The sequence below is a fragment of the Pseudopipra pipra genome, chromosome W (assembly GCF_036250125.1).
Source record: "Pseudopipra pipra isolate bDixPip1 chromosome W, bDixPip1.hap1, whole genome shotgun sequence".
NCBI lineage: Eukaryota > Metazoa > Chordata > Aves > Passeriformes > Pipridae > Pseudopipra > Pseudopipra pipra.
The window spans coordinates 36,965,293-38,092,507 of NC_087580.1; the positions used below are offsets into that span (position 1 = coordinate 36,965,293).

Here is a 1,127,215-nt window from a genome sequence, read left to right on the forward strand (position 1 = left end):
AAATGTCACTCAACGGGGCCCCTTGTGGTGCAAGAGGTCACCCAGAGGGAGTCAGGATCAGCCCATGGCTTTGTGTTCCAGGGAACAGCCAGAGCTGGTGCAGAGACATCAGGGAGGGTCTAGAAATGCTGCTGGGAGGGGGTGGGAAAGCAGGAGGGGTCTGTGCAGCCTGCAAGGCCAGAGCAGCAGCAGGGCCAGGGCAGGACAGCCTGCAGGAGAGATGGCCAAGGGCTCTGGCAGGGCTGCAAGGCCCAAAGGCACCCAGGCCTTTGTCCCCTTGCCTCTGGCAGCTGCCTCTGCCACTCAGGCCACCACAACCAACTTGCCTGGCAGGTTCTGCCCTTGGTTTCTGCCTCGCCCCTCCCTCAGGAGCCTGGCAGGGGTTGCCCAGTTTTGGGCCTTTGTTGTTCCTCCCCCTCCCATCCCAGTGCCCCCCAAACAGCCCTGAGCCAGCCGGGAGGGACAGGATCTGCTGGGCCAGGGCCTGGGGCTCAGGCCTTGGCCTTTGTGCTCCACAAAACCAAGGCAGGCTTTGCTCAGCATTCCAGGGGCCTGCCCAGAGCCTTTGTCTGCCTGCACTCCTGGCCTCCAAGGAGCTGCTCCAAGGAGTCCCTGGGGAGGCTTTGTCAGTGCCTGCCCTCAGTGGGGCCCAGCAATGCTTCATGGCACTTGCAGTTTGGCTTCTGACTTCTTCAGCAGCTGCTTCAATCTTCTCTCAGTACCTCAGGATCATGGGCTGGGCTGCAAACACACCGTGGGGCTCATTAAATTCCAGAAATCCCTCAGGATCTCTTTGTCTTCCTTTAATTGTCTTCAAGGCAATTTCAAAACAAGTCTTCAAAATTTGTACTTTTTTTGTTTTAATTCAATTATGGCTATTTTTTGCGTTCAGAGAAGAGGTGATAAAGGTGTTCTCCAAGTGATCTTGATCCTGAGTGTCTTCTCAGGAGATCCATACTGACCCTGGATGATCAACCTTGCTCCTCACCCCCAGCCTCACCAGTTCTGACATGGCCCATCTTGGACTGACAGCTGATGCAACTCCAAACACACTTTGGGACCATTAAAACACAGGAAAACAAATTATTTGCCTTTATTTTAATTGTCTTCAAGTCATCAAGACTTCTAGAGCTAATTGGAGTTGTTTTGTAGTTTAGCTAAGCAGGAAGATTTTAAAGTGGAAGTCACGAAAAAAATATATTTTTTAATGAAAAAGAATGATTTACACAGAGCCTTGGGCTAGGGCACAAAGGATTTTGATCCAAAGACAATGAGGCAAAAGACATTAGTAGCACTTAATCATTGACCAATTGAACAGTTTTCAAGTGATTCAATAGCATTTGCCACAATTTTAACAGTGACTGAATTATAGATTCACAACAATTATAGATTCACCCCACAGTCAATTCACACCCACATCCAGGCAGAGATGTGTGGGCCTCCTTCAGCCCCGCTGCTTGTGGGCTCCCAAGGTGACTGGCTTTAGTTATCTGCTGAATTTCCATCCTGTTGTCATGAATGACTGGAGTTTCCAAACTATTTGGGAATTGTATCCAAACTTTTCCATTTGGGCTGTGATTCAGGCACGTAATGTTCCAAGGCTTTCATGGGATGACTGATTATCCTGTGTTCCCCAGATGTTCCACTCTGGATTGTTCCCACCTTTATCATCCAGGAGCAGCTGGTCCAGTCCAGGGACACTTCACCACACCCTGGTCCAGTCCAGGGGCTCTTCATTGCTCAGCTGGTTTGGTCAGGGCTTGTCAGGAGCTCCTGAGATCATACCTATAAGAAGTATGGGGACAAACTTAGTTGTAATAAGACAAGTGATAATGGTTTTCAACTAAAAAAGAGCAGATTGGAACTAGATATAAGGAAGAACTTTTTTACACTGAAGGTGATAAAACACTGGCACAGGTTGCCCAGAGAGGTCATAGAAGCCCCACCCTTGGAAACATTCAAGGTCAGGTTAGAAAGGGCTCTGAGCAACCTGATCTAGTTGAACGTGAACCTGTTCATTGTGGGGAGATTGGACTAGATGTCTTATAAAGGTCCCATCTGATTCAAACTATTTAGGATTCTATAGTTCTTTCCTACAGAGCCAAGGCTTACAAGGATCATCAAGGTTTCAGACCCAGATGTACACTCCCTTTGATGGCCCATCTGGCAGCTCTGCTAAAAAGCTGCTGCAAAGAACCTCCAGACCTAAAGGAGCTTTTGTGCTGGGCTGAGCTGTGGCTCTCAGGGCTGGGGGGTTGGCTTTTGGCTGCCAGGTGCCCACCAAGGCTCTCTCTCACTCCTCCTTCTCCACTCCCCTTGGTGTCTGCAGGGTTGTTTCTCCCATGTTTCTCTCACTCCTCTCTGGGTTCCAGCACCCTGGATTTTATCCTTTCTCCAAAGGGTGATCACAGAGGTGCCTCTGGAATTGCTTTTTGGCTCAGCTTTGGGCACTGGCTGGTCCATTTTGGAGCCACCTGAAACTGGCTCTCTCTGACACAGAGTCAACTCTTGATCTTCTCTTCCCTAAGGGAAACCTGCAGCCCCCTCCCTGCTACCAAACCTGATCCACAGGGTCATTGAAATGCCCAGGAATAGAGGAGGTCTTTGATCCCATTATTCCTCAGGCTGGTCAAACAAGACTTTGTCCTCTTCCTGTCCCTGACTGCAGGTTCTTTCTGTCAGAGTAGAGCTGGGCTGGACCTCAGCTGTGCTTTGCTCCAGAGCCTGCTGGGGTGGGGGCAGATGGCAGTGGAAGAGTTGGTTGGACTGGATGATCCTTGTGGGTCCCTTCCACCTCCACATATTCTGTCATTCTGTGTTTGTTTGGATTTGGTTTGGTTGTGTTTGGTCTTTTTCTCCCCTTTTGAATTGCCCTTCCTCTGACCCATGACTTTTTCCTTCATTGTCTTGGGCCTTGCTGGGCACCTGATGGCAAGACAAGTTTATCCAACTCAGTCATCTTGACCACATTTTTTGTACAAGTCACCATTGACTGGACGAGGTTTCTCACAGACTCGCTGCAACTTGGCATCATCCACAAAGGAGTGGAAAGTGCATTTCACCCCATTATCCAGAGACATAATAAAGATGTTCCATAGGAATGGTCAAGGGCTGATCCCTGATGGATGTCACCTGGGAGTTGCTGCCAAGAGGAATTTGTGCCATGACTTTTGACCCTCATCAGTCATTCAACTTCCCACCCATCACATGTTTCACTTGTCCAGTCCAGCTGTCACCCGTCTGGCTCTAAGGAGACCACAGGACACCATGTCAAAGGCCTTGAAAAAGTCTGGGCACACAACATTCCCTTCTTTTCCCTCCCACAGGGGTTCTGCAATCCATGCCTTGTCCTTCCCATGCCTGGCAATGGCTGCAGGAGGACTTGCCCTATCCCCTTCCCTGCTGAACCTGAGCAGTCTGGAACTCTCCCAACCCTCCTTGCTGCCCTGTTTGCAGACTGGTTCCATGTCTGCCTTTGCCAAGGCCCCAGGAAGCTCTGGGATGGCTCTGGCCTTTCCAAGTGTTTGGGAGAGGTCTCCCAGTGACACTGTCCAGCCTTCTCAGTATCCCTGACTCCAAAACCTTTTCTGTTATCCCACAGTTCCAGATTAGTTCTCAGGACACAACACATATTCTCATGGTTCTTCAGGAGAAAATTAGAAGTGATATCATTATAGAGGTCAACGGGTGGAGCAGCCCAGTCTGGTCTGGCCCCACAGCAGTGCCCAGCCCAGGGTGCTGCAGAGCTCTGGGCACTCCCCACACAGCCCCAGCCCCTCTGAAGGGCACAGCAGCTCCTGGGGCACAGAGAGGAGTCTCAGCATCCCCATCAGCTCAGGGGCTGGACACTCAGCATGGCAGGAGGAAATGGAGGTCAGGGAAACTGCAGGAGCCCTGGTGTCACCTCCAGGAGATGCCCAGCACAGCCTGACTGTGCCCCTCAGTGCCAGCCCCTCTGCCCAGCCCAGCCCAGAGTCCTGGCCCAGGGACAGAGCAGCCTGTCCCCAGGGGGGGCTGCAGAAAGAGGTTTCCCTGTGTCAGGGATTCCTCTCTGCAGGCCCAGAAATGCTGCCTTGCTCTTCTCCAGGGACATCCCTTTGCCCAGGTCAGTGTGTCCAGGCTGCCTTGGCCAGTTGCAGATCCCAGCCTGGGATCCCTGCAGGGCCCTGAGCTGGAGGTACTGCTCTGCACAGGGAGGGGCTGTGGCACCCTGGGCTGACCCTGCACTGGCCATGCTGGTCAGGGTGGGGAGCAGACCCAGCAGGATGGGGATCACTCCTCTCCACCCTCTGCCTTAGTCCTGGAAGGCTCAGTAGCCAAGAACAGGCTGGCAGGACCATGGGCTGTTTCCAATGGCACAAAGGGCAGGGCAGGGCTCCACTCCATCCAGCCTGGGGGCTGGAGAGTTCTTCAGGACACCCTCCTGGAAAGCCCACCCCTGGCTCTGGTACAGCCCCCCCTGAACTGGGGAGGCACAAGGGGAGTTCACTGTGGGTGAGACGAGTCACTGGCCAGAGTCCTTTCTCTGTTCCTGCTGCGTCCCTTGGGGTTGCAGAACTCTCCTTTACCAGTTCACAGGCAGATTTAGTACTTGATCTCTTGTAACTCCACCCTGGGCAGGATTCTGCTCCAGGGTTCCATTCACTGCTGACTGGATGGGACGGGCTGTCCCTGCAGATCCTCTGTGCTCTCCTGCACTTCCTGAGTTCCTACAGACAAGTCCTCACCTGCCATCAGAGCCCTCACAAGCTGCAGAGCCCCAGGCAGGTGACTTGGAGACCATTTGCCACTGGCCACCAGCACACAACATCTGACCCAGCCCTCAGTCCCTCAAGTACCCCAGTGAGTCGCTTCTCTCACTGCAGGGACTGAATGGGGAAAGAAGCAAAGCAGTGAGACTTTGCACAGTCTATTCCTTGGCCTTGTTCTTTACACCAACCTTTCAAAAAGAACAAAGTCTTCAGGAACTGCCCAGGGGGATCCCCTTCCCTGATGGAAATGATGTTAAGGAGCCCAGCTCTGTCCCAGTAGTGCCCAGGGCCTGTCCCTGCCCATGGTCACAGGAGTGACACACAGCAGGGACTGAGCTGCCAGAGCACTGAAGCCTTGGGCGAGGACCACAAAGGAGAGGGAGGCAGTGGAAAACCAGCATCTCTGAAAAGCCCAAGAGCTGCTGCTCCCTGGCAGTGCTCCTGTACCAGGACTCTTTACCCCTTCTCCTCTGCACACAGGCACTGCCCTCCAGCTTCAGGGAAGTTCTTGCAGCGAGAATCTGCATTCAAAGAAAAAGAATTCAAGTCCTTTATTCTACTCAGAGATTGTGATTCCTCATGTACAGAATAACAAAGACAGAATGTTTGACAAAGAAGACAAAGGAATATTTATTTTGTTTAAATGCACACAGAGAATGATTCCTCATTTACACAATTGTGGGTCAAAACAAAGAGGTAAAGAGTGAATTAGGTATGAGATGAAGAATAAATTTCTGTGTTAACAACATCAAAAGATTAAAAAAAAAAATGTAGGAAATCCCCACCACCACCACTCTCAAAAGCTTTAGAAGACGGGCTGGGCCAGTAAAGGGTTCACAATGAGTGCTCTGCAGAAGGAAGGAGGCAGGTTGTTGCTCCTGAAAAGCATCTAGTCATCATTTTCCTTATGGCATCCTTGAGCTCCTGGCTCCTGAGGCTGTAGATGAGGGGGTTCAGTGATGGAGGAACCACCGAGTACAGAACTGCCACCACAAGGTCCAGGGATGTGGAGGAGATGGAGGGAGGTTTCAGCTGAGAAAAAATACCAGTGCTGACAAAGACTGAGACCACGGCCAGGTGAGGGAGGCAGGTGGAAAAGGCTTTGTGCCGTCCCTGCTGAGAGGGGATCCTCAGCACAGCCCTGAAGATCTGCACATAGGAGAAAACAATGAAAATGAAACAACCAAACACTAAACAGACAGTAACCCAAATAAGCCCAATTTCCCTGAGGTAGCCTGAGTGTGAGCAGGAGAGCTTGAGGACGTGTGGGATTTCACAGAAGAACTGGCCCAGGGCATTGCCCTGGCACAGGGGCAGGGAAAATGTACTGGCTGTGTGCAGCAGAGCATTGAGAAAGCCAGTGGCCCAGGCAGCTGCTGCCATGTGGGCACAAGCTCTGCTGCCCAGGAGGGTCCCGTAGTGCAGGGGTTTGCAGATGGCAACGTAGCGGTCGTAGCACATGATGGTGAGGAGGGAAAACTCTGCTGATATGAAGAAATAAAAGAAAAAGAGCTGTGCAGCACATCCCATGTAGGAGATGGTTGTGGTGTCCCATAGGGAATTGTGCATGGCTTTGGGGACAGTGGTGCAGATGCAGCCCAGGTCTGTGAGGGAGAGGTTGAGCAGGAAGAAGCCCATGGGGGTGTGCAGGTGGTGGTCACAGGCTACAGCGCTGAGGATGAGGCCGTTGGCCAGGAGGGCAGCCAGGGAGATGGCCAGGAAGAGCCAGAAGTGCAGGAGCTGCAGCTCCCGCCTGTCTGCGAATGCCAGGAGGAGGAACTGGGCCATGGAGCTGCTGTTGGACATTTGCTTTTTCTTAGGACAGGGTCTGTTCAGAAAAGGAAAGCACAGGGAACAATTAAGACAGCCCCCTCTTGGCAAAGCCAGTGCAGTTTTCAGGGAAATCCCCTCCAAGTAAAGGCATTTTCTCTTCTCTGGTTTGTGCTCTCTGAGGGTGCTGTGAGGAGCAGGAGCTCTGCCCATGTGCTGCCAAGGACTCAGCTTTGCTCTGCTGCAGTGCAGACATGGAGCTGGTTTGGGACAGCTCTCATGGTCACAGGGGATGTCACATGGAACCCAGCTTTGATGGAAAAGTTCAATTCCTGTGTTGTTGTCTTGGAGCAATTTGGGCTGCAGAAAAGAGGCACAGTGTACCCTTAAAATATTTTTTACTGAGTTTTTTATTTACAATCATAAAACTTGAGGGGTGTTTTCTTAGGGAAAATTTTTCTGATGACAAATCTGAAGAGTGTTGAGCCAGGACAGGCAGAAGGGCTGAACTCTCCATTGCTTATTGCAGAGCCAGGAGAGCTGCAATGCCTCTCAGTCTGTTTCCCATCTGCCCTGCACTTTCCCTTGGGCTGCCTTGAAGATGACTTCACACACAGATTCATCTTTAAAAACCCCATCAAGATCTGTGCTGAGAGCAGGGCAGCACTGCTTGAAAGGGCAGCTCTGTGAAGTGTCCCCTGTGCCAGCCCAGAGGTGCAGCTGTGCTGGACAGAGCAGGACAGGAACCCAGAGAAGCCAAGGGCTGGGACAGGAGAGTGCCCACCCCCAAGGGAAGGCTCAGCACTGCCCCGGATCCTGTGCTCATTTCTGATCCTGCCTGAAATATTCATGTCTGAGAGTAAAAGAGTTTGAATTTCAGTGCAGCCTCCTGAACTCAGAGAACAATATTAATGCTACAATGTCTAAGCAGGAAACACACCTCAGGACTAATTCTTTTCCTGTAGCCCCTGTCTTTTCTGAGCTTTGCAAAAAATTCTCCATTCAATATGGTGTAGTGGTCTGGAGATGTGAGCTGGTCTGACCCTGCAACAGCAAGACATGGAAAAGATCCTCCCTCAGCTGCCAGGTTTGCTCCTTGCCCACAGCCCTTGTGCCCCAGCCCTGGCAGCAGCTCCCCGGGTCGGTTGAGAGCTGCCCCTGGCAGGCAGCAGAGTCCCTGCCCAGCACAGCACCCTGGGCTGCAGGACCCTGCTCTGCCCCACAGCCCTGGGCACCCCTGACTGCACCCCCGGCTTCACAGCTCTTCCAAAGTGCCCCAAAACAGCCCCTGCTCACCCATCCCATCAGCTGGGGCTGGGCCATCTTTAGGAGATGCCTCCAGGAGCTGCCCCTGCACTGCCCTGCAGCCACAGACTCACCTTGTGCAGCCCTGCCAAGATTCCTCCTGCAGAAAGCTCTCAGCCATCCTGCCAGTGCTGAGCCCCTTGAAGCTGTGTCTGTGCCCTGCTGGTGCCCCTGAGCTGCCCTGGCTGTGCCCTCAGCCCTGCTGGGATGTGCAGAGGAGCTGCTCCTGGGCAGAGCTGTCTCTTTGAAGCTCTTCTGGGTTGCCAGGAGCTCCCTGTGTGCCAGGAGCCTGGCCCAGCTCAGCAGCACAGCAACAGCCCCAGGCATTTCATGACCCTCCAGGGGGTTTGGCGTTGTTTACAAGAGACTCAGTCCCTGAGGGTAAGTTCAAACAACTTTTCAAGAAGTCAAAGTGAGATTGAAACACTGAAGTTTCTTGTAGTGCTAATGAGTCTCACTGAGGGACACAACTGAGAACATGTCTCTGGGTTCCAAATAGAGCAGAAAACTTCAGACAGTGATGGCAAAAATAGATAAGCAAGGGGCCCCTGACCCCCAGCCTCTGGGAAGGCACATCCTGTCCTTGCCTCATTCCTCAGGGCACTGGGATGTGGGATGTGCAATGCCAAGGGCAGGACCATGGGGTTGCACCTGCCAGGCTGCTGAGCAGGGACAAGGAGGCCATGAGGCCCCAGGGCTGCAAGGGGCACTCCCCTCCTCCTGGCATCAGGGGCACAGACAGCAGCCATGGCCAAAGGCCTGCAGAAGGTGGCTCTGGCAGGGCCTTTCAGCTTCTCCCCATCCCTGTCTCCTCTCCAGCCCAGGCTGTCCTACGGTGTCCATGCCCTGCCCCTTTCCCTGCAGGCTGTCGTCATCCCCCCGGCTGCCCCACCTGGCTGGCACCTTCCTGCACTGACATCTCTGCATCCTCCCTGGCTCTTCCTGCACACACAAAGCCTTGGGCTCACCCAGACTCATTTCTGACATATTGCACCACAACACTGACCTTGGAGGGAAAGTTCTTGCTTCTTGTCACCAGTCTAGGCCACCCCAGCTGCCCTTGGTGGCACTAGTTCTTTCTTAGGCTGTTTTCTGACAGGAAGAAAAGCTCCACCAGCTCTGACACCCCCCTTCCAGACCTCTCAGGCTACTCCTCTACTTGTCCTCAATCTTCACACCCCTGACCCCTGAGTCCTCAGCCTCTATAAATGGGTCCTGTGCTTGAGGCCCCAAATTCCTTCCTGGGAGATCTCTGGGAGCTCTCCAAAGTTTTGGAAGATGACAATAAAGTGCTCTTATCCCAGGAAACAGAGAGGGACACTTTTTTCCAAGGGTTGTTTTGGCAGAATGAGGCACAATATCTTTAAACTTCCTGGCACAAGGGAGCTCTGAGCTCTGGGTATGGAGGGAGGTCCAAGTGCCAACCACTGGAGTGGGAGCTACAAATCATCAGGGCTTGTGTTCTTTGGAGGGCCAGACACTGGTGAGAGTGGTGGGTGTGTGTGTGCACATGGAAGGACTTGAAGGGCACAGTGAACTGTCTCAAAACACTGTCAAAGCAGGAAAATCCCATAAGGCGCCACAACACACAAGCACTGGTGGCAAACAGGAAGGCCTTTAATTCCAAGGCCTAAAGGGAGGTGAAGCTCTGGAAGTAGCCCCCAGGACAGAATTGCACTGTGCAGACTGGGGGAAAGAGCAGACAGCCCCAACAGGAAGCCAGGGCTGGTAAGGCAGGTCTGGGGAACCCATCCAGACAAAGATTCCCACCTGCAGACTGGAAGCACACCAGGCAAAATTCCCACTGTGGCAAGCTGTGGGAAAGGAAGCAAGTCCTTGTAGATGTGCCAGCCCAAGCTGTGGGAACAGCATCTACCCCCCTGAATACCCGGGGCTTGGGCTGTATAAAAGTGATAGTCCCCCCCAACTTGGGGACCCTCCACCGAGCAGAGCAGGGTGAAGAAGGACCGGTGGGAGCCTCAGGGATCTCCATGGTGTGATACATTTACTTCATCTCTGTCTCTCTCTCACTGGCTTCCCACCACCCCTTCTTCTCTCTCTTTCTATTTCTTTCTCTCTCCCTCCTCTTTACTGTTAAATCAAAGCTGGACTGCTGACTTTGGCATATGGTCTCCTTTGCAGCTGAATTTGGGCAGAGGTGTCTCTTAATAACGGGAACCTGAGAGTATCCATGAGGTTTTACAGTGTGGGAATGGCCACTGGATTCCATGAGGTTCCACAGAGTCTCAGGGTCCATTTGGCTTCGTAAGGCTCTGCAGTGTGATAATGGACCCTTGATTCCATGGGTTTGCAAAATGTCTCAGGACTCCTTTGGTTCTAGGAGGCCCCACATATCACAGTGTCCCCTTGGTTCCATGAGATTCCACAGTGTCCCAGGAATCCTTTGGTTCCATGGGCCCCTCAGTGTCACAATGGCCCATTGCTTCCATGAGGTTCCACAATGTCACAGGGATTCCTTTGCTTCCATGGGACCCTGCAGTGTGACAATGGACCCTTGATTCCATGAGGTTCCACAGTGCCAATATTGGCCTTGGATTTCTTGAGGTCCACAGTGTCCCTTGGTCCCTTTGTCTCCATGATGCTCTGCAGTGTCACAGTGGCCCCTTGATTCCATGAGGTTCTGAAAAGTCTCAGGGTTCCTTTGGTTCCATGAGGCCCTGCAGTGTCACAGTGGCCTCTGAGTCCCCGAGGTTCCTCAGTGTCACAATTGCCCCTTGATTCTATGAGGGCTCAAAATGTCTCAGGGCTCCCTTGGTTCCATGAGGCCCTTCATGGCACAATGAATCCTTGGTTCCATGAGGTTCCGCAGTGTCCCAGGATTCCTTTGATTTCATGAGGCCCTGGAGTGTCACAGTAGCCCCTTGATTCCATGAGTTTCATCAGTCTCCCAGGGTTCTTTTGGTTTCATGAGGCCTTGCAGTGTCAAAATGGCCTCTTAATTCCATGAGTTTTCACATTGTCACAATGTTCCCTTGATTCTATGAGATTCCACAGTGTCCCAGGGTTCCTTTGGCTCCAGAAGGCCCTACAGTGTCACAATGGCCCCTTTACTCCAGGAGGTTCCACAGTGTCCTTGCTGGAACACACAGGGCTGCAATGTTGTCACCCCTGCAGAGCTGCCTCCAGCTCTGGGCTCCAGCACAGGAAGGACATGAACCTGTTGGAGAGAGTCCAGTGGAGATCAGCAAGAGGATCAGAGGGATGGAGCAGCTCTGCTGTGAGGAAAGGCTGAGAGAATTAGGATTGTCCTGCCTGGAGAAAAGAAGGCTTTGAGGTGACCTAATTGTGGCCTTCCAGTGCCTGAAGGGAACCAACAGGAAAGATGGGGAGAGACTATTTACAAGGGCCTGGAGTGACAGGACAAGGGGCAGTGGCTTCACACTGAGAAAGGGAAGGGTTAGATGGGATATTAGGAAGAATTTCTGGACTGTGATGGTAGTGAGATCCTGGCACAGGTTGCTCAGAGAAGTTCTGGCTGCCCCATCCCTGGAAGTGTTCACGACCAGGTTGGATGGGGCTCTGAGCTCTGGGTCTAGTGGAAGGTGTCCCTGCCCATGGCAGGGGGTTGGACTGAGATGCTCTTTAAGGTCCCTTCCAACCCAAACCATTCCATGATTCTGTGACTGGTGGGGGATGTGGTGGTCGGAACCGATGGGCACAGAGACCCCAAAATGATGGAGTTTTCCATTCTGGGTGGAGGAAGGAGGGGGCAGCAGGACTGACACCCTGGACTGCTGGTGGTCAGACTTTGTCCTGTTTGGGAGACTGGGTATGAGTGTGGATGTGCTGGAGGGCAGGAAGGCTCTGCAGAGGGATCTGGACAGCCTGGATCAATAATGCCAAGTGTCAGGGCCTGCCCTTGGCTCCCAACAACCCCCTGGAAGGCTCCAGGCTGGGGGCAGAGGGGCTGGAGAGCTGCTCAGCAGGAAGGGACTTGGAGGTGCTGCTTGACAGGGACTGGATATGAGGCAGAGTGTGCCCAGGGGGGCAAGAAGGCCAAGGGCATCGTGGCCTTTGTGGAGAAGAGTGTGGCCAGCAGGAGCAGAGAACTGATTGCCCCTCTGTGCTGGGCCCTGGGGAGGCCCCACCTGGAGTGCTGTGTCCAGTTCTGGCCCCTCAGTGCCAAAAGGCCCTTGAGGGGCTGGAGTGTGTCCAGAGAAGGGAACGGAGCTGGGGAAGGCTCTGGAAAACATGTCTGCTGAGGGACAGCTGAGGGAACTGGGCTTGTTAAATCTGGTGAAGGGGAGGCTCAGGGGGGACCTCATTGCTCTCTGCAATGACCTGAAAGGAGGTTTTAGTGGGTGTGGGGGTAGGTCTCTTCTGCAAAGCTTTTAGTGACAGGAAGAGATGAAATGGCCTTAAATTGCATCAGGCAAGGTTCATATTAGGTATTCAAAAACCCTTTTTCCCCTGAGAGAGTGTTCAGGCATTGGAACAAGTAGCCCAGGGAGGTGGTGGAGTCTCTGGAAGCATTCAGGTGGCATCTGGATGTAGCACTTTGGGATGGGGTTTAGGGGTGATTCTGGTGGTGCTGGGTTGACAGTTGGACTAGAAGATCTGGAAGGTCTCTTCCAACCTTGATGATTCTGTGATTCTCTGACCTGTCATCCCTGTTTGCAGGTTTGTGCTCTAACAAGACCCTGGGGATGTTTTCTCTGTTGGGTGGGTCCACAGAGATTGTGTTGTGTGAGCTTTTTTCCTCTACCATCAAAACAAGGAGTAATTAATGCTAAATCCAGCAGGTGGCTTTCAAGTAATAACTTGCTCCAGTTTGTCCAACTGTGTACAAACGGGTCAGGAAAATCTGGAACTTTAGAAGGGTTAGTTTTTTACCTCATTAGCAGGATATCCAGGGGTGCACCAAGTGCCTTCCAGTGAGGAGCACAAGAGATGATTAGACAGTGACGATATTGTTCTAATGTTAATCTCACTGGAGCACAGAGTGAGATCACTTCTGAGTTATGATTCTTTAATTAGTGATTGGGAATAAAGTGAAAATCACATTGTTGATGACACTTTAGTATTTATTTCACACTCTTAACACTAAGGTATTTTGCAGCTGGACTTTGAATAAGGTTCCATGGTATATTGCAAATTTCTATCTCAAGGTAACAGTCTACTTCTTCCCAAAGAAATTCTCAGCAGCTAACACCCTTCCATCATCTTGCTCTTTCACTGGTGGCTTGAGCTTGTTGCTCCTTTGGGTAAATACCCATTTGACACAATGCACTGGGCAGCTTCTGCCAAGTGCCACTGAATCTCACTTCTTCCCTTGCCTTGAGGTAGCTGTACTTTAAGAATCTGGCTGTTCAGATGCCCTGAAATGTCTATAGTATTTCAATGGGATGAAGCTTCAAGATGTGCTGTTTGGCACACATGAGAAATGACCTGCCCAGAGAGCCATGGAAATGTAGGTGCTGCTCAGTAATGCCCCTTGACTGGGACAGGCACTGCTGAGGATTTTTTCCTTCCCCTCTCTGATTCCATTCCCACTGTTTTGTACAGACTCCTTGGGGTCAGATTTTGCACTGTACAGTTTGATAAGTTAGTGCAGATGTGCGTTTGCAGGCATGTTCTTTTTCTGTATTCCCAGATCAAAGTCACTAAACTGATACCTGGCTTGAGCTTTTTTTTCCCCTCATAGTACTACTTTTATTTATTTCTACAGAACAGTTTGAGAAAATGAAGGTACACTTAGCCCCAGGTTACTTGCTGCTGTAATCTCTTGACTTTTTTTCTTTTCCCCTCTCCCAAACTGATGGGTAACTGTGAAACCCAAGGTCAGGAATGTGGTTGGAATTCCAGGCCCCAGCCTGGGGGAGGTGACACTTTCAGTCCCCAGGGGAAGAAGCCACTGCTTTGTTTATCGACAGGCAAAGGGCAGCACTGTGGGAAATAGGGCCTAGAAAAAAATGTACCTTTGTAGAGAATGGAGCGGCTCATTACAGGGGTGAGCTGCAACTCCTAAAACCGCCATTTCAACTCCTGTTTCAACTGCCATGGCAGCTGGCAGCCAATCAAATGCTGTGGTCACAGGTTTTACCTTATAAGGTATGATTATCTGTTGGTGATGGGTTATAAAAGGAGGGCTGCAACTCCAATAACCTTGTCTCTGCTTCACCCCCCTGAGTCCGTGCCTCAATACGCCACAAATGGCACCCCATGTTGGGGCATGAAAGAAACTAAGCTGTTTCTCCGGTGGTGTAGCTCAGCTGAACACAAGGAAGGAAAAAGCGCTGAAAGGAAGCGACAAGAGAGCTCTGAATTACCTTATGCTGGATGATAAGGGAAGCAGCTGAGAATGAAATGGGAACCCCTTTAACGAAAAAGCATAAGGCAGTCTCACGAGCCTTTGCTGAAATCCTTAAAAAATATGAGAAAACAGTACAGGAAGAAAATTTAGCATGTCTCCTTTTGTGGGCATCCAAAGCTAATCCCACATTAAACAGTGACTTAGTATATGACTGGAGAGTTTGGGATGATATCGGTGCCAGACTCTGGGACAGCACCACGCTGGACGATAAGATAGCAACCTTTTTATTAACAACATGGAGAGCAGTTCATGAAGCTTTGCAAGCTCACTCCAGCTCCACAGACAACCGTGTAGAAACAGCAACTGATTCTGAGCCACTATCACAGCAGGAGCTGAAATTTTGTGTGCAGACCCTGCCCCATGCCCTGCCCCGACTGCAATCTCCCGCGTTGCCTTCCACGCCGCCAGAGCCGCCTTCATTGCCAGCATCACTGCGGCCACCTAACGCACAGCCTGCAGCGTGGCCAGAAACAAAGGCCTCCTCCTCCACACCCCATTTGTGTGGACTTTGCTTCTGTGGTGCCGCTGCCACAGCACCAGTTTCTCGGTCAGATGACTCCGAGGAGGACCCAGAACTCACAGATAAGGAAAAAGATTTAACCTTTCACTCTCCTGACTTGCCTGACAAATGGGCGCGAGTGCGGGGGGAGGCGAGACTCGCAGGGGACACAACAGTCTTAAAAGATTTCCCAGTCCTGGTCTTGCCTGACCAGGACCCTTACTGGGAGAGTCTGTCACATGCTCTTATTAAAGATGTAAGGTGAACAGTAACAGACCACGGTTTGGGGGCTTTGCACCCAGTCTGTCCCCTCGCAGCCTTCTGCCACCCACCCCCTCCCAGATTCCCCTCAAGACTTCCCTCTCCCTTGTCCCATCAGGGCCTCCACAGCACCTCAGCCCTTCCTGGCCTCCCAGTGCCCCCTCCCCTGCGGGTCTCCCCCAGCCCCGCCAACCTGCCCGGCAGCGGCGCAGCCCTGAAGGAGCTCCAGAGGAGCTGCTCCAGAGGCACTTGGGAGCCCGGAGCAATCCAGCCAGTAACACACAGGCAGGACACAGACGCTGCTTCCTGGCTGGGGGAGGGCTTGTGGCCATCTCCAAGGACAAGGTGCTCAGGGTTCCCCACAGCTCCAGCCTCTGCCCCTCCATTTTGCTGGAAACGTTGAGGCTCCAGCAGAGCCACCAAAGGCCAAGGGGCTTCTGCTCACTTTTGCTGGCACGCTGCACAGCGGGGCAAGTGTTGCTGAGCACAAGGAGCCCTTTTCCCCTCTTCCCCAAGGCCCTGTGCACACTGGGCACCAAAAAAACCTCCTGGGCTTCTGTATGTGATAACATGGATGTAATATTTCCATGCTGGGCTCAAAGGAGGTGCTTGCAGGGAAGAGGCATCTTCCCCACAGGCTCAGGTGGCCCCAGGAGATGGAGCTTCCTGCATCAGTTCTCCACAGAGCTGCAGCAGCACAGGCAGACACTGCCCTGCGGAAAAGGCCGGGTCTGCCATGCTCTGCACAGCCAGTCTTGGAGCTGCTGGAATCTGCAGTAAGGAGCCATCTGTACAGCTCTTGGCACGTAGCAGTGTTGAATTGCCAGGCCTGCCATGGCGAGTCTGATGTCATCTGTCACACCACTACGGGCTGGAAGAGGCAGCAACGGAGACTACCAGAATGGGAAGAATGAAGTTCTCCGTACAGCTCTGATGATGTGGAGCGTTTCCTGGGCCAGGTTTGAGACGGCAGGGCTGTCATCAGTGATGTCTTGAAGGGCTGGAAGAGAAAGGAAGAGAGCCAAGGTGAGAGGTCAGGGGTGTGGGGACGTGAGGAGCCCCTCCTGCCAGGGCCATCCCAGCCAGCTCTTACCATGGCCAGGAGGGAGCAGGGCCCAAGGGGATCAGCTGGAAGGTGCCCTCGCTCACCTTGGCAGATGAGCTGCAGCTCTGGCTGCTCCTGCTTCATGGACCTGGCGGCGATCCCTGGGAACACAGAGCCTGTCAGGCCCCAGAGGCACAGGTCCCCCGCAGTGGCCCTGCCAGCCCGGCCACACGGCCTCCTGCCCTGGCAGGGCTGAGCCCGGGGCCTTCCCGCATGGGGACGCCCCAGGGCTGGGCTGGCACAGGGCGGCAGCAGGCGCTCGGGGCCACTCGGGGCTCCACATGCCCTGGGCCGCATCCTGCTGCCGCTGCAGCAGCCGGGGCTGGGGCCGAGCTGCAGCGGGGTGGGGAGGGACCCCGGCCTTGTGGCTCACCCAGAAACTTGATGGCCAGCTTTCGCAGGGGCTCCTCTGGGCTCTCCAGGAACGGCAGGGCCTGGCGCACGTACTGGCCCACTCGGCTCCTGTCCTTTTCCAGCTGCAAAGAGCGCCAGGGCATGGAGGGAAGGCTGGGCTCAGGCTCTGCCCCTTGGTCGGGCACTCCCTGCCCCCAGCACGGGGCTCCCCTGCCCACAGAGCCCTGAGGCCTGGCCAGCAGCTGCTGGGGCCAGGCTTTGGGGGGAGCGGAGGGCTGGGTGCTCCTGGGAGCCAGGGGCTGGGGCTTTGGGGCCGTCCTTACCAGGCACTCGGGAAACCTCCATGGCTGCTCCATGGTCACCAAGTTCTCAAGATCCCTCCACTTCAGGAACCTGGCTGCACCAAACAGTGCTCTCCGAGAGGCCTGCACAGCAACAGAGAGCGGGCCATGGCACCGCAGCCCAGGGCACAGCACCCGCATCCCTGCACCAAGGCCAGGAGGAGGCTGCAGGCAACCATGGGCCAGGGCAGGAGGCACAGCAGCCTCCTGACATGGGGACAACAGAGCCCACGAGTCCTCACCTCTGCCACACGCTGGTTCTCATCGTGCCAGTTGAAGTAGAATGGCACCAGACTCAGGTACACGTGTGGCTTTAGGCTCTTGCTCCTCTCTGTCGCTTCCATCAGCTCCCGGAAGAGGAGCATGGAGAGCTGCTGCAGCTGGCTGTGCTCCTGGTGCAAAGGAAGAGGAAAAGACCTCAGCACTGGCTTCTCCAGGCCCACCGGGGCACAGGCCTGAAAAGACACTGGGCCCAAAGTTTCCTGGCAGCACTCAGTGCCCACGATGAGGGGCACAGAGCCTTACGTTGTCAAAGAGTGGCCGCAGCGCCTCTAGCAACTTCAGGGCTATTGGGCTGGATATTTGGATGATTTTCAAGCCCAGCACATTGATGAACACAGTGAGAGTCATCTCAACCGCGTCCGTGTCTGCATCCTGCAGTAGCTCCAGGAGGCTTTCATTCAGGCTCCGGATGCTCTTAGCCTGTGTGGAACACAATGCTGTGGTGCAGCCCCACGCTGCTGCCGCGGGGCCCAGAGGCCAAAGGTGCATCCTAAAGGAGTTGGGCAGCTGAACGGGGAGGAGGAGAGCTGGGAGCAGCTGCCACAGCTGCCAAAGGCCAGCCAAGGCCAAGCTACTGCCTTGCACAGCCGCACGCTGCCGGCCCGGCTTCAGCCCCTGCCCCCTGCTCACCATTGAGGGAGCCTTGCTGAGCACCACCAGGCCTCGGAGCGCCAGGCGACGCCTCTCCGGGCACTGACTGCGCAGGTGCCTGGAAATAATCTGCAGGATGCTGGGCCCATATTGTCTGGGGATCAGGCAGTGCAGGACCTGAAAGGCAGGGAGCAGTGACAGGGTGCCCGGCCGGCAGGAGCCCGGACCCGCCCGGGGCTGGGCCCAGGCAGCAGCACAGGGTGCAGGCACCGTCCCGGGCAGCTGCGGCTGTGAGAGGGCAGAGAGGGGGAGGCAGCTGGGCCAGGCAGCGCTCGCCATCAGGCTCACCTCCACCAGGAACGCCAGGGCAGGCAGTTCCCACAGGGGCTCTCCCCTGCTGAGCCGCGGGAGCAGGCTGACGGCGATGCTGCGACCGAAGGAGCAGGAGACATGGCACAGCTCCCTGCAAGGGGGAATAAAGGTGCCAGAGACCCTGAGCCAGGTGGGCAAAGCTCTCCTGGGACTGACTCACACAGGCCTGGTCTTTGACTACCAGCCCAGGAGAGGACATGGGCACTTTGGGAGGTGGCTCCTCCTGTGCAGCCGCCTCTCTCCACCTTTTCCACTCTGCTCAGCCATCCCTGGCTGCCAAGGCCCTCTGGCCCAGCAGCACGGGCACTGTGAGGGGTGGCCTGTGCACAGGGCAGAAATGACCTGTGGGGGTGTGGGGCAGTGGGGAGAAAGGGCTCTCACCTGGCCAGCAGACCCACTGCATAGTGGTGGCTGTCAGCCTTGAGGAGCATGTCCCAGCCACACTTGCGACCGATCGCCATCAACACGTCCTCATCCAGCAGCTGGCGCAGCAGGGCTTTAACAGTCTGCACTGCAAACCTGTGTGCAGAGCACAGCCCAGGTCAGGCACAGAGCCCTGGCCCCAGCCCCGAGGGCGTGGCAGGGAGAGGGGACTGGGATGGAGCACCTGTTGGGGTTGGGGGGAAGGCTGCGCTGCTCCCGGCATCGCCTCCAGAAGGTCTCGACCTCCTCTGACATCTCCTCTGTGCTGATGAAAACTTGGAAGAGCAGAGTCAGAAGGAGGCGCGGGAAATTGTCCTTCAATGCACTTGGGCACCAGGAGTGGGACAGCTGGATGATCTCCCAGAGTGCCACAGTTGCCTGCCAAAGACAAAGCACCCAGAGACAGCTCTCAGGGCCCAGAGGTCCATGTGGCAGGGCCCAAGCGTGGCAGGGACAGGCCAGAGGAGACACAGGGGGATCCCCCAGCCTGGTGTCCCTGAACCTGCCCCTAAGGCAGGCTTGCAGCCCAGTGCCTGGGGCAGGGAGAAGCAGTGGTGAGGGAGGATGGAAAGGCATCCCAGAGGCAACCTGGGGGCGAGCAGAGGCCAGCTCAAGAAACTCACAGCCAGGGCAAAGACATCTCTCTCATCCCCATCAGAGGTGCGTCTCCTGTGCGCTGGCCAGTATTCCAGCACACAGAAGAGGATCTGCAGCACCGGCTCCTTAGTCCATCTGGAGGAGATGAGCGTCTTCCACATGGTGCGAGCAGCTCTGTGGAGTCACAACTCTGGCTCAGGGGGGTCTGGGACACAGCTCTGTGGCCTGGGCAGCTGCGGGGCCCAGGTGACAGAGCCACGGTGCCTTGTGGGGTAGGGAGGCAGGTTGGCCTCAGGATTGGAGGCTGACATGGCAAAGCTGGCAAAGAGAGGAGCTGGAGTGTCCTGGAAGTCTCCATGTCTCTGGCACACCCTTTGGGACAGGCTGTCCAGGGGGATGGGGTCTAAAGGCAGGTGAGCCCTCAAGGCAGGTGGGCCCCATACCTGTCACAGGCTGGGGCAGAGCGCAGCAGGGTCACTGCGACATCCGTGGGGTGTGCCTTGGTCAGCAGGACCAGAGTCTTGTCCAGCCTGTGCTCATCAGATACATTGGACGTGAGCCACTGATGGATGCACCTGACTATGGCCGGCACCTGGAGGGGACACGGGGGACAGTTGGAGAGCTGCCAGAGCCAGTAACTTGCCCAGCTTCCCCCAAGAAGTGCTCCCCTTGCCACCACACTCTGCTGGTCTCAAAGGCTGAGGGGACCCAGAGCAGCCGACGTGAGGGGCCACAGCATCCCTGGGGGACTGGAGCCCTGGCCACAGGCTGCTTACTTGCTTTGCTTTGTAGACACCGTTCTCCACAAGCAAATCCAGCAGGGCAGCGCTGGTCTGGGCATTGAAGAGGTTTGCCATGTCCCCAGTGGCCATGAAAGTGGCCTCTTCATGCCAAATGCACCTGATGAATCTGCAAACCAGCTACAGGAGAAAGGTAAGGAAGAGAGAGGGATGTCCCCTGGAGGGCTGCGACAGCGGTGCTGGGCTGAGCAGTGAGAGCAGGCCCAGCCCAGGCGGGGATGGCTGCAGGTACCTGTGCTGCCCTGCGGAAGCGGCCACGGGCACGGAGCTGCTCTTCTGTCTGCTCCTGGCCTGCATCTGGCAAAGAGCGAGCGTGCTCAGAGCTGAGGGTGTGCGGGAGAGGCCGGAGAACACAGCCCAGGCCTGAGCTCCAGGAGCAGGCAGGGCCAGCCCCGGGTGCCCAGTGGATGGAGCACGGCTGCCGGGAGATCAGCCCCGGCCCCTCTGCCCCCCTCCCTTTCTCTGGGCATGTCCAGAGGGGATGGGCAGGATGAGGCCAAGGGGGCTGCAGCCACCAGCCCTGTGGCCCAGCTCCAGCACTCACCCTCCTGCGGGGGCTGCACCTGCTGCACCTCTTCAGGCTGCTGTGTTGGAGCAGCCCTAGGGCTTTCCTCCTTCTCCTCCTCCTTCACCCAGGCCAGCTTGGGCACCGTAGGGGGTCTCCGCTGCATGTCTCCGTCTGGTGTTATGGCTACCTGCAGCAGAGATGCCATGGAAAAGCTTTGGCTCCCCAAGTCCTGCAGTCGTGCCTTGAAGGCAGCTGCAAGAGAGAAGCCTGGGAAATAGGTCGCCTCATCCCATCCCACTGTCTGGCCTCAAGGGCACCTGACCCAGGGACTGGAGATGCCTTGAGCAGCCCCAGGTCCCCAGGTCCCACAGTCTGGCCTGGAGGATGCACAGGGGAGAGGTGGAGAGCTGCCAGAGTGAGCAACTTGCCCAGCTTCCCCCGAGAAATGCTTCACTTCCCAGCACACTGTGCCAGCCTCAAAGGCTGAGGGGGCCCAGCGCACCCAGCTTGGGGGGCCACAGGCTACTTACTTCAGCAGAGACAGCTCTCTCCTCAAGAAACTCCAGGCTGGGGGTATCGGCCAGGCGCTGAACAGGCGCGGCGTCAGTGCTCGCCACGCCCTCCATCGTTGTGGCGTCGGCCTCCTCCGTGAGACCAGGCAGCACAGAGTCACAGTTTGACTCATCATCGGTGGACGTGGTGTCCCAGTGGGTTGTGTGATCACTGGTTGTGGTGTCACACTTTGCTGGGACAGCAGTCGACGCGGTGCTGACATCAGGATTTGTCAGCTGGGTCGGGATGGTGTCAGGCTGGGCCTGGACATCAGCTGGTGTGATCCTGGCCTTTCTACGCCGACTGCCCATGAATTTCATAAATGTCTGCAGGAGAAAGAAGGGCAGGGAAGGGAGGGATTTCCCCTGGAGGGCTGCGACAGCAGTGCTGGGCTGAGCAGTGAGAGCAGGCCCAGCCCAGGCGGGGATGGCTGCAGGTACCTGTGCTGCCCTGCGGAAGCGGCCACGGGCACGGAGCTGCTCTTCTGTCCGCTCCTGGCCTGCATCTGGCAAAGAGCGAGCGTGCTCAGAGCTGAGGGTGTGCGGGAGAGGCCGGAGAACACAGCCCAGGCCTGGGCTCCAGGAGCAGGCAGGGCCAGCCCCGGGATGCCCAGTGGATGGAGCACGGCTGCCAGGAGTTCAGCCCCTCTGCCCCCCTCCCTTTCCCTGAGCATGTCCAGAGGGGATGGGACAGGATGAGGCCAAGGGGACTGCAGCCACCAGCCCTGTGGCCCAGCTCCAGCACTCACCCTCCTGCGGGGGCTGCACCTGCTGCACCTCTTCAGGCTGCTGTGCTGGAGCAGCCCCAGGGCTTTCCTCCTCCTTCTTCCTCCGGAACAGCCTGAGCAGGCTGAAGCGTCTCCCTGCCATGCCACAGTCTGGTGTCCAGGGCACCTGCAAGAGAGAAAGAGAACCTCGGAGAAACTCCGGGCCCTAAGTCCTGCAGAATGGCCTTGAGGCCACCTGCCGCAGGGATTGGAGACACCTCGGAGAAGCTCCGGGTCTCCAAGTCCTGCAAAAGGGTCTTAAGATCACCTGCCGCAGGGCTTAGAGACACCTCGGAGAAGCTCCGGGTCTCCAAGTCCTGCAAAAGGGTCTCAAGGGCACCTGCCACAGGAATTAGAGACACCTCGGAGAAACTCCGGGTCTCCAAATCCTGTGGAAATGCCTCGAGGTCACCTGGAAATGAGAAAATCCTCCAAAATGCTCCGGGTCAGCAAGGCACGAGTTGGCTGCGCGGGGGCTCCGCACAGCACCGCTCTGTCCCGTCCTGTCCCGTCGCCTGCTCCGAGGAGCACTGTTGACACCGTGGCCGTGTCACCAGCAGCACCTCTGTCACCGCGGGTCATAAAGGGCCCTTGGACACCCTGCCCCCTTCCATCCCACCGGCCGTGCCCAGCGTGTCACAAAGGGCCCTGGGACACAGTGCCACGTGGCCTGGGGCCTCCCCCAGCCCCGCCAACCTGCCCCACCTTGGAGGGAATCCACTCTCTGAAGTATCTGATCTGGCTGGACCTGAACTGTAGGAACGGCTCAAGAAATGAGCAAACACTCCCCTCCTGTGCCTGCTCACGGCAGCACAAGGAGCCCCCTCGGCCGCCGACTCAGTCGCAGCAGGAAGGGCACGGGGCCTTCCACACAAGCTGGCACGGCCTCCTTGGGAGAAGTGCTGGCTGGTGGCCATCCTAAACAGGGGGGCTGACACCGAGAAGGAAGGTGTGGGCAAGGGCACCAATGCTGTTGGGAGCCCTTTGGCCAGGGCTGCACCCAAATCAGAAGGTCTGGCAAGTCCTGGCCCAAGGAGACCTGCCACCACCCAGAGTCCTGGCAAGGGTGCTGCTCGTCTCCTGCCCCAAAGAGCTGTGCCCCTGTGTATTAGTTCATTTGAATACATGCCCGGAATAAAGACAAGTACAACAGGCATTCAAACAGTACAAAAAATCTTTTATTGCAGTAAGAATAAAAAACTAGCAAAGAGAATCAAAAGCTAAAACAGAATACAAAATAACTGCTTTATCATTTGGCATTCATACAATACTATGAATGGCTTTTATTATAGTATTAACTAGTAATAAGGGAATAAAAGGAACATTTAAAGGATATTAAAACAATACTACGAGTGGCTTTTAATACAATATTAACTAGTAAAAAGGGAATTAAAAGGATATTAAAAAAGGATATAAAACAGTGGCTTTCTCAGTTGCTTCCTGTCAATAAACTGTGCTTACCCACACAGACAGGCCAGGGCTGCCAGGATCTGCAGCAGCTGGTCGGTGCCCGTGCTTAGCGGGCGTCCCGGCGGAACAACACAGTCTCCATGGCAGGATGAGGATCGCTCACCCCAGCAGTCCTGACACCCCATTTTATCAGCTCTACATTGCACCACGTAGGGCCAGTACCCAGTATAAGGTGATGCCTGAGTGGCAGCCAAACCCTGCCTGATCATCACCTGATAGCAACAGTCTGTGCGTGCCCTGCTGTAGGGCAAGGGGCCAGCGACCCCTGCCCACAGAATCTTCCTCTCACCATCATCTTTCTCACCCCTATGTATGACCTCTACCATTGTGTTTCAAGGGTAGATGTATCTATCTTGCAATATGTAGCAAAACCAAGGAAGAACTCAGCTCTGATAATAGGGGATATCAAGCTGACTTGCTAAAAAGCACAATGGACCTTACAATTCGCTTGTGCCATGAAGTTACATTGTACCATACTCTGGCTGGTTTCACATCCTAATATGATTCCTTTCTCACGCCTCTATGCTCCATTGATCATCTAATTCAAAAGTACCCCCCTTACAGACATGAAACAGTTTAAAGTCCTGTAGATGTAGAGATGAAAAAGTCATATCTAAAATGTTCCTAATGCTTGTTCCTAAGCATTTCCAAAATTCCTTCCCAGCAGGTGCCAGGATGGGTGGGCAGGAGGTGACTTGCTTTATTCAGACCATTCTTGTACCTGTGACTGCTGCTCTTTCACCCCTCTCCCCCTATTTCTGGGTTGGTTTCTAGAGCTGTTTTTGAAAGAAACACTTCTTTCAATCTCACACGTGAATATTTTCAAAGAAATACAAGACACGAAAATCTAGTAAAACCAATATTTAACAAAATAGTGAAATCACACTCCTTTATGTACTCTGAGCACTCTGCTACTGGCAGTTTGTGTAGTTCTCCATATACTGGAAATGTAACTAAGGATCAAGAAATTTTCTGTGTATTCTTTATTCCAAATTTTTTTTCTGTCGTCAAATTGGCTGCAGGATTTGGCCCTGTCTTTGTGGAGGATGAATGCCACTGTCCTTTTATGTTTGATATTTTATTGCTTAGGGGGACTGTCAGTGGGAGAAGTGGTGGGAAGGATCCTCCACTCAGGGGCTGGAGCTTCAGCTTCTAAAGAAGGCTGTACTTAATCAAAGAGCTGCAACTCAGGATTCCTCCCTGCCTTCCAGAACTTTTCATTTAGCCAGCTGAGAGTGCCCAGGGCACAGCCAGGTTAATGTTTAACTCTTCCAACACTGTGCTCATCCCGAGGATATCCTGTCATCCTGAGAAGAAGGAAGGGAGATGCTGTGCCTATTCCCTAGGGCTGGGCAGGAAGCAAAACCTTAAAAGCCGTGGCCCTTCTGAAGGAGTTGATCTTGTGTTATTCCTCAGTAGTCAGCACTGAAAATTCTGTATCTGAGACACTGAATGAAAAGGAGAGTTGCCAAGAGGCTTGTTTGGGAGAGAGTGTTTTTTTGGTTTGTTTTTGTGGGGGTCTTTTAGTGCCAAATGAAGGTTGGGTCATGAAAATCAGTCTTGTTACAGACAAAAACTGTAAAGGCATTTAAACGCTTTCAGATGCTGTAACCATTTTCCTTTCTTTCACTTTCTCACCCCTTGCAAATCAGAGACAGTTCCTAGAGGACAGGAGAATAAAATAAACAAAACAAGAAAATATTTTTCTACTCTTGAGGCCTGTGTCAGGTCTGTTTTGAATGCATTTGAACCCTACTGCTTCCATGCTCTTTTTCAAGTAGCACCAGATAAATACCTATGAACTACTGAGATGAGAGTGATCATTCTTACTTCACAAAATGTGTCCCTTTTTCTTTTCCTATCCTGTGTCCCTTTTGTGTTCAGTGCTATGGAGTGACTGTATTTTTGTTCTAAGCTAATTCACTGCTGCTGTTTTGGGTACAACTAATGTCAAACAGCAAACCTGTAACATGCCAGAAACAGGCTACAGTGGGTTGAAGACACAGCTTATGTTTGATTGTGTGTAAAGACAGAGAGTTAGTTGGGTTTATCTGATAGCCTGGCAGAAGGAGAGAGGAGCAGGACAAACTGTTTTCAGTAACTGTGCTGTTCAGACACCTGATAAGGTGGAGAGTGCTTTGGAACTACTGATGTGCTTTGAATAAGAAAAGAATAATCACATCCATTGGCACTGGCTTATCAGGAAGGAAGTAAAATGCCAGCACTTTTACATGAGCAAAAGGAAATGTTTTAGGCACTTTGGGCCATTTTTCCACTGACATTAAATAGCAGGGTGCTTTTGAGTGTGCTGTAAGGAGTGGAAGGGTTTATTACCTTGACAGAATTACAAGTGAATGTGTTCAGAGAGGAGTTCTCAGCAACAAGAACAGCTCTTTGGATATGTGGCCACATCTATTCATGCTTTTTTTGGTAGAGACTCGATAATTCTCTCCTTTCTTTCTCCCTGAAGTGCAGTGGCTCACTTACAATGTGCAGTTTTTCAGAGTGTAACACACTTGTGCATTTTGTAATATCCTGGCAGCATGTTTGATATTGGGCGTGTAACAGGCTGTACATAAAATAATGCTGGATCATTGACTGGTGTGTCCTCTGCCTTCAGTCACTGGGTATTTTCATGTTCCAAAAAGAATATATCTCAGCCTGTGCTGGGAAGGGAAGGTGTGATTCACCATTAACTTACCCCAGCAGGCATGAAACATGCTCAGATGCACTATTATCTTCCCAAAGTTGACTGATTTTTATTTTTGTACCTTTTCAAAATTTATTTCTAGGTTCTTTCACATGCTTACAATTAATTTGGGGATATTCAAATTCGATGAATGACAGTGCATGAACATATTTGATTGATTTTGGATTCTAATTGATTCCTGTCAATGAGATCCCTGTGACACTCTGAAATCAATGATATGTGATTCAGCCAAGGCACCACTGTTCTGTACATTAGGTAGCAGTCGGGAATTTAGGAACTAAATGTTCACAAGCTATAAATGGAGAAAATGTTTAGATTTCAATAGCCCTTTGTTTGGCATTTATTCACCCAAATATTTTTCTTGGGAAAGTTAGTTTTTTAGAGTGCAGGCTTTCAGTAAAAGAAAGGTCATTGATTTAAGGTTTATTAAATTTTAACTAAAAACAACAGGCTCCATTTGGATGTAAAATAATTTAAGTATTTCCTGCAGGCAACTTTCATGCTTTAGAGCTGTTGCTCAACGGTTTCATTCTTCTCTGAAGATGTCAACTGTAAATATAAAAATGCCTCACTGAAAATGGAATGGTTCAAAGATTCTAACTGAAATAAAAATTCTTGCCTGGGGAAAGCACTATAATCAAAAGAAAGTGGTCTTCACTTTTTTTCCTCTGGAGGCTGCACTTGAAAAGAGTGCTTCAAGGCAGCAGGGTTGGTAGGGAATGCCAATTTGTATTTATTTATTTATTTATCTACTCTCCCCCACAGATGATGATAGTCCAGCTTTCGAATCAGCAACACACTTCAGCCACTAATACAAGGCAATATGTGAGCTGCTGCCACTTCCAAAATGCAGTATCCTGGCATTTCAGTCAACTTTATAATCTGGCAAAAACCCACTTGGCAATCTTAAAATCTAGCTTCTGAAGCACTTTTATTTCTGAAAGCTTTTGATGTCTTTTTATATCTCTTTAGCATATATTAATTTTCTTGGGAGCAATGGCCAGGATGTACACTTGATGGATCACTGGGGTGGGGAGTTTCCCCCTAGGCCCTTGTTTGGTTTTTTTTTCCTCCCCTTTAATTTTAAAACGAGGTGTGATAATTGTGCATTAGGTAATGCTGGAACATGAATCCTGCAGATGCAGCTGTTTGACACCATTAACGTGGGGGGTTTGTACCATTGTTAGGTAAGTTAGCAGAGATTTTCCAAGCTGAGAAGGACAGCCTGCTGCCAAACTCTGGCATCTGTCTTAGCAAATCTTTTGCTTCAAAGATGCCCTGAGGGAAATGATGACTGGATGCTTTTCTGAAGGCACAAAGGGCCTGTTTTCTCTTCCATAGCATTCAGAATGGGACTCCTTGTTCCAGCCTGCCTGCTCAGGTTTTTGTGGTGCTGGGTTAAGGGTTTCATGTGGTTTTTCTCCTGGGATAAAGTTGTGTACAGTGAATATTGATTATTCATCCCATGTCTGGGTCACTGTCTACATCTTGAATTTGACCCAGAATCTGTGTAAATGAGGAATGCATTGAAACAAAGTCAAGGATCCTTCAGTGACTTGTTTTTGTGAGTTCAATCTTCTGAGACCTCTGATGAGTCTGGCAGGGCAGTGCCTGTGTGCAGAGGGGCAGGGAAAGAGAGTCCCAGCACAGCAGCAGTGCCAGGGAGCAGCAGCATTTGGCCTGTTGAGAGCTGCTCTTTTTCTCCTGCCCCCCTCCCCTTCTGGGCCTCGGCTGAGGCCTCAGTGCTCTGGGCCTTGGTCCCTGGGCTGGGCTGGGTCAGTCCTGTGGCCATGGCACTGCTGCCATGAGCTGGGCTCCACTGCACTCTTTCCACCACACAAGGGGCTCCATTTGCTCCGGGCACAGCCTGAAGCCTCAGCTCTTCTTCTCAAGGGCTCCGAAAAAGAAGCCCAAGGAGCAGACTCTCCAGAGGGTCCCTGCCTTGCTGGTTTCTCCCTGGAGTCCGTGTGCTGCCCTCAGGGTCCCACTGTGGGGGTTGAGGGGCTGAGGCTGCTGCAGCTGGTGCTGGTGGTGGCCAGTGCCCCTGGAGATGGCAAATGGGGCCTGAGGAGCCCGGGGCCGATTCTCTGCTGCTGTGCTGGGGAGTGGGGCTGGCCCTGGGGCTGCAGGAGCTGCCTGAGCTGAGGATGTGCTGAGCATTGCAGACCCAGAGGGCCTGTCCCTGAGCTCCATGGCCTCCATGTCCTGCTGCAGGGCCAGACCTGAGTGTGCTGCTCTGCTGGGCTGGGGCAGGGGCAGGGAGATGGAGGGACCAGGGAGGGGCTGGACTGGGCAGTGCCAGGGAGGGGAAAACCCCAATGTTGAGCTGAAGTGTGTGAGTGGGCAGGGTGGGGGCTCTGCCCCACCTAGGGCACCTCTGGAGTCAGCGTTTCCTTTGGCAGCACAACTTATCTCAGACCAAATAGTTTTGCAGAGTTGGCTTTTCCCCCTCTTTCCCAAGGTTTTCTCTTTTGTTTTCTCATCCCCTGAGGGGAAAAGGGGGAAGGGAAGCACATGTTGATCCCTGATTTTATCTGTATACAAAAGGGAGTTGGGGCGGGGGAGACAAAGCGATTTCTCCCTCTATTCTCTCTCTTTTATCCCATTCCCGCCTCCCTCGCCACACCCCGGGCGACTGTTTCACCGCCGCCCCTCTTCGCCCGTCCCGCGGGGCAGCTCTTTTAGCTCCGGGGCGGCGGAGACTCCCCCGGCGCGGCCCTTTGGTTTCCCTTGGTTTATTCTCCGGAGCTGATTCCGTTCCGAGCTCGCCCCCCCTCTCTGGCGACCCCCGCCAGGGCCCGTCCCGGGGCGGCTCCTTCAGTGCCACGGGCGGCGGGGACCCCTCGGGGCGGCTCCCCCAGGGCCCCGCCCGCCGCCGCCGCTCCCCGGGGCCCTCCCCGCTTCCTGCCGGGATCGGACACCGCCGGCGGCCCCGGCCCTGCCGGGCTCCATCAGCCTGAGCAATTGCTGCCAAGGAGGGGCCGGGGGCTTCCTCTTGGCCTTCGTCTCCCTGGCGCTGGGGCTCGGCTTCTACCTGCGCCAGAAGGTGAGGGGGGTCCCAGGGGGTCGTGTGTCCCCCCAGAGCGTCTGTGCCCCCCCGGGGACCCCCCACCCCGGTGTCACCCCCTTTTCTCTCCCCACAGAGCTCCTGAGCCGGCGGCGGCCGCAGGCTGCTGGATCCAATCTCAGCCTTGGATTATGCCAACACTTTCAGTTTAGAGGAATTACAGAGGTGTGACTGAACTACTTTTGTCCCCAAGGTTTTAATAATGGCAAATCAGATCTATTGATAGAAATGAGTCATTTAGGGTTACAAATGATCAGACAAAAGATCTTCATCAGAATTATTTACTGCACAAAAGAAACACTAAAATTAACAGGAGTACAGGACAAAATAGGACAGTGCTCTACACTAAAGCAATTGTTGAAGCAATTCTACTCAAGCTGCCACAAAAGCAATGATTATTAATTAGAGATGATGGAACTCCCCCAGACCAACGCTCAGGGGGAGATCTCTGCTGTCAATCTCCAGAACTGACCTTGGGGGGTCCCCAGCCAAGGCAGGAATCTCCACACACCCCCCAAGAAAGGTTCTCTTGGAAGAAGCTGCCCCTGGGAAAGGGGACTGGCCCTTTGTAGTCAAAAGGGATGGACTGAAAGTCACTGGACTCCAGGGGTTGCCTCATCATCAGGGGATTCAATCGAAGTGGAAGCAGCAGCGCAGCGGCTAAAGCTCTTCCCGAAGTTGGGGCACTCGAGGGCTTCTCTTACTGGTGAGTTCGTTGGTGTTGGGTCAAGGTAGAGCTGTCAGTGAAGCTCCTCCCACACTCCCCACACTTGTAGGGCCTCTCCCCGGTGTGGATGCACCGATGGGTGACAAGGTGGGAGTTCTGCTTGAAGCCCTTCCCGCAGTCAGTGCAGCGGAAGGGCCTCTCATCCGTGTGTGTCCGCTCATGCAGGAGGAGATTGGAGCTGGTCTGAAACCTCTTCCCACATTCTCCACACTCGTAGGGCCGTTCCCCGGTGTGGATGACCTTGTGGGTGCGGAGGTGGGAGCTCTGCCTGAAGCTCTTCCCACATTCCCCACACAGGTAGGGCCGTTCCTCAGTGTGGATGCGCTGGTGGGTTTGGAGGGTGGAGTTTTGGCTGAAGCTCTTCCCACATTCCCCACATGTGTAGGGCCTTTTCCCACTGTGGATGCGCTGGTGGGTGTAGAGGGTGGAGTTTTGGCTGAAACTCTTCCCACACTCCCCACACATGTAGGGCAGTTCCCCAGTGTGAATACGGTGGTGGGTGCGAAGGGTGGAGCTGTGCCTGAAGCTCTTCCCACATTCCCTACACGTGTAGGGCCGTTCCCCAGAGTGGATTCACTGGTGAGTGCGGAGGTTGGAGCTGTCACTGAAGCTCTTCCCACATTCCAAGCATCTGAAGGGTTTCTCCCTGCTGGGAGGCTGCTCAGGGACCACCAGCTCAGAGCTCCCCCTCAAGCTCTGGCCGCCTTCCTGGCACAGGCTGGCTCTTTCCTCCTCAGAGCACCCTGGGCTGGCTTTGGAGCCCCTCCTGCGGGGGGATCTCCGGCCCTTTTCCTCCCCGCTGCCTTCCTGCGCCGGGGAGCCCTTCAAAACGGCCTCTCCCACCAGGGTCTCACGGGGGGATTTGTCCTCCGGGCTCTCCGTCCTCAGCTCGGGGCCTGGGGCAGGAAGCAAGAAGGACAGGCAGAGGATTTGCCTCCGGCCCACAGGGAAGGCCAAGGACATCCCCCCAACTCCGGCCCCGGCAGGACGGCGGCGCCAGCGGGGTTGTCCTGCAGCCGGGGCCATGCTCGGCTGACAGAGCCAGCACAACACCCGCCCAAAGGGACACTGACTTCCTCCTCACCTGCCTGGGGGGCCCAAGGCATCTTCCTCTTCCTCGCAGCCTCCTCCTCCATCCGCCCAAGCTTTGGGAAGGACAAATCCTGATGGGGGAGAAAACAAGGGCTGACTGTGTTGGCTTGGGGGTTCCTCCTGCCCAAGTCCATCTCTAGAACTCACTGGGCCTCCTGTGACCATAAAAACCTCCAAACCACCAAGATTCAGCCCAGAAAAACCCAAACCACTGAGATTCAGGAAGAAAAAGTCTCAGAAATAGCAAGAAGACCCTCGTCCCCCAAACTGCAAAGACGTGAGATTCAGCTAAAAAATACTCCAAAACATGAATATTCAGCCCAAAAAAAGGTCATGGCGACTGCATTTTACCCTCCAGCAGGAAAGTCATTTGATTTCAAGCTCATCTTCAAGGGGCGCCCTGGGATTGGAGCCTGGGCTCTAATTAACCTCTCCTGTGCTGCCAAACAGCAGGAGCTGTATGGCCAAGGGACAAACTCTGTGACCCCTGTCAGTGTCCATGGCCCCTGTCAGTGTCCTTCAGGGAAATCGGGAGGAGGAAATGAAGAAACTGGTTTGGAACTAAACTGATGTTAAAGTGGGAAAAACCTCCTTCCATGGAAATAAAACTTAGACAGTTTTTCCTGGGCTGAACAAGCTCATCCAGGGATGAAGGACTGGGACTTCTGTGGACACTTGTGCTGGTTTCTTTGGACACTCGTGTTCCTTCAGAGAGCCCCTGGAAACACTCTGCTGTTCACTCCCAGTGCCACCAGTGCCTGGGTCCTGTCTGCAGCAGCAGATTGCAGTGGAACAGGAGAAATGCTTTTCTGAGCCTCTGGGGTGGCCACAGGCACAGCCTGACCCTGAACCCAAGGGAAACAAAGACAAATTCCACGGCTTTAGCTGGACCAAGGTTGGAGGGGGTTCCTGAGGGCAGCACTACACCAGACTTTTGTGTATGTGTGTGAGACAGGCAGAACCACAAATGCCTGCACAGCCCAGAGCAGTCAGTGTGGGGCTGTGCTTGCTGCTGCAGAGACCCCCAGGGAACAAACCCAGGCAATACTTTGGGTTTATTCCTTGCTCTGTGTCAGTGGAATAGAATGTTCCACAGGAGCTCTGTCCCCCTCTGTGGCACCGGGTGGCTCGAAGCTGAAGAGAGGGGGTGTCAAGTGCAAGTTCCCTTCTGAAGTGTGTGTCCCTAAGGAGGACACTTGCCTTATTACTGCACCAAGAACAGGTGAGTCCTGATACCCCCCTGGTGTCCCCAAGACCCTCTTGGTGTCCCCAGTTCCTCCCTTGACACCCCGAGGCCTCCCTGGTGTCTCCAATGTTCCCAGGGACTTCCCATAGCCCTAATTCCCCCCTAGGCACCCCAATTCCACTGTCCACAAACCCCTCCTCACTGTCCCCAAGGCCCATTCCTGATGGCCCCAACTCTCCATCTCACCCCAGGAGCCCCCCCTGGACCCTCTGACCACAAAAACGCCTCCCACACACTCACAGAAAGGCCAAGGGCATCTGGGGACACGTTGGGGACAGTCGGGGGGCTTTGTGGGGCACTGGGGGATTACTGGGGGATACTGGGACACACTGGGGGGAAACAGGGGGCACTGGGAGGGACTGGGGGGTTACTGGGAAATTACCAGGACACACGGGGAGACACTGGCAGGTTACTGGGCCATACTGGGGGTTACTGGGTGCTCACTGCAGGATCACTGGGCCATCCTGGAGGGCAGTGGGAGGTCACTGGGACACACTGGGTGGTCACTGAAGGGGTCACTGGAAAGTCACTGGCATATACTGGGGTCTAGGGATCCCCTTACCCAGATGTGGTACATTCCCCCCCCCGGATTTTGTGGGTCGTCCCTAGGACCTCTTCTTTTTGGGGCTGGGGGACCCCCTGGACCCACTGCTGGGCTTTAGGGGACCCCCCAAAATGCCCTCAAAACCCCTGAAAGCCCCCCCTCGACACATCAAAACCTTCTCAAGGTCCCCTCAAATGCCCTCAGAGACTTCATCCCTCCCCAGCACCCTCTAAACCCTCTCAGTGACCCGCAAAACCCACCTGGGACCCCCCAGTCCCCTTTAGGGAGCCCCCAATCCCCCTCAGAAACCCTCAAAACCGTCTAAGACCCCGTAAACCCCCTAGAGCCCCCCAAACTGTCTAAATGGTCCCGCCAGGACCCCTAAACCCCCTCAGAGACCCCCAAACCCCACCTGGCACCCCCCAAATCTCCTCAGAAACCAAAACCCCCTCAGAGACCCCCAAACCCCTTCAGGAACCTCCAACCACCCCCTGAGTCCCCTCAGGACACCGAACTCCCTCAGGGACTCCTCAAAACCTCCTCGGTTATCCCGAACCCCCCCGCTAAACCCTCCCGAGCCCCCCCGGGGGGACTCACAGCACTCAGAGCGAACCGCAGGCCCCGCCGCCATCACCGAGTCCCGGCTGCGCGCGCACCGCGTTCAGAGAACGCCGCCGCAGCCAATCAGCGCGCGGCCACGCCCCCGCAGCCCCGCCCCCGCCCCTGCCGCGTTGGCTGCCGGGAATCGGTGATGGCGGCGGGTCGGTCGGTGAGCTCTGAGTGCAGGCGGGGGGTGCGGGAGAGCGGGGTCTGGGGATCCCCTCGGGGGCTGCGGGGAGCGCGGGTGAGGGTGGAAAGGCTGGAGGGCTCGGGAGGGTTTAGCGCGGGGAGTTCGAAGGTTCGGAGGACCCTCTCGGGGGCCGCGGGGCCCGGAGGCCTCCCAAGAACCCGGAAGGGTGATTCGATTGCCGGGAAAGTCCCTCGGAAAAAAAATTCAAAACCACCCAACCGAAAAAAGGACCCTAAAAAAAGGAAAAGTGAGAAAAAGGTCAGGAAAAAACTGCAAGGGCCAGGATGATTTGATTGCTTTGCTTCAGTTTTTCCTTGGTCTCGTCCTTCTCAGATTCTTTGCTCCCTTCCTTTACAGAAAACTCTTCTGCTGTTGTGTGGTTTTGGGGTCCCTTAGGGGCTTTTAGGGGTCCCTGAGGAGGTTTTGGGGGGCTCTGAGGAGCTTTGGTGTCACGAAGGGACTTAGGGGGGAGGTTAAAGGTCCCTGAAGGGGTTTGGGAATCCCTGAGGGAGTTTTGGAGTCTCCGAGGGAATTGGGAGGTCCTGGGGGCTTTGAGGGGGGGGGTGTCTTTGAAGCAGTTTTGTGGGTTTCTAGGGGGATTTAGGGAGTTACAGACGGTTTTGAGGGTCCCTGAGGGGGTTTTTGAGGTCTCTGAAGGGGCTTGGGGATCCCAGGTGGGTTTTGCAGGTCACTGAGAGGGTTTAGGGTGTTCTGGGTGGGAGATGAGGTCTCTGAGGGGATTTGGGGTGTTTTTGAGGAGGTTTTGATGGGTCCAGAGGTGGATTTCTGAGGGGGTTTCAGGGGTTTTGCCTGGATTTTGGGGGGTCTCCGTGTCAGTCCTGTCTGGCCACGGCCAACTAAAACTCCTATGATGCCATTTCCCATCCCACTACAGCACCTCTGCCAGCCCAGCGGACCAACCCCAAGGAAAGGGGATCCCAATTCCCCCCTCGAACCCCAGAGACCCCCAAAACTCAGCACACAGAGACCCCAAAGGAAGGGGGGCCCATGTGTCCCCTAAAGCCCAGCAGTGGGGTTCAGGGGATCTCCCAGACCCCGGGGGAGGGGTCCTGGGGGTGCCCCCAAAAATCCAGGGGGAGCAGAACTGATGAAGGGGATCCCAGTGCCCCCAGTATAGCCCAGTGACCTCCCAGTGACCCTCAGTACAGCCCAGTAACCCCCTCAGTGACCACCCAGTGTGTCCCAGTGACCTCCCACTGCCCTCCAGGATGACCCAGTGATCCTGCAGTGAGCACCCAGTAACCCCCAGTATGGCCCAGTAACCTCCCAGTGTCCCCCTGTGTGTCCTGGTAATCTCCCAGTAACTCCCCAGTCCCTCCCAGTGCTCCCTGGTTCCCCCCAGTGTGTCCCAGTATCCCCCAGTAATCCCCCAGTGCCCCACAAAGCCCCCCAGTTTTCCCAAACATATCCCCAGATGCCCTTGACCTTTCTGTGAGCAGGGTGGTGGGGTGTTTTTGTGGTCATTTTTGTGGTCAGAGGGTCCAGGGGGGCTCCTGGGGTGAGATGGAGGGTTGGGGACATCAGGGATGGGGTTTGGGGACAGTGGGGTTAAGTTTGGGGACAGTGGAATTGGGGGTGTCAAGGGGGGAGTTGGGGCTGGGGAGGCCCTGGGGACATTGGAGACACGAGGGGGGTCTTGGGGTGTCAAGGAAAGAACTGGGGACACCAAGAAGGTCTTGGGGACACCAGGAGGGGGTCTCAGGACTCACCTGCTCTTGGTGCAGCTCCTCCTCTCCCCCCCAGGCCTCTTTAACCCCCCCAAAATGTCCCTTAACCTCCATTTTCCCTTTAATCCCCTCCTCTCACAGATCCCTTTGATGCTCCAATGCCACAAAAAATCATTTTTAACTCCCCCAAATACACCCAAAGACCCCCAACTCCCCCCAAATCCTCATCCAACCCCCCCAGATCCCTTCAAATCTCCCCCAGCCCTCCCCTCCTCCCCTCACATCCATTCCAATCCCCCCAAAGAGGGATCACCCGGCACCCTGGGACCGGAACACAGTGGGCTGTACTGGGGGCACTGGGCTGTACTGGGAGGGCACTGGGGGGGGCTCAGGTGTCCCAGGACAACGTGGCCCAGCTCCAGGAGAGATGTGGGGAGCAGTGAGGAGGTACTGGTCAGTCCTGGTCTGTCCTGGTCTGTGCTGGTTTGTACCCCCAATCCCCAAAGCCCCTCCCCAGCTCCCCCAGGACCCTCCCAGAACGAAAAGACCCCCAGGCCCCTGACTTGGTCCTGCTGCCCCTTGAGTGTTTCCAGCTCCTGCAGAACCAGGCATTTCATCAGCAAATGTGCAGGTGACACCAAGCTGGGGGTGTGTTGATGTGCTGGAAGGCAGGAGGGCTCTGCAGAGGGACCTGTCTGAGGAAGAGTGTGTCAGCAGGAGCAGGGCAGTGATTGTTGGGCTGGACTAAACACTGGTGAGGCCACCCCTGGAGTGCTGTGTCCAGCTCTGGGCCCCTGAGTTGAGGAAGGCCCTGGAGGGGCTGGAGCAGGTGCAGAGAAGAGCAGCGAGGCTGGGGAAGGGAGTGGAGCCCAAGTGGTGTGAGGAGAGGCTGAGGGAGCTGGGGGTGTTGAGGCTGGAGAAGAGGAGGCTCAGGGGAGACCTCCTGACTGTCTGCAAGTCCCTGCCAGGAGGTTGGAGCCAGGTGGGGCTGTTGTGCCAGGAAGCAGCAGTAGGAGAAGAGGGCTGGGTCTTGAGCTGTGCCAGGGGAGGTTTAGGTTGGATATTGGGAAGCAATTTTTTGCTGAGAGAGTATTCAAGCCTTGGAATGGGCTGGGCAGGGAGGGGGTGGAGTCAGCGTCCCTGGAGGTGTTGAAGGTGAGAGTGGATGTGGCCTCAGTGCCATGGTCTGGGAAGCACGGCGGGGTTGGATCCAGGGTTGGACTTGATGATCTCGGAGGTCTTTTCCAACCCAGCTGATTCTGTGATTCTGTGATTGCCATTCCTATGGCAGCACATGTTTGAGGCTCTATCCCCAGGGTGATAGAGATGTCTGTCCATATCTATCTCCAAGGTTAGTCTGTAAATGTGTGGTGTTAGAAAAGCAGGCTGAGTTCTGGGATGGTTGTAGAAGGAGAAAAAAGCCCAGGGACCAGTGCAAGCAGGCAGCCCTGAGCTTGCACATGATGTCCCCTCCCTGCAGGTTCCTGTCCTTGAGCCCAGGCCCTGAGGTGAGGCTGAGAAGTGGCGTGGAGGTGAGCCCAGAGCTGTCCCTGAGGGGAGGCTGAGAATAAGTGCAAGGCAGAGGTGCTGCTGAGGAAGGAGAGCCCAGTGGTGGGGAAGAAGACAAAGCTGTGAGTGCCCATCCCCGAGCAGGTTCTGTGTCCATCCCCTGTGTGCCAGGTGAGCTGGGGCTTTGCTGCAGAGCTGCGGGCGCTGATTTGAGGGTCTCCAAGTGCTGAGATGGTGGGCACCCAGGAACACAAACTGTGCCTGGCCACGGAGCCTGCAAGGAGGAGCAGAGACAGCGGTGTCAGTGTGGGGGTCCAGGTTGTCCCTGTGCCTTCCCCTGCAGGCCCTGTCTGTCCCTGCTGGGCCCCTGTCCATCCCCATCAGGTCCCTGCCCGTCCCCCCCGGGCTGAGCTCCCCCCAGGAAGTGCCGTGGAGCTGAAGCTGCTGCCATCCCCCCCCTGCAGCCGCTGCCCCAGGCAAGGGAGCAGCAAAGGCAGGGCCAGGAGCAGAGGCAGCAGCAGGGGAGCCCTGGGGGCCCGGGAAGGTCTTGTGTGGGTCAGGAAAGAGGCGCTGGGCACGAGGCCGGGGCTGTGCTGAGCAGGCCCAGCCCTCACATCCCCCCAGCCAACGCCGGCTGCCCGGGGGGCTTGGGAGGGACCCCCAGCCCGTGTGCCCCACACTGAGCTGGCAGAGAGAGAGCCAAGGGACAGGGCCACGGGCAGGGCCACGGGTGAGGGACAGGCAGGGCCATTGCAGGGCCACGGTGAGGGCACAGCCTGTGGCAGCAGAGCTGCCCAGGGCCGGGGGCAGCCGGGGGTGTTGGTACCAGGCACTGGTAGGGCCGAGCAGAGCACGAGGCCTCTTGCAGACACCTGGAGCAGCCTCCCACTTGCCAGCCCCGCCCTGGTGTGGTGACACTGTCCCCTCCCTACAGGACACTTTCTCTGAAATCTTTGTGGGCGCCTTTTGTGTCTATTCCTTGTTGCTGATTCCTGCTGGGGACCTGAGGGAGCCTCTGCAATCCCATCCATGGGGCACAATCTCCTCTGCAGAGCTTGACTCACTGCTGACTTTGCAGGGAAATCTGTGCTGGCAGCCCGAGTATGTCATGACCCCCTACGCTACACCCAGGATATTTGGGACGAGTTCCCCCTTCCTGGGCACCTGTGGGATGGGGGGGTGATTGTTCTCCTCCTGTTGCTGTTTTGCTCCACCCATGGGGGCTCTTGGGGGTGGGCGGGAGGTGTTTTTTGGGGGTGCTGTGCTGGGTTGGAAGCAGAGCCCCGGCGGTGGGTGGGGGGATGCGGGTCCCCCCCATGGTGGGGGTTGGTGTTGCTGGGTCAGGCCCCGCCGGCTCCATTGTCAGCCCGGTGCCAGCGGGGGGGACACAGCGGGTTTGGGGCCCCCGGGAGTGCCGGGGGTGGGTGTGGAGCCCGGGAGCTGCCGAGTGTGGAGGGCGGAGCGGGGAGATGCTGGAGCTGGGGGACCCCCGGCAGCCTGGAGGGGGGAGCCCCGGGACCCCCGGGAGCCTGAAATGGGGAGCGTGGAGAAGGGGAAGCCTGGACAGTGGGGACCCCTGGGATCCCTGGGACAACAAAGTGGAGAACCTGGAGAAGGGGAATGTCTGGGAACTTGGCATCCTGAAAGCGAGAGTCAGAGGAGAAGGGAACCTTGGGACCCCCAACACTCCCAGCATCCCTGAGAGGGACCCCCAGCATCTCAGAAAGGGAAGCTGTTCCCAACCCCAGAGGGGACAGACCAGAGAGGGGTAACTCCTGGGAGAATTTCTTTGGGTTAACCTTCATATTTTGGAGTAGTTTTTTAGCTGAATCTCAACTTTTTGCAATTTGGGTGGGCGAGGATCTTCTTGCTATTTTTGAGAGGGTTTTTGCCTGAATCTCGGAAGTTTGAGTTTTTCTGGGCTGAATCTTGGTGTTTTGGAGGTTTTTATGACCACAGGATGCCCGGTGAGTTCTAGAGATGGACTTGGGCAGGAAGAACCCCCAAACCAACGCGCTCACCCCTTGTTTTCCCCCCCATCAGGATTTGTCCTTTTCAGAGCTTGGGCGGATGGAGGAGGAGGCTGCGAGGAAGAGGAAGATGCCTTGGGCCCCCCAGGCAGGTGAGGAGGAAGTCAGTGTCCCTTTGGGTGGGTGTTGTGCTGGCTCTGTCAGCCGAGCATGGCCCCGGCTGCAGGACAACCCCGCTGGCGCCGCCGTCCTGCCGGGGCCGGAGTTGGGGGGATGTCCTTGGCCTTCCCTGTGGGCCGGAGGCAAATCCCCTCCCTGTCCTTCTTGCTTCCTGCCCCAGGCCCCGAGCTGAGGACGGAGAGCCCGGAGGACAAATCCCCCCGTGAGACCCTGGTGGGAGAGGCCGTTTTGAAGGGCTCCCCGGCGCAGGAAGGCAGCGGGGAGGAAAAGGGCCGGAGATCCCCCCGCAGGAGGGGCTCCAAAGCCATCCCAGAGTGCTCTGAGGAGGAAAGAGCCAGCCTGTGCCGGGAAGGCGGCTGCAGCTTGAGGGGGAGCCCTGACCTGGTGGTCCCTGAGCAGCCTCCCAGCAGGGAGAAGCCCTTCATGTGCTTGGAATGTGGGAAGAGCTTCACCCACAGCTCTAGCCTCATCCGCCACCAGCACATCCACTTTGGGGAATGGCCCTACTCATGTGGGGAATGTGGGAAAAGCTTCAGGGACAGCTTCAACCTGATCCAGCACCAGCACATCCACACTGGGGAACGACCATACACATGTGGGGAATGTGGGAAGAACTTTAGCCAGAGGTCCACCCTCTGCACCCACAAGCGCATCCACACTGGGAAACAGCCCTATGCATGTGGGGAATGTGGGAAGGGCTTCTGGCACAGCTCCAGCCTCCACATCCACCAGCTCATCCACACTGGAGAACGACCCTACAAGTGCTCAGAATGTGGGAAGGGGTTTCAGACCAGCTTCCGTCTCCTCGTGCACCAGCGGACGCACACGGATGAGAGGCCCTTCCGCTGCACCGACTGCGGGAAGGGCTTCAAGCAGAACTGCCACCTCATCACCCACCAGCGCATCCACACTGGGGAGAAACCCTACAAGTGTGGGGAGTGTGGGAAGAGCTTTACCCAGAGCTCTACCTTGACCCAACACCAGCGGACCCACCAGTAAGAGAAGCCCTACCAGTGCCCCGACTGCGGGAAGAGCTTCGGCCGCTGCTTCCACCCCGAATGAAGCCCCTGATGGTGAGGCAACCCCTGGAGTCCAGTGACTGTCAGTCCATCCCTTTTGACCACAAAGGGCCAGTCCCCTTTCACAGTGGCACGTTCTTCCAGCAGAACCCTTCTTGACGGGTATGTGCAGATTCCTGCTTTGGCTGGGAACACCCAAGGTCACTCCTGGAGGTTGAGAGCAGAGATCTCCCCATGAGCATTGGTCTGGGGGAGTTCCATCCATCTCTAATTAAGAATTATTGCTTTTGTGCCAGCTTGAGTAGAATTGCTTCAGCAATTGCTTTAGTGTAGTGCACTGTCCTATCTTATCCTGTACTCCTGGTAGTTTTAGTGTGTATATTATGCACTAATTTTGATGAAGATGTTTTGTCTGATCATTTGTATCTCTAAATAAATTCACTTCTAGCAATAGATCTGATTTGCCATCATTAAAACCTGGGGGACCAAAGTGATTCAGTCACACCTCTGTAATTCCTCTAAACTGAAACTGTTGGCATGATCCAAGGCTGAGATTGGATCCAGCAGCCCCCAGCACACCAGAGGAAGTTGGAAGCTCAAGGCCTGCCCCCCCTTTCCTAGCCCCCTTGTGCCCAAAGACCCCCATGGGACTGTGGGACCTGCCAGACTATCCCTCCTTTTCCACCCTTTTCCCTGTTCCTCCCACTTTCCCATTGTCCCCTCAATCTCCAGTTTTCCCCCAAAACAGTTTTGGGGTCCCAGCCAATACTTTTTGCCCCCTCTCCTGTGGGCACTGAAGGAGAAAATGAGGCTGCACACACAGAGTTCCATTGCAGGACTTGTCCGCCCATCTTTCCGCCGTCCCCCTTTCATTGGGGTTCCTTTGGAAACAGCACCTGGGCTTTGTCTTTTAGTCCACCAGAATTCCCAGCATGGCCCAAAAGCAGTGCCCTGATCCCACACATTCCCCTCCCCTCATGTGCTGGCTGTGTTCAACCACCAGAGAAAAACACAGGCTGCCATGCAGAGCGTTCCAAGTGGTTTCCACTTTGGCAAACAGCACTCTCTGGATGGAGAACACCAGTCAAGGCCAAAACACTCCTTTTGGATCCTCATTAACTGAATGCAGTTGTTGCTGCCTTAACTTTTTCCCACAAAAAATCTCAGGGTTCCTTTGCTTCCAGGAGGCCCCACATGTCACAATGGCCCCTGGATTCCATGAGCTTCCCCAGTCTCGAAAGGTTCCTTTAGTTCCACGAGACCCTGCAGTCCCAAAATGCCCTTTGGATTCTCGGAGATTTCCCACTGTCCCAGGGTCCCTTGTGCTGCAGAAGCAGCTGCAGTGGGACAGTGGCCCCTTGGCTCTGTGAGCTCTGCAGTGTTCCAGGCATCTTTGGGTTCCAGGAGAGCCTGCAGTTTCACAAGGAGCACTTGAATGCAGGAGGTTCTGCAGGGTCCCAATGGCCCCTGGATTCTGGGAGGTTCAGAAATATCTCAGGCCTGAGAAAACTGGGATTGTTCAGGCTGGAGAAGAGAAGGCTCTGGGGTGATCTAATTGTGGCCTTCCAGTGCCTGAAGGGAGCCAACAAGAAAGATGGAGAGAGTTTGGACAAGGGCCTGGAGTGACAGGACAAGGGGCAGTGGCTTCACACGGATTGAGGGAAGGGTTGGAGGAAATAGTAGGAAGGAATTCTTTTCTATGAGAATGTTGAGATGCTCTTGAAGGCCCCTCCCAAGCCAAAGCATTCCATGATTGTGGGACTGGGGGGTGAGGTGGTGGTCGGAGCCGTCTGGGGCACAGGGACCCAAAATGAGGGAGCTTTCCATTGTGGGGAAGGAAGGAGGGGGCAGCAGAACTGACCCCTTGGACACCTGGCAGGCAGGCTTTGGCTGGAAGCTGGTGATGGGGAGCTGAGTGAAGCCCCCACAATGCAGGAGGAAATGGTCAGTGACCTGCTCTGCCAGTGAGACCCCCCCAAGTGCCTGGGCCCACATGGGATGCAGCCAAGAGTCCTGAGGGAGCTGGAGAAAGAGCTGGCCAAGCCACTCTCACTCATTCCCCAGCAGTGCTGCACAACTGCACAAGTCCCAGCTGACTGGCAACAAGCACATGGGATGCCCATCCCCAGGAAGGGCCAAAAGGGGGATCTGGGGAACTCCTGGCCTGTCCCATTGACCTCAGGACCAGGGAAGTCCATGCAGCAGATCCTCCTCAGTGCCATCCCATGGCAGGGGCAGGACAACCAGGGGATCAGGCCCAGCCAGTGTGGGGTTGGGAAAGGCAGGTCCTGCCTGACCAACCTCATCTCCTTCTCTGACAAAGGACCCACTCAGCAGCTGAGGGAAAGGCTGGGGATGTGTCTCTGTGGAATTCCAGAAAGCCTTTGGCACCATCTCCCCCAGCATCTCCTGCACAAACTGGCTGCTCATGGCTTGCCCAGGGAACTGTTTGCTGGGTGACAAAGTGTCTGATGGCCCAGGGAGTGTTGGGGAATGGAAGGAAATCCAGTTGGGGCCAGTCACTAGTGGGGTTCCCAAGGGCTCAGGGTTGGGGCTGCTCCTTTTTAACATCATTATGGGTGATCTGGATGAGGGGATCGAGTGCCCCTTCAGTACATTTGTTGATACCATGAAGTTGGGTGTGATTGTGGATGTGCTGGGGGGCAGGAAGGCTCTGCAGAGGGATCTGGACAGGCTGGATCAAGAAGGCCAAGTGTCAGGGCCTAACCTTGGGTCCCAACAACCCCCTGGAAGGCTCCAGGCTGGGGGCAGAGGGGCTGGAGAGCTGCTCAGCAGGAAGGGACTTGGGGGTGCTGCTTGACAGGGGCTGGATATGAGGCAGAGTGTGCCCAGGGGGGCAAGAAGGCCAAGGGCATCGTGGCCTTTGTGGAGAAGAGTGTGGCCAGCAGGAGCCGAGAACTGATTGCCCCTCTGTGCTGGGCACTGGGGAGGCCCCACCTGGAGTGCTGTGTCCAGTTCTGGCCCCTCAGTGCCAAAAGGCCCTTGAGGGGCTGGAGCGTGTCCAGAGAAGGGAACGGAGCTGGGGAAGGCTCTGGAAAACATGTCTGCTGAGGGACGGCTGAGGGAACTGGGCTTGTTGAGTCTGGAGAAGGGGAGGCTCAGGGGGGACCTCATTGCTCTCTGCAATGACCTGAAAGGAGGTTTTAGTGGGTGTGGGGCTTGGTCTCTTCTGCCAAGGCTATAGTGAAAGGTTGTGAGGGAATGGCCTTAAATTGCTTTGGGCAAGGTTCATATTAGTTATGAAAACATCCTTTTTCCACTGAGAGACTTTTGAGGCATTGGAACAAGTAGCCCGGGGAGGTGGTGGAGTCTCTGGAAGTGTTCAGGTGGCATCTGGATCTGGCACTTTGGTATGGGATTGTATTAGGGAGGGGGTCGAACATGCTGAAGCTTGAAAACCAAGACACCGTTGCAAGCTCAAAAAACAATATTTATTACCACGAGGTGGCCAACAAAATGAACAAACCCAAAAGGGAGGAAGGAGGAGAGAAATAAGCCCCCAGCACGATCTCCCCAGTTACCCAGCTGTTGCCTATAAAGTTATCTAACCGACCTAGCATGCCTCTAATTACCCATAGCAGAAGCTGCATCCTTGGAGAGTCAGTAAGTTCTCAAAAGCTATCTGCTTTTTCTACAATTAATTGAGTGGCCACAACCTCCCAGGTGTGGCCAGCACTGCCCAGTCCGAGGCCCTCAGTCCCACCCCCCGGTTCTGTCAGTGCATCTCTTCTGTGCACGCGTGAGAACTTCGGAAATCCCCTCACGCACGCGCAGTGTGCTTTGGGGGTCTTTCTTAACTGAGTCTGGGGGTGCTACTTCATCCTTCTCCTCCTCAACTTCTCCTTCAAGCAACCTTGGAGGACAACTAGCCAATCACACAACACCAATTAAAACAGTTTATACAAGAAGCTCTCTTCAAGGACAACTTTCCCATTTATCAGTGCTTGTTTTCCCATAACTTGGCAGGGAAAGAGCAAAACTTTCACACGTGGCAGGGCCAAACACAGACCAAAAGTATAAGCATAAATTCACCCTGGTACACTCACCAAAAGGCCTGAGCTACCCTTAACTCATCTCTAGACATCCATGGAAATAAAACAGCCTGACCTTGAACCCAAGGGAAACAAAGACAAATTCCACAGCTTTAGCTGGAGCAAGGTTGGGGGGGGAATGTGTCACTCCTCTATGACATCACATGCTCCCCACGACATCACATCCTTCCTGTGACATCACACCTCCCCTACGACATCAAATCTCTCCTGTGATGTCACATCCATCATATGACATCACATCTCTCCTGTGATACCATATCAACCCTGTGACTTCACGTCCTCCTTTGTGACATCACATCTCTCCTAAGGCGTCACATCCATAATATGACATCACATCTTTCCTGTGTTATCATGTCATCCCGGTGACATCACGTCCTCCCCTGAGACATCACATTCTTCCCTGTGACATCAAAGCTCCGCTGTGACATCACATCCATCCTATGACATCACATTTCTCCTGTGATACAATATAATCCCTATGACGTCACATACTCCCCTGTCATCACATCACCCCTGTGACATTACATCTCTCCTATGACATCACATCTCTCCTATGACATCACATCCATAATATGACATCACATCTCTCCTGTAATACCATATCATCCCTGTGACATCACGTCCTCCCCTGTGACGTCACGTCCTCCCCTGTGACATCACATCCTTCCTGTGACATTGCACCTCCCTGTGACATCACACCTGCCCAGTGACATCACAGCTCCACTATGACACCACATCCACTATGACATCACATCCTCCTCTGTGACATCACAGCTCTCCTGTGACATCACATCCTTCCTGTGACATCACAGCTCCCCTGTCACATCACACCCTTTCTGTGACATTACATCTCCCCTATGACATCACATCCATCATATGACATCACATCCTTCCTGTGACATCACATCTCCTCTATGATGTCACATCAATCATATGACATCACACCTCTCCTGTGATATCATATAATCCCTGTGACTTCATGTCCTCCCCTCCGTCATGATGCCTATTGGTGCTGAGGAAAGAAAACTCCGGAGCAGTTAATTGCGGGTGAGATAAGGAAAGGGTTTAATTTGTGCCCAGGCACAGATGTTACAAGATGCGTGCAGGCCGTGCCTGAGATGTTACTGCCTGACCAATCCAAGTTTTGTCCATTCCGTTGCTTTTGCCCTGGTCCACCCCTTGGCCCACCCCCTGGGAATTGGGTCTGGGGTGTATTTTGGGACCCCTTCTTCATCATCTTCATCATTTTCAGAGCACAGAGGGTACATGGTCACCCAGTTCTTGACTGTGTTCTGTGGTTCAGGCTAAGATATGAGTGTTCTCTAAACAGCATAGGCCTGCCTCGACAAAAGACTAAACATTTTCTACTGAATTCAGGGGTAGAATTGATATGGGGAACATAGAATGGGGTGATGGGGTAGGGAGTGTGTAAACTGCTTGTGCTAAAGGGTGAGGGATAAGGGCTGCAGCTTCTAAAACCTACTTCTATTACTTAACTACTTATAAAACTTATAAAATTAGGAAAATAAGAAAAAAACAGATGGACCTTACGGCATCAGTCTCCCCTTTAGAAATTGAACAAGACTCAAAGATCTTGTTCAATCTCTACTACTTATACTTAACACGATATCAGTAAGATGACTAATATTTATAACATTAATCACATAACAAGCTATTATGTAGATTTAACACTATATTCTATTAACATGAATGGCTGTTCTATTCAGGTTTAGTTTGGTAACTATGAAGTAAGTCTGTGGAAGCAAATTTAATGAAATATTTCTAAGAATTACCCAATATATATATAATTTAAACTTGTTGCTAAATTTCAGCCAAATTCATAGTGCAAATTCAGCACTCACTTTCATGAAGAATGGTAGATGTATTTTGTCAAAGCCAAATGTAAATTTAGGTTTTAAACTCAATTCATAGTTACTAGTAGTACTAAGCAATACAGACAAGAGAAAAAAACTTAAATATTATTTTAACAATCTTTGTAATAGTTTCTGTTGCTCTACTCATCTTAAGAACAGAGGTTTTCTTGGGTGAAATTTAGGGTTCTTGATAATAACTCTGACCATGATGGAGATGGTTCGCTGGATTTGAAAACAGTTCTTTCCATTTGGCTTGCAGGAGTTTCAGTCTCATTGTTTAATACAGACTCAGTCCTTGGGCTGGAACAGATGAGCAGGAGTGTCCAGTTTCATAGGCTTAGATGATACGATTAATCTCTGCAGTTCCTGCAAAGCAGATCTTAAAACATTAAACAATTTCACAAATAAACTTTTTTATGCAACCAGGGAGTCGATAAAGTGTGACTCTCTATTTGATGACAATTTTACAGGAACTTTGAATCTTGGAATTCCTGCATTTTGATCATTTGAGAGAGGAGCTTGTGCTTTTATCACACAAAGTGATTAACTGCCAGTCACAGATTTAATAGGCCAGTCAAGAGCTAACTTGAAGCAGACTGCATCTGGATGCAAACAGCACCCTGGCAGTGCCAGTAGCTCACCACAGAGAGCTTGTACTCTCTGGACAGATTCTAGGCCTTATCGGGGCAGGCTGTCCTGTTCCAGCCTGTCCCAGACTGCAGTGGATTATCTTTACCTCATGAAGTGGTAATACAGGTACCTCTTGCCTCCATGGATAAAAGCACCCTCATTTATTGAATTAGGTGAATTTATATATTGTGAGTACTAACAAAACAATAAAGCTAAAAAGCGATTCTAAGCAAAGCATTTAAATGATCTAAACAAATTATCTTAACAACTATGTTACCAGTTTGTTTCAAAATTGCAGGCAATGGTGCAAATTAGGTCTCAAGGTCCCATGGGAGAGTCTACAGAACCAGTGCTGTTGCAGTGCTGCCTCAGCACTGAAGCTACTTCCTTATTTGTCCTTTGGTCTCAGTGCAGGACTTCTTATGCAATTCAGCATTCATATATTCCTAGATGACACTAGATAAGAAAGCATCTTAAAAGTATAAGTATATAAACATGATTTCACAATCACATGAAAATCTATACAGACTTTTCATTTAACTACTCTTTCAGGAGGAATTCTTCCACAAGCTGCAGTAACTAAAGAGACAGAGATGTTTACAAATTGCTGCTGGAACAAGATACGTGCAAGTACAAACATTACAAACCTTAAAACAATTCATGTAGCAAAAGCAAAAGCAATGTAAGCTTTTAATTTTTTGCACTTAAGCTAACAACAAGAGAAGCTCAAAAGTAAAATAGAATAGAAAATAATACAATAGATACAATAATTATAACACATACATATGTACCACCTTTAGAAGTTACACATTGATCTTACAACAGTTCTCAATCGTGTCAGAAGGCTTTTATGTTAGCTTCTTGTTTACTCACTCTTGATTTTATTGCAGTTCAAAACTCTTTGTCCTGGTGTATTTCACTTGTAGTTGTCAAGACATTTGTGTACTTCTGCACAAAAGTTGTTTCCATGACTCTTAGTTTGAGTTCTGGTGGCACAGCTTTTAGGTCTGTCTGCTGGAACAGACTATCTGCAAACAGTCAACTTCTGACACATTGTTAGTTCATGTTAAGAGCAAAACAATGGCCCCCCTTTTGATTTTGCCACAGCTCCCCGAGCTCAATCAGGGCACAGAGGGCAGAAATATTTACAGCCTGTGAGACTGAAACAGGCTTAGAGTACAGAGGATATAGAGGTCAATAGACAGTTTTTATTCTTCTAGTTTTGCTTGTTGGGGACAAATTAGTTGCTTTCCCTTCAGACCTAGACAATTTCTTTTTTAGTGTCCTCTCTCTTTGTGGAAAGAACACTCACCATTTGCTTCATCATGTTGGTAATAGTATTCCTAATTTTTGTGGTGTACACTGTGTTTGTAGCATTCCTGGTAATTATTGGTTTTGGTCTGAGCGTGATGCTGGCCAATACCATTGGGATGACAGCACTCTCAGCTTTTGCAGGGATTTCTTCATGGTTCTCCTGTATGAAAAAGATAGTTGCTTCGACACAATTAGTATCAAAAATCATAACTTTTATCTCCCCTTTGCAGAATTTGATTTCAACTTTTAAGTTCTCTAATGAACTCCTACTCAACAAAGGATTAGGAGAGTTTAACATACAAAAGAATCGATGAATTACCCAATATTTACTCAATTTAAATCCTAAAAGTTCAAAGAGCGGCTTGGTTTCAGTTATTCCTGTAATTTCAATTACAGTTATGGTATAATAACTAAATTTTTCTTTCAAAGTATTACCTATTACATATATTGCACTGGTAAGCTTTAGCTTTTATGTTTGTTGGAAATGCACACTGATATTGCCCCCCCCTTTTGGCCTGGTGGGAGGGTATGGATTGTGAAGGCTTAGGAGAGCTGGAGGGGGAGTGACAGCTCCATCTCCACCCCTAATGGTGGAGCCAGAGGGTCCCATGTTAGGCTGGGCTGGGACTCTAATTACAGACATTGCTTTAGCTTTTTCTGCAGCTTCTGTAGTTTTAGCTGGTCTTTTGTCTGTAGTTGCACCCGTGGCAGCTGCTTGTGTGGGATCAGCAGCTCCAGGGGAAAGGGCTACTCCCTCTACGTTAGTTAGTACAGGCAGGGGAGGTTTTACATGCTTATTCATTCTCTTTGGCCTTGCTTTCCTCGCAGCTCCCGGTGCCTTTGTTACGACTCTATCTACAGTCCTGTTTGTTATGCCTGGGGCAGTCCTTGGAACAGCAGGGGTAGGGCTGGGTCCCGTCACCTCCGCAAAGTCAGTGGCCTCAGCACCCCCTCGTGCCACCGCGCCTAATGGTCTTAGAGCTTTCACAGCACTTGCATCTGCCACCCTTGCTTGGGTCACACTATCAGGGACTAAAGCCTCCTCGTCAGCCAAAGCAACAACTGGGACCAGCTCTGCCTGTCTCTGCCCCACTCCCTCTGTCCCCCTCCTTTCTCGCTTGCTAGTATAGTTGGGACAAACTTCGTTTGTTTTTGTCTGGTTATGCGCACTCCTACAGCACTAGGAACAGGCAGCAACTTTCTTTTCCCTGCGCCAGCTGGCTCTGTCACCGTGGTAATGGCCGTTCCAGAAACCTCCCCTGCGCTCTGAGCTGGGAGTTCGGTTGCTGCAGCAACGTCTGTTCTTAAAATTGCTCCACCGCCCACTGTACTCACCTTCTGTTCTCTATTGCAATATACTGTCCAAGCTATATCCAATAACTCATCAATATCCTTTTCATTACCACCTGCTCTTTGCAGTTTTTTCTTTATATCATTTGTGGACTGTCCTACAAACAAATACACTAGGTGTTTTTTCCCCAGGTCTGACTCTATATCAATATCAGTGGATTTCCCTATGACATCCTTCAGCCTATTCAGAAAATATGTGGGCGACTCATTCGTATCCTGTCTAACTTCATACATTTTAGACCAGTTTATCGCCTTTGTATTCGCCACTACAGTAGCACAGTGCTGTGTTCGCAGCAGTCAGCCCTGGGGTCTCTCCTGCAATCGGGGCACGCAGCCCCGTTTTTACAACTCTCACGCCGCTATCACCACTGACAGAATCAACGGCCTCAGCACCTGTCTGCGGCTGCTCGGTTCCACAAACACCCCTGGGGCTCTTGTCATTTCTGGGGCCGACACTTTCACTTCACTGCCACCGTCAGAGCCAGCAACTCCTACGCCTGTCGCCGTCACTACACTGGCCGGTCTCGGCGCATTTCTCGCCGCGATTTCTAAAGTCTCCCTTGCCTCTACAACAGATGCTGCATCTATAGTAACTTTTCCTGGTGTCACCACACCAAAAGCAACTCTAGTAAAAGCCGACCTTTTAGACTTCACAGTTCTTGTCACATCACTGGTAGAACAACTTTAGTTCTCAGTCGCTCTGCTGTGCCTGCGCTCACCTCTGTTGTTACCATGACAACCCTGTCTGCTCTGGTAAAGCCGCCATCAGTTGCAAGGGAACGGGCTGCTCTCCCCACACTCATTGGAACAGGCGGGGAGGGTCCCGCTTCCATTGCCCCTGTGGGGCCAGGAGCCGCTCCTGCTGTTATCCCTGTTGCGATCAAACTAGACACTACCTCTGAGTTGGCTCCGCAGCGTCTGTGTTACCCCCGCCCGGCTCTGCCGCGCCGAAAGCCGTTCTAACAAAAGCCGATCTTACAGATCTTATCTGTGCTGCTGTGCCTCCTCCAGCCAAACCGACAGCCTCTGCTCTACCATCTACACCAGCAGGACTTGCTCCCGCCGCCCCCGAGCCAACTCCTCCAGAGGCCCCGATTTGTCCAACTCCAGCAGCCCCCGTCTGCCCATCCCCTGCCTGTCCAGCAGGAGCTGGTCCAGAGGCTGCCACCCTGCAGCTCCAGTTCCCCCCCGCCACCGCAGCAGCGGGGAGTCCTCTCTCAATCCAGGGCATGTTAATAGAAACATAAACAACTCTGCATACCGGATTTTTTCCCTTTTCTGTTCTACATTAAAAAGCGAAATTAATTGCAACACTGTGTCTAGTTCAAAAGAACCAAATTCCGGCCAAGTCACTCCTCTCATTTGTCCAAACAGAGGCCAAGCACCTACAGACAGCCTACAAAGTTCTTCCTTTGTTAAAATTGTCTCAGGACTGGTCAAAGTTCTTCAGTGCTTCAAAATCAAACTCAGAGGAGACCCCTTAGGAATCTTAAACTTTGAATCCACACAACCCATGACTACAAAACACAAACAAACCACACCAGGATTCCAACTCGTTACCTTAGGATTATAAAGCTGTTGCTGTAACCACTTAACTACAGAGCCCACCTGGTTCCTTGCAGCAACAGAGCACTCTGGAAGGGCGTCCCCCTCCGACCTAAAGGAAACCCAGCCCTAGGCTGACAAATCCACTCTGATCTGCTCCCGGAGAAAAACCCCTTTCGCCTACTGGAAATCGACTCTCGTGACTATTCTGGGCCCAAGTCTAAGCCTTTCCAGTCTTCCCGTGTTCCCTATCTCCCCGGAAACACAAAAACTCTTTCGCAGCTGCTAACAAAAGAAGGTACCTTTTCCCCTTCTTTTGCCTTTTCTTATCTCACCTCTGTGCTCCGTGCTTGGTTTCGTGGGTTCTGTGGAGCTGGCTTTCTCAGACCAGGGCGGGAATTATCTCAGATAAAATGCTGGCTTGATGAGCAATTCCTGCACGATGAAATATCCGATCTGAGGAAGTCCAAGTCCAAGTTTCCCCGTGCGGGCCAACAGCTGATGCCTAATGGTGCTGAGAAAAGAAAACTCCAGAGCAGTTAATGGAGGGTGAGATAAGGAAAGGGTTTAATTTGTGCCTAGGCATAGATGTTACAAGATGCGTGCAGGCTGTGCCTGAGAAGTTACTGCCTGACCAATCCAAGTCTTGTCCATCCCACTGCTTTTGCCCTGGTCCACGCCTTTATCCACCCCCTGGGAATTGGGTCTGGGGTGTATTTCGGGACCACCTCTTCATCATCTTCATCATCTTCAGAGCACAAAGAGTACAAGGTCACCCAGTTCTTGACTGTACTTTTGTGATTCAGGCCGGGATTAGATGTCCTCAAACAGAAGAGGCCTGCCTGCCTTGACAAAAGACTAAAGATTTTCTACTGAATTCAAGGGTAGAATTGATATGGGGAGCATGGAATGGGGTGAGAGGGTTGAGGAATGTGTAAACTAAAGGGTGCTAAAGGGTGAGGGAATAAGGGCTGCTGCTTCTAAAACCTACTTTTGCTACTTAACTACTTATAAAGCTTATAAAATTAAGAAAATAATAAAAATCCAGATGAACCTTACGGCATCACTCCCCACACTTGTAGGGCCTCTCCCCGGTGTGGATGCGCCGGTGGGTGACGAGAGTGGAGTTCTGGTTGAAGCCCTTCCCACAGTGGGGGCAGCGGAAGGGCCTCTCATCCGTGTGTGTCCGCTGGTGCAGGAGGAGACTGGAGCTGGTCTGAAACCTCTTCCCACATTCCAAGCAATTGTAGGGCCGTTCTCCAGTGTGGATGCGCTGGTGGATGCGGAGGGTGGAGCTCCGGTTGAAGCTCTTCCCACATTCCCCACACGTGTAGGGCCGTTCCCCAGAGTGGATGAGCCGGTGGGTGAATAGGGTGGAGCGATGGTTGAAGCTCTTCCCACACTCCCCACATGTGTAGGGCCGTTCCCCAGTGTGGATCATCTGGTGGCGGCAGAGGGTGGAGCTCTGCTTGAAGCTCTTCCCCACATTCCCCACATGTGTAGGGACACTCCCCAGTGTGGATGAGCTGGTGGGAGAGGAGGCAGGAGCTCTTCCTGAAGCCCTTCCCACATTCCCCACATGTGTATGGCCATTCCCCAGTGTGGATATGGTGGTGTCAGATCAGGTCGGAGCTGTCCCTGAAGCTCTTCCCACATTCTCCACATGTGTAGCGCCGTTCCCCAGTGTGGATATGCTGGTGTCGGATCACGCTGGAGCTGTGCCTGAAGCTCTTTCCACATTCCCCACACATGTAGGGATGTTCTCCAGTGTGGATGTGCTGGTGTTGGATTAGTTCAGTGCTTGTCCTGAAGCTCTTCCCACATTCCAAGCACCTGAAGGGCTTCTGCCTGCTGGGAGGCTGCTCAGGGACCACCAGCTCAGAGCTCCCCCTCAAGCTCTGGCCGCCTTCCCGGCACAGGCTGGCTCTTTCCTCCTCAGAGCACCCTGGGATGGCTTTGGAGCCCCTCCTGCGGGGGGATCTCCGGCCCTTTTCCTCCCCGCTGCCTTCCTGCGCCGGGGAGCCCTTCAAAACGGCCTCTCCCACCAGGGTCTCACGGGGGGATTTGTCCTCCGGGCTCTCCGTCCTCAGCTCGGGGCCTGGGGCAGGAAGCAAGAAGGACAGGGAGGGGATTTGCCTCCGGCCCACAGGGAAGGCCAAGGACATCCCCCCAACTCCGGCCCCGGCAGGACGGCGGCGCCAGCGGGGTTGTCCTGCAGCCGGGGCCATGCTCGGCTGACAGAGCCAGCACAACACCCGCCCAAAGGGACACTGACTGCCTCCTCACCTGCCTGGGGGGCCCAAGGCATCTTCCTCTTCCTCGCAGCCTCCTCCTCCATCCGCCCAAGCTTTGGGAAGGACAAATCCTGATGGGGGGAAAACAAGGGCTGAGTGTGTTGGCTTGGGGGTTCCTCGGTTCCTCCTGCCCAAGTCCATCTCTAGAACTCACCGGGCATCCTGTGACCATAAAAACCTCCAAAACACCAAGACTCTGCCCAGAAAAACCCAAACCATCGAGATTCAGGAAAAAACCCTCTTAGAAATAGTGAGACGAACCCCCCACATACTGCAAAAATTTTAGACTCAGCTAAAAAATACTCTAAAATACCAAGATTAAGCCATAAAAACTCTCACAGGAGTTCCCCCTCTCTGGTCTCTCCCCTCTGGGGTTCAGAGGGTCTCCCCTGTCTGGGATGCTGGGAGTCCCACTTAGGGATGCTGAGAGTGTTGGGGGTCCCAAGGACCACTTCTCCTGTGACTCTCGCCTTTGGGGTGCCACGTTCCCAGACATTCCCCCTCTCCAGGTTCTCCACTTCGTTGTCCCGGGAATCTCAGAGGTCCCCACTTTCCAGGTTTCCCCTTCTCCACAGCCCCTTCTCCAGGCTCTCGGGGCTCTCACAGCTCCCCCCTCTCTCCAGCCCTCCCCGCTCTCCAGGGATCAAGGCATGGGGACACCAAGGCAACCACACAGCAACTCCACTCCTGCTCTCCCCCCTCTCCCACCCTTTCCCACTGGCCCCCCAAATCCTCGCTCCCCCCAGCTCCCTTTGGGGGTTACCCACCGCCCCTCACGCTCCCTTTGGGGGTCCCACCCGCTCTTTTCGCTTCTCTCGCCCCTTTCCCATCGTGGCCGCTCCGCTCACCCGACAGCGGCAGGAAGGGCAGGGACAGGGGTGGAGCAGCAACAGAAACAGCAGGAGAACAATCGCCCCCCCATCCCACGGGTGTCCAGAAAGGGGGAACTCGTCCAGAATATCCTGGGGGGAGCGTGGGGGGTCATGACATACGTGGGCTGCCAGCACAGATTTTCCTGCAAAGTCTGCAGGGAGTCAAGCTCTAGAGAGGAGATTGTGCCCCATGCAAGGGATTGCAGAGGGGCCCTCAGGTCCCCAGAAGCAATCAGCAACCAGGAATATAGAAAAAAGGGGAGTGTCCTATAGGGAGGGGACAGTGTCACCCCACCAGGGCGGGGCTGGCAAGTGGGAGGCTGCTCCAGGGGTCTGCAAGAGGCCTCGTGCTCTGCTCGGCCCCACCACTGCCTGGTACCAACACCCCCGGCTGCCCCCGACCCTGGGCAGCTCTGCTGCCACAGGCTGTGCCCTCACCGTGGCCCTGCAATGGCCCTGCCTGTCCCTCACCCGTGGCCCTGCCCGTGGCCCTGTCCCTTGGCTCTCTCTCTGCCAGCTCAGTGTGGGGCACACGGGCTGGGGGTCCCTCCCAAGCCCCCCGGGCAGCCGGCGTTGGCTGGGGGGATGTGAGGGCTGGGCCTGCTCAGCACAGCCCCGGCCTCGTGCCCAGCGCCTCTTTCCTGACCCACACAAGACCTTCCCGGCCCCCCCAGGGCTCCCCTGCTGCTGCCTCTGCTCCTGGCCCTGCCTTTGCTGCTCCCTTGGCTGGGGCAGCGGCTGCAGGGGGGGGATGGCAGCAGCTTCAGCTCCACGGCACTTCCTGGGGGGAGCTCAGCCCGGGGGGACGGGCAGAGACCTGATGGGGATGGACAGGGGCCCAGCAGGGACAGCCAGGGCCTGCAGGGGAAGGCACAGGGACAACCTGGACCCCCACACTGACACCGCTGTCTCTGCTCCTCCTTGCAGGCTCCGTGGCCAGGCACAGTTTGTGTTCCTGGGTGCCCACCATCTCAGCACTTGGAGACGCTCAAATCAGCGCCCGCAGCTCTGCAGCAAAGCCCCAGCTCACCTGGCACACAGGGGATGGACACAGCACCTGCTCAGGGATGGGCACCTTCGTCTCTTCCCCACCACGGGGCTGTCCTTCCTCAGCAGCACCTCTGCCTTGCACTTATTCTCAGCCTCACCTCAGGGACAGTTCTGGGCTCACCTCCGCGCCACTTCTCAGCCTCACCTCAGGGCCTGGGCTCAAGGACAGGAACCTGCAGGGAGGGGACATCATGTGCAAGCTGAGGGCTGCCTGCTTGCACTGGCCTCTGGGCTTCTTTCTCCTTCTACAACCAGCCCAGAACTCAGCCTGCTTTGCTAACACCACACATTTACAGACTAACCTTGGAGATAGATATGGACAGACATCTCTATCACCCTGGGGATAGAGCCTCAAGCATGTGCTGCCATAGGAATAGGAATCACAGAATCACAGAATCAGCCACGTTGGAAAAGAGCTCCAAGATCATCAAGTCCAACCCTGGATCCAACCCCGCCGTGCTTCCCAGACCATGGCACTGAGGCCACATCCACTCTCACCTTCAACACCTCCAGGGACGCTGACTCCACCCCCTCCCTGCCCAGACCATTCCAAGGCCTGATTACTCTCTCTGTAAAAAATTGCTTCCCAATATCCAACCTAAACCTCCCCTGGCACAGCTCAAGACCCAGCCCTCTTGTCCTACTGCTGCTTCCTGGCACAACAGCCCCACCCCCACCTGGCTCCAACCTCCTGGCAGGGACTTGCAGACAGTCGGGAGGTCTCCCCTGAGCCTCCTCTTCTCCAGCCTCAACACCCCCAGCTCCCTCAGCCTCTCCTCACACCACTTGTGCTCCAAAGCCCTCCTGCCTTCCAGCACATCAACACACCCCCAGCTTGGTGTCACCTGCACATTTGCTGATGAAATGCCTGGTTCTGCAGGAGCTGCAGATGCTCAAGGGGCAGCAGGACCAAGTCAGGGGCCTGGGGGGCTTTGGGGTCCAGGAGGGTCCTGGGGGAGCTGGGGAGGGGCTTTGGGGATTGGGGGTACAGACCAGTACTGACCAGTACAGACCAGTACAGACCAGTACCTCTGCACTGCTCCCCAGATCTCTCCTGGAGCTGGGCCACATTGTCATGGGACACCTGAGACCCCCCAGTGCCCTCCCAGTACAGCCCAGTGCCCCCAGTACAGCCCACTGTGTTCCTGTCCCAGGGTGCCGGGTGATCCCTTTCGGGGGGGGGTTGGAAGTGATTTGAGGGTGGGCTGGGAAAGATTTGGGGGGTCTGGGGGGACTTGGATGGGGATGGGTGGCTTTGGTTGCATTTGTGGGAGTTAAAAGGGTCTTGGGGGCATTGGGAGGTCGGAGTTATCCGGGGGGGAGGGGATTAAAAGGAAAAATGGGGGGGTTGGGGGACATTTCAGGGGGGTTAATAGGGCCTAGAGGGGGAGAGGAGGGGCTTCCCTATGAGCAGATGAGTCCTGAGACCCCCCTCGTGTCCCCAAGACCCTTTTGGTGTCCCCAATTTCCCCCTTGACACCCCCAATTCCACTGTCCCCAAACCCCCCCCACTGTCCTCAAACCTCATCCCTAATGTCCCCAACCCTCCATCTCACCCCAGGAGACCCCCTTGGACCCTCTGACCCCAAAAACGCCCCCCCCCCCACATGCTCACAGAAAGGCCAAGGGCACCTGGGGACAACCTGGGGACACTTAAGGGGATTTGGGGGGCACTGGGTGATTACTGGGGGATACTGGGACACACTGGGGGGAACCAGGGGGCACTGGGAGGGACTGGGAGGTTACTGAGGGACGCCGGGAGGGCACTGGGAGAGACTGGGAGGTTATTGGGGGATTAAGAGGACACAAGAGGAGACACTGACAGGTTACTGGGCCATACTGGGGGTTACTGGGTGCTCACTGGGGGATCACTGGGCCATACTGGGGGGCAGTGGGAGGTCACTGGGACACACTGGCTGGTCACTGAGGGGGTTACTGGGCCATACTGAGAGTCACTGGGAGGTCACTGGGCAATACTGGGGGCACTGGGATCCCCTTACTTGGTTCTGCTACATCTCCCCCCTGCATTTCGGGGGGCACCCCCAGGACCCCTCCCCTGAGGGCTGGGAGATCCCCTGAACTCCACTGCTGGGATTTAGGGGACCTCCAGGCCCCCCTCCCTGTGGGGTCTCTGTCTGCTGAGTTTTGGGAGTCTCTGGGGTTCGGGGGGGAATTGGGATCCCCTTTCCCTGGGGTCGGTCCGCTGACACAGAGACCCCATAAAATCCTCTCAAACCCCCTGAAATCCCCTCAGAAATCCACCTCTGGACCCATCAAAACCTCCTTAAAGACCCCACAAATCCCCTTAGAGACCTCATCCCCCCCCCGGACCCCTTAAACCCTCTCAGTGACCTGCAAAACCCACTTGGGACCCCCCAGGCCCTTTCAGGGACCCCAAAAACCCCCTCAGGGACCCTCAAAACCGTCTGGGACTTCTGAAATCCCCCTAGAAACCCAGGAAACTCCTTCAAAGACACCCCCCCCCGCAAGCCCCCCAGGACCTCTCAATTTCTCTCGGAGACTCCAAAACTCCCTCAGGGATTCCCAAATTCCTTCAAAGACCTTCAACCTCCCCCTAAGTCCCCCACGGAAACCAAACCCCCTCAGAGACCCTCAAAACCTCCTCAGGGACCCCTAAAAGCCCCTAAGGGACCCCAAAACCACAGAACAGCAGAACTTTCTGTAAAGGAAGGGAGCAAAGAATCTGAGAAGGAGGAGACCAAGGAAAAACTGAAGCAAAGCAATAAAATCATCCTGGCCCTTCCAGTTTTTCCTTCATCTTTTTCTCACTTTTCCTTTTTTTAGGGTTATTTTTTTGTTTGGGTGGTTTTGATTTTTTTTTCCGAAGGCCTTTCTCGGCAATCGAATCACCCATTCGGGTTCTTGGGAGGTCTCCCGGGCCCCGCGGCCCCCGAGACGGTTCCAAGGCCCTGCGCTCTGACCCTCGGGAACCCTCGAACCCCCCCGCTAAACCCTCCCGAGCCCTCCAGCCTTTCCACCCCCAGCCGCGCTCCCCGCAGCCCCCGAGGGGATCCCCAGACCCCGCTCCCCCGCACCCCCCGCCAGCTCACACAGACAAAGGCCCCGCCGCCATCACCGATTCCCGCTCTGCGCGCGCACCGCCTACAGAGAACACCGCCGCAGCCAATCAGCGCGCGGGCCCTGTCCAAACGCCCAACCCCGCGCCTGCGCGTCGCGCCAGGCACCACGGGAGTTGTAGTCTTTGCGGTGGGTCATAGCGGCCCTTTGCACGTGGGCGGAGTGAGGATAATACTTTCTTGGTTTTACTGTTTTTCTGTCTTCTTTTTTTCTTCTCTTTTCTCTTTCTTTCTTCGTCTCCTTTTTTCTTTCTGCTTCGTTTTTTCCCTTTTTTCTTTCTCTTTTTCTTTTTTCTCTTTTTTTCTTTGTTACTTTCTTTTTTATTATTTGTCTAATTATTCCTGTTTCTCTTTTTTCTCCTTTTTCTTTTTCCTCCCTTTTTTTCTACGTATTGCCTTTTCCTCTTTTTTTTTTTCTTTTTCCTTTTTTTTTACATTGTTTTCTATCAGTTGTATTTTCAAGGAAGATTTAAACAGATCAAAACAATCTTCACCTACATATCTCACAACAGCAGATAATCTGGCATTGTTCCCGGTTCATGAGGATTCCCAAGATCACAAACACTGAGACACAAAGGGTGCTCACACAAAAAACAGCTTTCCCTGCTTTTTTCCACAGGTAAAGCAAGTGTGGAAGGGGCACTTGGCCCCAGGCAAGATGCTTTTACAGCCACTTTAAGCAGCCCAGAGTGGATCTGGATGGAAAATGGGATTATGCCCATGCTTTCAAGGAGGATTTGCAGAGTACATTTCGGGGCAACAGGGCCATTTCTTCATGTCCTGAAGGGATGAGAAGAGGGGGGAGCAGGTGCTGTGGCCCCAGAGCTTCTCTCTGCTTTGGGGACACTTCTGTGTTTTCCTCTGTCCATTGAATTCCCAACAAGAAGGAAAAAGCTACAGGAACTCCAGTCTGGAGTGCTCAGGACATGTGGAAGCAGGGGAATTTTTCTTCCCAGCTGGGATTGAGAGTGCAATTTCACACTCCTTGGGAGAGCATCGACTAAAACATCCCACACACACCCACAGCCACTCAGACACAGCCAAACACACCCACTCACACCCACACAAGCAGCTCATCCTGCACTTCAGCAGGATGGCCCTGACCAAGCAGAGGGACCAAAATCACCTGGAAACACACCCCAAGGGCCCCAAAACACACTCAAAACACACCCAGATCACCCCAAAACACACCCCAGGGAACCCAAAACACACCTGGGGGGCCCCCAAAACACACCCAAACACACCCAAACACAGCAGCTCATCCTGCATTTCAGCAGGATGAGCCCTGACCGAGCAGAGGGACCCAAAATGCACCCAGATCACCCCAAAACACACCCCGGGGACCCCAAAATACACTCCGGGGATCCCAAATCTCCGGGAGACCCCAAAACACACCAGATGGCCCTGACTGAGCAGAGGGACCCAAAATGCACCCAGATCACCCCAAATCCCACCAGGGGGACCCCAAAACCCCAAATCCCACAAAATAGCACTGGGGGAGTGGGGACACCCAAAACCTGGGTGGGGACCCCAGAATCCCCCTCAGGGTGTGTGCTGGGGGTAACCCCAACCCCTGGGGCCCCTCCTGGGGGGCTGTGGGGGGTCCCTGCCCCCCCCAACCTGTGCCCCCCCCCCAAATCCCACAGGCAGCTGGAGCAGAATCACCTGTACACGGCCTACACTGGCATCATGGCCAAGGTGGGACCCCCAAAAATGGGGTCGAGGGGTTTGAGGGGGGCCCTGGGGGTTGGGGGATCCCTGGGAATTCGGGCGAGGTGATATTGGGACTGGGGGGGGAGGGTCCCCAGAATTTGGAGGGGGAACCTGGAGATTGGCGAGGGGGTTCCCAGGGGTTTTGGGGGTCCCTGGAGGTGGGGGGTCCCCAGAGATATTTTGGGAAGGATCCAGAGACTGGAGAGTTCCCTAGAAGTTTGGGGAGGGGCAGTGATTGGGGGGGTCCCCAGGAACTGGGGTGGGGTCCCCAAGGGTGGGGCTCTCAAAGATGAGGGGACTGTGGGTGGGGGACAGGAACTTTGGGGGTCCCCAGGAATTGGGGGGTTTCTATGGTTATTTTAGGCATCCCCAGAGATTTGAGGGCCCCCCCAAAAGGCTGGTTGGGGGGGCTAATTTGGGGAGCCCCCCTTTAAATTCCCCCCCCCCAGAGCTGTCACACGGGGGAAGGGGAGGAGGAAGAGAAGGAAGAAGAGGGGAAGGAAGAGGCCGAGGACTCGTGCAAGGTGAGGGGGGGGACACAAAACCACCCTTGACCCAACCTGACCCTTGTGACCCCCCTGACACCCCCGTGTCCCCCCAGGAGAAGGAGATGGAGAAGCAGAAGCTGCTGAACCTGCCCCTGTGACCCCCCCTGTGATCCCTCAACCCCCAACCCCTGACACCCCCCGACCCCTCCTGACCCCTGTGACTCCCCCATGCCCCCCCCAGGAGAAGGAGATGGAGAAGCAGAACCTGCTGAACCTCCCCCTGTGACCCCTGACCCCCAACCCCTGACCCCCCCAAAACCCTTTTGACCCCCCCTGTGCCCCCCAGGAGAAGGAGAAGCAGAAGCTGCTGTCCCAGCAGGCCCGGTTGCACACACAGGGGGCGGCCGAGATGGTGCTGCAGATGATCAGTGCCTGCAAGGGTGAGACCCCCAAGGAGAGACCCCTGAGAGACCCCCCTGTGTGAGAGAGACCCCTAGGAGACCTCTGGGAGAGATCCCTGTGAGGGTGAGACCCCCGGGAGAGACCCCTGAGAGATCCCTGTGTGAGACCCCTGTGTAAGAGAGAACCCTGGGAGACCACTGAGATTTCCTCTTGGACGTGACCCTCGTGTGACACACACGTGTTGTCCCCAGGTGAGCAGTGGGGCCGTGGGGGGGCTGTGACACACACATGATACACACATGACACACGTGTGTCCCCAGGTGAGCAGGGGGGCCATGAGGGGGCTGTGACACACACACACACACACACACACACACACACACACACACACAGAGGGATGTTCCAGGGGTAACTCAATCCGGGCTGTGGGCAGGTCCCTGCAGGGGCAGCAGCTTCCTCTGCACACTTGAGGTGATAAAGCTGCTCTAAACCTGCACTCCAACTACTCCACAGCTCTGGGCTTACCTCCACACCACTTCTCAGCCTCACCTCAGGGACAGCTCTGGGCTCACCTCCACACCACTTCTCAGCCTCACCTCAGGGCCTGGGCTCAAGGACAGGAACCTGCAGGGAGGGGACATCAGGTGCAAGCTGAGGGCTGCCTGCTTGCACTGGCCTCTGGGCTTCTTTCTCCTTCTACAACCATCCCACAACTTAGCCTGCTTTTCTAACATCACACTGGCCACAATTTGCCTCATCTTCAGCTTCCTGGCAATCCACACTCCCAGCTCCCTTTCTGCCTGCCTGCTCTCCAGACACTCTGGCCCCAGCCCAGGGGGCTGACGGGGCTTCTTGTGGCCAAAGGGCAGGACCCGGCCCTTGGCCTGCTGGAACCTCATCCCCTTGCAATCAGCCCATGGATCCAGCTGGGCCAGGTCCCTCTGCAGAGCCCTCCTGCCTTCCAGCACATCAACACACCCCCAGCTTGGTGTCACCTGCACATTTGCTGATGAAATGCCTGGTTCTGCAGCAGCTGCAGATGCTCAAGGGGCAGCAGGACCAAGTCAGGGGCCTGGGGGGACCTGGGGGGCTTTGGGGTGTGGGAGGGTCCTGAGGGACCTGAGGAGTGGCTTTGGGGATTGGGGGTACAGACCAGGACAGACCAGTACAAACCAGTACAGACCAGGACAGACCAGTACCTCTGCACTGCTCCCTAGATCTCTCCTGGAGCTGGGCCACGTTGTCATGGGACACCTGAGCCCCCCCAGTGCCCTCCCAGTACAGCCCAGTGCCCCCAGTACAGCCCACTGTGTTCCTGTCCCAGGGTGCTGGGTGATCCCTCTTTGGGGAGGTTGGAAGTGATTTGGGGGGGGTGCTGGGAGAGATTTGAAGAGATCTGGGAAGGGGTGGATGGGGATTTTGGGGGGTTTGGGGGTCTTTGGGAGCATTTGGGGTGTTAAAATGGGGTTTGGGGGCATTGGGGCATCAAGGGGATCTGTGCGTGGAGGGGATTAAAGAAAAAATGGAGGTTAAGAGACATTTGGCAGGGTTAATGGGGCTTTGGGGGGGGAAGGGTGGGGCAGCTCCATGAACAGGTGAGTCCTGAGACCCCCCCTGGTGTCCCCAAGACCCTCTTGGTGTCCCCAGTTCCCCCCTTGACACCCCGAGACCCCCCTGGAGTCTCCAATGTCCCCAGGACCTCCCCATGGCCCCAGTTCTCTCCTTGACACCCCCAATTCCACTGTCCCTAAACCCCTCCCCACTGTCCTCAAATCCCATCCTTGATGTCTCCAACCCTCCATCTCACCCCAGGAGCCCCCCCTGGACCCTCTGACACCAAAAACGCTCCTCCCCCCCCCACGCTCACAGAAAGGCCAAGAGCATCTGGGGACACATTGGGGGGCTTTGGGGGGCACTGGGTCATTACTGGGGGATACTGGGACACACTGGGGGAAACCAGGGGGCACTGGGAGGGACTGGGGGGTTACTGAAGGACACGGGGAGGGCACTGGGAGGGACTGGAGGTGAACTGGGGCACACTGGGGGGCACTGGCAGAGAACTGGGGAGTTACTGGGGGATTATCAGGACACACCAGGGAACACTGGGAGGTTACCGGGCCATACTGGGGGTTACTGGCTGCTCCCTGGGATACACTATGTGGTTACTGGGGGGTTACTGGGCCATCCTGAGGGTCATTGGGAGATCATTAGGATATACTGGGGGCATTGGGATCAGCTTTACCCTCATGTAATATATCCACCTCCTCCGATTTTGGGGGGCATCCCTAGGACCCCTCCCCTGAGGCTGGGGGACCCCACAAAGCCACTGCTGGGCTTTAGGGGACTCCACAAAATCCCCTCAAAACCCCTAAAATCTCTCTCTCGACCTACTGAAACTTCCTCAATGTCCCCTCAAATCCCCTCAGAGACCTCATCCCTCCTCAGCACCCCCTAAACCCTCTCAGTGACCCACAAAACCCACCTGGGATCCCCCCAGCCCATTCAGGGACCCCCCAATCCCCCTCTCAGGGACCCTCAAAACCGTCTGCGACCCCTTAAACCCCCTAGAGACCCCAAAACTAGCTAAAAGGTCCCTGTAAAGCCCCCCCGGACGCCCAAACCTCCTTAAAAACCCCTAAAGCGCATCTGGGACACCCCAAATCTCCTCAGAAACCAAAACCCCCTTCAGAGACTCCCAAACCCCCTCAGGGACCTTCAAACTCCTCCCTGAGTCCCCTCAGGACACCGAACCCCCTCAGGGGCCCCTCACAACGTCCCCGGGAACCCCCGAACCCCCCCGCTAAACCCTCCCGAGCCCTCCAGCCTTTCCACCCACAGCCGCGCTCCCCGCAGCCCCCGAGGGGATCCCCAGACCCCGCTCTCGCCGCCCCCCCCGCCCGCACTCACAACAAAGGACAGACCCCGCCGCCATCACGGATTCCCGACAGCCAACATGGCGCTCGCTCTGCGCACGCACCGCCTTTACCGACCCGCCCCGCAGCCAATCAGCGCGCGGCCACGGCCCCCGCCCGCCCTCTGCCACGCCCCCACCCGCGCGGGGCGGGTCTCTGAAGGCGGAGGGCGGGCGGAGCGGGCGCCATGTTGGCCGCGTGGGAGCGGCAGGGGAGGGGGTGGCGGTCGCTGCGCTCGCTGTGTGCGCTGGCGGGGGTTTCGGTGAGAGCGGATCTCTGGGGATCCCCTCGGGGGCTGCGGGGAGCGCGGCTGTGGGTGGAAGGGCTGGAGGTCTCGTGGAGGCTTAGCGGAGGAGTTCGGGGGTTCCCGAGGAGGTTTTGAGGGGTCCCTGAAGGGATTCAGGGGGGAGGTTGAAGGTCCCTGAAGAGGTTTGGGCGTCTCTGAGGGGGTTTTGTTTTCTGAGTAGATTTGGGGGGGTCCCAGGTGGGCTTTGGGGGTCTGTGAGGAGGTTTGGGGTTCCTGGGGGGCTTTGAGGGGACTTTTTCGGCACTTTTGGGGTCTCTAGGGGGTTTAAGGGGTCCCAGACGTTTTTGAGGGGCCCTGAGGGGGCTTGGGGGGTCCCTGAATGGGCTTGGGGGATCCCGGATGGGTTTTTCGGGTCACTGAGAAAGTTTAGGGGGTGCTGGGGAGGGATGAGGTCTCTGAGGGATTTGAGGGGACCTTGAGGAGGTTTCGACGGGTCGAGGGATGGATTTCGGAGGGTATTTCAGGGGTTTTGAGGGGATTGTGGGGGGTCCCCTAAAGCCCAGCAGTGGGGTGCAGGGGATCCCCAGCCCCCAAGAGAAGGGGCCTTGGGGTGCCCCCCAAAATCCGGGGGGGGGAGATGTACCGCATCTGGGTAAGGGGATCCCAGTGCCCCCAGTATATCCCAGTGACCTCCAAATGACCCTCAGTATGGCCCAGTTACTTGCCAGTGTCCCCCCATGTGTCCTGGTAATCCCCCAGTAACTTCCCAGTTCTCTGCCAGTGACCCCCAGTGTGCCCCAGTTCCCCTGCAGTCCCTCCCAGTGTCCTTCAGTAACCCCCCAGTCCCTCCCAGTGCCCCCTGGTTCCCTCCAGTGTGTCCCAGTATCCCCCAGTAATCACCCAGTTCCCCTCAAAGCCCCCGAACTGTCCCCAATGTGTCCCCAGATGCCCTTGGCCTTTCGGGGGGGGGGGGGGGGGTGGAGGGGGGCGTTTTTGGGGTCAAAGGGTCCAGGGGGGGCTCCTGGGGTGAGATGGAGGGTTGGGGACATCAGGGATGGGGTTTGGGGAACTGGGATGGGGTTTGTGGACAGTGGAATTGGGGGTGTCAAAGGGGGGAACTGGGGTCATGGAGAGGCCCTGGGGATGCTGGAGACACCAGGGGGGTTTCGGGGTGTCAAGGGGGAAATTAGGGACACCAAGAAGGTCTGGGGGACACCAAGGGGGATCTCAGGGTTCACCTGCTCATATTGCAGCCCCTCCTCTACCCCCCAGGCCCCATTAACCCTTCCCAAATGTCCCCTAACCCTCATTTTCCCTTTAATCCCCTCCCCCCACAGATCCCTTTTACCCCCTGATTGCCCCCAAGACCTCTTTTAACTTCCCTAAATGCACCTAAAGCCCCCCCAAAATCCTGAAATCCCCATCCAAACTCCCCAGATCCCTTCAAATCTCCTCCAGCCCCCCCTCAAATCCCTCCCAACGCCCCCCAAAGAGGGATCACCCGGCACCCTGGGACAGGAACACAGTGGGCTGTACTGGGAAGGCACTGGGGGGGCTCAGGTGTCCCAGGACAAGGTGGCCCAGCTCCAGGAAAGATCTGGGGAGCAGTGAGGAGGTACTGCTCTGTCCTGGTCTGTCCTGGTCTGTCCTGATCTGTACCCCCAATCCCCAAAGCCCCTCCCCAGCTCCCCCAGGACCCTCCCGCACCCCAAAGCCCCCCAGGTCCCCCCCAGGCCCCTGACTTGGTCCTGCTGCCCCTTGAGCATCTGCAGCTCCTGCAGAACCAGGCATTTCATCAGCAAATGTGCAGGTGACACCAAGCTGGGGGTGTGTTGATGTGCTGGAAGGCAGGAGGGCTCTGCAGAGGGACCTGTCTGAGGAAGAGTGTGGCAGCAGGAGCAGGGAAGTGATTGTTGGGCTGGAGTGAGCACTGGTGAGGCCACCCCTGGAGTGCTGTGTCCAGCTCTGGGCCCCTGAGTTGAGGAAGGCCCTGGAGGGGCTGGAGCAGGTGCAGAGAAGAGCAGCGAGGCTGGGGAAGGGAGTGAAGCACAAGTGGTGTGAGGAGAGGCTGAGGGAGCTGGGGGTGTTGAGGCTGGAGAAGAGGAGGCTCAGGGGAGACCTCCTGACTGTCTGCAAGTCCCTGCCAGGAGGGTGTAGCCAGGTGGGGGTGGGGCTGTTCTGCCAGGAAGCAGCAGTAGGACAAGAGGGCTGGGTCTTGAGCTGTGCCAGGGGAGGTTTAGGTTGGATATTGGGAAGCAATTTTTTCGGGGGAGAGTAATCAGGCCTTGGAATGGGCTGGGCAGGGAGGGGGTGGAGTCAGCGTCCCTGGAGGTGTTGAAGGTGAGAGTGGATGTGGCCTCAGTGCCATGGTCTGGGAAGCACGGCGGGGTTGGATCCAGGGTTGGACTTGATGATCTCAGAGGTCTTTTCCAACCTGGCTGATTCTGTGATTCTGTGATTGCCATTCCTATGGCAGCACATGCTTGAGGCTCTATCCCCAGGGGGATAGAGATGTCTGTCCATATCTATCTCCAAGGTTAGTCTGTAAATGTGTGGTGTTAGAAAAGCAGGCTGAGTTCTGGGCTGGTTGTAGAAGGAGAAGGAAGCCCAGAGGCCAGTGCAAGCAGGCAGCCCTGAGCTTGCACCTGATGTCCCCTCCCTGCAGGTTCCTGTCCTTGAGCCCAGGCCCTGAGGTGAGGCTGAGAAGTGGCGCGGAGGTGAGCCCAGAGCTGTCCCTGAGGTGAGGCTGAGAATAAGTGCAAGGCAGAGGTGCTGCTGAGGAAGGAGAGCCCTGTGGTGGGGAAGAAGACAAAGCTGTGAATGCCCATCCCCGAGCAGGTGCTGTGTCCATCCCCTGTGTGCCAGGTGAGCTGGGGCTTTGCTGCAGAGCTGCGGGCGCTGATTTGAGTGTCTCCAAGTGCTGAGATGGTGGGCACCCAGGAACACAAACTGTGCCTGGCCACGGAGCCTGCAAAGAGGAGCAGAGACAGCGGTGTCAGTGTGGGGGTTCAGGTTGTTCCTGTGCCTTCCCCTGCAGGCCCTGGCTGTCCCTGCTGGGCCCCTGTCCATCCCCATCAGGTCCCTGCCCGTCCCCCCAGGCTGAGCTCCCCCCAGGAAGTGCCGTGGAGCTGAAGCTGCTGCCATCCCCCCCTGCAGCCGCTGCCCCAGCCAAGGGAGCAGCAAAGGCAGGGCCAGGAGCAGAGGCAGCAGCAGGGGAGCCCTGGGGGGGCCGGGAAGCTCTTGTGTGGGTCAGGAAAGAGGCGCTGGGCACGAGGCCGGGGCTGTGCTGAGCAGGCCCAGCCCTCACATCCCCCCAGCCAACGCCGGCTGCCCGGGGGGCTTGGGAGGGACCCCCAGCCCGTGTGCCCCACACTGAGCTGGCAGAGAGAGAGCCAAGGGACAGGGCCACGGGCAGGGCCACGGGTGAGGGACAGGCAGGGCCATTGCAGGGCCACGGTGAGGGCACAGCCTGTGGCAGCAGAGCTGCCCAGGGCCGGGGGCAGCCGGGGGTGTTGGTACCAGCCAGTGGTGGGGCCGAGCAGAGCACAAGGCCTCTTGCAGAGCCCTGGAGCAGCCTCCCACTTGCCAGCCCTGCCCTGGTGGTGTGACACTGTCCCCTCCCTACAGGACATTCCCCCAGAAATCTTCAGGGGGGCCTTTTGTGTTTATTCCTGGTTGCTGATTCCTGCAGGGGACCTGAGGGCCCCTCTGCAATCCCATCCATATGGCACAATCTCCTCTCCAGAGCTTGACTCACTGCAGACTTTGCAGGTGAATCTGTGCTGGCAGCTGCATCCTGAGCCTAAGGGCAGTTTCTATCCTTGAGTTCTGATCCATCCTGGGGACCCAAGGGATCCTCTGCCATTCCATCCATGCAGCAGGAGTCACCCTCCTGCCCTTGACTCCCTGCAGAGGAACAAGTGCCATGTCTCTGTTTGGGAGAAACCAAATGCTGCCCCTGGGCCATCAGAAGTGGTGCTGAACTTCTTTCAGCCCAGCCCTGGGTGCAGTTTTCTCATCCCCTCACCGAGTGCCCGCTCCCCCAGCCGGCACTGACCAACCAGGGCGTTTGGCCCACGTGGTTTGGTGGTTTGGAGAAACAGCCCCGGGCTGGCAGGGGGCCAGATAACCTCCTGGAACAGCACTGGCGAGTTTGAAGTGACACTACATTAATACAGCTTTTGATTACTATGTAGCAACTGAATCAAGTGCTCATGAAATGACCTCAATCCCCTCATCCTCCTAATTAAGCACTATTTTTTTGGGATGAATCTTCATATTTTGCAGTATTTTTGGCTGAATTTTAACTTTTTGCACTTTGTGGGGGGGGTTCATCTTTCTGTTTCTGAAGGGTTTTTTGCCTGAATCTGGGTGGTTTGGGTTTTTCTGGGCTGAATCTTGGTGGTTTGGGGGTTTTTATGGACACAGGATGCCCAGTGAGTTCTAGAGATGGACTTGGGCAGGAGGAACCCCCAAGCCAACACGCTCAGCCCTTGTTTTCCCCCCATCAGGATTTGTCCTTCCCAAAGCTTGGGCGGATGGAGGAGGAGGCTGCGAGGAAGAGGAAGATGCCTTGGGCCCCCCAGGCAGGTGAGGAGGCAGTCAGTGTCCCTTTGGGCGGGTGTTGTGCTGGCTCTGTCAGCCGAGCATGGCCCCGGCTGCAGGACAACCCCGCTGGCGCCGCCGTCCTGCCGGGGCCGGAGTTGGGGGGATGTCCTTGGCCTTCCCTGTGGGCCGGAGGCAAATCCCCTGCCTGTCCTTCTTGCTTCCTGCCCCAGGCCCCGAGCTGAGGACGGAGAGCCCGGAGGACAAATCCCCCCGTGAGACCCTGGTGGGAGAGGCCGTTTTGAAGGGCTCCCCGGCGCAGGAAGGCAGCGGGGAGGAAAAGGGCCGGAGATCCCCCCGCAGGAGGGGCTCCAAAGCCATCCCAGGGTGCTCTGAGAAAGAAGGACCCAGCCTGTGCCGGGAAGGCAGCTGGAGCTTGAGGGGGAGTTCTGAGCTGGTGGTCCCTGATCAGCCTCCCAGCAGAGAGAAGCCCTTCAGGTGCTTGGAATGTGAGAAGAGCTTCAGCTGGAGCTCCCACCTGATCCGACACCAGCACATCCACACTGGGGAACGGCCCTACACGTGTTGGGAATGTGGGAAGAACTTCAGCCAGAGCTCCACCCTTCGCACCCACAAGCGCATCCACACTGGGGAATGGCCCTACAAGTGCTTGGAATGTGGGAAGAGGTTTCAGACCAGCTCACATCTCCTCATGCACCAGCGGACACACACGGATGAGAGGCCCTTCCGCTGCACCGACTGTGGGAAGGGCTTCAACCGGAACTCCAACCTCGTCACCCACCGGCGCATCCACAGCGGGGAGAGGCCCTACAAGTGTGAGGAGTGTGGGAAGAGCTTCACCCACAGCTCTAACTTTACCAGACACCAACGGACCCACCAGTAAGAGAAGCCCTACCAGTGCTCCGGCTGTGGGAAGAGCTTCAACCACTGCTTCACTGCTTCCACCCCGAATGAACCCCCTGATGTTGAGGCAACCCCTGGAGTCCAGTGACTGTCAGTCCATCTCTTTCAACCACAAAGGGCCAGTCCCCTTTTCCAGGGGCAGGTTCTTTCAACAGAATCCTTCCTGGAGGATGTTTGGAGATTCCTGCCTTGGCTGGGGACCCCCCAAGGTCACTGCTGGAGGCTGAGAGCAGAGATCTCCCCACGAGTGTTGGTCTGGGGGAGTTCCATCCATCCCTAATTAAGAATTACTGCTTTTGTGCCAGGTTGAGTAGAATTGCTTCAACAATTGCTTTAGTGTAGAGCCCTGTCCTATCTTATCCTGTACTCCTGGTAGTTTTAGTGTTTGTATTGTGCAGTAAATAATTCTGATGAAGATCTTTTGTCTGTTCATTTGGAACCCTAAATAAATTGATTTCTGTCAATAGATCTGATTTGCCATCATTAAAACCTGCGGGACAAAAGTTCAGTCACACCTCTCCCATTCCTCTAAACTTAAAATGTTTGCAAGATTCAAGGCTGATAGTGGATCCAGGAGCCCCCAGCACCCCACAGTAAATTGGGAACTCAGATGAACCACTATGTTTTTCAAAACCTGGTGCCAAAAAACCTCCATGGGATTGTCAGACCCACCACATTCCCCCCCCTTTTCCACCCTTCTCCCTCTTCCTTCTACTTTTCCATGGTCCCCTCAATCCCCAGACCAATCAGGATCACTTTTGGGGTCCCAATCCCTTCTTTTTTCCCCCCTCTTTTACCCCTTCCATATCATCCCCCACTCCCCAGCCCCCTCATGCTCAGTTTGGGGGTCCCACCCTCCCCTCTCCCCACTCTTCTGACCTCTCTTACCCTTTTCCCATCATCCCCCAAACCTCGAGCCCCTCCTCCCTCCACCTTTGGGAGGTCCCACTCCCCTCCCACTCAGTTTCAGGTCCCACCACCCCTTTATCCCCTCTGACCCCCCTTTTCCCACTGACCGCCCCCTTCCCACCCCCCACTCACCCGAGAGCTCCTCGCCCGCAGCCAGGAGGGCTCCCAGCACCACCAGTGCCCAGAGAAGTCCCCCCAGGGAAGGGGTTGGGTGGGGTCCTGGGTGGGCTTTGAGTATGTTTGGGGGTCCTTGAGGGGCTTTGGGGAAGTGTAGGGTTCCCAACACCTTTTGGGGTGAGCTGGGTGCCCATTGAGGGGCAGGTGCCCTCCTAAACCCCTCCAGAGTGGGGTGATATGGAGAAACACAGGGGGGTCTCCATTCCCGATCCATCCCAAGGCCAGTTCTGCCCCCCCAAACTCGGCTCCACCCCTTGGGATTCCCCCAAGCCCCTCCCCCACTGCCCCCCAATAACCAGGACTGGGGAGAACTGGGAAGCTTTACTGGGATCACTGGGAGCAGCTGGGTGGTGTCAGGATAAAAGCAGGTGAGGGGGGGACACACGACCTTCCCAAAATCCTCACAGGGATGAGGGAGGTCCAGGCTGGGCCTGAGGCCCCGGGGAGGGCCTTTGTTTCCATCAGGCCCTGCCACGTCCCAGACTCCCTTTGGTTCCATGAGGTGCTGCAGGGTCACAATGTCCCCTTTATTCCATGAGGTTCCGCCATGTCCCAGGGTTCCTTTGGTTCCACGGGATTCCACAGGGCCAAAACTCCCTCGTTGTTATCCTTCCAAAATTTGTGGGCCCATTCTATCCCTGCCTGGGATGGAGCCCCATTGTGTTTGTGCAGGAATGGATCCATGGCCATCCTGCCACTGCACCAATTTAATGCTGCACAAACGTCACTGCAGGCCCGACACTGGATGCAGGAACAGTCTGGGAACTACAGGCCTGCTCCCATTCAGCAGAGCCAGTCGGGGTCCCAAAGAGCACAAGTGATTGACTGCAACCCCTGCAGTTCTCTGGCATTGCTGGGGACAAATGCAGGAACTGCCAGGAGCTCTGCAGAGCCCTGACAGTGCCACTGCAATCCCAAGCTGCATTGCCCGGGTCAACCCTCAGCACAGCCAAGGCCACAACCCTTCCTGAAAGGTGTCCCTTCTGGGCAGGGCCAGGGGGACAAACCCCTCCATCTGTCCCTGCACATGTTGTGTCCAATTCTCATCCCCACTTAGGGACAAAGTCAGGCTACATTGGGTGTTTAGCTTTGCATTTGCTTCACTCTTTTGTGCTTCCAACACACACACACCCCCCAGTCTGGGCAGAGTCTGGCCCCCCAGAGAACACCAGACCTGACTATTTGTGGCTCCTGCTGCAGTGTCTGCAACTTGGGCCACAATCTGTGTCAGGAGCAGAGAGGTCCCTGGACAGAGAAACTTCTTGGCAATGGAGTTCTTAAGAAAATGGGACAGGGTGTGGGGATCACTTGCAGGGCACAGCCAAGGATGTGTCTTGACCAGCCTCCTGTTTAACATGACCAGCTTCTTCAGCCTCTTTTCTCTCTGTTTTCTCATGCTTGTTCCTCCAGAAACCACTGTGATCCTACCCTTGCTTTGGTTCTTTCCTAGACATCCCATGACAAGTCTTGCCCACTCCCCAAATCCCTTTTCTGGCTGCCCATCATGAGTCTCAGAGCCCAAGGCCGAATCCCCCCTCCTCAGCTGCAAGGTCACCCTCAGAGGTTCTGCCATTGACCCACTTGCTCAAAGTTTCATACAGATACCTTGGAACTTCCTTGGAATTAATTTGTCACCTTTTGGGCTTAGAATGGTTTCTCCAAGACTTGGCAATTCATGTCCTAGAAATGGAAATTCTTTGGAGAAGGAGTTTGGGACTCAAAGAATCACAGAATGGTTTGGGTTGGAAGGGAGCTAAAAGGTCATCTGGTCCAAATCCCTGGAGTTGGGCAGTGACATCTTTTACTCATTGAGGTTACTCACACACCGTGACCTTGGACAAATGCAGGGATGGGACATCTACTTCTCTGAAAACCTCTTCCAGTTCTTGCTGCCCTTATTGTTAAATCTTTCCTCCTGTTATCCAGTATAAAACTCTTCTCTTTCAGTTCAAAGCCACTGCCCCATGTTCTGCCACTACAGGCCTTGGTAAAAAGTATCACTGAGATTTCCTTAGACTAGGAGCATGACATTTTCATCTGCAAAAACATCTGTGAGTGCCCAGAGATCTCCCAAGATGGGCTTTAAAGGTCTCAAGCACATGAGCACTAGAGAGGGGCTAAGGAGCTGTGGCCTCAATGGTGTGCAGACTGAGGACAGTACAGGACAGCCCTGAGAGGGCTTGAAGGGAGGATTTAGAAATGGTGGATTCTTTTGTCGGAGAAGAAAAGAGCATGAGAAAGAAAAAATTAATGCCAAGTGCAGCTGGGGAGGTCCTGAGTGGACATCAGGAAAAAGGAATTTCACTCCATGGAAAACACTGGGCTGGAACACGTCACCCTGGAGGAGTCTGGATGAGCCCCAGGCTTTGTGTGTGCAGGAAGAGCCAGGGAGGACGCAGAGATGTCAGTGCAGGAAGGTGCCAGCCAGGTGGGGCAGCCGGGGGGATGACGACAGCCTGCAGGGAAAGGGGCAGGGCATGGACACCGTAGGACAGCCTGGGCTGGAGAGGAGACAGGGATGGGGAGAAGCTGAAAGGCCCTGACAGAGCCACCTTCTGCAGGCCTTTGGCCAGGGCTGCTGTCTGTGCCCCTGAGGCCAGGAGGAGGGGAGTGCCCCTTGCAGCCCTGGGGCCTCATGGCCTCCTTGTCCCTGCTCAGCAGCCTGGCAGGTGCCACCCCATGGTCCTGCCCTTGGCATTGCACATCCCACATCCCAGTGCCCCAGGAAGAGCCCTGAGGAATGAGGCAGGGACAGCATCTGCCTTCCTGGGGGCTGGGTGTCAGGGTTTGGCCCTCTGGATAAAATAAACATATCAACGTTTATTCGGCATCAGAGCCACCTTTCCCTTGCTTGTCCATCCTTGTCATCACTGTCTGCACTTTTCTGCTCTAACTGGAACCCAGGGAGACATTCTCAGTTGTGTCCCTCAGTGAGACTCATTAAGCACTACAAGAAACTTCAGTGTTTCAATCTCATTTTGACTTCTTGAGAAGTTGTTTGAAGTTCCTCTCAGGGACTGAGTCTCATGTAAACAACACCAAACCCCCCTGAGGGTCATGAAATGCCTGGGGCTGTTGCTGTGCTGCTGAGCTGGGCTGGGCTCCTGGCACACAGGGAGCTCCTGGCAAGCAAGAAGAGCTTCAAAGAGACAGCTCTGCTGGTGAGCAGCTCCTCTGCACAGCCCAGCAGGGCTGAGGGCACTGCCAGGGCAGCTCAGGGACACCAGCAGGGCACACACAGAGCTTCAAGGGGCTCAGCACTGGCAGGAGGGCTGAGAGCTCCCTGCAGGAGGAATCTTGACAGGGCTGCACATGGTGAGTCTGTGGCTGCAGGGCAGTGCAGGGGCAGCTCCTGGAGGCATCTCCTAAAGCTGGCCCAGCCCCAGCTGATGGGATGGGTGAGCAGGGGGCTGTTTGGAGGCCCTTTGGAAGAGCTGTGAAGCTGGGAGTGCAGGCAGGGGTGCCCAGGGCTGTGGGGCAGAGCAGGGTCCTGCAGCCCAGGGCACTCTGCTGGGCAGGGACTCTGCTGCCTGCCAGGGGCAGCTCTCAGCCCGGCCTGGGGAGCTGCTCCCAGGTCTGGGGCAGAAGGGCTGTGGGCAAGGAGCAAACCTGGCAGGGGAGGGAGGTTCTTTTCCATGTCTTGCTGTTGCAGGGTCAGACCTGCTCAGAGCTCCGGATCACTGCACCATATTGAATGGAGAATGTTTTGCAAAGCTCAGAAAAGACAGGGGCTACAGGAAAGGAATTAGTCCTGAGGTGTGTTTCCTGCTTGGGCATTGTAGCATAGACATTGTTCTCTCAGTTCAGGAGGCTGCACTGAAATTCCAACTCTTTTACTCTCTAAGGTGAATATTTCAGGCAGGATCAGAGATGAGCACAGGATCCTGGGCAGTGCTGAGCCTTCCCTTGGGGGTGGGCACTCTCCTGTCCCAGCCCTTGCCTTCTCTGCGGGAGGGCTCCTGTCCTGCTCTGTCCAGCACAGCTGCACCTCTGGGCTGGCACAGGGGACACTTCACAGAGCTGCCCTTTCAAGCAGCACTGCCCTGCTCTCAGCACAGATCTTGGTGGGGTTTTTAAAGATGAATCTGTGTGTGAAGTCATCCTCAAGGCAGCACAACAGAAACTTCAGGGCAGAAGGGAAACAGACTGAGAGGCACTGCAGCTCTCCTGGCCCTGCAATAAGCCATGCAGAGCACAGCCCTTCTGCCTGTCCTGTCTCAAGACTCTTCAGATTTGTCACCAGAAAAATTTGCCCCTAAAAAAACATCCCCAGGTGTTATGATTGTAACCAAAAAACTGAGTCAAAATTATTTTAAGGATACTCTGTGCCTCTCTCCTGCAGCCCAAATTACTCCAAGACAGCAGCACAGGATTTTAACTTTTCCATCAAAGCTGGGTTCCATGTGACATCCCCTGTGATCATGAGAGCTGTCCCAAACCAGCTCCATGTCTGCACTGCAGCAGAGCAAAGCTGAGTCCTTGGCAGCACATGGGCAGAGCTCCTGCTACTCACAGCACCCTCAGAGAGCACAAACCAGAGAAAAGAAATGCCTTGACTTGGAGGAGATTTCCCTGAAAACTGAGATGGCTTTGCTGAGAGGGGGCTGTCTTAATTGTTTCCTGTGCTTTCCTTTTCTGAACAGACCCTGTCTTATAGAGCAGCAAATGTCCAACAGCAGCTCCCTCACCCAGTTCCTCCTCCTGGCATTCGCAGACAGGCGGGAGCTGCAGCTCCTGCACTTCTGGCTCTTCCTGGCCATCTCCCTGGCTGCCCTCCTGGCCAATGGCCTCATCCTCAGCGCCGTAGCCTGTGACCACCACCTGCACACCCCCATGGGCTCCTTCCTGCTCAACCTCTCCCTCACAGACCTGGGCTGCATCTGCACCACTGTCCCCAAAGCCATGCACAATTTTCTCTGGGACACCACAACCATCTCTTACATGGGATGTGCTGCACAGGCCTTTCTGCTTGTCTTCTTCATTGGAGCAGAGTTTTCCCTCCTCACCATCATGTGCTACGACCGCTACGTTGCCATCTGCAAACCCCTGCACTACGGGACCCTCCTGGGCAGCAGAGCTTGTGCCCACATGGCAGCAGCTGCCTGGGCCACTGCCTTTCTCAATGCTCTGCTGCACACAGCCAATACATTTTCCCTGCCCCTGTGCCAGGGCAATGCCCTGGGCCAGTTCTTCTGTGAAATCCCACACATCCTCAAGCTCTCCTGCTCACACTCAGGCTACTTCAGGGAAATTGGGCTCACTGTGGTTACTGCCTGTTTAATGTTCGGTTGTTTTGTTTTCATTGTGTTCTCCTATGTGCAGATCTTCAAGGCTGTGCTGAGGATCCCCTCTCAGCAGGGACGGCACAAAGCCTTTTCCACCTGCCTCCCTCACCTGTCCGTGGTCTCCCTGTTTATCAGCACCTCATTCTTTGTCTACTTGAAGCCCCTCTTTTTCTCCTTACCATCCCTGGATCTGACCCTGTCAGTTCTGTACTCAGTGGTGCCCCTAGCTCTGAACCCCCTCATCTACAGCCTGAGGAATCAGGAGATCAAGGATGCCTTAAGGAAACTGATAACTGGGTGTTTTTCAGAAGCAATAAACTCTCCTTCTTCTGCTTGTTATGTACCTCATTAAAGGCCAATCCTTTTATGGACTTCATTGAAGGCCCACCATATCTTCTTTGATTTTTTGCTCCTGATAGGAGTGTTATTTTTGTGAGAATTTGTTCACACCAAAAAATCTGTATATCTGTAAATATATCTATAAGGATATATATTTATATCTTTATATATATACACCATTTTCAATTCAGTGTTTGCCTTTCTAGCCTGGCCCACAGGCTGTACAAGTTGAGACTTGTACTCACTGTGTGCTCAGACCAAATAAAGAACTCTGCATTGACTCATTTGCCTGACATCTTTCCTCTCTGACTTCTCTGCAGCTGCAGGGTCGGGGCCTCTGTGCAGAGCTGGGCCAGAAAAGAGTCCCAGCAGAGCAGCACTGCCAGGGAGCAGCAGCCCTTCTCCTGCCTGGCCTCCTCTCCCTTCCCTTCCACACTGTCCTGCAGAGCCCTGTGTTGTTGGAGGCCTCAGTGCTCTGGCAGTGGGTCCCAGTCCTGCTGCAGGACTGTCCAGGGACTGCAGGCAGGGACAGCCACGGGCACTGCTGGCACAGAGCTGACCTCTGCAGCAGCACTGCCATCCTGCAGGGGCATCTCCTCAGGCCAGGGCCTCAAAGCTTCCATCTGCTTTCCACTTTGCTCTCCAGGATGTGCCCAACACAACGCCCTGCAGAGGAAAACAGCAGTGACCAGCACAAGGGGGGGAGTGCTCAGGGTGGGGGCACCCAGCAGTGCCCTGGCACAGCCAGCGCCGCTCCCAGCACTGGCCTCTCACCCCAGGCATTGGGCTTGTTCTTCCCTCCAAGGAGGGACAGCAAATGACCAGCTCAGGGGTCCATGTTTACACTGCATGGACAAGACATGCCCATGTGTCACGGCTTGGGGCTGGGGGGGTGGAAGGCTTAGACAAAGTTGATGGCAGAAGCCGTCTCGTTGAGCTACGAGGGGCACAAAGGACCCCCTTGCTTTCTAAATTCCTTCTAAGAGAGGAGCCTGGCTGCGGCTGGACCCAATCTCAGGCTCAGATTTTGGTTTTAATTGAAGGAATTATAGAGGTGTGATTCAATTACTTTGTCCTGCAAGTTTTAGTGATGGCAAATCAGAAATATTTTTTTAAAATGAATTATTTATTATGTCAAATGAACAGAAAATTTACCAGACAAGTGAACAGACAAAAGACCTCAATCAGAATTATTTACTGCCCAGTATAAAAGCCAAAAAACTCCTAGCAGTATAGTGTAAGATAGGATATTGTAGTCTATCAAAGTCATTCTATTAAAGCAGTTGGATCAAAGCCAGCAAAAAGAAACAATCCTGAAGCAGAGATTGAGGTAACTCACCCCACAACGATAGGGAGTAGTTCTATCTCTTTCACTTAACCCCTGGGCAGTGACCATGAAGAGCTGACCCTGCTTCATGGCACAAGCTCCACACACTTCAAGGAAGTCTGGGGAAGAATCTGCCCCATGACAGTTGGACGGGGTTTTTGTAGTTATCAAGGGTTTGACTGCCAGACATATTTGCAGGCCAGGGAGCAGCTTGTCTGTCAAATCCTGCTTCAAAAAGCAGGATCTGTGTTTGAAATTTCATGAAACATTTTGGGTTTAGCATAATTCAGCATTAAAAACAGCGTCTTGACACCAGCAGTAACTCATCACAGAGAGTGTGCATTGTTTGCATTCTCTGACCATTGTTTAGGTATTATCAGAGCATCCTGCCAGAAACGGTCCCTTGATTCCACGAGGTACCAAATACTGTCAGGGTTCCTTTGGTTCCATGAGGCCCTGCAGTGTCACAAAGGCTCCTTGATTCCAGGATGTTCCAAAACATCCCTGGGTTCCCTTGGCTCCAAGAGGCTCCCCCGTGTCCCACTGGCCCCTGGACTCCAGGAGGTCCTGCAGTGTCCCAATGGCCACTCGGTTCCAGGAGCCACAGCGGCTGCCGCCGGTGTCTGTGCCCTACCTGAATCCTAACCCAAAGAGAAGAGTTTGGATACAATTCCCAAATAGTTTGCAAACTCCAGTCATTCCTGACACCAGGATGGAAATTCAGCAGATCACTAAAGCCAGTCCCCTTGGGAGCCCACAACCAGCGGGGCTGAGGGAGGCCCTGGCAGCTCCCCAGCACCTCCCTCTCAGTGGGACACCTCTGGCAGCCTCTCCCAGCTTGGGAACCCTCCAGTTTCCAACACTCCAAAGACCCTCCCTGGTGCCCAGGACAATTCTGATCCCCCTCCACAAACACTCCTCCAGCTGTGACCCTTGTCTGTTTGGAAACACAAAGGGATTGGTGGGAGTGTTTCCCTGACAAGGAGGAGAATTTGGGAGAGGGACCTTTGCACACCCAGCTATTGATGTGTCCACACATCTCTGCCTGGCTGTGGGTGTGAATTGACTGTGGTGGGAATGTTGTTATTGTGAATCTATAATTCAGTCACTGTTAAAATTGTGGCAAATGCTATTGAATCACTTGATAACTGTCAAACTGGTCAATAATTAAATGCTAGTAATCTCTTTTGCCCCCTTATATTTGTGTCCAAATCCTTTGCATCCTGACCCTCTTGCATCCCAAGGCTCTGTGTAAATCATTCTCTTTCATCAAAAAATATATTTCTCATGACTTCCACTTCGAAATCTTCCTGCTTAGCTAAACTACAAAACAACTCTAATTAGTTGTTGATGTCTTGAAGACAATTAAAGAAAGAAAAATAATTTGTTTTTCAATGTTTTAATGGGTCCCACAGTGTGTTTGGAGTTGCATCAGCTGTCAGTCCAAGATGGGCCATGTCAGAACTGGTGAGGTTGGGGGGTGAGGAGCAAGGTTGATCATCCAGGGTCAGTGTGGATCTCCTGAGGAGACACTCAGCATCAAGATCACTTGGAGAACACCTCTGTCACCTCTTGTCTGAACTTAAAAATATCCATCCTTGAATTAAAAAAAAAAAAGTACAAATTTTGAAGACTTGTTTTGAAATTGCCTTGAAGACAATTAAAGGAAGACAAAGAGATCCTGAGGGATTTCTGGAATTTAATGAGCCCCACGGTGTGTTTGCAGCCCAGCCCATGATCCTGAGGTACTGAGAGAAGATTGAAGCAGCTGCTGAAGAAGTCAGAAGCCAAACTCCAAGTGCCTTGAAGCATTGCTGGGCCCCACTGAGGGCAGGCACTGACAAAGCCTCCCCAGGGACTCCTTGGAGCAGCTCCTTGGAGGCCAGGAGTGCAGGCAGACAAAGGCTCTGGGCAGGCCCCTGCAATGCTGAGCAAAGCCTGCCTTGGTTTTGTGGAGCACAAAGGCCAAGGCCTGAGCCCCAGGCCCTGGCCCAGCAGATCCTGTCCCTCCCGGCTGGCTCAGGGCTGTTTGGGGGGCACTGGGATGGGAGGGGGAGGAACGACCAAGGCCCAAAACTGGGCAACCCCTGCCAGGCTCCTGAGGGAGGGGCGAGGCAGAACCCAAGGGCAGAACCTGCCAGGCAAGTTGGTTGTGGTGACCTGAGTGGCAGAGGCAGCTGCCAGAGGCAAGGGGACAAAGGCCTGGGTGCCTTTGGGCCTTGCAGCCCTGCCAGAGCCCTTGGCCATCTCTCCTGCAGGCTGTCCTGCCCTGGCCCTGCTGCTGCTCTGGCCTTGCAGGCTGCACACACCCCTCCTGCTTTCCCACCCCCCTCCCAGCAGCATTTCTAGACCCTCCCTGATGTCTCTGCACCAGCTCTGGCTGTTCCCTGGAACACAAAGCCATGGGCTGATCCTGACTCCCTCTGGGTGGCCTCTTGCACCACAAGGGTCCCTGTTGAGTGATATTTCTTATTCTTCACCTTCAGTCTGAACCTTCAGTGCTACTCTTTGTGGAGATTTCATTCTATTTCCAATATGGAGAAAAGCTCCATCCTGTCAGATCTGCTCTAGACCCTCTCCAGTTCTTCCTCATTCCTCCAGAATGGGGAACCTCACAGACAGACAGACCAGTCCAGATGTGGTGGCCCCAGGGCTGACTCCAGGGGGGTGACAACTCCCTTGTCTGGGTGCCCACACTCCCCCCAAGGCAGCCCCATGTGCAGTTGGCCTTAAATCAAGGGGCCATTCTGATTCTTTGTAACATCACGGAATCAAGTGGCACCGTGACACTGCAGGGCCTCATGGAACCAAAGGAATGCAGGGACACTGTGGAATCTCATGGAACCAAGTGGCCAAAGTGACACTGAAGAGTCTCATGGCACTCACTGTGCCTCCCCAGAACTCCATGGAATCAAGCAGAGCCGCTGCCTCCCCCCCGCCGCCGCACGGACCGGAGTCGCCGGCTCTGCCCCGCTTGGACACCTCTGGAGTCAGCGTGTTCTTGGGCAGCACAACTGATCTCAGACCAGAGAGTTTTCCAGATTTTGCTTTTCCCCCTCTCTCCTCTGGTTTTGTTTTTTGTTCTTTGTTCATTCAGGGGGAAAAATGGGAAGGGAGGCACGTGTTGATCCCTGTTTGTATTTCTTTACAAAAGGGAGTTGGGTCGGGGGGGGAGAGAGGAGGCAATTTCTCTCTCTGCTGTTGCTTTGAATAGTTCTATTGGTATTGCTGGTTTTGCTGCTCTATTTCTTGTCAGTAAACTCTTATTGTTTTCACCACTACCTCCTTATATTTTGTCTCCTTGTACTGGTGGGGAATAAAAGAGGAGTGAATTCATTTTATTGGAGTTCCCGCCCCAATATGTGTCTTTAAACCAGGGCAGGTTGCTCAAGGGCTCCCTGAAATTTGGCATCATCCACAAAGGACTTGAAAATACATTTTGTCCCATTGCACAGAGAGATAATAAAGATGTTCTCCAGTGGTGTTCAAGGGCTGGTCACTGAGGGATTTCACCAGGAAGTTGCTGCCAAGAGGACTTTGTACCATGGATTTTATTGGACACTCTGCATTCAACCAACTTCCCACCATCTTCGACGTCTTCAGTCCAGCTCTCACCAGTCTGGCCATAAGGAGACCACAGGAAACCATGTCAAGGGCCTTGATAAAGTCTGGGCACACAACATCCTCTATTCCCTCCCACAGGGGTTCTGCAATCCCTGCCTTGTCCTTCCCATGCCTGAGAATGGCTGCAGCAGGACTTGCCCTATCCCCTTCCCTGCTGAGCCTGACCAGACTGGAACTCTCCCAACCCTCCTTGCTGCCCTGTTTGCAGACTGGTTCCATGTCTGCCTTTCCCACGGCCCCAGGAAGCTCTGGGATGGCTCTGGCCTTTCCAAGGGTTTGGGAGAGGTCTCCCAGTGACACTGCCCAGCCTTCTCAATAGCCCTGACACCAAAACCTTTTCCATAGCCCACACTTCCAGAGGAGTGCCCAGGACACAACACAGGTTGTCCTGGTGGTTCTGGAGAATGAGAAGGGATTTCTTCCTCGAGACCAACCCCTCCAATTGGATTTGAGTGCAGCTGAAAAATTTCCTCAGCATTTTCCCGGTGCCTCCCATCCCTGAAGGTTTCTGGCCCTCAGGCTGGAGCTGAGGGGGTTGGGCAGGTGCCTGAGGAGGGGGTAGAACAAGGGCTGTGTCCAACTGTGCCAGGAGGGCTGTGCTGGGCAAGGAGGAGGGGGCTGCAGAAAACAGTGGCACTGGGGAGGGGAGAGGAGCAGCTGGAGAGACCTTGTGCCTGCCCACGCTGGGCAGGAGCTGCCCCAGGATGGCAGCTCTGAAGCACTCCCAGGATGTCCATGTGAACAGGAGGGGAAGAGTGGATCTAAAAATGAAACCTGGAAAGGAGAGAGCAGGAGTGTCATGGGGACACTGCAGGAGAGTTCCAGCCCTGGAGCAAGGTCACAGAAGAAGTGATCCAGTACATGCAGTGGCCTCAGAAGATCCCACAGCATCCTGGAGATGCTGGAAGGGAGCCCAGCTCTGCTTCACAAGTTCCCAGGGCCTGTCCCTGCCTGTGCTCCAAGGGCTTCCAGCCCACAGGACTGTGCTCAGAGAGCACTCAGGCCTTACAGCGAGAAAGGGGCTCAGGAGGACAGTGTGGAAGTGGCAAGAGAGTAGCTCTGCAAAGACCAAGTACTGCTGATCCCTGGCAGTGCTGCTGGGCTGGGATTATTGTCCCCTTCCTGTTTGCAAATACATCCTGTCCTGCAGTGTGCTGTCCTTTAGGAACATCAGAGCAGAAGAGTCTTGGACAAAGAAGACACTGCAGGGTCTTTTATTTTGTTTATATATTTAGAGAGAACAATTCATCATTTATACATCTCTGGGTCAAATTCAATGGGTAGACACTAAATTAGAAGGCAGATGTATAATAATATTTAATTGCAGAGAAAAATATTACAAGGATAACCCAATGACCTTCACGAAAAACCTGAGCAAGAAGGCTGGTCCATTAAGGAGTCCCATTCTGAATGCTATGCATCAGAACACAGGCACTTTATTGCTCCTGAAAAGCATCCAGTCATCGTTTTCCTCAGGGCATCCTTGAGTTCCTGGTTCCTCAGACTGAAGATGAAGGGGTTCAGTGCTTGAGGCACCACAGAGTATAGAACTGACAGGGCCACATCAAGGGATAGGGAGGAGATGAAGGGGGTCTTGAGATTGGAAAATATGCCAGTGCTGACAAACAAGGAGACCACGACCAGGTGAGGGAGGCACGTGGAAAAGGCTTTGTGCCGTCCCTGCTAAGAGGGGATCCTCAGCACAGCCCTGAAGATCTGCACATAGGAGAACACAATGAAAATGAAACAACCAAACACTAAACAGGCAGTAACCCCAATGAGCCCAATTTCCCTGAGGTAGCCTGAGTGTGAGCAGGAGAGCTTGAGGATGTGTGGGATTTCACAGAAGAACTGGCCCAGGGCATTGCCCTGGCACAGGGGCAGGGAAAATGTACTGGCTGTGTGCAGCAGAGCATTGAGAAACGCAGTGGCCCAGGCAACTGCTGCCATGTGGGCACAAGCTCTGCTGCCCAGGAGGGTCCCGTAGTGCAGGGGTTTGCAGATGGCAACGTAGCGGTCGTAGCACATGATGGTGAGGAGAAAATACTCTGCTAACATGAAGAACAGAAAGAAAAAGAGCTGTGCAGCACATCCCATGTAGGAAATGGTTGTGGTGTCCCAGAGGGAATTGTCCATGGCTTTGGGGACAGTGGTGCAGATGCAGCCCACGTCTGTGAGGGAGAGGTTGAGCAGGAGGAAGTACATGGGGGTGTGCAGGTGGTGGTCACAGGCTACAGCGCTGAGGATGAGGCCGTTGGCCAGGAGGGCAGCCAGGGAGATGGCCAGGAAGAGCCAGAAGTGCAGGAGCTGCAGCTCCCGCCTGTCTGCAAATGCCAGGAGGAGGAACTGGGAAATGGAGCTGCTGTTGGACATTTGCTCCTTCCCCAGGGTATTTTGATCTGTTGAGGAGGAAAAGTCACTGCTGAGTTACACCAGGCTTCTGCAGCCTAACATTACCCATCTCAGCCACCCCACTCTCAGGCTCTCTCTCTTCACTCAGACCTCCCTGCAGCTCCCTCCCCTGAGCTCTGGCCTTTGCGGGCTGAGGGGACCACTGGAATCAGTAACTCTATGATGGGCTCCCAAAGACTCCTTCTTGCTCTGCTCAGAGAGGGAACTTGGAATGCAGGGTGATCTCAAATCAAATGTACTCGTGATACATCAAAGAGCTTCTCAGCTTTGCTGTTTGCAATTTGCCCAAATGAAGGACTGAGCTGAGGGAATTCTTTGTATTTGTTCACCCAGTTGCACCTGCCACGCTTAGGAGTGGTTGTGGAGGTCTGAAATCCCTGACATTTCTATGGCACTGCAGGTCAAGTCTTGTGGGTTCTGAGGAGCACGGAGACAGTCCCTTAGTGCAGAGAAAAGAGCTGCTCTGCCCTTCAGTCCTGTGCTCAGCTGCCCTGTGCTGGCAGCTTGGAGCTGGAGGAGCATCACACTCAACTGTTCCCCTCCAAAGAAACTGCACAGAGATCCAGGAATCCATGTCCAAAGAACAGACTGACACACTCCTCACCTTTTCATCTCTCCCCTCCCAGACTCAGACACAAAACACTCATTGCAGCTGCCCAGAGCATTTGCATGGATTTAGCACTGAGGAGTTTTCTCCATGGGGATCCTCTGCAGCACAGAGATACTATGGCAGAGCTGTGCCCTTCTGGAGGGCACCTGCAGCCCTGCAGGACACCCAGGCAAACAGCTGAAGACCCTGAAGGTGCCTGGAGGGCACTTGGGCACTTGGCTCCCACAGACACATCCCCACAGCAGCACCCAAAGGGTTTGTGTCTGGACAGGAATCTGCCCCCCCAAACTCCACACTGGCTCAGGAAAGCCACTGGTGAGAACAAGGAGAGCCCAGGCAGCAGGGGATGGCAGTGAAATGCCACAGGGCTGCTGCCAAGGGAGGAGGGACACAGAGAGACAGCTGGAAATCAGGGCCCTGTCCTAGCCTGGGCTCTGGCTGCTGCAGGGCAATGCACAGCCCAGCCCCCGTGGGCCTGAGGGCACAGGCTCTGCTTAGGCTGGGAAAGGAGCCCAGGCAGGAGCTGCTCAGGGAAGGGGTCTGTGCCACAGGGACAGCAGGGAGGGGCCCCCATCCCCCTGCCCAGCCCTTGTGGCAGCAGTTGCCTCTCCCTGCCTGCCTGTCTCTGGGTGAGGAGCTGTTCCTGCCAGCAGCCCCTGCCTGTGCCCAGCTCAGCTCCCTGCCAGTGCTGCCAGAGCCATCCCCAGCCCAGTGCCCAGGGGCAGCTGTGCCTGGGCAGGGGCTGCAGAGCAGATCCCAGACAGCCTGTGGTGGCTGGGAAGGGGGAGGTGTTCTGGGGGGATGTGCTTCCTGAGAAGGGCCCCTGGAAATGGAGGAGGTGGAGCTGAAGCTGTGAGGAGCCCTGAGCTGGCAGCTGGAGGGCCCTGCCCAGCCCTGCTCTGCCATGAGGGGTCACTCCTTCCACCCCCCCCTTCTCCCTGCAGGGCCGTGGCAGCTCCTTGGCCGGGCTGAGAGCTGACCCTGGCAGGCAGCAGAGTCCCTGCCCCAGCACACAGAGCCCTGGGGGCAGGACCCTGCTCTGCACCACAGCCCTGGGCACCCCTGGCTGCACCCCCACCTTCCCACCCCACAGCCAGCCCTGCCACAGGGAACCTTCTGGCCCTGGGCCTCTGATGGGGCAGCAGCAAGTCCTGCTCTGCAGCAGCTTCTCCTGCTGCACCCCAGCAAATCCAGCAGAGCCATCCTGACAGCTCCTGCCACTGGGGGCATTTGGCAGCTGGGAGAGGCACTTGCAGGAACTCACCTGCACTGCTCTGCAGCCACAGCCTGACCGTGGCAAAGGGCTGGCAAGGTTCCTGCCCTGAGCAGCTCTGCCCTGTCCTCCCAGCCCAGGATCCCTTGAACCTCCTGCTCCCTTCTCCTCTCTGCCCTTGCTGCCTGCAGCTCCTGCCCTGCTCTGCCATATGGCCACTTCCTCTGCACTGCAGCAACTGGGAGAGTCCTGCTGAAAGATCCTGGAAGCTGTAGGATGTGCCAGCTTTAGGAGATGCCTCCAGGAAGGCAAGTTGAACTTTCCCACAGCCAGAGAATTCTTCCTTCAAATCCTGGAAAGTTTTCTCCTGTAGTGAGAGCTCAGTCACCTCCCAGCCCAGGCTGCCTCTCATCTCTCTGCCTTCTCTCCTGTGCCCTGGGTGCTGCAGGCAGTGCCCTCAGCCCTGCTGGGCTGTGCAGAGGAGCTGCTCACCAGCAGAGCTGACTCTTTGAAACTCTTCTTGCTTGCCAGGATCTCCCTGTGTGCCAGGAGCCCGGCCCAGCTCAGCAGCACAGCAACAGCTCCAGGCATTTCATGACCCTCCAGGGGGTTTGATGTTGTTTACATGAGACTCAGTCCCTGAGAGGAAGTTCAAACAACTTTTCAACAAGTCAAAGTGAGATTCAAACATTAAGTTTCTCCTAGTGCTAATGAGTCTCAATGACGGACACAACTGAGAATTTGTCCCCAGATTCCAGTTAGAGCAGAAAACTGCAGACAGTGGTGACAAGGATAGACAAGCAAGGGAAAGGTGGCTCTGATGTTGAATAAACATTGACTTGTTTTCTTAATCCAAAGGGCCAAGCCCTGACCCCCAGCCTCAGGGAAGGGACATCCTGTCCCTGCCTCATTCCTCAGGGCTCTTCCTGGGGCACTGGGATGTGGGATGTACAATGCCAAGGGCAGGACCATGGGGTGGCACCTGCCAGGCTGCTGAGCAGGGACAAGGAGGCCATGAGGCCCCAGGGCTGCAAGGGCCACTCCCCTCCTCCTGGCATCAGGGGCACAGACAGCAGCCCTGGCCAAAGGCCTGCAGAAGGCGGCTCTGTCAGGGCCTTTCAGCTTCTCCCCATCCCTGTCTCCTCTCCAGCCCAGGCTGTCCTACAGTGTCCATGCCCTGCCCCTTTCCCTGCAGGCTGTCGTCATCCCCCCGGCTGCCCCACCTGGCTGGCACCTTCCTGCACTGACATCTCTGCGTCCTCCCTGGCTCTTCCTGCACACACAAAGCCTTGGGCTCATCCAGACTCCTTCTTTGTGACATATTGCACCATAACACTGACCTCAGAGGGAAAGTTCTTGCTTCTTGTCACCAGTCTAGGTCACCCCAGCTGCCCTTGGTGGCACTAGTTCTTTCTTAGGCTGTTTTCTGACAGGAAGAAAAGCTCCACCAGCTCTGACACCCCCCTTCCAGAACTCTCAGGCTACTCCTCTGTAAGGGGGGTATTTTTGAATTAGATGATCAATGGAGCATAGAGGCGTGAGAAAGAAATCATATTAGGATGTGAAACCAGCCAGAGTATGGTACAATGTAACTTCATGGCACAAGCGAATTGTAAGGTCCATTGTGCTTTTTAGCAAGTCAGCTTGATATCCCCTATTATCAGAGCTGAGTTCTTCCTTGGTTTTGCTACATATTGCAAGATAGATACATCTACCCTTGAAACACAGTGGTAGAGGTCATACATAGGGGTGAGAAAGATGATGATGGGAGGAAGATTCTGTGGGCAGGGGTCGCTGGCCCCTTGCCCTACAGCAGGGCACGCACAGACTGTTGCTATCAGGTGATGAACAGGTGGGGTTTGGCTGCCACTCAGGCATCACCTTATACTGGGTACTGGCCCTACGTGGTGCAATGTAGAGCTGATAAAATGGGGTGTCAGGACTGCTGGGGTGAGCGATCCTCATCCTGCCATGGAGACTGTGTTGTTCCACCGGGACGCCCGCTAAGCACGGGCACCGACCAGCTGCTGCAGATACTGGCAGCCCTGGCCTGTCTGTGTGGGTAAGCACAGTTTATTGACAGGAAGCAACTGAGAAAGCCACTGTTTTATATCCTTTTTTAATATCCTTGTAATTCCCTTTTTACTAGTTAATACTGTATTAAAAGCCACTCGTAGTATTGTTTTAATATCCTTTAAATGTTCCTTTAATTCCCTTATTACAAGTTAATACTATAATAAAAGCCGTTCATAGTATTGTATGAATGCCAACTGATAAAGCAGTTTTTTTGTATTCTTTTTTAGCTTTTGATTCTCTTTGCTAGTTTTTATTCTCACTGCAATAAAAGATTTTTTGTAGTGTTTGAATGTCTGTTGCACTTGTTTTATTCCGGGCATGTATTCAAATGAACTAATACACAGGGGCACAGCTCTTTGGGGCAGGAGACGGGCAGCAGCCTGGCCAGGACTCGGGGCAGTGGCAGGTCTCCTTGGGCCAGGACTTGCCAGAGCTGCTGATTTGGGTGCAGCCCTGGCCAAAGGGCTCCCAACAGCATTGGTGCCCTTGCCCACACCTTCCTTCTCGGTGTCAGCCCCCCTGTTTAGGATGGCCACCAGCCAGCACTTCTCCCAAGGAGGCCGTGCCAGCTTGTGTGGAAGGCCCCGTGCCCTTCCCGCTGCGACTGAGTCGGCGGCCGAGGGGGCTCCTTGTGCTGCCGTGAGCAGGCACAGGAGGGGAGTGTTTGCTCATTTCTTGAGCCGTTCCTACAGTTCAGGTCCAGCCAGATTAGATACTTCAGAGAGCGGATTCCCTCCAAGGTGGGGCAGGTTGGCGGGGCTGGGGGAGGCCCCAGGCCACGTGGCACTGTGTCCCAGGGCCCTTTGTGACACGCTGGGCACGGCCGGTGGGATGGAAGGGGGCAGGGTGTCCAAGGGCCCTTTATGACCCGTGGTGACAGAGGTGCTGCTGGTGACACGGCCACAGTGTCAACAGTGCTCCTCGGAGCAGGCGACGGGACAGGACGGGACAGAGCGGTGCTGTGCGGAGCCCCCGCGCAGCCAACTCGTGCCTTGCTGACCCGGAGCGTTTTAGAGGATTTTCTCTCTTTCAGGTGACCTCGAGGCATTTCCACAGGATTTGGAGACCCGGAGTTTCTCCGAGGTGTCTCTAATTCCTGTGGCAGGTGCCCTTGAGACCCTTTGCAGGACTTGGAGACCCGGAGTTTCTCCGAGGTGTCTCTAAGCCCTGTGGCAGGTGATCTTAAGACCCTTTTGCAGGACTTGGAGACCCGGAGCTTCTCCGAGGTGTCTCCAGTCCCTGCGGCAGGTGGCCTCAAGGCCATTCTGCAGGACTTAGGGCCCGGAGTTTCTCCGAGGTTCTCTTTCTCTCTTGCAGGTGCCCTGGACACCAGACTGTGGCATGGCAGGGAGACGCTTCAGCCTGCTCAGGCTGTTCCGGAGGAAGAAGGAGGAGGAAAGCCCTGGGGCTGCTCCAGCACAGCAGCCTGAAGAGGTGCAGCAGGTGCAGCCCCCGCAGGAGGGTGAGTGCTGAAACTGGGCCACAGGGCTGGTGGCTGCAGTCCCCTTGGCCTCATCCTGTCCCATCCCCTCTGGACATGCCCAGGGAAAGGGAGGGGGGCAGAGGGGCTGAACTCCTGGCAGCCGTGCTCCATCCACTGGGCATCCCGGGGCTGGCCCTGCCTGCTCCTGGAGCCCAGGCCTGGGCTGTGTTCTCCGGCCTCTCCCGCACACCCTCAGCTCTGAGCACGCTTGCTCTTTGCCAGATGCAGGCCAGGAGCGGACAGAAGAGCAGCTCCGTGCCCGTGGCCGCTTCCGCAGGGCAGCACAGGTACCTGCAGCCATCCCCGCCTGGGCTGGGCCTGCTCTCACTGCTCAGCCCAGCACCGCTGTCGCGGCCCTCCAGGGGACATCCCTCCCTTCCCTGCCCTTCTTTCTCCTGCAGACATTTATGAAATTCATGGGCAGTCGGCGTAGAAAGGCCAGGATCACACCAGCTGATGTCCAGGCCCAGCCTGACACCATCCCGACCCAGGTGACAAATCCTGATGTCAGCACCGCGTCGACTGCTGCCCCAGCAAAGTGTGACACCGCAACCAGTGATCACACAACCCACTGGGACACCACGTCCACCGATGATGTGTCACACTGTGACTCTGTGCTGCCTGGTCTCACGGAGGAGGCCGACGCCACAACGACGGAGGGCGTGGCGAGCACTGACGCCGCGCCTGTTCAGCGCCTGGCCGATACCCCCAGCCTGGAGTTTCTTGAGGAGAGAGCTGTCTCTGCTGAAGTAAGCAGCCTGTGGTCCCCCCAAGCTGGGTGCGCTGGGCCCCCTCAGCCTTTGAGGCTGGCACAGTGTGCTGGGAAGGGAAGCATTTCTCCGTGGAAGCTGGGCAAGTTGCTCACTCTGGCAGCTCTCCACTTCTCCCCTGTGCATCCTCCAGGCCAGACTGTGGGACCTGGGGACCTGGGGCTGCTCAAGGCATCTCCAGTCCCTGGGGCAGGTGCCCTTGAGGCCAGACAGTGGGACTGGATAAGGCGAGGCATTTCCCAGGCTTCTCTCTTGCAGCTGCCTTCAAGGCACGACTGCAGGACTTGGAAAGCCAAAGCTTTTTTAATGGCATCTCTGCTGCAGGTAGCCATAACACCAGACGGAGACATGCAGCAGAGACCCCCCACGGTGCCCAAGCTGGCCTGGGTGAAGGAGGAGGAGAAGGAGGAAAGCCCTAGGGCTGCTCCAACACAGCAGCCTGAAGAGGTGCAGCAGGTGCAGCCCCCGCAGGAGGGTGAGTGCTGGAGCTGGGCCACAGGGCTGGTGGCTGCAGCCCCCTTGGCCTCATCCTGCCCATCCCCTCTGGACATGCCCAGGGAAAGGGAGGGGGGCAGAGGGGCCGGGGCTGATCTCCCGGCAGCCGTGCTCCATCCACTGGGCATCCCGGGGCTGGCCCTGCCTGCTCCTGGAGCCCAGGCCTGGGCTGTGTTCTCCGGCCTCTCCCGCACACCCTCAGCTCTGAGCACGCTCGCTCTTTGCCAGATGCAGGTCAGGAGCAGACAGAAGAGCAGCTCCGTGCCCGTGGCCGCTTCCGCAGGGCAGCACAGGTACCTGCAGCCATCCCCGCCTGGGCTGGGCCTGCTCTCACTGCTCAGCCCAGCACCGCTGTCGCAGCCCTCCAGGGGACATCCCTCTCTCTTCCTTGCCTTTCTCCTGTAGCTGGTTTGCAGATTCATCAGGTGCATTTGGCATGAAGAGGCCACTTTCATGGCCACTGGGGACATGGCAAACCTCTTCAATGCCCAGACCAGCGCTGCCCTGCTGGATTTGCTTGTGGAGAATGGTGTCTACAAAGCAAAGCAAGTAAGCAGCCTGTGGCCAGGGCTCCAGTCCCCCAGGGATGCTGTGGCCCCTCACGCTGGCTGCTCTGGGTCCCCTCAGCCTTTGAGACCAGCAGAGTGTGGTGGCAAGGGGACCACTTCTTGGGGGAAGCTGGGCAAGTTACTGGCTCTGGCAGCTCTCCAACTGTCCCCCATGTCCCCTCCAGGTGCCGGCCATAGTCAGGTGCATCCATCAGTGGCTCACATCCAATGTGTCTGCTGAGCACAGGCTGGACAAGACTCTGGTCCTGCTGACCGAGGCACACCCCACGGATGTTGCAGTGACCCTGCTGCGCTCTGCCCCAGCCTGTGACAGGTATGGGGCCCACCTGCCTTGAGGGCTCACCTGCGTTTAGACTCCATCTCCCTGGACAGTCGTTCCCAAATGGGGTGCCAGAGACATGGAGACTTCCAGGACATTCCAGCTCCTGTCTTTGCCAGCTTTGGCATGTCAGCCTCCAATCCTGAGGCCAACCTGCCTCCCTGCCCCACAAGGCACCGTGGCTCTGTCACCTGGGCCCTGCAGCTGCCCAGGCCACAGAGCTGTGTCCCAGACCCCCCTGAACCAGAGTTGTGACTCCACAGAGCTGCTCGCACCATGTGGAAGACACTCATCTCCTCCAGATGGACTAAGGAGCCGGTGCTGCAGATCCTCTTCCATGTGCTGGAATACTGGCCAGCACACAGGAGACGCACCTCTGATGGGGATGAGAGGGATGTCTTTGCCCTGGCTGTGAGTTTCTTGAGCTGGCCTCTGCTCGCCCCCAGGTTGCCTCTGGGATGCCTTTCCATCCTCCCTCACCACTGCTTCTCCCTGCCCCAGGCACTGGGCTGCAAGCCTGGCTTAGGGGCATGTTCAGGGACACCAGGCTGGGGGATCCCCCTGTGTCTCCTCTGGCCTGTCCCTGCCACGCTTGGGCCCTGCCACATGGACATCTGGGCCCTGAGAGCTGTCTCTGGGTGCTTTGTCTTTGGCAGGCAACTGTGGCACTCTGGGAGATCATCCAGCTGTCCCACTCCTGGTGCCCAGGGGGAGTGAAGGACAATTTCCCGCGCCTCCTTCTGACTCTGCTCTTCCAAGTTTTCATCAGCACAGAGGAGATGTCAGAGGAGGTCGAGACCTTCTGGAGGCGATGCCGGGAGCAGCGCAGCCTTCCCCCCAACCCCAACAGGTGCTCCATCCCAGTCCCCTCTCCCTGCCACGCCCTTGGGGCTGAGGCCAGGGCTCTGTGCCTGACCTGGGCTGTACTCTGCACACAGGTTTGCAGTGCAGACCGTTAAAGCCCTGCTGCGCCAGCTGCTGGATGAGGACGTGTTGATGGCGATCGGTCGCAAGTGTGGCTGGGACATGCTCCTCAAGGCTGACAGCCACCACTATGCAGTGGGTCTGCTGGCCAGGTGAGAGCCCTTTCTCCCCACTGCCCCACACCCCCACAGGTCATTTCTGCCCTGTGCAGAGGCCACCCCACACAGTGCCCGTGCTGCTGGGCCAGAGGGCCTTGGCAGCCAGGGATGGCTGAGCAGAGTGGAAAAGGCGGAGAGGGGCGGCTGCACAGGAGGAGCCACCTCCCAAAGTGCCCATGTCCTCTCCTGGGCTGGTGGTCAAAGACCAGGCCTGTGTGAGTCAGTCCCAGGAGAGCTTTGCCCACCTAGCTCAGGGTCTCTGGCACCTTTATTCCCCCTTGCAGGGAGCTGTGCCGTGTCTCCCTCCCCTTCGGTCACCGCATCGCCGTCAGCCTGCTCCCGCGGCTCAGCAGGGGAGACCCCCTGTGGGAACTGCCTGCCCTGGCGTTCCTGGTGGAGGTGAGCCTGATGGCGAGCGCTGCCTGGCCCAGCTGCCTCCCCCTCTCTGCCCTCTCACAGCCGCAGCCGCCCGGGACGGTGCCTGCACCCTGTGCTGCTGCCTGGGCCCAGCCCCAGGCGGGTCCGGGCTCCTGCCGGCCGGGCACCCTGTCACTGCTCCCTGCCTTTCAGGTCCTGCACTGCCTGAACCCCAGACAATATGGGCCCAGCGTCCTGCAGATTTTTTCCAGGCACCTGCGCAGTCAGTGCCCGGAGAGGCGTCGCCTGGCGCTCCGAGGCCTGGTGGTGCTCAGCAGGGATCCCTCAATGGTGAGCAGGGGGCAGGGGCTGAAACCGGGCCGGCAGCGTGCGGCTGTGCAAGGCAGTAGCTTGGTCTTGGCTGGCCTTTGGCAGCTGTGGCAGCTGCTCCCAGCTCTCCTCCTCCCCGTTCAGCTGCCTGACTCCTTTGGGACGCGCCTTTGGCCTCTGGGCCCCGCGGCAGCAGCGCGGGGCTGCACCACAGCATTGTGTTCCACACAGGCTATGAGCATGCGGAGCCTGAGTGAAAGCCTCCTGGAGCTACTGCAGGATGCAGACACGGACGCAGTTCAGATGACCCTCTCCGCGTTCATCAACATTCTGCGCTTCCAAATTGTCAAAATATCCAGCCCAATAGCCCTGAAGTTGCTTGAGGCGCTGCGGCCACTCTTTGACAACGTAAGGCTCTGTGCCCCTCATCGTGGGCACTGAGTGCTGCCAGGAAACTTTGGGCCCAGTGTCTTTTCAGGCCTGTGCCCCGGTGGGCCTGGAGAAGCCAGTGCTGAGGTCTTTTCCTCTTCCTTTGCACCAGGAGCACAGCCAGCTGCAGCAGCTCTCCATGCTCCTCTTCCAGGAGCTGATGGAGGCGACAGAGAGGAGCAGGAGCCTAAAGCCACACGTGTACCTGAGTCTGGTGCCATTCTACTTCAACTGGCACAATGAGAACAAGCGTGTGGCAGAGGTGAGGACTCGTGGGCTCTGTTGTCCCCATGGCAGGAGGCTGCTGTGCCTCCTGCCCTGGCCCATGGTCGCCTGCAGCCTCCTCCTGGCCTTGGTGCAGGGATGCGGGTGCTGTGCCCTGGGCTGCGGTGCCATGGCCCGTTCTCTGTTGCTGTGCAGGCCTCTTGGAGAGCACTGTTTGGTGCAGCCAGGTTCCTGAAGTGGTGGGATCTTGAGGACTTGGTGACCATGGAGGAGCCATGGAGGTTTCCCGAGTGCCTGGTAAGGACGGCCCCAAAGCCCCAGCCCCTGGCTCCCAGGAGCACCCAGCCCTCCGCTCCCCCCAAAGCCCGGCCCCAGCAGCTGCTGGCCAGGCCTCAGGGCTCTGTGGGCAGGGGAGCCCCGTGCTGGGGGCAGGGAGCGCCTGGCCAAGGGGCAGAGCCTGAGCCCAGCCTTCCCTCCATGCCCTGGCGCTCTTTGCAGCTGGAAAAGGACAGGAGCCGAGTGGGCCAGTACGTGCGCCAGGCCCTGCCGTTCCTGGAGAGCCCAGAGGAGCCCCTGCGAAAGCTGGCCATCAAGTTTCTGGGTGAGCCACAAGGCCGGGGTCCCTCCCCACCCCGCTGCAGCTCGGCCCCAGCCCCGGCTGCTGCAGCGGCAGCAGGATGCAGCCCAGGGCATGTGGAGCCCCGAGTGGCCCCGAGCGCCTGCTGCCGCCCTGTGCCAGCCCTGCCCTGGGGCGTCCCCATGCGGGAAGGCCCCGGGCTCAGCCCTGCCAGGGCAGGAGGCCGTGTGGCCGGGCTGGCAGCACCGCTGCGGGGGACCTGTGCCTCTGGGGCCTGACAGGCTCTGTGTTCCCAGGGATCGCCGCCAGGTCCATGAAGCAGGAGCAGCCAGAGCTGCAGCTCATCTGCCAAGGTGAGTGAGGGCACCTTCCAGCTGATCCCCTTGGGCCCTGCTCCCTCCTGGCCATGGCAAGAGCTGGCTGGGATGGCCCTGGCAGGAGGGGCTCCTCGCGTCCCCACACCCCTGGCCTCTCACCTTGGCTCTCTTCCTTTCTCTTCCAGCCCTTCAAGACATGACTGATGACAGCCCTGCCGTCTCAAACCTGGCCATTGAAACGCTCCACATCATCAGAGCTGTACGGAGGACTTCATTCTTCTCATTCTGGTAGTCTCCGTTGCTGCCTCTTCCAGCCCGTAGAGGCGAGACAGAAAACATCAGACTCACCATGGCAGGCCTGGCAATTCAACACTTGCTCGCCGGCTCCTCAGAAAATCAACACTTTTATACAATTTTCAGATATGATTAAATGCATATTCAAGTGATTACAACATCTATCAATGCATATTAATAATAGGCGGAGTATAGGTGGAGCTCAGGCAGGGCTTGGGGTGGTGCTTCTCTTGGCTCCCCATTTCGGAGGGTAGTTCCCATCTTCATCCATAGGGCAGGGGTCTCTAACTCCTCTTCCTCAGCTTGATCCTTCTTCCTTTCCATTGTTCTTGACCCGCTCACTGAAGCTTGGAAAAGGCCCTGGCTCCAGGCCTATTTCTCCTATTCAAATGTCTACCTGATCCTGTTATACTTCTAATTTATTGCTTCTAAGCCTATTACATGTTCTTGTACTATTCTCTTAAGCTTTGGTCCAGTAAGTAGAACAGAACGGGTACAGATCGTTTTAATATTGGTAACTTGTTTGCAGACCCAAATCTCTTAGTTAACTCTTTGGGGCCTAGCCTCCTATATCATTCCCCCCTTTCTGTTTAGAATTTACAAATTCCTTCGTCAAGCTCTAATGGATTTTGGTAGGTGTGCATCACAGCCCACATTATCTGCATCTTTCTAACCATGATGCTTGATTTGTACCATAGCCAAATAATTAGGATCAGCAGTATAATCATGCTAGCTCCTAAAACCAATATTGAATGTATCAAATAGTGGAACACTTGTGATGCCGTGGGGGAGTATCCAGTAAAGATATCCAACCAGTGATGTTCTCCCACTTTTTCCACTTTGGTTAAGACAGTTTTTATATTCTCAGTGTTGTGTTCCACTTGCAGAGCATTCGTTTAGTCGTTCTGTTTACTTCCTGGACCAGTTCTTCTATATCAGGATGTTTAAGCACTGCTTTAGAAGATTAATGTTCATTCCTGTCTGCAATTTTAGCACATCGTGATACGTTGTATAATCAGCTTCAATCAGTTGTCTAGTAGTCACTAGAATGATATAATCAAAGTCACAGCCTATTATTTTAGTAAAACAAAAAAATTAGTACCACTCACTACTTCATGACAAGTATCTACGGTAAAATAAACACAAAAGATTCTAACACATGCACAACCATTTCCTACATAATAGACTTGTGATTGGGTTTTAGCATGGGGAAGCATTTCAAAGGTACACACACTATCTTCAGCATCTAAGCATAAATCTTCATTTCTTACGACAGCATTTTCACAGATATATCCTAATTGTCCTTTAGGAATACATGCCTCAGGACTGACTGATTGTCACTTTTTCTTGGTGTGGTCATAACTTGCCCAAACACTATGGTCTATGGGTCTGACAATTACATTTTGGTGTATGGCTCCTAATGTCAGGATAGGAAAGATGGTCTTTTCTTTAGCTGCACTGATAGTGAGTACATAAGCTTCAATTTGTTCATGTTGAGGGTTGTAAGTGAAGTTCACTAACTGCCACCACGCCTGGTAATTTTTCTCAAACTGTGTAGTAGAACTGTTTCTAGCTATTATTTCTCTTACTTCTTGAGGTAATATTCCTGAGGTTCCTTCCCTTAATATTCTTGCAGCTACAGATTGTACCCACTGTTGAGTTTGGAGACATTGTATTGCAAGTGCCAACCTTTTATGGATGACACCAGCATAGTGAATAATTTTGGTGAAATCTTTTGCAGTGTGGTTAGCTACTAATGTTAACAATTTAACTGCCAATGATTGTGTTTCTGCCAAAGTGAGCAAAGATGATCTTAAATGGATTTTGAATTTTCCTAGATCAGATGTGACAGCACTTAGTTTATTCACTAATACTTCTTGATCTATGGTGTTTAATACACTTAATCCTGTGCCAAACCATCCAGTTACATCTCTTTGAATTCTGGTACGAGGGGATCTGGCCATCATCTATGCATGCCAGCCTTTAAGGCTTTGTTGAATACAGGGCTGACAATCTTTTTGTATGTTTGATATGTTTACTTGAAGGTTTATTCGAACTCTCTTCAGTGAATATGTGGGATCTAACCACAGCTTCTGCTCATTTGAGTGTCTAATCATGTAAGGTCCAGCATAAGTTAAATTGTGGACACTCTCACAGGCTAAAGAAGGAGTTGTAGAACTGGTGGTGGTCTTAGTCAATGGGGTGGTAGGAGATTTGCTGGTTGGAAATCTCCTGGTTATATTTCCTTCCCTGAATGTCCACTGACACATCACAGAAACTGATTTATCTAGAGTGAAGGTGTGCCAACACTGATCAGCCACTAATTACATTTCACAGTAACGTCAATTTTGGGTGACCATCTGATCTGTGCCTATTAAAACACTTGCATCGTATGGGGTACCAGGATTTTACCAATTATTCAGTACCCTTGTTCCTTGGAGGACTATAACAGATGCATTGTATTGGTTCAGTTCAGATGAATTCAGAATATCTGTATTTATAGCAAATCATAGACTAGAATTCCCATTATAGGCCTGAGACCATAATAATTTTTGGGCAGGAGTTTGATTCAACACTAATGTACTTATCAGTCCAAAGATCAGCATTGAGGAGGCTTGATAGTAGATGATTCCTCTCCCGAGGTCCATGCTTCCTCTGGAACCCTCTTGACTCGAGAGCAGTGGATCCACGTGGGTTTCTCTTTCACCCAGATCACTGTGAAGGTGGTCATCAGCACCTGCTGGGGTCCATCCCACTTCTCTCGTGGTGGATCTCCTGAAAGATTCTTAACATATACCTGATCACCAGGGTTGAATGGATGTAACTCACAATCAGGCTGCTTGGGTTGGTGTTCTAACACCACTGTAGCATTTTTCTGCAATTGTTTTCCTACAGCCATAACATGATCGTACACATTGATTACTGATTTGATCTACAGCTTCACTATTCACAGCTTGCATCATGTAGGGTCTGCCCAATAGAATTTCAAATGGACTCAGTTTCCCTTTTGATCTTGGCTTGACCCTTAGCCTGATTAAAGCAATAGGTAAAGCTTGATACCAATGAAAATTTGTTTCTTGACATATTTTAGATTCATCTTTTCTACTTGCCCATTTGCTTGGAGTCTGTAGGGCATATGCAGTTGCCAATTGATTTTTAGTGCTTTACTTATTGCTTGTACAATTCATGCACAAAAGTGTGAACCTCTATCTAAAGAGATGCTCTTAGGCATTCCAAACTGTGGTATAATCTCATTCAACAAGACTTTAATCACTCCTTTTGATTCATTTTTTTCTACATGGGAAAGCTTCGGGCCATCCAGAAAATGTGTCAGTCAAAACTAAGAGATAACAGGACCCCCTCCTTTTCTTGGGAGCTCAGAGAAATTAATTTGCCAAATTTCACCTGGGAAATGCCCTTTACTTATTGCCCTTTGGTGTATTTTTTGTTCCAGTATTAAAGACAAAGTTCACATTGGGATGTGACTGGCTCTATTGTGATAAATAAATTTGGTCCTGCTACTCTAGTCCTTAAATGCTAATAGAGTGAGTCTAAGCCCCAATAGTTTTATCATGTTTTACTTTTACAAATTGCCACACTAATTTTTCTAACAGTATTAACTGACCTGTTTTTAGTTAACCTCATCTATTGTCTAACACCTTACCTTCATTTTCATGTATCCACTTATCATCTGTTTCTTGATATTCTACCTGTTGATCTGTATCTAGTTCTTCTAGCACTAAAGCTGCTACTGATAGTTCTTTACTTCTTGCAGCAGCTAATTCAGCTTCTGCATCAGCTTTTCTGTTTCTTATTTCCAGGACAGTGTTACCTTTCAGGTGTCCTTGGCAGTGCATAATTGCCACCTGAGAGGGGAGTTGTACAGCTTCTAATAATCATAGAGTTTCTTCAGTATATTCCACAACTTTTCCTCGAAGAGTTAAAAGTCCTCTTTTTCCAAATTGCTCCATGAGCGTGAACTATGCCAAAGGCATATTTGTTACTGTCCATTGAACACAGTCTCCTTGTTTTTCAGTAACAATCAATAGATCATTCACATGTTATAAAAGTACACCCTTTCCCGGTGGTGACTGCCATTGTTCCAATTCTTTAGCTAATTAATTCCCAAAATTGTGGGAATATTTTCTAACCCTTAAGGTAACTGTCCAAATGAGATGAGTTTTCCTTCCTGTGGTGGGATTTTCCCACTTGAAGGCAAATATCCTTTGACTTTCCTGTGTTAAGGGAAGGCAGAAAAAGGCATCTCTTAAGTCTAATACTGTGAACCAAATTACACTTCCTTTTAATATTGTTAATAAGGTATATAGGTTTGCAACAGCTGCATGTATTTTTTAGCTATTTTATTTACTGCTCTTAAATTCTGAGCCAACCTATGTGTTCCATTTGTCTTTTTGACTGGTAAAATTGGGGTGTTGCAATCTGATTCACACTCTGCAAAACCTTAATTTCAAAAAGTTGTCTATTATTGGCTCAATTCCTCTTCTGTCTTCCAGCTTCAGTGCATATTGCTTCCTAACTACTGGGTTTGCTCCTGTCTGTAATTCTATTTCAATGGGAGCTGCTCTTTTTGACTTTCCTGGTGTTTCAGTAGCCCAAACTCCTGGGTATACCTGATCTAAAATTTGATTGACATCTGAATTACCCTGGCTTGGCTCCACATATCTCATTGCTAAACTTAAAGCTGCTATTAATTGTTCTTCCTTTACCTTAAGTTCAATTTTACCTTGTTTGAATTCTATTACAGCTCCCAGATTTTCTAGTAGGTCTCTGCCCAATACCAGTTTGGATAAATTTGGTAAATACAAAAACTGATGCACTCCCATTTGTTTTCCAATTTTGAACTTTAGGGGTTTCAAAAGAAAGCTTTTCTGATTGGCCAGTGGCACCCACAACTTAAACATATTTATCACTTTTAGGTATTATTAATTCAAAACAGAAAATGTAGCCCTGGTATCAATTAGAAAATCTAATTCTTCTTTTTCTTCCCCTAGCTTAATTTTTACCAGCAGGTCCCCTAGCACTGGCCTGCTGGCCCCCCCTTCACTCAGTACTCTGTAAGCAACAACAGCCTCTCCTGTGCCTGTATTTCCACCTGTTAATTCAGGGCATTCTTGCTTCCAGTGTCCCTCTTTTCTGCAATATGCACACTGGTTCTACCCAACCTTGTCTGTCAGGGAGGCAAACCTTACATCTGTTACACAAGGCTCATACATATAACTAACAGTTGCAAAACTGACAAATCTTAATTCTAGGTCTTATCCAAAGTGATGTGCTTATAGTTAACTCTTCAGCACTACCTCTCATATAGCAACTCTTAGCATGATAATACCTTTAACTATGTGCTCCTGGATGTTTCAAGGTAAGCAAGATATATCAGGTACACAATAACAATACTTGGCCAAATACAAACAAAACCAGACCAGACCAGACCAGAGGGGATATTCCCCCGGGAGAGCGTCCTCTCCCATGTCCCCTGCGAGATGGCGTCCCGCCTCGACTCACGGGTATCCAGAACCAGAACAAACAAAACCAGAAACCAGATACAAATACCTTTTATCAATAGGCAGTGTTCTTGTCCAGCCCCCGCAAGAAGCCACCGAAGAAGGGAGCCCCTTCGGGTAGAAAGACTTACCCGAGGGCGCCCAAGGGGGTCCCGTCCTCCGGGGGATTCCGCAGCCGGGTGGAGAAGGTGTGCTGCTGCAGGTCGCCAAGTGAATCCGAAAAATCGGTCCGAGAAACTGCTCAGAGACTTTTTTTCTCTTTAAGCAGCAAGGTATTTGTTTATTCAATGTTGGGAGTAAGCCAGCTCGTTCTGGACAAACTTGCTCAAAGGCTTCACACAAAATCAGCATTTTTATACAATCTTCAGATGTGATTAAATGCATATTCAACTGATTACAACATCTATCAATGCATATTAATAATAGGCGGAGTATAGGTGGAGCTCAGGGAAGGCTTGAGGCGGTGCTTCTCTTGGCCCTCAATTTTGGTGGGCCTGGGGGCTTAAACTCATCTTCTTCAGCCTGACCCTTCTTCTCTTCCATTGTTCTTGACCTGCTCACTGAAGCTTGGGAAAAGCCCTGGCTCCCGGCCTATTTCTCCTATTCAAATGTCTACCTGATCCTGTTATATTTCTAATTTATTGCTTCTAGGCCTATTACATGTTCTTGTAATATTCTCTGAAGCTTTGGTCCAGTAAGTAGAACAGAACGGGTACAGATCGTCTTGGATGTTGGTAGCTTGTTAGCAGGACCAAATTTCTTAGTTAACTCTTTTGGGCCTGGCCTCCTGTTTCAGTGAGATGGGGCATTGCAGCACAGGGCTGAAAAAAGGGAACAGCAGCTCTTTCCACCAGGAAAAAAAGTCTGGATTCTTTGGCTTTGAGGTGCAGTTGCTGGGGCAGCCTGGGCACTTCTTGGGCAGCAAGAGTTTTTTCTGGTGGCACCTTTTGTCTGGCATGAATCTACATTTAGAGCAAATTTTTTAAAAGGTGGGACCGGCCATTGCAGCGCAGGGCTGGAAAAACGGAACAGCAGCTCTTTCCACCAGGAAAAAAAGTCTGGAAGCTTTGGCTTCAGTTGTAGTTGTTGGGCAGCCTGGGCACTTTTTGGGCAAGAAGAACTTTCTGTGGTGGCACCTTTTGTCTGGCAGCAATCTTCATTTATATCCAATTTTCCAGGAGGTGGGACAGGCCATTGCAGCGCAGGGCTGAAAAAAGGGAACAGCAGCTCTTTCCACCAGGAAAAAAAGTCTGGAAGCTTTGGCTTCAGGTGTAGTTGTTGGGGCAGCCTGGGCACTTCTGGGGCAGCAAGAGTTTTCTCTGGTGGCACCTTTTGTCTAGGAGGAATCTTCATTTGGATTCAAAATTCCAGGAGGTGGGACCGACCATTGCAGAGCAGGGCAGAAAAAAGGGAACAGCAGCTCTTTCCACCAGGAAAAAACGTCTGGAACCTTTGGCTTTGAGGTGCAGTTGTTGGGGCAGCCTGGGCACTTCTTGGGCAGGAAGAACTTTCTGTGGTGGCACCTTTTTTCTGTCAGGAATCTCCATTTATATTCTATTTTCCAGGAGATGCGACAGGCCATTGCAGAGTAGGGCATAAAAATGGGAACAGCAGCTCTTTCCACCAGGAAAAAAAGTCTGGAACCATTGGCTTCACGTGTAGTTGTTGGGGCAGCCTGGGCACTTCTTGGGCAGCAAGAAATTTCTGTGGTGGCACCTTTTGTCTGGCAGCAATCTTCATTTACATTCTATTTTCCAGGAGGTGGGACCGGCCATTACAGCGCAGGGCAAAAAAAAGGGAACAGCAGCTCCTTCCACCAGGAAAAAAAGTCTGGAAGCTTTGGCTTCACGTGTAGTTGGTGAGGCAGCCTGGGCACTTCTTGGGCAGCAAGAAATTTCTGTGGTGGCACCTTTTTCTGGCAGGAATCTTCATTTAGAGTAAATTTTCCAGGAGGTGGGACCGGCCATTGCAGCGCAGGGCAGAAAAAAGGGAACAGCAGCTCTTTCCACCAGGAAAAAAAGTCTGGAGGCTTTGGCTTTGAGGTGCAGTTGTTGGGGTAGTCTGGGCACTTTTTGGGCAGCAAGAAATTTCTGTGGTGGCACCTTTTGTCTGGCAGGAATCTTCATTTACATTCTATTTTCCAGGAGGTGGGACCGGCCATTGCAGTGCTGGGCAGAAAAAAGGGAACAGCAGCTCTATCCACCAGGAAAAAAAGTCTGGAAGCTTTGGCTTCAGGTGTAGTTGTTGGGGCAGCCTGGGCACTTCTTGGGCAGCAAGAGTTTTCTGTGGTGGCACCTTTTGTCTGCAGGAATCTTTATTTACATTCTATTTTCCAGGAGGTGGGACCGGCCATTGCAGCACAGGGCAGAAAAAAAAGAACAGCAGCTCTATCCACCAGGAAAAAAAGTCTGAAAGCTATGGCTTTGAGGTGCAGTTGTTGGGGCAGCCTGGGCACTTCTGTGGCAACAAAGAGCCTTATGTGGTGGTACCTTCTGTCTGGCATTAATATTCATTTAGAATAAATTTTCCAGGTGATGGGACCGGCCATTGCAGCACAGGGCAGAAAAAAGGGAACAGCAGCTCTTTCCACCAGGAAAAAAAGTCTGGAAGCTTTGGCTTCAGGTGCAGTTGTTGGGGCAGCCTGGGCACTTCTTGGGCAGCAAGAGTTTTCTGTGGTGGCACCTTTTGTCTAGGACGAATCTTCATTTACATTCTATTTTCCAGGAGATGGGACCGGCCATTGCAGTGCAGGGCAGAAAAAAGGGAACAGCAGCTCTATCCACCAGGAAAAAAAGTCTGGAAGCTTTGGCTTCAGGTGCAGTTGTTGGGGCAGCCTGGGCACTTCTTGGGCATCAAAGAGTTTTCTGTGGTGGCACCTTTTGTCTGGCAGGAATCTTCAGTTGGATTCAATTTTCCAGGAGGTGGAACAAGTCATTGCAGCGCAGGGCTGAAAAAAGGGAACAGCAGCTCTTTCTACCAGGACAAAATGTCTGGAAGCTTTGCCTTCAGGTGTAGTTGGTGCAGCCTGGGCACTTCTTGGGCAGGAAGTGTTTTCTGTGGTGGCACCTTTTGTCTAGGAGGAATCATCATTTGGATTGAAGTTTTCAGGAGGTGGGACCAGCCATTGCAGCGCAGGGCAGAAAAAAGGGAACAGCAGCTCTTTCTGCCAGGAAAAAACGTCTGGAGGCTTTGGCTTTGAGGTGCAGTTGTTGGGGCAGCCTGGGCACTTCTTGGGCACCAAGAGTTTCCTGTGGTGGCACCTTTTGTCTGGAAGGAATCTTCATTTAGAGTATATTTTTCCAGGAGGTGGGACCGGCCATTGCAGCGCAGGGCAGAGAAAAAGGAACAGCAGCTCCTTCCACCAGGAAAAAAAGTCAGGAACCTTTGGCTTCAGGTGCAGTTTTTGGTCCAGCCTGGGCACTTCTGGGGCAGGAAGAGTTTTCTGTGGTGGCACATTTTGTCTGGCAGGAATCTTCAGTTGGATTCAATTTTCCAGGAGGTGGGACCGGCCATTGCAGTGCAGGGCTGAAAAAAGGGAACAGCAGCTCTTTCCCTAAAGAAAAAAAAGTCTGGAACCTTTGGCTTCAGGTGTAGTTGTTGGGGCAGCCTGGGCACTTCTAGGGCAGCAAGAGTTTTTTCTGGTGGCATCTTTTATCTAGGAGAAATCTTCATTTGGATTCAAAATTCCAGGAGGTGGGACCGGCCATTGCAGCGCAGGGCAGAAAAAAGGGAACAGCAGCTCTATCCACCAGGAAAAAAAGTCTGGAAGCTTTGGTTTCAGGTGTAGTTGTTGGGGCAGCCTGGGCACTTCTGGGGCAGCAAGAGTTTTCTGTGGTGGCACCTTTTGTCTAGGAGGAATCTTCATTTGGTTTCAAAATTCCAAGAGGTGGGACAGGCCATTGCAGTGCAGGGCAGAAAAAAGGGAACAGCAGCTCTTTCCACCAGGAAAAAAAGTCTCGAAGCTTTGGCTTTGAGGTGCAGTTGTTGGGGAAGCCTGGGCACTTCTGGGGCAGCAAAGAGTTTTCTGTGGTGGCACTTTTTGTCTGGCAGGAATCTTCATTTAGAGAAAATTTTCCAGGAGGTGGGACAGGCCATTGCAGCGCAGGGCTGAAAAAAGGGAACAGCAGCTCTTTCCACCAGGAAAAAAAGTCTGGAAGCTTTGGCTTTGATGTGCAGTTCTTGGGGCAGCCTGGGCACTTCTTGGGCAGTAAAGAGCTTCCTGTGGTGGCAACTTTTGTCTGGCAGGAATCTTTATCTGGAGTCTTTTTTGGATGTTACTTTGACCTATTCAGGAGTGGGCCAAAAAAAAGGGAATTAGCAGCTCTTTCCATCAGGAAAAAAAAGTCTGGAAGGTTTGACTTTGAGGTTCATTTGGTGGGGCAGCCTGGGCACTTCTTGGGCAGCAAGACTTTCTGTGGTGGCACCTTTTGTCTGGCAGGAATCTTCAGGTGGTTTCAATTTTCCAGGAGGTGGGATCGGCCATTGCAGCGCAGGGCTGAAAAAAGTGAACAGCAGCTCTTTCCACCAGGAAAAAATGTCTGGAAGCTTTGGCTTTGAGGTGCAGTTTTTGCGCAGCCTGGGCACTTCTTGGGCAGCAAGAGCTTTCTGTGGTGGCACCTTTTGTCTTGCAGCAATCTTCAGTTGGATTCAATTTTTCAGGAGGTGGGACCGGTCATTGCAGCGCAGGGCACAGAAAAGGGAACAGCATCTCCTTCCACCAGGAAAAAATAGATGGAAGCTTTGGCTTAAGGTGTAGTTCGTGCAGGCTGGGAACTTCTTGGGCAGGAAGAGCTTCCTGTGGTGGCACCTTTGGTCTGGCAGGAATCTTCAGGTGGATTCAATTTTCCAGGAGGTGGGACCGGTCATTGCAGAGCAGGCCTGAAAAAAGTGAACAGCAGCTCTTTCCACCAGGAAAAAAAGTCTGGAAGCTTTGGCTTCAGGTGTAGATGTTGGGGCAGCCTGGGCACTTCTTGGGCAGGAAGTGTTTTCTTTGGTGGCACCTTTTGTCTGGCAGGAATCTTCATTTGGAGTAAATTTTTCCAGGAGGTGGGACCGGCCATTGCAGCGCAGGCCTGAAAAAAGGGAACAGCAGCTCTTTCCACCAGGAAAAAAAGTCTGGATCCATTGGCTTTGAGGTGCAGTTCTTGGGGCAGCCTGGGCACTTCTTGGGCAGTAAAGAGCTTCCTGTGGTGGCAACTTTTGTCTGGCAGGAATCTTTATCTGGAGTCTATTTTGGATGTTACTTTGACCTATTCAGGAGTGGGCTAAAAAAAAGGGAATTAGCAGCCCTTTCCCTCAGGAAAAATAGTCTGGAAGGTTTGACTTTGAGGTTCAGTTGTTGGGGCAGCCTGGGCACTTCTTGGGCAGGAAGAGTTTTCTGTGGTGGCAACTTTTGTCTGGCAGGAATCTTCATTTGGATTCAATCTTCCAGAAGGTGGGACCGGCCATTGCAGCGCAGGGCATCCAAAAGTTAACAGCAGCTCTTTCCACCAGGAAAAAAAGGCTGGAAGCTTTGGATTTGAGGTGCAGTTGTTGAGCACCCTGGGCACTTCTTGGGCAGGAAGAACTTTCTGTGGTGGCACCTTTTGTCTAGCAGGAATCTTCATTTGGATTGAAGTTTTCAGGAGGTGGGACCGGCCATTGCAGCGCAGGGCAGAAAAAAAGGAACAGCAGCTCTTTCCACCGGGAAAAAAGTCTGGAAGCTTTGGCTTTGAGGTGCAGTTGTTGGGGCAGCCTGGGCACTTCTTGGGCAGCAAGAGCTTCCTGTGCTGGCACCTTTTGTCTGGCAGGAATCTTTATCTGGACTCTATTTTGGGTGTTACTTTGACTTATTCAGGAGTGGGCCAAAAAAAAGGGAACAGCAGCTCTTTCCATCAGGAAAAAAATGTCTGGAAGGTTTGACTTTGAGGTTCATTTGGTGGGGCAGCCTGGGCACTTCTTGGGCAGCAAGACTTTCTGTGGTGGCACTTTTTCTCTGGCAAGGATCTTCATTTAGATTCAGTTTTTCAGGAGGTGGGACCGGCCATTGGAGCACAGGGCAAAAAAAAAGGGAACAGCAGCTCCTTCAATCAGGAAAAAAACTCTGGAAGCTTTGGCTTTGAGGTGCAGTTGTTGGGGCAGCCTGGGCACTTCTTGGGCAGCAAGAGCTTCCTGTGGTGGCAACGTTTGTCTGGCAGGAATCTTCAGTTGGATTCAATTTTCCAGAAGGTGGGACAGGTCATTGCAGTACAGGGCTGAAAAAAGGGAACAGCAGTTTTTTCCACCAGGAAAAAAAGGCTGGAAGCTTTGGCTTCAGGTGTAGTTGTTGGGGCAGCCTGGGCACTTCTTGGGCAGGAAGACCTTTCTGTGCTGGCACCTTTTGTCTGGCAGGAATATTCAGTTGGATTCAATTTTTGAGGAGGTGGGACCGGCCATTGCAGCGCACGGCAGAAAAAAGGGAATAGCAGCTCTTTTCCTAAGGAAAAAATGTCTGGAAGCTTTGGCTTCAGGTGTAGTTGGTGGGGCAGCCTAGGCACTTCTTGGGCAGGAAGAGCTTCCTGTGGTGGCACCTTTTGTCTGGCAGGAATCTTCAGTTGGATTCAATTTTCCAGGAGGTGAGACAGGCTGTTGTAGCGTAGGGCTGAAAAAAGGCAACAGCAGCTCTTTCCACCAGGAAAATAAGTCTGGAAGCTTTGGCTTTGAGGTGCAGATGTTGGCGCAGCCTGGGCACTTCTTAGGCAGTTAGATTTTTCTGTGGTTGCACCTTTTGTCTTGCAGCAATCTTCAGCTGGATTCAATTTTTCAAAAGGTGGGACCGTCCATTGCAGCGCAGGGCTGAAAAAAGGGAATCAGCAGCCCTTTCCCCCAGGAAAGAAAGTCTGGATCCTTTGGCTTCAGGTGCAGTCGTTGTGGCAGCCTGGGCACTTCTTGGGCAGCAAGAGCTTCCTGTGGTGGCACCTTTTGTCTCAGAGGTGTTTGTTCCCTGTTAGCAAGTCCCTTATGGCGTCAATCACAGAACACTGGGACTGCTCACAGGGCATGATGAAGGAATACAGCAGCAGTGCGGAAAGAGGAGGTAGAAAAATACATTCCTGTATCTAATATAGTTCCTCAATTAGAGAAATCGCTAATCTTGTCACATGATTTGTACTGGACCCTTCTAAGGATGTACTTTTGCCCAGACCCTTTGCTCCAGATGTGCCAGCTACACCAAAGGAAACCAGAGAGAATCTCAGTGAAGTCAAAAATCAGCTCTTATGGCACTTGGCACTCTATGGGGTTTAGCACTGGAGCTCAATCTCTCTGGGATGGCTGGTCCAGAACAGTTCATTTAATCAATGATGCTCTTGCTGAACTTCCCTGGGCATGTTGCAATTGGCTACTGAGGCTGAAAGGTTTCCTGTAGGGATTTTTATCTTTTGAAACTACAGGCTGAATTTGAGGGATAAACTCCAGTATTCTGGAAGTGGAAAGTTGATCAAACAGAAAAGACTGTTTCTTCTACAACAGATTTGAAATAGTCCACTTGTAAAAATCACAAAGCTTGAAGCCTACTCTGCAGAGCTGATTCCTCATCTGCACTGATCATCAGCAACTGGACTCTCTCCTATTTCAGGGTCTCATCTGTGTACACTGGATTAAGGCCTCCTAACTTCTTAAGAAAAGTAGTGTTATAAGCTCACAGTTCTGGCAAGATTTCCTTAGCAGATGGGTTGAAAAGCAAAACTTTGTTGCCATGACCAACAAATGCAGAGCCCAAGGTTGTTTGTGGTGCTAGCTTTGCTCCACTCTCTAATAACTTCTGTCCAGATCAGTGCTGGCAACAAGAATTCCAGGTTAACGCTTGTTTCATTTTTCAGGCTTTGCATTTCAAGAATGGGGAGTTCTTATTGGAAACTCTGCCATGGCTGTCAGTAACAGCCTCGGAAAACAGTTTTTCTTATTTCTGAGGGAGAAGTTTCCAACCCAGCTTTGGAGTATGCAAATAGTTGAATGACTTGTTGTACAATTGGAAATAAAAATCAATACATTTGCTCTGATTAATGTCTTAACTTATATTTGGCTAAAGAGTTCTTTTCTTGTTACCTTCTTTAAAAAATAGAACCCACAAGCAGAAAGGTGATCTCCTAAAGTGTTGCGACCTTTGAAGTCCACTTGTTGCCACACAACAATAGCATGCCAATATCACATCCAAAGATACAGAATCTTACAGAGATACACAGAAATATATACCTATACATATCTATGTATGTATATCTATCTACCTATACATATCTATACATATCTATACAAATACACACAAGAAAGTTTGGGGTTCCTGATGAGAGTTCTACACGGGTAATGAACAGAGAGGACTGGTTGGATGTGTCATACAACTGTGGGGACCATGAATGTAAACTCTGAGCTTTGATTTATTGTCCTGGTTTGTAACTGCCTGCCTTCCCTTTGGGGGGAACACAGGCCTCTATTTTGCACGGTCTGTTTTGTTTTACTTGGCAGTGTAGACTAGGGGCAGAGGAGTTTTTGGAGCCAAACAGCTCGATGCAGATTCAGTTCCTTTAGTGGTGCCTAAAACTCAGGAGCTGGACTCCACGGTGCCAGTGGGACCCTCCCAACTCAGCACGTTCCATGATTCCATCAAGTCCAACTGTCAGCCCAGCACTGCCCCAGCAACCCCCAAACCACTAAAGCGTGTCAGCCATGGCCAGATGCAGGCGCCTCTGAAACACCTGCCGGGGTGCTGGCTCCGCCTGGGCAACCCATTGCAGTGCCCGAGCCCCCCCCGAAAAACACAGCCAGAAACCTTTCTCCAGGAGCTGACCTGAAGCTCCCCTGCCTCAGCCTCGGGCCACGTCCCCCGCTCCTCCCAGCGCAGGCTCCTTTCCAGCAGCCCCCTCGGCAGAAGGCGGCTCAGGGCTCCCCTCTGCCCCCCCGGCCGGCTCCGCTCCGGCCCCGCTCCCGCCACGGCCCCGCTCGGCTCTGCACGGGGAAGGAACGCGCCCAGCCCGGACAGACACCCCCGGGGGCCGCGCACCGGGGGACTGTCCCCGGGGCTCACTCACCGGGGGTCCCTCCTCGGGGGTGACTTACCGGGGCTCCCTCCCCGGGGGTCACTTGCCAGGGGTTGTTCACCGCGGGTCATTCACCGGGGGTCCCTCCCCAGGGGTCACTTACCGGGGCTTGTTCACCGTGGGTCGCTCACTGGGTGTCACTTACTGGGGGTCGCTCACCGGGGGTCGCTCACCAGCGGCCACTCGCCGGGGGGCCGCGCACGGGGGGTCCCTCCCCCGGGGCCGCGCACCGGGGACCACTCGCCGGGGGTCTCTCCCCCGGGGGTCGCTGCCCGGGGGTCGCTGCCCGGGGGTCGCTGCCCGGGGGTCGCTGCCCGGGGGCCGCTCAGCGGCAGCGCTCCCGCTCCCGGCCCCGCCCGCTCCCACCTAAACCCCACCAACCGCCCCTCTCGGCCCCGCCCCCGCCCCGCCCAATCCCCGCCTCGCCCCGCCCACTCCGCCGCCTCCCATTGGCTGCGCACGTTCGGCCCTGGAGCGAGGAGCGCGCGGGGAGCGTTGCCTGGAAACCGCCGAGGGAATCCCGGGAATCCTCGGGGCGCCGGCGCTGCCCCCCCACTCCTGGAGCGAGCGGCCGTGCCCGCCCGGGAGCGGGCACTCAGCGCCTGGCTGCGGCCGCCACAACGGGCAGGGAAGCAGGCGCGCGGAAGGCGGGCTTCGGGCCCCGGGCAGCGAGGAGCCCTGAAAAGAACAAAAGTGTTGAAAGAGAGGGAACTCATCGCACCATCACAGAACGTGCTGAGGTGGAAGGGACCCACGAGGAGCGTCGAGTCCAAGCCTTTGTCCGGCACAGCACCGACCCCAAGAGTCACACCGTGTGCCTGAACTCTGCCAGCCTTGGTGCTGTGACCACTGCCCTGGGGAGCCTGGTCCAGTGCCCAACCACCCTCGGAGGGAAGAACCTTTCCCAAATATCCACCCTAAACCCACGTGAAAAAAACCTATTTGCAACCAAAAAAAAAAAGTTTCTATTTTCTTCCTTCCCCTTCTCCTTATTTAGTGTTTACACACCAGTACTTCAGTGTCCTACTGGCTCAAAACTGAAATACTTGAAGTCCTTGCCGTATAGGCTGGATTTTGTCCCTTAGGCAGAGGCTAATCTGCCTGCAGTCCACCAGGACTGCCAGAGCTTGGGGAAGGGATGGAGGCTATCGCAGGACGGAACAGAGATGCGGAGATATTCCCTGATATTCTACTCTAGAGGCGGCTCAAGAGACAGCCCTGGAGTTGGAAGCACTTGCCTTCGTCACTGGACGATCTTGTCCAGCACCACCGGTCAGATGTGTGGGGTTTATGTCCCACAGCAAATTAAAAACACCACAGCCATTATGTAAATGTGTATTTGTTTGAGTATTCACCCTGATGGTGTTCAGGCAGTTAGGCTGAGGTACTTTGTGGAGTTTTGGAACAGAAATAACATCTTTTAATGGTGTCTGTGACCGGCTGAGGTGCAGGATGTGGCCTCTCTATTTTTAGCATCTGCTGGTACGCCCATCTGTAGTGAGAAAACATCCTGTGAGTGTTAATTTAGGTGATGCAACCTTTTAAGTCTGGAGAACTACTTCCTTCTTCAAAGCTTGCTAATTCTCATGAAAGAAATAAAGAGAATTTCATGACAGTGACCTATTTTTCACTTTGAATATCCCAACTATTGGTGAGCATTTACATTAAAATATTTGAAGTTTAATAAATTTTGCAAAATGTCCTGGATGTTGAGGGATGTAGTGATGAACTCAGAATTAGAAAGTGGAGATTGTCTTCTTTTTCTTTGAAGCTCACAGGCCTATGAAAAAAAAGCTTTCTAGAGAAACTTAAATTTTTTTATCTAATTTGTACACATTTCTACAATTAGGACAGCTGTAGGTTCACCCCTGGCAAAATCTCTCTGCTGGTAACCCAGCCACATGCTGATTAATCCTTATTTCATGTTCAAGTGACCAGGATATTTTGGTCAGCTGGCGACAGAGCGGTCCAGGTGGTAAAGGAACAAGGACTGAACAGTATGAGCAGCGTTTGCCTTTTTCTCTCCTCCATCCCCCTTTTCTATATATTATACTTTGCCACTTTCTCTGCTCAGCACACAGGAATTTGCTGGATGCATCCATGAAGGCAGAACCCACTGGAATCACAACATTTGTTCCAAAGGATCCAGCTAGTGCCAGGGAAGCAGAAGTTATGACTGTGTAACAACCACACTGTGAGGAGGAACAAGACTGAAAACCACTTTCCGTAAAGGGAAGGATTTGAACTGGTGTTGGAGATGTGCAAGGCTCTGTTATTCTCCCTCCTTAAGTTGTTGACAGGACACAGTCCCCTCTCTTACCTGTCATTGAAAGGTCCTTCTAGTTACACTTATGGCAGTGTAACTTTGTACCAACATCAGCCGTGCACTCTAAGGCTGCTGAGGTTTCCAAAATCCACCTTTTTTATTTCTGCTAGTTCTGCTTCGTATCCTTCAAGCCAGTACACAAGAACAAAGCTTCAGCAAAGCCTACCTAACATTTTCTTTTGTTTCTGACATCATTAGCCAACTTAAACCAAACCATTAACAGGCATCTAAAAATATTTCTGGAAGTTTTCACGTGCTCGGTGAGGATTCCAAAGTTTTCTTTGAGGGAGACTCAGGGAGAATCTAACAGAAGATTTTTGGTCCAGGAAAAAAAAAATAAATAACGCAGCTGAAGCCCAGGCACCGTTGTATGGAGCAGATTGATTAACCTCAGTGCTGCTGCGTTCCCACTGGAATACACACTGGAATGACACTGGAATGCCGCCGGATTTCCTCCTGGCCGCCCGGAAGCGGCTCCTCCCGTGACTCCCAGTGCGGCAGGACCGCCTCCCGCTTCCAGCCGGCACATCCTGCCTGGCCTCGCCTCCCCTGCCCGCCCCGATCCATCCCGGCCCGCCCCGATCCCACGCGATCCTCCCTCCTGCCCGGGTGAGTGCGGGGCCGCGGGACGGGAAGGGGCTGGATGGAGGCGGCGGGAGCCGGGAGGGGGGAGCGGGGACACCGCGTGTCCTCGGAGCCGCTGTGCCCGGCGGTATTCCCGCTGTGCCCGGCGGTATTCCCGCTGTGCCCGGCGCTATTCCCGCTGTGCCCGGCGGTATTCCCGCTGTGCCCGGCACTATTCCCGCTGTGCCCGGCGGTATTCCCGCTGTGCCCGGCGGTGTTCCCGCTGTGCCCGGCACTATTCCCGCTGTGCCCGGCGGTATTCCCGCTGTGCCTGGCGCTATTCCCGCTGTGCCCGGCGGTGTTCCCGCTGTGCCCGGCGGTATTCCCGCTGTGCCCGGCGGTATTCCCGCTGTGCCCGGCGCTATTCCCGCTGTGCCCGGCGCTATTCCCGCTGTGCCCGGCGCTATTCCCGCCGCTTCCCAGGGAGCTGCCGTGGTGTGGGAGGGAACAGCCCTGGCGGGGAGCAGCTGCTCCCGTGTGGGGTTCTGCGCTGGGGTTTGTCCTCCAGCCCGGCACGGAAGGAATTGGGGATGCTGGTGGATGGAAAGTTGGGGCTGAGCTGGCGCTGAGCTCCCAGCCCAGAAATCCGGGCGTATCCTGCATCCCATTCAGCGGGCCGTGGGTGAGGGAGGGGGTTCTGCCCCTCTGCCGCGCTCTGGTGATTCTCCACCTGGAGCGCTGCATCCAGCTCTGGAGCTCCCAGCGTGAGAAGGGCACAGACCTGTTGGATCAAGTCCAGGGAAGGCCAGGAAGATGATGAGAGGGATGGAGCAGCTGCGGAGACAGGCTGGGAGAGTTGGGATGGCTCAATCTGGAGAAGTCTCTGTGGAGACCTCCTTGCAGCCTGTCAGGACTTAAGTGGTGCAAGAAAGATGGAGAGGGACTTTTTATGAGGGCCTGTAGCTGCAGGACAAGGGGCAATGGGTTTAAGCTGAACGGTTTAGGTTTAGACTAAATGTAAGGGAGAATTTTTTTCTGCTGGAGGGTGGTGAGGCATTGGCTCAGGTTGCCCCGAGAAGCTGTGGATGCCCCATCCCTGGCAGTGCTCAAGGCATGGTTGGATCCTGTTGGATGGGGTTTTGAGCAACTAGATCTTGTGGAAGGTATCCCTGCCCATGGCAGGGGGCTTGGAACAGCTGTAATAACCAGCAGAACGCTACAGAACAGCACATGTTGTAAATGAAGCTGCGTTCTATGAATAGTAAATATCTGAATGTAACTTCTTTAAATCAGTGTGAATGAGCTGAGAGGTTGGTACAATGGATTTAGGTCTGGAATTCAAAACTATTAATCCAGGCTTGGTTGCATTTGTGTTGCTGTCATTTGGGGATGTCAGCTTTAGATTTTGGTGCCTTCAGCAGCATCTTCAGATCTTGCTGTCAGTCAGGGACTGATTTTCAGTCTTTAATTTTTTACGCATTCCCTTGCCTCGTGCTGCAGTTGGGAATGTTCATTCTCTCAGGAAGGAGGTGATGTGAATTCCCTCCTGCAGGGCTGAGGTGACCCTCGGTTACTGTTGAGGGACAGGCTGTGCAGGAGCTGCTGATGAAACACTGCCCAGGAGTTAGTGGGCCAGCAAGGGTGTCCTGCTGCACAGAAGAACTTAGTGCTGCATGTAAATACCAGAACTGGAGTTTAAGTTTCAAAATACGGGATCTGTGTAAATAAAAGTATCTCAACAAATTGATAGCATTTCCTATCAAATGGGTGTAGGGAGTAGAGCTGTCATTTTTACTTAGAAATTATGGCATCAGCACGTTCAAACTTCTCAGGTGTTGGCTTTCCAGACTTGCACAGTTACCTACCGTTACTTGATTTTCCCCTTAACTTTCCTGAGAATTTGGCAGCCAAACCATTTGTAGATCAACTTCTTTATTTTTGCATAATGGTACACAATCATACTCTCTGCCTGGGAAAAACAAAGTAAATGACTTCCAGCTTTAGAATGAAATGTCTGTGCTTGTATGAAAGAATTCTTTTTGTTCTACATAAACAAAGTTTGACAGCTCGACAGGACTGAAAGCAGAATCTTGGCCTTTTAGTTCTTAAACGGGTAAATTTTACAGGTTTTAAACTTGTAAATGTAGTAATTACAGAGCATCAACAGGAAGGCCTAACAATGTTCCCTGTCTTCTGTAAACTGTTAATGCTTTGGAGCAAATAGTGAGGCTCTGAAACCAGAGCTGTTCCCGGGATACTCTGATATCCCACTGGGTAGGGTAAGAGTTGTTGCTCTGGGCCCGTGAGCTCTTGAGGTTGTGTTGCTGGTTGATTGTTTTGGTCCTCTCTCCTCTTGAACAGGAACCATGCCCAAGAAAGGAGGGGAGCATGCTGAAATGGGAAAAGAAACACAGACACAGTGTAAACGAGCAAAGCTGGAAGCAGCTTGTTCTCCCCCAGTCCTGAGTTTTGAGAACCCAGACAGCCTCTTCAGGAGCTTGATCTCCCCCATCAAAGAAGAGGTGTTTTTCAAGGAGTACTGGGAGCAAAAGCCACTGCTCATCCAGAGCAGTGATCCCCTGGTGGCTGCTTACTGCCTGTCCCTGTTCCAGCTGTCAGACTTGGAGGAGCTGTGCAGCCAGGGCCTGTACTATGGGCGAGATGTGAATATCTGCAGTGTGTGAATGGAAAGAAGAAGGTTTTAAATAAAGAAGGCAAAGTGAATTACATGCAGCTGAAGAAGGATTTTGACCAGAAAAAGGCAACAATACAGTTTCATCAGCCTCAGAGATTTAAGGTGGGATTGTTTCACTGGATATAATTGATGCTGGCTTAATAATGTGGTGTGTTTTGCTTGAGTTGCACTAGACATGGCTTCATCTCTGTCCCCAGGGCAAGTGGTTGACATTGATGACCTGCTGAAATCTTTACATGAGCTGGATTAAAACACAGTTTATACTTTTGCACTGTCCATCATGTTTCACTGCTCTGCAGTAAGAACAAAATCTGATTCATGCTATAATATGTATAATAATATATTCTTTTTAAAATTTTGCTCTGTCACATAAAAGTTTGGAAACAAAAACAAATGCACAAAATTGATGATTAGGCATCTGTGCTTAAATTATCCCTTCTGCCCCACTGTTTCCTTGTGCAAACTTTGTGGCTTTTGAGCCACTTCCCTTTAATGGAGGGTAAGGTGTGAAACCATGTGAAATATTTCCAGTGTTCTTGCCAGTGAATTGCACCATGGAAAGGTACCAGCCCATTTTAGCTGAGTGTTCTCAGTCCTTGAGTTTGAGAAGGAGACAGTGGTGCTGCACAGTTGTGTAAAGGACTTGGATTCCTGGAGGTGCTTTGATTCAGGTAGTCTTGAAGGTGTCAACACAATTGAATTGTGAGGTGGACCCAAATAAGATCCCAAATACAAGCTGAGTCCCAGGTATAGTGTTCCTGGCTGCTGTCAGCTTTAATGGCCAAGCTGCACTTGTGTGGATCTGGTACTTGGCACGTTCTGCTGTTTCCCTTCGGTGCCTTGTCTGTCACATGTGGGGTGTGGATGAGTCAAGTTTGGTTTTGAATATTCCCAAATGATTGGAGTAACTGGTGAAAGGTCTCTAACCTTTGTATGTTCTCTCTGGTGAGAGAATGCAGGTCCTGCATGTGCTTATTGTCTTATGGTGTTTTGCTGTTTGTTGGATTATTTTCCTCTGTTCAGCCTTGTCTGTCTGGTTGTGCAGCCTAAAGATGGCACAGGGAAGAGAACAAACCCAGGTTGGGGCACCAGACTTTTTGGCTTAGCAATGACTCTCATGGCAGATCCCCTTTGCATCTCCAGTGCTCTCCTTCAGGAGAAACACTGGTACAGAGCACCTTCCTTCCCAGCCTCTGTGTCCCTGATGTGATCATTCTTCCCAAGCCGTGGGGAGGATGTGGGCTGGGCTTGGCTGAGCTCTTCAGCAAGTAACAGCATCTTTTTTTTTTACAGGAGGAGCTGTGGAAGATTCAGGAGAAGCTGGAGTGCTACTTTGGGTCTCTGGTGGGGTCCAATGTTTACGTCACTGCCCAGGGATCCCAGGGCCTTCCTCCTCACTATGATGATGTTGAGGTAGGACAGCACAACCTTGCCTGGGAAACTGTGCATGGGCTTTTGCTGATGGCAGTGTTTGCTGTTGTGTGTGTGCTTCTAACCCTCCCCCCACTAAACATTATAGGAAAATGGTTTTTTTTAATTTGTGTTTCCTTGTAGTCGTTTTTCTTACATATTTTTGCTGAAAATTTACTAATAGTAATATCTAATCATAATAGCATGTAAACTGGGTTTTCCAGACCTGGTATTTCCCTTAGATAAAAAGAGAAGTTTGTTTTCACAGCTGCAGAAGCTTTCTAGCACCTGTTTTTTCATTTTCACTTCATTCAGGCCCCAAGAATTTACAAGTCCTTTTTCCTTTACTAAGCACTTGCTCTTTCTTCAGCTGGACTGTAAGAGCAGACTGGTTGTGCTTGTTGGTCCTGCTTTTTTTAAGAAGTTTCTGATATGATGAATTCCTGTGGTCCAAATGCATTTTAAATCAGCTTCTAAAAGAAACATGCAAATATACACTGCGTTATAAAGAAAAAATTGGACTATCCCACTTAAACCAAATCAAAAAATCCAATCCTTATATGTATATTTGCTTTTTAATATTTTCATTTCCATTCAATACACCTGGAGTTTCATTTTCCTTATGCTTGTTATTCAGCAGCCTCACATTCAGCATTTCTAACTCATGCCATCTACCCCCATTGGGCACCCTAAGGAGGTTTCTGATGCTCTGTTGGGGATAAGCCTCTTTCACCTGAAATTTTGGATATTTGTGTGGCAGATGTTCCTTTTGGGTTAGTTCTCTAGCACTTACTTAAGTGACTGGAGAGAAACAGGGATTTCCAAATGCCTGCCTTAGGATAAAACAGATCCCACTTCACAACTCCCCTGTCTGTTGTCTCTAAATAGAGACAAAAAAATTAGTTCAAATTTAAATTTCTCTGAATTGCAGCTATCTAAAAATTAATGTGAAAGGAATTCCTTCCTTAAGGATTTGGATTTATGGTCTTTTGCAGGTGTTTATCCTTCAGCTGGAAGGCGAGAAACACTGGCGGCTCTATAAACCAAGGGTGCCTTTAGCTCGGGAATATGATGTGGAATCAGAAGATAGGATTGGGAATCCCACACATGAGTTCATATTAAAGGTATGAGAATTTCATTGCCTTAGGGGGTCTGGGCTGTGATTGCCAGAAAAGTTAAAAGTGGTCCATTTCTTGAAGGCAGTGATTGTGGCTGTGAAACTGAGGGGAGGGTTTGCACACTGCGAGCACGAGAAATTTGGGTGATAGTTGTCTGTATCCTTTTTTAAAGGTATCCTTTGCTTCTAGTATTTAAATAATGGGCCAAAAATCCCAGTTATTTCTGTAAATTGACTAGTACTCTCCAGGTTGGGCACCCTGACTCCTAGGTCATGTTTGTGGAGTTGTGTGCAGAAAAAACACTGGGTTTGTGTATGGTTCTAAAACATTTTTATGCTTTTACATGCTGCCTGTAATCCCTCAGGCTAATCCTTCTGTGCACTGAGACTTACTGCTGCACTGAACATTGTCACTGTTCTGGTGAGTGAGATTTAAATATTTATCCTTGGCTGATAAAGAGAAGCATGAACCAAGCCCCATATAAACTTGCTGTATTAATTGCTCTTCCTTTTTCCAAACCTGAAATTCAAGTGTTTGGTTGGTGGTTGATTTTTGGAATAAAAGGAACATTTCATGAAGATTACTGAGTGTCAGCAGGGAATCTGGTGCTTGTCCTGTTCTGTTTTACCTGCTTTTGAAGTGGTACTTGTCCAGCTGGTGGTGCTGCTCCATGTTGGAATCCTCAGGAGTTTCTCTGCCTTTTGGCCTGTTATGGAGCCTCTCTCTGCTCTTCTCAGTGTGCAGAGCTGCATTTGGGTGTAGGTGTTTTAGGAATAGTGTGACATGTTGGATGGTGTAGGTGTTTTAGGAATAGTGTGACCCATTGGATGGGATGCTGACATCATGAGCTGTGTTGTTTGACAGAGGGGAATATTCAATCGTCATCATGTACTGGGTGATGCAAAGTCTAGTAAATTACAGCTCCCTTTTTCATTTCTGGAATATTTTGGACCAGACTTCAGTGCCTTTCATTTTTATGGAATAATGATGGGCTTAAAAGTTATCCAAGTTTTTAATTTATTTTTCTTCTGTTTGCTGTTGTTCCCTTCCTGTGACCCATTTCTTCTGGGTGGCTGGTGTCAAAGTTTGGTTGTCTCTTTGTGGCTGCCTCTGAGGGGGGTGCTGTTGTTTGACTCTATTTCCTCCCTAAACATCTTTCTAGAATATTTCCTTTCTCCATCTTTCAAATGAAGAGAATTCAGAATACTCTTGGTTGGTGTAGTCCCCACTCTGGTAAGGAAGGCAGTTTTCTTTGACTGTGCTGTCCAACTCTATAGGTGTTTACAGGACAAGCCATAAGTAAACTTTTATTTCCTTCTTGGAGGCAATTTTATGTGCTTTACACCTTTCTTGTCTTGACTTTCCTTATCTAGTTTTTTTTCAGTGTGGAGTTTTAATTTACATAGGTGAGAAGAAAGATAGGGAGGAGGAGGAAGGTCGTACCTGTTTTTTAAGTGCTTTAACTGAAAATCTCAGACAACAGTATTGTAACAGATTACCATTTTTATAGAATATTTGGCTTTTTTCGTGGAATACTAGCCTTTTCTTTTGATGTGATCTGACCAAATCCCCATTTCACTGCTCCTCTGCCAGCCCACTGTGTTGCCAGCAGGTCCATCTCAGCTGCTTCTTTGTCCTCTTCCTGCAGCTCAGTGGGAGTCTGTGTGTTCTGTAATGTTAAAAAGCTTGTTTCACATTTTCAGCAAATATTGACAGCAGGTTGGAAAGTTTAAGGTTCTGAACTTCTGGCTTAGTGTTCTTTATGTTATTAAAGTGTACATTGCAGGACTGCTCCATTTTGTGATTCTAAAGGATATATATTGTCAGACTGTCTGCTCAGAGAGTATTTTCTCTGACTGCAGTAAGGTTTGACCTGGTGCCCTAAACATATCAATTTTCTTGCAGCCAGATGACTTCCTGTACTTCCCAAGAGGGACCATCCACCAAGCTGACACTCCTCTTGGGACCTCCCATTCCACACACATGACCATCAATACCTACCAAAACAAGTAATTGTTCTTTATCTTTTGTTTTGTGTGGTTTTCTTCTGCCAAGTGATGTGTGTGAGTAGTACAGACCTGGGATGTGGTGAAGTTTTGGGGCTTGGGGGAAGGAGGGGAGCAAGAAGACTGTTGTTGTTTGAAGCAGCCTGTTTGAGAGGTTTTCATGCAGCAAGCTTGATTGCTTTTTAATTGCTTATTTTATTATTTACCAGCTGTAGGCTTTAATGTGGAAAATGCTACAACTGCAAACTCACTTCTATATTTAAACAAATCTCTCATCAGTGGCTGAAGTCACTGTTCATTTCATAGCTCAGATAAAGAGTCATGAGTTACTCCTTTCATCATGTTTTCTCCTGTATTTGATAGTCACCTGCACTAATCTTCTGACAGATTTGCTGCCAATTCTTCCTTGCAAACATTTTCTGCTTATCTGTGTTTTTTTTTATCTCCTACCCCATGTATGCAAGTCAGATTTCTTATGACACACTCCCAGTCTTTGTGCCCACACTGTTATCACACAGGGAAATGTTCTTGCCAACCTAATCAGCCTCCCAGATGCTGGGTTTGGAGCCATTGGTCTGAGTTAGGAATTAGGAAGGGCAGAACAAGTTTGGGCATATTCTAGATAACTGTGAGATGAATCTCTAACCACCAGCTGTGCCATTCTGGAAGCCAGGATGGGCTGGTAACTCTTCATCTGGCCACTCCTCCAACATGGAGAGAGGGGTAAGAGGAAGCTGCTCAAAGGTGTCAGTCTTCTTAAAAGTTGGGTTCAGATTATTTCAATTTACACATGTGTTCTTTCATTCAGAAGGTAAAAAAAAACTAACCCCCAAAAACAGGAGAGGAAAAGGAAAAGCTGCTCTTCTTCCAAGGTTAAAAAGTGGAGTCATGCCCCGTTAAGGCTGTTGGTAATGAAGTGCTGACATCCTGCCTCTGCACCTCCTGTCAGCAAGTGCAGGGAAAACAAGCAGGAGTCCTGGTGCAGGCTGGTGTTCTGACTTGTAGATGGAAGTATGATCTGGAAGCATTTCCTTGGCAAATTGAAGAGAAATCCTTGAAAGCAGCTGTGGAGGAAGTGCTGGTGGAGGTGGCACTTCCAGGTATTTTCAGGTTTGTCTGGGCCAGATCCCAGCAGGAGAGAAGTGTGCACATGCGGGATAAGCAGGGCAGTTTGGAAAAGCAGTCCCTTCACAGCCCGGCTCCCCCCAGCCCCCTTTGGGGGTGACCCCCCGCCCCTCGCGCTCCCTTTGGGGTCCCCCCCGCTCTTTCCCCCCCGCCGCTTTCCCGCCGTGCCCGCCCCGCTCACCCGACAGGGCGGGGCCGGCAGGGACGGGGCGGGGACGGGCCGAGCGCTGATTGGCTGCGGCGGGGGCTCGAGAGGCGGGGCGTGCGCAGAGCGCCATGTTGTCTGCGGGGCAGCGGTAGCGGCGGAGGTGAGGCTGCGCTCGGAGAGCGCGATTCTGGGGATCCGCTCGGGGCTGCGGGGAGCGCGGCTGTGGGTGGAAAGGCTGGAGGGCTCGGGAGGGTTTAGCCGAGGGGTTCGGGGGTTCCCGAGGGTCAGAGCGCGGGGCCTGGAACCCGTGCGGGGGGGTGGGGCTGTCCCAGCGCCCTGGCTGCACTGCGCAGGCGCGCCGGCGTTACCCGCCGGCATGACCCGCGACCCGCCATTACCGCTCCCGCTACAGCGCCCCCTGCCGGCCCGGCGGACCGACCCCAGGGAAAGGGGATCCCAATGCCCCCCCGAACCCCAGAGACCCCCAACACGCAGCAGACAGAGACCCCAAAGGGACTGGGGCCCGGGGGTCCCCTAAAGCCCAGCATTGGGGTTCAGGGGATCTCCCAGCCTCCAGGGGAAGGAGTCCTGGGCGTGTCCCCCCCCATCTCCCAGGGGGGAGATGCACCGCATCCGGGTAAGGGGCTCCCAGTGCCCCTCAGTACGGCCCAGTAACCCCCTCAGTGACCAGCCAGTGTGTCCCAGTGACCTCCCACTGCCCCCCAGTATGGCCCAGTGATGTTCCAGTGAGCACCCAGTAACCCCCAGTATGGCCCAGTAACCTGCCAGTGTCTCTCCCTGTGTCCTGGTAATCCCCCAGTAACTCCCCAGTCCCTCCCAGTGCCCTCTGGTTCACCCCAGTGTGTCCCAGTATCCTCCAGTAATCACCCAGGGCCCTGCAAAGCCCCCCAGCTGTTCCCAACGTGTCCCCAGATGCCCTTGGCCTTTCTGTGAGCGTGTGGGGGGGCATTTTTGGGGTCAAAGTGTCCAGGGTTGGGGACATCAGGGATGGGCTTGGGGCCAGTGAAATTGGGGGTGTCAAGGTGGGAATAATGGCAATGGGGAGGCCCTGGGGACATTGGAGACACCAGGGTTGTCTTGGAGTGTCAAGGGGGGAATTAGGAACACCAAGAGGGTCTTGGGGACACCGGGGAGGTCTCAGGACTCACCTGCTCTTGGTGCAGCCTCTCATCTCCCTCCCAGACCTCTTTAACCTCCCCATATGTCCCTTAACCTCCATTTTCCCTTTAGTCCCCTCCCCCCACAGATCCCTTTGATGCCCCAATGCCCCCAAAACCTGTTTTATCTCCCCCAAATACACCCAAAGACCCCTAAACCCCCCCAAATCCCCATTCAAACCCCCAGATCCCTTCAAATTCCCCCAGCCCCCCCCCTCAAATCCATTCCAACTCCCCCCAAAGAGGGGGGTACCCTGGCACCCTGGGACAGGAACACAGTGGGCTGTACTGGGGGCTTTGGGCTGTACTGGGAGGGCACTGGGGGGGGATCAGGTGTCCCAGGACAACGTGGCCCAGCTCCAAGAGAGATCCAGGGAGCAGTGAGGAGGTACTGGTCTGTCCTAGTCTGTCCTGGTCTGTCCTGGTTTGTATCCCGAATCCCCAAAGCCCCTCCCCAGCTCCCCCAGGACCCTCCCGGACCCCAAAGCCCCCCAGGCCCCTGACTTGGTCCTGCTGCCCCTTGAGCATCTGCAGCTGCTGCAGAACCAGGCATTTCATCAGCAAATGTGCAGGTGACACCAAGCTGGGGGTGTGTTGATGTGCTGGAAGGCAGGAGGGCTCTGCAGAGGGACCTGTCTGTGGAAGAGTGTGTCAGCAGGAGCAGGGAAGTGATTGTTGGGCTGGACTGAGCGCTGGTGAGGCCACCCCTGGAGTGCTGTGTCCAGCTCTGGGCCCCTGAGTTGAGGAAGGCCCTGGAGGGGCTGGAGCAGGTGCAGAGAAGAGCAGCGAGGCTGGGGAAGGGAGTGGAGCACAAGTGGTGTGAGGAGAGGCTGAGGGAGCTGGGGGTGTTGAGGCTGGAGAAGAGGAGGCTCAGGGGAGACCTCCTGACTGTCTGCAAGTCCCTGCCAGGAGGCTGGAGCCAGGTGGGGGTGGGGCTGTTGTGCCAGGAAGCAGCAGTAGGACAAGAGGGCTGGGTCTTGATCTGTGCCAGGGGAGGTTTAGGTTGGATATTAGGAAGCAGTTTTTTACAGAGAGAGTAGTCAGGCCTTGGAATGGGCTGGGCAGGGAGGGGTTGGAGTCAGCGTCCCTGGAGGTGTTGAAGGTGAGAGTGGATGTGGCCTCAGTGCCATGGTCTGGGAAGCACGGCGGGGTTGGATCCAGGGTTGGACTTGATGATCTCAGAGGTCTTTTCCAACCTGGCTGATTCTGTGATTCTGTGATTGCCATTCCTATGGCAGCACATGCTTGAGGCTCTATCCCCAGGGTGGTAGAGATGTCTGTCCATATCTATTTCCAAGGTTAGTCTGTAAATGTGTGGTGTTAGAAAAGCAGGCTGAGTTCTGGGCTGGTTGTAGGAGGAGAAGGAAGCCCAGAGGCCAGTGCAAGCAGGCAGCCCTCAGCTTGCACCTGATGTCCCCTCCCTGCAGGTTCCTGTCCTTGAGCCCAGGCCCTGAGGTGAGGCTGAGAAGTGGCGCGGAGGTGAGCCCAGAGCTGTCCCTGAGGTGAGGCTGAGAATAAGTGCAAGGCAGAGGTGCTGCTGAGGAAGGAGAGCCCTGTGGTGGGGAAGAGAAGCAAAGCTGTGAATGCCCATCCCCGAGCAGGTGCTGTGTCCATCCCCTGTGTGCCAGGTGAGCTGGGGCTTTGCTGCAGAGCTGCGGGCGCTGATTTGAGCGTCTCCAAGTGCTGAGATGGTGGGCACCCAGGAACACAAACTGTGCCTGGCCACAGAGCCTGCAAGGAGGAGCAGAGACAGCGGTGGCAGTGTGGGGGGCCAGGTTGTCCCTGTGCCTTCCCCTGCAGGCCCTGGCTGTCTCTGCTGGGCCCCTGTCCATAATCCCCTTAGGTCCCTGCACACCTGCTCTCCAGAGCTTGACTCACTGCAGACTTTGCAGGGAAATCTGTGCTGGCAGCTGCATCCTGAGCTTAAGGGCAGTTTGTATCCCTGAGTGCTGATCCAGCCTTGGGACCCAAGGGATCCTCTGCCATTCCATCCATGCAGCAGGAGTCACCCTCCTGCCCTTGACTCCCTGCAGAGGAACTAGTGCCATCTCTCTGTTTGGGAGAAGCCAGATGCTGCCCCTGGGCCATCAGAAGTGGTGCTGAAGCCTCTTTCAGCCCAGCCCCGGGTGCAGTTTTCTCATCCCCTCACCGAGTGCCCGCTCCCCCAGCCGGCACTGACCAACCAGGGCGTTTGGCACACGTGGTTTGGTGGTTTGGAGAAACAGCCCCAGACTGGCAGGGGGCCAGATAACCTCGAGGAACAGCCCTGGTGAGTTTGAAGGGACACTACATTAATAGAGCTTTAGATTAATATATAGCAACTCAATCAAGTGCTCATGAAATGACCTCAATCCCCTCATCGTCCTTATTAAATAGTATTTTCTTGGGCCAAATCTTGATATTTTGGAGTATTTTTGGCTGAATCTTAACTTTTTACAGTTTGTGAGGGGGTTTGTCTTTCTGTTTCTGAGGGGTTTTTTGCCTGAGTCTTGGAGGTTTGAGTTTTTCTGGGCTGAATCTTGGTGTTTTGGAGGTTTTTATGGACACAGGAAGCCCGGTGAGTTCTAGAGATGGACTTGGGCAGGAGGAACCCCCAAGCCAACGCACTCAGCCCTTGTTTTCCCCCCATCAGGATTTGTCCTTCCCAAAGCTTGGGCGGATGGAGGAGGAGGCTGCGAGGAAGAGGAAGATGCCTTGGGCCCCCCAGGCAGGTGAGGAGGAAGTCAGTGTCCCTTTGGGCGGGTGTTGTGCTGGCTCTGTCAGCCGAGCATGGCCCCGGCTGCAGGACAACCCCGCTGGCGCCGCCGTCCTGCCGGGGCCGGAGTTGGGGGGATGTCCTTGGCCTTCCCTGTGGGCCGGAGGCAAATCCCCTGCCTGTCCTTCTTGCTTCCTGCCCCAGGCCCCGAGCTGAGGACGGAGAGCCCGGAGGACAAATCCCCCCGTGAGACCCTGGTGGGAGAGGCCGTTTTGAAGGGCTCCCCGGCGCAGGAAGGCAGCGGGGAGGAAAAGGGCCGGAGATCTCCCCGCAGGAGGGGCTCCAAAGCCAGCCCAGGGTGCTCTGAGGAGGAAAGAGCCAGCCTGTGCCAGGAAGGCGACCAGAGCTTGAGGGGGTGCTCTGACCTGGTGGTCCCTGAGCAGCCTCCCAGCAGAGAGAAGCCCTTCAGGTGCTTGGAATGTGGGAAGAGCTTCAGGCAGAGCTCCCACCTCCTCACCCACCAGCACATCCACACTGGGGAACGGCCCTACATGTGTGGGGAATGTGGGAAGAGCTTCAACCAAAGCTCCAACCTGATCCGACACCAGGCCATCCACACCGGGGAACAGCCCTACACGTGTGGGGAATGTGGGAAGAGCTTCAACTGCAGCTCCAACCTCCTCACCCACCAACGCATCCACACCGGGGAACGGCCCTACACGTGTGGGAAATGTGGGAAGAGGTTTCAGAGGAGCTCACATCTCCTCCTGCATGAGCGGACACACACGGATGAGAGGCCCTTCCGCTGCACCGACTGCGGGAAGGGCTTCAAGCAGAATGCTCACCTCGTCACCCACCAGCGCATGCACACCAGGGAGAGGCCCTACAAGTGTGGGGAGTGTGGGAAGAGCTTCACCCACAGCTCTACCTTGACCAAACACCAACGGACCCACTGCTAAGGGAAGCCCTGTGAGTGCCCCGACTGCGGGAAGAGCTTCGGCCGTAGGACTGACACACAAAAAAGGTTTCAAAAGGTCTTCAGGATTTTGAGTATCTGCACTCCAACATCAGTTTATTCTTTTGAATATGTGTAACTTTAACCTCATTTTAGTCTGAAAGCCAAATTCACCACTACCCTGTTCCTTGATAAATGACCAGTTACACTGAAGCAAAGAGCACTGGAACCAGTGCAACAAGCCCCAGTCTGACTTTCACACCTGCCCACGTGTCCTGTTTTCTGCTGCTCTACAGACTTCCTTGTTTAAAATACAATGGGAAAATGAACAGTTTTTGGGGTTGTTTTGGTTTGGGGCTCGGGTTTTTTTTTTCCCCTACTGTTCTCATTAACCTCATTTCAAATCTATTTCGGTGTTTGAAGATGAATTAAAATTTTGAATGATTTTTAATGTTAATGCCTTGACCAAAGTATCAAAACGTGAAAAATAATAATAATAAAAAAAAACACTACAAAGCTGTCCATTATTGTGACAATCAAACACTGAGAAGTACGAACTTAAGCACAGTGAAAACCCCATAAGACCATTAAAATAATTTTAATATTTATATATTAATATATTTTTACTAAGCTTAACATAAGGAAATTTAATTACTGACTTTAGCTTTCCCCACCTCTCAAAAAGGTAATTTAGTTACCCTTGTCACCCTTGAAAGGCTCTTTCCAGCTGGGTTGGCCTCTGCCTTAGACACTCATGAGATGTGCCAAATCAAATTTAAGGGCAAATTTCCCCACCAGATTCAACTCCATTGGTTTTACCAAAAACTTTGCAAGTAACCCCACAACTTTCATCTTAAACTCTTCTCTCAACCTTGTAAAATAATTAGCAGTAAACAGACCTGACAATGTGTTATAATTAAGAACACGTTCTTGTTCTCAGAGTTATTCACACACCAAAAAGATGCCACAGGAATGGCCAAAATATTAATAGCAACTTCTACACTTTGGAAATCTACATTTGGTTTTTAAAGATTTCACAGTGGTTGTTTCCTTAGGAATTCAGGCACATTTTACGAACAAGTTTCAATAAAGTTACAAAAACATCTTCCTCCACTAAGACACAGGCAGTCATCCCAACCTGAGGTAGGCACTGAAAAGCCCAATTTTTTTCTTAGCTGTCATGAGTCTTTCATTCCTTCTGTCACATCAATTAGGCATCAGCCCATTTTTCAAGCTGCTGTTACCTACCAGCTCCTGGTTTGGTTTCCAAGCCCAGTATTTTGGTCATGATAAAATCAGGGACCTGGGCAGTCATGTCAGAATGACAAAGAGTACTGACCTTCCCTGCCAAGGGAGACAAACCATTCCCAACCTCGACCAAAGGTTCAAGGCAACAATTCTGAAACAATTTTACAATGTTTTTCTCTTCAGTTTTTTGCTGCAATTCTCTGTTGCTCTATTAAAAGACCACAGCAGTGAAACACAAGGCCTGATGGCCAAACCCAGGGCTTCAGTCACTTGAGGTCTATTGAAACCTTTCTGTGAGGAAAAGCTGAGAGAATTGGGATTGTTGAGGCTGGAGAAGGGAAGGCTTTGGGGTGACCTAATTGTGGCCTTCCAGTCCCCTCAGTAAAGTCATGGACAATACCCAGCTGGGTGTGAGTGTGGATGTGCTGGAGGGCAGGAAGGCTCTGCAGAGGGATCTGGACAGAATGGATCAATAAGACCAAGTGTCAGGGCCTGCACTTGGGTCCCAACAACCCCCTGGAACACTCCAGGCTGGGGGCAGAGGGGCTGGAGAGCTGCTCATCAGGAAGGGACTTGGGGGTGCTGCTTGACAGGGGCTGGATATGAGGCAGAGTGTGCCCAGGGGGGCAAGAAGGCCAAGGGCATCGTGGCCTTTGTGGAGAAGAGTGTGGCCAGCAGGAGCAGAGAACTGATTGCCCCTCTGTGCTGGGCACTGGGGAGGCCCCACCTGGAGTGCTGTGTCCAGTTCTGGCCCCTCAGTGCCAAAAGGCCCTTGAGGGGCTGGAGCGTGTCCAGAGAAGGGAACGGAGCTGGGGAAGGCTCTGGAAAACATGTCTGCTGAGGGACGGCTGAGGGAACTGGGCTTGTTGAGTGTGGAGAAGGGGAGGCTCAGGGGGGACCTCACTGCTCTCTGCAATGACCTGAAAGGAGGTTTTAGTGGGTGTGGGGGTCGGTCTCTTCTGCCAAGGCTATAGTGAAACGTTGAGAGGAAATGGCCTTTAATTGCTTTGGGCAAGGTTCATACTAGATATTGAAGAACCCTTTTTCCCCTGAGAGAGTGCTCAGGCATTGGAACAAGTAGCCCAGGGAGGTGATGCAGTCTCTGGAAGTGTTCAGGTGTGTGGTGGGTTGACCTTGGCTGGACACCAGGTGCCCTCCCAGCTGCTCTATCACTCCCCTTCCCAACAGGACATGGGAGAAAGTAAGGTTGAAAAAACAAAATAGTGGGTTGGGATAAGGCAGTTTATTTAAAGCAAAAAGCAGAACAAAGCTTGTACACACAGAAGCCAAAGACAGCAGGGTTTGTTCTCTGCTTCCCATGAGCAGCCATGGTCGGCCACTCCCGAGGAGCAGGGTTTGGGTCCGTGGGACGGTTCCTGAATGCCCCCCTCCTGCTCCCTGCCTCAGCTTTTAGAGCTGAGCTGACCTCCCATGGTCTGCAATGTCCCTTGGGTCAGTTGGGCTCAGCTGGCCTACTTGGGTCCCCTGCCAGGCTCTTGCCCTCAGCTAAGGAAGGAATGTCCCAGTGTTGGTGCTGTGCTCAGCAGTGGCCCAAACACTGGGGTGTTCTCAACCCCCTTCCAGCTGCCAATGCCAAGCCCAGCCCTGGGAGGGCTGCTGTGGGGAACTGAACTGCAGCTCAACCAGACCCAACCCAAATATCTATGGCACATATTCTATAGAATCCATCCTTAGGTGTTGTATGAGAGATCTTTAAGATATTACAAATAATAAGCAATAATAAGGCAAGTGTCCTCCTTAGGGACACACACTTCAGAAGGGACCTTACACTTGACCCCCCCTCTCTTCAGCTTCAAGCCACCCAGTGCCACAGAGGGGGACAGAGCTCCTGTGGAACATTCTATTCCATTGGCACAGAGCAAGGAATAAACCCAACCTACTGCCTGGGTTTGTTCCCTGGGGGTGTCTGCAGCAGCAAGCACAGCCCCACACTGACTGCTCTGGGCTGTGCAGGCATTTGTGGTTCTGCCTGTCTCACACACCCCCCCAACCTTGGGATGGATCTGGATGTCACTGGATGTGATGTCATGAGGGAGATGTGATGACACAGGAAAGATGTGATGTCACAGGGGAGCTGTGATGTCGCAGGAGAGCTGTGATGTCACGGGGAGGATGTGATTTCACAGGGATGCTATGATGTGATGTCATATGATGGATGTGATGTCATAGAGAATCCTTGATGTCACAACAAAGATGTGATGTCACATGGGAGCTGTGATGTCACATGGGAAGTGTGATGTCACAGAAATGGTATGATGTCATATGATGGATGTGTCACCATAGGGGAGATGTGAAGTCACAGGGCAGCTGTGATGTCACAGTCGAGCACGGGATGTTACAGGGATGATATGAGATCACAGGAGAGATGTGATGTCACAGGAAGGATGTGATGTCACAGGGCAGCTGTGGTGTCATGGGGAGGTGACAACGGCCAAGAATGCACTCAGATTGGGTCTCAGCTGCATTACGTTTGTTCCATCCCCCATTGCAGTAAACATTTCCTTAGAGTTTTTTACATTCCTCTGCAACTTCAGAGCTGCAACTGCTCAAATTCAAGGCCTACCATCCAGTTGTTTCCCACAATTCCACAATTCCTCCTTTTTGTTTTTAAATTGAAAAATAAGGTTTGGGAGAAATTCTGACCAATCACTCGTTGAACACAAGATATCAAACAGGGGACACATAATAAAATACACAAAACTTATTCTGCAAACGAAACTTCATTTAACTCAGGGTTATGTGTCTCTTATTTTTTATCTAAAGGTGCTTATGCATATGTGAGGTAATATAGTTTATGCATTTGTGAGCAAAACCAGAATATATTAATAATCATATATTCACACATTCACATGCATACATTCACACAACTTTCATGCGTGATGGCCATCACTTCATGCTCTCACACAAACATACTTTTGAGTTGTATTTTACTGTGTTTTCTGGGTGTGAGCTGAGAAATTATCATTCTTGTGTTTTGCCCTCAGGTGAGTAAGATCTAATTATGTACTTCTTGTTTTTATGAAAGTATAACTTGGAAAACATAAACATATTTCTGCTTCACTTTCAATTCAAAACCCAAATACATACAAACATTCTTATAGTTTAAAGAGAAATATATACTCCTATTTTTAAAGCAAAACACGCACTTTTCTATGCAAATGGGCTTCTGGATCTCAAAGAGAACTTGTCAGTAGTTACTACAAAAACTTCAAAAGCTCTACTTCTCCACCACTTTCATGTATGCATCTTAAAACAATTTTGGCTGTTTAGATAAACAACTTCAAAAAAACAGTTAGTAGGACCATCTGATGAACCTGTGTTTCCTCACTCCCTCCCCATCCCTTTTTTTTTTTTTTTTGTACTGAAATTAAACTGTTAGGTTAGTTGTTACATGAATAAAAAGCCTTGCTTTGTTGACTTTGAGCTTAGTGTCCTGTGTAAGGACAGGTTTTTATATAAGTTGCCTATGACATGCTGTATCTCAGGGGTCTGTCTTAACATCATCTTCTTTTTCACTGTTTCTGTTAAATGTTTTTGGAGGGTTGTCAACTAGATTCAAAATACCAATTAATCTCAAGTTATACAAGATGATTGTGTCAGGGACAAAGTTCCCATCTATCAGCGCTTGCATCATCCAGTTAAGCACAAATACACTCCCCCCGCATGGTCTGTGGTTGGACCAGGCCATTGTTGAACAACTTAAGCAGTGTATTGATGAAAAACAAGGAAAACAACATAAAATATCCACAACAAAGGACTCATAGTAAAAGCGTAGACAATAATCTCTTTGTAATCATATCCATCTTTAGTGAAGAGATCGGAATAGGTTCCAGCTGTTCCTGCATCATTGGGTCAGCCAGGGTCACTTGCATGCTATGCTGTGGCTGTAAGTAATCATAATCTCTTTGCAGTCAGCATACAGGGGGTCAGCATCCTACTTTTGAACGTAGACTTAGTCTCCAAGTTGGAACAGATGAATAGGAGTGCTCAATCTCACGGGTCCGGAGCACAGAATGAACTTGTAGAATTTCTGCAAAGTAGAGCCTGGACTATTAAACAATTTTCACAAAAGAATTTCAAATTTCAGAATTTTTGTAACTTGGCTGTATGAGAGGAATTTAGGTTCTATAGCACGAAGTGGTTGGCTGTCAGTTACTAATAAAAGGCTGTAGAGAATCATGTAGGACAAAGCAGGTAGTGCAATACAATCAGGCACCAGGCACTGTCACTGCTTGTGTTAAATGGTCAAGGCTTGTGTGCTGTGAAGAACCCAAGAGCATGAAGAGCATGAAGAAAAATATCCAGGGCATGATCAAAATTCACTCAACGAAGGCATTCAGTAAAGCAATGCACAAGTTAGACAAAACATTCAAACAACTTAAACCAACCATCCTGCTATGAAGTTAGCAGTCTATTAAAAGATTGCAGGCATGATGCGAGCTGGGGCCTATGGGGGGACTGGACACTTTCTTTGCTTTTCAACACAGGGCCCTTCTTCCGTGAGGCCCAGCACCCCATGCACTGTTATTTATAATCTTGTGTGGACTCGTAAACTAAGAGGTTTCCTTCATATGTTGCAGTAGTTAGAGAGGAGAGAGAGAGATTCAAAACAATCCTTGCCACTTGCTATAAAACCACTGTGACAAAACATATATAAACAACACCCATCTTCATGAAAGACAATAAAAACATAATATCAATAACTATGGTATTGTCTGGCAACCTGACAGCACTATTCAAACTATACAAGCAATCCACCCTTTCAAAGCCTTTCCAGTCTGGATATGATACAGAATTTTGAGTTTGTTTTTCAAATTTTAGCTAATTCATAATACAAATTCAATTATATTATAACCCTCTATACTGGAGAAAAATGCAAGTTTTGACTCTAACTCTGATCCTCGCCCACCAGCAATACAACACCACATACAGAAAGAATAAGTTAAAACACATTGTTGGTGACAGAGACTTTCTTAACTCTGGAATAGTAGATTCAGGGATCCATTAGGGCAAGAGGCCTGCTATATAAGAAAGAAAAAACCAATGCATTTTGTTCTTCAAGATGCATGGCCTGCATTGAATGGCTAATGCATGGCTGTAGTTATTGTTCTGATTAATACGAAGATGACAAAAGCAATTAGAACAGTTTCTCTCATTTACTGTGTTCTGCATCATCTTCTCAGTCTCGGGCTTGGCTCACCAGAGCCACAGATTGGCTCCTCTTATTCATGAGAATTACTAATGATAGATTGAGAGTGAATACTTTTTGATTTGTGATATAACTAAACGAATAAGGATCACTTGAAGGCATATTAAAGGTATTGTTAGTCATATTAATTACAACATCGGGTGCATCTCAGGTCTTTTCAATACAGACTATACATTTTTTGCACTTGGGATCAAATTAAAGATTTAGTTTTGTTTTCTCTCTTTTTCCAAAATTCTAATCAAGGATGGAGAAGTCCAGATTCCAGCTTGCAGCTGGTTCTTTAGATGTGATCCATATTACCTGCTTGTATTTTTAGGGTTTTTTGTCTATGAAATTCTGGTAAGAGAACAAAATTCACAACATAAGCAGCACAAAGGAGAGCAAATAACTAGTTGTAAGATCATGTAAAAATCAGCTGAGTAAACTTTTTAAACACAATTCTAAAGATGTGATCAGCATAATGCCAACCTAGGGTAAGGCCTCTGGCTTTAACCACTTGTATTCACAGCACCAGCTGTGGGGGTGCTTCAAGAAGACAGTTCCCCCACTCCTGCAGACTGAGGGTCTAGAGAAACCCTGAGCAAAGTACACACAGAACCTGACAGGGTCACTCCACTGTCACGGTCACTTCTCAGTTTATAACAGGGAGATAGAAAGATGTTTTATCTAAGAGTTAAGGAAATCCTCAGCCTGCTGGCTTTCCATTTATCTTATTTGCAAAGTTGTAGTTTTTAGAAAGCAGGGGGGTTCTACACCCCACCCCCAGCCCCGAGACACTGGTAATTTAAACTTTTTTGAGTTCGGCCAGAGGAGGTTTAAGCCTCCCACTCGGTTCCTAGGCAACAAACTATCTCTATTGTGTGAGCTACTAACACCTTATCTCTTTGCTAAGGCAAAGGCAGAGGGCTTTTATCCTTTTTGTCAAAACCCTGTTTGTTTGTTTGGTTTTTTTCTGAATACAAAGTTTTGGCAGAAGGTTTTTATAGGGGTACAATACAATCAAGAAGGCGTTTCACTAAAGCTTTTGTACAAAGCCTCATTTCCCGGAAAACCTCCCTAAAACTGTCTGCATACTAGCTTGCAGTTAAACGCAATTCTTTGGTTTTAAGTTATCTCCAAGTGATTAGAAGGACTAAAGAGAGAGATTTTGCTTTCTTTTCTCAACCACTTACATGCTTGGTTTCTGCGGGGCAAATCCCCGGTCTCTCCCTAATTCCCAAATGGCAGGAGTTAAAGATGGAAACAAGAACTATGGAAAGGTGTGTACCTGTTTGTTTTAAATACTTATTCCCCAAGAGTAACAGAAAAGGGAAAGAAGACTCTTTGGTTTCTCTTTCTGACTGCAGCCTCTCCTGCCCTTCTTACTCACTCTCCCCCCCCTTCCCCGCGGGGCGGGGAGGAAGAGGGAAAAGGCTGGAGCTACTTTTCGTTTCTTTTCTTGCTGCCGCAGTCCCCGCCGAGCTCGCCGTCGCTCTGCTGTTCCCCGGGCCGCCCCGCACGCCGTGGAACTCCTGGGGACCCCCGCACAAGTCTGGCCGGCTCTGCAGAAGCAGCTCCCGGCGCTGCCGCCCGCTCCGCCGCCGCCTCTGTCGCTGGGGTCCCTCTGCCGCTCCGCCGCCTCCTGCCCTGGCTGCCGGCGCTGCCTTCCCCCGGCACGCCGGGCTCAGGCAGCACTTTGAATAACCCTAAAGTGAATTTCTGTGCTCTTGTGTTCACCTGAGACGCTCTAACGGGAGGAGAGTCTCCCGGACTCTCATCTCTGGGGTTTAACAGTGACTGACAAACTTATGGTCGCTTCTCCACACACACACAGCCCCCAACACACACACACGCCAGCACGGTACCGTCAGTAACACTGTGAGCTCACGGCGACATTGGACACACCACGCAATTAACAGGAGAGTTAACAGAGATACGGGAAGGCAGTTCTCTAGCCTGCCTCTCCTGTCAACGAGAAGTGGCACTTTTTCGGGGTTGCTCTGTTCTTGTTTCCCTCTGGGGCTGCTCCGTTCCTGGTTTTTCGTGCATTGCTGCTGCCGGGCTGTCCTCTCGCCGGCTCCCGGGCACTCCGGCCCTACCCGTGCGGCGCTGCCGGCTCTGCTCCGCCACGCCCTTAGGATTCTCCAGCAGCCGGAGTGGCTCTCTGGTGTTCGTCTGCACCACAACTCCGCGCGGGGTGGCAGCGGCCACGATTGGAACTCGCACTGTTCGATCGGTGCAGTGCACGCTGGGCAGCGATGTGCTACCCCTTCCAGCAGGGCGACTGCATGGCCGAAAAGTCTCCTATCAGCGGCGAGGAGGGGTGGCCTTTCTCTTCTTACTGTCTCTGAGGGTGATTTGCTAGGTTTTTCTTTATTTTCTGGCTTGAAGGGTGGTGATTTTTTAGAAGCATGATCTTTTGAAGTTTTAAAGACAGTTCGCCACAGTTTCAGGATGCTGGCAGCCTGCTTAAGAGACTCAGTGGCTGCATTAAAAAGCACTCTCCCTGCAGAGTCCCAAATGTCTGTACCAAATGCTGGCTGAGCATCTACCCCATTTCTTTTGCACCAACTATAGAAGGTGCAGAGTGCACATTTCTGATATTTCACACTGTGCTTCTCTAGTATCTCTGTTAGCACTATGCCAACAGATTCCTCCTCCACAGATATCTGTGCTTCCATTATTTATTCCCCAATGACTCACCTTCTTTCCAGGTGTCTATAAGTCTTGACTTATTTTTCGGCTCTGAGGTCCACCAACAAATGCTACATTGGGGTTCCATCCTCACTGCTCTGAGGTCCACAGTCACTGCTCTCAGGTCCACAGCGATAAATCCCCTCCCTACCACTCTAAGGTCTGCGACAAATCCTCTGCAATAAATCTTCTCTATCACCACTCTAAGGTCTGCAGTCTTATCCAAGGAATTCTCCTTGCAGTAAATGTTCTGTGCAATAAATCGCATCAATGTTCATCAATTGACGACGGCCAAGAATGCACTCAGATAGCAGGGAAAGGCACACGGCTACTTTATTGCTCTCAAATGCTTCTTTTATACTCTTTGTATACTATTGTGTTACAACATAATTGGTTAAAAGTCTCAAACATAAAACACTGTACATACTTTCATTGGTAACACAGAAGACACTGTACATACTTTCATTGGTGACACTACACACATTTGGATTGGTGACCTTTGGTCTCAGCTGCATTACGTTTGTTCTGTCTGGCATTGCAGTAAATATTTCCTTAGAGTTGTTTACATTCCTCTGCAACTTCAGAGCTGCAACTGCTCAAATTCAAGGCCTACCATCCAGTCGTTTCCCACAGGGAGGTGTGATGTCATAGGGGAGATGTGATGGCACAGGGACAATGTGATGTCACAGGAGAACAGGATGACACAGGGATTATATGATATCATGGGAGAGGTGTGATGTCATATGATGGATGTGACACCATAGGGCAGATGTGATGTCACAGGGGAGCTGTGATGTAGCTCTGTACAGCCCTGACAGTGCCACTGCAATCCCAAGCTGCATTGCCCGGGTCAACACTCAGCACAGCCAAGGCCACAACTCTTCCTGAAAGATGTCCCTTCTGGGCAGGGCCAGGTGAAATAGAAAATGAAATAAAATATTAGCTATTTAGCTATGTAGGTGTGACTTTGCAAAATGTAAAACTGCTTAAAGGTTTCTGCCCAAACCGTGGGCAATTAAGATAAAATAGCTTAGAGAATAGGGAAGGCTTTTTAGCAGGTAGAGAGGGGTGGGGAACCTGAAACTGCTTGAAATGATAAAACTTTATGTAACTACTCTATAATGGTAAGAATAGGAGGTAAAACTAAGTGTCTATTTAGATAAGGAAGACTGCAAAAAGAGTGTGTGTATAGATAATTTTAAACTTATTACTTTTGAACTGTATAAAAAGCTATGGTATTTCTTGCCTCAGTGGAGTGCACTGGGGAGAACACCTGCCCCTTTGCATTCCCCGGCCATAATAAAAGTGCTTTTCAGAATGTTCAAAGGTTTCTTTGAATCACAGGGGGACAAACCCCTCCATCTGTCCCTGCACATGTTGTGTCCAGTTCTCAGCCCCCACTTAGGGACAAAGTCAGGTTACATTGGGTGTTTAGCTTTGCATTTGCTTCACTCTTTTGTGCTTCCAACACACACACCCCCCAGTCTGGGCAGAGTCTGGCCCCCCAGAGAACACAAGACCTGACTATTTGTGGCTCCTGCTGCAGTGGCTGGAACTTGGGCCACAATCTGTGCCAGGAGCAGAGAGGTCCCTCCCCACAGAAAATTCTTGGCAATGGAGTTCTTAAGAAAATGGGACAGGCTGTGGGGATCACTTGCAGGGCACAGCCAGGGACATGTCTTGACCAGCCTCCTGTTTAACAGGATCAGCTTTTTCATCCTCTTTGCTCTCTGTTTTCTCATGCTTGTTCCTCCAGTGACAATTGTGATCCTCCCCTTGCTTTGGTTCTTTCCTAGACATCCCAGGACAAGTCTTGCCCAGTCCCCAAATCCCCTTTCTGGCTGCCCATCATGAGTCTCAGAGCCCAAGGCCGAATCCCCCATCCTCAGCTAAAGGGTCACCCTGAGAGGTTCTGCCATTGACCCACTTGCTTAAAGTTTCATACAGATACCTTGGAACTTCCTCGGAATTAATTTGTTACCTTTTGGGCTTAGAATGGCTTCTTCAAAAACATGGTAATTCATGTCCTCAACATGGACATACTTTGAAGAAGGAATTTGGGATATTAGACTCAAAGAATCACAGAATGGTTTGGCTTGGAAGGGATATTAAAGCTCATGTGGTCCAAACTCCTGCACATAGACAGTGACATCTTCACTAATTGAGGCTGCTCAAAGTTCCTGACCTTGGACAAATCCAGGGATGGGACATCCTCTTCTCTGGGAACCTGTTGCAGTTCTTGTCAGACACATTGGCAAATATTTCCTCCTATTATCCAATAGAAAGCTCCCCTATTCCAGTTTAAATCCATTGCCCCATATTCTGCCAATACTGGCCTTGGTAAAACATATGACTGGGACTATCTTAGACTATGAGCACAATGTTTTCATCTGCAAACACCTTGGAGACTGCTCAGGGATGTCCCTACAAAAAGTTTGTCCCCATCTTTGTTAGAAGCCTCTGTGGTGGTGCATCCTCCCCCCATTGTCCTCAGGCCTGGTTGATGATCTCAGGAGCTCCTGACAAGCCTTGACCAAACCAGCTGAGCAATGAAGAGCCCCTGGACTGTGCCAGGGGTGTGGGGAAGTGTCCCTGGACTGGACCAGGTGCTCCTGGATGATAAAGGTGGGAACAATCCAGAGTGGATCAGATGGGGAACACAGGATAATCAGTCATCCCATGAAAGCCTTGGAACATTTCCTGCCTGAATTGTAGCCCAAATGGACCAGATTGGATAGAATTCCCAAATATTTTGGAAACTCCAGTCATTCCTGACACCAGGATGGAAATTCAGCAGATAACTAAAGCCAGTCCCCTTGGGAGCCCACAACCAAGGGGGCCGAGGGAGGCCCTGGCAGCTCCCCAGCACCTTCCTCTCAGTGGGACACCTCTGGCAGCCTCTCCCAGCTCGGGAACCCTCCTGTTTGCAACACTTCAAAGACCCTCACTGATGCCCAGAACAATTCTGATCCCCTTCAACAAACACTCCTCCAGCTGTGACCCTTGTCTGTTGGGAAACACAAAGGGATTTGGGGGAGTGTTTCCCTGACAACAAGGAGGAGAATTTGGGAGAGGGACCTTTCCACAGCCAACTCTTGATGTGTCCACACATCTCTGCCTGGGTGTGGGTGTGAATTGACTGTGGGGTGAAGGTTGTTCTTGGGAATCTATAATTCAGTCACTGTTAAAATTGTAGCAAATGCTATTGAATCACTTCATAACTGTTAAACTGATCAATAATTAAATGCTACTAATCTCTCTTGCCCCTTTATATTTGTGTCCAAATCCTTTGCACCCTGACCCTCTTGCAACCCAAGGCTCTGTGTAAATCATTCCCTTTCATCAAAAAATATATATTTTTTTTGTCGTCCACTTTAAAATCTTCCTCCTTAGGTAAACTACAAAACAACTCCAATTAGTTGTTGACGTCTTGAGGACAATTAAAGAAAGAAAAATAATTTGGTTTTCAATGTTTTAATGGGTCCCACGGTGTGTTTGGAGTCTCATCAGCTGTCAGTCCAAGATGGGCCATGTCAGAACTGGTGAGGTTGGGGGGTGAGGAGCAAGGTTGATCATACAGGGTGAGTGTGGATCTCCTGAGGAGACACTCAGCATCAAGATCACTTGGAGAACACCTCTATCAACTCTTCTCTGTACTACAAAATATCCATAATTGAATTAAAACAAAAAAAAGTACAAACTTGGAAGACTTGTTTTGAAATTGCCTTGAAGACAATTAAAGGAAGACAAAGAGATCCTGAGGGATTTCTGCATTTTAATGAGCCCCATGGTGTGTTTGCAGCCCAGCCCATGATCCTGAGGTGCTGAGAGAAGATTGAAGCAGCTGCTGAAGAAGTCAGAAGCCAAACTCCAAGTGCCTTGAAGCATTGCTGGGCCCCACTGAGGGCAGGCACTGCCAAAGCCTCCCCAGGGACTCCTTGGAGCAGCTCCTTGGAGGCCAGGAGTGCAGGCAGACAAAGGCTCTGGGCAGGCCCCTGCAATGCTGAGCAAAGCCTGCCTTGGTTTTGTGGAGCACAAAGGCCAAGGCCTGAGCCCCAGGCCCTGGCCCAGCAGATCCTGTCCCTCCCGGCTGGCTCAGGGCTGTTTGGGGGGCACTGGGATGGGAGGGGGAGGAACAACAAAGGCCAAAACTGGGCAACCCCTGCCAGGCTCCTGAGGGAGGGGAGAGGCAGAAACCAAGTGCAGAACCTGCCAGGAAAGTGGCTTGTGGTGGCCTGAGTGGCAGAGGCAGCTGCCAGAGGCAAGGGGACAAAGGCCTGGGTGCCTTTGGGCCTTGCAGCCCTGCCAGAGCCCTTGGCCATCTCTCCTGCAGGCTGTCCTGCCCTGGCCCTGCTGCTGCTCTGGCCTTGCAGGCTGCACACACCCCTCCTGCTTTCCCACCCCCTCCCAGCAGCATTTCTAGACCCTCCCTGATGTCTCTGCACCAGCTCTGGCTGTTCCCTGGAACACAAAGCCATGGGCTGATCCTGACTCCGTCTGGGTGACCTCTTCCAGCACAAGGGTCCCTATTGAGTGATATTTCTTTTTCTTCACCTTCACTCTGAACTTTCAGTAATACTCTTTGTGGAGATTTCATTCTATTTCCAATATGGAGAAAAGCTCCATCCTGGCAGGTCTCCTCTAGACCCTCTCCTGTTCTTCCTCATTCCTCCAGAATGGGGAACCTCACAGACAGACAGACCAGTCCAGATGTGGTGACACCAGGGCTGAGTCCAGGGGGTGACAAGTCCCTTGTCTGGGTGCCCACACTCCCCCCAAGGCAGCCCCATGTGCAGTTGGCCTTAAATCAAGGGACCATTCTGATTCTTTGTAAAGTCAAGGAATCAAGTGGCACCGTGACACTGCAGGGCCTCATGGAACCAAAGGAATGCAGGGACACTGTGGAATCTTATGGAACCAAGGGACCATTGTGACATGTAGGGTCTCATGGAGCAAAAGGAACCCAGAGACATCTCAGAACCTCCTGGAACCAAGGGACCACTGTGCCTCCCCAGAACTCCATGGAATCAAGCAGAGTCGCTGCCTCCCCCCCGCCACCGCATGGACCGGAGTCGCCGGCTCTGCCCCGCTTGGACACCTCTGGAGTCAGCGTGTTCTTGGGCAGCACAACTGATCTCAGACCAGAGAGTTTCCCACATTTTGCTTTGCCCCCTCTTTCCCATGGTTTTGTTTTTTGTTCTTTGGTCATTCAGAGGGAAAAGGGGGAAGGGAGGCATGTATTGATCCCTGTTCTCACCTGTATACAAAAGGGAGTTGGGACAGGGGGAGACAGAGGAGGCAATTTCCCTCTCTGTTGTAGCTTTGAACTGTTCTGTTGGTATTGCTGTTTTTGCTGTTATATTTCTTGTCAGTCAACTGTTATTTTTTTCACTTTTGCCTCCTTGTATTTTGTCTCACTGTATTGATGGGGAATAAAAGAGGAGTGAATTCATTTTATTGGATTTCCCACCCCAATATGTGCCTTTAAACCAGGACAAGGGCTCCCTGAAATTTGGAATCATCCACAAAGGACTTGAAAACACATTTTATCTCATTGTACAGAGAGATAATAAAGATGTTCTACAGTGGTGTTCAAGGGCTGGTCACTGAGGGATTTCACCAGGAAGTTGCTGCCAAGAGGACTTTGTACCATGGATTTTATTTGACACTCTTCATTCAGCCAACTTCCCACCCACCACATCTTCCACTTCTTCAGTCCAGCTCTCACCAGTTTGGCCATAAGGAGACCACAACAGACCATGTCAAGGGCCTTGAAAAAGTCTGGGCACACAACATCCCCTTCTATTCCCTCCCACAGGGGGTCTGCAATCCCTTCCTTGTCCTTCCCATGCCTGGCAATGGCTGCAGGAGGACTTGCCCTATCCCCTTCCCAGCCTGAGCCTGACCAGTCTGGAACTCTCCCAACCCTCTTTGCTGCCCTGTTTGCAGACTGGTTCCATGTCTGCCTTTGCCAAGGCCCCAGGAAGCTCTGGGATGGCTCTGGCCTTTCCAAGGGTTTGGGAGAGGTCTCCCAGTGACACTGCCCAGCCTTCTCAATATCCCTGACACCAAACCCTTTTCCATAGCCCACAGTTCCAGAGGAGTGCCCAGGACACAACACAGGTTGTCCTGGTGGTTCTGGAGAATGAGAAGGGATTTCTCCCAGGAGGCCAACCCCTCTAATTGGATTTGAGTGCAGCTGAAAGGTTTCCTCAGATTTTTCCCTGGTGCCTCCCTGCCCTGAAGGTTTGTGGCCATCAGGCTGTGGATGAGGGGGTTGGGCAGGTGCCTGAGGAGGGGGTAGAACAAGGGCTGTGTCCAACTGTGCCAGGAGGGCTGTGCTGGGCAAGGATGAGGAAGCTGCAGAAAACAGTGGCACTGGGGAGGTGAGAGGAGCAGGTGGAGAGACCTTTTGCCTGCCCACGCTGGGCAGGAGCTGCCCCAGGATGGCAGCTCTGAAGCACTCCCAGGATGTCCCTGTGAACAGGAGGGGAAGACTGGATCTGAAAATGAAACCTGGAAAGCAGAGAGCAGGAGTGTCATGGTGACACTGCAGGAGAGTTCCAGCCCTGGAGCAAGGTCACAGAAGCAGTGACCCAGTCCATGCAGTGGCCTCAAAAGATCCCACAGCATCCTGGAGATGCTGTAAGGGAGCCCAGCTCTGCTTCACAAGTTCCCAGTGCCTGTCCCTGCCTGTGCTCCAAGGGCTTCCACCCCCCAGGACTGTGCTCAGAGAGCACTCAGGCCTCACACTGCGAAAGGGGCTCAGGAGGACAGTGTGGAAGTGAGAGAGCAGCGCTGGAAAGACCAAGCCCTGCTGCTCCCTGGCAGTGCTGCTGGGCTGGGAATATTGTCCCCTTCCCATTTGCAAATACACCCTGTCCTGCAGTGTGCTGTCCTTTAGAAACATCTGATAAGAAGTGTCTTGGACAAAGAAGGCACTGCAGGGTCTTTTATTTTATTTAAATACTCAACCAGTACAATTCATCATTTATACAGTCTCAGTGTCAAAATCAAAAGGTGGACACTAATTTAGAAAGCAGAGGCATAATAATATTTAATTGCACAGAAAATTATTTGAAGAAGAACCCAATGACCTCCACGAAAAAACTGAGCAGGAAGGCTGATCCATTAAGGAGTCCCATTCTGAATGCTACACATCAGAAACCTGGCACATAATTGCTCCTGAAAAGCATCCAGTCATCATTTTTCTCAGGGCATCCTTAAGCTCCTGGTTCCTCAGACTGTAGATGAGGGGGTTCAGTGCTGGAGGAACCACCGAATACAGAACTGACAGGGCCAGATCCAGGGATGGGGAGGAGATGGAGGGGGGCTTCAGGTAGGCAAATATGCCAGTGCTGACAAAGATCGAGACCACGGCCAGGTGAGGGAGACACGTGGAAAAGGTTTTGTGCCGTCCCTGCTGAGAGGGGATCCTCAGCACAGCCCTGAAGATCTGCACATAGGAGAAAACAATAAAAATTAAGCAACCCAGAAAAGGAAAAGCACTAAAAGCAAGAAGCGCAATTTCCCTCAGGGACACGCCTGAGCAGGAGAGCTTTAGGATCTGTGGAATTTCACAAAAGAACTGGCCCAGTGCATTGCCCTGGCACAGGGGCAGGGAAAATGTATTGGCTGTGTGCAGCAGAGAATAGAGAAAGCCAGTGGCCCAGGCAGCTGCTGCCATGTGGGCACAAGCTCTGCTGCCCAGGAGGGTCCCATAGTGCAGGGGTTTGCAGATGGCAACGTAGCGGTCGTAGCACATGATGGTGAGGAGGAAATACTCTGCTGTGATGAAGAACAGAAAGAAAAAGAGCTGTGAAGCACATCCCATGTAGGAGATGGTTGTGGTGTCCCAGAGGGAATTGTGCATGGCTTTGGGGACAGTGGTGCAGATGCAGCCCAGGTCTGTGAGGGAGAGGTTGAGCAGGAAGAAGCCCATGGGGGTGTGCAGGTGGTGGTCACAGGCTACGGCGCTGAGGATGAGGCCGTTGGCCAGGAGGGCAGCCAGGGAGATGGCCAGGAAGAGCCAGAAGTGCAGGAGCTGCAGCTCCCGCCTGTCTGCGAATGCCAGGAGGAGGAACTGGGTGGGGGAGCTGCTGTTGGGCATTTGCTGTTCATTAGGACAGGTCTGTTCAGAAAAGGAAAGCACAGAGAACAATTAAGGGCCCCCTCTCAGCAAAGCCAGTGCAGTTTTCAGGGAAATCCCCTCCAAGTCAAGGCATTTCTTTTCTCTGGTTTGTGCTCTCTGAGGGTGCTGTGAGGAGCAGGAGCTCTGCCCATGTGCTGCCAAGGACTCAGCTTTGCTCTGCTGCAGTGCAGACATGGAGCTGGTTTGTGACGGCTCTCATGATCACAGGGGATATCACATGGAACCCAGCTTTGATGGAAGAGTTCAATTCCTGTACTGTTGTCTTGGAGCAATTTGTACTGCAGAAGAGAGGCACAGTGTATCCTTAAAATAATTTTGACTGGGTTTTTTGGTTACAATCATAACACTTGGGGGTATTTTTTAGGGGCAAATTTTTCTGATGACAAATCTGACAAGTGTTGAGCCAAAACAGGCAGAAGGGCTGAGCTCTCCATTGCTTATTGCAGAGCCAGGAGACCTGCAGTGCCTCTTAGTCTGTTTCCCATCTGCTCTGCACTTTCTCTTGGGCTACCTTGAAAAGGACTTCACACACAGATTCATCTTTAAAAACCCCACCAAGATCTGTGCTGAGAGCAGGGCAGCGCTGCTTGAAAGGGCAGCTCTGGGAAGTGTCCCCTGTGCCACCCCAGAGGTGCAGCTGTGCTGGACAGAGCAGGACAGGAGCCCTCCTGCAGAGAAGCCAAGGGCTGGGACAGGAGAGTGCCCACCCCCAAGGGAAGGCTCAGCACTGCCCAGGATCCTGTGCTCATTTCTGTCACTGCCTGAAATATTCACCTCTGAGAGTAAAAGTTTGAATTTCAGTGCAGCCTCCTGAATGGAGAGAACAATGTCTCTGCTACGATGCCTGATCAGGAAACACACCTCAAGACTAATTCCTTTCCTGTAGCCCCTGTCTTTTCTGCAGCGATACATGGAAAAGATCCTCCTTCAGCTGCCAGGTTTGCTCCGTGCCCACAGCCCTTCTGCCCAAGCCCTGGCAGCAGCTCCCCAGGCCAGCTGAGAGCTGCCCCTGGCAGGCAGCAGAGTCCCTGCCCAGCACAGCGCCCTGGGCTGCAGGACCCTGCTCTGCCCCACAGCCCTGGGCACCCCTGCCTGCACCCCTGGCTTCACAGCTCTTCCAAACTGCCCCAAAACAGCCCCTGCTCACCCATCCCATCAGCTGGGGCTGGGCCAGCTTTAGGAGATGCCTCCAGGAGCTGCCCCTGCACTGCCCTGCAACCACAGACTCACCATGTGCAGCCCTGCCAAGATTCCTCCTGCAGGGAGCTCTGAACCATCCTGCCAGTGCTGAGCCCCTTGAAGCTCTGTCTGTGCCCTGCTGGTGTCCCTGAGCTGCCCTGGCAGTGCCCTCAGCCCTGCTGGGCTGTGCAGAGGAGCTGCTCACCAGCAGAGCTGTCTCTTTGAAGCTCTTCTTGCTTGCCAGGAGCTCCCTGTGTGCCAGGAGCCCAGCCCAGCTCAGCAGCACAGCAACAGCCCCAGACATTTAATGACCCTCAGGGGGTTTAATGTTGTTTACATGAGACTCAGTCCCTGAGAGGAAGTTCAAACAACTTCTCAAGAAGTCAAAATGAGATTGAAACACTGAAGTTTCTTGTAGTGCTAATGAGTCTCACTGAGGGACACAACTGAGAAAGTTTCCCCAGATTCCAGTGAGAGCAGAAAACTGCAGACAGTGATGACAAGGATGGAGAAGCAAGGGAAAGGTGGCTCTGATGCTGAAGAAACCTTGACTTGTTTTCCTAATCCAAAGGACCAAGCCCTGACCCGCAGCTCCTGGGAAGGCAGATCCTGTCCCTGCCTCATTCCTCAGGGCTCTTCCTGGGGCACTGGGATGTGGGATGTGCAATGCCAAGGGCAGGACCATGGGGTGGCACCTGCCAGGCTGCTGAGCAGGGACAAGGAGGCCATGAGGCCCCAGGGCTGCAAGGGCCACTCCCCTCCTCCTGGCATCAGGGGCACAGACAGCAGCCATGGCCAAAGGCCTGCAGAAGGTGGCTGTGTCAGGGCCTTTCAGCTTCTCCCCATCCCTGTCTCCTCTCCAGCCCAGGCTGTCCTACGGTGTCCATGCCCTGCCCCTTTCCCTGCAGGCTGTCGTCATCCCCCCGGCTGCCCCACCTGGCTGGCACCTTCCTGCACTGACATCTCTGCGTCCTCCCTGGCTCTTCCTGCACACACAAAGCCTTGGGCTCATCCAGACTCCTTCTTTGTGACATATTGCACCACAACACTGACCTCAGAGGGAAAGTTCTGACTTCTTGTCACCAGTCTCGGCCACCCCAGCTGCCCTTGGTGGCACCAGTTCTTTCTTAGGCTGTTTTCTGACAGGAAGAAAAGCTCCACCAGCTCTGACACCCCCCTTCCAGACCTCTCAGGCTACTCCTCTACTGTCCTCAGTCTTTGCACCACTGACCCCTGTGTCCTCAGCCTCTTCATATGGGTCATGTGCTTGAGGCCCCAAATTCCTTCCTGAGGGATCTCTGGGACCTCTCCAAGGTTTTGGAAGATGACAATAGAGTGCTCTTATCCCAGGAAACACAGAGGGACACTTTTTTCCAAGGGTTGTCTTGTCAGAATGAGGCACAATCTCTTTAAACTTTCTGGGACAAGAGAGCTCTGAGCTCTGGGTATGGAGGGAGGTCCAAGTGCCAACCACTGGAGTGGGAGCTACAAATCATCAGGTCTTGTGTTCTTTGGAGGGCCAGACACTGGTGAGAGTGGTGTGTGTGTGTGCACATGGAAGGACTTGAAGGGCACAATGAACTGTCTCAAAACACTGTCAAAGCAGGAAAATCCCATAAGGTGCCACAACACATAAGCCCTGGTGGTAAACAGGAAGACCTTTAATTCCAAGGCCTGAATGGAGGTGAAGCTTTGGAAGTAGCCCCCAGGACAGAATTGCACTGTGCAGACTGTGGGAAAGAGCAGACAGCCCCAACAGGAAGCCAGGGCTGGTAAGGCAGGTCTGGGGAACCCCTCCTGACAAAGATTCCCACCTGCAGACTGGAAGCACACAGGGCAAAACTCCCACCGTGGCAAGCTGTGGGAAAGGAAGCAAGTCCTTGTAGATGTGCCAGCCCAAGCTGTGGGAACAGCATCTACCCCCCTGAATACCCGGGGCTTGGGCTGTATAAAAGTGATAGCCCAGAAGCACAACTTGGGGACCCTCCACTGAGCAGAGCAGGGTGAAGAAGGACCGATGGGAGCCTCAGGGATCTGCATGGTGTGATACATTTACTTCATCTCTGTCTCTTTCTCACTGGTTTCCCACCACCCCCTTCTTCTCTCTCTTTCCATTTCTTTCTCTCTCTCTACCTCCTATTTATTGTTAAATCAAAGCTACAGGGTCCATTTGGCTTCTTAAGGCTCTGCAGTGTGATAATGGACCCTTGATTCCATGGGTTTGCAAAATGTCTCAGGACTCCTTTGGTTCTAGGAGGCCCCACATATCACAGTGTCCCCTTGGTTCCATGAGGTTCCACAGTGTCCCAGGAATCCTCTGTTTCCATGAGCCCTGCAGTGTCACAATGGCCCCTTGATTCCATGAGATTCCACAGTGTCCAAGGAATCCTTTGGTTCTATGAGCCCTGCAGTGTCACAATGGCCTATTGTTTCCATGAGGTTCCACAATGTCACAAGGATTCCTTTGGTTCCATGAGGCCCTGCATGACACAAAGGCCCCTTGATTCCATGAGGTTCCACAGTGCCAATATGGACCCTTGATTTCTTGAGGTCCACTGTGTCCCAGGGTCCCTTTGTCTCCATGATGCTCTGCAGTGTCACAGTGGCCCTTGATTCCATGAGGTTCTGAAAAATCTCAGGGTTCCTTTAGTTCCATGAGGCCCTGCAGTGTCAGAGGCCTAGTAATTCCATGTGGTTCCACATTGTCCCAGGCTTCCTTTGGTTCCATTGGCCCTGCAGTGTCACAGTGGCCTTTGAGTCCCTGAGGTTCCTCAGTGTCACAATAGCCCCTTGATTCTATGAGGTCCTGAAATGTCTCAGGGCTCTCTTGGTTCCATGAGGCCCGTCATGGTACAATGAATCCTTGGTTCCATGAGATTCCACAGTGTCCCAGGGTTCCTTTGGCTCCAGAAGGCCCTACAGTGTCACAATGGCCCCTTTACTCCTGGAGGTTCCACAGTGTCCTTGCTGGAACACACAGGGCTGTAATGTTGTCACCCCTGCAGAGCTGCCTCCAGCTCTGGGCTCCAGCACAGGAAGGACATGGACCTGTTGGAGCGAGTCCAGAGGGGACCATCAAGAGGATCAGAGGGATGGAGCAGCTCTGCTGTGAGTAAAGGCTGAGAGAATTGGGATTGTTCAGGCTGGAGAAAAGAAGGCTTTGGGGTGACCTAATTGTGGCCTTCCAGTGCCTGAAGGGAGCCAACAAGAAAGATGGAGAGAGACTTTGGACAAGGGCCTGGAGTGACAGGACAAGGGGAATGGCTTCACACTGAGAATAGGAAGGGTTAGATGGGATATTAGGAGGAATTTCTGGACTGTGATGGTAGTGAGATCCTGGCACAGGTTGCTCAGAGAAGTTCTGGCTGCCCCATCCCTGGAAGTGTTCACGACCAGGTTGGATGGGGCTCTGAGCTCTGAGTCTAGTGGAAGGTGTCCCTGCCCATGGCAGGGGGTTGGACTGAGATGCTCTTTAAGGTTCCTTCCAACCCAAACCATTCCATGATTCTGTGACTGGTGGGGGATGTGGTGGTTGGAGCTGATGGGCACAGAGACCCCAAAATGATGGAGTTTTCCATTCTGAGCGAAGAAAGGAAGGGGCAGCAGAACTGACACCCTGGACTGCTGGTGGTCAGACTTTGTTCTTTTTGGGAGACTGACTGATCTGGGTGTGAGTATGGATGTGCTGGAGGGCAGGAAGACTCTGTAGAGGGATCTGGACAGGCTGGATCAATAAGGCCAAGTGTCAGGGCCTGCACTTGGGTCCCAACAACCCAAGTTGGATATGAGCCAGAGTGTGCCCAGGGGGGCAAGAAGGCCAAGGGCATCGTGGCCTTTGTGGAGAAGAGTGTGGCCAGCAGGAGCAGAGAACTGATTGCCCCTCTGTGCTGGGCACTGGGGAGGCCCCACCTGGAGTGCTGTGTCCAGTTCTGGCCCCTCAGTGCCAAAAGGCCCTTGAGGGGCTGGAGCGTGTCCAGAGAAGGGAACGGAGCTGGGGAAGGCTCTGGAAAACATGTCTGCTGAGGGACGGCTGAGGGAACTGGGCTTGTTGAGTGTGGAGAAGGGGAGGCTCAGGGGGGACCTCATTGCTCTCTGTAATGACCTGAGAGGAGGTTTTAGTGGGTGTGGGGGGTGGTCTCTTCTGCAAAGCCTTTTTAGTGACAGGAAGAGAGGAAATGGCCTTAAACTGCATCAGCAAGGTTCATATTAGATATTCAAAAAACATTTTTCCCCTGAGAGAGTGCTCAGGCATTGGCACAAGTAGCCCAGGGAGGTGGTGGAGTCTCTGGAAGCATTCAGGTGGCATCTGGATGTAGCGCTTTGGGATGGGGTTTAGGGGTGATTCTGGTGGTGCTGGGTTGACAGTTGGACTAGAAGATCTGGAAGGTCTCTTCCAACCTTGATGATTCTGTGATTCTCTGACCTGTCATCCCTGTTTGCAGGTTTGTGCTCTAACAAGACCCTGGGGATGTTTTCTCTGTGGGATCTAGAGGTTTCTATCTGGTCCCTCTGCTTGGAAAACCTTTCAAATCCATTCTGGTGAGGGGAGGTGGTGATGCAGCAACAGTAGCTGCCTTGTGGGATGCCTGGACACCCCTGGGGAGGCAGAGCTGGGGCCACTCATTCTGTGCCCTGTCCTGGTTGGGTGCTGGGGGGACTGCCCTGAGGAGAGATCAATGAGGCTTCTCCTGGGGAAAGCCTCAGCCAAAGCTCAACTTCCCAAAAAAGGCTGGGGCTGGGGGTGTGCCGAGGGGGAAGTTGTCCTGCAGGCAGCAGGACAGGACAAGCAGGACACAGTCTGCTCAGGACACAGTGCATCTGAAAGTGTAAAGGTTTTGAGTCTAGGCCTTCCTTCCTGGCAACCAGGAAGGAAGGAAGGAAGTATTCCATCCTATTCCTTTATGTAATCGGGCGCCTTTATGTAATAGGCGGACAGGGAAGGCTCTTCCTCTTCCTCTCTCCCGGTGAGGTTTGGAGACAACAGACTCCCGTGGCTGGTCTCGCTTCTGTGGGGGAGCTGAGGCCTGGTCGGGCCTACGGGGCCGGTTGTTTCTGCCGAGCCGGGGTCCATTAGCATGGCGGTGGCGTTGGGCATGATTGGGCTTTCTCAAGGAAAGTATTATGGTTTTCCTTGGCTATTTCTTTATTGAGTGTGTATACCTGGTTTTTCTTGTTTGTTTGTTTTGTTCCATTTTCCTCTTCCCCTTTTCTGTTTTCAGGTGTTGGGGGTTTCTTTCTTATGTGTCTATAGTTTTTGTATATAAATGTAATATAAGTGTAAATATATTTATATATTGCTTTAGCTTTCTCTTATTTCTGTTCTCTTGGGTTTTTTTTCCTTTTCCCTTGGTTTTGGGGGGGGAGCTCTTGCGGTGGGGTTTGGAGACTTGGCAGGGAGCCAGCTCTAAACCACCACAGGAGGACACCATGTGTATGGGCCAATTGTTGATGCTTTATTAAATCACAGCCACCTACAACTGGCTCAGTGGCAACAGAAGAGCAGTGCTCCTAGTTTAAATTGTGGATTTTGCTGAAGATTTGAAGGCATCAGGATTCCAGTTTTCCTGCCTGTATAAAAGACAGAGTTTCTTTTTTGGGATAACATCTAAGACTGGAAAGATCCCCAGGCAACCACCAGGGATGATGTCACAGCGATGATGCGATATCAAAAGAGAGATGTGATGTCACAGGGGGGCTGTGATGTCATGGGGAGGATGTGATGTCACAGGAAGGATGTGATGTCACAGGGAGGATGTGATGTCATAGGAGACATGTGATGTCAAAGAGGATGTGATGTCATGGGAGAATGTGATGTCACAAGGGAGCTGTGATGTAACGGGAGATGTGATATCACAGGAGAGGATGTGATGTCACAGGAATGATGTGATGTCACAGGAAAGCTGTGATGTCATAGTAGACATGTGATGTCACAGAGGAGGATGTGATGTCACAGGGAGCTGTGATGTCAAAGAGAAGGATGTGATATCACAGGGGAGCTTTGATGTCAGAGAGGAGGATGTGATGTCATAGGAGACATGTGTTGTCACAGAGGATGATGTGATGTCACAGGGGAGGATGTGATGTCACAGGGAGCTGTGATGTCACTGGGGAGCTGTGATGTCATAGGTAACATGTCAAGTCACAGAGGAGGATGTGATGCCACAAAGGAGGATGTGATGTCACAGGGAGCTGTGATGCCACAGAGGAGGATGTGCTGTCACAGAGGAGGATGTGATGTCACAGAGGAGGATATGATGTCATAGGAGACATGTGATGTCACAGAAGAGGATGTGATGTCACAGAGGGGGATATGATGTCATAGGAGACGTGATGTCACACAGGAGGATGTTATGTCACAGATGAGAATGTGATGTCATACTAGAGCTGTGATGTCACTAAGGAGGATGTGATGTCACAGGTAGCATGTGATGTCACAGGAAAGATATGATGTCACAGGGACCTGTGATGTCACTGGGGAGCTGTGATGTCATAGGTAACATGGCACGTCACAGAGGAGGATGTGATATCACAGAGGAGGATGTGATGTCACAGGAGAGCTGTGATGTCACAGAGGAGGATGTGATGTCACAGATAGCATGTGATGTCATAGAGGAGGATGTGATGATACCGAGGAGGATGTGATGTCATAGGAGAGCTGAGCTGTCACAGAGGAGGATGTGATGTCACAGAGGAGGATGTGATGTCATAGGAGACATGTGATGTCGCAGAGGAGGATGTGATGTCACAGGGAGCTGTGATGTCACTGGGGAGCTGTGATGTCACAGGTAACATGCCACTTCAATGAGGAGCATGTGATGTCACAGAGGAGGATGTGATGTCATAGGAGACATGTGATGTCACAGAGGAGGATGTGATGTCACAGATAGCATGTGATGTCATAGAGGAGGATGTGATGTTACCGAGGAGGATGTGATGTCACAGGGAGCTGTGATGTCACAGAGTAAGATGTGATGTCACAGAGGAGGATGTGATGTCACAGGAAGGATGTGATGTCACAGGGAGCTGTGATGTCATAGAGGAGGATGTGATGTTACCGAGGATGATGTGCTGTCACAGGGAGATGTGATGTCACAGATGAGGATGTGATGTCATAGGAGACATGCAATGTCACAGAAGAGGATGTGATTTCAAAGGGGAGCTGTGATGTCATAGAGGAGGATGTGATGTCATAAGAGACATGCGATGTTACAGAGGAGAATGTGAAGTCACAGAGGAGGATGTGATATCACAGAGGAGGATGTGATGTCACAGATGAGGATGTGATGTCATAGGAGAGCTGTGATGTCACAGAGGAGGAATTGATGCCACAGAGGGGGATGTGATGTCACAGGGAGATGCGATGTCACAGAGGGGGATGTGATGTCATAGGAGAAATGTGATGTCACAGAGCAGGATGTGATGTCATACGAGAGTTGTGATGTCGCAGAGGAGGATATGACGTCATAGGAGACATGCAATGTCACAGAGGAGAGTTGTGATGTCACAGGGGAGCTGTGATGTCACAGAGGAGGATATGATGTCATAGGAGACATGCGATGTCACAGAGGAGGATATGAAGTCACAGGGGAGGATGTGATGTCATAGGAGACATGTGATGTCACAGAGGAGGATGTTATGTCACAGATGAGGATGTGATGTCATACGAGAGTTGTGATGTCACAGAGGAGGATATGATATCACAGAAGAGGATGTTATGTCACAGATGAGGATGTGATGTCACAGGGAGCTGTGATGTCACAGAGGAGGATGTGATGTCATAGGAGGATGTGATGTCACAGAGGAGGATGTGATGTCACAGGGAGTTGGGATGTCATAGAGGGGGATGTTTAAACAGGGGGGATGTGATGTCACAGGGAGCTGTGATGTCACAGAGGAGGATGTGATGTCATACGAGAGTTGTGATGTCGCAGAGGAGGATATGACGTCATAGGAGACATGCAATGTCACAGAGGAGAGTTGTGATGTCACAGGGGAGCTGTGATGTCACAGAGGAGGATATGATGTCATAGGAGACATGCGATGTCACAGAGGAGGATATGAAGTCACAGGGGAGGATGTGATGTCATAGGAGACATGTGATGTCACAGAGGAGGATGTTATGTCACAGATGAGGATGTGATGTCATACGAGAGTTGTGATGTCACAGAGGAGGATATGATATCACAGAAGAGGATGTTATGTCACAGATGAGGATGTGATGTCACAGGGAGCTGTGATGTCACAGAGGAGGATGTGATGTCATAGGAGGATGTGATGTCACAGAGGAGGATGTGATGTCACAGGGAGTTGGGATGTCATAGAGGGGGATGTTTAAACAGGGGGGATGTGATGTCACAGGGAGCTGTGATGTCACAGAGGAGGATGTGATGTCATACGAGAGTTGTGATGTCGCAGAGGAGGATATGATGTCATAGGAGACATGCAATGTCACAGAGGAGAGCTGTGATGTCACAGGGGAGCTGTGATGTCACAGATGAGGATATGATGTCATAGGAGACATGTGATGACACAGAGGATGTGATGTCATAGGAGACAAGCGATGTCACAGAGGAGGATATGAAGTCACAGAGGAGGATGTGATGTCATAGGAGACAAGCGATGTCACAGTGGAGGATGTGATGTCACAGAGGAGGATGTGACGTCACAGGGGGTCTGTGATGTCACAGAGGAGGATGTGATGTCACAGAGGAGGATGTGATGTCATATGAGACGTGATGTCACAGAGAAGGATGTGATGTCACAAGGGAGGATGCGATGTCACAGATAACGATGTGATGTCACAGGGAGATGTGATGTCACAGGAAGCATGTGATGTCACAGGAAGGATGTGATGTCACAGGAAAGCTGTGATGTCACAGAGGAGGATGTGATGTCACAGGAAAGCTGTGATGTCACAGAGGAGGATGCGACGTCACAGGGGAGCTGTGATATCACAGAGAAGGATGTGATGTCATAGGAGACATGTGATGTCACAGAGTATGATGTGATGTCATATGAGATATGTGATGTCACAGGAAGGATGTGATGTCACAGGGGGGTGTGATGTCATAGGGAGCTGTGATGTCACGGAGGAGGATGTGATGTCACAGAGGAGGATGTGATTGTCATATGATCGATGTGACACAGGGAGGAGCCGAGGTTGGGGAGGGCAAAACCGGCCCCAGAATGGATCAGGAATGGGGACCCCTCCTGCATTCCCCTGTGTCAACCTGCTCTGTGGGGCTTTGGGAGGGCACCTCCTCCTCAATGGGCATCCAACTCACCCTAAAGGTGCCAGGACCACTCCACAGACCCCCAAGGACCCCCTAAATCCATCCAGAGCCCACCCAGGACCCCCTCAATCCCCTTTTCTGGGGGACCTTTAGGGGCACTGGTGGCTGAGCTGGGCAGCAAAGTTCATACCTGTCTGCAGCCTGACTCACTGAAATGCTGATTTTTAAGCACAGAAAGGAGAAGCTTGAGACAGTTTGTTGAAGGCAGAAAGGATGATTTCTCATGTATTTTAATTACTTCTGACATGCTTCAAAGCCTGGTTTTCAGGGGTTTATTCAATTTGGCAAGTTCATGGGGTTTTCTTGGGCTGTTCTTTGTGTGTGGGGTGGGTGGGTTGGTTGTTTTTACAGTTACTTGTCTCATATACTTGGTGCTTTTCCCAGGAGAACATTGATTTGTGTAGAGACAAAATGCCAGGAGAATATCTTAATCTGGGGATAAAAATACTCCCCTGGGAAGGATGCAGGATGAGTTGGTATTATTTATTTAAGAGTTTCAGGCCCACAACGAGCAGTTTCAGCCAAATTTTCTAAGTGACTGAGGAACCCTTTTCTCCAAATGTGCTCCCCTGAGGCAGTTTCAAATCCCCAGTTGTGATTCAGTTTTCTGGAATGATTCTAAATGAATTAAATGCTTTTTTTGGCCATCATCTAGGCAACTGCTGCCACAGATAACTTCAATTGTAAGAAAGCAGAAGAGAAAGAAATGAAAGGGCCACCTGTGAGCAAAAGGTATTTTTCATTTTCAGTAGTCTCTGAATTTTTGTTACTAGTTTTCTGTTTCTGTGGAAGAGTTCAGTGTCCTCCCTCCTGGGAGGGATGGGAACAAATGATTAAATGTGGAAAATGTTCCGTTCCAACACTGCAACCTGTAAATTGTCCAGATGGTCTAAAGATGTCCAGATTATTGAAAACCTTCCATATTTTTGTTTTCAGGGAGAGAGAAATATTTGATGAAGAAATCCAGCAAAGGCAAAAGTGCAAGGCCAAGCCTCAGCCTGTGGAAAGCTGAGGGGTGGCACCGGCAGCCCCAGAATTACATCGGGAAAATAAGAAACAGGAATTTTGGGGTGAGATCGAGCTTTTTTCAGTGGGGTTGATCCACTTTGAGGTGACAGATTGATCCCTCTTGACTTTTGGGATGCAGAGCTGGGAGAGACTGGAATGTTAATGGTCCATGGCTCCAACACTCTCCAGTTGCAGAAGCAGTGGGGACTTTGCTGCCCAAGGGCAATGGAACCGCCTGGGGCAGAAGGGGGAACATCCACCCTTGGAGAGGACAGGCTGGGCTTGGAGCCAGAGAGGGGAAGTGTTATTTTTATGGTTTTATATCACTATAAACAGGAGCCAAAACTGTCCCAAATCTACTTTACACGGAAATAAAATTTTCCTAAACTAAACCCTATAGATAGATAGATAGATAGATAGATAGATAGATAGATAGATAGATAGATAGATAGATAGATAAACTATCCTCAGGGGGGAGTGGCCTCTGCATCTTTCTACTCTGATACTTTCTTTTCCCTTCTACATTTTCTTAAGTGTTATTTTTACGCTTTCATATCACTATATACTGGAACCAAAATGGCTCCAAACCTGCTTTACATGGCAACCCAACTGTTCTAAAATAAACACTACATATATATATCTATAAACACTGATTATTCACTGTCCTTTCACTCTAATCTGCCCAAGGGCTGGATTAACAAGACCCTGGGTCACCCTCACTGTCAGGGGGGTCAGGAGAGGGGCTGGACATGGAGGAAGCTTCTGGCAGCTGCTCACAGAACCCACCCCTGGAGCTCCCCTGCTACCAAAACATGGCCATCCAGACCCAAGACAGTGCCCAGCATGGATGACCTGGAACCAGGTCTGTCCTCAACGCGGGTCCCTGTGGATCATCCAATAAAGGTCCTCCAATAGCTGACGGAGTTGGAGCAGCGGCCGAAGCTCTTCCTGCAGTCGGGGCACTGGTAGAGCTTCCCTTACCGGTGGGTCCATTGGTGTCTGGTCAACTTAGAGCTCTCGGTGAAGCTCTTCCCACACTCCCCACACTTGTAGGGCCTCTCCCCTGTGTGGATGCGCCGGTGGGTGACAAGGTGGGATTTCCGGTTAAAGCCCTTCCCGCAGTCGGTGCAGCGGAAGGGCCTCTCATCTGTGTGTGTCTGCTCATGCCTGAGGAGATCTGAGCTGGTCCTGAACCTCTTCCCACATTCCAAGCACTTGTAAGGTCGTTCCCCAGTGTGGATGAGTCGGTGGATGTGGAGGGTGGAGCTGTAACTGAAGCTCTTCCCACATTCCCAACATGTGTAGGGCCGTTCCCCAGTGTGCACACCACGGTGTTGGAGGAGGGTGGATCTCTGGCTGAAGCTCTTCCCACATTCCCTACAGGTGTAGTGCCGTTCTCCGGTGTGGATGTGCTGGTGTTCGATCAGGTGGGAGCTGTCCCTGAAGCTCTTCCCACATTCCATACACGGGTAGGGCCGTTCTCCAGTGTGTATGCCCTGGTGGGTGCGGAGGTTGGAGCTCTGGTTGAAGCTCTTCCCACATTCCCTACACGTGTAGGGCCGTTCCCCAGTGTGGATGCGCTGGTGGGTGTGGAGGTTGGACCTCTGCCTGAAGCTCTTCCCACATTCCCCACACATGTAGGGACGTTCCCCGGTGTGGATGTGCTGGTGGGTGAGGAGGTTGAAGCTTTTCCTGAAGCTCTTCCCACATTCCAAGCACCTGAAGGGCTTCTGCCTGCTGGGAGGCTGCTCAGGGACCACCAGCTCAGAGCTCCCCCTCAACCTCCGGCCGCCTTCCCGGCACAGGCTGGCTCTTTCCTCCTCAGAGCACCCTGGGATGGCTTTGGAGCCCCTCCTGCGGGGGGATCTCCGGCCCTTTCCCTCCCCGCTGCCTTCCTGCGCCGGGGAGCCCTTCAAAACGGCCTCTCCCACCAGGGTCTCACGGGGGGATTTGTCCTCCGGGCTCTCCGTCCTCAGCTCGGGGCCTGGGGCAGGAAGCAAGAAGGACAGGCAGGGGATTTGCCTCCGGCCCACAGGGAAGGCCAAGGACATCCCCCCAACTCCGGCCCCGGCAGGACGGCGGCGCCAGCGGGGTTGTCCTGCAGCCGGGGCCATGCTGGGCTGACAGAGCCAGCACAACACCCGCCCAAAGGGACACTGACTTCCTCCTCACCTGCCTGGGGGGCCCAAGGCATCTTCCTCTTCCTCGCAGCCTCCTCCTCCATCCGCCCAAGCTTTGGGAAGGACAAATCCTGATGGGGGGAAAACAAAGGCTGAGCACGTTGGCTTGGGGGTTCCTCCTGCCCAAGTCCATCTCTAGAACTCACCGGGCCTCCTGTGTCCATAAAAACCTCCAAAACACCAAGATTCAGCCCACAAAAACCCAAACCACCAACATTCAGGCAAAAAGCCCCTCAGAAATAGTGAGATGAACCCCTCCCCAAACTGCAAAAAGTTAAGATTCAGCCAAAACATACTCCAAAATATGAAGATTCAGCCAAAAAAAAAAAGTTTAAGTGGGAGGATTAGGAGAGTGAGGACATTTCATGAGCACTTGATTTGATTGAGTTGCTATATATTAATCAAAAGCTGAATTAATGTAGTCTCACTTAAAACTCAATTTTTTTCTTCCTAGTTTCAGTGTAGAGAATAAATATGAAATCACTGGACTTCAGGCCTTCATCATTACCCCTGTGCTTTGGTGTGCAAATGCTTCCTCCTTCCACGCCTCCTCTGCCATCATTTCTGACAACTGGATTCCTCTGTTGTGCCAATATTCTGGGTGTGCAGTTTCCATATTTGCAAGGATTAAAAGCAACTTTTTGCCTACGAGTGTGAAGTTTAGTGTGAGAGAATCCTGGGCAGTCAGACACTGAAATTGTTGAGCTTCAATGGGCCATGCAAATGGAATGACAGAATCCATTCTGCTGGCCCAGACACAGAAGCCAATCTGTGGCTGTGGCTCTTTGCCTCACTGGCACCATCCTCTGTGGTTCCTGCTGCCCACCATGGCACTGGCAGCCCCAGGGGCACAGGTACGTCCATCCTGTACATGAAGTCAGAGTCAGACTGTCCACAAGTGTTAGCAGGAGTAAAACACTGCACTGCTGATCTTCTTGAATTTATCTCTATTAATGTCTGGCTTCACTTGGTCAATCTGTGTTCTCTTGCACAACATTACGTGGGTTTATGATTTTTATTATCACTGCACCAAATTAATCTGGAATGTGTGGTCAGAACAGTAATTACCTGTATTTGTGTATAACAGTGTGCTCTTCTATTTTTCATGCTTTCTGGCAAATTCACTGACAACTTCTTTCATGACTGCATGATGGGGACTGAATTTAAGGCTGGGGGGTTTTCCTGAGGGCAGCACTACACCAGACTTTTGTGTGTGTGTGAGACAGGCAGAAGCACAAATGCCTGCACAGCCCAGAGCAGTCAGTGTGGGGCTGTGCTTGCTGCTGCAGAGACCCCCAGGGAACAAACCCAGGCAATACTTTGGGTTTATTCCTTGCTCTGTGTCAGTGGAATAGAATGTTCCACAGGAGCTCTGTCCCCCTCTGTGGCACCGGGTGGCTCGAAGCTGAAGATGGGAGGGGGTCAAGTGCAAGTTCCCTTCTGAAGTGTCTCCCTAAGGAGGACACTTGTTCTATTACTGCTTATTGTTTGTAATATCTTATAGATCTATCATACAACACCTAAGGATGGACTCTATAGAATATGTGCCATATACATGATACAGAATATATCTGATTATTGCTTTATCTGCCTGTCCAGACAGATATTGTGTATGCAGAGAGATTGTATTTGAGGGATATGTTCCTCTCAATACCCTGTGAGCTCCACTCCCAAGGCCAGCAAATTCCTGAAGCTTCCCCTTCTGTGCCCTGCAGGTTTTGGCAGATTTGCAAGAGCAGGGGAATCATTCCCTGCAGCCCCTTTGCACTGTAGGAAATGGGAGCCCTGTGCACATCCTGCTGCCTCCAGATGCCATTCTGGGTGTGGGAAGGACCCTGTGGGGAGCAAAGAAATGCCTGGTTCTGCAGGAGCTGGAGATGCTCAAGGGGCAGCAGGACCAAATCAGGGGCCTGGGGGGACCTGGGGGGCTTTGGGGTGCGGGAGGGTCCTGGGGGAGCTGGGGAGGGGCTTTGGGGATTGGGGGTACAGACCAGGACAGACCAGGACAGAGCAGTACCTCCTCACTGCTTCCCAGATCTCTCCTGGAGCTTGGCCACGTTGTCCTGGGACACCTGAGCCCCCCCCAGTGCCCTCCCAGTACAGCCCAGTGCCCCCAGTACAGCCCACTGTGTTCCTGTCCCAGGGTGTGGGTGATCCCTCTTTGGGGGGGGTTGGAATGGATTTGAGGGGGGACTGGCTGTGGGAGATTTGGGGGGATCTGGGGGGGGTTGGATCGGGATTTGGGGGGGTCTTTGGGTGTATTTGGGGAAGTAAAACAGGTTTTGGGGGCATTGGGGCATCAAAGGGATCTGTGGGGGAAGGGGATTAAAAGGAAAATTGAGGTTAAGGGACATTTGGGGGGAGTTAAAGGGGCCTGGGGGGGAGAGAAGGGGCTGCATCACGAGCAGGTGATACCTGAAACCCCCCTGCTGTCTCCAAGACCCTCTTGCTGTCCCCAGTTCCCCCCTTGACACCCCAACACCCCCTGGTGTCTCCAATGTTCCCAGGGACTTCCCATAGCCCCAGTTCTCCCCTTGGCACCCCCAATTCCACTGTCCCCAATCCCCTCCCCACTGTCCCCAAGGCCCATCCCTGAGGTCCCCAACCCTCCATCTCACCCCAGGAGCCCCCCCTGGACCCTCCGACCACAAAAACACCCCCCACACACTCCCAGAAAGGCCAAGGGCATCTGGGGAAACATTGGGGACAGTTGGGGGGCTTTGCAGGGCCCTGGGTGATTACTGGGGGATACTGGGACACACTGGGGAGAACTGAGGGACACTGAGAGGGCACTGGGAGGGACTGGGGAGTTAATGGGGGATTACCAGGACACACGGGGAGACACTGGGAGGTTACAGGGACATACTGGGGGTTACTGGGTGCTCACTGGAGGATCACTGGGTCATCCTGGAGGGCAGTGGGAGGTCACTGGGACACACTGGCTGGTCACTGAAGGGGTCACTGGAAAGTCACTGGGATATACTGGGGTCTAGGGATCCCCTTACCCAGATGTGGTACATTTCCCCCCCCGGATTTTGGGGGCCATCCCTAGGACCCCTCCTCTTTGGGGCTGGGGGATCCCCTGGACCTACTGCTGGGCTTTAGGGAACCCCCCAAAATGCCCTCAAAACTCCTGAAATCCCCCCCTCGACACATCAAAACCTTCTCAAGGTCCCCTCAAATGCCCTCAGAGACCTCATCCCTCCCCAGCACCCTCTAAACCCTCTCAGTGACCCGCAAAACCACCTGGGACCCCCCAGTCCCCTTTAGGGACCCCCCAATCCCCCTCAGAGACCCTCAAAACCGTCTAAGACCCCGTAAACCCCCTAGAGACCCCAAAACTGCCTAAAAGGTCCCGCCAGGACCCCCAAACCTCCTCAGAGACCCCCAAACCCCACCTGGCACCCCCCAAATCTCCTCAGAAACCAAAACCCCCTCAGAGACCCCCAAACCCCTTCAGGAACCTCCAACCACCCCCTGAGTCCCCTCAGGACACCGAACTCCCTCAGGGACCCCTCAAAACCTCCTCGGTTATCCCCGAACCCCCCCGCTAAACCCTCCCGAGCCCCCCCGGGGGGACTCACAGCACTCAGAGCGAACCGCAGGCCCCGCCGCCATCACCGAGTCCCGGCTGCGCGCGCACCGCGTTCAGAGAACGCCGCCGCAGCCAATCAGCGCGCGGCCACGCCCCCGCAGCCCCGCCCCCGCCCCTGCCGCGTTGGCTGCCGGGAATCGGTGATGGCGGCGGGTCGGTCGGTGAGCTCTGAGTGCAGGCGGGGGGTGCGGGAGAGCGGGGTCTGGGGATCCCCTCGGGGGCTGCGGGGAGCGCGGCTGTGGGGGGAAAGGCTGGAGGGCTCGGGAGGGTTTAGCGCGGAGGGTTCGGAGGTTCGGAGGAGCCTTTCGGGGGCCGTGGGGCCCGGAGGCCTCCCAAGAACCCGGATGTTCGATTCGATTCCTGTGAAAGCCTCTCGGAAAAAAAATTCAAAACCACCCAACTAAAAAAAGAACCCTAAAAAAAGGAAAAGTGAGAAAAAGGTGAAGGAAAAACTGCAAGGGCCAGGATGATTTTATTGCTTTGCTTCAGTTTTTCCTTGGTCTCCTCCTTCTTTGCTCCCTTCCTTTACAGAAAGCTCTTCTGCTGTTCTGTGGCTTTGTGGTCTCTTAGGGGCTTTTAGGGGTCCCTGAGGAGGTTTTGGGGGGGTCTCTGAAGGGGTTTGGTGTCCTGAGGAGACTTAGGAGGGAGGTGGAAGGTCCCTGAAGGGATTTGTGAATCCCTGAGGGAGTTTTGGAGTCTCCAAAGGAATTGGGAGGTCCTGGGGGGCTTTGGGGGAGGGTCTTTGAAGCAGTTTTGAAGGTTTCTAGAGGGATTTCGAGAGTCCCAGGCGGTTTTGAGGGTCTCCGAAGGAGTTTTTTGGGGTCCCTGAAAGGGCTTGGGGGGTCCCAGGTGGGTTTTGCAGGTCACTGAGAGGGTTTAGGGGATCCTGGGGGGGAGATGAGGTCTCTGAGGGGATTTGGGGTGTCTTTGACGAGGTTTCGATGGGTCCAGGGGTGGATTTCTGAGAGGATTTCAGGGGTTTTGAGAGGATTTTGGGGTGTCTCCGTGTCAGTCCTGCCTGGCCACGGCCAACTAAAACTCCTATGATGCCATTTCCCATCCCACCATAGCACCTCTGCCAGCCCAGCGGACCAACCCCAAGGAAAGGGGATCCCAATTCTCCCCTTGAACCCCAGAGACCCCCAAAACTCAGCACACAGAGACCCCAAAGGAGGGGGGCCTGGGTGTCCCCTAGAGCCCAGCAGTGGGGTTCAGGGGATCTCCCAGCCCCCAGGGGAGGGGTCCTGGGGGTGCCCCCAAAAGTCCAGGGGGAAGATGTAGCAGAACCGACTAAGGGGATCCCAGTGCCCCCAGTATATCCCAATGACCTCCTACTGGCCCTCAGTATGGCCCAGTAACCCCCTCAGTGACCAGCTAGTGTGTCCCAGTGACCTCCCACTGCCCCCCAGTATGGCCCAGTGATCCTGCAGTGAGCACCCAGTAACCCCCAGTATGGCCCAGTAACCTGCCAGTGTCTCCCCGTGTGTCCTGGTAATCCCCCAGTAACCCCCTAGTCCCTCCCAGTGCCCCCCCAAAGCCCCCCAACTGTCCCCAGTGTGTCCCCAGATGCCCTTGGTCTTTCTGTTACTGTGGGGGGAGAGAGCATTTTTGTGGTCAGAGGGTCCAGGGGGGGCTCCTGGAGGGAGATGGAGGATTGGGGACATCAGGGATGGGGTTTGGGGACAGTGGGGACAATGAGGAGGGGTGTGGGGACAGTGGAATTGGGGGAATTATGGCCATGGGGAGGCCCTGGGGACATTGGAGACACCAGGGGGGTCTCAGGGTGTTAAGGGGGGAATTAGGGACACCAAGAACGTCTTGGGAACCCCAAGGGGGTACCAGGACTCACCTGCTCTTGGTGCAGCCCCTCCTCTTTCCCCCTAGACATCATTAACCCCTCCCAAATGTCTCCTAACCCCCCTTTTCCTTTTAATCCCCTCTCCCTACAGATCCTTTGACCTCCCAAGACCCCTTTTAACTCTCCTAAATGCACTCAAAGCACCCCAAAATCCCCCAAATTCCTATCCAACCACCCCCTCAAATCTCCCCTAGCCTCCTCTCAAATCCCTTCCAGCCCTCCCCAAAGAGGGATCACCTGGCACCCTGGGACAGGAACACAGTGGGCTGTACTGGGGGCACTGGGCTGTACTGGGAGGACACTGTGGGGGCTCAGGTGTCCCACGACAATGTGGCCCAGCTCCAGGAGAGCTCTGGGGAGCAGTGAGGAGGTACTGGTCTGTCTTGGTCTGTACTGATCTGTCCTGGTCTGTTCTGGTCTGTCCTGGTTTGTACCCCCAAGCCCCAAAGCCCCTCCCCAGCTCTCCCAGGACCCTCCTGAACTTCAAAGCCCCCCAGGCCCCCCCAGGCCCCTGACTTGGTCCTGCTGCCCCTTGAGCATCTGCAGCTGCTGCAGAACCAGGCATTTCATCAGCAAATGTGCAGGTGACACCAAGCTGGGGGTGTGTTGATGTGCTGGAAGGCAGGAGGGCTCTGCAGGGGGACCTGGCTGAGGAAGAGTGTGTCAGCAGGAGCAGGGAAGTGATTGTTGGGCTGGACTGAGTGCTGGTGAGGCCACCCCTGGAGTGCTGTGTCCAGCTCTGGGCCCCTGAGTTGAGGAAGGCCCTGGAGGGGCTGGAGCAGGAGCAGAGAAGAGCAGCGAGGCTGGGGAAGGGAGTGGAGCACAAGTGGTGTGAGGAGAGGCTGAGGGAGCTGGGGGTGTTGAGGCTGGAGAAGAGGAGGCTCAGGGGAGACCTCCTGACTGTCTGCAAGTCCCTGCCAGGAGGTTGGAGCCAGGTGGGGGTGGGGCTGTTGTGCCAGGAAGCAGCAGTAGGACAAGAGGGCTGGGTCTGGAGCTGTGCCAGGGGAGGTTTAGGTTGGATATTAGGAAGCAATTTTTTCCCCAGAGAGTAATCAGGCCTTGGAATGGGCTGGGCAGGGAGGGGGTGGAGTCAGCGTCCCTGGAGGTGTTGAAGGTGAGAGTGGATGTGGCCTCAGTGCCATGGTCTGGGAAGCACGGCGGGGTTGGATCCAGGGTTGGACTTGATGATCTCTGAGGTCTTTTCCAACGTGGCTGATTCTGTGATTCTCTTATTGCCATTCCTATGGCAGCACATGCTTGAGGCTCTATCCCCAGGGTGATAGAGATGTCTGTCCATATCTATCTCCAAGGTTAGTCTGTAAATGTGTGGTGTTAGAAAAGCAGGCTGAGTTGTGGGCTGATTGTAGGAGAAAGAAGCCCAGAGGCCAGTGCAAGCAGGCAGCCCTCAGCTTGCACCTGATGTCCCCTCCCTGCAGGTTCCTGTCCTTGAGCCCAGAGCTGTCCCTGAGGTGAGGCTGAGAATAAGTGCAAGGCAGAGGTGCTGCTGAAGAAGGAGAGCCCCGTGGTGGGGAAGAGACAAAGCTGTGAATGCCCATCCCCGAGCAGGTGCTGTGTCCATCCCCTGTGTGCCAGGTGAGCTGGGGCTTTGCTGCAGAGCTGCGGGCGCTGATTTGAGCGTCTCCAAGTGCTGAGATGGTGGGCACCCAGGAACACAAACTGTGCCTGGCCACGGAGCCTGCAAGGAGGAGCAGAGACAGCGGTGTCAGTGTGGGGGGCCAGGTTGTCCCTGTGCTTTCCCCTGCAGGCCCTGTCTGTCCCTGCTGGGCCCCTGTCCATCCCCATCAGGTCCCTGCCCATCCCCCCCGGGCTGAGCTCCCCCCAGGAAGTGCCGTGGAGCTGAAGCTGCTGCCATCCCCCCCCTGCAGCCGCTGCCCCAGCCAAGGGAGCAGCAAAGGCAGGGCCAGGAGCAGAGGCAGCAGCAGGGGAGCCCTGGGGGGCCGGGAAGGTCTTGTGTGGGTCAGGAAAGAGGCGCTGGGCACGAGGCCGGGGCTGTGCTGAGCAGGCCCAGCCCTCACATCCCCCCAGCCAACGCCGGCTGCCCGGGGGGCTTGGGAGGGACCCCCAGCCCGTGTGCCCCACACTGAGCTGGCAGAGAGAGAGCCAAGGGACAGGGCCACGGGCAGGGCCACGGGTGAGGGACAGGCAGGGCCATTGCAGGGCCACGGTGAGGGCACAGCCTGTGGCAGCAGAGCTGCCCAGGGCCGGGGGCAGCCGGGGGTGTTGGTACCAGGCAGTGCTGGGGCTGAGCAGAGCAGGAGGCCTCTTGCAGAGCCCTGGAGCAGCCTCCCACTTGCCAGCCCTGCCCTGGTGGGGTGACACTGTCCCCTCCCTACAGGACACTCCCCCCCGAACTCTTCAGGGGGGCCTTTTGTGTCTATTCCTGGTTGCTGATTCCTGCTGAGGACCTGAGGGAGCCTCTGCAATCCCATCCATGGTGCACAATCTCCTCTCCAGAGCTTGACTCACTGCAGCCTGTGCAGGGAAATCTGTGCTGGCAGCCCGAGTATGTCACGATCCCCCGTGTTCCCCCCAGGATATTTGGGACGAGTTCCACCTTCCCGTGGGATGGGGGGTGATTGTTCTCCTGCTGTTGCTGTTCCTGCTCCGCCCCTGTCCCTGCCCTTCCTGCCGCTGTCGGGTGAGCGGAGCGGCCACGATGGGAAAGGGGCGAGAGAAGCGAAAAGAGCGGGTGGGACCCCCAAAGGGAGCACGAGGGATGGTGGGTCACCCCCAAAGGGAATGGAGGGGAGCTGGGGTTTGGGGGGCGGGTGGGAAAGGGGTGTGAAAGGAGGGCTGAGAGGAGGGGAGAGAGCGGGAGCGGGGTTGCCATGGGGGTGTCCCCATGCCTTGATCTCTGGAGTGCAAGGAAGGCTGGGAGAGGTGGGAGCTGCTAGAACCCCAAGAGACTGGAGAGGGGAGCACCGAGAAGGGGAATCCTGGACAGTGGGGACCCCTGGGATCCCCGGGACAACAAAGTGGAGAACCTGGAAAGGGGGAATGTCTGGGAACGTGGCACCCCAAAGGCGTAAGGCAGAGGAGGAGGTACTCTTGGCACCCTCAACACTCCCAGCATCCCTAAGTGGGACCCCCAGTTTTGCAGAGAGGGGAGACCCTTTGAAACCCCGAGGGGGAGAGAGAGGGGGAACTTCTAGGAGAGTTTTGCGGGCTAATCTTCATATTTTGTAGTATATTTTAGCTGAATCTCAACTTTTTGCAGTTTATGGGGGGGGAACTTCATCTCACTATTTCTGAGGGTTTTTTTGCCTGAATCTTGGAGATTTAGGTTTTTCTGGGCTGAATCTTGGTGTTTTGGGTTTTTTTATGGACATGGGATGCCCAGTGAGCTCTAGATATGGACTTGGGCAGGAGGAACCCCCAAGCCAACGCGCTCAGCCCTTGTTTCCCCCCCATCAGGATTTGTCCTTCCCAAGGCTTGGGCGGATGGAGGAGGAGGCTGCGAGGAAGAGGAAGATGCCTTGGGCCCCCCAGGCAGGTGAGGAGGCAGTCAGTGTCCCTTTGGGCGGGTGTTGTGCTGGCTCTGTCAGCCCAGCATGGCCCCGGCTGCAGGACAACCCCGCTGGCGCCGCCGTCCTGCCGGGGCCGGAGTTGGGGGGATGTCCTTGGCCTTCCCTGTGGGCCGGAGGCAAATCCCCTGCCTGTCCTTCTTGCTTCCTGCCCCAGGCCCCGAGCTGAGGACGGAGAGCCCGGAGGACAAATCCCCCCGTGAGACCCTGGTGGGAGAGGCCGTTTTGAAGGGCTCCCCGGCGCAGGAAGGCAGCGGGGAGGAAAAGGGCCGGAGATCCCCCCGCAGGAGGGGCTCCAAAGCCATCCCAGGGTGCTCTGAGGAGGAAAGAGCCAGCCTGTGCCAGGAAGGCGGCCGGAGCTTGAGGGGGAGCTCTGACCTGGTGGTCCCTGATCAGCCTCCCAGCAGGGAGAAGCCCTTCAGGTGCTTGGAATGTGGGAAGAGCTTCAGTAGGAGCAGCACCCACCTCCTCACCCACCAGCACATCCACACTGGAGAATGTCCTTACACGTGTGGGGAATGTGGGAAGAGCTTCAGTGACAGGTCCACCCTCCTCAGCCACCAGCACATCCACACTGGGGAACGGCCCTACAAGTGTAGGGAATGTGGAAAGAGCTTCAGTAAAAGCTCTACCCTCCTAACCCACCAGCACATCCACACGGGGGGACGACCCTACACATGTAGGGAATGTGGGAAGAGCTTCAGCCAGAGCTCCACCCTCCGCACCCACCAACGCATTCACACTGGGGAACGGCCCTACAAGTGCTTGGAATGTGGGAAGAGGTTTCAGACCAGCTCATATCTCCTCCTGCATGAGCGGACACACACAGATGAGAGGCCCTTCTGCTGCACTGACTGCGGGAAGGGCTTCAACCGGAACTCCACCCTCGTCAGGCACCGGCGCATCCACACCGGGGAGAGGCCCTACAAGTGTGGGGAGTGTGGGAAGAGCTTCACCCAGAGCTCTAATTTGACTAAACACCAACGGACCCACCAGTAAGAGAAACTCTACCAGTGCCCCGACTGTGGGATAAGCTTCAGCCAGTGCTTCCACCCTGACTGTCACTCCATCACTTTTGACCAGAAAGGGCCAGTCCCCTTTCACAGGGGCAGGTTCTTTCAACAGAATCCTTCCTGGAGGATGTTTGGAGATTCCTGCCTTGGCTGGGGCCCCCCCAAAGTCACTGCTGGAGGTTGAGAGCAGAGATCTCCCCCCGAGCGTTGGTCTGGGGGAGTTCCATCTATTTCTAATAAAGAATTATTGCTTTTGTGGCAGCTTGAGTAGAATTGCTTCAACAATTGCTTTAGTGTAGAGCACTGTCCTATCTTATGCTGTACTCCTGTTAGTTTTAGTGTGTATTTTGTGCAGTAAATAATTCTGATGAAGATCTTTTGTCTGATCATTTGTAACCCTTAATAATTCATTTGTATCAATAGATCTGACTTGCCATCATTAAAACCTGGGAAACGAAAGTGGTTCAGTCACACCTCTGTAATTCCCCTAAACTTAAAAGTGTTGGCATGATCGAAGGCTGAGATTGGATCCAGCAGCCCCCAGCACACCACAGTCAGTTGGGAGCTCAGGGGGGCCACCCCCCTTTTGCCAACCCCCCTGTGCCCAAAGACCCCCATGGGACCGTCAGACCGGTCAAACCACCCCCCCTTTTCCACCCTTCTCCCTATTTCTCCCACTTTTTCATTGTCCCCTCAATCCCCCATTTCCCCCCTGAACACTTTTGGGGTCCCAACCCCCACGTTTTGCCCTCTCTCCTGTGAATGCGGAAGGATAAAATGAGGCTGCACACACAGAGTTCCATTTTGGGACTTGTCCTCCCATCTTTCCGCTGTCCCCCTTTCATTGGGGTTCCTTTGGAAACAGCACCTGGGCTTTGTCTTTTAGTCCACTGGAATTCCCAGCATGGCCCCAAAGCAGTGCCCTGATCCCACACATCCCCCTCCCCTCATGTGCTGGCTGTGTTCAGCCACCAGAGAAAAACACAGAGAAAAAACCATGCAGGGCATTCCAAGTGGTTTCCACTTTGGCAAACTGCACTTTCTGGATGGAAAACACCAGTCAAGGCCAAAACACTCTTTGGTGATCCTGATTAACTGAATGCAGCTGCTGCTGCCTTAACTTGTTCCCACAAAAATTCTCAGGGTTCCTTTGCTTCCAGGAGGCCCCACATGTCCCAATGGCCCCTGGATTCCATGAGCATCCCCAGTCTCCAAAGATTCCTTTAGTTCCATGAGGCCCTGCAGTCCCCAAATGCCCTTTGGATTCTCGGAGATTCCCCATTGTCCCAGGGTCCCTTGTGCTTCAGAAGGAGCTGCAGTGGGACAGTGGCCCCTTGGTTCCGTGAGCTGTGCAGTGTTCCAGGAATCCTTGGGTTCCCGGAGAGCCTGCAGTTTCACAAGGAGCACTTGAATGCAGGAGGTTCAGCAGGGTCCCAATGGCCCCTGGATTCTGGGAGGTTCAGAAATATCTCAGGGCTCCCTTGGTTCCAGGAGGACACACATGTCACCAGGAACCCTTGGTTCCAGGAGGCTCGACAGTGTCCCAGAATTCCTTTGATTTGATGAGGCCCTGGATTGTCCCAATGGACTCCTGATTCCATCAGCCCCCTCAATGTCACAATGGTCCCTTGGTTCCATGAGTTTCTGCAGCGTCCCAGGGTTCCTTTTGTTCCATGGGGAGCTGCAGTGTCACAATGGGCCCTGAATTCCAGGAGGTTTCCCAGGGTGAGAGTGCTGCCTTGATTCCATGAGATTCCATAGTGTCCCAGGGCTCCTTTGGCTCCAGAAGGCCCTGCAGTGTCACAATGGTCCTTGGTTCCAGGAGGTTCCACAGTGTCCTTGCTGGAACATGCGTGGCTGTAATGCTGCCCCACCTGCAGAGCTGCCTCCAGCTCTGGGCTCCAGCACAGGAAGGACATGGACCTGTTGGAGCGAGTGCAGAGGGGAGCAGCAAGAGGATCAGAGGGATGGAGCAGCTCTGCTGTGAGGAAAGGCTGAGAGAATTGGCATTGTTCAGGCTGGAGAAGAGAAGGCTTTGGGCTGACCTAATTGTGGCCTTGCAGTGCCCAAAGGGAGCCAACAAGAAAGATGGAGAAAGACTTTGGACAAGGGCCTGGAGTGACAGGACAAGGGGCAGTGGCTTCACACAGGTAGAGGGAAGGGTTGGAGGAGATAGGAAGGAAATCTTTCCTCTGAGAGTCCTGAGTTGCTCTTTGAGGCCCCTCCCAAGCCAAAGCATTCCATGATTGTGGGACTGGTGGGTGAGGTGGTGGTCAGAACTGTCTGGGGCACAGGGACCCAAAATGAGGGAGTTTTCCATTGTGGGGGAAGGAAGGAGGGGGCAGCAGAACTGACCCCTTGGACACCTGTCAGGAAGGCTTTGGCTGGAAGCTGGTGATGGGGAGCTGAGTGAAGCCCCCACAATGCAGGAGGAAATGGTCAGTGACCTGCTCTGCCAGTGAGACCCCCCCAAGTGCCTGGGCCCACATGGGATGCAGCCAAGAGTCCTGAGGGAGCTGGAGAAAGAGCTGGCCAAGCCACTCTCACTCATTCCCCAGCAGTGCTGCACAACTGCACAAGTCCCAGCTGACTGGCAACAAGCACATGGGATGCCCATGCACAGGAGGGGCCAAAAGGAGGATCTGGGGAACTCCTGGCCTGTCCCATTGACCTCAGGACCAGGGAAGTCCATGCAGCAGATCCTCCTCAGTGCCATCCCATGGCACGGGCAGGACAACCAGGGGATCAGGCCCAGCCAGTGTGGGGTTGGGAAAGGCAGGTCCTGCCTGACCAACCTCATCTCCTTCTCTGACAAAGGACCCGCTCAGCAGCTGAGGGAAAGGCTGGGGATGTGTCTCTGTGGAATTCCAGAAAGCCTTTGGCACCATCTCCCCCAGCATCTCCTGCACAAACTGGCTGCTCATGGCTTGCCTGGGGAACTGTTTGCTGGGTGACAAAGTGTCTGATGGCCCAGGGAGTGGTGGGGAATGGAAGGAAATCCAGGTGTGCATGGTCACTAGTGGGGTTCTCAAGGGCTCAGGGTTGGGGCTGCTCCTGTTTAACATCGTTCTGGGTGACCTGGGCCAGGGGATCCAGTGCCCCCTCAGGAAAGTCATGGACTACACCACGTTGGGTTTGAGTGTGGATGTGCTGGAGGGCAGGAAGGCTCTGCAGAGGGATCTGGGCAGGCTGGATCAAGAAGGCCAAGTGTCAGGGCCTGCCCTTGGGTCCCAACAACCCCCTGGAACGCTCCAGGCTGGGGACAGAGGGGCTGGAGAGCTGCTCAGCAGGAAGGGACTTGGGGGTGCTGCTTGACAGGGACTGGATATGAGGCAGAGTGTGCCCAGGGGGGCAAGAAGGCCAAGGGCATCGTGGCCTTTGTGGAGAAGAGTGTGGCCAGCAGGAGCAGAGAACTGATTGCCCCTCTGTGCTGGGCACTGGGGAGGCCCCACCTGGAGTGCTGTGTCCAGTTCTGGGCCCTCAGTGCCAAAAGGCCCTTGAGGGGCTGGAGCATGTCCAGAGAAGGGAACGGAGCTGGGGAAGGCTCTGGAAAACATGTCTGCTGAGGGACGGCTGAGGGAACTGGGCTGGTTGAGTGTGGAGAAGGGGAGGCTCAGGGGGGACCTCATTGCTCCCTACAATGACCTGAAAGGAGGTTTTAGTGGGTGTGGGAGTTGGTCTCTTCTGCAAAGCCTTTAGTGACAGGAAGAGAGGAAATGGCCTTAAATTGCATCAGGTGAGATTTAGATTAGATGTTAGAAAAACCTTTTTCCACTGAGAGAGTGTTCAGGCATTGGAAAAAGTAGCCCAGGGAGGTGGTGGAGTCTCTGGAAGTGTTCAGGTGTGTGGTGGGTTGACTTTGGCTGGACACCAGGTGCCCTCCCAGCCGCTCTATCACTCCCCTTCCCAACAGGACATGGGAGAGAGTAAGGTGGGAAAAACAAAATAGTGGGTTGGGATAAGGCAGTTTTTTTAAAGCAAAAAGCAGAACAAAGCTTGTGCACACAGAAGCCAAAGACAGCAGGGTTTGTTCTCTGCTTCCCATGAGCAGCCATGGTCGGCCACTCCCGAGGAGCAGGACTTGGGTCCGCGGGACGGTTCCTCAGCAGGCAGCCATCAGACAATGAATGCCCCCCTCCTGCTCTCTGCCTCAGCTTTTAGAGCTGAGCTGACCTCCCATGGTCTGCAATGTCCCTTGGGTCAGTTGGGCTCAGCTGGCCTACTTGGGTCCCCTGCCAGGCTCTTGCCCTCAGCTAAGGAAGGAATGTCCCAGTGTTGGTGCTGTGCTCAGCAGTGGCCAAAACACTGGGGTGTTCTCAACCCCCTTCCAGCTGCCAATGCCAAGCCCAGCCCTGGGAGGGCTGCTGTGGGGAACTGAACTGCAGCTCAGCCAGACCCAACCCAAATATCTATGGCACATATTCTATAGAATCCATCCTTAGGTGGTGTATGATAGATCTATAAGATATTACAAATAATAAGCAATAATAAGGCAAGTGTCCTCCTTAGGGACACACACCCAGTCCCCCAAACTCCTGCCTCAGTTTGTTCCCTGGGGGTCTGTGCAGCAGCAAGCACAGCCCCACACTGACTGCTCTGGGCTGTGCAGGCATTTGTGGTTCTGCCTGTCACAAACACCCCCAACCTTGGGATGGATCTGGATGTCACTGGATGTGATGTCACAGGGGAGCTGTGATATCATGGGGAGGTGTGATGTCACAGGGACGATGTGATGTCACAAGGGAGGATGTGATATCACAGGAGAGGTGTGATGTCATATGATGGATGTGAAGTCATGGAGCTGTGATGTCAAAGAAAGGATGTGATGTCATGTGATGGATGTGACATCATAGGGAGGATGTGACATCATAGGGAGGATGTGATGTCACAGGAAGGATGTGATGCCACAGGGAGGATACGATATCAAAGGAGAGGTGTGATGTCATATGATGGTTGTGATGTCATAGGGTAGTTGTGATGTCACAGTGGAGGTGTGATGTCAGAGGGGAGCTGTGATGTCACGGGAAAGATGTGATGTCATGGGGAGATGTGATGTCACATGAGAGCTGTGATGTCACAGGGGAGGATGTGACATCACAGGAATTATATGATATCACAGGAGAGCTGTGATGTCATATGATGACTGTGATGTCATGAGGGAGATGTGATGACACAGGAAAGATGTGATGTCACAGGGGAGCTGTGATGTTGCAGGAGAGCTGTGATGTCACGGGGAGGATGTGATTTCACAGGGATGATATGATGTGATGTCATATGATGGATGTGATGTCATAGAGAATCCTTGATGTCACAACAAAGATGTGATGTCACAGGGGAGCTGTGATGTCACATGGGAAGTGTGATGTCACAGAAATGGTATGATGTCATGAATCCAAAAAATCGGTCCAAGAAACTGCTCAGAGACTTTTTTTATCTTTAAGCAGCAAGGTATTTATTTATTCAACATTGGGAGCAAGCCAGCTCACGCTGGAAAAACTTGCTCAGCATTTTTATACAATCTTCAGATGTGATTAAATGCATATTCAAGTGATTACAACATCTATCTATGCATATTAATAATAGGTGGAGTATAGCTGGAGCTCAGGCGGGGCTTGGGGCGGTGCTTCTCTTGGCCCTCAATTTTGGGGGGTCTGGGGGCTTAAACTCATCTTCCTCAGCTTGACCCTTCTACTTTTCCATTGTTCTTGACCCGCTCACTGAAGCTTGGAAAAAGCCCTGGCTCCCGGCCTATTTCTCCTGTTCAAATGTCTACCTTATCCTACTGCATTTCTAATTTATCACCTCTAGGCCTATTACATGTTCTTGTACTATTCTCTTAAGCTTTGGTCCAGTAAGTAGAACAGAACGTGTACAGATCATTTTGGATGTTGGTAGCTTGTTAGCAGGCCCAAATTTCTTAGTTAACTCTTTTGGGCATAGCCTCCTGTTTCATTTCCCCCTTTTTGTTTAGAATTTATGAATTCTTTCCTCAAGTTCTAATGCATTTTGATAGGTATTCATCACAGCCCACATTATCTGCATCCTTCTAACCATGATGCTTGATTTGCACCATAGCCAAACAATTAGGACCAGCAGTAGAATCATGCTAGCTCCTAATACCAATATTGGATGTATCAAATAGTGGAACACTTGTGATGCTGTAGGGGAGTATCCTGTAAAGATGTCCCACCAGTGGTGCTCTCCCACTTTTTCTACTTTGGTTAGAACAGTTTTTATGCTTTCAGTGTCATGTTCTACTTGCCAGAGCATTCGTTTAGTCGTTCTGTTTACTTCCTGGACCAGTTTTTCTATATCAGGATGTTTAAGCATTGCTTTAGAAGATTAATGTTCATTCCTGTCTGCAATTTTGGCACATCATGATACATTGTATAATCAGCTTCAATCAGTTGTCTAGTAGTCACTAGAATGATATAATCAAAGTCACAGCCTATTATTTTAGTAAAACAAAAAAATTAGTACCACTCACTACTTCATGACAAATATCTATGGTAAAATTAACACAAAAGATTCTAACACATGCACAACTATTTCCTACATAATAGACTTGTGATTGGGTTTTAGCATGGGGAAGCATTTCAAAGGTACACACACTATCTTCAGCATCTAAGCATAAATCTTCATTTCCTACTACAGCATTTTCACAGATATATCCTAATTGTCCTTTAGGAATACATGCCTCAGGACTGACTGACTGTCACTTTTTCTTGGTGTGATTATAACTTGCCCAAACATTATGGTCTATGGGTCTGACAATTACATTTTGGTGTATGGCTCCTAATGTCAGGATAGGAAAGATGGTCTTTTCTTTAGCTGCACTGATAGTGAGTACATAAGCTTCAATTTGTTCATGTTGAGGGTTGTAAGTGAAGTTCACTAACTGCCACCACGCCTGGTAATTTGTCTCAAATTGTGTAGTAGAACTGTTTCTAGCTATTATTTCTCTTACTTCTTGTGGTAATATTCCTGAGGTTCCTTCCCTTAATATTCTTGCAGCTACAGATTGTACCCACTGTTGAGTTTGGAGACATTGTATTGCAAGTGCAAACCTTTTATGGATGACACCAGCATTGTCAATAATCTTGGTGAAATCCTTTGCAGTGTGGTTAGCTACTAATGTTAACAATTTAACTGCCAATGATTGTGTTTCTGCCAAAGTGAGCAAAGATGATCTTAAAGGGACTTTGAATTTTCCTAGATCAGATGTGACAGCACTTAGTTTATTCCCTAATACTTCTTGATCTATGGTGTTTAATACACTTAATCCTGTGCCAAACCATCCGGTTACATCTCTTTGAATTCTGGTACGAGGGGATCTGGCCATCATCTATGCATGCCAGCCTTTAAGGCTTTGTTGAATACAGGGCTGACAATCTTTTTGTATGTTTGATATGTTTACTTGAAGGTTTATTCGAACCCTCTTCAGTGAATATGTGGGATCTAACAACAGCTTCTGCTCATTTGAGTGTCTAATCATGTAAGGTCCAGCATAAGTTAAATTGTGGACACTCTCACAAGCTAAAGAAGGAGTTGTAGAACTGGTGGTGGTCTTAGTCAATGGGGTGGTAGGAGATTTGCTGGTTGGAAATCTCCTGGTTATATTTCCTTCCCTGAATGTCCACTGACACATCACAGAAACTGATTTATCTAGAGTGAAGGTGTGCCAACACTGATCAGCCACTAATTACATTTCACAGTAACGTCAATTTTGGGTGACCATCTGATCTGTGCCTATAAAACACTTGCATTGTATGGGGTACCAGGATTTTACCAATTATTCAGTACCCTTGTTCCTTGAAGGACTATAACAGATGCATTGTATTGGTTCAGTTCAGATGAATTCAGAATATCTATATTTATAGCAAATCATAGACTAGAATTCCCATTATAGGCCTGAGACCATAATAATTTTTGGGCAAGAGTTTGATTTAACACCAGTGTACTTATCAGTCCAAAGATCAGCATTGAGGAGGCTTGATAGTAGATGATTCCTCTCCCGAGGTCCATGCTTCCTCTGGAACCCTCTTGACTCGAGAGCAGTGGATCCACGTGGGTTTCTCTTTCACCCAGATCACTGTGAAGGTGGTCATCAGCACCTGCTGGGGTCCATCCCACTTCTCTCGTGGTGGATCTCCTGAAAGATTCTTAACATATACCTGATCACCAGGGTTGAATGGATGTAACTTACAATCAGGCTGCTTGGGTTGGTGTTCTAACACCACTGTAGCATTTTTCTGCAATTGTTTCCCTACAGCCATAACATGATCACACACATATTGATTACTGATTTGATCTACAGCTTCACTATTCACAGCTTGCATCATGTAGGGTCTGCCCAAGAGAATTTCAAATGGACTCAGTTTCCCTTTTGATCTTGGCTTGACCCTTAGCCTGATTAAAGCAATAGGTGAAGCTTGATACCAATGAAAATTTGTTTCTTGACATATTTTAGATTCATCTTTTCTACTTGCCCACTTGCTTGGAGTCTGTAGGGCATATGCAGTTGCCAATTGATTTTTAGTGCTTTACTTATTGCCTGTACAATTCATGCACAAAAGTGTGAACCTCTATCTGAAGAGATGCTCCTAGGCATTCCAAACCATGGTACAATCTCATTCAACAAGACTTTAACCACTCCTTTTGATTCAATTATTTTCTACATGGGAAAGCTTCAGGCCATCCAGAAAATGTGTCAGTCAAAACTAAGAGATAACAGGACCCCCCCCCTTTTCTTGGGAGCTCAGAGAAATTAATTTGCCAAATTTCACCTGGGAAATGCCCTTTGCTTATTGCCCTTTGGTGTATTTTTGTTCCAGTATTTCAGACAAAGTTCACATTGTGATGTGACTTGCTCTATTGTGGTAAATAAATTTGGTCCTGTTACTCTAGTAGCATTCTTCTTGTTTTTCAGTAACAATCAATTCACATATTATAAAAGTACACCCTTTCCCGGTGGTGACTGCCATTGTTCTAATTCTTTTGCTAATTAATTCCCAAAATTGTGGGAATATTTTCTAACCCTTAAGGTAACACTGTCCAAATGAGATGAGTTTTCCTTCCTGTGGTGGGATTTTCCCACTTGAAGGCAAATATCCTTTGACTTTCCTGTGTTAAGGGAAGGCAGAAAAGGGCATCTCTTAAGTCTAATACTGTGAACCAAATTACACTTTCTTTTAATATTGTTAATAAGGTATACAGGTTTGCAACAGCTGCATGTATGTTTTAGCTATTTTATTTACTGCTCTTAAATCCTGAGCCAACCTATGTGTTCCATTTGTCTTTTTGACTGGTAAAATTGGGGTGTTGCAATCTGATTCACACTCTACAAAATCTTAATTTCAAAAAGTTGTCTATTATTGGCTCAATTCCTCTTCTATCTTCCAGCTTCAGTGCATATTGCTTCCTAACTACTGGGCTTGCTCCTGTCTGTAATTCTATTTCAATGGGAGCTGCTCTTTTTGACTTTCCTGGTGTTTCAGTAGCCCAAATTCCTGGGTATACCTGATCTAAAACTTGATTGACATTTGAATTACCCTGGCTTGGCTCCACATAGCTCATTGCTAAACTCAGAGCTGCTATTAATTGTTCTTCCTTTACCTTAAGTTCAATTTTACCTTGTTTGAATTCTATTATAGCTCCCAGATTTTCTAGTAAGTCTCTGCCCAATACCAGTTTGGATAAATTTGGTAAATACCAAAACTGATGCACTCCCATTTGTTTTCCAGTTTTGAACTTTAGGGGTTTCAAAAGAAAGCTTTTCTGATTGGCCAGTGGCACCCACGACTTAAACATATTTATCACTTTTAGGTATTAATTCAAAACAGAAAATGTAGCTCCAGTATCAATTAGAAAATCTAATTCTTCTTTTTCTTCCCCTAGCTTAATTTTTACCAGCAGGTCCCCTAGCACTGGCCTGCCGGCCCCCCCTTCACTCAGTACTCTGTAAGCAACAACAGCCTCTCCCGTGCCTGTATTTCCACCTGTTAATTCAGGGCATTCTTGCTTCCAGTGTCCCTCTTTTCTGCAATATGCACACTGGTTCTACCCAACCTTGTCTGTCGGGGAGGCAAACCTTACATCTGTTACACAAGGCTCATACATATAACTAACAGTTGCAAAACTGACAAATCTTAATTCTAGGTCTTATCCAAAGTGATGTGCTTATAGTTAACTCTTCAGCACTACCTCTCATATAGCAACTCTTAGCATGATAATACCTTTAACTATGTGCTCCTGGATGTTTCAAGGTAAGCAAGATATATCAGGTACACAATAACAATATTGGGCCAAATACAAACAAAACCAGACCAGACCAGACCAGAGGGGATATTCCCCCGGGAGAGCGTCCTCTCCCGTGTCCCCTGCGAGACGGCGTCCCGCCTCGACTCACGGGTATCCAGAACCAGAACAAACAAAACCAGAAACCAGATACAAATACCTTTTATCAATAGGCAGTGTTCTTGTCCAGCCCCCGCAAGAAGCCACCAAAGAAGGGAGCCCCTTCGGGTAGAAAGACTTACCCGAGGGCGCCCAAGGGGGTCCCGTCCTCCGGGGGATTCCGCAGCCGGGTGGAGAAGGTGTGCTGCTGCAGGTCGCCAAATGAATCTGAAAAATTGGTCTGAGAAACTGCTCAGAGACTTTTTTATCTTTAAGCAGCAAGGTATTTGTTTATTCGATGCTGGGAGCAAGGCAGCTCGTGCTGGACAAACTTGCTCAAAGGCTTCACACAAAATCAGCATTTTTATACAATCTTCAGATGTGATTAAATGCATATTCAAGTGATTACAACAACTATCAATGCATATTAATAATAGGCAGAGTATAGCTGGAGCTCAGGCGGGGCTTGGGGCGGTGCTTGTCTTGGCCCTCAATTTTGGTTGGTCTGGGGGCTTAAACTCATCTTCTTCAGCCTGACCCTTCTTCTCTTCCATTGTTCTTGACCTGCTCACTGAAGCTTGGGAAAAGCCCTGGCTCCCGGCCTATTTCTCCTATTCAAATGTCTACCTGATCCTGTTATATTTCTAATTTATTGCTTCTAGTCCTATTACATGTTCTTGTAGTATTCTCTGAAGCTTTGGTCCAGTAAGTAGAACAGAACGAACACAGATCGTCTTGGATGTTGGTAGCTTGTTAGCAGGCCCAAATTTCTTACTTAACTCTTTTGGGCCTGGCCTCCTGTTTCAGTGAGATCGGCCATTGCAGAGCAGGGCAGAAAAAAGGGAACAGCAGCTCTTTCCACCAGGAAAAAAAGTCTGGAAGCTTTGGCTTTGAGGTGCAGTTGTTGGGGCAGCCTGGGCACTTCTTGTGCAGGAAGCGTTTTCTGTGTTGGCACCTTTTGTCTGGCAGGAATCTTCAGTTGGACTAAATTTTTCAGGAGGTGGGACCGGCCATTGCAGCGCAGGCCTGAAAAAAGGGAACAGCAGCACTTTCAACCAGGAAAAAAATAGATGGAAGCTTTGGCTTCAGGTGTAGTTGTTGGGGCAGCCTGGGCACTTCTTGGGCAGCAAGAACTTGCTGTGGTGGCACCTTTTGTCTGGCAGGAATCTTCATCTGCAGTCTATTTAAGGAGTTACTTTGGCCTATACAGGAAAGGGCTAAAAAAAAGGGAATTAGCAGCTCTTTCCACCAGGAAAAAAAGTCTGGAAGCTTTGGCTTCAGGTGCAGTTGTTGGGGCAGCCTGAGCACTTCTTGGGCAGGAAGACCTTTCCGTGGCAGCACATTTTGTCTGGCAAGGATCTTCATTTAGATTCAGTTTTCCAGGAGGTGGGAACGGCCATTGCAGTGCAGGCCTGAAAAAAGGGAACAGCAGCTCTTTCCACCAGGAAAAAAAGTCTGGATCCTTTGGCCTTGAGTTGCAGTTGTTGGGGCAGCCTGGGCACTTCTTGGGCAGCAAAGAGCTTTCTGTGGTAAGACATTTGTCTTGCAGGAATCTTCAGTTGGATTCAATTTTTCAGGAGGTGGGACAGGCCATTGCAGTACAGGGCATCAAAAAGGGAACAGCAGCTCTTTCCACCAAGAAAAAATGTCAGGAAGTTTTGGTTTTGAGGTGCAGTTGTTGGGGCAGCCTGGGCACTTCTTGGGCAGGAAGAGCTTTCTGTGGTGGCACCTTTTGTCTGGCAGGAATCTTCAGTTGGATTCAATTTTTCAGGAGTTTGGACTGGCCATTGCAGCACAGGGCAGAAAAAAGGGAACAGCAGCTCTTTCCACCAGGAAAAAATGTCTGGAAGCTTTGGCTTTGAGGTGCAGTTTTTGCGCAGCCTGGGCACTTCTTGGGCAGGAAGAACTTTCTGTGGTGGCACCTTTTGTCTGGCAGGAATCTTCATTTAGAGTAGATTTTTCAGGAGGTGGCACCGGCCATTGCAGCGCAGGGTTGAAAAAAGGGAACAGCAGCTCTTTCTGGCAGGAAAAAAAGTCTGAAAGCTTTGGTTTTGAGGTGCAGTTGTTGGGGCAGCCTGGGCACTTCTTGGACATCAAAGAGTTTTCTGTGGTGGCACCTTTTGTCTGGCAGGAATCTTTATTTACATTCTATTTTCCAGGAGGTGGGACCGGCCATTGCATCGCAGGGCTGAGAAAAGGGAACAGCAGCTCTTTCCACCAGGAAAAAAAGTCTCGAAGCTTTGGTTTTGAGGTGTAGTTGTTGGGGAAGCCTGGGCACTTCTTGGGCAGCAAGAGTTTCTTATGTGGTGGCACCTTTTGTCTGGCAGGAATCTTCAGTTGGATTCAAAATTGCAGGAGGTGGGACCGGCCATTGCAGCGCAGGGCAGAAAAAAGGGAACAGCAGCTCTTTCCACCAGGAAAAAAAGCCTGGAAGCTTTGGCTTTGAGGTGCAGTTGTTGGGGTAGTCTGGGCACTTCTTGGGCAGGAAGAACCTTCTGTGGTGGCACCTTTTGTCTGGCAGGAATCTTCATGTACATTCTATTTTCCAGGAGGTGGGACAGGCCATTGCAGAGTAGGGCAGAAAAAAGGGAACAGCAGCTCTTTCCACCAGGAAAAAAAGTCTGGAGGCTTTGGCTTTGAGGTGCAGTTGTTCGGGGAGTCTGGGCACTTTTTGGGCAGGAAGAACTTTCTGTGGTGGCACCTTTTGTCTGGCAGGAATCTTTATTTACATTCTATTTTCCAAGAGGTGGGACCGGCCATTGCAGCGCAGGGCAGAAAAAAGGGATCAGCAGCTCTTTCCACCAGGAAAAAAAGTCTCGAAGCTTTGGCTTTGAGGTGCAGTTGTTGGGGCAGCCTGGGCACTTCTGGGGCAGCAAAGAGTTTACTGTGGTGGCACTTTTTGTCTGGCAGGAATCTTCATTTAGAGAAAATTTTCCAGGAGCTGGGACAGGCCATTGCAGAGTAGGGCAGAGAAAAGGGAACAGCAGCTCTATCCACCAGGAAAAAAAGTCTCGAAGCTTTGGTTTCAGGTGTAGCTGTTGGGGCAGCCTGGGCACTTCTGGGGCAGCAAGAGTTTTCTGTGGTGGCACTTTTTGTCTGGCAGGAATCTTCATTTGGATTCAAAATTCTAGGAGGTGGGACAGGCCATTGCAGCGCAGGGCAGAAAAAAGGGAACAGCAGCTCTTTCCACCAGGAAAAAAAGTCTGGAAGCTTTGGTTTCAGGTGCAGTTGTTGGGGCAGCCTGGGCACTTCTGGGGCAGCAAGAGTTTTTTCTGTGGTGGCACCTTTTGTCTGGCAGGAATCTTCATTTGGATTCAAAATTCTAGGAGGTGGGACAGGCCATTGCAGCGCAGGGCAGAAAAAAGGGAACAGCAGCTCTTTCCACCCGGAAAAAAAGTCTGGATTCTTTGGTTTTGAGGTGTAGTTGTTGGGGAAGCCTGGGCACTTCTTCTGCAGCAAGAGTTTTTTCTGGTGGCACCTTTTGTCTAGGAGGAATCTTCATTTGGATTCAAAATTCCAGGAGGTGGGACCGGCCATTGCAGCGCAGGGCAGAAAAAAGGGAACAGCAGCTCTATCCAGCAGGAAAAAAAGTCTGGAGGCTTTGGCTTTGAGGTGCAGTTGTTCGGGGAGTCTGGGCACTTTTTGGGCAGGACGAACTTTCTGTGGTGGCACCTTTTGTCTGGCAGGAATCTTTATTTACATTCTATTTTCCAGGAGGTGGGACCGGCCATTGCAGTGCAGGGCAGAAAAAAGGGAACAGCATTTCTATCCACCAGGAAAAAAAGTCTGGAAGCTTTGGCTTTGAGGTGCAGTTGTTGGGGCAGCCTGGGCACTTCTTGGGCATCAAAGAGTTTTCAGTGGTGGCACCTTTTGTCTGGCAGGAATCTTCAGTTGGATTCAATTTTCCAGGAGGTGGGACCGGCCATTGCATCGCAGGGCTGAGAAAAGGGAACAGCAGTTCTTTCCACCAGGAAAAAAAGTCTGGAACCTTTGGCTTCACGTGTAGTTGGTGAAGCAGCCTGGGCACTTCTTGGGCAGCAAGAAATTTCTGTGGTGGCACCTTTTGTCTGGTAGCAATCTTCATTTAGATTAAATTTTCCAGGAAGTGGGGCCGGCCATTGCAGCGCAGGGCAGAAAAAAGGGAACAGCAGCTCTTTCCACCAGGAAAAAAAGTCTGGAAGCTTTGGCTTTGAGGTGCAGTTGTTCGGGTAGTCTGGGCACTTCTTGGGCAGGAAGAACTTTCTGTGGTGGCACCTTTTGTCTGGCACGAATCTTCATTTACATTCTATTTTCAGGAGGTACAACAGACCATTGCAGAGTAGGGCAGAAAAAAGGGAACAGCAGCCCTATCCACCAGGTAAAAAAGTCTGGATTCTTTGGTTTCAGGTGCAGTTGTTGAGGCAGCCTGGGAACTTCTTGGGCATCAAAGAGTTTTCTGTGGTGGCACCTTTTGTCTGGCAGGAATCTTCAGTTGGATTCAATTTTCCAGGAGGTGGGACCGGCCATTGCAGTGCAGGGCAGAAAAAAGGGAACAGCAGCTCTTTCCACCAGGAAAAAAAGTCTGAAAGCTTTGGGTTTGAGGTGCAGATGTTGGGGCAGCCTGGGCACTTCTTGGGCTGCAAGAGTTTTTTCTGTGGTGGCACCTTTTGTGTGGCAGGAATCCTCATTTGGATTCAATTTTCCAGGAGGTGGGACCGGCCATGGCAGCACACGGCAGAAAAAAAGGGAACAGCAGCACCTTCCACCAGGAAAAAAAGTCTGGATCCTTTGGCTTCAGGTGTAGTCATTGGGGCAGCCTGGGCTCTTCTTGGGCAGCAAGAGCTTTCTGTGGTGGCACCTTTTGTCTCAGAGGTGTTTGTTCCCTGTTAGCAAGTCCCTTCCTCAATTAGAGAAATCGCTAATCTTGTCACATGGTTTGTACTGGACCCTTCTAAGGATGTACTTTTGCCCAGACCCTTTGCTCCAGATGTGCCAGCTATGCCAAATGAAACCAGAGAGAATCTCAGCAAAGTCAAAAATCAGCTCTTATGGCACTTGGCACTCTATGGGGTTTAGCACTGGAGCTCAATCTCTCTGGGATGGCTGGGCCAGAACAGTTCATTTACTGAATGGTGCTGTTGCTGAACTTCCCTGGGCATGTTGCAATTGGCTACTGAGGCTGAAAGGTTTCCTGTAAGGATTTTTATCTTTTGAAACTACAGGCTGAATTTGAGGGATAAACTCCAGTATTCTGAAAGTGGAAAGTTGATCAAACAGAAAAGACTGTTTCTTCTACAACAGATTTGAAATAGTCCACTTGTAAAAATCACAAAGCTTGAAGCCTACTCAGCAGAGCTGATTCCTCATCTGCACTGATCATCAGCAACTGGCCTCTCTCCTACTTCAGGGTCTCATCTGTGTACACTGGATTAAGGCCTCCTAACTTCTTAAGAAAAGTAGTGTTATAAGCTCACAGTTCTGGCAAGGTTTCCTTAGCAGATGGGTTGAAAAGCAAAACTTTGTTGCCATGACAAACGAATGCAGAGCCCAAGGTTGTTTGTGGTGCTAGCTTTGTTCCACTCTCTGATAACTTCTGTCCAGATCAGTGCTGGCAACAAGAATTCCAGGTTAACGCTTGTTTCATTTTTCAGGCTTTGCATTTCAAGAATGGGGAGTTGTTATTGGAAACTCTGCCATGGCTGTCAGTAACAGCCTCGGAAAACAGTTTTTCTTATTTCTGAGGGAGAAGTTTCCAACCCAGCTTTGGAGTATGCAAATAGTTGAATGACTTGTTGTACAATTGGAAATAAAAATCAATACATTTGCTCTGATTAATGCCTTAACTTATATTTGGCTAAAGAGTTCTTTTCTTGTTACCTTCTTTAAAAAATAGGACCCACAAGCAGAAAGGTGATCTCCTAAAGTGTTATAACCTTTTAAGTCCACTTGTTGCCACACAACAATAGCATGCCAATATCACATCCAAAGATACAGAATCTTACAGAGATACACACAAATATATACCTATACATATCTATGTATGTATATCTATCTACCTATACATATCTATACATATCTATACAAATACACACAGGAAAGTTTGGGGCTCCTGATGAGAGTTCTACACGGGAAATGAACAGAGGACTGGTTTGATGTGTCATACAACTGTGGGGACCATGAATGTAAGCTCTGAGCTTTGATTTACTGTCCTGGTTTGTAACTGCCTGCCTTCCCTTTGGGGGGAACACAGGCCTCTATTTTGCACGGTCTGTTTGGTTTTACTTGGCAGTGTAGACTAGGGGCAGAAGAGTTTTTGGAGCCAAACAGCTCGATCCAGATTCAGTTCCTTTAGTGGTGCCTAAAACTCAGGAGCTGGACTCCACGGTGCCGGTGGGACCCTCCCAGCTCAGCACGTTCCATGATTCCATCAAGTCCAACTGTCAGCCCAGCACTGCCCCAGCAACCCCCAAACCACTAAAGCGTGTCAGCCATGGCCAGATGCAGGCGCCTCTGAAACACCTGCCGGGGTGCTGGCTCCGCCTGGGCAACCCATTGCAGTGCTCGAGCCCCCCCCGAAAAACACAGGGAGAAACCTTTCTCCAGGAGCTGACCTGAAGCTCCCCTGCCTCAGCCTCGGGCCACGTCCCCCGCTCCTCCCAGCGCAGGCTCCTTTCCAGCAGCCCCCTCGGCAGAAGGCGGCTCAGGGCTCCCCTCTGCCCCCCCGGCCGGCTCCGCTCCGGCCCCGCTCCCGCCACGGCCCCGCTCGGCTCTGCACGGGGAAGGAACGCGCCCAGCCCCGGACAGACACCCCCGGGGGCCGCACACCGCGGTCCTTCCCCGGGGGTCACTCACCGGGGGTCCCTCCTCGGGGGTGACTTACCGGGGCTCCCTCCCCGGGGGTCACTTGCCAGGGGTTGTTCACCGCGGGTCGCTCACCGGGGATCCCTCCCCAGAGGTCACTTACCGGGGCTTCTTCACCGCGGGTCGCTCACCAGTGTCACTTACGGGGGGTTGCTCACCGGGGGTCGCTCACCAGCGGCCACTCGCCGGGGGCCGCGCACGGGGGGTCCCTCCCCCGGGGCCGCGCACCGGGGACCACTCGCCGGGGGTCTCTTCCCCGGGGGTCGCTGCCCGGGGGCCGCTCAGCGGCAGCGCTCCCGCTCCCGGCCCCGCCCGCTCCCACCCAAACCCCACCAACCGCCCCTCTCGGCCCCGCCCCCGCCCCGCCCAATCCCCGCCTCGCCCCGCCCACTCCGCCGCCTCCCATTGGCTGCGCACGTTCGGCCCTGGAGCGAGGAGCGCGCGGGGAGCGTTGCCTGGAAACCGCCGAGGGAATCCCGGGAATCCTCGGGGCGCCGGCGCTGCCCCCCCACTCCTGGAGCGAGCGGCCGTGCCCGCCCGGGAGCGGGCACTCAGCGCCTGGCTGCGGCCGCCACAACGGGCAGGGAAGCAGGCGCGCGGAAGGCGGGCTTCGGGCCCCGGGCAGCGAGGAGCCCTAAAAATAACGAAAGTGTTGAAAGAGAGGGAACTCATCGCACCATCACAGAACGTGCTGAGGTGGAAGGGACCCACGAGGAGCGTCGAGTCCAAGCCTTTGCCCGGCACAGCACCGACCCCAAGAGTCACACCGTGTGCCTGAACTCTGCCAGCCTTGGTGCTGTGACCACTGCCCTGGGGAGCCTGGTCCAGTGCCCAACCACCCTCGGAGGGAAGAACCTTTCCCAAATAAACACCCTAAACCCACGTGAAAAAAACCTATTTGCAACCAAAAAAAAAAAGTTTCTATTTTCTTCCTTCCCCTTCTCCTTATTTAGTGTTTACACAACAGTACTGCAGTGCCCTACTGGCTCAGAACTGAAATACTTGAAGTCCTTGCCCTATAGGCTGGATTTTGTCCCTTAGGCAGAGGATAATCTGCCTGCAGTCCACCAGGACTGCCAGAGCTTGGGGAAGGGATGGAGGCTATCGCAGGACGGAACAGAGATGCGGAGATATTCCCTGATATTCTACTCTAGAGGCGGATCAAGAGACAGCCCTGGAGTTGGAAGCACTTGCCTTCGTCACTGGACGATCTTGTCCAGCACCACCGGTCAGATGTGTGGGGTTTATGTCCCACAGCAAATTAAAAACACCACAGCCATTATGTAAATGTGTATTTGTTTGAGTATTCACCCTGATGGTGTTCAGGCAGTTAGGCTGAGGTACTTTGTGGATTTTTGGAACAGAAATAACATCTTTTAATGGTGTCTGTGACCGGCTGAGGTGCAGGATGTGGCCTCTCTATTTTTAGCATCTGCTGGTACGCCCATCTGTAGTGAGAAAACATCCTGTGAGTGTTAATTTAGGTGATGCAACCTTTTAAGTCTGGAGAACTACTTCCTTCTTCAAAGCTTGCTAATTCTCATGAAAGAAATAAAGAGAATTTCATGACAGTGACCTATTTTTCACTTTGAATATCCCAACTAATTGATGAGCATTTACATTAAAATATTTGAAGTTTAATAAGTTTTGCAAAATGTCCTGGATGTTGAGGGATGTAGTGATGAACTCAGAATTAGAAAGTGGAGATTGTCTTCTTTTTCTTTGAAGCTCACAGGCCTATGAAAAAAAAAGCTTTCTAGAGAAACTTAATTTTTTTTATCTAATTTGTACACATTTCTACAATTAGGACAGCTGTAGGTTCACCCCTGGCAAAATCTCTCTGCTGGTAACCCAGCCACATGCTGATTAATCCTTATTTCATGTTCAAGTGACCAGGATATTTTGGTCAGCTGGCGACAGAGCGGTCCAGGTGGTAAAGGAACAAGGACTTTAGAGCAGCGTTTGCCTTTTTCTCTCCTCCATCCCCCTTTTCTACATATTATACTTTGCCACTTTCTCTGCTCAGCACACAGGAATTTGCTGGATGCATCCATGAATGCAGAACCCACTGGAATCAGGACATTTGTTCCAAAGGATCCAGCTAGTGCCAGGGAAGCAGAAGTTATGACTGTGTAACAACCACACTGTGAGGAGGAACAAGACTGAAAACCACTTTCCGTAAAGGGAAGGATTTGAACTGGTGTTGGAGATGTGCAAGGCTCTGTTATTCTCCCTCCTTAAGCTGTTGACAGGACACAGTCCCCTCTCTTACCTGTCATTGAAAGCTCCTTCTAGTTACACTTATGGCAGTGTAACTTTGTACCAACATCAGCCGTGCACTGTAAGGCTGCTGAGGTTTCCAAAATCCACCTTTTTTATTTCTGCCAGTTCTGCTTCGTATCCTTCAAGCCAGTACACAAGAACAAAGCTTCAGCAAAGCCTACCTAACATTTTCTTTTGTTTCTGACATCGTTAGCCAACGTAAACCAAACCATTAACAGGCATCTAAAAATATTTCTGGAAGTTTTCACGTGCTCGGTGAGGATTCCAAAGTTTTCTTTGAGGGAGACTCAGGGAGACTCTAGAAGAAGATTTTTGGTCCAGGAAAAAAAAAATAAATAACGCAGCTGAAGCCCAGGCACCGTTGTATGAAGCAGATTGATTAACCTTAGTGCTGCTGCGTTCCCACTGGAATACCCACTGGAATGACACTGGAATGCCGCCGGATTTCCTACTGGCCGCCCGGAAGCGGCTCCTCCCGTGACTCCCAGCGCGGCAGGACCGCCTCCCGCTTCCAGCCGGCACATCCTGCCTGGCCTCGCCTCCCCTGCCCGCCCCGATCCATCCCGGCCCGCCCCGATCCCACGCGATCCTCCCTCCTGCCCGGGTGAGTGCGGGGCCGCGGGACGGGAAGGGGCTGGATGGAGGCGGCGGGAGCCGGGAGGGGGGAGCGGGGACACCGCGTGTCCTCGGAGCCGCTGTGCCCGGCATTATTCCCGCTGTGCCCGGCGCTATTCCCGCTGTGCCCGGCGGTATTCCCGCTGTGCCCGGCACTATTCCCGCTGTGCCCGGCGGTATTCCCGTTGTGCCCGGCGGTATTCCCGCTGCGCCCGGCACTATTCCCGCTGTGCCCGGCGGTATTCCCGCTGTGCCCGGCGGTATTCCCGCTGTGCCCGGCGGTGTTCCCGCTGTGCCCGGCGGTATTCCCGCTGTGCCCGGCGGTGTTCCCGCTGTGCCCGGCGGTGTTCCCGCTGTGCCCGGCGCTATTCCCGCCGCTTCCCAGGGAGCTGCCGTGGTGTGGGAGGGAACAGCCCTGGTGGGGAGCAGCTGCTCCCGTGTGGGGTTCTGCGCTGGAGTTTGTCCTCCAGCCCGGCACGGAAGGAATTGGGGGTGCTGGTGGATGGAAAGTTGGGGCTGAGCTGGCGCTGAGCTCCCAGCCCAGAAATCCGGGCGTATCCTGCATCCCATTCAGCGGGCCGTGGGTGAGGGAGGGGGTTCTGCCCCTCTGCCGCGCTCTGGTGATTCTCCACCTGGAGCGCTGCATCCAGCTCTGGAGCTCCCAGCGTGAGAAGGGCACAGACCTGTTGGATCAAGTCCAGGGAAGGCCAGGAAGATGATGAGAGGGATGGAGCAGCTGCGGAGACAGGCTGGGAGAGTTGGGATGGCTCAATCTGGAGGAGTCTCTGTGGAGACCTCCTTGCAGCCTGTCAGGACTTAAGTGGTGCAAGAAAGATGGAGAGGGACTTTTTATGAGGGCCTGTAGCTGCAGGACAAGGGGCAATGGGTTTAAGCTGAACGGTTTAGGTTTAGACTAAATGTAAGGGAGAATTTTTTTCTGCTGGAGGGTGGTGAGGCATTGGCTCAGGTTGCCCCGAGAAGCTGTGGATGCCCCATCCCTGGCAGTGCTCAAGGCCTGGTTGGATCCTGTTGGATGGGGTTTTGAGCCACTAGATCTTGTGGAAGGTATCCCTGCCCATGGCAGGGGGCTTGGAACAGCTGTAATAACCAGCAGAACGCTACAGAACAGCACGAGTTATAAATGAAGCTGCGTTCTATGAATAGTAAATATCTGAATGTAACTTCTTTAAATCAGTGTGAATGAGCTGAGAGGTTGGTACAATGGATTTAGGTCTGGAATTCAAAACTATTAATCCAGGCTTGGCTGCATTTGTGTTGCTGTCATTTGGGGATGTCAGCTTTAGATCTTGGTGCCTTCAGCAGCATCTTCAGATCTTGCTGTCAGTCAGGGACTGATTTTCAGTCTTTAATTTTTTACGCATTCCCTTGCCTCATGCTGCAGTTGGGAATGTTCATTCTCTCAGGAAGGAGGTGATGTGAATTCCCTCCTGCAGGGCTGAGGTGACCCTCGGTTACTGTTGAGGGACAGGCTGTGCAGGAGCTGCTGATGAAACACTGCCCAGGAGTTAGTGGGCCAGCAAGGGTGTCCTGCTGCACAGAAGAACTTAGTGCTGCATGTAAATACCAGAACTGGAGTTTAAGTTTCAAAATACGGGATCTGTGTAAATAAAAGTATCTCAACAAATTGATAGCATTTCCTATCAAATGGGTGTAGGGAGAAGAGCTGTCATTTTTACTTAGAAATTATGGCATCAGCACGTTCAAACTTCTCAGGTGTTGGCTTTCCAGACTTGCACAGTTACCTACCGTTACTTGATTTTCCCCTTAACTTTCCTGTGAATTTGGCAGCCAAACCATTTGTAGATCAACTTCTTTATTTTTGCATAATGGTACACAATCATACTATCTGCCTGGGGAAAACAAAGTAAATGACTTCCAGCTTTAAAATGAAATGTCTGTGCTTGTATGAAAGAATTCTTTTTGTTCTACATAAACAAAGTTTGACAGCTCGACAGGACTGAAAGCAGAATCTTGGCCTTTCAGTTCTTAAACTGGTAAATTTTACAAGTTTTAAACTTGTAAATGTAGTAATTACAGAGCATCAACAGGAAGGCCTAACAATGTTCCCTGTCTTCTGTAAACTGTTGATGCTTTGGAGCAAATAGTGAGGCTCTGAAACCAGAGCTGTTCCCGGGATACTCTGATATCCCACTGGGTAGGGTAAGAGTTGTTGCTCTGGGCCCGTGAGCTCTTGAGGTTGTGTTGCTGGTTGATTGTTTTGGTCCTCTCTCCTCTTGAACAGGAACCATGCCCAAGAAAGGAGGGAAGCATGCTGAAATGGGAAAAGAAACACAGGCACAGTGTAAACGAGCAAAGCTGGAAGCAGCTTGTTCTCCCTCAGTCCTGAGTTTTGAGAACCCAGACAGCCTCTTTGGGAGCTTGATCTCCCCCATCAAAGAAGAGGTGTTTTTCAAGGAGTACTGGGAGCAAAAGCCACTACTCGTCCAGAGCAATGATCCCCTGGTGGCTGCTTACTGCCTGTCCCTGTTCCAGCTGTCAGACTTGAAGGAGCTGTGCAGCCAGGGCCTGCACTATGGGCGAGAGGTGAATATCTGCAGTGTGTGAATGGAAAGAAGAAGGTTTTAAATAAAGAAGGCAAAGTGAATTACATGCAGCTGAAGAAGGATTTTGACCAGAAAAAGGCAACAATACAGTTTCATCAGCCTCAGAGATTTAAGGTGAGATTGTTTCACTGGATATAATTGATGCTGGCTTTATAATGTGGTGTGTTTTGCTTGAGTTGCACTAGACATGGCTTCATCTCTGTCCCCAGGGGAAGTGGTTGACATTGATGACCTGCTGAAATCTTTACATGAGCTGTATTAAAACACAGTTTATACTTTTGCACTGTCCATCATGTTTCACTGCTCTGCAGTAAGAACAAAATCTGATTCATGCTATAATATGTGTAATAATATATTCTTTTTAAAATTTTGCTCTGTCACATAAAAGTTTGGAAACAAAACCAAATGCACAAAATTGATGATTAGGCATCTGTGCTTAAATTATCCCTTCTGCCCCACTGTTTCCTTGTGCAAACTTTGTGGCTTTTGAGCCACTTCCCTTTAATGGAGGGTAAGGTGTGAAACCATGTGAAATATTTCCAGTGTTCTTGCCAGTGAATTGCACCATGGAAAGGTACCAGCCCATTTTAGCTGAGTGTTCTCAGTCCTTGAGTTTGAGAACGAGGCAGTGGTGCTGCACAGTTGTGTAAAGGACTTGGATTCTTGGAGGTGCTTTGATTCAGGTAGTCTTGAAGGTGTCAACACAATTGAATTGTGAGGTGGACCCAAATAAGATCCCAAATACAAGCTGAGTCCCAGGTATAGTGTTCCTGGCTGATGTCAGCTTTAATGGCCAAGCTGCACTTGTGTGGATCTGGTACTTGGCACGTTCTGCTGTTTCCCTTCGGTGCCTTGTCTGTCACATGTGGGGTGTGGATGAGTCAAGTTTGGTTTTGAATATTCCCAAATGATTGGAGTAACTGGTGAAAGGTCTCTAACCTTTGTATGTTCTCTCTGGTGAGAGAATGCAGGTCCTGCATGTGCTTATTGTCTTATGGTGTTTTGCTGTTTGTGGGATTATTTTCCTCTGTTCAGCCTTGTCTGTCTGGTTGTGCAGCCTAAAGATGGCACAGGGAAGAGAACAAACCCAGGTTGGGGCACCAGACTTTTTGGCTTAGCAATGACTCTCATGGCAGATCCCCTTTGCATCTCCAGTGCTCTCCTTCAGGAGAAACACTGGTACAGAGCACCTTCCTTCCCAGCCTCTGTGTCCCTGATGTGATCATTCTTCCCAAGCCATGGGGAGGATGTGGGCTGGGCTTGGCTGAGCTCTTCAGCAAGTAACAGCATCTTTTTTTTTTACAGGAGGAGCTGTGGAAGATTCAGGAGAAGCTGGAGTGCTCCTTTGGGTCTCTGGTGGGGACCAATGTTTACATCCCTCCCCAGGGATCCCAGGGCCTTCCTCCTCACTATGATGATGTTGAGGTAGGACAGCACAACCTTGCCTGTGAAATTGTGCATGGGCTTTTGCTGATGGCAGTGTTTGCTGTTGTGTGTGTGCTTCTAACCCCCCCACCCCCACTAAACATTATAGGAAAATGTTTTTTTTTTTTAATTTGTGTTTCCTTGTAGTCATTTTTCTTACATATTTTTGCCGAAAAATTACTAATAGTAATATCTAATCATAATAGCATGTAAACTGGGTTTTCCAGACCTGGTATTTCCCTTAGATAAAAAGAGAAGTTTGTTTTCACAGCTGCAGAAGCTTTCTAGCACCTGTTTTTTCATTTGCACTTCATTCAGGCCCCAAGAATTTACAAGTCCTTTTTCCTTTACTAAGTACTTGCTCTTTCTTCAGCTGGACTGTAGCAGCAGACTGGTTGTGCTTGTTGGTCCTGCTGTTTTTAAGAAGTTACTGATATGATGAATTCCTGTGGTCCAAATGCATTTTAAATCAGCTTCTAAAAGAAACATACAAATATACACTGCGTTATAAAGAAAAAATTGGACTATCCCACTTAAACCAAATCAAAAAATCCAATCCTTATATGTATATTTTGCTTTTTAATATTTTCATTTCCATTCAATACACCTGGAGTTTCATTTTCCTTATGCTTGTTATTCAGCAGCCTCACATCCAGCATTTCTAACTCATGCCATCTACCCCCATTGGGCACCCTATAGAGGTTTCTGATGCTCTGTTGGGGATAAGCCTCTTTCACCTGAAATTTTGGCTATTTGTGTGGCAGATGTTCCTTTGGGGTTAGTTCTCTAGCACTTACTTAAGTGGCTGGAGAGAAACAGGATTTCCAAATGCCTGCCTTAGGATAAAACAGATCCCACTTCACAACTCCTCTGTCTGTTGTCTCTAAATAGAGACAAAAAAAAATTAGTTCAAATTGAAATTTCTCTGAATTGTAGCTATCTAAAAATTAATGTGAAAGGAATTACTTCCTTATGGATTTGGATTTATGGTCTTTTGCAGGTGTTTATCCTTCAGCTGGAAGGCGAGAAACACTGGTGGCTCTATAAACCAAGGGTGCCTTTAGCTCGGGAATATGATGTGGAATCAGAAGATAGGATTGGGAATCCCACACATGAGTTCATATTAAAGGTATGAGAATTTCATTGCCTTAGGTGGTCTGGGCTGTGATTGCCAGAAAAGTTAAAAGTGGTCCATTTCTTGAAGGCAGTGATTGTGGCTGTGAAACTGAGGGGAGGGTTTGCACACTGTGAGCACGAGAAATTTGGGTGATAGTTGTCTGTATCCTTTTTTAAAGGTATCCTTTGCTTCTAGTATTTAAATGATGGGCCAAAACCCCCAGTTATTTCTGTAAATTGACTAGTACTCTCCAGGTTGGGCACCCTGACTCCTAGGTCATGTTTGTGGAGTTGTGTGCAGAAAAAACACTGGGTTTGTGTATGGTTCTAAAACATTTTTATGCTTTTACATGCTGCCTGTAATCCCTCAGGCTAATCCTTCTGTGCACTGAGACTTACTGCTGCACTGAACATTGTCACTGTTCTGGTGAGTGAGATTTAAATATTTATCCTTGGCTGATAAAGAGAAGCATGAACCAAACCCCACATAAACTTGCTGTATTAATTGCTCTTCCTTTTTCCAAACGTGAAATTCAAGTGTTTGGTTGGTGGTTGATTTTTGGAATAAAAGGAACATTTCATGAAGATTACTGAGTGTCAGCAGGGAATCTGGTGCTTGTCCTGTTCTGTTTTACCTGCTTTTGAAGTGTTACTTGTCCAGCTGGTGGTGCTGCTCCATGTTGGAATCCTCAGGAGTTTCTCTGCCTTTTGGCCTGTTATGGAGCCTCTCTCTGCTCTTCTCAGTGTCCAGAGCTGCATTTGGGTGTAGGTGTTTTAGGAGTAGTGTGACATGTTGGATGGTGTAGGTGTTTTAGGAATAGTGTGACCCATTGGATGGGATGCTGACATCATGAGCTGTGTTGTTTGACAGAGGGGAATATTCAATCGTCATCGTGTACTGGGTGATGCAAAGTCTAGTAAATTACAGTTCCCTTTTTCATTTCTGGAATATTTTGGACCAGACTTCAGTGCCTTTCATTTTTATGGAATAATGATGGGCTTAAAAGTTATCCAAGTTTTTAATTTATTTTTCTTCTGTTTGCTGTTGTTCACTTCCTGTGACCCATTTCTTCTGGGTGGCTGGTGTCAAAGTTTGGTTGTCTCTTTGTGGCTGCCTCTGAGAGGGATGCTGTTGTTTGACTCTATTTCCTCCCTAAACATCTTTCTAGAATATTTCCTTTCTCCATCTTTCAAATGAAGAGAATTCAGAATACTCTTGGTTGGTGTAGTCCCCACTCTGGTAAGGAAGGCAGTTTTCTTTGACTGTGCTGTCCAACTCTATAGGTGTTTACAGGACAAGCCACAAGTAAACTTTTATTTCCTTCTTGGAGGCAATTTTATGTGCTTTACACCTTTCTTGCCTTGACTTTCCTTATCTAGTTTTTTTTCAGTGTGGAGTTTTAATTTACATAGGTGAGAAGAAAGATAGGGAGGAGGAGGAGGAAGGTCGTACCTGTTTTTTAAGTGCTTTAACTGAAAATCTCAGACAACAGTATTGTAACAGATTACCATTTTTATAGAATATTTGGCTTTTCTCGTGGAATACCAGCCTTTTCTTTTGATGTGATCTGACCAAATCCCCATTTCACTGCTCCCCTGCCAGCCCACTGTGTTGCCAGCAGGTCCATCTCAGCTGCTTCTTTGTCCTCTTCCTGCAGCTCAGTGGGAGTCTGTGTGTTCTGTAATGTTAAAAAGCTTCTTTCACGTTTTCAGCAAATATTGACAGCAGGTTGGAAAGTTTAAGGTTCTGAACTTCTGGCTTAGTGTTCTTTATGTTATTAAAGTGTACGTTGCAGGACTGCTCCATTTTGTGATTCTAAAGGATATATATTGTCAGACTGTCTGCTCAGAGAGTATTTTCTCTGACTGCAGTAAGGTTTGACCTGGTGCCCTAAATATATCAATTTTCTTGCAGCCAGGTGACTTACTGTACTTCCCAAGAGGGACCATCCACCAAGCTGACACTCCTCTTGGGACCTCCCATTCCACACACGTGACCATCAGCACCTACCAAAACAAGTAATTATTCTTTATCTTTTGTTTTGTGTGGCTTTCCTCTGCCAAGTGATGTGTGTGAGTAGTGCAGACCTGAGATGTGGTGAAGTTTTGGGGCTTGGGGGAAGGAGGGGAGCAAGAAGACTGTTGTTGTTTGAAGCAGCCTGTTTGAGAGGTTTTCATGCAGCAAGCTTGATTGCTTTTTAATTGCTTATTTTATTATTTACCAGCTGTAGGCTTTAATGTGGAAAATGCTGCAACTGCAAACTCACTTCTGTATTTAAAAAAATCTCTCATCAGTGGCTGAAGTTACTGTTCATTTCATAGCTCAGATAAAGAGTCATGAGTTACTCCTTTCATCATGTTTTCTCCTGTATTTGATAGTCACCTGCACTAATCTTCTGGCAGATTTGCTGCCAATTCTTCCTTGCAAACATTTTCTGCTTATCTGTGTTTTTTTTTTATCTCCTACTCCATGTATGCAAGTCAGATTTCTTATGACACACTCCCAGTCCTTGCGTGCCCACACTGTTATCACACAGGGAAATGTTCTTGCCAACCTGATCAGCCTCCCAGATGCTGGGTTTGGAGCCATTGGTCTGAGTTAGGAATTAGGAAGGGCAGAACAAGTTTGGGCATATTCTAGATAACTGTGAGATGAATCTCTAACCACCAGCTGTGCCATTCTGGAAGCCAGGATGGGCTGGTAACTCTTCATCTGGCCACTCCTCCAACATGGAGAGAGGGTTAAGAGGAAGCTGCTCAAAGGTGTCAGTCTTCTTAAAAGTTGGGTTCAGATTATTTCAATTTACACATGTGTTCTTTTATTCAGAAGGTAAAAAAAAAGGTAAAAAAACCCTAAACCCAAAAAACAGGAGAGGAAAAGGAAAAGCTGCTCTTCTTCCAAGGTTAAAAAGTGGAGTCATCCCCCGTTAAGGCTGTTGGTAATAAAGTGCTGACATCCTGCCTCTGCACCTCCTGTCAGCAAGGGAAAACAAGCAGGAGTCCTGGTGCAGGCTGGTGTTCTGACTTGTAGATGGAAGTATGATCTGGAAGCATTTCCTTGGCAAATTGAAGAGAAATCCTTGAAAGCAGCTGTGGAGGAAGTGCTGGTGGAGGCGGCACTTCCAGGTATTTTCAGGTTTGTCTGGGCCAGATCCCAGCAGGAGAGAAGTGTGCACATGCGGGATAAGCAGGGCAGTTTGGAAAAGCAGTCCCTTCACAGCCCGGCTCCCCCCAGCCCCCTTTGGGGGTGACCCCCCGCCCCTCGCGCTCCCTTTGGGGTCCCCCCCGCTCTTTCCCCCCCGCCGCTTTCCCGCCGTGCCCGCCCCGCTCACCCGACAGGGCGGGGCCGGCAGGGACGGGGCGGGGACGGGCCGAGCGCTGATTGGCTGCGGCGGGGGCTCGAGAGGCGGGGCGTGCGCAGAGCGCCATGTTGTCTGCGGGGCAGCGGTAGCGGTGGAGGTGAGGCTGCGCTCGGAGAGCGCGATTCTGGGGATCCGCTCGGGGCTGCGGGGAGCGCAGCTGTGGGTGGAAAGGCTGGAGGGCTCGGGAGGGATTAGCCGAGGGGTTCGGGGGTTCCCGAGGGTCAGAGCGCGGGGCCTGGAACCCGCGTGGGGAGGGTGGGGCTGTCCCAGCGCCCTGGCTGCACTGCGCAGGCGCGCCGGCGTTACCCGCCGGCATTGCCCGCGACCCGCCATTACCCTTCCCGCCACAGCGCCCCCTGCCGGCCCGGCGGACCGACCCCAGGGAAAGGGGATCCCAATGCCCCCCCGAACCCCAGAGACCCCCAACACGCATCACACAGAGACCTCAAAGGGACTGGGGCCCGGGGTCCCCTAAAGCCCAGCAGTGGGGTTCAGGGGATCTCCCAGCCCCCAGGGGAAGGAGTCGTGGGGGTGCCCCTCAAAGTCCGGGGGGGAGATGTACCACATCCGTGTAAGGGGCTCCCAGTGCCCCTCATTACGGCCCAGTAACCCCCTCAGTGACCAGCCAGTGTGTCCCAGTGACCTCCCACTGCCCCCCAGTATGGCCCAGTGATCCTCCAGTGAGCACCCAATAGCCCCCAGTATGGCCCAGTAACCTGCCAGTGTCTCTCCCTCTGTCCTGATAATCCCCCAGTAACTCTCCAGTCCCTCCCAGTGCCCTCCCAGAATCCCTCAGTAACCCTCTAGTCCCTCCCAGTGCCCTCTGGTTCCCCCCAGTGTGTCCCAGTATCCTCCAGTAATCACCCAGTGCCCTGCAAAGCCCCCCAACTGTCCCCAACGTGTCCCCAGATGCCCTTGTCCTTTCTGTGAGCGTGTGGGGGGGCATTTTTGGGGTCAAAGGGTCCAGGGGGGGCTCCTGGGGTGACATGGAGGGTTGGGGACATCAGGGATGGGGCTTGGGGCCAGTGGAATTGGGGGTGTCAAGAGGGGAATAATGGCAATGGGGAGGCCCTGGGGACACTGGAGACACCAGGCTTGTCTTGGAGTGTCAAGGGGGAATTAGGAACACCAAGAGGGTCTTGGGGACACCGGGGAGGTCTCAGGACTCAGCTGCTCTTGGTGCAGCCCCTCACCTCCCCCCCAAACCTCTTTAACCTCCCCATATGTCCCTTAACCTTCATTTTCCCTTTAGTCCCCTCCCCCCACAGACACCTTTGATGCCCCAATGCCCCCAAAACCTGTTTTAACTCCCCCAAATACACCCAAAAGACCCCTAAACCCCCCCAAATCCCCATCCAAACCCCCAGATCCCTTGAAATCTCCCCCACCCCCCCCCCTCAAATCCATTCCAACCCCCCCCCCAAAGAGGGGGGCACCCTGGCACCCTGGTACAGGAACACAGTGGGCTGTACTGGGGGCACTGGGCTGTACTGGGAGGGCACTAGGGGGGGCTCAGGTGTCCCAGGACAACGTGGCCCAGCTCCAGGAGAGATCTGGGGAGCAGTGAGAAGGTCCTGGTCTGTACTGGTCTGTACCCCCAATCCCCAAAGCCCCTCCCCAGCTCCCCCAGGACCCTCCCGCACCCCAAAGCCCCCCAGGCCCCTGACTTGGTCCTGCTGCCCCTTGAGCATCTGCAGCTGCTGCAGAACCAGGCATTTCATCAGCAAATGTGCAGGTGACACCAAGCTGGGGGTGTGTTGATGTGCTGGAAGGCAGGAGGGCTCTGCAGAGGGACCTGGCTGAGGAAAAGTGTGTCAGCAGGAGCAGGGAAGTGATTGTTGAGCTGGACTGAGCGCTGGTGAGGCCACCCCTGGAGTGCTGTGTCCAGCTCTGGGCCCCTGAGTTGAGGAAGGCCCTGGAGGGGCTGGAGCAGGTGCAGAGAAGAGCAGCGAGGCTGGGGAAGGGAGTGGAGCACAAGTGGTGTGAGGAGAGGCTGAGGGAGCTGGGGGTGTTGAGGCTGGAGAAGAGGAGGCTCAGGGGAGACCTCCTGACTGTCTGCAAGTCCCTGCCAGGAGGTTGGAGCCAGGTGGGGGTGGGGCTGTTCTGGCAGGAAGCAGCAGTAGGACAAGAGGGCTGGGTCTTGAGCTGTGCCAGGGGAGGTTTGGGTTGGATATTAGGAAGCAATTTTTTGCTGAGAGAGTAATCAGGCCTTGGAATGGGCTGGGCAGGGAGGGGGTGGAGTCAGCGTCCCTGGAGGTGTTGAAGGTGAGAGTGGATGTGGCCTCAGTGCCATGGTCTGGGAAGCACGGCGGGGTTGGATCCAGGGTTGGACTTGATGATCTCGGAGGTCTTTTCCAACCCAGCTGATTCTGTGATTCTGTAATTGCCATTCCTGTGGCAGCACATGCTTGAGGCTCCATCCCCAGGGTGATAGAGATGTCTGTCCATATCTATCTCCAAGGTTAGTCTGTAAATGTGTGGTGTTAGAAAAGCAGGCTGAGTTCTGGGCTGGTTGTAGAAGGAGACAGAAGCCCAAAGGCCAGTGCAAGCAGGCAACCCTGAGCTTGCACATGATGTCCCCTCCCTACAGGTTCCTGTCCTTGAGCCCAGGCCCTGAGGTGAGGCTGAGAAGTGGCGCGGAGGTGAGCCCAGAGCTGTCCCTGAGGTGAGGCTGAGAATAAGTGCAAGGCAGAGGTGCTGCTGAGGAAGGAGAGCCCCGTGGTGGGGAAGAGAGGCAAAGCTGTCAGTGCCCATCCCCGAGCAGATGCTGTGTCCATCCCCTGTGTGCCAGGTGAGCTGGGGCTTTGCTGCAGAGCTGCAGGCACTGATTTGAGCGTCTCCAAGTGCTGAGATGGTGGGCACCCAGGAACACAAACTGTGCCTGGCCACGGAGCCTGCAAGGAGGAGCAGAGACAGCGGTGTCAGTGTGGGGGTCCAGGTTGTCCCTGTGCCTTGCCCTGCAGGCCCTGTCTGTCCCTGCTGGGCCCCTGTCCATCCCCATCAGGTCCCTGCCCGTCCCCCCAGGCTGAGCTCCCCCCAGGAAGTGCCGTGGAGCTGAAGCTGCTGCCATCCCCCCCCTGCAGCCGCTGCCCCAGCCAAGGGAGCAGCAAAGGCAGGGCCAGGAGCAGAGGCAGCAGCAGGGGAGCCCTGGGGGGGCCGGGAAGCTCTTGTGTGGGTCAGGAAAGAGGCGCTGGGCACGAGGCCGGGGCTGTGCTGAGCAGGCCCAGCCCTCACATCCCCCCAACCAACACCGGCTGCCCGGGGGGCTTGGGAGGGACCCCCATCCCGTGTGCCCCACACTGAGCTGGCAGAGAGAGAGCCAAGGGACAGGGCCACGGGCAGGGCCACGGGTGAGGGACAGGCAGGGCCATTACAGGGCCATGGTGAGGGCACAGCCTGTGGCAGCAGAGCTGCCCAGGGCCGGGGGCAGCCGAGGGTGTTGGTACCAGGCAGTGGTGGGGCTGAGCAGAGCACGAGACCTCTTGCAGAGCCCTGGAGCAGCCTCCCACTTCCCAACCCCACCCTGGTGGGATGACACTGTCCCCTCCCTACAGGACGCTCCCCCAGAACTCTTCAGGGGTGCATTTTGTATCTATTTCTGGTTGCTGATTCCTGCTGGGGACGTGACGGAGCCTCTGCAATCCCATGCATGGGTCACAATCTCCTCTGCAGAGCTTGACCCACTGCAGAGAAGCCAGATGCTGCCCCTGGGCTGTCAGAAGTGGTGCTGAAGCCTCTTTCAGCCCAGCCCCAGGTGCAGTTTTCTCATCCCCTCACTGAGTGCCCGCTCCCCCAGCCGGCACTGACCAACCAGGGCGTTTGGCACACGTGGTTTGGTGGTTTGGAGAAACAGCCCCAGGCTGGCAGGGGGCCAGAGAACCTCGAGGAACAGCCCTGGAGAGTTTTAACTAAAACTACGTTAATGCAGTTTTTGATTAATATATAGTAAGTCAATCAAGTGCTCATGAAATGACATCACTCCCTTCATCCTCCTAAATAAACACCATTTTTTTTTTCTGAATCTTCATATTTTGGCGTATTTTTGGCTGAATCCTAACTTTTTGCAGTTTGTGAGCGGGTTCATCTTGCTATTTCTAAGAGGTTTTTGCCTGAATCTCGATGGTTTGGATTTTTCTGGGCTGAATCTTGGTGTTTTGGAGGTTTTTATGGTCACAGGATGCCTGGTGAGTTCCAGAGATGGAGTTGGGCAGGAGGAACCCCCAAGCCAACGCGCTCAGCCCTTGTTTTCCCCCCATCAGGATTTGTCCTTCCCAAAGCTTGGGCGGATGGAGGAGGAGGCTGCGAGGAAGAGGAAGATGCCTTGGGCCCCCCAGGCAGGTGAGGAGGAAGTCAGTGTCCCTTTGGGCGGGTGTTGTGCTGGCTCTGTCAGCCGAGCATGGCCCCGGCTGCAGGACAACCCCGCTGGCGCCGCCGTCCTGCCGGGGCCGGAGTTGGGGGGATGTCCTTGGCCTTCCCTGTGGGCCGGAGGCAAATCCCCTGCCTGTCCTTCTTGCTTCCTGCCCCAGGCCCCGAGCTGAGGACGGAGAGCCCGGAGGACAAATCCCCCCGTGAGACCCTGGTGGGAGAGGCCGTTTTGAAGGGCTCCCCGGCGCAGGAAGGCAGCGGGGAGGAAAAGGGCCGGAGATCCCCCCGCAGGAGGGGCTCCAAAGCCATCCCAGGGTTTTCTGAGGAGGAAAGAGCCAGCCTGTGCCGGGAAGGCGGCTGGAGCTTGAGGGGGAGCTCTGAGCTGGTGGTCCCTGAGCAGCTTCCCAGCAGAGAGAAGCCCTTCAGATGCCTGGAATGTGGGAAGAGCTTCAGGAAGAGCACCAACCTACTCCGACACCAACACATTCACACTGGGGAACGACCCTACACGTGTGGGGAATGCAGGAAGAGCTTCAGGAGCAGCTCTCACCTGATGCAGCACAAGCAAATTCACACCGGAGAACGACCCTACCTGTGTGGGGAATGTGGGAAGAGCTTCAACCGGAGCTCCCACCTGATCCGGCACCAACGCATCCACACTAGGGAACAGCCCAGGAAAGGGGTGTGAGAGGGGGGCTGAGGGAAGGGGTGAGAGTGTGAGCGAGTGTGAAGTGGGGGTGCCTTGGTATCCCCATGCCTTGATCCCTGGAGAGCAGGGGAGGCTGGAGAGAGGGGGGAGCTGCAAGAGCCCTGAGAGCCTGGAGAGGGGGGAGTTCGGGCCCCCTGTGCCGAGCCGGCAGTCAGGGCTTTGCTGTTGGTGCCAAATTGCCCCTGGTCAGGCTGAACCCAGAGCCTGCCCATGTGTCAGGGGGCTGGATCTGCTCATTGCTCTCGTTGCCCTGGGGAAGTTTCTGGTGTCCCCTGGCCTGTGGGGCTGTTTGGTTGCCTTGGGCACAGCAGGCCCTTGTGTGGGTCCCCCCCATGGTGGGGGTTGGTGTTGCTGGGTCAGGCCCCACCGGCTCCATTGTCAGCCCGGTGCCAGCGGGGGGGACACAGCGGGTTTGGGGCCCCCCGGGAGTGCCGGGGGTGGGTGTGGAGCCCGGGAGCTGCCGAGTGTGGGGTGCAGAGCGGGGCGACGGCGGAGCTGGGGGACCCCCGGCAGCCTGGAGGGGGAAGCACAGAGAGGGAGGAGCCCTGGGAGCCTGAAATGGGGGGCATGGGGAAGGGGAAACCTGGACAGTGGGTACCCCTGAGATCCCTGGGACAACAAAGTGGAGAACCTGGAGAGCGGGAATATCGGGGAATGTGGCACCCTGAAAGCGAGACAGAGGAGAAGGGACCCTTGGGACCCCCAACACTGCCAGCATCCCAGACAGGGGAGACACTCTGTATCCCAGAGGGGAGACGCCAGAGAGGGGGAACTCCTGGGAGAGATGTTTTGGGCTAATCTTCATATTTTGGAATATTTTTTAGCTGAGTCTCAACTTTTTGCAGTTTGGGCGGGTAAAAGTCATCTTGCTATTTCTGAGGGGTTTTGCCTGAATCTCGATGGTTTGGGTTTTTCTGGGCTGAATCTTGGTGTTTGAGGTTTTTATGGACACAGGATGCCCAGTGAGTTCTAGAGATGGACTTGGGCAGGAGGAACCCCCAAGCCAACACGCTCAGCCCTTGTTTTCCCCCCATCAGGATTTGTCCTTCCCAAAGCTTGGGCGGATGGAGGAGGAGGCTGCGAGGAAGAGGAAGATGCCTTGGGCCCCCCAGGCAGGTGAGGAGGAAGTCAGTGTCCCTTTGGGCGGGTGTTGTGCTGGCTCTGTCAGCCCAGCATGGCCCCGGCTGCAGGACAACCCCGCTGGCGCCGCCGTCCTGCCGGGGCCGGAGTTGGGGGGATGTCCTTGGCCTTCCCTGTGGGCCGGAGGCAAATCCCCTGCCTGTCCTTCTTGCTTCCTGCCCCAGGCCCCGAGCTGAGGACGGAGAGCCCGGAGGACAAATTCCCCCGTGAGACCCTGGTGGGAGAGGCCGTTTTGAAGGGCTCCCCGGCGCAGGAAGGCAGCGGGGAGGAAAAGGGCCGGAGATCCCCGTGCAGGAGGGGCTCCAAAGCCATCCCAGGGTGCTCTGAGGAGGAAAGAGCCAGCCTGTGCCCGGAAGGCGGCCGGAGCTTTAGGAGGAGCTCTGAGCTGGTGGTCCCTGAGCAGCCTCCCAGCAGGGAGAAACCCTTCAGGTGCTTGGAATGTGGGAAGAGCTTCAGGCTGAGCACCAAGCTGATCACACACCAGCACATCCACACTGGGGAACGTCCCTACATGTGTAGGGAATGTGGGAAGAGCTTCAATGACAGCTCCAACCTGATCCGGCACAAGTACATCCACACCGGAGAACGGTCCTATTCGTGTGGGGAATGTGGGAAGAGCTTCACTCAGAGCTCCAGCCTCCGCAGACACCAGCGCATCCACACCAGGGATTGGCCCTAGAAGTGTGGGGATTGTGGGAAGAGCTTCATCAACAGCTCTACCTTGACCAAACACCAACGGACCCACCAGTAAGGGAAGCCCTACCAGTGCCCCAACTGTGGGAAGAGATTCGGCCGCTGCTTCCACCCCAAATGAACCCCCTGATGGCGAGGCAACCCCTGGAGTCCAGTGACTGTCAGTCCATCCCTTTCAACCACAAAGGGCCAGTCCCCTTTCCCAGGGGCAGCTTCTTCCAACAGAACCCTTCCTTGTGGTGTGTGTGCAGATTCCTGCCTTGGGTGGGGGCGCCCCCAAGGTCACTGCTGGAGGCTGAGAGCAGAGATCTCCCCACGAGCATTGGTCTGGGGGAGTTCCATCCATCTCTAATTGAGAATTATTGCTTTTGTGCCAGCTTCAGTAGAATTGCTTCAACAATTGCTTTAGTGTAGAGCTTCAAGGTGCTTTAGTGTAGAGCCCTGTCCTGTCTTATCCTGTACTCCTGGTGGTTTTAGTGTCTCTATTGTACAGTAAATAATTCTGCTGAAGATCTTCTGTCTGATCATTTGTATCTCTAAATAATTCATTTTTATCAATAGATCTGTTTTGCCATCATTAAAATCACGGAGGACCAAAGTGATTCTGTCACACTTCTGTAATTCCTCTAAAGTGGTGGCATAATCCAAGGCTGATTGGATCCAGCAGCCCCCAGTACCCCACAGTAAGTTGGGAGCTCATGGGGCCAACCCCATGGTGCTCAAAGACTCCCATGGGACCATCAGACTTGCCAGACCACCCTCCCTTTTCCACCCTTCTCCCCGTTCCTCCCACTTTCCCACTGTCCCCTCAATCCCCAGTTTCTACCGTGAACATTTTTTGGGCCCAACCCCCACTTTTTGCCCTCTCTCCTGTGGGCACTGAAGGAGAAAATGAGGCTGCACACACAGAGTTCCATTGCAGGACTTGTCCGCCCATCTTTCCGGCGTCCCCCTTTCATTGGGGTTCCTTTGGAAACAGCACCTGGGGTTATGGCCGGCAGGAGTTCCGGAACACACGCAGACAATCAATATGATCAGGTGATGTTCAATTTAAATGAGTTAACTTTTATACAGTTTAGTTTTTTCCGGGTACGTGCTTACAACAAGGTGGTTGGATAGCTCAGTCTGTGCACGTGTACCACGCCGTCGGTTCATTGGTTCTGGTGCTCTGTCCATGCAGCCTGACATCATAGGGCCACCCAAAGTCCCTCCTGTTGATCCGCCCTTAGGGACTTTCCGAGATCTTACAGGTGTTCCTTTATCTCCAGTTTTCCCAAAACTTTCAGCTATAAACACAGGATTTTCTCATACCTACGACTATAAACATATAGCTAACAAGTATAAACATTGCATAGTTTCACAGAGTTTGTAAATATAAACACAGAGCTTTCACACAGTTTGCAACCTCCAAAGTCGTGTCAAGCAGGGCCTAGTGCTTCTTAAAAACTATCAGACGTTCACATTGAAATGGTCAGTTACCATGGAAACCATCATACAGCCATGTTGCTGCGTTCAGTTACCATGGCAACCATCATACATTCCCATTGCTATGTTCAGTTACCATGGCAACTGTCATACAGACCTGTTGCAATGGTCAGTTACCATGGCAACCATCATACATCCCCGTTGCCATGGTCAGTTACCATGGCAACCATCATACATTCTCATTGCCATGGTCAGTTACTATGGCAACCATCATACATTCCGATTGCTATGTTCAGTTACCATGGCAACCATCCTACATTCCCATTGCTACAGTCAGTTACCATGGCAAACATCGTAAATTCTTATTGCTGCAGTCGGTTACCATGGCAGCAATCATACAGTCCCATTGCTAGTGTCAGTTACCATGGCAACCATCATTCATTCACGTTGCTACAATCAGTTACCATAGCAACCATCATACATTCCCATTGCTACTGTCAGTTACCATGGCAACCATCACACATTCCCATTGCTACGGTCAGTCACCACGCTGTCCTGGTTAGAGAGCAGGAGGGGCAGTTTAGCTCTTTGTGGGTGTGACCAAGTTATGTATCCTGTACCATCCATGCCATCCCTAGGGCTGTGCTTTCAGCAGGAAAAGCCAGGGCTCTGCTCCGGAACTGCTCCATCCTGCCCCGCTCTCTGCAGGGCAGGGACTGTCAGCATCACTCCTGCACTCCCCATCCCCGATGCTGCCCCGTCATGTTTGCCCTGGATTGGGACGATGGACCTTTGGTGCTGAAAGGGGAAACCACGATGGGCCGTGGTGCTGAAACAAAGCCCTGAGCAGGACAGGGCAGTTGGGGGGCAGCCTCAGCCCCCTCAGCCATTGGGTTGGGAGGAGAAGAGAGGAGCCAGCGCGGGACTGAGCCCAGGGAGCGGCTGCACAACATGGCCAGGACGACCCAGCTCTCGGGGCTTGGATTGTCCTTGGTTCTCCTTGTTGTCGGGCTGAGGGGTTGGACATGTTACCCTTGGGAGCTCCCCCACCTTGGGTGCCTTTGTTCGGGGGCACTGTGCGGACACGTCGCATGGGGAGCACCCGGCATTTTGTCTGTGTGCCTGGTGGTGACCCCCTTTTGAGGGTGAAACACCTTCTCTTTCTGGATACTTTTACTGGTGACATTGCTGTTCTGACTGTGTCTTATTCCATTGCTCTGTGTTTTTAGTGAATTGTTATCTCCACCCAGAGTCTCTCAGTTTTTGTCCCTCCCTCACCGGAAGGGCCGTGGGAAGGGGAGTGACTTATCTGAATTTTAATTTCCTGCTGGTGCTAAAACCAGCAAACCAGCCATGCACCAGCCTCAGGAAAGATGGAATGATGCAGTGGGTGCTGGGACATGCAGACATTGGGATACACATTCAGCAAAGGCCACCTGGTCACTCAACACTGGGGGATGTGCCAATCGGGCTGGCCCTGTCCAATCCAAGTTATTACATGCCGTAGAAAGGGATAAAGTTCCTGTAGTGCACATTACAAACATGCTGGGAAAACAGTCTGGGTTATTCCCGCTTCAGGCAAAGGGAAATGCACCCGTGGGATTCACGTTGCTCAAGGACACGGATGCCCTTGGTGGGTAAGGAGGGAAAGATGGGAAATCCAGTGTGTGCCTCGAAGGGATTGGATTTTGGGTGAGAATAGCCAAGGAATTCAGTGGTAGTACAGTGGTAACTCTCTAACACTGCATTCTCACTGCTGTGGCAACTCTTTGCCGTGTCAGGGGTATTACAGTGAAAATCACTGAGAGAAATGAACAGTGAGCTTGGAGGAGACCAGACAAGCACAGCGGTGATGGAACAAGAACTGGCTGCAACAGGCAACAATCCCACGGTAGACAGCATTTTTCCTGCCCTGAAAGAGTATTTTGGCAGATGGAGCCTAAAATCCTGGACTAAGTGAACTCAACAGACTTTCATAGACTAAGCAATGAGATCTGTGGGTTTATATCAAATGATAGGAAAGGTGATGGTGGAATGTATTGGAAAGTGTGGGATCTGACATGGTGTAAATGGTGCGGAATAAGGGGTGGACATCATCCTTGTCTTGGCTGTTCTTCCTAGGAGATTGGGTTAATCTTCCTATAGATTAACTACAGATTAATTCTGAGATAGAGTTAATTTTCTTCCTAACTAGAGAGTTAATTTTCTTCCTAGTAGCTGGTGCAGGGCTGTGGTTTGGATTCCATGGGAGAACAATGTTCATCACACACTGATGGTTTAGTTCTGCTTACCCTAATCAAGGACTTTCCAGCTTCCCGTGCTCTGCCAGGGGCACAAGAGGCTGGAAGGGAGCAGGGCCAGGACAGCCGACCTGGACATTCCAAAGGGATATTCCACAACACAGAACATCATTCCCAGTGTATACATGAAGAGGGGTTGTGCAGGAGGGGCAGATCACTGCTTGGGGTGTGGGGCATTGGGCAGTGTGTGTGAGCAATCATGCTGAGCATCACTTGTTCCTCTGGGGTTTTATTCCTCTCTCTCTTTCGTCTCCCTTGTCAATACAGTTATTATTACAGTTACTACACTTATTATTATTTTCATACTTTGCTTTGTTTCAGTTATTAAATTTTTCTTATCTCAACCCACAGGTTTTGTCTTTTCTTGATTCTCCTCCCCATGTCAGTGCAGGGGGAGGTCGGAGACTGAGTGAGCAGTTCTGTGGTACTTGGCTGCTCACTGGGGTTAAACCTCACAAAAAGGGAATGCACAGGAGTGGAGACCCTGCTGGGATGTGCTTTGTATTCACCAACTACCCAGCACCAGCTGGATAGAGAAGGACCACACCTTATGTCCCTGCAGGGCTGGGATTCACTCTCTGCCCCAAAGGCCCCCAATGTGTCTGAGGAGCCCTGGGTGGTGCCTGTCCCACAGCTGCTGGGAATGGGGACGGGGTCCCTGCACAGGCCCTGTGCTGTCCATGGCAGCTGCTGCACTTGTGCTGCAGAGCCCTGGCACCTCCCCTGGCACTACAGGCCCCTCTTTGGCTGTTCAATCCAGGCTCAGCTGCCCTGAGTTAGGTTCAGCAGTGAAGGCATGTCCAGGAGAAAACTGCCATTGTACTCTGAGGACATGTAGAAAATACCCTGAGAAAGAACAGGAGAGAGACCTCTCTCCCTGTGCCACCTGACTCCATTTGGTCACCTGAACACCTCTAGGGGCTGCCCTGGACAGAAGGAACAGTGACAGGTTCCCTTGTCCTACATGTGGGTCCCTTCTGCCACTGAAGTTGGCCAAAGCAATGTCCCAGCAGCCTCCAAGAAGATCCCACAGCTGCTGCCCTGTCCCTAGGAACTGCTCCATTAGAGCCTGCAGTTCCCAGCAGGAATCTCGGTCACCTCTGGCCCCTCAGAAGGAACCAGGGGTTTGTGTCCCAGCAGGTCACTCCTGGCTTTGGTTTTCTTTCATTCCCAGGGGAGCTGGGACAAGGAGTCACCTGCAGGTGCCTGTTTTGTGCCCACTGAAGTGAGGCAGGAGGAATCCCAGCCCATGGGGGTTGTGGAGGGAGCTGAGTGTCCTTCTGGCCCCAGGTCTGCAGAGCCACAAGGAGACACCTCATGCCCTGAAAACCTTGGAACATTCCCTACCTGAATCATAACCCAAATGGAACAGTTTGGATACAGTTCCCAAATACTGTAGAAACTCCAGTCATTCCTGACACCAGGATGGAAATTCAGCAGATCACTAAAGCCAGTCACCACAACCAGCAGGGCTGAGGGAGGCCCTGGCAGCTCCCCAGCACCTCCCTCTCAGTGGGACACCTCTGGCAGCCTCTCCCAGCTCAGGAACCCTCCAGTTTCCAACACTCCAAAGACCATTGCTGATGCCCAGGACAATTCTGATCCCCATCAACAAACACTCCTCCAGCTGTGACCCTTGCCTGGTGGGAAACACAAAGGGATTTGGGGGAGTGTTTCCCTGACAACAAGGAGAATTTTGGAGAGGGACCTTTCCACACCCAGCTCTTGATGTGTCCACACATCTCTGCCTGGCTGTGGGTGTGAATTGACTGTAGTGTGACTGTTGTTGTGAATCTATAATTCAGTCACTCTTAAAGTTGTGGCAAATGCAATTGAATCACTTGATAATTGTTCAATTGGTCAATGATTAAGTGCTACTAATCTCTTTTGCCTCCTTGTGTTTGGATCCAAATCCTTTGTGCTCTGACCCTCTTGCATCCCAAGGCTCTGTGTAAATCATTCTTTTTCATCAAAAAATATATATTTTTCTTAACTTCCACTTTAAAATCTTCCTCCTTAGCTAAACTACAAAACAACTCCAATTAGCTGTAGAAGTCTTGATGACTTGAAGACAATTAAAAGAAAGGGAAATAATTTGTTTTCCTGTGTTTTAATGGTCCCAAAGTGTGTTTGGAGTTGCATCAGCTGTCAGTCCAAGATGGGCCATGTCAGAACTGGTGAGGCTGGAGGTGAGGAGCAAGGTTGATCATACAGGGTCAGTGTGGATCTCCTGAGGAGACACTCAGCATGAAGATCACTTGGAGAACACCTTTATCACCTCTTCTCTGAACTTAAAAATATCCATAATTGAATTATTACAAAAAAAGTACAAACTTTGAAGACTTGTTTTGAAATTGCCTTGAAGACAATTAAAGGAAGACAAAGAGATCCTGAGGGATTTCTGGAATTTAATGAGCCCCACAGTGTGTTTGCAGCCCAGCCCATGATCCTGAGGTACTGAGAGAAGATTGAAGAAGCTGCTGAAGAAGTCAGAAGCCAAAGTCCAAGTGCCTTGAAGCATTGCTGGGCCCCACTGAGGGCAGGCACTGCCAAAGCCTCCCCAGGGACTCCTTGGAGCAGCTCCTTGGAGGCCAGGAGTGCAGGCAGACAAAGGCTCTGGGCAGGTCCCTGCAGTGCTGAGCAAAGCCTGCCTTGGTTTTGTGGAGCACAAAGGCCAAGGCCTGAGCCCCAGGCCCTGGCCCAGCAGATCCTGTCCCTCCCGGCTGGCTCAGGGCTGTTTGGGGGGCACTGGGATGGGAGGGGGAGGAACAACAAAGGCCCAAAACTGGGCAACCCCTGCCAGGCTCCTGAGGGAGGGGCGAGGCAGAAACCAAGGGCAGAACCTGCCAGGCAAGTTGGTTGTGGTGGCCTGAGTGGCAGAGGCAGCTGCCAGAGGCAAGGGGACAAAGGCCTGGGTGCCTTTGGGCCTTGCAGCCCTGCCAGAGCCCTTGGCCATCTCTCCTGCAGGCTGTCCTGCCCTGGCCCTGCTGCTGCTCTGGCCTTGCAGGCTGCACACACCCCTCCTGCTTTCCCACCCCCTCCCAGCAGCATTTCTAGACCCTCCCTGATGTCTCTGCACCAGCTCTGGCTGTTCCCTGGAACACAAAGCCATGGGCTGATCCTGACTCCCTCTGGGTGACCTCTTGCAGCACAAGGGTCCCCATTGAGTGACATTTCTCTTTCCTCACCTTCAGTCTGAACCTTCCATGTTACTCTTTGTGGAGATTTCATTCTATTTCCAATATGGAGAAAAGCTCCATCCTGTCAGATCTCCTCTAGACCCTCTCCAGCTCTTCGTCATTCCTCCAGAATGGGGAACCTCACAGACAGACCGACCAGTCCAGATGTGGTGACCCCAGGGCTGAGTCCAGGGGGTGAAAACTCCCTTGTCTGGGTGCCCACACTCCCCCCAAGGCAGCCCCATGTGCAGTTGGCCTTAAATCAAGGGGCCATTCTGATTCTTTGTAAAGTCACGGAATCAAGTGGCACCGTGACACTGCAGGGCCTCATGGAACCAAAGGAATGCAGGGACACTGTGGAATCTCATGGAACTAAGAGACCATTGTGACATGCGGGGTCTCTTTGAAACAAAAGGAACTCTGAGACATCTCAGAATCTCATGGAACCAATAGGTCACCTTGCCTCCCCAGAACTCCATGGAATCAAGTAGAGCCGCTGCCTCCCCCCCCGCCGCCGCACGGACCGGAGTCACCGGCTTTGCCCTTCTTGGACACCTCTGGAGTCAGCGTGTTCTTGGGCAGCACAACTGATCTCAGACCAGAGAGTTGCCCAGATTTTGCTTTGCCCCCTCTTTCCCCTGGTTTTCTTTTTTGTTCTTTGTCCATTTGGGGTACAAGGGAGAAGAGAGGCACATGTTGATCCCTGTTTTTATCTGTTTTCAAAAGGGAGTTGGGGAAAGGGGGGGAGAGGAGACAATTTCTCTCTCTGCTGATGCTTTGAACTGTCTGTTGATATTACTGTTTTTGCTGATATATTTTCTGTCAGTAAACTCTTATTGTTTTCAATTATACCTCCTCGTATTTTGTCTCCCTGTAGAGGTGGGGAATAAAAGGGGAGTGAATTCATTTTATTGGAGTTCCTGCCCCAAAATGTGTCTTTAAACCAGGACAGGTTGCTCAAGGGCTCCCTGAAATTTGACATCATCCACAAAGGACTTGAAAACACATTTTGTCCCAATGTACAGAGAGATAATAAGGATGTTCTGTAGTGGTGTTCAAGGGCTCATCACTGAGGGATTTCACCAGGAAGTTGCTGCCAAGAGGACTTTGTACCATGGATTTTATTTGACCCTCTTCATTCAGTCATCTTCCCAACCACCACATCTTCCACTTCTTCAGTCCAGCTCTCACCAGTCTGGCCATAAGGAGACCACAGGAGACCACATCAAGGGCCTTGATAAAGTCTGAGCACACAACATCCCCTTCTTTTCCCTCCCACAGGGTTTCTGCAATTCCTGCCTTGTCCTTCCAATGTCTGAGAATGACTGCAGGAGGACTTGCCCTATCCCCTTCCCAGCCTGAGCAGTCTGGAAGTCTCCCAACCCTCTTTGCTGCTGAAAAACCTCAATATGATTAACTGCTCAGAGAATTTTTTGTCTTTAACCTGCAAAGTATTTGTTTATTCAACATTGCAAGCAAGCCAGCTCACGCTGGACAAGCTTGCTCGACCTGAATGTGCAAAAGGAAGCCATTTTATACACTTTATATACATGGTTAAATCATTTAACATACATATTAATAAGTAGGCTAGTCTCTGAGTGGAGTCTTTCCAGGCATGCACAGTCTTCTACTCTGGGGATGTTCTTCTCAAGCCTTCATCCCTCTGGTGGTCACCACGGATATCTTCCTTGATTTGACCTCTTCAATTTTCTTTGTCAGGTGACCTGAATTCTTCAAGCTTGCAAAACCCTGGCTTTGGGCCTTCTATATCTTATTCAAATGTCTTCTTTACCTAATTTATTACCATGTGTGTACTACTCCTTTCTATAATAAGTCCTTTGGTCCAGTGAGCAGGACAGACCATGATATTAACCAGTGCTCCTAAAATGTTCTTCTAGCAACACAGGTATTGGGGTTTCTTAGCAGCCCAAAATATCTCAGTTAACTCGTTTAGGCCTGGCTCCCGTTTCAGTGGCTGTGCTGGTTTCCAGAGGCTTCTGGCTTCCCAGGCAAAGCCAAGGCAAGAGCAGGTGGGAAGGGGCTGTGCTGCTGCTGCTCCTGCCCGAGAGCCCCGGCTGGGCCGGGGACGGAGCCCACGGCGCTGCAGCTCTGCCTCCTCCAGAGCCGGGGGGCTTTGGAACCAGGAATGACGGGGGGGAAACAAAGGGGGCTGGGGGGCTGCACTGATGGTCACACTCGGGCCACCGTCAGCAGAGAGCTTCAGCCCCCCCAAATTAAAGCAGAGGGAAATGGTGCAAAATGTTTCATTTCAACTTTCCTTTACTCATTGATATAAAATGACCCAACTGAAAGGAGGACAAGCAGGGCCTGGATCCCTTCTCCTTTGGGAGAACCCCCACATCTGGTGCTTTGAGGGGCTGTAAAGGGCCATGAGGGGCTGTGAGGGGCCATGAGGGCCTGTGAAGGGCTGTGAGAGCTATGAGGGGCTGTGAGGGACCATGAGAGGATGTGAGGGGCCATGAGGGGCTGTTAACACAGCACACACACAGACCTTGGAGTTTTAAGGAACTCCTTTACACACCCACATATGATAAGAATGCAAACAGAATAGCTGAGCTCGTTTCTGGGCAGTAAATCACAGCCTAGAGAAAACAACACAAGGTCATCTTAGACTTTTCTCAGGCCTTTCACTTCTTGATTCTCATGCTGGCTGTCACGTCTGCACACAGGGACAGTCCCTGCTACTTCAAAGGTCCCAGATGAAGGATTTCAACGAAAAATTTTCTGCAAGAGAATTAGGTTTTTTGAAATGCATAAATTACAATTCCTCATCTAGGTAGTATCAGAGTCAAATTCAATAGTAGACAATGAATTAGAAAGGGTATAAAGAATAACATTTTTTTTGTAGAAAACAATATTACAAGAAGAAAGAGAACAAATCCCACAAATTATTGCCATAAGAAACTTGAGAAGGAAGGCTGGGCCATCCATTCTGAATGCTATTGAGCAGAAAAGAGAAACATTTTTGCTTCCGAAAAACATCAAGTCATCATTTTCCTCAGAGCGTCCCTGAGCTCCTGGTTCCTCAGGCTGTAGATGAGGGGGTTCAGTGCTGGAGGCACCACCGAGTAGAGAACTGACACCACCAGGTCCAGGGATGGGGAGGAGATGGAGGGGGGCTTCAGGTAGGCAAATATGGCAGTACTGAGGAACAGGGAGACCACAGCCAGGTGAGGGAGGCACGTGGAAAAGGCTTTGTGCCGTCCCTGCTGAGAGGGGATCCTCAGCACAGCCCTGAAGATCTGCACATAGGAGAAAACAATGAAAATGAAACAACAAACTGATGAACTGGCAGTAACCACAAGAAGGCCAATTTCCCTGAGGTAGCCTGAGTGTGAGCAGGAGAGCTTGAGGATGTGTGGGATTTCACAGAAGAACTGGCCCAGGGCATTGCCCTGGCACAGGGGCAGGGAAAATGTATTGGCTGTGTGCAGCAGAGCAGTGAGAAACCCAGTGGCCCAGGCAGCTGCTGCCATGTGGGCACAAGCTCTGCTGCCCAGGAGGGTCCCGTAGTGCAGGGGTTTGCAGATGGCAACGTAGCGGTCGTAGCACATGGTGGTGAGGAGATAAAACTCTGTTGCCATGAAAAAGAAAAGTAAAAAGAGCTGTGCAGCACATCCTGTGTAGGAGATGGTTGTGGTGTTATGGAGGGAATTGTGCATGGCTTTGGGGACAGTGGTGCAGATGCAGCCCAGGTCTGTGAGGGAGAGGTTGAGCAGGAAGAAGCCCATGGGGGTGTGCAGGTGGTGGTCACAGGCTACGGCGCTGAGGATGAGGCCGTTGGCCAGGAGGGCAGCCAGGGAGATGGCCAGGAAGAGCCAGAAGTGCAGGAGCTGCAGCTCCCGCCTGTCTGCGAATGCCAGGAGGAGGAACTGGGGCATGGAGCTGCTGTTGGACATTTGTTATTTCTTAGCATAGGGCCTGTTCAGGAAAGGAAAGGACAGGGAACAGTAAAGACAGACGTCTGTGAAAAAGTCACTCCATTGCTACAAGAAATCAATGTGTCAAATGTCACCAAATTCACTGCAAAGGAATCAGTTTTCCTCTGCTGCAGTGGGATATGTAAATTTTTGGTAGAGCTCTCATACACACAGGGAATGTCAGATGTAACAGACCTTGAATACAAAAGTTACATCTCTACACCCATGACTCAGAAGAGCTGGAGCTGCAGAGCAGAAGCTTAATCTGAGTTTCAAATAATTGTAACTGTGTTTTCTATTTTTACCATCACATCTGGAAGGAATCCTCATTTCTATGGCCCAGCACACACTGCCCAGCAGAGCTGCAGGGAAGGGCCCCCAGAGCTGCCTGAACGCCCCCTCCCCAGGCCTTGGGGGCACTTGCCCCCCACTCCCTGCCCAGGGCTCTGCTGCCTGGAGCTGTCCCTGCCAGCAGCTGCTTCCCTGGGCCCAGGGCTTGGCCCTGGCAGTGCTGCCAGAGCCCATCCCAGTCCTGGGGGCTCAGCTCTGCCCTGCAGAGCCCTCCCAGCAGCACAGGGCACTGCCCAGGGGCATCTCTGCCTGGGCAGGCTCTGATGGCAATGTCAGAGCAACCCTGAGGAGGCTGGAAAAGTGACACTGATGCATCTATTAGACAGTTTTGATGTCTGATAATCTCAGGTTCAATCCCCTCTAATCTAACAGAGTTCAAGTTTCATTGTCTCCTCCTGTGCTCAGAGATTATTTTCCCTGTCGCAGTCACCACCCAGACAACCCAGAGTATAACACTGAAAGAACTGGTTCATTTGCTTGAAGGTACCCCCTGTCTGTCTGTGCCTCTTGCAAATACCTTCTGGGAAATTTCCAGCTTTGATCTGGAGCTGTGACCAGCCCTCATCCCTGCAGCCCACTTTGGAGATCAGAAGGACTCTGCCCTGCTCTGCCCTCCCAGGAGTTGTTCCTTCCCCACAGCCCTTCTCCCCCAGCCCTGTGGCAGCTCCTTGGCCGGGCTGAGAGCTGACCCTGGCAGGCAGCAGAGTCCCTGCCCCAGCACACAGAGCCCTGGGGGCAGGACCCTGCTCTGCCCCACAGCCCTGGGCACCCCTGGCTGCACCCCCAACTTCCCACCCCACAGTCAGCCCTGCCACAGGGAACCTTCTGGCCCTGGGCCTCTGATGGGGCAGCAGCAAGTCCTGCTCTGCAGCAGCTTCTCCTGCTGCACCCCAGCAAATCCAGCAGAGCCATCCTGACAGCTCCTGCCACTGGGGGCATTTGGCAGCTGGCAGAGGCACTTGCAGGAACTCACCTGCACTGCTCTGCAGCCACAGCCTGACCGTGGCAAAGGGCTGGCAAGGTTCCTGCCCTGAGCAGCTCTGCCCTGTCCTCCCAGCCCAGGATCCCTTGAACCTCCTGCTCCCTTCTCCTCTCTGCCCTTGCTGCCTGCAGCTCCTGCCCTGCTCTGCCATATGGCCACTTCCCCTGCACTGCAGCAACTGGGAGAGTCCTGCTGAAAGATCCTAGAAGCTGTGGGATGTGCCAGCTTTAGGAGATGCCTCCAGGAAGGCAAGTTGCACTTTCCTACAGCCAGAGAATTCTTCCTTCAAATCGTGGGAAGGTTTCTCCTGTAGTGAGAGCTCAGTCACCTCCCAGCCCAGGCTGCCTCTCATCTCTCTGCCTTCTCTCCTGTGCCCTGGGTGCTGCAGGCAGTGCCCTCAGCCCTGCTGGGCTGTGCAGAGGAGCTGCTCATCAGCAGAGCTGTCTCTTTGAAGCTCTTCTTGCTTGCCAGGAGCTCCCTGTGTGCCAGGAGCCCGGCCCAGCCCAGCAACACAGCAACAGCTCCAGGTCTTTAATGACCCCCAGAGGGGGTTTGCGTTGTTTACGTGAAACTCAGTCCCTGAGAGTAAGTTCAAACAACTTTTCAAGAAGTCAAAATGAGTTTTAAATACTGAAGTTTCTTGTACTGTTACTGGGTCTCAATGAGGGACGCAACTGTGAAAGTGTCCCCAGATTCCAGTTGGAACAGAAAATTGCAGTGATGACAAGAATGGACAAGCAAGGCAAAGGTAGCTCTGATGCTGAGGAAACCTGGATGTATTTTATTAATCCAACAGGCCAAGCCCTGACCCCCAGCCCCTGGGAAGGCAGATCCTGTCCCTGCCTCATTCCTCAGGGCTCTTCCTGGGGTACTGGGATGTGGGATGTGCAATGCCAAGGGCAGGACCATGGGGTGGCACCTGCCAGGCTGCTGAGCAGGGACAAGGAGGCCATGAGGCCCCAGGGCTGCAAGGGGCACTCCCCTCCTCCTGGCATCAGGGGTACAGACAGCAGCCCTGGCCAAAGGCCTGCAGAAGGTGGCTCTGTCAGGGCCTTTCAGCTTCTCCCCATGCCTGTCTCCTCTCCAGCCCAGGCTGTCCTACGGTGTCCATGCCCTGCCCCTTTCCCTGCAGGCTGTCGTCATCCCCCGGCTGCCCCACCTGGCTGGCACCTTCCTGCACTGACATCTCTGCGTCCTCCCTGGCTCTTCCTGCACACACAAAGCCTTGGGCTCATCCAGACTCCTTCCGGGTGATGTGTTGCACCACAGCACTTCTCTGCTGTCCTCTGTCTGCACACCACTTAACCCACCACTCCTTTGCCCCTGTAGAGTGGTCGTGTGTTTGAGACTTCCAAACCCCTTCCTGGGACATCTCTGAGCACTCTCCGAGGTGTCTGCAAATGAAAACATGGTCTGAGATAGTCACAGGGATATGTTTTACCAAGGGCTGTAGTGGCAGAACATGGGGCAATGACTTTAAACTGAAATAGGGGAGCTTTCTATCAGATAAAATGAAGAAATACCAATGGGGCTGTCAAGAACTGCAACAGAAGAGGATGTCCTATCCCTGGATTTGTCCAAGGTCAGGAACTTTGAGCAGCCTGAATTAGTGAAGATGTCACTCTCCATGTCCAGGGACTTTGACCACCTGAGCTTTTATCTCCCTTCCAAGCCAAACCATTCTTGATTCTTTGAGTCCCAAACTCTTTCTCCAAAGAATTTCTGTTGCTAGGACATGAATTACCATGTTTTTGGAGAAGCCATTGTAAACCCAAAAGGTAAAAAGTCAATTCAAATAAAGTTCCAACATCTCTGTGTGAGAGTTTCATCAAATGTGTCAATGGTAGAGCCTCCAAGGATGACCTTGCCAGTTGAAGATGGGGGATTCTGTTTGGGGTGTGAGTCTTATTATGGGCAACTAGAAAGCACATTTGGGGACTGGGCAAGACTTGTGGTGGGATCTCTAGGGAAGAACCAAAGGAAGTGAAATGGTGGGGTCATGGTGGTTTGTAAAGGAACAAGTGTGAGAAAGAAGAGACAAAAGGGATGAAAAAGCTGGTCATGGTAAACAGGAGGATGCTCAAGACACTTCCCGGGCCATACCATGACACTGATCCCCACAGCCTGTCCTGTTTTCTTAAGAACTCCATTGCCAAGAAGTTTCTGTGGGGAGGGACCTCTCTACTCCTGGCACAGATTGTGGCCCAAGTTCCAGCCCCTGCAGCAGGAGCCACAAATAGTCAGGTCTTGTGTTCTCTGGGGGGCCAGACTCTGCCCAGACTGGGGTGTGTGTGTGTTGGAAGCACAAAAGAGTGAAGCAAATGCCAAGCTAAACACCCAATGTAACCTGACTTTGTCCCTAAGTGGGGGATGAGAATTGGACACAACATGTGCAGGGACAGGTGGAGGGGTTTGTCCCCCTGGCCCTGCCCAGAAGGGACACCTTTCAGGAAGGGTTGTGGCCTTGGCTGTGCTGAGGGTTGACCCGGGCAATGCAGCTTGGGATTGCAGTGGCACTGTCAGGGCTCTGCAGAGCTCCTGGCAGTTCATGCATTTGTCCCCAGCAATGCCAGAGAACTGCAGGGGTTGCAGTCAATCACTTGTGCTCTTTGGGACCCCGACTGGCTCTGCTGAATGGGAGCAGGCCTGGAGTTCCCAGACTGTTCCTGCATCCAGGGTCGGGCCTGCAGTGACGTTTCTGCAGCATTGAATTGGTGCAGTGGCAGGATGGCCATGGATCCATTCCTGCAGAAACACAATGGGGCTCCATCCTAGGCATGGATAGAATGGGCCCACAAATGTTGGAAGGATAAAAACCAGGAAGTTTTGGCCCTGTGGAATCCCATGGAACCAAAGGAACCCTGGGACATGGCAGAACCTCCTGGAATAAAGGGGACATTGTGACCCTGCAGCACCTCATGGAACCAAAGGGAGTCTGGGACGTGGCAGGGCCTAATGGAAACAAAGGAACCTCCTGGGAACAAAGGGACCCCGAACTCTGCCAAAACTCAGGAAGACAAGGGAACCTCAGGACACTGTGGAATCTCATGGAATCCAGGGGCCATGGGAATACACTGGGGCCTCCTGGAACCAAAGGGAACATGGGAGACACTGTGGAACCTCATGGAATCAAAAGGACCCCGGGACTTTGTGGAATGTCAGGGAATCAAGGGGCCAGTGTGACATCCAAGAACCTTTTGGAACCTAAAGGAACCAATGGGACATTGTGGAATCTCATGGAATCAAGGGTCCATTGTGACATTGTGGAACCTCACAGAATCCAGGGGCCATTCTGATTCTGCAAGGCCTTCTGGAGTCAAAGGGACCATTGTAACACTGTGGAACCTCATGGAATCAAGGGTCCATTGTGACACTGGGGAAAATGATGGAATCAGTGGGCCACTGTGACACTGCAGGGCCTTCTGGAACCAAAGAACAGTGGGAAACAGTGCAACCTCCTGGAATCAAGGAGCCATTGTCCCACTGAGGAGCCTTAAGGAATAAGGGATCCAATCTTTGCCTCAGATTTTGTCAACAAATTAAATTTATGGAATTACAGAAGTGTGATTGAACCACTTTTGTCCCACACGTTTTAATGATTGGCAAAATGATAATATTGATATAAAATGAATCATTTATTTTTACAAATGATCAGACAAAAGATCTAAATCAGCCATTATTGAAACAATTCTATCAAAACTAGCCAAAAGAAATAATTATTACATAGAGATCTGATGTAACTCACCCAGTCCAACGGTCGTGGGGAGATTTCTTTTGCTCAACCTTGAGGAGTGTCCTTGGAGGGCATCCCCACCCAAGGCAGGAGTCTCCACATATTTACCCCAAGAAGGGCTGTGTTAGAAGAACCTTCCTGGATGAAAGGGGACTGGACTTCTCTAGTAGGAAGTGACTGACTGCTCCTCCCAAATGTACAGGCCAGTTACCAGCTCCTCTGTCCCATCCAACTTCCAAAAGCAGGATGTGTGTTTGGAGTTGGGTGAACCAGGCTGGTTTGAGCATCATTCAACACCAAAACCATTCCCATGGTGCCACCGGTAACTCTCAGATCTCACAGACAGCTTGCATGAGAGCTGGCACTGTTGGCATTGTCTGATGGGATTTTAGGCCTTATCAGGATAGGCCCTCCTGCCACCTGGGCAGAGAGGTTGGCTGTGAAAGTCCATCCTGGAGATGCACAGGTAGCCAAGAGTTGGGCTCCTGAGTGACATCCAACACTGGACAGGGGGATGGGACTGACCAGATGAAAGTGTCTCAGGTAGCTCTGATCACTCCTTGGGCCTGGCCATCCAGACAGATGTTTACCCAGTGAACAGATACTACAGAGAATGTTTGATAATGTTTCTGTCACCCCAGATTATTGGAATAAATGAAAATTTACTCTGCACAACACAGAAATTCATTCACTTTCTCTTTTCCTCCCTCTGTGGATCAAGGGAACTTGTGACTTCAGTGTGTGACTCACTGTGTGCAATGGGAAAATATGGTGCTGAGGGACTCCATGGTTTCTCTGTCTGAGTCTTTCCTGGAAAGGTCTCTCAGGCCTCTGTGCTCGGGGAAGGGCTTCAGGGGGGAGGAGAGCACGTCTGGGCAGGAACCTGCTGAAATCCCAGAGGGACAAATGGCAGTGTCTGCCCCTGCAGGGGACTCAGCCTGGCCATGGCACAGGTTGGAGCTGCCTGGCTGGGTGGGAGTAGCCCTGTCAGAAGCTGTGGGTGGGCAGGGAGCTGGGCAGGAGGCAGCCATGTGCCCTGGCAGCAAGGGAGGCCAGGAGCACCCTGGGCTGTGGGACCACACATCAAGGACGGGCATTCTCCAGGTCACTGTGGCAGAGGAAAACTGAGGAAAGAGCTGGGATGTTTCTAAATTGTATTGTGTTTACTTTTTGTTTGTGGGTAATGAAGAGAAACTTTCTGTGGCTCTAAGTCTCACCAGTTCCAGACCTCCCAAAGAACACAAACCTGATGAGCTGTGGTTCCCAATCCAGTGGCACTTGGAGCTCCCTCCATACCCAGAGCACAGAGCTCCCTTGTCCCACAAAGTCCTTGGAAACGGAGGGATTAAGGACACAGGACAGGCTGTGGGGACCAGTTGCAGGGCATGGTCAGGGATTTGAGGTGGTTGTGACCCCAGTGCAGGACCTGGCACTTGGCCTTGTTGAACCTCCTCCAAGTGACCTGGGCCCATGGATCCAGCCTGTCCAGATCCCTTGCAGAGCCTTCCTGCCCTCCAGCACATCCACACTCCCCCCAGCTTGGTGTCCTCTGGGAACTGCCTGAGGCTGCACTCGATGCCCTTGTGCAGATCATTGAGAAAGAGATTGAAGTGCCCTGAGCCCAATGCTGAGCCCTGGGAACACCACTGGATGGAACTCCATTGCCCACCACTCCTTGGGCCTGGCCATCCACACAGATGTTTCCCCAGTGAACAGATGCTGCAGAATGTGTTTGATAAAGGTCCTGTAAACCCAGAATATTGGGATGAGTGCAGATTTAGCTCTGTACAGCACAGAAATTCATTCACTTTCTCTCTTTTCCTCCCTCTGTGGATGGAGGGAACTTGTGACTTCAGTGTGTGACTCCCTGTGTGCAAAGGGCAAATATGGACAGAATGCGGGGCAGGGAGGTTGGGGGGATCTTGGGATCTGTGCTTGACACAGAAGGTGTTTGCCATCAGTCTAAGACTATCTACTGCAGAACATGGACTTCAGTGGAGGCAATGTGGACTTAATATACAGTAGGGGAAGGACTTCTGGGTTTTTTTGAGCTGTGCTTTCCTTTGGTTTTGTTTGCTGGCCATAAATGAACATCCCTCTGTGTCTTGGGCAGCTCTTTCTCCAAGCGAAGCAGGTGGGAGTTGGTGCCAAGGAGCTGAAACCTGCAGGTCCAGCCTTGAGTGGAGGAAGCTGAGATTTGCCCAAGGCTGCTTTGAGTGCCAGGGCTTTGATGAGGGAATGGTGGAGTGGGGATAGGGATAAAGTCTGATGGATTGTCAGACATAAAAGGGTCTTGATTTTCTTATCTATTCAGGCTGAATTGGGACATGCCTGGGATCAATATCAAATGGAGATGGCTGATATCAATGTATAAACAGGAAAAATGTAAACAGGCCACAAAAAAGGAAGTATTTTCTCATTTCTTCTTTAATACAATATATTTATTTTGAATGCACTTCTGAGATTCTGAGATCTAATTAACCACAAAAGAAATGAAGACTTACAAGTAAATTATTCCCAGGGGCTTGTCTGGTTAAGATGCCAACACTGAAAATAGAGTGTGGAGGAATGAGCAGACAAGGAGACCATCTCTGGGGCTGGGGAAGCAGGAACTCAGAGTCACTGGTTACAGGTGGCAAATGGACTGTGGGATGTTTCTGGGAGAGCCCCTAAAGGCTGTGCTGGTTTCAGGGGGAGTACAGTTAAATTTCTTCCCCGTGGCTGGTGCAGGGCTGTGTTTTGGTTTGTGCTGAACACAGGGCTGATAATCAGAGAATGACAGAATGTGCTGAGTTGGAAGGGACCCACAAGGATCATCCAGTCCAACCCTTAGCCCTGCACAGGATCATCCACAAGGGTCACACCATGAGCCTGAGAGTATCCTCCAAATGCATCTTGAGCTCTGTCAGCCTTGGTGCTGTGCCCACTGCCCTGGGGAGCCTGTTCAGTGCCCAACCACCCTCTGGGGGAAGAATCCTTTTCTAAGATTCAACCTAAACCTCCCCTGACACAACTCCAGGCCATTCCCTCAGTCCTGTCCCTGGTCTCCCCAGAACAGAGCTCAGGGCCTGCCCCTCCTCTGCCCCTCCCCAGGAAGTTGGAACTGCAGTGAGGTCTCCCCTCAGTCTCCTCTTCTCCAGTTGAACACACCAAGTGCCCTCAGTGTCCTCACACGGCTTCCCCCCAAGGCCCTTCCCCATCTTCCTTGCCCTCCTTTGGACACTCTCTAATGGCTCAATCTCTCCCTTCCATTGTGTCCCCCCAAACTGCCCCAATGGTGCAGGTGAGGCCGCCCCAGGGCAGAGCAGAGCAGGACAATCCCCTCCCTGGCCCGGCCGGCCATGCTGGGCCTGATGCCCCCAGGACAGGCTTGGCCCTCCTGGCTGCCAGGGCACTGCTGACTCAGGGCCAACTGGCCACCCACCAGCACCCCCAAGGCCCTTTCCTGGCACTGCTTTCCAGCCTCTCCTTCCCAGTCTGTCCGTCCATGCGGGGTTGCCCCATCCCAGGGCAGAATCCGGCACTTCCCCCTGTTGAAGTTCTCAGGGCTCCTAAAGAGCCGTGAGGTCACCGGATGTCAAAGAGCCACAGGGAGCTAAAGGGACCCTTGTGACACTGTGGAACCTCATGGAATTAAGGGGTCATTGTAACATGTGGGGCCTCATGTAATCAGAGGAACCCTGTGGAATATCATGGAATCAAGGGGCACCTGTGACACTGCAGGGTCTCATGCTCCAGAAGGAACCCTGGGACACTGTAGGATCTCATGGAACCAAGGTGCCATTGTGACACAGCATGGGTGCAGGGAATCAGGGCTCCAGAGTAAAAGTCCATTGCCTCATGGGAAAAATGAATCCTGGGACACTGTGGAACCTCATGGAAACATGGGGCCATTTTGACACTACAGGGCCTCATGGAGCCAAAGGAACCCTGGGACTTTTTGGAACCTCATGGAGTCAAGGGCCAGTTGTGACACTGCAGAGCCTCATGGAACTAAAGGAATTGTGGAGAACTGCCAACACCTAAAATCTGTTCTGACACAGTTTTAAACTCTTTTACTCTTGTTGGCTGTTAATTAAGACAATCTGACTGCGTCACTAAAAAGAGAAGTTTTATTCTTCCGTCCTCCTCGTCCACCCCGAAATGGCAGAAAAGGCATGTAGTGTTTACAGTAAAGCATTTTTATCCCACCTAGCGCAGGAATTTCTAGGCTACAGGGAAGGAGGCATGCATGGACCTATTTAACATACTGTCACACACTTTTTCTAACTCATCCACACTATTCAAATTTTTCTAACAACACACTGTCATTCTTAATTAGAAATTAATTCATATTTCATAAGTGAGGTTAACTAGAACAGTCTCTTCCTTCTCATTTTTAACTTTTGTAGCAGGTGTTCACCGCAGGTGTCCTTCCCCTGAAGTTTGCAGCTGCTTCTCTCCCTCTCACAGAGTGCCCAAGGCCGTCTGATGGATTCCATCGCTATCTCTGAGGCCTCTCTCTGGGGAGCTGCCTCTGGCTCTCCAGCCTGAACACCTGTTTGGTCTCCCACACCCCAGTTGTGATTCAGTTTTCTGGAATGATTATAAATGAATTAAAAAGATTTTTTGGGCCATCATCTAGGCAACTGCTGTTGTGGATAACATGGATTGCAGGAAAGCAGAAGAGAAGGACATGGAAGGGCCACCTGTGAGCAAAAGGTATTTTTCATTTTCAGTAGTCTCTGAATTTTTGTTACTAGTTTTCTGTTTCTGTGGAAGAGTTCAGTGTCCTCCCTCCTGGGAGGGATGGGAACAAATGATTAAACATGGAAAACATTCTGGCTGAGCTGTTCCAACACTGCAAACTGTAATTTGTCCAGATGGTCTAAAGATGTCCAGATTATCGAAAACCTTCCATATTTTTCTTTTCAGAGAGAGAGAAATATTTGATGAAGAAATCCAGCAAAGGTAAAAGTGCAAGGCCAAGCCTCAGCCTGTGGAAAGCTGAGGGGTGGCACTGGCAGCCCCAGAATTACATAGGGAAAATAAGAAACACAGGAATTTTGGGGTGGGATTGAGCCATTTTCAGTGGGATTGATTCACTTTGAGGTGACAGGTTGAACCCTCTTGACTTTTGGGATGCAGAGCTGGGAGAGACTGGAATGTTAATGGTCCATGGCTCCAACACTCTCCAGTTGCAGAAGCAGTGGGGGCTTTGCTGCCCAAGGGCAATGAACTGCCTGGGGCAGAGGGGGGAACACCCACCCCTGGAGGGGACAGGCTGGGTTTGGAGCCAGAGAGGAGAAGTGTTATTTTTATGGTTTTATATCACTGTGGACAGGAGCCAAAACTGCCCCAAACCTACTTTACATGGAGACAAAACTGTTCTAGACTAAACCCAACATATACATAAATATATATATATATATATATATATAATTATCCTCGGGGGGAGAGGGGGCTCTGCATCTTTCTACTCTGATACTTCCTTTCTTTTCCCTTCTACATTTTATTAACTGTTATTTTTATGCTTTCATATCACTACAGACAGGAACCAAAATGGCTCCAAACGTGCTTTACATGGTAACCAAACTGTTCTAAACTAAACACTACATATATATATATCTATAAACACTGATTATTCACTGTCCTTTCACTCTAATCTGCCCAAGGCCTGGAGTTGGAACAGCGGCCAAAGCTCTTCCCGCAGTTGGGGTACTCGCAGGGCTTCCGTTACTGGTGGGTCTGTTGGTGTTTGGTCAGGGTAGAGCTCTGGGTGAAGCTCTTCCCACACTCCCCACACTTGTAGGGCCTCTCGCCGGTGTGGATGCGCCGGTGGGTGACGAGGTGGGAGTTCTGCTTGAAGCCCTTCCCGCAGTCGGTGCAGCGGAAGGGCCTCTCATCCGTGTGCGTCTGCTGGTGCAGGAGGAGACTGGAGCTGGTCTGAAACCTCTTCCCACATTCCAAGCATTTGTAGGGCCTCTCCTCGCTGTGGATGAGTTGGTGGGTGACAAGGGTGGAGTTCTGCTTGAAGCCCTTCCCGCAGTCAGTGCAGCGGAAGAGCATCTCATCCATGTGCAACCGCTGGTGCACGAGGAGATTGGAGCTGGTGTGAAATCTCTTCCCACATTCCAAGCACTTGTAGGGCCGTTCTCCAGTGTGAAAGCGCTGGTGGATGCGGAGGGTGGAGCTCTGGCTGAAGTTCTTCCCACATTCCAAGCACTTATAGGGCCGTTCCCCAGTGTGGATGTACTGGTGGGTGCGAAGGGTGGAGCTGCAGTTGAAGGTCTTCCCACATTTCCCACATGAATAGGGCCGTTCTCCAGTGTGGATGTGCTGGTGGGTGAGGAGGGTGTTGCTCCTGCTGAAGCTCTTCCCACATTCCAAGCACCTGAAGGGCTTCTCCCTGCTGGGAGGCTGCTCAGGGACCACCAGCTCAGAGCTCCCCCTCAAGCTCCGGCCGCCTTCCCAGCACAGGCTGGATCTTTCCTCCTCAGAGCACCCTGGGATGGCTTTGGAGCCCCTCCTGCGGGGGGATCTCCGGCCCTTTTCCTCCCCGCTGCCTTCCTGCGCCGGGGAGCCCTTCAAAACGGCCTCTCCCACCAGGGTCTCACGGGGGGATTTGTCCTCCGGGCTCTCCGTCCTCAGCTCGGGGCCTGGGGCAGGAAGCAAGAAGGACAGGGAGGGGATTTGCCTCCGGCCCACAGGGAAGGCCAAGGACATCCCCCCAACTCCGGCCCCGGCAGGACGGCGGCGCCAGCGGGGTTGTCCTGCAGCCGGGGCCATGCTCGGCTGACAGAGCCAGCACAACACCCGCCCAAAGGGACACTGACTTCCTCCTCACCTGCCTGGGGGGCCCAAGGCATCTTCCTCTTCCTCGCAGCCTCCTCCTCCATCCGCCCAAGCTTTGGGAAGGACAAATCCTGATGGGGGGAAAACAAGGGCTGAGCACGTTGGCTTGGGGGTTCCTCCTGCCCAAGTCCCTCTCTAGAACTCACCCGGCATCCTGTGTCCATAAAAACCTCCAAAACACCAAGGATCAGCCCAGAAAGACCCAAACAACCGAGATTCAAGCAAAAAAATCCTCACAAAGCACGAGATAACCGCACCCAAACTGCAAAAAATTGAGCTTCAGCTAAAAATTACTCTAAAATATCAAGATTCAGCAAAAAAACTCTCACAGGAATTCCCCTTCGATGGTCTCTCCCCTCTGGGGTTCAGAGGGTCTCCCCTCTCTGCAATGCTGGGTGTCCCACTTAGGGATGCTGGGAGTGTTGGGGGTCCCAAGGGTCCCTTCTCCTCTGACTCACACCTTCAGGGTGTCGCGTTCCCAGACATTCCCCCTCTCCAGGTTCTCCAATTCATTGTCCTGAGGATCCCAGGGGTCCCCACTGTCCAGGCTTCCCCTTCTCCATGCCCCCCGTTTCAGGCTCCCGGGAGTCCTGGGGCTCCTCCCTCTCCGTGCTCCCCCCTCCAGGCTGCCGGGGGTCCCCCAGCTCCACCATCTCCCCGCTCCGCCCTCCACACTCGGCAGCTCCCGGGCTCCACACCCACCCCCGGCACTCCCGGGGGGCCCCAAACCCGCTGTGTCCCCCCCGCTGGCACCGGGCTGACAATGGAGCCGGCGGGGCCTGACCCAGCAACACCAACCCCCACCGTGGGGGGGACCTGCATCCCCCCACCCACCGCCGGGGCTCTGCTGCCAACCCAGCCCAGCACCCCCAAAAAACACCTCCTGCCCACCCCCAACAGCCCCCAAGGGCACAGCCCTGCACAAGGGCCGGCTGTGCCCAAGGAAACCAAACAGTCCCATAGGTCACAGGACACCAGAGGCTGCCCCAAGGCAATGAGAGCAGGGAGCGGATCGGGCCTCCTGACAAGTGGGCGGGCTCTGGGTTCAGCCTGACCAGGGGAAATTTGGCATCAACAGCACGGCCCCAACCACTGGCTCAGGATGGGGGGCCCGAGCTCCCCCCTCTCCAGGCTCTCCGGGCTGTCGCAGCTGCCCCCTCTCTCCAGCCTCCCCCACTCTCCAGGGATCAAGACAAGTGACCCTGTCCCTTGGCTCTCTCTGCCAGCTCAGTGTGGGGCACACGGGCTGGGGGTCCCTCCCAAGCCCCCCAGGCAGCCGGCGTTGGCTGGGGGGATGTGAGGGCTGGGCCTGCTCAGCACAGCCCCGGCCTCGTGCCCAGCGCCTCTTTCCTGACCCACACAAGACCTTCCCGGCCCCCCCAGGGCTCCCCTGCTGCTGCCTCTGCTCCTGGCCCTGCCTTTGCTGCTCCCTTGGCTGGGGCAGCGGCTGCAGGGGGGGGATGGCAGCAGCTTCAGCTCCACGGCACTTCCTGGGGGGAGCTCAGCCCGGGGGGAACGGGCAGGGACCTGATGGGGATGGACAGGGGCCCAGCAGGGACAGCCAGGGCCTGCAGGGGAAGGCACAGGGACAACCTGGACCCCCACACTGCCACGGCTGTCTCTGCTCCTCCTTGCAGGCTCCGTGGCCAGGCACAGTTTGTGTTCCTGGGTGCCCACCATCTCAGCACTTGGAGACCCTCAAATCAGCGCCCGCAGCTCTGCAGCAAAGCCCCAGCTCACCTGGCACACAGGGGATGGACACAGCACCTTCTTGGGGATGGGCACTGACAGCTTTGCCTCTCTTTCCCACCACAGGGCTCTCCTTCCTCAGCAGCACCTCTGCCTTGCACTTATTCTCAGCCTCACCTCAGGGACAGCTCTGGGCTCACCTCCGCGCCACTTCTCAGCCTCACCTCAGGGCCTGGGCTCAAAGACAGGAACCTGCAGGGAGGGGACATCAGGTGCAAGCTCAGGGCTGCCTGCTTGCACTGGCCTCTGGGCTTCTTTCTCCTTTCTACAACCAGCCCAGAACTCAGCCTGCTTTGCTAACACCACACATTTACAGACTAACCTTGGAGATAGATATGGACAGACATCTCTGTCACCCTGGGGATAGAGCCTCAAGTATGTGCTGCCATAGGAATGGCAATCACAGAATCACAGAATCAGTCGGGTTGGAAAAGACCTCCGAGATCATCAAGTCCAACCCTGGATCCAACCCCGCCGTGCTTCCCAGACCATGGCACTGAGGCCACATCCACTCTCACCTTCAACACCTCCAGGGACGCTGACTCCACCCCCTCTCTGCCCAGCCCATTCCAAGGCCTGATTACTCTCTTGGCAAAAAATTGCTTCCTAATATCCAACCTAAACCTCCCCTGGCACAGCTCAAGACCCAGCCCTCTTGTCCTACTGCTGCTTCCTGGCAGAACAGCCCCACCCCCACCTGGCTCCAACCTCCTGGCAGGGACTTGCAGACAGTCAGGAGGTCTCCCCTGAGCCTCCTCTTCTCCAGCCTCAACACCCCCAGCTCCCTCAGCCTCTCCTCACACCACTTGTGCTCCACTCCCTTCCCCAGCCTCGCTGCTCTTCTCTGCACCTGCTCCAGCCCCTCCAGGGCCTTCCTCAACTCAGGGGCCCAGAGCTGGACACAGCACTCCAGGGGTGGCCTCACCAGCGCTCACTCCAGCCCAACAATCACTTCCCTGCTCCTGCTGACACACTTTTCCTCAGCCAGGTCCCTCTGCAGAGCCCTCCTGCCTTCCAGCACATCAACACACCCCCAGCTTGGGGTCACCTGCACATTTGCTGATGAAATGCCTGGTTCTGCAGCAGCTGCAGATGCTCAAGGGGCAGCAGGACCAAGTCAGGGGCCTGGGGGGCTTTGGGGTCCGGGAGGGTCCTGGGGGAGCTGGGGAGGGGCTTTGGGGATTGGGGGTACAGATCAGGACAGACCAGTACAGAGCAGTACAGACCAGTACCTCCTCACTGCTCCCCAGATCTCTCTTGGAGCTGGGCCACGTTGTCGTGAGACACCTGAGGCCCCCCCAGTGCCCCCAGTACAGCCCAGTGCCCCCAGTACAGCCCACTGTGTTCCTGTCCCAGGGTGCCGGGTGATCCCTCTTTGGGGGTGTTAGGAGGGATTTGGGGGGGGGGGCTGGGGGAGATTTGAAGGGCTCTGGGGGGGAGTTTGGGTGGGGATTTGGGGATTTTGGGTGTATTAAAGGAGGTCTTGGGGGCATTGGGGGGTCAAAGGGATCTGTGGGGGGAGGGGATTAAAGGGAAAAAGGGGGTTAGAGGACATTTGGGAAGGGTTAATGGCACCTAGTGGGGGAGAGGAGGGGCTGCAATATGAGCAGGTGAATCCTGAGATCCACCTTGGTGAACCCAAGACTCTCTTGGTGTCCCTAATTCCCCCCTTGACACCCGAAGACCCCCCTGGTGTCTCTAGCATCTCCAGGGCCTCTCCATGGCCATTATTCCCCCCTTGACACCCCCAATTCCACTGTCCCCAAACCCCTCCCCACTGTCCCCATTGTCCCCAAACCCCATCCCAGATGTCCCCAACCTTCCATCTCACCCCAGGAGCCCCCCCTGAACCCTCTGAGCACAAAACACCCCCCCCTCACAGAAAGGCCAAGGGCATCTGGGGACACACTGGGGACAGTTGGGGGGCTTTGGGGGGCACTGGGTGTTTACTGGGGGATACTGGGACACACTGGGGGGAACCAGGGGGCACTGGGAGGGACTGGGGGTTACTGAGGGATTCTGGGAGGGCACTGGGAGGGACTGGGGGGAACTGGGGCACACTGGAGGTCACTGGCAGAGAACTGGGGAGTTACTGGGGGATACCAGGACACACGGGGGGGACACTGGGAGGCTACCAGGCCATACTGGGGGTTACTGGGTGCTCCCTGGGACACACTGGGTGGTCACTGGGGGGTTACTGGGCTATACTGAGGGTCACTTGGAGGTTATTTGGATATTCTGGGGGCACTGGGATCCCCTTACCCGCATGTAGTATATCTCCCCCCTCTGATTCTTGGGGAGCATCCCTAGGACTTCTCCTCTGGGGTCTTGGGGACCCCCCAAACCCACTGCTGGGCTTTAGGGGACTCCACAAAATCCCCTCAAAACCCATGAAATCCCCTCAGAAATCCACCCCTCTACCCATTGAAACCTCCTCAAGGTCCCCTCAAATCCCCTAAGAGACCTCATCCCCCCCACCCTGGACCCTCTAAACCCTCTCAGTGACCCACAAAACACACCTGGGACCCCCCCAGCCCATTCAGGGACCCCCCAGTCCCTCTAAGGGAGCCTCAAAGCCGTCTGGGACCCCCTAAACACTACCAAAACTGCCTCAAAATTCCCGCAAAGCCTTCCAACCCGTCTCAGAGACCATTCCTGCCCACCTGAGACCACCAAATTTCCTCAGAAACCAAAACCCCCTCGGGGGCCTCCAAACCCTTTTCAGGGACCTTCAACCTCCCCCCCCCGAGTCCCCTCAGGACACCGAACCCCCGCAGGGACCCCTCAAAACTTCCTCGGGAACCCCCGAACCCCCCCCGCTAAACCCTCCCGAGCCCTCCAGCCTTTCCACCCCCAGCCGCGCTCCCCGCAGCCCCCGAGGGGATCCCCAGACCCCGCTCCCCCCGCAGACCCCCCCCAGCTCACACACCCAAGCGCAGCTTTTCCCGGGGCCGCCGCCCCCGAATCCCCCACGCGCCAAAGATGGCGCCCTTCGCGCGCTGCGGATGGAGACACCCCCGCCGCAGCCAATCAGCGCGCGGCCACGCCCCCTGCCCGCCCTCCGCCCCGCCCCCGCCTCGCGCGGGGCACCCCGGGAGATTCCCCAGTCAGTGCCCGGGAACAGCCCCGGCAGCGTAGCCCCCAAGGGCACACGATGGGCTGTGGGCTGGAGAGGACCCTCCTCAGCCTGGGCAGCAGGGCTGCAGGGGGGGATTCCCTGACCCTCCCCAGATGGGCCCTTCCTGCCCAACAGCTCCTGCTCCAAAGGGCTCCCACACACCCTGGGCCACTTGTCCCACTTGGGCACTGGAGCTGCCCCAGGGCATCTCTGGGCAGTGGCCAGCTCTGGCACTGCTCTGGCAAGTCATGGCCTGAAGCCACGAGTGTGGAATTTAGGAGACACTTGAAACCACTGCAGAACAGGACTCTTGATAATTGCTGAAGGCTTCTTGGCCAGCATTGCCAGACCTTTGATCTTTTTTTTTTTTTTAATCTCAACAATTTTTCTCCATTTGTTTCCATTGACAACACCTTCTATATATTCTCTTAAGCTGAATCTTTCATTGTGTACATGAATAGTTTTGTGCAGCTACTTATCAAAGTAAATATCCCATCAGTGATTCAGTTATGGAAGCCTGGCTCAGAGGAAGCTCCTGATTTTTGGGGCACCTTTCATCTCTCTAATTTTGCCTCTTTTCTTCTTCCTCTCCCTATTTTTGTCTTGAAAAAGCTCTCCAGGATGTGTGTGCCTGGGAGTATATTCATCCTCTGAGCTGTGCCCTGTGCCATGGGACAGGGGACAAATGCACCTTCCAGAGAAATCTGCCCCTCCTGCTCACAGAAGCCCTCTGAGTGCAGAGGTGAGATGGTGCCCAGGCTGCTTTGCTGGTGTGGAATGAAAGGGCCAGGCCAGAAAGGCAGAGGAGGGTGATGGAGGAGACAGGGCCATTTGCAGTGGATGTGTGCGAGGCTGGGGAGATGAATGTCCCTGGGCCAGTGAAGGCTGTTCCTGGAGTCACCCCAGAAGTGTCAGGGCTCTGACAGGGCTCCAGAGGGCATCCTCAGTGCCCCTCCTCCCCCCACTTTTGGGGGGTCCCACTCCCCTCCCACTCAGTTTGGGGTCCCACCACCCCTTCTGTCCCCTCTGACACCCTTTTCCCACTGACCGCCCCCTTCCCACCCCCCACTCACCCGAGAGCTCCTCGCCCGCAGCCGGGAGGGCTCCCAGCACCACCAGTGCCCAGAGAAGTCCCCCCAGAGAAGGGGTTGGGTGGGATCCTGGGTGGGCTTTGAGTATGTTTAGGCAGTCCTCCAGAGCCTGTGTGGAGGTTTAGGGGGTTCCCAGCACCTTTCAAAGTGTGCTGGGTGCCTTATTGAGGGGCAGGTGCCCTCCCAGAGCCCCCCCAGAGCGGGCTGACAGGGGAGAACACAGGGGGGTCCCCATTCCCAATCCATCCCGGGGCCTGTTCTGCCCCCCCCAAACTCAGCTACACCCCTTGGGATTCCCCCAAGCCCCTTCCCCACTGCCCCCCAATAACCGGGACTGGGGAGAACTGGGAAGCTTTCCTGGGATCAGGAGTGGCAGCAGGGGAGGGGGGGACACACGACCCCCCCAAAATCCTCACAGGGACAGGAGGGGTCCAGGCTGGGCCCGAGGCCCCGGGGAGGGGCTGCGGCCGCCGCCGGCTCAGGAGCTCTGTGGGGAGAGAAAAGGGGGTGACAGCGGGGTGGGGGGTCCCCGGGGGGGCACAGACGCTCTGGGGGGACACACGACCCCCTGGGACCCCCCTCACCTTCTGGCGCAGGTAGAAGCCGAGCCCCAGCGCCAGGGAGACGAAGGCCAAGAGGAAGCCCCCGGCCCCTCCTTGGCAGCAATTGCTCAGGCTGATGGAGCCCGGCAGGGCCGGGGCCGCCGGCGGTGTCCGATCCCGGCAGGAAGCGGGGAGGGCCCCGGGGAGCGGCGGCGGCGGGCGGGGCCCTGGGGGAGCCGCCCCGAGGGGTCCCCGCCGCCCGTGGCACTGAAGGAGCCGCCCCGGGACGGGCCCTGGCGGGGGTCGCCAGAGAGGGGGGGCGAGCTCGGAACGGAATCAGCTCCGGAGAATAAACCAAGGGAAACCAAAGGGCCGCGCCGGGGGAGTCTCCGCCGCCCCGGAGCTAAAAGAGCTGCCCCGCGGGACGGGCGAGGAGGGGCGGCGGTGAAACAGTCGCCCGGGGTGTGGCGAGGGAGGCGGGAATGGGATAAAAGAGAGAGAATAGAGAGAGAAATCGCTTTGTTTCCCCCCTCCCTCCCCACCTCAGCTCCCTTTTGTATACAGATAAAACCAGAGATCAGCATGTGCTTCTATTCCCTCTTTTCTCCTCAGGGGAACAAAAAACAAAAAAGAAAACCTTGGGAAAGAGGGGGGAAAGCCAACATTGGAAAACTATCTCCTCTGAGATAAGTTGTGCTGCCAAAGGAAACGCTGACTCCAGAGGTGCCCAAGCAGCGGCAGAGCCCCCACCCTGCCCACTCACACACTTCAGCTCAACACTGGGGTTTTCCCCTCCCTGGCACTGCCCAGTCCAGACCCTCCCTGGTCCCCCCATCTCCCTGCCCCTGCCCCAGCCCAGCAGAGCAGCACATTCAGGTCTGGCCCTGCAGCAGGACATGGAGGCCATGGAGCTCAGGGACAGGCCCTCTGGGTCTGCAATGCTCAGCACATCATCAGCTCAGGCAGCTCCTGCAGCCCCAGGGCCAGCCCCGCTCCCCAGCACAGCAGCAGAGAATCAGCCCCGGGCTCCTCAGGCCCCATTTGCCATCTCCAGGGGCACTGGCCACCACCAGCACCAGCTGGAGCAGCCTCAGCCCCTCCAGCCCCCACAGTGGGACCCTGAGGGCAGCACACGGACTCCAGGGAGAAACCAGCAAGGCAAGGACCCTCTGGAGAGTCTGGTCCTTGGCCTTCTTCTTGAGAGCCCTGGAGAAGAAGAGCTGAGGCTTCAGGCTGTGCCCGGAGCAAATGGAGCCCCTTGTGTGGTGGAAAGAGTGCAGTGGAGCCCAGCTCATGCCAGCAGTGCCATGGCCACAGGACTGACCCAGCCCAGCCCAGGGACCAAGGGCCAGAGCACTGAGGCCTCAGCCGAGGCCCAGAAGGGGAGGGGGGCAGGAGAAAAAGAGCAGCTCTCAACAGGCCAAATGCTGCTGCTCCCTGGCACTGCTGCTGTGCTGGGACTCTCTTTCCTTGCCCCTCTGCACACAAGCACTGCCCTGCCAGACTCATCAGAGGTCTCAGAAGACTGAACTCACAAAAACAAGCCACTGAAGGATCCTTGACTTTGTTTCAATGCATTCCTCATTTACACAGGCTCTGGGTCAAATTCAAGATGTAGACAGTGACCCAGAAATGGGATGAATAATCAATATTCACTGTACACAACTTTATCCCAGGAGAAAAAACACATGAAAACCCTGACCCAGCACCACAAAAACCTGAGCAGGCAGGCTGGAACAAAGAGTCCCATTCTGAATGCTATGGAAGAGAAAACAGGCCCTTTGTGCCTTCAGAAAAGCATCCAGTCATCATTTTCCTCAGGGCATCCTTGAAGCAAAAGGTTTCTTAATAGAGATGCCAGAGTTTGGCAGCAGGCTGTCCTTCTTAGCTTGGAAAATCTCTGCTAACTTACCTAACAATGGTACAAACCCCCCACCTTAATGTTGTCAAACAGCAGCATCTGCAGGATTCATGTTCCAGCATTACCTAATGCACAATTATCACACTTCGTTTTAAATTTAAAGGGGAGGGGAAAAAAAAAGCAGAGGGTTGGGGGGAGATTCCCCATTCCAGTCATCCATCAAGTGTACATCCTGGCCACTGCTCCCAAGAAATTTAATATATGCTAAAAAGATATAAAAAGACATCAAAAGCTTTCAGAAATAAAAGTACTTTAGAAGTTAGATTTCAAGATTGCCAAGTGGGTTTTTGCCAGATTATAAAGTTGACTGAAATGCCAGGATACTGCATTTTGGAAGCAGCAGCAGCTCACATATTGCCTTGTATTAGTGGCTGAAGTGTATTGCTGATTCCAAAGGTGGACTATCATCATCTGTGGGGGAGAGTAGATAAATAAATAAATAAAAGTTGGCATTTCCTACCAACCCTGCTGCCTTGAAGCACTCTTTTTAAATGCAGCCTCCACAGGAAAAAAGTTAAGAGCACTTTATTTTGATTATAGTGCTTTCCCCAGGCAGGAATTTTTATTTCAGTTGGAATCTTTGAACCATTACATTTTCAGTGAGGCATTTTTATATTTACAGTTGACATCTTCATAGAAGAATGAAACCTTTGAGCAACAGCTCTAAAGCATGAAAGTTGCCTGCAGTAAATACTTAAATTATTTTACACCCAAATGGAGCCTGTTGTTTTTAGCTAAAATTTAATAGACCTTAAATCAATGACCTTTCTTTTACTGAAAGCCTGCCCTTTGGAAAACTAACTTTCCCAAGAAACATATTTGGGTGAATAAATGCCAAACAAAGGGCTATTGAAATCTAAACATTTTGTCAATTTATAGCTTGTGAACATTTAGTTCCTAAATTCCCAACTGCTACCTAATGTACAGAACAGTGGTGCCTTGCTTGAATCACATATCATTGATTTCATTGCCACAGGGATCTCATTGACAGGAATCAATTAGAATCCAAAATCAATCAAATGTGTTCTTGCACTACAATTCATCGAATTTGAATATCCCCACATTAATTGTAAGCATGTGAAAGAACCTAGAAATAAATTTTGAACAGGTACAGAAATAAAAATCAGTCAACTTTGAGAAGATAATAGTGCATCTGAGCATGTTTCATGCCTGCTGGGGTAAGTTAATGGTGAATCACACCTTCCCTTCCCAGCACAGGCTGAGATATATTCTTTTTGGAACATGAAAATACCCAGGGACTGAAGGCAGAGGACACACCAGTCAATGATCCAGCATTATTTTATGAACAGCCTGTTACACCCCCAATATCAAACATGCTGCCAGGATATTACAAAATGCACAAGTGTGTTACACTCTGAAAAACTGCACATTGTAAGTGAGCCACTGCACTTCAGGGAGAAAGAAAGGAGAGAATTACTGAATCTCTACCAAAAGCAGGAATAGATGTGGCCACTTATCCAAAGAGCTGTTACTGTTGCTGAGGACTCCTCTCTGAACCCATTCACCTGTCATTCTGTCAAGGTAATAAATCCTTCCACTCCTTACAGCACACTCAAAAGCACCCTGCTATTTAATGTCAATGGGAAAATGGCCCAAAGTGTCTAAAACATTTCCTTTTGCTCATGTAAAAGTGCTGGCATTTTACTTCCTTCCTGATAAGCCAGTGCCAATGGATGTGATTATTCTTTTCTTATTCAAAGCACATCAGTAGTTCCAAAGCACTCTCCATCTTATCAGGTGTCTGAACAGCACAGTTACTGAAAACAGTTTGTCCTGCTCCTCTCTCCTTCTGCCAGGCTCTCAGATAAACCCAACTAACTCTCTGTCTTTACACACCATCAAACATAAGCTGTGTCTTCAACACACTGTAGCCTGTTTCTGGCATGTTACAGGTTTGCTGCTTGACATTAGTTGTACCCAAAACAGCAGCAGTGAATTAGCTTAGAACAAAAATACAGTCACTCCATAGCACGGAACACAAAAGGGACACAGGATAGGGAAAAAAAAGAGAAACATTTTGTGAAGGAAGAATGATCACTCTCATCTCAGTAGTTCACAGGTATTTATCTGGTGCTACTTTAAAAAGAGCATGGAAGCAGTAGGGTTCAAATGCATTCAAAACAGACCTGACACAGGCCTCAAGAGTAGAAAAACAATTTCTTGTTTTGTTTATTTTATTCTCCTGTCCTCTAGGAACTGTCTCTGATTTGCAAGGGGTGAGAAAGTGAAAGGAAGGAAAATGGTTACAGCCTCTGAAAGCATTTAAATGCCTTTACAGTTTTTGTCTGTAACAAGACTGATTTTCATGATCCCACCTTCATTTGGCACTAAAAGACCCCCACAAAAACAAACCAAATAAACACTCTCCCCCAAACAAGCCTCTCAGCAACTCTCCTTTTCATTCAGTGTCTCAGATACAGAATTTTCAGTGCTGACTACTGAGGAATAACACAAGATCAACTCCTTCAGAAGGGGCACGGCTTTGAAGATTGTGCTTCCTGCACAACAACAGGGAGTAGGCACAGCATCTCCCTTCCTTCTTCTCAGGATGACAGGATATCCTCGGGATGAGCACAGTGTTGGAAGAGTTAAACATTAACCTGGCTGTGCCCTGGGCACTCTCATCTGGCTAAATGAAAAGTTCTGGAACACTGGAGAAATCCTGAGTTGCAGCTCTTTGATTAAGTACAGTCTTCTTTAGAAGCTGAAGCTCCAGCCCCTGAGGGGAGGATCCTTCCCACCACTTCTCCCACTGACAGTCCCCCTAAGTAATAAAATATCAAACATAAAAAGACAGTGGCATTCATCCTCCACAAAGACAGGACCAAATCCTGCAGTCAATTTGATGACAGAAAAAAAATTTAAAAGCAAATAAAGAATACACAGAAAATTTCTTGATCCTTAGTTACATTTCCAGTATATGGAGAACTACACAAACTGTCAGTAGCAGAGTGCTCAGAGTACATAAAGGAGTGTGATTTCACCATTTTGTTAAATATTGGTTTTACTAGATTTTCACATCTTGTATTTCTTTGAAAATACTCACGTGTGAGATTGAAAAAAATGTTTCTTTCAAAAACAGCTCTAGAAACCAACCCAGAATTAGGGGGAAAGGGGTGAAAGAGCAGCAGTCACACGTACAAGAATGGTCTGAATAAAGCAAGTCACCTCCTGCCCACCCATCCTGGCACCTGACGGGAAGGAATTTTGGAAATGCTCAGGAACAAGCTAGCACTACATTTTAGATATGACTTTTTCATCTCTACATGTACAGGGCTTTAAACTGTTTCATGTCTGTAAGGGGGGTACTTTTGGATTAGATGATCAATGGAGCATAGAGGTGTGAGAAAGGAATCATATTAGGATGTGAAACCAGCCAGAGTATGGTACAATGTAACTTCATGGCACAAGCGAACTGTAAGGTCCATTGTGCTTTTTAGCAAGTCAGCTTGATATCCCCTGTTATCAGAGCTGAGTTCTTCCTTGGTTTTGCTACATATTGCAAGATAGATACATCTACCCTTGAAACACAGTGATAGAGGTAATACATAGGGGTGAGAAAGATGATGATGGGAGGAAGATTCTGTGGGCAGGGGTCGCTGGCCCCTTGCCCTACAGCAGGGCATGCACAGACTGTTGCTATCAGGTGATGAACAGGCAGGGTTTGGCTGCCACTCAGGCATCACCTTATACTGCGTGCTGGCCCTACGTGGTGCAATGTAGAGCTGATAAAATGGGGTGTCAGGACTGCTGGGGTGAGCGATCCTCATCCTGCCATGGAGACTGAGTTGTTCCACCGGGACGCCCGCTAAGCACGGGCACCGACCAGCTGCTGCAGATACTGGCAGCCCTGGCCTGTCTGTGTGGGTAAGCACAGTTTATTGAGAGGAAGCAATTGAGAAAGCAAATGTTTTATATCCTTTTTTAATATCCTTGTAATTCCCTTTTTACTAGTTAATACTGTGTTAAAAGCCACTCGTAGTATTGTTTTAATATCCTTTAAATGTTCCTTTTATTCCCTTATTACTAGTTAATACTATAATAAAAGCCATTCATAGTATTGTATGAATGCCAAATGATAAAGCAGTTTTTTTGTATTCTTTTTTAGCTTTTGATTCTCTTTGCTAGTTTTTATTCTCACTGCAATAAAAGATTTTTTGTACTGTTTGAATGTCTGTTGCACTTGTTTTATTCCGGGCATGTATTCAAATGAACTAATACATGGGGGCGCAGCTCTTTGGGGCAGGAGACGAGCAGCACCCTTGCCAGGACTCGGGGCGGTGGCAGGTCTCCTTGGGCCAGGACTTGCCACAGCTGCTGATTTGGGTGCAGCCCTGGCCAAAGGGCTCCCAACAGCATTGGTGCCCTTGCCCACACCTTCCTTCTCGGTGTCAGCCCCCCTGTTTAGGATGGCCACCAGCCAGCACTTCTCCCAAGGAGGCCGTGCCAGCTTGTGTGGAAGGCCCCGTGCCCTTCCTGCTGCGACTGAGTCGGCGGCCGAGGGGGCTCCTTGTGCTGCCGTGAGCAGGCACAGGAGGGGAGTGTTTGCTCATTTCTTGAGCTGTTCCTACAGTTCAGGTCCAGCCAGATCAGATACTTCAGAGAGCGGATTCCCTCCAAGGTGGGGCAGGTTGGCGGGGCTGGGGGAGGCCCCAGGCCACGTGGCACTGTGTCCCAGGGCCCTTTGTGACACGCTGGGCACGGCCGGTGGGATGGAAGGGGGCAGGGTGTCCAAGGGCCCTTTATGACCCGCGGTGACAGAGGTGCTGCTGGTGACACGGCCACAGTGTCAACAGTGCTCCTTGGAGCAGGCGACGGGACAGGACGGGACAGAGCGGTGCTGTGCGGAGCCCCCGCGCAGCCAACTCGTGCCTTGCTGACCCGGAGCGTTTTAGAGGATTTTCTCGCTTTCAGGTGACCTCGAGGCATTTCCACAGGATTTGGAGACCCGGAGTTTCTCCGAGGTGTCTCTAATTCCTGTGGCAGGTGCCCTTGAGACCCTTTGCAGGACTTGGAGACCCGGAGTTTCTCCGAGGTGTCTCCAATCCCTGCGGCAGGTGGCCTCAAGGCCATTCTGCAGGACTTAGGGCCCGGAGTTTCTCCGAGGTTCTCTTTCTCTCTTGCAGGTGCCCTGGACACCAGACTGTGGCATGGCAGGGAGACGCTTCAGCCTGCTCAGGCTGTTCCGGAGGAAGAAGGAGGAGGAAAGCCCTGGGGCTGCTCCAGCACAGCAGCCTGAAGAGGTGCAGCAGGTGCAGCCCCCGCAGGAGGGTGAGTGCTGGAGCTGGGCCACAGGGCTGGTGGCTGCAGTCCCCTTGACCTCATCCTGTCCCATCCGCTCTGGACATGCCCAGGGAAAGGGAGGGGGGCAGAGGGGCTGAACTCCTGGCAGCCGTGCTCCATCCACTGGGCATCCCGGGGCTGGCCCTGCCTGCTCCTGGAACCCAGGCCTGGGCTGTGTTCTCCGACCTCTCCCGCACACCCTCAGCTCTGAGCACGCTCGCTCTTTGCCAGATGCAGGCCAGGAGCGGACAGAAGAGCAGCTCCGTGCCCGTGGCCGCTTCCGCAGGGCAGCACAGGTACCTGCAGCCATCCCCGCCTGGGCTGGGCCTGCTCTCACTGCTCAGCCCAGCACCGCTGTCGCGGCCCTCCAGGGGAAATCCCTCTCTTCCCTGCCCTTCTTTCTCCTGCAGACATTTATGAAATTCATGGGCAGTCGGCGTAGAAAGGCCAGGATCACACCAGCTGATGTCCAGGCCCAGCCTGACACCATCCCGACCCAGCTGACAAATCCTGATGTCAGCACCGCGTCGACTGCTGTCCCAGCAAAGTGTGACACCGCAACCAGTGATCACACAACCCACTGGGACACCACGTCCACCGATGATGTGTCACACTGTGACTCTGTGCTGCCTGGTCTCACGGAGGAGGCCGACGCCACAACGACGGAGGGCGTGGCGAGCACTGACGCCGCGCCTGTTCAGCGCCTGGCCGATACCCCCAGCCTGGAGTTTCTTGAGGAGAGAGCTGTCTCTGCTGAAGTAAGCAGCCTGTGGCCCCCCAAGCTGGGTGCGCTGGGCCCCCTCAGCCTTTGAGGCTGGCACAGTGTGCTGGGAAGGGAAGCATTTCTCGGGGGAAGCTGGGCAAGTTGCTCACTCTGGCAACTCTCCACCTCTCCCCTGTGCATCCTCCAGGCCAGACTGTGGGACCTGGGGACCTGGGGCTGCTCAAGGCATCTCCAGTCCCTGGGTCAGGTGCCCTTGAGGCCAGACAGTGGGACGGGATGAGGCGAGGCATTTCCCAGGCTTCTCTCTTGCAGCTGCCTTCAAGGCACGACTGCAGGACTTGGAAAGCCAAAGCTTTTCCATGGCATCTCTGCTGCAGGTAGCCATAACACCAGACGGAGACATGCAGCAGAGACCCCCCACGGTGCCCAAGCTGGCCTGGGTGAAGGAGGAGGAGAAGGAGGAAAGCCCTAGGGCTGCTCCAACACAGCAGCCTGAAGAGGTGCAGCAGGTGCAGCCCCCGCAGGAGGGTGAGTGCTGGAGCTGGGCCACAGGGCTGGTGGCTGCAGCCCCCTTGGCCTCATCCTGCCCATCCCCTCTGGACATGCCCAGAGAAAGGAAGGGGGCAGAGGGGCCGGGGCTGATCTCCCGGCAGCCGTGCTCCATCCACTGGGCATCCCGGGGCTGGCCCTGCCTGCTCCTGGAGCCCAGGCCTGGGCTGTGTTCTCCGGCCTCTCCCACACACCCTCAGCTCTGAGCACGCTCGCTCTTTGCCAGATGCAGGCCAGGAGCGGACAGAAGAGCAGCTCCGTGCCCGTGGCCGCTTCCGCAGGGCAGCACAGGTACCTGCAGCCATCCCCGCCTGGGCTGGGCCTGCTCTCACTGCTCAGCCCAGCACCGCTGTCGCAGCCCTCCAGGGGACATCCCTCTCTCTTCCTTGCCTTTCTCCTGTAGCTGGTTTGCAGATTCATCAGGGGCATCTGGCATGAAGAGGCCACTTTCATGGCCACTGGGGACACGGCAAACCTCTTCAATGCCCAGACCAGCGCTGCCCTGCTGGATTTGCTTGTGGAGAATGGTGTCTACAAAGCAAAGCAAGTAAGCAGCCTGTGGCCAGGGCTCCAGTCCCCCAGGGATGCTGTGGCCCCTCACGCTGGCTGCACTGGGCCCCCTCAGCCTTTGAGACTAGCAGAGTGTGGTGGCAAGGGGAGCACTTCTTGGGGGAAGCTGGGCAAGTTACTGGCTCTGGCAGCTCTCCAACTGTCCCCCGTGTCCCCTCCAGGTGCCGGCCATAGTCAGGTGCATCCATCAGTGGCTCACGTCCAATGTGTCTGCTGAGCACAGGCTGGACAAGACTCTGGTCCTGCTGACCGAGGCACACCCCACGGATGTTGCAGTGACCCTGCTGCGCTCTGCCCCAGCCTGTGACAGGTATGGGGCCCACCTGCCTTGAGGGCTCACCTGCGTTTAGACTCCATCTCCCTGGACAGCCTGTCCCAAATGGGGTGCCAGAGACATGGAGACTTCCAGGACATTCCAGCTCCTGTCTTTGCCAGCTTTGGCATGTCAGCCTCCAATCCTGAGGCCAACCTGCCTCCCTGCCCCACAAGGCACCGTGGCTCTGTCACCTGGGCCCCGGAGCTGCCCAGGCCACAGAGCTGTGTCCCAGACCCCCCTGAACGAGAGTTGTGACTCCACAGAGCTGCTCGCACCATGTGGAAGACACTCATCTCCTCCAGATGGACTAAGGAGCCGGTGCTGCAGATCCTCTTCTGTGTGCTGGAATACTGGCCAGCGCACAGGAGACGCACCTCTGATGGGGATGAGAGGGATGTCTTTGCCCTGGCTGTGAGTTTCTTGAGCTGGCCTCTGCTCGCCCCCAGGTTGCCTCTGGGATGCCTTTCCATCCTCCCTCACCACTGCTTCTCCCTGCCCCAGGCACTGGGCTGCAAGCCTGGCTTAGGGGGATGTTCAGGGACACCAGGCTGGGGGATCCCCCTGTGTCTCCCCTGGCCTGTCCCTGCCACGTTTGGGCCCTGCCACATGGACATCTGGGCCCTGAGAGCTGTCTCTGGGTGCTTTGTCTTTGGCAGGCAACTGTGGCACTCTGGGAGATCATCCAGCTGTCCCACTCCTGGTGCCCAAGTGCAGTGAAGGACAATTTCCCGCGCCTCCTTCTGACTCTGCTCTTCCAAGTTTTCATCAGCACAGAGGAGATGTCAGAGGAGGTCGAGACCTTCTGGAGGCGATGCCGGGAGCAGCGCAGCCTTCCCCCCAACCCCAACAGGTGCTCCATCCCAGTCCCCTCTCCCTGCCACACCCTCGGGGCTGGGGCCAGGGCTCTGTGCCTGACCTGGGCTGTGCTCTGCACACAGGTTTGCAGTGCAGACTGTTAAAGCCCTGCTGCGCCAGCTGCTGGATGAGGATGTGCTGATGGCGATCGGTCGCAAGTGTGGCTGGGACATGCTCCTCAAGGCTGACAGCCACCACTATGCAGTGGGTCTGCTGGCCAGGTAAGAGCCCTTTCTCCCCACTGCCCCACACCCCCACAGGTCATTTCTGCCCTGTGCACAGGCCACCCCTCACAGTGCCCGTGCTGCTGGGCCAGAGGGCCTTGGCAGCCAGGGATGGCTGAGCAGAGTGGAAAAGGCAGAGAGGGGCAGCTGCACAGGAGGAGCCACCTCCCAAAGTGCCCACATCCTCTCCTGGGCTGGTGGCCAAAGACCAGGCCTGTGTGAGTCAGTCCCAGGAGAGCTTTGCCCACCTGGCTCAGGGTCTCTGGCACCTTTATTCCCCCTTGCAGGGAGCTGTGCCATGTCTCCTGCTCCTTCGGTTGCAGCATCGCCGTCAGCCTGCTCCCGCGGCTCAGCAGGGGAGAGCCCCTGTGGGAACTGCCTGCCCTGGCGTTCCTGGTGGAGGTGAGCCTGATGGCGAGCGCTGCCTGGCCCAGCTGCCTCCCTCTCTCTGCCCTCTCACAGCCGCAGCCGCCCGGGACGGTGCCTGCACCCTGTGCTGCTGCCTGGGCCCAGCCCCGGGCGGGTCCGGGCTCCTGCCGGCCGGGCACCCTGTCACTGCTCCCTGCCTTTCAGGTCCTGCACTGCCTGATCCCCAGACAATATGGGCCCAGCATCCTGCAGATTATTTCCAGGCACCTGCGCAGTCAGTGCCCGGAGAGGCGTCGCCTGGCGCTCCGAGGCCTGGTGGTGCTCAGCAAGGCTCCCTCAATGGTGAGCAGGGGGCAGGGGCTGAAGCTGGGCCGGCAGCGTGTGGCTGTGCAAGGCAGTAGCTTGGCCTTGGCTGGCCTTTGGCAGCTGTGGCAGCTGCTCCCAGCTCTCCTCCTCCCCGTTCAGCTGCCCAACTCCTTTAGGATGCACCTTTGGCCTCTGGGCCCCGCGGCAGCAGCGTGGGGCTGCACCACAGCATTGTGTTCCACACAGGCTAAGAGCATCCGGAGCCTGAATGAAAGCCTCCTGGAGCTACTGCAGGATGCAGACACGGACGCGGTTGAGATGACTCTCACTGTGTTCATCAATGTGCTGGGCTTGAAAATCATCCAAATATCCAGCCCAATAGCCCTGAAGTTGCTTGAGGCGCTGCGGCCACTCTTTGACAACGTAAGGCTCTGTGCCTCTCATCGTGGGCACTGAGTGCTGCCAGGAAACTTGGGGCCCAGTGTCTTTTCAGGCCTGTGCCCCGGTGGGCCTGGAGAAGCCAGTGCTGAGGTCTTTTCCTCTTCCTTTGCACCAGGAGCACAGCCAGCTGCAGCAGCTCTCCATGCTCCTCTTCCGGGAGGTGATGGAAGCGACAGAGAGGAGCAAGAGCCTAAAGCCACACGTGTACCTGAGTCTGGTGCCATTCTACTTCAACTGGCACAATGAGAACCAGCGTGTGGCAGAGGTGAGGACTCGTGGGCTCTGGTGTCCCCATGGCAGGAGGCTGCTGTGCCTCCTGCCCTGGCCCATGGTCGCCTGCAGCCTCCTCCTGGCCTTGGCGCAGGGATGTGGGTGCTGTGCCCTGGGCTGCGGTGCCATGGCCCGCTCTCTGTTGCTGTGCAGGCCTCTCGGAGAGCACTGTTTGGTGCAGCCAGGTTCCTGAAGTGGAGGGATCTTGAGAACTTGGTGACCATGGAGCATCCATGGAGGTTTCCTGAGTGCCTGGTAAGGACGGCCCCAAAGCCCCAGCCCCTGGCTCCCAGGAGCACCCAGCCCTCCGCTCCCCCCAAAGCCCGGCCCCAGCAGCTGCTGGCCAGGCCTCAGGGCTCTGTGGGCAGGGGAGCCCCGTGCTGGGGGCTGGGAGTGCCCGACCAAGGGGCAGAGCCTGAGCCCAGCCTTCCCTCCGTGCCCTGGCGCTCTTTGCAGCTGGAAAAGGACAGGAGCCGAGTGGGCCAGTACGTGCGCCAGGCCCTGCCGTTCCTGGAGAGCCCAGAGGAGCCCCTGCGAAAGCTGGCCATCAAGTTTCTGGGTGAGCCACAAGGCCGGGGTCCCTCCCCACCCCGCTGCAGCTCGGCCCCAGCCCCGGCTGCTGCAGCGGCAGCAGGATGCGGCCCAGGGCATGTGGAGCCCCGAGTGGCCCCGAGCGCCTGCTGCCGCCCTGTGCCAGCCCAGCCCTGGGGCGTCCCCATGCGGGAAGGCCCCGGGCTCAGCCCTGCCAGGGCAGGAGGCCGTGTGGCCGGGCTGGCAGCGCCGCTGCAGGGGACCTGTGCCTCTGGGGCCTGACAGGCTCTGTGTTCCCAGGGATCGCCGCCAGGTCCATGAAGCAGGAGCAGCCAGAGCTGCAGCTCATCTGCCAAGGTGAGCGAGGGCACCTTCCAGCTGATCCCCTTGGGCCCTGCTCCCTCCTGCCCATGGCAAGAGCTGGCTGGGATGGCCCTGGCAGGAGGGGCTCCTCACGTCACCACACCACTGGCCTCTCACCTTGGCTCTCTTCCTTTCTCTTCCAGCCCTTCAAGACATCACTGATGACAGCCCTGCCATCTCAGACCTGGCCCGTCAAACGCTCCACATCATCAGAGCTGTACGGAGAACTTCATTCTTCCCATTCTGGTAGTCTCCGTTGCTGCCTCTTCCAGGCCATAGAGGCGTGACAGAAGACATCAGACTCGCCATGGCAGGCCTGGCAATTCAACACTGCTACGTGCTGAGAGCTGTCCAGATGGCTCCCTACTGCAGATTCCAGCAGCTCCAAGACTGGCTGTGCAGAGCATGGCAGGCCCGGCCTTTTCCGCAGGGCAGTGTCTGCCTGTGCTGCTGCAGCTCTGTGGAGAACTAATGGAGGAAGCTCCATCTCCTGGGGCCACCTGAGCCTGTGGGGAAGATGCCTCTTCCCTGCAAGCACCCCCTTTGAGCCCAGCATGGGAATATTACATCCATGTTATCACATACAGAAGCCCAGGAGGTTTTTTTGGTGCCCAATGTGGACAGGGCCTTGGAGAAGAGGGGAAAAGGGCTCCCTGTGCTCAGCAACACTTGCCCCGCTGTGCAGTGTGCCAGCAAAAGTGGGCAGAAGCCCCTTGGCCTTTGGTGGCTCTGCTGGAGCCTCAACGCTTGCAGCAGAGTGGAGGGCAGAGGCTGGAGGTGTGGGGAACCCTGAGCACCTTGTCCTTGGAGATGGCCACAAGCCCTCCCCAGCCAGGAAGCAGCGTCTGTGTCCTGCCAGTGTGTTACTGGCTGGATTGCTCCGGGCTCCCAAGTGCCTCTGGAGCAGCTCCTCTGGAGCTCCTTCAGGGCTGCGCCGCTGCCGGGCAGGTTGGCGGGGCTGGGGGAGACCCGCAGGGGAGGGGGCACTGGGAGGCCTGGAAGGGGTGAGGTGCTGTGGAGGCCCTGATGGGACAAGGGAGCGGGAAGCCTTGAGGGGAATCTGGGAGTGGATGGGTGGCAGAAGGCTGTGAGGGGACAGACTGGGCGCAGGCCCCAAGGGGCAGGGTGAAGGGAAAGGCCCCCAGGACTTGGGGGGGCAGAGGCCATAGGCAGCCCCCAGGCAGCCACCTCCTTCCCTGCCAGCCGGCTGCTCTGGTGCTTTCCCGAGGCCTCTCCCAGCCCTGTGGCAGAAGCCCTGGAGGCCAGGCCTCAGCAGCAGGGTGGGCACACCCCCAAGGGGGCCAGGCTGGCCTGGCTGGGGACAAGGAGGGCAAGGGGGCCCTGCCAGGGCACGTCCACCGGGTGCTGCCGGCGAGGGGCAGTGGCACAGGCAGGGCTGGCGGCCAGCCCAGGCCCCCGTGGCTGCCCAGGCCACGGGGCTGTGGCCGACACCCCCCTGAGCCAGAGCTCTGGGCCTGCAGAGCTGCTGCCACCACGGGCAGGGCGCTGGGCTCCTCGGGCAGGGCTGCGCACTCGCTGCTGCCCAAGCGGCTCTGCCCCACAGACAACAGCACCAGAGGCTGCCCAGGAGCAGCAGCACCCACAACGCCTGGGCCTCCTCAGCCAGGCACCCACACCCGCCAGGACACCAAAAGTGGGCAGACTGTGGGCACAATTGCACCCGCTTTGGCAAAAGGCTTCAGGGCAAGTGGCCACCACAGCTTTCCAGTGACTCCCCAGCCTCACAGCAACCCTTGGCAGCTTCAGCTGCAGCCTGACATCCTGACTGACTTCAGTGGCCCTGCTTGAAGTTGGACACACCTTCCACACTCAGGTGTCCCCAGCCAGCACCACTGGTGCCATCCTTAGAGACTCTGCTGGGACACCAGCCTCGGGCGGCAGCTGCTCAACCTCTCCTCCACGCAGGCACCTTCAAAACACGGGCATGGGCTTCTAAGCTCTACATCCAGCACTTGAGGGCAACAAAGGAAGAAGTGGCAGAAGCTGAAGCAAAGCAGGGCCTCGTGTGTTGGAGCTTCAGGGATGGAGGCAAGTAAGCACCGTGGTGTCTGCTGAAGAGATGGCCCAGTTCACCAGCTCACACTTTGCTGCTGGACGTTCCTCCTTTGGTCCTGCTGGAGCCCATTCCCTACCAGTGCACGGCCCTGCCTTGTTCCTGGATCCAATCTCCGGAAGCCCTGGCAACAAGTGGGCCCTGTGTCCACCTGAGAGCAGAAACTGCCAGAACGTCTCTGCTTCCAGCACTTCTCTTGGCTGCTCCTTCAGGCGGGTGGCACCTTCATGGCAGACGCAGAACAGCTTCTCATCCCAGACTTCTCCCTGTCCCCTGCACTTCCCCAATGGACTGGACATCAGCTGCGGGCCACAGCTGAGCACACAGACACTGGAGTGTTGAACATGCGAGACTGGGCTGATTTTTTTTTCCAGAAGGCAAGAAAACAAGCAAAAAGAACACAAGGAAGCTTCAGAGTCTCTCTGTCCAATCTACTTGTCCTCTGAAACTCAGCAGCTGATGGTGGTTTTGTGCTGCTGCTAATCACTTCCACCCAAAAATCATGCCAGGAAGGAGCAACAGCTTCTGCCTTCTGACAGATGCCAAGTCTGGCCACCAATTGCTCCAGCTGCCGCTCCCAACAGCCACCTGCAAGAGGGCAGACCTCAGTGCCCCTTGGCTTTGGCTGCCCTCTGGCAGAGAAATACCCTGGGGGCACAGCTCTTTGGGGCAGGAGACTGGCAGCAGCCTTGCCAGGACTCGGGGCGGTGGCAGGTCTCCTCCGGCCAGGACTTGCCAGAGGTTGTCCCTCAAGAATCCCGGGACCAGGCAGGGAATGCTGAGCACAGCAAGCCCTGCCCAGATGTCCCATCAGGATGACACTGCTCTAGGGGGAATTCACTGTGTCTACTAACTCTTACTGACTGGCTTAATGACTCAGCCATGGTGTGTCCTTGTCACTCAGATCCCTTCTTGGCCACACCTGACGTTGTGATTCATGTGACTGACCATACCTTTACCTTCCCTGTAAGTAATCCTTGTTATTTTAGTTGTATCACAGATCAAAATGTATCTACCCTTGATTTATCATTAATAATTCCCATGGGCAGAAGAGCCAAACTGGGGCTCCCAGGGAAGCAGAAGCTGGGAGGATGATGCAGGATACAGTGAATTAAGGAAACTGTGAAATGCAGAAATCCTCAGTGGATGGCTGATTGCTTGGATCATCTCTGCAGCAATCACGGCAGCTACCACAGCCACGGCTCCTCCTGCACTGGCCATTCAGTGCAGGCCATGCCTGCAGTGCCAGTGTATGGGCACTGTGGCAGCATCAGGAGCAGGGGTTTCAGAATCTGCCTGGTTTCAATATTCCAAGTCCTCTGGAAGCACATGGGACAAGCCCCAAGACAAGGAGCCCGGGTCCTGGCCCTCTTGGCCGTGAACTCTGCGTGTCCAAACAAAACAGGGGCAGAGGTGGGACCAAGCGGAGTCACTCTGCACCTGCACTGAGTTCATGGGAATGCAAAGGGAGGATGGACCTTGGCTGAGTGCTTGGAGAGAGAGAAGGTTGTTTCTCCAAGTGGAAATGCACTTGAACCAGCCTGCATGACCAGCCTGTGTTTTTCTCTGGTGGCTGAACACAGCCAGCACATGAGGGGAGGGGAAAGTGTGGGATCAGGGCACTGCTTTGGGGCCATGCTGGGAATTCCAATGGACTAAAAGACAAACACGGGGTGCTGCTCACGAGAGAAGAGGAATAAAAGGGGACACGGAAAAGTGTCAGTGGACAAGTCCTGCAATGGAACTCTGTGTGTGCAGACTCATTTTATCCTTCAACAACCAAAGGAAAGGGGGTAAAAAGTGGGGGTTGGGACCCCAAAACTGTTCATGGGGGAAACTGGGGACTGAGGGGACAATAGGAAAGTGGGAAGAACAGGGAGAAGGGTGGAAAAGGGGGGGTGGTTTGGTGGGTCCAATGGTCCCATGGGGGTCTTTCGGCACAGAGGGTTGGCATAAAAGGGTGGCCCCCTGAGCTCCCAACTTACTGTGGTGTGCTGGAGGCTGCTGGATCCAATCTCAGCCTTGGATTATGCCAACACATTCACTTTAGAGCAATTGGAGAGGTGTGAGTGAACCACTTTTGTCCCGCAGGTTTTAATGATGGTAAATCAGACCTATTGATAGAAAGGAATTTATTTAGGGTTCCAAATGACCAGACAAAAGATCTTCATCAGAATTATTTACTGCACAACAGAAACACTAAAACTACCAGGAATACAGGATAATATAGGTCAGTGCTCCACACTAAAGAGATTGTTGAAGCAATTCTACTCAAGCTGGCACAAAAGCAATAATTCTTAATTAGAGATGGATGGAACTCCCCCAGACCACACACACCCCAGGAAGGGTTCTGTTGGCAGAACCTGCCCCTGGGAAAGGGGACTGGCCCTTTCTGGTCGAAAGGGATGGACTGACAGTCCTTGAACTCCAGGGGTTGCCTCACCATCAGGGGGTTCATTTGGGGTGGAAGCAGCGGCCGAAGCACTTCCTGCAGTCGGGGCACTGGTAGGGCTTCCCTTATTGGTGGGTCCGTTGGTGTCTGGTCAAGTTAGAGCTCTGGGTAAAGCTCTTCCCACACTCCCCACACTTGTAGGGCCTCTCCCCAGTGTGGATGTGCCGGTGGGTGATGAGGGTGGAGTTGTGCTTGAAGCCCTTCCCACAGTCAGTGCAGTGGAAGGCCCACTTCCCTGTATGTGTCTGCTTGTGCTTCAGGAGATATGAGCTGGTCTGAAACCTCTTCCCACAATCCAAGCACTTGTAGGGCCTTTCCCCAGTGTGGATGCGCTGGTGGACATGGAGGGTGGAGCTCTCCCTGAAGCTCTTCCCACATTCCCCACATGAGTAGGGCCGTTCCCCAGTGTGGATGCGACGGTGACTGCGGAGGTTGGAGCTGTCACTAAAGCTCTTCCCACATTCCCCACAGGTGTAGGGCCGTTCTCCAGTGTGGATGTGCTGGTGGCTGAGGAGGTGGGTGCTCTGCCTGAAGCTCTTCCCACATTCTAAGCACTTAAAGGGCTTCTCCATGCTGGGAGCCTGCTCAGGGACCACCAGTTCAGAGCTCTGCCTCAAGCTCCGTCCGCCTTCCCAGCACAGGCTGGGTCTTTCCTCCTCAGAGCACCCTGGGATGGCTTTGGAGCCCCTCCTGCGGGGGGATCTCCGGCCCTTTCCCTCCCCGCTGCCTTCCTGCACCGTGGAGCCCATCAAAACGGCCTCTCCCACCAGGGTCTCACGGGGGGATTTGTCCTCCGGGCTCTCCGTCCTCAGCTCGGGGCCTGGGGCAGGAAGCAAGAAGGACAGGGAGGGGATTTGCCTCCGGCCCACAGGGAAGGCCAAGGACATCCCCCCAACTCCGGCCCCGGCAGGACGGCGGCGCCAGCGGGGTTGTCCTGCAGCCGGGGCCATGCTCGGCTGACAGAGCCAGCACAACACCCGCCCAAAGGGACACTGACTGCCTCCTCACCTGCCTGGGGGGCCCAAGGCATCTTCCTCTTCCTCGCAGCCTCCTCCTCCATCCGCCCAAGCTTTGGGAAGGACAAATCCTGATGGGGGGAAAACAAGGGCTGAGCGTGTTGGCTTGGGGGTTCCTCCTGCCCAAGTCCATCTCTAGAGCTCATTGGGCATCCTATGACCATAAAAACCTCCCAAACACCAAGATTCAGCCCAGAAAAACCCAAACCACCCAGAATCAAGCAAAAAAGCCCTCAGAAATAGCAAGAAGTCCACCACCTTCCAAAAGCTGAAATTCAGCCAAACAATACTCCAAAATATGAGGATTACCCAAAAAATATCTCCCAGGAGTTCCCTCTCTCTGGTCTCTCCCCTCTGGGGTTCAGAGGGTCTCCCCTTTTCGGGATGCTGGGGGTCACACTGAGGGATGCTGGGAGTGTTGGGGGTCCCAAGGGTCCCTTCTCCTCTGACCCTCGCCTTCGGGGTGCCGCGTTCCAAGACATTCCCCCTCTCCAGGTTCTCCACTCTGTTTTCTCAGGGATCCCAGGGGTCCGCACTGTCCAGGTTTGCCCTTCTCTGTGCCCCCGGTTTAAGGCTCCCGGGGGTCCCAGGGCTCCTCCCTCTCCATGCACCCCCCTCCAGGCTGCCGGGGGTCCCCCAGTTCTGCCATCGCCCCGCTCCGCCCTCCACACTCGGCAGCTCCCGGGCTCCACACCCACCCCCGGCACTCCCGGGGGGCCCCAAACCCGCTGTGTCCCCCCCGCTGGCACCGGGCTGACAATGGAGCCGGCGGGGCCTGACCCAGCAACACCAACCCCCACCATGGGGGGACCTGCATCCCCCCACCCACCGCCGGGGCTCTGCCCCCAACCCAACCCAGCACCCCCAAAAAACACCTCCCACCCACCCCCAACAGCCCCCAAGGGCACAGCCCTGCACAAGGGACAGCTGTGCCCAAGGCAACCAAACAGCCCCACAGGCAGGGGAACACCAGAGGTTGCCCCAGGGCAATGACAGCAGGAAGTGGATCGGGCCCCCTGACACGTGGGCGGGCTCTGGGTTCAGCCTGACCAGGGGCAATTTGGCACCAACAGCACGGCCCCGACCGCTGGCTCAGCACAGGGGGCCCGAGCTCCACCCTTTCTCCAGCCTCCACCGCTCTCCAAGGATCAAGTCATGGGGACAACAAGGCAGCCACAACAAGGCACCCCCACAGCACATCCACTCCCACTCTCCCTCCTCCCCCAAGCCCCCCTCTCCCACCCCTTTCCCGGGCTGTTCTCCAGTGTGGCTGTGCTTGTGCCGGAGCAGATGAGAGCTTCGGCTAAAGCTCTTCCCACACTCCCCACACTTGTAGGGCCTATCCCCAGTGTGGATGCGCCCGTGGGTGAGGAGGTTGGAGTTCCGCTTGAATCCCTTCCCGCAGTCCATGCAGCGAAACGGCCTCTCATCCGTGTGTGTCTGCTCATGGAGGAGGAGATTTGAGCTGGTCCGAAACCTCTTTCCACATTTAAAGCACTTGTAGGGCCGTTCTCCAGTGTGGATGAGACGGTGGGTGCAGAGATTGGAGCTACGGCTGAAGCTCTTCCCACATTCCCCACACGTGTAAGGCCGTTCCCCACTGTGGATGTGCTGGTGTTGGAGCAGGGTGGAGCTACGGTTGAAGTTCTTCCCACATTCCAAGCACCTGAAGGGCTTTTCCCTGCTTAGAGACTGCTCAGGGACCGCCAGCTCAGAGCTCCCCCTCAAGCTCCAGCTGCCTTCCCAGCACAGGCTGGGTCTTTCCTCCTCAGAGCACCCTGGGATGGCTTTGGAGCCCCTCCTGCGGGGGGATCTCTGGCCCTTTTCCTCCCCGCTGCCTTCCTGCGCCGGGGAGCCCTTCAAAACGGCCTCTCCCACCAGGGTCTCACGGGGGGATTTGTCCTCCGGGCTCTCCGTCCTCAGCTCGGGGCCTGGGGCAGGAAGCAAGAAGGACAGGCAGGGGATTTGCCTCCGGCCCACAGGGAAGGCCAAGGACATCCCCCCAACTCCGGCCCCGGCAGGACGGCGGCGCCAGCGGGGTTGTCCTGCAGCCGGGGCCATGCTCGGCTGACAGAGCCAGCACAACACCCGCCCAAAGGGACACTGACTTCCTCCTCACCTGCCTGGGGGGCCCAAGGCATCTTCCTCTTCCTCGCAGCCTCCTCCTCCATCCCCCCAAGCTCTGGGAAGGACAAATCCTGATGGGGGGAAAACAAGGGCTGACCGCATTGGCTTGGGGGTTCCTCCTGCCCAAGTCCATCTCTAGAACTCACCCGGCATCCTGTGACCATAAAAACCTCCAAAACACCAAGATTCAGCCCAGAAAAGCCCAAACCACCCAGATGCAGGCAAAAAAATCCCTCAGAAATAGTAAGAAGATCCTCATCCCCCCAAACCGCACAAAGCTGAAATTCAGATGAAAAATACTCCAAAATATGAAGATTAGCCCCCTCTCCCTCCCCGTAGCCCCCCTCTCCCACCCCTTTCCCACCCAACCCCCCAAACCCCGGCTCCCCCCAGCTCCCTTTGGGGGTGACCCACTGCCCCTCACGCTCCCTTTGGGGGTCCCACCCGCTCTTTTCGCTTCTCTCGCCCCTTTCCCATCGTGGCCGCTCCGCTCACCCGACAGCGGCAGGAAGGGCAGGGACAGGGGTGGAGCAGCAACAGCAACAGCAGGAGAACAATCGTCCCCCCCGATCCCACGGGTGCCCAAGAGGGGGGAACTTGTCCCAGATATCCTGGGGGGAGGGCGAGGAGGTCGTGATATATTTGGGCTGCCAGCACAGATTTCCCTGCAAAGTATGCACTGAGTCAAGCTCTGCACAGGAGATTGTGCCCCATGGATGGGATTGCAGAGGCTCCCTCAGGTCCCCAGAATCAATCAGCAACCACGAATATACACAAAAAAAGGTCCCTAGGAAGATTTTGGGGGGAGTGTCCTGTAAGGAGGGGACAGTGTCACCCCACCAGGGCGGGGCTGGCAAGTGGGAGGCTGCTCCAGGGCTCTGCAAGAGGCCTCGTGCTCTGCTCAGCCCCACCACTGGTTGGTACCAACACCCCCAGCTGCCCCCGGTCCTGGGCAGCTCTGCTGCCACAGGCTGTGCCCTCACCGTGGCCCTGCAATGGCCCTGCCTGTCCCTCACCCGTGGCCCTGCCCGTGGCCCTGTCCCTTGGCTCTCTCTCTGCCAGCTCAGTGTGGGGCACACGGGCTGGGGGTCCCTCCCAAGCCCCCCGGGCAGCCGGCGTTGGCTGGGGGGATGTGAGGGCTGGGCCTGCTCAGCACAGCCCCGGCCTCGTGCCCAGCGCCTCTTTCCTGACCCACACAAGAGCTTCCCAGCCCCCCCAGGGCTCCCCTGCTGCTGCCTCTGCTCCTGGCCCTGCCTTTGCTGCTCCCTTGGCTGGGGCAGCGGCTGCAGGGGGGGGATGGCAGCAGCTTCAGCTCCACGGCACTTCCTGGGGGGAGCTCAGCCCGGGGGGACGGGCAGGGACCTGATGGGGATGGACAGGGGCCCAGCAGGGACAGCCAGGGCCTGCAGGGGAAGGCACAGGGACAACCTGGACCCCCACACTGCCACGGCTGTCTCTGCTCCTCCTTGCAGGCTCCGTGGCCAGGCACAGTTTGTGTTCCTGGGTGCCCACCATCTCAGCACTTGGAGACGCTCAAATCAGCGCCTGCAGCTCTGCAGCAAAGCCCCAGCTCACCTGGCACACAGGGGATGGACACAGCACCTGCTCGGGATGGGCACCTTCGCCTCTTCCCCACCACGGGGCTCTCCTTCCTCAGCAGCACCTCTGCCTTGCACTTATTCTCAGCCTCACCTCAGGGACAGCTCTGGGCTCACCTCCAAGCCACTTCTCAGCCTCACCTCAGGGCCTGGGCTCAAGGACAGGAACCTGCAGGGAGGGGACATCATGTGCAAGCTGAGGGCTGCCTGCTTGCACTGGCCTCTGGGCTTCTTTCTCCTTCTACAACCAGCCCAGAACTCAGCCTGCTTTGCTAACACCACACATTTACACACTAACCTTGGAGATATATATGGACAGACATCTCTATCACCCTGGGGATAGAGCCTCAAGCATGTGCTGCCACAGGAATGGCAATCACAGAATCACAGAATCAGCCCAGTTGGAAAAGACCTCCGAGATCATCAAGTCCAACCCTGGATCCAACCCCGCCGTGCTTCCCAGACCATGGCACTGAGGCCACATCCACTCTCACCTTCAACACCTCCAGGGACGCTGACTCCACCCCCTCCCTGCCCAGCCCATTCCAAGGCCTGATGACTCTCTAGAAAAAAAGTTGCTTCCTAATATCCAACCTAAACCTCCCCTGGCACAGCTCAAGACCCAGCCCTCTTGTCCTACTGCTGCTTCCTGGCACAACAGCCCCACCCCCACCTGGCTCCAACCTCCTGGCAGGGACTTGCAGACAGTCAGGAGGTCTCCCCTGAGCCTCCTCTTCTCCAGCCTCAACACCCCCAGCTCCCTCAGCCTCTCCTCACACCACTTGTGCTCCACTCCCTTCCCCAGCCTCGCTGCTCTTCTCTGCACCTGCTCCAGCCCCTCCAGGGCCTTCCTCAACTCAGGGGCCCAGAGCTGGACACAGCACTCCAGGGGTGGCCTCACCAGCGCTCACTCCAGCCCAACAATCACTTCCCTGCTCCTGCTGACACACTCTGCCTCACACAGGTCCCTCTGCAGAGCCCTCCTGCCTTCCAGCACATCAACACACTCCCAGCTTGGGGTCACCTGCACATTTGCTGATGAAATGCCTGGTTCTGCAGCAGCTGCAGATGCTCAAGGGGCAGCAGGACCAAGTCAGGGGCCTGGGGGGGCCTGGGGGGCTTTGGGGTCCAAGAGGGTCTTGGGGGAGCTGGGGAGGGGATCTGGGGATTCGGGGTACAAACCAGCACAGACCAGTACAGACCAGGACAGACCAAGACAGACCAGTACCTCCTCACTGCTCCCCAGATCTCTCTTGGAGCTGGGCCACGTTGTCCTGGGACACCTGAGCCCCCCCCCAGTGCCCTCCCAGTACAGTCCAGTGCCCCCAGTACAGCCCACTGTGTTCCTGTCCCAGGGTGCTGGGTAATCCCTCTTTGGGGGGAGTTGGAAGTGATTTGAGGGGGGGCTGGGGGAGATTTGGGGGGTGGTTGGATAGGAATTTGGGGGGGTTTGGGGTGCTTTGGGTGCATTTAAGGGAGTTAAAAGGGGTCTATGGAGGTCAAAGGATCTGTAGGGGGAGGGGATTAAAAGGAAAAGGGGGGTTGGGAGACATTTGTGAGGGGTTAATGATGTCTAGGGGGAAAGAGGAGGGGCTGCACCATGAGCAGGTGACTCCTGATACCCCCTTGGGGTTCCCAAGACTTTCTTGGTGTCCCTAATTTCCCCCTTAACACCCTGAGACCCCCCTGGTGTCTCCAATGTCCCCAGGGCCTCTCCATGGCCATAATTCCCCCCAGTTCCACTGTCCCCACACCCCTCCTCATCGTCCCCACTGTCCCCAAACCCCATCCCTGATGTCCCCAATCCTCCATCTCCCTCCAGGAGCCCCCCCTGGACCCTCTGACCATAAAAATGCTCTCTCCCCCCACAGTAACAGAAAGGCCAAGGGCATCTGGGGACACGTTGGGGACAGCTGGGGGGCTTTGAGGGGCACTGAGTGATTACTGGGGGATAGTGGGACACACTGGGGGGAACCAGGGGGCACTGGGATGGACTGGGGAGTTACTGGGGGATTACCAGGACACACGGGAGGACACTGGCAGGTTACTGGGCCATACTGGGGGTTACTGGGTGCTCACTGCAGGATCACTGGGCCATACTGGGGGGGCAGTGGGAGGTCACTGGGACACACTGGCTGGTCACTGAGGGGGTCACTGGGCCATACTGAGGGCCAGTAGGAGGTCACTGGGATATACTGGGGCACTGGGATCCCCTTAGTCAGTTCTGCTACATCTTCCCCCTGGACTTTTGGGGGCACCCCCAGGACCCCTCCCCTGGGAGCTGGGAGATCCTCTGAACCCCACTGCTGGGCTTTAGGGGACACCCAGGCCCCCCTTCCTTTGGGGTCTCTGTGTGCTGAGTTTTGGGGGTCTCTGGGGTTCGAGGGGAGAATTGGGATCCCCTTTCCTTGGGGTTGGTCTGCTGGGCTGGCAGAGGTGCTATGGTGGGATGAGAAATGGCATCATAGGAGTTTTATTTGGCCGTGGCCAGGCAGGACTGACACAGAGATCCCCCAAAATCCAGGCAAAACCCCTGAAATCCTTTCAGAAATCCACCTCTGGAACCATCAAAACCTCCTCAAAAACATCCCAAATCCCCTCAGAGACCTCATCTCCCCCCCAGGACACCCTAAACCCTCTCAGTGACCTGCAAAACCCACCTGGGACCCCCAAGCCCCTTCAGAGACCTCAAAAACCCCCTCAGGGACCCTCAAACCCGTCTGGGATTCCGTAAATCCCCCTAGAAACCCACAAAACTGCTTCAAAGACACACCCTCCCAAAGCCCCCCAGGACCTCCCAATTCCCTCGGAGACTCCAAAACTCCCTCAGGGATTCCCAAACCCATTCAGGGACCTTTAACCTCCCCCCTAAGTCCCTTCGTGACACCAAAGCTCCTCAGAGCCCCCCAAAACCTCCTAAGGGACCCCTAAAAGCCCCTAAGGGACCACAAAACCACACAACAGCAGAAGAGTTTTCTGTAAAGGAAGGGAGCAAAGAATCTGAGAAGGACGAGACCAAGGAAAAACTGAAGCAAAGCAATAAAATCATCCTGGCCCTTGCAGTTTTTTCCTGACCTTTTTCTCACTTTTCCTTTTTTTAGGGTTCTTTTTTTGGTTGGGTGGTTTTGAATTTTTTTTTTCCGAGGGACTTTCCCGGCAATCGAATCACCATTTCCGGGTTCTTGGGAGGCCTCCGGGCCCCGCGGCCCCCGAGAGGGTCCTCCGAACCCCCCGCGCTAAACCCTCCCGAGCCCTCCAGCCTTTCCACCCTCACCCGCGCTCCCCGCAGCCCCCGAGGGGATCCCCAGACCCCGCTCTCCCGCACCCCCCGCCTGCACTCAGAGCTCACCGACCGACCCGCCGCCATCACCGATTCCCGGCAGCCAACGCGGCAGGGGCGGGGGCGGGGCTGCGGGGGCGTGGCCGCGCGCTGATTGGCTGCGGCGGCGTTCTCTGACCGCGGTGCGCGCGCAGCCGGGACTCGGTGATGGCGGCGGGGCCTGCGGTTCGCTCTGAGTGCTGTGAGTCCCCCGGGGGGGCTCGGGAGGGTTTAGCGGGGGGGTTCGGGGATAACCGAGGAGGTTTTGAGGGGTCCCTGAGGGAGTTCGGTGTCCTGAGGGGACTCAGAGGGTGGTTGAAGGTTCCTGAAGGGGTTTGGGGGTCTCTGAGGGGGTTTTGGTTTCTGAGGAGATTTGGGGGGTGCCAGGTGGGGTTTGGGGGTCTCTGAGGAGGTTTGGGGGTCCTGGCGGGACCTTTTGGGCAGTTTTGGGGTCTCTAGGGGGTTTACGGGGTCCTAGACGGTTTTGAGGGTCTCTGAGGGGGATTGGGGGCTCCCTAAAGGGGACTAGGGGGTCCCAGGTGGGTTTTGCGGGTCACTGAGAGGGTTTAGAGGGTGCTGGGGAGGGATGAGATCTCTGAGGGCATTTGAGGGGACCTTGAGAAGGTTTTGATGTGGCGAGTGGGGGATTTCAGGGGTTTTGAGGGCATTTTGGGGGGTCCCCTAAAGCCCAGCAGTGGGTCCAGGGGGTCCCCCAGCCCCAAAAAGAAGGAGTCCTAGGGATGGCCCCCAAAATCCGGGGGGGAAATGTACCACATCTGGGTAAGGGGATCCCTAGACCCCAGTATATCTCAGTGACTTCCCAGTGACCCCTTCAGTGACCACCCAGTGTGTCCCAGTGGCCTCCCACTGCCCCCCAGGATGGCCCAGTGATCCTGCAGTGAGCAGCCAGTAACCCCCAGTGTGGCCCAGTAACCTGCCAGTGTCTCCCCCCGTGTCCTGGTAATCCCCCAGTAACTCCCTAGTCCCTCCCAGTGCCCTCCCAGTGTCCCTCAGTAACTCCCCAGTCCCTCCCAGTGCCCCCGGGTTCCCCCCAGTGTGTCCCAGTATCCCCCAGTAATCACCCAGGGCCCTGCAAAGCCCCCCAACTGTCCCCAACGTGTCCCCAGATGCCCTTGGCTTTTCTGTGAGCATGGGGGGGGGGTGTATTTGGGGTCAGAGGGTCCGGGGGGGCTCGTGAGGTGAGATGGAGGGTTGGGGACATCAGGGATGGGGTTTGGGACAGTGGGGAGGGGTTTGTGGACAGTGGAATTGGGGGTGTCAAGGAGGGAATTGGGGCCATGAAGAGGCTCTGGGGGCATTGGAGACACAAGGGGGGTCTCGGGGTGTCAAGGGAGGAACTGGGGACACCAAGAGGGTCTTGGGGACACCAGGGGGGGTCTCAGGACTCACCTGCCCTTGGTGCAGCCCCTCCTCTTTCCCCCCAGGCCTCATTAACCCCCCCCCAAATGTCTCCTAACCCCCGTTTTCCCTTTAAATCCCTCCCCCCATAGATACCTTTGACCCCCCAGTGTCCCCAAGACCTCTTTTAACTTCCCTAAAGGCACTCAAAACCCCCAAATCCCCATCCAAACTCCTCAGATTCCCCCAAATCTCCCACAGCCCCCCCTCAAATCACTTCCAACCCCCCCCAAAGAGGGATCACCCGGCACCCTGGGACAGAAACACAGTGGGCTGTACTGGGGGCACTGGGCTGTACTGGGAGGGCACTGGAGGGGGCTCAGGTGTCCCATGACAATGTGGTCCAGCTCCAGGAGAGATCTGGGGAGCAGTGAGGAGGTACTGGACTGTGCTGGTCTGTCCTGGTCTGTGCTGGTCTGTGCTGATTTGTACCCCCAATCCCCAAAGCACCTCCCCAGCTCCCCCAGGACCCTCCCGGACCCCAAAGCCCCCCAGGCCCCCTTCAGGCCCCTGACTTGGTCCTGCTGCCCCTTGAGCATCTGCAGCTGCTGCAGAACCAGGCATTTCTTTGCTCCCCACAGGGTCCTTCCCACACCCAGAATGGAATCTGGAGGCAGCAGGATGTGCACAGGGCTCCCATTTCCTACAGTGCAAAGGGGCTGCAGGGAATGATTCCCCTGCTCTTGCAAATCTGCCAAAACCTGCAGGGCACAGAAGGGGGAGCTTCAGGAATTTGCTGGCCTTGGGAGTGGAGCTCACAGGGTATCGAGAGGAACATATCCCTCAAACACAATCTCTCTGCATACACAATATCTGTCTGGACAGACAGATAAAGCAATAATCAGATATATTCTGTATCATATATATGGCACATATTCTATAGAATCCATCCTTAGGTGTTGTATGATAGATCTGTAAGATATTACAAACAATAAGCAATAATAAGGCAAGTGTCCTCCTTAGGGACACACACTTCAGAAGGGAACTTGCACTTGACCCCCCCCCCCCTCTTTTCAGCTTCGAGCCACCGAGTGCCACAGAGGGGGACAGAGCTCCTGTGGAACATTCTATTCCACTGACACAGAGCAAGGAATAAACCCAAACTATTGCCTGGGTTTGTTCCCTGGGGGTGTCTGCAGCAGCAAGCACAGCCCCACACTGACTGCTCTGGGCTGTGCAGGCATTTGTGGTTCTGCCTGTCTCACACACACACACAAAAGTCTGGTTAGTGCTGCCCTCAGGAAACCCCCCCAGCCTTGGTCCAGCTAAAGCTGTGGAATTTGTCTTTGTTTCCCTTGGGTTCAGGTCAGGCTGTGCCTGTGTCCAGCCCAGAGGCTCAGAAAAGCATTTCTCCCGTCCCACTGCAATCTGCTGCTGCAGACAGGACCCAGGCACTGGTGGCACTGGGAGTGAACAGCAGAGTGTTTCCAGGGGCTCTCTGAAGGAACACAAGTGTCCAAAGAAACCAGCACAAGTGTCCACAGAAGTCCCAGTCCTTCATCCCTGAATGAGCTTGTTCAGCCCAGGAAAAACTGTCTAAGTTTTATTTCCATGGAAGGAGGTTTTTCCCACTTTAACATCAGTTTAGTTCCAAACAGGTTTCTTCATTTCCTCCTCTCAATTTCCCTGAAGGACACTGACAGGGGCCATGGACACTGACAGGGATCACAGAGTTTGTCCCTTGGCCATACAGCTCCTGCTGTTTGGCAGCACAGGAGAGGTTAATTAGAGCCCAGGCTCCAATCCCAGGGCGCCCCTTGAAGATGAGCTTGAAATCAAATTACTTTCCTGCTGGAGGGTAAAATGCAGTCGCCATCACCTTTTTTTGGGCTGAATCTTCATATTTTGGAGTATTTTTTAGCTGAATCTCAACTTTTTGCAGTTTGGGGGACGAGGGTCTTCTTGCTATTTCTGAGACTTTTTCTTCCTGAATCTCAGTGGTTTGGGTTTTTCTGGGCTGAATCTTGGTGGTTTGGAGGTTTTTATGGACACAGGATGGCTGGTGAGTTCTAGAGATGGACTTGGGCAGGAGGAACCCCCAAGCCAACGCGCTCAGCCCTTTTTTTCCCTCCCATCAGGATTTGTCCTTCCCAAAGCTTGGGCGGATGGAGGAGGAGGCTGCGAGGAAGAGGAAGATGCCTTGGGCCCCCCAGGAAGGTGAGGAGGAAGTCAGTGTCCCTTTGGGCGGGTGTTGTGCTGGCTCTGTCAGCCGAGCATGGCCCCGGCTGCAGGACAACCCCGCTGGCGCCGCCGTCCTGCCGGGGCCGGAGTTGGGGGGATGTCCTTGGCCTTCCCTGTGGGCTGGAGGCAAATCCCCTGCCTGTCCTTCTTGCTTCCTGCCCCAGGCCCCGAGCTGAGGACGGAGAGCCCGGAGGACAAATCCCCCCGTGAGACCCTGGTGGGAGAGGCCGTTTTGAAGGGCTCCCCGGCGCAGGAAGGCAGCGGGGAGGAAAAGGGCCGGAGATCCCCCCGCAGGAGGGGCTCCAAAGCCATCCCAGGGTGCTCTGAGGAGGAAAGAGCCAGCCTGTGCCAGGAAGGCGGCTGGAGCTTGAGCCAGAGCTCTGACCTGGTGGTCCCTGAGCAGCCTCCCAGCAGAGAGAAGCCCTTCAGGTGCTTGGAATGTGGGAAGAGCTTCAGTCAGAGCTCTCACGTGGTCCGACACCAGGACATGCACACTGGGGCACGTCCCTACACGTGTGGAGAATGTGGGAAGAGCTTCAGCCAGAACTACCACCTCCGCACCCACCAGCGCATCCACAGAGGGGAACGGCCCTACAAGTGTGAGGAATGTGGGAAGAGCTTCAGCCGGAGGTACCACCTCAGCACCCACCAGCGCATCCACAGTGGGGAACGGCCGTACACATGTGAGGAATGTGGGAAGAGCTTCAACCGGAGCTTTCACCTTCGTTCCCACCAGCACATCCACACTGGAGAATGTCCTTACACGTGTAGGGAATGTGGGAAGAGCTTCAGTCACAGCTCCACCCTCAGCAAACACCTTCGCATCCACACTGGGGAACGGCCCTACAAGTGCTTGGAATGCGGGAAGAGGTTTCCAACCAGGGGGAATCTCTACACGCATGAGCGGACGCACACGGATGAGAGGCCCTTCTGCTGCACCGACTGCGGGAAACGGTTCAAGGAGAAATCCCATCTTGTCACCCACCGGCGCATCCACACCGGGGAGAGGCCCTACAAGTGTGGGGAGTGTGGGAAGAGATTCACCCAGATTGGTGTCTTGACCAAACACCAACGGACCCACCGGTAAGAGAAGCCCTACCAGTGCCCCGACTGCAGGAAGAGCTTCGGCCGCTGCTTCCACCCCGAATGAAGCCCCTGATGGTGAGGCAACCCCTGGAGTCCAGTGACTGTCAGTCCATCCCTTTTGACCACAAAGGGCCAGTCCCCTTTAACAGAGGCACGTTCTTCCAACAGAACCCTTCTTGGGGGGTGTGTGGAGATTCCTGCCTTGGCTGGGGACCCCCCAAGGTCACTGCTGGAGGTTGAGAGCAGAGATCTCTTCACAAGCATTGGTCTGTGGGAGTCCCATCCATCTCCAATTAAGAATTATTGCTTTGTGCCAGCTTGAGTAGAATTGCTTCAACAATTGCTTTAGTGTAGAACACTGTCCTATCTTATCCTGTACTCCTGGTAGTTTTAGTGTTTGTCTTGTGCAGTAAATAATTCTGATGAAGATTTTTTGTCTGGTCATTTGGAACCCTAAATAAATCAATAGATTTGATTTGCCATCATTAAAACCTTGGGGACAAAAGTGGTTCACTTACACCTCTCTAATTTCTCTAAACTGAAACTGTTGTTTCAGTTGTCCCAAGGCTGAGATTGGATCCAGCAGCCTCCAGAACCCCAGAGTAAGTTGGGAGCTCAGGGGGGCCACCACCCATTGCCAACTCCCCTGTGCCCAAAGACCCCCATGGGGCCATCAGGCCTGCCAGACCACCTCCCCTTTTCCACCCTTCTCCCTGTTCCTCCCACTTTCCCATTGTCCCCTCAGTCTCCAATTTTCCACCTGAACAGTTTTGGGGGCCCAACCCCCACTTTTTGCCCCCTCTCCTGTGGGTGCTGAAGGAGAAAATGAGGCTGCACACACAGAGTTCCATTACGGGACTTGTCCGCCCATCTTTCCAGCGTCCCCCTTTCATTGGGGTTCCTTTGGAAACAGCGCCTGGGCTTTGTCTTTTAGTCCACTGGAATTCCCAGCATGGCCCCAAAGCAGTGCCCTGATCCCACACATTCCCCTCCCCTCATGTCCTGGCTGTGTTCAGCCACCAGACAAAAACACAGGCTGCCATGCAGAGCGTTCCAAGTGGTTTTCCACTTTGGCAAACAGCACTCTCTGGATGGAAAACACCAGTCAAGGCCAAAACACTCCTTGTTGATCTGAATTAACTGAGAGCAGCAGCTCCTGCCTTAACTTTTTCCCATAAAAATTCTCAGGGTTCCTTTGCTTCCAGGAGGCCCCACATGTCACAATGGCCCCTGGATTCCATGAGCTTCCACAGTCTCCAAAGGTTCCTTTAGTTCCATGAGGCCCTGCAGTCCCCAAATGCCCTTTGGATTCTCAGAGATTTCCCACTGTCCCAGGGTTCCTTGTGCTTCAGATGGAGCTGCAGTGGGTCAGTGGCCCCTTGGTTCCGTGAGCTCTGCAGTGTTCCAGGAATCCTTGGGTTCCAGGAGAGCCTGCAGTTTCACAAGGAGCACTTGAATGCAGGAGGTTCTGCAGGGTCCCAATGGCCCCTGGATTCTGGGAGGTTCAGAAATATCTCTGGGCTCCCTTGGTTCCAGGACACACATGTCAGCAGGAACCCTTGGTTGCAGGAGGTTCGACAGTGTCCCAGAATTCCTTTGATTTCATGTGGTCCTGCATTATCCCAGAATATGATGGATATCACATCTCCTCATAGGGGAGATGTGATGTCACAGGAAGGATGTGATGTCACAAGGTAGGCGTGCTGTCATAGGGGAGATGTGATGTCATATGGTGGCTGTGATGTCATAGGGCACATGTGATGTCACATGAAGGATGTGATGTCACGGGCAGGTGCGACGTGTCAGGTAGGGTGTGATGTCATATGATGGATGTGACGTCATAAGAGAGATGTGATGCCATATGGTTGTGATGTCATATGGGAGATGTGATGTCACAGGAGGGGGTGTGATGTCATATGCAAACTGTGATGTCACAAGAAAAATGTGATGTAACAGGGAGGATGTGATGTCACGGGGGGGCTGAGATGTCATGGGGACGATGTGATGTCACAGGGCATGCCATGATGTCAAAGGGAGGATATGATATCTCAGGAGATGTGTGATGTCATATGATGGATGTGACATCATAGGGAAGCCTTGATGACACAGGGATGATATGATGTCACAGGGCAGGATGTGACATCACAGGGATGATATGATATCACAGGAGAGATGTGATGTGACAAGAAAGATGTGGTGTCATAGGGGAGCTGTGATGTCATGTGGAGGTGTGATGTTATATGATGATTGTGAAGTCATAGGGGAGGATGTAATGTCACCGGAAGGGTGTGATGTCAGAGGGGAGGACCTGATGTCACAGGGAGGATGTGATGTCACAGGGATTATATGAGACCACATTAGAGATGTGACGTCATATGATGGAATGTGACATCATAAAGGAGTTTTTATGGCATGCGGAGGACGTGACGTCACAGGAATGATAGGAGATCGTAGGAGAGGTGTGATGTCATATGATGGATGTGATGTCATAGAGGGGCCTTAATGTCGCAAAAAGAATGTGATGTCACAGGGAGGATGTGATGTCACAAGAAGGATGTGATGTCACAGGGAGGATGCGATGTCACAGGCAAGCATGGGATGTCACAGGGAGGTGGTGATGTCACGGGGATGATATAAGATACAGGAAGGATGTGATGTCACAGCAGAGCTGTGATGCCACAGGGACAATGTGATGTCACAGGGGAGGATGAGACGTCACAGGGATGATATGGTATCACAGGAGAGATGTGATGTCATATGATGGATGTGACATCATAGAGGAGCCTTGATATCACAACAAGGATGCGATGTCCTGGGGAGGATGTGATGTCACAGGGCAGATGTGATGTCACAGGGGAGGACATGATGTCATAGGGGGGAATGTGGTGTCATGGGGAGGATGTGATGTCATAAGGTAGGTGTGATGTCACAGGAAGGATGTGACATCACTGAGAGCATGTGATGTCATAGAGGAGTGACACATCCCCCCCACCTTGCTCCAGCTTAAGCCCTGGAATTTGTTTCCCTTGGATTCAAGTTCAGGCTCTTTTATTTCCATGGATGTCGAGAGATGAGTTAAGGGGAGCTCAGACCTTTTGGTGAGGAAGGAGTTGTTTACTCTGGAGCATTTGAACTCAGCCTTTGTTCCTGGTTTCTTCCCACTCTTTCAGAGCAGTTCATTTCCCAGGGGGAAAGCTCTGATTCCCCAGCACAGTCAGGTTCTCCTGAGCTCAGGATCTTTCACTGGTCTCATTTTTCTCTGGTATTGATTCTGTGACAAATTCTTGCTTCCTAGGTCAGTGAAATGTTAGAAGAGAGAAAATCTCACCTCGATCTTGGACAGAACACTTATAGACTTCTTTATTATGTTGAATTCTTCCTTTATAGTTCTGGATGACAGGACACCCATGTGGAAAGTCCCTTTTCTGGTTTTCAGGACTTAAAAGAGATGCTTTTCTGATGTTGGTATTTATTGGAGTGTTATTGATTCAGCTGCGAGGGTTGAATTGAGTGTTCCTTGCACCTTTAAAAAGTACAACCCCTTTAATCTGTTGTTTTAAAACCCATGCATTAGATATCAGATGACATAAAGACAGCACATAGAGATAACCCTGATGTAAGTGATGGTTCCAGTCATCCCGTGTATGGAGAAAAGATTTCCAAGGCTTTGTTCCAAGGCTGGGCGCACATGGACTGGGGAGAACTTTGCCTGCCGGAGCCGCTCTCCCTGCACCGCCAGGAAGAGCAGGGACCGCATCGCCCCGGCCGCAGCGGCGCAGAGGCTGCTCGGAGGTGACAGTGTGCTAGAGGGAGCTGCCCACTCGCTGTCCTTACTGCCTGCACAGCGCAGGGCTGGGGGGAATTGAGCCAGGCAGGAAAAGGGAATGGCGGCGATCCCACGGTGCTGAAATGAGACGGGAAGAATGAAAGAATGCAGTTTCTGAAGCATTTACTACAGTGACACTTTTTTTAAAATATATAAATGTGATAAACTGAGAAAATAATTCGAGTTGATTGAGAAGAAACAGTGAAGGGTCAATATGACCTCGAGAGAAAAGAAAAACAAGTCGTAAAACTTAATTGGGCCCCTCTAAAGAGATAAAACAAGTTACCTCCCTTTTACCTTGTGTAGGATTTATAGTGAGACAATTTTGTTTAGTTAGATAGATAATAGGACCTTTCTTGAAATTTATAACTTTGTAGCTAGCAAACATCTGCAGAGTGTCTGATTTGACAATATATTATGGATGCTAGATAATAGGACCTTTCTTGAAATTTATAACTTTGTAGCAAGTAAACATCTGCAGAGTGTCTGATCTGACAATATATTATGGATGCTTATAGATAACATTCTTGTTAAAAGAAAAACATCTGTTGAATGTCTGACTCAACAATGTGTAATGTTTATGCTTATGTATAATGAATATTCATGAAGTAGCTGGAAATAAATGTAGGACAACTATCTTCTTTGGGTGTGACAGGTGTTGGGAGTTGTTGGACCCCTTCCCTGATCACCCAGCGCTGAATTTGCTTTTATCATATAATAAATTCTGATTGGAAATTGCCCGACTGGGTCTCTGTTTTTCACATAAAGAAACAATAAATTGGGTGTTAAGTTGGACTTTTCTTGGTGTTTTTTTTTTGGGGGGGGGAGGGGATATACTTTGTCCCATCCAGTCCCCTCAAAGGAGCTTTCTTGAATGTACCTTCTTACAGCTAATTTGAAGGATTAGTTTAGATAAGCCTCGTAGAATAGATGCATTTCAGTGAAATCGGGGCACATGTTTTTTTGGCTCTGGTGCAAGATTCAAACTAATTTTTTTCTTCCTCTTTGGCTCAATTAAAAGCCATCTTAAAACACTCCCAGTATATTGTGTGAGTGCAGGGCTTGGGGCGTGTGGGATTGAATGGAGACAGAGAAAGAACTAACATTCAGAAACATATCTGCTTCTCTGTCTCAATTAATAAACCCCAGAGTTTGACACATTAATAATATCCATAGCAATTGTGATTTGAATATATATTGTGACAGGCATATGCACATGTGAGCATAAGGACAGAGGAAATAGGTGTTGTAGTTACTACAGTTCTTGTGTTATGGGGGAGGGGAGAGAGGATTCGAGCTAAAAATTGTCTGAACATTTTGAGAGTGCAGAGACATCTGTCTGACCATCACTAGGTATGCTTTGATTTTAAGGCAGAGCATGTTAAAGAGTGCAATAACTTAAAGCCAGCTGCAGTCTTGAATTTTTGCTCTTTCAACAATAACATAGCACTAATAACTACTAATAGTGAATGAGCTAACAGATGCAATAAATGTTTCTGCTCATTTTGACATATATGTCAGTTTAATAATTTTAAAAGGATCAGTGCATTCATAACAGGAAATCTCCCTTAACTTCTGATTACAATGTAACGTTGACTAAAGGATTATAGAGGGGACTTAATTTTACTGACTGTTTTAACAGTTGTCACAGCTGTTGGAAAAGGAAAGGCAATTGAAACACTCCAAAAAAGGGGGGTGGGGAGAGTGGGAGTAGTTTAATAAATTTAAACATGGTCTCTGAATGCCAAACATAAAAATTGAGCAGATCTGTAACTCCAGGAAGCTGCTGTACACTGTGTACTTTTACCTTTTGTGGCTCACTGTGTTTCATTCATTTGAACACTGAGCAGTTTCCCTACTTTCTCCATTTAAAAATGTGCAACAGCGTTTAAATGTGGAACAAATTCAGCTGTTCATGTGCCTGGAGTTTCATCTTAGAATGCAACTGATAGAATACTCAGCTGACAGGAAATAAAGGTTGTGTAGAATGGCTGTAACATTTCAAAAGTGGACACAGGTGTCACATCCTGTGAATGCTTCGGTGCAGTGATGGTTGGTGTACATATTTTATGTTTTTCTAATGGTTCTCATGTTGTGATGTGGGAATGGTGTGTGGGGTTACCCTGTGAGTCTGTCTGGGTTATGTCTGTGCAGGGATGAACAGGAGTGTGTGTGTAGATTCCCATGCCTGTGTGTTTGTGTGTGTGCAGGGGGATTCTGTGCTCAACTCGTTGAGCTACGAGGTGCACAAAGGACCCCCTTGCTTTCTAAATTCCTTCTCAGAGAGGAGCCTGGGGGTGGCTGGATCCAATCTCAGGCTCAGATTTCGGTTTCAATTGAAGGAATTACAGAGGTGTGATTCAATCACTTTGTCCTGCAGGTTTTAGTGATGGCAAATCAGAAATATTTCTATAAAAACAATGATTTATTATGACAAATGAACAAAAAATTGATCAGAAAAGTGAACAGATGAAAGACCTTAAAAGAGAAGTATTTACTTCAAATTATAAAAGCAAAAACCTCTAGTAGTATAGTGTAAGATAGGACAGTGGAGTCTATCAAAGTAACTCTATTAAAGCAATTGGATCAAAGCCAGCAAAAAGAAACAATCCTGAAGCAGAGATTGAGGTAACTCACCCCACAAGAACAGGGGGTAGTTCTCTCTCTTTCACTTAACCCTTGGGCAGTGACCATGAAGAGCTGTCCCTGCTTCATGGCAGAAGTTCCACACACTTCAAGGAAGGCTGTGGAAGAATCTGCCACATGACTTTTGGATGGGGCTTTTATAGTTTGACTGTCAGACATATTTGCAGGCCAGGGAGCAGCTTATCTGTCAAATCCTGCTTCAGAAAGCAGGATGTGTGTTTGAAGTTTCATGAAGCATTTTGGGTTTAGCATGATTCAGCATTAAAAACAGCACCTTGACACCAGCAGTAACTCATCACAGTGTGCATTGTTTGCATTCTCTGACCATTTCATAGGTATTGTGAGAGCAGAGCATCCTGCCAGAAATGGCCCCTTGATTCCATGAGGTTCCAAAAACTGTGAGAGCTCCTTTGGTTCCATGAGGCCCTGCAGCGTCCCAATGGCTCCTTGATTCCAGAATGTTCCAAAATATCCCAGGGTTCCCTTGGCTCCAAGAGGCTCCCAAGTGTCCCACCGGCCCCTGGACTCCAGGAGGCCCTGCAGTGTCCCAATGGCCACTCGGTTCCAGGAGCCACAGCGGCTGCCGCCGGCGTCTGTGCCCGGAGCCGCCGCTCCCACGGGGCTGCCGCACTCACCGCCGGGGTTGCCGCTCGCGCAGCCGCCGCTCTGCCCCGGCTGCACCGGGACCCGGCACCGCCTCGGGCCTGCGCTGCCGCCTCAGCGGCCACAGGGACACAGGGATGGGGGACCTTTGCTCTGACACTGAGGGGGCCTGGCTTTGTTCTGCTGGGGTCTGGGCTTTAGGAAAATTGCTGTTCATTTTCATGCTCCACTGGAACACCTCCTGAATTCCAAAGGTTTCCTAATCCAGGGGGAGGGGTTTCTATGGCATCGGAGGTGCTGCCCCTCGGGACACATTGTCAATAAACCATCCAGCTGACTGGGATGGGTGTAAGAGCTGGGGAACACAGGATAATCAGTCATCCCATGAAAACCTTGGAATATTCCCTGCCTGAATCATAACCAAAATGGAACAGTTTGGATACAATTCCCAAATATTTGGGAAACTCCAGTCATTCCTGACACCAGGATGGAAATTCAGCAGATGACTAAAGCCAGTCCCCTTGGGAGCCCACAACCAGCGGGGCTGAGGGAGGCCCTGGCAGCTCCCCAGCACCTCCCTCTCAGTGGGACACCTCTGGCAGCCTCTCCCAGCTCGGGAACCCTCCAGTTTGCAACACTCCAAAGACCCTCCCTGATGCCCAGGACAATTCTGATCCCCCTCAACAAACACTCCACCAATTGTGACCCTTGTCTGTTGGCAAACACAAAGGGATTGGTGGAAGTGTTTCTCTGACAACAAAGAGAATTTTGGAGAAGCACCTTTCCACACCCAGCTATTGATGTGTCCACACATCTCTGCCTGGGTGTGGGTGTGAATTGACTGTGGTGGGAATGTTGTTCTTGGGAATCTAGAATTCAGTCACTGTTAAAATTGTGGCAAATGCTATTGAATTGCTTGAAAACTGCTCAACTGGTCAATGATTAAGTGCTACTAGTCTCTTTTTCCCCCTTTGTCTTTGGATCAAAATCCTTTCCACACTGACCCTCTTGCATCCCAAGTCTCTGTGGAAATCATTCCTTTTCATCAAAAAATATATATTTTTTTCGTGATGTCCACTTTAAAATCTTCCTCCTTAGCTACATTACAAAACAACTCCAATTAGCTGTAGAAGTCTTGATGACTTGAAGACAATTAAAGGAAGGGAAAAATAATTTGTTTTTCAGTGTTTTAATGGGTCCCACAGTGTGTTTGGAGTTGCATCAGCTGTCAGTGCAAGATGGGCCATGTCAGAAGTGGTGAGGTTGGGGGGTGAGGAGCAAGGTTGATCATCCAGGGTCAGTGTGGATCTCCTGAGGAGACACTCAGCATCAAGATCACTTGGAGAACACCTCTGTCACCTCTTCAATGAACTAAAAAATGTCCATCATTGAATTAAAACAAAAAAATTACAAACTTGGAAGACTTGTTTTCAAATTGCCTTGAAGACAATTAAAGGAAGACAAAGAGATCCTGAGGGATTTCTGGAATTTAATGAGCCCCACGGTGTGTTTGCAGCCCAGCCCATGGTCCTGAGGTGCTGAGAGAAGATTGAAGAAGCTGCTGAAGAAGTCAGAAGCCAAACTCCAAGTGCCTTGAAGCATTGCTGGGCCCCACTGAGGGCAGGCACTGCCAAAGCCTCCCCAGGGACTCCTTGGAGCAGCTCCTTGGAGGCCAGGAGTGCAGGCAGACCAAGGCTCTGGGCAGGCCCCTGCAATGCTGAGCAAAGCCTGCCTTGGTTTTGTGGAGCACAAAGGCCAAGGCCTGAGCCCCAGGCCCTGGCCCAGCAGATCCTGTCCCTCCCGGCTGGCTCAGGGCTGTTTGGGGGCACTGGGATGGGAGGGGGAGGAACAACAAAGGCCCAAAACTGGGCAACCCCTGCCAGGCTCCTGAGGGAGGGGTGAGGCAGAAACCAAGGGCAGAACCTGCCAGGCAAGTGGCTTGTGGTGGCCTGAGTGGCAGAGGCAGCTGCCAGAGGCAAGGCGACAAAGGCCCGGGTGCCTTTGGGCCTTGCAGCCCTGCCAGAGCCCTTGGCCATCTCTCCTGCAGGCTGTCCTGCCCTGGCCCTGCTGCTGCTCTGGCCTTGCAGGCTGCACACACCCCTCCTGCTTTCCCACCCCCCTCCCAGCAGCATTTCTAGACCCTCCCTGATGTCTCTGCACCAGCTCTGGCTGTTCCCTGGAACACAAAGCCATGGGCTGATCCTGACTCCCTCTGGGTGACCTCTTGCAGCACAAGGGTCCCCATTGAGTGACATTTCTCTTTCCTCACCTTCAGTCTGAACCTTCAATGCTACTCTTTGTGGAGATTTCATTCTATTTCCAATATGAAAAAAAGCTCCATCCTGTCAGATCTCCTCTAGACCCTCTCCAGTTTTTCCTCATTCCTCCAGAATGGGGAACCTCACAGACAGACAGACCAGTCCAGATGTGGTGACCCCAGGGCTGAGTCCAGGGGGGTGACAACTCCCTTGTCTGGGTGCCCACACTCCCCCTAATGCAGCCCCATGTGCAGTTGGCCTTAAATCAAGGGGTCATTCTGATCTTTGTAACATCACAGAATCAAGTGGCACCGTGACACTGCAGGGCCTCATGGAACCAAAGGAATGCAGGGACACTGTGGAATCTCATGGAACCAAGGGACCATTGTGACATGTGGGGTCTCTTTGGAACAAAAGGAACCCTGAAATATCTCAGACCCTCCTGGAACCAAGGGCCCACTGTGCCTCCCCAGAACTCCATGGAATCAAGCAGAGCCGCTGCCTCCCCCCCGCCACTGCACGGACCGGAGTCGCCGGCTCTGCCCCGCTTGGACACCTCTGGAGTCAGCGTGTTCTTGGGCAGCACAACTGATCTCAGACCAGAGAGTTTCCCACATCTTGCTTTGCCCCCTCTCTCCTCTGGTTTGTTTTTTGTTCTTTGTTCATTCAGGAGAAAAAGGGGGAAGGGAGGCACATGTAGATCCCTGTTTTTATCTGTTTACAAAAGGGAGTTGGGACAGGGGGGGAGAGAGGAAGCAATTTCTCTCTCTGCTGTTGCTTTGAACTCTTCTGTTGGTATTGCTGGTTTTGCTGCTATATTTCTTGTCAGTCAACTGTTATTTTTTTCACTTGTACCTCCTTGTATTTTGTCTCTCTGTACTGGTGGGGAATAAAAGGAGAGTGAGTTCTTTTTATTGGAGTTCCAGCACCAATATGTGTCTTTAAACCAGGACAGGTTGCTCAAGGGTTCCCTGAAATTTGGCATTATTCACAAATGACTAGAAAATACTTTTTGTCCCATTATATAGAGAGCTCTTCTGCATTGGTGTTCAAGGGCTGATCACTGAGAGGGATTTCATCAGGAAGTTGCTGCCAAGAGGATTTTGTACCATGGATTTTATCAGACACTCTGCATTCAGCCAACTTCCCATCCATATCTTCCACTTCTTCAGTCCAGCTCTCACCAGTCTGGCCATAAGGTCAGGACACCATGTCAAAGGCCTTGATAAAGTCTGGGCACAAAACATCCCCTTCTTTTGCCTCCCACAGGGGTTCTGCAATCCCTGCCTTGTCCTTCCCATGCCTGGCAATGGCTGCAGGAGGACTTGCCCTATCCCCTTCCCTGCTGAGCCTGAGCAGTCTGGAACTCTGCCAACCCTCCTTGCTGCCCTGTTTGCAGACTGGTTCCATGTCTGCCTTTGCCAAGGCCCCAGGAAGCTCTGGGATGGCTCTGGCCTTTCCAAGGGTTTGGGAGAGGTCTCCCAGTGACACTGCCCAGCCTTCTCACTATCCCTGACACCAAAACCTTTGCAGCATCACACACTGCCAGAGGAGTGCCCAGGACACAACACAGGTTGTCCTGGTGGTTCTGGAGTATTAGAATTGAGTTCTTCCTCGAGGCCACCCCTTCCAATTGGATATGAGTGCAGCTGAAAGGTTTCCTCAGCATTTTCCCCAGTGCTTCCCTGCCCTGAAGGTTTCTGGCCATCAGGCTGGAGCTGAGGGGGTTGGGCAGGTGCCTGAGGAGGGGGTAGAACAAGGGCTGTGTCCAACTGTGCCAGGAGGGCTGTGCTGGGCAAGGATGAGGAGGCTGCAGAAAACAGTGGCACTGGGGAGGTGAGAGGATCAGGTGGAGAGACCTTGTGCCTGCCCACGCTGGGCAGGAGCTGCCCCAGGATGGCAGCTCTGGAACACTCCCAGGATGTCCCTGTGAACAGGAGAGGAAGACTGGATCTGAAAATGAAAACCTGGAAAGCAGAGAGCAGGAGTGTCATGGTGTCACTGCAGGAGAGTTCCAGCCCTGGAGCAAGGTCACACAAGAAGTGACCCAGTCCATGCAGTGGCCTCAGAAGATCCCACAGCATCCTGGAGATGCTGGAAGGGAGCCCAGCTCTGCTTCACAAGTTCCCAGGGCCTGTCCCTGCCTGTGCTCCAAGGGCTTCCAGCCCCCAGGACTGTGCTCAGAGAGCACTCAGGCCTTACAGCGAGAAAGGGGCTCAGGAGGACAGTGTGGAAGTGGCAAGAGAGCAGCTCTGCAAAGACCAAGCCCTGCTGCTCCCTGGCAGTGCTGCTGGGCTGGGATTATTGTCCCCTTCCCATTTGCAAATACACCCTGTCCTGCAGTGTGTTGTCCTTTAGGAACATCTGAGAAGAAGGGTCTTGGACAAAGAAGGCACTGCAGGGTCCTTTATTTTGTTTAAATATTCAGAGAGCACAATTCATCATTTTTACATCTCTGGGTCAAATTCAATGGGTAGACACTAAATTAGAAGGCAGATGCATAATAATATTTAATTGCACAGAAAATTATTGCAAGAAGCACCCAATGACCTCCACGAGCAACCTGAGCAGGAAAGCTGGGTCATTAAGGAGTCCCATTCTGAATGCTACACAGCAAAAAACAGGCACTTTATTGCTCCTGAAAAGAATCCAGCCATCATTTTTCTCAGGGCATTTTTGAGCTCCTGATTCCTGAGGCTGTAGATGAAGGGGTTCAGTGCTGGAGGCACCACTGAGTACAGAACTGAAACCACCAGGTCCAGGGATTGGGAGGAGATGGAGGGGGGCTTCAGGTAGGCAAATGGGCCAGTGCTGACAAAGAGGGAGACCACGGCCAGGTGAGGGAGGGACGTGGAAAAGGCTTTGTGCCGTCCCTGCTGAGAGGGGATCCTCAGCACAGTCCTGAAGATCTGCACATAGGAGAAAACAATGAAAACAAAACAACCAAACGCTAAACAGACACCAACCAAAAGAAGCCCAATTTCCCTGAGGTAGCCTGAGTGTGAGCAGGAGAGCTTGAGGATGTGTGGGATTTCACAGAAGAACTGGCCCAGGGCATTGCCCTGGCACAGGGGCAGGGAAAATGTACTGGTTGTGTGCAGCAGAGAATTGAGAAACCCAGCAACCCAGGCAGCTGCTGCCATGTGGGCACAAGCTCTGCTGCCCAGGAGGGTCCCGTAGTGCAGGGGTTTGCAGATGGCAACGTAGCGGTCGTAGCACATGATGGTGAGGAGGGAAAACTCTGCTGAAATAAAAAAGAAAAGTAAAAAGACCTGGGCAGCACATCCTGCATAGGAGATGGTTGTGGTGCCCCAGAGGGAATTATGCATGGCTTTGGGGACAGTGGTGCAGATGCAGCCCAGGTCTGTGAGGGAGAGGTTGAGCAGGAAGAAGCCCATGGGGGTGTGCAGGTGGTGGTCACAGGCTACGGCGCTGAGGATGAGGCCGTTGGCCAGGAGGGCAGCCAGGGAGATGGCCAGGAAGAGCCAGAAGTGCAGGAGCTGCAACTCCCGCCTCTCTGTGAATGCCAGGAGGAGGAAATGGGTGAGGGAGCTGCTGTTGGGCATTTGCTGCTCCTTAGGACAGGGTCTGTTCAGAAAAGGAAAGCACAGGGAACAATTAAGACAGCCCTCTCTCAGCAAAGCCAGTGCATTTTTCAGGGAAATCCCCTCCAAGTCAAGGCCTTTCTTTTCTCTGGTTTGTGCTCTCTGAGGGTGCTGTGAGGAGCAGGAGCTCTGCCCATGTGCTGCCAAGGACTCAGCTTTGCTCTGCTGCAGTGCAGACATGGAGCTGCTTTGTGACGGCTCTCATGATCACAGGGGATATCACATGGAACCCAGCTTTGATGGAAGAGTTCAATTCCTGTGTTGTTGTCTTGGAGCAATTTGTACTGCAGAAGAGAGGCACAGTGTATCCTTAAAATAATTTTGACTGGGTTTTTTGGTTACAATCATAACACTTGGGGGTATTTTTTAGGGGCAAATTTTTCTGATGACAAATCTGACAAGTGTTGAGACAGGACATGAAGAAGGGTTGAGCTCTCCATTGCTTATTGCAGAGCCAGGAGAGCTGCAGTGCCTCTTAGTCTGTTTCCCATCTGCTCTGTACTTTCTCTTGGGCTGCCTTGAAAAGGACTTCACACACAGATTCATCCTTAAAAACCCCACCAAGATCTGTGCTGAGAGCAGGGCAGTGCTGCTTGAAAGGGCAGCTCTGTGAAGTGTCCCCTGTGCCAGCCCAGAGGTGCAGCTGTGCTGGACAGAGCAGGACAGGAGCCCTCACGCAGAGAAGGCAAGGGCTGGCACAGGAGAGTGCCCATCCCCAAGGGAAGGCTCAGCACTGCCCAGAATCCTGTGTTCATCTCTGATCCTGCCTGAAATGTTCATGTCTGAGAGTAAAAGAGTTGGAATTTCAGTGCAGCCTCCTGAACTGAGAGAACAATGTCTCTGCTACAATGCCTGAGCAGGAAACACACCTCAGGACTAATTCCTTTCCTGTAGCCCCTGTCTTTTGTGAGCTTTGCAAAAAATTCTCCATTCAATATGGTATAGTGGTCTGGAGATGTGAACAGGTCAGACCCTGCAAGAGCGAGACATGGCAAAGATCCTTCCTCAGCTGCCAGGTTTGCTCCTTGCCCACAGCCCTTCTGCCCCAGCCCTGGCAGCAGCTCCCTGGGCTGGCTGAGAACTGCCCCTGGCAGGCAGCAGAGTCCCTGCCCAGCACAGCACCCTGGGCTGCAGGACCCTGCTCTGCCCCACAGCCCTGGGTACCCCTGGCTGCACCCCCGGCTTCACAGTTCTTCCAAAGTGCCCCAAAACAGCCCCTGCTCACCCATCCCATCAGCTGGGGCTGGGCCAGCTTTAGGAGAAGCCTCCAGGAGCTGCCCCTGCACTGCCCTGCAGCCACAGACTCACCATGTGCAGCCCTGCCAAGATTCCTCCTGCAGGGAGCTCTCAGCCCTCCTGCCAGTGCTGAGCCCCTTGAAGCTCTGTCTGTGCCCTGCTGGTGTCCCTGAGCTGCCCTGGCAGTGCCCTCAGCCCTGCTGGGCTGTGCAAAGGAGCTGCTCACCAGCAGAGCTGTCTCTTTGAAGCTCTTCTTGGTTACCAGGAGCTCCCTGTGTGCCAGGAGCCTGGCCCAGCTCAGCAGCACAGCAACAGCCCCAGGCATTTCATGACCCTCAAGGGGGTTTGATGTTGTTTACATGAGACTCAGTCCCTGAGAGGAAGTTCAAACAACTTTTCAACAAGTCAAAGTGAGATGGAAACACTGAAGTTTCTTGTAGTGCTAATGAGTCTCATTGAGAGACACAACTGAGAACTTGTCCCCAGGTTCCAGTTAGAGCAGAAATCTGCAGACAGTGATGACAAGGATGGACAAGCAAGGGAAAGGTGTCTCTGATGCTGAATAAACCTTGACTTGTTTTCTTAATCCAATGGGCTAAACCCTGACCCCCAGCTCCTGGGAAGGCAGATCCTGTCCCTGCCTCATTCCTCAGGGCTCTTCCTGGGGCACTGGGATGTGGGATGTGCAATGCCAAGGGCAGGACCATGGGATGGCACCTGCCAGGCTGCTGAGCAGGGACAAGGAGGCCATGAGGCCCCAGGGCTGCAAGGGCCACTCCCCTCCTCCTGGCATCAGGGGCACAGACAGCAGCCCTGGCCAGAGGCCTGCAGAAGGTGGCTCTGTCAGGGCCTTTCAGCTTCTCCCCCTCCCTCTCTCCTCTCCAGCCCAGGCTGTCCTACGGTGTCCATGCCCTGCCCCTTTCCCTGCAGGCTGTCATCATCCCCCCGGCTGCCCCACCTGGCTGGCACCTTCCTGCACTGACATCTCTGCGTCCTCCCTGGCTCTTCCTGCACACACAAAGCCTTGGGCTCATCCAGACTCCTCCTGGGTGACGTGTTCCAGCCCAGTGTTTTCCATGGAGTGAAATTCCTTTTTCCTCATGTCCACTCGGGACCTCCCCAGCTGCACTTGGCATTAATTCTTTCTTTCTCATGCTCTTTTCTGCTCTGACAAAAGGATCCACCATCTCTAAATCCTCCCTTCAAGCCCTCTCAGGGCTGTCCTGTGCTGTCCTCAGTCTCCACACCATTGAGGCCACAGCTCCTTAGCCCCTCTTTAGTGCTCATGTGCTTGAGACCCTTAAAGCCCATCTTGAGGGATCTCTGGGCAGTCATTAATGTTTTTGCAGATGAAAATATCATGCTCAAAGCCTAAGTAAATCACAGTTGCCATGACAACCAGCATGCATTCCCACTGCTATGGTCAGTTACCATGGCAAATAGAATACATTCTCATTGCCACAGTCAGTTATCATGGAAACCATAATACATTGTCATTGCTATGGTCGGTTACCATGGCAACCATAATTGCTACAGTCATTTACTGTGGCAAACAGAATACTTCTCACTGCTATGGTCAGTTACCATGGCAAACAGCATATATTCTCATTGCCACGGTCAGTTACCAGAGCAACCATCACACATTCCCATTCCTACAGTCAGTTACCGTGGCAATGATCACACATTCCCACTGGTATGGTTGGTTACCATGGGAACCAGCTTACAGTCTCATTGCCATGGTCAGTTACCACGGCAACCATCATACACTGCCATTGGTACAGTCAGTTACCTTGGCAACTATCATACATTCCCGTTTCTATGGTCAGTTACTACAGCAACCATCATACTTCACACTGGTACAATTGATTACCATGGCAACCGTCACACATTCCCGTTCCTGCAGTCAGTTACCATGGCAAACATCACACATTCTTGTTTGTATGGTCAGTTACCATAACAAATATCATACATTCCCATTGCTACACACAGGTACCATGGCAACCATCACACATTCCTATTGCTATGGTCAGTTACCATGGCAACCATCACACATTCCTATTGCTATGCTCGGTTACCATGGTAACCATCATACATTCTCGTTGCTATGGTCAGTTACCATGGCAACCATCATACATTCCCATTCCTACTGTCAGTTACCATAGCAAACATCATACATTGCCATTTCTATGGTCAGTTACCCTGGTACCCATCATACAGTCCCACTGCTACTGTCATTTACCATGGCAACCATCATACAGTCGCGTTGCTACAGTCGGTCACTATGGCAACCAGCATACAATCAAATTGCTATGGTCGGTTACCATGGAAACCATCATACATTCCCATTCTTACAGTCAGTTAGCAAGGCAATCATTGTAAAGTCCCATTGCTATGGTCAGTTACCAAGGCAATCATCAAACATTCCTGTTGCTACGGTCAGTTACCACGGAAACCACCATACATTCCCACCATCACACATCCCCATTACTGTGGTTGGTTACCATGGCAACCATCATACAGTCCACTGCTACAATCAGTTACCATGGCAACCATCATACAGCAGCATTGCTACGATCAGTTAGCATGGCAACCATCTGAATTCCAGGTTCTATGGTCAGTTACCAAGGCAACCAGCATACATTCCCATTCCCATGGTCAGTTACTGTAAGAACCACCATACATTCCCATTGCTACAGCAGGTTACCATGGCAACCATCATACATTGTCATTACTATGTTTAGTTACCATGGCAACCATCATACAGTCACTTTGCTATGGTTGGTTACCATGGCAACTAACATACATTCTCGTTGCTACGGTCAGTTCCCACGGAAAACACCATATGTTCCCTTTGCTACAGTCAGTTACCATGGCAACCAACATGCTTTCCACTAGTACAGTCCGTTACCATGGCAACCAGCATTGTCGTTTCTATGGTCAGTTACCATGGCAACCATCATTCATCCCCGTTGCTACAGTCAGTTACCATGGCAACCATCATACTGCCCACTGCTACGGTCAGATACCATGGCAAACAGCATCCATTCCCATTGCCACAGTTGGTTACCATGGCAACACTCTTACATTCCCATTGCTATGGTCTGTTACCATGGCAACCATCATTCATTCCAGTTGCTACGGTCAGTTACCATGGCAATCATCATAGTTCCCACTGCTGCGGTCAGTTACTATAAGAACCACCATACATTCCCATTGCTACAGCAGGTTACCATGCCAATCATCATACATTAGCATTGCTATGGTCAGTTACCATGGCAACTAACATACATTCTCTTTGCTATGGTCAGTTCCCACGGAAAACACCATACATTCCCATTGCTACAGTCAGTTACCATGGCAATCAACATACTTTCCACTGGTACAGTCCGTTACCATGGCAACCAGCATACATTGTCGTTTCTATGGTCAGTTACCGTGGCAACCATCGTACTTCCCACTGCTATGGTAAGATACCATGGCAAACAGAATACATTCCCATTGCCATAGTTGGTTACCATGGCAACCATCATTCATTCCAGTTGCTAGGGTCAGTTACCATGGCAAACATCACACATTCCCCTTGCTACAGTCAGTTACCATGGCAACCATCACACATTTCCATTGCTTTGGTCTGTTACCATGGCAACCATCGCACATTCCAGTTGCTAGGGTCAGTTACCATGGCAACCATCATACATTCTTATTGCTACAGTTGGTTACCATGGCAACCAGCATACATTTCCATTGCTACGGTCAGTTACCACAGGAACCATAATACTTCCCGCTGGTACAGTCAGTTACCATGGCAACCATCATACACTCCCATTGCTATGGTCAGTTACCATGGCAACGAGCATACATTTTTCTTTCTACAGTCACTTACCATGGCAACCATCATGCATTCTTACTGCTATGGTCGGTTACCATGGCAACCAGCATACATTCCCGTTTCTACAGTCAGTTACCACGGTAACCATCATACTTCCCACTGCTACGGTCGTTTACCATTGTAACCATCATACATTCCGGCTTCTATGGTCGGTTACTATGATAACCATCATACATTCAAGTTGCTATGGTCAGTTACCATGGCAACCATCATATTTTCCTTTGGTACAGTCTGTTACCATGGCAACCAGCATACATTGTCATTGCCATGGTCAGTTACCATGGCAACCATGACACATTCACATTGCTACAGTTGGTTACCATGGCAACCATGACACATTCCCATTGCTACGGTCGGTTACCATGGCAACCATGACACATTCCCATTGCTACGGTTGGTTACCATGGCAACCATGACACATTCCCATTGCTACGGTCGGTTACCATGGCAACCATGACACATTCCCATTGCTACGGTTGGTTACCATGGCAACCATCATAGATTCGCATTGCTATGCTCGGTTACCATGGAAACCATCATAAAGTTACATTCCTATGGTTGGCTACCGTGGTAACAAGGATACATTCCTGTTGCTACAGTCAGTTACCATGGAAGCCAGCATACATTCCCGTTGCTACAGTCAGTTACCACAGGAACCATCATACTTCCCACTGGTACAGTCAGTTACCATGGCAACCATCATACATTCTCATTGATACTATCAGTTACCATGGGAACCATCGTACATTCTCATTGATACTATCAGTTACCGTGGGAACCATCATACCTCTCACTGGTACAGTCAAATACCATGGCAACCATCACACATTCCTGTTCCCATGGTCAGTTACCATGGCAAACATCACACATTACCATTGCTATGGTCGGTTACCATGGACACCAGCATACCTTTCAATTGTTACAGTCAGTTACCATGGCAACCATCAGACATTTCCATTGCTATGGGCAGTTACTATGGTAACCTCTTGATTCCTCTTGGACAGAAGCAGATGCAGATGAGCCTCCCTGTCTTCCACCAACCTGGCAGCTGTGCTCTAAAGGCCTGTGTCCCAAGGGCTGTCTTCACCAAGACCCTGCACAAACCTCTGGGACTCTTTGCATCCTGTCGTGCTGCCTTTCCAGTGAATTCCAGGGTTATCAAAGACAACTGGAATGGGCTCTTTGTCTCACTCCACAAGGTCACCCAAACCACTCTCTCCTCTGACCCTCACCCACAAAAGTTCACCCAATTTCTTCATCTCCTACACCATCTTCACAGGTCCAAGAAGCTCCTTCCCACTGAGGACACCTCTCTCCTGCTCTTTCTCTCCAGTGTCTCTTTGGCCTTCTCTCCCAACCCATCACAGCCCTGCAACCTGGGAACTGTCTCAGCAGGCCTGGGCTGTTATTGCCTGCAAGTGGAATGAAGAGAGACTTGGGGCTGCAGCTCCTCCTGCCTGTGCCCCACACGCAGGGCATTGGGGCCTGTCTGGCTGCAGCCCCTCAGCGGGGGCACCGGGGTAAGAACAGACTTGCAGTGGGGAAAGCTGCTCTGAAAGCCCCGAGAGCTGGGGTGTGCAGAGGCTTTGCTGACAATGGCCTTGGGGGTGGACGTGCTGGGACTCAGGCCCAGGGGGAAAATCCCAGGCCTGATCCCTGAGGAGATCAGCACATGCTGCTGAAATGCTGGGGGAGAGAAGAGCCAGCAGAGGGAGGAAACAAGTGTGGACAGCCTGGGCTGATGTGCTTTGGACTCGTGCCTGGCCTGGCCTTGACTGGGCAGAGAAGGGACAGCCTTTGTGTCCCTGCAGGGCTGGGATTCACTCCCTGCCCCAAAGGCCCCCAATGTGTCTGAGAAGCCCTGGGTGGTGCCTGTCACACAACTGCTGGGAATGGGGATGGGGTTCCTGCACAGGCCCTGTGCTGTCCATGGCAGCTGCTGCACTTGTGCTGTAGAGCCCTGGCACCTCCCCTGGCACTACAGACCCCTCTTTGGCTGTTCAATCCAGGCTCTGCTGCCCTGAATTAGGTTCAGCAGTGAAGGGATGTCCAGGAGACAACTGCCATTGTACTCTGAGCACATGTAGAAAATGCCCTGATAAAGAACAGGAGAGAGATCTCTCTCCCTGTGCCACCTGACTCCATTTGGTCACCTGAACACCTCTAGGGGCTGCCCTGGACAGAAGGAACAGTGACAGGTTCCCCTGTTCTACATATGGGCCCCTTCTGCCACTGAAGTTGGCCAAAGCAATGTCCCAGCAGCCTCCAAGAAGATCCCACAGCTGCTGCCCTGTCCCTAGGAACTGCTCCATTGGAGCCTGCAGTTCCCAGCAGGAATCTCGGTCACCTCTGGCCCCTCAGAAGGAACCAGGGCTTTGTGTCCCAGCAGGTCACTCCTGGCTTTGGTCTTCATTCATTGCCATGGGAGCTGGGACAAGGAGTCACCTGCAGGGGCCTGTTTTGTGCCCACTGAAGTGGGGCAGGAGGAATCCCAGCCCATGGGGGTTGTGGAGGGAGCTGAGTGTCCTTCTGGCCCCAGGTCTGCAGAGCCACAAGGAGACACCTCTGTTGGCTCAGCTGAGTCCCTTCCCTCAGTGCAGGTGAAGGAGATCCCTCCTGGGCACTGTCTGGGTTTCCTGTCTAATGATGGGACATGAAAAGGGGACTCTTGGACTTAACTCTGTGTGTGTTTGGAGAAATGACAGTGCTGAAAGAAGTGTCTGTGCCCAGCTGAGAGAAGGAACATCATTATTTCCTTCAGCTGTGTGCCAGCAGGATCCCCTGGAGCCCCAGGGACAGCTGGAGGGAGCCCAGAGGGGCAGAGAAAGGGCTGCCTGGGGCTGTTGCTGTGCTGCTGAGCTGGGCCGGGCTCCTGGCACACAGGGAGCTCCTGGCAAGCAAGAAGAGCTTCAAAGAGTCAGGTCTGCCCAAGAGCAGCTCCTCTGCACAGCCCAGCAGGGCTGAGGGCACTGCCTGCAGCACCCAGGGCACAGGAGAGAAGGCAGAGAGATGAGAGGCAGCCTGGGCTGGGAGGTGACTGAGCTCTCACTACAGGAGAAACCTTCCCAGGATTTGAAGGAAGAATTCTCTGGCTGTAGGAAAGTGCAACTTGCCTTCCTGGAGGCATCTCCTAAAGCTGGCACATCCCACAGCTTCTAGGATCTTTCAGCAGGACTCTCCCAGTTGCTGCAGTGCAGGGGAAGTGGCCATATGGCAGAGCAGGGCAGGAGCTGCAGGCAGCAAGGGCAGAGAGGAGAAGGGAGCAGGAGGTTCAAGGGATCCTGGGGTGGGAGGACAGGGCAGAGCTGCTCAGGGCAGGAACCTTGCCAGCCCTTTGCCACGGTCAGGCTCTGGCTGCAGAGCAGTGCAGGTGAGTTCCTGCAAGTGCCTCTCCCAGCTGCCAAATGGCAGCAGTGGCAGGAGCTGTCAGGATGGCTCTGCTGGATTTGCTGGGGTGCAGCAGGAGAAGCTGCTGCAGAGCAGGACTTGCTGCTGCCCCATCAGAGGCCCAGGGCCAGAAGGTTCCCTGTGGCAGGGCTGGCTGTGGGGTGGGAAGGTGGGGGTGCAGCCAGGGGTGCCCAGGGCTGTGGGGCAGAGCAGGGTCCTGCCCCCAGGGCTCTGTGTGCTGGGGCAGGGACTCTGCTGCCTGCCAGGGTCAGCTCTCAGCCCGGCCAAGGAGCTGCCACGGGGCTGGGGGAGAAGGGGTGGGTGGAAGGAACAACTCCTGGGAGGGCAGAGCAGGGCAGAGTCCTTCTGATCCTCAAAGTGTGCTGCAGGGATGAGGGCTGGTCACAGCTCCAGATCAAAGCAGGAAATTTCCCAGAAGGTATTTGCAAGAGGCACAGACAGACAGGGGGTACCTTAAAGAGAATGAACCAGTTCTCTCAGTGTTATACTCTGGGTTGTCTGGGTGCTGACTGTGACAGGGAAATTAATCTCTGAGCACAGGAGGAGACACTGAAACTTGAACTCTGTTAGATTAGAGGGGATTGAACCTGAGAGCATCAGACATCAAAACTGTCTTATAGACGCATCAGTGCCACTTTTCCAGCCTCCTCAGGGTTGCTCTGACATTGCCATCAGAACCTGCCCAGGCAGAGATGCCCCTGGGCAGTGCCCTGTGCTGCTGGGAGGGCTCTGCAGGGCAGAGCTGAGCCCCCAGGGCTGGGATGGGCTCTGGCAGCACTGGCAGGGTCCAGCCCTGGGCCCAGGGAAGCAGCTGCTGGCAGGCACAGCTCCAGGCAGCAGAGCCCTGGGCAGGGAGTGGGGGGCAAGTGTCCCCAAGGCCTGGGGGAGGGGGCTTTCAGACAGCTCTGGGGGGCCTTCCCTGCAGCTCTGCTGGGCACTGTGTGCTGGGCAAGGAGCTGCCTCTGCCTGAAGAACATCTCCCCTGCGGGACCCTGCCCTCTCTGCTAGGCCTGTGCTGCTGGGTTTGGTGCTTCCCCCAGCAAGGAAAAGCTCTGCCTGGGCAGGATCCTGGGCAGTGCTGAGCCTTCCCTTGGGGGTGGGCACTCTCCTGTCCCAACCCTTGGCTTCTCTGCGGGAGGGCTCCTGTCCTGCTCTGTCCAGCACAACTACAGTGCTGGCCTGGAAACACGTTGAACTATTTGGCAACACATGGCAAGAGCTCCTGCCACACACAGCACCCTCAGAGAGCACATATTAGAGAGAAAAAAATTGATTTAATCCTTAAATGAATTGTATTGAAATCTGGAGTGATATTGTCAGAGGCCTCTGTCTAAACTTTACCCTGTGGCTTCCTTTTCTGAGCAGACCCTGTGCTAAGAAGCAGCAAATGTCCAACAGCAGCTCCATGGCCCAGTTCCTCCTCCTGGCATTCGCAGACAGGCGGGAGCTGCAGCTCCTGCACTTCTGGCTCTTCCTGGCCATCTCCCTGGCTGCCCTCCTGGCCAACGGCCTCATCCTCAGCGCCGTAGCCTGTGACCACCACCTGCACACCCCCAGGTACTTCTTCCTGCTCAACCTCTCCCTCACAGACCTGGGCTGCATCTGCACCACTGTCCCCAAAGCCATGCACAATTCCCTCTGGGACACCACAACCATCTCCTACATGGGATGTGCTGCACAGGTCTTTCTGCTTGTCTTCTTTCTTGGAACAGAGTTTTCCCTCCTGACCATCATGTGCTACGACCGCTACGTTGCCATCTGCAAACCCCTGCACTACGGGACCCTCCTGGGCAGCAGAGCTTGTGCCCACATGGCAGCAGCTGCCTGGACTGCTGGGTTTCTCAATTCTCTGCTGCACACAGCCAGTACATTTTCCCTGCCCCTGTCCCAGGGCAATGCCCTGGGCCAGTTCTTCTGTGAAATCCCACACATCCTCAAGCTCTCCTGCTCACACTCAGGCTACCTCAGGGAAATTGGGCTTATTGTGGTTAGTGTCTGTTTAATATTTGGGTGTTTTGTTTTCATTGTTTTCTCCTATGTGCAGATCTTCAGGGCTGTGCTGAGGATCCCCTCTCAGCAGGGACGGCACAAAGCCTTTTCCACGTGCCTCCCTCACCTGGCCGTGCTCTCTCTGTTTAGCAGCACATTATTCTTTGCCTACCTGAAGCCTCCCTCCATCTCCTCCCCATCCCTGGATCTTATTGTGTCAGTTCTGTACTCAGTGGTGTCTCCAACAGTGAACCCCTTCATCTACAGCCTCAGGAACCAGGAGCTCAAGGATGCCCTGAGGAAAATCATAACTGGATGCTTTTCAGAAGCAATAAACTCTCCTTCTTCTGCATGTTATTTACCTCATTAAAGGCCAATCCTGTTATGGACTTCATGAAAGGCCCACCATACCTTCTCTTATTTTTGCTTCTGATAGGAGTGTTATTTTTGTGAGAATTTGTTCACATCAAAAAATCTTTATATCTATAAATATATCTATAAGGGTATATATATAAATATCTTTTTATATATAATCACCATTTTCAATTCAGTGTTTTCCTTTCTAGCCTGGCCCACAGGCTGTACAAATTGGCAATTGTACTCACTGTGTGTTTAAACCAAATAAAGAACTCTGCATTGACTTGTTTGCCTGACATCTTTTCTCTCTGACTTCTCTGCAGCTGCAGGGTCGGTGCCTCTCTGCAGAGCTGGGCCACAAAAGAGTCCCAGCAGAGCAGCACTGCCAGGGAGCAGCAGCCCTTCTCCTGCCTGGCCTCCTCTCCCTTCCCTTCCACACTCTCCTGCAGAGCCCTGTGTTGTTGGAGGCCTCAGTGCTCTGGCAGTGGGTCCCAGTCCTGCTGCAGGACTGTCCAGGGACTGCAGGCAGGGACAGCCACGGGCACTGCTGGCACAGAGCTGACCTCTGCAGCAGCACTGCCATCCTGCAGGGGCATCTCCTCAGGCCAGGGCCTCAAAGCTTCCATCTGCTTTCCACTTTGCTCTCCAGGATGTGCCCAACACAACGCCCTGCAGAGGAAAACAGCAGGGACCAGCACAAGGGTGGGAGTGCTCAGGGTGGGGGCACCCAGCAGTGCCCTGGCACAGCCAGCGCCGCTCCCAGCACTGGCCTCTCACCCCAGGCCACTGGGCTTGTTCTTCCCTCCAAGGAGGGACATCAAATGACCAGCTCAGGAGTCCATGTTTGCACTGCATGCACAAGACATGCCCCTGTGTCACGGCTTGGGGCTGGGGGGGTGGAAGGCTTAGACAAAGTTGATGGCAGAAGCCGTCTCGCTGAGCTACAAGGGGCAGAAAGGACCCCCTTGCTTTCTAAATTCCTTCTCAGAGAGGAGCCTGGGGGTGGCTGGATCCAATCTCAGGCTCAGATTTTGGTTTAGATTGAAGGAATTATAGAGGTGTGATTCAATCACTTTGTCCTGCAGGTTACAGTGATGGCAAATCAGAAATATTTCTATAAAAACAATGATTTATTATGACAAATGGACAAAAAATTGATCAGAAAAGTGAACAGATGAAAGACCTTAAACAGAATTATTTACTACACAGTATAAAAGCCAAAACCCCCTAGTAGTACAGTGTAAGATAGGACAGTGCAGTCTATCAAAGTCATTCTATTAAAGCAATTGGATCAAAGCCAGCAAAAAGAAACAATCCTGAAGCAGAGATTGAGGTAACTCATCACACAGTGACAGGGGTTAATTCTTTTTCTTCCACCCAACCCCTGGGCAGTGACCACGAAGAGCTGTCCCTGCTTCATGGCAGAAGCTCCACACACTTCAAGGAAGCCTGTGGAGGAATCTGCCCCATGACAGTTGGACGGGGCTTTTATAGTTATCAAAGGTTTGACTGCCAGACATATTTGCAGGCCAGGGAGCAGCTTATCTGTCAAATCTTGCTTCAAAAAGCAGGATGTGTGTTTGAAGTTTCATGAAGCATTTTGGGTTTAGCATAATTCAATATAAAAACAGCACCTTGACACCAGCAGTAACTCACTACAGAGAGTTTGCACTGTTTGCTTTCTCTGACCATTTTTTAGGTATTATCAGAGCAGAGCATCCTGCCAGAAATGGCCCCTTGATTTCCATGAGGTTCCAAAAACTCTCAGGGTTCCTTTAGTCCCATGATGCCCTGCAGCGTCACAGTGGCTCCTTGATTCCAGGATGTTCCAAAACATCCCAGGGTTCCCTTGGCTCCAAGAGGCTCCCCCGTGTCCCACCGGCCCCTGGATTCCAGGAGGCCCTGCAGTGTCCCAATGGCCACTCGGTTCCAGGAGCCACAGCGGCTGCCGCCGGCGTCTGTGCCCGGAGCCGCCGCTCCCACGGGGCTGCCGCACTCACCGCCGGGGTTGCCGCTCGCGCAGCCGCCGCTCTGCCCCGGCTGCACCGGGACCCGGCACCGCCTCGGGCCTGCGCTGCCGCCTCAGCGGCCACAGGGACACAGGGATGGGGGACCTTTGCTCTGACACTGAGGGGGCCTGGCTTTGTTCTGCTGGGGTCTGGGCTTTAGGAAAATTGCTGTTCATTTTCATGCTCCACTGGAACACCTCCTGAATTCCAAAGGTTTCCTAATCCAGGGGAGGGGTTTCTATGGCATCGGAGGTCCCTCTGCTCAGGACACATTGTCAATAAGCCCTCCAGCTGACCTGGATGGGTGTAATACTCGGGAACACAGGATAATCAGTCATCCCATGAAAACCTTGGAACATTCCCTACCTGAATCCTAACCCAAAGAGAAGAGTTTGGACACACTTCCCAAATAGTTTGGAAACTCCAGTCATTCCTGACACCAGGATGGAAATTCAGCAGATAACTAAAGCCTGTCACCTTGGGAGCCCACAACCAGTGGGGCTGAGGGAGGCCCTGGCAGCTTCCCAGCACCTCCCTCTCAGTGGGACACCTCTGGCAGCCTCTCCCAGCTCGGGAACCCTCCAGTTTCCAACACTCCAAAGACCCTCGCTGATGTCCAGGACAATTCTGACCCCCCTCAACAAACACTCCTCCAGCTGTGACCCTTGTCTGGTGGGAAACACAAAGGGATTTGGGGGAGTGTTTCCCTGACAACAAGGAGAATTTGGGAGAGGGACCTTTACCCACCCAGCTCTTGATGTGTCCACACATCTCTGCCTGGGTGTGGGTGTGAATTGACTGTGGTGGGAATGTTGTTGTTGTGAATCTATAATTCAGTCACTGTTAAAATTGCAGCAAATGCTATTGAATCACTTGAAAACTGCTCAATTGGTCAATGATTAAGTGCTACTCATGTCTTTTGCCCCCTTGTCTTTGTTTCTATATCCTTTGCACCCTGATCCTCTTGCATCCCAAGGCTCTGTGTAAATCATTCCTTTACATAAATATATATGTATTTTTTGTGACGTCCACTTTAAAATCTTCCTCCTTAGCAAAACTACAAAACAACTCCAATTTTTTGTTGACATCTTGAAGACAATTAAAGGAATGAAAATAATTTGTTTTTCCGTGTTTTAATGAGTCCCACAGTGTGTTTGGAGTTGCATCAGCTGTCAGTCCAAGATGGGCCATGTCAGAACTGGTGAGGTTGGGGGGTGAGGAGCAAGGTTGATCATACATGGTCAGTGTGGATCTCCTGAGAAGACACTCAGCATCAAGATCACTTGGAGAACACCTCTGTCACCTCTTCTTTGAACTACAAAATATCCATCATTGAATTAAAAAAAAAAGTAAAAACTTTGAAGACTTGTTTTGAAATTGCCTTGAAGACAATTAAAGGAAGACAAAGAGATCCTGAGGGATTTCTGGAATTTAATGAGCCCCACGGTGTGTTTGCAGCCCAGCCCATGATCCTGAGGTACTGAGAGAACATTGAAGCAGCTGCTGAAGAAGTCAGAAGCCAAACTCCAAGTGCCTTGAAGCATTGCTGGGCCCCACTGAGGGCAGGCCCTGACAAAGCCTCCCCAGGGACTCCTTGGAGCAGCTCCTTGGAGGCCAGGAGTGCAGGCAGACAAAGGCTCTGGGCAGGCCCCTGCAATGCTGAGCAAAGCCTGCCTTGGTTTTGTGGAGCACAAAGGCCAAGGCCTGAGCCCCAGGCCCTGGCCCAGCAGATCCTGTCCCTCCCGGCTGGCTCAGGGCTGTTTGGGGGGCACTGGGATGGGAGGGGGAGGAAGAACCAAGGCCCAAAACTGGGCAACCCCTGCCAGGCTCCTGAGGGAGGGGCGAGGCAGAAACCAAGGGCAGAACCTGCCAGGCAAGTGGCTTGTGGTGGCCTGAGTGGCAGAGGCAGCTGCCAGAGGCAAGGGGACAAAGGCCTGGGTGCCTTTGGGCCTTGCAGCCCTGCCAGAGCCCTTGGCCATCTCTCCTGCAGGCTGTCCTGCCCTGGCCCTGCTGCTGCTCTGGCCTTGCAGGCTGCACACACCCCTCCTGCTTTCCCACCCCCTCCCAGCAGCATTTCTAGACCCTCCCTGATGTCTCTGCACCAGCTCTGGCTGTTGCCATGTGCACTTGGCCTTATTACCTTGGATCCTGAGCCCCTGTGCCACAGGACATCCCTCCCAGAGCCCAGGCCCTTCTCCTGGGGGTCACTGCAGAGCTGAGCAGATCCAGGTCACCTCCCATTCCTCTGCCAACCCCCTGGGCCTGCTCTGGGCCCTTCAGGTCCTTGCCCTGCTCCCAAGGGCTGTGGGGGTGCTGAATGGTCAGAGCTTGGGGTTTAGAGCTCAGGGTGGGGATTAGGCAGAACTTTGGGAGGTTTGTTGTTCTGCTGGCAGTGTCTGCTTCATGATTAGGGGAAAAGATTTTTAGGCTGGGTTAGGATTAAAGCTTACTTTTCCTACTGGTAATACAGGTTTTGGATTGGGGTGGGCATTGAAGATAAAAATAAGAGTCTGGAGTTCTGTTTTGGGGCTTTTTCTGGCTTGGAATTAGAGCAGTGGATTCCTTTCCATGGGAGGGACAGCACTTTTGGGTAGCGTTGGGGCTTGTGGTTTCAAAGAGGATAAAGATCCATCAGGAATGTTTTCACAGTCAGTGTTTCAGCACCCTCAGCGTTCCCTGAACCTGTTTTTACCTCATCAAAATCTTTCCTCTCTGTTGGCCAAGCCCCTCTTTCCTTCCCCAAATATCCAATCTTTTTTGTCCCAGTTCCTCCTAATCTCCCCAAAACTTTCACCTGGATGGGCTCAGCTCTGTGATGACACTGTGCAGCCTCATGGAATCAAGGGGCCATTGTGGCACTGCAGGGCCTCATGGAAAGAAAGGAACTCAGGGACACTGTGAAATCTTGTGGAACCAGGGACCATTTAACACTTGGGGCCTCATGGAACAAAAGGAACCCTGAAACCTTTTGGAACCTCATGGAACCACGGGGCCATTGTGTCACTGTGGTGCCTCATGGAAACAAAGGAACCCTGGGACACAGTGGAACCTCATAAAATCAAAGGGGCCACTGTGGCACTACAGGGCCTTTTTGGAGCCAAATGGACCTTGGGACACTGGGGAACCCTATGGAATAAAGGGGCCATTGTGACACTGGGGAAACTCGGGGAAAATGGAACCTAGGGACACTGTGCAACTTCATGGAATCAAGGAGTCATTGTGACACTGAGGACATTGTGACACTGAGGACACTGTGACTCATGGACTGAAGGGACCATCATGACACTACAGGGCATTCTGGAGCCAAAGAAACCCGGGGACACTGTGCAGCCTCATGGAATCAAGGGGCCATTTTGACACTGCAGGGCCTCATGGAAACAAGACAAAATCCAGGCTTGTCCAGGTCCTGAGGGTGATTCAGAAGGGAGGCAGCAGTGATTTCTCCCTACAGACCAACCACTCCAGTGGTCTCTCCCTGCAGTCCATGGGTGTCCTCAGCATTTTCCCCAGTGCCTCCCTGTCCTGAAGGTTTCTGGCCCTCAGGCTGGAGCTGAGGGGGTTGGGCAGGTGCCTGAGGAGGGTGTAGAACAAGGGCTGTGTCCAACTGTGCCAGGAGGGCTGTGCTGGGCAAGGATGAGGAGGCTGCAGAAAACAGTGGCACTGGGGAGGTGAGGAGCAGGTGGAGAGACCTTGTGCCTGCCCACGCTGGGCAGGAGCTGCCCCAGGATGGCAGCTCTGAAGCACTCCCAGGATGTCCCTGTGAACAGGAGGGGAAGACTGGATCTAAAAATGGAACCTGGGAAGCAGAGAGCAGGAGTGTCATGGTGTCACTGCAGGAGAGTTCCAGCCCTGGAGGAAAGACATAGAAGAAGTGACCCAGTTCATCAGGGTCACAAACAATGTCTGGTAGAAGCAGGAAATGGTGACTGTAGAGGACAGAAATGCCCCGAGCCAGGGTGCAGCTCTGCTGGAGACAACCCTTCCAGTGCATGGGTCTTGCAGAGAGCAGGGCTGGTAAACAGCCCAGTGATGGTCATGGGATGGGGCCATCTGCAGGAAACACTCTGCATGTGCCAAAGATGCAGGAAATGGCACTGACAGTGCTGGGAGCAGAGACTGTGCTGTCCCCAGTCAGGGGTCACTCAGGGTGGTGGAGCTGTAGCAGGTTTCCAAGTTTTTCTCCAGTAGCCCCATGATGAGGTTGTTCCCATCCACAATCATGGAGCAGGTCATGAGAGAGAGGAAGAAAAAAATTTTTCTGAAGTCTGGGGACATGTCCCATTCCCATGAGGGGAGATTCCACTGATGAGGTCTGATTTTCAATTTTCTCTCTTCATGTCCTGTCTGCCCTGCTTGGAGTCCTGTCAGTGAGAGCATTTCTTTCTCTGTTTGGTGCTCACTGAAGCTGTGCAGGCAGCTCAGAGGGGGACCCATGGAGCTGTGGGTGCCTCTGGCTGCATCCCAGTGCCCAGCTGTGCTCTGGGCTTTGGGAAAGGGTAGAAGTGCCTCTGCTGGAGGGCAAAGCCGCTCCTGCCTGCAGAGCCTTCCTGCCTGCACAGGGGCAATGCTGCCCAGCCAGGCTGCTTTCCTGCTGGACAGGGAAAGGGACAGGCCAGAAGGCAGGGCAGGGACGGAGCAGACAGGCTGAAGTGTCCTCAGTACAAAGCAAACTTGGACTTCTGACTTGGTCCCCTGATGTCCCTCCATGGAGGGACAACCAACCTCTTGCAGGTGGGGTGAGAGCCAGAAGCCTTCCTGCCCTGCCCTCAGGAGATGCCCTTGGCTGCTGGAGCTGCTGGTGTGGAGCCCAGCTCTGTGCCAGCAGTGCCCAGGGCCTGTCCCTGCCTGTGATCCCAGCATGGACACGCAGCAGGACTGTGCCCAAGCTGCCAGAGCACTCAGGCCTTGCACCCACAGCAGGGCTGGGAAGGAGAGGGTGGAGTTGAAAAGAGCAGATGTGGAAGGAGCAAGTGCCCCTGTTCCTGGCTGTGCTGCTGTACTGAGAGTCTCTTCCCTCCAGCTCTGCACACAGGCACTGCCACTGCAGCTCCAGAGAAGGGCTGAGGAAGCATCTTGGACACACAGGTCAGCGCAGGGAACTTTATTCTACTCAAATGTACAGAGAACAAGCCTTTTGAAAGTCTTTGAATTACAGAATAATGGTAGATATTGATGTAGAAATCCCATGAGCAGTGCCATTGATTTGTGGATAACATTACAAAAGTAGAAAAAGAGTGAGGAAATGTACTGACAATAAAAGGGACATATAGGTGAAAAAAGGCTTAGATTGCAGTGAGTTACATTTGGAATGTTATGCAGAATAAAAGACACACTTTTTTATTGACTCTAAATCCAGTTATCATATTCTTTATGGCATCCTTGAGCTCCTGGTTCCTCAGGCTGTAGATGAGGGGGTTCAGTGCTGGAGGTAATACTGAGTACAGAACTGACACCACCAGGTCCAGGGGTGGGGAGGAGATGGAGGGGGGCTTCAGGTAGGCAAATACGGCAGTGCTGAGAAACAGGGAGAGCATGGCCAAGTGAGGGAGGCACGTGGAAAAGGCTTTGTGCTGTCCCTGCTGAGAGGGGATCCTCAGCACAGCCCTGAAGATCTGCACATAGGAGAAAACTATGAAAATGAAACAACCAAATGATAAACAGACACTAACCCCAATGAGCCCAATTTCCCTGAGGTAGCCTGAGTGTGAGCAGGAGAGCTTGAGGATGGCAGGGATTTCACAGAAGAACTGGCCCAGGGCATTGCCCTGGCACAGGGGCAGGGAAAATGTATTGGCTGTGTGCAGCAGAGAATTGAGAAAGCCAGTGGCCCAGGCAGCTGCTGCCATGTGGGCACAAGCTCTGCTGCCCAGGAGGGTCCCGTAGTGCAGGGGTTTGCAGATGGCAACGTAGCGGTCGTAGCACATGATGGTGAGGAGGGAAAACTCTGCTGAGATGAAGAAGAAAAAGAAAAAGAGCTGTGCAGCACATCCCATGTAGGAGATGGTTGTGGTGTTACAGAGGGAATTGTGCATGGCTTTGGGGACAGTGGTGCAGATGGATCCCAGGTCTGTGAGGGAGAGGTTGAGCAGGAAGAAGCCCATGGGGGTGTGCAGGTGGTGGTCACAGGCTACGGCGCTGAGGATGAGGCCGTTGGCCAGGAGGGCAGCCAGGGAGATGGCCAGGAAGAGCCAGAAGTGCAGGAGCTGCAGCTCCCGCCTGTCTGCAAACGCCAGGAGGAGGAAGTGGGTGAGGGAGCTGCTGTTGGACATTTGCTGTTCTTTAGGACAGGGTCTGTTCAGAAAAGGAAAGCACAGAGAACAATTAAGACAGCCCCCTCTCAGCAAAGCCAGTGCATTTTTCAGGGAAATCCCCTCCAAGTCAAGGCATTTCTTTTCTCTGGTTTGTGCTCTCTGAGGGTGCTGTGAGGAGCAGGAGCTCTGCCCATGTGCTGCCAAGGACTCAGCTTTGCTCTGCTGCAGTGCAGACATGGAGCTGCTTTGTGACAGCTCTCATGATCACAGGGGTTGTCACATGGAACCCAGCTTTGGTGGAAAAGTTGAATTCCTGTACTGTTGTCTTGGAGTAATTTGGGCTGCAGGAGAGAGGCACCGAGTATCCTTAAAATAATTTTGACTGGATTTTTTGGTTACAGTTATAACACCTGGGGTGTGTTTTTTTAGGGGCAATTTTTTCTGATGACAAATCTGAAGTGCTGAGACAGGACAGGCAGAAGGGCTGAGCTCTCAGTTGCTTATTGCAGAGCCAGGAGAGCTGCAGTGCCTCTCAGTCTGTTTCTCATCTGCTCTGCACTTTCCCTTGGGCTGCCTTGAAGAGGACTTCACACAGAGATTCCTCTTTAAAAACCCCACCAAGATCTGTGCTGAGAGCAGGACAGTGCTGCTTGAAAGAGCAGCTCTGTGAAGTGTCCCCTGTGCCAGCCCAGAGGTGCAGCTGTGCTGGACAGAGCAGGACAGGAGCCCTCCCACAGAGAAGCCAAGGGCTGGGACAGGAGAGTGCCCACCCCCAAGAGAAGGCTCAGCACTGCCCAGGATCCTTAACTCATTTCTGATCCTGCCTGAAATGTTCACCTCTGAGAGTAAAAGAGTTTGAATTTCAGTGCAGCCTCCTGAACTGCGAGAATAATGTCTCTGCTACAATGCCTAAGCAGGAAACACACCTCAGGACTAATTTCTTTCCTGTAGCACCTGTCTTTTCTGAGCTTTGCAAAAACTTCTCCATTCACTATCATGTATTGGTCTGACCCTGTAACAGTGAGACATGGAAAAGATCCTCCCTCAGCTGCCAGGTTTGCTCCTTGCCCACAGCCCTTCTGCCCCAGCCCTGGCAGCAGCTCCCCGGGCTGGCTGAGAGCTACCCCTGGCAGGCAGCAGAGTCCCTGCCCAGCACAGCACCCTGGGCTGCAGGACCCTGCTCTGCCCCACAGCCCTGGGCACCCCTGGCTGCACCCCCGGCTTCACAGCTCTTCCAAAGTGCCCCAAAACAGCCTCCTGTTCACCCATCCCATCAGCTGGGGCTGGGCCAGCTTTAGGAGCTGCCTCCAGGAGCTGCCCCTGCACTGCCCTGCAGCCACAGACTCACCATGTGCAGCCCTGCCAAGATTCGTCCTGCAGGGAGCTCTCAGCCATCCTGCCAGTGCTGAGCCCCTTGAAGCTCTGTGTGTGCCCTGCTGGTGTCCCTGAGCTGCCCTGGCAGTGCCCTCAGCCCTGCTGGGCTGTGCAGAGGAGCTGCTCACCAGCAGAGCTGTCTCTTTCAAGCTCTTCTTGCTTGCCAGGAGCTCCCTGTGTGCCAGGAGCCCGGCCCAGCTCAGCAGCACAGCAACAGCCCCAGGCATTTCATGACCCCCTGGGGGTTTGATGTTGTTTACATGAGACTCAGTCCCTGAGAGGAAGTTCAAACAACTTTTCAAGAAGTCAAAATGAGATGGAAACACTGAAGTTTCTTGTAGTGCTAATGAGTCTCACTGAGGGACACAACTGAGAAGGTGTCCCTAGGTTCCAGTTAGAGCAGAAAACTGCAGACAGTGATGACAAGGATGGACAAGCAAGGGAAAGGTGGCTCTGATGCTGAAGAAACCTTGACTTGTTTCCTTAATCCAGAGGACCAAGCCCTGACCCCCAGCCCCTGGGAAGACAGATCCTGTCCCTGCCTCATTCCTCAGGGCTCTTCCTGGGGCACTGGGATGTGGGATGTGCAATGCCAAGGGCAGGACCATGGGGTGGCACCTGCCAGGCTGCTGAGCAGGGACAAGGAGGCCATGAGGCCCCAGGGCTGCAAGGGGCACTCCCCTCCTCCTGGCATCAGGGGCACAGACAGCAGCCCTGGCCAAAGGCCTGCAGAAGGTGGCTCTGTCAGGGCCTTTCAGCTTCTCCCCATCCCTGTCTCCTCTCCAGCCCAGGCTGTCCTACGGTGTCCATGCCCTGCCCCTTTCCCTGCAGGCTGTCGTCATCCCCCCGGCTGCCCCACCTGGCTGGCACCTTCCTGCACTGACATCTCTGCGTCCTCCCTGGCTCTTCCTGCACACACAAAGCCTTGGGCTCATCCAGACTCCTTCTGGGTGATGTGTTGCACCACAACACTGACCTTGGAGTGAAATTCTTTTTTCCTTGTGCCAGCCTGGACCTCTCCAGCTGCACTTGGCATTAATTCTTTCTTTCTTGTGCTCTTTTGTGCTACGACAAAAGCATCCACCCTCTCTGAAGAGACTCTTCGAGCACTCCCAGGGTTCTTCTCTGCTGTCCTCTGTCTGCACACCACTGAACCCACCACTCCTTTGCCCCTGTAGGGTGGTCATATATTTGAGACCTCCAAACCCCTTCCTGGGACATCTCTGAGCTCTCTCCAAGGTGTCTGCAGATGAAAGCATGGTCTAAGATACTCATAGGGATATGTTTTACCACGGCCTGTAGTGGCAGAACACAGGGCAATGGTTTGAACTGAAATAGGGGAGGTTTATATTGGATAAAATGAAGAAATACTTACCAATGGGGCTGGCAAGAACTGCAACAGAAGAGGATGTCCCCTCCCTAGATTTGTCCAAGGTAAGGAACTTTGAGCAGCCTGAATTAGTGAAGATGTCACTCTGTGTCCAGGGACTTCAACCACATGAGCTTTTATCTCCCTTCCAAGCCAAACCATTCTGTGATTCTTTGAGTCCCAAACACCTTCTCCAAATAATTTCTGTTGCTAGGACATGGATTACCATGTTTTTGGAGAAGCCATTGTAAACCCAAAAGGTAAAAAATCAATTCAAATGAAGTTCCAACATCTCTGTGTGAGAGTTTCACCAAATGGGTCAATGGCAGAGCCTCCCAGGATGACCTTGCCAGTTGAAGATGGGGGATTCTGTTTGGGGTGTGAGTCTTATGATGGGCAACAAGAAAGCACATTTGGGGACTGTGCAAAACTTGTGGTGGGATCTCTAGGGAAGAACCAAAGGAAGGGAAAGGGTGGGATCACGTTGGTTTGTGAAGGAACTGATATGACAAAACAGAGAGAAAAAGGTATGAAAAAGGTGATCATAATAAACAGGAGGATGCTCAAGGCACGTCCCAGGCCATGCCCTGACACTGATCCCCACAGCCTGCCCTGTTTTCCTAATAACTCCATTGCCAAGAAGTTTCTCTGTCCAGGGACCTCTCTGCCCCAACACAGGTCATGGCCCAAGTTCGAGCCCCTGCAGTGGGAAAGACCCACAGTAAACTCCTGTGTTCTTTGTGGGGCCCAGACTGGGGTGTGTGTGGGTTGGAAGCACGAAACAGTGAAGGAAATGCAAAGCTCATCCCGCGATGGGGCCTGTGGGGATCAGAACAGACACAGAAATACATGAAAGTCCTGTGGTGTGTGTTGCCACAGCATCGGGGAGGAACGTGGAGCGGGGTGGAAGCTGCGTGGTCTCGTTCTTCTCCTCCATACCCAGAGATGTTTTGGACAAACCAAGTGCACCTCCTACCAAGAAATATTCTGTACAATGTGCCCACAAAAGAAATGGAAGGTTTGACCACAGTCCCACCCAGAGCACATTGCACAGTCCTGGATTATAAGGCATAAAATGTAGCCTGGCTTTGTCCCTAAGTGGGGGATGAGAATTGGACACAACATGTGCAGGGACAGATGGAGGGGTTTGTCCCCCTGGCCCTGCCCAGAAGGGACACCTTTCAGGAAGGGTTGTGGCCTTGGCTGTGCTGAGTGTTGACCCGGGCAATGCAACTTGGGATTGCAGTGGCACTGTCAGGGCTCTGCAGAGCTCCTGGCAGTTCATGCATTTGTCCCCAGCAATGCCAGAGAACTGCAGGGGTTGCAGTCAATCATTTGTGCTCTTTGTGACCCCGACTGGCTCTGCTGAATGGGAGCAGGCCTGGAGTTCCCAGACTGTTCCTGCATCCAGGGTCGGGCCTGCAGTGACGTTTGTGCAGCATTAAATTGGGGCAGTGGCAGGATGGCCATGGATCCATTCCTGCAGAAACACAATGGGGCTCCATCCCAGGCACAGATAGAATGGGGCACCAAATGTGGGAAGGATAACAACAAGGGAGTTTTGGCACTGTGGAATCCATTGAACCAAAGGAACCCTGGGATGTGGCAGAATCTCACGGAATAAAGGGGACATTGTGACCCTGCAGCACCTCATGGAACCAAAGGGAGTCTGGGACGTGGCAGGGCCTGATGGAAACAAAGGAACCTTCTGGGAACAAAGGGACCCCAGGACACTGCCAAAACTCAGGGAGACAAGGGAACCCCAGGACAGTGTGGAATCTCCTGGAATCCAGGGGCCATTGGAATACACTGGGGCCTCCTGGAACCAAAGGGAACATGGGACACTGTGGAACCTCATGGAATCAAAAGGACCTGGGACTTTGTGGAACGTTGGGGAATCAAGGGGCCATTGTGACATCCCAGAACCTTTTGGAACCAAAGGGAACCAATGGGACATTGTGGAAACTCATGGAATCAAGGGTCATTCTGACACTGTGGAACCTCACAGAATCAAGGGTCCATTGTGACACTGGGGAAAATGATGGAATCAGTGGGCCATTGTCACACTGCAGGGCCTTCTTGAGCCCAGGAATGTTGGGAAACAGTGCAACCTCATGGAATCAAGGAGCCATTGTCCCACTGCGGAGCCTCAAGGAATAAGGGATCCAATCTTTGCCTCAGATTTTGTCAACAAATTAAATTTAAGGAATTACAGAAGTGGGTTTGAACCACTTTTGTCCCACAGGTTTTAATGATTGGCCAAATGGCAATATTTATATAAAATGAATAATTTATTTTTACAAATGATCAGACCAAGATCTAAATCAGAATTGTTTACTGCACAGTATAAAGGCTAAATCTACTAGTAGTACAGATAGGATAGTGCACTATATTGAAGCAATTATTGAAACAATTATATTAAAACTAGACAAAAGAAATAATTATTATGTAGAGAGCTGATGTAACTCACCCAGACCAACAGTTGTGGGGAGATTCATTTTGCTCAGCCTTGAGGAGTGTCCTTGGAGGGCGTCTCCACCCAAGGCAGGAATCTCGACACATCTACCCCAAGAAGGGCTGTGTTAGAGGAACCTGCCTGTATGAAAGGGGACTAGACTTCCATAGGATGAAGGGATTGACTGCTCCTCACAAATGGACAGGCCAGTTACCAGCTTCTCTGTCCCATCCAACTTCCAAAAGCAGGATGTGTGTTTGGAGTTGGGTGAACCAGGCTGGTTTGAGCATCATTCAACACCAAAACCATTCCCATGGTGCCACCGGTAACTCTCAGATCTCACAGACAGCTTGCATGAGAGCTGGCACTGTTGGCATTGTCTGATGGGATTTTAGGCCTTATCAGGGTAGGCCCTCCTGCCACCTGGTTAGAGAGGTTGGCTGTGAAAGTCCATCCTGGAGATGCACAGGTAGCCAAGAGTTGGGCTCCTGAGTGACATCCAACAATGGACAGGGGGATGGGACTGACCAGATGAAAGTGTCTCAGGTAGAGCACCTGGCACTTGGCCTTGTTGAACCTCCTCCAAGTGACCTGGGCCCATGGATCCAGCCTGTCCAGATCCCTCTGCAGAGCCTTCCTGCCCTCCAGCACATCAACACTCCCCCCCAGCTTGGTGTCCCCTGGGAACTGCCTGAGGCTGCACTCCATCCCCTTGTGCAGATCATTGAGAAAGAGATTGAACTGCCCTGAGCCCAGTGCTGAGCCCTGGGAACACCCCTGGATGGAACTCCATTGCCCACCACTCCTTGGGCCTGGCCATCCACACAGATGTTTCCCCAGTGAACAGATGCTGCAGAATGTATTTGATAAAGTTCCTGTAAGCCCAGAATATTGGGATGAGTGCAGATTTAGCTCTGCACAGCACAGAAATTCATTCACTTTCTATCTTTTCTTCCCTCTGTGGTTCAAGGGAATTTGTGACTTCAGTGTGTGACTCACTGTGTGCAAAGGGCAAATATGGACAGAATCCAGGGCAGGGAGTGTTGGGGGGATCTTGGGATCCGTGCTTGACACAGAAGGTGTTTGCCATTGATCTAAGACTATCTACTGCAGAATGTGGACTTCAGTAGAGGCAATGTGGACTTAATATACAGCAGGGGAAGGACTTTTGGTTTTTATTGAATCATTGCCTTCCTCTGGTTTTCCTTGCTGGCCATAAATGAACATCCCTCTGTGTCTCAGGCAGCTCTTTCTCCAAGCCAAGCAGATGGGAGATGGTGCCAAGGAGCTGAAACCTGCAGGTCCAGCCTTGAGTGGAGGAAGCTGAGATTTGCCCAAGGCTGCTTTGAGTGCCAGGGCTTTGATGAGGGAATGGTGGGGTGGGGATAGGGATAAAGTCTGATGGATTGTCAGACATAAAGGGTCCTAATTTTTGTATCTGTTCAGACTGAATTAGGAGGTGCCCAGGATCACTATCAAATTGAGATTGCTGATATCAATGTAAAAAGAGGAAAAGAGTAAACAGGCCATAAGAAAGACATCTTTTCTCATGGTTTTATTAACACAATATATTGACTTGGAATACACTTCTGAGATCTGTCTAATTAACCACGAAAGAATTGTAGATTTACAAGTAAATTATTCCCAGGGGCTTGTCTTGTTAAGATGCCAGTGAGAAGAGAATGTGGAGGAATGAGCAGACAAGGAGACCGTCCCTGGGGGCTGGGGAAGCAGGAACTCAGAGTCACTAGTAAAGGGTGGCAAAAGGACTGTGGAATGTGAAGTATTAGTTTGTTTGAATACTTGCCCAGAATAAAGACAAGTAAAACAGACATTCAAACACTAAAAACAAACAAACAAACAAACAAACAAAAAAACACTTTTATTGCAGTAAGAATAAAAAAAACTACTAGCAAAGAGAATCAAAAGCTAAAAAAGAATACAGAATACTTTATCGGTTGGCATTCATACAATACTACAGACAGCTTTTATTACAGTATTAACTGGTAAAAAAAGGAGTTAAAGGGATACCAAAAAAGGAAATAAAACTATTGCTTTCTCAGTTGCTTCCTGTCAATAAACTGTGCTTACCCACACAGACAGGCCAGGGCTGCCAGGATCTGCAGCAGCTGGTCGGTGCCCGTGCTTAGCGGGCGTCCCGGTGGAACAACACAGTCTCCATGGCAGGATGAGGATCGCTCACCCCAGCAGTCCTGACACCCCATTTTAAAGGCTCTATATTGCACCATGTAGGGCCAGTACCCAGTATAAGGTGATGCCTGAGTGGCAGCCAAACCCCGCCTGTTCATCACCTGATAGCAACAGTCTGTGCATGCCCTGCTGTAGGGCAAGGGGCCAGTGACCCCTGCCCACAGAATCTTCCTCTCACCATCATCTTTCTCACCCCTATGGACGACCTCTCCCATTGTGTTTCAAGTATATTTGTGTCCATCTTGCAGTGTGGGGCCAAGCCAAGGAGGAACTCAGCTCTGATAGTGGGGGACATCAAGTTGACTTGCTAAAAAACACAATGGACCTTTCAGTTAACTTGTGCAATAAAGTTACAGTGTACAATACTCTGTGCTGAGCACAGGCTTGAGAACACAGAGGTGGTTTTGTTAGTGCTGAGCTTACCCAGAGCCAAGGCCTTTCCTGCCCCTGGCACAGACACACTGGGGAGGGGCTGGGGGCGTGTGGGAGGTTGGGAGGGGACACAGCTGGGACAGGTTTGGAGTGATGAAGATTGTTTTCCCAAGCCACCATTCCATGGGATAGGGCCCTGCTCTCCTGGGGGTGCTGAACACCTGCCCAACTGTGGGAAGTAGGGAATGAATCCCCTGTTTTGTTTTGCTCCTGTGTGCAGCTTTTGCTTGTCCTTATTAAAGTGTCTTTATCTCAACCCACGAGTTTTCCAGCTTTTCCCCTCCCAGTTCTCTCCACTGTCCTGCTGGTGGGGGAGTGAGGAGTGGCTGGGAAGTGCTTGGGGGCTGCATGGGATGAAACCACAACAGCCTTTGTTGGTGTCCAGGGTGGGGCTGGGAGTGTTGGAGATACTGACAGATGTATCTGGGATGGGCTGCTGAAATTTGCAGCTGCTGGTGCTGTCTGGGGCTCCTGGCTGTGTGTCAGAGTCTGGGGCTCCTTGGTGGCTGGAACTCCGTGTGAACGTGAGCTGAAGGGCCTGTGACCTGTGGGTGAGTCCAGGGTGGAGCAGAGACCCCCCTGCAGCCCAGGGAGGAGCCCACACTGGAGCAGATTTGCTGCCAGGACTTGTGACCCCGTGGGGGATCCACACTGGAACAGCCTGTTCCTGAGGGACTGACCCCATGGAAGGGACCCACACTGGAACAGCCAGTTCCTGAGGGACTGACCCCATGGAAGAACCCACACTGGAACAACCTATTCCTGAGGGACTGACCCCATGGGAAGGACTCAGGTTCAAGAAGTCCATGGAGGACTGTCTCCGTGGGAGGGAGCCAGGCTGGATGGAGCAGGGGAAGGACTGACCCCGTGGAAAGGGACCCCACGCTGGAGCAGGGGAAGGACTCCTCTCCCTGAGAGTGAAGCAGCAGCACAAACATGGGATGAACTGACCATAAGCCCCAGTCCCATCTCCCTGGGCCACCAGGGCGGGGGGGGGAAAGAGAGGAAATCAGGGATGAAGTGAAGCCCAATGATTTTTTAGGATTTGATTTCCTTCCCGTTCTCCTGCTCTGATTTGATTGGTCACAAATTCAGTCATTTCCCCAGGTCGTGTCTGTTGTGCCCGTGACAGCGGCGGGTGAGTGACCTCTCCCTGCCCTTATCCCAACCCCCCAGCCTTTCCTTCTGTGTTCTGTGCCCTGCCCGGGTGAGGAGGGCAGTGAGGGAGCGGCTTTGGTGGCCCCAGGCCCCAAGGCAGGGCCACCCCAGCCCAGGAATCCTTGCAAGAATTCCATGGGGCTCCCTCAGAAACGCCGGCGCACGGCGGGTCTGGCTGCGCGGGCAGGCGGCCCCAGAAATACCAGCTGGGCACAACAGGACAGGGCGAGGGGGCAGAGGGTGCTGGGGGGGAAATCTCCTTCCTCCGAGCTGGCAGGGAGAGGAGGAGGGAGAACCTGGTGCCGAGTAAAGGGGAGAGGGGGAAGGATGAGGCTGGAGCTGCGGAAGGCGCTGGGGGCGGCCGGGGGGCAGCCGGGACTTGGCTTTCCACATCTCTGCGGGGAAAGGAAGCCAGTCCCTGGTTTCTGGGGCTGTCCCCCCTCCCAGTTTGTTGGGTTTAACACCAAAGTGCAGCAAAGCCCCGCCCCAGGGCACAGCCGGTCCCGGGACAGCCCCGGCGGGCGGGCGGGCGGAGGGCGCGGCCGCGCCCTGATTGGCTGCAGCGGGGTCAGGAAAGGCGTTGCGCGCGCAGAGGGCCGTGGTGGCTGCCGGGAAACCAAGATGGCGCTGGGCCCGTGCATGCATTGTAAGCTGGCGGGGCCTGCGAGAGAGCGGGAATCTGGGGATCCCCTCGGGGGCTGCGGGCAGCGCGGCTGTGGGTGGAAAGGCTGGAGGGCTCGGGAGGGTTTAGCCGAGGGGTTCGGGGGTTCCCGAGGGTCAGAGCGCGGGGCCTGGAAGCCGCGCGGGGGGGCTTTGCCAACGCCCTGGCTGCACTGCGCAGGCGCGCCGGCGGAGTACTCAGGAGGGAACTGCCACTCCCATGAGGCTCTGCGGGATCCGCCATTACTTTACCCACCACAGCGCTCCTGCTGGCCCGGCGGACCGACCCCAGGGAATAGGGATCGTAATGCCCCCCCCGAACCCCAGAGACCCCCAACACTCAGCACACAGAGACCCCACAGGGAAGGGGGCCCGGGGGTCCTCTAGAGCCCAGCAATGGGGTTCAGGGGATCTCCCAGCCCTCAGGAGAGGGGTCCTGGGGGTGCCCCCCAAAGTGCAGGGGGGCTCTGTGGGAGATGTACCACATCCGGGTAAGGGGATCTCAGTGCCCCCAGTATAGCCCAGTGACCTCCCAGTGACCCTTAGTACGGCCCAGTAACCCCCTCAGTGACCAGCCAGTGTGTCCCAGTGACCTCCCACTGCCCCCCAGTATGGCCCAGTGATCCTGCAGTGAGCACCCAGTAACCCCCGGTATGGCCCAGTAACCTGCCAGTGTCTCCCCATGTGTCCTGGTAATCCCCCAGTACCTCCCCAGTCCCTCCCAGTTCCCTCTCAGCATCCCTCAGTAACCCTCCAGTCACTCTCAGTGCCCCCTGGTTCCCCCCAGTGTGTCCCAGTATCCTCCAGTAATCATCCAGTGCCCCCCAAATCCCCTCAACTGTCCCCAATGTGTCCCCAGATGCCCTTGGCCTTTCTGTGAGCAGGGTGTGGGGGGGTTGTTTTTGTGGTCAGAGGGTCCAGGGTGGGCTCCTAGGGTGAGATGGAGGGTTGGGGTGTCTCAGTCTGAGGAGACTGGAATGTTTGCTAAAGAGGATGAGTTATGAGATAGACCAAACTCTTCTCTCTCAGCAATTGTAAATTCAAAATTAAGGGGCTTTAGTCGAGAAAGTGTGGAAAAAAACAGAAGAAATAACCCTTTATTAAAAGATATATGCATGTTGGCAAAAACAGTAACAGAACAAAAAAAACTAGACAGTAATCTTAGAAGGAAAAAAAAAGGGTCTGAATGAATACATCTCTGTCCTTTAGCACAGTCCTAATCGTGGCCTGCAGGGGACGTTGTTGGGCTCTGGCGGTCACCACGCGGGGAGGGAGTCTGGGGGGTGGTCTCGGGTCGCAGGAGGAGCCGAAAAGAAGATGGGGGACCCTTCCTCCAATGGAAGGAAGGGGTAAGGAAAACAGTTCACCCCCCAAAAAGACCCACTGTGGTTCTCAGTTGATGGCACCCCAAAAAACTCCTCCTTTTCTCCCATCGAGCACAGAGACTCTCCGATGAAAGCACAGCAGGTCCGGGCAGGAGACAAAAAACAGCTCGCAGGCAAGTTGAAGCCAGCAGTCAGGGCTGAACAGGACGGGAAGCCAGACAAACAGGCTTCTAGGCCTTCTCTCCAAATGCCTGCACACAGACCCCCGTCTCCGTCCCAGAGAGTGAGCTGCGCAGTCTGAATCTCTCCCCTCTGAACAGAGCCAGCCACCCCCCAGCCTCTCTGATGGCCCATTAGCAAGGAATGTAGTTCGGCTGGCTACATCCTTTGTAAAGCTAATGAACCTCCCTCCCCTCCCCCCCCCCCCTCAGCTCACTCCGTTTTTCTTGGAGTGGAGTAGGGGAAGAAAAAATTCTCCTGAATTTCAAACCTATAACACCCAGATGCTCCTTTTGGCCCTTCCTGTGCATGGGCATCCCATGTGCTTGTTGCCAGTCAGCTGGGACTTGTGCAGTTGTGCAGCACTGCTGGGGAATGAGTGAGAGTGGCTTGGCCAGCTCCTTCTCCAGCTCCCTCAGGACTCTTGGGTGCATCCTGTGTGGGCCCAGGCACTTGGGGGGGTCTCACTGGCAGAGCAGGTCACTGACCATTTCCTCCTGCATTGTGGGGGCTTCACTCAGCTCCCCATCACCAGCTTCCAGCCAAAGCCTGCCTGCCAGGTGTCCAAGGGGTCAGTTCTGCTGCCCCCTCCTTCCTTCCCCACAATGGAAAACTCCCTCATTTTGGGTCCCTGTGCCCCAGATGGCTCCAACCACCACCTCACCCACCAGCCCCACAATCATGGAATGCTTTGGGTTGGGAGGGGCCTTAAAGAGCATCTCAGCACCCTCAGAGTCAAGAATTCCTTCCTATCTCCTCCAACCCTTCCCTCTATCCGTGTGAAGCCACTGCCCCTTGTCCTGTCACTCAAGGCCCTTGTCCAAAGTCTCTCTCCATCCTTCTTGTTGGCTCCCTTCAGGCACTGCAAGGCCACAATTAGATCACCCCAAAGCCTGCTCTTCTCCAGTCTCAACAATCCCAGTTATCTCAGCCGTGAGATATTTCTGAACCTCCCAGAATCCAGGGGCCATTGGGACCCTGCAGAACCTCCTGGATTCCACTGGTCCTTGTGAAACTGCAGGCTCTCCTGGAACCCAAGGATTCCTGGAACACTGCAGAGCTCACGGAACCAAGGGGCCACTGTCCCACTGCAGCTCCTTCTGAAGCACAAGGGACCCTGGGACAGTGGGAAATCTCCGAGAATCCAAAGGGCATTTTGGGACTGCAGGGCCTCGTGGACCTAAAGGAACCTTTGGAGACTGTGGAAGCTCATGGAATCCAGGGGCCATTGTGACATGTGGGGCCTCCTGGAAGCAAAGGAACCCTGAGAATTTCTGTGGGAACAACAAAAGGCAGCAGCAGCTGCATTCAGTTAATCAGGATGCAAAAGGAGTGTTTTGGCCTTGACTGGTGTTTTCCATCCAGAGAGTGCTGTTTGCCAAAGTGGAAACCACTTGGAACGCTCTGCATGGCAGCCTGTGTTTTTCTCTGGTGGCTGAACACAGCCAGCACATGAGGGGAGGGGAATGTGTGGGATCAGGGCACTGCTTTGAGGCCATGCTGGGAATTCCAGTGGACTAAAAGACAAAGCCCAGGTGCTGTTTCCAAAGGAACCCCAATGAAAGGGGGACGTCGGAAAGATGGGAGGACAAGTCCCAAAATGGAACTCTGTGTGTGCAGCCTCATTTTCTCCTTCAGCATCCACAGGAGAGAGGGCAAAAAGTATTGGTTGGGACCCCTAAATTGTTTTGGGGGAAAATTGGAGATTGAGGGGACAATGGGAAAGTGGGAGGAACAGGGAAAAGGGTGGAAAAGGGTGGGTGGTCTGGCAGGTCCAGACCCCCAGGTCCATGGGGGTCTTTGGACACCGTGGGATTGTGAAAGAGGGGTGGCCCCCCTGAGCTCCCAACTTCCTGTGAGGTGTTGGGGGCTGCTGGATCTAATCACAGCCTTGGATTATGCAAACAGTTTCAGGTTAGAGGAATTACAGAGGTGTGACTAAACCACTTTTGTCCCCAAGGTTTTAATGATGGCAAATCAGATCTATTGATAAAAAGGAATTTATTTAGGGTTCCAAATGATCAGACAAAAGACCTTCATCACAATTATTTACTGCATAATAGAAACATTAAAACTACCACGAGTACAGGATAAGATAGGACAGTGCTCTACACTAAAGCAATTGTTGAAGCAATTCCACTCAAGCTGGCACAAAAGCAATAATTCTCAATTAGAGATGGATGGAACTCCCCCAGACCAACGCTCGTGGGGAGATCTCTGCTCTCAGACTCCAGGAGTGACCTTGGGGGGTCCCCAGCCAAGGAAGGAATCTCCACACATCCCCAAGAAGGGTTCTGTTGGAAGAACGTGCCTCTGTGAAAGGGGACTGGCCCTTTCTGGTCAGAAGGGGTTGCCTTCCCATCAGGGGGTTCATTCAAGGTGGAAGCAGCGGCCGAAGCTCTTCCCGCAGTCGGGGCACTGGTAGGGCTTCCCTTACCGGTGGGTCCATTGGTGTGAGGTCAAGTTAGAGCTCTGGGTGAAGCTCTTCCCACATTCCAAGCACTTGTAGGGCCTCTCCCCGGTGTGGATGCGCCGGTGCCTGACGAGGTGAGAGTTCCGGTTGAAGCCCTTCCCGCAGTCGGTGCAGCGGAAGGGCCTCTCATCCGTGTGCGTCCGCTGGTGCAGGAGGAGATTTGAGCTGGTCTGAAACCTCTTCCCACATTCCAAGCACTTGTAGGGCCGTTCTCCAGTGTGCATGAGCTGGTGGGTGAGGAGGTTGGATCTCTGACTGAAGCTCTTCCCACATTCCCCACACGTGTACGGCCGTTCCCCACTGTGGATGCGCTGGTGTCGGATCAGGTTGGAGTTGCTCCTGAAGCGCTTCCCACATTCCCCACATGGGTAGGGCCACTCTCCCCTGTGGATGTGCTGGTGTCGGAGCAGGTGGGAGCTCCGGCTGAAGCTCATACCACATTCCAAGCACCTGAAGGGCTTCTCCCTGATGGGAGGTTGCTCAGGGACCACCATGTCAGAGCTCTCCCTCAAGCTCTGTCCGCCTTCCCAGCACAGGCTGGCTCTTTCCTCCTCAGAGCACCCTGGGATGGCTTTGGAGCCCCTCCTGCGGGGGGATCTCCGGCCCTTTTCCTCCCCGCTGCCTTCCTGCGCCGGGGAGCCCTTCAAAACGGCCTCTCCCACCAGGGTCTCACGGGGGGATTTGTCCTCCGGGCTCTCCGTCCTCAGCTCGGGGCCTGGGGCAGGAAGCAAGAAGGACAGGGAGGGGATTTGCCTCCGGCCCACAGGGAAGGCCAAGGACATCCCCCCAACTCCGGCCCCGGCAGGACGGCGGCGCCAGCGGGGTTGTCCTGCAGCCGGGGCCATGCTCGGCTGACAGAGCCAGCACAACACCCGCCCAAAGGGACACTGACTTCCTCCTCACCTGCCTGGGGGGCCCAAGGCATCTTCCTCTTCCTCGCAGCCTCCTCCTCCATCCGACCAAGCTTTGGGAAGGACAAATCCTGATGGGGGGAAAACAAGGGCTGAGCGCGTTGGCTTGGGGGTTCCTCCTGCCCAAGTCCATCTCTAGAACTCACCGGGCATCCTGTGTCCATAAAAACCTCCAAAACACCAAGATTCAGCCCACTGTCCCCAAACCCCAACCCTGATGTCCCCAACCTTCCATCTCACCCCAGGAGGCCCCCCCTGGACCCTCTGACACCAAAATCATCCCCACTCCCTGCCATGCTCACAGAAAGGCCAAGGAGGTCTCCCCTGAGCCTCCTCTTCTCCAGCCTCAACACCCCCAGCTCCCTCAGCCTCTCCTCACACCACTTGTGCTCCACTCCCTTCCCCAGCCTCGCTGCTCTTCTCTGGATCCTCTGACCCCAAAAATGCTCCCCCTCCCATAGAAAGGCCAAGGGCATCTGGGGACAGTCGGGGGGCTTTGGGAGCACTGGGGGATTACTGGGGGATACTGGGACACACTGGGGGGAACCAGAGGGCATTGGGAGGACTGGGGGGTTTCTGAGGGACACTGGGAGGGCACTGGGAGGGACTGGGGGGGAACTGGGGCACACTGGGGGGCACTGGCAGAGAACTGGGGAGTTACTGGGGGATTACCAGGACAACGGGGGGGATACTGGCAGGTTATTGGGCCATACCGGGGGTTACTGGGTGCTCACTGCAGGATCAGTGGGCCATACTGAGGGTAACTGGGAGGTCACTGGGATATAATGGGGGCACTGGGATCCCCTTACCCAGATGTGGTACATCTCCCCCCCCAGATTTTGGAGGGTATCCCTAGGACCCCTCCCCTGGGGGCTGGGGGACCCCTCGAACTCCACTGCTGGGCTTTAGGGGACCCCCTAAAATCCCCTCAAAACCCCTGAAATCCCACCCTCGACCCATCGAAACCTCCTCAAGGACCCCTCATCCCTCCCCAGCACCCTCTAAACCCTCTCAGTGACCCACAAAACCCACCTGAGACTCCCCAAGCCCATTCAGGGACCCCCAATCCCCCCCACGGGCCCTCCAAACCGTCTGGGACACCTTAAACCCCCTAGAGACCCCAAAACTGCCTCGAAGGTCCCCGCAAAGCCTCCCAGGAACCCCAAACCTCCCCAGAGACCCTCAAAGCCCACCTGGGACACCCCAAATTTCTCAGAAAACAAAACCCCCATCAAAACCCCCCAAACCTCTTCAGGGACCTTCAACCTCCCCCTCGAGTCATTTCAGGGACCCCCCAAAATGTCCCCGGGAACCCCCGAACCCCCCCGCTAAGCCCTCCAGCCTTTCCACCCACAGCCGCGCTCCCCGCAGCCCCCGAGGGGATCCCCAGACCCCGCTCTCGCCGCCCCCCCGCCAACTCACCCAGCAAAGTGCAGCGGCCGCAGGCGAGTCCTCCTCACTCCCGACCACGAGGACAAAATGGCGCTCGCTCCGCGCGCCCTCCGCCTTTACAGACCCGCCCCGCAGCCAATCAGCTTGCGGCCACCGCCCCTGCCCGCCCTTCGCCACGCCCCCACCTGCGCGGTGCATTGTGGGAGTTGTATTCCCTGCGGTGGGGGAGGACCGGACTTGTTGGGGTTTAGTTTTTCTGTCTTCTTTTATTTTCTCTTTATTATTTCTTTCTTTTCTTTCCTTTTTCTTTCTTCTTTCCTTTTTCTCTTTTTTTTCTTTCTCGTTCTTCTTTTCTCCTTTGTTCTTTTTTTTTCAAATTTTTTCCTGTTTTTTCTTTCTTGTTTTCTCTTTTTTCCTCCTTTTTCTTTTTTTCTTCCTTTTCTTTGTTTTTCTTTTTCTTTTTTTTTTCCTTTTTCCTTGTTTTTTATACATTATTTTCTATCAGTTGTACTTTCAATCAGTTGTACTTTCAAGGAAAATGTAAACACATATCAAAACAATCTCTAGGTACATATCTTACAACAACAGATAATCTGCCATTGTTCCAGGTTTGTGAGGATTCCCAAGATCACAAACACTGAGACACCAAGGGTGGAAGCCAAGCAACTTTATCCTGTCCCTTGCCACAGCCTTCAATCCACACCCAGCCCTGGATTTCTGCAAAGCCGCTGGGCAGGAGCAGGAGATGGAGCTGGTGCTCGGCGGGAGGGGCAGCAACAACAAACCTGTGTCTTTGGCACAGGGGAAGGAATTTAGTGCTTGAGGGGTTACATTCCACAGGCTCCTCAGGGGATCAGCTTATGCTTGGACAGTAAGAACAGTCCTGGCTCTCTGGGAAGGTCCCAGATGATTGGAGGTTGGCGAATGTCACCCCAATCCACAAAAAAGGCTGCAAGCAGGACCCTGGCAACTACAGACCTGTCAGCCTGACCTCGGTGCCTGGCAGGGTTATGGAGCAGATCATCCTGAGTGCAATCACACAGCACCTTCAGGATGGACAAGGGATTAGACCCAGCCAGCATGGGTTTAGGAGGGACAGGTCCTTTCTGACCAACCTGATCTCTTTTTATGATCAGGTGACCCACCTGGCGGATGAGGGGAAGGCTGTGGATGAGGTCTATCTAGACTTCAGCAAGGCCTTTGACACTGTCTCTCATAATATACTCCTGGAAAAGCTGGCAGCCCACAGCTTGGAGAGGGGCACCCTGTGCTGGGTCAGGAACTGGCTCGAGGGCCGGGCCCAGAGAGTGCTGGTGAATGGAGCTGCATCCAGCTGGCGGCCGGTCACCAGTGGTGTTCCCCAGGGGTCAGTGCTGGGTCCAGTCCTGTTTAACATCTTTATTGATGATTTAGATGAGGGGATTGAGTCCATCATCAGCAAATTTGCTGATGACACCAAATTGGGAGGGAGTGTCGACCTGCCGGAAGGCAGGAGGGCTCTGCAGAGGGATCTGGATAGATTGGAGAGATGGGCTGATTCCAATGGGATGAAGTTCAATAAAGCCAAGTGCCGGGTCTTGCGCTTTTGCCACAACAACCCCCTGCAGCGCTACAGGCTGGGGACAGCGTGGCTGGAGAGCAGCCAGGCGGAAAGGGACTTGGGGGTCCTGATCGACAGGAGGCTGAACATGAGCCAGCAGTGTGCCCAGGTGGCCAAGAAGGCCAATGGCATCCTGGCCTGCATCAGGAACAGTGTGGCCAGCAGAAACAGGGAAGTGATCCTTCCCCTGTACTCTGCATTGGTGAGGCCACACCTTGAGTATTGTGTTCAGCTCTGGGCCCCTCAGTTCAGGAAGGATATTGAGGTGCTGGACCGGGTCCAGAGAAGAGCAACGAGGCTGCTGAAGGGACTTGAGCACGAGTCCTATGAGGAGAGGCTGAGGGAGCTGGGGTTGTTTAGTCTGGAGAAGAGAAGGCTTAGAGGCCACCTCATCACTCTCTTCAACTACCTGAAGGGAGGTTATAGCCAGGCGGGGGTTGGTCTCTTCTCCCAGGCAACCAACAGTAGGACAAGGGGACATGGGCTCAAGCTCTGCCAGGGGAGGTTTAGGTTAGATGTTAGGAAGAAATTCTTTACAGAGAGGGTTATCAGGCATTGGAACGGCCTACCCAGAGAGGTGGTGGATTCACCATCCCTGGAGGTTTTTAAAAAGAGATTGGACGTGGCCCTTACTGCCATGATATAGTAATTGGAGTTGGATCAGGGGTTGGACTTGATGATCTTGGAGGTCTTTTCCAACCTAATCTATTCTATGATTCTATAATAGCCTTAAATTGCATTGGGCAAGTTCATATTAGATATTAAAGAAACCTTTTTCCACTGAGGGAGTGTTCAGGCATTGGAACGAGTAGCCCGGGGAGGTGGTGGAGTCTCTGGAAGGGTTCAGGTGTGTGGTGGGTTGACTTTGGCTGGACACCAGGTGCCCTCCCAGCCGCTCTATCACTCCCCTTCCCAACAGGACAGGGGAGAGAGTAAGGTGGGAAAAAAAACCAACTTGTGGGTTGAGATAAGGCAGTTTATTTAAAGCAAAAAGTAAAGCAATGCTTGAACACACAGAATCAAAAGACAGCAGGGTTTGTTCTCTGCTTCCCATGAGCAGCCATGGTCGGCCACTCCCGAGGAGCAGGGCTTGGGTCCGCGGGACGGTTCCTCAGCAGGCAGCCATCAGACAATGAATGCCCCCCTCCTGCTCCCTGCCTCAGCTTTTAGAGCTGAGCTGACCTCCCATGGGCTGCAATGTCCCTTGGGTCAGTTGGGCTCAGCTGGCCTACTTGGGTCCCCTGCCAGGCTCTTGCCCTCAGCTAAGGAAGGAATGTCCCAGGGTTGGTGCTGTGCTCAGCAGTGGCCAAAACACTGGGGTGTTCTCAACTCCCTTCCAGCTGCCAATGCCAAGCCCAGCCCTGGGAGGGCTGCTGTGGGGAACTGAACTGCAGCTCAGCCAGTCCCAACCCAAATATCTCAGGCACATATTCTATAGAATCCATCCTTAGGTGTTGTGTGATAGATCTGTAAGATATTACAAATAATAAGCAATAATAAGGCAAGTGTCCTCCTTAGGGACACACACACAGCCCCCCAACCTACTGCCTGGGTTTGTTCCCTGGGGGTCTCTGCAGCAGCAAGCACAGCCCCACACTGACTGCTCTGGGCTGTGCAGGCATTTGTGGTTCTGCCTGTCTCACACACCCCCAGCCTTGGGATGGATCTGGATGTGACTGGCTGTGATGTCACAGGGGAGATGTGATGTCATAGGATGGATGTGATGTCACAGAGGAGCCTTGATGTCACAACAAGGATGTGATATCACAGGGGAGGTGTGACAGTCCCATGGGGGTCTTTGGGCACAGCGGGGTTGGCAAAGGGGGGTGACCCCCCTGAGCTCCCAACTTACTGTGGGGTGCTGGGGGCTGCTGGATCCAATCTCAGCCTTGCATTATGACAACAGCTTCAGTTTAGAGGAACTACAGAGGTGTGACTGAAACAGTTTTGTCCCCCAGGTTTTAATGATGGAAAATAAAATCTATTTATAGAAATGAATTATTTAGGGTTACAAATGATCAGACAAAAGATCTTCATCACAATTATTTACTGCACAATAGAAACACTAAAACTACCAGGAGTACAGGATAAGATAGGACAGTGCTCTACACTAAAGCAATTGCTGAAGCAATTCTACTCAAGCTGGCACAAAAGCAATAATTCTTAATTAGAGATGGATGGAACTCCCCCAGACCAACGCTCGTGGGGAGATCTCTGCTCTCAACCTCCAGGAGTGACCTTGGGGGGTCCCCAGCCAAGGCAGGAATCTCCACACACCCCCCAAGAAGGGATCTGTTGGAAGAAACTGCCCCTGGGAAAGGGGACTGGCCCTTTGTGGTCGAAAGGGATGGACTGACAGTCACTGGACTCCAGGGGTTGCCTCAACATCAAGGGGTTCATTGGGGTGGAAGCAGCGGCCAAAGCTCTTCCTGAAGTCGGGGCACTGGTAGGGCTTCCCTTACTGGTGGGTCCGTTGGTGTTGGGTCAAGGTAGAGTTCTGGGTAAAGCTCTTCCCACACTCCCCACACTTGTAGGGCCTCTCCCCGGTGTGGATGTGCCGGTGGGTGACGAGGTGGGAGTTCTGCTTGAAGCCCTTCCCGCAGTCGGTGCAGCAGAAGGGCCTCTCATCCGTGTGCGTCCGCTGGTGCATGAGGAGAGTGGAGCTGCTCTGAAACCCCTTCCCACATTCCAAGCACTTGTACGGTCGTTCCCCGGTGTGGATGAGCTGGTGGATGTGGAGGCCGGAGTTGTGCCAGAAGCCCTTCCCACATTCCCCACACGCATAGGGCCGTTTCCCAGTGTGGATGCGGTTGTGGGTGGAGAGGGTGGAGCTCCGGCTGAAGCTCTTCCCACATTCTCCACATGTGTAGGGCCGTTCCCCAGTGTGGATGTGCTGGTGCTGGATCAGGTTGGAGCTGTTCCTGAAGCTTTTCCCACATTCCCCACATGAGTAGGGCCATTCCCCAGTGTGGATTTGCTGGTGGCGGATTAGGCTAGAGCTGTGGGTGAAGCTCTTCCCACATTCCAAGCACTTGAACAGCTTCTCCCTGCTGGGAGGCTGCTCAGGGACCACCAGGTCAGAGCTCCCCCTCAAGCTCCAGCCGCCTTCCCGGCACAGGCTGGCTCTTTCCTCCTCAGAGCACCCTGGGATGGCTTTGGAGCCCCTCCTGCGGGGGGATCTCCGGCCCTTTTCCTCCCCGCTGCCTTCCTGCGCCGGGGAGCCCTTCAAAACGGCCTCTCCCACCAGGGTCTCACGGGGGGATTTGTCCTCCGGGCTCTCCGTCCTCAGCTCGGGGCCTGGGGCAGGAAGCAAGAAGGACAGGCAGGGGATTTGCCTCCGGCCCACAGGGAAGGCCAAGGACATCCCCCCAACTCCGGCCCCGGCAGGACGGCGGCGCCAGCGGGGTTGTCCTGCAGCCGGGGCCATGCTCGGCTGACAGAGCCAGCACAACACCCGCCCAAAGGGACACTGACTTCCTCCTCACCTGCCTGGGGGGCCCAAGGCATCTTCCTCTTCCTCGCAGCCTCCTCCTCCATCTGCTCAAGCTTTGGGAAGGACAAATCCTGATGGGGGGAAAACAAGGGCTGAGTGTGTTGGCTTGGGGGTTCCTCCTGCCCAAGTCCATCACTAGAACACATCGGGCATCCTGTGTCCATAAAAACCTCCAAAACAGCAAGGATCAGCCCAGAAAAACCCAAATCATTGAGATTCAGGCAAAAGCCTATAAGAAATAGTGAGAAGACTCCTGCCCCCCCAAACCGCAAAACCTTGAGATTCAGTTAAAAAATACTCAAAAATATGAAGATGAGACTAAAAAAATCTTCCAAAACCAAATTGGGTTGAGAGGCGACACCCTGGGAAACCAGGGCTTTGCTCCCTCGGCTCTGCAGGGGCTTCCCACGGGCTCTCAACCTCCTTTGGGCATCCCCTGCTCCAGCGTGGGCTCCTCCCGGGCTGCAGGGGGTCTCTGCTCCATCCTGGACTCATCCACAGGTCACAGGCCCTTCAGCTCAGGTTCACCCAGAGCTCCAGCTGGTTCCATGGAGCAGCGATCCCCTGGCCCCCTGCCAGTGCAGGCACCTCGCCAAGGCTGTTCCTCGAGGTTCTCTGGCCCCCTGCCAGCCTGGGGCTGTTTCTTCAAACCACCAAACCACGTGTGCCAAACACCCTGGTTGGTCAGTGCCAGCTGGGGGAGCGGGCACTCGGTGAGGGGATGAGAAAACTGCACCTGGGGCTGGGCTGAAAGAGGCTTCAGCACCACTTCTGATGGCCCAGGGGCAGCATCTGGTTTCTCCCAAACAGAGAGAGGGCACTTGTTCCTCTGCAGGGAGTCAAGGGCAGGAGGGTGACTCCTGCTGCATGGATGGAGTGGCAGAGGATCCCTTGGGTCCCCAGGATGGATCAGCACTCGGGGATACAAACTGAGCTTGGGCTGAGGATGCAGCTGCCAGCACAGCTTTCCCTGCAAAGTCTGCACTGAGTCAAGCTCTGGAGAGGAGATTGTGCCCCATGGATGGGATTGCAGAGGGGCCCTCAGGTCCCCAGAAGGAATCAGCAACCAGGAATAGACACAAAAGGGCCCCCCAAAGAGTTCTGGGCGAGTGTCTTGTAGGGAGGGGACAGTGTCACCCCACCAGGCCAGGGCTGGCAAGTGGGAGGCTGCTCCAGGGCTCTGCAAGAGGCCTCGTGCTCTGCTCAGCCCCAGCACTGCCTGGTACCAACACCCCCAGCTGCCCCCGGCCCTGGGCAGCTCTGCTGCCACAGGCTGTGCCCTCACCGTGGCCCTGCAATGGCCCTGCCTGTCCCTCACCCGTGGCCCTGCCCGTGGCCCTGTCCCTTGGCTCTCTCTCTGCCAGCTCAGTGTGGGGCACACGGGCTGGGGGTCCCTCCCAAGCCCCCCGGGCAGCCGGCGTTGGCTGGGGGGATGTGAGGGCTGGGCCTGCTCAGCACAGCCCCGGCCTCGTGCCCAGCGCCTCTTTCCTGACCCACACAAGACCTTCCCGGCCCCCCCAGGGCTCCCCTGCTGCTGCCTCTGCTCCTGGCCCTGCCTTTGCTGCTCCCTTGGCTGGGGCAGCGGCTGCAGGGGGGGGATGGCAGCAGCTTCAGCTCCACGGCACTTCCTGGGGGGAGCTCAGCCCGGGGGGGACAGGCAGGGACCTGATGGCGATGGACAGGGGCCCAGCAGGGACAGCCAGGGCCTGCAGGGAAGGCACAGGGACAACCTGGCCCCCCACACTGACACCGCTGTCTCTGCTCCTCCTTGCAGGCTCCGTGGCCAGGCACAGTTTGTGTTCCTGGGTGCCCACCATCTCAGCACTTGGAGACGCTCAAATCAGCGCCCGCAGCTCTGCAGCAAAGCCCCAGCTCACCTGGCACACAGGGGATGGACACAGCACCTTCTCAGGGATGGGCACAATTTTTCCTCTTCCCCACCACGGGGCTCTCCTTCCTCAGCAGCACCTCTGCCTTGCACTTATTCTCAGCCTCACCTCAGGGACAGCTCTGGGCTCACCTCCGCGCCACTTCTCAGCCTCACCTCAGGGCCTGGGCTCAAGGACAGGAACCTGCAGGGAGGGGACATCAGGTGCAAGCTCAGGGCTGCCTGCTTGCACTGGCCTCTGGGCTTCTTTCTCCTTCTACAACCAGCCCAGAACTCAGCCTGCTTTGCTAACACCACACATTTACAGACTAACCTTGGAGATAGATATGGACAGACATCTCTATCACCCTGGGGATAGAGCCTCAAGCATGTGCTGCCATAGGAATGGGAATCAGAGAATCACAGAATCAGCCGGGTTGGAAAAGACCTCTGAGATCATCAAGTCCAACCCTTGATCCAACCCTGTCCTGCTTCCCAGACCATGGCACTGAGGCCACATCCACTCTCACCTTCAACACCTCCAGGGACGCTGACTCCACCCCCTCCCTGCCCAGCCCATTCCAAGGCCTGATTACTCTCTCAGCAAAAAATTCCTTCCCAATATCCAACCCAAACCTCCCCTGGCACAGCTCAAGACCCAGCCCTCTTGTCCTACTGCTGCTTCCTGGCAGAACAGCCCCACCCCCACCTGGCTCCAACCTCCTGGCAGGGACTTGCAGACAGTCAGGAGGTCTCCCCTGAGCCTCCTCTTCTCCAGCCTCAACACCCCCAGCTCCCTCAGCCTCTCCTCACACCACTTGTGCTCCAGAGCCCTCCTGCCTTCCAGCACATCAACACACCCCCAGCTTGGTGTCACCTGCACATTTGCTGATGAAATGCCTGGTTCTGCAGCAGCTGCAGATGCTCAAGGGGCAGCAGGACCAAGTCAGGGGCCTGGGGGGGCTGTGGAGGGGCTTTGGGGATTGGGGGCACAAACCAGTACAGACCAGTACAGACCAGTACCTCCTCACTGCTCCCCAGATCTCTCCTGGAGCTGGGCCACGTTGTCCTGAGACATCTGAGCCCCCCCCCAGTGCCCTCTCAGCACAGCCCAGTGCCCCCAGTACAGCCCACTGTGTTCCTGTCCCAGGGTGCCAGGTGATCCCTCTTGGGGTGGGGTTGGAAGGGATTTGGCGGGGGGGGGGGTCCTAGGTGAGATTTGGGGGGATCTGGGGAGTTTGGGTGGGGATTTGGGGGTCTTGGAGGCATTGGGGTTTCAAAGGGATCTGTGGGGGGAGGGGATTAAATGGAAAATGGCGGTTAGGGGACATTTGGGAAGGGTTAATAGAGCCTGGAGTGGAAGAGGAGGGGCTGCACCACAAGCAGGTGAACCCTGAGATCCCCTTTGGTGTCCCCAAGACCCTCTTGGTGTCCCTAATTCCCCTCTTGACACCCCAAGATAACCCTGGTGTCTCCAGCATCCCCAGGGCCTCTCCCTGGCCATTATTCCCCCCTTGACACCCCCAATTTCACTGTCCACAATCCCCTCCCCACTGTCCCCAAACCCCATCCCTGATGTCCCCAACCCTCCATCTCATCCCAGGAGACCCCCTTGGACCCTCTGACCACAAAAACACCCTCCCACTACACTCACAGAAAGGTCAAGGGCATCTGGGGACACACTGGGGACAGTTAAGGGGATTTGGGGGCACTGGGTGATTACTGGGGGATACTGGGACACACTGGGGGGAACCAGGGGGCACTGGGAGGGACTGGAGGGTTACTGAGGGATGCTGGGAGGGCACTGGGAGGGACTGGGGAGGTACTGGGGGATTACCAGGACACAAGGGGAGACACTGGCAGGTTACTGGGCCATACTGGGGGTTACTGGGTGCTCACTGCAGGATCACTGGGCCATCCTGGGGGGCAGTGGGAGGTCACTGGGACACACTGGCTGGTCACTGAGGGGGTTACTGGGCCATACTGAGAGTCACTGGGAGGTCACTGGGTGATACTGAGGGGCACTGGGCGATACTGAGGGGCACTGGGATCCCCTTACCCAGATGTGCTACATCTCCCCCCGGATTTTGGGCCACAGGACCCCTCCCCTGAGGGCTGGGAGATTCCCTGAACCCCACTGCTGGGCTTTAGAGGACACCCGGGCCCCCCTGTCTGTGGGGTCTCTGTGTGCTGAGTTTTGGGGGTCTCTGGGGTTCGAGGGGGGAATTGGGATCCCCTTTCCCTGGGCTCGGTTCGCTGGGCTGGCAGAGACGCTGTAGTGGGATGGGAAATGGCCTTATAGGAGTTTTAGTTGGCCGTGGCCAGGCAGGACTGACACGGAGACCCCATAAAACCCAGGCAAAACTCCTGAAACCCCCTCAGAAATCCACCTCTGGACCCATCAAAACCTCCTCAAAAACACCTCAAATCCCCTCAGAGTCCTCATCTACCCCCCAGGACCCCCTAAACCCTCTCAGTGACCTGCAAAACCCACCTGGGACCCCCAAGCCCCTTCAGAGACCTCAAAAACCCCCTCAGGGACCCTCAAAACCGTCTGGGACTCCATAAATCCCCCTAGAAACCCACAAAACTGCTTCAAAGACACCCCTCCCCCCATAGCCCCCAGGACCTCCCAATTCCCTCGGAAACTCCAAAACTCCCTCAGGGATTCCCAAACCCATTGAGGGACCCCCCAGAACCTCCTCAGGGACCCCTAAAAGCCCCTAAGGGACCACAAAACCACACAACAGCAGAAGAACTTTCTGTAAAGGAAGGGAGCAAAGAACCTGAGAAGGAGGAGACCAAGGAAAAACTGAAGCAAAGCAATAAAATCATCCTGGCATTTGCAGTTTTTTCCTGACCTTTTTCTCACTTTTCCTTTTTTTAGGGTTCTTTTTTTCGTTGGGTGGTTTTGAATTTTTTTTCCGAGGCACTTTCCCAGCAATCGAATCGAACATCCGGGTTCTTGGGAGGCCTCCCGAGCCCCGCGGCCCCCGAGACGGTTCCAAGGCCCTGCGCTCTGACCCTCGGGAACCCCCGATCCGCCGCGCTAAACCCTCCCGAGCCCTGCAGCCTTTCCACCCACACCCGCGCTCCCCGCAGCCCCCGAGGGGATCCCCAGACCCCGCTCTCCCGCACCCCCCGCCTGCACTCAGAGCTCACCGACCGACCCGCCGCCATCACCGATTCCCGGCAGCCAACGCGGCAGGGGCGGGGGCGGGGCTGCGGGGGCGTGGCCGCGCGCTGATTGGCTGCGGCGGCGTTCTCTGACCGCGGTGCGCGCGCAGCCGGGACTCGGTGATGGCGGCGGGGCCTGCGGTTCGCTCTGAGTGCTGTGAGTCCCCCCGGGGGGGCTCGGGAGGGTTTAGCAGGGGCGTTCGGGGATAACCGAGGAGGTTTTGAGGGGTCCCTGAGGGAGTTCGTTGTCCTGAGGGGACTCAGGGGATGGTTGAAGGTTCCTGAAGGGGTTTGGGGGTCTCTGAGGGGGTTTTGGTTTCTGAGGAGATTTGGGGGGTTCCAGGTGGGGTTTGGGGGTCTCTGAGGAGGTTTGGAGGTCCTGGCGGGACCTTTTAGGCAGTTTTGGGGTCTCTAGGGGGTTTACGGGGTGTTAGATGGTTTTGAGAGTCTCTGAGGGGGATTGGGGGGTCCCTAAACGGGACTGGGGGGTCCCAGGTGGGTTTTGCGGGTCACTGAGAGGGTTTAGAGGGTGCTGGGGAGGGATGAGGTCTCTGAGGGCATTTGAGGGGACCTTGAGAAGGTTTTGATGTGTCGAGTGGGGATTTCAGGGGTTTTGAGGGCATTTTGGGGGGTCCCCTAAAGCCCAGCAGTGGGTCCAGGGGGTCCCCCAGCCCCAAAAAGAAGGGGTCCTAGGGATGGCCCCCAAAATCCGGGGGGGGAAATGTACCACATCCGGGTAAGGGGATCCCTAGTCCCCAGTATATCCCAGTGACTTTCCAGTGACCCCTTCAGTAACCAGCCAGTGTGTCCCAGTGACCTCCCACTGCCCCCCAGGATGGCCCAGTGATCCTGCAGTGAGCACCCAGTAACCCCCAGTATGGCCCAGTAACCTGCCAGTGTCCCCCGCTGTGTCCTGGTAATCCCCCATTAACTCCCCAGTCCCTCCCAGTGCCCTCCCAGTGTCCCCCAGTTCCCCCCAGTGTGTCCCAGTATCCCCCAGTAATCACCCAGGGCCCTGCAAAGCCCCCCAACTCTCCCCAATGTTTCCCCAGATGCCCTTGGCCTTTCTGTGAGTGTGTGTGGGGGTGTTTTTGTGGTCAGAGGGTCCGGGGGGGCTCCTGGGGTGAGATGGAGGGTTGGGGACATCAGGGATGGGCCTTGGGGACAGTGGGGAGGGGTTTGGGGACAGTGGAATTGGGGGTGCCTAGGGGGGAATTAGGGCTCTGGGAAGTCCCTGGGAACATTGGATACACCAGGGGGGTCTCAGGGTGTCAGGGGTGGAACTGGGGACACCAAGAGGGTCTTGGGGACACCAGGGGGGGTCTCAAGACTCACCTGTTCTTGGTGCAGCCCCTCCTCTCCCCCCCAGGCCCCATTAACCCCTCCCAAATGTCTCCTAACCCCCATTTCCCCTTTAATCCCCTCCCCCCATAGGTACCTCTGACCCTCCAATGTCCCCAAGCAAGACCTCTTTTAACTTCCCTAAAGGCACTCAAAACCCCCAAATCCCCATCTAAACTCCTCAGATCCCCCCAAATCTCCCACAGCCCCCATGTCAAATCACTTCCAACCCCCCCCAAAGAGGGATCACCCAGCACCCTGGGACAGGAACACAGTGGGCTGTACTGGGGGCACTGGGCTGTACTGGGAGGGCACTGGGGGGGGCTCAGGTGTCCCAGGACAAGGTGGCCCAGCTCCAGGAGAGATCTGGGGAGCAGTGAGGAGGTACTGGTCTGTCCTGGTCTGTGCTGGTCTGTCCCCCCAGTCCCCAAATCCCCTCCCCAGCTCCCCCAGGACCCTCCCACACCACAAAGCCCCCCTGGCCCCCTTCAGGCCCCTGACTTGGTCCTGCTGCCCCTTGAGCATCTGCAGCTCCTGCAGAACCAGGCATTTCTTTGCTCCTCACAGGGTCCTTCCCACACCCAGAATGGAATCTGGAGGCAGCAGGATGTGCACAGGGCTCCCATTTCCTACAGTGCAAAGGGGCTGCAGGGAATGATTCCCCTGCTCTTGCAAATCTGCCAAAACCTGCAGGGCACAGAAGTGGGAGCTTCAGGAATTTGCTGGCCTTGGGAGTGGAGCTCACAGGGTATTGAGAGGAACATATCCCTCAAATACAATCTCTCTGCATGCACAATATCTGTCTGGACAGACAGATAAAGCAATAATCAGATATATTCTGTATCATATATATGGCACATATTCTATAGAATCCATCCTTAGGTGTTGTATGATAGATCTATAAGATATTACAAACAATAAGCAATAATAAGGCAAGTGTCCTCCTTAGGGACACCTCCCCCCCCCCCAAAACTACTCGCTGGGTTTGTTCCCTGGGGGTCTCTGCAGCAGCAAGCACAGCCCCACACTGACTGCTCTGGGCTGTGCAGGCATTTGTGCTTCTGCCTGTCTCACACACACACACAAAAGTCTGGTTAGTGCTGCCCTCAGGAAACCCCCCCACCCTTGGTCCAGCTAAAGCCATGGAATTTGTCTTTGTTTCCCTTGGGTTCAGGGTCAGGCTGTGCCTGTGTCCAGCCCAGGGGCTCAGAAAAGCATTTCTCCCATCCCACTGCAATCTGCTGCTGCAGACAGGACCCAGGCACTGGTGGCACTGGGAGTGAACAGCAGAGTGTTTCCAGGGGCTCTCTGAACGAACACAAGTGTCCAGAGAAACGAGCACAAGTGTTGACAGAAGTCCCAGTCCTTCATCTCTGAATGAGCTTGTTCAGCCCAGGAAAAACTGTCTAAGTTTTATTTCCATGGAAGGAGGTTTTTCCCACTTTAACACCAGTTTAGTTCCAAACCAGTTTCTTCATTTCCTCCTCCCGATTTCCCTGAAGGACACTGACAGGGACCATGGACACTGACAGGGATCACAGAGTTTGTCCCTTGGCCATCCAGCTCCTGCTGTTTGGCAGCACAGGAGAGGTTAATTAGAGCCCAGGCTCCAATCCCAGGGTGCGCCTTGAAGACGAGCTTGAAATCAAACGACTTTCCTGCTGGAGGGTTAAATTCAGTCCCCATCACCTTTTTTTGGGCTGAACCTTCATATTTTGGAGTATTTTTTAGCTGAATCTCAACTTTTTGCAGTTTGGGGTGGTGAGGGTTTTCTTGCTATTTCTGAGGGGGTTTTGCCTGAATCTTGTTGGTGGCTTCAGTTTTTCTGGGCTGAATCTTGGTGTTTTGGAGGTTTTTATGGACACAGGATGCCTGGTGAGTTCTAGAGATGGACTTGGGCAGGAGGAACCCCCAAGCCAACGCGCTCAGCCCTTGTTTTCCTCCCCATCAGGATTTGTCCTTCCCAAAGCTTGGTCGGATGGAGGAGGAGGCTGCAAGGAAGAGGAAGATGCCTTGGGCCCCCCAGGCAGGTGAGGAGGCAGTCAGTGTCCCTTTGGGCGGGTGTTGTGCTGGCTCTGTCAGCCGAGCATGGCCCCGGCTGCAGGACAACCCCGCTGGCGCCGCCGTCCTGCCGGGGCCGGAGTTGGGGGGATGTCCTTGGCCTTCCCTGTGGGCCGGAGGCAAATCCCCTGCCTGTCCTTCTTGCTTCCTGCCCCAGGCCCCGAGCTGAGGACGGAGAGCCCGGAGGACAAATCCCCCCGTGAGACCCTGGTGGGAGAGGCCGTTTTGAAGGGCTCCACGGTGCAGGAAGGCAGCGGGGAGGAAAAGGGCCGGAGATCCCCCCGCAGGAGGGGCTCCAAAGCCAGCCCAGGGTGCTCTGAGGAGGAAAGAGCCAGCCTGTGCCGGGAAGGGGGCCGGAGCTTGAGTCAGAGCTCCAACCTGGTGGTCCCTGATCAGCCTCCCAGCAGTGAGAAGCCCTTCAAGTGTTTGGAATGTGGGAAGAGCTTCAGGAAGAGCGCGCACCTGATCCGACACCAGCACATCCACACTGGAGAACGTTCCTACACATGTGGGGAATGTGGGAAGAGCTTCAGTAACAGCTCCAACCTCATCACTCACCAGCACATCCACACCGGGGAACGTCCCTACACGTGTGGGGAATGTGGGAAGAGCTTCAACCAAAGCTCCAACCTGATCCGACACCAGGCCATCCACACTGGGGAACGGCCCTACATATGTGGGGAATGTGGGAAGAGCTTCAGTGAGAGCTCCACCCTCTGCTCCCACCAGCACATCTACACTGGAGAACGGCCCTACAAATGCTTGCAATGTGGGAAGAGGTTTCAGCGCAGCTCAACTCTCCTCAGGCATGAGCAGACACACACGGATGAGAGGCCCTTCCGCTGCAGCGACTGCGGGAAGGGCTTCAGTCGGAACTTCACCCTCATCAACCACCAGCGCATCCACACTGGAGAGAGGCCTTACAAGTGTGGGGAGTGTGGGAAGAGCTTCACCCAGAGCTCTACGTTGACCTCACACCAACAGACCCACCGGTAAGAGAAGCCCTACCAGTGCCCCGACTGCGGGAAGAGCTTCGGCCGCTGCTTCCACCCCAAATGAAGCCCCTGATGGTGAGGCAACCCTGGAGTCCAGTGACTGTCAGTCCATCCCTTTTGACCACAAAGGGCCAGTCCCCTTTCCCATGTGTAGGTTTTTCCGACAGAACCCTTCATGGGGGGTGTGTGGAGATTCCTGCCTTGGCTGGGGACCCCCCAAGGTCACTCCTGGAGTCTGAGAGCAGAGATCTCTTCACAAGCGTTGATCTGGGGTAGTTCCATCCATCTCTAATTAAGAATTATTGCTTTTGTGCCAGCTTGAGTAGAATTGCTTCAACAATCTCTTTAGTGTGGAGCACTGACCTATATTATCCTGTATTCCTGGTAGTTTTAGTGTTTCTGTTGTGCAGTAAATAATTCTGATGAAGATCTTTTGTCTGGTCATTTGGAACCCTAAATAAATTCCTTTCTATCAATAGGTCTGATTTACCATCATTAAAACCTGCGGGACAAAAGTGGTTCACTCACACCTCTCCAATTGCTCTAAAGTGAATGTGTTGGCATAATCCAAGGCTGAGATTGGATCCAGCAGCCTCCAGCACACCACAGTAAGTTGGGAGCTCAGGGGGCCACCCTTTTATGCCAACCCTCTGTGCCGAAAGACCCCCATGGGACCATTGGACCCACCAAACCACCCCCCCTTTTCCACCCTTCTCCCTGTTCTTCCCACTTTCCCATTGTCCCCTCAGTCCCCAGTTTCCCCCATGAACAGTTTTGGGGTCCCAACCCCCACTTTTTACCCCCTTTCCTTTGGTTGTTGAAGGATAAAATGAGTCTGCACACACAGAGTTCCATTGCAGGACTTGTCCACTGACACTTTTCCGTGTCCCCTTTTATTCCTCTTCTCTCGTGAGCAGCACCCCGTGTTTGTCTTTTAGTCCATTGGAATTCCCAGCATGGCCCCAAAGCAGTGCCCTGATGCCACACTTTCCCCTCCCCTCATGTGCTAGCTGTGTTCAGCCACCAGAGAAAAACACAGGCTGGTCATGCAGGCTGGTTCAAGTGCATTTCCACTTGGAGAAACAACCTTCTCTCTCTCCAAGCACTCAGCCAAGGTCCATCCTCCCTTTGCATTCCCATGAACTCAGTGCAGGTGCCGAGTGACTCCACTTGGTCCCACCTCTGCCCCTGTTTTGTTTGGACACGCAGAGTTCACGGCCAAGAGGGCCAGGACCCGGGCTCCTTGTCTTGGGGCTTGTCCCATGAACTTCCTGAGGACTTGGAATACTGAAACCAGGCAGATTCTGAAACCCCTGCTCCTGATGCTGCCACAGTGCCCATACACTGGCACTGCAGGCATGGCCTGCACTGAATGGCCAGTGCAGCAGGAGCCGTGGCTGCGGCAGCTGCCGGGATTGCTGCAGAGATGATCCAAGCAATCAGCCCTCCACTGAGGATTTCTGCATTTCACGGTTTCCTTAATTCACTGTATCCTGCATCATCCTCCCAGCTTCTGCTTAGGTTCCCTGGGAGCCCCAGTTTGGCTCTTCTGCCCATGGGAATTATTAATGATAAATCAAGGGTAGATATATTTTGATCTGTGATACAACTAAAATAACAAGGATTACTTACAGGGGTGTTAAAGATATTGTCAGTCATACGAATCATGACGTCAGGTGAGGCCAAGAAGGGATCTGAGTGACAGGGACACACCAGAGTTGAGTCATTAGGCCAGTCAGTAAGAGTTGGTAGACCCAGTGAATTCCCCCTAGAACAGTGTCTTCCAGATGGGACATCCAGGTAGAGCTTGCTCTGCTCAGCATTCCCTGCCTGCTCCCAGGATTCTTCAGGGACAGCCTCTGGCAAGTCCTGGCCCAAGGAGACCTGCCACCGCCCTGAGTCCTGGCAAGGCTGCTGCCCGTCTCCTGCCCCAAAGAGCTGTGTCCTCAGGGTACTTCTCTGCCAGAGGGCAGCCAAAGCCAAGGGGCACTGAGGTCTGCCCTCTTGCAGGTGGCTGTTGGGAGCGGCAGCTGGAGCAATTGGTGGCAAGACTTGGCATCTGTCAGAAGGCAGAAGCTGTTGCTCCTTCCTGGCATGATTTTTGGGTGGAAGTGATTAGCAGCAGCACAAAACCACCATCAGCTGCTGAGTTTCAGAGGACAAGTAGATTGGACAGAGAGACTCTCAAGCTTCCTTGTGTTCTTTTTGCTTGTTTTCTTGCCTTCTGGAAAAAAAATCAGCCCAGTCTCGCATGTTCAACACTCCAGTGTCTGTGTGCTCAGCTGTGGCCAGCAGCTGATGTCCAGTCCATTGGGGAAGTGCAGGGGACAGGGAGAAGTCTGGGATGAGAAGCTGTTCTGTGTCTCCCATGAAGGTGCCACCCACCTGAAGGAGCAGCCAAGAGAAGTGCTGGAAGCAGAGACGTTCTGGCAGTTTCTGCTCTCAGGTGGACACAGGGCCCACTTGTTGCCAGGGCTCCCGGAGATTGGATCCGGGAACAAGGCAGGGCCATGCACTGGTAGGGAATGGGCTCCAGCAGGACCAAAGGAGGAACGTCCAGCAGCAAAGTGTGAGCTGGTGAACTGGGCCATCTCTTCAGCAGACACCACAGTGCTTACTTGCCTCCATCCCTGAAGCTCCACCACACCAGGCCCTGCTTTGCTTCAGCTTCTGCTGCTTCTTCCTTTGTTGCCCTCAAGTGCTGGATGTAGAGTTTAGAAGCCCATGCCCGTGTTTTGAAGGTGCCTGTGTGGAGGAGCGGTTCAGCAGCTGCAGCCCAAGGCTGGTGTCCCAGTAGAGTCTCTAAGGATGGCACCAGTGGCACTGGCTGGGGACACCTGAGTGTGGAAGGTGTGTCCAGCCTCAAGCAGGGCCATTGAAGTCAGTCAGGATGTCAGGCTGCAGCTGTAGCTGCCAAGGGTTGCTGTGAGGCTGGGGAGTCACTGGAAAGCTGTGGTGGCCACTTGCCCTGAAGCCTTTTGCCAAAGCAGGTGCAATTGTGCCCACAGTCTGCCCATTTTTGGTGTCCTGGCGGGTGTGGGTGCCTGGCTGAGGAGGCCCAGGCGTTGTGGGTGCTGCTGCTCCTGGGCAGCCTCTGGTGCTGTTGTCTGTGGGGCGGAGCCGCTTGGGCAGCAGCGAGTGCGCAGCCCTGCCCGAGGAGCCCCGCGCCCTGCCCATGGTGGCAGCAGCTCTGCGGGCCCAGAGCTCTGGCTCAGGGGGGTGTTGGCCACAGCCCCATGGCCTGGGCAGCCACGGGGGCCCGGGCTGGCCGCCAACCCTGCCTGTGCCACTGCCCCTCGCCGGCAGCACCCGGCGGACGTGCCCTGGCAGGGCCCCCTTGCCCTCCTTGTCCCCAACCAGGCCAGCCTGGCCCCCTTGGGGGTGTGCCCACCCTGCTGCTGAGGCCTGGCCTCCAGGGCTTCTGCCACAGGGCTGGGAGATGCCTCGGGAAAGCACCAGAGCAGCCGGCTGGCAGGGAAGGAGGTGGCTGCCTGGGGGCTGCCTATGGCCTCTGCCCCCCCAAGTCCTGGGGGCCTTTCCCTTCACCCTGCCCCTCGGGGACTGCGCCCAGTCTGTCCCCTCGCAGCCTTCTGCCACCCATCCACTCCCAGATTCCCCTCAAGGCTTCCTGCTCCCTTGTCCCATCAGGGCCTCCACAGCACCTCACCCCTTCCTGGCCTCCCAGTGCCCCCTCCCCTGTGGGTCTCCCCCAGCCCCGCCAACCTGCCCGGCAGCGGCGCAGCCCTGAAGGAGCTCCAGAGGAGCTGCTCCAGAGGCACTTGGGAGCCCGGAGCAATCCAACCAGTAACACACAGGCAGGACACAGACGCTGGCTCCTGGCTGGGGGAGGGCTTGTGGCCATCTCCAAGGACAAGGTGCTCAGGGTTCCCCACAGCTCCAGCCTCTGCCCTCCACTCTGCTGCAAGCGTTGAGGCTCCAGAAGAGCCACCAAAGGCCAAGGGGCTTCTGCCCACTTTTGCTGGCACGCTGCACAGCGGGGCAAGTGTTGCTGAGCACAAGGAGCCCTTTTCCCCTCTTCCCCAAGGCCCTGTGCACCCTGGGCACCAAAAAAACCTCCTGGGCTTCTGTATGTGATAACATGGATGTAATATTCCCATGCTGAGCTCAAAGGAGGTGCTTGCAGGGAAGAGGCATCTTCCCCACAGGCTCAGGTGGCTCCAGGAGATGGAGTTTCCTGCATCACTTCTCCACAGAGCTGCAGCAGCACAGGCAGACACTGCCCTGCGGAAAAGGCCGGGCCTGCCATGCTCTGCACAGCCAGTCTTGGAGCTGCTGGAATCTGCAGTAGGGAGCCATCTGTACAGCTCTCAGCACGTAGCAGTGTTGAATTGCCAGGCCTGCCATGGCGAGTCTGATGTCATCTGTTACACTTCTACGGGCTGGAAGAGGCAGCAACGGAGACTACCAGAATGGGAAGAATGAAGTTCTCCGTACAGCTCTGATGATGTGGAGCGTTTCCTGGGCCAGGTTTGAGACAGCAGGGCTGTCATCAGTGATGTCTTGAAGGGCTGAAAGAGAAAGGAAGAGAGCCAAGGTGAGAGGCCAGGGGTGTGGGGACATGAGGAGCCCCTCCTGCCAGGGCCATCCCAGCCAGCTCTTGCCATAGCCAGGAGGGAGCAAGGCCCAAGGAGATCAGCTGGAAGGTGCCCTCGCTCACCTTGGCAGATGAGCTGCAGCTCTGGCTGCTCCTGCTTCATGGACCTGGCGGCGATCCCTGGGAACACAGAGCCTGTCAGGCCCCAGAGGCACAGGTCCCCCGCAGTGGCCCTGCCAGCCCGGCCACACGGCCTCCTGCCCTGGCAGGGCTGAGCCCGGGGCCTTCCCGCATGGGGACGCCCCAGGGCTGGGCTGGCACAGGGCGGCAGCAGGCGCTCGGGGCCACTCGGGGCTCCACATGCCCTGGGCCGCATCCTGCTGCCGCTGCAGCAGCCGGGGCTGGGGCCGAGCTGCAGCGGGGTGGGGAGGGACCCCGGCCTTGTGGCTCACCCAGAAACTTGATGGCCAGCTTTCGCAGGGGCTCCTCTGGGCTCTCCAGGAACGGCAGGGCCTGGCGCACGTACTGGCCCACTCGGCTCCTGTCCTTTTCCAGCTGCAAAGAGCGCCAGGGCATGGAGGGAAGGCTGGGCTCAGGCTCTGCCCCTTGGCCGGGCACTCCCTGCCCCCAGCACGGGGCTCCCCTGCCCACAGAGCCCTGAGGCCTGGCCAGCAGCTGCTGGGGCCGGGCTTTGGGGGGAGCGGAGGGCTGGGTGCTCCTGGGAGCCAGGGGCTGGGGCTTTGGGGCCGTCCTTACCAGGCACTCGGGAAACCTCCATGGCTGCTCCATGGTCACCAAGTGCTCAAGATCCCTCCACTTCAGGAACCTGGCTGCACCAAACAGTGCTCTCCGAGAGGCCTGCACAGCAACAGAGAGCGGGCCATGGCACCGCAGCCCAGGGCACAGCACCCACATCCCTGCACCAAGGCCAGGAGGAGGCTGCAGGCGACCATGGGCCAGGGCAGGAGGCACAGCAGCCTCCTGCCATGGGGACACCAGAGCCCATGAGTCCTCACCTCTGCCACACGCTGGTTCTCATTGTGCCAGTTGAAGTAGAATGGCACCAGACTCAGGTACACGTGTGGCTTTAGGCTCTTGCTCCTCTCTGTCGCTTCCATCACCTCCCGGAAGAGGAGCATGGAGAGCTGCTGCAGCTGGCTGTGCTCCTGGTGCAAAGGAAGAGGAAAAGACCTCAGCACTGGCTTCTCCAGGCCCACCGGGGCACAGGCCTGAAAAGACACTGGGCCCAAAGTTTCCTGGCAGCACTCAGTGCCCACGATGAGGGGCACAGAGCCTTACGTTGTCAAAGAGTGGCCGCAGCGCCTCAAGCAACTTCAGGGCTATTGGGCTGGATATTTGGATGATTTTCAAGCCCAGCACATTGATGAACACAGTGAGAGTCATCTCAACCGCGTCCGTGTCTGCATCCTGCAGTAGCTCCAGGAGGCTTTCACTCAGGCTCCGCATGCTCATAGCCTGTGTGGAACACAATGCTGTGGTGCAGCCCCACGCTGCTGCCGCGGGGCCCAGAGGCCAAAGGTGCATCCCAAAGGAGTCAGGCAGCTGAACGGGGAGGAGGAGAGCTGGGAGCAGCTGCCACAGCTGCCAAAGGCCAGCCAAGGCCAAGCTACTGCCTTGCACAGCCTCACGCTGCCGGCCCGGCTTCAGCCCCTGCCCCCTGCTCACCATTGAGGGAGCCTTGCTGAGCACCACCAGGCCTCGGAGCGCCAGGCGACGCCTCTCTGGGCACTGACTGCGCAGGTGCCTGGAAATAATCTGCAGGATGCTGGGCCCATATTGTCTGGGGTTCAGGCAGTGCAGGACCTGAAAGGCAGAGAGCAGTGACAGGGTGCCCGGCCGGCAGGAGCCCGGACCCGCCCGGGGCTGGGCCCAGGCAGCAGCACAGGGTGCAGGCACCGTCCCGGGCGGCTGCAGCTGTGAGAGGGCAGAGAGGGGGAGGCAGCTGGGCCAGGCAGCGCTCGCCATCAGGCTCACCTCCACCAGGAACGCCAGGGCAGGCAGTTCCCACAGGGGCTCTCCCCTGCTGAGCCGCGGGAGCAGGCTGACGGCGATGCTGCGACCGAAGGAGCAGGAGACATGGCACAGCTCCCTGCAAGGGGGAATAAAGGTGCCAGAGACCCTGAGCCAGGTGGGCAAAGCTCTCCTGGGACTGACTCACACAGACCTGGTCTTTGACCACCAGCCCAGGAGAGGACGTGGGCACTTTGGGAGGTGGCTCCTCCTGTGCAGCCGCCTCTCTCCGCCTTTTCCACTCTGCTCAGCCATCCCTGGCTGCCAAGGCCCTCTGGCCCAGCAGCACGGGCACTGTGAGGGGTGGCCTGTGCACAGGGCAGAAAGGACCTGTGGGGGTGTGGGGCAGTGGGGAGAAAGGGCTCTCACCTGGCGAGCAGACCCACTGCATAGTGGTGGCTGTCAGCCTTGAGGAGCATGTCCCAGCCACTCTTGCGACCGATCGCCATCAACACGTCCTCATCCAGCAGCTGGCGCAGCAGGGCTTTAACAGTCTGCACTGCAAACCTGTGTGCAGAGCACAGCCCAGGTCAGGCACAGAGCCCTGGCCCCAGCCCCGAGGGCGTGGCAGGGAGAGGGGACTGGGATGGAGCACCTGTTGGGGTTGGGGGGAAGGCTGCGCTGCTCCCGACATCGCCTCCAGAAGGTCTCGACCTCCTCTGACATCTCCTCTGTGCTGATGAAAACTTGGAAGAGCAGAGTCAGAAGGAGGCGGGGGAAATTGTCCTTCACTGCACTTGGGCACCAGGAGTGGGACAGCTGGAGGATCTCCCAGAGTGCCACAGTTGCCTGCCAAAGACAAAGCACCCAGAGACAGCTCTCAGGGCCCAGATGTCCATGTGGCAGGGCCCAAGTGTGGCAGGGACAGGCCAGGGGAGACACAGGGGGATCCCCCAGCCTGGTGTCCCTGAACCTGCCCCTAAGCCAGGCTTGCAGCCCAGTGCCTGGGGCAGGGAGAAGCAGTGGTGAGGGAGGATGGAAAGGCGTCCCAGAGGCAACCTGGGAGCGAGCAGAGGCCAGCTCAAGAAACTCACAGCCAGGGCAAAGACATCCCTCTCATCCCCATCAGAGGTGCGTCTCCTGTGCGCTGGCCAGTATTCCAGCACATGGAAGAGGATCTGCAGCACCGGCTCCTTAGTCCAGCTGGAGGAGATGAGCGTCTTCCACATGGTGCGAGCAGCTCTGTGGAGTCACAACTCTGGCTCAGGGGGGTCTGGGACACAGCTCTGTGGCCTGGGCAGCTGCGAGGCCCAGGTGACAGAGCCACAGTGCCTTGTGGGGTAGGGAGGCAGGTTGGCCTCAGGATTGGAGGCTGACATGCCAAAGCTGGCAAAGAGAGGAGCTGGAGTGTCCTGGAAGTCTCCATGTCTCTGGCACACCATTTGGGACAGGCTGTCCAGGGGGATGGGGTCTAAAGGCAGGTGAGCCTTCAAGGCAGGTGGGCCCCATACCTGTCACAGGCTGGGGCAGAGCGCAGCAGGGTCACTGCGACATCCGTGGGGTGTGCCTTGGTCAGCAGGACCAGAGTCTTTTCCAGCCTGTGCTCATCAGACACATTGGACGTGAGCCACTGATGGATGCACCTGACTATGGCCGGCACCTGGAGGGGACACGGGGGACAGTTGGAGAGCTGCCAGAGCCAGTAACTTGCCCAGCTTCCCCCAAGAAGTGCTCCCCTTGCCAACAATCTCTGCTGGTCTCAAAGGCTGAGGGGGCCCAGAGCAGCCAGCGTGAGGGGCCACAGCATCCCTGGGGGACTGGAGCCCTGGCCACAGGCTGCTTACTTGCTTTGCTTTGTAGACACTGTTCTCCACAAGCATATCCAGCAGGGCAGCGCTGGTCTGGGCATTGAAGAGGTCCGAGTTTGCCGTGTCCCCAGTGGCCATGAAAGTGGCCTCTTCATGCCAGATGCACCTGATGAATCTGCAAACCAGCTACAGGAGAAAGGTAAGGAAGAGAGAGGGATGTCCCCTGGAGGGCTGCGACAGCGGTGCTGGGCTGAGCAGTGAGAGCAGGCCCAGCCCAGGCGGGGATGGCTGCAGGTACCTGTGCTGCCCTGCGGAAGCGGCCACGGGCACGGAGCTGCTCTTCTGTCCGCTCCTGGCCTGCATCTGGCAAAGAGCGAGCGTGCTCAGAGCTGAGGGTGTGCGGGAGAGGCCGGAGAACACAGCCCAGGCCTGGGCTCCAGGAGCAGGCAGGGCCAGCTCTGGGATGCCCAGTGGATGGAGCACGGCTGCCAGGAGTTCAGCCCCTCTGCCCCCCTCCCTTTCCCTGGGCATGTCCAGAGCAGATGGGACAGGATGAGGCCAAGGGGACTGCAGCCACCAGCCCTGTGGCCCAGCTCCAGCACTCACCCTCCTGCGGGGGCTGCACCTGCTGCACCTCTTCAGGCTGCTGTGCTGGAGCAGCCCTAGGGCTTTCCTCCTTCTCCTCTTCCTTCACCCAGGCCAGCTTGGGCACCGTGGGGGGTCTCTGCTGCATGTCTCCGTCTGGTGTTATGGCTACCTGCAGCAGAGATGCCATGGAAAATCTTTGGCTCCCCAAGTCCTGCAGTCGTGCCTTGAAGGCAGCTGCAAGAGAGAAGCCTGGGAAATGCCTCGCCTCATCCAGTCCCACTGTCTGGCCTCGAGGGCACCTGCCCCAGGGACTGGAGACGCCTTGAGCAGCCCCAGGTCCCCAGGTCCCACAGTCTGGCCTGGAGGATGCACAGGGGAGAGGTGGAGAGCTGCCAGAGTGAGCAACTTGCCCAGCTTCCCCTGAGAAATGCTTCCCTTCCCAGCACACTGTGCCAGCCTCAAAGGCTGAGGGGGCCCAGCGCACCCAGCTTGGGGGGCCACAGGCTGCTTACTTCAGCAGAGACAGCTCTCTCCTCAAGAAACTCCAGGCTGGGGGTATCGGCCAGGCGCTGAACAGGCGCGGCGTCAGTGCTCGCCACGCCCTCCGTCGTTGTGGCGTCGGCCTCCTCCGTGAGACCAGGCAGCACAGAGTCACAGTGTGACACATCATCAGTGGACGTGGTGTCCCAGTGGGTTGTGTGATCAGTGGTTGCGGTGTCACACTTTGCTGGGGCAGCAGTCGACGCGGTGCTGACATCAGGATTTGTCAGCTGGGTCGGGATGGTGTCAGGCTGGGCCTGGACATCAGCTGGTGTGATCCTGGCCTTTCTACGCCGACTGCCCATGAATTTCATAAATGTCTGCAGGAGAAAGAAGGGCAGGGAAGGGAGGGATTTCCCCTGGAGGGCCGCGAGAGCGGTGCTGGGCTGAGCAGTGAGAGCAGGCCCAGCCCAGGTGGGGATGGCTGCAGGTACCTGTGCTGCCCTGCGGAAGCGGCCACGGGCACGGAGCTGCTCTTCTGTCTGCTCCTGGCCTGCATCTGGCAAAGAGCGAGCGTGCTCAGAGCTGAGGGTGTGCAGGAGAGGCCGGAGAACACAGCCCAGGCCTGGGCTCCAGGAGCAGGCAGGGCCAGCCCCGGGATGCCCAGTGGATGGAGCACGGCTGCCAGGAGATCAGCCCCTCTGCCCCCCTCCCTTTCCCTGGGCATGTCCAGAGCGGATGGGACAGGATGAGGTCAAGGGGGCTGCAGCCACCAGCCCTATGGCCCAGTTCCAGCACTCACCCTCCTGCGGGGGCTGCACCTGCTGCACCTCTTCAGGCTGCTGTGCTGGAGCAGCCCCAGGGCTTTCCTCCTCCTTCTTCCTCCGGAACAGCCTGAGCAGGCTGAAGCGTCTCCCTGCCATGCCACAGTCTGGTGTCCAGGGCACCTGCAAGAGAGAAAGAGAACCTCGGAGAAACTCCGGGCCCTAAGTCCTGCAGAATGGCCTTGAGGCCACCTGCCGCAGGGATTGGAGACACCTCGGAGAAGCTCCGGGTCTCCAAGTCCTGCAAAAGGGTCTCGAGGGCACCTGCCACAGGAATTAGAGACACCTCGGAGAAACTCCGGGTCTCCAAGTCCTGTGGAAATGCCTCGAGGTCACCTGGAAATGAGAAAATCCTCTAAAACGCTCCGGGTCAGTAAGGCACGAGTTGGCTGCGCGGGGGCTCCGCACAGCACCGCTCTGTCCCGTCCTGTCCCGTCGCCTGCTCCGAGGAGCACTGTTGACACTGTGGCCGTGTCACCAGCAGCACCTCTGTCACCGCGGGTCATAAAGGGCCCTTGGACACCCTGCCCCCTTCCATCCCACCGGCCGTGCCCAGCGTGTCACAAAGGGCCCTGGGACACAGTGCCACGTGGCCTGGGGCCTCCCCCAGCCCCGCCAACCTGTCCCACCTTGGAGGGAATCCGCTCTCTGAAGTATCTAATCTGGCTGGACCTGAACTGTAGGAACGGCTCAAGAAATGAGCAAACACTCCCCTCCTGTGCCTGCTCACGGCAGCACAAGGAGCCCCCTCGGCCGCCGACTCAGTCGCAGCGGGAAGGGCACGGGGCCTTCCACACAAGCTGGCACGGCCTCCTTGGGAGAAGTGCTGGCTGGTGGCCATCATAAACATGGGGGCTGACACCGAGAAGGAAGGTGTGGGCAAGGGCACCAATGCTTTTGGGAGCCCTTTGGCCAGGGCTGCATCCAAATCAGCAGTTGTGGCAAGTCCTGGCCCAAGGAGACCTGCCACTGCCCCGAGTCCTGGCAAGGGTGCTGCCCGTCTCCTGCCCCAAAGAGCTGCGCCCCCATGTATTAGTTCATTTGAATACATGCCCGGAATAAAACAAGTGCAACAGGCATTCCAACAGTACAAAAAATCTTTTATTGCAGTGAGAATAAAAACTAGCAAAGAGAATCAAAAGCTAAAAAAGAATACAAAAAACCTGCTTTATCAGTTGGCATTCATACAATACTATGAACGGCTTTTATTATAGTATTAACTAGTAATAAGGGAATTAAAGGAACATTTAAAGGATATTAAAACAATACTACGAGTGGCTTTTAATACAGTATTAACTAGTAAAAAGGGAATTACAAGGATATTAAAAAAGGATATAAAACATTTGCTTTCTCAGTTGCTTCCTGTCAATAAACTGTGCTTACCCACACAGACAGGCCAGGGCTGCCAGGATCTGCAGCAGCTGGTCGGTGCCCGTGCTCAGCGGGCGTCCCGGTGGAACAACACAGTCTCCATGGCAGGATGAGGATCGCTCACCCCAGCAGTCCTGACACCCCATTTTAAAGGCTCTACATTGCACCACGTAGGGCCAGTACCCAGTATAAGGTGATGCCTGAGTGGCAGCCAAACCCCGCCTGTTCATCACCTGATAGCAACAGTCTGTGCGTGCCCTGCTGTAGGGCAAGGGGCGAGTGACCCCTTCCCACAGAATCTTCCTCCCATCATCATCTTTCTCACCCCTATGTATGACCTCTACCACTGTGTTTCAGGGGTAGATGTATCTATCTTGCAATATGTAGCAAAACCAAGGAAGAACTCAGCTCTGATAATAGGGGATATCAAGCTGACTTGCTAAAAAGCACAATGGACCTTACAATTCGCTTGTGCCATGAAGTTACATTGTACCATACTCTGGCTGGTTTCACATCCTAATATGATTTCTTTCTCACGCCTCTATGCTCCATTGATCATCTAATTCAAAAGTACCCCCCTTACAGACATGAAACAGTTTAAAGTCCTGTAGATGTAGAGATGAAAAAGTCATATCTAAAATGTAGTGCTAGCTTGTTCCTAAGCATTTCCAAAATTCCTTCCCGTCAGGTGCCAGGATGGGTGGGCAGGAGGTGACTTGCTTTATTCAGACCATTCTTGTACGTGTGACTGCTGCTCTTTCACCCCTTTCCCCCTAATTCTGGGTTGGTTTCTATCGCTGTTTTTGAAAGAAACATTTTTTTCAATCTCACACGTGAGTATTTTCAAAGAAATATAAGATGTGAAAATCTAGTAAAACCAACATTTAACAAAATGGTGAAATCACACTCCTTCATGTACTCTGAGCACTCTGCTACTGGCAGTTTGTGTAGTTCTCCATATACTGGAAATGTAACTAAGGATCAAGAAATTTTCTGTGTTCTTTATTTCCTTTTAAATTTTTTTTCTGTCATCAAATTGGGTGCAGGATTTGGTCCTGTCTTTGTGGAGGATGAATGCCACTGTCCTTTTACGTTTGATATTTTATTGCTCAGGGGGACTGTCAGTGGGAGAAGTGGTGGGAAGGATCCTCCACTCAGGGGCTGGAGCTTCAGCTTCTAAAGAAGGCTGTACTTAATCAAAGAGCTGCAACTCAGGATTTCTCCCAGCTTTCCAGAACTTTTCATTTAGCCAGCTGAGAGTGCCCAGGGCACAGCCAGGTTAATGTTTAACTCTTCCAACACTGGGCTCATCCCGAGGATATCCTGTCATCCTGAGAAGAAGGAAGGGAGATGCTGTGCCTATTCCCTAGGGCTGGGCAGGAAGCAAAACCTTCAAAGCCATGGCCCTTCTGAAGGAGCTGATCTTGTGTTATTCCTCAGTAGTCAGCACTGAAAATTCTGTATCCGAGACACTGAATGAAAAGGAGAGTTGCCGGGAGGCTTGTCTGGGGGAGAGGGTTTTTTTGGTTTGTTTTTGTGGGGGTCTTTTAGTGCCAAATGAAGGTTGGATCATGAAAATCAGTCTTGTTACAGACAAAAACTGTAAAGGCATTTAAACGCTTTCAGACACTAACAATTTTCCTTTCTTTCACTTTCTTACCCCTTGCAAATCAGAGACAGTTCCTAGAGGACAGGAGAATAAAATAAAGAAAAAAAAGAAATTATTTTTCTACTCTTGAGGCCTGTGTCAGGTCTGTTTTGAATGCATTTGAATCCTGCTGCTTCCATGCTCTTTTTCAAGTAGCACCAGATAAATACCTGTGAACTACTGAGATGTGAGTGATCATTCTTACTTCACAAAAGGTTTCTCTTTTTTTTTCCTATCCTGTGTCCCTTTTGTGTTCCATGCTATGGAGTGACAATATTTTTGTTCTAAGCTAATTCACTGCTGCTCTTTTGGGTACAACTAATGTCAAGCAGCAAACCTGTAACATGCCAGAAACAGGCTACAGTGGGTTGAAGACACAGCTTATGTTTGATTGTGTGTAAATACAGAGAGTTAGTTGGGTTTATCTGAGAGCCTGGCAGAAGGAGAGAGGAGCAGGACAAACTGTTTTCAGTAACTGTGCTGTTCAGACACCTGATAAGACTGAGAGTGCTTTGGAACTACTGATGTGCTTTGAATAAGAAAAGAATAATCAGGTCCATTAGCACTGGCTTATCAGGAAAGAAGTAAAATGCCAGCACTTTTACATGAGCAAAAGGAAATGTTTTAGACACTTTGGACCATTTTTGCATTGAAATTAAATAGCAGGGTGCTTTTGAGTGTGCTGTAAGGAGTGGAAGGATTTATTACTTTGTCAGAATGACAGGTGAATGTGTTTAGAGAGGAGTCCTCAGCAACAAGAACAGCTCTTTGGATAAGTGGCCACATCTCTTCATGCTTTTGGTAGAGATTCATGAATTCTATCCTTTCTTTCTCCCTGAAGTGCAGTGGCTCACTTACAATGTGCAGTTTTTCAGAGTGTCACATCCTTGTGCATTTTGTAATATCCTGGCAGCATGTTTGATATTGGGGGTGTAACAGGTTGTTCATAAAATAATGCTGGATCATTGACTGGTGTGTCCTCTGCCTTCAGTCACTGGGTATTTTCATGTTCCAAAAAGAATATATCTCAGCCTGTGCTGGGAAGGGAAGGTGTGATTCACCATTAACTTACCCCAGCAGGCATGAAACATGCTCAGATGCACTATTATCTTCTCAAAGTTTACTGATTTTTATTTCTGTACCTTTTCAAAATTTATTTCTAGGTTCTTTCACATGCTTACAATTAATTTGGGGATATTAAAATTCGATGAATGACAGTGCATGAACATATTTGATTGATTTTGGATTCTAATTGATCCCTGTCAATAAGATCCCTGAAATCAATGCTATGTGATTCAGCCAAGGCACCACTGTTCTGTACATTAGGTAGCAGTTGGGAATTTAGGAACTAAATGTTCACAAGGTATAAATGGAGAAAATGTTTAGATTTCAATAGCCCTTCGTTTGGCATTTATTCACCCAAATATGTTTCTTGGGAAAGTTAGTTTTCCAAAGTGCAGGCTTTCAGTGAAAGAAAGGTCATTGATTTAAGGTCTATTAAATTTTAGCTAAAAACAACAGGCTCCACTGGGATGTAAAATAATTTAAGTATTTCCTGCAGGCAACCTTCATGCTTTAGAGCTGTTGCTCAAAGGTTTCATTCTTCTCTGAAGATGTCAACTGTAAATATAAAAATGCCTCACTGAAAATGGAATGGTTCAAAGCTTCTAACTGAAATAAGAATTCCTGCCTGGGGAAAGCACTATAATCAAAATAAAGTGCTCTTAACTTGTTTTTTCCTGTGGAGGCTGCACTTGAAAAGAGTGCTTCAAGGCAGCAGGGTTGGTAGGGAATGCCAATTTTTATTTATTTATTTACCTACTCTCCCCCACAGATGATGATAGTCCAGCTCTGGAATCAGCAACACACTTCAGCCACTAATACAAGGCAATATGTGAGCTGCTGCTGCTTCCCAAATGCAGTATCCTGGCATTTCAGTCAACTTTATAATCTGGCAAAAACCCACTTGGCAATCTTAAAATCTAGCTTCTGAAGCACTTTTATTTCTGAAAGCTTTTGATGTCTTCTTATATCTTTTTAGCCAGTCTTCGCAAGCGAAGATTTGGGAAAGGTCATAAACCCTTCAAGCCTGCGCAGTGGATTTTTTAGGTGAGACACAGCGTGCGCTGAACTGAGCCCACCCTTTAATCCTGAGGTTCATCTGCCGGGGCCGAGCAAAGCTTGGACAGTGGCAGTGAGGTCCTGCAGGACGTAGGTTTGTTTAGAGTGACCTTCTCTTAGCTGGATTGCCTTCCATGGCTGACGAGCTCCAACTGCCCGGGGGGCCGGGAATCGAACCCGGGTCGCAGCGGTAAGAGTCCTGCACTCTAACCACTAGACCACCAGAGCTCCAAAGGGCCACAGCAGACCTCAATGATCAGGACGGTATCTACATTCGATACCGTACTGATGGAAGTCTATTCAATCTAAGGCGACTGAAGGCCCACACTAAGACCTTAAACCATCTTGTCCGGGAGCTGCTTTATGCTGATGACGCCGCCCTTGTTGCCCACACAGAAGCAGCTCTGCAGCGTTTAACATCCTGCTTTGCAGATGCTGCTGAGCTCTTTGGGCTGGAAGTCAGCTTAAAGAAGACAGAGGTCCTCCATCAGCCTGCACCTCAGGATGTCCCCCATCATCCCCACATCACCATTGGTCAATCAGAGCTCAAATCAGTCCAACAGTTTAATTACCTCGGTAGCCTCATCTCCTCAGACGGTAAGATTGACGGAGAGATAGACAACAGATTAGCAAAGGCATATAGTGCTTTTGGAAAACTCCATAAAAGAGTATGGCGTAATAAACACTTGAAGAAAAGCACCAAGATCAGTGTTTACAAAGCCATAGTGTTGTCTACTCTCTTATATGGATCTGAATCATGGGTCATCTACCGCCACCACCTGCGTCTCTTAGAACGCTTCCATCAACGCTGCCTCCGTACAATTCTAAACATCCACTGGTCAGACTATGTCACCAACACATCTGTTCTAGAGCAAGCAGCTATCACAAGTATTGAGGCCATGCTGATGAGATCACAGCTGCGTTGGGCAGGTCATGTCTCCAGGATGAAGGACCACCGCCTCCCTAAGATCCTGCTTTATGGTGAACTTGCCACTGGCTGCCGCATGAGAGGAGCCCCGAAGAAAAGATACAAGGACTCCCTGAAACAACATCTCAGCCTTGGCCATATTGATCACCATAACTGGTCTACTCTGGCCTCAAATCGGGAGGCCTGGAGACACACCATCTATAACGCAGCTGATGCCTTTGAGAAAGCACGCAGGATCACCCTCGAGGAAAAAAGGCAACGCAGAAAGAACCGTGTATTGCAGAATACACCATCTAAGGAGTCTTTCTGCTGTGCCTTTTGCAATCGGATATGTCTGTCACGGATTGGCCTCATAAGCCACCAGCGCGCCTGTAGCAAATGTGGATAGAGCCTTCCCAAATCTTCGTTCGCGAAGCCCAGCCATGATGATGATGATATCTTTTTAGCATATATTAAATTCCTTAGGAGCAGTGGTCAGGATGTACACTTGATGGATGACTGGGGTGGGGAGTCTCTCCTCATCCCCTGATTTTTTTTTCCCCCTCCCCTTTAATTTTAAAAGGAGGTGTGATAATTGTGCATTAGGTAATGCTGGAACATGAATCCTGCAGATGCAGCTGTTTGACAACATTAACGTGGGGGGTTTGTACCATTGTTAGGTAAGTTAGCAGAGATTTTCCAAGCTAAGAAGGACAGCCTGCTGCCAAGCTCTGGCAACTCTCTTAAGAAACCTTTTGCTTCAAGGATGCCCTGAGGTAAATGAGGACTGGATGCTTTTCTAAAGGCACAAACTGCCTGTTTTCTCTTCCATAGCATTCAGAATAGGACTCCTTGGTCCAGCCTACCTGCTCAGGGTTTTGTGGTGCTGGGTCAGGGTTTTCATGTGGTTTTTCTCCTGGGATAAAGCTGTGTCCAGTGAATATTGATTATTCATCCCATGTCTGGGTCACTGTCCACATCTTGAATTTGACCCAGAGTCTGTGTAAATGAGGAATGCATTGAAACAAAGTCAAGGATCCTTCAGTGACTTGTTTTTGTGAGTTCAATCTTCTGAGACCTCTGATGAGTCTGGCAGGGCAGTGCCTGTGTGCAGAGGGGCAGGGAAACAGAGTCCCAGCACAGCAGCAGTGCCAGGGAGCAGCAGCATTTGGCCTGTTGAGAGCTGCTCTTTTTCTCCTGCCACCCTCCCCTTCTGGGCCTCGGCTGAGGCCTCAGTGCTCTGGGCCTTGGTCCCTGGGCTGGGCTGGGTCAGTCCTGTGGCCATGGCACTGCTGGCATGAGCTGGGCTCCACTGCACTCTTTCCACCACACAAGGGGCTCCATTTGCTCCGGGCACAGCCTGAAGCCTCAGCTCTTCTTCTCAAGGGCTCTCAAGAAGAAGGCCAAGGAGCAGACTCTCCAGAGGGTCCTTGCCTTGCTGGTTTCTCCCTGGAGTCCGTGTGCTGCCCTCAGGGTCCCTCTGTGGGGGCTGAGGGGCTGAGGCTGCTCCAGCTGGTGCTGGTGGTGGCCAGTGCCCCTGGAGATGGCAAATGGGGCCTGAGGAGCCCGGGGCCGATTCTCTGCTGCTGTGCTGGGGAGCGGGGCTGGCCCTGGGGCTGCAGGAGCTGCCTGAGCTGATGATGTGCTGAGCATTGCAGACCCAGAGGGCCTGTCCCTGAGCTCCATGGCCTCCATGTCCTGCTGCAGGGCCAGACCTGAGTGTGCTGCTCTGCTGGGCTGGGGCAGGGGCAGGGAGATGGGGGGACCAGGGAGGGGCTGGACTGGGCAGTGCCAGGGAGGGGAAAACCCCAGTGTTGAGCTGAAGTGTGTGAGTGGGCAGGGTGGGGGCTCTGCCCAACCTAGGGCACCTCTGGAGTCAGCCTTTCCTTTGGCAGCACAACTTAGACAAGATAGTTTTCCAGAGTTGGCTTTTCTCCCTCTTTCCCAAGGTTTTCTCTTTTGTTTTCTCATCCCCTGAGGGGAAAAGGGGGAAGGGAAGCACATGTTGATCCCTGCTTTTATCTGTATACAAAAGGGAGCTGGGGTGGGGAGGGAGGGGGGAAAGAAAGCGATTTCTCCCTCTATTCTCTCTCTTTTATCCCATTCCCGCCTCCCTCGCCACACCCCGGGCGACTGTTTCACCGCCGCCCCTCCTCGCCCGTCCCGCGGGGCAGCTCTTTTAGCTCCGGGGCGGCGGAGACTCCCCCGGCGCGGCCCTTTGGTTTCCCTTGGTTTATTCTCCGGAGCTGATTCCGTTCCGAGCTCGCCCCCCCTCTCTGGCGACCCCCGCCAGGGCCCGTCCCGGGGCGGCTCCTTCAGTGCCACGGGCGGCGGGGACCCCTCGGGGCGGCTCCCCCAGGGCCCCGCCCGCCGCCGCCGCTCCCCGGGGCCCTCCCCGCTTCCTGCCGGGATCGGACACCGCCGGCGGCCCCGGCCCTGCCGGGCTCCATCAGCCTGAGCAATTGCTGCCAAGGAGGGGCCGGGGGCTTCCTCTTGGCCTTCGTCTCCCTGGCGCTGGGGCTCGGCTTCTACCTGCGCCAGAAGGTGAGGGGGGTCCCAGGGGGTCGTGTGTCCCCCCAGAGCGTCTGTGCCCCCCCGGGGACCCCCCACCCCGCTGTCACCCCCTTTTCTCTCCCCACAGAGCTCCTGAGCCGGCGGCGGCCGCAGCCCCTCCCCGGGGCCTCGGGCCCAGCCTGGACCCCTCCTGTCCCTGTGAGGATTTTGGGGGGGTCGTGTGTCCCCCCCTCCCCTGCTGCCACTCCTGATCCCAGGAAAGCTTCCCAGTTCTCCCCAGTCCCGGTTATTGGGGGGCAGTGGGGAAGGGGCTTGGGGGAATCCCAAGGGGTGGAGCCGAGTTTGGGGGGGGCAGAACAGGCCTCGGGATGGATCGGGAATGGGGACCCCCCTGTGTTCCCCCCTGTCAGCCCGCTCTGGGGGGGCTCTGGGAGGGAACTAACCCCTCAATAAGGCACCCAGCACACTTTGAAAGGTTCTGGGCACCCCCTAAACCTCCACACAGGCTCTGGAGGACTGCCTAAACATACTCAGAGCCCACTCAGGACCCCACCCAACCCCTTCTCTGGGGGGACTTCTCTGGGCACTGGTGGTGCTGGGAGCCCCCCCGGCTGCGGGCGAGGAGCTCTCAGGTGAGCGGGGGGTGGGAAGGGGGCGGTCAGTGGGAAAAGGGGGGTCAGAGGGGACAGAAGGGGTGGTGGGACCCCAAACTGAGTGGGAGGGGAGTGGGACCCCCCAAAAGTGGAGGGAGGAGGGGCACTGAGGATGCCCTCTGGAGCCCTGTCAGAGCCCTGACACTTCTGGGGTGACTCCAGGAACAGCCTTCACTGGCCCAGGGACATTCATCTCCCCAGCCTCGCACACATCCCCTGCAAATGGCCCTGTCTCCTCCATCACCCTCCTCTGCCTTTCTGGCCTGGCCCTTTCATTCTACAGCAGCAAAGCAGCCTTGGCACCATCTCACCTGGGCACTCAGAGGACTTCTGTGAGCAGGAGGGGCAGATTTCTCTGGAAGGTGCATTTGTCCCATGGCACAGGGCATAGGTCAGAGGATGAATATACTCCCAGGCACACACATCCTGGAGAGCTTTTTCAAGACAAAAATAGGGAGAGGAAGAACAAAAGAGGCACAATTAGAGAGATGAAAGGTGCCCCAAAAATCAGGAGCTTCCTCTGAGCCAGGTTTCCATAACTGAATCACTGGTGGGATATTTACTTTGATAAGTAGCTGCACAAAACTATTCATGTAGACAATGAAACAATCAGCTTAATATATTATATAGAAGGTGTTGTCAATGGAAACAAATTGAGAAAAATTGTTGAGATTAAAAAAAAAAAAAAGAAAATCAAAGGTCTGGCAATGCTGGCCAGGAAGCCTTCAGCAATTATCAAGAGTCCTGTTCTGCAGAGGTTTCAAGTGTCTCCTAAATTCCACACTCGTGGCTTCAGGCCATGACTTGCCAGAGCAGTGCCAGAACTGGCCACTGCCCAGAGATGCCCTGGGGCAGCTCCAGTGCCCAAGTGGGACAAGTGGCCCAGGGTGTGTGGGAGCCCTTTGGAGCAGGAGCTGGTGGGCAGGAAGGGCCCATCTGGGGAGGGTCAGGGAATCCCCCCCTGCAGCCCTGCTGCCCAGGCTGAGGAGGGTCCTCTCCAGCCCACAGCCCATCGTGTGCCCTTGGGGGCTGCGCTGCCGGGGCTGTTCCCGGGCACTGACTGGGGAATCTCCCGGGGTGCCCCGCGCGAGGCGGGGGCGGGGCGGAGGGCGGGCAGGGGGCGTGGCCGCGCGCTGATTGGCTGCGGCGGGGGTGTCTCCACCCGCAGCGCGCGAAGGGCGCCATCTTTGGCGCGTGGGGGATTCGGGGGCGACGGCCCCGGGAAAAGCTGCGCTTGGGTGTGTGAGCTGGGGGGGTCTGCGGGGGGAGCGGGGTCTGGGGATCCCCTCGGGGGCTGCGGGGAGCGCGGCTGGGGGTGGAAAGGCTGGAGGGCTCGGGAGGGCTTAGCAGAGGAGTTCAGGGGTTCCCGAGGAGATTTTGAGGGGTCCCTGAGGGGGTTCGGTGTCCTGAGGGGCCCCGGGGGGGGGGGTGATTGACGGTCCCTGAAGGAGTTTGGGAGTCCCTGAGGGAGTTTTGGTTTCTGAGGAGATTGGGGTGTCACAGGTGGGCTTGGGGGATGTCTGAGGGGGTTTGGGGGTCCTGGGTGGGTTTTGCAGGGACGTTTGCAGCAGTTTTTGTGGTCTCTAGGTGGTTCCAGATGGCTTTGAGGCTCCCTTAGAGGGACTGGGGGGATCCCTGAATGGGCTTGGGGGGTCCCAGGTGTGTTTTGCAGGTCACTGAGAGGGTTTAGGGAGCCCGGGAGGGGGGGTGGTGGTGAGGTCTCTTAGGGGATTTGGGAGGTCTTTGAGGAGGTTTCGGTGGGTCCTGGGGTGGATTTCTGAGGGGATTTCAGGGGTTTTGAGGGGATTTTGTGGAGTCCCCTAAAGCCCAGCAGTGGGTTCAGGGGGTCCCTCAGCCCCCAGGGGAGGGGTCCTAGGGATGCTCCCCAAAATCGGAGGGGGGAGATATACTACATCCAGGTAAGGGGATCCCAGTGCCCCCAGTATATCCCAATAACCTTCCAGTGACCCTCAATATAGCCCAGTAACCCCCCAGTGACCACCCGATGTATCCCACTGAGCACCCAGTTGGCCCCAGTTTGGCCCAGTAACCTCACAGTGTCCCCCCCGTGTGTCCTGGTAATCCCAGTAACTCCCCAGTTCTCTGCCAGTGCCCCCCCAGTGTGCCCCAGTTCGCCCCCAGTCCCTGCCAGTGCCCCCTGGTTCCCCGCAGTGTGTCCCATATCCCCCAGTAAACACCCAGTGACCCCCAAAGCCCCCCAACTGTCCCCAGTGTGTCCCCAGATGCCCTTGGCCTTTCTGTGAGCATGGCAGGGAGGGGGAATGTTTTTGGTGTCAGAGGGTCCAGGGTGGGCTCCTGGGGTGAGATGGAAGGTTGGGGACATCAGGGTTGGGGTTTGGGGACAGTGGAATTGGGGGAATTATGGCCATGGAGAGGCCCTGGGGACATTGGAGACACCAAGGGGGTCTCAGGGTTTTAAGGGGGGAATTAGGGACACCAAGAGGATCTTGAAAACCCCAGGGGGGTCTCAGGACTCACCTGCTCTTGGTGCTGCCCCTCCTCTTTCCCCTAGACATCATTAACCCCCCCAAATGTCTCCCAACTCCCATTTTCCTTTTAATCCCCTCCCCCTACAGATCCCTTTGACCTCCCAAGACCCCTTTTAACTCCCCTAAATGCACCCAAAGCACCCCAAACCCCCCCAAATTCTTATCCAACCTCCCCTCCAAATCTCCCCCAGCTCCCCCTCAAATCCCTTCAAACCCCCCCAAAGAGGGATCACCCGGCACCCTGGGACAGGAACACAGTGGGCTGTACTGGGGGCACTGGGCTGTACTGGGAGCGCACTGAGGGGGGGGCTCAGGTGTCCCAGGACAACGCGGCCCAGCTCCAAGAGAGATCTGGGGAGCAGTGAGGAGGTACTGGTCTGTCCTGGTGTGTACCCCCAATCCCCAAAGCCCCTCCCCAGCTCCCCCAGGACCCTCCAGGCCCCTGACTTGGTCCTGCTGCCCCTTGAGCATCTGCAGCTGCTGCAGAACCAGGCATTTCATCAGCAAATGTGCAGGTGACCCCAAGCTGGGGGTGTGTTGATGTGCTGGAAGGCAGGAGGGCTCTGCAGAGGGACCTGGCCCAGCTGGATCCATGGGCTGATTGCAAGGGGATGAGGTTCCAGAAGGCCAAGGGCCGGGTCCTGCCCTTTGGCCACAAGAAAGCCCCGTCAGCCCCCCGGGCTGGGGCCAGAGTGTCTGGAGAGCAGGCAGGCAGAAAGGGAGCTGGGAGTGTGGATGGACAGGCAGCTGAAGAGGAGGCAGAGTGTGGCCAGGTGGCCAAGAGGGCCAATGGCTGGTGGCCTGTGTGAGGAAGACTGTGTCAGCAGGAGCAGGGAAGTGATTGTTGGGCTGGACTGAGCGCTGGTGAGGCCACCCCTGGAGTGCTGTGTCCAGCTCTGGGCCCTGAGTTGAGGAAGGCCCTGGAGGGGCTGGAGCAGGTGCAGAGAAGAGCAGCGAGGCTGGGGAAGGGAGTGGAGCACAAGTGGTGTGAGGAGAGGCTGAGGGAGCTGGGGGTGTTGAGGCTGGAGAAGAGGAGGCTCAGGGGAGACCTCCTGACTGTCTGCAAGTCCCTGCCAGGAGGTTGGAGCCAGGTGGGGGTGGGGCTGTTCTGCCAGGAAGCAGCAGTAGGACAAGAGGGCTGGGTCTTGAGCTGTGCCAGGAGAGGTTTAGGTTGGATATTGGGAAGCAATTTTTTCGGGGGAGAGTAATCAGGCCTTGGAATGGGCTGGGCAGGGAGGGGGTGGAGTCAGCGTCCCTGGAGGTGTTGAAGGTGAGAGTGGATGTGGCATCAGTGCCATGGTCTGGGAAGCACAGCGGGGTTGGATCCAGGGTTGGACTTGATGATCTCGGAGGTCTTTTCCAACGTGACTGATTCTGTGATTCCCATTCCTATGGCAGCACATGCTTGAGGTTCTATCCCCAGGGTGATAGAGATGTCTGTCCATATCTATCTCCAAGGTTAGTCTGTAAATGTGTGGTGTTAGCAAAGCAGGCTTAGTTGTGGGCTGGTTGTAGAAGGAGAAAGAAGCCCAGAGGCCAGTGCAAGCAGGCAGCCCTGAGCTTGCACATGATGTCCCCTCCCTGCAGGTTCCTGTCCTTGAGCCCAGGCCCTGAGGTGAGGCTGAGAAGTGGCGCGGAGGTGAGCCCAGAGCTGTCCCTGAGGTGAGGCTGAGAATAAGTGGAAGGCAGAGGTGCTACTGAGGAAGGAGAGCCCTGTGGTGGGGAAGACAAGAAGCTGTGAGAGCCCTGAGAAGGTGCTGTGTCCATCCCCTGTGTGCCAGGTGAGCTGGGGCTTTGCTGCAGAGCTGCGGGCGCTGATTTGAGCGTCTCCAAGTGCTGAGATGGTGGGCACCCAGGAACACAAACTGTGCCTGGCCACGGAGCCTGCAAGGAGGAGCAGAGACAGCCGTGGCAGTGTGGGGGGCCAGGTTGTCCCTGTGCCTTCCCCTGCAGGCCCTGGCTGTCCCTCCGCCCCTCAGTAGGTGTCCATCCTGCACACCTACTCTCCAGAGCTTGACTCCCTGCAGACTTTGCAGGGAAATCTGTGCTGGCAGCTGCATCCTGAGCCCGAGGGCCGTTTGTATCCCCGAGTGCTGATTCATCCTGGGGATCCAAGTGATCCTCTGCTATTCCATATATGCAGCAGGAGTCACCCTCCTACCCTTGACTCCCTGCAGAGGAACAAGTGCCATGTCTCATTTTGGGAGAAGCCAGATGCTGCCCCCAGGCCATCAGAAGTGGTGCTGAAGCCTCTTTCAGCCCAGCCCTGGTGCAGTTTTCTCATCCCCTCACCGAGTGCCCGCTCCCCCAGCCGGCACTGACCAACCAGGGCGTTTGGCACACGTGGTTTGGTGGTTTGGAGAAACAGCCCCAGACTGGCAGGGGGCCAGAGAACCTCGAGGAACAGCCCTGGCGAGGTGCCCACACTGTCAGGGGGGCAGGGGATCGCTGCTCCATGGAACTGGCTGGAGCTCTGGGTGAACCTGAGCTGAAGGGCCTGTGAGCTGTGGATGAGTCCAGGATGGAGCAGAGACCCCCCTGCAGCCCGGAAGGACCCCACGCTGGAGCAGGGAATGCCCAAAGGAGGCTGAGAGCCCGTCAGAAGCCCCTGCAGAGCCGAGGGAGCAAAGCCCTGGTTTCCCAGGGTGTCGCCTCTCACCCCAATTTGGTTTTGGAAGATTTTTTTTGGTCTCATCTTCATATTTTTGAGTATTTTTTAGCTGAATCTCAACTTTTTGCAGTTTGGGGGGGCAGGGGTCTTCCTACTGTTTCTGAATGTCATTGTTTTTTGCCTGAATCTTGTTGGTTTGGGTTTTTCTGGGCTGAATCTTGGTGTTTTGGAGGTTTTTATGGTCACAGGATGCCCAGTGAGTTCTAGAGATGGACTTGGGCAGGAGGAACCCCCAAACCAACGCGCTCAGTCCTTGTTTCCCCCCCATCAGGATTTGTTCTTCCCAAAGCTTGGGCGGATGGAGGAGGAGGCTGCGAGGAAGAGGAAGATGCCTTGGTCCCCCCAGGCAGGTGAGGAGGAAGTCAGTGTCCCTTTGGGCGGGTGTTGTGCTGGCTCTGTCAGCCGAGCATGGCCCCGGCTGCAGGACAACCCCGCTGGCGCCGCCGTCCTGCCGGGGCCGGAGTTGGGGGGATGTCCTTGGCCTTCCCTGTGGGCCGGAGGCAAATCCCCTGCCTGTCCTTCTTGCTTCCTGCCCCAGGCCCCGAGCTGAGGACGGAGAGCCCGGAGGACAAATCCCCCCGTGAGACCCTGGTGGGAGAGGCCGTTTTGAAGGGCTCCCTGGCGCAGGAAGGCAGCGGGGAGGAAAAGGGCCGGAGATCCCCCCACAGGAGGGGCTCCAAAGCCAGCCCAGGGTGCTCTGAGGAGGAAAGAGCCAGCCTGTGCCGGGAAGGCGACCAGAGCTTGAGGGGGAGCTCTGAGCTGGTGGTCCCTGATCAGCCTCCCAGCAGGGAGAAGCCCTTCATGTGCTTGGAATGTGGGAAGAGCTTCAGAAGGAGCTTCAACCTGATCAGACACCAGCACATCCACACTGGGGAACGTCCCTACACATGTGGGGAATGTGGGAAGAGCTTCAGGAGCAACTCCAACCTGATCCAACACCAGCGCATCCACACTGGGGAACGGCCCTACACATGTGGGAAATGTGGGAAGAGCTTCAGCCGGAGCTCCAACCTCCGCACCCACCAGCTCATCCACACTGGGGAACGGCCTTATTCTTGTAGGGAATGTGGGAAGAGCTTCAACCAAAACTCCCTGCTCCGTTCCCACCAGCGCATCCACACCGGGGAACTGCCCTACACGTGTGGGGAATGTGGGAAGAGCTTCAGGCAGAGATTCAGCCTGATCCAACACCAGCGTATCCACACTGGGGAATGGCCCTACAAGTGTGGGGATTGTGGGAAGAGCTTCAGGCATCGATCCAACCTCCACACCCACCAGCACATCCACACCAGTGAACAGCCCTACAAGTGCTTGGAATGTGGGAAAAGGTTTCAGACCAGCAAGAATCTCCTTGTGCATGAGCAGACACACACGGATGAGAGGCCCTTCCGCTGCACCGACTGTGGGAAGGGCTTCAACCAGAACTCCAACCTTGTCACCCACCGGCGCATCCACACCGGGGAGAGGCCCTACAAGTGTGGGGAGTGTGGGAAGAGCTTTACCCAGAGCTGTGACTTGACCAGACACCAACGGACCCATCGATAATAGAACCCCGGTGAGTGCCCCGACTGTGGGAAGAGCTTCGGCCGCTGCTTCCACCCCAAATGAAGCCCCTGATGGTGAGGCAACCCCTGGAGTTCAAGGACTGTCAGTCCATCCTTTTCGACCACAAAGGGCCAGTCCCCTTTCCCAGGGGCAGCTTCTTCCAACAGAACCCTTCTTGGGGTGTCAGTCCTGGAAGTTTAGAGCAGAGATCTCCTCACCAGCGTTGGTCTGGGGGAGGTCCATCTGTCTCTACTTAAGAATTACTACTTTTTTGCCAGCTTCAACAATTGGCTTCAACAATTGCTTTAGTGTAGAGCACTGTCCTATCTTATCCTGTACTCCTGGTAGTTTTAGTGTGTCTATTGTGCAATAGATAATTCTGATGAAGATCTTTTGTCTGATCATTTGTAACCCTAAATAAATTCATTTCTATCAATAGATCTGATTTGCCATCATTAAAACCTGGGCGACAGAAGTTTTTCAGTCGCACCTCTCTAATTCCTCTAAATTGATTCTGTTGGCATAATTGAAGGCTGAGATTGGATCCAGCAGCCCCCAGCACCCCACAGAAAGTTGGAAGCTCAAGGCCTGCCCCCTCCTTTCTTAGCCCCCTTGTGCCCTTAGACCCCCATGGGACTGTCAGACCTGCCAGACTATCCCTCCTTTTCCACCCTTTTCCCTGTTCCTCCCACTTTCCCATTGTTCCCTCAATCCCCATTTTTCCCCCCCGAACAGTGTAGGGGTCCCAACACCCACTTTTTGCCCCCTCTCCTGTGGCTGCTGAAGGAGAAAATGAGGCTGCACACACAGAGTTCCATTACGGGACTTGTCCTCCCGTCTTTCCAGTGTCCCCCTTTCATTGGGGTTCCTTTGGAAACAGCGCCTGGGCTTAGTCTTTTAGTCCACTGGAATTCCCAGCATGGCCCCAAAGCAGTGCCCTGATCCCACACGTTCCCCTCCCCTCATGTGCTGGCTGTGTTCAGCCACCAGAGAAAAACACAGGCTGCCATGCAGAGCGTTCCAAGTGGTTTTCCACTTTGGCAAACAGCACTCTCTGGATGGAAAACACCAGTCAAGGCCAAAACACTCCTTGTTGATCCTGATTAACTGAATGCAGCTGCTGCTGCCTTAACTTGTTCCCACAAAAATTCTCAGGATTCCTTTGCTTCCAGGAGGCCCCACATGTCACAATGGCCCCTGGATTCCATGAACTTCCAGAGTCTCCAAGGGTTCCTTTAGTTCCACGAGGCCCTGCAGTCCCCAAATGCCCTTTGGATTCTCGGAGATTTCCCATTGTCCCAGGGTCCCTTGTGTTTCAGAAGGAGCTGCAGTGGGACAGTGGCCCCTTGGTTCCGTGAGCTCTGCAGTGTTCCAGGAATCCTTGGGTTCCAGGAGAGCCTGCAGTTTCACAAGGAGCACTTGAATGCAGGAGGTTCTGCAGGGTCCCAATGGCCCCTGGATTCTGGGAGGTTCAGAAATATCTCTGGGCTCCCTTGGTTCCAGGAGGACACAGATGTCAGCAGGAACCTTTGATGGCAGGAGATTCAACAGTGTCCAAGAATTCCTTTTATTTCATGAGGCTCTGGGCTGTCCCAATGGCCTCCTGATTCCATCAGCCCCCTCAATGTCACAATGGTCCCTTGGTTCCAAGAGTTTCCGCAGCGTCCCAGGATTCCTTTTACTCCATGGGGAGCTGCAGTGTCACAATGGGCCCTGAATTCCAGGAGTTTTCCCAGGGTGACAGTGCTGCCTTGATTCCATGAGATTGCCCAGTGTCCCAGAGCTCCTTTGGCTCCAGAAGGCCCTGCAGTTTCACAATGGTCCTTGGTTCCAGGAGGTTACTTAATGCTTTATTTGCCTCAGTCTTTAACACCCAAAGCAGTTGTCCTCAGGATCTCCAGCTCCCAGGGCTGGAAGTTGGTGATGGGGAGCTGAGTGAAGCCCCCACAATGCAGGAGGAAACAGTCAGTGACCTGCTCTGCCAGTGAGACCCCCCCAAGTGCCTGGGCCCACATGGGATGCAGCCAAGAGTCCTGAGGGAGCTGGAGAAAGAGCTGGCCAAGCCACTCTCACTCATTCCCCAGCAGTGCTGCACAACTGCACAAGTCCCAGCTGACTGGCAACAAGCAAATGGGATGCCCATCCACAGGAAGGGCCAAAAGGAGCATCTGGGCAACTCCTGGCCTGTCCCATTGACCTCAGGACCAGGGAAGTCCATGCAGCAGATCCTCCTCAGTGCCATCCCATGGCAGGGGCAGGACAACCAGGGGATCAGGCCCAGCCAGCGTGGGGTTGGGAAAGGCAGGTCCTGCCTGACCAACCTCATCTCCTTCTCTGACAAAGGACCCGCTCAGCAGCTGAGGGAAAGGCTGGGATGTGTCTCTCTGGAATTCCAGAAAGCCTTTGGCACCATCTCCCCCAACATCTCCTGCACAAACTGGCTGCTCATGGCTTGCCCGGGGAACTGTTTGCTGGGTGACAAAGTATCTGATGGGCCAGGGAGTGGTGGGGAATGGAAGGAAATCCAGGTGGGGTTAGTCACTAGTGGGGTTCCCAAGGGCTCAGGGTTGGGGCTGCTCCTGTTTAACATCGTTGTGGATGACCTGGGCCAGGGGATCAAGTGCCCCCTCAGGAAAGTCGTGGACAACACCACGTTGGGTGTGAGTGTGGATGTGCTGGAGGGCTGGAAGGCTCTGCAGAGGGATCTGGACAGGCTGGATCAATAAGGCCACGTTTCAGGGCCTGCCCTTGGCTCCCAACAACCCCTGGAACGCTCCAGGCTGGGGACAGAGGGGCTGGAGAGCTGCTCAGCAGGAAGGGACTTGGGGGTGCTGCTTGACAGCGGCTGGATATGAGGCAGAGTGTGCCCAGGGGGGCAAGAAGGCCAAGGGCATCGTGGCCTTTGTGGAGAAGAGTGTGGCCAGCAGGAGCAGAGAACTGATTGCCCCTCTGTGCTGGGCACTGGGGAGGCCCCAGCTGGAGTGCTGTGTCCAGTTCTGGCCCCTTGTGCTGGTTTAAGAGTTAACCAGCAGGGGAAATGAACTCAACTCAAAGGAGAGATTATAAGTCAGAATAACAATTTATTAAAAGAATACAGTAAGTACAATTATACAAACAATTGTTTTTAACCCAAAAACCCCAAATGTATAACCCAGCACCCTGGGGCATGAACAAAGTGCTGTTCCTTGGGCCCCCCCTTGAGTCCAAATAAAGGGAGAGGGGAAAAACCTGCTGGTGGGAGAGCTTTTGCAGTCTGGTCAAAAGTGGGGATTGCAGTCTAGTTGAGGGTGGTGTCTCAGGTTGGTTGAGAGTCGTGAGCTGCAGTCCTCCTCTGGATCCCACGAGTGGTGGTTAGGTTCTGAAACTCCAGGTTTATATATTCTCCAGTTCAGGCAGGAATGGTCAGTCCTCCCCTCAGAGCAGGGAATTCCATAAAAGGATGCTTCGTCCTTCCCTCAAAGTGGGGAATTCCATAAAAGGGTATGAGGCTGCTCAGTCCATAAAAGGGTATGAGGGTGCTCAGGAACATCCCCTCCCACCTCGCAGGCCTCTACTGACAACAGTTTCTGGGAAAATGGCATGGAAGGTTATAGAATACACAGTTTTGGGCTACACCCATCCAGTGATGAATCGGTCCCAGCTGTCCTAACAAGGACACATGGCAACCATCATACCTCCCACTGCTATGGACATTCACCATGGCAGACCTCATACATTGTATTACTACGGTCGGTTACCATGGTAACCAGCATACATTTCCATTGCTACCATCAGTTACCATGGCAAACAGCATACATTCCCACTGTTTTGGTCGGTTACCATAGCAACCATCATACAGTCCCGTTTCTATGGTCAGTTACCATGGCAACCACCATACATTCTCGTCGCTATGGTCAGTTACTGTGGCAACCATCATACATTTCCATTGGTACAGTTAGTTATCATGGCAACCATCATACTTCCCATTGCTATTGTCGGTTACCATGGCAACCACCATACAGTCTCATTGCCACTGTCAGTTACCATGGTAACCATCCCACATTCCCCTTGCTACAGTTAGTTACCATGGCAACCATCATACATTTCCATTGCTACACTCAGTTACCATGGCAACCACCATACATTCCCGTCGCTATGGTCAGTTTCTGTGGGAACCTCTTGGTTCCTCTTGGACAGAAGCAGATGCAGATTAGCCTCCCTGTTGTCCACCAACCTTTAGAGCAGCTGTGCTCTAAAGGCCTGTGTCCCAAGGGGTGTCTTGAACAAGACCTTGCACAAATCTCTGGGATTCTTTGCATCCTGTCATGGTGCCTTTCCAGTGAATTCCAGGGTTATCAAAGCCAACTTGAATGGGATCTTTGTCTCACTCCACAAGGTCACCCAAACCACTCTCTCCTCTGACCCTCACCCACAAAAGTTCACCCAAGTTGTTCATCCCCTAGAGCAGCTCCACAGGTCCAAGAAGCTCCTTCCTGCTGAGGACACCTCTCTCCTGCTCTTTCTCTCCTGTGTCTCCTTGGCCTTCTCTCCCAACCCATCACAGCCCTGCAACCTGGGAACTGTCTCAGCAGGCCTCGGCTGTTATTGCCTGCAAGTGGAATGAAGAGAGACTTGGGGCTGCAGCTCCTCCTGCCTGTGCCCCACACGCAGGGCATTGGGGCCTGTCTGGCTGCAGCCCCTCAGTGGGGGCACCGGGGTAAGAACAGACTTGCAGAGGGGAAAGCTGCTCTGAAAGCCCCGAGAGCTGGGGTGTGCAGAGGCTTTGCTGACAATGGCCTTGGGGGTGGACGTGCTGGGACTCAGGCCCAGGGTGAAAATCCCAGGCCTGATCCCTGAGGAGATCAGCACATGCTGCTGAAATGCTGGGGGAGAGAAGAGCCAGCAGAGGGAGGAAACAAGTGTGGACAGCCTGGGCTGATGTGCTTTGGACTCGTGCCTGGCCTGGCCTTGGCTGGGCGGAGAAGGGACAGCCTTTGTGTCCCTGCAGGGCTGGGATTCACTCCCTGCCCCAAAGGCACCCAATGTGTCTGAGAAGCCCTGGGTGGTGCCTGTCCCACAACTGCTGGGAATGGGGACGGGGTCCCTGCACAGGCCCTGTGCTGTCCAGGGCAACTGCTGCACTTGTGCTGCAGAGCCCTGGCACCTCCCCTGGCACTACAGGCCCCTCTTTGGCTGTTCAATCCAGGCTCAGCTGCCCTGAATTAGGTTCAGCAGTGAAGGGATATCCAGGAGACAACTGCCATTGTGCTCTGAGGACATGTAGAAAATACCCTGATAAAGAACAGGAGAGAGACCTCTCTCCCTGTGCCACCTGACTCCATTTGGTCACCTGAGCACCTCTAGGGGCTGCCCTGGACAGAAGGAACAGTGACAGGTTCCCCTGTCCTACATGTGGGCCCCTTCTGCCACTGAAGTTGGCCAAAGCAATGTCCCAGCAGCCTCCAAGAAGATCCCACAGCTGCTGCCCTGGCTCTAGGAACTGCTCCATTGGAGCCTGCAGTTCCCAGCAGGAATCTCGGTCATCTCTGGCCCCTCAGAAGGAACAAGGGCTTTGTGTCCCAGCAGGTCACTCCTGGCTTTGGTCTTCCTTCATTGCCATGGGAGCTGGGACAAGGAGTCACCTGCAGGTGCCTGTTTTGTGCCCACTGAAGTGGAGCAGGAGGAATCCCAGCCCATGGGGGTTGTGGAGGGAGCTGAGTGTCCTTGTGGCCCCAAGTCTGCAGAGCCACAAGGAGACACCTCTGTTGACTCAGCTGAGTCCCTTCCCTCAGTGCAGGTGAAGGAGATCCCTCCTGAGCTCTGTCTGGGTTTCCTGTCTAATGATGGGACATGAAAAGGGGACTCTTGAACTTAAGTCTGTGCCTGTCTGGAGAAATGACCCTGCTGAAAGAAGTGTCTGTGCCCAAGTGAGAGAAGGCACATCATTATTTCCTTCAGCTGTGTGCCAGCAGGTTCCCCTGGAGCCCCAGGGACAGCTGGAGGGAGCCCAGAGGGGCAGAGAAAGGGCTGCCTGGGGCTGTTGCTGTGCTGCTGAGCTGGGCTGGGCTCCTGGCACACAGGGAGCTCCTGGCAACCAAGAAGAGCTTCAAAGAGACAGCTCTGCTGGTGAGCAGCTCCTCTGCACAGCCCAGCAGGGCTGAGGGCACTGCCTGCAGCACCCAGGGCACAGGAGAGAAGGCAGAGAGATGAGAGGCAGCCTGGGCTGGGAGGTGACTGAGCTCTCACTTCACAAGAAACCTTCTTAGGATTTGAAGGAAGAATTCTCTGGCTGTAGGAAAGTTCAACTTGCCTTCCTGGAGTGATCTCCTAAAGCTGGCACATCCCACAGCTTCTAGGATCTTTCAGCAGGACTCTCCCAGTTGCTGCAGTGCAGGGGAAGTGGCCATATGGCAGAGCAGGGCAGGAGCTGCAGGCAGCAAGGGCAGAGAGGAGAAGGGAGCAGGAGGTTCAAGGGATCCTGGGGTGGGAGGACAGGGCAGAGCTGCTCAGGGCAGGAACCTTGCCAGCCCTTTTCCACGGTCAGGCTGTGGCTGCAGAGCAGTGCAGGTGAGTTCCTGCAAGTGCCTCTCCCAGCTGCCAAATGGCAGCAGTGGCAGGAGCTGTCAGGATGGCTCTGCTGGATTTGCTGGGGTGCAGCAGGAGAAGCTGCTGCAGAGCAGGACTTGCTGCTGCCCCATCAGAGGCCCAGGGCCAGAAGGTTCCCTGTGCCAGGGCTGGCTGTGGGGTGGGAAGGTGGGGGAGCAGCCAGGGGTGCCCAGGGCTGTGGTGCAGAGCAGGGTCCTGCCCCCAGGGCTCTGTGTGCTGGGGCAGGGACTCTGCTGCCTGCCAGGGTCAGCTCTCAGCCCGGCCAAGGAGCTGCCACGGGACTGGGGGAGAAGGGCTGTGGGGAAGGAACAACTCCTGGGAGGGCAGAGCAGGGCAGAGTCCTGATCCTCATAGTGTGCTGCAGGGATGAGGGCTCGTCACAGCTCCTGATCAAAGCAGGAAATTTCCCAGAAGGTATTTGCCAGAAGGCACAGACAGACAGGAGGTACCTTCAAGAGAATGAACCAGTTCTTTCAGTGTTATACTCTGGGTTGTCTGGGTGCTGACTGTGACAGGGAAATGAATCTCTGAGCACAGGAGGAGACACTGAAACTTGAACTCTGTTAGATTAGAGGAGATTGAACCTGAGAGTGTCAGACATTAAAACTGTCTTACAGACAGCATCAGTGTCACTTTCTCAGCCCTGGGCCAAGGGAAGCAGCTGCTGGCAGGGACAGCTCCAGGCAGCAGAGCCCTGGACAGGGAGTGGGGGCCAAGAGCCCCCAAGGCCTGGGGGAGGGGGCATTCAGGCAGCTCTGGGGGCCCTTCCCTGCAGCTCTGCTGGGCACTGTGTGCTGGGCCATAGAAATGAGGATTCCTGCAGTGGAAAAGAACTTTCCCAGGTGTGATGGTAGAAATAGAAAACACAGGTACAATTATTCTAACTTCAGACTAAGCTTCTGCTCTGCAGCCCCAGCTCTTCTGTGTCATTGCAGTAGAGATGGAACTTTTGTATTCAAGGTCTCTTACATCTGACATTCCTTGTGTGTGTGAGAGCTCTACCAAAAAAGTTCCATGTCCCCCTGGACCAGAGCAAAACTGACTCCTTGGCAGTGCATTTGGTGACATTTGACACATTGATTTCTTGTAGCAATGGAGTGGCTTTTTCACAGAGGTCTGTCTTAACTGTTCCCTGTCCTTTCCTTTTTTGAAATGGATCCTATGCTGGGAAGCAGCAAATGTCCAACAGCAGCTCCATGCCCCAGTTCCTCCTCCTGGCATTCGCAGACAGGCGGGAGCTGCAGCTCCTGCACTTCTGGCTCTTCCTGGCCATCTCCCTGGCTGCCCTCCTGGCCAATGGCCTCATCCTCAGCGCCGTAGCCTGTGACCACCACCTGCACACCCCCATGTACTTCCTCCTGCTCAACCTCTCCCTCACAGACCTGGGCTGCATCTGCACCACTGTCCCCAAAGCCATGCACAACTCCCTCTGGGACACCACAACCATCTCCTACATGGGATGTACTGCACAGGCCTTTCTGCTTGTCTTCTTTCTTGGAGCAGAGTATTCCCTCCTCACCATCATGTGCTACGACCGCTACGTTGCCATCTGCAAACCCCTGCACTACGGGACCCTCCTGGGCAGCAGAGCTTGTGCCCACATGGCAGCAGCTGCCTGGGTCACTGGGTTTCTCACTGCTCTGCTGCACACAGCCAATACATTTTCCCTGCCCCTGTGCCAGGGCAATGCCCTGGGCCAGTTCTTCTGTGAAATCCCACACATCCTCAAGCTCTCCTGCTCACACTCAGGCTACCTCAGGGAAATTGGGCTCATTGTGGTTAGTGCCTGTTTAGTGCTTGGTTGTTTTGTTTTCATTGTTTTCTCCTATGTGCAGATCTTCAGGGCTGTGCTGAGGATCCCCTCTCAGCAGGGAAGGCACAAAGCCTTTTCCACGTGCCTCCCTCACCTGGCTGTGCTCTCCTTGTTTGTCAGCACTGCCACATTTTCCGACCTGAAGCCCCCCTCCATCTCCTCCCCATCCCTGGACCTGGTGGTGTCAGTTCTGTACTCAGTATTACCTCCAGCACTGAACCCCCTCATCTACAGCCTCAGGAACCAGGAGCTCAAGGATGCCATATGGAAAATGATGACTGGATGCTTTTCAGGAGCAATAACCTGCCTCTTTTCTTCTGCACAACAGTCATTGTGTAACCCTTTACTGGCCCAGCCTGCCTTCTAAAGCTTTTGAGAGTGGTGGGGGGGGCCGTTTCCTACATTTTTTCCTCTTTTAATGTTGTTAACACAGAAATTTATTCTTCATCTCATACCTAATTCACTCTCTACCTCTTTCTTTTGACCCACAATTGTGTAAATGAGGAATCATTCTCTGTGTGCATTTAAACAAAATAGAAGTTCCTGCAGCAACTTCTTTGTCAAACATCCAGCCTTTGTTATTCTGTACATGAGGAATCACAATCTCTGAGTAGAATAAAGGACTTGAATGCTTTTTTCCAGATTCTCCCTCCAAGAACTTCCCTAAAGCTGGAGGGCAGCGTCTGTGTGCAGAGGAGAAGGGGTAAAGAGTCCTGGTACAGGAGCACTGCCAGGGAGCAGCAGCTTTTGGGCTTTTCAGAGATGCCCTTTTTCCACTGCCTCCCTCTCCTTTCTGCTCCTTGCCAAAGACCTGAGTGCTCTGGCAGCTCAGTCCCTGCTGTGTGTCAGTCCTGTGACCATGGGCAGGGACAGGCCCTGGGCACTGCTGGGACAGAGCTGGGCTCCTTAACATCATTTCTATCATGAAAGGGGATCCCCCTGGGCAGTTCCTGAAGACTTTGTTCTTTTTGAAAGGTTGGTGTAAAGAACAAGGCCAAGGAATAGACTCTGCAAAGTCTCATTGCTTTGCTTGTTTCCCCATTCAGTCCCTGCAGTGAGAGAAGCGACTCACTGGGGTACTTGAGGGCCTGAGGGCTGGTTCAGATGTTCTGTGCTGGTGGCCAGTGGCAAATGGCCTCCAAGTCACCTGCCTGGGGCTCTGCAGCTTGTGAGGGCTCTGATGGCAGGTGAGGACTTGTCTGTAGGAACTCAGGAAGTGCAGGAGAGCACAGAGGATCTGCAGGGACAGCCCATCCCATCCAGTCAGCAGGGAATGGAGGCCTGGAGCAGAATCCTGCCCAGGGTGAAGTCACCAGAGATCAAGTACTAAATCTCCCTGTGAACTGGTAAAGGAGAGTTCTGCAACCCCAGGGGCCGCAGCAGGAACAGAGAAAGGACTCTGGCCAGTGACTCGTCTCACCCGCAGTGAACTCCCCTTGTGCCTCCCCAGTTCAGGGGGGGCTGTACCAGAGCCAGGGGTGGGCTTTCCAGGACAGTGTCCTGAAGAACTCTCCAGCCCACAGGCTGCATGGAGTGGAGCCCTGCCCTGCCCTTTGTGCCATTGGAAACAGCCCATGGTCCTGCCCAGCCTTGTTCTTGGCTACTGAGCCTTCCAGGACTATGGCAGAGGGTGGAGAGGAGTGATCCCCATCCTGCTGGGTCTGCTCCCCACCCTGACCAGCATGGCCAGTGCAGGCTCAGCCCAGGGTGCCACAGCCCCTCCCTGTGCAGAGCAGCACCTCCAGCTCAGGGCCCTGCAGGGATCCCAGGCTGGGATCTGCAACTGGCCAAGGCAGCCTGGACACACTGACCTGGGCAAAGGGATGTCCCTGCAGAAGAGCAAGGCAGCATTTCTGGGCCTGCAGAGAGGAATCCCTGACACAGAGAAACCTCTTTCTGCAGCCCCCCTGGGGACAGGCTGCTCTGTCCCTGGGCCAGGACTCTGGGCTGGGCTGGGCAGAGGGGCTGGCACTGAGGGGCACAGTCAGGCTGTGCTGGGCATCTCCTGGAGGTGACACCAGGGCTCCTGCAGTTTCCCTGACCTCCATTTCCTCCTGCCATGCTGAGTGTCCAGCCCCTGAGCAGTGAGGGGGCTGCAGGTTTCCCTTAGGGAAGAGGAGATCAAGAGTTGACTCTGTGTCAGAGAGAGCCAGTTTCAGGTGGGTCCAAAATGGATCACCCAGTGCCCAAAGCTGAGCCAAAAAGCAATTCCAGAGGCACCTCTGGAGAAAGGATAAAATCCAGGGTGCTGTAATTCAGAGAGCAGTGAGAGAAATGTAGGAGAAACAACTCTGCAGGCATGAAGGTGGGTGGAGAAGGAGGAGGAGTGAGAGAGAGCCTTGGTGGGCACCTGGCAGCCAAAAGCCAACCCCCCAGCCCTGAGAGCCACAGCTGAGCCCAGCACAAAAGCTCCTTTAGGTCTGGAGGTTCTTTGCAGCAGCTTTTTAGCAGAGCTGCCAGATGGGCCATCAAAGGGGATGCTCAGCTGGGTCTGAAACCTGGGTGATCCCTGTCAGCCTTGGCTCTGTAGGATAATACAGAACTATAGAATCCTAAATAGTTTGAGTCAGATGGGACCATTATAGGTCATCTAGTCCAACCCCCCTGCAGTGAACAGGTTCACGTTGAACTAGATCAGATTGCTCAGAGCCCTTTCTAACCTGGCCTTGAATGTTTCCAAGGGTGGGGCATCTATGACCTCTCTGGGCAACCTGTGCCAGTGTTTCACCACCCTCAGTGTAAAAAGTTTCTTCCTTCTATCTAGTTCAAATCTGCTCTTTTTTAGTCAAAAACCATTATCATTTGTCTTATTAAAACTAAGTCTGTGCCCATCCTTCTTATAAGTATGATCTCAGGAGCTCCTGACAAGCCTTGACCAAACCAGGTGAGCAATGAAGAGCCCCTGGACTGGACCAGGGGTGTGGTGAAGTGTCCCTGGACTGGACCAGGTGCTCCTGGATCATAACGGTGGGAACAATCTGGAGTGGAACAGCTGGGGAAAACAGGATAATCAGTCATTCCACTAAAGCCTTGGAACATTCCCTGACTGAATTACAGCCCAAATGGAACAGTTTGGATACAATTCCCAAATATTTTGGAAACTCCAGTCATTCCTGACACCAGGATGGAAATTCAGCAGATAACTAAAGCCAGTCCCCTTGGGAGTCCACAACCAGCGGGGCTGAGGGAGGCCCTGGCAGCTCCCCAGCACCTCCCTCTCAGTGGGACACCTCTGGCAGCCTCTCCCAGCTCAGGAACCCTCCAGTTTGCAACACTCCAAAGACCCTCGCTAATGCCCAGGACAATTCTGATCCCCCTCCACAAACACTCCTCCAGCTGTGACCCTTGTCTGTTGGCAAACACAAAGGGATTTGGGGGAGTGTTTCCCTGACAACCAGGAGAATTTGGGAGAGGGACCTTTCCACATCCAGCTATTGATGTGTCCACACATCTCTGCCTGGGTGTGGGTGTGAATTGACTGTGGTGTGAATGTTGTTATTGTGACTCTATAATTCAGTCACTTTTAAAATATTAGCAAATGCTATTGAATCACTTGATAACTGTTCAATTGGTCAATAATTAAATGCTACTAATCTCTTTTGCCCCCTTGTCTTTGGATTCAATTCTTTTGTGCCCTGACCCTCTTGCATCCCAAGGCTCTGTGTAAATAATTTTCTTTCATCAAAATATATATTTTTTGTGACGTCCACTTTAAAATCCTCCTCCTTAGCTAAACTACAGAACAACTCCAATTAGCTGTAGAAGTCTTGAAGACTTGATGGCAATAAAAGAAAGGGAAATAATTTGTTTTTCAGTGTTTTAATGGGTCCCACAGTGTGTTTGGAGTTGCATCAGCTGTCAGTCCAAGATAGGCCATGTCAGAACTGGTGAGGCTGGGGGGTGAGGAGCAAGGCTGATCATCCAGGGTCAGTGTGGATCTCCTGAGGAGACACTCAGCATCAAGATCACTAAGAGAACACCTCTATCACCTCTTCTCTGAACTAAAAAGTATCCATCATTGAATTAAAACAAAAAAAGTACAAACTTGGAAAACTTGTTTTGAAATTGCTTTGAAGACAATTAAAGGAAGACAAAGAGATCCTGAGAGATTTCTGGAATTTAATGAGCCCCACCGTGTGTTTGCAGCCCAGCCCACGATCCTGAGGTACTGAGAGAAGATGGAAGCAGCTGCTGAAGAAGTCAGAAGCCAAAGTCCAAGTGCCTTGAAGCATTGCTGGGCCCCACTGAGGGCAAGCACTGCCAAAGCCTCCCCAGGGACTCCTTGGAGCAGCTCCTTGGAGGCCAGGAGTGCAGGCAGACCAAGGCTCTGGGCAGGCCCCTGCAATGCTGAGCAAAGCCTGCCTTGGTTTTGTGGAGCACAAAGGCCAAGGCCTGAGCCCCAGGCCCTGGCCCAGCAGATCCTGTCCCTCCCGGCTGGCTCAGGGCTGTTTGGGGGGCACTGGGATGGGAGGGGGAGGAACAACAAAGGCCAAAACTGGGCAACCCCTGCCAGGCTCCTGAGGGAGGGGCGAGGCAGAAACCAAGGGCAGAACCTGCCAGGAAAGTTGGTTGTGGTGGCCTGAGTGGCAGAGGCAGCTGCCAGAGGCAAGGGGACAAAGGCCTGGGTGCCTTTGGGCCTTGCAGCCCTGCCAGAGCCCTTGGCCATCTCTCCTGCAGGCTGTCCTGCCCTGGCCCTGCTGCTGCTCTGGCCTTGCAGGCTGCACACACCCCTCCTGCTTTCCCACCCCCTCCCAGCAGCATTTCTAGACCCTCCCTGATGTCTCTGCACCAGCTCTGGCTGTTCCCTGGAACACAAAGCCATGGGCTGATCCTGACTCCCTCTGGGTCACCTCTTGCAGCACAAGGGTCCCCATTGAGTGACATTTCTTTTTCCTCACCTTCAGTCTGAACTTTCCAGGCTACTCTTTGAGAAGATTTCATTGTATTTCCAATGCAGAGAAAAGCTCTTTCTTGTCAGATCTCCTCTAGACCCTCTCCAGTTCTTCCTCATTCCTCCAGAATGGGGAACCTCACAGACAGACAGACCAGTCCAGATGTGGTGACCCCAGGGCTGAGTCCAGGGGGGTGACAACTCCCTTGTCTGGGTGCCCACACTCCCCTCAAGGCAGCCTCATGTGCAGTTGGCCTCAAATCAAGGGGCCATTCTGATTCTTTGTAACATCACGGAATCAAGTGGCACCGTGACACTGCAGGGCCTCATGGAACCAAAGGAATGCAGGGACACTGTGGAATCTCATGGAACCAAGGGACCATTGTGACATGTGGGGTCTCTTTGGAACAAAAGGAACCCTGAGACATCTCAGAACCTCGTGGAACCAAGGGGCCACTGTGCCTCCCCAGAACTCCATGGAATCAAGCAGAGCCGCTGCCTCCCCCCCGTCACCGCACGGACCGGAGTCGCCGGCTCTGCCCCGCTTGGACACCTCTGGAGTCAGCGTGTTCTTGGGCAGCACAACTGATCTCAGACCAGAGAGTTTCCCAGATTTTGCTTTGCCCCCTCTCTCCTCTAGTTTAATTTTTGTTCTTTGTTCATTTAGGGGGAAAAGGGGGAAGGGAGGCACGTGTTGATCCCTGTTTGTATCTGTTTACAAAAGCGAATTGTGGCAGGGGAGAGAGGAGGCAATTTCTCTCTCTTCTGTTGCTTTGGACTGTTCTGTTGGTATTGCTGGTTTTGCTGCTCTATTTCTTGTCAGTAAACTTATTTTTTCACTTATACCTTCTTGTATTTTGTCTCTCTCTATTTGTGGGGAATAAAAGAGTAGTGAGTTCATTTGATTGGAGTTCATGCCCCAAAATATGTCTTTAAACCAGGACAGGTTGCTCAAGGGCTCCCTGAAATTTGGCATCATCCACAAAGGACTTGAAAATACATTTTGTCCCATTGCACAGAGAGATAATAAATATGTTCTACAGTGGTGTTCAAGGGCTGGTCACTGAGGGATTTCACCAGGAAGTTGCTGCCAAGAGGACTTTGTACCATGGATTTTATTGGACACTCTGCATTCAACCAACTTCCCGCCATCTTCGACGTCTTCAGTCCAGCTCTCACCAGTCTGGCCATAAGGAGACCACAGGAAACCATGTCAAGGGCCTTGATAAAGTCTGGGCACACAACATCCTCTATTCCCTCCCACAGGGGTTCTGCAATCCCTGACTTGTCCTTCCCACGCCTGAGAATGGCTGCAGGAGGACTTGCCCTATCCCCTTCCCTGCTGAGCCTGAGCAGTCTGGTACTCTGCCAACCCTCCTTGCTGCCCTGTTTGCAGACTGCTTCCATGTCTGCCTTTCCCAAGGCCCCAGGAAGCTCTGGGATGGCTCTGGCCTTTCCAAGGGTTTGGGAGAGGTCTCCCAGTGACACTGCCCAGCCTTCTCAATAGCCCTGACACCAAAACCTTTTCCATAGCCCACACTTCCAGAGGAGTGCCCAGGACACAACACAGGTTGTCCTGGTGGTTCTGGAGAATGAGAAGGGATTTCTTCCTAGAGACCAACCCCTCCAATTGGATTTGAGTGCAGCTGAAAGGTTTCCTCAGCATTTTCCCGGTGCCTCCCTGCCCTGAAGGTTTCTGGCCATCAGGCTGGAGCTGAGGGGGTTGGGCAGGTGCCTGAGGAGGGGGTAGAACAAGGGCTGTGTCCAACTGTGCCAGGAGGGCTGTGCTGGGCAAGGATGAGGAGGCTGCAGAGAACAGTGGCACTGGGGAGGTGAGAGGAGCAGGTGGAGAGACCCTGTGCCTGCCCACGCTGGGCAGGAGCTGCCCCAGGATGGCAGCTCTGAAGCACTCACAGGATGTCCCTGTGAACAGGAGGGGAAGACTGGATCTAAAAATGAAACCTGGAAAGCAGAGAGCAGGAGTGTCATGGGGAAAATGCAGGAGAGTTCCAGCCCTGGAGCAAGGTCACAGAAGAAGTGACCCAGTACATGCAGTGGCCTCAGAAGATGCCACAGCATCCTGGAGATGCTGTAAGGGAGCCCAGCTCTGCTTCACAAGTTCCCAGGGCCTGTCCCTGCCTGTGTTCGAAGGGCTTCCAGCCCCCAGGACTGTGCTCAGAGAGCACTCAGGCCTTACAGCGAGAAAGGGGCTCAGGAGGACAGTGTGGAAGTGGCAAGAGAGCAGCTCTGCAAAGACCAAGCCCTGCTGCTCCCTGGCAGCGCTGCTGGGCTGGGATTATTGTCCCCTTCCCCTTTGCAAATACACCCTGTCCTGCAGTGTGCTGTCCTTTAGGAACAGCTAAGAAGAAGGGTCTTGGACAAAGAAGGCACTGCAGGGTCTTTTATTTTGTTTAAATAGTCAGAATACAATTCATCATTTATACAGCCTCAGTGTCAAATTCAATGATTAGATACTGAATTAGAAGGCAGATGCATAATAATATTTCATTGCACGGAAAATTATTGCAAGAAGAACCCAACGACATCCATGAAAAACCTGAGCAAGAAGGCTGGGCCATTAAGGAGTCCCATTCTGAATGCTATGCACCAGAAACCCGGCACTTTATTGCTCCTGAAAAGCGTCCAGTCATCGTTTTTCTCAGGGCATCCTTGAGCTCCTGGTTCCTGAAGCTATAGATGAAGGGGTTCAGTGCTGGAGGCACCACTGAGTACAGAACTGATAGTGCCAGATCCAGGGATGGGAAAGAGATGGAGGGGGGCTTTAGGTAGGCAAATGTGCCAGTGCTGACAAACAGGGAGACCACGGCCAGGTGAGGGAGGCACGTGGAAAAGGCTTTGTGCCGTCCCTGTTGAGAGGGGATCCTCAGCACAGCCCTGAAGATCTGCACATAGGAGAAAACAATGAAAACAAAACAACCAAACACTAAACAGGCAGTAACCAGTAAAAGACCAAGTTCCCTGAGCTGGGATTTGGAGCACGAAAGCTTGAGAATCTGAGGAACCTCACAGAAGAACTGACCCAGGGCATTGCCCTGGCACAGGGGCAGGGAAAATGTATTGGCTGTGTGCAACAGAGAATTGAGAAACCCAGTGGCCCAGGCAGCTGCTGCCATGTGGGCACAAGCTCTGCTGCCCAGGAGGGTCCCGTAGTGCAGGGGTTTGCAGATGGCAACGTAGCGGTCGTAGCACATGATGGTGAGGAGGCAATACTCTGCTGTGATGAGAAACATAAAGGAAAAAACCTGTGCCGCACATCCCATGTAGGAGATGGTTGTGGTGTCCCAGAGGGAATTGTGCATGGCTTTGGGGACAGTGGTGCAGATGCAGCCCAGGTCTGTGAGGGAGAGGTTGAGCAGGAAGAAGCCCATGGGGGTGTGCAGGTGGTGGTCACAGGCTACTGCGCTGAGGATGAGGCCGTTGGCCAGGAGGGCAGCCAGGGAGATGGCCAGGAAGAGCCAGAAGTGCAGGAGCTGCAGCTCCCGCCTGTCTGAGAATGCCAGGAGGAGGAACTGGGCCATGGAGCTGCAGTTGGACATTTGCTGCTTCTTAGCACAGGGTCTGTTTCAGAAAAGGAAAAGACAGGGAACAGTTAAGACAGACCTCTGTGAAAAAGCCACTCCATTTCTAAAAGAAATTGATGTGTCAAATGTCACCAAATGCACTGCCAAAGAGTCAGTCTGGCTCTGCTGTACTGTGACATGAAATTTTTTCATAGAGCTCTCACATACACAAGGAATGTCAGACGTAACAGACCTTGAATACAAAAGTTCCATCTCTACACCAATGACTCAGAAGAGCTGGGCCTGCAGAGCAGAAGCTTAGTCTGAGCTTCGAATAATTGTACCTGTGTTTTCTATTTTTACCATCACATCTGGGGAAGGTTCTTTTCCACTGCAGGAATCCTCATTTCTATGACCCAGCACACAGTGCCCAGCAGAGTTGCAGGGAAGGGCCCCCAGAGCTGCCTGAACGCGCCCTCCCCCAGGCCTTGGGGGCACTTGCCCCCACTCCCTGCCCAGGGCTCTGCTGCCTGGAGCTGTTCCTGCCAGCAGCTGCTTCCCCGGGCCCAGGGCTTGGCCCTGGCAGCGCTGCCAGAGCCCATTCCAGCCCTGGGGGCCCAGCTCGGCCCTGTTGAGCCCTCCCAGCAGCACAGGACACTGCCCAGGGGCATCTCTGCCTGGGCAGGCTTTGATGGCAATGTCAGAGGAACCCTGAGGAGGCTGGAAAGTGACACTGATGCATCTATTAGACAGTTTTGATGTCTGATACTCTCAGGTTCAATCCCCTCTAATCTAACAGAGTTCAAATTTCAGTGTCTCCTCCTGTGTTCAGAGATTCATTTCCCTGTTGCAGTCAGCACCCAGACAACCCAGAGTATAACACTGAAAGAACTGGTTCATTCTCTTTAAGGTACCCCCTGTCTGTCTGTGCCTCTTGCAAATACCTTCTGGGAAATTTCCAGCTTTATTCTGGAGGTGTGACCAGCCCTCATCCCTGCAGCCCACTTTGGAGATCAGAAGGACTCTGCCCTGCTCTGCCCTCCCGAGGAGTTGTTCCTTCCCCACAGCCCTTCTCCCCCAGCCCCGTGGCAGCTCCTTGGCCGGGCTGAGAGCTGACCCTGGCAAGCAGCAGAGTCCCTGCCCCAGCACACAGAGCCCTGGGGGCAGGACCCTGCTCTGCACCACAGCCCTGGGCACCCCTGGCTGCACCCCCACCTTCCCACCCCACAGCCAGCCCTGGCACAGGGAACCTTCTGGCCCTGGGCCTCTGATGGGGCAGCAGCAAGTCCTGCTCTGCAGCAGCTTCTCCTGCTGCACCCCAGCAAATCCAGCAGAGCCATCCTGACAGCTCCTGCCACTGCTGCCATTTGGCAGCTGGGAGAGGCACTTGCAGGAACTCGCCTGCACTGCTCTGCAGCCAGAGCCTGACCGTGGCAAAGGGCTGGCAAGGTTCCTGCCCTGAGCAGCTCTGCCCTGTCCTCCCACCCCAGGATCCCTTGAACCTCCTGCTCCCTTCTCCTCTCTGCCCTTGTTGCCTGCAGCTCCTGCCCTGCTCTGCCATATGGCCACTTCCCCTGCACTGCAGCAAATGGGAGAGTCCTGCTGAAAGATCCTAGAAGCTGTGGGATGTGCCAGCTATAGGAGATGCCTCCAGGAAGGCAAGTTGAACTTTCCTACAGCCAGAGAATTCTTTCTTCAAATCCTGGGAAGGTTTCTCCTGTAGTGAGAGCTCAGTCACCTCCCAGCCCAGGCTGCCTCTCATCTCTCTGCCTTCTCTCCTGTGCCCTGGGTGCTGCAGGCAGTGCCCTCAGCCCTGCTGGGCTGTGCAGAGGAGCTGCTCACCAGCAGAGCTGTCTCTTTGAAGCTCTTCTTGCTTGCCAGGAGCTCCCTGTGTGCCAGGAGCCCAGCCCAGCTCAGCAGCACAGCAACAGCCCCAGGCAGCCCTTTCTCTGCCCCTCTGGGCTCCCTCCAGCTGTCCCTGGGGCTCCAGGGGAGCCTGCTGGCACACAGCTGAAGGAAATAATGATGTGCCTTCTCTCAGCTGGGCACAGACACTTCTTTCAGCACTGTCATTTTTCCAAACAAACACAGAGTTAAGTTCAAGAGTCCCCTTTTCATGTCCCATCATTAGACAGGAAACCCAGACAGTGCCCAGGAGGGATCTCCTTCACCTGCACTGAGGGAAGGGACTCTGCTGAGTCAACAGAGGTGTCTCCTTGTGGCTCTGCAGAGCTGGGGCCAGAAGGACACTCAGCTCCCTCCACAACCCCCATGGGCTGGGATTCCTCCTGCCCCACTTCAGTGGGCCCAAAACAGGCCCCTGCAGGTGACTCCTTGTCCCAGCTCCCATGGCAATGAATGAAGACCAAAGCCAGGAGTGACCTGCTGGGACACAAAGCCCTGGTTCCTTCTGAGGGGCCAGAGGTGACCGAGATTCCTGCTGGGAACTGCAGGCTCCTCCAATGCAGCAGTTCCCAGGGACAGGGCAGCAGCTGTGGGATCTTCTTGGAGGCTGCTGGGACATTGCTTTGGCCAACTTCAGTGGCAGAAGGTGCCCACATGTAGGACAGGGGAACCTGTCACTGTTCCTTCTGTCCAGGGCAGCCCCTAGAGGTGTTCAGGTGACCAAATGGAGTCAGGTGGCACAGGGAGAGAGGTCTCTCTCCTGTTCTTTATCAGAGGTATTTTCTACATGTCCTCAGAGTACAATGGCAGTTGTCTCATGGACATCCCTGCAATGCTGAACCTAATTGAGGGCAGGTGAGCCCGGATTGAACAGCCAAAGAGGGGCCTGTAGTGCCAGCGGAGGTGCCAGGGCTCTGCAGCACAAGTGCAGCAGCTGCCCTGGACAGCACAGGGCCTGTGCAGGGACCCCGTCCCCATTCCCAGCAGTTGTGGGACAGACACCACCCAGGGCTTCTCAGACACATTGGGTGCCTTCGGGGCAGGGAGTGAATCCCAGCCCTGCAGGGACACAAAGGCTGTCCCTTCTCTGCCCAGCCAAGGCCGGGCCAGGCACGAGTCCAAAGCACATCAGCCCAGGCTGTCCACACTTGTTTCCTCCCTCTGCTGGCTCTTCTCTCCCCCAGCATTTCAGCAGCATGTGCTGATCTCCTCAGGGATCAGGCCTGGGATTTTCCCCCTGGGCCTGAGTCCCAGCACGTCCACCCCCAAGGCCATTGTCAGCAAAGCCTCTGCACAGCCCAGCTCTCGGGGCTTTCAGAGCAGCTTTCCCCTCTGCAAGTCTGTTCTTACCCCGGTGCCCCCGCTGAGGGGCTGCAGCCAGACAGGCCCCAATGCCCTGCGTGTGGGGCACAGGCAGGAGGAGCTGCAGCCCCAAGTCTCTCTTCATTCCACTTGCAGGCAATAACAGCCCAGGCCTGCTGAGACAGTTCCCAGGTTGCAGGGCTGTGATGGGTTGGGAGAGAAGGCCAAGGAGACACAGGAGGGAAAGAGCAGGAGAGAGGTGTCCTCAGTGGGAAGGAGCTTCTGGGACCTGCGGAGCTGCTCTAGGGGATGAACAACTTGGGTGAACTTTTGTGGGTGAGGGTCAGAGGAGAGAGTGGTTTGGGTGACCTTGTGGAGTGAGACAAAGAGCCCATTCAAGTTTGCTTTGATAACTCTGGAATTCACTGGAAAGGCACCATGACAGGATGCAAAGAGTCCCAGAGGCTTGTGCAGAGTCTTGGTGAAGATACCCCTTGGGACACAGGCTTTTAGAGCACAGCTGGCAGGTTGGTGGACAACAGGGAGGCTCATCTGCATCTGCTTCTCTCCAAGAGGAACCAAAAGAGGTTACCATAGTAACTGACCGTAGCTATGGGAATGTATGCTGGTTGCCATGGTAACCGACCATAGCAACAAGAATGTATGCTGGTTGTCATGATAACTGCCCGTAGCTATGGAAATGTCTGATGGTTGCCATGGTAACTGACTGTAACAACAGAAATGTATGCTGGTTGCCGTGGTAACTGACCATAGGAGTGTGACTTTATGATGGTTGCCATAGTAACTGAGCATAGCAATGCGAATCTGTGATGGTGCCATTGTAACAAACCGTTACAATGGAAATATGTGATGTTTGCCATGGTGACTGTAGCAACAGGAATGATTGATGCTTGCTGTGGTAAATGACCGTAGCAATGGGAATGTATGATGGTTGCCATGGTAACTGACCATAGCAGTGGGAAGTATGATGATTGCCACGGTAACTGACCGTAGCAATGGAAATGTGTCATGGTTGCCATGGTAAACTGACTGTAGCAACTGGAAGTATGATGTTTGCCATGGTAACTGACTGGAGCAATGGGAATGTTTGATGGTTGCTACAGTAACTGACCATAGAAATGACAATGTATTGTGGTTGCCATGGTAACGGACTGTACCAGTGGGAAGTACGTTGTTTGCCATGGTAACTGACTGTAGCAACGGGAATGTATGAGGTTTTCCATGGGAACTGACCGTAGCAACGAGAACGTATGTTAGTTGCCACGGTAAACAATCATAGCAACGTGACTGTATGATGGTTTCCATGGTAACTGACCATAGCAATGCTAATGTATGATGGTTGCCATGGTAACCTACTGTAACAATGGGAATGTATGGTGGTTCTTATGGTAACTGACCGTGGGAATGAGAATGTGTGCTGGTTGCCATAGTAACTGACTGCAGCAGTGGGAAGTATGATGATTGACATGGTAACTGACTGTAGCAATGGGAATGTATGCTGGTTGTCATGGTAACTGACGATAACAATGGGACTGTATGATAGTTGCCATGGTAACTGACAGTAGGAACAGGAATGTATGATGTTGCCATGGTAACTGACTGTAGCAAGACAACTGTATGATGGTTGCCATGGTAACTGACCATAGAAACTGGAATTCACATGGTTGCCATTCTAACTGATCATAGCAACGTGGCTGTATGATGGTTGCCATGGCAACTGATTGTAGCAGTGGACCGTATGATGGTTGCCATGGTAACCGACCACAGCAATGGGGATGTGTGATGATTGCCATGGTAACCGACCAGAGCAAAGCGAATGTATGATGGTTGCCATGGTAACCGACTACAGCCATGGGAATATGTGATGGGTACCATGGTAACTGACTGTAGCAACAGGAATGTATGATGATTGCCTTGATAACTGACTGTAGCAATGGGAATGTATGATGGTTGCCATGGTAACCGACCATAGCAATGGGAATGCATGCTGGTTGCCATGGTAACTGACCGTAGTGATGGGGATGTGTGATCGTTACCATGGTAACCGACCATAGCAATGGGAATGTGTGATGGTTGCCATGGTAACGACCGTGGCAATTGTAATGTATGCCGGTTGCCATGGTAACTGACTGTAGCAGTGGGAAGTATGTTGGTTGCCATGGTAACTGACTGTAGCAGTGGGAAGTATGTTGGTTGTCGTGGTAACTGACTGTGGTAAGGGGACTGTATGATGGTTGCCATGGTAACTGACCATAGCAACAGGAATGTGTGATGGTTGCCATGGTAGCTGTGTGTGGCAGTGGGAATGTGTGATGTTTGTCATGGTAACTGACCATAGAAATGGGAATGTGTGATGGTTGCCATGGTAACCGATTGTACCAGTGTGAAGTATGATGGTTGGCTGTAGTAACTGACTGTAGAAAAGGGAATGTATGATGATTACCATGGTAACTGACTGTACCAATGGCAATGTATGATGGTTGCCGTGGTAACTTACCATGGCAATGAGAATGTATGCTGATTGCCATGGCAACCAACCATACCAGTGGGAAAGTATGATCATTGCCATGGTAACTGACTGTAGGAATGGGAATGTCTGATGGTTACCATGGTAACTGACCTTAGCAATGGGAATGTATGGTAGTTGCTGTGGTAACTGACTGTGGCAATGAGAATATATGCTGTTTGCCATGGTAACTGACCACAGCAGTGGGAATGTATGGGGTTTGCCATGGTAACTGACCGTATCAATGCAACTGTATGATGGTTTCCATGGTAAGTCACCATAGCAATGGGAATGTATGATGGTTGCCATGGTCACTGACCATAGCAATTGGAATGTATGCTGGTTGCCATGGTAACTGACTGTACCAGTGGGAAGTATTATGGTTACAATGGTAACTGACCGTAGCAGTGGGAAGTATGCTGTTTGCCACAGTAATTGACTGTAGCAATGGGAACGTATTATGGTTGCCATGGTAACCAACCATAGCAATGATAATGTATTACGGTTGCCATGGTAACTGACAGTGGGAATGGGAATGTATTCTATTTGCCATGGTAACTGACCATAGCAATGAGAATGCATGCTGGTTGTCATGGCAACTGTGATTTCCTTAGACTATGAGCATGATATTTTCATCTGCAAAAACATTAGTGAGTGCTCAGAGATCTCCCAAGATGGGCTTTAAAGGTCTCAAGCACATGAGCACTAAAGAGGGGCTAAGGAGCTGTGGCCTCAATGGTGTGGAGGCTGAGGGCAGTACAGGACAGCCCTGAGAGGGCTTGAAGGGAGGATTTAGAGATAGTGGATCCTTTTGTCAGAGCAGAAAAGAGCATGAGACAGAAAGAATTAATGCCAAGTGCAGCTGGGGAGGTCCTGAGTGGACAGGAGGAAAAAGGAATTTCACTCCATGGAAAATGCTGTGCTGCAACACATCACCCAGGAGGAGTCTGGATGAGCCCAAGGCTTTGTGTGTGCAGGAAGAGCCAGGGAGGATGCAGAGATGTCAGTGCAGGAAGGTGCCAGCCAGGTGGGGCAGCCGGGGGGATGACGACAGCCTGCAGGGAAAGGGGCAGGGCATGGACACCGTAGGACAGCCTGGGCTGGAGAGGAGACAGGGATGAGGAGAAGCTGAAAGGCCCCGACAGAGCCACCTTCTGCAGGCCTTTGGCCAGGGCTGCTGTCTGTGCCCCTGATGCCAGGAGGAGGGGAGTGCCCCTTGCAGCCCTGGGGCCTCATGGCCTCCTTGTCCCTGCTCAGCAGCCTGGCAGGTGCCACCCCATGGTCCTGCCCTTGGCATTGCACATCCCACATCCCAGTGCCCCAGGAAGAGCCCTGAGGAATGAGGCAGGGACAGGATCTGCCTTCCCAGGGGCTAGGGGTCAGGGTTTGGCCCATTGGATTAAGAAAACAAGTCAAGGTTTATTCAGCATCAGAACCACCTTTCCCTTGCTTGTCCATCCTTGTTATCACTGTCTGCACTTTTCTCCTCTAACTGGAACCTGGGGACACATTCACAGTCATGTCCTTCAGTGGGACCCATTAACAGTGCAAGAAACTTCAGTATTTAAAACTCCTTTTGACTTGAGAACTTGTTTGAACTTCCTCTCAGGGACTGAATCTCATGTAAACAACACCAATCCCCCTGAGGGTCATGAAATGCCTGGGGCTGTTGCTGTGCTGCTGAGCTGGGCCGGGCTCCTGGCACACAGGGAACTCCTGGCAAGCAAGAGGAGCTTCAAAGAGACAGCTCTGCTGGTGAGCAGCTCCTCTGCACAGCCCAGCAGGGCTGAGGGCACTGCCTGCAGCACCCAGGGCACAAAAGCAAGGCAGAGAGAGGTCACACACAGCCTGGGCTGGGAGGGAAGTCAAGAGGAAGATCCACTGGAGGAGGAATCTTTCCAGGCTTCCTCACGGTGAGTCAGCATGAAGGGCAATGTGTCTGCAGTTGGTGCAAAGATCTCCTAACGCTGGCACATCCCACTCCCTGCTGCACCATCCCAGGCACATCCCAGCAGGGTTCCCTTCTCCTAGGGATGGCTGAGGGGTTGTGAAGCCGGGCTGTGCCACCCAGGCTGCCCCAAGCTGTCCTGCAGAGCAGGGTCCTGCAGCCCAGGGCTGTGCCGGGGCAGGAGCTCTGCCACTGCCAGGGGCAGCTCTCAACCGGGCTGGGGAGCTCCCTCAGGGCTGGGCAGAGGCTGGGGGTGGAAAGAGCAAAGCCTGCCAGGGCAGGGCAGGTTTCTTCTGCTATCAAGTGAGAGTTTCATGGGGCAGGGCTGCTCACAGAGCCAGAGCACCCCAGGATATTTTCCAGGGGATACTTCAAGGGGAACATCCAAGGAGGGATTTCTCTCAAGCTCTCAAGCCACATGCCAGCTGGTTTGAGTTCCAGAGGGAACTCTGAGGAGCTGCCCAGGACTGAGAACAACTTGCTGGCACTGTTGGTGTCTGGGAGGTGGCACAGCTGGCTCAGGGTGATGCTGCCCTGAGTGCCCAGTGGGCTCTGCCCTGGCCTCTCCCAGCTGGACCCTCCGTCTGCATTTCCTTGGTTCTCAGCTTGCCCCTGGTTCTGAAGTTGTTCCCTCCTTCTCTCAGTCAGGCTCTTTGGGGAGGGGAGTTCAAGCTACACAGTCCAACACTGATCCTGGCATTCCCCTATGGCAGGTGTGTCCCTGGGAATGAGACATTCCAATTGTCCTCTGCTCTGTGGGGCTGTGGACAGTGAAATCTGTGGACCTGGGTCAGGAGCTCTTTTTCCCTCAATCAGACCCCGTCATTAGGACACTTGGCTCTTTTCTGAGGTGTCCTTCCAAGCTGGGAGCTGCCCTCGAGAATGCAAATCATCCTCCCAGCACAGCTGTGTTCTCTGAAAGCCCCAGTGGAGAGGGGAAGAGATGCTGTGCCCATGCCAGGAGATGCTGTTGGGTTGGGGAGGTGAGCCATGGGTGTCCTTGGCTCCAAGTGGGGTGCTGAGCCCTTGAGACAGGCTGAGACATTGAGGGGTCTGGGATGGATCCCTCTCTCAACAGTTTCTGGTGGCTTTTCAGACCAAAATGGGAGTGTGATCAATGTCCATCTCAGGAAGAAGCAAAGCCAGGGCAGTTGGGAACAAGACAGAGGGACAGACCAGCTCCTCTCACTCTGCACTAAGCCCCAGACAATCCTCCTGCCTGGCAGGGCCTGCTCTGTTCTCCCTGAGTGCATCAGAAGTGCTGAGGGGTTCTGACATCCAGGAACACTCCTCAGGAGAGATGAGGGATTTGGGGAAAAAAAAAAGGTAAACAAAACAAAGCTGTGACACTGCCTTCTGCTGTCCTGGTTTTTCTCACAAACTGGGAGTGCAGATGCTGGCAAGCCTTTTTGCACTGGGAGCAGTTTCATCTGACACAGCTGAACACCAGGACAGGCCCCTTGTACCCACCATGCCCATGACCCCACCGGTGCAGAGCAGGGCTGACCCCTCACAGCCAGTGGACAGAGGGTCTGCTCCTCACGGAAGATGTAGTGAGCCCGAGCAAGGCTCCAGCCCTGGAGCTGAAGGAGAGACTCCTAGAAAAGGAAAACCAATGGAGCAGTGAGAGGGGTGTTGGAAAGCAGCTTTGAATTTTCTCAGAATGTTCTGCCCTAACTTATCACTGTTATTTCCTCCTTGAACAGTGCCCCACATCTAGAGGCAACAAATGCCCAACAGCAGCTCCCTCACCCAGTTCCTCCTCCTGGCATTTGCAGACAGGAGGGAGCTGCAGCTCCTGCACTTCTGGCTCTTCCTGGCCATCTCCCTGGCTGCCCTCCTGGCCAACGGCCTCATCCTCAGCGCCGTAGCCTGTGACCACCACCTGCACACCCCCAGGTACTTCTTCCTGCTCAACCTCTCCCTCACAGACCTGGGCTGCATCTGCACCACTGTCCCCAAAGCCATGCACAATTCCCTCTGGGACACCACAACCATCTCCTACATGGGATGTGCTGCACAGCTCTTTTTCTTTGCCTTCTTCATCTCAGCAGAATTTCCCCTCCTCACCATCATGTGCTACGACCGCTACGTTGCCATCTGCAAACCCCTGCACTACGGGACCCTCCTGGGCAGCAGAGCTTGTGCCCACATGGCAGCAGCTGCCTGGGCTGCTGGGTTTCTCAATGCTCTGCTGCACACAGCCAATACATTTTCCTTGCCCCTGTGCCAGGGCAATGCCCTGGGCCAGTTCTTCTGTGAAATCCCACACATCCTCAAGCTCTCCTGCTCACACTCAGGCTACCTCAGGAAAATTTGGCTCATGGTAGTTAGTGCTCTTCTGTTTTTGATGTGCTTTGTTTTCATTGTTTTCTCCTATGTGCAGATCTTCAGGGCTGTGCTGAGGATCCCCTCTCAGCAGGGACGGCACAAAGCCTTTTCCACGTGTCTCCCTCACCTGGCCGTGGTCTCCCTGTTCTTTAGCACTGGCGCCTTTGCCTACCTGAAGCCCCCCTCCATCTCCTCCCCATCCCTGGATCTGGTGGTGTCAGTTCTGTACTCGGTGGTGCCTCCAGCACTGAACCCCCTCATCTACAGCCTGAGGAGCCAGGAGCTCAAGGATGCCCTGAGGAAAATGATGAGTGCGTGTTTTTTGAGAAGCAATAAACTGCATCTTTTCTTCTGCAGAACACTCATTGTGGAACACATTTTGGGCCCAGTCTGCCTTCTAAAGCTTTTGATAGTGTTGGGGGGCTTTCCTTTTTTGTTCGTCTGTTAATGTTAATAACACTGAAATTTTACTTCATCCCATATAATTCACTCTCTACCTCTTTTTTTTCACCCACATAATGTACTAATCAGGAATCATGCTTTGTGTGCATTTAAGCAAAAGAAAAGCTTGTGCAGCAAGGTGTTTGTCAAACATCCTGCCTGTGATAGTTTTTACATGAGGAATCACAATCTCTGAGTGTAAGAAAGGACACAAATTTTTTCCCTGATCTTTTCTCCAAGACCTCCCCTGAAGCTGGAGGGCATTTCCATGTTTGCAGATGTGGAGGGGAAAAGAGTCCCAGCACTGCCAGGGAGCCCCAGAACTGGGTCTGTTCAGAGCTTCTCTCTTTGCACTCCCACCCTCTCCTTTCCTGTCCGTGCCCAAGGCCTGAGTGCTCTGGCAGCTCAGTCACTGTCCTGCTGTGGGTCAGGCCTGTGAGCACAGGCAGGGACAGGCCCTGGGCACTGCTGGGACAGGGCTGGGCTCCACAGCAGCAGTTCCAGCAGCAAAGGGGTTCCCCTCCAGGCACTTCCTGAAGGCTGAGGTCTTTTCCCAACACTGGTATCGAGAAGAAGTCCAAGGAATAGACTCTCAAAAGTCTTGTTGCTTTGCTTGTTTCTCATGGAGGCAGTGCAGTGAGGTCAGGGACCCACTGGGACTGCAGGGACTGAGGGTTGGGTCACAGATTGTGTGTTGGTGGCCGATGGCCAATGGAGGTGACAAATGATCTCCAAGTCACCTGCCTGGGGTTCTGCAGCTTGTGAGGGCTCTGATGGCAGGTGAGGACTTGTCTGTAGGAAATCAGGAAGTGCAGGAGAGCACAGAGGATCTGCAGGGACAGCCCATCCCATCCAGTCAGCAGGGAATGGAGCCCTGGAGCAGAATCCTGCCCAGGGTGGAGTTACCAGAGATCAAGTGTTAAATCTTGCTGTGAAGGGGCAAACAGAGCTCTGCAAGCCCAGGGGACACAGCAGGTACAGGGAAAACTCTTGCCAGTGACTTCTCTTGACCTCAGTGAACTTCCACAGGTCAATCAAGAGCAGCCCCCAAAGCCATGTCCCAGCTCTGGAACAAGGCAGGGCCCCTCTGAGCCCCCTCCATGGCCACACAGGAGCGTCTGTGGGAGGTGGTCAGTGCAGGGAGCACCATCAGCTGGCTCTGCCTCCCAGCTGGAGCAGCACAGCCCAACAGAGTCCCCCATGGCCCCGGGCCCCACAGCCCCCCTGCTCTGCAGAGCAGCCCCCCCAGCTCAGGGGCTGTGGGGAGCACGGGCAGGGGGTGCAGGAAGGGCTGCTCAGGCCAGCACAGACGTGTTCCCCTGGGGAAAGGCTCTGTGGGGAGATGGGATGTGCCAGGAGAAGAGCAGGACAACCTGTGTGAGCAGAGGGGCCATGGAAAGAGGCTGCCCTGTCCCTTGGGAAAAGAGGGGGCAAAGCAAAATCTGGGAAACTCTCTGATCTAAGTTGTGCTGCCCAAGAACACGCTGACTCCAGAGGTGTCCAAGCGGGGCAGAGCCGGCGACTCCGGTCCGTGCGGCGGCGGGGGGGAGGCAGCGGTTCTGCTTGATTCCATGGAGTTCTGGGGAGGCACAGTGGCTTCCATGAGACTCTTCAGTGTCACTATGGCCCATTGGTTCCAGGAGGCTCTGAAATGTCTCAGGGTTCCTTTGGTTCCAGGAGGCCCTGCAGTGTCACAGTGGCCCCTTGAGTCCATGAGGTTCCTCAGGGTCAGAATGGCCCCTTGGTTCCATGTGCTTCCAGAATGTCTCAGGGTTCCTTTTGTTCCATGAGGCCCCACCAGTCCCTTGGTTCCACGAGATTCCACAATTTCCCTGTGTTCTTTTGGATCCAAAATGCCCTGTAGTGTCACAACTGCCTCTTGATTCCATGAAGTCCCACAGTGTCCCTGGATTCCTTTTGTTCCATGAGGTCCCCCAGTGTCAAAATGGCCTCTTGATTCCATGAAATTTCACTGTGGCCCAGGGTTTCTTTGTTTCCAAGAGGCCCTGCAGTGCCACAATGGCCTCCTGATTCCATGGGTTTCTGCAGTGTCACAACGGCCTCTTTATTTCAGGAGGTTGCCCACTGTCTCTGGGTTCCTTTGGCTCCATGGGGCCCTGGAGTGTCCCAGTGGCCTCTTGATTCCAAGGGTTTCCCCAATGTCACAATGGCCTCGTAATTCCATGAGGTTCTGCAGTTTCACAGTGGCTCCTTGATTCCATGAGGTTGCACAGCATCATCACAAAGCTGAGCCCATCCTGATGAAAGTTCTGAGGAGGCTGGGAGGAACTGGGACAAAAGGGATAAGATAATTGGGGAAGGAAAGAGGGGCAGGCCAAGAGAGAGGAAAGATTTTGATGAGGTAAAACCAGATTCAGGGAATGCTGAGGCTGCTGAAACACTGACTGTGCAAACATTCCTTTATGCACTTTGTAACCTCAAGCCCCAACACTACCCAAAACTGCTGTCCCTCCCACTGAAAAGAAATCCACTGCTCTAATTCCAAGGCAGAAAAAGCCGAAACCCAGAACTCCAGACTCTTATTCATTCTCTAATGCCAACCCCAATTCCAGATCTGTATTACCAGTATGAAAAGTCAAGCTTTAATCCTGAACCAGCCCAAAACCCTCTTCCCCTAATCATGACCCAGACACTGCCAACAGAACAACAAACCTCCCAAAGTTCTGCCTAATCCCAACCCTGAGATCTAAACCCCAAGCCCTGACCATTAAGCACCCCCACAGCCCTTGGGAGCAGGGCAAGGACCTGCAGGGCCCAGAGCAGGCCCAGGGGGTTGGCAGAGGAATGGGAGGTGACCTGGATCTGCTCAGCTCTGCAGTGACCCCCAGGAGAAGGGCCTGGGCTCTGGGAGGGATGTCCTGTGGCACAGGGGCTCAGGATCCAAGTTCAGAAGGCCAAGTGCACATGGCAACAGCCAGAGCTGGTGCAGAGACATCAGGGAGGGTCTAGAAATGCTGCTGGGAGGGGGTGGGAAAGCAGGAGGGGTGTGTGCAGCCTGCAAGGCCAGAGCAGCAGCAGGGCCAGGGCAGGACAGCCTGCAGGAGAGATGGCCAAGGGCTCTGGCAGGGCTGCAAGGCCCAAAGGCACCCAGGCCTTTGTCCCCTTGCCTCTGGCAGCTGCCTCTGCCACTCAGGCCACCACAAGCCACTTGCCTGGCAGGTTCTGCCCTTGGTTTCTGCCTCGCCCCTCCCTCAGGAGCCTGGCAGGGGTTGCCCAGTTTTGGGCCTTTGTTGTTCCTCCCCCTCCCATCCCAGTGCCCCCCAAACAGCCCTGAGCCAGCCGGGAGGGACAGGATCTGCTGGGCCAGGGCCTGGGGCTCAGGCCTTGGCCTTTGTGCTCCACAAAACCAAGGCAGGCTTTGCTCAGCATTACAGGGGCCTGCCCAGAGCCTTGGTCTGCCTGCACTCCTGGCCTCCAAGGAGCTGCTCCAAGGAGTCCCTGGGGAGGCTTTGGCAGTGCCTGCCCTCAGTGGGGCCCAGCAATGCTTCAAGGCACTTGGACTTTGGCTTCTGACTTCTTCAGCAGCTGCTTCAATCTTCTCTCAGTACCTCAGGATCATGGGCTGGGCTGCAAACACACCGTGGGGCTCATTAAAATGCAGAAATCCCTCAGGATCTCTTTGTCTTCCTTTAATTGTCTTCAAGGCAATTTTGTAACAAGTCTTTGAAGTTTGTACTTTTTTTGTTTTAATTCATTGATGGATAATTTTGTAGTTCAGAGAAGAGGTGATAGAGGTGTTCTCCAAGTGATCTTGATGCTGAGTGTCTCCTCAGGAGATCCACACTGACCCTGGATGATCAACCTTGCTCCTCACCCCCCAGCCTCACCAGTTCTGACATGGCCCATCTTGGACTGACAGCTGATGCAGCTCCAAACGCACTGTGGGACCCATTAAAACACTGAAAAACAAATTGTTTTTCTTTCTTTAATTGTCTTTAAGACATCAACAACTAATTGGAATTGTTTTGTAGTTTAGCTAAGGAGGAAGATTTTAAACTGGACGTCATGAAAAAGATATATATTTTTATGAAACGAAATTATTTACACAGAGCCTTGGGATGCAAGAGAGTGAGGGTGCAAAGGATTTAGACACAAAGATAAGGAGGTAAAAGAGTTTAGTAGCACTTAATCATTGACCCATTGAACAATTATCAAGTGATTCAATAACATTTGCCACAATTTTAATAGTGACTGAATTACAGATTCACAGTAACAACATTCCCACCACAGTCAATTCACACCCACAGCCAGGCAGAGATGTGTGGACACATCAATAGCTGGGTGTGGAAAGGTCCCTCTCCCAAATTCTCCTTGTTGTCAGGGAAACACTCCCCCAAATCCCTTTGTGTTTCCCAACAGACAAGGGTCACAGCTGGAGGAGTGTTTGTTGAGGGGCATCAGAATTGTCCTGGGCACCAGCGAGGGTCTTTGGAGTGTTGGAAACTGGAGGGTTCCCGAGCTGGGAGAGGCTGCCAGAGGTGTCCCACTGAGAGGGAGGTGCTGGGGAGTTGCCAGGGCCTCTCTCAGCCCCGCTGGTTGTGGGCTCCCAAGGGGACTGGCTTTAGTTATCTGCTGAATTTCCATCCTGGTGTCAGGAATGACTGGAGTTTCCAAAACATTTTGAAATTGTATCCTAACCAATCCATTTGGGTTACGATTCAGGTAGGGAATGTTCCAAGGCTATCCCGTGTTCCCCAACTCTTACACCCATCCCAGTCAGCTGGATGGTTTATTGACAATGTGTCCCAAGGGGCAGCACCTCGGATGCCATAGAAACCCCTCCCCCTGGATTAGGAAACCTTTGGAATTCAGGAGGTGTTCCAGTGGAGCATGAAAATGAACAGCAATTTTCCTAAAGCCCAGACCCCAGCAGAACAAAGCCAGGCCCCCTCAGTGGCAGAGCAAAGGTCCCCCATCCCTGTGTCCCTGTGGCCGCTGAGGCGGCAGCGCAGGCCCGAGGCGGTGCCGGGTCCCGGTGCAGCCGGGGCAGAGCGGCGGCTGCGCGAGCGGCAACCCCGGCGGTGAGTGCGGCAGCCCCTCATGGAACCAAAGGAACCCTCAGAGTTTTTGGAATCTCATGGAATCAAGGGGCCTTTTCTGGCAAGGTGCTCTGCTCTGACAATACCTAAAAAATGGTCTGAGAATGCAAACAATGCAAGCTCTCTGTGATGAGTTACTGCTGGTGTCAAGGTGCTGTTTTTAATGTTAAATTATGCTAAAGTCAAAATGCTTCATAAAACTTCAAACACACATCCTGCTTTCTGAAGCAGGATTTGACAGATAAGCTGCTCCCTGGCCTGCAAATATGTCTGGCAGTCAAACACCTTTAACTATAAAAGCCTCGTTCAACAGACTTCCCTGAAGTGTGTGGAGCTTCTGCCATGAAGCAGGGACAGCTCTTCATGGTCATTCCTCAGGGGTTAAGTGAAAGAGAACTACCCCCTATCATTATGGGGTGAGTTACCTCAATGTTTGCTTCAGGATTGTTTCTCTTTGTTGGCTTTGATCCAATTGCTTTAAGAGAATGACTTTGATAGACTGCACTGTCCTATCTTACACTATACTGCTAGGGGGTTTTGGCTTTTATACTGTGTAGTAAATAATTCTGATTGAGGTCTTTTGTCTGTTCACTTGTCTGGTAAATATTCTGTTCATTTGTCATAATAAATAATTAATTTTATTGAAATATTTCTGATTTACCATCACTAAAACCTGCAGGACAATGTGATTGAATCACATCTCTGTAATTCCTTCAATCTAAACCAAAATCTGAGCCTGAGATTGGATCCAGCCAGAGCCAGGCTCCTCTCTGAGAAGGAATTTTTAAATCAAGGGGGTCCTTTCTGCACCTCATAGCACAACGAGACGGCTTCTGCCATCAACTTTGTCTAAGCCTTCCCCCCCCCCAGCCCCAAGCCGTGACACATGGGCATGTCTTGTGCATGCAGTGCAAACATGGACTCCTGAGCTGGTCATTTGATGTCCCTCCTTGGAGGGAAGAACAACCCCAATGGCCTGGGGTGAGAGGCCAGTGCTGGGAGCGGCGCTGGCTGTGCCAGGGCACTGCTGGGTGCCCCCACCCTGAGCACTCCCACCCTTGTGCTGGTCCCTGCTGTTTTCCTCTGCAGGGCGTTGTGTTGGGCACATCCTGGAGAGCAAAGTGGAAAGCAGATGGAAGCTTTGAGGCCCTGGCCTGAGGAGATGCCCCTGCAGGATGGCAGTGCTGCTGCAGAGGTCAGCTCTGTGCCAGCAGTGCCCGTGGCTGTCCCTGCCTGCAGTCCCTGGACAGTCCTGCAGCAGGACTGGGACCGACTGCCAGAGCACTGAGGCCTCCAACAACACAGGGCTCTGCAGGACAGTGTGGAAGGGAAGGGAGAGGAGACCACTCAGGAGAAGGGCTGCTGCTCCCTGGCAGTGCTGCTCTGCTGGGACTCTTTTCTGGCCCAGCTCTGCACAGAGGCCCCGACCCTGCAGCTGCAGAGAAGTCAGAGAGGAAAGATGTCAGGCAAACAAGTCAATGCAGTGTTCTTTATTTGGTTTAAGCAGACAGTGAGTACAATTGCCAATTTGTACAGCCTGTGGGCCAGGCTAGAAAGGCAAACATTGAATTAGAAATGGTCTTTATACATATATAAATTTATTTACATTTTATATATATATATATCTATCTTTATATATGTATAAAGATTTTTTTGGTGTGAACAAATTCTCACAAAAAAACCACCTCTACTAGGAGTAAAAAATAGAGAAGGTATGGTGGGCCTTTAATGAAATCCATAACAGGATTGGTCTTTAATGAGGAAGATAGCATGCAGAAGAAGGAGAGTTTATTGCTTCTGAAAAACACCCAGTTATGATTTTCCTCAGGGCATCCTTGAGCTCCTGGTTCCTCAGGCTGTAGATGAAGGGGTTCAGTGTTGGAGACATCACTGAGTACAGAACTGACACAATAAGATCCAGGGATGGGGAGGAGATGGAGGGAGGCTTCAGGTAGGCAAAGAATGAGGTGCTGCTAAACAGAGAGACCACGGTCAGGTGAGGGAGGCACGTGGAAAAGGCTTTGTGCCGTCCCTGCTGAGAGGGGATCCTCAGCACAGCCCTGAAGATCTGCACATAGGAGAAAACAATGAAAACAAAACACCCAAATATTAAACAGACACTAACCACAATAAGCCCAAGTTCTCTGAGGTAGCCTGAGTGTGAGCAGGAGAGCTTGAGGATGTGTGGGATTTCACAGAAGAACTGTCCCAGGGCATTGCCCTTGCACAGGGGCAGGGAAAATGTATTGGCTGTGTGCAGCAGAGAATTGAGAAACCCAGTGGCCCAGGCAGCTGCTGCCATGTGGGCACAAGCTCTGCTGCCCAGGAGGGTCCCGTAGTGCAGGGGTTTGCAGATGGCAACGTAGCGGTCGTAGCACATGATGGTGAGGAGGGAAAACTCTGTTCCAAGAAAGAAGACAAGCAGAAAAACCTGTGCAGCACATCCCATGTAAGAGATGGTAGTGGTGTCCCAGAGGGAATTGTGCATGGCTTTGGGGACAGTGGTGCAGATGCAGCCCAGGTCTGTGAGGGAGAGGTTGAGCAGGAAGAAGCCCATGGGGGTGTGCAGGTGGTGGTCACAGGCTACGGCGCTGAGGATGAGGCCGTTGGCCAGGAGGGCAGCCAGGGAGATGGCCAGGAAGAGCCAGAAGTGCAGGAGCTGCAGCTCCCTCCTGTCTGCAAATGCCAGGAGGAGGAACTGGGGCATGGAGCTGCTGTTGGACATTTGCTGCTTCTTAGCACAGGGTCTGCTCAGAAAAGGAAGCCACAGGGTAAAGTTTAGACAGACGCCTCTGACAATATCACTCCAGATTTCAATACAATTCATTTAAGGATTAAATCAATTTTTTCTCTCTAATAAGTGCTGGCAGAGGGCTGTGTGTGGCAGGAGCTCTTGCCATGTGTTGTCAAGTAGTTCAGTGTGTTTCCAGGCCAGCACTGTAGTTGTGCTGGACAGAGCAGGACAGGAGCCCTCCTGCAGAGAAGCCAAGAGCTGGGACAGGAGAGTGCCCACCCCCAAGGGAAGGCTCAGCACTGCCCAGGATCCTGCCCAGGCAGAGCTGGGCCTTGCTGGGGGCAGCACCAAACCCAGCAGCGCAGGCCTAGCAGAGAGGGCAGGGTTCCGCAGGGGAGATGTTCTTCAGGCAGAGTCAAGTCCTTGCCCAGCACACAGTGCCCAGCAGAGCTGCAGGGAAGGCCCCCCAGAGCTGTCTGAATGCCCCCTCCCCCAGGCCTTGGGGGCACTTGCCCCCCACTCCCTGCCCAGGGCTCTGCTGCCTGGAGCTGTCCCTGCCAGCAGCTGCATCCCTGGGCCCAGGGCTGGGCCCTGCCAGTGCTGCCAGAGCCCATCCCAGCCCTGGGGGCTCAGCTCTGCCCTGCAGAGCCCTCCCAGCAGCACAGGGCACTGCCCAGGGGCATCTCTGCCTGGGCAGGCTCTGATGGCAATGTCAGAGCAACCCTGAGGAGGCTGGAAAAGTGACACTGATGCGTCTATAAGACAGTCTTGATGTCATACTCTCAGGTTCAATCCCCTCTAATCTAACAGAGTTCAAGTTTCAGTGTCTCCTCCTGTGCTCAGAGATTAATTTCCTTGTCACAGTCAGCACCCAGACAACCCAGAGTATAACACTGAAAGAACTGGTTCATTCTCTTTAAGGTACCCCCTGTCTGTCTGTGCCTCTTGCAAATACCTTCTGGGAAATTTCCAGCTTTGATCTGGAGCTGTGACCAGCCCTCATCCCTGCAGCACACTTTGAGGATCAGAAGGACTCTGCCCTGCTCTGCCCTCCCAGGAGTTGTTCCTTCCCCACAGCCCTTCTCCTCCAGCCCCGTGGCAGCTCCTTGGCCGGGCTGAGAGCTGACAGAGTCCCTGCCCCAGCACACAGAGCCCTGGGGGCAGGACCCTGCTCTGCACCACAGCCCTGGGCACCCCTGGCTGCACCCCCACCTTCCCACCCCACAGCCAGCCCTGCCACAGGGAACCTTCTGGCCCTGGGCCTCTGATGGGGCAGCAGCAAGTCCTGCTCTGCAGCAGCTTCTCCTGCTGCACCCCAGCAAATGCAGCAGAGCCATCCTGACACCTCCTGCCACTGCTGGCATTTGGCAGCTGGGAGAGGCACTTGCAGGAACTCACCTGCACTGCTCTGCAGCCAGAGCCTGACCGTGGCAAAGGGCTGGCAAGGTTCCTGCCCTGAGCAGCTCTGCCCTGTCCTCCCAGCCCAGGATCCCTTGAACCTCCTGCTCCCTTCTCCTCTCTGCCCTTGCTGCCTGCAGCTCCTGCCCTGCTCTGCCATATGGCCACTTCCCCTGCACTGCAGCAACTGGGAGAGTCCTGTTGAAAGATCCTAGAAGCTGTGGGATGTGCCAGCTTGTTGAACTTTCCTACAGCCAGAGAATTCTTGCTTCAAATCCTAGGAAGGTTTCTCGTGTAGTGAGAGCTCAGTCACCTCCCAGCCCAGGCTGCCTCTCATCTCTCTGCCTTCTCTCCTGTGCCCTGGGTGCTGCAGGCAGTGCCCTCAGCCCTGCTGGGCTGTGCAGAGGAGCTGCTCACCAGCAGAGTTGTCTCTTTGAAGCTCTTCTTGCTTGCCAGGAGCTCCCTGTGTGCCAGGAGCCTGGCCCAGCTCAGCAGCACAGCAACAGCCCCAGGCAGCCCTTTCTCTGCCCCTCTGGGCTCCCTCCAGCTGTCCCTGGGGCTCCAGGGGAACCTGCTGGCACACAGCTGAAGGAAATAATGATGTTCCTTCTCTCAGCTGGGCACAGACACTTCTTTCAGCACTGTCATTTCTCCAAACACACACAGAGTTCAAGAGTCCCCTTTTCATGTCCCATCATTAGACAGGAAACCCAGACAGTGCCCAGGAGGGATCTCTTTCACCTGCACTCAGGGAAGGGACTCAGCTGAGTCAACAGAGGTGTCTCCTTGTGGCTCTGCAGACCTGGGGCCAGAAGGACACTCAGCTGTAACAACGGAAATGTATGGTGGTTGCCATGGTAACTGACCATAACAGTGGGAATGTATGGTGGTTGCCATGGTAACTGACCATAGCAACAGGAATGTATGATTATTGCCTTGGTAACTGACCATAGCAACGGGACTTTATGATGATTGCCATAGTAACTGACTGTAGCAATGGGAATGTATGATGGTTGCCATGGTAACTGACTGTAGGAATGGGACTGTATGATGGTTTCCATAGCAACCGACCGTAGCAATTGGATTGTATGCTGGTTGCCATAGTGACTGACCGTAGCAACGCGACTGTATGATGGTTGCCATGGTAACCATACTATCAGTAGTATCGTTAGCAATGGGACTGTATGATGGTTGCCAGGATAACTGACTGTAGAAATGGCAATGTATGATGTTTGCTATGGTAACTGACAGTAGCAATGCGAATGTATGGTTGTTGCCATGGTAAGTGACCATAGAAATGGTAATGTCTGGTGGTTTGCCATTGGTAACTGACTGTACCAGTGGGAAGTATGATTGTTACCATGGTAACCGATTGTAGCAATGGGAATGTATGCTGTTTGCCACAGTAACTGCCCATAACAAGAGAAATGTCTGTTGGTTGCCATGGTAACTGACTGTAACCACGGAAATGTAAGCTGGTTGCCATGGTAACTGACCATAGTGACAGGAATGTATGATGGTTGCCATGGTAACCGAGCATAGCAATGGGAATGTGTGATGGTTGCCATGGTAACGACTGTGGCAATTCTAATGTGTGATGCTTACCGTGGTAACTGACTGTGGCAACTGGAATGTATGATGGTTGCCATGGTAATTGACCGTAGAGAGGGGAATGTGTGATGGTTGCCATGGTAACTGAGTGTAGGAACGGGAATGTGTGACGGTTGCCATGGTAACCGATTGACCAGTGTGAAGTATGATGGTTGCTGTAGTAACTGACCGTAGAAACGGGAATGCATGATGGTTGCCAAGGTAACTGACTGTACCAATGGCAATGTATGATGGTTGCTGTTGTAACTGACCATAGCAATGGGAATGTGTGATGGTTGCCATGGTACCTGTGTGTAGCAATGGGAATGTATGATGGTTGCCATGGTAACTGACCATAATGACGGGAGTGTATGATGGTTGCCATGGTAACTGACCATAGCAATGGGAATGTGTGATGGTTGCTATGGTACTTGTGTTAGCAATGGGAATGTATGATGGTTGCCATGGTAACTGACCATAGAAACAGGAATGTGTGATGGTTGCCATGGTAACTGACTGTAGGAATGGGAATGTGTGATGGTTGCCATGGTAACCGATTGTACCAGTGTGAAGTATGATGGTTGCTGTAGTAACTGACCGTAGAAACAAGAATGCATGATGGTTGCCAAGGTAACTGACTGTAGCAATGGCAATGTATGATGGTTGCCATGGTAACCAACCGTATCAACGCGACTGTATGATGGTTGCCATGGTAACTCACCGTAGTGATGGGAATGTATGATAGTTGCCATGGTAACCGACTGTAGCAACATGACTGTATGATGGTTGCCATGGTAACTGACCACAGAAACTGGAATTCACATGGTTGCCACGGTAACCAACCGTATCAACGCGGCTGTATGATGTTTGCCATGGTAACTGATTGTAGCAGTGGACCGTATGATGGTTGCCATGGTAACCGACCACAGCAATGGGAATGTATAATGGTTGCCATGGTAACCAACAACAGCAATGGGAATGTGTGATGGTTACTATGGTAACCAACCATACAAATGGGAATGTATGATGGTTGCCATGGTACTAGACCGTAACAGTGGGAATGTATGGTGGTTGCCATGGTTACTGACCATAGCAATGTGAATGTATGATGGTTGCCATGGTAACTGACCGTAGCAATGGGAAGGTATGAAGGTTGCCCTGGTAACTGACCGTAGAAATGGGAATGTATGATTGTTGCCATGGTAACTCACTATAGCAATGGGACTGCATGACGGTTGCCATGGTAACTGAACGTAGTAACATGACTGTATGATGGTTTCCATGGTAACTGACCATTGCAATTGGAATGTATGATGGTTGCCATGGTAACCGACCATAGCAATGGGAATGTATGAGGGATGCCATTGTAACTGACGATTGCAATGTGAATGTGTGATAGTTGCCATGGTAACCAACCATGGCAATGAAAATGTATGATGGTTGCCATGGTAACTGATTATAGCAGTGGGAAGTATGAAGGTTGCCATGGTAACTGACTGTAGAAATCGGAATGTATGCTGGTTGCCATGGTAACTGACTGTAGCAACGCCACTGTATGAAGGTTGCCATGGTAACTGACCATAGGAATGGGAATGTGTGATGGTTGCCATGGTAACTGACCGTAGCAGTGGGAAGTAGAATGGTTGCCATGGTAACTGACCATTGCAATGGGAATGTATGATGGTTGCCATGGTAACTGACTGTATGACGGTTGCCACGGTAACTGAACATAGCAATTGGAATGTATGATGTTTGCCATGGTAACTGAACGTAGCAACATGACTGTATGATGGTTTCCATGGTGACTGACCATTGCAATGTGAATGTATGATGGTTTTTAAGAAGCACTAGGCCCTGCTTGACACAACTTTGGAGGTTGCAAACTGTGTGAAAGCTCTGTGTTTATATTTACAAACTCTGTGAAACTATGCAATGTTTATACTTGTTAGCTATATGTTTATAGTCGTAGGTATGAGAAAATCCTGTGTTTATAGCTGAAAGTTTTGGGAAAACTGGAGATAAAGGAACACCTGCAAGATCTCGGAAAGTCCCTAAGGGCGGATCAATAGGAGGGACTTTGGGTGGCCCTATGATGTCAGGCTGCATGGACAGAGCACCAGAACCAATGAACCGAAGGCGTGGTACGCGTGCACAGACTGAGCTATCCAACCACCTTGTTGTAAGTACGTACCTGGAAAAAACTAAACTGTATAAAAGTTAACTCCTTTAAATAATAAATTGAACATCGCCTGATCATACTGACTGTCTGCGTGTGTTCCAGAACTCCTGCCGGCCAGAACCCCAGGCGCTGTTTCCAAAGGAACCCCAGTGAAAGGGGGACGCCGGAAAGATGGGCGGACAAGTCCTGCAATGGAACTCTGTGTGTGCAGCCTCATTTTCTCCTTCAGTGCCCACAGGAGAGAGGGCAAAAAGTGGGGGTTGGGCCCCAAAAATGTTCACGGCAGAAATTGGGGATTGAGGGGACAGTGGGAAAGTGGGAGGAACAGTGAGAAGGGTGTAAAACAGGGGGGATGGTCTGGCAAGTCTGATGGTCCCATGGGAGTCTTTGAGCACCAGGGGGTTGGCCCCATGAGCTCCCAACTTACTGTGGTGTACTGAGGGCTGCTGGATCCAATCAGCCTTGGATTATGCCACCACTTTAGAGGAATTACAGAAGTGTGACTGAATCACTTTGGTCCTCCGTGATTTTAATGATGGCAAAACAGATCTATTGATAAAAATGAATTATTTAGAGATACAAATGATCAGACAGAAGATCTTCATCAGAATTAATTACTGCGCAATAGAGACACTTAAACTACCAGGAGTACAGGATAAGATAGGACAGGGCTCTACACTAAAGCACCTTGAAGCTCTACACTAAAGCAATTGAAGCAATTCTACTCAAGCTGGCACAAAAGCAAGAATTCTTAACAGGAGTTGTATGGAACCCCCCCAGACCAATGCTGGTGGGGAGATCTCTGCTCTCAACCTCCAGCAGTGACCTTGGGGGCGCCCCCACCCCAAGGCAGGAATCTGCACACACCCCACCCAGAAGGGTTCTGTTGGAAGAAGCTGCCCCTGGGAAAGGGGACTGGCCCTTTGTGGTTGAAAGGGATGGACTGACAGTCACTGGACTCCAGGGGTTGCCTCACCATCAGGGGCTTCATTTGAGAAGGAGCAGCCAAAGCTCTTCCTGCAGCCGGGGCACTGGCAGGGCTTCCCTTACTGGTGGGCCCTCTGGTGTCTGGTCAAGCCAGAGCTCTTGTTGAAGCTCTTCCCACACTCCCCACACTTGTAGGGCCTCTCACCGGTGTGGATGCGCCGGTGGGTGATGAGGTTGGAGTTCCGGTTGAAGCCCTTCCCGCAGTCGGTGCAGCGGAAGGGCCTCTCATCCCTGTGCGTCCGCTGGTGCTGGAAGAGATTGGAGCTGGTCTGAAACCTCTTCCCACATTCCCCACACGTGTAGGGCCGTTCCCTGGTGTAGGGCCATTCCCCAGTGTGGATGAGCTGGTGTCGGATCAGGTGGGAGCTGTACCTGAAGCTCTTCCCACATTCCATACACTTGTAGGGCCGTTCCCCGGTGTGGATGCGCTGGTGTCGGATCAGGTTGGAGCTGTCCCTGAAGCTCTTCCCACATTTGCCACATGTGTAGGGCCGTTCTCCAGTGTGGATCATTTGGTGTCGGATCAGGCTGGAGCTGTCCCTGAAGCTCTTCTCACATTCCCCACATGAGTACGACCGTGCCCCAGTGTGGATGTGCAGGTGTCGGATCAGGTCGGAACTCTGACTGAAGCTCTTCCCACATTCCCTACACATGTAGGGCCGTTCCCCAGTGTGGATGTGCTGGTGTCGGGTCAGGTCAGAGCTGTGACTGAAGTTCTTCCCACATTCCAAGCACCTGAAGGGCTTCTCCCTCCTGGGAGGCTGCTCAGGGACCACCAGGTCAGAACTCCCCCTCAAGCTCCGGTCGCCTTCCCGGCACAGGCTGGCTCTTTCCTCCTCAGAGCACCCTGGGCTGGCTTTGGAGCCCCTCCTGCGGGGGGATCTCTGGCCCTTTTCCTCCCCGCTGCCTTCCTGCGCCGGGGAGCCCTTCAAAACGGCCTCTCCCACCAGGGTCTCACGGGGGGATTTGTCCTCCGGGCTCTCCGTCCTCAGCTCGGGGCCTGGGGCAGGAAGCAAGAAGGACAGGGAGGGGATTTGCCTCTGGCCCACAGGGAAGGTCAAGGACATCCCCCCAACTCCAGCCCCAGCAGGGGGGCTGTTCTGCAGCCAGGGATCATGCTAGATCATGCATGCCTAGATCATGCAAGCAGAAATTATGAAACTCTTTTTTAAAACAACTAAGAAAGTTTTCAGACACAACAGACTAAACCATTATAGAAAACAAAACTATAGTGTGGTATAAATACTTAAGATAGAGTTAAGTTAGTAATAATGTTCTATTGAATTGTAGTAGAAAAATTTTCATTATATTTTGTTTATTGAAGATTGTATGTTAGTTGTAGAATTTGAAGTCATTGTAAGTATGTAATTTGGTGAGGGGTGGAAATTGTGGTGGTTTGAAAAAAAACCTTTCCCCCTGGGGCTTGTGATAGTCTGCCCTGGGGTGGTGTTTTTGATACTGGACCAATTAAAAACTTTGTGCACCCTTGCAGAAATTACCTGCTCACAGAAACAGAAGAGAAGGGGTTATATTTAACTGACTAGCTGGAAGGAGAGGCAGCCATGCTTTGAACGGGACTCGTGTGGTGCAGGCTGGGGGGCCTTTGCCCTCAGCTCCTGGCCGGGGGGACCAGGAGCAGCACAGCCACTGAGTGGAGCCCCCCTGAAGCCAGTGACCGAGGGGGACCCCGAAAGATCAGGAAGACCCCCTGGGTTGCATTTTCTTCCCCCCCTCGCAGTGGCAGGGGAGGAACACGGCAGAGGTGCCCGATGGTGCCAGAGGGCTGCAATCGGCGCAGACGCGGCGCTGGAGCGGAGCCAGCGCGAGTCGAGGGGTGGCTGGAGAGGGACAAGCTGAAGAGCCCTGACCTTTGGAAAGGCGGCTGCAGCACACAGTCATGGAAGGGCCGAGGGGAGTCTCCTCCCATGGGTTTGGGGGAGTCCCTGGGCCCCGCTGTCCTGGCCCAGCCAGGACTGCAGGAGTTAAACTCCCCAGGATTTCTCCAGCTGACCTCACCACCTTTTCCCACCGTGGAGGGGGAGAAGTGGTGAGAAGTTGGCTGGACCCTGCAGCAACAGCCAAACCAGTGAATCCAAGAACAGAGCAGATGGAGACAAAGAGAGTCAGTTGGACTCAGTTCTAGGGTAAGAACTTGAACTAAACTAAAAACCTTAGAACTCTTATTCCCTGGGGAGGAGAGGTGGAAACCTCCGACAACTCATTCCCCGGGGGCCAGAACCTCCAGGGGCCAGAACCTCCGCTTAACAAGAGCAGGGGATAAAGACTTTAACTCCTAGTATTTCGTGCTGCAGAAGAAAGAAGAATCCTAGCTGTGACAAATCAAAACTGCTGCCTTAAAAATAAGAGACATTTACCAGTGCCGCAGAAAATTAATTTGGAAGAGCTGTGGTCTGAAAGTGCAAGAGGATTTCTTCTCCTTTCCTTCTTTTTTGAAGGAAAGGAGAGACGATCTATGTATATATATTGTTTCTCCATAGAAGAGATAGTTAAATTGCTACGTGTATATATATATATGTATATATAAACTGTAATATATATTCCCCTCCCCCTATACTGAGTTGTGTGTGTGTCTGAAAAATTCTTCTCTCTCACATTAAATAAATTTGTAGGAAAAAATTCTAAAATTAGCTTTTTGAAATTCCTGTTTTTCAAACCACCACAGGCTGTCAGAGCCAGCACAAGAGCAGCCCAAAGGGCCACTGACTTCCTCCTCACCTGCCTGGGGGGTCCAAGGCATCTTCCTCTTCCTCGCAGCCTCCTCCTCCATCTGCCCAAGCTTTGGGAAGGAAAAATCCTGATGGGAGAGAAAACAAGGGCTGAGCGTGTTGGCTTGGGGATTCCTCCTGCCCAAGTCCATCTCTGGAGCTCATTGGGCATCCTGTGACCATAAAAACCTCCAAAACACCAAGATTCAGCCCAGAAAAACCCAAACCATCGACATTCCAGCAAAAAACCCCTCAGAACTAGTGTGATGAACCCCCTCACAAAATGCAAAAAGTTAAAATTCAGCCAAAAAATACTGCAAAATATGAAGATTCAGTCCAAAAAAAGGTGTTTAACTGGGAGGATGAGGGGAGTGAGGTCACTTCATGAGCACTTGATTGAGTTGCTATATGTTAAGCAAAAGCTGTATTAATGTAGTGTCACTTCAAACTCTCCAGGGCTGTTCCTCGAGGTTCTCTGGCCCCCTGCCAGTCCGGGGCTGTTTCTCCAAACCACCAAACCACGTGTGCCAAACGCCCTGGTTGGTCAGTACCGGCTGGGGGAGCGGGCACTCGGTGAGGGGATGAGAAAACTGCACCCGGGGCTGGGCTGAAAGAGGCTTCAGCACCACTTCTGATGGCCCAGGGGCAGCATCTGGCTTCTCCCAAACAGAGAGATGGCACTTGTTCCTCTGCAGGGAGTCAAAGGCAGGAGGGTGACTCCTGCTGTATGGATGGAATGGCAGAGGATCCCTTGGGTCCCCAGGATGGATCAGCACTCGGGGATACAAACTGCCCTGGGGCTCAGGATGCAGCTGCCAGCACAGATTTCCCTGCACAGGCTGCAGTGAGTCAAGCTCTGGAGAGGAGATTGTGCCCCATGGATGGGATTGCAGAGGCTCCCTCAGGTCCCCAGCAGGAATCAGCAACCAGGAATAGACACAAAAGCCCACCCTGAAGAATTCTGGGGGAGTGTCCTTTAGGGAGGGGACAGTGTTACCCCACCAGGGTGGGGCTGGCAAGTGGGAGGCTGCTCCAGGGGTCTGCAAGAGGCCTCGTGCTCTGCTCAGCCCCAGCACTGCCTGGTACCAACACCCCCGGCTGCCCCCGGCCCTGGGCAGCTCTGCTGCCACAGGCTGTGCCCTCACCGTGGCCCTGCAATGGCCCTGCCTGTCCCTCACCCGCGGCCCTGCCCGTGGCCCTGTCCCTTGGCTCTCTCTCTGCCAGCTCAGTGTGGGGCACACGGGCTGGGGGTCCCTCCCAAGCCCCCCGGGCAGCCGGCGTTGGCTGGGGGGATGTGAGGGCTGGGCCTGCTCAGCACAGCCCCGGCCTCGTGCCCAGCGCCTCTTTCCTGACCCACACAAGAGCTTCCCAGCCCCCCAGGGCTTCCCTGCTGCTGCCTCTGCTCCTGGCCCTGCCTTTGCTGCTCCCTTGGCTGGGGCAGCGGCTGCAGGGGGGGATGGCAGCAGCTTCAGCTCCACGGCACTTCCTGGGGGGAGCTCAGCCCGGGGGGGACGGGCAGGGAACTGATGGGGATGGACAGGGGCCCAGCAGGGACAGCCAGGGCCTGCAGGGGAAGGCACATGGACAACCTGGCCCCACACACTGCCACGGCTGTCTCTGCTCCTCCTTGCAGGCTCCGTGGCCAGGCACAGTTTGTGTTCCTGGGTGCCCACCATCTCAGCACTTGGAGACGCTCAAATCAGCGCCCGCAGCTCTGCAGCAAAGCCCCAGCTCACCTGGCACACAGGGGATGGACACAGCACCTTCTCAGGGATGGGCATTCACAGCTTTGTCTTCTTCCCCACCACGGGGCTCTCCTTCCTCAGCAGCACCTCTGCCTTGCACTTATTCTCAGCCTCACCTCAGGGACAGCTCTGGGCTCACCTCCGCGCCACTTCTCAGCCTCACCTCAGGGCCTGGGCTCAAGGACAGGAACCTGCAGGGAGGGGACATCAGGTGCAAGCTGAGGGCTGCCTGCTTGCACTGGCCTCTGGGCTTCTTTCTCCTTCTACAACTACCCCAGAACTCAGCCTGCTTTTCTAACACCACACATTTACACACTAACCTTGGAGATATATATGGACAGACATCTCTATCACCCTGGGGATAGAGCCTCAAGCATGTGCTGCCATAGGAATGGCAATCACAGAATCACAGAATCAGCTGGGTTGGAAAAGACCTCCGAGATCATCAAGTCCAACCCTGGATCCAACCCCGCCGTGCTTCCCAGACCATGGCACTGAGGCCACATCCACTCTCACCTTCAACACCTCCAGGGACGCAGGACCAAGTCAGGGACATGGCGAGGCCTGGGGGGCTTTGTGGTCTGGGAGGGTCTTGGGGGAGCTGGGGAGGGGATTTGGGGATTGGGGGTACCAGCCAGCACAGACCAGTACAGACCAGGACAGACCAGTACAGACCAGGACAGACCAGTACAGACCAAGACAGACCAGTACCTCCTCACTGCTCCACAGAGCTCTCCTGGAGCTGGGCCACATTGTCCTGGGACACCTGAGCCCCCCCCAGTGCCCTCCCAGTACAGCACAGTGCCCCCAGTACAGCCCACTGTGTTCCTGTCCCAGTGTGCCAGGTGATCCATCTTTGGTGAGGGCTAGTAGGGATTTGAGGGGAGGCTAGGGGAGATTTGAGGGGGTAGTTGGATAGGAATTTGAGGGGTTTTGGGGTGCTTTGGGTGCATTTAGGGGAGTTAAAAGGGGTCTTGGGAGGTCAAAGGGATCTGTAGGGAGAGGGGATTAAAAGGAAAAGGGGGGTTGGGAGACATTTGGGGGGGTTAATGATGTCTAGGGGAAAGAGGAGGGGCTGCACCAAGAGCAGGTGAGTCCTGAGACCCCCTTGGGGTTCTCAAGACCTTCTTGGTGTCCCTAATTCCCCCCTTAACACCCTGAGACCCCCTGGTGTCTCCAATGTCCCCAGGGCCTCTCCATGGCCATAATTCCCCCCAATTCCACTGTCCCCACACCCCTCCTCATTGTCCCCACTGTCCCCAAACCCCATCCCTGATGTCCCCAATCCACCATCTCCCTCCAGGAGCCCCCCCTGGACCCTCTGACCACAAAAATGCTCTCTCCCCTCACAGTAACAGAAAGGCCAAGGGCATCTGGGGACACACTGGGGACAGTTGGGGGGCTTTGGGGGGGCACTGGGAGGGACTGGGGGGTTAATGGGGGATTACCAGGACCCACAGGGGGACACTGGCAGGTTACTGGGCCATACTGGGTGTTACTGGGTGCTCACTGGAGGATCACTGGGCCATCCTGGGGGGCAGTGGGAGGTCATTGGGATATACTGGGGGCACTGAGATCCCCTTAGTCGGTTCTGCTACATCTCCCCCCTGGACTTTTGGGGGCACCCACAGGACCCCTCCCCTGGGGGCTGGGAGATCCCCTGAACCCCACTGCTGGGCTTTAGGGGACACCCAGGCCCCCCTTCCTTTGGGGTCTCTCTGTGCTGAGTTTTGGGGGTCTCTGGGGTTCAAGGGGAGAATTGGGATCCCCTTTCCTTGGGGTTGGTCTGCTGGGCTGGCAGAGGCGCTGTGGTGGGATGGGAAATGGCATCATAGGAGTTTTATTTGGCCGTGGCCAGGCAGGACTGACACAGAGATCCCCCAAAATCCTCTCAAAACCCCTGAAATCCTCTCAGAAATCCACCCCTGGACCCATCGAAACCTCGTCAAAGACACCCCAAATCCCCTCAGAGACCTCATCTCCCCCCCAAGATCCCCTAAACCCTCTCAGTGACCTGCAAAACCCACCTGGGACCCCCCAAGCCCTTTCAGGGACCCCAAAAACTCCTTCGGAGACCCTCAAAACCGTCTGGAACTCTTGAAATCCCTCTAGAAACCTTCAAAACTGCTTCAAAGACCTTCCCCCAAAGCCCCCCAGGACCTCCCAATTCCCTTGGAAACTCCAAAACTCCCTCAGGGATTCCCAAACCCCTTCAGGGACCACCCAAAACCTCCTCAGGGACGCCGAAAAGCCCCTAAGGGACCACAAAACCACACAACAGCAGAAGAGCTTTCTGTAAAGGAAAGGAGCAGAGAATCTGAGGACGAGACCAAGGAAAAACTGAAGCAAAGCAATAAAATCATCCTGGCCCTTGCAGTTTTTTCCTGACCTTTTTCTCACTTTTCCTTTTTTTAGAGTTCTTTTTTTGGTTGGGTAGTTTCGAATTTTTTTTCCGAAGGAATTTCTCAGGAATCGAATCACCCTTCCGGGTTCTTGGGAGGCCTCCGGGCCCCGCGGCCCCCGAGAGGTTCCTCCGAACCTCCGAACCCCCCGCGCTAAACCCTCCCGAGCCCTCCAGCCTTTCCACCCACAGCCGCGCTCCCCGCAGCCCCCGAGGGGATCCCCAGACCCCGCTCTCCCGCACCCCCCGCCTGCACTCAGAGCTCACCGACCGACCCGCCGCCATCACCGATTCCCGGCAGCCAACGCGGCAAGGGCGGGGGCGGGGCTGCGGGGGCGTGGCCGCGCGCTGATTGGCTGCGGCGGCGTTCTCTGAACGCGGTGCGCGCGCAGCCGGGACTCGGTGATGGCGGCGGGGCCTGCGGTTCGCTCTGAGTGCTGTGAGTCCCCCGGGGGGGCTCGGGAGGGTTTAGCGGGGGGGTTCGGGGATAACCGAGGAGGTTTTGAGGGGTCCCTGAGGGAGTTCGGTGTCCTGAGGGGACTCAGGGGGTGGTTGAAGGTTCCTGAAGGGGTTTGGGGGTCTCTGAGGGGGTTTTGGTTTCTGAGGAGATTTGGGGGGTGCCAGGTGGGCTTTGGGGGTCTCTGAGGAGGTTTGGGGGTCCTGGCGGGACCTTTTAAGCAGTTTTGGGGTCTCTAGGGGGTTTACGGGGTCTTAGACGGTTTTGAGGGTCTCTGAGGGGGATTGGGGGTTCCCTAAAGGGGACTGGGGGGTCCCGGGTGGGTTTTGCGGGTCACTGAGAGGGTTTAGAGGGTACTGGGGAGGGATGAGGTCTCTGAGGGCATTTGAGGGGACCTTGAGAAGGTTTTGATGTGTCGAGGGGGGGATTTCAGGGGTTTTGAGGGCATTTTGGGGGGTCCCCTAAAGCCCAGCAGTGGGTCCAGGGGGTCCCCCAGCCCCAAAGAGGAGGGGTCCTAGGGATGGCCCCCAAAATCCGGGGGGAAATGTACCACATCTGGGTAAGGGGATCCCTAGACCCCAGTATATCCCAGTGACTTTCCAGTGACCCCTTCAGTGACCACCCAGTGTGTCCCAGTGACCTCCCACTGCCCCCCAGGATGGCCCAGTGATCCTGCAGTGAGCACCCAGTAACCCCCAGTATGGCCCAGTAACCTGCCAGTGTCTCCCCGTGTGTCCTGGTAATCCCCCAGTAACTCCCCAGTCCCTCCCAGTGTCCCTCGGTTCCCCCCAGTGTGTCCCAGTATCCCCCAGTAATCACCCAGGGCCCCACAAAGCCCCCCAACTGTCCCCAGTGTTTCCCCAGATGCCCTTGGTCTTTCTGGTAGCATGAGTGGGGTGTTTTTGCGGTCAGAGGGTCCAGGGGGGGGCTCCTGGGATGAGATGGAGGGTTGGGGACGTCAGGGATGGGGTTTGGGGACAGTGGGGAGGGGTTTGGGGACAGTGGAAATGGGGGTGCCAGGGGGGAATTAGGGCTATGGGAAGTCCCTGGGAACATTGGAGACACCAGGGGGGCCTCGGGGTGTCAAGGGAGGAACTGGGGACACCAAGAGGGTCTTGGGGACACCAGGGGGGGTCTCAGGACTCACCTGCTCTTGGTGCAGCCCCTCCTCTGCCCACCCAGGCCTCATTAACCCCTCCCAAATGTCTCCTAACCTCCATTTTCCCTTTAATCCCCTCCCCCCATAGGTACCTCTGACCCCCCAATGTCCCCAAGACCTCTTTTAACTTCCCTAAAGGCACTCAAAACCCCCAAATCCCCATCCAAACTCCTCAGTTCCCCCCAAATCTCCCCCAGCCCCCCCTCAAATCACTTCCAACCCCCCTCAAAGAGGGATCACCCACACCCTGGGACAGGAACACAGTGGGCTGTACTGGGGGCACTGGGCTGTACTGGAAGGGCACTGGGGGGGGCTCAGGTGTCCCAGGACAAAGTGGCCCAGCTCCAGGAGAGATCTGGGGAGCAGTGAGGAGGTACTGGTCTGTCCTGGTCTGTCCTGGTCTGTCCTGGTCTGTCCTGGTCTGTACCCCCAATCCCCAAAGCCCCTCCCCAGCTCCCCCAGGACCCTCTCGGACCCCAAAGCCCCCCAGGCCCCCTTCAGGCCCCCGACTTTGTCCTGCTGCCCCTTGAGCATCTCCAGCTCCTGCAGAACCAGGCATTTCTTTGCTCCCCACAGGGTCTTTCCCACACCCAGAATGGAATCTGGAGGCAGCAGGATGTGCACAGGGCTCCCATTTCCTACAGTGCAAAGGGGCTGCAGGGAATGATTCCCCTGCTCTTGCAAATCTGCCAAAACCTGCAGGGGCACAGAAGTGGGAGCTTCAGGAATTTGCTGGCCTTGGGAGTAGAGCTCACAGGGTATTGGGAGAAACATATCCCTCAAATACAATCTCTCTGCATACACAATATCTGTCTGGACAGACAGATAAAGCAATAATCAGATATATTCTGTATCATATCTATGGCACATATTCTATAGAATCCATCCTTAGGTGTTGTATGATATATCTATAAGATATTACAAATAATAAGCAATAACAAGGCAAGTGTCCTCCTTAGGGACACACACTTCAGAAGGGAACTTGCACTTGACACCCCCCCCTTCAGCTTCGAGCCACCCGGTGCCACAGAGGGGGACAGAGCTCCTGTGGAACATTCTATTCCACTGACACAGAGCAAGGAATAAACCCAAACTATTGCCTGGGTTTGTTCCCTGGGGGTCTCTGCAGCAGCAAGCACAGCCCCACACTGACTGCTCTGGGCTGTGCAGGCATTTGTGGTTCTGCCTGTCTCACACACACACAAAACAGTCTGGTTAGTGCTGCCCTCAGGAAACCCCCCCAACCTTGGTCCAGCTAAAACCGTGGAATTTGTCTTTGTTTCCCTTGGGTTCAGGGTCAGGCTGTGCCTGTGTCCAGCCCAGAGGTTCAGAAAAGCATTTCTCCTCTCCCACTGCAATCTGCTGCTGCAGACAGGACCCAGGCACTGGTGGCACTGGGAGTGAACAGCAGAGTGTTTCCAGGGGCTCTCTGAAGGAACACAAGTGTCCAAAGAAACCAGCAGAAGTGTCCACAGAAGTCCCAGTCTTTCATCCCTGAATGAGCTTGTTCAGCCCAGGAAAAACTGTCTGAGTTTTATTTCCATGGAAGGAGGTTTTTCCCACTTTAACATCAGTTTAGTTCCAAACCAGTTTCTTCATTTCCTCCTCCCACTTTCCCTGAAGGACACTGACAGGGGCCATGGACACTGACAGGGATCACAGTTTGTCCCTTGGCCGTACAGCTCCTGTTGTTTGGCAGCACAGGAGAGGTTAATTAGAGCCCAGGCTCCAATCCCAGAGCACCCATTGGATCAGCACTTGGGGATACAAACTGACCTTGGGCTCAGGATGCAGCTGTGAGCAGAGATTTCCCTGCAAAGTCTGCAGTGAGTCAAGCTCTGGAGAGTAGATTGTGTCCCATGGATGGGATTGCAGAGGCTCCCTCAGGTCCCCAGGATGAATCATCACTCTCTGCAAGTCCCTGCCAGGAGGTTGGAGCCAGGTGGGGGTGGGGCTGTTGTGCCAGGAAGCAGCAGTAGGACAAGAGGGCTGGGTCTTGAGCTGTGCCAGGGGAGGTTTAGGTTGGATATTAGGAAGCAATTTTTTGCTCCCGAGAGAGTAATCAGGCCTTGGAATGGTCTGGGCAGGGAGGGGGTGGAGTCAGCGTCCCTGGAGGTGTTGAAGGTGAGAGTGGATGTGGCCTCAGTGCCATGGTCTGGGAAGCACAGCGGGGTTGGATCCAGGGTTGGACTTGATGATCTCGGAGGTCTTTTCCAACGTGACTGATTCTGTGATTCTGTGATTCCCATTCCTATGGCAGCACATGCTTGAGGCTCTATCCCCAGGGTGATAGAGATGTCTGTCCATATCTATCTCCAAGGTTAGTCTGTAAATGTGTGGTGTTAGAAAAGCAGGCTGAGTTCTGGGCTGGTTGTAGGAGGAGAAGGAAGCCCAGAGGCCAGTGCAAGCAGGCAGCCCTGAGCTTGCACCTGATGTCCCCTCCCTGCAGGTTCCTGTCCTTGAGCCCAGGCCCTGAGGTGAGGCTGAGAAGTGGCGCGGAGGTGAGCCCAGAGCTGTCCCTGAGGTGAGGCTGAGAATAAGTGCAAGGCAGAGGTGCTGCTGAGGAAGGAGAGCCCCGTGGTGGGGAAGAGGGCAAAGCTGTGGATGCCCATCCCCGAGAAGGTGCTGTGTCCATCCCCTGTGTGCCAGGTGAGCTGGGGCTTTGCTGCAGAGCTGCGGGCGCTGATTTGAGCGTCTCCAAGTGCTGAGATGGTGGGCACCCAGGAACACAAACTGTGCCTGGCCACGGAGCCTGCAAGGAGGAGCAGAGACAGCCCTGGCAGTGTGGGGGGCCAGGTTGTCCCTGTGCCTTCCCCTGCAGGCCCTGGCTGTCCCTGCTGGGCCCCTGTCCATCCCCATCAGGTCCCTGCCCGTCCCCCCCAGGCTGAGCTCCCCCCAGGAAGTGCCGTGGAGCTGAAGCTGCTGCCATCCCCCCCCTGCAGCCGCTGCCCCAGCCAAGGGAGCAGCAAAGGCAGGGCCAGGAGCAGAGGCAGCAGCAGGGGAGCCCTGGGGGGGCCGGGAAGGTCTTGTGTGGGTCAGGAAAGAGGCGCTGGGCACGAGGCCGGGGCTGTGCTGAGCAGGCCCAGCCCTCACATCCCCCCAGCCAACGCCGGCTGCCCGGGGGGCTTGGGAGGGACCCCCAGCCCGTGTGCCCCACACTGAGCTGGCAGAGAGAGAGCCAAGGGACAGGGCCACGGGCAGGGCCACGGGTGAGGGACAGGCAGGGCCATTGCAGGGCCACGGTGAGGGCACAGCCTGTGGCAGCAGAGCTGCCCAGGGCCGGGGGCAGCCGGGGGTGTTGGTACCAGGCAGTGCTGGGGTTGAGCAGAGCACGAGGCCTCTTGCAGAGCCCTGGAGCAACCTCCCACTTGCCAGCCCTGCTCTCGTGGGGTGACACTGTCCCCTCCCTACAGGACACTCTCCCCAAAATCTTCGTAGGGGCCTTTTTTTGCGTATATTCCTGGTTGCTGATTGATTCTGGGGACCTGAGGGAGCCTCTGCAATCCCATCCCTGGGGCACAATCTCCTCTGCAGAGCTTGACTCAGTGCAGACTTTGCAGGGAAATCTGTGCTGGCAGCCCAAATATGTCACGACCTCCTCGCCCTCCCCCCAGGATATTTGGACAAGTTCCCCCTTCCAGGGCACCTGCGGGATGGGGGGGTGATTGTTCTCCTGCTGTTGCTGTTGCTGCTCCACCCCTGTCCCTGCCCTTCCTGCTGCTGTCGGGTGAGCGGAGCGGCCACGATGGGAAAGGGGCGAGAGAAGTGAAAACAGCGGGTGGGACCCCCAAAGGGAGCGTGAGGGGCGGTGGGTCACCCCCAAAGGGAACTGGGGGGAGCTGGGGTTTGGGGGGTGGGTGGGAAAGGGGTGGGAGAGGGGGGCTATGGGGAGGGAGAGGGGGCTAATCTTCGTATTTTGGAGTATTTTTCATCTGAATTTCAGCTTTGTGCGGTTTGGGGGGATGAGGATCTTCTTACTATTTCTGAGGGATTTTTTTGCCTGCATCTGGGTGGTTTGGGCTTTTCTGGGCTGAACCTTGGTGTTTTGGAGGTTTTTATGGTCACAGGATGCCGGGTGAGTTCTAGAGATGGACTTGGGCAGGAGGAACACCCAAGCCAATACAGTCTGCCGTTGTTTTCCCCCCATCAGGATTTGTCCTTCCCAGAGCTTGGGCGGATGGAGGAGGAGGCTGTGAGGAAGAGGAAGATGCCTTGGGCCCCCCAGGCAGGTGAGGAGGAAGTCAGTGTCCCTTTGGGCGGGTGTTGTGCTGGCTCTGTCAGCCGAGCATGGCCCCGGCTGCAGGACAACCCCGCTGGCGCCGCCGTCCTGCCGGGGCCGGAGTTGGGGGGATGTCCTTGGCCTTCCCTGTGGGCCGGAGGCAAATCCCCTGCCTGTCCTTCTTGCTTCCTGCCCCAGGCCCCGAGCTGAGGACGGAGAGCCCGGAGGACAAATCCCCCCGTGAGACCCTGGTGGGAGAGGCCGTTTTGAAGGGCTCCACGGCGCAGGAAGGCAGCGGGGAGGAAAAGGGCTGGAGATCCCCCCGCAGGAGGGGCTCCAAAGCCATCCCAGGGTGCTCTGAGGAGGAAAGAACCAGCCTGTGCCGGGAAGGCGGCCGGAGCTTGAGGCAGAGCTCTGACCTGGTGGTCCCTGAGCAGCCTCCCAGCAGGGAAAAGCCCTTCAGGTGCTTGGAATGTGGGAAGAGCTTCAGGAAGAGCACCGACCTCCTCAAGCACCAGCACATCCACACTGGGGAACGGCCCTATACATGTGGGAATTGTGGGAAGAACTTCAGTGACCGGTCCACCCTCCACACCCACCGTCGCATCCACACTGGGGAACGGCCCTACACATGTGGGGAATGTGGGAAGAGCTTCAGCCTGAACACCACCCTCCGCACCCACCAGCTCATCCACACTGGGGAACGACCTTACAAGTGCTCGGAATGTGGGAAGAGGTTTCAGCGCAGCTCCAGTGTCCTCCTGCATGAGCGGACGCACACGGATGAGAGGCCCTTCCGCTGCACCGACTGCGGGAAGGGCTTCAACCGGAACTCCAACCTCGTCGCCCACTGGCGCATCCACACCGGGGAGAGGCCCTACAAGTGTGGGGAGTGTGGGAAGAGCTTCACCCAGAGTTCCAATTGGACCAAACACCAACGGACCCACCAGTGAGGGAAGCTGCTTCCACCCGAAGTGTTTGGCTGCTGCTTCCACCCCGAATGAACCCCCTGATAGTGAGGCATCCCCTGGAGTCCAGTGACTATCAGTCCATCCCTTTGGACCAGAATGGGCCACCAGTCCCCTTTCACAGGGGCAGCTTCTTCAAACAGAACCCTTTTTGGAGGGGTGTGTGTGCAGATTCCTGCCTTGGCTGGGAACCCCCAAGGTCACTCCTGGAAGCTGAGAGCAGAGATCTCCCCCCGAGCGTTGGTCTGGGGTAGTTCCATCCATCTCTAATTAAGAATTATTGCTTTTGTGCCAGCTTGAGTAGAATTGCTTCAACAATTACTTTAGTGTAGAGCACTGTCCTATCTTATCCTCTACTCCTGGTAGTTTTAGTGTGTATATTGTGCACTATTTGTGATGAAGATCTTTTCTGATCATTTGTATCTCTAAATAAATTTCTTTCTATCAATAGATCTGATTTACCATCATTAAAACCTGGGGGACCAAAGTGATTCAGTCACACCTCTGTAATTCCTCTAATCTGAAACTGTTGCCATGATCCAAGGCTTAGATTGGATCCAGCAGCCACCAGCACCCCACAGGAAGTTGGAAGCTCAAGGCCTACCCCCCCCATTTCCTAGCTCCCTTGTGCCCAAAGACCCCCATGGGACTGTGGGACCTGCCAGACTATCCCTCCTTTTCCACCCTTTTCCCTATTCCTCCCACTTTCCCATTGTCCCCTCAATCCCCCATTTCCCCCCTGAACTCTTTTTGGGTCCCAATCCCCACTTTTTGCCCCCTCTCCTGTGGGCACTGAAGGAGAAAATGAGGCTGCACACACAGAGTTCCATTGCAGGACTTGTCCACCCATCTTTCCAGCGTCCTCCTTTCATTGGGGTTCCTTTGGAAACAGCATCTGGAGTTTGTCTTTTAGTCCACTGGAATTCCCAGCATGGCCCCAAAGCAGTGCCCTGATCCCACACATTCCCCTCCCCTCATGTGCTGGCTGTGTTCAGCCACCAGACAAAAACACAGGCTGCCATGCAGAGCGTTCCAAGTGGTTTCCACTTTGGCAAACAGCACTCTCTGGATGGAAAACACCAGTCAAGGCCAAAACACTCCTGGTTGATCCTGATTAACTGAATGCAGCTGCTGCTGCCTTAACTTGTTCCCACAGAAATTCTCAGGGTTCCTTTGCTTCCAGGAGGCCCCACATGTCCCAATGGCCCCTGGATTCCATGAGCTTCCCCAGTCTCCAAAGGTTCCTTTAGGTCCATGATGCCCTGCAGACCCCAAATGCCCTTTGGATTCTCAGAGATTTCTCACTGTCCCAGGGTCCCTTGTGTTTCAGAAGGAGCTGCAGTGGGACAGTGGCCCCTTGGTTCTGTGAGCTCTGCAGTGTTCCAGGAATCCTTGGGTTCCAGGAGAGCCTGCAGTTTCACAAGGAGCACTTGAATGCAGGAGGTTCTGCAGGGTCCCAATGGCCCCTGGATTCTGGGAGGTTCAGAAATATCTCAGGGCTGAGAAAACTGGGATTGTTCAGGCAGGAGAAGAGCAGGCTCTGGGGTGATCTAATTGTGGTCTTCCAGTGCCTGAAGGGAGCCAACAAGAAAGATGGAGAGAGAGTATGGGCAAGGGCCTGGACTGACAGGAGAAGGGGCAGTGGCTTCACATGGATCGAGGGAAGCGTTGGAGGAGATAGTAGGAAGGAATTCTTTCTTATGAGAGTATTGAGATGATCTTGAAGGCCCATCCCAAGCCAAAGCATTCCATGATTGTGGGGCTGGTGGGTGAGGTGGTGGTTGGAGCCGTCTGGGGCACAGGGACCCAAAATGAGGGAGTTTTCCATTGTGGGGGAAGGAAGGAGGGGCAGCAGAACTGAGCCCTTGGACACCTGGCAGGCAGGCTTTGGCTGATAGCTGCTGATGGGGAGCTGAGTGAAACCCCACAATGCAGGAGGAAATGGTCAGTGACCTGCTCTGCCAGTGAGACCCCCCCAAGTGCCTGGGCCCACATGGGATGCAGCCAAGAGTCCTGAGGGAGCTGGAGAAAGAGCTGGCCAAGCCACTCTCACTCATTCCCCAGCAGTGCTGCACAACTGCACAAGTCCCAGCTGACTGGCAACAAGCACATGGGATGCCCATGCACAGGAAGGGCCAAAAGGAGCATCTGGGCAACTCCTGGCCTGTCCCATTGACCTCAGGACCAGGGAAGTCCATGCAGCAGATCCTCCTCAGTGCCATCCCATGGCACGGGCAGGACAACCAGGGGATCAGGCCCAGCCAGCGTGGGGTTGGGAAAGGCAGGTCCTGCCTGACCAACCTCATCTCCTTCTCTGACAAAGGACCCGCTCAGCAGCTGAGGGAAAGGCTGGGGATGTGTCTCTGTGGAATTCCAGAAAGCCTTTGGCACCATCTCCCCCAGCATCTCCTGCACAAACTGGCTGCTCATGGCTTGCCCGGGGAACTGTTTGCTGGGTGACAAAGTGTCTGATGGCCCAGGGAGTGGTGGGGAATGGAAGGAAATCCAGGTGGGGCTGGTCACTAGTGGGGTTCCCAAGGGCTCAGGGTTGGGGCTGCTCCTGTTTAACATCATTCTTGATGATCTGGGCCAGGGGATCAAGTGCCCCCTCAGGAAATTCATGGACAACACCAAGTTGGGTGTGAGTGTGGATGTGCTGGAGGGCAGGAAGGCTCTGCAGAGGGATCTGGACAGGCTGGACCAATAAGGCCAAGTGTCAGGGCCTGCCCTTGGGTCCCAACAACCCCCTGGAACGCTCCAGGCTGGGGGCAGAGGGGCTGGAGAGCTGCTCAGCAGGAAGGGACTTGGGGGTGCTGCTTGACAGGGGCTGGATATGAGGCAGAGTGTGTCCAGGGGGGCAAGAAGGCCAAGGGCATTGTGGCCTTTGTGGAGAAGAGTGTGGCCAGCAGGAGCAGAGAACTGATTGCCCCTCTGTGCTGGGCACTGGGGAGGCCCCACCTGGAGCGCTGTGTCCAGTTCTGGCCCCTCAGTGCCAAAAGGCCCTTGAGGGGCTGGAGCGTGTCCAGAGAAGGGACCGGAGCTGGGGAAGGCTCTGGAAAACATGTCTGCTGAGGGACGGCTGAGGGAACTGGGCTTGTTGAGTCTGGAGAAGGGGAGGCTCAGGGGGGACTCATTGCTCTCTGCAATGACCTGAAAGGAGGTTTTTAGTGGAGTTGGGGTTGAGCTCTTCTGCCAAGGCTATAGTGAAAGGCTGTGAGGGAATGGCCTTAAACTTCTTTGGGCAAGGTTCATATTAGATATTAAAGAAACCTTTTTCCACTGAGAGAGTGTTCAGGCATTGGAACAAGTAGCCCAGGGAGGTGGTGCAGTCTCTGGAAGTGTTCAGGTGTGTGGTGGGTTGACTTTGGCTGGACACCAGGTGCCCTCCCAGCTGCTCTATCACTCCCCTTCCCAGCAGGACAGGGGAGAGAGTAAGGTGGGAAAAAAAAACAACTGGTGGGTCGAGATAAGGCAGTTTATTTAAAGCAAAAGACAGTAGGGTTTGTTCTCTGATTCCCATGATCAGCCATGGTCGGCCACTCCCGAGGAGCAGGGCTTGGGTCCGCGGGACGGTTCCTCAGCAGGCAGCCATCAGACAATGAATGCCCCCCTCCTGCTCCCTGCCTCAGCTTTTAGAGCTGAGCTGACCTCCCATGGTCTGCAATGTCCCTTGGGTCAGTTGGGCTCAGCTGGCCTACTTGGGTCCCCTGCCAGGCTCTTGCCCTCAGCTAAGGAAGGAATGTCCCAGTGTTGGTGCTGTGCTCAGCAGTGGCCAAAACACTGGGGTGTTCTCAACCCCCTTCCAGCTGCCAATGCCAAGCCCAGCCCTGGGAGGGCTGCTGTGGGGAACTGAACTGCAGCTCAGCCAGACCCAACCCAAATATCTATGGCACATATTCTATAGAATCCATCCTTAGGTGTTGTATGATAGATCTGTAAGATATTACAAATAAGAAGCAACAATAAGGCAAGTGTCCTCCTTAGGGACACCCCCCCCAAACTCCTGCCTGGGTTTGTTCCCTGGGGGTCTCTGCAGCAGCAAGCACAGCCCCACACTGACTGCTCTGGGCTGTGCAGGCATTTGTGGTTCTGCCTGTCTCACACACCCCCCCAACCTTGGGATGGATCTGGATGTCACTGGATGTGATGTCACAGGGGAGATGTGATGACATATTATGGTTGTGACATTGGTAGATGTGATGTCACAGAAAGGATGTGATGTCACAGGGGAACTCTGCAATGTCATTTGGGAAATGTGATGTCTCAGGAAGAATGTGATGTCATATGATGGGTGTCAAATCATAGGAGAGCTGTGATGTCACAGGGGAGCATGTCACGTCACAGGGATGATAGGATATCACAAGAGAGATGTGATATCATATGAAGGATGTGACATCATAGGGGAGATGTGATGTCATAGAAAGGTTATGATGTCATAGGGGAACTGTGATGTCACGGGGAGGATGTGATGTCACAGGGGAGGACCTGACATCACAAGCATGATATGATATCACAGTAGAGGTTTGATGTCACAGGGGAGGTGTGATGTCATAGGGGAGATGTGATGTCATATTATAGTTGTGATGTCACAAGGATGGATGTGATGTCAGGAGGAGGTGTGATGTCACAGGGAGGACATGATGTCACAGGAAGGATGTGATGTCACAGGAAGGATGTGATGTCATGGGGAGGACGTGCATTCACAGGGATTCTATGATATCACAGAAAAGATGTGATGTCATATGATGGACATGATGTCATATGGGAGATTTGATGTCAAAGAAAAATGTGATGTCATAGGGGAGCTGTGATGTCACAGGGGCAATGTGATGTCACGGGCTGTCACAGGGCCGGTGTGATGTCAGAGGGATGACATGATATCACTGGAGAGATGTGATGTCATATGATGGATGTAACATCATAAAGGAGCCTTGATGTCACAACAAGGATATGATGTCACAGGGGAGGTGTGATGTCACAGGGAGGGGATGATGTCACTGGGCAACTGTGATATCATGGGGAGGTGTGATGTTATAGGGGAGATGTGATGTCACAGGGGAGGATGTTATGTCACAGGGATTATTTGATACCATATGATGGATGTGATGTCATAGGGGAAATGTGATGTCACAGGGTGGATGTGTTATCATAGGGAGCTGTGATGTCACAGGGACGATGTGAGGTCACAGGGGAGCACGTGACATCACAGTGATATGATATCACAGGATATATGTGATATCATGTGATGGATGTGATATCATAGGACAGATGTGATGTCACAGGGAGGTGTGTTGTCACAGGAACGTGTGATGTCAGAAGGGAGGATGTGATGTCACAGGGATAATATGTTATCACATGAGAGATGTGATGTCATATGATGCATGTGACATCACAGGGGAGCTGTGATATCACACGAAAAATGTGATGTCACAGGACCGATATGATGTCATAGGGGAGATGTGGATGTCACAGGACGGATGTGATGTCACAGGGAGGATGTTATGTCACAGGGGAGCTGTGATGTCACAAGGGAGGACATGACATGACAGGGATGATCTGATATCACAAGGGAGATGTGATGTCTTATGATGGATGTGACGCCATAGGGAAGATGTGATGTCTCAGGAAGGACATAATGTCACAGAGCAGGTGTGATATCATGGGGAGGATGTGATGTCACAGGAAAGATCTGATGTCACAGAGGAGCTGTGATTGTAACCGTTCGCTTGGATACATGTCCGGAATAAAGACAAGTGCCAGAAATACTCAAACACACAAAATATCCTTTATTACAGTGAGAATAATAATAATAGTAATAAACTTAGCAAGAGGAATTAAAAACTAAAAAAGGATACAAACTAACTACCTTATCGGGTGGCATTAAAACAAATACTACGAACAGCATTTAATACAGTATTAACTAGTGAAAAGGGATACCAAAAAAGGATCTTAACACATTATTATGGATAACACGATATTGGTTAATAAAAAGGGAAACTAAAGGAAAAATACTATAAACATAAAAGGGGAATTAAAGGAACACTAAAAGGATATTAAAAAGTTTGTTCTCTCAGTTGCTTCCTATCAATAAACTGTGCTTACCCACACAGACAGGCCAGGGCTGCCAGGATCTGCAGCAGCTGGTTGGTGCCCGTGCTTAGCGGGCGTCCCTGTGGAACAACACAGTCTCCATGGCAGGATGAGGATCGCTCACCCCAGCAGTCCTGACACCCCATTTTATCAGCTCTACATTGCACCACGTAGGGCCAGTACACAGTATAAGGTGATGCCTGAGTTGCAGCCAAACCCTGCCTGTTCATCACCTGATAGCAACAGTCTGTGCATGCCCTGCTGTAGGGCAAGGGGCCAGCGACCCCTGCCCACAGAATCTTCCTCCCATCATCATCTTTCTCACCCCTATATATGACCTCTACCATTGTGTTTCAAGGGTAGATGTATCTATCTTGCAATATGTAGCAAAACCAAGGAAGAACTCAGCTCTGATAATAGGGGATATCAAGCTGACTTGCTAAAAAGCACAATGGACCTTACAATTAGCTTTTGCCATAAGTTACATTGTACCATACTCTAGCTGGTTTCACATCCTAATATGATTTCTTTCTCACGCCTCTATGCTCCATTGATCATCTAATTCAAAAGTAACCCCCTTACACCCACCAAGTGCATCCGTGCCTTGAGCAACGTGAATCCCACGGGTGCACTTCCCTTTCCTTGAAGCGGGAATAACCCAGACTGTGTTCCCAACATGTTTTTAATGTGCACTACAGGAACTTTATCCCTTTCTACGGCATGTGAAAACTTGGATTGGACAGGGCCAGCCCGATTGGCACATCCCCCAGTTTTGAGTGACCAGGTGGCCTTTCCTAAATGTGTATCCCAATGTCTGCATGTCCCAGCACCCACTGCATCATTCCATCTTTCCCGAGGCTGGTGCATGGCAGGTGTGCTGGTTTTAGCACCAGCAGGAAATTAAAATTCAGATAAGTCACTCCCCTTCCCACGGCCCTTTTGGTGAGGGAGGGACAAAAACTGAGAGACTCTGGGTGGAGATAACAATTCACTAAAAACACAGAGCAATGGAATAAGACACAGTCAGAACAGCAATGTCACCAGCAAAAGTATCCAGAAAGAGAAGGTGCTTCACCCTCAAAAGGGGGTCACCACCAGGCACACAGACAAGATGCCGGGTGCTCCCCGTGCGACGTGTCCGCACAGTGCCCCCGAACAAAGGCAATGCAGTGGGGGAGCTCCCAAGGGTAATGTGTCCAACCCCTCAGCCCAACAACAAGGAGAACCAAGGACAAGCCAAGCCCCGGGAGCTGGGTCGTCCCGGCCGTGTGGCGCAGCTGCTCCCTGGGCTCAGTCCCGCGCTGGCTCCTCTCTTCTCCTCCCAACCCGACGGCTGAGGGGGCTGAGGCTGCCCCCCAACTGCCCTGTCCTGCTCAGGGCTTTGTTTCAGCACCACGGCCCAGCGTGGTTTCCCCTTTCAGCACCAAAGGTCCATCGTCCCAATCCAGGGCAAACATGACGGGGCAGCGTCGGGGATGGGGAGTGCAGGAGTGATGCTGACAGTCCCTGCCCTGCAGAGAGCGGGGCAGGATGGAGCAGTTCTGGTGCAGAGCCCCGGCTTTTCCTGCTGAAAGCACAGCCCTAGGGATGGCATGGATGGTACAGGATAAATAACTTGGCCACACCCACAAAGAGCTAAACTGCCCCTCCTGCTCTCTAACCAGGACAGTGTGGTGACTGACCGCAGCAATGGGAATGTGTGATGGTTGTCATGGTAACTGACAGTAGCAATGGGAATGTATGATGGTTGCTATGGTAACATTGTAGCAACGTGAATGTATGATGGTTGCCATGGTAACTGACACTAGCAATGGGAATGTATGATTGCTGCCATGGTAACTGACTGCAGCAATAAGAATTTACGATGTTTGCCATGGTAACTGACTGTAGCAATGGGAATGTAGGATGGTTGCCATGGTAACTGAACATAGCAATCGGAATGTATGATGGTTGCCATGGTAACTGACCGTAGCAAAGGAAAGTATGATGGTTACCATGGTAACTGACCGTAGCAACACGACTCTATGATGGTTTCCATGGTAACTGACAATAGCAATGGGAATGTGTGGTGGTTGCCATAGTAACTGACCATGGCAATGAGAATGTATGATGGTTGCCATGGTAACTGATCAGAGCAGTGGGAAGTATGATGGCTACCATGGTAACTGACTGTAGCAATGGAAAAGTATGATGGTTGCCATGGTAACTGACTGTAGCAATGTGACTGTATGATGGTTGCCATGGTAACTGACTGTAGGAATGGGTCTGTATGATGGTTGCCATGGTAACTGACCATGGCAACGGGGATGTATGATGGTTGCCATGGTAACTGACCATTGCAACAGGACTGTATGACAGTTGCCATGGTAACTGAACATAGCAATGGGAATGTATGACGGTTGCCATGGTAACTGAACGTAGCAACATGACTGTATGATGGTTTCCATGGTAACTGACCATTGCAATGTGAATGTATGATGGTTTTTAAGAAGCACTAGGCCCTGCTTGACACGACTTTGGAGGTTGCAAACTGTGCGAAAGCTCTGTGTTTATACTTACAAACTCTGTGAAACTATGCAATGTTTATACTTGTTAGCTATGTGTTTATAGTCGTAGGTATGAGAAAATCCTGTGTTTATAGTTGAAAGTTTTGGGAAAACTGGAGATAAAGGAACACCTGCAAGATCTCGGAAAGTCCCTAAGGGTGGATCAACAGGAGGGACTTTGGGTGGCCCTATGATGTCAGGCTGCATGGACAGAGCACCAGAACCAATGAACCGAAGGCGTGGTACGCGTGCACAGACTGAGCTATCCAACCACCTTGCTGTAAGCACGTACCCGGAAAAAACTAAACTGTAAAAAAGTTAACTCATTTAAATAATACATTGAACATCGCCTGATCATATTGATTGTCTGCGTGTGTTCCGGAACTCCTGCCGGCCAGAACCCCAGGCGCTGTTTCCAAAGGAACCCCAATGAAAGGGGGACGCCGGAAAGATGGGCGGACAAGTCCTGAAATGGAACTCTGTGTGTGCAGCCTCATTTTCTCCTTCAGTGCCCACAGGAGAGGGGGCAAAGAAGTGAGGGTTGGGACCCAAAAACTGTTTTGAGGGGAAAATGAGGATTAAGGGGATAATGGGAAAATGGGAGGAACAGGGAAAGGGTGGAAAAGGGGAGGTGGTCTCGTGGGTCGAATGGTCTCATGGGCACAAAGGGGTTGGGAAAGGGAGGTGGCCCCCCTGAGCTCCCAACATACTGTGGAGTGCTTGGATTATGCCAACACTTTCAGTTTAAAGGAATTACAGAGGTATGACTGAATCATTTTTGTACTCCAGGTTTTAATGATGGCAAATCAGATCTATTGAGAGAAATCAATTATTTAGGGTTATAAGTAATCAGACAAAAGATCTTCATCAGAATTATTTACTGCACAATACAAACACTAAAACTACCAGGAGTACAGGATAAGATAGGACAGTGCTCTACACTAAAGCAATCGTTGAAGAAATTCTACTCAAGCTGGCACAAAAGCAAGAATTCTTAATTAGAGATGGATGGAACTCCCCCAGACCAACGCTGGTGGGGAGATCTCTGCTCTCAGCCTCAAGAAGTGACCTTGGGGGGTCCCCAGCCAAGGCAGGAATCTCCACACACCCCCCAAGAAGGGTTCTGTTGGAAGAAGCTGCCCCTGGGAAAGGGGACTGGCCCTTTGTGGTCGAAAGGGATGGACTGACAGTCACTGGACTCCAGGGGTTGCCTCAACCATCAGGGGCTTCATTCGGGGTGGAAGCAGCGGCCGAAGCTCTTCCTTCACGTGGGGCACTGGTAGGGCTTCCCTTACTGGTGGGTCCTTAGGTGGTAGGTCAAGCCAAACCTCTGGGCAAAGCTCTTCCCACACTCCCCACACTTGTAGGGCCTCTCCCCAGTGTGGATGCGCCGGTGCCTGACAAGGTGGGAGTTCCGGTTGAAGCCCTTCCCGCAGTAGGTGCAGTGGAAGGGCCTCTCATCCGTGTGCGTCCGCTCATGCCTGAGGAGACTTGAGCTGGTCTGAAATCTCTTCCCACACTCCCCACACTTGTAGGGCCTCTCTCCAGTGTGGATGTGTCGGTGGGTGACAAGGGTGGAGTTCCGGTTGAAGCCCTTCCCGCAGTAGGTGCAGTGGAAGGCCCACTCCCCTGTGTGTGTTGCCTTGTGCTTCAGGAGATCTGAGCTGGTCTGAAACCCCTTCCCACATTCCCCACACGTGTAGGGCCGTTCCCCAGTGTGGATGTGCTGGTGGGTGAAGAGGTGGGAACTCCGGTTGAAGCTCTTCCCACATTCTCCACACGTGTAGGGCTGTTCCCCAGTGTGGATGCGCTTGTGTCGGATCAGGTTGGAGCTGGTCCTGAAGCTCTTCCCACATTCCCCACACGGGTAAGGCCGTTCCCCAGTGTGGATGTGCTGGTGGGTGAGGAGGTGAGAGCTCCAACTGAAGCTCTTCCCACATTCCAAGCACTTGAAGGGCTTCTCCATGCTGGGAGCCTGCTCAGGGACCACCAGTTCAGAGCTCTGGTTCAAGCTCCGTCCGCCTTCCCGGCACAGGCTGGGTCTTTCCTCCTCAGAGCACCCTGGGATGGCTTTGGAGCCCCTCCTGAGGGGGGATCTCCGGCCCTTTCCCTCCCCGCTGCCTTCCTGCGCCGGGGAGCCCTTCAAAACGGCCTCTCCCACCAGGGTCTCACGGGGGGATTTGTCCTCCGGGCTCTCCGTCCTCAGCTCGGGGTCTGGGGCAGGAAGCAAGAAGGACAGGCAGGGGATTTGCCTCCGGCCCACAGGGAAGGCCAAGGACATCCCCCCAACTCCGGCCCCGGCAGGACGGCGGCGCCAGTGGGGTTGTCCTGCAGCCGGGGCCATGCTCGGCTGACAGAGCCAGCACAACACCCGCCCAAAGGGACACTGACTTCCTCCTCACCTGCCTGGGGGGCCCAAGGCATCTTCCTCTTCCTCGCAGCCTCCTCCTCCATCCGCCCAAGCTTTGGGAAGGACAAATCCTGATGGGGGGGAAAACAAGGGCTGAGCGCGTTGCCTCGGGGGTTCCTCCTGCCCAAGTCCATCTCTAGAGCTCATTGGGCATCCTATGTCCATAAAAAGCTCCAAAACACCAAGATTCAGCCCAGAAAAACCCAAACCTCTGAGATTCAGGCAAAAACCCTCTCAAAACATTTTTGCCCAAACTGCAAAAACTTGAGATTCTACCAGAAAATACCAGAAAATATGAAGGTTAAGCCAAAGAAATTCTCCCAGGAGTTACACCTCTCTGGTCTGTCCCCTCCGGGGTTGGGAACAGCTTCCCTCTCTGCGATGCTGCAGGTCCCACTCAGGGATGCTGGGAGCGCTGGGGGTCCAAAGGGTCCCTTCTCCTCTGACTCTCGCCTTCGGGATGCCAAGTTCCCAGACATTCCCGCTCTCCAGGTTCTCCACTCTGTTGTCCCAGGGATCCCCCAGCTCCGGCATCTCCCCGCTCCACCCTCCACACTCGGCAGCTCCCGGGCTCCACACCCACCCCCGGCACTCCCAGGGGGGCCCCAAACCCGCTGTGTCCCCCCCGCTGGCACCGGGCTGACAATGGAGCCGGCGGGGCCTGACCCAGCAACACCAACCCCCACCGTGGGGGGGACCTGCAACCCCCCGCCCACCGCTGGGACTCTGCCCCCAGCCCAGCCCAGCACCCCCAGAAAACACCTCCTGCCCACCCCCAAGAGCCCCCAAGGGCACAGCCCTGCACAAGGGTGGCTGTGCTCAAGGAAACCAAACAGCCCCACAGGTGGGGGAACACCAGAGGCTGCTGTGGGGCAATGAGAGCAGGGAGCAGATGGAGCCCCCTGACACGTGGGCGGGTTCTGGGTTCAGCCTGAGAAGGCACAATTTGGCACCAACAGCACGGCCCTGACCGCTGGCTCAGCACAGGGGGCCCGAGCTCCCCCCTCTCCAGGCTCTCCGGGCTCTCGCAGCTCCCCCCTCTCTCCAGCCTCCCCCGCTCTCCAGGGATCAAGGCATGGGGACACAAAGGCACCCCCACAGCAACCCCACTCCCAATCTCCCCCCTCTCCTTAGCACCCCTCTCCCACCCATTTCCAATCAGCCTCCCAAACCCTGACTCCCCCCAGCTCCCTTTGGGGGTGACCCACCACCCCTCATGCTCCCTTTGGGGGTCCCACCCGCTCTTTTCGCTTCTCTCGCCCCTTTCCCATCGTGGCCGCTCCGCTCACCCGACAGCAGCAGGAAGGGCAGGGACAGGGGCGGAGCAGCAACAGCAACAGCAGGAGAACAACCACCCCCTGCCAGCCCGCGGGTGCCTGGGACAGGGGAACTTATCCTGAATATCCTGGAGAAAGCGTGGGGGTCGGGACATACTGGGCTACCAGCACAGATTTCCCTGCAAAGACTGCAGGGAGTCAAGCTCTGGAGAGGAGATTGTGCCCCATGGATGGGATTGCAGAGGCTCCCTCAGGTCCCCAGAATCAATTAGCAACCAGGAATAGACACAAAAAAAGGCCCCTACGAAGATTTAGGGGGGAGTGTCCTGTAGGGAGGGGACAGTGTCACCCGACCAGGGCAGGGCTGGCAAGAGGGAGGCTGCTCCAGGGTTCTGCAAGAGGCCTCGTGCTCTGCTCGGCCCCAGCACTGCCTGGTACCAACACCCCCGGCTGCCCCCGGCCCTGGGCAGCTCTGCTGCCACAGGCTGTGCCCTCACCGTGGCCCTGCAATGGCCCTGCCTGTCCCTCACCCGTGGCCCTGCCCGTGGCCCTGTCCCTTGGCTCTCTCTCTGCCAGCTCAGTGTGGGGCACACGGGCTGGGGGTCCCTCCCAAGCCCCCCGGGCAGCCGGCGTTGGCTGGGGGGATGTGAGGGCTGGGCCTGCTCAGCACAGCCCCGGCCTCGTGCCCAGCGCCTCTTTCCTGACCCACACAAGACCTTCCCGGCCCCCCCAGGGCTCCCCTGCTGCTGCCTCTGCTCCTGGCCCTGCCTTTGCTGCTCCCTTGGCTGGGGCAGCGGCTGCAGGGGGGGGATGGCAGCAGCTTCAGCTCCACGGCACTTCCTGGGGGGAGCTCAGCCCGGGGGGACGGGCAGGGAACTGATGGGGATGGACAGGGGCCCAGCAGGGACGGACAGGGCCTGCAGGGGAAGGCACAGGGACAACCTGGACCCACACACTGCCAGGGCTGTCTCTGCTCCTCCTTGCAGGCTCCGTGGCCAGGCACAGTTTGTGTTCCTGGGTGCCCACCATCTCAGCACTTGGAGACGCTCAAATCAGCGCCCGCAGCTCTGCAGCAAAGCCCCAGCTCACCTGGCACACAGGGGATGGACACAGCACCTGCTCGGGGATGGGCACCTTCGTCTCTTCCCCACCACAGGGCTCTCCTTCCTCAGCAGCACCTCTGCCTTGCACTTATTCTCAGCCTCACCTCAGGGACAGCTCTGGGCTCACCTCCGGGCCACTTCTCAGCCTCACCTCAGGGCCTGGGCTCAAGGACAGGAACCTGCAGGGAGGGGACATCAGGTGCAAGCTCAGGGCTGCCTGCTTGCACTGGCCTCTGGGCTTCCTTCTCCTTCTACAATCATCCCACAACTTAGCCTGCTTTGCTAACACCACACATTTACAGACTAACCTTGGAGATAGATATGGACAGACATCTCTATCACCCTGGGGATAGAGCCTCAAGCATGTGCTGCCATAGGAATGGCAATCAGAGAATCACAGAATCAGCTGGGTTGGAAAAGAGCTCCAAGATCATCAAGTCCAACCCTTGATCCAACCCCGCCGTGCTTCCCAGACCATGGCACTGAGGCCACATCCACTCTCACCTTCAACACCTCCAGGGACGCTGACTCCACCCCCTCCCTGCCCAGCCCATTCCAAGGCCTGATTGCAAAGGAAAATTGCTTCCTAATATCCAACCTAAACCTCCCCTGGCACAGCTCAAGACCCAGCCCTCTTGTCCTACTGCTGCTTCCTGGCACAACAGCCCCACCCCCACCTGGCTCCAACCTCCTGGCAGGGACTTGCAGACAGTCAGGAGGTCTCCCCTGAGCCTCCTCTTCTCCAGCCTCAACACCCCCAGCTCCCTCAGCCTCTCCTCACACCACTTGTGCTCCAAAGCCCTCCTGCCTTCCAGCACATCAACACACCCCCAGCTTGGTGTCACCTGCACATTTGCTGATGAAATGCCTGGTTCTGCAGCAGTTGCAGATGCTCAAGGGGCAGCAGGACCAAGTCAGGGGCCTGGGGGGCTTTGGGGTCTGGGAGGGTCCTGGGGGAGCTGGGGAGGGGCTTTGGGGATTGGGGGTACAGACCAGTACTGACCAGTACAGACCAGGACAGACCAGTACCTCCTCACTGCTTCCCAGATCTCTCCTGGAGCTGGGCCACATTGTCATGGGACACCTGAGACCCCCCAGTGCCCTCCCAGTACAGCCCAGTGCCCCCAGTACAGCCCACTGTGTTCCTGTCCCAGGGTGCCGGGTGATCCCTTTTGGGGGGGGGGGGGTTGGAAGTGATTTGAGGGGGGGCTGGGAAAGATTTGGGGGGTCTGGGGGGAGTTGGATGGGGATTTGCAGGGTTTTGGGTGGCTTTGGTTGCATTTGTGGGAGTTAAAAGGGTCTTGGGGGCATTGGGAGGTCGGAGTTATCTGGGGGGGAGGGGATTAAAAGGAAAAATGGGGGGGTTGGGGGACATTTCGGGGGGGTTAATAGGGCCTAGAGGGGGAGAGGAGGGGCTTCCCTATGAGCAGATGAGTCCTGAGACCCCCCTCGTGTCCCCAAGACCCTTTTGGTGTCCCCAATTTCCCCCTTGACACCCCCAATTCCACTGTCCCCAACCCCCCCCCCCACTGTCCTCAAACCTCATCCCTAATGTCCCCAACCCTCCATCTCACCCCAGGAGACCCCCTTGGACCCTCTGACCCCAAAAACGCCCCCCCCACACATGCTCACAGAAAGGCCAAGGGCACCTGGGGACAACCTGGGGACAGTTAAGGGGATTTGGGGGGCACTGGGTGATTACTGGGGGATACTGGGACACACTGGGGGGAACCAGGGGGCACTGGGAGGGGCTGGGAGGTTACTGAGGGACGCTGGGAGGGCACTGGGAGGGACTGGGAGGTTATTGGGGGATTAAGAGGACACAAGGGGAGACACTGACAGGTTACTGGGCCATACTGGGGGTTACTGGGTGCTCACTGGGGGATCACTGGGCCATACTGGGGGGCAGTGGGAGGTCACTGGGACACACTGGCTGGTCACTGAGGGGGTTACTGGGCCATACTGAGAGTCACTGGGAGGTCACTGGGCAATACTGGGGGCACTGGGATCCCCTTACTCGGTTCTGCTACATCTCCCCCCTGCATTTCGGGGGGCACCCCCAGGACCCCTCCCCTGAGGGCTGGGAGATCCCCTGAACTCCACTGCTGGGATTTAGGGGACCTCCAGGCCCCCCTCCCTGTGGGGTCTCTGTCTGCTGAGTTTTGGGAGTCTCTGGGGTTCGGGGGGGAATTGGGATCCCCTTTCCCTGGGGTCGGTCCGCTGACACAGAGACCCCATAAAATCCTCTCAAAACCCCTGAAATCCCCTCAGAAATCCACCTCTGGACCAATCAAAACCTCCTTAAAGACCCCACAAATCCCCTTAGAGACCTCATCCCCCCCCCCGGACCCCTTAAACCCTCTCAGTGACCTGCAAAACCCACTTGGGACCCCCCAGGCCCTTTCAGGGACCCCAAAAACCCCCTCAGGGACCCTCAAAACCGTCTGGGACTTCTGAAATCCCCCTAGAAAACCAGGAAACTCCTTCAAAGACACCCCCCCCCGCAAGCCCCCCAGGACCTCTCAATTTCTCTCGGAGACTCCAAAACTCCCTCAGGGATTCCCAAATTCCTTCAAAGACCTTTAACCTCCCCCTAAGTCCCCCACGGAAACCAAACCCCCTCAGAGACCCTCAAAAACCTCCTCAGGGACCCCTAAAAGCCCCTAAGGGACCACAAAACCACACAACAGCAGAAGAACTTTCTGTAAAGGAAGGGAGCAAAGAATCTGAGAAGGAGGAGACCAAGGAAAAACTGAAGCAAAGCAATAAAATCATCCTGGCCCTTCCAGTTTTTCCTTCATCTTTTTCTCTCTTTTCCTTTTTTTAGGGTTCTTTTTTTGTTTGGGTGGTTTTGATTTTTTTTTCCGAGGGACTTTCTCGGCAATCGAATCGAACATCCGGGTTCTTGGGAGGTCTCCCGAGCCCCGCGGCCCCCGAGACGGTTCCAAGGCCCTGCGCTCTGACCCTCGGGAACCCTCGAACCCCCCGCGCTAAACCCTCCCGAGCCCTCCAGCCTTTCCCCCCACAGCCGCGCTCCCCGCAGCCCCCGAGGGGATCCCCAGACCCCGCTCTCCCGCACCCCCCGCCAGCTCACACAGACAAAGGCCCCGCCGCCATCAGCGATTCCCGCTCTGCGCGCGCACCGCCTACAGAGAACACCGCCGCAGCCAATCAGCGCGCGGCCACGCCCCCGTACACCCGCCGTCGCGCCTGCGCGCCGCGCGGGGCAGCACGGGAGTTGTAGTCTTGTCGGATCATAGCGGCCCTCTGCACCTGAGCGGAGTGAGGATTTCGTTTTTTTTTCTTTTTCTGTCTTTTTTTTTCTCTCTTTTTTTCTTTCTTTTTTTCTTTTTTTTTCTTTCTGCTTTCTTTTTCTCCCTTTTTTCTTTTTTTCCCTTTTTTACTTTTTTCTTTCTTTTTTCTATTTGTCTCATTTTTTCCTGTTTTTTCTGTCTTTTTTTCTCTTTTTCTCCTTTTTCTCTCCTTTTTTTCTACGTATTGGCTTTTTCTCTTTTTTTTTCCTTCTTTTACATTGTTTTTTATCAGTTGTATTTTCAAAGAAGATTTAAACACAGATCAAAACAATCTCCAGATACAAATCTTTAGACAACAGATAATCTGCTGTTGTTCCAGGTCCAAGAGGATTCCCAAGATCACAAACACTGAGATGTGAAGGGTGCCCACACAAAAAACAGCTTTCCTTGCTTTTTTCCACAGCTAAAGCGAGTGTGGAAGGGGCACTTGGCCCCAGGCAAGATGCTTTTACAGCCGCTTTAAGCAGCCCAGAGTGGATCTGGCTGGCAAATGGGATTATGCCCCTGCTTTCAAGAAGGATTTGCAGAGTACATTGAGGGGAAACAGGACCATTTCTTCATCTGCTGAAGGGATGAGAAGAGGGGGGATCAGGTGCTGTGGCCCCAGAGCTTCTCTCTGCTTTGGGGACACTTCTGTGTTTTCCTCTGTCCATTGAATTCCCAACAAAGAATCAAAAAGCTACAGGAACTCCAGTCTGGAGTGGTCAGGACATGTGGAAGCAGAGGAATGTCTCTTCCCAGCTGGGATTGAGAGTGCAATTTCACCCTCCTTTGGAGAGCATTAACTAAGACAGCCCATTTCTGCCCAGGGATCTTCCAGGGGGAACTCAATCCGGGCTCTGGGCAGGTCCCTGCAGGGGCAGCAGCTTCCTCTGCACATTTGAGGGGATAAAGCTGCTCTAACCCTGCACTCCAACTACTCCACAGCAATTTAGGACTTCTGAGGACAGTTCCCCACTGTTTCCACCCCAGCAGAGACCTGAACACATCCTGTGGGCACTGTGTGACCCCCCCTGGCATTAACACCCTGCTGGAATGAAGACACTGACTGTAAATACACTTGTCTACCTGGAAACCTCCACTTTCTTTGCTAGTATACAGAATAACATTTTCTATTCATGTTGCAGCGACAGACTTAACAAATGGAATTGCATATATTGTGATTTAGACATTAAAATGCATTCCAAAGTCAGGCAATGCTAAACAATGAAAGTCTTGAACAATCCCCCCCAAACCAGCCCCACTTCTGGTTTCAGAACCAACCCATTTCTTCACTCTCTTCACAAAGGGAGAAACTTTCTGTTTCCACCTCTGAAACAAAAATTCTCTCCCCAAAAGTGATCAGAAAGAGTCTACTTGGGCACTACTGCAAATGGAAGTTGTCTAATAACCATTCCTTCTAACTCAGGAAGGGGAGGAGGTGAAGAAAGTCACAACAGATGTTTGGATTCCTTCTTTGACGTCTTCCCTTCCCTATCTGACGCTCTGGGACATGTGCAGGGGGGTCAGCATCTCTTCAGAGATGGCTCCTTTCACATCAGAGCCCCTCAAATTGGCTTCCTGGAGGTCACAACCTGATAGGTCACAATTTGGAAGGGAAAAGAAAAAGAAGTGTCAATGGAATGCACCCAGAACTCTGTTCAAAGCTTTACTTGAAGTCCATTTACCTGAACTCCATTGTACTCTAAAGCTGGAGAGCTCAGCCAAAAGCCAGCAATCCCCCAAATTACCAGTTGACTAGAGGATACAAAGGAATAGGATGGAAAATGAATCCCAACTCACTTCCAAATCAGTTCCTGCCAACGTTGCAACCCTGAGGTTACAGTTCTTTAGTTTGGTGTTTCTCAGCGTTGCAACTCGGAGGTTAATTCCTGTCATCTGACTGCCCTCCATGGCCACTCCTTTCAGGGTGGCACCTGGAACACACACAGAAAGGAGTTCTGTGAGGAAAACCAGTCAGAAACACAGCAGCTCCACACTGGTGCTGCCTCAGAGCTGTGTGAATTGGAGGAGGACAAGGGGATTTGGGGCTGAGATGGTCACAGACTCAGTGCAGCCCTTGTGGGCCCTTCTCAGGGTTGGACAAAGCACAGCTGGACCTTTTCTGGGCCATAGAAATGCACAGGCTTCAGTTGGCACAGATTCACAAGGCAAAAACTTCTCACCTTGCAGATTAGCTTTAAGGCCTGATGGGTCCTCAGAGTTGCAGCCTTTCAGGGACGCTCCCTCTGCGTTGGAGCGCAGCATCTTCACCCCTGGCAGGTTGGCACACTGGCACAGACAGGAGTGGGTGAGGGCTGGAAGAACAACACCAAAGACAATCAAGAAGACACTTTTAATTTCTGCTTTGGGAGTCAATCCCAATAAATCATTACTGGGAGGAAGTGTAAAAGCTTTGGGAACCAGAACAACTCTAGAATATATTTAAGAGCTCGGTGTTTTACACCGCTCTGTTTGTTCCAGCTCCTCTCTGTTAACACAAGCCCAGCCCTCCCAAGCTGCAGCAGCTCTTCCATCCAGCACAGACCCTGACAGGTCAGTCCTCTCCAGGCTGGCACAGGCCAGGTTGCAGTGGCTCAGATTGGCCACCTTGAAGTTGATGCAGCAAAGATCCAGGTGGGAAAGATCTGCTCCACTGAAAGTGAGACTCTGGAAATCCCAAGGAATAACCCCCCCAAAAAGGTTACAGAGGGGAAGGGGTAGGTCTGGACACAAAGTTAACATCATTGTGTAGATATGTGTATGTTAATATTTACAAAGTATATGTATAAATATATGGATAGAAATGTTACTAAAATATATGCTGTCTATAAATATAGACAGATACAAGATAGATACAGACACACACAGGTCCTGGGAGGAGCTGAAGACACCCCACCAGGGAAGGGGGCTTATGAAAAGGAGGGAGAGGGAATTTTGATATGGGCCTGGAGGGACAGGACAAGGGGCAATGGTTTTTCAAATGAAAGAGGGCAGGGTTAGATGGGAGACTGGGAAGAAATCCTTCCCTGGGAGGGTGGGGACAGGCAGGGATGGAATTCCCAGAGAAGCTGTGGCTGCCCCTGGATCCCTGCAAATGTCCAAGGACAGCTTGCATCAACCAGGTCTAGTGGAAGGTGTCCCTGCCCATGGCAGGGGGTGGAATGAGAAGACCTTTAAGGTCCCTTCCAACCCAAACCAGTCCATGATTCTATACAGACAAATACACACAAGACCATTTATTCTACTACTTAAGACTAAGGAAATCTAAATGCAAAGCTCTCAAAAATTGTCCTTGGTTCATTTTGTATTTAAACAAATGTAAGGGGGGTACTTTTGAATTAGATGATCAATGGAGCATAGAGGCGTGAGAAAGAAATCATATTAGGATGTGAAACCAGCCAGAGTATGGTACAATGTAACTTCATGGCACAAGCTAATTGTAAGGTCCATTGTGCTTTTTAGCAAGTCAGCTTGATATCCCCTGTTATCAGAGCTGAGTTCTTCCTTGGTTTTGCTACATATTGCAAGATAGATACATCTACCCCTGAAACACAGTGGTAGAGGTCATACATAGGGGTGAGAAAGATGATGATGGGAGGAAGATTCTGTGGGCAGGGGTCGCTGGCCCCTTGCCCTACAGCAGGGCATGCACAGACTGTTGCTATCAGGTGATGAACAGGCAGGGTTTGGCTGCCACTCAGGCATCACCTTATACTGGGTACTGGCCCTACGTGGTGCAATGTAGAGCTGATAAAATGGGGTGTCAGGACTGCTGGGGTGAGCGATCCTCATCCTGCCATGGAGACTGTGTTGTTCCGCCGGGACGCCCGCTAAGCACGGGCACCGACCAGCTGCTCCAGATCCTGGCAGCCCTGGCCTGTCTGTGTGGGTAAGCACAGTTTATTGAGAGGAAGCAACTGAGAAAGCAAATGTTTTATATCCTTTTTTAATATTCTTGTAATTCCCTTTTTACTAGTTAATACTGTATTAAAAGCCACTCGTAGTATTTTAATATCCTTTAAATGTTCCTTTAATTCCCTTATTACTAGTTAATACTATAATAAAAGCCGTTCATAGTATTGTATGAATGCCAACTGATAAAGCAGTTTTTTTGTATTCTGTTTTAGCTTTTGATTCTCTTTGCTAGTTTTTATTCTCACTGCAATAAAAGATTTTTTGTACTGTTTGAATGTCTGTTGTACTTGTCTTTATTCCGGGCATGTATTCAAATGAACTAATACACAGGGGCACAGCTCTTTGGGGCAGGAGATGGGCAGCACCCTTGCCAGGACTCGGGGCAGTGGCAGGTCTCCTTGGGCCAGGACTTGCCACAGCTGCTGATTTGGATGCAGCCCTGGCCAAAGAGCTCCCAACAGCATTGGTGCCCTTGCCCACACCTTCCTTCTCGGTGTCAGCCCCCCTGTTTAGGATGGCCACCAGCCAGCACTTCTCCCAAGGAGGCCGTGCCAGCTTGTGTGGAAGGCCCCGTGCCCTTCCTGCTGCGACTGAGTCGGCGGCCGAGGGGGCTCCTTGTGCTGCCGTGAGCAGGCACAGGAGGGGAGTGTTTGCTCATTTCTTGAGCCGTTCCTACAGTTCAGGTCCAGCCAGATTAGATACTTTAGAGAGTGGATTCCCTCCAAGGTGGGGCAGGTTGGCGGGGCTGGGGGAGGCCCCAGGCCACGTGGCACTGTGTCCCAGGGCCCTTTGTGACACGCTGGGCACGACCGGTGGGATGGAAGGGGGCAGGGTGTCCAAGGGCCCTTTGTGACCCGCGGTGACAGAGGTGCTGCTGGTGACACGGCCACAGTGTCAACAGTGCTCCTCGGAGCAGGCGACGGGACAGGACGGGACAGAGCGGTGCTGTGCGGAGCCCCCGCGCAGCCAACTCGTGCCTTACTGACCCGGAGCGTTTTAGAGGATTTTCTCTCTTTCAGGTGACCTCGAGGCATTTCCACAGGATTTGGAGACCCGGAGTTTCTCCGAGGTGTCTCTAATTCCTGTGGCAGGTGCCCTTGAGACCCTTTGCAGGACTTGGAGACCCGGAGTTTCTCCGAGGTGTCTCTAAGCCCTGTGGCAGGTGATCTTAAGACCCTTTTGCAGGACTTGGAGACCCGGAGCTTCTCCGAGGTGTCTCCAATCCCTGCGGCAGGTGGCCTCAAGGCCATTCTGCAGGACTTAGGGCCCGGAGTTTCTCCGAGGTTCTCTTTCTCTCTTGCAGGTGCCCTGGACACCAGACTGTGGCATGGCAGGGAGACGCTTCAGCCTGCTCAGGCTGTTCCGGAGGAAGAAGGAGGAGGAAAGCCCTGGGGCTGCTCCAGCACAGCAGCCTGAAGAGGTGCAGCAGGTGCAGCCCCCGCAGGAGGGTGAGTGCTGGAGCTGGGCCACAGGGCTGGTGGCTGCAGTCCCCTTGACCTCATCCTGTCCCATCCCCTCTGGACATGCCCAGGGAAAGGGAGGGGGGCAGAGAGGCTGAACTCCTGGCAGCCGTGCTCCATCCACTGGGCATCCCGGGGCTGGCCCTGCCTGCTCCTGGAACCCAGGCCTGGGCTGTGTTCTCCGGCCTCTCCCGCACACCCTCAGCTCTGAGCACGCTCACTCTTTGCCAGATGCAGGCCAGGAGCAGACAGAAGAGCAGCTCCGTGCCCGTGGCCGCTTCCGCAGGGCAGCACAGGTACCTGCAGCCATCCCCGCCTGGGCTGGGCCTGCTCTCACTGCTCAGCCCAGCACTGCTGTTGTGGCCCTCCAGGGGAAATCCCTCTCTTCCCTGCCCTTCTTTCTCCTGCAGACTTTTATGAAATTCATGGGCAGTCGGCGTAGAAAGGCCAGGATCACACCAGCTGATGTCCAGGCCCAGCCTGACACCATCCCGACCCAGCTGACAAATCCTGATGTCAGCACCGCGTCGACTGCTGCCCCAGCAAAGTGTGACACCGCAACCACTGATCACACAACCCACTGGGACACCACGTCCACTGATGATGTGTCACACTGTGACTCTGTGCTGCCTGGTCTCACGGAGGAGGCCGACGCCACAACGACGGAGGGCGTGGCGAGCACTGACGCCGCGCCTGTTCAGCGCCTGGCCGATACCCCCAGCCTGGAGTTTCTTGAGGAGAGAGCTGTCTCTGCTGAAGTAAGCAGCCTGTGGCCCCCCAAGCTGGGTGCGCTGGGCCCCCTCAACCTTTGAGGCTGGCACAGTGTGCTGGGAAGGGAAGCATTTCTCGGGGGAAGCTGGGCAAGTTGCTCACTCTGGCAGCTCTCCACCTCTCCCCTGTGCATCCTCCAGGCCAGACTGTGGGACCTGGGGACCTGGGGCTGCTCAAGGCATCTCCAGTCCCTGGGGCAGGTGCCCTTGAGGCCAGACAGTGGGACTGGATGAGGCGAGGCATTTCCCAGGCTTCTCTCTTGCAGCTGCCTTCAAGGCACGACTGCAGGACTTGGAAAGCCAAAGCTTTTCCATGGCATCTCTGCTGCAGGTAGCCATAACACCAGACGGAGACATGCAGCAGAGACCCCCCACGGTGCCCAAGCTGGCCTGGGTGAAGGAGGAGGAGAAGGAGGAAAGCCCTAGGGCTGCTCCAGCACAGCAACCTGAAGAGGTGCAGCAGGTGCAGCCCCCGCAGGAGGGTGAGTGCTGGAGCTGGGCCACAGGGCTGGTGGCTGCAGCCCCCTTGGCCTCATCCTGCCCATCCCCTCTGGACATGCCCAGGGAAAGGGAGGGGGGCAGAGGGGCTGATCTCCTGGCAGCCGTGCTCCATCCACTGGGCATCCCGGGGCTGGCCCTGCCTGCTCCTGGAGCCCAGGCCTGGGCTGTGTTCTCCGGCCTCTCCCGCACACCCTCAGCTCTGAGTGCGCTCGCTCTTTGCCAGATGCAGGCCAGGAGCGGACAGAAGAGCAGCTCCGTGCCCGTGGCCGCTTCCGCAGGGCAGCACAGGTACCTGCAGCCATCCCCGCCTGGGCTGGGCCTGCTCTCACTGCTCAGCCCAGCACCACTGTCGCAACCCTCCAGGGGACATCCCTCTCTCTTCCTTGCCTTTCTCCTGTAGCTGGTTTGCAGATTCATCAGGTACATTTGGCATGAAGAGGCCACTTTCATGGCCACTGGGGACACGGCAAACTCGGACCTCTTCAATGCCCAGACCAGCGCTGCCCTGCTGGATTTGCTTGTGGAGAATGGTGTCTACAAAGCAAAGCAAGTAAGCAGCCTGTGGCCAGGGCTCGAGTCCCCCAGGGATGCTGTGGCCCCTCACATCGGCTGCTCTGGGTCCCCTCAGCCTTTGAGACCAGCAGAGATTGGTGGCAAGGGGAGCACTTCTTGGGGGAAACTGGGCAAGTTACTGGCTCTGGCAGCTCTCCAACTGTCCCCCATGTCCCCTCCAGGTGCCGGCCATAGTCAGGTGCATCCACCAGTGGCTCACGTCCAATGTGTCTGATGAGCACAGGCTGGACAAGACTCTGGCCCTGGTGACCGAGGCACACCCCACGGATGTCGCAGTGACCCTGCTGCGCTCTGCCCCAGCCTGTGACAGGTATGGGGCCCACCTGCCTTGAAGGCTCACCTGCCTTTAGACCCCATCCCCCTGGACAGCCTGTCCCAAATGGTGTGCCAGAGACATGGAGACTTCCGGGACACTCCAGCTCCTCTCTTTGCCAGCTTTGGCATGTCAGCCTCCAATCCTGAGGCCAACCTGCCTCCCTACCCCACAAGGCACCGTGGCTCTGTCACCTGGGCCCCGCAGCTGCCCAGGCCACAGAGCTGTGTCCCAGACCCCCCTGAGCCAGAGTTGTGACTCCACAGAGCTGCTCGCACCATGTGGAAGACGCTCATCTCCTCCAGATGGACTAAGGAGCCGGTGCTGCAGATCCTCTTCCATGTGCTGGAATACTGGCCAGCGCACAGGAGACGCACCTCTGATGGGGATGAGAGAGATGTCTTTGCCCTGGCTGTGAGTTTCTTGAGCTGGCCTCTGCTCGCCCCCAGGTTGCCTCTGGGATGCCTTTCCATCCTCCCTCACCACTGCTTCTCCCTGCCCCAGGCACTGGGCTGCAAGCCTGGCTTAGGGGTAGGTTCAGGGACACCAGGCTGGGGGATCCCCCTGTGTCTCCCCTGGCCTGTCCCTGCCACACTTGGGCCCTGCCACATGGACATCTGGGCCCTGAGAGCTGTCTCTGGGTGCTTTGTCTTTGGCAGGCAACTGTGGCACTCTGGGAGATCATCCAGCTGTCCCACTCCTGGTGCCCAGGGGGAGTGAAGGACAATTTCCCGCGCCTCCTTCTGACTCTGCTCTTCCAAGTTTTCATCAGCACAGAGGAGATGTCAGAGGAGGTCGAGACCTTCTGGAGGCGATGCCGGGAGCAGCGCAGCCTTCCCCCCAACCCCAACAGGTGCTCCATCCCAGTCCCCTCTCCCTGCCACGCCCTTGGGGCTGAGGCCAGGGCTCTGTGCCTGACCTGGGCTGTACTCTGCACACAGGTTTACAGTGCAGACCGTTAAAGCCCTGCTGCGCCAGCTGCTGGATGAGGACGTGTTGATGGCGATCGGTCGCAAGTGTGGCTGGGACATGCTCCTCAAGGCTGACAGCCACCACTATGCAGTGGGTCTGCTGGCCAGGTAAGAGCCCTTTCTCCCCACTGCCCCACACCCCCACAGGTCATTTCTGCCCTGTGCAGAGGCCACCCCACACAGTGCCCGTGCTGCTGGGCCAGAGGGCCTTGGCAGCCAGGGATGGCGGAGCAGAGTGGAAAAGGCGGAGAGAGGCGGCTGCACAGGAGGAGCCACCTCCCAAAGTGCCCACGTCCTCTCCTGGGCTGGTGGTCAAAGACCAGGCCTGTGTGAGTCAGTCCCAGGAGAGCTTTGCCCACCTGGCTCAGGGTCTCTGGCACCTTTATTCCCCCTTGCAGGGAGCTGTGCCGTGTCTCCCTCCCCTTCGGTCACCGCATCGCCGTCAGCCTGCTCCCGCGGCTCAGCAGGGGAGACCCCCTGTGGGAACTGCCTGCTCTGGCGTTCCTGGTGGAGGTGAGCCTGATGGCGAGCGCTGCCTGGCCCAGCTGCCTCCCCCTCTCTGCCCTCTCACAGCTGCAGCCGCCCGGGACGGTGCCTGCACCCTGTGCTGCTGCCTGGGCCCAGCCCCGGGCGGGTCTGGGCTCCTGCCGGCCGGGCACCCTGTCACTGCTCCCTGCCTTTCAGGTCCTGCACTGCCTGATCCCCAGACAATATGGGCCCAGCATCCTGCAGATTATTTCCAGGCACCTGCACAGTCAGTGCCCGGAGAGGCGTCGCCTGGCGCTCCGAGGCCTGGTGGTGCTCAGCAGGGATCCCACAATGGTGAGCAGGGGGCAGGGGCTGAAGCCGGGCCGGCAGCGTGCGGCTGTGCAAGGCAGTAGCTTGGCCTTGGCTGGCCTTTGGCAGCTGTGGCAGCTGCTCCCAGCTCTCCTCCTCCCCGTTCAGCTACCCGACTCCTTTGGGACGCACCTTTGGCCTCTGGGCCCCGCGGCAGCAGCGTGGGGCTGCACCACAGCATTGTGTTCCACACAGGCTATGAGCATGCGGAGCCTGAGTGAAAGCCTCCTGGAGCTACTGCAGGATGCAGACACGGACGCAGTTCAGATGACCCTCTCCGCGTTCATCAACATTCTGCGCTTCCAAATCGTCAAAATATCCAGCCCAATAGCCCTGAAGTTGCTTGAGGCGCTGCGGCCACTCTTTGACAACGTAAGGCTCTGTGCCCCTCATCGTGGGCACTGAGTGCTGCCAGGAAACTTTGGGCCCAGTGTCTTTTCAGGCCTGTGCCCCGATGGGCCTGGAGAAGCCAGTGCTGAGGTCTTTTCCTCTTCCTTTGCACCAGGAGCACAGCCAGCTGCAGCAGCTCTCCATGCTCCTCTTCCAGGAGCTGATGGAGGCGACAGAGAGGAGCAGAAGCCTAAAGCCACACGTGTACCTGAGTCTGGTGCCATTCTACTTCAACTGGCACAATGAGAACAAGCGTGTGGCAGAGGTGAGGACTCGTGGGCTCTGGTGTCCCCATGGCAGGAGGCTGCTGTGCCTCCTGCCCTGGCCCATGGTCGCCTGCAGCCTCCTCCTGGCCTTGGTGCAGGGATGCGGGTGCTGTGCCCTGGGCTGCGGTGCCACGGCCCGCTCTCTGTTGCTGTGCAGGCCTCTTGGAGAGCACTGTTTGGTGCAGCCAGGTTCCTGAAGTGGTGGGATCTTGAGGACTTGGTGACCATGGAGGAGCCATGGAGGTTTCCCGAGTGCCTGGTAAGGACGGCCCCAAAGCCCCAGCCCCTGATGCCCAATGTGTGGGGCTGGCAGGGTGCCTGTGTCCACTGCTGCACCCACAGACACCAGCCTGTGCCCCACACACTGCTCCCTTCCCTGGGGCGTGCGGGCTCTTTTCCAGGCTCCCTTGCCCCCACAGCCAGGCTGCCATAGAGCCCCGGCCCAGCTGGGCTGTGGGGCCGGGCCGCCCCACGGCTCCCCAGGAGCACCCAGCCCTCTGCTCCCCCCAAAGCCCGGCCCCAGCAGCTGCTGGCCAGGCCTCAGGGCTCTGTGGGCAGGGGAGCCCCGTGCTGGGGGCAGGGAGTGCCCGGCCAAGGGGCAGAGCCTGAGCCGAGCCTTCCCTCCATGCCCTGGCGCTCTTTGCAGCTGGAAAAGGACAGGAGCCGAGTGGGCCAGTACGTGCGCCAGGCCCTGCCGTTCCTGGAGAGCCCAGAGGAGCCCCTGCGAAAGCTGGCCATCAAGTTTCTGGGTGAGCCACAAGGCCGGGGTCCCTCCCCACCCCGCTGCAGCTCGGCCCCAGCCCCGGCTGCTGCAGCGGCAGCAGGATGCGGCCCAGGGCATGTGGAGCCCCGAGTGGCCCCGAGCGCCTGCTGCCGCCCTGTGCCAGCCCAGCCCTGGGGCGTCCCCATGCGGGAAGGCCCCGGGCTCAGCCCTGCCAGGGCAGGAGGCCGTGTGGCCGGGCTGGCAGCGCCGCTGCGGGGGACCTGTGCCTCTGGGGCCTGACAGGCTCTGTGTTCCCAGGGATCGCCGCCAGGTCCATGAAGCAGGAGCAGCCAGAGCTGCAGCTCATCTGCCAAGGTGAGTGAGGGCACCTTCCAGCTGATCCCCTTGGGCCCTGCTCCCTCCTGGCCATGGCAAGAGCTGGCTGGGATGGCCCTGGCAGGAGGGGCTCCTCGCGTCCCCACACCCCTGGCCTCTCACCTTGGCTCTCTTCCTTTCTCTTCCAGCCCTTCAAGACATGACTGATGACAGCCCTGCCGTCTCAAACCTGGCCATTGAAACGCTCCACATCATCAGAGCTGTACGGAGGACTTCATTCTTCTCATTCTGGTAGTCTCCGTTGCTGCCTCTTCCAGCCCGTAGAGGCGAGACAGAAAACATCAGACTCGCCATGGCAGGCCTGGCAATTCAACACTTGCTCGCCGGCTCCTCAGAAAATTAACACTTTTATACAATTTTCAGATATGATTAAATGCATATTCAAGTGATTACAACATCTATCAATGCATATTAATAATAGGCGGAGTATAGGTGGAGCTCAGGTGGGGCTTGGGGTGGTGCTTCTCTTGGCTCCCCATTTCGAGGGGTAGTTCCGATCTTCATCCATAGGGCAGGGGTCTCTAATTCCTCTTCCTCAGCTTGATCCTTCTTCCTTTCCATTGTTCTTGACCCGCTCACTGAAGCTTGGAAAAGGCCCTGGCTCCAGGCCTATTTCTCCTATTCAAATGTCTACCTGATCCTGTTATACTTCTAATTTATTGCTTCTAAGCCTATTACATGTTCTTGTACTATTCTCTTAAGCTTTGGTCCAGTAAGTAGAACAGAACGGGTACAGATAGTTTTAATATTGGTAACTTGTTTGCAGGCCCAAATCAACTTGTTTGCAGACCCAAATCTCTTAGTTGACTCTTTGGGGCCTAGCCTCCTATATCATTCCCCCCTTTCTGTTTAGAATTTACAAATTCCTTCGTCAAGCTCTAATGGATTTTGGTAGGTGTGCATCACAGCCCACATTATCTGCATCTTTCTAACCATGATGCTTGATTTGTACCATAGCCAAATAATTAGGATCAGCAGTATAATCATGCTAGCTCCTAAAACCAATATTGAATGTATCAAATAGTGGAACACTTGTGATGCCGTGGGGGAGTATCCAGTAGAGATATCCAACCAGTGATGTTCTCCCACTTTTTCCACTTTGGTTAAGACAGTTTTTATATTCTCAGTGTTGTGTTCCACTTGCAGAGCATTCGTTTAGTCGTTCTGTTTACTTCCTGGACCAGTTCTTCTATATCAGGATGTTTAAGCATTGCTTTAGAAGATTAATGTTCATTCCTGTCTGCAATTTTAGCACATCGTGATACGTTGTATAATCAGCTTCAATCAATTGTCTAGTAGTCACTAGAATGATATAATCAAAGTCACAGCCTATTATTTTAGTAAAACAAAAAAATTAGTACCACTCACTACTTCATGACAAGTATCTATGGTAAAATTAACACAAAAGATTCTAACACATGCACAACCATTTCCTACATAATAGACTTGTGATTGGGTTTTAGTATGGGGAAGAATTTCAAAGGTACACACACTATCTTCAGTATCTAAGCATAAATCTTCATTTTCTACTACAGCATTTTCACAGATATATCCTAATTGTCCTTTAGGAATACATGCCTCAGGACTGACTGATTGTCACTTTTTCTTGGTGTGATTATAACTTGCTCAAACATTATGGTCTATGGGTCTGACAATCACATTTTGGTGTATGGCTCCTAATGTCAGGATAGGAAAGATGGTCTTTTCTTTAGCTGCACTGATAGTGAGCACATAAACTTCAATTTGTTCATGTTAAGGGTTGTAAGTGAAGTTCCCTAACTGCCACCACGCCTGGTAATTTTTCTCAAATTGTGTAGTAGAACTGTTTCTAGCTATTATTTCTCTTACCTCCTGTGGTAATACTCTTGAAGTTCCTTCTCTTAATATTCCTGCAGCTACAGATTGCACCCACTGTTGAGTTTGGAGACATTGTATTGCAAATGCAAACCTTTTATGGATGACACCAGCATAGTGAATAATTTTGGTGAAATCTTTTGCAGTGTGGTTAGCTACTAATGTTAACAATTTAACTGCCAATGATTGTGTTTCTGCCAAAGTGAGCAAAGATGATCTTAAATGGATTTTGAATTTTCCTAGATCAGATGTGACAGCACTTAGTTTATTCACTAATACTTCTTGATCTATGGTGTTTAATACACTTAATCCTGTGCCAAACCATCCAGTTACATCTCTTTGAATTCTGGTACGAGGGGATCTGGCCATCATCTATGCATGCCAGCCTTTAAGGCTTTGTTGAATACAGGGCCGACAATCTTTTTGTATGTTTGATATGTTTACTTGAAGGTTTATTCAAACTCTCTTCAGTGAATATGTGGGATCTAACAACAGCTTCTGCTCATTTGAGTGTCTAATCATTTGAGTGTCCAGCATAAGTTAAATTGTGGACACTCTCACAGGCTAAAGAAGGAGTTGTAGAACTGGTGGTGGTCTTAGTCAATGGGGTGGTAGGAGATTTGCTGGTTGGAAATCTCCTGGTTATATTTCCTTCCCTGAATGTCCACTGACACATCACAGAAACTGATTTATCTAGAGTGAAGGTGTGCCAACACTGATCAGCCACTAATTACATTTCACAGTAACGTCAATTTTGGGTGACCATCTGATCTGTGCCTATTAAAACACTTGCATCATATGGGGTACCAGGATTTTACCAATTATTCAGTACCCTTGTTCCTTGGAGGACTATAACAGATGCATTGTATTGGTTCAGTTCAGATGAATTCAGAATATCTGTATTTATAGCAAATCATAGACTAGAATTCCCATTATAGGCCTGAGACCATAATAATTTTTGGGCAAGAGTTTGATTCAGCACTAATGTACTTATCAGTCCAAAGATCAGCATTGAGGAGGCTTGATAGTAGATGATTCCTCTCCTGAGGTCCATGCTTCCTCTGGAACCCTCTTGACTCGAGAGCAGTGGATCCACGTGGGTTTCTCTTTCACCCAGATCACTGTGAAGGTGGTCATCAGTACCTGCTGGGGTCCATCCCACTTCTCTCGTGGTGGATCTCCTGAAAGATTCTTAACATATACCTGATCACCAGGGTTGAATGGATGTAACTTACAATCAGGCTGCTTGGGTTGGTGTTCTAACACCACTGTAGCATTTTTCTGCAATTGTTTTCCTACAGCCATAACATGATCACACACATATTGATTACTGATTTGATCTACAGCTTCACTATTCACAGCTTGCATCATGTAGGGTCTGCCCAAGAGAATTTCAAATGGACTCAGTTTCCCTTTTGATCTTGGCTTGACCCTTAGCCTGATTAAAGCAAGAGGTAAAGCTTGATACCAATGAAAATTTGTTTCTTGACATATTTTAGATTCATCTTTTCTACTTGCCCATTTGCTTGGAGTCTGTAGGGCATATGCAGTTGCCAATTGATTTTTAGTGCTTTACTTATTGCTTGTACAATTCATGCACAAAAGTGTGAACCTCTATCTAAAGACATGCTCTTAGGCATTCCAAACTGTGGTATAATCTCATTCAACAAGACTTTAATCACTCCTTTTGATTCATTTTTTTCTACATGGGAAAGCTTCGGGCCATCCAGAAAATGTGTCAGTCAAAACTAAGAGATAACAGGACCCCCCCCCTTTTCTTGGGAGCTCAGAGAAATTAATTTGCCAAATTTCACCTGGGAAATGCCCTTTACTTATTGCCCTTTGGTGTATTTTTTGTTCCAGTATTAAAGACAAAGTTCACATTGGGATGTGACTGGCTCTATTGTGATAAATAAATTTGGTCCTGCTACTCTAGTCCTTAAATGCTAATAGAGTGAGTCTAAGCCCCAATAGTTTTATCATGTTTTACTTTTACAAATTGCCACACTAATTTTTCTAACAGTATTAACTGACCTGTTTTTAGTTAACCTCATCTATTGTCTAACACCTATTTTCATGTATCCACTTATAATCTGTTTCTTGATATTCTACCTGTTGATCTGTGTCTAGTTCTTCTAGCACTAAAGCTGCTACTGATAGTTCTTCTTGCAGCAGCTAATTTAGTTTCTGCATCAGCTTTTCTGTTTCTTATTTCCAGGACAGTGTTACCTTTCAGGTGTCCTTGGCAGTGCATAATTGCCACCTGAGAGGGGAGTTGTACAGCTTCTAATAATCATAGAGTTTCTTCAGTATATTCCACAACTTTTCCTTGAAGAGTTAAAAGTCCTCTTTTTCCAAATTGCTCCATGAGTGTGAACTATGCCAAAGGCATATTTGGTACTGTCCATTGGGCACATTCTCCTTGTTTTTCAGTAACAATCAATAGATCATTCACATGTTATAAAAGTACACCCTTTCCCGGTGGTGACTGCCATTGTTCCAATTCTTTAGCTAATTAATTCCCAAAATTGTGGGAATATTTTCTAACCCTTAAGGTAACACTGTCCAAATGAGATGAGTTTTCCTTCCTGTGGTGGGATTTTCCCACTTGAAGGCAAATATCCTTTGACTTTCCTGTGTTAAGGGAAGGCAGAAAAAGGCATCTCTTAAGTCTAATACTGTGAACCAAATTACACTTTCTTTTAATATTGTTAATAGGGTATATAGGTTTGCAACAGCTGCATGTATGTTTTAGCTATTTTATTTACTGCTCTTAAATCCTGAGCCAACCTATGTGTTCCATTTGTCTTTTTGACTGGTAAAATTGGGGTGTTGCAATCTGATTCACACTCTACAAAACCTTAATTTCAAAAAGTTGTCTATTATTGGCTCAATTCCTCTTCTGTCTTCCAGCTTCAGTGCATATTGCTTCCTAACTACTGGGTTTGCTCCTGTCTGTAATTCTATTTCAATGGGAGCTGCTCTTTTTGACTTTCCTGGTGTTTCAAAAGCCCAAACTCCTGGGTATACCTGATCTAAAAAATCACTGCTAAACTCAGAGCTGCTATTAATTGTTCTTCCTTTACCTTAAGTTCAATTTTACCTTGTTTGAATTCTATTACAGCTCCCAGATTTTCTAGTAGGTCTCTGCCCAATACGAGTTTGGATAAATTTGGTAAATACCAAAACTGATGCACTCCCATTTGTTTTCCAATTTTGAACTTTAGGGGTTTCAAAAGAAAGCTTTTCTGATTGGCCAGTGGCACCCACAACTTAAACACATTTATCACTTTTAGGTATTAATTCAAAACAGAAAATATAGCCCCGGTATCAATTAGAAAATCTAATTCTTCTTTTTCTTCCCCTAGCTTAATTTTTACCAGCAGGTCCCCTAGGAACCGGCCTGCAGGCCCCCCCTTCACTCAGTACTCTGTAAGCAACAACAGCCTCTCCTGTGCCTGTATTTCCACCTGTTAATTCAGGGCATTCTTGCTTCCAGTGTCCCTCTTTTCTGCAATATGCACACTGGTTCTGACCCAGCCTTGTCTGTCGGGGAGGCAAACCTTACATCTGTTACACAAGGCTCATACATATAACTAACAGTTGCAAAACTGACAAATCTTAATTCTAGGTCTTATCCAAAGTGATGTGCTTATAGTTAACTCTTCAGCACTACCTCTCATATGGCAACTCTTAGCATGATAATACCTTTAACTATGTGCTCCTGGATGTTTCAAGGTAAGCAAGATATATCAGGTACACAATAACAATACTTGGCCAAATCCAAACAAAACCAGACCAGAAGACCAGACCAGACCAGAGGGGATATTCCCAAGGGAGAGCGTCCTCTCCCATGTCCCCTGCGAGACGGCGTCCCGCCTCGACTCACGGGTATCCAGAACCAGAACAAACAAAACCAGAAACCAGATACAAATACCTTTTATCAATAGGCAGTGTTCTTGTCCAGCCCCCGCAAGAAGCCACCGAAGAAGGGAGCCCCTTCGGGTAGAAAGACTTACCCGAGGGCGCCCAAGGGGGTCCCGTCCTCCGGGGGATTCCGCAGCCGGGTGGAGAAGGTGTGCTGCTGCAGGTCGCCAAGTGAATCCGAAAAATCGGTCCGAGAAACTGCTCAGAGACTTTTTTTCTCTTTAAGCAGCAAGGTATTTGTTTATTTGATGTTGGGAGCAAGCCAGCTCGCGCTGGACAAACTTGCTCAAAGGCTTCACACAAAATCAGCATTTTTATACGATCTTCAGATGTGATTAAATGCATATTCAAGTGATTACAACATCTATCTACGCATAGTAATAATAGGCGGAGTATAGCTGGAGCTCAGGTGGGGCTTGGGGCGGTGCTTGTCTTGGCCCTCAATTTTGGTTGGTCTGGGGGCTTAAACTCATCTTCTTCAGCCTGACCCTTCTTCTCTTCCATTGTTCTTGACCTGCTCACTGAAGCTTGGGAAAAGCCCTGGCTCCCGGCCTATTTCTCCTATTCAAATGTCTACCTGATCCTGTTATATTTCTAATTTATTGCTTCTAGTCCTATTACATGTTCTTGTACTATTCTCTGAAGCTTTGGTCCAGTAAGTAGAACAGAACGAACACAGATCGTCTTGGATGTTGGTAGCTTGTTAGCAGGCCCAAATTTCTTACTTAACTCTTTTGGGCCTGGCCTCCTGTTTCAGTGAGATCGGCCATTGCAGCGCAGGGCTGAAAAAAGGGAACAGCAGCTCTTTCCACCAGGAAAAAGAGTCTGGATCCTCTGGATTCAGGTGCAGTTGATGGGGTAGCCTGGGCACTTCTTGGGCAGAAAGAACTTTCTGTAATGGCACCGTTTGTCTGGCAGGAATCTTCAGTAGGATTCAATTTTTGAGGAGGTGGGACCGGCGATTGAATCACAGGGCTGAGAAAAGGGAACAGCAGCTCTTTCCACCAGGAAAAAAAGTCTGGAAGCTTTGGCTTCAGGTGCAGTTGTTGGGGCAGCCTGAGCTCATCTGGGGCAGCAAGAACTTTCTGTGGTGGCACATTTTGTCTGGCAGGAATCTTCATTTGGATTCAATTTTTGAGGAGGTGGGACAGGCCATTGCAGCGCAGGGCAGAAAAAAGGGAACAAAAGCTTTCCGTAAGGAAAAAAAGTCTGGAAGCTTTGGCTTTAGGTGTAGTTGGTAAAGCCTGGGAACTTCTTGGGCAAAAAAGAGCTTTCTGTGGTGGTACCTTTTGTCTGGCATGAGTCTTTATTAGGATTCAATTTTCAAGAGGTGGGACAGGCCATACCAGAGCAGGGCTGAGAAAAGGGAACAGCAGCTCCTTCCCTAAGGAAAAAAAGTCTGGCAGTTTTGGCATCAGGGGCAGTTATTGAGGCATCCTGGGCACTTCTTTGGCAGCAAGAGTTGTCCGGGGTGGCACCGTTTGTCTGGCAGGAATCTTCAGCTGGATTCAATTTTCCAGGAGGTGGAACAGGCCATTGCAGAGCAGGGCTGAAAAAAGTGAACAGCAGCCCTTTCCACCAGGAAAAAAACTCTGGAAGCTTTGGCTTTGAGGTGCAGTTTTTGCGCAGCCTGGGCACTTCTTGGGCAGGAAGACCTTTCTGTGGTGGCACATTTTCTCTGGCAAGGATCTTCATTTAGATTCAGTTTTTCAGGAGGTGGGACCGGCCATTGGAGCACAGGGCAAAAAAAAAGGGAACAGCAGCTCCTTCAATCAGGAAAAAAACTCTGGAAGCTTTGGCTTTGAGGTGCAGTTGTTGGGGCAGCCTGGGCACTTCTTGGGGAGTAAGAGCTTCTTGTGGTGGCAACTTTTGTCGGGCAGGAATATTCAGCTGGATTCAATTTTCCAGAAGGTGGGACAGGCCATTGCAGTACAGGGCTGAAAAAAGGGAACAGCAGCTCTTTCCACCAGGAAAAAAAGTCTGGAACCTTTGGCTTCGAAGTGCAGTTGTTGGGGCAGCCTGGGCACTTCTTGGGCAGCAAGAACTTTCTGTGGTGGCACCTTTTGTCTGGCAGGAATCTTAAGGTGGATTCAATTTTTGAGGAGGTGGGACAGGCCATTGCAGCGCAGGCCTGCAAAAAGGGAACAGCAGCTCTTTTCCTAAGGAAAAAATATCTGGAAGCTTTGGCTTCAGGTGTAGTTGGTGGGGCAGCCTAAGCACTTCTTGGGCAGGAAGAACTTTCTGTGGTGGCACCTTTTGTCTGGCAGGAATCTTTATTTGGATTCAATTTTCCAGAAAGTGGGACAGGCCATTGCAGCACAGGGCTGAAAAAAGGGAACAGCAGCTCTTTCCACCAGGAAAAAAAGTCTGGAAGCTTTGGCTTCAGGTGTAGATGTTGGGGCAGCCTGGGCACTTCTTGGGCAGGAAATGTTTTCTTTGGTGGCACCTTTTGTCTGGCAGAAATCTTCATTTGGAGTAAATTTTTCCAGGAGGTGGGACCGGCCATTGCAGCGCAGGCCTGAAAAAAGGGAACAGCAGCTCTTTCCACCAGGAAAAAAAGGCTGGATCCTTTGGCTTTGAGGTGCAGTTCTTGGGGCAGCCTGGGCACTTCTTGGGCAGTAAAAAGCTTCCTGTGGTGGCAACTTTTGTCTGGCGGGAATCTTCATCTGGAGTCTATTTTGGATGTTACTTTGACCTATTTAGGAGTGGGCTAAAAAAAAGGGAATTAGCAGCCCTTTCCCTCAGGAAAAATAGTCTGGAAGGTTTGACTTTGAGGTTCAGTTGTTGGGGCAGCCTGGGCACCTCTTGGGCAGGAAGAGTTTTCTGTGGTGGCAACTTTTGTCTGGTAGGAATCTTTATTTGGATTCAATCTTCCAGAAGGTGGGACCGGCCATTGCAGCGCAGGGCATCCAAAAGGGAACAGCAGCTCTTTCCACCAGGAAAAAAAGGCTGGAAGCTTTGGATTTGAGGTGCAGTTGTTGGGGTAGTCTGGGCACTTCTTGGGCAGCAAGAACTTTCTGTGGTGGCACCTTTTGTCTGGCAGGAATCTTCATTTGGATTGAAGTTTTCAGGAGGTGGGACCGGCCATTGCAGCGCAGGGCAGAAAAAAAGGAACAGCAGCTCTTTCCACCAGGAAAGAAAGTCTGGATCCTTTGGCTTTGAGGTGCAGTTGTTGGGGCAGCCTGGGCACTTCTTGGGCAGCAAGAGCCTCCTGTGCTGGCACCTTTTGTCTGTCAGGAATCTTTATCTGGAGTCTATTTTGGGTGTTACTTTGACCTATTCAGGAGTGGGCCAAAAAAAAGGGAATTAGCAGCTCTTTCCATCAGGAAAAAAAAGTCTGGAAGGTTTGACTTTGAGGTTCATTTGGTGGGGCAGCCTGGGCACTTCTTGGGCAGCAAGACTTTCTGTGGTGGCACCTTTTGTCTGGCAGGAATCTTCATTTGGATTGAAGTTTTCAGGAGGTGGGACCGGCCATTGCAGAGCAGGGTAGAAAAAAAGGAACAGCAGCTCTTTCCACCAGGAAAAAATGTCTGGAAGCTTTGGCTTTGAGGTGCAGTTTTTGCGCAGCCTGGGCACTTCTTGGGCAGGAAGACCTTTCTGTGGTGGCACATTTTCTCTGGCAAGGATCTTCATTTAGATTCAGTTTTTCAGGAGGTGGGACCGGCCATTGGAGCACAGGGCAAAAAAAAAGGGAACAGCAGCTCCTTCAATCAGGAAAAACACTCTGGAAGCTTTGGCTTTGAGGTGCAGTTGTTGGGGCAGCCTGGGCACTTCTTGGGCAGCAAGAACTTTCTGTGGTGGCACCTTTTGTCTGGCAGGAATCTTCAGTTGGATTGAATTTTTGAGGAGGTGGGACCGGCCATTGCAGCGCAGGCCTGCCAAAAGGGAACAGCAGCTCTTTTCCTAAGGAAAAAATGTCTGGAAGCTTTGGCTTCAGGTGTAGTTGGTGGGGCAGCCTAGGCACTTCTTGGGCAGCAAGAATTTTCTGTGGTGGCACCTTTTGTCTGGCAGGAATCTTTATTTGGATTCAATTTTCCAGAAAGTGGGACAGGCCATTGCAGCACAGGGCTGAAAAAAGGGAACAGCAGCTCTTTCCACCAGGAAAAAAAGGCTGGAAGCTTTGGCTTTGAAGTGCAGTTGTTGGGGCAGCCTGGGCACTTCTTGGGCAGCAAAGAGCTTTCTGTGGTAAGACATTTGTCTGTCAGGAATCTTTATCTGGAGTCTATTTTGGATGTTACTTTGACCTATTCATGAGTGGGCTAAAAAAAAAAAAAATTAGCAGCCCTTTCCCTCAGGAAAAATAGTCTGGAAGGTTTGACTTTGAGGTTCAGTTGTTGGGGCAGCCTGGGCACTTCTTGGGCAGGAAGAGCTTTCTGTGGTGGCACCTTTTGTTTGGAAGGAATCTTCATTTGGACTGAAGATTTCAGGAGTTGGGACCGGCCATTACAGCGCAGGGCAGAAAAAAGGGAACAGCAGCTCTTTCCACCAGGAAAAAAAGTCTGGAAGCTTTGGCTTCAGGTGCAGATGTTGGGGTAGCCTGGGCACTTCTTGGGCAGCAAGAGCTTTCTGTGGTGGCACCTTTTGTCTGGCAGCAATCTTCAGTTGGATTCAATTTTTGAGGAGGTGGGACCGGTCATTGCAGCGCAGGGCACAGAAAAGGGAACAGCATCTCCTTCCACCAGGAAAAAAAGTCTGAAAGCTTTGGCTTCAGGTGTAGATGTTGGGGCAGCCTGGGCACTTCTTGGGCAGGAAGTGTTTTCTTTGGTGGCACCTTTTGTCTGGCAGGAATCTTCATTTGGAGTAAATTTTTCCAGGAGGTGGGACCGGCCATTGCAGCGCAGGCCTGAAAAAAGGGAACAGCAGCTCTTTCCACCAGGAAAAAAAGTCTGGATCCTTTGGCTTTGAGGTGCAGTTCTTGGGGCAGCCTGGGCACTTCTTGGGCAGTAAAGAGCTTCCTGTGGTGGCAACTTTTGTCTGGCAGGAATCTTCATCTGGAGTCTATTTTGGATGTTACTTTGACCTATTCAGGAGTGGGCTAAAAAAAAGGGAATTAGCAGCCCTTTCCCTCAGGAAAAATAGTCTGGAAGGTTTGACTTTGAGGTTCAGTTGTTGGGGCAGCCTGGGCACCTCTTGGGCAGGAAGAGTTTTCTGTGGTGGCAACTTTTGTCTGGTAGGAATCTTTATTTGGATTCAATCTTCCAGAAGGTGGGACAGGCCATTGCAGCGCAGGGCATCCAAAAGGTAACAGCAGCTCTTTCCACCAGGAAAAAAAGGCTGGAAGCTTTGGATTTGAGGTGTAGTTGTTGGGGCAGCCTGGGCACTTCTTGGGCAGCAAGAACTTTCTGTGGTGGCACCTTTTGTCTAGCAGGAATCTTCATTTGGATTGAAGTTTTCAGGAGGTGGGACCGGCCATTGCAGCGCAGGGTAGAAAAAAAGGAACAGCAGCTCTTTCCACCAGGAAAAAATGTCTGGAAGCTTTGGCTTTGAGGTGTAGTTTTTGCGCAGCCTGGGCACTTCTTGGGCAGGAAGACCTTTCTGTGGTGGCACATTTTCTCTGGCAAGGATCTTCATTTAGATTCAGTTTTTCAGGAGGTGGGACCGGCCATTGGAGCACAGGGCAAAAAAAAAGGGAACAGCAGCTCCTTCAATCAGGAAAAAAGTCTGGAAGCTTTGGCTTTGAGGTGCAGTTGTTGGGGCAGCCTGGGCACTTCTTGGGCAGCAAGAGCCTCCTGTGCTGGCACCTTTTGTCTGGCAGGAATCTTTATCTGGAGTCTGTTTTGGGTGTTACTTTGACCTATTCAGGAGTGGGCCAAAAAAAAGGGAATTAGCAGCTCTTTCCATCAGGAAAAAAAAGTCTGGAAGGTTTGACTTTGAGGTTCATTTGGTGGGGCAGCCTGGGCACTTCTTGGGCAGCAAGACTTTCTGTGGTGGCACCTTTTGTCTGGCAGGAATCTTCATTTGGATTGAAGTTTTCAGGAGGTGGGACCGGCCATTGCAGCGCAGGGTAGAAAAAAAGGAACAGCAGCTCTTTCCACCAGGAAAAAATGTCTGGAAGCTTTGGCTTTGAGGTGCAGTTTTTGCGCAGCCTGGGCACTTCTTGGGCAGGAAGACCTTTCTGTGGTGGCACATTTTCTCTGGCAAGGATCTTCATTTAGATTCAGTTTTTCAGGAGGTGGGACCGGCCATTGGAGCACAGGGCAAAAAAAAAGGGAACAGCAGCTCCTTCAATCAGGAAAAAAACTCTGGAAGCTTTGGCTTTGAGGTGCAGTTGTTGGGGCAGCCTGGGCACTTCTTGGGCAGCAAGAGCTTCCTGTGGTGGCAACGTTTGTCTGGCAGGAATCTTCAGTTGGATTCAATTTTCCAGAAGGTGGGACAGGCCGTTGCAGTACAGGGCTGAAAAAAGGGAACAGCAGTTTTTTCCACCAGGAAAAAAAGTCTGGAAGCTTTGGCTTCAGGTGTAGTTGTTGGGGCAGCCTGGGCACTTCTTGGGCAGCAAGAACTTTCTGTGGTGGCACCTTTTGTCTGGCAGGAATCTTCAGTTGGATTCAATTTTTCAGGAGGTGGGACCGGCCATTGCAGCGCAGGCCTGCCAAAAGGGAACAGCAGCTCTTTTCCTAAGGAAAAAATGTCTGGAAGCTTTGGCTTCAGGTGTAGTTGGTGGGGCAGCCTAGGTACTTCTTGGGCAGCAAGAATTTTCTGTGGTGGCACCTTTTGTCTGGCAGGAATCTTTATTTGGATTCAATTTTCCAGAAAGTGGTACAGGCCATTGCAGCACAGGGCTGAAAAAAGGGAACAGCAGCTCTTTCCAGCAGGAAAAAAAGGCTGGAAGCTTTGGCTTTGAAGTGCAGTTGTTGGGGCAGCCTGGGCACTTCTTGGGCAGCAAAGAGCTTTCTGTGGTAAGACATTTGTCTGTCAGGAATCTTTATCTGGAGTCTATTTTGGATGTTACTTTGACCTATTCATGAGTGGGCTAAAAAAAAAAAAAATTAGCAGCCCTTTCCCTCAGGAAAGGCTGGAAGGTTTGACTTTGAGATTCAGTTGTTGGGGCAGCCTGGGCACTTCTCGGGAGGAAGAGCTTTCTGTGGTGGCACCTTTTGTTTGGAAGGAATCTTCATTTGGACTGAAGTTTTCAGGAGTTGGGACTGGCCATTACAGCGCAGGGCAGAAAAAAGGGAACAGCAGCTCCTTCCACCAGGAATAAAAGGCTGGAAGCTTTGGCTTCAGGTGCAGATGTTGGGGTAGCCTGGGCACTTCTTGGGCAGCAAGAGCTTTCTGTGGTGGCACCTTTTGTCTGGCAGCAATCTTCAGTTGGATTCAATTTTTCAGGAGGTGGGACCGGTCATTGCAGCACAGGGCACAGAAAAGGGAACAGCATCTCCTTCCACCAGGAAAAAATAGATGGAAGCTTTGGCTTAAGGTGTAGTTCGTGCAGGCGGGAAACTTCTTGGGCAGGAAGAGCTTCCTGTGGTGGCACCTTTTGTCTGGCAGGAATCTTCAGGTGGATTCAATTTTCCAGGAGGTGGGACCGGCCATTGCAGAGCAGGCCTGAAAAAAGTGAACAGCAGCTCTTTCCACCAGGAAAAAAGTCTGGAAGCTTTGGCTTCAGGTGTAGATGTTGGGGTAGCCTGGGCACTTCTTGGGCAGGAAATGTTTTCTTTGGTGGCACCTTTTGTCTGGCAGGAATCTTCATTTGGAATAAATTTTTCCAGGAGGTGGGACCGGCCATTGCAGAGCAGGGCAGAAAAAAGAGAACAGGAGCTCTTTCCACCAGGAAAAAATGTCTGGAAGCTTTGGCTTTGAGGTGCAGTTCTTGGGGCAGCCTGGGAACTTCTTGGGCAGCAAGAGCTTTCTGTGGTGGCAACGTTTGTCTGGCAGGAATCTTCAGTTGGATTAATTTTCCAGGAGGTGGGACTGGCCATTGCTGCGCAGGGCTGAAAAAAGGGAACAGCAGCTCTTTCCCTAAGGAAAAGAAGTCTGGAAGCTTTGGCTTCAGGTGCAGTTATTGGGGCAGCCTGGGCACTTTTTGGGCAGCAAGACGTTCTGTGGTGGCACCTTTTGTCTGGCAGCAATCTTCATTTGGATTCAGTTTTTCAGGAGGTGGGACCGGCCACTGCAGCGAAAGCCTGAATAAATGGAACAGCAGCTCTTTTCACCAGGAAAAGAAGTTTAGAAGCTTTGGCTTCAGGTGCAGTTTTTGGGGCAGCCTAGGCACTTCTTGGGCAGGAAGAGCTTACTGTGGTGGCACCTTTTGGGTGGCAGGAATGTTCAGTTGGAGTAAATTTTCCAGGAGGTGGGACAGGCCATTGCAGCGCAGGACTGAAAAAAGGGAACAGCAGCTTTTTCCACCAGGAAAAAAAGTTTGGATCCTTTGGCTTTGAGGTGCAGTTGTTGGGGCAGCCTGGGCACTTCTTGGGCAGCAAGACCGTTCTGTGGTGGCAACTTTTGTCTGGCAGGAATCTTTATTTGGATTGAATTTTCCAGGAGGTGGGACAGGCCATTGCAGCGCAGGGCTGAAAAAAGGGAACAGCAGCTCTTTCCATCAGGAAAAAAAGTCTGGAAGCTTTGGCTTCAGGTATAGCTGGTGCAGCCTGGGCACTTCTTTCGTAGCAAAGATTTTTCTGTGGTGGCACCTTTTGTCTGGCAGCAATCTTCAGTTGGATTCAATTTTTCAGGAGGTGGGACCGGCCATTGCAGCGCAGGGCTGAAAAAAGGGAACAGCAGCTCTTTCCACCAGGAAAAGAAGTTTAGAAGCTTTGGCTTCAGGTGCATTTATTGGGGCAGCCTGGGCACTTCTTGGGCAGCAAGACTTTCTGTGGTGGCACGTTTTGTCTGGCAGGAATCTTCCTTTGCATTCAATTTTTCAGCAGGTGGGACCAGCCATTGCAGAGCAGGGCAGAAAAAAGGGAACAGCAGCTCTTTCCACCAGGAAAAAAGTCTGGAACCTTTGCCTTTAGATATAGGTGGTGCAACCTGGGCACTTCTTTTTTAGCAAAGATATTTCTGTGGTGGCACCTTTTGTCTGGCAGGAATCTTCAGTTGGATTGAATTTTTCAAAAGGTGGGACCGGCCATTGCAGCGTAGGGCAGAAAAAAGGGAACAGCAGCTCTTTCCTCCAGGAAAAAAAGTTTGGATCCTTTGGCTTCAGGTGTAGTTGATGGGGTAGCCTGGGCACTTTTTGGGCAGCAAGACCTTTCTGGAGGTGCGACCGGCCATTGCAGAACAGGGCAGAAAAAAGGGAACAGCAGCTCCTTCTACCTGGAAAAAAAGTCTGGAAGCTTTGTCTTGGAGGCGCTGTTGTTTGGGCAGCCTGGGCACTTCTTGGGTAGCAAGAGCTTTCTGTGGTGGCACCTTTTGTCTGGCAGGAATCTTTATCTGGAATCTATTTTGGGCGTTCCTTTGGCCTATTCAGTAGTGGGCTAAAAAAAAGGGAATTAGCAGCCCTTTCCCTCAGGAAAAATAGTCTGGAAGGTTTGGCTTTGAGGTTCATTTGGTGGGGCAGCCTGGGCACTTCTTGGGCAGCAAGAGCTTTCTGTGGTGGCAACTTTGGTTTGGAAGGAATCTTCATTTGGATTGAATTTTCCAGGAGGTGGGACCGGCCATTGCAGAGCAGGGCTGAAAAAAGGGAACAGCAGCTCTTTTCCTAAGGAATGAATGTCTGGAAGCTTTGGCTTTGAGGTGCACTGTGTGGGAAAGACTGGTCACTTCTTGGGTAGCAAGAGGTTTCTGTGGTGGCACCTTTTGTCTGGCAGGAATCGTCATTTGTATTGAATTTTTCAAAAGGTGGGACCGTCCATTGCAGCGCAGGGCTGAAAAGATGGAATCAGCAACCCTTTCCCCCAGTAAAGAAAGTCTGGATCCTTTGGCTTCACGTGCAGTCGTTGTGGCAGCCTGGGCACTTCTTGTGCAGCAAGAGCTTTCTGTGGTGGCACCTTTTGTCTCGGAGGTGTTTGTTCCCTGTTAGCAAGTCCCTTATGGCGTCAATCACAGAACACTGGGACTGCTCACAGGGCATGATGAAGGAATACAGCAGCAGTGCGGAAAGAGGAGGTAGAAAAATGCATTCCTGTATCTAATATACTTCCTCAATTAGAGAAATTGCTAATCTTGTCACATGATTTGTACTGGACCCATCTAAGGATGTACTTTTGCCCAGACCCTTTGCTCCAGATGTGCCAGCTACACCAAAGGAAACCAGAGAGAATCTCAGCGAAGCCAAAAATCAGCTCTTATGGCACTTGGCACTCCATGGGGTTTAGCACTGGAGCTCAATCTCTCTGGGATGGCTGGTCCAGAACAGTTCATTTAATGAATGGTGCTGTTGCTGAACTTCCCTGGGCATGTTGCAATTGGCTACTGAGGCTGAAAGGTTTCCTGTAAGGATTTTTATCTTTTGAAACTACAGGCTGAATTTGAGGGATAAACTCCAGTATTCTGGAAGTGGAAAGTTGATAAAACAGAAAAGACTGTTTCTTCTACAACAGATTTGAAATAGTCCACTTGTAAAAATCACAAAGCTTGAAGCCTACTCAGCAGAGCTGATTCCTCATCTGCACTGATCATCAGCAACTGGCCTCTCTCCTATTTCAGGGTCTCATCTGTGTACACTGGATTAAGGCCTCCTAACTTCTTAAGAAAAGTAGTGTTATAAGCTCACAGTTCTGGCAAGGTTTCCTTAGCAGATGGGTTGAAAAGCAAAACTTTGGTGCCGTGACCAATGAATGCAGAGCGGTGCTAGAGAGCCCAAGGTTGTTTGTGGTGCTAGCTTTGCTCCACTCTCTAATAACTTCTGTCCAGATCAGTGCTGGCAACAAGAATTCCAGGTTAACGCTTGTTTCATTTTTCAGGCTTTGCATTTCAAGGATGGGGAGTTGTTATTGGAAACTCTGCCATGGCTGTCAGTAACAGCCTCGGAAAACAGTTTTTCTTATTTCTGAGGGAGAAGTTTCCAACCCAGCTTTGGAGTATGCAAATAGTTGAATGACTTGTTGTACAATTGGAAATAAAAATCCATACATTTGCTCTGATTAATGTCTTAACTTATATTTGGCTAAAGAGTTCTTTTCTTGTTACCTTCTTTAAAAAATAGGACCCATAAGCAGAAAGGTGATCTCCTAAAGTGTTGCAACCTTTTAAGTCCACTTGTTGCCACACAACAATAGCATGCCAATATCACATCCAAAGATACAGAATCTTACAGAGATACACACAAATATATACCTATACATATCTATGTATGTATATCTATCTACCTATACATATCTATACAAATACACACAAGAAAGTTTGGGGTTCCTGATGAGAGTTCTACACGGGTAATGAACAGAGGACTGGTTTGATGTGTCATACAACTGTGGGGACCAAGAACGTATGTTCTGAGCTTTGATTTACTGTCTTGGTTTGTAACTGCCTGCCTTCCCTTTGGGGGGAACACAGGCCTCTATTTTGCACGGTCTGTTTTGTTTTACTTGGCAGTGTAGACTAGGGGTAGAAGAGTTTTTGGAGCCAAACAGCTCGATGCAGATTCAGTTCCTTTAGTGGTGCCTAAAACTCAGGAGCTGGACTCCAGGGTGCCGGTGGGACCCTCCCGACTCAGCACGTTCCATGATTCCATCAAGTCCAACTGTCAGCCCAGCACTGCCCCAGCAACCCCCAAACCACTAAAGCGTGTCAGCCATGGCCAGATGCAGGCGCCTCTGAAACACCTGCCGGGGTGCTGGCTCCGCCTGGGCAACCCATTGCAGTGCCCGAGCCCCCCCCGAAAAACACAGGGAGAAACCTTTCTCCAGGAGCTGACCTGAAGCTCCCCTGCCTCAGCCTCGGGCCACGTCCCCCGCTCCTCCCAGCGCAGGCTCCTTTCCAGCAGCCCCCTCGGCAGAAGGCGGCTCAGGGCTCCCCTCTGCCCCCCCGGCCGGCTCCGCTCCGGCCCCGCTCCCGCCACGGCCCCGCTCGGCTCCGCACGGGGAAGGAACGCGCCCAGCCCCGGACAGACACCCCCGGGGGCCGCGCACCGGGGGTCCCTGCCCGGGGGTCACTTGCCAGGGGTTGTTCACCACGGGTCATTCACCGGGGGTCCCTCCCTGGGGTTCCCTCCCCGGGGGTCACTTGCCAGGGGTTGTTCACCGCGGGTCGCTCACCGGGGGTCCCTCCGCAGGGGTCACTTACCGGGGCTTGTTCACCGCGGGTCGCTCACCAGGTGTCACTTACTGGGGGTCGCTCACCGGGGGTCGCTCACCAGCGGCCACTCGCCGGGGGGCCGCGCACGGGGGGTCCCTCCCCCGGGGCCGCGCACCGGGGACCACTCGCCGGGGGTCTTGGGGCCGCTGCCCGGGGGCCGCTGCCCGGGGGTCGCTGCCCGGGGGTCGCTGCCCGGGGGTCGCTGCCCGGGGGTCGCTCAGCGGCAGCGCTCCCGCTCCCGGCCCCGCCCGCTCCCACCCAAACCCCACCAACCGCCCCTCTCGGCCCCGCCCCCGCCCCGCCCAATCCCCGCCTCGCCCCGCCCACTCCGCCGCCTCCCATTGGCTGCGCACGTTCGGCCCTGGAGCGAGGAGCGCGCGGGGAGCGTTGCCTGGAAACCGGCGAGGGAATCCCGGGAATCCTCGGGGCGCCGGCGCTGCCCCCCCACTCCTGGAGCGAGCGGCCGTGCCCGCCCGGGAGCGGGCACTCAGCGCCTGGCTGCGGCCGCCACAACGGGCAGGGAAGCAGGCGCGCGGAAGGCGGGCTTCGGGCCCCGGGCAGCGAGGAGCCCTGAAAAGAACAAAAGTGTTGAAAGAGAGGGAACTCATCGCACCATCCCAGAACATGCTGAGGTGGAAGGGACCCACAATGAGCGTCGAGTCCAAGCCTTTGCCCGGCACAGCACCGACCCCAAGAGTCACACCGTGTGCCTGAACTCTGCCAGCCTTGGTGCTGTGACCACTGCCCTGGGGAGCCTGGTCCAGTGCCAACCACCGTCGGAGGGAAGAACCTTTCCCAAATATCCACCCTCACCCCACGTGAAAAAAAACTCTTTGCAACAAAAAAAAAAGTTTCTATTTTCTTCCTTCCCCTTCTCCTTATTTAGTGTTTACACAGCAGTACTGCAGTGCCCTACTGGCTCCAAACTGAAATACTTGAAGTCCTTGCCGTATAGGATGGATTTTGTCCCTTAGGCAGAGGCTAATCTGCCTGCAGTCCACCAGGACTGCCAGAGCTTGGGGAAGGGATGGAGGCTATCGCAGGACGGAACAGAGATGCGGAGATATTCCCTGATATTCTACTCTGGAGGCAGCTCAAGAGACAGCCCTGGAGTTGGAAGCACTTGCCTTCGTCACTGGACGATCTTGTCCAGCACCACCGGTCAGATGTGTGGGGTTTATGTCCCACAGCAAATTAAAAACACCACAGCCATTATGTAAATGTGTATTTGTTTGAGTATTCACCCTGATGGTGTTCAGGCAGTTACGTTGAGGTACTTTGTGGAGTTTTGGAACAGAAATAACATCTTTTAATGGTGTCTGTGACTGGCTGAGGTGCAGGATGTGGCCTCTCTATTTTTAGCATCTGCTGGTACACCCATCTGTAGTGAGAAAACATCCTGTGAGTGTTAATTTAGGTGATGCAACCTTTTAAGTCTGGAGAACTACTTCCTTCTTCAAAGCTTGCTAATTCTCATGAAAGAAATAAAGAGAATTTCATGACAGTGACCTATTTTTCACTTTGAATATCCCAACTATTGGTGAGCCTTTACATTAAAATATTTGAAGTTTAATAAGTTTTGCAAAATGTCCTGGATGTAGTGATGAACTCAGAATTAGAAAGTGGAGATTGTCTTCTTTTTCTTTGAAGCTCACAGGCCTATGAAAAAAAAAGCTTTCTAGAGAAACTTAATTTTTTTTATCTAATTTGTACACATTTCTACAATTAGGACAGCTGTAGGTTCACCCCTGGCAAAACCTCTCTGCTGGTAACCCAGCCACATGCTGATTAATCCTTATTTCATGTTCAAGTGACCATGATATTTTGGTCAGCTGGCGACAGAGCGGCCCAGGTGGTAAAGGAACAAGGACTGAACAGTATGAGCAGCGTTTGCCTTTTTCTCTCCTCCATCCCCCTTTTCTATATATTATACTTTGCCACTTTCTCTGCTCAGCACACAGGAATTTGCTGGATGCATCCATGAATGCAGAACCCACTGGAATCACAACATTTGTTCCAAAGGATCCAGCTAGTGCCAGGGAAGCAGAAGTTATGACTGTGTAACAACCACACTGTGAGGAGGAACAAGACTGAAAACCACTTTCCGTAAAGGGAAGGATTTGAACTGGTGTTGGAGATGTGCAAGGCTCTGTGATTCTCCCTCTTTAAGTTGTTGACAGGACACAGTCCCCTCTCTTACCTGCCATTGAAAGCTCCTTCTAGTTACACTTATGGCAGTGTAACTTTGTACCAACATCAGCCGTGCACTGTAAGGCTGCTGAGGTTTCCAAAATCCACCTTTTTTATTTCTGCTAGTTCTGCTTCGTATCCTTCAAGCCAGTACACAAGAACAAAGCTTCAGCAAAGTCTACCTAACATTTTCTTTTGTTTCTGACATCATTAGCCAACGTAAACCAAACCATTAACAGGCATCTAAAAATATTTCTGGAAGTTTTCACGTGCTCGGTGAGGATTCCAAAGTTTTCTTTGAGGGAGACTCAGGGAGACTCTAGAAGAAGATTTTTGGTCCAGGAAAAAAAAATAAATAACGCAGCTGAAGCCCAGGCACCGTTGTATGAAGCAGATTGATTAACCTTAGTGCTGCTGCGTTCCCACTGGAATACACACTGGAATGACACTGGAATGCCGCCGGATTTCCTACTGGCCGCCCGGAAGCGGCTCCTCCCGTGACTCCCAGCGCGGCAGGACCGCCTCCCGCTTCCAGCCGGCACATCCTGCCTGGCCTCGCCTCCCCTGCCCGCCCCGATCCATCCCGGCCCGCCCCGATCCCACGCGATCCTCCCTCCTGCCCGGGTGAGTGCGGGGCCGCGGGACGGGAAGGGGCTGGATGGAGGCGGCGGGAGCCGGGAGGGGGGAGCGGGGACACCGCGTGTCCTCGGAGCCGCTGTGCCCGGCGGTATTCCCGCTGTGCCCGGCGGTATTCCCGCTGTGCCCGGCGCTATTCCCGCTGTGCCCGGCGGTGTTCCCGCTGTGCCCGGCGGTGTTCCCGCTGTGCCCGGCGCTATTCCCGCTGTGCCCGGCGCTATTCCCGCTGTGCCCGGCGGTATTCCCGCTGTGCCCGGCGCTATTCCCGCTGTGCCCGGCGGTATTCCCCCTGTGCCCGGCGCTATTCCCGCTGTGCCCGGCGCTATTCCCGCTGCGCCCAGCGGTATTCCCGCTGTGCCCGGCGGTATTCCCGCTGTGCCCGGCGCTATTCCCGCTGTGCCCGGCGCTATTCCCGCTGTGCCCGGCGGTATTCCCGCTGTGCCCGGCGCTATTCCCGCTGCGCCCAGCGGTATTCCCGCTGTGCCCGGCGGTATTCCCGGTCTGCCCGGCGGTATTCCCGCCGCTTCCCAGGGAGCTGCCGTGGTGTGGGAGGGAACAGCCCTGGCGGGGAGCAGCTGCTCCCGTGTGGGGTTCTGCGCTGGGGTTTGTCCTCCAGCCCGGCACGGAAGGAATTGGGGGTGCTGGTGGATGGAAAGTTGGGGCTGAGCTGGCGCTGAGCTCCCAGCCCAGAAATCCGGGCGTATCCTGCATCCCATTCAGCGGGCCGTGGGTGAGGGAGGGGGTTCTGCCCCTCTGCCGCGCTCTGGTGATTCTCCACCTGGAGCGCTGCATCCAGCTCTGGAGCTCCCAGCGTGAGAAGGGCACAGACCTGTTGGATCAAGTCCAGGGAAGGCCAGGAAGATGATGAGAGGGATGGAGCAGCTGCGGAGACAGGCTGGGAGAGTTGGGATGGCTCAATCTGGAGAAGTCTCTGTGGAGACCTCCTTGCAGCCTGTCAGGACTTAAGTGGTGCAAGAAAGATGGAGAGGGACTTTTTCTGAGGGCCTGTAGCTGCAGGACAAGGGGCAATGGGTTTAAGCTGAACAGTTTAGGTTTAGACTAAATGTAAGGGAGAATTTTTTTCTGCTGGAGGGTGGTGAGGCATTGGCTCAGGTTGCCCTGAGAAGCTGTGGATGCCCCATCCCTGGCAGTGCTCAAGGCCTGGTTGGATCCTGTTGGATGGGGTTTTGAGCAACTAGATCTTGTGGAAGGTATCCCTGCCCATGGCAGGGGGCTTGGAACAGCTGTAATAACCAGCAGAATGCTGCAGAACAGCACGTGTTGTAAATGAAGCTGCGTTCTATGAATAGTAAATATCTGAATGTAACTTCTTTAAATCAGTGTGAATGAGCTGAGAGGTTGGTACAATGGATTTAGGTCTGGAATTCAAAACTATTAATCCAGGCTTGGTTGCATTTGTGTTGCTGTCATTTGGGGATGTCAGCTTTAGATCTTGGTGCCTTCAGCAGCATCTTCAGATCTTGCTGTCAGTCAGGGACTGATTTTCAGTCTTTAATTTTTTACGCATTCCCTTGCCTCATGCTGCAGTTGGGAATGTTCATTCTCTCAGGAAGGAGGTGATGTGAATTCCCTCCTGCAGGGCTGAGGTGACCCTCGGTTACTGTTGAGGGACAGGCTGTGCAGGAGCTGCTGATGAAACACTGCCCAGGAGTTAGTGGGCCAGCACGGGTGTCCTGCTGCACAGAAGAACTTAGTGCTGCATGTAAATACCAGAACTGGAGTTTAAGTTTCAAAATACGGGATCTGTGTAAATAAAAGTATCTCAACAAATTGATAGCATTTCCTATCAAATGGGTGTAGGGAGTAGAGCTGTCATTTTTACTTAGAAATTATGGCATCAGCACGTTCAAACTTCTCAGGTGTTGGCTTTCCAGACTTGCACAGTTACCTACCGTTACTTGATTTCCCCCTTAACTTTCCTGAGAATTTGGCAGCCAAACCATTTGTAGATCAACTTCTTTATTTTTGCATGATGGTAGACAATCATACTCTCTGCCTGGGAAAAACAAAGTAAATGACTTCCAGCTTTAAAATGAAATGTCTGTGCTTGTATGAAAGAATTCTTTTTGTTCTACATAAACAAAGTTTGACAGCTCGACAGGACTGAAAGCAGAATCTTGGCCTTTTAGTTCTTAAACTGGTAAATTTTACAAGTGTTAAACTTGTAAATGTAGTAATTACAGAGCATCAACAGGAAGGCCTAACAATGTTCCCTGTCTTCTGTAACCTGTTAATGCTTTGGAGCAAATAGTGAGGCTCTGAAAGCAGAGCTGTTCCCGGGATACTCTGATATCCCACTGGGTAGGGTAAGAGTTGTTGCTCTGGGCCCGTGAGCTCTTGAGGTTGTGTTGCTGGTTGATTGTTTTGGTCCTCTCTCCTCTTGAACAGGAACCATGCCCAAGAAAGGAGGGAAGCATGCTGAAATGGGAAAAGAAACACAGACACAGTGTAAACGAGCAAAGCTGGAAGCAGCTTGTTCTCCCTCAGTCCTGAGTTTTGAGAACCCAGAGAGCCTCTTCGGGAGCTTGATCTCCCCCATCAAAGAAGAGGTGTTTTTCAAGGAGTACTGGGAGCAAAAGCCACTGCTCATCCAGAGCAATGATCCCCTGGTGGCTGCTTACTGCCTGTCCCTGTTCCTGCTGTCAGACTTGAAGGAGCTGTGCAGCCAGGGCCTGTACTATGGGCGAGATGTGAATATCTGCAGTGTTTGAATGGAAAGAAGAAGGTTTTAAATAAAGAAGGCAAAGTGAATTACATGCAGCTGAAGAAGGATTCTGACCAGAAAAAGGCAACAATGCAGTTTCATCAGCCTCAGAGATTTAAGGTGGGATTGTTTCACTGGATATAGTTGATGCTGGCTTAATAATGTGGTGTGTTTTGCTTGAGTTGCACTAGACATGGCTTCATCTCTGTCCCCAGGGCAAGTGGTTGACATTGATGACCTGCTGAAATCTTTACATGAGCTGTATTAAAACACAGTTTATACTTTTGCACTGTCCATCATGTTTCACTGCTCTGCAGTAAGAACAAAATCTGATTCATGCTATAATATGTATAATAATATATTCTTTTTAAAATTTTGCTCTGTCACATAAAAGTTTGGAAACAAAACCAAATGCACAAAATTGATGATTAGGCATCTGTGCTCAAATTATCCCTTCTGCCCCACTGTTTCCTTGTGCAAACTTTGTGGCTTTTGAGCCACTTCCCTTTAATGGAGGGTAAGGTGTGAAACCATGTGAAATATTTCCAGTGTTCTTGCCAGTGAATTGCACCATGGAAAGGTACCAGCCCATTTTAGCTGAGTGTTCTCAGTCCTTGAGTTTGAGAACGAGGCAGTGGTGCTGCACAGTTGTGTAAAGGACTTGGATTCTTGGAGGTGCTTTGATTCAGGTAGTCTTGAAGGTGTCAACACAATTGAATTGTGAGGTGGACCCAAATAAGATCCCAAATACAAACTGAGTCCCAGGTATAGTGTTCCTGGCTGCTGTCAGCTTTAATGGCCAAGCTGCACTTGTGTGGATCTGGTACTTGGCACGTTCTGCTGTTTCCCTTCGGTGCCTTGTCTGTCACATGTGGGGTGTGGATGAGTCAAGTTTGGTTTGAATATTCCCAAATGATTGGAGTAACTGGTGAAAGGTCTCTAACCTTTGTATGTTCTCTCTGGTGAGAGAATGCAGGTCCTGCATGTGCTTATTGTCTGATGGTGTTTTGCTGTTTGTGGGATTATTTTCCTCTGTTCAGCCTTGTCTGTCTGGTTGTGCAGCCTAAAGATGGCACAGGGAAGAGAACAAACCCAGGCTGGGGCACCAGACTTTTTGGCTTAGCAATGACTCTCATGGCAGATCCCCTTTGCATCTCCAGTGCTCTCCTTCAGGAGAAACACTGGTACAGAGCACCTTCCTTCCCACCTCTGTGTCCCTGATGTGATCATTCTTCCCAAGCCATCGGGAGGAGGTGGGCTGGGCTTGGCTGAGCTCTTCAGCAAGTAACAGCATCTTTTTTTTTTTTACAGGAGGAGCTGTGGAAGATTCAGGAGAAGCTGGAGTGCTCCTTTGGGTCTCTGGTGGGGTCCAATGTTTACATCACTCCCCAGGGATCCCAGGGCCTTCCTCCTCACTCTGATGATGTTGAGGTAGGACAGCACAACCTTGCCTGTGAAATTGTGCATGGGCTTTTGCTGATGGCAGTGTTTGCTGTTGTGTGTGTGCTTCTAACCCTCCCCCTCACTAAACATTATAGGAAAATGTTTTTTTTTAAATTTGTGTTTCCTTGTAGTCGTTTTTCTTACTTATTTTTGCTGAAAATTTACTAATAGTAATATCTAATCATAATATCATGTAAACTGGGTTTTCCAGACCTGGTATTTCCATTAGATAAAAAGAGAAGTTTGTTTTCCCAGCTGCAGAAGCTTTCTAGCACCTGTTTTTTCATTTTCACTTCATTCAGGCCCCAAGAATTTACAAGTCCTTTTTCCTTTACTAAGTACTTGCTCTTTCTTCAGCTGGACTGTAGCAGCAGACTGGTTGTGCTTGTTGGTCTTGCTGTTTTTAAGAAGTTACTGATATGATGAATTCCTGTGGTCCAAATGCATTTTAAATCAGCTTCTAAAAGAAACATACAAATATACACTGCATTATAAAGAAAAAATTGGACTATCCCACTTAAACCAAATCAAAAAATCCAATCCTTATAGGTATATTTTGCTTTTTAATATTTTCATTTCCATTCAATACACCTGGAGTTTCATTTTCCTTATGCTTGTTATTCAGCAGCCTCACATCCAGCATTTCTAACTCGTGCCATCTACCCCCATTGGGCACCCTATAGAGGTTTCTGATGCTCTGTTGGGGATAAGCCTCTTTCACCTGAAATTTTGGCTATTTGTGTGGCAGATGTTCCTTTTGGGTTAGTTCTCTAGCACTTACTTAAGTGACTGGAGAGAAACAGGGATTTCCAAATGCCTGCCTTAGGATAAACCAGATCCCACTTCACAACTCCTCTGTCTGTTGTCTCTAAATAGAGACAAAAAAAAATAGTTCAAATTTAAATTTCTCTGAATTACAGCTATCTAAAAATTAATGTGAAAGGAATTACTTCCTTATGGGTTTGGATTTATGGTCTTTTGCAGGTGTTTATCCTTCAGCTGGAAGGCGAGAAACACTGGCGGCTCCATAAACCAACGGTGCCTTTAGCTCGGGAATATGATGTGGAATCAGAAGATAGGATTGGGAATCCCACACGTGAGTTCATATTAAAGGTATGAGAATTTCATTGCCTTAGGTGGTCTGGGCTGTGATTGCCAGAAAAGTTAAAAGTGGTCCATTTCTTGAAGGTAGTGATTGTGGCTGTGAAACTGAGGGGAGGGTTTGCACACTGCGAGCACGAGAAATTTGGGTGATAGTTGTCTGTATCCTTTTTTAAAGGTATCCTTTGCTTCTAGTATTTAAATAATGGGCCAAAACCCCCAGTTATTTCTGTAAATTGACTAGTACTCTCCAGGTTGGGCACCCTGACTCCTAGGTCATGTTTGTGGAGTTGTGTGCAGAAAAAACACTGGGTTTGTGTATGGTTCTAAAACATTTTTATGCTTTTACATGCTGCCTGTAATCACTCAGGCTAATCCTTCTGTGCACTGAGACTTACTGCTGCACTGAACATTGTCACTGTTCTGGTGAATGAGATTTAAATATTTATCCTTGGCTGATAAAGAAAAGCATGAACCAAACCCCACATAAACTTGCTGTATTGATTGCTCTTCCTTTTTCCAAACGTGAAATTCAAGTGTTTGGTTGGTGGTTGATTTTTGGAATAAAAGGAACATTTCATGAAGATTACTGAGTGTCAGCAGGGAATCTGGTGCTTGTCCTGTTCTGTTTGACCTGCTTTTGAAGTGTTACTTGTCCAGCTGGTGGTGCTGCTCCATGTTGGAATCCTCAGGAGTTTCTCTGCCTTTTGGCCTGTTATGGAGCCTCTCTCTGCTCTTCTCAGTGTCCAGAGCTGCATTTGGGTGTAGGTGTTTTAGGAATAGTGTGACATGTTGGATGGTGTAGGTGTTTTAGGAATAGTGTGACCCATTGGATGGGATGCTGACATCATGAGCTGTGTTGTTTGACAGAGGGGAATATTCAATCGTCATCGTGTACTGGGTGATGCAAAGTCTAGTAAATTACAGTTCCCTTTTTCATTTCTGGAATATTTTGGACCAGACTTCAGTGCCTTTCATTTTTATGGAATAATGATGGGCTTAAAAGTTATCCAAGTTTTTAATTTATTTTCCTTCTGTTTGCTGTTGTTCAGTTCCTGTGACCCATTTCTTCTGGGTGGCTGGTGTCAAAGTTTGGTTGTCTCTTTGTGGCTGCCTCTGAGAGGGATGCTGTTGTTTGACTCTATTTCCTCCCTAAACATCTTTCTAGAATATTTCCTTTCTCCATCTTTCAAATGAAGAGAATTCAGAATACTCTTGGTTGGTGTAGTCCCCACTCTGGTAAGGAAGGCAGTTTTCTTTGACTGTGCTGTCCAACTCTATAGGTGTTTACAGGACAAGCCATAAGTAAACTTTTATTTCCTTCTTGGAGGCAATTTTATGTGCTTTACACCTTTCTTGTCTTGACTTTCCTTACCTAGTTTTTTTTCAGTGTGGAGTTTTAATTTACACAGGTGAGAAGAAAGATAGGGAGGAGGAGGAGGAAGGTCGTACCTGTTTTTTAAGTGCTTTAACTGAAAATCTCAGACAACAGTATTGTAACAGATTACCATTTTATAGACTATTTGGCTTTTCTCGTGGAATACTAGCCTTTTCTTTTGATGTGATCTGACCAAATCCCCATTTCACTGCTCCTCTGCCAGCCCACTGTGTTGCCAGCAGGTCCATCTCAGCTGCTTCTTTGTCCTCTTCCTGCAGCTCAGTGGGAGTCTGTGTGTTCTGTGATGTTAAAAAGCTTGTTTCACGTTTTCAGCAAATATTGACAGCAGGTTGGAAAGTTTAAGGTTCTGAACTTCTGGCTTAGTGTTCTTTATGTTATTAAAGTGTACATTGCAGGACTGCTCCATTTTGTGATTCTAAAGGATATATATTGTCAGACTGTCTGCTCAGAGAGTATTTTCTCTGACTGCAGTAAGGTTTGACCTGGTGCCCTAAATATATCAATTTTCTTGCAGCCAGGTGACTTCCTGTACTTCCCAAGAGGGACCATCCACCAAGCTGACACTCCTCTTGGGACCTCCCATTCCACACACGTGACCATCAGTACCTACCAAAACAAGTCATTATTCTTTATCTTTTGTTTTGTGTGGCTTTCCTCTGCCAAGTGATGTGTGTGAGTAGTACAGACCTGAGATGTGGTGAAGTTTTGGGGCTTGGGGGAAGGAGGGGAGCAAGAAGACTGTTGTTGTTTGAAGCAGCCTGTTTGAGAGGTTTTCATGCAGCAAGCTTGATTGCTTTTTAATTGCTTATTTTATTATTTACCAGCTGTAGGCTTTAATGTGGAAAATGCTACAACTGCAAACTCACTTCTGTATTTAAACAAATCTCTCAACAGTGGCTGAAGTTACTGTTCATTTCATAGCTCAGATAAAGAGTCATGAGTTACTCATTTCATCATGTTTTCTCCTGTATTTGATAGTCACCTGCACTAATCTTCTGACAGATTTGCTGCCAATTCTTCCTTGCAAACATTTTCTGCTTATCTGTGGTTTTTTTTGTCTCCTACCCCATGTATGCAAGTCAGATTTCTTATGACACACTCCCAGTCCTTGTGCCCACACTGTTATCACACAGGGAAATGTTCTTGCCAACCTAATCAGCCTCCCAGATGCTGGGTTTGGAGCCATTGGTCTGAGTTAGGAATTAGGAAGGGCAGAACAAGTTTGGGCATATTCTAGATAACTGTGAGATGAATCTCTAACCACCAGCTGTGCCATTCTGGAAGCCAGGATGGGCTGGTAACTCTTCATCTGGCCACTCCTCCAACATGGAGAGAGGGTTAAGAGGAAGCTGCTCAAAGGTGTCAGTCTTCTTAAAAGTTGGGTTCAGATTATTTCAATTTACACGTGTTCTTTTATTCAGAAGGTAAAAAAAAACTAACCCCCAAAAACAGGAGAGGAAAAGGAAAAGCTGCTCTTCTTCCAAGGTTAAAAAGTGGAGTCATGCCCCGTTAAGGCTGTTGGTAATGAAGTGCTGACATCCTGCCTCTGCACCTCCTGTCAGCAAGTGCAGGGAAAACAAGCAGGAGTCCTGGTGCAGGCTGCTGTTCTGACTTGTAGATGGAAGTATGATCTGGAAACATTTCCTTGGCAAATTGGAGAGAAATCCTTGAAAGCAGCTGTGGAGGAAGTGCTGGTGGAGGTGGCACTTCCAGGTATTTTCAGGTTTGTCTGGGCCAGATCCCAGCAGGAGAGAAGTGTGCACATGCGGGATAAGCAGGGCAGTTTTGAAAAGCAGTCCCTTCACAGCCCGGCTCCCCCCAGCCCCCTTTGGGGGTGACCCCCCGCCCCTCGCGCTCCCTTTGGGGTCCCCCCCGCTCTTTCCCCCCCGCCGCTTTCCCGCCGTGCCCGCCCCGCTCACCCGACAGGGCGGGGCCGGCAGGGACGGGGCGGGGACGGGCCGAGCGCTGATTGGCTGCGGCGGGGGCTCGAGAGGCGGGGCGTGCGCAGAGCGCCATGTTGTCTGCGGGGCAGCGGTAGCGGTGGAGGTGCGGCTGCGCTCGGAGAGCGCGATTCTGGGGATCCGCTCGGGGCTGCGGGGAGCGCGGCTGTGGGTGGAAAGGCTGGAGGGCTCGGGAGGGTTTAGCCGAGGGGTTCGGGGGTTCCCGAGGGTCAGAGCGCGGGGCCTGGAACCCGCGTGGGGGGGGTGGGGCTGTCCCAGCGCCCTGGCTGCACTGCGCAGGCGCGCCGGCGTTACCCACCGGCATTACCCGGAAGCTGCCATTACCCTTCCCGCCACAGCGCCCCCTGCCGGCCCGGCGGACCGACCCCAGGGAAAGGGGATCCCAATGCCCCCCCTGAACCCCAGAGACCCCCAACACGCAGCACACAGAGACCCCAAAGGGACTGGGGCCCGGGGGTTCCCTAAAGCCCAGCAGTGGGGTTCAGGGGATCTCCCAGCCCCCAGGGGAAGGAGTCCTGGGGGTGCCCCCCGAAGTCCGGGGGGGAGATGTACCACATCCGTGTAAGGGGCTCCCAGTGCCCCTCAGTACGGCCCATAACCCCCTCAGTGACCAGCCAGTGTGTCCCAGTGACCTCCCACTGCCCCCCAGTATGGCCCAGTGATCCTCCAGTGAGCACCCAGTAACCCCCAGTATGGCCCAGTAACCTGCCAGTGTCTCTCCCTGTGTCCTGATAATCCCCCAGTAACTCCCCAGTCCCTCCCAGTGCCCTCGCAGGATCCCTCAGTAACCCTCTAGTCCCTCCCAGTGCCCTCTGGTTCCCCCCAGTGTGTCCCAGTATCCTCCAGTAATCACCCAGTGCCCCCCAAAGCCCTCCAGCTGTCCCCAACGTGTCCCCAGATGCCCTTGGCCTTTCTGTGAACGTGTGGGGGGGCATTTTTGGGGTCAAAAGGGCCAGGGGGGGCTCCTGGGGTGAGATGGAGGGTTGGGACATCAGGGATGGGCATGGGGCCAGTGGAATTGGGGGTGTCAAGGGGGGAATAATGGCAATAGGGAGGCCCTGGGGACACTGGAGACACCAGGCTTGTCTTGGAGTGCCAAGGGGGGGAATTAGGAACACCAAGAGGGTCTTGAGGACACCGGGGAGCTCTCAGGACTCAGCTGCTCATGGTGCAGCACCTCCTCTCCCCCCCCAGGCCCCATTAACCCCCCAAATATCCCCTACCTCCCATTTTCCCTTTAATCCCCTCCCCACACAGATCCTTTTGACCCCCCAATGCCTCTAAGACCTCTTTTAACTTCCCTAAATGCACCTAAAGCCCCCCTAAACCCCCTAAATCCCCATCCCACCCCTCCATATCCCCCCAAATCTCCCGCAGCCCCCCCATCAAATCCCTTCCAACCCCCCAAAGAGGGATCACCCAGCACCCTGGGACAGGAGCACAGTGGACTGTATTGGGGGCACTGGGATGTACTGGGAGCGCACTGGGGGGGGCTCAGATGTCCCAGGACAATGTGGCCCAAGTCCAGGAGAGATCTGGGGAGCAGTGAGGAGGTACTGGTCTGTACTGGTCTGTTCTGGTATGTCCTGGTTTGTACCCTCAATCCCCAAAGCCCCTCCCCAGCTCCCCTGGACCATCCTGGACCTCAAAGCCCCCCAGACCCCCCCAGGCCCCTGACTTGGTCCTGCTGCCCCTTGAGCATCTGCAGCTGCTGCAGAACCAGGCATTTCATCAGCAAATGTGCAGGTGACACCAAGCTGGGGGTGTGTTGATGTGCTGGAAGGCAGGAGGGCTCTGCAGAGGGACCTGGCCCAGCTGGATCCATGGGCTGATTGCAAGGGGATGAGGTTCCAGCAGGCCAAGGGCCGGGTCCTGCCCTTTGGCCACAAGAAGCCCCGTCAGCCTCCCGGGCTGGGGCCAGAGTGTCTGGAGAGCAGGCAGGCAGAAAGGGAGCTGGGAGTGTGGATGGACAGGAAGCTGAAGAGGAGGGAGAGTGTGGCCAGGTGGCCAAGACGGCCAATGGCTGGTGTCCTGTGTGAGGAAGAGTGTGTCAGCAGGAGCAGGGAAGTGATTGTTGTGCTGGAGTGAGCACTGGTGAGGCCACCCCTGGAGTGCTGTGTCCAGCTCTGGGCCCCTGAGTTGAGGAAGGCCCTGGAGGGGCTGGAGCAGGTGCAGAGAAGAGCAGCGAGGCTGGGGAAGGGAGTGGAGCACAAGTGGTGTGAGGAGAGGCTGAGGGAGCTGGGGGTGTTGAGGCTGGAGAAGAGGAGGCTCAGGGGAGACCTCCTGACTGTCTGCAAGTCCCTGCCAGGAGGTTGGAGCCAGGTGGGGGTGGGGCTGTTCTGCCAGGAAGCAGCAGTAGGACAAGAGGGCTGGGTCTTGAGCTGTTCCAGGGGAGGTTTAGGTTGGATATTAGGAAGCAATTTTTTGTCTAAAGAGTAATCAGGCCTTGGAATGGTCTGGGCAGGGAGGGGGTGGAGTCAGCGTCCCTGGAGGTGTTGAAGGTGAGAGTGGATGTGGCCTCAGTGCCATGGTCTGGGAAGCACAGCGGGGTTGGATCAAGGGTTGGACTTGATGATCTCGGAGGTCTTTTCCAACACAGCTGATTCTGTGATTCTGTAATTGCCATTCCTATGGCAGCACATGCTTGAGGCTCTATCCCCAGGGTGATAGAGATGTCTGTCCATATCTGTCTCCAAGGTTAGTCTGTAAATGTGTGGTGTTAGAAAAGCAGGCTGAGTTCTGGGCTGGTTGTAGAAGGAGAAAGAAGCCCAGAAGCCAGTGCAAGCAGGCAGCCCTCAGCTTGCACCTGATGTCCCCTCCCTGCAGGTTCCTGTCGTTGAGCCCAGGCCCTGAGGTGAGGCTGAGAAGTGGCGCGGAGGTGAGCCCAGAGCTGTCTCTGAGGTGAGGCTGAGAATAAGTGCAAGGCAGAGGTGCTGCTGAGGAAGGAGAGCCCTGTGGTGGGGCAGAGACAAAGCTGTGAAAGCCCATCCCCGAGCAGGTGCTGTGTCCATCCCCTGTGTGCCAGGTGAGCTGGGGCTTTGCTGCAGAGCTGCGGGCGCTGATTTGAGCGTCTCCAAGTGCTGAGATGGTGGGCACCCAGGAACACAAACTGTGCCTGGCCACGGAGCCTGCAAGGAGGAGCAGAGACAGTAGTGGCAGTGTGGGGGGCCAGGTTGTCCCTGTGCCTTCCCCTGCAGGCCCTGGCTGTCCCTGCTGGGCCCCTGTCCATCCCCATCAGGTCCCTGCCCGTCCCCCCCGGGCTGAGCTCCCCCCAGGAAGTGCCGTGGAGCTGAAGCTGCTGCCATCCCCCCCCTGCAGCCGCTGCCCCAGCCAAGGGAGCAGCAAAGGCAGGGCCAGGAGCAGAGGCAGCAGCAGGGGAGCCCTGGGGGGGCCGGGAAGCTCTTGTGTGGGTCAGGAAAGAGGCGCTGGGCACGAGGCCGGGGCTGTGCTGAGCAGGCCCAGCCCTCACATCCCCCCAGCCAACGCCGGCTGCCCGGGGGGCTTGGGAGGGACCCCCAGCCCGTGTGCCCCACACTGAGCTGGCAGAGAGAGAGCCAAGGGACAGGGCCACGGGCAGGGCCACGGGTGAGGGACAGGCAGGGCCATTGCAGGGCCACGGTGAGGGCACAGCCTGTGGCAGCAGAGCTGCCCAGGGCCGGGGGCAGCCGGGGGTGTTGGTACCAGCCAGTGGTGGGGCCGAGCAGAGCACAAGGCCTCTTGCAGACCCCTGGAGCAGCCTCCTACTTGCCAGCCCTGCCCTGGTGGGGTGACACTGTCCCCTTCCTACAGGACACTCCCCCAGAACTCTTTAGGGGGGCCTTTTGTGTCTATTCCTGGTTGCTGATTCCTGCTGGGGACCTGAGGGAGCCTCTGCAATCCCATCCATGGGGCACAATCTGCTCTCCAGAGCTTGACTCAGTGCAGACTTTGCAGGGAAATCTGTGCTGGCAGCTGCATCCTGAGCCTGAGGGCAGTTTGTATCCCCGAGTGCTGGTCCATCCTGGGGACCCAAGGGATCCTCTGCCATTCCATCCATACAGCAGGAGTTACCCTCCTGCCCTTGACTCCCTGCAGAGGAACAAGTGCCATGTCTCATTTTGGGAAAAGCCAGATGCTGCCCCTGGGCCATCAGAAGTGGTGCTGAAGCCTCTTTCAGCCCAGCCCCAGGTGCAGTTTTCTCATCCCCTCACCGAGTGCCCGCTCCCCCAGCCGGCACTGACCAACCAGGGCGTTTGGCACACGTGGTTTGGTGGTTTGGAGAAACTGCCCCAAACTAGTAGGGGGCCAGAGAACCTCGAGGAACAGCCCTGGAGAATTTTAAGTGACACTACATTAATAGAGCTTTTGATTAATATATAGTAAGTCAATCAAGTGCCCATGAAATGATCTCACTTCCCTCATCCTCCTAATTAAACACCTTTTTCTGAGCTGAATCTTCATATTTTGGAGGGTTTTTTGGCTGAATCTTATCTTTTTGCAGTTTGAGGGGAGGGGTTCATCCTTCTGTTTCTGAGGGGTTTTTTTCCTGAATCTCATTGGTTTGGGTTTTTCTGGGATGAATCTTGGTGTTTTGGAGGTTTTTATGGTCACAGGATGCCTGGTGAGTTCTAGAGATGGACTTGGGCAGGAGGAACCCCCAAGCCAACGCGCTCAGCCCTTGTTTTCCCCCTCATCAGGATTTGTCCTTCCCAAAGCTTGAGCAGATGGAGGAGGAGGCTGCGAGGAAGAGGAAGATGCCTTGGGCCCCCCAGGCAGGTGAGGAGGAAGTCAGTGGCCCTTTGGGCGGGTGTTGTGCTGGCTCTGGCAGCCTGTGGTGGTTTGAAAAACAGGAATTTCAAAAAGCTAATTTTAAAAGTTTTTTCCTACAAATTTTTCTAATGTGAGAGAAAAGAATTTTTCAGACACACACACAACTTAGTATAGGGGGAGGGGAATATATATTACAGTTTATATATACATATATACATATATATATATACACGTGGCAATTTAACTATCTCTTCTATGGTGAAACAATATATATACATAGATCGTCTCTTCTTTCCTTCAAAAAAGAGTCCAGAAGGAAAGGAGAAGAAATCCTCTTGCACTTTCAGGCCACAGCTCTTCCAAATTAATTTTCTGCGGCACTGGTAAATGTCTCTTATTTTTAAGGCAGCAGTTTTGATTTGTCACAGCTAGGATTCTTCTTTCTTCTGCAGCATGAAATACTAGGGATTAAAGTCTTTATCCCCTGCTCTTGTTAAGTGGAGGTTCTGGCCCCTGGAGGTTCTGGCCCCCGGGGAATGAGTTCTCAGAGATTTCCACCTCTCCTCCCTGGGGAATAAGAGTTCTAAGGTTTTTAGTTTAGTTCAAGTTCTTACCCTAGAACTGAGTCCAACTGACTCTCTTTCTCTCCATCTGCTCTGTTCTTGGATTCACTGGTTTGGCTGTTGCTGCAGGGTCCAGCCAACTTCTCACCACTTCTCCCCCTCCATGGTGGGAAAAGGTGGTGAGGTCAGCTGGAGAAATCCTGGGGAGTTTAACTCCTGCAGTCCTGGCTGGACCAGGACAGCGGGGCCCAGGGACTCCCCCAAACCCATGGGAGGAGACTTCCCTCGGCCCTTCCATGACTGTGTGCTGCAACCGCCTTTCCAAAGGTCAGGGCTCTTCAGCTTGGCCCTCTCCAGCCACCCCTCGACTCGCACTGGCTCCGCTCCAGCGCCGCGTCTGCGCCGATTGCAGCCCTCTGGCACCATCGGGCACCTCTGCCGTGTTCCTCCCCCGACACTGCGAGGGGGGGAAGAAAATGCAACCCAGGGGGTCTTCCTGATCTTTCGGGGTCCCCCTCGGTCACTGGCTTCAGGGGGGCTCCACTCAGTGGCTGTGCTGCTCCTGGTCCCCCCGGCCAGGAGCTGAGGGCAAAGGCCCCCCAGCCTGCACCACACGAGTCCCGTTCAAAGCATGGCTGCCTCTCCTTCCAGCTACGCAGTTAAGTATAACCCCTTCTCTTCCGTTTCTGTGAGCAGGTAATTTCTGCAAGGGTGCACAAAGTTTTTAATTGGTCCAGTATCAAAAACACCACCCCAGGGCAGACTAGCACAAGCACCAGGGGGAAAGGTTTTTTTTCAAACCACCACAATTTCCACCCCTAGCCCTTGCGAAATTACATACTTACAATGACTTCAAATTCTACAACTAACATACAATCTTCAATAAACAAAATATAATGAAAATTTTTCTACTACAATTCAATAGAACATTATTACTAACTTAACTCTATCTTAAGTATTTATACCACAACTATAGTTTTGTTTTCTATAATGGTTTAGTCTGTTGTGTCTGAAAACTTTCTTAGTTGTTTTAAAACAGAGTTTCATAATTTCTGCTTGCATGATCTAGGCATGCATGATTTAGCATGATCCCTGGCTGCAGAACAGCCCCCCTGCTGGGGCTGGAGTTGGGGGGATGTCCTTGACCTTCCCTGTGGGCCGGAGGCAAATCCTCTCCCTGTCCTTCTTGCTTCCTGTCCCAGGCCCCGAGCTGAGGACGGAGAGCCCGGAGGACAAATCCCCCCGTGAGACCCTGGTGGGAGAGGCCGTTTTGAAGGGCTCCCCGGCGCAGGAAGGCAGCGGGGAGGAAAAGGGCCGGAGATCCCCCCACAGGAGGGGCTCCAAAGCCATCCCAGGGTGCTCTGAGGAGGAAAGAGCCAGCCTGTGCCGGGAAGGCGGCCGGAGCTTGAGGGGGAGCTCTGAGCTGATGGTCCCTGAGAAGCCTCCCAGCAGAGAGAAGCCCTTCAGGTGCTTGGAATGTGGGAAGAACTTCAGTCACAGCTCTGACCTGACCCGACACCAGCATATCCACACTGGGGAACGGCCCTACATGTGTAGGGAATGTGGGAAGAGCTTCAGTCAGAGTTCCGACCTGATCCGACACCTGCACATCCACACTGGGGCACGGTCGTACTCATGTGGGGAATGTGAGAAGAGCTTCAGGGACAGCTCCAGCTTGATCCGACACCAAATGATCCACACTGGAGAATGGCCCTACACATGTGGCAAATGTGGGAAGAGCTTCAGGTACAGCTCCCACCTGATCCGACACCAGCTCATCCACACTGGGGAATGGCCCTACACCAGGGAACAGCCCTACACGTGTGGGGAATGTGGGAAGAGGTTTCAGACCAGCTCCAATCTCTTCCAGCACCAGCGGACGCACACGGATGAGAGGCCCTTCCGCTGCACCGACTGCGGGAAGGGCTTCAACCGGAACTCCAACCTCGTCACCCACCGGCGCATCCACACCGGGGAGAGGCCCTACAAGTGTGGGGAGTGTGGGAAGAGCTTCAACAAGAGCTCTGGGTTGACCAGACACCAGAGGGCCCACCAGTAAGGGAAGCCCTGCCAGTGCCCCGGCTGCAGGAAGAGCTTTGGCTGCTCCTTCTCAAATGAAGCCCCTGATGGTGAGGCAACCCCTGGAGTCCAGTGACTGTCAGTCTATCCCTTTCAACCACAAAGGGCCAGTCCCCTTTCCCAGGGGCAGCTTCTTCCAACAGAACCCTTCCTTGTGGGGTGTGTGGAGATTCCTGCCTTGGGTGGGGGCGCCCCCAAGGTCACTGCTGGAGGTTGAGAGCAGAGATCTCCCCACCAGCATTGGTCTGGGGGAGTTCCATACAACTCTTGTTAAGAATTATTGATTTTGTGCCAGCTTGAGTAGAATTGCTTCAACAATTGCTTTAGTGTAGAGCTTCAAGGTGCTTTAGTGTAGAGCCCTGTCCTATCTTATCCTGTACTCCTGGTAGTTTAAGTGTCTCTATTGTGCAGTAAATAATTCTGCTGAAGATCTTCTGTCTGATCATTTGTATCTCTAAATAATTCATTTTTATCAATAGATCTTTTTTGCCATCATTAAAATCACGGAGGACCAAAGTGATTCAGTCACACTTCTGTAATTCCTCTAAAGTGGTGGCATAATCCAAGGCCGATTGGATCCAGCAGCCCCCAGTACCCCACAGTAAGTTGGGAGCCCATGGGGCCAACCCCCTGGTGCTCAAAGACTCCCATGGGACCATCAGACTTGCCAGACCACCCTCCCTTTTCCACCCTTCTCACTGTTCCTCCCACTTTCCCACTGTCCCCTCAATCCCCAATTTCTGCCGTGAACATTTTTGGGGCCCAACCCCCACTTCTTTGCCCCCTCTCCTGTGGGCACTGAAGGAGAAAATGAGGCTGCACACACAGAGTTCCATTTCAGGACTTGTCCGCCCATCTTTCCGGCGTCCCCCTTTCATTGGGGTTCCTTTGGAAACAGCGCCTGGGGTTCTGGCCGGCAGGAGTTCCGGAACACACGCAGACAATCAATATGATCAGGTGATGTTCAATTTAAATGAGTTAACTTTTATACAGTTTAGTTTTTTCCGGGTACGTGCTTACAGCAAGGTGGTTGGATAGCTCAGTCTGTGCACGCGTACCACGCCTTCGGTTCATTGGTTCTGGTGCTCTGTCCATGCAGCCTGACATCATAGGGCCACCCAAAGTCCCTCCTATTGATCCACCCTTAGGGACTTTTCGAGATCTTGCAGGTGTTCCTTTATCTCCAGTTTTCCCAAAACTTTCAGCTATAAACACAGGATTTTCTCATACCTACGACTATAAACATATAGCTAACAAGTATAAACATTGCATAGTTTCACAGAGTTTGTAAGTATAAACACAGAGCTTTCACACAGTTTGCAACCTCCAAAGTCGTGTCAAGCAGGGCCTAGTGCTTCTTAAAAACTGTCAGACATTCACATTGAAACAGTCAGTTACCATGGAAACCATCATACAGCCATGTTGCTGCGTTCAGTTACCATGGCAACCGTCATACATTCCCATTGCTATGTTCAGTTACCATGGCAACTGTCATACAGTCCTGTTGCAATGGTCAGTTACCATGGCAACCATCATACATCCCCGTTGCCATGGTCAGTTACCATGGCAACCATCATACAGACCCATTCCTACAGTCAGTTACCATGGCAACCATCATACAGTCACATTGCTACAGTCAGTTACCATGGCAACCATCATACTTTTCCATTGCTACAGTCAGTTACCATGGTAACCATCATACTTCCCACTGCTTTGATCAGTTACCATGGCAACCATCATACATTCTCATTGCCATGGTCAGTTACTATGGCAACCACCACACATTCCCATTGCTATTGTCAGTTACCATGGAAACCATCATAGAGTCATGTTGCTACGGTCAGTTACCATGGTAACCATCATACTTTCCACTGCTACGGTCAGTTACCATGGCAAACATCATACATTCCGATTGCTATGTTCAGTTACCATGGCAACCATCATACATTCCCATTGCTACAGTCAGTTACCATGGCAAACATCGTAAATTCTTATTGCTGCAGTCGGTTACCATGGCAGCAATCATACATTCCCATTGCTAGTGTCAGTTACCATGGCAACCATCATACATTCACGTTGCTACAATGTTACCATAGCAACCATCATACATTCCCATTGCTACGGTCAGTTACCATGGCAACCATCACACATTCCCATTGCTATGGTCAGTCACCACGCTGTCCTGGTTAGAGAGCAGGAGGGGCAGTTTAGCTCTTTGTGGGTGTGGCCAAGTTATTTATCCTGTACCATCCATGCCATCCCTAGGGCTGTGCTTTCAGCAGGAAAAGCCGGGGCTCTGCACCAGAACTGCTCCATCCTGCCCCGCTCTCTGCAGGGCAGGGACTGTCAGCATCCCTCCTGCACTCCCCATCCCCGATGCTGCCCCGTCATGTTTGCCCTGGATTGGGACGATGGACCTTTGGTGCTGAAAGGGGAAACCACGATGGGCCGTGGTGCTGAAACAAAGCCCTGAGCAGGACAGGGCAGTTGGGGGGCAGCCTCAGCCCCCTCAGCCCTCGGGTTGGGAGGAGAAGAGAGGAGCCAGCGCGGGACTGAGCCCAGGGAGCGGCTGCGCCACACGGCCGGGACGACCCAGCTCCCGGGGCTTGGCTTGTCCTTGGTTCTCCTTGTTGGGCTGAGGGGTTGGACATGTTACCTTTGGGAGCTCCCCCACTGCATTGCCTTTGTTCGGGGGCACCACGTGGACACGTCGCACGGGGAGCACCCGGCATCTTGTCTGTGTACCCGGTGGTGACCCCCTTTTGAGGGTGAAGCACCTTCTCTTTCTGTATACTTTTGCTGGTGACATTGCTGTTCTGACTGTGTCTTATTCCATTGCTCTGTGTTTTTAGTGAATTGTTATCTCCACCCAGAGTCTCTCAGTTTTTGTCCCTCCCTCACCAAAAAGGGCCGTGGGAAGGGGAGTGACTTATCTGAATTTTAATTTCCTGCTGGTGCTAAAACCAGCAAAACAGCCATGCACCAGCCTCGGGAAAGATGGAATGATGCAATGGGTGCTGGGACATGCAAACATTGGGATGCACATTCAGCAAAGGCCACCTGGTCACTCAACACTGGGGGATGTGCCAATCGGGCTGGCCCTGTCCAACCCAAGTTATTACATGCCGTAGAAAGGGATAAAGTTCCTGTAGTGCACATTACAAACATGCTGGGAAAACAGTCTGGGTTATTCCCGCTTCAGGCAAAGGGAAATGCACCCGTGGGATTCACGTTGCTCAAGGACACGGATGCCCTTGGTGGGTAAGGAGGGAAAGATGGGAAATCCAGTGTGTGCCTCGAAGGGATTGGATTTTGGGTGAGAATAGCCAAGGAATTCAGTGGTAGTACAGTGGTAACTCTTAACACTGCATTCTCACTGCTGTGGCGACTCTTTGCCATATCAGGAGTATTACAGTGAAAATCACTGAGAGAAATGAACAGTGAGCTTGGAGGAGACCAGACAAGCACAGTGGTGATGGAACAAGAACTGGCTGCAACAGGCAACAATCCCACAGTAGACAGCATTTTTCCTGCCCTGAAAGAGTATTTTGGCAGATGGAGCCTAAAATCCTGGACTAAGTGAACTCAACAGACTTTCATAGACTAAGCAATGAGATCTGTGGGTTTATATCAAATGATAGGAAAGGTGATGGTGGAATGTATTGGAAAGTGTGGGATCTGACATGGTGTAAATGGTGCGGAATAAGGGGTGGACACCATCCTTGTCTTGGCTGTTCTTCCTAGGAGATTGGGTTAATCTTCCTATAGATTAACTACAGATTAATTCTGAGATAGAGTTAATTTTCTTCCTAACTAGAGAGTTAATTTTCTTCCTAGTAGCTGGTGCAGGGCTGTGGTTTGGATTCCATGGGAGAACAATGTTCATCACACACTGATGGTTTGGTTCTGCTTACCCTAATCAAGGACTTTCCAGCTTCCCGTGCTCTGCCAGGGGCACAAGAGGCTGGAAGGGAGCAGGGCCAGGACAGCCGACCTGGACATTCCAAAGGGATATTCCACAACACAGAACATCATTCCCAGTGTATACATGAGGAGAGGTTGTGCAGGAGGGGCAGATCACTGCTTGGGCAGTGAGTGTGTGAGCAATCATGTTGAGCATTCCTTGTTCCTCTCGGGTTTTATTCCTCTCTCTCTTTTCTCCCTTGTCAATACAGTTATTATTACAGTTACTACACTTATTATTATTTTCATACTTTGCTTTGTTTCAGTTATTAAATTTTTCTTATCTCAACCCACAGGTTTTGCCTTTTCTTGATTCTCCTCCCCATGTCAGTGCAGGGGGAGGTCGGGGGAATGAGTGAGCAGTTCTGTGGTACTTGGCTGCTCACTGGGGTTAAACCTCACAAAAAGGGAATGCACAGGAGTGGAGACCCTGCTGGGATGTGCTTTGTATTCACCAACTACCCAGCACCAGCTGGATAGAGAAGGACCACACCTTATGTCCCTGCAGGGCTGGGATTCACTCTCTGCCCCAAAGGCCCCCAATGCGTCTGAGAAGCCCTGGGTGGTGCCTGTCCCACAACTGCTGGGAATGGGGACGGGGTCCCTGCACAGGCCCTGTGCTGTCCATGGCAGCTGCTGCACTTGTGCTGCAGAGCCCTGGCACCTCCCCTGGCACTACAGGCCCCTCTTTGGCTGTTCAATCCAGGCTCAGCTGCCCTCAATTAGGTTCAGAAGTGAAGGGATGTCCATGAGGGACAGAGAGGGTTATCAGGCATTGGAACGGCCTACCCAGAGAGGTGGTGGATTCACCATCCCTGGAGGTTTTTAAAAAGAGATTGGACATGGCCCTTAGTGCCATGATATAGTAATTGGAGTTGGATCAGGGGTTGGACTTGATGATCTTGGAGGTCTTTTCCAACCCAATCTATTCTATGATTCTATGATTCTATGAGACAACTGCCATTGTACTCTGAGGACATGTAGTAAATACCCTGATAAAGAACAGGAGAGAGACCTCTCTCCCTGTGCCACCTGACTCCATTTGGTCACCTGAACACCTCTAGGTGCTGCCCTGGACAGAAGGAACAGTGACAGGTTCCCCTGTCCTACATGTGGGCACCTTCTGCCACTGAAGTTGGCCAAAGCAATGTCCCAGCAGCCTCCAAGAAGATCCCACAGCTGCTGCCCTGTCCCTAGGAACTGCTCCACTGGAGCCTGCAGTTCCCAGCAGGAATCTCAGTCACCTCTGGCCCCTCAGAAGGAACCAGGGGTTTGTGTCCCAGCAGGTCACTCCTGGTTTTGGTTTTCTTTCGTTCCCAGGGGAGCTGGGACAAGGAGTCACCTGCAGGGGCCTCTTTTGGGCCCACTGAAGTGGGGCAGGAGGAATCCCAGCCCATGGGGGTTATGGAGGGAGCTGAGTGTCCTTCTGGCCCCAGGTCTGCAGAGCCACAAGGAGACACCTCATGCCCTGAAAACCTTGGAACATTCCCTACCTGAATCATAACCCAAATGGAACAGTTTGGATACAGTTCCCAAATAGTTTGGAAACTCCAGTCATTCCTGACACCAGGATGGAAATTCAGCAGATAACTAAAGCCAGTCCCCTTGGGAGCCCACAACCAGCGGGGCTGAGGGAGGCCCTGGCAGCTCCCCAGCACCTCCCTCTCAGTGGGACACCTCTGGCAGCCTCTCCCAGCTCGGGAACCCTCCAGTTTGCAACACTCCAAAGACCCTCCCTGGTGCCCAGGACAATTCTGATGCCCCTCAACAAACACTCCTCCAGCTGTGACCCTTGTCTGTTGGCAAACACAAAGGGATTTGGGGGAGTGTTTCCCTGACAACAAGGAGAATTTGGGAGAGGGACCTTTCCACACCCAGCTCTTGATGTGTCCACACATCTCTGCCTGGGTGTGGGTGTGAATTGACTGTAGTGTGACTGTTGTTGTGAATCTATAATTCAGTCACTCTTAAAGTTGTGGCAAATGCAATTGAATCACTTGATAATTGTTCAATTGGTCAATGATTAAGTGCTACTAATCTCTTTCGCCTCCTTGTGTTTGGATCCAAATCCTTTGTGCTCTGACCCTCTTGCATCCCAAGGCTCTGTGTAAATCATTCTCTTTCATCAAAAAATATACTTTTTTCTTAACTTCCACTTTAAAATCTTCCTGCTTAGATAAACTACAAAACAACTCTAATTAGCTGTAGAAGTCTTGATGACTTTAAGACAATTAAAGGAATGAAAATAATTTGTTTTTCAGTATTTTAATGAGTCTCCTAGTGTGTTTGGAGTTGCATCAGCTGTCAGTCCAAGATGGGCCATGTCAGAATTGGTGAGGCTGGGGGGTGAGGAGCAAGGCTGATCATACATGGTCAGTGTGGATCTCCTGAGGAGACACTCAGCATCAAGATCACTTGGAGAACACCTCTATCACCTCTTTTCAGAACTAAAAAATATCCATAATTGAATTAAAACAAAAAAAGTACAAACTTCAAAGACTTGTTTTGAAATTGCCTTGAAGACAATTAAAGGAAGACAAAGAGATCCTGAGGGATTTCTGGAATTTAATGAGCCCCACGGTGGTTTTGCAGCCCAGCCCATGGTCCTGAGGTGCTGAGAGAAGATTGAAGCAGCTGCTCAAGAAGTCAGAAGCCAAACTCCAAGTGCCTTGAAGCATTGCTGGGCCCCACTGAGGGCAGGCACTGCCAAAGCCTCCCCAGGGACTCCTTGGAGCAGCTCCTTGGAGGCCAGGAGTGCAGGCAGACAAAGGCTCTGGGCAGGCCCCTGCAATGCTGAGCAAAGCCTGCCTTGGTTTTGTGGAGCACAAAGGCCAAGGTCTGAGCCCCAGGCCCTGGCCCAGCAGATCCTGTCCCTCCCGGCTGGCTCAGGGCTGTTTGGGGGCACTGGGATGGGAGGGGGAGGAACAACAAAGGCCAAAACTGGGCAACCCCTGCCAGGCTCCTGAGGGAGGGGCGAGGCAGAAACCAAGTGCAGAACCTGCCAGGCAAGTTGCTTGTGGTGGCCTGAGTGGCAGAGGCAGCTGCCAGAGGCAGGGGGACAAAGGCCTGGGTGCCTTTGGGCCTTGCAGCCCTGCCAGAGCCCTTGGCCATCTCTCCTGCAGGCTGTCCTGCCCTGGCCCTGCTGCTGCTCTGGCCTTGCAGGCTGCACACACCCCTCCTGCTTTCCCACCCCCTCCCAGCAGCATTTCTAGACCCTCCCTGATGTCTCTGCACCAGCTCTGGCTGTTCCCTGGAACACAAAGCCATGGGCTGATCCTGACTTCCTTCTGGGTGGCCTCTTGCAGCACAAGGGTCCCCATTGAGTGATATTTCTTTTTCTTCACCTTCAGTCTGAACCTTCAATGCTACTCTTTGTGGAGATTTCATTCTATTTCCAATATGGAGAAAAGCTCCATCCTGTCAGATCTCCTCTAGACCCTCTCCAGTTCTTCCTCATTCCTCCAGAATGGGGAACCTCACAGACAGACAGACCAGTCCAGATGTGGTGACCCCAGGGCTGAGTCCAGGGAGGTGACAACTCCCTTGTCTGGGTGCCCACACTCCCCCTAAGGCAGCCCCATGTGCAGTTGGCCTTAAATCAAGGGGCCATTCTGATTCTTTGTAACATCACGGAATCAAGTGGCACCGTGACACTGCAGGGCCTCATGGAACCAAAGGAATGCAGGGACACTGTGGAATCTCATGGAACCAAGGGACCATTGTGACAAGGGCCCATTCCATGACTCTTTGGAACAAAAGGAACTTTGAGACATCTCAGAACCCCGTGGAACCAAGGGGCAATGGTGACACTGAAGAGTCTCATGGCACCCCCTGTGCCTCCCCAGAACTCCATGGAATCAAGCAGAGCCGCTGCCTCCCCCCCGCTGCCCCGCTTGGACACCTCTGGAGTCAGCGTGTTCTTGGGCAGCACAACTGATCTCAGACCAGAGAGTTTCCCACCTTTTGCTTTGTCCTCTCTTTCCCCTGGTTTTGTTTTTTTTCTTTGTTCATTCAGGAGGAAAAGGGGGAAGGGAGGCACATGTTGATCCCTGTTTGTATCTCTTTACAAAAGGGAGTTGGGGCAGATGGGTAGAGAGGAGGCAATTTCTCTCTCTGCTGTTGCTTTGAATAGTTCTGTTGGTATTGCTGGTTTTGCTGCTGTATTTCTTGTCAGTAAACTCTTATTGTTTTCACCTCTACCTCCTTATATTTTGTCTCCTTGTACTGGTGGGGAATAAAAGAGGAGTGAATTAATTTTATTTGAGTTCCCACCCCAATATGTGTCTTTAAACCAGGACAGGTTGCTCAAGGGCTGCCTGAAATTTGCCATCATCCACAAAGGACTTGAAAATACATTTTGTCCCATTGTACAGAGAGATAAGAAAGATGTTCTACAGTTCTGTTCAAGGGCTGGTCACTGAGGGATTTCACCAGGAAGTTGCTGCCAAGAGGACTTTGTACCATGGATTTTATTTGACCCTCTTCATTCAGCCAACTTCCCACCATCTTCCACGTCTTCAGTCCAGCTTCCACCAATCCGGCCATAAGGAGACCACAGGAGACCATGTCAGGGGCCTTGATAAAGTCTGGGCACACAACATCCCCTATTCCCTCCCACAGGGGTTTTGCAATCCCTGCCTTGTCCTTCCCATGCCTGGGAATGGCTGCAGGAGGACTTGCCATATCCCCTTCCCAGCCTGAGCTGGAACTCTGCCAACCCTCCTTGCTGCCCTGTTTGCAGACTGGTTCCATGTCTGCCTTTGCCAAGGCCCCAGGAAGCTCTGGGATGGCTCTGGCCTTTCCAAGGGTTTGGGAGAGGTCTCCCAGTGACACTGCCCAGCCTTCTCAATAGCCCTGACACCAAAACCTTTTCCATATCTCACACTTCCAGAGGAGTGCCCAGGACACAACACAGGTTGTCCTGGTGGTTCTGGAGGATGAGAAGGGATTTCTTCATAGAGACCAACCCCTCCAATTGCATTTGAGTGCAGCTGAAAGGTTTGCTCAGCATTTTCCCCAGTGCCTCCCTGCCCTGAAGGTTTCTGGCCATCAGGCTGGAGCTGAGGGGGTTGGGCAGGTGCCTGAGGAGGGGGTAGAACAAGGGCTGTGTCCAACTGTGCCAGGAGGGCTGTGCTGGGCAAGGATGAGGAGGCTGCAGAAAACAGTGGCACTGGGGAGGTGAGAGAAGCAGGTGGAGAGACCTTGTGCCTGCCCACGCTGGGCAGGAGCTGCCCCGGGATGGCAGCTCTGAAGCACTCACAGGATGTCCCTGTGAACAGGAGGGGAAGACTGGATCTAAAATGAAACCTGGAAAGCAGAGAGCAGGAGTGTCATGGGGAAAATGCAGGAGAGTTCCAGCCCTGGAGCAAGGTCACAGAAGAAGTGACCCTGTACATGCAGTGGCCTCAGGAGATCCCACAGTATCCTGGAGATGCTGTAAGACAGCCCAGCTCTGCTTCAGAAGTTCCCAGGGCCTGTCCCTGCCTGTGCTCCAAGGGCTTCCAGCCCCCAGGACTGTGCTCAGAGAGCACTCAGGCCTCACAGCAAGAAAGGGGCTCAGGAGGACAGTGTGGAAGTGGCAAGAGAGCAGCTCTGCAAAGACCAAGCCCTGCTGCTCCCTGGCAGTGCTGCTGGGCTGGGATTATTGTCCCCTCCCCGTTTGCAAATACACCCTGTCCTGCAGTGTGCTGTCCTTTGGGAACATCTAAGTAGAAGGGTCTTGGACAAAGAAGGCACTGCAGGGTTCTTTATTTTGTTTAAATACTCAGCCAGTACAATTCATCATTTATACATCTCTGGGTCAAATTCAATGGGTAGACATGAACTTAGAAGGCAGATGCATAATAATATTTCATTGCACATAAAATTATTGCAACAACAACCTGATGACCTCCACGAAAATCCTGAGCAGGAAGGCTGGTCCATTAAAGAGGCCCATTCTGAATGCTACACATCAGAAACTTGGCACATAATTGCTCCTGAAAAGCATCCAGTCATTGTTTTTCTTATGGCATCTTTGACCTCCTGGTTCCTGAGGCTGTAGATGAGGGGATTCAGTGATGGAGGCACCACCGAGTACAGAACTGATAGTGCCAGATCCAGGGATGGGGAGGAGATGGAGGGGGATTTGAGGTGGGATAACAGGACAGTGCTGACAAACAGGGAGACCACGGCCAGGTGAGGGAGGCACATGGAAAAGGCTTTGTGCCGTCCCTGCTGAGAGGGGATCCTCAGCACAGCCCTGAAGATCTGCACATAGGAGAACACAATGAAAATGAAATAACCGAACACTAAACAGGCACTAACCATAAGAAGCTGAATTTCCCTGAGGTAGCCTGAGTGTGAGCAGGAGAGCTTGAGGATGTGTGGGATTTCACAGAAGAACTGGTCCAGGGCATTGCCCTGGCACAGGGGAAGGGAAAATGTACTGGCTGTGTGCAGCAGAGCACTGAGAAACCCAGTGGCCCAGGCAGCTGCTGCCATGTGGGCACAAGCTCTGCTGCCCAGGAGGGTCCCGTAGTGCAGGGGTTTGCAGATGGCAACGTAGCGGTCGTAGCACATGATGGTGAGGAGGGAAAACTCTGCTGAGATGAAGAAGAGAAAGAAAAAGAGCTGTGCAGCACACCCCATGTAGGAGATGGTTGTGGTGTCCCAGAGGGAATTGTGCATGGCTTTGGGGACAGTGGTGCAGATGCAGCCCAGGTCTGTGAGGGAGAGGTTGAGCAGGAAGAAGCCCATGGGGGTGTGCAGGTGGTGGTCACAGGCTACAGCGCTGAGGATGAGGCCGTTGGCCAGGAGGGCAGCCAGGGAGATGGCCAGGAAGAGCCAGAAGTGCAGGAGCTGCAGCTCCCGCCTGTCTGCAAATGCCAGGAGGAGGAACTGGGTGAGGGAGCTGCTGTTGGGCATTTGCTGTTCCTTAGGACAGGGTCTGTTCAGAAAAGGAAAGCACAAGGAACAATTAAGACAGCCCCCTGTCAGTAAAGCCAGGGCAGTTTTCAGGGAAATCCCCTCCAAGTCAAGGCATTTCTTTTCTCTGGTTTGTGCTCTCTGAGGGTGCTGTGAGGAGCAGGAGCTCTCCCCATGTGCTGCCAAGGACTCAGCTTTGCTCTGCTGCAGTGCAGACACGGAGCTGGTTTGTGACAGCTCTCATGATCACAGGGGATGTCACATGGAACCCAGCTTTGATGGAAAAGTTAAAATCCTGTGCTGTTGTCTTGGAGTAATTTGGGCTGCAGAAGAGAGGCACAGAGTATCCTTAAAATAATTTTTACTGGGTTTTTTGGTTACAATGATAACACCTGGGGGTGTTTTTTTAGGGGCAAATTTTTCTGATGACAAATCTGAAGATTCTTGAGACAGGATAGGCAGAAGGGCTGAGCTCTCCCTTGCTTATTGCAGAGCCAGGAGAGCTGCAGTGCCTCTCAGCCTGTTTACCATCTGCTCTGCACTTTCCCTTGGGCTGCCTTGAAGATGACTTCACACACAGATTCATCCTTAAAAACCCCACCAAGATCTGTGCTGAGAGCAGGACAGTGCTGCTTGAAAGAGCAGCTCTGTGAAGTGTCCCCTGTGCCAGCCCAGAGGTGCAGCTGTGCTGGACAGAGCAGGACAGGAGCCCTCCTGCAGAGAAGCCAAGGGCTGGGACAGGAGAGTGCCCATCCCCAAGGGAAGGCTCAGCACTGCCCAGGATCCTGTGCTCATCTCTGATCCTGCCTGAAATATTCATCTCTAAGAGTAAAAAGTTGGAATTTCACTGCAGCCTCCTGAATGGAGAGAACAATGTCTCTGCTACAATGTCTAAGCAGGAAACACACCTCAGGACTAATTCCTTTCCTGTAGCCCCTGTCTTTTGTGAGCTTTGCAAAAACGTCTCCATTCAATATGGTGTAGTGGTCTGGAGCTGTGAGAAGGTCTGACTCTGCAACAGAGAGACATGGAACAGATCCTCCCTCAGCTGCCAGGTTTGCTCCTTGCCCACAGCCCTTCTGCCCCAGCCCTGGCAGCAGCTCCCCGGGCTGGCTGAGAGCTGCCCCTGGCAGGCAGCAGAGTCCCTGCCCAGCACAGCACCCTGGGCTGCAGGACCCTGCTCTGCCCCACAGCCCTGGGCACCCCTGGCTGCACCCCCGGCTTCACAGCTCTTCCAAAGAGCCCCAGAAGAGCCCCCTGCTCACCCATCCCATCAGCTGGGCTGGGCCAGCTTTAGGAGATGGCTCCAGGAGCTGCCCCTGCACTGCCCTTCAGCCACAGACTCACCGTGTGCAACCCTGCCGAGATTCCTCCTGCAGGGAGCTCTCAGCCCTCCTGCCAGTGCTGAGCCCCTTGAAGCTCTGTCTGTGCCCTGCTGGTGTCCCTGAGCTGCCCTGGCAGTGCCCTCAGCCCTGCTGGGCTGTGCAGAGGAGCTGCTCACCAGCAGAGCTGTCTCTTTGAAGCTCTTCTTGCTTGCCAGGAGCTCCCTGTGTGCCAGGAGCCCGGCCCAGCCCAGCAGCACAGCAACAGCCCCAGGCATTTCATGACCCTCAGGGGGATTTGATGTTGTTTACATGAGACTCAGTCCCTGAGAGGAAGTTCAAACAACTTCTCAACAAGTCAAAGTGAGACTGAAACACTAAAGTTTCTTGTAGTGCTAATGAGTCTCTTAGAGGGTGACAACTGAGAATGTGTCCCCAGATTCCAGTTAGAGCAGAAAAGTGCAGACAGTGATGCCAAGGATGGACAAACAAGGGAAAGCTGACTTTAATGCTGAACAATCCTTGACTTGTTTCCTTAATCCACCAGGCCAAGCCCTGACCCTCAGCCCCTGGGAAGGCAGATCCTGTCCCTGCCTCATTCCTCAGGGCTCTTCCTGGGGCACTGGGATGTGGGATGTGCAATGCCAAGGGCAGGACCATGGGGTGGCACCTGCCAGGCTGCTGAGCAGGGACAAGGAGGCCATGAGGCCCCAGGGCTGCAAGGGGCACTCCCCTCCTCCTGGCATCAGGGGCTCAGACAGCAGCCATGGCCAAAGGCCTGCAGAAGGTGGCTCTGTCAGGGCCTTTCAGCTTCTCCCCCTCCCTGTCTCCTCTCCAGCCCAGGCTGTCCTACGGTGTCCATGCCCTGCCCCTTTCCCTGCAGGCTGTCGTCATCCCCCCGGCTGCCCCACCTGGCTGGCACCTTCCTGCACTGACATCTCTGCATCCTCCCTGGCTCTTCCTGCACACACAAAGCCTTGGGCTCATCCAGACTCTTTCTGGGTGACGTGTTCCAGCACAGCATTTTCCATGGAGTGAAATTCCTTTTTCCTCATGTGTACCAGGGGGAATTTATGCTGATACTTTTGGTCTGTGTTTGGCCCTGCCACCTGTGAAAGCTTTGCTCTTTCCCTGCCAAGTTATGGGAAAACAAGCACTGATAAGCGGGAAAGTTGTCCTTGAAGAGAGCTTTTTGTATAAACTGTTTTAATTGGTGTTCTGTGATTGGTTACTTTTCCGTCAAGGGCATTTGGAGGAGAAAGTGATGATGAAGTGAGGAAGGCTCGACCCCAGACTCAATTAAGATGGACCCCCAAAACACTCTGCACATGCGTGTGTGGATTTCTGAAGTTCTCACGTGTGCACAGAAGAGATGCACTGACATAACCGGGAGGTGGGACTGAGGGCATCTGGTGGGGCGGTGCTGGCCACACCTGGGGAGGTTGTGGTCTCTCAATTAATTGTTTAAAAAGCAGATGGTGCTTCCTTGGCGAGAGCTAGTTTACTTCAAGGACAACGTTGCCTTTTGGCGCTTACCAGCTTGTTAACTTACTGACTCTCCGAGGATGCCGCTTCTGCTCTGAGTAATTATAGGTATGCTAGGTCGGTAAGATAACTTTATGGGCAACAGCTGGGTAACTGGGGAGATCGTGCTGGGGGCTTATTCCTTTCCTTGTTCCTCCCTTTTGGGTTTTTTCATTTTCTTGGCCACCTTTTTGTAATAAATATTGTTTTTTTCTGTTGAACTAGCAGCGGTGTCCGTTTTTCGTGTCTGTATATCTCGGACCTTTTCCCTGATAAAGTAACCCCTCCCCGATACACTCATGTCCACTTGGGACCTCCCCAGCCGCACTTGGCATTAATTCTTTCTTTCTCATGCTCTTTTCTGCTCTGACAAAAGGATCCACCATCTCTAAATCCACCCTTGAAGCCCTCTGAGGGCTGTCCTGTGCTGCCCTCAGTCTCCACACCACTGAGGGCACAGCTCCTTAGCCCCTCTCTAGTGCTCATGTGCTTGAGACCTTTAAACCCCATCTTGGGAGATCTCTGGACACTTACTAATGTTTTTGCAGATGAAAATATCATGCTCATAGTCTAAGGAAATCACAGTTGCCATGAAAACCAGCATGCATTCCCATTGCTATGGTCAGTTACCATGGCAAATAGAATACATTCTCATTGCCACAGTCAGTTACCATGGCAACCATAATACATTGTCATTGCTATGGTCGGTTACCATGGCAACCATAATACATTCCCATTGCTACAGTCAATTACTGTGGCAAACAGCATACTTCCCACTGCTATGGTCAGTTACCATGGTAACCATAATACTTCCCACTGGTACAGTCAGTTACCATGGCAACCATCATACATTCCAATTGCTATGCTCAGTGACCATGGCAACCATCACACATTCCCATTGCTACAGCTGATTGCCATGGCAACCATCATACATTCCTGTCACTACAGTCGGTGACCATGGCAACCATCACACATTCCCATTCCTACAGTCAGTTACCGTGGCAATGATCATACATTCCCACTGGTATGGTTGGTTACCATGGCAACCAGCATACAGTCTCATTGCCAAGGTCAGTTACCACGGCAACCATCATACACTGCCATTGGTACAGTCAGTTACCTTGGCAACCAACATACATTCCCGTTTCTACGGTCAGTTACTACAGCAACCATCATACTTCACACTGGTACAGTCGGTGACCATGGCAACCATCACACATTTCCATTGCTATAGTGAGTTACCATGGCAACCATCATACAGTCGCATTGATACGGTCAGTTACCATGGCAACCACCATACATTCCCACTGCTGTGGTCAGTTACCATGGCAAACAGCATATATTCTCATTGCCACGGTCAGTTACCACAGCAACTACCATACATTTCCGTTGCTAAGGGCAATTACCATGACAACCATCACACATTTCCATTGCTACAGTCAGTTACTGTGGCAACAATCATGCATTCCCACAGCTATGGTTGGTTACCATGGCAACCAGCATACATTCTCATTGCCAAGGTCAGTTACCATGGCAACCATCATACATTGCCATTGGTACAGTCAGTTACCTTGGCAACCATCATACATTCCCGTTTCTATGGTCAGTTACCATGACAAACATCATACATTCCCATTGCTACACACAGGTACCATGACAACCATCAGACATTCCCATTGCTACGATCAATTACTATGGCAACCATCATACATTACAATTGCCATGGCTGTTACCATGGCAACCATCATACATTCCCGTCATTGCGGTCGGTTACCATGGCAACCATCAGATATTTCCCTTGTTATGGGCAGTTACCATGGCAACCAGCATACATTCCCATTGCTACAGTCGGTTACCATGGTAACCATCATACTTCCCACTGGTACAGTTGATTACCAATGGCAAACAGCAGACATTCCCATTTCTACAGTCACTTACCATGGCAACCATCATACTTCCCACAGGTATAGTCAGTTACCAATGGCAACCAGCATATATTCCTGTTGCTACAGTTAGTTACCATGGCAATCATCATACATTCCCATTCCTACTGTCAGTTACCATAGCAAACATCATACATTGTCATTTCTACAGTCAGTTACTCTGGTAACCATCATACAGTCCCATTGCTACTATCAGTTACCATGGTAACCATCATACAGTCGCGTTGCTATGGTCGGTCACTATGGTAATCAAAATACAATACACTTGCTACGGTCAGTTACCATGGAAACCATCATACATTCCCATTGATCTGGTTGGTTACCATGGCAACCATCATACATTCCCATTGCTACAGTCAGTTACCATGGCAATCATCATAAAGTCCCATTGCTATGGTCAGTTACCAAGGCAATCATCATACATTCCTGTTGCTACAGTCAGTTACCATGGCAACCATCACACATTCCCATTGCTATGGTCGGTTACCATGGCAACCATCACACATCCCCATTGCTGTGGTCGGTTACCATGGCAACCATTATACGGTCCACTGCTAGAATCAGTTACCATGGCAACCATCATTTAGCCATGTTCTATGATCAGTTACCACAGAAACCATCTGAATTCCAGTTTCTATGGTCAGTTACCATGGCAACCATCATACAGTCGTGTTGCTACAGTCAGTTACCATGGCAACCATCACACATTCCCGTTCCTACTGTCAGTTACTATGGTAAGATCATACATTTCCATTGCTACAGTCGGTTACCATGGCAACCATCATACAGGCCCACTGCTATCATCAGTTACCATGACAACTAGCATACATTCCCATTCCTACGGTGAGTTACCATGACAACCAGCATACATTCCCATTGCCACAGTCAGTTACCATGGCAATCGTCATACTTCCCATTGCTGCAGTCAGTTACTATGGCAACCAGCATACATTCTTTATGCCATGGTTGGTTACCATAACAACTATAATACATTTCCCATTGCGTTAGTCAGTTACCATGGCAACCATCATACATTCTTATTGCTATGGTTGGTTACCATGGCAACCAGCATACATTTCCATTGCTACGGTCAGTTACCACAGGAACCGTAATACTTCCCACTGGTACAGTCAGTTACCATGGCAACCATCATACATTCCTGTTGCTATGGTCAGTTACCCTGGCAATCAGCATACATTTCCATTGCTACAGTCAGTTACCATAACAACCATCATACAGTCTCGTTGCTATGGTCAGTTACCATGGCAACCATCATACATTCCAGTTGTTATGGTCGTTTACCATGGCAACTAGCATACAGGTTTCTCTACAGTCAGTTACCATGGGAACCATCACACATTTCAGTTGCTACAGTCAGTTACCATGGCAACCATCATACATTCCCATTGCCATGGTCAGTTACCATGGTAACCATCATACTTCCCACTGCTATGGTTGTTTACCATTGTAACCAGCATACATTCCCGCTTCTATGGTCAGTTACTATGACAACCATCATATATTCAAATTGCTATGGTCAGTTACCATGGCAACCATCATATTTCCCTTTGGTACAGTCGGTTACCATGGCAACCATTATACATTCTCATTGCCATGGTCAGTTACCATGGCAACCATCATACATTCCCATTGCTACGGTCGTTTACCACAGCAAGCATCAATCATTCCTGTTGCTACAGTCACCATGGCAAACATCACATATTTCCATTGTAACGGTTTGTTACCATGGCACCATCACACATTCGCATTGCTATGCTCGGTTACCATGGCAACCATCATAAAGTCACATTCCTATGGTCGGTTACCATGGCAACTGGAATACATTCCCATTGTTACAATCAGTTACCGTGGCAAACATGATACATTCCCAGTGCTATGGTCGGTTACCATGACAACCAGCATACATTTCTGTTGTTACAGTCAGTTACCATGGCAACCATCAGACATTTCCATTGCTATGGGCAGTTATCATGGCAACCAGCATACATTCCTGTTGCTATGGTTGGTTACCATGGCAACCACCATACATTCCCATAGCTACAGTCAGTTACTATGGTAACCTCTTGGTTCTTCTTGGACAGAAGCAGATGCAGATGAGCCTCCCTGTTGTCCACCAACCTGGCAGCTGTGCTCTAAAGGCCTGTGTCCCAAGGGGTATCTTCACCAAGACTCTGCACAAACCTCTGGGACTCTTTGCATCCTGTCATGGTGCCTTTCCAGTGAATTCCAGGGTTATCAAAGCAAACTTGAATGGGCTCTTTGTCTCACTCCACAATGTCACCCAAACCAGTCTCTCCTCTCACCCTCACCCACAAAAGTTCACCCAATTTGTTCATCCCCTAGAGCAGCTGCACAGGTCCCAGAAGCTCCTTCCCGCTGAGGACACCTCTCTCCTGCTCTTTCTCTCCTGTGTCTCCTTGGCCTTCTCTCCCAACCCATCACAGCCCTGCAACCTGGGAACTGTCTCAGCAGGCCTGGGCTGTTATTGCCTGCAAGTGGAATGAAGAGAGACTTGGGGCTGCAGCTCCTCCTGCCTGTGCCCCACACGCAGGGCATTGGGGCCTGTCTGGCTGCAGCCCCTCAGTGGGGGCACCGGGGGTAAGAACAGACTTGCAGTGGGGAAAGCTGCTCTGAAAGCCCCGAGAGCTGGGCTGTGCAGAGGCTTTGCTGACAATGGCCTTGGGGGTGGACATGCTGGGACTCAGGCCCAGGGGGAAAATCCCAGGCCTGATCCCTGAGGAGATCAGCACATGCTGCTGAAATGCTGGGGGAGAGAAGAGCCAGCAGAGGGAGGAAACAAGTGTGGACAGCCTGGGCTGATGTGCTTTGGACTCGTGCCTGGCCCAGCCTTGGCTGGGCAGAGAAGGGACAGCCTTTGTGTCCCTGCAGGGCTGGGATTCACTCCCTGCCCCAAAGGCACCCAGTGTGTCTGAGAAGCCCTGGGTGGTGCCTGTCCCACAACTGCTGGGAATGGGGACGGGGTCCCTGCACAGGCCCTGTGCTGTCCATGGCAGCTGCTGCACTTGTGCTGCAGAGCCCTGGCACCTCCCCTGGCACTACAGGCCCCTCTTTGGCTGTTCAGTCCAGGCTCAGCTGCCCTGAATTAGGTTCAGCAGTGAAGGGATGTCCAGGAGACAACTGCCATTGTACTCTGAGCACACGTAGAAAATGCCCTAATAAAGAACAGGAGAGAGACCTCTCTCCCTGTGCCACCTGACTCCATTTGATCACCTGAGCACCTCTAGGGGCTGCCCTAGACAGAAGGAACAGTGACAGGCTCCCCTGTCCTACCTGTGGGCCCCTTCTGCCACTGAAGTTGGCCAAAGCAATGTCCCAGCAGCCTCCAAGAAGATCCCACAGCTGCTGCCCTGTCCCTAGGAACTGCTCCATTGCAGCCTGCAGTTCCCAGTAGGAATCTCGGTCACCTCTGGCCCTTCAGAAGGAACCAGGGGTTTGTGTCCCAGCAGATCACTCCTGGCTTTGGTCTTCATTCATTGCCAGGGGAGCTGGGACAAGGAGTCACCTGCAGGGGCCTGTTTTGGGCCCACTGAAGTGGGGCAGGAGGAATCCCAGCCCATGGGGGTTGTGGAGGGAGCTGAGTGTCCTTCTGGCCTCAGGTCTGCAGAGCCACAAGGAGACACCTCTGTTGACTCAGCTGAGTCCCTTCCCTCAGTGCAGGTGAAGGAGATCCCTCCTGGGCACTGTCTGGGTTTCCTGTCTAATGATGGGACATGAAAAGGGGACTCTTGAACTTAACTCTGTGTCTGTTTAGAAAAATGACAGTGCTGAAAGAAGTGTCTGTGCCAAGCTGAGAGAAGGAACATCATTATTTCCTTCAGCTGTGTGCCAGCAGGTTCTCCTGGAGCCCCAGGGACAGCTGGAGGGAGCCCAGAGGGGCAGAGCAAGGGCTGCCTGGGGCTGTTGCTGTGCTGCTGAGCTGGACTCGGCTCCTGGCACACAGGGAGCTCCTGGCAAGCAAGAAGAGCTTCAAAGAGACAGCTCTGCTGGTGAACAGCTCCTCTGCACAGCCCAGCAGGGCTGAGGGCACTGCCTGCAGCACCCAGGGCACAGGAGAGAAGGCAGAGAGATGAGAGGCAGCCTGGGCTGGGAGGTGACTGAGCTCTCACTACGGGAGAAACTTTCCCAGGATTTGAATGAAGAATTCTCTGGCTGTAGGAAAGTTCAACTTGCCTTCCTGGAGGCATCTCCTAAAGCTGCCACTTCCCACAGCTTCTAGGATCTTTCAGCAGGACTCTCCCAGTTGCTGCAGTGCAGAGGAAGTGGCCATATGGCAGAGCAGGGCAGGAGCTGCAGGCAGCAAGGGCAGAGAGGAGAAGGGAGCAGGAGGTTCAAGGGATCCTGGGGTGGGAGGACAGGGCAGAGCTGCTCAGGGCAGGAACCTTGCCAGCCCTTTGCCACGGTCAGGCTCTGGCTGCAGAGCAGTGCAGGTGAGTTCCTGCAAGTGCCTCTCCCAGCTGCCAAATGGCAGCAGTGGCAGGAGCTGTCAGGATGGCTCTGCTGGATTTGCTGGGGTGCAGCAGGAGAAGCTGCTGCAGAGCAGGACTTGCTGCTGCCCCATCAGAGGCCCAGGGCCAGAAGGTTCCCTGTGCCAGGGCTGGCTGTGGGGTGGGAAGGTGGGGGTGCAGCCAGGGGTGCCCAGGGCTGTGGTGCAGAGCAGGGTCCTGCCCCCAGGGCTCTGTGTGCTGGGGCAGGGACTCTGCTGCCTGCCAGGGGCAGCTCTCAGCCCGGCCAAGGAGCTGCCACGGCCCTGCAGGGAGAAGGTGTGGGTGGAAGGAGTGACCCCTCAGGGCAGGGCAGGGCAGGGCAGGGCCCTTCAGCTGCAGGGTCAGGGCTCCTCACAGCTTCAGCTCCACCTCCTCCATTTCCAGGGGCCCTTCTCAGGAAGCACATCCCCCCAGAACACCTCCCCCTTCCCAGCCACCCCAGGCTGCCTGGGATCTGCTCTGCAGCCCCTGCCCAGGCAGAGCTGCCCCTGGGCACTGGGCTGGGGATGGCTCTGGCAGCACTGGCAGGGAGCTGAGCTGGGCACAGGCAGGGGCTGCTGGCAGGAACAGCTCCTCACCCAGAGACAGGCAGGCAGGGAGAGGCAGCTGCTGCCACAAGGGCTGGGCAGGGGGATGGGGGCCCCTCCCTGCTGTCCCTGTGGCACAGACCCCTTCCCTGAGCAGCTCCTGCCTGGGCTCCTTTCCCAGCCTAAGCAGAGCCTGTGCCCTCAGGTCCACGGGGGCTGGGCTGGGCATTGCCCTGCAGCAGCCAGAGCCCAGGCAAGGACAAGGCCCTGATTTCCAGCTGTCTCTCTGTGTCCCTCCTCCCTTGGCAGCACCATTGTGGCATTTCACTGCCATCCCCTGCTGCCTGGGCTTTCCTTGTTCTCACCAGAGGATTTTCTGAGCCAGTGTGGTGTTTGGGGGGGGCAGATTCCTGTCCAGACACAAACCCTTTGGGTGCTGCTGTGGGGATGTGTCTGTGGGAGCCAAGTGCCCAAGTGCCCTCCAGGCACCTTCAGGGGCTTCAGCTGTTTGCCTGGGTGTCCTGCAGGGCTGCAGGTGCCCTCCAGAAGGGCACAGCTCTGCCATAGCATCTCTGTGCTGCACAGGATCCCCATGGAGAAAACTTCTCAGTGCTAAATCCATGGAAATGCCCTGGGCAGCTGTACTTGGGAGCTGCAATGATCCCTCTGTGTGGTAGTCTGGGAGGATAGAGATGAGATCCTAATCAGGCATCCTGAGGAAAGGCAAGGATTCTGTCAATGTGCTCTTTGAAACAGGATTCCTCTGCTCCTAGAAGTGCCTTGTTACTTTTTTTAAGGGACTTCCTAAGGGTGATCCCCCTTTAGCTCTAAGCTGCCAGACAGGGGCAGCTGTGAACAGGAAAGAAGGCCAGCGCTTGTCTCAGCACCAAGAGACCACTCCTTTGCCTCTCAGGACTCACAAGATTTCCCTTGGAGCACATCAGAAATGTCACAGATTTCAACCATCCAAACTCCTACTGGCAAGAGGAATTCGAACAAAACAAAGTCCCCCAAATCCCCTCTCTGTGTTCTGCCCTTGGGCAAACTGTGACCAGCAGTTCTGGAAACACTTTGATACATCACAAGTGCATTTAATTGGAGGTCACCCTGTGCTCCAAGTTGCCTCTCACTGCACAGCAAGAAGGATTTCTCAGGAGCCCATTCCAGGGTCCCTGCTCTCAGTGCCCCCTTCAGCCAGCAAAACCCAGAGCTCAGGGAGAGGGATGCAGAGAGATCTTCCTGAAAAGAGGCCCTGAATGTTGAATTGCTATGAGACATGCAAGATGTTTTGCTGATTGAGTCTGTCCTAATTCAGTTCTGCCTTTTTTACCTCAACAGAAAACTATACCCTGAGGCAACAAATGTCCAACAGCAGCTCCATGCCCCAGTTCCTCCTCCTGGCATTGGCAGACAGGCGGGAGCTGCAGCTCCTGCACTTCTGGCTCTTCCTGGCCATCTCCCTGGCTGCCCTCCTGGGCAATGGCCTTATCCTCAGCGCCATAGCCTGTGACCACCACCTGCACACCCCCAGGTACTTCTTCCTGCTCAACCTCTCCCTCACAGACCTGGGCTGCATCTGCACCACTGTCCCCAAAGCCATGCACAATTTCCTCTGGAACACCAGGACCATCACCTACACAGGATGTGCTGCACAGGTTTTTGTCTACATAATCTTTCTTAGAGCAGAGTTTTCCCTCCTCACCATCATGTGCTACGACCGCTACGTTGCCATCTGCAAACCCCTGCACTACAGGACCCTCCTGGGCAGCAGAGCTTGTGCCCACATGGCAGCAGCTGCCTGGACTGCTGGGTTTCTCATTGCTCTGCTGCACACACCCAGTACATTTTCCCTGCCCCTGTGCCAGGGCAATGCCCTGGACCAGTTCTTCTGTGAAATCCCACACATCCTCAAGCTCTCCTGCTCACACTCAGGCTACCTCAGGGAACTTGGGCTTATTGTGTTTAGTGCCTGTTTAATGATTGGGTGTTTCATTTTCATTGTTTTCTCCTATGTGCAGATCTTCAGGGCTGTGCTGAGGATCCCCTCTCAGCAGGGACGGCACAAAGCCTTTTCCACGTGCCTCCCTCACCTGGCCGTGGTCTCCCTGTTCCTCAGCACGTTATTCTTTTCCTACCTGAAGCCCCCCTCCATCTCCTCCCCATCCCTGGATCTTATTGTGTCACTCATGTACTCAGTGGTGTCTCCAACACTGAACCCCCTCATCTACAGCCTGAGGAACCAGGAGCTCAAGGATGCCATGAGGAAACTCATAACTGGGTGTTTTTCAGAAGCAATAAACTCTCCTTCTTCTCCATGTTATGTACCTCATTAAAGGCCAATCCTTTTATGTACTTCATTAAAGGCCCACCATATCTTCTCTATTTTTTACTCCTGGTAGGGGTGTTATTTTTGTGAGAATTTGTTCACATCAAAAAATCTTTATATGTATAAAGATATATATAAAGATATATATAAAAAAGTATATATATATAAACACCATTTTCAATTCTGTGTTTGCCTTTCTAGCCTGGCCCACAGGCTGTACAAATTGGCAATTGTACTCACTGTGTGCTTCAACCAAATAAAGAACTCTGCATTGGCTTGTTTGCCTGACATCTTTCCTCTCTGACTTCTCTGCAGCTGCAGGGTCAGGGCCTCTGTGCAGAGCTGGGCCAGAAGAGAGTCCCAGCAGAGCAGCACTGCCAGGGAGCAGCAGCCCTTCTCCTGCCTGGCCTCCTCTCCCTTCCCTTCCACACTGTCCTGCAGAGCCCTGTGTTGTTGGAGGCCTCAGTGCTCTGGCAGTCGGTCCCAGTCCTGCTGCAGGACTGTCCAGGGACTGCAGGCAGGGACAGCCACGGGCACTGCTGGCACAGAGCTGACCTCTGCAGCAGCACTGCCATCCTGCAGGGGCATCTCCTCAGGCCAGGGCCTCAAAGCTTCCATCTGCTTTCCACTTTGCTCTCCAGGATGTGCCCAACACAATGCCCTGCAGAGGAAAACAGCAGTGACCAGCACAAGGGTGGGAGTGCTCAGGGTGGGGGCACCCAGCAGTGCCCTGGCACAGCCAGCGCCGCTCCCAGCACTGGCCTCTCACCCCAGGCCATTGTTCTTCCCTCCAAGGAGGGACATCAAATGACCAGCTCAGGAGTCCATGTTTGCACTGCATGCACAAGACATGCCCATGTGTCATGGCTTGGGGCTGGGGGGTGGAAGGCTTAGACAAAGTTGATGGCAGAAGCCGTCTCATTGAGCTACGAGGGGCAGAAAGGACCCCTCTGCTTTCTAAATTCCTTCTCAGAGAGGAGCCTGGCTGTGGCTGGATCCAATCTCAGGCTCAGATTTTCATTTCAATTGAAGGAATTATAAAGGTGTGATTAAATCACTTTGTCCTGCAGGTTTTAGTGATGGCAAATCAGAAATATTTCTATAAAAACAATGATTTATTATGACAAATGAACAAAAAATTGATCAGAAAAGTGAACAGATGAAAGACCTTAAACAGAATTATTTCCTGCACAGTAAAAAAGCCAAAACCTCCTAGCAGTATAGTGTAAGATAGGACAGTGCAGTCTATCAAAGTAACTCTATTAAAGCAATTGGATCAAAGCCAGCAAAAAGAAACGATCCTGAAGCAGAGATTGAGGTAACTCATCTCAAAATGACAGAGGGTAATTCTTTTTCTTCCTCCCAACCGCTGGGGAGTGACCATGAAGAGCTGTCCCTGCTTCATGGCAGAAGCTCCACACACTTCAAGGAAGTCTGTGGAAGAATCTGCCCCATGACAGTTGGACGGGGCTTTTATAGTTATCAAGGGTTTGCCTGCCAGACGTATTTCAAGGCCAGGGAGCAGCTTATCTGTCAAATCATGCTTCAGAAAGCAGGATGTGTGCTTGAACATTCATGAAGCATTTTGGGTTTAGCATAATTCAATATAAAAATAGCACCTTGACACCAGCAGTAACTCACCACAGAGAGCTTGCATTATTTGCGTTCTCTGACCATATTTTAGGTATTGTCAGAGCAGAGCATCCTGCCAGAAACAGCCCCTTGATTTCCATGAGGTTCCAAAAACTCTCAGGGTTCCTTTGGTTCCATGAGGCCCTGCAGTGTCACAATGGCTCCTTGATTCCAGGATGTTCCAGAACATCCCAGGGTTCCCTTGGCTCCAAGAGGCTCCCCAGTGTCCCACCGGCCCCTGGATTCCAGGAGGCCCTGCAGTGTCCCAATGGCCACTCGGTTCCAGGAGCCACAGCGGCTGCCGCCGGCGTCTGTGCCCGGAGCCGCCGCTGCCACGGGGCTGCCGCACTCACCGCCGGGGTTGCCGCTCGCGCAGCCGCCGCTCTGCCCCGGCTGCACCGGGACCCGGCACCGCCTCGGGCCTGCGCTGCCGCCTCAGCGGCCACAGGGACACAGGGATGGGGGACCTTTGCTCTGCCACTGAGGGGGCCTGGCTTTGTTCTGCTGGGGTCTGGGCTTTAGGAAAATTGCTGTTCATTTTCATGCTCCACTGGAACACCTCCTGAATTCCAAAGGTTTCCTAATCCAGGGGGAGGGGTTTCTATGGCATCGGAGGTGCCGCCCCTCGGGACACATTGTCAATAAACCATCCAGCTGACTGGGATGGGTGTAAGAGCTCCGGAACACAGGATAAGGAGTCATCCCCTGGAAACCGTGGAATATTCCCTACCTGAATCCTAACCCAAAGAGAAGAGTTTGGATACAATTCCCAAATAGTTTGGAAACTCCAGTCATTGCTGACACCAGGATGGAAATTCATCAGATAACTAAAGTCAGTCCCCTTGGGAGCCCACAACCAGCAGGGCTGAGGGAGACCCTGGCAGCTCCCCAGCACCTCCCTCTCACTGGGACACCTCTGGCAGCCTCTCCCAGCTCGGGAACCCTCCAGTTTCCAACACTCCAAAGACCCTCGCTGGTGCCCAGGACAATTCTGATCCCCCTCCACAAACACTCCTCCAGCTGTGACCCTTGTCTTGGCAAACACAAAGGGATTTGGGGGAGTGTTTCCCTGACAACAAACAGAATTTGGGAGAGAGGGATCTTTCCACACCCAGCTATTGATGTTTCCACACATCTCTGCCTGGGTGTGAATTGACTGTGGTGGGAATGTTGTAGTTTTGAATCTATACTTCAGTCACTGTAAAATTGCACCAAATGCTATTGAATCACTTGATAATTGTTCAATTGGTCAATGATTAAGTGCTACTAATGTCTTTCGACCCCTTGTCCTTGAATCCAAATCCTTTGCGTCCTGACCCTCTTACATCCCAAGGTTCTGTGTAAATCATTCTCTTTCATCAAAAAAATACATTTTTCGTGACTTCCACTTTAAAATCTTCCTCCTTAGCTAAACTACAAAACAACTCTAATTAGTTGTTAATGTCTTGAAGACAATTAAAGAAAGAAAAATAATTTGTTTTTCAATGTTTTAATGGGTCCCACAGTTGTTTGGAGTTGCATCAGCTGTCAGTCCAAGATGGGCCATGTCAGAACTGGTGAGGTTGGGGAGTGAGGAGCAAGGTTGATCATCCAGGGTCAGTGTGGATCTCCTGAGGAGACACTCAGCATCAAGATCACTTGGAGAACTCCTCTGTCACCTCTTGTCTGAACTAAAAAATATCCATAATTGAATTAAAAGAAAAAAAGTACAAACTTGGAAGACTTGTTTTGAAATTGCCTTGAAGACAATTAAAGGAAGACAAAGAGATCCTGAGGGATTTTTGCATTTTAATGAGCCCCACGGTGTATTTACAGCTGCATCCATGATCCTGAGGTACTGAGAGAAGATTGAAGAAGCTGCTGAAGAAGTCAGAAGCCAAAATTCAAGTCCCTTGACACATTACTGGGCCCCACTGAGGGCAGGCACTGACAAAGCCTCCCCAGGGACTCCTTGGAGCAGCTCCTTGGAGGCCAGGAGTGCAGGCAGACAAAGGCTCTGGGCAGGCCCCTGCAATGCTGAGCAAAGCCTGCCTTGGTTTTGTGGAGCACAAAGGCCAAGGCCTGAGCCCCAGGCCCTGGCCCAGCAGATCCTGTCCCTCCCGGCTGGCTCAGGGCTGTTTGGGGGGCACTGGGATGGGAGGGGGAGGAACAACAAAGGCCCAAAACTGGGCAACCCCTGCCAGGCTCCTGAGGGAGGGGCGAGGCAGAAACCAAGGGCAGAACCTGCCAGGAAAGTTGCTTGTGGTGGCCTGAGTGGCAGAGGCAGCTGCCAGAGGCAAGGGGACAAAGGCCTGGGTGCCTTTGGGCCTTGCAGCCCTGCCAGAGCCCTTGGCCATCTCTCCTGCAGGCTGTCCTGCCCTGGCCCTGCTGCTGCTCTGGCCTTGCAGGCTGCACACACCCCTCCTGCTTTCCCACCCCCTCCCAGCAGCATTTCTAGACCCTCCCTGATGTCTCTGCACCAGCTCTGGCTGTTCCCTGGAACACAAAGCCATGGGCTGATCCTGACTCCCTCTGGGTGACCTCTTGCAGCACAAGGGTCACCATTGAGTGATATTTCTTTTTCTTCACCTTCAGTCTGAACCTTCAATGCTACTCTTTGTGGAGATTTCATTCTATTTCCAATATGGAGAAAAGCTCCATCCTGTCAGATCTCCTCTAGACCCTCTCCAGTTCTTCCTCATTCCTCCAGAATGGGGAACCTCACAGACAGACAGACCAGTCCAGATGTGGTGACCCCAGGACTGAGTCCAGGGGGGTGACAACTCCCTTGTCTGGGTGCCCACACTCCCCCTAAGGCAGCCCCATGTGCAGTTGTCCTTAAATCAAGGGGCCATTCTGATTCTTTGTAATGTCATGGAATCAAGTGGCACCGTGACACTGCAGGGCCTCATGGAACCAAAGGAATGCAGGACACTGTGGAATCCCATGGAACCAAGGGACCATTATGACGTGTGGGGTGTCTTTGGAACAAAAGGAACCCTGAAACATCTCAGAACCTCCTGGAACCAAGGGGCCACTGTGCCTCCCCAGAACTCCATGGAATCAAGCAGAGCCGCTGCCTCCCCCCCGCCACTGCACGGACCGGAGTCGCCGGCTCTGCCCCGCTTGGACACCTCTGGAGTCAGTGTGTTCTTGGGCAGCACAACTGATCTCAGACCAGAGAGTTTCCCACATTTTACTTTGCCCCCTCTCTCCTCTGGTTTGTTTTTTGTTCTTTGTTCATTCAGGAGAAAAAGGGGGAAGGGAGACACATGTGGATCCCTGTTTTTATCTGTTTACAAAAGGGAGTTGGGGCAGGGGGGGAGAGAGGAAGCAATTTCTCTCTCTGCTGTTGCTTTGAACTCTTCTGTTGGTATTGCTGGTTTTGCTGCTATATTTCTTGTCAGTCAACTGTTATTTTTTTCACTTGTACCTCCTTGTATTTTGTCTCTCTGTACTGGTGGGGAATAAAAGGAGAGTGAGTTCTTTTTATTGGAGTTCCAGCACCAATATGTGTCTTTAAACCAGGACAGGTTGCTCAAGGGTTCCCTGAAATTTGGCATAATTCACAAATGACTAGAAAATACTTTTTGTCCCATTATATAGAGAGCTCTTCTGCATTGGTGTTCAAGGGCTGATCACTGAGAGGGATTTCATCAGGAAGTTGCTGCCAAGAGGATTTTGTACCATGGATTTTATCTGACACTCTGCATTCAGCCAACTTCCCATCCACCACATCTTCCACTTCTTCAGTCCAGCTCTCACCAGTCTGGCCATAAGGTCAGGACACCATGTCAAAGGCCTTGATAAAGTCTGGGCACAAAACATCCCCTTCTTTTGCCTCCCAGAGGGGTTCTGCAATCCCTGCCTTGTCCTTCCCATGCCTGGGAATGGCTGCAGGAGGACTTGCCCTATCCCCTTCCCTGCTGAGCCTGAGCAGTCTGGAACTCTGCCAACCCTCCTTGCTGCCCTGTTTGCAGACTGGTTCCATGTCTGCCTTTGCCAAGGCCCCAGGAAGCTCTGGGATGGCTCTGGCCTTTCCAAGGGTTTGGGAGAGGTCTCCCAGTGACACTGCCCAGCCTTCTCAATATCCCTGACACCAAAATCTTTGCAGCATCACACACTGCCAGAGGAGTGCCCAGGACACAACACAGGTTGTCCTGGTGGTTCTGGAGTATTAGAATTGAGTTCTTCCTCGAGGCCAACCCCTCCAATTGGATTTGAGTGCAGCTGAAAGGTTTCCTCAGCATTTTCCCCAGTGCCTCCCTGCCCTGAAGGTTTCTGGCCATCAGGCTGTGGATGAGGGGGTTGGGCAGGTGCCTGAGGAGGGGGGAGAACAAGGGCTGTGTCCAACTGTGCCAGGAGGGCTGTGCTGGGCAGGGATGAGGAGGCTGCAGAAAGCAGTGGCACTGGGGAGGGGAGAGGAGCAGCTGGAGAGACCTTGTGGCTGCCCACGCTGGGCAGGAGCTGCCCCAGGATGGCAGCTCTGAAGCACTCACAGGATGTCCCTGTGAACAGGAGGGGAAGACTGGATCTAAAAATGAAACCTGGAAAGCAGAGAGCAGGAGTGTCATGGTGTCACTGCAGGAGAGTTCCAGCTCTGGAGCAAGGTCACAGAAGCAGTGACCCAGTACATGCAGTGGCCTCAGAAGATCCCACAGCATCCTGGAGATGCTGTAAGAGAGCCCAGCTCTGCTTCGCAAGTTCCCAGGGCCTGTCCCTGCCTGTGCTCCAAGGGCTTCCAGCCCCCAGGACTGTGCTCAGAGAGCACTCAGGCCTTACAGCGAGAAAGGGGCTCAGGACGACAGTGTGGAAGTGGCAAGAGAGCAGCTCTGCAAAGACCAAGCACTGCTGCTCCCTGGCAGTGCTGCTGGGCTGGGATTATTGTCCCCTTCCCGTTTGCAAATACACCCTGTCCTGCAGTGTGCTGTCCTTTAGGAACATCTGAGAAGAAGGGTCTTGGACAAAGAAGGCACTGCAGGGTCCTTTATTTTGTTTAAATACTCAGAGAGCACAATTCATCATTTTTACATCTTTGGGTCAAATTCAGTGGGTAGACACTAATTTAGAAGGCAGATGCATAATAATATTTCATTGCACAGAAAGTTATTGCAAGAACAATCCGATGACCTCCATGAAAAAAGTGAACAGGAAGGCTGGGCCATTAACGAATCTCATTGTGAATGCTACGCACGAGAAACCTGGCACTTTATTGCTCCTGAAAAGCATCCAGTCATCATTTTTCTCAGGGCATCCTTGAGCTCCTGATTCCTGAGGCTGTAGATGAAGGGGTTCAGTGTTGGAGGCACCACTGAGTACAGAACTGATAGTGCCAGATCCAGGGATGGGGAGGAGATGGAGAAGGGTTTCAGGTAGGCAAATGCTGCGGTGCTGATAACAATAGAGAGCACGGCCAGGTGAGGGAGGCACGTGGAAAAGGCTTTGTGCCGTCCCTGCTGAGAGGGGATCCTCAGCACAGCCCTGAAGATCTGCACATAGGAGAAAACAATGAAAACAAAACAACCAAACATTAAACAGGCAATAACCACAATGAGCCCAAGTTCTCTGAGGTAGCCTGAGTGTGAGCAGGAGAGTTTGAGGATTTGTGGGATTTCACAGAAGAACTGGCCCAGGACATTGCCCTGGCACAGGGGCAGGGAAAATGTATTGGCTGTGTGCAACAGAGAATAGAGAAAGGCAGTGGCCCAGGCAGCTGCTGCCATGTGGGCACAAGCTCTGCTGCCCAGGAGGGTCCCGTAGTGCAGGGGTTTGCAGATGGCAACGTAGCGGTCGTAGCACATGATGGTGAGGAGGGAAAACTCTGTTCCAATGAAGAAGACAAGCAGAAAGGCCTGTGCAGCACATCCTGTGTAGGAGATGGTTGTGGTGTCCCAGAGGGAATTGTGCATGGCTTTGGGGACAGTGGTGCAGATGCAGCCCAGGTCTGTGAGGGAGAGGTTGAGCAGGAAGAAGTACCTGGGGGTGTGCAGGTGGTGGTCACAGGCTACAGCGCTGAGGATGAGGCTGTTGGCCAGGAGGGCAGCCAGGGAGATGGCCAGGAAGAGCCAGAAGTGCAGGAGCTGCAGGTCTCACCTGTCTGCAAATGCCAGGAGGAGGAACTGGGCCATGGAGCTGCTGCTGTTGGACATTTACTCCTTCCCCAGGGTATTTTGATCTGTTGAGGAGGAAAAATCACTGCTGAGTTAGACCAGGCTTCTGCATCCAAACATTACACATCTCACAGCCACCCCACTTTCAGGCTCTCTCTCCTCTCTCAGACCTCCCTGTAGCTTCTTCCCCTGAGCTCTGGCTTTTGCTGGCTGAGGGGACCATTGGGAGCAGGAACTCTGTGATGGGCTCCCAAGGACTCCTTACTCTGCTGGGAGAGAAAACTTGGAATGCAGGGTGATCTCAAATTAAATATACTCATGATACATCAAAGAGCTTCTCAGCTTTGCTGTTTGCAATTTGCCCAAATGAAGGACTGAGCTGAGGGAATTCTTTGTATTTGTTCACCCAGTTGCACCTGCCACACTTAGGAGTGATTGTGGAGGTTTGAAATCCCTGACATTTCTATTGCACTGCAGGTCAAGTCTTGTGGGTTCTGAGGGGCACAGGGATGGTCCCTCAGTGCAGAGAAGAGCTGCTCTGCCCATCAGTCCTGTGCTCAGCTGCCCTGTGCTGGCAGCTTGGAGCTGGAGGAGCATCACACTCAACTGTTCCCCTCCAAAGAAACTGCACAGAGATCCAGGAATCCATGTCCAAAGAACAGATTGACACACTCCTCACCTTTTCATCTCTCCCCTCCCAAAGTGAGACACAAAATGCTCCTTGCAGCTGCCCAGAGCATTTGCATGGATTTAGCACTGAGGAGTTTTCTCCACGGGGATCTTGTGCAGCACAGAGATGCTATGGCAGAGCTGTGCCCTTCTGGAGGGCACCTGCAGCCCTGCAGGACACCCAGGCAAACAGCTGAATACCCTGAAGGTGCCTGGAGGGCACTTGGGCACTTGGCTCCCACAGACACATCCCCACAGCAGCACCCAAAGGGGTTGTGTCTGGACAGGAATCTGCCCCCCCCAAACCCCACAGTGGCTCAGAAAAGCCACTGGTGAGAACAAGGAGAGCCCAGGCAGCAGGGGATGGCAGTGAAATGCCACAGTGCTGCTGCCAAGGGAGGAGGGACACAGAGAGACAGCTGGAAATCAGGGCCCTGTCCTTGCCTGGGCTCTGGCTGCTGCAGGGCAATGCACAGCCCAGCCCCCGTGGACCTGAGGGCACAGGCTCTGCTTAGGCTGGGAAAGGAGCCCAGGCAGGAGCTGCTCAGGGAAGGGGTCTGTGCCACAGGGACAGCAGGGAGGGGCCCCCATCCCCCTGCCCAGCCCTTGTGGCAGCAGCTGCCTGTCCCTACCTGCCTGTCTCTGGGTGAGGAGCTGTTCCTGCCAGCAGCCCCTGCCTGTGCCCAGCTCAGCTCCCTGCCAGTGCTGCCAGAGCCATCCCCAGCCCAGTGCCCAGGGGCAGCTCTGCCTGGGCAGGGGCTGCAGAGTAGATCCCAGACAGCCTGGGGTGGCTGGGAAGGGGGAGGTGTTCTGGGGGGATGTGCTTCCTGAGAAGGGCCCCTGGAAATGGCAGGAGGTGGAGCTGAAGCTGTGAGGAGCCCTGAGCCTGCAGCTGAAGGGCCCTGCTCATCCCTGCCCAGCCCTGCCCTACCCTGAGGGGTCACTCCTTCCACCCACACCTTCTCCCTGCAGGGCCGTGGCAGCTCCTTGGCCGGGCTGAGAGCTGACCCTGGCAGGCAGCAGAGTCCCTGCCCCAGCACACAGAGCCCTGGGGGCAGGACCCTGCTCTGCACCACAGCCCTGGGCACCCCTGGCTGCACCCCCACCTTCCCACCCCACAGCCAGCCCTGGCACAGGGAACCTTCTTGCCCTGGGCCTCTGATGGGGCAGCAGCAAGTCCTGCTCTGCAGCAGCTTCTCCTGCTGCACCCCAGCAAATCCAGCAGAGCCATCCTGACAGCTCCTGCCACTGCTGCCATTTGGCAGCTGGGAGAGGCACTTGCAGGAACTCACCTGCACTGCTCTGCAGCCAGAGCCTGACCGTGGCAAAGGGCTGGCAAGGTTCCTGCCCTGAGCAGCTCTGCCCTGTCCTCCCACCCCAGGATCCCTTGAACCTCCTGCTCCCTTCTCCTCTCTGCCCTTGCTGCCTGCAGCTCCTGCCCTGCTCTGCCATATGGCCACGTCCCCTGCACTGCAGCAACTGGGAGAGTCCTGCTGAAAGATCCTAGAAGCTGTGGGATGTGGCAGCTTTAGGAGATGCCCCCAGGAAGGCAAGTTGAACTTTCCTACAGTCAGAGAATTCTTCCTTCAAATGCTGGGAAGGTTTCTCCTGTAGTGAGAGCTCAGTCACCTCCCAGCCCAGGCTGCCTCTCATGTCTCTGCCTTCTCTCCTGTGCCCTGGGTGCTGCAGGCAGTGCCCTCAGCCCTGCTGGGCTGTGCAGAAAAGCTGCTCACCAGCAGAGCTGTCTCTTTGAAGCTCTTCTTGGTTGCCAGGAGCTCCCTGTGTGCCAGGAGCCTGGCCCAGCTCAGCAGCACAGCAACAGCCCCAGGCAGCCCTTTCTTTGCCCCTCTGGGCTCCCTCCAGCTGTCCCTGGGGCTCCAAGGGAACCTGCTGGCACACAGCTGAAGGAAATAATGATGTGCCTTCTCTCAGATGGGCACAGACACTTCTTTCAGCACTGTCATTTCTCCAAGCAGACACAGAGTTAAGTCCAAGGGTCCCTTTTTCATGTCCCATCATTAGACAGGAAGCCCAGACAGTGCCCAGGAGGGATCTCCTTCACCTGCACTGAGGGAAGGGACTCAGCTGAGTCAGCAGAGATGTCTCACTGTGGCTCTGCAGAGCTGGGGCCAGAAGGACACTCAGCTCCCTCCACAACCCCCATGGGCTGGGATTCCTCCTGCCCCACTTCAGTGGGCCCAAAACAGGCACCTGTCCGAGCTCCCCTGGGAATGAATGAAGACCAAAGCCAGGAGTGACCTGCTGGGACACAAACCCCTGGTTCCTTCTGAGGGGCCAGAGGTGACCGAGATTCCTGCTGGGAACTGCAGGCTCCAATGGAACAGTTCCTAGGGACAGGGCAGCAGCTGTGGGATCTTCTTGGAGGCTGCTGGGACATTGCTTTGGCCAACTTCAGTGGCAGAAGGTGCCCACATGTAGGACAGGGGAACCTGTCGCTGTTCCTTCTGTCCAGGGCAGCCCCTAGAGGTGCTCAGGTGACCAAATGGAGTCAGGTGGCACAGGGAGAGAGGTCTCTCTCCTGTTCTTTATCAGGGTATTTTCTACATGTGCTCAGAGTACAATGGCAGTTCTCTCCCAGCATTTCAGCAGCATGTGCTGGTCTCCTCAGGGATCAGGCCTGGGATTTTCCCCCTGGGCCTGAGTCCCAGCACATCCACCCCCAAGGCCATTGTCAGCAAAGCCTCTGCACACCCCAACTCTCGGGGCTTTCAGAGCAGCTTTCCCCACTGCAAGTCTGTTCTTACCCCCGGTGCCCCACTGAGGGGCTGCAGCCAGACAGGCCCCAATGCCCTGCGTGTGGGGCACAGGCAGGAGGAGCTGCAGCCCCAAGTCTCTCTTCATTCCACTTGCAGGCAATAACAGCCCAGGCCTGCTGAGACAGTTCCCAGGTTGCAGGGCTGTGATGGGTTGGGAGAGAAGGCCAAGGAGACACAGGACAGAAAGAGCAGGAGAGAGGTGTCCTCAGTAGGAAGGAGCTTATTGGACCTGTGGAGCTGCTCTAGGGGATGTACAACTTGGGTGAACTTTTGTGGGTGAGGGTCAGAGGAGAGACTGGTTTGGGTGACCTTGTGGAGTGAGACAAAGAGCCCATTCAAGTTGGCTTTGATAACCCTGGAATTCACTGGAAAGGCAGCACGACAGGATGCAAAGAGTCCCAGAGGTTTGTGCAGGGTCTTGGTGAAGACAGCCCTTGGCACACAGGCCTTTAGAGCACAGCTGCCAGGTTGGTGGACGACAGGGAGGTTCATCTGCATCTGCTTCTCTCCAAGAGGAACCAAAAGATTACCATAGTAACTGACCTTAGCAATGGGAATATATGGTGTTTGCCATGGTAACTGACTTCATCAATGGGAATGTATGAGGGTTGCCATGGAAACCGACAATAGCAATAGAAATGTGTAACTGGCAGTAGCAATGGGAATGTATGGTGGTTGCCACAGTAACTGACCCTAGTGACGAGAATGTATGTGGTTGCCATGGTAACTGACCGTACCAACGGAAATGTATGATGGTTGCCACGGTTACTGACCATAGCGACGAGAATGTATGGTGGTTGCCATGGTAACTGACCGTAGAAACGGGACTGTATGATGGTTGCTATGGTAACCGACCAAAACAGTGGGAATGTATGCTGTTTGCCATGGTAACTGATGGTAACAATGGGAATGTATGCTGGTTACCATGGTAACCGACCGTAGTAATAGAATGTATGAGGTTTGCCATGGTGAATGTCCGTAGCAGTGGGAGGTATGATGGTTGCCATGTGTCCTTGTTAGGACAGCTGTGACCGATTCATCACTGGATGGGTGTAGCCCAAAACTGTGTATTCTATAGCCTTCCATGCCATTTTCCCAGAAACTGTTGTCAGTAGAGGCCTGTGAGGTGTGGGGGGGTGTTCCTGAGCACCCTCATACCCTTTTATGGACTGAGCAGCCTCATACCCTTTTATGGAATTCCCCGCTCTGAGGGGAGGACTGACCATTCCTGCCTGAACTGGAGAATATATAAACCTGGAGTTTCAGAACCTTACCACCACTCGTGGGATCCAGAGGAGGACTGCAGCTCACCGCTCTCAACCAGACTGAGACACCACCCTAAACTGGACTGCAATCCCCACTTTTGACCAGACTGCAAGAGCTCTCCCACCAGCAGGTTTTTCCCCTCTCCCTTTACTTTGGACTCAAGGGGGGGCCCAAGGAACACCACTTTGTTCATGCCCCAGGGTGCTGGGTTATACATTTGGGTTTTGTGGGTTAAAACTAATTGTTTGTTTGTATAATTGTATTTACTGTATTATTTTAATAAATTGTTTTTCTGACTTATAATCTCTCCTTTGAGTTGAGTTCATTTCCCCTGCTGGTTAACTCTTAAACCAGCACAAGGGGCCAGAACTGGACACAGCACTCCAGGTGGGGCCTCCCCAGTGCCCAGCACACAGGGGCAATCAGTTCTCTGCTCCTGCTGGCCACACCCTTCTCCACAAAGGCCACGATGCCCTTGGCCTTCTTGCCCCCCTGGGCACACTCTGCCTCATATCCAGCCCCTGTCAAGCAGCACCCCCACGTCCCTTCCTGCTGAGCAGCTCTCCAGCCCCTCTGCCCCAGCCTGGAGCGTTCCAGGGGGTTGTTGAGACCCAAGTGCAGGCCCTGACACTTGGCCTTATTGATCCAGCCTGTCCAGATCCCTCTGCAGAGCCTTCCTGCCCTCCAGCACATCCACACTCACACCCAACGTGGTGTTGTCCACGACTTTCCTGAGGGGGCACTCGATCCCCTGGCCCAGATCATCCACAACGATGTTAAACAGGAGCAGCCCCAACCCTGAGCCCTTGGGAACCCCACTAGTGACTGGTCCCACCTGGATTTCCTTCCATTCCCCACCACTCCCTGGGCCATCAGACACTTTGTCACCCAGCAAACAGTTCCCCAGGCAAGCCATGAGCAGCCAGTTTGTGCAGGAGATGCTGGGGGAGATGGTGCCAAAGGCTTTCTGGAATTCCACAGAGACACATTCCCAGCCTTTCCCTCAGCTGCTGAGCGGGTCCTTTGTCAGAGAAGGAGATGAGGTTGGTCAGGCAGGACCTGCCTTTCCCAACCCCACGCTGGCTGGGCCTGATCCCCTGGTTGTCCTGCCCCTGCCATGGGATGGCACTGAGGAGGATCTGCTGCATGGACTTCCCTGCTCCTGAGGTCAATGGGACAGGCCAGGAGTTCCCCAGATGCTCCTTTTGGCCCTTCCTGGGGATGGGCATCCCATGTGCTTGTTGCCAGACAGCTGGGACTTGTGCAGTTGTGCAGCACTGCTGGGGAATGAGTGAGAGTGGCTTGGCCAGCTCTTTCTCCAGCTCCCTCAGGACTCTTGGGTGCATCCCATGTGGGCCCAGGCACTTGGGGGGATCTCATTGGCAGAGCAGGTCACTGACCATTTCCTCCTGCCTTGTGGGGGCTTCACTCAGCTCCCCATCACCAGCTTCCAGTCAAAGCCTGCCTGCCAGGTGTCCAAGGGGTCAGTTCTGCTGCCCCCTCCTTCCTTCCCCCACAATGGAAAACTCCCTCATTTTGGGTCCCTGTGCCCCAGATGGCTCCAACCACCACCTCACCCACCAGTCCCACAATCATGGAATGCTTTGGCTTGGGAGGGGCCTTCAAGAGCATCTCAGCATTCTCATAGAAAAGAATTCCTTCCTACTATTTCCTCAAACCCTGCCCTCGATCCGTGTGAAACCACTGCCCCTTGTCCTGTCACTCCAGGACCTTGTCCAAACTCTCTCCATCTTTCTTGTTGGCTCCCTTCAGGCACTGGAAGGCCACAATCAGGTCAGCACAAAGCCTTCTCTTCTCCAGCCTGAACAATCCCATTTATCTCAGCCCTGAGATATTTCTGAACCTCCCAGAATCCAGGGGCCATTGGGACCCTGCAGAACCTCCTGCATTCAAGTGCTCCTTGTGAAACTGCAGGCTCTCCTGGAACCCAAGGATTCCTGGAACACTGCAGAGCTCACGGAACCAATGGGCCACTGTCCCACTGCAGCTCCTTCTGAAGCACAAGGGACCCTGGGACAGTGGGAAATCTCCGAGAATCCAAAGGGCATTTTGGGACTGCAGGGCCTCATGGAACTAAAGGAACTTTTGGAGACTGTCGAACCCCAAGGAATCAAGGGGCCATTGGGACATGTGGGGCCTCCTTGAACCAAAGGAACCCTGAGAATTTTTATGGGAACAAGTTAAGGCAGGAGCTGCAACTCTCAGTTAATCAGGATCAACAAGGAGTGTTTTGGCCTTGACTGGTGTTTTCCATCCAGAGAGTGCTGTTTGCCAAAGTGGAAACCACTTGGAACGTTCTGCATGGCAGCCTGTGTTTTTCTCTGGTGGCTGAACACAGCCAGCACATGAGGGGAGGGGAATGTGTGGGATCAGGGCACTGCTTTGGGGCCATGCCAGGAATTCCAGTGGACTAAAAGACAAAGCCCAGGCGCTGTTTCCAAAGGAACCCCAATGAAAGGGGGACGCCGGAAAGATGGACGGACAAGTCCCGCAATGGAACTCTGTGTGTGCAGCCTCATTTTCTCCTTCAGTGCCCACAGGAGAGGGGGCAAAAAGTATTGGTTGGGACCCCTAAACTGTTTTGGGGGAAAATTGGAGATTGAAGGGACAATGGGAAAGTGGGAGGAACAGGGAAAAGGTTGGAAAAGGAGGGATAGTCCCATGGGGGTCTTTGGGCACAAGGGGGCTAAGAAATGGGGGGGCAGGCCTTGAGCTTCCAAGTTCCTGTGGTGTGCTGGGGGCTGCTGGATCCTATCTCAGCCTTGGATCAGGCCAACAGTTTCAGATTAGAGGAATTACAGAGGTGTGACTGAAGCACTTTGGTCCCCCAGGTTTTACTGATGGCAAATCAGATCTATTGATAGAAATGAATTTATTTAGAGATACAAATGATCAGACAAAAGATCTTCATCACAATTAGTGCACAATATACACACTAAAACTACCAGGAGTACAGGATAAGATAGGACAGTGCTCTACACTAAAGCAATTGTTGAAGCAATTCTACTCAAGCTGCCACAAAAGCAATAATTCTTAATTAGAGATGGATGGAACTCCCCCACATCAACACCCGTGGGGAGATCTGTGCTCTCAACCTCCAGAACTCACCTTGGGGGTTCCCAGCCAAAGAAGGAATCTGCACACACACCCCTCCAAGAAGGGTTCTGTTGGAAGAAGCTGCCCCTGGGAAAGGGGACTGGCCCATTCTGGTCAAAAGGGATGGACTGACAGTCACTGGACTCCAGGGGTTGCCTCAACATCAGGGGCTTCATTCGGGGTGGAAGCAGTGGCCGAAGCTCTTCCTGCAGTCGGGGCACTGGTAGGGCTTCCCTTACTGGTGGGTCCGTTGGTGTTTGGTCAAGTGACACCTCTGGGTGAAGCTCTTTCCACACTCCCCACACTTGTAGGGCCTCTCCCCTGTGTGGATGCGCCGGTGTGCGACGAGGTTACCGTTCTGGTTGAAGCCCTTCCCGCAGTCGGTGCAGCGGAAGGGCCTCTCATCCGTGTGTGTCCGCTCGTGCTGGAGGAGACTGGAGCTGGTCTGAAACCTCTTCCCACATTCCCCACACGTGTAGGGCCGTTCCCCAGTGTGGATGCGCTGGTGGGTGCGGAGGCTGGAGCTGTCACTGAAGCTCTTCCCACATTCCCTACATGTATAGGGCCGTTCCCCAGTGTGGATGTGATGGTGGGTGAGGAGGGCAGTGCTCCTCCTGAAGCTCTTCCCGCATTCCAAGCACCTGAAGGGCTTCTCCCTGCTGGGAGGCTGCTCAGGGACCACCAGCTCAGAGCTCCTGCTCAAGCTCCAGCTGCCTTCCCAGCACAGGCTGGCTCTTTCCTCCTCAGAGCACCCTGGGATGGCTTTGGAGCCCCTCCTGTGGGGGGATCTCCGGCCCTTTTCCTCCCCGCTGCCTTCCTGCGCCGTGGAGCCCTTCAAAACGGCCTCTCCCACCAGGGTCTCACGGGGGGATTTGTCCTCCGGGCTCTCCGTCCTCAGCTCGGGGCCTGGGGCAGGAAGCAAGAAGGACAGGGAGGGGATTTGCCTCCGGCCCACAGGGAAGGCCAAGGACATCCCCCCAACTCCGGCCCCGGCAGGACGGCGGCGCCAGCGGGGTTGTCCTGCAGCCGGGGCCATGCTCGGCTGACAGAGCCAGCACAACACCCGCCCAAAGGGACACTGACTGCCTCCTCACCTGCCTGGGGGGCCCAAGGCATCTTCCTCTTCCTCGCAGCCTCCTCCTCCATCCACCCAAGCTTTGGGAGGGACAAATCCTGAGGGGGGGGAAAACAAGGGCTGAGTGCGTTGGCTTGGGGGTTCCTCCTGCCCAAGTCCATATCTAAAACTCACTGGGTATCCTTTCTCCATAAAAACCTCCAAAACACCAAGATTCAGCCCAGGAAAATCCAAGCCACTGACATTCAGGCAAAAAACCCCTCAGAAATAGTGAGATGAACCCCCCACAAACTGCAAAAAGTTAAGATTCAGCTGAAAAATACTCTAAAAAGTTGAGATTCAGCCCAAAAAATTCGCCCAGAAATTCCCCCTCTCTGGTCTCTCCGCTTTGGGGTTTGGAGGGTCTCCTCTCTCTGGGATGCTGGGGGGTCCCACTTAGGGATGCTGGGAGTGTTGGGGGTCCCAAGGGTCCCTTCTCCTGTGACTCTCACCTTTGGGGTGCCCCGTTCCCAGACATTCCCCTTCTCCAGGTTCTCCACTTCACTGTCCTGGGGATCCCAGGTGTCCCCACTGTTCAGACTTCCCCTTCTCCACGCCCCTGATTTCAGGCTCCCAGGGCTCCTCCCTCTCCGTGCTCCCCCCTCCAGGCTGCCGGGGGTCCCCCAGCTCCACCATCTCCCCGCTCCGCCCTCCACACTCAGCAGCTCCCGGGCTCCACACCCACCCCCGGCACTCCCAGGGGTCCCAAACCCGCTGTGTCCCCCCCGCTGGCACCGGGCTGACAATGGAGCCGGCGGGGCCTGACCCAGCAACACCAACCCCCACCGTGGGGGGGACCCGCATCCCCCCACCCACCGCCGGGGCTCTGCTTCCAACCCAGCCTGGCACCCCCAAAAAACACCTCCTGCCCACCCCCAAGAGGCCCCAAGGGCACAGCCCTGCACAAGGGCCGGCTGTGCCCAAGGCAACCCAACAGCCCCACAGGTGGGGGGACACCAGAGGCTTCCCCAGGGCAACGAGAGCAGGGAGCGGATCGGGCCCCCTGACACAGGGACGGGCTCTGGGTTCAGCCTGACCAGGGGCAATTTGGCACCAACAGCATGGCCCCGACCGCTGGCTCAGAAGAGGGGGCCCAAGCTCCCCCCTCTCTCCAGCCTCCACCACTCTCCAAGGATCAAGTCATGGGGACAACAAGGCACCCCCACTGCACATCCACTCCAACTCTCCCTCCTCCGCCTAGCTCCCCTCTCCCACCGCTTTCCCAAACTCTTCTCCAGTGTGGATGTCCTTGTGCCGGATCAGGTGAGAGCTTCGGCTAAAGCTGCTGCTGCCACACTTGTAGGGCCTCTCCCCAGTGTGGATGCGCCGGTGGGTGACAAGGTTGAAGTTCCGCTTGAATCCCTTCCCGCAGTAGGTGCAGCGGAAGGGCCTCTCATCCGTGTGTATGTGCTCATGCCTGAGGAGACTTGAGCTGCTCTGAAACCTCTTCCCACATTTCAAGCACTTGTAGGGCCGTTCGCCAGTGTGGATGCGCCAGTGGATGCGGAGACTGCAGCTCTGGCTGAAGCTTTTCCCACATTCCCCACACGTGTAGGGCCGTTCCCCTGTGTGGATGTGCTGGTGGCAGAGGAGGTTGCTGCTCTTCCCGAAGCTCTTCCCACATTCCAAGCATCTGAAGGGCTTCACCCTGCTGGGAGGCTGATCAGGGACCACCAGCTCAGAGCTCCCCCTCAAGCTCCGGCCGCCTTCCCGGCACCGGCTGGCTCTTTCCTCCTCAGAACACCCTGGGATGGCTTTGGAGCCCCTCCTGCGGGGGGATCTCCGGCCCTTTTCCTCCCCGCTGCCTTCCTGCGCCGGGGAGCCCTTCAAAACGGCCTCTCCCACCAGGGTCTCACGGGAGGATTTGTCCTCCGGGCTCTCCGTCCTCAGCTCGGGGCCTGGGGCAGGAAGCAACAAGGACAGGGAGGGGATTTGCCTCCGGCCCACAGGGAAGGCCAAGGACATCCCCCCAACTCCGGCCCCGGCAGGACGGCGGCGCCAGCGGGGTTGTCCTGCAGCCGGGGCCATGCTCGGCTGACAGAGCCAGCACAACACCCGCCCAAAGGGACACTGACTTCCTCCTCACCTGCCTGGGGGGACCAAGGCATCTTCCTCTTCCTCGCAGCCTCCTCCTCCATCCGCCCAAGCTTTGGGAAGGACAAATCCTGATGGGGGGGAAAACAAGGCCTAGCACGTTGGCTTGGGGGTTCCTCCTGCCCAAGTCCATCTCTAGAACTCACTGGGCATCCTGTGACCATAAAAACCTCCAAAACACCACGATTCAGCCCAGAAAAACCCAAACCATCGAGATTCAGGCAAAAACCCCATCAGAAATAGGAAGAAGACCCTTAGTCCCTCAAACTGCATAAAGCTGAAATTCAGCTAAAAATACTCCAAAATATGAAGATTACCCCAAAAAATTCTCCCAGAAGTTCCCCCTCTCTGCTCTCTCCCTTCTAAGGTTTGGAGGGTCTCCCCCGTCTGGGACGCTGGGGGTCCCACTTAGGGATGCTGGGAGTGTTGGAGGTACAAAGGGTTCCTTCTCCTGTGACTCTCGCCTTCAGGATGCTGCATTCACAGACATTCCCCCTCTCCAGGTTCTCCACTCTGTTGTCCCAGGGATCCCAGGGGTCCCCAATGTCCAGGCTTCTCCTTCTCTGCGCCCCTCGTTTCAGGCTCCTGGGGGTCCCGGGGCTCCTCCCTCTCCGTGCTCCCCCCTCCAGGCTGCCGGGCGTCCCCCAGCTCTGACATCTCCCCGCTCTGCCCTCCACACTCGGCAGCTCCCGGGCTCCACACCCACCCCCAGCACTCCCGGGGGGCCCCAAACCCGCTGTGTCCCCCCCGCCGGCACCGGGCTGACAATGGAGCCGGCGGGGCCTGACCCAGCAACACCAACTCCCACCGCGGGGGGGACCCGCATCCCCCCACCCACCGCCGGGGCTCTGCCCCCAACCCAGCCCGGCACCCCCAAAAAACACCTCCTGCCCACCCCCAAGAGCCCCCAGGGGTGGACCAAGAACACGAACAGCAGGAGAACAATTACCCCCATCCCATGGGTGCCCGGGAATGGGAAACTTGTACCAGATATCCTGGGGGGAGCACGGGGGGTCAGGACATACTCAGGCTACCAGCACAGATTTCCCTGCAAAGTCTGCAGTGGGTCAAGCTCTGGAGAGAAGATTGTGCCCCATGGATGGGATTGCAGAGGCTCCCTCAGGTCCCCAGCAGGAATCAGAAACCAGGACTATACACAAAAGCCCACCCTGAAGAGTTCTGTAGGAGTGTCCTGTAGGGAGGGGACAGTGTCACCCCACCAGGGCGGGGCTGGCAAGTGGGAGGCTGCTCCAGGGCTCTGCAAGAGGCCTCGTGCTCTGCTCGGCCCCAGCACTGGCTGGTACCAACACCCCCGGCTGCCCCCGGCCCTGGGCAGCTCTGCTGCCACAGGCTGTGCCCTCACCGTGGCCCTGCAATGGCCCTGCCTGTCCCTCACCCGTGGCCCTGCCCGTGGCCCTGTCCCTTGGCTCTCTCTCTGCCAGCTCAGTGTGGGGCACACGGGCTGGGGGTCCCTCCCAAGCCCCCCGGGCAGCCGGCGTTGGCTGGGGGGATGTGAGGGCTGGGCCTGCTCAGCACAGCCCCGGCCTCGTGCCCAGCACCTCTTTCCTGACCCACACAAGAGCTTCCCGGCCCCCCCCAGGGCTCCCCTGCTGCTGCCTCTGCTCCTGGCCCTGCCTTTGCTGCTCCCTTGGCTGGGGCAGCGGCTGCAGGGGGGGGATGGCAGCAGCTTCAGCTCCACGGCACTTCCTGGGGGGAGCTCAGCCCGGGGGGGATGGGCAGGGACCTGATGGGGATGGACAGGGGCCCAGCAGGGACAGACAGGGCCTGCAGGGGAAGGCACAGGGACAACCTGGCCCCCCACACTGCCACGGCTGTCTCTGCTCCTCCTTGCAGGCTCCGTGGCCAGGCACAGTTTGTGTTCCTGGGTGCCCACCATCTCAGCACTTGGAGACCCTCAAATCAGTGCCCGCAGCTCTGCAGCAAAGCCCCAGCTCACCTGGCACACAGGGGATGGACACAGCACCTGCTCGGGGATGGGCTCTCACAGCTTTGTCTTCTTCCCCACCATGGGGCTCTCCTTCCTCAGCAGCACCTCTGCCTTGCACTTATTCTCAGCCTCACCTCAGGGACAGCTCTGGGCTCACCTCCGCGCCACGTCTCAGCCTCACCTCAGGGCCTGGGCTCAAGGACAGGAACCTGCAGGGAGGGGACATCAGGTGCAAGCTGAGGGCTGCCTGCTTGCACTGACCTCTGGGCTTCTTTCTCCTTCTACAACCAGCCCACAACTCAGCCTGCTTTTCTAACACCACACATTTACACACTAACCTTGGAGATAGATATGGACAGACATCTCTATCACCCTGGGGATAGAGCCTCAAGCATGTGCTGCCATAGGAATGGCAATCACAGAATCACAGAATCAGCTGGGTTGGAAAAGACCTCCGAGATCATCAAGTCCAACCCTGGATCCAACCCTGCCGTGCTTCCCAGACCATGGCACTGAGGCCACATCCACTCTCACCTTCAACACCTCCAGGGACGCTGACTCCACCCCCTCCCTGCCCAGACCATTCCAAGGCCTGATTACTCTCTTGGGAAAAAATTCCTTCCTAATATCCAACCTAAACCTCCCCTGGCACAGCTCAAGACCCAGCCCTCTTGTCCTACTGCTGCTTCCTGGCACAACAGCCCCACCCCCACCTGGCTCCAACCTCCTGGCAGGGACTTGCAGACAGTCAGGAGGTCTCCCCTGAGCCTCCTCTTCTCCAGCCTCAACACCCTCAGCTCCCTCAGCCTCTCCTCACACCACTTGTGCTCCACTCCCTTCCCCAGCCTCGCTGCTCTTCTCTGTTCCTGCTCCAGCCCCTCCAGGGCCTTCCTCAACTCAGGGGCCCAGAGCTGGACACAGCACTCCAGGGGTGGCCTCACCAGCGCTCACTCCAGCCCAACAATCACTTCCCTGCTCCTGCTGACACACTCTTCCTCAGACAGGTCCCTCTGCAGAGCCCTCCTGCCTTCCAGCACATCAACACACCCCCAGCTTGGTGTCACCTGCACATTTGCTGATGAAATGCCTGGTTCTGCAGCAGCTGCAGATGCTCAAGGGGCACCAGGACCAAGTCAGAGGCCTGGGGAGGCCTGGGGGGCTTTGGGGTCCAAGAGGGTCTTGGGGGAGCTGGGGAGGGGCTTTGGGGATTGGGGGTACAAACCAGGACAGACCAGACCAGACCAGTACAGACCAAGACAGACCAGTACCTCCTCACTGCTCCCCAGATCTCTCTTGGAGCTGGGCCACGTTGTCCTGGGACACCTGAGCCCCCCCCCAGTGCCCTCCCAGTACAGCCCAGTGCCCCCAGTACAGCCCACTGTGTTCCTGTCCCAGGGTGCCAGGTGATCCCTCTTTGGGGGGAGTTGGAAGTGATTTGAGGGGGTGCTGGGGGAGATTTGGGGGGGTGGTTGGATAGGAATTTGGGGGGGTTTGGGGTGCTTTGGGTGCATTTAAGGGAGTTAAAAGGGGTCTTGGGAGGTCAAAGGATCTGTAGGGGGAGGGGATTAAAAGGAAAAGGGGGGTTAGGAGACATTTGGGAGGGGTTAATGATGTCTAGGGGGAAAGAGGAGGGGCTGCACCATGAGCAGGTGACTCCTGATACCCCCTTGGGGTTCCCAAGACTTTCTTAGTGTCCCTAATTTCCCCCTTAACACCCTGAGACCCCCCTGGTGTCTCCAATGTCCCCAGGGCCTCCCCATGGCCATAATTCCCCCCAATTCCACTGTCCCCACACCCCTCCTCATTGTCCCCACTGTCCCCAAACCCCATCCCTGATGTCCCCAATCCTCCATCTCCCTCCAGGAGCCCCCCCTGGACCCTCTGACCATAAAAATGCTCTCTCCCCTCACAGTAACAGAAAGACCAAGGGCATCTGGGGACACGTTGGGGACAGTTGGGGGGCTTTGGGGGGGCACTGGGAGGGACTGGGGGGTTACTGGGGGATTACCAGGACACACGGGGGGACACTGGCAGGTTACTGGGCCATACTGGGCGTTACTGGGTGCTCACTGGAGGATCACTGGGCCATACTGGGGGGCAGTGGGAGGTCACTGGGACACACTGGCTGGTCACTGAGGGGGTCACTGGGCCATACTGAGGGCCAGTAGGAGGTCATTGGGATATACTGGGGGCACTGGGATCCCCTTAGTCGGTTCTGCTACATCTTCCCCCTGGACTTTTGGGGGCACCCGCAGGACCCCTCCCCTGGGGGCTGGGAGATCCCCTGAACCCCACTGCTGGGCTTTAGGGGACACCCAGGCCCCCCTCCTTTGGGGCCTCTGTGTGCTGAGTTTTGGGGGTCTCTGGGGTTCGAGGGGAGAATCGGGATCCCCTTTCCTTGGGGTTGGTTTGCTGGGCTGGCAGAGGTGCTGTGGTGGGATGGGAAATGGCATCACAGGAGTTTTAGTTGGCCGTGGCCAGGCAGGACTGACACGGAGACGCCCCAAAATCCAGGCAAAACCCCTGAAATCCTCTCAGAAATCCACCCCTGGACCCATCGAAACCTTGTCAAAGACACCCCAAATCCCCTCAGAGACCTCATCTCCCCCCCAGGATCCCCTAAACCCTCTCAGTGACCTGCAAAACCCACCTGGGACCCCCCAAGCCCTTTCAGGGACCCCAAAAACTCCTTTGGAGACCCTCAAAACCGTCTGGGACTCTCGAAATCCCTCTAGAAACCCCAAAAACTGCTTCAAAGACCCTCCCTCAAAGCCCCCCAGGACCTCCCAATTCCCTTGGAAACTCCAAAACTCCCTCAGGGATTCCCAAACCCCTTCAGGGACCTTCAACCTCCCCCCTAAGTCCCTTCATGACACCAAAGCTCCTCAGAGACCCCCCAAAACCTCCTCAGGGACCCCTAAAAGCCCCTAAGGGACCACAAAACCACACAACAGCAGAAGAGCTTTCTGTAAAGGAAGAGAGCAAAGAACCTGAGAAGGAGGAGACCAAGGAAAAACTGAAGCAAAGCAATAAAATCATCCTGGCCCTTGCAGTTTTTTCCTGACCTTTTTCTCACTTTTCCTTTTCTTAGAATTCTTTTTTTGGTTGGGTGGTTTTGATTTTTTTTCTCCGAGGGACTTTCTCGGCAATCGAATCACCCTTCCGGGTTCTTGGGAGGCCTCCGGGCCCCGCGGCCCCCGAGAGGTTCCTCCGAACCTCCGAACCCCCCGCGCTAAACCCTCCCGAGCCCTGCAGCCTTTCCCCCCACAGCCGCGCTCCCCGCAGCCCCCGAGGGGATCCCCAGACCCCGCTCTCCCGCACCCCCCGCCTGCACTCAGAGCTCACCGACCGACCCGCCGCCATCACCGATTCCCGGCAGCCAACGCGGCAGGGGCGGGGGCGGGGCTGCGGGGGCGTGGCCGCGCGCTGATTGGCTGCGGCGGCGTTCTCTGAACGCGGTGCGCGCGCAGCCGGGACTCGGTGATGGCGGCGGGGCCTGCGGTTCGCTCTGAGTGCTGTGAGTCCCCCCGGGGGGGCTCGGGAGGGTTTAGCGGGGGGGTTCGGGGATAACCGAGGAGGTTTTGAGGGGTCCCTGAGGGAGTTCGGTGTCCTGAGGGGACTCAGGGGGTGGTTGAAGGTTCCTGAAGGGGTTTGGGGGTCTCTGAGGGGGTTTTGGTTTCTGAGGAGATTTGGGGGGTGCCAGGTGGGGTTTGGGGGTCTCTGAGGAGGTTTGGAGGTCCTGGCGGGACCTTTTAGGCAGTTTGGGGGTCTCTAGAGGGTTTATGGGTTCTTAGACGGTTTTGAGGGTCTCTGAGGGGGATTGGGGGGTCCCTAAAGGGGACTGAGGGGTCCCGGGTGGGTTTTGCGGGTCACTGAGAGGGTTTAGAGGGTGCTGGGGAGGGATGAGGTCTCTGAGGGCATTTGAGGGGACCTTGAGAAGGTTTTGATGTGTCGAGAGGGGGCTTTCAGGGGTTTTGAGGGCATTTTGGGGGTTTCCCTAAAGCCCAGCAGTGGGTCCAGGGGGTCCCCCAGCCCCAAAAAGAAGAGGTCCTAGGGATGGCCCCCAAAATCCGGGGGGGGGGAAATGTACCAGATCCGGGTAAGGGGATACCTAGACCCCAGTATATCCCAGTGACTTTCTAGTGACCCCTTCAGTGACCACCCAGTGTGTCCCAGTGACCTCCCACTGCCCCCCAGGATGGCCCAGTGATCCTGCAGTGAGCACCCAGTAACCCCCAGTATGGCCCAGTAACCTCCCAGTGTCTCCCCATGTGTCCTGGTAATTTCCCAGTAACTCCCCAGTCCCTCCCAGTGCCCCCTGGTTCCCCCCCAGTGTGTCCCAGTATCCCCCAGTAATCACCCAGTGCCCTGCAAAGCCCCCCAACTGTCCCCAATGTTTCCCCAGATGCCCTTGGCCTTTCTGTGAGGGTGTGTGGGGGGGTGTTTTTGTGGTCAGGGGGTCCAGGGGGTCTCCTGGAGTGAGATGGAGGGTTGGGGACATCAGGGATGGGGTTTGGGACAGTGGGGAGGGGTTTGTGGACAGTGGAATTGGGGGTGCCTAGGGGGGAATTATGGCTATGGAGAGGCCCTGGGGACATTGGATACACCAGGGGGGTCTCAGGGTGTGAAGGGAGGAACTGGGGACACCAAGAGGGTCTTGGGGACACCAGGGGGGGTCTCAGGACTCACCTGCTCTTGGTGCAACCCCTCCTCTTTCCCCCTAGGCCTCATTAACCTCCCCAAACGTCTCCTAACCCCCATTTTCCCTTTAATCCCCTCCCCCCATAGATACCTTTGACCCCCCAATGTTCCCAAGACCTCTTTTAACTTCCCTAAAGGCACTCAAAACCCCCAAATCCCCATCCAAACTCCTCAGATCCCCCCAGATCTTCCCCAGCCCCCCCTCAAATCCCTTCCAACCCCCCCAGAGAGGGATCACCTGGGACCCTGGGACAAGAACACAGTGGGCTGTACTGGGGGCACTGGGCTGTACTGGGAGGGCACTTGGGGGGCCTCAGGTGTCTCAGGACAACGTGGCCCAGCTCCAGGAGAGATCTGGGGAACAGTGAGGAGGTACTGGTCTGTCTTGGTCTGTACTGCTCTGTCCTGATCTGTACCCCCAAATCCCCGCCCCAGCTCCCCCAGGACCCTCCCGGACCCCAAAGCCCCCCTGGCCCCCTTCAGGCCCCTGACTTGGTCCTGCTGCCCCTTGAGCATCTGCAGCTCCTGCAGAACCAGGCATTTCTTTGCTCCCCACAGGGTTGTTCCCACACCCAGAATGGAATCTGGAGGCAGCAGGATGTGCACAGGGCTCCCATTTCCTACAGTGCAAAGGGGCTGCAGGGAATGATTCCCCTGCTCTTGCAAATCTGCCAAAACCTGCAGGGCACAGAAGGGGGAGCTTCAGGAATTTGCTGGCCTTGGGAGTGGAGCTCACAGGGTATTGAGAGGAACATATCCCTCAAATACAATCTCTGTGCATACACAATATCTGTCTGGACAGACAGATAAAGCAATAATCAGATATATTCTGTATCATATATATGGCACATATTCTATAGAGTCCATCCTTAGGTGTTGTATGATAGATCTATAAGATATTACACATAATAAGCAATAATAAGGCAAGTGCCCTCCTTAGGGACACACACTTCAGAAGGGAACTTGCACTTGACCCCCTTCCCTCTTCAGCTTCGAGCCACCCAGTGCCACAGAGGGGGACAGAGCTCCTGTGGAACATTCTATTCCACTGACACAGAGCAAGGAATAAACCCAAACTATTGCCTGGGTTTGTTCCCTGGGGGTCTCTGCAGCAGCAAGCACAGCCCCACACTGACTGCTCTGGGCTGTGCAGGCATTTGTGCTTCTGCCTGTCTCACACACACACACAAAAGTCTGGTGTAGTGCTGCCCTCAGGAAACCCCCCCACCCTTGCTCCAGCTAAAGCCATGGAATTTGTCTTTGTTTCCCTTGGGTTCAGGGTCAGGCTGTGCCTGTGTCCAGCCCAGAGGCTCAGAAAAGCATTTCTCCTCTCCCACTGCAATCTGCTGCTGCAGACAGGACCCAGGCACTGGTGGCACTGGGAGTGAACAGCAGAGTGTTTCCAGGGGCTCTCTGAAGGAACACAAGTGTCCAAAGAAACCAGCACAAGTGTCCACAGAAGTCCCAGTCCTTCATCCCTGAATGAGCTTGTTCAGCCCAGGAAAAACTGTCTAAGTTTTATTTCCATGGAAGGAGGTTTTTCCCAGTTTTACACCAGTTTAGTTCCAAACTGTTTTTTTCATTTCCTCCTCCCACTTTCCCTGAAGGACACTGACAGGGGCCATGGACACTGACAGGGATCACAGAGTTTCTCCCTTGACCATACAGCTCCTGCTGTTTGGCAGCACAGGAGAGGTTAATTAGATCCCAGGCTCCAATCCCAGGGCACCCATTGGATCAGCACTTGGGGATACAAACTGACCTTGGGCTCAGGATGCAGCTGCGAGCAGAGATTTCCCTGCAAAGTCTGCAGTGAGTCCAGTTCTGGAGATGAGATTGTGCCCCATGGATGGGATTGCAGAGGCTCCCTCAGGTCCCCAGGATGAATCATCACTCTCTGCAAGTCCCTGCCAGGAGGTTGTAGCCAGGTGGGGGTGGGGCTGTTGTGCCAGGAAGCAGCAGTAGGACAAGAGGGCTGGGTCTTGAGCTGTGCCAGGGGAGGTTTAGGTTGGATATTAGGAAGCAATTTTTTGCCAAGAGAAATCAGGCCTTGGAATGGTCTGGGCAGGGAGGGGGTGGAGTCAGCGTCCCTGGAGGTGTTGAAGGCGAGAGTGGATGTGGCATCAGTGCCATGGTCTGGGAAGCACGGCGGGGTTGGATCCAGGGTTGGACTTGACGATCTCGGAGGTCTTTTCCAACGTGACTGATTCTGTGATTCTCTGATTGCCATTCCTGTGGCAGCACATGCTTGAGGCTCTATCCCCAGGGTAATAGAGATGTCTGTCCATATCTATCTCCAAGGTTAGTGTGTAAATGTGTGGTGTTAGAAAAGCAGGCTGAGTTGTGGGCTGGTTGTAGAAGGAGAAAGAAGCCCAGAGGTCAGTGCAAGCAGGCAGCCCTCAGCTTGCACATGATGTCCCCTCCCTGCAGGTTCCTGTCCTTGAGCCCAGGCCCTGAGGTGAGGCTGAGAATAAGTGCAAGGCAGAGGTGCTGCTGGGGAAGGAGAGCCCCGTGGTGGGGAAGAGGCAATGGTGCCCATCCCCGAGCAGGTGCTATGTCCATCCCCTGTGTGCCAGGTGAGCTGGGGCTTTGCTGCAGAGCTGCGGGCGCTGATTTGAGCGTCTCCAAGTGCTGAGATGGTGGGCACCCAGGAACACAAACTGTGCCTGGCCACGGAGCCTGCAAGGAGGAGCAGAGACAGCCGTGGCAGTGTGGGGGTCCAGGTTGTCCCTGTGCCTTCCCCTGCAGGCCCTGTCTGTCCCTGCTGGGCCCCTGTCCATCCCCATCAGGTCCCTGCCCGTCCCCCCCGGGCTGAGCTCCCCCCAGGAAGTGCCGTGGAGCTGAAGCTGCTGCCATCCCCCCCCTGCAGCCGCTGCCCCAGCCAAGGGAGCAGCAAAGGCAGGGCCAGGAGCAGAGGCAGCAGCAGGGGAGCCCTGGGGGGGCCGGGAAGCTCTTGTGTGGGTCAGGAAAGAGGCGCTGGGCACGAGGCCGGGGCTGTGCTGAGCAGGCCCAGCCCTCACATCCCCCCAGCCAACGCCGGCTGCCCGGGGGGCTTGGGAGGGACCCCCAGCCCATGTGCCCCACACTGAGCTGGCAGAGAGAGAGCCAAGGGACAGGGTATTCTATCCTCCATTTTGTTTCAGTCTCTACCTTCTGCCCTTCCTGCCGCTGTCGGGTGAGCGGAGCGGCCACGATGGGAAAGGGCCGAGAGAAGCGAAAAAAGCAGGTGGGACCCCCAAAGGGAGCATGAGTCACCCAAAGGGTGATGAGTCACCCCCAAAGGGAGCTGGGTGGAGCCAGGGTTTGGGGGGCCAATGGGAAAAGGCTGGGAGAGGGGGGCTAATGGGAGGGGGGAGAGCAGGAGCGGGGTTTCCATGGGGGAGCATTGGTGTCCCTATGCCTTGAGCCCTGGAAAGTGGGGGAGGCTGGAGAGGGGGGAGCTGCAAGAGCTCCAAGAGCCTGGAGAGAGGGGGGAGCTCGGGCCCCCTGTGCCGAGCCAGCGGTCGGGGCCGTGCTGTTGGTGCCAAATTGCCCCTGGTCAGGCTGAACCCAGAGCCCGTCCCTGTGTCAGGGGGCCGGATCCGCTCCCTGCTCTCATTGCCTTCGGGCAGCCTCTGGTGTCCCCCCGCCTGTGGGACTGTTGGGTTGCCTTGGGCACAGCTGGGCCTTTGGTGCGGCTCTTGGGGGTGCCATTGGTGGCTCTTGGGGGTGGGCAGGAGGTGTTTTTTGGGGATGCCGGGCTGGGTTGGGGGAAGAGCCCCGGCGGTGGGTGGGGGGATGCGGGTCCCCCCCGCGGTGGGGGTTGGTGTTGCTGGGTCAGGCCCCGCCGGCTCCATTGTCAGCCCGGTGCCAGCAGGGGGGACACAGCGGGTTTGGGGCCCCCCGGGAGTGCCGGGGGTGGGTGTGGAGCCCGGGAGCTGCCGAGTGTGGAGGGCGGAGCGGGGCGATGGTGGAGCTGGGGGACCCCCGGCAGCCTGGAGGGGGGAGCACGGAGAGGGAGGAGCCCCGGGATCCCTGGGAGCCTGAAATCAGGGGCGCAGAGAAGGGGAAGCCTGGACAGTGGGGACCCCTGGGATCCTCAGGACAATGAATTGGAGAACCTAGAGAGGGGGAATGTCTGGGAATGCGACACCCCGAAGGTGAGAGTCAGAGGAGAAGGGACCCTTGGGACCCCCAACACTCCCAGCATCCCTAAGTGGGACCCCCAGCATCTCACACAGGGCAGACCCTCTGAACCCCACAGGGGAGAGACCATTGAGGGGGAATTCCTGTGAGAGTTTTTTGCTGAATCTTGATATTTTAGAGTAGTTTTTAGCTGAATCTCAATTTTTTGCAATTTGGGCGGGGTTATCTCACGCTTTGTGAGGATTTTTTTGCTTGAATCTCGGTTGTTTGGGTATTTCTGGGCTGATCCTTGGTGTTTTGGTGGTTTTTATGGACACAGGATGCCCGGCGAGTTCTAGAGATGGACTTGGGCAGGAGGAACCCCCAAACCCAAACGCTCAGCCCTTGTTTTCCCCCCCATCAGGATTTGTCCTTCCCAAAGCTTGGGCGGATGGAGGAGGAGGCTGCGAGGAAGAGGAAGATGCCTTGGGCCCCCCAGGCAGGTGAGGAGGCAGTCAGTGTCCCTTTGGGCGGGTGTTGTGCTGGCTCTGTCAGCCGAGCATGGCCCCGGCTGCAGGACAACCCCGCTGGCGCCGCCGTCCTGCCGGGGCCGGAGTTGGGGGGATGTCCTTGGCCTTCCCTGTGGGCCGGAGGCAAATCCCCTCCCTGTCCTTCTTGCTTCCTGCCCCAGGCCCCGAGCTGAGGACGGAGAGCCTGGAGGACAAATCCCCCCGTGAGACCCTGGTGGGAGAGGCCGTTTTGAAGGGCTCCACGGCACAGGAAGGCAGCGGGGAGGAAAAGGGCCGGAGATCCCCCCGCAGGAGGGGCTCCAAAGCCATCCCAGGGTGCTCTGAGGAGGAAAGAGCCAGCCTGTGCCGGGAAGGCAGCTGGAGCTTGAACCAGAGCTCTGAGCTGGTGGTCCCTGAGCAGCCTCCCAGCAGGGAGAAGCCCTTCAGGTGCTTGGAATGTGGGAAGAGCTTCAGGAAGAGCTCCAGCCTCCTGAGCCACCAGCACATCCACACTGGAGAACAGCCCTACATGTGTGGGGAATGTGGGAAGAGCTTCAGTGACAGCTCCACCCTTTGCAAACACCAACGCATCCACACTGGGGAACGTCCCTACATATGTGGGGAATGCGGGAAGAGCTTCAGGCAGAGTTCCAACCTCCACACCCACCAGCGCATCCACACCGGGGAACGGCCCTACATGTGTGGGGAATGTGGGAAGAGCTTTAGCCAGAGCTGCAGCCTCCGCACCCACCAGCACATCCACACTAAGGTATGGCCCTACAAGTGCTTGGAATGTGGGAAGAGGTTTAGGACCAGCTCATATCTCCTCAGGCATGAACAGATACACACGGATGAGAGGCCCTTCCGCTGCACCGACTGCGGGAAGACCTTCAATGAGAACTCCAGCCTTGTCACCCACCGGCGCATCCACACTGGGGAACGGCCCTACACGTGTGGGCAATGTGGGAAGAGCTTTAGCCAGAGCTCCAACCTCTACACTCACCAGCTCATCCACACTGGAGAACGACCCTACAAGTGCTTGCAATGTGGAAAGAGGTTTCAGACCAGTGGGAATCTCCTCCTGCATGAGCGGACGCACACGGATGAGAGGCCCTTCCGCTGCACCGACTGCGGGAAGGGCTTCAAACTGAACTCCCACCTCGTCACCCACCGGCGCATCCACACCGGGGAGAGGCCGTACAAGTGTGGGGAGTGTGGGAATAGCTTCACCCACAGCTCTGCCTTGACCAGACACCAACAGACCCACCAGTAGGGGAAGCTCTACCTGTGCCCCAACTTCTTCCACCCCAAATGAACCCCCTGATGGTGAAGCAACCCCTGGCGTCCAGTGACTGTCAGTCCATCCCTTTCGACCAGAAAGGGCCAGTCCCCTTTCACCACCAGAACCCTTCTTGGGGTGTGGGTGGAGATTCCTGGTGACTCCCCCAAGGTCACTCGTAGAGGATGAGAGCAGAGATCTCCCCACGAGCATTGCATCCGTCTCTGATTAAGAATTACTGGGTTTTACCAGGTCTAGTAGAATTGCTTCAATAATTGCTTGAGCACCATCCTATCTTATCCTATACTCCTGGTAGTTTTAGTGTTTCTATTGTGCAGTAAATAATTCTGATGAAGATCTTTTGTCAGATCATTTGTAACCCTAAATAAATTCATTTCTATCAATAGATCTGATTTGCCATCATTAAAACCTGGGGGACAAAAGTGGTTCAGTCACACCTGTCTAATTGCTCTAAACTTAAAGTGTTGGCATAATCCAAGGCTGAGATTGGATCCAGCAGCCCCCAGCACCCCACAGGAAGTTGGGAGCTCAGGGGGCCACCCTTTTATGCCAACCCTCTGTGCCGAAAGACCCCCATGGGACCATTGGACCCACCAAACCACCCCCCCTTTTCCACCCTTCTCCCTGTTCTTCCCACTTTCCCATTGTCCCCTCAGTCCCCAGTTTCCCCCATGAACAGTTTTGGGGTCCCCACCCCCACTTTTTACCCCCTTTCCTTTGGTTGTTGAAGGATAAAATGAGTCTGCACACACAGAGTTCCATTGCAGGACTTGTTTGCCGACACTTTTCTGTGTCCCCTTTTATTCCTCTTCTCTCGTGAGCAGCACCCCTGTTTGTCTTTTAGTCCACCAGAGTTCCCAGCATGGCCCCAAAGCTGTGCCCTGATCCCACACATTGCCCTCCCCTCATGTGCTGGCTGTGTTCAGCCACCAGAGAAAAACACAGGCTGGTCATGCAGGCTGGTTCAAGTGCATTTCCACTTGGAGAAACAACCTTCTCTCTCTCCAAGCACTCAGCCAAGGTCCATCCTCCCTTTGCATTCCCATGAACTCAGGGCAGGTGCAGAGTGACTCCGCTTGGTCCCACCTCTGCCCCTGTTTTGTTTGGACACGCAGAGTTCACGGCCAAGAGGGCCAGGACCCGGGCTCCTTGTCTTGGGGCTTGTCCCATGAACTTCCTGAGGACTTGGAATATTGAAACCAGGCAGATTCTGAAACCCCTGCTCCTGATGCTGCCACAGTGCCCATACACTGGCACTGCAGGCATGGCCTGCACTGAATGGCCAGTGCAGCAGGAGCCGTGGCTGCGGCAGCTGCCGGGATTGCTGCAGAGATGATCCAAGCAATCAGCCATCCACTGAGGATTTCTGCATTTCACAGTTTCCTTCATTCACTGTATCCTGCATCATCCTCCCAGCTTCTGCTTAGGTTCCCTGGGAGCCAGAGTTCAGCTCTTCTGCCCATGGGAATTATTAATGATAAATGGAGGATAGATATGTTTTGATCTGTGATACAACTAAAATAACAAGGAATATTTACAGGGATGTTAAAGGTATTGTCAGTCACACGAATCATGACGTCAGGTGGGGCCAGGAAGGGATCTGAGTGACAGGGACATACCATGGCTGAGTCATTAAGCCAGTCAGGAAGAGTTGGTAGACCCAGTGAATTCCCCCTAGAACAGTGTCTTCCTGATGGGACATCTGAGCAGGGCTTGCTCTGCTCAGCATTCCCTGCCTGCTCCCGGGATTCTTGAGGGACAACCTCTGGCAAGTCCTGGCTGGAGGAGACCTGCCACCGCCCTGAGTCCTGGCAAGGCTGCTGCCCATCTCCTGCCCCAAAGAGCTGTGCCCCTGGGGACTTCTCTGCCAGAGGGCAGCCAAAGCCAAGGGGCACTGAGGTCTGCCCTCTTGCAGGTGACTTTTGGGAGCGGCAGCTGGAGCAATTGGTGGCAAGACTTGGCATCTGTCAGAAGGCAGAAGCTGTTGCTCCTTCCTGGCATGATTTTTGGGTGGAAGTGATTAGCAGCAGCACAAAACCACCATCAGCTGCTGAGTTTCAGAGGACAAGTAGATTGGACAGAGAGACTCTCAAGCTTCCTTGTGTTCTTTTTGCTTGTTTTCTTGCCTTCTGGAAAAAAAAATCAGCCCAGTCTCTCATGTTCAACACTCCAGTGTCTGTGTGCTCAGCTGTGGCCAGCAGCTGATGTCCAGTCCATTGGGGAAGTGCAGGGGACAGGGAGAAGTCTGGGATGAGAAGCTGTTCTGTGTCTCCCATGAAGGTGCCACCCGCCTGAAGGAGCAGCCAAGAGAAGTGCTGGAAGCAGAGACGTTCTGCCAGTTTCTGCTCTCAGGTGGACACAGGGCCCACTTGTTGCCAGGGGTCCTGGAGATTGGATCCAGGAACAAGGCAGGGCCATGCACTGGTAGGGAATGGGCTCCAGCAGGACCAAAGGAGGAACGTCCAGCAGCAAAGTGTGAGCTGGTGAACTGGGCCATCTCTTCAGCAGACACCACGGTGCTTACTTGCCTCCATCCCTGAAGCTCCGCCACACGAGGCCCTGCTTTGCTTCAGCTTCTGCCGCTTCTTCCTTTGTTGCCCTCAAGTGCTGGATGTAGAGTTTAGAAGCCCATGCCCGTGTTTTGAAGGTGCCTGCGTGGAGGAGAGGTTGAGCAGCTGCAGCCCGAGGCTGGTGTCCCAGCAGAGTCTCTAAGGATGGCACCAGTGGTGCTGGCTGGGGACACCTGAGTGTGGAAGGTGTGTCCAGCCTCAAGCAGGGCCACTGAAGTCAGTCAGGATGTCAGGCTGCAGCTGAAGCTGCCAAGGGTTGCTGTGAGGCTGGGGAGTCACTGGAAAGCTGTGGTGGCCACTTGCCCTGAAGCCTTTTGCCAAAGCGGGTGCAATTGTGCCCACAGTCTGCCCACTTTTGGTGTCCTGGCGGATGTGGGTGCCTGGGTGAGGAGGCCCAGGCGTTGTGGGTGCTGCTGCTCCTGGGCAGCCTCTGGTGCTGTTGTCTGTGGGGCGGAGCCGCTTGGGCAGCAGCGAGTGCGCAGCCCTGCCCGAGGAGCCCAGCGCCCTGCCCGTGGTGGCAGCAGCTCTGCGGGCCCAGAGCTCTGGCTCAGGGGGGTGTCAGCCACAGCCCCATGGCCTGGGCAGCCACGGGGGCCCGGGCTGGCTGCCAGCCCTGCCTGTGCCACTGCCCCTGGCCGGCAGCACCCGGCGGACGTGCCCCGGCAGGGCCCCCTTGCCCTCCTTGTCCCCAGCCAGGCCAGCCTGGCCCCCTTGGGGGTGTGCCCACCCTGCTGCTGAGGCCTGGCCTCCAGGGCTTCTGCCACAGGGCTGGGAGAGGCCTCAGGAAAGCACGAGAGCAGCCGGCTGGCAGGGAAGGAGGTGGCTGCCTGGGGGCTGCTTATGGCCTCTGCCCCCCCAAAGTCCTGGGGGCTTTTCCCTCCACCCTGCCCCTCGGGGCCTGTGCCCAGTCTGTCCCCTCACAGCCTTCTGCCACCCACCCCCTCACAGATTCCCCTCAAGGCTTCCCTCTCCCTTGTCCCATCAGGGCCTCCACAGCACCTCACCCCTTCCTGGCCTCCCAGCACCCCCTCCCCTGCTGGTCTTTTGCTGGCACGCTGCACAGCGGGGCAAGTGTTGCTGAGCACAGGGAGCTATTTTCCCCTCTTCCCCAAGGCCCTGTGCACACTGGGCACCAAAAAAAAACTCCTGGGCCTCTGTGCATGATAACATGTTGGTCATGTTCCCATGCTGGGCTCAAAGGAGGTGCTTGCAGGGAAGAGGCATCTTCCCCACAGGCTCAGGTGGCTCCAGGAGATGGAGCTTCCTACATCAGTTCTCCAAAGAGCTGCAGCAGCACAGGCAGACACTGCCCTGTGGAAAAGGCCGGGTCTGCCATGCTCTGCACAGCCAGTCTTGGAGCTGCTGGAATCTGCAGTAGGGAGCCATCTGTACAGCTCTCAGCACGTAGCAGTGTTGAATTGCCAGGCCTGCCATGGTGAGTCTGATGTCTTCTGTCTCGCCTCTATGGGCTGGAAGAGGCAGCAACGGAGACTACCAGAATGGGAAGAATGAAGTTCTCCGTACAGCTCTGATGATGTGGAGCGTTTGACGGGCCAGGTCTGAGATGGCAGGGCTGTCATCAGTCATGTCTTGAAGGGCTGGAAGAGAAAGGAAGAGAGCCAAGGTGAGAGGCCAGGGGTGTGGGGATGTGAGGAGCCCCTCCTGCCAGGGCCATCCCAGCCAGCTCTTGCCATGGGCAGGAGGGAGCAGGGCCCAAGGGGATCAGCTGGAAGGTGCTCTCGCTCACCCTGGCAGATGAGCTGCAGCTCTGGCTGCTCCTGCTTCATGGACCTGGCGGCGATCCCTGGGAACACAGAGCCTGTCAGGCCCCAGAGGCACAGGTCCCCCGCAGCGGCGCTGCCAGCCCGGCCACACGGCCTCCTGCCCTGGCAGGGCTGAGCCCGGGGCCTTCCCGCATGGGGACGCCCCAGGACTGGGCTGGCACAGGGCGGCAGCAGGCGCTCGGGGCCACTCGGGGCTCCACATGCCCTGGGCCGCATCCTGCTGCTGCTGCAGCAGCCGGGGCTGGGGCCGAGCTGCAGCGGGGCGGGGAGGGACCCCAGCCTTGTGGCTCACCCAGAAACTTGATGGCCAGCTTTCGCAGGGGCTCCTCTGGGCTCTCCAGGAACGGCAGGGCCTGGCGCACGTACTGGCCCACTCGGCTCCTGTCCTTTTCCAGCTGCAAAGAGCGCCAGGGCATGGAGGGAAGGCTCGGCTCAGGCTCTGCCCCTTGGCCGGGCGCTCCCTGCCCCCAGCACGGGGCTCCCCTGCCCACAGAGCCCTGAGGCCTGGCCAGCAGCTGCTGGGGCCGGGCTTTGGGGGGAGCAGAGGGCTGGGTGCTCCTGGGGAGCCGTGGGGCGGCCCTGCCCCACAGCCCAGCTGGGCCGAGGCTCCATGGCAGCCTGGCTGTGGGGGCAAGGGAGCCTGGAAAAGAGCCCGCACGCCCCAGGGAAGGCAGCAGTGTGTGGGGCACAGGCTGGTGTCTGTGGGTGCAGCAGTGGACACAGGCACCCTGCCAGCCCCACACATTGGGCATCAGGGGCTGGGGCTTTGGGGCCGTCCTTACCAGGCACTCGGGAAACCTCCATGGCTCCTCCATGGTCACCAAGTCCTCGAGATCCCACCACTTCAGGAACCTGGCTGCACCAAACAGTGCTCTCCAAGAGGCCTGCACAGCAACAGAGAGCGGGCCATGGCACCGCAGCCCAGGGCACAGCACCCGCATCCCTGCACCAAGGCCAGGAGGAGGCTGCAGGCGACCATGGACCAGGGCAGGAGGCACAGCAGCCTCCTGCCATGGGGACAACAGAGCCCACGAGTCCTCACCTCTGCCACACGCTTGTTCTCATTGTGCCAGTTGAAGTAGAATGGCACCAGACTCAGGTACACGTGTGGCTTTAGGCTCCTGCTCCTCTCTGTCGCCTCCATCAGCTCCTGGAAGAGGAGCATGGAGAGCTGCTGCAGCTGGCTGTGCTCCTGGTGCAAAGGAAGAGGAAAAGACCTCAGCACTGGCTTCTCCAGGCCCATCGGGGCACAGGCCTGAAAAGACACTGGGCCCAAAGTTTCCTGGCAGCACTCAGTGCCCACAATGAGGGGCACAGAGCCTTACGTTGTCAAAGAGTGGCCGCAGCACCTCAAGCAACTTCAGGGCTATTGGGCTGGATATTTTGACAATTTGGAAGCGCAGAATGTTGATGAACGCGGAGAGGGTCATCTGAACTGCGTCCGTGTCTGCATCCTGCAGTAGCTCCAGGAGGCTTTCACTCAGGCTCCGCATGCTCATAGCCTGTGTGGAACACAATGCTGTGGTGCAGCCCCACGCTGCTGCCGCGGGGCCCAGAGGCCAAAGGTGCGTCCCAAAGGAGTCGGGCAGCTGAACGGGGAGGAGGAGAGCTGGGAGCAGCTGCCACAGCTGCCAAAGGCCAGCCAAGGCCAAGCTACTGCCTTGCACAGCCGCACGCTGCCGGCCCGGCTTCAGCCCCTGCCCCCTGCTCACCATTGAGGGATCCCTGCTGAGCACCACCAGGCCTCGGAGCGCCAGGCGACGCCTCTCCGGGCACTGACTGCGCAGGTGCCTGGAAATAATCTGCAGGACGCTGGGCCCAAATTGTCTGGGGTTCAGGCAGTGCAGGACCTGAAAGGCAGGGAGCAGTGACAGGGTGCCCGGCCAGCAGGAGCCCAGACCCGCCCGGGGCTGGGCCCAGGCAGCAGCACAGGGTGCAGGCACCGTCCCGGGCAGCTGCGGCTGTGAGAGGGCAGAGAGGGGGAGGCAGCTGGGCCAGGCAGCGCTCGCCATCAGGCTCACCTCCACCAGGAACGCCAGGGCAGGCAGTTCCCACAGGGGCTCTCCCCTGCTGAGCCGCGGGAGCAGGCTGACGGCGATGCGGTGACCGAAGGGGCGGGAGACACGGCACAGCTCCCTGCAAGGGGGAATAAAGGTGACAGAGACCCTGAGCCAGGTGGGCAAAGCTCTCCTGGGACTGACTCACACAGGCCTGGTCTTTGACCACCAGCCCAGGAGAGGACATGGGCACTTTGGGAGGTGGCTCCTCCTGTGCAACCGCCCCTCTCTGCCTTTTCCACTCTGCTCAGCCATCCCTGGCTGCCAAGGCCCTCTGGCCCAGCACACGGGCACTGTGTGGGGTGGCCTGTGCACAGGGCAGAAATGACCTGTGGGGGTGTGGGGCAGTGGGGAGAAAGGGCTCTCACCTGGCCAGCAGACCCACTGCATAGTGGTGGCTGTCAGCCTTGAGGAGCATGTCCCAGCCACACTTGCGACCGATCGCCATCAACACGTCCTCATCCAGCAGCTGGCGCAGCAGGGCTTTAACAGTCTGCACTGTAAACCTGTGTGCAGAGTACAGCCCAGGTCAGGCACAGAGCCCTGGCCCCAGCCCCGAGGGCGTGGCAGGGAGAGGGGACTGGGATGGAGCACCTGTTGGGGTTGGAGGGAAGGCTGCGCTGCTCCCGGCATCGCCTCCAGAAGGTCTCGACCTCCTCTGACATCTCCTCTGTGCTGATGAAAACTTGGAAGAGCAGAGTCAGAAGGAGGCGCGGGAAATTGTCCTTCACTCCCCCTGGGCACCAGGAGTGGGACAGCTGGATGATCTCCCAGAGTGCCACAGTTGCCTGCCAAAGACAAAGCACCCAGAGACAGCTCTCAGGGCCCAGATGTCCATGTGGCAGGACCCAAGCATGGCAGGGAGAGGCCAGAGGAGACACAGGGGGATCCCCCAGCCTGGTGTCCCTGAACCTGCCCCTAAGCCAGGCTTGCAGCCCAGTGCCTGGGGCAGGGAGAAGCAGTGGTGAGGGAGGATGGAAAGGCATCCCAGAGGCAACCTGGGGGCGAGCAGAGGCCAGCTCAAGAAACTCACAGCCAGGGCAAAGACATCCCTCTCATCCCCATCAGAGGTGCGTCTCCTGTGCGCTGGCCAGTATTCCAGCACATGGAAGAGGATCTGCAGCACCGGCTCCTTAGTCCATCTGGAGGAGATGAGTGTCTTCCACATGGTGCGAGCAGCTCTGTGGAGTCACAACTCTGGCTCAGGGGGGTCTGGGACACAGCTCTGTGGCCTGGGCAGCTGCAGGGCCCAGGTGACAGAGCCACGGTGCCTTGTGGGGCAGGGAGGCAGATTGGCCTCAGGATTGGAGGCTGACATGCCAAAGCTGGCAAAGACAGGAGCTGGAATGTCCTGGAAGTCTCCATGTCTCTGGCACCCCATTTGGGAACGACTGTCCAGGGAGATGGAGTCTAAAGGCAAGTGAGCCCTCAAGGCAGGTGGGCCCCATACCTGTCACAGGCTGGGGCAGAGCGCAGCAGGGTCACTGCAACATCCGTGGGGTGTGCCTCGGTCAGCAGGACAAGAGTCTTGTCCAGCCTGTGCTCAGCAGACACATTGGACGTGAGCCACTGATGGATGCACCTGACTATGGCCGGCACCTGGAGGGGACATGGGGGACAGTTGGAGAGCTGCCAGAGCCAGTAACTTGCCCAGCTTCCCCCAAGAAGTGGTCCCCTTGCCACCACACTCTGCTGGTCTCAAAGGCTGAGGGGACCCAGAGCAGCCAGCGTGAGGGGCCACAGCATCCCTGGGGGACTGGAGCCCTGGCCACAGGCTGCTTACTTGCTTTGCTTTGTAGACACCATTCTCCACAAGCATATCCAGCAGGGCAGCGCTGGTCTGGGCATTGAAGAGGTTTGCCATGTCCCCAGTGGCCATGAAAGTGGCCTCTTCATGCCAAATGCACCTGATGAATCTGCAAACCAGCTACAGGAGAAAGGCAAGGAAGAGAGAGGGATGTCCCGTGGAGGGCTGCGACAGCAGTGCTGGGCTGAGCAGTGAGAGCAGGCCCAGCCCAGGCGGGGATGGCTGCAGGTACCTGTGCTGCCCTGCGGAAGCGGCCACGGGCACGGAGCTGCTCTTCTGTCTGCTCCTGGCCTGCATCTGGCAAAGAGCGAGCGTGCTCAGAGCTGAGGGTGTGCGGGAGAGGCCGGAGAACACAGCCCAGGCCTGGGCTCCAGGAGCAGGCAGGGCCAGCCCCGGGATGCCCAGTGGATGGAGCACGACTGCCGGGAGATCAGCGCCGGCCCCTCTGCCCCCCTCCCTTTCCCTGAGCATGTCCAGAGGGGATGGGCAGGATGAGGCCAAGGGGGCTGCAGCCACCAGCCCTGTGGCCCAGCTCCAGCACTCACCCTCCTGCGGGGGCTGCACCTGCTGCACCTCTTCAGGCTGCTGTGCTGGAGCAGCCCTAGGGCTTTCCTCCTTCTCCTCCTCCTTCACCCAGGCCAGCTTGGGCACCGTGGGGGGTCTCTGCTGCATGTCTCCGTCTGGTGTTATGGCTACCTGCAGCAGAGATGCCATGGAAAAGCTTTGGCTCCCCAAGTCCTGCAGTCGTGCCTTGAAGGCAGCTGCAAGAGAGAAGCCTGGGAAATGCCTCGCCTCATCTAGTCCCACTGTCTGGCCTCGAGGGCACCTGCCCCAGGGACTGGAGATGCCTTGAGCAGCCCCAGGTCCCCAGGTCCCACAGTCTGGCCTGGAGGATGCACAGGGGAGAGGTGGAGAGCTGCCAGAGTGAGCAACTTGCCCAGCTTCCCCCGAGAAATGCTTCCCTTCCCAGCACACTGTGCCAGCCTCAAAGGCTGAGGGGGCCCAGCGCACCCAGCTTGGGGGGCCACAGGCTGCTTACTTCAGCAGAGACAGCTCTCTCCTCAAGAAACTCCAGGCTGGGGGTATCGGCCAGGCGCTGAACAGGCGCGGCGTCAGTGCTCGCCACGCCCTCCGTCGTTGTGGCGTCGGCCTCCTCCGTGAGACCAGGCAGCACAGAGTCACAGTGTGACACATCATCGGTGGATGTGGTGTCCCAGTGGGTTGTGTGATCACTGGTTGCGGTGTCACACTTTGCTGGGGCAGCAGTCGACGCGGTGCTGACATCAGGATTTGTCAGCTGGGTCGGGATGGTGTCAGGCTGGGCCTGGACATCAGCTGGTGTGATCCTGGCCTTTCTACGCCGACTGCCCATGAATTTCATAAATGTCTGCAGGAGAAAGAAGGGCAGGGAAGGGAGGGATTCCCCCTGGAGGGCCGCGACAGCGGTGCTGGGCTGAGCAGTGAGAGCAGGCCCAGCCCAGGCGGGGATGGCTGCAGGTACCTGTGCTGCCCTGCGGAAGCGGCCACGGGCACGGAGCTGCTCTTCTGTCTGCTCCTGGCCTGCATCTGGCAAAGAGCGAGCGTGCTCAGAGCTGAGGGTGTGCGGGAGAGGCCGGAGAACACAGCCCAGGCCTGGGCTCCAGGAGCAGGCAGGGCCAGCCCCGGGATGCCCAGTGGATGGAGCACGGCTGCCAGGAGTTCAGCCCCTCTGCCCCCCTCCCTTTCCCTGGGCATGTCCAGAGGGGATGGGACAGGATGAGGTCAAGGGGGCTGCAGCCACCAGCCCTATGGCCCAGTTCCAGCACTCACCCTCCTGCGGGGGCTGCACCTGCTGCACCTCTTCAGGCTGCTGTGCTGGAGCAGCCCCAGGGCTTTCCTCCTCCTTCTTCCTCCGGAACAGCCTGAGCAGGCTGAAGCGTCTCCCTGCCATGCCACAGTCTGGTGTCCAGGGCACCTGCAAGAGAGAAAGAGAACCTCGGAGAAACTCCGGGCCCTAAGTCCTGCAGAATGGCCTTGAGGCCACCTGCCACAGGGATTGGAGACACCTCGGAGAAGCTCCGGGTCTCCAAGTCCTGCAAAGGGTCTCGAGGGCACCTGCCACAGGAATTAGAGACACCTCGGAGAAACTCCGGGTCTCCAAGTCCTGTGGAAATGCCTCGAGGTCACCTGGAAATGAGAAAATCCTCTAAAACGCTCCGGGTCAGTAAGGCACGAGTTGGCTGCGCGGGGGCTCCGCACAGCACCGCTCTGTCCCGTCCTGTCCCGTCGCCTGCTCCGAGGAGCACTGTTGACACTGTGGCCGTGTCACCAGCAGCACCTCTGTCACCGCGGGTCATAAAGGGCCCTTGGACACCCTGCCCCCTTCCATCCCACCGGCCGTGCCCAGCGTGTCACAAAGGGCCCTGGGACACAGTGCCACGTGGCCTGGGGCCTCCCCCAGCCCCGCCAACCTGCCCCACCTTGGAGGGAATCCGCTCTCTGAAGTATCTAATCTGGCTGGACCTGAACTGTAGGAACGGCTCAAGAAATGAGCAAACACTCCCCTCCTGTGCCTGCTCACGGCAGCACAAGGAGCCCCCTCGGCCGCCGACTCAGTCGCAGCGGGAAGGGCACGGGGCCTTCCACACAAGCTGGCACGGCCTCCTTGGGAGAAGTGCTGGCTGGTGGCCATCCTAAACAGGGGGGCTGACACCGAGAAGGAAGGTGTGGGCAAGGGCACCAATGCTGTTGGGAGCCCTTTGGCCAGGGCTGCACCCAAATCAGCAGTTGTGGCAAGTCCTGGCCCAAGGAGACCTGCCACTGCCCCGAGTCCTGGCAAGGGTGCTGCTCGTCTCCTGCCCCAAAGAGCTGTGCCCCTGTGTATTAGTTCATTTGAATACATGCCCGGAATAAAGACAAGTGCAACAGACATTCCAACACTACAAAAAATCTTTTATTGCAGTGAGAATAAAAACTAGCAAAGAGAATCAAAAGCTAAAAAAGAATACAAAATAATTGCTTTATCAGTTGGCATTCATACAATACTATGAATGGCTTTTATTATAGTATTAACTAGTAATAAGGGAATTAAAGGAACATTTAAAGGATATTAAAACAATTCTACGAGTGGCTTTTAATACAATATTAACTAGTAAAAAGAGAATTACAAGGATATTAAAAAAGGATATTAAAAAGTTTGTTCTCTCAGTTGCTTCCTCTCAATAAACTGTGCTTACCCACACAGACAGGCCAGGGCTGCCAGGATCTGCAGCAGCTGGTCGGTGCCCGTGCTTAGCGGGCGTCCCGGTGGAACAACACAGTCTCCATGGCAGGATGAGGATCGCTCACCCAAGCAGTCCTGACACCCCATTTTAAAGGCTCTACATTACACCACGTAGGGCCAGTACACAGTATAAGGTGATGCCTGAGTGGCAGCCAAACCCTGCCTGTTCATCACCTGATAGCAACAGTCTGTGCGTGCCCTGCTGTAGGGCAAGGGGCGAGTGACCCCTGCCCACAGAATCTTCCTCCCATCATCATCTTTCTCACCCCTATGTATGACCTCTATCACTGTGTTTCAAGGGTAGATGTATCTATCTTGCAATATGTAGCAAAACCAAGGAAGAACTCAGTTCTGATAATAGGGGATATCAAGCTGACTTGCTAAAAAGCACAATGGACCTCACAATTCGCTTGTGCCATGAAGTTACATTGTACCATACTCTGGCTGGTTTCACATCCTAATATGATTTCTTTCTCACGCCTCTATGCTCCATTGATCATCTAATTCAAAAGTACCCCCCTTACAGACATGAAACAGTTTAAAGTCCTGTAGATGTAGAGATGAAAAAGTCATATCTAAAATGTAGTGCTAGCTTGTTCCTAAGCATTTCCAAAATTCCTTCCCAGCAGGTGCCAGGATGGGTGGGCAGGAGGTGACTTGCTTTATTCAGACCATTCTTGTACCTGTGACTGCTGCTCTTTCACCCCTCTCCCCCTGTTTCTGGGTTGGTTTCTAGAGCTGTTTTTGAAAGAAACACTTTTTTCAATCTCGCACGTGAATAGTTTCAAAGAAATACAAGACACGAAAATCTAGTAAAACCAATATTTAACAAAATGGTGAAATCACACTCCTTTATCTACTCTGAGCACTCTGCTACTGGCAGTTTGTGTAGTTCTCCATATACTGGAAATGTAACAAAGGATCAAGCAATTTTCTGTGTATTCTTTATTTCCTTTTAAATTTTTTTTCTGTCATCAAATTGGCTGCAGGATTTGGTCCTGTCTTTGTGGAGGATGAATGCCACTGTCTTTTTATGTTTGATATTTTATTGCTCAGGGGGACTGTCAGTGGGAGGGGGTGGTGGGAAGGAGCCTCCACTCAGGGGCTGGAGCTTCAGCTTCTAAAGAAGGCTGTACTTAATCAAAGAGCTGCAACTCAGGATTTCTCCCAGCCTTCCAGAACTTTTCATTTAGCCAGCTGAGAGTGCCCAGGGCACAGCCAGGTTAATGTTTAACTCTTCCAACACTGGGCTCATCCCGAGGATATCCTGTCATCCTGAGAAGAAGGAAGGGAGATGCTGTGCCTATTCCCTAGGGCTGGGCAGGAAGCAAAATCTTCAAAGCCATGGCCCTTCTGAAGGAGTTGATCTTGTGTTATTCCTCAGTAGTCAGCACTGAAAATTCTGTATCTGAGACACTGAATGAAAAGGAGAGTTGCTGAGAGGCTTGTTTGGGGGAGAGTGTTTTTTTGGTTTGTTTTTGTGGGGGTCTTTTAGTGCCAAATGAAGGTTGGATCATGAAAATCAGTCTTGTCACAGACAAAAACTGTAAAGGCATTTAAACGCTTTCAGATGCTGTAACCCTTTTCCTTTCTTTCACTTTCTCACCCCTTGCAAATCAGAGACAATTCCTAGAGGACAGGAGAATAAAATAAACAAAAAAAATATATTTTTTTTCTGCTCTTGAGGCCTGTGTCAGGTCTGTTTTGAATGCATTTGAATCCTGCTGCTTCCAGGCTCTTTTACAAGTAGCACCAGATAAATACCTATGAACTACTGAGATGAGAGTGATCATTCTTACTTCACAAAATGTCTCTTTTTTTTTTTTCCTATCATTTGTCCCTTTTGTGTTACCTACCATGGAGTGACTGTATTTTTGTTCTAAGCTAATTCACTGCTGCTGTTTTGGGTACAACTAATGTAAAGCAGCAAACCTGTAACATGCCAGAAACAGGCTACAGTGTGTTGAAGACACAGCTTAGGTTTGATGGTGTGTAAATACAGAGAGTTAGTTGGGTTTATCTGATAGCCTGGCAGAAGGAGAGAGGAGCAGGACAAACTGTTTTCAGTAACTGTGCTGTTCAGACCCCTGATAAGATGGAGAGTGCTTTGGAACTACTGATGTGCTTTGAATAAGAAAAGAATAATCAGGTCCATTGGCACTGGCTTATCAGGAAGGAAGTAAAATGCCAGCACTTTTACATGAGCAAAAGGAAAGGTTTTAGACACTTTGGGCCATTTTTGCATTGAAATTAAATAGCAGGGTGCTTTTGAGTGTGCTGTAAGGAGTGGAAGGATTTATTACCTTGACAGAATTACAGGTGAATGTGTTCAGAGAGGAGTCCTCAGCAACAAGAACAGCTCTTTGGATAAGTGGCCACATCTATTCCTGCTTTTGGTAGAGATTCAGGAATTCTCTCCTTTCTTTCCCCATGAAGTGCAGTGGCTCACTTACAATGTGCAGTTTTTCAGAGTGTCACACACTTGTGCATTTTGTAATATCCTGGCAGCATGTTTGATTTTGGGCATGTAACAGGCTGTTCATAAAATAATGCTGGATCATTGACTGGTGTGTCCTCTGCCTTCAGTCCCTGGGTATTTTCATGTTCCAAAAAGAATATATCTCAGCCTGTGCTGGGAAGGGAAGGTGTGATTCACCATTAACTTACCCCAGCAGGCATGAAACATGCTCAGATGCACTATTATCTTCTCAAAGTTGACTGATTTTTATTTCTGTACCTTTTCAAAATTTATTTCTAGGTTCTTTCACATGCTTACAATTAATTTTGGGACATACAAATTCACTGAATGATAGTGCAAGAACACATTTGATTGATTTTGGATTCTAATGGATTCCTGTCAATGAGATCCCTGTGACACTCTGAAATCAATGATATGTGATTCAACCAAGGCACCACTGTTCTGTACATTAGGTAGCAGTTGGGAATTTAGGAACTAAATGTTCACAAGGTAGAAATGGAGAAAATGTTTAGATTTCAATAGCCCTTTGTTTGGCATTTTTTCACCCAAGCATTTTTCTTGGGAAAGTTAGTTTTTTAGAGTGCAGGCTTTCAGTAAAAGAAAGGTCATTGATTTAAGGTTTATTAAATTTTAGCTAAAAACAACAGGCTCCATTTGGGTGTAAAATAATTTAAGTATTTCCTGCAGGCAACCTTCATGCTTTAGAGCTGTTGCTCAAAGGATTCATTCTTCTATGTAGATGTCAACTGTAAATATAAAAATGCCTCCCTGAAAATATAATGGTTCCAAGATTCTAACTGAAATAAAAATTCCTGCCTGGGGAAAGCACTATGATCAAAATGAACTGGTCTTAACTGTTTTTTTCCTGTGGAGGCCTCACTTGAAAAGAGTGCTTCAATATAGCAGGGTTGTTAGGGAATGCCAATTTTTATTTATTTATCTACTCTCCCCCACAGATGATGATAGTCCAGCTTTGGAATCAGCAATACACTTCAGCCACTAAGACAAGGCAATATGTGAGCTGCTGCTGCTTCCAAAATGCATTTGGAAGCATTTCAGTCAACTTTATAATCTGGCAAAAACCCACTTGGCAATATTAAAATCCAGCTTCTGAAGCACTTTTATTTCTGAAAGTTTTTGATGTCTTTTTATATCTTTTTAGCATATATTAAATTTCTTAGGAGCAAACGGCCTGTTTTCTGTTCCATAGCATTCAGAATAGGTTTCAAGTGTCTCCTAAATTCCACACTCATGGCTTCAGGCCATGACTTGCCAGAGCAGTGCCAGAGCTGGCCACTGCCCAGAGATGCCCTGGGGCAGCTCCAGTGCCCAAGTGGGACAAGTGGCCCAGGGTGTGTGGGAGCCCTTTGGAGCAGGAGCTGTTGGGCAGGAAGGGCCCATCTGGGGAGGGTCAGGGAATCCCCCCCTGCAGCCCTGCTGCCCAGGCTGAGGAGGGTCCTCTCCAGCCCACAGCCCATCGTGTGCCCTTGGGGGCTGCGCTGCCGGGGCTGTTCCCGGGCACTGACTGGGGAATCTCCCGGGGTGCCCCGCGCCAGGCGGGGGCGGGGCGGAGGGCGGGCAGGGGGCGTGGCCGCGCGCTGATTGGCTGCGGCGGGGGTGTCTCCACCCGCAGCGCGCGAAGGGCGCCATCTTTGGCGCGTGGGGGATTCGGGGGCGGCGGCCCCGGGAAAAGCTGCGCTTGGGTGTGTGAGCTGGGGGGGTCTGCGGGGGGAGCGGGGTCTGGGGATCCCCTCGGGGGCTGCGGGGAGCGCGGCTGGGGGTGGAAAGGCTGGAGGGCTCGGGAGGGCTTAGGGGGGGAGTTCGGAGGTTCCCGAGGAGATTTTGAGGGGTCCCTGAGGGGGTTCGGTGTCCTGAGGGGCCCCGGGGGGGGAGGTTGAAGGTCCCTGAAGGGGTTTGGGAGTCTCTCAGGGAGTTTGGGTTACTGAGGAGATTGGGGGCTCACAGGTGGGCTTGGGGGATCTCTGAGGGGCTTTGGGGGTCCTGGGTGGGTTTTGCGGTGACGTTTGCAGCAGTTTTTGTGGTCTCTAGGGGGTTCCAGACGGCTTTGAGGCTCCCTTAGAGGGACTGGGGGGATCCCTGAATGGGCTTGGGGGGGTCCCAGGTGTGTTTTGTGGGTCACTGAGAGAGTTTAGGGGGTCCGGGGGGGTGGGTGAGGTCTCTTAGGGGAGTTGGGGGGTCCTTGAGGAGATTTCGATGGGTCCTGGAATGGATTTCTGAGGGAATTTCGGGGGTTTTGAGGGGACTTTTTGGAGTCCCTTAAAGCCCAGCAGTGTGTTTAGGGGGTCCCCCAGCCCCCAGGGAGGGGGTCCTAGGGATGCTCCCCAAAATCAGAGGGGGTAGATATACTGAATCCGGGTAAGGGGATCCCAGTGCCCCCTGTATATCCCAATAACCTCCCAGTGCCCCTCAGGATGGCCCAGTAACCCCCCAGTGACCACCCAATGTATCCCAGGGAGCACTCAGTTCCCCCCAGTATGGCCTGGTAACCTCCCAGTGTCCCCCCGTGTGTCCTGGTATCCCCCAGTAACTCCCCAGTTCTCTGCCAGTGACCCCCAGTGTGCCCCAGTTCCCTCCAGTCCCTCCCAGTGCCCTCCCAGTGTCCTCAGTAATGCCCCAGTCCTCCCAGTGCCCCCTGGTCCTCCCCAATGTGTCCCAGTATCCCCCAGTAATCCCCCAGGGCCCCCCAAAGCCCCCCGACTGTCCCCAGTGTGACCTCAAATGCCCTTGGCCTTTCTGTGAGCGGGGGGAGGGGGAAGATTTTGGTGTCAGAGGGTCCAGGGGAGGCTCCTGGGGTGAGATGGAAGGCTGGGGACATCAGAGCTGGGGTTTGGGGACAGTGGGGTGGGGTATGGGGACAGTGGAATTAGGAGGAATTATGGCCATGGAGAGACCCTGGGGACATTGGAGACACCAGGGGGGTCTCAGGGTGTTAAGGGGAGATTTAGGGACACCAAGAAGGTCTTGGGAACACCAGGGGGGTATCAGGACTCACATGCTCTTGGTGCTGCCCCTCCTCTTTCCCCCTAGACATCATTAACCCCTCCCAAATGTCTCCCAACCCCCATTTTACTTTTAATCTCCTCCCCCTACAGATCCCTCTGCCCTCCCAAGACCCCTTTTAACTCCCCTAAATGCACCCAAAGCACCCCAAAACCCCCCTACTTCCTATCCAACCTCCCCACCAAATCTCCCCCAGCCTACTCTCAAATCCCTTCCAGCCCCTCCCAAAGAAGGGGTCACCCGGCACCCTGGGACAGGAACACAGTGGGCTGTACTGGGGGCACTGGGCTGTACTGGGAGGGCACTGGGGGGGCTCAGGTGTCAGACGAAAACGTGGCCCAGCTCCAGGAGAGATGTGGGGAGCAGTGAGGAGGTACTGGTCTGTCCTGGTCTGTCCTGGTCTGTACCCCCAATCCCCAAAGCCCGCCTCAGCTCCTCCAGGACCCTCCTAGACCCCAAAGCCCCCCAGACCCCCCCAGGCCCCTGACTTGGTCCTGCTGCCCCTTGAGCATCTGCAGCTGCTGCAGAACCAGGCATTTCATCAGCAAATGTGCAGGTGACACCAAGCTGGGGGTGTGTTGATGTGCTGGAAGGCAGGAGGGCTCTGCAGAGGGACCTGGCCCAGCTGGATCCATGGGCTGATTGCAAGGGGATGAGGTTCCAGCAGGCCAAGGGCCGGGTCCTGCCCTTTGGCCACAAGAAGCCCCGTCAGCCCCCCGGGCTGGGGCCAGAGTGTCTGGAGAGCAGGCAGGCAGAAAGGGAGTTGGGAGTGTGGATGGACAGGAAGCTGAAGAGGAGGCAGAGTGTGGCCAGGTGGCCAAGAGGGCCAATGGATGGTGAACTGTGTGAGGAAGAGTGTGTCAGCAGGAGCAGGGAAGTGATTGTTGGGCTGGAGTGAGCGCTGGTGAGGCCACCCCTGGAGTGCTGTGTCCAGCTCTGGGCCCCTGAGTTGAGGAAGGCCCTGGAGGGGCTGGAGCAGGTGCAGAGAAGAGCAGCGAGGCTGGGGAAGGGAGTGGAGCACAAGTGGTGTGAGGAGAGGCTGAGGGAGCTGGGGGTGTTGAGGCTGGAGAAGAGGAGGCTCAGGGGAGACCTCCTGACTGTCTGCAAGTCCCTGCCAGGAGGTTGTAGCCAGGTGGGGGTGGGGCTGTTCTGGCAGGCAGCAGCAGTAGGACAAGAGTGCTGGGCCTTGAGCTGTGCCAAGGGAGGTTTAGGTTGGATATTAGGAAGGAATTTTTTGCCGAGAGAGTAATCAGGCCTTGGAATGGGCTGGGCAGGGAGGGGGTGGAGTCCCCGTCCCTGGAGGTGTTGAAGGTGAGAGTGGATGTGGCCTCAGTGCCATGGTCTGGGAAGCACGGCAGGGTTGGATCCAGGGTTGGACTTGATGATCTTGGAGGTCTTTTCCAACCTGGCTGATTCTGTGATTCTGTGATTGCCATTCCTGTGGCAGCACATGCTTGAGGCTCTATCCCCAGGGTGATAGAGATGTCTGTCCATATCTATCTCCAAGGTTAGTCTGTAAATGTGTGATGTTAGAAAAGCAGGCTGAGTTCTGGGCTGATTGTAGAAGGAGAAAGAAGCCCAGAGGCCAGTGCAAGCAGGCAGCCCTGAGCTTGCACCTGATGTCCCCTCCCTGCAGGTTCCTGTCCTTGAGCCCAGAGGTGTCCCTGAGGTGAGGCTGAGAATAAGTGCAAGGCAGAGGTGCTGCTGAGGAAGGAGAGCCCAGTGGTGGGGCAGAGACAAAGCTGTGAGTGCCCATCCCTGAGAAGGTGCTGTGTCCATCCCCTGTGTGCCAGGTGAGCTGGGGCTTTGCTGCAGAGCTGCGGGCGCTGATTTGAGCGTCTCCAAGTGCTGAGATGGTGGGCACCCAGGAACACAAACTGTGCCTGGCCACGGAGCCTGCAAGGAGGAGCAGAGACAGCTGTGGCAGTGTGGGGGGCCAGGTGGTCCCTGTGCCTTCCCCTGCAGGCCCTGGCTGTCCCTGCTGGGCCCCTGTCCATCCCCATCAGGTCCCTGCCCGTCCCCCCGGGCTGAGCTCCCCCCAGGAAGTGCCGTGGAGCTGAAGCTGCTGCCATCCCCCCCCTGCAGCCGCTGCCCCAGCCAAGGGAGCAGCAAAGGCAGGGCCAGGAGCAGAGGCAGCAGCAGGGGAGCCCTGGGGGGGCCGGGAAGCTCTTGTGTGGGTCAGGAAAGAGGCGCTGGGCACGAGGCCGGGGCTGTGCTGAGCAGGCCCAGCCCTCACATCCCCCCAGCCAACGCCGGCTGCCCGGGGGGCTTGGGAGGGACCCCCAGCCCGTGTGCCCCACACTGAGCTGGCAGAGAGAGAGCCAAGGGACAGGGCCACGGGCAGGGCCACGGGTGAGGGACAGGCAGGGCCATTGCAGGGCCACGGTGAGGGCACAGCCTGTGGCAGCAGAGCTGCCCAGGGCCGGGGGCAGCCGGGGGTGTTGGTACCAGGCAGTGCTGGGGTTGAGCAGAGCACGAGGCCTCTTGCAGACCCCTGGAGCAGCCTCCCACCTGCCAGCCCTGCCCTGGTGGGGTGACACTGTCCCCTCCCTACAGGACACTCCCCCAGAAATCTTCAGGGGGGCCTTTTGTGTTTATTCCTGGTTGCTGATTCCTGCTGAGGACCTGAGGGAGCCTCTGCAATCCCATCCATGGGGCACAATCTCCTCTGCAGAGCTTGACTCAGTGCAGACTTTTCAGGGAAATCTGTGCTGGCAGCCCGAGTATGTCCCGATCCCCCACACTCCCCCCAGGATATTCGGGATGAGTTCCCCCTTCCCGGACACCAGCGGGATGGTGGGGGGTGGTTGTTCTCCTGGTGTTGCTGTTGCTGCTCCGCCCCTGTCCCTGCCCTTCCTGCCACTGTCGGGTGAGCGGAGCAGCCACGATGGGAAAGGGGTGAGAGAAGCGAAAAGAGCGGGTGGGACCCCCAAAGGGAGCGTGAGGGATGGTGGGTCACCCCCAAAGGGAGCTGGGGGGAGCCAGGGTTTGTGGGCCAATGGGAACAGGGTTGGAGAGGGGGGCTAAGGAGTGGGAGGAGAGCAGGAGCGTGGAGCGTGGCTGCCATGGAGATCACTCTCTGTCCCCATGCCTTGATCCCTATGGAGCGGGGGAGGCTGGAGAGAGGGGGGAGCTGTGAGAGCTCCGAGAGCCTGGAGAGGGGGGAGCTCGGGCCCCCTGTGCTGAGCCAGCGGTCGGGGCCGTGCTGTTGGTGCCAAATTGCCCCTGGTCAGGCTGAACCCAGAGCCCACCCACATGTCAGGGGGCTCGATCTGCTCCCTGCTCTCATTTCCCTGGGGCAGCCTCTGGTGTCCCCCTGCTTGTGGGACTGTTTGGTTGCCTTGGGCACAGCTGGCCCTTGTGCAGGGCTGTGCCCTTCGGGGCTCTTGGGGGTGGGCGAGAGGTGTTTTTTGCGGGTGCCGGGCTGGGTTGGTGGCAGAGCCGCGGTGGTGGGCGGGGGGATGCAGGTCCCGCCGGGTCCATAGTCAGGGTCAGGCCCCACCGGCTCCATTGTCAGCCCGGTGCTGACAGGGGGGGACACAGCGGGTTTGGGGCCCCCTGGGAGTGCCGGGGGTGGGTGTGGAGCCCGGGAGCTGCCGAGTGTGGAGGGCGGAGTGGGGAGATGCCGGAGCTGGGGGACCCCCGGCAGCCTGGAGGAGGAGCCCAGAGAAGGGAAAACCCTGGCAGTGGGGACCCCTGGGATCCCCAGGACAACAAAGTGGAGAACCTGGAGAGGGGGAATGTCTGGGAACTTGGCATCCCGAAGGCGAGAGTCAGAGGAGAAAGGACCCTTGGGACCCCCAATGCTCCCAGCATCCCTGAGTGGGACCCCCAGCATCTCAGAAAGGGAAGCTGTTTCCAAGCCCAGAAAGGACAGACCAGAGAGGGGTAACACCTGGGAGAATTTCTTTAGGTTAACCTTCATATTTCGGAGTAGTTTTTTAGCTGAACCTCAGCTTTTTGCAGTTTGGGTGGGTGAGGGTCTTTGTGCTATTTTTGAGTGTTTTTGCCTGAATCTCGGAGGTTTGGGTTTTTCTGGGCTGAATCTTGGTGGTTTGGAGGTTTTTATGGACACAGGATGCTCGATGAGCTCTAGAGATGGACGTTTGGGCAAAAGGAACCCCCAAGCCAACACGCTCAGCCCTTGTTTTCCCCCCATCAGGATTTGTCCTTCCCAAAGCTTGGTTGGATGGAGGAGGAGGCTGCGAGGAAGAGGAAGATGCCTTGGTCCCCCCAGGCAGGTGAGGAGGAAGTCAGTGTCCCTTTGGGCGGGTGTTGTGCTGGCTCTGTCAGCCGAGCATGGCCCCGGCTGCAGGACAACCCCGCTGGCGCCGCCGTCCTGCCGGGGCCGGAGTTGGGGGGATGTCCTTGGCCTTCCCTGTGGGCCGGAGGCAAATCCCCTCCCTGTCCTTCTTGCTTCCTGCCCCAGGCCCCGAGCTGAGGACGGAGAGCCCGGAGGACAAATCCCCCCGTGAGACCCTGGTGGGAGAGGCCGTTTTGAAGGGCTCCCCGGCGCAGGAAGGCAGCGGGGAGGAAAAGGGCCGGAGATCCCCCCGCAGGAGGGGCTCCAAAGCCATCCCAGGGTGCTCTGAGGAGGAAAGAGCCAGCCTGTGCTGGGAAGGCGGCCGGAGCTTGAGGCAGAGCTCTGAGCTGGTGGTCCCTGAGCAGCCTCCCAGCAGGGATAAGCCCTTCAGGTGCTTGGAATGTGGGAAGAGCTTCAGTTACAGCTCCAACCTCCGCACCCACCAGCACATCCACAGTTGTGAACGTCCCTACTCTTGTGGGGAATGTGAGAAGAGCTTTAGGCAGAGCTCCCACCTCCACACCCATCGGCGCATCCACACTGGGGAACGGCCCTACTCTTGTGGGGAATGTGGGAAGAGCTTCAGGGAAAACTCCAAACTCCTCATCCACCAGCGCATCCACACTGGAGAACGACCCTACAAGTGTGGGGAATGTGGGAAGAGCTTCCACCGGAGCTCCCACCTCCGCACCCACCAGCACATCCACACCAGGAAGAGGCCCTACAAGTGTGGAGAATGCGGGAAGAGCTTCAGTGACAGCTCCTACCTCCCCATTCACCAACGCATCCACACCGGGGAACGGCCCTACAAGTGTGGGGATTGTGGGAAGAGGTTTAGGACCACCTCACATCTCCTCACACATGAGCGGACGCACACAGATGAGAGGCCCTTCCGCTGCACCGACTGTGGGAAGGGCTTCAAGTACAACTTTCACCTCAGCACCCACTGCCGTGTCCACACCGGTGAGAGGCCCTACAAGTGTGGGGAGTGTGGGAAGAGCTTCCCCCACAGTTCTACCCTAACCAAACACCAACAAACCCACTGGTAAGGCAAACCGTACGAGTTCCCCGACTGCAGGAAGAGCTTTGTCTGCTGCTTCCACCCAGAATGAACCCCCCAATGGTGAGGCAACCCTTGGAGTCCAGTGACTGTCAGTCCATCCCTTTCAACCACAAAGGGCCAGTCCCCTTTCCCAGGGGCAGCTTCTTCCAACAGAACCCTTCTTGGGGGGTCAGTCCTGGAAGTTTAGAGCAGAGATCTCTCCACAAGTGTTGGTCTGGGGGAGTTCCATCCATCTCTAATTAAGAATTCTTGCTTTTGTGTCAGCTTGAGTAGAATTGCTTCAACAATTGATTTAGTGTAGAGCAATGTCTTATCTTATGCTGTACTCCTCTTAGTTTTAGTGTTTCTATTGTGCAGTAAGTAATTCTGATGAAGATCTTCTGTCTGATCATTTGTAACTGTAAATAAATTCCTTTCTATCAATAGATCTGTTTTGCCATCATTAAAACCTGGGGGACTAAAGTGGTTCAGTCACACCTCTGTAATTCCTCTAAACTGAAACTGTTGGCATAATCCAAGGCTTAGATTGGATCCAGCAGCCCCCAGCACCCCACAGGAAGTTGGGAGCTTAGGGGGGCCACCCCTCTTTCTCAGCCCCCCAGTGTCCAAAGACACCTATGGGACCATCAGACTCACCAGACCACCCCCCCTTTTCCACCCTTCTCCCTGTTCCTCCCACTTTCCCATTGTCCCCTCAATCTCCAATTTTCCTCCAAAACAGTTTAGGGGTCCCAACCAATACTTTTTGCCCCCTCTCCTGTGGGCACTGATGGAAAAAATGAGGCTGCACACACAGAGTTTCATTTTGGGACTTGTCCTCCCATCTTTCCGGCGTCCCCCTTTTATTGGGTTTCCTTTGGAAACAGTGCCTGGGCTTTGTCTTTTAGTCCTCTGGAATTCCCAGCATGGCCCCAAAGCAGTGCCCTGATCCCACACATTCCCCTCCCCTCATGTGCTGGCTGTGTTCAGCCACCAGAGAAAAACACAGGCTGGTCATGCAGAGCGTTCCAAGTGGTTTCCACTTTGGCAAACAGCACTCTCTGGATGGAAAACACCAGTCAAGGCCAAAACACTCCTTTTGGATCCTGATTAACTAAATGCAGCTGCTGCTGCCTTAACTTGTTCCCACAGACATTCTCAGGGTTCCTTTGCTTCCAGGAGGCCCCACATGTCCCATTGGCCCCTGGATTCCATGAGCTTCCCCAGTCTCCAAAGGTTCCTTTAGTTCCATGAGGCCCTGCAGTCCCAAAATGCCCTTTGGATTCTCGGAGATTTCCCATTGTCCCAGGGTCCCTTGTGCTTCAGAAGGAGCTGCAGTGGGACAGTGGCTCCTTGGCTTTGTGAGCTCTGCAGTGTTCCAGGAATCCTTGGGTTCCAGGAGAGCCTGCAGTTTCACAAGGAGCACTTGAATGCAGGAGGTTCTGCAGGGTCCCAATGGCCCCTGGATTCTGGGAGGTTCAGAAATATCTCCAGGCTCCCTTGGTTCCAGGAGGACACACATGTCAGCAGGAACTCTTGGTTCCAGGAGATTCAACAGTGTCCCAGAATTCCTTTGATTTCATGAGGCCCTGGATTGTCCCAATGGACTCCCGATTCCATCAGCCCCCTCAATGTCACAATGGTCCCTTGGTTCCATGAGTTTCTGCAGCGTCCCAGGATTCCTTCTGTTCCATGGGGAGCTGCAGTGTCACAATGGGACCTGAATTCCAGGATTTTTCCCAGGGTGACAGTGGTCCCTTGATTCCATGAGATTCCTCAGTATCCCAGAGCTCCTTTGGCTCCAGAAGGCCCTGCAGTGTCACAATGGTCCTTGGTTCCATGAGGTTCCACCATGTCCTTGCTGGAACATGCGTGGCTGTAATGCTGCCCCACCTGCAGAGCTGCCTCCAACTCTGGGCTCCAGCACAGGAAGGACATGGACCTGTTGGAGCGAGTGCAGAGGGGAGCAGCAAGAGGATCAGAGGGATGGAGCAGCTCTGCTGTGAGGAAAGGCTAAGAGAATTGGGATTGTTGAGGCTGGAGAAAAGAAGGGTTTGGGGTGACCTAATTGTGGCCTTCCAGTGCCTGAAGGGAGCCAACAAGAAAGATGGAGAGAGACTTTGGACAAGGGCCTGGAGTGACAGGACAAGGGGCAGTGGTTTCACACGGATCGAGTGCAGGGTTTGAGGAAATAGTAGGAAGGAATTCTTTTCTATGAGGATGTTGAGATGCTCTTTAAGGCCCCTCCCAACCCAAAGCATTCCATGATTGTGGGACTGGTGGGTGAGGTGGTGGTCGGAGCCGTCTGGGGCACAGGGACCCAAAATGAGGGAGTTTTCCATTGTGGGGGAAGGAAGGAGGGGGCAGCAGAACTGACCCCTTGGACACCTGGCAGGCAGGCTTTGGCTGGAAGCTGGTGATGGGGAGCTGAGTGAAGCCCCCACAATGCAGGAGGAAATGGTCAGTGACCTGCTCTGCCAGTGAGACCCCCCCAAGTGCCTGGGCCCACATGGGATGCAGCCAAGAGTCCTGAGGGAGCTGGAGAAAGAGCTGGCCAAGCCACTCTCACTCATTCCCCAGCAGTGCTGCACAACTGCACAAGTCCCAGCTGACTGGCAACAAGCACATGGGATGCCCATGCACAGGAAGGGCCAAAAGGAGGATCTGGGCAACTCCTGGCCTGTCCCATTGACCTGAGGACCAGGGAAGTCGATGCAGCAGATCCTCCTCAGTGCCATCCCATGGCAGGGGCAGGACAACCAGGGGATCAGGCCCAGCCAGTGTGGGGTTGGGAAAGGCAGGTCCTGCCTGACCAACCTCATCTCCTTCTCTGACAAAGGACCCGCTCAGCAGCTGAGGGAAAGGCTGGGGATGTGTCTCTCTGGAATTCCAGAAAGCCTTTGGCACCATCTCCCCCAGCATCTCCTGCACAAACTGGCTGCTCATGGCTTGCCTGGGAACTGTTTGCTGGGTGACAAAGTGTCTGATGGCCCAGGGAGTGGTGGGGAATGGAAGGAAATCCAGGTGGGACCAGTCACTAGTGGGGTTCCCAAGGGCTCAGGGTTGGGGCTGCTCCTGTTTAACATCATTATGGGTGATCTGGGCCAGGGGATCGAGTGCCCCCTCAGGAAAGTCGTGGACAACACCACGTTGGGTGTGAGTGTGGATGTGCTGGAGGGCTGGAAGGCTCTGCAGAGGGATCTGGACAGGCTGGATCAATAAGGCCAAGTGTCAGGGCCTGCCCTTGGCTCCCAACAACCCCCTGGAACGCTCCAGGCTGGGGGCAGAGGGGCTGGAGAGCTGCTCAGCAGGAAGGGACTTGGAGGTGCTGCTTGACAGCGGCTGGATATGAGCCAGAGTGTGCCCAGGGGGGCAAGAAGGCCAAGGGCATCGTGGCCTTTGTGGAGAAGGGTGTGGCCAGCAGGAGCAGAGAACTGATTGCCCCTCTGTGCTGGGCCCTGGGGAGGCCCCACCTGGAGTGCTGTGTCCAGTTCTGGCCCCTCAGTGCCAAAAGGCCCTTGAGGGGCTGGAGCGTGTCCAGAGAAGGGAACGGAGCTGGGGAAGGCTCTGGAAAACATGTCTGCTGAGGGACGGCTGAGGGAACTGGGCTTGTTGAGTGTGGAGAAGGGGAGGCTCAGGAGGGACCTCATTGCTCTCTGCAATGACCTGAAAGGGGTTTTTAGTGGGGTGGGGGTTGGTCTGTTCTGCAAAGCCTTTAGTGACAGGAAGAGAGGAAATGACCTAAAGCTGTATCAGGTGAGGTTCAGATTAGGTGTTAAAAAAACCCTTTTTCCACTGAGAGAGTGTTCAGGCATTGGAACGAGTAGCCCAGGGAGGTGGTGGAGTCTCTGGAAGTGTTCAGGTGTGTGGTGGGTTGACCTTGGCTGGACACCAGGTGCCCTTCCAGCTACTCTATCACTCCCCAGCAGGTCAGGGGAGAGAGTAAGGTGGAAAAAAAAAACAACTGGTGGGTTGAGATAAGGCAGTTTATTTAAAGCAAAAGACATCAGGGTTTGTTCTCTGCTTCCCATGAGCAGCCATGGTCGGCCACTCCCGAGGAGCAGGGCTTGGGTCTGCGGGACGGTTCCTCAGCAGGCAGCCATCAGACAATGAATGCCCCCCTCCTGCTCCCTGCCTCAGCTTTTAGAGCTGAGCTGACCTCCCATGGTCTGCAATGTCCCTTGGGTCAGTTGGGCTCAGCTGGCCTACTTGGGTCCCCTGCCAGGCTCTTGCCCTCAGCTAAGGAAGGAATGTCCCAGGGTTGGTGCTGTGCTCAGCAGTGGCCAAAACACTGGGGTGTTCTCAACCCCCTTCCAGCTGCCAATGCCAAGCCCAGCCCTGGGAGGGCTGCTGTGGGGATCTGAACTGCAGCTCAGCCAGACCCAACCCAAATATCTCTGGCACATATTCTATAGAATCCATCCTTAGGTGTTGTGTGATAGATCTGTAAGATATTACAAATAATAAGCAATAATAAGGCAAGTGTCCTCCTTAGGGACACACACACAGCCCCCCAACCTACTGCCTGTGTTTGTTCCCTGGGGGTCTCTGCAGCAGCAAGCACAGCCCCACACTGACTGCTCTGGGCTGTGCAGGCATTTGTGGTTCTGCCTGTCTCACACACCCCCAACCTTGGGATGGATCTGGATGTCACTGGATGTGATGTCACAGGAGATATGTGATGTCATATGACGGATATGATGTCATAGAGGAGCCTTGATGTCACAACAGTGATGTGATATCACAAGAGAGATGTGATGTCACAGGAGGTGTGATGTCACAGATGAGCACGGGATGTCACAGGGATGATATGATATGACAAGAGAGATGTGATATCACAGGAAGGATATGATGTCACAGGGGAGCTGTGATGTCACAGTGATGATGTGATGTCACGAGGAGGACGTGACAGCACAGGGATGATATGAGATCACAGGAGAGGTGTGATGTCATATGATGGATGTGATGTCATAGGAGAGATGTGATGTCACAGGGCGGGTGTGATGTCATGGAAAGGATGTGATGTCATAGGGGAGATGTGACATCACAGAGATGATATGGTATCACAGGAGAGATGTGATGTCATATGGTGGGTGTGATGTCATCAGAGAGATGTGATGTCACAGGATAGATGTGATGTCATACAGTAACTGTGATGTCACAGGGATGATGTGATTTCACAGGGCGGGTGTGATGTCAGAGGGATGATATGATATCACAGGAGAGATATGATGGCATATGATGGATGTGATGTCATAGGGGAGATGTGATGTCACAGGAAGGGTGTGATGTCATGGGGAGCTGTGATGTCATAGGAGAGATGTAATGTCACAGGGGAGGATATGATGTCATAGCAGAGCTGTAATGTCACAGGAGAGATGTAATGTCACAGGGGAGGATATGATGTCATAGCGGAGCTGTAATGTCAGAGGAGAGGTGTGATGTCACAGGGATGATATGATATCACAGGAGAGGTGTGCTGTCATAGGATGGATGTGATATCATAGGGGCGTTGTGATATCAGAGGAAGCATGAGATGTCACAGGAGAGGTGTGATGTAACAGTGGGCTGTGATGTCACGTGGAGGATGTGATGTCAGAGGGATGATATATCACAGGAGAGATGTGATGTCATAGGGGAGATGTGATGTCACAGGAAGGATGTGATATCGTATGATCAATGTGACATCAGCTGTGATGTCAGGGAGCTGTGATGTCATGGGGAGGTGTGATGTCATAGGGGAGATGTGTTGTCATATGATGGATATGATGTCATAGGGGAGATGTGATGTCACAGGAAGAATGTGATGTTACAGGGGAGGAGGTGACGGCACAGGGATGATATGATATCACAGGAGAGATGTGATGTCATATGATGGATGTGATGTCAGCTGTGATGTCACAGGAGAGGTGTGATGTCATAGGGGAGGTGTGATTTCACAGGGGAGATGTGATGTCCTAAAGGAGAATGTGATATCATAGAGGAGCTGTGATGACACAGGGAGATTTGATTTCACAGGGATGATATATCAAAGGAGAGATGTGATGTCATATGATGGATGTTACATCATAGGAGATATGTGATGTCACGGGGAGGTGTGATGTCACAGGAATAATGTGATGTCACAGAAGAGCTGTGATTTCACTGGGGAGGATGTGACGTCACAGGGATGATATGTAATCACAGGAGAGATGTGATGTCATATGATGGATGAGACGTCATATGGGAGATATGTCATAGGGCAGGTGTGCTGTCACAGGAAGGATGTGATGTCATGGGGAACATGTGATGTCATAGAGGTGTGACACATCCCTCCCCCAGCCTTGCTCCAGCTAAAGCTGTGGAATTTGTCTTCGTTTCCCTTGAGTTCAAGGTCAGGCTGTTTTATTTCCATGGGTGTCTAGAGATGAGTTAAGGGGAGCTCAGACCTTTTGGTGAGGAAGGAGTTGTTTACTCTGGAGCATTTGAACTCAGCCTTTGTTCCTGGTTTCTTCCCACTCTTTCAGAGCAGTTCATTTCCCAGGGTGAAAGCTCTGATTCCCCAGCACAGTCAGGTTCTCCTGAGCTCAGGATCTTTCACTGGTCCCATTTTTCTCCAGTATTAATTCTGTGCCAAATTCTTGCTTCCTAGGTCAGTGAAATGTTAGAAGAGAGAGAATCTCACCTTGATCTTGGACAGAACACTTATAGACTTCTTTATTCTATTGAATTCTTCCCTTCTAGTTCTGGATGACAGGACACCCACTTGGAAAGTCCCTCTTCTGGTTTTCAGGACTAAAAAGAGATGCTTTTCTGATGTGGGTATTTATTGGAGTGTTATTGATTCAACTGGGAGGGTTGAATTGAGTGTTCCTTGCACCTTTAAAAAGTGCAACCCCTTTAATCTGTTGTTTTAAAACCCATGCATTAGATATCAGATGACATAAAGACAGCACATAGAGATAACCCTGATGTAAGTGATGGTTCCAGTCATCCCGTGTATGGATCAAAGATTTCCAAGGCTTTGTTCCAAGGCTGGGCGCACATGGACTGGGGAGAACTTTGCCTGCCGGAGCCGCTCTCCCTGCACCGCCAGGAAGAGCAGGGACCGCATCGCCCCGGCCGCAGCGGCGCAGAGGCTGCTCGGGAGGTGACAGTGTGCTAGAGGGAGCTGCCCACTCGCTGTCCTTACTGCCTGCACAGCGCAGGGCTGGGGGGAATTGAGCCAGGCAGGAAAAGGGAATGGCGGCCATCGCACGGTGCTGAAATGATACGGGAAGTAGCAAACAGCCTGGCTGGGGGGAGCACAGTTTGGGAAGGGGGCGCAGGGAAAACCCACCACGATGTTCCGGGGTAAATAACAGAAAATAAACAGAGGAGGGTCCCCTTTCAGATATGGTTTATAGATCAGTGCACTGTGTATAGTGTAAGACAGCTTCAGAAATGTAAGAATGCAGTTTCTACATCTTTTACTACAGTGACACGTTTTTTATAAAATATATAAAGAGACGATAAGTTGGGTGTTAGGTTGGGCTTTTTTTGGTGTTTTTTGGGGTTTTTTTTGTGAATGCTTTGTCCCCCCCAACCTCCCCAAAGGAGCTTTCTTGAATGTCCCTTCTTACAGTTAATTTGAATGATTAGTTTAGATAAGCCTCTTAGAGTAGATGCATTTCAATAAAATCGGGGCACATGTCTTTTTGGCTCTGGTGCAAGGTTTGAACTAATTTTTTTCTTCCTCTTTGGCTCAATTAAAAGCCATCTTAAAACACTCCCAATATATTGTGTGGGTGCAGGGCTTGAGGTGTGTGGGATTGAGTGGACACAGAGAAAGAACTAACATTCAGAAACATATCTGCTTCCCTGTCTCAGTTAATAAACCCCACAGTTCGACACATTAATAATATCCATAGCAATTGTGATTTGACTATATATTGTGACCTGCATATGCACATGTGAGCAAAGGGACATTCGAAATAGGTATTGTAGTTTCTGCAGTTCTTGTGTTATGGGTGAGGGTAGAGAAGATTCAAGCTAAAAATTGTCTGAACATTTTGAGAGTGCAGAGACATCTGTCTGACCATCACTAGGTATGCTTTGATTTTAAGGCAGAGCATGTTAAAGAATGCAATAACTTAAAGCCAGCTGCAGTCTTGAATTTTTGCTCTTTCAACAATAACATAGCACTAATAACTACTAATAGTGAATGAGCTAACAGATGCAATAAATGTTTCTGCTCATTTTGACATATGTGTCAGTTTAATAATTTTAAATGAATCAGTGCACTTGTAACAGGAAATCTTCCTCAACCTCTGATTAAAATGTAACGTTGACTAAGGGATTATAGAGGGGACTTAATTTTACTGATTGTTTTAACAGTTGTCACAGCTGTTGGAAGAAGGAAAGGCAATTGAAACACTCCAAAAAAGGGGTGAGGGGGCAGAACAAGAGTAGTTTAATAAATGTAAACATGGTCTCTGAATGCCAAACATAAAACATTGAGCAGATCTGTAACTCCAGGAAGCTGCTGCACACTATGTACTTTTGCCTTTTGTGGCTCACTGTGTTTCATTCATCTGAACACTTAGCAGTTTCCCTTTCTCCATTTAAAAATGTGCAACAGCGTTTAAATGTGGAACAAGTTCAGCTGTTCATCTGCCTGGAGTTTCATCTTAGAATGCAACTGATAGAATACTCAGCTGACAGGAAATAAAGGCTGTGTAGAATGGCTGTAACATTTCAAAATGGACACAGGTGTCACATCCTGTGAATGCTGCAGTGCAGTGATGGTTGCTGTACATATTTTATGTTTTTCTAATGGTTCTCATGTTGTGATGTGGGAATGGTGTGTGGAGTTCCCCTGCGAGTCTGTCTGGGTTATGTCTGTGTAGGGATGAACAGGAGTGTGTGTGTAGATTCCCGTGCCTGTGTGTTTGTGTGTGTGCAGGGGGATTCTGTGCTAAACTCGTTGAGCTACGAGGTGCACAAAGGACCCCCTTGCTTTCTAAAGTCCTTCTCAGAGAGGAGCCTGCCTGTGGCTGGATCCAATCTCAGACTCAGATTTTGGTTTCAGTTGAAGGAATTATAGAGGTGTGATTCAATCACTTTGTCCTGCAGGTTTTAGTGATGGCAAATCAGAAATATTTCTATAAAAACAATGATTTATTATGACAAATGAACAAAAAATTGATCAGAAAAGTGAACAGATGAAAGACCTTAAAGAGAATTATTTACTTCAAATTATAAAAGCCAAAAACCCCTAGTAGTATAGTGTAAGATAGGACAGTGGAGTCTATCAAAGTAACTCTATTAAAGCAATTGGATCAAAGCCAACAAAAAGAAACAATCCTGAAGCAGAGATTGAGGTAACTCACCCCACAAGGACAGGGGGTAATTCTTTTTTCTTCCGGCCAACCCCTGGGCAGTGACCATGAAGAGCTGTCCCTGCTTCATGGCAGAAACTCCACACACTTCAAGGAAGTCTGGGGAACAATCTGCCACATGACAGTTGGACGGGGCTTTTATAGTTATCAAGGGTTTGACTGCCAGACATATTTGCAGGCCAGGGAGCAGCTTATCTGTCAAATCCTGCTTCAGAAAGCAGGATGTGTGTTTGAACTTTCATGAAGCATTTTGAGTTTAGAATAATTCAACATTAAAAACAGCACCTTGACACCAGCAGTAACTCATCACAGAGAGTGTGCATTGTTTGCAATCTCTGACTATTTTTAGGTATTATCAAAGCAGAGCATCTTGCCAGAAACAGCCCCTTGATTCCATGAGGTTGCAAAAACTCTCAGGGTTCCTTTAGTTCCATGGGGGCCTGCGGCGTCACAATGGCTCCTTGATTCCAGGATGTTCCAAAACATCCCAGGGTTCCCTTGGCTCCAAGAGGCTCCCCAGTGTCCCACCGGCCCCTGGATTCCAGGAGGCCCTGCAGTGTCCCAATGGCCACTCGGTTCCACGAGCCACAGCGGCTGCCGCCGGCGTCTGTGCCCGGAGCCGCCGCTCCCACGGGGCTGCCGCACTCACCGCCGGGGTTGCCGCTCGCGCAGCCGCCGCTCTGCCCCGGCTGCACCGGGACCCGGCACCGCCTCGGGCCTGCGCTGCCGCCTCAGTGGCCACAGAGACACAGGGATGGGGGACCTTTGCTCTGACACTGAGGGGGCCTGGCTTTGTTCTGCTGGGGTCTGGGCTTTAGGAAAATTGCTGTTCATTTTCATGCTCCACTGGAACACCTCCTGAATTCCAAAGGTTTCCTAATCCAGGGGAGGGGTTTCTATGGCATCGGAGGTGCTGCCCCTCGGGACACATTGTCAATAAACCATCCAGCTGACTGGGATGGGTGTAAGAGCTGGGGAACACAGGATAAGGAGTCATCCCCTGAAAACCGTGGAATATTCCCTGCCTGAATCATAACCAAAATGGAACTGTTCGGATGGAATTTCCAAATAGTTTGGAAACTCCAGTCATTCCTGACACCAGGATGGAAATTCAGCAGATAACTAAAGCCAGTCACCTTGTGAGCCCACAACCAGCGGGGCTGAGGGAGGCCCTGGCAGCTCCCCAGCACCTCCCTCTCAGTGGGACACCTCTGGCAGCCTCTCCCAGCTCGGGAACCCTCCAACACTCCAAAGACCCTCACTGGTGCCCAGGACAATTCTGATCTCCCTCCATAAACACTCCTCCAGCTGTGACCCTGGTCTGGTGGAAAACACAAAGGGATTTGGGGGAGTGTTTCCCTGACAACAAGGAGAATTTGGGAGTGGGGCCTTTCCACACCCAGCTCTTGATGTGTGCACACATCTCTGCCTGGGTGTGGGTGTGAATTGACTGTGGTGGGAATGTTGTTCTTGTGAATCTATAATTCAGTCACTGTTAAAATTTTAGACCATGCTATTGAATCACCTGATAACTGTTCAATTGGTCAATGATTCAGTGCTAGTAATGTCTTTTGTCCCCTTATCTTTGGATCCAATTCTTTTGTGCCCTGACCCTCTTGCATACCAAGGCTCTGTGTAAATCATTCCCTTTCATCAAAAAATATATTTTTTTCATGACTTGCACTTTAAAATCTTCCTCCTTAGCTAAACTACAAAACAACTCCAATTAGCTCTAGAAGTCTTGAAGACTTGAAGACAATTAAAGGAATGAAAATAATTTGTTTTTCAGTGTTTTAATGGGTCCCACAGTGTGTTTGGAGTTGCATCAGCTGTCAGTCCAAGATGGGCCATGGCAGAACTGGTGACGTTGGGGGGTGAGGAGCAAGGTTGATCCTACATGGTCAGTGTGGATCTCCGAAAGGGCACACTCAGCATCAAGATCACTTGGAGAACACCTCTGTCACCTCTTCTTTGAACTACAAAATATCCATCATTGAATTAAAAAAAAAAAGTAAAAACTTTGAAGACTTGTTTTGAAATTGCCTTGAAGACAATTAAAGGAAGACAAAGAGATCCTGAGGGATTTCTGTATTTTAATGAGCCCCACGGTGTGTTTGCAGCCCAGCCCATGATCCTGAGGTACTGAGAGAAGATTGAAGCAGCTGCTGAAGAAGTCAGAAGCCAAACTCCAAGTGCCTTGAAGCATTGCTGGGCCCCACTGAGGGCAGGCACTGCCAAAGCCTCCCCAGGGACTCCTTGGAGCAGCTCCTTGGAGGCCAGGAGTGCAGGCAGACAAAGGCTCTGGGCAGGCCCCTGCAATGCTGAGCAAAGCCTGCCTTGGTTTTGTGGAGCACAAAGGCCAAGGCCTGAGCCCCAGGCCCTGGCCCAGCAGATCCTGTCCCTCCCGGCTGGCTCAGGGCTGTTTGGGGGGCACTGGGATGGGAGGGGGAGCAACAACAAAGGCCCAAAACTGGGCAACCCCTGCCAGGCTCCTGAGGGAGGGGCGAGGCAGAAACCAAGGGCAGAACCTGCCAGGCAAGTGGCTTGTGGTGGCCTGAGTGGCAGAGGCAGCTGCCAGAGGCAAGGGGACAAAGGCCTGGGTGCCTTTGGGCCTTGCAGCCCTGCCAGAGCCCTTGGCCATCTCTCCTGCAGGCTGTCCTGCCCTGGCCCTGCTGCTGCTCTGGCCTTGCAGGCTGCACACACCCCTCCTGCTTTCCCACCCCCTCCCAGCAGCATTTCTCGACCCTCCCTGATGTCTCTGCACCAGCTCTGGCTGTTGCCATGTGCACTTGGCCTTATTAACTTGGATCCTGAGCCCCTGTGCCACAGGACATCCCTCCCAGAGCCCAGGCCCTTCTCCTGGGGGTCACTGCAGATCTGAGCAGATCCAGGTCACCTCCCATTCCTCTGCCAACCCCCTGGGCCTGCTCTGGGCCCTCCAGGTCCTTGCCCTGCTCCCAAGGGCTGTGGGGGTGCTTAATGGTCAGGGCTTGGGGTTTAGAGCTCAGAGTTGGGATTAGGCAGAACTTTGGGAGGTTTGTTGTTCTGCTGGCAGTTCATGATTAGGAGAAGAGCTTGTTGGGCTGGATCAGGATTAAAGCTTGGCTTTTCATACTGGTAATAAAGGTTTGGGAATGGGGTGGGCATTGGAGGACAAATAAGAGTCTGGAGTTCTGGGATTGGGCTTTTTCTGGGTTGGAATTAGAGCAGTGGATTCCTTTCCATGGGAGGGGCAGCACTTTTAGGTAGTGTTGGGGCTTCAGGTTACAAAGAGAGTAACGGCCTAACAGTTGTGTTTGCCCAGTCATTGTTTCAGCACCCTCAGCATTCTCTGAACCTGGTTTTACCTCATCAAAATCCTTCCTCTCTGTTGATCAAGCCCCTCTTTCCTTCCCCAGTTTTCCTTCTCTTTTGTCCCAGTTCTTCCCAACCTCCTCAGAACTTTCATCAGGATGGGCTCAGCTTTGTGATAACACTGTGCAACCTCATGGAATCAAGGAGCCACTGTGAAACTGCAGAACCTCATGGAATTATGGGGCCATTGTGACACTGGGGAAACCCTTGGAATCAAGAGGCCACTGGGACACTCCAGGGCCCCATGGAGCCAAAGGAACCCAGGGCCAATGGGCAACCTCCTGAAATAAAGGGGCCATTGTGACACTGAAGAAACCCATGGAATCAGAAGGCCATTGTGGCACTGCAGGGCCTCTTGGAAACAAAGAAACCCTGGGCCACAGTGGAATTTCATGGAATCAAGAGGCCATTGTGACACTGGGGAACCTCATGGAAGAAAAGGAATCCAGGGACACTGTGGGATTTCATGGAATCGAGGGGCAGTTGTGACACTACAGGGCCTTATGGATCCAAAAGAACACAGGGAAATTGTGGAATCTCATGGAACCAAGGGACATGCGGGGCCTCATGGAAAAAAAGGAACCCTGAGACATTTTGGAAGCTCATGGAACAAAACGTCCATTGTGGCACTGCGGGGCCTTTGGAAACAAAGGAACACAGGGACACTGAAATGTGGTGGAACCAAGGGGCCATTTTGACATGTGGGGCCTCATGGAAGAAAAAGAACCCTGAGACCTTTTGGAAGCTCATGGAACCAAGGGACTGTTCTGACACTGAGGAACCTCATGGACTCAAGGGGCCACTGTGACACTGCAGGGCCTCATGGAACCAAAGGAACCCTGAGACATCTCAGAGCCTTTGGCTGTGCTGGACAAGCTGGGAGGCAGAGCCAGCTGATGGTGCTCCCTGTCACTGACCACCTCCCACAGACGCTCCTGTGTGGCCATGGAGGGGGCTCAGAGGGGCCCTGCCTTGTTCCAGAGCTGGGACATGGCTTTGGGGGCTGCTCTTGATCGACCTGTGGAAGTTCACTGAGGTCAAGAGAAGTCACTTGCAAGAGTTTTCCCTCTACCTGCTGTGTCCTCTGGGCTTGCAGAGCTCTATTTGACACTTCACAGCAAGATTCAGTACTTTATCTCTGGGTGACTCCACCCTGGGCAGGATTCTGCTCCAGGGCTCCATTCCCTGCTGACTGGATGGGATGGGCTGTCCCTGCAGATCCTCTGTGCTCTCCTGCACTTCCTGAGTTCCTACAGACAAGTCCTCACCTGCCATCAGAGCCCTCACAAGCTGCAGAGCCCCAGGCAGGTGACTTGGAGATCATTTGTCACCTCCATTGGCCATCGGCCACCAACACACAACATCTGAACCAGCCTTCAGTCCCTGAAGTCCCAGTGGGTCCCTGACCTCACTGCACTGTCTCCATGGAGAAACAAGCAAAGCAACAAGACTTTGGAGAGTCTATTCCTTGGACTTCTTCTCGATGCCAGTGTTGGGAAAAGACCTCAGCCTTCAGGAAGTGCTTGGAGGGGAACCCCTTTGCTGCTGGAACTGCTGTTGTGGAGCCCAGCCCTGTCCCAGCAGTGCCCAGGGCCTGTCCCTGCCTGTGCTCACAGGCCTGACCCACAGCAGGACAGTGACTGAGCTGCCAGAGCACTCAGGCCTTGGGCACGGACAGGAAAGGAGAGGGTGGGAGTGCAAAGAGAGCAGCTCTGAACAGACCCAGTTCTGGTGCTCCCTGGCAGTGATTCCAGAGATTGTGATTCCTCATGTACAAACTAACACAGGGAGAATGTTTGACAAATACCTTGCTGCACAAACTTTTATTTTGTTTAAATGCACACAGAACATTATTTCTGATTTCTATACTTTGTGGGTGAAAAAAAAGAGGTAGAGAGTGAATTGTATATGGGATGAAGAATAAAATTTCAGTGTTAATGACATGAACAGAGGAAAAAAACAGGGAAGGCCCCCGTCCCAAACACTATCAAAAGCTTAGCAAGGCAGGCTGGGCCCAAAATGTGTTACACAATGAGTGTTCTGCAGAAGAAAAGAGGCAGTTTATTGTGTCTCAAAAACATGTAGTCTTCATTTTCCTTAGGGCATCCTTGAACTCCTGGTTCCTCAGGCTGTAGATGAGGGGGTTCAGTGCTGGAGGCACCACCGAGTACAGAACTGCCACCACAAGGTCCAGGGACGGGGAGGAGATGGAGGGGGGCTTCAGTTAGGAAAATATGCCAGTGCTGAGAAACAGGGAGACCACGGCCAGGTGAGGGAGGCACGTGGAAAAGGCTTTGTGCCGTCCCTGCTGAGAGGGGATCCTCAGCACAGCCCTGAAGATCTGCACATAGGAGAAAACAATGAAAACAAAGCACACTAAAAACAGAAAACCACAAACTGCAAGAAGGCTAATTTCCCTGAGGTAGCCTGAGTGTGAGCAGGAGAGCTTGAGGATGGCAGGGATTTCACAGAAGAACTGGCCCAGGGCATTGCCCTGGCACAGGGGCAGGGAAAATGTACTGGCTGTGTGCAGCAAAGCATTGAGAAACCCAGTGGCCCAGGCAGCTGCTGCCATGTGGGCACAAGCTCTGCTGCCCAGGAGGGTCCCGTAGTGCAGGGGTTTGCAGATGGCAACGTAGCGGTCGTAGCACATGGTGGTGAGGAGGGAAAACTCTGCTGAGATGAAAAAGACAAAGAAAAAGAGCTGTGCAGCACATCCCATGTAGGAGATGGTTGTGGTGTCCCAGAGGGAATTGTGCATGGCTTTGGGGACAGTGGTGGAGATGCAGCCCAGGTCTGTGAGGGAGAGGTTGAGCAGGAAGAAGCCCATGGGGGTGTGCAGGTGGTGGTCACAGGCTACGGCGCTGAGGATGAGGCCGTTGGCCAGGAGGGCAGCCAGGGAGATGGCCAGGAAGAGCCAGAAGTGCAGGAGCTGCAGCTCCCTCCTGTCTGCAAATGCCAGGAGGAGGAACTGGGTGAGGGAGCTGCTGTTGGACATTTGCTGCCTCTAGCCATGGGGACCTGTTCATGTCAGAAATAACAGTGACAAGTTAGGGCAGAACATTCTAAGAAAAATCAAAGCTGCTTTCCAACACCCCTCTCACTGCTCCGTTGGTTTTCCTTTTCTAGGAGTCTCTCCTTCAGCTCTATGGCTGGAGCCCTGCTCGGGGCTCACTACATCTTCCATGAGGAGCAGACCCTCTGCCCACTGGCTGTGAGGGCTCAGCCCTGCTCTGCACCAGTGGGGTCATGGGCATGGTGGGCAAAGGGGCCCATCCTGATGTTCAGCTGTGTCAGATGAAACTGCTCCCACTGCACTCCCAGTTTCTGAGAAAAACCAGGACAGCAGAAGGCAGTGTCACAGGTTTGTTTCATTTTATTTATTTTTTTTTCCAATTCCCTCATCTCTGCTGTGGAGTGTTCCTGGATGTCAGAACCCCTCAGCACTTCTGATGCACTCTGGGAGAACAGAGCAGGTCCTGCCCGGCAGGAGGATTGTCTGGGGCTTAGTGCAGAGTGAGGGGAGCTGCTCTGTCCCTTTCTCTTGTTCCCAACTGCCCTGGCTTTGCTTCTTCCTGAGATGGACATTGATGACACTCCCATTTGGGTCTGAAAAGCCACCAGACACTGTTGAGAGCAGAGGGATCCATCCCAGACCCCTCAAGGTCTCAGCCTGTCTCAAGGGCTCAGCACCCACTTGGAGCCAAGGACACCTGTTGCTCATCTCCCCAACCCAACAGCATCTCCTGGCACGGGCACAGCATCTCTGCCCCTCTCCACTGGGGCTTTCAGAGAACACAGCTGTGCTGGGAGGATGATTTGCATTCTCCAGGGCAGCTCCCAGCTTGGAAGGACACCTCAGAAAAGAGCCAAGTGTCCTAATGACGGGGTCTGATTGAGGGAAAAAGAGCTCCTTACCCAGGCCCACAGACTTCACTGCCCACAGCCCACAGGGCAGAGGACAAGTGGAATGTCTCATTCCCAGGGACACACCTGCCATAGGGGAATCCCGGGATCAGTGTTGGACTGTGTAGCTTGAACTCCCCTCCCAGTGAGCCTGACTGAGAGAAGGAGGGAACAACCTCAGGACCAGGGGCAAGGTGAGAACCAAGGAAACGCACAGGGAGGGTCCAGCTGGGAGAGGCCAGAGCAGAGCCCACTGGGCACTCAGGGCAGCATCACCCTGAGCCAGCTGTGCCACCTCCCAGACACCAACAGTGCTAGCAAGTTGTTCTCAGCCCTGGGCAGCTCTTTACAGTTCTCTCTGGAACACAAACCACCAGGCATGTGGCTTGAGAGCTTGAGAGAAATCCTTCCTTGCACCTTCCCCTTGAAGTATCCCCTGGAAAATATCCTGGGTTGCTCTGGTTCTGTGAGCAGCCCTGTGACCCACAAAACTCTCACTCGATAGCAGAAGAAACCTGCCCTGCCCTGCCAGGCTTTGCTCTTTCCACCCCCAGGCTCTGCCCAGCCCCGAGGGAGCTCCCCAGCCTGGCTGAGAGCTGCCCCTGGCAGTGGCAGAGCTCCTGCCCCGGCACAGCCCTGGGCTGCAGGACCCTGCTCTGCAGGACAGCTTGGGGCAGCCTGGGTGGCACAGCCCGGCTTCACAACCCTGAAGCCATCCCTGGGAGAAGGGAACCCTGCTGGGATGTGCCTGGGATGGTGCAGCAGGGAGTGGGATGTGCCAGCGTTAGGAGATCTTTGCACCAACTGCAGACACATTGCCCTTCATGCTGACTCACCGTGAGGAAGCCTGGAAAGATTCCTCCTCCAGTGGATCTTCCTCTCGACTTCCCTCCCAGCCCAGGCTGTGTGTGACCTCTCTCTGCCTTGCTTTTCTTCCCTGGGTGCTGCAGGCAGTGCCCTCAGCCCTACTGGGCTGTGCAGAGGAGCTGCTCACCAGCAGAGCTGTCTCTTTGAAGCTCTTCTTGCTTGCCAGGAGCTCCCTGTGTGCCAGGAGCCCGGCCCAGCTCAGCAGCACAGCAACAGCCCCAGGCATTTCATGACCCTCAGGGGGATTGATGTTGTTTACATGAGACTCAGTCCCTGAGAGTAAGTTCAAACAAGTTCTCAAGAAGTCAAAATGAAATACTGAAGTTTCTTGTACTGTTAATGGGTCCCACTGAGGGACATGACTGTGAAAGTGTCCCCAGATTCCAGTTAGAGCAGAAAACTGCAGACAGTGATGACAAGGATGGACAAGCAAGGCAAAGGTGGCTCTGATGCTGAAAAAACCTTGACTTGTTTCTTTAATCCAAAGGGCCAAGCCCTGACCCCCAGCCCCTGGGAAGGCACATCCTGTCCCTGCCTCATTCCTCAGGGCTCTTCCTGGGGCACTGGGATGTGGGATGTGCAATGCCAAGGGCAGGACCATGGGGTGGCACCTGCCAGGCTGCTGAGCAGGGACAAGGAGGCCATGAGGCCCCAGGGCTGTGAGGGCCACTTGTCTCCTCCTGACATCAGGGGCACAGACAGCAGCCCTGGCCAAAGGCCTGCAGAAGGTGGCTCTGTCAGGGCCTTTCAGCTTCTCCTCATCCCTGTCTCCTCTCCAGCCCAGGCTGTCCTACGGTGTCCATGCCCTGCCCCTTTCCCTGCAGGCTGTCGTCATCCCCCCGGCTGCCCCACCTGGCTGGCACCTTCCTGCACTGACATCTCTGCGTCCTCCCTGGCTCTTCCTGCACACACAAAGCCTTGGGCTCATCCAGACTCCTTCTTTGTGACATATTGCACCACAACACTGACCTTGGAGGGAAATTTCTGACTTCTTGTCACCAGTCTAGGCCACCCCAGCTGCCCTTGGTGGCACTAGTTCTTTCTTAGGCTGTTTTCTGACAGGAAGAAAAGCTCCACCAGCTCTGACACCCCCCTTCCAGACCTCTCAGGCTACTCCTCTACTGTCCTCAATCTTCACACCACTGACCCCTGAGTCCTCAGCCTCTATATATGGGTCATGTGCTTGAGGCCCCAAATTCCTTCCTGGGAGATCTCTGGGACCTCTCCAAGGTTTTGGAAGATGACAATAGAGTGCTCTTCTCCCAGGAAACACAGAGGGACACCTTTTTCCAAGGGTTGTCTTGGCAATCTCTTTAAACTTTCTGGCACAAGGGAGCTCTGAGCTCTGGGTATGGAGGGAGGTCCAAGTGCCAACCACTGGAGTGGGAGCTACAAATCATCAGGGCTTGTGTTCTTTGGAGGGCCAGACACTGGTGAGAGTGGTGTGTGTGTGTGCACATGGAATGACTTGAAGGGCACAATGAACTGTCTCAAAACACTGTCAAAGCAGGAAAATCCCTCAGTTCAGGAAGGATATTGAGGTGCTGGAGCGGGTCCAGAGAAGAGCAACGAGGCTGCTGAAGGGACTTGAGCACAAGTCCTATGAGGAGAGGCTGAGGGAGCTGGGGTTGTTTAGTCTGGAGAAGAGAAGGCTTAGAGGTGACCTCATCACTCTCTTCAACTACCTGAAGGGAGATTATAGCCAGGCGGGGGTTGGTCTCTTCTCCCAGGCAACCAACAATAGGACAAGGGGACATGGGCTCAAGCTCTGCCAGGGGAGGTTTAGGTTAGATGTTAGGAAGAAATTCTTTACAGAGAGGGTTATCAGGCATTGGAACGGCCTACCCAGAGAGGTGGTGGATTCACCATCCCTGGAGGTTTTTAAAAAGAGATTGGACGTGGCCCTTAGTGCCATGATATAGTAACTGGAGTTGGATCAGGGGTTGGACTTGATGATCTTGCAGGTCTTTTCCAACCTAATCTATTCTATGATTCTTTAATGGCCTTAAATTGCATTGGGCAACTTCATATTAGATATTAAAGAAACCTTTTTCCACTGAGGGAGTGTTCAGGCATTGGAACGAGTAGTCCGGGGAGGTGGTGGAGTCTCTGGAAGGGTTCAGGTGTGTGGTGGGTTGACTTTGGCTGGACACCAGGTGCCCTCCCAGCTGCTCTATCACTCCCCTTCCCAGCGGGACAGGGGAGAGAGTAAGGTGGGAAAAAAAACAACTGGTGGGTTGAGATAAGGCAGTTTATTTAAAGCAAAAAGTAAAGCAATGCTTGAACACGCAGAATCAAAAGACATCAGGGTTTGTTCTCTGCTTCCCATGAGCAGCCATGGTCGGCCACTCCCGAGGAGCAGGGCTTGGGTCCGCGGGACGGTTCCTCAGCAGGCAGCCATCAGACAATGAATGCCCCCCTCCTGCTCCCTGCCTCAGCTTTTAGAGCTGAGCTGACCTCCCATGGTCTGCAATGTCCCTTGGGTCAGTTGGGCTCAGCTGGCCTACTTGGGTCCCCTGCCAGGCTCTTGCCCTCAGCTAAGGAAGGAATGTCCCAGGGTTGGTGCTGTGCTCAGCAGTGGCCAAAACACTGGGGTGTTCTCAACCCCCTTCCAGCTGCCAATGCCAAGCCCAGCCCTGGGAGGGCTGCTGTGGGGAACTGAACTGCAGCTCAGCCAGACCCAACCCAAATATCTATGGCACATATTCTATAGAATCCATCCTTAGGTGTTGTGTGATAGATCTGTAAGATATTACAAATAATAAGCAATAATAAGGCAAGTGTCCTCCTTAGGGACACACACACAGTCCCCCAAACTCCTGCCTGGGTTTGTTCCCTGGGGGTCTCTGCAGCAGCAAGCACAGCCCCACACTGACTGCTCTGGGCTGTGCAGGCATTTGTGCTTCTGCCTGTCTCACACACACCCCCAACCTTGGGATGGATCTGAATGTGACTGGCTGTGATGTCACAGGGGAGATGTGATGTCATAGGATTGATGTGATGTCACAGAGGAGCCTTGATGTCACAACAAGGATGTGATATCACAGGGGAGGTGTGACAGTCCCATGGGGGTCTTTGGGCACAGCGGGGTTGGCAAAGGGGGGTGACCCCCCTGAGCTCCCAATTTACTGTGGGGTGCTGGGGACTGCTGGATCCAATCTCAGCCTTGGATTATGACAACAGCTTCAGTTTAGAGGAACTACAGAGGTGTGACTGAAACAGTTTTGTCCCCCAGGTTTTAATGATGGAAAATAAAATCTATTTATAGAAATGAATTATTTAGGGTTACAAATGATCAGACAAAAGATCTTCATCACAATTATTTACTGCACAATAGAAACACTAAAACTACCAGGAGTACAGGATAAGATAGGACAGTACTCTACACTAAAGCAATTGTTGAAGCAATTCTACTCAAGCTGGCACAAAAGCAATAATTCTTAATTAGAGATGGATGGAACTCCCCCAGACCAATGCTCGTGGGGAGATCTCTGCTCTCAGCCTCCAGCAGTGACCTTGGGGGGTCCCCAGCCAAGGCAGGAATCTCCACACACCCCCCAAGAAGGGATCTGTTGGAAGAAACTGCCCCTGGGAAAGGGGACTGGCCCTTTGTGGTCGAAAGGGATGGACTGACAGTCACTGGACTCCAGGGGTTGCTTCACCATCAAGGGGTTCATTGGGGTGGAAGCAGCGGCCGAAGCTCTTCCTGCAGTCGGGGCACTGGTAGGGCTTCCCTTACTGGTGGGTCCATTGGTGTTGGGTCAAGGTAGAGTTCTGGGTAAAGCTCTTCCCACACTCCCCACACTTGTAGGGCCTCTCCCCAGTGTGGATGTGCCGGTGGGTGACGAGGTGGGAGTTCTGCTTGAAGCCCTTCCCGCAGTCGGTGCAGCGGAAGGGCCTCTCATCCGTGTGCGTCCGCTCATGCAGGAGGAGACTGGAGCTGGTCTGAAACCTCTTCCCACATTCCGAGCACTTGTAAGGTCGTTCCCCAGTGTGGATGCGCTGGTGGGTGCGGAGATTGGAGCTCTGACTGAAGCTCTTCCCACATTCCCCACACGTGTAGGGCCGTTCCCCAGTGTGGATGCGACGGTGGGTGTGGAGGGTGGACCGGTCACTGAAGTTCTTCCCACAATTCCCACATGTATAGGGCCGTGCCCCAGTGTGGATGTGCTGGTGGGTGAGGAGATGGGTGCTCTTCCTAAAGCTCTTCCCACATTCCAAGCACCTGAAGGGCTTCTCCCTGCTGAGAGGCTGATCAGGGACCACCAGCTCAGAGCTCTGGCTCAAGCTCCGGCCACCTTCCCAGCACTGGCTGGCTCTTTCCTCCTCAGAGCACCCTGGGATGGCTTTGGAGCCCCTCCTGCGGGGGGATCTCCGGCCCTTTTCCTCCCCGCTGCCTTCCTGCGCCAGGGAGCCCTTCAAAACGGCCTCTCCCACCAGGGTCTCACGGGGGGATTTGTCCTCCGGGCTCTCCGTCCTCAGCTCGGGGCCTGGGGCAGGAAGCAAGAAGGACAGGCAGGGGATTTGCCTCCGGCCCACAGGGAAGGCCAAGGACATCCCCCCAACTCCGGCCCCGGCAGGACGGCGGCGCCAGCGGGGTTGTCCTGCAGCCGGGGCCATGCTCGGCTGACAGAGCCAGCACAACACCCGCCCAAAGGGACACTGACTTCCTCCTCACCTGCCTGGGGGGCCCAAGGCATCTTCCTCTTCCTCGCAGCCTCCTCTTCCATCCGCCCAAGCTTTGGGAAGGACAAATCCTGATGGGGGGAAAACAAGGGCTGAGTGCGTTGGCTTGGGGGTTCCTCCTGCCCAAGTCCATCTCTAGAACTCACCGGGCATCCTGTGACCATAAAAACCTCCAAAACACCAACATGAAGTCCAGAAAACCCCAAATCATCGAGATTCAGGCAAAAGCCCTTCAGAAATAGTGAGAAGACTCCTGCCCGCAAAAAGTTGACATTCAGCTAAAAAATACTCTAAAATATGAAGATTAGCCCAAAAAAATTCTCCTAAGAGTTCCCCTTCTCTGGTTTCCCCCCTCTGGGGATGCTTGGGGTCCCACTTAGGGATGCTGGGAGTGTTGGGGGTCCCAGGGGTCCCTTCTCCTCTGACTCTCGCCTTCTGGATGCCGCATTCCCAGACATTCCCCCTCTCCAGGTTCTGCACTTTGTTGTCCTAGGGGATCCCAGGGGTCCCCACTGTCCAGACTTCCCCTTTTCCGTGCCCCCCCTCTCCAGGCTCTTGAAGCTCCTCCCTCCCTTCAGCCTCCCCCACACTCCAGGGATCAAGGCATGGGGACACCGAGGCACCCCAACAATCCCACTCCCGCTCTCCCCCCTCCTCTTACCCCCTGTCTCACCCCTTTCCCATCAGCCCCCAAAACCCCGGCTCCCCCCAGCTCCCTTTAGGGGTGACCCACCGCCCCTCAAGCTCCCTTTGGGGGTCCCACCCGCTCTTTTCACTTCTCTCTGTACAAAATTGCTTCCTAATATCCAACCTAAACCTGCCCTGGCACAGCTCAAGACCCAGCCCTCTTGTCCTACTGCTGCTGCCTGCCAGAACAGCCCCACCCCCACCTGGCTCCAACCTCCTGGCAGGGACTTGCAGACAGTCAGGAGGTCTCCCCTGAGCCTCCTCTTCTCCAGCCTCAACACCCCCAGCTCCCTCAGCCTCTCCTCACACCACTTGTGCTCCACTCCCTTCCCCAGCCTCGCTGCTCTTCTCTGCACCTGCTCCAGCCCCTCCAGGGCCTTCCTCAACTCAGGGGCCCAGAGCTGGACACAGCACTCCAGGGGTGGCCTCACCAGCGCTCACTCCAGCCCAACAATCACTTCCCTGCTCCTGCTGACACACTCTTCCTCACACAGTTCACCATCCATTGGCCCTCTTGGCCACCTGGCCACACTCTGCCTCCTCTTCAGCTTCCTGTCCATCCACACTCCCAGCTCCCTTTCTGCCTGCCTGCTCTCCAGACACTCTGGCCCCAGCCCGGGGGGCTGACGGGGCTTCTTGTGGCCAAAGGGCAGGACCCGGCCCTTGGCCTGCTGGAACCTCATCCCCTTGCAATCAGCCCATGGATCCAGCTGGGCCAGGTCCCTCTGCAGAGCCCTCCTGCCTTCCAGCACATCAACACACCCCCAGCTTGGTGTCACCTGCACATTTGCTGATGAAATGCCTGGTTCTGCAGCAGCTGCAGATGCTCAAGGGGCAGCAGGACCAAGTCAGGGGCCTGGGGGGGCCTGGGGGGCTTTGGGGTGTGGGAGGATCCTGGGGGAGCTGGGGAGGGGCTTTGGGGATTGGGGGTACAGATCAGGACAGACCAGTACAGACCAGTACAGACCTGGACAGACCAGGACAGACCAGTACCTCCTCACTGCTCCCCAGATCTCTCCTGGAGCTGGGCCACATTGTCGTGGGACACCTGAGCCCCCCCAGTGCCCTCCCAGTACAGCCCAGTGCCCCCAGTACAGCCCACTGTGTTCCTGTCCCAGGGTGCCGGGTGATCCCTCTTTGGGGGGGGGGGGGTGGGTGGGTGGAAAAGATTTGAGGGGGGGCTGAAGGAGAAATGGGCAATCTGGGGGGTGGTTGGATCGGGATTTGGGTGGTTTTGGGGATCTTTGGGTGCATTTAGGGGAGTTAAAATGGGTTTGGAGGGCATTTGGGCATCAAAGGGATCTATGGGAGGAGGGGATTTAAGGAAAAATGGAGGTTGGGGACATTAAGGGGGGGTTAAAGGGGCTTGGGTGGGGAGGAGCAGCTCCACGAGCCGGTGATTCCTGAGAGTGTCCCTCTGGTGTCCCCAAGACCCTCTTGGTGTCCCCAGTTCCCCCCTTAACACCCCGAGACCCCCCTGGTGTCTCCAATGTCCCCAGGGCCTCCCCATGGCCCCAACTCTCCCCTTGACATCCCTAATTCCACTGTCCACAAACCCCTCCCCACTGTCCCCATTGTCCCCAAACCCATCCCTGATGGCCACAACCCTCCATCTCACCCCAGGAGCCCCCCTGGACCCTCTGACCACAAAAACACACTGCCTCCCACACTCACAGAAAGGCCAAGGGCATCTGGGGACACATTAGGGACAGTTGGGGGGCTTTGAGGGGCACTGAGTGATTACTGGGGGATACTGGGACAACTGGGGGGAACTGAGGGACACTGGGAGGGACTGGGGAGTTACTGGGGGATTACCAGGACACACAGGGAGACACTGGGAGGTTACTGGGCCATACTGGGGGTTACTGGGTGCTCACTGCAGGATCACTGGGCCATACTGGGGGGCAGTGGGAGGTCACTGGGATACACTGGGTGGTCACTGAGGGGGTTACTGGGTCATACTGAGGGTAACTGGGAGGTCACTGGGATATACTGGGGGCACTGGGATCCCCTTATCCGGATGTGGTACATCTCCCCCTGGACTTTTGTGGGCACCCCCAGGACCCCTCCCCTGAGGGCTGGGAGATCCCCTGAACCCACCTAAAGGGTGTCTTTGTATGCTGAGTCTCTGTATGCTGAGTTTTGGGGGTCTCTGGGGTTCGAGGGGGGAATTGGGATCCCCTTTCCCTGGGGTTGGTCCGCTGGGCTGGCAGAGGCGCTGTAGTGGGACAGGAAATGCCCTCATAGGAGTTTTAGTTGGCCGTGGCCAGGCAGGACTGACACGGAGACTCCATAAAATCCACGCAAAACCCCTGAAATCCCCTCAGAAATCCACCTCTGGACCCAACAAAACCTCCTCAAAAACACCCCAAATCCCCTCAGAGACCTCATCTACCCCCCAGGACACCCTAAGCCCTCTCAGTGACCTGCAAAACCCACCTGGGACCCCCAGGCCCTTTCAAAGACCCCAAAAACCCCCTCAGGGACCCTCAAAACCCTCTGGGACTCCCTAAATCCCCCTAGAAACCTCCAAAATTCCTTCAAAGACCCTACCCCCAAAGCCCCCCAGGACCTCCCAATTCCCTCGGAGACTCCAAAACTCCCTCAGGGATTCCCAAACCCCTTCAGGGACCTTCAACCTCCCCCCTAAGTCCCTTCGCGACACCGAAGTTCCTCAGAGCCCCCAAAAACCCCCTCAGGGACCCCTAAAAGCCCCTAAGGGACCCCAAAACCACAGAACAGCAGAAGAGCTTTCTGTAAAGGAAGGGAGCAAAGATTCTGAGAAGGAGGAGACCAAGGAAAAACTGAAGCAAAGCAATAAAATCATCCTAGCTCTTGCAGTTTTTCTTTGACCTTTTTCTCACTTTTCCTTTTTTCAGGGTTCTTTTTTTGGTTGGGTGGTTTCGAATTTTTTTTTCCGAAGGAATTTCTCAGGAATCGAATCACCATTTCCGGGTTCTTGGGAGGCCTCCGGGCCCCGCGGCCCCCGAGAGGGTCCTCCGAACCTCCGAACCCCCCGCGCTAAACCCTCCCGAGCCCTCCAGCCTTTCCACCCACAGCCGCGCTCCCCGCAGCCCCCGAGGGGATCCCCAGACCCCGCTCTCCCGCACCCCCCGCCTGCACTCAGAGCTCACCGACCGACCCGCCGCCATCACCGATTCCCGGCAGCCAACGCGGCAGGGGCGGGGGCGGGGCTGCGGGGGCGTGGCCGAGCGCTGATTGGCTGCGGCGGCGTTCTCTGACCGCGGTGCGCGCGCAGCCGGGACTCGGTGATGGCGGCGGGGCCTGCGGTTCGCTCTGAGTGCTGTGAGTCCCCCCGGGGGGGCTCGGGAGGGTTTAGCGGGGGGGTTCGGGGATTCCCGAGGAGGTTTTGAGGGGTTCCTGAGGGAGTTCGGTGTCCTGAGGGGACTCAGGGCGTGGTTGAAGGTTCCTGAAGGGGTTTGGGGGTCTCTGAGGGGGTTTTGGTTTCTGAGGAGATTTGGGGGGTGCCAGGTGGGGTTTGGGGGTCTCTGAGGGGGCTTGGGGGTCCTGGCGGGACCTTTTAGGCAGTTTTGGGGTCTCTAGGGGGTTTACGGGGTCTTAGACGGTTTTGAGGGTCTCTGAGGGGGATTGGGGGGTCCCTAAAGGGGACTCGGGGGGTCCCGGGTGGGTTTTGCGGGTCACTGAGAGGGTTTAGAAGGTACTGGGGAGGGATGAGGTCTCTGAGGGCCTTTGAGGGGACCTTGAGAAGGTTTTGATGTGTCGAGGGGGGGATGTCAGGGGTTTTGAGGGCATTTTGGGGGGTCCCCTAAAGCCCAGCAGTGGGTCCAGGGGGTCCCCCAGCCCCAAAGAGGAGGGGTCCTAGGGATGGCCCCCAAAATCCGGGGGAGGGGAAATGTACCATATCCGGGTAAGGGAATCCTTAGACCCCAGTATATCCCAGTGACTTTCCAGTGACCCCTTCAGTGACCACCCAGTGTGTCCCAGTGACCTCCCACTGCCCCCCAGGATGGCCCAGTGATCCTGCAGTGAGCACCCAGTAACCCCCAGTATGGCCCAGTAACCTCCCAGTGTCTCCCCGTGTGTCCTGGTAATTTCCCAGTAACTCCCCCGTCCCTCCCAGTGTCCCTCAGTTCCCCCCAGTGTGTCCCAGTATCCCCCAGTAATCACCCAGGGCCCCACAAAGCCCCCCAACTGTCCCCAATGTTTCCCCAGATGCCCTTGGTCTTTCTGGTAGCATGAGTGGGGTGTTTTTGTGGTCAGAGGGTCCGGGGGGGCTCCTGGGGTGAGATGGAGGGTTGGGGACATCAGGGATGGGCCTTGGGGACAGTGGGGAGGGGTTTGGGGACAGTGGAATTGGGGGTGCCTAGGGGGGAATTAGGGCTCTGGGAAGTCCCTGGGAACATTGGATACACCAGGGGGGTCTCAGGGTGTCAGGGGTGGAACTGGGGACACCAAGAGGGTCTTGGGGACACCAGGGGGGGTCTCAAGACTCACCTTCTCTTGGTGCAGCCCCTCCTCTGCCCGCCCAGGCCTCATTAACCCCCCCAAATGTCTCCTAACCTCCATTTTCCATTTAATCCCCTCCCCCCATAGGTACCTCTGACCCCCCAATGTCCCCAAGACCTCTTTTAACTTCCCTAAAGGTACCCAAAACCCCCAAATCCCCATCCAAACTCTTCAGATCCCCCCAAATCTCCCACAACCCCCCCTCAAATCACTTCCAACCCCCCTCAAAGAGGGATCACCTGGCACCCTGGGACAGGAACACAGTGGGCTGTACTGGGGGCACTGGGCTGTACTGGGAGGGCACTGGGGGGGGCTCAGGTGTCCCACAACAAGGTGGCCCTGCTCCAGGAGAGATCTGGGAAACAGTGAGGAGGTACTGGTCTGTACTGGTCTGTCCTGCTCTGTGCTGGTCTGTACCCCCAATCCCCAAAGCTCCTCCCCAGCTCTCCCAGGACCCTCCTGGACCCCAAAGCCCCCTGGGCCCCTGACTTGGTCCTGCTGCCCCTTGAGCATCTGCAGCTCCTGCAGAACGAGGCATTTCTTTGCTCCCCACAGGGTTGTTCCCACACCCAGAATGGAATCTGGAGGCAGCAGGATGTGCACAGGGCTCCCATTTCCTACAGTGCAAAGGGGCTGCAGGGAATGATTCCCCTGCTCTTGCAAATCTGCCAAAACCTGCAGGGCACAGAAGTGGGAGCTTCAGGAATTTGCTGGCCTTGAGAGTGGAGCTCAGAGGGTATTGAGAGGAACATATCCCTCAAATACAATCTCTCTGCATACACAATATCTGTCTGGACAGGCAGATAAAGCAATAATCAGATATATTCTGTATCATATATATGGCACATATTCTATAGAATCCATCCTTAGGTGTTGTATGATATATCTATAAGATATTACACATAATAAGCAATAACAAGGCAAGTGTCCTCCTTAGGGACACACACTTCTGAGGGAACTTGCACTTGACACCCCCCCCTTCAGCTTCAAGCCACCCGGTGCCACAGAGGGGGACAGAGCTCCTGTGGAACATTCTACTCCCATTGGCACAGAGCAAGGAATAAACCCAAAGTATTGCCTGGGTTTGTTCCCTGGGGGTCTCTGCAGCAGCAAGCACAGCCCCACACTGACTGCTCTGGGCTGTGCAGGCATTTATGGTTCTGCCTGTCTCACACACACACAAAACAGTCTGGTTAGTGCTGCCCTCAGGAAACCCCTCCACCCTTGCTCCAGCTAAAACCGTGGAATTTGTCTTTGTTTCCCTTGGGTTCAGGGTCAGGCTGTGCCTGTGTCCAGCCCAGAGGCTCAGAAAAGCATTTCTCCCATCCCACTGCAATCTGCTGCTGCAGACAGGACCCAGGCACTGGTGGCACTGGGAGTGAACAGCCGAGTGTTTCCAGGGGCTCTCTGAAGGAACACGAGTGACCAAAGAAACCAGCACAAGTGTCCACAGAAGTCCCAGTCCTTCATCCCTGAATGAGCTTGTTCAGCCCAGGAAAAACCGTCTAAGTTTTATTTCCATGGAACGAACTTTTTCCCACTTTAACACCAGTTTAGTTCCAAACCAGTTTCTTCATTTCCTCCTCCCAGTTTCGCTGAAGGACACTGACAGGGGCCATGGACACTGACAGGGATCACAGTTTGTCCCTTGGCCGTACAGCTCCTGCTGTTTGGCAGCACAGGAGAAGTTAATTAGATCCCAGGCTCCAATCCCAGGGCACCCATTGGATCAGCACTTGGGGATACAAACTGACCTTGGGCTCAGGATGCTGCTGTGAGCAGAGATTTCCCTGCAAAGTCTGCAGTGAGTCAAGCTCTGGAGAGTAGATTGTGCCCCATGGATGGGATTGCAGAGGGTCCCTCAGGTCCCCAGGATGAATCATCACTCTCTACAAGTCCCTGCCAGGAGGTTGTAGCCAGGTGGGGGTGGGGCTGTTGTGCCAGGAAGCAGCAGTAGGACAAGAGGGCTGGGTCTTGAGCTGTGCCAGGGGAGGTTTAGTTTGGATATTGGGAAGGAATTTTTTGCTGAGAGAGTAATCAGGCCTTGGAATGGTCTGGGCAGGGAGGGGGTGGAGTCAGCGTCCCTGGAGGTGTTGGAGGTGAGAGTGGATGTGGCCTCAGTGCCATGGTCTGGGAAGCACGGCGGGGTTGGATCCAGGATTGGACTTGATGATCTCAGAGGTCTTTTCCAACCCCGCTGATTCTGTGATTCTCTGATTGCCATTCCTGTGGCAGCACATGCTTGAGGCTCTATCCCCAGGGTGATAGAGATGTCTGTCCATATCTATCTCCAAGGTTAGTCTGTAAATGTGTGGTGTTAGAAAAGCAGGCTGAGTTCTGGGCTGGTTGTAGAAGGAGAAAGACGCCCAGAGGCCAGTGCAAGCAGGCAGCCCTCAGCTTGCACCTGATGTCCCCTCCCTGCAGGTTCCTGTCCTTGAGCCCAGGCCCTGAGGTGAGGCTGAGAAGTGGCGCGGAGGTGAGCCCAGAGCTGTCCCTGAGGTGAGGCTGAGAATAAGTGCAAGGCAGAGGTGCTGCTGAGGAAGGAGAGCCCCGTGGTGGGAAAAAACAGATGAAGCTGTGAATGCCCATCCCTGAGCAGGTGCTGTGTCCATCCCCTGTGTGCCAGGTGAGCTGGGGCTTTGCTGCAGAGCTGCAGGCGCTGATTTGAGGGTCTCCAAGTGCTGAGATGGTGGGCACCCAGGAACACAAACTGTGCCTGGCCACGGAACCTGCAAGGAGGAGCAGAGAGAGCCCTGTCAGTGTGGGGGTCCAGGTTGTCCCTGTGCCTTCCCCTGCAGGCCCTGGCTGTCCCTGCTGGGCCCCTGTCCATCCCCATCAGGTCCCTGCCCGTCCCCCCCGGGCTGAGCTCCCCCCAGGAAGTGCCGTGGAGCTGAAGCTGCTGCCATCCCCCCCTGCAGCCGCTGCCACAGCCAAGGGAGCAGCAAAGGCAGGGCCAGGAGCAGAGGCAGCAGCAGGGGAGCCCTGGGGGACCGGGAAGGTCTTGTGTGGGTCAGGAAAGAGGCGCTGGGCACGAGGCCGGGGCTGTGCTGAGCAGGCCCAGCCCTCACATCCCCCCAGCCAACGCCGGCTGCCCGGGGGGCTTGGGAGGGACCCCCAGCCCGTGTGCCCCACACTGAGCTGGCAGAGAGAGAGCCAAGGGACAGGGCCACGGGCAGGGCCACGGGTGAGGGACAGGCAGGGCCATTGCAGGGCCACGGTGAGGGCACAGCCTGTGGCAGCAGAACTGCCCAGGGCCGGGGGCAGCCGGGGGTGTTGGTACCAGCCAGTGCTGGGGCCGAGCAGAGCACGAGGCCTCTTGCAGACCCCTGGAGCAGCCTCCCACTTGCCAGCCCTGCCCTGGTGGGGTGACACTTTATCCTCCCTACAGGACACTTCCCCCGAACTCTTTAGAGGGCATTTTGTGTCTCTTCCTGGTTGCTGATTCCTTCTGGGGGCCTGAGGGAGCCTCTGCAATCCCATCCATGGCCACAATCTCCTCTCCAGAGGAGAGGAGACTGACTGCAGACTTTGCAGAGAAATTTGTATCCCTAAGTGCTGATCTATCTTTGGGACCCAAGGGATCCTCTGCCATTCCATCCATGCAGAGGAGTCACCCTCCTGCCTTTGACTCCCTGCAGAGGAACAAGTGCCCTCTCTCTGTTTGGGAGAAGCCAGATGCTGCCCCTGGGCCATCAGAAGTGGTGCTGAAGCCTCTTTCAACCCAGCTCCCGGTGCAGTTTTCTCATCCCCTCACCGAGTGCCCGCTCCCCCAGTCGGCACTGACCAACCAGGGTGTTTGGCACACGTGGTTTGGTGGTTTGGAGAAACAGCCCCGAACTAGTAGGGGGCCAGAGAACCTCGAGGAAAAGCCCTGGAGAGTTTTAAGTTACACTACACTAATACAGCTTTTGATTAACATATAGCAACTCAATCAAGTCCCCATGAAATGACCTCACTTCCCTCATCCTCCCAATTAAACACCTTTTTCTGAGCTGAATCTTCATATTTTGGAGTATTTTTTGGCTGAATCTTAACTTTTTGCAGTTTAGGGGGAGGGGTTCATCCTTCTGTTTCTGAGGGGTTTTTTGCCTGAATCTCGGTGGTTTGGGTTTTTCTGGGTTGAATCTTGGTGTTTTGGAGGTTTTTATGGTCACAGGATGCCCGGTGAGTTCTAGAGATGGACTTGGGCAGGAGGAACCCCCAAGCCAATGCGCTCAGCCCTTGTTTTCCCCCCATCAGGATTTGTCCTTCCCAAAGCTTGGGCGGATGGAGGAGGAGGCTGTGAGGAAGAGGAAGATGCCTTGGTCCCCCCAGGCAGGTGAGGAGGAAGTCAGTGTCCCTTTGGGCGGGTGTTGTGCTGGCTCTGTCAGCCGAGCATGGCCCCGGCTGCAGGACAACCCCGCTGGCGCCGCCGTCCTGCCGGGGCCGGAGTTGGGGGGATGTCCTTGGCCTTCCCTGTGGGCCGGAGGCAAATCCCCTCCCTGTCCTTCTTGCTTCCTGCCCCAGGCCCCGAGCTGAGGACGGAGAGCCCGGAGGACAAATCCCCCCGTGAGACCCTGGTGGGAGAGGCCGTTTTGAAGGGCTCCACGGTGCAGGAAGGCAGCGGGGAGGAAAAGGGCCGGAGATCCCCCCGCAGGAGGGGCTCCAAAGCCATCCCAGGGTGCTCTGAGGAGGAAAGAACCAGCCTGTGCCAGGAAGGCGGCTGGAGCTTGAGCCAGAGCTCTGACCTGGTGGTCCCTGATCAGCCTCCCAGCAGAGAGAAGCCCTTCAGGTGCTTGGAATGTGGGAAGAGCTTCAGTCAGAGCTCTCACGTGCTCCGACACCAGGACATGCACACTGGGGCACGTCCCTACACGTGTGGAGAATGTGGGAAGAGCTTCAGCCAGAACTACCACCTCCGCACCCACCAGCGCATCCACAGCGGGGAACGGCCCTACAAGTGTGAGGAATGTGGGAAGAGCTTCAGCCGGAGGTACCACCTCAGCACCCACCAGCGCATCCACAGTGGGGAACGGCCGTACACATGTGAGGAATGTGGGAAGAGCTTCAACCGGAGCTTTCACCTTCATTCCCACCAGCACATCCACACTGGAGAATGTCCTTACACGTGTAGGGAATGTGGGAAGAGCTTCAGTCATAGCTCCACCCTCCGCAAACACCATCGCATCCACACTGGGGAACGGCCCTACAAGTGCTTGGAATGTGGGAAGAGGTTTCCAACCAGGGGGAATCTCTACACGCATGAGCGGACGCACACGGATGAGAGGCCCTTCTGCTGCACCGACTGCGGGAAACGGTTCAAGGAGAAATCCCATCTTGTCACCCACCGGCGCATCCACACCGGGGAGTGTGGGAAGAGATTCACCCAGATCGGTGTCTTGACCAAACACCAACGGACCCACCAGTAAGAGAAGCCCTACCAGTGCCCCGACTGCAGGAAGAGCTTCGGCCGCTGCTTCCACCCCTAATGAAGCCCCTGGTGTTGAGGCAACCCCTGGAGTCCAGTGACTGTCAGTCCATCCCTTTCCACCACAAAGGGCCAGTCCCCTTTAACAGAGGCACGTTCTTCCAACAGAACCCTTCTTGGGGGGTGTGTGGAGATTCCTGCCTTGGCTGGGGACCCCCCAAGGTCACTCCTGGAGTCTGAGAGCAGAGATCTCTTCACAAGCATTGGTCTGTGGGAGTCCCATCCATCTCCAATTAAGAATTATTGCTTTGTGCCAGCTTGAGTAGAATTGCTTCAACAATTGCTTTAGTGTAGAACACTGTCCTATCTTATCCTGTACTCCTGGTAGTTTTAGTGTTTCTATTGTGCAGTAAATAATTCTGATGAAGATCTTTTGTCTGGTCATTTGGAACCCTTAATAAATCAATAGATTTGATTTGCCATCATTAAAACCTTGGGGACAAAAGTGGTTCACTTACACCTCTCTAATTTCTCTAAACTGAAACTGTTGTTTCAGTTGTCCCAAGGCTGAGATTGGATCCAGCAGCCTCCAGAACCCCAGAGTAAGTTGGGAGCTCAGGGGGGCCACCACCCATTGCCAACTCCCCTGTGCCCAAAGACCCCCATGGGGCCATCAGGCCTGCCAGACCACCTCCCCTTTTCCACCCTTCTCCCTGTTCCTCCCACTTTCCCATTGTCCCCTCAGTCTCCAATTTTCCACCTGAACAGTTTTGGGGGCCCAACCCCCACTTTTTGCCCCCTCTCCTGTGGGTGCTGAAGGAGAAAATGAGGCTGCACACACAGAGTTCCATTGTGGGACTTGTCCGCCCATCTTTCCGGTGTCCCCCTTTCATTGGGGTTCCTTTGGAAGCAGTGCCTGGGCTTTGTCTTTTAGTCCACTGGAATTCCCAGCATGGCCCCAAAGCAGTGCCCTGATCCCACACATTCCCCTCCCCTCATGTCCTGGCTGTGTTCAGCCACCAGACAAAAACACAGGTTACCATGCAGAGCATTCCAAGTGGTTTTCCACTTTGGCAAACAGCACTCTCTGGATGGAAAACACCAGTCAAGGCCAAAACACTCCTTGTTGATCTGAATTAACTGAGAGCAGCAGCTCCTGCCTTAACTTTTTCCCATAAAAATTCTCAGGGTTCCTTTGCTTCCAGGAGGCCCCACATGTCACAATGGCCCCTTGATTCCATGAGCTTCCACAGTCTCCAAAGGTTCCTTTAGTTCCATGAGGCCCTGCAGTCCCCAAATGCCCTTTGGATTCTCGGAAATTTCCCACTGTCCCAGGGTCCCTTGTGCTTCAGAAGCAGCTGCAGTGGGACAGTGGCTCCTTGGCTTTGTGAGCTCTGCAGTGTTCCAGGAACCCTTGGGTTCCAGGAGAGCCTGCAGTTTCACAAGGAGCACTTGAATGCAGGAGGTTCTGCAGGGTCCCAATGGCCCCTGGATTCTGGGAGGTTCAGAAATATCTCTGGGCTCCCTTGGTTCCAGGAGGACACACATGTCAGCAGGAACCCTTGGTTGCAGGAGGTTCGACAGTGTCCCAGAATTCCTTTGATTTCATGTGGTCCTGCATTATCCCAGAATATGATGGATATCACATCTCCTCATAGGGGAGATGTGATGTCACAGGAAGGATGTGATGTCACAAGGTAGGCGTGCTGTCATAGGGGAGATGTGATGTCATATGGTGGCTGTGATGTCATAGGGGACATGTGATGTCACATGAAGGATGTGATGTCACGGGCAGGTGCGACGTGTCAGGTAGGGTGTGATGTCATATGATGGATGTGACGTCATAAGAGAGATGTGATGCCATATGGTTGTGATGTCATATGGGAGATGTGATGTCACAGGAGGGGTGTGATGTCATGCAAACTGTGATGTCACAAGAAGAATGTGATGTAACAGGGAGGATGTGATGTCACGGGGGGGCTGAGATGTCATGGGGATGATGTGATCTCACAGGGCATGCCATGATGTCAAAGGGAGGATATGATATCTCAGGAGATGTGTGATGTCATATGATGGATGTGACATCATAGGGAAGCCTTGATGACACAGGGATGATATGATGTCACAGGGCAGGATGTGACATCACAGGGATGATATGATATCACAGGAGAGATGTGATGTCACAAGAAAGATGTGATGTCATAGGGGAGCTGTGATGTCATGTGGAGGTGTGATGTTATATGATGATTGTGAAGTCATAGGGGAAGATGTAATGTCACAGGACGGGTGTGATGTCACAGGGGAGGACCTGATGTCACAGGGAGGATGTGATGTCACAGGGATTATATGAGACCACATTAGAGATGTGACGTCATATGATGGAATGTGACATCATAAAGGAGTTTTTATGGCATGCGGAGGACGTGACGTCACAGGGATGATAGGAGATCGTAGGAGAGGTGTGATGTCATATGATGGATGTGATGCCATAGAGGGGCCTTAATGTCGCAAAAAGAATGTGATGTCACAAGGGAGATGTGATGTCACAAGAAGGATGTGATGTCACAGGGAGGATGCGATGTCACAGGCAAGCATGGGATGTCACAGGGAGGTGTGATGTCACGGGGATGATATAAGATACAGGAAGGATGTGATGTCACAGCAGAGCTGTGATGCCACAGGGACAATGTGATGTCACAGGGGAGGATGAGACGTCACAGGGATGATATGGTATCACAGGAGAGATGTGATGTCATATGATGGATGTGACATCATAGAGGAGCCTTGATATCACAACAAGGATGCAATGTCCTGGGGAGGATGTGATGTCACAGGGCAGATGTGATGTCACAGGGGAGGACATGATGTCATAGGGGGGACGTGCTGTCATGGGGAGGATGTGATGTCATAAGGTAGGTGTGATGTCACAGGAAGGATGTGACATCACTGAGAGCATGTGATGTCATAGAAGAGTGACACATCCCCCCTACCTTGCTCCAGCTTAAGTCCTGGAATTTGTTTCCCTTGGATTCAAGGTCAGGCTCTTTTATTTCCATGGATGTCGAGAGATGAGTTAAGGGGAGCTCAGACCTTTTGGTGAGGAAGGAGTTGTTTACTCTGGAGCATTTGAACTCAGCCTTTGTTCCTGGTTTCTTCCCACTCTTTCAGAGCAGTTCATTTCCCAGGGTGAAAGCTCTGATTCCCCAGCACAGTCAGGTTCTCCTGAGCTCAGGATCTTTCACTGGTCTCATTTTTTCTCCAGTATTAATTCTGTGACAAATTCTTGCTTCCTAGGTCAGTGAAATGTTAGAAGATAGAGAATCTCACCTTGATCTTGCACAGAACACTTATAGACTTCTTTATTATGTTGAATTCTTCCCTAATAGTTCTGGATGACAGGACACCCATGTGGAAAGTCCCTTTTCTGGTTTTCAGGACTTAAAAGAGATGCTTTTCTGATGTGGGTATTTATTGTAGTGTTATTGATTCAAGTGGGAGGGTTGAATTCAGTGTTCCTTGCACATTTAAAAAGCGCAACCACTTTAATCTCTTTTTTTAAACCCATGCGTTAGATGTCAGACAACATAAAGACAGCACATAGAGATAACCCTGCTGTAAGTGATGGTTCCAGTCATCCCGTGTATGGATAAAAGATTTCCAAGGCTTTGTTCCAAGGCTGGGCACACATGGACTGGGGAGAACTTTGCCTGCCGGAGCCGCTCTCCCTGCACCGCCAGGAAGAGCAGGGACCGCATCGCCCCGGCCGCAGCGGCGCAGAGGCTGCTCGGGAGGTGACAGTGTGCTAGAGGGAGCTGCCCACTCGCTGTCCTTACTGCCTGCACAGCGCAGGGCTGGGGGGAATTGAGCCAGGCAGGAAAAGGGAATGGCGGCGATCCCACGGTGCTGAAATGATGCGGGAAGTAGCAAACAGCCTGGCTGGGGGGAGCACAGTTTGGGAAGGGGGCGCAGGGAAAACCCACTGTGATGTTCCGGGGTAAATAACAGAAAATAATCAGAGGAGGGTCCCCTTTCAGATATGGTTTATAGATCAGTGCACTGTGTATAGTGTAAGACAGCTTCAGAAATATAAGAATGCAGTTTCTACATCTTTTACTACAGTGACACGTTTTTTATAAAATATATAAAGAGACGATAAGTTGGGTGTTAGGTTGGGCTTTTTTTGGTGTTTTTTGGGTTTTTTTTTGTGAATGCTTTGTCCCCCCCCAACCTCCCCAAAGGAGCTTTCTTGAATGTCCCTTCTTACAGTTAATTTGAATGATTAGTTTAGATAAGCCTCTTAGAGTAGATGCATTTCAATGAAATTGGGGCACATGTCTTTTTGGCTCTGGTGCAAGGTTTGAACTAATTTTTTTCTTCCTCTTTGGCTCAATTAAAAGCCATCTTAAAACATGCTCAGTATATTGTGTGAGTGCAGGGCTTGAGATTGAATGTATGGGATTGAATGGACACAGAGAAAGAACTAACATTCAGAAACATATCTGCTTCAATTAACAAACCCTACAGTTTAACACATTAATAATATTCATAGTAATTGTGATTTGACTATATATTGTGACATGCATATGCACATGTGAGCATAAGGAATATGAAATAGGTGTTGTAGTTTCTGCAGTTCTTGTGTTATGGGTGAGGGGAGAGAGGATTCGAGATAAAAATTGTCTGAACATTTTGAGAGTGCAGAGACATCTGTCTGACCATCACTAGGTATGCTTTGATTTTAAGGCAGAGCATGTTAAAGAATGCAATAACTTAAAGCCAGCTGCAGTCTTGAATTTTTGCACTTTCAGCAATAACAATGGCACTAATAATTACTAATAGTGAATGAGCTAACAGATGTAATAACTATATCTGCTCATGTTGACATATGTGTCAGTTTAATAAGTTTAAATTAATCAGGGCGTTCATAACAGGAAATCTTCCTCAACCTCTGATTAAAATGTAACATTGACTAAAGGATTATAGAGGAGACTTAATTTTACTGACTGTTTTAGCAGTTGTCACAGCTGTTGGAAGAAGAAAAGGCAACTGAAACAGTCCAAAACGGGTGTGTGTGTGTCAGAATGGGAGTAGTTTAATAAATTTAAACATGGTCTCTGAATGCCAAACATAAAACATTGAGCAGATCTGTAACTCCACAAAGCTGCTGCACACTATGTACTTTTGCCTTTTGTGGCTCACTGTGTTTCATTCATTTGAACACTGAGCAGTTTCCCTACTTTCTCCATTTAAAAATGTGCAACAGCATTTAAATGTGGAACAGATTCAGCTGTTCATGTGCCTGGAGTTTCATCTTAGAATGCACCTGATAGAATACTCAGCTGACAGGAAATAAAGGCTGTGTAGAATGGCTGTAACATTTCAAAATGGACACAGGTGTCACATCCTGTGAATGCTGCAGTGCAGTGATGGTTGCTGTACATATTTTATGTTTTTCTAACCGTTCTCATGTTGTGATGTGGGAATGGTGTGTGGAGTTCCCCTGCGAGTCTGTCTGGGTTATGTCTGTGTAGGGATGAACAGGAGTGTGTGTGTAGATTCCCATGCCTGTGTGTTTGTGTGTGTGCAGGGGGATTCTGTGCTAAACTCGTTGAGCTACGAGGTGCACAAAGGACCCCCTTGCTTTCTAAATTCCTTCTCAGGGAGGAGCCTGGGGGGGGCTGGATCCAGTCTCAGGCTCAGACTTTGGTTTCAGTTGAAGGAATTATAGAGGTGTGATTCAATCACTTTGTCCTGCAGGTTTTAGTGATGGCAAATCAGAAATATTTCTATAAAAACAATGATTTATTATGACAAATGAACAAAAAATTGATCAGAAAAGTGAACAGATGAAAGACCTTAAAGAGAATTATTTACTTCAAATTATAAAAGCCAAAAACCCCTAGTAGTATAGTGTAAGATAGGACAGTGGAGTCTATCAAAGTAACTCTATTAAAGCAATTGGATCAAAGCCAACAAAAAGAAACAATCCTGAAGCAGAGATTGAGGTAACTCACCCCACAAGGACAGGGGGTAATTCTTTTTTCTTCCGGCCAACCCCTGGGCAGTGACCATGAAGAGCTGTCCCTGCTTCATGGCAGAAACTCCACACACTTCAAGGAAGTCTGGGGAACAATCTGCCACATGACAGTTGGACGGGGCTTTTATAGTTATCAAGGGTTTGACTGCCAGACATATTTGCAGGCCAGGGAGCAGCTTATCTGTCAAATCCTGCTTCAGAAAGCAGGATGTGTGTTTGAACTTTCATGAAGCATTTTGAGTTTAGAATAATTCAACATTAAAAACAGCACCTTGACACCAGCAGTAACTCATCACAGAGAGTGTGCATTGTTTGCAATCTCTGACTATTTTTAGGTATTATCAAAGCAGAGCATCTTGCCAGAAACAGCCCCTTGATTCCATGAGGTTGCAAAAACTCTCAGGGTTCCTTTAGTTCCATGGGGGCCTGCGGCGTCACAATGGCTCCTTGATTCCAGGATGTTCCAAAACATCCCAGGGTTCCCTTGGCTCCAAGAGGCTCCCCAGTGTCCCACCGGCCCCTGGATTCCAGGAGGCCCTGCAGTGTCCCAATGGCCACTCGGTTCCACGAGCCACAGCGGCTGCCGCCGGCGTCTGTGCCCGGAGCCGCCGCTCCCACGGGGCTGCCGCACTCACCGCCGGGGTTGCCGCTCGCGCAGCCGCCGCTCTGCCCCGGCTGCACCGGGACCCGGCACCGCCTCGGGCCTGCGCTGCCGCCTCAGCGGCCACAGGGACACAGGGATGGGGGACCTTTGCTCTGACACTGAGGGGGCCTGGCTTTGTTCTGCTGGGGTCTGGGCTTTAGGAAAATTGCTGTTCATTTTCATGCTCCACTGGAACACCTCCTGAATTCCAAAGGTTTCCTAATCCAGGGGAGGGGTTTCTATGGCATCGGAGGTGCTGCCCCTTGGGACACATTGTCAATAAACCATCCAGCTGATTTGGATGAGTGTAAGAGCTCAGGAACACAGGATAAGGAGTCATCCCCTGAAAACCTTGGAACATTCCCTACCTGAATCATAACCCAAGTGGAACAGTTTGGATAAAATTTCCGAATACTGTGCAAACTCCAGTCATTCCTGACATCAGGATGGAAATTCAGCAGATAACTAAAGCCAGTCCCCTTGTGAGTCCACAACCAACTGTGCTGAGAGAGGCCCTGGCAGCTCCCCAGCACCTCCCTCTCAGTGGGACACCTCTGGCAACCTCTCCCAGCTCCAGAACCCTCCAGTTTGCAACACTCCAAAGACCATTTCTGATGCCCAGGACAATTCTGATCCCCCTCAACAAACACTCCTCCAGCTGTGACCCTTGTCTGTTGGGAAACACAAAGGGATTTGGGGGAGTGTTTCCCTGACAACAAGGAGAATTTGGGAGAGGGACCTTTCCACACCCAGCTATTGATGTGTCCACACATCTCTGCCTGGGTGTGGGTGTGAATTGACTGTGGTGGGAATGTTGTTGTGAATCTATAATTCAGTCACTGTTAAAATTGTAGGGAATGCTATTGAACCACTTGCTAATTGTTCAATTGGTCAGTGATTAAGTGCTACTAATCTCTTTTGCCCCCTTATCTTTGGATCCAAATCCTTCGCACCCTGACCCTCTTGCATCCCAAGGCTCTGTGTAAATCATTCCCTTTCATCAAAAAAATTATTTTTCGGAACGTCCACTTTAAAATCTTCCTCGTTAGCTAAACTACAGAACAACTCCAATTAGCTGTAGAAGTCTTGAAGACTTGAAGACAATTAAAGGAAGGGAAATAATTTGTTTTTCAGTGTTTTAATGGGTCCCACAGTGTATTTGGAGTTGCATCAGCTGTCAGTCCAAGATGGGCCATGTCAGAACTGGTGAGGTTGGGGGGTGAGGAGCAAGGTTGACCATCCAGGGTCAATGTGGATCTCCTGAGGAGACATTCAGGATCAAGACCACGTGGAGAACACCTCTATCACCTCTTCTCTGAACTACAAAATATCCATCATTGAATTAAAACAAAAAAAGTACAAATTTTGAAGACTTGTTTTGAAATTGCCTTGAAGACAATTAAAGGAAGACAAAGAGATCCTGAGGGATTTCTGGAATTTAATGAGCCCCACGGTGTGTTTGCAGCCCAGCCCATGATCCTGAGGTACTGAGAGAAGATTGAAGCAGCTGCTGAAGAAGTCAGAAGCCAAAGTCCAAGTGCCTTGAAGCATTGCTGGGCCCCACTGAGGGCAGGCACTGCCAAAGCCTCCCCAGGGACTCCTTGGAGCAGCTCCTTGGAGGCCAGGAGTGCAGGCAGACAAAGGCTCTGGGCAGGCCCCTGCAATGCTGAGCAAAGCCTGCCTTGGTTTTGTGGAGCACGAAGGCCAAGGCCTGAGCCCCAGGCCCTGGCCCAGCAGATCCTGTCCCTCCCGGCTGGCTCAGGGCTGTTTGGGGGGCACTGGGATGGGAGGGGGAGGAACAACAAAGGCCCAAAACTGGGCAACCCCTGCCAGGCTCCTGAGGGAGGGGCGAGGCAGAAACCAAGTGCAGAACCTGCCAGGCAAGTTGCTTGTGGTGGCCTGAGTGGCAGAGGCAGCTGCCAGAGGCAAGGGGACAAAGGCCTGGGTGCCTTTGGGCCTTGCAGCCCTGCCAGAGCCCTTGGCCATCTCTCCTGCAGGCTGTCCTGCCCTGGCCCTGCTGCTGCTCTGGCCTTGCAGGCTGCACACACCCCTCCTGCTTTCCCACCCCCTCCCAGCAGCATTTCTAGACCCTCCCTGATGTCTCTGCACCAGCTCTGGCTGTTGCCATCTGCACTTGGCCTTCTGAACTTGGATCCTGAGCCCCTGTGCCACAGGACATCCCTCCCAGAGCCCAGGCCCTTCTCCTGGGGGTCACTGCAGAGCTGAGCAGATCCAGGTCACCTCCCATTCCTCTGCCAACCCCCTGGGCCTGCTCTGGGCCCTGCAGGTCCTTGCCCTGCTCCCAAGGGCTGTGGTGGTGCTTAATGGTCAGGGCTTGGGGTTTAGAGCTCAGGGTTGGGATTAGGCAGAACTTTGGGAGGTTTGTGGTTCTGCTGGCAGTGTCTGGTCCATGATTAGTGTTTTGGGCTGGGTTAAGATTAAAGTTTGGCTTTTCATACCAACAATGCAGGTTTTGGATTGGGGTGGGCATTGGAGTACAAATAAGAGTCTGGAGTTCTGGGTTTGGGCTTAGCCTTTGAGGTCAAGTTGAGGTTGGGATTAGAGCAGTGGATTCCTTTCATTGGGAGGGGCAGCACTTTTGGATTGGGGCTTGAGGTTAGAAATAGCGTAAAAGTCCATCAGGAGTGTTTGCACAGTCAGTGTTTCAGCACCCCGAGCCTTAACTGAACCTGTTTTTACCTCATAAAATTCGTTCCCCTCTGTTGGACAAGCCCCTCTTTCCTTCCCCAAATATCCAATCCTTTTTTTCTCAGTTGCTCCTAATGTCCCCCAAACTTCCATCTGGGTGGGGTCAGCTTTGTGATGACACTGTGCAACCTCATGGAATCAAGGGGCCATTGTGGCACTGCAGGGCCTCATGGAAACTAAGGAACACAGGGACACTGTGGTGTGAAATCTTGTAGAATCAGGGGCCGTTTAATATCTGGGGCCTTGTGGAACAAAAAGAACCCTGAAACATTTTGGAACCTCATGGAATCAAGGGGCCATTGTGTCACTGTGGTGCCTCATGGAAACAAAGAAATGCCAGGACACAGTGGAACCTCATAAAATCAAGAGGCCACTGCGACACTACAGGGCCCTTTTGGAGCCAAATGGACCTTGGGACACTGGGGAACCCAACGGAATCAAGGGGCCATTGTGACACTGGGGAAACTCGTGGAAAAAGGGAACCTAGAGACACTATGCAACTTCATGGAATCAAGGGGTCATTGTGACACTGAGGACACCACATGGACTCAAGGGATCACTGTGACACTACAGGGCATTATGGTGCCAAAGGAACCTGGGGACACTGTGCAATCACATGGAATTGGGGTGCCATTGTGTCACTGCAGAACCTTATGGAATCAAGAGGCCATTTGGACAGTGCAGGCTCTCCCTGGGACACTGCAAATCAAGGAGGCATTGTGACACTGTGACACTATGGACCTGAGGACACTGTGGAAACTCATGGAATCCAGGGGCCGTTTTGACCCTGCAGGGCCCTATAGAGCCAAAGAAACTTGTGGAGAAATTGAAACCTCATAGAATCAGGAGTCATTATAACACTGCAGGGCCTCATGGAACCAAAGGAATGCGGGAATACTGTGGAATCTCATGGAACCAAGGGGCCACTGTGACACGCGAGGCCTCTTTGGAACCAAAGGAACCCTGAGACATCTCAGATCCTCATGGAACCAAGGGCCAATAGTGAGAGTGAAGAGCCTCCTGGAACCACTGTGCATCCCCAGAACTCCATGGAATCAAGCAGAGCTGCTGCCTCCCCCCCGCCGCCACACAGACCGGAGTCGCCGGCTCTGCCCTGCTTGGACACCTCTGGAGTCAGCGTGTTCTTGGGCAGCACAACTGATCTCAGACCAGAGAGTTTCCCACTTTTTGCTTTGCCCCCTCTTTTCCCCAGGGACAGGGCAGCCTCTTCCCATGGCCCCTCTGCTCACACAGGGTGTCCTGCTCTTCTCCTGGCACATCCCATCTCCCCACAGACCCTTTCCCCAGGGGAACACGTCTGTGCTGGCCTGAGCAGCCCTTCCTGCACCTCCTGCCCATGCTCCCCACAGCCCCCGAGCTGGGGGGGCTGCTCTGCAGAGCATGGGGACTGTGGGGCCCGAGGCCATGGGGGACTCTGTTGGGCTGTGCTGCTCCAGCTGGGAGGCAGAGCCAGCTGATGGTGCTCCCTGCCACTGACCACCTCCCACAGACGCTCCTGTGTGGCCATGGAGGGGGCTCAGAGGGGTCCTGCCTTGTTCCAGAGCTGGGACATGGCTTTGGGGGCTGCTCTTGAGCGACCTGTGGAAATTCACTGAGGGGAACACAAGTCACTTGCAAGAGTTTTCCCTGTACCTGCTGTGTCTCCTGGGCTTGCAGAGCTCTGTTTGCCACTTCACAGCAAGATTTAGTACTTGATCTCTTTGTGACTCCACCCTGGGCAGGATTCTGCTCCAGGGCCCCATTCCCTGCTGACTGGATGGGACGGGCTGTCCCTGCAGATCCTCTGTGCTCTCCTGCACTTCCTGAGTTCCTACAGACAAGTCCTCACCTGCCATCAGAGCCCTCACAAGCTGCAGAACCCCAGGCAGGTGACTTGGAGATCATTTGTCATCTCCATTGGCCATTGGCCACCAACACACAACATCTGAACCAGCCCTCAGTCCCTGAAGTCTCAGTGGGTCCCTGACCTCACTGCACTGTCTCCATGGAAAAACAAGCAAAGCAACAAGACTTTGGAGAGTCTAATCCTTGGACTTCTTCTCCATACCAGTGTTGGGAAAAGACCTCAGCCTTCAGGAAGTGCCTGGAGGGGAACCCCTTTGCTGCTGGAACTGCTGTTGTGGAGCCCAGCCCTGTCCCAGCAGTGCCCAGGGCCTGTCCCTGCCTGTGCTCACAGGCCTGACCCACAGCAGGACAGTGACTGAGCTGCCAGAGCACTCAGGCCTTGGGCACGGACAGGAAAGGAGAGGGTGGGAGTGCAAAGAGAGCAGCTCTGAACAGACCCAGTTCTGGTGCTCCCTGGCAGTGCTGGGACTCTTTTCCTCCCCAGATCTGCAAATATGGAAATGTCCTCCAGCTTCAGGGGAGGTGTTGGAGGAAGAATCTGGAAAAAAGAATTTGTGTCCTTTCTTACGGTCAGAGATTGTGATTCCTCATGTACAAACTAACACAGGGAGGATGTTTGACAAATACCTTGCTGCACAAACTTTTATTTTGTTTAAATGCACACAAAGCATGACTCCTCATTTCTATATTTTGTGGGTGAAAAAAAAGAGGTAGAGGGTGAATTTGATGGGATGAAGAATAAAATTTCAGTGTTAATGACATGAACAGAGGGAAAAAACATGGAAGCCCCCAACCCAAAAACTACGAAAAGCTTTAGAAGGCAGGCTGGGCCCAAAATATGTTACACAATGAATGTTCTGCAGAAGAAAAGAGGTAGGTTACTGCTTCTTAAAAAAACATCCAGTCATCATTTTCCTCAGGGCATCCTTGAGCTCCTGGTTCCTGAGGCTGTAGATGAGGGGGTTCAGTGCTGGAGGCACCACTGAGTACAGAACTGCCACCACCAGGTCCAGGGATGGGGAGGAAATGGAGAGGGGCTTTAGATGGGCAAATGTGGCAGTGCTGATAAACAGGGAGACCACAGCCAGGTGAGGGAGGCAGGTGGAAAAGGCTTTGTGCCGTCCCTGCTGAGAAGGGATCCTCAGCACAGCCCTAAAGATCTGCACATAGGAGAACACAATGAAAATGAAACAACCAAACATTAAACAGGCAATAACCCCAATGAGCCCAAGTTCCCTGCGGTAGCCTGAGTGTGAGCAGGAGAGCTTGAGGATGTGTGGGAGTTCACAGAAGAACTGGCCCAGGGCATTGCCCTGGCACAGGGGCAGGGAAAATGTATTGGCTGTGTGCAGCAGAGCAGTGAGAAACCCAGTGGCCCAGGCAGCTGCTGCCATATGGGCACAAGCTCTGCTGCCCAGGAGGGTCCCGTAGTGCAGGGGTTTGCAGATGGCAACGTAGCGGTCGTAGCACATGATGGTGAGGAGGGAAAACTCTGCTCCAAGAAAGAAGACAAGCAGGAAGACCTGTGCAGCACATCCATGGTAGGAGATGGTTGTGGTGCCCCAGAGGGAATTGTGCATGGCTTTGGGGACAGTGGTGCAGATGCAGCCCAGATCTGTGAGGGAGAGGTTGAGCAGGAAGAAGCCCATGGGGGTGTGCAGGTGGTGGTCACAGGCTACGGCGCTGAGGATGAGGCCGTTGGCCAGGAGGGCAGCCAGGGAGATGGCCAGGAAGAGCCAGAAGTGCAGGAGCTGCAGCTCCCTCCTGTCTGCGAATGCCAGGAGGAGGAACTGGGTGAGGGAGCTGCTGTTGGACATTTGCTGTTCCTTAGGACAGGGTCTGTTCAGAAAAGGAAAGCACAGGGAACAGTTAAGACAGCCCCCTCTCAGCAAAGCCAGTGCAGTTTTCAGGGAAATCCCCTCCACGTCAAGGCATTTCTTTTCTCTGGTTTGTGCTCTCTCAGGGTGCTGTGAGGAGCAGGAGCTCTGCCCATGTGCTGCCAAAGACTCAGCTTTGCTCTGCTGCAGTGCAGACATGGAGCTGGTTTGGGACAGCTCTCATGGTCACAGGGGATGTCACATGGAACCCAGCTTTGATGGAAAAACTCAGTTCCTGTACTGTTGTCTTGGAGCAATTTGGGCTGCAGAAGGGAGGCACAGTGTATGCTTAAAATAATTTTGACAGGATTTTTTGTTTACAATCATAACACCTGGGGTGTTTTTTTAGGGGCAAATTTTTCTGATGACAAATCTGAAGAGTGTTGAGACAGGACAGGCAGAAGGGCTGAGCTCTCCATTGCTTATTGCAGAGCCAGGAGAGCTGCAGTGCCTCTCAGACTGTTTCCCATCTGCCCTGCACTTTCCCTTGGGCTGCCTTGAAGATGACTTCACACACAGATTCATCTTTAAAAACCCCACCAAGATCTGTGCTGAGAGCAGGGCAGCGCTGCTTGAAAGGGCAGCTCTGTGAAGTGTCCCCTGTGCCAGCCCAGAGGTGCAGCTGTGCTGGACAGAGCAGGACAGGAGCCCTCCTGCAGGGAAGCCAAGGGCTGGGACAGGAGAGTGCCCACCCCCAAGGGAAGGCTCAGCACTGCCCAGGATCCTGTGCTCATCTCTGATCCTGCCTGAAATATTCACCTCTGAGAGTAAAAGAGTTTGAATTTCAGTGCAGCCTCCTGACCTGAGAGAACAATGTCTATGCTACAATGCCTAAACAGGAAACTACCAGCAGGACTAATTCCTTTCCTGTAGCCCCTGTCTTTTCTGAGCTTTGCAAAACATTCTCCATTCAATATGGTGTACTGATCTGGAGCTGTGAGCAGGTCTGACCCTGCAACACGGAGACATGGAAAAGATCCTCCCTCAGCTGCCAGGTTTGCTCCTTGCCCACAGCCCTTCTGCCCCAGCCCTGGCAGCAGCTCCCCGGGCTGGCTGAGAGCTACCCCTGGCAGGCAGCAGAGTCCCTGCCCAGCACAGCACCCTGGGCTGCAGGACCCTGCTCTGCCCCACAGCCCTGGGCACCCCTGGCTGCACCCCCGGCTTCACAGCTCTTCCAAAGTGCCCCAAAACAGCCCCTGCTCACCCATCCCATCAGCTGGGACTGGGCCAGCTTTAGGAGATGCCTCCAGGAGCTGCCCCTGCACTGCCCTGCAGCCACAGACTCACCATGTGCAGCCCTGCCAAGATTCCTCCTGCAGGGAGCTCTCAGCCCTCCTGCCAGTGCTGAGCCCCTTGAAGCTGTTTCTGTGCCCTGCTGGTGTCCCTGAGCTGCCCTGGCAGTGCCCTCAGCCCTGCTGGGCTGTGCAGAGGAGCTGCTCACCAGCAGAGCTGTCTCTTTGAAGCTCTTCTTGGTTACCAGGAGCTCCCTGTGTGCCAGGAGCCCGGCCCAGCTCAGCAGCACAGCAACAGCCCCAGGCATTTCATGACCCTCAGGGGGGTTGATGTTGTTTACATGAGACTCAGTCCCTGAGAGTAAATTCAAACAACTTCTCAAGAAGTCAAAGTGAGATTGAAACACTAAAGTTTCTTGTAGTGTTAATGAGTCTCACTGAGGGACACAACTGAGAACGTGTCCCCAGGTTCCAGTTAGAGCAGAAAACTGCAGGCAGTGATGACAAGGATGGACAAGCAAGGGAAAGGTGGCTCTGATGCTTTTTCCTTAATCTAACGGGCGAAGCCCTGAGCTTCCTTTATAGGCAGATTGTCTCCCTGCCTCATTCCTCTGGGCTCTTCCTGGGGCACTGGGATGTGGGATGTGCAATGCCAAGGGCAGGACCATGGGGTGGCACCTGCCAGGCTGCTGAGCAGGGACAAGGAGGCCATGAGGCCCCAGGGCTGCAAGGGCCACTCCCCTCCTCCTGGCCTCAGGGGCACAGACAGCAGCCATGGCCAAAGGCCTGCAGAAGGTGGCTGTGTCAGGGCCTTTCAGCTTCTCCCCATCCCTGTCTCCTCTCCAGCCCAGGCTGTCCTACGGTGTCCATGCCCTGCCCCTTTCCCTGCAGGCTGTCGTCATCCCCCCGGCTGCCCCACCTGGCTGGCACCTTCCTGCACTGACATCTCTGTGTCCTCCCTGGCTCTTCCTGCACACACAAAGCCTTGGGCTCATCCAGACTCCTTCTGGTGATGTGTTGCAGCACACCATTGCCCTCAGGGTGAAACTCCGTTCTCTTTGTTTCCAGTCTGGATCTCTCCAGCTGAACTTGGCATTGTTTCTTTATTTCTCATGCTGTTTCCTGCTATGACAAAAGGATCCTTCATTCTTGAAACCACCCTTCAACCCTCTCTGGCTACCCCTGCACTGTCCTCAGTCTCCACACCATGGAGCCCAGAGCTCCTTAGTCCCTACAGAGTGGTCATGGGCTTGAGGCCTTCAAATCTTTTCTTGGGAGATCCCTGGGTACTCTCCATGGTGTTTGCAGATGAACACATGGTGCTCACAGTCTAAGGAAATCACAGGGATACGTTTTACGAAGGCCTGTATTGGCAGAACATGGGGCAATGGCCTTAAACTGAAAGATTGGAGTCTTATGTTGATAATAGGGGTCACAAGTCCTGCCAGCAAATCTGCTCCAGTGTGGGCTCCTCCCCAGGTTGCAGGTGGGTCTCTGCTCCACCCTGGACTCCCCCACAGGTCACAGGCCCTTCAGCTCAAGTTCACACGGAGTTCCAGCCACCAAGGAGTCCCAGACTCTGACACACAGCCAGGAGCCCCAGACAGCACCAGCAGCTGCAAATTTCAGCAGCCCATCCCAGATACATCTGTGGGTACCTCCAACACTCCCAACCCCACCCTGGACACCAACAAAGGCTGTTGTGGTTTCACCCCATGCAGCCCCCAAGCCCCTCCTGGCCACTGCTCACTCCCCCACCAGCAGGACCCTGGAGAGAACTGGGAGGGGAAAAGCTGGAAAACTCATGGGTTGAGATAAAGACTTTAATAAGGACAAGCAAAAACTGCACGCAGGAGCAAAATAAAACAGGGAATTCATTCCCTACTTCCCACGGTTGGGCAGGTGTTCAGCACCTCCAGGAGAGCAGGGCCCTATCCCATGGAATGGTGGCTTGGGAAAACAATCTCCATCACTCCAAACCTGTCCTGGCTGTGTCCCCTCCCAGCCTCCCACACACCCCCAGCCCCTCCCCAGTGTGTCTGTGCCAGGGGCAGGAAAGGCCTTGGCTCTGGGTAAGCTCAGCACTAACAAAACCACCTCTGTGTTCTCAAGCCTGTGCTCAGCACAAGCCCAAACACAGCTCCACACCAGCCCCTGCAAAGAAAATTAACTCCACCCCGGCCCAAACCAGCACATTCCAGCCCTTATTCCACACCAGTCCCATCATGCCCAGGCCCCACACGACTCAATACAACTTTACCCCCCACCACCCCCTCCCCATTCTTTGCTATAACACACAGGTCTCCTTCCCTTAGTCTTTGCACCACCCCTGCAAAATGTCCATAAAATGGCCCCAAAATGTCTGTTGAATTGCTCCAGTCCAGTCCTTTGGGCTGCCCCTGTTCTGGTGGTCCCCCGGGGCAGGAGAGGGGCTGTGTGGGGGGAGTTCCTGGGCACCAAAGGCAGCTCAGGTCGGTCCCTGCTGCCCTGCAACTGCTGCTTGGGAGGCTCCTCCTGCACTGCTTGGGGGGGTTCCTGTGACAGGAATTCCTGTCACACACTGGGCAGGTTTAAAAGGATGCACAGTTTGGGTTATACCACATCGTGATAAACTGGTCCCAGCCCCTGGAACCAGGACACAGCCATAAGTGTGAACAATGCTGCACTTATTGAAGTCCTTTGCCTCAGTTTTAGTTCTAGTCTATCTCATGATGATTGTGTAGAGCTGCAGCCTCACTCTTTCCTTTATTTTCCTTCCACTTTGTAGAAAAAAACAAGTCTTCGTTTCTGGTGACCCGTTGTTCTGACTGAAAAAGTTTCCCCTTCTGTCAATGACAACTCATGTGAAATCAACTCCCCTTGGCTGGAGGCTTTTATTGCTCTTCAGACTTAGGCAGCAAGTAGTCCCTGGCTCACCAGCTCTTGCTGGACCTTGTCAGCTTTTCTATTTTGTCTACCTTGTGTGCCAGACGTTGTGTTTGGAATAGCCCACATCAGTCTCCAGCTTCAGATTACTCCAAGGGTTATTTTCCAGCTTCTATGCACAATACCTTATGAATGTTTTTGGATAATTTGCTTGGGATAGAGTTTTTTTCTGTATCAATTATGCTACGGAAAAGCATCCATTTCTTAAACAAAGATAAATACCTAACTGTAAACTAAAAAAGCTCCACAGATGCCCCCAGCCCCGCAGATCCCTCCCAGCCCCACAGACCCCCTCAGCATCCTGCCGGATCCAGCTCCCATCCCCAGCTGGACTCCATCCTGGCTTTTCTTCCAGGACTGGCAGACAGACCGGACACGGATGTGAATCTCCTGTGCATACATTTGATGTGCTGCTCTTTTGTTGTTGGTCTCTAAATAAGGTTTATAGAGTGTTGTTCTTAGAAGATTTTTGCTTTCAAAAGATTCTTCTCCTGTCAATACATTCTATATATGGTTTATATGTTGTTGCTTTATTGTTGTTCTGTAAATGCATTTCATAGATTGTTGTTGTTTTACAGGCCCGTACAATGTAAATACATTTTATAGATGTTTTTATAAAGGCAGGGGTCCCTGGGGGTGGGGGGACCTGTGCCTAGAGGGGTCCCACTTGGGAAGGTGCCAGCCCTGGGTAGTGCTGGTGTCCCTGGGCTGGAGCAGAGCGGTGTCCCCAAGAGCAAAGCTGTCCCCAGCAGAGAGGGGGGTCTGACATGAGCGGCCCCTGCAGCGCTGCCCCCACAGCAGGCAGGAAACCTCCTGCTGCCCTTCCTGCTGCAGCCAAAGGGATCTGGGAGAAGGTTTGGGAGCCGGAGGGGCTGATGTTTAAGGCTTTGGACCTCTAAGCGCTCCAGGCTTTGCTTCCCATCCTCATGGCATTCCCCTGGGCCATCAGAGAGCCCAAAGCCAAGCGAGGAATCCTCATCCTGCCCGGATTCCTGCTGCTGGCAGTGGGCACTGGCCCATGTCCCCCACTCGGGCTGATGCCTGGAACAAACTGGTCTGGTGGCAGATGTCCCTGCCCATGGCAGGGGGGTTGGACCAGATGGCCTCGAAAGGTCCCTTCCAACCCAAACTCTTTTGGGATTCCATCACCCTGGGGTTCTGTGCCCACCATGGCAGCGCTCCCTCACCAGGGCCATTTGAGCTGGTGAAGAACCTCCCACGCTTCCCTGACATGGTAAGGTTCATGTGGGAGCGTGAGCCCTGAGATGGGCACTGGGCAGTGAGAGCTGCCCTGCACCCAGCCCTGTCAGCAGCTCTGGCAGCAGGCTCTGCTCCCCTGGGCTCTGGTGGCTTCTGGGCCTTGCAGCCCAGTGCAACTTGTCCCTGCTCTGGAATCTGAGCCCAGGGCATCTCCCTCAGCCACCATCCCCATCCCCTTTCACTGTGGGCAGGGGGCCGCTGTTTCCAAAGCTCACCTTTCCTCCTTCCTCCCAGGAGAGCAGCGACATGCGAGAGGCCTTTATCTGCCTCTTCAGAGACTACCTGGGCTCAGCAGTGCTGAGGAACAACAAGCAATTGAAGACGTCTCTGTGGAGTGCACTGGTCCCGCTGCTCATTCGCACAAGTGACCAGTCCCCGAGCGTGGCCAAGGTACACATTGGAAGGCTGAGCACTGGCACAGAGAGAGGTGGGCTGGCCCGCCCTGTGGGGCCCAGGCAGCAGGGCAAGGGCTGCTGGCAGTGGGCAGCCGTGGCCCAGCGCAAGCCGTGGGAAAGGTCCCTGCAGAGCCAGTGCCAGCAGGGATGGAGAAGCTGGCACAGCCATTTCCAACAGCTGCCCTAGGGCTCCAGTAGGGCTCGTCAGCAGACTGTGACCACCAAAGCCTGAACAGGCACATCCCCACAGGCTTCTCTGCTGTCCCTGGCATGTGTCCAAGGCCAGGGCTTCCAGCCTCAGGCCCTGTCCTAGGGGGCTGTCCTCCCAAGTCCCCTAGACACTTTGGTGAGGGCATGTCCCAAATCCTGAGGGCAGAATCTCCCCAGCAAGAAAGCCAAGAGCTCTCCTTTGCCAGCCATGCTGCTACCTCACCCCTTCTGCTTCCATGCAGGCCGCCCAGGAAGCGCTCCTTGCTGCAGCAAAGCTGCTCAAGTGGAGGGAGCTGAAAGAGCTGGTGAAGAAGCAGCAGATGTGGAGGATTGGCGAGTGCTTGGTAAGGCCAAGTGCCAGGGTGCAGGTTGGGTGAGGCTTGGCCCACAGGCAGAGCCCACTGTGTGGGCCCAGAGCCCAGAGGCTGGAGCTGCAGCCCAGTGTGTGCCCTCCAAGAACAGAGCCCCAGGGGCTCCTCTGCAGGCCCCTCTCCCTTCCCTGCAGCCAGCGGGAGAGAGGGCTCTGGGCAACACTGAGTGCTGGCAGGAGGGACTGCTGCAGCCAGCGGGGGGGCTCTGTGCCATGCCTGTGTCCTTGTGCTCTCTCCAGGTGGGGAAGGACAGGAGTAGGGCTGAAGAGTACCTGCGTCAGGGCCTGAGCTACCTCAAGGACCCTGAGGCCAGTGTGCGAGAGGCGGCCATCAGGTTCATCGGTGAGCCCCAGCCCCCGGGGTCCCTCTTTGGGCAAGCTGGCCCCTGTCCCTGCTCCTGCAGCCACAGCCAGGCCCAGCCCTGGGGCTACCTGAGCCCCGGCTGCTGCAGGCTGGGCCTGGGCCTCCCTCTGCCACCCCTGCCCACGTGGCTGGGCTTGGTGGCCACTGGGCTGAGTTCCACCCCCCTGAGCTCCTGGTGCTTCCTGGGCTCATCCCGGCTGAGGGGGAGGAGGGCAGGGCCAGGGGCCGTGCTGCTGGGAGCCCGCTGGGGAGCAGGGGCTGACAGAGCTTTGTGCCTAGGGGTGGCCACGCGGCACCTGAGGAACCGAAGCCAAGAGCAACTGGATGAGATCTGCAGCGGTGAGTGGGGAACATGGGCTGGAGGGGACGTCTGGAGGTCTCTGCAGACACAGGGCTTCATCTCAGCTCCGTTTCTTTTGCTCACAGCTCTTCAGCCCTTGAAGACAGACAGCAATGTATTCGTCTCCTGCCTGGCAAAACAGACCATCAGCATCCTGGAGGCTTTAGGACCAACACCGAGCCCTCGATTCAGGCCAGAAGCACTGCTCTTCTGGCGCCGACGTCCACACCTATGAGGACCTTCCAACATTCCCAGGCTCCCAGGCGCTGTGTGAGACACCTGAGCTGGTGAGCAGGGTGGTGTCAGGGACAGCCATGGTGGCATCCAGGGCTCTGGGGCTGTGGGTAAGGCGGTGGCTTGGCGTGGGCTGGGAGGCAGGTGTTGGGGGGACTGCTGCCAACTGCCCTGATGCCATGTTGGGGCCTGGTGGCTGCCTGGGGAGCTTTCCAGGCATGGATCTTAACACAGAAAAGAAACTCTGTCCTTCATACAGGCAGGAAAACTGGAGATCCTGGTGCCACACATGATGGAGCTCCTGTGGGTTGGCAGTGAAGACTCCTGGACAGAGGATGTGATGATCCTAAAAACCTGATGTGTCCAAACCTGAAGAAGAAAACGGCCAGCCCCATGGATGAGTATCTAGTGGAGAACCTCTCGCGCTTCTTTGACACGGTAAGGCTGATGGGGGTTTGTGAGCCCTGAGATGGGCACTGGGCAGTGAGAGCTGCCCTGCACCCAGCCCTGTCAGCAGCTCTGGCAACAGGCTCTGCTCCCCTGGGCTCTGGTGGCTTCTGGGCCTTGCAGCCCAGTGCAACTTGTCCCTGCTCTGGAATCTGAGCCCAGGGCATCTCCCTCAGCCACCATCCCCATCCCCTTTCACTGTGGGCAGGGGGCTGCTGTTTCCAAAGCTCACCTTTCCTCCTTCCTCCCAGGAGAGCAGCAACATGCAGGATTTCTCCATCTGCCCCTTCAGAGACCACCTGGGCTCAGCAGTGCTGAGGAAGCAGAAGCAGTTGAAGACGTCTCTGCCAAGTTGTCATGGTTTGACTGGCCCTGTCCCCCTGGAGCTGGAAAATGGGCACCTGAGGAACCGAAGCACAGAGCAACTGGATGAGATCTGCAGCAGTGAGTGGGGAACATGGGCTGGAGGGATGTCTGGAGTTTCATCTCGGCTCTGTTTTTTTTCTCACAGCCCTTCAGCCCTTGAAGACAGACAGCAGTGAAGTCGTCTCTTGCCTGGCAGAACAGACCATCGGCATCCTGGAGGCTTTAGGACCAACACGGAGCCCTCGATTCAGGCCAGAAGCTCTTCAGGCACCAATGTCCACATCCATGAAGAGCTTCCAACATTCCCAGCCTCCCAGGCGCTGTGTGAGACACCTGAGCTGGTGAGCAGGGTGGTGTCAGGGACAGCCATGGTGGCATCCAGGGCTCTGGGGCTGTGGGTAAGGCAGTGGCTTGGCGTGGGCTGGGAGGCAGGTGTTGGGGGGACTGCTGCCAACTGCCCTGATGCCATGTTGGGGCCTGGTGGCTGCCTGGGGAGCTTTCCAGGCATGGATCTTATCACAAAAAAGAAACTCTGTCCTTCCTACAGGCAGGAGAACTGGAATCCTGATGCCATCAAATCTTCACCAAGAACCACAATTCAAACTACGAGCACTGCTCTTCTGTTCCCACTGAGCCAGTTGGAGGCAGCTGTGATTTAATAAAGCAGCAACAATGGGCCCAAACCCATGGTGTCATTCAGATGCGCCGTGTCCTGAGCAGACTGCGTCCTGCTTGTCCTGCCCTGCTGCCTGCAGGACAACTTCCCCCTTGGCACACCCCCAGCCCCAGCCTTGTTTGGGAAGTTGAGCTTTGGCTGAGGCTTTCCCCAGGAGAAGCCTCCTTGGTCTCTCCTCAGGGCAGTCCCCCCAGCACACAGCCAGGACAGGGCACAGAATGAGTGGCCCCAGCTCTGCCTCCCCAGGGGTGTCCAGGCATCCCACGAGGCATCTGCTGTTGCTACATCACCACCTCCCCTCACCAGAATGGATTTGGATGGCTTTCCAAGCACAGGGAGCCAGAGGGGACCAGAGGGAAACCTCAGGGCTCCCAGAGGGACTAGAGGACAAACAGGAAATCTGGGTCACTGCCCCCAGGGCAGAGGATGGGCCTCCGCTGTCCCTCTCTTGCACCGGTAGCATGTTTCCATCTTTTCTGCCCTGGGGGAAAAGTATCCTTTGACTTGGAAGAGCTGATTAGCATCATCTTGTGATGCCCTGGGAGGGGATTAGTTTTGATGGAATCACCTACAGGAAAGTTTGGAGACCTCCCTCAGTGTGCCCTGTGCCGGTGCTGAGCACATGGAGGGAAACACACCAGGAGTCAGACAGCCCTGCCCAGAAGAACTGACTGCCTGAAGGAAGTTCTTGCATTTTCTCTTTTTTAAAACCCAGTTCCTTCCTCAATATTGCCTCTGGCATGAGTGGCTGAGAAGGGATAAAACAGGAAAGAAGCCAAGCCGTCAGGGAAAGAGCAAGATGATGAAAGGGTGTTAGCTGCTGAGAATTTCTTTGGGAAGAAGAAGTTAACAGAAGACTGTTAACTTGAGATAGAAATTTGCAATATACCATGGAACCTTATTCAGAGTCCAGCTGGAAAATACCTTATTGTTAAGAGTGTGAAATAAATCTTAGAGTGTCATCAACTATGTGATTTTTCTCTTTATTCCCAATCACTAATTAAAGAAACATAACTCAGAAGTGATCTCACTCTGTGCTCCTGTGAGATTAACATTAGAACAATATTGTCACTGTCTCCTGGTCTCTTGTGCTTCTCACTGGAAGGTACTTGGTGCACCCCTGGGTATCCTGCTAATCCATCTGCTGGATTGAGCATTAATTACTCCTTGTTTTGATGGTAGAGGAAAAAAGCTCACACAAAACAATCTCTGTGGACCCAGCTGAGAAAACATCCCCAGGGTCTTGTTAGAGCACAAACCTGCAAACAGGGATGACAGGTCAGAGAATCACAGAATCATCAAGGTTGGAAGAGACCTTCCAGATCTTCTAGTCCAACTGTCAACCCAGCACCACCAGAATCACCCCTAAATCCCATCCCGAAGCTCTACATCCAGATGCCACCTGAATGCTTCCAGAGACTCCACCACCTCCCTGGGCTACTTGTTCCAATGCCTGAGCACTCTCTCAGGGGAAAAAGGGTTTTGGAATATCTAATAGGAACCTTGCCCAAAGCAATTTAAGGCCGTTTCCTCTCTTCCTGTCACTAAAGGCTTTAAAGAAGAGACCGACCCCCACACCCACTAAAACCTCCTTTCAGGTCATTGCAGAGAGCAATGAGGTCCCCCCTGAGCCTCCCCTTCTCCAGACTCAACAAGCCCAGTTCCCTCAGCCGTCCCTCAGCAGACATGTTTTCCAGAGCCTTCCCCAGCTCCGTTCCCTTCTCTGGACACGCTCCAGCCCCTCAAGGGCCTTTTGGCACTGAGGGGCCAGAACTGGACACAGCACTCCAGGTGGGGCCTCCCCAGTGCCCAGCACAGAGGGGCAATCAGTTCTCTGCTCCTGCTGGCCACACTCTTCTCCACAAAGGCCACGATGCCCTTGGCCTTCTTGCCCCCCTGGGCACACTCTGCCTCATATCCAGCCCCTGTCAAGCAGCACCCCCAAGTCCCTTCCTGCTGAGCAGCTCTCCAGCCCCTCTGCCCCCAGCCTGGAGCGTTCCAGGGGGTTGTTGGACCCAAGGGCAGGCCCTGACACTTGGCCTTCTTGATCCAGCCTGTCCAGATCCCTCTGCAGAGCCTTCCTGCCCCCCAGCACATCTGCACTCACACCCAGTCTCCCAAACAGAACAAAGTCTGACCACCAGCAGTCCAGGCTGTCAGTTCTCCTGCTCCCTCCTTCCTTTCCACACAACAGAAAACTCCATCATTTTGGGGTCTCTGTGCCCATCAGATCTGACCACCACATCCCACACCAGTCACAGAACCATGGAATGGTTTGGGTTGGAAGGGACCTTAAAGAGCATCTCAGTCCAACCCCCTGCCATGGGCAGGGACACCTTCCACTACACTCAGAACTCACAGCCCCATCCAACCTGGCCGTGAACACTTCCAGGGATGGGGCAGCCAGAACTTCTCTGAGTAACCTGTGCCAGGGCCTCACTACCATCACAATCAAGAAATTCTTCCTAATACCCCATTTAACCCTTCCCTAATCTCATGGAACCGAGGGGCCACTGGGATATGTGAGGCCTCCTAGAACCAAAGGAGTCCTGAGACATTTTGCGAACCCATGGAATCAAGGGTCCTGCCTTACCAGCCCTGGCTTCCTGTTGGGGCTGTCTGCTCTTTCCCCCAGTCTGCACAGTGCAATTCTGTCCTGGGGTCTACTTCCAAAGCTTCACCTCCCTTTAGGCCTTGGAATTAAAGGCCTTCCTCTTTGCCACCAGTGCTTGTGTGTTGTGGTGTCTTATGGGATTTTCCTGCTTAGACAGTGTTTTGAGACAGTTCATTGTGCCCTTCAAGTCCTTCCATGTGCACACACACCCCCCACTCTCACCAGTGTCTGGCCCTCCAAAGAACACAAGACCTGATGATTTGTAGCTCCCACTCCAGTGGTTGGCACTTGGACCTCCCTCCCTACCCAGAGCTCAGAGCTCCCTTGTGCCAGAAAGTTTAATGAGATTGTGCCTCATTCTGCCAAGACAACCCTTGGAAAAAAGTGTCGCTCTGTGTTTCCTGGGATCAGAGCACTCTATTGTCATCTTCCAAAACCTTGGAGAGGTCCCAGATATCCCTCAGGAAGGAATTTGGGGCCTCAAGCACATGACCTGTATACAGAGGCTGAAAACTCAAGGGTCAGTGGTGTGAAGATTGAGGACAGTAGAAGAGTAGACTGAGAGGTCTGGAAGGGGGGTGTCAGAGCTGGTGGAGCTTTTCTTCCTGTCAGAAAACAGCCTAAGAAAGAACTAGTGCCACCAAGGGCAGCTGGGGTGGCCTTGACTGGTGACAAGAAGTCAGAAATTTCCCTCCAAGGTCAGTGTTGTGGTGCAATATGTCACAAAGCAGGAGTCTGGATGAGCCCAAGGCTTTGTGTGTGCAGGAAGAGCCAGGGAGGACGCAGAGATGTCAGTGCAGGAAGGTGCCAGCCAGGTGGGGCAGCCGGGGGGATGACGACAGCCTGCAGGGAAAGGGGCAGGGCATGGACACCGTAGGACAGCCTGGGCTGGAGAGGAGACAGGGATGGGGAGAAGCTGAAAGGCCCTGACACAGCCACCTTCTGCAGGCCTTTGGCCATGGCTGCTGTCTGTGCCCCTGAGGCCAGGAGGAGGGGAGTGGCCCTTGCAGCCCTGGGGCCTCATGGCCTCCTTGTCCCTGCTCAGCAGCCTGGCAGGTGCCACCCCATGGTCCTGCCCTTGGCATTGCACATCCCACATCCCAGTGCCCCGGGAGGAGCCCTGAGGAATGAGGCAGGGACAGGATGTCCCTTCCCAGGGGCTGGGGGTCAGGCCTTGGCTCGTTGGATTAAGAAAACAAGTCAAGGTTTATTCAGCATCAGAGCCACCTTTCCCTTGCTTGTCCATCCTTGTCATCACTGTCTGCAGTTTTCTGCTCTAACTGGAACCTGGGGACACTTTCTCAGTTGTGTCCCTCAGTGAGACTCATTAGCACTACAGGAAACTTCAGTGTTTCCATCTCACTTTGACTTCTTGAAAAGTTGTTTGAACTTCCTCTCAGGGACTGAGTCTCATGTAAACAACCTCAATGTCCCCTGAGGGCCATGAAATGCCTGGGGCTGTTGCTGTGCTGCTGAGCTGGGCCGGGCTCCTGGCACACAGGGAGCTCCTGGCAAGCAAGAAGAGCTTCAAAGAGACAGCTCTGCTGGTGAGCAGCTCCTCTGCACAGCCCAGCAGGGCTGAGGGCACTGCCAGGGCAGCTCAGGGACACCAGCAGGGCACAGACAGAGCTTCAAGGGGCTCAGCACTGGCAGGAGGGCTGAGAGCTCCCTGCAGGAGGAATCTTGGCAGGGCTGCACATGGTGAGTCTGTGGCTGCAGGGAGTGCAGGGGCAGCTCCTGGAGGCATCTCCTAAAGCTGGCCCAGCCCCAGCTGATGGGATGGGTGAGCAGGGGCTGTTTTGGGGCACTTTGGAAGAGCTGTGAAGCCGGGGGTGCAGCCAGGGGTGCCCAGGGCTGTGGGGCAGAGCAGGGTCCTGCAGCCCAGGGCGCTGTGCCGGGCAGGGACTCTGCTGCCTGCCAGGGGCAGCTCTCAGCCGGCCCGGGGAGCTGCTACCAGGTCTGGGGCAGAAGGGCTGTGGGCAAGGAGCAACTCCTGGGAGGGCAGGGAAGGGCTCTTCCCCTGTTTAGAGTAGGTTGCAGGTTGTGAGGGCTGCTCACAACTCCAGGTCATTACAGAACATTTCTCAAAGGAGTTTTAAGAAAGCACAGCCAGTCATGGGATACCTGAAAGTCAAGGATCCTGTTCTTTCCATCTTTAAATATGTGTTTTCTGGGTGGGAAATTGATCCTAAAAATTAATCTCACAGTTCAGGAGGAGGCACTGAAACTCCAAATCTATTTCTCTTAGAGGAGATAAGACCAGGCAACATCAGAAATCACCACACCTGTGTCTTACATGTGTCTCTGGGTCACTTTTCCAGTCTCCTCAGAGTTGCTCTGACGTTGCCATCAGAGCCTGCACAGCCAGAGATTCCCCTGGGCAATGCTGTATTGCTGGGTTGGAACAGAGAAGATTTAACAAAGCTGCCCTTTTAAACAGTGCTGCCCTGCACTCATCAGACTGTAGGTATTTGTGTTTATTAAAAATTAATTTGCATGTGAAGTTATGTTCAGGTAGGACGAGGGAAAGCACAGGGCAGATGGGAACAGACGGAGGGACAGTGCAGCTCTCCTGGCTCTGCACTAAGGTATGGAGAGCTGAGCTGTTTGTCCTCTCTTGTTTAAAGTCTTGTTACATTTGGCATCATAAAAATGATGATTTGTACTCCTGACAAGAACAGGTACCAGATGCAACCACCAAAAATAATAAACACAGACAACATTATTTAAGGGACATGCTAAGCCCTTCCATGTCTTGAGAGTGGAGATTGAACTTTTCCCTTAAAGGTGGATGATGCCTGACATCCCTTGGGAGTGTTTGATGCTGTGGCAGAGCAGCTCCATGTCCCCACTGGAGAAGGGGAAAACAGCCCTTGGCAGCACATGAGCAGAGCTCCTGTTCCTCACAGCACCCTCAGCCAGCACAAACAAGGGAAAGGAAAAGCGTTTCAGTTCAGGGGATTTCTATGAGAAATAAAGTGGCTTTGCTTAGAGGAGCCTGTCTTAACTTCTCTCTGTCTTTTCATGTTTCTGAACAGTGTCCCTGTGCTGGGAAGCAGCAAATGGCCAACAGTAGTTCCCTCACCCAGTTCCTCCTCCTGGCATTCGCAGACAGGCGGGAGCTGCAGCTCCTGCACTTCTGGCTCTTCCTGGCCATCTCCCTGGCTGCCCTCCTGGCCAACGGCCTCATCCTCAGCGCAGTAGCCTGTGACCACCACCTGCACACCCCCATGGGCTTCTTCCTGCTCAACCTCTCCCTCACAGACCTGGGCTGCATCTGCACCACTGTCCCCAAAGCCATGCACAATTCCCTCCATAACACCACAACTATCTCCTACATGGGATGTGCTGCACAGGCCTTTTTCTTTCTGTTCTTCATCACAGCAGAGTATTTCCTCCTCACCATCATGTGCTACGACCGCTACGTTGCCATCTGCAAACCCCTGCACTACGGGACCCTCCTGGGCAGCAGAGCTTGTGCCCACATGGCAGCAGCTGCCTGGGCCACTGGCTTTCTCAATTCTCTGCTGCACACAGCCAGTACATTTTCCCTGCCCCTGTGCCAGGGCAATGCCCTGGGCCAGTTCTTCTGTGAAATCCCACAAATCCTCAAACTCTCCTGCTCACACTCAGGCTACCGCAGGGAACTTGGGCTCATTGTGGTTAGTGCCTGTTTACTGTCCAGTTGCTTTGTTTTCATTGTTTTCTCCTATGTGCAGATCTTCAGGGCTGTGCTGAGGATCCCCTCTCAGCAGGGAAGGCACAAAGCCTTTTCCACGTGCCTCCCTCACCTGGCCATGCTCTCCCTGTTCCTCAGCACTGGCATATTTTCAAACCTCAAGCCCCCCTCCATCTCCTCCCCATCACTGGATCTGGCCCTGTCAGTTCTGTACTCAGTGGTACCTCCAGCACTGAACCCCTTCATCTACAGCCTCAGGAATCAAGAGCTCAAGGATGCCCTGAGGAAAATTATGACTGGATGCTTTTCAGGAGCAATAAAGTTCTGGTTTTCTGGTGTGTAGCATTCAGAATGGGACTCCTTAATGACCCAGCCTTCCTGCTTAGGTTTTTCATGGAGGTCATTGGGTGCTTCTTGCAGTAATTTTCCGTACAATGAAATATTATTATGCATCTGCCTTCTAATTTAGTGTCTACCCATTAAATTTGACTCAGAGATGTATAAATGATGTATTGTGCTCTCTGACTATTTAAACAAAATAAAGGACCCTGCAGTGCCTTCTTTGTCCAAGACCCTTCTTCTCAGATGTTCCTAAAGGACAGCACACTGCAGGACAGGGGGTATTTGCAAAGGGGAAGGGGACAATAATCCCAGCCCAGCAGCACTGCCAGGGAGCAGCAGGGCTTGGTCTTTGCAGAGCTGCTCTCTTGCCACTTCCACACTGTCCTCCTGAGCCCCTTTCTCGCTGTAAGGCCTGAGTGCTCTCTGAGCACAGTCCTGGGGGCTGGAAGCCCTTGGAGCACAGGCAGGGACAGGCCCTGAAGCAGAGCTGGGTTCCCTTCCAGCATCTCCAGGATGCTGTGGGATCTTCTGAGGCCACTGCATGTACTGGGTCACTTCTTCTGTGACCTTGTTCCAGGGTTGGAACTCTCCTGCAGTGACACCATGACACTCCTGCTCTCTGCTTTCCAGGTTTCATTTTCAGATCCAATCTTCCCCTCCTGTTCACAGAGACATCCTGGGAGTGCTTCAGAGCTGCCATCCTGGGGCAGCTCCTGCCCAGCGTGGGCAGGCACAAGGTCTCTCCACCTGCCCCTCTCCCCTCCCCAGTGCCACTGTTTTCTGCAGCCTCCTCATCCTTGCCCAGCACAGCCCTCCTGGCACAGTTGGACACAGCCCTTGTTCTACCCCCTCCTCAGGCACCTGCCCAACCCCCTCAGCTCCAGCCTGATGGCCAGAAACCTTCAGGGCAGGGAGGCACCGGGGAAAGTGCTGAGGGAACCTTTCAGCTGCACTCAAACCCAATTGGAGGGGTTGGCCTCGAGGAAGAAATCACAACTCATTCTCCAGAACCACCAGGACAACCTGTGTTGTGTCCTGGGCACTCCTCTGGAATTGTGGGATAATAGAAAAGCTTTTGGTGTCAGGGATATTGAGAAGGCTGGGCAGTGTCACTGGGAGACCTCTCCCAAACACTTGGAAAGGCCAGAGCCATCACAGAGCTTCCTGGGGCCTTGGCAAAGGCAGACATGGAACCAGTCAGCAAACAGGGCAGCAAAGAGGGTTGGCAGAGTTCCAGACTGCTCAGGCTCAGCAGGGAAGGGGATAGGGCAAGTCCTCCTGCAGCCATTCCCAGGCACTGGAAGGACAAGGAAGGGATTGCAGAACCCCTGTGGGAGGGAATAGAAGGGGATGTTTTTTGCCCAGACTTTATCAAGGCCCTTGACATGGTCTCCTGTGGTCTCCTTATGGCCAGACTGGTGGGTGCTGGACTGAAGAAGTGGAAGATGTGGTGGGTGGGAAGTTGGCTGAATGCAGAGTGTCCAATAAAATCCATGGTAGAAAGTCCTCTTGGCAGCAACTTCCTGATGAAATCCCTCAGTGACCAGCCCTTGAACACCACTGTAGAACATCTTTATTATCTCTCTGTACAATGGGACAAAATGTATTTTCTAGTCCTTTGTGAATGATGCCAAATTTTTAGGGAGCCCTTGAGCAACCTGTCCAGGTTTAAAGACACATATTGGGGTGGGAACTCCAATAAAATAACTCACTCCCCTTTTATTGCCCACCACTATAGGGAGACAAAATACAAGGAGGTATAAGTGAAAAAAATAAGAGTTTACTGACAAGAAATATAGCAGCAAAATCAGCAATACCAACAGAAGAGTTCAAATTGTCTCCTCTCTCTGCTTCCGCCCCAACTCCCTTTTGTAAACAGGTGAGAACAGGGATCAACACGTGCCTCCCTTCCCCCTTTTCCTCCTGAATGAACAAAGAACAAAAAACAAAACCAGGGGAAAGAGGGGGCAAAGCAACATGTGGGAAACTCTCTGGTCTGAGATCAGTTGTGCTGCCCAAGAACACGCTGACTCCAGAGGTGTCCAAGCGGGGCAGCGGGGGGGAGGCAGCAGCTCTGCTTGATTCCATGGAGTTCTGGGGAGGCACAGGGGGTGCCATGAGACTCTTCAGTGTCACTATGGCCCCTTGGTTCCATGATATTCCCCAGTGTCTCTGCATTCCTTTGGTTCCATGAGGCCCTGTAGTGTCACAATGACCATTGATTCCATGCAGTTCTGCAGCATCAAAGTGGCCCATTGATTCCAGTAGATTCCACAGTGTCCCAGGGTTCCTTGGGTTCCCTGGGGCCCTGCAGTGCTACAATGGCCCCTTGAGCCCATAAGGTTCCTCACTGTCAGAGTGGCTCCTTCATTCCACAAAGTTCCACAGTGTCCCTGGGTTCCTGTTTTTTCCATGTGGTTCCCCAGTCTCACAATGGCCCCTTGGATCCATGAGCTTCCATTATGTCCCCGGGTTCCTTTGTTTCCATGAGGGCCTGCACTTTCCAAATGGCTGCTTGGATCCATGAGTTTTTAAAATGTTTCAGGTTTCCTTTCTTGCCATGAGGCCCCAAGTGTTTAATGGCCCCTTCACTGCACAAGATTTCAGTGTCCCTGTGTTCCTTGGTTTCCATGAGGCCCTGCAGTGTCACAATGGCTCCCTGATTCCATGAGGTTGCACAGTGTCATCACAAAACTGACCCCACCCAGATGGAGGTTTTGGTGAGGTTAAGGGGAACTGGAAAAAAAGGGATAAATTAATTGGGGAAGGGAAGGAAATTGAGGCTTGGCCAACAGAGAGGAAAGATTTTGATGAGGTAAAAACAGAGTCAGGTAATGCTGAGGGTGCTGAAACACTGACTATGCAAATATTCCTGATAGACCTTTATCTTATTTGTAAACTCAAGCCCCAACCTAAAAGTGCTGCCTCTCCCATTGAAAGGAATCCACTGCTCTAATGACCCAGACACTGCCAGCAGAACAACAAACCTCTAAAAGTTTTGCCTAATCCTGACCCTGAGCTCTAAACCCCAGGTCCTGACCATTAAGCACCCCCACAGCCCTTAGGAGCAGGGAAAGGACCTGCAGGGCCCAGAGCAGGCCCAGGGGGTTGGCAGAGGAATGGGAGGTGACCTGGATTTGCTCAGCTCTGCAGTGACCCCCAGGAGAAGGGCCTGGGCTCTGGCAGGGATGTCCTGTGGGACAGGGGCTCAGGATCCAAGTTCAGAAGGCCAAGTGCACATGGCAACAGCCAGAGCTGGTGCAGAGACATCAGGGAGGGTCTAGAAATGCTGCTGGGAGGGGGGTGGGAAAGCAGGAGGGGTGTGTGCAGCCTGCAAGGCCAGAGCAGCAGCAGGGCCAGGGCAGGACAGCCTGCAGGAGAGATGGCCAAGGGCTCTGGCAGGGCTGCAAGGCCCAAAGGCACCCAGGCCTTTGTCCCCTTGCCTCTGCCAGCTGCCTCTGCCACTCAGGCCACCACAAGCCACTTTCCTGGCAGGTTCTGCCCTTGGTTTCTGCCTCGCCCCTCCCTCAGGAGCCTGGCAGGGGTTGCCCAGTTTTGGGCCTTTGTTGTTGCTCCCCCTCCCATCCCAGTGCCCCCCAAACAGCCCTGAGCCAGCCGGGAGGGACAGGATCTGCTGGGCCAGGGCCTGGGGCTCAGCCCTTGGCCTTTGTGCTCCACAAAACCAAGGCAGGCTTTGCTCAGCATTGCAGGGGCCTGCCCAGAGCCTTTGTCTGCCTGCACTCCTGGCCTCCAAGGAGCTGCTCCAAGGAGTCCCTGGGGAGGCTTTGGCAGTGCCTGCCCTCAGTGGGGCCCAGCAATGCTTCAAGGCACTTGGAGTTTGGCTTCTGACTTCTGCAGCAGCTGCTTCAATCTTCTCTCAGTACCTCAGGATCATGGGCTGGGCTGCAAACACACCATGGGGCTCATTAAAATGCAGAAATCCCTCAGGATCTCTTTGTCTTCCTTTAATTGTCTTCAAGGCAATTTCAAAACAACTCTTCAAAATTTGTATTTTTTTTAATTCAATGATGGATAATTTTTTAGTTCAAAGAAGAGGTGACAGAGGTGTTCTCCAAGTGATCTTGAGGCTGAGTGTCTCCTCAGGAGATCCACACTGACCCTGGATGATCAACCTTGCTCCTCACTCCCCAACCTCACCAGTTCTGACATGACCCATCTTGGACTGACAGCTGATGCAGCTCCAAACACACTGTGGGACCCATTAAAACACAGGAAAACCAAATTATTTCTATTCCTTTAATTGTCTTCAAGTCTTCAAGACTTCTACAGCTAACTGGAGTTGTTTTTAGTTTAGCTAAGGTGGAAGGTTTTAAAGTGGAAGTCATGAAAAATATGTATATTTTGATGAATAGGAATGATTTACACAGAGCCTTGGGATGCAAGAGGGTCAGGGTGCAAAGGATTTGGATCCAAAGATAAGGGGGCAAAAGAGATTAATAGCATTTAATTATTGACCAGTTTAACAGTTATCAAGTAATTCAATAGCATTTGCTACAATTTTAACAGTGACTGAATTATAGATTCACAACAACAACATTCCCACCACAGTCAATTCACACCCACACCCAGGCAGAGATGTGTGGACACATCAAGAGCTGGGTGGGTAAAGGTCCCTCTCCAAAATTCTCCTTGTTGTCAGGGAAACACTCCCCCAAATCCCTTTGTGCTTCCCGGCAGACAAGGGTCCATGAGACCCTGCAGTGTCACAAAGACCTCTTTATTCCCTGAGATTCCACAGTGTCACAATGACCCCTTGATGCCATGAGTTTCTGTGCTTTCCATGTTACCTTTGGTTCATAGATAACCTTCATTGTCTCACTGGACTCTTGACTCTGCGAGGTTTGGCAGTTTCACAATGGTCCCTTCAGCTCCATAAGGCCCTGCAGGGTCACAATGGCCCTTTGATTCCATGGGATTCAGCAGTGTAATAATGGTCCCTTCATTCCATGAGTTTCCAGTGTCACAATGGCCCCCTTGACTCCATATGGCCCTGAAGGGTCACAATGTCCTTTGATTCCAGGAGATTCCTCAGGATGACACCTGGAAGGTCACCATGGAGCCCTGTGACATCCTGTGACCTCATGGCTCTTTAGGAGCCCTGAGAACTTCAACAGGGGGAAGTGCCGGATTCTGCCCTGGGATGGGGCAACCCCGCATGGACGGACAGACTGGGAAGGAGAGGCTGGAAAGCAGTGCCGGGAAAGGGCCCTGGGGGTGCTGGTGGGTGGCCAGTTGGCCCTGAGTCAGCAGTGCCCTGGCAGCCAGGAGGGCCAAGCCTGTCCTGGGGGCATCAGGCCCAGCATGGCCGGCCGGGCCAGGGAGGGGATTGTCCCGCTCTGCTCTGCCCTGGGGCGGCCTCACCTGCACCATTGGGGCAGTTTGGGGGGACACAATGGAAGGGAGAGATTGAGCCATTGGAGAGTGTCCAAAGGAGGGCAAGGAAGATGGGGAAGGGCCTTGGGGGGAAGGTGTGTGAGGACACTGAGGACACTTGGTGTGTTCAGCTGGAGGAGACTGAGGGGAGACCTCACTGCAGATACAACTTCCTGGGCAGGGGCAGAGGAGGGGCAGACCCTGAGTTCTGCCCTAGGGGGACCAGGGACAGGACTGAGGGAATGGCCTGGAGTTGTGTCAGGTCAGGGTCCGGTTGGGTCTTAGAAAAAGATTCTTCCCCCAGAGGGTGCTTGGGCACTGACCAAGCTCCCCAGGGCAGTGGGCACAGCACCAAGGCTGACAGAGCTCAAGAAGTGTTTGCATGATCCTCTCAGGCTCATGGTGTGACCCTTGGGGATGGTCCTGTGCAGGGCTAAGGGTTGGACTGGATGATCTTTGTTGGTCCCTTCCAACTCAGCATATTCTGTGATTCTGTGATTATCAACCCTGTGTTCAGCACAAACCAAAACACAGCCCTGCACCGGCCACAGGGAAGAAATTTAACTGTACTCCCCCTGAAACCAGAACAGCCTTTAGGGGCTCTCCCAGAAACATCCCACAGTCCATTTGCCACCTGTAACCAGTGACTCTGAGTTCCTGCTTCCCCAGCCCCAGAGATGGTCTCCTTGTCTGCTCATTCCTCCACACTCTATTTTCAGTGTCGGCATCTTAAGCAGACAAGCCCCTTGGAGATAATTTACTTGTAAGTCTTCATTTGTTTTGTGGTTAATTAGATCTCAGAATCTCAGAAGTGCATTCAAAATAAATATATTGTATTAAAGAAGAAATGAGAAAATACTTCCTTTTTTGTGGCCTGTTTACATTTTTCCTGTTTATACATTGATATCAGCCATCTCCATTTGATATTGATCCCAGGCATGTCCCAGTTCAGCCTGAATAGATAAGAAAATCAAGACCCTTTTATGTCTGACAATCCATCAGACTTTATCCCTATCCCCACCCCACCATTCCCTCATCAAACCCCTGGCACTCAAAGCAGCCTTGGGCAAATCTCAGCTTCCTCCACTCAAGGCTGGACCTGCAGGTTTCAGCTCCTTGGCACCAACTCCCACCTGCTTGGCTTGGAGAAAGAGCTGCCCAAGACACAGAGGGATGTTCATTTATGGCCAGCAAACAAAAACAGAGGAAGGCACAGCTCAATAAAAAACAGAAATCCTTCCCATGCTATATATTAAGTCCACATGGCCTCCACTGAAGTCCACTTTGCACAGTAGATAGTCTTAGACCAATGGCAAACACCTTCTGTGCCAAGCACAGATCCCAAGATCCCCCCAACACTCCCTGCCCTGGATTCTGTCCATATTTGCCCTTTGCACACAGTGAATCACACACTGAAGTCACAAGTTCCTTCGATCCACAGAGGGAGGAAAAGAGAAAGTGAATGAATTTCTGTGTTGTGCAGAGTAAATTTTCATTTATTCCAATAATCTGGGGTGACAGAAACGTTATCAAACATCCTCTGTAGTATCTGTTCACTGGGGAAACACCTGTGGGGATGGCCAGGCCCAAGGAGTGGTGGGCAATGGAGTTCCATCCAGTGGTGTTCCCCAGGGCTCAGCACTGGGTTCGGGGCAGTTCAATCTCTTTCTCAATGATCTGCACAAGGGCATCGAGTGCAGCCTCAGGCAGTTCCCAGGGGACACCCAGCTGGGGGGGAGTGTTGATGTGCTGGAGGGCAGGAAGGCTCTGCAGAGGGATCTGGACAGGCTGGATCCATGGGCCCAGGCCACTTGGAGGAGGTTCAACAAGGCCAAGTGCCAGGTGCTCTACCTGAGACACTTTCATCTGGTCAGTCCCATCCACCTGTCCATTGTTGGATGTCACTCAGGAGCCCAACTCTTGGCTCCCTGTGCATCTCCAGGATGGACTTTCACAGCCAACCTCTCTGCCCGGGTGGCAGGAGGGCCTACCCTGATAATGCCTAAAATCCCATCAGACAATGCCAACAGTGCCAGCTCTCATGCAAGCTGTCTGTGAGATCTGAGAGTTACCGGTGGCACCATGGGAATGGTTTTGGTGTTGAATGATGCTCAAACCAGCCTGGTTCACCCAACTCCAAACACACATCCTGCTTTTGGAAGTTGGATGGGACAGAGAAGCTGGTAACTGGCCTGTCCATTTGGGAGGAGCAGTCAATGCCTTCCTACTAGAGAAGTCCAGTCCCCTTTCCTACAGGCGGGTTCTTCTAACACAGCCCTTCTTGGGGTAATTGTGGGGAGATTCCTGCCTTGGGTGGGGACGCCCTCCAAGGACACTCCTCAAGGCTGAGCCTAAGAAATTTCCCACGACCGTTGGTCTGGGTGACTTATATCAGATCTCTATGTGATCATTATTTCTTTTGGCTAGCTTTAATATAAATGTTTCAATAATTGTTTCAATATAATTCACTATCCCATCTTACACTGTAGTACTTGTAGTTTTATGCTTTGTATTGTGCAGTAAATAATTCTGATTAATATCTTTTGTCTGATCATTTGTAAGAATAAATGTTTCATTTTATAGAAATATTCTCATTTGACCAGTCATTAAAACCCGAGGGACAAAAGTGGTTTAATCACACTTCTGTAATTCCTTAAATTTAATGTGTTGACAAAATCTGAGGCAAAGATTGGATCCCTTATTCCTTGAGGCTCCGCAGTGGGACAATGGCTCCTTGATTTCAGAAGGTTGCACTGTTTCCCAGTGTTCTTTGGCTCCATAAAACCCCACAGTGTTGCAATGGTCCACTGATTCCATCATTTTCCCCAGTGTCACAATGGACCCTTGATTCCACGAGATTCCACAGTGTCACAATGGACCCTTCGACTCCAGAAGGCCTTGCAGAATCAGAATGGCCCCTGGATTCTGTGAGGTTCCACAGGGTCACAATGGACCCTTGATTCCATGAGATTCCGCAATGTCCCATTGGTTCCCTTTGGTTCCAAAAGGTTCTGTGATGTCACACTGGCCCCTTGATTCCCTGACATTCCACAAAGTCCCGGGGTACTTTTGATTCCATGAGGTTCCGCAATATCCCATGTTCCCTTTGGTTCCAGGAGGCCCCAGTGTATTCCAATGGCCCCTGGATTCCAGGAGATTGTACCATGTCCCAGAGTTCCTTTGGTTCCCTGAGTTTTGGCAGTGTCCCAGGGTCCCTTTGTTTCCATCAGGCCCTGCCACGTCCCAGATTCCCTTTGGTTCCATGAGGTGCTGCAGGGTCACAATGTCCCCTTTATTCCATGAGGTTCTGCCATGTCCCAGGGTTCCTTTGGTTCCATGGGGTTCCACAGTGCCAAAACTCCCTGCTTCTTCCAACATTTTGGGGCCCATTCTATCCCTGCCTGGGATGGAGCCCCATTGTGTTTGTGCAGGAATGGATCCATGGCCATCCTGCCACTGCACCAATTGAATGCTGCACAAACGTCACTGCAGGCCCGACCCTGGATGCAGGAACAGTCTGGGAACTCCAGGCCTGCTCCCATTCAGCAGAGCCAGTCGGGGTCCCAAAGAGCACAAGTGATTGACTGCAACCCCTGCAGTTCTCTGGCATTGCTGGGGACAAATGCATGAACTGCCAGGAGCTCTGCAGAGCCCTGACAGTGCCACTGCAATCCCAAGCTGCATTGCCCGGGACAACCCTCAGCACAGCCAAGGCCACAACCCTTCCTGAAAGGTGTCCCTTCTGGGCAGGGCCAGGGGGACAAACCCCTCCATCTGTCCCTGCACATGTTGTGTCCAATTCTCAGCCCCCACTTAGGGACAAAGTCAGGCTACATTGGGTGTTTAGCTTGGCATTTGCTTCACTCTTTTGTGCTTCCAACACACACCCCCCAGTCTGGGCAGAGTCTGGCCCCCCAAAGAACACCAGACCTGACTAGTTGTGGCTCCTGCTGCAGTGGCTGCAACTTGGGCCACAATCTGTGTCAGGAGCAGAGAGGTCCCTGGACAGAGAAACTTCTTGGCAATGGATTTATTAAGAAAATGGGACAGGGTGTGGGGATCACTTGCAGGGCACAGCCAAGGATGTGTCTTGACCAGCCTCCTGTTTAACATGACCAGCTTCTTCAGCCTCTTTTCTCTCTGTTTTCTCATGCTTGTTCCTCCAGAAACCACTGTGATCCTACCCTTGCTTTGGTTCTTTCCTAGACATCCCATGACAAGTCTTGCCCACTCCCCAAATCCCTTTTCTGGCTGCCCATCATGAGTCTCAGAGCCCGAGGCCGAATCCCCCATCCTCAGCTGCAAGGTCACCCTCAGAGGTTCTGCCATTGACCCACTTGCTTCAAGTTTCATACAGATACCTTGGAACTTCCTTGGAATTAATTTGTTACCTTTTGGGCTTAGAATGGTTTCTCCAAGACTTGGCAATTCATGTCCTAGAAATGGAAATTCTTTGGAGAAGGAGTTTGGGACTCAAAGAATCACAGAATGGTTTGGGTTGGAAGGGAGCTAAAAGGTCATCTGGTCCAAATCCCTGGAGGTGGGCAGTGACATCTTTTACTCATTGAGGTTACTCACACACCGTGACCTTGGACAAATGCAGGGATGGGACATCTACTTCTCTGAAAACCTCTTCCAGTTCTTGCTGCCCTTATTGTTAAATCTTTCCTCCTATTATCCAGTATAAAACTCTTCTCTTTCAGTTCAAAGCCACTGCCCCATGTTCTGCCACTACAGGCCTTGGTAAAAAGTATCACTGAGATTTCCTTAGACTAGGAGCATGACATTTTCATCTGCAAAAACATCTGTGAGTGCCCAGAGATCTCCCAAGATGGGCTTTAAAGGTCTCAAGCACATGAGCACTAGAGAGGGGCTAAGGAGTTGTGGCCTCACTGATGTGGAGACTGAGGACAGTACAGGACAGCCCTCAGAGGGCTTGAAGGGAGGATTTAGAGATGGTGGATCCTTTTGTCGGAGAAGAAAAGAGCATGAGAAAGAAAGAATTAATGCCAAATGCAGCTGGGGAGGTCCTGAGTGGACATGAGGAAAAAGGAATTTCACTCCATGGAAAACACTGTGCTGGAACACGTCACCCAGGAGGAGTCTGGATGAGCCCCAGGCTTTGTGTGTGCAGGAAGAGCCAGGGAGGACACAGAGATGTCAGTGCAGGAAGGTGCCAGCCAGGTGGGGCAGCCGGGGGGATGACGACAGCCTGCAGGGAAAGGGGCAGGGCATGGACACCGTAGGACAGCCTGGGCTGGAGAGGAGACAGGGATGAGGAGAAGCTGAAAGGCCCTGACAGAGCCACCTTCTGCAGGCCTTTGGCCAGGGCTGCTGTCTGTGCCCCTGAGGCCAGGAGGAGGGGAGTGGCCCTTGCAGCCCTGGGGCCTCATGGCCTCCTTGTCCCTGCTCAGCAGCCTGGCAGGTGCCACCCCATGGTCCTGCCCTTGGCATTGCACATCCCACATCCCAGTGCCCCAGGAAGAGCCCTGAGGAATGAGGCAGGGACAGGATGTGCCTTCCCAGGGGCTGGGGATCAGGGCTTGGCCCATTGGATTAAGGAAACAAGTCAAGGTTTATTCAGCATCAGAGCCACCTTTCCCTTGCTTGTCCATCCTTGTCATCACTGTCTGCAGATTTCTGCTCTAACTGGAACCCAGGGAGAAGTTCTCAGTTGTGTCCCTCAGTGAGACTCATTAGCACTACAAGAAACTTCAGTGTTTCAATCTCATTTTGACTTCTTGAGAAGTTGTTTGAACTTCCTCTCAGGGACTGAGTCTCATGTAAACAACACCAAACCACCCTGAGGGTCATGAAATGCCTGGGGTTGTTGCTGTGCTGCTGAGCTGGGCCAGGCTCCTGGCACACAGGGAGCTCCTGGCAAGCAAGAAGGGCTTCAAAGAGACAGCTCTGCTGGTGAGCAGCTCCTCTGCACAGCCCAGCAGGGCTGAGGGCACTGCCAGGGCAGCTCAGGGACACCAGCAGGGCACAGAAACAGCTTCAAGGGGCTCAGCACTGGCAGGAGGGCTGAGAGCTCCCTGCAGGAGGAATCTTGGCAGGGCTGCACATGGTGAGTCTGTGGCTGCAGGGCAGTGCAGGGGCAGCTCCTGGAGGCATCTCCTAAAGCTGGCCCAGCCCCAGCTGATGGGATGGGTGAGCAGGGGGCTGTTTGGAGGCCCTTTGGAAGAGCTGTGAAGCTGGGAGTGCAAGCAGGGGTGCCCAGGGCTGTGGGGCAGAGCAGGGTCCTGCAGCCCAGGGTGCTGTGCTGGGCAGGGACTCTGCTGCCTGCCAGGGGCAGCTCTCAGCCGGCCCGGGGAGCTGCTACCAGGGCTGGGGCAGAAGGGCTGTGGGCAAGGAGCAAACCTGGCAGGGGAGGGAGGTTCTTTTCCATGTCTTGCTGTTGCAGGGTCAGACCTGCTCAAAGCTCCGGATCACTGCAGCATATTGAATGGAGAATGTTTTGCAAAGCTCAGAAAAGACAGGGGCTACAGGAAAGGAATTAGTCCTGAGGTGTGTTTCCTGCTTGGGCATTGTAGCATAGACATTGTTCTCTCAGTTCAGGAGGCTGCACTGAAATTCAAACTCTTTTACTCTCTAAGGTGAATATTTCAGGCAGGATCAGAGATGAGCACAGGATCCTGGGCAGTGCTGAGCCTTCCCTTGGGGGTGGGCACTCTCCTGTCCCAGCCCTTGGCTTCCCTGCAGGAGGGCTCCTGTCCTGCTCTGTCCAGCACAGCTGCACCTCTGGGCTGGCACAGGGGACACTTCACAGAGCTGCCCTTTCAAGTAGCGCTGCCCTGCTCTCAGCACAGATCTTGGTGGGGTTTTTAAAGAGGAATCTGTGTGTGAAGTCATCTTCAAGGCAGCCCAAGGGAAAGTGCAGGGCAGATGGGAAACAGGCTGAGAAGCACTGCAGCTCTCCTGGCTCTGCAATAAGCAATGGAGAGCTCAGCCCTTCTGCCTGTCCTGTCTCAACACTCTTCAGATTTGTCATCAGAAAAATTTGCCCCTAAAAAAACACCCCCCACGTGTTATAACTGTAACCAAAAAATCCAGTCAAAATTATTTTAAGGATACACTGTGCCTCTCTCCTGCAGCCAAAATTTCTCCAAGACAACAGTACAGGAATTGAACTTTTCCATCAAAGCTGGGTTCCATGTGACATCCCCTGTGATCATGAGAGCTGTTCCAAAGCAGCTCCATGTCTGCACTGCAGCAGAGCAAAGCTGAGTCCTTGGCAGCACATGGCCAGAGCTCCTGCTCCTCACAGCACCCTCAGAGAGCACAAACCAGAGAAAAGAAATGCCTTGACGTGGAGGGGATTTCCCTGAAAACTGCACTGGCTTTGTTGAGAGGGGGCTGTCTTAATTGTTCCTTGTGCTTTCCTTTTCAGAACAGACCCTGTCCTAAGGAACAGCAAATGTCCAACAGCAGCTCCCTCACCCAGTTCCTCCTCCTGGTATTGGCAGACAGGCGGGAGCTGCAGCTCCTGCACTTCTGGCTCTTCCTGGCCATCTCCCTGGCTGCCCTCCTGGCCAACGGCCTCATCCTCAGCGCCGTAGCCTGTGACCACCACCTGCACACCCCCATGGGCTTCTTCCTGCTCAACATCTCCCTCACAGACCTGGGCTGCATCTGCACCACTGTCCCCAAAGCCATGCACAACTCCCTCCGCAACACCACAACCATCTCTTACACAGGATGTGTTACACAGGTCTTCCTGCTTGTCTTCTTTCTTGGAACAGAGTTTTCCCTCCTCACCATCATGTGCTACGACCGCTACGTTGCCATCTGCAAACCCCTGCACTACGGGACCCTCCTGGGCAGCAGAGCTTGTGCCCATATGGCAGCAGCTGCCTGGGCCACTGGGTTTCTCACTGCTCTGCTGCACACAGCCAATACATTTTCCCTGCCCCTGTGCCAGGGCAATGCCCTGGGCCAGTTCTTCTGTGAACTCCCACACATCCTCAAGCTCTCCTGCTCACACTCAGGCTACCGCAGGGAACTTGGGCTCATTGTGGTTAGTGCTTTTTTAGGGTATGGTTTTTTCATTTTCATTGTGTTCTCCTATGTGCAGATCTTCAGGGCTGTGCTGAGGATCCCCTCTCAGCAGGGACGGCACAAAGCCTTTTCCACGTGCCTCCCTCACCTGGCCGTGCTCTCCCTGTTTATCAGTACTGGCATATTTTCCAACCTCAAGCCCCCCTCCATCTCCTTCCCATCCCTGGATCTGATTTTGTCTGTTCTGTACTCAGTGGTGCCTCCAGCACTGAATCCCCTCATCTACAGCCTCAGGAACCAGGAGGTCAAGGATGCCATAAGGAAAACACTGACTGGATGCTTTTCCGGAGCAATTATGTGCCAGGTTTCTGGTGTGTAGCATTCAGAATGGGACTCCTTAATGGACCAGCCTTCCTGCTCAGGTTTTTCGTGGAGGTCATCAGGTTGTTCTTGCAATAATTTTCTGTGCAATTAAATATTATGCATCTATCTTCTAATTTAGTGTCTACCCACTGAATTTGTCCCAGACATGTACAAATGGTGAATTGTGCTCACTGAGGATTTTAACAAAATAAAGGACCCTGCAGTGCCTTCTTTGTCCAAAACCCTTCTTCTTAGATGCTCCTAAAGGACAGCACACTGCAGGACAGGGTGTATTTGCAAAGGGGAAGGGGACAATAATCCCAGCCCAGCAGCACTGCCAGGGAGCAGCAGTGCTTGGTCTTTGCAGAGCTGCTCTCTTGCCACTTCCACACTGTCCTCCTGAGCCCCTTTCTCGCTGTAAGGCCTGAGTGCTCTCTGAGCACAGTCCTGTGGGCTGGAAGCCCTTCGAACACAGGCAGGGACAGGCCCTGGGAACTTGTGAAGCAGAGCTGGGCTCCCTTCCAGCATCTCCAGGATGCTGTGGGATCTTCTGAGGCCACTGCATGTACTGGGTCACTTCTTCTGTGACCTTGCTCCAGGGCTGGAACTCTCCTGCAGTGTCCCCATGACACTCCTGCTCTCTGCTTTCCAGGTTTCATTTTTAGATCCAGTCTTCCCTTCCTGTTCACAGGGACATCCTGTGAGTGCTTCAGAGCTGCCATCCTGGGGCAGCTCCTGCCCAGCGTGGGCAGGCACAAGGTCTCTCCAGCTGCTCCTCTCACCTCCCAAGGGCCACTGTTTTCTGCAGCCTCCTCATCCTTGCCCAGCACAGCCCTCCTGGCACAGTTGGACACAGCCCTTGTTCTACCCCCTCCTCAGGCACCTGCCCAACCCCCTCAGCTCCAGCCTGATGGCCAGAAACCTTCAGGGCAGGGAGGCACCAGGGAAAATGCTGAGGAAACCTGTCAGCTGCACTCAGATCCAATTGGAGGGGTTGGTCTCTAGGAAGAAATCCCTTCTCATTCTCCAGAACCACCAGGACAACCTGTGTTGTGTCCTGGGCACTCCTCTGGAAGTGTGGGATATGGAAAAGGTTTTGGTGTCAGGGCTATTGAGAAGGCTGGGCAGTGTCACTGGGAGACCTCTCCCAAACCCTTGGAAAGGCCAGAGCCATCCCAGAGCTTCCTGGGGCCTTGGCAAAGGCAGACATGGAAGCAGTCTGCAAACAGGGCAGCAAGGAGGGTTGGGAGACTTCCAGACTGCTCAGGCTCAGCAGGGAAGGGGATATGGCAAGTCCTCCTGCAGCCATTCCCAGGCATTGGAAGGACAAGGCAGGGATTGCAGAACCCCTGTGGGAGGGAATAGAAGATGTTGTGTGCCCAGATTTCATCAAGGCCCTTGACATGGTCTCCTGTGGTCTCCTTATGGCCAGACTGGTGAGAGCTGGACTGAAGACGTGGAAGATGTGGTGGGTGGGAAGCTGGCTGAATGAAGAGTGTCAAATAAAATCTATGGTACAAAGTCCTCTTGGTAGCAACTTCCTGATGAAATCCCTCAGTGATCAGCCCTTGAACACCAATGCAGAAGAGCTCTCGATATAATGAGACAAAATGCATTTTCTAGTCATTTGTGAATGATGCCAAATTTCAGGGAACCCTTGAGTAACCTGTCCTGGTTTAAAGACATGTATTGGGGTGGGAACTCCAATAAAAAGAACTCACTCCCCTTTTATTCCCTACCAGTACAAGGAGACAAAATATAAGGAGGTAGAGGTGAAAACAATAAGAGTTTACTGACAAGAAATACAGCAGCAAAAACAGCAATACCAACAGAACTATTCAAAGCAACAGCAGAGAGAGAAATTGCCTCCTCTCTACCCATCTGCCCCAACTCCCTTTTGTAAAGAGATACAAACAGGGATCAACATGTGCCTCTCTTTCCCCTTTTCCTCCTGAATGAACAAAGTAAAAAAAAACAAAACCAGGGGAGAGAGGGGGCAAAGCAAAATGTGGGAAACTCTCTGGTCTGAGATCAGTTGTGCTGCCCAAGAACACGCTGACTCCAGAGGTGTCCAAGCGGGGCAGAGCCGGCGACTCCGGTCCGTGTGGCGGTGGGGGGGAGGCAGCGGCTCTGCTTGATTCCATGGAGTTCTGGGCAGGCACAGTGGCCCCTTGGTTCCAGGAGGTTCTGAGATGTCTCAGGGTTCCTTTTGTTCCAAAGAGACCCCACATGTCACAATGGTCCCTTGGTTCCATGAGATTCCACAGTGTCCCTGCATTCCTTTGGTTCCATGAGGCCCTGCAGTGTCACGGTGCCACTTGATTCTGTGACTTTACAAAGAATCAGAATGGTCCCTTGATTTAAGGCCAACTGCACATGGGGCTGCCTTGGGGGGAGTGTGGGCACCCAGACAAGGGAGTTGTCACCCCAGGACTCATCCCTGGGCTCACCACATCTGGACTGGTCTGTCTGTCTGTGAGGTTCCCCATTCTGGAGGAATGAGGAAGAACTGGAGAGGGTCTAGAGGAGACCTGCCAGGATGGAGCTTTTCTCCATATTGGAAATAGAATGAAATCTCCACAAGGAGTAGCATGGAAGGTTGGGACTGAAGGTGAGGAAAAAGAAATATCACTCAACAGGGACCCTTGTGGTGCAAGAGGTCACCCAGAGGGAGTCAGGATCAGCCCATGGCTTTGTGTTCCAGGGAACAGCCAGAGCTGGTGCAGAGACATCAGGGAGGGTCTAGAAATGCTGCTGGGAGGGGGTGGGAAAGCAGGAGGGGTGTGTGCAGCCTGCAAGGCCAGAGCAGCAGCAGGGCCAGGGCAGGACAGCCTGCAGGAGAGATGGCCAAGGGCTCTGGCAGGGCTGCAAGGCCCAAAGGCACCCAGGCCTTTGTCCCCTTGCCCCTGGCAGCTGCCTCTGCCACTCAGGCCACCACAAGCAACTTGCCTGGCAGGTTCTGCCCTTGGTTTCTGCCTCGCCCCTCCCTCAGGAGCCTGGCAGGGGTTGCCCAGTTTTGGGCCTTGGTTGTTCCTCCCCCTCCCATCCCAGTGCCCCCCAAACAGCCCTGAGCCAGCCGGGAGGGACAGGATCTGCTGGGCCAGGGCCTGGGGCTCAGGCCTTGGCCTTTGTGCTCCACAAAACCAAGGCAGGCTTTGCTCAGCATTGCAGGGGCCTGCCCAGAGCCTTTGTCTGCCTGCACTCCTGGCCTCCAAGGAGCTGCTCCAAGGAGTCCCTGGGGAGGCTTTGGCAGTGCCTGCCCTCAGTGGGGCCCAGCAATGCTTCAAGGCACTTGGAGTTTGGCTTCTGACTTCTTCAGCAGCTGCTTCAATCTTCTCTCAGTACCTCAGGATCATGGACTGGGCTGCAAACACACCGTGGGGCTCATTAAAATGCAGAAATCCCTCAGGATCTCTTTGTCTTCCTTTAATTGTCTTCAAGGCAATTTCAAAACAAGTCTACAAAGTTTGTACTTTGTTTTTTTAATTCATTTATGGATATTTTTTAGTTCAGACAAGAGGTGATAGAGGTGTTCTCCAAGTGATCTTGATGCTGAGTGTCTCCTCAGGAGATCCACACTGACCCTGGATGATCAACCTTGCTCCTCACCCCCCAACCTCACCAGTTCTGACATGGCCCATCTTGGACTGACAGCTGATGCAACTCCAAACACACTGTGGGACACTGAAAAACAAATTATTTTTCTTTCTTTAACTGTCTTCAAGTCTTCAAGACATCACCAACTAATTGGAGTTGTTTTGTAGTTTAGCTAAGGAGGAAGATTTTAAAGTGGACGTCGCAAAAAATATATTTTTTTGATGAAAGAGAATGATTTACACAGATCCTTGGGATGCAAGAGGGTCAGGATGCAAAGGATTTTGACACAAATATAATGGGGCAAAAGAGATTACTAGCACTTAATTATTGACCAGTTGAACAGTTATCAAGTGATTCAATAGCATTTGCTACAATTTTAACAGTGACTGAATTATAGATTCCCAATAACAACATTCTCACCACAGTCAATTCACACCCACACCCAGGCAGAGATGTGTGCACACATCAAGAGCTGGGTGTGCAAAGGTCCCTCTCCCAAATTCTCCTTGTTGTCAGGGAAACACTCCCCCAAATCCCTTTGTGTTTGCCAACAGACAAGGGTCACAGCTGGAGGAGTGCTTGTGGAGGGGGATCAGAATTGTCCTGGGCACCAGCGAGGGTCTTTGGAGTGTTGCAAACTGGAGGGTTCCCGAGCTGGGAGAGGCTGCCAGAGGTGTCCCACTGAGAGGGAGGTGCTGGGGAGCTGCCAGGGCCTCCCTCAGCCCCGCTGGTTGTGGGCTCCCAAGGGGACTGGCTTTAGTGATCTGCTGAATTTCCATCCTGGTGTCAGGAATGACTGGAGTTTCCAAACTATTTGGGAATTGCATCCAGACTCTTCCATTTTGCGCTACAGTTCAGGTAGGGAATGTTCCAAGGCTTTCATGGGATGACTGATTATCCTGTGTTCCCCAGCTGATCCACTCCGGATTTTTCCCACCTGTATCATCCAGGAGCACCTGGTCCAATCCAGGGACACTTCACCACACCCCTGGAAGATCCAGTCCAGGGGCTCTTCATTGCTCAGCTGGTTTGGTCAAGGCTTGTCAGGAGCTCCTGAGATCATCAACCAGGCCTGAGGACAATGGGGGGAGGATGCACAACCACAGAGGTTTCTAACAAAGATGGGGACAAACTTTTTGTAGGGACATCCCTGAGCAGTCTCCAAGGTGTTTGCAGATGAAAACATTGTGTTCATACTCTAAGATAGTCACAGTGATATGTTTTACCAAGGCCTGTATTGGCAGAATATGGGGCAATGGATTTAAACTGGAATAGGGGAGCTTTCTATTGGATAATAGGAGGAAATATTTGCCAATGGGTCTGACAAGAACTGCAACAGGTTCCCAGAGAAGAGGATGTCCCATTCCATCCCTTGGATTTGTCCAAGGTCAGGAACTTTGAGCAGCCTAGATTAGTGAAGATGTCACTGTCTATGTGCAGGAGTTTGGACCACATTAGCTTTTATATCCCTTCCAAGCCAAACCATTCTGGGATTCTTTGAGTCTAAGATCCCAAACTCCTTCTCCAAAGTATTTCCATGTTCAGGACATGAATTACCATGTTTTTGAAGAAGCCATTCTAAGCCCAAAAGGTAACAAATTAATTCCGAGGAAGTTCCAAGGTTTCAAAGGAAGTTCCAAGGTATCTGTATGAAACTTTAAGCAAGTGGGTCATAGGCAGAACCTCTCAGGGTGACCCTTTAGCTGAGGATGGGGGATTTGGCCTCAGAGTCTGACACTAATGATGGGCATTCAGAAAGGGGATTTGGGGACTGGGCAAGACTTGTCATGGGGTGTCTAGGAAAGAACCAAAGCAAGGGTAGGATCACAATGGTCACTGGAGGAACAAGCATGAGAAAAGAGAGAGAAAAGAGAATGGAAAAGCTGGTCCTGTTAAACAGGAGGCTGGTCAAGACACGACCCTGTCTGTGCCCTGCAAGTGATCCCCACAGCCTGTCCCATTTTCTTAAGAACTCCATTGCCAAGAAGTTTCTGTGAGGAGGGACCTCTCTGCTCCTGGCACAGATTGTGGCCCAAGTTCCAGCCCCTGCAGCAGGAGCCACAACTAGTCAGGTCTTGTGTTCTCTGGGGGGCCAGACTCTGCCCAGACTGGGGGGTGTGTGTTGGAAGCACAAAAGAGTGAAGCAAATGCAAAGCTAAACACCCAATGTAGCCTGACTTTGTCCCTAAGTGGGGGATGAGAATTGGACACAACATGTGCAGGGACAGATGGAGGGGTTTGTCCCCCTGGCCCTGCCCAGAAGGGACACCTTTCAGGAAGGGTTGTGGCCTTGGCTGTGCTGAGGGTTGCCCCGGGCAATGCAGCTTGGGATTGCAGTGGCACTGTCAGGGCTTTGCAGAGCTACATCACAGCTCCCCTGTGACATCACATCTGCCCTATGGTGTCACATCCATCATATGACATCACACCTCTCCTGTGATATCATATAATCCCTGTGACAACATGTCCTCCTGTGACATCACATTGTCCCTGTGGCATCACATCTCCCCTATGACATCACACCTCCCTGTGGGAAACGACTGGATGGTAGACCTTGAATTTGAGCAGTTGCAGCTCTGAAGTTGCAGAGGAATGTAAACAACTCTAAGGAAATATTTACTGCAATGCCAGACAGAACAAACGTAATGCAGCCGAGACCAAAGGTCACCAATCCAAATGTGTGTAGTGTCACCAATGAAAGTATGTACAGTGTCTTCTGTGTTACCAATGAAAGTATGTACAGTGTTTTATGTTTGAGACTTTTAACCAATTATGTTGTAGCACGATAGTATACAAAGAGTATAAAAGAAGCATTTGAGAGCAATAAAGTAGCCGTGTGCCTTTCCCTGCTATCTGAGTGCATTCTTGGCTGTCGTCAATTGATGAACATTGATGCGATTTATTGCACAGAACATTTACTGCAAGGAGAATTCCTTGCATAAGACTGCAGACCTTAGAGTGGTGATAGAGAAGATTTATTGCAGAAGATTTGCCACAGACCTTAGAGCGGTAGGGAGGGGATTTATTGCCGTGGATCTGAGAGCAGTGACTGTGGACCTCAGAGCAGTGACGATGGAACCCCAATGTAGCATTTGTTGGCGGACCTTAGAGCCGAAAAGTAAGTCAAGACTTACAGACACCTGGAAAGAAGGTGAGCCATTGGGGAATAAATAATGGAAGCACAGATATCCGTGGAGGAGGAATCTGTTGGCATAGTGCTAACAGAGATACTAGAGAAGCACAGTGTGCAATATCAGAAATGTGTGCTCTGCACCTTATGTAGTTGGTGTAAAAGAAATGGGGTAGATGCTCAGTCAGCATTTGGTACAGACATTTGGGACTCTGCAGGGAGAGTGCTTTTTAATGCAGCCACTGAGTCTCTTAAGCAGGCTGCCAGCATCCTGAAACTGTGGCGAACTGTCTTTAAAACTTCAAAAGATCATGCTTCTAAAAAATCACCACCCTTCAAGCCAGAAAATAAAGAAAAACCTAGCAAATCACCCTCAGAGACAGTAAAAGGAGAAAGGCCACCCCTCCTCGCCGCTGATAGGAGACTTTTCGGCCATGCAGTCGCCCTGCTGGAAGGGGTAGCACATCGCTGCCCAGCGTGCACTGCACCGATCGAACAGTGCGAGTTCCAGTCGTGGCCGCTGCCACCCCGCGCGGAGTTGTGGTGCAGACGAACACCAGAGAGCCACTCCGGCTGCTGGAGAATCCTAAGGGCGTGGCGGAGCAGAGCTGGCAGCGCCGCACGGGTAGGGCCGGAGTGCCCGGGAGCCGGCGAGAGGACAGCCCGGCAGCAGCAATGCAAGAAAAACCAGGAACGGAGCAGCCCCAGAGGGAAACAAGAACAGAGCAACCCCGAAAAAGTGCCACTTCTCGCTGACAGGAGAGGCAGGCTAGAGAACTGCCTTCCCGTCTCTCTGTTAACTCTCCTGTTAATTGCGTTGTGAGTCCAATGTCGCCGTGAGCTCACAGTGTTGCTGACGGTACCGTGCTGGCGTGTGTGTGTGTTGGGGGCTGTGTGTGTGTGGAGAAGCGACCATAAGTTTGTTAGTCACTGTTAAACCCCAGAGATGAGAGTCCGGGAGACTCTCCTCCCGTTAGAAGGGCAGGAGAGGCTGCAGTCAGAAAGAGAAACAAAAGAGTCTTCTTTCCCTTTTCTGTTACTCTTGGGGAATAAGTATTTAAAACAAACAGGTACACACCTTTCCATAGTTCTCATTTCCATCTTTAACTCCTGCCATTTGGAAATTAGTGAGAGGCAGGGGATTTGCCCCACAGAAACCAAGCATGTAAGTGGTTGAGAAAAGAAAGCAAAATCTCTCTCTTTAGTCCTTCTAATTACTTGGACATAAATTAAAACAAAAGAATTGCGTTTAACTGCAAGCTAGTATGCAGACAGTTTTAGGGAGTTTTTCCGGGAACTGAGGCTTTGTACAAAAGTTTTAGTGAAACGCCTTCTTGATTGTATTGTACCCCTATAAAAACCTTCTGCCAAAACTTTGTATTCAGAAAAAAACCCAAACAAACAGGGTTTTGACAAAAAGGATAAAAAGCCCTCTTGCAAAACTTGGCCTTTGCCTTAGCAGAGAAAGAGATCAGGTGTTAATAGCTCACACAATAGAGATAGTTTGTTGCCTAGGAACCGAGTGGGAGGCTTAAACCTCCTCTGGCCGAACTCAAAAAAGTTTAAATTACCAGTGTCTCGGGGCTGGGGGTGGGGTGTAGAACCCCCCTGCTTTCTAAAAACTACAACTTTGCAAATAAGATAAATGGAAAGCCAGCAGGCTGAGGATTTCCTTAACTCTTAGATAAGACATCTTTCTATCTCCCTGTTATAAACTGAGAAGTGACCGTGACAGTGGAGTGACCCTGTCAGGTTCTGTGTGTACCTTGCTCAGGGTTTCTCTAGACCCTCAGTCTGCAGGAGTGGGGGAACTGTCTTCTTGAAGCACCCCCACAGCTGGTGCTGTGAATACAAGTGGTTAAAGCCAGAGGCCTTCCCCTGGGTTGGCATTATGCTGATCACATCTTTAGAATTGTGTTTAAAAAGTTTACTCAGCTGATTTTTACATGATCTTACAACTAGTTATTTGCTCTCCTTTTTGTTGCTTATGTTGTGAATTTTGTTCTCTTACCAGAATTTCATAGACAAAAAAACCCTAAAAATACAAGCAGATAATAGGGATCACATCTAAAGAACCAGCTGCAAGCTGGAATCTGGCCTTCTCCATCCTTGATTGTAATTTTGGAAAAAGAGAGAAAACAAAACTAAATCTTTAATTTGATCCCAAGTGCAAAAAATGTATAGTCTGTATTGAAAAGACCTGAGATGCACCTGATGTTGTAATTAATATGACTAACAATACCTTTAATATGCCTTCAAGTGATCCTTATTCATTTAGTTATATCACAAATCAAAAAGTATTCACTCTCAATCTATCATCAGTAATTCTCATGAATAAGAGGAGCCAATCTGTGGCTCTGGTGAGCCAAGCTCGAGACTGAGACGATGATGCAGAACACAGTAAATGAAACTGTTCTAATTGCTTTTGTCATCTTTGTATTAATCAGAACAATAACTACAGCCATGCATTAGCCATTCAATGCAGGCCATGCATCTTGAAGAACAAAATGCATTGGTTTTTTCTTTCTTATATAGCAGGCCTCTTGCCCTAATAGATCCCTGAATCTACTATTCCAGAGTTAAGAAAGTCTCTGTCACCAACAATGTGTTTTGACTTATTCTTTTTGTATGTGGTGTTGTATTGCTGGTGGGCGAGGATCAGAGTTAGAGTCAAAACTTGCATTTTTCTCCAGTATAGAGGGTTATAATATAATAGAATTTGTATTATGAATTAGCTAAAATTTGAAAAACAAACTCAAAATTCTGTATCATATCCAGACTGGAAAGGCTTTGAAAGGGTGGATTGCTTGTATAGTTTGAATAGTGCTGTCAGATTACCAGACAATACCATAGTTATTGATATTATGTTTTATTGTCTTTCATGGAGATGGGTGTTGTTTATATATGTTTTGTCCCAGTGGTTTTATAGCAAGTGGCAAGGATTGTTTTGAATCTCTCTCTCTCCTCTCTAACTACTGCAACATATGAAGGAAACCTCTTAGTTTACGAGTCCACACAAGATTATAAATAACAGTGCATGGGGTGCTGGGCCTCACGGAAGAAGGGCCCTGTGTTGAAAAGCAAAGAAAGTGGTTAGTCCCCCCATAGGCCCCAGCTCACATCATGCCCCCAATCTTTTAATAGACTGCTAACTTCATAGCATGATGGTTGGTTTAAGTTGTTTGAATGTTTTGTCTAACTTGTGCATTGCTTTACTGAATGCCTTCGTTGAGTGAATTTTGATCATGCCCTGGATATTTTTCTTCATGCTCTTCATGCTCTTGGGTTCTTCACAGCACACAAGCCTTGACCATTTAACACAAGCAGTGGCAGTGCCTGGTGCCTGATTGTATTGCACTACCTGCTTTGTCCTACATGATTCTCTACAGCCTTTTATTAGTAACTGACAGCCAACCACTTCGTGCTATAGAACCTAAAATCCTCTCATACAGCCAAGTTACAAAAATTCTGAAATTTGAAATTCTTTTGTGAAAATTGTTTAATAGTCCAGGCTCTACTTTGCAGAAATTCTACAAGTTCATTCTGTGCTCCGGACCCGTGAGATTGAGCACTCCTATTCATCTGTTCCAACTTGGAGACTAAGTCTACGTTCAAAAGTAGGATGCTGACCCCCTGTATGCTGACTGCAAAGAGATTATGATTACTTACAGCCACAGCATAGCATGCAAGTGACCCTGGCTGACCCAATGATGCAGGACCAGCTGGAACCTATTCCGATCTCTTCACTAAAGATGGATATGATTACAAAGAGATTATTGTCTACGCTTTTACTATGAGTCCTTTGTTGTGGATATTTTATGTTGTTTTCTTTGTTTTTCATCAATACGCTGCTTAACTTGTTCAACAATGGCATGGTCCAACCACAGACCATGCGGTGGGAATGTATTTGTGCTTAACTGGATGATGCAAGCGCTGATAGAGGGGAACTTTGTCCCTGACACAATCATCTTGTATAACTTGAGATTAATTGGTATTTTGTGCCTAGTTGACAACCCTCCAAAAACATTTGACAGAAACAGTGAAAAAGAAGATGATGTTAAGACAGACCCCCGAGATGCAGCACGCCATAGGCAACTTATATAAAAACCTGTCCTTACACAGGACGCTAAGCTCAAAGTCAACAAAGCAAGGCTTTTTATTCATGTAACAACTAACCTAACAGTTTAATTTCAGTACAAAAAAAAAAAAAAAAAGAGGAAGGGGAGGGAGTGAGGAAACACAGGTTCATGAGATGGTCCTACTAACTGTTTTTTGAAGTTGTTTATCTAAACAGCCAGAGTTGTTTTAAGATGCATACATGAAAGTGGTGGAGAAGTAGAGCTTTTGAAGTTTTTGTAGTAATTACTGACAAGTTCTCTTTGAAGTCCAAAAGCCCATTTGCATAGAAAAGTGTGTGTTTTGCTTTAAAAATAGAAGGAGTATATATTTATCTTTAAACTATAAGAATGTTTGTATGTATTTGGGTTTTGAATTGAACGTGAAGCAGAAATATGTTTATGTTTTCCAAGTTATACTTTCATAAAAACAAGAAATACATAATTAGATCTTACTCACCTGAGGGCAAAACACAAGAATGATAATTTTTCAGCTCACAACCAGAAAACACAGTAAAATACAACTCAAAAGTATGTTTGTGTGAGAGCATGAAGTGATGGCCATCACGCATGAAAGTTGTGTGAATGTATGCATGTGAATGGATGAATATATGATTATTAATATATTCTGGTTTTGCTCACAAATGCATAAACTATATTACCTCACATATGCATAAGCACCTTTAGACAAAAAATAAGAGACACATAACCCTGAGTTAAATGAAGTTTCGTTTGCAGAATAAGTTTTGTGTATTTTGTGTCCCCTGTTTGATATCTTGTGTTCAACGAGTGATTGGTCAGAATTTCTCCCAAGCCTTATTTTTCAATTTAAAAACAAAAAGGAGGAATTGTGGGAAACGACTGGATGGTAGGCCTTGAATTTGAGCAGTTGCAGCTCTGAAGTTGCAGAGGAATGTAAACAACTCTAAGGAAATATTCACTGCAATGCCGGATGGAACAAACGTAATGCAGCTGAGACCCAATCTGAGAGCATTCTTGGCCCTTGTCACCTCCCCATGACATCACAGCTGCCCTGTGACATGACATCCTTCCTGTGACATCACATCTCTCCTGTGATCTCATATCATCCCTGTAACATCCCGTGCTCGACTGTGACATCACAGCTGCCCTGTGACTTCACATCTCCCCTATGGTGACACATCCATCATATGACATCATACCATTTCTGTGACATCACACTTCCCATGTGACATCACAGCTCCCCTGTGACATCACATCTTTTTTGTGACATCAAGGATTCTCTATGACATCACATCCAGCATATGACATCACATCATATCATCCCTGGGAAATCACATCCTCCCTGGGAAATCACATCCTCCCCGAGACATCACAGCTCCCCTGTGACATCACATCTTTCCTGTGTCATCACATCTCCCTCATGACGTCACAGTCATCATATGACATCACATCTCTCCTGTGACATCATATAATCCCTCTGACGTCACATCCTCCCCTGTGACATCACAGCTCTCATGTGACATCACATCTCCCCATGACATCACATCTTCCCTGTGACATCACACCTCCCCTCTGACATCACATCCTCCCTGTGACATCACATCCTCCCTGTGACATCACATCCTCCCTATGATGTCACATCCATCATATGACATCACATCCTTTCTGTGACATCACATCTCTATGACTTCACATCCATCATATGACATCACATCTCTCCTGTGATATCACATCATCCCCTGAGACATCACATCGTCCCTGTGACATCACACCTCCCCATGATATCACAGCTCCCCTGTGACATCACATCCACCGACATCCAGATCCATCCCAAGGTAGGGGGGTGTGTGAGACAGGCAGAACCACAAATGCCTGCACAGCCCAGAGCAGTCAGTGTGGGGCTGTGCTTGCTGCTGCAGAGACCCCCAGGGAACAAACCCAGGCAATAGTTTCGGGGAGGTGTCCCTAAGGAGGACACTTGCCTTATTATTGCTTATTATTTGTAATATCTTATAGATCTATCATACAACACCTAAGGATGGATTCTATAGAATATGTGCCATAGATATTTGGGTTGGGTCTGGCTGAGCTGCAGTTCAGTTCCCCACAGCAGCCCTCCCAGGGCTGGGCTTGGCATTGGCAGCTGGAAGGGGGTTGAGAACACCCCAGTGTTTTGGCCACTGCTGAGCACAGCACCAACACTGGGACATTCCTTCCTTAGCTGAGGGCAAGAGCCTGGCAGGGGACCCAAGTAGGCCAGCTGAGCCCAACTGACCCAAGGGACATTGCAGACCATGGGAGGTCAGCTCAGCTCTAAAAGCTGAGGCAGGGAGCAGGAGGGGGGCATTCATTGTCTGATGGCTGCCTGCTGAGGAACTGTCCCGCGGACCCAAGCCCTGCTCCTCGGGAGTGGCCGACCATGGCTGCTCATGGGAAGCAGAGAACAAACCCTGCTGTCTTTGGCTTCTGTGTGACCAAGCTTTGTTCTGCTTTTTGCTTTGAATAAACTGCCTTATCCCAACCCACTATTTTGTTTTTCCCACCTTACTCTCTCCCATGTCCTGTTGGGAAGGGGAGTGATAGAGCAGCTGGGAGGGCACCTGGTGTCCAGCCAAAATCAACCCACCACACACCTGAACATTTCCAGAGACTCCACTGCCTCCCTGGGCTACTTGTTCCAGTGCCTGAACACTCTCTCAGTGGAAAAAGGTTTCTTTAATATCTAATATGAACCTTGCCAACACAATTTAAAGCCATTTCCTCTCTTCCTGTCACTATAGCCTTGGCAGACCAATCCCCACCCCACTAAAAACCTCCTTTCAGGTCACTGTAGGGAGCAATGAGGTCCTTCCTGAGCCTCCCTTTCTCCACACTCAACAAGCCCAGTTCCCTCAGCCGTCCCTCAGCAGACATGTTTTCCAGAGCCTTCCCCAGCTCCGTTCCCTTCTCTGCACACGCTCCAGCCCCTCAAGGGCCTTTTGGCACTGAGGGGCCAGAACTGGACACAGCACTCCAGGTGGGGCCTCCCCAGTGCCCAGCACAGAGGGGCAATCAGTCCTCTGCTCCTGCTGGCCACACTCTTCTCCACAAAGGCCACGATGCTCTTGCCCTTCTTGCCCCCTGGGCACACTCTGCCTCATATCCAGCCGCTGTCAAGCAGCACCCCCAAGTCCCTTCCTGCTGAGCAGCTCCCCAGCCCCTCTGCCTCCAGCCTGGAGCATTCCAAGGGGTTGTTGGGACGCAAGGGCAGGCCCTGACACTTGGCCTTCTTGATCCATTCTGTCCAGATCCCTCTGCAGAGCCTTCCTGCCCTCCAGCACATCCACACTCACACCCAACGTGGTGTTGTCCACCACTTTCCTGAGGGGGCACTTGATCCCCTGGCCCAGGTCACCCAGAACGATGTGAAACAGGAGCAGCCCCAACCCTGAACCTTTGAGAACCCCACTAGTGACCATGCACACCTGGATTTCCTTCCATTCCCCACCACTCCCTGGGCCTTCAGACACTTTGTCACCCAGTAAACAGTTCCCCGGGCAAGCCATGAGCAGCCAGTTTGTGCAGGAGATGCTGGGGGAGATGGTGCCAAAGGCTTTCTGGAATTCCACAGACACATCCCCAGCCTTTCCCTCAGCTGCTGAGTGGGTCCTTTGTCAGAGAAGATGAGGTTGGTCAGGCAGGACCTGCCTTTCCCAACCCCACACTGGCTGGGCCTGATCCCCTGGTTGTCCTGCCCGTGCCATGGGATGGCACTGAGGAGGATCTGCTGCATGGACTTCCCTGGTCCTGAGGTCAATGGGACAGGCCAGGAGTTGCCCAGATGCTCCTTTTGGCCCTTCCTGTGCATGGGCATCCCATGTGCTTGTTGCCAGTCAGCTGGGACTTGTGCAGTTGTGCAGCACTGCTGGGGAATGAGTGAGAGTGGCTTGGCCAGCTCTTTCTCCAGCTCCCTCAGGACTCTTGGCTGCATCCCATGTGGGCCCAGGCACTTGGGGGGGTCTCACTGGCAGAGCAGGTCACTGACCATTTCCTCCTGCATTGTGGGGGCTTCACTCAGCTCCCCATCACCAGCTTCCAGCCAAAGCCTGCCTGCCAGGTGTCCAAGGGGTCAGTTCTGCTGCCCCCTCCTTCCTTCCCCCACAATGGAAAACTCCCTCATTTTGGGTCCCTGTGCCCCAGATGGTTCCAACCACCACCTCACCCACCAGTCCCACAATCATGGAATGCTTTGGCTTGGGAGGGGCCTCAAAGAGCAACTCAGGACTCTCAGAGGAAAGAATTCCTTCCTATCTCCTCCAACCCTTCCCTCTATCCGTGTGAAGCCACTGCCCCTTGTCCTGTCACTCCAGACCCTTGTCCAAAGTCTCTCTCCATCTTTCTGGTTGGCTCCCTTTGGGAACTGCAAGGCCACAATTAGGTCACCCCAAAGCCTTCTCTTCTCCAGCCTGAACAATGCCAATTCTCTCAGCCTTTCCTCACAGCAGAGCTGCTCCATCCCTCTGATCCTCTTGCTGCTCCCCTCTGCACTCACTCCAACAGGTCCATGTCCTTCCTGGGCTGGAGCCCAGAGCTGGAGGCAGCTCTGCAGGTGGGGCAGCATTACAGCCACGCATGTTCCAGCAAGGACATGGTGGAACCTCATGGAACCAAGGACCATTGGGACACTGCAGGACCTTCTGGAGCCAAAGGAGCCCTGGGACAGTATGGAATCTCATGGAATCAAGGGGGCACTGTCGCCCTTGCAGAACTCCTGGAATTCAGGGCCCACTGTGACACTGCAGCTCCCCATGGAACAAAAGGAACCCTGGGACGCTGCAGAAACTCATGGAACCAAGGGACCATTGGGACATTGAGGGGGCTGATGGAATCAGGAGTCCATTGGGACAATCCAGGGCCTCATCAAATCAAAGGAATTCTAGGACACTGTCAAATCTCCTGGAACCAAGGGTTCCTGGTGACATGCATGTCCTCCTGGAACCAAGGGAGCCCTGAGATATTTCTGAACCTCCCAGAATCCAGGGGCCATTGGGACCCTGCAGAACCTCCTGCATTCAAGTGCTCCTTGTGAAACTGCAGGCTCTCCTGGAACCCAAGGATTCCTGGAACACTGCAGAGCTCACGGAACCAAGGGGCCACTGTCCCACTGCAGCTCCTTCTGAAGCACAAGGGATCCTGGGACAATGGGGAATCTCCGAGAATCCAAAGGGCATTTGGGGACTGCAGGGCCTCGTGGGACTAAAGGAACCCTTTGGAGACTGGGGAGGCTCATGGAATTCAGGGGCCATTGGGACATGTGGGGCCTCCTGGAAGCAAAGGAACCCTGAGAATTTTTGTGGGAACAAGTTAAGGCAGCAGCAGCTGCATTCAGTTAATCAGGATCACCAAAGAGTGTTTTGGCCTTGACTGGTGTTTTCCATCCAGAGAGTGCAGTTTGCCAAAGTGGAAACCACTTGGAATGCCCTGCATGGTCTTTTCTCTGTGTTTTTGTCTGGTGGCTGAACACAGCCAGCACATGAGGGGAGGGGAATATGTGGGATCAGGGCACTGCTTTGGGGCCATGCTGGGAATTCCAGTGGACTAAAAGACAAAGCCCAGGTGCTGTTTCCAAAGGAACCCCAATGAAAGGGGGATGCCGGAAAGATGGGAGGACAAGTCCCAAAATGGAACTCTGTGTGTGCAGCCTCATTTTCTCCTTCAGCACCCACAGGAGAGGGGGCAAAAAGTGGGGGTTGGGACCCCAAAAGTGTTCAGGGGGGAAATGGGGGATTGAGGGGACAATGAAAAAGTGGGAGAAATAGGGAGAAGGGTGGAAAAGGGGGGGGTGGTTTGACCGGTCTGATGGTCCCATGGGGGTCTTTGGGCACAGGGGGGTTGGCAAAAGGGGGGTGGCCCCCCTGAGCTCCCAACTGACTGTGGGGTGCTGGGGGCTGCTGGATCCAATCTCAGCCTTCGATCATGCCAACACTTTTAAGTTTAGGGGAATTACAGAGGTGTGACTGAACCACTTTTGTTTCCCAGGTTTTAATGATGGCAAGTCAGATCTATTGATACAAATGAATTATTTAGGGTTACAAATGATCAGACAAAAGATCTTCATCACAATTATTTACTGCACAAAATACACACTAAAACTACCAGGAGTACAGGATAAGATAGGACAGTGCTCTACACTAAAGCAATTGTTGAAGCAATTCTACTCAAGCTGGCACAAAAGCAATAATTCTTTATTAGAGATGGATGGAACTCCCCCAGACCAACGCTCGGGGGGAGATCTCTGCTCTCAGCCTCCAGCAGTGACTTTGGGGGGGCCCCAGCCAAGGCAGGAATCTCCAAACATCCTCCAGGAAGGATTCTGTTGAAAGAACCTGCCCCTGTGAAAGGGGACTGGCCCTTTCTGGTCAAAAGTGATGGAGTGACAGTCACTGGACTCCAGGGGTTGCCTCACAATCAAGGGCTTCATTCGGGGTGGAAGCAATGGCTGAACCTTATCCCACAGTCGGGGCACTGGTAGGGTTTCTCTTACCGGTGGGTCCGTTGGTGTTTGGTCAAATTAGAGCTCTGGGTGAAGCTCTTCCCACACTCCCCACACTTGTAGGGCCTCTCCCCGCTGTGGATGCGCCGGTGCCTGACGAGGGTGGAGTTCCGGTTGAAGCCCTTCCCGCAGTCGGTGCAGCAGAAGGGCCTCTCATCCGTGTGCGTCCGCTCATGCAGGAGGAGATATGAGCTGGTCTGAAACCTCTTCCCACATTCCAAGCACTTGTAGGGCCGTTCCCCAGTGTGAATGCGTTGGTGGGTGCGGAGGGTGGAGCTCTGGCTGAAGCTCTTCCCACATTCCCTACATGTGTAGGGCCGTCCTCCAGTGTGGATGTGCTGGTGGGTTAGGAGGGTAGAGCTTTTACTGAAGCTCTTTCCACATTCCCTACACTTGTAGGGCCGTTCCCCAGTGTGGATGTGCTGGTGGCTGAGGAGGGTGGACCTGTCACTGAAGCTGAGGAGGGTGGACCTGTCACTGAAGCTCTTCCCAGGTTCCCTACACGTGTAGGGATGTTCCCCAGTGTGGATGTGCTGGTGGCTGAGGAGGGTGCTGCTCCTACTGAAGCTCTTCCCACATTCCAAGCACCTGAGGGGCTTCTCTCTGCTGGGAGGCTGATCAGGGACCACCAGCTCAGAGCTCCGCCTCAAGCTCCAGCCGCCTTCCTGGCACAGGCTGGCTCTTTCCTCCTCAGAGCACCCTGGGATGGCTTTGGAGCCCCTCCTGTGGGGGGATCTCCGGCCCTTTTCCTCCCCGCTGCCTTCCTGCGCCGTGGAGCCCTTCAAAATGGCCTCTCCCACCAGGGTCTCACGGGGGGATTTGTCCTCCGGGCTCTCCATCCTCAGCTTGGGGCCTGGGGCAGGAAGCAAGAAGGACAGGCAGGGGATTTGCCTCCGGCCCACAGGGAAGGCCAAGGACATCCCCCCAACTCCGGCCCCGGCAGGACGGCGGCGCCAGCGGGGTTGTCCTGCAGCCGGGGCCATGCTCGGCTGACAGAGCCAGCACAACACCCGCCCAAAGGGACACTGACTGCCTCCTCACCTGCCTGGGGGGCCCAAGGCATCTTCCTCTTCCTCGCAGCCTCCTCCTCCATCCGCCCAAGCTCTGGGAAGGACAAATCCTGATGGGGGGGAAAACAAGGGCTGAGCGCGTTGGCTTGGGGGTTCCTCCTGCCCAAGTCCATCTCTAGAACACATCGGGCATCCTGTGTCCATAAAAACCTCCGAAACACCACGATTCAGCCCAGAAAAACCCAAACCAATGAGATTCAGGCAAAAAACCTTCAGAAATAGCAAGAAGACCCTTAGTCCCTCAAACTGCAAAACGTTGAAATTCAGCTAAAAATACTCCAAATTATGAAGATTAGCCAAAAAATTCTCCCAGAAGTTCCCCCTCTCTGGTCTCTCCCCTCTGGGGTTCAGAAGGTCTCCCCTGTCTGGAATGCTGCGGGTGCCACTCAGGGATGCTGGGAGTGTTGGGGGTCCCAAGGGTTCCTTCTCTTGTGACTCTCGCCTTACGGGTGCCGCATTCCCAGATATTCCCCCTCTCCAGGGTTCTCCACTCTGTTGTCCCAGGAATCCCAGAGGTCCCCACTGTCCAGGCTTCCCCTTCTCCGCTCCCCCGTCTCAGGCTCTTGGGGCTTCTCTCGCCCCTTTCCCAATCACCCGACAGCTGCAGGAAGGGCAGGGACAGGGGCGGAGCAGGAACATGAACAGCAGGAAAACAAGTGCCTTCCCCCCAATCCCACGGGCACCCGGGAAGGGGAACTCGTCCCAAATATCCTGGGGAGAGTGCGGGTGGTCATGACATACTCGGGCTGCCAGCACAGATTTCCCTGCAAAGTCTGCAGGGAGTCAAGCTCTGGAGAGGAGATTGTGCCCCATGGATGGGATTGCAGAGGCTCCCTCAGGTCCCCAGCAGGAATCGGCAACCAGGAATAGACACAAAAGGCCCCCACAAAGATTTGGGGGGAGTGTCCTGTAGGGAGGGGACAGTGTCACCCCACCAGGGCAGGGCTGGCAAGTGGGAGGCTGCTCCAGGGCTCTGCAAGAGGCCTCGTGCTCTGCTCGGCCCCAGCACTGCCTGGTACCAACACCCCCGGCTGCCCCCGGCCCTGGGCAGCTCTGCTGCCACAGGCTGTGCCCTCACCGTGGCCCTGCAATGGCCCTGCCTGTCCCTCACCCGGGGCCCTGCCCGTGGCCCTGTCCCTTGGCTCTCTCTCTGCCAGCTCAGTGTGGGGCACATGGGCTGGGGGTCCCTCCCAAGCCCCCCGGGCAGCCGGCGTTGGCTGCGAGGATGTGAGGGCTGGGCCTGCTCAGCACAGCCCCGGCCTCGTGCCCAGCGCCTCTTTCCTGACCCACACAAGAGCTTCCCGGCCCCCCCAGGGCTCCCCTGCTGCTGCCTCTGCTCCTGGCCCTGCCTTTGCTGCTCCCTTGGCTGGGGCAGCGGCTGCAGGGGGGGGATGGCAGCAGCTTCAGCTCCACGGCACTTCCTGGGGGGAGCTCAGCCCGGGGGGGACGGGCAGGGACCTGATGGCGATGGACAGGGGCCCAGCAGGGACAGACAGGGCCTGCAGGGAAGGCACAGGGACAACCTGGACCCCCACACTGCCAGGGCTGTCTCTGCTCCTCCTTGCAGGCTCCGTGGCCAGGCACAGTTTGTGTTCCTGGGTGCCCACCATCTCAGCACTTGGAGACCCTCAAATCAGCGCCCGCAGCTCTGCAGCAAAGCCCCAGCTCACCTGGCACACAGGGGATGGACACAGCACCTTCTCGGGGATGGGCATTCACAGCTTCTGTGTCTTCCCCACCACAGGGCTCTCCTTGCTCAGCAGCACCTCTGCCTTGCACTTATTCTCAGCCTCACCTCAGGGACAGCTCTGGGCTCACCTCCGCGCCACTTCTCAGCCTCACCTCAGGGCCTGGGCTCAAGGACAGGAACCTGCAGGGAGGGGACATCAGGTGCAAGCTCAGGGCTGCCTGCTTGCACTGGCCTCTGGGCTTCCTTCTCCTCCTACAACCAGCCCAGAACTCAGCCTGCTTTTCTAACACCACACATTTACACACTAACCTTGGAGATAGATATGGACAGACATCTCTATCACCCTGGGGATAGAGCCTCAAGCATGTGCTGCCATAGGAATGGCAATCACAGAATCACAGAATCAGCCACGTTGGAAAAGACCTCCAAGATCATCAAGTCCAACCCTGGATCCAACCCCGCCTTGCTTCCCAGACCATGGCACTGATGCCACATCCACTCACACCTTCAACACCTCCAGGGACGCTGACTCCACCCCCTCCCTGCCCAGACCATTCCAAAGCCTGATTGCTCTCTTGGGAAAAAATTCCTTCCTAATATCCAACCTAAACCTCCCCTGGCACAGCTCAAGACCCAGCCCTCTTGTCCTACTGCTGCTTCCTGGCAGAACAGCCCCACCCCCACCTGGCTCCAACCTCCTGGCAGGGACTTGCAGACAGTCAGGAGGTCTCCCCTGAGCCTCCTCTTCTCCAGCCTCAACACCCCCAGCTCCCTCAGCCTCTCCTCACACCACCTGTGCTCCAAAGCCCTCCTGCCTTCCAGCACATCAACACACCCCCAGCTTGGTGTCACCTGCACATTTGCTGATGAAATGCCTGGTTCTGCAGCAGCTGGAAACACTCAAGGGGCAGCAGGACCAAGTCAGGGGCCTGAAGGGGGCCTGGGGGGCTTTGGGGTGCGGGAGGGTCCTGGAGGAGCTGGGGAGGGGCTTTGGGGATTGGGGGTACAGACCAGGACAGACCAGGACAGACCAGTACCTCCTCACTGCTCCCCAGATCTCTCCTGGAGCTGGGCCACGTTGTCCTGGGACACCTGAGCCCCCCCAGTGCCCTCCCAGTACAGCCCAGTGCCCCCAGTACAGTCCACTGTGTTCCTGTCCCAGGGTGCCAGATGATCCCTCGTGGAGGGGGGTTGGAAGTGATTTGAGGGGGGGCTGGGGGAGATTTGAAGGGATTTGGGGGGGTTGGATGAGGATTTGGGGGGAGTTGGGGGTCTTTGGGTGTATTTGGGGGAGTTAAAAAGGGTTTTTGTGGCATTGGGGCATCAAAGGGATCTGTGAGGGGAGGGGATTAAAGGGAAAATGGAGATTAAGGGACATTTTTGGGGGGTTAAAGAGGCCTGGGGGGGAGAGGAGGGGCTGCACCAAGAGCAGGTGAGTCCTGAGACCCCCTCCTGGTGTCCCCAAGACCTTCTTGGTGTCCCCAGTTCTTTCCTTGACACCCCAAGACCCCCCTCGTGTCTCCAATGTCCCCAGGGCCTCCCCAGCCCCAAGTCCCCCCTTGACACCCCCAATTCCAGTGTCCCCAAACTTAACCTTACTGTCCCCAAACCCCATCCCTGATGTCCCCAACCCTCCATCTCACCCCAGGAGACCCCCTGGACCCTCTGACCACAAAAACACCCCACCACCCTGCTCACAGAAAGGTCAAGGGCATCTGGGGACATGTTTGGGAAAACTGGGGGGCTTTCTGGGGCACTGGGGGATTACTGGGGGATACTGGGACACACTGGAGGGAACCAGGGAGCACTGGGAGGGACTGGGGAGTTACTGGGAGATTACCAGGACAGACGGGGGGACACTGGGAGGTTACTGGGCCATACTGGGGGTTACTGGGTGCTCACTGGAGGATCACTGGGTCATCCTGGAGGGCAGTGGGAGGTCACTGGGACACACTGGGTGGTCACTGAGGGGGTTACTGGGCCGTACTGAGGGTCAGTGGGAGGTCACTGGGCTATACTGGGGGCACTGGGATCCCCTTAGTTGGTTCTGCTCCCCCTGGACTTTTGGGGGCACCCCCAGGACTCCTCCCCTGGGGGCTGGGAGATCCCCTGAACCCCACTGCTGGGCTTTAGGGGACACCTGGGCCCCCCTGTCTTTGGGGTCTCTGTGTGCTGAGTTTTGGGGGTCTCTGGGGTTCGAGGGGGGAATTGGGATCCCCTTTCCCTGGGGTTGGTTTGCTGGGCTGGCAGAGGTGCTGTGGTGGGATGGGAAATGGCATCATAGGAGTTTTAGTTGGCCGTGGCCAGACAGGACTGACACGGAGACCCCCCAAAATCCAGGCAAACCCCCTGAAATCCTCTCAGAAATCCACCTCTGGACCCATCAAAACCTCCTCAAAGACACCTCAAATCCCCTCAGAGACCTCATCTCCCCCCAGGACACCCTAAGCCCTCTCAGTGACCTGCAAAACCCACCTGGCACCCCCCAGGCCCTTTCAGGGACCCCAAAAACCCCCTCAGGGACCCTCAAAACAGTCTGGGACTCCATAAATCCCTCTAGAAACCTCCAAAACTCTTTCAAAGACCCTACCCCCAAAGCCCCCCAGGACCTCCCAATTCCCTCGGAGACTCCAAAACTCCCTCAGGGATTCCCAAACCCCTTCAGGGACCTTCAACCTCCCCCCTAAGTCCCTTCACGACACAAAAGCTTCTCAGAGCCCCCCAAAACCTCCTCAGGGACCTCGAAAAGCCCCTAAGGGACCACAAAACCACAGAACAGCAGAAGAGCTTTCTGTAAAGGAAGAGAGCAAAGAATCTGAGAAGGAGGAGACCAAGGAAAAACTGAAGCAAAGTAATAAAATCATCCTGGCCCTTGCAGTTTTTCCTTCACCTTTTTCTCACTTTTCCTTTTTTTAGGGTTCTTTTTCTGGTTGGGTGGTTTTGAATTTTTTTCTCTGAGGGACTTTCTCAGGAATCGAATCACCCTTCCGGGTTCTTGGGAGGCCTCTGGGCCCCGCGGCCCCCGAGAGGGTCCTCCGAACCTCCGAACCCCCCGCGCTAAACCCTCCCGAGCCCTCCAGCCTTTCCACCCACAGCCGCGCTCCCCGCAGCCCCCGAGGGGATCCCCAGACCCCGCTCTCCCGCACCCCCCGCCTGCACTCAGAGCTCACCGACCGACCCGCCGCCATCACCGATTCCCGGCAGCCAACGCGGCAGGGGCGGGGGCGGGGCTGCGGGGGCGTGGGCGCGCGCTGATTGGCTGCGGCGGCGTTCTCTGACCGCGGTGCGCGCGCAGCCGGGACTCGGTGATGGCGGCGGGGCCTGCGGTTCGCTCTGAGTGCTGTGAGTCCCCCCGGGGGGGCTCGGGAGGGTTTAGCGGGGGGGTTCGGGGATAACCGAGGAGGTTTTGAGGGGTCCCTGAGGGAGTTCGGTGTCCTGAGGGGACTCAGGGGGTGGTTGAAGGTTCCTGAAGGGGTTTGGGGGTCTCTGAGGGGGTTTTGGTGTCTGAGGAGATTTGGGGGGTGCCAGGTGGGGTTTGGGGGTCTCTGAGGAGGTTTGGGGGTCCTGGCGGGACCTTTTAGGCATTTTTGGGGTCTCTAGGGGGTTTACGGGGTGTTAATTGTTTTTGAGGGTCTCTGAGGGGGATTGGGGGGTCCCTAAAGGGGACTGGGGGGTCCCAGGTGGGTTTTGCGGGTCACTGAGAGGGTTTAGGGGGTGCTGGGGAGGGATGAGGCCTCTGAGGGCATTTGAGGGGACCTTGAGAATGTTTTGATGTGTCGAGGGGGGATTTCAGGGGTTTTGAGGGCATTTTGGGGGGTCCCCTAAAGCCCAGCAGTGGGTCCAGGGGGTCCCCCAGCCCCAAAAAGAAGGGGTCCTAGGGATGGCCCCCAAAATCCGGGGGGGGGAATGTACCACATCTGGGTAAGGGGATCCCTAGACCCCAGTATATCCCAGTGACTTTCCAGTGACCCCTTCAGTGACCAGTCAGTGTGTTCCAGTGACCTCCCACTGCCCCCCAGGATGGCCCAGTGATCCTGCAGTGAGCACCCAGTAACCCCCAGTATGGCCCAGTAACCTGCCAGTGTCTCCCCGTGTGTCCTGGTAATCCCCCAGCAACTCCCCAGTCCCTCCCAGTGCCCTCTCAGTGTCCCTCAGTTCCCCCCAGTGTGTCCTGGTAATCCCCCAGTAATCACCCAGTGCCCTGCAAAGCCCCCCAACTGTCCCCAATGTTTCCCCAGATGCCCTTGGCCTTTCTGTGAGTGTGTGTGGGGGCGTTTTTGTGATCAGAGGGTCCAGGGGGGGCTCCTGGGGTGAGATGGAGGGTTGGGGACATCAGGGATGGGGTTTGGGGACAGTGGGGAGGGGTTTGTGACAGTGGAATTGGGGATGTCAAGGGGGGAATTAGGGCTATGGAGAGGCCCTGGGGACATTGGATACACCAGGGGGGTCTCAGGGTGTCAGGGTTGGAACTGGGGACACCAAGAGGGTCTTGGGGACACTAGGGGTGGTCTCAAGACTCACCTGCTCTTGGTGCAGCCCCTCCTCTGCTCGCCCAGGCCTCATTAACCCCTCCCAAATGTCTCCTAACCTCCATTTCCCCTTTAATCCCCTCCCCCCATAGGTACCTCTGACCCCCCAATGTCCCCAAGACCTCTTTTAACTTCCCTAAAGGCACTCAAAACCCCCAAATCCCCATCCAAACTCTTCAGATCCCCCCAAATCTCCCACAGCCCCCCCTCAAATCACTTCCAACCCCCCTCAAAGAGGGATCACCCAGCACCCTGGGACAGGAACACAGTGGGCTGTACTGGGGGCACTGGGCTGTACTGGGAGGGCACTGGGGGGGGCTCAGGTGTCCCAGGACAAGGTGGCCCAGCTCCAGGAGAGATCTGGGGAACAGTGAGGAGGTACTGGTCTGTCCTGGTCTGTCCTGGTCTGTCCTGGTCTGTCCTGGTCTGTCCTGGTCTGTACTGGTCTGTACCCCCAATCCCCAAAGCCCCTCCCCATCTCCCCCAGGACCCTCCCACACCCCAAAGCCCCCCATGCCCCCCCATGCCCCTGACTTGGTCCTGCTACCTCTTGAGCATCTGCAGCTCCTGCAGAACCAGGCATTTCTTTGCTCCCCACAGGTTCGTTCCCACACCCAGAATGGAATCTGGAGGCAGCAGGATGTGCACAGGGCTCCCATTTCCTACAGTGCAAAGGGGCTGCAGGGAATGATTCCCCTGCTCTTGCAAATCTGCCAAAACCTGCAGGGCACAGAAGGGGGAGCTTCAGGAATTTGCTGGCATTGGGAGTGGAGCTCACAGGGTAGTGAGAGGAACATATCCCTCAAATACTCAATATACTCTTCATACTCAATATCTGTCTGGACAGACAGATAAAGCAATAATCAGATATATTCTGTATCATATCTGTGGCACATATTCTACAGAATCCATTCATAGGTGTTGTATGATATATCTATAAGATATTACAAACAATAAGCAATAACAAGGCATTTGTGGTTCTGCCTGTCTCACACACACACACAAAAGTCTGGTGTAGTGCTGCCCTCAGGAAAACCCCCCACCCTTGCTCCAGCTAAAGCCATGGAATTTGTCTTTGTTTCCCTTGGGTTCAGGGTCAGGCTGTGCCTGTGTCCAGCCCAGAGGCTCAGAAAAGCATTTCTCCCGTCCCACTGCAATCTGCTGCTGCAGACAGGACCCAGGCACTGGTGGCACTGGGAGTGAACAGCAGAGTGTTTCCAGGGGCTCTCTGAAGGAACACAAGTGTCCAAAGAAACCAGCAGAAGTGTCCACAGAAGTCCCAGTCTTTCATCCCTGAATGAGCTCGTTCAGCCCAGGAAAAACTGTCTAAGTTTTATTTCCATGGAAGGAGGTTTTTCCCACTTTAACATCAGTTTAGTTCCAAACCAGTTTCTTCATTTCCTCTTCCCACTTTCCCTGAAGGACACTGACAGGGGCCATGGACACTGACAGGGATCACAGTATGTCCCTTGGCCGTACAGCTCCTGCTGTTTGGCAGCACAGGAGAGGTTAATTAGAGCCCAGGCTCCAATGCCAGGGCACCCATTGGATCAGCACCTGTGGATACAAACTGACCTTGGGCTCAGGATGCAGCTGCGAGCAGAGATTTCCCTGCAAAGTCTGCAGTGAGTCAAGCTCTGGAGAGTAGATTGTGCCCCATGGATGGGATTGCAGAGGGTCCCTCAGGTCCCCAGGATGAATCATCACTCTCTGCAAGTCCCTGCCAGGAGGTTGGAGCCAGGTGGGGGTGGGGCTGTTGTGCCAGGAAGCAGCAGTAGGACAAGAGGGCTGGGTCTTGAGCTGTGCCAGGGGAGGTTTAGGTTGGATATTAGGAAGCAATTTTTTGCAGAGAGAGTAATCAGGCCTTGGAATGGGCTGGGCAGGGAGGGGGTGGAGTCAGCGTCCCTGGAGGTGTTGAAGGTGAGAGTGGATGTGGCCTCAGTGCCATGGTCTGGGAAGCACGGCGGGGTTGGATCCAGGGTTGGACTTGATGATCTTGGAGGTCTTTTCCAACGTGGCTGATTCTGTGATTCTGTGATTGCCATTCCTATGGCAGCACATGCTTGAGGCTCTATCCCCAGGGTGATAGAGATGTCTGTCCATATCTATCTCCAAGGTTAGTCTGTAAATGTGTGGTGTTAGAAAAGCAGGCTGAGTTCTGGGCTGGTTGTAGGAGGAGAAGGAAGCCCAGAGGCCAGTGCAAGCAGGCAGCCCTGAGCTTGCACCTGATGTCCCCTCCCTGCAGGTTCCTGTCCTTGAGCCCAGGCCCTGAGGTGAGGCTGAGAAGTGGCGCGGAGGTGAGCCCAGAGCTGTCCCTGAGGTGAGGCTGAGAATAAGTGCAAGGCAGAGGTGCTGCTGAGCAAGGAGAGCCCTGTGGTGGGGAAGGGGGCAAAGCTGTGAATGCCTATCCCCGAGCAGGTGCTGTGTCCATCCCCTGTGTGCCAGGTGAGCTGGGGCTTTGCTGCAGAGCTGCGGGCGCTGATTTGAGCGTCTCCAAGTGCTGAGATGGTGGGCACCCAGGAACACAAACTGTGCCTGGCCACGGAGCCTGCAAGGAGGAGCAGAGACAGCCCTGGCAGTGTGGGGGTCCAGGTTGTCCCTGTGCCTTCCCTGCAGGCCCTGTCTGTCCCTGCTGGGCCCCTGTCCATCGCCATCAGGTCCCTGCCCGTCCCCCCCGGGCTGAGCTCCCCCCAGGAAGTGCCGTGGAGCTGAAGCTGCTGCCATCCCCCCCCTGCAGCCGCTGCCCCAGCCAAGGGAGCAGCAAAGGCAGGGCCAGGAGCAGAGGCAGCAGCAGGGGAGCCCTGGGGGGGCCGGGAAGCTCTTGTGTGGGTCAGGAAAGAGGCGCTGGGCACGAGGCCGGGGCTGTGCTGAGCAGGCCCAGCCCTCACATCCCCCCAGCCAACGCCGGCTGCCCGGGGGGCTTGGGAGGGACTCCCAGCCCGTGTGCCCCACACTGAGCTGGCAGAGAGAGAGCCAAGGGACAGGGCCACGGGCAGGGCCACGGGTGAGGGACAGGCAGGGCCATTGCAGGGCCACGGTGAGGGCACAGCCTGTGGCAGCAGAGCTGCCCAGGGCCGGGGGCAGCCGGGGGTGTTGGTACCAGGCAGTGCTGGGGTTGAGCAGAGCACGAAGCCTCTTGCAGAGCCCTGGAGCAGCCTCCCACTTGCCAGCCCTGCTCTGGTGGGGTGACACTGTTCCCTCCCTACAGGACACTCCCCCCAAAATCTTCGTAGGGGCCTTTTATTGTGCATATTCCTGGTTGCTGATTGATTCTGGGGACCTGGGGGAGCCTCTGCAATTCCATGCATGGGGCACAATCCCCTGTGCAGAGCTTGACTCAGTGCAGACTTTGCAGGGAAATCTGTGCTGGCAGCCCAAATATGTCACGACCTCCTCGCCCTCCCCCCAGGATATCTGGGACAAGTTCCCCCTTCCAGGGCACCTGCGGGATGGGGGGGGAATTGTTCTCTTGCTGTTGCTGTTGCTGCTCCACCCCTGTCCCTGCCCTTCCTGCCGCTGTCGGGTGAGCGGAGCGGCCACGATGGGAAAGGGGCGAGAGAAGTGAAAAGAGCGGGTGGGACCCCCAAAGGGAGCGTGAGGGGCAGTGGGTCACCCCCAAAGGGAGCTGGGGGGAGCCGGGGTTTGGGGGGTGGGTGGGAAAGGGGTGGGAGAGGGGGGCTATGAGGAGGGAGAGGGGGCTAATCATCGTATTTTGGAGTATTTTTCATCTGAATTTCAGCTTTGTGCGGTTTGGGGGGATGAGGATCTTCTTACTATTTCTGAGGGATTTTTTTGCCTGCATCTGGGTGATTTCGGCTTTTCTGGGCTGAATCTTGGTGTTTTGGAGGTTTTTATGGACACAGGATGCCCGCTGAGTTCTAGAGATGGACTTGGGCAGAAAGAACACCCAAGCCAATGCAGTCTGCCCTTGTTTTCCCCCCATCAGGATTTGTCCTTCCCAGAGCTTGGGCAGATGGAGGAGGAGGCTGCGAGGAAGAGGAAGATGCCTTGGGCCCCCCAGGCAGGTGAGGAGGCAGTCAGTGTCCCTTTGGGCGGGTGTTGTGCTGGCTCTGTCAGCCGAGCATGGCCCCGGCTGCAGGACAACCCCGCTGGCGCCGCCGTCCTGCCGGGGCCGGAGTTGGGGGGATGTCCTTGGCCTTCCCTGTGGGCCGGAGGCAAATCCCCTCCCTGTCCTTCTTGCTTCCTGCCCCAGGCCCCGAGCTGAGGACGGAGAGCCCGGAGGACAAATCCCCCCGTGAGACCCTGGTGGGAGAGGCCGTTTTGAAGGGCTCCCCGGCGCAGGAAGGCAGCGGGGAGGAAAAGGGCCGGAGATCCCCCCGCAGGAGGGGCTCCAAAGCCATCCCAGGGTGCTCTGAGGAGGAAAGAGCCAGCCTGTGCCAGGAAGGGAGCTGGAGCTTGAGGGGGAGTTCTGAGCTGGTGGTCCATGAGCAGCCTCTAAGCAGGGATAAGCCCTTCAGGTGCTTGGAATGTGGGAAGAGCTTCAACCGTAGCTCCACCCTGCTCCAACACCAGCACATGCACACTGGGGAACGGCCCTACACGTGTGGGGAATGTGGGAAGAGCTTCAGCCGTAGCTCCAATCTCTGCACCCACCGTCGCATCCACACTGGAGAACGGCCCTACAAGTGCTTTAAATGTGGGAAGAGGTTTCAGACCAGCTCAAATCTCCTCCTGCATGAGCAGACACACACGGATGAGAGGCCCTTCCGCTGCATGGACTGCGGGAAGGGATTCAAGCGGAACTCCAACCTCCTCACCCACGGGCGCATCCACACTGGGGAGAAACCCTACAAGTGTGGAGAGTGTGGGAAGAGCTTTAGCCGAAGCTCTCATCTGCTCCGGCACAAGCACAGCCACACTGGAGAACAGCCCGGGAAAGGGGTGGGAGAGGTGAGCTAGGGGGAGGAGGGAGAATGGGAGTGGATGTGCTGTGGGGCTGCCTTGTTGTCCCCATGACTTGATCCTTGTAGAGCGGTGGAGGCTGGAGAGAGGGGAGAGCTCGGGCCCCCTGTGCTGAGCCAGCGGTCGGGGCCGTGCTGTTGGTGCCAAATTGCCCCTGGTCAGGCTGAACCCAGAGCCCACCCACGTTTCAGGGGGCCCGATCCACTCCCTGCTGTCATTGCCCTGGGGCAACCTCTGGTGTTCCCCTGCCTGTGGGGCTGTTTGGTTGCCTTGGGCACAGCTGGCCCTTGTGCAGGGCTGTGCCCTTGGGGGCTCTTGGAGGTGGGCAGGAGGTGTTTTTTGGGGGTGCTGGGCTGGGTTGGGGGCAGAGCCCCTACAGTGGGCGGGGGGATGCGGGTCCCCCCCACGGTGGGGGTTGGTGTTGCTGGGTCAGGCCCCGCCGGCTCCATTGTCAGCCCGGTGCCAGCGGGGGGGACACAGCGGGTTTGGGGCCCCCCGGGAGTGCCCGGGGTGGGTGTGGAGCCCGGGAGCTGCCGAGTGTGGGGTGCAGAGCGGGGCGATGGTGGAGCTGGGGGACCCCTGGCAGCCTGGAGGGGGGAGCACGGAGAGGGAGGAGCCCTAGGACCCCCAGGAGCCTTAAACGGAGGGCACAGAGAAGGGCAAACCTGGACAGTGGAGACCCCTGGGATCCCTGAGAAAACAGAATGGAGAACCTGGAGAGGGGGAATGTCTGGGAATGCGGCACTTAAAGGCAAGAGTCACAGGAGAAGGAACCCTTGGGACCCCAACACTCCCAGAATCCCTAAGTGGGACCCCCAGCGTGACAGACAGGGGAGACCCTCCGAACCCCAGAGGGGAGAGACCAGAGAGAGGGAACTCCTGGGAGATATTTTTTGTCTGAATCTTCATATTTTGGAGTATTGTTTGGCTGAATTTCAGCTTTTGGAAGGTGGTGGACTTCCTGCTATTTCTGAGGGCTTTTTTGCTTGATTCTGGGTGGTTTGGGTTTTTCTGGGCTGAATTTTGGTGTTTTGGAGGTTTTTATGGACACAGGATGCCCGGTGAGCTCTAGAGATGGACTTGGGCAGGAGGAACCCCCAAGCCAACGCACTCAGCCCTTGTTTTCTCCCCCATCAGGATTTGTCCTTCCCAAAGCTTGGGCGGATGGAGGAGGAGGCTGCGAGGAAGAGGAAGATGCCGTGGGCCCCCCAGGCAGGTGAGGAGGAAGTCAGTGTCCCTTTGGGCGGGTGTTGTGCTGGCTCTGTCAGCCGAGCATGGCCCCGGCTGCAGGACAACCCCGCTGGCGCCGCCGTCCTGCCGGGGCCGGAGTTGGGGGGATGTCCTTGGCCTTCCCTGTGGGCCGGAGGCAAATCCCCTGCCTGTCCTTCTTGCTTCCTGCCCCAGGCCCCGAGCTGAGGACGGAGAGCCCGGAGGACAAATCCCCCCGTGAGACCCTGGTGGGAGAGGCCGTTTTGAAGGGCTCCACGGCGCAGGAAGGCAGCGGGGAGGAAAAGGGCCGGAGATCCCCCCACAGGAGGGGCTCCAAAGCCATCCCAGGGTGCTCTGAGGAGGAAAGAGCCAGCCTGTGCCAGGAAGGCGGCCGGAGCTTGAGGGGGAGCTCTGACCTGGTGGTCCCTGAGCATCCTCCCAGCATGGAGAAGCCCTTCAAATGCTTGGAATGTGGGAAGAGCTTCAGGCAGAGCACCCACCTCCTCAGCCACCAGCACATCCACACTGGAGAACGGCCCTACACCTGTGGGAAATGTGGGAAGAGCTTCAGTGACAGCTCCAACCTCCGCAGTCACCAGCGCATCCACACTGGAGAACGGCCCTACACATGTGGGGAATGTGGGAAGAGCTTCAGGGAGAGCTCCACCCTCCATGTCCACCAGCGCATCCACACCGGGGAAAGGCCCTACAAGTGCTTGGATTGTGGGAAGAGGTTTCAGACCAGCTCATATCTCCTGAAGCACAAGCAGGCACATACAGGGAAGTGGGCCTTCCACTGCACTGACTGTGGGAAGGGGTTCAACCAGAACTCCAACCTTGTCACCCACCAGCACATCCACACCGGGCAGAGGCCCTACAAGTGTGGGGAGTGTGGGAAGAGCTTTCCCCAGAGCTGTCACTTGACCAGACACCAACGGACCCACCGATAATAGAACCCCGGTGAGTGCCCCGACTGTGGGAAGAGCTTCGGCCGCTGCTTCCACCCCAAATGAACCCCCTGATGGTGAGGCAACCCCTGGAGTCCAGTGACTGTCAGTCCATCCCTTTCGACCAGAAAGGGCCAGTCCCCTTTCCCAGTGGCTGGTTCTTGCAACAGAACCCTTCTTGGGGTGTCAGTCCTGGAAGTTTAGAGCAGAGATCTCCCCACCAGCATTGGTCTGGGGGAGTTCCGTCCGTCTCTAATTAGGAATTATTGCTTTTTTGCCAGCTTCAACAATTGGCTTCAACAATTGCTTTAGTGTAGAGCACTGTCCTATCTTATCCTGTACTCCTGCTAGTTTTAGTGTGTCTATTGTGCAATAAATAATTTTGATGAAGATCTTTTGTCTGATCATTTGGAACCCTAAATAAATTCATTTCTATCAATAGATCTGATTTGCCATCATTAAAACCTGGGCGACAGAAGTTTTTCAGTCGCACCTCTCTAATTCCTCTAAATTGATTCTGTTGGCATAATTGAAGGCTGAGATTGGATCCAGCAGGCCCCAGCACCCCACAGGAAGTTGGAAGCTCAAGGCCTGTCCCCCCCCTTTCCTAGCCCCCTTATGCCCATAGACCCCCATGGGACTGTGGGACTTGCCAGACTATACCTCCTTTTCCACCCTTTTCCCTGTTCCTCCCACTTTCCCATTGTCCCCTCAATCTCCAATTTTCCCCCCAAACAGTTTTGGGGTCCCAACCCCCACTTTTTGCCCTCTCTCCTGTGGGCACTGAAGGAGAAAATGAGTCTGCACACACAGAGTTCCATTGCGGGACTTGTCCGCCCATCTTTCCGGCGTCCCCCTTTCATTGGGGTTCCTTTGGAAACAGCATCTGAAGTTTGTCTTTTAGTCCACTGGAATTCCCAGCATGGCCCAAAAGCAGTGCCCTGATCTCACACATTCCCCTCCCCTCATGTGCTGGCTGTGTTCAGCCACCAGAGAAAAACACAGGCTACCATGCAGAGCGTTCCAAGTGGTTTCCACTTTGGCAAACAGCACTCTCTGGATGGAAAACACCAGTCAAGGCCAAAACACTCCTTTTGGATCCTGATTAACTGAATGCAGCTGCTCCTGCCTCAACTTGTTCCCACAGAAATTCTCAGGGTTCCTTTTCTTCCAGGAGGCCCCACATGTCCCAATGGCCCCTGGATTCCATGAGCTTCCCCAGTCTCCAAAGGTTCCTTTTGTTCCACGAGGCCCTGCAGTCCCAAAATGCCCTTTGGATTCCAGGAGATTTCCCACTGTCCCAGGGTCCCTTGTGCTTCAGGAGGAGCTGCAGTGGGACAGTGGCCCTTTGGTTCCGTGAGCTCTGCAGTGTTCCAGGAATCCTTGGGTTCCAGGAGAGCCTGCAGTTTCACAAGGAGCACTTGAATGCAGGAGGTTCTGCAGGGTCCCAATGGCCCCTGGATTCTGGGAGGTTCAGAAATATCTCAGGGCTGAGATAAATGGGATTGTTCAGGCTGGAGAAGAGAAAGCTTTGTGCTGACCTGATTGTGGCCTTCCAGTGCCTGAAGGGAGCCAACCAGAAAGATGGAGAGAGACTTTGGACAAGGGCCTGGAGTGACAGGACAAGGGGCAGTGGTTTCACACAGATTGAGGGCAGGGTTGGAGGAAATAGTAGGAAGGAATTCTTGACTCTGAGGGTGCTGAGATGCTCTTGAAGGCCCCTCCCAAGACAAAGCATTCCATGATTGTGGGACTGGTGGGTGAGGTGGTGGTTGGAGCCGTCTGGGGCACAGGGACCCAAAATGAGGGAGTTTTCCATTGTGGGGGAAGGAAGGAGGGGGCAGCAGAACTGACCCCTTGGACACCTGGCAGGCAGGCTTTGGCTTGAAGCTGGTGATGGGGAGCTGAGTGAAGCCCCCACAATGCAGGAGGAAATGGTCAGTGACCTACTCTGCCAGTGAGACCCCCCCAAGTGCCTGGGCCCACATGGGATGCAGCCAAGAGTCCTGAGGGAGCTGGAGAAAGAGCTGGCCAAGCCACTCTCACTCATTCCCCAGCAGTGCTGCACAACTGCACAAGTCCCAGCTGACTGGCAACAAGCACATGGGATGCCCATCCACCGGAAGGGCCAAAAGGAGCATCTGGGGAACTCCTGGCCTGTCCCATTGACCTCAGGACCAGGGAAGTCCATGCAGCAGATCCTCCTCAGTGCCATCCCATGGCACGGGCAGGACAACCAGGGGATCAGGCCCAGCCAGTGTGGGATTAGGAAAGGCAGGTCCTGCCTGACCAACCTCATTTCCTTTTCTGACAAAGGACCCGCTCAGCAGCTGAGGGAAAGGCTGGGAATGTGTCTCTCTGGAATTCCAGAAAGCCTTTGGCACCATCTCCCCCAGCATCTCCTGCACAAACTGGCTGCTCATGGCTTGCCCGGGGAACTGTTTGCTGGGTGACAAAGTGTCTGATGGCCCAGGGAGTGGTGGGGAATGGAAGGGAATGCAGGTGGGGCTGGTCACTAGTGGGGTTCCCAAGGGCTCAGGGTTGGGGCTGCTCCTGTTTAACATCGTTGGGGATGATCTGGGCCAGGGGATCGAGTGCCCCCTCAGGAAAGTCGTGGACAACACCACGTTGGGTGTGAGTGTGGATGTGCTGGAGGGCAGGAAGGCTCTGCAGAGGGATCTGGACAGGCTGGATCAATAAGGCCAAGTGTCAGGGCCTGCCCTTGGGTCCCAACAACCCCCTGGAACGCTCCAGGCTGGGGGCAGAGGGGCTGGAGAGCTGCTCAGCAGGAAGGGACTTGGGGGTGCTGCTTGACAGTGGCTGGATATGAGGCAGAGTGTGCCCAGGGGGGCAAGAAGGCCAAGGGGTCCATGACCTTTGTGGAGAAGAGTGTGGCCAGCAGGAGCAGAGAAGTGATTGCCCCTCTGTGCTGGGCACTGCTGAGGCCCCACCTGGAGTGCTGTGTCCAGTTCTGGCCCCTCAGTGCCAAAAGGTCCTTGAGGGGCTGGAGCGTGTCCAGAGAAGGGAACGGAGCTGGGGAAGGCTCTGGAAAACATGTCTGCTGAGGGACGGCTGAGGGAACTGGGCTTGTTGAGTCTGGCGAGGGGGAGGCTCAGGGGGGACCTCATTGCTCTCTACAGTGACCTGAAAGGAGGTTTTTAGTGGAGTTGGGGTCGGTCTCTTCTGCCAAGGCTATAGTGAAAGATTGTGAGGGAATGGCCTTAAACTTCTTTGGGCAAGGTTCATATTAGATATTAAAGAAACCTTTTTCCACTGAGAGAGTGCTCAGGCATTGGAACAAGTAGCCCGGGGAGGTGGTGGAGTCTCTGGAAGTGTTCAGGTGTGTGGTGGGTTGACTTTGGCTGGACACCAGGTGCCCTCCCAGCTGCTCTATCACTCCCCTTCCCAGCAGGACAGGGGAGAGAGTAAGGTGGGAAAAAAAAACAACTGGTGGGTTGAGATAAGGCAGTTTATTTAAAGCAAAAGACAGCAGGGTTTGTTCTCTGCTTCCCATGAGCAGCCATGGTCGGCCACTCCCCAGGAGCAGGGCTTGGGTCCGTGGGACGGTTCCTCAGCAGGCAGCCATCAGACAATGAATGCCCCCCTCCTGCTCCCTGCCTCAGCTTTTAGAGCTGAGCTGACCTCCCATGGTCTGCAATGTCCCTTGGGTCAGTTGGGCTCAGCTGGCCTACTTGGGTCCCCTGCCAGGCTCTTGCCCTCAGCTAAGGAAGGAATGTCCCAGTGTTGGTGCTGTGCTCAGCAGTGGCCAAAACACTGGGGTGTTCTCAACCCCCTTCCAGCTGCCAATGCCAAGCCCAGCCCTGGGAGGGCTGCTGTGGGGAACTGAACTGCAGCTCAGCCAGACCCAACCCAGATATCTATGGCACATATTCTGTAGAATCCATCCTTAGGTGTTGTGTGATAGATCTGTAAGATATTACAAATAAGAAGCAACAATAAGGCAAGTGTCCTCCTTAGGGACACCCCCCCCCAAACTCCTGCCTGGGTTTGTTCCCTGGGGGTCTCTACAGCAGCAAGCACAGCCCCACACTGACTGCTCTGGGCTGTGCAGGCATTTGTGGTTCTGCCTGTCTCACACACACCCCCAGCCTTGGGATGGATCTGGATGTCACTGGATGTGATGTCACAGGGGAGATGTGATGACATATTATGGTTGTGACATTGGTAGATGTGATGTCACAGAAAGGATGTGATGTCACAGGGGAACTCTGATGTCACGAGGAGGATGCAATGTCATTTGGGAAATGTGATGTCTCAGGAAGAATGTGATGTCATATGATGGGTGTCAAATCATAGGAGAGCTGTGATGTCACAGGGGAGCATGTCACGTCACAGGGATGATAGGATATCACAAGAGAGATGTGATATCATATGAAGGATGTGACATCATAGGGGAGATGTGATGTCATAGAAAGGTTATGATGTCATAGGGGAACTGTGATGTCACGGGGAGGATGTGATGTCACAGGGGAGGACCTGACATCACAGGCATGATATGATATCACAGTAGAGGTTTGATGTCACAGGGGAGGTGTGATGCCATAGGGGAGATGTGATATTATAGTTGTGATGTCACAAGGATGGATGTGATGTCAGGAGGAGGTGTGATGTCACAGGGAGGACATGATGTCACAGGAAGGATGTGATGTCATGGGGAGGACGTGCATTCACAGGGATTCTATGATATCACAGAAAAGATGTGATGTCATATGATGGACATGATGCCATATGGGAGATTTGATGTCAAAGAAAAATGTGATGTCATAGGGGAGCTGTGATGTCACAGGGGCAATGTGATGTCATGGGCTGTCACAGGGCTGGTGTGATGTCAGAGGGATGACATGATATCACTGGAGAGATGTGATGTCATATGATGGATGTAACATCATAAAGGAGCCTTGATGTCACAACAAGGATATGATGTCACAGGGGAGGTGTGATGTCACAGGGAGGGTATGATGTCACTGGGCAACTGTGATATCATGGGGAGGTGTGATGTTATAGGGGAGATGTGATGTCACAGGGGAGGATGTTATGTCACAGGGATTATTTGATACCATATGATGGATGTGATGTCATAGGGGAAATGTGATGTCACAGGGCGGATGTGTTATCATAGGGAGCTGTGATGTCACAGGGACGATGTGAGGTCACAGGGGAGCACGTGACATCACAGTGATATGATATCACAGGATATATGTGATATCATGTGATGGATGTGATATCATAGGACAGATGTGATGTCACAGGGAGGTGTGTTGTCACAGGAACGTGTGATGTCAGAAGGGAGGATGTGATGTCACAGGGATAATATGTTATCACATGAGAGATGTGATGTCATATGATGCATGTGACATCACAGGGGAGCTGTGATATCACACGAAAAATGTGATGTCACAGGACCGATATGATGTCATAGGGGAGATGTGGATGTCACAGGACGGATGTGATGTCACAGGGAGGATGTTATGTCACAGGGGAGCTGTGATGTCACAAGGGAGGACATGACATGACAGGGATGATCTGATATCACAAGGGAGATGTGATGTCTTATGATGGATGTGACGCCATAGGGAAGATGTGATGTCTCAGGAAGGACATAATGTCACAGAGCAGGTGTGATATCATGGGGAGGATGTGATGTCACAGGAAAGATCTGATGTCACAGAGGAGCTGTGATTGTAACCGTTCGCTTGGATACATGTCCGGAATAAAGACAAGTGCCAGAAATACTCAAACACACAAAATATCTTTTATTACAGTGAGAATAATAATAATAGTAATAAACTTAGCAAGAGGAATTAAAAACGAAAAAAGGATACAAACTAACTACCTTATCGGGTGGCATTAAAACAAATACTACGAACATCATTTAATACAGTATTAACTAGTGAAAAGGGATACCAAAAAAGGATCTTAACACATTATTATGGATAACACGATATTGGTTAGTAAAGAGGGAAACTAAAGGAAAAATACCATAAACATAAAAGGGGAATTAAAGGAACACTAAAAGGATATTAAAAAGTTTGTTCTCTCAGAAGCTTCCTATCAATAAACTGTGCTTACCCACACAGACAGGCCAGGGCTGCCAGGATCTGCAGCAGCTGGTCGGTGCCCGTGCTTAGCGGGCGTCCCGGCGGAACAACACAGTCTCCATGGCAGGATGAGGATCGCTCACCCCAGCAGTCCTGACACCCCATTTTATCAGCTCTACATTACACCACGTAGGGCCAGTACGCAGTATAAGGTGATGCCTGAGTGGCAGCCAAACCCCGCCTGTTCATCACCTGATAGCAACAGTCTGTGCGTGCCCTGCTGTAGGGCAAGGGGCCAGCGACCCCTGCCCACAGAATCTTCCTCCCATCATCATCTTTCTCACCCCTATGTATGACCTCTACCATTGTGTTTCAAGGGTAGATGTATCTATCTTGCAATATGTAGCAAAACCAAGGAAGAACTCAGCTCTGATAATAGGGGATATCCAGCTGACTTGCCAAAAAGTACAATGGACCTTACAATTCGCTTGTGCCATGAAGTTACATTGTACCATACTCAGCTGGTTTCACATCCTAATATGATTCCTTTCTCACGCCTCTGTGCTCCATTGATCATCTAATTCAAAAGTACCCCCCTTACATGTGCTCTGTCCTCAGCTCCCACGGGGACCACAAGATCATCAGTTTGGAGGAGGCTTTTGGCAAAGCACAGCGTGTTTTTCCCAAAACTCTAAAAGAGGTGAAAAACCATGAAGCTGTGCTGGATCGAAGCATAGCAAACCTGCTGGAACAAGCCTCTGCAAAGGAGTTCTTTAGAGTACAAACAATGCTTGAAAAATAAGACCTGGAAATGGACAATACAACACCACCTGAGCAAGTCACTGTAACAAATTAACAACATATGCAGAGTCAGCAATAACATTCAAAGGTTGATTAGGAAAAAACTGAAAAGCAAGGGTTACAGCTCGATGTTCCACAATTTGAGGAGAATTTTCTTGATGAACAATTTGATGCTGTCATCCAAATTTTATTTCCACACTACCGCAGCTTTACCTGTCTTCCTCAAGACTGTAAGACCATCTAGGGGCTCTTCTTTTTTTTTTTTTTTTTTTTTTTTCCCACTGTGGTTAAAGGGCACTTTGTGAGAAGGTGTTAACAATCCTACACGACCTATGGTACAAGGTTCCCCTGTTATCCCTTTGGGAATTCCTGGTCAGGCTTTGTCTCCACATATGAGAAACAGACCAGAGGGCAATTTTCTTGCAACAAATCCCAACTGCCTATATACTGCCGCATAACTGTACAAAACGACTTTGTCAGGGGTCTGAGGCTGCTATAAGGCTGGCCTCACTGCCATTTAACAGAACTCCTACCAGACAGGTAGGAAAAGGCTGCTCGGGCCATGCAAGCAAGGCACAAAAGGTGGTTTGATTCAAGGCCTTCATTAAGGTGACCCAGACATTGCACTCCTTCTATGGACTAATGAATGATAAGAAATTTGGCCGTGGAACCCAGCTAAAGCAGTTTGCATTTCATATATGTTTGTCAGACACCACTCAAAGTAATGAGAGTGTACAGGTACAGCAATGTGAGCTGGATCTCTGCCAGTACTCTCTATGCATCTTCCTCTAGCCTTAATGGTGATTTGAGCTATGTGCTCAAACAATCCAGGAGCAGGTTTTTGACAAAAGGAACTCTGTGATATGCAAAAATGAAAAATTAGACAATTTGACAATGATCAATGTGTGAAACAAATTTAGAATGTAAAGCTTGCTCTACTTGTTGGATGGTTCAAACTGCTCTGTTAGTCAGTTCTCTCAGTCTGTTCCCTCAGTTCCTGAAAATTGTCAGAATGTTTGAGCAGGTCAAATAGAGGTGCCAGGTGGGTGTTTGGCAATTTCAAGTATGATGCAATCTAATTTAAAGACTTTAATAGCTACTGTATGTCAGTAAGAGTTTTAACATTAATACCCAATTGAACTGGTTGAGGAATGACTGCTTTTTGTGTACGTGAACCCTAAATATTTCCAGGGTACCTCTCACTGCACCGTGTCAGGAGAAACTACTAGGCCAAAGAATTGTAAACTCTTTCTGGTTTCAGTGTCCAACACACCCAGCTGATCCTCAGTGGCTACAGTCGGCAGAAATATCATTTATATAATGACAACAAAAGACAGTCAGAAAATTGCATTAGTACAGAAAATAATGTTGGAATCATAAAGGACTGACAAATTATAGAAAAGCTCTTCATTCCATGGGAGAGGGTTTTCTGTGGATAACGCTCGAAAGGTTCTGCACGAATAATAGATGGAACTGAAAATGCAAATTTTTCTCTATTACTGGGGTCTAACTGGATTGTGAAAAAACAACTTGTCAAATTAATAACAACAATGGGTTATTCAGCAGAAAGCACAGAAGGGGTCAATAAACCAATGCTTACATGGTTACCATGACTGCACCAACTCGTCTGAGACCATACAACAGTCGTCATTTCACAGATTTTTTCTTCAGCACAAAGACGGGGTAATTAAAGGATTCTGAGATGGTTCAATGTAATCAAGCTGCTCTTTAACAAGCTGTTGCAGGGCCAACAGCTGTTCTCTAGGTAGGAGCCATTGCTTAAGTCACACAGGATCTGTATGTTCTAAAAGAAAACTCTGAGCAGTACCTCCTAGTCTCACAACCCCAACCCCTGGCATGACTACAGAAGTTTGTTTGTTTGGACAATTAACAGCAAGCTTTGAGCATCACAAAGAGTACAGGTTAGGGCAGAAATCAGCAGTGACCAAAAGACTTGTGGTGCATCAGTAGAACCAAATTCTTCATTTCGACACTCACGAAACTCTGCTTGGGGAACATAACTCACAAAAAGTATAAGTTGAGCTATTTGTGTCTCTTTTAGAAATTATCAGTGGTGGATAAGGTGTGAAAGCTATAACACAGAATTGCCTTGTATAATTAGCAGCAATGATTGCAACATGAACAAAACGTCTTGCAAGTGTGCTATTAGAACAACCGATTAACAAGGCACTTAACTCATGTTGCCTTTGCATAATCCTAAACATCCACTAGTCAAATTACGCAAGCAATACGTCTAGTATGAAACAAGCAGCAGTCACAAGTAGTGAGGCTATTTTGCTGAGAACACAGCTGCAATGGGCAGGGCACATCTTAAGGATGAAGGACTAGCTGTTTTACAATGAATATTGCCACCAGCTGCTGCATGGGAGGGGTTTTTAAGAGAATATATAAGGACTCTTTAAAACAACATTTCAGCTCTGGCACACTGATCAGCATAACTGGTCTGCTCTGGCCTCCAGCCAGGAGGCCTGAAGACACACTATCCACCATACTGCAGATGCCCCTGAAAAGGCACGCAGGATGGCCTTGACAGTCTGCAAGGGCCCCCCTGCAATGGGCTGAACAAGCAAGGCAGCAACATCAACAACTCCTGATTTAAATCCTGGAAACACAGAAAAGCTCAAACGACCCTCACTACTGCCATAGCAGATGCAAATGCAATTATTTGATGGTCTAAGGACCCCACCCCGGCACAAGCCTGCATCATTGCATCAAGGATAGTACTTTTTGACAGTCTATATTGGCATTATCTCTGGTTAATTGTGTAACACTTTTTGACAGTCTATATTGGCATTATCTCTGGTTAATTGTGTAACTAGCAGCTTCTATAACTGAGTGTCAAAAGCTTGTTTCTCTACAGCATCTTGCAGCTCTTCCACGAATTGTAAGAATGATTCCTGGGCACCTGGACGCATGGTTGTGCACCATGCTCTGGGCTCTGCTAACTCTGCAGCCTGCACTAATGCTTGCTGGCTTATGGTTTTTACTTGCTCCAAAACTAATGGTCTCCTGTGCAGCTCACACAGCTAAGGAACAACACCAGTGGAAAAACTTCACCTGAGATTTAACCTCCACAATCTTCATACAGGGTTGAAATAGAACACCAAATTTCTGTAAGAATCTCTTATTCAACCTCAGTCCTAACACCTTCTTAAAATCTCGACACCGACGGAAAGTATTTTTAAGTTTACACAGTTACACATTCATGTAGCTTTTCTCTTTCACACAGTTTTTTCCAGTCACACTTAGGTGGCCACCTCAGACACTCATCAGTCACACACACATTTCAAGTAGTCATTGGCTGTGCACTTCTTATTACTTTCATAATTCAAAGGAAATTTATGGCATAGCCACCAACAACAATCTGCAAATCCTGCATAACTCTCCATGCAAAAGATGAATACAGCAAGAAAATATAGGATATTATCTTGGAAATCTTCAACCCTTCTCATAGAGCAATGATACTCTGTCATAAAGGCAATAGAACTACTTTTGCAGGGGGCAAGACTACCCCCTTCGTCTCATCGTTCCATGTGCAAATTTTCTACCCGCACCCTGCCCCCGGGGGAAACAGCCAAATTTCATGTAAAAGATGCGAAATGGTGAACTATAGGAGATTCCTAACAACGTTCTGCAACATGCAAAAAGCTAAACATGTACATTACCTCATTTTTAATCTTGCTTCAAGGGATTCTTTCATCAGTCTCCCTTTCTGTTTTTGAAGAAAACGTTTGAGAATGTCATGAGCACGCTCAGCAACACTTTAGCTTGTGGGAGAAATGAGGGTTGCCTGTAACATGTGTAACACCTATTGCTGTAAAAACACTGCAATCTTATTTGATTTGTAAGTTGGGGTATTGTCAGTTTTAAGTTGTCTTTCCCTTTTTCCGTCTTTTGCCCCCCCATCACCCATTTCTCTTGAACACTGCTCCCCCACCCCCTGCAGCCGGAGGACGAAGGAGGGGGAGGAGGGGGAGGAGAGGACGGGTTCACTCAGAGAAAATCAACAGAAGGAACTAGCAACCTAATCATGGAGTCTGCTTAAGACAAAAACATAGGAGAGGGAGAAACAGCTGCAAATAAGCACGTTTCAGAGGGGGGGGTGGTTGGTGTAACGAGGTAAAAAGACAAACAGCTTCCCCCCTCCCCCGACTGCACCCCCCGAAGCCATTGCTACTGTCATCAACTCGCCGCTCTAGGGAGAGGAGGGGTACCAGGGGAAAAAACACTTGCTGTGAAGAAGGGGAGGGGACCCTCCCCCGTCCCACCGCTTGGGACCATGGCTGTCAGCAGTGCGGGGGATAAGGTCCCCCCTGCACCACTGCCTGAGGAGCTGCCGGCACACATGCGCGGGCACACCATTCTGAGTCGGGGCCGCCAGAGCCACAGCGATCCCGTCAGCCCCTGGCTGGGGCTGGGCATGGCACTGCAATCACGCATGGAGCCACTGCTGCCGCTGCCCACCGCACCGGCACCCAAGGCTGTGGGCGCTGCTGTCGCAGCCGTGCCGCAGCCACCGCTGCCTGCCGGGCACAAACGGACTCGGCGGCGCCGGACCCGGACCTGGCGCCATTCTGCAGGCACTTGGAGCGGGCAGACCTGACATGGCAGCACAGCTCTGCAGCACTGCTCAGACAAGAAGCAGAAAGCTTCTTAAGGTGGAAATCAGTCACAGCGTTCATAAGGTCGTCTCCCGGTCCATCAGCAGCACCTCCACACCGTAGCCGCCGTCCCCCATCATCTTGGACGTGTACTGCCGAATCGCTAGCACTGCGTTCATCTTGGTGGGGCTGCTTGGCTGCTCGCGGTTCCACTCTGTGACCTCTGGTCCCGCATCGGCTCCCTTCGGCTCCGTTCAACTCTTCTTTTGTATGATTTCTCTGTATGACAGCATCTAATAGCATTCCAATGTCTTCCCAGGCAAAACAGAACTTTCCAGACGATAAACACATGCCTTTCGTTTGCACTTATGGTCTGCACCCATAGTGACTAGAAAAAAGTTCTCAAGTGCTTCACCTGCCTTCCAAGCGCCAGCTACACTTGCATTGAGGAGGCGCAGGAGGGGGAGGCGGGGAGCGTGCAGGGATATTGGCAAAAGGCACTTAACTCACAGGCTTATGATCAGAAAGTTCTGTCTTGTCTTTACCAGTCTGTGCTTTAATGTCTTTTACTGTTTCATATAACAATCGCCAAGTTGTAAGGAAGGAAGCAGCAACTCTCTCTCTCTTAGAGGCAGCAGTAAAGAGCTTATCACTAATTTCTTTCCAAGTAGAGAGACTAAAAGCAGTAATAGTGTCCACTTCATATCCCTGGCCCTTGCACCAAAGTAGTATCTTTCGCAAAGCCAGTTGTTTAACTTCTTCCCCGTTTAAGCAGGATAGACTTCCACATAGATACAACACTAGATTCCTCTTTGCTTAAGAGTTGTCCCCATGTTCTCAGTGGCTCACCTCTCCAGGTGTCTTGGTTCTAGGCTAGCCGGGCAACTTCTCCGTTGCTCTCAATGCTTCACCTAGCTCCGTTCCCGCGGCAACCTCCCGCCGCCCGATCGGCTTCTCTGCCGTCCGATATCCACACAGATGCAGTACCGCGTCGGAGTCACCAGATGTCGCTGTTGGAATGGACCGCGACACAAAATATCCAGCAAGAAAGTTTATTGGAAAGAAAAGGAAGCAGCAGCAGCCCGGAGCTGCAGTTTACAGCTCTTTAAACACAGTTCTTTAGGCATATGTATATTACATAGATAGGTCAATTCAAATACACAAACTAGAATTTTCACAGCTGATAGGTGGACCCTTTCAGTCCTACTTTCTCACAGTCCCTCTCCACATCTGTTCTTGTTTTCTTCTCATGTTTATATTTTTCTCAGCCATTTTGTTCAAAATAAGTTGTTGTTCTCATGGCACAGTGTCCTTGTTCTCACGGGACAGCTTTCTCTTGATGTTTTTCTCCTCTCTCAGGGTGCATCAACATGTTGTCAGGACCAATGCCTCCATTTTCAATCAGCAGGATTCCCCACAGTTGAGCTCTTGATGAAGCTCTTCCCACACTGCCCACACTTGTAGGGCCTCTCCCGCTGTGGATGCGCTGGTGGGTGACGAGGGTGGAGTTCTGCTTGAAGCCTTTCCCGCAGTGGGGGCAGCGGAAGGGCCTCTCATCCGTGTGCGTCCGCTGGTGCACGAGGAGATCTGAGCTGGTCTGAAACCTCTTCCCACATTCCAAGCACCTGTAGGGTCGTTCCCCAGTATGGATAAGCTGGTGTCGGATCAGGCTGGAGCTCTCCCTGAAGCTCTTCCCACATTCCCCACATATGTAGGGCCGTTCCCCAGTGTGGATGTGCTGGTGGGTGAGGAGCTTTGAGCTGTCCCTAAAGCTCCTCCCACATTCCCTACACGTGTAGGGCCGCACCCCAGTGTGGATCACCTGGTGTTTGCGGAGGGTGGATAAGTCACTGAAGCTCTTCCCACATTCCCCACACATGTAGGGCCGTTCCCCACTGTGGATGCGCTGGTGTCTGTGGAGGTTGGAGCTGTTCCTGAAACACTTCCCACATTCCCCACACAGGTAGGGCCGTTCCCCACTGTGGATGTGATGGTGCTTGAGGAGGTCGGAGCTCTTCCTGAAGCTCTTCCCACATTCCAAACACCTGAAGGGCTTCTGCCTGCTGGGAGGCTGATCAGGGACCACCAGCTCAGAGCTCCCCCTCAAGCTCCGGCCGCCTTCCTGGCACAGGCTGGCTCTTTCCTCCTCAGAGCACCCTGGGATGGCTTTGGAGCCCCTCCTGTGGGGGGATCTCCGGCCCTTTTCCTCCCCGCTGCCTTCCTGCGCCATGGAGCCCTTCAAAACGGCCTCTCCCACCAGGGTCTCACGGGGGGATTTGTCCTCCGGGCTCTCCGTCCTCAGCTCGGGGCCTGGGGCAGGAAGCAAGAAGGACAGGGAGGGGATTTGCCTCCGGCCCACAGGGAAGGCCAAGGACATCCCCCCAACTCCGGCCCCGGCAGGACGGCGGCGCCAGCGGGGTTGTCCTGCAGCCGGGGCCATGCTCGGCTGACAGAGCCAGCACAACACCCGCCCAAAGGGACACTGACTTCCTCCTCACCTGCCTGGGGGGCCCAAGGCATCTTCCTCTTCCTCGCAGCCTCCTCCTCCATCCGCCCAAGCTTTGGGAAGGACAAATCCTGATGGGGGGGGGAAAACAAGGGCTGAGCGTGTTGGCTTGGGGGTTCCTCCTGCCCAAGTCCATCTCTAGAACACATCGGGCATCCTGTGACCATAAAAACCTCCAAAACACCAAGATTCAGCCCAGAAAAACCCAAACCACCCAGATTCAGGCAAAAAACCCTCTCAGAAATAGCAAGATGAAGCCCCCCCTCAAACTGCAAAAAGTTGAGATTCAGGAAAAAAATACTCCAAAATATGAAAATTCTGCCTAAAAAAACGCTCCCAGGAGTTCCCCCATTGTGGTCTGCCCCCTCTGGGGTTCAGAGGGTCTCCCCTGTCTGGAATGCTGGGGGTCCCACTTTGTGATGCTGAGAGTGTTGGGGGTCCAAAGGGTCCCTTCTCCTCTGACTCTCGCCTTCCAAGTGCCATGTTCCCAGACATTCCTCCTCTCTGGGTTCTGTACATTGCTGTCCCGAGGATACCAGGGGTCACCATTGTCCTACTGTGCTGCTCTGAACCAGCAGAGCAGTTGGAGAACAGATGGTGGTAAAGTGTGGTCAGTGCCAAGTGCTTTACGGCTCTTTGGCCCAAAGAAATGTCTCTGCCCTGAGAATAGGGCTGGCAAGTGGGAAGCTGCTCCAGGGCTCTGCAAGAGGCCTCGTGGTCTGCTCAGCCCCACCACTGGCTGGTACCAACACCCCCGGCTGCCCCCGGCCCTGGGCAGCTCTGCTGCCACAGGCTGTGCCCTCACCGTGGCCCTGCAATGGCCCTGCCTGTCCCTTACCTATGGCCCTGCCCGTGGTTCTGTCCCTTGGCTCTCTCTCTGCCAGCTCAGTGTGGGGCACACGGGCTGGGGGTCCCTCCCAAGCCCCCCGGGCAGCCGGCGTTGGCTGGGGGGATGTGAGGGCTGGGCCTGCTCAGCACAGCCCCGGCCTCGTGCCCAGCGCCTCTTTCCTGACCCACACAAGACCTTCCCGGCCCCCCCAGGGCTCCCCTGCTGCTGCCTCTGCTCCTGGCCCTGCCTTTGCTGCTCCCTTGCCTGGGGCAGCAGCTGCAGGGGGGGATGGCAGCAGCTTCAGCTCCACGGCACTTCCTGGGGGGAGCTCAGCCCGGGGGGGACGGGCAGGGACCTGATGGGGATGGACAGGGGCCCAGCAGGGACAGACAGGGCCTGCAGGGAAAGGCACAGGGACAACCTGGCCCCCCACACTGACACCGCTGTCTCTGCTCCTCCTTGCAGGCTCCGTGGCCAGGCACAGTTTGTGTTCCTGGGTGCCCACCATCTCAGCACTTGGAGCTGCTCAAATCAGCGCCTGCAGCTCTGCAGCAAAGCCCCAGCTCACCTGGCACACAGGGGATGGACACAGCACCTGCTCGGGGATAGGCATTCACAGCTTTGCCCCCTTCCCCACCACAGGGCTCTCCTTCCTCAGCAGCACCTCTGCCTTGCACTTATTCTCAGCCTCACCTCAGGGACAGCTCTGGGCTCACCTCCGCGCCACTTCTCAGCCTCACCTCAGGGCCTGGGCTCAAGGACAGGAACCTGCAGGGAGGGGACATCAGGTGCAAGCTCAGGGCTGCCTGCTTGCACTGGCCTCTGGGCTTCCTTCTCCTTCTACAACCAGCCCAGAACTCAGCCTGCTTTGCTAACACCACACATTTACAGACTAACCTTGGAGATAGATATGGACAGACATCTCTATCACCCTGGGGATAGAGCCTCAAGAATGTGCTGCCATAGGAATGGGAATCACAGAATCACAGAATCAGCCACGTTGGAAAAGACCTCCGAGATCATCAAGTCCAACCCTGGATCCAACCCCGCCGTGCTTCCCAGACCATGGCACTGAGGCCACATCCACTCTCACCTTCAACACCTCCAGGGACGCTGACTCCACCCCCTCCCTGCCCAGCCCATTCCAAGGCCTGATTGCTCTCTCAGCAAAAAATTGCTTCCTAATATCCAACCTAAACCTCCCCTGGCACAGCTCAAGACCCAGCCCTCTTGTCCTACTGCTGCTTCCTGGCAGAACAGCCCCACCCCACCTGGCTACAACCTCCTGGCAGGGACTTGCAGAGAGTGATGATTCATCCTGGGGACCTGAGGGAGCCTCTGCAATCCCATCCATGGGGCACAATCTACTGTCCAGAGCTTGACTCACTGGGGAAGATTTGAAGGGATCTGGAGGGGGTTGGATGGGGATTTGGGGGGTTTTGGGTCCATTTGGGGGAGTTAAAACATGTTTGGGGGGCATTGGGGCATCAAAGGGATCTGGGGGGGGGAGGTGATTAAAGGAAAAATGGAGGTTGGGGACACTTAGGGGGGTTAAAGGGGCCTGGGGGAGAGAGGAGGGGCTGCACCAAGAGCAGGTGAGTCCTGAGACACCTCCTGGTGTCCCCAAGACCCTCTTGGTGTCTTCAGCTTCCCCCTTGACACCTCGAGACCCCCCTGGTGTCTCTAATGTCCCCAAGGCCTCTCCATGGCTCCAATTCCCCCCTTGGCACCCCCAGTTCTTCTGTCCACAAACCTCACCCCACTGTCCCCAAACCGCATCCCTGATGTCCCCAACCCTCCATCTCGCCCAAGGAGTTCCCCTGGACCCTCTGATCAAAAAAACGCCCCCCCCCAACTCACAGCATGGCCAAGGGCATCTGGGGACACACTGGGGCCAGCTGGGGGGCTTTGGGGGGCACTGGGGGATTACTGGAGGGTACTGGGACACATTGGGGGGAACCAGGGAGCACTGGGAGGGACTGGGGGGTTACTAAGGGACACTGGGAGGGACTGGGAGGGACTGGGAGGGACTGGAGAGTTACTGGGGGATTACCAGGACACACAAGAGGGACACAGGCAGGTTGCTGGGCCATACTGGGGGTTACTGGGTGCTCACTGGAGGATCACTGGGCCATACTGGGGGGCAGTGGGAGGTCACTGGGACACACTGGCTGGTCACTGAGAGGGTTACTGGGCCATAATGAGGGTCACTGGGAGGGCATTGGAATATATTGGGGGTACTGGGATTCCCTTACCTGGATGTGGTACATCTCCCCCCCTCGATTTTGGGGGGCATCTCTAGGACCCCTCCCCTTGGGGCTGGGGGACCCCCTGAACCCACTGCTGGGCTTTAGGGGACCCCCCAAAATCCCCTCAAAACCCTGAAATCCCCCCCTTGACCCATTGAAACCTCCTCAAGGTCCCCTCAAATCTCCCTCAGAGACCTCATCCCTCCCCAGCACCCCCTAAACCCTCTCAGTGACCCGCAAAACCCACCTGGGACCCCCCAAGCCCATTAAAGGCCCCCCCAGTCTCTCTCAAACACCCTCAAAATCGCCTGAGACACCTTAAACCCTCTAGAGACTCCAAAACTGCCTAAAAGGTCCCGCAAAGCCCTCCAGGACCCCCACACTTCCTCACAGACCCCTAAAGCCCACCTGGGACCCCCAAAATCTCCTCAGAAACCAAAACCCCCTCGGAGACTCCCAAACCCCTTCAGGGACCTTCAACCTGCTCCCTGAGTCCCCTCAGGACACCGAACCCCCTCAGGGACCCCTCACAACGTCTCCGGGAACCCCCGAACCCCCGCGCTAAACCCTCCCGAGCCCTCCAGCCCTTCCACCCACACCCGCGCTCCCCGCAGCCCCCGAGGGGATCCCCAGACCCCGCTCTCGCCACCCCCCCCACCAGCACGCGCAGCTCACCGAAGCACCCGCCGCCACCACGGATTTCCGGAAGCCAACATGGCGCTGGCTCTGCGCGCGCACCGCCTTTACTGACCCGCCCCGCAGCCAATCAGCGCGCGGCCACGGCCCCTGCCCGCCTTCTGCCACACACCCGCTTTAGCGGTGCATTGTGGGAGTTGTAAGTCCTTGCGGCAAAGGAGGGTAGGACTTTTTGGTTTTTTGTTTTTCTGTCTTTATTTCATCCTTTTTCCTTCTTTTCTTTTCTTTCTTTTTTCTTTTTTCTTTATTCCCCGCCTTATCTTGCGTCCGCTCACATGCAAAGGGCCGCTATGATCCGCCGCAAGGACTACAACTCCCACAGTAAACTGCGCAAGGCGCAGGCGCAGCGGCGGGTGTGCGGGGGCGAGGCCGCGCGCTGATTGGGTGCGGTGGTCTTTTCTAAAAGCGGTGCGCGCGCAGAACGCCGCGTTGGCTTCCGGAATCGGTGATGGCGCCGGGGCCTTCAGTTCGCTGTAAGATCTGGCGGTGACTGTGGCGAGAGCGGGACTCTGGGGATCCCCTCCGGGGCTGCGGGGAGCGCGGCTGTGGGTGGAAAGGCTGGAGGGCTCGGGAGGGTTTAGCGCGGGGGTTCGGGGGTTTCCGAGGATGTTGTGAGGGGTCCCTGAGGGGGTTCGGTATCCTGAGGAGACTCAGGGGGGAAGCTGAAGGTCCCTGAAGATGTTTTGCGGTCTCTGAGGGGTTTGGTTTCTGAGGAGATTTGGAGGGGTCCTAGGTAGGCTTTGGGGGTCTATGAGGAGGTTTGGGGGTCCTGAGGGTCTATGAGGAGGTTTGGGGGTCCTGGGGGGGTTTGCGGGACCTTTTAGGCAGTTTTGAGGTCTCAAGTCGTTTAAAGGGTCCCAGATGGTTTTGAGGGTCCCTGAGGGAGATTGAAGGGTCCCTGAATGAGCTTGTGGCAGTCCCAGGTGGGTTTTGTGGGTTACTGAGAGGGTTTAGGGGGTGCTGGGGAGGGATGAGGTCTTTGAGGGCATTTTAGGGATTCCTGAGTAGGTTTCAATGAGTCGAGGGGGGGATTTCAGGGTTTTGAGGGGATTTGGGGGAGTTCCCTAAAGCCCAGCAGTGGGTTCAGTGGGATCTCCCAGCCCCCAGGGGAGAGGTGCTAGGGAATCCCCACAAAATCGAGGGGGGGAGATTTACCACATCCAGGTAAGGGAATCCCAGTACCCCCAGTATATCCCAATGACCTCCCAGTGACTCTCAGTATGGCCCAGTAACCCACTCAGTAACCACCCTGTGTGTCCCAGTGACCTCCCACTGCCCCCTAGTATGGCCCAGTGATCCTCCAGCGAGCACCCAGTAACCCCCAGTATGGCCCAGTAACCTGCCAGTGTCCCCCCTGTGTGTCCTGGTAATCCCCCAGTAACTCCCCAGTTCTCTGCCAGTGCCCCCCAGTGTGCCCCAGTTCACCTCCAGTCCCTCACAGTCCCTCCCAGTGTCCCTCAGTAACCCCCCAGTCCCTCCCAGTGCCCCCTGGTTCCCCCCAGTGTGTCCCAGTATCCCCCAGTAATCACCCAGTGCCCCACAAAGCCCCCCAACTGTCTCCAACATGTTCCCAGATGCCCTTGGCCTTTCTGTGAACATAGTGGGGGGTGGGGTTTGTGGTCAGAGGGTCCAGGGGGGGCTCCTGGGGTGAGATGGAGGGTTGGGGACATCAGGGATGGGGTTTGGGGGCAGTGGAATTGGGGGTGTCAAGGGGGGAATTGTGGCCATGGAGAGGCCCTGGGGACATTGGAGACACCAGGGAGGTCTTGGGGTGTCAAGGAAAGAACTGGGGACACCAAGAAGGTCTCGGGGGGGTCCTCAGGGGGGGTCCTCAGGACTCAGATGTTCATGATGGAGCTCCTCCTCTTCCCCCTCAAGCCCTTTTAACCCTCTCCAAATGCCTCTTAGCCTCCATTTTCCCTTTAATCCCCTCCCCCAACAGATCCCTTTGATGCCCCAATGTCCCCAAAACCCTTTTTAACTCCCCCAAATACACCCAAAGACACCAAATCCCCATCCAACCCCCCCAGATCCCTTCAAATCTCTTCCAGCCCCTCTCTCAAATCCATTCCAACCCCTCCCCAAGAGGAATCACCTGGCATCCTGGGGCAGGAACACAGTGGGCTGTACTGGGGGCACTGGGCTGTACTGGGAGGGCACTGGGGGGCCTCAGGTGTCCCAGAACAAGGTGGCCTAGCTCCAGAAGAGATCCAGGGAGCAGTGAGGAGGTACTGGTCTGTCCTGGTCTGTACTGGTCTGTACCCCCAATCCCCAAAGCCCCTCCCCAGCTCCCCAAGGACTCTCCTGGACCCCAAAGCCCCCCAGGCCCCTTCAGGCCCCTGACTTGGTCCTGCTGCCCCTTGAGCATCTGCAGCTCCTGCAGAACCAGGCATTTCTTTGCTCCCCACAGGGTCCTTCCCACACCCAGAATGGAATCTGGAGGCAGCAGGATGTGCACAGGGCTCCCATTTCCTACAGTGCAAAGGGGCTGCAGGGAGTGATTCCCCTGCTCTTGCAAATCTGCCAAAACCTGCAGGGCACAGAAGGGGGAGCTTCAGGAATTTGCTGGCACTGGGAGTGGAGCTCACAGGGTATTGAGAGGAACATATCCCTCAAATACAATATCTCTGCATACACAATATCTGTCTGGACAGACAGATAAAGCAGTAATCAGATATATTCTGTATCATATATATGGCACATATTCTATAGAATCCATCCTTAGGTGTTGTATGATAGATCTATAAGATATTACAAATAATAAGCAGTAATAAGGCAAGTGTCCTCCTTAGGGACACACACTTCAGAAGGGAATTTGCACTTGACCCCCTTCCCTCTTCAGCTTCGAGCCACCCGGTGCCACAGAGGGGGACAGAGCTCCTGTGGAACATTCTATTCCAGTGACACAGAGCAAGGAATAAACCCAAAGTATTGCCTGGGTTTGTTCCCTGGGGGTCTCTGCAGCAGCAAGCACAGCCCCACACTGACTGCTCTGGGCTGTGCAGGCATTTGTGCTTCTGCCTGTCTCACACACACACAAAAGTCTGGTTAGTGCTGCCCTCAGGAACCCCCCCCAGCCTTGCTCCAGCTAAAGCCGTGGAATTTGTCTTTGTTTCCCTTGGGTTCAGGGTCAGGCTGTGCCTGTGTCCACCCCAGAGGCTCAGAAAAGCATTTCTCCCATCCCACTGCAATCTGCTGCTGCAGACAGGACAGTGAACAGCAGAGTGTTTCCAGGAGCTCTCTGAAGGAAGACAAGTGTCCAAAGAAACCAGCACAAGTCTCCAAAGAAGTCCCAGTCCTTCATCCCTGAATGAGCTCATTCATCCCAGGAAATATTAAGTTTTATTTCCATGGAAGGAGGTTTTTCCCACTTTAACATCAGTTTAGTTCCAAACCAGTTTCTTCATTTCCTCCTCCCAGTTTCCCTGAAGGACACTGACAGGGGCCATGGACACTGACAGGGATCACAGAGTTTGTCCCTTGACCATACAGCTCCTGCTGTTTGGCAGCACAGGAGAGGTTAATTAGACCCCAGGCTCCAATCCCAGGGCACCCATTGGATCAGCACTTGGGGATACAAACTGACCTTGGGCTCAGGATGCAGCTGCGAGCAGAGATTTCCCTGCAAAGTCTGCAGTGAGTCAAGCTCTGGAGAGCAGATTGTGCCTCATGGATGGGATTGCAGAGGCTCCCTCAGGTCCCCAGGATGAATAATCACTCTTTGCAAGTCCCTGTCAGGAGGTTGTAGCCAGGTGGGGGTGGGGCTGTTCTGCCAGGAAGCAGCAGTAGGACAAGAGGGCTGGGTCTTGAGCTGTGCCAGGGGAGGTTTAGGTTGGATATTAGGAAGCAATTTTTTGCTGAAAGAGTAATCAGGCCTTGGAATGGGCTGGGCAGGGAGGGGGTGGAGTCAGTGTCCCTGGAGGTGTTGAAGGTGAGAGTGGATGTGGCCTCAGTGCCATGGTCTGGGAAGCACGGCGGGGTTGGATCCAGGGTTGGACTTGATGATCTCGGAGGTCTTTTCCAACCCAGCTGATTCTGTGATTCTGTGATTCCCATTCCTGTGGCAGCACATGCTTGAGGCTCTATCCCCAGGGTGATAGAGATGTCTGTCCATATCTATCTCCAAGGTTAGTCTGTAAATGTGTGGTGTTAGAAAAGCAGGCTGAGTTCTGGGCTGGTTGTAGAAGGAGAAAGAAGCCCAGAGGCCAGTGCAAGCAGGCAGCCCTGAGCTTGCACCTGATGTCCCCTCCCTGCAGGTTCCTGTCCTTGAGCCCAGGCCCTGAGGTGAGGCTGAGAAGTGGCGCGGAGGTGAGCCCAGAGCTGTCCCTGAGGTGAGGCTGAGAATAAGTGCAAGGCAGAGGTGCTGCTGAGGAAGGAGAGCCCCGTGGTGGAGAAGAGTCGAAGCTGTGAATGCCCATCCCCGAGAAGGTGCTGTGTCCATCCCCTGTGTGCCAGGTGAGCTGGGGCTTTGCTGCAGAGCTGCGGGCGCTGATTTGAGCGTCTCCAAGTGCTGAGATGGTGGGCACCCAGGAACACAAACTGTGCCTGGCCACGGAGCCTGCAAGGAGGAGCAGAGACAGCAGTGGCAGTGTGTGGGGCCAGGTTGTCCGTGTGCCTTCCCCTGCAGGCCCTGTCTGTCTCTGCTGGGCCCCTGTCCATAATCCCCTTAGGTCCCTGCACACCTGCTCTCCAGAGCTTGACTCACTGCAGACTTTGCAGGTGAATCTCTGCTGGCAGCTGCATCCTGAGCCTGAGGGCAGTTTGTATCCCCAAGTGCTGATCCATCCTGGGGACCAAAGGGATCCTCTGCCATTCCATCCATGCAGCAGGAGTCACCCTCCTGCCCTTGACTCCCTGCAGAGGAACAAGTGCCATCTCTCTGTTTGGGAGAAGCCAGATGCTGCCCCTGGGCCATCAGAAGTGGTGCTGAAGCCTCTTTCAGCCCAGCCCCAGGTGCAGTTTTCTCATCCCCTCACCGAGTGCCCGCTCTTCCAGCCGGCACTGACCAACCAGGGCGTTTGGCACACGTGGTTTGGTGGTTTGGAGAAACAGCCCCAGGCTGGCAGGGGGCCAGAGAACCTTGAGGAACAGCCCTGGAGAGTTTTAAGTGATACTACATTAATACAGCTTTTGATTAATATATTGCAACTCAATCAAGTGCTCATGAAGTGACCTCACTCTCCTCATCCTCCCAATTAAACACCTTTTTTTGGGTTGTATCTTCATATTTTGTGTATTTTTTCACTTAAATTTAACTTTTTGTAGTTTGTGAGGAGGTTCATCTCGCTATTTCCAAGAGGTTTTTTACCTGAATCATGTTGGTTTGGGATTTCTGGGCTGAATCTTGGTGTTTTGGAGGTTTTTATGGACACAGGATGCCCGATGTGTTCTAGAGATGGACTTGGGCAGGAGGAACCCCCAAGGCAACGCACTCAGCCCTTGTTTTCCCTCCCATCAGGATTTGTCCTTCCCAAAGCTTGGGCGGATGGAGGAGGAGGCTGCGAGGAAGAGGAAGATGCCTTGGGCCCCCCAGGCAGGTGAGGAGGCAGTCAGTGTCCCTTTGGGCGGGTGTTGTGCTGGCTCTGTCAGCCGAGCATGGCCCCGGCTGCAGGACAACCCCGCTGGCGCCGCCGTCCTGCCGGGGCCGGAGTTGGGGGGATGTCCTTGGCCTTCCCTGTGGGCCGGAGGCAAATCCCCTCCCTGTCCTTCTTGCTTCCTGCCCCAGGCCCCGAGCTGAGGACGGAGAGCCCGGAGGACAAATCCCCCCGTGAGACCCTGGTGGGAGAGGCCGTTTTGAAGGGCTCCCCGGCGCAGGAAGGCAGCGGGGAGGAAAAGGGCCGGAGATCCCCCCGCAGGAGGGGCTCCAAAGCCAGCCCAGGGTGCTCTGAGGAGGAAAGAGCCAACCTGTGCTGGGAAGTCGGCCGGAGCTTGAGCGGGAGCTCTGAGCTGGTGGTCCCTGATCAGCCTCCCAGCAGGGGGAAGCCCTTCAGGTGCTTGGAATGTGGGAAGACCTTCAGCAGGAGCAACACCCTCCTCACCCACCAGCACATCCACACTGGGGAACGTCCCTACCCGTGTGGTCAGTGTGGGAAGAGCTTCAGGCAAAGTTCCAACCTTATCCAACACCAGCGCATCCACAGTGGGGAATGGCCCTACACATGTAGGGAATGTGGGAAGGGCTTCAGTGACAGCTCCAACCTCCGTACCCACCAGCGCATCCACACTGGGGAACGTCCCTACAAGTGTGGGGAATGTGGGAAGAGCTTCAACTGCAACTCCAACCTCCTCAGCCACCAGCGCATCCACACTGGAGAACGTCCCTACAGGTGTGGGGAATGTGGGAAGAGTTTCAGACACAGCTCCACCCTCCACTCCCACCAGCACATCCACACTGGGGAACAGCCCTACACGTGTTGGGAATGTGGGAAGAGCTTCAACTGCAGCTCCAACCTCCTCAGCCACCAGCGCATCCACACTGGGGAGCGGCCCTACACATGTGGGGAATGTGGAAAGAGTTTCAGTGACAGCTCCAATCTTCACGCCCACCAACGCATCCACACCAAGGAACGGCCCTACACATGTGGGAAATGTGGGAAGAGGTTTCAGACCAGCTCACATCTCCTCAGACATGAGCGGACGCACACGGATGAGAGGCCCTTCCGCTGCACCGACTGCGGGAAGGGCTTCAAGCAGAACTCCACCCTCCTCACCCACCGGCACATCCACACCGGGGAGAGGCCCTACAAGTGTGGGGAGTGTTGGAAGAGCTTCACCGACAGCTCTACCTTGACCAAACACCAACAGACCCACCAGTAAGGGAAGCCCTGTGAGTGCCCCGACTGCGGGAAGAGCTTCGGCCGTAGGACTGACACGCAACAAAGGTTTCAAAAGGTCTTCAGAATTTTGAATATCTGCACTCCAACATCAGTTTATTCTTTTGAATATGTGTAACTTTAACCTCATTTTAGTCTGAAAGCCAAATTCACCACTACCCTGTTCCTCGATAAATGACCAGTTACACTGAAGCAAAGAGCACTGGAACCAGTGCAACAAGCCCCAGTCTGACTTTCACACCTGCCCACGTGTCCTGTTTTCTGCTGCTCTACAGACTTCCTTGTTTAAAATACAATGGAAAAATGAACAGTTTTTGGGGTTGTTTTGGTTTTGGGCTCGGGTTTTTTTTTCCCTCACTGTTCTCATTAACCTCATTTCAAATCTCTTTCAGTGTTTGAAGATGAATTAAAATTTTGAATGATTTTTAATGTTAATGCCTTGACCAAAGTATCAAAACATGAAAAATAAAAAAAAAAACAAACCACAAAGCTTTCCATTATTGTCACAATCAAACACTCAGAACTACTAACATAAGCACAGTGAAAACCCCATAAATAAGACCATTAAAATAATTTTATTATTTTTATATTATTATATTTTTACCTAAGCTTAACATAGGAAATTTTATTCCTGACATCAGCTTTCCCCACCTCTCAAAAAGGTAATTTAGTTACATCTTAGTCACCCTTGAAAGGCTCTTTCCAGTTGGGTTGGCCTCTGCCTCAGACACTCATGAGATCTGCCAAAACCAACTTAAGGGCAAATTTCCGCACCAGGTTCAACCACATTGGTTGTACCAAAAACTTTGCAAGTAACCCCACAACTTTCATCTTAAACTCTTCTCTCAACCTTGTAAAATAATTAGCAGTAAACAGACCTGACAATGTGTTATAATTAAGAACACGTTCTTGTTCTCAGAGTTATTCATACACCAAAAAGATGCCACAGGAACGGCCAAAATATTAATAGCAACTTCTACACTTTGGAAATCTCCATTTGGTTTTTAAAGATTTCACAGTGGTTGTTTCCTTAGGAATTAAGGCACATTTTATCAACAAGTTTCAATAAAGTTACAAAAACATCTTCCTCCACTAAGACACAGGCAGTGATCCTAACCTGAGGAAGGCACTGAAAAGCCCAATTTTTTTCTAAGCTGTCACGAGTCTTTCATTCCTTCTGTCACATCAATTAGGCATCAGCCCATTTTTCAAGCTGCTGTTACCTACCAGCTCCTGGTTTGGTTTCCAAGCCCAGTATTTTGGCCACGATAAAATCAGGGACCTGGGCAGTCATGTCAGAATGACAAAGAGTGCTGACCCTCCCTGCCAAGGGAGACAAACCATTCCCAACCTCGACCAAAGGTTCAAGGCAACAATTCTGAAACAAAATTTACAAAGTTTTTCTCTTCAGTTTTTTGCTGCAATTCTCTGTTGCTCTATTAAAAGACCACAGCAGTGAAAGACAAGGCCTGATGGCCAAACCCAGAGCTTCAGCCACTTGAGGTCTATTGAAACCTTTCTGTGAGGAAAAGCTGAGAGAATTGGGATTGTTGAGGCTGGAGAAGGGAAGGCTTTGTAGTGACCTAATTGTGGCCTTCCAGTCCCCTCAGGAAAGTCGTGGACAACACCACGTTGGGTGTGAGTGTGGATGTGCTGGAGGGCAGGAAGGCTCTGCAGAGGGATCTGGACAGGCTGGATCAAGAAGGCCAAGTGTCAGGGCCTGCTCTTGGATCCCAACAACCCCTGGAATGCTCCAGGCTGGGGGCAGAGGGGCTGGAGAGCTGCTCAGCAGGAAGGGACTTGGGGGTGCTGCTTGACAGCAGCTGGATATGAGGCAGAGTGTGCCCAGGGGGGCAAGAAGGCCAAGGGCATCGTGGCCTTTGTGGAGAAGAGTGTGGCCAGCAGGAGCAGAGAACTGATTGCCCCTCTGTGCTGGGCACTAGGGAGGCCCCACCTGGAGTACTGTGTCCAGTTCTGGCCCCTCAGTGCCAAAAGGCTCTTGAGGGGCTGGAGCGTGTGCAGAGAAGGGAACGGAGCTGGGGAAGGCTCTGGAAAACATGTCTGCTGAGGGACAGCTGAGGGAACTGGGCTTGTTGAGTGTGGAGAAGGGGAGGCTCAGGGGGGACCTACCTCATTGCTCTCTGCAATGACCTGAAAGGAGGTTTTAGTGGGGTGTGGGTTGGTCTGCCAAGGCTATAGTGACAGGAAGAGAGGAAATGGCTTTAAATTGCTTTGAGCAAGGTTCACATTAGATATTAAAGAAACCTTTTTCCACTGAGAGAGTGTTCAGGCATTGGAACAAGTAGCCCAGGGAGGTGGTGGAGTCTCTGGAAGTGTTCAGGTGTGTGGTGGGTTGACTTTGGCTGGACATCAGCTGCCCTCCCAGCCGCTCTATCACTCCCCTTCCCAACAGGACAGGGGAGAGAGTAAGGTGGAAAAAAAACAACTGGTGGGTTGAGATAAGGCAGTTTATTTAAAGCAAAAGATAGCAGGGTTTGTTCTCTGCTTCCCATGAGCAGCCATGGTCGGCCACTCCTGAGGAGCAGGGCTTGGGTCCGCGGGACGGTTCCTCAGCAGGCAGCCATCAGACAATGAATGCCCCCCTCCTGCTCCCTGCCTCAGCTTTTAGAGCTGAGCTGACCTCCCATGGTCTGCAATGTCCCTTGGGTCAGTTGGGCTCAGCTGGCCTACTTGGGTCCCCTGCCAGGCTCTTGCCCTCAGCTAAGGAAGGAATGTCCCAGTGTTGGTGCTGTGCTCAGCAGTGGCCAAAACACTGGGGTGTTCTCAACCCCCTTCCAGCTGCCAATGCCAAGCCCAGCCCTGGGAGGGCTGCTGTGGGGAACTGAACTGCAGCTCAGCCAGACCCAACCCAAATATCTATGGCACATATTCTATAGAATCCATCCTTAGGTGTTGTATGATAGATCTATAAGATATTACAAATAATAAGCAATAATCAGGCAAGTGTCCTCCTTAGGGACACAGCCCCCACCCCCAAACTCTTGCCTGTATTTGTTCCCTGGGGGTCTCTGCAGCAGCAAGCACAGTCCCACACTGACTGCTCTGGGCTGTGCAGGCATTTGTGGTTCTGCCTGTCTCACACACACCCCCAGCCTTGGGATGGATCTGGATGTGACTGGATGTGATGTCACAGGGGAGCTGTGATATCATGGGGAGGTGTGATGTCACAGGGACGATGTGATATCACAGGAGAGGTGTGATGTCATATGATGGATGTGAAGTCATAGAGATGTGACGTCACAGAAAGGATGTGATGTCATATGATGGATAGGACATCATAGGGAGGATATGATGTCACAGGAAGGATGTGATGTCACAGGGAGGATGTGATGTCACAGGGATGATACGATATCAAAGGAGAGGTGTGATTCTAATGATGGTTGTGATGTCATAGGGGAGTTGTGATGTCACAGGAGAGGATGTGACATCACAGAGATGTTATGATTTCACAGAAGAGGTATGATGTCACAATAGTTGTGACATCATAGATGAGATGTGATTCACAGTGGAGGTGTGATGTCAGAGGGGAGCTGTGATGTCACGGGGAAGATGTGATGTCATGGGGAGATGTGATGTCACACGAGAGCTGTGATGTCACAGGGGAGGATGTGATGTCACAGGGATTATATGATATCACGGGAGAGATGTGATGTCATATGATGACTGTGACGTCATGAGGGAGATGTGATGACACAGGAAAGACGTGATGTCACAGGGGAGCTGTGATGTCGCAGGAGAGCTGTGATGTCACGGGGAGGATGTGATTTCACAGGGATGATATGATGTGATGTCATATGATGGATGTGATGTCATAGAGAATCCTTGATGTCACAATAAAGATGTGATGTCACAGGGGAGCTGTGATGTCACATGGGAAGTGTGATGTCACAGAAATGGTATGATGTCATGAATCCGAAAAATCGGTCCAAGAAACTGCTCACAGACTTTTTTATCTTTTAGCAGCAAGGTATTTGTTTATTCAACGTTGGGAGCAAGCCAGCTCACACTGGACAAACTTGCTCAAAGGCTTCACACAAAATCAGCATTTTTATACAATCTTCAGATGGGATTAAATGCATATTCAAGTCATTACAACATCTATCAATGCATATTAATAATAGGTGGAGTATAGCTGGACCTCAGGCGGGGCTTGGGGCGGTGCTTCTCTTGGCCCTCAATTTTGGTGGGTCTGGGGTCTTAAACTCATCTTCCTCAGCTTGACCCTTCTTCTCTTCCATTGTTCTTGACCCGCTCACTGAAGCTTGGGAAAAGCCCTGGCTCCCGGCCTATTTCTTCTATTCAAATGTCTACCTGATCCTGCTGTATTTCTAATTTATCACCTCTAGGCCTATTACATGTTCTTGTACTATTCTCTTAAGCTTTGGTCCAGTAAGTAGAACAGAACGAGTACAGATTGTTTTGGATGTTGGTAGCTTGTTAGCAGGCCCAAATCTCTTAGTTAACTCTTTTGGGCCTGGCCTCCTGTTTCATTCCCCCCTTTTTGTTTAGAATTTATGAATTCTTTCGTCAAGTTCTAATGGATTTTGATAGGTATTCATCACAGCCCACATTATCTGCATCCTTCTAACCATGATGCTTGATTTGTACCATAGCCAAACAATTAGGACCAGTAGTAGAATCATGCTAGCTCCTAATACCAGTATTGGATGTATCAAATAGTGGAACACTTGTGATGCTGTAGGGGAGTATCCTGTAAAGATGTCTCACCAGTGGTGCTCTCCCACTTTTTCCACTTTGGTTAGAACAGTTTTTATGCTCTCAGTGTCGTGTTCTACTTGCCAGAGCATTCGTTTAGTCGTTCTGTTTACTTCCTGGACCAGTTTTTCTATATCAGGATGTTTAAGCATTGCTTTAGAAGATTAATGTTCATTCCTATCTGCAATTTTGGCACATCATGATACATTGTATAATCAGCTTCAATCAGTTGTCTAGTAGTCACTAGAATGATATAATCAAAGTCACAGCCTTTTATTCTAGTAAAACAAAAAATTAGTACCACTGACTACTTCATGACAAGTATCTATGGTAAAATTAACACAAAAGATTCTAACACGTGCACAACTATTTCCTACATAATAGACTTGTGATTGGGTTTTAGCATGGGGAAGCATTTCAAAGATAAACACACACTATCTTCAGCATCTAAGCATAAATCCTCATTTCCTACTACAGCATTTTCACAGATATATCCTAATTGTCCTTTAGGAATACATGCCTCAGGACTGACTGACTGGCTGCCAGTTTTTCTTGGTGTGATCATAACTTGCCCAAACATTATGGTCTATGGGTCTGACAATTACATTTTGGTGTATGGCTCCTAATGTCAGGATAGGAAAGATGGTCTTTTCTTTAGCTGCACTGATAGTGAGTACATAAGCTTCAATTTGTTCATGTTGAGGGTTGTAAGTGAAGTTCCCTAACTGCCACCACGCCTGGTAATTTTTCTCAAATTGTGTAGTAGAACTGTTTCTAGCTATTATTTCTCTTACTTCTTGTGGTAATATTCCTGAGGTTCCTTCCCTTAATATTCTTGCAGCTACAGATTGTACCCACTGTTGAGTTTGGAGACATTGTATTGCAAATGCAAACCTTTTATGGATGACACCAGCATAGTCAATAATTTTGGTGAAATCCTTTGCAGTGTGGTTAGCTACTAATGTTAACAATTTAACTGCCAATGATTGTGTTTCTGCCAAAGTGAGCAAAGATGATCTTAAAGGGACTTTGAGTTTTCCTAGATCAGATGTGACAGCACTTAGTTTATTCACTAATACTTCTTATCTATGGTGTTTAATACACCTAATCCTGTGCCAAACCATCCGGTTACATCTCTTTGAATTCAGGTATGAGGGGATCTGGCCATCATCTATGCATGCCAGCCTTTAAGGCTTTGTGGAATACAGGGCTGACAATCTTTTTGTATGTTTGATATGTTTACTTGAAGGTTTATTCGAACCCTCTTCAGTGAATATGTGGGATCTAACAACAGCTTCTGCTCATTTGAGTGTCTAATCATGTAAGGTCCAGCATCAGTTAAATTGTGGACACTCTCACAGGCTAAAGAAGGAGTTGTAGAACTGGTGGTGGTCTTAGTCAATGGGGTGGTAGGAGATTTGCTGGTTGGAAATCTCCTGGTTATATTTCCTTCCCTGAATGTCCACTGACACATCACAGAAACTGATTTATCTAGAGTGAAGGTGTGCCAACACTGATCAGCCACTAATTACATTTCACAGTAACGTCAGTTCTGGGTGACCATCTAATCTGTGCCTATTAAAACACTTGCATCGTATGGGGTACCAGGATTTTACCAATTATTCAGTACCCTCATTCCTTGGAGGACTATAACAGATGCATTGTATTGGTTCAGTTCAGATGGATTCAGAATATCTGTATTTATAGCAAATCATAGACTAGAATTCCCATTATAGGCCTGAGACCATAATAATTTTTGGGGAAGAGTTTGATTTAACACCAATGTACTTATCAGTCCAAAGATCAGCATTGAGGAGGCTTGATAGTAGATGATTCCTCTCCCGAGGTCCATGCTTCCTCTGGAACCCTCTTGACTCGAGAGTAGTGGATCCACGTGGGTTTCTCTTTCACCCAGATCACTGTGAAGGTGGTCATCAGCACCTGCTGGGGTCCATCCCACTTCTCTCGTAGTGGATCTCCTGAAAGATTCTTAACATATACCTGATCACCAGGGTTGAATGGATGTAACTTACAATCAGGCTGCTTGGGTTGGTGTTCTAACACCACTGTAGCATTTTTCTGCAATTGTTTTCCTACAGCCATAACATGATCACACACATATTGATTACTGATTTGATCTACAGGTTCACTATTCACAGCTTGCATCATGTAGGGTCTGCCCAATAGAATTTCAAATGGACTCAGTTTCTCTTTTGATCTTGGCTTGACCCTTAGCCTGATTAAAGCAATAGGTAAAGCCTGATACCAATAAAAATTTGTTTCTTGACATATTTTAGCAATTTGTTGTTTAATGAGATGATTCATCTTTTCTACTTGCCCACTTACTTGCAGTGTGTAGGGCATATGCAGTTGCCAATTGATTTTTAGTGCTTTACTTATTGCTTGTACAATTCATGCACAAAAGTGTGAACCTCTATCTGAAGAGATGCTCTTAGGCATTCCAAACCATGGTATAATCTCATTCAACAAGACTTTAACCACTCCTTTCGATTCATTTTTTTCTACATGGGAAAGCTTCAGGCCATCCAGAAAATGCGTCAGTCAAAACTAAGAGATAACAGGACCCCCCCCCCCCCTTTTCTTGGGAGCTCAGAGAAATTAATTTGCCAAATTTCACCTGGGAAATGCCCTTTACTTATTGCCCTTTGGTGTATTTTTGTTCCAGTATTAAAGACAAAGTTCACATTGGGATGTGACTTGTTCTATTGTGATAAATAAATTTGGTCCTGCTACTCTAGTCCTTAAATGCTAATAGAGTGAGTCTAAGCCCCAATAGTTTTATCATGTTTTACTTTTACAAATTGCCACACTAATTTTTCTAACAGTATTAACTGATCTGTTTTTAGTTAACTTCATCTATTGTCTAACACCTTACCTTCATTTTCATGTATCCACTTATAATCTGTTTCTTGATATTCTACCTGTTGATCTGTGTCTAGTTCTTCTAGCACTAAAGCTGCTACTGATAGTTCTTTACTTCTTGCAGCAGCTAATTCAGCTTCTGCATCAGCTTTTCTGTTTCTTATTTCCAGGACAGTGTTACCTTTCAGGTGTCCTTGGCAGTGCATAATTGCCACCTGAGAGGGGAGCTGTACAGCTTCTAACAATCATAGAGTTTCTTCAGCATATTCCACAACTTTTCCTTGAAGAGTTAAAAGTCCTCTTTTTTCCAAATTGCTCCATGAGCGTGAACTATGCCAAAGGCATATTTGGTACTGTCCATTGAACACATTCTCCTTGTTTTTCAGTAACAATCAATAGATCATTCACATATTATAAAAGTACACCCTTTCCCGGTGGTGACTGCCATTGTTCCAATTCTTTAGCTAATTAATTCCCAAAATTGTGGGAATATTTTCTAACCCTTAAGGTAACACTGTCCAAATGAGATGAGTTTTCCTTCCTGTGGTGGGATTTTCCCACTTGAAGGCAAATATCCTTTGACTTTCCTGTGTTAAGGGAAGGCAGAAAAAGGCATCTCTTAAGTCTAATACTGTGAACCAAATTACACTTTCTTTTAATATTGTTAATAAGGTATATAGGTTTGCAACAGCTGCATGTATGTTTTAGCTATTTTATTTACTGCTCTTAAATCCTGAGCCAACCTATGTGTTCCATTTGTCTTTTTGACTGGTAAAATTGGGGTGTTGCAATCTGATTCACACTCTACATAACCTTAATTTCAAAAAGTTGTCTATTATTGGCTCAATTCCTCTTCTGTCTTCCAGCTTCAGTGCATATTGCTTCCTAACTACTGGGTTTGCTCCTGTCTGTAATTCTATTTCAATAGGAGCTGCTCTTTTTGACTTTCCTGGTGTTTCAGTAGCCCAAACTCCTGGGTATACCTGATCTAAAATTTGATTGACATTTGAATTACCCTGGCTTGGCTCCACATAGCTTATTGCTAAACTCAGAGCTGCTATTAATTGTTCTTCCTTTACCTTAAGTTCAATTTTACCTTGTTCGAATTCTATTACAGCTCCCAGATTTTCTAGTAGGTCTCTGCCCAATACGAGTTTGGATAAATTTGGTAAATACAAAAACTGATGCACTCCCATTTGTTTTCCAATTTTGAACTTTAGGGATTTCAAAAGAAAGCTTTTCTGATTGGCCAGTGGCACCCAGGACTTAAACATATTTATCACTTTTAGGTATTAATTCAAAACAGAAAATGTAGCTCCAGTATCAATTAGAAAATCTAATTCTTCTTTTTCTTCCCCTAGCTTAATTTTTACCAGCAGGTCCCCTAGGCACTGGCCTGCCGGCCCCCCCTTCACTCAGTACTCTGTAAGCAACAACAGCCTCTCCTGTGCCTGCATTTCCACCTGTTAATTCAGGGCATTCTTGCTTCCAGTGTCCCTCTTTTCTGCAATATGCACACTGGTTCTGACCCAGCCTTGTCTGTCGGGGAGGCAAACCTTACATCTGTTACACAAGGCTCATACATATAACTAACAGTTGCAAAACTGACAAATCTTAATTCTAGGTCTTATCCAAAGTGATGTGCTTATAGTTAACTCTTCAGCACTACCTCTCATATGGCAACTCTTAGCATGATAATACCTTTAACTGTGTGCTCCTGGATGTTTCAAGGTAAGCAAGATATATCAGGTACACAATAACAATACTTGGCCAAATACAAACAAAACCAGACCAGACCAGACCAGAGGGGATATTCCCCCGGGAGAGCGTCCTCTCCCGTGTCCCCTGTGAGACGGCGTCCCCTGCGAGGCGGAGTATAGCTGGAGCTCAGGCAGGGCTTGGGGTGGTGCTTCTCTTGGCCCTCAGTTTTGGTGGGTCTGGGGGCTTAAACTCATCTTCTTCAGCCTGACCCTTCTTCTCTTCCATTGTTCTTGACCCGCTCACTGAAGCTTGGGAAAAGCCCTGGCTCCAGGCCTATTTCTGCTATTCAAATGTCTACCTGATCCTGCTGTATTTCTAATTTATTGCTTCTAGGCCTATTACATGTTCTTGTACTATTCTCTGAAGCTTTGGTCCAGTAAGTATAACAGAACGAACACAGATCGTCTTGGATGTTGGTAGATTGTTAGCAGGCCCAAATTTCTTAGTTAACTCTTTTGGGCCTGGCCTCCTGTTTCAGTGGGACCGGCCATTGCAGCGCAGGGCTGAAAAAAGGGAACAGCAGCTCTTTCCACCAGGAAAAAAAGTCTGGAAGCTTTGGCTTCAGGTGTAGTTGGGACAGTCTGGGCACTTCTTGGGTAGGAAGAGCTTTTGTGGTGGTACCTTTTGTCTAGGAGGAATCTTCAGTTGGATTCAATTTTTCAGGAGGTGGGACCGGCCATTGCAGAGCAGGGCTGGAAAAAGGGAACAGCAGCTCTTTCCACCAGGAAAAAAAGTCTGGAAGCTTTGGCTTTGAGGTGCAATTAGTGGGGCAGCATGGGCACTTCTTGGGCAGCAAGACCATTCTGTGGTGGCACCTTTGGTCTGGCAGGAACTTTCAGTTGTAGTGAATTTTTCAGGAGGTGGGATCCGCCATTGCAGCGCAGGGCTGAAAAAAGGGAACAGCAGCTCTTTCCACCAGGAAAAAAAGTCTGGAACCCTTGGTTTCAGGTGCAGTTTTTGGGGCAGCCTGGGCACTTCTTGGGTAGCAAGAGCTTTCTGTGGTGGCACCTTTTGTCTGGCAGGAATCTTCATTTGGAGTCTATTTAAGGAATTACTTTGGCCTATACAGGAAAGGGCTGAAAAAAAAGGGAATTAGCAGCTCTTTTTCTCAGGAAAAAATGTCTGGAAGGTCTGGCTTCAGGTGTAGTTGGTGCAGCCTGGGAACTTCTTGGGCAGGAAGAGTTTTCTGTGGTGGCAACTTTTGTCTGGCAGGAATCTTTATCTGGAGTCTATTTTGGGTGTTACTTTGATCTATTCAGGAGTGGGCCAAAAATAAGGGAATTAGCAGCTCTTTCCCTCAGGAAAAATAGTCTGGAAGGTTTGACTTTGAGGTTCATTTGGAGGGGTAGCCTGGGCACTTCTTGGGTAGCAAGAACTTTCTGTGGCGGCAACTTTTGTCTGGCAGGAATCTTCATCTGGAGTCTATTTAAGGAGTTACTTTGGCCTATACAGGAAAGGGCTAAAACAAAGGGAATTAGCAGCTCCTTCCACCAGGAAAAAAGTTTACAAGCTTTGGCTTCAGGTGCAGTTGTTGGGGCAGCCTGGGCACTTCTTGGGCAGCAAGAATTTTCTGTGGTGGCACCTTTTGTCTGGCAGGAATCTTCATTTACAGTCCATTTTCCAGGAGGTGGGACCGGCCATTGCAGCGCAGGGCTGAAAAAAGGGAACAGCAGCTCTTTCCACCAGGAAAAAAAGTCTGGAAGATTTGACTTTGAGGTTCAGTTGCTGGGGCAGCCTGGGCACTTCTTGGGCAGGAAGTGTATTCTTTGGTGGCACCTTTTGTCTGGCAGGAATCTTCATTTGGAGTAAATTTTTCCGAAGGTGGGACCGGCCATTGCAGCGCAGGACTGAAAAAAGAGCACAGCATCTCCTTTCACCAGGAAAAAAAGTCTGGATGTTTTGGCTTTGAGGTGCAGTTGTTCGGGTATTCTGGACACTTTTTGGGCAGGAAGAACTTTCTGTGGTGGCACCTTTTGTCTGGAAGAACCTTTATTTACACTCTATTTTCCAGAAGGTGTGAAAGGCCATTGCAGCGCAGGGCAGAAAAAAGGAAACAGCAGCACTATCCACCAGGTAAAAAAGTCTGGATTCTTTGGTTTCAGGTGCAGTTGTTGGGGCAGCCTGGGCACTTCTGGGGCAGGAAGAGTTTTTTCTGGTGGCACCTGTTGTCTAGGAGGAATCTTCATTTGAATTCAAAATTCCAGGAGGTGGGACTGGCCATTGCAGAGCAGGGCAGAAAAAAGGGAACAGCAGCTCTTTCCACCAGGAAAAAAAGTCTGAAAGCTTTGGCTTTGAGGTGCAGTGTTTCGGGTAGTCTGGGCACTTCTTGGGCAGCAAGAACTTTCTGTGGTGGCACCTTTTGTCTGGCAGGAATCGTTATTTACATTCTATTTTCCAGGAGGTGGGACCGGCCATTGAAGCGCAGGGCAGAAAAAACGGGAACAGCAGCTCTTTCCACCAGGAAAAAAAGTCTGAAAGCTTTGGCTTTGAGGTGCAGTTGTTGGGGCAGCCTGGGCACTTCTGGGGCAGCAGGAGTTTTTTCTGTGGTGGCACCTTTTGTCTGGCAGGAATCTTCATTTGGATTCAATTTTCCAGGAGGTGGGACCGGCCATTGCAGCGCAGGCTTGAAAAAAGGGAACAGCAGCTCTTTCCACCAGGAAAAAAAGTCTGGAAGCTTTGGCTTTGAGGTGCAGTTGTTGGGGCAGCCTGGGCACTTCTGGGGCAGCAAAGAGTTTTCAGTGGTGGCACTTTTTGTCTGGCAGGAATCTTTATTTACATTCTATTTTCCAGGAGGTGGGACAGGCTATTGCAGTGCAGGGCAGAAAAAAGGGAACAGCAGCTCTATCCACCAGGAAAAAAAGTCTGGAGGCTTTGGCTTCAGGTGCAGTTGTTAGGGCAGCCTGGGCATTTCTTGGGCAGCAAGAGTTTTCTGCGGTGGCACCTTTTGTCTAGGAGGAATCTGCATTTGGATTCAAAATTCCAGGAGGTGGGACCGGCCATTGCAGCGCAGGGCAGAAAAAAGGGAACAGCAGCTCTTTCCACCAGGAAAAAAAGTCTGGAACCTTTGGCTTCACGTGTAGTTGGTGAAGCAGCCTGGGCACTTCTTGGGCAGCAAGAAATTTCTGTGGTGGCACCTTTTGTCTGGCAGCAATCTTCATTTAGAGTAAATTTTCCAGGAGGTGGGACCGGCCATTGCAGCGCAGGCCTGAAAAAAGGGAACAGCAGCTCCTTCCACCAGGAAAAAAAGTCTGGAGGCTTTGGCTTTGAGGTGCAGTTGTTGGGGTAGTCTGGGCACTTTTTGGGCAGGAAGAACTTTCTGTGGTGGCACCTTTTGTCTGCAGGAATCTTTATTTACATTCTATTTTCCAGGAGGTGGGACCGGCCATTGCAGTGCAGGGCAGAAAAAAGGGAACAGCAGCTCTTTCCACCAGGAAAAAAAGTCTGGATTCTTTGGTTTCAGGTGCAGTTGTTGGGGCAGCCTGGGCACTTCTTGGACATCAAAGAGTTTTCTGTGGTGGCACCTTTTGTCTGGCAGGAATCTTCATTTGGATTCAATTTTCCAGGAGGTGGGACCGGCCATGGCAGCGCAGGCTTGAAAAAAGGGAACAGCAGCTCTAACCACCAGGAAAAGAAGTCTGGAAGCTTTGGCTTTGAGGTGTAGTTTTGGGGGCAGCCTGTGCACTTCTGGGGCAGCAAAGATTTTTCAGTGGTGGCACTTTTTGTCTGGCAGGGATCTTCATGTAGAGAAAATATTCCAGGAGGTGGGACAGGCCATTGCAGCGCAGGCTTGAAAAAAGGGAACAGCAGCTCTTTCCACCAGGAAAAAAAGTCTGGAGGCTTTGGCTTTGAGGTGCAGTTGTTGGGGTAGTCTGGGCACTTCTTGGTCAGGAAGAACTTTCTGTGGTGGCACCTTTTTTCTGGCAGGAATCTCCATTTACATTCTATTTTCCAGGAGATGCGACAGGCCACTGCAGAGTAGGGCATAAAAATGGGAACACCAGCTCTTTCCACCAGGAAAAAAAGTCTGGAACCTTTGGCTTCACGTGTAGTTGGTGAAGCAGCCTGGGCACTTCTTGGGCAGCAAGAACTTTCTGTGGTGGCACCTTTTGTCTGGCAGCAATCTTCATTTAGAGTAAATTTTCCAGGAGGTGGGACAGGCCATTGCAGCGCAGGCCTGAAAAAAGGGAACAGCAGCTCTTTCCACCAGGAAAAAAAGTCTGGAGGCTTTGGATTGGAGGTGCAGTTGTTGGGGTAGTCTGGGCACTTTTTGGGCAGGAAGAACTTTCTGTGGTGGCACCTTTTATCTGCAGGAATCTTTATTTACATTCTATTTTCCAGGAGGTGGGACCGGCCATTGCAGTGCAGGCTTGAAAAAAGGGAACAGCAGCTCTTTCCACCAGGAAAAAAAGTCTGGAAGCTTTGGCTTTGAGGTGCAGTTGTTGGGGTAGTCTGGGCACTTCTTGGTCAGGAAGAACTTTCTGTGGTGGCACCTTTTTTCTGGCAGGAATCTCCACCAGGAAAAAAATTCTGGACGCTTTGGCTTCACGTGTAGTTGGTGAAGCAGCCTGGGCACTTCTTGGGCAGCAAGAAATTTCTGTGGTGGCACCTTTTGTCTGGCATGAATCTTCAGTTGGATTCAATTTTCCAGGAGGTGGGACCGGCCATTGCAGCGCAGGCCTGAAAAATGGAACACCAGCTCTTTCCACCAGGAAAAAAAGTCTGGAGGCTTTGGATTGGAGGTGCAGTTGTTCGGGTAGTCTGGACACTTCTTGGGCAGGAAGAACTTTCTGTGGTGGCACCTTTTGTCTGGCAGGAATCTTTATTTACATTCTATTTCCCAGGAGGTGGGAGAGGCCATTGAAGCGCAGGGCAGAAAAAAGGGAACAGCACCTCTTTCCCTAATGAAAAAAAAGTCTGGAACCTTTGGCTTCAGGTGCAGTTGGTGCAGCCTGGGCACTTCTTGGGCAGGAAGAACTTTCTGTGGTGGCAACCTTTGTCTGGCAGCAATCTTCATTTAGAGTAAATTTTCCAGGAGGTGGGACAGGCCATTGCAGAGCAGGGCTGAAAAAAGGGAACAGCAGCTCTTTCCACCAGGAAAAAAAGTCTGGAGGCTTTGGCTTCAGGTGCAGTTGTTGGGGCAGCCTGGGCACTTCTGGGGCAGCAAGAGTTTTCTGTGGTGGCACCTTTTGTCTAGGAGGAATCTTCATTTGGATTCAAAATTCTAGGAGGTGGGACCGGCCATTGCAGCACAGGGCAGAAAAAAGGGAACAGCAGCTCTTTCCACCAGGAAAATAAGTCTGGATTCTTTGGCTTCAGGTGCAGTTGTTGGGGCAGCCTGGGCACTTCTTGGACATCAAAGAGTTTTCAGTGGTGGCACCTTTTGTCTGGCAGGAATCTTCAGTTGGATTCAATTTTCCAGGAGGTGGGACCGGCCATTGCATCGCAGGGCTGAGAAAAGGGAACAGCAGCTCTTTCCACCAGGAAAAATGTCTGGAACCTTTAGCTTCACGTGTAGTTGGTGAAGCAGCCTGGGCACTTCTTGGGCAGCAAGAAATTTCTGTGGTGGCACCTTTTGTCTGCAGGAATCTTCATTTAGAGTAAATTTTCCAGGAAGTGGGACCGGCCATTGCAGCGCAGGCTTGAAAAAAGGGAACATCAGCTCTAACCACCAGGAAAAAAAGGCTGGAAGCTTTGGCTTTGAGGTGCAGTTGTTGGGGCAGCCTGGGCACTTCTGGGGCAGCAAAGAGTTTTCAGTGGTGGCACTTTTTGTCTGCAGGAATCTTTATTTACATTCTATTTTCCAGGAGGTGGGACAGGCTATTGCAGTGCAGGGCAGAAAAAAGGGAACAGCAGCTCTAACCACCAGGAAAAAAAGTCTGGAGGCTTTGGCTTCAGGTGCAGTTGTTAGGGCAGCCTGGGCACTTCTTGGGCAGCAAGAGTTTTCTGTGGTGGCACCTTTTGTCTAGGAGGAATCTGCATTTGGATTCAAAATTCCAGGAGGTGGGACCGGCCATTGCAGCGCAGGGCAGAAAAAAGGGAACAGCAGCTCTTTCCACCAGGAAAAAAAGTCTGGAACCTTTGGCTTCACGTGTAGTTGGTGAAGCAGCCTGGGCACTTCTTGGGCAGCAAGAAATTTCTGTGGTGGCACCTTTTGTCTGGCATGAATCTTCAGTTGGATTCAATTTTCCAGGAGGTGGGACCGGCCATTGCAGCGCAGGCCTGAAAAAAGGGAACAGCAGCTCTTTCCACCAGGAAAAAAAGGCTGGAAGCTTTGGCTTTGAGGTGCAGTTGTTGGGGCAGCCTGGGCACTTTTTGGGCAGGAAGAACTTTCTGTGGTGGCACCTTTTGTCTGCAGGAATCTTTATTTACATTCTATTTTCCAGGAGGTGGGACAGGCCATTGCAGTGCAGGGCAGAAAAAAGGGAACAGCAGCTCTATCCACCAGGAAAAAAAGTCTGGAAGCTTTGGCTTTGAGGTGCAGTTGTTGGGGCAGCCTGGGCACTTCTGGGGCAGCAAGAGTTTTCTGTGGTGGCACCTTTTGTCTAGGAGGAATCTTCATTTACATCCTATTTTCCAGGAGGTGGGACCGGCCATTGCAGCACAGGGCAGAAAAAAGGGAACAGCAGCTCTTTCCACCAGGAAAATAAGTCTGGATTCTTTGGTTTCAGGTGCAGTTGTTGGGGCAGCCTGGGCACTTCTTGGACATCAAAGAGTTTTCTGTGGTGGCACCTTTTGTCTGGCAGGAATCTTCATTTGGATTCAATTTTCCAGGAGGTGGGACAGGCCATTGCAGCGCAGGCTTGAAAAAAGGGAACAGCAGCTCTTTCCACCAGGAAAAAAAGGCTGGAAGCTTTGGCTTTGAGGTGCAGTTGTTGGGGCAGCCTGGGCACTTCTGGGGCAGCAAAGAGTTTTCAGTGGTGGCACTTTTTGTCTGGCAGGAATCTTCATGTAGAGAAAATATTCCAGGAGGTGGGACAGGCCATTGCAGCGCAGGCTTGAAAAAAGGGAACAGCAGCTCTTTCCACCAGGAAAAAAAGTCTGGAGGCTTTGGATTGGAGGTGCAGTTGTTCGGGTAGTCTAGGCACTTCTTGGTCAGGAAGAACTTTCTGTGGTGGCACCTTTTTTCTGGCAGGAATCTCCATGTACATTCTATTTTCAAGGAGATGCGACAGGCCATTGCAGAGTAGGGCATAAAAATGGGAACAGCAGCTCTTTCCACCAGGAAAAAAATTCTGGACGCTTTGGCTTCACGTGTAGTTGGTGAAGCAGCCTTGGCACTTCTTGGGCAGCAAGAAATTTCTGTGGTGGCACCTTTTGTCTGGCATGAATCTTCAGTTGGATTCAATTTTCCAGGAGGTGGGACCGGCCATTGCAGCGCAGGCCTGAAAAATGGAACACCAGCTCTTTCCACCAGGAAAAAAAGTCTGGAGGCTTTGGATTGGAGGTGCAGTTGTTCGGGTAGTCTGGACACTTCTTGGGCAGGAAGAACTTTCTGTGGTGGCAACTTTTGTCTGGCAGGAATCTTTATTTACATTCTATTTCCCAGGAGGTGGGACAGGCCATTGAAGCGCAGGGCAGAAAAAAGGGAACAGCAGCTCTTTCCCTAATGAAAAAAAAGTCTGGAACCTTTGGCTTCAGGTGCAGTTGGTGCAGCCTGGGCACTTCTTGGGCAGGAAGAACTTTCTGTGGTGGCAACCTTTGTCTGGCAGCAATCTTCATTTAGAGTAAATTTTCCAGGAGGTGGGACAGGCCATTGCAGAGCAGGGCTGAAAAAAGGGAACAGCAGCTCTTTCCACCAGGAAAAAAAGTCTGGAGGCTTTGGCTTTGAGGTGCAGTTGTTGGGGCAGCCTGGGCACTTCTGGGGCAGCAAGAGTTTTCTGTGGTGGCACCTTTTGTCTAGGAGGAATCTTCATTTGGATTCAAAATTCTAGGAGGTGGGACCGGCCATTGCAGCGCAGGGCAGAAAAAAGGGAACAGCAGCTCTTTCCACCAGGAAAATAAGTCTGGATTCTTTGGCTTCAGGTGCAGTTGTTGGGGCAGCCTGGGCACTTCTTGGACATCAAAGAGTTTTCAGTGGTGGCACCTTTTGTCTGGCAGGAATCTTCAGTTGGATTCAATTTTCCAGGAGGTGGGACCGGCCATTGCATCGCAGGGCTGAGAAAAGGGAACAGCAGCTCTTTCCACCAGGAAAAATGTCTGGAACCTTTGGCTTCACGTGTAGTTGGTGAAGCAGCCTGGGCACTTCTTGGGCAGCAAGAAATTTCTGTGGTGGCACCTTTTGTCTGGCATGAATCTTCAGTTGGATTCAATTTTCCAGGAGGTGGGACCGGCCATTGCAGCGCAGGCCTGAAAAAAGGGAACAGCAGCTCTTTCCACCAGGAAAAAAAGTCTGGAGGCTTTGGATTGGAGGTGCAGTTGTTGGGGTAGTCTGGGCACTTTTTGGGCAGGAAGAACTTTCTGTGGTGGCACCTTTTGTCTGCAGGAATCTTTATTTACATTCTATTTTCCAGGAGGTGGGACCGGCCATTGCAGTGCAGGGCAGAAAAAAGGGAACAGCAGCTCTAACCACCAGGAAAAAAAGGCTGGAAGCTTTGGCTTTGAGGTGAAGTTGTTGGGGCAGCCTGGGCACTTTTTGGGCAGGAAGAACTTTCTGTGGTGGCACCTTTTGTCTAGGAGGAATCTTCATTTACATCCTATTTTCCAGGAGGTGGGACCGGCCATTGCAGCGCAGGGCAGAAAAAAGGGAACAGCAGCTCTTTCCACCAGGTAAAAAAGTCTGGATTCTTTGGTTTCAGGTGCAGTTGTTGGGGCAGCCTGGGCACTTCTTGGACATCAAAGAGTTTTCTGTGGTGGCACCTTTTGTCTGGCAGGAATCTTCATTTAGAGTAAATTTTCCAGGAGGTGGGACAGGCCATTGCAGCGCAGGCTTGAAAAAAGGGAACAGCAGCTCCTTCCACCATGAAAAAAATGCTGGAAGCTTTGGCTTTGAGGTGCAGTTGTTGGGGCAGCCTGGGCACTTCTGGGGCAGCAAAGAGTTTTCAGTGGTGGCACTTTTTGTCTGGCAGGAATCTTCATGTAGAGAAAATATTCCAGGAGGTGGGACAGGCCATTGCAGCGCAGGCTTGAAAAAAGGGAACAGCAGCTCTTTCCACCAGGAAAAAAAGTCTGGAGGCTTTGGATTGGAGATGCAGTTGTTCGGGTAGTCTGGACACTTCTTGGGCAGGAAGAACTTTCTGTGGTGGCAACTTTTGTCTGGCAGGAATCTTCATTTACATTCTATTTCCCAGGAGGTGGGACAGGCCATTGAAGCGCAGGGCAGAAAAAAGGGAACAGCAGCTCTTTCCCTAATGAAAAAAAAGTCTGGAACCTTTGGCTTCAGGTGCAGTTGGTGCAGCCTGGGCACTTCTTGGGCAGGAAGAACTTTCTGTGGTGGCAACCTTTGTCTGGGAGCAATCTTCATTTAGAGTAAATTTTCCAGGAGGTGGGACAGGCCATTGCAGAGCAGGGCTGAAAAAAGGGAACAGCAGCTCTTTCCACCAGGAAAAAAAGTCTGGAGGCTTTGGCTTCAGGTGCAGTTGTTGGGGCAGCCTGGGCACTTCTTGGACATCAAAGAGTTTTCAGTGGTGGCACCTTTTGTCTGGCAGCAATCTTCAGTTGGATTCAATTTTCCAGGAGGTGGGACCGGCCATTGCATCGCAGGCTTGAAAAAAGGGAACAGCAGCTCTTTCCACCAGGAAAAAAAGTCTGGAACCTTTGGCTTCACGTGTAGTTGGTGAAGCAGCCTGGGCACTTCTTGGGCAGCAAGAAATTTCTGTGGTGGCACCTTTTGTCTGGCAGGAATCTTCATTTAGAGTAAATTTCCCAGGAAGTGGGACCGGCCATTGCAGCGCAGGGCAGAAAAATGGGAACAGCAGCTCTTTCCATCAGGAAAAAAAGTCTGAAAGCTTTGGCTTTGAGGTGCAGTTGATGGGGCAGCCTGGGCACTTCTGGGGCAGCAGGAGTTTTTTCTGTGGTGGCACCTTTTGTCTGGCAGGAATCTTCATTTGGATTCAATTTTCCAGGAGGTGGGACCGGCCATTGCAGCGCAGGCTTGAAAAAAGGGAACAGCAGCTCTAACCACCAGGAAAAAAAGGCTGGAAGCTTTGGCTTTGAGGTGCAGTTGTTGGGGCAGCCTGGGCACTTCTGGGGCAGCAAAGATTTTTCAGTGGTGGCACCTTTTGTCTGGCAGGAATCTTCATGTAGAGAAAATATTCCAGGAGGTGGGACAGGCCATTGCAGCGCAGGCTTGAAAAAAGGGAACAGCAGCTCTTTCCACCAGGAAAAAAAGTCTGGAGGCTTTGGATTGGAGGTGCAGTTGTTCGGGTAGTCTGGGCACTTCTTGGTCAGGAAGAACTTTCTGTGGTGGCACCTTTTTTCTGGCAGGAATCTCCATTTACATTCTATTTTCCAGGAGATGCGACAGGCCACTGCAGAGTAGGGCATTAAAATGGGAACACCAGCTCTTTCCACCAGGAAAAAAAGTCTGGAACCTTTGGCTTCACGTGTAGTTGGTGAAGCAGCCTGGGCACTTCTTGGGCAGCAAGAACTTTCTGTGGTGGCACCTTTTGTCTGGCAGCAATCTTCATTTAGAGTAAATTTTCCAGGAGGTGGGACAGGCCATTGCAGCGCAGGCCTGAAAAAAGGGAACAGCAGCTCTTTCCACCAGGAAAAAAAGTCTGGAGGCTTTGGCTTTGAGGTGCAGTTGTTCGGGTAGTCTGGGCACTTTTTGGGCAGGAAGAACTTTCTGTGGTGGCACCTTTTATCTGCAGGAATCTTTATTTACATTCTATTTTCCAGGAGGTGGGACCGGCCATTGCAGTGCAGGCTTGAAAAAAGGGAACAGCAGCTCTTTCCACCAGGAAAAAAAGTCTGGAAGCTTTGGCTTTGAGGTGCAGTTGTTGGGGTAGTCTGGGTACTTCTTGGTCAGGAAGAACTTTCTGTGGTGGCACTTTTTTCTGGCAGGAATCTCCATTTACATTCTATTTTCCAGGAGATGCGACAGGCCATTGCAGAGTAGGGCATAAAAATGGGAACAGCAGCTCTTTCCACCAGGAAAAAAATTCTGGAACCTTTGGCTTCACGTGTAGTTGGTGAAGCAGCCTGGGCACTTCTTGGGCAGCAAGAAATTTCTGTGGTGGCACCTTTTGTCTGGCATGAATCTTCAGTTGGATTCAATTTTCCAGGAGGTGGGACCGGCCATTGCAGCGCAGGCCTGAAAAAAGGGAACAGCAGCTCTTTCCACCAGGAAAAAAAGGCTGGAGGCTTTGGCTTTGAGGTGCAGTTGTTCGGGTAGTCTGGACACTTCTTGGGCAGGAAGAACTTTCTGTGGTGGCAACTTTTGTCTGGCAGGAATCTTTATTTACATTCTATTTCCCAGGAGGTGGGACAGGCCATTGAAGCGCAGGGCAGAAAAAAGGGAACAGCAGCTCTTTCCCTAATGAAAAAAAAGTCTGGAACCTTTGGCTTCAGGTGCAGTTGGTGCAGCCTGGGCACTTCTTGGGCAGCAAGAACTTTCTGTGGTGGCAACCTTTGTCTGGCAGCAATCTTCATTTAGAGTAAATTTTCCAGGAGGTGGGACAGGCCATTGCAGAGCAGGGCTGAAAAAAGGGAACAGCAGCTCTTTCCACCAGGAAAAAAAGTCTGGAGGCTTTGGCTTCAGGTGCAGTTGTTGGGGCAGCCTGGGCACTTCTGGGGCAGCAAGAGTTTTCTGTGGTGGCACCTTTTGTCTAGGAGGAATCTTCATTTGGATTCAAAATTCCAGGAGGTGGGACCGGCCATTGCAGCGCAGGCTTGAAAAAAGGGAACAGCAGCTCTTTCCACCAGGAAAAAAAGTCTGGAGGCTTTGGCTTTGAGGTGCAGTTGTTGGGGCAGCCTGGGCACTTCTTGGACACCAAAGAGTTTTCCGTGATGGCACGTTTTGCCTGGCAGGAATCTTCAGTTGGATTCAATTTTCCAGGAGGTGGGACAGGCCATTGCAGCGCAGGGCAGAGAAAATGGAACAGCAGCTCTTTCCACCAGGAAAAAAAGTCTGGAACCTTTGGCTTCAGGTGTAGTTGGTGAGGCAGCCTGGGCACTTCTTGGGCAGCAAGAAATTTCTGTGGTGGCACCTTTTGTCTGGCAGCAATCTTCATTTAGAGTAAATTTTCCAGGAGGTGGGACAGGCCATTGCAGTGCAGGCTTGAAGAAAGGGAACAGCAGCTCTTTCCACCAGGAAAAAAAGTCTGGAGGCTTTGGCTTCAGGTGCAGTTGTTGGGGCAGCCTGGGCACTTCTGGGGCAGCAAGAGTTTTCTGTGGTGGCACCTTTTGTCTAGGAGGAATCTTTATTTACATTCTATTTTTTAGGAGGTGGGACCAGCCATTGCAGTTCAGGCCTGAAAAAAGGGAACAGCAGCTCTATCCACCAGGAAAAAAAGTCTGGAGGCTTTGGCTTCAGGTGCAGTTGTTAGGGCAGACTGGGCACTTCTGGGGCAGCAAAGAGCCTTCTGTGGTGGCACGTTTTGTCTGGCACGAATCTTCATTTATATCCAATTTTCCAGGAGGTGGGACCAGCCATTGCAGTGCAGGCCTGAAAAAAGGGAACAGCAGTTTTTTCCACCAGGAAAATAAGTCTGGATTCTTTGGTTTCAGGTGCAGTTGTTGGAGCAGCCTGGGCACTTCTTGGGTAGGAAGAGTTTTCCGTGATGGCACGTTTTGTCTGGCAGGAATCTTCAGTTGGATTCAATTTTCCAGGAGGTGGGACTGGCCGTTGCAGCGCAGGGCAGAAAAATGGGAACAGCAGCTCTTTCCACCAGGAAAAAAAGTCTGAAAGCTTTGGCTTTGAGGTGCAGTTTTTGGGGCAGCCTTGGCACTTCTTGGGCAGCAAGAGTTTTTTCTGTGGTGGCACCTTTGTGTGGCAGGAATCCTCATTTGGATTCAATTTTCCAGGAGGTGGGACTGGCCATGGCAGCGCAGGGCAGAAAAAAAGGGAACAGCAGCTCCTTCCACCAGGAAAAAAAGTCTGGAAGCTCTGGCTTTGAGGTGCAGTTGTTGGGGCAGCCTGGGCACTTCTGGGGCAACAAAGAACTTTCTGTGGTAGCACCTTCTGTCTGGCATTAATATTGATTTAGAGTAAATTTTCCAGGTGATGGGACCGGCCATTGCAGCGCAGGGCTGAAAAAAGGGAACAGCAGCTCTTTCCACCAGGAAAGAAAGTCTGGAAGCTTTGGGTTTCAGGTGCAGTGTGTGGGAAAGACTGGTCACTTCTTCAGCAGCAAGACTTTCTGGGGTGGCACCTTTTGTCTGGCAGGAACCTTCATTTGGATTCAAGTTCTCAAAACATGGGACCTGCCATTGCAGCACAGGACTGAAAAAGGTAACAGTAGCTCTTTCTACCAGAAAAGAAAGTCTGGATCCTTTGGCTTCAGGTGTAGTCATTGGGGCCGCCTGGGCACTTCTTGGGCAGCAAGAACTTCCTGTGGTGGCACCTTTTGTCTCGGAGGTGTTTGTTCCCTGTTATGAAGTCCCTTATGGCGTCAATCACAGAACACTTGGACTGCTCACAGGGCATGAGGAAGGAATACAGCAGCAGTGCGGAAAGAGGAGGTAGAAAAATACATTTCTGTATCTAATATACTTCCTCAGTTAGAGAAATCACTAATCTTGTCACATGATTTGTACTGTACCCTTCTAAGGATGTACTTTCGCCCAGACCCTTTGCTCCAGATGTGCCAGCTACACCAAATGAAACCAGAGAGAATCTCAGCGAAGCCAAAAATCAGCTCTTATGGCACTTGGCACTCTATGGGGTTTAGCACTGGAGCTCAATCTCTCTGGGATGGCTGGTCCAGAACAGTTCATTTAATGAATGCTGCTGTTGCTGAACTTCCCTGGGCATGTTGCAATTGGCTACTGAGGCTGAAAGGTTTCCTGTAAGGATTTTTATCTTTTGAAACTACAGGCTGAATTTGAGGGATAAACTCCAGTATTCTGGAAGTGGAAAGTTGATAAAACAGAAAAGACTGTTTCTTCTACAACAGATTTGAAATAGTCCACTTGTAAAAATCACAAAGCTTGAAGCCTACTCAGCAGAGCTCATTCCTCATCTGCACTGATCATCAGCAACTGGCCTCTCTCCTATTTCAGGGTCTCATCTGTGTACACTGGATTAAGGCCTCCTAACTTCTTAAGAAAAGTAGTGTTATAAGCTCACAGTTCTGGCAAGATTTCCTTAGCAGATGGGTTGAAAAGCAGAACTTTGTTGCCATGACCAACGAATGCAGAGCCCAAGGTTGTTTGTGGTGCTAGCTTTGCTCCACTCTCTAATAACTTCTGTCCAGATCAGTGCTGGCAACCAGAATTCCAGGTTAACGCTTGTTTCATTTTTCAGGCTTTGCATTTCAAGAATGGGGAGTTGTTATTGGAAACTCTTCCATGGCTGTCAGTAACAGCCTCGGAAAACAGTTTTTCTTATTTCTGAGGGAGAAGTTTCCAACCCAGCTTTGGAGTATGCAAATACTTGAATGACTTGTTGTACAATTGGAAATAAAAATCAATACATTTGCTCTGATTAATGTCTTAACTTATATTTGGCTAAAGAGTTCTTTTCTTGATACTTTCTTTAAAAAATAGAACCCACAAGCAGAAAGGTGATCTCCTAAAGTGTTGTAACCTTTTAAGTCCACTTGTTGCCACACAACAACAGCATGCCAATATCACATCCAAAGATACAGAATCTTAGAGAGATACACACAAATATATACCTGTACATATCTATGTATGTATATCTATCTACCTGTACATATCTCTACATATCTATACAAATACACACAAGAAAGTTTGGGGTTCCTGATGAGAGTTCTACACGGGTAATGAACAGAGGACTGGTTTGATGTGTCATACAACTGTGGGGACCATGAACGTATGTTCTGAGCTTTGATTTACTGTCCTGGTTTGTAACTGCCTGCCTTCCCTTTGGGGGGAACACAGGCCTCTATTTTGCACGGTCTGTTTTGTTTTACTGGGCAGTGTAGACTGCTCCGCCTGGGCAACCCATTGCAGTGCCCGAGCCCCCCCCGAAAAACACAGGGAGAAACCTTTCTCCAGGAGCTGACCTGAAGCTCCCCTGCCTCAGCCTCGGGCCACGTCCCCCGCTCCTCCCAGCGCAGGCTCCTTTCCAGCAGCCCCCTCGGCAGAAGGCGGCTCAGGGCTCCCCTCTGCCCCCCCGGCCGGCTCCGCTCCGGCCCCGCTCCCGCCACGGCCCCGCTCGGCTCTGCACGGGGAAGGAACGCGCCCAGCCCCGGACAGACACCCCCGGGGGCCGCGCACCGGGGGTCCCTCCCCGGGGGTCACTTGCCAGGGGTTGTTCACCACGGGTCGCTCACCGGGGGTCCCTCCGCAGGGGTCACTTACCGGGGCTTCTTCACCGCGAGTCGCTCACCGGCTGTCACTTACTGGGAGCCGCTCAGCAACGGCCACTCGCCGGGGGCCACGCACGGGGGGTCCCTCCCCCGGGGCCGCGCACCGGGGACCACTCGCCGGGGGTCTTGGGGGCCGCTGCCCGGGGGCCGCTGCCCGGGGGCCGCTCAGCAGCAGCGCTCCCGCTCCCGGCCCCGCCCGCTCCCACCCAAACCCCACCAACCGCCCCTCTCGGCCCCGCCCCCGCCCCGCCCAATCCCGCCTCGCCCCGCCCACTCCACCGCCTCCTATTGGCTGCGCACGTTCGGCCCTGGAGCGAGGAGCGCGCGGGGAGCGTTCCCTGGAATCCGCCGAGGGAATCCCGGGAATCCTCGGGGCGCCGGCGCTGCCCCCCCACTCCTGGAGCGAGCGGCCGTGCCCGCCCGGGAGCGGGCACTCAGCGCCTGGCTGCGGCCGCCGCAACGGGCAGGGAAGCAGGCGCGCGGAAGGCGGGCTTCGGGCCCCGGGCAGCGAGGAGCCCTTAACTTATATTTGGCTAAAGAGTTCTTTTCTTGTTACCTTCTTTAAAAAATAGAACCCACAAGCAGAAAGGTGATCTCCTAAAGTGTTGTAACCTTTTAAGTCCACTTATTGCCACACAACAATAGCATGCCAATATCACATCCAAAGATACAGAATCTTACAGAGATACACACAAATATATACCTATACATAGGTACGTGTATATATACATATCTATACAAATACACACAAGAAAGTTTGGGGTTCCTGATGAGAGTTCTACATGGGTAACAGCGGACTGGTTTGATGTGTCATACAACTGTGGAGACCATGAATGTAAGCTCTGAGCTTTGATTTATTGTCCTGGTTTGTAACTGCCTGCCTTCCCTTTGGGGGGAACACAGGCCTCTATTTTGCACGGTCTGTTTTGTTTTACTTGGCAGTGTAGACTAGGGGCAGAAGAGTTTTTGGAGTCAAACAGCTCGATGCAGATTCAGTTCCTTTAGTGGTGCCTAAAACTCAGGAGCTGGACTCCACGGTGCCGGTGGGACCCTCCCAACTCAGCACGTTCCATGATTCTATCAAGTCCAACTGTCAGCCCAGCACTGCCCCAGCAACCCCCAAACCACTAAAGCCTGTCAGCCATGGCCAGATGCAGGCGCCTCTGAAACACCTGCCGGGGTGCTGGCTCCGCCTGGGCAACCCATTGCAGTGCCCGAGCCCCCCCCGAAAAACACAGGGAGAAACCTTTCTCCAGGAGCTGACCTGAAGCTTCCCTGCCTCAGCCTCGGGCCACGTCCCCCGCTCCTCCGAGCGCAGGCTCCTTTCCAGCAGCCCCCTCGGCAGAAGGCGGCTCAGGGCTCCCCTCTGCCCCCCCGGCCGGCTCCGCTCCGGCCCCGCTCCCGCCACGGCCCCGCTCGGCTCTGCACGGGGAAGGAACGCGCCCAGCCCCGGACAGACACCCCCGGGGGCCGCGCACCGGGGGACTGTCCCCGGGGCTCACTCACCGGGGGTCCCTCCTCGGCGGTGACTTACCGGGGCTCCCTCCCCGGGGGTCACTTACCGGGGCTTGTTCACCGCGGGTCGCTCACTGGGTGTCACTTACTGGGGGTCGCTGCCCGGGGTCGCTGCCCGGGGGTCGCTGCCCGGGGGTCGCTGCCCGGGGGTCGCTGCCCGGGGGTCGCTGCCCGGGGGTCGCTCAGCGGCAGCGCTCCCGCTCCCGGCCCCGCCCGCTCCCACCCAAACCCCACCAACCGCCCCTCTCGGCCCCGCCCCCGCCCCGCCCAATCCCCGCCTCGCCCCGCCCACTCCGCCGCCTCCCATTGGCTGCGCACGTTCGGCCCTGGAGCGAGGAGCGCGCGGGGAGCGTTGCCTGGAAACCGGCGAGGGAATCCCGGGAATCCTCGGGGCGCCGGCGCTGCCCCCCCACTCCTGGAGCGAGCGGCCGTGCCCGCCCGGGAGCGGGCACTCAGCGCCTGGCTGCGGCCGCCACAACGGGCAGGGAAGCAGGCGCGCGGAAGGCGGGCTTCGGGCCCCGGGCAGCGAGGAGCCCTAGAAAGAACAAAAGTGTTGAAAGAGAGGGAACTCATCGCACCATCACAGAACGTGCTGAGGTGGAAGGGACCCACGAGGAGCGTCGAGTCCAAGCCTTTGCCCGGCACAGGACCGACCCCAAGAGTCACACCGTGTGCCTGAACTCTGCCAGCCTTGGTGCTGTGACCACTGCCCTGGGGAGCCTGGTCCAGTGCCAACCACCCTCGGAGGGAAGAACCTTTCCCAAATATCCACCCTCACCCCACGTGAGAAAAACCTATTTGCAACCAAAATAAAAAAGTTTCTATTTTCTTCCTTCCCCTTCTCCTTATTTAGTGTTTACACAACAGTACTGCAGTGCCCTACTGGCTCAAAACTGAAATACTTGAAGTCCTTGCCGTATAGGCTGGATTTTGTCCCTTAGGCAGAGGCTAATCTGCCTGCAGTCCACCAGGACTGCCAGAGCTTGGGGAAGGGATGGAGGCTATCGCAGGACGGAACAGAGATGCGGAGATATTCCCTGATATTCTACTCTGGAGGCGGCTCAAGAGACAGCCCTGGAGTTGGAAGCACTTGCCTTCGTCACTGGACGATCTTGTCCAGCACCACCGGTCAGATGTGTGGGGTTTATGTCCCACAGCAAATTAGAAACACCACAGCCATTATGTAAATGTGTATTTGTTTGAGTATTCACCCTGATGGTGTTCAGGCAGTTAGGCTGAGGTACTTTGTGGATTTTTGGAACAGAAATAACATCTTTTAAGGGTGTCTGTGACCGGCTGAGGTGCAGGATGTGGCCTCTCTATTTTTAGCATCTGCTGGTACACCCATCTGTAGTGAGAAAACATCCTGTGAGTGTTAATTTAGGTGATGCAACCTTTTAAGTCTGGAGAACTACTTCCTTCTTCAAAGCTTGCTAATTCTCATGAAAGAAATAAAGAGAATTTCATGACAGTGACCTATTTTTCACTTTGAATATCCCAACTATTGGTGAGCATTTACATTAAAATATTTGAAGTTTAATAAATTTTGCAAAATGTCCTGGATGTTGAGGGATGTAGTGATGAACTCAGAATTAAAAAGTGGAGATTGTCTTCTTTTTCTTTGAAGCTCACAGGCCTATGAAAAAAAAAGCTTTCTAGAGAAACTTAAATTTTTTTATCTAATTTGTACACATTTCTACAATTAGGACAGCTGCAGGTTCACCCCTGGCAAAATCTCTCTGCTGGTAAGCCAGCCACATGCTGATTAATCCTTATTTCATGTTCAAGTGACCATGATATTTTGGTCAGCTGGCGACAGAGCGGTCCAGGTGGTAAAGGAACAAGGACTGAACAGTATGAGCAGCGTTTGCCTTTTTCTCTCCTCCATCCCCCTTTTCTATATATTATACTTTGCCACTTTCTCTGCTCAGCACACAAGAATTTGCTGGATGCATCCATGAAGGCAGAACCCACTGGAATCAGGACATTTGTTCCAAAGGATCCAGCTAGTGCCAGGGAAGCAGAAGTTATGACTGTGTAACAACCACACTGTGAGGAGGAACAAGACTGAAAACCACTTTCCGTGAAGGGAAGGATTTGAACTGGTGTTGGAGATGTGCAAGGCTCTGTTATTCTCCCTCCTTAAGTTGTTGACAGGACACAGTCCCCTCTCTTACCTGCCATTGAAAGGTCCTTCTAGTTACACTTATGGCAGTGTAACTTTGTACCAACATCAGCCGTGCACTGTAAGGCTGCTGAGGTTTCCAAAATCCACCTTTTTTATTTCTGCTAGTTCTGCTTCGTATCCTTCAAGCCAGTACGCAAGAACAAAGCTTCAGCAAAGCCTACCTAACATTTTCTTTTGTTTCTGACATCATTAGCCAACGTAAACCAAACCATTAACAGGCATCCAAAAATATTTCTGGAAGTTTTCACGTGCTCGGTGAGGATTCCAAAGTTTTCTTTGAGGGAGACTCAGGGAGACTCTACAAGAAGATTTTTGGTCCAGGAAAAAAAAAAATAAATAACGCAGCTGAAGCCAAGGCACCGTTGTATGAAGCAGATTGATTAACCTTAGTGCTGCTGCGTTCCTACTGGAATACACACTGGAATGACACTGGAATGCCGCCGGATTTCCTACTGGCCGCCCGGAAGCGGCTCCTCCCGTGACTCCCAGCGCGGCAGGATCGCCTCCCGCTTCCAGCCGGCACATCCTGCCTGGCCTCGCCTCCCCTGCCCGCCCCGATCCATCCCGGCCCGCCCCGATCCCACGCGATCCTCCCTCCTGCCCGGGTGAGTGCGGGGCCGCGGGACGGGAAGGGGCTGGATGGAGGCGGCGGGAGCCGGGAGGGGGGAGCGGGAACACCGCGTGTCCTCGGAGCCGCTGTGCCCGGCGGTATTCCCGCTGTGCCCGGCGGTATTCCCGCTGTGCCCGGCGCTATTCCCGCTGTGCCCGGCGGTGTTCCCGCTGTGCCCGGCGGTATTCCCGCCGTGCCCGGCGGTGTTCCCGCTGTGCCCGGCGATATTCCCGCTGTGCCCGGCGCTATTCCCGCTGTGCCCGGCGGTATTCCCGCTGTACCCAGCGCTATTCCCGCCGCTTCCCAGGGAGCTGCCGTGGTGTGGGAGGGAACAGCCCTGGCGGGGAGCAGCTGCTCCCGTGTGGGGTTCTGCGCTGGGGTTTGTCCTCCAGCCCGGCACGGAAGGAATTGGGGGTGCTGGTGGATGGAAAGTTGGGGTTGAGCTGGCGCTGAGCTCCCAGCCCAGAAATCCGGGCGTATCCTGCATCCCATTCAGCGGGCCGTGGGTGAGGGAGGGGGTTCTGCCCCTCTGCCGCGCTCTGGTGATTCTCCACCTGGAGCGCTGCATCCAGCTCTGGAGCTCCCAGCGGGAGAAGGGCACAGACCTGTTGGATCAAGTCCAGGGAAGGCCAGGAAGATGATGAGAGGGATGGAGCAGCTGCGGAGACAGGCTGGGAGAGTTGGGATGGCTCAATCTGGAGAAGTCTCTGTGGAGACCTCCTTGCAGCCTGTCAGGACTTAAGTGGTGCAAGAAAGATGGAGAGGGACTTTTTATGAGGGCCTGTAGCTGCAGGACAAGGGGCAATGGGTTTAAGCTGAACGGTTTAGGTTTAGACTAAATGTAAGGGAGAATTTTTTTCTGCTGGAGGGTGGTGAGGCATTGGCTCAGGTTGCCCCGAGAAGCTGTGGATGCCCCATCCCTGGCAGTGCTCAAGGCCTGGTTGGATCCTGTTGGATGGGGGTTTGAGCAACTAGATCTTGTGGAAGGTATCCCTGCCCATGGCAGGGGGCTTGGAACAGCTGTAATAACCAGCAGAACGCTACAGAACAGCACGTGTTGTAAATGAAGCTGCGTTCTATGAATAGTAAATATCTGAATGTAACTTCTTTAAATCACTGTGAATGAGCTGAGAGGTTGGTACAATGGATTTAGGTCTGGAATTCAAAACTATGAATCCAGGCTTGGTTGCATTTGTGTTGCTGTCATTTGGGGATGTCAGCTTTAGATCTTGGTGCCTTCAGCAGCATCTTCAGATCTTGCTGTCAGTCAGGGACTGATTTTCAGTCTTTAATTTTTTACGCATTCCCTTGCCTCATGCTGCAGTTGGGAATGTTCATTCTCTCAGGAAGGAGGTGATGTGAATTCCCTCCTGCAGGGCTGAGGTGACCCTCGGTTACTGTTGAGGGACAGGCTGTGCAGGAGCTGCTGATGAAACACTGCCCAGGAGTTAGTGGGCCAGCAAGGGTGTCCTGCTGCACAGAAGAACTTAGTGCTGCATGTAAATACCAGAACTGGAGTTTAAGTTTCAAAATAGGGGCTCTGTGTAAATAAAAGTATCTCAACAAATTGATAGCATTTCCTATCAAATGGGTGTAGGGAGTAGAGCTGTCATTTTTACTTAGGAATTATGGCATCAGCACGTTCAAACTTCTCAGGTGTTGGCTTTCCAGACTTGCACAGTTACCTACCTACAGTTACTTGATTTCCCCCTTAACTTTCCTGAGAATTTGGCAGCCAAACCGTTTGTAGATCAACTTCATTATTTTTGCATAATGGTACACAATCATACTCTCTGCCTGGGAAAAACCAAGTAAATGACTTCCAGCTTTAAAATGAAATGTCTGTGCTTGTATGAAAGAATTCTTTTTGTTCTACATAAACAAAGTTTGACAGCTCGACAGGACTGACAGCAGAATCTTGGCCTTTTAGTTCTTAAACTGGTACATTTTACAAGTTTTAAACTTGTAAATGTAGTAATTACAGAGCATCAACAGGAAGGCCTAACAATGTTCCCTGTCTTCTGTAAACTGTTAATGCTTTGGAGCAAATAGTGAGGCTCTGAAACCAGAGCTGTTCCCGGGATACTCTGATATCCCACTGGGTAGGGTAAGAGTTGTTGCTCTGGGCCCATGAGCTCTTGAGGTTGTGTTGCTGGTTGATTGTTTTGGTCCTCTCTCCTCTTGAACAGGAACCATGCCCAAGAAAGGAGGGAAGCATGCTGAAATGGGAAAAGAAACACAGGCACAGTGTAAACGAGCAAAGCTGGAAGCAGCTTGTACTCCCTCAGTCCTGAGTTTTGAGAACCCAGACAGCCTCTTCGGGAGCTTGATCTCCCCCATCAAAGAAGAGGTGTTTTTCAAGGAGTACTGGGAGCAAAAGCCACTGCTCATCCAGAGCAATGATCCCCTGGTGGCTGCTTACTGCCTGTCCCTGTTCCAGCTGTCAGACTTGAAGGAGCTGTGCAGCCAGGGCCTGTACTATGGGCGAGATGTGAATATCTGCAGTGTGTGAATGGAAAGAAGAAGGTTTTAAATAAAGAAGGCAAAGTGAATTACATGCAGCTGAAGAAGGATTTTGACCAGAAAAAGGCAACAATACAGTTTCATCAGCCTCAGAGATTTAAGGTGGGATTGTTTCACTGGATATAGTTGATGCTGGCTTAATAATGTGGTGTGTTTTGCTTGAGTTGCACTAGACATGGCTTCATCTCTGTCCCCAGGGGAAGTGGTTGACATTGATGACCTGCTGAAATCTTTACATGAACTGTATTAAAACACAGTTTATACTTTTGCACTGTCCATCATGTTTCACTGCTCTGCAGTAAGAACAAAATCTGATTCATGCTATAATATGTATAATAATATATTCTTTTTAAAATTTTGCTCTGTCACGTAAAAGTTTGGAAAAAACCCCAAATGCACAAAATTGATGATTAGGCATCTGTGCTTAAATTATCCCTTCTGCCCCACTGTTTCCTTGTGCAAACTTTGTGGCTTTTGAGCCACTTCCCTTTAATGGAGGGTAAGGTGTGAAACCATGTGAAATATTTCCAGTGTTCTTGCCAGTGAATTGCACCATGGAAAGGTACCAGCCCATTTTAGCTGAGTGTTCTCAGTCCTTGAGTTTGAGAACGAGACAGTGGTGCTGCACAGTTGTGTAAAGGACTTGGATTCTTGGAGGTGCTTTGATTCAGGTAGTCTTGAAGGTGTCAACACAATTGAATTGTGAGGTGGACCCAAATAAAATCCCAAATACAAGCTGAGTCCCAGGTATAGTGTTCCTGGCTGATGTCAGCTTTAATGGCCAAGCCATATTGGTGGCCTGAAGCCACAAGTGTGGAATTTAGGAAATAGTTGAAATCTCTGCAGAACAGAACTCTTGGTGACTGCTGAAGGCTTCATGAACAGCATTGCCACATCTTTTCTTTTTTTTTAATTCATCAATTTTTTGTAGGCGAACACCAGGACTATGAGACTTGGAAAGAGCAGCTTTAGACACGGGCCCGCTGCAGCAGCGCCTTCCAGGATGGACCAAAGCAGAAAAACAACGGCCACTTGAGTTATTTATTGTAGGGGTTGTCCCCCCGAGCTGTGTATTTTTCCTGACCCACAGGGGTCCCGGGGTTCAGCCATGATGTTGCCTGAAAGCTGGGACTGCTCAGGGCTGGAGCGTGGCCCCAGCACAGCCTCTCCCAGAGAAGGACAGGGCAGAGGGGCTCTGGGCTGTGGGCAGCGAGGGCCAGCTGGGCTGGCTGGCAGCTCTGGGGCACCTCTGGGGCTGTCAGAGAGGGGCTGTTCCCGGGCCTTTGGGCTTCTGGGGGCTTCTTTGGTCTGATTGTGTAGAAGAGACACAGAACTGAGGCAAGAGCAGCAGGACTACAGCTCCTGGCCCCTCAGATGGACCAATGCGGCTGCTCAGCTGGGCTGTGCCAGCAGATGACAGCTCCCAGCATGCTGAGGAGCCTGATCCTTCCAGCTGGATCCCTGTGGTAGTTTAGTCTAGGCCTTCCTTGGTGAATCCAAGGAATCTCCCTGGGTGCCATCCTCCCCCCTTCATCCCTAAGCCCCCCTCAAGTCTCCGCCAGCCTGGCAGGGCCACTCAGCCACCCCTGGGGCAGCTCGGGGTGCCGCGCAGGGGATGGGTGTGGCAAAGGCCTTGGGAGGGCTCCTGAGCGGCCTGGTGCTGGAAGAGCTGTTGAGTGGGGCAAAGCTCTTGCTGGTCAGTGGGAGAAAGAGAAGATGCAACAAAAGGCATGGTTTCAGTTAAGCTTGAGCAAACGTTATGCATTTAATGTGACTGAAGGGCTCTGAGGACAGGCTCTGCAGTGTGGGGACAGGAAAGGGATGTCCTGGGGGCACACAGGGCTGTCTGAACATGGGGATCCTTGGGATGTCCCAAGGAGACATGAGAGCAAAGTGGGGCCTGGAGACACTCTGAGGGCAGCTGAGTGCCAAGGGCTGAGGCAGGCCTGTGTCCCCAGGGACACCCTGCCTGTGCCAGCCTGCATGGTGGCTCCCTGGGACCCATTGCTGGGAGCAGGTGCCATGTCAACAAGCACTGGGACCTGTGGCTAGTGGCCGGCAGCGTGTCACAGAGGGGCCCTTTGTGACACCCACTGCAGCAGGTGTGCTCAGCGCGGCCGTGGCCCACGGTGGGTCAGTGTCCGTCAGGACGGCGACCGGACAGGAGAGGAGTGCGGTGCTGGCGAGAAGCCCACAACTGCAGTCCACGTCTTGTCCACGACCCTTGGTGGCCCCGTGGGAACTTGGCGTTTTGCTGAGGCATTTTGCCGAAGCATTTTTGCCTGAGGCATTTGGGCCGAGGCCTTTTGGCTGAGGCGCTTTGCCTGAGGCACTTTGCCTTGGCCTTTGGGCTGAGGCACTTTGCCTTGGTCTTTGGCTGTGGCCTTTTGCCTTGGCCTTTTGGCTGAGGCCTTTTGCCTTGGTCTTTGGCTGTGGCCTTTTGCCTTGGCCTTTTGGCTGAGGCCTTTTGCCTTGGCCTTTCGCTGTGGCCTTTTGCCTTGGCCTTTTGGCCGAGGTGCTTTGCCTTGGCCTTTTGGCTGAGGCACTCTGCTTTTGCCTTTTGGCTGAGGCACTTTGCCTTGGTTTTTTGGCTGAGGCCTTTTGCTGAGGCCTTTTGCCTGAGGCACTTTGCCTGAGGCGATTTGGCCGCGGCATTTTTCCCGAGGGTGTTCGGCTCCACCATTCGGACGCCCTCCGTAGGCAGGCTCCCCTGTGTTCTTTGATTCACAGGATGGAGAAGAGACCCCCCGCCTGCCCCAGGCAGGCCTGGATGGAAGACAGCTCTTCCCAGGAGAGCCGCTCTCCAGGTCTGCAGCTTCCGTCCTCCTACGAGGTGACCACCATGCAGCCCCTCAAGCTCGGTGAGTGAGGGGCCCTGTGGGGCTGGGCAGGGCTGGGGCCCACCAGCACACCCTGTAGCACACCAGGATCCCACTTTCCTGGCCAGCTGACAATGAGGGTCCCAGGGGTCAGCCATGATGTTGCCTGAAAGCTGGGACTGCTCAGGGCTGGAGCGCGGCCCCAGCACAGCCTCTCCCAGAGAAGGACAGGGCAGAGGGGCTCTGGGCTGTGGGCAGCGAGGGCCAGCTGGGCTGGCAGGAGGCAGCCGTGCTGTGGGAGCCTGGGCCTTTCCTGCCTGTCTGCCATTGCTTTCCTCAGCCCGGGGCACTGGGGCTTTCCCAGGCATGGCAGCTCCTCTGCTGGGCACCCTCCAGCCAGGAGCTGCAAGGAAAGGCTGTGCCAAGGCAGTGGGCAGAGAGCTGGGTGGAGGGCAGATATCCTCTGCCCCCTCCTCTCGCTGGACCCTCTGCAGCTCTCCCTGCTCCTTCCCCCCTTAGATGCCAGCTGGTTGCCCATCTACAAGGAGGAGCAGGAAGCTGTTGATTCCATCCTGGCCTTTGTCACCAGCCCCAACAAGGTAACTGCGGCCAGCTGGAGGGCGGCTGTGCTGCTGTCTGCTGGCAGGGGCTCTGCTGCCGGGCTGCTGGAGGGGTGCTGGCAGGGCAGGGCTGCTTCTTCCGCAGGGCACTGCACCCCCTGTGCTGCGGTCCAGCTGGCTGTGTCTGCCCACTCACAATCCGTGTTTGTGTCTCTGTCCCCTGGCTGGCAGGAGGAGAGAGACAAGGCCACATTTCTTCGGAGCATCTCCGTGCTGTGCAGAAGCGCCTTGAACCACGGCCTGACCCAGGGCCTGGATCTGTTCTGCGACATGTACCAGCTGGCAGAGAACATCAAGGTGAGGGCACTCTGGGCAATGTGGTGAAGGGAGCAAAGCCCCCTGGCACAGGCAGCCTGTGTGGACAGCGCTGGGGCGGGTCAGGGACTGGAGGCCCTGGGTGCTGGCAGCTGCCAACAGGTGCCATCCTGGTTGTGCTCTGCAGGCGCTGCTGGAAGAAGAGCCAAGGGACCAGCTGTGCACAGACCTTCGGCATCTTTCCATGCTGGCTCTGGAGAAATTGAGGTACCTGCCCATCCGTCATGGACCCCCCGGCCCAGAGGTCCGATGCCACCCGCACGAGTTGTCGAGGGGCTGCTCCCAGCACCCATGTGCAACCAGTGTCCTGCCCTCTCCCTGCAGCTTGGTGGACACAGTGCTGGAGGGTAAAGCCAAAAGTCTCCTCCGCGCGTGTTTCTCAAGTGTCTTCTGGCTGCCTGCAGAGAAGGAAATGCCAAAAGCAGACCTTGCCCTCTATATCAAGGTAAGTACTGGCTAAGCTCCAGGGGCCTCCAGCCCCTCTGGCCTGCTCCCTGGCTACCCCATGCTGCCACAGGAGCAGGGATCCCAGGCAGGGCAGGGTCTTTCCCACCCTCATGCCTCTGTCCTTTTCCCATGGGCCTGGCCGCATCCCGTGCCACAGGCAGCTCTGCCCCCTAAGACTGTCTATGCCCATGTCTCTTCAGGGAAGTGTGGGCATCCTCCTCCTCCTCCTGTGGCACAGGGGGTTCAGATGGCTCTCCTGGGGCTGGGAGGAACAGCAGAATGACTGCCACTGCTCTCTGTGTTCCTTGCAGACCCTGAACTCCATGGACAGCATGCTGAGGACAGTGGTGCTCAGCTTTCCTGCCTCTCGAGTCAGCGAGGAGCTGCAGGGCATCTTGGAGGTCTGGCACAAGCAAAAAGGGGGGGGGGGGCAGGGCTGTTCCTCAGCCTGGAGGGGAGGGTTTGCCCACTGCTGGCTGAGTGGTGCCCAGAGCAGTGCTGAACAGGCAGAGTGCCCTGTAGGGAGGGTGCCCACCTCCTGTGGGGAAGCCGGGGCAGGCCCCAGGCTCTTGTGGAGCACAGGGGCTGCAGAGGGTGGCACCTGCCCTCCTGCCTGGCCATGAGATTGGCTCTGGGCCTGTGTGCCCGACCTGGGTGGGAATCCAGGGGCAGACACCCCACTGCAGGCTTTGCTGGAGGGGAGAGGAACCCTTGAGGGATGGGGTGAGCGTGGCCCAGCAGTGGAGCTGTGCTGCTGGTGTTGGAGTCTGCTCCCAGGGCTCACCCGCTGCTTCTCTTGTCCCAGCTGCTGCTGGACTTCACCAGATGCGAGAGAGAGGCTGTGAGGGAGAGGGCCATGGCAAGGATCGATGTGCTGACCCGTGTGCTGTCTGATTATTCCACTCTGCAGGTAAGGACCAGGCCCCCTCCAGCCAGGCCATGCCCCCATCCCTGCTGCTCTCCATGCCAGGGCTGCTGCCCACATGGCTGCTCTGAGAGACGGGGACGCAGGGCTCTGCAAAGCCTTGTCTCTCCAGGAATCCAGCCCTGGGCAGACTCTCGGGAGGGGGGCTTTGGCACCACCTTTGTGCCCTCAGCCCTTCTGCTCATGCCTCCCTCATCTAGGCCAATGCCAACATCAGAAGAGGCACTGCTGGACCTGTCTGCTCTGGGGAGATCCAGCTCCCGCTCCTAGGAAAGCTGCTGGGGCGTCTCATCCTTTTCCGGTTCTCCGAGGAGCAGACAAGCTGTGCAGCTTTCCATGCTCTTTTTGCCCTGGCTGAGTTCATCTGTAAGTAAAAAAGGCAGAGCAGTGCTGGGCTTTATCTGCTCTATCTCCTGATAGATCTGCTTCCTGACCCCCTTTGCCCCTCCCAGCTGCTTCCCAGAGCTTCCCACTTGCCACTTTGCTGCAGAGGCTGAGTGCTCTGCTCAAGGCCAGGATCTGTTTGCTGCTGCTCTCCTTCCTCCCCTTCCTTTCAGGATCTTGCAGCCCGCTGGTTTGTGGGCCCCACAACCAAAGCCCCTCTTGACTTCCCTGTCCCAAAGCCACGTCTTCCCTGGTGGGGAAGAGCAGATCCCCCACCCTGGCTGGTCCCTCCAGTGCCTGTAGCAAGAAGCTGTTCCTGATGCCCTCCTGAAATCCTGGGCTGCTCCTGTCCTGCCCCCTGGCCAGCAGATGCCAGGGAGGTTTGGTGAGCTTGGTGGCAAAGCTGCTCTGCCTTCCTGACTCTTGTGTGTTTGCCCCGGTGTTTAGTCGAATCCAGGCTAAAGGACAGAGCAGACCAAGTCCACTGGGAAGCCGTGACCACCTCCGCGCTGTGTTCTCTGAGCGCCAGGGACTGTGCCAAGGTAAGGAGCTGCGCCCTTGCTGGGACTCCTGTCCGTGGCACCAGCAGGGCACTGGTGTGAGCCAAAGGACCCCGCAGCAGTGGGGCTGGCGTGCCCTCAGCTCCCTGGGGAGAGGGTTCACGCCGTCCTTGAGCAGGGACAGCACGAGGGCTGCACTCCAGTGGCCCAGCAGCAGTTTCAGCCTCAGCAGGAGCTCCAGTGCTCCTGACCACCAGCAAGTCCCTGGTTCTCGGTGGGGCCAGCAGCCTGTGCCCATGAGCCCTCCTCCCCAAGCAGGAGGGCCCTCTCTGCTCATCCTCTGCCCTGCAGGGACTACAGGCACTTCTGCCAGCTTTGCTGTGGGCACTGCTGTCAGCAGTGGTGGGCACATCCGGCCAGGGCCCCTCAAGCTGCTCAGCCAAGCAGCACCATCAGGGCACTCAGCACAACATCTCTTCCTTCCTTGCTGCCATAGGCTTTTGGAAAATACCTGCAGTCCCACGAGAGGATGGATGTCATCCTTGTGGCCATCGAGGCGTTGGGAGATGCCAGCATCCTCGACCAGCAGGTGCCCAGCAGCCTGCTGGATGTGGCCTTGGAAGACCCGGACGTCTGGCTGACGGACGTAAGTGGCCTGTGGCTGCATTGTTGTGCCCTTCAGCCCTCTTGGGCCTTGTTCCTCCCTGCATCCCTCCTTCCTGAGCACAGGTGACTTGGGCCCCCCAAGCCACCTCAAGGCAGCAGAGAGGAATGGGAAGGGCAACTGAGCACATGGCTGCACTCCGGGGGCAGTGCCATCCTCATCTGTATCCCCTGCAGGCGCCCAAGATAGTCAGCAGCATCCTTGAGAGCCTGCCATACTGCAGCACACAGGCAGCGTGGGAGAAAGCGGAGTCACTGCTTCGCCTGATGACCAACCTGTACCCCACCACAGTGGTCATCCTCCTGTGCAAGGCGGCTCTTCAAGGAGACAGGTACTGGCCCTGATGGCCTTGAGGGTGGGCTTGTTCCCTGTGGGGAGAGGGACCCCAAGACTCTCTGGCTGCCAGAGCCAAGGAATGCTGCGGGACAGCCTGCAGAGTCGGGCCCTCCATCCCCCCACGCTTTCCAGCCCTGCTGGCTGGTCTGGCTTCACAGCAGCCAAAGCTGGCCCAGCCAGCCCAGAGCCAGCACGGTGCTCCAGCCCCACGGGGAACACGCCCTCAGCCCCGTCCTGCCCGCGCGGGCAGGGCCCCCAGGGACGTGCAGCCAGGGCTCCAAGGGGTAGGTTCTGGGGGGCTGCTCCAGGCCACAGCACTGTGGCTGAGGCAGCCCTGCTGACAGTGCTCTGCCTTCCAGCACTGCGCCGGAGCTGTGGGAGCTGATGTCCTCCATGCCGGAGACGCTGGCCAAGATCTTGGAGGACTTTGCCAACCTGCTGCACAGACAGTGCTTCCGCTGCTCCGCAGAAGGCCCCCGCACCCAGCCCATGGCTGTGAGTGACCACTAAAGGCCCTGGTCCCCTCCCACCACCCCTGTAGGCTCTGCCGGCCCCTCACGGCTCTGTTTGCTCCTGCAGTCATCCTCCAGGAAGGCTGAGTGGGAGGATTTGGCTGACGAGCCCGACCTCGAAAGCCATCAGGGCTGTCCAAACGAGAGGACAGCCAGGCTGCTGCTGGAAGGGCTCGTCGGGCTGTCGCAGAGAGCCGAGATGGTGAGCAGGGCGGTGTGAGGGGCAGCCCTGTTGGCAAACGGGGGCTGGGGCTGTGTGGAAAGCAGTGGCTTGGCCTGGCCTGGGACTCAGAACGTGGGGTGACTGCTCCAAACGCCCTCCCTGCCATGGTGGGGCCTGGGGTGGCTGCCTGGGGAGCTTTTCAGGCACGGCCCTCTTCACCCAATGGACATTCTCTTCTCTCTACAGGCAAGAAACATCGAACTCTTCCTGCCGGGCATGATGAAGATCCTGCAAGTTGGCAGCGAAGATGCCCAGATGAAGATCCTGCTGGCCTTGCAAAACGTTCTGCGTCAGCTGAAGAAGACCAAGGCCAGCTTCATCGCTGTGCAGCTTGTGGGGAGGCTCCTGCCCCTCTTTGACTCGGTAAGGCTGATGTGGAGCCTGAGCCCCTCAGATGGGTGCTGGGCAATGACAGCTACCCTGCAGCCCAGCCCTGTGAGCAGCACTTGGAGCCAGCTCTGCTCCCCTGGGCTCTCCTGGGATGGCTTCTGGGCCGTGCAGCCCAGTGCTCCTTCTTCTGGGATGTGAGGCCGCAGCCACTGCCCTCCCCACAGCCATGATCACGGCCCTCTGCACTGTGGGCAGGGAGCTGCTGTTTGCAAAACTCCCTTTTCCTGCTTCCTGCCAGGAGTGCAGCGAGCTGCGAGAGCTGTCCATCCGCATGCTCACAGAGCTGCTGCAGTTGGTGGTCGGCAGGGATGAGAAGAGGATGAGGAAGGAGGTGTGGCGGGCACTGGTGCCTCTCCTCTTCCGCATGAGCGACCAGGTCCCCAGCGTGGCCAAGGTACAGTGCTGAAGGCTGAGCCCTGACACACAGAGGGCTGAGCTGACACCCCCCAGGGCTCCTGGGCATCGGGGCAAGGGCAGCTGGCAGCGGGCAGCGCTCCCCCAGCACAGCCCGTGGGAAGGTCCATGCGGAGCCAGCGCCAGCAGGGCCGGAGAAGCTGGCACGGCCCTGTGCAACACCGGCCCTGCCTGCTCCTGCAGGGCTCAGCAGCAGCCTGTGACCACCACGGCCTGAGCAGGGGCATCCCCACAGGCTGTGTCGGAGGCCAGGCCTTTGAGCCTTCACGCCTATCCCCCAGGGCTGTCCCCAAAGGCTCCCAGACATTTGGGCTAGGGCATGTCCCAGCTTCCTAAAGGCAGGATCCCCCAGGAACAGAGCCAAGATGTCTCCTTGCCCAGGCCCCCGGGCCATCCCTGAGCTCATGCTGTCCTGCAGGCCTCCAGGGAAGCCCTTCTTGCTGCTGCAGAGCTGCTGAAGTGGAAGACGCTCAAGCACCTGCTGCAGAGAGAGCGGCTGTGGGAGCTTGGAGCGTGCTTGGTAAGGACAAGCTGAGGGGCCCAGGCTGGGGGAGGGCTGCCCCCATCCCATGTCTGGGCTGGGGGCTCTGCAGCTGGGCAGAGCCTGGAGCTGCATCCCTGTTGCTGCCCTCAAGAACAGAGCCCCAGGGGCTCTTCTGCTGGCCCCTGTCCCTTCCCTGTAGCCAGCAGGAGGGGAGGCCTCTCCGTCCCAGGGGGTGCTGGCGGGAGGCACTGCTCCAGCCAACTGCCCCAGTGACAGCCCTGGAGAGACATGCCTTGTTCTCTCTGCAGCTTCAGAAGAGCAGGAGCAGGGCTGAAGACTTCATCCACCAGAGCCTGCCCTACCTGCAGGACCCTCAGGCCAACGTGCGCCTGGCGGCCGTCAGGTTCATCGGTGAGTGCCAGCCCCTGCGGTGCCTCTGGGGCAGCCTGGCCCCTGTGCCACTGCTGCCCCAGCAACGAGGGGCAGTCCTGGGGCTACCCCAGCAACGAGGGGCAGTCCTGGGGCTGCCCCAGCCCCGGCCACCCCGGGCAGGGCCTTGCCTCCCTCTGCCAGCCCTGCCCACGCAGCGGGGCTTGGTGGCCGCCTTGCTCAGTCCCACTGCCCTGAGCTTCTGGGGGCTCCTGGGCTCAGCCCTGCTGAGGGGGAGGAGGGTAGGTCTGGGGGCCCTGCTGCTGGGAGCAGGCTGGGGAGCAGGGGCTAATGGAGCTCTGTGCCCAGGACTCATCACACGGCGCCTGAGGGAGCAGACCACAGAGAGTCAGGCTGACATCCTGAGCGGTGAGTGGGGAGTGTGGTCTGTCAGGAATCCAGAGGCTCTCTGCAGACGGGGGGTTTTATCTGGGCTCTGTTTCTCTCCCTCACAGCACTTCAGCCCTTGGAGAATGACTGGGACATCTCTGTCAGCTCCCTGGCAGCTCGGACAACCTCCATTCTGAGGAGTCCTTGCGTGCAGCAAAGACCAAGAGGCCTCCTGCGAGCACTGCGCTGCTGCTGGCCGTGAGCCCGGCAGAGGTGCAGCTTGCCTTGGCTAAAGGACTGGGGCTGAATAAAGCTGCAACAACGTGCCCAAAGCCCTGGTGTCCTTCAGCTGTGTGGTGCTGAGTGTGCCGAGCCGACCCTGTCCTTCCTGGGCTGTCCTGCAGGCAGCGGGACGCTCCCCCCTCAGCACCCCTGACCCCAGGCTTGTGGGACAAGCTGAGCCCTGGCTGGGGCTTTCCCTGGGAGAAGCCGCCTTGGCTAAAGGACAAGCTGCTGCCTGAGCCTTCTCACCCCATTTCAGGGTCACTGCCAATGTCACCCTGCCCTCTGCTGGTGTGAAGCTATCCCCCTTGTCCTGTCACTCTAGGCCCTCACCCAAAATCCCTCTCCAGCTCCCTTGGAGCCTCTTTTAGGCACTGGAAGGGGCTGTAAGGTCACCCCAAAACCTTCTCTTCTCCAGCCTGGGCAGCCACAGTTCTCCCTGTGTCCCCACACGGTGCCCCACTCTGTGACCCCTGTGTCCTCCCAGGCCCAGCACCCCAGGAGGTGGCACAGCAGCAAGCCCTGTGCTGCAGCCGTGTGTTGGTTTGGACCTGGCTTCCTGCCAAGTCCCTGAGACCCAGCGAAAAAGCTTACTTCTCAGAGAGAAAAAAAAACCAAATAGCAGAGCTAGAGCAAAAATATAGATGTACATATAGCACAGTTATATCCAGTAAGAATACTCATCATGGCTGGGCCTCGCAAATGAAGATTTGGGGAGGGCACTACCCAAATTTGTTGCAAGAGCGTTGGTGACTGAAAAGGCCAATACGAGATAGACATGTCCGGTTACAAAAGGTACAGCAGAAAGACTCCTTAGGTGGTATATTCTGCAAGGCAAGATTCTTTCTGCCTTGTCTTTTCTCCTCAAGGGTGATCCTGCGTGCGTTCTCAAAAGCATCAGCAGTGTTATAGATGGTGTGTTTCCAGGCCTCCCGACTGGAGGTCAGAGTAGACCAGTGATGGTGATCAATATGGCCAAGGTTGAGATGTTGTTTCAGGGAGTCCTTGTATCTTCTCTTTGGGGCTCCTCTCTTGTGGCAGCCGGTGGCAAGTTCACCATAAAGCAGGATCTTAGGGAGGCGGTGGTTGGTCCTTCATCCTGGAGACGTGCCCTGCCCAGCACAGCTGTGTTCTCAGCAACATGGCCTCAATACTTGTGACTGCTGCTTGTTCTAGAACAGATGTATTGGTCACATAATCTGACCAGTGGATGTTTAGGATTGTACAGAGGCAGCACTGTTGGAAGCGTTCCAGGAGACGCAGGTGGTGGTGGTAGATGACCCATGATTCAGATCCATATAAGAGAGTGGACAGCACTATGGTTCTGTAAACACTGATCTTTGTACTTTTCTTCAAGTGTTTATAACGCCAAACTCTTTTATGAAGCTTTCCAAAAGCTCTCTATGCCTTTGCTAATCTGTTGTCTATCTCTCAGTCAATCTCACCATCCAAAGAGATGAGGCTACCCAGGTAATTAAACTGCTGAACTGGTTTGAGCACTGATTGGCCAATGGTGATATGGGGATGAAGGAAGACTTCCTGAGGTGCAGGTTGATGGAGAACCTCTGTCTTCTTTAAGCTGACTTCCAGCCCAAAGAACTCAGCAGCGTCTGCAAAGCAGGATGTTAAACGCTGCAGAGCTGCTTCTGTGTGGGCAACAAGGGCGGCGTCATCAGCATAAAGCAGCTCCTGGACAAGATGGTTTAAGGTCTTGGTGTGGGCCTTCAGTCGCCTTAGGTTGAAAAGGCTTCCATCAGTACGGTATCGAATGTAGATACCGTCCTGATCATCGAGGTCTGCCGTGGCCCTTTGGAGCATCCTGCTGAAAAAGATTGTGAATACGGTTGGTGCAAGAACACAGCCTTGTTTCACACCATTGGTTATTAGAAAGGGCTCAGAAAGTTCATCGCCATATCTGACTTGTCCGTGCTGGTCCTCGTGGAGTGAGATGATCATTTTAAGGAACTTCAAGGGACAACCTAAACGTTCCAAAATCTGCCACAGACCTTTTCTGCTCACAGTATCAAAAGCCTTGGTGAGGTCGACAAAGGTTACATAGAGACTTTTGTTCTGTTCCCTACACTTCTCTTGCAGTTGTCTGAGAAAAAACACCATGTCTGTGGTGCTCCTGTTGGCTCTGAAACCACACTGACTTTCAGGTAGCATTCCTTCTGCTATAGCAGGTATTAGTCTGTTCAAGAGTATTCTTGCCAGGATTTTGCCAGCAATGGAGAGCAGAGTAATACCAGGGTAATATGAGCAGTCTGATTTAGTACTTTTCTTCTTATACAAAGTGATGATGACTGCATCTCGAAGGCCTGATGGTAGTTCGCCTGGTTCCCAACAGCGCACCACAAACTCATGAAATTTAGCATGGAGAGCAAGGCCCCCACGTTTCCAGACTTTGGGTGGAATTCCATCAACCCCAGCTGCCTTGCTGATTTTCACCTGCTGTATGGCCTTAAGGGTTTCTCCTAAAGTGGGGGCAGTATCCAATTCATATTTCACTGGTTGTTGTGTGATGGACTGAATTGCTGAGTCTTGGACTACACAGTTGGTGCTGAAAAGAGTCTCAAAGTGTTCAGACCATCGATTCAGAATGGAGGTTTTATCTGTTAGAAGCGTTTGCCCATCAGCACTGAGTAGAGGGCTTTGGGCTTGGTATGTAGGCCCATATGCTGAATAAAGGACTATCTTCTTGTGTATACATATATATACACACACACTGAACAGAGTGAAAAAGTTGAAGTCTACTCAACTGTTGGTCATAAAGTGGAATTAAGTTTAGGAGAAAACATAACCTAATTAGGAGGTTATGAAAGGCACATTAGTATGTGCTGGAAAAGTAATTTTTATATATGAAAACTATTTTATGCTTTATATTATCTGTATAATACACAGTCTTACACAAACAAACCAAGGATGTGCATGAAGTTCACACTAAAGCTCTGTACTATATTTACTGTTCTCTGTGATCAGTGCTGCATTCAGGTTACATTTGACCTGCAGATGTAATGGAACCTCAGCAGAGTACAAGAGGGCAATCAAGAAAATAATGATCTTGGGGTGGCAAAGAGGTTTCTCTACATTGCTTTTCTGTGATGAAGAAATCACTGTCCCAGAGAAATCTTTGCAGGTGACAGGCTTGAAAAGGAAACACCTTCACAGCCAGAGCGAGGAGATCAGAAACCTTGCAAAATTCAACTGCAGCCAATGTGGAGGAATCTGACTTAGTCTTGGTTTTAAACATGACTAATACTCCTCTTCCTTTAGCAGATGCACTAATTCATTCTATAACCTGCAGCCTCCCCCAAAGTGCAGAAACTCCAGAAGTGAAATTTGTTGAAGCTGAACATCAGATCAAAAGCTTCAGGCCTCTTCCAGCACGATTTCATCAGCTCTGCCTCCTCAAGAAGTCAGGAAAAAAAATACAGCTACATGAAAAGTAAATGAGCAGCTTTTTCTTACTCTGAAACCAGAAAATAATGACATGAAACCCAGATCAAATGCAGCACTATCACTTGTCTTTCCAAATGCCAGCATTTATTCTCTCTCTCACAGCTCCCAGAGACTTGTCATCCTGATTATCCTCCCCATGCCCTTGGGGGCATTTTTGGAGCCAATTTACACCTCTAATACTTTTTTCTCTCCTGGAGAGAGGACTGATTTTGCCTGCACATTGTAATCCCTTTAGAAGAACTTTTCCCTTTCCCCCCTAGTTTTCCTCACTTGTTGTTATTACTTTTTTCCCCCTAAGTTTAAAAATTAAAGCCTTTGCTCTGAAAGAGGGCGAAGGAAGAATGAAGAAGCTTCAAACCAAGGAGAAAAGCCATAAAATCCGAATTTCTGTGAACAGCACAACAAGTCTCCTCCTGCATTAATGCCACCTCACGAAATGGCGATGGCCTCTGCAGGCAGCTGCCTAAAAACACCCACGGCTCCTCAGGAAAACAGAAATGCAATTCTTATATTTCCCCCCCCCCCCCTAAAGATTTAATTTTTCTCTCTTCACATTCAGCCCCTCGGTGACTCCTGAGAGCCCTCTGCAAAGCCATAAACTGACTCTTGGAGGAGCTTTTGGACACCCGCTGGGATTCTCCCCCGCGCTGCCGTGGGGCCCGTGGGTGTGTGAGGGGCTGAGGGGTCGAGCGCCTGGACACTGATAAATAAATATCGGCACGCAGGGATACGGGCCCGCCCCCGCCGCGCTGCGCAAACGGCGCAGGGATACGCAAACGGCGTAAGGCGGCGCCGCGGGCGGCAATGGGGCGGCGCTACGCAAATTGCGTAAGGGGGCCGGCAATGCCCGCGGCGCTACGCAAACGGCGTAAGGGGGCGCCGGTAACGGCAATAGAGAGAGTTACGTAAGTTGCGTAAGGCTACGCAAATGGCGCAAGGTCACTGCCCTCAGCGCTACGCAAATGGCGGAAGGACCCCGGTGGCTTCCTAAGGGCTCGCGGACCTTTCCCGGTTCATCCCAGTCCTCTCCAAAGGGCTCCCAGTCCCTTCCTAAGGGCTCCCAGTCCATCCCAGTCCGCCCCAGTCCGCTCCTAACGCCACTGCCCACAGCGCTACGCAAACGGCGTAAGGGGCTCTGCCGTTGCCCACAGCCCTACGCAAATGGCGTAAGGGGCCGCCGGTAACAGCAAGGGAGGGGAGCTACGTAAACTGCGTAAGGCTACGCAAGTGGCGTAAGCGCCCTGCCCTCAGCGCTACGCAAATGGCGGAAAAGCCCCGGTTCCTTCCTCGGGGCTCGCAGTTTATCCCAGTACCTCCGAGTCCTTTCCTAAAGGCTCCCCGTTCATCCCAGCTATCGCCGCGTTCTCGCGCTTCCAGAATTTTCTCCCTCCTCTTCCCAAATATAAAGGGACTTTCTGTGCTGAACACCGAGCCGGGAGCACTGACGGGCTCGGCGCAGGGGCCGTGTGGTATTTGGTTTCTCTACAGTTCGTGTTTTTATAATGAAGGGGGAAGGGAAGGAAGGGAGCCGCTCCTACCAGCACGTCAATAATCTGTTGCAAAGGACTGGAGCTCTCAGACTCAATTAGTCCTCCAGTGAACCATTTAGCTGCTGAAATAAATCCAGTCCCAGGCACAGAATGAGCAGGATTCGAGACAGAAAAGCCTGTGTGGGTACTCAGGGCATTGAGCTCATGCAGATTTGTGCACAGGTGCAACTTGGTACATTTTACTACTGAGTGCTTTTGATACACAAACTGGCCACCGAAACTCCCTCGGATCACAATGTGCAAAGTTGGGACAGCTTTATCCAGAACACATAGACCACACAATTTCTCAAAGCTGGATCAGAATCTGTGCCAGCCTGTGGTGGAACCATGAAAGCCACCCACAGGAATTGCATTTCCCATTCGGATATCAGGTGGGGACAAGTCCCTGCCACAGGAATGGTAAATCCATGGTGGGGTGGGAAGGGCCAAGATGCTGCCCTGGCAGAGAAGGGTGGATGTGCCACTGCAACATCTCCCAGCAACGCTGCTGTGGGTGAAAGAACACCATTAAGGTGGGACAAAGTCTAGGAAAGCAACGGCAGAGTCTGTCTCCTCTAAATGTGATGTCTCCCTCATCCAGACACAAAGCCATGCTTTGGACCTCCCTGCACCAGTCTTGGATTTCCAGCTCCTTAACCGCATCAGAACAAGACAAAAAAATTTACTTCTTTTTATATTCTTGTAGTGAGTTGGCCCTGGCCAGATACCAGGTACCCACTAAAGCCGTTCTCTCACTCTCCCTCTGCAACTGGGCAGAGGAGAGATACAAAAAAAACAGTAAAGAATTCCTGAGCAGAGATAAGAGCTGGGAGAGGTCAGTGACTGATCACCTTCATGGGCAAAACAGACTCCAAGTGGGAATAGTACTTAAATTTATTACTAACAGGATAAGAGCCAAAGAGTGAGAAATAAAAGTCTTAAAAACACCTTCCCCCCACCCCTCTTTTCATGTTCTCCCTCCTCCCCCTCAGCGGTGCAGGGGGACGGGAATGGGGGTCACTGTCAGTTGTTTCTGCCACTGCTCAGGGAGAGGAGTTGGAGTCCTTTCCCTGCTCCCATGGGGTCCCTCCCACGGGAGACAGTCCTTGATGGACCTCTCTGGTCCATCCCTCGGGCAGCAGCTCTTCCCAACCTGCTGTCCCGTGGGTCACTCCTCCATGGGGTCAGTCCTTCATGGATGAGCTGTACTGGTGTGGGTCCCCCACAGGGGCCATGAGTCCTGCCCAGGAAAAGCCTGCTCCAGCCTGGGCTTCCCTCTCCATGGGCTGCAGGTCCCTACCAGGACCCTGCTCCATCCTGGGCCTGCCACAGGGTCACAGCCTCCTTCCTGCATCCACCTGCTGCAGCGTGGGAGCCTCCATGGGCTGCAGGGGGGTCTCTGCACCCCGATGGTCCCCCACGGGCTGCAGGGGGGTCTCTGTACCCCGATGCTCCCCCATGGCCTGCAGGGGGGGTCTCTGCACCCCGATGGTCCCCCAGGGGCTGCAGGGGGGTCTCTGCACCCCGATGGTCCCCCAGGGGCTGCAGGGGCACAGCTGCCCCACCCTGCTCTGCCCCACGGGCTGCAGGGCCTCAGCTCTGGTGCCTGGAGCACCTCCTGCCCCTCCTTCTGCACTGCTCTTGGGGTCTGCATTGCTGTTCCCATGTTCTCATTTTGCTCTTTCCTGGCTGGAACTCCTTCTGTGCCACAACTTTCTGTTCCTAAATATGTTATCCCAGAGGTGTTACTGTCACTCCTGACTGGCTCGGCCTTGGCCAGCAGCAGGAATTCCGTCCTGGAGCCAGCTGGCATTGGCTCCATGGGACAGGGGAAGCTTCTGGCAGCTTCTAACAGAAGCCAGCCCTGTAGCCCCCCCGCTACCAAAACCCAACCACAGAAACCCACTGCACCCAGTTACTTCCACTTGCCCCAGGATGGTTCCAGTTTCCATCAGGATGATCCTGGTCACTCCCACTCACTCCCAGTTTATGCCAGTTGCCTCCAGCATGCACCCTGTCACTCCCAGTTACTTCCAGTTGCTTCCAGCAGGATCCCAGTTGCTCCAAGGATGTTCCCAGTTGGCTTCCAGCATGGTCCCACTGGCTCCCAAATCCCCCCTGTGTAGTTCCAGTCACTCCCAGTTTGATCCTGGTCCCTTACAGTCACTCCCACTATGATTCCAGTATGGTGCTGGTCACTCCCACTATGATCCCAGTCACTGCCAGTCACTCCCAATAGGATCCCAGTTGCCCCCAAGGTGGTCCCAGTTGCTCCCAGCCACCCCCAGGATGGTTCCTTTCACTCTCAGGGACTCCCAGTCTGAGTCCAGTGTGGCCCCAGTCACTTCCAGTCACTCCCTGGAGGATGCCATTTGCCTTTTGCATGGTCCCAGTTGCTCCCAGTATGATCCCAGTATGAGTCCAGTCACCCCCAGTATGATCCCAGTAACTTCCAGACACTTCCAGTATGAAGCCAGTTTGATCCCACTCATCCCCAGCATGGCTGCAGTCCCTCTCACACACTCCCAGGATTATTGCAGTCACTCCCAGTAAGACCCCACTAGGGGCCCAGCTGCTCTCAGTATGACCCCAGTACAACCTCAGTAGGGGCCCAGCTGCTCCCAGTATGATCCCAGTTGCCCCCAGCGTGGTTTCAGTTGCTCCCATTCACCCCTACTATGGTTCCAGTCACTCCCAGAATGATCCCAGTCTCTCCTAGTAGGATCCAAGTTACCCCCCAAGTTACCCCTGCATGGGCCCAGTTGCTCCCAGTCACCCCACTGTAGTTCCAGTCTCTCCCAGTCCCTCCCAGTATGACTCCAGTATGATCCCAGCGGCACCCTGTATGGTGGCAGTCACACCCAGGATGAACCCAGACATTCCCTGGCACTCCCAGGATAAAGCCATTTGCCCCCAGCAGGGTCCCACTTGCTCCCAGTCACCCCACTAGAGTTCCAGTCCTTCCCAGTAGGATCCCTGTCACTCCCAGTCTCTCCCAGTATATCCCAGCTGACCTCAGCATGCTCCCAGTCACTCCCGGTACACTCCCAGGCAGTCCCAGTATGATCCCAGTCACTCCTGGTCTCTCCCAGTATATCCCAGTTGCCTCCAGTGTGGTCCCATTCACTCCTGAATGCTCCCAGTAGCTTCCAGCATGATCCCAGTTGCTCGCAGCCACTCCCAGTCACCCCCAGTGGGGTCCTAGTGCTTCCCAGTATGATCCCAGTCAATTCCAGTGTGATCCCACTTGCTCCCAGTATATCCCAGTTGTGCCAACATGGTCGCAACTGCCCTCAGAATGCTCCCAGTCACTCCCAGTATGACCCCAGCCACCTTCAATGTGGGCCCAGTTGCTCCCAGTATGATCCCAGTTGTGCCCAGCATGGTCCCAGTTGCTCCCCCTTCCTCCCAGTGGGATCCTAGTAGCTCCCAGTTGCCCCTAGCATAGAACCAGTTGCTCCCAGTATGATCCTAGTCTGATCCCAGTATGATCCCACTACAATCACAATTGCCACCAGTATGATACCAGTGACTTCCAGACACTTCCAGTATGAAACCAGTTTGATCCCACTCATCCCCAGTATGGCTGCAGTCCCTCTCACATACTCCCAGGATTATTGCAGTCACTCCCAGTATGGTCCCAGTATGACTCCAATAGGAGCCCAGCTGCTCCCAGTATGATCCCAGTTGCCCCCAGCGTGGTTCCAGTTGCTCCCAGTCATCCCTACTATGGTTCCAGTCACTCCCAGCCACTCCCAGTATATCCCAGATGCCTCCACCATGCTGTCAGGTGCTCCCAGTATGATCCCTGTGGCCCCTGTCACCCCCTTTTCTCTCCCCACAGAGCTCCTGAGCCGCCGGCGGCCGCAGCCCCTCCCCGGGGCCTTGGGCCCAGCCTGGACCCCCCCTGTCCCCGTGACGATTTTGGGGGGGTCGTGTGTCCCCCCCTCCCCTGTTGTCACTCTGCCTCTGCCCAGCTGCTCCCAGTGATCCCAGTAAAGCTTCCCAGTTCTCCCCAGTCCCAGTTATTGGGGGGCAGTGGGGGAGGGGCTTGGGGGAATCCCAAGGGGTGGAGCTGAGTTTGGGGGGGGCAGAACCAGCCCCAGGATGGATTGGGAATGGGGACCCCCCTGTGTTCCCCCTGTGTCAAGCCACTCTGGGATGGTCTTGGTGGGGCACCTGTCCCTTAAAAGGCACCCAGCTCACCCCCAAAGGTGCTGGGACCTCCCTAAATCTCCCCACAGGCCCCGGAGAACCCCCCAAACACGCACAGAGCCCACCCAGGACCCAACCTAACCTCTTTTTGGGGTGCTGGGACCCCAAACTGAGTTGGAGGGAGCTGGGGATTGGGGGATGATGTGGAAGATGTGAGAGGAGGGAAAAATGGGAGCTGGGACCCCCAGAGTAATCCAGGCAGGGGTGGGGATTGAGGAGACTATGGAAAAGTGGGAGGAACAGGGAGAAGGGTGGAAAAGGGGGTCTGGTAGGGTAGAGGGTCCCATGGGGGTCTTTGGGCACAAGGGGGTTGGCAAAGGGGGGTGGCCCCCTGAGCTCCCAACTTCCTGTGGGGTGCTGGAGGCTGCTGGATCCAGTCTCAGACTTGGATTATGCCAACAGTTTCAGTTTAGAGGAATTACAGAGGTGTGACTGAACCACTTTTGCTCCCCAGGTTTTAATGATGGCAAATCAGATCTATTGATAGAAAGGAATTTATTTAGGGATACAAATGATCAGACAAAAGATCTTAATCAGAAGTATTAACTGCACAAGAGAAACACTAAAACTACCAGGAGTACAGGATAAGATAGGACAGTGCTCTACACTAAAGCAATTGTTGAAGCAATTCTACTAAATCTGGAAAAAAAACAATAATTCTTAACTAGAGATGGATGGAACTCCCCCAGACCAACGCTCTTGGGGAGATCTCTGCTCTCAACCTCCAGCAGTGACCTTGGGGGGGTCCCCAGCCAGGGCAGGAATCTCCACACACCCCCCAAGAAGGGTTCTGTTGGAAGAAGCTGCCCCTAGGAAAGGGGACTGGCCCTTTGTGGTCGAAAGGGATGGACTGACAGTCACTGGACTCCAGGGGTTGCCTCACCATCAGGGGCTTCATTCGGGGTGGAAGCAGCGGCCGAAGCTCTTCCCGCAGTCGGGGCACTGGTAGGGCTTCTCTTACCGGTGGGTCCGTTGGTGTTTGGTCAAGGTAGAGCTGTGGGGGAAGGTCTTCCCACACTCCCCACACTTGTAGGGCCTCTCACCGCTGTGGATGCGCCGGTGGGTGATGAGGTGGGAGTTCCGGTTGAAGCCCTTCCCGCAGTCGGTGCAGCGGAAGGGCCTCTCATCCCTGTGCGTCCGCTCATGTCTGAGGAGACTTGAGCTGGTCTGAAACCTCTTCCCACATTCCAAGCACTTGTAGGGCCGTTCACCAGTGTGGATGCGCTTGTGGGTGATGAGGTTGGAGCTGTTCCTAAAGCTCTTCCCACATTCCTCACAGAGGTAGGGACTTTCCCCAGTGTGGATGTGCTGGTGTTGGATCAGGCTGGAGCTCTTCCTAAAGCTCTTCCCACATTTCTGACAGAGGTAGGGCCGTTCCCTAGTGTGGATGAGCTGGTGGGTGCGGAGGCTGCAGCTGTCCCTGAAGCTCTTCCCACATTCCTCACACGTGTAGGGCCGTTCCCCAGTGTGGATGTGCAGGTGTCGGATCAGGCTGAAGCTGTCACTGAAGCTCTTCCCACATTCCCCACATTTGTAGGGCCATTCCCCAGTGTGGACGCACTGGTGTTTGAACAGGTGGGAGCTCTGGTTGAAGCTCTTCCCACATTCCCCACACGTGTAGGGACGTGCCCCAGTGTGCATCTGCTGGTGTCGGATCAGGTGGGAGCTGTTCTTGAAGCTCTTCCCACATTCCAAGCACCTGAGGGTCTTTACTCTGCTGGGAGGCTGCTCAGGGACCACCAGCTCAGAGCTCTGCCTCAAGCTACAGCCGCCTTCCTGGCACAGGCTGGCTCTTTCCTCCTCAGAGTACCCTGGGATGGCTTTGGAGCCCCTCCTGCGGGGGGATCTCCGGCCCTTTTCCTCCCCGCTGCCTTCCTGCGCCGGGGAGCCCTTCAAAACGGCCTCTCCCACCAGGGTCTCACGGGGGGATTTGTCCTCCGGGCTCTCCGTCCTCAGCTCGGGGCCTGGGGCAGGAAGCAAGAAGGACAGGGAGGGGATTTGCCTCCGGCCCACAGGGAAGGCCAAGGACATCCCCCCAACTCCGGCCCCGGCAGGACGGCGGCGCCAGCGGGGTTGTCCTGCAGCCGGGGCCATGCTCGGCTGACAGAGCCAGCACAACACCCGCCCAAAGGGACACTGACTTCCTCCTCACCTGCCTGGGGGGCCCAAGGCATCTTCCTCTTCCTCGCAGCCTCCTCCTCCATCCGCCCAAGCTTTGGGAAGGACAAATCCTGATGGGGGGGAAAACAAGGGCTGAGCGCGTTGGCTTGGGGGTTCCTCCTGCCCAAGTCCATCTCTAGAACTCACTGGGCATCCTGTGTCCATAAAAACCTCCAAAACACCAAGATTCAGCCCAGAATAACCCAAACCACCCAGATTCAGGCAAAAAACCCTTCAGAAACAGAAAGATGAACCCCCCCCACAAAGTGCAAAAAGTTAAAATTCAGCCAAAAATACTGCAAAATATGAAGATTCATCCCAAAAAAATAGTGCTTAATTAGGAGGATGAGGGGATTGAGGTCATTTCATGAGCACTTGATTCAGTTGCTACATATTAATCAAAAGCTGTATTAATGTAGTGTCACTTCAAACTCTCCAGGGCTGTTCCACGAGGTTATCTGGCCCCCTGCCAGCCTGGGGCTGTTTCTCCAAACCACCAAACCACGTGGGCCAAACGCCCTGGTTGGTCAGTGCCGGCTGGGGGAGCGGGCACTCGGTGAGGGGATGAGAAAACTGCACCCAGGGCTGGGCTGAAAGAAGTTCAGCACCACTTCTGATGGCCCAGGGGCAGCATCTGGCTTCTCCCAAACAGAGAGATGGCACTTGTTCCTCTGCAGGGAGTCAAGGGCAGGAGGGTGACTCCTGCTGCATGGATGGAATGGCAGAGGATCCCTTGGGTCCCCAGGATGGATCAGAACTCAGGGATAGAAACTGCCCTTAGGCTCAGGATGCAGCTGCCAGCACAGATTCACCTGCAAAGTCTGCAGTGAGCCAAGCTCTGGAGAGGAGACTGTGCCCCATGGATGGGATTGCAGAGGGGCCCTCAGGTCCCCTGCAGGAATCAGCAACCAGGAATAGACACAAAATGCTCCCCTGAAGAGTTCTGGGGGAGTGTCCTGTATGGAGGGGACAGTGTCACACCACCAGGGCAGGGCTGGCAAGTGGGAGGCTGCTCCAGGGGTCTGCAAGAGGCCTTGTGCTCTGCTCGGCCCCACCACTGGCTGGTACCAACCCCCCCGGCTGCCCCCGGCCCTGGGCAGCTCTGCTGCCACAGGCTGTGCCCTCACCATGGCCCTGCAATGGCCCTGCCTGTCCCTCACCCATGGCCCTGCCCGTGGCCCTGTCCCTTGGCTCTCTCTCTGCCAGCTCAGTGTGGGGCACACGGGCTGGGGGTCCCTCCCAAGCCCCCCGGGCAGCCGGCGTTGGCTGGGGGGATGTAAGGGCTGGGCCTGCTCAGCACAGCCCCGGCCTCGTGCCCAGCGCCTCTTTCCTGACCCACACAAGACCTTCCCGGCCCCCCCAGGGATCCCCTGCTGCTGCCTCTGCTCCTGGTCCTGCCTTTGCTGCTCCCTTGCCTGGGGCAGCGGCTGCAGGGGGGGGATGGCAGCAGCTTCAGCTCCACGGCACTTCCTGGGGGGAGCTCAGCCCGGGGAGACGGGCAGGGAACTGATGGGGATGGATAGGGGCCCAGCAGGGACAGCCAGGGCCTGCAGGGGAAGGCACAGGGACAACCTGGACCCCCACACTGCCACGGCTGTCTCTGCTCCTCCTTGCAGGCTCCGTGGCCAGGCACAGTTTGTGTTCCTGGGTGCCCACCATCTCAGCACTTGGAGACGCTCAAATCAGCGCCCGCAGCTCTGCAGCAAAGCCCCAGCTCACCTGGCACACAGGGGATGGACACAGCACCTTCTCAGGGATGGGCATTCACAGCTTTGCCCTCTTCCCCACCACGGGGCTCTCCTTCCCCAGCAGCACCTCTGCCTTGCACTTATTCTCAGCCTCACCTCAGGGACAGCTCTGGGCTCACCTCCGCGCCACTTCTCAGCCTCACCTCAGGGCTTGGGCTCAAGGACAGGAACCTGCAGGGAGGGGACATCAGGTGCAAGCTCAGGGCTGCCTGCTTGCACTGGTCCCTGGGCTTCTTTCTCTTTCTACAACCAGCCCACAACTTAGCCTGCTTTTCTATCACCACACATTTACAGACTAACCTTGGAGATAGATATGGACAGACATCTCTATCACCCTGGGGATAGAGCCTCAAGCATGTGCTGCCACAGGAATGGCAATCACAGAATCACAGAATCAGCTGGGTTGGAAAACACCTCCGAGATCATCAAGTCCAACCCTTGATCCAACCCCGCCGTGCTTCCCAGACCATGGCACTGAGGCCACATCCACTCTCACCTTCAACACCTCCAGGGACACTGACTCCACCCCCTCCCTGCCCAGACCATTCCAAGGCCTGATGACTCTCTCACCAAAAAATTGCTTCCTAATATCCAACCTAAACCTCCCCTGGCACAGCTCAAGACCCAGCCCTCTTGTCCTACTGCTGCTTCCTGGCAGAACAGCCCCACCCCCACCTGGCTCCAACCTCCTGGCAGGGACTTGCAGACAGTCAGGAGGTCTCCCCTGAGCCTCCTCTTCTCCAGCCTCAACACCCCCAGCTCCCTCAGCCTCTCCTCACACCACTTGTGCTCCACTCCCTTCCCCAGCCTCGCTGCTGTTCTCTGCACCTGCTCCAGCCCCTCCAGGGCCTTCCTCAACTCAGGGGCCCAGAGCTGGACACAGCACTCCAGGGGTGGCCTCACCAGCACTCACTCCAGCCCAACAATCACTTTCCCGCTCCTGCTGACACACTCTTCCTCAGCCAGGTCCCTCTGCAGAGCCCTCCTGCCTTCCAGCACATTAACACACCCCCAGCTTGGTGTCACCTGCACATTTGCTGATGAAATGCCTGGTTCTGCAGCAGCTGGAGATGCTCAAGGGGCAGCAGGACCAAGTCAGGGGCCTGGGGGGGGCCTGGGGAGCTTTGAGGTGCGGGAAGGTCCTGGGGGAGCTGGGGAGGGGCTTTGGGGATTGGGGGTACAGACCAGGACAGAGCAGTACAGAGCAGTACAGAGCAGTACAGAGCAGTACCTCCTCACTGCTCCCCAGATCTCTCCTGGAGCTGGGCCACGTTGTCGTGAGACACCTGAGGCCCCCCCAGTGCCCTCCCAGTACAGCCCAGTGCCCCCAGTACAGCCAACTGTGTTCCTGTCCCAGGGTGCCGGGTGATCCCTCTTTGTGGAATGGGGGTTGGGAGGGATTTGGAGGAGGAGCTGGGGGAGATTTGGGGGGATCTGGAGGGGTTGGATGGGGATTTGGTGGGTTTTGGGGGCCTTTGGGTGCATTTGGGGAAGTTAAAAGAATCTTGTGGGCATCGGTGGGTCAAAGGTATCTGGGGGGGGAGGGGATTAAAGGAAAAAAAGGAGAGTTGGGGGATGTTTGAGGAGGTTAATGGGGCCTAGAGGGGGAGAGGAGGGGCTTCCCTACAAGCAAGTCAGTCCTGAGACTCCCCTCATGTCCCCAAGGCCTTTTTCGGTGTTTCCAATTCCCCCCTTGACATCCCCAATTCCACTGTCCACAAACCCCATCCCTCATGTCCCCAACCCTCCATTGTAGAAGATATTGCAGAAACCTGGTTGGTAGAGAGAGGACACATTAAAGATTCTATACCGCTGGTCTCACGCTAAAGCAAGAAAATTATTAGAAGGTCACTGATCAGTGTGTTTGTGAAACTGCTTTGTTTAAGAAACTGCAAAGCTGCATTGTCTGCTGTGAAGCTGTATTGTTTAAGAAACTGCATACGTGATAGAAAAATTAGAGCAACAGGATGGGAAAGGTAGAGAAAGTAGCAAATAGTAAATAAAGTAACTATAGCCATGAGAAAGAGGCAGCATTTGCGCAAATATAACTTAGGTAATTAGGAGCCAATGATGAGCTTGTATTTGGAATATTAATGAGCCTAATTATTAACCTTTATAAGCATGGAGCTTACAGCAATAAAGTTGGATTAGTCATGATCAATACTGTGATCGTGTGATACTTTCCCGTCGTCCGCAACAAATGGTGACCTCCGACGTGATAATTTAAAGAAACGGGGGAATCCACGGTTGGGATGGCATAGTGTCGGAGCCTTAGCAGCGAAGGCTGGTCAAAAAGTCAAATTGAGGAGTGACTTGGACCTGGAACTGGTCAAAAAGTCGGCAGAATTTGCGACTTCGGACCCGGATCAAAAAGTGGGCAACTGCAACTTCGGATCCTTAAAGCGTCACTTGGGACGAGTTCCACCGTACGTGCTGCCGGACCCTGGAGGCTGCAAGAGCGCGCTAAAAATAGGTAAAAAATGGAAAGGGAAGCAGCATATAGTTTATTTTCTGAATTTTTGCAGAAAAAGGGTATTAAAGATATAGATTTAAAAAAGGAATTACCAGGATTGCTTGCTTTTGGGTATGCAAAAGGGTGTTTTATCAACCCGCATACCGTGCATTCTTTAGAAGAGTGGCGAAAGTTTGGAGATAAAATATGTGAGGCCATTCTAGAAGAGGATAAAGTTGCAAAAAAGCTGGGAAAGTTTTGGAAAGTTGTGAATGATACATTGTTACAACATGAGGCAGAGAAACGAGCTGCTGAGCAAGCTCGAGGTATGCAACAACACAACAGAGATTGGTTCTCTATTTCCCCGACCCCCCCTGCATTTCAATCAGTTATGCTCCCAGCACAGCCGTCTGCCCCCCCTCCTAATGAAAATACGGCTCCCCCTTCTGCAACCCCTCCTGACCCTCCTGCCCCTGCAGAACCTTTAAGCAATAACGCTGATCCATTGCTGGAGCCACCAGCACCCCCTCCTCCTGCTTTAGATGCTGTGATGCCTGTCCCTGGGGCAAGCACTGACCCGGCGGGGGCCATAGCCAAGGAGAGGAGAGATACATGGGCAGCGATTGCTAAACATTGCCTGTCAGAAGAATTGCAGGGGGCAGAGGGCATGGCATTTCCAGTTATTTATAATCAAATGCCAGGGGGAGGGCTAAATGCCACTATAACTCCATTAGATTGGAAACTTTTGGCACAACTGCGGAGCACTGTAAGTGAATTTGGTTTGCATGGAGAACCTGTTAAACAAATGTTAGATTATTTCTGGGCCACTCAACTTTTACTACCCTCAGATCTCCGTTCCATTTCGAGAATGATACTTACAGAACATCAGCAACTTTTGTTTAATGCTTATTGGCAAGCATATGTTAATGAAAGTGTTGCTGTGATCAGGCAACCAGGGGATCCTTTACACGGCGTTACAGCAGACGAACTAATGGGAACAGGTCCATATTCACGAACCGAAGCACAAGTACACATTGGGGCAGATAAAATTAGAGAGGCCATGGACCTTGTAAGGAAAGCATTAAATAGGGTCAAGGAGCCAGGAGGAGTGCCATTATATATGAGCTTAAAACAGGGAAGGAATGAATCTTTTGGTGAATATGTTGACAAGTTAACAGCTGCTATCACAAAAGCTGGGGTCCCAGATTATATGAAGGGAACCATGCTAAAGCAGTGTGTTTTGCAAAATGCTAACTCAATGGTTAAACAAGTAATAAATACATTGGGTCCTTATTGGACTATAGAAGAATTATTAGACAAAGTATTGCAAATACCAACAGGAGAGAATGCATTTTTAGTCAATGCTATTCAGGATTTTACTAAAGGGCTTAAAGAACAGACTCAGGACTTAGTTAAGGAGCTTAAAGAACAGGCTCAAAATTCCCAAATTCAAGTGTTAGCAGCTCTTGCACCCCTCCAGGGAAAAGCTAATAACTCCACAGATGGAAAAACTCGATCAAAGTGTTATCGATGTGGAGCTACTGGACACTTCAGAAGGGAGTGCCGAGCAACAGGAATTTGGTGCCAGCAGTGTCAGAACTCCACCCACAACACTTCTGTTTGTCGCAGCCGGTCGGGAAACTCACGGCAGAGCGCGAGATACAGCAGCGACCGCGCTCAGACACAAGTCGTCGCTGCAGCACAGATAACCCCAGCCAGCAACTTTTCACCGAACAATCCATTCCACGAACAGGAGAACTGCTGCAACCTGCCACAACCACAGCCTCAGCCAATGCTTTCGGATTACAACCTGCCACAGCCGGTAGCCTCGGATTGGATTTGGCAACAGCAGTAGAAGTTACTTTGTTATCCACCCAACCTCAAAAGATTCCCACCGGGATTTATGGACCTTTAATAATAAACAAACAAGTGTTTGGTGCATTGCTGATAGGAAGATCATCAGCTAGCCTTGCTGGATTATTTGTGCTGCCTGGATTAATTGATGCTGACTACACTGGACAAATAATGGTTATGGCATATACTATTTTTCCACCTTTAAGGATTCCTAAAGGACAACGTATTGCTCAATTAATACCCCTGCCACAGTTAGCAAAACCTTTAACCAACGACCGACAACTGATGCAACGTGGAGATCGTGGATTTGGTTCTACAAGGGGACTTACCTTACTGACACTGGATTTAAGTGAGAGGCCAAAACATAAAGTTACAATTATATGGAAAGATCAAACAAAAACACTGGATGCTTTACTAGATTCAGGAGCTGATTCCAGTATAATAGCTCCTCATTGTTGGCCTAGACACTGGCCTCTGCAACCTGCTACTACAACTGTGACTGGCATTGAGGGTGCCTCAATTGGTATGCGGACTCCTACTGTGAACATCGAGGTGGAAGGTCCTGTGGCCAGTGCTGTCCTGTCTGTTGTGCAGCTTCCACCAACAGTACAATGCTTAATCGGGAGAGATGTTTTGACACAAATTGGGATGAAACTCTCCAATGATTACCCTTTGGGGGAATAGCCATTGCTTGGTCTTTCCCAATTCCTATTACTTGGATTGTTGATACTCCAGTATGGGTTAAGCAATGGCCTTTAAAACGGGAAAGCTTGGAAGCTGCTCATGAATTAGTACAAGAACAAATTGATCAAGGACACTTAAAACTTTCTACTAGTCCCTGGAATACACCTATATTTGTAATAAAGAAAAAGTCTGGAAAATATCGATTATTGCATGATCTAAGAGCAGTTAACTCACAAATGGAAGCCATGGGGGCTTTACAGCCTGGACTACCAAATCCTGCAATGCTTCCCATGGATTGGTCCTTACTGATTGTAGACTTAAAGGATTGTTTCTTTACAATTCAATTGCACCCTCGGGATACTAAACGTTTTGCTTTTACATTACCTGCTATTAACAGAGAAAGACCTGACCAACGATTTGAATGGACAGTATTACCACAAGGGATGAGGAACAGTCCAACTTTGTGTCAGCTATATGTGGATAATGCATTACAAGCCTTGCGAAGAAGATGGCCTGACTGCATAATCTATCACTATATGGATGATATATTGTTTTGCCAGCCTGAGGAGTTTGTACCCGAACAAATACAAATAATTCGCAGACATTTGGAACAATATAAGTTAATAATAGCAGATGAAAAAATTCAAACGACAGAACCATGGAGATATTTGGGGTGGACTATCTCTCGACATGCTGTTATCCCACAGAAATTGGTATTTCAATCAAAATTGCGCACTGTAAATGATGCACAAAAACTTCTTGGGGATTTACAGTGGTTACGCCCTGTTGTGGGAATCCCTGCTGACCTTTTAGCTGAATTGCGACCCCTATTAAAAGGAACAGACCCAACAACCAAAATTACTGTCACAAAGCACCAACAACTCATACTCCAACAAATTTTAGATTGTGTCACTCAGGGCCGTGTTCGGAGAAGACAATGGGAATTACCTTTAGAACTTACCTTTTGGGCTGACAAACGATACATTTTGGGTGCTATTACACAATCACAAACAGAAACGGGGGAGGATATAGGGGTTTTAGAATGGTTATCAACTAGCATACAACAGCCTAAAACACTTTTACAAAAAATTGAAATGTTGGCAGCCCTGATAAAAAAAGGTCGAGAGCGTGTGTTACAAATTGATGCTCAAGAGCCTGCACGTATACGATTACCAATGCAGAAAAATGATCTTGATTGGTACCTATGTACTAATGAGGGTCTTCAAGAAGCATTATTAGGACTGACATGTCCCATAATTACCAGTAGACTGCACAATGTCCCTACAGCATGGATTGGTTCTTGGCAATGGATACTGAAACCTAAAAAACAAGAACAACCAATTCCACATGCACGAACAGTTTACACAGATGCTGGCAAAAAATCTCACACTGCTGCCCTAACCTGGTTAGAGAAAGGAGAATGGAAGCATGAAATTTTAACAGGAGAACCTACAGATTCATTACAAACGTTAGAGTTGTTAGCAGTGGTCAGAGCACTGGCTAGCATGGATAGACCCCTTAATATTGTTACTGACTCATTCTATGTAGCAGGAGTAGTTAATCGGATAGAAGGGGCCCTAATTAAAGAAGTCCCGAATAAGAGGCTCTTTCAGTTATTTTGTCAATTATGGTTGGCAGTAACAAACAGAGATCATAACTATGCTGTCATACATGTACGAAGCCATAAATGGGACATTGGGTTGGGTGAAGGAAATGCTAGGGCAGACAGATTAGTTTCTATGGCTACAGAGGATGAGGAAGAATTTACCAAAGCACAGAAAGATCATGAACAATATCATCAAAATGCCAGAGGACTAAAAAGAATGTATGACATCACCTTAAATGATGCTAAAAATATTGTTCGATCCTGTCCAACATGTAGCAATCATAATGGTGGTGTAGGATTGGGCATGGGAGTAAATCCCAGAGAGTTAAAGAGTAATGAAATCTGGCAAATGGATGTTACACATTATGCACCTTTTGGAAGATTTAAATATATACATGTGTGTATTGACACATATAGTCATTTTATGTGGGCTACAGCTCAAACAGGAGAAAAAGCTTTACAAGTAGAAAGACATTTGTGTGAATGTTTTGCTGTGATGGGGAAACCACAACAGATAAAAACAGACAATGGACCTGCCTATGTGGGTACTAGAGTAGGCCAATTTTTGAAAAAGTGGAAAATCACTCACCGCACAGGTATTGCTCACTCTCCCACAGGACAAGCAATCATAGAAAGGGCTCATTACACACTAAAAACGTATCTTGAAAAACATAAAAACATTATTGATATTAAGAAAAGGTTAAGCAAGGTACTGTTTGTCCTGAATCATTTATGCATTTTTGGAGATCAAAAAGATCCTCCTGTAACAATTCATTATACATTAAAACAGGATACAGAGAAACCTGAAGAGGTGTGGGTCAGATTTAAAGATCCACGTACAGGGATTTGGCAAGATCCAGCAAAAGTACTCTATTGGGGAAGAGGTTATCTTTGTGTTTCTTCACCACAGGGACCTCTTTGGATACCTGCCAAGTGGACTCGAGCTGCTGTGAATGTCTCAAGCCCTGCTAATGCAAAGTCACCTGAATAACTTTGAAGTTCAAAAAGATCCCATTAGGGGATGGCTAGCAAAATTAGGTTTAGGACCATGGCTTGCGGAGATCACTAAACAAGCAATTTCGCTTTTACTAATACTACTGGCTGCTTTATGCATTGTTCCTTGTGCTTTTAAATGCATTCAAAACATGCTAACAAAGGCAATGAGTGACGTGTTTTTAACATTGTCTAAACAGAGCGGGGGAAGTGTAGAAGATATTGCAGAAACCTGGTTGGTAGAGAGAGGACACATTAAAGATTCTATACCGCTGGTCTCACGCTAAAGCAAGAAAACTATTAGAAGGTCACTGATTAGTGTGTTTGTGAAACTGCTTTGTCTAAGAAACTGCAAGGCTGCATTGTCTGCTGTGAAGCTGTATTGTTTAAGAAACTGCATACGTGATAGAAAAATTAGAGCAACAGGATGGGAAAGGTAGAGAAAGTAGCAAATAGTAAATAAAGTAACTATAGCCATGAGAAAGAGGCAGCATTTGCGCAAATATAACTTAGGTAATTAGGAGCCAATGATGAGCTTGTATTTGGAATATTAATGAGCCTAATTATTAACCTTTATAAGCATGGAGCTTACAGCAATAAAGTTGGATTAGTCATGATCAATACTGTGATCGTGTGATACTTTCCCGTCGTCCGCAACAACTCTGCAATGGCCTGTCGCATCTCCTGGAAAATAGAATTTAAATGGAGATTCCTGCCAGACAAAAGGTGCCACCACAGAAAAAACTCTTGCTGCCCAAGAAGTGCCCAGGCTGCCCCAACAGCTACACCTGAAGCCAAAGCTTTCAGCCTTTTTTTCCTGGTGGAAAGAGCTGCTGTTCCCTTTTTTCTGCCCTGCGCTGCAATGGCTGGTCCCACCTCCTGGAATTTTGAATCCAAATGAAGATTCCTGCCAGACAAAAGGTGCCACCACAGAAAACTCTTTGCTGCCCAAGAAGTGCCCAGGCTGCCCCACCAACTGCACCTCAAAGCCAAAGCTTCCAGACTTTTTTCCTGGTGGAAAGAGCTGCTGTTCCCTTTTTTCTGCCCTGCGCTGCAATGGCCGGTCCCACCTCCTGGAAAATAGAATGTAAATAAAGATTGCTGCCAGACAAAAGGTGCCACCACAGAAAGTTCTTCCTGCCCAAAAAGTACCCAGACTACCCGAACAACTGCACCTCAAAGCCAAAGCCTCCAGACTTTTTTTCCTGGTGTTAAGAGCTGCTGTTCCCTTTTTTCTGCCCTGCGCTGCAATGGCCGGTCCCACCTCCTGGAATTTTGAATCCAAATGAAGATTCCTCCTAGACAAAAGGTGCCACCACAGAAAACTCTTTGGTGCCCAAGAAGTGCCCAGGCTGCCCCAACAACTGAACCTCAAAGCCAAAGCTCCCAGAATTTTTTTCCTGGTGGAAAGAGCTGCTGTTCCCTTTTTTCTGCCCTACTCTGCAATGGCCTGTCGCACCTCCTGGAAAATTGAATCCAACTGAAGATTCCTGCCAGACAAAAGGTGCCACCACAGAAAGTTCTTCCTGCCCAAGAAGTTCCCAGGCTGCCCCAACAACTGCACCTCAAAGCCAAAGCCTCCAGACTTTTTTTCCTGGTGGAAAGAGCTGCTGTTCCCTTTTTTCTGCCCTGTGCTGCAATGGCCGGTCCCACCTCCTGGAATTTTGAATCCAAATGAAGATTCCTCCTAGACAAAAGGTGCCACCACAGAAAACTCTTTGGTGCCCAAGAAGTGCCCAGGCTGCCCCAACAACTGCACCTCAAAGCCAAAGCTCCCAGAATTTTTTTCCTGGTGGATAGAGCTGCTGTTCCCTTTTTTCAGCCCTGCTCTGCAATGGCCTGTCCCACCTCCTGGAAAAATTGAATCCAACTTAAGATTCCTGCCAGAAAAAAGGTGCCACCTCAGAAAACTGTTGCTGCCCAAGAAGTGCCCAGGCTGCCCCAACAACTGCACCTCAAAGCCAAAGCTTCCAGACTTTTTTTCCTGGTGGAAAGAGCTGCTGTTCGCTTTTCTCTGCCCTGCGCTGCAATGGCCGGTCCCACCTCCTGGAAAAATTTACTCTAAATGAAGATTCCTGCCAGACAAAAGGTGCCACCACGGAAAACTCTTGCTGCCCAAAAAGTGCCCAGACTGCTCCAACAATTACACCTGAAGCCAAAGCTTCCAGACATTTTTTCCTGGTGGAAGGAGCTGCTGTTCCCTTTTTTCTGCCCTGCGCTGCAATGGCCAGTCCCACCTCCTGGAAAATTGAATCCAACTGAAGATTCCTGCCAGATAAAATGTGCCACCACAGAAAACTCTTGCTACCCAAGAAGTGCCCAGGCTGCCCCAGCAACTGCACCTGAAACCAAAGAATCCAGACTTTTTCTCCTGGTGGAAAGAGCTGCTGTTCCCTTTGTTCAGCCCTGCTCTGCAATGGCCAGTCCCACCTCCTGAAAAATTGAATCCAACTGAAGATTCCTGCCAGACAAAAGGTGCCACCACAGAAAACTCTTGCTGCCCCAGAAGTGCCCAGGCTGCCCAGAACTGCATCTCAAAGCCGAAGCTTCCAGACTTTTTTTCCTGGTGGAAGGAGCTGCTGTTCACTTTTTTCACCCCTGCTCTGCAATCGCTGGTCTGACCTACCAAAAATTGATTCCAAATGAAGATTCCTACCAGACAAAAGGTGCCACCACAGAAAAAACTCTTGCTGCCCAAGAAGTGCCCAGGCTGCCCCAACAGCTACACCTGAAGCCAAAGCTTTCAGCCTTTTTTTCCTGGCAGAAAGAGCTGCTGTTCCCTTTTTTCTGCCCTGCGCTGCAATGGCTGGTCCCACCTCCTGGAATTTTGAATCCAAATGAAGATTCCTGCCAGACAAAAGGTGCCACCACAGAAAACTCTTTGCTGCCCAAGAAGTGCCCAGGCTGCCCCACCAACTGCACCTCAAAGCCAAAGCTTCCAGACTTTTTTCCTGGTGGAAAGAGCTGCTGTTCCCTTTTTTCTGCCCTGCGCTGCAATGGCCGGTCCCACCTCCTGGAAAATAGAATGTAAATAAAGATTGCTGCCAGACAAAAGGTGCCACCACAGAAAGTTCTTCCTGCCCAAAAAGTACCCAGACTACCCGAACAACTGCACCTCAAAGCCAAAGCCTCCAGACTTTTTTTCCTGGTGTTAAGAGCTGCTGTTCCCTTTTCTCTGCCCTGCGCTGCAATGGCCGGTCCCACCTCCTGGAATTTTGAATCCAAATGAAGATTCCTCCTAGACAAAAGGTGCCACCACAGAAAACTCTTTGGTGCCCAAGAAGTGCCCAGGCTGCCCCAACAACTGAACCTCAAAGCCAAAGCTCCCAGAATTTTTTTCCTGGTGGAAAGAGCTGCTGTTCCCTTTTTTCTGCCCTACTCTGCAATGGCCTGTCGCACCTCCTGGAAAATTGAATCCAACTGAAGATTCCTGCCAGACAAAAGGTGCCACCACAGAAAGTTCTTCCTGCCCAAGAAGTTCCCAGGCTGCCCCAACAACTGCACCTCAAAGCCAAAGCTTTCAGACTTTTTTTCCTGGTGGAAAGAGCTGCTGTTCCCTTTTTTCTGCCCTGTGCTGCAATGGCCGGTCCCACCTCCTGGAATTTTGAATCCAAATGAAGATTCCTCCTAGAAAAAAGGTGCCACCACAGAAAACTCTTTGGTGCCCAAGAAGTGCCCAGGCTGCCCCAAAAACTGCACCTCAAAGCCAAAGCTCCCAGAATTTTTTTCCTGGTGGATAGAGCTGCTGTTCCCTTTTTTCAGCCCTGCTCTGCAATGGCCTGTCCCACCTCCTGGAAAAATTGAATCCAACTTAAGATTCCTGCCAGAAAAAAGGTGCCACCTCAGAAAACTGTTGCTGCCCAAGAAGTGCCCAGGCTGCCCCAACAACTGCACCTCAAAGCCAAAGCTTCCAGACTTTTTTTCCTGGTGGAAGGAGCTGCTGTTCGCTTTTCTCTGCCCTGCGCTGCAATGGCCGGTCCCACCTCCTGGAAAAATTTACTCTAAATGAAGATTCCTGCCAGACAAAAGGTGCCACCACGGAAAACTCTTGCTGCCCAAAAAGTGCCCAGACTGCTCCAACAATTACACCTGAAGCCAAAGCTTCCAGACATTTTTTCCTGGTGGAAGGAGCTGCTGTTCCCTTTTTTCTGCCCTGCGCTGCAATGGCCAGTCCCACCTCCTGGAAAATTGAATCCAACTGAAGATTCCTGCCAGATAAAATGTGCCACCACAGAAAACTCTTGCTACCCAAGAAGTGCCCAGGCTGCCCCAGCAACTGCACCTGAAACCAAAGAATCCAGACTTTTTTTCCTGGTGGAAAGAGCTGCTGTTACCTTTGTTCAGCCCTGCTCTGCAATGGCCAGTCCCACCTCCTGAAAAATTGAATCCAACTGAAGATTCCTGCCAGACAAAAGGTGCCACCACAGAAAACTCTTGCTGCCCCAGAAGTGCCCAGGCTGCCCCAGAACTGCATCTCAAAGCCGAAGCTTCCAGACTTTTTTTCCTGGTGGAAGGAGCTGCTGTTCACTTTTTTCACCCCTGCTCTGCAATCGCTGGTCTGACCTACCAAAAATTGATTCCAAATGAAGATTCCTACCAGACAAAAGGTGCCACCACAGAAAGTTCTTTTTGCCCAAGAAGTGCCCAAGCTGCCCCAACAACTGCACCTCAAAGCCAAAGCTTCCAGACTTTTTTTCCTGGTGGAAAGAGCTGCTGTTCCCTTTTTTCAGCCCTGCGCTGCAATGGCCGTTCCTACCTCCTGGAAAATTGAATCCAACTGAAGATTCCTGCCAGACAAAAAATGCCACCACGGAAAACTCTTTGCTGCCCAAGAAGTGCCCAGGCTGCCCCAAAAACTGCACCTGAAACCAAAGCTTCCAGAATTTTTTTCCTGGTGGATAGAGCTGCTGTTCCCTTTTTTCTGCCCTACTCTGCAATGGCCTGTCACACCTCCTGGAAAATAGAATGTAAATAAAGATTCCTGCCAGACAAAAGGTGCCACCACAGAAAGTTCTTCCTCCCAAAAAGTGCCCAGGCTACCCGAACAACTGCACCTCAAAGCCAACGGTTCCAGACTTTTTTTCCTGGTGGAAAGAGCTGCTGTTCCCTTTTTTCAGCCCTGGTCTGCAATGGCTTTTCCCACCTCCTGGAATATTCAATCCAAATGAAGATTCTTCCTTGAGAAGAAGTACCACCACAGGAAACTCTTGGTGCCCAACAAGTTCCCAGACTGCAACAACTACACGTGAAGCCAAAGCTTTCAGACTTTTTTTCCTGGTGGAAAGAGCTGCTGTTCCCTTTTTTCAGGCCTGCACTGCAATGGCCAGTCCCACCTCCTGGAAAATAGAATGTAAATAAAGATTCCTGCCAGACAAAAGGTGCCACCACAGAAAACTCTTCCTACCCAAAAAGTGCCCAGGCTGCTCCAACAACTGCATTTGAAACCAAAGAATCCAGACTTTTTTTCCTGGTGGAAAGAGCTGCTGTTCCCTTTTTTCTGCCCTGCGGTGCAATGGCCGGTCCCACCTCCTGGAAAATTTATTCTAAATGAAGTTGCCTGCCAGCCAAAGATATCACCACAGAAAAGTCTTGCTGCCCAAGAAGTGCCCAGGCTGCCCCAAAAACTGCACCTCAAAGCTAAAGGATGCAGACATTTTTCCTGGTGGAAAGAGCTGCTGTTCCCTTTTTTCTGCCCTGCTCTGCAATGGCCGGTCTCTCCTTTTAAAAAATTGAATCCAGCTGAAGATGCCTCTTAGACAAAAGTGCCACCACAGAAAAAACTCTTCCTGCCCCAGAAGTGCCCAGGGTACCCCAACAACTGCACCTCAAAGCCAAAGGTTCCAGACTTTTTTTCCTGGTGGAAAGAGCTGCTGTTCCCTTTTTTCAGGCCTGCTCTGCAGTGGCTTTTCCCACCTCCTGGAAAATTTATTCTAAATGAATATTAATGCCAGACAGAAGGTGCCACCACAGAAAACTCTTTGCTGCCCAAGAAGTGCCCAGGCTGCCCGAACAACTGCGCCTCAAAGCCAAAGCTTCCAGCCTTTTTTTCCTGGTGGAAAGAGCTGCTGTTCCCTTTAATCAGCCCTGCGCTGCAATGACCCGTCCCACCTCCTGGATAATTGGATATAAATGAAGATTCGTGCGAGACAAAACGTGCCACCAGAGAAAGCTCTTTGCTGCCCAAGAAGTGCCCAGGCTGCCCCAACAACTGCACCTGAAGCCAAAGCCTCCAGACTTTTTTTCCTGGTGGAAAGAGCTGCTGTTCCCTTTTTTCAGCCCTGCTCTGCAATGGCCGGTCCCACCTCCTGGAAAATTTTATGTAAATAAAGATTCCTGCCAGACAAAAGGTGCCACCACAGAAAGTTCTTCCTGCCCAAAAAGTGTCCAGACTACCCCAACAACTGCACTTCAAAGCCAAAGCCTCCAGACTTTTTTTCCTGGTGGAAAGAGATTCTGTTCCCTTTTTTCAGGCCTGCGCTGCAATGGCCTGTCCCACCTCCTGGAAAATTTTCTCTAAATGAAGATTCCTGCCAGAGAAAACGTGCCACCACAGAAAAAACTCTTGCTGCCCAAGAAGTGCCCAGGCTGCCCCAACAACTACACCTGAAACCAAAGAATCCAGACTTTTTTTCCTGGTGGAAAGAGCTGCTGTTCCCTTTTTTCTGCCCTGCGTTGCAATGGCCGGTCCCACCTCCTGGAAAATAGAATGTAAACAAAGATTCCTGCCAGACAAAAGGTGCCACCACAGAATGTTCTTCCTGCCTAAAAATTGCCGAGACTTCCCGAACAACTGCACCTCAAAGCCAAAGCTTCCAGACTTTTTTTCCTGGTGGAAAGAGCTGCTGTTCCCTTTTTTCTGCCCTGCTCTGCAATGGCCGGTCCCACCTCCTGGAATTTTGAATCCAAAAGAAGATTCCTCCTAGACAAAAGGCGCCACCAGAAAAAGCTCTTGCTGCCCAAGAAGTGCCCAGGCTGCCCCAACAACTATACCTGAAGCCAAAGCTTCCAGACATTTTTTCCTGGTAGAAAGAGCTGCTGTTCCCTTTTTTCAGCCCTGCTCTGCAGTGGCCTGTCCCACCTCCTGGAAAATTGGATATAAATGAAGATTGCTGCCAGACAAAAGGTGCCACCACAGAAAGATCTTCCTGCCCAAAAAGTGCCCAGACTGCCCCAACAACTGTACTTCAAAGCCAAAGCTTCCAGACTTTTTTTCCTGGTGGAAAGAGCTGCTGATCCCTTTTTTCAGCCCTGCTCTGCAATGGCCGTTCCTACCTCTTGGAAAATTGAATCCAAATGAAGATTCCTGCCAGACAAAAGGTGCCACCATGGAAAACTCTTCCTACCCAAATAGTGCCCAGGCTGCTCCAAGAACTGCACCTCAAACAAAAGAATCCAGACTTTTTTTCCTGGTGGAAAGAGCTGCTGTTCCCTTTTTCCAGCCCTGCTCTGCAATGGCCGGTCCCACCTACTGGAAAAATTTGCTCTAAATGAAGATTCCTGCCAGACAAAAGGTGCCACTACAGAAAACTCTTTCTACCCAAGAAGTGCCCAGGCTGCCCCAACTATACCTGAAGCCAAAACTTCCAGACTTTTTTTCCTGGTGGAAAGAGCTGCTGTTCCCTTTTTTTAACCCTACTCTGCAATGACTTGTGCCACCTTCCGGAAAATATAATCCAACTGAAGATTCCTCCTAGACAAAAGGTACCACCACAAAAACTCTTCCTATCCAAGAAGTGCCCAGACTGTCCCAACTACACCTGAAGGCAAAGCTTCCAGACTTTTTTTCTTGGTGGAAAGAGCTGCTGTTCCCTTTTTTAGCCCTGCGCTGCAATGGCTGGTCCCAGCTTTTAAAAAATTGAATCCAAATGAAGATTCCTTTCAGACAAAAGGTGCCACCACAGAAAGATCTCCATTGCTAAGAAGTGCTCAGGCTGCACCAACAACTGCACCACAAAGCCAAAGGATCCAGACTTTTTTTTTTCCTGGTGGAAAGAGCTGCTGTTCCCTTTTTTCTGCCATGCGCTGCAATGGCCGGTCCCACCTCCCGAAAAATAGAGTCCAACTGAAGATTCCTACCAGATAAAAGGTGCCACCACAGAAAACTCTTGCTGCCCAAAAAGTGCCCAGGCTGCCCAAGAACTACACCTGAAGCCAAAGCTTCCAGGCTTTTCTTCCGTAGGGAAAGAGCTGCTTTTCCTTTTTTTCAGCCCTGCGCTGCAATGGCTTGTCCCACTTTTTGGAAAATTGAATCCAACTGAAGATTCCTGTCAGACAAATGTGCCACAACAGAAAAGTCTTTGTTGCCGAAGAAGTGCCCAGGCTGCCCCAACAACTGCACCTCAATGCCAAAGCTTCGAGACATTTTTTTTCGAGGAAAGAGCTGCTGTTCCCTTTTCTGTGCCCTGCTCTGCAATGGCCTGTCCCACCTCCTGGAAAATTGAATCCAAATGAAGATTCCTGCCAGACAAAAGGTGCCACCACGAAAAACTCTTCCTGCCCAAGAAGTGCCCAGGCATCCCTAACAACTGCACCTCACAGCCAAAGCTTCCAGACATTTTTTCCTGGTGGAAAGAGCTGCTGTTCCCTTTTTTCTTCCCTGCGCTGCAATGGCCGGTCCCACTGAAACAGGAGGCCAGGCCCAAAAGAGTTAACTAAGAAATTTGGGCCTGTTAACAAGCTACCAACATCCAAGATGATCTGTGCTCGTTCTGTTCTACTTACTGGACCAAAGCTTCAGAGAATAGTACAAGAACATGTAATAGGCCTAGAAGCAATAAATTAGAAATATAACAGGATCAGGTAGACATTTGAATAGGAGAAATAGGCCGGGAGCCAGGGCTTTTCCCAAGCTTCAGTGAGCGGGTCAAGAACAATGGAAGAGAAGAAGGGTCAGGCTGAAGAAGATGAGTTTAAGCCCCCAGACCCCCCAAATTTGAGGGCCAAGAGAAGCACTGCCCCAAGCCCCACCTGAGCTCCAGCTATACTCTGCCTATTATTAATATGCATAGATAGATGTTGTAATCACTTGAATATGCATTTAATCACATCTGACGATTGTTTAAAAATGCTGATTTTTTGTGAAGCCTTTGAGCAATTTTGTCCAGCGCGAGCTGCCTTGCTCCCAACGTCGAATAAACAAATACCTTGCTGCTTAAAGATAAAAAAAATCTCTGAGCAGTTTCTCGGACCGATTTTTCGGATTCACTTGGCGACCTGCAGCAGCACACCTTCTCCACCCGGCTGCGGAATCCCCCGGAGGTTCAAAATTGGAAAACAAATGGGAGTGCATCAGTTTTGGTATTTACCAAATTTATCCAAACTGGTATTGGGCAGAGACCTACTAGAAAATCTGGGAGCTGTAATAGAATTCAAACAAGGTAAAATTGAACTTAAGGTAAAGGAAGAACAATTAATAGCAGCTCTGAGTTTAGCAATAAGCTATGTGGAGCCAAGCCAGGGTAATTCAAATGTCAATCAAATTTTAGATCAGGTATACCCAGGAGTTTGGGCTATTGAAACACCAGGAGAGTCAAAAAGAGCAGCTCCCATTGAAATAGAATTACAGACAGGAGCAAACCCAGTAGTTAGGAAGCAATATGCACTGAAGCTGGAAAATAGTAAAGGAATTGAGCCAATAATAGACAACTTTTTGAAATTAAGGTTTTGTAGAGTGTGAATCAGGTTTCAACACCCCAATTTTACCAGTCAAAAAGACAAATGGAACACATAGGTTGGCTCAGGATTTAAGAGCAGTAAATAAAATAGCTAAAACATACATGCAGCTGTTGCAAACCTATGTACCTTATTAACAATATTAAAAGAAAGTGTAATTTGGTTCAGAGTATTAGACTTAAGAGATGCCTTTTTCTGCCTTCCCTTAACACAGGAAAGTCAAAGGATATTTGCCTTCAAGTGGGAAAATCCCACCACAGGAAGGAAAACTCATCTCATTTGGACAGGGTTACCTTAAGGGTTAGAAAATATTCCCACAATTTTGGGAATTAATTAGCTAAAGAATTGGAACAATGGCAGTCACCACCAGGAAAGGGTGTACTTTTATAATATGTGAATGATCTATTGATTATTACTGAAAAACAAGGAGAATGTGTTCAATGGACAGTAAACCTCTTAAACTTTATGGACTTAAATGAGTATTGAGTCTCTCAACAGAAAGCACTTCCAGTGCAGAAACAAGTGGTGTACCTGGATTACAAAGTATCTGAAGGACAATGATCACTGGGGACAACAAGAAAGGAAACTGTCTGCCAGACACTGAAACCACAGATGGTGAGAAACCTTCAAGCCTTTCTAGGAATGACAGGTTGGTGTTGTTTATAGATATATCAGTATGGGCTAATTGCAAAGCCTTTATATGACCTGCTGAAAATGACTAAGGGCAACCTCATCTGGACCCCCAAAGCAAGTGGAGCCTTCAAACAGCTGAGATGAGAACTCATGAGGACCCCGGCGTTGGGATTGCCTGACGTAATGAAGCCCTTTTGGTTGTTCTCCCATGAACGACAAGGAATGGCTCTGGGGGTCCTGGCTCAGCTGGAAATAAGAAACAGAAAAGCTGATGCAGAAGCTGAATTAGCTGCTGCAAGAAGTAAAGAACTACCAGTAGCAGCTTTAGTGCTAGAAGAACTAGACACAGATCAACAGGTTGAATATCAAGAAACAGATTATAAGTGGATACATGAAAATAGGTGTTAGACAATAGATGAGGTTAACTAAAAACAGGTCAGTTAATACTGTTAGAAAAATTAGTGTGGCAATTTGTAAAAGTAAAACATGATAAAACTATTGGGGCTTAGACTCACTCTATTAGCATTTAAGGACTAGAGTAGCAGGACCAAATTTATTTACCACAATAGAGCAAGTCACATCCCAATGTGAACTTTGTCTGAAATACTGGAACAGAAATACACCAAAGGGCAATAAGTAAAGGGCATTTCCCAGGTGAAATTTGGCAAATTAATTTCTCTGAGCTCCCAAGAAAAGGGGGGGTCCTGTTATCTCTTAGTTTTGACTGACACATTTTCTGGATGGCCTGAAGCTTTCCCATGTAGAAAAAAATGAATCAAAAGGAGTGGTTAAAGTCTTGTTGAATGAGATTATACCATGGTTTGGAATGCCTAAGAGCATCTCTTCAGATAGAGGTTCACACTTTTGTGCATGAATTGTACAAGCAATAACTAAAGCACTAAAAATCAATTGGCAACTGCATATGCCCTACACAGTGCAAGTAAGTGGGCAAGTAGAAAAGATGAATCATCTCATTAAACAACAAATTGCTAAAATATGTCAAGAAACAAATTTTTATTGGTATCAAGCTTTACCTATTGCTTTAATCAGGCTAAGGGTCAAGCCGAGATCAAAAGAGAAACTGAGTCCATTTGAAATTCTATTGGGCAGACCCTACATGATGCAAACTGTGAATAGTGAAGCTGTAGATCAAATCAGTAATCAATATGTGTGTGATCATGTTATGGCTGTAGGAAAACAATTGCAGAAAAATGCTACAGTGGTGTTAGAACACCAACCCAAGCAGCCTGATTGTAAGTTACATCCATTCAACCCTGGTGATCAGGTATATGTTAAGAATCTTTCAGGAGATCCACTACGAGAGAAGTGGGATGGACCCCAGCAGGTGCTGATGACCACCTTCACAGTGATCTGGGTGAAAGAGAAACCCACGTGGATCCACTACTCTCGAGTCAAGAGGGTTCCAGAGGAAGCATGGACCTCGGGAGAGGAATCATCTACTATCAAGCCTCCTCAATGCTGATCTTTGGACTGATAAGTACATTAGTGTTAAATCAAACTCTTGCCCAAAAAATATTATGGTCTCAGGCCTATAATGGGAATTCTAGTCTATGATTTGCTATAAATACAGATATTCTGAATTCATCTGAACTGAACCAATACAATGCATCTGTTATAGTCCTCCAAGGAATGAGGGTACTGAATAATTGGTAAAATCCTGGTACCCCATACGATGCAAGTGTTTTAGTAGGCACAGATTAGATGGTCACCCAGAACTGACGTTACTGTGAAATGTAATTAGTGGCTGATCAGTGTTGGCACACCTTCACTCTAGATAAATCAGTTTCTGTGATGTGTCAGTGGACATTCAGGGAAGGAAATATAACCAGGAGATTTCCAACCAGCAAATCTCCTACCACCCCATTGACTAAGTGTAACAGGGAAGGGCAAATACTAAGTCAGGGGAAAAGCAGGTTCGAGAGATTCTGGAACGTGAATAAACCAAACACCATTGCTAGTTGGCAAAAATAGCTATTTATTGGGAAAAGTGGCAAACAGGGAAAAAAAAAGGGGGGAAAACAACAGGTGCCTGAGGGAAAAGGATTAGGGCAGAGGAAAAAGTGCATAAAAGATCCTAGGAAGAAGGCTTCCCCCCCCCATATTCACCCAGGTGTCACCTGTAAGCAAGTCTTACCCATCCTAACCAATAATGAAGTCTCTCTGCAGCAGCTGCGGGTTCATGGGGGGGTGGCAGACCCCCACTTCAAGCAGGCGTCCCTGCTGAAAGCAACTTGGTCCATCGTGAAGAGCCGGTCCCCCCAAGAAGCGTCTCTGCCTTTATAAAGTTTTTTGAGAGCACCTGCCCCGGAGAGGTGTGGCCAGCACCGCCCCGTCAGGGGCTCTCAATCCCACCCCCTTGGTTATGTAAGTGCACCCCTCCTGCGTCTGCGTGAGCACCTTGGAAAGTCCCCCACGCAGGCGCAGTGAATTGGGGGGGGTCTTTCCAATTGAGGCTGGGGGATTCCTTCATCACCCTCCTCATCACTTTGTCCTCCAACTGCCCCTGACAAGCAATTGACCAATCACAACAGACCAATTAAAACAGTTTACACAGAAGTTCTCCCTCCAAGGCCAAGTTCACTGCTTTATCAGAAGACTTGGCAGGAGAAAACATAGACTAACTGCAGGTGGCTAGGGCCAAACACAGACCAAAAAATAACATTCCAACTTCGTCCCGATACACCCTCCATGAAACCACATCTATCCTGTGACGTCACATCTCCCCTATGTTGTCACATCCATCAAATGAAATCACATCTATCCTGTGATACTGTATCATCCCTGTGATGTCACGCCCTCCCCTGTGACATCACACTTCCCCTGTGACATCACATCTCTCCTATGACGTCACATCCATCATATGACATCACATCTCTCCTGTGATATCATATCATCCCTGTGACATCACATCCTCCCCGTGACATCACAGCTCCCCTGTGACATCATATCCTTCCTGTGACATCACACCCCATGACATCACAGCCCCCTGTGACATAACAGCTGACATCACGTCCATCATATGACATCACATCCTTCCTGTGACATCACATCTCGTCTATGACATCACATCCATCATATGGCATCACACCTCTCATGTGATATCATATCATCCCTGTGATGTCACGTCCTCCACTGTGACATCACATCGTCCCTGTAACATCACAGTTCCCCTATGACATCACATCCTTCCTGTGCAATCACATCACCCCTATGACATCACACCTCCCCATGACATCACAGCTCCCCTGTGACATCACACCTAACCTGTGACATCACATCTGCCCCTGTGACATCACGTCTCTTGTGACTTCACATCCTCCCTGTGACATCACACCTCCCCATGACATCGCAGCTCCCCCATGACATCACATACTTACCTGTGACATCATATCTATCCTATGACATCACATCCATCATATGACATCACATCTCTCCTGTGATATCATCTCAACCCTGTGACATCACATCCTCCCCTCTGACATCACATCCTCTCTGTGACATCACAGCTCCCCTATGACATCACCTCCTCCACTCTGATATCACATCCTCCCCGTGACATCACAATATCCCCTGTGACATCACATCCTTGTTGTGACATCAAGGCTCCTCTATGACATCACATCCATCATATGACATCAAATCCTTCCTGTGACATAACACCTCCCCATGACATCAAATCTCCCCTATGACATCAGATCCTTCTTGTGACATCACAGCTCCCCTATGACAACACACCTTCATGTCACACCACAGCCCCCTGTGACACCACAGCTGACATCATGTCCATCATATGACATCGCATCCTTCCTGTGACATAACATCTCTTCTATGACATCACATCCATCATATGACATCACAACTCTCCTGTGATGTCATATCATCCTTCTGACAATATGTCCTCCCCCGTGACATCACACATCCCGTATGATGTCACACCTCCCTTGTGACATCACAGCTGATGTAACATCCATCATATGACATCACCTCTCCTGTGATATCATATCATCTCTGAGACATCACATCCTCCCCTTTGACATCACACATCTCCTTTGACATCACATATCCCCTATGACGTCGCATCCATGATATGACAACATATCTGTCCAAAGACATCACAACTCCCCATGACATCACAGCTCCCCTATGACATCACATCCATCATATGACATCACATCTCCCTTGTGATATCATATATTTGTTGTTACATCAAGGCTCCTTTATGACATCACATCCATCATATGACATCACATCCTTCCTGTGGCATCACATCTCCCTTATGACAACACACCTCCCCATGACGTCACATGTCCCCTATGACATCAGATCTCCCCTGTGATGTCACAACCATCATATGACATCACACCTCTCCGGTGATATCATATCATCCCTATGATGTCACATCCTCCTCTGTGACATCACATCCTCCCCATGACATCACAAAACCACCATATGACATCACATCCTTCCTGTGACATCGTAGCTCCCTCATGACTTTGCATCCATCATCTGACATCACATCTCCCTTGTGACATCACGTCCTCCCTGCGACATCACAATGTCCCCTGTGACATCACATCCTTCCTGTGGCATCACATATCCTCTATGAAGTCACATCCATCATATGACATCACATCTCTCCTGTGATATCATATCATCCCTCGCCTGATGCAACCTAAGGCCTTTTCCTCTCTTCCTGTCACTAAAGGCTTTGCAGGAGAGACCAACCCCCACCCCACTAAAACCTCCTTTCAGGTCATTGCAGAGAGCAATGAGGTCCCCCCTGAGCCTCCCCTTCTCCACACTCAACAAGCCCAGTTCCCTCAGCCGTCCCTCAGCAGACATGTTTTCCAGAGCCTTCCCCAGCTCCGTTCCCTTCTCTGGACACGCTCCAGCCCCTCAAGGGCCTTTTGGCACTGAGGGGCCAGAACTGGACACAGCACTCCAGGTGGGGCCTCCCCAGTGCCCAGCACAGAGGGGCAATCAGTTCTCTGCTCCTGCTGGCCACACTCTTCTCCACAAAGGCCACGATGCCCTTGGCCTTCTTGCCCCCCTGGGCACACTCTGCCTCATATCCAGCCTTCCCAGGAGCTGGGGGTCAGGGCTTGGCCCATTGGATTAAAGAAACAAGTCAAGGTTTATTCCGCATCAGAGCCACCTTTCCCTTGCTTGTCCATCTTTCTCATCACTGTCTGCAGTTTTCTGTTCAGCTGGAATCTGGGGACACTTTCACAGTCATGTCCTTCAGTGGGACCCATTAACAGTACAAGAAACTTCAGTATTTCAAACTCATTTTGACTTCTTCAGAAGTTCTTTGAACTTCCTCTCAGGGACTGAGTCTTGTGTAAACAACACCAATCCCCCCGAGGGTCATGAAATGCCTGGGGCTGTTGCTGTGCTGCTGAGCTGGGTCAGGCTCCTGGCACACAGGGAGCTCCTGGCAAGCAAGAGGAGCTTCAAAGAGACAGCTCTGCTGGTGAGCAGCTCCTCTGCACAGCCCAGCGGAGCTGAGGGCACTGCCTGCAGCACCCAGAGAACAAAAGCAAGGCAGAGAGAGGTCACACACAGCCGGGGCTGGGAGAGAAGTTGAGAGGAAGATCCACTGGAGGAGGAATCTTTCCAGGCTCCCATACTGTGAGTCAGCATGAAGGGCAATGTGTCTGCAGTTTGTGCAAAGATCTCCTAATGCTGGCACATCCCACTCCCTGCTGCACCATCCCAGGCACATCCCAGCAGGGTTCCCTTCTCCCAGGGATGGCTGCAGGGTTGTGAAGCCACCCAGGCTGCCCCAAGCTGTCCTGCAGAGCAGGGTCCTGCAGCCCAGGGCTGTGCCGGGGCAGGAGCTCTGCCACTGCCAGGGGCAGCTCTCAGCCGGGCTGGGGAGCTCCCTCAGGGCTGGGCAGAGGCTGGGGGTGGAAAGAGCAAAGCCTGGCAGGGCAGGGCAGGTTTCTTCTGCTATTGAGTGAGAGTTTAATGGGTCAGGGCTGCTCACAGAACCAGAGCACCCCAGGATATTTTCCAGGGGATACTTCAAGGGGAAGGTCCAAGGAGGGATTTCTCTCAAGCTCTCAAGCCACATGCCTGCTGGTTTGAGTTCCAGAGGGAACTCTGAGGAGCTGCCCAGGGCTGGGAACAACTTCCTGGCACTGTTGGTGTCTGGGAGGTGGCACAGCTGGCTCAGGGTGATGCTGCCCTGAGTGCCCAGTGGGCTCTGCCCTGGCCTCTCCCAGCTGGACCCTCCCTGTGCATTTCCTTGGTTCTCAGCTTGCCCCTGGTCCTGAGCTTGTTCCCTCCTTCTCTCAGTCAGGCTCACTGGGGAGGGGAGTTCAAGCTACACAGTCCAACACTGATCCTGGGATTCCCCTATGGCAGGTGTGTCCCTGGGAATGAGACATTCCCATTGTCCTCTGCCCTGTGGGCTGTGGGCAGTGAAGTCTGTGGGCCTGGTTTAGGAGCTCTTTTTCCCTCAATCAGACTCTGGCATTAGGACACTTGGCTCTTTTCTGAGGTGTCCTTCCAAGCTGGGAGCTGCCCTGGAGAATGCAAATCCTCCCAGCACAGCTGTGTTCTCTGAAAGCCCCAGTGGAGAGGGACAGAGATGCTGTTCCCGTGCCAGGAGATGCTGTTGGGTTGGGGAGATGAGCCACGGGTGTCCTTGGCTCCAAGTGGGGTGCTGAGCCCTTGAGACAGGCTGAGACCTTGAGGGGTCTGGGATGGATCCCTCTGCTCTCAACAGTGTCTGGTGGCTTTTCAGACCAAAAAGGGAGTGTGATCAATGTCCATCTCAGGAAAGAGCAAAGCCAGGGCAGTTGCGTACAACAGAGAGGGACAGACCAGCTCCCTCACTCTGCACAAAGCCCCAGGTAATTCTCCTGCCTGGCAGGACCTGCTCTGTTTTCCCTGAGTGCATCAGAAGTGCTGAGGGGTTCTGACATCCAGGAACACTCCTCAGGAGAGATGAGGGAATTGGGAAAAAAAAAAAAAAGGTAAACAAAACAAATCTGTGACACTGCCTTCTGCTGTCCTGGTTTTTCTCATAAACTGGGAGTGTGGATGCTGAGAAGCCCTTTGGCATTGGAAGCAGTTTCATCTGACACAGCTGAACACCAGGACAGGCCCCTTGTACCCACCATGCCCATGACCCCACCGGTGGAGAGCAGGACTGACCCCTCACAGCCAGTGGGCAGAGGGTCTGCTCCTCACGGAAGATGTAGTGAGCCCCAGCAAGGGCTCCAGCCATGGAGCTGAAGGACAGACTCCCAGAAAAGGAAAACAGGTGGGGGAGTGTAGCAGGGAGAGGGGTATTGGGAAATGGCTTTGGTTTTTCTCAGGAAGTACTTTGCTAACATATCACCGATATTTCCTCTTTGGATAGTGCCCCACACCAAGAGGCAGCGAATGTGCAACATCAGTTCCCTCACCCAGTTCCTCCTCCTGGCATTGGCAGACAGGCGGGAGCTGCAGCTCCTGCACTTCTGGCTCTTCCTGGCCATCTCCCTGGCTGCCCTCCTGGCCAACAGCCTCATCCTCAGCGCTGTAGCCTGTGACCACCACCTGCACACACCCATGGGCTTCTTCCTGCTCAACCTCTCCCTCACAGACCTGGGCTTCATCTGCACCACTGTCCCCAAAGCCATGGACAACTCCCTGTGGGGCACCAGAACCATCTCCTACAAGGGATGTGCTGCACAGCTCTTTTTTTTTCTGTTCTTCATCTCAGCAGAGTATTATCTCCTCACCATCATGTGCTACGACCGCTACGTTGCCATCTGCAAACCCCTGCACTACGGGACCCTCCTGGGCAGCAGAGCTTGTGCCCACATGGCAGCAGCTGCCTGGGCCACTGGCTTTCTCAGTTCTCTGCTGCACACAGCCAACACATTTTCCCTGCCCCTGTGCCAGGGCAATGCCCTGGGCCAGTTCTTCTGTGAACTCCCACACATCCTCAAGCTCTCCTGCTCACACTCAGGCTACCGCAGGGAAATTGGGCTCATTGGGGTTAGTGTCTGTTTAGCATTTGGTTGTTTTGTTTTCATTGTTTTCTCCTATGTGGAGATCTTCAGGGCTGTGCTGAGGATTCCCTCTGAGCAGGGACGGCACAAAGCCTTTTCCACGTGCCTCCCTCACCTGGCCGTGGTCTCCCTGTTTGTCAGCACTGTCATGTTTGCCTACTTGAAGCCCCCCTCCATCTCCTTCCCATCTCTGGATCTGGCACTGTCAGTTCTGTATTCGGTGGTGCCTCCAGCACTGAACCCCCTCATCTACAGCCTCAGGAACCAGGAGCTCAAGGATGCCATAAGGAAAATGATGACTGGATGTTTTTTTAAGAAGCAATAAATAGCCTCTTTTCTTCTGCAGAACACTCATTGTGTAACACATTTTGGGCTCAGCCTGTTTTCTAAAATTTTGGTAGTTTTTTTTTTGGGGGGGGCTTTCATGTTTTTTCCCTCTCTTCATGTCATTAACACTGAAATTTTATTCTTCATCCCATATAATTCACTCTCTACCTCTTTTTTTTTACCACCAAAATGTAGAAATCAGAAATCATGCTTTGTGTGCATTTAAACAAAATAAAAGTTTGTGCAGCAAGGTATTTGTCAAACATCCTCCCTGTGTTAGTTTGTACATGACGAATCACAATCTCTGAGCGTAAGAAAGGACATAAATTCTTTTTCCCTGATCCTTCCTCCAAGACCTCCCCTGAAGCTGGAGGACATTTCCATGTTTGCAGATGTGGAGGGGAAAAGAGTCCCAGCACTGCCAGGGAGCCCCAGAACTGCGTCTGTTCAGAGCTGCTCTCTTTGCACTCCCACCCTCTCCTTTCCTGTCCATGCCCAAGGCCTGAGTGCTCTGGCAGCTCAGTCACTGTCCTGCTGTGGGTCAGGCCACAGTGGAATTGATCCATGAAGATGCACAGCATCATCACAAAGCTGAGCCAATCCTGATGAAAGATCTGAAGAGGGTTAGGGGAAACTGGGACAAAAGGGATAAGATAATTGGGGAAGGAAAGAGGAGCTTGGCCAAGAGAGACGAAAGATTTTGATGAGGTAAAAGCAGGTTCAGTTAATCCTGAGGGTGTTGAAACACTGACTGTGCAAACATTCCTGATGGACCTTTATGCACTTTGTAAACTCAAGCCCCAACACTCCCCAAAAGTGCTGCCCCTCCCATGGAAAGCAATCCACTGCTCTAATTCCAAGCCAGAAAAAGGTCAAACCCAGAACTCCAGACTCTTATTTGTACTCCAGTGCCCACCCCAATCCCAAACCTGTATTACCAGTATGAAAAGCCAAGCGCTAATCCTGACCCAGCCCAAAAAGCTCTTCCCCTAATCATAGCCAGACACTGCCAGCAGAACCACAAACCTCCCAAAGTTCTGCCTGATCCCCACCCTGAGCTCTAAACCCCAAGCCCTGACCATTAAGCACCCCCACAGCCCTTGGGAGCAGGGCAAGGACCTGGAGGGCCCAGAGCAGGCCCAGGGGGTTGGCAGAGGAATGGGAGGTGACCTGGATCTGCTCAGCTCTGCACATGGCAACAGCCAGAGCTGGTGCAGAGACATCAGGGAGGGTCTAGAAATGCTGCTGGGAGGGGGTAGGAAAGCAGGAGGGGTGTGTGCAGCCTGCAAGGCCAGAGCAGCAGCAGGGCCAGGGCAGGACAGCCTGCAGGAGAGATGGCCAAGGGCTCTGGCAGGGCTGCAAGGCCCAAAGGCACCCAGGCCTTTGTCCCCTTGCCTCTGGCAGCTGCCTCTGCCACTCAGGCCACCACAACCAACTTGCCTGGCAGGTTCTGCCCTTGGTTTCTGCCTCGCCCCTCCCTCAGGAGCCTGGCAGGGGTTGCCCAGTTTTGGGCCTTGGTTCTTCCTCCCCCTCCCATCCCAGTGCCCCCCAAACAGCCCTGAGCCAGCCGGGAGGGACAGGATCTGCTGGGCCAGGGCCTGGGGCTCAGGCCTTGGCTTTTGTGCTCCACAAAACCAAGGCAGGCTTTGCTCAGCATTGCAGGGGCCTGCCCAGAGCCTTTGTCTGCCTGCACTCCTGGCCTCCAAGGAGCTGCTCCAAGGAGTCCCTGGGGAGGCTTTGTCAGGGCCTGCCCTCAGTGGGGCCCAGCAATGCTTCAAGGGACTTGGAGTTGGGCTTCTGACTTCTTCAGCAGCTGCTTCAATCTTCTCTCAGTACCTCAGGATCATGGGCTGGGCTGCAAACACACCGTGGGGCTCGTTAAATTCCAGAAATCCCTCAGGATCTCTTTGTTTTCCTTTAATTGTCTTTGATGCCAATTTATGCCCCAAAACAAGGCGCGGAGAAACTGCTCAGAGACAGAATTTCAGTCTATAAGCAGGAGGTATTTATTTCACGGCCGGGGAGCAGCCAGGTCGCCCTGGACAAACTGCTCCAACTCGAGAAACACACAATCCAACTTTTATACTCTTTTTGCTAAGCAATTACATCATATATTATGAATATTCATTACATTGCAACATCTACTTTTAATATTCATAACAGGTGGAGTTGAGGCGGAGTTAGAGGCGTGGTCCTTAATTTGGGGAGAACTTCGGTGGGAGTTCCGGTCTTCCTTCATCATGAACCTCATGTCCTTTTCATCATCATCCTCCTAAACTTTTGAACCTTCCCTAATTTGGGTAGCTTCCTTATGAATTTGGCAGAGAGTTTCGGTATTTGGCACCAATACCTAATTTCTTGGCATGTCCCTCTCTTTATCTCTTTGGTTTCCTCTCCCTATGTCTCTTTTTGTGTGTACTAGCATTTTCTGTTCATGTTTATGTTCTCCTGTGTCAGAGTGACCTGTACCTCAGTGAATTTATTGTCTCCGCTTTCCTAATGCTGAATTCTATGTGCCTTGCTAAAGCTTGCTTCTACATTTTGTGCTTAACTCTTTATATTGCTTAAATTCGCTTTTCAGGTGTTATCTGGCTTCATCTTCAAGGCAATTTCAAAACAAGTCTTCCAAGTTTGTACTTTTTTTTTTTTAATTCAATTATGGATATTTTTAAGTTCAGAGAAGAGGTGATAAAGGTGTTCTCCAAGTGATCTTGATGCTGAGTGTCTCCTCAGGAGATCCACACTGACCCTGGATGATCAACCTTGCTCCTCACCCCCCAACCTCACCAGTTCTGACATGGCCCATCTTGGACTGACAGCTGATGCAACTCCAAACACACTGTGGGACCATTAAAACACAGGAAAACAAATTATTTCTCTTCCTTTAATTGTCTTCAAGTCTTCAAGACTTCTACAGCTAACTGGAGTTGTTTTTAGTTTAGCTAAGGAGGATGACTTTAAAGTGAAAGTCATGAAAAATATATTTTTTTTGATGAAAGGGAATGATTTACACAGAGCCTTGGGATGCAAGAGGGTCAGGGCACAAACGAATTGGATTCAAAGATATGGGGACTAAAGAGATTAGTAGCACTTAATCATTGACCAATTGAACAGTTATCAGGTGATTCAATAGCATTTGCTACAATTTTAACAGTGACTGAATTAGAGATTCACAATAACAACATTCCCACCACAGTCAATTCACACCCACACCCAGGCAGAGATGTGTGGACACATCAAGAGCTGGGTGTGGAAAGGTCCCTCTCCAAATTCTCCTTGTTGTCAGGGAAACACTCCCACAAATCCCTTTGTGTTTGCCAACAGACAAGGGTCACAGCTGGAGGAGTGTTTGTTGAGGGGGATCAGAATTGTCCTGGGCACCAGCGAGGGTCTTTGGAGTGTTGCAAACTGGAGGGTTCCCGAGCTGGGAGAGGCTGCCAGAGGTGTCCCACTGAGAGGGAGGTGCTGGGGAGCTGCCAGGGCCTCCCTCAGCCCCGCTGGTTGTGGACTCCCAAGGTGACTGGCTTTAGTGATCTGCTGAATTTCCATCCTGGTGTCAGGAATGACTGGAGTTTCCAAAATATTTGGGAATTGGATCCAAACTCTTCTCTTTGGGTTAGGATTCAGGTAGGGAATATTCCAAGGTTTTCATGGGATGACTGATTATCCTGTGTTCCCCAGTTCTCACACCCATCCCAGTCAGCTGGATGGTTTATTGACAATGTGTCCCGAGGGGTGGCACCTCCGATGCCATAGAAACCCCTCCCCCTGCATTAGGAAACCTTTGGAATTCAGGAGGTGTTCCAGTGGAGCATGAAAATGAACAGCAATTTTCCTAAAGCCCGGACCCCAGCAGAACAAAGCCAGGCCCCCTCAGTGTCAGAGCAAAGGTCCCCCATCCCTGTGTCCCTGTGGCCGCTGAGGCGGCAGCGCAGGCCCGAGGCGGTGCCGGGTCCCGGTGCAGCCGGGGCAGAGCGGCGGCTGCGCGAGCGGCAACCCCGGCGGTGAGTGCGGCAGCCCCGTGGGAGCGGCGGCTCCGGGCACAGACGCCGGCGGCAGCCGCTGTGGCTCCTGGAACCGAGTGGCCATTGGGACACTGCAGGGCCTGCTGGAATCCAGGGGCCGGTGGGACACTGGGGAGCCTCTTGGAGCCAAGGGAACCCTGGGATGTTTTGGAACATCCTGGAATCAAGGAGCCATTGTGACAGTGAGGGGCCTCATGGAACCAAAGGAACCCTGAGAGTTTTTGGAACCTCATGGAATCAAGGGGCCATTTCTGGAAGGATGTTCTGCACTGACAATACCTAAAAACTGGTCAGAGAATGCAAACAATGCACACTCTCTGTGATGAGTTACTGTTGGTGTCAAGGTGCTGTTTTTAATGTTGAATTATGCTAAACCCAAAATGCTTCATGAAACTTCAAACATACATCCTGCTTTCTGAAGCAGGATTTGACAGATAAGCTGCTCCCTGGCCTGCAAATATGTCTGGCAGTCAAACCCTTGATGACTATAAAAGCCCCGTCCAACTTTCATGTGTCAGATTCTTCCACAGACTTCCTTGAAGTGTGTGGAGCTTCTGCCATGAAGCAGGGACAGCTCTTCATGGTCACTGCCCAGGGGTTAAGTGAAAGAGAGAGAACTACCCCCTGTTGTTATGGGGTGAGTTACCTCAATCTCCTTCAGGATTGTTTCTTTTTGCTGGCTTTGATCCAATACTTTAAGAGAATTACTTTGATAGACTGCACTGTCCTATTGTACACTATAGTACTAGGAGGTTTTTGCTTTTATACTGTGCAGGAAATAATTCTGTTTAAGGTCTTTCATCTATTCAATTGTGTGATCAATTTTCTGTTCATTTGTCATAATAAACAATTCATTTTATAGAAATATTTCTGATTTGCCATCACTAAAACCTGTAGAACAAAGTGATTGAATCACACCTCTATAATTCCTTCAATTGAAACCAAAATCTGAGCCTGAGATTGGATCCAGCCACAGCCAGGCTCCTCTCTGAGAAGGAATTTAGAAAGCACCTTTGTGCACCTCGTAGCTCAACGAGATGGCTTCTGCCATCAACTTTGTCTAAGCCTTCCAACCCCCAGCCCCAAGCCGTGACACAGGGGCATGTCTTGTGCATGCAGTGCAAACATGGACTCCTGAGCTGGTCATTTGATGTCCCTCCTTGGAGGGAAGAACAAGCCCAATGGCCTGGGGTGAGAGGCCAGTGCTGGGAGCGGTGCTGGCTGTGCCAGGGCACTGCTGGGTGCCCCCACCCTGAGCACTGCCACCCTTGTGCTGGTCACTGCTGTTTTCCTCTGCAGGGCGTTGTGTTGGGCACATCCTGGAGAGCAAAGTGGAAAGAAGGTTGAAGCTTTGAGGCCCTGGCCTGAGGAGATGCCCCTGCAGGATGGCAGTGCTGCTGCAGAGGTCAGCTCTGTGCCAGCAGTGCCCGTGGCTGTCCCTGCCTGCAGTCCCTGGACAGTCCTGCAGCAGGACTGGCACCGACTGCCAGAGCACTGAGGCCTCCAGGAACACAGGGCTCTGCAGGACAGTGTGGAAGGGAAGGGAGAGGAGGCCACGCAGGAGAAGGGCTGCTGCTCCCTGGCAGTGCTGCTCTGCTGGGACTCTTTTCTGGCCCAGCTCTGCACAGAGGCCCCAACCCTGCAGCTGCAGAGAAGTCAGAGAGGAAAGATGTCAGGCAAAGAAGTCAATGCAGAGTTCTTTATTTAGTTTAAGCACACAGTAAGTACAGTTCCTGATTTGTACAGCCTCTGGGCCAGGCTAGAAAGGCAAACACTGAATTGAAAATGGTGTTTACATATATATAAATATATATATATATACTTTTATATATATATATATCTTTATATATATATTTATATACATAAAGATTTTTTGGTGTGAACAAATTCTCAGAAAAATAGTGCCCCTGCCAGGAGCAAAAAATAGAAAAGATATGGTGGGCCTTTAATGAAGTCTGTAAAAGAATTGGCCTTTAATGAGATGGATAACATACAGAAGAAGGAGAGTTTATTGCTTCTGAAAAACATCCAGTTATCAGTTTCCTCAGGGCATCCTTGAGCTCCTGGTTCCTCAGGCTGTAGATGAGGGGGTTCAGTGCTGGAGGTACCACCGAGTACAGAACTGACACCACCAGATCCAGGGATGGGGAGGAGATGGAGGGGGGCTTCATGTAGGCAAATGTGCCAGCACTGATAAACAGGAAGACCACAGCCAGGTGAGGGAGGCAGGTGGAAAAGGCTTTGTGCCGTCCCTGCTGAGAGGGGATCCTCAGCACAGCCCTGAAGATCTGCACATAGGAGAAAACAATGAAAATGAAACAACCAAATGCTAAAGACATGGAAAACAAGAGAAGCCTGAATTCTCTGAGGTAGCCTGAGTGTGAGCAGGAGAGCTTGAGGATGTGTGGGAGTTCACAGAAGAACTGGCCCAGGGCATTGCCCTGGCACAGGGGCAGGGAAAATGTATTGGCTGTGTGCAACAGAGAATAGAGAAAGCCAGTGGCCCAGGCAGCTGCTGCCATGTGGGCACAAGCTCTGCTGCCCAGGAGGGTCCCGTAGCGCAGGGGTTTGCAGATGGCAACGTAGCGGTCGTAGCACATGATGGTGAGGAGGGAAAACTCTGCTGACATGAAAAAGAAAAGTAAAAAGACCTGAGCAACACATCCTGTGTAGGAGATGGTTGTGGTGTCCCAGAGGGAGTTGTGCATGGCTTTGGGGACAGTGGTGCAGATGCAGCCCAGGTCTGTGAGGGAGAGGTTGAGCAGGAAGAAGCCCATGGGTGTGTGCAGGTGGTGGTCACAGGCTACGGCGCTGAGGATGAGGCCGTTGGCCAGGAGGGCAGCCAGGGAGATGGCCAGGAAGAGCCAGAAGTGCAGGAGCTGCAGCTCCCGCCTGTCTGCGAAGGCCAGGAGGAGGAACTGGTTGAAGGAGCTGCTGTTGGGCATTTGTTGCCTCTAGATGTGGGGCACTGTTCAAGTAGGAAATAACAGTGACAAGTTAGGGCAGAACATTCTGAGAAAAATCAAAGCCACTTTCCAACACCCCTCTCATTGCTCCTTTGGTTTTCCTTTTCTAGGAGTCTCTCCTTCAGCTCCAGGGCTGGAGCCCTTGTTGGGGCTCACTACATCTTCCGTGAGGAGCAGACCCTCTGCCCACTGGCTGTGAGGGGTCAGTCCTGCTCTACACCTGTGGGGTCATGGGCATGGTGGGCACAGGGGCCCGTCCTGGTGTTCAGCTGTGTCAGATGAAACTGCTCCCAGTGCAAAAGGGCTTGTCAGCATCTGCACTCCCAGAAGAACCAAGAGAGCAGAAGGCAGTTTCAGAAGCTTGGGTTTGTTTTTTTTTAGACTCTCTCATCTCTGCTGAGGAGTGTTCCTGGATGTCAGAACCCCTCAGCACTTCTGATGCACTCAGGGAGAACAGAGCAGGTCCTGCCAGGCAGGAGGATTGTCTGGGGCTTAGTGCAGAGTGAGGGAGCTGGTCTGTCCCTCTCTCTTGTTCCCAACTGCCCTGGCTTTGCTCTTTCCTGAGATGGACATTGATCACACTCCCATTTGGGTCTGAAAAGCCACCAGACCCTGTTGAGAGCAGAGGAATCCATCCCAGACCCCTCAAGGTCTCAGCATGTCTCAAGGGCTCAGCACCCCACTTGGAGCCAAGGACACCCATGGCTCACCTCCCCAACCCAACAGCATCTCCTGGCATGGGCACAGCATCTCTTCCCCTCTCCACTGGGGCTTTCAGAGAACACAGCTGTGCTGGGAGGATGATTTGCATTCTTGAGGGCAGCTCCCAGCTTGGAAGGACACCTCAGAAAAGAGCCAAGTGTCCTAATGCCAGAGTCTGATTGAGGGAAAAAGAGCTCCTAAACCAGGCCCACAGACTTCACTGCCCACACCCCACAGGGCAGAGGACAATTGGAATGTCTCATTCCCAGGGACACACCTGCCATAGGGGAATCCCGGGATCAGTGTTGGACTGTGTAGCTTGAACTCCCCTCCCCAGTGAGCCTGACTGAGAGGAGGGAACAAGCTCAGGACCAGGGGCAAGCTGAGAACCAAGGAAATGCACAGGGAGGGTCCAGCTGGGAGAGGCCAGAGCAGAGCCCACTGGGCACTCAGGGCAGCATCACCCTGAGCCAGCTGTGCCACCTCCCAGACACCAACAGTGCCAGCAAGTTGTTCTCAGCCCTGGGCAGCTCCTCAGAGTTCCCTCTGGAACTCAAACCAGCAGGCATGTGGCTTGAGAGCTTGAGAGAAATCCCTCCTTGGACCTTCCCCTTGAAGTATCCCCTGGAAAATATCCTGGGGTGCTCTGGTTCTGTGAGCAGCCCTGACCCATTAAACTCTCACTCAATAGCAGAAGAAACCTGCCCTGCCCTGCCAGGCTTTGCTCTTTCCACCCCCAGCCTCTGCCCAGCCCTGAGGGAGCTCCCCAACCCGGCTGAGAGCTGCCCCTGGCAGTGGCAGAGCTCCTGCCCCGGCACAGCCCTGGGCTGCAGGACCCTGCTCTGCAGGACAGCTTGGGGCAGCCTGGGTGGCACAGCCCGGCTTCACAACCCTGCAGCCATCCCTGGGATAAGGGAACCCTGCTGGGATGTGCCTGGGATGGTGCAGCAGGGAGTGGGATGTGCCAGCGTTAGGAGATCTTTGCACCAACTGCAGACACATTGCCCTTCATGTGACTCACCGTGAGGAAGCCTGGAAAGATTCGTCCTCCAGTGGATCTTCCTCTTGACTTCCCTCACAGCTCAGGCTTTGTGTAACCTCTCTCTGCCTTGCTTTTCTTCCCTGGGTGCTGCAGGCAGTGCCCTCAGCCCTGCTGGGCTGTGCAGAGGAGCTGCTCACCAGCAGAGCTGTCTCTTTGAAGCTCTTCTTGCTTGCCAGGAGCTCCCTGTGTGCCAGGAGCTCGGCCCAGCTCAGCAGCACAGCAACAGCCCCAGGCATTTCATGACCCTCAGGGGGATTGATGTTGTTTACATGAGACTCAGTCCCTGAGAGGAAGTTCAAACAAGTTCTCAAGAAGTCAAAATGAGATTGAAATACTGAAGTTTCTTGTACTGTTAATGGGTCCCACTGAGGGACATGACTGTGAAAGTGTCCCGAGATTCCAGTTAGAGCAGAAAACTGCAGACAGTGATGACAAAGATGGACAAGCAAGGGAAAGGTGGTTCTGATGCTGAATAAACCTTGACTTGTTTCCTTAATCCAAAGGGCCAAGCCCTGACCCCCAGCCCCTGGGAAGGCACATCCTGTCCCTGCCTCATTCCTCAGGGCTCTTCCTGGGGCACTGGGATGTGGGATGTGCAATGCCAAGGGCAGGACCGTGGGGTGGCACCTGCCAGGCTGCTGAGCAGGGACAAGGAGGCCATGAGGCCCCAGGGCTGCAAGGGTCACTCCCCTCCTCCTGGCATCAGGGGCACAGACAGCAGCCATGGCCAAAGGCCTGCAGAAGGTGGCTCTGTCAGGGCCTTTCAGCTTCTCCCCATCCCTGTCTCCTCTCCAGCCCAGGCTGTCCTACGGTGTCCATGCCCTGCCCCTTTCCCTGCAGGCTGTCGTCATCCCCCCGGCTGCCCCACCTGGCTGGCACCTTCCTGCACTGACATCTCTGCGTCCTCCCTGGCTCTTCCTGCACACACAAAGCCTTGGGCTCATCCAGACTCCTTCTTTGTGACATATTGCACCACAACACTGACCTTGGAGGGAAATTTCTGACTTCTTGTCCCCAGTCTCGGCCACCCCAGCTGCCCTTGGTGGCACTAGTTCTTTCTTAGGCTGTTTTCTGACAGAAAGAAAAGCTCCACCAGCTCTGACACCCCCCTTCCAGACCTCTCAGGCTACTCCTCTACTGTCCTCAATCTTCACACCACTGACCCCTGAGTCCTCAGCCTCTATATACAGGTCATGTGCTTGAGGCCCCAAATTCCTTCCTGGGAGATCTCTGGGACCTCTCCAAGGTTTTGGAAGATGACAATAGAGTGCTCTTCTCCCAGGAAACACAGAGGGACACCTTTTTCCAAGGGTTGTCTTGGCAATCTCTTTAAACTTTCTGGCACAAGGGAGCTCTGAGCTCTGGGTACGGAGGGAGGTCCAAGTGCCAACCACTGGAGTGGGAGCTACAAATCATCAGGGCTTGTGTTCTTTGGAGGGCCTGACACTGGTGAGACTGCTCTGTGTGTGTGTGCACATGTAAGGACCTGAAAGGCACAATGAACTGTCTCAAAACACTGTCAAAGCAGGAAAATCCCTCAGTTCAGGAAGGATATTGAGGTGCTGGAGCGGGTCCAGAGAAGAGCAACGAGGCTGGTGAAGGGACTTGAGCACAAGTCCTATGAGGAGAGGCTGAGGGAGCTGGGGTTGTTTAGTCTGGAGAAGAGAAGGCTTAGAGGCGACCTCATCACTCTCTTCAACTCCCTGAAGGGAGGTTATAGACAGGCGGGGGTTGGTCTCTTCTCCCAGGCAACCAACAATAGGACAAGGGGACATGGGCTCAAGCTCTGCCAGGGGAGGTTTAGGTTAGATGTTAGGAAGAAATTCTTTACAGAGAGGGTTATCAGGCATTGGAACGGCCTACCCAGAGAGGTGGTGGATTCACCATCCCTGGAGGTTTTTAAAAAGAGATTGGACGTGGCCCTTAGTGCCATGATATAGTAATTGGAGTTGGATCAGGGGTTGGACTTGATGATCTTGGAGGTCTTTTCCAACCCAATCTATTCTATGATTCTATGATTCTTTAAATTGCTTTGGGCAAGGTTCATATTAGATATTAAAGAAACCTTTTTCCACTGAGAGAGTGTTCAGGCATTGGAACAAGTAGCCCAGGGAGGTGGTGGAGTCTCTGGAAGTGTTCAGGTGTGTGGTGGGTTGACACCTCTATCACTCCCCTTCCCAACAGGACATGGGAGGGAGTAAGGTGGGGAAAACAAAATAGTGGATTGGGATAAGGCAGTTTATTTAAAGCAAAAATTAATGTGAAGCTTGGTCACACAGAATCAAAAGACAGCAGGGTTTGTTCTCTGCTTCCCATGAGCAGCCATGGTCGGCCACTCCCGAGGAGCAGGGCTTGGGTCCGCGGGACGGTTCCTCAGCAGGCAGCCATCAGACAATGAATGCCCCCCTCCTGCTCCCTGCCTCAGCTTTTAGAGCTGAGCTGACCTCCCATGGTCTGCAATGTCCCTTGGGTCAGTTGGGCTCAGCTGGCCTACTTGGGTCCCCTGCCAGGTTCTTGCCCTCAGCTAAGGAAGGAATGTCCCAGTGCTGGTGCTGTGCTCAGCAGTGGCCAAAACACTGGGGTGTTCTCAACCCCCTTCCAGCTGCCAATGCCAACCCAGCCCTGGGAGGGCTGCTGTGGGGAACTGAACTGCAGCTCAGCCAGACCCAACCCAAATATCTATGGCACATATTCTATAGAATCCATCCTTAGGTGTTGTATGAGAGATCTGTAAGATATTACAAATAATAAGCAATAATCAGGCAAGTGTCCTCCTTAGGGACACACACACAGCCCCCCAAACTCCTGCCTGGGTTTGTTCCCTGGGGGTCTCTGCAGCAGCAAGCACAGCCCCACACTGACTGCTCTGGGGTGTGCAGGCATTTGTGGTTCTGCCTGTCTCACACACACCCCCAGCCTTGGGATCGATCTGGATGTCACTGGATGTGATGTCACAGGAGAGATGTGATGTCATAGGGGAGATGTGATGTTAGAGGGATTATATGATATCACAGGATAGTTGTGATGTCATATGATGGATGTGACATCATAGGGGAGATGTGATGTCACAGAAAGGATATGATGTCATATCATGGTTGTGATGTCATAGAGGAGATGTGATGCCAGTGGAAGGATGTGATGTCATAGAGGAAATATGATGTCAGTGGGAGGATTTGACGTCACAGGTGAGGACGTGACATCACAGGGATGATATGATATCAAATGAGAGGTGTGATGTAATATGATGGTTGTGACATCATAGGAAAGGCGTGATGTCATAGGGGAGATGTGATGTCACAGGGGAGGACATGATGTCACAGGAAGGATGAGATGTCACAGAGCAGGTGTGATGTCACAGGAAGGATGTGACATCATAGGGGAGATGTGATGTCACATAAAGGATGTGATGTCATATGATGGATGTGACGTCATACGAGAGATGTGATGTCACAGGGGGCTGTGATGTCACAGGAGGGATGTGACATCACAGGTATTATATGATATCACAGGAGAGCTGTGATGTCATATGATTGACGTGACATTATAGAGGAGATGTTATGTCACAGGAAGGATGTGATGTCACAGGGATGATACAATATCACAGGAGAGGTGTGATGTCATACGGGAGATGTGATGTCACAGAGGAGGATGTGATGTCACAAGAAAGATGCTATGTCACAGGAAAGATTTGATGTCACAGGGGAGATGTGATGTCATATTATAGTTGGGACATCATAGAGGAGGTGAGATGTCATGGGAAGGATGTGATGTCACAGGGATTATATGATATCACAGGACAGGTGTGATTTCACAGGAAGGATGTGATGTCATAGGCGAGATGTAAAGTGACAGGAAAGATGTCACGTCACAGGAAGGATGTGATGTCACAGGGAGGATTTGATGTCACAAGGGAGCTGTGATGTGACAGGTACGATGCCTGCCACCCCCACGCCCCTGGCGCCTGATTGGCCGCTGCCCCACCAATGGGCCATCCCATGGGATGCAAATGTCCTGCCCTGCTGCATATTCATGAGCTCGGGGCGGGGCTTTGAGCCCTTGATCAGAGGCAGGCGAGCTTTTGGTCCTCGCCCACCGCCGCCGCGCCCGGAGCGCGCCCGTGCCAAGTGCGCGGGGTCGACCACAGGAACCCAATATATTGTGTGAGTGCAGGGCTTGAGGCATGTGGGATTGAATGGACACAGAGAAAGAACTAACATTCAGAAACATATCTGCTTCTCTGTCTCAATTAATAAACCCCACAGTTTGACACATGGACATCAAATTCCCACAGAAGAAGTAGCAGTGTGTATTCCCTCTGACACCTTGGTCACCCTAGAGCAAAGATGCTGAGGTGTAAAAAGGAGCTCCAGCATGCTCTGGGTTTATTTGTTTTTTGAAGAAAACATTCCAGACTTCTCCATTATTGCTACTCTAGTGGCATCATGCCAGATAAGAAAAATAGTGGGATAAATAGATAATTCCTTCTTTTTAATAATGGGTCCATAGCAGCCCAGATTTCCTCTTTTTGCAGGAACCTGCCAGCAGATGAGGTCAAACTGCGTGAGAGCAATAAAGCTTTCAATTGCTGCAATGGGCAGAAGAGATAACTGCCCCCACAACTGCTTCTGTTATCAGTTTACAAGTATGCCATGAGAAAACGAAGCAGCAACAGGACTGGAGAGTTCTACTGTTCTTTGCAGCGCTGGTTGTTTGCATGTGTTTGTGTTTTTATCTTAATAACTTTGTGATATGCACGTCTGTGTGTATTTTTGTCTCAGGAGTTTTCCAATATGTAAACGTTTACCAAGAACATTGTGTTTGTGTCTCCTCTACTCACAAAATTGCTTGTATTATCAGCTTATTAATAATTGTTGACTTATTTGTGTTTTTATCATGAGAGACATTGGTAAGATTGTGTAAGACTAGTTTAATTTTTGCCAAGTTTATTTTGTCTTTTTATTGAAAAACAAGTTGGCTTGGGAGAAACTTTTAGATATGTGTAATTCTGTCTTACTCAATTGAGAATCAAGAAACTCAATCAAATTTAGCCTGAGAGTTGGTACAAGAATTTATACATATTTGGAATCATACAAATATGTATTATTTGCATAAACCCTTTGCCTCAGAAGGCATCAAATTTTATATTTGGCTAAATTTCTCAAAATATTAACAAATAAAACTAAATCTGGACAGAACAAAAGAAAGTGTTACCTGAAGAGAATATAAGAAAGCCTTTTACCAACTCCCATGTAACTCAATGTATTTGCAGAAGAACTGATGTGTAATTTCAGGTCCAATTTCAAGACACATTGGCCCCTCTAACAGACACGTTATTATAGAATCCCTACTACTCACAGGATGGAGAGAGTGGCTATCCCTACTACTCACAGGATGGAGAGAGTGGCTAATGAAAATTAGATTTGTATCAGTGTTTAATCCTGATGTTTGTAACTTTGTTAATGTTGGGATGTTTGATTGTAGCTATTGAGATCCTATTATGTCCCAAATGCTTACTATTTTACTATAATGTTTGAGGTTTTTGAAAATTGCATTGCATTGGGAAAAGATTTGTGCTGTCTCTTCCTTTTCTGCTCTCTTTTCTCCTTCTGTCCACTACATGAAAGGCACTGCCCACAAAGAAGATTCACAGTGAATGACCAAAGAAGAGAAATTATTGAATGCATAAATCACGGGGTGGTGTCAGAGACTGAAACAGTTCATGATTTGTGCATTCTAGGATTGCCAAGGGACTCTTGCAGGCTTCTGCAGGACTTTTGCTTTAGACCTCTGATGGCCCATCAAAGCCCACCCCCCCCTCTGCCAATCCTGAAAGGCAGAAAAAACCCTTTTCCCAGGCCCCTCACGGGAACTCTGCGCAGGCCCAGGAGATGTTGGGGGTTCGTGGCATGGCCCGGGACACCATCCATGGATATAATAACTCATAACTTCTTGGAGTGTGGGGGCTTCCCTCCCCCACCCCCAACGGATCAAGGCCACCACTTCAACTGACAGACATTGGAGCTGCAACTGCCAAGATCCATCGCTGGACCCCGTGGGCGGTGACTATGGACATCTTTCCACTCTCAGCTTTGCTTTCCCTTACTCTCCCTCACCCTTATCCTGTCTTTCCTTTCTCTCCCTTATGCATTTTCCCTAAAGGTTCTCTTTATGCCACATTGCTGTAGATGAGAGATAGAGCTGATAACACCCAAAATGGCAACATACCTGTTTACCTTTGAAACAAAACTGTTCTGAAATAAGCCCTACTTATATGTTTTCAAACACCAATTATTCGGTCTCTTTTCACTCTAATCCACCCCAAGGGATTTATTAATAAGAACCTGGGTTACCCCCCCCTTTCTGGGGTGGGTGGTAACAGACCCCTTGTAGCAGGATGTTCTACCTGGAAAAGAATCTGATGGGAAAATGCAAGCACTGCCAGCTCTCTGTGGTGAGTTACTGCTGGTGCCAAGGGGTTGGTTTAGTGTTGAATTGTGCCAAACCCAGCCTGGTTCCCCAACCTTCCAACACACATCCTGCTTTTGGAAGCAGAGTTTGACAGATCAGCTGCTCACTGGCCTGGGAATATGTAACTGGAGATCCATCACTGGATAAGCATAAAAGCCCAGGGCCAACTTTCCTAGAGCAGATTCTTCCACAGACTTTGTTGAAGTGTGTGCAGCTTCTGCTGTGAAGCAGGGACAGCTCTTGATGGTCACTGCCCAGGGGGTAAAAGAAAGAGAGAGATCTGCTTTGATTTATTTCTATCAGACACTGCTGGGCCCTCCCCGCTTCCTGCCGGGATCGGACACCGCCGGCGGCCCCGGCCCTGCCGGGCTCCATCAGCCGGAGGAATTGCTGCCAAGGAGGGGCCGGGGGCTTCCTCTTGGCCTTCGTCTCCCTGGCGCTGGGGCTCGGCTTCTACCTGCGCCAGAAGGTGAGGGGGGTCCCAGGGGGTCGTGTGTCCCCCCAGAGCGTCTGTGCCCCCCTCGGGGACCCCCCACCCCGGTGTCACCCCCTTTTCTCTCCCCACAGAGCTCCTGAGCCGGCGGCAGCCGCAGCCCCTCCCCGGGGCCTCGGGCCCAGCCTGGACCCCTCCTGTCCCTGTGAGGATTTTGGGGGGGTCATCTGTCCCCCCCTCCCCTGCTGTCACCCTGCCTGCACCCGGCTGCTCCCAGTGATCCCAGTAAAGCTTCCCAGTTCTCCCCAGTCCCGGTTATTGGGGGGCAGTGTGGGAGGGGCTTGAGGAATCCCAAGGCGTGGAGCCGAGTTTGGGGGGGGCAGAACTGGCCCCAGGATGGATCTGGAATGGGGAATCCCCCTGTGTTCCCCCTGTGTCAACCTGCCCCTCAATAAAGCATCCAGCTCACCCCAAAAGGTGCTGGGAACTCCCAAGAACCTCCAGATAGCACCCCAAGGACCCTCAAACCCACTCAAAGCCCACCCATGACCCCTCCCAACCCCATTTTCTGGGGGGACTTCTCTGGGCACTGGTGGTGCTGGGAGCCCCCCCGGCTGTGGGCGAGGAGTTCTCGGGTGAAAAGGGGGGGAGAAGTGGGAGGTCGGTGGGAAAAGTGGGGGTCAGAAGGGATAAAGGGGTGGTGGAACCCCAAACTGAGCATGAGAGGGCTGGGGACTGGAAAGATGATACAGAATTGGTGAGAGAGGGGGGAAAAAGTAGGGGTTAGGACCCCTAAACTGATCGGGGGAGGGGGCTGGAGATGAGGGGACCACGAAAAGGTGGAAGGAACAGGGAGAAGGGTGGAAAAGGGGGGGTGGTCTGGTGGGTCTGACAGTCCCATGGGGGTCTTTGGGCAAAGGGGGGCTGGCAAAGGAGGCTAGTCCTCCTGACCTCCCAACTTACTGTGGGGTGCTGGGGGCTGATGGATCCAATCTCAGCTTTGCTTTATGTCAAAAGTTTCAGTTTACAGGAATTACAGAGCTGTGACTGAACCACTTTTGTTTCCCAAGTTTTAATGATGGAAAATCAGATTTATTGATAGAAATGAATTATTTAGGGTTACAAATGATCAGACAAAAGATCTTCATCAGAATTATTTACTGCACAATATACATACGGAAAGTACCAGGAGTACAGGATAAGATAGGACAGGGCTCTACACTAAAGCAATTGTTGAAGCAATTCTACTCAAGCTGGCACAAAAGCAATAATTCTTAATTGGAGATGGATGGAACTCCCCCAGACCAACACGTGGGGGAAGATCTCTGCTCCCAGTCTCGAGGAGTGACCTGGGGGGCCCCCAGCCAAGGCAGGAATCTGCACACACACCCCCCAAGAAAAGTTCTGTTGGAATAACCTGCCCCTGGGAAAGGGGACTGGCCCTTTGTGGTCAAAAGGGATGGACTGACAGTCACTGGACTCCAGGGGTTGCCTCACCATCAGGGGGTTCATTCAGGGTGGAAGCAGCGGCCGAAGTTCTTCCCGCAGTCGGGGCTTCCCTTACTGGTGGGTCCGTTGGTGTCTGGTCAAGCCAGAGCTGTCGGTGAACCTTTTCCCACACTCCCCACACTTGTAGGGCCTCTCCCCGGTGTGGATGCGCCGGTGGGTGATGAGGTGGGAGTTCCGGTTGAAGCCCTTCCCGCAGTCGGTGCACTGGAAGGGCCTCTCATCCGTGTGTGTCTGCTCATGCCTGAGGAGACTTGAGCTGGTCTGAAACCTCTTCCCACACTCCCCACACTTGTAGGGCCTCTCTCCAGTGTGGATGCGCCGGTGGGTGACGAGGGTGGAGTTCCGGTTGAAGCCCTTCCCGCAGTAGGTGCAGTGGAAGGCCCACTCCCCTGTGTGTGTTGGCTTGTGCTTCAGGAGATCTGAGCTGGTCTGAAACCCCTTCCCACATTCCCCACACGTGTAGGGCCGTTTTCCAGTGTGGATGTGCTGGTGTTGGATCAGGCAGGAGCTGCTCCTGAAGCTCTTCCCACATTCCCCACATATGTAGGGTCGTTCCCCAGTGTGGCTGAGCTGGTGGGTACGGAGGTTGGAGATGATCCTGAAACTTTTCCCACACTCCACAGACTTGTAGGGCTGTTCCCCAGTGTGAATGCGACGGTGCACGTGCAGGCCGGAGCTGTCAATGAAGCTCTTCCCACACTCCCCACACGTGTAGGGCCGTTCCCCAGTGTGGATGTGCTGGTGGGTGAAGAGGTAGTACCTCCGGCTGAAGCTCTTCCCACATTCTCTACATGTGTAGGGCCGTTCCCCAGTGTGGATGCGCTTGTGACGGATCAGGCTGGAGCTGTTCCTGAAGCTCTTCCCACATTCCCCACACGGGTAAGGCCGTTCCCCAGTGTGGATGTGCTGGTGGGTGAGGAGGTCGCTGCTTGTCCTGAAGCTCTTCCCACATTCCAAGCACCTGAAGGGCTTCTCCCTGCTGGGAGGCTGATCAGGGACCACCAGCTCAGAGCTCCCCCTCAAGCTCCGGCCGCCTTCCTGGCACAGGTTGTGTCTTTCCTCCTCAGAGCACCCTGGGATGGCTTTGGAGCCCCTCCTGTGGGGGGATCTCCGGCCCTTTCCCTCCCCGCTGCCTTCCTGCGCCGGGGAGCCCTTCAAAACGGCCTCTCCCACCACGGTCTCACGGGGGGATTTGTCCTCCGGGCTCTCCGTCCTCAGCTCGGGGCCTGGGGCAGGAAGCAAGAAGGACAGGGAGGGGATTTGCCTCCGGCCCACAGGGAAGGCCAAGGACATCCCCCCAACTCCGGCCCCGGCAGGACGGCGGCGCCAGCGGGGTTGTCCTGCAGCCGGGGCCATGCTCGGCTGACAGAGCCAGCACAACACCCGCCCAAAGGGACACTGACTTCCTCCTCACCTGCCTGGGGGGCCCAAGGCATCTTCCTCTTCCTCGCAGCCTCCTCCTCCATCCAACCAAGCTTTGGGAAGGACAAATCCTGATGGGGGGAAAACAAGGGCTGAGTGCGTTGGCTTGGGGGTTCCTCCTGACCAAGTCCATCTCTAGAACTCACCGGGCATCAGCCCAGAAAAACCCAAACCATCTAGATTCAGGCAAAACCCCTCAGAAATAGCAAGATGACTTTTACCCGCCCAAACTGCAAAAAGTTGAGACTCAGCTAAAAAATATTCCAAAATATGAAGATTAGCCCAAAACATCTCTCCCAGAAGTTCCCCCTCTCTGGCGTCTCCCCTCTGGGATACAGAGTGTCTCCCCTGTCTGGGATGCTGGCAGTGTCGGGGGTCCCAAGGGTCCCTTCTCCTCTGTCTCGCTTTCAGGGTGCCACATTCCCCGATATTCCCCCTCTCCAGGTTCTCCACTTTGTTGTCCCAGGGATCTCAGGGGTACCCACTGTCCAGGCTTCCCCTTCCCCATGCCCCCCATTTCAGGCTCCCAGGGCTCATCCCTCTCTGTGCTTCCCCCTCCAGGCTGTTGGGGGTCCCCCAGCTCCGCCATCGCCCCGCTCTGCACCCCACACTTGGCAGCTCCCGGGCTCCACACCCACCCCCGGCACTCCCGGGGGCCCCCAAACCCGCTGTGTCCCCCCCGCCGGCACTGGGCTGACAATGGCGCCGGCGGGGCCTGACCCAGCAACACCAACCCCCACCGTGGGGGGGGGACCCACACAAGGGCCTGCTGTGCCCAAGGCAACCAAACAGCCCCACAGGCCAGGGGACACCAGAAACTTCCCCAGAGCAACGAGAGCAGGGAGCAGATCCAGCCCCCTGACACATGGGCAGGCTCTGGGTTCAGCCTGACCAGGGGAAATTTGGCACCAACAGCAAAGCCCTGACCCCTGGCTCGGCACAGGGGGCCCGAACTCCCCCCTCTCCAGGCTCTCAGGGCTCTTGCAGCTCCCTCTCTCCAGCCTCCCCTGCTTTCCAGGGATCAAGGCATGGGGACACCAAGGCACCCCCACTTCACACTCGCTCACACTCTCACCCCTTCCCTCAGCCCCCCTCTCACACCCCCTTTCCTGGGCTGTTCCCTAGTGTGGATGCGTTGGTGCCGGATCAGGTGGGAGCTCCGGTTGAAGCTCTTCCCACATTCCCCACACAGGTAGGGTCGTTCTCCAGTGTGAATTTGCTTGTGACGGATCAGGTGAGAGCTGCTCCTGAAGCTCTTCCCACATTCCCCACACGTGTAGGGCCGTTCCCCAGTGTGAATGTGTTGGTGTCGGAGCAGGTGGGAGCTCTTCCTGAAGCTCTTCCCACATTCCAGGCATCTGAAGGTCTTCCCCCTGCTGGGAGGCTGATCAGGGACCACCAAGTCAGAGCTCCCCCTCAAGCTCCGGCCGCCTTCCCGGCACAGGCTGGCTCTTTCCTCCTCAGAGCACCCTGGGATGGCTTTGGAGCCCCTCCTGTGGGGGGATCTCCGGCCCTTTTCCTCCCCGCTGCCTTCCTGCGCCGGGGAGCCCTTCAAAACGGCCTCTCCCACCAGGGTCTCACGGGGGGATTTGTCCTCTGGGCTCTCCGTCCTCAGCTCGGGGCCTGGGGCAGGAAGCAAGAAGGACAGGGAGGGGATTTGCCTCCGGCCCACAGGGAAGGCCAAGGACATCCCCCCAACTCCGGCCCCGGCAGGACGGCGGCGCCAGCGGGGTTGTCCTGCAGCCGGGGCCATGCTCGGCTGACAGAGCCAGCACAACACCCGCCCAAAGGGACACTGACTTCCTCCTCACCTGCCTGGGGGGCCCAAGGCATCTTCCTCTTCCTCGCAGCCTCCTCCTCCATCCGCCCAAGCTTTGGGAAGGACAAATCCTGATGGGGGGAAAACAAGGGCTGAGCGCGTTGGCTTGGGGGTTCCTCCTGCCCAAGTCCATCTCTAGAACTCACCGGGCATCCTGTGTCCATAAAAACCTCCAAAACACCAAGATTCAGTCCAGAAAAACCCAAAACACCCAGATTCAAGCAAAAACCCTTCAGAAATAGCAAGAAGACCCTTAATTCCCCAAACTGCAACAAGCTGAAATTCAGCTAAAAATACTCCAAAATATGAAAATTAGCCCAAAAAATTTCTCCCAGAAGTTCCCCCTCTTTCGTGTCTCCCTTCTGGGGTTTGGAGGGTCTCCCCTGTCTGGGATGCTGGAAGTGCTGCAATGGCCCTGCCTGTCCCTCACCCGTGGCCCTGCCCGTGGCCCTGTCCCTTGGCTCTCTCTCTGCCAGCTCAGTGTGGGGCACACGGGTTGGGGGTCCCTCCCAAGCCCCCCGGGCAGCCGGCGTTGGCTGGGGGGATGTGAGGGCTGGGCCTGCTCAGCACAGCCCCGGCCTCGTGCCCAGCGCCTCTTTCCTGACCCACACAAGACCTTCCCGGCCCCACCAGGGATCCCCTGCTGCTGCCTCTGCTCCTGGCCCTGCCTTTGCTGCTCCCTTGGCTGGGGCAGCGGCTGCAGGGGGGGGATGGCAGCAGCTTCAGCTCCACGGCACTTCCTGGGGGGAGCTCAGCCCGGGGGGGACGGGCAGGGACCTGATGGGGATGGACAGGGGCCCAGCAGGGACAGACAGGGCTTGCAGGGGAAGGCACAGGGACAACCTGGCCCCCCACACTGCCACCGCTGTCTCTGCTCCTCCTTGCAGGCTCCGTGGCCAGGCACAGTTTGTGTTCCTGGGTGCCCACCATCTCAGCACTTGGAGACACTCAAATCAGCGCCCGCAGCTCTGCAGCAAAGCCCCAGCTCACCTGGCACACAGGGGATGGACACAGCACCTTCTCAGGGATGGGCATTCACAGCTTTGCCCTCTTCCCCACCACGGGGCTCTCCTTCCTCAGCAGCACCTCTGCCTTGCACTTATTCTCAGCCTCACCTCAGGGACAGCTCTGGGCTCACCTCCGCGCCACTTCTCAGCCTCACCTCAGGGCCTGGGCTCAAGGACAGAAACCTGCAGGGAGGGGACATCAGGTGCAAGCTGAGGGCTGCCTGCTTGCACTGGCCTCTGGGCTTCTTTCTCCTTCTACAACCAGCCCAGAACTCAGCCTGCTTTGCTAACACCACACATTTACAAACTAACCTTGGAGACAGATATGAACAAACATCACCCTGGGGATAGAGCCTCAAGCATGTGCTGCCATAGGAATGGCAATCAGAGAATCACAGAATCAGCTGGGTTGGAAAAGACCTCTGAGATCATCCAGTCCAACCCTGGATCCAACCCCGCCATGCTTCCCAGACCATGGCACTGAGGCCACATCCATCTCACCTTCAACACCTCCAGGGACGCTGACTCCACCCCCTCCCTGCCCAGCCAATTCCAAGGCCTGATTACTCTCTCTGCAAAAAATTCCTTCCTAATATCCAACCTAAACCTCCCCTGGCACAGCTCAAGACCCAGCCCTCTAGTCCTACTGCTGCTTCCTGGCACAACAGCCCCACCCCCACCTGGCTCCAACCTCCTGGCAGGGACTTGCAGACAGTCAGGAGGTCTCCCCTGAGCCTCCTCTTCTCCAGCCTCAACACCCCCAGCTCCCTCAGCCTCTCCTCACACCACTTGTGCTCCACTCCCTTCCCCAGCCTCGCTGCTCTTCTCTGCACCTGCTCCAGCCCCTCCAGGGCCTTCCTCAACTCAGGGGCCCAGAGCTGGACACAGCACTCCAGGGGTGGCCTCACCAGCGCTCACTCCAGCCCAACAATCACTTCCCTGCTCCTGCTGACACACTCTTCCTCACACAGGTCCCTCTGCAGAGCCCTCCTGCCTTCCAGCACATCAACACACCCCCAGCTTGGGGTCACCTGCACATTTGCTGATGAAATGCCTGGTTCTGCAGCAGCTGCAGATGCTCAAGGGGCAGCAGGACCAAGTCAGGGGCCTGGGGGGGCCTGCTGGGCTTTGGGGTGCATGAGGGTCCTGGGGGAGCTGGGGAGGGGCTTTGGGGATTGGGGGTACAAACCAGCACAGATCAGGTCAGACTAGTACAGACCAGGACAGACCAGTACCTCCTCACTGCTTCCCAGATCTCTCCTGGAGCTGGGCCACCTTGTCGTGGGACACCTGAGCCCCCCCCCGTGCCCTCCCAGTACAGCCCAGTGCCTCCAGTACAGCCCACTGTGTTCCTGTCCCAGGGTGTGGGTGATCCCTCTCTGGGGGGGTTGGAAGGGATTTGAGGGGGGGCTGGGGGAGATTTGGGGGGATCTGGAGGGGCTGGTTGGGGATTTGGGGGATTTTGGGGGCCTTGGGTGCATTTGGAGGAGTTAAAAGAATCTTGTGGGCATTGGTGGGGTTAAAGGTATCTGGGGGGGAGGGGATTAAAGGAAAAAAAGGAGAGTTGGGGGATGTTTGAGGAGGTTAATGGGGCCTAGGGGGGGAGAGGAGGGGCTTCCCTACGAGCAGGTCAGTCCTGAGACACCCCTCATGTCCCCAAGACCCTTTTGGTGTTTCCAATTCCCTCCTTGACACCCCCAATTCCACTGTCCCCAAACCCCTCCCCACTGTCCTCAAACCCCATCCCTGATGTCCCCAACCCTCCATCTCACCCCAGGAGCCCCCCCTGGACCCTCTGACCACAAAAACGCCCCCCCACACACACTCACAGAAAGGCCAAGGGCACCTGGGGACATGTTTGGGACAGTTGGGGGGCTTTGCAGGGCACTGGGTGATTACTGGGGATACTGGGACACACTGGGGGGAACCAGGGAGCACTGGGGGGTTACTGAGGGACACTGGGAGGGACGGGGGAGTTACTGGGGGATTACCAGGACACACAGGTGGACACTGGCAGGTTACTGGGCCAAACTGGGGGTTACTGGGTGCTCACTGGAGCATCACTGGGCCTTACTGGGGGGCAGTGGGAGGTCACTGGGACACACAGGGTGGTCACTGAGGGGGTTACTGGGCTGTACTGAGGGTCACTGGGAGGTCACTGGAATATATTGGAGGCGCTGGGATCCCCTTACCCAGATGCGGTACATCTCCCCCCCCGCACTTTGGAGGGCACCCCCAGGACCCCTCCTCTGGGAGCTGGGAGATCCCCTGAACCCCATTGCTGGGCTTTAGGGGACCCTCGGGACCCCCTCCCTGTGGGGTCTCTGTGTGCTGAGTTTTGAAGGTCTCTGGGGTTCAGGACAGCCATTGGGATCCCCTTTCCCTGGGGCTGGTCTGCCGACACAGACACCCTATAAAATCCCCTCAAAACCCCTGAAATCCCCTCAGAAATCCACCTCTGGACCCATCCAAACCCCCTCAAGGACCCCACAAATCCCCTCAGAGACCTCATCCACCCCCAGGACCCCCTAAACCCTCTCAGTGACCTGCAAAACCCACCTGGGATCCCCGGGCCCTTTCAGGGACCCCAAAAACCCTTTCACGGACCCTCAAAACCGTCTGGGACTCCCGAAATCCCACTAGAAACCCACAAAACTGCTTCAAAGACACCCCCAAAAGCCCCCCAGGACCTCTCAATTTCCTCAGAGTCTCCAAAACTCCCTCAGGGACCGCCAACCCCCCCCTTAGGTTTCCTCAGGACACTAAACCCATTCAGAGACCCCCCCAAAACCCTCTAAGAGACCCCCCAAGGACCCCAAAACCACACAACAGCAGAAGAGCTTTCTGTAAAGGAAGAGAGCAGAAAATCTGAGAAGGAGAAGACCAAGGAAAAACTGAAGCAAAGCAATAAAATCATTCTGGCTCTTGCAGTTTTCCCTTCACCTTTTTCTCACTTTTCCTTTTTTTAGGGTTCTTTTTTTCGTTGGGTGGTTTTGATTTTTTTTTACGAGGGACTTTCTCGCAATCAAATCGAACATCCGGGTTCTTGGGAGGTCCCCGGGCCCCGCGGTCCCCGAGACGGTTCCAAGGCCCTGCGCTCTGACCCTCGGGAACCCCCGAACCCCATCCGCCAAACCCTCCCGAGCCCTCCAGCCTTTCCACCCACAGCCGCGCTCCCCGCAGCCCCCGAGGGGATCCCCAGACCCCGCTCTCCCGCACCCCCCGCCAGCTCACACAGACAAAGGCCCCGCCGCCATCACCGATTCCCGCTCTGCGCGCGCACCGCCTACAGAGAACACCGCCGCAGCCAATCAGCGCGCGGCCACGCCCCCGTACACTCGTCGTCCCTTCTGCGCGCCGCGCGGAGCACCACGGGAGTTGTAGTCCTTGCGGCGGATCAGAGCGGCCATTTGCACGTGGGCGGAGTGAGGATAATACTTTCTTGGTTTTACTGTTTTTCTGTCTTCTTTTTTTCTTCTTTTTCTCTTTCTTTCTTCGTCTCCTTTTTTCTTTCTGCTTCTTTTTTCCTTTTTTTCTTTCTCTTTTTCTTTTTTCTTTTTTTTTCTTTGTTACTTTCTTTTTTATTATTTGTCTAATTATTCCTGTTTCTCTTTTCTCTCCTTTTTCTTTTTCCTCCCTTTTTTTCTACGTATTGCCTTTTCCTCTTTTTTTTTCTTTTTCCTTTTTTTTTTACATTGTTTTCTATCAGTTGTATTTTCAAGGAAGATTTAAACACAGATCAAAACAATCTCCACCTACATATCTCACAACAGCAGATAATCTGGCATTGTTCCCGGTTCATGAGGATTCCCAAGATCACAAACACTGAGACACAAAGGGTGCTCACACAAAAAACAGCTTTCCCTGCTTTTTTCCACAGGTAAAGCAAGTGTGGAAGGGGCACTTGGCCCCAGGCAAGATGCTTTTACAGCCACTTTAAGCAGCACAAAGTGGATCTGGCTGGCAAATGGGATTATGCCCATGCTTTCAAGGAGCATTTGCAGAGTACATTTCGGGGCAACAGGGCCATTTCTTCATGTCCTGAAGGGATGAGAAGAGGGGGGAGCAAGTGCTGTGGCCCCAGAGCTTCTCTCTGCTTTGGGGACACTTCTGTGTTTTCCTCTGTCCATTGAATTCCCAACAAGAAGGAAAAAGCTACAGGAACTCCAGTCTGGAGTGCTCAGGACATGTGGAAGCAGGGGAATTTTTCTTCCCAGCTGGGATTGAGAGTGCAATTTCACACTCCTTTGGAGAGCATCGACTAAAACATCCCACACACACCCACAGCCACTCATACACAGCCAAACACACCCACTCACACCCACACAAGCAGCTCATCCTGCACTTCAGCAGGATGGCCCTGACCAAGCAGAGGGACCAAAATCACCTGGAAACACACCCCAGGGGCCCCAAAACACACTCAAAACACACCCAGATCACCCCAAAACACACCCTAGGGAACCCAAAACACACCTGGGGGGCCCCCAAAACACACCCAAACACAGCAGCTCATCCTGCATTTCAGCAGGATGAGCCCTGACCGAGCAGAGGGACCCAAAATGCACCCAGATCACCCCAAATCCCACCAGGGGGACCCCAAAACACACCCCGTGGACCCCAAATCTCCGTGAGACCCCAAACCCCAAAACACACCAGATGGCCCTGACCGAGCAGAGGGACCCAAAATGCACCCAGATCACCCCAAATCCCACCAGGGGGACCCCAAAACCCCAAATCCCACAAAATAGCACTGGGGGAGTGGGGACACCCAAAACCTGGGTGGGGACCCCAGAATCCCACCAGGGTGGGTGTTGGGGGTAACCCCCACCCCTGGGGCCCCTCCTGGGGGGCTGTGGGGGGTCCCTGCCCCCCCCAAGCTGTGCCCCCCCCCCCCAAATCCCACAGGCAGCTGGAGCAGAATCACCTGTACACGGCCTACACTGGCATCATGGCCAAGGTGGGACCCCCAAAAATGGGGTCGAGGGGTTTGAGGGGGGCCCTGGGGTTTGGGGGATCCCCGGGAATTCGGGCGAGGTGATATTGGGACTGGGGGGGGAGGGTCCCCAGAATTTGGAGGGGGGACCTGGAGATTGGCGAGGGGGTTCCCAGGGGTTTTGGGGGTCCATGGAGGTGGGGGGTCCCCAGAGATATTTTGGGAAGGATCCAGAGACTGGAGAGTTCCCCAGAAGTTGGGGGGGGGGGCAGTGATTGGGGGGGGTCCCTAGGAACTGGGGTGGGGTCCCCAAGGGTGGGGCTCTCAAAGATGAGGGGACTGTGGGTGGGGGACAGGAACTTTGGGGGTCCTCAGGAATTGGGGGGTTTCCATGGTTATTTTAGGCATCCCCAGAGATTTGGGGGCCCCCCCAAAAGGCTGGTTGGGGGGGCTAATTTGGGGAGCCCCCCTTTAAATTCCCCCCCCCCAGAGCTGTTACACAGGGGAAGGGGAGGAGGAAGAGAAGGAGGAAGAGGGCAAGGAAGAGGAAGAGGTCAAGGACTCGTTCAGAGTGAGGGGGGGACCCAAAACCTCCCTTGACCCAACCTGACCCTTGTGACCCCCCCTGACACCCCCGTGCCCCCCCAGGAGAAGGAGATGGAGAAGCAGAAGCTGCTGAACCTCCCCCCGTGACCCCTCAACCCCCAACCCCTGACCCCTGTGTCCCCCCAGGAGAAGGAGAAGCAGAACTTGCTGAACTTCTCCCTGTGAGCCCCTGTGACCCCTGACCCCCAACCCCTGACACCCCCCGACCCCTGTGACCCCCCCTGTGCCCCCCAGGAGAAGGAGAAGCAGAAGCTGCTGTCCCAGCAGGCCCGGTTGCACACACAGGGGGCGGCCGAGATGGTGCTGCAGATGATCAGTGCCTGCAAAGGGTGAGACCCCCAAGGAGAGACCCCTGAGAGACCCCCCTGTGTGAGAGAGACCCCCAGGAGACTTCTGGGAGAGATCCCTGTGAGGGTGAGATGCCCAGGAGAGACCCCTGACAGACCCCTCTGTGAGAGAGACCCCAGGGAGAGAGACCCCCGGGAGACCCCCGAGAGTTCCCCTGGCACGTGACCCTCTTGTGACACACACATGTTGTCCCCAGGTGAGCAGTGGGGCCGTGGGGGGGCTGTGACACACACATGACACACACATGACACGTGTGTCCCCAGGTGAGCAGGGGGACCACGAGGGGGCTGTGACACACACATGACACACAGGGATGTTCCAGGGGTAACTCAATCCGGGCTGGGGGCAGGCCCCTGCAGGGGCAGCAGCTTCACATTTGAGGTGATAAAACTGCTCTAAACCTGCACTCCAACTACTCCACAGCTCTGGGCTCACCTCCAAGCCACTTCTCAGGCTCACCTCAGGGCCTGGGCTCAAGGACATGAACCTGTAGGGAGGGGAGATGATGTGCAAGCTGAGAGCTGCCTGCTTGCACTGGCCTCTGGGCTTCTTTCTCTTTCTAGAATCATCCCAGAACCTATTCTGCTTTTCTAACATCACACTAACCACACTCTGCCTCCTCTTCAGCTTCCTGTCCATCCACACTCCCAGCTCCCTTTCTGCCTGCCTGCTCTCCAGACACTCTGGCCCCAGCCCGGGGGGCTGACGGGGCTTCTTGTGGCCAAAGGGCAGGACCCGGCCCTTGGCCTGCTTGAACCTCATCCCCTTGCAATCAGCCCATGGATCCAGCTTGGCCAGGTCCCTCTGCAGAGCCCTCCTGCCTTCCAGCACATCAACACACTCCCAGCTTGGGGTCACCTGCACATTTGCTGATGAAATGCCTGGTTCTGCAGCAGCTGCAGATGCTCAAGGGGCAGCAGGACCAACTCAGGGGCCTGGGGGGACCTGGGGGGCTTTGGGGTGTGGGAGGGTTCTGAGGGACCTGAGGAGTGGCTTTTGGGGATTGGGGTACAGACCAGGATAGACCAGTACAAACCAGTACAGACCCGGACAGACCAGTACCTCTGCACTGCTCCCTAGATCTCTCCTGGAGCTGGGCCACATTGTCATGGGACACCTGAGCCCCCCCAGTGCCCTCTCAGTACAGCCCAGTGCCCCCAGTACAGCCCACTGTGTTCCTGTCCCAGGGTGCTGGGTGATCCCTCTTTGGGGGGGTTGGAAGTGATTTGGGGGGGGGTGCTGGGAGAGATTTGAAGAGATCTGGGAAGGGGTGGATGGGGATTTTGGGGGGTTTGGGGGTCTTTGGGAGCATTTGGGGTGTTAAAATGGGTTTTGGGGGCATTGGGGCATCAAAGGGATCTGTGTGCGGAGGGGATTTAAGAAAAAATGGAGGTTAACAGACATTTGGGGGGGTTAATAGGGCTTTGGGGGTGGAGGGGTGGGGCAGCTCCATGAACAGGTGAGTCCTGAGACCCCCCTGGTGTCCCCAAGACCCTTTTGGTGTCCCCAGTTCCCCCCTTGACACCCCAAGACCCTCCATGGTGTCTCCAATGTCCCCAGGACCTCCCCACGGCCCAAATTCTCTCCTTGACACCCCCAATTCCACTGTCCCTAAACCCCTCCCCACTGTTCTCAAACCCCAACCCTGATGTCACCAACCCTCCATCTCACCCCAGGATTCCCCCCTGGACCCTCTGACACCAAAAACGCCCCCCCCCCACACTCACAGAAAGGCCAAGGGCATCTGGGGACACGTTGGGGGGCTTTGGGGGGCACTGGGTCATTACTGGGGGATACTGGGACACACTGGGGGGAACCAGGGGGCACTGAGAGGGACTGGGGGGTTAATGAAGGACACTGGGAGGGCACTGGGAGGGACTGGAGGTGAACTGGGGCACACTGGCAGAGAACTGGGGAGTTACTGGGGGATTATCAGGACACACCAGGGAACACTGGGAGGTTACCGGGCCATACTGGGGGTTACTGGCTGCTCCCTGGGATAGACTATGTGGTTACTGGGGGGTTACTGGGCCATCCTGAGGATCATTGGGAGATCATTAGGATATACTGGGGGCATTGGGATCAGCTTTACCCTCATGTAATATATCCACCTCCTCCGATTTTGGGGGGCATCCCTAGGACCCCTCCCCTGAGGCTGGGGGACCCCCCAAAGCCACTGCTGGGCTTTAGGGGACTCCACAAAATCCCCTCAAAACCCCTAAAATCTCTCGCTCGACCTACTGAAACTTCCTCAAGGTGCCCTCAAATCCCCTGAGAGACCTCATCCCTCCTCAGCATCCCCTAAACCCTCTCAGTGACCCGCAAAATCCACCTGGGATTCCCCAAGCCCATTCAGGGACCCCCCAGCCCCTGAGGGGGCTCAGGGACCCTCAAAACCGTCTGCGACCCCTTAAACCCGCTAGAGACCCCAAAACTAGCTAAAAGTTTCCTGCGAAGCCCCCCCGGACGCCCAAACCTCCTTAAAGACCCCTAAAGCGCATCTGGGACACCCCAAATCTCCTCAGAAACCAAAACCCCCTTCGGAGACTCCCAAACCCCCTCAGGGACCTTCAAACTCCTCCCTGAGTCCCCTCAGGACACCGAACCCCCTCAGGGGCCCCTCACAACGTCCCCGGGAACCCCCGAATCCCCCCGCTAAACCCTCCCGAGCCCTCCAGCCTTTCCACCCACACCCGCGCTCCCCGCAGCCCCCGAGGGGATCCCCAGACCCCGCTCTCGCCGCCCCCCCCGCCCGCACTCACAACAAAGGACAGACCCCGCCGCCATCACGGATTCCCGACAGCCAACATGGCGCTCGCTCTGCGCACGCACCGTCTTTACCGACCCGCCCCGCAGCCAATCAGCGCGCGGCCACGGCCCCCGCCCGCCCTCTGCCACGCCCCCACCCGCGCAGGGCGGGTCTCTGAAGGCGGAGGGCGGGCAGAGCGGGCGCCATGTTGGCCGCGTGGGAGCGGCAGGGGAGGGGGTGGCGGTCGCTGCGCTCGCTGGGTGAGCTGGCGGGGGTTTCGGTGAGAGCGGATCTCTGGGGATCCCCTCGGGGGCTGCGGGGAGCGCGGCTGTGGGTGGAAGGGCTGGAGGTCTCGTGGAGGCTTAGCGGAGGAGTTCGGGGGTTCCCGAGGAGGTTTTGAGGGGTCCCTGAAGGGACTCAGGGGGGAGGTTGAAGGTCCCTGAAGAGGTTTGGGCGTCTCTAAGAGGGTTTTGTTTTCTGAGTAGATTTGGGGGGGTCCCAGGTGGGCTTTGGGGGTCTGTGAGGAGGTTTGGGGTTCCTGGGGGGCTTTGAGGGGACTTTTTCGGCACTTTTGGGGTCTCTAGGGGGTTTAAGGGGTCCCAGACGTTTTTGAGGGGCCCTGAGGGGGCTTGGGGGGTCCCTGAATGGGCTTGGGGGATCCCAGATGGGTTTTTCGGGTCACTGAGAAAGTTTAGGGGGTGCTGGGGAGGGATGAGGTCTCTGATGGCATTTGAGGGGACCTTGAGGAGGTTTCGACGGGTCGAGGGATGGATTTCGGAGGGTATTTCAGGGGTTTTGAGGGGATTGTGGGGGGTCCCCTAAAGCCCAGCAGTGGGGTGCAGGGGATCCCCAGCCCCTAAGAGAAGGGGCCTTGGGGTGCCCCCCAAAATCCGGGGGGGGGAGATGTACCACATCTGGGTAAGGAGATCCCATTGCCCCCAGTATATCCCAATGACCTCCAAATGACCCTCAGTATGGCCCAGTTACTTGCCAGTGTCCCCCCATGTGTCCTGGTAATCCCCCAGTAACTCCCCAGTTCTCTGCCAGTGACCCCCAGTGTGCCCCAGTTCCCCTGCAGTCCCTCCCAGTGTCCTTCAGTAACCCCCCAGTCCCTCCCACTGCCCCCTGGTTCCCCCCAGTGTGTCCCAGTATCCCCCAGTAATCTCCCAGTTCCCCTCAAAGCCCCCCAACTGTTCCCAATGTGTCCCCAGATGCCCTTGGCCTTTCTGTGAGCGTGGGGGGGGGTGTTTTTGGGGTCAAAGGGTCCAGGGGGGGCTCCTGGGGTGAGATGGAGGGTTGGGGACATCAGGGATGGGGTTTGGGGAACTGGGATGGGGTTTGTGGACAGTGGAATTGGGGGTGTCAAAGGGGGGAATTGGGGCCATGGAGAGGCCCTGGGGATGCTGGAGACACCAGGGGTGTCTCGGGGTGTCAAGGGGGAAATTAGGGACACCAAGAAGGTCTGGGGGACACCAAGGGGGATCTCAGGGTTCACCTGCTCATATTGCAGCCCCTCCTCTCCCCCCCCAGGCCCCATTAACCCTTCCCAAATGTCCCCTAACCCTCATTTTCCCTTTCATCCCCTCCCCCCACAGATCCCTTTTACCCCCTGATTGCCCCCAAGACCTCTTTTAACTTCCCTAAATGCACCTAAAGCCCTCCCAAAATCCTGAAATCCCCATCCAAACTCCCCAGATCCCTTCAAATCTCCCCCAGCCCCCCCTCAAATCCCTCCCAACGCCCCCCAAAGAGGGATCACCCGGCACCCTGGGACAGGAACACAGTGGGCTGTACTGGGGGCACTGGGCTGTACTGGGAGGGCACTGGGGGGGGCTCAGGTGTCCCATGACAATGTGGCCCAGCTCCAGGAGAGATCTGGGGAGCAGTGAGGAGGTACTGGTCTGTCCTGGTCTGTACTGGTCTGTCCTGATCTGTACTCCCAATCCCCAAAGCCCCTCCCCAGCTCCCCGAGGACCCTTCCAGACCTCAAAGCCCCCCAGGCCCCCCCAGGCCCCTGACTTGGTCCTGCTGCCCCTTGAGCATCTGCAGCTGCTGCAGAACCAGGCATTTCATCAGCAAATGTGCAGGTGACCCCAAGCTGGGGGTGTGTTGATGTGCTGGAAGGCAGGAGGGCTCTGCAGAGGAACCTGGCTGAGGAAGAGTGTGTCAGCAGGAGCAGGGAAGTGATTGTTGAGCTGGACTGAGCGCTGGTGAGGCCACCCCTGGAGTGCTGTGTCCAGCTCTGGGCCCCTGAGTTGAGGAAGGCCCTGGAGGGGCTGGAGCAGGAGCAGAGAAGAGCAGTGAGGCTGGGGAAGGGAGTGGAGCACAAGTGGTGTGAGGAGAGGCTGAGGGAGCTGGGGGTGTTGAGGCTGGAGAAGAGGAGGCTCAGGGGAGACCTCCTGACTGTCTGCAAGTCCCTGCCAGGAGGGTGTAGCCAGGTGGGGGTGGGGCTGTTCTTCCAGGAAGCAGCAGTAGGACAAGAGGGCTGGGTCTTGAGCTGTGCCAGGGGAGGTTTAGGTTGGATATGTGGAAGCAATTTTTTGCCAAAAGAGTCATCAGGCCTTGGAATGGGCTGGGCAGGGAGGGGGTGGAGTCAGCGTCCCTGGAGGTGTTGAAGGTGAGAGTGGATGTGGCCTCAGTGCCATGGTCTGGGAAGCACGACGGGGTTGGATCAAGGGTTGGACTTGATGATCTCAGAGGTCTTTTCCAACCCAGCTGATTCTGTGATTCTCTGATTGCCATTCCTATGGCAGCACATGCTTGAGGCTCTATCCCCAGGGTGATAGAGATGTCTGTCCATATCTATCTGCAAGGTTAGTCTGTAAATGTGTGGTGTTAGAAAAGCAGGCTGAGTTCTGGGCTGGTTGTAGAAGGAGAAAGAAGCCCAGAGGCCAGTGCAAGCAGGCAGCCCTCAGCTTGCACCTGATGTCCCCTCCCTGCAGGTTCCTGTCCTTGAGCCCAGGCCCTGAGGTGAGGCTGAGAAGTGGCGCGGAGGTGAGCCCAGAGCTGTCCCTGAGGTGAGGCTGAGAATAAGTGCAAGGCAGAGGTGCTGCTGAGGAAGGAGAGCCCTGTGGTGGGGAAGGGGGCAAAGCTGTGAATGCCTATCCCCGAGCAGGTGCTGTGTCCATCCCCTGTGTGCCAGGTGAGCTGGGGCTTTGCTGCAGAGCTGCGGGCGCTGATTTGAGCGTCTCCAAGTGCTGAGATGGTGGGCACCCAGGAACACAAACTGTGCCTGGCCACGGAGCCTGCAAGGAGGAGCAGAGACAGCCCTGGCAGTGTGGGGGTCCAGGTTGTCCCTGTGCCTTCCCTGCAGGCCCTGTCTGTCCCTGCTGGGCCCCTGTCCATCCCCATCAGTTCCCTGCCCATCTCCCCGGGCTGAGCTCCCCCCAGGAAGTGCCGTGGAGCTGAAGCTGCTGCCATCCCCCCCCTGCAGCCGCTGCCCCAGCCAAGGGAGCAGCAAAGGCAGGGCCAGGAGCAGAGGCAGCAGCAGGGGAGCCCTGGGGGGGCCGGGAAGGTCTTGTGTGGGTCAGGAAAGAGGCGCTGGGCACGAGGCCGGGGCTGTGCTGAGCAGGCCCAGCCCTCACATCCCCCCAGCCAACGCCGGCTGCCCGGGGGGCTTGGGAGGGACCCCCAGCCCGTGTGACCCACACTGAGCTGGCAGAGAGAGAGCCAAGGGACAGGGCCACGGGTGAGGGACAGGCAGGGCCATTGCAGGGCCACGGTGAGGGCACAGCCTGTGGCAGCAGAGCTGCCCAGGGCCGGGGGCAGCCGGGGGTGTTGGTACCGGGCACTGCTGGAGCCGAGCAGAGCACGAGGCCTCTTGCAGAGCCCTGGAGCAGCCTCCCACTTGCCAGCCCTGCCCTGGTGGGGTGACACTGTCCCTTCCTACAGGACACATCCCCAGAACTCTTTGGGGGGGCTTTTTGTGTCTATTCCTGGTTGCTGATTCCTGCTGGGGACCTGTGGGAGCTTCTGCAATCCCATCCATGGGGCACAATCTCCTCTGCAGAGCTTGACTCTGTGCAGACTATGCAGGAAAATCTGTGCTGGCAGCCCGAGTGTGTCACGACTGCCCGCGCTCCCCCAGCATATTTGGGAGAAGTTCCCACTTCCTGGGCACCCATGGGATGGGGGTCGATTGTTCTCCTGCTGTTGCTTCTCCTCTTTTGGGGGCTCTTGGGGGTGGGCAGGAGTTGTTTTTTGGGGGTGCTGGGCTGGGTTGGCGGCAGAGCCCCGGCGGTGGGTGGGGGGATGCGGGTCCCCCCCATGGTGGGGATTGGTGTTGCTGGGTCAGGCCCCGCCGGCTCCATTGTCAGCCCGGTGCCGGCGGGGGGGACACAGCGGGTTTGGGGCCCCCTGGGAGTGTCGGGGGTGGGTGTGGAGCCCGGGAGCTGCCGAGTGTGGAGGGCGGAGCGGGGAGATGCCGGAGCTGGGGGACCCCCAGCAGCCTGGAGGGGGGAGCACGGAGAAAGAGGAGCCCCAGGACCCGAGGGAGCCTGAAATGGGGGGCGTGGAGAAGGGGAAACTTGGACAGTGGGGACCCCTGGGATCCCTGGGACAACAAAGTGGAAACCGTGGATAGGGAGAATGTCTGGGAATATGGCACCCCGAAGGTGAGAGTCAGAGGAGAAGGGACTCCTGGGACCCGCAACACCCCAGAGGAGTCAGAGGGTCAGTCAGGGGAGACCCTCTGAACCCCAGAGGGAAGAGACCAGAGAGGAGGAATTTCTGGGAGAATTTTTTTGCGCTGCATGTTCATAGTTTGGAGTATTTTTTGGCTTAACTGTAACAATTTGCAGTTTGGGGGGGCGAGGGTCTTCTTGATATTGTCTGAATCTTGGTGTTTTGGAGTGTTTTATGGTCACAGGATGCCCGGTGAGTTCTAGAGATGGACTTGGGCAGGAGGAACCCCCAAGCCAACGCACTCACCCCTTGTTTCCCCCCCCCATCAGGATTTGTCCTTCCCAAAGCTTGGGCGGATGGAGGAGGAGGCTGCGAGGAAGAGGAAGATGCCTTGGGCCCCCCAGGCAGGTGAGGAGGAAGTCAGTGTCCCTTTGGGCGGGTGTTGTGCTGGCTCTGTCAGCTGAGCATGGCCCCGGCTGCAGGACAACCCCGCTGGCGCCGCCGTCCTGCCGGGGCCGGAGTTGGGGGGATGTCCTTGGCCTTCCCTGTGGGCCGGAGGCAAATCCCCTGCCTGTCCTTCTTGCTTCCTGCCCCAGGCCCCGAGCTGAGGACGGAGAGCCCAGAGGACAAATCCCCCCGTGAGACCCTGGTGGGAGAGGCCGTTTTGAAGGGCTCCCCGGCGCAGGAAGGCAGCGGGGAGGAAAAGGGCCGGAGATCCCCCCGCAGGAGGGGCTCCAAAGCCATCCCAGGGTGCTCTGAGGAGGAAAGACCCAGCCTGTGCCGGGAAGGTGGCCGGACCTTGAGCCAGAGCTCTGAACTGGTGGTCCCTGAGCAGCCTCCCAGCAGGGAGAAGCCTTTCAGGTGCTTGGAATGTGGGAACAGCTTCAGGAAGAGCACCCAGCTCCTCACCCACCAGCACATCCACACTGGGGAACGGCCCTTTACATGTGGGGATTGTGGGAAGAGCTTCAGTGACAGCTCCACCCTCCGCACCCACCAACGCATCCACACTGGGGAACGACCGTACAAGTGCTCGGAATGTGGGAAGAGGTTTCAGACCAGCTCACATCTCCTCCAGCATGAGCGGACGCACACGGATGAGAGGCCCTTCCGCTGCACCGACTGCGGGAAGGGCTTCAACCGGAACGGCAACCTCGTCACCCACCGGCGCATCCACACCGGGGAGAGGCCCTACAAGTGTGGGGAGTGTGGGAAGAGCTTCCCCCACAGCTCTACCTTGACCTCACACCAACGGACCCACCAGTAAGAGAAGCCCTACCAGTGCCCCGACTGTGGGAAGAGCTTCGGCCGCTGCTTCTACCCCGAATGAACCCCCTGATGTTGAGGCAACCCCTGGAGTACAGTGACTGTCAGTCCATCCCTTTCGACCACAAGGGGCCAGTCCCCTTTCACAGGGGCAGCTTCTTCAAACAGAACCCTTTTTGGAGGGGTGTGTGGAGATTCCTGCCTTGGCTGGGAACCCCCAAGGTCACTGCTGGAGGCTGAGAGCAGAGATCTCCCCCCGAGCGTTGGTCTGGGGGAGTTGCATCCATCTCTAATTAAGAATTATTGCTTTTGTGCCAGCTTTAGTAGAATTGCTTCAACAATTGCTTTAGTGTAGAGCCCTGTCCTATCTTATCCTGTACTCCTGGTAGTTTTAGTGTGTATTTTGTGCACTAATTGTGATGAAAGTGATTCAGTCACACCTCTGTAATTCCTCTAATCTGAAACTGTTGCCATGATCCAAGGCTGAGATTGGATCCAGCAGCCCCCAGCACACCACAGGAAGTTGGAAGCTCAAGGCCTGCCCCCCCTTTCCTAGCCCCCTTGTACCCAAAGGCCCCCATGGGACTGTGGGACCTGCCAGACTATCCCTCCTTTTCCTGTTCCTCCCACTTTCCCATTGTCCCCTCAATCCCCCATTTCCCCCCTGAACACTTTTGGGGTCCCAACCCCCACTTTTTGTCCCCTCTCCTGTGGGCACTGAAGGAGAAAATGAGGCTGTCCCCCTTTCATTGGGGTTCCTTTGGAAACAGCACCTGGGCTTTGTCTTTTAGTCCACTTGAATTCCCAGCATGGCCCCAAAGCAGTGCCCTGATCCCACACATTCCCCTCCCCTCATGTGCTGGCTGTGTTCAGCCACCAGAGAAAAACACAGGCTACCATGCAGAGCGTTCCAAGTGGTTTCCACTTTGGCAAACAGCACTCTCTGGATGGAAAACACCAGTCAAGGCCAAAACACTCCTTTTGGATCCTCATTAACTGAATGCAGCTGCTGCTGCCTTATGTTGTTCCCACAGACATTCTCAGGGTTCCTTTGGTTCCAGGAGGCCCCACATGTCCCAATGGCCCCTTGATTCCATGAGCTTCCCCAGTCTCCAAAGGTTCCTTTAGTTCCATGAGGCCCTGCAGTCCCCAAATGCCCTTTGGATTCTTGGAGTTTCCCCATTGTCCCAGGGTCCCTTGTGCTTCAGAAGGAGCTGCAGTGGGACAGTGGCCCCTTGGTTCCGTGAGCTCTGCAGTGTTCCAGGAATCCTTGGGTTCCAGGAGAGCCTGCAGTTTCACAAGGAGCACTTGAATGCAGGAGGTTCTGCAGGGTCCCAATAGCCCCTGGATTCTGGGAGGTTCAGAAATATCTCTGGGCTCCCTTGGTTCCAGGAGGACACACATGTCAGCAGGAACCCTTGGTTGCAGGAGGTTAGACAGTGTCCCAGAATTCCTTTGATTTCATGAGTCCCTGGATTGTCCCAATGGCCTCCTGATTCCATCACCCCCTCAGTGTCACAATGGTCCCTTGGTTCCATGAGTTTCCATGATGTCCCAGGTTTCCTTTTGTTCCATGGGGAGCTGCAGTGTCACAGTGGGCCCTGAAGTAAAATTGCGGACAACACCAAGTTGGGTGTGAGTGTGGATGTGCTGGAGGGCAGGAAGGCTCTGCAGAGGGATCTGGACAGGCTGGATCAATAAGGCCAAGTGTCAGGGCCTGCCCTTGGGTCCCAACAACCCCCTGGAATGCTCCAGGCTGGGGGCTGAATGCTCCTGCTGGGCTCCTGGGCTCAGCAGGAAGGGACTTGGGGGTGCTGTTTGACAGCATCTGGATATGAGGCAGAGTGTGCCCATGGGGGCAAGAAGGCCAAGGGCATCGTGGCCTCTGTGGAGAAGAGTGTGGCCAGCAGGAGCAGAGAACTGATTGCCCCTCTGTGCTGGGCACTGCTGAGGCCCCACCTGGAGTGCTGTGTCCAGTTCTGGCCCCTCAGTGCCAAAAGGCCCTTGAGGGGCTGGAGCGTGTGCAGAGAAGGGAACGGAGCTGGGGAAGGCTCTGGAAAACATGTCTGCTGAGGGACGGCTGAGGGAACTGGGCTTGTTGAGTGTGGAGAAGGGGAGGCTCAGGGGGGACCTCATTGCTCTCTGCAATGACCTGAAAGGAGGTTTTAGTGGGTGTGGGGGTTGGTCTCTTCTGCAATGCCTTTAGTGACAGGAAGAGAGGAAATGGCCTAAAGTTGCATCAGGTGAGGCTCAGATTAGATATTCCAAAACCCTTTTTCCACTGATAGAGTGTTCAGGCATTGGAACAAGTAGCCCAGGGAGGTGGTGGAGTCTCTGGAAGTGTTCAGGTGTGTGGTGGGTTGACTTTGGCTGGACACCAGGTGCCCTCCCAGCCGCTCTATCACTCCCCTTCCCAACAGGACATGGGAGAAAGTAAGGTGGGAAAAACAAAATAGTGGGTTGGGATAAGGCAGTTTATTTAAAGCAAAAAGCAGAACAAAGCTTGGTCACACAGAAGCCAAAGACAGCAGGGTTTGTTCTCTGCTTCCCATGAGCAGCCATGGTCGGCCACTCCCGAGGAGCAGGGCTTGGGTCCGCGGGACGGTTCCTCAGCAGGCAGCCATTAGACAATGAATGCCCCCCTCCTGCTCCCTGCCTCAGCTTTTAGAGCTGAGCTGACCTCCCATGGTCTGCAATGTCCCTTGGGTCAGTTGGGCTCAGCTGGCCTACTTGGGTCCCCTGCCAGGCTCTTGCCCTCAGCTAAGGAAGGAATGTCCCAGTGTTGGTGCTGTGCTCAGCAGTGGCCAAAACACTGGGGTGTTCTCAACCCCCTTCCAGCTGCCAATGCCAAGCCCAGCCCTGGGAGGGCTGCTGTGGGGAACTGAACTGCAGCTCAGCCAGACCCAACCCAAATATCTATGGCACATATTCTACAGAATCCATCCTTAGGTGTTGTGTGATAGATCTGTAAGATATTACAAATAATAAGCAATAATAAGTCAAGTGTCCTCCTTAGGGACACACACACAACCCCCCAAACTCCTGCCTGGGTTTGTTCCCTGGGGGTCTCTGCAGCAGCAAGCACAGCCCCACACTGACTGCTCTGGGCTTTGCAGGCATTTGTGGTTCTGCCTGTCTCACACCCCCCCCTCCTAACCTTGGGATGGATCTGGATGTGACTGGATGTGATGTCACAGGGGAGCTGTGATATCATGGGGAGGTGTGATGTCACAGGGACGATGTGATGTCACAAGGGAGGATGTGATATCACAGGAGAGGTGTGATGTCATATGATGGATGTGAAGTCATAGAAATGTGATGTCACAGAAAGGATGTGATGTCATATGATGGATGTGACATCATAGGGAGGCTGTGATGTCACAGGAAGGATGTGATGTCACAGGGAGGATGTGATGTCAGAGGGGAGGATGTGATGTCACAGGGATTATTCGATATCAAAGGAGAGGTGTGATGTCATATGATGGTTGTGATGTCATAGGGGAGTTGTGATGTCACGGGGAAGATGTGGTGTCATGGGGAGATGTGATGTCACATGAGAGCTGTGATGTCACAGGGGAGGATGTGACATCACAGGGATTATATGATATCACAGGAGAGATGTGATGTCATATGATGACTGTGACGTCATGAGGGAGATGTGATGACACAGGAAAGACGTGATGTCACAGGGGAGCTGTGATGTCGCAGGAGAGCTGTGATGTCACTGGGAGGATGTGATTTCACAGGGATGATATGATGTGATGTCATATGGTGGATGTGATGTCACAGCGGAGCTGTGACAAGGATGTCCTTGATGTCACATCTTGATGTCACAACAAAGACGTGATGTCACAGGGGAGCTGTGATGTCACATGGGAAGTGTGATGTCACAGAAATTGTATGATGTCATGAATCCGAAAAATCGGTCCAAGAAACTGCTCACAGACTTTTTTTATCTTTAAGCAGCAAGGTAATTTGTTTATTCAACGTTGGGAGCAAGCCAGCTTGCACTGGACAGACTTGCTCAAAGGCTTCACACAAAATCAGCATTTTTATACAATCTTCAGATGTGATTAAATGCATATTCAAGTGATTACAACATCTATCTATGCATATTAATAATAGGCAGAGTATAGGTGGAGCTCAGGCGGGGCTTGGGGCGGTGCTTCTCTTGGCCCTCAATTTTGGGGGGTCTGGGGGCTTAAACTCATCTTCCTCAGCTTGACCTTCCTTCTTTTCCATTGTTCTTGACCCGCTCACTGAAGCTTGGAAAAGGCCCTGGCTCCCGGCCTATTTCTTCTATTTAAATGTCTACCTGATCCTGCTGTATTTCTAATTTATCACCTCTAGGCCTATTACATGTTCTTGTACTATTCTCTTAAGTTTTGGTCCAGTAAGTAGAACAGAATGAGCACGGATCGTTTTGGATGTTGGGAGCTTGTTTGCAGGCCCAGATTTCTTAGTTAACTCTCTTGGGCCTGGCTTCCTGTTTCAGTCCCCCCTTTTACTCATAACTTACGATTTCCTTCGTCAAGTTCCAATGGGTTTTGATAGGTATGCATCACTGCCCACATTATCTGCATCCTCTTGACCATGGTATTTAATTTGTACCATGGCTAGACATTTAAGACCAATTGTAGAATCATGTCAACTCCGAAAACCAATATTGGATGCATTAAATAGTGAAACACTTGTGATGCTGTAGGGGAGTATCCTGTAAAGATGTCTCACCAGTGGTGCTCTCTCACTTTTTCCACTTTGGTTAAAATGGTTTTTATGTTTTCAGTGTCATGTTCTACTTGCCAGAGCATTCGTTTAGTCATTCTGTTTACTTCCTGGACCAGTTTTTCTATATCAGGATGTTTAAGCATTGCTTTAGAAGATTAATGTTCATTCCTGTCTGTAATTTTGGCACATCATGATACATTGTATAATCAGCTTCAATCAGTTGTCTAGTAGTCACTAGAATGATATAATCAAAGTCACAGCCTATTATTTTAGTAAAACAAAAAAATTAGTACCACTCACTACTTCATGACAAATATCTATGGTAAAATTAACACAAAAGATTCTAACACATGCACAACTATTTCCTACATAATAGACTTGTGATTGGGTTTTAGTATGGGGAAGCATTTCAAAGATACACACACACTATCGTCGACATCTAAGCATAAATCTTCATTTCCTACTACAGCATTTTCACAGATATATCCTAACTGTCCTCTAGGAATACATGCCTCAGGACTGACTGACTGGCTGCCAGTTTTTCTTGGTGTGATCATAACTTGCCCAAACATTGTGGTCTATGGGTCTGACAATTACATTTTGGTGTATGGCTCCTAATGTCAGGATAGGAAAGATGGTCTTTTCTTTAGCTGCACTGATAATGAGTACATAAGCTTCAATTTGTTCATGTTGAGGGTTGTAAGTGAAGTTCACTAACTGCCACCATGCTTGGTAATTTTTCTCAAATTGTGTAGTAGAACTGTTTCTAGCTATTATTTCTCTTACTTCTTGTGGTAATATTCCTGAGGTTCCTTCCCTTAATATTCTTGCAGCTACAGATTGTACCCACTGTTGAGTTTGGAGACATTGTATTGCAAATGCAAACCTTTTATGGATGACACCAGCATAGTCAATAATTTTGGTGAAATCCTTTGCAGTGTGGTTAGCTACTAATGTTAACAATTTAACTGCCAATGATTGTGTTTCTGCCAAAGTGAGCAAAGATGATCTTAAAGGGACTTTGAATTTTCCTAGATCAGATGTGACAGCACTTAGTTTATTCACTAATACTTCTTGATCTATGGTGTTTAATACACCTAATCCTGTGCCAAACCATCCGGTTACATCTCTTTGAATTCAGGTACGAGGGGATCTGGCCATCATCTATGCATGCCAGCCTTTAAGGCTTTGTTGAATACAGGGCTGACAATCTTTTTGTATGTTTGATATGTTCACTTGAAGGTTTATTCGAACCCTCTTCAGTGAATATGGGGGATCTAACAACAGCTTCTGCTCATTTGAGTGTCTAATCATGTAAGGTCCAGCATAAGTTAAATTGTGGACACTCTCACAGGCTAAAGAAGGAGTTGTAGAACTGGTGGTGGTCTTAGTCAATGGGGTGGTAGGAGATTTGCTGGTTGCTGATTTCCTTCCCTGAATGTCCACTGACACATCACAGAAACTGATTTATCTAGAGTGAAGGTGTGCCAACACTGATCAGCCACTAATTACATTTCACAGTAACGTCAATTCTGGGTGACCATCTGATCTGTGCCTATTAAAACACTTGCATTGTATGGGGTACCAGGATTTTACCAATTATTCAGTACCCTTGTTCCTTGGAGGACTATAACAGATGCATTGTATTGGTTCAGTTCAGATGAATTCAGAATATCTGTATTTATAGCAAATCATAGACTAGAATTCCCATTATAGGCCTGACACCATAATAATTTTTGGGCAAGAGTTTGATTTACACTAATGTACTTATCAGTCCAAAGATCAGCATTGAGGAGGCTTGATAGGAGATGATTCCTCTCCCGAGGTCCATGCTTCCTCTGGAACCCTCTTGACTCGAGAGCAGTGGATCCACGTGGGTTTCTGTTTCACCCAGATCACTGTGAAGGTGGTCATCAGCACCTGCTGGGGTCCATCCCACTTCTCCCGTGGTGGATCTCCTGAAAGATTCTTAACATATACCTGATCACCAGGGTTGAAGGGATGTAACTTACAATCAGGCTGCTTGGGTTGGTGTTCTAACACCACTGTAGCATTTTTCTGCAATTGTTTTCCTACAGCCATAACATGATCATACACATATTGATTACTGATTTGATCTACAGGTTCACTATTCACAGCTTGCATCATGTAGGGTCTGCCCAATAGAATTTCAAATGGTCTCAGTTTCTCTTTTGATCTTGGCTTGACCCTTAGCCTGATTAAAGTAATAGGTAAAGCTTGATACCAATGAAAATTTGTTTCTTGACATATTTTAGATTCATCTTTTCTACTTGCCCATTTGCTTGGAGTCTGTAGGGCATATGCAGTTGCCAATTGATTTTTAGTGCTTTACTTATTGCTTGTACAATTCATGCACAAAAGTGTGAACCTCTCTCTGAAGAGATGCTCTTAGGCATTCCAAACCATGGTATAATCTCATTCAACAAGACTTTAATCACTCCTTTTGATTCATTTTTTTCTACATGGGAAAGCTTCAGGCCATCCAGAAAATGTGTCAGTCAAAACTAAGAGATAACAGGACTCCCCCCCCTTTTCTTGGGAGCTCAGAGAAATTAATTTGCCAAATTTCACCTGGGAAATGCCCTTTACTTATTGCCCTTTGGTGTATTTCTGTTCCAGTATTTCAGACAAAGTTCACATTGAGATGTGACTTGCTCTATTGTGGTAAATAAATTTGGTCCTGCTACTCTAGTCCTTAAATGCTAATAGAGTGAGTCTAAGCCCCAACAGTTTTATCATGTTTTACTTTTACAAATTGCCACACTAATTTTTCTAATAGTATTAACTGACCTGTTTTTAATTAACCTCACCCATTGTCTAACACCTTACCTTCATTTTCATGTATCCACTTTTAATCTGTTTCTTGATATTCTACCTGTTGATCTGTGTCTAGTTCTTCTAGCACTAAAGCTGCTACTGATAGTTCTTTACTTCTTGCAGCAGCTAATTCAGCTTCTGCATCAGCTTTTCTGTTTCTTATTTCCAGGACAGTGTTACCTTTCAGGTGTCCTTGGCAGTGCATAATTGCCACCTGAGAGGGGAGTTGTACAGCTTCTAATAATCATAGAGTTTCTTCAGTATATTCCACAACTTTTCCTTGAAGAGTTAAAAGTCCTCTTTTTCCAAATTGCTCCATGAGTGTGAACTATGCCAAAGGCATATTTGGTACTGTCCATTGAACACATTCTTCTTGTTTTTCAGTAATAATCAATAGATCATTCACATATTATAAAAGTACACCCTTTCCCGGTGGTGACTGCCATTGTTCCAATTCTTTAGCTAATTAATTCCCAAAATTGTGGGAATATTTTCTAACCCTTAAGGTAACACTGTCCAAATGAGATGAGTTTTCCTTCCTGTGGTGGGATTTTCCCACTTGAAGGCAAATAACCTTTGACTTTCCTGTGTTAAGGGAAGGCAGAAAAAGGCATCTCTTAAGTCTAATACTGTGAACCAAATTACACTTTCTTTTAATATTGTTAATAAGGTATATAGGTTTGCAACAGCTGCATGTATGTTTTAGCTATTTTATTTACTGCTCTTAAATCCTGAGCCAACCTATGTGTTCCATTTGTCTTTTTGACTGGTAAAATTGGGGTGTTGCAATCTGATTCACACTCTACAAAACCTTAATTTCAAAAAGTTGTCTATTATTGGCTCAATTCCTCTTCTATCTTCCAGCTTCAGTGCATATTGCTTCCTAACTACTGGGTTTGCTCCTGTCTGTAATTCTGCTTCAATGGGAGCTGCTCTTTTTGACTTTCCTGGTGTTTCAGTAGCCCAAACTCCTGGGTATACCTGATCTAAAATTTGATTGACATTTGAATTACCCTGGCTTGGCTCCACATAGCTCATTGCTAAACTCAGAGCTGCTATTAATTGTTCTTCCTTTACCTTAAGTTCAATTTTACCTTGTTTGAATTCTATTACAGCTCCCAGATTTTCTAGTAGGTCTCTGCCCAATATGAGTTTGGATAAATTTGGTAAATACAAAAAACTGATGCACTCCCATTTGTTTTCCAATTTTGAACTTTAGGGGTTTCAAAAGAAAGCTTTTCTGATTGGTCAGTGGCACCCACGACTTAAACATATTTAAGTTCCAGTATCAATTAGAAAATCTAATTCTTCTTTTTCTTCCCCTAGTTTAATTTTTACCAGCAGGTCCCCTAGGAACTGGCCTGCCGGCCCCCCCTTCACTCAGTACTCTGTAAGCAACAACAGCCTCTCCTGTGCCTGTATTTCCACCTGTTAATTCAGGGCATTCTTGCTTCCAGTGTCCCTCTTTTCTGCAATATGCACACTGGTTCTGACCCAGCCTTGTCTGTCGGGGAGGCAAACCTTACATCTGTTACACAAGGCTCATACATATAACTAACAATTGCAAAACTGACAAATCTTAATTCTAGGTCTTATCCAAAGTGATGTGCTTATAGTTAACTCTTCAGCACTACCTCTCATATAGCAACTCTTAGCATGATAATACCTTTAACTCTGTGCTCCTGGATGTTTCAAGGTAAGCAAGATATATCAGGTACACAATAACAATATTGGGCCAAATACAAACAAAACCAGACCAGACCAGACCAGAGGGGATATTCCCCTGGGAGAGCGTCCTCTCCCGTGTCCCCTGCGAGACGGCGTCCCGCCTTGACTCACGGGTATCCAGAACCAGAACAAACAAAACCAGAAACCAGATACAAATACCTTTTATCAACAGGCAGTGTTCTTGTCCAGCCCCCGCAAGAAGCCACCGAAGAAGGGAGCCCCTTCGGGTAGAAAGACTTACCCAAGGGCACCCAGGGGGTCCTGTCCTCCGGGGGATTCCGCAGCCGGGTGGAGAAGGTGTGCTGCTGCAGGTCGCCAAATGAATCCGAAAAATCGGTCCGAGGAACTCCTCAGAGAATTTTTTATCTCTAAGCAGCAAGGTATTTGTTTATTCGATGCTGGGAGCAAGGCAGCTCACGCTGGACAAACTTGCTCAAAGGCTTCACACAAAATCAGCATTTTTATACAATCTTCAGATGTGATTAAATGCATATTCAAGTGATTAAAACATCTATCAATGCATATTAATAATAGGCGGAGTATAGCTGGAACTCAGGCGGGGTTTGGGGCGGGGTTTGGGGCGGTGCTTGTCTTGGCCCTCAATTTTTGTGGGTCTGGGGGCTTAAACTCATCTTCTTCAGCCTGACCCTTCTTCTCTTCCATTGTTCTTGACCTGCTCACTGAAGCTTGGGAAAAGCCCTGGCTCCTGGCCTATTTCTCCTATTCAAATGTCTACCTTATCCTGTTGTATTTCTAATTTATTGCTTCTAGTCCTATTACATGTTCTTGTACTATTCTCTGAAGCTTTGGTCCAGTAAGTAGAACAGAACGAACAAAGATTGCCTTGAATATTGGTAGCTTGTTAGCAAGCCCAAATTTCTTAGTTAACTCTTTTGGGTCTGGCCTCCCGTTTCAGTGAGATCGGTCATTGCAGCGCAGGGCAGAAAAAGGGAACAGCAGCTCTTTCCACCAGGAAAAAAAGTCTGGATCGGTTGGCTTTCAGGTGCAGTTGTTGGGGCAGCCTGGGCACTTCTTGGGCAGGAAGCATTTTCTGTGTTGCCACCTTTTGTCCGGCAGGAATCTTCAGTTGGAGTAAATTTATCAGGACGTGGGACAAGCCATTGCAGCGCAGGCCTGCAAAAAGGGATCAGCAGCTCTTTCCACCAGGAAAAAAAGGCTGGAAGCTTTGGCTTCAGGTGTAGTTGTTGGGGCAGCCTGGGCACTTCTTGGGCAGCAAGAGCTTCCTGTGCTGGCACCTTTTGCCTGGCAGGAATCTTTATCTGCGGTCTATTTTGGGTGTTACTTTGACCTTTTCAGGAGTGGGCCAAAAAAAAGAGAATTAGCAGCCCTTTCCCTCAGGAAAAATCGTCTGGAAAGTTTGACTTTGAGGTTCATTTGGTGGGGCAGCCTGGGCACTTCTTGGGCAGCAAGAACTTTCTGTGGTGGCACCTTTAGTCTGGCAGGAATCTTCAGTTGGATTCAATTTTCCAGGAGGTGGGACAGGCCATTGCAGTGCAGGGCTGAAAAAAGGGAACAGCAGCTTTTTCTACCAGGAAAAAAAGTCTGGATCCTTTGGCTTCAGGTGCAGTTGTTGGGGCAGCCTGGGCACTTCTTGGGCAGCAAGAGTTTTCTGTGGTGGCACCTTTTGTCTGGCAGGAATCTTCATTTGGATTCAATTTTTCAGGAGTTTGGACTGGCCATTGCAGCGCAGGGCAGAAAAACGGGAACAGCAGCTCTTTCCACCGGGAAAAATACTCTGGAAGCTTTGGCTTCAGGTGCAGTTGGTGCAGCCTGGGAACTTCTTGGGCAACAAAGAGCTTTCTGTGGTGGCACCTTTTGTCTGTCAGGAATCTTCAGTTGTATTCAGTTTTTCAGGAGGTGGGACAGGCGCAGGGCAGAAAAAAAGGAACAGCAGCTCCTTCCATCAGGAAAAAAAGTCTGGATCCTTTGGCTTCAGGTGCAGTTGTTGGGGCAGCCTGAGCTCTTCTTGGGCAGGAATAGTTTTCCGCGGTGGCAACTTTTGTCTGGCAGGAATCTTAATTTACATTAAATTTTTCAGGAGGTGGGACCGTCCATTGCAGCGCAGGGCAGAAAAAAGAAAACAGCAGCTCTTTCCACCAGGAAAAAAAGTCTGGAAGCTTTGGCTTCAGGTGCAGTTATTGGGGCAGCCTGGTAACTTCTTGGGTAACAAAGATCTTTCTGTGGTGGCACCTTTTGTCTGGCAGGAATCTTCATTTGGATTCAATTTTCCAGGAGGTGGGACTGGCCAATTCAGTGCAGGGCAGAAAAAAGGGAACAGCAGCTCTTTCCACCAGGAAAAAAAGTCTGGAAGCTTTGGCTTCAGGTGTAGATTTTGGGGCAGCCTGGGCACTTCTTGGGCAGGAAGTGTTTTCTGTGGTGGCACCTTTTGTCTGGCAGGAATCTTCATTTGGAGTCAATTTTTCAGGAGGTGGGACCGGCCATTGCAGCGCAGGGCTGAAAAAAGGGAACAGCAGCTCTTTCTAGCAGGAAAAGAAGTTAGGATCCTTTGGCTTTGAGGTGCAGTTGTTGGGGCAGCCTGGGCACTTCTTGGGCAGTAAAGAGCTTCCTGTGGTGGCAACTTTTGTCTGGCATGAATCTTTATCTGGAGTCTATTTTGGATGTTACTTTGACCTATTCAGGAGTGGGCTAAAAAAAAGGGAATTAGCAGCCCTTTCCCTCAGGTGAAATAGTCTGGAAGGTTTGACTTTGAGGTTCAGTTCTTGGGGCAGCCTGGGCACTTCTTGGGAGGAAGAGCTTTCTGTGGTGGCACCTTTTGTTTGGAAGGAATCTTCATTTGGACTGAAATTTTCAGGAGTTGGGACCGGCCATTGCAGCGCAGGGCAGAAAAAAGGGAACAGCAGCTCTTTCCACCAGGAAAAAAAGTCTGGAAGCTTAGAGGTGCAGTTGTTGGGGCAGCCTGGGCACTTCTCTGGCAGCAAGAACTTTCTGTGGTGGCACCTTTTGTCTGGCAGGAATCTGCGGTTGGATTGAATTTTTCAGGAGGTGGGACAGGCCATTGCAGAGCAGGGCTGAAAAAAGGGAACAGCAGCTCTTTCCACCAGGAAAAAAAGGCTGGAAACTTTGGCTTTGAGGTGCACTTTTTAGGGCAGCCTGGGCACTTCTTGGGCAGCAAGAATTTTCTGTGGTGCCACCTTTTGTTTGGCAGGAATCTTCATTTGGATTCAATTTTCCAGGAGGTGGGATTGGCAATTGCAGAGCAGGGCAAAAAAAAGGAAACAGCAGCTCTTTCCTTAAAAAAAAAAAAAAGTCTGGAAGCTTTGGCTTCAGGTGCAGTTATTGGGGCAGCCTGGGCACTTCTTGGGCAGCAAGACTTTCTGTGGTGGCACCTTTTGTCTCGCAGCAATCTTCAGTTGGATTCAGTTTTTCAGGAGGTGGGACCGGCCATTGAAGCGAAAGCCAGAATAAATGGAACAGCAGCTCTTCCCACCAGGAAAAGAAGTTTAGAAGCTTTGGCTTTACGTGCAGTTGTTGGGGCAGCCTGGGCACTTCTTGGGCAGCAAGAGTTTTCTGTGGTGGCACCTTTTGTCTGGCAGGAATCTTTATCTGGAGTCTATTTTGGATGTTACTTTGACCTATTCAGGAGTGGGCTAAAAATAAGGGAATTAGCAGCCCTTTCCCTGAGGAAAAATAGTCTGGAAGGTTTGACTTTGAGGTTCAGTTGTTGGGGCAGCCAGGGCACTTCTTGGGCAGGAAGAGTTTTCTGTGCTGGCACCTTTTGTCTGGCAGGAATCTTCATTTGGATTGAAGTTTTCAGGAGGTGGAACAAGTCATTGCAGCGCAGGGCTGAAAAAAGGGAGCAGCAGCTCTTTCCACCAGGAAAAAATGTCTGGAAGCTTTGGCTTCAGGTGTAGTTGGTGCAGCCTGGGCACTTCTTGGGCAGCAAGAAATTTCTGTGGTGGCACCTTTTGTCTGGCAGGAATCTTTATCTGGAGTCGATTTTGGATGTTACTTTGACCTATTCAGGAGTGGGCTAAAAATAAGGGAATTAGCAGCACTTTCCCTAAGGAAAAAAAGTCTGGAAGCTTTGACTTTGAGGTTCAGTCGTTGGGGCAGCCTGGGCACTTCTTGGGCAGGAAGAGTTTTCTGTGGTGGCACCTTTTGTCTAGGAGAAATCTTCATTTGGATTGAAGTTTTCAGGAGGTGGGACCGGCCATTGCAGCACAGGGCAGAAAAAAGGGAACAGCAGCTCTTTCCACCAGGAAAAAAAGTCTGGAAGCTTTGGCTTCAGGTGCAGTTATTGGGGCAGCCTGGGCACTTCTCTTTCGTAGCAAAGATATTTCCGTGGTGGCACCTTTTGTGTGGCAGGAATCTTCATTTGGATTCAATTTTCCAGGAGGTGGGACCGGCCATTGCGGAGCAGGGCTGAAAAAAGGGAACAGCAGCTTTTTCCACCAGGAAAAAAAGTCTGGAAGCTTTGGCTTCAGGTATAGGTGGTGCAGCCTGGGCACTTCTTTCGTAGCAAAGATATTTCTGTGGTGGCACCTTTTGTCTGGCAGGAATCTGCAGTTGGATTAATTTTTCAGGAGGTGGGACCGGCCATTGCAGCGCAGGGCTGAAAAAAGGGAACAGCAGCTCTTTCCACCAGGAAAAGAAGTTTAGAAGCTTTGGCTTCAGGTGCAGTTATTGGGGCAGCCTGGGCACTTCTTGGGCAGCAAGACTTTCTGTGGTGGCACCTTTTGTCTGGCAGGAATCTTAATTTACATTAAATTTTTCAGGAGGTGGGACCGGCCATTGCAGCGCAGGGCTGAAAAAAGGGAACAGCAGCTCTTTTCATCAGGAAAAAAAGTCTGGAACCTTTGAGGTGCAGTTGTTGGGGCAGCCTGGGCACTTCTTGGGCAGCAAGAATTTTCTGTGTTGCCACCTTTTGTTTGGCAGGAACCTTCATTTGGATTCAATTTTCCAGGAGGTGGGATTGGCAATTGCAGAGCAGGGCAGAAAAAAGGAAACAGCAGCTCTGTCCACCAGGAAAAGAAGTTTAGAAGCTTTGGCTTCACGTGCAGTTGTTGGGGCAGCCTGGGCACTTCTTGGGCAGCAAGAGTTTTCTGTGGTGGCACCTTTTGTCTGGCAGGAATCTTTATCTGGAGTCTATTTTGGATGTTACTTTGACCTAATCAGGAGTGGGCTAAAAATAAGGGAATTAGCAGCCCTTTCCCTGAGGAAAAATAGTCTGGAAGGTTTGACTTTGAGGTTCAGTTGTTGGGGCAGCCAGGGCACTTCTTGGGCAGGAAGAGTTTTCTGTGCTGGCACCTTTTGTCTGGCAAGAATCTTCATTTGGATTGAAGTTTTCAGGAGGTGGAACAAGTCATTGCAGCGCAGGGCTGAAAAAAGGGAGCAGCAGCTCTTTCCACCAGGAAAAAATGTCTGGAAGCTTTGGCTTCAGGTGTAGTTGGTGCAGCCTGGGCACTTCTTGGGCAGCAAGAGTTTTCTGTGTTGGCACCTTTTGGGTGGCAGGAATGTTCAGTTGCAGTAAATTTTCTAGAAGGTGGGACAGGCCAGTGCAGTACAGGGCTGAAAAAAGGGAACAGCAGCTCTTTTCCTAAGGAAAAAATGTCTGGAAGCTTTGGCTTCAGGTGTAGTTGGTGGGGCAGCCTAAGCACTTCTTGGGCAGGAAGAACTTTCTGTGGTGGCACCTTTTGTCTGGCAGGAATCTTTATTTGGTTTTAATTTTCCAGAAGGTGGGACAGGCCATTGCAGCGCAGGGCTGCAAAAAGGGAACAGCAGCTCTTTCCATCAGGAAAAAAAGTCTGGAACCTTTGAGGTGCAGTTATTGGGGCAGCCTGGGCACTTCTTTTTAAGCAAAGATATTTCTGTGGTGGCACCTTTTGTGTGGCAGGAATCTTCATTTGGATTCAATTTTTCAGGAGGTGGGAGCGGCCATTGCAGCGCAGGGCAGAAAAAAGGGAACAGCAGCTCTTTCCACCAGGAAAAAAAGTCTGGATCCTTTGGCTTCAGGTGTAGTTGGTGCAGCCTGGGAACTTCTTGGGCAGGAAGAGTTTTCTGTGGTGGCACCTTTTGTCTGGCAGGAATCTTTATCTGGAGTCTATTTTGGATGTTACTTTGACCTATTCAGGAGTGGGCTAAAAATAAGGGAATTAGCAGCCCTTTCCCTGAGGAAAAATAGTCTGGAACCTTTGACTTTGAGGTTCAGTTGTTGGGGCAGCCTGGGCACTTCTTGGGCAGCAAGAGTTTTCTGTGGTGGCACCTTTTGTTTGGCAGGAATCTTCATTTGGATTGAAGTTTTCAGGAGGTGGAACAAGTCATTGCAGCGCAGGGCTGAAAAAAGGGAACAGCAGCTCTTTCCACCAGGAAAAAAAGTCTGGAACCTTTGAGGTGCAGTTGTTGGGGCAGCCTGGGCACTTCTTGGGCAGCAAGAGTTTTCTGTGGTGCCACCTTTTGTCTGGCAGGAATCTTCATTTGGATTCATATTTTTAGGAGGTGGGACAGGCCATTGCAGAGCAGGGCTGAAAAAAGGGAACAGCAGCTCTTTCCATCAGGAAAAAAAGTCTGGAAGCTTAGGCTTCAGGTGCAGTTCTTGGGGCAGCCTGGGCACTTCTTGGGCAGGAAGTGTTTTCCGTGGTGGCACCTTTTGTCTGGCAGGAATCTTCATTTGGATTCAATTTTCCAGGAGGTGGGACCGGCCATTGCAGAGCAGGGCTGAAAAAAAGGAACAGCATCTCTTTCCATCAGGAAAAAAAGGCTGGAAGCTTTGGCTTTGAGGTGCACTTGTTGGTGCAACCTGGGCACTTCTTGGGCAGCAAGAGCTTTCTGTGGTGGCACCTTTTGTCTGGCAGGAATCTTCATTTGGATTCATATTTTCAGGAGGTGGGACAGGCCATTGCAGAGCAGGCCTGCAAAAAGGGAACAGCAGCTGTGTCCACCAGGAAAAAAAGTCTGGAAGGTTTGACTTTGAGGTTCAGTTGGTGGGGCAACCTGGGCACTTCTTGGGCAGCAAGATCTTTCTGTGGTGGCACCTTTTGTCTGGCAGTAATCTTCGTTTGGATTCAATTTTCCTGGAGGTGAGACCGGCCATTGCAGAGCAGGGCAGAAAAAAGGGAACAGCAGCTCTTTCCACCAGGAAAAAAAGTCTGGATCCTTTGGCTTCAGGTGTAGTTTTTGGCGTGGCCTGGGCACTTCTTGGGCAGGAAGTGTTTTCTTTGGTGGCACCTTTTGTCTGGCAGGAATCTTCAGCTGAGATAAATTTTTCAGGAGGTGGAACAAGTCATTGCAGCGCAGGGCTGAAAAAAGGGAACAGCAGCTCTTTCTACCAGGAAAAAATGTCTGGAAGCTTTGGCTTCAGGTGTAGTTGGTGGGGCAGCCTGGGTACTTCTTGGGCAGCAAGAGTTTTCTGTGGTGGCACCTTTTGTCTGGCAGGAATCTTCATTTGGATTGAAGTTTTCAGGAGGTGGGACAGGCCTTTGCAGAGCAGGGCTGAAAAAAGGGATCAGCAGCTCTTCCCGCCAGGAAAAAAAGTCTGGAAGCTTTGGCTTTGAGGTTCAGTTGTTGGGGCAGCCTGGTCACTTCTTGGGCAGCAAAGAGCTTTCTGTGGTGGCACCTTTTGTCTGGCAGGAATCTTCATCTGGAGTCTATTTAAGGAGTTACTTTGGCCAACACAGGAAAGGGCTAAAAAAAAGGGGATTATCAACTCTTTCCACCAGGAAAAAAAGTCTGGAAGCTTTGACTTCAGGTGCAGTTGTTGGGGCAGCTTGAGCACTTCTTGGGCAGGAAGAGTTTTTGTGGGTGCACCTTTGGTTTGGAAGGAATCTTCATCTGGATTGAAGTTTTCAGGAGGTGGAACCTGCCATTGCAGCGCAGTCCTGAAAAAAGGGAACAGCAGCTCTTTCCACCAGGAAAAAATGTCTGGAAGCTTTGGCTTTAGGTGTAGTTGATGGGGTAGCCTAGACACTTTTTGGGCAGCAAGACCTTTCTGTGGTGGCACCTTTTGTCTGGCAGGAATCTTCATTTGGAGTAAAGTTTTCTGGAGGTGGGACCGGCCATTGCAGAACAGTGCAGAAAAAAGGGAACAGCAGCTCTTTCCACCAGGAAAAAAAGTCTGGAAGCTTTGGCTTGGAGGCGCTGTTGGTTGGGCAGCCTGGGCACTTCTTGGGTAGGAAGAGCTTTCTGTGGTGGCACCTTTTGTCTGGCAGGAATCTTTATCTGGAATCTATTTTGGGCGTTCCTTTGGCCTATTCAGGAGTGGGGTAAAAAAAAGGGAATTAGCAGCCCTTTCCCCCAGGAAAAATAGTCTGGATGGTTTGGCTTTGAGGTTCAGTTGGTGGGGCAGCCGGGGTACTTCTTGGGCAGGAAGAGAACTTTCTGTGGTGGCAACTTTTGTTTGGAAGGAATCTTCATTTGGATTGAATTTTCCAGGAGGTGGGAGCGGCCATTGCAGTGCAGGGCAGAAAAAAGGGAACAGCAGCTCTTTTCCTAAGGAATGAATGTCTGGAAGCTTTGGCTTTGAGGTGCACTGTGTGGGAAAGACTGGTCACTACTTGGGTAGCAAGAGGTTTCTGTGGTGGCACCTTTTGTCTGGCAGAAATCTCATTTTTATTGAATTTTTCAAAAGGTGGGCCCGGCCATTGCAGAGCAGGGCTGAAAAAATGGAATCAGCAACCCTTTCCACCAGGAAAGAAAGTCTGGATCCTTTGGCTTCAGGTGCAGTTGTTGGGGCAGCCTGGGCACTTCTTGGGCAGCAAGAGCTTCCTGTGGTGGCACCTTTTGTCTCGGAGGTGTTTGTTCCCTGTTAGCAAGTCCCTTATGGCGTCAATCACAGAACACTGGGACTGCTCACAGGGCATGATGAAGGAATACAGCAGCAGTGCGGAAAGAGGAGGTAGAAAAATACATTCCTGTATCTAATATACTTCCTCAATTAGAGAAATCGCTAATCTTGCCACATGATTTGTACTGGACCCTTCTAAGGATGTACTTTTGCCCAGACCCTTTGCTCCAGATGTGCCAGCTACACCAAAGGAAACCAGAGAGAATCTCAGCGAAGCCAAAAATCAGCTCTTATGGCACTTGGCACTCTATGGGGTTTAGCACTGGAGCTCAATCTCTCTGGGATGGCTGGTCCAGAACAGTTCATTTAATGAATGGTGCTGTTGCTGAACTTCCCTGGGCATGTTGCAATTGGCTACTGAGGCTGAAAGGTTTCCTGTAAGGATTTTTATCTTTTGAAACTACAGGCTGAATTTGAGGGATAAACTCCAGTATTCTGAAAGTGGAAAGTTGATAAAACAGAAAAGACTGTTTCTTCTACAACAGATTTGAAATAGTCCACTTGTAAAAATCACAAAGCTTGAAGCCTACTCAGCAGAGCTGATTCCTCATCTGCACTGATCATCAGCAACTGGACTCTCTCCTACTTCAGGGTCTCATCTGTGTACACTGGATTAAGGCCTCCTAACTTCTTAAGAAAAGTAGTGTTATAAGCTCACAGTTCTGGCAAGGTTTCCTTAGCAGATGGGTTGAAAAGCAGAACTTTGGTGCCGTGACCAATGAATGCAGAGCGGTGCTAGAGAGCCCAAGGTTATTTGTGGTGCTAGCTTTGCTACACTCTCTAATAACTTCTGTCCACATCAGTGCTGGCAACCAGAATTCCAGGTTAACGCTTGTTTCATTTTTCAGGCTTTGCATTTCAAGGATGGGGAGTTGTTATTGGAAACTCTGCCATGGCTGTCAGTAACAGCCTCAGAAAACAGTTTTTCTTATTTCTGAGGGAGAAGTTTCCAACCCAGCTTTGGAGTATGCAAATAGTTGAATGACTTGTTGTACAATTGGAAATAAAAAACAATACATTTGCTCTGATTAATGTCTTAACTTATATTTGGCTAAAGAGTTCTTTTCTTGATACCTTCTTTAAAAAATAGGACCCATAAGCACAGAGGTGATCTCCTAAAGTGTTGGAACCTTTTAAGTCCACTTGTTGCCACACAACAATAGCATGCCAATATCACATCGAAAGATACAGAATCACACAGAGATACACACAAATATATACCTATACATATCTATGTATGTATATCTATCTATCTATACATATCTATACATATCTATACAAATACACACAAGAAAGTTTGGGGTTCCTGATGAGAGTTCTACACGGGTAATGAACAGAGGACTGGTCTGATGTGTCATACAACTGTGGGGACCATGAATGTAAGCTCTGAGCTTTGATTTATTGTCCTGGTTTGTAACTGCCTGCCTTCCCTTTGGGGGGAACACAGGCCTCTATTTTGCACGGTCTGTTTTGTTTTACTTGGCAGTGTAGACTAGGGGCAGAAGAGTTTTTGGAGCCAAACAGCTTGATGCAGATTCAGTTCCTTTAGTGGTGCCTAAAACTCAGGAGCTGGACTCCAGGGTGCCGGTGGGACCCTCCCAACTCAGCACGTTCCATGATTCCATCAAGTCCAACTGTCAGCCCAGCACTGCCCCAGCAACCCCCAAACCACTAAAGCGTGTCAGCCATGGCCAGATGCAGGCGCCTCTGAAACACCTGCCGGGGTGCTGGCTCCGCCTGGGCAACCCATTGCAGTGCCCGAGCCCCCCCCGAAAAACACAGGGAGAAACCTTTCTCCAGGAGCTGACCTGAAGCTCCCCTGCCTCAGCCTCGGGCCACGTCCCCCGCTCCTCCCAGCGCAGGCTCCTTTCCAGCAGCCCCCTCGGCAGAAGGCGGCTCAGGGCTCCCCTCTGCCCCCCCGGCCGGCTCCGCTCTGGCCCCGCTCCCGCCACGGCCCCGCTCGGCTCTGCACGGGGAAGGAACGCGCCCAGCCCCGGACAGACATCCCCGGGGGCCGCGCACTGGGGGCTGACTGTCCGGGGGTCACTTGCCAGGGGTCTCTCCCTCGGGGCCGCTCACCGGGGGTCCGTCCGCAGGGGTCACTTACCGCGGTTTCTTCCCCGCGAGTCGCTCACTGGGTGTCACTTACTGGGGGTCACTCGCCGGGGGTCGCTCAACAGCGGCCACTCGCCGGGGGGCCGCGCACGGGGGTCCCTCCCCCGGGGCCGCGCACCGGGGACCACGCACCGGGGACCACTCGCCGGGGACCACTCGCCGGGGACCACTCGCCGGGGGTCTCTCTCCCGGGGGCCGCTGCCCGGGGACCGCCGCCCGGGGGCCGCTCAGCGGCAGCGCTCCCGCTCCCGGCCCCGCCCGCTCCCACCCAAACCCCACCAACCGCCCCTCTCGGCCCCGCCCCCGCCCCGCCCAATCCCCGCCTCGCCCCGCCCACTCCGCCGCCTCCCATTGGCTGCGCACGTTCGGCCCTGGAGCGAGGAGCGCGCGGGGAGCGTTGCCTGGAAACCGCCGAGGGAATCCCGGGAATCCTCGGGGCGCCGGCGCTGCCCCCCCACTCCTGGAGCGAGCGGCCGTGCCCGCCCGGGAGCGGGCACTCAGCGCCTGGCTGCGGCCGCCACAACGGGCAGGGAAGCAGGCGCGCGGAAGGCGGGCTTCGGGCCCCGGGCAGCGAGGAGCCCTAGAAAGAACAAAAGTGTTGAAAGAGAGGGAACTCATCGCACCATCACAGAACGTGCTGACCACAAGGAGCGTCGAGTCCAAGCCTTTGCCCGGCACAGGACCGACCCCAAGAGTCACACCGTGTGCCTGAACTCTGCCAGCCTTGGTGCTGTGACCACTGCCCTGGGGAGCCTGGTCCAGTGCCAACCACCCTCGGAGGGAAGAACCTTTCCCAAATATCCACCCTCACCCCACGTGAAAAAAACCTATTTGCAACCAAAAAAAAAAAGTTCCTATTTTCTTCCTTCCCCTTCTCCTTATTTAGTGTTTACACAACAGTACTGCAGTGCCCTACTGGCTCCAAACTGAAATACTTGAAGTCCTTGCCCTATAGGCTGGATTTTGTCCCTTAGGCAGAGGCTAATCTGCCTGCAGTCCACCAGGACTGCCAGAGCTTGGGGAAGGGATGGAGGCTATCGCAGGACGGAACAGAGATGCGGAGATATTCCCTGATATTCTACTCTAGAGGCGGCTCAAGAGACAGCCCTGGAGTTGGATGCACTTGCCTTCGTCACTGGACGATCTTGTCCAGCACCACCGGTCAGATGTGTGGGGTTTATGTCCCACAGCAAATTAAAAACACCACAGCCATTATGTAAATGTGTATTTGTTTGAGTATTCACCCTGATGGTGTTCAGGCAGTTAGGCTGAGGTACTTTGTGGATTTTTGGAACAGAAATAACATCTTTTAATGGTGTCTGTGACCAGCTGAGGTGCAGGATGTGGCCTCTCTATTTTTAGCATCTGCTTGTATGCCCATCTGTAGTGAGAAAACATCCTGTGAGTGTAAATTTAGGTGATGCAACCTTTTAAGTCTGGAGAACTACTTCCTTCTTCAAAGCTTGCTAATTCTCATGAAAGAAATAAAGAGAATTTCATGACAGTGACCTATTTTTCCCTTTGAATATCCCAACTATTGATGAGCATTTACATTAAAATATTTGAAGTTTAATAAATTTTGCAAAATATCCTGGATGTTGAGGGATGTAGTGATGAACTCAGAATTAGAAAGTGGAGATTGTCTTCTTTTTCTTTGAAGCTCACAGGCCTATGAAAAAAAAAGCTTTCTAGAGAAACTTAAATTTTTTTATCTAATTTGTACACATTTCTACAATTAGGACAGCTGTAGGTTCACCCCTGGCAAAATCTCTCTGCTGGTAACCCAGCCACATGCTGATTAATCCTTATTTCATGTTCAAGTGACCATGATATTTTGGTCAGCTGGCCACAGAGCGGTCCAGGTGGTAAAGGAACAAGGACTGAACAGTATGAGCAGCGTTTGCCTTCTTCTCTCCTCCATCCCCCTTTTCTATATATTATACTTTGCCACTTTCTCTGCTCAGCACACAGGAATTTGCTGGATGCATCCATGAATGCAGAACCCACTGGAATCACGACATTTGTTCCAAAGGATCCAGCCAGTGCCAGGGAAGCAGAAGTTATGACTGTGTAACAACCACACTGTGAGGAGGAACAAGACTGAAAACCACTTTCCGTAAAGGGAAGGATTTGAACTGGTGCTGGAGATGTGCAAGGCTCTGTTATTCTCCCTCCTTAAGTTGTTGACAGGACACAGTCCCCTCTCTTACCTGCCATTGAAAGGTCCTTCTAGTTACACTTATGGCAGTGTAACTTTGTACCAACATCAGCCGTGCACTGTAAGGCTGCTGAGGTTTCCAAAATCCACCTTTTTTATTTCTGCTAGTTCTGCTTCGTATCCTTCAAGCCAGTACACAAGAACAAAGCTTCAGCAAAGCCTACCTAACATTTTCTTTTGTTTCTGACATCATTAGCCAACGTAAACCAAATCATTAACAGGCATCTAAAAATATTTCTGGAAGTTTTCACGTGCTCGGTGAGGATTCCAAAGTTTTCTTTGAGGGAGACTCAGGGAGACGCTAGAAGAAGATTTTTGGTCCAGGAAAAAAAAATAAATAACGCAGCTGAAGCCCAGGCACCGTTGTATGAAGCAGATTGATTAACCTCAGTGCTGCTGCGTTCCTACTGGAATACACACTGGAATGACACTGGAATGCCGCCGGATTTCCTACTGGCCGCCCGGAAGCGGCTCCTCCCGTGACTCCCAGCGCGGCAGGACCGCCTCCCGCTTCCAGCGGGCACATCCTGCCTGGCCTCGCCTCCCCTGCCCGCCCCGATCCATCCCGGCCCGCCCCGATCCCACGCGATCCTCCCTCCTGCCCGGGTGAGTGCGGGGCCGCGGGACGGGAAGGGGCTGGATGGAGGCGGCGGGAGCCGGGAGGGGGGAGCGGGGACACCGCGTGTCCTCGGAGCCGCTGTGCCCGGCGGTATTCCCACTGTGCCCGGCGGTATTCCCGCTGTGCCCGGCGCTATTCCCGCTGTGCCCGGCGGTATTCCCGCTGTGCCCGGCGGTGTTCCCGCTGTGCCCGGCGCTGTTCCCGCCGTGCCCGGCGGTATTCCCGCTGTGCCCGGCGCTATTCCCGCTGTGCCCGGCGGTATTCCCGCTGTGCCCGGCGGTGTTCCCGCTGTGCCCGGCGCTATTCCCGCCGTGCCCGGCGGTATTCCCGCTGTGCCCGGCGGTGTTCCCGCTGTGCCCGGCGGTATTCCCGCTGTGCCCGGCGGTATTCCCGCTGTGCCCGGCGGTATTCCCGCCGCTTCCCAGGGAGCTGCCGTGGTGTGGGAGGGAACAGCCCTGGCGGGGAGCAGCTGCTCCCGTGTGGGGTTCTGCGCTGGGGTTTGTCCTCCAGCCCGGCACGGAAGGAATTGGGGGTGCTGGTGGATGGAAAGTTGGGGCTGAGCTGGCGCTGAGCTCCCAGCCCAGAAATCCGGGCGTATCCTGCATCCCATTCAGCGGGCCGTGGGTGAGGGAGGGGGTTCTGCCCCTCTGCCGCGCTCTGGTGATTCTCCACCTGGAGCGCTGCATCCAGCTCTGGAGCTCCCAGCGGGAGAAGGGCACAGACCTGTTGGATCAAGTCCAGGGAAGGCCAGGAAGATGATGAGAGGGATGGAGCAGCTGCGGAGACAGGCTGGGAGAGTTGGGATGGCTCAATCTGGAGAAGTCTCTGTGGAGACCTCCTTGCAGCCTGTCAGGACTTAAGTGGTGCAAGAAAGATGGAGAGGGACTTTTTATGAGGGCCTGTAGCTGCAGGACAAGGGGCAATGGGTTTAAGCTGAACGGTTTAGGTTTAGACTAAATGTAAGGGAGAATTTTTTTCTGCTGGAGGGTGGTGAGGCATTGGCTCAGGTTGCCCCGAGAAGCTGTGGATGCCCCATCCCTGGCAGTGCTCAAGGCCTGGTTGGATCCTGTTGGATGGGGTTTTGAGCAACTAGATCTTGTGGAAGGTATCTCTGCCCATGGCAGGGGGCTTGGAACAGCTGTAATAACCAGCAGAACGCTACAGAACAGCACGTGTTGTAAATGAAGCTGCGTTCTATGAATAGTAAATATCTGAATGTAACTTCTTTAAATCAGTGTGAATGAGCTGAGAGGTTGGTACAATGGATTTAGGTCTGGAATTCAAAACTATGAATCCAGGCTTGGTTGCATTTGTGTTGCTGTCATTTGGGGATGTCAGCTTTAGATCTTGGTGCCTTCAGCAGCATCTTCAGATCTTGCTGTCAGTCAGGGACTGATTTTCAGTCTTTAATTTTTTACGCATTCCCTTGCCTCATGCTGCAGTTGGGAATGTTCATTCTCTCAGGAAGGAGGTGATGTGAATTCCCTCCTGCAGGGCTGAGGTGACCCTCGGTTACTGTTGAGGGACAGGCTGTGCAGGAGCTGCTGATGAAACACTGCCCAGGAGTTAGTGGGCCAGCAAGGGTGTCCTGCTGCACAGAAGAACTTAGTGCTGCATGTAAATACCAGAACTGGAGTTTAAGTTTCAAAACACGGGATCTGTGTAAATAAAAGTATCTCAACAAATTGATAGCATTTCCTATCAAATGGGTGTAGGGAGTAGAGCTGTCATTTTTACTTAGAAATTATGGCATCAGCACGTTCAAACTTCTCAGGTGTTGGCTTTCCAGACTTGCACAGTTACCTACCGTTACTTGATTTTCCCCTTAACTTTCCTGAGAATTTGGCAGCCAAACCATTTGTAGATCAACTTCTTTATTTTTGCATAATGGTACACATTCATACTATCTGCCTGGGAAAAACCAAGTAAATGACTTCCAGCTTTAAAATGAAATGTCTGTGCTTGTATGAAAGAATTCTTTTTGTTCTACATAAACAAAGTTTGACAGCTCGACAGGACTGAAAGCAGAATCTTGGCCTTTTAGTTCTTAAACTGGTAAATTTTACAAGTTTTAAACTTGTAAATGTAGTAATTACAGAGCATCAACAGGAAGGCCTAACAATGTTCCCTGTCTTCTGTAAAGTGTTAATGCTTTGGAGCAAATAGTGAGGCTCTGAAACCAGAGCTGTTCCCGGGATACTCTGATATCCCACTGGGTAGGGTAAGAGTTGTTGCTCTGGGCCCGTGAGCTCTTGAGGTTGTGTTGCTGGTTGATTGTTTTGGTCCTCTCTCCTCTTGAACAGGAACCATGCCCAAGAAAGGAGGGAAGCATGCTGAAATGGGAAAAGAAACACAGACACAGTGTAAACAAGCAAAGCTGGAAGCAGCTTGTTCTCCCTCAGTCCTGAGTTTTGAGAACCCAGACAGCCTCTTCGGGAGCTTGATCTCCCCCATCAAAGAAGAGGTGTTTTTCAAGGAGTACTGGGAGCAAAAGCCACTGCTCGTCCAGAGCAATGATCCCCTGGTGGCTGCTTACTGCCTGTCCCTGTTCCAGCTGTCAGACTTGAAGGAGCTGTGCAGCCAGGGCCTGTACTATGGGCGAGATGTGAATATCTGCAGTGTGTGAATGGAAAGAAGAAGGTTTTAAATAAAGAAGGCAAAGTGAATTACATGCAGCTGAAGAAGGATTTTGACCAGAAAAAGGCAACAATACAGTTTCATCAGCCTCAGAGATTTAAGGTGGGATTGTTTCACTGGATATAATTGATGCTGGCTTAATAATGTGGTGTGTTTTGCTTGAGTTGCACTAGACATGGCTTCATCTCTGTCCCCAGGGGAAGTGGTTGACATTGATGACCTGCAGAAATCTTTACATGAACTGTATTAAAACACAGTTTATACTTTTGCACTGTCCATCATGTTTCACTGCTCTGCAGTAAGAACAAAATCCGATTCATGCTATAATATGTATAATAATGTATTCTTTTTAAAATTTTGCTCTGTCACATAAAAGTTTGGAAAAAAAAACACAAATGCACAAAATTGATGATTAGGCATCTGTGCTTAAATTATCCCTTCTGCCCCACTGTTTCCTTGTGCAAACTTTGTGGCTTTTGAGCCACTTCCCTTTAATGGAGGGTAAGGTGTGAAACCATGTGAAATATTTCCAGTGTTCTTGCCAGTGAATTGCACCGTGGAAAGGTACCAGCCCATTTTAGCTGAGTGTTCTCAGTCCTTGAGTTTGAGAACGAGACAGTGGTGCTGCACAGTTGTGTAAAGGACTTGGATTCTTGGAGGTGCTTTGATTCAGGTAGTCTTGAAGGTGTCAACACAATTGAATTGTGAGGTGGACCCAAATAAGATCCCAAATACAAGCTGAGTCCCAGGTATAGTGTTCCTGGCTGCTGTCAGCTTTAATGGCCAAGCTGCACTTGTGTGGATCTGGTACTTGGCACGTTCTGCTGTTTCCCTTCGGTGCCTTGTCTGTCACATGTGGGGTGTGGATGAGTCAAGTTTGGTTTTGAATATTCCCAAATGATTGGAGTAACTGGTGAAAGGTCTCTAACCTTTGTATGTTCTCTCTGGTGAGAGAATGCAGGTCCTGCATGTGCTTCTTGTCTTATGGTGTTTTGCTGTTTGTGGGATTATTTTCCTCTGTTCAGCCTTGTCTGTCTGGTTGTGCAGCCTAAAGATGGCACAGGGAAGAGAACAAACACAGGTTGGGGCACCAGACTTTTTGGCTTAGCAATGACTCTCATGGCAGATCCCCTTTGCATCTCCAGTGCTCTCCTTCAGGAGAAACACTGGTACAGAGCACCTTCCTTCCCAGCCTCTGTGTCCCTGATGTGATCATTCTTCCCAAGCCATGGAGAGGATGTGGGCTGGGCTTGGCTGAGCTCTTCAGCAAGTAACAGCATCTTTTTTTTTTTTTACAGGAGGAGCTGTGGAAGATTCAGGAGAAGCTGGAGTGCTCCTTTGGGTCTCTGGTGGGGTCCAATGTTTACATCCCTCCCCAGGGATCCCAGGGCCTTCCTCCTCACTATGATGATGTTGAGGTAGGACAGCACAACCTTGCCTGTGAAACTGTGCATGGGCTTTTGCTGATGGCAGTGTTTGCTGTTGTGTGTGTGCTTCTAACCCTCCCCCCCACTAAACATTATAGGAAAATGTTTTTTTTTTATTTGTGTTTCCTTGTAGTCATTTTTCTTACATATTTTTGCTGAAAATTTACTAATAGTAATATCTAATCATAATATCATGTAAACTGGGTTTTCCAGACCTGGTATTTCCATTAGATAAAAAGAGAAGTTTGTTTTCAGAGCTGCAGAAGCTTTCTAGCACCTGTTTTTTCATTTTCACTTCATGCAGGCCCCAAGAATTTACAAGTCCTTTTTCCTTTACTAAGTACTTGCTCTTTCTTCAGCTGCACTGTAACAGCAGACTGGTTGTGCTTGTTGGTCCTGCTGTTTTTAAGAAGTTACTGATATGATGAATTCCTGTGGTCCAAATGCATTTTAAATCAGCTTCTAAAAGAAACATACAAATATACACTGCGTTATAAAGAAAAAATTGGACTATCCCACTTAAACCAAATCAAAAAATCCAATCCTTATATGTATATTTTGCTTTTTAATATTTTCATTTCCATTCAATACACCTGGGGTTTCATTTTCCTTATGCTTGTTATTCGGCAGCCTCACATCCAGCATTTCTAACTCATGCCATCTACCCCCATTGGGCACCCTCCAGATGTTTCTGATGCTCTGTTGGGGATAAGCCTCTTTCACCTGAAATTTTGGCTATTTGTGTGGCAGATGTTCCTTTTGGGTTAGTTCTCTAGCACTTACTTAAGTGACTGGAGAGAAACAGGGATTTCCAAATGCCTGCCTTAGGATAAAACAGATCCCACTTCACAACTCCTCTGTCTGTTGTCTCTAAATAGAGACAGAAAAAATTAGTTTAAATTTAAATTTCTCTGAATTGTAGCTATCTAAAAATTAATGAGAAAGGAATTACTTCCTTATGGATTTGGATTTATGGTCTTTTGCAGGTGTTTATCCTTCAGCTGGAAGGCGAGAAACACTGGTGGCTCTATAAACCACCGGTGCCTTTAGCTCGGGAATATGATGTGGAATCAGAAGATAGGATTGGGAATCCCACACATGAGTTCCTATTAAAGGTATGAGAATTTCATTGCCTTAGGTGGTCTGGGCTGTGATTGCCAGAAAAGTTAAAAGTGGTCCATTTCTTGAAGGCAGTGATTGATGCTGTGAAACTGAGGGGAGGGTTTGCACACTGCGAGCACGAGAAATTTGGGTGATAGTTGTCTGTATCCTTTTTTAAAGGTATCCTTTGCTTCTAGTATTTAAATAATGGGCCAAAACCCCCAGTTATTTCTGTAAATTGACTAGTACTCTCCAGGTTGGGCACCCTGACTCCTAGGTCATGTTTGTGGAGTTGTGTGCAGAAAAAACACTGGGTTTGTGTATGGTTCTAAAACATTTTTATGCTTTTACATGCTGCCTGTAATCCCTCAGGCTAATCCTTCTGTGCACTGAGACTTACTGCTGCACTGAACATTGTCACTGTTCTGGTGAATGAGATTTAAATATTTATCCTTGGCTGATAAAGAAAAGCATGAACCAAACCCCACATAAACTTGCTGTATTAATTGCTCTTCCTTTTTCCAAACCTGAAATTCAAGTGTTTGGTTGGTGGTTGATTTTTGGAATAAAAGGAACATTTCATGAAAATTACTGAGTGTCAGCAGGGAATCTGGTGCTTGTCCTGTTCTGTTTGACCTGCTTTTGAAGTGTTGCTTGTCCAGCTGGTGGTGCTGCTCCATGTTGGAATCCTCAGGAGTTTCTCTGCCTTTTGGCCTGTTATGGAGCCTCTCTCTGCTCTTCTCAGTGTGCAGAGCTGCATTTGGGTGTAGGTGTTTGAGGAATAGTGTGACATGTTGGATGGTGTAGGTGTTTTAGGAATAGTGTGACCCATTGGATGGGATGCTGACATCATGAGCTGTGTTGTTTGACAGAGGGGAATATTCAATCGTCATCGTGTACTGGGTGATGCAAAGTCTAGTAAATTACAGTTCCCTTTTTCATTTCTGGAATATTTTGGACCAGACTTCAGTGCCTTTCATTTTTATGGAATAATGATGGGCTTAAAAGTTATCCAAGTTTTTAATTTATTTTTCTTCTGTTTGCTGTTGTTCACTTCCTGTGACCCATTTCTTCTGGGTGGCTGGTGTCAAAGTTTGGTTGTCGTGATGCTGTTGTTTGACTCTATTTCCTCCCTAAACATCTTTCTAGAATATTTCCTTTCTCCATCTTTCAAATGAAGAGAATTCAGAATACTCTTGGTTGGTGTAGTCCCCACTCTGGTAAGGAAGGCAGTTTTCTTTGACTGTGCTGTCCAACTCTGTAGGTGTTTACAGGACAAGCCATAAATAAACTTTTATTTCCTTCTTGGAGGCAATTTTATGTGCTTTACACCTTTCTTGCCTTGACTTTCCTTATCTAGTTTTTTTTCAGTGTGGAGTTTTAATTTACATAGGTGAGAAGAAAGATAGGGAGGAGGAGGAGGAAGGTCATACCTGTTTTTTAAGTGCTTTAACTGAAAATCTCAGACAACAGTATTGTAACAGATTACCATTTTTATAGAATATTTGGCTTTTCTCGTGGAATACTAGCCTTTTCTTTTGATGTGATCTGACCAAATCCCCATTTCACTGCTCCTCTGCCAGCCCACTGTGTTGCCAGCAGGTCCATCTCAGCTGCTTCTTTGTCCTCTTCCTGCAGCTCAGTGGGAGTCTGTGTGTTCTGTAATGTTAAAAAGCTTGTTTCACGTTTTCAGTAAATATTGACAGCAGGTTGGAAAGTTTAAGGTTCTGAACTTCTGGCTTAGTGTTCTTTATGTTCTTAAAGTGTACATTGCAGGACTGCTCCATTTTGTGATTTTAAAGGATATATGTTGTCAGACTGTCTGCTCAGAGAGTATTTTCTCTGACTGCAATAAGGTTTACCTGGTGCCCTAAATATATCAATTTTCTTGCAGCCAGGTGACTTCCTGTACTTCCCAAGAGGGACCATCCACCAAGCTGACACTCCTCTTGTGACCTCCCATTCAACACACGTGACCATCAGTACCTACCAAAACAAGTCATTATTCTTTATCTTTTGTTTTGTGTGGCTTTCCTCTGCCAAGTGATGTGTGTGAGTAGTACAGACCTGAGATGTGGTGAAGTTTTGGGGCTTGGGGGAAGGAGGGGAGCAAGAAGACTGTTGTTGTTTGAAGCAGCCTGTTTGAGAGGTTTTCATGCAGCAAGCTTGATTGCTTTTTAATTGCTTATTTTATTATTTACCAGCTGTAGGCTTTAATGTGGAAAATGTTACAACTGCAAACTCACTTCTATATTTAAACAAATCTCTCATCAGTGGCTGAAGTCACTGTTCATTTCATAGCTCAGATAAAGAGTCATGAGTTACTCCTTTCATCATGTTTTCTCCTGTATTTGATAGTCACCTGCACTGATCTTCTGACACTGATCTTGCTGCCAATTCTTCCTTGCAAACATTTTCTGCTTATCTGTGTTTTTTTTTATCTCCTACCCCATGTATGCAAGTCAGATTTCTTTTGACACACTCCCAGTCCTTGTGCCCACACTGTTATCACACAGGGAAATGTTCTTGCCAACCTAATCAGCCTCCCAGATGCTGGGTTTGGAGCCATTGGTCTGAGTTAGGAATTAGGAAGGGCAGAACAAGTTTGGGCATATTCTAGATAACTGTGAGAGGAATCTCTAACCACCAGCTGTGCCATTCTGGAAGCCAGGATGGGCTGGTAACTCTTCATCTGGCCACTCCTCCAACATGGAGAGAGGGTTAAGAGGAAGCTGCTCAAAGGTGTCAGTGTTCTTAAAAGTTGGGTTCAGATTATTTCAGTTTACACATGTGTTCTTTTATTCAGAAGGTAAAAAAATACTAACCCCAAAAAACAGGAGAGGAAAAGGAAAAGCTGCTCTTCTTCCAAGGTTAAAAAGTGGAGTCATGCCCCGTTAAGGCTGTTGGTAATGAAGTGCTGACATCCTGCCTCTGCACCTCCTGTCAGCAAGTGCAGGGAAAACAAGCAGGAGTCCTGGTGCAGGCTGCTGTTCTGACTTGTAGATGGAAGTATGATCTGGAAGCATTTCCTTGGCAAATTGAAGAGAAATCCTTGAAAGCAGCTGTGGAGGAAGTGCTGGTGGAGGTGGCACTTCCAGGTATTTTCAGGTTTGTCTGGGCCAGATCCCAGCAGGGGAGAAGTGTGCACATGCGGGATAAGCAGGGCAGTTTGGAAAAGCAGTCCCTTCACAGCCCGGCTCCCCCCAGCCCCCTTTGGGGGTGACCCCCCGCCCCTCGCGCTCCCTTTGGGGTCCCCCCCGCTCTTTCCCCCCCGCCGCTTTCCCGCCGTGCCCGCCCCGCTCACCCGACAGGGCGGGGCCGGCAGGGACGGGGCGGGGACGGGCCGAGCGCTGATTGGCTGCGGCGGGGGCTCGAGAGGCGGGGCGTGCGCAGAGCGCCATGTTGTCTGCGGGGCAGCGGTAGCGGCGGAGGTGCGGCAGCGCTCGGAGAGCGCGATTCTGGGGATCCGCTCGGGGCTGCGGGGAGCGCGGCTGTGGGTGGAAAGGCTGGAGGGCTCGGGAGGGTTTAGCCGAGGGGTTCGGGGGTTCCCGAGGGTCAGAGCGCGGGGCCTGGAACCCGCGTGGGGGGGGTGGGGCTGTCCCAGCGCCCTGGCTGCACTGCGCAGGCGCGCCGGCGTTACCCGCCGGCATGACCCGCGACCCGCCATTACCCCTCCCGCAACAGCGCCCCCTGCCGGCCCGGCGGACCGACCCCAGGGAAAGGGGATCCCAATGCCCCCCCGAACCCCAGAGACCCCCAACACGCAGCAGACAGAGACCCCAAAGGGACTGGGGCCCGGGGGTCCCCTAAAGCCCAGCAGTGGGGTTAAGGGGATCTCCCAGCCCCCAGGGGAAGGAGTCGTGGGGGTGCCCCCCAAAGTCCGGGGGGTAGATGTACCACATCCGTGTAAGGGGCTCCCAGTGCCCCTCAGTACGGCCCAGTAACCCCCTCAGTGACCAGCCAGTGTGTCCCAGTGACCTCCCACTGCCCCCCAGGATGGCCCAGTGATGTTCCAGTGAGCACCCAATAGCCCCCAGTATGGCCCAGTAACCTGCCAGTGTCCCCCCTGTGTGTCCTGATAATCCCCCAGTAACTCTCCAGTCCCTCCAAGTGCCCTCCCAGGATCCCTCAGTAACCCTCTAGTCCCTCCCAGTGCCCTCTGGTTCCCCCCAGTGTGTCCCAGTATCCTCCAGTAATCACCCAGTGCCCCCCCAAAGCCCCCCAACTGTCCCCAACGTGTCTGCAGATGCCCTTGGCCTTTCTGTGAGCGTGTGGGGGGGCATTTTTGGGGTCAAAGGGTCCAGGGGGGGCTCCTGGGGTGAGATGGAGGGTTGGGGACATCAGGGATGGGGCTTGGGGCCAGTGGAATTGGGGGTGTCAAGGGGGGAATAATGGCAATGGGGAGGCCCTGGGGACACTGGAGACACCAGGCTTGTCTTGGAGTGTCAAGGGGGAATTAGGAACACCAAGAGGGTCTTGAGGACACCGGGGAGGTCTCAGGACTCAGCTGCTCTTGGTGCAGCCCCTCATCTCCCCCCAAGACCTCTTTCACCTCCCCATATGTCCCTTAACCTCCATTTTCCCTTTAGTCCCCTCCCCCCACAGATCCCTTTGATGCCCAAATGCCCCCAAAACCTGTTTTAACTCCCCCAAATACACCCAAAAGACCCCTAAACGCCCCCAAATCCCCATCCAAACCCCCAGATCCCTTCAAATCTCCCCCAGCCCGCCCCATCAAATCCATTCCAACCACCCCCCCAAAGAGGGGGGCACCCTGGCACCCTGGGACAGGAACACAGTGGGCTGTACTGGGGGCACTGGGCTGTACTGGGAGGGCACTGGGGGGGCTCAGGTGTCCCAGGACAACGTGGCCCAGCTCCAGGAGAGATCTGGGGAGCAGTAAGGAGGTACTGGTCTGTACTGGTCTGTCCTGGTCTGTACTGATCTGTACTGGTTTGTACCCCCAATCCCCAAAGCCCCTCCCCAGCTCCCCCAGGACCCTCCCGCACCCCAAAGCCCCCCAGGCTCCTGACTTGGTCCTGCTGCCCCTTGAGCATCTGCAGCTGCTGCAGAACCAGGCATTTCATCAGCAAATGTGCAGGTGACCCCAAGCTGGGGGTGTGTTGATGTGCTGGAAGGCAGGAGGGCTCTGCAGAGGGACCTGGCCCAGCTGGATCCATGGGCTGATTGCAAGGGGATGAGGGTCAAGCAGGCCAAGGGCCGGGTCCTGCCCTTTGGCCACAAGAAGCCCCGTCAGCCCCCCGGGCTGGGGCCAGAGTGTCTGGAGAGCAGGCAGGCAGAAAGGGAGCTGGGAGTGTGGATGGACAGGAAGCTGAAGATGAGGCAAATTGTGGCCAGTGTGATGTTAGAAAAGCAGGCTGAGTTCTGGGCTGGTTGTAGAAGGAGAAAGAAGCCCAGAGGCCAGTGCAAGCAGGCAGCCCTCAGCTTGCACATGATGTCCCCTCCCTGCAGGTTCCTGTCCTTGAGCCCAGGCCCTGAGGTGAGGCTGAGAAGTGGTGTGGAGGTGAGCCCAGAGCTGTGGAGTAGTTGGAGTGCAGGTTTAGAGCAGCTTTATCACCTCAAATGTGCAGAGGAAGCTGCTGCTCCTGCAGGGACCTGCCCACAGCCCGGATTGAGTTACCCCTGGAACATCCCTGTGTGTGTGTGTGTGTGTTTGTGTGTGTGTGTGTGTGTGTGTGTCACAGCCCCCTCATGGCCCCCCTGCTCACCTGGGGACACACGTGTGTCATGTGTGTGTCATGTGTGTGTCACAGCCCCCCCACGGCCCCACTGCTCACCTGGGGACAACATGTGTGTGTCACACGAGGGTCATGTGCCAGGGGAACTCTTGGGGGTCTCTCTCCCTGGGGTCTCTCTCACACAGGGGTCTGTCAGGGGTCTCTCCTGGGCATCTCACCCTCACAGGGATCTCTCCCGGAAGTCTCCTGGGGGTCTCTCTCACACAGGGATCTCTCAGGGGTCTCTCCCAGGGGTCTGTCAGGAGTCTCTCCCGAGGGTCTCACCCTCACAGGGATCTCTCCCAGGGGTCTCCTGGGGGTCTCTCTCACAAAGGGGGGTCTCCCAGGGGTCTCTCTCCCAGGGGTCTCTCTCACACAGGGGTCTCTCAGGGGTCTCTCCCAGGGGTCTGTCAGGAGTCTCTCCTGGGAGGGTCTCACCCTCACAGGGATCTCTTCCAAGGGTCTCCTGGGGGTCTCTCTCACACAGGGGGGTCTCTCAGGGGTCTCTCCCCGGGGGTCTCACCCTTGCAGGCACTGATCATCTGCAGCACCATCTCGGCCGCCCCCTGTGTGTGCAACCGGGCCTGCTGGGACAGCAGCTTCTGCTTCTCCTTCTCCTGGGGGACACAGGGGGGGTCACAGGGGTCGGGGGGTGTCAGGGGTTGGGGGTCAGGGGTCACAGGGGCTCACAGGGGGAAGTTCAGCAAGTTCTGCTTCTCCTTCTCCTGGGGGGACACAGGGGTCAGGGGGTGTCAGGGGTTGGGGGGTTGAGGGGTCACGGGGGGAGGTTCAGCAGCTTCTGCTTCTCCATCTCCTTCTCCAGGGGGGGCACGGGGGTGTCAGGGGGTGTCAGGGGGGTCACAAGGGTCAGGTTGGGTCAAGGGAGGTGTTGGGGTCCCCCCCTCACCTTGAACAAGTCCTCGGCCTCTTCCTTGCCCTCTTCCTCCTCCCCTTCCCCTGTGTGACAGCTCGGGGGGGGGGGGGGGGGGGGGGGGAATTTAAAGGGGGGCTCCCCAAATTAGCCCCCCCAACCAGCCTTTTGGGGGGACCCCCAAATCTCTGGGGATGCCCAAAATAACCATAGAAACCCCCCAATTCCTGGGGACCCCCAAAGTTCCTGTCCCCCACCCACAGTCCCCTCATCTTTGAGACCCCCACCCTTGGGAACCCCCCCAGTCTCTGGGGACCCCCCCCAATCACTGCCCCCCCCCCCAACTTCTGGGGACCCTCCAGTCTCTGGATCCTTCCCAAAATATCTCTGGGGACCCCCCACCTCCATGGACCCCCAAAACCCCTGGGAACACCCTCGCCAATCTCCAGGTTCCCCCTCCAAATTCTGGGGACCCTCCCCCCCCCAGTCCCAATATCACCTCACCCGAATTCCCGGGGATCCCCCAAACCCCAGGGCCCCCCTCAAACCCCTCGACCCCATTTTTGGGGGTCCCACCTTGGCCATGATGCCAGTGTAGGCCGTGTACAGGTGATTCTGCTCCAGCTGCCTGTGGGATTTGGTGGGGGGGGCACAGGTTGGGGGGGGTAGGGACCCCCCACAGCCCCCCAGGAGGGGCCCCAGGGGTGGGGGTTACCCCCAACACCCACCCTGGTGGGATTCTGGGGTCCCCACCCAGGTTTTGGGTGTCCCCACTCCCCCAGTGCTATTTTGTGGGATTTGGGGTTTTGGGGTCCCCCTGGTGGGATTTGGGGTGATCTGGGTGCATTTTGGGTCCCTCTGCTCAGTCAGGGCCATCTGGTGTGTTTTGGGGTTTGGGGTCTCCCGGAGATTTGGGATCCCCGGAGTGTATTTTGGGGTCCCCGGGGTGTGTTTTGGGGTGATCTGGGTGCATTTTGGGTCCCTCTGCTCGGTCAGGGCCATCCTGCTGAAATGCAGGATGAGCTGCTGTGTTTGGGTGTGTTTGGGTGTGTTTTGGGGGCCCCCCAGGTGTGTTTTGGGTTCCCTAGGGTGTGTTTTGGGGTGATCTGGGTGTGTTTTGACTGTGTTTTGGGGTCCCTGGGGTGTGTTTCCAGGTGATTTTGGTCCCTCTGCTCGGTCAGGGCTCATCCTGCTGAAGTGTAGGATGAGCTGCTTGTGTGGGTGTGGGTGTGTTTGGCTGTGTCTGAGTGGCTGTGGGTGTGTGTGGGATGTTTTAGTCATGCTCTCCAAAGGAGTGTGAAATTGCAGCCCCCAGGGGAGGGGTCCTGTTGATGCCCCCAAAAATCTGCACTGACTGCTCTGGGCTGTGCAGGCATTTGTGCTTCTGCCTGTCTCACACACACAGAGAAGTCTGGTTAGTGCTACCCTCAGGAACCCCACCCCTCCCGCCTTGCTCCAGCTAAAGCCATGGAATTTGTCTTTGTTTCCCTTGGGTTCAGGGTCAGGCTGTGCCTGTGTCCAGCCCAGAGGCTCAGAAAAGCATTTCTACTGTCCCACTGCAATCTGCTGCTGCAGACAGGACCCAGGCACTGGTGGCACTGGGAGTGAACAGCAGAGTGTTTCCAGGGGCTCTCTGAAGGAACACAAGTGTCCAAAGAAACCAGCACAAATGTCCACAGAAGTCCCAGTCCTTCATCCCTGAATGAGCTTGTTCAGCCCAGGAAAAACTGTCTAAGTTTTATTTCCATGGAAGGAGGTTTTTCCCACTTTAACACCAGTTTAGTTCCAAACAAGTTTCTTCATTTCCTGCTCTCAGTTTCCCTGAAGGACACTGACAGGGGCCATGGACACTGACAGGGATCACAGAGTTTGTCCCTTGGCCATACAGCTCCTGCTGTTTGGCAGCACAGGAGAGGTTAATTAGAGCCCAGGCTCCAATCCCAGGGCACGCTTTGAAGACGAGCTTGAAATCAAACGACTTTCCTGCTGGAGGGTAAAATTCAGTCCCCATCACCTTTTTTTGGGCTAATCTTCATATTTTGGAGTATTTTTTAGCTGAATCTCAACTTTTTGCAGTTTGGCTGGATGAGGGTCTTCTTGCTATTTCTGAGGGGTGTTTTGCCTGAATATGGGTGGTTTGAGTTTTTCTGGGCTGAATCTTGGTGTTTTGGAGGTTTTTATGGACACAGGATGCCCGGTGAGTTCTAGAGATGGACTTGGGCAGGAGGAACCCCCAAGCCAACGCGCTCAGCCCTTGTTTTCCCTCCCATCAGGATTTGTCCTTCCCAAAGCTTGGGCGGATGGAGGAGGAGGCTGCGAGGAAGAGGAAGATGCCTTGGGCCCCCCAGGCAGGTGAGGAGGAAGTCAGTGTCCCTTTGGGCGGGTGTTGTGCTGGCTCTGTCAGCCGAGCATGGCCCCGGCTGCAGGACAACCCCGCTGGCGCCGCCGTCCTGCCGGGGCCGGAGTTGGGGGGATGTCCTTGGCCTTCCCTGTGGGCCGGAGGCAAATCCCCTGCCTGTCCTTCTTGCTTCCTGCCCCAGGCCCCGAGCTGAGGACGGAGAGCCCGGAGGACAAATCCCCCCGTGAGACCCTGGTGGGAGAGGCCGTTTTGAAGGGCTCCCCGGCGCAGGAAGGCAGCGGGGAGGAAAAGGGCCGGAGATCCCCCCGCAGGAGGGGCTCCAAAGCCATCCCAGGGTGCTCTGAGGAGGAAAGAGCCAGCCTGTGCCAGGAAGGCGACCAGAGCTTGAGCCAGAGCTCCAACCTGGTGGTCCCTGAGCAGCCTCCCACTAGAAAGAAGCCCTTCAGGTGCTGGGAATGTGGGAAGAGCTTCAGTCAGAGCTTCAGCCTGCTCCGCCACCAGCAAATCCACACTGGGGCACGTCCCTACACATGTGGAGAATGTGGAAAGAGCTTCAGCCAGAGCTACCACCTCCGCACCCACCAGCTCATCCACACTGGGGAACGGCCCTACAAGTGTGAGGAATGTGGGAAGAGCTTCAGCCGGAGCTTTCACCTTCGTTCCCACCAGCACATCCACACTGGAGAATGTCCTTACACGTGTAGGGAATGTGGGAAGAGCTTCAGTGACAGCTCCACCCTCCGCAAACACCATCGCATCCACACTGGGGAACGGCCCTACAAGTGCTTGGAATGTGGGAAGAGGTTTCCAACCAGGGGGAATCTCTACACGCATGAGCGGACGCACAGGGATGAGAGGCCCTTCTGCTGCACCGACTGCGGGAAACGGTTCAAGGAGAAATCCCATCTTGTCACCCACCGACGCATCCACACCGGGGAGAGGCCCTACAAGTGTGGGGAGTGTGGGAAGAGATTCACCCAGATCGGTGTCTTGACCAAACACCAACGGACCCACCAGTAAGAGAAGCCCTACCAGTGCCCCGACTGCAGGAAGAGCTTCGGCCGCTGCTTCCACCCCGAATGAACCCCCTGATGTTGAGGCAACCCCTGGAGTCCAGTGACTGTCAGTCCATCCCTTTTGACCACAAAGGGCCAGTCCCCTTTCACAGGGGCAGCTTCTTCCAACAGAACCTTTCTTGTGGGGTGTGTCGAGATTCCTGCCTTGGCTGGGGACCCCCCAAGGTCAGTTCTGGAGGTTGAGAGCAGAGATCTCCCCACGAGTGTTGGTCTGGGGGAGTTCCATCCATCTCTAATTAAGAATTATTGATTTTGTGCCAGCTGGAGTAGAATTGCTTCAACAATTGCTTTAGTGTAGAGCACTGTCCTATCTTATCCTGTACTCCTGATAGTTTTAGTGTTTGTATTGTGCAGTAAATAATTCTGATGAAGATTTTTTGTCTGGTCATTTGGAACCCTAAATAAATCAATAGATTTGATTTGCCATCATTAAAACCTTGAGGACAAAAGTGGTTCACTCACACCTCTCTAATTTCTGTAAACTCAAACTGTTGTCATTACCCAAGGCTGAGATTGAATCCAGCAGCCTCCAGAACCCCAGAGGAAGTTGGGAGCTCAGGGGGGCGACCCCCTTTTGCCAACCCCCCTGTGCCCAAAGACCCCCATGGGACCATCAGGCCTGCCAGACCACCTCCCCTTTTCCACCCTTCTCCCTGTTCCTCCCACTTTCCCATTGTCCCCTCAATCTCCAATTTTCCCCCTGAACAGTTTTGGGGGCCCAACCCCCACTTTTTTCCCCCTCTCCTGTGGGCACTGAAGGATAAAATGAGGCGGCACACACAGAGTTCCATTGCAGGACTTGTCCTCCCATCTTTGCGGTGTCTCCCTTTCATTGGGGTTCCTTTGGAAACAGCGCCTGGGCTTTGTCTTTTAGTCCACTGGAATTCCCAGCATGGCCCCAAAGCAGTGCCCTGATCCCACACATTCCCCTCCCCTCATGTGCTGGCTGTGTTCAGCCACCAGAGAAAAACACAGGCTACCATGCAGAGCATTCCAAGTGGTTTCCACTTTGGCAAACAGCACTCTCTGGATGGAAAACACCAGTCAAGGCCAAAACACTCTTTGTTGATCCTGGTTAACTGAATGCAGCTGCTGCTGCCTTAACTTGTTCCCACAGACGTTCTCAGGGTTCCTTTGCTTCCAGGAGGCCCCACATGTCACAATGACCCCTTGATTCCATGAGCTTCCACAGTCTCCAAAGGTTCCTTTAGTTCCATGAGGCCCTGCAGTCCCCAAATGCCCTTTGGATTCTTGGAGTTTCCCCATTGTCCCAGGGTCCCTTGTGCTTCAGAAGGAGCTGCAGTGGGACAGTGGCCCCTTGGTTCCGTGAGCTCTGCAGTGTTCCAGGAATCCTTGGGTTCCAGGAGAGCCTGCAGTTTCACAAGGAGCACTTGAATGCAGGAGGTTCTGCAGGGTCCCAATGGCCCCTGGATTCTGGGAGGTTCAGAAATATCTCAGGGCTCCCTTGGTTCCAGGAGGACACACATGTCAGCAGGAACCCTTGGTTCCAGGAGGTTTGACAGTGTGCCAGAATTCCTTTGATTTCATGAGGCCCTGGATTGTCCCAATGGACTCCTGATTCCATCAGCCCCCTCAATGTCACAATGGTCCCTTGGTTTCAGGAGTTTCTGCAGCGTCCCAGGGTTCCTTTTGTTCCATGGGGAGCTGCAGTGTCACAATGGGCCCTGAATTCCAGGAGTTTTCCCAGGGTGACAGTGCTGCCTTGACCCCATGAGATTCCATAGTGTCCCAGGGCTCCTTTGGCTCCAGAAGGCCCCACAGTGTCACAATGGTCCTTGGTTCCATGAGGTTCCATCGTCCTTCCTGGAACATACTCTGGGATCTGGACAGGCTGGATCAATAAGGCCAAGTGTCAGGGCCTGCTCTTGGCTCCCAACAAGCCCCTGGAACGCTCCAGGCTGGGGGCAGAGGGGCTGGAGAGCTGCTCAGCAAGAAGGGACTTGGGGGTGCTGCTTGACAGGGGCTGGATATGAGGCAGAGTGTGCCCAGGGGGGCAAGAAGGCCAAGGGCATCGTGGCCTTTGTGGAGAAGAGTGTGGCCAGCAGGAGCAGAGAACTGATTGCCCCTCTGTGCTGGGCACTGGGGAGGCCCCACCTGGAGTGCTGTGTCCAGTTCTGGGCCCTCAGTGCCAAAAGGCCCTTGAGGGGCTGGAGCGTGTCCAGAGAAGGGAACGGAGCTGGGGAAGGCTCTGGAAAACATGTCTGCTGAGGGACGGCTGAGGGAACTGGGCTTGTTGAGTCTGGAGAAGGGGAGGCTCAGGGGGGACCTCATTGCTCTCTGCAATGACCTGAAAGGAGGTTTTAGAGGGTGTGGGGGTCGATCTCTTCTGCAAAGCCTTTAGTGACAGGAAGAGAGGAAACGGCCTCAAGGTGCATCAGGTGAGGCTTAGATTAGATATTCCAAAACCCTTTTTCCACTGATAGAGTGTTCAGGCATTGGAACAAGTAGCCCAGGGAGGTGGTGGAGTCTCTGGAAGTGTTCAGGTGTGTGGTGGGTTGACCTTGGCTGGAGACCAGGTGCCCTCCCAGCTGCTCTATCACTCTCCTTCCCAACAGGACATGGGAGAGAGTAAGGTGGGAAAAACAAAATAGTGGGTTGAGATAAGGCAGTTTATTTAAAGCAAAAAGCAGAACAAAGCTTGTGCACACAGAAGCCAAAGACAGCAGGGTTTGTTCTCTGCTTCCCATGAGCAGCCATGGTCGGCCACTCCCGAGGAGCAGGGCTTGGGTCCGCGGGACGGTTCCTCAGCAGGCAGCCATCAGACAATGAATGCCCCCCTCCTGCTCCCTGCCTCAGCTTTTAGAGCTGAGCTGACCTCCCATGGTCTGCAATGTCCCTTGGGTCAGTTGGGCTCAGCTGGCCTACTTGGGTCCCCTGCCAGGCTCTTGCCCTCAGCTAAGGAAGGAATGTCCCAGGGTTGGTGCTGTGCTCAGCAGTGGCCAAAACACTGGGGTGTTCTCAACCCCCTTCCAGCTGCCAATGCCAAGCCCAGCCCTGGGAGGGCTGCTGTGGGGAACTGAACTGCAGCTCAGCCAGACCCAACCCAAATATCTATGGCACATATTCTATAGAATCCATCCTTAGGTGTTGTGTGATAGATCTGTAAGATATTACAACTAATAAGCAATAATAAGGCAAGTGTCCTCCTTAGGGACACACACACAGCCCCCCAACCTACTGCCTGGGTTTGTTCCCTGGGGGTCTCTGCAGCAGCAAGCACAGCCCCACACTGACTGCTCTGGGCTGTGCAGGCATTTGTGCTTCTGCCTGTCTCACACACACCCCCAACCTTGGGATGGATCTGGATGTCACTGGATGTGATGTCACAGGGGAGCTGTGATATCATGGGGAGGGGTGATGTCACAGGGACGATGTGATGTCACAGGGGAGGATGTGATATCACAGGAGAGGTGTGATGTCATATGATGGATGTGAAATCATAGAGATGTGACGTCACAGAAAGGATGTGATGTCATATGATGGCTAGGACATCATAGGGAGGATATGATGTCACAGGGAGGATGTGATGTCACAGGGAGGATGTGATGTCACAGGGATGATACGATATCAAAGGAGAGGTGTGATTCTTATGATGGTTGTGATGTCATAGGGGAGTTGTGATGTCACAGGAGAGGATGTGACATCACAGAGATGTTATGATTTCACAGAAGAGGTGTGATGTCATATGATGGTTGTGACATCATAGGGGAGGTGTGATGTCACAGTGGAGGTGTGATGTCAGAGGGGAGCTGTGATGTCACGGGGAAGATGTGATGTCATGGGGAGATGTGATGTCACATGAGAGCTGTGATGTCACAGGGAGGATGTGATTTCACAGGGATGATATGATGTGATGTCATATGATGGATGTGATGTCATAGAGAATCCTTGATGTCACAACAAAGATGTGATGTCACAGGGGAGCTGTGATGTCACATGGGAAGTGTGATGTCACAGAAATGGTATGATGTCATGAATCCGAAAAATCGGTCCAAGAAACTGCTCAGAGACTTTTTTATCTCTAAGCAGCAAGGTATTTGTTTATTCAACGTTGGGAGCAAGCCAGCTCACGCTGAACAAACTTGCTCAAAGGCTTCACACAAAATCAGCATTTTATACAATCTTCAGATGTGATTAAATGCATATTCAAGTGATTACAACATCTATCTATGCATATTAATAATAGGTGGAGTATAGCTGGAGCTCAGGCAGGGCTTGGGGCAGTGCTTCTCTTGGCCCTCAATTTTGGTGGGTCTGGGGTCTTAAACTCATCTTCCTCAGCTTGACCCTTCTTCTCTTCCATTGTTCTTGACCCGCTCACTGAAGCTTGGGAAAAGCCCTGGCTCCCGGCCTATTTCTCCTATTCAAATGTCTACCTGATCCTGCTGTATTTCTAATTTATCACCTCTAGGCCTATTACATGTTCTTGTACTATTCTCTTAAGCTTTGGTCCAGTAAGTAGAACAGAACAAGCACAGATCATCTTGGATGTTGGTAGCTTGTTAGCAGGCCCAAAATTCTTAGTTAACTCTTTTGGGCCTGGCCTCCTGTTTCATTCCCCCCTTTTTGTTTAGAATTTACGAATTCCTTCGTCAAGTTCCAATGGATTTTGATAGGTATTCATCACAGCCCACATTATCTGCATCCTTCTAACCATGATGCTTGATTTGTACCATAGCCAAACAATTAGGACCAGTAGTAGAATCATGCCAGCTCCTAATACCAGTATTGGATGTATCAAATAGTGGAACACTTGTGATGCTGTAGGGGAGTATCCTGTAAAGATGTCTCACCAGTGGTGCTCTCCCACTTTTTCTACATTGGTTAAAATGGTTTTTATGCTCTCAGTGTCATGTTCTACTTGCCAGAGCATTCGTTTAGTCATTCTGTTTACTTCCTGGACCAGTTTTTCTATATCAGGATGTTTAGGCATTGCTTTAGAAGATTAATGTTCATTCCTGTCTGTAATTTTGGCACATCATGATACATTGTATAATCAGCTTCAATCAGTTGTCTAGTAGTCACTAGAATGATATAATCAAAGTCACAGCCTATTATTTTAGTAAAACAAAAAAATTAGTACCACTCACTACATGACAAGTATCTGCGGTAAAATTAACACAAAAGGTTCTAACACATGCACATCCATTTCCTACGTAGTAGACTTGTGATTGGGTTTTAGTATGGGGAAGCATTTCAAAGGTACACACACTATCTTCAGCATCTAAGCATAAATCCTCATTTCCTACTACAGCATTTTCACAGACATATCCTAATTGTCCTTTAGGAGTACATGCCTCAGGACTGACTGACTGACTGTCACTTTTTCTTGGTGTGATCATAACTTGCCCAAACATTATGGTCTATGGGTCTGACAATTACATTTTGGTGTATGGCTCCTAATGTCAGGATAGGAAAGATGGTCTTTTCTTTAGCTGCACTGATAGTGAGTACATAAGCTTCAATTTGTTCATGTTGAGGGTTGTAAGTGAAGTTCCCTAACTGCCACCACGCCTGGTAATTTTTCTCAAATTGTGTAGTAGAACTGTTTCTAGCTATTATTTCTCTTACTTCTTGTGGTAATATTCCTGAGGTTCCTTCCCTTAATATTCCTGCAGCTACAGATTGTACCCACTGTTGAGTTTGGAGACATCGTATTGCAAGTGCAAACCTTTTATGGATGACACCAGCATTGTCAATAATTTTGGTGAAATCTTTTGCAGTGTGGTTAGCTACTAATGTTAACAATTTAACTGCAATGATTGTGTTTCTGCCAAAGTGAGCAAAGATGATCTTAAAGGGACTTTGAATTTTCCTAGATCAGATGTGACAGCACTTAGTTTATTCACTAATACTTCTTGATCTATGGTGTTTAATACACCTAATCCTGTGCCAAACCATCTGGTTACATCTCTTTGAATTCTGGTACGAGGGGATCTGGCCATCATCTATGCATGCCAGCCTTTAAGGCTTTGCTGAATACAGGGCTGACAATCTTTTTGTATGTTTGATATGTTTACTTGAAGGTTTATTCGAACCCTCTTCAGTGAATTGGTGGGATCTAACAACAGCTTCTGCTCATTTGAGTGTCTAATCATGTAAGGTCCAGCATCAGTTAAATTGTGGACACTCTCACAGGCTAAAGAAGGAGTTGTAGAACTGGTGGTGGTCTTAGTCAATGGGGTGGTAGGAGATTTGCTGGTTGGAAATCTCCTGGTTATATTTCCTTCCCTGAATGTCCACTGACACATCACAGAAACTGATTTATCTAGAGTGAAGGTGTGCCAACACTGATCAGCCACTAATTACATTTCACAGTAACGTCAATTCTGGGTGACCATCTGATCTGTGCCTATTAAAACACTTGCATTGTATGGGGTACCAGGATTTTACCAATTATTCAGTACCCTTGTTCCTTGGAGGACTATAACAGATGGATTGTATTGGTTCAGTTCAGATGAATTCAGAATATCTGTATTTATAGCAAATCATAGACTAGAATTCCCATTATAGGCCTGACACCATAATAATTTTTGGGCAAGAGTTTGATTTAACACCAATGTACTTATCAGTCCAAAGATCAGCATTGAGGAGGCTTGATAGTAGATGATTCCTCTCCCGAGGTCCATGCTTCCTCTGGAACCCTCTTGACTCAAGAGTAGTGGATCCACGTGGGTTTCTCTTTCACCCAGATCACTGTGAAGGTGGTCATCAGCACCTGCTGGGGTCCATCCCACTTCTCCCATAGTGGATCTCCTGAAAGATTCTTAACATATACCTGATCACCAGGGTTGAAGGGATGTAACTTACAATCAGGCTGCTTGGGTTGGTGTTCTAACACCACTGTAGCATTTTTCTGCAATTGTTTTCCTACAGCCATAACATGATCACACACATATTGATTACTGATTTGATCTACAGCTTCACTATTCACAGCTTGCATCATGTAGGGTCTGCCCAATAGAATTTCAAATGGACTCAGTTTCTCTTTTGATCTTGGTTTGACCCTTAGCCTGATTAAAGTAATAGGTAAAGCTTGATACCAATGAAAATTTGTTTCTTGACATATTTTAGATTCATCTTTTCTACTTGCCCATTTGCTTGGAGTCTGTAGGGCACATGCAGTTGCCAGGTGATTTTTAGTGCTTTACTTATTGCTTGTACAATTCATGCACAAAAGTGTGAACCTCTATCTGAAGAGATGCTCTTAGGCATTCCAAACCATGGTACAATCTCATTCAACAAGACTTTAATCACTCCTTTTGATTCATTTTTTTCTACATGGGAAAGCTTCAGGCCATCCAGAAAATGTGTCAGTCAAAACTAAGAGATAACAGGACCCCCCCTTTTCTTGGGAGCTCAGAGAAATTAATTTGCCAAATTTCACCTGGGAAATGCCCTTTACTTATTGCCCTTTGGTGTATTTTTTGTTCCAGTATTAAAGACAAAGTTCACATTGGGATGTGACTGGCTCTATTGTGATAAATAAATTTGGTCCTGCTACTCTAGTCCTTAAATGCTAATAGAGTGAATCTAAGCCCCAATAGTTTTATCATGTTTTACTTTTACAAATTGCCACACTAATTTTTCTAACAGTATTAACTGACCTGTTTTTACTTAACTTCATCTATTGTCTAACACCTTACCTTCATTTTCATGTATCCACTTATAATCTGTTTCTTGATATTCTACCTGTTGATCTGTGTCTAGTTCTTCTAGCACTAAAGCTGCTACTGGTAGTTCTTTACTTCTTGCAGCAGCTAATTCAGCTTCTGCATCAGCTTTTCTGTTTCTTATTTCCAGGACAGTGTTACCTTTCAGGTGTCCTTGGCAGTGCAGAATTGCCACCTGAGAGGGGAGTTGTACAGCTTCTAACAATCATAGAGTTTCTTCAGCATATTCCACAACTTTTCCTTGAAGAGTTAAAAGTCCTCTTTTTTCCAAATTGCTCCATGAGTGTGAACTATGCCAAAGGCATATTTGGTACTGTCCATTGAACACATTCTCCTTGTTTTTCAGTAACAATCAATAGATCATTCACATATTATAAAAGTACACCCTTTCCCGGTGGTGACTGCCATTGTTCCAATTCTTTAGCTAATTAATTCCCAAAATTGTGGGAATATTTTCTAACCCTTGAGGTAACACTGTCCAAATGAGTTGTTTTCCTTCCTGTGGTGGGATTTTCCCACTTGAAGGCAAATATCCTTTGACTTTCCTGTGTTAAGGGAAGGCAGAAAAAGGCATCTCTTAAGTCTAATACTCTGAACCAAATTACACTTTCTTTTAATATTGTTAATAAGGTATATAGGTTTGCAATAGCTGCATGTATGCTTTAGCTATTTTATTTACTGCTCTTAAATCCTCAGCCAACCTGTGTGTTCCATTTGTCTTTTTGACTGGTAAAATTGGGGTGTTGCAATCTGATTCACACTCTACATAACCTTAATTTCAAAAAGTTGTCTATTATTGGCTCAATTCCTCTTCTGTCTTCCAGCTTCAGTGCATATTGCTTCCTAACTACTGGGTTTGCTCCTGTCTGTAATTCTATTTCAATAGGAGCTGCTCTTTTTGACTTTCCTGGTGTGTCAGTAGCCCAAACTCCTGGGTATACCTGATCTAAAATTTGATTGACATCTGAATTACCCTGGCTTGGCTCCACATAGCTCATTGCTAAACTCAGAGCTGCTATTAATTGTTCTTCCTTTACCTTAAGTTCAATTTTACCTTGTTCGAATTCTATTACAGCTCCCAGATTTTCTAGTAGGTCTCTGCCCAATACGAGTTTGGATAAATTTGGTAAATACCAAAACTGATGCACTCCCATTTGTTTTCCAATTTTGAACTTTAGGGGTTTCAAAAGAAAGCTTTTCTGATTGGTCAGTGGCACCCACAACTTAAACATATTTATCACTTTTAGGTATTAATTCAAAACAGAAAATGTAGCCCTGGTATCAATTAGAAAATCTAATTCTTCTTTTTCTTCCCCTAGTTTAATTTTTACCAGCAGGTCCCCTAGCACTGGCCTGCCGGCCCCCCCTTCACTCAGTACTCTGTAAGCAACAACAGCCTCTCCTGTGCCTGTATTTCCACCTGTTAATTCAGGGCATTCTTGCTTCCAGTGTCCCTCTTTTCTGCAATATGCACACTGGTTCTGACCCAGCCTTGTCTGTCGGGGAGGCAAACCTTACATCTGTTACACAAGGCTCATACATATAACTAACAGTTGCAAAACTGACAAATCTTAATTCTAGGTCTTATCCAAAGTGATGTGCTTATAGTTAACTCTTCAGCACTACCTCTCATATAGCAACTCTTAGCATGATAATACCTTTAACTATGTGCTCCTGGATGTTTCAAGGTAAGCAAGATATATCAGGTACACAATAACAATATTGGGCCAAATACAAACAAAACCAGACCAGACCAGACCAGAGGGGATATTCCCCCGGGAGAGCGTCCTCTCCCATGTCCCCTGCGAGACGGCGTCCCGCCTCGACTCACGGGTATCCAGAACCAGAACAAACAAAACCAGAAACCAGATACAAATACCTTCTATCAATAGGCAGTGTTCTTGTCCAGCCCCGCAAGAAGCCACCAAAGAAGGGAGCCCCTTTGGGTAAAAAGACTTACCCGAGGGTGCCCAAGGGGGTCCCGTCCTCCGGGGGATTCCGCAGCCGGGTGGAGAAGGTGTGCTGCTGCAGGTCTCCAAGTGAATCCGAAAAATCGGTCCAAGAAACTGCTCAGAGATTTTTTTATCTCTAAGCAGCAAGGTATTTGTTTATTCGATGCTGGGAGCAAGGCAGCTCACGCTGGACAAACTTGCTTGAAGGCTTCACACAAAATCAGCATTTTTATACAATCTTCAGATGTAATTAAATGCATATTTAAGTGATTCCAACATCTATCTATGCATATTAATAATAGGTGGAGTATAGCTGGAGCTCAGGTGAGGCTTGGGGCAGTGCTTGTCTTGGCCCTCAATTTTGGTGGGTCTGGGGGCTTAAACTCATCTTCTTCAGCCTGACCCTTCTTCTCTTCCATTGTTCTTGACCTGCTCACTGAAGCTTGGGAAAAGCCCTGGCTCCCGGCCTATTTCTCCTATTCAAATGTCTACCTGATCCTGTTATATTTCTAATTTATTGTTTCTAAGCCTAATACATGTTCTTGTACTATTCTCTGAAGCTTTGGTCCAGTAAGTAGAACAGAACGAACACAGATCATCTTGGATGTTGGTAGCTTGTTAGCAGGCCCAAATTTCTTAGTTAACTCTTTTGGGCCTGGACTCCTGTTTCAGTGAGATCGGCCATTACAGCGCAGGCCTGCAAAAAGGGAACAGCAGCTCTTTCCACCAGGAAAAAAACTCTGGATCCTCTGGATGCAGGTGCAGTTGATGGGGCAGCCTGGGCACTTCTTGGGCAGCAAGAACTTTCTGTGGTGGCACCTTTTGTCTGGCAGGAATCTTCAGTAGGATTCAATTTTTGAGGAGGTGGGACAGGCCATTGCAGCGCAGGGCAGAAAAAAGGGAACAGAAGCTTTCCGTAAAGAAAAAAAGTCTGGAACCTTTGGCTTTAGGTGTAGTTGGTACAGCCTGGGAACTTCTTGGGCAAAAAAGAGCTTTCTGTGGTGGCACCTTTTGTCTGGCATGATTCTTTATTTGGATTCAATTTTCAAGAAGTGGGACAGGCCATACCAGCGCAGGGCTGAGAAAAGGGAACAGCAGCTCTTTCCCTAAGGAAAAAAAGTCTGGCAGTTTTGGCTTCAGGGGCAGTTATTGAGGCATCCTGGGCACTTCTTTGGCAGCAAGAGTTTTCCATGCTGGTACCTTTTGTCTGGCAGGAATCTTCAGTTGGATTCAATTTTCCAGGAGGTGGGACAGGCCATTGCAGAGCAGGGCTGTAAAAAGTGAACAGCAGCCATTTCCACCAGGAAAAAAAGTCTGGTAGCTTTGGCTTCAGGTGCAGTTGTTCCAGTCTGGGCACTTCTTGGGCAGCAAGAGTTTCCTGTGGTGGTACCTTTTCTCTAGGAATCTTCATTTGGATTCAAAATTCCAGGAGGTGGGACCGGCCATTGCAGCACAGGGCTGAAAAAAGGGAACAGCAGCTCTTTCCACCAGGAAAAAAAGGCTGGAAGCTTTGGTTTTGACGTGCAGTTGTTGGGGCAGCCTGGGCATTTCTTGGGCAGCAAGAACTTTCTGTGGTGGCACCTTTTGTCTGGCAGGAATCTTCAGGTGGATTGAATTTTTCAGGAGGTGGGACCGGTCGTTGCAGCGCAGGGGAGAAAAAAAGGAACAGCAGCTCTTTTCCTAAGGAAAAAAAGTCTGGAAGCTTTGGCTTTGAAGTGCAGTTGTTGGGGCAGCCTGGGCACTTCTGGGGCAGGAAGAACTTTCTGTGGTGGCACCTTTTTTCCAGCAGGAATCTTCAGTTGGACTAAATTTCTAAGGAGGTGGGACAGGCCATTGCAGCGCAGGCCTGCAAATAGGGAACAGCAGCTCTTTCCACCAGGAAAAAATGTCTGGAAGCTTTGGATTCAGGTGTAGTTGTTGGGGCAGCCTGGGCACTTCTTGGGCAGCAAGAGCTTCCTGTGCTGGCACCTTTTGTCTGGCAGGAATCTTTATCTGGAGTCTATTTTGGGTGTTACTTTGACCTTTTCAGGAGTGGGCCAAAAAAAAGAGAATTAGCAGTCCTTTCCCTCAGGAAAAATCGTCTGGAAGGTTTGACTTTGATATTCATTTGGTGGGGCAGCCAGGGCACTTCTTGGGCAGGAAGAGTTTTCTGTGCTGGCACCTTTTGTCTGGCAGGAATCTTCATCTGCAGTCTATTTAAGGAGTTACTTTGGCCTATAAAGGAAAGGGCTAAAAAAAAGGGAATTAGCAGCTCCTTCCACCAGGAAAAAAAGTCTGGAAGCTTTGGCTTCAGGTGCAGTTGTTGGGGCAGCCTGGGCACTTCTTGGGCAGGAAGAACTTTCTGTGGTAAGACATTTGTCTGGCAGGAATCTTCAGTTGGATTCAATTTTCCAGGAGGTGGGACCGGCCATTGCAGTGCAGGGCTGAAAAAAGGGAACAGCAGCTCTTTCCACAAGGAAAAAGAATCTGGATCCTTTGGCTTCAGTTGCAGTTGTTGGGGCAGCCTAGGCACTTCTTGGGCAGCAAGAGCTTTCTGTGGTGGCACCTTTTGTCTGGCAGGAATCTTAATTTACATTAAATTTTTCAGGAGGTGGGACCAGCCATTGCAGCACACGGCAGAAAAAAGGGAACAGCAGCTCTTTCCACCAGGAAAAAAAGTCTGGATCCTTTGGCTTTGAGGTGCAGTTGTTGGGGCAGCCTGGGCACTTCTTGGGTAACAAAGATCTTTCTGTGGTGGCACCTTTTGTCTGGCAGGAATCTTTATTTACATTCTATTTTCCAGGAGGTGGGACCGGCCATTGCAGTGCAGGGCACAGAAAAGGGAACAGCATCTCCTTCCACCAGTAAAAAATGGATGGAAGCTTTGGCTTCAGGTGTAGATGTTGGGGCAGCCTGGGCACTTCTTGGGCAGCAAAGAGATTTCTGTGTTGGCACCTTTTGTCTGGCAGGAATCTTCATTTGGATTCAATTTTCCAGGAGGTTGGACAGGCCATTGCAGTGCAGGGCAGTAAAAAAGGGAACAGCAGCTCTTTCCAGAAGGAAAAAAAGTCTGGAAGCTTTGGCTTCAGGTGCAGTTTTTGGGGCAGCCTGGGCAATTCTTGGGCAGCAAGAGTTTTCTGTGGTGGCACCTTTTGTCTGGCAGGAATCTTAATTTACATTAAATTTTTGAGGAGGTGGGACTGGCCATTGCAGCGCACGGCAGAAAAAAGGGAACAGCAGCTCTTTTCCTAAGGAAAAAATGTCTGGAAGCTTTGGCTTCAGGTGTAGTTGGTGGGGCAGCCTAGGCACTTCTTGGGCAGCAAGAATTTTCTACGGTGGCACCTTTTGTCTGGCAGGAATCTTTATTTGGATTCAATTTTCCAGAAAGTGGGACAGGCCATTGCAGCACAGGGCTGAAAAAAGGAAACAGCAGCTCTTTCCACCAGAGAAAAGAAATCTGGAACCTTTAATTCAGGTGTAGTTGTTGGGGCAGTGTGGGCACTTCCAGGGCAGGAAGTGTTTTCTTTGGTGGCTCCTTTTGTCTGGCACGAATCTTCAGTAGGATTCAATTTTCCAGGAGGTGGGACAGGCCATTGAATCACAGGGCTGAAAAAATAGAACAGCAGCTCTTTCCACCAGGAAAAAACGGCTGGAAGCTTTGTCTTTGAGGTGTAGATTTTGGCGCAGCCTAGGCACTTCTTAGGCAGTAAGATTTTTCTTTTGTCTGGCAGGAATCTTCAGCTGGATTCAATTTTTCAAAAGGTGGGACCGTTGATTGCAGCGCAGGGCTGAAAAAAGGGAATCAGCAGCCCTTTCCCCCAGGAAAGAAAGTCTGGATCCTTTGGCTTCAAGTGCAGTCGTTGTGGCAGCCTGGGCACTTCTTGGGCAGCAAGAGCTTTTTGTGGTGGCACCTTTTGTCTCAGAGGTGTTTGTTCCCTGTTAGCAAGTCCCTTATGGCGTCAATCACAGAACACTGGGACTGCTCACAGGGCATGATGAAGGAATACAGCAGCAGTGCGGAAAGAGGAGGTAGAAAAATGCATTCCTGTATCTAATATACTTCCTCAATTAGAGAAATCGCTAATCTTGTCACATGATTTGTACTGGACCCTTCTAAGGATGTACTTTTGCCCAGACCCTTTGCTCCAGATGTGCCAGCTACACCAAATGAAACCAGAGAGAATCTCAGCGAAGCCAAAAATCAGCTCTTATGGCACTTGGCACTCTATGGGGTTTAGCACTGGAGCTCAATCTCTCTGGGATGGCTGGTCCAGAACAGTTCATTTAATCAATGATGCTCTTGCTGAACTTCCCTGGGTATGTTGCAATTGGCTACTGAGGCTGAAAGGTTTCCTGTAGGGATTTTTATCTTTTGAAACTACAGGCTGAATTTGAGGGATAAACTCCAGTATTCTGAAAGTGGAAAGTTGATCAAACAGAAAAGACTGTTTCTTCTACAACAGATTTGAAATAGTCCACTTGTAAAAATCACAAAGCTTGAAGCCTACTCAGCAGAGCTGATTCCTCATCTGCACTGATCATCAGCAACTGGACTCTCTCCTATTTCAGGGTCTCATCTGTGTACACTGGATTAAGGCCTCCTAACTTCTTAAGAAAAGTAGTGTTATAAGCTCACAGTTCTGGCAAGGTTTCCTTAGCAGATGGGTTGAAAAGCAAAACTTTGTTGCCATGACCAAGGAATGCAGAGCCCAAGGTTGTTTCTGGTGCTAGCTTTGCTCCACTCTCTAATAACTTCTGTCCAGATCAGTGCTGGCAACAAGAATTCCAGGTTAATGCTTGTTTCATTTTTCAGGCTTTGCATTTCAAGGATGGGGAGTTGTTATTGGAAACTCTGCCATGGCTCTCAGTAACAGCCCCAGAAAACAGTTTTTCTTATTTCTGAAGGAGAAGTTTCCAACCCAGCTTTGGAGTATGCAAATAGTTGAATGACTTGTTGTACAATTGGAAATAAAAATCAATACATTTGCTCTGATTAATGTCTTAACTTATATTTGGCTAAAGAGTTCTTTTCTTGTCACCTTCTTTAAAAAATAGAACCCACAAGCAGAAAGGCGATCTCCTAAAGTGTTGGAACCTTTTAAGTCCACTTGTTGCCACACAACAACAGCATGCCAATATCACATCCAAAGATACAGAATCTTACAGAGATACACACAAATATATACCTATACATATCTATGTATGTATATCTATCTACCTATACATATCTATACATATCTATACAAATACACACAAGAAAGTTTGGGGTTCCTGATGAGAGTTCTACACGAGTAATGAACAGGGGACTGGTTTGATGTGTCATACAACTGTGGAGACCATGAATGTAAGCTCTGAGCTTTGATTTATTGTCCTGGTTTGTAACTGCCTGCCTTCCCTTTGGGGGGAACACAGGCCTCTATTTTGCACAGTCTGTTTTGTTTTACTTGGCAGTGTAGACCAGGGGCAGAAGAGTTTTTGGAGCCAAACAGCTCGATGCAGATTCAGTTCCTTTAGTGGTGCCTAAAACTCAGGAGCTGGACTCCACGGTGCCGGTGGGACCCTCCCAACTCAGCACGTTCCATGATTCCATCAAGTCCAACTGTCAGCCCAGCACTGCCCCAGCAACCCCCAAACCACTAAAGCGTGTCAGCCATGGCCAGATGCAGGTGCCTCTGAAACACCTGCCGGGGTGCTGGCTCCGCCTGGGCAACCCATTGCAGTGCCCGAGCCCCCCCCGAAAAACACAACCAGAAACCTTTCTCCAGGAGCTGACCTGAAGCTCCCCTGCCTCAGCCTCGGGCCACGTCCCCCGCTCCTCCCAGCGCAGGCTCCTTTCCAGCAGCCCCCTCGGCAGAAGGCGGCTCAGGGCTCCCCTCTGCCCCCCCGGCCGGCTCCGCTCCGGCCCCGCTCCCGCCACGGCCCCGCTCGGCTCCGCACGGGGAAGGAACGCGCCCAGCCCCGGACAGACACCCCCGGGGGCCGCGCACAGGGGGTCCCTGCCCGGGGGTCACTTGCCAGGGGTTGTTCACCGCGGGTCGCTCACCGGGGGTCCCTCCGCAGGGGTCACTTGGGGCTTCTTCCCCGGGGGCTTCTTGGGGGCCGCTGCCCGGGGGCCGCTCAGCAGCAGCGCTCCCACCCAAACCCCACCAACCGCCCCTCTCGGCCCCGCCCCGCCCCCTCCCCGCCTCGCCCCGCCCACTCCGCCGCCTCCCATTGGCTGCGCACGTTCGGCCCTGGAGCGAGGAGCGCGCGGGGAGCGTTGCCTGGAAACCGCCGAGGGAATCCCGGGAATCCTCGGGGCGCCGGCGCTGACCCCCCACTCCTGGAGCGAGCGGCCGTGCCCGCCCGGGAGCGGGCACTCAGCGCCTGGCTGCGGCCGCCACAACGGGCAGGGAAGCAGGCGCGCGGAAGGCGGGCTTCGGGCCCCGGGCAGCGAGGAGCCCTGAAAAGAACAAAGGTGTTGAAAGAGAGGGAACTCATCGCACCATCACAGAACATGCTGAGGTGGAAGGGACCCACGAGGAGCGTCGAGTCCAAGCCTTTGCCCGGCACAGGACCGACCCCAAGAGTCACTCCGTGTGCCTGAACTCTGCCAGCCTTGGTGCTGTGACCACTGCCCTGGGGAGCCTGGTCCAGTGCCAACCACCCTCGGAGGGAAGAACCTTTCCCAAATATCCACCCTCACCCCATGTGAAAAAAACCTATTTGCAACCAAAAAAAAAAGTTTCTATTTTCTTCCTTCCCCTTCTCCTTATTTAGTGTTTACACAGCAGTACTGCAGTGCCCTACTGGCTCAAAACTGAAATACTTGAAGTCCTTGCCGTATAGGCTGGATTTTGTCCCTTAGGCAGAGGCTAATCTGCCTGCAGTCCACCAGGACTGCCAGAGCTTGGGGAAGGGATGGAGGCTATCGCAGGACGGAACAGAGATGCGGAGATATTCCCTGATATTCTACTCTAGAGGCGGCTCAAGAGACAGCCCTGGAGTTGGAAGCACTTGCCTTCGTCACTGGACGATCTTGTCCAGCACCACCGGTCAGATGTGTGGGGTTTATGTCCCACAGCAAATTAAAAACACCACAGCCATTATGTAAATGTGTATTTGTTTGAGTATTCACCCTGATGGTGTTCAGGCAGTTAGGCTGAGGTACTTTGTGGATTTTTGGAACAGAAATAACATCTTTTAAGGGTGTCTGTGACCGGCTGAGGTGCAGGATGTGGCCTCTCTATTTTTAGCATCTGCTGGTACACCCATCTGTAGTGAGAAAACATCCTGTGAGTGTTAATTTAGGTGATGCACTTTTTAAGTCTGGAGAACTACTTCCTTCTTCAAAGCTTGCTAATTCTCATGAAAGAAATAAAGAGAATTTCATGACAGTGACCTATTTTTCACTTTGAATATCCCAACTATTGGTGAGCATTTACATTAAAATATTTGAAGTTTAATAAGTTTTGCAAAATGTCCTGGATGTTGAGGGATGTAGTGATGAACTCAGAATTAAAAAGTGGAGATTGTCTTCTTTTTCTTTGAAGCTCACAGGCCTATGAAAAAAAAAGCTTTCTAGAGAAACTTAAATTTTTTTATCTAATTTGTACACATTTCTACAATTAGGACAGCTGCAGGTTCACCCCTGGCAAAATCTCTCTGCTGGTAACCCAGCCACATGCTGATTAATCCTTATTTCATGTTCAAGTGACCATGATATTTTGGTCAGCTGGCGACAGAGCGGCCCAGGTGGTAAAGGAACAAGGACTGAACAGTATGAGCAGTGTTTGCCTTTTTCTCTCCTCCATCCCCCTTTTCTATATATTATACTTTGCCACTTTCTCTGCTCAGCACACAGGAATTTGCTGGATGCATCCATGAATGCAGAACCCACTGGAATCACGACATTTGTTCCAAAGGATCCAGCTAGTGGCAGGGAAGCAGAAGTTGACTGTGTAACAACCACACTGTGAGGAGGAACAAGACTGAAAACCACTTTCTGTAAAGGGAAGGATTTGAACTGGTGTTGGAGATGTGCAAGGCTCTGTTATTCTCCCTCCTTAAGTTGTTGACAGGACACAGTCCCCTCTCTTACCTGTCATTGAAAGGTCCTTCTAGTTACACTTATGGCAGTGTAACTTTGTACCAACATCAGCCGTGCACTGTAAGGCTGCTGAGGTTTCCAAAATCCACCTTTTTTATTTCTGCTAGTTCTGCTTCGTATCCTTCAAGCCAGTACACAAGAACAAAGCTTCAGCAAACCCTACCTAACATTTTCTTTTGTTTCTGACATCATTAGCCAACGTAAACCAAATCATTAACAGGCATCTAAAAATATTTCTGGAAGTTTTCACGTGCTCGGTGAGGATTCCAAAGTTTTCTTTGAGGGAGACTCAGGGAGAGTCTAGAAGAAGATTTTTGGTCCAGGAAAAAAAAAATAAATAACGCAGCTGAAGCCCAGGCACCGTTGTATGAAGCAGATTGATTAACCTTAGTGCTGCTGCGTTCCTACTGGAATACACACTGGAATGACACTGGAATGCCGCCGGATTTCCTACTGGCCGCCCGGAAGCGGCTCCTCCCGTGACTCCCAGCGCGGCAGGACCGCCTCCCGCTTCCAGCCGGCACATCCTGCCTGGCCTCGCCTCCCCTGCCCGCCCCGATCCATCCCGGCCCGCCCCGATCCCACGCGATCCTCCCTCCTGCCCGGGTGAGTGCGGGGCCGCGGGACGGGAAGGGGCTGGATGGAGGCGGCGGGAGCCGGGAGGGGGGAGCGGGAACACCGCGTGTCCTCGGAGCCGCTGTGCCCGGCGGTATTCCCGCTGTGCCCGGCGGTATTCCCGCTGTGCCCGGCGCTATTCCCGCTGTGCCCGGCGGTGTTCCCACTGTGCCCGGCGGTGTTCCCCCTGTGCCCGGCGGTGTTCCCGCTGCGCCCGGCGCTATTCCCGCTGTGCCCGGCGGTATTCCCGCCGCGCCCGGCGGTATTCCCGCCGCGCCGGGCGGTATTCCCGCCGTGCCCGGCGCTATTCCCGCCGTGCCCGGCGCTGTTCCCGCCGTGCCCGGCGCTGTTCCCGCCGTGCCCGGCGCTATTCCCGCCGTGCCCGGCGGTGTTCCCGCCGTGCCCGGCGGTGTTCCCCCTGTGCCCGGCGGTGTTCCCGCTGCGCCCGGCGCTATTCCCGCTGCGCCCGGCGGTATTCCCGCCGCGCCCGGCGGTATTCCCGCCGCGCCGGGCGGTATTCCCGCCGTGCCCGGCGCTGTTCCCGCCGTGCCCGGCGGTGTTCCCGCCGTGCCCGGCGGTGTTCCCGCCGTGCCCGGCGGTGTTCCCGCCGTGCCCGGCGGTATTCCCGCTGTGCCCGGCGCTATTCCCGCTGTGCCCGGCGCTATTCCCGCTGTGCCCGGCGCTATTCCCGCCGCTTCCCAGGGAGCTGCCGTGGTGTGGGAGGGAACAGCCCTGGCGGGGAGCAGCTGCTCCCGTGTGGGGTTCTGCGCTGGGGTTTGTCCTCCAGCCCGGCACGGAAGGAATTGGGGGTGCTGGTGGATGGAAAGTTGGGGCTGAGCTGGCGCTGAGCTCCCAGCCCAGAAATCCGGGCGTATCCTGCATCCCATTCAGCGGGCCGTGGGTGAGGGAGGGGGTTCTGCCCCTCTGCCGCGCTCTGGTGATTCTCCACCTGGAGCGCTGCATCCAGCTCTGGAGCTCCCAGCGTGAGAAGGGCACAAACCTGTTGGATCAAGTCCAGGGAAGGCCAGGAAGATGATGAGAGGGATGGAGCAGCTGCGGAGACAGGCTGGGAGAGTTGGGATGGCTCAATCTGGAGAAGTCTCTGTGGAGACCTCCTTGCAGCCTGTCAGGACTTAAGTGGTGCAAGAAAGATGGAGAGGGACTTTTTATGAGGGCCTGTAGGTGCAGGACAAGGGGCAATGGGTTTAAGCTGAACGGTTTAGGTTTAGACTAAATGTAAGGGAGACTTTTTTTCTGCTGGAGGGTGGTGAGGCATTGGCTCAGGTTGCCCCGAGAAGCTGTGGATGCCCCATCCCTGGCAGTGCTCAAGGCCTGGTTGGATCCTGTTGGATGGGGGTTTGAGCAACTAGATCTTGTGGAAGGTATCCCTGCCCATGGCAGGGGGCTTGGAACAGCTGTAATAACCAGCAGAACGCTACAGAACAGCACGTGTTGTAAATGAAGCTGCGCTCTATGAATAGTAAATATCTGAATGTAACTTCTTTAAATCAGTGTGAATGAGCTGAGAGGTTGGTACAATGGATTTAGGTCTGGAATTCAAAACTATGAATCCAGGCTTGGTTGCATTTGTGTTGCTGTCATTTGGGGATGTCAGCTTTAGATCTTGGTGCCTTCAGCAGCATCTTCAGATCTTGCTGTCAGTCAGGGACTGATTTTCAGTCTTTAATTTTTTACGCATTCCCTTGCCTCATGCTGCAGTTGGGAATGTTCATTCTCTCAGGAAGGAGGTGATGTGAATTCCCTCCTGCAGGGCTGAGGTGACCCTCGGTTACTGTTGAGGGACAGGCTGTGCAGGAGCTGCTGATGAAACACTGCCCAGGAGTTAGTGGGCCAGCAAGGGTGTCCTGCTGCACAGAAGAACTTAGTGCTGCATGTAAATACCAGAACTGGAGTTTAAGTTTCAAAACACGGGATCTGTGTAAATAAAAGTATCTCAACAAATTGATAGCATTTCCTATCAAATGGGTGTAGGGAGTAGAGCTGTCATTTTTACTTAGAAATTATGGCATCAGCACGTTCAAACTTCTCAGGTGTTGGCTTTCCAGACTTGCACAGTTACCTACCGTTACTTGATTTTCCCCTTAACTTTCCTGAGAATTTGGCAGCCAAACCATTTGTAGATCAACTTCTTTATTTTTGCATAATGGTACACAATCATACGATCTGCCTGGGAAAAACCAAGTAAATGACTTCCAGCTTTAAAATGAAATGTCTGTGCTTGTATGAAAGAATTCTTTTTGTTCTACATAAACAAAGTTTGACAGCTCGACAGGACTGAAAGCAGAATCTTGGCCTTTTAGTTCTTAAACTGGTAAATTTTACAAGTTTTAAACTTGTAAATGTAGTAATTACAGAGCATCAACAGGAAGGCCTAACAATGTTCCCTGTCTTCTGTAAAGTGTTAATGCTTTGGAGCAAATAGTGAGGCTCTGAAACCAGAGCTGTTCCCGGGATACTCTGATATCCCACTGGGTAGGGTAAGAGTTGTTGCTCTGGGCCCGTGAGCTCTTGAGGTTGTGTTGCTGGTTGATTGTTTTGGTCCTCTCTCCTCTTGAACAGGAACCATGCCCAAGAAAGGAGGGAAGCATGCTGAAATGGGAAAAGAAACACAGGCACAGTGTAAACGAGCAAAGCTGGAAGCAGCTTGTTCTCCCTCAGTCCTGAGTTTTGAGAACCCAGACAGCCTCTTCGGGATCTTGATCTCCCCCATCAAAGAAGAGGTGTTTTTCAAGGAGTACTGGGAGCAAAAGCCACTGCTCATCCAGAGCAATGATCCCCTGGTGGCTGCTTACTGCCTGTCCCTGTTCCAGCTGTCAGACTTGAAGGAGCTGTGCAGCCAGGGCCTGTACTATGGGCGAGATGTGAATATCTGCAGTGTGTGAATGGAAAGAAGAAGGTTTTAAATAAAGAAGGCAAAGTGAATTACATGCAGCTGAAGAAGGATTTTGACCAGAAAAAGGCAACAATACAGTTTCATCAGCCTCAGAGATTTAAGGTGGGATTGTTTCACTGGATATAATTGATGCTGGCTTAATAATGTGGTGTGTTTTGCTTGAGTTGCACTAGACATGGCTTCATCTCTGTCCCCAGGGGAAGTGGTTGACATTGATGACCTGCTGAAATCTTTACATGAACTGTATTAAAACACAGTTTATACTTTTGCACTGTCCATCATGTTTCACTGCTCTGCAGTAAGAACAAAATCTGATTCATGCTATAATATGTATAATAATGTATTCTTTTTAAAATTTTGCTCTGTCACATAAAAGTTTGGAAAAAAAAAACAAATGCACAAAATTGATGATTAGGCATCTGTGCTTAAATTATCCCTTCTGCCCCACTGTTTCCTTGTGCAAACTTTGTGGCTTTTGAGCCACTTCCCTTTAATGGAGGGTAAGGTGTGAAACCATGTGAAATATTTCCAGTGTTCTTGCCAGTGAATTGCACCGTGGAAAGGTACCAGCCCATTTTAGCTGAGTGTTCTCAGTCCTTGAGTTTGAGAACGAGACAGTGGTGCTGCACAGTTGTGTAAAGGACTTGGATTCCTGGAGGTGCTTTGATTCAGGTAGTCTTGAAGGTGTCAACACAATTGAATTGTGAGGTGGACCCAAATAAGATCCCAAATACAAGCTGAGTCCCAGGTATAGTGTTCCTGGCTGCTGTCAGCTTTAATGGCCAAGCTGCACTTGTGTGGATCTGGTACTTGGCACGTTCTGCTGTTTCCCTTCGGTGCCTTGTCTGTCACATGTGGGGTGTGGATGAGTCAAGTTTGGTTTTGAATATTCCCAAATGATTGGAGTAACTGGTGAAAGGTCTCTAACCTTTGTATGTTCTCTCTGGTGAGAGAATGCAGGTCCTGCATGTGCTTCTTGTCTTATGGTGTTTTGCTGTTTGTGGGATTATTTTCCTCTGTTCAGCCTTGTCTGTCTGGTTGTGCAGCCTAAAGATGGCACAGGGAAGAGAACAAACACAGGTTGGGGCACCAGACTTTTTGGCTTAGCAATGACTCTCATGGCAGATCCCCTTTGCATCTCCAGTGCTCTCCTTCAGGAGAAACACTGGTCCAGAGCACCTTCCTTCCCAGCCTCTGTGTCCCTGATGTGATCATTCTTCCCAAGCCATGGGGAGGAGGTGGGCTGGGCTTGGCTGAGCTCTTCAGCAAGTAACAGCATCTTTTTTTTTTTTTACAGGAGGAGCTGTGGAAGATTCAGGAGAAGCTGGAGTGCTCCTTTGGGTCTCTGGTGGGGTCCAATGTTTACATCACTCCCCAGGGATCCCAGGGCCTTCCTCCTCACTATGATGATGTTGAGGTAGGACAGCACAACCTTGCCTGTGAAACTGTGCATGGGCTTTTGCTGATGGCAGTGTTTGCTGTTGTGTGTGTGCTTCTAACCCTCCCCCCCACTAAACATTATAGGAAAATGTGTTTTTTTTATTTGTGTTTCCTTGTAGTCATTTTTCTTATGTATTTTTGCTGAAAATTTACTAATAGTAATATCTAATCATAATAGCATGTAAACTGGGTTTTCCAGACCTGGTATTTCCATTAGATAAAAAGAGAAGTTTGTTTTCAGAGCTGCAGAAGCTTTCTAGCACCTGTTTTTTCATTTTCACTTCATTCAGGCCCCAAGAATTTACAAGTCCTTTTTCCTTTACTAAGTACTTGCTCTTTCTTCAGCTGGACTGTAGCAGCAGTGCTTGTTGGTCCTGCTGTTTTTAAGAAGTTACTGATATGATGAATTCCTGTGGTCCAAATGCATTTTAAATCAGCTTCTAAAAGAAACATACAAATATACACTGCGTTATAAAGAAAAAATTGGACTATCCCACTTAAACCAAATCAAAAAGTCCAATCCTTATATGTATATTTTACTTTTTAATATTTTCATTTCCATTCAATACACCTGGGGTTTCATTTTCCTTATGCTTGTTATTCAGCAGCCTCACATCCAGCATTTCTAACTCATGCCATCTACCCCCATTGGGCACCCTATAGAGGTTTCTGATGCTCTGTTGGGGATAAGCCTCTTTCACCTGAAATTTTGGCTATTTGTGTGGCAGATGTTCCTTTTGGGTTAGTTCTCTAGCACTTACTTAAGTGACTGGAGAGAAACAGGGATTTCCAAATGCCTGCCTTAGGATAAAACAGATCCCACTTCACAACTCCTCTGTCTGTTGTCTCTAAATAGAGACAAAAAAAATTAGTTCAAATTTAAATTTCTCTGAATTGTAGCTATCTAAAAATTAATGTGAAAGGAATTACTTCCTTATGGATTTGGATTTATGGTCTTTTGCAGGTGTTTATCCTTCAGCTGGAAGGCGAGAAACACTGGCGGCTCCATAAACCAAGGGTGCCTTTAGCTCGGGAATATGATGTGGAATCAGAAGATAGGATTGGGAATCCCACACATGAGTTCCTATTAAAGGTATGAGAATTTCATTGCCTTAGGTGATCTGGGCTGTGATTGCCAGAAAAGTTAAAAGTGGTCCATTTCTTGAAGACAGTGATTGTGGCTGTGAAACTGAGGGGAGGGTTTGCACACTGCGAGCATGAGAAATTTGGGTGATAGTTGTCTGGAGCTGCATCCAGCTGGCGGCCGGTCACTAGTGGTGTTCCCCAGGGATCAGTGTTGGGCCCAGTCCTGTTTAACATCTTTATAGATGATTTAGATGAGGGGATTGAGTGTATCATCAGCAAATTTGCTGATGACACTAAATTGGGAGGGAGTGTCGACCTGCCGGAAGGCAGGAGGGCTCTGCAGAGGGATCTGGATAGACTTGAGAGATGGGCTGATTCCAATGGGATGAAGTTCAATAAAGCCAAGTGCTGGGTCCTGCACTTTGGCCACAACAACCCCATGCAGTGCTACAGGCTGGGCAAAGAGTGGCTGAAGAGCAGCCAGGCAGAAAGGGACCTGGGGGTACTAATTGACAGGAAGCTCAACATGAGCCAACAGTGTGCCCAGGTGGCCAAGAAGGCCAATGGGATCTTGTCCTGTATCAAAAATAGTGTGGCCAGCAGGAGCAGGGAAGTGATCCTTCCCCTGTACTCTGCATTGGTGAGGCCACACCTTGAGTATTGTGTTCAGTTCTGGGCCCCTCAGTTCAGAAAGGATATTGAGGTGCTGGAGCGGGTCCAGAGAAGAGCAACAAGGCTGGTGAAGGGACTGGAGCATAAGTCCTATGGGGAGAGGCTGAGGGAGCTGGGGTTGTTTAGCCTGGAGAAGAGGAGGCTCAGAGGTGACCTCATCACCGTCTATAACTACCTGAAGGGAAGTTCTAGCCAGGTGGGGGTTGGTCTCTTCTCTCAGGCACTCACCAATAGGACAAGGGGGCACGGGCTTAAGCTCCGCCAGGGGAAATTTAAGTTGGATATCAGGAGAAAATTCTTTACAGAGTGATCAGGCATTGGAATGGGCTGCCCAGAGAGGTGGTGGATTCACCATCCCTGGAGATTTTTAAACGCAGATTGGACGTGGCACTGAGTGCCATGATCTAGTAAATGGACTGGATTTGGACCAAGGGTTGGACTCGATGATCTCGGAGGTCTTTTCCAACCCAATCGATTCTATGATTCTATGATTCTATGATTCTATCCTTTTTTAAAGGTATCCTTTGCTTCTAGTATTTAAATAATGGGCCAAAACCCCCAGTTATTTCTGTAAATTGACTAGTACTCTCCAGGTTGGGCACCCTGACTCCTAGGTCATGTTTGTGGAGTTGTGTGCAGAAAAAACACTGGGTTTGTGTATGGTTCTAAAACATTTTTATGCTTTTACATGCTGCCTGTAATCCCTCAGGCTAATCCTTCTGTGCACTGAGACTTACTGCTGCACTGAACATTGTCACTGTTCTGGTGAATGAGATTTAAATATTTATCCTTGGCTGATAAAGAGAAGCATGAACCAAACCCTATATAAACTTGCTGTATTAATTGCTCTTCCTTTTTCCAAACGTGAAATTCAAGTGTTTGGTTGGTGGTTGATTTTTGGAATAAAAGGAACATTTCATGAAGATTACTGAGTGTCAGCAGGGAATCTGGTGCTTGTCCTGTTCTGTTTGACCTGCTTTTGAAGTGTTACTTGTCCAGCTGGTGGTGCTGCTCCATGTTGGAATCCTCAGGAGTTTCTCTGCCTTTTGGCCTGTTATGGAGCCTCTCTCTGCTCTTCTCAGTGTGCAGAGCTGCATTTGGGTGTAGGTGTTTGAGGAATAGTGTGACATGTTGGATGGTGTAGGTGTTTTAGGAATAGTGTGACCCATTGGATGGGATGCTGACATCATGAGCTGTGTTGTTTGACAGAGGGGAATATTCAATCGTCATCGTGTACTGGGTGATGCAAAGTCTAGTAAACTACAGTTCCCTTTTTCATTTCTGGAATATTTTGGACCAGACTTCAGTGCCTTTCATTTTTATGGAATAATGATGGGCTTAAAAGTTATCCAAGTTTTTAATTTATTTTTCTTCTGTTTGCTGTTGTTCACTTCCTGTGACCCATTTCTTCTGGGTGGCTGGTGTCAAAGTTTGGTTGTCTCTTTGTGGCTGCCTCTGAGAGGGATGCTGTTGTTTGACTCTATTTCCTCCCTAAACATCTTTCTAGAATATTTCCTTTCTCCATCTTTCAAATGAAGAGAATTCAGAATACTCTTGGTTGGTGTAGTCCCCACTCTGGTAAGGAAGGCAGTTTTCTTTGACTGTGCTGTCCAACTCTGTAGGTGTTTACAGGACAAGCCATAAGTAAACTTTTATTTCCTTCTTGGAGGCAATTTTATGTGCTTTACACCTTTCTTGTCTTGACTTTCCTTATCTAGTTTTTTTTCAGTGTGGAGTTTTAATTTACATAGGTGAGAAGAAAGATAGGGAGGAGGAGGAGGAAGGTCTTTAGGAGGAGGAAGTGCTTTAACTGAAAATCTCAGACAACAGTATTGTGACAGATTACCATTTTTATAGACTATTTGGCTTTTCTCGTGGAATACTAGCCTTTTCTTTTGATGTGATCTGACCAAATCCCCATTTCACTGCTCCTCTGCCAGCCCACTGTGTTGCCAGCAGGTCCATCTCAGCTGCTTCTTTGTCCTCTTCCTGCAGCTCAGTGGGAGTCTGTGTGTTCTGTAATGTTAAAAAGCTTCTTTCACGTTTTCAGCAAATATTGACAGCAGGTTGGAAAGTTTAAGGTTCTGAACTTCTGGCTTAGTGTTCTTTATGTTATTAAAGTGTACATTGCAGGACTGCTCCATTTTGTGATTCTAAAGGATATATATTGTCAGACTGTCTGCTCAGAGAGTATTTTCTCTGACTGCAGTAAGGTTTGACCTGGTGCCCTAAATATATCAATTTTCTTGCAGCCAGGTGACTTCCTGTACTTCCCAAGAGGGACCATCCACCAAGCTGACACTCCTCTTGTGACCTCCCATTCCACACACGTGACCATCAGTACCTACCAAAACAAGTCATTATTCTTTATCTTTTGTTTTGTGTGGCTTTCCTCTGCCAAGTGATGTGTGTGAGTAGTATAGACCTGAGATGTGGTGAAGTTTTGGGGCTTGGGGGAAGGAGGGGAGCAAGAAGACTGTTGTTGTTTGAAGCAGCCTGTTTGAGAGGTTTTCATGCAGCAAGCTTGATTGCTTTTTAATTGCTTATTTTATTATTTACCAGCTGTAGGCTTTAATGTGGAAAATGTTACAACTGCAAACTCACTTCTGTATTTAAAAAAATCTCTCAACAGTGGCTGAAGTCACTGTTCATTTCATAGCTCAGATAAAGAGTCATGAGTTACTCCTTTCATCATGTTTTCTCCTGTATTTGATAGTCACCTGCACTAATCTTCTGACAGATTTGCTGCCAATTCTTCCTTGCAAACATTTTCTGCTTATCTGTGTTTTTTTTTGTCTCCTACCCCATGTATGCAAGTCAGATTTCTTATGACACACTCCCAGTCCTTGTGCCCACACTGTTATCACACAGGGAAATGTTCTTGCCAACCTGATCAGCCTCCCAGATGCTGGGTTTGGAGCCATTGGTCTGAGTTAGGAATTAGGAAGGGCAGAACAAGTTTGGGCATATTCTAGATAACTGTGAGATGAATCTCTAACCACCAGCTGTGCCATTCTGGAAGCCAGGATGGGCTGGTAACTCTTCATCTGGCCACTCCTCCAACATGGAGAGAGGGTTAAGAGGAAGCTGCTCAAAGGTGTCAGTCTTCTTAAAAGTTGGGTTCAGATTATTTCAGTTTACACATGTGTTCTTTTATTCAGAAGGTAAAAAAAAACTAACCCCAAAAAACAGGAGAGGAAAAGGAAAAGCTGCTCTTCTTCCAAGGTTAAAAAGTGGAGTCATGCCCCGTTAAGGCTGTTGGTAATGAAGTGCTGACATCCTGCCTCTGCACCTCCTGTCAGCAAGTGCAGGGAAAACAAGCAGGAGTCCTGGTGCAGGCTGGTGTTCTGACTTGTAGATGGAAGTATGATCTGGAAGCATTTCCTTGGCAAATTGAAGAGAAATCCTTGAAAGCAGCTGTGGAGGAAGTGCTGGTGGAGGTGGCACTTCCAGGTATTTTCAGGTTTGTCTGGGCCAGATCCCAGCAGGAGAGAAGTGTGCACTTGCGGGATAAGCAGGGCAGTTTGGAAAAGCAGTCCCTTCACAGCCCGGCTCCCCCCAGCTCCCTTTGGGGGTGACCCCCCGCCCCTCGCGCTCCCTTTGGGGTCCCCCCCGCTCTTTCCCCCCCGCCGCTTTCCCGCCGTGCCCGCCCCGCTCACCCGACAGGGCGGGGCCGGCAGGGACGGGGCGGGGACGGGCCGAGCGCTGATTGGCTGCGGCGGGGGCTCGAGAGGCGGGGCGTGCGCAGAGCGCCATGTTGTCTGCGGGGCAGCGGTAGCGGTGGAGGTGAGGGTGCTCTCGGAGAGCGAGATTCTGGGGATTCGCTCGGGGCTGCGGGGAGCGCGGCTGTGGGTGGAAAGGCTGGAGGGCTCGGGAGGGTTTAGCCGAGGGGTTCGGGGGTTCCCGAGGGTCAGAGCGCGGGGCCTGGAACCCGCGTGGGGGGGGTGGGGCTGTCCCAGCGCCCTGGCTGCACTGCGCAGGCGCGCCGGCGTTACCCGCCGGCATGACCCGCGACCCGCCATTACCCCTCCCGCCACAGCGCCCCCTGCCGGCCCGGCGGACCGACCCCAGGGAAAGGGGATCCCAATGCCCCCCCGAACCCCAGAGACCCCCAACACGCAGCAGACAGAGACCCCAAAGGGACTGGGGCCCGAGGGTTTCCTAAAGCCCAGCAGTGGGGTTCAGGGGATCTCCCAGCCCCCAGGGGAAGGAGTCCTGGGGGTGCCCCCCGAAGTCCGGGGGGGAGATGTACCGCATCCGGGTAAGGGGATCCCAGTGCCCCTCAGTACGGCCCAGTAACCCCCTCAGTGACTAGCCAGTGTGTCCCAGTGACCTCCCACTGCCCCCCAGGATGGCTCAGTGATCCTCCAGTGAGCACCCAGTAACCCCCAGTATGGCCCAGTAACCTGCCAGTGTCTCTCCCTGTGTCCTGATAATCCCCCAGTAACTCCCCAGTCCCTCCCAGTGCCCTCGCAGGATCCCTCAGTAACCCTCTAGTCCCTCCCAGTGCCCTCTGGTTCCCCCCAGTGTGTCCCAGTATCCTCCAGTAATCACCCAGTGCCCCCCAAAGCCCTCCAGCTGTCCCCAACGTGTCCCCAGATGCCCTTGGCCTTTCTGTGAACGTGTGGGGGGGCATTTTTGGGGTCAAAAGGGCCAGGGGGGGCTCCTGGGTTGAGATGGAGGGTTGGGACATCAGGGATGGGCATGGGGCCAGTGGAATTGGGGGTGTCAAGGGGGGAATAATGGCAATGGGGAGGCCCTGGGGACACTGGAGACACCAGGCTTGTCTTGGAGTGTCAAGGGGGGGAATTAGGAACACCAAGAGGGTCTTGAAGACACCGGGGAGGTCTCAGGACTCAGCTGCTCATGGTGCAGCCCCTCCTCTCCCCCCCCAGGCCCCATTAACCCCCCAAATATCCCCTACCTCCCATTTTCCCTTTAATCCCCTCCCCACACAGATCCTTTTGACCCCCCAATGCCTCTAAGACCTCTTTTAACTTCCCTAAATGCACCTAAAGCCCCCCTAAACCCCCTAAATCCCCATCCCACCCCTCCATATCCCCCCAAATCTCCTGCAGCCCCCTCATCAAATCCCTTCCAACCCCCCAAAAAGGGATCACCCAGCACGCTGGGACAGGAGCACAGTGGACTGTACTGGGGGCACTGGGCTGTACTGGGAGCGCACTGGGGGGGCTCAGGTGTCCCATGACAATTGGCCCAAGTCCAGGAGAGATCTGGGGAGCAGTGAGGAGGTACTGGTCTGTACTGGTCTGTTCTGGTATGTCCTGGTTTGTACCCTCAATCCCCAAAGCCCCTCCTCAGCTCCCCCAGGACCTTCCTGCACCCCAAAGCCCCCAGGCCCCCCCAGGCCCCTGACTTGGTCCTGCTGCCCCTTGAGCATCTGCAGCTGCTGCAGAACCAGGCATTTCATCAGCAAATGTGCAGGTGACACCAAGCTGGGGGTGTGTTGATGTGCTGGAAGGCAGGAGGGCTCTGCAGAGGGACCTGGCCAAGCTGGATCCATGGGCTGATTGCAAGGGGATGAGGTTCCAGCAGGCCAAGGGCCTGGTCCTGCCCTTTGGGCACAAGAAGCCCCGTCAGCCCCCCGGGCTGGGGCCAGAGTGTCTGGAGAGCAGGCAGGCAGAAAGGGAGCTGGGAGTGTGGATGGACAGGAAGCTGAACAGGAGGCAGAGTGTGGCCAGGTGGCCAAGAAGGCCAATGGCTGGTGGCCTGTGTGAGGAAGAGTGTGTCAGCAGGAGCAGGGAAGTGATTGTTGGGCTGGACTGAGCGCTGGTGAGGCCGCCCCTGGAGTGCTGTGTCCAGCTCTGGGCCCCTGAGTTGAGGAAGGCCCTGGAGGGGCTGGAGCAGGAGCAGAGAAGAGCAGCGAGGCTGGGGAAGGGAGTGGAACACAAGTGGTGTGAGGAGAGGCTGAGGGAGCTGGGGGTGTTGAGGCTGGAGAAGAGGAGGCTCAGGGGAGACCTCCTGACTGTCTGCAAGTCCCTGCCAGGAGGTTGGAGCCAGGTGGGGGTGGGGCTGTTCTGCCAGGAAGCAGCAGTAGGACAAGAGGGCTGGGTCTTGAGCTGTGCCAGGGGAGGTTTAGGTTGGATATTAGGAAGCAATTTTTTGGTGAGAGAGTCATCAGGCCTTGGACTGGGCTGGGCAGGGAGGGGGTGGAGTCAGCGTCCCTGGAGGTGTTGAAGGTGAGAGTGGATGTGGCCTCAGTGCCATGGTCTGGGAAGCACAGCGGGGTTGGATCCAGGGTTGGACTTGATGATCTCAGAGGTCTTTTCCAACGTGGCTGATTCTGTGATTCTCTGATTCCCATTCCTATGGCTGCACATGCTTGCGGCTCTATCCCCAGGGTGATAGAGATGTCTGTCCATATCTATCTCCAAGGTTAGTGTGTAAATGTGTGGTGTTAGAAAAGCAGGCTAAGTTCTGGGCTGGTTGTAGAAGGAGAAAGAAGCCCAGAGGCCAGTGCAAGCAGGCAGCCCTGAGCTTGCACCTGATGTCCCCTCCCTGCAGGTTCCTGTCCTTGAGCCCAGGCCCTGAGGTGAGGCTGAGAAGTGGCGCAGAGGTGAGCCCAGAGCTGTCCCTGAGGTGAGGCTGAGAATAAGTGCAAGGCAGAGGTGCTGCTGAGGAAGGAGAGCCCTGTGGTGGGAAAGAAGACAAAGCTGTGAATGCCCATCCCTGAGAAGGTGCTGTGTCCATCCCCTGTGTGCCAGGTGAGCTGGGGCTTTGCTGCAGAGCTGCGGGCGCTGATTTGAGCGTCTCCAAGTGCTGAGATGGTGGGCACCCAGGAACACAAACTGTGCCTGGCCACGGAGCCTGCAAGGAGGAGCAGAGACAGCCCTGGCAGTGTGGGGGGCCAGGTTGTCCCTGTGCCTTCCCCTGTAGGTCCTGCCTTTCCCTGCTGGGCCCCTGTCCATCCCCATCAGGTCCCTGCCCGTCCCCCCCGGGCTGAGCTCCCCCCAGGAAGTGCCGTGGAGCTGAAGCTGCTGCCATCCCCCCCTGCAGCTGCTGCCCCAGCCAAGGGAGCAGCAAAGGCAGGGCCAGGAGCAGAGGCAGCAGCAGGGGAGCCCTGGGGGGGCCGGGAAGCTCTTGTGTGGGTCAGGAAAGAGGCGCTGGGCACGAGGCCGGGGCTGTGCTGAGCAGGCCCAGCCCTCACATCCCCCCAGCCAACGCCGGCTGCCCGGGAGGGACCCCCAGCCCGTGTGCCCCACACTGAGCTGGCAGAGAGAGAGCCAAGGGACAGGGCCACGGGCAGGGCCACGGGTGAGGGACAGGCAGGGCCATTGCAGGGCCACGGTGAGGGCACAGCCTGTGGCAGCAGAGCTGCCCAGGGCCGGGGGCAGCCGGGGGTGTTGGTACCAGGCACTGGTGGGGTTGAGCAGAGCACGAGGCCTCTTGCAAACCCCTGGAGCAGCCTCCCACTTTCCAGCCCCGCCACGGTGGGATGATGCTCTTCCCTAGCTACAAGACACTGCCCCCCAAATCTTTGTGGGGACCTTTTGTGTATATTCCTGATTGCTGATTTCTGCTGGGGACCTGAGGGACCCTCTGCAATCCCATCCATGGGGCACAATCTCCTCTCCAGGGTTTGACTCCCTGCAGACTTTGCAGGGAAATCTGTGCTGGCAGCCCGAGTATGTCCCGACCCCCCATTCTCCCCCCAGGATATTTGGGATGAGTTCCCCTTCCCGGGCACCCATGGGATGGGGGACAATTGTTCTCCTGCTGTTGCTGTTGCTGCTCCACCCCTGTCCCTGCCCTTCCTCCTGCTGTCGGGTGAGCGGAGCGGCCACGATGGGAAAGGGGTGAGAGAAGCGAAAAGAGCGGGTGGGACCCCCAAAGGGAGCTGGTGGGAGTCAGGATCTGGGAGGCTGATTGGAAATGGGTGGGAGAGGGGTGCTAAGGAGAGGGGGGAGATTGGGAGTGGGGTTGCCGTGGGGGTGCCTTTGTGTCCCCATGCCTTGATCCCTGGAGAGCGGGGGAGGCTGGAGAGAGGGGGGAGCTGCGAGAGCCCGGAGAGCCTGGAGAGGGGGGAGCTCGGGCCCCCTGTGCTGAGCCAGCGGTCAGGGCCGTGCTGTTGGTGCCAAATTGTGCCTTCTCAGGCTGAACCCAGAACCCGCCCACGTGTCAGGGGGCTCCATCTGCTCCCTGCTCTCATTGCCCCACAGCAGCCTCTGGTGTTCCCCCACCTGTGGGGCTGTTTGGTTTCCTTGAGCACAGCCACCCTTGTGCAGGGCTGTGCCCTTGGGGGCTCTTGGGGGTGGGCAGGAGGTGTTTTTTGGGGGTGCCAGGCTGGGTTGGAAGCAGAGCCCTGGCGGTGGGTGGGGGGATGCAGGTCCCCCCCGCGGTGGGGGTTGGTGTTGCTGGGTCAGGCCCCGCCGGCTCCATTGTCAGCCCGGTGCCAGCGGGGGGGACACAGCGGGTTAGGGGCCCCCCGGGAGTGCCAGGGGTGGGTGTGGAGAGCGGGAGCTGCCGAGTGTGGAGGGCGGAGCGGGGAGATGCCGGAGCTGGGGGATCCCTGGGACAACAGAGTGGAGAACCTGGAGAGCGGGAATGTCTGGGAACTTGGCATCCCGAAGGCGAGAGTCAGAGGAGAAGGGACCCTTTGGACCCCCAGCGCTCCCAGCATCCCTGAGTGGGACCTGCAGCATCGCAGAGAGGGAAGCTGTTCCCAACCCCGGAGGGGACAGACCAGAGAGGTGTAACTCCTGGGAGAATTTCTTTGGCTTAACCTTCATATTTTGGAGTATTTTCTGGCTGAATCTCAAGTTTTTGCAGTTTGGGCAAAAATGTTTTGAGAGGGTTTTTGCCTGAATCTCATTGGTTTGGGTTTTTCTGGGCTGAATCTTGGTGTTTTGGAGCTTTTTATGGACATAGGATGCCCAATGAGCTCTAGAGATGGACTTGGGCAGGAGGAACCCCCAAGGCAACACAGTCAGCCCTTGTTTTCCCCCCCATCAGGATTTGTCCTTCCCAAAGCTTGGGCGGATGAAGGAGGAGGCTGCGAGGAAGAGGAAGATGCCTTGGGCCCCCCAGGCAGGTGAGGAGGAAGTCAGTGTCCCTTTGGGCGGGTGTTGTGCTGGCTCTGTCAGCCCAGCATGGCCCCGGCTGCAGGACAACCCCGCTGGCGCCGCCGTCCTGCCGGGGCCAGAGTTGGGGGGATGTCCTTGGCCTTCCCTGTGGGCCGGAGGCAAATCCCCTGCCTGTCCTTCTTGCTTCCTGCCCCAGGCCCCGAGCTGAGGACGGAGAGCCCGGAGGACAAATCCCCCCGTGAGACCCTGGTGGGAGAGGCCGTTTTGAAGGGCTCCCCGGCGCAGGAAGGCAGCGGGGAGGAAAAGGGCCGGAGATCCCCCCGCAGGAGGGGCTCCAAAGCCATCCCAGGGTGCTCTGAGGAGGAAAGAGCCAGCCTGTGCTGGGAAGGTGGCCGGAGCTTGAGCGGGAGCTCTGAGCTGGTGGTCCCTGATCAGCCTCCCAGCAGGGAGAAGCCCTTCAGGTGCTTGGAATGCGGGAAGAGCTTCAGGAGGAGCACTGCCCTCCTCACCCACCAGCACATCCACACTGGGGAACGGCCCTACACATGTAGGGAATGTGGGAAGAGCTTCAGTGACAGCTCCAGCCTCTGCAAACACCAGCTCATCCACACTGGTGAACGGCCCTACAGGTGCTTGGAATGTGGGAAGAGGTTTCAGCGCAGCTCAACTCTCATCAGGCATGAGCGGACGCACACGGATGAGAGGCCCTTCCGCTGCACTGACTGCGGAAAGGGATTCCAGCACAACTCCCACCTCATCAGGCACCAGCTCATCCACACTGGGGAACGGCCCTACAGGTGTGGGGAATGTGGGAAGAGCTTCAGGAGGAACTCCAACCTGATCCGACACCTGCACATCCACACTGGGGAGCGGCCCTACACATGTGGGGAATGTGGGAAGGACTTCTGTGACAGTTCCCACCTCCGCACCCACCAGGTCATCCACACCGGGGAACGGCCTTACAAGTGCTTGGAATGTGGGAAGGGGTTTCAGATCAGCTCAACTCTCCTCAGGCATGAGCGGACACACACGGATGAGAGGCCCTTCCGCTGCACCGACTGCGGGAAGGGCTTCAACCGGAACTGCACCCTCGTCAGGCACCGGCGCATCCACACCGGGGAGAGGCCCGACAAGTGTGGGGAGTGTGGGAAGAGCTTTGCCTACAGGTCTGGCTTGACGTACCACCTAAGGACCCACCAGTAAGGGAAGCCCTACCAGTGCCCCACCTGCAGGAAGAGCTTCAGCTGCTGCTTCCACCCCAAATGAAGCCTTGATGGGGAGGCAACCTCTGGAGTCCAGTGACTGTCAGTCCATCCCTTTTCGACCACAAAGGGCCAGTCCTCAGTCCCCTTTCCCATGGGCAGGTTTTTCCAACAGAACCCTTCTTGGGGGGTGTGTGGAGATTCCTGCCTTGGCTGGGGACCCCCCAAAGTCACTCCTGGAGGCTGAGAGCAGAGATCTCCCCACGAGTGTTGGTCTGGGGGAGTTCCATCCATCTCTAATTAAGAATTATTGCTTTTGTGGAAGCTTGAGTAGAATTGCTTCAACAATTGCTTTAGTGTAGAGCACTGTCCTATCTTATCCTGTACTCCTGGTAGTTTTAGTGTTTCTATTGTGCAGTAAATAATTCTGATGAAGATCTTTTGTCTGATCATTTGTAACCCTAAATAAATTCATTTCTCTCAATAGATCTGATTTGCCATCATTAAAACCTGGAGGACAAAAGTGATTCTGTCACATTTCTGTAGTTCCTCTAAACTAAAACTGTTGTCATGATCCAAGGCTGAGATTGGATCCAGCAGCCCCCAGCACCCCACAGTAAGCTGGGAGCTCAGGGGGGCCACCACCCATTGCCAACTCCCCTGTGCCCAAAGACCCCCATGGGACCGTCAGACCCTCCAGACAACCCTCCCTTTCCCACCCTTCTCCCTGTTCCTTCCATATTCCCATTGTCCCCTCAATCCCCCATTTCCCCCCGAACACTTTTGGGGTCCCAACCCCCACTTTTTTCCCCCTTTCCTGTGGGCACTGAAGGAGAAAATGAGGCTGCACACACAAAGTTCCATTTTGGGACTTTTCCGCCCATCTTTCCGGCGTCCCCCTTTCATTGGGGTTTCTTTTGGAAACAGCATCTGGAGTTTGTCTTTTAGTCCACCAGAATTCCCAGCATGGCCCCATAGCAGTACCCTGATCCCACACATTCCCCTCCCCTCATGTGCTGGCTGTGTTCAGCCACCAGAGAAAAACAACAGGCTGCCATGCAGAGCGTTCCAAGTGGTTTCCACTTTGGCAAACAGCACTCTCTGGATGGAAAACACCAGTCAAGGCCAAAACACTCCTTGTTGATCCTGATTAACTGAGAGTTGCAGCTCCTGCCTTAACTTGTTCCCATAAAAATTCTCAGGGTTCCTTTGGTTCAAGGAGGCCCCACATGTCCCAATGGCCCCTTGATTCCTTGGGGTTCCCCAGTCTCCAAAGGTTCCTTTAGGTCCATGAGGCCCTGCAGTCCCAAAATGCCCTTTGGATTCTCAGAGATTTCCCACTGTCCCAGGGTCCCTTGTGCTTCAGAAGGAGCTGCAGTGGGACAGTGGCCCCTTGGTTCTGTGAGCTCTGCAGTGTTCCAGGAATCCTTGGGTTCCAGGAGAGCCTGCAGTTTCACAAGGAGCACTTGAATGCAGGAGGTTCTGCAGGGTCCCAATGTCCCCTGGATTCTGGGAGGTTCAGAAATATCTCAGGCCTGAGAAAACTAGGATTGTTCAGGCTGGAGAAGGCTTTGGGCTGACCTAATTGTGGTTTTCCAGTGCCTGAAGGGAGCCAACCAGAAAGATGGAGAGAGTTTGGACAGGGGCCTGGAGTGACAGGAGAAGGGGCAGTGGCTTCACATGGATCGAGGGAAGGGTTGGAGGAAATAGTAGGAAGGAATTCTTTTCTATGACGATGTTGAGATGCTCTTTAAGGCCCCTCCCAAGCCAAAGCATTCCATGATTGTGGGACTGGTGGGTGAGGTGGTGGTTGGAGCCATCTGGGGCACAGGGACCCAAAATGAGGGAGTTTTCCATTGTGGGGGAAGGAAGGAGGGGGCAGCAGAACTGACCCCTTGGACACCTGGCAGGCAGGCTTTGGCTGGAAGCTGGTGATGGGGAGCTGAGTGAAGCCCCCACAATGCAGGAGGAAATGGTCAGTGACCTGCTCTGCCAATGAGACCCCCCCAAGTGCCTGGGCCCACATGGGATGCAGCCAAGAGTCCTGAGGGAGCTGGAGAAAGAGCTGGCCAAGCCACTCTCACTCATTCCCAGCAGTGCTGCACAACTGCACAAGTCCCAGCTGACTGGCAACAAGCACATGGGATGCCCATGCACAGGAAGGGCCAAAAGGAGGATCTGGGTGTTATAGGTTTGAAATTCAGGAGAATTTTTTCTTCCCCTACTCCACTCCAAGAAAAACGGAGTGAGCTGAGGGGGGGGGGGAGGGGAGGGAGGTTCATTAGCTTTACAAAGGATGTAGCCAGCCGAACTACATTCCTTGCTAATGGGCCATCAGAGAGGCTGGGGGGTGGCTGGCTCTGTTCAGAGGGGAGAGATTCAGACTGCGGAGCTCACTCTCTGGGACGGAGACGGGGGTCTGTGTGCAGGCATTTGGAGAGAAGGCCTAGAAGCCTGTTTGTCTGGCTTCCCGTCCTGTTCAGCCCTGACTGCTGGCTTCAACTTGCCTGCGAGCTGTTTTTTGTCTCCAGCCCGGACCTGCTGTGCTTTCATCGGAGAGTCTCTGTGCTCGATGGGAGAAAAGGAGGAGTTTTTTGGGGTGCCATCAACTGAGAACTACAGTGGGTCTTTTTGGGGGGTGAACTGTTTTCCTTACCCCTTCCTTCCATTGGGGGAAGGGTCCCCCATCTTCTTTTCGGCTCCTCCTGCGACCCGAGACCACCCCCCAGACTCCCTCCCCGCGTGGTGACCGCCAGAGCCCAACAACGTCCCCTGCAGGCCACGATTAGGACTGTGCTAAAGGACAGAGATGTATTCATTCAGACCCTTTTTTTTTCCTTCTAGGATTAATGTCTAGTTTTTTGTGTTCTGTTACTGTTTTTGCCAACATGCATATATCTTTTAATAAAGGGTTATTTCTTCTGGTTTTTTCCACACTTTCTCGACTAAAGCCCCTTAATTTTGAATTTACAATTGCTGAGAGAGAAGAGTTTGGTCTATCTCATAACTCATCCTCTTTAGCAAACATTCCAGTCTCCTCAGACTGAGACACCCCAACCCTCCATCTCACCCTAGGAGCGCACCCTGGACCCTCTGACCACAAAAACGACCCCCCCACACCCTGCTCACAGAAAGGGCAAGGGCATCTGGGGACACATTGGGGACAGTTGAGGGGGTTTGGGGGGCACTGGATGATTACTGGAGGATACTGGGACACACTGGGGGGAACCAGGGGGCACTGAGAGTGACTGGAGGGTTACTGAGGGATGCTGAGAGGGAACTGGGAGGGACTGGGGAGGTACTGGGGGATTACCAGGAGACATGGGGAGACACTGGGATATTACTGGGCCATACTGGGGGTTACTGGGTGCTCACTGGGGGATCACTGGGCCATACTGGGGGGCAGTGGGAGGTCACTGGGACACACTGGCTGGTCACTGAGGGGGTTACTGGGCCGTACTAAGGGTCACTGGGAGGTCACTGGTCTATACTGGGGGCACTGAGATCCCCTTACCCGGATGTGGTACATCTCCCACAGAGCCCCCCTGCACTTTGGGGGGCACCCCCAGGACCCCTCTCCTGAGGGCTGGGAGATCCCCTGAACCCCATTGCTGGGCTCTAGAGGACCCCCGGGCCCCCTTCCCTGTGGGGTCTCTGTGTGCTGAGTGTTGGGGGTCTCTGGGGTTCGGGGGGGGCATTACGATCCCTATTCCCTGGGGTCGGTTTGCTGGGCCAGCAGGAGCTCTGTGGCGGGACAAGTAATGGTGGATCCCGCAGAGCCTCATGGGAGTTGCAGTTCCCTCCTGAGTACTCCGCCGGTGCGCCTGCGCAGTGCAGCCAGGGCGTTGGCAAAGCCCCCCCCGCGCGGCTTCCAGGCCTGTGCTCTGCCCCTCGGGAACCCCCGAACCCCTCGGCTAAACCCTCCCGAGCCCTCCAGCCTTTCCACCCACAGCCGCGCTCCCCGAAGCCCCCGAGGGGATCCCCAGAGCCCCCCTCTCTCGCAGGCCCCGCCACCACTGACAGCTCACCTGCACCTTCCGCCATCTTTGCTTCCCGGCAGCCACCACAGCCCTCTGCGCGCGCAACGCCTTTCTGGACCCCGCCCTCCGCCCGCCCGCCGGGGCTGTCCCGGGGCCGACTGTGCCCTGGGGCGGGGCTTTGCTGCAGTTTGGTGTTAAACCCAACAAACTGGGAGGGGGGACAGCCCTAGAAACCAGGGACTGGCTTCCTTTCCCCGCAGAGATGTGGAAAGCCAAGTCCCGGCTGCCCCCCGGCCGCCCCCAGCACCTTCCACAGCTCCAGCCTCATCCCTCCTCCTCTCCCCCTTTACTCGGCACCACGTTCTCCCTCCTCTCCCTGCCAGCTTGGAGGAAGGAGATTTCCCCCCCAGCACCCCCTGCCCCCTCGCCCTGTCCTGTTGTGCCCAGCTGGTATTTCTGGGGCCGCCTGCCCGCGCAGCCGGACCCGCCGTGTGCTGGCGTTTCCGAGGGAGCCCCATGGAATTCTTGCAAGGATTCCTGGGCTGGGCTGGCCCTGCCTGGGGGCCCAGGGCCACCAAAGCCGCTCCCTCACTGCCCTCCTCACCCGGGCAGGGCACAGAACACAGAAGGAAAGGCTGGGGGGTTGGGATAAGGGCAGGGAGAGGTCACTCACCCGCCGCTGTCACGGGCACGACAGACACGACCTGGGGAAATGACTGAATTTGTGACCAATTAAATCAGAGCAGGAGAACGGGAAGGAAATCAAATCCTAAAAGATCATCGGGCTTCACTTCATCCCTGACTTCCTCCCTTTCCCCTACACCCCCCCCCGCCCTGGTGGCCCAGGGAGATGGGACTGGGGCTTATGGTCAGTTCATCCCATGTTTGTGCTGCTGCTTCACCCTCAGGGAGAGGAGTCCTTCCCCTGCTCCAGCATGGGGTCCCTTTCCACAGGGTCAGTCCTTCCCCTGCTCCATCCAGCCTGGCTCGTTCCCATGGGAGACAGTCCTCCATGGATTTCTTCAACTTGAGTCCTTCCCATGGGGTCAGTCCCTCAGGAACAGGCTGTTCCAGTGTGGGTCCCTTCCATGGGGTCAGTCCCTCAGGAACAGGCTGTTCCAGTGTCGGTCCCTTCCATGGGGTCAGTCCCTCAGGAACAGGCTGTTCCAGTGTAGGTCCCTTCCATGGGATCAGTCCCTCAGGAACAGGCTGTTCCAGTGTGGATCCCCCACGGGGTCACAAGTCCTGCCAGCAAATCTGCTCCAGTGTGGGCGCCTCCAGGGGCTGCAGGGGGGGGTCTCTGCTCCACCCTGGACTCCCCCACAGGTCACAGGCCCTTCAGCTCACGTTCACACGGAGTTCCAGCCACCAAGGAGCCCCAGACTCTGACACACAGCCAGGAGCCCCAGACAGCACCAGCAGCTGCAAATTTCAGCAGCCCATCCCAGATGCATCTGTGGGTACCTCCAACACTCCCAACCCCACCCTGGACACCAACAAAGGCTGTTGTGGTTTCATCCCATGCAGCCTCCAAGCCTCTCCTGGCCACTCCTCACTCCCCCACCAGCAGGACCCTAAAGAGAACGGGGGGGGGGGGGGGGGGGGGGGAGGGAGGGGGGGGAAGCTGTAAAACTTGTGGGTTGAGATAAAGACACTTTAATAAGGACAAACAAAAGCTGCACGCAGGAGCAAAACAAAATAGGGAATTCATTCCCTGCTTCCCATGGTTGGGCAGGTGTTCAGCACCTCCAGGAGAGCAGGGCCCTATCCCATGGAATGGTGGCTTGGGAAAACAATCTCCATCACTCCAAACCTGTCCCAGCTGTGTCCCCTCCCAACCTCTCACACACCCCCAGCCCCTCCCCAGTGTGTCTGTGCGAGGGGCAGGAAAGGCCTTGGCTCTGGGTAAGCTCAGCACTAACAAAACCACCTCTGTGTTCTCAAGCCTGTGCTCAGCACAGAGTATTGTACAGTGTAACTTTATTGCACAAGTTAACTGAAAGGTCCATCGTGTTTTTTAGCAAGTCAACTTGATGTTCCCCATTATCAGAGCTGAGTTGCTCCTTGGCTTGGCCCCATACTGCAACTTGGACACAAATATACTTGAAACACAATGGGAGAGGTAGTCCATAGGGGTGAGAAAGATGATGGTGAGAGGAAGATTCTGTGGGCAGGGGTCACTGGCCCCTTGCCCTACAGCAGGGCATGCACAGACTGTTGCTATCAGGTGATGAACAGGCGGGGTTTGGCTGCCACTCAGGCATCACCTTATACTGGGTACTGGCCCTACGTGGTGCAATGTAGAGCTGATAAAATGGGGTGTCAGGACTGCTGGGGTGAGCGATCCTCATCCTGCCATGGAGACTGTGTTGTTCCACCGGGACGCCCGCTAAGCACGGGCACCGACCAGCTGCTGCAGATCCTGGCAGCCCTGGCCTGTCTGTGTGGGTAAGCACAGTTTATTGAGAGGAAGCAACTGAGAAAGCAAATGTTTTACATCCTTTTTTGGTATCCCTTTAATTTCATTTTTACTAGTTAATACTGTAATAAAAGCTGTCTGTAGTATTGTATGAATGCCAACCGATAAAGTACGTTTTTCTGTATTCTTTTTTAGCTTTTGATTCTCTTTGCTAGTAGTTTTTTTTATTCTTACTGCAATTTTTTTTTTTTTTTTTAGTGTTTGAATGTCTATTGTACTTGTCTTTATTCCAGGTAAGTATTAAAACGAACATATTCCACAGTCCTTTTGTCACCCGTAACCAGTGACTCTGAGTTCCTGCTTCCCCAGCCCCCAGGGATGGTCTCCTTGTCTGCTCATTCCTCCACACTCTCTTCTCACTGATGGCATCTTAACAAGACAAGCCCCTGGGAATAATTTACTTGTAAGTCTTCAATTCTTCTGTGGTTAATTAGACAGATCTCAGAAGTGTATTCCAAGTCAATATATTGTATTAATAAAACCATGAGAAAAGATGTCTTTTTTTGTGGTCTGTTTAATTTTTTCCTCTTTTTACATTGATATCGCAATCTCCATTTGATAGTGATCCTGGGCACCTCCTAATTCAGTCTGAATAGATAAGAAAATTAGGACCCTTTATGTCTGACAATCCATCAGACTTTATCCCTATCCCCACCCCACCATTCCCTCATCAAACCCCTGGGACTCAAAGCAGCCTTGGGCAAATCTCAGCTTTCTCCACTCAAGGCTGGACCTGCAGGTTTCAGCTCCTTGGCATCAACTCCCACCTGCTTGGCTTGGAGAGAGAGCTGCATGAGACACAGAGGGATGTTCATTTATTGCCAGCAAACAAAAACAGAGGAAGGCAATGATTCAATAAAAACCAAAAGTCCTTCCCCTGCTGTATATCAAGTCCACATTGCCTCCACTGAAGTCCACTTTGCACAGTAGTTAGTCTTAGACCAATGGCAAACACCTTCTGTGTCAAGCACAGATCCCAAGATCCCCCCAACACTCCCTGCCCTGGATTCTGTCCATATTTCCCTTTGCACACAGTGAGTCACACACTGAAGTCACAAGTTCCCTTGACCCACAAAGGGAGGAAAAGAGAAAGTGAATGAATTTTTGCATTGTGCAGAGTAAATTTTCATTTATTCCAATAATCTGGGGTGACAGAAACGTTATCAAACATCCTCTGTAGTATCTGTTCACTGGGGAAACATCTGTGTGGATGGCCAGGCCCAAGGAATGGTCAGATCTACCTGAGACACTTTCATCTGGTCAGTCCCATCCCCCTGTCCATTGTTGGATGTCACTCAGGAGCCCAACTCTTGGCTCCCTGTGCATCTCCAGGATGGATTTTCACAGCCAACCTCTCGACCCGGGTGGCAGGAGGGCCTACCCTGATAAGACCTAAAATCCCATCAGACAATGCCACCAGGGCCAGCTCTCATGCAAGCTGTCTGTGAGATCTGAGAGTTACCAGTGGCACCATGGGAATGGTTTTGGTGTTGATTGATGCTTAAACCAGCCTGGTTCACCCAACTCCAAACACACATCCTGCTTTTGGAAGTTGGAGGGGACAGAGAAGCTGGTAACTGGCCTGTCCATTTGTGAGGAGCAGTCAATCCCTTCATCCTATAGAAGTCCAGTCCCCTTTCATCCAGGCAAGTTCTTCTATCACAGCTCTTCTTGGGGTAGATGTGTGGAGATGCCTGCCTTGGGTGGGGACGCCCTCCAAGGACACTCCTCAAGGCTGAGCAAAAGAAATCTCCCCACGACCGTTGGTCTGAGTCAGTTACATCAGATCTCTACTTAATAATTATTTCTTTTGACTAGCTTTAATATAATTATTTAAATAATTGCTTCAATATAGGGTACTATCCTATCTTATACTATATCACTAGTAGTTTTATCCTTTGTATTGTGTAGTAATTAATTCTGATTAAGATTTTTTGTCTGATCATTTGTACAAATAAAGGATTCATTATCTATAAATATTCTCATTTGGCCAATCATTAAAACCAGTGGGAAAAAAGTGGTTCAATCCCACTTCTGTAATTCCTTAAATGTAATTTGTTGACAAAATCTGAGGCAAAGATTGGATCCCTTATTCCTTGAGGCTCCACAGTGGGACAATGGCTCCTTGATTCCATGAGGTTGCACTGTTTCCCAGCATTCTTTGGCTCCAGAAGGCCCTGCAGTGTGACAGTGGCCCACTGATTCCATCATTTTCCCCAGTGTCACAATGGAACCTTGATTCCAGGAGGTTCCCCAGCGTCACAATGTTCCCTTTGACTCCAGAAGGCCTTGCAGAATCAGAATGGCCCCTTGATTCTGTGAGGTTCCACAGGGTCACAATGGACCCTTGATTCCATGAGATTCCACAGTGTCCCATTGGTTCCCTTTGGTTCCAAAGGTTCTGGGATGTCACAATGGCCCCTTGATTCCCTGACGTTCCACAAAGTCCCAGGTCCTTTTGATTCCATGAGGTTCTGCAGTGTCCCATGTTCCCTTTGGTTCCAGGAGGCCCCAGTGTATTCCAATGGCCCCTGGATTCCACGAGATTCCACAGTGTCCTGGGGTTCCCTTGTCTCCCTGAGTTTTGGCAGTGTCCCGGGGTCCCTTTGTTCCCAGGAGGTTCCTTTGTTTCCATCAGGTCTTTCCACATCCCAGACTCCCTTTGGTTCCATGAGGTGCTGCAGGGTCACAATGTCCCCTTTATTCCATGAGGTTTCTCCATGTCCCAGGGTTCCTTTGGTTCCATGGGATTCCACAGGGCCAAAACTCCCTGCTTCTTATCCTTCCAACATTTGTGGGCCCATTCTATCCCTGCCTGGGATGGAGCACCATTGTGTTTCTGCAGGAATGGATCCATGGCCATCCTGCCACTGCGACAATTTAATGCTGCAGAAAAGTCACTGCAGGCCCAACACTGGATGCAGGAACAGTCTGGGAACTACAGGCCTGCTGACATTCAGCAGAGCCAGTCGGGGTCCCAAAGAGCACAAGGGATTGACTGCAACCCCTGCAGTTCTCTGGCATTGCTGGGGACAAATGCATGAACTGCCAGGAGCTCTGCAGAGCCCTGACAGTGCCACTGCAATCCCAAGCTGCATTGCCTGGCTCAACCCTCAGCACAGCCAAGGCCACAACCCTTCCTGAAAGGTGTCCCTTCTGGGGAGGGCCAGGGGGACAAACCCCTCCATCTGTCCCTGCACATGTTGTGTCCAATTCTCAGCCCCCACTTAGGGACAAAGTCAGGCTACATTGGGTGTTTAGCTTGGCATTTGCTTCACTCTTTTGTGCTTCCAACACACACACACCCCCAGTCTGGGCAGAGTCTGGCCCCCCAAAGAACACAAGACCTGACTAGTTGTGGCTCCCGCTGCAGTGGCTGGAACTTGGGCCACGATATGTGCCAGGAGCAGAGAGGTCCCTCCCCCCAGAAACTTCTTGGCAATGGAGTTCTTAAGAAAACAGGATGGGCTGTGGGGATCAGTGTCAGGGCATGGCCTGGGAAGTGTCTTGAGCATCCTCCTGTTTTTATGTCTAAACCCACCTACACTGTTCACTCTGTGTTTTTTGGTACCTCATGCATATAAATAATTTTTATTTGTCATTTCTCCTGCTTTAGTGAAAGCATTAAATCAGTTGTCTCAGACACAGGGTGTTCTGGAGAGTTTCTTTGCTATTCTCTCAGGCAGAAGTTTTCTCACAGCAATTTGTACTGTGTTCAAGATTGGGGAAGGCTGAGAGAGGAGGAGAGAGAGAGATTGAAGGGGATTAAATTAATTATGCAAATAAAAAAATATGTTAAACATTTCCTGGGGATAACTACAATTTATTCAGTTCAAAACTTAATGTGCATTTCATAACTGAATGCACATTCATTAAGTTCAAAACTGTGTGCACACATGCGCTGCCCTCAGAAGATCCCACAGCATCCTGGAGATGCTGGAAGGGAGCCCAGCTCTGCTGCAGAAGCTCCCAGGGCCTGTTCCTGCCTGTGCTCCAAGGGCTTCCAGCCCACAGGACTGTGCTCAGACACCACTCAGGCCTTACAGCGAGAAAGGGGCTCAGGAGGACAGTGTGGAAGTGGCAAGAGAGCAGCTCTGGAAAGACCAAGCACTGCTGCTCCCTGGCAGTGCTGCTGGGCTGGGATTATTGTCCCCTTCCTGTTTCCAAATACACCCTGTCCTGCAGTGTGCTGTCCTTTAGGAACATCAGAGCAGAAGAGTCTTGGACAAAGAAGACACTGCAGGGTCTTTTATTTTGTTTATATATTTAGAGAGAACAATTCATCATTTATACATCTCTGGGTAAAATTCAATGGGTAGACACTAAATTAGAAGGCAGATGCATAATAATATTTAATTGCAGAGAAAAATATTACAAGGATAACCCAATGACCTCCACGAAAAACCTGAGCAAGAAGGCTGGTCCATTAAGGAGTCCCATTCTGAATGCTATGCACCAGAACACAGGCACTTTATTGCTCCTGAAAAGCATCCAGTCATCGTTTTCCTCAGGGCATCCTTGAGCTCCTGGTTCCTCAGGCTGAAGATGAAGGGGTTCAGTGCTTGAGGCACCACAGAGTATAGAACTGACAGGGCCACATCAAGGGATGGGGAGGAGATGAAGGGGGGCTTGAGATTGGAAAATATGCCAGTGCTGACAAACAAGGAGACCACAACCAGGTGAGGGAGGCACGTGGAAAAGGCTTTGTGCCGTCCCTGCTGAGAGGGGATCCTCAGCACAGCCCTGAAGATCTGCACATAGGAGAAAACAATGAAAACAAAACAACTAAACATTAAACAGGCAGTAACCCCAATGAGCCCAATTTCCCTGAGGTAGCCTGAGTGTGAGCAGGAGAGCTTGAGGATGTGTGGGAGTTCACAGAAGAACTGGCCGAGGGCATTGCCCAGGCACAGGGGCAGGGAAAATGTATTGGCTGTGTGCAGCAGAGCAATGAGAAACCCAGTGGCCCAGGCAGCTGCTGCCATGTGGGCACAAGCTCTGCTGCCCAGGAGGGTCCCGTAGTGCAGGGGTTTGCAGATGGCAGCGTAGCAGTCGTAGCACATGATGGTGAGGAGGAAATACTCTGCTAACATGAAGAACAGAAAGAAAAAGAGCTGTGCAGCACATCCCATGTAGGAAATGGTTGTGGTGCCCCAGAGGGAATTGTGCATGGCTTTGGGGACAGTGGTGCAGATGCAGCCCAGGTCTGTGAGGGAGAGGTTGAGCAGGAAGAAGCCCATGGGAGTGTGCAGGTGGTGGTCGCAGGCTACGGCGCTGAGGATGAGGCCGTTGGCCAGGAGGGCAGCCAGGGAGATGGCCAGGAAGAGCCAGAAGTGCAGGAGCTGCAGCTCCCGCCTGTCTGCAAATGCCAGGAGGAGGAACTGTGGCATGGAGCTGCTGTTGGACATTTACTCCATCATCAGAGTATTTTAATCTGTTGAGGAAGAAAAGTCACTGCTGAGTTAGACCAGGCTTCTGCAGGCAAACATTACACATCTCACAGCCACCCCACTCTCAGGCTCTCTCTCCTCACTCAGACCTCCCTGCAGCTCCCTCCCCTGAGCTCTGGCCTTTGCTGGTTGAGGAGACCATTGGAAGCAGTAACTCTGTGATGGGCTCCCAAGGACTCCTTACTCTGCTGGGAGAGAAAACTTGGAATGCAGGGTGATCTCAAATCAAATGTACTCGTGATACATCCAAGAGCTTCTCAGCTTTGTTGTTTGCAGTTTGCCCAAATGAAGGACTGAGCTGAGGGAATTCTCTGTATTTGTTCACCCACTTGCTCCTGCCACAGTTAGGAGTGGTTGTGGATGTTTGAAATCCCTGACATTTCTATTGCACTGCAGGTCAAGTCTTGGGGGTTCTGAGGGGCACAGGGATGGTCCCTTAGTGCAGAGAGAAGAGCTGCTCTGCCCATCAGTCCTGTGCTCAGCTGCCCTGTGCTGGCAGCTTGGAGCTGGAGGAGCATCACACTCAACTGTTCCCCTCCAAAGAAACTGTACAGAGATCCAGGAATCCATGTCCAAAGAACAGATTGACACACTCCTCACCTTTTCATTTCTCCCCTCCCAAAGTGAGACACAAAATGCTCCTTGCAGCTGCCCAGAGCATTTCTATTGATTTAGCACTGAGGAGTTTTCTCCATGGGGATCCTGTGCAGCACAGAGATACCATGGCAGAGCTGTGCTCTTCTGGAGGGCACCTGCAGCCCTGCAGGACACCCAGGCAAACAGCTGAATACCCTGAAGGTGCCTGGAGGGCACTTGGGCACTTGGCTCCCACAGACACATCCCCACAGCAGCACCCAAAGGGGTTGTGTCTGGACAGGAATCTGCCCCCCCAAAACACCACACTGGCTCAGAAAACCCAGTGGTGAGAACAAGGAGAGCCCAGGCAGCAGGAGATGGCAGGGAAATGCCACAGTGCTGCTGCCAAGGGAGGAGGGACACACAGAGAGACAGCTGGAAATCAGGGCCCTGTCCTTGCCTGGGCTCTGGCTGCTGCAGGGCAATGCACAGCCCAGCCCCCGTGGGCCTGAGGGCACAGGCTCTGCTTAGGCTGGGAAAGGAGCCCAGGCAGGAGCTGCTCAGGGAAGGGGTCTGTGCCACAGGGACAGCAGGGAGGGGCCCCCATCCCCCTGCCCAGCCCTTGTAGCAGCAGCTGCCTCTCCCTGCCTGCCTGTCTCTGGGTGAGGAGCTGTTCCTGCCAGCAGCCCCTGCCTGTGCCCAGCTCAGCTCCCTGCCAGTGCTGCCAGAGCCATCCCCAGCCCAGTGCCCAGGGGCAGCTCTGCCTGGGCAGGGGCTGCAGAGCAGATCCCAGACAGCCTGTGGTGGCTGGGAAGGGGGAGGTGTTCTGGGGGGATGTGCTTCCTGAGAAGGGCCCCTGGAAATGGAGGAGGTGGAGCTGAAGCTGTGAGGAGCCCTGAGCCTGCAGCTGAAGGGCCCTGCCCAGCCCTGCCCTGCCCTGAGGGGTCACTCCTTCCACCCACCCCTTCTCCCTGCAGGGCCGTGGCAGCTCCTTGGCCGGGCTGAGAGCTGACCCTGGCAGGCAGCAGAGTCCCTGCCCCAGCACACAGAGCCCTGGGGGCAGGACCCTGCTCTGCACCACAGCCCTGGGCACCCCTGGCTGCACCCCCACCTTCCCACCCCACAGCCAGCCCTGGCACAGGGAACCTTCTGGCCCTGGGCCTCTGATGGGGCAGCAGCAAGTCCTGCTCTGCAGCAGCTTCTCCTGCTGCACCCCAGCAAATCCAGCAGAGCCATCCTGACAGCTCCTGCCACTGCTGCCATTTGGCAGCTGGGAGAGGCACTTGCAGGAACTCACCTGCACTGCTCTGCAGCCAGAGCCTGACCGTGGCAAAGGGCTGGCAAGGTTCCTGCCCTGAGCAGCTCTGCCCTGTCCTCCCACCCCAGGATCCCTGGAACCTCCTGCTCCCTTCTCCTCTCTGCCCTTGCTGCCTGCAGCTCCTGCCCTGCTCTGCCATATGGCCACTTCCCCTGCACTGCAGCAACTGGGAGAGTCCTGCTGAAAGATCCTGGAAGCTGTGGGATGTGCCAGCTTTAGGAGATGCCTCCAGGAAGGCAAGTTGAACTTTCCTACAGCCAGAGATTTCTTCATCCAAATCCTGGGAAGGTTTCTGGTGTAGTGAGAGCTCAGTCACCTCCCAGCCCAGGCTGCCTCTCATCTCTCTGCCTTCTCTCCTGTGCCCTGGGTGCTGCAGGCAGTGCCTTCAGCCCTGCTGGGCTGTGCAGAGGAGCTGCTCCTGGGCAGAGCTGTCTCTTTGAAGCTCTTCTTGCTTGCCAGGAGCTCCCTCTGTGCCAGGAGCCCGGCCCAGCTCAGCAGCACAGCAACAGCCCCAGGCAGCCCTTGCTCTGCCCCTCTGGGCTCCCTCCAGCTGTCCCTGGGGCTCCAGGGGAACCTGCTGGCACACAGCTGAAGGAAATAATGATGTTCCTTCTCTCAGCTGGGCACAGACACTTCTTTCAGCATTGTCATTTCTCCAGACAGACACAGAGTTAAGTCCAAGAGTCCCCTTTTCATGTCCCATCATTAGACAGGAAGCCCAGACAGTGCCCAGGAGGGATCTCCTTCACCTGCACTGAGGGAAGGGACTCAGCTGAGTCAACAGAGGTGTCTCCTTGTGGCTCTGCAGACCCGGGGCCAGAAGGACACTGAGCTCCCTCCACAACCTCCATGGCCTGGGATTCCTCCTGCCCCACTTCAGTGGGCAAAAAACAGGCCCCTGCAGGTGATTCCTTGTCCCAGCTCCCCTGGGAATGAATGAAGACCAAAGCCAGGAATGACCTGCTGGGACACAAACCCCTGGTTCCTCCTGAGGGGCCAGAGGTGACTGAGATTCCTGCTGGGAACTGCAGGCTCCAATGGAGCAGTTCCTAGGGACAGGGCAGCAGCTGTGGGATCTTCTTGGAGGCTGCTGGGACATTGCTTTGGCCAACTTCAGTGGCAGAAGGGGCCCACAGGTAGGACAGGGGAACCTGTCACTGTTCCTTCTGTCCAGGGCAGCCCCTAGAGGTGTTCAGGTGACCAAATGGAGTCCTGTGAGAGGCACCCCCCAGGGCTTCTCAGACACATTGGGTGCCTTTGGGGCAGGGAGTGAATCCCAGCCCTGCAGGGACACAAAGGCTGTCCCTTCTCTGCCCAGCCAAGGCCGGGCCAGGCACGAGTCCAGAGCACATCACCCCCTGTCCACACTTGTTCCCTCCCTCTGCTGGCTCTTCTCTCCCCCAGCATTTCAGCAGCATGTGCTGATCTCCTCAGGGATCAGGCCTGGGATTTTCCCCCTGGGCCTGAGTGCCAGCACATCCACCCCCAAGGCCATTGTCAGCAAAGCCTCTGCACACCCCAACTCTCGGGGCTTTCAGAGCAGTTTTCCACTGCAAGTCTGTTCTTACCCCGGTGCCCCCACTGAGGGGCTGCAGCCAGACAGGCCCCAATGCCCTGCGTGTGGGGCACAGGCAGGAGGAGCTGCAGCCCCAAGTCTCTCTTCATTCCACTTGCAGGCAATAACAGCCCAGGCCTGCTGAGACAGTTCCCAGGTTGCAGGGCTGTGATGGGTTGGGAGAGAAGGCCAAGGAGACACAGGACAGAAAGAGCAGGAGAGAGGTGTCCTCAGTGGGAACGAGCTTCTGGGACCTGTGCAGCTGCTCTAGGGGATGAACAACTTGGGTGAACTTTTGTGGGTGAGGGTGAGAGGAGAGAGTGGTTTGGGTGACCATGTGGAGTGAGACAAAGAGCCCATTGAAGTTTGCTTTGATAACCCTGGAATTCACTGGAAAGGCACCACGACAGGATGCAAAGAGTCCCAGAGGTTTCTGCAGAGTCTTGGTCAAGACAGCCCTTGGGACACAGGCCTTTAGAGCACAGCTGCTCTAAAGGTTGGTGGACAAGAGGGAGGCTCATCTGCATCTGCTTCTCTCCAAGAGGAAACAAGAGGTTGCCATAGTAACTGACTGTTGCTATGGGAATGTATGGTGGTTGCCATGGTAACCGACCGTAGCAACAGGAATGTATGCTGGTTGCCATGTTAACTGCCCATAGCAATGGAAATGTCTGATGGTTGCCATGTTAACTGACTGTAACAATGGAAATGTATGCTGGTTGTCATGGTAACCGACCATAGCAATGGGAATATGTGATGGTTGCCATGGTAACTGACCATGGGAACAGCAATGTATGATGGTTGCCATGGTATTTGACTGTACCAGTGAGAGGTATGTTGGTTCCCATGGTAACTGATAGTAGCAATGAGAATGTATGATGGTTGCCATGATAACTGACTGTACCAGTGGGAAGTATGATGGTTCCTGTGGTAACTGACCATAGTAATGGGACTGTATGCTGGTTGCCATGGTAACTGACTGTAGCAACGGCAATGTATGCTTGTTGCCATGGTAAGCGACCATAGGAATGTGACTTTATGATGGTTGCCATGGTAATCGAGCATAGCAATGCGAATCTATGATGGTTGCCATGGTAACAAACTGTAGCAATGGAAATGTGTGATGGTTGCCATGGTGACTGTAGCAATGGAAATGATAGATGCTTGCCCTGGTAACCGACTGTAGCAATGGGAATGTATGCTGGTTGTCATGGTAACTGATGATAGCAATGGGACTGTATGATGGTTGCCATGGTAACAGACTGTAGCAATGGGAATGTATGATGGTTCCATGGTAACTGACAGTAGGAATGGGAATGTATGATGTTGCCATGGTATCCAACTGTAGCAAGACGACTGTATGATGGTTGCCATGGCAACTGATTGTAGCAGTGGACCGTATGATGGTTGCCATGGTAAGCAAACACAGCAATGGGGATGTGTGATGGTTGCCATGGTAACCGACCATAGCAAAGGGAATGTATGATGGTTGCCATGGTAACCAACTACAGCCATGGGAATGTGTGATGGGTACCATGGTAACTGACAATAGCACTGGGAATGTATGGTGGGTCCCATGGTAACTGACCGTAACAATGGAAATGTATGGTGGTTGCCATGGTAACTGACCATAGCAACAGGAATGTATGGTGATTGCCTTGGTAACTGACTGTAGCAATGGCAATGTATGATGGTTGCCATGGTAACTGACTGTAGCAATGGGAATGTATGATGGTTGCCATGGTAACCGACCGCAGCAATTCGATTGCATGCTGGTTGCCATAGTGACTGACCGTAGCAATGGGACTGTATGATGGTTGCCAGGGTAACTGACTGTGGAAATGGCAATGTATGATGTTTGCTATGGTAACTGACAGTAGGAATGGGAATGTATTATGGATGCCATGGTAACTAACTGTAGCAAGGGGAATATATGCTGGTTGCCATTGGTAACTGACTGTACCTATGGGAAGTATGATGGTTGCCATGGTAACCGACTGTAGCAATGAGAATGTTTGCTGTTTTCCATGGTAACTGCCCATTAGAATGGAAATATCTGATGGTTGCCATGGTACCTGACTGTAACAATGGAAATGTATGCTGGTTGCCATGGTAACCACCATAGCAATGGGAATGTATACAGGTTGCCATGGTAACTGACTGTAGTGATGGGAATTTATGATGGTTACCATGGTAACCGAGCATAGCAATGGGAATGTATGCTGGTTGCCATGGTAACTGAGCGTAGTGACAGGGATGTATGATGGTTGCCATGGTAACTGACCATAGCAATGGGAATGTGTGATGGCTGCCATGGTAGCGACCATGGCAATTGTAATGTATGCCGGTTGCCATGGTAACTGACTGTGGTAATGGGACTGTACAATGGTTGCCATGGTAACTGACCATAGCAATGGGAATGTGTGATGGTTGCCATGGTAGCTGTGTGTAGCAGTGGGAATGTGTGATGTTTGTCATTGTAACTGACCACAGAAATGGGAATGTGTGACGGTTGCCATGGTAACTGATTGTACCAGTGTGAAGTATGATGGTTGGCTGTAGTAACTGACTGTAGAAAAGGGACTGTATGATGGTTACCATGGTAACTGACTGTACCAACGGGAATGTATGATGGTTGCCGTGGTAACCTTCCATGGCAATGAGAATGTATGCTGGTTGCCACGGTAACCAACCATACCAGTGGGACAGTATGATTGTTGCCACGGTAACTGACTGTAGGAATGGGAATGTCTGATGGTTGCCATGGTAACTGACCTTAGCAATGGGAATGTATGGTAGTTGCTGTGGTAACTGACCATGGCAATGAGAATATATGCTGTTTGCCATGGTAACTGACCATAGCAGTGGGAATGTATGATGGTTGCCATGGTAACCGACTGTATCAATGCGACTGTATGATGGTTTCCATGGTAACTCACCGTAGCAATGGGAATGTGTGATGGTTGCCATGGTCACTGACCATAGCAATTGGAATGTATGCTAGTTGCCATGGTAACTGACTGTACCAGTGGGAAGTATTATGGTTGCAATGGTAACTGACCGTAGCAGTGGGAAGTATGCTGTTTGCCACAGTAAATGACTGTAGCAATGGGAATGTATTATGGTTGCCATGGTAACCGACCATAGCACTGATAATGTATTATGGTTGCCATGGTAACTGACTGTGGCAATGGGAATGTATTCTATTTGCCATGGTAACTGACCATAGCAATGGGAATGCATGCTGGTTGTCATGGCAACTGTGATTTCCTTAGACTATGAGCACGATATTTTCACCTGCAAAAATATTAGTGAGTGTCCAGAGATCTCCCAAGATGGGCTTTGAAGGTCTCAAGCACATGAGCACTAGAGAGGGGCTAAGGAGCTGTGGCCTCAATGGCGTGGAGACTGAGGACAGCACAGGACAGCCCTCAGAGAGCTTGAAGGGATGATTTAGAGATGGTGGATCCTTTTGTCAGAGCAGAAAAGAGCATGAGAAAGAAAGAATTAATGCCAAGTGCAGCTGGGGAGGTCCCGAGTGGAAGTGAGGAAAAAGGAATTTCATTCCATGGAAAACACTGGGCTGCAACGCGTCACCCAGGAGGAGTCTGGATGAACCCAAGGCTTTATGTGTGCAGGAAGAGCCAGGGAGGACGCAGAGATGTCAGTGCAGGAAGGTGCCAGCCAGGTGGGGCAGCCGGGGGAATGACGACAGCCTGCAGGGAAAGGGGCAGGGCATGGACACCGTAGGACAGCCTGGGCTGGAGAGGAGACAGGGATGGGGAGAAGCTGAAAGGCCCTGACAGAGCCACCTTCTGCAGGCCTTTGGCCAGGGCTGCTGTCTGTGCCCCTGATGCCAGGAGGAGGGGAGTGGCCCTTGCAGCCCTGGGGCCTCATGGCCTCCTTGTCCCTGCTCAGCAGCCTGGCAGGTGCCACCCCATGGTCCTGCCCTTGGCATTGCACATCTCACATCCCAGTGCCCCAGGAAGAGCCCTGAGGAATGAGGCAGGGACAGGGTCACCCTTTCCAGGGGCTGGAGGTCAGGGCTTAGCCTGTTAAATTAAGGAAACAAGTCAAGGTTTATTCAGCATCAGAGCCACCTTTCCCTTGCTTGTCCATCCTTGTCATCACTGTCTGCAGTTTTCTGCTCTAACTGGAACCTGGGGACACCTTCTCAGTTGTGTCCCACAGTGAGACTCATTAGCACTACAAGAAACTTTAGTGTTTCAATCTCACTTTGACTTCTTGAAGAGTTGTTTGAACTTCCTCTCAGGGACTGAGTCTCATGTAAACAACATCAAATCCCCCTGAGGGTCATGAAATGCCTGAGGCTGTTGCTGTGCTGCTGAGCTGGGCCGGGCTCCTGGCACACAGGGAGCTCCTGGCAAGCAAGAAGAGCTTCAAAGAGACAGCTCTGCTGGTGAGCAACTCCTCTGCACAGCCCAGCAGGGCTGAGGGCACTGCCTGCAGCACCCAGGGCACAGGAGAGAAGGCAGAGAGATGAGAGGCAGCCTGGGCTGGGAGGTGACTCAGCTCTCACTACAGGAGAAACCTTCCCAGGATTTGAATGAAGGATTCTCTGGCTGTAGGAAAGTTCAACTTGCCTTCCTGGAGGGATCTCATAAAGTTGCCACATCCCACAGCTTCTAGGATCTTTCAGCAGGACTCTCCCAGTTGCTGCAGTGCAGGGGAAGTGGCCATATGGCAGAGCAGGGCAGGAGCTGCAGGCAGCAAGGGCAGAGAGGAGAAGGGAGCAGGAGGTTCCAGGGATCCTGGGGTGGGAGGACAGGGCAGAGCTGCTCAGGGCAGGAACCTTGCCAGCCCTTTGCCACGGTCAGGCTCTGGCTGCAGAGCAGTGCAGGTGAGTTCCTGCAAGTGCCTCTCCCAGCTGCCAAATGGCAGCAGTGGCAGGAGCTGTTAGGATGGCTCTGCTGGATTTGCTGGGGTGCATCAGGAGAAGCTGCTGCAGAGCAGGACTTGCTGCTGCCCCATCAGAGGCCCAGGGCCAGAAGGTTCCCTGTGCCAGGGCTGGCTGTGGGGTGGGAAGGTGGGGGTGCAGCCAGGGGTGCCCAGGGCTGTGGTGCAGAGCAGGGTCCTGCCCCCAGGGCTCTGTGTGCTGGGGCAGGGACTCTGCTGCCTGCCAGGGTCAGCTCTCAGCCCGGCCAAGGAGCTGCCACGGGGCTGGGGGAGAAGGGCTGTGGGGAAGGAACAATTCCTGGGAGGGCAGAGCAGGGCAGAGTCCTTCTGATCTCCAAAGTGGGCTGCAGGGATGAGGGCTGGTCACAGCTCCTGATCAAAGCAGGAAATTTCCCAGAAGGTATTTGCAAGAGGCACAGACAGACAGGGGGTACCTTAAAGAGAATGAACCAGTTCTTTCAGTGTTATACTCTGGGTTGTCTGGGTGCTGACTGCGACAGAGGAATTAATCTCTGAGCACAGGAGGAGACACTGAAACTTGAACTCTGTTAGATTAGAGGGGATTGAACCTGAGAGTATCAGACATCAAAACTATCTTATAGACAGCATCAGTGTCACTTTTCCAGCCTCCTCAGGGTTGCTCTGACATTGCCATCAGAGCCTGCCCAGGCAGAGATGCCCCTGGGCAGTGCCCAGTGCTGCTGGGAGGGCTCTGCAGGGCAGAGCTGAGCCCCCAGGGCTGGGATGGGCTCTGGCAGCACTGCCAGGGCCCAGCCCTGTGCCCAGAGAAGCAGCTGCTGGCAGGGACAGCTCCAGGCAGCAGAGCCCTGGGCAGGGAGTGGGGGGCAAGTGCCCCCAAAGCCTGGGGGAGGGGGTGTTCAGGCAACTCTGCTGGGCGCTGTGTGCTGGGCCATAGAAATGAGGATTCCTGCAGTGGAAAAGAACCTTCCCCAGATGTCATGGTAAAAATAGAAAACAGAGGTACAATTATTCTAAGGACAGACTAAGCTTCTGCTCTGCAGCTTCAGCTTTTCTGAGTCATGGGTGTAGAGAGGGAACTTTTGTATTCAAGATGTGTTACAACTGACATTCCTTGTGTGTCTGAGAGCTTTACCAAAAAAGTTATATGTCACACCACAGCAGAGCAAAACTGACTCCTTGGCAGTGAATTTGGTGACATTTGACACATTGATTTCTTTTAGAAATGGAGTGGCTTTTTCACAGAGGTCTGTCTCAACTGTTCCCTGTCCTTTCCTTTTCTGAAACAGATCCTGTGCTAAGAAACAACAGATGTCCAACAGCAGCTCCATGCCCCAGTTCCTCCTCCTGGCAGTCGCAGACAGGAGGGAGCTGCAGCTCCTGCACTTCTGGCTCTTCCTGGCCATCTCCCTGGCTGCCCTCCTGGCCAACGGCCTCATCCTCAGCACTGTAGCCTGTGACCACCACCTGCACACCCCCATGGGCTTCTTCCTGCTCAACCTCTCCCTCACAGACCTGGGCTGCATCTGCACCACTGTCCCCAAAGCCATGCACAATTCCCTCTGGAACACCAGAATCATCTCCTACATGGGATGTGCTGCACAGGCCTTTTTCTTTCTGTTCTTCATCTCAGCAGAGTTTTCCCTCCTCACCATCATGTGCTACGACCGCTACGTTGCCATCTGCAAACCCCTGCACTACGGGACCCTCCTGGGCAGCAGAGCTTGTGCCCACATGGCAGCAGCTGCCTGGGCCTCTGGGTTTCTCAATGCTCTGTTACACACAGCCAATACATTTTCCCCGTCCCTGTGCCAGGGCAATGCCCTGGGCCAGTTCTTCTGTGAACTCCCACACATCCTCAAACTCTCCTGCTCACACTCAGGCTACCGCAGGGAACTTGGGCTCATTGTGGTTAGTGTCTGTTTAGGATTTGGTTGTTTCATTTTCATTGTTTTCTCCTATGTGCAGATCTTCAGGGCTGTGCTGAGGATCCCCTCGCATCAGGGACAGCACAAAGCCTTTTCCACGTGCCTCCCTCACCTCGCCGTGCTCTCCCTGTTTGTCAGCACTGCCACATTTTCCGACATGAAGCCTCCCTCCATCTCCTCCCCATCCCTGGACCTGGTGGTGGCAGTTCTGTACTCAGTGGTGCCTCCAGCACTGAACCCCCTCATCTACAGCTTCAGGAACCAGGAGCTTAAGGATGCCTTGAGGAAAATGATGACTAGATGCTTTTCAAGAGCAACAACCTGCCTTTTTTCTTCTGCGCAACACTCATTGTGTAACACTTTACTGGCCCAGCCTGCTTTCTAAAGCTTTTGAGAGTGGTGTTAAGGGCCGTTTCCTACATTTTTTCCTCTTTTAATGTTGTTAACACAGAAATTTATTCTCCATCTTATACCTAATTCACTCTCTAATTCTTTGTTTTGACCCACAATTGCGTAAATGAGGAATCATTCTCTGTGTGCATTTAAACAAAGTAAAAGTTCCTGCAGCAACTTCTTTGTCAAACATCCTGCCTTTGTTATTCTGTACATGAGGAATCACAGTCTCTGAGTAGAATAAAGGACTTGAATTCTTTTTTCCAGATTCTCCCTCCAACAACTTCCCTGAAGCTGGACGACAGTGCCTGTGTGCAGAGGAGAAGGGGTAAAGAGTCCTGGTACAGGAGCACTGCCACGGAGCAGCAGCTCTTGACCTTTTCAGAGATGCTGTTTTTCCACTGCCTCCCTCTCATTTCTGCTCCTTGCCCAAGGCCTGAGTGCTCTGGCAGCTCAGTCCCTGCTGTGTGTCAGTCCTGTGACCATGGGCAGGGACAGGCCCTGGGCACTGCTGGGACAGAGCTGGGCTCCTTAACATCATTTCCAGCAGGAAAGGGGATCCCCCTGGGCAGTTCCTGAAGACTTTGTTCTTTTTGAAAGGTTGGTGTAAAGAACAAGGCCAAGGAATAGACTCTGCAAAGTCTCATTGCTTTGCTTGTTTCCCCATTCAGTCCCTGCAGTGAGAGAAGCGACTCACTGGGGTACTCGAGTGACTGAGGGCTGGTTCAGATGTTCTGTGCTGGTGGCCAGTGGCAAATGGTCTCCAAGTCACCTGCCTGGGGCTCTGCAGCTTGTGAGGGCTCTGATGGCAGGTGAGGACTTGTCTGTAGGAACTCAGGAAGTGCAGGAGAGCACAGAGGATCTGCAGGGACAGCCCGTCCCATCCAGTCAGCAGGGAATGGAGCCCTGGAGCAGAATCCTGCCCAGGGTGGAGTTACCAGAGATCAAGTCCTAAATCTGCCTGTGAACTGGCAAAGGAGAGTTCTGCAACCCCAGGGGCTGCAGCAGGAACAGAGAAAGGGCTCTGGCCAGTGACTCGTCTCACCCACAGTGAACTCCCCTTGTGCCTCCCCAGTTCAGGGAGGGCTGTACCAGAACCAGGGGTGGACTTTCCTGGAGGGTGTCCTGAAGAACTCTCCAGCCCACAGGCTGGCTGGAGTGGAGCCCTGCCCTGCCCTTTGTGCCATTGGAAACAACCCATGGTCCTGCCCAGCCTTGTTCTTGGCTACTGAGCCTTCCAGGACTATGGCAGAGGGTGGAGAGGAGTGATCCCCGTCCTGCTGGGTCTGCTCCCCACCCTGACCAGCATGGCCAGTACAGGCTCAGCCCAGGGTGCCACAGCCCCTCCCTGTGCAGAGCAGCACCTCCAGCTCAGGGCCCTGCAGGGATCCCAGGCTGGGATCTGCAACTGACCAAGGCAGCCTGGACACACTGACCTGGGCAAAGGGATGTCTCTGGAGAGGAGCAAGGGAGCATCTCTGGGCCTGCAGAGAGGAATCCCTGACACAGAGAAAGCTCTTTCTGCAGCCCCCCTGGGGACAGGCTGCTCTGTCCCTGGGCCAGGACTCTGGGCTGGGCTGGGCAGAGGGGCTGGAACTGAGGGGCACAGTCAGGCTGTGCTGGGCATCTCCTGGAGGTGACACCACGGGTGCTGCAGTTTCCCTGACCTACATTTCCTCCTGCCATGCTGAGTGTCCAGCCCCTGAGCTGATGGGGATACTGAGACTCCTCTCTGTGCCCCAGGAGCTGCTGTGCCCTTCAGAGGGGCTGGGGCTGTGGGGGGAGTGCCCAGAGCTCTGCAGCACCCTGGGCTGGGCACTGCTGTGGGGCCAGACCAGACTGGGCTGCTCCACCAGTTAACCTCTATAATGAAATCCCTTCTAATTTTCTCCTGAAGTACCATGAGAATGTGTGTTGTGTCCTGAGCACTAGACTGGAACTGTGGGATAACAGAAAAGTTTTTGGTGTCAGGGCTATTGAGAAGGCTGGGCAGTGTCACTGGGAGACCTCTCCCAAACCCTTGGGAGAAGCCATCCCAGAGTTTCCTGGGGCCTTGGCAAAGGCAGACATGGAACTAGTCTGCCAACAAGGCAGCAAGGAGGGTTGGGAGACTTCCAGACTGCTCAGGCTCAGCAGGGAAGGGGATAGGGCAAGTCCTCCTGCAGCCATTGCCAGGCATGGGAAGGACAAGGCAGGGATTGCAGAACCCCTGTGACAGGGAAAAGAAAAGGGATGTTCTGTGCCCAGACTTTATCAAGGCCTTTGACATGGTCTCCTGTGGTCTCCTTAGAGCCAGACTGGTGACAGCTGGACTGGACAAGTGAAACATGTGGTGAGTGGGAAGTTGAATGACTGATGAGGGTCAAAAGTCATGGCACAAATTCCTCTTGGCAGCAACTCCCAGGTGACATCCATCAGGGACCAGCCTCGGACCATTCCTATGGAACATCTTTACTATGTCTCTGGATGATGGGATGAAATGCACTTTCCACTCCTTTGTGGATGATGCCAAGTTGCAGCGAGTCTGTGAGAAACCTCGTCTGGTTAATGGTGACTTGGACAAAAAATGTGGTCAAGATGACTGAGTTGGAGAAACTTGTCCTGCCATGAGGTGCCCAGCAAGGCCCAAGACAATGAAGAAAAAACTCATGGGTCAGAGGAAAGGAAAATCAAAAGGAGGGAAAAGGACCAAACACAACCAAACCAAAACCAAACAAACACAGAATGACAGAATATGCTGAGGTGGAAGGGACCCACAAGGATCATCCAGTCCAAACCAACTCTTCCATTGCCCTCTGCCTCCACCCCATCAGGCTCTGGAGCAAAGCATGGGTGCGGTCCAGCACAGCTCTGCTCTGACAGAAAGAACCTGCAGTGAGGGACAGGAAGAGGACAAAGTCTTGTTTAACCAGCCTGAGGAATAATGGGATCAATGACCTCCTCTATTCCTGGGCACTTGAATGACCCTGTGGATCAGGTTTGGTAGCAGGGAGGGGGCTGCAGGTTTCCCTTAGGGAAGAGGAGATCAAGAGTTGACTCTGTGTCAGAGAGAGCCAGTTTCAGGTGGCTCCAAAATGGACCAGCCAGTGCCCAAAGCTGAGCCAAAAAGCAATTCCAGAGGCACCTCTGTGATAACCCTTGGAGAAAGGATAAAATCCAGGGTGCTGTAACCCAGAGAGGAGTGAGAGAAATGGGGGAGAAACAACCCTGCAGGCACTAAGGGGAGTGGAGAAGAAGGAGGAGTGAGAGAGGGCCTTGATGGGCACCTGGCAGCCAAAAGCCAACCCCCAGCCCTGAGAGCCACAGCTGAGCCCAGCACAAAATTCCTTTAGGTCTGGAGGTTCTTTGCAGCAGCTTTTTAGCAGAGCTGCCAGATGGGCCATCAAAGGGGATGCTCAGCTGGGTCTGAAACCTGTGGGATCCTTGTCAGCCTTGGCTCTGTAGGATAAGAAAGAACCATAGAATCCTAAATAGTTCAAACAGGGACATGTTCAACTAGATCAGGTTGCTCAGAGCCCTTTCTAACCTGGCCTTGAATGTTTCCAAGAGTGGGGCATCTATGACCTCTCTGGGTGACCCGTGCCAGTGTTTCACCACTCTCAGTGTAAAAAATTTCTTCCTCATATCTAGTCCCAATCTGCTCTTTTTTAGTTGAAAACCATTATCACTTGTCTTATTACAACTAAGTCTGTCCCCATCCTTCTTATAGGTATGATCTCAGGAGCTCCTGACAAGCCTTGACCAAACCATCTGAGCAATGAAGTGTCCCTGGACTGGACCAGGGTGTGGTGAAGTGTCCCTGGACTGGACCAGGTGCTCCTGGATGATCAATGTGAGAACAATTTGGAGTGGAATATTTGGGGAACACAGGATAATCAGTCATCCCATGAAAGCCTTGGAACATTCGCTTCCTGAATTGTGGCCCAAATGGAATAGTTTGGATACAATTCCCAAATAGTTTGGAAACTCCAGTCATTCCTGACACCAGGATGGAAATTCAGCAGATCACTAAAGCCAGTCCCCTTGGGAGCCCACAACCAGCGGGGCTGAGAGAGGCCCTGGCAGCTCCCCAGTACCTCCCTCTCAGTGGGACACCTCTGTCAGCCTCTCCCAGCTCGGGAACCCTCCAGTTTGCAACACTCCAAAGATCGTCACTGATGCCCAGGACAATTCTGATGCCCCTCAACAAACACTCCTCCAGCTGTGACCCTTGTCTATTGGCAAACACAAAGGGATTTGTGGGAGTCTTTCCCTGACAACAAGGAGAATTTGGGAGAAGGACCTTTCCACAGCCAGCTCTTGATGTGTCCACACATCTCTGCCTGGGTGTGGGTGTGAATTGACTGTGGTGTGAAGGTTGTTATTGTGAATCTATAATTCAGTCAGTGTTATAATTGTAGCAAAAGCTATTGAATCACTTGATAATTGTTAAACACGTCAATAATTAAATGCTACTAATATCTTTTGCCCCCTTTGTGTTCAAATCCTTTGCACCCTGACCTTCTTGCATCCCAAGGCTCTGTGTAAATCATTCCCTTTCATCAAAAAATATATTTTTTTCATGATGTCCACTTTAAAATCTTCCTCCTTAGCAAAACTGCAAAACAACTCCAATTAGTTGTTGACGTCTTGAAGACTTGAAGACAATTAAAGAAAGGAAAATAATTTGGTTTTCAGTGTTTTAATGGGTCCCACAGTGTGTTTGGAGTTGCATCAGCTGTCAGTCCAAGATGGGCCATGTCAGAACTGGTGAGGTTGGGGGGTGAGGAGCAAGATTGATCATCCAGGGTCAGTGTGGATCTCCTGAGGAGACACTCAGCATCAAGATCACTTGGAGAACACCTCTGTCACCTCTTCTTTGAACTACAAAATATCCATCATTGAATTAAAAAAAAAGTACAAACTTTGAAGACTTGTTTTGAAATTGCCGTGAAGACAATTAAAGGAAGACAAAAAGATCCTGAGGGATTTCTGCATTTTAATGAGCCCCACGGTGTGTTTGCAGCCCAGCCCATGATCCTGAGGTGCTGAGAGAAGACTGAAGCAGCTGCTGAAGAAGTCAGAAGCCAAACTCCAAGTCCCTTGAAGCATTCCTGGGCCCCACGGAGGGCAGGCACTGCCAAAGCCTCCCCAGGGACTCCTTGGAGCAGCTCCTTGGAGGCCAGGAGTGCAGGCAGACAAAGGCTCTGGGCAGGCCCCTGCAATGCTGAGCAAAGCCTGCCTTGGTTTTGTGGAGCACAAAGGCCAAGGCCTGAGCCCCAGGCCCTGGCCCAGCAGATCCTGTCCCTCCCGGCTGGCTCAGGGCTGTTTGGGGGGCACTGGGATGGGAGGGGGAGGAACAACAAAGGCCTAAACTGGGCAACACCTGCCAGGCTCCTGAGGGAGGGGCGAGGCAGAAACCAAGGGCAGAACCTGCCAGGCAAGTTGGTTGTGGTGGCCTGAGTGGCAGAGGTAGCTGCCAGAGGCAAGGGGACAAAGGCCTGGGTGCCTTTGGGCCTTGCAGCCCTGCCAGAGCCCTTGGCCATCTCTCCTGCAGGCTGTCCTGCCCTGGCCCTGCTGCTGCTCTGGCCTTGCAGGCTGCACACACCCCTCCTGCTTTCCCACCCCCTCCCAGCAGCATTTCTAGACCCTCCCTGATGTCTCTGCACCAGCTCTGGCTGTTCCCTGGAACACAAAGCCATGGGCTGATCCTGACTCCCTCTGGGTGACCTCTTGCAGCACAAGGGTCCCCTTTGAGTGACATTTCTTTTTCTTCACCTTCAGTCTGAACTTTCAATGCTACTCTTTGTGGAGATTTCATTCTATTTCCAATATGAACAAAAGCTCCATCCTGTCAAATCTCCTCTAGACCCTCTCCAGTTCTTCCTCATTCCTCCAGAATGGGGAACCTCACAGACAGACAGACCAGTCCAGATGTGGTGACCCCAGGACTGAGTCCAGGGGGGTGACAACTCCCTTGTCTGGATGGCCACGCTCCCCCCAAGGCAGCCCCATGTGCAGTTGGCCTTAAATCAAGGGGCCATTCTCATTCTTTGTAACGTCATGGAATCAAGTGGCCCTGTGACACTGCAGGGCGTCATGGAACCAAAGGAATGCAGGGACACTGTGGAATCTCATGGAACCAAGGGACCATTGTGACATGCGGGGTCTCTTTGAAATAAAAGGAACCCTGAGATATCTCAGAACCTCCTGGAACCAAGGGGCCACTGTGCCTCCCCAGAACTCCATGGAATCAAGCAGAGCCGCTGCCTCCCCCCCGTCACCGCACGGACCGGAGTCACCGGCTCTGCCCCGCTTGGACACCTCTGGAGTCAGCGTGTTCTTGGGCAGCACAACTGATCTCAGACCAGAGAGTTTCCCACATTTTGCTTTGCCCCTTCTTTCCTGTGGTTTTGTTTTTTGTTCTTTGTTCATTCAGGGGGAAAAGGGAGAAGGGAGGCACGTGTTGATCCCTGTTTCATCTCCCAACAAAAGAGAGTTGGGGTAGTGGGGGAGAGAGGAGACAATTTCTCTCTCTGCTGTTGCTTTGAATAGTTCTGTTGGTATTGCTGTTTTTGCTGCTATATTTCCTGTCAGTAAACTCTTATTGTTTTCACTTATATCTCCTTGTATTTTATCTCCCTGTAGTGGTGGGGAATAAAAAGGGAGTGAGTTCATTTCATTGGACTTCCTGCCCCAGTATGTGTCTTTAAACCAGGACAGGTTGCTCAAGAGCTCCCTGAAATTTGGCATCATTCACAAAGGACTTGAAAACACATTTTGTCCCAATGTACAGAGAGCTAATAAAGATGTTCTACAGTGGTGTTCAAGGTGTTGGTCACTGAGGGATTTTATCCAGAAGTTGCTGACAAGAGGCTTTTGTACCATGGATTTTATTGGACACTCTTCATTCAGCCAACATCCCATCCACTACATCTTCCACTTCTTCAGTCCACCTCTCACCAGTCTGGCCATAAGGAGACCACAGCCGACCATATCAAAGGCCTTGATAAAGTCTGGGCACAAAACATCCCTTTCTTTTCCCTCCCACAGGGTTTCTGCAATCCCTGCCTTGTCCTTCCCATGCCTGGCAATGGCTGCAGGAGGACTTGCCCTATCCCCTTTCCTACTGAGCCTGAGCAGACTGGAAGTCTCCCAACCCTCCTTGCTGCCCTGTTTGCAGACTGGTTCCATGTTTGCCTTTGCTGAGGCCCCAGGAAGCTCTGGGATGGCTCTGGCCTTTGCAAGGCTTTGGGAGAGGTCTCCCAGTGACACTGCCCAGCCTTCTCAATATCCCTGACACCAAAACCTTTTCCATATCCCACACTTCCGGAGGATTTCCTAGGACACAACACAGGTTGTCCTGGTGGTTCTGGAGGATTAGAAGGGATTTCTTCCTAGAGACCAACCCCTCCAATTGGATTTGAGTGCAGCTGAAAGGTTTACTCAGCATTTTCCCTGGTGCCTCCCTGCCCTGAAGGTTTCTGGCCCTCAGGCTGGAGCTGAGGGGGTTGGGCAGGTGCCTGAGGAGGGGGTAGAACAAGGGCTGTGTCCAACTGTGCCAGGAGGGCTGTGCTGGGCAAGGATGAGGAGGCTGCAGAAAACAGTGGCACTGGGGAGGTGAGAGAAGCAGGTGGAGAGACCTTGTGCCTGCCAACACTGGGCAGGAGCTGCCCCAGGATGGCAGCTCTGAAGCACTCCCAGGATGTCTCTGTGAACAGGAGGGGAAGACTGGATCTAAAAATGAAACCTGGAAAGCAGAGAGCAGGAGTTTCATGGTGTCACCGCAGGAGAGTTCCAGCCCTGGAGCAAGGACACAGAAGAAGTGACCCAGTCCATGCAGTGGCCTCAGAAGATCTCACAGCATCCTGGAGATGCTGGAAGGGAGCCCAGCTCTGCTTCACAAGTTTCCAGGGTCTGTCCCTACGTGCTCCAAGGGCTTCCAGCCCACAGGACTGTGCTCAGAGAGCACTCAGGCCTCACAGCGAGAAAGGGGCTCAGGAGGACAGTGTGGAAGTGGCAAGAGAGCAGCTCTGCAAAGACCAAGCCCTGCTGCTGGGCTGGGATTATTGTCCCCTTCCCAGTTTGCAAATACACCCTGTCCTGCAGTGTGCTGTCCTTTAGGAACAGCTAAGAAGAGGGGTCCTGGACAAAGAAGGCACTGCAGGGTTCTTTATTTTGTTTAAATACTCAGCCAGTACAATTCATCATTTATACATCTCTGGGTCAAATTCAATGGGTAGACATGAAATTAGAAGGCAGATGCATAATAATATTTCATTGCACAGATAATTATTGCAAGAACAACCTGATGACCTCCACAACAAACCTGAGCAGGAAGGCTGGGCCATTAAGGAGTCCCATTCTGAATGCTACACATCAGAAACCTGGCACATAATTGCTCCTGAAAAGCATCCAGTCATCATTTTTCTGAGGGCATCCTTGACCTCCTGGCTCCTGAGGCTGTAGATGAGGGGGTTCAGTGCTGGAGGTAATACTGAGTACAGAACTGATAGTGCCAGATCCAGGGATGGGGAGGAGATGGAGGGGGGTTTGAGGTGGGATAACAGGACAGTGCTGACAAACAGGGAGACCACAACCAGGTGAGGGAGGCACGTGGAAAAGGCTTTGTGCCGTCCCTGCTGAGAGGGAATCCTCAGCACAGCCCTGAAGACCTGCACATAGGAGAAAACAATGAAAACAAAACAACCAAACACTAAACAGGCAATAACCATAAGAAGCCAAATTTCCCTGAGGTGGCCTGAGTGTGAGCAGGAGAGCTTGAGGATGTGTGGGAGTTCACAGAAGAACTGGCCCAGGGCATTGCCCTGGCACAGGGGCAGGGAAAATGTGTTGGCTGTGTGCAGCAGAGCATCGAGAAAGCCAGTGGCCCAGGCAGCTGCTGCCATGTGGGCACAAGCTCTGCTGCCCAGGAGGGTCCCGTAGTGCAGGGGTTTGCAGATGGCAACGTAGCGGTCGTAGCACATGATGGTGAGGAGGGAAAACTCTGCTGTGATGAAGAAGAAAAAGAAAAAGAGCTGTGCAGCACATCCCATGTAGGAGATGGTTGTGGTGTTATGGAGGGAATTGTGCATGGCTTTGGGGACAGTGGTGTAGATGCAGCCCAGGTCTGTGAGGGAGAGGTTGAGCAGGAAGAAGCCCATGGGGGTGTGCAGGTGGTGGTCACAGGCTACAGCGCTGAGGATGAGGCTGTTGGCCAGGAGGGCAGCCAGGGAGATGGCCAGGAAGAGCCAGAAGTGCAGGAGCTGCAGCTCCCGCCTGTCTGCGAATGCCAGGAGGAGGAACTGGGGCATGGAGCTGCTGTTGGACATTTACTGTTCCTTAGGACAGGGTCTTTTCAGAAAAGGAAAGCACAGGGAACAATTAAGACAGCCCCCTCTCAGCAAAGCCAGCGCAGTTTTCAGGGAAATCCCCTCCAAGTCAAGGCATTTCTTTTCTCGGTTTTGTGCTCTCTCAGGGTGCTGTGAGGAGCAGGAGCTCTGCCCATGTGCTGCCGAGGACTCAGCTTTGCTCTGCTGCAGTGCAGACACAGAACTGGTTTGTGACAGCTCTCATGATCACAGGGGATGTCACATGGAATCCAGCTTTGATGGAAAAGTTAAAATCCTGTGCTGCTGTCTTGGAGTAATTTGGGCTGCAGAAGAGAGGCACAGAGTATCCTTAAAATAATTTTCACTGGGTTTTTTGGTTACAATGATAACACCTGGGGGTGTTTTTTTAGGGGCAAATTTTTCTGATGACAAATCTGCAGATTCTTGAGACAGGACAGGCAGAAGGGCTGAGCTCTCCGTTGCTTATTGCAGAGCCAGGAGAGCTGCAGTGCCTCTCAGTCTGTTTCTCATCTGCCCTGCACTTTCGCTTGGGCTGCCTTGAAGATGACTTCACACACATATTCATCTTTAAAAACCCCACCAAGGTCTGTGCTGAGAGCAGGGCAGCGCTGCTTGAAAGGGCAGCTCTGTGAAGTGTTCCCTGTGCCAACCCAGAGGTGCAGCTGTGCTGGACAGAGCAGGACAGGAGCCCTCCTGCAGAGAAGCCAAGGGCTGGGACAGGAGAGTGCCCACCCCCAAGGGAAGGCTCAGCACTGCCCAGGATCCTGTGCTCATTTCTGACACTGCCTGAAATATTCACCTCTGAGAGTAAAAGTTTGAATTTCAGTGCAGCCTCCTGAATGGAGAGAACAATGTCTATGCTACAGTGCCTGATCAGGAAACACACCTCAGGACTAATTCCTTTCCTGTAGCCCCTGTCTTTTCTGCAGCGATACATGGAAAAGATCCTCCCTCAGCTGCCAGGTTTGCTCCTTGCCCACAGCCCTTGTGCCCCAGCCCTGGCAGCAGCTCCCCGGGCCGGCTGAGAGCTGCCCCTGGCAGGCAGCAGAGTCCCTGCCCAGCACAGCGCCCTGGGCTGCAGGACCCTGCTCTGCCCCGCAGCCCTGGGCACCCTTGCCTGCACCCCTGGCTTCACAGCTCTTCCAAGCTGCCCCAAAACCGCCCCCTCCTCACCCATCCCATCAGCTGCGGCTGGGTCATCTTTAGGAGATGGCTCCAGGAGCTGCCCCTGCACTGCCCTGCAGCCACAGACTCACCATGTGCAGCCCTGCCAAGATTCCTCCTGCAGGGAGCTCTCAGCCCTCCTGCCAGTGCTGAGCCCCTTGAAGCTCTGTCTGTGCCCTGCTGGTGTCCCTGAGCTGCCCTGGCAGTGCCCTCAGCCCTGCTGGGCTGTGCAGAGGAGCTGCTCACTAGCAGAGCTGTCTCTAAGAAGCTCTTCTTGCTTGCCAGGAGCTCCCTGTGTGCCAGGAGCCCGGCCCAGCTCAGCAGCACAGCAACAGCCCCAGGCATTTCATGACCCTCGGGGGGTTTCTCCTTGTTTACATGAGACTCAGTCCCTGAGAGGAAGTTCAAACAACTTCTCAAGAAGTCAAAGTGAGATGGAAACACTGACGTTTCTTGTAGTGCTAATGAGTCTCACTGAGGGGCACAACTGAGAAAGTGTCCCCAGGTTCCAGTTAGAGCAGAAAACTGCAGACAGTGATGACAAGGATGGACAAGCAAGGGAAAGGTGGCTCTGATGCTGAATAAACATTGACTTGTTTTCTTAATACAACGGGCCAAGGCCTGACCCCCAGCCTCTGGGAAGGCAGATCCTGTCCCTGCCTCATTCCACAGGGCTCTTCCCGGGGCACTGGGATGTGGGATGTGCAATGCCAAGGGCAGGACCATGGGGTGGCACCTGCCAGGCTGCTGAGCAGGGACAAGGAGGCCATGAGGCCCCAGGGCTGCAAGGGCCACTCCCCTCCTCCTGGCATCAGGGCCACAGACAGCAGCCATGGCCAAAGGCCTGCAGAAGGTGGCTCTGTCAGGGCCTTTCAGCTTCTCCCCATCCCTGTCTCCTCTCCAGCCCAGGCTGTCCTACGGTGTCCATGCCCTGCCCCTTTCCCTGCAGGCTGTCGTCATCCCCCCGGCTGCCCCACCTGGCTGGCACCTTCCTGCACTGACATCTCTGCGTCCTCCCTGGCTCTTCCTGCACACACAAAGCCTTGGGCTCATCCAGACTCCTTCTGGGTGATGTGTTACATCACACCATCGCCCTCAGAGTGAAATTTTTTTATCCTTGTTTCCAGTCTGGACCTCTCCAACTGAACTTGGCATTGTTTCTTTATTTCTCATGCTGTTTCCTGTTATGACAAAAGGATCCTTCATCTCTGAAACCACCCTTCAAGCCCTCTCTGGCTACCCCTGCACTGTCCTCAGTCTTCACACCATGGAGCCCGAAGCTCCTTAGTCCCTACAGAGTGGTCATGGGATTGAGGTCTCCAAATCTTTTTTTGGGAGATCCATGGGTACTCTTCATGGTGTTTGCAGATGAACACATGGTGCTCACAGTCTAAGGAAATCACAGGGATACGTTTTACGAAGGCCTGTATTGGCAGAACATGGGGCAATGGCCTTAAACCGAAAGATTGGAGTCTTATGCTGATAATAGGGGTCACAAGTCCTGCCAGCAAATCTCCTCCAGTGTGGGCTCCTCCCCGGGCTGCAGGTGGGTCTCTGTTCCACCCTGGACTCCCCCACAGGTCACAGGCCCTTCAGCTCAAGTTCACACGGAGTTGCAGCCACCAAGGAGCCCCAGACTCTGACACACAGCCAGGAGCCCCAGGCAGCACCAGCAGGTGCAAATTTCAGCAGCACATCCCAGACACATCTGTCAGTATCTCCAACACTCCCAGCCCCACCCTGGACACCAACAAAGGCTGTTGTGGTTTCACCCCATGCAGCCCCCAAGCCCCTCCTGGCCACTCCTCACTCCTCCACCAGCAGGACCCTGGAGGGAACTGGGAGGGGAAAAGCTGGAAAACTTGTGGGTTGAGATTAAGACACTTTATTAAGGGCAAGCAAAAGCTGTACGCAGAAGCAAAATAAAACAGGGAATTCATTCCCTGCTTACCACGGTTGGGCAGGTGTTCAGCACCTCCAGGAGAGCAGGGCCCTATCCCATGGAATGGTGGCTTGGGAAAACAATCTCCATCACTCCAAACCTGTCCTGGCTGTGTCCCCTCCCAGCCTCTCCCACACCCCCAGCCCCTCCCCAGTGTGTCTGTGCCAGGGGCAGGAAAGGCCTTGGCTCTGGGTAAGCTAAGCACTAACAAAACCACCTCTGTGTTCTCAAGCCTGTGCTCAGCACAAGCCCAAACACAGCCCCACACCAGCCCCTGCAAAGAAAATTAACTCCACCCCGGCCCAAACCAGCACATTCCAGCCCTTATTCCACACCAGTCCCATCATACCCAGGCCCCACACGACTCAATACAACTTCACCCCCCACCACCCCCTTCCCATTCTTTGCTATAACACACAGGTCTCCTTCCCTTAGTCTTTGCACCACCCCTGCAAAATGTCCATAAAATGGCCCCAAAATGTCTGTTGAATTCCTCCAGTCCAGTCCTTTGGGCTGCCCCTGTTCTGGTGGTCCCCCAGGGCAGGAGAGGGGCTGTGTGGGGGGAGTTCCTGGGCACCAAAGGCAGCTCAGGTCGGGTCCCTGCTGCCCTGCAACTGCTGCTTGGGAGGCTCCTCCTGCACTGCTTGGGGTGGTTCCTGTGACAGGAATTCCTGTAACACACTGGTCAGGTTTAAAAGGATGCACAGTTTGGGTTATACCCACAGCGTGATAAACTGGTCCCAGCCCCTGGAACCAGGGCACAGCCATAAGTGTGAACAGTGCTGCACTTATTGAAGTCCTTTTTCTCAGTTTTAGTTCTAGTCTATCTCATGATGATTGTGTAGAGCTGCAGCCTCGCTCTTTCCTTTATTTTCCTTCCACTTTGTAGAAAAAACCAAGTCTTTGTTTCTGGTGACCTGTTGTTCTGACTGAAAAAGTTCCCCCTTCTGTCAATGACAGCTCATGTGAAATCAACTCCCCTTGGCTGGAGGCTTTTATTGCTCTTCAGACTTAGGCAGCAAGTAGTCCCTGGCTCACCAGCTCTTGCTGGACCTTGTCAGCTTTTCTCTTTTGTCTACCTTGCGTGCCAGACGTTGTGTTTGGAATAGCCCACATCAGTCTCCAGCTTCAGATTACTCCAAGGGTTATTTTCCAGCTTCTATGCGCAATACCTTAGGAATGTCTTTGGATAATTTGCTTGGGATAGAGTTTGTTTCTGTATCAATTATGCCAGGGAAAAGCATGCATTTCTTTAACAAAGATAAATACCTAGCTGTAAACTAAAAAAGCTCCACAGATGCCCCCAACCCTACAGATCCCTCCCAGCCCCACAGACCCTTTCAGCATCCTGCCAGATCCAGATCCCAACCCCAGCTGGACTCCATCCTGGCTTTTCTTCCAGGACTGGCAGACAGACCGGACACAGATGTGAATCTCCTGTGCATACATTTGATGTGCTGCTCTTTTGTTGTTGGTCTCTAAATAAGGTGTATAGAGTGTTGTTCTTAGAAAATTTTTGCTTTTCTAAAGATTCTTCTCGTGTAAATACATTCTATATATGGTTTATATGTTGTTGCTTTATTGTTGTTCTGTAAATGCATTTCATAGATTGTTGTTGTTTTACAGGCCCGTACAATGTAAATACATTTTATAGATGTTTTTATAAAGGCACGGGTCCAGGCATGGATCTTATCACAAAAAAGAAACTCTGTCCTTCATACAGGCAGGAAAACTGGAGTTCCTGGTGCCACACATGATGGAGCTCCTGTGGGTTGGCAGAGAAGACCTCAAGACAAAGGTCGTTATGATCCTGAAAAGACTGATAAATCAAAACCTGGAGAAGAAAAAGGCCAGCCCCATGGATGAGTATTTGGTGGAGAACCTGCCACGCTTCTTTGACATGGTAAGGTTCATGTGGGAGCGTGAGCCCTGAGATGGGCACTGGACAGTGAGAGCTGCCCTGCACCCAGCCCTGGCAGCAGCTCTGGCAGCAGGCTCTGCTCCCCTGGGCTCTGGTGGCTTCTGGGCCTTGCAGCCCAGTGCAACTTGTCCCTGCTCTGGAATCGGAGCCCAGGGCATCTCCCTCAGCCGCCATCCCCATCCCCTTTCACTGTGGGCAGGGGGCTGCTGTTTCCAAAGCTCACCTTTCCTCCTTCCTCCCAGGAGAGTAGCAAAATGCGAGAGGTCTTTATCTGCCTCTTCAGAGACTACCTGGGCTCAGCAGTGCTGAGGAACAACAAGCAATTGAAGACGTCTATGTGGAGTGCACTGGTCCCGTTGCTCATTCGCACAAGTGACCAGTCCCCGAGCGTGGCCAAGGTACACATTGGAAGGCTGAGCACTGGCACAGAGAGAGGTGGGCTGGCCCTCCCTGTGGGGCCCAGGCAGCAGGGCAAGGGCTGCTGGCAGTGGGCAGCCGTGGCCCAGCACAAGCCGTGGGAAAGGTCCCTGCAGAGCCAGCGCCAGCAGGGACGGAGAAGCTGGCACGGCCATTTCCAACAGCTGCCCTAGGGCTCCAGTAGGGCTCGTCAGCAGCCTGTGACCACCAAAGCCTGAACAGGCACATCCCCACAGGCTTCTCTGCTGTCCCTGGCATGTGTCCAAGGCCAGGGCTTCCAGCCTCAGGCCCTGTCCTGCAGGGCTGTCCTCACACGTCCCCTAGACACTTTGGTGAGGGCACGTCCCAAATCCTGAGGGCAGAATCTCCCCAGCAAGAAAGCCAAGAGCTCTCCTTTGCCAGCCATGCTGCTACCTCACCCCTTCTGCTTCCATGCAGGCCGCCCAGGAAGCGCTCCTTGCTGCAGCAAAGCTGCTCAAGTGGAGGGAGCTGAAAGAGCTGGTGAAGAAGCAGCAGATGTGGAGGATTGGCGAGTGCTTGGTAAGGCCAAGTGCCAGGGTGCAGGTTGGGTGAGGCTTGCCCCGCAGGCAGAGCCCACTGTGTGGGCCCAGAGCCCAGAGGCTGGAGCTGCAGCCCAGTGTGTGCCCTCCAAGAACAGAGCCCCAGGGGCTCCTCTGCAGGCCCCTCTCCCTTCCCTGCAGCCAGCGGGAGAGAGGGCTCTGGGCAACACTGAGTGCTGGCAGGAGGGACTGCTGCAGCCAGCGGGGGGGCTCTGTGGCATACCCGTGTCCCTGTGCTCTCTCCAGGTGGGGAAGGACAGGAGCAGGGCTGAAGAGTACCTGCATCAGGGCCTGAGCTACCTCAAGGACCCTGAGGCCAGTGTGCGAGAGGCGGCCATCAGGTTCATCGGTGAGCCCCAGCCCCCGGGGTCCCTCTTTGGGCAAGCTGGCCCCTGTCCCTGCTCCTGCAGCCACAGCCAGGCCCAGCCCTGGGGCTACCTGAGCCACGGCTGCCGCAGGCTGGGCCTCGGCCTCCCTCTGCCACCCCTGCCCACGTGGCTGGGCTTGGTGGGCACTGGGCTGAGTTCCACCCCCCTGAGCTCCTGGTGCTTCCTGGGCTCATCCCGACTGAGGGGGAGGAGGGCAGGGCCAGGGGCCACGCTGCTGGGAGCCCGCTGGGGAGCAGGGGCTGATGGAGCTTTGTGCCTAGGGGTGGCCACACGGCACCTGAGGAACCGAAGCCAAGAGCAACTGGATGAGATCTGCAGCGGTGAGTGGGGAACATGGGCTGGAGGGGATGTCTGGAGGTCTCTGCAGACACAGGGCTTCATCTTGGCTCCGTTTCTTTTGCCCACAGCTCTTCAGCCCTTGAAGACAGACAGCAATGTATTCGTCTCCTGCCTGGCAAAACAGACCATCGGCATCCTGGAGGCTTTAGGACCAACACCGAGCCCTCGATTCAGGCCAGAAGCACTGCTCTTCTGGCGCCGACGTCCACAGCCATGAGGACCTTCCAACATTCCCAGCCTCCCAGGTGCTGTGTGAGACACCTGAGCTGGTGAGCAGGGTGGTGTCAGGGACAGCCATGGTGGCATCCAGGGCTCTGGGGCTGTGGGTAAGGCAGTGGATTGGCGTGGGCTGGGAGGCAGGTGTTGGGGGGACTGCTGCCAACTGCCCTGATGCCATGTTGGGGCCTGGTGGCTGCCTGGGGAGCTTTCCAGGCATGGATCTTATCACAAAAAAAGAAACTCTGTCCTTCATACAGGCAGGAAAACTGGAGTTCCTGGTGCCACACATGATGGAGCTCCTGTGGGTTGGCAGTGAAGACTCCTGGACAGAGGATGTGATGGTCCCTAAAAACCTGATGTGTCCAAACCCGGAGAAGAAAAAGGCCAACCCCACCGATGAGTATCTAGTGGAGAACCTCTCGCATTTCTTTGACATGATAAGGCTGATGTGGGAACGTGAGCCCTGAGATGGGCACTGGGCAGTGAGAGCTGCCCTGCACCCAGCCCTGGCAGCAGCTCTGGCAGCAGGCTCTGCTCCCCTGGGCTCTGGTGGCTTCTGGGCCTTGCAGCCCAGTGCAACTTGTCCCTGCTCTGGAATCGGAGTCCAGGGCATCTCCCTCAGCCACCATCCCCATCCCCTTTCACTGTGGGCAGGGGGCCGCTGTTTCCAAAGCTCACCTTTCCTCCCTCCTCCCAGGAGAGCAACAACATGCGAGAGGCCTTTATCTGCCTCTTCAGAGACTACCTGGGCTCAGCAGTGCTGAGGAACAACAAGCAATTGAAGATGTCTCTGTGGAGTGCACTGGTCCCACTGCTCAGGAAAACTGGAGCTCCTGGTGCCAAACATGATGGAGCTCCTGTGTCTTGGCAGTGAAGACTCCTGGATAGAGATTGTGATGGTCTCTAAAAACCTGATGTGTCCAAACCTGGAGAAGATAAAAGCCTGCCCAGCCACTGAGGATCTGGTGGAGAACCTCTCATGCTTCCTCAACATGGTAAGGCTGATGTGGGTTTGTGAGCCCTGACATGGGCACTGGGCTGTGAGAATTCCCCTGCAGCCCAGCCCTGTCAGCAGCTCTGGCAGCAGACTCTGCTCCCCTGGGCTCTGGTGGCTTCTGGGCCTTGCAGCCCAGTGCAACTTGTCCCTGCTCTGGAATCTGAGCCCAGGGCATCTCCCTCAGCCACCATCCCCACCCCCCTTCACTGTGGGCAGGGGGCCTTTGGTTCCAAAGCTCACCTTTCCTCCTTCCTCCCAGGAGAGCAGCGACATGCAGGATTTCTCCATCTGCCCCTTCAGAGACCACCTGGGCTCAGCGGTGCTGAGGAAGCAGAAGCAGTTGAAGACGTCTCTGCCAAATTGTCATGGTTTGACTGGCCCTGTCCCCCTGGAGCTGGAAAATGGGCACCTGAGGAACCGAAACACAGAGCAACTGGATGAGATCTCCAGCGGTGAGTGGGGAACATGGGCTGGAGGGATGTCTGGAGTTTCATCTCGGCTCTGTTTTTTTCTCACAGCCCTTCAGCCCTTGAAGACAGACAGCAGTGAAGCCGTCTCTTGCCTGGCAGAACAGACCATCGGCATCCTGGAGGCTTTAGGACCAACACCGAGCCCTCGATTCAGGCCAGAAGCTCTTCAGGTACCAATGTCCACATCCATGAAGAGCTTCCAACATTCCCAGCCTCCCAGGTGCTGTGTGAGACACCTGAGCTGGTGAGCAGGGTGGTGTCAGGGACAGCCATGGTGGCATCCAGGGCTCTGGGGCTGTGGGCAAGGCAGTGGCTTGGTGTGGGCTGGGAGGCAGGTGTTGGGGGGACTGCTGCCAACTGGTGCCATGTTGGGGCCTGGTGGCTGCCTGGGGAACTTTCCAGGCATGGATCTTATCACAAAAAAGAAACTCTGTCCTTCATACAGGCAGGAGAACTGGAATCCTGATGACATCAAATCTTCACCAAGAACCACAATTCAAACTACTAGCACTGCTCTTCTGTTCCCACTGAGCCAGTTGGAGGCAGCTGTGATTTAATAAAGCAGCAACAATGGGCCCAAACCCATGGTGTCCTTCAGATGTGCCGTGTCCTGAGCAGACTGCGTCCTGCTTGTCCTGTCCTGCTGCCTGCAGGACAACTTCCCCCTCGGCACACCCCCAGCCCCAGCCTTGTTTGGGAAGTTGAGCTCTGGCTGAGGCTTTCCCCAGGAGAAGCCTCCTTGGTCTCTCCTCAGGGCAGTCCCCCTAGCACCCAGCCAGGATAGGGCACAGAATGAGTGGCCCCAGCTCTGCCTCCCCAGGGGTGTCCATCCCACGAGGCGTCTGCTGTTGCTGCATCACCACCTCCCCTCACCAGAATGGATTTGGAAAGCTTTTTAAGCACAGGGAGCCAGAGGGAAACCTCAGGGCTCCCAGAGGGACTAGAGGACAAACAGGGAGTCTGGGTCACCACCGCCATGGCAGAGGATGGGCCTCCGCTGTCCCTCTCTTGCACCAGTAGCATGTTTCCCTGGGAGGGGATTAGTTTTGACGGAATCACCTACAGGAAAGTTTGGAGACCTCCCTCAGTGTGCCCTGTGCCGGTGCTGAGCACATGGAGAGAAACACACCCAGGAGTCAGACGGCCCTGCCCAGAAGAACTGACTGCCTGAAGGAAGTTCTTGCATTTTCTCTTTTTTAAAACCCAGTTCCTTCCTCAATATTGCCTCTGGCATGAGTGGCTGAGAAGGGATAAAACAGGAAAGAAGCCAAGCCAACACGGAAAGAGCAAGATGATGAAAGGGTGTTAGCTGCTGAGAATTTCTTTGAGAAGAAGAAGTTAACAGAAGATTGTTAACTTGAGATAGAAATTTCCAATATACCATGGAACCTTATTCAAAGTCCAGCTGGAAAATACCTTATTGTTAAGCGTGTGAAATAAATCCTAGAGTGTCATCAACTATGTGATTTTTCTCTTTATTCCCAAACACTAATTAAAGAAACATATCTCAGAAGTGATCTCACTCTGTGCTCCTGTGAGATTAACATTAGAACAATATTGTCACTGTCTCCTGGTCTCTTGTGCTTCTCACTGGAAGGTACTTGGTGCACCCCTGGGTATCCTGCTAATCCATCTGCTGGATTGAGCATTAATTACTCCTATTTTTGATGGTAGAGGAAAAAAGCTCACACAAAACAATCTCTGTGGACCCAGCTGAGAAAACATCCCCAGGGTCTTTTTAGAGCACAAACCTGCAAACAGGGATGACAGGTCAGAGAATCACAGAATCATCAGTGATGGAAGAGACCTTCCAGATCTTCTAGTCCAACTGTCAACCCAGCACCACCAGAATCACCCCTAAACCCCATCCCAAAGCGCTACATCCAGATGCCACCCGAATGCTTCCAGAGACTCCACCACCTCCCTGGGCTACTTGTTCCAATGCCTGAGCACTCTCTCAGAGGAAAAAGGGTTTTGGAATATCTAATATGAACCTTGCCTGATGCAATTTAAGGCCATTTCCTCTCTTCCTGTCACTAAAGGTTTTAAAGAAGAGACCGACACCCACACCCAGTAAAACGTCCTTTCAGGTCATTGCAGAGAGCAATGAGGTCCCCCCTGAGCCTCCCCTTCTCCACACTCAACAAGCCCAGTTCCCTCAGCTGTCCCTCAGCAGACATGTTTTCCAGAGCCTTCCCCAGCTCCGTTCCCTTCTCTGGACACGCTCCAGCCCCTCCAGGGCCTTTTGGCACTGAGGGGCCACAACTGGACACAGCACTCCAGGTGGGGCCTCCCCAGTGCCCAGCACAGAGGGGCAATCAGTTCTCTGCTCCTGCTGGCCACACTCTTCTCCACAAAGGCCACGATGCCCTTGGCCTTCTTGCCCCCCTGGGCACACTCTGCCTCATATCCAGCCCCTGTCAAGCAGCACCCCCAAGTCCCTTCCTGCTGAGCAGCTCTCCAGCCCCTCTGCCCCCAGCCTGGAGAGTTCCAAGGGGTTGTTGGGAGCCAAGGGCAGGCCCTGACACTTGGCCTTCTTGATCCAGCCTGTCCAGATCCCTCTGCAGAGCCTTCCTGCACATCCACACTCACACCCAGCTCAGTCAGTCTCCCAAACAGGACAAAGTCTGACCACCAGCAGTCCAGGGTGTCAGTTCTGCTGCCCCCTCCTTCCTCCACCCAGAATGGAAAACTCCCATTTTGGAGTCTCTGTGCCCAAGACAGTTCTTACCACCACATCCCCCACCAGTCACAGAATCATGGAATGGTTTGGGTTGGAAGGGACCTTAAAGAGCATCTCAGTCCAACCCCCTGCCATGGGCAGGGACACCTTCCACTAGACTCAGAGCTCAGAGCCCCATCCAACCTGGCCTTGAACACTTCCAGGGATGGGGCAGCCAGAACTTCTCTGAGCAACCCGTGCCAGGATCTCACTACCATCACAGTCCAGAAATTCTTCCTAATATCCCATCTAACCCTTCCCTTTCTCAGTGTGAACCATTCCCCTTGTCCTGTCACTCCAGACCCTTGTAAACAGTCTCTTTCCATCTTTCCTGTTGTCTCCCTTCAGGCACTGGAAGGCCATAATTAGGTCACCCCAAAGCCTTCTCTTCTCCAGCCTCAACAATCCCAATTCTCTCAGCCTTTCCTCACAGCAGAGCTGCTCCATCCCTCTGATCCTCTTGCTGGTCCCCTTTGGACTCGCTCCAACAGGTCCATGTCCTTCCTGTGCTGGAGCCCAGAGCCGGAGGCAGCTCTGCAGGGGTGACAACATTACAGCCCTGTGTGTTCCGGCAAGGACACTGTGGAACCTCCTGGAGTAAAGGGGCCATTGTGACACTGCAGGGCCTTCTGGAGCCAAAGGAGCCCTGGGACACTGTGGAACCTCTTTGAACCAAGGGTTCATTGTGCCATGAAGGCCCTCTTGGAACTAAGGGAGCCCTGAGACATTTCAGGACCTCATAGAATCAAGGGGCCATTGTGACACTGAGGAGCCTTGGGGACTCAGAGGCCACTGTGACACTGCAGGGCCTCATGGAACCAAAGGAACCCTGAGACTTTTCAGAACCTTATGGAATCAAGGGGCCACTGTGACACTGCAGGGTCCCATGGAACCAAAGGATTCCTGGGACACTGTGGAATCTCATGGAACCACGGGGCCACTGTGATATGTGGGGCCTCCTAGAACCAAAGGAGTCCTGAGACATTTTGCAAACTCATGGAATCAAGGGTCCATTATCACACTGCAGAGCCTTAAGAAGCCAAATGGACCCTGCGACTCTGTGGAACCTCATGGAATCCAGTGGCCATTCCCACACTGTAAAACCTCATGGATACTCTCAGGTTCCTATTATTAAGAGACACCTCTGCCCAAATTCAGCTGCAAAGGAGACCATGTGCCAAAGTCAGCAGTCCAGCTTTGATTTAACAGTAAATAGGAGGGAGAGAGAGAAAGAATAGAAAGAGAGAAAAGAAGGGGGTGATGGGAAGAAAGTGAGAGAGAGACAGAGATGAAGTAAATGTATCACACCATGATGGGAGCCCTGAGGCTCCCACCTGTCCTTCACCCTGCTCTGCTCGGTGGAGGGTCCCCAAGTTGTGCTTCTGGGCTATCACTTTTATACAGCCCAGGCCCCGGGTATTCAGGGGGGTAGATGCTGTTCCCACAGCTTGGGCTGGCACGTCTAAAAGGACTTGCTTCCTTTCCCACAGCTTGCCACAGTGGGAGTTTTGCCCGGTGTGCTTCCAGTCTGCAGGTGGGAATGTTTGTCTGGATAGGTTCCCCAGACCTGCCTTACCAGCCCTGTCTTCCTGTTGGGGCTGTCTGCTCTTTCCCACACTCTGCACAGTGCAATTCTGTCCTGGGGGCTACTTCCAAAGTTTCACCTCCCTTTAGGCCTTGGAATTAAAGGCCTTCCTGTTTGCCACCAGTGCTTATGTCTTGTGGCGCCTTACGGGATTTTCCTGCTTTGACAGTGTTTTGAGACAGTTCATTGTGCCCTTCAAGTCCTTACATGGGCACACACACACCCCGCTCTCCCCAGTGTCTGGCCCTCCAAAGAACACAAGCCCTGATGATTTGTAGCTCCCACTCCAGTGGTTGGCACTTGGACCTCCCTCCATACCCAGAGCTCAGAGCTCCCTTGTGCCAGAAAGTGTAAAGAGATTGTGCCTCATTCTGCCAAGACAACCCTTGGAAAAAAGTGTCCCTCTGTGTTTCCTGGGATAAGAGCACTCTATTGTCATCTTCCAAAACCTTGGAGAGGTCCCAGAGATCTCCCAGGAAGGAATTTGGGGCCTCAAGCACATGACCCGTATATAGAGGCTGAGGACTCAGGGGTCAGTGGTGTGAAGATTGAGGACAGTAGAGGAGTAGCCTGAGAGGTCTGGAAGGGGGGTGTCAGAGCTGGTGAAGCTTTTCTTCCTGTCAGAAAACAGCCTAAGAAAGAACTAGTGCCACCAAGGGCAGCTGGGGTGGCCTAGACTGGTGACAAGAAGTCAGAAATTTCCCTCTGAGGTCAGTGTTGTGGTACAATATGTCACAAAGAAGGAGTCTGGATGAGCCCAAGGCTTTGTGTGTGCAGGAAGAGCCAGGGAGGACGCAGAGATGTCAGTGCAGGAAGGTGCCAGCCAGGTGGGGCAGCCGGGGGAATGACGACAGCCTGCAGGGAAAGGGGCAGGGCATGGACACCGTAGGACAGCCTGGGCTGGAGAGGAGACAGGGATGGGGAGAAGCTGAAAGGCCCTGACAGAGCCACCTTCTGCAGGCCTTTGGCCAGGGCTGCTGTCTGTGCCCCTGAGGCCAGGAGGAGGGGAGTGGCCCTTGCAGCCCTGGGGCCTCATGGCCTCCTTGTCCCTGCTCAGCAGCCTGGCAGGTGCCACCCCATGGTCCTGCCCTTGGCACTGCACATCCCACATCCCAGTGCCCCAGGAAGAGCCCTGAGGAATGAGACAGGGACAGGATCTGCCTTCCCAAGGGCTGGGGATCAGGGTTTGGCCCTTTGGATTAAGGAAACAAGTCAAGGTTTATTCAGCATCAGAGCCACCTTTGCCTTGCTTGTCCATCCTTGTCATCACTGTCTGCAGTTTTCTGCTCTAACTGGAGCCTGGGGACACGTTCTCAGTTGTGTCCCTGAGTGAGACTCATTAGCACTACAAGAAACTTTCGTGTTTCAATCTCACTTTGACTTCTTGAAAAGTTGTTTGAACTTCCTCTCGGGGACTGAGTCTCATGTAAACAACTTCAAACCACCTGGAGGATCATGAAATGCCTGGGGTTGTTGCTGTGCTGCTGAGCTGGGTCAGGCTCCTGGCACACAGGGAGCTCCTGGCAAGCAAGAAGAGCTTCAAAGAGACAGCTCTGCTGGTGAGCAGCTCCTCTGCACAGTCCAGTAGGGCTGAGGGCACTGCCAGGGCAGCTCAGGGACACCAGCAGGGCACAGACAGAGCTTCAAGGGGCTCAGCACTGGCAGGAGGGCTGAGAGCTCCCTGCAGGAGGAATCTTGGTAGGGTTGCACAGGGTGAGTCTGTGGCTGCAGGGCAGTGCAGGGGCAGCTCCTGGAGGCATCTCCTAAAGCTGGCCCAGCCCTAGCTGATGGGGTGGGTGAGCAGGGGGCTTTTTTGGGTCACTGTGGAAGAACTGTGAAGCCGGGGCTGCAGCCAGGGATGCCCAGGGCTGTGGGGCAGAGTAGGGTCCTGCAGCCCAGGGTGCTGTGCTGGGCAGGGACTCTGCTACCTGCCAGGGGCAGCTCTCAGCCGGCCCGGGGAGCTGCTCCTAGGGCTGGGGCAGAAGGGCTGTGGGCAAGGAACAAACCTAGCAGCTGAGGGAGGATCTTTTCCATGTCTTGCTGTTGCAGGGTCAGACCAGCTCACATCTCCAGACCACTACACCATATTGAATGGAGAATTTTTTGCAAAGCTCACAAAAGACAGGGGCTACAGGAAAAGAATTAGTCCTGAGGTGTGTTTCCTACATAGGCATTGTAGCATAGACATTGTTCTCTCAGTTCAGGAGGCTGCACTGAAATTCCAACTCTTTTACTCTCAGACATGAATATTTCAGACAGGATCAGAAATGAGCACAGGATCCTGGGCAGTGCTGAGCCTTCCCTTGGGGGTTGACACTCTCCTGTCCCAGCCCTTGGCTTCTCTGGGTTCCTGTCCTGCTCTGTCCAGCACAGCTGCACCTCTGGGCTGGCACAGGGGACACTTCACAGAGCTGCCCTTTCAAGCAGCGTTGCCCTGCTCTCAGCACAGATCGTGGTGGGGTTTGTAAAGATGAATCTGTGTGTGAAGTCATCTTCAAGGCAGCCCAAGGGAAAGTGCAGGGCAGATGGTAAACAGCTTGAGAGGCACTGCAGCTCTCCTGGCTCTGCAATAAGCAACGGAGAGCTCAGCCCTTCTGCCTGTCCTGTCTCAATACTTGACAGATTTGTAATTGGAAAATTTTGCCCTTAAAAAACCAGATGTTATGACTCTAACAAAAAACCCCAGTCAAAATTATTTTAAGGGTACTCTGTGCCTCTCTTCTGCAGCCCAAATTGCTCCAAGACAACAGTACAGGAATTGAACTTTTCCATCAAAACTGGATTCCCTGTGATAACCCCTGTGATCATGAGAGCTGTCCCAAACCAGCTCCATGTCTGCACTGCAGCAGAGCAAAACTGAGTCCTCGGCAGCACACGGGCAGAGCTCCTCGTACTCACAGCACCCTCAGAGAGCACAAACCAGGGAAAAGAATTGCCTTAATTTGGAGGGGATTTCCCTGAAAACTGCACTGACTTTGCTGAGAGAGGGCTGTCTTAATTTTTCCCTGTGCTTTCCTTTTCTAAACAGACCTGTCGTAAAGAACAACAAATGTCCAACAGCAGCTCCATGCCCCAGTTCCTCCTCCTGGCATTCGTAGACAGGAGGGAGCTGGAGCTCCTGCACTTCTGGCTCTTCCTGGCCATCTCCCTGGCTGCCCTCCTGGCCAACGGCCTCATCCTCAGCGCCGTAGCCTGCGACCACCACCTGCACTCCCCCATGGGCTTCTTCCTGCTCAACCTTTCCTCACAGACCTGGGATCCATCTACACCACTGTCCCCAAAGCCATGCACAATTCCCTCTGGGACACCAGAACCATCTCCTACTTGGGATGTGCTGCACAGCTCTTTTTACTTTTCTTTTTCATGTCAGTAGAGTATTTCCTCCTCACCATCATGTGCTACGACCGCTACGTTGCCATCTGCAAACCCCTGCACTACGGGACCCTCCTGGGCAGCAGAGCTTGTGCCCACGTGGCAGCAGCTGCCTGGGCCACTGGGTTTCTCAAAGCTCTGCTGCACACAGCCAATGCATTTTCCCTGCCCCTGTGCCAGGGCAATGCCCTGGGCCAGTTCTTCTGTGAAATCCCTGCCATCCTCAAGCTCTCCTGCTCACACTCAGGCTACCTCAGGGAACTTGGGCTCATTGGGGTTAGTGCTTCTTTTTTCTTTGTGGGACCAGCACAAGGGTGGGAGTGCTCAGGGTGGGGGCACCCAGCAGTGCCCTGGCACAGCCAGCGCCGCTCCCAGCACTGGCCTCTCACCCCAGGCATTGGGCTTGTTCTTCCCTCCAAGGAGGGACATCAAATGAGCAGCTCAGGAGTCCATGTTTGCACTGCATGCACAAGACATGCCCATGTGTCACGGCTTGGGGCTGGGGGGGTGGAAGGCTTAGACAAAGTTGATGGCAGAAGCCGTCTCGTTGAGCTACGAGGGGCAGAAAGGACCCTCTTGCTTTCTAAATTCCTTCTCAGAGAGGAGCCTGGCTGTGGTTGGACCCAATCTCAGGCTCAGATTTTGGTTTTAATTGAAGGAATTCTAGAGGTGTAATTCAATTACTTTGTCCTGCAAGTTTTAGTGATGGCAAATCAGAAATATTTTTTTAAAATGAATGATTTATTATGTCAAATGAACAGAAAATTTACCAGACAAGTGAACAGACAAAAGACCTCAATCGGAATTATTTACTGCCTAGTATAAAAGCCAAAAAACTCCTAGCAGTATAGTGTAAGATAGGATATTGTAGTCTATCAAAGTCATTCTATTAAAGCAGTTGGATCAAAGCCAAAAAAAGAAACAATCCTGAAGCAGAGATTGATGTAAATCACCCCACAACAATAGGGAGTAGTTCTCTCTCTTTCACTTAACCCCTGGGCAGTGACCATGAAGAGCTGACTCTGCTTCATGGCACAAGCTCCACACACTTCAAGAAAGTCTGTGGAAGAATCTGCCCCATGACAGTTGGACGGGGTTTTTATAGTTATCAAGGGTTTGACTGCCAGACATATTTGCAGGCAAGGAAGCAGCTTGTCTGTCAAATCCTGCTTCAAAAAGCAGGATCTGTGTTTGAAATTTCATGAAACATTTTGGGTTTAGCATAATTCAGCATTAAAAACAGTGTCTTGACACCAGCAGTAACTCATCACAGAGAGTGTGCATTGTTTGCATTCTCTGACCATTATTTAGGTATTATCAGAGCATCCTGCCAGAAACGGTCCCTTGATTCCACGAGGTACCAAATACTGTCAGGGTTCCTTTAGTCCCATGGGGGCCTGCAGTGTCACAAAGGCTCCTTGATTCCAGGATGTTCCAAAACATCCCTGGGTTCCCTTGGCTCCAAGAGGCTCCCCCGTGTCCCACCAGCCCCTGGACTCCAGGAGGCCCTGCAGTGTCCCAATGGCCACTCGGTTCCATGAGCCACAGCGGCTGCCGCCGGTGTCTGTGCCCTACCTGAATCCTAACCCAAAGAGAAGAGTTTGGATACAATTCCCAAATAGTTTGCAAACTCCAGTCATTCCTGACACCAGGATGGAAATTCAGCAGATAACTAAAGCCAGTCCCCTTGGGAGCCCACAACCAGCGGGGCTGAGGGAGGCCCTGGCAGCTCCCCAGCACCTCCCTCTCACTGGGACACCTCTGGCAGCCTCTCCCAGCTCGGGAACCCTCCAGTTTCCAACACTCCAAAGACCCTTGCTGATGCCCAGGACAATTCTGATCCACAGTGGAATTTCATGGAATCAAGAGGCCACTGTGACACTGGGGAACCTCATGGAACAGAAGGAATCCAGGGACTTCTTCTTGATACCAGAGTTGGGAAGAGACCTCAGCCTTCAGGAAGTGCCTGGAGGGGAACCCCTTTGCTGATGGAAATGATGTTAAGGAGCCCAGCCCTGTCCCAGCAGTGCCCAGGGCCTGTCCCTGCCTGTGCTCACAGGCCTGACCCACAGCAGGACAGTGACTGAGCTGCCAGAGCACTCAGGCCTTGGGCACGGACAGGAAAGGAGAGGGTGGGAGTGCAAAGAGAGCAGCTCTGAACAGACCCAGTTCTGGGGCTCCCTGGCAGTGCTGGGACTCTTTTACCTTCCACATCTGCAAACATGGAAATGCCCTCCAGCTTCAGGGGAGGTCTTGGAGGAAGAATCTGGAAAAAAGCATTTGTGTCCTTGCTTACACTCAGAGATTGTGATTCCTCATGTAAAAACTAAAACAGGGAGGATGTTTGACAAATACCTTGCTGCACAAACTTTTATTTTGTTTAAATGCACACAAAGCATGATTTCTGATTTCTACATTTTGTGGGTGAAAAAAGATGAGGTAGAGAGTGAATTATATATGGGATGAAGAATAAAATTTCAGTGTTAATGGCATGAACAGAGGAAAAAAACAGGAAAGCCCCCCCACCCCAAACACTACGAAAATCTTTAGAAGGCAGGCTGTACTCAAAATGTGTTACACAATGAGTGTTCTGCAGGAGAAAAGAGGCAGGTTATTGCTTCTTAAAAAAACATGTAGTCATCGTTTTCCTTATGGCTTCCCTGAGCTCCTGGTTCCTGAGGCTGTAGATGAGGGGGTTCACTGTTGGAAGCACCACCGAGTACAGAACTGCCACCATCAGGTCCAGGGACGGGGAGGAGATGGAGGGAGGCTTCAGGTGGGCAAATGTAGCAGTGCTGAGGTACAGGGAGACCACGGCCAGGTGAGGGAGGCACGTGGAAAAGGCTTTGTGCTGTCCCTGATGAGAGGGGATCCTCAGCACAGCCCTGAAGATCTGCACATAGGAGAAAACAATGAAAACAAACCAGCCAAGTTCCAAAGAGAGAGTAAAAAACATAAGTCCAATTTCCCTGAGGTAGTCTGAGTGTGAGCAGGAGAGCTTGAGGATGGCAGGGATTTCACAGAAGAACTGGCCCAGGGCATTGCCCTGGCACAGGGGCAGGGAAAATGTACCGGCTGTGTGCAGCAGAGCAATGAGAAAGCCAGTGGCCCAGGCAGCTGCTGCCACGTGGGCACAAGCTCTGCTGCCCAGGAGGGTCCCGTAGTGCAGGGGTTTGCAGATGGCAACGTAGCGGTCGTAGTACATGATGGTGAGGAGGGAAAACTCTGCTCCAAGAAAGAATATGAGGAGAAAAACCTGTGCAGCACATCCCCTGTAGGAGATGGTTCTGGTGTTCCAGAGGGAGTTGTGCATGGCTTTGGGGACAGTGGTGCAGATGCAGCCCAGGTCTGTGAGGGAGAGGTTGAGCAGGAAAAAGCCCATGGGGGTGTGCAGGTGGTGGTCGCAGGCTACGGCTCTGAGGATGAGGTCGTTGGCCAGGAGGGCAGCCAGGGAGATGGCCAGGAAGAGCCAGAAGTGCAGGAGCTGCAGCTCCCGCCTGTCTGCAAATGCCAGGAGGAGGAACTGGGTGAGGGAGCTACTGTTGGACATTCACTGCCTCAGCTTATAGTTTTCTGTTGAGGAGAAAAAAGGCAGAACTGAATTAGGCCAGATTCAATCAGCAAAACATCTTGCATGTCTCACAGCAATTCAACATTCAGGGCCTCTTTTCAGGAAGATCTCTCTGCATCCCTCTCCCTGAGATCTGGGTTTTCCTGGCTGAAGGGGGCACTGAGAGCAGGGACCCTGGAATGGGCTCCCGAGGAATCCTTCTTGCTGTGCAGTGAGAGGCAACTTGGAACACAGGGTGACCTCCAATTGAATGCACTTGTGATGTATCAAAGTGGTTCCAGAACTGCTGGTCACAGTTTCCCAAGCACAGAACAGAGGTAGGGGATTTGGGTACTTGATTTTCCAGTTCCTCCTGCCAGGAGTGAGTTCGGATGGTAGAAATCTCTGACATTTCTAATGTGCTCCAGGGGAAATTTTGTGAGTCCTGAGAGGCAAAGGGGTGGTCTCTTGGTGCAGAGACGAGAGCTGGCTATCTTTCCTGTTCACAGCTGCTCCTGGCTGGCAGCTTGGAGCTGAAGGGAGATGGCCCTTAGGAATTCTCTTAAAAAAGAAACTAGGCACTTCTAGGAGCAGAGGAATCCTGGTTCAAAGAGCAGATTGAAAGAATCCTTGCCTTTACTCAGGATGACTGATTAGGATCTTCTTTTCTCCTCCCAGACTGCCACACACAGGGATCATTGCAGTTCCAAGTACAGCTGCCCAGAGCATTTCCATGGATTTAGCACTGAGAAGTTTTCTCCATGGGGATCCTGTGCAGCACAGAGATACTGTGGCAGAGCTGTGCCCTTCTGGAGGGCACCTGCAGCCCTGCCGGACACCCAGGCAAACAGCTGAAGACCCTGAAGGTGCCTGGAGGGCACTTGGGCACTTGGCTCCCACAGACACATCCCCACAGCAGCACCCAAAGGGGTTGTGTCTGGACAGGAATCTGCCACCCCCAAACCCCACACTGGCTCAGAAAACCCAATGGTGAGAACAAGGAGAGCCCAGGCAGCAGGGGATGGCAGGGAAATGCCACAGTGCTGCTGCCAAGGGAGGAGGGACACAGAGAGACAGCTGGAAATCAGGGCCCTGTCCTTGCCTGGGCTCTGGCTGCAGCAAGGCAATGCACAGCCCAGCCCCCGTGGGCCTGAGGGCACAGGCTCTGCTTAGGCTGGGAAAGGAGCCCAGGCAGGAGCTGCTCAGGGAAGGGGTCTGTGCCACAGGGACAGCAGGGAGTGGCCCCCATCCCCCTGCCCAGCCCTTGTGGCAGCAGCTGCCTCTCCCTGCCTGCCTGTCTCTGGGTGAGGAGCTGTTCCTGCCAGCAGCCCCTGCCTGTGCCCAGCTCAGCGCCCTGCCAGTGCTGCCAGAGCCATCCCCAGCCCAGTGCCCAGGGGCAGCTCTGCCTGGGCAGGGGCTGCAGAGCAGAACCCAGACACCCTGCAGTTCAGGGCTGACCCTGGCAGGCAGCAGAGTCCCTGCCCCAGCACACAGAGCCCTGGGGGCAGGACCCTGCTCTGCACCACAGCCCTGGGCACCCCTGGCTTCACCCCCACCTTCCCACCCCACAGCCAGCCCTGGCACAGGGAACCTTCTGGCCCTGGGCCTCTGATGGGGCAGCAGCAAGTCCTGCTCTGCAGCAGCTTCTCCTGCTGCACCCCAGCAAATCCAGCAGAGCCATCCTGACAGCTCCTGCCACTGCTGCCATTTGGCAGCTGGGAGAGGCACTTGCAGGAACTCACCTGCACTGCTCTGCAGCCAGAGCCTGACCGTGGCAAAGGGCTGGCAAGGTTCCTGCCCTGAGCAGCTCTGCCCTGTCCTCCCACCCCAGGATCCCTGGAACCTCCTGCTCCCTTCTCCTCTCTGCCCTTGCTGCCTGCAGCTCCTGCCCTGCTCTGCCATATGGCCACTTCCCCTGCACTGCAGCAACTGGGAGAGTCCTGCTGAAAGATCCTAGAAGCTGTGGGATGTGCCAGCTTTAGGAGATGCCTCCAGGAAGAGAAGTTGAACATTTCTACAGCCAGAGAATTCTTCCTTCAAATCCTGGGAAGGTTTCTGGCATAGTGAGAGCTCAGTCACCTCCCAACCCAGGCTGCCTCTCATCTCTCTGCCTTCTCTCCTGTGCCCTGGGTGTTGCAGGCAGTGCCCTCAGCCCTGCTGGGCTGTGCAGAGGAGCTGCTCACCAGCAGAGCTGTCTCTTTGAAGCTCTTCTTGCTTGCCAGGAGCTCCCTGTGTGCCAGGAGCCTGGCCCAGCTCAGCAGCACAGCAACAGCCCCAGGCAGCCCTTGCTCTGCCCCTCTGGGCTCCCTCTAGCTCTCCCTGGGGCTCCAGGGGAACCTGCTGGCACACAGCTGAAGGAAATAATGATGTGCCTTCTCTCACCTGGGCTCAGACACTTCTTTCAGCAGGGTCATTTCTCCAGACACAGAGTTAAGTCCAAGAGTCCCCTTTTCATGTCCCATCATTAGACAGGAAACCCAGACAGAGCTCAGGAGGGATCTCCTTCACCTGCACTGAGGGAAGGGACTCAGCTGAGTCAACAGAAGTGTCTCCTTGTGGCTCTGCAGAGCTGGGGCCAGAGGGACACTCAGCTCCCTCCACAACCCCCATGGACTGGGATTCCTCCTGCCCCAGTTCATTCCCTCCACGGTCTCTTTTCATTGATGGCCTCTGTGGGGCTTGCTGATATCTTCAGCAACTTGGAGGTTTCCTGATAAATTTTGCTTTTCTAGAGGCTTGTTCTGTCTTCAGATCCTCAGTTCGGGAATTCAATGCCAAAGGGTTCATTGACACTCAAAACATCTTAAGGAGACAAACTCTGGGAATGATTTACTTTTAAGTCTTCCACTCTTATGAGGTTTATTAGATGGATTTCACAGTCACATTCTGTCGCTGATAAAGTTGGAACGGCCAAAACGACACTGATATCAGACGTAGTGCAGGTGTAAGGTGAATAGGAAGCTGTTTATTGCTCTCAAGTGTTTCTTTTATACTCTTTGTACACTATCGTGCCACAACACAATTGGTCAAAAGTCTCAAGCATAAAAAACTGTAGACACTTTAATTGGTAGTACAGAAGACACTGCACACAGCGTTATTGGTGACACTGAAGACACTGTGCATGCTGTAACATGCTATTGGTGACACTACACACATTTTGATTGGTGACCTCTGGTCTGGGCTGCATTACGTTTGTTCCATCTGGCATTACAGTAAATATTTCCTAAAAGTTGTTTAAATTCCTCGTCACTAATAGCCAGGCTGCTGACAGGTTCTCTGTCAACCCTGACATCTTGATCCTTTCCCTTGGAAGGAGAGGTTAACTGCACTGGACTCTTCTGGTTTGCCTTGTGAGACAAACTGCATAAAACATTCCAGCTGAAATATTCCAGCTGACAGCTGAAATGCTGCATCTGAATTACGTGCAAGGCAAGGTGTTTAGTGCAGCCTGCGATGAACCCAGTCAGGCAGTGGAGCAGGGAAAGGGGGGCTTCTGGAAACTGAGAGGAGAGGCCATGGATGTCTGAGGGGTCTTCAGTGTAATTCAGCATTGCTTCAAGGCTGGGACTTCTGTGGAGTCTCCCAGGATGGCCTGACTTCTGGGATCCTGGGAAGGAGAGGAGGGAAGCTGTCTTGGTCCCTTCTTGCTAAAGCCCTTTCAGATCTCATCAAACCACTGAGAGACTGTGATTACACAAGTGACTCCAGCCCACATCATTAAGCTGGGGGACTTGGATTTCAAGTGCCATTTCATGGTGAATTTGGAGGTATCAGTGATATCTTCAGGCTTAGGTGGCAGCTTTGTGGACCTGTATCTTGGAGCTTGGATGTTTTAAATGGAAGTAAGGTGGAACACAGACATGCAGTGTGATTTTTGACTGCCTTTGGCACAGCCACTGCAATGCCAGGGGGGTACCTGTGTGCCTCAGGTACTGGTAAAATAGGGATAATGGTGAGAGGGAAGTAATTAAAGCTGCAACCAGGAGATGTGTTCCTCTGTGAAGATGTTGGCCTGGGTACCTATGAGATTTAGGAGCCCTAACATTTCTACCTGTAGTCTCTACTGTGGGAGTTTCCCATTGTCTCCCCATGTATGGACACCTTTACCTGGGTCAGGTGTTTGTCCCTGTCCTGTGTGTCCCTTGAATCATGGGACTGACTGGCTCTGTTAAAATTGTTTTGTGGGATTTTTGTGTTCACTGCCTCAGTCTGGCTCACAAGTGCTTGGCAGGAATATCAATGCATTTTCTGGGACTCTTGGTCAAACTGTGAGCTCTGAAAGTCAGGCTGCTCTGCAGAAGGGCACATGATTGGATCAAGATGCTTTTAAAGTCTGTGGGCTGAAGCATGTGAAGGTTAGGTTTGTCTAGTACCAAATATTTCTTAATTGGTGTTCAGTGATGTTTTCCAAGAAGCAAGTGCCCATCTCCCTTTGGTGTTGGCTCAGGAATTGTACACTGACTCAGGAAACACCTTTTCCTCTGCACTCAATGGAATTTGGGTCTTCATTGTGTTTGAAATTCCCACTCCTTATTTACATGCTGAGGGCAATTAGGTGGAGAGGGGGAGTTTTCCAAAGAATAAAACATGTTGGGCTCGCTGTCACTTTCTTAAGGTCCTTGGAGTCAGGACCCAGGGTTTCAGATATGGTGTAGTTAATTATTCCTGTTCTTTTTCTCTGAAGCTTCTTAGATGCCCTGTCTGAGATTTCCAAATGAGGCCAGAAACCTAAGCACAAAGGTAAAGGTTTCATGGAGAAACTAGGTCATGTCTGTCCAAGAAAGCTGGCCAGAACAGCCTGGAAAAGCTCCCAGTGGTACTCTGGCATTCCACAAGACAGGAGTCATTCCCCTGGACTAATGTCCAGAACGTTTGGCCATCTAATGTTTGTATTTCAGATCAAATTTGGGGTGTTGCTAAATACTTCCCTTGTTGCATAATGTAACACAATGTCTTAGAATTTCTTGATCTTGGAGCAATCTTTCCAAAGGGAATGTTTAGCTGATAAAACAGGTAATGGTGCAGGTCCTGTCAGTAGGTCCCAGCAGAATTTGCAATGCTATAGATCCATACCACTACCAGTGCACACACTTTCATTATGCTTTACATTTCTCCCATAATTTTTCCCATTTAAGGGAAAACAAGAATGCTCCAAGTCAGAAAAAGTAGCCAGTGACACTCATGAGAACCCCACACAGTGAGAATCTCTTCCCACAGGCTGAAGTAGCTCTGAACTTTACACTGCTTTGCTTTGTCTGTGCAGATAGTTGCAACAATCATGGCAATCACAGGAATTGTGATGATGGCAAATGCAGATGGTTTCCAGGGAGATTCAATCACTGGGGTGGCATATGCTGTGGGATCAGCCTCCACATCTGCCTTGTATAAGGTAGGTCACGACTGTTCATTTGGATTCTTATATTCACCATTATCAGCTGTTAAAAATGCACAAGTACAAAGAGAGTGGCTGTAAAATAAATGTTTTATTTCCTGCATCATTCATGTTGTGACCAGGTGATGTCACCACGTCAGGAAATCCACGATGAGGGTAATTAGTTGTCACCTGCCAAATATTCAGGGTGGCTTTGCTTTATGAGTCTTTAATGAAATCTTCATTGCTATGCTATAGGGAGTTTCAGATAATTTTTTAATCATGCCAACGCTGTTTAAAAACACTGTTTCAAAGGGACTTTCCCCGTGCGGAATGGAGAGCCTGGATGTGGGATGTGCTGTTTTCCCCGAGTGGGAATTCAGGGCTCACCCCTGCACTGCACATTCTGGGCTCCTGCTGGGCTTGGAGCCCTGGTGTGAGCTCAGCACACTTGAGAATGCTTGGAAGCAGTGGCTGCTCTGGAAGGTGAGGGATGGACAAGGCAGAGTCATGTCTCAGAAACAGGTTGGGCTGAGCGTGGCTGTGTTTATCTTTGGCTTGAGGAGGGTGAAGTATGTGTAAATTTTGGAGTTTGTTGTAGTGGGATCAGAATTTGCCTCCCAGCTACAGAGTTTGCTCACATTGGTAATGAATTTGTGCAGGAGAACTTTGCTCCCATGACTGTCGTGACTTCTAAACCCCTCTTCTCTCCTCTCCTTTGCAGATTTTGTTTAAAATGTTCCTTGGAAGTGCAAACTTGGGGTAAGCAGCTCATTTTGTGTCCACCCTGGGCTTCTTCAATTTCATCTTCATTTCTGTCACCCCAATCACACTGTATTTTAAAAAAGTGGAGTACTGGTACCCTTTCTCTGCTGTACCCTGGGGTTACCTGTGTGGAGTAGCTGGCCTCTGGTTAGGTATGTGATAAAAAAAAAATACTCATTTTTCCAGCTCTTTTCTCCCCACCAATACAAAATTAGCCTCTGGCACAAACAATTTCCCCCTGTCCTCCTAAACATCAGAGTTCTCTCACAGATTTAGTCTGGTCCCAATGCAAATTGGTACTCCTTGGAAATGATTTATATTTTTCATTATTCTTAATGAAATAATACTATTAATATATAATTAATAATTAAGATATAAGCGATAATTATAAATAATAATTAATAGTGATAGTAATAGCAGGGAGTAAACATGAAGCAGCCATAATAATGGTTCACTTTTTCATCCCTACTCTAGTTCCACACCAATTCCCCTGTCTCTGGAATAGCTTGGCTGCTCTAAATCCCATTTCAAAGGGCTGTGTGTTCTCAGTGTCTTCCTGGCACACTCTGTGGGGTGTTTGTGCACTGACACATGGATGCCCAGTGCTGGGGCACCTTTCTGTGGGTGCTGCAGGTGCTGGGCAAGGCTCACACAGCCCTTCCATAACGCTCCCTCTTCCTGAGCCAGAATTGCCATTCTCCAGCCAGGCACAGTATCTGTTGGATTCAGCCCGGGAGCGTTTTAATTTCCAGATATAACAACATCCCTTCCTTTAGTGAAGTCTCTATTATTTCATAATTGAAGAGGTTTCTGTCTCCACTACACGTTTATCAAATGGAAGCAAAGAGAATGCCTGGTACACAGCCCATCCTGAGACGTGGTTGGGCTGACAGCTGAGCTCTGTGAGCGCCTTGAACCAGAATTTCAGCTCCTCTGTGAGCACCTGAGGGACAAAAAACGGGGCTAATTTATCACCCATCCATCTACCAAAGTGTATAACCCCAGCCATGAGGGAACAACCTGATGGAGCAGACAAGGAGGAGCAACCCTTTGCTCCTTTTGTGTAGGGGACTCAGCAGCAGGACTGAGTGACCAGAAGAAAATTTTTGAAAGTTTCTGCAGCTTGCTTTTGATCTCCCAAGGAAATTGTAGCTGGCTGGTAACGCTGTCATGTAAAAAAACCAAACAAAACTAATGCATAAATTTAAGGTGTTGAATATTTGTATATCTGTCAGATTTCATTTTGCCTTCAACATGGCACCAAGGCTGTGGTCTTGCCCCAGTCTGCTTAATTTGCAGTTAAATTCGTCAGCTAATTGTGTTTAGTGCCCTTTAGAGTATGAGTTCCTGCTGCTGTCACCTTTGGGGTGTGGTCCAGGTGGAGGGTTTGCAGCCTTTTGTCAGGGAAATGTCCCACTGAGACAAGGACAACACAACCTCAGCCAAGAGAGCAAGCTGGGATCACCACCCTTCTGTTAGGGGAACAAATGAAGGTTTCTGGCAGCAAAAACAAGTTGTTTGTATCTGATTAAAGTTTGGGAAAAACCATGAAATATGAGTGTGATAACCTTGGTATTACAGTTTGTGAAAGGCCATCCAGCCCTTCCCATTACACCAGTCAGAACTTCCCCTCATTTCACACTCCTAAATAAAAAAACCAAAATCACTCACTTTGTGACAACTACATAATTGTGGTGTGGATACTGATATCACACTTGCAGGGTGAAGTGGAAGAGAAATATCTCACTCTAGTGTTTTTCCCTGTAATCATGTATGATTTGCTCTGTTTTTCCCTGGCTTTCAATATCCTGGTTAACGTTGGTGTCGTGCTCACATACCCCATCCTGATCTCCATCGGCACAGTGCTCAGCGTCCCTGGAAATGCAGGTACCACGGCTGGTGGTGGAAAAATAACCCCACGGGCACACAGACAGCACAAGCAGTTTATTGTCCAAATACTCAAAATCTGTTGTCACCAGGGCAGGGGGTATACGTGGGAATTTAATCCAGAGTCCTGTCTTGTTGAACAGCCTTTGCCTCTGCTCTTCCACCTTCTCAGCCTCGCCGCTCCTGGGATTTGAGCATGTTTTCAAAGAAACATCTATTTTTAGGGGGATGCAGGTCAGAGCTGCAGAACAATCAGTACCTGAAGGAGGCTGCCCAAGGGCTCAGGTGCCCTCTTGGTGCTGGTTGTGGGTCTGGGAGGCACCGACTCCAGCTCTCTGACCCACGTGCTGCTCTCTCCCAGTCCCTGGTCTGTGCAGCCCAAGGAAACATTCTGCTGGTGCAAACTGTTGAAGAGGAAGAGTTTCCATAAAGTGCCTTCCCTCTCAGAGAAGAAATCATGGAATCATAGATTCATTATGGTTGGAAAAGACCTTCAATATCTCCAAGGAGATTGGAGGTTGGACCTCCAAGTCAAACCCTCAACAAAATATGCCCATGGCCAGTTAACCATACAGTGAAGTGCCACATCTACTCACTTCTTGAACACTTTCAGGGATGGTGACTCCACCACTTACCTGAGGAGCCTGGTCCAGCCCTTAACCATTCTTCCAACTAATAAATATTTCCTAATATCCAACCTGAGGCCATTTCCACTTGCTCTATCACTTGTTACCTGAGAGGCAAACACCCACCTGTCTACAACCTCCTCTCAGGGAGTTGTAGAGAGTGAGAAGGTCACCCTGAGCCTCCTTTTCTCCAGGCTGAGCCCCCCCAGCTCCCTCAGCTGCTTCTCATAGACCCTTTCACATGGAAACCTTGAGGCTTGGATCCCACAAGGCTTCCTCAGAGCCTGCATGAGGTGGTGAGAGATGGAAGAGATATGGCACTTCCAGTACTGTGCTATCAGGTCAAAGCTGTTCTCTGAACTAAGGGTGCTGCTCGCTCTGAAGATCTGAGAGCTACATGGCCACTGTCACAGCCAGAGTGCAGCACATGGGTCACAGAGACGTGCCAGGCTGCTCTGATGCCATCATCCATATGTTGGAAATCAGAGACAAGGTAAAAACTAACAAAGACAATTCAGAAATTGTGCTGAAACGCTCTGTCTGGGAAAAAGATAACAAAAAGACTGAAAATGCGGATTAATTAGCATGTGAAGCGAGCAATCAATAACCAGTAGAAGATAGAATACTAATTAATGAAGAGGATTATGAAATTTACAGCCAATGAGCATTAATTCTTTTGTTTGCTAAAAATGCATAAAATAGTGAAAAGTATTGAAAGTGGGTGTGTGTGTCTGGTGAAGTGACCCCACAAGCACCCTGATAATATTGGTAATAGATTATTATTAAAGCATATAAATGCATAGAAATAACAAGGTAATAAAGTAATGCCTGCTTTCCAATACTAAAAAAATAGCTACAGAGTTTGATTTGTCCTGGTTTTGGTGACACATCCCACTGCTGGTTTGATGTTGTTGTTGTTTCCTTCCCTGCAGCTGTGGATCTGGTGAAGCACAAAATGATCTTCAGCGTGGTGAGGTTGGGAGCCACCATCATCATCTGCATTGGTTTCCTGCTCATGCTGCTCCCCGAGGAATGGGATGAGATAACCGTGAGGTTCATCAACAGCCTGAAGGGGAAGAAGAGTGAGGATCACGCCGACGAGATCCCAGAGTCCAGCGTACACACGAGGAGCAGGAGCAGAGCTACCGGGACAGTGTCTGTACCACTGGCTTAGGGCTGGTGGACCTCCCCTGCACGCAGATGTATATTCTGTGAATATAGCTGAAATCCCCTCACCACCTGTATGCTTAAAAAAAAATGACATTTAACCTGAACAAGGGATGGACTGTAAGATAAGAGAAATACAGCTATAATAAATGTTTACATTTATACACTTATCGAGGAACGGGTGTAAATAACTACAATAAAATGTTTTGTAATAAAAAAGACATTTCTGTTGGCGTCTCAGTGAAGTGGTAGGTTTAAAATGTGGATCAAGTTTACATCATTTATCCTCTTTTTGCTTTTGCCTTGAGAGGCATTCTCAAGGATAAAAATTTTGGATATTTCCAGCCAAATCTCAGAATTGAACATCTCAACTTGCCTTCAATAAGGTGACCTTTCAGCAAGGTACTAGGTTTGGAAAACCATTTCAAACCTCTCCTGGCATTTTTGAGAATTCATTTGTGAAAGACCCTGATGTTCTCGTTTACATGTGGAATTATTATCAGAAAATATCAGCAAAACATGAAGCCTCCATCCCAAACCACGCTGAGCTGTGCCTCTTTCTAACACCACCTTTCTAGAATTGGTGCTGGGATTTGGATGCCTTTGGTAAAGCCAAAAATTATTTTATTAATCTCTTTTTCCCCCAGAAAAGCTGCACTCCCAGCTGCACAACAAGCTTCTCAGGAGTCATGGAACACCCCAGATTGCCAGCGTCCCTGGGAAATTCCTATTTTCATTTCCTATTTTCTAGGGCTTTGGGACAAACCAATATTTTTCTTAACCTCCACTGTGGAAAAGTCTTTCAAAAACCAAAACAAATCAAACAACCTTCCAGTCCCTTCCCTAAGCCTATTGCTGTGTAATTTAGGCTGGCTTACAGCGTTCCTAGGACTGACCATGGAAGACTGTCTTTATTTGAGAGCACTTGATATGCAGACAAGCATTTTTTTCCCTTTTCTTTTTTATTTTTAAAGGGAGAATAGAAACAACTGGAAAGTATCACAGGTTGCTGAGCTCTGCTGGCTCTACTGCCCACAGTTTGTAAGTTTGCTTAGCAGCTAGAAGGAGTATTTTGCTTGTGGGTATTTTTTTTTTTACATAGATAATGTTTCTGCCAGGAAAAAATAGTCATGTAAATAATAACAAAGGCACTTTTAGATTTTATTCTTCCCTTTGAGGTTTTTATTTTATCCTTTAATGTCCGTGTCCAAACTGTTCCTTGCAACAAGCAGAGCTGATAAAATACTTGTGTATATTTAAAAAACCCACAGCTGGGCTCCTTTATCACATGGCTGAAGAATTAGGGCTGTAGAAACCAACCCAAACCAACTGCTTCCTGTGCATTAAACCCAGAAGTGTAAGGTTTGGGTACACTTTTACAGCTCCTTGTCTGCTGCTTTTGAAAGGAGCTAGACATAGAAAAGTATCCTAAAAAAGTGAAGTCTGTGGAACAGGAGATACTGATGGTAAAACACCGATGGGCTGAGAGCACACAACATATGGCAGCTTGGACACCACCTCAAGTTGGTTTTGGAGTTGATATATTCATTTACATTACTAGATTAGGGGACGTGTTTTACTGAAATTTTAGCTCCTGCCAAACTGAACACATGGGAAAAACAAAACTTTCAGTCAGTATGCATTGATGAAGATTTTTTGGCAAGCAGACTCATAGAAGCATCTTCAGGCACAGGACTGGATCCTTCAAGGAACGTCACTGAACTTGAAAGCACCCACCTGAGTGTCCCTAGGATGAGTTGGAAGGCCTTAGAAAGGCTGGAGCACTTACTCTCTCAACTCCAAATCATCCAATACAGATTTGGCTTTGTATTTTTGAGCCCTTCAAAGCTTTCCTGGCCAGTTAGCTCTCTGCAGCAGAGGAAGGATTAGTGTTTTTGCAATATTATCCCTTGTTTGGGGTGCTTTTGGAAGACTGAGGGAACTTTTGTTCCTTGAGGGCTTTTATCCCTTACCGGAATTATTCTATTCTTATCCCTTAATAAAAAACCCTTTGCAAACCAAACAATGCCAGGGTTTTTTGCTTCTGTTTAGTTTTTGAAATTGACACTCAATGGACCATTTGAAGGCAAATGAGTTGCTGCTGATTTCAGTACAGCTGCGACTAAAGGGGTCAAAGCAGCGTTCGTGCCCTTGCCCACACATTGTGTCACAGCCCCCGTGTTTAGGATGGCCACCAGCCAAGACTTCTCCCAAGGAGGCCATGCCAGCTTCTGTGGAGGCCCCGTGCCCTTCCCACTGCTGCTGTGTTGGCAGCTGAGAGGGCTCTTTCTGCTGCCACAAGCAGGCACAGGAGGGGAGTGTTTGCTCCTTTTTGGAGCCATTCCTAAAGTTCATGTCCAGCTGTCTCAGATGCTTTAGGGAATGGATTCCTTCCAACCTGGGGCAGGTTGGTCAGGTTGGGGGAGGCCACAGGGCCCGTGTCCGTGTGTCACAGGGCCCTTTGTGACATGGTGGCCGTCGCCAATGGGATGGGACAGGGCAGGGTGTCCAAGGGCCCTTTGTGACACGTCCTGATATAGGTGTTGGGCGGCAATGTGGCCGCACCACAGTGCTCAGAGCACGCGTCTGGTCAGGACGGGACTGAGCGGTGCTGTGAGGAGTCTCCTCGCAGCCAACTCATTCGTTGCTGACCCGAAGCGATTCTGAGAGTTCTTTTTCTTGCAAGTTCCCTCGAGGCCATACCACAGGAGTTGGTGACCCGGAGGTTTTTCCGAGGCATCCCCACTCCCTGTGGGAGTGGCCCTCGAGGCCAGGCCACAGGCCTTGGTGACCCGGAGCTTCTCTGGGCATCACCAGTGCTTGTGGAAGGTGCCTACGAGGCCAGACCACGGGACTTGGTCATCTGCAGTCCCTGTGGAAGGTGCCCTCGAGGTCAGACCACGGGACTAGGTCATCTGCAGTCCCTGTGGAAGGTGCCCTCGAGGCCATTTTGTGAAATTTGCCCAACAAGGTCTTTTCTGAGGCGTCTCTCGTGCAAGTTCCCTTGAGACAAGACTGTGGCATGGCAGGGAGACGCTTCAGCCTGTTCAGGCTGCTGAGGAGGAAGAACAGGAGTGGCCCTGGGGTGGCCCCAGCACAGCAAGCTGAGGAACCTCTGCAGCAGGGTGAGTGCTGGAGCTGGACCACAGGGCTGGTGGCTGCAACCAGCTTGGCCCCTTCCTGTCCCCTCTGGACACGTCCAGGGAAAAAGGAGGGGGAAAGAGGGGCCACTGGGCACCCCAGGGCCGGCCCTGCCTGTGGAGTGCAGGGCTGGGCTGTGTTCCCTGGCCTCTCCTGCAGCCCCTCAGCTCCACCTGCGCTCGCTGTTTGACAGATCCAGGCCAGGACTGGACAGAGGAGCAGGACCACCCCCGTGGCCGCTTCCGCAGAGCAGTTCAGGTACCTGCAGCCATCCCCCCCTGGGCTGGGCCTGCTGTCCCTGCTCTGCCTGGCACTGCTGGTGGAGCGCTCCCATGGACTTCCCTCTCTTCCCTACCCTTTCTTCTCCTGCAGAGATTGCTGAAAATCATGCGCATTCGGCGTAGAACACCCAGAACCACACCACCTGAGCTCGTGTCAGAGCCTGACACCAGGCCAGCTGAGCTCAAGGAGAAGCCTGATGGCAGCACCGCGCCGATTGATCTCATGGAAACCTCTGACACCGCTGTGAGCGAGGACACGGCCAACCCTGACACCGCACTGGCCGACCCCATTGCAAAGGATGACACAGAACCCAGTCATTGCACAGCAAAGCTTGACACCGCTTTGGCTGAAGACACAACCAGCTCTGACACCACAGCGACTGATGTCATGGCCAAGGCTGACATGGTGCCGATGGCCATTGATGGCACATCACACTCTGACATGGCACCGATGGATGGCACAGCAAAGCCTGACACCGCTTTGGCTGGTGACACAACCGGCTCCAACACTGACCTCGTGGCACAGGCTGACATCACACCGATGCCGACTGAGGGCAGAGCAAGCTCTGATGAGGCACCGATGGATGACGCAGCAAACCCTGAGACTGCCGTGACCGATGACACAACCAACACTGAAACCACAACAAGTGACCTCATGGCAGAGGGTGACGCCACGAGTGAGGGCATCGGAAACGCTGCCACCACGCCAGCTGAGAGTGTGACTGATGCTCCCAGTGTGCACTTTTTGGAGGGGAAAGGTGTCTCCAGTTGGAAGCCAGTAAGCAGCCTGTGGCCAGGGTTTAAGTCCCCCAGGGGTCTCGTGGCCTCTCAAGTTGGGTCTGCTGGCCCCCTAAACCTTTGAGGTCACACTGTGTGGTGGGAAGGGAAGCACCTGCTCCCTCTGGCAGCTCTCCAACTGTCCCCCACTGCCTCTCCAGGTGCCGGCCATCGTTTGGTACATCCACCATGACCTCACCTCCCACGTGTCTCCGCACACTAACATCTGCAGGCTCGCTGAGACACACCCATGCGATGTGGTGATGACTCTCCTGCGCTGTGCCCCAGAGTGTGACAGGTACAGGGCCCAGCTGCCTTGCTGGCCCAGGGATCACCAACCCTTACAAACCCTCCCCCTGCAGAGCCTGTCCCATGTGGTCTGCCAGACAGATGGAGACTTCCAGGACCCTTGGGCCCCTCCATTTCCCATCCCTGGCCTGTCAGCCCCCAATCCTACTGCCACATGCCCTCCCTGCCCCTCAAGGCACCGTGGCTCTGTCACATGGGCCCCCACAGATGCCCAGGCCACAGTGCTGGGGCTGAGACCCCCCTGACGCAGAGCTCTGGCTCCACAGAGCTGCTGCAATGATGTGGAGAAGCATCGCCTCCTCAGGAACAACAGTGGAGAAGGTGCTGCCAACACTGCTCCAAGTGATGGAGGATTGGCCAGTGCACGGAATGTCCACCTCCGATGGCGACAGCAGAGATGTCTTTGCCCTGGCTGTGAGTTTCTAGAAGTGGCCTTTGCTCCTCCCCATGTCGCCTCTCCAGTGGCTCTCCATCGTCCCCCACCCCTGCATCTCCCTGCCTCAGGCCTTGGGCTGCAAATCTGGCTGAGGGGCAGGTTCAGGGGCACCAGGCCGGCTTCTCCCCCTGCCTCCCCCCTGGCCTCTCCCTCCCACACTCGGACCCTGCCACGTGGACGTCTCGCACTGAGCGCTGTCTCTGTGTGCTTTGATTGCAGGCAACCCTGGCACTGTGGCTGATCATCCAGGAGCCCAAGTGCCAGGATGCAGTCATGAATTACATCCCCCGCCTGCTCGTGGCTCTGCTGTTCCAAGTGTCCATGAGCACGGAGCAGGTGCCAGAAGAGGTGAACACCTTCTGGAGGGGATGCCTGGAGCAACACCACCTTCCCACCCAGCCCAACAGGTGCTCCATCCCAGTCCTCTCTCCCTGCCATGCCCTCGGGGCTGGGGCCAGCGCTCCCAGCGTGACCTGGCCTTTGCTCTGCACACAGGTTTTTGATAGAGACCATCAAGGCCCTGCTCTGCCACCTGCCATGGGAGGATATTTGGATGGCAAGGAAGCGCAGGCTTGCCTGGGACCCACTCCTGAATTCCGACACCCATCACTATGCAGTGGGTCTGCATGTCAGGTGAGACAATCTTGTCTCTGCTGCTCCCATCATCTCTACCCTGGGCACAGGGCACTCCACACAGCCCCTATGGGTGTAGGGCAGAGGGCCTTGGCCCCAAGGGATGGCTGAGTAGCTTGGAAAAGGCTGCGCAAGGCGGGTGCACAGGAGGAGCCACCTGCCATAGTGCCCACGTCCCATCCAGGGCTGCTGGGAAAAGACCAAGACTCTGTGAGTCACTGCTGGGAGAGCTTTACCCACCCTGCTCAGGGTGCATGCTTTTCCCCCTGACAGGGAGATGCGCCGCCAACTGACCCCCTCCCATTCCCCACTGGCAATCCACCTGCTGGGGTTGCTCAGCTCTGAGGACCCCCGTTGGGAGCTGCCTGCCCTGGAGTTCCTTGTGGAGGTGAGCCCGATGGCGAGCGCTGCCTGGCCCGCCTGCCTCCCCCTCTCTGCCCTCTCACAGCCACAGCTGCCTGGGACGGTGCCTGCACCCTGTGCTGCTGCCTGGGCCCAGCCCTGGGCAGCTCCGGGCTCCTGCTGCCCGGGTACCCTGTCACTGCTCTCTGCCTTCCAGCTCCTGGACTATCTGGATGGAAGGAGATGTCAGAGCAGTGTTGAACAGATCCTGTCAAGGCACCTGCAGAGCGAGTGCCAAGAGAGATGTCGCCTGGCTCTCCGAGGCCGCATGGTGCTCTGGATGGATCTGTCAATGGTGAGAAGGGGACACCCGACTGAAGCCACACAGGCAGCCTGGGGCTGGGGAAGGCAGGAGCTTGGGCTTGGCAGGGCTCTGGCAGCTGTGGATGCTCTTCCCAGCTCTCCTGCCTCCCTGTTCTGCTGCCTGGGCCCTGCGGGACAGGTCTTTGGCCTCTGGGCCCCGGAGCAGCAGGGTGGGGTTGCACCGCCAGAGAGCTGTTGGTGGGGCAGCTGTTCAGGGCTTGACAGCACAGCACTGTGTTCCACACAGGCCCAAAGCATCTGCAGCCTGTCTCAACACCTCCTGGAGCTGCTGCCTGATGCAGACGGAGAGCTGGTCGTGATGACCCTCTCTGTGTTTGTGACTGTGATCCGGGACAAAGACATTCGGGCACTCATCTCCACTGCCCCCAAGCTGGCTGAGGCCCTCCAGCCACTCTTAGACAACGTAAGGCTTTGTGTCCCCAGTCCACAGGCACTGGCTGCTGCCAGGAAACTTTGTGCCCTGTGGATGTTCAGGCTTGTGCCTGTGCCTGGTTGGCCTGGAGCATCCAGTGCTGAGATCTTTTTCTCTTCTTTTGCACCCATGTGCAGCTGTCCTCCTTTCACTTCTTCCAAATGGTGATGGAGGTACTGGTGGAAGGGGGAACACAGCCCTTGGAGATGCAGATGCACCAGAGCCTGGTGCTGTGGTTCTTCCTGCATTATGATGAGCACCAGTGCGTGGCAGAGGTGAGCACTGTGGGCTCTGGGGTCCCCGTGGCAGGGGTTGAGCTGCCTCCTGCCCTGGAGTTTTGTGGCCTCCAGTCTCGTGGTCGGGAACCAAGACCTGGCCACAGAAATTCAATACAGCTGCCATTCCAGATTTTTATGGAGGGGAAAGGTGTCTGTAAGTAAGCAGCCTGTGGCCAGGGCTCAAGTGCCCCAGGGGTCTCGTGGCCTCTCATGCCAGGTCCGCTGGCCCCTAAGCCTTTGAGGCCACACTGTGTGGTGGGAAGGGAAGCATTTCTCGGTGAAACTGGGCAACCTGCTCCCTCTGGCACCTCTTCAACTGTCCCCCACTGCCTCTCCAGGTGCCGACCATCGTGAGATCCATGCACCAGTGCCTCACCTCCCACATGGCTCCAGGTGTCACGATGCACAAGAACATCTGCAGGCTCGCTGAGGCACACCCACAGGATGTAGTGATGACTCTCCTGCGCTGTGCCCCAGTGTGTGACAGGTACAGGGCCCAGCTGCCTTGCTGGCTCAGGGATCACCAACCCTTACAGCCCATCACCCTCTACAGCCTGTCCCATGTGGTCTGCCAGACAGATGGAGACTTCCAGGACCCTTGGGCCCCTCCATTTCCCATCCCTGGCCTGCCAGCCCCCAATCCTACTGCCACATGCCCTCCCTGCCCCTCAAGGCACCGTGGCTCTGTCACATGGGCCCCCACAGATGCCCAGGCCACAGTGCTGGGGCTGAGACCCCCCTGACGCAGAGCTCTGGCTCCACAGAGCTGCTGCAATGATGTGGAGCAGCATCGGCTCCTCGGAAACAGCAGTGGAGAAGGTGCTGCCAACACTACTCCGAGTGATGGAGGACTGGCCAGTGCATGGAATGTCCACCTCCGATGGCGACAACAGAGACGTGTTTGCCCTGGCTGTGAGTTTCTAGAAGTGGTCTCTGCTCCTCCCCATGTCACCTCCCCCACCCCTGCATCTCCCTGCCTCAGGCCTTGGGCTGCAAATCTGGCTGAGGGGCAGGTTCAGGAACAACAGGCAGGCTGCTCCCCCTGCCTCTCCCCTGACCTCTCCCTCCCACACTTGAGCCCTGACACATGGACATCTTGCACTGAGCGCTGTCTCTGTGTGCTTTGATTGCAGGCAACCCTGGCACTGTGGCTGATCATCCAGGAGCCCAAGTGCCAGGATGCAGTCATGAATTACATCCCCCGCCTGCTCGTGGCTCTGCTGTTCCAAGTGTCCATGAGCACAGAGCAGGTGCCAGAAGAGGTGAACACCTTCTGGAGGGGATGCCTGGAGCAACACCACCTTCCCACCCAGCCCAACAGGTGCTCCATCCCAGTCCTCTCTCCCTGCCATGCTCTCAGGGCTGGGGCCAGGGCTCCCAGCATGACCTGGCCTTTGCTCTGCACACAGGTTTTTGGTCCAGACCATCAAGGCCCTGCTCTGCCGGCTGCAGTGGGACAATGAGGTGGTGTCAGTGGAGCGCAAGTGTGGCTGGGACACGCTCCTCTGTGCTGATACCCAGCATTATGCAGTGGGGCTGCTGGCCAGGTGAGACACCCTTGTCCCTGCTGCCCCCATCATCTCTGCCCTGGGCACGGGGCACCCCACACAGCCTGCTGGGAGAGCTTTGCCCACCCTTCTCAGGCTCCATGCTTCCTTCTTTCCCCCTGACAGGGAGATGCGCCACATCTTGCTCCCTTTCTATTCCCCAATGGCAATCCACCTCCTGGGGCTGCTCAGCACTGAGGACCCCCGTTGGGAGCTGCCTTCTCTGGCCTTCCTTGTCGAGGTGAGCCCGATGGCGAGCGCTGCCTGGCCCGCCTGCCTCCCCCTCTCTGCCCTCTCACGGCCGCAGCTGCCTGGGACGGTGCCTGCGCCCTGTGCTGCTGCCTGGGCCCAGCCCCGGGCGGGTCCGGGCTCCTGCCACCCGGGCACCCCGTCACTGCTCTCTGCCTTCCAGGTCCTGGACTTTCTGGACAGGAGTAAATTTTGTGACAGTGTCCTGCCCATCCTCTCAAGGAACCTGCGGAGCCAGTGCCAAGAGAGGCAGCGCCTGGCGCTCAGAGGCCTCCTGGTGCTTGCTGTGGATCCCTCAATGGTGAGAAGGGGACACCCGGCTGAAGCCACACGGGCAGCCTGGGGCTGGGGAGGGGAGACGTTTAGGTTTGGTTGGGCTTCGGGAGCTGTGGCAGCTGCTCCCAGCTCTCCTGCCTTCCTCTTCTGCTGCCCTGGCCCTGTGGGACAGGCCTTTGGCCTCTGGGCCCCGGGGCAACAGCGCGGGGTTGCATCGCCAGAGAGCTGTTGGTGGGGCAGCTGTTCAGGGCTTGACAGCATAGCACTGTGTTCCACACAGGCCCAAAGCATCTGCAGCCTGTCTCAACACCTCCTGGAGCTGCTGCCTGATGCAGATGGAGAGCTGGTCGTGATGACCCTCTCTGTGTTTGAGGGTATGCTCCAGGATGAAGACATTCGGGCATTCGTCTCCACTGCCCCCAAGCTGGCTGAGGCGCTCCGGCCACTCTTTGACAATGTAAGGCTTTGTGCCCTCCACCTCCAGGCACTTAGTGGATGTTCAGGCCTGTGCCTGTACCTGGTTGGCCTGGAGCATCCAGTGCTGAGGTCTTTTTCTCCTCTTTTATCCCAGGACAACACCCAAGTGCAGCTGCTCTCCATTCGCCTCTTCCAAACGGTGATGGAGCTGCTGGTGGAAGAGGGAACACAGCTCTTGGAGACACAGGTGCACCAGAGCCTGGTCCCACTGTTCATCCATGGGCATGACGAGAACCAGTGCGTGGCAGAGGTGAGCACTCGTGGGCTCTGGTGTCCCTGTGCACAGGGCTGGGCTGTCTCCTGCCTTGGGGCCTCAAGGGCTCCAGCCTCCTGCTGGCCTTGATGCAGGGACACAGGGGCTGTGCCCTGCCTGTGGTGCCATGTCCCGCTCTCTGCTGCTCTGCAGGCCTCTTGGGAAGTGCTGCTTTGCGCTGCCAGGTTCCTCAAGAGAAGGGACCTGGAGAAGCTGCTGAGGAAAGAGCAGCACTTCAAGTTCTGCGATTGCCTGGTAAGGATGACCCCGAAGGCCCAGTCTCAGGCTGGACAAGCCCCCAGGCCCCGATGCCAAGTGTGCGGGGCTGGGCCTGTGCCCCTGCCACTGCTGCAGCCACAGACACCCCCCTGCTCTCTGCAGATGGACAAGGATGTGAGCCGAAGGGCTGAGCACCTGCACCAGGCCCTGCCCTACCTGCAGAGCCCACAGCAGCCCCTGCGAGAGGCGGCCGTCAGGTTCATGGGTGAGCCCCAAGCCCACAGTCCCTCCCTCCCCACTGCAGCTCAGCCCCAGCCCCGGCTGCTCCAGCGGCAGCAGGATGTGGCCCAGGGATGTGCTGGGGAGCCCCGAGTGCCCTGGCGGCTGCTGCCGCCCTCTGCCAGCCACACCCTTGGGTGTCCTGATGCGGGAAGGCCCTGGCTCAGCCCTGCCAGGCCAGGAGGCCGTGGGGGGGAGCTGTGCTGCTGGGGCCCTGACACGCTCTCTGTTCCCAGGGATTGCTGCCTGGCACATGCAAGACCTGCAGCTCCTCATGAGGGGTGAGTGAGGACAGTGGGCTCTCACTGGGGGCTGGCAGGGGGGAGCACAGACCCTGGGCAGGGAGCTGCAATCCCTGCCCTGCCTACGCGGGGCTCTGCTCCCTGCACGGACAAGGGGCGCTGTGGGCAGAGCAGGGACACATTTCAGGGGCAGGGAGAGGACTGGGGACCAGCACCTTCCCGCTCATCCTGTTGACCCCTGCTCCCTGCTGGCCATGGCAAGAGCTGGCTGGGATGGCCCTGGCAGGAAGGGCTCCTCAGGTTCCCACACATTCAGGCTCTGACCGTGGCTCCGTTCCTCTCTCTTCCAGCCTTTGAAACCATGAGCCAGGACGACTGCCCGTCCTACTGCACCATGCGGACTGAATTCTTGTCCGCTTTCAGACGGGCAGTAACAAAGTAATCTCCAGCCAGACAACCTGCGTCCCTCCAACAGCACTGGAAGACCAAGGGACGAGACCACTTCTCATGGGAGCTGGAGATTCAGCTGATGCTGGGCCCAACTGAGCCAGCTGGCAAGGCCAGGCAGCTCCTGGCCTGCCCACCTCTATGAACAGCCCCTTCCCTTCCCAAACCTTACCTTCCCAAACCTTCCCAAACCTTCCCAAACCTTCCCTTCCCAAACCTTCCCAAACCTTCCCAAACCTTCCCAAACCTTTCCAAACCTTCCCAAACCTTCTCCTGCCCACACTTAATCCTCCCTTTCCCCTTAGCTTAAGAAGGTTCATCCCTTCCCCTTAGATTAATAAACATCAGCTCCCCTCCTCTCCCCTCCCCTTCCCAAACCTTCCCTTTCCTCCTCAAGCCTTCCCTTCCCAAACCTTCTCTCCCTTCCCCTTCCCTTCTCCTGCCCACACTTCATCCCTCCCTTTCCCCTTAGCTTAAGAAGATTCATCCCTCCCCTTCCCCTTAGATTAATATCAGATCCCCTCCCCTCCCTTCCCCTCCCTCCCCTTTCCTTCCCTCCCCAAACCTTCCCAAACCTTCCATTCCCTCCCCTCCCCTTGCCAAACCTTCCCTTGCCAAACCTTCCCTTGCCAAACCTTCTCTCCCCTCCCCTTCCCTTCTCCTACCCACACTTCATCCCTCCCTTTCCCCTTAACTTAAGAAGCTTCATCCCTCCCCTTCCCCTTAGAGTAATAAACACAAGCTCCCCTCCCTCCCAAACCTTCCCTTCCCTCCCCTCCCCTCCCCTTCCCTCCCCCAACCTTCCCTTCCCTTTCCCAAACCTTTCCAAACCTTCCCAAACCTTCTCCTGCTCACACTTAATCCTCCCTTTCCCCATAGCTTAAGAAGATTCATCCCTTCCCTTCCCCTTAGATTAATAAACATCAGCTCCCCTCTTTTCCCCTCCCCTTCCCAAACCTTCCCTTTCCTCCCCAAACCTTCCCCTGTCCACACTTCATCCCTCCCTTTCCCCTTAGCTTAAGAAGATTCATCCCTCCCCTTCCCCTTAGATTAATATCAGATCCCCTCCCCTCCCTTCCCCTCCCTCCCCTTTCCTTCCCTCCACAAACCTTCCCAAACCTTCCATCCTCTCCCCTCCCCTCCCCAAATCTTCCCTCCCCTTCCCTCCCCTCCTTTCCCCTCCCCAAACCTTCCCAAACCTTCCCTCTCCTCCCCTTGCCAAACCTTCCCTTCTCAAACCTTCCCAAGCCTTCCCTTCCCAAACCTTCTCTTCCTTCCCCTCCCCTTCCCTTCTCCTGCCCACACCTCACCCCTCCCTTTCCCCTTAGCTTAAGAAGCTTCATCCCTCCCCTTCACCTTACATTAATAAACACTTGCTTTCTCCCCCTGACCTGCATCTTTGTGGAACTCAATCGCCACAAACCTCAGCCCTGCAGCTCATGGGCCTGCTCCTGCCTTGCTTTCGCCCCTTGTGCCATGGGCACACACACACAGGGACAAGGGCACTTCAGGCTGCCCCTGTCCCTGGGGCTCTGGGACACATTTAAAACTGCTTTAGCACAGGTCCCACCAGCAGCTGCTCTCCAGTGCCACAGGGAGCCTGGCAAGCTGGGCACGCACCCACTCAGCAAATCCCCAGCAACTCTGCTCTGCCTCAGGCAACACCTCAGCTTAGCCATTGCAGCTGGGCTGGGGCCCTTCTGTCCCACACTCAGTCGCAGCACTGACTGTCTCAGAGACAACACCTTCAGGACATCAACCTCAGGCCTACCCACAGGGTACCTGAGTACTCCCAAACAACAACAAAAATACCACCAATCTGCTCTACACCTATTCATCAACCCCTGGAAGCACCCCAAAGCACAAGCATCACACCTCAGCCACAGACCCTGGCTGACAGCAGAAAGCACCAGCCATCTCCTTGCCATAGGATCAAGATGTTGATCTGTTCTCTACACACTCAGCTCTCCTTCCTCCCCACCTGATTTTATTGTGCTCATTACCTGACTGCACACACTGAGCTTCTTGGCCTCCAAATGTTTATAACTATCTTGGCCTCGAAAATTCTCGTCTCCTCTGCACCTTCTCTACTCAGAAGAAATGTAGGGTTTTTTTGGTTCCTTTTTTTTTTCCCCTAACTCTTACAAGCAAACTGCTGTTTGGATCAATGGAATCATTTGCTCCTCCTTTACTGTCTTGGAAACAAAGGCACAACTTTAGAGCCTCTACTCTTTCTCTCCCTTACCATCAGGATTAAGGCATAAAGGAGCTTCTCTGGGCTGCATGCAGGTGACATTGTCTTGGCAATAACCCAGAACTAGCTCGGAGTGAAACTGTGTTCACCCAGCACAAGAGTGTACGGAACAGACCCAAGACTAGTGCTGCCATTCTGTTCAGAAGGCAGAGAAATTCACATGCACACATCAAACTCTTCTTGTGCAAGCATGTGGAGAGCTGAGCAGAAACACAACCCCAGCTATCCCAGTCTCCACGTACCTCTCTGTGTGCTAAGCAAGAGGAGGAATGGACTCCTTCGTCTGAGTTTGTAGGTGTACTTTACAAGTTAACTCTTCCAAGTCTTCTGGTAGTCTCCAAAGCAGAGAGACTTCACAGCCCCTGCTCCAGCGCCTGCACCCTCCAGCTACGGCACCTGAGACCTTTTGCTCTTCAGCTCCCCAAACGCATCAGCTGCAACAGCAGCCTAAGGCAACCTAAAGCAGAGGGGCACAAAGAGCTGCGGGAAGGAACAGCCCTGTGTCCATGCAGACACACACAGAGCACGCAGCTGCAACACAGGCATGCGAGGAAAAGCCCCAGCTCTACCAGTCCTCTTCGGGAGCCTTTATTCATTGCAAGAGGAGCCCGGCTCAGCTTCTCCTCCAGAACGAGCGGCTTCGAAGCTGTCATGGGGGCCGGCGGAGCACAGGAGGTGCTGCAAGGGCAAGGTGCAGTTGGCCACCAAGTCATCGTAGCCGACGGGCGTGTCGTGGAAGATGGAGAGCTGGATTGCCTGGGCTGGACTGGGCTCGGATGGGCTGGGCCGGGCTGGGCTCGGATGGGCTGGGCTGGGCTGGGCTTGGGCACACCTGGGCGTGGGGTGGTGCCAGGCGGGGAGGAGCCGCGGGGGCAGGCCCGGGCTGGGGACGGGCGGGCCCGGGCTGGGGATGGGCGGGCTCCCGTCTCAGTTTGCTCCCGTCCCGCCCCGCTTTAGCCCAGGCCGGGCCGGCAGGAGCCGGGAGCTGCCGCCGGGAGGAGCCGCTGCCCAGCCCCGAGAAGCGCGGCGGGGACACACAGCCGCTGACAAGGCCGGGACAAACCTCCGCCCCGCCCGCCGGGCTCCAAACCCGCCGCTCCGCATCTCCCGGCGAGGGCTGAGCCTGCCCCTGCTCCTCCCGGCGGCATCTCGGCGCCTGCACGGCCAGAGCAGTGACCCAGGGCAGCGCTGCCCCAGCCGCCCGCAGGGAGGAGCGCATCGGGATGGGCTGTCTCCGCCTCTGAAAACTTCCTTGGAACAGCTCTGCCGGTTGGGCATTAATTGCAGCTGATTAAGGTTTTTGGCACTCGGCGTGCAGGCTTTGTTTTGGGGCGCGTTTCTTTGGGGCTCTGATGGCACCTAATAAAGTTGAAATGAAAAGAGTTGGAATTGCTTTGCGAAGTTCACAGCAAGATGGGCTGAACTGGGTAGGGAACAAGGAAGTCCTGCTTTCCCTGTGGCACTGTTTAGCTGACATCGTCCCAGTGAGGTTTCAATGCCTGAGATGTGGTCTTCTGAATGTCCACTGCAGCTGGATGGTGCTGAGGCTGGATGAGAGCTTGCAGCCTTTTCTGGGCATTTGTTTCTTTCCTTTTTTCTTTTCTTGTCCTTTTCCAGACCACTCTTCTCACCTCAACCCTTCATCTTTCCTATTCTGCCCAGACCGGAGCGGAGTGCCCCTGGTTTGCCACCTCCTTTCCTCCTTGCCCCCTTGCCCATGCTCTTTTCTTCTTTGAGAGCTCCAAGTTTTGCAGGAGCACCAAGGCAAGGCTCCTTCCAGCCTCAGACAGAGCAGGGGGCTTCCCATTGCCTCCTTTGGAGAGAGCAGGTGGAACAGCTTCAGCAATGTTATCGTTCCTCACAGGGAAGCAACCCTTCTGCCAGACAAACTTGTAGAGTCTTTTAGCAGACTTCTGACAGGCCTCCTTCCAAGGCTTTTAAGTTCTTTGATCTGTCCCTATTAGCTGGAGAAAAGAAGTGTGGGAGATTTTTTGGAGCTCAGATGGGACAGGTGTCATGGTTTGAGATTTTCCCAAATCCTAATACCCTAGTCCAAGCCCCCTTCCCCATCTCAACCTAATGTGGGATGGGTTTTTCCAGACAAAACACGCCAGACTCAAAGTGGGGAAAAGGGAATATATTACAAAGACTGTACAAATAAATATTATAATACATTATACACATGATCACAACTATCTCTACCATGACATAAGTATTTACAATGGATCAGATCTCCTCTCCCCTCCAAATAAAAGTCCAGGAGGGAAAGAAGGACAGATCCCTTTCCAGTCTCTGAACAGCAGTATCTTCTAAGGCAGCAGGTTCTCCTCATCCGTCTTCCACGCAGAGTTGCAACTGGATTGTTGTAGCTGGATCCCTTTTCAATACACACAAGGGGGTCTCCAAGCCCCTCGGCTCTCCTTCGGTCCAAGCGAAGGCCTCACCTGTGGGCTGCCAGCAGGGACCAGACTCGCATCACCGCAGGTATATCACGAAATGCGGGGGCATCTTCGTGAAAGTCCCTTCCTCAGGGGTTCACCCCTGAGTCAGAACATCTTGGGCAGCATTCAGTTGCAAGCCTTTGCCTCAAGAGTTCTACCAGAGCTCCTGTGCTCCGTCTCAGGCTGCTAGGCTTGTCAGCAGCAGCGGGGGGGCCAAGGTCAACTCCCCCCGCATTTCTTCTCCGTCCCGGTCAAGCTTCAGGACGCTTTTGAGCTTCTTAGCTCCTCTCTGCAAGTGCTGTAGCACTCCAAGGCTCTTTCAAGTAAGAGTCTATCATCTTCCTCCTTTCTCGGAGGTCTCAAAGGAGTTTGGGGGGGTCTGGGTCAGTTCTTACCCCCAAAACTCTGTAACTCTGCTGCTGACTCTCTTTTCCTCGGCTCTCCTTCCAGGAGTCCTTTCTCCGGTGCTGCATGTCTTTGTTGCTTCTTCGGTTCAGTTCTTATCTGTCCTGGCTCTCTGCCACCGTTTCTCTGGTCAGTGTTGGCTGCTGCTTCGCCGGTCGCTGCCCACAATGCAGAAACATCTCCTGGCATAACTACAGACACTTAGCCCAGTCTAAGACTGTTCCAAGTCTCTGCAGTCCCCCCAACCGGGGGCTGGGGGGGTCAGAGCCCTCCAAGGGGCTCCGAGCCCCTTCCTCGTGGCTCTACAACATGGCCACCTCTCCTGCAAACAACTAAACTACAACCCTTCTTCTTCCAGTCAGCTTGTGGTGTGTTTACATTTTTCAGGAGCGCAGATTGGACAAATCTCAAGTGTTACCACCCCTGGGGGTTACCACTTCTCAGCCTCTGAGGGAAAACCTAGTTCAAACCATTACAACATGCACACATGTATTTCAGTGTGAAGCTGTGCAAGAGCCTCCCTGGGCACTGCCCTGTACCTTTGTACGTGTGTACACCTGTGCCCGTGGTTGTTTCCCGTGTGTAGAAGCTCATCCCATGAGCGGTTGCACACAATGTCATGTAAGGCAGGGCTCTGCTGACATCCTCCTGGGTAGTTTCAGTATTGCCATCTGAGGACTTCCCTTCTCTGATTTCACCAGCTAACTCCTGCCATGCCAAGTTGTGGCAAGGCAGACGCAGGAGCAAGAAAACCAGTCTCTCTGTCCAATACAGAAGGTGGGAGGGTGGGAGGGTAATTCCCTCTTGGGATGGATTCTGCTGATGAAGAGTGTTCTGTCTCTTTTGGGCTGTAGGGTTGCTGCCAAAGGTGTGTGCAGACGGACAGATAAACAAGGTCAAGGTGACCAAGTAAGAAATGATGACAGAACACACGGCAGAACACTTTACAACTGTTGTAATCTTGGCCTGCCTGAAAAGAAGATGAAGAAAAAGTTTTAAGATTTCTCCTGTAATTTCATAGCCTTTTTTTTGACTTTAAAGTTTTTGAAGAAAACTGTAGGATGTTTTTGCAGCTCCTTCTGTTGGAAACTAATTTTAAAAGGTGAAAAAAGAACACAGAGGTCTTGAGTATTTGTCTCAGTAGTTAACAAAGTCCAGTGAAAGGTCAGTAATGGCTGGGATATAAATGGATGTTAATTAGGCATTGTCACTGGAACCCGACAACAAAAATTTCTGTGGAAAATCACAATTTTCCTCCCAGAAGATTTATTTTTCTACCCAGTGAAGAGACTCTCTAAGTAAAACACCTAATTAATATTTGTCAGTGCAACCTACACAAGCCTACACATGGGTCTCTTGTGTTTGCCACTGGGTGGTGGGGGGAGAGAAGTGGTCACAGTGTTTTTCCCAGTCCCTTATTTTACTGGCAGAGAATCTGTATGGCTTTTTAGCACTATTAAACCCAAATATAACTCCAAGTATGTTTGGTTAGAACAATGAATAAACTCTCTGATGGAAAATCAGGATTAGCGTTCCCATTGTTGCCAGTAAACACTTTGATGGATGGCTTGAGCTCCAAAATACATCTGAGATACTGTTGTTGATACTTAAATTTGTCATTTTGGCAATATCAGCTGAAGACCAGGAAACTTTGTTCTCCTCACAACAACCAACTCCCATATTAGTCTATTAGATTTTTCATGCTGATTTTGCCAGTTCCAAGTTAATGTCTGTTTTGTAATGTTGCAGCAAATCCAAAGACAATTTAGATATGCCAGCAGGTTGTCTTCTACCAAGAGCTTGTTCAATCCCATTGGATTTTTGGGATTCATAAAAGTGTAATTTAAACAAGTGTAATTTTGATTGGCAACACCAGGAAATTTTAGGATTTTTTCCAAAAAAACACCTGCTGAATGGAGTTTGATCCTCTTCTAGTAGTTTGTAATTGCATTGCCTGATAATTTGACTGCAAGCCAGCAGGTTAACTGAAAAGCAGAGTTTCAGGTTTATTTTAGGTATGTGATGACTTTGGCAACCAGTGATGAGTTGTGCCAACACGGTCCCAGCTGCCCTCAGAATGCTCCCAGTCACCCCCAGTATGACCCCAGCCACCTTCACTGTGGGCCCAGTTGCTCCCAATATGATCCCAGTTGTGCCCAGCATGGTCACAGTTGCTCCCACTTCCTCCCGGTGTGATCCCAGTTGCTCACAGTTGTCCCCAGCAAGGTCCCAGTAGCTCCCAGTTCCTCCCAGTGTAATCCCAATTGCTCCCAGTTGCCTGTAGCACAGACCCAGTTGCTCCCAGTATGATCCTGGTCTGATCCCAGTATGATCCCTGTATGATTGCAGTTGCCCCCAGTTTGTCCCAGTTGCCTCCAGCATAGATCCAGTCAATCCAAGTATGATCCCAATCTTCCCCCAGTATGGTCCCAGTCAATCCAAGTTGCCCCACTGTAGATCCAGTCACTCCCAGTTGCTCTCAGTTGCCCCCAGCATGGTCCAAGTCGCTCCCCATGTGGTCCCAGTCACCCCCAGGATGGTTGCAGACACTCCCAGTATATCCCAGTTGCCCTCAGCATGCTCATAGTCACACCCAGTTACTTCCACTTGCCCCAGGATGGTTCCAGTTTCCATCAGGATGATCCTGGTCACTCCCAGTTTATGCCAGTTGCCTCCAGCATGCACCCTGTCACTCCCAGTTACTCCCAGTTGTTTCCAGCAGGATCCCAGTTGCTCCAAGGATGTTCCCAGTTGGCTTCCAGCCTGGCCCCACTGGCTCCCAATTCCCCCCTGCGTAGTTCCAGTCACTCCCAGTTTGATCCTGGTCCTTTACAGTCACTCCCACTGTGATTCCAGTATGGTGCTGGTCACTCCCACTATGATCCCAGTCACTCCCAGTCACTCCTAATAGGATCCCAGTTGCCCCCAAGGTGGTCCCAGTTGCTCCCAGCCACTCCCAGGATGGTTCCTTTCACTCTCAGGGACTCCCAGTCTGAGTCCAGTATGGCCCCAGTCACTCCTAGTCATTCCCTGGAGGATGCCATTTGCCCCCTGCCTGGTCCCAGTTGCTCCCAGTATGATCCCAGTATGAGTCCAGTCATCCCCAGTAGGATCCCAGTAACTTCCAGAGACTTCCAGTACTAATCCAGTTTGATCCTGCTCATCCCCAGTATGGCTGCAGTCCCTCTCACACACTCTCAGTAGTATTGTAGTCACTCCCAGTAAGACCCCAACAGGACCCCAGCAGGGGCCCAGCTGCTCCCAGTAGGATCCCAGTTGCCCCCAGCATGGTTTCAGTTGCTCCCATTCACCCCTACTATGGTTCCAGTCCCTCCCAGTATGATCCCTGTCACTCCCAGCCACTCCCTGTATATCCCAGTTGCCTCCAGCATGCTCCCAGTCAGTCCTAGTACGCTCCCAGTCACTCCCAGTATGATCCCAGTCACTCCTAGTCTCTCCTAGTATATCCCAGTTGCCTCCAGTGTGGTCCCACTCACTCCCAGTTGCTCCCAGTAGCTTCCAGCATGATCCCAGTTGCTCACAGCCACTCCCAGTCACCCCCAATGGGGTCCTAGTGCCTCCCAGTATGATCCCAGTAACTTCCGGACACTTCCAGTACAAATCCAGTTTGATCCCACTCATCCCCAGTATGGCTGCAGTCCCTCTCACACACTCTCAGTAGTATTGTAGTCACTCCCAGTAAGACCCCAACAGGACCCCAGTAGGGGCCCAGCTGTTCCCAGTAGGATCCCAGTTGCCCCCAGCAGGGTTCCAGTCCCTCCCAGTATGATCCCTATCACTCCCAGCCACTCCTTGTATATCCCAGTTGCCTCCAGCATGCTCCCATGCTCCCCAGTGACCCCCCAGTCACTCCCAGTACGCTCCCAGTCATTCTCAGTATGATCCCAGTCACTCCTGGTCTCTCCTACTATATCCCAGTTGCCCCCAGTGTGGTCCCACTCACTCCCAGTTGCTCCCAGTAGCTTCCAGTATGATCCCAGTTGCTCACAGCCACTCCCAGTCACCCCCAGTGGGGTCCTAGTGCCTCCCAGTATGATCCCAGTCAATTCCAGTGTGATCCCACTTGCTCCAAGTATATCCCAGTTGCACCAACATGGTCCCAACCGCCCTCAGAATGCTCCCAGTCACTCCCAGTATGACCTCAGCCACCCTCACTGTGGGCCCAGTTGCTCCCATTATGATCCCAGTTGTGCCCAGCATGGTCACAGTTGCTCCCACTTCCTCCCAGTGGGATCCTAGTAGCTCCCAGTTGCCCCTAGCATAGAACCAGTTGCTCCCAGTATGATCCTAGTCTGATCCAGTATGATCCCAGTACAATCACAGTTGCCACCAGTATGATACCAGTGACTTCCAGACACTTCCAGTACAAAGTCAGTTTTATCCCACTCATCCCCAGTATGGTTGCAGTCCCTCTCACACACTCCCAGGATTATTGCAGTCACTCCCAGTATGACCCCAGTAGGGGCCCAGCTGCTCCCAGTATGATCCCAGTTGCCCCCAGTGTGGTTCCAGTTGCTCCCAGTCACCCCTACTGTGGTTCCAGTCACTCCCAGTATATCCCAGTTGCCTCCAACGTGCTGCCAGGTGCTCCCAGTATGATCCCCATTGCCCCAGTTCTGGTCCCAATGGATCCAGTCCAGGTCTCGGTGTATCCCGGTGTCCCCCCTGTCCCCCCACCCCGGTGTCACCCCCTTTTCTCTCCCCACAGAGCTCCTGAGCCGCCGGCGGCCGCAGCCCCTCCCCGGGGCCTCGGGCCCAGCCTGGACCCCCCCGTCTCCGTGAGGATTTTGGGGGGGTCGTGTGTCCCCCCCTCCCCTGCTGTCACTCTGCCTCTGCCCGGTTGCTCCCAGTGATCCCAGTAAAGCTTCCCAGTTCTCCCCAGTCCTGGTTATTGGGGGGCAATGGGGAGAAGATTTGGGGGACCCCACCTGACCTCTTTTTTTGGGGTGGTGGGACCCCAAACTCAGTTGGATGAAGCTGGGGATTGAGGGGATGAAGTGGAAGATGTGAGAGGAGGGGAAAAATGGGGCTTGGGACCCCCAGAGTAATCCGGGGGGATGGGGATTGAGGAGACTATGGAAAAGTGGAAGGAACAGGGAGAAGGGTGGAAAAGGCGGGTCTGGTGGGGCAGATGGTCCCATGGGGGTCTTTCGGCACAGGGGGGTTGGCAAAGGGGGGTGGCCCCCCTGAGCTCCCAACTTCCTGTGGGGTGCTGGGGGCTGATGGATCCAATCTCAGCCTTGGATTATGCCAACAGTTTGTTTAGAGGAATTACAGGGGTGTGACTGAACCACTTTTGTTCCCCAGGTTTTAACGATGGCAAATCAGATCTATTGATAGAAAGGAATTTATTTAGGGTTCCAAATGATCAGACAAAAGATCTTCATCGGAATTATTTACTGCACAAGACAAACACTAAAACTACCAGGAGTGCAGGATAAGATAGGACAATGCTCTACACTAAAGCAATTGTTGAAGCAATTCTACTCAAGCTGGCAAAAAAGCAATAATTCTTAATTAGAGATGGATGGAACTCCCCCAGACCAATGCTAGTGGGGAGATCTCTGCTCTCAGCCTCCAGCAGTGACCTTGGGGGGTCCCCAGCCAAGGCAGGAATCTCCACACACCCCTCCAAGAAGGGTTCTATTGGAAGAAGCTGCCCCTGGGAAAGGGGACTGGCCCTTTGTGGTCAAAAGGGATGGACTGACAGTCACTGGACTCCAGGGGTTGCCTCCCCATCAGGGGCTTCATTCGGGGTGGAAGCAGCGGCCGAAGCTCTTCCCGCAGTCGGGGCACTGGTAGGGCTTCCCTTACTGGTGGGTCTGTTGGTGTTTGGTCAAGGTAGAGCTGTGGGGGAAGCTCTTCCCACACTCCCCACACTTGTAGGGCCTTTCCCCGGTGTGGATGCGCCGGTGGGTGCTGAGGTGGTAGTTGTGCTTGAAGTCCTTCCCGCAGTGAGTGCAGCGGAAGGGCCTCTCATCCGTGTGCGTCCGCTCATGCCTGTAGAGATGTGAGCTGGTCTTAAACCTCTTCCCACATTTCAAGCACTTGTAGGGCTGTTCCCTAGTGTGGATGAGCTGATGGGTGCGGAGGCTAGAGCTGTCCCTGAAGCTCTTTCCACATTCCCCACACGTGTAGGGCCGTTCCCCAGTGTGGATGGCCTGGTGTCGGATCAGGTTGTAGCTGTTCTTGAAGCTCTTCCCACAATCATTACACACGGGGGGATCTCCGGCCCTTTTCCTCCCCGCTGCCTTCCTGCGCCGGGGAGCCCTTCAAAACGGCCTCTCCCACCAGGGTCTCACGGGGGGATTTGTCCTCCGGGCTCTCCGTCCTCAGCTCGGGGCCTGGGGCAGGAAGCAAGAAGGACAGGCAGGGGATTTGCCTCCGGCCCACAGGGAAGGCCAAGGACATCCCCCCAACTCCGGGCCCGGCAGGACGGCGGCGCCAGCGGGGTTGTCCTGCAGCCGGGGCCATGCTCGGCTGACAGAGCCAGCACAACACCCGCCCAAAGGGACACTGACTGCCTCCTCACCTGCCTGGGGGGCCCAAGGCATCTTCCTCTTCCTCGCAGCCTCCTCCTCCATCCGCCCAAGCTTTGGGAAGGACAAATCCTGATGGGGGGGAAAACAAGGGCTGAGTGTGTTGGCTTGGGGGTTCCTCCTGCCCAAGTCCATCTCTAGAACTCACCGGGTATCCTGTGACCAGAAAAACCTCCAAAACACCAAGATTCAGCCCAGAAAAACTGAAGCCACCAACAAGATTCAGGCAAAACCCCCTCAGAAATAGCAAGAAAACCCTCACCACCCCAAACTGCAAAAAGTTGAGATTCAGCTAAAAAATACTCCAAAATATGAAGGTTCAGCCCAAAAAAAAGTGATGGGGACTGATTTTAACCCTCCAGCAGGAAAGTCGTTTGATTTCAAGCTCGTCTTCAAGGGGCGCCCTGGGATTGGAGCCTGGGCTCTAATTAACCTCTCCTGTGCTGCCAAACAGCAGGAGCTGTATGGCCAAGGGACAAACTCTGTGATCCCTGTCAGTTTCCATGGCCCCTGTCAGTGTCCTTCAGGGAAATCGGGAGGAGGAAATGAAGAAACTGGTTTGGAACCAAACTGGTGTTAAAGTGGAAAAAAGTTCGTTCCATGGAAATAAAACTTAGACAGTTTTTCCTGGGCTGAACGAGCTCATTCAGGGATGAAGGACTGGGACTTTTGTGGACACTTCTGCTGGTTTCTTTGGACACTTGTGTTCCTTCAGAGAGCCCCTGGAAACACTCTGCTGTTCACTCCCAGTGCCACCAGCGCCTGGGTCCTGTCTGCAGCAGCAGATTGCAGTGGGACAGGAGAAATGCTTTTCTGAGCCCCTGGGCTGGACACAGGCACAGCCTGACCCTGAACCCAAGGGAAACAAAGACAAATTCCACGGCTTTAGCTGGACCAAGGTTGGGGGGGTTTCCTGAGGGCAGCACTAACCAGACTTTTGTGTGTGTGTGTGAGACAGGCAGAACCACAAATGCCTTGTTATTGCTTATTATTTGTAATATCTTATAGATATATCATACAACACCTAAGAATGGATTCTGTAGAATATGTGCCATATATATGATACAGAATATATCTGATTATTGCTTTATCTGTCTGTCCAGACAGATATTGTGTATGAAGAGTATATTGAGTATTTGAGGGATATGTTCCTCTCACTACCCTTGTGAGTAGTGAAATGTGAGCAGGAGCTGCAGATGCTCAAGGGGCAGCAGGACCACGTCAGGGGTCTGAAGGGGGCCTGGGGGGCTTTGGGGTGCGGGAGGGTCCTGGGGGAGCTGGGGAGGGGCTTTGGGGATTGGGGGGGCAGACCACCACAGACCAGCACAGACCAGTACCTCCTCCCTGCTCCCCACATCTCTCCTGGAGCTGGGCCACGTTGTCCTAGGACACCTGAGCTCCCCCCAGTGCCCTCCCAGTACAGCCCAGTGCCCCCAGTACAGCCCACTGTGTTCCTGTCCCAGGGTGTGGGTGATCCCTCTTTAGGAGGGTTGGAAGGGATTTGGGAGGGGGAGCTGGGGGAGATTTGAAGGGATCTGGAGGAGTTGGATGAAGATTTGGGGGGGTTTGGGGGTCTTTGGGTGTATTTGGGGAAGTTAAAACAGGTTTTGGGGGCATTGGGGCATCAAAGAGATCTGTGGAGGGAGGGGATTAAAGGGAAAATGGAGGTTGGTGACACTTTGAGGGGGTTAAAGGGGCCTGGGGGCGAGAGAAGGGGCTGCACCAACAGCAAGTGAGTCCTGAGAACCCCCTGGTGTCCCCAAGACCCTCTTGCTGTCCCCAGTTCCCCTCTTGACACCTTGAGACCCCCCTTGTGTCTCCAATGCCCCCAGGGCCTCTCCATGGCTCCAGTTCCCCCCTTGACACCCCCAATTCCACTGTCCCCAAACCCCTCTCCACTGTTCCCAAACCCCATCCCTGATGTCCCCAACCCTCCATCTCACCCCAGGAGCCCCCCCTGGACCCTCTGACCACAAAAATGCCTTTCCCCCCCTGCTCACAGAAAGGCCAAGGGCATCTGGGGACATGCTGGGGACAGTTGGGGGGCTTTGGGGGGCACTGGGGGATTACTGGGGGATACTGGGACACACGGAGGGGAACCAAGGGGCACTGGGAGGGACTGGGAGGTTACTGAGAGACACTGGGAGGGCACTGGGAGGGACTGGAGGTGAACTGGGGCACACTGGGGGGCACTGGCAGAGAACTGGGGAGTTACTGGGGGATTATCAGGACACACCAGGGAACACTGGGAGGTTACCAAGCCATAGTGGGGGTTAATGGATGCTCACTGGGATACATTGGGAGGTCACTGGGGGGTTACTGGGCCATACTGAGGGTCAGTGGGAGGTGATTGGGATATACTGGGGGCATTGGGATTCCCTTACCCGCATGTAGTATATCTCCCTCCTCCGAATTTAGGGGCATCCATAGGACCCCTCCCCTGGGGGCTGGGGGACCCCCCGAACCCCACTGATGGGCTTTAGGGGACTCCCCAAGATCCCCTCAAACCCCCTGAAATCCCCCCCTCGACCCATCGAAATCTCCTCAAGGTCCCCTCAAATCCCCTCAGAGACCTCATCCCTCCCCAGCACCCCCTAAACCCTCTCAGTGACCCGCAAAACCCACCTGGGATCCCCCAAGCCCATTCAGGGTCCCTCCAATCGCCCTCAGGGACCCTCAAAACCGTCTGCGACCCCTTAAACCCCCTAGAGACTCCAAAACTGCAGAAAAGGTCTCTGCAAAGCCCCCCCGGACCCCTAAACCTACTCAGAGACCCCCAAAGCCCACCTGGGACACACCAAATCTCCTCAAAAAAAAAAAAAACAGAACACTAAGAGACCCCCAAACCTCTTCAGGGACCTTCAACCTCCCCCCTGAGTCCCTTCAGGGACCCCTCAAAACGTCCCTGGGAACCCCCGAACCACCCCCGCCAAACCCTCCCGAGCCCTCCAGCCTTTCCACCCACAGCCGCGCTCCCCGCAGCCCCCGAGGGGATCCCCAGACCCCGCTCTCGCCGCCCCCCCGCCAACTCACCCAGCGAAGTGCAGCGGCCGCAGGCGAGTCCTCCTCACTCCCGACCACGAGGCCAAAATGGCGCTCGCTCCGCGCGCCCTCCGCCTTTACAGACCCGCCCCGCAGCCAATCAGCGCGCGGCCACGGCCCCAGCCCGCCCTTCGCCACGCCCTCACCTGCGCGGTGCATTGTGGGAGTTGTATTCCCTGCGGTGGGGGAGGACCGGACTTGTTGGGTTTTAGTTTTTCTGCCTTCTTTTATTTTCTCTTTTTTATTTCTTTCTTTTCTTTCTTTTTTCTTTCTTCTTTCCTTTTTCTCTTTTTTTTTCTTTCTCGTTCTTCTTTTTTTCTTTGTTCTTTTTTTTTCAAAAATCTTACAACAACAGATTATCTGCCATTGTTTCAGGTTTGTGAGGATTCCCAAGATCACAAACACTGAGACACCAAGGGTGGAAGCCAAACAACTTTATCCTGTCCCTTGCCACAGCCTTCAATCCACACCCAGCCCTGGATTTCTGCAAAGCTGCTGGGCAGGAGCAGGAGATGGAGCTGGTGCTCGGCGGGAGGGGCAGCAACAACAAACCTGTGTCTTTGGCACAGGGGAAGGAATTTAGTGCTTGAGGGGTTACATTCCACAGGCTCCCCTGGGGATCAGCTTATGCTCGGACAGTGAGAACAGCAAGAACATTCCTAATCAAAATGCCAGAGGGAAGGGAGCGGAGGGGGAGCAGGGGCAGGAAAAGGAAGCAGAGCGATGGAAGATGGGCTGGGGCGGTCGGGGCTGGGGGAAGGCAGGCTGGACAATGCCTTGTTTGGTCCAGCAGCTGGACCAGCTCCACGGCAGATGTCGGGGGAGCCTCTGCCACAGGGACATGGACAAACAGAGGCTACAAAAGCTCTCAGAGGGGTTGGGGGCTCTGGGCGGGGCTGCGCTCTCGCCTCAAGCCAGGATATCCCAGGGCAGTGGAACAGCAATTCCTGTCAGCTCCCAGCAAAAATTATTGGGGTTTGCACTGGGGAAATATTGATGCTCCAGCTTCTTCTTCTCTTTTTAGAACTTTGAGCTTGCAGTCGGGTAGAAGGGCTGATGGGAGAGTGGGAAGAGACCCACTGAGGGACACATCTCATCCCTCAGTTAGATGGAGCTAAACCTCTGATCTTGCTTAGGAATAGCTGCTGATGCTCAGTTGTCTTCTTTCCCTTCTGCTTTAGTGGAATATTACATTTCCCTGCACTATTTGGGATAGAAGGGTATGTCAGCTGAAATGGATTGGTTCTTGCAGAAAGCATGAATGCATTTTAAGGAAGGTATTTTTACATAGGTGAGGCCTCCAAAAAACCCAAAAAACCCCAAAAGTAATATAAATGCATAACAAAGTGAACTTTGTGCTTTTCTTTTAAATTCTTGCGTAGAAAAGCCATCCCAGTTAGGAACAGCAATTTATTGCATTGCTGAAAACAAAACAAAAAAACAACTAAAAAAAGAAATCTGTCTTTGTTCTCTTTCAGATTTGTTTTTGATCATAAGAATCCTTCTAGTGAAAAGGGCTAATTTACTCTTTCTAGAGGAATATTTTAAGTGTGATTATCATAATATCACAGCTGATGAAAAGGTCTAAAATAGGACATTGACCTTGAACATGTTCCTGCGTTTAGGATGTGGTGCTTAACATTCAAGAAACAATAGAACTGCAGCTCATTTATTAAGGTATCATCTCAAAATTTAACTCTTGCTCTGTAAAGACATGCCACAAGGATTGTAGAAAGCTTGCAGTATCCCAGGAAGTACATGTGGTATTTTATCAGTGTAAATATATGTAAGATTTTCAAGATTTCTCCTGGCAATACTCCATAACTAAAGTAAGTTTTCCCTTTGCTACTGCACTAGTTTATGGTTTAATTTTTACTGACATTCCACCAATCATATTATTAGCTTCACCAAATGAAAGGGAAATAATCTGTATTAATTAAAGAGAGCAACTGAATTCCCTCAGTCACCTTATCCTTGGCTGTCTGAGACAGTGATGCACTTCAGCTTCCCTACAGAAACTTCCACTAAAAAAGAGCTTGGGGTGATAGTGAGAGATCCATATTGAAGGGTGTGCCTGAATTATCTTTAGGGAGGAGACTTTTTTGGTGGGTCACTCCTCTCTGGAGTTTTTTTCCCTTTCTTTACTTCAGAGGCTTTGGAAAAGGTGTTTTGTCAGGAGAATAATATTCATTTATAGCCATGTGAACGGTTTCTATGCCGTACCAGTGAAGGCAGTCATCTAAATACCCATACCCATGCCTTTGGAAATAAAACAAGGAGAAAATATGGAGTATTTATTGGAGAGCAGATAAACTGAATGTAGTTCAGTAACATGGAAAGGCAATTGCTGTTATTTCACAGAGACATTTCTTTGTATGCAGGAACTGAGGGGAGCAGCAAAAGCTAAAAGCCTTGCTCTGTGTCTCTGTGAACACACTGTGGGTAAGTTCAAAGGAGCATTCAGAGACTGTGTTGTGTGAGCTTTTTTCCCTCAGATCAAAACAAGGAGTAATTAATGCTAAATCCAGCAGGTGGCTTTCAAGTAACAACTTGGTCCAGTTTGCCCAACTGTGTACAAACAGGTGAGGAAAATCTGGAACTTTAGAAGGGTTAGTTTTTTACCTCATTAGCAGGATATCCAGGGGTGCACCAAGTGCCTTCCAGTGAGAAGCACAAGAGACCAGTAGACAGTGACAATATTGTTCTAATGTTAATCTCACTGGAGCACAGAGTGAGATCACATCTGAGTTATGTTTCTTTAATCAGTGATTGGGAATAAAGAGAAAATCACATATTTGATGACACTTTAGGATTTATTTCACACTCTTAACAACAAGGTATTTTCCAGCTGGGCTTTGAATAAGGTTCCATGGTATATTGCAAATTTCTATCTCAAGTTAACAGTCTACTTCTTCCCAAAGAAATTCTCAGCAGCTAACACCCTTTCATCATCTGGCTCTTTCCCTGATGCCTTGAGCTTGTTGCTTCTTTGGGTAAATACCCATTTGACACAATGCACTGGGCAGCTTCTGTCAAGTGCCACTGAATCTCACTTCTTCCCTTGCCTTGAGGTAGTTCTGCTTTAAGAATCTGGCTGTTCAGATGCCCTGAAATGTCTCTAGTATTTCAATGGGAAGAAGCTTCAAGATGTGCTGTTTGGCACACAGGAAAAATTCCCTGCCCAGAGAGCCATGGAAATGTAGGTGCTGCTCAGTGATGCCCCTGGACTGGGACAGGCACTGCTGACGATTTCTTCCTTCCCCTCTCTGATTCCATTCCCACTGTTTTGTACAGACTCCTTGGGGTCAGATTTTGCACTGTACAGTTTGAGAAGTTAGTGCAGATGTGTGTTTGCAGGCATGTTCTTCTTCTGTATTCCCTTATCAAATTCAGTAAACTGATACCTGGCTTGAGCTTCTTTCCCCCCCATAGTACTATTTTTATTTATTTCTCCAGAACAGCTTGAGAAAATGAAGGTACACTTAGCCCCAGTTTCCGTGCTGCTGTAATCTCTTGACCTTTTTTTCTTTTCCCCTCCCCCAAACTGATGGGTAACTATGAAACCCAAGGTCAGGAATGTGGTTGGAATTCCAGGCCCCAGTCTGGGGGAGGTGACACTTTTAGTCCCCAGGGGAAGAAGCCACTGCTTTGTTTATCGACAGGCAAAGGGCAGCACTGTGGGAAATAGGGCCTAGAATAAAATGTACCTTTGTAGAGAATGGAGCGGCTCATTACAGGGGTGAGCTGCAACTCCTAAAACTGCCATTTCAACTCCTGTTTCAACTGCCGTGACAGCTGGCAGCCAGTCAAATGCTGTGGTCACAAGTTTTACCTTATAAGATATTATTATCTGTTGGTGTTGGGTTATAAAAGGAGGGCTGCGACTCCAATAAACTTGTCTCAGCTTCACCCCCCTGAGTCCGTGCCTCAATACGCCACAAATGGCACCCCACTTTGGAGCATGAAAGAAACTAAGCTGTTTCTCCAGTGGTGTAGCTCAGCTGAACACAAGGAAGGAAAAAGCGCTGAAAGGAAGCGACAACAGAGCTCTGAATTACCTTACGCTGGACGATAAGGGAAGCAGCTGAGAATGAAATGGGAACCCCTTTAACAAAAAAGCATAAAGCTGTCTCATGAGCCTTTGCTGAAATCCTTAAAAAATATGAAAAAACAGTACAGGAAGAAAATTTAGAATTTCTCCTTTTGTGAGCATCCAAAGCTAATCCCACATTAAATAGTGACAGTATATGACTGGAGAGTTTGGGATGATATCGGTGCCAGACTCTGGGACAGCACCATGCTAGGGGATAAGATAGCAACCTTTTTATTAACAACATGGAGAGCAGTTTATGAAGCTTTGCAAGCTCACTCCAGCTCCACAGACAATCGTGTAGAAACAGCAACTGATTCTGAGCCACTATCACAGCAGGAGCTGAAATTTTGTGTGCAGACCCTGCCCCATGCCCTGCCCCAACCACAATCTCCTGTGTTGCCTTCCACGCCGCCAGAGCCGCCTTCATTGCCAGCATCACTGCGGCCACCTAACGCACAGCCCGCAGCGTGGCCAGAAACAAAGGCCTCCTCCTCCACGCCCCATTTGCGTGGACTTCGCTTCCGTGGTGCCGCTGCCACAGCACCAGTTTCTCGGTCAGATGACTCCGAGGAGGACCCAGAACTCACAGATAAGGAAAAAGATTTAACCTTTCACTCTCCTGACTTGCCTGACAAATGGGCGCGAGTGCGGGGGGGGGCGAGACTCGCAGGGGACACGACAGTCTTAAAAGATTTCCCAGTCCTGGTCTTGCCTGACCAAGACCCTTACTGGGAGAGTCTGTCACATGCTCTTATTAAAGATGTAAGGCAAACAGTAACAGACCACGGTTTGGGGGCTTTGCACTCAGTCTGTCCCCTCGCAGCCTTCTGCCACCCACCCCCTCCCAGATTCCCTCAAGGCTTCCCTCTCCCTTGTCCCATCAGGGCCTCTGCAGCACCTCAGCCCTTCCTGGCCTCCCAGCGCCCCCTCCCCTGCGGGTCTCCCCCAGCCCCGCCAACCTGCCCGGCAGCGGCGCAGCCCTGAAGGAGCTCCAGAGGAGCTGCTCCAGAGGCACTTGGGAGCCCGGAGCAATCCAGCCAGTAACACACAGGCAGGACACAGACGCTGCTTCCTGGCTGGGGAGGGCTTGTGGCCAGATCCAAGGACAAGGTGCTCAGGGATCCCCACAGCTCCAGCCTCTGCCCCTCCCCTCTGCTGCAAGCGTTGAGGCTCCAGAAGAGCCACCAAAGGCCAAGGGGCTTCTGCCCACTTTTGCTGGCACGCTGCACAGCGGGGCAAGTGTTGCTGAGCACAAGGACCCCTTTTCCCCTCTTCTCCAAGGCCCTGTGCACACTGGGCACCAAAAAAAACTCCTGGGCTTCTGTATGTGATAACATGGATGTAATATTCCCATGCTGAGCTCAAAGGAGGTGCTTGCAGGGAAGAGGCATCTTCCCCACAGGCTCAGGTGGCCCCAGGAGATGGAGCTTCCTGCATCAGTTCTCCACAGAGCTGCAGCAGCACAGGCAGACACTGCCCTGCGGAAAAGGCCGGGTCTGCCATGCTCTGCACAGCCAGTCTTGGAGCTGCTGGAATCTGCAGTAGGGAGCCATCTGGACAGCACTTGGCACGTAGCAGTGTTGAATTGCCAGGCCTGCCATGGCGAGTCTGATGTCTTCTGTCATGCCTCTATGGGCTGGAAGAGGCAGGAACGGAGACTACCAGAATGGGAAGAATGAAGTTCTCCGTACAGCTCTGATGATGTGGAGCGTTTCCTGGGCCAGGTTTGAGACGGCAGGGCTGTCATCAGTCATGTCTTGAAGGGCTGGAAGAGAAAGGAAGAGAGCCAAGGTGAGAGGCCAGGGGTGTGGGGACGTGAGGAGCCCCTCCTGCCAGGGCCATCCCAGCCAGCTCTTGCCATGGGCAGGAGGGAGCAGGGCCCAAGGGGATCCGCTGGAAGGTGCTCTCGCTCACCCTGGCAGATGAGCTGCAGCTCTGGCTGCTCCTGCTTCATGGACCTGGCGGCGATCCCTGGGAACACAGAGCCTGTCAGGCCCCAGAGGCACAGGTCCCCCGCAGTGGCACTGCCAGCCCGGCCACACGGCCTCCTGCCCTGGCAGGGCTGAGCCCGGGGCCTTCCCGCATGGGGACGCCCCAGGGCTGGGCTGGCACAGGGCGGCAGCAGGCGCTCGGGGCCACTCGGGGCTCCACATGCCCTGGGCCGCATCCTGCTGCCGCTGCAGCAGCCGGGGCTGGGGCCAAGCTGCAGCGGGGTGGGGAGGGACCCCGGCCTTGTGGCTCACCCAGAAACTTGATGGCCAGCTTTCGCAGGGGCTCCTCTGGGCTCTCCAGGAACGGCAGGGCCTGGCGCACGTACTGGCCCACTCGGCTCCTGTCCTTTTCCAGCTGCAAAGAGCGCCAGGGCATGGAGGGAAGGCTGGGCTCAGGCTCTGCCCCTTGGTCGGGCACTCCCAGCCCCCAGCACGGGGCTCCCCTGCCCACAGAGCCCTGAGGCCTGGTCAGCAGCTGCTGGGGCCGGGCTTTGGGGGGAGCGGAGGGCTGGGTGCTCCTGGGAGCCAGGGGCTGGGGCTTTGGGGCCGTCCTTACCAGGCACTCGGGAAACCTCCATGGCTGCTCCATGGTCACCAAGTTCTCAAGATCCCTCCACTTCAGGAACCTGGCTGCACCAAACAGTGCTCTCCGAGAGGCCTGCACAGCAACAGAGAGCGGGCCATGGCACCGCAGCCCAGGGCACAGCACCCGCATCCCTGCACCAAGGCCAGGAGGAGGCTGCAGGTGACCATGGGCCAGGGCAGGAGGCACAGCAGCCTCCTGCCATGGGGACACCAGAGCCCATGAGTCCTCACCTCTGCCACACGCTGGTTCTCATTGTGCCAGTTGAAGTAGAATGGCACCAGACTCAGGTACACGTGTGGCTTTAGGCTCTTGCTCCTCTCTGTCGCTTCCATCAGCTCCCGGAAGAGGAGCATGGAGAGCTGCTGCAGCTGGCTGTGCTCCTGGTGCAAAGGAAGAGGAAAAGACCTCAGCACTGGCTTCTCCAGGCCCACCGGGGCACAGGCCTGAAAAGACACTGGGCCCCAAGTTTCCTGGCAGCACTCAGTGCCCACGATGAGGGGCACAGAGCCTTACGTTGTCAAAGAGTGGCCGCAGCGCCTCAAGCAACTTCAGGGCTATTGGGCTGGATATTTGGATGATTTTCAAGCCCAGCACATTGATGAACACAGTGAGAGTCATCTCAACCGCGTCCGTGTCTGCATCCTGCAGTAGCTCCAGGAGGCTTTCATTCAGGCTCTGGATGCTCTTAGCCTGTGTGGAACACAATGCTGTGGTGCAGCCCCACGCTGCTGCCGCGGGGCCCAGAGGCCAAAGGTGCGTCCTAAAGGAGTTGGGCAGCTGAACGGGGAGGAGGAGAGCTGGGAGCAGCTGCCACAGCTGCCAAAGGCCAGCCAAGGCCAAGCTACTGCCTTGCACAGCCTCACGCTGCCGGCCCAGCTTCAGCCCCTGCCCCCTGCTCACCATTGAGGGAGCCTTGCTGAGCACCACCAGGCCTCGGAGCGCCAGGCGACGCCTCTCCGGGCACTGACTGCGCAGGTGCCTGGAAATAATCTGCAGGATGCTGGGCCCATATTGTCTAGGGATCAGGCAGTGCAGGACCTGAAAGGCAGGGAGCAGTGACGGGGTGCCCGGCCGGCAGGAGCCCGGACCCGCCCGGGGCTGGGCCCAGGCAGCAGCACAGGGTGCAGGCACCGTCCTGGGCGGCTGCGGCTGTGAGAGGGCAGAGAGGGGGAGGCAGCTGGGCCAGGCAGCGCTCGCCATCAGGCTCACCTCCACCAGGAACGCCAGGGCAGGCAGTTCCCAAAGGGGCTCTCCCCTGCTGAGCCGCGGGAGCAGGCTGACGGCGATGCTGCGACCGAAGGAGCAGGAGACACGGCATAGCTCCCTGCAAGGGGGAATAAAGGTGCCAGAGACCCTGAGCCAGGTGGGCAAAGCTCTCCTGGGACTGACTCACACAGGCCTGGTCTTTGACCACCAGCCCAGGAGAGGACATGGGCACTTTGGGAGGTGGCTCCTCCTGTGCAGCCGCCTCTCTCCGCCTTTTCCACTCTGCTCAGCCATCCCTGGCTGCCAAGGCCCTCTGGCCCAGCAGCACGGGCACTGTGAGGGGTGGCCTGTGCACAGGGCAGAAATGACCTGTGGGGGTGTGGGGCAGTGGGGAGAAAGGGCTCTCACCTGGCCAGCAGACCCACTGCATAGTGGTGGGTGTCAGCCTTGAGGAGCATGTCCCAGCCACACTTGCGACCGATCGCCATCAACACGTCCTCATCCAGCAGCTGGCGCAGCAGGGCTTTAACAGTCTGCACTGTAAACCTGTGTGCAGAGCACAGCCCAGGTCAGGCCCAGAGCCCTGGCCCCAGCCCCGAGGGCGTGGCAGGGAGAGGGGACTGGGATGGAGCACCTGTTGGGGTTGGGGGGAAGGCTGCGCTGCTCCCGGCATCGCCTCCAGAAGGTCTCGACCTCCTCTGACATCTCCTCTGTGCTGATGAAAACTTGGAACAGCAGAGTCAGAAGGAGGCGCGGGAAATTGTCCTTCACTGCACTTGGGCACCAGGAGTGGGACAGCTGGATGATCTCCCAGAGTGCCACAGTTGCCTGCCAAAGACAAAGCACCCAGAGACAGCTCTCAGGGCCCAGATGTCCATGTGGCAGGGCCCAAGCGTGGCAGGGACAGGCCAGAGGAGACACAGGGGGATCCCCCAGCCTGGTGTCCCTGAACCTGCCCCTAAGCCAGGCTTGCAGCCCAGTGCCTGGGGCAGGGAGAAGCAGTGGTGAGGGAGGATGGAAAGGCGTCCCAGAGGCAACCTGGGAGCGAGCAGAGGCCAGCTCAAGAAACTCACAGCCAGGGCAAAGACATCCCTCTCATCCCCATCAGAGGTGCGTCTCCTGTGCGCTGGCCAGTATTCCAGCACATGGAAGAGGATCTGCAGCACCGGCTCCTTAGTCCAGCTGGAGGAGATGAGCGTCTTCCACATGGTGCGAGCAGCTCTGTGGAGTCACAACTCTGGCTCAGGGGGGTCTGGGACACAGCTCTGTGGCCTGGGCAGCTGCGGGGCCCAGGTGACAGAGCCACGGTGCCTTGTGGGGTAGGGAGGCAGGTTGGCCTCAGGATTGGAGGCTGACATGCCAAAGCTGGCAAAGAGAGGAGCTGGAGTGTCCTGGAAGTCTCCATGTCTCTGGCACACCATTTGGGACAGGCTGTCCAGGGGGATGGGGTCTAAAGGCAGGTGAGCCTTCAAGGCAGGTGGGCCCCATACCTGTCACAGGCTGGGGCAGAGCGCAGCAGGGTCACTGCGACATCCGTGGGGTGTGCCTGGGTCAGCAGGACCAGAGTCTTGTCCAGCCTGTGCTCATCAGACACATTGGACGTGAGCCACTGGTGGATGCACCTGACAATGGCTGGCACCTGGAGGGGACATGGGGGACAGTTGGAGAGCTGCCAGAGCCAGTAACTTGCCCAGCTTCCCCCAAGAAGTGCTCCCCTTGCCACCACACTCTGCTGGTCTCAAAGGCTGAGGGGGTCCAGCGCAGCCGACGTGAGGGGCCACAGCATCCCTGGGGGACTGGAGCCCTGGCCACAGGCTGCTTACTTGCTTTGCTTTGTAGACACCATTCTCCACAAGCATATCCAGCAGGGCAGCGCTGGTCTGGGCATTGAAGAGGTCTGAGTTTGCCGTGTCCCCAGTGGCCATGAAAGTGGCCTCTTCATGCCAAATGCACGTGATGAATCTGCAAACCAGCTACAGGAGAAAGGCAAGGAAGAGAGAGGGATGTCCCCTGGAGGGCTGCGACAGCGGTGCTGGGCTGAGCAGTGAGAGCAGGCCCAGCCCAGGCGGGGATGGCTGCAGGTACCTGTGCTGCCCTGCGGAAGCGGCCACGGGCACGGAGCTGCTCTTCTGTCCGCTCCTGGCCTGCATCTGGCAAAGAGCGAGCGTGCTCAGAGCTGAGGGTGTGCGGGAGAGGCCGGAGAACACAGCCCAGGCCTGGGCTCCAGGAGCAGGCAGGGCCAGCCCCGGGATGCCCAGTGGATGGAGCACGGCTGCCAGGAGATCAGCCCCGGCCCCTCTGCCCCCCTCCCTTTCCCTGGGCATGTCCAGAGGGGATGGGCAGGATGAGGCCAAGGGGGCTGCAGCCACCAGCCCTGTGGCCCAGCTCCAGCACTCACCCTCCTGCGGGGGCTGCACCTGCTGCACCTCTTCAGGCTGCTGTGCTGGAGCAGCCCTAGGGCTTTCCTCCTTCTCCTCCTCCTTCACCCAGGCCAGCTTGGGCACCGTGGGGGGTCTCTGCTGCATGTCTCCATCTGGTGTTATGGCTACCTGCAGCAGAGATGCCATGGAAAAGCTTTGGCTCCCCAAGTCCTGCAGTCGTGCCTTGAAGGCAGCTGCAAGAGAGAAGCCTGGGAAATGCCTCGCCTCATCTCGTCCCACTGTCTGGCCTCAAGGGCACCTGCCCCAGGGACTGGAGATGCCTTGAGCAGCCCCAGGTCCCCAGGTCCCACAGTCTGGCCTGGAGGATGCACAGGGGAGAGGTGGAGAGCTGCCAGAGTGAGCAACTTGCCCAGCTTCCCCCGAGAAATGCTTCCCTTCCCAGCACACTGTGCCAGCCTCAAAGGCTGAGGGGGCCCAGCGCACCCAGCTTGGGGGGCCACAGGCTGCTTACTTCAGCAGAGACAGCTCTCTCCTCAAGAAACTCCAGGCTGGGGGTATCGGCCAGGCGCTGAACAGGCGCGGCGTCAGTGCTCGCCACGCCCTCCGTCGTTGTGGCGTCGGCCTCCTCCGTGAGACCAGGCAGCACAGAGTCACAGTGTGACACATCATCAGTGGACGTGGTGTCCCAGTGGGTTGTGTCATCAGTGGTTGTGGTGTCACACTTTGCTGGGACAGCAGTCGACGCGGTGCTGACATCAGGATTTGTCAGCTGGGTCGGGATGGTGTCAGGCTGGGCCTGGACATCAGCTGGTGTGATCCTGGCCTTTCTACGCCGACTGCCCATGAATTTCATAAATGTCTGCAGGAGAAAGAAGGGCAGGGAAGAGAGGGATGTCCCCTGGAGGGCCGCAACAGCGGTGCTGGGCTGAGCAGTGAGAGCAGGCCCAGCCCAGGCGGGGATGGCTGCAGGTACCTGTGCTGCCCTGCGGAAGCGGCCACGGGCACGGAGCTGCTCTTCTGTCCGCTCCTGGCCTGCATCTGGCAAAGAGCGAGCGTGCTCAGAGCTGAGGGTGTGCGGGAGAGGCCGGAGAACAGAGCCCAGGCCTGGGCTCCAGGAGCAGGCAGGACCAGCCCCGGGATGCCCAGTGGATGGAGCACGGCTGCCAGGAGTTCAGCCCCTCTGCCCCCCTCCCTTTCCCTGGGCATGTCCAGAGGGGATGGGACAGGATGAGGTCAAGGGGACTGCAGCCACCAGCCCTGTGGCCCAGCTCCAGCACTCACCCTCCTGCGGGGGCTGCACCTGCTGCACCTCTTCAGGCTGCTGTGCTGGAGCAGCCCCAGGGCTTTCCTCCTCCTTCTTCCTCCGGAACAGCCTGAGCAGGCTGAAGCGTCTCCCTGCCATGCCACAGTCTGGTGTCCAGGGCACCTGCAAGAGAGAAAGAGAACCTCGGAGAAACTCCGGGCCCTAAGTCCTGCAGAATGGCCTTGAGGCCACCTGCCGCAGGGATTGGAGACACCTCGGAGAAGCTCCGGGTCTCCAAGTCCTGCAAAAGGGTCTGAAGAGCACCTGCCACAGGGCTTAGAGACACCTCGGAGAAACTCCGGGTCTCCAAGTCCTGCAAAAGGGTCTCAAGGGCACCTGCCACAGGGCTTAGAGACACCTCGGAGAAACTCCGGGTCTCCAAGTCCTGTGGAAATGCCTCGAGGTCACCTGAAAGAGAGAAAATCCTCCAAAACGCTCCGGGTCAGTAAGGCACGAGTTGGCTGCGCGGGGGCTCCGCACAGCACCGCTCTGTCCCGTCCTGTCCCGTCGCCTGCTCCGAGGAGCACTGTTGACACTGTGGCCGTGTCACCAGCAGCACCTCTGTCACCGCGGGTCATAAAGGGCCCTTGGACACCCTGCCCCCTTCCATCCCACCGGCCGTGCCCAGCGTGTCACAAAGGGCCCTGGGACACAGTGCCACGTGGCCTGGGGCCTCCCCCAGCCCCGCCAACCTGTCCCACCTTGGAGGGAATCCACTCTCTGAAGTATCTGATCTGGCTGGACCTGAACTGTAGGAACGGCTCAAGAAATGAGCAAACACTCCCCTCCTGTGCCTGCTCACGGCAGCACAAGGAGCCCCCTCGGCCGCCGACTCAGTCGCAGCAGGAAGGGCACGGGGCCTTCCACACAAGCTGGCACGGCCTCCTTGGGAGAAGTGCTGGCTGGTGGCCATCCTAAACAGGGGGGCTGACACCGAGAAGGAAGGTGTGGGCAAGGGCACCAATGCTGTTGGGAGCCCTTTGGCCAGGGCTGCACCCAAATCAGCAGCTCTGGCAAGTCCTGGCCCAAGGAGACCTGCCACTGCCCTGAGTCCTGGCAAGGGTGCTGCCCGTCTACTGCCCCAAAGAGCTGTGCCCCTGTGTATTAGTTCATTTGAATACATGCCTGGAATAAAGACAAGTGCAACAGACATTCCAACACTACAAAAAATCTTTTATTGCAGTGAGAATAAAAACTAGCAAAGAGAATCAAAAGCTAAAAAAGAATACAAAAAAACTGCTTTATCAGTTGGCATTCATACAATACTATGAACAGCTTTTGTTATAGTATTAACTAGTAAAAAGGGAATTAAAGGAACATTTAAAGGATATTAAAACAATACTACGAGTGGCTTTTAATACAATATTAACTAGTAAAAAGGGAATTACAAGGATATTAAAAAAGGATATAAAACATTTGCTTTCTCAGTTGCTTCCTCTCAATAAACTGTGCTTACCCACACAGACAGGCCAGGGCTGCCAGGATCTGCAGCAGCTGGTCGGTGCCCGTGCTTAGCGGGCGTCCCGGTGGAACAACACAGTCTCGATGGCAGGATGAGGATCGCTCACCCCAGCAGTCCTGACACCCCATTTTATCAGCTCCACATTACACTACGTAGGGCCAGTACCCAGTATAAGGTGATGCCTGAGTGGCAGCCAAACCCCGCCTGATCATCACCTGATAGCAACAGTCTGTGCATGCCCTGCTGTAGGGCAAGGGGCCAGCGACCCCTGCCCACAGAATCTTCCTCCCATCATCATCTTTCTCACCCCTATGTATGACCTCTACCATTGTGTTTCAAGGGTAGATGTATCTATCTTGCAATATGTAGCAAAACCAAGGAAGAACTCAGCTCTGATAATAGGGGATATCAAGCTGACTTGCTAAAAAGCACAATGGACCTTACAATTCGCTTGTGTCATGAAGTTACATTGTACCATACTCTGGCTGGTTTCACATCCTAATATGATTCCTTTCTCACGCCTCTATGCTCCATTGATCATCTAATTCAAAAGTACCCCCCTTACAGACATGAAACAGTTTAAAGTCCTGTAGATGTAGAGATGAAAAAGTCATATCTAAAATGTAGTGCTAGCTTGTTCCTAAGCATTTCCAAAATTCCTTCCCGTCAGGTACCAGGATGGGTGGGCAGGAGGTGACTTGCTGTATTCAGACCATTCTTGTACCTGTGACTGCTGCTCTTTCACCCCTTTCCCCCTGTTTCTGGGTTGGTTTCTAGAGCTGTTTTTGAAAGAAACACTTTTTTCAATCTCACACGTGAATATTTTTAAAGAAATAAAAGACACAAAAATCTAGTAAAACCAACATTTAACAAAATGGTGAAATCACACTCCTTTATGTACTCTGAGCACTCTGCTACTGGCAGTTAGTGTAGTTCTCCATATACTGGAAATGTAAAAAAGGATCAAGCAATTTTCTGGGTTTTCTTTATTTACTTTTAAATTTTTTTTTCTGTCATCAAGTTGGCTGCAGGATTTGGTCCTGTCTTTGTGGAGGATGAATGCCACTGTCCTTTTATGTTTGAGTTGATATTTTATTGCTCAGGGGGGCTGTCAGTGGGAGAAGTGGTGGGAAGGAGCCTCTGGAGCTTCAGCTTCTAAAGAAGGCTGTACTTAATCAAAGAGCTGCAACTCAGGATTTTTCCCGGCCTTCCAGAACTTTTCATTTAGCCAGCTGAGAGTGCCCAGGGCACAGCCAGGCTAATGTTTAACTCTTCCAAGACTGCCCTCATTCCCAGGATATCCTGTCATCCTGAGAAGAAGGAAGGGAGATGCTGTGCCTATTCCCTAGGGCTGTGCAGGAAGCAAAACCTTCAAAGCCGTGTCCCTTCTGGAGGAGTTGATCTTGTGTTATTCCTCAGTAGTCAGCACTGAAAATTCTGTATCTGAGACACTGAATGAAAAGGAGAGTTGCTGAGAGTGTTTGGGGGAGAGTGGTTTTTTGGTTTGTTTTTGTGGGGGTCTTTTAGAGCCAAATGAAGGTTTGATCATGAAAATCAGTCTTGTCACAGACAAAAACTGTAAAGGCATTTAATTGCTTTCAGATGCTGTAACCATTTTCCTTTCTTTCACTTTTTCACCCCTTGCAAATCAGAGACAGTTCCTAGAGGACAGGAGAATAAAATAAACAAAAAAAAAATATTTTTTTCCTGCTCTTGAGGCCTGTGTCAGGTCTGTTTTGAATGCATTTGAATCCTGCTGCTTCCAGGCTCTTTTACAAGTAGCACCAGATAAATACCTGTGAACTACTGAGATGAGAGTGATCATTCTTACTTCACAAAATGTCTCTTTTTTTTTTTTTCCTATCATTTGTCCCTTTTGTGTTACCTACCATGGAGTGACTATATTTTTGTTCTAAGCTAATTCACTGCTGCTGTTTTGGGTACAACTAATGTAAAGCAGCAAACCTGTAACATGCCAGAAACAGGCTACAGTGGGTTGAAGACACAGCTTATGTTTGACTGTGTGTAAATACAGAGAGTTAGTTGGGTTTATCTGATAGCCTGGCAGAAGGAGAGAGGAGCAGGACAAACTGTTTTCAGTAACTGTGCTGTTCAGACACCTGATAAGATGGAGAGTGCTTTGGAACTACTGATATGCTTTGAATAAGAAAAGAATAATCAGGTCCATTGGCACTGGCTTATCAGGAAGGAAGTAAAATGCCAGCACTTTTACATGAGCAAAAGGAAATGTTTTAGGCACTTTGGGCCATTTTTCCATTGACATTAAATAGCAGGGTGCTTTTGAGTGTGCTGTAAGGAGTGGAAGGGTTTATTACCTTGACAGAATTACAAGTGAATGTGTTCAGAGAGGAGTTCTCAGCAACAAGAACAGCTCTTTGGATATGTGGCCACATCTATTCATGCTTTTTTTGGTAGAGACTCGATAATTCTCTCCTTTCTTTCTCCCTGAAGTGCAGTGGCTCCCTTACAATGTGCAGTTTTTCAGAGTGTAATATCCTTGTGCATTTTGTAATATCCTGGCAGCATGTTTGATATTGGGTGTGTAACAGGCTGTACATAAAATAATGCTGGATCATTGACTGGTGTGTCCTCTGCCTTCAGTCCCTGGGTATTTTCATGTTCCAAAAAGAATATATCTCAGCCTGTGCTGGGAAGGGAAGGTGTGATTCACCATTAACTTACCCCAGCAGGCATGAAACATGCTCAGATGCACTATTATCTTCTCAAAGTTGACTGATTTTTATTTCTGTACCTTTTCAAAATTTATTTCTAGGTTCTTTCACATGCTTACAATTAATTTGGGGATATTCAAATTCGATGACTGATAGTGCACAAACATATTTGATTGATTTTGGATTCTAATTGATTCCTGTCAATGAGATCCCTGTGACACTCTGAAATCAATGATATGTGATTCAACCAAGGCACCACTGTTCTGTACATTAGGTAGCAGTTGGGAATTTAGGAACTAAATGTTCACAAGCTATAAATGGAGAAAATGTTTAGATTTCAATAGCCCTTTGTTTGGCATTTATTCACCCAAATATTTTTCTTGGGAAAGTTAGTTTTTTAGAGTGCAGGCTTTCAGTAAAAGAAAGGTCATTGATTTAAGGTTTATTAAATTTTAGCTAAAAACAACAGGCTCCATTTGGATGTAAAATAATTTAAGTATTTCCTGCAGGCAACTTTCATGCTTTAGAGCTGTTGCTCAACGGTTTCATTCTTCTCTGAAGATGTCAACTGTAAATATAAAAATGCCTCACTGAAAATGGAATGGTTCAAAGATTCTAACTGAAATAAAAATTCCTGCCTGGGGAAAGCACTATAATCAAAAGAAAGTGCTCTTAACTTTTTTTTCCTGTGGAGGCTGCATTTGAAAAGAGTGCTTCAAGGCAGCAGGGTTGGTAGGGAATGCCAGTTTTTATTTATTTATTTATCTACTCTTCCCCACAGATGATGACAGTCCAGCTCTGGAATCAGCAACACACTTCAGCCACTAATACAAGGCAATATGTGAGCTGCTGCCGCTTCCAAAATGCAGTATCCTGGCATTTCAGTCAACTTTATAATCTGGCCAAAACCCACTTGGCAATCTTGAAATCTAGCTTCTAAAGTACTTTTATTTCTGAAAGCTTTTGATGTCTTTTTATATCTCTTTAGCATATATTAAATTCCTTAGGAGCAGTGGCCAGGATGTACACTTGATGGATGACTGGAGTGGGGACTCTCCCCCCACCCTCTGCTTTTTTTTTCCCTCTCCTTTAATTTTAAAAAGAGGTGTGATAATTGTGCATTAGGCAATGCTGGAACATGAATCCTGCAGATGCAGCTGTTTGACAACATTACTGTGGGGGGTTTGTACCATTGTTAGGGAAGTTAGCAGAGATTTTCCAAGCTAAGGAGGACAGCCTGCTGCCAAGCTCTGGCATCTGTCTTAAGAAATCTTTTGCTTCAAGGATGCCCTGAGGGAAATGATGACTGGATGCTTTTCTGAAGGCACAAAGGGCCTGTTTTCTCTTCCATAGCATTCAGAATGGGACTCCTTGTTCCAGCCTGCCTGCTCAGGGTTTTGTGGTGCTGGGTTAGGGTTTTCATGTGGGTTTTCTCCTGGGATAAAGTTGTGTACAGTGAATATTGATTATTCATCCCATGTCTAGTTCACTGTCTACATCTTGAATTTGACCCAGAGCCTGTGTAAATGAGGAATGCATTGAAACAAAGTCAAGGATCCTTCAGTGACTTGTTTCTCTCAGTTCAGTCTTCTGAGACCTCTGATGAGTCTGGCAGGGCAGTGCCTGTGTGCAGAGGGGCAGGGAAAGAGAGTCCCAGCAGAGCAGCAGTGCCAGGGAGCAGCAGCATTTGGCCTGTTGAGAGCTGCTCTTTTTCTCCTGCCCCCCTCCCCTTCTGGGCCTCGGCTGAGGCCTCAGTGCTCTGGGCCTTGGTCCCTGGGCTGGGCTGGGTCAGTCCTGTGGCCATGGCACTGCTGGCATGAGCTGGGCTCCACTGCACTCTTTCCACCACACAAGGGGCTCCATTTGCTCCGGGCACAGCCTGAAGCCTCAGCTCTTCTTCTCCAGGGCTCTCAAGAAGAAGGCCAAGGAGCAGACTCTCCAGAGGGTCCTTGCCTTGCTGGTTTCTCCCTGGAGTCCGTGTGCTGCCCTCAGGGTCCCACTGTGGGGGCTGGAGGGGCTGAGGCTGCTCCAGCTGGTGCTGGTGGTGGCCAGTGCCCCTGGAGATGGCAAATGGGGCCTGAGGAGCCCGGGGCCGATTCTCTGCTGCTGTGCTGGGGAGCGGGGCTGGCCCTGGGGCTGCAGGAGCTGCCTGAGCTGATGATGTGCTGAGCATTGCAGACCCAGAGGGCCTGTCCCTGAGCTCCATGGCCTCCATGTCCTGCTGCAGGGCCACACCTGAGTGTGCTGCTCTGCTGGGCTGGGGCAGGGGCAGGGAGATGGGGGGACCAGGGAGGGGCTGGACTGGGCAGTGCCAGGGAGGGGAAAACCCCAATGTTGAGCTGAAGTGTGTGAGTGGGCAGGGTGGGGGCTCTGCAGGGCTGGGGCACCTCTGGAGTCAGCGTTTCCTTTGGCAGCACAACTTATCTTAGACGAGATAGTTTTCCAGCGTTGGCTTTTCCCCCTCTTTCCCAAGGTTTTCTTTTCTGTTTTTTGTTCCCCTGAGGGGAAAAGGGGGAAGGGAAGCACATGCTGATCCCTGGTTTTATCTGTATACAAAAGGGAGTTGGGGTGGGGAGGGAGGGGGGAAACAAAGCGATTTCTCCCTCTATTCTCTCTCTTTTATCCCATTCCCGCCTCCCTCGCCACACCCCGGGCGACTGTTTCACCGCCGCCCCTCCTCGCCCGTCCCGCGGGGCAGCTCTTTCAGCTCCGGGGCGGCGGAGACTCCCCCGGCGCGGCCCTTTGGTTTCCCTTGGTTTATTCTCCGGAGCTGATTCCGTTCCGAGCTCGCCCCCCCTCTCTGGCGACCCCCGCCAGGGCCCGTCCCGGGGCGGCTCCTTCAGTGCCACGGGCGGCGGGGACCCCTCGGGGCGGCTCCCCCAGGGCCCCGCCCGCCGCCGCCGCTCCCCGGGGCCCTCCCCGCTTCCTGCCGGGATCGGACACCGCCGGCGGCCCCGGCCCTGCCGGGCTCCATCAGCCTGAGCAATTGCTGCCAAGGAGGGGCCGGGGGCTTCCTCTTGGCCTTCGTCTCCCTGGCGCTGGGGCTCGGCTTCTACCTGCGCCAGAAGGTGAGGGGGGTCCCAGGGGGTCGTGTGTCCCCCCAGAGCGTCTGTGCCCCCCCGGGGACCCCCCACCCCGGTGTCACCCCCTTTTCTCTCCCCACAGAGCTCCTGAGCCGGCGGCGGCCGCAGCCCCTCCCCGGGGCCTCGGGCCCAGCCTGGACCCCTCCTGTCCCTGTGAGGATTTTGGGGGGGTCGTGTGTCCCCCCCTCCCCTGCTGCCACTCCTGATCCCAGGAAAGCTTCCCAGTTCTCCCCAGTCCCGGTTATTGGGGGGCAGTGGGGAAGGGGCTTGGGGGAATCCCAAGGGGTGTAGCCGAGTTTGGGGGGGGGGGCAGAACCGGCCCCGGGATGGATCGGGAATGGGGACCCCCCTGTGTTCCCCCCTGTCAGCCCGCTCTGGGGGGGCTCTGGGAGGGAACTAACCCCTCAATAAGGCACCCAGCACACTTAGAAAGGTGCTGGGAACCCCCTAAACCTCCACACAGGCTCTGGAGGACTGCCTAAACATACTCAAAGCTCACCCAGGATCCCACCCAACCCCTTCTCTGGGGGGACTTCTCTGGGCACTGGTGGTGCTGGGAGCCCCCCCGGCTGCGGGCGAGGAGCTCTCGGGTGAGCAGGTGGTGGGAAGGGGAAGGTCGGTGGGAAAAGGAGGGTCAGAGGGGACAGAAGGGGTGGTGGGACCCCAAACTGAGTGGGAGGGGAGTGGGACCCCCCAAAAGTGGAGGGTGGAGGGGCACTGAGGATGCCCTCTGGAGCCCTGTCAGAGCCCTGACACTTCTGGGGTGACTCCAGGAACAGCCTTCACTGGCCCAGGGACATTCATCTCCCCAGCCTCGCACACATCCCCTGCAAATGGCCCTGTCTCCTCCATCACCCTCCTCTGCCTTTCTGGCCTGGCCCTTTCATTCCACACCAGCAAAGCAGCCTGGGCACCATCTCACCTGGGCACTCAGAGGGCTTCTGTGAGCAGGAGGGGCAGATTTCTCTGGAAGGTGCATTTGTCCCCTGTCCCATGGCACAGGGCAAAGCTCAGAGGATGAATATACTCCCAGGCACACACATCCTGGAGAGCTTTTTGAAGACAAAAATAGGGAGAGGAAGAAGAAAAGAGGCAAAATTAGAGAGATGAAAGGTGCCCCAAAAATCAGCAGCTTCCTCTGAGCCAGGTTTCCATAATTGACTCACTGATGGGATATTTACTTTGATAAGTAGCTGCACAAAACTATTCATGTAGACAATGAAAGAATCAGCTTAATAGAATATATAGAAGGTGTTGTCAATGAAACAAATGGAGAAAAATTGTTGAGATTAAAAAAAAAAAAAAAATCTAAGGTCTGTCAATGCTGGCCAGGAAGCCTTCAGCAATTATCAAGAGTTCTGTTTTGCAGAGGTTTCAAGTGTCTCCTAAATTCCACACTCGTGGCTTCAGGCCATGACTTGCCAGAGCAGTGCCAGAGCTGGCCACTGCCCAGAGATGCCCTGGGGCAGCTCCAGTGCCCAAGTGGGACAAGTGGCCCAGGGTGTGTGGGAGCCCTTTGGAGCAGGAGCTGTTGGGCAGGAAGGGCCCATCTGGGGAGGGTCAGGGAATCCCCCCCTGCAGCCCTGCTGCCCAGGCTGAGGAGGGTCCTCTCCAGCCCACAGCCCATCGTGTGCCCTTGGGGGCTGCGCTGCCGGGGCTGTTCCCGGGCACTGACTGGGGAATCTCCCGGGGTGCCCCGCGCGAGGCGGGGGCGGGGCGGAGGGCGGGCAGGGGGCGTGGCCGCGCGCTGATTGGCTGCGGCGGGGGTGTCTCCACCCGCAGCGCGCGAAGGGCGCCATCTTTGGCGCGTGGGGGATTCGGGGGCGGCGGCCCCGGGAAAAGCTGCGCTTGGGTGTGTGAGCTGGGGGGGTCTGCGGGGGGAGCGGGGTCTGGGGATCCCCTCGGGGGCTGCGGGGAGCGCGGCTGGGGGTGGAAAGGCTGGAGGGCTCGGGAGGGCTTAGCAGAGGAGTTCAGGGGTTCCCTAGGAGATTTTGAGGGGTCCCTGAGGGGGTTCGGTGTCCTGAGGGGACTCCCTGAAGGAGTTTAAGAGTCTCTCAGGGAGTTTGTGTTTCTGAGGAGATTGGGGTGTCACAGGTGGGCTTGGGGGATCTCTGAGGGGGTTTGGGGGTCCTGGGTGGGTTTTGCAGGGACGTTTGCAGCAGTTTTTGTGGTCTCTAGGGGGTTCCAGATGGCTTTGAGTCTCCCTTAGAGGGACTGGGGGGATCCCTGAATGGGCTTGGGGGGTCCCAGGTGTGTTTTGCGGGTCACAGAGAGAGTTTAGGGGGTCCGAGGAGTGGTGAGGTCTCTTATGGGAGTTGGGGAGTCTTTGAGGAGGTTTCGATAGGTCCTGGGGTGGATTTCTGAAGGGATTTCGGGGGTTTTGAGGGGATGTTGTGAAGTCCCCTAAAGCCCAGCAGTGGGTTTAGGGGGTCCCCCAGCCCCCAGGGGAGGGGTCCTAGGGGTGCTCCCCAAAATCTCTGGGAGATATACTACATTCTGGTAAGGGGATCCCAGTGCCCCCAATATATCCCAATAACCTCCCAGTGACCCTCAGTATGGCCCAGTAACCCTCCAGTGCCCACCCAATGTATCCCAGTGAGCACCCAGTTACCCCCAGTATGGCCCAGTAACCTCCCAGTGTCCCCCCATGTGTCCTGGTATCCCCCAGTAAGTCCCCCGTTCTCTGCCAGTGACCCCCAGTGTGCCCCAGTTCCCCCCTAGTCCCTCCCACTGCCCTCTGTGTCTCTCAGTAACCCCCCAGTCCTCCCAGTGCTCCCTGGTTCCCCCCAGTGTGTCCCAGTATCCCCCAGTAAACACCCAGTGCCCCCCAAAGCCCCCAGACTGTCCCCAGTGTGTCCCCGGGTTCCCTTGGCCTTTCTGTGAGCATGTGGGGGGGGCATTTTTGTGGTCAGAGGGTCCAAGGGGGAATCCTGGGGTGAGATGGAGGGTTGGGGACATCAGGGATGGGGTATGGGGACAGTGGGATGGGGTAAGAGGACAGTGGAATTAGGGGGAATTATGGCCATGGAGAGGCCCTGGGGACATTGGAGACAACAGGGGGGTCTCAGGGTGTTGAGGGCGGACTTAGGGACACCAAGAAGGTCTTGGGAACACCAGGGGGGTATCAGGACTCACCTGCTCATGGTGCTGCCCCTCCTCTTTCCCCCTAGACATCATTAACCCCCCCCCCAATGTCTCCCAACTCCCATTTTCCTTTTAATCCCCTCCCCCTACAGATTCCTTTGCCTTCCCAAGATGCTTTTTAACTCCCCTAAATGCACCCAAAGCACCCCAAACCCCCCCAAATTCTTATCCAACCTCCCCCCCAAATCTCCCCCAGCCCCCCCCTCAAATCCCTTCCAACCTCCCCCACAAAGAGGGATCACCCAGCACCCTGGGACAGGAACACAGTGGGCTGTACTGGGGGCACTGGGCTGTACTGAGAGGGCACTGGGGGGGCTCAGGTGTCCCAGGACAACGTGGCCCACTCCAGGAGAGATGTGGGGAGCAGGGAGGAGGTACTGGTCTGTCCTGGTTTGTGCCCCCAATCCCCAAAGCCCCTCCCCAGCTCCCCCAGGACCCTCCTGCACCCCAAAGCCCCCCAGGCCCCTGACTTGGTCCTGCTGCCCCTTGAGCATCTGCAGCTCCTGCAGAACCAGGCATTTCATCAGCAAATGTGCAGGTGACACCCAGCTGGGGGTGTGTTGATGTGCTGGAAGGCAGGAGGGCTCTGCAGAGGGACCTGTGGGAGGAAGAGTGTGTCAGCAGGAGCAGGGAAGTGATTGTTGGGCTGGAGTGAGCGCTGGTGAGGCCACCCCTGGAGTGCTGTGTCCAGCTCTGGGCCCCTGAGTTGAGGAAGGCCCTGGAGGGGCTGGAGCAGGTGCAGAGAAGAGCAGCGAGGCTGGGGAAGGGAGTGGAGCACAAGTGGTGTGAGGAGAGGCTGAGGGAGCTGGGGATGTTGAGGCTGGAGAAGAGGAGGCTCAGGGGAGACCTCCTGACTGTCTGCAAGTCCCTGCCAGGAGGTTGGAGCCAGGTGGGGGTGGGGCTGTTCTGCCAGGAAGGAGCAGTAGGACTAGAGGGCTGGGTCTTGAGCTGTGCCAGGGGAGGTTTAGGTTGGATATTGGGAAGCAATTTTTTTCCTGGGAGAGTAATCAGGGCTTGGAAGGGGCTGGGCAGGGAGGGGGTGGAGTCAGCATCCCTGGAGGTGTTGAAGGTGAGAGTGGATGTGGCCTCAGTGCCATGGTCTGGGAAGCACGGCGGGGTTGGATCCAGGGTTGGACTTGATGATCTCGGAGGTCTTTTCCAACCCAGCTGATTCTGTGATTCTGTGATTGCCATTCCTATGGCAGCACATGTTTGAGGCTCTATCCCCAGGGTGATAGAGATGTCTGTCCATATCTATCTCCAAGGTTAGTGTGTAAATGTGTGGTGTTAGAAAAGCAGGCTGAGTTCTGGGCTGGTTGTAGAAGGAGAAAGAAGCCCAGACGCCAGTGTAAGCAGGCAGCCCTCAGCTTGCACATGATGTCCCCTCCCTGCAGGTTCCTGTCCTTGAGCCCAGGCCCTGAGGTGAGGCTGAGAAGTGGCGCGGAGGTGAGCCCAGAGCTGTCCCTGAGGTGAGGCTGAGAATAAGTGGAAGGCAGAGGTGCTGCTGAGGAAGGAGAGCCCATGGTGGAGAAGAGAAAAATTGTGCCCAACCCCGAGAAGGTGCTGTGTCCATCCCCTGTGTGCCAGGTGAGCTGGGGCTTTGCTGCAGAGCTGCAGGCGCTGATTTGAGCGTCTCCAAGTGCTGAGATGGTGGGCACCCAGGAACACAAACTGTGCCTGGCCATGGAGCCTGCAAGGAGGAGCAGAGACAGCAGTGGCAGTGTGGGGGTCCAGGTTGTCCCTGTGCCTTCCCCTGCAGGCCCTGTCTGTCCCTGCTGGGCCCCTGTCCATCCCCATCAGGTCCCTGCCCGTCCCCCCCGGGCTGAGCTCCCCCCAGGAAGTGCCGTGGAGCTGAAGCTGCTGCCATCCCCCCCCTGCAGCCACTGCCCCAGCCAAGGGAGCAGCAAAGGCAGGGCCAGGAGCAGAGGCAGCAGCAGGGGAGCCCTGGGGGGCCGGGAAGCTCTTGTGTGGGTCAGGAAAGAGGCGCTGGGCACGAGGCCGGGGCTGTGCTGAGCAGGCCCAGCCCTCACATCCCCCCAGCCAACGCCGGCTGCCCAGTGGGCTTGGGAGGGACCCCCAGCCCGTGTGCCCCACACTGAGCTGGCAGAGAGAGAGCCAAGGGACAGGGCCACGGGCAGGGCCACAGGTGAGGGACAGGCAGGGCCATTGCAGGGCCACGGTGAGGGCACAGCCTGTGGCAGCAGAGCTGCCCAGGGCTGGGGGCAGCCGGGGGTGTTGGTATCAGCCAGTGCTGGGCTGAGCAGAGCACAAGGCCTCTTGCAGAGCCCTGGAGCAGCCTCCCACTTGCCAGCCCCACCCTTGTGGGGTGACACTGTCCCCTCCCTACAGGACACTTCCCCTGAAATCTTCAAGGGGGTCGTTTTTGTTGCTGATTGATGCTGGGGACCTGAGGGAGCCTCTGCAATCCAATCCATGGGACAGAATCTCCTGTCCAGAGTTTGACTCACTGCAGACTTTGCAGGAAAACCTGTGCTGTCAGCCCAAGTATGTCCCAACCCCCAAGGCTTACCCCAGGATATTTGGGACAAGTTCCACCTTCCCAGGCCCCTGCACGATGGGGGGGCGATTGTTCTCCTGGTGTTCCTTTTGCTGCTCCGCCCTTGGTGGCTCTTTGGGGTGGGCAGGAGGTGTTTTCTGGGGGTGCTGGGCTGGGTTGGCGGCAGAACCCCGGCGGTGGGTGGGGGGATGCGGGTTCCCCCCCCACGGTGGGGGTTGGTGTTGCTGGGTCAGGCCCCGCCGGCTCCATTGTCAGCCCGGTGCCGGCGGGGGGGACACAGCGGGTTTGGGGCCCCCGGGAGTGCCGGGGGTGGGTGTGGAGCCCGGGAGCTGCCGAGTGTGGAGGGCGGAGCGGGGTGATGCCGGAGCTGGGGGACCCCCGGCAGCCTGGAGGGGGGAGCACGGAGAGGGAGGAGCCCCAGGACTCCCGGGAGCCTGAAACGGGGGGCGTGGAGAAGGGGAAGCCTGGACAGTGGGGACCCCTGGGATTCTCAAGACAATGAACTGGAGAACCTGGAGAGGGGGAATGTCTGGGAACGCGACACCCCGAAGGTGTGAGTCAGACGAGAAGGGACCCTTGGGACCCCCAACACTCCCAGCATCCCTAAGTGGGACACCCAGCATTGCAGAGAGGGGAGACCCTCTGAACCCCAGAGGGGAGAGACCATCGAAGGGGAATTCCTGTGAGAGTTTTTTTGCTGAATCTTGATATTTTAGAGTAATTTTTAGCTGAAGCTCAATTTTTTGCAGTTTGGGTGCGGTTATCTCGCGCTTTGTGAGGATTTTTTTGCTTGAATCTCGGTTGTTTGGGTCTTTCTGGGCTGATCCTTGGTGTTTTGGAGGTTTTTATGGACACAGGAGGCCTGGTGAGTTCTAGAGATGGACTTGGGCAGGAGGAACCCCCAAGCCAACGCGCTCAGCCCTTGTTTTCCCCCCCATCAGGATTTGTCCTTCCCAAAGCTTGGGCGGATGGAGGAGGAGGCTGCGAGGAAGAGGAAGATGCCTTGGGCCCCCCAGGCAGGTGAGGAGGAAGTCAGTGTCCCTTTGGGCGGGTGTTGTGCTGGCTCTGTCAGCCGAGCATGGCCCCGGCTGCAGGACAACCCCGCTGGCGCCGCCGTCCTGCCGGGGCCGGAGTTGGGGGGATGTCCTTGGCCTTCCCTGTGGGCCGGAGGCAAATCCCCTCCCTGTCCTTCTTGCTTCCTGCCCCAGGCCCCGAGCTGAGGACGGAGAGCCCGGAGGACAAATCCCCCCGTGAGACCCTGGTGGGAGAGGCCGTTTTGAAGGGCTCCCCGGCGCAGGAAGGCAGCGGGGAGGAAAAGGGCCGGAGATCCCCCCGCAGGAGGGGCTCCAAAGCCATCCCAGGGTGCTCTGAGGAGGAAAGAGCCAGCCTGTGCCGGGAAGGCGGCCAGAGCTTGAGGGGAAGCTCTGAGCTGGTGGTCCCTGAGCAGCCTCCCAGCAGGGAGAAGCCCTTCAGGTGCTTGGAATGTGGGAAGAGCTTCAGCAGGAGCAACACCCTCCTCACCCACCAGCACATCCACACTGGAGAACGGCCCTATTCATGTGGGAAATGTGGGAAGACCTTCAACTGCAGCTCCAACCTCCGCACCCACCAGTACATCCACACTGGGGAACGGCCCTATAAGTGCTTGGAATGTGGGAAGAACTTCAGCCAGAGCTCCACCCTCCGCATCCACCAGCGCTTTCACACTGGAGAACGGCCCTACAAGTGCTTGGAATGTGGGAAGAGATTTCACACCAGCTCCAATCTCCTCGTGCACCAGCGGTTGCACACGGATGAGATGCTCTTCCGCTGCACTGACTGCGGGAAGGGCTTCAAGCAGAACTCCACCCTTGTCACCCACCAACTCATCCACAGCGAGGAGAGGCCCTACAAATGCTTGGAATGTGGGAAGAGGTTTCAGACTAGGGGGAGTCTCCTCGTGCACCAGCGGACGCACACGGATGAGAGGCCCTTCCGCTGCACCGACTGCGGGAAGGGCTTCAAGCAGAATGCTCACCTTGTCACCCACCGGCGCATCCACACTGGGGAGAGGCCCTACAAGTGTGGGGAGTGTGGGAAGAGCTTCACCGACAGCTCTACCTTGACCAAACACCAACGGACCCACTGCTAAGGGAAGCCCTGTGAGTGCCCCGACTGCGGGAAGAGCTTTGGCCGTAGGACTGACACACAAAAAAGGTTTCAAAAGGTCTTCAGGATTTTGAATATCTGCACTCCAACATCAGTTTATTCTTTTGAATATTTGTAACTTTAACCTCATTTTAGTCTGAAAGCCAAATTCACCACTACCCTGTTCCTTGATAAATGACCAGTTACACTGAAGCAAAGAGCACTGGAACCAGTGCAACAAGCCCCAGTCTGACTTTCACACCTGCCCACGTGTCCTGTTTTCTGCTGCTCTACAGACTTCCTTGTTTAAAATACAATGGAAAAATGAACAGTTTTTGGGGTTGTTTTGGTTTTGGGCTCGGGTTTTTTTTTCCCTCACTGTTCTCATTAACCTCATTTCAAATCTCTTTCAGTGTTTGAAGATGAATTAAAATTTTGAATGATTTTTAATGTTAATGCCTTGACCAAAGTATCAAAACATGAAAAATAAAAAAAAAACCAAACCACAAAGCTTTCCATTATTGTCACAATCAAACACTCAGAAGTACTAACATAAGCACAGTGAAAACCCCATAAATAAGACCATTAAAATAATTTTATTATTTTTATATTATTATATTTTTACCTAAGCTTAACATAGGAAATTTTATTCCTGACATCAGCTTTCCCCACCTCCCAAAAAGGTAATTTAGTTACATCTTAGTCACCCTTGAAAGGCTCTTTCCAGTTGGGTTGGCCTCTGCCTCAGACACTCATGAGATCTGCCAAAACCAACTTAAGGGCAAATTTCCCCACCAGGTTCAACCACATTGGTTGTACCAAAAACTTTGCAAGTAACCCCACAACTTTCATCTTAAACTCTTCTCTCAACCTTGTAAAGTAATTAGCAGTAAACAGACCTGACAATGTGTTATAATTAAGAACACGTTCTTGTTCTCAGAGTTATTCATACACCAAAAAGATGCCACAGGAACGGCCAAAATATTAATAGCAACTTCTACACTTTGGAAATCTCCATTTGGTTTTTAAAGATTTCACAGTGGTTCTTTCCTTAGGAATTCAGGCACATTTTACTAACAAGTTTCAATAAAGTTACAAAAACATCTTCCTCCACTAAGACACAGGCAGTGATCCTAACCTGAGGAAGGCACTGAAAAGCCCAATTTTTTTCTAAGCTGTCACGAGTCTTTCATTCCTTCTGTCACATCAATTAGGCATCAGCCCATTTTTCAAGCTGCTGTTACCTACCAGCTCCTGGTTTGGTTTCCAAGCCCAGTATTTTGGCCACGATAAAATCAGGGACCTGGGCAGTCATGTCAGACTGACAAAGAGTACTGACCCTCCCTGCCAAGGGAGACAAACCATTCCCAACCTCGAACAAAGGTTCAAGGCAATGATTCTGAAACAAAATTTACAATGTTTTCAGTTTTTTGTTGCAATTCTCTGTTGCTCTATTAAAAGACCACAGCAGTGAAAGACAAGTCCTGATGGCCAAACCCAGGGCTTCAGCCACTTGAGGTCTATTGAAACCTTTCTGTGAGGAAAAGCTGAGAGAATTGGGATTGTTGAGGCTGGAGAAGGGAAGGCTTTGTGGTGACCTAATTGTGGCCTTCCAGTCCCCTCAGTAAAGTCATGGACAATACCCAGCTGGGTGTGAGTGTGGATGTGCTGGAGGGCAGGAAGGCTCTGCAGAGGGATCTGGACAGGCTGGATCAATGAGGCCAAGTGTCAGGGCCTGCTCTTGGATCCCAACAACCCCTGGAACGCTCCAGGCTGGGGACAGAAGGGCTGGAGAGCTGCTCAGCAGGAAGGGACTTGGGGGTGCTGCTTGACAGGGGCTGGATATGAGGCAGAGTGTGCCCAGGGGGGCAAGAAGGCCAAGGGCATCGTGGCCTTTGTGGAGAAGAGTGTGGCCAGCAGGAGCAGAGAACTGATTGCCCCTCTGTGCTGGGCACTGGGGAGGCCCCACCTGGAGTGCTGTGTCCAGTTCTGGCCCCTCAGTGCCAAAAGGCCCTTGAGGGGCTGGAGCGTGTCCAGAGAAGGGAACGGAGCTGGGGAAGGCTCTGGAAAACATGTCTGCTGAGGGACGGCTGAGGGAACTGGGCTTGTTGAGTGTGGAGAAGGGGAGGCTCAGGGGGGACCTCATTGCTCTCTGCAATGACCTGAAAGGAGGTTTTAGTGGGGTGTGGGTTGATCTGCCAAGGCTATAGTGACAGGAAGAGAGGAAATGGCTTTAAATTGCGTTGGCAAGGTTCATATTAGATATTAAAGAAACCTTTTTCCACTGAGAGAGTGTTCAGGCATTGGAACAAGTAGCCCAGGGAGGTGGTGGAGTCTCTGGAAGTGTTCAGGTGTGTGGTGGGTTGACTTTGGCTGGACACCAGGTGCCCTCCCAGCCGCTCTATCACTCCCCTTCCCAACAGGACAGGGGAGAGAGTAAGGTGGAAAAAAAACAACTGGTGGGTTGAGATAAGGCAGTTTATTTAAAGCAAAAGATAGCAGGGTTTGTTCTCTGCTTCCCATGAGCAGCCATGGTCAGCCACTCCCGAGGAGCAGGGCTTGGGTCCACGGGACGGTTCCTGAGCAGGCAGCCATCAGACAATGAATGCCCCCCTCCTGCTCCCTGCCTCAGCTTTTAGAGCTGAGCTGACCTCCCATGGTCTGCAATGTCCCTTGGGTCAGTTGGGCTCAGCTGGCCTACTTGGGTCCCCTGCCAGGCTCTTGCCCTCAGCTAAGGAAGGAATGTCCCAGGGTTGGTGCTGTGCTCAGCAGTGGCCAAAACACTGGGGTGTTCTCAACCCCCTTCCAGCTGCCAATGCCAAGCCCAGCCCTGGGAGGGCTGCTGTGGGGAACTGAACTGCAGCTCAGCCAGACCCAACCCAGATATCTATGGCACATATTCTATAGAATCCATCCTTAGGTGTTGTATGATAGATCTATAAGATATTACAAACAATAAGCAATAATCAGGCAAGTGTCCTCCTTAGGGACACAGCCCCCACCCCCAAACTCTTGCCTGTATTTGTTCCCTGAGGGTCTCTGCAGCAGCAAGCACAGTCCCACACTGACTGCTCTGGGCTGTGCAGGCATTTGTGGTTCTGCCTGTCTCACACACACCCCCAGCCTTGGGATGGATCTGGATGTGACTGGATGTGATGTCACAGGGGAGCTGTGATATCATGGGGAGGTGTGATGTCACAGGGACGATGTGATATCACAGGAGAGGTGTGATGTCATATGATGGATGTGAAGTCATAGAGATGTGACGTCACAGAAAGGATGTGATGTCATATGATGGATGTGACATCATAGGGAGGATATGATGTCACAGGAAGGATGTGATGTCACAGGGAGGATGTGATGTCAGGGGGAGGATGTGATGTCACAGGGGAGCTGTGATATCATGGGGAGGTGTGATGTCACAGGGACGATGTGATGTCACATGATGGATGTGAAGTAATAGAGATGTGATGTCACAGAAAGGATGTGATGTCATATGATGGATGTGATGTCACAGGGAGGATTTGATGTCACAGGAAGGATGTGATGTCACAGGGAGGATATGATATCAAAGGAGAGGTGCGATGTCATATGATGGTTGTGATGTCATAGGGGAGATGTGATGTCACAATGGAGGTGTGATGTCAGAGGGGAGCTGTGATGTCACAGGGGAGGATGTGATATCACATGAGAGATGGGATGTCATGTGATGACTGTGACGTCATGAGGGAGATGTGATGACACAGGAAAGATGTGATGTCACAGGGGAGCTGTGATGTCGCAGGAGAGCTGTGATGTCATGGGGAGGATGTGATTTCACAGGGATGATATGATGTGATGTCATATGATGGATGTGATGTCCTAGAGAATCCTTGACGTCACAAGAAAGATGTGATGTCACAGGGGAACTGTGATGTCACATGGGAAGTGTGATGTCACAGAAATGGTATGATGTCATATGATGGATGTGTCACCATAGGGGAGATGTGAAGTCACAGGGCAGCTGTGATGTCACAGTCGAGCATGGGATGTTACAGGGATGATATGAGATCACAGGAGAGATGTGATGTCATATGATGACTGTGACGTCATGAGGGAGATGTGATGACACAGGAAAGATGTGATGTCACAGGGGAGCTGTGATGTCGCAGGAGAGCTGTGATGTCGCAGGAGAGCTGCTTAAACCAACCACCATGCTATGAAGTTAGCAGTCTATTAAAAGATTGCAGGCATGATGCGAGCTGGGGCCTATGGGGGGACTAGACACTTTCTTTGCTTTTCAACACAGGGCCCTTCTTCCGTGAGGCCCAGCACCCCATGCACTGTTATTTATAATCTTGTGTGGACTCGTAAACTAAGAGGTTTCCTTCATATGTTGCAGTAGTTAGAGAGGAGAGAGAGAGATTCAAAACAATCCTTGCCACTTGCTATAAAACCACTGGGACAAAACATATATAAACAACACCCATCTCCATGAAAGACAATAAAACATAATATCAATAACTATGGTATTGTCTGGCAACCTGACAGCACTATTCAAACTATACAAGCAATCCACCCTTTCAAAGCCTTTCCAGTCTGGATATGATACAGAATTTTGAGTTTGTTTTTCAAATTTTAGCTAATTCATAATACAAATTCAATTATATTATAACCCTCTATACTGGAGAAAAATGCAAGTTTTGACTCTAACTCTGATCCTCGCCCACCAGCAATACAACACCACATACAGAAAGAATAAGTTAAAACACATTGTTGGTGACAGAGACTTTCTTAACTCTGGAATAGTAGATTCAGGGATCTATTAGGGCAAGAGGCCTGCTATATAAGAAAGAAAAAAACAATGCATTTTGTTCTTCAAGATGCATGGCCTGCATTCAATGGCTAATGCATGGCTGTAGTTATTGTTCTGATTAATACAAAGATGACAAAAGCAATTAGAACAGTTTCTCTCATTTACTGTGTTCTGCATCATCTTCTCAGTCTCGGGCTTGGCTCACCAGAGCCACAGATTGGCTCCTCTTATTCATGGGAATTACTAATGATAGATTGAGAGTGAATACTTTTTGATTTGTGATATAACTAAACGAATAAGGATCACTTGAAGGCATATTAAAGGTATTGCTAGTCATATTAATTACAACATCGGGTGCATCTCAGGTCTTTTCAATACAGACTATACATTTTTTGCACTTGGGATCAAATTAAAGATTTAGTTTTGTTTTCTCTCTTTTTCCAAAATTATAATGGATGGAGAAGGCCAGATTCCAGCTTACAGCTGGTTCTTTAGATGTGATCCATATTATCTGCTTGTATTTTTAGGGTTTTTTGTCTATGAAATTCTGGTAAGAGAACAAAATTCACAACATAAGCAGCACAAAGGAGAGCAAATAACTAGTTGTAAGATCATGTAAAAATCAGCTGAGTAAACTTTTTAAACACAATTCTAAAGATGTGATCAGCATAATGCCAACCCAGGGGAAGGCCTCTGGCTTTAACCACTTGTATTCACAGCACCAGCTGTGGGGGTGCTTCAAGAAGACAGTTCCCCCACTCCTGCAGACTGAGGGTCTAGAGAAACCCTGAGCAAAGTACACACAGAACCTGACAGGGTCACTCCACTGTCACGGTCACTTCTCAGTTTATAACAGGGAGATAGAAAGATGTTTTATCTAAGAGTTAAGGAAATCCTCAGCCTGCTGGCTTTCCATTTATCTTATTTGCAAAGTTGTAGTTTTTAGAAAGCAGGGGGGTTCTACACCCCAGCCCCGAGAAACTGGTAATTTAAACTTTTTTGAGTTGGGCCAGAGGAGGTTTAAGCCTCCCACTCGGTTCCTAGGCAACAAACTATCTCTATTGTGTGAGCTATTAACACCTTATCTCTTTCTCTGCTAAGGCAAAGGGCAAGTTTTGCAGGAGGGCTTTTTATCATTTTTGTCAAAACCCTGTTTGTTTGGGGTTTTTTTCTGAATACAAAGTTTTGGCAGAAGGTTTTTATAGGGGTACAATACAATCAAGAAGGCGTTTCACTAAAACTTTTGTACAAAGCCTCATTTCCCGGAAAAACTCCCTAAAACTGTCTGCATACTAGCTTGCAGTTAAACGCAATTCTTTGGTTTTAAGTTCTCTCCAAGTGATTAGAAGGACTAAAGAGAGAGATTTTGCTTTCTTTTCTCATCCACTTACATGCTTGGTTTCTGCGGGGCAAATCCCCGGTCTCTCCCTAATTTCCAAATGGCAGGAGTTAAAAGATGGAAACGAGAACTATGGAAAGGTGTGTACCTGTTTGTTTTAAATACTTATTCCTCAAGAGTAGCAGAAAAGGGAAAGAAGACTCTTTTGTTTCTCTTTCTGACTGCAGCCTCTCCTGCCGTTCTAACGGGAGGAGAGTCTCCTGGACTCTCATCTCTGGGGTTTAACAGTGACTAACAAACTTATGGTCGCTTCTCCACGCACACACAACCCCCAACACACACACACGCCAGCACGGTACCGTCAGCAACACTGTGAGCTCACGGCGACATTGGACACACAACGCAATTAACACGAGAGTTAACAGAGATACGGGAAGGCAGTTCTCTAGCCTGCCTCTCCTGTCAGCGAGAAGTGGCACTTTTTCGGGGTTGCTCTGTTCTTGTTTCCCTCTGGGGCTGCTCCGTTCCTGGTTTTTCTTGCATTGCTGCTGCCAGGCTGTCCTCTCGCCGGCTCCCGGGCACTCCGGCCCTACCCGTGCGGCGCTGCCAGCTCTGCTCCGCCACGCCCTTAGGATTCTCCAGCAGCCGGAGTGGCTCTCTGGTGTTCGTCTGCACCACAACTCCGCGCGGGGTGGCAGCGGCCACGACTGGAACTCGCACTGTTCGATCGGTGCAGTGCACGCTGGGCAGCGATGTGCTACCCCTTCCAGCAGGGCGACTGCATGGCCGAAAAGTCTCGTATCAGCGGCGAGGAGGGGTGGCCTTTCTCTTTTTACTGTCTCTGAAGGTGATTTGCTGGGTTTTTCTTTATTTTCTGGCTTGAAGGGTGGTGATTTTTTAGAAGCATGATCTTTTGAAGTTTTAAAGACAGTTCATCACAGTTTCAGGATGCTGGCAGCCTGCTTAAGAGACTCAGTGGCTGCATTAAAAAGCACTCTCCCTGCAGAGTCCCAGATGTCTGTACCAAATGCTGGCTGAGCATCTACCCCATTTTTTTACACCAACTATATAAGGTGCAGAGCACACATTTCTGATATCTCACACTGTGCTTCTCTAGTATCTCTGTTAGCACTATGCCAACAGATTCCTCCTCCATGGATATCTGTGCTTCCATTATTTATTCCTGAATGGCTCACCTTCTTTCCAGGTGTCTGTAGGTCTTGACTTACTTTTCGGCTCTGAGGTCTGCTGACAAATGCTCCATTGGGGTTCCATCCTCACTGCTCTGAGGTCCACAGTCACTGCTCTCAGGTCCACGGCGATAAATCCCCTCCCTACCGCTCTAAGGTCTGTGGCAAATCCTCTGCAATAAATCTTCTCTATCATCACTCTAAGGTCTGCAGTCTTATGCAAGGAATTCTCCTTGCAGTAAATCTTCTGTGCAATAAATCGCATCAATGTTCATCAATTGATGACGGCCAAGAATGCACTCAGATAGCAGGGAAAGGCACACAGCTACTTTATTGCTCTCAAGTGTTTCTTTTATACTCTTTGTATACTATTGTGCTGCAACATAATTGGTTAAAAGTCTCAAACATAAAACACTGTAGGTACTTTCACTGGTAACACAGAAGACCCTGTACATACTTTCATTGGTGACACTACACACATTTGGATTGGTGACCTTTGGTCTCGGCTGCATTACATTTGTTCTGTCTGGCACTGCAGTAAATATTTCCTTAGAGTTGTTTACATTCCTCTGCAACTTCAGAGCTGCAACTGCTCAAATTCAAGGCCTACCATCCAGTCAATTCCCACAGGGAGGTGTGATGTCATAGGGGAGATGTGATGCCACAGGGACAATGTGATGTCACAGGAGGACATGTTGTCACAGGGATTATATGATATCACAGGAGAGGTGTGATGTCATATGATGGATGTGACACCATAGGGCAGATGTGATGTCACAGGGGAGCTGTGATGTAGCTCTGCAGAGCCCTGACAATGCCACTGCAATCCCAAGCTGCATTGCCCGGGTCAACCCTCAGCACAGCCAAGGCCACAACCCTTCCTGAAAGGTGTCCCTTCTGGGCAGGGCCAGGGGGACAAACCCCTCCATCTGTCCCTGCACATGTTGTGTCCAGTTCTCAGCCCCCACTTAGGGACAAAGTCAGGCTACATTGGGTGTTTAGCTTGGTATTTTCTTCACTCTTTTGTGCTTCCAACACACACCCCCCCCAGTCTGGGCAGAATCTGGCCCCCCAGAGAACACCAGACCTGACTATTTGTGGCTCCTGCTGCAGTGGCTGGAACTTGGGCCACAATCTGTGCCAGGAGCAGAGAGGTCCCTCCCCACAGAAAATTCTTGGCAATGGAGTTCTTAAGAAAATGGGACAGGCTGTGGGGATCACTTGCAGGGCACAGCCAGGGACATGTCTTGACCAGCCTCCTGTTTAACAGGATCAGCTTTTTCATCCTCTTTGCTCTCTGTTTTCTCATGCTTGTTCCTCCAGTGACAATTGTGATCCTCCCCTTGCTTTGGTTCTTTCCTAGACATCCCAGGACAAGTCTTGCCCAGTCCCCAAATCCCCTTTCTGGCTGCCCATCATGAGTCTCAGAGCCCGAGGCCGAATCCCCCATCCTCAGCTGCAAGCTCACCCTGAGAGGTTCTGCCATTGACCCACTTGCTTAAAGTTTCATACAGATACCTTGGAACTTCCTCGGAATTAATTTGTTACCTTTTGGGCTTAGAATGGCTTCTTCAAAAACATGGTAATTCATGTCCTCAACATGGACATACTTTGGAGAAGGAATTTGGGATATTAGACTCAAAGAATCACAGAATGGTTTGGCTTGGAAGGGATATAAAAGCTCATGTGGTCCAAACTCCTGCACATAGACAGTGACATCTCCACTAATTGAGGCTGCTCAAAGTTCCTGACCTTGGACAAATCCAGGGATGGGACATCCTCTTCTCTGGGAACCTGTTGCAGTTCTTGTCAGACACATTGGCAAATATTTCCTCCTATTATCCAATAGAAAGCTCCCCTATTCCAGTTTAAATCCATTGCCCCATATTCTGCCAATACTGGCCTTGGTAAAATATATGACTGGGACTATCTTAGACTATGAGCACAATGTTTTCATCTGCAAACACCTTGGAGACTGCTCAGGGATGTCCCTACAAAAAGTTTGTCCCCATCTTTCTTAGAAGCCTCTGTGGTGGTGCATCCTCCCCCCATTGTCCTCAGGCCTGGTTGATGATCTCAGGAGCTCCTGACAAGCCTTGACCAAACCAGCTGAGCAATGAAGAGCCCCTGGACTGTGCCAGGGGTGTGGGGAAGTGTCCCTGGACTGGACCAGGTGCTCCTGGATGATAAAGGTGGGAACAATCCAGAGTGGATCAGATGGGGAACACAGGATAATCAGTCATCCCATGAAAGCCTTGGAACATTTCCTGCCTGAATTGTAGCCCAAATGGACCAGATTGGATAGAATTCCCAAATATTTTGGAAACTCCAGTCATTACTGACACCAGGATGGAAATTCAGCAAATAACTAAAGCCAGTCCCCTTGGGAGCCCACAACCAAGGGGGCTGAGGGAGGCCCTGGCAGCTCCCCAGCACCTCCCTCTCACTGGGACACCTCTGGCAGCCTCTCCCAGCTCGGGAACCCTCCAGTTTGCAACACTTCAAAGACCCTCACTGATGCCCAGGACAATTCTGATCCCCCTCAACAAACACTCCTCCAGCTGTGACCCTTGTCTGTTGGCAAACACAAAGGGATTTGGGGGAGTGTTTCCCTGACAACAAGGAGAATTTGGGAGAGGGACCTTTCCACAGCCAGCTATTGATGTGTCCACACATCTCTGCCTGGGTGTGGGTGTGAATTGACTGTGGGGTGAAGGTTGTTGTTGTGAATCTATAATTCAGTCACTGTTAAAATTGTAGCAAATGCTATTGAATCACTTGATAACTGTTAAACTGGTCAATAATTAAATGCTACTAATCTCTCTTGCCCCTTTATATTTGTGTCCAAATCCTTTGCACCCTGACCCTCTTGCATCCCAAGGCTCTGTGTAAATCACTCCCTTTCATCAAAAAATATATATTTTTTTTGTCGTCCACTTTAAAATCTTCCTCCTTAGGTAAACTACAAAACAACTCCAATTAGTTGTTGACGTCTTGAGGACAATTAAAGAAAGAAAAATAATTTGGTTTTCAGTGTTTTAATGGGTCCCACAGTGTGTTTGGAGTTGCATCAGCTGTCAGTCCAAGATGGGCCATGTCAGAACTGATGAGGTTGGGGAGTGAGGAGCAAGGTTGATCATACAGGGTCAGTGTGGATCTCCTGAGGAGACACTCAGCATTAAGATCACTTGGAGAACACCTCTATCAACTCTTCTCTGTACTACAAAATATCCATAATTGAAGTAAAACAAAAAAAAGTACAAACTTTGAAGACTTGTTTTGAAATTGCCTTGAAGACAATTAAAGGAAGACAAAGAGATCCTGAGGGATTTCTGCATTTTAATGAGCCCCACGGTGTGTTTGCAGCCCAGCCCATGATCCTGAGGTGCTGAGAGAAGATTGAAGCAGCTGCTGAAGAAGTCAGAAGCCAAACTCCAAGTGCCTTGAAGCATTGCTGGGCCCCACTGAGGGCAGGCACTGCCAAAGCCTCCCCAGGGACTCCTTGGAGCAGCTCCTTGGAGGCCAGGAGTGCAGGCAGACAAAGGCTCTGGGCAGGCCCCTGCAATGCTGAGCAAAGCCTGCCTTGGTTTTGTGGAGCACAAAGGCCAAGGCCTGAGCCCCAGGCCCTGGCCCAGCAGATCCTGTCCCTCCCGGCTGGCTCAGGGCTGTTTGGGGGGCACTGGGATGGGAGGGGGAGGAACAACAAAGGCCAAAACTGGGCAACCCCTGCCAGGCTCCTGAGGGAGGGTCGAGGCAGAAACCAAGTGCACAACCTGCCAGGAAAGTTGGTTGTGGTGGCCTGAGTGGCAGAGGCAGCTGCCAGAGGCAAGGGGACAAAGGCCTGGGTGCCTTTGGGCCTTGCAGCCCTGCCAGAGCCCTTGGCCATCTCTCCTGCAGGCTGTCCTGCCCTGGCCCTGCTGCTGCTCAGGCCTTGCAGGCTGCACACACCCCTCCTGCTTTCCCACCCCCTCCCAGCAGCATTTCTAGACCCTCCCTGATGTCTCTGCACCAGCTCTGGCTGTTCCCTGGAACACAAAGCCATGGGCTGATCCTGACTCCCTCTGGGTGAGCTCTTGCAGGACAAGGGTCCCCATTGAGTGACATTTCTTTTACCTCACCTTCAGTCTGAACTTTCAATGCTACTCTTTGTGGAGATTTCATTCTATATCCAATTGGAGAAAAGCTCCATCCTGTCAGATCTCCTCTAGACCCTCTCCAGTTCTTCCTCATTCCTCCAGAATGGGGAACCTCACAGACAGACAGACCAGTCCAGATGTGGTGACCCCAGGGCTGAGTCCAGGGGGGTGACAACTCCCTTGTCTGGGTGCCCACTCTCCCCCCAAGGCAGCCCCATGTGCAGTTGGCCTTAAATCAAGGGGCCATTCTGATTCTTTGTAATTCTGATCCAATCTCAGCCTTGGGTAATGACAACAGTTTCAGTTTAGAGAAATTAGAGAGGTGTGAGTGAACCACTTTTGTCCCCAAGGTTTTAATGATGGCAAATCAAATCTATTGATTTATTTAGGGTTCTAAATGACCAGACAAAAAATCTTCATCAGAATTATTTACTGCACAATACAAACACTAAAACTACCAGGAGTACAGGATAAGATAGGACAGTGCTCTACACTAAAGCAATTGTTGAAGCAATTCTACTCCAGCTGGCACAAAAGCAATAATTCTTAATTAGAGATGGATGGAAATCCCCCAGACCAACGCTCGTGGGGAGATCTCTGCTCTCAACCTCCAGAACTGACCTTGGGGGGTCCCCAGCCAAGGCAGGAATCTCGACACACCCCACAAGAAAGGTTCTGTTGGAAGAAGCTGCCCCTGTGAAAGGGGACTGGCCCTTTGTGGTGGAAAGGGATGGACTGACAGTCACTGGACTCCAGGGGTTGCCTCCCCATCAGGGGCTTCATTCGGGCTGGAAGCAGCGGCCGAAGCTCTTCCCGCAGTCGGGGCACTGGTAGGGCTTCCCTTACTGGTGGGTCCGTTGGTGTTTGGTCAAGACACCGATCTGGGTGAATCTCTTCCCACACTCCCCACACTTGTAGGGCCTCTCCCCGGTGTGGATGCGCCGGTGGGTGACAAGATGGGATTTCTCCTTGAACCGTTTCCCGCAGTCGGTGCAGCAGAAGGGCCTCTCATCCGTGTGCGTCCGCTCATGCGTGTAGAGATTCCCCCTGGTTGGAAACCTCTTCCCACATTCCAAGCACTTGTAGGGCCGTTCCCCAGTGTGGATGCGATGGTGTTTGCGGAGGGTGGAGCTGTGACTGAAGCTCTTCCCACATTCCCTACACGTGTAAGGACATTCTCCAGTGTGGATGTGCTGGTGGGAACGAAGGTGAAAGCTCCGGTTGAAGCTCTTCCCACATTCCTCACATGTGTACGGCCGTTCCCCACTGTGGATGCGCTGGTGGGTGCTGGGGTGGTACCTCCGGCTGAAGCTCTTCCCACATTCCTCACACTTGTAGGGCCGTTCCCCACTGTGGATGCGCTGGTGGGTGCGGAGGTGGTAGTTCTGGCTGAAGCTCTTCCCACATTCTCCACACGTGTAGGGACGTGCCCCAGTGTGCATGTCCTGGTGTCGGAGCACGTGAGAGCTCTGACTGAAGCTCTTCCCACATTCCAGGCATCTGAAGGGCTTCTCCCTGCTGGGAGGCTGATCAGGGACCACCAGCTCAGAGCTCCACCTCAAGCTCTGGTTGCCTTCCTGGCACAGGCTGGCTCTTTCCTCCTCAGAGCACCCTGGGATGGCTTTGGAGCCCCTCCTGTGGGGGGATCTCCGGCCCTTTTCCTCCCCGCTGCCTTCCTGCGCCGGGGAGCCCTTCAAAACTGCCTCTCCCACCAGGGTCTCACGGGGGGATTTGTCCTCCGGGCTCTCCGTCCTCAGCTCGGGGCCTGGGGCAGGAAGCAAGAAGGACAGGGAGGGGATTTGCCTCCGGCCCACAGGGAAGGCCAAGGACATCCCCCCAACTCCGGCCCCGGCAGGACGGCGGCGCCAGCGGGGTTGTCCTGCAGCCGGGGCCATGCTCGGCTGACAGAGCCAGCACAACACCCGCCCAAAGGGACACTGACTTCCTCCTCACCTGCCTGGGGGGCCCAAGGCATCTTCCTCTTCCTCGCAGCCTCCTCCTCCATCCGCCCAAGCTTTGGGAAGGACAAATCCTGATGGGGGGGAAAACAAGGGCTGAGCACGTTGGCTTGGGGGTTCCTCCTAGAACTCACTGGGCGTCTTGTGTCCATAAAACCCTCCAAAATACCAAGATTCAGGCAAAAAAAACCCCAGAAATAGCAAGAAGACACTCGCCCCCCCAAACTGCAAAAAGTTACAGTTAAACCAAAAAATACTCCAAACTATGAACATGCAGCCCAAAAAAATTCTCCCAGAAGTTCCCCATCTCTGTTCTCTTCCCTCTGGGGTTCAGAGGGTCACCCCTGACTGACCCTCTGACTCCTCTGTGGTGTTGGGGGTCCCAAGGGTCCCTTCTCCTCTGACTCTCGCCTTTGGGTGCACGTTCCCAGACATTCCTCCTCTTCAGGTTCTCCACTTCGTTGTCCCAGGGATCCCAGGGGTCCCCACTGTCCAGGCTTCCCCTTCTCCGTGTCCCCCATTTCAGGCTCCCAGGGGTCCTGGGGCTCCTCCCTCTCCGTGCTCCCCCCTCCAGGCTGCCAGGGGTCCCCCAGCTCTGCCCTCCACACTCGGCAGCTCCCGGGCTCCACACCCACCCCCAGCACTCCCAGGGGGCCCCAAACCCACTGTGTCCCCCCCGCCGGCACCGGGCTGACAATGGAGCCGGCGGGGCCTGACCCAGCAACACCAACCCCCATCGCAGGGGGGGACCCACACAAGGGCCAGCTGTGCCCAGGGCAACCAAACAGCCCCACAGGTGGGGGGACACCAGAGGCTGCCCCAGGGCAATGAGAGCAGGGAGCGGATCAGGCTCCCTGACACGTGGGCGGGCTCTGGGTTCAGCCTGACCAGGGGCAGTTTGGCACCAACAGCACGGCCCCGACCGCTGGCTCAGCACAGGGGACCCGAGCTCCCCCCTCTCCAGGCTCTCAGGGCTCTCTAAGCTCCCCCCTCTCTCCAGCCTCCCCCGCTCTCCAGGGAACAAGGTATGGGGACAATAAGGCACCCCCACTGCACATCCACTCCCACTCTCCCTCCCTCCCTCCTCCCCCTACCCCCCTTTCCCACCCCTTCTTCGAGCTGTTCTTCTGTGTGGATGTGCTTGTGCCGGATCAGGTGGGAGCTGTGGCTAAAGCTCTTCCCACACTCCCCACACTTGTAGGGCCTCTCTCCGGTGTGGATGCGCCGGTGGGTGACAAGGTGGGAGTTCTGCTTGAAGCCCTTCCCACAGTCGGTGCAGCGGAAGGGCCTCTCATCTGTGTGCGTCCGCTGGTGCACGACGAGATCTGAGCTGGTCCGACACCTCTTCCCACACTCCCCACACTTGTAGGGCCGTTCTCCAGTGTGGATGCGTTGGTGGGTGCGGAGGGTGGAGCTGTCCCTGAAGCTCTTCCCACACTCCCCACACTTGTAGGGTCGTTCCCCAGTGTGGATGTGCAGGTGGGTGAGGAGGTCGGTGCTCCTCCTGAAGCTTTTCCCACATTCCAAGCACCTGAAGGGCTTCTCCCTGCTGGGAGGCTGATCAGGGACCACCAGCTCAGAGCTCCGCTTCAAGCTCCGGCCGCCTTCCCGGCTGGGTCTTTCCTCCTCAGAGCACCCTGGGCTGGCTTTGGAGCCCCTCCTGTGGGGGGATCTCCGGCCCTTTTCCTCCCCGCTGCCTTCCTGCGCCGGGGAGCCCTTCAAAACGGCCTCTCCCACCAGGGTCTCACGGGGGGATTTGTCCTCCGGGCTCTCCGTCCTCAGCTCGGGGCCTGGGGCAGGAAGCAAGAAGGACAGGGAGGGGATTTGCCTCCGGCCCACAGGGAAGGCCAAGGACATCCCCCCAACTCCGGCCCCAGCAGGACGGCGGCGCCAGCGGGGTTGTCCTGCAGCCGGGGCCATGCTCGGCTGACAGAGCCAGCACAACACCCGCCCAAAGGGACACTGACTTCCTCCTCACCTGCCTGGGGGGCCCAAGGCATCTTCCTCTTCCTCGCAGCCTCCTCCTCCATCTGCCCAAGCTTTGGGAAGGACAAATCCTGATGGGGGGAAAACAAGGGCTGAGCGCATTGGCTTGGGGGTTCCTCCTGCCCAAGTCCATCTCTAGAACTCACCGGGCATCCTGTGATCATAAAAAACTTCCAAAACACCAAGATTCAACCTAGAAAAACCCAAACCACCGAGATTCAGGCAAAAAACCCCTCAGAAACAGAAGGATGAACCCCTCCCCCTAAACTGCAAAAAGTTAAGATTCAGCCAAAAAATACTCCAAAATATGAAGATTCAGCTCAGAAAAAGGTGTTTAATTGGGAGGATGAGGGAAGTGAGGTCATTTCATGGGGACTTGATTGAGTTGCTATATGTTAATCAAAAGCTGTATTACTGTAGTGTAACTTAAAACTCTCCAGGGCTGTTCCTCGAGGTTCTCTGGCCCCCTGCCAGTCCAGGGCTGTTTCTCCAAACCACCAAACCACGTGTGCCAAACACCGTGGTTGGTCAGTGCCGACTGGGGGAGCGGGCACTCGGTGAGGGGATGAGAAAACTGCACCGGGAGCTGGGCTGAAAGAGGCTTCAGCACCACTTCTGATGGCCCAGGGGCAGCATCTGGCTTCTCCCAAACAGAGAGAGGGCACTTGTTCCTCTGCAGGGAGTCAAAGGCAGGAGGGTGACTCCTGCTGCATGGATGGAATGGCAGAGGATCCCTTGGGTCCCAAAGATAGATCAGCACTTAGGGATACAAATTTCTCTGCAAAGTCTGCAGTCAGTCTCCTCTCCTCTGGAGAGGAGATTGTGGCCATGGATGGGATTGTAGAGGCTCCCTCAGGCCCCCAGAAGGAATCAGCAACCAGGAAGAGACACAAAATGCCCTCTAAAGAGTTCGGGGGAAGTGTCCTGTAGGGAGGATAAAGTGTCACCCCACCAGGGTGGGGCTGGCAAGTGGGAGGCTGCTCCAGGGGTCTGCAAGAGGCCTCGTGCTCTGCTTGGCCCCAGCACTGCCTGGTACCAACACCCCCGGCTGCCCCCGGCCCTGGGCAGCTCTGCTGCCACAGGCTGTGCCCTCACCGTGGCCCTGCAATGGCCCTGCCTGTCCCTCACCCGTGGCCCTGCCCGTGGCCCTGTCCCTTGGCTCTCTCTCTGCCAGCTCAGTGTGGGGCACACGGGCTGGGGGTCCCTCCCAAGCCCCCCGGGCAGCCGGCGTTGGCTGGGGGGATGTGAGGGCTGGGCCTGCTCAGCACAGCCCCGGCCTCGTGCCCAGTGCCTCTTTCCTGACCCACACAAGACCTTCCCGGTCCCCCAGGGCTCCCCTGCTGCTGCCTCTGCTCCTGGCCCTGCCTTTGCTGCTCCCTTGGCTGGGGCAGCGGCTGCAGGGGGGGGATGGCAGCAGCTTCAGCTCCACGGCACTTCCTGGGGGGAGCTCAGCCCGGGGGGGACGGGCAGGGACCTGATGGGGATGGACAGGGGCCCACCAGGGACAGCCAGGGCCTGCAGGGGAAGGCACAGGGACAACCTGGCCCCACACACTGCCACGGCTGTCTCTTTGCTGCTCCTCCTTGCAGGCTCCGTGGCCAGGCACAGTTTGTGTTCCTGGGTGCCCACCATCTCAGCACTTGGAGACGCTCAAATCAGCGCCTGCAGCTCTGCAGCAAAGCCCCAGCTCACCTGGCACACAGGGGATGGACACAGCACCTTCTCGGGGATGGGCATTCACAGATTCTGTCTCCTCCCCTCCACGAGGGTCTTCCCCACCACGGGGCTCTCCTTCCTCAGCAGCACCTCTGCCTTGCACTTATTCTCAGCCTCACCTCAGGGACAGCTCTGGGCTCACCTCCGCGCCACTTCTCAGCCTCACCTCAGGGCCTGGGCTCAAGGACAGGAACCTGCAGGGAGGGGACATCATGTGCAAGCTGAGGGCTGCCTGCTTGCACTGGCCTCTGGGCTTCTTTCTCCTTCTACAACCAGCCCAGAACTCAGCCTGCTTTTCTAACACCACACATTTACAGACTAACCTTGGAGATAGATATGGACAGACATCTCTGTCACCCTGGGGATAGAGCCTCAAGCATGTGCTGACATAGGAATGGCAATCACAGAATCACAGAATCAGCTGGGTTGGAAAAGACCTCCGAGATCATCAAGTCCAACCCTGGATCCAACCCCGCCGTGCTTCCCAGACCATGGCACTGGTGCCACATCCACTCTCACCTTCAACACCTCCAGGGACGCTGACTCCACCCCCTCCCTGCCCAGACCATTCCAAGCCCTGATTACTCTCCCAGGAAAAAAATTGCTTCCCAATATCCAACCTAAACCTCCCCTGGCACAGCTCAAGACCCAGCCCTCTTGTCCTACTGCTGCTTCCTGGCACAACAGCCCCACCCCCACCTGGCTCCAACCTCCTGGCAGGGACTTGCAGACAGTCAGGAGGTCTCCCCTGAGCCTCCTCTTCTCCAGCCTCAACAACCCCAGCTCCCTCAGCCTCTCCTCACACCATCTGTGCTCCAAAGCCCTCCTGCCTTCCAGCACATCAACACACCCCCAGCTTGGGGTCACCTGCACATTTGCTGATGAAATGCCTGGTTCTGCAAGAGCTGGAAACACTCAAGGGGCAGCAGGACCAAGTCAGGGGCCTGAACGGGGGCTTTTCGTTCTGGGAGGGTCCTGGGGGAGCTGGGGAGGGGCTTTGTGGATTGGGGGTACAGACCAGTACAGACCAGTACCTCCTCACTGCTCCCCAGATCTCTCCTGGAGCTGGGCCACCTTGTCGTGGGACACCTGAGCCACCCCCAGTGCCCTCCCAGTACAGCCCAGTGCCCCCAATACAGCCCATTGTGTTCCTGTCCCAGGGTGCCTAGTGATCCTGCTTTGGGGAGGGGTTGGAATGGATTTGAGGGTGGTGCTGGGGGGGATTTGAAGGGATCTGGGGGGTTGGATGGGGATTTGGGGGGGGTTGGGGTGCTTTGGGTGTATTTGGGGGAGTTAAAAAGGGTTTTTGTGGCATTGGGGCATCAAAGGGATCTGTGAGGGGAGGGGATTAAAGGGAAAATGGAGGTTAGGAGACATTTGGGAGGGGTTAATGAGGCCTGGGCGGGCAGAGGAGGGGCTGCACCAAGAGCAGGTGAGTCCTGAGACCCCCCCTGGTGTCCCCAAGACCTTCTTGGTGTCCCCAGTTCCCCCCTTGACACCTCGAGACCCCCCTGGTGTCTCCAATGTTCCCAGGGACTCCCCAGCCCCAACTCCCCCCTTGACACCCCCAATTCCACTGTCCCCAAACTTAACCCCACTGTCCCCAAGGCCCATCCCTGATGTCCCCAACCCTCCATCTCACCCCACGAGCCCCCCTGGACCCCCTGACCACAAAAACACCCCCACACACATTCACAGAAAGGCCAAGGGCATCTGGGGACATGTTGGGGACAATTGGAGGGCTTTGTGGGGCACTGGGGGATTACTGGGGGATACTGAGACACACTGGAGGGAACAAGGGGGCACTGGGAGGGACTGGGGAGTTATGGGGGATTATCAGGACACAGCGGGGGACACTGGGAGGTTACTGGGCCATACTGGGGGTTACTGGGTGCTCACTGGAGGATCACTGGGTCATCCTGAGGGGTAGTGGAGGTCACTGGGACACACTGGGTGGTCACTGAGGGGGGTTACTGGGCCGTACTGAGGGTCACTGGGAGGTCACTGGGCTGTACTGGGGGCACTGGGATCCCCTTCGTCAGTTCTGCTCCCCCAGGACTTTTGGGGGCACCCACAGGACCCCTCCCCTGGGGGCTGCGAGATCCCCTGAACCCCACTGCTGGACTTTAGGGGACACCCAGGCCCCCCTTCCTTTGGGGTCTCTGTGTGCTGAGTTTTGGGGGTCTCTGGGGTTCGAGGGGGGGATTGGGATCCCCTTTCTTTGGGGTTGGTCCACTGGGCTGGCAGAGGCGCTGTAGTGGGATGGGAAATGGCCTCAAAGGAGTTTTAGTTGGCCGTGGCCAGACAGGACTGACACAGAGATCCCCCAAAATCCAGGCAAAACCCCTGAAACCCCCTCAGAAATCCACCTCTGGACCCATCAAAACCTCCTCAAAGACACCGCAAATCCCCTCAGAGACCTCATCTCCCCCCCAGGACCCCCTAAACCCTCTCAGTGACCTGCAAAACCCACCTGGGACCCCCCAGGCCCTTTCAAGGACCTCAAAAACCCCCTCAGGGACCCTCAAAACCGTCTGTAACTCCCTAAATCCCCCTAGAAACCCACAAAACTGCTTCAAAGGCCCCCCGCCCAAAGCCCCCCAGGACCTCCCAATTCCCTCGGAGACTCCAAAACTCCCTCAGGGATTCCCAAACCCCTTCAGGGACCTTTAACCTCCCCCCTAAGTCCCTTCGCGACACCGAAGTTCCTCAGAGCCCCCAAAAACCCCCTCAGGGACCCCTAAAAGCCTCCAAGGGACCCCAAAACCACAGAACAGCAGAAGAGCTTTCTGTAAAGGAAGGGAGCAAAGAATCTGAGAAGGAGGAGACCAAGGAAAAACTGAAGCAAAGCAATAAAATCATCCTGGCCCTTGCAGTTTTTCCTTCACCTTTTTCTCACTTTTCCTTTTTTTAGGGTTCTTTTTTTGGTTGGGTGAGTTTGATTTTTTTTCTCCGAGGGACTTTGTCAGGAATCGAATCGAACATCCGGGTTCTTGGGAGGCCTCCGGGCCCCGCGGCCCCTGAGAGGGTCCTCCGAACCTCCGAACCCCCCGCGCTAAACCCTCCCGAGCCCTCCAGCCTTTCCCCCCACAGCCGCGCTCCCCGCAGCCCCCGAGGGGATCCCCAGACCCCGCTCTCCCGCACCCCCCGCCTGCACTCAGAGCTCACCGACCGACCCGCCGCCATCACCGATTCCCGGCAGCCAACGCGGCAGGGGCGGGGGCGGGGCTGCGGGGGCGTGGCCGCGCGCTGATTGGCTGCGGCGGCGTTCTCTGACCGCGGTGCGCGCGCAGCCGGGACTCGGTGATGGCGGCGGGGCCTGCGGTTCGCTCTGAGTGCTGTGAGTCCCCCCGGGGGGGCTCGGGAGGGTTTAGCGGGGGGGTTCGGGGATAACCGAGGAGGTTTTGAGGGGTTCCTGAGGGAGTTCGGTGTCCTGAGGGGACTCAGGGGGTGGTTGAAGGTTCCTGAAGGGATTTGGGGGTCTCTGAGGGGGTTTTGGTTTCTGAGGAGATTTGGGGGGTGCCAGGTGGGGTTTGGGGGTCTCTGAGGAGGTTTGGGGGTCCTGGCGGGACCTTTTAGGCAGTTTTGGGATCTCCTGGGGGTTTACGGGGTGTTAGATGGTTTTGAGGGTCTCCGAGGGGGATTGGGGGGTCCCTAAAGGGGACTGGGGGGACCCAGGTGGGTTTTGCGGGTCACTGAGAGGGTTAAGAGGGTGCTGGGTAGGGATGAGGTCTCTGAGGGCATTTGAGGGGACCTTGAGAAGGTTTTGATGTTTCGAGGGGGGGCTTTCAGGGGTTTTGAGGGCATTTTGGGGGCGTCCCGTAAAGCCCAGCAGTGGGTCCAGGGGGTCCCCCAGCCCCAAAGAGGAGGGGTCCTAGGGATGCCCCCCAAAATCCGGGAGGGAAATGTACCACATTCGAGTAAGGGGATCCCTAGACCCCAGTATATCCCAGTGACTTTCCAGTGACCCCTTCAGTGACCAGTCAGTGTGTCCCAGTGACCTCCCACTACCCCCCAGGATGGCCCAGTGATCCTCCAGTGAGCACCCAGTAACCTCCAGTATGGCCCAGTAACCTCCCAGTGTCTCCCCGTGTGTCCTAATAATCCCCCAGTAACCCCCCAGTGCCCTCCCAGTGTCCCTCAGTTCCCCCCAGTGTGTCCCAGTATCCCCCAGTAATCACCCAGGGCCCTGCAAAGCCCCCCAACTCTCCCCAGTGTTTCCCCAGATGCCCTTGGCCTTTCTGTGAGTGTGTGTGGGGGTGTTTTTGTGGTCAGAGGGTCCAGTGGGGCTCCTGGGGTGAGATGGAGGGTTGGGGACATCAGGGATGGGGTTTGGGGACAGTGGGGAGGGGTTTGTGGGCAGTGGAATTGGGGGTGCCTAGGGCGGAATTAGGGCTATGGGAAGTCCCTGGGAACATTGGAGACACAAGGGGGGCCTCGGGGTGTCAAGGGAGGAACTGGGGACACCAAGAGGGTCTTGGGGACACCAGGGGGGGTCTCAAGACTCACCTGCTCTTGGTGCAGCCCCTCCTCTGCCCTCCCAGGCCTCATTAACCCCCCCCAAATGTCTCCTAACCTCCATTTACCCTTTAATCCCCTCCCCCCATAGGTACCTCTGACCCCCCAATGTCCCCAAGACCTCTTTTAACTTCCCTAAAGGCACTCAAAACCCTCAAATCCCCATCCAAACTCTTCAGATCCCCCCAAATCTCCCCCAGTCCCCCCCTCAAATCCATTCCAACCCCCCTCAAAGAGGGATCACCTGGCACCCTGGGACAGGAACACAGTGGGCTGTACTGGGGGCACTGGGCTGTACTGGGAGGGCACTGGGGGGGGCTCAGGTGTCCCAGGACAAGGTGGCCCAGCTCCAGGAGAGATCTGGGAAACAGTGAGGAGGTACTGGTCTGTCCTGGTCTGTACTGGTCTGTCCTGGTTTGTACCCCCAATCCCCAAAGCCCCTCCCCAGCTCTCCCAGGACCCTCCTGGACCCCAAAGCCCCCTTCAGGCCCCTTCAGGCCCCTGACTTGGTCCTGCTGCCCCTTGAGCATCCGCAGCTGCTGCAGAACCAGGCATTTTTTTGCTCCCCACAGGGTTGTTCCCACACCCAGAATGGAATCTGGAGGCAGCAGGATGTGCACAGGGCTCCCATTTCCTACAGTGCAAAGGGGCTGCAGGGAATGATTCCCCTGCTCTTGCAAATCTGCCAAAACCTGCAGGGCACAGAAGGGGGAGCTTCAGGAATTTACTGGCACTGGGAGTGGAGCTCACAGGGTATTGAGAGGAACATATCCCTCAAATACAATCTCTGCATACACAATATCTGTCTGGACAGACAGATAAAGCAATAATCAGATATATTCTGTATCATATCTATGGCACATATTCTACAGAATCCATTCTTAGGTGTTGTATGATAGATCTGTAAGATATTACAAATAATAAGCAATAACAAGGCATTTGTGCTTCTGCCTGTCTCACACACACACAAAAGTCTGGTTAGTGCTGCCCTCAGGAAACCCCCCACCCTTGCTCCAGCTAAAGTCGTGGAATTTGTCTTTGTTTCCCTTGGGTTCAGGGTCAGGCTGTGCCTGTGTCCAGCCCAGAGGATCAGAAAAGCATTTCTCCCATCCCACTGCAATCTGCTGCTGCAGACAGGACCCAGGCACTGGTGGCACTGGGAGTGAACAGCAGAGTGTTTCCAGGGGCTCTCTGAAGGAACACAAGTGTCCAAAGAAACCAGCAGAAGTGTCCACAGAAGTCCCAGTCCTTCATCCCTGAATGAGCTCGTTCAGCCCAGGAAAAACTGTCTGAGTTTTATTTCCATGGAAGGAGGTTTTTCTCACTTCACCACCGATTTAGTTCCAAACCGGTTTCTTCATTTCCTCCTCCCGATTTCCCTGAAGGACACTGACAGGGGCCATGGACACTGACAGGGATCACAGAGTTTGTCCCTTGGCCATACAGCTCCTGCTGTTTGGCAGCACAGGAGAGGTTAATTAGAGCCAAGGCTCCAATCCCAGGGTGCGCCTTGAAGATGAGCTTGAAATCAAACAACTCTCCTGCTGGAGGGTTAAATTCAGTCCCCATCACCTTTTCATGGGCTGAATCTTCATATTTTGGAGTATTTTCTAGCTGAATCTCAACTTTTTGCAGTTTGGGGTGGCGAGGGTTTTCTTGCTATTTCCGAGGGGTCTTTGCCTGAATCTGGGTGGTGGTTTGGGTTTTTCTGGGCTGAATCTTGGTGTTTGGGAGGTTTTTATGGACACAGGATGCCTGGTGAGTTCTAGAGATGGACTTGGGCAGGAGGAACCCCCAAGCCAACGCGCTCAGCCCTTGTTTTCCCCCCATCAGGATTTGTCCTTCCCAAAGCTTGGGCGGATGGAGGAGGAGGCTGCGAGGAAGAGGAAGATGCCTTGGGCCCCCCAGGCAGGTGAGGAGGCAGTCAGTGTCCCTTTGGGCGGGTGTTGTGCTGGCTCTGTCAGCCGAGCATGGCCCCGGCTGCAGGACAACCCCGCTGGCGCCGCCGTCCTGCCGGGGCCGGAGTTGGGGGGATGTCCTTGGCCTTCCCTGTGGGCCGGAGGCAAATCCCCTGCCTGTCCTTCTTGCTTCCTGCCCCAGGCCCCGAGCTGAGGACGGAGAGCCCGGAGGACAAATCCCCCCGTGAGACCCTGGTGGGAGAGGCCGTTTTGAAGGGCTCCCCGGCGCAGGAAGGCAGCGGGGAGGAAAAGGGCCGGAGATCCCCCCGCAGAAGGGGCTCCAAAGCCATCCCAGGGTGCTCTGAGGAGGAAAGAGCCAGCCTGTGCCGGGAAGGCGGCCAGAGCTTGAGGCGGAGCTCTGAGCTGGTGGTCCCTGAGCAGCCTCCCAGCAATGAGAAACCCTTCAAGTGCTTGGAATGTGGGAAGAGCTTCAGGCAGAGCTCCCACCTCCTCACCCACCAGCACATCCACACTGGGGAACGGCCCTACATATGTGGGGAATGTGGGAAGAGCTTCAACTGCAGCTCCAGTCTCCACAAACACCAGCGTTTCCACACTGGGGAACGGCCCTACACATGTCAGGAATGTGGGAAGAGCTTTAGGCAGAGCTCCGACCTCCTCAAGCACCAGCACATCCACACTGGGGAACAGCCCTACATGTGTGGGGAATGTGGGAAGAGCTTCAGGCAGAGCTCCACCCTCCGCACCCACCAGCACATCCACACCAGGGAACGGCCCTACAAGTGCTTGGAATGTGGGAAGAGGTTTCGGACCAGCTCAGATCTCCTAAGGCACCAGCGGACACACACGGATGAGAGGCCCTTCCGCTGCACCGACTGTGGGAAGGGCTTCAAGCAGAACTCCCACGTTGTCACCCACCGGCGCATCCACACCGGTGAGAGGCCCTACAAGTGTGGGGAGATTGGGAAGAGCTTCACCCAGAGCTCTAATGTGACCCAACACCAACGGACCCACCAGTAATGGAAGCCCTACCAGTGCCCTACCGGACACCAACAGACGCACTGATAAGGGAAGCCCTGTGAGTGTCCCGACTGCGGGAAGAGCTTCGGTCATAGGACTGACATTTTTCAGTGTGTGCACTCCAACATCAATTTATTCTTTTGAATATGTGTAAGTTTAACCTCATTTTAGTCTGAAAGCCAAATTCACCACTACCCCATTCCCTGATAACCGTGAGCTGATTCTGACAAGTGAGGCAGAAATTACCCACTGCCCAGCAAAAACCAGTGGGGCCAGCCAGTGGTCTGTGCCCTGGCAGCCCAGTTTCCCCAGTCTCATCTCAAAATGACCAGTTACACTGAAGCAAAGAGCACTGGAACCAGTGCAACAAGCCCTAGTCTGACTTTCACACCTGCCCACGTGTCCTGTTTTCTGCTGCTCTACAGACTTCCTTCTTTAAAATACAATGGAAAAATGAACAGTTTTTGGGGTTGTTTTGGTTTTGGGCTCGGGTTGGTTTTTTCCCCCCACTGTTCTCATTAACCTCATTTCAAATCTCCTTTGATGTTTGAAGATGAATTAAAATTTTGAATGATTTTTAATGTCAGTGCCTTGACTGAGGTATCAAAATATGAAAAAAAAAAAAAACCCACAAAGTTTTCCATTTTTGTCACAATCAAACACTCAGAAGTACTAACATGAGTGCAGTCAAAACCCCATAAATAAGACCATTAAAATAATTTTAATATTTATATATTATTATATTTTTACTAAGCTTAACATAAGGAAATTTAATTCCTGACATCAGCTTTCCCCCCGTCCCAAAAAGGTAATTTAGTTACATCTTAGTCACCCTTGAAAGGCTCTTTCCAGTTGGGTTGGCCTCTGCCTTAGACACTCATGAGATCTGCCAAAACCAACTTAAGGGCAAATTTCCCCACCAGGTTCAACTGCATTGGTTTTACCAAAAACTTTGCAAGTAACCCCACAATTTTCATCTTAAACTCTTCTCTCAGCCTTGTAAAATAATTAACAGTAAACAGACCTGGTAATGTGTTATAATTAAGAACATGTTCTTGTTCTCAAGTCATTCACACACCAAAAAGATGCCACAGGAATGGCCAAAATATTAATAGCAACTTCTACACTTTGGAAATCTACATTTGGTTTAAAAGATTTCACAGTGGTTCTTTCCTTAGGAATTCAGGCACATTTTACTAACAAGTTTCAATAAAGTTACAAAAACATCTTCCTCCACTAAGACACAGGCAGTCATCCTAACCTGAGGTAGGCACTGAAAAGCCCAATTTTTTTCTTCGCTGTCACGAGTCTTTCATTCCTTCTGTCACATCAATTAGGCATCAGCCCATTTTTCAAGCTGCTGTTACCTACCAGCTCCTGGTTTGGTTTCCAAGCCCAGTATTTTGGCCACGATAAAATCAGGGACCTGGGCAGTCATGTCAGAATGACAAAGAGTACTGACACTCCCTGCCAAGGGAGACAAACCATTCCCAACCTCGACCAAAGGTTCAAGGCAACGATTCTGAAACAAAATTTACAATGTTTTCAGTTTTTTGTTGCAATTCTCTGTTGCTCTATTAAAAGACCACAGCAGTGAAAGACAAGTCCTGATGGCCAAACCCAGGGCTTCAGCCACTTGAGGTCTATTGAAACCTTCTGTTCCTCAAGTGGGAGACTGAAATCCAACACATACAACACCCACGCATGAGACACCAACACACTGACCAAGTTTTCCAAAGTGAAATCTGAGGCTTCAACTTCAAAACTGAGGTGACCTCCCCTGGAAATTGAATTGCCTCCAACAGAGGGAGCTGAATGGACAGAATGAGGCTGTGAACAAACCAAACCTCAAGGTCTACGTCTCAAAGTCCATTAAAGCAAGGTTTTAGTCTCGAAGACACATCCCTGGTAACTTTGACACTGCAGGAAAGAGCAGACGTGTCCTTTCTGGCCAGCAAAGTCCATCATGAGTTCCTGTTAGAGACTGCACAGAACATGAGTGCTCTGGACAGCCCTAGTTCTGCTTTTACCACCATCAGATGTTCTGTAAGCACAGCAGTCAAAGCACAACTCACGTAGGTTTGGGTATTTTCAGCTAAGGCTGTTTGCCAGGTTTCTCAGATTTAGAGAGGAATTCCCAGTAAGATGTGACTTTATTCACAGATGCACTCTTTTTTGGGTGTTAGTTTGAAATAATAAACTGTATTGCATTAAGCAAAGTATGTCAACTTCAGTAAAGCTTCAATAAAGTGTCGGGCGACTGTTGAGCACCTCAGTGAATTCATCTGTAAGCAAAAAGCTCAGGGGCATTGTAGTGGCCTTCATCCCTCTGCACACAGACATCACCTCCCAGCTCTGCTTCTCTGCTTGACCACCTTTGCCCCTCCAACTGCTCCCCGCAGCATCCCAGCTCTCTTTTGCTGCACAAGTGGAGTGCTCTCCTCAAGTCTTGCCCCTGTTCTCTGCTGCTCTCCTTCCCCGCTCCTTTCACCATCTTCAACCCTGCCTGTTTGTGGAGCCCACTCTGACCCCCTCCCTCCACAATCTCCTTCTGGCCTGCCATCTCCCAAGCAGATCTCGGGCTGCTTTGGAAAGCCTGATGGCAAAGCTGCTCTCCCTGACTTGCACGTCTGCCCTGCTCTTTAGGCAGGACCAGGCTAAGGGGCAAACAATACGCACGCCACGTGGAAGGTGAAATCACCTGCTTCTGCAAGACTCTCGGAAGAAAGTGCGGTATCAAGGTAATGAGCTCCCCCGTTGCTGAGACTCTTGTCCGTGCCATCGGCAGGGCACTCCTGTGAGCCAAAGGCACCCGGAATCGGTGGGGCTGACAGGGCCTCAGTGTCCCTGATGAGAGGGTTCCTGCTGTCCCCAAGCAGGGACTATCTGAGGGTGGCACTCTGCTGGTGTCCCAGCAGCAGCTGCAGCTCTCCTGCCCAGCAGTGAGCCCTGGTCCTGTGCAGGGCCAGCACCCCGTGAGCATGAGCCCAGCCCTCCTGCCTCAGCCTAAGGACCCTCTGCTCTCGTCCTCCCCTACACAGTGACTGTGGGCACTGCTGCCAGCACTGCTGGGCACCTGTGGCCAGGGCTGCTCTCGCTGCCCAGCTGAGCAGCACCAGCAGGGGCCTTGGGGTGACATCTTTACTCTCCTCCTTCCTGCCGCAGCCCTTCGAAAGATACCTCACACGCTCAGAGAGGACACACATCGTCCTTGAAACCCTGGAGCAGAAAGATGCCCAGAATTATCAATGGATACCTGGAGAGCCTCGTCCATGGGTTGAACCATTTGGGTGGAACCTTTACAGAGGGCGCAGGATCATAGCAAAAGAGATTTTGTGGCTGGCCACGGATGACCCGTGCTTCTTCCTGACGGATGTAAGTGGCCTGTGGCTGGATTGCCCTGCCCTTCAGCCCTAGAAGGCCTTGTTCCTCTCTCCATCCCTCCCTGCCAAACCCAGGTGTCTCAGGCACCTGAAGGCACCTGAAGGCAGGAGAGTGGCATGGAAAGGGCAGCTGAGGCTGCACTACCGTGGCAGCACTCTCCTCACCTGTGTCCCCTTCAGGTGCCAAAGATTTTGAGCTTCCTGCATGAAAGACTGCCAGGTGTGAAGTGTGAACGTGTGCAGGAGTGCTTCCACTCCCTGCTTCTGCTGCTAGCAGAGTTTTTCCCAAGGAAGGTAGTCGCCACACTGTTGAGCGTCGCTCCACAAGGAGACAGGTACTGGCCCTGAAAAGCCTGAGGGTTTGTTGGCTGTGGGGAGATGGAACCTGAGACTCTCTGGCTCCCAGAGCCAAGGAATGATGGAGGACAGCTCTGGGGCTGTGGGTAAGGTGGTGGCTTGGCGTGGGCTGGGAGGCAGGTGTTGAGGGGACTGCTGCCAACTGCCCTGATGCCATGTTGGGGCCTGGTGGCTGCCTGGGGAGCTTTCCAGGCATGAATCTTATCACAAAAAAGAAACTCTGTCCTTCCTACAGGCAGGAGAACTGGAATCCTGATGCCATCAAATCTTCACCAAGAACCACAATTCAAACTACGAGCACTGCTCTTCTGTTCCCACTGAGCCAGTTGGAGGCAGCTGTGATTTAATAAAGCAGCACTCCAGGTGGGGCCTCCCCAGTGCCCAGCACAGAGGGGCAATCAGTTCTCTGCTCCTGCTGGCCACACTCTTCTCCACAAAGGCCACGATGCCCTTGCCCTTCTTGGCCCCCTGGGCACACTCTGCCTCATATCCAGCCCCTGTCAAGCAGCACCCCCAAGTCCCTTCCTGCTGAGCAGCTCTCCAGCCCCTCTGCCCCCAGCCTGGAGCGTTCCAGGGGGTTGTTGGGACTCAATTGCAGGCCCTGACACTTGGCCTTATTGATCCAGCCTGTCCAGATCCCTGTGCAGAGCCTTCCTGCCCTCCAGCACATCCACACTCACACCCAGATCAGTCAGTCTCCCAAATAGGACAAAGTCTGACCACCAGCAGTCCAAGGTGTCAGTTCTGCTGCCCCCTCCTTCCTCCACCCAGGATGAAAAACTCCATCATTTTGGGGTCTCTGTGCCCGTCGGCTCCAACCACCACATGCCCCACCAGTCACAGAATCATGGAATGGTTTGGGTGGGAAGGGACCTTAAAGAGCATCTCAGTCCAACCCCCTGCCATGGGCAGGGACACCTTCCACTAGACCCAGAGCTCAGAGCCCCATCCAACCTGTCCTTGAACACTTCCAGGGATGGGGCAGCCAGAACTTCTCTGAGCAACCTGTGCCAGGATCTCACTACCATCACAGTCCAGAAATTCTTCCTAATATCCCATCTAACCCTTCCCTCTGTCAGTGTGAAGCCACTGCCCCTTGTCCTGTCACTCCAGGCCCTTGTCCAAAGTCTCTCTCCATCTTTCTTGTTGGCTCCCTTCAGGCACTGGAAGGCCACAATTAGGTCACCCCAAAGCCTTCTCTTCTCCAACCTGAACAATCCCAATTCTCTCATCCTTTTCTCACAGCAGAGCTGCTCCATCCGTCTGATCCTCTTGCTGGTCCCCTCTGGACTCGCTCCAACAGGTCCATGTCCTTCCTGGGCTGGGGCCCAGAGCTGGAGGCAGCTCTGCAGGGGTGACAACATTACAGCCCTGTGTGTTCCAGCAAGGACACTGTGGAACCTCCTGGAGTAAAGGGGCCATTGTGACCCTGTAGGGCCTTCTGGAGCCAAAGGAACCCTGGGACACTGGGCAATCTCATGGAATCAAGGGAGCATTGTGACAATGTGAAAACTCATGGAATTAAGAGGCCATTGGGATACTGCAAGGCCTCATGGAACCAAAGGAACCCTGAGAGACTGTGGAAACTCTTAGAATCAAGGGGCCATTGTGACGCTCCAAGGCCTCATGAAATCAAAGGAATCCTGGGAGACTGTGGAACCTCATGGAACCAAGGATTCATTGTGCCATGAAGGGCCTCTTGGAACCAAGGGAGCCCTAAGACATTTTGGGACCTCATAGAATCAAGAGGCCACTGTGGCACTGCAGAGCATCATAGAGACAAAGGGACCACAGGACACTGTGGAACCTCATGGAACCAACGGGCCATTGTGACACTGCAGGGCTCATGGAACCAAAGGATTCCTGGGACACTGTGGAATCTCATGGAACCAAGGGGCCACTGTGACATGTGGGGCCTCCTAAAACCGAAGGAGTCCTGAGACATTTTGCAAACTCATGGAATCAAGGGTCCATTATCACACTGCAGAGCCTTATGAAGCCAAATGGACCCTGTGACTCTGTGGAACCTCATGGAATCTAGTGGCCATTCCCACACTGTAAAACCTCATGGATACTGTCAGGTTCCCATTATTAAGAGACACCTCTGCCCAAATTCAGCTGCAAAGAAGACCATGTGCCAAAGTCAGCAGTCCAGCTTTGATTTAACAGTAAAGAGGAGGGAGAGAGAGAGAAAGAAGTAGAAAGAGTGAGAAGAAGGGGGTGGTGAGAAGCCAGTGAGAGAGAGACAGAGATGAAGTAAATGTATCACACCATGGAGATCCTGGAGGCTCCCACCGGTCCTTCTTCACTCTGCTCTGCTCGGTGGAGGGTCTCCAAGTTGTGCTTCTGGGCTATCACTTTTATACAGCCCAAACCCCGGGTATTCAGGGGGGTAGATGCTGTTCCCACAGCTTGGGCTGGCACATCTACAAGGACTTGCTTCCTTTCCCACAGCTCGTCATGGTGGGAGTTTTACCCGGTGTGCTTCCAGTCTGCAGGTGGGAATCTTTGTCTGGATGGGTTCCCCAGACCTGCCTTACCAGCCCTGGTTTCCTGTTGGGGCTGTCTGCTCTTTCCCACACTCTGCACAGTGCAATTCTGTCCTGGGGGCTACTTCCAAAGCTTCACCTCCCTTTAGGCCTTGGAATTAAAGGCCTTCCTGTTTGCCACCAGTGCTTATGTGTTGTGGTGCCTTATGGGATTTTCCTGCTTTGACAGTGTTTTGAGACAGTTCATTGTACCCTTCAAGTCCTTACATGTGCACACACACACCCCACTCTCACCAGTGTCTGGCCCTCCAAAGAACACAAGCCCTGAGGATTTGTAGCTCCCACTCCAGTGGTTGGCACTTGGACCTCCCTCTGTACCCAGAGCTCAGAGCTCCCTTGTGCCAGAAAGTTTAAAGAGATTGTGCCTCATTCTGCCAAGACAACCCTTGGAAAAAAGTGTCTCTCTGTGTTTCCTTGGATAAAAGCACTCTATTGTCATCTTCCAAAACCTTGCAGAGGTCCCAGAGATCTCCCAGGAAGGAATTTGGGGCCTCAAGCACATGACCCGTATATAGAGGCTGAGGACTCAGGGGTCAGTGGTGTGAAGATTGAGGACAGTAGAGGAGTAGCCTGAGAGGTCTGGAAGGGGGGTGTGAGAGCTGGTGGAGCTTTTCTTCCTGTCAGAAAACAGCCTAAGAAAGAACTAGTGCCACCAAGGGCAGCTGGGGTGGCCTAGACTGCGGATAAGAAGTCAGAAATTTTCCTCCAAGGTCAGTGTTGTGGTGCAATATGTCACAAAGAAGGAGTCTGGATGAGCCCAAGGCTTTGTGTGTGCAGGAAGAGCCAGGGAGGATGCAGAGATGTCAGTGCAGGAAAGTGCCAGCCAGGTGGGGCAGCCGGGGGGATGACGACAGCCTGCAGGGAAAGGGGCAGGGCATGGACACTGTAGGACAGCCTGGGCTGGAGAGGAGACAGGGATGGGGAGAAGCTGAAAGGCCCTGACAGAGTCACCTTCTGCAGGCCTTTGGCCATGGCTGCTGTCTGTGGCCCTGATGCCAGGAAGAGACAAGTGCCCCTTGCAGCCCTGGGGCCTCATGGCCTCCTTGTCCCTGCTCAGCAGCCTGGCAGGTGCCACCCCATGGTCCTGCCCTTGGCATTGCACATCCCACATCCCAGTGCCCTGAGGAATGAGGCAAGGACAGGATGTGCCTTCCCAGAGGCTGGGGGTCAGGGGCCCCTTGCTTATCTATTTTTGCCATCACTGTCTGAAGTTTCCTGCTCTATTTGGAACCCAGAGACACTTTCTCAGTTGTGTCCCTCAGTGAGACTCATTAGCACTACAAGAAACTTCAGTGTTTCAATCTCACTTTGACTTCTTGAAAAGTTGTTTGAACTTACCCTCAGGGACTGAGTCTCTTGTAAACAAAGCCAAACCCCCTGGAGGGTCATGAAATGCCTGGGGCTGTTGCTGTGCTGCTGAGCTGGGCCGGGTCCTGGCACACAGGGAGCTCCTGGCAACCCAGAAGAGCTTCAAAGAGACAGCTCTGCCCAGGAGCAGCTCCTCTGCACAGCCCAGCAGGGCTGAGGGCACTGCCAGGGCAGCTCAGGGGCACCAGCAGGGCACAGACAGAGCTTCAAGGGGCTCAGCACTGGCAGGAGGGCTGAGAGCTCCCTGCAGGAGGAACCTTGGCAGAGCTGCACCCGGTGAGTCTGTGGCTGCAGGGCAGTGCAGGGGCAGCTCCTGGAGGCATCTCCTAAAGCTGGCCCAGCCCCAGCTGATGGGATGGGTGAGCAGGGGCTGTTTTGGGGCACTTTGGAAGAGCTGTGAAGCCGGGGGTGCAGTCAGGGGTGCCCAGGGCTGTGGGGCAGAGCAGGGTCCTGCAGCCCAGGGGACTCTGCTGGGCAGGGACTCTGCTGCCTGCCAGGGGCAGCTCTCAGCCGGCCCGGGGAGCTGCTGCCAGGGCTGGGGCAGAAGGGCTGTGGGCAAGGAGCAAACCTGGCAGCTGAGGGAGGATCTTTTCCATGTCTTGCTGTTGCAGGGTCAGACCAGCTCACATCTCCAGACCACTACACCATATTGAATGGAGAATTTTTTGCAAAGCTCACAAAAGACAGGGGCTACAGGAAAAGAATTAGTCCTGAGATGTGTTTCCTGCTTAGACATTGTAGCATTAATATTGTTCTCTGAGTTCAGGAGGCTGCACTGAAATTCAAACTCTTTTACTCTCAGACATGAATATTTCAGGCAGGATCAGAAATGAGCACAGGATCCTGGGCAGTGCTGAGCCTTCCCTTGGGGGTGGGCACTCTCCTGTCCCAGCCCTTGACTTCCCTGCAGGAGGGCTCCTGTCCTGCTCTGTCCAGCACAGCTGCACCTCTGGGCTGGCACAGGGGACACTTCACAGAGCTGCCCTTTCAAGCAGTGCTGCCCTGCTCTCAGCACAGATCTTGGTGGGGTTTTTAAAGATGAATCTGTGTGTGAAGTCATCTTCAAGGCAGCCCAAGGGAAAGTGCAGGGCAGATGGGAAACAGACTGAGAGGCATTGCAGCTCTCCTGGCTCTGCAATAAGCAATGGAGAGTTCAGCCCTTCTGCCTGTCCTGGCTCAACACTCTTCAGATTTGTCATCAGAAAAATTTTCCCTAAGAAAACACCCCTCAGGTTTTATGATTGTAAATAAAAAACTCAGTAAAAAATATTTTAAGGGTACACTGTGCCTCTTTTCTGCAGCCCAAATTGCTCCAAGACAACAACACAGGAATTGAACTTTTCCATCAAAGCTGGATTCTACGTGACATCCCCTGTGACCATGAGAGCTGTCCCAAACCAGCTCCATGTCTGCACTGCAGCAGAGCAAAGCTGAGTCCTTGGCAGCACATGGGCAGAGCTCCTGCTCCTCACAGCACCCTCAGAGAGCACAAACCAGAGAAGAGAAAATGCCTTTACTTGGAGGGGATTTCCCTGAAAACTGCACTGGCTTTGCTGAGAGGGGGCTGTCTTAATTGTTCCCTGTGCTTTCCTTTTCTGAACAGACCCTGTCCTAAGAAAAAGCAAATGTCCAACAGCAGCTCCATGCCCCAGTTCCTCCTCCTGGCATTCGCAGACAGGAGGGAGCTGCAGCTCCTGCACTTCTGGCTCTTCCTGGCCATCTCCCTGGCTGCCCTCCTGGCCAACGGCCTCATCCTCAGCGCCGTAGCCTGTGACCACCACCTGCACACCCCCATGGGCTTCTTCCTGCTCAACCTCTCCCTCACAGACCTGGGCTGCATCTGCACCACTGTCCCCAAAGCCATGCACAATTCCCTCCAGGACACCACAACCATCTCCTACATGGGATGTGCTGCACAGCTCTTTTTCTTTTATTTCTTCATCTCAGCAGAGTTTTCCCTCCTCACCATCATGTGCTACGACCGCTACGTTGCCATCTGCAAACCCCTGCACTACGGGACCCTCCTGGGCAGCAGAGCTTGTGCCCACATGGCAGCAGCTGCCTGGGCCACTGGGTTTCTCAATGCTCTGCTGCACACAGCCAGTACATTTTCCCTGCCCCTGTGCCAGGGCAATGCCCTGGGCCAGTTCTTCTGTGAAATCCCTGCCATCCTCAAGCTCTCCTGCTCACACTCAGGCTACCTCAGGGAAATTGGGCTTATTTGGGTTACTGTCTGTTTAGTGTTTGGTTGTTTCATTTTCATTGTTTTCTCCTATGTGCAGATCTTCAGGGCTGTGCTGAGGATCCCCTCTCAGCAGGGACGGCACAAAGCCTTTTCCACCTGCCTCCCTCACCTGGCCGTGGTCTCAGTCTTTGTCAGCACTGGTATTTTTTCTCAGCTGAAACCTCCCTCCATCTCCTCCACATCCCTGGACCTTGTGGTGGCAGTTCTGTACTCGGTGGTTCCTCCATCACTGAACCCCCTCATCTACAGCCTCAGGAACCAGGAGCTCAAGGATACCATAAGGAAAATGATGACTAGATGCTTTTCAGGAGCAACAACCTGCCTCCTTCCTTCTGCAGAGCACTCATTGTGAACCCTTTACTGGCCCAGCCCGTCTTCTAAAGCTTTTGAGAGTGGTGGTGGTGGGGATTTCCTACATTTTTTTTTTAATCTTTTGATGTTGTTAACACAGAAATTTATTCTTCATCTCATACCTAATTCACTCTTTACCTCTTTGTTTTGACCCACAATTGTGTAAATGAGGAATCATTCTCTGTGTGCATTTAAACAAAATAAATATTCCTTTGTCTTCTTTGTCAAACATTCTGTCTTTGTTATTCTGTACATGAGGAATCACAATCTCTGAGTAGAATAAAGGACTTGAATTCTTTTTCTTTGAATGCAGATTCTCGCTGCAAGAACTTCCCTGAAGCTGGAGGGCAGTGCCTGTGTGCAGAGGAGAAGGGGTAAAGAGTCCTGGTACAGGAGCACTGCCAGGGAGCAGCAGCTCTTGGCCTTTTCAGAGATGCTGTTTTTCCACTGCCTCCCTCTCCTTTGTGGTCCTTGCCCAAGGCTTCAGTGCTCTGGCAGCTCAGTCACTGCTGTGTGTCACTCCTGTGACCATGGGCAGGGACAGGCCCTGGGCACTGCTGGGACAGAGATGGGCTCCTTAACATCATTTCCATCAGGGAAGGGGATCCCCCTGGGCAGTTCCTGAAGACTTTGTTCTTTTTGAAAGGTTGGTGTAAAGAACAAGGCCAAGGAATAGACTCTGCAAAGTCTCACTGCTTTGCTTCTTTCCCCATTCAGTCCCTGCAGTGAGAGAAGCGACTCACTGGGGTACTTGAGGGACTGAGGGCTGGTTCAGATGTTCTGTGCTGGTGGCCAGTGGCAAATGGTCTCCAAGTCACCTGCCTGGGGCTCTGTAGCTTGTGAGGGCTCTGATGGCAGGTGAGGACTTGTCTGTAGGAACTCAGGAAGTGCAGGAGAGCACAGAGGATCTGCAGGGACAGCCCGTCCCATCCAGTCAGCAGTGAATGGAACCCTGGAGCAGAATCCTGCCCAGGGTAGAGTTACCAGAGATCAAGTACTAAATCTGCCTGTGAACTGGTAAAGGAGAGTTCTGCAACCCCAGGGGACGCAGCAGGAACAGAGAAAGGACTCTGGCCAGTGACTCGTCTCACCCACAGTGAACTCCCCTTGTGCCTCCCCAGTTCAGGGAGGGCTGTACCAGAGCCAGGGGTGGGCTTTCCAGGAGGGTGTCCTGAAGAACTCTCCAGCCCACAGGCTGGATGGAGTGGAGCCCTGCCCTGCCCTTTGTGCCATTGGAAACAGCCCATGGTCCTGCCAGCCTGTTCTTGGCTACTGAGCCTTCCAGGACTAAGGCAGAGGGTGGAAAGGAGTGATCCCCGTCCTGCTGGGTCTGCTCCCCACCCTGACCAGCATGGCCAGTGCAGGGTCAGCCCAAGGTGCCACAGCCCCTCCCTGTGCAGAGCAGCACCTCCAGCTCAGGGCCCTGCAGGGATCCCAGGCTGGGATCTGCAACTGGCCAAGGCAGCCTGGACACACTGACCTGGGCAAAGGGATGTCCCTGGAGAAGAGCAAGGCAGCATTTCTGGGCCTGCAGAGAGGAATCCCTGACACAGAGACACCTCTCTCTGCAGCCCCCCCTGGGGACAGGCTGCTCTGTCACTGGGCCAGGACTCTGTGCTGGGCTGGGCAGAGGGGCTGGCACTGAGGGGCACAGTCAGGCTGTGCTGGGCATCTCCTGGAGGTGACACCAGGGCTCCTGCAGTTTCCCTGACCTCCATTTCCTCCTGCCATGCTGAGTGTCCAGTCCCTGAGCTGATGGGGATGCTGAGACTCCTCTCTGTGCCCCAGGAGCTGCTGTGCCCTTCAGAGGGGCTGGAGCTGTGGGGGGGAGTGCCCCTGGGCACTGCTGTGGGGCCAGAGCAGACTGGGCTGCTCCACCAGTTGACCTCTCTAATGAAATCACTTCTAATTTTCTCCTGAAGAACCATGAGAATATGTGTTGTGTCCTGAGCACTAGACTGCAACTCTGTGAAAATAGAAAAGGTTTTGGTGTCAGAGATGTTGATAAGGCTGGGTAGTGTCACTGGAAGACCTCTCCCAAACCCTTGGAAAGGCCAGAGCCATCCCAGAGCTTTCTGGGGCCTTGTCAAAGGCAGACATGGAAGCAGTCTGCAAACAGGGCTCAAGGAGCGTTGGGAGACTTCCAGGCTGGTCAGGCTCAGCAGGGAAGGGGATAGGGCAAGTCCTCCTGCAGCCATTGCCAGGCATTGGAAGGACAAGGCAGGGATTGCAGAACCCCTGTGGGAGGGCATAGAGGATGTTGTGTGCCCAGACTTCATCAAGGCCTTTGACATGGTTTCCTGTGGCCTCCTTATGGCCAGACTGGTGAGAGCTGGACTGAAGAAGTAGAAGATGTGGTGGGTGGGAAGTTGGCTGAATGAAGAGTGTCAAATAAAATCCATGGTACAAAGTCCTCTTGGCAGCAACTTCCTAGTGAAATCCCTCAGTGACCAGCCCTTGAACACCACTGTAGAACATCTTTATTATCTCTCTGTACATTGGGACACAATGCATTTTCAAGACCTTTGTGGTTGATGCCAAATTTCAGGGAGCCCTTGAGCAACCTGTCCTGGTTTAAAGACACATTTTGGGGGAGGAACTCCAATAAAATGAATTCACTCCCCTTTTATTCCACACCAGTGCAAGGAGACAAAACACACGGAGGTATAAGTAAAAACAATAAGAGTTTACTGACAAGAAATAGAGCAGCAAAACCAGCAATACCAACAGAACTTTTCAAAGCAACAGCAGAGAGAGAAATTGCCTCCTCTCTACCCATCTGCCCCAACACCCTTTTGTAAACAGATAAAACCAGAGATCAACATGTGCCTCCCTTCTCCCTTTTCCCCCTGAATGAACAAAGTATGAAAATTAAACCAGGGGAAAGAGGGGGCAAAGCAAAATGTGGGAAACTCTCTGGTCTGATCTCAGTCGTGCTGCCCAAGAACATGCTGACTCCAGAGGTGTCCAAGCGGGGCAGAGCCGGCGACTCCGGTCCGTGCGGCGGCGGGGGGGAGGCAGCGGTTCTGCTTGATTCCATGGAGTTCTGGGGAGGAACAGTGGCCCCTTGGTTTCATGAGGCTCTGAAATGTCTCATAGTTCCTTTTGTTCCAAAGAAGCCCCGCATGTCACAATGGTCTCTTGGTTCCATGAGATTCCACAGTGTCCCTGCATTCCTTTGGTTCCATGAGGCCCTGCAGTGTCACGGTGCCACTTGATTCCGTGATGTTACAAAGAATCAGAATGGCCCCTTGATTTAAGGCCAACTGCACATGAGGTTGCCTTAGGGGGAGTGTGGGCACCCAGACAAGGGATTTGTCACCTCCCTGGACTCAGCCCTGGGGTCACCACATCAGGACTGGTCTGTCTGTCTGTGAGGTTCCCCATTCTGGAGGAATGAGGAAGAACTGGAGAGGGTCTAGAGGAGATCTGACAGGATGGAGCTTTTCTCTGTTTTGGAAAAAGAATGAAATCTCCACAAAGAGTAGCATTGAAGGTTCAGACTGAAGGTGAGGAAGAAGAAATGTCACTCAACGGGGACCCTTGTGCTGCAAGAGGTCACCCAGAGGGAGTCAGGATCAGCCCATGGCTTTGTGTTCCAGGGAACAGCCAGAGCTGGTGCAGAGACATCAGGGAGGGTCTAGAAATGCTGCTGGGAGGGGGTGGGAAAGCAGGAGGGGTGTGTGCAGCCTGCAAGGCCAGAGCAGCAGCAGGGCCAGGGCAGGACAGCCTGCAGGAGAGATGGCCAAGGGCTCTGGCAGGGCTGCAAGGCCCAAAGGCACCCAGGCCTTTGTCCCCTTGCCTCTGGCAGCTGCCTCTGCCACTCAGGCCACCACAAGCAACTTGCCTGGCAGGTTCTGCACTTGGTTTCTGCCTCGCCCCTCCCTCAGCAGCCTGGCAGGGGTTGCCCAGTTTTGGGCCTTTGTTGTTCCTCCCCCTCCCATCCCAGTGCCCCCCAAACAGCCCTGAGCCAGCCGGGAGGGACAGGATCTGCTGGGCCAGGGCCTGGGGCTCAGGCCTTGGCCTTTGTGCTCCACAAAACCAAGGCAGGCTTTGCTCAGCATTGCAGGGGCCTGCCCAGAGCCTTTGTCTGCCTGCACTCCTGGCCTCCAAGGAGCTGCTCCAAGGAGTCCCTGGGGAGGCTTTGTCAGGGCCTGCCCTCAGTGGGGCCCAGCAATGCTTCAAGGCACTTGGACTTTGGCTTCTGACTTCTTGAGCAGCTGCTTCAATCTTCTCTCAGTACCTCAGGATCATGGGCTGGGCTGCAAACACACCGTGGGGCTCATTAAAATGCAGAAATCCCTCAGGATCTCTTTGTCTTCCTTTAATTGTCTCCAAAGCAATTTCAAAACAAGTCTTCGAAGTTTGTACTTTTTTTTTAATTCAATGATGGATATATTTAAGTTCATAGAAGAGGTGATAGAGGTCTTCTCCAAGTGATCTTGATGCTGAGTGTCTCCTCAGGAGATCCACACTGACCATGTATGATCAACCTTGCTCCTCACCCCCCAACCTCACCAGCTCTGACATGGCCCATCTTGGACTGACAGCTGATGCAACTCCAAACACACTGTGGGACCCATTAAAACATTGAAAAGAAATTATTTTTCTTTCTTTAATTGTTTTCAAGTCTTCAAGACATCAACAATTAATTAGAGTTTTTTTGTAGTTTAGCTAAGGAGGAATATTTTAAAGTGGAAGTCACGAAAAATATATTTTTTGATGAAAGGGAATGATTTACACAGAGCCTTGGGATGTAAGAGGGTCAGGACGCAAAGGATTTGGATTTAAAGACAAGGGGTCAAAAGACATTAGTAGCACTCATCATTGACCAATCAAACAATTATCAAGTGAATCAATAGCATTTGGTGCAATTTTAACAGTGACTGAATTATAGATTCCCAATAACAACATTCCCACCACAGTCAATTCACACCCACACCCAGGCAGAGATGTGTGGAAACATCAAGAGCTGGGTGTGGAAAGGTCCCTCTCCCAAATTCTCCTGTTGTCAGGGAAAAACTGCCACAAATCCCTTTGTGTTTGCCAACAGACAAGGGTCACAGCTGGAGGAGTGTTTGTGGAGGGGCATCAGAATTGTCCTGGGCATCAGCGCCGCTCTTTGGAGTGTTGGAAACTGGAGGGTTCCCGAGCTGGGAGAGGCTGCCAGAGGTGTCCCACTGAGAGGGAGGTGCTGGGGAGCTGCCAGGGCCTCCCTCAGCCCCGCTGGTTGTGGTCTCCCAAGGGGACTGGCTTTAGTTATCTGCTGAATTTCCATCCTGGTGTCAGGAATGACTGGAGTTTGCAAACTATTTGGGAATTGTATCCAACCTGTTCCATTTGGGTTCTGATTCAGTCAGGAATGTTCCAAGGCTTTCATGGGATGACTGATTATCCTGTGTTCCCCAGCTCTTACACCCATCCAAATCAGATGGATGGTTTATTGACAATGTGTCCCGAGGGGCGGCACCTCCGATGCCATAGAAACCCCTCCCCCTGGATTAGGAAACCTTTGGAATTCAGGAGGTGTTCCAGTGGAGCACGAAAATGAACAGCAATTTTCCTAAAGCCCAGACCCCAGCAGAACAAAGCCAGGCCCCCTCAGTGTCAGAGCAAAGGTCCCCCATCCCTGTGTCCCTGTGGCCGCTGAGGCGGCAGCGCAGGCCCGAGGCGGTGCCGGGTCCCGGTGCAGCCGGGGCAGAGCGGCGGCTGCGCGAGCGGCAACCCCGGCGGTGAGTGCGGCAGCCCCGTGGGAGCGGCGGCTCCGGGCACAGACGCCGGCGGCAGCCGCTGTGGCTCCTGGAACCGAGTGGCCATTGGGACACTGCAGGGCCTCCTGGAATCCAGGGGCTGGTGGGACACTGGGGAGCCTCTTGGAGCCAAGGGAACCCTGGGATGTTTTGGAACATCCTGGAATCAAGGAGCCATTGTGACACTGCAGGCCTCCGTGGAACTAAAGGAACCCTGACAGTATTTGGTACCTCGTGGAATCAAGGGACCGTTTCTGGCAGGATGCTCCGATAATACCTAAACAATCGTCAGAGAATGCAAACAGTGCACACTCTCTGTGGTGAGTTACTGCTGGTGCAAAGGTGCTGTTTTTAATGTTGAATTATACTAAACCCAAAAGGCTTCATGAAACTTCAAACACACATCCTGCTTTTTGAAACAAGATTTGACAGATAAGCTGCTCCCTGGCCTGAAATATGTCTGGCAGTCAAACCCTTGATAACTATAAAAGCCCCGTCCAACTGTCATGGGGCAGATTCTTCCCCAGACTTCCTTGAAGTGTGTGGAGCTTTTGCCATGAAGCAGGGACAGCTCTTCATGGTCACTGCCCAGGGGTTAAGTGAAAGAGAGGGAACTACCCCTTGTCACTGTGGGGTGAGTTACCTCAATCTCTGCTTCAGGATTGTTTCTTTTTGCTGGCTTTGATCCAATTGCTTTAATAGAATGACTTTGACAGGCTGCGCTGTCCTATCTTACACTATACTGCTAGGAGGTTTTGGCTTTTATACTGTGAAGTAAATAATTGTCTTTAAGATCTTTTGTCTGTTCACTTGTCTGATCAATTGTCTATTCATTTGTCATAATAAATCATTCATTTTATAGATATATTTCTGATTTGCCATCACAAAAACCTTCAGGACAAAGTGATTGAATCACACCTCTGTAATTCCTTCAATTGAAACCAAAATCTGAGCCTGAGATTGGATCCAGCCACCCCCAGGCTCCTCTCTGAGAAGGAATTTAGAAAGCAAGTGGGTCCTTTCTGCCCCTCGTAGCTCAACGAGACGGCTTCTGCCATCAGCTTTGTCTAAGCCTTCCAACCCCCAGCCCCAAGCCGTGACACATGGGCATGTCTTGTGCATGCAGTGCAAACATGGACTCCTGAGCTGGTCATTTGCTGTCCCTCCTTGGAGGGAAGAACAAGCCCAATGGCCTGGGGTGAGAGGCCAGTGCTGGGAGCGGTGCTGGCTGTGCCAGGGCACTGCTGGGTGCCCCCACCCTGAGCACTCCCACCCTTGTGCTGGTCCCTGCTGTTTTCCTCTGCAGGGCGTTGTGTTGGGCACATCCTGGAGAGCAAAGTGGAAAGCAGATTGAAGCTTTCAGGCCCTGGCCTGAGGAGATGCCCCTGCAGGATGGCAGTGCTGCTGCAGAGGTCAGCTCTGTGCCAGCAGTGCCCGTGGCTGTCCCTGCCTGCAGTCCCTGGACAGTCCTGCAGCAGGACTGGGACCGACTGCCAGAGCACTGAGGCCTCCAACAACACAGGGCTCTGCAGGACAGTGTGGAAGGGAAGGAAGAGGAGGCCAGGCAGGAGAAGGGCTGCTGCTCCCTGGCAGTGCTGCTCTGCTGGGACTCTTTTCTGGCCCAGCTCTGCACACAGGCCCCGACCCTGCGGCTGCAGAGAAGTCAGAGAGGAAAGATGTCAGGCAAACAAGTCAATGCAGAGTTCTTTATTTGGCTTAAGCACACAGCAAGTACAATTGCCAATTTGTACAGCCTGTGGGCCAGGCTAGAAAGGCAAACACAGAATTGAAAATGGTGTTTATATACTTTTATATATATATCTTTATATATATCTTTATATATATAAAGATTTTTTGGTGTGAACAAATTCTCTCAACACTCCTACCAGGAGTAAAAAATAAAGAAGATATGGTGGGCCTTTAATGAAGTACATAAAAGGATTGGCCTTTAATGAGGTACATAACATGCAGAAGAAGGAGAGTTTATTGCTTCTGAAAAACACCCAGTTATCAGTTTCCTCATGGCATCCTTGAGCTCCTGGTTCCTCAGGCTATAGATGAGGGGGTTCAATGCTGGAGGAACCACTGAGTACAGAACTGATAGTGCCAGATCCAGGGATGGGGAGGAGATGGAGGGGGGCTTCAGGTAGGCAAATGCTGCAGTGCTGAGGAACAGGGAGAGCACGGTCAGGTGAGGGAGGCAGGTGGAAAAGGCTTTGTGCCGTCCCTCCTGAGAGGGGATCCTCAGCACAGCCCTGAAGATCTGCACATAGGAGAAAACAATGAAAACAAAACAACCAAATGCTAAACAGACACCAAACACCATGAACCCAAGTTCCCTGACATAGGACTGTGAGCAGGAGAGCTTGAGGATGTGTGGGATTTCACAGAAGAACTGGCCCAGGGCATTTCCCTGGCACAGGGGCAGGGAAAATGTATTGGCTGTGTGCAACAGTGAATTTAGACACCCAGTGGCCCAGGCAGCTGCTGCCATGTGGGCACAAGTTCTGCTGCCCAGGAGGGTCCCGTAGTGCAGGGGTTTGCAGATGGCAACGTAGCGGTCGTAGCACATGATGGTGAGGAGGAAATACTCTGCTGAGATGAAGAAGAAAAAGAAAAAGAGCTGTGCAGCACATCCTGTGTAGGTGATGGTTGTGGTGTTCTGGAGGGAATTGTGCATGGCTTTGGGGACAGTGGTGCAGATGCAGCCCAGGTCTGTGAGGGAGAGGTTGAGCAGGAAGAAGCCCATGGGGGTGTGCAGGTGGTGGTCACAGGCTACAGCGCTGAGGATGAGGCCGTTGGCCAGGAGGGCAGCCAGGGAGATGGCCAGGAAGAGCCAGAAGTGCAGGAGCTGCAGCTCCCGCCTGTCTGCGAATGCCAGGAGGAGGAACTGGCTGAGGGAGCTGCTGTTGGGCATTTGTTGCCTCTAGATGTGGGGCACTGTTCAAGGAGGAAATAACAGTGACAAGTTAGGGCAGAACATTCTGAGAAAATTGAAAGCCACTTTCCAACACCCCTCTCACTGCTCCATTGGTTTTCCTTTTCTAGGAGTCTCTCCTTCAGCTCCATGGCTGGAGCCCTGGTTGGGGCTCACTACATCTGCCATGAGGAGCAGACCCTCTGCCCACTTGTTGTGAGGGCTCAGCCCTGCTCTGCACCAGTGGGGTCATGGGCATGGTGGGCACAGGGGCCTGTCCTGGTGTTCAGCTGTGTCACATGAAACTGCTCCCATTGCACTCCCAGTTTCTGAGAAAAACCAGGACAGCAGAAGGCAGTGTCACAGGTTTGTTTCATTTTATTTATTTTTTTTTTCCAATTCCCTCATCTCTCCTTAGGAATGTTCCTGGATGTCAGAACCCCTCAGCATTTCTGATCCACTCAGGGAGAACACAGTAGGTCCTGCCAGGCAGAAGGATTGTCTGGGGCTTAGTGCAGAGTGAGAGGAGCTGGTCTGTCCCTCTCTCTTGTTCCCAACTGCTTTGGCTTTGCTTCTTCCTGAGATGGACATTGATGACACTCCCATTTGGGTCTGAAAAGCCACCAGAAACTGTTGAGAGAGGGATCCATTCCAGACCCCTCAATGTCTCAGCCTGTCTCAAGGGCTCAGCACCCCACTTGGAGCCAAGGACACCCGTGGCTCATCTCCCCAACCCAACAGCATCTCCTGGCATGGTCACAGCATCTCTGTCCCTCTCCACTGGGGCTTTCAGAGAACACAGCTGTGCTGGGAGGATGATTTGCATTCTCCAGGGCAGCTCCCACCTTAGAAGGACACCTCAAAAAAGAGCCAAGTGTCCTAATGACGGGGTCTGATTGAGGGAAAAAGAGCTCCTTACCCAGGCCCACAGACTTCACTGCTCAGGTGAAGCAGAGGGCAGAGGACAATTGGAATGTCTCATTCCAAGGGACACATCTGCCATAGGGGAATCCTGGGATCAGTGTTGGACTGTGTAGCTTGAACTCCCCTCCCAGTGAGCCTGACTGAGAGAAGGAGGGAACAACCTCAGGACCAGGGGCAAGCTGAGAACCAAGGAAATGCACAGGGAGGGTCCAGCTGGGAGAGGCCAGGGCAGAGCCCACTGGGCACTCAGGGCAGCATCACCCTGAGCCAGCTGTGCCACATCCCAGACACCAACAGTGCCAGCAAATTGTTCTCAGCCCTGGGCAGCTCCTCAGAGTTCCCTCTGCAACTCAAACCAGCAGGCATGTGGCTTGAGAGCTTGAGAGAAATCCCTCCTTGGACCTTCCCCTCGAAGTATCCCCTGGAAAATATCCTGGGGTGCTCTGGTTCTGTGAGCAGCCCTGACCCATGAAACTCTCACTTGATAGAAGAAGAAACCTGCCCTGCCAGGCTTTGCTCTTTCCACCCCCAGCCTCTGCCCAGCCCTGAGGGAGCTCCCCAGCCCGGCTGAGAGCTGCCCCTGGCAGTGGCAGAGCTCCTGCCCCAGCAGAGCCCTGGGCTGCAGGACCCTGCTCTGCAGGACAGCTTGGGGCAGCCTGGGTGGCTTCACAACCCTGCAGCCATCCCTGGGAGAAGGGAACCCTGCTGGGATGTGCCTGGGATGGTGCAGCAGGGAGTGGGATGTGCCAGCGTTAGGAGATCTTTGCACCAGCTGCAGACACATTGCCCTTCATGCTGACTCACTGTGAGGAAGCCTGGAAAGATTCCTCCTCCAGTGGATCTTCCTCTCGACTTCCCTCCCAGCTCAGGCTGTGTGTAACCTCTCTCTGCCTTGCTTTTGTGCCCTGGGTGCTGCAGGCAGTGCCCTCAGCCCTGCTGGGCTGTGCAGAGGAGCTGCTCACCAGCAGAGCTGTCTCTCTGAAGCTCTTCTTGGTTGACAGGAGTTCCCTGTGTGGCAGGAGCCTGGCCCAGCTCAGCAGCACAGCAACAGCCCCAGGCATTTCATGACCCTCAGGGGATTCACGTTGTTTACATGAGACTCAGTCCCTGAGAGGAAGTTCAAACAACTTTTCAAGAACTCAAAATGAGTTTGAAATACTGAAGTTTCTTGTACTGTTAATGGGTCCCAATGAGGGACATGACTGAGAACGTGTCCCCAGATTCCAGTTGGAACAGAAAACTGCAGACAGTGATGACAAGGATGGACAAGCAAGGGAAAGGTGGCTCTGATGCTGAATAAACTTTGACTTGTTTCCTTAATCCACCAGGCCAAGCCCTGACCCCAGCCCCTGGGAAGGCAGATCCTGTCCCTGCCTCATTCCTCAGGCCTCTTCCTGGGGCACGGGGATGTGGGATGTGCAATGCCAAGGGCAGGACCATGGGGTGGCACCTGCCAGGCTGCTGAGCAGGGACAAGGAGGCCATGAGGCCCCAGGGCTGCGAGGGCCACTCCCCTCCTCCTGGCATCAGGGGCACAGACAGCAGCCCTGGCCAAAGGCCTGCAGAAGGTGGCTGTGTCAGGGCCTTTCAGCTTCTCCCCCTCCCTGTCTCCTCTCCAGCCCAGGCTGTCCTACGGTGTCCATGCCCTGCCCCTTTCCCTGCAGGCTGTCCTCATCCCCCCGGCTGCCCCACCTGGCTGGCACCTTCCTGCACTGACATCTCTGCGTCCTCCCTGGCTCTTCCTGGACACACAAAGCCTTGGGCTCATCCAGACTCCTTCTGGGTGATGTGTTGCACCACAGCACTGCCCTCAGAGTGAAACTCCTTTCTCTTTGTTTCCATTCTGGACCTCTCCAGCTGAACTTGGCATTATTTCTTTATTTCTCATGCTGTTTCCTGCTATGACAAAAGGATCCTTCATCTCTGAAACCACCCTTCAAGCCCTCTCTGGCTACTCCTGCACTGTCCAGTCTCCACACCATGGAGCCCAGAGCTCCCAGGTCCCTACGGAGTGGTTATGGGCTTGAGGCCTCCAAATCTTTTCTTGGGAGATCCCTGGGTACTCTCCAAGGTGTTTACAGATGAACACATGGTGCTCATAGTCTAAGGAAAACACAGGGATACATTTTACCAAGGCCTATAGTGGCAGAACACAGGGCAATGGCTTTGAACTGAAGACTGGAGTATTTTATCTATAATCGGAAGAAATATTTAACAATAAGGGTGGCAAGAACTGGAACAAGTTCCCAGAGAATTTGATGTCCCATCCTTGCATTTGTCCAAGGTCAGAGACTGTGAGTAACCTGAATTAGTAAAAGATGTCACTGTCCATGTCCAGGGACTTGGACCAGATGACCTTTTACCTCCCTTTCAACCCAAACCATTCTGTGATTCTTTGAGTCCCAACCTCCTTCTCCAAAGAATTGCCATTTCCAGGACATGAATTGCCATGTTTTTAGAGAAACCTTTCTAAGCCCAAAAAGGTAAAAAAATAATTAAAACAGAGTTCCAAAATATTTGTGTGAAGCCTTCACCAAGTAGGTCAATGGCAGAGCCTCCCAGCATGACCTCACAGATGTGGATGGAGTTTTCATGCTCAGGGTTTGAAACTTATGATGGGCAACAAGAAAGCACATTTGGGGACTGAGGAAGACTTGTCATGGGATTTCTAGGGAAGAAACAAAGGAAAGGAAAGGATGAGATCACGGCAGTTTGAGGAGGAACAAGCATGAGAAAACAGAAGGAAAAGGGAATGAAAAAGCTGGTCATGGTAAACAGGAGGATACTCAAGACACTTCCCAGGCCATGCCCTGACACTGATCCCCACAGCCTGTCCTTTTTTCTTAATAACTCCATTGCCAAGAAGTCTCTGTCCAGGGATCTCTCTGCTCCTGGCACAGATTGTGGCCCAAGTTCCAGCCCCTGTAGTGCGAAACACTAACAGCAAACTCCTGAGTTCTTTGGGAGGCCCAGACTGGAGGGGGTGTGTGTGTGGGTGTGTTAGAAGCACAAAACAGGGAAGAAAATGCAAAGCTCAAATCACTACGGGGCCCGTGGGGATCAGAACAGACACAGAAATCAGATGAAAGCCTTGTGATGTGTGTTGACACATCACGGACGAGGAAAATGGAGCGAGGTGGAAGCTGCATGGTCTCTTTGTTCTTGATACCCAGAGATGTTTTGTACAAACCAAGTGCACCTCCTACCAAGAAATATTCTGTACAACGTGCCCACAAATGAAATGGAAATTGGACCACAGTCCCACCCACAGCACTTTCCACAGTCCTGGTTAATAAGGCATAAAATGTACCCTGACTTTGTGTTAAGTGGGGGATGAGACTTGGACACAACATGTGCAGGGACAGATGGAGGGGTTTGTCCCCCTGCCCTGCCCAGAAGGGACACCTTTCAGGAAGGGTTGGGGCCTTGGCTGTGCTGAGGGTTGCCCTGGGCAATGCAGCTTGGGATTGCAGTGGCACTGTCAGGGCTCTGCAGAGCTCCTGGCAGTTCATGCATTTGTCCCCAGCAATGCCAGAGAACTGCAGGGGTTGCAGTCAATCACTTGTGCTCTTTGGGACCCCGACTGGCTCTGCTGAATGGGAGCAGGCCTGGAGTTCCCAGACTGTTCCTGCATCCAGTGTTGGGCCTGCAGTGACGTTTCTGCAGCATTAAATTGGGGCAGTGGCAGGATGGCCATGGATCCATTCCTGCACAAACACAATGGGGCTCCATCCCAGGCAGGGATAGAATGGGCCCCCAAATTTAGGAAGGATGAGAACCAGGGAGTTTTGGCCCTGTGGAATCCCATGGAACCAAAGGAACCGTGGGACATGGTGGAACCTCATGGAATAAAGGGGACATTGTGACCCTGCAGCACCTCATGGAACCAAAGGGAGTCTGGGACGTGGCAGGGCCTGATGGAAACAAAGGAACCTCCTGGGAACAAAGGGACCCCAGGACACTGCCAAAAGTCAGGAAGACAAGGGAACCCCAGGACACTGTGGAATCTCATGGAATCCATCAGCCATTGGAATACACTGGGGCCTCCTGGAACCAAAGGGAACATGGGACACTGCGGAACCTCATGGAATCAAAAGGACCTTGGGACTTTGCAGAATGTCAGGGAATCAAGGGGTCAGTGTGACATCCCATAACCTTTGGAACCAAAGGGAACCAATGGGACATTGCAGAATCTCATGGAATCAAGGGTCCATTGTGACCTTGTGGAACCTCACAGAATCGAGGGGTCATTATGATTCTGCAAGGCCTTCTGGAGTCAAAGGGTCCACTGTGACACTGGGGAAAATTATGAAATCAGTGGGCCATTGTCACACTGTAGGGCTTTATGGAGCCAAAGAATAGTGGGAAACAGTGCAACTTCATGGAATCAAGGATCCATTGTGCCTCTACAGGGCTTTACGAAGTCAAAGGAAGCCTTGCACACTGTGGAACCTCATGGAATCAAGAGAACCACTTTGATCTTGCAAGGCCTCATGGAACAAAAGGAACCCTGGGATTCTGCAGAACCTCATGGAATCAGGGGGCCATTGTGACACTGCAGGACCTCATGGAATCGAATGTCCATTGTGACAGTCTAGGGCCTTAGGGAAGCTAAGGAATCCTGGTACACTGTGGAACCTTATGGAACGATTGGGCATTTGTGACTCTGCACAACCTCATGCAACTGAGGGGCTGTCTTTGCTTAAAGAGAAAAACTGGGGTGGGAACTTCAATGAAATGAACTCTCTCCCTTTTTATTTCTTACCAATACAGAGAGATAAAATGGAAGGTGGTATAGGTTCAAAATTAAGGGTTTAATGACAAGGAAATAGCAGCAACTACAAAGACACACAGGGAACAGCTGACCCACAAAGAGGGGAATTCTTTGCCCACGTGGCACCCCTGGAATAAAGGGGGGAAATGGTGGAGGGTCCTCCCTGATAACCACCCTTCTCTGCCCCATCAAGCCAAAGAAACTCTGGGAAATGGGGGCAGAAGCAGAAGCACGTTCCTGGGCTCAGGGTCACTCTGGGGCTCTCCCCGGCCATGGTGCTGAGCGAGCTCAGCACTCAGGGCAGCAGCAGCAGGGCCCCGGGGCAGGACGGCGCCACAGGGACTCTCCAGGAACCAGCCCCTGGGTGGGCAAGAGAAGAAGTTCCATTTGCTGCCCGGCATTTTCCTTCTTTCTTCCCCTCCCTGCCCAGCCCCAGCATGGGGCAGGCATTCCTTCTTAAAGAGCCAGTCCCTGCAAAACAATGGAAAAATGGCCTAAAATACTAAAACTCCTGAAACCATGACATTTTCCACCTCTGTATTCTATTCCCTTTTTCATCATGCAGTGTCCCAGGGATCCTTTGGTTCCAGGAGGCTCTGCAGTGTCCCAATGGCCCCTTGATTCCTTTGTGCCACTGGAGACACCCCATAATCCAGCACAGACTGTGGTGCTGCCTGTTCATGGCCAGACAAGTAATGTCTATCTGGAAAGAGGCACAATTTTAATATTTTTGCATTTAAATAATATTTAAGCACATTTTCATTACTGGGTCAATTGAGTACTTTTAAGAAATGGCAAAGTTTTCCCACCATGACAGAACAAGAATTTCCTGGAAGTGTACTGATGGCAGGAGAAGAAATACTGATCTGTCCCACTACCTGTATTACCAATATTCCATCTGTAACTTCATCTCTCTCTCTCTTCAGGTGTTTCCACCTCTCCTGTTTAAATAGCCACGTCTAAGGACATCTCTTCAGTAGACTTGCTGGATGTGTGTCGTTCCTGTTGCTCCCTGGTTTCCTCCTCCAGTTGCTCTCTGATCATTCAGTGCTTCTCAATTGACTGGTTTCATGATTTGAGCTTCAGGGAGCTGCCCCGTCTTTCAGAAGTTTAAATAGCACATTAGTCAACATCTTACTTGTGTTTATATCTATCAAGCAGTTCCGAGGGACAGGGCAGCAGCTGTGGGATCTCCTTGGAGGCTGCTGGGACATTGCTTTGGCCAACTTCAGTGGCAGAACGGGCCCACAGGTAGGACAGGGGAACCTGTCACTGTTCCTTCTGTCCAGGGCAGCCCCTAGAGGTGCTCAGGTGACCAAATGGAGTCAGTTCTGTGAGAGGCACCACCCAGGGCTTCTCAGACACATTGGGTGCCATTGGGGCAGGGAGTGAATCCCAGCCCTGCAGGGACACAAAGGCTGTCCCTTCTCTGCCCAGCCAAGGCCGGGCCAGGCACGAGTCCAAAGCACATCAGCCCAGGCTGTCCACACTTGTTTCCTCCCTCTGCTGGCTCTTCTCTCCCCCAGCATTTCAGCAGCATGTGCTGATCTCCTCAGGGGTCAGGTCTGTGATTTTCACCCTGGGCCTGAGTCCCAGCACATCCACCCCCAAGGCCATTGTCAGCAAAGCCTCTGCACACCCCAGCTCTCGGGGCTTTCAGAGCAGCTTTCCCCACTGCAAGTCTGTTCTTACCCCGGTGCCCCCACTGAGGGGCTGCAGCCAGACAGGCCCCAATGCCCTGCGTGTGGGGCACAGGCAGGAGGAGCTGCAGCCCCAAGTCTCTCTTCATTCCACTTGCAGGCAGTAACAGCCCAGGCCTGCTGAGACAGTTCCCAGGTTGCAGGGCTGTGATGTGTTGGGGAACGAAGAACTGAGTGGGAAGAATTTCAAAGATGGAGAGAAATCTACAGCCCCGAATGACAACTTTTGTACCGAATAAGGCATCAAACACACTGGACTTTGCTTTACACCGGATATGACATTTATTACGGACTGGACAGTTATCCCCTGTTGTTCCCCAGTTGATGTTGTACTGTTATACTGTTGTTTGTACCCCTGTTGTTGTTTTAAATTTTTCACCCTCCATATTGTCTTCTCCCTTCCCTCAGAGTTTTCCCGCCTTTTTCCCTGTTTTCCCGCTCCTCTGCCTGCTATTGGCCAGAGTTTGCTGCAGTGCAGAGGTAGCTTCCATTGGCTCTTTCCCTGGTTACGCCCAAGCTCCTCCCCTCCTTACCCGAACATCCAATCACCTTTTCCCCTGAAGTTGTCAATCCCAAGCTCCTCCCCAGTTCTGGATCCTTCCCTAGTCCAACCCTATATAAGTCCCTGAATCCCTTAATAAATTGGCATTGCACCCAGAGACCGTCTACTGTCCTTCGAACCCCTTTCGCAGTGCCCGATCCCGTTACCCTTCCCCCACGGGTCGTGGCAAGTGGCGCCCAACGTGGGGCAGTAGAGGTCTCTCGTATCGAGAGAACTCCTGCGCCTTCATCTGGGCTCAAGGATCCTCAGGAGCGAGGATTTCTCCGCCGACCCTCCCCTGCACAGCGGACGACTACGGGCATCTTCTGCTGCCGCGTGGGTCGCGCACCGGACAGGTGAGCTGCCGGGGACATTCCCTACACCTGCACCCCACATCTTCCCCAGCAACAAATTTAAACAAAAAGAGAGGAATTACACCGGAGAGTGTCGAGATACCTATTTAACACCATGGGACTCACACTCTCCACCTCCCAAAAGTACGTCTACAGACGCCTCAAAGACTTTGTAATTGAGCACGGTCACCCTTTAGACAAAAAGTCAGCAAAAGCCCTCGCTAAATGGCTTGACCGCCATGGCCATCACGTCAATGATAACACCACGTTTGACAAATGGCAAGCCATAGGTTTCGAACTCTGGCGAGAGAGCGGCAGGGGTGACCGGCTCGCGAAAGAGGCGCTTATAGCCTGGAGGCTTATTCTGATGGTGCTACAGCACCAGATGATGAATAAGAACGACAGCAGTAACACCAAAGAAGCTGTTTCCTCCAAGTTTACTGAAGATGAGAAATCACACACGGACACGGAAAAAGACTCTAAATATACGGACACGGATACTTACACCACAGATAAGGACACCGGGAGAGGGAAGAAGAACATCGGACATCACACTCAAGATGGCGGGAGGGATTCGGACAGTGATTCGCAAGATGGCGGGAGGGCAAGAAGAAGGGACTCGCGGCGTTCGCGAAATGGCGTCGAGGAGGCGGGGCCCCGGGGAGCGCGGGAAAGATCTAGGCGGGAAAAGCGGAGGCGGGCTCTTGTAGTTCCACCCACTGCGCCGTCTCCGCCCCCGTATCGGAGCCCCTCCCCGGACACGCCTCCCTCTACGCCATCTTCCGCCACTCCAGACTCCTCCCCCGATCGATCCCCCTCCCGGAAGTCGCGCGGTGCAGTGGGCGGGGCCAAGGCGAAGGCCAAGAGGGACATCCGCCAAGATGGCCGCGCCCATAAGGCCCAGACCACCGGGGCCTACTCCGCCCGCCGGCATCCCACCTCAGATTATTACTGGCCACCATACTCCCCGGACGAGACACCAGACGCTCCAGATATCTGGAGCGAGTTCCGGGAGGAAGCCGCATCCGCTAGGGATGCGGAATTCCTAAAGGCTTTCCCTGTGTATTATGAAGAAGGAAAGCCACCGGAGTGGCGCCCCATCTCATACCCCATGCTTAAGGACATAAAAAAAGCTATAGTGGAGTATGGGTTGGGTGCGCCCTTCACCATCGGGCTAATGGAATCATTCTTTCTGGCTTACACTTTGATACCTTTTGACATCCGGGGAGTGATGGGAGGGTTGCTTACGACGGTACAGGCTTCCGCGTTCGAATCAGAGTGGAAAAAACGTATTGTAACCTGGGTGAATGATAAGATGGAGAGGCGAGGTATTCCCCCGAGGCAGGCAGTAGACATGCTTTATGGCGAGGGTGACTACACGCGCAGAGGGGATCAAGCTCGATTGGATCCAAAATTATTAGATAAATCAAAAGAATTGGCTTTAGACGCTCTGAAGAAGGTGGCCGACGCATATGTGCCGACCCCCTCCTTCACGATGATTGACCAAGGCGTCAAAGAATCTTTTATCGATTTCATAACCAGGCTAAAAGAGGCTATTGCCAGGCAGGTACCTCAAAAAGAGTGCCAAGAAATTTTATTTAAACAATTGGTTGTCGAAAAGGCCAACGAGGACTGCCAAAGAGCATTAAAGCTCTTGAAAAATCCCACTCTGCTTGAAATGATTGAAGCGTGTAAGAATATAGGGTCACACTCCCATAAGGCACGCCTAGTGGCTGCCGCTTGTTCGGGACCAAATCGTTGTTTTGAGTGCGGGGACAAAGGGCATTTCAAAAAACATTGCCCTAATCTATCACAATCAACGCCCAACCTACCTAATACTCTCTGCCGTAGGTGCGGGAAGGGACGGCACTGGACCTCCAGTTGCCGATCTCTGACCAACATTAATGGTGAACCTCTTCCACCACGTCGTTCACCCAGGCTACAAAAAAGAGTCACCTTTTCGTCTATGCCGGACCTTCGGTCGGGAGAGTGCGAGCTGTCGGGAAACGGGGAGCTGAGCGCTCGGGGGAGCGCGATGACACCAAATGCCCCCCATGTGCGCTCCATCCTGCGCCAGCCATCACACCCAGCTACCCCGTGACTCGGCAACCGCTCCCTGACCCAGTCCCCATAGCGAAACAGTGTATTCCACTCCCCTGGGTAATCCTATCCGTCGTGCATCCTTCTCTTCACTTAAGTTCGTACGAACAGCTCGCCAGGGTCGAGCCGTCGACCGCAGTCGACCCTGACGCTACTTACCTCATAACCTCACATCTTTCGGCAGTGGATAAGGGAATATTAGTAGTGCCTTCTCTCCTGACCGGACTTACAAACAATAACATCGCTGTTTGTCTCTATGTTCACACCCCCCCCGTACAGTTAGAGGAACACTCTCCCGTGGCCAAGATGGTGTCCATGGATGACCTGCTGCGTGCACTGTCTGTGGACGAGGAGCGAAGAAGAGAAGACAACAAGGAAGTGTTGTGGTCAACGACAGTCGAATCTTCTCGCCCTCTTCTAACATGTTTAATTTACTATTCACAGCCCAGACGCCCGCAGCGGGTCAAAGTGGAAGGCCTCTTGGACACGGGAGCTGATGTAACTATCATCGCCTCTAAGGACTGGCCGCACGGATGGCCCGCGACAACGGCCTACGTGCAAGTCAGCGGTGTGGGGGGAACACAATATCCGATCCGGAGCAAGGAGGTACTAACTGTCTATGGGCCGGAGGGCAGACCAGCGTCCCTCCAACCTTACATATTAAATATTCCAATCACGTTGTGGGGACGGGACGCGATGGGGCAGTGGGAGCTCTCCTTGAGAACCCTGTCCCCAGACCAAAATTTTTAGGAGGGGTCACTGAAGTGAAGCAGCTCCCCAAACTGAGCTGGAAGACCGATGTGCCAGTTTGGGTGGATCAGTGGCCCCTACCACACAAAAAGCTGCAAATTCTCAACGATTTGGTAGATCAAGAATTGGCCAAAGGACACCTGGAGTCTTCCACCAGTCCCTGGAACACTCCAGTGTTTGTCATACAAAAAGCCTCAGGTGCCTGGAGATTTCTTCAGGACCTGAGAAAAGTAAATGAAGTCCTTGAACCAATGGGAGCCCTCCAGCAGGGAATGCCGTCACCATCCATGCTCCCTGCTGAATGGCCCCTAGTGGTCATTGATATCAAGGACTGCTTCTTTCAAATTTATTTAAATTCGGCTGATTCGGCTCGATTTGCTTTCTCAGTCCCAGCTATCAACGTTTGTGAACCCCACCGCAGGTTTCAGTGGAAAGTGCTTCCCCAGGGGATGAAAAATTCCCCAACACTCTGCCAAATGTTTGTGGCAGAAGTGTTGCGTCCGATTCGGCAACAATATCCACAATCAATCATCTTCCATTATATGGATGATGTTTTGATTTGTGCCAAATCCCAATTGGCTGTCGACAAGACACTAAATTCAACTATCTTGGCATTAAAAGATAACGGATTGGAGATATCCCCTGAAAAAGTTCAAAGGGAATCACCTTGGAGGTATCTTGGACTCAGAATCACAGAAAAAACGATTCGGCCTCAATCTGTTGAAATTAATAAAAGAGTCCAAACGTTAAATGACCTCCAAAAACTACTGGGCGCGATCAATTGGATCCGGCCTGTGCTGGGGATCACAACCGGAGATTTGCACCCACTTTTTGAGCTGCTTCGCGGAGACGCTGACCTGTCCTCCCCCCGCCATCTAACACCAGAGGCAGTCAGTACCTTATCCATTGTCGAAAGAAAAATAACAGAGAGACAATCGTATAGGAAGATGGAGGGACTGCCATCTTCCTTAGTAATCTTAAGAGAACAAAGACAACCATTTGGCCTTCTCGGCCAATTCACTGACGGTCACAAAGACTTCTGTCTGTGGGAGTGGATGTTCCTCCAGCACCAATTCGGAAAGACGATCACCACCGTCGCAGAAATGATTGGAAAGGTAATATTCAAAGGCCGCACTAGATGTTTGGAGCTCAGTGGTGAGGAACCAGATTTTATCTACCTCCCACTGACCTCCGAACATCTAGATCAACTACTGCAAACCTCTGTCGATTTTCAAATTGCCATCGAAGGCTACCCGGGAGAAATTCGGATACACCTCCCGGCGTGCCCATTTATTCAGCGATTAATTCAAATTCCATTAAAATTAAAAATTGTACAATCGGACTTACCTATAAAAAATGCAAAAACAATATTTACTGATGGCTCAGGGAGAACTGGTAACGCGGTAATAATTTGGCGCGAAAAAGATAATTGGCAGTATGATATTCATAAGGTAGAAGGTTCTCCCCAAATCGTCGAGCTTTCAGCAGTTGTGCGAGCCTTCCAAATTTTTTGTGGTGAACCAATTAATATTGTTTCCGATTCGGCATACGTTGTTGGTGTGGTCAAACGTATCGAAAATTCCTATCTGAAAGAAGTATCTAATCGGCATTTGTTTGAGTTGTTAACCAAACTGTTATTTTTAATCCAAAACAGACAATTCGGCTTCTTCGTTGTCCACACCAGGTCACACACCACTCTACCCGGTCCTGTGGCGGAGGGAAACCAACTTGCCGACCATCTGGCAGGTATGGTAGTTACTCCCAATTTATACCAACAAGCCAAAATATCCCACGAGTTCTTCCATCAGAATGCACGATCGCTAATGAAGCAATTTGGCCTTAAATTATCTCAAGCCAGGGAAATTTTGAAAACGTGCCCTGATTGTCAAGTTATCACGCCTGTCGCCCCGGAGGGGACCAACCCAAGGGGGCTCTCAGCGCTGGAAATCTGGCAATCAGATGTAACGCACATCCCTGAATTTGGAAAGCTAAAATATGTACACGTATCCATCGATACTTTTTCGAAGATGGTCGTAGCCACCGCGCATACTGGTGAGAAGAGCCGTGATGTCAAGAAACACTTTCTGTCCGCATTCGCGAGGATGGGTGTCCCGAAACAGGTGAAAACAGACAACGGACCCTCCTACGTGTCTGCGGACACGAAACGGTTCTTCGAGCAGTGGGGAGTACACCATACCACTGGAATCCCTCACAATCCCACAGGACAGGGTATAGTGGAGCGGGCCCACCAAAACATAAAAAATTTGCTTAAAAAACAAAAGAGGGGGAGTATTGGTCTCTCCCCCCAAGAAAGATTGGATAAAGTTATGTATGTTTTAAATTTTTTGAATTTGCTGGAAGAACAGGAAACTCACTCAGACAGGAGTCCAGCAGACCGTCACTTTGGGCCAAGCGCAGTTAACTCGTCCTCCCAGAAAGCTAAAATTATGTACCGGGACCCGCTGACGGAAACATGGGCGGGCCCTTTCCCCTTGATAACGTGGGGGAAGGGCTACGCTTGTATTTCAGGTCCCGACGGACCAAAGTGGGTCCCGGCGAGGAGGATCAAAATTCACCGCGAGTGAGCTACGCCGACAACATGCATCCGTCGCGCTTCACCATCATCGTCAGCGCAATCATCCTGGGGCTCGTCCCTCTCAACGCCACATCACTTCTGCGAGAGTGGATGAGCCAGCCCGGGGAGAATTTATGGGTAACGCTGGCTAAGGCTACTGGCACAGACTCCATATGCCTAGCCTTAGCCAGCGCTGGAAGTCCTTTTCGTACATGTTTGGTTGGAGTTCCCATTACCCCTGCGGAATGGGACTCCTTTGTCGCCCAAACGAGAAATAAAGGGGCAGGCCCGCTCAGTTCCCCCAACCTCGCCCAGACGATATCAGCCCTCACCTTTATTGACGTTCCTTTTGAAGAAATTGATTTATTAGGTTCGCTCCCGACTACTGCCTGTGTTTTATTCCATCGCTATACCCAACCTGTTTTGTTTACCCCCCATAATGTGACGGCCAACAACCCCCTGTATCGCGAGTCCACTTCGCCGTGGTGCAATGGGTCAATGGTAACAACCATCCCTACAGAGCATGTTCCTCGGAACATGAGACTCCCAAAGGGATATTTCCTATTGTGCGGGGATCGGGCGTGGCCGGGAATTAGGGCCTACCCCGAGGGAGGACCCTGCACAATAGGAAAGTTGGCCCTGTTTAACCCGGCGAAGTTCCACCTGCAAAATCAATTTGTATTCCCCAAGAACAGAGTCAAAAAATCCCTTTCCTTTTCTATGGGAGCACCCCTTCGTTTCCCCGGGTCCAAATCTATTGCCCCAAAAGTCAAGTCTGAACCCCAAGTGATCAATGCACCAATTCGGCTCCAAAATTCCCTCCCTGCACCCCATGTGAATGTCGGAAAGCCACAATATTGGCCCACTCCTCTGCCCTTCCCAGAGGATTGTGATTCTAACATTCACATATGGTCCAGGGTGAAGAATTTCTGGGCGTCCTTCCCTATCCCTGGGATAGGGACAGCACACGCCCTCTCTTTGCTAACGCACCTTGGTTGTTGGCTCACCAAGGAGGCGAATGCGACCACCCAAGCAATTGAGGGCCTGCTAGCGGACACCCAGAAATTGAAAGAGGTAAGTTTACAGAATCGAGCCGCCATCGATTTCCTCCTCCTGGCGCACGGTCACGGGTGCCAGGAGTTTGAAGGCATGTGTTGCATGAATTTCTCGGACCATGCCGAGTCAATCCACCGAAGCATTGACCGACTAAAAGGCCTGGTCCGAGAAATTCGGCAAGACAAAGGCGGAGGACTCGATGACCTCTTTGATTGGCTACAGCTACCAAATTTACCTAATTGGACCCGAAAATTAATTATTTTATGTCTTATAGCTCTTTTTGGTTTAACCTCATTATGTGTTATTTTACCTTGTTTAATTGTGTTCCTGAGGAAAACGCTGATATCATCTGTGACCGCCAACATCGTTGCCACAACCGCTCAAACAAACAAAGAAGGGGGAGATGTTGGGGAACGAAGAACTGAGTGGGAAGAATTTCAAAGATGGAGAGAAATCTACAGCCCCGAATGACAACTTTTGTACCGAATAAGGCATCAAACACACTGGACTTTGCTTTACACCGGATATGACATTTATTACGGACTGGACAGTTATCCCCTGTTGTTCCCCAGTTGATGTTGTACTGTTATACTGTTGTTTGTACCCCTGTTGTTGTTTTAAATTTTTCACCCTCCATATTGTCTTCTCCCTTCCCTCAGAGTTTTCCCGCCTTTTTCCCTGTTTTCCCGCTCCTCTGCCTGCTATTGGCCAGAGTTTGCTGCAGTGCAGAGGTAGCTTCCATTGGCTCTTTCCCTGGTTACGCCCAAGCTCCTCCCCTCCTTACCCGAACATCCAATCACCTTTTCCCCTGAAGTTGTCAATCCCAAGCTCCTCCCCAGTTCTGGATCCTTCCCTAGTCCAACCCTATATAAGTCCCTGAATCCCTTAATAAATTGGCATTGCACCCAGAGACCGTCTACTGTCCTTCGAACCCCTTTCGCAGTGCCCGATCCCGTTACCCTTCCCCCACGGGTCGTGGCAGTGATGGGTTGGGAGAGAAGGCCAAGGAGACACAGGAGAGAAAGAGCAGGAGAGAGGTGTCCTCAGCAGGAAGGAGCTTCTGGGACCTGTGCAGCTGCTCTAGGGGATGAACAAACTGGGTGAACTTTTGTGGATGAAGGTCAGAGGAGAGACTGGTTTGGGTGACTGTCGCTGTTGGAACGGACCACAACACGAAATATTCAGCAAGAAAGTTTATTGGAAAGAAAAGGAAGCAGCAGCAGCCACAGAGCTGCAGTTTACAGTTCTTTAAATACAGCTCTTTAGGCATATGTATATTACACAGATAGGTCAATTCAAATACACAAACTATAATTCTTGCGGCTAATAGGTGGACTTTCTTAGTTCTACTTTCTCATAACATCTCTGCATATCTGTTCTTGTTTTCGTTTAATGTTTATATTTTTCTCAGCCACTTTGTTCAAAATAAGTCCTTGTTCTCATGGGACAGCTTTCTCCTAGTGTTTTTCTCCTCTTCTCAGGGTGCATCAACATGTTGTCAGGACCAAGGCCTCCATTCTCAGTAGGCTTTTTTTTCCATCTTAGAGTCTTGGTCCAGTCGAAATTCCCCACAATTCCCCCTGTCTGTAATTAAAGCAATTGCTTCAGGGCACCATACATCCTCTCCACAATAGCCTGTCCTGTAGGAGAATGTGAAACAGCCGTAACATGAGTGACCTTCCACAAGGCAAAGAAAACTTGGACAGATTTACAGACACAAGGTAGTTCATTGTCCACCTGCACCCGAGCGGGCACTTCAAATGCAGCAATGACACCATGACCTTTTGTTTAGTATGTCTATTAGTAACCACCACATGGGAAGACATGCCAATGGACACATGGACATGCTCCAAATTACCAATTTCATTGACTTGAATGTCATCTGATTGCCAAATCTGTAAGGCTGTAAGACCTTGAGGGTTAGTACTAGAATAGACAGGAGTACAGGCACTACGACAATCTGGACAAGAGACAACAACTGAGTGAGCAATAGAATGAATCAAGCTAAATCGACATCTGACGGCTTCTGCATGCTGTGCTCTGTCCTCAGCTCACACAGGGGCCACAAGATCATCAGTTTGGAGGAGGCTTTTGGCAAAGCACAGCGTGTTTTTCCCAAAACTCTAAAAGAGGTGAAAAACTATGAAGCTGTGCTGGATCGAAGCATAGAAAACCTGCTGGAACAAGCCTCTGCAAAGGAGTTCTTTAGAGTACAAACAACGCTTGAAAAATAAGACCTGGAAATGGACAATACAACACCACCTGATCAAGTCACTGTAACAAATTAACAACATATGCAGAGTCAGTAATAACATTTAAAGACCGAATAGAAAATAACTGAAAAGCAAGAGTTACAGCTCGACATTCCATAATTTGAGGAGAACCCTCTTGATGAACAATTTGATGTTGTCATCCACATTCTGCTTTCCGCGCTACGGCAGCTTCACTTGTCTTCCTCGAGCTGTCTGCAAAGACTGTAAGGCCATCAAGGGGCTCTGCGCTGCATAATGTTTTTGTCCAATTGGAATTGCCCTAAAAAAAAATCTTAAGAAGGGAATGTGAAGGTAAATGATAAGAAATTTGGCCATGGAACCCAGCTAAAGCAGCTCGCAATTCACATTTGTTTTCAAGGCACCACTCAAAGTAACGAGATTGTACAGGTACAACAATGCATGATGGATTTCTGCCAGAACACTCTACACACCTTTTTCTAACCTCAATGATGATTTGAGCTATGAGCTCAAACAATCCAGGAGCAGTTTTTTGAGCCTGATAAGGCAAAAAATAGCCACTCTATGATGTGCAGTAGATCAGACCAATGGTCAAACCACTGTACCAATGCCCCAAAAGGAACACTGTGATCTGCAAAAATAAAAAAATAAAAAATTAGACAATTTAACAATGATCAATTCGTGAAACAAATTTAGAATGTAAAACCTGCTCTACTCGCTGGATGGTTTGAACTGCTCTTTTAGTCAGTTCCCTTGGTTCCTGAGGATTGTCAGAATGTTTGAGTAGGTCAAATAGAGGTGCCAGCTGGGTGTTTGCCATTTCCAAATAGGACCTAATCCAATTCAAAGACCCTAATAGCTTTTGTACATCAGTAAGAGTTTTGACATCAGTATCCAATTGAACTGGCTGAGGAATAACTACTTTCCATGTAATTTTGAACCCTAAATACTTCCAGGGTTCCTCTCGCTGCACCTTCTCAGGAGCAACTACTAGGCCAAAGGACTGTAGACTCTTTCTGGTTTCAGTTTCCAACACACCCAACTGATCCTCAGTGGCCACAGCCAGCAGAAATATTACCTATATAATGACAACAAAAGACAGTCAGAAAATTACAAGAGACAATGTTGGAATCATAAACCACTGACAAATTATAGGAATATTGTCATTTCCTGGGAGAGGGTTTTCTATGTATAACACTTGTAGGGTTCTGCACGATCAATAGATGGAACTGAAAATGCGATTTTTTTCCTTCTCTATAACTGGGGTCTAACTGGATTGTGAAAAAGCAACCTGTCAAATTAATAATAACAATGGGTTATTCAGCAGAAAGCACAGAAGGGGTCAATAAACCAATACTGACATGGTAACCATGACCGCCCCACCCGTCTGAGACCATACAACAGCCTTCATTTCACAGATTTTTTCTTTATCACAAAGACAGGGGTGATTAAAGGATTCTGAGATGGTTCAATGTGATCAGCATCAAACCGGTCTTTAACAAGCTGTTGCAGAGCCAACAGCTGTTCTGTAGGTATGAGCCACTGCTGAAATCACACAGGATCTGTATGTTCTAAAAGAAAATTCTGAGCAGTACCTCCTAGTCTCACAACCCAAACCCCTGGCGTGAGCACAGGCCAGGAGGCCGGCCAGGATGTCCGTGCAATGATAGTTACGTCAGGTCCCGAATGCAGAAGTTCGTCCGCCTGGACAACAGACAGCAAGCTTCGAGTATCGTAGAGAGCGCAGGTCAGCTGTGGACGTTGTGCAGAGATCGGCACCGACCAAAAGACTTGTGGTGCATCAGTAGAACCAAATCCTCCATCCCGACGCTCACGAGGCTCTGCTTGGGGAACACAACTCAGAAAAGATACAAATTGAGCTATTCGTGTCCCTTTAGGAATTGCCACTGAAGGATAAGGTGTGGAGACCATAGCACAAATCTGCCTCGTACAGTTAGCATCAATGACTGCAACATGAACAAAAAATCCCAAAATCCCGCAATTGTGCTACTAGAATGGCTGATTAACAAGGCACTTAACCCACACTGCCTTCGTACAATGCTAAACATCCACCAGTCAGATTATGTGATCAATACGTCTGGTATAGAACAAGCAGCAGTCACAAGCATTGAGGACATTTTTCTGAAAACACAGCTGCCACAGGCAGGGCACATCCCAAGGATGAAGGACTAGCTGTTTCACGATGAATATTGTCACCAGCCGCCGCATGAAAGGAGCCCCGAAGAGAAGACACAAGGACTCCCTGAAACGACATCGCAGCCCTGGCCACACTGATCAACATAACTGGTGTACTCTGGTCTCCAGTCAGGAGGCCTAGAGACACACTATCTGTAACGCTGTAGATGCTTCTGAGAAAGGACGCAGGATGGCCCTGACAGTCTGCAGGGCCCCCCCACAACAGGCTGATCAAGCAGGGCAGCAACATCGATAACCCTTGATTTAAACCCTGGAAAACACAGAAAAGTTCAAACGACCCTGCCTCCTGCACAGCCCACACAGCTACAGCCCATGGGCAGCATGACACATGAAAAAAACCAGCACCAGGGGAAAGGCTCCACCTGAGATTTAACCACTATAAACCTTTGAAACAAGGCTGAAATAGAACACCAAATTTGTGTAAAATCTCTTATTTAACTTCAGTCCTGATCATATGGCTAGCCAGACAGGGCTAGTCTTGAAATAACTAAAACCTCACCAGTCTTCATAAGAGTGGAATTAGTCATGGTGGGAATTTGAAGAATTCATATACCATTCAGAATAAGGAGTCACTATGGTTCAACAGAATCATGTTACACATCCCTAAAATCTTGACACCAGCAGAAAGTATTTGTAAGTTTACACAGTTACACCTTCACGCAGCTTCTCTCTCTCACAGTGTTTTTCCAATCATGCATTCAGGTGGCCACCTCAAACACTCTCCTCAATCACACAGATTTCAAGCAGTTATTGGCTGTGTAGTTCTCATCAGTCTCACAACTTAAAGGGCATTTATGGCATATTTGCTAATATTAACTTGTAAATCTCGTACAACTCTCCATGCAAAAGACAAAGACGACGGGAATGGACAGGATATTACCTTGAAAATTTTCAACCTTTTTCATAGAGCAAGGACACTCTATTTGTCATAACGCAACAGAACCACTTCTGCATTTTGTCCTCCCTTCTTCACCTCTTCCCGCCCTCTGCCCCCCCTGCGTCTCCTGGTTCTCTTGAGCACTCGGCCCCCCTGGAAGCAAGAATTGCTTCGTTAAGGGAGCTTTCACTAGCACTTGTCGAAGGACGGGGGAAAGGGAGGGAGGGAGGGGGAGGAGGGGGAATAGATGTTGGGTCTTTTGGAGAAAAATCAGAAAGAAAAGTCAAATTGCCTTTGCTCTCCTTATGTCGCAAGTTATCTACGTGGTCTGCTGAGAAAGAATGATACACAGGAGGGAAGGAACGGCTGCAGATGGACACGTTCTGGGGAGGAGGAAGGGGAGGGTTTAGGGGGGGTGTAAAACAGGGGAGAACACAGACAGCCCCCCCACTGCACCGCCTGACACCGCGGCCGCCACTACCAGCCCGCTACGCCCCCGCAACACCGCTCGGGACCATGGTTGTCGGCAGCGCAGGGGAAAACAGACCCCCCCGCCACGGCCCGCAGCCGAACGGCCGCCGCCGGCACATGTGTGGGTGAACCGCTCCGAGCCAGGGCCGGGGTCGGGGTTGGAGCCAGGGCCGGGGCCGCTATGGCCAGAGCCGGCGCCTGGAACCGCAGCTGCGACCAGTCAGCTGGCACCCAGGGCCGCGGCCGTTGGGGCCGCAGCACGGCTGCCGCTGCCCACGCGGGCACAGATGGACTCGGCGGCGCTGAAGCTGGACCCGGCGCCGCTCCGCAGGCACCCACAGTGGGCGGACCAGACACGGCTGCGCAGGCACCTGGCGCCGGGTACACAGGCGCGGCACCGTCCTGAGGAGACGTAGAAAGCTCCTTACGGTGGAATTCAGCCACTGTGTTCACAAGATCGTCTCCCGGTCCATCAGCAGCACATTCATGCCGTAGCTGTCCTTGGTTATCTTGGACAAGTGCTGCCGAGTCGCTAGCAGTGCGTCCATTTTGGCGGGGCCGCTCGGCTGCTCCTGGCCCCGCTCCGCAACGTCCGATCCCACTTTGGCTCCCTACGGCTCCGCCCGGCCCCTCTTCTTTAGCACTCTAATGTCCTCCCAGGCAAAGCAGCCTTTCTCTCAGTCTGAAGACACAAAAGTAACAAACGACATAACTTAGCTTTGTTGGTCTAACACCAAAATGCTGTAACAAAGCTTTCCAGGCGATAAACACACGCCTGTCGTTTGCACACATGGTCTGTCCCATGGTGACTTAGAAAAAGTGCTCAGGAGCCCACCTGCACCTGACAAGTGCCAAATGCACCCAGGCTCCCCAGGCAACTCGTGCCTTCCAAGTGCGGCAGAAACACTTGTGTGCAGGTGTAGAGAAAATCAGACCCAGGTCCTGCAGCGCACCCCGCTGCTATAGAGCTCCTGAGCACCGAGACCCTGCTGCACCTCCCCCTGCAGCTCTCACCTGCCTCCGGTCGATATACCCCTACGACCCAGGCAATACTCGACAGTCTTTTCTTTCTGTTCGCCTGGTCCACCGGGGCACCAACTGTCGCTGGGTATCTGTTGAAGGTCTCGGTCCTAGGGGGGGAAGAATGACAGATGACACACACGAGGATGGTGAGACAAAGGGATGTCAGCCTGCTCAACACAGCAGGCAGCTTTTATATTCAGTTCTCCCACCTCTACTTTCCCATACACAAAAATATTCTTACAACAACATCCAGGAATGCAGCACCGGCACATAGCCACACAGCTCAAGGCTGTGTCCATGGAAACTATCTAATAGCTCCGATGATCCCACGGGAAATGACGCACCACTCTGCAACACTCCAGATCCATCAAACTTCATTTCTGGGGCTGTGACTTCACCCCACAAGGTGGCACCGGCCATTGCAGCGCAGGGATGAAAAAAGGGAACAGCAGATCTTTCCCTAAGGAAAAGAGGTCTGGATCCTTTGGCTTCAGGTGTAGTTATTGGGGCAGCCTGGGCACTTCTTGGGCAGGAAGAACTCTCTGTGGTGGCACCTTTTGTCTGGCAGGAATCTTCATCTGGATTGAATTTTTCAGGAGGTGGGACCGGCCACTGCAGCATAGGGCAGAAAAAAGGGAACAGCAGCCATTTCCCCCAGGAAAAAAAGTCTGGAAGCTTTGGCTTTGAGGTGCAGTTGGTGAGGCAGCCTGGGCACTTCTTGGACAACAAGAGTTTTCTGTGGTGGCACATTTTGTCAGGCAGAAATCTTCATTTGGATTGAATTTTTCAGGAGGTGGGACCAGCCATTGCAGCGCACGGATGAAAAAAGGGAACAGCAGCTCTTTCCACCAGGAAAAAAAGTCTGGAAGCTTTGGCTTCAGGTGCAGTTGTTGGGGCAGCCTGGGCACTTCTTGGGCAGTAAGAGTTTTCTGTGGTGGCACCTTTTGTCTGGCAAGAATCTTCATTTGGATTCAATTTTTCAGGAGGTGGGACCGGCCATTGCAGCGCAGGGCAGAAAAAAGGGAACAGCAGCTCTTTCCTTAAGGAAAAAAAGTCTGGAAGCTTTGACTTTGAGGTGCAGTTGTTGAGGCAGCCTGGGCACTTCTTGGGCATCATGGCCTTTCTGTGGTGGCACCTTTTGTCTGGCAGGAATCTTCATTTGGATTCAATTTTTCAGGAGGTGGGACGGGCCACTGCAGCGCAGGCCTGAAAAAAGGGAACAGCAGCTCTTTCCACCAGGAAAAAAAGGCTGGAAGCTTTGAGGTGCAGTTGTTGGGGCAGCCTGGGCACTTCTTGGGCAGAAAGAACTTTCTGTGGTGGCACCTTTTGTCTGGCAGGAATTTTTATCCGGAGTCTATTTTGGGTTTTACTTTGACCTATTCAGGAGTGGACTCAAAAAAGGGAATTAGCAGCCCTTTCCCTCAGGAAAAATAGTCCAGAAGGATTGACTTTGAGGTTCAGTTGTTGGGGCAGCCTGGGCACTTCTTGGGCAGGAAGACCATTCTGTGGTGGTACCTTTTGTCTGGCAGGAATCTTCATTTAGATTCAATTTTCCAGGAGGAGGGACCGGCCATGGCAGCGCAGGGCAGAAAAAAAGGGAACAGCAGCTCTTTCCACCAGGAAAAAAGGTCTGGAAGCTTTGGCTTCAGATGCAATTGTTGGGGCAGCCTGGGCACTTCTGGGGCAGCAAAGAATTTTCTGTGGTGGCACTTTTTGTCTGGCAGGAATCTCCATTTACATTCAATTTTCCAGGAGGTGGGACCGGCCATTGCAGAGTAGGGCATAAAAAGGGGAACAGCAGCTCTTTCCACCAGGAAAAAAAGTCTGGAACCTTTGGCTACACGTGTAGTTGGTGAGGCATCCTGGGCACTTCTTGGGCAGCAAGAAATTTCTGTGGTGGCACCTTTTGTCTGGCACCAATCTTCATTTAGAGTAAATTTTCCAGGAAGTGGGACAGGCCATTGCAGAGCAGGGCTGAAAAAAGGGAACAGCAGCTCTTTCCACCTGGAAAAAAAGTCTGGAGGCTTTGGCTTTGAGGTGCAGTTGTTCGGGTAGTCTGAACACTTTTTGGGCAGGAAGAACTTTCTGTGGTGGCACCTTTTGTCTGGCAGGAATCTTTATTTACATTCTATTTTCCAGGAGGTGGGACAGGCCATTGAAGCGCAGGGCAGAAAAAAGGGAACAGCAGCTCTTTCCACCAGGAAAAAAAGTCTGGAACCTTTGGCTTCAGGTGCAGTTGGTGCAGCCTGGGCACTTCTTGGGCAGGAAGAGTTTTCTGTGGTGGCACATTTGTCTGGCAGGAATCTTCATTTAGAGTAAATTTTTCAGGAGGTGGGACCGGCCATTGCAGCGCAGGCCTGAAAAAAGGGAACAGCAGCTCTTTCCACCAGGAAAAAAAGTCTGGATTCTTTGGCTTCAGGTGAAGTTGTTGGGGCAGCCGGGGCACTTTTGGGGCAGCAAAGAGCCTTCTGTGGTGGCACGTTTTGTCTGGCACGAATCTTCATTTATATCCAATTTTCCAGAAGGTGGGACTGGCCATTACAGAGCAGGGCTGAAAAAAGGGAACAGCAGCTCTTTCCACCAGGAAAAAAAGTCTGGAACTTTTGGCATTGAGGTGCAGTTGTTGGGGCAGCCTGGGCACTTCTGAGGCAGCAAAGAGTTTTCTGTGGTGGCACTTTTTGTCTGGCAGGAATCTTCATTTGAAGAAAATTTTCCAGGAGGTGGGACAGGCCATTGCAGCGCAGGGCAGAAAAAAGGGAACAGCAGCTCTTTCCACCAGGAAAAAAAAGTCTGGAGGCTTTGGCTTTGAGGTGCAGTTGTTGGGGTAGTCTGGGCACTTCTTGGGCAGGAAGAACTTTCTGTGGTGGCACCTTTTTTCTGGCAGGAATCTCCATTTACATTCAATTTTCCAGGAGGTGGGACCGGCCATTGCAGAGTAGGGCATAAAAAGGGGAACAGCAGCTCTTTCCACCAGGAAAAAAAGTCTGGAAGCTTTGGCTTCACGTGTAGTTGGTGAGGCAGCCTTGGCACTTCTTGGGCAGCAAGAAATTTCTGTGGTGGCACCTTTTGTCTGGCAGGAATCTTTATTTACATTCTATTTTCCAGGAGGTGGGACAGGCCATTGAAGCGCAGGGCAGAAAAAAGGGAACAGCAGCGCTTTCCACCAGGAAAAAAGGTCTGGAACCTTTGGCTTCATGTGCAGTTGGTGCAGCCTGGGCACTTCTTGGGCAGCAAGAGTTTTCTGTGTTGGCACATTTGTCTGGCAGGAATCTTCATTTAGAGTAAATTTTTCAGGAGGTGGGACCGGCCATTGCAGCGCAGGCCTGAAAAAAGGGAACAGCAGCTCTTTCCACCAGGAAAAAAAATCTGAAAGCTTTGGCTTCAGGTGCAGTTGTTGGGGCAGACTGGGCACATCTGGGCAGCTAAGTGTTTTCTGTGGTGGCACTTTTTGTCTGGCAAGAATCTTCATTTAGAGAAAATTTTCCAGGAGGTGGGACAGGCCATTGCAGCGCAGGGCTGGAAAAAGGGAACAGCAGCTCTTTCCAGCAGGAAAAAAAGACTGGAGGCTTTGGCTTCGAGGTGCAGTTGTTGGGGTAGTCTGGGCACTTCTTGGTCAGGAAGAACTTTCTGTGGTGGCACCTTTTGTCTGGCAGGAATCTCCATTTACATTCTATTTTCCAGGAGGTGGGACAGGCCATTGCAGAGTAGGGCAGAAAAAAGGGAACAGCAGCTCTTTCCACCAGGAAAAAAAGTCTGGAAGCTTTGGCTTCACGTGTAGTTGTTGGGGCAGTCTGGGCACTTCTTGGGCAGCAAGAACTTTCTGTGGTGGCACCCTTTGTCTGGCAGCAACCTTCATTTAGAGTAAATTTTCCAGGTGATGGGACAGGCCATTGCAGAGTCGGGCAGAAAAAAGGGAACAGCAGCTCTTTCCACCAGGAAAAAAAGTCTGGAAGCTTTGGCTTCAGGTGTAGTTGTTGGGGCAGTCTGGGCACTTCTGGGGCAGCAAGAGTTTTCTGTGGTGGCACTTTTTGTCTGGCAGGAATCTTCATTTGAAGAAAATTTTCCAGGAGGTGGGACAGGCCATTGCAGCGCAGGGCAGAAAAAAGGGAACAGCAGCTCTTTCCACCAGGAAAAAAAAGGCTGGAACTTTTGGCTTTGAGGAGCAGTTGTTGGGGCAGCCTGGGCACTTCTTGGGTAGCAAGAGCTTTCTGTGGTGGCACGTTTTGTCTAGGAGGAATCTTCATTTGAATTCAAAATTCCAGGAGGTGGGACCGGCCATTGCAGCGCAGGGCTGGAAAAAGGGAACAGAAGCTCTATCCACCAGGAAAAAAATTCTGGAGGCTTTGGTTTTGAGGTGCAGTTGTTTGGGTAGTCTGGGCAATTTTTGGGCAGGAAGAACTTTCTGTGGTGGCACCTTTTGTCTGGCAGGAATCTTCATTTACATTCCATTTTCCAGGAGGTGGGACCGGCCATTGCAGTGCAGGGCAGAAAAAAGGGAACAGCAGCTCTTTCCACCAGGAAAAAAAGTCAGGAACCTTTGGCTTTGAAATGCAGTTGTTGGGGCAGTCTGGGCACTTCTTGGACATCAAAGAGTTTTCTGCGGTGGCACCTTTTGTCTGGCAGGAATCTTCAGTTGGATTCTATTTTCCAGGAGGTGGGACCGGCCATGGCAGCGCAGGGCTGAAAAAAGGGAACAGCAGGTCTTTCCACCAGGAAGAAAGTCTGGAGGCTTTGGCTTCAGGTGCAGTTGTTGGGGCAGCCTGGGCACTTCTGGGCATCAAAGAGTTTTCTGTGGTGGCACCTTTTGTCTGGCAGGAATCTTCAGTTGGATTCAATTTTCCAGGAGGTGGGACCGGCCATTGCAGCGCAGGGCTGAAAAAAGGGAACAACAGCTCTTTCCACCAGGAAAAAAAGTCTGGAACCTTTGGCTTCACGTGTAGTTGGTGAGGCAGCCTGGGCACTTCTTGGGCAGCAAGAAATTTCTGTGGTGGCACCTTTAGTCTGGCAGGAATCTCTATTTACATTCAATTTTTCAGGAGGTGGGACCGGCCATTGCAGCGCAGGGCAGAAAAAAGGGAACAGCAGCTCTTTCCACCAGGAAAAGAAGTCTGGAGGCTTTGGCTTTGAGGTGCAGTTGTTCGGGTAGTCTGGACACTTTTTGGGCAGGAAGAACTTTCTGTGGTGGCACCTTTTGTCTGGCAGGAATCTTTATTTACATTCTATTTTCCAGGAGGTGGGACAGGCCATTGAAGCGCAGGGCAGAAAAAAGGGAACAGCAGCTCTTTCCACCAGGAAAAAAAGTCTGGAACCTTTGGCTTCAGGTGCAGTTGGTGCAGCCTGGGCACTTCTTGGGCAGGAAGAGTTTTCTGTGGTGGCACATTTGTCTGGCAGGAATCTTCATTTAGAGTAAATTTTTCAGGAGGTTGGACCGGCCATTGCAGCGCAGGCCTGAAAAAAGGGAACAGCAGCTCTTTCCACCAGGAAAAAAAGTCTGGATTCTTTGGCTTCAGGTGAAGTTGTTGGGGCAGCCGGGGCACTTTTGGGGCAGCAAAGAGCCTTCTGTGGTGGCACGTTTTGTCTGGCACGAATCTTCATTTATATCCAATTTTCCAGAAGGTGGGACTGGCCATTACAGAGCAGGGCTGAAAAAAGGGAACAGCAGCTCTTTCCACCAGGAAAAAAAGTCTGGAACTTTTGGCATTGAGGTGCAGTTGTTGGGGCAGCCTGGGCACTTCTGGAGCAGCAGGAGTTTTTTCTGTGGTGGCACCTTTTGTTTGGCAGCAATCTTCAGTTGGATTCAATTTTCCAGGTGATGGGACCGACCATTGCAGCGCAGGGCAGAAAAAAGGGAACAGCAGCTCTTTCCACCAGGAAAAAAAGTCTGGAGGCTTTGGCTTTGAGGTGCAGTTGTTCGGGTAGTCTGGACACTTTTTGGGCAGGAAGAACTTTCTGTGGTGGCACCTTTAGTCTGGCAGGAATCTCTATTTACATTCAATTTTCCAGGAGGTGGGACCGGCCATTGCAGAGTAGGGCATAAAAATGGGAACAGCAGCTCTTTCCACCAGGAAAAAAAGTCTGGAACCTTTGGCTTCACGTGTAGTTGGTGAGGCAGCCTGGGCATTCTTTGGCAGCAAGAATTTTCTGTGGTGGCACATTTGTCTGGCAGGAATCTTTATTTAGAGTAAATTTTTCAGGAGGTGGGACCGGCCATTGCAGCGCAGGGCAGAAAAAAGGGAACAGCAGCTCTTTCCACCAGGAAAAAAAGTCAGGAACCTTTGGCTTCAGGTGCAGTTGTTGGGGTAGTCTGCGCACTTTTTGGGCAGGAAGAACTTTCTGTGGTGGCACCTTTTGTCTGCAGGAATCTTCATTTACATTCTATTTTCCAGGTGATGGGGCCGGCCATTGCAGCGCAGGGCAGAAAAAACGGAACAGCAGCTCTTTCCACCAGGAAAAAAAGTCTGGATTCTTTGGTTTCAGGTGCAGTTGTTGGGGCAGCCTGGGCACATCTGGGCAGGAAGAGTTTTTTCTGTGGTGGCACCTTTTGTCTGGCAGGAATCTTCAGTTGGATTCAATTTTCCAGGAGGTGGGACTGGCCATTGCAGCGCAGGGCAGAAAAAAGGGAACAGCAGGTCTTTCCACCAGGAAAAAAAGTCTTGAAGCTTTGGCTTTGAGGTGCAGTTGTTGGGGTACTCTGGGCACTTCTTGGTCAGGAAGAACTTTCTGTGGTGGCACCTTTTGTCTGGCAGCAATCTTCATTTACATTCTATTTTCCAGGAGGTGCGACAGGCCATTGCAGAGTAGGGCAGAAAAAACGGAACAGCAGCTCTTTCCACCAGGAAAAAAAGTCTGGAAGCTTTGGCTTCACGTGTAGTTGTTGGGGCAGCCTGGGCACTTCTTGGGCAGCAAGAACTTTCTGTGGTGGCACCCTTTGTCTGGCAGCAACCTTCATTTAGAGTAAATTTTCCAGGAGGTGGGACAGGCCATTGCAGAGTCGGGCAGAAAAAAGGGAACAGCAGCTCTTTCCACCAGGAAAAAAAGTCTGGAAGCTTTGGCTTCAGGTGTAGTTGTTGGGGCAGTCTGGGCACTTCTGGGGCAGCAAGAGTTTTTTCTGGTGGCACCTGTTATCTATGAGAAATCTTCATTTGGATTCAAAATTGCAGGAGGTGGGACAGGTCATTACAGAGCAGGGCTGAAAAAAGGGAACAGCAGCTCTTTCCACCAGGAAAAAAAGTTTGGAGGCTTTGGTTTTGAGGTGCAGTGTTTCGGGTAGTCTGGGCACTTTTTGGGCAGGAAGAACATTCTGTGGTGGCACCTTTTGTCTGGCAGGAATCTTTATTTACATTCTATTTTCCAGGAGGTGGGACAGGCCATTGAAGCGCAGGGCAGAAAAAAGGGAACAGCAGCTCTATCCACCAGGAAAAAAAGTCTGGAACCTTTGGCTTCAGGTGCAGTTGTTGGGGCAGCCTGGGCACTTTTGGGGCAGCAAAGAGTTTTTTCTAGTGGAACCTTTTGTCTAGGAGGAATCTTCATTTGAATTCAAAATTCCAGGAGGTGGGACCGGCCATTGCAGCGCAGGGCAGAAAAAAGGGAACAGCAGCTCTTTCCACCAGGAAAAAATGTCTGGAAGCTTTGGCTTTGAGGTGCAGTTGTTGGGGCAGTCTGGGCACTTCTTGGGCAGCAATAGTTTTCTGTTGTGGCACCTTTTGTCAAGGAGAAATCTTCATTTGGATTCAAAATTCCAGGAGGAGGGACCGGCCATGGCAGCGCAGGGCAGAAAAAAGGGAACAGCAGCTCTTTCCACCAGGAAAAAAGGTCTGGAAGCTTTGGCTTCAGGTGCAGTTGTTGGGGCAGCCTGGGCACTTCTGGGGCAGCAAAGAGTTTTCTGTGGTGGCACTTTTTGTCTGGCAGGAATCTCCATTTACATTCAATTTTCCAGGAGGTGGGACCGGCCATTGCAGAGTAGGGCATAAAAAGGGGAACAGCAGCTCTTTCCACCAGGAAAAAAAGTCTGGATTCTTTGGCTACACGTGTAGTTGGTGAGGCATCCTGGGCACTTCTTGGGCAGCAAGAAATTTCTGTGGTGGCACCTTTTGTCTGGCACCAATCTTCATTTAGAGTAAATTTTCCAGGAGGTGGGACAGGCCATTGCAGAGCAGGGCTGAAAAAAGGGAACAGCAGCTCTTTCCACCTGGAAAAAAAGTCTGGAGGCTTTGGTTTTGAGGTGCAGTTGTTCGGGTAGTCTGAACACTTTTTGGGCAGGAAGAACTTTCTGTGGTGGCACCTTTTGTCTGGCAGGAATCTTTATTTACATTCTATTTTCCAGGAGGTGGGACAGGCCATTGAAGCGCAGGGCAGAAAAAAGGGAACAGCAGCTCTTTCCACCAGGAAAAAAAGTCAGGAACCTTTTGCTTAAGGTGCAGTTGGTGCAGCCTGGGCACTTCTTGGGCAGGAAGAGTTTTCTGTGGTGGCACATTTGTCTGGCAGGAATCTTCATTTAGAGTAAATTTTTCAGGAGGTGGGACCGGCCATTGCAGCGCAGGCCTGAAAAAAGGGAACAGCAGCTCTTTCCACCAGGAAAAAAAGTCTGGATTCTTTGGCTTCAGGTGAAGTTGTTGGGGCAGCCGGGGCACTTTTGGGGCAGCAAAGAGCCTTCTGTGGTGGCACGTTTTGTCTGGCACGAATCTTCATTTATATCCAATTTTCCAGGAGGTGGGACCGGCCATGACAGAGCAGGGCTGAAAAAAGGGAACAGCAGCTCTTTCTGCCAGAAAAAGAAGTCTGGAACTTTTGGCTTTGAGGAGCAGTTGTTGGGGCAGCCTGGGCACTTCTGGGGCAGCAGGAGTTTTTTCTGGTGGCACTTTTTGTCTGGCAGGAATCTTCATGTAGAGAAAATTTTCCAGGAGGTGGGACAGGCAATTGCAGCACAAGGCTGAAAACAGGGAACAGCAGCTCTTTCCACCAGGAAAAAAAGTCTGGAGGTTTTGGTTTGAGGTGCAGTTGTTGGGGTAGTCTGGACATCTTTTGGGCAGGAAGAACTTTCTGTGGTGGCACTTTTTGTCTGGAAGAATCTTTATTTACACTATATTTTCCAGAAGGTGGGACAGGCCATTGCAGCACAGGGCAGAAAAAAGGGAACAGCAGCTCTATCAACCAGGTAAAAAAGTCTGGATTCTTTGGTTTCAGGTGCAGTTGTTGGCGTAATCTGGGCAATTTTTGGGCAGGAAGAACTTTCTGTGGTGGCACCTTTTGTCTGGCAGGAATCTTCATTTGAATTCAAAATTACAGGAGGTGGGACCGGCCATTGCAGCGCAGGGTAGAAAAAAGGGAACAGAAGCTCTATCTACCAGGAAAAAAAGTCTGGAGGCTTTGGTTTTGAGGTGCAGTTTTTTGGGTAGTCTGGGCAATTTTTGGGCAGGAAGAACTTTCTGTGGTGGCACCTTTTGTCTGGCAGGAATCTTCAGTTGGATCCAATTTTCCAGGAGGTGGGACCGGCCATTGCAGTGCAGGGCAGTAAAAAGGGAACAGCAGCGCTTTCCACCAGGAAAAAAAGTCAGGAACCTTTGGCTTTGAGGTGCAGTTGTTGGGGCAGCCTGGGCACTTCTTGGACATCAAAGAGTTTTCTGCGGTGGCACCTTTTGTCTGGCAGGAATCTTCAGTTGGATTCTATTTTCCAGGAGGTGGGACCGGCCATGGCAGCGCAGGGCTGAAAAAAGGGAACAGCAGCTCTTTCCACCAGGAAAAAAAGTCTGAAAGCTTTGGCTTTGAGGTGCAGTTGTTGGGGCAGCCTGGGAACTTCTGGGGCAGCAGGAGTTTTTTCTGTGGTGGCACATTTTGTCTGGCAGGAATCTTCAGCTCGATTCAATTTTCCAGGAGGTGGGACCGGCCATTCCAGAGTAGGGCATAAAAATGCGAACAGCAGCTCTTTCCACCAGGAAAAAAAGTCTGGAACCTTTGGCTTCACGTGTAGTTGGTGAGGCAGCCTGGGCACTTCTTGGGCAGCAAGAAATTTCTGTGGTTGCACCTTTTGTCTGGCACCAATCTTCATTTAGAGTAAATTTTCCAGGAGGTGGGACAGGCCATTGCAGCGCAGGGCAGAAAAAAGGGAACAGCAGCTCTTTCCACCAGGAAAAGAAGTCTGGAGGCTTTGGCTTTGAGGTGCAGTTGTTCGGGTAGTCTGGACACTTTTTGGGCAGGAAGAACTTTCTGTGGTGGCACCTTTTGTCTGGCAGGAATCTTTATTTACATTCTATTTTCCAGGAGGTGGGACAGGCCATTGAAGCGCAGGGCAGAAAAAAGGGAACAGCAGCTCTTTCCTTAAGGAAAAAAAGTCTGGAACCTTTGGCTTCAGGTGCAGTTGGTGCAGCCTGGGCACTTCTTGGGCAGGAAGAGTTTTCTGTGGTGGCACATTTGTCTGGCAGGAATCTTCATTTAGAGTAAATTTTTCAGGAGGTGGGACCGGCCATTGCAGCGCAGGCCTGAAAAAAGGGAACAGCAGCTCTTTCCACCAGGAAAAAAAGTCTGGATTCTTTGGCTTCAGGTGAAGTTGTTGGGGCAGCCGGGGCACTTTTGGGGCAGCAAAGAGCCTTCTGTGGTGGCACGTTTTGTCTGGCACGAATCTTCATTTATATCCAATTTTCCAGAAGGTGGGACTGGCCATTACAGAGCAGGGCTGAAAAAAGGGAACAGCAGCTCTTTCCACCAGGAAAAAAAGTCTGGAACTTTTGGCATTGAGGTGCAGTTGTTGGGGCAGCCTGGGCACTTCTGGGGCAGCAGGAGTTTTTTCTGTGGTGGCACCTTTTGTCTGGCAGCAATCTTCAGTTGGATTCAATTTTCCAGGTGATGGGACCGACCATTGCAGCGCAGGGCAGAAAAAAGGGAACAGCAGCTCTTTCCACCAGGAAAAAAAGTCTGGAGGCTTTGGCTTTGAGGTGCAGTTGTTGGGGTAGTCTGGGCACTTCTTGGGCAGCAAGAGTTTTCTGTTGTGGCACCTTTTGTCTAGGAGAAATCTTCATTTGGATTCAAAATTCCAGGAGGTGGGACAGGCCATTGCAGCGCAGGGCTAAAAAAAGGGAACAGCAGCTCTTTCCACCAGGAAAACAAGTCTGGAAGGTTTGGCTTCAGGTGCAGTTGTTGGGGCAGCCTGGGCACTTCTGGGGCAGCAAAGAGTTTTCTGTGGTGGCACTTTTTGTCTGGCAGGAATCTTCATTTGAAGAAAATTTTCCAGGAGGTGGGACAGGCCATTGCAGCGCAGGGCAGAAAAAAGGGAACAGCAGCTCTTTCCACCAGGAAAAAAAAGTCTGGAGGCTTTGGCTTTGAGGTGCAGTTGTTGGGGTAGTCTGGGCACTTCTTGGGCAGGAAGAACTTTCTGTGGTGGCACCTTTTTTCTGGCAGGAATCTCCATTTACATTCAATTTTCCAGGAGGTGGGACCGGCCATTGCAGAGTAGGGCATAAAAAGGGGAACAGCAGCTCTTTCCACCAGGAAAAAAAGTCTGGAAGCTTTGGCTTCACGTGTAGTTGGTGAGGCAGCCTGGGCACTTCTTGGGCAGCAAGAAATTTCTGTGGTGGTACCTTTTGTCTGGCAGGAATCTTTATTTACATTCTATTTTCCAGGAGGTGGGACAGGCCATTGAAGCGCAGGGCAGAAAAAAGGGAACAGCAGCGCTTTCCACCAGGAAAAAAGGTCTGGAACCTTTGGCTTCATGTGCAGTTGGTGCAGCCTGGGCACTTCTTGGGCAGGAAGAGTTTTCTGTGGTGGCACATTTGTCTGGCAGGAATCTTCATTTAGAGTAAATTTTTCAGGAGGTGGGACCGGCCATTGCAGCGCAGGCCTGAAAAAAGGGAACAGCAGCTCTTTCCACCAGGAAAAAAAATCTGAAAGCTTTGGCTTCAGGTGCAGTTGTTGGGGCAGACTGGGCACATCTGGGCAGCTAAGTGTTTTCTGTGGTGGCACTTTTTGTCTGGCAAGAATCTTCATTTAGAGAAAATTTTCCAGGAGGTGGGACAGGCCATTGCAGCGCAGGGCTGGAAAAAGGGAACAGCAGCTCTTTCCAGCAGGAAAAAAAGACTGGAGGCTTTGGCTTCGAGGTGCAGTTGTTGGGGTAGTCTGGGCACTTCTTGGTCAGGAAGAACTTTCTGTGGTGGCACCTTTTGTCTGGCAGGAATCTCCATTTACATTCTATTTTCCAGGAGGTGGGACAGGCCATTGCAGAGTAGGGCAGAAAAAAGGGAACAGCAGCTCTTTCCACCAGGAAAAAAAGTCTGGAAGCTTTGGCTTCACGTGTAGTTGTTGGGGAAGCCTGGGCACTTCTTGGGCAGCAAGAACTTTCTGTGGTGGCACCCTTTGTCTGGCAGCAACCTTCATTTAGAGTAAATTTTCCAGGTGATGGGACAGGCCATTGCAGAGTCGGGCAGAAAAAAGGGAACAGCAGCTCTTTCCACCAGGAAAAAAAGTCTGGAAGCTTTGGCTTCAGGTGTAGTTGTTGGGGCAGTCTGGGCACTTCTGGGGCAGCAAGAGTTTTCTGTGGTGGCACTTTTTGTCTGGCAGGAATCTTCATTTGAAGAAAATTTTCCAGGAGGTGGGACAGGCCATTGCAGCGCAGGGCAGAAAAAAGGGAACAGCAGCTCTTTCCACCAGGAAAAAAAAGGCTGGAACTTTTGGCTTTGAGGAGCAGTTGTTGGGGCAGCCTGGGCACTTCTTGGGTAGCAAGAGCTTTCTGTGGTGGCACCTTTTGTCTAGGAGGAATCTTCATTTGAATTCAAAATTACAGGAGGTGGGACCGGCCATTGCAGCGCAGGGCTGGAAAAAGGGAACAGAAGCTCTATCCACCAGGAAAAAAATTCTGGAGGCTTTGGTTTTGAGGTGCAGTTGTTTGGGTAGTCTGGGCAATTTTTGGGCAGGAAGAACTTTCTGTGGTGGCACCTTTTGTCTGGCAGGAATCTTCATTTACATTCCATTTTCCAGGAGGTGGGACCGGCCATGGCAGCGCAGGGCTGAAAAAAGGGAACAGCAGCTCTTTCCACCAGGAAAAAAAGTCAGGAACCTTTGGCTTTGAAATGCAGTTGTTGGGGCAGTCTGGGCACTTCTTGGACATCAAAGAGTTTTCTGCGGTGGCACCTTTTGTCTGGCAGGAATCTTCAGTTGGATTCTATTTTCCAGGAGGTGGGACCGGCCATGGCAGCGCAGGGCTGAAAAAAGGGAACAGCAGGTCTTTCCACCAGGAAGAAAGTCTGGAGGCTTTGGCTTCAGGTGCAGTTGTTGGGGCAGCCTGGGCATTTCTGGGCATCAAAGAGTTTTCTGTGGTGGCACCTTTTGTCTGGCAGGAATCTTCAGTTGGATTCAATTTTCCAGGAGGTGGGACCGGCCATTGCAGCGCAGGGCTGAAAAAAGGGAACAACAGCTCTTTCCACCAGGAAAAAAAGTCTGGAACCTTTGGCTTCACGTGTAGTTGGTGAGGCAGCCTGGGCACTTCTTGGGCAGCAAGAAATTTCTGTGGTGGCACCTTTTGTCTGGCACCAATCTTCATTTAGAGTAAATTTTCCAGGAGGTGGGACAGGCCATTGCAGCGCAGGGCAGAAAAAAGGGAACAGCAGCTCTTTCCACCAGGAAAAGAAGTCTGGAGGCTTTGGCTTTGAGGTGCAGTTGTTCGGGTAGTCTGGACACTTTTTGGGCAGGAAGAACTTTCTGTGGTGGCACCTTTTGTCTGGCAGGAATCTTTATTTACATTCTATTTTCCAGGAGGTGGGACAGGCCATTGAAGCGCAGGGCAGAAAAAAGGGAACAGCAGCTCTTTCCACCAGGAAAAAAAGTCTGGAACCTTTGGCTTCAGGTGCAGTTGGTGCAGCCTGGGCACTTCTTGGGCAGGAAGAGTTTTCTGTGGTGGCACATTTGTCTGGCAGGAATCTTCATTTAGAGTAAATTTTTCAGGAGGTGGGACCGGCCATTGCAGCGCAGGCCTGAAAAAAGGGAACAGCAGCTCTTTCCACCAGGAAAAAAAGTCTGGATTCTTTGGCTTCAGGTGAAGTTGTTGGGGCAGCCGGGGCACTTTTGGGGCAGCAAAGAGCCTTCTGTGGTGGCACGTTTTGTCTGGCACGAATCTTCATTTATATCCAATTTTCCAGAAGGTGGGACTGGCCATTACAGAGCAGGGCTGAAAAAAGGGAACAGCAGCTCTTTCCACCAGGAAAAAAAGTCTGGAACTTTTGGCATTGAGGTGCAGTTGTTGGGGCAGCCTGGGCACTTCTGGGGCAGCAAAGAGTTTTCTGTGGTGGCACTTTTTGTCTGGCAGGAATCTTCATTTGAAGAAAATTTTCCAGGAGGTGGGACAGGCCATTGCAGCGCAGGGCAGAAAAAAGGGAACAGCAGCTCTTTCCACCAGGAAAAAAAAGTCTGGAGGCTTTGGCTTTGAGGTGCAGTTGTTGGGGTAGTCTGGGCACTTTTTGGGCAGGAAGAACTTTCTGTGGTGGCACCTTTTTTCTGGCAGGAATCTCCATTTACATTCAATTTTCCAGGAGGTGGGACCGGCCATTGCAGAGTAGGGCATAAAAAGGGGAACAGCAGCTCTTTCCACCAGGAAAAAAAGTCTGGAAGCTTTGGCTTCACGTGTAGTTGGTGAGGCAGCCTGGGCACTTCTTGGGCAGCAAGAAATTTCTGTGGTGGCACCTTTTGTCTGGCAGGAATCTTTATTTACATTCTATTTTCCAGGAGGTGGGACAGGCCATTGAAGCGCAGGGCAGAAAAAAGGAACAGCAGCGCTTTCCACCAGGAAAAAAGGTCTGGAACCTTTGGCTTCATGTGCAGTTGGTGCAGCCTGGGCACTTCTTGGGCAGCAAGAGTTTTCTGTGTTGGCACATTTGTCTGGCAGGAATCTTCATTTAGAGTAAATTTTTCAGGAGGTGGGACCGGCCATTACAGCGCAGGCCTGAAAAAAGGGAACAGCAGCTCTTTCCACCAGGAAAAAAAATCTGAAAGCTTTGGCTTCAGGTGCAGTTGTTGGGGCAGACTGGGCACATCTGGGCAGCTAAGTGTTTTCTGTGGTGGCACTTTTTGTCTGGCAAGAATCTTCATTTAGAGAAAATTTTCCAGGAGGTGGGACAGGCCATTGCAGCGCAGGGCTGGAAAAAGGGAACAGCAGCTCTTTCCAGCAGGAAAAAAAGACTGGAGGCTTTGGCTTCGAGGTGCAGTTGTTGGGGTAGTCTGGGCACTTCTTGGTCAGGAAGAACTTTCTGTGGTGGCACCTTTTGTCTGGCAGGAATCTCCATTTACATTCTATTTTCCAGGAGGTGGGACAGGCCATTGCAGAGTAGGGCAGAAAAAAGGGAACAGCAGCTCTTTCCACCAGGAAAAAAAGTCTGGAAGCTTTGGCTTCACGTGTAGTTGTTGGGGAAGCCTGGGCACTTCTTGGGCAGCAAGAACTTTCTGTGGTGGCACCCTTTGTCTGGCAGCAACCTTCATTTAGAGTAAATTTTCCAGGTGATGGGACAGGCCATTGCAGAGTCGGGCAGAAAAAAGGGAACAGCAGCTCTTTCCACCAGGAAAAAAAGTCTGGAAGCTTTGGCTTCAGGTGTAGTTGTTGGGGCAGTCTGGGCACTTCTGGGGCAGCAAGAGTTTTCTGTGGTGGCACTTTTTGTCTGGCAGGAATCTTCATTTGAAGAAAATTTTCCAGGAGGTGGGACAGGCCATTGCAGCGCAGGGCAGAAAAAAGGGAACAGCAGCTCTTTCCACCAGGAAAAAAAAGGCTGGAACTTTTGGCTTTGAGGAGCAGTTGTTGGGGCAGCCTGGGCACTTCTTGGGTAGCAAGAGCTTTCTGTGGTGGCACCTTTTGTCTAGGAGGAATCTTCATTTGAATTCAAAATTACAGGAGGTGGGACCGGCCATTGCAGCGCAGGGCTGGAAAAAGGGAACAGAAGCTCTATCCACCAGGAAAAAAATTCTGGAGGCTTTGGTTTTGAGGTGCAGTTGTTTGGGTAGTCTGGGCAATTTTTGGGCAGGAAGAACTTTCTGTGGTGGCACCTTTTGTCTGGCAGGAATCTTCATTTACATTCCATTTTCCAGGAGGTGGGACCGGCCATGGCAGCGCAGGGCTGAAAAAAGGGAACAGCAGCTCTTTCCACCAGGAAAAAAAGTCAGGAACCTTTGGCTTTGAAATGCAGTTGTTGGGGCAGTCTGGGCACTTCTTGGACATCAAAGAGTTTTCTGCGGTGGCACCTTTTGTCTGGCAGGAATCTTCAGTTGGATTCTATTTTCCAGGAGGTGGGACCGGCCATGGCAGCGCAGGGCTGAAAAAAGGGAACAGCAGGTCTTTCCACCAGGAAGAAAGTCTGGAGGCTTTGGCTTCAGGTGCAGTTGTTGGGGCAGCCTGGGCATTTCTGGGCATCAAAGAGTTTTCTGTGGTGGCACCTTTTGTCTGGCAGGAATCTTCAGTTGGATTCAATTTTCCAGGAGGTGGGACCGGCCATTGCAGCGCAGGGCTGAAAAAAGGGAACAACAGCTCTTTCCACCAGGAAAAAAAGTCTGGAACCTTTGGCTTCACGTGTAGTTGGTGAGGCAGCCTGGGCACTTCTTGGGCAGCAAGAAATTTCTGTGGTGGCACCTTTTGTCTGGCACCAATCTTCATTTAGAGTAAATTTTCCAGGAGGTGGGACAGGCCATTGCAGCGCAGGGCAGAAAAAAGGGAACAGCAGCTCTTTCCACCAGGAAAAGAAGTCTGGAGGCTTTGGCTTTGAGGTGCAGTTGTTCGGGTAGTCTGGACACTTTTTGGGCAGGAAGAACTTTCTGTGGTGGCACCTTTTGTCTGGCAGGAATCTTTATTTACATTCTATTTTCCAGGAGGTGGGACAGGCCATTGAAGCGCAGGGCAGAAAAAAGGGAACAGCAGCTCTTTCCACCAGGAAAAAAAGTCTGGAACCTTTGGCTTCAGGTGCAGTTGGTGCAGCCTGGGCACTTCTTGGGCAGGAAGAGTTTTCTGTGGTGGCACATTTGTCTGGCAGGAATCTTCATTTAGAGTAAATTTTTCAGGAGGTGGGACCGGCCATTGCAGCGCAGGCCTGAAAAAAGGGAACAGCAGCTCTTTCCACCAGGAAAAAAAGTCTGGATTCTTTGGCTTCAGGTGAAGTTGTTGGGGCAGCCGGGGCACTTTTGGGGCAGCAAAGAGCCTTCTGTGGTGGCACGTTTTGTCTGGCACGAATCTTCATTTATATCCAATTTTCCAGAAGGTGGGACTGGCCATTACAGAGCAGGGCTGAAAAAAGGGAACAGCAGCTCTTTCCACCAGGAAAAAAAGTCTGGAACTTTTGGCATTGAGGTGCAGTTGTTGGGGCAGCCTGGGCACTTCTGGGGCAGCAAAGAGTTTTCTGTGGTGGCACTTTTTGTCTGGCAGGAATCTTCATTTGAAGAAAATTTTCCAGGAGGTGGGACAGGCCATTGCAGCGCAGGGCAGAAAAAAGGGAACAGCAGCTCTTTCCACCAGGAAAAAAAAGTCTGGAGGCTTTGGCTTTGAGGTGCAGTTGTTGGGGTAGTCTGGGCACTTTTTGGGCAGGAAGAACTTTCTGTGGTGGCACCTTTTTTCTGGCAGGAATCTCCATTTACATTCAATTTTCCAGGAGGTGGGACCGGCCATTGCAGAGTAGGGCATAAAAAGGGGAACAGCAGCTCTTTCCACCAGGAAAAAAAGTCTGGAAGCTTTGGCTTCACGTGTAGTTGGTGAGGCAGCCTGGGCACTTCTTGGGCAGCAAGAAATTTCTGTGGTGGCACCTTTTGTCTGGCAGGAATCTTTATTTACATTCTATTTTCCAGGAGGTGGGACAGGCCATTGAAGCGCAGGGCAGAAAAAAGGAACAGCAGCGCTTTCCACCAGGAAAAAAGGTCTGGAACCTTTGGCTTCATGTGCAGTTGGTGCAGCCTGGGCACTTCTTGGGCAGCAAGAGTTTTCTGTGTTGGCACATTTGTCTGGCAGGAATCTTCATTTAGAGTAAATTTTTCAGGAGGTGGGACCGGCCATTACAGCGCAGGCCTGAAAAAAGGGAACAGCAGCTCTTTCCACCAGGAAAAAAAATCTGAAAGCTTTGGCTTCAGGTGCAGTTGTTGGGGCAGACTGGGCACATCTGGGCAGCTAAGTGTTTTCTGTGGTGGCACTTTTTGTCTGGCAAGAATCTTCATTTAGAGAAAATTTTCCAGGAGGTGGGACAGGCCATTGCAGCGCAGGGCTGGAAAAAGGGAACAGCAGCTCTTTCCAGCAGGAAAAAAAGACTGGAGGCTTTGGCTTCGAGGTGCAGTTGTTGGGGTAGTCTGGGCACTTCTTGGTCAGGAAGAACTTTCTGTGGTGGCACCTTTTGTCTGGCAGGAATCTCCATTTACATTCTATTTTCCAGGAGGTGGGACAGGCCATTGCAGAGTAGGGCAGAAAAAAGGGAACAGCAGCTCTTTCCACCAGGAAAAAAAGTCTGGAAGCTTTGGCTTCACGTGTAGTTGTTGGGGCAGCCTGGGCACTTCTTGGGCAGCAAGAACTTTCTGTGGTGGCACCCTTTGTCTGGCAGCAACCTTCATTTAGAGTAAATTTTCCAGGTGATGGGACAGGCCATTGCAGAGTCGGGCAGAAAAAAGGGAACAGCAGCTCTTTCCACCAGGAAAAAAAGTCTGGAAGCTTTGGCTTCAGGTGTAGTTGTTGGGGCAGTCTGGGCACTTCTGGGGCAGCAAGAGTTTTCTGTGGTGGCACTTTTTGTCTGGCAGGAATCTTCATTTGAAGAAAATTTTCCAGGAGGTGGGACAGGCCATTGCAGCGCAGGGCAGAAAAAAGGGAACAGCAGCTCTTTCCACCAGGAAAAAAAAGGCTGGAACTTTTGGCTTTGAGGAGCAGTTGTTGGGGCAGCCTGGGCACTTCTTGGGTAGCAAGAGCTTTCTGTGGTGGCACCTTTTGTCTAGGAGGAATCTTCATTTGAATTCAAAATTACAGGAGGTGGGACCGGCCATTGCAGCGCAGGGCTGGAAAAAGGGAACAGAAGCTCTATCCACCAGGAAAAAAATTCTGGAGGCTTTGGTTTTGAGGTGCAGTTGTTTGGGTAGTCTGGGCAATTTTTGGGCAGGAAGAACTTTCTGTGGTGGCACCTTTTGTCTGGCAGGAATCTTCATTTACATTCCATTTTCCAGGAGGTGGGACCGGCCATGGCAGCGCAGGGCTGAAAAAAGGGAACAGCAGCTCTTTCCACCAGGAAAAAAAGTCAGGAACCTTTGGCTTTGAAATGCAGTTGTTGGGGCAGTCTGGGCACTTCTTGGACATCAAAGAGTTTTCTGCGGTGGCACCTTTTGTCTGGCAGGAATCTTCAGTTGGATTCAATTTTCCAGGAGGTGGGACCGGCCATTGCAGCGCAGGGCTGAAAAAAGGGAACAGCAGCTCTTTCCACCAGGAAAAAAAGTCTGGAACCTTTGGCTTCACGTGTAGTTGGTGAGGCAGCCTGGGCACTTCTTGGGCAGCAAGAAATTTCTGTGGTGGCACCTTTTGTCTGGCACCAATCTTCATTTAGAGTAAATTTTCCAGGAGGTGGGACAGGCCATTGCAGCGCAGGGCAGAAAAAAGGGAACAGCAGCTCTTTCCACCAGGAAAAGAAGTCTGGAGGCTTTGGCTTTGAGGTGCAGTTGTTCGGGTAGTCTGGACACTTTTTGGGCAGGAAGAACTTTCTGTGGTGGCACCTTTTGTCTGGCAGGAATCTTTATTTACATTCTATTTTCCAGAAGGTGGGACAGGCCATTGAAGCGCAGGGCAGAAAAAAGGGAACAGCAGCTCTTTCCTTAAGGAAAAAAAGTCTGGAACCTTTGGCTTCAGGTGCAGTTGGTGCAGCCTGGGCACTTCTTGGGCAGGAAGAGTTTTCTGTGGTGGCACATTTGTCTGGCAGGAATCTTCATTTAGAGTAAATTTTTCAGGAGGTGGGACCGGCCATTGCAGCGCAGGCCTGAAAAAAGGGAACAGCAGCTCTTTCCACCAGGAAAAAAAGTCTGGATTCTTTGGCTTCAGGTGAAGTTGTTGGGGCAGCCGGGGCACTTTTGGGGCAGCAAAGAGCCTTCTGTGGTGGCACGTTTTGTCTGGCACGAATCTTCATTTATATCCAATTTTCCAGAAGGTGGGACTGGCCATTACAGAGCAGGGCTGAAAAAAGGGAACAGCAGCTCTTTCCGCCAGGAAAAAAAGTCTGGAACTTTTGGCATTGAGGTGCAGTTGTTGGGGCAGCCTGGGCACTTCTGGAGCAGCAGGAGTTTTTTCTGTGGTGGCACCTTTTGTTTGGCAGCAATCTTCAGTTGGATTCAATTTTCCAGGTGATGGGACCGACCATTGCAGCGCAGGGCAGAAAAAAGGGAACAGCAGCTCTTTCCACCAGGAAAAAAAGTCTGGAGGCTTTGGCTTTGAGGTGCAGTTGTTCGGGTAGTCTGGACACTTTTTGGGCAGGAAGAAATTTCTGTGGTGGCACCTTTAGTCTGGCAGGAATCTCTATTTACATTCAATTTTCCAGGAGGTGGGACCGGCCATTGCAGAGTAGGGCATAAAAATGGGAACAGCAGCTCTTTCCACCAGGAAAAAAAGTCTGGAACCTTTGGCTTCACGTGTAGTTGGTGAGGCAGCCTGGGCATTCTTTGGCAGCAAGAATTTTCTGTGGTGGCACCTTTAGTCTGGCAGGAATCTCTATTTACATTCAATTTTTCAGGAGGTGGGACCGGCCATTGCAGCGCAGGGCAGAAAAAAGGGAACAGCAGCTCTTTCCACCAGGAAAAAAAGTCAGGAACCTTTGGCTTCAGGTGCAGTTGTTGGGGTAGTCTGCGCACTTTTTGGGCAGGAAGAACTTTCTGTGGTGGCACCTTTTGTCTGCAGGAATCTTCATTTACATTCTATTTTCCAGGTGATGGGACCGGCCATTGCAGCGCAGGGCAGAAAAAACGGAACAGCAGCTCTTTCCACCAGGAAAAAAAGTCTGGATTCTTTGGTTTCAGGTGCAGTTGTTGGGGCAGCCTGGGCACTTCTTGGGCAGGAAGAGTTTTTTCTGTGGTGGCACCTTTTGTCTGGCAGGAATCTTCAGTTGGATTCAATTTTCCAGGAGGTGGGACAGGCCATTGCAGCGCAGGGCAGAAAAAAGGGAACAGCAGGTCTTTCCACCAGGAAAAAAAGTCTTGAAGCTTTGGCTTTGAGGTGCAGTTGTTGGGGTACTCTGGGCACTTCTTGGTCAGGAAGAACTTTCTGTGGTGGCACCTTTTGTCTGGCAGCAATCTTCATTTACATTCTATTTTCCAGGAGGTGCGACAGGCCATTGCAGAGTAGGGCAGAAAAAACAGAACAGCAGCTCTTTCCACCAGGAAAAAAAGTCTGGAAGCTTTGGCTTCACGTGTAGTTGTTGGGGCAGCCTGGGCACTTCTTGGGCAGCAAGAACTTTCTGTGGTGGCACCTTTTGTCTGGCAGCAACCTTCATTTAGAGTAAATTTTCCAGGAGGTGGGACAGGCCATTGCAGAGTCGGGCAGAAAAAACGGAACAGCAGCTCTTTCCACCAGGAAAAAAAGTCTGGAAGCTTTGGCTTCAGGTGTAGTTGTTGGGGCAGTCTGGGCACTTCTGGGGCAGCAAGAGTTTTTTCTGGTGGCACCTGTTATCTATGAGAAATCTTCATTTGGATTCAAAATTGCAGGAGGTGGGACAGGTCATTACAGAGCAGGGCTGAAAAAAGGGAACAGCAGCTCTTTCCACCAGGAAAAAAAGTTTGGAGGCTTTGGTTTTGAGGTGCAGTGTTTCGGGTAGTCTGGGCACTTTTTGGGCAGGAAGAACATTCTGTGGTGGCACCTTTTGTCTGGCAGGAATCTTTATTTACATTCTATTTTCCAGGAGGTGGGACAGGCCATTGAAGCGCAGGGCAGAAAAAAGGGAACAGCAGCTCTTTCCACCAGGAAAAAAAGTCTGGAACCTTTGGCTTCAGGTGCAGTTGTTGGGGCAGCCTGGGCACTTTTGGGGCAGCAAAGAGTTTTCTGTGGTGGCACGTTTTGTCTGGCACGAATCTTCATTTATATCCAATTTTCCAGGAGGTGGGACCGGCCATTGCAGAGCAGGGCAGAAAAAAGGGAACAGCAGCTCTTTCTGCCAGAAAAAAAAGTCTGGAACTTTTGGCATTGAGGTGCAGTTGTTGGGGCGGCCTGGGCACTTCTGCGGCAGGAAGAGTTTTTTCTAGTGGAACCTTTTGTCTAGGAGGAATCTTCATTTGAATTCAAAATTCCAGGAGGTGGGTCCGGCCATTGCAGCGCAGGGCAGAAAAAAGGGAACAGCAGCTCTTTCCACCAGGAAAAAATGTCTGGAAGCTTTGGCTTTGAGGTGCAGTTGTTGGGGCAGTCTGGGCACTTCTTGGGCAGCAATAGTTTTCTGTTGTGGCACCTTTTGTCAAGGAGAAATCTTCATTTGGATTCAAAATTCCAGGAGGAGGGACCGGCCATGGCAGCGCAGGGCAGAAAAAAAGGGAACAGCAGCTCTTTCCACCAGGAAAAAAGGTCTGGAAGCTTTGGCTTCAGATGCAATTGTTGGGGCAGTCTGGGCACTTCTGGGGCAGCAAAGAGTTTTCTGTGGTGGCACTTTTTGTCTGGCAGGAATCTCCATTTACATTCAATTTTCCAGGAGGTGGGACCGGCCATTGCAGAGTAGGGCATAAAGAGGGGAACAGCAGCTCTTTCCACCAGGAAAAAAAGTCTGGAACCTTTGGCTACACGTGTAGTTGGTGAGGCATCCTGGGCACTTCTTGGGCAGCAAGAAATTTCTGTGGTGGCACCTTTTGTCTGGCACCAATCTTCATTTAGAGTAAATTTTCCAGGAGGTGGGACAGGCCATTGCAGAGCAGGGCTGAAAAAAGGGAACAGCAGCTCTTTCCACCTGGAAAAAAAGTCTGGAGGCTTTGGCTTTGAGGTGCAGTTGTTCGGGTAGTCTGAACACTCTTTGGGCAGGAAGAACTTTCTGTGGTGGCACCTTTTGTCTGGCAGGAATCTTTATTTACATTCTATTTTCCAGGAGGTGGGACAGGCCATTGCAGCGCAGGCCTGAAAAAAGGGAACAGCAGCTCTTTCCACCAGGAAAAAAAGTCTGGATTCTTTGGCTTCAGGTGAAGTTGTTGGGGCAGCCGGGGCACTTTTGGGGCAGCAAAGAGCCTTCTGTGGTGGCACGTTTTGTCTGGCACGAATCTTCATTTATATCCAATTTTCCAGGAGGTGGGACCGGCCATGACAGAGCAGGGCTGAAAAAAGGGAACAGCAGCTCTTTCTGCCAGAAAAAGAAGTCTGGAACTTTTGGCTTTGAGGAGCAGTTGTTGGGGCAGCCTGGGCACTTCTGGGGCAGCAGGAGTTTTTTCTGGTGGCACTTTTTGTCTGGCAGGAATCTTCATGTAGAGAAAATTTTCCAGGAGGTGGGACAGGCAATTGCAGCACAAGGCTGAAAACAGGGAACAGCAGCTCTTTCCACCAGGAAAAAAAGTCTGGAGGTTTTGGTTTGAGGTGCAGTTGTTGGGGTAGTCTGGACATCTTTTGGGCAGGAAGAACTTTCTGTGGTTGCACTTTTTGTCTGGAAGAATCTTTATTTACAAATATTTTCCAGAAGGTGGGACAGGCCATTGCAGCACAGGGCAGAAAAAAGGGAACAGCAGCTCTATCTACCAGGTAAAAAAGTCTGGATTCTTTGGTTTCAGGTGCAGTTGTTGGCGTAATCTGGGCAATTTTTGGGCAGGAAGAACTTTCTGTGGTGGCACCTTTTGTCTGGCAGGAATCTTCATTTGAATTCAAAATTCCAGGAGGTGGGACCGGCCATTGCAGCGCAGGGTAGAAAAAAGGGAACAGAAGCTCTATCTACCAGGAAAAAAAGTCTGGAGGCTTTGGTTTTGAGGTGCAGTTTTTTGGGTAGTCTGGGCAATTTTTGGGCAGGAAGAACTTTCTGTGGTGGCACCTTTTGTCTGGCAGGAATCTTCAGTTGGATCCAATTTTCCAGGAGGTGGGACCGGCCATTGCAGTGCAGGGCAGTAAAAAGGGAACAGCAGCGCTTTCCACCAGGAAAAAAAGTCAGGAACCTTTGGCTTTGAGGTGCAGTTGTTGGGGCAGCCTGGGCACTTCTTGGACATCAAAGAGTTTTCTGCGGTGGCACCTTTTGTCTGGCAGGAATCTTCAGTTGGATTCTATTTTCCAGGAGGTGGGACCGGCCATGGCAGCGCAGGGCTGAAAAAAGGGAACAGCAGGTCTTTCCACCAGGAAGAAAAGTCTGGAGGCTTTGGCTTCAGGTGCAGTTGTTGGGGCAGCCTGGGCATTTCTTGGACATCAAAGAGTTTTCTGTGGTGGCACCTTTTGTCTGGCAGGAATCTTCAGTTGGATTCAATTTTCCAGGAGGTGGGACCGACCATTGCAGCGCAGGGCTGAAAAAAGGGAACAGCAGCTCTTTCCACCAGGAAAAAAAGTCTGAAAGCTTTGGCTTTGAGGTGCAGTTGTTGGGGCAGCCTGGGCACTTCTGGGGCAGCAGGAGTTTTTTCTGTGGTGGCACATTTTGTCTGGCAGGAATCTTCAGCTCGATTCAATTTTCCAGGAGGTGGGACCGGCCATTCCAGAGTAGGGCATAAAAATGCGAACAGCAGCTCTTTCCACCAGGAAAAAAAGTCTGGAACCTTTGGCTTCACGTGTAGTTGGTGAGGCAGCCTGGGCACTTCTTGGGCAGCAAGAAATTTCTGTGGTTGCACCTTTTGTCTGGCACCAATCTTCATTTAGAGTAAATTTTCCAGGAGGTGGGACAGGCCATTGCAGCGCAGGGCAGAAAAAAGGGAACAGCAGCTCTTTCCACCAGGAAAAGAAGTCTGGAGGCTTTGGCTTTGAGGTGCAGTTGTTCGGGTAGTCTGGACACTTTTTGGGCAGGAAGAACTTTCTGTGGTGGCACCTTTTGTCTGGCAGGAATCTTTATTTACATTCTATTTTCCAGGAGGTGGGACAGGCCATTGAAGCGCAGGGCAGAAAAAAGGGAACAGCAGCTCTTTCCTTAAGGAAAAAAAGTCTGGAACCTTTGGCTTCAGGTGCAGTTGGTGCAGCCTGGGCACTTCTTGGGCAGGAAGAGTTTTCTGTGGTGGCACATTTGTCTGGCAGGAATCTTCATTTAGAGTAAATTTTTCAGGAGGTGGGACCGGCCATTGCAGCGCAGGCCTGAAAAAAGGGAACAGCAGCTCTTTCCACCAGGAAAAAAAGTCTGGATTCTTTGGCTTCAGGTGAAGTTGTTGGGGCAGCCGGGGCACTTTTGGGGCAGCAAAGAGCCTTCTGTGGTGGCACGTTTTGTCTGGCACGAATCTTCATTTATATCCAATTTTCCAGAAGGTGGGACTGGCCATTACAGAGCAGGGCTGAAAAAAGGGAACAGCAGCTCTTTCCACCAGGAAAAAAAGTCTGGAACTTTTGGCATTGAGGTGCAGTTGTTGGGGCAGCCTGGGCACTTCTGGGGCAGCAGGAGTTTTTTCTGTGGTGGCACCTTTTGTCTGGCAGCAATCTTCAGTTGGATTCAATTTTCCAGGTGATGGGACCGACCATTGCAGCGCAGGGCAGAAAAAAGGGAACAGCAGCTCTTTCCACCAGGAAAAAAAGTCTGGAGGCTTTGGCTTTGAGGTGCAGTTGTTGGGGTAGTCTGGGCACTTCTTGGGCAGCAAGAGTTTTCTGTTGTGGCACCTTTTGTCTAGGAGAAATCTTCATTTGGATTCAAAATTCCAGGAGGTGGGACAGGCCATTGCAGCGCAGGGCTGAAAAAAGGGAACAGCAGCTCTTTCCACCAGGAAAACAAGTCTGGAAGGTTTGGCTTCAGGTGCAGTTGTTGGGGCAGCCTGGGCACTTCTGGGGCAGCAAAGAGTTTTCTGTGGTGGCACTTTTTGTCTGGCAGGAATCTTCATTTGAAGAAAATTTTCCAGGAGGTGGGACAGGCCATTGCAGCGCAGGGCAGAAAAAAGGGAACAGCAGCTCTTTCCACCAGGAAAAAAAAGTCTGGAGGCTTTGGCTTTGAGGTGCAGTTGTTGGGGTAGTCTGGGCACTTCTTGGGCAGGAAGAACTTTCTGTGGTGGCACCTTTTTTCTGGCAGGAATCTCCATTTACATTCAATTTTCCAGGAGGTGGGACCGGCCATTGCAGAGTAGGGCATAAAAAGGGGAACAGCAGCTCTTTCCACCAGGAAAAAAAGTCTGGAAGCTTTGGCTTCACGTGTAGTTGGTGAGGCAGCCTGGGCACTTCTTGGGCAGCAAGAAATTTCTGTGGTGGCACCTTTTGTCTGGCAGGAATCTTTATTTACATTCTATTTTCCAGGAGGTGGGACAGGCCATTGAAGCGCAGGGCAGAAAAAAGGGAACAGCAGCGCTTTCCACCAGGAAAAAAGGTCTGGAACCTTTGGCTTCATGTGCAGTTGGTGCAGCCTGGGCACTTCTTGGGCAGCAAGAGTTTTCTGTGTTGGCACATTTGTCTGGCAGGAATCTTCATTTAGAGTAAATTTTTCAGGAGGTGGGACCGGCCATTGCAGCGCAGGCCTGAAAAAAGGGAACAGCAGCTCTTTCCACCAGGAAAAAAAATCTGAAAGCTTTGGCTTCAGGTGCAGTTGTTGGGGCAGACTGGGCACATCTGGGCAGCTAAGTGTTTTCTGTGGTGGCACTTTTTGTCTGGCAAGAATCTTCATTTAGAGAAAATTTTCCAGGAGGTGGGACAGGCCATTGCAGCGCAGGGCTGGAAAAAGGGAACAGCAGCTCTTTCCAGCAGGAAAAAAAGACTGGAGGCTTTGGCTTCGAGGTGCAGTTGTTGGGGTAGTCTGGGCACTTCTTGGTCAGGAAGAACTTTCTGTGGTGGCACCTTTTGTCTGGCAGGAATCTTCAGTTGGATTCAATTTTCCAGGAGGTGGGACAGGCCATTGCAGAGTAGGGCAGAAAAAAGGGAACAGCAGCTCTTTCCACCAGGAAAAAAAGTCTGGAAGCTTTGGCTTCACGTGTAGTTGTTGGGGCAGCCTGGGCACTTCTTGGGCAGCAAGAACTTTCTGTGGTGGCACCCTTTGTCTGGCAGCAACCTTCATTTAGAGTAAATTTTCCAGGTGATGGGACAGGCCATTGCAGAGTCGGGCAGAAAAAAGGGAACAGCAGCTCTTTCCACCAGGAAAAAAAGTCTGGAAGCTTTGGCTTCAGGTGTAGTTGTTGGGGCAGTCTGGGCACTTCTGGGGCAGCAAGAGTTTTCTGTGGTGGCACTTTTTGTCTGGCAGGAATCTTCATTTGAAGAAAATTTTCCAGGAGGTGGGACAGGCCATTGCAGCGCAGGGCAGAAAAAAGGGAACAGCAGCTCTTTCCACCAGGAAAAAAAAGGCTGGAACTTTTGGCTTTGAGGAGCAGTTGTTGGGGCAGCCTGGGCACTTCTTGGGTAGCAAGAGCTTTCTGTGGTGGCACGTTTTGTCTAGGAGGAATCTTCATTTGAATTCAAAATTCCAGGAGGTGGGACCGGCCATTGCAGCGCTGGGCTGGAAAAAGGGAACAGAAGCTCTATCCACCAGGAAAAAAATTCTGGAGGCTTTGGTTTTGAGGTGCAGTTGTTTGGGTAGTCTGGGCAATTTTTGGGCAGGAAGAACTTTCTGTGGTGGCACCTTTTGTCTGGCAGGAATCTTCATTTACATTCCATTTTCCAGGAGGTGGGACCGGCCATTGCAGTGTGTCAGAGACTGAAACGGTTAATGATTTATGCATTCTGGGAGACTTCTACAGGCTTTTGACTTTCTGGTGGGCAACTGGGCCCATCCCCCCCCCTCCTTCAGTGCAGAAGATGTCAAGACCCGAAAAGGCGGGAAGAGCTGAGTTTGCCACGCCCTCCTCGTGGACTCCGCGCCAAAAAAGGGGGACGCCAACCTATGGGGATGGCTCCCCGCCCTGGGGGAGGTGCTAAGTATTTGGATTTTGACTGGTGACTTTGGAGGTTTGGCGGGGTTTTTGCTTTTCCTTCTCCCCCCACCACCTGCGGATCAAGACATCGCTGGATCCAGTGGGCAGTGATTATCTCATCTTCTTTCTTTTCCTTGCTCTCCCTTACTCTCACCCTGTCTTTCTCTCCCCTATGCATTTTTCTCCTCCCTAGAAAGGTTACAGCACCCAAAAATGTTAACTTACCTACTGATTGAAAATTGTTAAAATAAATCTTATCCATATATGTTTTCATACACCGATTATTTAGTGTTGTTTTGCTGTAATCCACCCCAAGGGAATTTTTGATGGAACCTGAGTTACCCCCCTCTCCCCTTTTCCTGGGGCGGGTCGTAACATTTTTGGCGTAGTCGGCAGGATCCTTTGGATGTGGTGGAGTAATCGGTGTATTGTAAAACTGATACCGAGGGCGAGTCAAATGGTGACCGTCCCCTCGCTGTAAAATTATAGTGAGAATTTTTCTCCTCTCGGTGTGACCCGGGCACATCAGACCTGTTGAAAGGTTTCCTGGTGTGACCTGGACCTGTTGAAAGGTTCTCTGGTACCTGGACCTGTTGAAAGGTTTTCCAGGAGAGAGTCAAACCAGCCCTCAGAGGGTTAAGGGGGAGAAAGACATTAACCTAAGCTGGGTTAATGACTGAGGCAAAAGGGATGACACCCCAGGTTGAGTTATATGGGGATTATTCCCTCCTGATAGCTATCCTTGGTTTAGAATTGTTTTTTGTGGGTGCTGTCTTAGGCGTGTTCCTTAGAGCAGTGCAAAAGCAAAAATCAGCTATTCAGAAATCTGTAAGTGAAGGAATAAAATCTTTCCAAGAGTCAATGAGATCTTTGCAGGACCAGCTAGAAAAAGAGGCTATTCAAAAATCTACCGGTGAGGTGATAAGGTCTCTTCAAGAGACAATGAAGGCATTACAGGAGCAATTAGGAAAAGAACGCCTGCAGTTAACTGCTGAACGACAGGCACTGGAGAAAGAGAGAGAGATTAACTCATTGCTTCGATCAGCTCTGCAAGATGAGGAGGAACAAAATGAAAGGCTTAAGAAGATACTAGAAATGAAAAATTGTGAATTACGAGACATTAGTTCAAAATACCCTAAACCGGTAGATGTTAACAAATCCCTGTACCCCTCTGGGGAATTAGAAGAGTTGAAGCAAAGTTACCCGGAGGACGAGGCAATACATATGCGTCCCCTCATTAAAACTGAAACCACTGGCCAGGGGGCAGATCGGCAAACTACCACACGAATTACCCCGTACACGGGGGAAGCACTGGCCAAAATTCAGGAAAAATACAGTCGTAAGGCCAGTGAATCAGAGACTGAATATGTGTGGAGAGTGTCCCTTACAGGAGGGGATCGGATTTTGTTAAGTGAGGATGAGGCCAGAGGATTTTGGGGCCCAGGGGTCTTCCTGACCACAAATGATAACCGAGCCCCGTGGCCGCTGACCCAGAGAGCTGCCTACTGGGCAGGCGGGTTAGACCCTATCGAAAGGGGAGATCCTCACACAATTAAAACCCCCACAATTGGCCACATTGTCGAAAGCGTACAAAAAGCTGCATGCCTCCAATTAATCCATACAAGATTGTTGGACTCGCGGCGGCATTCCCCTATGGAACTCGAAGCGGATCCACAAAGATTTCCTGCCCTGATAAGAGGCCTGCCTGATGCACTAAAAACTCATGCTAAACAACTACAAGAGCGCATAATGACAACCCCCAGAAGAAGGGGTGCTCCACTGGGGATGACCTGGTTAGAGGTAGCCCAAGAATTGGTAACTACTGGTCGACAGTTGGGGGTCTCTGATACAAGTAGTGTTAAGCAAAAAACAGATATCAGAAGGGTAGGAGAGATCCGAAAACCACCTTTGCCAGGTAATCGTCAGCAAAGTGCAACACCCGGTGAGCGAACAAGGTACAGTTTGTGGGTGGAGGGTATCGAGAAAGGAATTCCTCGAGAAGTGATGGATAAACTACCCACAGCTAATTTGGAACACTTGATAAAGCAGTGGGATAAGATCAGAGAGCGTGAGTCACCCCCTGGGGGCAACCCTCCCCAGGAATCCAACACTGTGGTTCCCTCAGCCCCACCAGAAATCAGTTTAACCAATCCCGAGCGGGGAAACGGGACTCGCCGCTCCCATTAAGTGAGCCGGGGAGCGGTCAGTGGGTTTATATGAGAAGGCTCACAGAAAACAACCAGGGAGATATGGTGATCACTTTTCCTCTCGGCCCTTTTAAATCTTTGGTTACATTCCTGGTGGACACGGGTGCACAGGTCTCAGCACTCCAAACTGAAGCTGCTACCCAGTGTGGCATTAAGCCAGGCAAAAAAAAAATATGGGTAACCGATGCCTTTGGCAAATCCCAACCCCAATACACTGCTCGAGTAAAATGCTGGTTACCGGGAGATGAGACAGCCACAGAAACTACCATGATTGTGGGGCCACTACCAGCTAACATCCTGGGGTTAGATTTATTAAAGGGTCGAGCCTGGACAGATGCCAGAGGGAGAGAATGGGTGTTTGGTCTCCCATCCCTCTCTGTCCGTCTGTTACAAACCGCTCCAAGTCTGCCTCCTTCCAAAATAACAAACGTAAAACCCTACCCACTTCCTTTAGGGGCACGTGAAGGAATTGCTCCAGTAATTGCAGAACTGCAGGAGCAAGGAGTGGTCGTCCCTACACACTCACCATACAATTCGCCGGTATGGCCTGTTCGCAAATCTAATGGAAATTGGAGGCTTACAGTGGATTATCGACGGCTCAACTCTAACAGTGGCCCCCTGACAGCTGCAGTACCTAACATAGCTGAGCTGATTGCTACAATTCAGGAGCAGGCCCATCCAATTCTTGCAACTATTGATGTCAAAGATATGTTTTTTATGGTTCCCTTACAGGAGGCAGACCGAGATCGTTTTGCTTTTACCTGAGAGGGTAATCAATATACCTTTACTCGTCTACCTCAGGGATACCGACACTCCCCTACCCTGGCCCATCATGCACTCGCACAGGAGCTGGCTCAAATTACTCCTGAAGAAGGAACTAAGGTATATCAGTATATTGATGACATATTAATTGGTGGCTCCGATGTCATACCAGTGAGCCAGACCCAGAAAAATATTATCACTCACCTAGAAAGTCTGGGGCTCCAAATTCCCACAGAAAAGGTACAGCTTGCCTCCTCCGAAGTAAAATTCCTAGGTATATGGTGGAAAGGAGGAGCAGTGTGCATCCCTCCTGAAACCTTAAACACCCTAGAGCAAGTAAAGATGCCAGAGAGTAAAAGAGAGCTCCAGCATGTTTTAGGTTTGCTGGTTTTTTGGAGAAAACATGTGCCAGATTTCTCCATTATTGCTCGTCCCCTGTATGACCTGACACGAAAAAAAACAACATGGGAGTGGACCCCCATGCATGAAGAAGCCCTGAAATTACTAATCTTTGAAGCTAATGTATACCAAACTCTGGGGCCCATACATCCCACAGATCCACTCCAAATTGAATGGGGATTTGCAATCCACAGTCTGTCCATACATATGTGGCAGCGGGGACCTGAAGGTCCCACTCGCCCCATTGGTTTTCTTTCTCGCAGCCTAAAAGATGCTGAAAAACGATACTCTGCTTGGGAAAAAGGCCTGTTTGTGGTCTGTTTAGCCCTGCAGGAAGCAGAGAAGACAATTCGACACCAATCAATCATCCTGCGAGGGCCTTTTAAGGTTTTAAAGCCAGTGATATCTGGAACACCCCCTCCTGCAGGGGTAGCTCAGAGAGAAACAGTCCGGAGATGGTATGCACAAATTGATCATTACTATCACTCTCGTCAAATAACTGAAGGAGCTCCAAAAATACTCCAAATACAAGAACAATCTTGTAAGCTACCTGATTCAAACCCTCCTCCTTCCTGTATAAAACCTGCTCCCGCTTTTGAACCTCACTTAAAAAATGTTTGGTTTACAGATGCTTCTGCCAGACGAGAAGGAAAAGTGTGGAAATATCGAGCCGTGGCCCTACATGTTGATTCAGGGGACAGGGTAGTGACAGAAGGAGAAGGGAGTGCTCAGGTCGGGGAGTTAGTAGCAGTATGGAGTGTATTTACCAGAGAAGCAGACACTGAAGGAGACACATACATTTACACAGATTCCTATGCAGTATTCAAAGGATGTACAGAATAGCTCCCTTTTTGGGAACAAAATCAATGGGAAGTGAATCAAATATCAGTGTGGCAACAAGAAAAATAGAAAGAGATCCTAAACATAGCTAAACAAAAAACATTCCTTGTGGGATGGGTTGCTGCACACCAAGCAGGTAACAACCCCGCTCATCTGTTAAACAATCAAGTAGACTCACTGACACGGTTAGCTAAGATAACAATAGAGGGAGAGGGACAAAATTGGGAACGTCTGTTAGAATGGTTACATGTAAAAAGAGACCACTCAGGAAACAGAGATCTGTTTAAAGAAGCAATCAGTAGAGGGTGGCCAGTCACCAGGGAGCTGTGCAACACAGTGATCTCTGCCTGTAGTCTATGCCGCACCAGGTTGAAAGATCATGATCCACTGAAAGATCCACCCCTGCACCTGAGGGATAATAAGGGATTGTGGGATACCTGGCAGGTAGACTACATCGGTCCTTTCAGAATTTCTTATGGAAAACAATACATCCTGGTTGGGGTAGAGATAATATCAGGACTAACCCTGGCTGAAGCTGTGCGACGAGCCACGGGAGAGAATACTGTGAAAACTCTAAAGCTATGGTTCAGTTATCTACCCAAACCAAAGTCTATCCAATCAGACAATGGGAGCCATTTCACTGCCGGGGTGGTACAAGAATAGGCCCGAGAAGAGGGAATTCAATGGACCTTCCACACTCCATATTATCCACAGGCAAATGGTATTGTGGAACGTACCAATGGGCTCCTAAAGCGAGCCATAAAACCTCATAACCCTGAATGGGCCTCCAGAGTTTCTGATGCAGTAACCAAAATCAATAGCCGATGGGGAATAAACGGTTGCCCTCGAATTACAGCATTCTGCCCCGAACCCCCCACTATTGTACTGAGGGAAAACAAAAGTAAAGATCCTGTAAAACCACTCCATTATCCAGGCCAACCCGTATTAGTGAATCTACCCTCTGTAGGACAAGTGCCACTCACTCTGAAAACCCCGGTTAACCCTCATACATGGGTAGCCACAGATGCTCACGAGAAGGACCATCGAATAAACACACGATGGATTCTTCCTTCTTTTTAACAATTGGTCCGCAATGGACCAGATTTGTTCTTTTTGCAGAAACCTACCAGCAGAAGAGATCGCACCACATGATACCGATAAAGCCTTCTACTGCTGTTATCATTAGTTCTCATTATCCTATGACAACATGAAGTGACAACAGAACTGAAGAGTTATACTGGCTTTTATTTTTTACCACATTGGTTGTTTGCATGTGTTTTATCTTAAAAATGTCATGATCCTAATAGTTTTGAACCTACCACAAACATTGTGTTTGTGTTCCCCTACTCCCAAAATTACTTGTATTAAGGATTGTTAACTTGTTTGTGTAGTTTTCCTGAGATGTATTGTTAGTTTAATTATTGCCAAGTTTATTTTGTCTTTTTAAATATCTAAACTCAACCAAATATAACCTGGGAGTTAGTACAAGTATTCATGCATATTTGAAATCGTACAAATATGTATTATATACATTAGCCTTCTGCCTTGAGAGGCATTGAATTTCATATTTGGTTAAATTTAACAAATAGAACTAAATTTAGGCCCAAAGAGAACATAAGGAAGCCTTTTACCAGCTCCCAAGTAACTCAATGTTTTTGAAGTATAATTTCAAGTATGTATATATGTTTGTAACCTTATTAATGTTAAGAAATTTGATTGTAGCCTATTACTCACCCTGATTACTCACGGGGTGGAGAGAGAGTAGCTAATACAAATTAGCTTACTATTTTATTATAAAGTTGTCTTTTTTGAGAGAGGAGAATTGCAGTGCATTGGGGCTATCTCTTCCTTTCCTTTACTCTTCTGTCTTCCTGTTCACTATACGAGAAGCACCGCCCACAAAGAAGATTCACAGAGAAGAAAAAAATCATTGAATGCATAAATCACGGGGTGGTGTCAGAGACTGAAACGGTTAATGATTTATGCATTCTGGGAGACTTCTACAGGCTTTTGACTTTCTGGTGGGCAACTGGGCCCATCCCCCCCCCTCCTTCAGTGCAGAAGATGTCAAGACCCGAAAAGGCGGGAAGAGCTGAGTTTGCCACGCCCTCCTCGTGGACTCCGCGCCAAAAAAGGGGGACGCCAACCTATGGGGATGGCTCCCCGCCCTGGGGGAGGTGCTAAGTATTTGGATTTTGACTGGTGACTTTGGAGGTTTGGCGGGGTTTTTGCTTTTCCTTCTCCCCCCACCACCTGCGGATCAAGACATCGCTGGATCCAGTGGGCAGTGATTATCTCATCTTCTTTCTTTTCCTTGCTCTCCCTTACTCTCACCCTGTCTTTCTCTCCCCTATGCATTTTTCTCCTCCCTAGAAAGGTTACAGCACCCAAAAATGTTAACTTACCTACTGATTGAAAATTGTTAAAATAAATCTTATCCATATATGTTTTCATACACCGATTATTTAGTGTTGTTTTGCTGTAATCCACCCCAAGGGAATTTTTGATGGAACCTGAGTTACCCCCCTCTCCCCTTTTCCTGGGGCGGGTCGTAACACAGTGCAGGGCAGAAAAAAGGGAACAGCAGCTCTTTCCACCAGGAAAAAAAGTCAGGAACCTTTGGCTTTGAAATGCAGTTGTTGGGGCAGTCTGGGCACTTCTTGGACATCAAAGAGTTTTCTGCGGTGGCACCTTTTGTCTGGCAGGAATCTTCAGTTGGATTCTATTTTCCAGGAGGTGGGACCGGCCATGGCAGCGCAGGGCTGAAAAAAGGGAACAGCAGGTCTTTCCACCAGGAAGAAAGTCTGGAGGCTTTGGCTTCAGGTGCAGTTGTTGGGGCAGCCTGGGCATTTCTGGGCATCAAAGAGTTTTCTGTGGTGGCACCTTTTGTCTGGCAGGAATCTTCAGTTGGATTCAATTTTCCAGGAGGTGGGACCGGCCATTGCAGCGCAGGGCTGAAAAAAGGGAACAACAGCTCTTTCCACCAGGAAAAAAAGTCTGGAACCTTTGGCTTCACGTGTAGTTGGTGAGGCAGCCTGGGCACTTCTTGGGCAGCAAGAAATTTCTGTGGTGGCACCTTTTGTCTGGCACCAATCTTCATTTAGAGTAAATTTTCCAGGAGGTGGGACAGGCCATTGCAGCGCAGGGCAGAAAAAAGGGAACAGCAGCTCTTTCCACCAGGAAAAGAAGTCTGGAGGCTTTGGCTTTGAGGTGCAGTTGTTCGGGTAGTCTGGACACTTTTTTGGCAGGAAGAACTTTCTGTGGTGGCACCTTTTGTCTGGCAGGAATCTTTATTTACATTCTATTTTCCAGGAGGTGGGACAGGCCATTGAAGCGCAGGGCAGAAAAAAGGGAACAGCAGCTCTTTCCACCAGGAAAAAAAGTCTGGAACCTTTGGCTTCAGGTGCAGTTGGTGCAGCCTGGGCACTTCTTGGGCAGGAAGAGTTTTCTGTGGTGGCACATTTGTCTGGCAGGAATCTTCATTTAGAGTAAATTTTTCAGGAGGTGGGACCGGCCATTGCAGCGCAGGCCTGAAAAAAGGGAACAGCAGCTCTTTCCACCAGGAAAAAAAGTCTGGATTCTTTGGCTTCAGGTGAAGTTGTTGGGGCAGCCGGGGCACTTTTGGGGCAGCAAAGAGCCTTCTGTGGTGGCACGTTTTGTCTGGCACGAATCTTCATTTATATCCAATTTTCCAGAAGGTGGGACTGGCCATTACAGAGCAGGGCTGAAAAAAGGGAACAGCAGCTCTTTCCACCAGGAAAAAAAGTCTGGAACTTTTGGCATTGAGGTGCAGTTGTTGGGGCAGCCTGGGCACTTCTGGGGCAGCAAAGAGTTTTCTGTGGTGGCACTTTTTGTCTGGCAGGAATCTTCATTTGAAGAAAATTTTCCAGGAGGTGGGACAGGCCATTGCAGCGCAGGGCAGAAAAAAGGGAACAGCAGCTCTTTCCACCAGGAAAAAAAAGTCTGGAGGCTTTGGCTTTGAGGTGCAGTTGTTGGGGTAGTCTGGGCACTTTTTGGGCAGGAAGAACTTTCTGTGGTGGCACCTTTTTTCTGGCAGGAATCTCCATTTACATTCAATTTTCCAGGAGGTGGGACCGGCCATTGCAGAGTAGGGCATAAAAAGGGGAACAGCAGCTCTTTCCACCAGGAAAAAAAGTCTGGAAGCTTTGGCTTCACGTGTAGTTGGTGAGGCAGCCTGGGCACTTCTTGGGCAGCAAGAAATTTCTGTGGTGGCACCTTTTGTCTGGCAGGAATCTTTATTTACATTCTATTTTCCAGGAGGTGGGACAGGCCATTGAAGCGCAGGGCAGAAAAAAGGAACAGCAGCGCTTTCCACCAGGAAAAAAGGTCTGGAACCTTTGGCTTCATGTGCAGTTGGTGCAGCCTGGGCACTTCTTGGGCAGCAAGAGTTTTCTGTGTTGGCACATTTGTCTGGCAGGAATCTTCATTTAGAGTAAATTTTTCAGGAGGTGGGACCGGCCATTGCAGCGCAGGCCTGAAAAAAGGGAACAGCAGCTCTTTCCACCAGGAAAAAAAATCTGAAAGCTTTGGCTTCAGGTGCAGTTGTTGGGGCAGACTGGGCACATCTGGGCAGCTAAGTGTTTTCTGTGGTGGCACTTTTTGTCTGGCAAGAATCTTCATTTAGAGAAAATTTTCCAGGAGGTGGGACAGGCCATTGCAGCGCAGGGCTGGAAAAAGGGAACAGCAGCTCTTTCCAGCAGGAAAAAAAGACTGGAGGCTTTGGCTTCGAGGTGCAGTTGTTGGGGTAGTCTGGGCACTTCTTGGTCAGGAAGAACTTTCTGTGGTGGCACCCTTTGTCTGGCAGCAACCTTCATTTAGAGTAAATTTTCCAGGTGATGGGACAGGCCATTGCAGAGTCGGGCAGAAAAAAGGGAACAGCAGCTCTTTCCACCAGGAAAAAAAGTCAGGAACCTTTGGCTTTGAAATGCAGTTGTTGGGGCAGTCTGGGCACTTCTGGGGCAGCAAGAGTTTTCTGTGGTGGCACTTTTTGTCTGGCAGGAATCTTCATTTGAAGAAAATTTTCCAGGATGTGGGACAGGCCATTGCAGCGCAGGGCAGAAAAAAGGGAACAGCAGCTCTTTCCACCAGGAAAAAAAAGGCTGGAACTTTTGGCTTTGAGGAGCAGTTGTTGGGGCAGCCTGGGCACTTCTTGGGTAGCAAGAGTTTTCTGTGGTGGCACGTTTTGTCTAGGAGGAATCTTCATTTGAATTCAAAATTACAGGAGGTGGGACCGGCCATTGCAGCGCAGGGCTGGAAAAAGGGAACAGAAGCTCTATCCACCAGGAAAAAAATTCTGGAGGCTTTGGTTTTGAGGTGCAGTTGTTTGGGTAGTCTGGGCAATTTTTGGGCAGGAAGAACTTTCTGTGGTGGCACCTTTTGTCTGGCAGGAATCTTCATTTACATTCTATTTTCCAGGAGGTGGGACCGGCCATGGCAGCGCAGGGCTGAAAAAAGGGAACAGCAGCTCTTTCCACCAGGAAAAAAAGTCAGGAACCTTTGGCTTTGAAATGCAGTTGTTGGGGCAGTCTGGGCACTTCTTGGACATCAAAGAGTTTTCTGCGGTGGCACCTTTTGTCTGGCAGGAATCTTCATTTAGAGTAAATTTTCCAGGAGGTGGGACAGGCCATTGCAGCGCAGGGCAGAAAAAAGGGAACAGCAGCTCTTTCCACCAGGAAAAGAAGTCTGGAGGCTTTGGCTTTGAGGTGCAGTTGTTCGGGTAGTCTGGACACTTTTTGGGCAGGAAGAACTTTCTGTGGTGGCACCTTTTGTCTGGCAGGAATCTTTATTTACATTCTATTTTCCAGGAGGTGGGACAGGCCATTGAAGCGCAGGGCAGAAAAAAGGGAACAGCAGCTCTTTCCACCAGGAAAAAAAGTCTGGAACCTTTGGCTTCAGGTGCAGTTGGTGCAGCCTGGGCACTTCTTGGGCAGGAAGAGTTTTCTGTGGTGGCACATTTGTCTGGCAGGAATCTTCATTTAGAGTAAATTTTTCAGGAGGTGGGACCGGCCATTGCAGCGCAGGCCTGAAAAAAGGGAACAGCAGCTCTTTCCACCAGGAAAAAAAGTCTGGATTCTTTGGCTTCAGGTGAAGTTGTTGGGGCAGCCGGGGCACTTTTGGGGCAGCAAAGAGCCTTCTGTGGTGGCACGTTTTGTCTGGCACGAATCTTCATTTATATCCAATTTTCCAGAAGGTGGGACTGGCCATTACAGAGCAGGGCTGAAAAAAGGGAACAGCAGCTCTTTCCACCAGGAAAAAAAAGTCTGGAACTTTTGGCATTGAGGTGCAGTTGTTGGGGCAGCCTGGGCACTTCTGGGGCAGCAAAGAGTTTTCTGTGGTGGCACTTTTTGTCTGGCAGGAATCTTCATTTGAAGAAAATTTTCCAGGAGGTGGGACAGGCCATTGCAGCGCAGGGCAGAAAAAAGGGAACAGCAGCTCTTTCCACCAGGAAAAAAAAGTCTGGAGGCTTTGGCTTTGAGGTGCAGTTGTTGGGGTAGTCTGGGCACTTTTTGGGCAGGAAGAACTTTCTGTGGTGGCACCTTTTTTCTGGCAGGAATCTCCATTTACATTCAATTTTCCAGGAGGTGGGACCGGCCATTGCAGAGTAGGGCATAAAAAGGGGAACAGCAGCTCTTTCCACCAGGAAAAAAAGTCTGGAAGCTTTGGCTTCACGTGTAGTTGGTGAGGCAGCCTGGGCACTTCTTGGGCAGCAAGAAATTTCTGTGGTGGCACCTTTTGTCTGGCAGGAATCTTTATTTACATTCTATTTTCCAGGAGGTGGGACAGGCCATTGAAGCGCAGGGCAGAAAAAAGGAACAGCAGCGCTTTCCACCAGGAAAAAAGGTCTGGAACCTTTGGCTTCATGTGCAGTTGGTGCAGCCTGGGCACTTCTTGGGCAGCAAGAGTTTTCTGTGTTGGCACATTTGTCTGGCAGGAATCTTCATTTAGAGTAAATTTTTCAGGAGGTGGGACCGGCCATTGCAGCGCAGGCCTGAAAAAAGGGAACAGCAGCTCTTTCCACCAGGAAAAAAAATCTGAAAGCTTTGGCTTCAGGTGCAGTTGTTGGGGCAGACTGGGCACATCTGGGCAGCTAAGTGTTTTCTGTGGTGGCACTTTTTGTCTGGCAAGAATCTTCATTTAGAGAAAATTTTCCAGGAGGTGGGACAGGCCATTGCAGCGCAGTGCTGGAAAAAGGGAACAGCAGCTCTTTCCAGCAGGAAAAAAAGACTGGAGGCTTTGGCTTCGAGGTGCAGTTGTTGGGGTAGTCTGGGCACTTCTTGGTCAGGAAGAACTTTCTGTGGTGGCACCTTTTGTCTGGCAGGAATCTCCATTTACATTCTATTTTCCAGGAGGTGGGACAGGCCATTGCAGAGTAGGGCAGAAAAAAGGGAACAGCAGCTCTTTCCACCAGGAAAAAAAGTCTGGAAGCTTTGGCTTCACGTGTAGTTGTTGGGGCAGCCTGGGCACTTCTTGGGCAGCAAGAACTTTCTGTGGTGGCACCCTTTGTCTGGCAGCAACCTTCATTTAGAGTAAATTTTCCAGGTGATGGGACAGGCCATTGCAGAGTCGGGCAGAAAAAAGGGAACAGCAGCTCTTTCCACCAGGAAAAAAAGTCAGGAACCTTTGGCTTTGAAATGCAGTTGTTGGGGCAGTCTGGGCACTTCTGGGGCAGCAAGAGTTTTCTGTGGTGGCACTTTTTGTCTGGCAGGAATCTTCATTTGAAGAAAATTTTCCAGGAGGTGGGACAGGCCATTGCAGCGCAGGGCAGAAAAAAGGGAACAGCAGCTCTTTCCACCAGGAAAAAAAAGGCTGGAACTTTTGGCTTTGAGGAGCAGTTGTTGGGGCAGCCTGGGCACTTCTTGGGTAGCAAGAGTTTTCTGTGGTGGCACGTTTTGTCTAGGAGGAATCTTCATTTGAATTCAAAATTACAGGAGGTGGGACCGGCCATGGCAGCGCAGGGCTGAAAAAAGGGAACAGCAGCTCTTTCCACCAGGAAAAAAAGTCAGGAACCTTTGGCTTTGAAATGCAGTTGTTGGGGCAGTCTGGGCACTTCTTGGACATCAAAGAGTTTTCTGCGGTGGCACCTTTTGTCTGGCAGGAATCTTCAGTTGGATTCTATTTTCCAGGAGGTGGGACCGGCCATGGCAGCGCAGGGCTGAAAAAAGGGAACAGCAGGTCTTTCCACCAGGAAGAAAGTCTGGAGGCTTTGGCTTCAGGTGCAGTTGTTGGGGCAGCCTGGGCATTTCTGGGCATCAAAGAGTTTTCTGTGGTGGCACCTTTTGTCTGGCAGGAATCTTCAGTTGGATTCAATTTTCCAGGAGGTGGGACCGGCCATTGCAGCGCAGGGCTGAAAAAAGGGAACAACAGCTCTTTCCACCAGGAAAAAAAGTCTGGAACCTTTGGCTTCACGTGTAGTTGGTGAGGCAGCCTGGGCACTTCTTGGGCAGCAAGAAATTTCTGTGGTGGCACCTTTTGTCTGGCACCAATCTTCATTTAGAGTAAATTTTCCAGGAGGTGGGACAGGCCATTGCAGCGCAGGGCAGAAAAAAGGGAACAGCAGCTCTTTCCACCAGGAAAAGAAGTCTGGAGGCTTTGGCTTTGAGGTGCAGTTGTTCGGGTAGTCTGGACACTTTTTGGGCAGGAAGAACTTTCTGTGGTGGCACCTTTTGTCTGGCAGGAATCTTTATTTACATTCTATTTTCCAGGAGGTGGGACAGGCCATTGAAGCGCAGGGCAGAAAAAAGGGAACAGCAGCTCTTTCCACCAGGAAAAAAAGTCTGGAACCTTTGGCTTCAGGTGCAGTTGGTGCAGCCTGGGCACTTCTTGGGCAGGAAGAGTTTTCTGTGGTGGCACATTTGTCTGGCAGGAATCTTCATTTAGAGTAAATTTTTCAGGAGGTGGGACCGGCCATTGCAGCGCAGGCCTGAAAAAAGGGAACAGCAGCTCTTTCCACCAGGAAAAAAAGTCTGGATTCTTTGGCTTCAGGTGAAGTTGTTGGGGCAGCCGGGGCACTTTTGGGGCAGCAAAGAGCCTTCTGTGGTGGCACGTTTTGTCTGGCCCGAATCTTCATTTATATCCAATTTTCCAGAAGGTGGGACTGGCCATTACAGAGCAGGGCTGAAAAAAGGGAACAGCAGCTCTTTCTGCCAGAAAAAAAAGTCTGGAACTTTTGGCATTGAGGTGCAGTTGTTGGGGCAGCCTGGGCACTTCTGGAGCAGCAGGAGTTTTTTCTGTGGTGGCACCTTTTGTTTGGCAGCAATCTTCAGTTGGATTCAATTTTCCAGGTGATGGGACCGACCATTGCAGCGCAGGGCAGAAAAAAGGGAACAGCAGCTCTTTCCACCAGGAAAAAAAGTCTGGAGGCTTTGGCTTTGAGGTGCAGTTGTTCGGGTAGTCTGGACACTTTTTGGGCAGGAAGAACTTTCTGTGGTGGCACCTTTTGTCTGGCAGGAATCTTTATTTACATTCAATTTTCCAGGAGGTGGGACCGGCCATTGCAGAGTAGGGCATAAAAATGGGAACAGCAGCTCTTTCCACCAGGAAAAAAAGTCTGGAACCTTTGGCTTCACGTGTAGTTGGTGAGGCAGCCTGGGCATTCTTTGGCAGCAAGAATTTTCTGTGGTGGCACATTTGTCTGGAAGAATCTTTATTTAGAGTAAATTTTTCAGGAGGTGGGACCGGCCATTGCAGCGCAGGGCAGAAAAAAGGGAACAGCAGCTCTTTCCACCAGGAAAAAAAGTCAGGAACCTTTGGCTTCAGGTGCAGTTGTTGGGGTAGTCTGCGCACTTTTTGGGCAGGAAGAACTTTCTGTGGTGGCACCTTTTGTCTGCAGGAATCTTCATTTACATTCTATTTTCCAGGTGATGGGACCGGCCATTGCAGCGCAGGGCAGAAAAAACGGAACAGCAGCTCTTTCCACCAGGAAAAAAAGTCTGGATTCTTTGGTTTCAGGTGCAGTTGTTGGGGCAGCCTGGGCACTTCTTGGTCAGGAAGAACTTTCTGTGGTGGCACCTTTTGTCTGGCAGCAATCTTCATTTACATTCTATTTTCCAGGAGGTGCGACAGGCCATTGCAGAGTAGGGCAGAAAAAACGGAACAGCAGCTCTTTCCACCAGGAAAAAAAGTCTGGAAGCTTTGGCTTCACGTGTAGTTGTTGGGGCAGCCTGGGCACTTCTTGGGCAGCAAGAACTTTCTGTGGTGGCACCCTTTGTCTGGCAGCAACCTTCATTTAGAGTAAATTTTCCAGGAGGTGGGACAGGCCATTGCAGAGTCGGGCAGAAAAAACGGAACAGCAGCTCTTTCCACCAGGAAAAAAAGTCTGGAAGCTTTGGCTTCAGGTGTAGTTGTTGGGGCAGTCTGGGCACTTCTGGGGCAGCAAGAGTTTTTTCTGGTGGCACCTGTTATCTATGAGAAATCTTCATTTGGATTCAAAATTGCAGGAGGTGGGACAGGTCATTACAGAGCAGGGCTGAAAAAAGGGAACAGCAGCTCTTTCCACCAGGAAAAAAAGTTTGGAGGCTTTGGTTTTGAGGTGCAGTGTTTCGGGTAGTCTGGGCACTTTTTGGGCAGGAAGAACATTCTGTGGTGGCACCTTTTGTCTGGCAGGAATCTTTATTTACATTCTATTTTCCAGGAGGTGGGACAGGCCATTGAAGCGCAGGGTAGAAAAAAGGGAACAGCAGCTCTATCCACCAGGAAAAAAAGTCTGGAACCTTTGGCTTCAGGTGCAGTTGTTGGGGCAGCCTGGGCACTTTTGGGGCAGCAAAGAGTTTTCTGTGGTGGCACGTTTTGTCTGGCACGAATCTTCATTTATATCCAATTTTCCAGGAGGTGGGACCGGCCATTGCAGAGCAGGGCAGAAAAAAGGGAACAGCAGCTCTTTCTGCCAGAAAAAAAAGTCTGGAACTTTTGGCATTGAGGTGCAGTTGTTGGGGCGGCCTGGGCACTTCTGCGGCAGGAAGAGTTTTTTCTAGTGGAACCTTTTGTCTAGGAGGAATCTTCATTTGAATTCAAAATTCAAGGAGGTGGGTCCGGCCATTGCAGCGCAGGGCAGAAAAAAGGGAACAGCAGCTCTTTCCACCAGGAAAAAATGTCTGGAAGCTTTGGCTTTGAGGTGCAGTTGTTGGGGCAGTCTGGGCACTTCTTGGGCAGCAATAGTTTTCTGTTGTGGCACCTTTTGTCAAGGAGAAATCTTCATTTGGATTCAAAATTCCAGGAGGAGGGACCGGCCATGGCAGCGCAGGGCAGAAAAAAAGGGAACAGCAGCTCTTTCCACCAGGAAAAAAGGTCTGGAAGCTTTGGCTTCAGATGCAATTGTTGGGGCAGCCTGGGCACTTCTGGGGCAGCAAAGAGTTTTCTGTGGTGGCACTTTTTGTCTGGCAGGAATCTCCATTTACATTCAATTTTCCAGGAGGTGGGACTGGCCATTGCAGAGTAGGGCATAAAAAGGGGAACAGCAGCTCTTTCCACCAGGAAAAAAAGTCTGGAACCTTTGGCTACACGTGTAGTTGGTGAGGCATCCTGGGCACTTCTTGGGCAGCAAGAAATTTCTGTGGTGGCACCTTTTGTCTGGCACCAATCTTCATTTAGAGTAAATTTTCCAGGAGGTGGGACAGGCCATTGCAGCGCAGGGCAGAAAAAAGGGAACAGCAGCTCTTTCCACCAGGAAAAGAAGTCTGGAGGCTTTGGCTTTGAGGTGCAGTTGTTCGGGTAGTCTGGACACTTTTTTGGCAGGAAGAACTTTCTGTGGTGGCACCTTTTGTCTGGCAGGAATCTTTATTTACATTCTATTTTCCAGGAGGTGGGACAGGCCATTGAAGCGCAGGGCAGAAAAAAGGGAACAGCAGCTCTTTCCACCAGGAAAAAAAGTCTGGAACCTTTGGCTTCAGGTGCAGTTGGTGCAGCCTGGGCACTTCTTGGGCAGGAAGAGTTTTCTGTGGTGGCACATTTGTCTGGCAGGAATCTTCATTTAGAGTAAATTTTTCAGGAGGTGGGACCGGCCATTGCAGCGCAGGCCTGAAAAAAGGGAACAGCAGCTCTTTCCACCAGGAAAAAAAGTCTGGATTCTTTGGCTTCAGGTGAAGTTGTTGGGGCAGCCGGGGCACTTTTGGGGCAGCAAAGAGCCTTCTGTGGTGGCACGTTTTGTCTGGCACGAATCTTCATTTATATCCAATTTTCCAGGAGGTGGGACTGGCCATTACAGAGCAGGGCTGAAAAAAGGGAACAGCAGCTCTTTCTGCCAGAAAAAAAAGTCTGGAGGCTTTGGCTTTGAGGTGCAGTTGTTGGGGTAGTCTGGGCACTTCTGGGGCAGCAAAGAGTTTTCTGTGGTGGCACTTTTTGTCTGGCAGGAATCTTCATTTGAAGAAAATTTTCCAGGAGGTGGGACAGGCCATTGCAGCGCAGGGCAGAAAAAAGGGAACAGCAGCTCTTTCCACCAGGAAAAAAAAGTCTGGAGGCTTTGGCTTTGAGGTGCAGTTGTTGGGGTAGTCTGGGCACTTCTTGGGCAGGAAGAACTTTCTGTGGTGGCACCTTTTTTCTGGCAGGAATCTCCATTTACATTCAATTTTCCAGGAGGTGGGACCGGCCATTGCAGAGTAGGGCATAAAAAGGGGAACAGCAGCTCTTTCCACCAGGAAAAAAAGTCTGGAAGCTTTGGCTTCACGTGTAGTTGGTGAGGCAGCCTGGGCACTTCTTGGGCAGCAAGAAATTTCTGTGGTGGCACCTTTTGTCTGGCAGGAATCTTTATTTACATTCTATTTTCCAGGAGGTGGGACAGGCCATTGAAGCGCAGGGCAGAAAAAAGGGAACAGCAGCGCTTTCCACCAGGAAAAAAGGTCTGGAACCTTTGGCTTCATGTGCAGTTGGTGCAGCCTGGGCACTTCTTGGGCAGCAAGAGTTTTCTGTGTTGGCACATTTGTCTGGCAGGAATCTTCATTTAGAGTAAATTTTTCAGGAGGTGGGACCGGCCATTGCAGCGCAGGCCTGAAAAAAGGGAACAGCAGCTCTTTCCACCAGGAAAAAAAATCTGAAAGCTTTGGCTTCAGGTGCAGTTGTTGGGGCAGACTGGGCACATCTGGGCAGCTAAGTGTTTTCTGTGGTGGCACTTTTTGTCTGGCAAGAATCTTCATTTAGAGAAAATTTTCCAGGAGGTGGGACAGGCCATTGCAGCGCAGGGCTGGAAAAAGGGAACAGCAGTTCTTTCCAGCAGGAAAAAAAGACTGGAGGCTTTGGCTTCGAGGTGCAGTTGTTGGGGTAGTCTGGGCACTTCTTGGTCAGGAAGAACTTTCTGTGGTGGCACCTTTTGTCTGGCAGGAATCTCCATTTACATTCTATTTTCCAGGAGGTGGGACAGGCCATTGCAGAGTAGGGCAGAAAAAAGGGAACAGCAGCTCTTTCCACCAGGAAAAAAAGTCTGGAAGCTTTGGCTTCACGTGTAGTTGTTGGGGCAGCCTGGGCACTTCTTGGGCAGCAAGAACTTTCTGTGGTGGCACCCTTTGTCTGGCAGCAACCTTCATTTAGAGTAAATTTTCCAGGAGGTGGGACAGGCCATTGCAGAGTCGGGCAGAAAAAAGGGAACAGCAGCTCTTTCCACCAGGAAAAAAAGTCTGGAAGCTTTGGCTTCAGGTGTAGTTGTTGGGGCAGTCTGGGCACTTCTGGGGCAGCAAGAGTTTTTTCTGGTGGCACCTGTTATCTATGAGAAATCTTCATTTGGATTCAAAATTCCAGGAGGTGGGACCGGCCATTACAGAGCAGGGCTGAAAAAAGGGAACAGCAGCTCTTTCCACCAGGAAAAAAAGTCTGGAGGCTTTGGTTTTGAGGTGCAGTGTTTCGGGTAGTCTGGGCACTTCTGGGGCAGCAAGAGTTTTCTGTGGTGGCACCTTTTGTCTGGCAGGAATCTTTATTTACATTCTATTTTCCAGGAGGTGGGACAGGCCATTGAAGCGCAGGGCAGAAAAAAGGGAACAGCAGCTCTATCCACCAGGAAAAAAAGTCTGGAACCATTGGCTTCAGGTGCAGTTGTTGGGGCAGCCTGGGCACTTTTGGGGCTGCAAAGAGCCTTCTGTGGTGGCACGTTTTGTCTGGCACGAATCTTCATTTATATCCAATTTTCTGGGAGGTGGGACCGGCCATTGCAGAGCAGGGCTGAAAAAAGGGAACAGCAGCTCTTTCCACCAGGAAAAAAAAGTCTGGAACTTTTGGCTTTGAGGAGCAGTTGTTGGGGCAGCCTGGGCACTTCTTGGGTAGCAAGAGCTTTCTGTGGTGGCACCTTTTGTCTAGGAGGAATCTTCATTTGAATTCAAAATTCCAGGAGGTGGGACCGGCCATTGCAGCGCAGGGCTGGAAAAAGGGAACAGAAGCTCTATCCACCAGGAAAAAAAGTCTGGAGGCTTTGGTTTTGAGGTGCAGTTGTTTGGGTAGTCTGCGCAATTTTTGGGCAGGAAGAACTTTCTGTGGTGGCACCTTTTGTCTGGCAGGAATCTTCATTTACATTCCATTTTCCAGGAGGTGGGACCGGCCATTGCAGTGCAGGGCAGAAAAAAGGGAACAGCAGCTCTTTCCACCAGGAAAAAAAGTCAGGAACCTTTGGCTTTGAAATGCAGTTGTTGGGGCAGTCTGGGCACTTCTTGGACATCAAAGAGTTTTCTGCGGTGGCACCTTTTGTCTGGCAGGAATCTTCAGTTGGATTCTATTTTCCAGGAGGTGGGACCGGCCATGGCAGCGCAGGGCTGAAAAAAGGGAACAGCAGGTCTTTCCACCAGGAAGAAAAGTCTGGAGGCTTTGGCTTTGAGGTGCAGTTGTTCGGGTAGTCTGGACACTTTTTGGGCAGGAAGAACTTTCTGTGGTGGCACCTTTTGTCTGGCAGGAATCTTTATTTACATTCTATTTTCCAGGAGGTGGGACAGGCCATTGAAGCGCAGGGCAGAAAAAAGGGAACAGCAGCTCTTTCCACCAGGAAAAAAAGTCTGGAACCTTTGGCTTCAGGTGCAGTTGGTGCAGCCTGGGCACTTCTTGGGCAGGAAGAGTTTTCTGTGGTGGCACATTTGTCTGGCAGGAATCTTCATTTAGAGTAAATTTTTCAGGAGGTGGGACCGGCCATTGCAGCGCAGGCCTGAAAAAAGGGAACAGCAGCTCTTTCCACCAGGAAAAAAAGTCTGGATTCTTTGGCTTCAGGTGAAGTTGTTGGGGCAGCCGGGGCACTTTTGGGGCAGCAAAGAGCCTTCTGTGGTGGCACGTTTTGTCTGGCACGAATCTTCATTTATATCCAATTTTCCAGAAGGTGGGACTGGCCATTACAGAGCAGGGCTGAAAAAAGGGAACAGCAGCTCTTTCTGCCAGAAAAAAAAGTCTGGAACTTTTGGCATTGAGGTGCAGTTGTTGGGGCAGCCTGGGCACTTCTGGAGCAGCAGGAGTTTTTTCTGTGGTGGCACCTTTTGTCTGGCAGCAATCTTCAGTTGGATTCAATTTTCCAAGTGATGGGACCGGCCATGGCAGCGCAGGGCAGAAAAAAGGGAACAGCAGCTCTTTCCACCAGGAAAAAAAGTCTGGAGGCTTTGGCTTTGAGGTGCAGTTGTTGGGGTAGTCTGGACATCTTTTGGGCAGGAAGAACTTTCTGTGGTGGCACTTTTTGTCTGGAAGAATCTTTATTTACACTATATTTTCCAGAAGGTGGGACAGGCCATTGCAGCACAGGGCAGAAAAAAGGGAACAGCAGCTCTATCAACCAGGTAAAAAAGTCTGGATTCTTTGGTTTCAGGTGCAGTTGTTGGCGTAATCTGGGCAATTTTTGGGCAGGAAGAACTTTCTGTGGTGGCACCTTTTGTCTGGCAGGAATCTTCATTTGAATTCAAAATTCCAGGAGGTGGGACCGGCCATTGCAGCGCAGGGCTGAAAAAAGGGAACAGAAGCTCTATCTACCAGGAAAAAAAGTCTGGAGGCTTTGGTTTTGAGGTGCAGTTGTTTGGGTAGTCTGGGCAATTTTTGGGCAGGAAGAACTTTCTGTGGTGGCACCTTTTGTCTGGCAGGAATCTTCAGTTGGATTCAATTTTCCAGGAGGTGGGACCGGCCATTGCAGTGCAGGGCAGAAAAAAGGGAACAGCAGCGCTTTCCACCAGGAAAAAATGTCTGGAAGCTTTGGCTTTGAGGTGCAGTTGTTGGGGCAGCCTGGGCACTTCTTGGACATCAAAGAGTTTTCTGTGGTGGCACCTTTTGTCTGGCAGGAATCTTCAGTTGGATTCAATTTTCCAGGAGGTGGGACCGGCCATTGCAGCGCAGGGCTGAAAAAAGGGAACAGCAGCTCTTTCCACCAGGAAAAAAAGTCTGAAAGCTTTGGCTTAGCGGTGCAGTTGTTGGGGCAGCCTGGGCACTTCTGGGGCAGCAGGAGTTTTTTCTGTGGTGGCACATTTTGTCTGGCAGGAATCTTCAGCTCGATTCAATTTTCCAGGAGGTGGGACCGGCCATTCCAGAGTAGGGCATAAAAATGCGAACAGCAGCTCTTTCCACCAGGAAAAAAAGTCTGGAACCTTTGGCTTCACGTGTAGTTGGTGAGGCAGCCTGGGCACTTCTTGGGCAGCAAGAAATTTCTGTGGTTGCACCTTTTGTCTGGCACCAATCTTCATTTAGAGTAAATTTTCCAGGAGGTGGGACAGGCCATTGCAGCGCAGGGCAGAAAAAAGGGAACAGCAGCTCTTTCCACCAGGAAAAGAAGTCTGGAGGCTTTGGCTTTGAGGTGCAGTTGTTCGGGTAGTCTGGACACTTTTTGGGCAGGAAGAACTTTCTGTGGTGGCACCTTTTGTCTGGCAGGAATCTTTATTTACATTCTATTTTCCAGGAGGTGGGACAGGCCATTGAAGCGCAGGGCAGAAAAAAGGGAACAGCAGCTCTTTCCACCAGGAAAAAAAGTCTGGAACCTTTGGCTTCAGGTGCAGTTGGTGCAGCCTGGGCACTTCTTGGGCAGGAAGAGTTTTCTGTGGTGGCACATTTGTCTGGCAGGAATCTTCATTTAGAGTAAATTTTTCAGGAGGTGGGACCGGCCATTGCAGCGCAGGCCTGAAAAAAGGGAACAGCAGCTCTTTCCACCAGGAAAAAAAGTCTGGATTCTTTGGCTTCAGGTGAAGTTGTTGGGGCAGCCGGGGCACTTTTGGGGCAGCAAAGAGCCTTCTGTGGTGGCACGTTTTGTCTGGCCCGAATCTTCATTTATATCCAATTTTCCAGAAGGTGGGACTGGCCATTACAGAGCAGGGCTGAAAAAAGGGAACAGCAGCTCTTTCGGCCAGAAAAAAAAGTCTGGAACTTTTGGCATTGAGGTGCAGTTGTTGGGGCAGCCTGGGCACTTCTGGAGCAGCAGGAGTTTTTTCTGTGGTGGCACCTTTTGTCTGGCAGCAATCTTCAGTTGGATTCAATTTTCCAGGTGATGGGACCGGCCATGGCAGCGCAGGGCAGAAAAAAGGGAACAGCAGCTCTTTCCACCAGGAAAAAAAGTCTGGAGGCTTTGGCTTTGAGGTGCAGTTGTTGGGGTAGTCTGGGCACTTCTTGGGCAGCAAGAGTTTTCTGTTGTGGCACCTTTTGTCTGGCAGGAATCTTCAGTTGGATTCAATTTTCCAGGTGATGGGACCGGCCATGGCAGCGCAGGGCAGAAAAAAGGGAACAGCAGCTCTTTCCACCAGCAAAAAAAGTCTGGAGGCTTTGGCTTTGAGGTGCAGTTGTTGGGGTAGTCTGGGCACTTCTTGGGCAGCAAGAGTTTTCTGTGGTGGCACCTTTTGTCTAGGAGAAATCTTCATTTGGATTCAAAATTCCAGGAGGTGGGACAGGCCATTGCAGCGCAGGGCTGAAAAAAGGGAACAGCAGCTCTTTCCACCAGGAAAACAAGTCTGGAAGGTTTGGCTTCAGGTGCAGTTGTTGGGGCAGCCTGGGCACTTCTGGGGCAGCAAAGAGTTTTCTGTGGTGGCACTTTTTGTCTGGCAGGAATCTTCATTTGAAGAAAATTTTCCAGGAGGTGGGACAGGCCATTGCAGCGCAGGGCAGAAAAAAGGGAACAGCAGCTCTTTCCACCAGGAAAAAAAAGTCTGGAGGCTTTGGCTTTGAGGTGCAGTTGTTGGGGTAGTCTGGGCACTTCTTGGGCAGGAAGAACTTTCTGTGGTGGCACCTTTTTTCTGGCAGGAATCTCCATTTACATTCAATTTTCCAGGAGGTGGGACCGGCCATTGCAGAGTAGGGCATAAAAAGGGGAACAGCAGCTCTTTCCACCAGGAAAAAAAGTCTGGAAGCTTTGGCTTCACGTGTAGTTGGTGAGGCAGCCTGGGCACTTCTTGGGCAGCAAGAAATTTCTGTGGTGGCACCTTTTGTCTGGCAGGAATCTTTATTTACATTCTATTTTCCAGGAGGTGGGACAGGCCATTGAAGCGCAGGGCAGAAAAAAGGGAACAGCAGCGCTTTCCACCAGGAAAAAAGGTCTGGAACCTTTGGCTTCATGTGCAGTTGGTGCAGCCTGGGCACTTCTTGGGCAGCAAGAGTTTTCTGTGGTGGCACATTTGTCTGGCAGGAATCTTCATTTAGAGTAAATTTTTCAGGAGGTGGGACCGGCCATTGCAGCGCAGGCCTGAAAAAAGGGAACAGCAGCTCTTTCCACCAGGAAAAAAAATCTGAAAGCTTTGGCTTCAGGTGCAGTTGTTGGGGCAGACTGGGCACATCTGGGCAGCTAAGTGTTTTCTGTGGTGGCACTTTTTGTCTGGCAAGAATCTTCATTTAGAGAAAATTTTCCAGGAGGTGGGACAGGCCATTGCAGCGCAGGGCTGGAAAAAGGGAACAGCAGCTCTTTCCAGCAGGAAAAAAAGACTGGAGGCTTTGGCTTCGAGGTGCAGTTGTTGGGGTAGTCTGGGCACTTCTTGGTCAGGAAGAACTTTCTGTGGTGGCACCTTTTGTCTGGCAGGAATCTCCATTTACATTCTATTTTCCAGGAGGTGGGACAGGCCATTGCAGAGTAGGGCAGAAAAAAGGGAACAGCAGCTCTTTCCACCAGGAAAAAAAGTCTGGAAGCTTTGGCTTCAGGTGTAGTTGTTGGGGCAGTCTGGGCACTTCTGGGGCAGCAAGAGTTTTTTCTGGTGGCACCTGTTATCTATGAGAAATCTTCATTTGGATTCAAAATTCCAGGAGGTGGGACCGGCCATTACAGAGCAGGGCTGAAAAAAGGGAACAGCAGCTCTTTCCACCAGGAAAAAAAGTCTGGAGGCTTTGGTTTTGAGGTGCAGTGTTTCGGGTAGTCTGGGCACTTCTGGGGCAGCAAGAGTTTTCTGTGGTGGCACCTTTTGTCTGGCAGGAATCTTTATTTACATTCTATTTTCCAAGAGGTGGGACAGGCCATTGAAGCGCAGGGCAGAAAAAAGGGAACAGCAGCTCTATCCACCAGGAAAAAAAGTCTGGAACCATTGGCTTCAGGTGCAGTTGTTGGGGCAGCCTGGGCACTTTTGGGGCTGCAAAGAGCCTTCTGTGGTGGCACGTTTTGTCTGGCACGAATCTTCATTTATATCCAATTTTCTGGGAGGTGGGACCGGCCATTGCAGAGCAGGGCTGAAAAAAGGGAACAGCAGCTCTTTCCACCAGGAAAAAAAAGTCTGGAACTTTTGGCTTTGAGGAGCAGTTGTTGGGGCAGCCTGGGCACTTCTTGGGTAGCAAGAGCTTTCTGTGGTGGCACCTTTTGTCTAGGAGGAATCTTCATTTGAATTCAAAATTCCAGGAGGTGGGACCGGCCATTGCAGCGCAGGGCTGGAAAAAGGGAACAGAAGCTCTATCCACCAGGAAAAAAATTCTGGAGGCTTTGGTTTTGAGGTGCAGTTGTTTGGGTAGTCTGGGCAATTTTTGGGCAGGAAGAACTTTCTGTGGTGGCACCTTTTGTCTGGCAGGAATCTTCATTTACATTCCATTTTCCAGGAGGTGGGACCGGCCATTGCAGTGCAGGGCAGAAAAAAGGGAACAGCAGCTCTTTCCACCAGGAAAAAAAGTCAGGAACCTTTGGCTTTGAAATGCAGTTGTTGGGGCAGTCTGGGCACTTCTTGGACATCAAAGAGTTTTCTGCGGTGGCACCTTTTGTCTGGCAGGAATCTTCAGTTGGATTCTATTTTCCAGGAGGTGGGACCGGCCATGGCAGCGCAGGGCTGAAAAAAGGGAACAGCAGGTCTTTCCACCAGGAAGAAAAGTCTGGAGGCTTTGGCTTCAGGTGCAGTTGTTGGGGCAGCCTGGGCATTTCTGGGCATCAAAGAGTTTTCTGTGGTGGCACCTTTTGTCTGGCAGGAATCTTCAGTTGGATTCAATTTTCCAGGAGGTGGGACCGGCCATTGCAGCGCAGGGCTGAAAAAAGGGAACAGCAGCTCTTTCCACCAGGAAAAAAAGTCTGGAACCTTTGGCTTCACGTGTAGTTGGTGAGGCAGCCTGGGCACTTCTTGGGCAGCAAGAAATTTCTGTGGTGGCACCTTTTGTCTGGCACCAATCTTCATTTAGAGTAAATTTTCCAGGAGGTGGGACAGGCCATTGCAGCGCAGGGCAGAAAAAAGGGAACAGCAGCTCTTTCCACCAGGAAAAGAAGTCTGGAGGCTTTGGCTTTGAGGTGCAGTTGTTCGGGTAGTCTGGACACTTTTTGGGCAGGAAGAACTTTCTGTGGTGGCACCTTTTGTCTGGCAGGAATCTTTATTTACATTCTATTTTCCAGGAGGTGGGACAGGCCATTGAAGCACAGGGCAGAAAAAAGGGAACAGCAGCTCTTTCCACCAGGAAAAAAAGTCTGGAACCTTTGGCTTCAGGTGCAGTTGGTGCAGCCTGGGCACTTCTTGGGCAGGAAGAGTTTTCTGTGGTGGCACATTTGTCTGGCAGGAATCTTCATTTAGAGTAAATTTTTCAGGAGGTGGGACCGGCCATTGCAGCGCAGGCCTGAAAAAAGGGAACAGCAGCTCTTTCCACCAGGAAAAAAAGTCTGGATTCTTTGGCTTCAGGTGAAGTTGTTGGGGCAGCCGGGGCACTTTTGGGGCAGCAAAGAGCCTTCTGTGGTGGCACGTTTTGTCTGGCACGAATCTTCATTTATATCAAATTTTCCAGAAGGTGGGACTGGCCATTACAGAGCAGGGCTGAAAAAAGGGAACAGCAGCTCTTTCTGCCAGAAAAAAAAGTCTGGAACTTTTGGCATTGAGGTGCAGTTGTTGGGGCAGCCTGGGCACTTCTGGGGCAGCAAGAGTTTTCTGTTGTGGCACCTTTTGTCTAGGAGAAATCTTCATTTGGATTCAAAATTCCAGGAGGTGGGACAGGCCATTGCAGCGCAGGGCTGAAAAAAGGGAACAGCAGCTCTTTCCACCAGGAAAACAAGTCTGGAAGGTTTGGCTTCAGGTGCAGTTGTTGGGGCAGCCTGGGCACTTCTGGGGCAGCAAAGAGTTTTCTGTGGTGGCACTTTTTGTCTGGCAGGAATCTTCATTTGAAGAAAATTTTCCAGGAGGTGGGACAGGCCATTGCAGCGCAGGGCAGAAAAAAGGGAACAGCAGCTCTTTCCACCAGGAAAAAAAAGTCTGGAGGCTTTGGCTTTGAGGTGCAGTTGTTGGGGTAGTCTGGGCACTTCTTGGGCAGGAAGAACTTTCTGTGGTGGCACCTTTTTTCTGGCAGGAATCTCCATTTACATTCAATTTTCCAGGAGGTGGGACCGGCCATTGCAGAGTAGGGCATAAAAAGGGGAACAGCAGCTCTTTCCACCAGGAAAAAAAGTCTGGAAGCTTTGGCTTCACGTGTAGTTGGTGAGGCAGCCTGGGCACTTCTTGGGCAGCAAGAAATTTCTGTGGTGGCACCTTTTGTCTGGCAGGAATCTTTATTTACATTCTATTTTCCAGGAGGTGGGACAGGCCATTGAAGCGCAGGGCAGAAAAAAGGGAACAGCAGCGCTTTCCACCAGGAAAAAAGGTCTGGAACCTTTGGCTTCATGTGCAGTTGGTGCAGCCTGGGCACTTCTTGGGCAGCAAGAGTTTTCTGTGGTGGCACATTTGTCTGGCAGGAATCTTCATTTAGAGTAAATTTTTCAGGAGGTGGGACCGGCCATTGCAGCGCAGGCCTGAAAAAAGGGAACAGCAGCTCTTTCCACCAGGAAAAGAAGTCTGGAGGCTTTGGCTTCAGGTGCAGTTGTTTGGGTTGTCTGGGCACTTTTTGGGCAGGGAGATTTTTTTCTGTGGTGGCACCTTTTGTCTGGCAGGAATCTTCAGTTGGATTCAATTTTCCAGGAGGTGGGACCGGCCATTGCAGTGCAGGGCAGAAAAAGGGAACAGCAGCTCTTTCCACCAGGAAAAAAAGTCTGGAAGCTTTGGCTTTGAGGTGCAGTTGTTGGGGTAGTCTGGGCACTTCTTGGGCAGGAAGAACCTTCTGTGATGGCACCTTCTGTCTGGCAGGAATCTTCATTTACATTCTATTTTCCAGGAGGTGGGACAGGCCATTGCAGAGTAGGGTAGAAAAAGGGGAACAGCAGCTCTTTCCACCAGGAAAAAATGTCTGGAAGCTTTGGTTTCAGGGGCAGATGTTGGGGCATCCTGGGCAGTTCTGGGGCAGCAAGAGTGTTCTGTGGTGGCACCTTTTGTCTAGGAGGAATATTCATTTGAATTCAAAATTCCAGGAGGTGGGACCGGCCATTGCAGAGCAGGGCTGAAAAAAGGGAACAGCAGCTCTTTCCACCAGGAAAAAAAATCTGAAAGCGTTGGCTTCAGGTGCAGTTGTTGGAGCAGCCTGGGCACATCTGGGCAGCTAAGTGTTTTCTGTGGTGGCACTTTTTGTCTGGCAGAAATCTTCATTTAGAGAAAATTTTCCAGGAGGTGGGACAGGCCATTGCAGCGCAGGGCTGGAAAAAGGGAACAGCAGCTCTTTCCACCAGGAAAAAAAGTCTGGAAGCTTTGGCTTCACGTGTAGTTGGTGAGGCAGCCTGGGCACTTCTTGGGCAGCAAGAAATTTCTGTGGTGGTACCTTTTGTCTAGCAGGAATCTTCATTTGGATTCAATTTCCCAGGAGGTGGGACCGGCCATTGCAGCGCAGGGCTGAAAAAAGGGAACAGCAGCTCTTTCCACCAGGAAAAAAAGTCTGGAGGCTTTGGCTTCAGGTGCAGTTGGTGCAGTCTGGGCACTTCTTGGGCAGCAAGAGTGTTCTGTGGTGGCACTTTTTGTCTGGCAGGAATCTTCAGTTCGATTCAATTTTTCAGGAGGTGGGAGCGGTCATTGCAGCGCAGGCCTGAAAAAAGAGAACAGCAGCTCTTTCCACCAGGAAAAATGTCTGGAACCTTTGGCTTCAGGTGCAGTTGTTGGGGCAGCCTGGGCACTTCTGGGGCAGCAAAGAGCTTTCTCTGGTGGCACGTTTTGTCTCGCACGAATTTTCATTTATATCCAATTTTCCAGGAGGTGGGACCGGCCATTGCAGCGCAGGCCTGAAAAAAGCAAACTGCAGCTCTTACCACCAGGAAAAAAAGTCTGGAAGCTTTGGCTTTAGGTGTAGTTGTTGGGGCAGCCTGGGCACTTCTTGGGCAGCAAGAGTTTTCTGTGGTGGCACCCTTTGTCTGGCAGCAATCTTCATTTAGAGTAAATTTTCCAGGAGGTGGGACCGGCCATTGCAGCGCAGAGCAGAAAAAAGGGAACAGCAGCTCTTTCCACCAGGAAAAAAAGTCTGGAGGCTTTGGTTTGAGGTGCAGTTGTTCGGGTAGTCTGGGCACTTCTGGGGCAGCAAAGAGTTTTCTGTGGTGGCACTTTTTGTCTGGCAGGAATCTTCATGTAGAGAAAATTTTCCAGGAGGTGGGACCGGCCATTGCAGCGCAGGCTTGGAAAAAGGGAACAGCAGCTCTTTCCACCAGGAAAAAAAGTCTGGAGGCTTTGGCTTTGAGGTGCAGTTGTTGGGGTAGTCTGGGCACTTCTTGGGCAGGAAGAACTTTCTGTGGTGGCACCTTTTTTCTGGCAGGAATCTCCATTTACATTCAATTTTCCAGGAGGTGGGACAGGCCATTGCAGAGTAGGGCATAAAAATGGGAACAGCAGCTCTTTCCACCAGGAAAAAGTCTGGAACCTTTGGCTTCACGTGCAGTTGGTGAGGCAGCCTGGGCACTTCTGGGGCAGCAAGAAATTTCTGTGGTGGCACCTTTTGTCTGGCAGGAATCTTCATTTAGAGTAAATTTTCCAGGAGGTGGGACAGGCCATTGCAGCGCAGGCCTGAAAAAAGGGAACAGCAGCTCTTTCCACCAGGAAAAAAAGTCTGGAGGCTTTGGCTTTGAGGTGCAGTTGTTCGGGTAGTCTAGACACTTTTTGGGCAGCAAGAGTTTTTTCTGTGGTGGCACCTTTCGTCTGGCAGGAATCTTCAGTTGGATTCCATTTTCCAGGAGGTGGGACTGGCCATGGCAGAGCAGGGTAGAAAAAAACGGAACAGCAGCTCTTTCCACCAGGAAAAAAAGTCTGGATTCTTTGGTTTCAGGTGCAGTTGTAGGGGCAGCCTGGGCACTTCTGGGGCAGCAAAGAGTTTTCTGTGGTGGCACTTTTTGTCTGGCAGGAATCTTCATTTAGAGTAAATTTTCCAGGAGGTGGGACAGGCCATTACAGAGCAGGGCTGAAAAAAGGGAACAGCAGCTCCTTCCATCAGGAAAAATAGTCTGGAAGGTTTGGCTTTGAGGTGCAGTTGTTGGGGTAGCCTGGGCACTTCTTGGGCAGGAAGAGCTTTCTGTGGTGGCACCTTTTGTCTGGCAGGAATCTTCCTTTGGATTGAATTTTCCAGAAGGTGGGACCGGCCATTGCAGCGCAAGTCTGAAAAAAGGGAACAGCAGTTCTTTCCACCAGGAAAAAAAGTCTGGAACCTTTGGCTTTAGGTGTAGTTGTTGGGGCAGCCTGGGCACTTCTTGGGCAGCAAGAGCTTTGTGTGGTGGCACCTTTTGTCTAGGAGGAATCTTCATTTGGATTCAAAATTGCAGGAGGTGGGACCGGCCATTGCAGAGCAGGGCAGAAAAAAGGGAACAGCAGCTCTTTCCACCAGGAAAAAAAGTCTGGAAGCTTTGGGTTTGAGGTGCAGTGTGTGGGAAAGACTGGTCACTTCTTCAGCAGCAAGACTTTCTGGGGTGGCACCTTTTGTCTCAGAGGTGTTTGTTCCCTGTTAGCAAGTCCCTTATGGCGTCAATCACAGAACACTGGGACTGCTCACAGGGCATGATGAAGGAATACAGCAGCAGTGCGGAAAGAGGAGGTAGAAAAATACATTCCTGTATCTAATATACTTCCTCAATTAGAGAAATCGCTAATCTTGTCACATGATTTGTACTGGACCCTTCTAAGGATGTACTTTTGCCCAGACCCTTTGCTCCAGATGTGCCAGCTACACCAAAGGAAACCAGAGAGAATCTCAGCAAAGCCAAAAATCAGCTCTTATGGCACTTGGCACTCTATGGGGTTTAGCACTGGAGCTCAATCTCTCTGGGATGGCTGGTCCAGAACAGTTCATTTAGTTAATGGTGCTGTTGCTGAACTTCCCTGGGTATGTTGCAATTGGCTACTGAGGCTGAAAGGTTTCCTGTAGGGATTTTTATCTTTTGAAACTACAGGCTGAATTTGAGGGATAAACTCCAGTATTCTGAAAGTGGAAAGTTGATAAAACAGAAAAGACTGTTTCTTCTACAACAGATTTGAAATAGTCCACTTGTGAAAATCACAAAGCTTGAAGCCTACTCAGCAGAGCTGATTCCTCATCTGCACTGATCATCAGCAACTGGACTCTCTCCTATTTCAGGGTCTCATCTGTGTACACTGGATTAAGGCCTCCTAACTTCTTAAGAAAAGTAGTGTTATAAGCTCACAGTTCTGGCAAGGTTTCCTTAGCAGATGGGTTGAAAAGCAAAACTTTTTTGCCATGACCAACAAATGCAGAGCCCAAGGTTGTTTGTGGTGCTAGCTTTGCTCCACTCTCTAATAACTTCTGTCCACATCAGTGCTGGCAACAAGAATTCCAGGTTAACGCTTGTTTCATTTTTCAGGATTTGCATTTCAAGAATGGGGAGTTGTTATTGGAAACTCTGCCATGGCTGTCAGTAACAGCCTCGGAAAACAGTTTTTCTTATTTCTGAGGGAGAAGTTTCCAACCCAGCTTTGGAGTATGCAAATAATTGAATGACTTGTTGTACAATTGGAAATAAAAATCAATACATTTGCTCTGATTAATGTCTTAACTTATATTTGGCTAAAGAGTTCTTTTCTTGATACCTTCTTTAAAAAATAGGACCCATAAGCAGAAAGGTGATCTCCTAAAGTATTGTAACCTTTTAAGTCCACTTATTGCCACACAACAATAGCATGCCAATATCACATCGAAAGATACAGAATCACACAGAGATACACACAAATATATACCTATACATATCTATGTATGTATATCTATCTACCTATACATATCTATACATATCTATACAAATACAAGAAAGTTTGGGGTTCCTGATGGGAGTTCTACACGGGTAATGAACAGAGGACTGATTTGATGTGTCATACAACTGGGGGGACCATGAATGTAAGCTCTGAGCTCTGATTTTTTGTCCTGGTTTGTAACTGCCTGCTTTCCCTTTGGGGGGAACACAGGCCTCTATTTTGCACGGTCTGTTTTGTTTTACTTGGCAGTGTAGACTAGGGGCAGAAGAGTTTTTGGAGCCAAACAGCTCGATGCAGATTCAGTTCCTTTAGTGGTGCCTAAAACTCAGGAGCTGGACTCCACGGTGCCGGTGGGACCCTCCCAACTCAGCACGTTCCATGATTCTATCAAGTCCAACTGTCAGCCCAGCACTGCCCCAGCAACCCCCAAACCACTAAAGCCTGTCAGCCATGGCCAGATGCAGGCGCCTCTGAAACACCTGTCGGGGTGCTGGCTCCGCCTGGGCAACCCACTGCAGTGCCCGAGCCCCCCCCGAAAAACACAGGGAGAAACCTTTCTCCAGGAGCTGACCTGAAGCTCCCCTGCCTCAGCCTCGGGCCACGTCCCCCGCTCCTCCCAGCGCAGGCTCCTTTCCAGCAGCCCCCTCGGCAGAAGGCGGCTCAGGGCTCCCCTCTGCCCCCCCGGCCGGCTCCGCTCCGGCCCCGCTCCCGCCACGGCCCCGCTCGGCTCTGCACGGGGAAGGAACGCGCCCAGCCCCGGACAGACACCCCCGGGGGCCGCGCACCGGGGGACTGTCCCCGGGGCTCACTCACCGGGGGTCCCTCCTCGGCGGTGACTTACCGGGGCTCCCTTCCCGGGGGTCACTTGCCAGGGGTTGTTCACCGCGGGTCATTCACCGGGCTACCTCCGCAGGGGTCACTTACCGGGGCTTCTTCCCCGCGAGTCGCTCAACGGGTGTCACTTACTGGGGGTCACTCACCGGGTGTCGCTCACCAGCGCCCACTCGCCGGGGGGCCGCGCACGGGGGGTCCCACCCCCGGGGCCGCGCACCGGGGACCACTCGCCGGGGGTCTTGGGGCCGCCGCCCGGGGGCCGCCGCCCGGGGGCCGCTCAGCGGCAGCGCTCCCGCTCCCGGCCCCGCCCGCTCCCACCCAAACCCCACCAACCGCCCCTCTCGGCCCCGCCCCCGCCCCGCCCACTCCCCGCCTCGCCCCGCCCACTCCGCCGCCTCCCATTGGCTGCGCACCTTCGGCCCTGGAGCGAGGAGCGCGCGGGGAGCGTTCCCTGGAAACCGCCGAGGGAATCCCGGGAATCCTCGGGGCGCCGGCGCTGCCCCCCCACTCCTGGAGCGAGCGGCCGTGCCCGCCCGGGAGCGGGCACTCAGCGCCTGGCTGCGGCCGCCACAACGGGCAGGGAAGCAGGCGCGCGGAAGGCGGGCTTCGGGCCCCGGGCAGCGAGGAGCCCTTAACTTATATTTGGCTAAAGAGTTCTTTTCTTGTTACCTTCTTTAAAAAATAGAACCCACAAGCAGAAAGGTGATCTCCTAAAGTGTTGTAACCTTTTAAGTCCACTTGTTGCCAAACAACAATAGCATGCCAATATCACATCCAAAGATACAGAATCTTACAGAGATACACACAAATATATACCTATACATAGGTACGTGTATATATACATATCTATACAAATACACACAAGAAAGTTTGGGGTTCCTGATGAGAGTTCTACATGGGTAACAGCGGACTGGTTTGATGTGTCATACAACTGTGGAGACCATGAATGTAAGCTCTGAGCTTTGATTTATTGTCCTGGTTTGTAACTGCCTGCCTTCCCTTTGGGGGGAACACAGGCCTCTATTTTGCACAGTCTGTTTTGTTTTACTTGGCAGTGTAGACTAGGGGCAGAAGAGTTTTTGGAGCCAAACAGCTCGATGCAGATTCAGTTCCTTTAGTGGTGCCTAAAACTCAGGAGCTGGACTCCACGGTGCCGGTGGGACCCTCCCAACTCAGCACGTTCCATGATTCTATCAAGTCCAACTGTCAGCCCAGCACTGCCCCAGCAACCCCCAAACCACTAAAGCCTGTCAGCCATGGCCAGATGCAGGAGCCTCTGAAACACCTGCCGGGGTGCTGGCTCCGCCTGGGCAACCCATTGCAGTGCCCGAGCCCCCCCCGAAAAACACAGGGAGAAACCTTTCTCCAGGAGCTGACCTGAAGCTCCCCTGCCTCAGCCTCGGGCCACGTCCCCCGCTCCTCCCAGCGCAGGCTCCTTTCCAGCAGCCCCCTCGGCAGAAGGCGGCTCAGGGCTCCCCTCTGCCCCCCCGGCCGGCTCCGCTCCGGCCCCGCTCCCGCCACGGCCCCGCTCGGCTCTGCACGGGGAAGGAACGCGCCCAGCCCCGGACAGACACCCCCGGGGGCCGCGCACAGGGGGCTGACTGTCCGGGGGTCACTCACCGGGGGTCCCTGCCCGGGGGTCACTTGCCAGGGGTTGTTCACCGCGGGTCGCTCACTGGGGGTCCCTCCGCAGGGGTCACTTACCGGGGCTTCTTCCCCGCGAGTCGCTCACCGGGTGTCACTTACTGGGGGTCGCTCACCAGCGCCCACTCGCCGGGGGCCGCGCACAGGGGGTCCCTTCCCCGGGGCCGCGCACAGGGGGTCCCTCCCCCGGGGCCGCGCACCGGGGACCACTCGCCGGGGGTCTTGGGGCCGCTGCCCGGGGGTCGCTGCCCGGGGGCCGCTGCCCGGGGGTCGCTGCCCGGGGGTCGCTCAGAAGCAGCGCTCCCGCTCCCGGCCCCGCCCGCTCCCACCCAAACCCCACCAACCGCCCCTCTCGGCCCCGCCCCCGCCCCGCCCAATCCCCGCCTCGCCCCGCCCACTCCCCGCCTCGCCCCGCCCACTCCGCCGCCTCCCATTGGCTGCGCACCTTCGGCCCTGGAGCGAGGAGCGCGCGGGGAGCGTTGCCTGGAAACCGCCGAGGGAATCCCGGGAATCCTCGGGGCGCCGGCGCTGCCCCCCCACTCCTGGAGCGAGCGGCCGTGCCCGCCCGGGAGCGGGCACTCAGCGCCTGGCTGCGGCCGCCACAACGGGCAGGGAAGCAGGCGCGCGGAAGGCGGGCTTCGGGCCCCGGGCAGCGAGGAGCCCTGAAAAGAACAAAAGTGTTGAAAGAGAGGGAACTCATCGCACCATCACAGAACATGCTGACCACAAGGAGCGTCGAGTGCAAGCCTTTGCCCGGCACAGCACCGACCCCAAGAGTCACACCGTGTGCCTGAACTCTGCCAGCCTTGGTGCTGTGACCACTGCCCTGGGGAGCCTGGTCCAGTGCCAACCACCCTCGGAGGGAAGAACCTTTCCCAAATATCCACCCTAAACCCACGTGAGAAAAACCTATTTGCAACCAAAACCAAAAGTTTCTATTTTCTTCCTTTCCCTTCTCCTTATTTAGTGTTTACACAACAGTACTGCAGTGCCCTAGTGGCTCAAAACTGAAATACTTGAAGTCCTTGCCGTATAGGCTGGATTTGTCCCTTAGGCAGAGGCTAATCTGCCTGCAGTCCACCAGGACTGCCAGAGCTTGGGGAAGGGATGGAGGCTATCGCAGGACGGAACAGAGATGCGGAGATATTCCCTGATATTCTACTCTAGAGGCGGCTCAAGAGACAGCCCTGGAGTTGGAAGCACTTGCCTTCGTCACTGGACGATCTTGTCCAGCACCACCGGTCAGATGTGTGGGGTTTATGACCCACAGCAAATTAAAAACACCACAGCCATTATGTAAATGTGTATTTGTTTGAGTATTCACCGTGATGATGTTCAGGCAGTTAGGCTGAGGTACTTTGTGGATTTTTGGAACAGAAATAACATCTTTTAAGGGTGTCTGTGACCGGCTGAGGTGCAGGATGTGGCCTCTCTATTTTTAGCATCTGCTGGTACGCCCATCTGTAGTGAGAAAACATCCTGTGAGTGTTAATTTAGGTGATGCAACCTTTTAAGTCTGGAGAACTACTTCCTTCTTCAAAGCTTGCTAATTCTCATGAAAGAAATAAAGAGAATTTCATGACAGTGACCTATTTTTCACTTTGAATATCCCAACTATTGGTGAGCATTTACATTAAAATATTTGAAGTTTAATAAATTTTGCAAAATGTCCTGGATGTTGAGGGATGTAGTGATGAACTCAGAATTAGAAAGTGGAGATTGTCTTCTTTTTCTTTGAAGCTCACAGGCCTATGAAAAAAAAAGCTTTCTAAAGAAACTTAAATTTTTTTATCTAATTTGTACACATTTCTACAATTAGGACAGCTGTAGGTTCACCCCTGGCAAAATCTCTCTGCTGGTAACCCAGCCACATGCTGATTAATCCTTATTTCATGTTCAAGTGACCATGATATTTTGGTCAGCTGGCAACAGAGCGGTCCAGGTGGTAAAGGAACAAGGACTTTAGAGCAGCGTTTGCCTTTTTCTCTCCTCCATCCCCCTTTTCTATATATTATACTTTGCCACTTTCTCTGCTCAGCACACAGGAATTTGCTGGATGCATCCATGAATGCAGAACCCTCTGGAATCAGGACATTTGTTCCAAATGATCCAGCTAGTGCCAGGGAAGCAGAAGTTATGACTGTGTAACAACCACACTGTGAGGAGGAACAAGACTGAAAACCACTTTCCGTAAAGGGAAGGATTTGAACTGGTGTTGGAGACGTGCAAAGCTCTGTTATTCTCCCTCCTTAAGTTGTTGACAGGACACAGTCCCCTCTCTTACCTGTCATTGAAAGGTCCTTCTAGTTACACTTATGGCAGTGTAACTTTGTACCAACATCAGCCGTGCACTGTAAGGCTGCTGAGGTTTCCAAAATCCACCTTTTTTATTTCTGCTAGTTCTGCTTCGTATCCTTCAAGCCAGTACACAAGAACAAAGCTTCAGCAAAGCCTACCTAACATTTTCTTTTGTTTCTGACATCATTAGCCAACGTAAACCAAACCATTAACAGGCATCTAAAAATATTTCTGGAAGTTTTCACGTGCTCGGTGAGGATTCCAAAGTTTTCTTTGAGGGAGACTCAGGGAGACTCTAGAAGAAGATTTTTGGTCCAGGAAAAAAAATAAATAACGCAGCTGAAGCCCAGGCACCGTTGTATGAAGCAGATTGATTAACCTCAGTGCTGCTGCGTTCCTACTGGAATACACACTGGAATGACACTGGAATGCCGCCGGATTTCCTACTGGCCGCCCGGAAGCGGCTCCTCCCGTGACTCCCAGCGCGGCAGGACCGCCTCCCGCTTCCAGCCGGCACATCCTGCCTGGCCTCGCCTCCCCTGCCCGCCCCGATCCATCCCGGCCCGCCCCGATCCCACGCGATCCTCCCTCCTGCCCGGGTGAGTGCGGGGCCGCGGGACGGGAAGGGGCTGGATGGAGGCGGCGGGAGCCGGGAGGGGGGAGCGGGGACACCGCGTGTCCTCGGAGCCGCTGTGCCCGGCGGTATTCCCGCTGTGCCCGGCGCTATTCCCGCTGTGCCCGGCGGTATTCCCGCTGTGCCCGGCGCTATTCCCGCTGTGCCCGGCGGTATTCCCGCTGTGCCCGGCGGTGTTCCCGCTGTGCCCGGCGGTATTCCCGCTGTGCCCGGCGGTATTCCCGGTCTGCACGGCGGTATTCCCGCTGTGCCCGGCGCTATTCCCGCTGTGCCCGGCGGTATTCCCGCCGTGCCCGGCGGTATTCCCGCTGTGCCAGGCGGTATTCCCGCCGCTTCCCAGGGAGCTGCCGTGGTGTGGGAGGCAACAGCCCTGGCGGGGAGCAGCTGCTCCCGTGTGGGGTTCTGCGCTGGGGTTTGTCCTCCAGCCCGGCACGGAAGGAATTGGGGGTGCTGGTGGATGGAAAGTTGGGGCTGAGCTGGCGCTGAGCTCCCAGCCCAGAAATCCGGGCGTATCCTGCATCCCATTCAGCGGGCCGTGGGTGAGGGAGGGGGTTCTGCCCCTCTGCCGCGCTCTGGTGATTCTCCACCTGGAGCGCTGCATCCAGCTCTGGAGCTCCCAGCGTGAGAAGGGCACAGACCTGTTGGATCAAGTCCAGGGAAGGCCAGGAAGATGATGAGAGGGATGGAGCAGCTGCGGAGACAGGCTGGGAGAGTTGGGATGGCTCAATCTGGAGAAGTCTCTGTGGAGACCTCCTTGCAGCCTGTCAGGACTTAAGTGGTGCAAGAAAGATGGAGAGGGACTTTTTCTGAGGGCCTGTAGCTGCAGGACAAGGGGCAATGGGTTTAAGCTGAACGGTTTAGGTTTAGACTAAATGTAAGGGAGAATTTTTTTCTGCTGGAGGGTGGTGAGGCATTGGCTCAGGTTGCCCCGAGAAGCTGTGGATGCCCCATCCCTGGCAGTGCTCAAGGCCTGGTTGGATCCTGTTGGATGGGGTTTTGAGCAACTAGATCTTGTGGAAGGTATCCCTGCCCATGGCAGGGGGCTTGGAACAGCTGTAATAACCAGCAGAATGCTACAGAACAGCACGTGTTGTAAATGAAGCTGCGTTCTATGAATAGTAAATATCTGAATGTAACTTCTTTAAATCAGTGTGAATGAGCTGAGAGGTTGGTACAATGGATTTAGGTCTGGAATTCAAAACTATGAATCCAGGCTTGGTTGCATTTGTGTTGCTGTCATTTGGGGATGTCAGCTTTAGATCTTGGTGCCTTCAGCAGCATCTTCAGATCTTGCTGTCAGTCAGGGACTGATTTTCAGTCTTTAATTTTTTACGCATTCCCTTGCCTCGTGCTGCAGTTGGGAATGTTCATTCTCTCAGGAAGGAGGTGATGTGAATTCCCTCCTGCAGGGCTGAGGTGACCCTCGGTTACTGTTGAGGGACAGGCTGTGCAGGAGCTGCTGATGAAACACTGCCCAGGAGTTAGTGGGCCAGCAAGGGTGTCCTGCTGCACAGAAGAACTTAGTGCTGCATGTAAATACCAGAACTGGAGTTTAAGTTTCAAAATACGGGATCTGTGTAAATAAAAGTATCTCAACAAATTGATAGCATTTCCTATCAAATGGGTGTAGGGAGTAGAGCTGTCATTTTTACTTAGAAATTATGGCATCAGCACGTTCAAACTTCTCAGGTGTTGGCTTTCCAGACTTGCACAGTTACCTACCGTTACTTGATTTTCCCCTTTACTTTCCTGAGAATTTGGCAGCCAAAGCATTTGTAGATCAACTTCTTTATTTTGGCATAATGGTACACAATCATACTCTCTGCCTGGGAAAAACAAAGTAAATGACTTCCAGCTTTAAAATGAAATGTCTGTGCTTGTATGAAAGAATTCTTTTTGTTCTACATAAACAAAGTTTGACAGCTCGACAGGACTGAAAGCAGAATCTTGGCCTTTTAGTTCTTAAACTGGTAAATTTTACAAGTTTTAAACTTGTAAATGTAGTAATTACAGAGCATCAACAGGAAGGCCTAACAATGTTCCCTGTCTTCTGTAAAGTGTTAATGCTTTGGAGCAAATAGTGAGGCTCTGAAACCAGAGCTGTTCCCGGGATACTCTGATATCCCACTGGGTAGGGTAAGAGTTGTTGCTCTGGGCCCGTGAGCTCTTGAGGTTGTGTTGCTGGTTGATTGTTTTGGTCCTCTCTCCTCTTGAACAGGAACCATGCCCAAGAAAGGAGGGAAGCATGCTGAGATGGGAAAAGAAACACAGGCACAGTGTAAACGAGCAAAGCTGGAAGCAGCTTGTTCTCCCTCAGTCCTGAGTTTTGAGAACCCAGACAGCCTCTTCAGGAGCTTGATCTCCCCCATCAAAGAAGAGGTGTTTTTCAAGGAGTACTGGGAGCAAAAGCCACTGCTCGTCCAGAGCAATGATCCCCAGGTGGCTGCTTACTGCCTGTCCCTGTTCCTGCTGTCAGACTTGAAGGAGCTGTGCAGCCAGGGCCTGTACTATGGGCGAGATGTGAATATCTGCAGTGTGTGAATGGAAAGAAGAAGGTTTAAAATAAAGAAGGCAAAGTGAATTACGTGCAGCTGAAGAAGGATTTTGACCAGAAAAAGGCAACAATACAGTTTCATCAGCCTCAGAGATTTAAGGTGGGATTGTTTCACTGGATGTAATTGATGCTGGCTTAATAATGTGGTGTGTTTTGCTTGAGTTGCACTAGACATGGCTTCATCTCTGTCCCCAGGGGAAGTGGTTGACATTGATGACCTGCTGAAATCTTTACATGAGCTGTATTAAAACACAGTTTATACTTTTGCACTGTCCATCATGTTTCACTGCTCTGCAGTAAGAACAAAATCTGATTCATGCTATAATATGTGTAATAATATATTCTTTTTAAAATTTTGCTCTGTCACATGAAAGTTTGGAAACAAAACCAAATGCACAAAATTGATGATTAGGCATCTGTGCTTAAATTATCCCTTCTGCCCCACTGTTTCCTTGTGCAAACTTTGTGGCTTTTGAGCCACTTCCCTTTAATGGAGGGTAAGGTGTGAAACCATGTGAAATATTTCCAGTGTTCTTGCCAGTGAATTGCACCATGGAAAGGTACCAGCCCATTTTAGCTGAGTGTTCTCAGTCCTTGAGTTTGAGAACGAGACAGTGGTGCTGCACAGTTGTGTAAAGGACTTGGATTCTTGGAGGTGCTTTGATTCAGGTAGTCTTGAAGGTGTCAACACAATTGAATTGTGAGGTGGACCCAAATAAGATCCCAAATACAAGCTGAGTCCCAGGTATAGTGTTCCTGGCTGCTGTCAGCTTTAATGGCCAAGCTGCACTTGTGTGGATCTGGTACTTGGCACGTTCTGCTGTTTCCCTTCGGTGCCTTGTCTGTCACATGTGGGGTGTGGATGAGTCAAGTTTGGTTTTGAATATTCCCAAATGATTGGAGTAACTGGTGAAAGGTCTCTAACCTTTGTATGTTCTCTCTGGTGAGAGAATGCAGGTCCTGCATGTGCTTCTTGTCTTATGGTGTTTTGCTGTTTGTGGGATTATTTTCCTCTGTTCAGCCTTGTCTGTCTGGTTGTGCAGCCTAAAGATGGCACAGGGAAGAGAACAAACACAGGTTGGGGCACCAGACTTTTTGGCTTAGCAATGACTCTCATGGCAGATCCCCTCTGCATCTCCAGTGCTCTCCTTCAGGAGAAACACTGGTACAGAGCACCTTCCTTCCCAGCCTCTGTGTCCCTGATGTGATCATTCTTCCCAAGCCATGGGGAGGAGGTGGGCTGGGCTTGGCTGAGCTCTTCAGCAAGTAACAGCATCTTTTTTTTTTTACAGGAGGAGCTGTGGAAGATTCAGGAGAAGCTGAAGTGCTACTTTGGGTGTCTGGTGGGGTCCAATGTTTACATCACTGCCCAGGGATCCCAGGTCTTTCCTCTTCACTATGATGATGTTGAGGTAGGACAGCACAACCTTGCCTGTGAAACTGTGGATGGGCTTTTGCTGATGGCAGTGTTTGCTGTTGTGTGTGTGCTTCTAACCCTCCCCCCCACTAAACATTATAGGAAAATGTTGGGGTTTTTTATTTGTGTTTCCTTGTAGTCATTTTTCTTACATATTTTTGCTGAAAATTTACTAATAGTAATATCTAATCATAATATCATGTAAACTGGGTTTTCCAGACCTGGTATTTCCATTAGATAAAAAGAGAAGTTTGTTTTCACAGCTGCAGAAGCTTTCTAGCACCTGTTTTTTCATTTTCACTTCATTCAGGCCCCAAGAATTTACAAGTCCTTTTTCCTTTACTAAGTACTTGCTCTTTCTTCAGCTGGACTGTAACAGCAGACTGGTTGTGCTTGTTGGTCCTGCTGTTTTTAAGAAGTTTCTGATATGATGAATTCCTGTGGTCCAAATGCATTTTAAATCAGCTTCTAAAAGAAACATACAAATATACACTGCGTTATAAAGAAAAAATTGGACTATCCCACTTAAACCAAATCAAAAAATCCAATCTTTATATATATATTTTGCTTTTTAATATTTTCATTTCCATTAAATACACCTGGAGTTTCATTTTCCTTATGCTTGTTATTCAGCAGCCTCACATCCAGCATTTCTAACTCATGCCATCTACCCCCATTGGGCACCCTATAGAGGTTTCTGATGCTCTGTTGGGGATAAGCCTCTTTCACCTGAAATTTTGGATATTTGTGTGGCAGATGTTCCTTTTGGGTTAGTTCTCTAGCACTTACTTAAGTGACTGGAGAGAAACAGGGATTTCCAAATGCCTGCCTTAGGATAAAACAGATCCCACTTCACAACTCCTCTGTCTGTTGTCTCTAAATAGAGACAAAAAGAATTAGTTCAAATTGAAATTTCTCTGAATTGTAGCTATCTAAAAATTAATGTGAAAGGAATTACTTCCTTATGGATTTGGATTTATGGTCTTTTGCAGGTGTTTATCCTTCAGCTGGAAGGCGAGAAACACTGGCGGCTCTATAAACCAAGGGTGCCTTTAGCTCGGGAATATGATGTGGAATCAGAAGATAGGATTGGGAATCCCACACATGAGTTCATATTAAAGGTATGAGAATTTCATTGCCTTAGGTGGTCTGGGCTGTGATTGCCAGAAAAGTTAAAAGTGGTCCATTTCTTGAAGGCAGTGATTGTGGCTGTGAAACTGAGGGGAGGGTTTGCACACTGCGAGCACGAGAAATTTGGGTGATAGTTGTCTATATCCTTTTTTAAAGGTATCCTTTGCTTCTAGTATTTAAATAATGGGCCAAAACCCCCAGTTATTTCTGTAAATTGACTAGTACTCTCCAGGTTGGGCACCCTGACTCCTAGGTCATGTTTGTGGAGTTGTGTGCAGAAAAAACACTGGGTTTGTGTATGGTTCTAAAACATTTTTATGCTTTTACATGCTGCCTGTAATCCCTCAGGCTAATCCTTCTGTGCACTGAGACTTACTGCTGCACTGAACATTGTCACTGTTCTGGTGAATGAGATTTAAATATTTATCCTTGGCTGATAAAGAAAAGCATGAACCAAACCCCATATAAACTTGCTGTATTAATTGCTCTTCCTTTTTCCAAACGTGAAATTCAAGTGTTTGGTTGGTGGTTGATTTTTGGAATAAAAGGAACATTTCATGAAGATTACTGAGTGTCAGCAGGGAATCTGGTGCTTGTCCTGTTCTGTTTTACCTGCTTTTGAAGTGTTACTTGTCCAGCTGGTGGTGCTGCTCCATGTTGGAATCCTCAGGAGTTTCTCTGCCTTTTGGCCTGTTATGGAGCCTCTCTCTGCTCTTCTCAGTGTGCAGAGCTGCATTTGGGTGTAGGTGTTTGAGGAATAGTGTGACATGTTGGATGGTGTAGGTGTTTTAGGAATAGTGTGACCCATTGGATGGGATGCTGACATCATGAGCTGTGTTGTTTGACAGAGGGGAATATTCAATCGTCATCGTGTACTGGGTAATGCAAAGTCTAGTAAACTACAGTTCCCTTTTTCATTTCTGGAATATTTTGGACCAGACTTCAGTGCCTTTCATTTTTATGGAATAATGATGGGCTTAAAAGTTATCCAAGTTTTTAATTTATTTTTCTTCTGTTTGCTGTTGTTCACTTCCTGTGACCCATTTCTTCTGGGTGGCTGGTGTCAAAGTTTGGTTGTCTCTTTGTGGCTGCCTCTGAGAGGGATGCTGTTGTTTGACTCTATTTCCTCCCTAAACATCTTTCTAGAATATTTCCTTTCTCCATCTTTCAAATGAAGAGAATTCAGAATACTCTTGGTTGGTGTAGTCCCCACTCTGGTAAGGAAGGCAGTTTTCTTTGACTGTGCTGTCCAACTCTGTAGGTGTTTACAGGACAAGCCATAAGTAAACTTTTATTTCCTTCTTGGAGGCAATTTTATGTGCTTTACACCTTTCTTGTCTTGACTTTCCTTATCTAGTTTTTTTTCAGTGTGGAGTTTTAATTTACATAGGTGAGAAGAAAGATAGGGAGGAGGAGGAGGAAGGTCGTACCTGTTTTTTAAGTGCTTTAACTGAAAATCTCAGACAACAGTATTGTAACAGATTACCATTTTTACAGAATATTTGGCTTTTCTCGTGGAATAACAGCCTTTTCTTTTGATGTGATCTGACCAAATCCCCATTTCACTGCTCCTCTGCCAGCCCACTGTGTTGCCAGCAGGTCCATCTCAGCTGCTTCTTTGTCCTCTTCCTGCAGCTCAGTGGGAGTCTGTGTGTTCTGTAATGTTAAAAAGCTTGTTTCACGTTTTCAGTAAATATTGACAGCAGGTTGGAAAGTTTAAGGTTCTGAACTTCTGGCTTAGTGTTCTTTATGTTATTAAAGTGTACATTGCAGGACTGCTCCATTTTGTGATTCTAAAGGATATATATTGTCAGACTGTCTGCTCAGAGAGTATTTTCTCTGACTGCAATAAGGTTTGACCTGGTGCCTTAAATATATCAATTTTCTTGCAGCCAGGTGACTTACTGTACTTCCCAAGAGGGACCATCCACCAAGCTGACACTCCTCTTGGGACCTCCCATTCCACACACGTGACCATCAGTACCTACCAAAACAAGTCATTATTCTTTATCTTTTGTTTTGTGTGGCTTTCCTCTGCCAAGTGATGTGTGTGAGTAGTACAGACCTGGGATGTGGTGAAGTTTTGGAGCTTGGGGGAAGGAGGGGAGCAAGAAGACTGTTGTTGTTTGAAGCAGCCTGTTTGAGAGGTTTTCATGCAGCAAGCTTGATTGCTTTTTAATTGCTTATTTTATTATTTACCAGCTGTAGGCTTTAATGTGGAAAATGCTACAACTGCAAACTCACTTCTGTATTTAAAAAAATCTCTCATCAGTGGCTGAAGTTACTGTTCATTTCATGGCTCAGATAAAGAGTCATGAGTTACTCCTTTCATCATGTTTTCTCCTGTATTTGATAGTCACCTGCACTAATCTTCTGACAGATTTGCTGCCAATTCTTCCTTGCAAACATTTTCTGCTTATCTGTGGGTTTTTTTTATCTCCTACCCCATGTATGCAAGTCAGATTTCTTATGACACACTCCCAGTCCTTGTGTGCCCACACTGTTATCACACAGGGAAATGTTCTTGCCAACCTAATCAGCCTCCCAGATGCTGGGTTTGGAGCCATTGGTCTGAGTTAGGAATTAGGAAGGGCAGAACAAGTTTGGGCATATTCTAGATAACTGTGAGATGAATCTCTGACCACCAGCTGTGCCATTCTGGAAGCCAGGATGGGCTGGTAACTCTTCATCTGGCCACTCCTCCAACATGGAGAGAGGGTTAAGAGGAAGCTGCTCAAAGGTGTCAGTCTTCTTAAAAGTTGGGTTCAGATTATTTCAATTTACACATGTGTTCTTTTCTTCAGAAGGTAAAAAAAAAACTAAACCCAAAAAACAGGAGAGGAAAAGGAAAAGCTGCTCTTCTTCCAAGGTTAAAAAGTGGAGTCGTCCCCCGTTAAGGCTGTTGGTAATGAAGTGCTGACATCCTGCCTCTGCACCTCCTGTCAGCAAGTGCAGGGAAAACAAGCAGGAGTCCTGGTGCAGGCTGGTGTTCTGACTTGTAGATGGAAGTATGATCTAGAAGCATTTCCTTGGCAAATTGAAGAGAAATCCTTGAAAGCAGCTGTGGAGGAAGTGCTGGTGGAGGTGGCACTTCCAGGTATTTTCAGGTTTGTCTGGGCCAGATCCCAGCAGGAGAGAAGTGTGCACATGCGGGATAAGCAGGGCAGTTTGGAAAAGCAGTCCCTTCACAGCCCGGCTCCCCCCAGCTCCCTTTGGGGGTGACCCCCCGCCCCTCGCGCTCCCTTTGGGGTCCCCCCCGCTCTTTCCCCCCCGCCGCTTTCCCGCCGTGCCCGCCCCGCTCACCCGACAGGGCGGGGCCGGCAGGGACGGGGCGGGGACGGGCCGAGCGCTGATTGGCTGCGGCGGGGGCTCGAGAGGCGGGGCGTGCGCAGAGCGCCATGTTGTCTGCGGGGCAGCGGTAGCGGTGGAGGTGAGGCTGCGCTCGGAGAGCGCGATTCTGGGGATCCGCTCGGGGCTGCGGGGAGCGCGGCTGTGGGTGAAAGGCTGGAGGGCTCGAGAGGGTTTAGCCGAGGGGTTCGGGGGTTCCCGAGGGTCAGAGCGCGGGGCCTGGAACCCGCGTGGGGGGGGTGGGGCTGTCCCAGCTCCCTGGCTGCACTGCGCAGGCGCGCCGGCGTTACCCGCCGGCATTATCCGCGACCCGCCAATACCCCTCCCGCAACAGCGCCCCCTGCCGGCCCGGCGGACCGACCCCAGGGAAAGGGGATCCCAATGCCCCCCCGAACCCCAGAGACCCCCAACACGCAGCAGACAGAGACCCCAAAGGGACTGGGGCCCGAGGGTTTCCTAAAGCCCAGCAGTGGGGTTCAGGGGATCTCCCAGCCCCCAGGGGAAGGAGTCCTGGAGGTGCCCCCCAAAGTCCGGGGGGGAGATGTACCACATCTGGGTAAGGGGATCCCAGTGCCCCTCAGTACGGCCCAGTAACCCCCTCACTGACCAGCCAGTGTGTCCCAGTGACCTCCTACTGCCCCCCAGGATGGCCCAGTGATGTTCCAGTCAGCACCCAATAACCCCCAGTATGGCCCAGTAACCTGCCAGTGTCTCTCCCTCTGTCCTGATAATCCCCCAGTAACTCCCCAGCCCCTCCCAGGGGCCTTCCAGGATCCCTCAGTAACCCTCTAGTCCCTCCCAGTGCCTTCTGGTTCCCCCCAGTGTGTCCCAGTATCCTCCAGTAATCACCCAGTGCCCTGAAAAGACCCCCAACTGTCCCCAACGTGTCGGCAGATGCCCTTGGCCTTTCTGTGAGCGTGTGGGGGGGCATTTTTGGGGTCAAAAGGGCCAGGGGGGGCTCCTGGGGTGAGATGGAGGGTTGGGGACATCAGGGATGGGGCTTGGGGCCAGTGGAATTGGGGGTGTCAAGAGGGGAATAATGGCAATGGGGAGGCCCTGGGGACATTGGAGACACCAGGCTTGTCTTGGAGTGTCAAGGGGGGATTTAGGAACACCAAGAGGGTCTTGGAGACACCGAGGAGGTCTCAGGACTCACCTGCTCTTGGTGCAGCCCCTCATCTCCCCCCAAGACCTCTTTCACCTCCCCATATGTCCCTTAACCTCCATTTTCCCTTTAGTCCCTGTCCCCCCACAGATCCTTTTGATGCCCCAATGCCCCGAAAACCTGTTTTAACTCCCCCAAATACACCCAAAGACCCCTAAACCTCCCCAAATCCCCATTCAAACCCCCAGATCCCTTCAAATCTCCCCCAGCCCCCCCCTCAAATCTCTTCCAACCCCCCTCCACGAGGGATCACCCGGCACCCTGGGACAGGAACACAGTGGGCTGTACTGGGGGCACTGGGCTGTACTGGAAGGGCACTGGGGGGGCTCAGGTGTCCCACGACAATGTGCCCCAGCTCCAGGAGAGCTCTGGGGAGCAGTGCAGAGGTACTGGTCTGTCCTGGTTTGTGCTGGTCTGTCCTGGTCTGTCCTGATCTGTACCCCCCAATCCCCAAAGCCCCTCCTCAGCTCCCCCAGGACCCTCCCACACCCCAAAGCCCCCCAGACCCACCCAGGCCCCTGACTTGGTCCTGCTTCCCCTTGAGCATCTGCAGCTGCTGCAGAACCAGGCATTTCATCAGCAAATGTGCAGGTGACACCAAGCTGGGGGTGTGTTGATGTGCTGGAAGGCAGGAGGGCTCTGCAGAGGGACCTGGCCAAGCTGGATCCATGGGCTGATTGCAAGGGGATGAGGTTCCAGCAGGCCAAGGGCCGGGTCCTGCCCTTTGGCCACAAGAAGCCCCGTCAGCCCCCCGGGCTGGGGCCAGAGTGTCTGGAGAGCAGGCAGGCAGAAAGGGAGCTGGGAGTGTGGATGGACAGGCAGCTGAAGAGGAGGCAGAGTGTGAGCAGTGTGATGTTAGAAAAGCAGGCTAAGTTGTGGACTGGTTGTAGAAGGAGGAGGAAGCCCAGAGGCCAGTGCAAGCAGGCAGCCCTGAGCTTGCACATGATGTCCCCTCCCTGCAGGTTCCTGTCCTTGAGCCCAGGCCCTGAGGTGAGGCTGAGAAGTGGCGCGGAGGTGAGCCCAGAGCTGTCCCTGAGGTGAGGCTGAGAATAAGTGCAAGGCAGAGGTGCTGCTGAGGAAGGAGAGCCCAGTGGTGGGGCAGAGACAAAGCTGTGAGTGCCCATCCCCGAGAAGGTGCTGTGTCCATCCCCTGTGTGCCAGGTGAGCTGGGGCTTTGCTGCAGAGCTGCGGGCGCTGATTTGAGCGTCTCCAAGTGCTGAGATGGTGGGCACCCAGGAACACAAACTGTGCCTGGCCACGGAGCCTGCAAGGAGGAGCAGAGACAGCGGTGGCAGTGTGGGGGTCCAGGTTGTCCCTGTGCCTTCCCCTGCAGGCCCTGGCTGTCCCTGCTGGGCCCCTGTCCATCCCCATCAGGTCCTTGCCCGTCCCCCACGGGCTGAGCTCCCCCCAGGAAGTGCCGTGGAGCTGAAGCTGCTGCCATCCCCCCCTGCAGCCGCTGCCCCAGCCAAGGGAGCAGCAAAGGCAGGGCCAGGAGCAGAGGCAGCAGCAGGGGAGCCCTGGGGGGGCCGGGAAGCTCTTGTGTGGGTCAGGAAAGAGGCGCTGGGCACGAGGCCGGGGCTGTGCTGAGCAGGCCCAGCCCTCACATCCCCCCAGCCAACGCCGGCTGCCCGGGGGGCTTGGGAGGGACCCTCAGCCCGTGTGCCCCACACTGAGCTGGCAGAGAGAGAGCCAAGGGACAGGGCCACGGGCAGGGCCACAGGTGAGGGACAGGCAGGGCCATTGCAGGGCCACGGTGAGGGCACAGCCTGTGGCAGCAGAGCTGCCCAGGGCCGGGGGCAGCCGGGGGTGTTGGTACCAGCCAGTGCTGGGGCCGAGCAGAGCACGAGGCCTCTTGCAGACCCCTGGAGCAGCCTCCCACGTGTCAACCCTATTCTCAGGGCACACACATTTCTTTGGGCCAAAGAACCTTAAAACAGTTGGCACTGACTACACTTTACCACCATCTGTTCTCCAGCTGCTCTGCTGGTTCAGAGCAGCACAGTAAGACAGTGGGGATCCCTGGTATCCTTGGAAAGGCAAGGTCCAGAAATGGGGAGGAGGGGGGGCAGAGAAGGGGAAGCCTGGACAGTGGGGACCCCTGGGATCCCCGGGACAACAAAGTGGGGAACCTGGAGAGGGGGAAGGTCTGGGAACGCCGCACCCTGAAGGTGAAAGTCAGAGCAGAAGGGACCCTTGGGACCCCCAATACTGCCAGCATCCCAAAGTGGGACCCCCAGCATCCCAGACAGGGCAGACCCTCTGAACCACAGAGGGCAGAGACCACAATGGGGGAAGTCTTGGGAGCGCTTTTTTAGACAGAATTTTCATATTCTTGAGTATTTTTTTCCTGAATCTCAACTTTTTGCAGTCTGGGGGGGGGCTTCATCTTGCTATTTCTGAGAGGTTGTTTGCCTGAATCCTGGTGGTTTGGGTTTTTCTGGGCTGAATCTTGGTGTTTTGGAGGTTTTTATGGTCACAGGATGCCCGGTGAGTTCTAGAGATGGACTTGGGCAGGAGGAACCCCCAAGCCAACGCGCTCAGCCCTTGTTTCCCCCCCATCAGGATTTGTCCTTCCCAAAGCTTGGGCGGATGGAGGAGGAGGCTGCGAGGAAGAGGAAGATGCCTTGGGCCCCCCAGGCAGGTGAGGAGGAAGTCAGTGTCCCTTTGGGCGGGTGTTGTGCTGGCTCTGTCAGCCGAGCATGGCCCCGGCTGCAGGACAACCCCGCTGGCGCCGCCGTCCTGCCGGGGCCGGAGTTGGGGGGATGTCCTTGGCCTTCCCTGTGGGCCGGAGGCAAATCCCCTGCCTGTCCTTCTTGCTTCCTGCCCCAGGCCCCGAGCTGAGGACGGAGAGCCCGGAGGACAAATCCCCCCGTGAGACCCTGGTGGGAGAGGCCGTTTTGAAGGGCTCCCCAGCGCAGGAAGGCAGCGGGGAGGAAAAGGGCCGGAGATCCCCCCGCAGGAGGGGCTCCAAAGCCAGCCCAGGGTGCTCTGAGGAGGAAAGAGCCAGCCTGTGCCAGGAAGGCGGCCGGAGCTTGAGGCGGAGCTCTGAGCTGGTGGTCCCTGAGCAGCCTCCCAGCAGGGAAAAGCCCTTCAGGTGCTTGGAATGTGGGAAGACCTTCAGCAGGAGCACCACCCTCCTCTCTCACCAGCACATCCACACTAGGGAGCGTCCCTACCCCTGTGGGGAATGTGGGAAGAGCTTCAGGCAAAGCTCCAAGCTTATCCAACATCAGCGCATCCACAGTGGGGAATGGCCCTACACATGTAGGGAATGTGGGAAGGGCTTCAGTGACAGGTTCACTCAACGCATCCACCAGCGCATCCACAGTGGGGAACGGCCCTACACGTGTGGGGAATGTGGAAAGAGCTTCAACTGGAACTCCAACCTCCTCACCCACCAGCGCATCCACACTGGAGAACGTCCCTACACGTGTGGGGAATGTGGGAAGAGTTTCAGACACAGCTCCACCCTGCACTCCCACCAGCACATCCACACTGAGGAACGGCCCTACACGTGTTGGGAATGTGGGAAGAGCTTCAACTGCAGCTCCAACCTCCTCAGCCACCAGCGCATACATACTGGGGAGCGGCCCTACACGTGTGGGGAATGTGGGAAGAGGTTTCAGACCAGCTCTCATCTCCTCAGACATGAGCGGACGCACACGGATGAGAGGCCCTTCCGCTGCACCGACTGCGGGAAGGGCTTCAAGCAGAACTCCACCCTCCTCACCCACCGGCGCATCCACAGCGGGGAGAGGCCCTACAAGTGTGGGGCGTGTGGGAAGAGCTTCACCGACAGCTCTACCTTGACCAAACACCAACAGACCCACCAGTAAGGGAAGCCCTGTGAGTGCCTCGACTGCGGGAAGAGCTTCGGCAGTAGAACTGACACGCAACAAAGGTTTCAAAAGGTCTTCAGGATTTTGAGTATCTGCACTCCAACATCAGTTTATTCTTTTGAATATGTGTAAGTTTAACCTCATTTTAGTCTGAAAGCCAAATTCACCACTACCCCATTCCCTGATAACCATGGGCTGATTCTGACAAGTGAGGCAGAAATTACCCACTGCCCAGCAAAAACCGGTGGGGCCAGCCAGTGATCTCTGCCCTGGCAGCCCTGTTTCCCCAGTCTCATCTCAAAATGACCAGTTACACTGAAGCAAAGAGCACTGGAACCAGTGCAACAAGCCCCAGTCTGACTTTCACACCTGCCCACGTGTCCTGTTTCTGCTGCTCTACAGACTTCCTTGTTTAAAATACAATGGGAAAATGAACAGTTTTTGGGGTTGTTTTGGTTTTGGGGCTCGGGTTTTTTTTTTCCCCCACTGTTCTCATTAACCTCATTTCAAATCTATTTCGGTGTTTGAAAATGAATTAAAATTTTGAATGATTTTTAATGTTAATGCCTTGACCAAAGTATCAAAACATGAAAAATAATAATAAAAAAAAAAAACACTACGAAGCTGTCCATTATTGTGACAATCAAACACTCAGAAGTACGAACTTAAGCACAGTGAAAACCCCATAAGACCATTAAAATAATTTTAATATTTATATATTAATATATTTTTACTAAGCTTAACATAAGGAAATTTTATTCCTGACATCAGCTTTCCCCACCTCTTAAAAAGGTAATTTAGTTACATCTTAGTCACCCTTGAAAGGCTCTTTCCACTTGGGTTGGCCTCTGCCTTAGACACTCATGAGATCTGCCAAATCCAATTTAAGGGCAAATTTCCCCACCAGGTTCAACTGCATTGGTTTTACCAAAAACTTTGCAAGTAACCCCACAACTTTCATCTTAAACTCTTCTCTCAACCTTGTAAAATAATTAGCAGTAAACAGACCTGATAATGTGTTATAATTAAGAACACGTTCTTGTTCTCAGAGTTGTTCATACACAAAAAAGATGCCACAGGAACGGCCAAAATATTAATAGCAACTTCTACACTTTGGAAATCTCCATTTGGTTTTTAAAGATTTCACAGTGGTTGTTTCCTTAGGAATTAAGGCACATTTTATCAACAAGTTTCAATAAAGTTACAAAAACATCTTCCTCCACTAAGACACAGGCAGTGATCCTAACCTGAGGTAGGCACTGAAAAGCCCAATTTTTTTCTTAGCTGTCATGAGTCTTTCATTCCTTCTGCCACATCAATTAGGCATCAGCCCATTTTTCAAGCTGCTGTTACCTACCAGCTCCTGCTTTGGTTTCCAAGCCCAGTATTTTGGCCACGATGAAATCAGGGACCTGGGCACTCATGTCAGAATGACAAAGAGTGCTGACCCTCCCTGCCAAGGGAGACAAACCATTCCCAACCTTGAACAAAGGTTCAAGGCAACGATTCTGAAACAAAATTTACAAAGTTTTTCTCTTCAGTTTTTTGCTGCAATTCTCTGTTGCTCAATTAAAAGACCACAGCAGTGAAAGACAAGGCCTGATGGCCAAACCCAGGGCTTCAGCCACTTGAGGTCTATTGAAACCTTCTGTTCCTCAAGTGGGAAACTGAAATCCAACACAGCTTTCCTTCTGTGCATCTGAGGAGGTACCAAGGGAAGAGGAGAATTTAAAGGATTAATTTTTATGTATTTGAGGCCGTGTTTTAATATAAGTAAATTGTGAGAGATCACAAGAGAGGCAGTTTGCTCATACATAACTTTTATGGCCGATTTCACACAGTCCAAATTCACAGCAAAAAGGAAGTTCCTGAGTTGTTTCAGGGTTTTTGGTGTTTATACATTTATTTATTTATTTTTTATCTTTAAGGCGTAGGAATTCAAATTTATATTTGGGTACCATTTTATTCAAACATTTATTTTATTTAAACATTTTTTGTATTTTTATTTATATTTTTTTAATATATTTAAGGTGTAGGAATTTGAATTTTTATTTGGATACCATTTTATTTAAATATTTATTTTATTTAAACATGTCATTTATTTAAACATTTTTTACGTATTTATATTTTTTTCATATATATATTTAAGGCGTAGGAATTCAAGTTTATATTTGGATACCATTTTATTTAAACATTTATTTTACTTAAACATTTTTTACATATTTATATTTTACCACCATCAGATGCTCTGTAAGCACAGCAGTCAAAGCACAACTCACGTAGGTTTGGGTATTTTTAGCTAAGGCTGTTTGCCAGGTTTCTCAGATTTAGAGAGGAATTCCCGGTAAGATGTGACTTTATTCACAGATGCACTCTTTTTTGGGTGTTAGTTTGAAATCATAAACTTTATTGCATTAAGCAAAGTATGTCAACTTCAATAAAGCTCCTGGTGTTTTCAAGTATTTTCCCTCTTCTCTTAAACAATTGGAAAATAAAAATTGGTGCTTCAACTAAACATTATCTACGCTCACCAGAGAGGGCAATACTGGATCTTTCAGGATCCACACATTTGGATGCTTTTGCAATTGGTGTTTGAAGCAACTTCTTTTGTAGACAACTGTTGCATTAAGTAAATTAAGGCTTTCACATTCAGCCCCTTCCTTTAGGTAAGGATTATAAACCAGAAAAGGAGGGAAGAATTACTCGGTGTGTAACTGAAAGGCCAAAGTCCTACCCAAGAAACCAAATGTGACAACAGCTCATTTACAACCCAGTGAGAAAACAAACAAAAATGCACACAGAAAGATTTAGGAGTCATGTGAAGATGAATATAAAAATGGAACATGAGTCACGTGTTTTAGAGATTCGAGCAGATGATTGGGGGCTAGAAAGGCATCAGTGGATAGCACAGGAAGAGTTTTGAGGAACAGCTGGAAGGAGAAACCTGGCAAGAAATCTGCTGTTCTACACAGACCTGCAGTGGGAAAAACAGTTTAAGACTTCTGAAGGAACAAAGTAATAAAACTCACAGAGCCCAGGAGCAGAAGAGATTCAATACTTGCCAAAAAGCATCAAAACTAAGCTCATGGACACGCATTAAAAACTGAATTCCTCCAATTCATGAATTCCACTCTTTTACTTCGGGATTGAACTCGGTGATAAAACTGTTCCAAAGTCACAAAATGTGGCAGGGACAACAAAAGGTCAAGACCAAATTGATTTTAGTGAAGGAAACTGGAAAAGATTCTACTCCCGTATTCATCCAGTAGAGATGAATAATTTTTTAATTATTAATTTAAATTTTATTTTTTCTACTCAAGCCTGCCAATGTTGTGGTTTTTTTGACTATGTGAGGAATGATCTGAAGTCTATCAGCCAGCAGTTTAATTTTAAAAAAAACCAAAACCAAACAAATACCAAACTGTCCTGGCATTACAGATCATTTTGGGCAAAGCCAGACCTTTGTGAATGAAAAACAGCAACAGAACAACTGTAGAACAGGAGACAGTTACTGACTGTATTCAACCAAAAGCTGCAGCCAGTTCAACGTTAGAGCCTTGTCTGCTTCACTGGGTGTTTTTAAAAAGCTAAAAAGTAAATGTTATTAGGAATTACAACTTACCAGTCCTTCAACCAAGAGCAGCTATTTTGCTTACAGTGAGCAAATCAATTCCTCCACACATCTGCAGGGAAAATGGGATATTAAAACACTTGAATTAAAATTAAAAATAATAAAGAAATCCTAAGGACCAAGCATTAGACTGTGAGTATTACACAAGTCCCATCCCTGAATGAAAAAAAAACAAACAAGCATTACAGATGACAGCATATGCTACAAAAGACATTTTATAAAAAACTTTCAAGTATCACCAGGGAATGTGTTATCAAAGAACCTGTGCAAACCACCCAAGAAATTCAGGCCCAGTCCTGTACACAAATCCCTTGAGAAATTACCACCAGACAAACACAGATAACCATATATTGCTCTTACAAGAAAAGACAGCTCCAAAGAGCTCAGAAAAGTAAACAAGGGACAGGTAAAACTGCC

General features: G+C 52.7%; 31 protein-coding genes, 1 long non-coding RNA gene and 6 pseudogenes across 32 annotated transcripts in view; 19 read left to right on the forward strand and 19 right to left on the reverse strand.

The window, feature by feature from the left end:
* Window positions 1-30,745, reverse strand: part of LOC135405269 (zinc finger protein 160-like) — a 292,050-nt gene extending 261,305 nt beyond the window's left edge. Inside the window, exon 1 of the mRNA XM_064639931.1 lies at window positions 29,563-30,745. Within this exon, the coding sequence (XP_064496001.1) occupies window positions 29,563-30,050 (488 nt within the window). The 5' untranslated portion in view covers window positions 30,051-30,745. The remainder of the gene's footprint in view (window positions 1-29,562) is intronic.
* Window positions 15,513-18,700, reverse strand: LOC135405324 (maestro heat-like repeat-containing protein family member 7). Its single transcript, XM_064639999.1, has 10 exons — window positions 18,573-18,700; window positions 18,347-18,484; window positions 17,942-18,056; window positions 17,633-17,770; window positions 17,246-17,422; window positions 16,963-17,112; window positions 16,703-16,804; window positions 16,399-16,501; window positions 16,070-16,126; window positions 15,513-15,920 (listed from the first exon to the last, which is right to left on the reverse strand). The coding sequence occupies exons 1-10, from the start codon at window positions 18,641-18,643 to the stop codon at window positions 15,814-15,816; spliced, it is 1,158 nt and encodes a 385-aa protein (XP_064496069.1). The 5' UTR covers window positions 18,644-18,700; the 3' UTR covers window positions 15,513-15,813.
* Window positions 30,746-123,876: 93,131 nt separating the features above from the next.
* On the forward strand, window positions 123,877-125,141 carry LOC135405505 (oocyte zinc finger protein XlCOF19-like). Its single transcript, XM_064640208.1, has one exon. It carries the CDS (start codon window positions 124,085-124,087, stop codon window positions 124,967-124,969), a length of 885 nt encoding a protein of 294 aa, XP_064496278.1. The 5' UTR covers window positions 123,877-124,084; the 3' UTR covers window positions 124,970-125,141.
* Window positions 125,142-141,060: 15,919 nt separating this feature from the next.
* Window positions 141,061-142,226, reverse strand: LOC135405468 (olfactory receptor 14J1-like). The gene has a single exon (XM_064640168.1). It carries the CDS (start codon window positions 142,224-142,226, stop codon window positions 141,270-141,272), a length of 957 nt encoding a protein of 318 aa, XP_064496238.1. The 3' UTR covers window positions 141,061-141,269.
* A 12,385-nt stretch (window positions 142,227-154,611) lies between these two features.
* LOC135405019 (zinc finger protein 91-like) lies at window positions 154,612-250,407 on the reverse strand (annotated as a pseudogene).
* On the forward strand, window positions 164,972-404,411 carry LOC135405492 (zinc finger protein 239-like). The gene is made up of 2 exons (XM_064640191.1): window positions 164,972-165,950; window positions 404,378-404,411. The coding sequence occupies exon 1, from the start codon at window positions 165,017-165,019 to the stop codon at window positions 165,923-165,925; it is 909 nt and encodes a 302-aa protein (XP_064496261.1). The 5' UTR covers window positions 164,972-165,016; the 3' UTR covers window positions 165,926-165,950; window positions 404,378-404,411.
* LOC135405486 (olfactory receptor 14J1-like) lies at window positions 211,315-212,567 on the reverse strand. Its single transcript, XM_064640187.1, has one exon. It carries the CDS (start codon window positions 212,289-212,291, stop codon window positions 211,374-211,376), a length of 918 nt encoding a protein of 305 aa, XP_064496257.1. The 5' UTR covers window positions 212,292-212,567; the 3' UTR covers window positions 211,315-211,373.
* LOC135405255 (zinc finger protein 271-like) lies at window positions 259,643-350,044 on the forward strand (annotated as a pseudogene).
* Window positions 291,851-292,695, reverse strand: LOC135404666 (olfactory receptor 14J1-like). Its single transcript, XM_064639400.1, has one exon. The coding sequence runs from the start codon at window positions 292,652-292,654 to the stop codon at window positions 291,851-291,853; it is 804 nt and encodes a 267-aa protein (XP_064495470.1). The 5' UTR covers window positions 292,655-292,695.
* Window positions 306,368-313,951, reverse strand: LOC135404667 (zinc finger protein ZFP2-like). The gene is made up of 2 exons (XM_064639402.1): window positions 312,846-313,951; window positions 306,368-307,065 (listed from the first exon to the last, which is right to left on the reverse strand). Exons 1-2 carry the CDS (start codon window positions 313,808-313,810, stop codon window positions 306,441-306,443), a joined length of 1,590 nt encoding a protein of 529 aa, XP_064495472.1. The 5' UTR covers window positions 313,811-313,951; the 3' UTR covers window positions 306,368-306,440.
* On the reverse strand, window positions 327,401-329,304 carry LOC135405553 (maestro heat-like repeat-containing protein family member 6). The gene is made up of 6 exons (XM_064640261.1): window positions 329,172-329,304; window positions 328,889-329,038; window positions 328,629-328,730; window positions 328,325-328,427; window positions 327,996-328,052; window positions 327,401-327,846 (listed from the first exon to the last, which is right to left on the reverse strand). The coding sequence occupies exons 1-6, from the start codon at window positions 329,274-329,276 to the stop codon at window positions 327,740-327,742; spliced, it is 624 nt and encodes a 207-aa protein (XP_064496331.1). The 5' UTR covers window positions 329,277-329,304; the 3' UTR covers window positions 327,401-327,739.
* LOC135405020 (olfactory receptor 14C36-like) lies at window positions 357,415-358,394 on the forward strand. Its single transcript, XM_064639740.1, has one exon. The coding sequence runs from the start codon at window positions 357,415-357,417 to the stop codon at window positions 358,246-358,248; it is 834 nt and encodes a 277-aa protein (XP_064495810.1). The 3' UTR covers window positions 358,249-358,394.
* Window positions 365,373-366,431, reverse strand: LOC135405021 (olfactory receptor 14A16-like). The gene has a single exon (XM_064639741.1). It carries the CDS (start codon window positions 366,327-366,329, stop codon window positions 365,373-365,375), a length of 957 nt encoding a protein of 318 aa, XP_064495811.1. The 5' UTR covers window positions 366,330-366,431.
* On the forward strand, window positions 375,643-377,838 carry LOC135405022 (olfactory receptor 14J1-like). Its single transcript, XM_064639742.1, has 2 exons — window positions 375,643-376,617; window positions 377,777-377,838. The coding sequence occupies exons 1-2, from the start codon at window positions 375,705-375,707 to the stop codon at window positions 377,836-377,838; spliced, it is 975 nt and encodes a 324-aa protein (XP_064495812.1). The 5' UTR covers window positions 375,643-375,704.
* On the reverse strand, window positions 383,501-384,656 carry LOC135405358 (olfactory receptor 14A16-like). The gene has a single exon (XM_064640045.1). It carries the CDS (start codon window positions 384,632-384,634, stop codon window positions 383,561-383,563), a length of 1,074 nt encoding a protein of 357 aa, XP_064496115.1. The 5' UTR covers window positions 384,635-384,656; the 3' UTR covers window positions 383,501-383,560.
* On the reverse strand, window positions 390,586-777,330 carry LOC135404675 (zinc finger protein 239-like). The gene is made up of 3 exons (XM_064639412.1): window positions 777,227-777,330; window positions 775,308-776,358; window positions 390,586-390,679 (listed from the first exon to the last, which is right to left on the reverse strand). The coding sequence occupies exons 1-2, from the start codon at window positions 777,328-777,330 to the stop codon at window positions 775,371-775,373; spliced, it is 1,092 nt and encodes a 363-aa protein (XP_064495482.1). The 3' UTR covers window positions 390,586-390,679; window positions 775,308-775,370.
* LOC135405023 (gastrula zinc finger protein XlCGF49.1-like) lies at window positions 403,361-404,355 on the forward strand. Its single transcript, XM_064639743.1, has 2 exons — window positions 403,361-403,375; window positions 403,840-404,355. Exons 1-2 carry the CDS (start codon window positions 403,361-403,363, stop codon window positions 404,353-404,355), a joined length of 531 nt encoding a protein of 176 aa, XP_064495813.1.
* On the reverse strand, window positions 413,866-508,721 carry LOC135405024 (zinc finger protein 501-like). Its single transcript, XM_064639744.1, has 3 exons — window positions 508,670-508,721; window positions 507,815-508,478; window positions 413,866-414,973 (listed from the first exon to the last, which is right to left on the reverse strand). Exons 1-3 carry the CDS (start codon window positions 508,719-508,721, stop codon window positions 414,298-414,300), a joined length of 1,392 nt encoding a protein of 463 aa, XP_064495814.1. The 3' UTR covers window positions 413,866-414,297.
* Window positions 498,928-499,597, reverse strand: LOC135404668 (olfactory receptor 14C36-like; the record flags this gene model as incomplete). Its single annotated transcript, XM_064639403.1, has 1 exon — window positions 498,928-499,597. A coding segment is annotated over exon 1 (618 nt), but the record flags the coding sequence as incomplete, so codon positions are not given.
* LOC135405260 (zinc finger protein 883-like) lies at window positions 577,109-867,172 on the forward strand (annotated as a pseudogene).
* LOC135404669 (olfactory receptor 14A16-like) lies at window positions 590,558-591,557 on the reverse strand. Its single transcript, XM_064639404.1, has one exon. The coding sequence runs from the start codon at window positions 591,494-591,496 to the stop codon at window positions 590,558-590,560; it is 939 nt and encodes a 312-aa protein (XP_064495474.1). The 5' UTR covers window positions 591,497-591,557.
* Window positions 606,052-607,011, forward strand: LOC135404670 (olfactory receptor 14J1-like). The gene has a single exon (XM_064639405.1). It carries the CDS (start codon window positions 606,052-606,054, stop codon window positions 607,009-607,011), a length of 960 nt encoding a protein of 319 aa, XP_064495475.1.
* LOC135405603 (zinc finger protein 239-like) lies at window positions 649,851-652,719 on the forward strand. Its single transcript, XM_064640309.1, has 2 exons — window positions 649,851-650,275; window positions 652,054-652,719. The coding sequence occupies exons 1-2, from the start codon at window positions 649,950-649,952 to the stop codon at window positions 652,493-652,495; spliced, it is 768 nt and encodes a 255-aa protein (XP_064496379.1). The 5' UTR covers window positions 649,851-649,949; the 3' UTR covers window positions 652,496-652,719.
* On the forward strand, window positions 670,545-677,147 carry LOC135404671 (zinc finger protein 239-like). The gene is made up of 2 exons (XM_064639406.1): window positions 670,545-670,607; window positions 676,219-677,147. Exons 1-2 carry the CDS (start codon window positions 670,545-670,547, stop codon window positions 677,068-677,070), a joined length of 915 nt encoding a protein of 304 aa, XP_064495476.1. The 3' UTR covers window positions 677,071-677,147.
* Window positions 711,393-717,822, forward strand: LOC135404672 (uncharacterized). The gene is made up of 16 exons (XM_064639407.1): window positions 711,393-711,599; window positions 712,077-712,156; window positions 712,349-712,474; window positions 712,620-712,699; window positions 712,817-712,937; window positions 713,251-713,340; window positions 713,745-713,849; window positions 714,065-714,230; window positions 714,696-714,790; window positions 715,245-715,394; window positions 715,589-715,743; window positions 716,108-716,243; window positions 716,328-716,462; window positions 716,670-716,846; window positions 717,112-717,267; window positions 717,706-717,822. Exons 1-16 carry the CDS (start codon window positions 711,470-711,472, stop codon window positions 717,820-717,822), a joined length of 2,019 nt encoding a protein of 672 aa, XP_064495477.1. The 5' UTR covers window positions 711,393-711,469.
* LOC135404673 (zinc finger protein 502-like) lies at window positions 728,845-737,898 on the reverse strand. Its single transcript, XM_064639410.1, has 2 exons — window positions 737,875-737,898; window positions 728,845-729,740 (listed from the first exon to the last, which is right to left on the reverse strand). Exons 1-2 carry the CDS (start codon window positions 737,896-737,898, stop codon window positions 728,973-728,975), a joined length of 792 nt encoding a protein of 263 aa, XP_064495480.1. The 3' UTR covers window positions 728,845-728,972.
* LOC135404674 (olfactory receptor 14J1-like) lies at window positions 757,615-758,172 on the forward strand (the record flags this gene model as incomplete). The annotated part of the gene is made up of 1 exon (XM_064639411.1): window positions 757,615-758,172. A coding segment is annotated over one exon (558 nt), but the record flags the coding sequence as incomplete, so codon positions are not given.
* LOC135405596 (olfactory receptor 14J1-like) lies at window positions 764,173-764,763 on the reverse strand (the record flags this gene model as incomplete). Its single annotated transcript, XM_064640304.1, has 1 exon — window positions 764,173-764,763. A coding segment is annotated over one exon (591 nt), but the record flags the coding sequence as incomplete, so codon positions are not given.
* Window positions 784,468-785,178, forward strand: LOC135405706 (uncharacterized). The gene is made up of 3 exons (XR_010425965.1): window positions 784,468-784,524; window positions 784,991-785,071; window positions 785,149-785,178. It is a non-coding gene; the product is annotated as an uncharacterized LOC135405706 (long non-coding RNA).
* A 21,448-nt stretch (window positions 867,173-888,620) lies between the features above and the next one.
* Window positions 888,621-889,622, forward strand: LOC135405025 (olfactory receptor 14J1-like). Its single transcript, XM_064639745.1, has one exon. It carries the CDS (start codon window positions 888,621-888,623, stop codon window positions 889,620-889,622), a length of 1,002 nt encoding a protein of 333 aa, XP_064495815.1.
* A 34,265-nt stretch (window positions 889,623-923,887) lies between these two features.
* LOC135405561 (solute carrier family 35 member F4-like) lies at window positions 923,888-928,583 on the forward strand (annotated as a pseudogene).
* Window positions 928,584-935,307: 6,724 nt separating this feature from the next.
* LOC135405026 (maestro heat-like repeat-containing protein family member 6) lies at window positions 935,308-939,402 on the forward strand. The gene is made up of 13 exons (XM_064639747.1): window positions 935,308-935,415; window positions 935,757-935,905; window positions 936,183-936,330; window positions 936,552-936,739; window positions 936,828-936,965; window positions 937,092-937,206; window positions 937,378-937,515; window positions 937,771-937,947; window positions 938,062-938,217; window positions 938,374-938,475; window positions 938,602-938,704; window positions 938,955-938,999; window positions 939,311-939,402. Exons 1-13 carry the CDS (start codon window positions 935,308-935,310, stop codon window positions 939,400-939,402), a joined length of 1,659 nt encoding a protein of 552 aa, XP_064495817.1.
* A 20,319-nt stretch (window positions 939,403-959,721) lies between these two features.
* On the reverse strand, window positions 959,722-961,770 carry LOC135405548 (maestro heat-like repeat-containing protein family member 6). The gene is made up of 7 exons (XM_064640256.1): window positions 961,680-961,770; window positions 961,293-961,469; window positions 961,010-961,159; window positions 960,750-960,851; window positions 960,446-960,548; window positions 960,117-960,173; window positions 959,722-959,967 (listed from the first exon to the last, which is right to left on the reverse strand). Exons 1-7 carry the CDS (start codon window positions 961,680-961,682, stop codon window positions 959,861-959,863), a joined length of 699 nt encoding a protein of 232 aa, XP_064496326.1. The 5' UTR covers window positions 961,683-961,770; the 3' UTR covers window positions 959,722-959,860.
* An 18,393-nt stretch (window positions 961,771-980,163) lies between these two features.
* On the forward strand, window positions 980,164-1,005,273 carry LOC135405027 (zinc finger protein 135-like; annotated as a pseudogene).
* On the reverse strand, window positions 992,572-994,851 carry LOC135404676 (gastrula zinc finger protein XlCGF7.1-like). Its single transcript, XM_064639413.1, has 2 exons — window positions 994,781-994,851; window positions 992,572-993,791 (listed from the first exon to the last, which is right to left on the reverse strand). The coding sequence occupies exons 1-2, from the start codon at window positions 994,849-994,851 to the stop codon at window positions 992,999-993,001; spliced, it is 864 nt and encodes a 287-aa protein (XP_064495483.1). The 3' UTR covers window positions 992,572-992,998.
* Window positions 1,005,274-1,014,441: 9,168 nt separating the features above from the next.
* Window positions 1,014,442-1,015,527, forward strand: LOC135405028 (olfactory receptor 14J1-like). The gene has a single exon (XM_064639748.1). It carries the CDS (start codon window positions 1,014,556-1,014,558, stop codon window positions 1,015,525-1,015,527), a length of 972 nt encoding a protein of 323 aa, XP_064495818.1. The 5' UTR covers window positions 1,014,442-1,014,555.
* Window positions 1,015,528-1,023,187: 7,660 nt separating this feature from the next.
* LOC135405444 (olfactory receptor 14J1-like) lies at window positions 1,023,188-1,024,193 on the reverse strand. Its single transcript, XM_064640141.1, has one exon. The coding sequence runs from the start codon at window positions 1,024,191-1,024,193 to the stop codon at window positions 1,023,225-1,023,227; it is 969 nt and encodes a 322-aa protein (XP_064496211.1). The 3' UTR covers window positions 1,023,188-1,023,224.
* A 97,801-nt stretch (window positions 1,024,194-1,121,994) lies between these two features.
* Window positions 1,121,995-1,127,215, forward strand: part of LOC135405029 (zinc finger protein 271-like) — a 278,014-nt pseudogene continuing 272,793 nt past the window's right edge.

Excerpts from the sequence above, each read along its gene's own strand:
- LOC135404673 (XM_064639410.1), bottom strand. The coding sequence starts at position 737,898 with ATGTATCGTTTGTCAGCCCAAAAG. Across the intron at positions 729,741-737,874 it reads ATCGTTTGTCAGCCCAAAAG|CCTCCCAGCAGAGTAAAGAC; the intron begins GTAAGTTCTAAA and ends GTCCCTGAGCAG.
- LOC135405021 (XM_064639741.1), bottom strand. The coding sequence starts at position 366,329 with ATGTCCAACTGCAGCTCCATGGCCCAGTTCCTCCTCCTGGCATTCTCA.
- LOC135405022 (XM_064639742.1), top strand. The coding sequence starts at position 375,705 with ATGCCCAACAGCAGCTCCCTCACCCAGTTCCTCCTCCTGGCATTTGCA. Across the intron at positions 376,618-377,776 it reads TGCCCTGAGGAAAATGATGA|GTCAATCAAGAGCAGCCCCC; the intron begins GTGCGTGTTTTT and ends GAACTTCCACAG.
- LOC135405358 (XM_064640045.1), bottom strand. The coding sequence starts at position 384,634 with ATGAATTGTATTGAAATCTGGAGTGATATTGTCAGAGGCGTCTGTCTA.
- LOC135405468 (XM_064640168.1), bottom strand. The coding sequence starts at position 142,226 with ATGCCCAACAGCAGCTCCCCCACCCAGTTCCTCCTCCTGGCATTCGCA.
- LOC135405028 (XM_064639748.1), top strand. The coding sequence starts at position 1,014,556 with ATGTCCAACAGCAGCTCCATGCCCCAGTTCCTCCTCCTGGCATTCGCA.
- LOC135404666 (XM_064639400.1), bottom strand. The coding sequence starts at position 292,654 with ATGGGCTTCTTCCTGCTCAACCTCTCCCTCACAGACCTGGGATCCATC.
- LOC135404672 (XM_064639407.1), top strand. The coding sequence starts at position 711,470 with ATGGAGAAGAGACCCCCCGCCTGCCCCAGGCAGGCCTGGATGGAAGAC. Across the intron at positions 713,850-714,064 it reads CTGATTATTCCACTCTGCAG|GCCAATGCCAACATCAGAAG; the intron begins GTAAGGACCAGG and ends TCCCTCATCTAG. Across the intron at positions 716,244-716,327 it reads CCCGCACCCAGCCCATGGCT|TCATCCTCCAGGAAGGCTGA; the intron begins GTGAGTGACCAC and ends TTGCTCCTGCAG.
- LOC135405548 (XM_064640256.1), bottom strand. Across the intron at positions 961,160-961,292 it reads TGCGGCCACTCTTTGACAAC|GAGCACAGCCAGCTGCAGCA; the intron begins GTAAGGCTCTGT and ends CCTTTGCACCAG. Across the intron at positions 959,968-960,116 it reads GCTGCAGCTCATCTGCCAGG|CCCTTCAAGACATGACTGAT; the intron begins GTGAGCGAGAGC and ends TTTCTCTTCCAG.
- LOC135404676 (XM_064639413.1), bottom strand. The coding sequence starts at position 994,851 with ATGGGGGTTGGTGTTGCTGGGTCAGGCCCCGCCGGCTCCATTGTCAGC. Across the intron at positions 993,792-994,780 it reads GTGCCGGCGGGGGGGACACA|GAGGGGCTCCAAAGCCATCC; the intron begins GTGGGTTTGGGG and ends ATCCCCCCACAG.
- LOC135405492 (XM_064640191.1), top strand. The coding sequence starts at position 165,017 with ATGTCCTTGGCCTTCCCTGTGGGCCGGAGGCAAATCCCCTGCCTGTCC.
- LOC135405020 (XM_064639740.1), top strand. The coding sequence starts at position 357,415 with ATGTACTTCCTCCTGCTCAACCTCTCCCTCACAGACCTGGGCTGCATC.
- LOC135404670 (XM_064639405.1), top strand. The coding sequence starts at position 606,052 with ATGGCCAACAGTAGTTCCCTCACCCAGTTCCTCCTCCTGGCATTCGCA.
- LOC135405024 (XM_064639744.1), bottom strand. The coding sequence starts at position 508,721 with ATGGAGGAGGAGGCTGCGAGGAAGAGGAAGATGCCTTGGGCCCCCCAG. Across the intron at positions 508,479-508,669 it reads GCCTTGGGCCCCCCAGGCAG|CCGAGCTGAGGACGGAGAGC; the intron begins GTGAGGAGGCAG and ends CTGCCCCAGGCC. Across the intron at positions 414,974-507,814 it reads AAACACCAACGGACCCACCA|CATGGAGAAGCCCTTCAAGT; the intron begins GTAAGGGAAGCC and ends GCAGGCTCCCAG.
- LOC135404671 (XM_064639406.1), top strand. The coding sequence starts at position 670,545 with ATGATCCGCCGCAAGGACTACAACTCCCACAGTAAACTGCGCAAGGCG. Across the intron at positions 670,608-676,218 it reads AGGCGCAGGCGCAGCGGCGG|CCTCCCAGCAGGGGGAAGCC; the intron begins GTGTGCGGGGGC and ends GTCCCTGATCAG.
- LOC135405603 (XM_064640309.1), top strand. The coding sequence starts at position 649,950 with ATGCACACTGGGGAACGGCCCTACACGTGTGGGGAATGTGGGAAGAGC. Across the intron at positions 650,276-652,053 it reads CGAAGCTCTCATCTGCTCCG|CCACCAGCACATCCACACTG; the intron begins GCACAAGCACAG and ends CCACCTCCTCAG.
- LOC135405025 (XM_064639745.1), top strand. The coding sequence starts at position 888,621 with ATGTCCAACAGCAGCTCCATGCCCCAGTTCCTCCTCCTGGCAGTCGCA.
- LOC135405444 (XM_064640141.1), bottom strand. The coding sequence starts at position 1,024,193 with ATGCCCAACAGCAGCTCCCTCAGCCAGTTCCTCCTCCTGGCATTCGCA.
- LOC135405486 (XM_064640187.1), bottom strand. The coding sequence starts at position 212,291 with ATGTCCAACAGCAGCTCCATGCCCCAGTTCCTCCTCCTGGCATTCGCA.
- LOC135405026 (XM_064639747.1), top strand. The coding sequence starts at position 935,308 with ATGGAGGTACTGGTGGAAGGGGGAACACAGCCCTTGGAGATGCAGATG. Across the intron at positions 935,906-936,182 it reads TGTGCCCCAGTGTGTGACAG|AGCTGCTGCAATGATGTGGA; the intron begins GTACAGGGCCCA and ends CTGGCTCCACAG. Across the intron at positions 937,516-937,770 it reads TTGCTGTGGATCCCTCAATG|GCCCAAAGCATCTGCAGCCT; the intron begins GTGAGAAGGGGA and ends TGTTCCACACAG.
- LOC135405553 (XM_064640261.1), bottom strand. The coding sequence starts at position 329,276 with ATGACTCTCACTGTGTTCATCAATGTGCTGGGCTTGAAAATCATCCAA. Across the intron at positions 328,731-328,888 it reads AGAACCAGCGTGTGGCAGAG|GCCTCTCGGAGAGCACTGTT; the intron begins GTGAGGACTCAT and ends GTTGCTGTGCAG. Across the intron at positions 327,847-327,995 it reads GCTGCAGCTCATCTGCCAAG|CCCTTCAAGACATCACTGAT; the intron begins GTGAGCGAGGGC and ends TTTCTCTTTCAG.
- LOC135404669 (XM_064639404.1), bottom strand. The coding sequence starts at position 591,496 with ATGTCCAACAGCAGCTCCCTCACCCAGTTCCTCCTCCTGGCATTCGCA.
- LOC135405505 (XM_064640208.1), top strand. The coding sequence starts at position 124,085 with ATGGCCCCGGCTGCAGGACAACCCCGCTGGCGCCGCCGTCCTGCCGGG.
- LOC135404667 (XM_064639402.1), bottom strand. The coding sequence starts at position 313,810 with ATGGCCCCGGCTGCAGGACAACCCCGCTGGCGCCGCCGTCCTGCCGGG. Across the intron at positions 307,066-312,845 it reads CAACACCAACGGACCCACCA|GAGGGGCTCCAAAGCCATCC; the intron begins GTAAGGGAAGCC and ends ATCCCCCCGCAG.
- LOC135405324 (XM_064639999.1), bottom strand. The coding sequence starts at position 18,643 with ATGTCAGAGGAGGTCGAGACCTTCTGGAGGCGATGCCGGGAGCAGCGC. Across the intron at positions 17,771-17,941 it reads CCCTGGCGTTCCTGGTGGAG|GTCCTGCACTGCCTGATCCC; the intron begins GTGAGCCTGATG and ends CCTGCCTTTCAG. Across the intron at positions 17,113-17,245 it reads TGCGGCCACTCTTTGACAAC|GAGCACAGCCAGCTGCAGCA; the intron begins GTAAGGCTCTGT and ends CCTTTGCACCAG.
- LOC135404675 (XM_064639412.1), bottom strand. The coding sequence starts at position 777,330 with ATGGCGGAGCTGGGGGACCCCCAACAGCCTGGAGGGGGAAGCACAGAG. Across the intron at positions 776,359-777,226 it reads GGGAAGGGGAAGCCTGGACA|GGAAGGCGGCCGGAGCTTGA; the intron begins GTGGGTACCCCT and ends CAACCTGTGCCA.